At 46.3% G+C, this 1153433-nt stretch overlaps 1 protein-coding gene across 3 annotated transcripts; it reads right to left on the bottom strand.

Annotated features, from left to right (window-relative positions):
* Nucleotides 1-356865: 356865 nt before the first annotated feature.
* On the bottom strand, nucleotides 356866-1037841 carry LRP5 (LDL receptor related protein 5). 3 transcript variants are annotated; one of them, XM_069624103.1, is made up of 23 exons: nucleotides 1037631-1037839; nucleotides 902201-902594; nucleotides 797211-797408; nucleotides 768951-769147; nucleotides 743320-743451; nucleotides 670555-670951; nucleotides 641644-641815; nucleotides 506175-506397; nucleotides 494397-494686; nucleotides 472447-472673; nucleotides 454740-454924; nucleotides 441660-441983; nucleotides 440119-440321; nucleotides 432365-432576; nucleotides 428582-428772; nucleotides 419723-419932; nucleotides 387985-388110; nucleotides 382054-382290; nucleotides 381162-381272; nucleotides 364901-365137; nucleotides 359363-359502; nucleotides 358149-358246; nucleotides 356866-357589 (listed from the first exon to the last, which is right to left on the bottom strand). In XM_069624103.1, exons 1-23 carry the CDS (start codon nucleotides 1037689-1037691, stop codon nucleotides 357328-357330), a joined length of 4827 nt encoding a protein of 1608 aa, XP_069480204.1. In that variant the 5' UTR covers nucleotides 1037692-1037839; the 3' UTR covers nucleotides 356866-357327. The 3 variants fall into 3 exon arrangements, with proteins under 3 accessions (XP_069480204.1, XP_069480205.1, XP_069480206.1); XM_069624104.1 differs by lacking the exon at nucleotides 381162-381272 and having other exon boundaries at nucleotides 1037631-1037840; XM_069624105.1 differs by lacking the exons at nucleotides 356866-357589; nucleotides 358149-358246 and adding an exon at nucleotides 358268-358798 and having other exon boundaries at nucleotides 1037631-1037841.
* Nucleotides 1037842-1153433: the final 115592 nt, after the last annotated feature.

Below are 1153433 nucleotides of genomic sequence, written 5' to 3'. Positions count from 1 at the left end.
CAATTAGGAAGGATCCCATTACTGCATTATCCTTTATACTCCAAATAATATTAAAAAATAACAAATCATTGAATAAAGTACCACGTGGTCTTGCCACTCAACACTCACACGTCAATTGCTGCATCACCACTTTCCTCCACATTCACCACCAGTCAAACTTATCCCATTCCCCTACCCACGTTGTTTTCTCTTGCAAAAGGTGCACTCACATCACTGGGTCCTATCAATGGCCTGCACAATCCGGTAGCGGCATCCTGCTTCAAAGAACAGACAGCAATTCTAGTAGCATGGCTCCTGTAAACCTCTCCAGGTTGTGCACAAGGGGACAGGTCACTGCCGGTGGGAATGGCCCCTTTGGAGGGTCTGGGATCCCGTTGGGGACACCAGTTTTGTAGGGTGGACCACTCGACAACCAGACAATAAAAAAACAATCCCCTGAGGAACAAAGATCGGCGCACCTCTTGCAAGGATAACAAGGTTTCTTTTTGTATACAGAAAGGAAAGCAGTGTCAGCAGGAGTTACAGGCTTCACTGCCACTGAGATCTCTTTCACTTCAAAGCAAGCACAGCATTTTAAGAGACAATGGGGGTCATTACAAGTAGTGTGGTTCCGGAAACAATGTGCCATTAATGACCAATTACTGCACTCTTTTCGGACCGCACTACTACGACAAGTAATGCCTGTAACGACAACGGCGGTAACAGCGTACACTGTGCTACCATTACAGATGGCACAGTGAACGTAAGCCACGGGTCCCCCCGTAAAACATGCCGGAAACACCAGCACGATGGCAACAAGGCGGCATCACAGCAGTATCTTCTGTGGAAACACTGGCACAAAAATACCAGTACTACTGGGAAACCTGTGCCAGAAACACCAGCACTGCGGAGAGGCATTTACCAGGCCCAGGTGGAAAAGAACAGGCCACAGGTGCACCCAATGCACCCAGCTGCACACAATGAACACTGAGACTTCTGAAAAGGACCACACCCACAACACACACACTGGCCAACACAACCATGATGCCACTCATAGTAGTAGCAATGGACCTGGTGTTGCTTCATGCAGGAGTGCAGCTGTATGAGCAGGAGCTGCAGGAGGTGCAACAGGAGGACAGGCAGTGTAGGAGGATGATGATGAGAAGGAGGAGAATGATGATGAACAATGCCAAGCATGTGGCGACCCGGAGGCGTGCACCAATACCCTGCACAAGGGCATCATCCTGGGCCCTGACTGACGGGTATATCTATACCCTATACCGTCTGACCAGGGAGACCCTCCTGGAACTGGTGGAGTTCATCCAGGACGAGATCCAGAGCAGCATAGGCATCAGTGTTGAAGGAGGCATCATTGCTGCACTTCCTTGCCACAGGCACTTTTCAGCACTCAGTCAGCGAGCTGCATGGCATCTTGCAGCCTGCATTTTCAACATTGCTGGTTCAGGTCCTGGATGCCCTCCTGCGCCATGTGTCCCACCACATTTCGCTCCCAACCACAAAGGCACAGGTCAATGCCACCAAGGCCGCTTCCATGCACTTGCTGGCATGCCAAATGTGGTGGGAGCAGTGGACTGTACACATATTAAGCTTGTGGCTCCTGTGAGAAACCTGAAGGTGTCTCCCTGGCTAGTCCCTGGGTATCTGCCATTCAGGTGGCCAGGGCACAGCCATCACTATTGGATCCAGTTCCTGAGGGTGGACCAGTGAGGGAGGATCACCTGGATGGGAGTTGCTAGGGGAGTGGAAAACCGACATGTGAGATGCCCTATCCCCCTTCTTTCAACATCTTTTTCCCATCGTACCAAGAACGGACTAACACCAGAGCTGTTTACTTGACATGTCCCAATACAAGGGTCAGGCAAAGTCAGGCAATTGAAACCGAATCACATACACCTGTCGGCCCTTTCCCTTCCCTATAGGGATAAAAGATGGAGCAAGAGAGCACAGTACGAGCAAGGCAGACCGCACGATGAGACGGCTATCCAGATCCGGCAGTTCAAGAGGAGGAGAAAGGCGGAAAATATCAAGAGGCTGATGAGGAGACACAACCTTGCACTCTTTGACAAAACCCTGCAAACCCACCGCTGAAAGAATCGTAAGGCCGAAAGGCAATAACCCAAGCGTGCTGCAGCAGATGTCAACGGTACACAGAGTGTATCGATGCTGATAAGCCGGAGCGAGAGACTCCTGCTTCTGTGGTACCGGCCTTGACTCCAGTTAAGAGGAACGCCAAGAGGTTCATAACAGCCAGTGAGCCGAGAGGAGAGCCGATAAGAACCAAGCCTTGTGGTGAATGAACGTTGCAAAGTGGCAAAGGTTAAAGAACTAACATTGTAAAGGGGAGACCAGCTGCAAAAGAGAGCCAGGACCACGTGGGTGCTACTCCATGAAACCCTGGTCCATCCCTGTCTGAAAGAAACGACAGATACCAGAAGGTCGTAGGAGAGCCGCCAAGATAGGTCAAAGTGGTCATACAGGAGGTCAAGCAAAATCCCTGCACAGTCGAAAGCTTTTGACCTAAGAACTGTAAGAAATCAAAGGAAGTGAATTCTGCAAACATGGAAAACGAATGTTAATGTGAAGTTGGCAAGAGTGAACCCGGAAGAGGGATGCTGACGAGAAGGGGGCAAGTCTAAAGTCCTAAGAAACAGTGTGCTGACAAGAGTGAACACCATCGAGAGATGTCCACTGGAACTGTTTGAAAAGAAATTAAGATTTGTGAAGGAAAGAAAAGCCATAGTGAACCCAGTGGAGGGAGGCTGAAAGTAAAGAGGGGTTAGGGCCCAGAAGAGGGGGACCCAGGGGTGAACAATCCTCACCCTATGTGAAACCAGGAAACAAACTTTCATTTTGTTGAAGGAACTTTTAGTTTTGTTATTTGAATATGTCAGGCCCTCGAAGGCAAGTGACTTTCAAGAGCAACGAGACTTCGGTCTTGATAGCTGAAAGTGGAACTGTCGTCTTGTGCTGGAGAAGCTTGAGAGTGTGCGGTGCTCCAAGATCCCGCCTTACCCCGTGCTCAAAATGCGGGAAAGGGAGTCCCAGGCTACCGCATCCTGACACATTATATGTGAACACTTTTCTTTTCTTGAGAACTATCCCCCAGCCTTTTTGTATTAGTTGTAAAGTTTGGCAATAGGTTTCTTAGTATAAACCCTTTTTATTTTACAGAACGCCACTAGGCGTTGTGTCAAATGTTCTTGTCTCGTTTTCCTACTGTCCTTTGCTTCTGGATTTCCTGCCTTCCTCTTACTCATTTGTTTGTCCTGTCTGTTTTCTATGTCCGTGCTCTGAGGCCTCTGGGCATGTGGCACAGTTTATACAATTGTTAATAAATAAATAAATAATAAACACATAATGGGACTGCCTTATTTTCATTTGATGGTCATCTTAGATTAATGTTTAGATTAGGCGTTTTTCCAACCTGCATACAGTTTAATAAACACCCTTGAACTGTGATCACTTGTGTCTGCCTTTACTGTTGCCACCATGATTTTCTTACACTCCCCACGCCACAGAGGAGGGTTACAGGAACCGTAAGCTGTACCAATCACTGAATGTGCAGGTTGTCTGTGATGTAGAACTAACAATCACCCACTACTGTGCCTGCTTCCCGGGATCAACCCACGACTCCATGATCCTGCGGAACAGCACCCTGCCTGCGTACATGGTGCATCATGGGGGATAGTGGACCTGGCTATTGGGTGAGTGAAAGCATCAACACACACGCATTGTTGAATGGGTACCAGGCCACTGGGGGGGGTTGTTGTCTGGCACCAATGCATGTTCCACAACCACCATACCAATGCAGGGACACAATTTGCATGCACAAGTGGGTGTCCACAACTGACATCTACCACATGTGTCAACATATGGACACACCATCACAATCTTACCACAGATGGACAGACGCATGCAATGCACTATAGGTCCCAGAATGCTTCACAGCTATGTCACAATACCCAGCATATCTTGACACAGCCCCACTCACCCCCATCAACCCAACCCTGGGTGGTAGACCCTGCACACACAACATGTCCAGCATTGCCTGTCGCAGGGTGCAGCAGGGAGAATGAGGGCCTGCCAGTTCCCAGACCCAGATGTATGCGTCACTCACACACATATCTTTAGATGTAAGCTCTGTCCAGTCACTTGAATGTAATGGCCCTCCTTGTGCCCCATCCCTTGCAGGTGATTATGGTTATCCATTACGGTCATGGCTGGTGACCCCTGTGAGCCCCAGACTCAGAAGGAAATTGACTACAATCGCGCTCGCATCCGAACCTGGACGACTATCGAGCAGACCTGTGAATTGTTAAAGGCACCTTTTTGGGGGCCTTCACTGTTCAGTGGAGGTAATCATGTACATGCCAGCGAAGGTGGGGAAGATAGTCCTGGCCTGTGACTAATGACTAACGAATGTTGCCTAATATGTGCATCAGGCGGAACATACCCCAGCCCCTGGATATGGACATGCTTCCATCGGACGCTGAAGATGATGGAGATGGGGATGCAGCTGAAGACATGCAACTACACTAACACAGGGATGTCGGGGATGGGCATGCATCTCACCAGGATCTCATTGAGAATTTCTTTTGGACACCCATCCACTACAGCCAACCCATGGCCCTCACTGCATGTGACACAAAGCAACAATAAAGCAGACCACATAAAATGAATATCCAGACATTACTCTATGTGCTTAACTATATGTATTGAACAGAATATTTGAATGACAAAAGATGTGACCCACCACCCCTCCCCAAACACTCCCTCCCCAAACACCCCCAATAATCAAGTTGTGTCAGTGATGCATTTGGTCAATGTTACTTCCGTGGCCTCTTGTCATGGGCCTTGCCCTGTCCTGGTGACCCTGACAGCTGCAAGGAGTGATGCCTTGGGCTGCCCTGGTGACAGCAAGCTGGTGTGGTGATGGTGGAGGGGGAGTTGGATGCTTGTGAATACCTGCCCTGCGAGTGCAGGGATGGCCTTCTTTCCCTCCCGGACCTTTTGTGCCAGCAGGAGCATGGCAGAGGTAGAACAGCCCAGGGTACGGGCACAGCGCCGGCTGGTGGCCTGCACACATTTACGCATCAAGCGCGACTCATTCAGCTGCTGCCTCATGAGATCAGCCATCTCCTCGTGCCTGTGCTCGATGCGGCGTATGCTCACATCCATGTCCCGTATGTTGGGGATCGGTGATGGAGGTGGGCTGTGGAGGTCAGAGGGGCTGAAGGCAGGCCAATTGTAAGGTGTGTTGTCTGTGACCCCTCTGTGCTCTCCCTGCCTCCTTGCACAGCATCAACATAAGTGGATGTGGCCACAAGTGTGGGTTGCTGGTGTTGGGTGGCCAGTGGCCATCTTGGTTGGCCAGAGGGATGGGTCACAAGTGCAGGTGACTGTGCCTTTGTGGCTAATGGCTGCACAGCAAGGGCAGGTGGATGTGCCTCAGTGGTTGATGGCTGGACCACAGGTGCAGCTGGCTGGGACAAAGGGCCCGTAGGATGCGTAGCTGCGGCTGGGGTTGTCTTGGCTGTTGTGGCACAGGGTGTGGACCTCTTCCTCTGCTTGGGTGGCTGTGATGTGGAAGGTCCATCATGTTCATTGTAAGACGAGATGCCTGTGGGGATGAGATGGGCATGCCGTTAATCACCTCTGGGTCATCCAATGGACTTGCAACATACAGTTAAGTCATTTTGTGGCATTCTTCCTGTACATGGAGTCATGTTGTCAGGACAGCTTTGAGGCGTGCTTGTGAGCACTAGCACCTTGAGCGTATTTTAGGCGCAGAATATAATTACCATAATAAATGATCTTAGACCCAAATAACCGGGTAGATTAATATGGCAAAGTACCACTTTATTGTTCAGCTCAAATAAAGAAGTGAAATCAGGTGATCATATGAAATTCAGCTCATTCACTCTCATATAACTTTTGGTTACACAAAAACTTTATACTGCAATGTACATCAGCTATGATGTCATCCTACGTGCCAAACAACAAAAGCCTATCGAGGGGAGGGATGGTTTAGGGCAACATATATACTTATAGTATGTGTAATTGTTAATAGTATCATTGGCTGCCCTTTATCTAGGAGGCACGCCTCGAGCTACCTCTAAAATATGTACAATACTGATTATAGCAAATAACAACAGATTGGCTTTTGTAACATTGTATAGCATGCTGCATCATAGCCCTTTATGATTGGTTGGCATAACCTCCCAACCTTGGACATTCAGCTCGCTAGTAGCCTGTGAAATAAATGAAACCCAGGTGCAGAGAGCAACATCAGACTACTACTCACTTGTCCACTTAGTCCATCATTTCTCATCAGTCAGGCCCCAAGCCAAGGCTCTTTATAGTTGACCTTACAACCTGTTCTCTGCTCTGGTGCTTTTCAGGAAGTGTAGGCACACCATTATTTTTATCTGGAGCTTAATGAATAGCCCTTGTTTTCAACTTCTGAGTCACGTGTTTGGAAACCACGATTTTGTCATTTTTGACTTTTATTTACTGCTATTTGAATTAATTGTGCTGGGTCTTATTACTCCTTTTGGCCTCTGGAGGCTTGATTAATCCACCTTGCATATGCTTTTTCCATTCTTGATTGTCAAATACTTGGCACTTGCTCTTGTTTTCCTCTTTGCTTAATCTGTTTTTCCAGCATCTACTTGCTTTGCAGCCCTGGTTTGTCTCTGAGGTAGTTTCAACTCAATCCAACGTCCATCATTTCATCATGGCCGCTCTATTTGCTCTATTTACGTTATAGTTTTTATTGCAGCAAGCTTCTATATGTCTCATCTACCTTGCGTTTCTGCATATGTACATTCGTTGAGCTTCATCTCACTCACTCATCCTTTCAACATTTTATGATTTCCTCATCTCTCTTCACTCGATTACTTTGTAACTTCAATTGCACCTTCATTCTTTAAGTATCTGCATATTGTTTCTGTACACCCTTGTATCTTCCCTTTATGATATCACTTTACTTGTGTTAGTTTGCACTTACAGCTCTTCTATGTCCAATGGTGTATGTTGACATCCTTCCACCACTTCAGTACGAGAGTACATTCGATACGGCTGTCTAAGTGCATAACGTTGTAAATTTCTTTGGTGCGGTATTGGGATTATACCTGGCGTCACACACAGTGCTCGATTGCTATTCTTCCACTATGACGGGGGTTAAGGGGCGGGCAATGATGATTCTCAAAACACACAATCCCAGCATTACCAATTATTGAAGGTATTTGCTATCTAGGTTGCAATCCACAAAAACAGGGACAAGAACCAATCATCTCCTTCAGTCTCGTCTACTTCTTCTACCATCTTTGTGTGCAGATTTGACAACATCGTTATTGCCTCTGTCAGGGTACCACCAAGGGCAAGTGTGTAAGTACACTAAGAAAGCCTGATCTTGGCACAAACGCCACCTCTTCTGGAGGGTCATCAATCGAATGGCGCTTAATTCTTCTGGAAGCGTGTTGAATCCTTTTTATAGATGTATTGATTGTTTGTAGCAGCTCCCATCTGGTGATCTGTAACCACTGAGCATTCACTGCAGACTGAAGTCCTGGCATAAATATGGATGGAAATATCATTGCCATTTTGCCAAATAGTTTATTCTCATCTGGAATACTATTGTAAGCTTTTATCGATTTTGCTGAGAACTAGTTCTCCCTCTTTAGCCGGAGGAGGTTGAGCGACCACTTCTTTCTCTGGTGCGCATCCATTTTAGGAAATTCTTCCATATGGAGATCACTCTGGGGAATCACCAATGCAGGAACACGTATGATTACTATGGGACATATTTCTCCCCAATTTTTAGGCAGCTTCATGTAAACTCTGGATCCACAGGCCCAATCGCGGTCCACTCAAAGGATTAGATTTGAGTTCCTTATGGCTATCAACCTGGATTTTTGCCTTGACCTACTCAGACACTTAGCCCATGTTATGTGTATTGTTTTTTGTCTGTGAGTGCTCTAAGGCCTATGGGCATGTTGCACGGTACAGAAATGTAGTAATAATAATAATAATAATGATATAATTTGCACAGCAGTTCCACCATTCATTCCTGGTGCTTCAAGCACATGCTTCCATCCTTTAATTTCTCCCACTAGGACCAGGCCTTTATTCCTGAAGCATATTGTTGCATTCTAGGTATTATTGCCCCTGGTCCTACTTCATTGTCAACCCATGTTTGTATCTTATAATACTTCCACGACTTTAGGCAATGTCATTTACTATTTTCACTATGCTTACTGATTCCTTCTTCAATAAGTGTGCAATGCAAGATAACATTCCTTCTTCCTATCCTATAATGGTGGCAACTCGTCCATATACCAAAAGCTGAGGTCTCTCCTGGCATCCTGGTACTCCTGGTGTTTCTTGAATGTCTGAACATCCCAGCCTCTTCATTTCAACAACCTTTACTTGTTATCCAGTCATGGAGGAATATATGAGCATCTGGCTCATCCAGCCTATCTCTTTCTCCATCTTTTGTGTTTTCACATAAGTATCTTCCTATGGAAATGATCTCCTTTATCACCATTGTAGTGCTACCCATCTTCCTTTGAATTGTCCTTTGGTTGTGCATGCTGCTAGATGGCTGAGGCACTTTGTATCGTGTGCAGGTATTTCTTTTGCGATTAATGTTCTGGGTGCGTTCATGGCATAGGTGATGAGAGACCATAAGTAGCTGCTTTCATCTGATGTTCTCTCTCCCAACTCCTTCATGTGCTGATACCACATGTTGTTCTTTAAATGGGCCGAATTATCAGAATTATCAATATATGCCTTTATATCCTCATTATCCTTTTCAGCAGCTCGTTTTGCTTGCACAATTTGTTCAGAACTATTAGGGAAAACATTGTACCTTTGCTAGGGATAAACATGGAAGTGTCATTGGCTAACAATTTTGTCAGCCTTATCAATGATTATCTGTCTAAATGTCATAACAATAAGGAAGAAAAGACAAATCATAGCGCGGAATGATAATACAATAATCAATCCAAATTAACTTATTGATCTTCTCACAGGCATAGTACCTCTTGTACTCTGAAATACACTCGTTCTCTTCTTTCAGTGTGTGCTTGAGTTACTTTTATGAATTGTTTTCCCTTTTTACAACAAATATTGCAGAATAATTGCCATAGCAATTCTAGGAATGATATGGCCACTTTTAGGATCCCTAAAAATGTGACAGCATCCACGTCTTGTCTTACTAAAGCTGGGTAATACTAAAGAACATAGGTGAAAAGAGCAGTTAGAAATGTGTGTAATGTTACAGTTATGGGTTTCGTGAAGTGATATTTATATGCATGTTATTGTCTTTCTTTTGGCATTGTTCTGCAATAGCTGTAATGTTTCAAGCAACATACAATATATTGTGCTCTTTTGCGGCCTGATTACGAGTTTGGTGGTAAGTGGTAAAGTTGGCAGTAACTCTTACCAGTACGGCAAAATACAAGTTTGGAGGTGGAGTGGAGGATTTGCCTCCAGGAAAATAATGGAGGTAAATCCTCCAACTCGCTGCTGGAAAAAAATAGGCAGAATTGACGGAATTACCATGGCAGAAATTCTGCCACAGTAATTCTGCCAAAAAAGCCCCTTTGCGTCCATGGACTCAAATTAAATGGGGAATTACACCGCCACCTGCACTTGTAATCCGGCTGCAGTAACAGTAATTTGTTTGGGCTGTATTCTGGCAGATTTACCGCTGGGATACTGCACAACTTGTAATGAGGCTCTTTGTAGCTTCTTGTTAATGTATAATCTATTTTAGTTCACCTGAAAACATTTCTGGAACAGCATCAAGTCCATTCACTTCCTACCAAGCTCTAAGAAGTGCCCTTTGGCTGCAGAATGTTTTGAATCTGTTAATTATTTGTTCTTGCACCTGCTAGCCGATCTGGTCTGCATTTGTGGAACTTCTTCTCTTCGCTTCTCTGTCATCAGCTGCTGGAGGGCTATGGGTCTCTCTTTTGTAGAGCCTACCGTCGTTCAGGTGCAGTCAGGTTCTTCTACCTTTTAATTTAACAGCTGTGGGTGTGACCTCCTCTACTAGATATGGTCCTTTGAGGCAGGGCTTATTCCAAGTGCGCACACACCTTTGTGCTAACACCTGGTCCCCTGGATACAAACTAGGCTGTTTTAACAGTTTACTAGGATCATCGGTTTGGCTGTCTTCTTCAATCTTCTTCAACCCTTCCCTCCGACACTTTGATCTGTGGAGAAATAAAAGAAACACTAGCAGTCATATTTGTCAAATAATCGTGCATCAACACACCTAAAGCCTTCGCTACTCTGTGGGCATCAATTTCTGTTCGAGTGGAAGGAGCAAGAGGTACTCTAATACGACATCCTATCCCAACTCATGAGGAGTCAAGTGGTGATCTGAGGCAGGCAGACAATGCAGCCACCCCTTTAAAGTAATCTTGATTTTGCTTATCCTTCTTTGAGGAGTCTGTTTAATCTCTCACAGATACCATTGGCCTGTGGGTGATAAGCAGATGAAAATGTGTGTTTTATACCTAACAAAAGAGTGACCTGCTCAAATAATTAATTTACAAAATGCGGTCCATTGTCAGACTGCAGGACTTCGCGCACACTGCATCTTGGAAACACCTCACGCCCGAGGAACTTGCCAACGCATGTGGCATCAGGGTGCATACATGGACCTGTCTCAATCCATCTGGAAAAGGGACAGACTACCTCTAAAATATACCTATATCTGTTGCATACCTGCAACACAGCCACATAATCTATATGTAGATGCTGGAAAGGACCATTAGGCCTTGGGATTGCTCCTCTCACTGTTCTCAAAGTGTCTCCTGCTGTGATCTTCTGGCATATAAATAATGCAGTTCACAATAAACTGTACCACGTGTTCTAATAAATTTGGCAAAACCCAGTCTTCTGCAATTGTGGCAGAAAGACTCTCTTGTTGTGTGCGCAGGGTAGTGAAGCTGCTCCAGGGCCACCATTAATAATGCTAGAGGCATAACTGGCTTTCCAGTGCAGCCCTGTCTCCATAAGGCCTCCGTGTGGGATAAAGAACACCCCCATTTTGCTCGAGCTTGCATCTCAATTAATTGTACAATGGATAACATATTAAACCCTTCCTTCATCATCATGCATCTTCGTGGCAATTGTTTAACACTCTCAACATCAAAATCCAAAATGTTTGGGAAATACATTGCCCTTTTGGCTTCTACATCTGCGTCTTTGTTACTGCGAGAATTTAAATCTGCTCTTTTAGTATGGGATGTGCACTTTATGACAGCGATAGCAAACGGAAGCACTAGTACTTTAATAAGCTTATCCAATAGCGCTGCATGTTGCGTGGGTGAGCTGTCTGTGAGGAGGAAACCCCTCCTTTTCCAATGTGACAATCTTGCATGTACGGCTGACGTCACATAGATGGAGTCAGAGTATATTGTCACTTCCTCATCCTTGTATCTCTGGAGTGTGGCGATAAGCGCCACTAACACTGCAGCCTGTACTGACCAATGCAAAGGCAGTCTCGCAATTGTCACAACCTCAAATTCACCCTCACGGTTCAGATTTACTACCGCTGATCCAGTATGTCTTGCCCGTTGTTTGGTCAGTTTTTGAAGAACCATCAATAAAGAGAACATCCCCCCCTGTGAGGGCATTTTCTCTAACATGGGGAATGTCATCATAAAATTCAGTATACGTTGTACAATCATGCACATGGTCTACCTTCCCTATCAATTCTGCTACAGATGTCGCTGGATTCACTGTTATGCATCTAACAATTGTAATCACTGAATTCAAAATAATCACCTTATATCCTGATGCTCTTTATGAAGTCAATGTGCTTTTAGGTTTCTCAAGTATGGCAAATAAGGCATGCTTGAGAAATAACGTCATTGAGCACCCCATCGTAATACTTGCAGCCTTTTCAATCGCAAACGCGGCAACAGCTAAAATGTTTCCCCAAGGGTAGTGTCCTTGCATTACCTGTTGAAAAATCCCACTGTAATATGCCCATGTCCTAAAGTTATTTTCAGTGTAAGGAGTGCTGTCATCGCTACTCTATTTCAATGCGAGAATAAGTAAAATCTGGTATTCCTAGCACAGAGGCTGTGCAAATTGCTATTTTTAATTCCTCAAATCCCTCAGTCCATCTTATCTTTTTCTTGTCCGCCTGTGCTTCCTTACATCCTTTTAAAAGTTGGCGAATATATGTACTGTAGTCAAAAAACCCAGGCCATATAATAATTACACAGGTCTAAAAATGGTAGCATCTCTTTTGCTGTTTTGGATTTAGTTATTTATGTAATCGCTTCTGCCCTATCCGGTGTCACTTTTCTCGCCTCTTGAGAGATCAAATATCCTATTTGCAGGACCTTTTCTGACAATATTGTAGTTTCTCCTTGTCTACCTTATATCCTTTCTCCGCTAGTATTGTCATGAGTTGAACAGAGTCTTCTCTTCTCTGTACACTAATATATCATGCACGTATTGAATTATTGCACTCTCGAGCTGTACATTACCTAGGTCCACCTCAAGGACTCTATTAAAGATTGAGGGGGACCTGCAGTACCTCTGAGACAAACAAGTGTGTTTTAAATGCTGATTTCTATGCGAAAATTAGGTCAAATCCTGTGAGTCCCCATGAAGGGGTATTGAGAAGAACGTGTTTTTTAAATCTATTACTGTGAAATAGTTGGCTGTAGGTGGCGTATTGCACAATATTGTAGCTGGATTCGGAACTAAAGGAGATTCTGCTTCAACAATATTATTAACAGGGCAGAGATCCTAAATAAATCTCCATGACCCCTGTGAGAAACCAGAAAGTGTCTTGCCCGGTAGTCCCCAGGGATCTGTCATCCAGGTGGTCAGGACACGGCTATCGCTTTTGGATCCAGTTCCTGGGGGTGGACCAGTGTGGGAGGATCACCTGGGCGTGGGGTCTTCGGGGAGTGGGACACCGGATGGCAGGTTGTGGTATGCCCTTCCCTGTAATACCTTTAACCCTTTCTACCAGGTAGGATACTTAGAACTCAACCCACCTCCCCTTTCCCAATACGAACACTTTCTCACGAAAAGCTTGCTATGAGAGAAAATGGACTAACGCGCGAGCCGTATACCCAACATGTCCCAATAGAATGGTCAGGCAGGGTTAGGCACTTACTGACCATTACACACACCTGACTTCCATTACACACACCTGACTTCCATTACACTTCCCCCACACAGATAAAAGGCAGACCACGAGAGCACACTCTGAGCTAGACCAAGCACATGAGAAAGCAGCAGTTCCAAGATGGAAGTTTAATACAGGGAAAAAGATGGCAAAACCGAATGGGATCGCAAAAAAAGAGGGAAGTGCCCTTGACCTTTTTGATGCAGAACCGTTACTTTCATGAACCTTCCAGAATAGAAAACGTAAGACCAGGAAACAAGGCTGAAGAATCCTGTATTGTGTGTCGGAGGTACCCAGGGCTCTCCCACGTCAATAGTCAAGGTGGGGAGAAACGCTTAATGCCATGGTAGTGTCCTTGGCTCCTACAACAAAGCAGCACCAGTGAAGTCAGCACAGCCGGTGAGTTGGGGAAACTGATACCAGACCGGTCTGTGTTGAAACCAAGGTTGCAAGCTGCAACATTGTATAGTGAATATGGAAGCAAACATTGTGTGAAGCGTATGTGATAATCAACGCAAGTAAAATTAAACAACTGATGAGTGTTTGGACTTTGAAGCTGGGATACAATACCTTAGACATAGTGGTCCAGCACTGCATGCATGCTCATTGGAAAGTCTCTGTAAGGTATCAAACACAATGAGTGACAATGAATTGTCAATCAAAGTGGTCCTGCAACAGGTAAAGCAAAATTCAGTGCACAATCGAACGTCTTTGATGTTAATAGCGTAAAGAAAGTTGATGACAAAGTAGATGAAGTTAGTCCAAGCCCGGCAGAGGTTGATCAGCTGAGAGCTTTTGGTTAAAGCCAGTTTGTGTTAAAAAGTTAAATTGGAATTGGTCCAAGCCCGACGGAGGGAGATTAATTGAACATTGTGTTAAAGATGATCTGAGCCCGGCTGAGGGGGATCTGGAGTGAGCCGTAAATCACCCGAGCATTGGATATTTGAATATCCTATGAGCATTGGATGTATAAATATCCTACGAGCATTGTGTTAGAAGGATTTGAGCCCGGCTGAGGGGGATCCAAGCTGAATAGGGAATCGCCTGAGAAATTAAGAACTTGTGACATCCTAAGAGGAAAATAACTTACTGTTTGTTTATTGCATCAGGCCCTCTGAAGGAGGAGTCTTTGAGAGGCAAAGAGACTTGGGCACGATAGGCCCTGATGCTAATGATTGAACTGTATCCTCATTCTAGAGAAGCCAGAGACTGTGCTAAGCTTGACTGTACCGCTTTTTCCTGTGCTGAAAACGTGGCGAAGGGAGGCCAACGGCCTGAACATCCTGACATATCATTTTGTGAACACTTCTTTCTTTTTCGTAAAACTGTTTCCCACACTATTTGTAGTTAGATGTAAGGATTGGCAGTAGGTTTATTAGTATAGGCCCTTTTATTTTGACAGACACCACTAGGACTGTGTTATTATTTGATGGTCATAGCTTGCTACCATCTGTAGATTTAGGATTAGATAAGCGTTTTTCACACCCTTTTGAAGTTCAATAAACACCCTTGAACTGTGGTCACTTGTGTCTGTCTTACTGTTGATACCATGCCTTCCTTACATGTGGTGTCAGGAGTTGGATGTGACTCAATTGAGACATTTTGGGGAACCCTTACATCCAGAAGTGGAAACAGAAAGGAAACATCCACAGAAGGCCTAAGTAAAACTGTGTTAGTAATCCCCAAAACCCATCGGAAGATCGTACTAGAGATTGCACATTATCATCTGACAGGGGGACACTTAGGACAATCTAAGACCCAGGGGCAGGAGGTTTTATTGGCTAGATGTATCCATACGGATATAAAAAACTTCATTCAGATATGTGAAATATGTCATAAAACCAGTGCTCATATTCCCTTGTCTGCCCCTCTGAATGGTTTACCAAAAACAGAAGTGCCTTTCTCAAAGATTGTAATGGATATCATTAGACCATTGCAAGCCTCTAGACTGGGTAACAAATATGCCCTCATGATTGTCGATTATGCTACCAGATACCCCGAGGCATTCCCTATGTGGAACAACAAAATCCAGCAGATTTTAAAACACATAGTACCATATTTTTCCAGGGTTAGTTTTCCTAAGGAAATTCTGACAGATCAAGGGTCCAATTTCATGAGATAACTTATGGGTGATGTCAAGGAGCTGCTCCATATCACCACCTTAAGAACCTCAGTTTACCACCCCCAAACAGATGAATTGGTAGAAAGATTCAATAAAACCCTCAAAATGATCTTAAGAAAATTAGTAGATAAGGAGGGGAAGGACTGGGACCGCATGATCCCCTGGGCACTATTTGCAGTAAGAAAAACACCTCAGGCGTCCACTGGATTCTTTTCTTTTGAACTACTTTATGACAGAGAATCTAGAGATGTCCTGGACATTCTCCGGGAGACCTGGGAAGAAAGAGAAGAGGCACCCATTCCCCTTTAGCAAACAGCTACCAGAATGCTAGAGCATATGAAAATTGTTTGAAATCTAGTCTATTCTCATATGCAAAAAACCCAAGCATGACAAAAGTCCACCTATTACAAAAAGGTAAACCTAAGATCATTCTGAATAGGACAAAAGGTATTAGCCCTCTTACCTACTTCGGAAAACCAACTTGTCTCAAAGTGGCACGGGCCGTATAAAATGTTCGAATGAACAGGAACCTGTACCTATAAGGTAGCCCAACATGATAGGAAACAAAAGACCCATCTCTACCACGTACATCTCTTAACAGGGTGCAAGGAAAATCCTTCCATTGCCAATGCCATGATACTATCTTGTTTGGTACTAGAAGAAATAGATAACTTTGAATTAATTCCTAAAATCATATATCTAGTCAACAACGAGAAGATTTAAAAGATTTAGCTGCAACATTCCCTGATGTATTCTCCGAGAAACCAGGAACAGTGCAAGGTACTTATCAGAAAAGTGGTCCATCTAAAACCATACAGACTCCCGGAAGCCTGTAAACAGATAGTGGTTGAGGAAATGAATAAAATGCTAAGGGCGAATATCATCGAACCCTCTTCAAGCCCATGTTCATCCCCTATAGTATTGGTCACAAAACCTGACCATTCCTTGAGGTTTTGCATAGACTTCCGCCAACATAATGCCATCACCGATTCGATGCCTATCCCATGGCATGCATCGAATTGATTGATAAACTCGGAAATGCCACCTTTCTATCAACCCTAGACTTCACCAAGGGGTACTGGCAGGTCCCAGTGCATGGACCTGATAAGGAAAAGACAGCTTTCTCAATGCCCCTCGGACTAATCCAGTTCAATGTCCACCCTTTTGGCTTCCATGGGGCCCCTGCCACTTTCCAATGACTTAAGGACAAAATATTACAGCCCTACTCTGATTTCTGTGGAGCTTATATTGACAATATAGTAATTTATAGTAAAACCTGGGAAGACTATCTTTTGCATCTCTTTACTATTATGAGAACCCTCAGAGAAGCCGGCCTAACTGTCAATCTATCCAAATGCAAGCTGCCTTAATCAGCTGTGAAATACCTCAGCTTCTTTGTAGGGAATGGTAGAGTCCAAACTCAAAGCAAGAAAGGGAAGGACGTCCTAGTTACCCCTATGCCTAAAACTAAGAGACCTCAGAACATTCTTAGGATTTATTGGTTATTCTGTAGGTTTATCCCTAACTTCTCCGACAGGACAGCTAGGCTGACAGACAAATTAAAGTACGCCGAACCCCAGAAAATTCATTGGACTGATGAGGACGATGTATATTACAACAATCTAAAACAAACCCTGTGCCAGAACCCGATACTGAAGGTAGTAGATTTCTTGAAGTCTTTCCTGTGGTACAAGCAGATGCCTTCCTTACAGGGCTAGGAGCAGTCTTGTCTCAAATCTGCGACAGATTGGAACATCCTATCTTACTTACTAATTGCAAACTCTTCCCAAGTGAAAACAATTACTTCGTTTTGGAATTAGAGGCCCTTTGCGATCAAGTGGGCCATTACCCACCTTATATATTACCTCCTAGGAAGAAAGTTCACACTCGTCATGGATCATTCTCCACTAGTTTGGATTAGCCAGCGGAAAGATTCAAACCTTTGAGGGATGCAATGGTTCTTATACCTGCAACCCTACTGGTCCCCTGTGAGCAACGAAAAAAAGGCAAAGACCAAGGAAACACAGATTTCCTTTCTCAGTTCCCTTGTGAAACAGATGCAGCTACATTGCATAGGGGAAGGGTATGCGAGAACCCAGAAGGTGTCTCACCCACTAGACCCTGGGGATCTGTCATCCAGGTGGCCAGGACACGGCCATCACTTTTGGATCCAGTTCCTCAGGGTGGACCAGTGTGAGAGGATCACCTGGGTGAGGGTTTTTCAGGAAGTGTGAGTGGGACACGGGATTGTGAGACACGGTATCCCCTTTCCTGTAATACCTGTACCTCATCCTAGCAGGTAGGATACTTAGGAACGCAACCCCCCTTACAACACAAACACTTTCTCACAAACAGCTTGCTTAGAGAGAAAATGGACTAACACTGAGCCGTATACCTGATATGTCCCAATGCAATAGTCAGGCAGGATCAGGCAAGTACTGATCATTACACACACCTGACTTCCATTACACTTCCCCACATGGATAAAAGGCGGAGCACAAGAGCACACTCTAAGCGAGGCAAAGCACATGAGGAAGCAACAGTTCCAAGATTACCGTTTAATACAAGGCGAAAGATGGCAAAATTGAAGGGGATTGTAAGGAGGGAAGTGCCCTGGACATTTTCGACGAGGAACCATTACTTTCATGAATCTTCAGGAATAGAAAACCTAAGACCAGGAAACAAGGCTGAAGAATCCTATATTGTGTGTCGGAGGTACCCGGGGCTCTCCCGCGTCGATAGTCAAGGCGGGAGAAACGCTTAACGGCGTTGTAGTGTCCTTGGCTCCTACAACCAAGCAGCACCGGTGAGGTCAGCACAGCCGGTGAGCTGGGGAGACTGATACCAGACCGTTCTGTGTTGAAACCAAGGTTGCAAGCGGCAACATTGTATAGTGAATGCTGAAGCGAACCTTGGATGAAGCATATGTGATAATAAACGTGAGTAAAATTAAACAGATGAGTGATTGAACTTTGAAGCCAAGATAGGATACCTAAAACAGTGGTCCAGCATCACATGCATGCTCATTTGAAAGTCTTTGTAAGGTATCCAACTGAAAGAGTGACAAAGAATTGTGAATCAAAGTGCTCTTGCAATGGGTCCAGCAAACACCTGTGCACAATCAAAGGTCTTCAATGTTAATAGTGTAAAGAAAGTTGATGACACAGTAGATTAAGTTGGTCCGAGCCCGGCAGAGGGAGATCAGCTGAGAGCTTTTGGTTAAAGCCAGTTTGTGTTAAAAAGTTTAATTGAAATTGTTCTGAGCCTGGCAGAGGGAGACTAATTGAACTGTGGGTTAAAGAGGATCTGAGCCTGGCTGAGGGGATCCAAGCTGAATAGTGAATCGCCTGAGAAATTGAGCACTTGTGAAACCCTAAGAGGAAAAGAACATACTGTTTGTTTATTGCATCAGGCCCTCTGAAGGAAGACACTTTGAGAGCAAAGAGACTTGGGCACGGAAGGCTCTGATGCTAATGATTGAACTGTATCCTTGTGCAAGGGAAGCCAGAGACTGTGCTAAGCTCGAGTGTACCGCCTTGTCCCATGCTGAAAACGTGGGTAAGGGAGGCCAATGGCCTGAGCATCCTGGCATATCATTTTGTGAACACTTTTTCTTTTTCGTAACACTTTTTCCCACACTATTTGTAATTAGAGGTAAGGATTTCCAATAGGTTTATTAGTGTAGTTCCTTTTATATTGACAAGACGCCACTAGGACTGTGTTATTATAGTTGATGGTTTTAGCTTGCTCCCATCTGCAGATTTAGGATTAGATAGGCATTTTCCAAACCCTTTTGAAGTTCAATAAACACCCTTGAACTGTGGTCACTTGTGTCTGTCTTACTGTTGATACCATGCCTTCCTTTCACCCCCCTTTTGATTTCTGCACAGGGTACACAGCTGTGTTACATGGGGAATCTGATGGCACTAATATTCCTTGCTGCATCAAGGTATAAATGGTTTCAAATATGCCCCTGTCTGCTTCTCTGGACATGGGGTACTATTTTGCTTGTGGCAAAATAGCTCCAGGCTTAAGCTTGATTTTAACTGCCCCTACTCCCTTTAGTGGACCCAGGTCATAAGGACTGCTAGTCCACAAGATGCATGGCACCTTCTAAGTCTTGACGGTTTCGTTCTTATTAATGCCATTCCCTGTGGGATGTCTTTATTTTCTAATTTGATCCAATAAATAAGACTTATCACAAATACAAATTCAACGTCTGAATATTCATCTCTGAACAATTCCTTGTCTGTCAATTTTGTCAATCTATGCCCTTCACCAAGGACTATCACTGCTCTCCATCCTCTTCCCTCATCACCTGTCCCATGAACAACCACCTTTTCTTTGCTGACTAGTGCTGCTTCTAAATCTAGGGGAATCACCTGTCCTCCTTCATCATCCATATGTATTACTGGTCTAAACAAAAATTAATTTGGTACTCTGTGTTTTACCTATTAATCTGGGGATCCACGATAACAAAATGATTACTCCGTACAAGAATTCTTCTGGGTCTAAAGGAATGCCTTATGTTTTGCAAATGCTAATATAAACTCACTTACATTCAAAAGATTTATTCGTGGTGTAGAACACACAATCCCTTTTTCAGTTAAAGATAACGTCCTATTTAATTTTGTCATCAAATCTTGTCCTAATATGTTAACTGGTGTCTGTCGAGAGAATAATAATGACATAGACACATCATGTTCTCCTATAGAAATTGGTAACCCATCAGTAAAAGGAACTAAAGTAGGCACCCCAGAGAATCCCTGAGCATTCATGGCAATGCCTGGCATCGGGTATTTTCCCTCTCGAACACAGGAAAGAGTCACTCCAGTGGCTACAAGAAACAAAAATGTCTTGCCTCTTAACATCACCTTGACCCTTGGTTCGTCTTTGGGGTCCGGAGTCACTGATAGTACGGAACACATCAGTTCACTCTGTGGGCTGTCCTATTGTGGGTATTAATGAATCGCAGTACAGATGAAAGGATTTTCTCCTACCACAGTCACACTCCCTACCCTGGGTGCAGGTGCCTGTGGGACTCCTGAATTCGTATTCCATTGTGGTGTTGCTGCTTGCTGAGTATGCACTTGTGCTTGTGTAGGCGTGTGCTGTAGATACTCTTGTGGCATCTGTATTTTTGCTGGGTCTTGCTGTGCTTGCGGTATTTGCAACGCATGTGTCTGACTTTGTGTGTGATCTTGGGCATAATACTTGTATGGGTCTGCATTCATTGTGAAGAATAACTCATCCCCCATCTTGGAGCATGCCAGTTCTGTTGCATGCCCCCTCTACTCCTACAGGATTGGGCAATATGTCCCATCCCCCGCAATTCCAACATTGGCTTGGCTGTCCTCCATTAAAGCCTCCTCCTCCTTGAAAGGTTTGAAATCACCCTTGTCCTCCTTTATGTGCATTCCCTCTGCCTCGTGGCCGCGAAAAATTATACCCACTCTGATGCATATGGTACACTATGTTAATTTGCTGTGCTGGCTCATACTCCTTGTGTTACCACACCATCACCACTTGTCAATACCGCTCTTTCTATGGTAAACTTCGACAATTTTTTCTGAACTAACTTGGCTTCCTCTTGCTTTCTACCCTCGGCTTTTTACTTGTTTTTCTCTCTCAACAATCGGCAATGATGCACGATAGTCAACTGTATTTCTGGACAGGGTTTATCATGCATTCCCACCTGTTTCTTCATTTGCGGTTGCACTGGCTCAGGCAACCCCTGACACAAAATGTGGTAAAATAATGCCACAGTTTTATTCCACGGTTCTCTTGTCTCAAAACTCCAGTGCTGTTGAATCTCTTGAATAAAGGCAACGGGGTCTTCATTCTTACCCATTTTCCTTGTCATAATCACACCTATGCCTGATGTTTCGGGGTACAGTACTCCAAGTGCTCTCCATACATCTGCTCTACAGTTATTAAATGGAGCTCTGCCATGTGTTGTGTTCTGTGCAGTTACACTCACATACCCTGCTCACTTCTAAATGTCAGCTCTGTTCCCTAGAATGGCTGCTAGCAGGCCTTTTACGTCACCCACTGTTAACGTCAGTCCCGCTGTCATTCTTTCTAACTCATAAATCCATTTTCCTGCACCTGCAGTAATTTACATTTCAAATTCTCTTTATCCATTTGTGGCCATGGAATATGTTGCGGTGGTCCTCCCCCTTTCTCTAATAATGGGAATTGCGTATACCATCGCCCACAATCATACCCACCTACACTTCTCGTTTTTCCAGGTGGGGCTAGTTTCACCCATCTGTCTTCAACCTGACTGCAACCATAGCCTGCTCACATATGGCGGGGATGTATCCCCTGCACTGTGCAATCATACTGGTAGTCGTTTAGCATATCGTGTTGGTTCCGGTGTTTTCTCCCTAGCGTCTTCTAAGTCTGACCATTTTACCCCTTTCTCTATACTTGGGTCTGTTCAACAACCACATGCACTCGCTTTTTGTGCCTTCTCGTTTTGTTCCCTTTCTTCATCTGGTATCATTATGTCCCAGCCAGTATGGCTATTATCCCTTTCCTCATCGTCAAGATTAGCCTACTTAGGGACAGCACTCTATGCTTGTCCATCAACGTATTATCTGTCCTGCTTCCTGTTTCCTTTGGCAGAGATCCTGCGGTGCTCCCCATTGCCTTGTAACCATCTTTCTCTCTCATCTCTCTCCTTTTCCCTATGCCTTCTGCCTCATGGTTGTCAGCCCATGTCTGCACCCTTTGTGCCTCATTACACGGAATGCGGTAAGGGCACCGGTACCGGTAAACCCTTACCGCCTTACTACGAGGTCCCTTTGCGGGACCCAACCTTAACTGCTGGTCTACACCAGCCATTAAAGTAGGGACCCGCAAAGGACCTTGGTGCTAATTACGGTGATTCCGCCATCCACCAAGGCGGACACAGTAAAATACCGGTGGCAACCATGGTGCTAATAGCGCCATGGTTACCGCATACCATGTAATGAGGCCCATTGTCTTTTGTCGCAATTCTGTTTTTGACAATTAACCTTCTTGAGGCCATGGCAAAAGTGTTTTATTTGTTGTTCCCTTCACCCAATCCCATGTGATAATGCCTACTTTTAGATGTATCCCCTGGTAATGTCCTGCATAGATGTAAAAGGGGCGTGCCCCCCATGATGGCAAGTCAATCTCGACTGCCAATACTTACCAGGTTCCGAAATCACTCACCATACAAAAATCAATGTGTGCAAGCACTATAAATCACCGACTTTTTACCATAAAGCCAACATTTTTTAACTAATTTTAAAATCTCTATGATGACGTTTCTCTTTATTTCTTTGTTTATAATTCTATTGATTCTTGCTGGCCTGTTCTATTATTGCCGTTGCATGAACCTTAATTTGATTTTACTTCTTTTTTCTCCCTTTTTCTCCTTCTCTGATTGATGTCAATCACTTGATTTTAAGGCTGATAATTATTTAATTTTATTACTATCATTTTATAGTTCTATAGTTTATGCTCAATAAAAGTTTTACACTGACATATTTATAACCCCAAATAAACATGCTCTTTTCTTTTTTCTGTGTTCATCTTCCTTTACTTTCCCTTAGTAAATGTATCTCAGCTCACCATTTTGGAGTGTAATACGCATAATTCTCAATTGGCGCTTGCCTCAATAATCCATATCATATATTCTGCTTAGAGTTTAATGCATATTCTTTGGTCCCCTTGGAACCTGGAATCAAAATATCTATCTCTTTAAACACAAATCCTGTTACAATACATTTAGACTTATACTATAGCCCCTCCTCCTTATTTGCCACTTTCAATGCTCTACTTACATCCATCAATCAGGTCGAGTGCCTCTGCATTGACTTTTCCCCAATCAACCCGTTCGCCTTCAGTCCGCAGGGAACCTGCGAGTACCGGACAGGAATTTCTTCAAAGTGGCACCTGCTGACCGATTCTTTTGTCAATTGTGTATTGCATGCCACTCTCCACAGGAAGCTCCACGGTCTTCCGACTAATAACCAAAGTCGCTGATCGTCCGAGAGCCTAGATCCGGGCCCAGGTCGACTGGAGCAGAACCATCCTCTGCTACAAAAAGGTGCACTAGCACCTGGAGCATACATTTTTAAAAAAATAATGCATTGTATTTTCAGTCAAAATGTAACTTTTTGCAGTTACATCAAAATCAATACAAACCTCACTAATCTAAAAAAAGATACATTTTTACAAAATCATCTATCCAATACTTTAATTTCTATAAATACATAAATCATCTTAAATAATTACATTAATCATCTTAATTGACTAATTCATTACTCACAACAATTCTATATTATGAAGCTATCTCTATAAAATGTATTTCATTTAGTAATTTTAATAGTTCCACAGACAAGAAGATTTCCTTCCCTGTAGATAGACCTATCCAAAACTCTTCAGTGCCAAGCCAATCTGTGTGATTAACAAAATGTGAAAAATATCTAAACCTAAGATCATCTGTAAATGTGCAGGTACTCAGAAGATGTTGAATATCTTGGACAGCTTTCGCCACACAGGTCACAATTTCCCCCATTATTTAATTTTGACCAAATTCTCTGAGCTTCTCTAGTTTTAATCAGATTTAGTCTAAAGCGCAGATGTTAAGCCCGCCATATGGGGTTATGAAATCTGTTAATGTGAGGCAGCACGTATTAACTTGGTTTCTCACAAATAGTAAAGTTTTTAAAACATTTCATATCACAGAACGAGGCTCTAGTTGAAATCCAGTCCATTCTCATCAATGAACTATTGACCTTCTCTGGATTTTCACCAGCATTTCCTCTGTTGCCTGCAAGTCTACTAAAATTCATTCTACATCCTATTTTGAGTTATACACAAGGACATAGGCAAAGATAAAACTTTCTTCCACACACAACCTTCTATACAAGCCCGGTCAAACTTGCGTGTACTACAATTAATTTCTATACCATAGAGCATAGCCGGTACTACTTTCTCCTTATAAAATGTAATCAAGGGAAGAAGAGAGAATCTGCAGTATGTTTTCAGCATTTTTTTAATCTGGTTTACGAATTTGTTTGTGTTACTCTCCATCTCAAGAGCCAGATCTTTTAACGATTGCAATGCTCTCAATTGAAAGCCCAGATATTTGCCCATCTTCCAGCTAAATCTGGACTTTTTGTTTGATTGGTTAGTACTACATTTGATTTTGCTGGATTTATTACCAACTCGTTCTTGCATGAGTATCTCTCCATAGCTGTGATAAGGCGTTGCAGGCCTATTGGAGTATTGTCAAGAAGGACTATGGGCCTCATCACGAGTTGGGCGCTAACCCCGGCGGTAATACCGCCGGGGCTATTAGCCCTACCGCCAAACCCCCCCGGCGCTATTAGCGCCGGATCACGGGTTTGGAGGAACGGTAAGTCCCCATTCCCCATTGGGCCCATTCGGGAATTTCCCATTCCCCATTGGGCCCAATGGGGAATGCTTGGCGCTATTACTGCCGAAAGTTGGCAAAAATCACAGTGGCTTTGTCCCCAGCTCAGAGCTGGGGGTAAATCTGCCAAGCCCATGGTTTGGTGGACCCTTAGATGCGGCGGTAATACCAATACCGCTGCATTTAAGGGTTACCGCCAAACTCGTGATGAGGCAGTATGTCATCTGCATAAGCCATTAAATTAATTTTAAATGTGCCTTATTTTGGACAGGCCAGGATAAAATTAGACAGAAATTCAGCAAGATCCGCCAGATGGAGATTAAAGAGGCAGGGAGCTAGAATGCAACCCTGCCTCACACCTCTTTCGGTTGCTATACTAGATGATAACTGCACTCCCATGTTTAATCTCACCGAAACAACGCTGGCGGCGGGTTTACCGCCACCGTTATTTCCGGACCCACTGATTCATAATGAGGCCCATGGTCTCCTACCCCACCACCTCAAGTCCCGAATACATGATTGGCGGGCATTTGGGATAGTTGCCCTCCCCATGGGCCAAATCATGTAATGTGTACCTGGTCCTTAACATGAACTCAGTGGATACTTTGAAATCAAATTAGCCGTCTGCAACAACAGCAAGCTTTTTGTGATCCCAGTCACATAGGTGCCCCTGCCATGCCTCCCTGGCGCACAACTGGATGTGTAGGCCTCACCCATGGCAGCCTGTAATACAAATCAGAGGGCAACATGCTCTTCGCTCCCCCCTTGTCAGCTACCCCTCCCTAGGACTCCACCTGGCCTCTCCAGGACCACACTAATCAGCCAACTTGTGAGGGATTTAAGAGTTTTGTTTGGGGCACCTGGCAGTTCAAATAGGATGACCGTTCTCCTGGGAGGCGCTAGTGCACTAAATCTGGGATGGGTTGTTTTGGCAGCTCAGGACCTCTGCCCGACTCCCATGTGTATGGCCTTCAGAACGAACGCAGTCCTGCTAGTGCTCGGCCATTCTCATTCCTTTCTGGTTTCACAGGACAGTTACATGATACAATTAAGGATTATTTATCAGGCCTGGAGACCTTCTCTTCTAACTCTCAAGCTGGGAAAGAGGGGATGGGAGAAATGTTTTAAGACTTGTTGTCAGGATGCGCAGCTGTTTTCACCGTGGGCTGTGGCAAGCTAGGCCTCACTTCTAATATGACGGCACTTCAATATTTTCTCGCAGTCGGACTGATGCTGGATGCTGGGGGAGGGGAGAGTCATTCTAATTTTTATGTGACTCTATTCTACTACTGAACATTCCCTACATCTATGTTTGGTCAAGACTCATAATTCACCGACTTGGTGCCGTACAAGATCTCTCCTTCTGCAGATTTTGCACCCTCCTTCCCACCACCACCGCACACCCTGATTCTCACATGCATTTAATATATTTTCCAGAACCTAAAGCGCTTGGGAGGACCTGGGAGATGGACATGCATCCCAAAATTAGGAAAAGTAGATGCATGACAATAATACATGAGGTTTTCAGACATGGGAAGGTTATCTTCAAGGGAAAATGGGGGATACCAGGTCTCACCCAATGGCGACATGACATCTCCCCGGAGGCTCTCGCCTCCCATGTGATCCTCCCTCATATAGCCACCCACAAGGTCAGGACCATGCAGCGGCTGCCATCCACTGGCCACATTGGAGGAGGCCACTGCCGGGTAATCAGTGATGACTCCACCAGATTCATCGCAGTAGCCTCGCAGAATCACTAATTGAATTCTTACGTTGTAGTTAATGTCTTCTCTAGGGTATCACTCGTCCTGTCAGTACCATACATCCGACTCCCATTGTTGTCAGATTTGTGTACCTCTACAAGCCTGGCTTTATGTTGCCACACTCCTGATTAGCAGATCAAAGACCCCAAACTAGAGTTATATAATGCCTCAACGACCATGGACCATGCTGAAAACACTGCAATATTGTCAGTTGCAAACTTTTTTTGTAAAAGGATTTATAAAACATCTTTGGAGTGCCTTAATATCAAGAGAGGGATCTCAGCCGGGAGATGGCTGACTCAGCATTTATACGTACATTACGCTAACCATAGTTAGTTAGGTTGTTCCTTTACCGCACTAGGTTGTTTCCTCTCTCTTCTCCAATATTTCCCTTGCCTCCTAATTTCCTCCACCTTATTTGTGGTGACATGGGAGCACCTCATACGTGGCCGGGATTCCTGATGATCATGGTCAGACCCAGTCCATACCTAAGGTATTGCGGGGCAGCCACCCCGGGTTCCTGATGATCACGGGCAGGCCCAGTCCATATCTAATGTCTTGCGGGGCAGCCACCCCAGGCTCCTGGCATATTCCAGCTGCACAACTGTTTCACTTACAACAGGGCACTTCCTTGACCTCCTTCCCTGGGGCACACACGATACATTGGGCAGGCACTCCCGTAAGGATTCAGACATTGCTTCTGGCGGCCACTCCACCCCGAGACAAAGACTGCTGCTCCTCACCCTGTGGAATGCATGACTGTGCTAGCCTTTTGCAGCTCTGCCACAGCAAAGTAGCAGTAGACATCTCCTTAATAGTCCATTGCACAAGACACCACCAAGGATGCCACAATCTGTGGCATTTCTGAACTACCACTAGATACGACTGGGGCCACCAGGTATCAGTATAGTCCATAGGGAAAGCTTTGAAAGACTGGCCTGGATAGAGCTCCATAGAGACACAGCTCAACAGGTCACCTTCTTGGTCACGCCCCCAGAAGAATTGTTCTTAACCTTATGGAGTTATGGGGCAGTATAAAAGGCTTCTTATTGTGCCTACCAATTCATTTCTGGTGATGAATTTGCACCATTGGCCAAGTATTCAGTCTTTTTGTTAGCTCAAAAATGTGTGGTTCTTTGAAAGCAGACTCGATACATGGTCTTTGTGGACCTCAAAACTGCATTTGACACACACAAGAACAACTTAGAAGGGTGTCAGAAAATAAATGGAAACCCCATGTGCCTTTTTGTTAGCTATCCAAGGACTTTACAAGAACAATTATGCCAGGGCACGAATGGGCCCAGGTGGAAAGTGAACTAACCCCTTCCCCATTACAAAGGGAGTGTGGCAATGATGTGTCCTTTCCCCCTCATCACTGGTCTGGCGACGAACGTGAATACGTTAAAAGCAGATGAACCCAGCCTCAGAAACGGGATAGGTGTCGTATTTACATACAATGCATTACTTGTCTCTAAAGCCCACACTGGCCTACAGCATCAGCTTGACATGTCCCAAAATGTATGCACAGACAAGTACTTACTCATAAATGTGGATAAATCAAAAGCTATGGCATGCTGCACATCTAGGTCATTGAAATTCCTGAAACTCCTCATGAAAACCTACAGGACATGTGATGAATCAAGGGATTCAGTCACTTCCGCCAAGGAGGGAACCCCTTCCTGTGAGGCCAGGGAGATAAGCCTGCTATGCAACATTCCCCGGTGGGTGGCGATAAGCAGGACCTCACAGGAAGACACTCCCCTTTTGGGGATAAGGACTCCCATTCCCATAAGGAACTTGCTTCTTATTATCCCCCAAAGCCCAGTACAACTTCATTAACTGACAGACAACTAAACTCCTCTTACTTGTATTATTGTAATATAATACCAGAAGAACAATCGCAACCCGACTCTGTGAAGAGTAAGAACATGAGAATAATGCAGAGTGCTTGTCTGTCAAATACTGACACGAAGAAGCCAACAGAGGCATGGTAAATGTGAACTCAACAAAAAGGAAGGACTTTAGTTGGAATCTGGAGAAGCCGCAGCAGTGCGTCATCAAAAGAGGAGGGCCAAGAGGACTCGGAAGTGAGACCCAGGAGTTTCAAACCGGCTGGATCGAGGAGGCTGTGAAATCGATGGAGATGCTTCCTTGCATGTCCAAAAGCAGTTATAGAGAAGAAGAGACTGCAGAACGGTGTCTGACCAGCAGAGCGGAGGAAATCCACGATAGTCCCTGGAGGGATGCTTAGAAGGGCCAGTGAAGAGCCTCATCATTGGCTTGCAGAGTAGGTGATATGCCAATAAACGACCGGAGGAGGTCTCTTCATGGTTGAAGAATCTGACCAACAGATCAAAGGAAGAAGGTGGTGGCGTGGAACAGAACTGAAGGAAAAACCCTTTCTTCGCCAAATCATCCTGACCAGCCAGAGAGGAGAGAAAGAGAACGCCGACCTGGTGACGCAGAATACCTTCAATGTAGGTATGGTGGAGGGTAGGAGACCATAAAAAGTAAAGATCACTCAGGTACTCTATATTGTTGTCCCAGTGATTGGCAAAAGTATATCAAGACTGAAAATTACTCGGGGGAACTGTATCCTCATCCCAGTGATTGGCCAAAGTAAATGAAGAGTGCAGATCGTCCAGGGTACTTACCTACTCGTCCTAGATAATGGCCACAGTTTATGAAGAGTGCTGGTTATCCAGGGAACCGACCTACACGTCCCAGGGATTGGTAAATATATAAGAAACACTTAGGAGCATATAATACATGCTCCTGGATGTGGCAAGAATGTGAGAAGAACAAGAGTAAGACAGAGGCTTCGTCTACACATCTCGAGAAGGAGAAACATGTTCAGAGAAACAGGGGAACCAAATACATAAGAATCTGGGAAAACCCACAGAAAGAACTGAAGGAGCTATTACAAGGAATAGCAAGAGACTATTTGAAGATATCATATTGAAGAGACTTGTGCCGTGAAGCATCCTCCAGGTGAAGGGAGTAATTTTACTGGTCTTGTGTTATGTAGTAATAGGAGTAGGGTCAGTTTAGGCTAGTTTTGACGGAGGACATACTATTAAGTTTGGACTTCACATCTGATGACGAGCACCCTAGTTTAGTTTTGTTAGGGAGGGCATCCCATAGATTAGGGTTAGTAAGGCGTTTTCTTTATTATTCAAATAAAAGCAAGTTGAACATGACACCTTATCGTCTGTCTCTTCCTTTTGACCCACCACAGACCATAGAGTAGTGAGTTGACAACTTTGATTATCTGAGGGTGCACTTGCATAAGAACACTTACAGGTGTGCCCAAACACAACAAAATAATTCTTCTACTAGCCAAATGAGGTTAAGCAGCAAACTATGCAAGGCAGAAAGGCTCTCAAATTGTCCTTGCCACCCCAAGGGCTTCACCAATAACAAGTCTGAAATGATCTAAAACGATGTTTGACAAATTAGGCCCAACACAGATGCCAAAGATGCTATAAAAAAGGTTTGCAGGTTCCGGTCTTTAGGCAAATGGTTTTCAGCCTGTGGGCAAGCTGTTTTGTTTTTCAATATTCAATGCATAAGACAGCCTTTGAGTCGGAAGCATATTTGGACAACAGTGAACCTAGAGCCGTCAGTGTATTACACACTACTATACTATGCTTGGAATAAAGGAAGTAATCCTTGTTTGCCGTTGTTTCGTAATTTACTGTGGCAAACATATTTCGATGGGGAGGAGGGAATTATGTATGTATTTTAAGGGTAGGGGTTATAGGTCAGGTGGTAGTGGTGGGGAAGGGTGGTTATGTGGGGATCACCCCATTAAAAAAGAAAATTGAACAAAATAAGGTAAACAGAGCTAATTTTGTTGAAGTAAATTACCAAGAAGTCATTAACTTCAGCAAAACAAAATAGAAATGTAGCCCCAGCTGTCTTTAGTGTTTAAACATATATGAAGATGTGGCACACTTTCAATTTTTTTGCACCCTGACCGAGAAGAACTTGGCTTAAGCTACTTCTGCAGGCTGAGGAAATCTGCTTTGTGGCGAGCATGTTATCTCTGTGCTGATTAACATATTTGAAATACGTTGTAACTGAGGTATGGAAGAACCTAAAGAGAGCATGGATAGTAAATTACATTTCCAGGCTGATGTCTAGAATAGAAAGGGGAAAGGAAGCATCCTATATTAGAGTTTTGCAGATCATTTGATCAAAGTCCTGGTATCTAGAGGGCCAATAATGTGCTTAGTGATCTCATAGTGCTAGAGCTAGACGAGCATGGTTTAACCTGATCAAGCGTCAGGGCAGACAATTGGAAAGCGGGCACCCCAGCATAGTCCTATGTCCCATGTGGATTCTTTCTGGGCCTATACCAGCAACACTAACCCTGGCCATAGATTTTTTTTGTCTTGTATTGAATTGCTTTCTGAACCACATGTTCCTCAGAACCACAATTAGAGTTGCCTACAAAACAGGGTAAAAGTTTTTTCCAGCTGCATGCAAATCAGGGGACAAAGATTAAGGGTGAGAGATCTTTCTGGGATGAAGCCAAACTAGTCAAAGTGAACCAGAGACAAATACTAGAGGCTGCTATCTGCCAAAGGTCATGCAAAAATGTTGACGTCCATATAAATGAACGAGAGAGCCTATACAGAACACAAGGCAACAGATCTTGGATGTTTTCCGCTGGAGCATGATGAAGGCCTCCCAAATTGTACTCGCTATGAGGTGTTGGACTACAACTCTAATGATCCCTCACCATTAACTTTGCTTGCTTGGTCTAATGGGAGCTGTAGCCGAAAACATCTTCAGAGCCAAAGGTTGCAGACTCCTGCTCTACCTAGTTGGTTAGCTAGCTTTAGCCCTGACACCCGACGGGGTGAATGAGACAACACAGGGACAGAAATGTACATTGGGCTGTTAAGAGGAAATGCATAGTGCAAAGGTTTAGACCAGACTCCTGGAAGTGGAGGTATTTTTGAGACCCCCAGGACTACCACGATGATGAGAGCCACCGACCTGTTTGCGAAGTGAAGAGATGCATACTTAGTGCAAGGAAGTGCAAGAGGGCTACTATAACTAAGAGGACTATTACATGCCCAAACACCTCTTAAAGGAGAGACCTCTTAGGCACAGAATTCGAGAAATTGATTCTTTTCATTAAAGCAACCAAGAAGGGTAAGAAAAACACACTGGGAAATCCAGGTCTACACGTGAGATCCACGTGGGTCTTTCCTAGAGGACGTGTTTGATCCATGATGTCTATTGTGATTTTCCAACTGAGCCCCGTCAGACAGTGTGACTGAATACATCTCTAAACCTTTTGAAAAGTGAGAGCACATCTCAAAGCTGAATGCCATAGGTTGCTTATTGACTATGTGGCTTACACCTCAAACCGGGACACACAAATTCAATTGTCTTTTAAAAATTGATTTAGTTGCAAAGTCAACTTTTCAATATAAAATACATATCACAAGTTACATAATACATAACATTTGATATATAATTAACAAGGAGTTCCTCTAAAATTGTCCTCAGGCTGTTACAACACAACCACAATTTACATCAGCACAATATTCAGTGTACATTAGTAAAACAACAATTAATTTGTTATTGTTCATCAGATTTTGCCAAATTGGTATCGATATACATTTTGTTATTGTAAATGTGTCTATAATTTCACAATAGATCGGGAGATGCTTTTCACAGTATGGCATTATCTTCAGCGCCTTCTATCCCTTGTAGCAGATCGGTTTTTAGTTTTACCTTCACTGATCTATGATACAGTCATCAGATAATTACATTTGCTTTTAGCTTTTCCCATCTAGCAAGGATAGACATAATTGTTATCTAATATAAATCAATAAAATTAATGATTAAACAGAAAAGAAGAAAAAATTGGCAAATCTGCTATTAGTTTTATTTTTACAAAGGTAGCGGGCGCCCCTCTCTCGCAAGAACAGACATGATAACCTGTTCAGTGGTTATTAACCACTTGAGAGTTCGCAGCCACTGCTTTTACTCACTGTGCCTTTCACAGATGGGAAATATCCATTTGCATATCAGTCTTTGTCCTGCCCAGGGGCAGTCCAGCACCGAAATACAATGGCAATTCCAATCTGAACGAGAGTACCACCAGACGTGGTCTCCCTCTCACTGTGCTTAGAGAGGCATCAGCTTCACCTCACTGATGATCCCCAACAAGGGTGAAACACGTGTATGGGGTTGCTGGTGGTACTCTCGTTCAGATTGGAATTGCCATTGTATTTCGGTGCTGGACTGCCCCTGGGCAGGACAAAGACTGATATGCAAATGGATATTACCCATCTGTGAAAGGCACAGTGAGTAAAAGCAGTGGATGCGAACTCTCAAGTGGTTAATAACCACTGAACAGGTTATCATGTCTGTTCTTGCGAGAGAGGGGCGCCCGCTACCTTTGTAAAACTATTTTTTAAGGAACCTGGGATTGGTAACCCTAGGTCTCCTGGGGGCAACCAGACGTGGTCTCCCTCTCACTGTGCTTAGAGAGGCATCAGCTTCACCTCACTGATGATCCCCAACAAGGGTGAAACACGTGTATGGGGTTGCTGGTGGTACTCCCGTTCAGATTGGAATTGCCATTGTATTTCGGTGCTGGACTGCCCCTGGGCAGGACAAAGACTGATATGCAAATGGATATTACCCATCTGTGAAAGGCACAGTGAGTAAAAGCAGTGGCTGCGAACTCTCAAGTGGTTAATAACCACTGAACAGGTTATCGTGTCTGTTCTTGCGAGAGAGGGGCGCCCGCTACCTTTGTAAAACTATTTTTTAAGGAACCTGGGATTGGTAACCCTAGGTCTCCTGGGGGCAACCAGACGTGGTCTCCCTCTCACTGTGCTTAGAGAGGCATCAGCTTCACCTCACTGATGATCCCCAACAAGGGTGAAACACGTGTATGGGGTTGCTGGTGGTACTCTCGTTCAGATTGGAATTGCCATTGTATTTCGGTGCTGGACTGCCCCTGGGCAGGACAAAGACTGATATGCAAATGGATATTACCCATCTGTGAAAGGCACAGTGAGTAAAAGCAGTGGCTGCGAACTCTCAAGTGGTTAATAACCACTGAACAGGTTATCATGTCTGTTCTTGCGAGAGAGGGGCGCCCGCTACCTTTGTAAATCTGCTATTAGCTCCATCATAATTTCAACAAAAAGTCTTTGTGTCTCTTATCATTTTTTCCAATGAGAAGGAAATGAAGGTAACCATCTACACCAATCCAATTGAGATCAGAAGCTTTACAATAGCTAATCTTATGGATACACAATTTCCATTTTATAAACTATTCCAAAAGATTTCAGATGTCATGATTTGATAATGCTCAAAATATCATTGAAAGTACATCTTCCTAGAGTCTAAGAGCAAAGGACAGACCGTCAACAAGTGTTTGATAGTCCCTGGTAGAGACGGATGCAAACAAAATCGCCAAATATTTGCCTCCTTAGAAATGAATTTGTGTGTCACAAGCACATCATTTGTGCACAATAAATGGAGACGAAATCTCAAAAACAGATCTCTATACTTGGGAGCCGGAAATCTTATGTAAGATTCTGGCGTGTTTAGATTTTTTTTATCAAGGAGATATGCGTTTTCAAATGGGAGCATTTTAAACATTCCGCTCTGGTGACAATCCAATCATATTGTCATATCTTGGCTTTGGCTCCATTTGGATTTTCTTTTAAAAGTACATTGCATACATCCTCTGCCTTCACAAACTCTTGCGTATGGTCTCTCCAAGCTTTCATTGTCTCTTGTATAGTCTCAACTTTATAGATTGATAAGATATCTATTAAAGAATTACATTTACACGGCATTATGTATTTTCTATGTAAACAGCACATTTTCCACATGTAGATGACATATGATGACAGAAGACCCAGTTCATATCGTAAGATGCACATTGAAAGACATTTGGGTAATTGCAGTACCTTCTTCCAAAAAAAACTAACTTGAGCCATAATTTTTCACATCGCCATGTAGGGGTTTCTGCACCATAGGTTATCATAGGAACGGCCTTCTGTTCATAGAAGGTCAGTAATGGTATTATCGAGAATTTCCCATATTTCACGTGGATAATAGAAGCTTGTTCAGCTGCCGTACGAATTTTCCTCTGAATCTCGAGGAGGTATGGTCTATCAGAGGCCTGGTTGTTAGTATTAAGCCCCAAGTATTTATATTCATCAACCACTTTGAGTGGCTTTTGTTGAAATAACCATCAAAAGTGATTTATTTTTACAACTTGTCTGGTGGCACTAATCATAACCATAGATTTTGCAAGATTTATAACCAGTAAATTTAGCTGAGCATCATTTTCAAGCCGTGACAATAGCTGCTGCAGTCCCCTGGTAGTTTTACCCAATAGAACTAAGTCATCGGCATAAAACAATCAGGGGACTGCATGCACGCCACGTTTCGGGGAATCCGATGTTACAGCCAAGAAACTCTCACCCATATTAGAGATGGAAAAGTTGAATAAAGTTGACGCCATAATGCATCCCTGCTTGAACCCCTTGAAGGTTGGTATCGGTGCTGAAAGACGCCCATCCAAGGTTAGCCGTACTTGGATCGATGTATCACTATGAAACTGTGAAATTCAATACTCAAGATAGTGCGGGCAATCTGCTCTATAGTTTGGATCTCAAGAGCTCCCTGGAGACAGAATCAAATGCTGTTTGAAAGTCAATAAAAGCAAGAAAAACTGATTGTTTCTTTTCATATTCGTGTGAGTTAATAGCATAGAGCGTGTGCAAATTGACCGGTGTCCCCAAGCCTGGCATAAACCCTGCCTGTAATGGGTCCTGCTGATTCTCTTTTTGTGCCCATTGATTGAAATCTCGGATGATCAGGCGGGCAAACGACTTGCCCGGCACATCCAGTAAGGCAATTGGTCTGTAGTTCTCTGGCGTCTGACGATCACCTTTTTTCTATATTGGAAAAATTACTGATTTGCGCCAAGATGGGGGGCGGGGATCTGCCGTGTTGCAATCACTCGCGAGAAGATGACAAATAGTATCCCAGCCCATGCTTCTGGATGTGATTTCAGCATCAGGTTGGAAAAACAGTCTGGTCCCGGCGCCCTGGATGTGCTGAGTCTTGATATATAAAAGACCAAGTCTACTTCATTAAAGGAGATCTCATCACAAGTTGAGTGAATCTGCTTAGCAGTGGGAGAAGGCCACTCAGTTTCCGCATACGAGATATAATAAGCTGCCCATACTTCTTCTGGTACTGGGTTTATTTGGCTTGGAGTTTGCAAAATATTAGATGCCTGATTTAAAATCCCCTATATATATATATATATGCTGAATTTTTAGATGCTAAAGCCTGGACCATGAGTTGGCCATCTGTCTGCATCAACATCATTTTCCTATTTTTAACCCAATTATTATATTTGGAGTTTAGCTTTTTCAATTCGATAGCTTTGTGATCTGCTGGGAGGCTATTTATAGCACCTTTTGCCACTGTAAAATCTGTTGATCATGTGCATGTAAGTAGTTGCGTCTTGATGTACGAGGAATCTGTTCACTGTGGTTGAAGATCTGCATGGCTACCACATACATTCCATCTGAATAGATTAGTTCAGGATGTAGAATGCCTGCCAGGAGTTTAAGTTGGAATTTCAATTAATGCTGTCTGACTACCCCGTTGCCATGTCCATTGTGGGGGGTTGGGGGGTTGGGGAGAGGGTCATATTCTGGCATAGAGCCATTCAACATGACAAACTGTCTGTCTTTCATTACTGTACACCATGTTTTAGTTACACACGACTTCTATAAGCCACTAGATACAAAGCACTTGATGTTAAGGTCACCTGTCGCAATCGTATAGTAAACACCTCAGTCTATGGCAATCCTGTCTAGTAAGGATTCCCAATCTGCTAGAAACGTATTATCTTCAATGGCAGCATGATTCCAGTATGTGTTTAATCATGCAATCGAGATATGTGAATATTGTTTTCTCACTAATGGTAAGAACATATTGGGGGAAGCCCATGGCAAAATGCAAAGACCAGAAGATACTCTCACTGCGACCCCAAGACCAGCCATGGGTCTGCTTCTTTTTAATGTCATGGCAGGTACGAGTGACAAGGCATGATTATGCCACAGGTGGAGTAGTTAACCATATTTCCTGCAATGCTACAATATCATACCAGTTTAATGGATTAAATAGAGTTGTGGTGAGATGTTTGCGCCCCCTTGTGGTCCAGGAGGTCATTCTGCACTTAATGCTCGTTAACTGGGTGGGTTGTTAATTTGAGGGATTGGATTGCAGATATGACGCAGATGGTATAACCAGGCGCCTCTGATTAGAAGCAGTCTGCGAACAGGTTCTTTGTAAGGGTAATAGACTCTTATTCATTTTAGACCTGATAGTCTCTCTGCAGCATCAATTCCGATGTATTGGAAATGTTTAACGGATATTGTGTTAATAAGTACCCCATTTCAAATAACTTGTCCCACGCTTGCCACAACAAGTTCCTAACTACTCCTGATTTCATCCATAGTTTAACAACCGGTGTGTCTTATTCATTAACAAATTCAACTTGGGCAATATCACTGGAGGAACAGTATCTCTTCCATTATGTTAAGAACACTTGTGCGATTTAAATCATACACTGGAAACGCACCACCTCTACATTGTAAGGTGAGGCAATAGTGAGTCATGGGACCAAAACTACTATGGGCCTTATCACGAGTTGGGTGGTATCCCAGCGGCATTACCGCCACGATACCCAGGGCTAATAGCGTTGCCGCCAAACCCCCGGCGCTATCAGCGCCGGATCACGGGTTTGGCAGAACGGTAATTCCCCATTCGGGAATTCCGTATTCTCCATTGGGACCAATGGGGAATTTTCAGCACACTTACCATCGGCGGTATTACCGTGCGGTAATTCCACTGAAAATCAGCGTATTCCCGGCAGATTTACCACCAGCTCAGAGCTGGGGGTAAATGCTGCCAACCCCGTTATTTGGCGGACCCTTAAATGCGGCAGTAATAGCGTTACTGCCGCATTCAAGGGTTACCGCCAAACTCGTGATGAGGCTGTATGTCTTAGTTTTATCCTCGAATGTTGTTGCCAGTTTATCCTTTATATTGGCCTTCTGTATTGGGCTCATATTAGATGATGTAGCAGGACTGATGGAATCACCTGCTTTCTTACTCGCATCTCTTGTAGATTCATGGGTTAGATGAGTGTAGCTCATATCTGGGCCTGCCTTAAAAAGAGCGACTGATTTTGCCCTCTGTTCTCGCCTTTCTTCTATAGTATAAAACTTCTCAGTTATATTTTAATTTGAGACCAATATGTTTTTAATGTCAGGATTTTTAGATTTAATGTTTGACATCTCATGTATTTGTTGCAGAGTAGGATTTTTTTTTTTTTGCATTTTCAACTTCATTGATTAACTCATCTAATGGTTCATACGAAAGAGCAGGTGTAGATTTATCTGGAACTATAATTTTAGACTGATTCGTTTGTTCAGTCCGCCTTAAACGCGCGAATTGTGCATATTTTTGGGTTATTGTCACACTTGCCATTTGAGCATTTTTCTTGGGCAGAGTCAACGAATGTATAAAAAAACGAGAGTTTGATTTACCTTGCAGGGCTGAGTGTTTAATATTTTTGCGGTCGTAGCTGCTACCGCCATTTTACCTTTTTTTCGCTTGTCGAAGATGTTTGACGCTGAGTTAGCAGCGATTTCATGCGGCGGGCTCAGACTGTCTAATGGCAATAAAACATGAGCATGTAATGATACACTTCCATGTTTGTGTGTTAGGTGCGACTTCCTTACACGATTGGACTATTGCCGCCTCAGATTTCTCCGGGCATTTTTTTCGATCGCTTTCCATACATGCATGATTTTTCTCCATTATTTCGTTCACCGAGGCAACTGGACACGAGGTGCTCTCAATTAAGACACTCTAATCCCCAGTATTTATTATTTTTTTTTTTGTATTGTGTGAGATTAACGGTTTGAGCATCTCAGTCTGGTCTGCGATTTTATTATCCAATATTTCATATAATTTCGCTGAGGCATGAAGCGCCCTAATCATAGCCTGCAAAGTCATGTCAGCGCAGGGAACATGATTAGCGGGTGCCCCCATTCTATTTGACAAATCCTAGAAAACATCACGGGCGATTGAGATCATTGCTGTGATGTCGGGGGCAACAGATCCGGCCTTGTGGAAGGTACATTTCTGAAGGTTACAGTTCCCAAGGCTACATCAGCAAAGACTTCTGTCTTCCTTCATGTCTTCCTGCCCTGGTAAAGTGATACGAGCGCTTAACGGAACTTTGAGCAACGCCGGTGTATCGCTGGCACTATGTGCCACGGTATCAGTTACGCGCGCCCACGGCGTGTGGGTGCATGCCCGCAGCTGCTTCTGCTTGAGGAAAGCCTGCAATCAGCAGCGAGTCAGGCGGGTGCATAGATCATTCGCGGGGCTCGGATTTTCTGCATTAAGCTTCGGTCTTTCGTCATGAGAATCCTTTTCTTTACTGTGGCTTTCAACTGTCAGTGACGGCACAGGAATATGCGCTACAATTTCTGAACAATATTTCCGGACGTCACTCGGCGGGGCAAGCACCTCGCACGAGTGTTCGGAGCAGCGCTCTGTGTCAGATTTACCATATATAGGGCTGGCTTCGGTGTACATTTTAAATGCGTAATTGATTCAGACATTTCTTTTATCAGCGGCATGCCTGTTGTTAACGTATAAAATACTGACGTGAAATAAGAGGGTATTATTTTTAAAAGCTCAACAATCAAATATGGATTTCCGACACTCCAGCAGAACAGCACTTACTAAACACTTGCTGAACGCGCGCACGCTTCTTTCTTTCTCGCATACTCGTGCTTTTCAGGGCTTCAGGGAGAAAGGGGCGGAGCCAGCATAAAGGGGCGGAGCCAGCATACAATCCCACAACAAAGATTGTTTTCAAAATGCAGGCATCCAGGAGCAGTCTTCACAGCAGAACAGCACTTACAAAGCACTTGCTGAATGTGTGCATGTTCATGCTTTTCAGGGCTTCAGGGAGAAAGGGCGGAGCCAGCATAAAATCCCACAACAAAGATTGTTTTCTAAATGAAGACGTCCAGGAGCAGTCCTCACAGAAGAACACAGCAGAACAGCACTTACGAAGCACTTGCTGAACATGCGCGTGCAAATGCGAGCGTGCTCTTCCTTTTGAGGGCTTCTGGAAGAAAGGGGCGAAGCCAACAAAAAATCCCACTGAGTCGGGGGTCTTCTGACAAATACTGCTCAGTGTTCACTCCCAGGGCAGAAAATCTTTCATAGGCAAGTATGCACGAGACAAAACAAATGGGTTGGAGGTGTCATGGACCGCCATTCATTAAGATCCTGGACATGGCAGATCTTGATGGGGTGGACTCAAAAAGTGATATGATTTTTAGGATCTGCAAACTGATACCCTCGGCTGAGCGAAGACTGGTCATCCACATTCACTTGGACTCCAGATTAGGGGATCTGGGATCATCAGCGTCATGGCCAAAGGTTGCAGGATCCTTTTTCAAAGGAACTGATGAATTCCTAGGCACCTATACATTGAAGTGTGTATATGCAAAGAGGCCAGTTGAAACAGGAACCATTTGCCTGGCAACTTATGAAGATGAAGGGATAGGTCCACAGAAGCCAATCTTCCTCCGGTTATTGCCAAGAGCAAAGGCAGCCTAACAACTTCTTTCTGTCCAGGGTTCGTGGCAGAGACAAGAAGATATCTTAAAACCAAAAAAATGAAAAGATCCAGAATCTCTATTTGTTCACTTCTTCACGATCATAACCCATTGCTTGTTCTGCTGCCCCAATTTGCAATCAAAAAGGAGCATGGGTATCCCCTTCAAGGTCACCAACCCTGACACCATCCTTTCTGGAATTAGAATAATAAACAAGTGTCATGTGTAGAGCAACATTAGCAGTCTACGGTGAAGGGACTTGTGTTCTAGCTTAGGTACTAGACACTTTTTTAACAATAGCAACCACAAGGAGAGTACATAAGCTGCAGTATAGGGGCAGGACGCAGATTGGTAGCCATATAAAAAAGTACATAACCTCATTGTGCACACATGAGATAACCAGCCTCACAGAATACAAATGTGATCAAGGTTGGATACAGGAGAGAGATTGGAAGCAACGTGGAAGGAACACATACCATAGCATAGATAGTGGAGACCGATTATTAACTGCTCAGATGGTGAAAGTATGAAGACATAGCCTAAGATTTGAAGAGGGCCTTGTTTTTCAAGTTGTGCTGTCATTGCTCAAGATAATATTTGGAAGTGGGAGTATGTTGCTCCCTATTTCTTAAAGTTGAGAGTAAAATGATTTTTAGAGAGTAAAAGTTCAAGTCCAATTCCCAATGAGAGTATTTTATAAATTAGTAAAATATGTGTTAACTAGAAACGGAAATGTTTTTGTAATTACTTCTTTGCACCTAGTTATTCATGCACATCAAAAGATACATGGTCAATTCTTCTGATCTGGCAGTTATAGCATTAGTTTCTTCCTGTGGTACCATGAGTACTACTGGTTCAAACATATGTATTGAGCGGTAGGAGCAGAAGCTTCTAAGAGTCCTGTTTCCTATTTTTTGTTGGGAGTTTCTTTACTCCCTATTTTTATTTTTCAGGAGTATTTGCCTATTTTAGGGAATAAAACATTGCTAATACCTCTTATCTGTAGGGATGGGTGTTTCCATTAATAAGTTAAGTAACACATGACATTGGCCTCATTAGGAATTTGGTGGTAGCCGTGCCTGTATGACAGGCAGGGCTACCGCCAAACTCGCCTCCGGGACCGGCACCTGTGAATGGGCAATTATCGGGCCATTACGAGTGTTGGGGCCTGGTAATTGCCCATTCATGGGTGCCGGTAATGCCGCACTCCCCATCCCCATTCTGCCCCATAGGGTTGAATGGGGATGGGGAACCTGGATGCACCGGCACCGTTAACGGTGCCGGTACATCCGCGAGTTGTGCTCGCGGGTGCTGCACAGCTAGCCAGGTCAGACATGGTGGGCTGTCAGGCACCCATGAGCAAAACTCGTACTTTGGCGGTCTGGGAACTACGGTACCGGTAGCATTACCGGTACCGTAGTTCCCGGACCACCAGGGTCGTAATGAGGCCCATTGTGTTGTGCAATATATTAATGAGCACCATCATTACATATAAGGCAATTGTGAAGGCATCATGAAGTAGACACAGACAACTGAATTAAAGTTTTGGGTTATAAACTTTTATTCAATGAAAAGCAGGTTGGGAAACCGGTCTAACTTGCCCTATGCAAAGGTGGGATTTCCCTACCTAAATAAACTAAGGATAGTCTGCATCAGGAAGTCCAAAGTAAAAGTCTGTGTCCAAAACCTAAGCTTGGCCACACAGCTATGTGTTTACAATGTGCAGATATGTCAGCGTCAAAACAAGAAGTGTTCAAATAAAGGTGCAGAGTCTCTTCCAGCTCATGGTTTGCAAAGAGCTTCCCCTCCCCGAGCTTCAAGATAGTTCACAATGCAAAGGGGTTCCCTTCCCCAAGCTTTGAAGTCCTTCAGCTTTTCCAAAAAACAGTTCTTTGTGATACTTTCAATCTCTTTTGGTTTGGTTACCTTTCACCTATTGCAGTGCAGTTCCTTCATTTCAGTTCACACTAAATTACAAGCTTCTTTGCAAGCATTTTCAGTGGCTTTCACATAGGTAGGTGTCCTCGGTCTAGGCGCAGTTGTCAGACCAAACGATCCACACATTATTCACACCTGTCTTGCCTCTTCTTCCTTGTATGCACGTTGCCACTGTTTCAGCTCTACAGTGGTACTTGGTTTATTCCCATTTCACATCCTCATGATGCTTTACCATTGCTGGTATTGCCACTATACACTTGTTGCACTTTCATATCTTTCTATGGCTGCTTGTTCTCTCAATTTACAAGGTTCCTTTATAGTGCAGGATTTCACAAAACTGCTCTTATTCAGATCAGTTTTCAACAGTACTTGCTTTCATTCGAATCGGTATTAATAAAGTGCTTATTTTCTTGATTGTCCTCTCTTAGCTCTTGGTAAGGTTCACAACCTCCTCTTGGCACTTAACAAGCTGGCTTAAACTCACTTTCATTTAATTCACCCTGAGGTTTTGCTCGGCTCCAGGTTAGCCTTTCTTTCATCTCTTTTACAGTTCAGTATTCACAAAACCTTTCACTCGGTTGTCTTGGCTGTTTCATGTCATCATGATTATCAAAAGTATTTAGCGACTGGCCACCAGGGGGCGCACGGATGAGTATCCCTCCCGTGTGAGCTCCGTCCCTGCGGTCCCAATAAGCGGTATGAGCCCCCGCTGATGGATCCCCCCCACGAAATTTCGAGATTCTGCGACCTGAAGGGACCCCCCCCGCAGCTGAGTAAAAAACCCGACAAAAATCGGGCCCGTTTTGGCCGAGAACTCTGCAGTTCCAGGAGTGCCTATCCGCTGCACCACGGGAGGCGCGAACACTGGCGTTGCGTGGCCAGCGGTGAATATCTGTGCCCCAGGCCTGTGGAGGTGATCCCTCGTTCCGGGAGGCGGCGAGCCCAAGGGCTCCCAAGGATACCAAGCGGCTGCACGGGGTGAGTGAGGGACTTAAACGCGAAACTCTGCGGTGCCAGGGCCCGCGCCCGGCGGTGCCGCGTAATACGCGTGACCCCCATCCCTGCCGCGGAGCTCATGCTGTGAACTGTGCCCCGGGGGCTGTGTGCTGCTCGAGCCGGACGACACATTGGCCTCACAAGGTGTTGCATCCCGTTCCGGGGGTCCGCGGCTTAGCCCGCTGCTGGACTTGCTGCCTCCCGCTGCACCGGAGGGGAAGAGGCATCCTCCTACGCCGACCCGTGTTGGGCCGACGTGAGTCCCTGCAGCGTCCTAGAGGCCCCTGCGGTCGGGCGCTCTGGCGCTAGCTGCCCCCCCCTGCAGTGGCACTGCATACGACCCCCCTGAATGCTGTGAGAGGAGATGGACATTGGATGCCATGTGGATTAGAGGACACATCGCATAACGCGGTTTTGAGGAAACGCTGATCTCCACACTGTCACTCTGGTTATCTGTCTGCTGCCTGCCTGGGCCATACGCTCCCTGCACAACACACTACGTCGGAGGAACAAAGGTGGTCTACTGGCCCCATACCAATTACAGTGCAGCTCCTCTGCCCACGCACACTCCTGAACAACACATAGCCCGCGCTGGGGACACCAATGACTGCCTAAACACTGTGCCCCCTACGAGACGGGTACCCGGCAGTGAGGCAAGGTAAGCCTCAACGAAGGCTGCAAGACTGGTCGCTTGGGAACGCACAAATGAACCCAGCCTTGGCATGAGCTCCCGCGCCCTTGGTCCCGGAGTCGCATCGAGCCCCCGCCCCATGATCCCCCCCACGGAGCTGAATCGAGGAGTTGACCCATATCACACGAAGTGCTGAAGATTGAGGACAATACTGATCCTGCAACTCGCGCATCCTCATAGAGGGTAGGGCCCCCTACTCAGGGGCGTGTGCCTCCTCTAATCCGGGTTTCGTCGTATGGACCTATGCCACAAACTAGCCAGATTCGCCTACGAACCGTCCCTTCCGCCTTGCGGAACTACAGGTGCTATGGCCACGGACCCATCGGAAGCAGGTGCCGCTGCCACCAAAGGAGACATTGCCACACTATTGACTGAAATAAAAAACATGGGAGCCAACCTCGGCGGTAAAATCGACAAAATCACCCAGAGAATGGACAGATTTGAAGAACGATTGGAAAGTGTGGAGTATAACCAGGCTTCGATTGATACCCTTGAAGCTCGGATGGATGTACGGATCCGAAACATCGAAAAAAGGGAGGTCGAGGCGACGCTCAAGATGGATGACTTACAAAACAGGGAGAGGAGAAATAACCTCTGCTTTTTTGGTATTCCGGAACGTGAAGGTGAAACTGAAAAAGACCTCAAAGACACCATCCACGACATCATTAAAATATTGACCGCCGATGAAGACATCGATGAGCCTAAGACGGAACGCATACATAGAGCTGGTGGGCCGCCTGGCGGCCCACGTTCTGTCCTGGCCAAATCTCATCGATATCAAGACAAAACCAGAATTCTTGAGAAGGCCAGGTCTGGAGGCCCGCTCATAATGGGAGGCGCTCAAATCACCATCTTTCAAGACTTATCCCCGCTAACATTAGCCCTGAGACGCCTTTGCAGCCCCCTGACGAAATGGCTTAAGGACCAGGGCATAAGGTACAGATGGGGATACCCTTTCTCGCTTACCTTTGAGCATGGCAGCAGGAAAATAGTCCTACGCTCTGAAGATGAAATCAAAGATTGCATCGCCAATCACCTTGGTCCGGACCCGCGGGGCAAAGAAGGTGGCGACGACGAACGACCGGGATCGCAGTGGGAGCTCCAGGGCCCCAGGCGCAAGAGGGTAAAGGGATTGAGGAAATATAGAGCCCCAACAACACCCCCGACCATGATTAAGCAAGAGAAGCTGCGTGAGACTCGTGCTGGCTACAGTCATAACTGAAACACGAGGCGCTGTCTCCCGCGGAGGTTGCGACATGGCGAAATCCGCCACTTTGGTGCCGCTGCAAGCGGGGCTCCCCCCGGGAATGGGAGGCGACATGAACTCCTGCGGGAGGACCTGAGAACCACACGTAACGTTGAAACTTTCACATGCTTGTTATTATTGTTGAAATTGCATAATGTTTGGGGGAGGGGAGAAAGAGATGGGGGCTCACCCTTAAATTGCGATGGTAAATCTGATCGGGACCGTGAGGCAACGGTCCCTACTGATGGTCTGCCGACGGACTGCATACTCTCGTCCAGTCTGTTCCGGACACCGTCAACAGCTGCCTATGCAGCACCCCCTGTTCGTAAGCTCAAGCGAGCGCCATCTATGGTGGAAAACGGGAAAAGGGGAGAGAGGTAACGAACACTTGGGAAATGTACAGATAACACTACGTTCGCTTCAAAGTATCACAGTCAAGATGACACAGGATATCCACTTGTCTCTCTGGCCGCTGGTGGTGAAGGATCCTAGACTACAAACCGCTGATGGCATCACATGAGAAGTCTAAGGGCAAGGGTCTCCTCAGAATTGGGACTATCAATGTGAAGGGATTGAATTCCCCTACTAAGAGGTCGCTGGTGCACAGAGAATTCCGAAGATCCGACAGTGACATTCTCCTCCTTCAAGAGACGAAATTTGCGAGAGGGGAGGAGCGGACGGTTCTTGGGAATCGGGGAGGTATGGAATTCTGGGGTTCTGGTCCGCTCAGGAAGGGAGGGGTTGGAATTCTCATCAAGAAGGGAGTTGGGTTTGAACTAGAGAAGACCTGGTCGGATGTGAGTGGACGAGCCCTCCTGATAGTGGGGAAAATTGCAAGAGTTCAGGTCACAATTGCTACAATATACTCACCTAATAGCGGACAAGCTGCATTCCTTCAGAAATGATTCCCAAAATAGTATTGGAAACTGCAGGTCACCTTATCATAGGAGGCGACTTTAGCCAGTGGGTGGACCCATCCGTAGACTGGAGGCCAGGCAACCCCGACACGCGGACCCAGCATAGAGGGGATCGTACTGAATTCGCCGTCATGATGGAGCTATACGATTTACGGGATGTGTAGAGAACACAACATCCTGATGAAAGGGGCTTCACCTTTTACTCGAACCCCCATGGCACATTCACACGCATAGACTATATATTCCTCTCGCCTGACCTTGCAGGGTCCACAAGTCACTCTAGTATTGTCCCGATAACATGGTCAGACCATGACATGGTGCTAGCAGACGTCAATTGGGCCGACCTACCTGTCGCTGGGGGATCTTGGCGCTGCAATGAGTCCCTTTGGACCGACGCAGTGTTCAGAAATGAAATGGAGACCGAGATAGAAGAATACTTCAAGATGAATGACAACGGGGAGGTCTCCAAACAAGTGATTTGGGAAGCTGGGAAGGCCACTTGGAGAGGCATATTAATAAGCAAGGGCTCCTCTAAAAAGAGAGAACGTAAGATTGTAGAAAACAAATTGCGTAATGAAATACACCAGCTGGAGGCGGAACTAAGAGACAAAACAACGGTGGACTCCACCAAACTAGACATGGGCCATCATAAAAGAGAGGAACTACGGCTGTTAGAACACGGCCAGGTGGTGCGGAAATTGCAATTCCTGAAACATACATATTATGAGAAGGGGGACAAGGCTGATGCACTCTTAGCTGCCAGGCTCAGGGAAAGGAGGGAGGAACGCAAATTGAAAGAGATAATAGAGCCCACCAATCCCACGATGCACCCACCCCACTCAATACCCGAGTGTTTTGCCAACTTTTACGAAATTCTATATACCTCCGAGCTGCTTTCGGCTCATTCTGACATATCCTCCTACCTGTCCCCAATCACTATGCCTACAGTAACACACACAGAGACCGAACTCCTTGATAGTCCAATAACCGAACACGAGACACGAGAGGCGAACAAACGGCTTACACTAGGGAAGTCTCCGGGTGAAGACGGTTACACGGCTGGCTTCTACAAGACCTTCACCGATCAACTGTCACCCTTCCTCACGGAACTCTTTAATGAGATAATGAGCTCTGGGATCGCACCGGATTCCTTTAAGAAAGCCCTCATAACTGTCATCCCTAAGGAGGGTAGAGACCCAAAACTATGTGGGTCATATCGCCCCATTTCTTTCCTTAATCTCGATGCGAAGATTTATGCTCGAGCATTGGCTGCCAGACTGGAAACTTTAATGCCCAAGTTGGTCCACCCTGACCAGGTTGGATTTATTCTTGGAAGGCAGGGTGCCGACACCATGCGTAAAACTCTACATCTTGTCCACGTAGGGCACAGTCTACCAGATGATCCGGCCCTCCTATCAATCGATGCAGAGAAAGCCTTTGATAGGGTGGAATGAGATTTCCTGGGTGCAGTCCTCCAGAAAGTAGTGATAGGCCCCAAATTCCGTGATGGGATACGAGCAATATACGCCTCTCCCAAAGCATTAATATTTGTGAATGGGGAATATTCCAGGTGGTTTGAACTGCAATGGGGGACCAGACAGGGATGTCCACTCTCCGCGATCCTGTTTGCACTTTCCCTCGAGCCCTTGGCTCAAAAAATAAGGACCGATTCCCGAATAGAGGGAATACGGCTGGGAGGGACAGAATATAAGGCAGCGTTGTATGCTGATGATATCCTTCTACATCTAACTAAACCTATGACCTCCATACCTCATGCCCTAACTCTAATAGAAGAATATAGCCGGTTCTCTTGGTTTAAAGTAAACATGTCAAAATCCATACTCTTTACCCTCCAAGGTACCCCGGATGATAATGACACCAAGTTCCTCCCCTTAGGGCTTAAAGTAGAACACACGACATTACGATACCTGGGCATACAGATCACCAGAACCCTAGACGACCTCTACGAGGCTAACTTCCCCCTGCTCCTCCGTTGCTTCGAGAGAGACCTCGAGAAATGGAGCAAACTGACGATCTCTTGGCTGGGGCGTATCAACGCCGTCAAGATGGTGTGCCTCCCCCGTTTTCTCTACCCCTTTCAGATGCTACCGATCGAGATGCTCGAAAAATTCTTTGTAGATGTCCGAAAGATCATGTTGCGGTTCATCTGGCAGGGGAAGAGGCCGAGGATCTCTTACGACACACTTATTCTCCCCAAAGACAGGGGAGGAGTAGGTCTTCCTGATCTGGGAAATTACTATAAAGCCGCTCAGTTGCGTGTCCTAATCCCACACCCCAGGGACCACAAACACCTGCAATGGGTTCAGATGGACAACCACTACATGTCTCCCACCACAGTGGCAGAGTGGCTGTGGTCACCATACCAACGGGTCCAGAGGAGAGTTAAACACCATCCCATACTGACTACCATATGGGCCATATGGCGCACTGGGAAGGAGATGCGAGAAGTCACCACCTGGCCATCCCCGCTCAGTCACTTGTGGTCTCCTGGCATAAATGACCAAATTCCGAATCTAGAGCGGTTCCAGTCATGGTACGAGGCGGGCCTGGAAAGGGTGGGACAACTCCAGAGAAAGGACTCGTTCACCACATTACCTGATCTGACAACGGCATTGGGGATAGGTACTTTATCGACATTTCACTTTATCCAGCTAAAAGGGGTGTTAACGAGACCTGAATGGAGAGAAAAACTGAGAAGATACCTTACCGCCTTTGAGAAACTCCTAGACTCCAGAACAGAAATGAAGGCCTTATATCTGTAATGTATCAAATGCTATTAGCAGCAGGAGGTGGAACTACAGAACCCCTTAGGGCCAGATGGGAAAAAGACTCCGGCGAAGAGATACTCCCCGATCAATGGGACTTAATGTGCAGAGCTGCACCTAAATCCTCCATATCCAACCAATATAAGTTTCATGCAATAAAGCTCCTACACAGATGGCATTACGATCCGCTTCGACTCTCCAAAATGTCCCAGTCCGTGAGCCCGAAATGCTGGCGAAATTGTGGAGAAAATGCCAACTACTGGCACATGTGGTGGAGCTGCCTGCACATCAAAATGTTTTGGACTGAGGTTCTGGGATGGATTAAAGAGGTAGACGACATCCATAGAGAACTTGACCCATACCTTGTTTTGTTTGGCCTTGAAATAGACGAGGAGGATTGGTTTCGGGTGAAAGGCCTGGCCCCCCAGCTATTGCTGGCAGCGAGAGCCCTGATGGCGATCAAATGGAAATCTCCTCTGGTTCCAGGTAAGACCGAGTGGATCAAACTGGCCACGAGCATTTATGTGATGGAAACGATCACTGCCTCCCTGCATAATAAATCGGCGAAATGTGAAACCCTATGGATGGACTTCAAGAATAAATATATCGCACCTACTTACGACTCCCAATCAGAGGAACCCCCAAAAGCCTGACCGAATGATGCAATGCTCAAAGAACACTGCAAAGGATGAGAGTCTCATTTCCAGTGACCATAGTACTGCCAGATGTGACACTGTGTCAACTGTACGATACTAATACTTTCGTCAAATAATTGCACTTGTGATGTACACCAACCCAAGTGGGAGGGTGCGGGGGGTGGGAGTGGGTTATGGCGAACAGTCAAGGAGACATACCCAGGTAATCGGGACTGTCGCACTACTAAGAGATTCCAGTAAATTGTTTTAGTTTGCACCGTTTGTCCGACTTGTACCTCTGGAAGCTGTATGATTTTGTTTGAATACTGTTTGCCTCTTTTTGTTTCTTGCAAAACCAATAAAGATAAAAAAAACAATTTTAAAAAGTATTTAGCAATTTAATTGAGTTCCAACTCGACCGTCATTCATATCACTCAAACGGTCTCTCGTTCTCTCGTGAGCGACCCGACCTGTAGCAACCACGCAGTCTACACCTCATTGTCCCAGAGTCACTCAGTCTTCTCTGGCTCACGGGATACGCTGTCTCCAGGTGCTCTTCTCTGTGACAGCAGGCTTGCTGTGGCTGTCGCTTCTCCCGGCTCGGTGGGCCTCTCCTCCAGGGTCTTCAGCACCTCGGCTGTATGGAGAGCGAGTCTCTCTGACTCCAGGAGGTATGCAGACCAGCTCTGCTACCAGAGACCTCTCGAATGCTTCTGCCACGATCAGCTTCCACTGCAACAACTCCGCAGCTCGTAGGGGCTTCAGGCACGCGTCTCTCTGGCTTCACCTCCAGCCTCTCCAGCAAGCATTCCACTGATGATTTTCTTGGCCTCACCTGAGCAGGACATTTCTACCATCCCCTTGGCTTCAGGTATAGGCAATGTTCATTCATTACATAATGATCTTGGTACTCAGCCTCCCTCTTCGTCGTCCCAGTACCAGAGCAGTGTTTATTATGGAAAGATTCCCGGGAAAAATAGGGAAGGAATTGACAACAGCCTATAAAGGCCTGGGAATGGTGGACCCATTGTGAAAGGGGAATGGGGATACTGTGTCTCCCCCAAGGGTGCCTGGTCTCCACTCCCCAAGTCTCCTCCACCCAGGTAGTCCTCCCTCGCATATCCACCCCCAAGCTCAGGGGTCAAAAGCGGCTGCCTTTCCTTGGCCACCTGGGGGAGGATATATTGGGGAAAGAAGTAAAGACGCCCTCAGATTCCTCACACAACACTATAGCCAGTGAAACCATGAGCACAGATTGTTTTAACATTTGACCCTGTGAGCTACATTTCTCTTAGGGAACTGGCAATGTTTACAGGTTAGGCACTATGTACTTGTATGCGTTTCCCAGGATCACACACATCGGTTAAGCAGTGAAGTTGGGATTTGATCACTGTTTGTAAATTCTTCACTTCACCAAATTGATTCCTAGTTCTGGTTCACCAGGGTGCAATTATTTGTGAATGTTTGACTTTCATGAACTAAAATATTACCATGTTTTGTAGACCTGACTTGGTAATGTAACAAATCATAGAATAACCCAACATGACGATATATACATATTTTGTCAACGATAGGTACATGTTATGCAATAGGAGAATTATTCTATCTTTATTTTCTCCATCATCAAGGAAAGAATACACGTTCCAGAATACTTAATGATATGAGCATAAAAAACGAATCTGGGTTTTACTACTGTAGTATAAAGCATGAGATACACCCAACACACAACTGCAGATTTGTATTCATGGTGTGCAGAAGAACATTTGAACAAAAGTACAAAAAAGCAGTGTTTTTTGTGTTAAAAAGACCTGAAAATAAGTTTGCCAGGTGCCTGGGATTTTTGGTTCTTTCTCTTCTGCCTAGGTCCCTCCAACTCAAATGGCTTACAGTACAAGACAGTGAGGGTAATAAGCTTAACAAGGTCACAAGCATGTCAGAATGCAAGCCTTTTCACCTTTTGAGCTATCATGGCACTCAAACTTATCAATATGCATTTTAAGTTTGGTCACACAGTGCACAGCAGCCAATTTGGTGAACAGCAGCGCTGCAGCCAATACAAATTTGGAAAACATCATTAATCATGCTCAACGATGTCGCTGGAGAATGGGAGTCCTGGCCTCTGGCAGTCTAAAGAGCGAGATAGATAGAGAGAGGGAGAGAGAGAGAGAGAGAGAGAGAGAGAGAGGGAGAGAGGGAGATTATAAAATATCTGGCTCAACAGTGCAAGTCATCCCCTAACGTTCCTCAGCAGGGACTGTTTATGAACAATATTTTCTTTTGTAAGAAAATGGAGCTAGTGATCAATCTCAGAGGGTTCCACAATGTAATCACCTACAGACACTTCAAGATGGTAGGTTCACATCTATTGAGGGTCATCCCACAAGAAGGGGCTTGATTGGAAAGGCTTCACCCAAACAACGCCTATCTAATAATCCTGAGATGTCCTTGCCACAGGCGTTTTTTTGGGTTCTGATGGAAGGGCAGCTCTGTGACTTTCTGTGCCTTCTTTTCAGACTTTTCTAAGCTCACTGGTGCTCTGCAAAAATCTTGAAACCAATGGTTGCAGCTCTCAGAGAAAGGCACCTAGGATAATTTACCTGGAAGAAATGATCTTCACGTCCCAGAACAGTAAGACTCTAATATCCCAAGCCTGCATCATGGCAAATTCGCTGTGGAACAAAAAGAAAGGTTTGCCCTCAGTCACCCAGGTCTAAATATCAGAACATTAAGAAAAACACCAAGATGCCCCTGGGCAAGTCAAGGTTCTTCTTAAGAGACCTGGCCAGACTGACTGTGTAGGATTCCAGGGCCCCTGAGTTACAGGCTCAAGATATGACCTCTGAGAAGCTAAGGATACTATGCACACGACTAAAAGAAGTCCTTTTAAAAGATTGGGCTGTTGAGACACTTCAAGGGAACTGCTACTTGTTGCTTTCCAAGTAAGTGTATTTGATTGGTCAAAAAAAGAAAAATAGATAATCTTTGATGTATTATGGTTCAGTGTTGGACTGTATGTTGTGGACGGCGTCCTTATATGGTTGTTCTCATTATTTAAGGATTCACAGTAGGGCACGTACAGGATTTATCCATTTGGTAGTTGTGTTTGATATCTCTAATAAAAGATGAAAATGGATACAACACTATGTTCTATATGTAGACATTTGTACACAATAATAGTGTGTGATGAAATTAGGAGAATGACACAAAGGAAATATGTATTCAAAGTTTTTTATTTCCGTTTTAGGCAATTTGATCCAGCCTGCTAAATCGAAAGGGATGTTATTGTTTGTTTGTTTGTTTATTTGTTTATTTATTTATATAGCGCTCCAGACCCAGGAGTAAAAGGGCACTTGAGGACGGGTTACACAAGTACAATATATATAGAATTTGCAGTTATACATTTTAGAGAGTTAATATACAATATATACAGTCAGAGGTAGTTAGAGTGTACAGATAAACATTTGAATGGTATGTACAGTATATACAGTAGTCGTGGTCTTAGTCCAACTTGGGATTGGTTTTATCCAATAGCCAACCAATGACTAGTTTCCTGAACTGTTGGAAGGATTCGGTTGATTTGATATTCAACGGTAGGGTATTCCAGAGTTGAGGGGCGAGGACCGTGAAGCTTGAGCCGTCGGCTCTTTTAGAGGTGAATCTGGGCACCGTGAGGCAAAGAGTGTTGGAGGATCTAGTGATTCTAGTATTTGGCTTCAAAGGGAGTTTGTTGGTGAGATGGGTGGCTAGGTGGTTTAGGGCTTTGAAGGTAAGGCAAAGAGTTTTTAAGTACATTTTTTGTTGAATGGAGAGCCATTTGCAAGAGATTCTGATGGGGGGGGGATGTGCTCTCTCCTAGGAATGTTTAGTGTTGCTTGCAGCGCGTTATTTTGAAGAACCTGAAGTTTATTGATTATACCTTGGTTGGCACCTAGGTAAAGGCTATTGCAATAGTCCAGCTTGGATTGTATGAGAGCCCTGACCAGTGCGAGGCAGCTGTTAGTGGATAAAAAAGGTCTGCAGGCTCTAATTAGTTTCCTAGTGTAGGTGGTCGTTGAGGCGGTCATGTTGACTTGTTTAGAAAGATTGGTATTGGCGTCAAGATAGAAGCCTAGGGTTTTCACATGTTTAACGACGGGGATGGTGTTGCCATCGATGATGATGTTGGTGTAGTCATGGCTGAGTTTCTGTAGGTTGTTGGGTGATCCGACTAGGAGGAGCTCCGTCTTCTCATCATTCAGGCAAAGGACATGTGTGGCCATCCATGCCTGAATGATGGAGAAGTTTTCATTAGTCCTGGTGACGTCAACATTGTAATTGCCAGAGATGATGAGGAGTATCTGGGTGTCATCCGCGTAGTTGGTGTAGGTAACACCCAGATGGTCCAGTTTGTCACAAAGAGGTTTTGTAAAGATATTGGGCCTCATCACGAGTTGGGCGGTATTAGCCCTACCGCCAAACCCCGCGGCGCTATTAGCGCCGGATCACGGGTTTGGCGGAGCGGTTAGTGCCCATTCCCCATTGGGCCCATTCCGGAATTCTTCATTCCCCATTGGGCCCAATGTTTTTTTCCCGCCAGAGTAATAGCGCTGCAAATTGGCGAATTTGCTGCGGATTACACCCCAGCTCAGAGCTGGGGGGAACTCTGCCAAGGCTATGATCTGGCGGACCCTTAAATGCGGCGGTAATAGCGCTACAGCCACATTTAAGGGTTACCGCCAGACTCGTGATGAGGCCCATTGTATAGGGTGGGGGAGACACAAGATCCTTGTGGGACATCAAAGTAATGGGAATGGGATCTGCTGCAGCCACAGGTGAAAAGACCCTCATGGTTCTATTGGCTAAGAACATTTGTATCCACATGACAGCTGAAGAGCAGAAATGGGCAGCAGATGAGAGGTGATTGTTCCTGTTGTTTGTCCTGAAGAGGGTTGGTGTACATAGTGGACTGAGTATAGGCGGTTATCCATATGTGAAGATTGTAACAAAAGGATCTAATGCCGAACAACAATATATTTGTACACTGGAGTGTGACCAAAATCAACTGGTCATAGAGTTTTTTTGCATGAAGGTTGGTTTGAAAAAGAGATCTGAATGGTATGTGGGGTTGAATGTTGTGGATCTTTTGAAAAAGGTATTTATTGTGTTTTATATTCTAATTATTTCTACACCATTGGGTGTTTTTTAGATATGCAATATTATTAAAAAAATGTGTGTCAAAGTAAAAAAGATGGAATCATTTGTTATTATTTATGAGGAAACAAATGTATAGATTGTCATCCTCCATCTATGGGTTCATTTCCTGTATTGTACTTGATCACATAGAGGCCTGAAGCGAGAGGACATTCATTGGATGCCCCTCTGAACTAGTGAGAGTTTTGGCAAATGGGCTCAGAAGGAGTTGGAACGACACATGAATTCCTTGAAGTTCTCAGTGGGGCCCTTCACAGTAAAGCGTATGCAATGTTATTGAACTGGAATTCCCAGCCCTTTAAGATGAGGTAGCAATACGCTTGAGATGGATGGTGGATGCAGAAATTATTCAAACATCAATAATCAAAACGACTCATGTAGTTGGCAAAAGTAAAACTATTTTAATATCAATTATCTAAAACAGGGAGTACAACAGACGTCATCGGACATCTGCTCGATCTTCTCACTCAATGCATTTCATAAAAAAGTTAATTTATATAACAGAAAATTGTCATAGGTGATGTTAACCCACGTACTTCAAACATCATTGTATGTGGCAAACTACAAAAAGCTAGTGGCAAGTGTGATAGGGTCTAACGGGATCATCCAAATATACAATCCATACCCGTCTATAGCAGTGGAATAATGTGATTCGCTTCTTAATATCAGGTGGGGCAACTAAGCCCTCCTCTTAAACAGGTCACTATGAACGTCACTAAATACACAACGTCTCATTGGCTAAATAACTATAGGACCCCTGATCGTGCGGTCCTTTATCATTGGTTGGATTCTAACCTCTGTCAATACCTTCCCACCTACGTGTAGCAGCACACAGGCTGGGCGTCCTGGTGATGGTGAGTTAGTCTTAACCATAGCTTCCCACCAATTAACATATCCATTAATCATCACCTCAGTGGTCTGCTGTCAATTAGGACTTTGAACTTGTCCTTGTCCTTGGAAATGTTCCTTGCTCTGGAGAATTCAAAGGAGTGAAGGCACACTCTGCCCTCATGCGCAGGTGTGACCATCAAGCTCGTCCAACTTCTTCTCCCCATGTGACTGAAGTTTCTAATAGACCTCCGACTTCTTCATGTTTTTGTCCATGCCTCCTGAACAGGAGCTTCGTTCTTTCACATGATTTGTATTCAATGTCAGCTCACCCCAGCCTGATACGGCTTTGGCTTCTTGGGTCATCCAGCCTTGCCTTTCTGAGATTCGCCTGTAATTCACTTGTTTTCTAACTGCGACATACTGGAAAAGCAGCCTTACTTCTTTTGCTCAGCTCTGCTATTGTACATAGGGGAAACATCCATTCTTTACTGACTCAATATACCCAAATATACATGTTGGCGCATACCACAATCTTATATGCTATAAATCTAGCCTCAGTAATACTTCATCCGCTTGCGTGTCTTTGCATATGTATACGTGTAAAACAGCTTCATATCTTCATCTATCTCGTAGCATAAGCTTCTTCATTTTGATGCCAAAATGACACTTATTTTCGATACTTTCTTGATGCCTTATAGAATTGCCTGCATTCGCTCATCTCTGCATCTCTTCTATGCACGTCAGTCTTGCTTTGTGTGACATCAACATTCATCTTCGCCATTTATTTGTCCTGTTTCTTCCGGAATTTCATTCAAATGACTATCATATTGTCTCATATGCAGGTATGGCTTTCTTAGTGGGAACCTTTCTTCCCAGATTCTCCTAGGTATCGGTATTTTCTCTGGTACTGCCCCTGTCTCACCCTCTGGCTCCCAACATATAGGCACTATGGGCGAGGTGATTGAGGTGGCGGTACTTGACTCCTTCTCTACATTATGTTACATCAATAAGCTTTTGTACTGCACCCATGATTTCCGCAGTGGTCTTGTGACTCAAAGGCTTGTGGTATATTGTTCCCCTGGTAGGGGTAACCAGACCATATTCTGTGGGAGAAAAGAAGAGATGAGAGGACAGGTGCAGTGGTAGTAGAATAAAAATGGACCAAAAATAGATGGGTACAAGGGGCTTAAGGGGAAGGAACTCAGATTGTAGCAGTAGGAATGCATATGGAATCCTTAGTAATGGATCAAACAGCATGCTGATCATGAAAATTGGGAATAAAGCCTGTCCAAGATAAAAAGCATTTTCTGTGATGGCATTTTCTATTACATTGTTGTGTAGGCTGCACCTGATTGTGTGTTTGATTCAAGATTTGTTGAAGTGTAACCTTAAAGTGTGGAGGCTTTTTTAACAGATATTTTTAAACATCCCCAATCACCAAGGTGATGAGTATGTCAAGCAATGAAGTCAAAGTTCCATGCTATGTATTCCTATGAATGGGTGATACATGAACTATCTCGGGTACAAAGTCCAAAATGTTGTCAGTGCTAGCAATTGGCTGTTTACACTTTTGCCAAAAGGAATTCCGAGTACTTACCAGATCAGAGGCTCGTACCTGGCTAGGGCACATTTTCCAAAGCTTATGAGAATCTTGGGCCCTTTTGTCGCAGATCATTTTTGGTCCAGTTTGAACTCCCACCTGGTCAAGTTCTTCAGTTAGAGGCTGAACCCAGAAGTGGCAGCTGTGGACTCCTTTCTCCAGACCAATGGTTTATTAACAGATTACACGTTCCCCTCATTCCTAATGATACCAAGGGTGCTACAACAGAGGCAGAAAGTCAGGTGGCTGCTGATCTCTCCTTTTTGGGAACACAAGGGTGGCTTCTGACTCTGCTGGAAGTTTACATAGATTTACCGATCTTTCTATCCTACAATCTGTTTCCCGCGTGAGATCCTTAGTTGAATCCAAAACCCATTATCAAGACAGGCTATCTGGTCCGGTAGCTTGGAAGATTCTATGGTGAAGCCAGGTTTTTCAAGGGATGCTGCAGAGTTGATAAGCAATTATAGGTTCCCAATATGACCAAGAGCTAAAGAGCAGCCAGGGAAGTTTTCCACAGTTGGTTCCTGGAAAGGCATTGGCTCCCGTGAGGCGGATGTGGTCCATGATGTCAATTTCTTTCAAAATTCATGGTGAAAACCAAGGCCCATTCACTCTCATGGGTGGGCAATTTCAGCCTGTCATGAATCGGTGGACAGTGGGTAAATACCCCCTGGTGTCAAGGCTCCAAAAGGTATCAGGCTAGCTAACTGGAACAGAGGTATGCCCGGATATGGGATGTGAATAAGGTTTTGGACCCGTTCTTGGATTGCTCAGATAAACCATTACTGGTAAAGGCCTTGTCGGGGAAGGTGACAATCCTCTTATGCCTGATCTCATAACAGATGATTTTAAGCATCAATGCTTTATATATTCATATTAACCTTTTCTCCAGAAGCAGTAATTTTTCATATTTCTCGCTGGATGAAGACCAGGACTAAATCTGCTTCATACTCACTGTTCAAGAACAGCCTTACATATTCTGTAGTCAAATGCCTCAAGGTTTGAGGTAATGACAGCCAGCCTTGTCCGCTCAGGCCCAACCCTACCTACGCCTCTGGTTGAGGAAGCCCTACACAGTTGTGTTCTCCTCAAAGCAGGTAGGCTGGATGCAGCAGATTATGAGGCAAGCAGGGGTATATATGTCCATTTTTGGCACGCATTCTCAGCTTTTTATTTGGGGAGGTGCACCTGAAGGATATCATGGGGGCTGCAGACTGGTCCATGCAATTTTTATTCACATGTTTTTACTTTAAACCAGTCAACCAAGTTGCATTGTTGGTGTCAAGTAGTTCTCAAACTAGCACATAGATGTGAGACTCTCATCTTGCCAGAGAAAAGAGATTTTCTATGCTCTGCAGCCCTATTGTAAAGCTATGCCTATAGCCATTAAGGCTACATGTGTATGGTGTCAGCAGACACACTTCCTGGGGCGGATAGAGCAGCCAACTGCCCCGGGAGCAGAGCTTAAGCAGCTCAGGGTGGCCGCAGGAAGAGGCCCACCCAGACAGCTGCCTCTGAGCTCACCGCCGGTAAAACTTTAAGCATTGCTTTGTTTCAAATAAAGGAATGCATATTCCCAAGGCAGCCTCTGGGATGCTCTGGAGACACACACTCTCCCACCACCCACTCCAGCGTTGTGTTGACAGAGCCTTCAAAGTGGGGGCAATTTATAAGGGATGGCTCATTTAACAAGCCATTGTTTTTACACCACAGTGATAAGAACTGAACATGGGGTGTTTTCATTCTGAAGGCCAGCACAAAGCATCAGTTAGCTGACAAATCTACACATTCTTCTAAGAGAATAAACGTGCCACACAGAAAAAGTTTTAAACTATGTTCTTTATTTTCATGTCTTTTTATTTGACACACCAAAACCATGTTTGTATATAACATTTTAGTTACATATGGCGCATGCGTGAGAAAGTTAACTGTAATTTTCTTGCCTAAGTGGTCTAGTGGTTGCTTTTGGGACATGGACTAAATGCATCGGCTCAGCATCAAAGAAGTTTTCATTTTCTTCACACACCAACCACCGCCAGATGGCTCCTCATTGTGATTTAGCACCTTGATTAGGAAAGCAGGGTTCATTGTGTCATTGTGCAGACAGGAGTCCGTAGCAAATCAATGCAATGATGTGTGCAGCAATGATTTGTGCGCTGCCCAAGTCAACACCCTGTTTGTTAAAGAGTATATGTGCTGCTCCTCTATGTAACAGCACATATGACTGTTTTTGTCTGACATACCTCTCAACTTGTGCGCTTTCGGCTGGTGACACCTGCCCTGTAAGCAGCTCCCTCACCCAGCAAGCTCCCTACCTGTCCATGTAAGTCAGTCCGCTTTCACTCGCCAAAAGCAAAATCGAGTGTTATCACCCACCCTGGGGCCACAAAATGTTGAGAGCTATGTGTCTGATGTTTCCCACCTCCATACAATAGCACATTGGAATTGTTTGTGTATGTAGTGCTGAGTGTGCCATACTGCTCTCACACTTAAACACATAAAGCAATCAAAGAAGTTGCCTCAAATTGTACAACCATTTTGCTAAACACCCTTTCTACACCACAACACCATAGTTTTCACTAGCTGTAGTCCAGCACTAATGAAATATGCTACTGCCAGTTTTGTTTGATAAAGAACAAGGGAATGGTGTCACATGAGGCCTGATGGACATGCCCTGTAATAAAAAAATCACCACGGGTCAGCCATCAGAAATATTCATCGCCCACTAACACACTCGTTCAAAGCTCATGGAGTCTGTAAAAATTGTTAAATCAACTCACATTCCAATTTTGTATTTTTGTTTTATTTTATTATTATATACGTAATTTAAGCACAACACAATCAATATGTGAATGACATGTAAATGTATTTGCCAAACAAGAGTAAAGTGCATACATTCTGATATTATGACATGTCCACTCACACTATTATTCTACTATCGTACCACACTCATTCAAACTCAATCATGCTTGTAAACGTTTGCTAAAAAGTGCTGGTGCTGAATGACAAATAAAGTGCTTAAGATTCATTGAACATGGACTGCAACAATATGTGGATTACTAATTTAACCAACATATATTAATCAAACACGTGGCCCCTGTCTGACTCCACATGTATTGGTCCAAAAACTGGTCGACTAGCGGAGGTCCTAAAATTCCATTATTACAATGAATTTATCAATGTATATATGCCCTCCAAGGCTAGTTTCAACTTTCTTAAAGAATGGATCATAGTTTTTGACAGTCTTCTTCAGGACCCAACATATGATGATTCGCAACCTCTGCAAAGCAAATCTTGTAGATCTATGTTCTATTTAGGGATCAAACCACTTTATGCATCAAATGTCCAGGAAGTTTATATAACTTTAAAACCTTGCGCTGATCTGTATTCTTTTGGATATATAGGAAATAAACACACACAGTATGAACGATTTTGCCAATGTGTCTAATTGCAAGAAAGGGTATGCTCATTTTGAAGAAATCTTCTTATATACCGACACCAGCAAATTGTCCCAATTAATATCTTGATTATCCAATTTGGAGTCCCTCTCGGTTTTTTCAATATTGAGCAAAGATCAGTCTTACTTCTATTAACAAACATGTTGTCAAAGTAGCAAGGCGACCCATCTTCGATTAGACTCCTTCGTCTTCTGTGTCTTTGTTGATATCTTCATTTTATTTTCTTTGTATATTTATGCAGTCTGCATCAATTTTATTTGAGGATATCATTATGATGACTTGCCTTCTGCTGAAGTTCAGCACTGTTGGTCCTTTACATGCAACAGTATTAATCAATGTAAAGTTTGTGCCTCTGATTGGTTTCTTGAGCTCCTTGATGGTCTCCGCCGGCTGTGCAAATCTGGTCTCTGTGCTGTATGTGGCTGCAGCAGGGCTCTTTCTTTCTCCAGGCAGTGCGTGACAATGATCAGTTCTCTGGACTATTTATTTATTTTTTATTTTATTTGCATTTTAAAGCACTCACACTGCCCAGGGGCATCGAGGCACTGTTACAGGAATATGACTTAGTTGCGTATTTATAACGCGCTTAATACCCAGAGGTTTCTAAGCGTGGACCCGGGGATCGAACCTGTGTTGCTTTGTGTCGTTTTGTTTCCAAGGCGACCACGTTGCAGCTGAGCTATCCATGGCTTGTCCATTTGGTTTTCCCTCTCCTTTCGGTGTTAATGACACTTTTCCTGCTTGGCTTTTGCAAACAAGTTCCTGAATGTATCGTCCTGAAGGCATCCCTCGACAGAAGGAGGAAATGCAAGGAGACTGCACATCTCACAAGCTGAATGAGAAGTCTTGCAAAGCATTGTGACACCATTCCCTTGGTCTTTATTTATGTTTAGTTCCCCAGGTGTCAGTGAGTGAAGGGGATTCACTGTCCCTTGTGTCCAGTTCTGTTAGATAAAGCATGGGCCTGCTCTTTATGCAGAAATAACCCCAGAGGCCTGTGCAATGGTGAGGAGGTAGCGACTGAGTAACTGTGGACTCTAATGCACATATCAGAAGCTGTTTGTTTTTTAAACACATCATCATCTTATTATCAGTCAATCTAACGTTTGTAAGAAGTACAATCCTTTCTGTACATGTTTCCCTCTTTATTGGGTGTCTTGTGTAGGGTATATGTTCTCATCTATAGATATCATTCCCTAAACATGTTTCTGTATTTGGGACTGGGCAGGCTCAGGCTGACACCCAGCCCCATCTCAGCTAACCTTCTCCAGAAACAAGAAGCAAAAGAGCCCATATTCCACATTTGAGTGGCTGATGTTGTAGCCATTTTATACTCGCATCCAAGAACTTAAGATGTCTGAATGAGTATGTATGGTTCATGGTTACAAACATTTTAATGTTAGGGTGAGTGTTATGAACCGTGATGTGAAAAATCAAACCATCTGTCTGTTATGTATTTACTGATTCACATATACAACCCTTTTATCGCAGACTTGTTTAGTAAATATAGAGATCTCTGATCATTGTTATATTCCCAAAATGCTCTGGGATTTAATGCAAAGCAGGCATGAACACTCATTGGGACTATATGTCCCCTTTCCTTGTCTCATAGGGGTATTTTGAGAGGGTACAATAGGAGTGTACCAGGCTGGAATGATAACCTTCTGTCAGAAAATAATTCTAGTGTTACTCCTTGCGAAATACAAGTTAGGTGGTTCGAACAGAACGCCTCCAACACGTGGTCAGTGGGACCTCAGACCACGGCAGGCTGATCACACCACAGTGTGCCAGTACGGGCAGTTTGAAACTGCATTCAGGGAAGGCCTTCCCTAAGAGCAGGTGACAGAAGAGCTATTTACAGCTGTGTTTTCAAATTAGATTTATTCTGTAAAGTGCTTCAATTACAATGTAATGAAACCAGCTTCATTTGTTTAGCAACGATTTATTGAAATTAAGGAGGGTTTTGTCACATGACACAGAGTTGAAGTTTGGGAATGACGTGTTGGGCGAATTGTAGTGTTTTGCCCTGGGAACCAAGCTGGCTAGGAACTGCCCTGCGTGTTAGTAATATTATTCTTTGTTCGTATAGGGTTGATGCTCTAGTTACTAGGAATGTTTAACATTGCTCTCCATAGCAATGAACACTGAGAGGGCCATGTTGATTGCATACGTTTCTTTCACGCTTCTCTCCCCCTACGTGTCCTATTATTCTTTTCATTGGTTCTCCTCAGGGCCTGCCTGAGGCAATGGCAGTCAGATTAGGATCTTCTCAGAGAAAGCTCGGGCTGTTCCTCGAGTAATGGTTGTGTGGTATATTGGCACATGTTTGCAACTCAGGGCTAATTAGCCTAGGGCACTAATAAATAAGGATGTGGCACATTCATTAAAATGTATTCCGTTCGATTTTAAGGGGATTTGGGAATTCTAGAATGTGTTTCTTAAACGATAAAGCTATTTATCTTAAATATCATAATTCTTTGTTTTTGTCTTAATTGTGTAAGAAATATTATTTGCGAAAGGTTTGTTAATTACCAACCACAATAAAATACAAAATAAACACGTCATGCACGGGCTGCAGCCATCTATCTATGTGTCGCCTCCAGACAGCACGACAAGTTCCTGTTGAGATACTGAAAAGGGATTGCTTGCTATTCTCCGATCTGTAGGTACCTGCCCTGCTTGATTCCCAGCACATGTAACTTCTCGGCACTCGCCCGTATAGGTATTTTTTTCTTCCCTCAATGTTATCATGACAGTTGGGAGCAAAGACGGGTATGTTCTGAGAGTTCGCATGGCCAGAGAGCACAAAGCAAAGGCAGAACTGGTAGTGGGCATACTGGCATTTGGAATGGCATTGGGTATCGTCACTCAGGGCCCCACTCTTGACACGCATTTCAAAACTGTCCTCCAGCCCCCCCAAATGTATGAGTCTGGCTGCACCCCTGTCTGGAAGACACTTCTTTCCCACACAGCTCATGTCCTGTTGTGACTTGGCTTTGCCGATGACATGCAGGTGACCGGCGCCTCAAACCAGTGTGCGCTGTATTTTGCGTGCTGCATATCGTAATCCGCCCGCAACACACAGCCTAGGAGCCAAAAAGGAGGGAGAAACGGACACGTGCTGCCTTGCCTGCATGACTCGGCCTATGTTTCGCCCCTCTGTAAACAAGTTCTGCTTCCCACCTGACCGACCCACTTTCATTAGTCCACAGTAGCTCGAGCAAAGGGCCGAGCACGCACGTATTTTCTTTGGCCCTTTCTCTCTGTTCCCAGCCAGACGTCTGTTCAGCCTTGGCATCCTCTTGTGTGCTTGCTTACTGCTTTTAAGGAATCTGCTTCCTGCAGGCCCCAATACTCGGAAACGTGTCCTCAAGGGTTGCGCTCTCGCTGTGCGTTTCTTCTGAACGCGTGCCCATTTATTCAAGTATTTATTTTTCTCTTTCAGGTAGCAACTTGAAGATACATTCTGACCACTGACCCGTCCTGGCGGTTTCTGCACACCTTGGGAAAGAAGCAGAAGGTAAGCTTGTGCCATACACACTGCCAGGCATCTGTTCTTACACGGCACGGCGTTGGGCCTAGAGAGGCGCTCTTGGAGGGACGGGGCAGAAAGCTCTGGAGCCTGCTCCACTGAAGAGGACGCCATGTGCTGTCACCCGGGGGTGCTCCTACATCTGAATATTCTAGGCAGGACTGACCACATGCAGGGAGCGAAGATATCCATAATGGTCAACACGCCTCATCTCAGCCACTCTGGTTGTTGCAGATTAGAGGCAGTACTAAACGTGCACGGAAGGATCCTTTTCACATCAAAGAGAGAGGACTTTGGTAGGACAGGATAGGGCATGCTGGGGGCTGTTCGTGGATTGGTACAGTTTGCTTTTGTAATTTTAAAATCTGCAGTACATTTTTGCCCTATGGCTTGATGGGAAATGTAGTCATTTATGGTTTGTCTTGCTCCTCTGGAGTTCCAGCATTATAGGAGAAGCATAGAAAACACCTCGGAGACATTTTTTTTATAGATTCGGGATTTTCCAGCAAAATAGTTCGGAAAAAAATAAATATATATATATATATATATATATATATATATATATATATATATATATATATATATATGTTTTTTTTTTACAGAACCACTGAACTGCAAGAAAAAAGGTAGCATCTAAAAAAGTGATTTCAGATTCATGGGCTAGGCCTAGATTTGCTAGATTGCAAACGTATCTAAACGCGAAACACAGCATGCTGCGTAGGCCAAGTCTGAAATCCCATTCCTGCGGCCAGGTTTGGCACCTGTGGAACACTGTGTGCCTAAGAGAGAGGCCAGCATGTGACGGCCAGGCCAGGCCAGGTCGAACCAGGCCTGTCCTGCTAGTGCGCAGCTCCAGGCAAGACCAAGCACAGTCCACGTGCTAACAAAAAAGCGTCATCAAATTGCTACCAGATGAAGCGAAACACCAAGCAGACAAACAGACGTAAGTTCAGAAAAGACTGAGCCCCGTGTCTGGCTGAACAAACTCCTGAGCACGGCATCTGAACGTAGAAGTTCACGTCTCAAGGATTGCTGTAGCTCTTAATTTCTTATCCAAACGCAAACAGATATTTGGATAACATATTAAATAAGGTGCAAACAATGACTTGTAAACGTCTGCGTAACATGGCTCTGTGGAATACTTCAGTCACCGCAGCAGGCCACATGGAAGCAATACATCCTCAGAACATTAAACAGAGAAAGAAAATGAGAAACATGTTTTAGAGAGGACCATCAAAAGGCAGAAGACGGAGAAAAGCAATTCTTCAGAGAAAAGAGATCTGGTACAGACCCAAGTGTTATGATGTAATCCCCTGGAGAAAGGGACAATATAAAATGCATTAAACTCAATACTTCTTGTGTATATTTTTAGAAACAGGGGGGGGGGCGGGTGGCTGGGGTTTCGGTGGGGGTCAATCTACTTCGCCATTATATACCTTACTCCAATTTACCATAAACCTGTTTGTGGTAAAAAATAAATAACAAACATTTTAAAAATCGACAAAAACGACACATCCGAATTCGGCAAACGTGAGCTAGACGACCCTATTAATAGCCCATGGGGTCTGTCTCTGGAAAGCCAAGGCCGTGGCTTTAGCTCTAACTACATAAGCATGTCCGCCCATTTTGTACGTTTCCAGAAAACTGAAACCATCCATCTCAAATAGAGGCTCAGGAGGCCGGGTGAGCTGGAGAGGCAACATCAGCGGTAATAAACGCAGCATTGGATTTGCAGAACTCTTAGTATTCGCTATCAAGGCCCACCCCACATCCAATAAATGCAAGACCTTGTCTTCTTCAGACTTGGGGGACTGCAAGAAGATTGGTATTTGGTAAGGAAACGTCCTGATTAATGTGAACGAAGAGACTACTTTCGGGAGGTATGGCTGGTGAGTGCATAACACTACCTTGTCCTTATGAAACACTGTCAAAGGTTCACACGCCTAGATTTCTTGGGCTTCACTGATTATCCTAGCAGAAGCTAAGCCTACTAAAAAGACAGTTTTACATGCCACAAGCTTTATATCTGTTGAAGCCATAGGCACAAAGGGCTTATGCGCCAAAGCTGCCAAGGCCACATTAAGAACTCAAGCAGGGGGGCGCTTCATGACTAGGGTAAAGAGCCTATTAAGACCCTCCAAATGCGATTTCACAGTGGCATTAGAAGAAGCATATGAGAAGCAATCTGAATTTCAGTATGTCCTAACAGCGGCCGAGTATGTTCTACTAGTGTGAACTTAAATCCTGCTCTCCACCAAGTAGGCCATAAATGACATGACATCGTTGTGACATGAAAGAGGACTAATGCCTGACTGACAGTCCAGTAGGGGAAGAAGGTCCACTTGCTCTTCCACTGGTTGTGCATGAAGGACTTCCTCACTGCCTGGATAATCTTTAGAGTCGCGAGGGAAAATCCTAGATGTCTGAGAGTCAATATCTCAGAAACCAACCCGCTAAGGTCAGCGACTGAGAGCAAAGATGGAGAACCAACCTGCCCTGCGTATGCCTACAGGCTTCTCAGTGTGCATTACAAATAACAAATAAATAAATAAACTCCTGAGTCAGATGAAAGAGGATCAGCCTCTGCGAAACTAGGCTTCGCAGGTCCAAGAACTATATCTTTGCTGGTCAGAAAGAGGCTATGAGAGCCAACAAGCACCTGCTGGGCGACATGAACTTGGTGAATAGACGAGGAGTGGTAGGAAATGGCTAAAGCAAGCAGTTGCTACTATCAATCTGGATTGAGTCCCTCAACAACCCCTCTCCAAACCCCAACGGTATTCCTGCCACTTGCAGTTTGAAGCAGTCGTAAAGAGGCCCACCAGCTAATGACCCCAGTGAAAGAATATCTCCTGAAACACCTCTGAGTTCAGCTCCCACTCAAGGTTCCTCACATAAAGTCTGCTCAAATGGTCACTTCAGTGCTGAGTTCACACGGGAAGTGAACAGCCCGCAGGAGAATACAGTGCTGAGTGGTCCTCTCAATCAAGTAGTGCCGCCTGGCCAGATCAGCACCAACCAGCCTTGGATAAGAGGAAGATCCTGATTGCATTGAATACCACCTTGCGTTCCAGGTGACCGAGATCCTTCCCAGACCAAAGACGATGGGCAGAGTTTTCTAGCAGCATAAGCTTCCCAGCCTTACAGGGAGGAATCTGTTTTAATTACTATGGAGTAGTGGGGTGCTTTAGAGGAGACCCAACTAGCACGTTTTATGTCTCCAGTCACCACAGTAGATTCTATTGAAGAGTGTTCTGACTTGTATCCTGTCCCGCTGCCCGTCTCCTGGAACCCAGACTCTGCCAACTACGGTTAAAATCTTCTCATTGGTGATGAGCACAAGAACATTCCTGTCACCATGATTCCTAGTAATCCCTGGTACTACCAAGCCCAAGTTATTGATTTGTCCTAAACGTGTCTGACACCTTAGAGGATGTCCTCCACCCTCTTGTGAGTGGGTAACACTTTAGCCTGAACTGTGTTTCACAAGAAACCTATGAATACAACATTTTGTGAAGAAGTTTCCAGCTTTGGGAGTTGCTCGTGAAACTCAACACGTACAGAAAACTAAGAAGAGTGGGAAGGGCATGGCTAACATTCTTCTGTGACTACTTCCACACCACTTATCCAAATAGGGATAAACATGCAGACCTTTGGATCGCAAAGTCCCTGCAATCATGCTCATTCTGTAGCAGAAATCAAACGCTGGACTCTAATCTTGTGTGAGGTTAGTTTGATAAATCATTTATAGCAGCACTGTAATTTGAACACAGATACAGACAGCACATGATTCCCAACCAGTCCCAAAGTTGTCTTCCCCCGCTGCTTGACTAAAAACCTATACAGGTTTCTTAGTAAATTGACTCCAATCCTGTAGAGGGAAGATTGTATGACTTCACTAGCGAGTATTTTACATCTTCTAATTAGTACAATGGACATCTGTTGGGAGATGGTCAGACTTGGACTTTCAAGGTCACTCCTGTCGCTTTAAAAAAATATCAATAGAGATATGCATTCATAATTTGATTAACACTCAGGCTTTATTTGAAACAGTTTTAGTTACTACATAAATACCCTCCTGGCAGAGTAAGCAAGGCTACAAAAATACATACTGATGCTGCAGAAAGCTGTCATGCGAGTAAAGACTGTTTTAGTGTGTCAAGTTTTTTTTCTCCATTCTCACAGCAATCATGGAATCCAAATTGGAGTCTTGCTAAACTACACCGGGCATGTGTGCTAAATAAAAGGCATAGCTCTCTTGCATCAGTATACTTTTCTTATTTCCATTAAGATTCACTGACAATTTACATATTAAATTCTTTAAGCATTAATTTTCATACAACTACATTTTCCCATGACAAATGTTTTCATGAACACAGTGATGCTGAACTGAAACCTAGGGGTAAAACTGTGTACTGTAATTGGTAGACTATCACTGAAAATCTCAGGTATTTGAGCCGCCCTATCCATATACAAACATGCAGATATGTGCCCTTCAGGTCCACAGGTCAGAGCCAGCCCCCAACACAAGGGGATTCTGTAATATGGGCTGGTGAGCACTTTTCTAGGTGAAGAAAAAGATTTAACTAAGAGGCCCATACCTAACCTCATGCCCGTCTGATTTTTCTTGGGGACTGAAAAGGTGTGGGAGTAAAATCCCAAACCTCTCTGCAATGAGGTGACCTACCAAGTCCACACATGTCATCTCTAGTAGCTTTGTCACAATGTGCTGCTGAACTCTTTTGTACGTATCGAGGGGATGAAGGGCAGGTGTCGGAGGGAGATGAGGACCCCTTAAAATACTGCAAGTATCCAGAGGTTGGAGAAATGGTAACACCAAACCTCTACATGCAAGGCTCACTTGCATTCCACTGGTGACTCATGGATCTGAACAACAACATCATTGTTTATTGAGGTTAAAGGCCTAGGATGAAGAGTTGGGGGCATACCTCCTTGAATGCAGGCCTGATCTGTTTGCATCTGTGAGAGCTCAGAGACTTGTCTCACTCTTTGTTCTTGCTAGCCTCTGAAGCCAACACATATTCTGGAGTTTGAGTCAGGTTTACTTTGCTGTGCAAATGGTTTGCTGGCTGGCTTCTTGAGCGTGGCCACCCATTTGGCAGTCGGAGACATAGGGCCTCATTACAAGGTAGTGGTAAGGGATTACCGGCACCGGTAAGGACACCAGTGCCGGTAATCCCTTACCACCCTATTCCGAGGTCCCTTAGCGGGTCCCTTCCTTAACGCCTGGTTTTACCAGGTGTTAAGGACGGGACCCGTTAAGGGACTTCAGAGCTGATAACGGTACCGCAAATTGTGGTACTGTTATTAGCTGCGGCCCCATTCCCATTGAGCCCTATGGGGGCTCGAATGGGCATGGGTAATGGTTCCCGGAATGGGGACCTACTGGGTCCTCCAAGGTTGGAATGACCCGGTAAATCCCTATTTCCGGAACCCGGACCAGGTATGTGGTAAGGGGGTAGTCACCTCCTAATGAGGCCCTAGTCTTTATCTTATTAAGTACTTAGGGCCTCATTACACGGTAGGCGGTAACCATGGCGCTAGTAGCGCCATGGTTGCTGCCCGTATTTTACCGTGTCCGCCTTGGTGGATGGCGGAATTACCGCCCTACTCCAAGGTTGGCGGGGGCGGTAATTCCCCATTCACCAAGGCCCTTCCCCATTCCCATTTTTGCCCCCATAGGGCATAATGGGAATGGGGAAGGCGCCAATTACGGTACCGTAATTAGCTCCAAGGTCCCTTTGCGGCACCCTACTTTAACGGCTGGTAAAACCAGCCGTTAAAGTCGGGTCCCGCAAAGGGAACTCGTAGTAAGGCGGTAAGGGTTTACCGGTGCCCTTACCGGTACCGGTAAACCCCTACCGTGTAATGAGACCCTTAGTCTATAGATGCATGAAAGATGATGGTATTATCCAAGGGAAAATCCAGGATGCTTTCCAAAACATCCATAGTGAACCTAATGGAACACATCCAGGCAAGTCGCCTCACATCTGTCCCAACAATTATTCCTTGCCTGGCGGTGCCTATATGGTGGAGCAATGATTCCAACAAATCTTATGCCACTTATGTAGCCTCTCCCAATCCAGACTTGAATGTGGTCTGTCTGCCCTGAGGGTATCTGTGAAAAAATCTGTAACTTCATGCCAGAGATGTTGATTGGACGCTGCTAGAAGCGCACTCACATTATTTTCCCTCTAATGGAGTGTGGGGTGTAATCAAAGGCCCCAAACCAACCAAACTGAAGGGCCCACTGGGAAAATGACCTGCCAGCCTTCATTAAAAAAACTTCACACTGAAAAGGGGCCTACTAAGGCAGACTGTGGAGGTTCTGCAAGTAACACAAGGAAGTGAAAAAGTGAAAAAAAAGGCCTATCGGTCATTAAAAAATGAAAAACAGCCTTTTCATTCATGGTGGTGGAAGAAAAGCAAAGGCCCCTTTCACATGAAAAGCCAGATTTGCAAATGCTGACACGAAAATGGCTTTACATGTGCGTTTGCAGTTTAAAAGCAAGACATGAGAAAATGTTTCCCTTACTAACATAAAGATGTCAGGGAAAAGACTTAGGGCCTCATCACAAGTTGGGCGGTAGCCCCGGCACTATTACCGCTGGGGCTATTAGCGCTACGCCAAACCCCTGGTGCTATTATCACGGGTTTGGCGGAACGGTTGGTTCCCATTCCCCATTGGGCGCATTCGGGAATTCCTCATCGCGCTATTACCGCAGGCGGATTTCCCGCTGGCGGTAATAGTGCCGAAAATCTGCAAATTTGCCGCGGATTTGCCCCCAATTCAGGGCTGGGGGCAAACCCGCCAAGCCCATGATCTGGTGGACCCTTAAATGCGGCGGTAATAGTGCTACCACCGCATTTAAGGGTTACCGCCAGACTCGTGATGAGGCCCTTAGGTTGTGTTAAACAAGATGCAATGTATATTATGCTTCACCTGCAAAATACTGTCAACAAATGAAAAGAAAACATTTGTTTCCATGGGTGATATGAAGATCTCATTTAGGTCTGAGGCAGACCCTTTTGGCTTGTAGTTGGGCAGAATTTGCAAATGGCTTCCCCCACTGCAAGCCTGATTTGTGCATTCCAACTATTAAAAACTGCAGTAAAATGTGGCCTACCTGAAGGGTGTTGAAAACCAAGTTTCCCTAGGCCTGCTGTCTTTGAAGGCAGTTCTGTGCAGGCCAAATGACCTAGCCACTGCGTGACTAGAATGTGGGAGGAACCTCTGTGTTGCCAAAGGCTTCCAAGTAGTTATGACCGGCAGCCACCAACTTCAAACAACAAAGAGGCTAATAAAAACACAGTCGAGGAAGATTTGGTCACATGCTGGTCAGGCATGGCAAAGGGCCTGGAGAAAGGGAAGCTCATATGTGCACATATGAAGATTCCCCTTTTGTTTAAATGGACTATAACGTATGCTTTTTTCTCAGCAACCATAAGTCGTACTGCCTAATTATTTAGATACTCTCCAGGTGATTTTGTTGAAATAAAATTCATCCACATGGGAATTGTAATGACCAGCTAAAAGGTGTTCCTGGCTGCTCTGACCATGTTATGAATTTGAGAGTTGGCGAACTTGTGGAGGGTAAAATTAGGAATGTGGGGAGTAAATTGTATGTTCCTAACGATTATGCTTTTTTTAAAAATGGCAGTAAATTGCCAAACACCCATGCAAAATGATGCGGACCAAGCTGTTTTTTTATTTAATTTCCCATTATTAGCTGAATCGGAAAATATATTCATTATGCCAGTTACTAGTAAATCACAAAGTTTTGCCAAATAACAATTTTTTGCCAAAACGTTGACATGGAAACAAAAGGGGATTTCAAATGGTCGTTGACAAATTGTCGGTCCTGGAATCCTAAACCAATCCTTAGAGAGAGGCTGGATTTGGGAAGAGAGAGAAGGGTAGCTGTACAATCCTGGTTGCAAGAACTTTTGTAGGGCACTGCCCAATAATGAAATCTCGATGGTGTCATCACTGGTATATAAAGTGGATGCACTATGAGAAAGAGAGCTGCTAAAAATTACAATCTGACAGCTGCAAGGAAACCCTAGAGGAGATTGCTAAGATTGTTTCTGGGTGGAGCTGTCTATTGCTGGGGTAGCCTAAAAAGCTGACTGGGTCCTATGGTGAAGTGCTGGGGACCATCCTTGAGAGTGGAGTGACCAGACCCCTGTCCTCCAAGAGGGTCCTGAAATGCAGCTAGCTTTCCTGAGCTTTAAACCAAGGCATTCAATGTGAGTAGAATTGAGCCAATTGAGACCAAATGTGAGGGAGTCTGCTTTCCTTAAATCCTTTCCCTTTATAGTCGGCAAGGGGCGTGGGGGAGGGCTGTGTGGATCCTTGACCTATTTAATTAAAAATATTAATTTAATTAACTCCCCTTTGGCAGAACACCACAGGGTGATTTTTGCTAAAATTCAGAATTAACAAAGCTCATTCCCAGTGTGCGCAAAAATCTATAGACTGTAATGTCATTGGGTAATCCTATTTTTAGGAAGAGGGGTGTCTTTGTCCCAACACTTCCCCAACACCTGCCTTTAAGTGGAGGGAGGGCTTAAATCCAAAATTCATCAATCATCCCAATTTCTTCTGTCCAGCTGTTACGCTCACCTGGCTCCCACAGGGGCGTTGATCGGAACTGGACAGCTGCGGTCTCCACCAACGTGACGCGTAGTGCAGAGATGACAGATTGGACTGGCCCGCCTAATTTCGTCTGCTTGATCCGTAGAAGTATTTTCCTGAAAGTGGAGAAAGGGAATTAGCCACCCGTGGATTTGAGTGATAACACCCCACTGTTCTTCCCACTAATCACCTCCGATATCTCCTTTCATAGTCTCACCTTATGTTTATAAAAGATGAGCTCTCCATCCTGCATGGAATGCAGGGGGCGCATAGATAACCAGTTACTTCACTGGTCCGAAGGAGTTGGGAGAGTTCCAGACTAATATTGACTCTGAGGTCCCTGGCGAGGAACCGTAAGTATATAGTTCGTAAGAGTTCAAAAATGTCTGATATTCACTCTTGTCCGATTCCTTTTATCTTGCAGCTTGACCCAAGAGAAGATTGCCTCGTGGCAGCTGGTAGCGTTCAAGTATGAGTCTGTATTACCCAACACTGTCCGGTAAATGATACCTGTGTTTAATCTGTTGCTTTCCCTCCTTTTCCAGGTGCGGCGTGAGAAATTATGACGTCTTGATGAATAAGGCCTCAGGCGGTAAAATCAGGTAAGGCTATGGTGGTAAACAGATTGGCCCTCATTAGGACCCTGGCGGTAAGGGGTTTGCGCCAGCGTTAGCTGCGCCGACCCCTTACCGCCAACTACGAGTTCCCATAGCGCCATGGTCATTTTTCCGCCCGCTTTTTGCGGGCGTAAAAATCCATGGCGCTATGGGACCTTGGTGTTAATTACGCCACCGTAATTTACGGTGGCGTAATTAACTCCTTCCCCACTCCCATTGAGCCCTATGGGGCCGAAATGGGAATGGGGAAGGGTAAATGGGTCAATGGGGACTTACCGCCCCGCCGACCTCGGAATGGGGCGGTAAGTCCGCCATCCGCCATGGCGTAAAGGGACTTTGCGCCATGGCGGAAAAGTCCGCCGACGGCGGAAAAAATCCGCCAGGGTCCTAATGAGGGCCATTGTCTTTGTTTATTCTCTCGGCTCACCTTGCTGTTCTTTTGTTCCCCTTAGATGCCGGAGTTCGGCGAAGATGAGATGGAGACTGCGCCAGACCGTGGAGATGAAAAATGCCTCCGGCAGTAAAATCAGGTAAGTCTATGATGGTAACAGAGATTGCCTTTGTTTATTCTCTCGGCTCACCTTGCTGTTCTTTTGTCCCCTTTAGGTGCCATAGTTCAGCGAAGATGTGATGGAGACTGCGGCGGATCGTGGAGGTGCTGCGAAGGTTGGTGAGAATAGCGCGGCGCTCCAGCGGGCGATGCGAGGCGTATAGAATTAACATCTCTTTCCTTGTTTGAAGGCGCGATGGATCCGGAATCAGGTGAGAAATAGAAGTAATGTTCTTGTTCTAATCTTTCCTCCTTCTTTCTAGGAGCTCCATACTTGAGGCGGGCGTGGCAGAAGGCTGGAGGCTGACTTGCAGGCACGGTGAGCGTTACGCTGCTGGATGCAGAATAACGCGAAGCGTGTGCTGCTCTTCGGGCGTGGTTTAAATAGCCTTCAAAGTAGTCCCAGGTAAGAAGTTCCCCCAAGACCACACCCGAGTAAGAAAATAGTCCCTGAAGTAAAGTAGTTCCCTTCAGGCTTCACGTTGGCTTGGATTCTTAGCAGCATGGTCTGCATGAGGTAAGTGTAAGCATATGAGCCTGGCGCCTATGGCGCCAGGACTGACCCCTTCTATGAGCCTGGTGCCTACGGCGCCAGGACTGTACCCAGATAGCCCCTAGCCGGGGCTGCTGGGCTTTTCCTAAGCATCTGGATGCCTGCTCCCGGGACTGATGGGCTTGGTCCGGAGGCCCGGGGGTAGGCATCATGACAGCACTCCCCTCCAAGGCCCCTCCTAAATCGTTCTTCCTCTTGGCCCTGGTTTGTCTGTGAAGTTCCGATGGAATATTTTCACCAATCGAGGTGCATGAACGTGGTCACTAGGCTCCCATGACCTTTCTTGTGGTCCGTAACCTTTCCAGTCAATTAAATAAAAAAGTCTTTAGTTCACTATCTTAGAGTCCAAGATATTTTTAACTTCAAATTCGGGTTCCCCATCTATTAGGATGGGGTGAGGTGGTTTGGTTAATCTTGTCCCGGTTTGAACTGGTTTCAGAAGTGAAACGTGAAAGACGGGATGGATTCGCATGTTAGAAGGTAATTCCAATTTGACGGCCACCGGGTTGATAATGGCCTTAATAGTGTAAGGTCCCAAATATCTAGGATTAAAGGTCCGAGTGTCTTTTAGGGGTATGTGTTTTGTAGCCAGCCAAACTTGATCCCCAATCTGGTATTGTGGGGCATCACTCCTATGTTGGTCAGCTTTTTTTTTTGTATTTTTGTTTTGCTTGTCTTAAATGTTCTGTTGACTCCTTGAAGGCTTGTGTAATAGAGTGCAGATGATTCACCGCAGGCATTTCTAGGTGTTGGGGCGAATCGAGTTCTGAAGTTCGAGGATGATGCCCATATATGGTATAAAAGGGGCTTTGTCCGGTTCCTGAATGTACAGAGTTGTGGTATGCGTATTTGTAAATCCACAAAATATCCTTCCAATTGCCTTCGTTTTGGTGTAGCATGCAACGTAGGTATTGCTCAAGAGTCTTGTTGGATCTCTCCGTCTGACCATCGGTCTGGGGATGGTGACTGGTAGATAACCTCACGTCGATTTGCGCTAATTGACAGCATTTCCTCCAAAATTGCGAAATGAATTGACTACTTCGGTCTGAGACCAATACGGAAGGGAATCCATGTAGTCGAACAATATTTTCAAGAAATTCCTTGGCCAAAATCGAAGCAGAAGGTAATCTCTTCAAAGGAATAAAGTGGGCCATCTTGGAAAAAAGATCCACTACAACTAGAATGGTGTTAAATCCACTACATGGAGGCAGATCAGTAATGAAGTCTAGGGACAAAGTGTGCCATGGTGTAGGTGGAATATCCAAAGGTTGTAAAAGACCGGCTGGTCTTTTCTTCAGGCTTTTGTTTTGGGCACAGATCCCACAAGATAGCACAAATGACTTTAAGTCTTTTCGCCAGGTGGGCCACCAAAATTGTCTCTTAATTTTAGCTTCAGTTTTTGCGACTCCTGGATGTATTTCAATCAGCGCATCGTGCTAATTGGAGATAACCAATTCTTGTAGTTCCTTGTGTGGTTGAATAGATGACCTTGATAGGAAGGTAGGTGTAACGCTCACCTGATTCCCGTAGAGGCGCCGGTCTTGACTGGGCGTATACCGTATCTTCAAAGGTGATGTGTAACACACGGCTGGCTCTTTGGGCTGGACCTCTGTGCACTGTATGTCTGACTCGAAGGGTAAGATGTCTGCAGATAGAAAATATGGGATTAAGGAACTGGGTTATTGAATGTCTCTCTCTTCTTCCCTTTCTCTTCTCCTGTAGAACCCCAAAGGTTAACGCTCTCACCTTAGGTAAGTGAACGCCGTGCTCTCCATCTGCCTCAGGGCAGGGTGCTGTAACCAGTTTCTTCACTGGATAAGGGGAGCAGGCCTCTTGACTTCAGAGGACTGCTGTCCGTCGTTTACTGCACGAACGGTAAGTTTCGAGTAGTTCTAATGTCTTTAAAGTCTTTAGTAATGATGTTTCTTGTTTTGCAGGGTTCCGGCGATGGCGGATGACGGGCTGAAGTGAGTTGAAGATGGAGCCCGTGTGATGAATAGAAGTGCCTGGAAGCACGTAAGTAAGCGCTTGTTGCCTGCTTCACGATGCGCTCTAACTGTCTTTTTATTTTGCAGGTACAAGTTCGGAGCGGCTGCAGGGTGCCGGAATACCCACTGGGTTAGATGTGGAAAGGAGTAATGGCACGTGAGTATTAAAGTTCCCCAATGTCTTTAAACGCACCTTGTTTTGTCTTTCAGATGCGGGATGCAGCGCCGAAGGCCTCCGGAGCGTGCGAAGAGTTGGTAAGCTTTTGTCTTTCAGATGCCGGAATGCAGCGCGAGGCGTTGGTGACAGCCGATGGACCAGGTAAGTGAAGAGCTGTCACTGAAGACCGTAATGCTAACCTGTTCTTTCTTGTCTTTATAGGTGTTGCTGAAGACTGGATTCAGGATGGTAAGCCTTTTTCCTTAGGCCCAGGATCAGATGCAGAAGACACGATGAGCGTTCTGCTGCAGAGGATGCAGAATAACGCAAAGCAAGATTCATCCATCGGGTGTGGTTTAAATAGCCTCCTGTAGTGCTTAGGTGTCTCCTTCCACAGCCACGCCTAGGTAAGAAAAGAGTTCCTGCTTTCCAGAAGAGTTCCAGTGTTCTGAATCTAGGGAGTGGCTCCTGCCCCACCCAACAGGAAAAGTAGTTCCAAACAGAAGAGGATCAGAGGCTCAACTGGCAGGCAAGTAAGCAGCATGGTCTGCTGCAGGTAAGTCCACCCAAGCATTATGAGCCCGGCGCTTCCAGCGCTGGGACTGGGCATATTTATGAGCCTGGTGCCACTGGCGCCAGGACTGGGTCCAAAAGGTCCCAATTGGGACTGGTTGGCACTCGGAACCTGGGTTATGGATCTGCTTCCAAGGGAGTTGGGAAAACCCTGACCTTTTGGAAGCAGAGATCATGACAGTAGGTCATTGGTGACTGAATAATCTTGGCCTTTCTTTACCCAGTCCTGTAGGGCTGCTGGATCGAAAAGTTGCTTGATTTTTAGATTAATATCTTCTAGAGTCTGTAAAGTAGTTATGCCAAGAATTCTTTCTTCTGAAACTATAGGTACCGGTTCTGGGTTCGAGTATGCTTCTCCCATTCCTATTCGGGATAAGGCATCTGCCTTGCCATTTTTACAGCCTGGTTGATAAGTGATCACAAAATCAAATTCTGCAAAGAATAATGCCCACCTAAGTTGACGTGATGATTGGGCCTTGGCTGTCTTCAAATATTGCAAATTCCTGTGATCGGTGATTACAGTGATGGTATGCCTGGCGCCGAGAAGATAAACCGCCAAGCCTTGAAGGCAGATTTGATGGCCAATAACTCTTTATCAGTAATTGCATAGTTTAATTCGGGCGGCGAGTATTTTCTGGACCAGAATGCTACTGGATGAAGTTGGCCGGTTTCAGGATCCTTCTGAGACAGGACCGCTCCCATGGCTAAACTGGATGCATCCGTTTCAACTACGTATGAAAGCTCGGGGCGTGGGTGCTTTAAGACAGGTGCAGACGTGAATTTCAATTTTAGATCTTGGAAGGCTCTTTCAGCTTCTTCGGTCCACAAGAAGCGCTTGTTCTTTTGCAAGAGTGCTGTGATGGGATGTACAATATGTGAGACTTCAGGGATAAATCTTCGGTAGAAATTAGTGAAGCCAAGCATGCTTTGTACTCCTTTGACTGAACTGGGTGACGGCCATTTGAGAATGGCGTCCACCTTCCGAGAGTCCATTCGGACTCCTTTTGGGGTAAGGATAAATCCAAGAAATTCGACTTCTGTAGAGTGAAAGACACATTTTTCCAATTTTGCATTTAACTTGTGCTGGCGTAATTTCTCAAGGACTGCACGAACGTGCTTAACATGGTCTGATTTTGAGGAGGAGTACACTAGAATATCGTCTATGTATACGACAACACAGACGTCAATGAGTTCACGAAAGACATCGTTCATAAAATACTGGAAGGCTGCAGGTGCATTGCACAACCCGAAAGGCATCACCTGATATTCGAATAATCCGTACTTGGTGCGAAAGGCAGTCTTCCATTCATCGCCTTTCTTCACACGTACCAGATGATATGCCCCTCAGAGATCTAACTTAGTGTAGATACAAGCATCCTTAACTTGGTCCAGTAATTCAGGGATCAGAGGCAATGGGTATCGTTTTTTTACCTTAATTTGGTTTAATGCGCGGTAATCCATACACGTTCTAAGGTCACCTTCCTTTTTAGGCATGAAGAATAGAGCTGAGGATGCAGGAGACTTGGATGGGCGAATGAAGCCATTAGCAAGGTATTGGTCCAAGTATTGCCGTAGGTGAAGGTTTTCGGGCTCCGTAAGGGCGTAGATCCTGCTGCATGGGTGTTGTGCACCGGCTAAGAGATCGATTTAACAATCGTAAGATCTGTGAGGTGGTAAGGTGTTTGCCTGTTCTTTCTGAAAAACATCCTGGAAATCTTGATTTTCCTGGGGTAACTGCACAACTGGATTAGTGACTGTGGCCAGGCCTTGGTTCAAGGTTTTTTCCTGGTAACAGGTGTGTGCACAATCTGGGAAGGTCACTCTCTTCTCTCGCCATTCGATACAAGGATTATGTGTTTCCAAGCATGGCATTCCCAGAATTATTTGGAATTGCAGAGCCTTGATTAGGTCAAACACAATACTTTCTCGATGCCCATCTTGACCCGACAGTGTCATCTCTGTAGTGGAATGAGTTACTGGCCCAGAGGCATTTTCAGTTCCATCGACGGTAGTGATGACGTCTGTAGTGGTCCTTTTGCAAAGAGATAGGTTCATCCTTGAAGCCAGTTCGTGGTCCATGTAGTTTCCTATGGCCCCACTATCAATGTACGCTCTTACTGCGTGCATACGTGATGGCTGCCTTGGATCTATAAGGACCATTGGTATGATTAGATGCGAGGTCTGAGTGTCCTTCTTTAAGCTCGGCAAGCGGACCTCTACGCTTGTCGGGCGTGGTCGTTTCCCGAATCAGACTCTGTATGGTTTTTGTCCGCAACTCCTACCACCTTTTTGGGTGGTTTTACCGGGCAATCCCGTAGAAAATGGCCCGAGGTTCCACAGTACAGACATAAGTACAATTGCCGTCTTTTTTCTCTTTCCTTCTGAGTTAAAGGTCCTTTAACCCCCCTGATCTGCATGGGTTCTCGTGCATCTGTTCCTTTGGGGGTAATGTTGGGTTTAACCAACACTCGCTTCTCGAACCTAGCTCAATCAGCCTTTCTATTGTGAAGTCGGTGATCTATCTGGACCACTAAGTCTATATATTCAGCGCACTCCTGAGTTGGGTTCACAACTTGAGCCACAACATCTTTGAGTTCTCCTCGCAGCCCACGATGGAATAATGTAATTTGTTTTACCTCGGGCCATCCGGTTTCCACCACCAACCTATTGAAGGTAGTGATATAGGTTAGCAGATCCTGGTTACCCTGTCGCAGGGACAAGAGTTCGTTATCCAGGGCCTGTCCCTGTGAATGTCGGGCGAATAGTCTTTCCATGCTCATTTGAAAACCCTGAAAATCCCGAAGAAGAGGGTCATCCTGGTTGACTAGTGGAATTGACCAATCAGCTGCGCTGCCACTGAGGTATGATAGTACAAAGGCTACTTTGGCTTGGTCGTTTGGAAAGGCTCCAGGTCTGCATAAAAAGTGCAGGCGGCATTGGTTCATAAACACGGCAAACCTTTTGGGGTCCCCAGCAAAGCGTTCGGGTGGAGCTAAAGGAATAGTTCCTGGTAGAATTACTTGCACAGGGTTGCTTGATGAAACAGGAGTTGGGTTTCCCCCCGAGTCCAGATAGGGGTGTTTGCCCAGCCTGGCTTTGCAGTAGTTGTCTAGCAAGGTCATCAGTGCGCTCCTTTGATATAATCAGTTCTCTCCTAAGGGCATTAGTTTCTTGGCGGGCGGAATGTACTTCAGCCCTAAGTTCCCCTAATAATTGGGCCAATTGGTCAGTTTCAGAGGTCTCCATAACGCCCGGGTGGGAATTTGTAGGGAGGCTTCGCGTTCTGTTACGCTCACCTGGCTCCCACAGGGGCGTTGATCGGAACTGGACAGCTGCGGTCTCCACCAACGTGACGCGTAGTGCAGAGATGACAGATTGGACTGGCCCGCCTAATTTTGTCTGCTTGATCCGTAGAAGTATTTTCCTGAAAGTGGAGAAAGGGAATTAGCCACCCGTGGATTTGAGTGATAACACCCCACTGTTCTTCCCACTAATCACCTCCGATATCTCCTTTCATAGTCTCACCTTATGTTTATAAAAGATGAGCTCTCTATCCTGCGTGGAATGCAGGGGGTGCGTAGATAACCAGTTACTTCACTGGTCCGAAGGAGTTGGGAGAGTTCCAGACCAATATTGACTCTGAGGTCCCTGGCGAGGAACCGTAAGTATATAGTTCGTAAGTGTTCAAAAATGTCTGATATTCACTCTTGTCCGATTCCTTTTATCTTGCAGGTTGACCCAATAGAAGATTGCCTCATGGCAGCTGGTAGCGTTCAGGTAAGAGTCTGTATTACCCAACACTGTCCGGTAAATGACACCTGTGTTTAATCTGTTGCTTTCCCTCCTTTTACAGGTGCGGCGTGAGAAATTATGACGTCTTGATGAATAATGCCTCCGGCGGTAAAATCAGGTAAGTCTATGGTGGTAAACAGATTGTCTTTGTTTATTCTCTCGGCTCACCTTTCTGTTCTTTTGTTCCCCTTAGATGCCGGAGTTCGGCGAAGATGAGATGGAGACTGCGCCGGACCGTGGAGATGAAAAAGGCCTCCGGCGGTAAAATCAGGTAAGTCTATGATGGTAACAGAGATTGCCTTTGTTTATTCTCTCGGCTCACCTTGCTGTTCTTTTGTCCCCCTTAGGTGCCGGAGTTCAGCGAAGATGTGATGGAGACTGCGGCGGATCGTGGAGGTGCTGCGAAGGTTGGTGAGAATAGCGCGGCGCTCCAGCGGGCGATGCGACGCGTATAGAATTAATGTCTCTTTCCCTGTTTGAAGGCGCGATGGATCCGGAATCAGGGGAGAAATAGAAGTCATGTTCTTGTTCTAATCTTTCCTCCTTCTTTCTAGGAGCTCCAGACTCGAGGCGGGCGTGGCAGAAGGCTGGAGGCTGACTTGCAGGCACGGTGAGCGTTACGCTGCTGGATGCAGAATAACGCGAAGCGTGTGCTGCTCTTCGGGCTTGGTTTAAATAGCCTTCAAAGTAATCCCAGGTAAGAAGTTCCAAAAAGACCACACCCGAGTAAGAAAATAGTCCCTGAAGTAAAGTAGTTCCCTTCAGGCTTCACGTTGGCTTGGATTCTTAGCAGCATGGTCTGCATGAGGTAAGTGTAAGCATATGAGCCTGGCGTCTATGGCGCCAGGACTGACCCCTTCTATGAGCCTGGTGCCTACAGCGCCAGGACTGTACCCAGGGCTGCTGGGCTTTTCCTAAGCATCTGGATGCCTGCTCCCGGGACTGATGGGCCTGGTCCGGATGCCCGGGGGTAGGCATCATGACACCAGCCCCCAACACAGGTCTTTAAGTTAAGGGAGGTCTGAAATCCAAAATTCCACAATCATCCCAAATCAAACTGGGTTTATTTCAAAGCAAACGTGTAAGAAAAAAAACAGTTGCCATATGCATTTGTACAAATCTGTATACCCAACTGCTAGCCTTTTAAGTGTGCAGGAAAATCGAGGTTGCATAGCACTGCATATGTACATTGATTTTGTTAATTGATTAGTTTTGGTTATTTCTAGAATTGTAATCTAGATAAATTAAAGTACTGTGATCTGTGTTTTTCCCAATCAGCTTGCGTGATTTATTAATGTAAAAAGAAGTTTAAGTGTGAACCACATAGAAGGTGGCGTTTGTAGTTTTGGTGTGATTTTCATTTTTTATCATTCAAATAAATACAAATATATTTACTGTATTCCGGCATGGTTCATGGCTCATTGGTAGCTCAGGGGAGGGATACAAGGTATATTAGATGAATCAGAAATAGGATTAGATGAATCAGAAATAGGGCGGAACAAAGACATTACGTTAAACAGTTTGCTGTGTGACACCTTGATTGGGGCGGGAAGGAACTCCTCGTGTTGAGGGTGGCCTCTCAATAAACTGTTACATGAGCACTGCACTGGAGTAAGATTTCCTCCCATAGGATTCCCAAATGTTGGCCTCTTTACAAACATGTCTAGCTCATTGAGAAGATGTAGACTGAGCAGAAGAGGGTTCAGCATACACTGAGGCAACCACTAACATGAAGCATTGGCATTGCGGTTGGGACAGCAAGGACATACGGTACCTTGTATTTTTTCTTGTTGGTGGGCTCTCGTCAGTGTGGATTTTACCAGTTCTTGGAAGTCACTGCCAGTACATCTTTTTTCAGGGAGATGCCTAACAACCCAGCAAACTGCCTGTCAATATGCTTGGCCAGAACAGCACTCTCATGCTGAAACTCAAGAGGGGACTGGTGGTGGTTAACAAGAAAGGATGCAGCCCCATATGTTCTGTTATTGAATGATCTTTATGAAGATGGAAAGTCGTCCACTTCCTCTTCATTCATATCATAAGGGCCTTTAGGGGGCTGAGGCTACTAACCCAGAGCCCTCCCTGAGTCCACCAGATCTGATTTAGCTAAAGATGGGATTATGTCCACTGACTGGGGGAGTAGTGGGTGCAGGAGGCACTATTGATTTACTGGAATCTGTGTCTTGTCTACTTGCAGAGTGGGAGGACGTGGCTAGAGGGAGGATTTGGAGACCCCACTGGCAAGTTTGATGGTTCCATGTGATAATATCGCCGCAAAAATATCGCCATAAAAAAATTTCGCCATATTTTTGCGGCGATATTACCGCATGGAACCTGCGGGGGACACCCCCGCAACCGCCATATATTTTAAAAGGGAGCAGGGGACACCCCCGCAACACTCCACATCCATTTACCCCATAAATTATCCCCACCAAAAATATCGCCTATGGCCGTTCCCGACGGCGATATGTACGGCGATATTATTGGTGGGGATAATATTACCTGATACCAGTTTGATGGGGGAGAAGAGGGCATGTGCTCCTTTATCAAAGTTTAGGAGCCCTTTATTTGTTCTGATCTCATGATGCCTATCAAATTGTCAAAATCATAGCTCACCAGCTTGGTTTGTGCTATGAGATTGTCCTAAAGTAGATGCTGATGAGGGGTCCAGATTGACATAGATCCACAGAACGTGGTCTATTGGGGCTGACCATGAATCTGAGTACCTCAGAGAGGAAGAGGATTGTAGGTAGGCCATGCACCACATTGTTTGTACCGAAGAAAATTTGACAATTGGTGCAAAATCATGCAGAGAAAGGTGGGGACAGCCTAACTGGTTCTTATCTCTCGACATCCCCTTGCACCTGTCACTATCTCTGATGGTTAGGACCCACATGAAGAGAGACCAGACTGCATGGCTTTGTCACCAGTATCCCCTGCACGCCTGGCCAATGTGACTGAGGCAGAAGGATGCTGCTTCTCAAGGGCGCATTGGGAAGCTAGTGTCCGTCGCACATCCCTTTGGGGTAGGGAACCCTCGGAAAATTGCCTGGTAATAGCCCTTTGGACCTCAAAGCAAGCCCCAGTAAACTGTGCCCTTGGAGTGCGCTGACATGGGCTGCTGCATATGAAGGCACCCCCTTGTCCCGGAGCACGCTGGCCGGCTGCAGCCCAGAATGATTTGGGTGGGAGGGGTCCCCAGGATGGGAAGGGCGGCTCACCAAATGATCTTCATGAGCCCCCGAAACAAGTAACAACAGAGAAGACAATCCCCCTACATTATAGAGATGAGAGGAGTACTCACAACCCTGACGTGGCCTTCCATTTGGCGAAGTCCTTGGTCTGAACCAGAGGTCACATGAAAATAATTAACTCCAGCATTGCAATTTGTATTACATGGTTTTGGGTTTAGCATATTACAGGCTGCGCAAGTGTTTCAGTGTTGCTCAAGTACTCTCCTCGTTTTACAGCCAGTGTCATCATACTGAGTCTGCTTCTCATAACATTTGCCATTTTCTGACCGCAAACAGCCTGGTATGTCTATATAAGCAGTTTGTAGAGCGCTCGCTTGCCTCCAAGAGGCCTCTTGGCGTTGGCCGAGTTAAGGTGGGCAAGCCATACAGGAAATGTCAAGGAGGGTTCCCGTTAAGGAGAAAACATGGGAAATAAAGCATCAGAAAGTATTTAGGAGTATCCTGAAAGCCCATTAATAGGCATAAAGAGGTTCTGAAATATGTAATAAAGTTCGGAACTGAAGATCCTGCATCTTACACAGAATTTCAGGCAGGAAATTCCATGTGCGGGTCACTTTTCCAGGAAAAGCTCTACCCTCAGGGGGGAAGACCGCTAATCCTCCCTCAGCCACAGCTGTCCGGCAGACCCAGCACTACCTTTGTGCTCCGGCCAACGCCGCTCCAGGTCCAGGTCCGGGGCCGCGCTCAGCTGTTCGGCAGCCCCTTTTTGCAGCCAACTTGACCGCACGCTCCTCAGAGCGGGCTGCTGAGGCCACAACAGCCACACACTTCCGGCTCCCATGCGGGCACCAGGCGCCCTGCATCCACAAACGCGGTCCCTGGGCCACCCGCAGAGCCACATCCACACCAGCGGCCAACGCCACTCTGCGCATGCGGGCTCCATCCCTTGTCGCCATTGTTGAGGAGGTTGCTCCGGATCACCGGGAAGCCCCCATACTCACGTCGGGGTCAACCGACGGGGCACATGGTGCGGCGCCCGGCGCACAGCGGCCCCGGCTCTGGGGGCACCCAGGCCGGGGTCACCACATTTGCCATGTTCACATGGTAGTGGGATCACCCAGGGACGGCGTGGCCCGGCAGGATCACTGTCCATGAGCTGGGCCCCGACCTTGGACCCAGCTAACACGGTGCAGCACTAGCACGGTGCGTACAAAGAACGACACCGGAGCCTCTGATGGAGTGACTGCCGAGCCGGAAGCGGCTTGGTACTTTTATTATGTTGGTCACGTGGCTATGTTGGTCCATGACAACATCCTGGGAGCTACCATGCTCCCAGGAGGGGCACCATGCAACACTGCAGTCCCTCCTCCCCCCGCCTCCCCAAAGGCACAGAACAAAACTGAAATCTGGGTCCCCAAGGTGCCAGACTCGACAACCCATAATTATTCAAGGGTAGCGGTGTGTGAGGGTCTTACCCAGTAAATGATTGGGGCTCCTCTGATCCTGGTGTTCGTTCAGGAGAAGCTCTGATATTCAGGAAGACTGGCATAACTAGTGAGAGAAGTATGTTCCTTCACTTCCTTATTTTCTTTTCCAGCCACACCTGAGTCAGGTTAATTTGGCAGGCAGCAGCCAATAAGCAAAGGGCTTATTCCGCTTCTGCAGCAACAGGGCCGTGTGCTACTGCATAGAGAAGTTAGCTAATTATGGTGGTGGCACTTTAAGAGAGATGTGACAGAGTGACGTACCTCCGCCACATCAATAAATGGGGCGTCACTGCATCTGCACGTCAGTGCACATGCAGTCCTGGACCAGCTACATGTGTCCCTAGGTCCGGGGCTACCGCATGAGCAGGCCTTGAGGCCTACAAAAATGGCGACAAGGAGGTCGCTGTTAAGGAACCATGTGCTTGGGCATGCAGCAGTGTTCTCCGATGCTTGCTGGTGTCCCTAGCAACGACCGGAGATACTCATCGGCAGCAGTGCCATCACGCGTACAGAGGTAAGGCATACCCTGTACCGCCTGCCAATTAGATGTTGCAGCTCCCCCCTTGGGAGTGCACGTGCACCTCTAGGTTCAATTTTTGGATTGCATGTATGGAGCAAACTTCCAGAAGAAAAAAAATAATGTTATTTTCTCTTTCTGTCAAAATATTTTTTTACTCCTCATCAGTAAGCCATATTGGCCACTTCTGGCCCTGTTGAAGTCTCCCAGTGGGAGGTGGCTTAATATTTGGCAGTGGACCCACCGCTCTCTGCCTGTGGAAGGAGGGCACGTGCTGCAGAGTTGCGGCCCTCGATTTGTGGGGTGCTTATGCGCGCAAGAGGCAGCTGATCTGCTGGCGACGGCAGAATCATGGCTGGAGGCCAAGTAAATGTGCCTTCGGTGGCTGCGGCAGACCCTGCAGGGTGCAAATTCCCAGACAGCACAGTTCACTGGCGCTTATGCCAGAATTTGATGTGTCCGGTGCACCATCCAGTCTAGGCCCAAGGTGGAACCTGTGAATAGAGTGCATAGAAATGTACTTTAGAGCCATGGGTGAGGTGAACGACCAGGCTGTAACGCTCACCTGGCTCCCACGGAGGCGCTGGTCTGGGTTGCTGTGGCCTCTTCAAGCGTGATGCACAGAATTCGGACCACCGATTGAGCAGGACCCCCAAATCTTGCTTGTCTGGCCCGTAGGAATATCCTTCTGCAGATGAGAAAGGGGATTAACTGTCTGCTGAATAATGTGCTTGCTCCCCCCTTTCCCCCTTCGTTCTCCTCTGACTTCCTCCAAAACCCCCGGTTTAAGCTCACCTTATGGTTTGGAAGGATGAACTCTCCATCCTGCTTCTGGTGCAGGGGCGCGCGTTCGTCCAGTTGCTTCACTGGTTTTCAGAATGGCGCTGGCAAATCCACTTGACTTTACTGAGCGATACGCCGTAAGTATGAAGATGCAAAAGTTCAAGTGTAAGCCTCCTTTTATGTTGTCTTTTTCTGTCCTTTATTTCAGGTGCAGAAAAAAGGCGATGCGTTGAGGGATTAAATTGCCAGGGTAAAATCAGGTGAGTCAGTGATGAGGGTGACCCCTCTAAATGTCTTTATTATTCACCAGTAATGTCTTTTGTCCTTTCCCCATAGGGGCCGGGGTGCGGTACCTGCCAGAGATGTGGCGCCGACCCGAGATGTGGAATGGCTCACCAAGAATAGCCGGTAAGTAATATGGCTGAAAATCCGGCTTTCCTCTTGTGTTCCCTTGCTCACCTTTTGTCTCTTCTTCTCTCCCTTAGGTGCGGTGCAGAGATGTGGCGACCGGCACTGAGAGCCGCGATGGAGCCGGGCGGCGTCTCGGGAACAGGTGAGTGAAGCGCGGCGCTGCATTGAGCAACGCGGTGCTTTTAAATGGAAGTCTTCCTTCAGGAATGCTGGCGTGAAGATTCCGGATGGAGGTAAGAAAGTTGAAATAGTTCTTGGTTTTCACCTTTCTCTTCTCTTATTCCCTTACAGGTGTTCCAGGTTTGAGGCGGGCGTGGCTGGAGTCCAGGTGCAGGAGCAGAAACGGTGAGCGTTCAGCTGCTGGGATGCAGAACAACGCGAAGCACGTGTGGCTGTCTGGGTGTGGCTTAAATAGCCTTGGAAGAAGTTCCAGGTGAGTATTCTTCCACAGCCCCACCCAAGTAACAAAATAGTTCCTTCAGAAAAATAGTCCCTCCTAAGCCTCATTTGGCTTGGTTCTTCATGCAGCATGGTCTGCATCAGGTGAGTGTGCAGCATGGTCTGCTTCAGGTAAGTGCACCAAACACTTCCCTTTATGAGCCTGGCGCCTATGGCGCCAGTACTGATGTCCTACATGAGCCTGGCGCCAACGGCACCAGGACAGAGTCCAAAGAGCCCCTATAAAGGGCCGCTGGGCTTTTACCCAGGGGCGTGATGCCTGCTCCCGGAGGTGCTGGGCCTGTCCTGGTGCTCCGGGGTAGGCATCATGACACAGGCAAAGATGTCAACGATGGTCTATGCTGCAGGTCCAGCAGTGCACACATTTTTAAGACGCTAAGGCCAGTCGATGACTCCAACATGGCAGCGAAAAACACTTGGAGAGAGTATTTCATAGCACTCGTCAATTTGGTCTATGAAAGATTTGTTATGTGCACATAAACGCCTCTGCACAGAAGGATGATGAAGCACTTGATACTTTCCATGGCAGACTTAGGCAGCAGGCATCCACGTGTGTGTGGGACGATGAAGATAGTATGGTACGCCAGAGGTTGAATCAAGGCTTTGTATCAGGGGCAAGTTGCGACGCCAGGTGCTGAGGGAAGCAGGTTTAACCCTGGCATGCATTCTGGAGATGGGCCTCTCCCATGGGTTAGCAGACACAAGAGTGTCTAAGATGGATGTAGACATACAGACTCTGTAGATTGATGATGTGTGTTACTGGAGGTCATAAAGAGGTCAGGATGGCACTGAGTAGTGTGGGTCCTTGCAAGGATATAGGACCGGAAACATCATCGCTGTGCCTGCAGTGTGGGTAAGATCTTCTACACGTGAATGAATGTCCAGTGAAGGTACAGGCGTGCCGAAGGTGTAGCAATCCCAACCATTTTGTGCGAATGTGCCAAGCTCCAGTACATGTGCTAATGCCCAGGGGCCCTGTCAGGATGGGTTCATTTGGCCAGAGGAGTCTAATGCGAACTAAAGGCAAATAAGAGGAGGCAACCGAGATGCGTGATCAGTGTCAATGGGTCTGAGGTGCCTGTGTTGGTCGAAAATGTTGAGCATAGAATTAACATCATTAAAGCATGATTTTTTTTGTCACAGATGTCAGCGAAAATGTCTGCGGCAGAGGCGTTGAAGATTCTGAGATTTACCTATGGGGTTTATGTGGAGGGCATTCAGGCTGTTCTAGAAAAGTTTGCAGATGTGTTTGTTGGAATTGGGAAGCTGGTGGTTGAACCTGTGAAGCTTCACATAGACGACTCCATCTGTCCTGTGGCCCTAAAACATGCAAGGATCCTGTTTCATCTGAGAGAACAGCTCGACAAAGAATTGGACCACCTGGTTCAGCTCAACATTATTGAGAAAGTGGAAGGAGCGACTCTGCGGGTTGAAAGAGAACGACACTTGACGCCCACCATTGATGATATTGTAGCGGACCTATAGGGGGCGTAATTCTTCTCTAAACTCAACTTGAGGGTAGGATATCACCAAGTAGTCCTGCACCCTGAGTCGAGGTACATTACAACATTCACCACACACAGGGGCCTCTACCACTACAAACAGCTCTGTTTTGGGGTCTCGTCAGCGGCCAAGGTTTTTCAGAACATCATTAGAGGGGTGTTGGATGACGTGGACATAGTTTTAAATATCAGTGATGACATTCTGGTCTTTGCGAAATTGGAAATGGAACAGATAGAGAGATTAGAGAAAAACCTGGGAAGAATCAAATTGCTTGTTTTCACGCTACATAAGGACAAGTGTAAATTCTTCTGGAAAATAATTTACTTCTTTGGAGTCCTGTTACAGGAAGGGGGTGTGTCGCCAGACCCGGGAAAAGTGAAGGACATCAGGAAGCAAAACCTCCCGAGATGGTGTCGGAAGTTCATAGCTTCTTCAGAATGGTGACATACTGTAGGCGATTCATTAAGAACACTGGCCACGCTGTCGGAGTCCTTATGGAACTTAACCAAGAAGAACACAGTGTGCCAATGGAGCTCACTGGAACAGGCAGCATTTGACGATATCAAGGAAGCTCTCACAGCAAATGGCACCATCCGACCCTGGCATCTGCGATTGTGGAGAATGCAAGCCTTTTTGGGTTGGGTGCAGTACTGACTCGGCATGATTCAAGTGGAAACGTGAGACCGGTGGCATTTGCAAGCAGAACCCTATCTGAGACAGAACAACAATACTCCCAAGTAGAGAGAGAGTCTCTAGCAGTGCTCTGGGGGTGCTGGCATTTCCGTTTGTACATTCTGGGGAAACTGGTAACTGTGGGCACTGACCACAAACCCCTTATACCGATCATGGCTGGATCATCGTCAAAACCACCTGCCCGTATTGAGCGGGGGATGCTTGTCCTGTTGGAGTATGGGGTGTGTTTGGTCTATCGCCCTGGGTCAAATAATGCTGCAGACTATCTCTGGAGACATTTGCTGGGGAAAGACACTGAGGAAGCTGAGGCGGAGGAGTTTGTCCAGTTGGTAATTGAATCAGCTACTGCAAAATCCATGTCAGTGCAGGCCTTGGCTGCTGCATCGGGTGTGGACGAGTGTTTCCGCCACCTCCATGAAGCATTGCACAAGGGGGAATGAAAAGGTATCCTGATAGGGCTGAGTAAACAGACTCAGGATGCCTGCGTGATGCTTGAACAGTTGTGGAAGGTCAGGGACGAACTATCCTTCACCAATTCAGGATTACTAATAAGAGGGCAGAAGATGGTGGTCCCCTCGGTCAAGATTCTGCGGGTAATTGTATTGGCGCATCAGGGCCACCAGGGTGCTGCTGAAACCAAAGCGCACCTGAGACTTAAGTTGTGGTTACTGAACCTGGAGAGTTGAGTTGATGAATTTGTGAAAAAGCTGTGTGTGGTGGCAAGCAGCAGCCCCGGTGCAACGGGAACCGTGGATCGAGTCCATGCCAAGAAGTTGTCGCCCCTTGGAGATGACACATGTGGTTTTTGGGTCCACTGGATGGGACACGCATCTTCAGGTGTTCATTGATCAGTGGACACAGTATCCAGAAATTGAATTTGTGTAGTCCATGTCGTTTGCTCACAGAGTGCCAATAATGGAGAAGGTATTTGCCTCACATGGTTTCCCGAAGGATATTTTTTGAGATAATGGACCACCATTCCAAGGTGACAGTTTTGCACAGTTCATGTTAGAGTGTGGGATAAGCCACAGGAAGATCTCTCCAGTGTGGTCAAGAGCGAATGGTGAGGCAGAACGATTTATGCAAACGCTAAACAAGGTATTCACCTGGCCTACGGTCAGGGCCAAGAAGAGCCTGAGAAGAGCCCTACACCAGTTTTTGAGGGAAAACAGAGTGACTCCCCACTGCTCAAGCAAAGTCACCCCTGCAGAGGTGCTGCTCAAGAGATGTCCTTGCGGTTAGTTATCAGACCTAAAAAGGAGGGCACCTGCTGAGATTAATGAGGTAAGAGTGTCAGAAGAGAGGAGGGCCAGGAATGAAACTGAGAACATCCTTCGAGGTTTGTAGCCACATCATCTGTCTCCTGGAGATGAGGTGATGGTGAGGAACAGACACACTGAAGGTAATCTTTTGTGGATTTATGAACCCCGGCCCACGGACATGGTGGAAGTAAAAGGATCTATGGTGACTGCGTCTGATGGCAGGGCGACAGTAATCAGGAACTCAAGTTTCTTTAAGAAAGTAGGAGATAGTGGTCAAGTAAGAACCACCCAGATGGATGGGAGTGAAGAAGAAGATGGGGAAGCTGAAGATTAATGGATCCCCCAAGAATCATTTGATCCAGGGCCGGTAGCAGACGGAAGATCAAAAGTGGAAGGAACCAGGAGGTACTCTCAGTGAGAGTTAAGGAGCAAGCCTTCCCATTTGAAGAGTTATGTGCTGGATGCATAAAGCAGGTGCCGAGTTGAACAATTCACGATCTATGGCATCTGTGTTTAAATATTTAAATTGGGTGGAGAAGTGGTTGGTTTTACTCCGTATTGTTCTTTATTGTTGTTTGAAAATGGAGGAGTATGGTGTTGCCACTTTAAGAGACACCAAACAGAGTGACGTAACTCTGCCGCGTCAATAAATTGGGCTTCAATGCGTCTGCACACCAGTGCGCGTGCGGAGCCCGGACCAGCTACATGTGTCCCCATGTCTTCTGTAGTGGGGGCCTGGGGCTACCGTAGGAGCAGACCATAAGGCCTACAACAGTAATCATAGATGGTGGACTTCTGCTTTGAGTGAGAATTTGAGTCAGTTATTCGTTACACCCCAAGTTTAAATACAATATATCACATTACAATAGTCAAGCCTGGATGATACGAAGGCATAGAAACTTGGATGGGCTTGGAAAAGGAAACAACATTCTCTGTTGCAGATGCTGCTGATAATAAAAACATGTTTTAGTGATTATCTGAGGCCTGAGGGATAATGGATTTTCAAACAGAATACCAAGTGTTGGACCTCAGTACCTGGGATATCGAAAATACCTAGGCTGGGTGGACAGAATGTGCCAGTCAGATTAAATTGGCTGCTCTTCACATCAGACTTCCGGTTTGAGGGGATGGAATGTTAGCCTGTCTCGCATAGACCATGATCAGAACTCTGCCATGCACCTACAGTCCCAAACTGCTCTAGAGTCCAACACTCTCTTCGAATGTTGAAGGGCGAGTGTGTCATCGCAATAGGTGTAAAAATGTATCCTGTGAGTCCTAAGTAACTTGGTAGAAAGTGCCATATTAACAAAGAAATCAATCCCGACACCCACCAATGTTTCCATGGCAAACAATCTGAGAACAAGAGTGATGACGCTTTATATCGAGCAACGTAAGGACAATGGGACTTTACTCTCATTCTGTACTGCGGTCAGAATGTGGCAATAAAATATGGTTCTAAGGTTCCCAGATATAACATACTCTTTGTGTATCCATGCCTGGATGAGAGAAGGGAGAAAGGGAAGCGAGGTAGGGGATATAGAGGAGTTTAGTCTAGTCTTGATGAAGATACGAAATGAAGAAGATGCAATTATCCAAGACTTTAGGGCCTCATCACGAGTCTGGCGGTAACACTTAAATGCGGCGGTCGCGCTATTACTGCCACATTTAAGGGTTCGCCAGATCGTGGGCTTGGTTGATTTGCCCCCATCTCTGAGCTGGGGGCAAATCCGCCATGATTTTGCGCGAATATTCCCCATTGGGCCCAATTGGGGATGGGGAATTCCCGAATGGGCCCAATGGGGAATGGGAACCAACCAATCCGTCAAACCCGTGATCTGGCGCTAATAGCGCCGGGGGGTTTGGCGGTAGCACTAATAGCCCCCGCGGTAATACCGCCGGGGTTACTGCCCAACTCGTGATGAGGCTCTTTGTGTTATTATTATAGTTGTCTATGTCGTTTATTACGTGAGAACTTAACAATGGCTACGAGGTGGCTGATCTCACTGACGGTTACTGCCTTTTCTGCGTGCCGGAGGTACACTTAGCCAAGCTCATCATTTCGGGTTAATTTCTTTAGCGCCCGTGCATTTGAAGTCTTTGAAAGAGTACATTTGACAGCACAGATGTACAGTAAAAATGGCGGGTGATGATGTCCCCGCCCCCCGCCACAGTTACACACCTTCATCATCGCGCACATTTCAAAATGAGGGTTCTAATGAAACCCTTCAACTGCGGGCTCTTCATCAATTTGTAAAACCACACAAGGCCATTTAGTGGAGAAACAAAGTACTCCTTGCTTGTATCACATTTTTGCTGGCAAGTGACACACTACATATAAAGGTACTATATAATTGTGTTCATAGAGCTATTTACCCAAGACGAACCATTGCATAACTTTAGACAAAAATAATAAACACAAATTACAAAGTCCAAAAGTATTTTTACATAGTAATAAACCACACTAAACCTGTTAGTACTGTGTATAAAAAAATACCGTCCTATTTAACACAAGATAAACTATGAAAGTGAAAGTCCAGTAACATCTAAACTGTTCAAAATGATGTGATGGTAGATTATCCAAAGTATGGTGCTCCACAGGGTAGGAAATAGTTTGTAGGTGTGATTTCTCTCATAGCGTGGTATACCAACTCAGTGCTCATTCAAAGAAAGCTGACATGTTTTGTTCCATTGGGGCGCAGAAGGAATTCGTCAAAGGGCAAGTATGGAGTATGGCTAATTTGCATTCCCACAATGCTTTGATGGTATTGCTCAATACTGGAGGTGAACTTCCAGTCATAGCTACTAGGTGGTGTTGTGGAATATGTGACTTAGGTCAAATGGACTATTCTACTTTCACATTTCTGGTGAAAGGGTTTTTTACAAGTCTTTTTAAACCCACCACAATCTTGTATATATGTGTAAATATATATATATATATATATATATATATATATATATATATATATATATATATATATATATATATATATATATATATACTTTGCTGAAAAAACGTTGTTAAAAGGGAAGTTATGTAAAGTTGCACTAACAAAAACCCATGAAATTCAGGGAAAAACTTTGTTAAAGGGACGTTATGGTTCCAACTAAAACTGAAAAACCTCAGAAATGGTAAGCTAAGCAACCATAACTCACGCCACCACCATGCACTGCTAAGACTAACACCCAGGACATCAAAGATGACATCATAAATGTCATTGAAAAATAATCTTATAGTCTCCATCTACTATATGTAGCTCAATGAAGTAGATGGACGCAATAAGATTCTGTCACCCTAACTTCAAAAGCGCTTGCGGCACTGATAACGTTAGCCCACCCATGATGCTAACAGCACTATACGTTCAAAATAAGCTCCCCCTATTTCAATGACGTCAGTTGGCAGCAGAGCCACACGTACACAGTGATTAGCAACGTCATAAACCCTCAAACAGTTGGAGGTACAGGAGTAAACCGCTAAATAACAAAAATGCTTAAGAAGATAAACTTGCAAATAGTGTGGTCCCTAGCCCACAAAAGCCCTGTAAACAATACAGACGGTAGTTGAAATTGATCCTTGCAGCTACCAATTACCGCCAGTGTAAACATTTCAGGACAGGAGATGTATCATCCCTTCAGTTAAGGCTAAGCACAAGTCTTCCAGTGCTGTTTGGATATGTTGCAGAGCTCGAACAGTAGAGGCACTGAGATTTACAAAGAGGCTGTTAAAAAATAGTCCAGCCTAGATAAAACTATAGCTCTTGTGACAGTGAGGTTCTCGGGCAAAGTGACAAAAGCAACAATACCTATTAGTGGCTGCAGCTGGTAGTGTAACTTCTTCAAGATGTCCACAATGTGAGGACATGCGGACATGGTGGAGTGAAAGATAAAAACCAAGGAAGGTGTAGGTACAGGACCCACAAAGGACAGCTGGAGCAGGGCTGTCACAAGGTGTGGTGAGGCCCAGGGCAAAATATTTGGCGAGGCCCCCTTACAATTGCTTTCACTGGGCCAGCAGCGGCACTGCCGCAAACAGGAGACGCGAGAAATCTGCCCTTGAGTTTGTTTGTGTGGAGGAACCCAAGTATGGTTTATTACTACAACTGCAAATAAAAAAATAGCAAAGTTTAATCTCTCTGATGAAGAAAGGTTTATGCCTGACTAACTTTTATATCATATACCTAAAGATGTGTAGAATGGCATGAGGGTGTATGGTCGTGACGCCAGCATTAAGAAGCGCCCTGCCCCTGTGTGCGCATTAAAACACATCATACATAGTGACAGAAATGATGTGCAGTGGAGGCTGGTGAATTTTTGAACTGAAGAGGCTTAAATGTTTGCGTCAATTATGCAGGATCGACACAGCACAGTGAGGGAGCCCAAACCAAACAAGGGGTGCTTGAGGGGGTTTCTGACCCCCAATAAATGTTTTGAAACATTGGGTCAAAATTATGCATTTTACAGCACTTTCTTTGCTTTATTGGGTTGAAAGCTATATAGTTTGCAATTGGCTTTGTAAGGTAAATGGAAAAACTCAATAGTTTCAAGTCACCAACCACCCACAGGAACATTTTCCAATACATTTTATGCCGCCTTTGCCCACAACATATGCCAGAATAACAATATATTCATGCTGGTTGTTCCCATGTATTTCCATGCAGACTGCGCCAACATAAGTCAGTATTACCATATGTGGACTCCCAGCCCGTAAAAATGCCATGCCACAGAAAGTATGTCCAGGAAGGCTGCGCATTATAAGTGTTATTAGCTAGACTGTCCTACATTCAGTGTGGTCCAGTTTAGCATGGTCCTGTGCATCATGGGTAAAGCAAAATGAGCATTGGCAATGCTAACAGTTTGGGCTTTCGTGTAGGCATGGGGAAGGCACTGCTGGTGTTTTTGGTATTAACTGGCCGTCGTTGCTAGCACGTGAAAAATGGTTCTAGTACTTCGGCATCTAATAGCAGTGAATTGCAAATGCCTAATACTTATGCACAAGTTAAATCTGTTGGCTTTGCCAATGCTTGTTTTTCACAGGACTTCAGTGCAAGACATGCATGGTGCTTTTAAATCGAGTGACTGAAGATAGACCTGGACAAGACATTTGTATTACACCACTGGCGTGTTTACAACTTCCATCAAGTCATTAACTATCAGAAGGCTTGATTAAAGCTAGCTCAAAGAGTTCAAACAAGGTGGTGTTTTGGATGGGGGGGCAGTAAGTAGGTGGGAATTGCCATAGGGAGAAGCATAGCCATAGGCAGTCGGGTAGGCAAATACCCAAACAACACTTACAAGCTTTGTGTCCCTCCTTCCATGCCATTTCACCCGATCTGTACTCAGTGCCATCATTGGGACGGATCTTCCCAGATTCATTATCTGTCAAAAAATAATTCTCTGGATCTCAGATCCAGCTCCACAATCCTGGGGAAATCTATGTGCATTATACTGAAGTAAGCGTGTGAGTGTGTAAGTGTGCGTGTGTGCTCAGATTTAACAGTGGATGCTCTTTTATGCGCAGTTCGACCCCAGTTTTGAACATTGCAGAGGTTGGTCAGATGCTCTGCATTGGCAAAGTTAACTCCCAGGAAGTAGGCAGAGGAAAGGGCATGGGGCAGTTTATTTTAGTAGAATAAAAAGGAACGATGCACTTTAGATGAAAAAAAAGCAATCATGAGATGGTGGACCAAAACGTTCTGCTAACGCCCATCCAGGTTACTGTATGCTGAGCACAGACAGAAAGCTATATGTTCTGTTGTTTATCTCGCAGCTGATAAGAGAGGCATCAGCTGCTTATGAAAGAACCTTCGTGGCCCCACAAATCTTGCGTTCACCATGAACATTGAACTGTAATGAATACACAAACATATGTCAGAAATTAATTTGTTAATCTCTGGATGGAGATGTAGGGCTTGATAGAAATGTTGAATTACATTGTTTGTCCCATTTCATCAAATGTCTCCTTTAATAGGAGCAACGTTTTGACTTCTGTATGGGCATGAAGGTTCCATTTGAACAGTAACAACAATGAACATTATAATATTAAACAACTGCAACAATAATTACTAGGGGACTCCTCCCATGCCCCCACTCCACCCGTCACTCACTAAAGAGAGCGTCCATCAGATGGCATGGGACCTGATTTACAAAAGGTTTTTGAATGGGAAAGTCCCATTCAAAAACGCTTTGTAAATCAGGCCAAGCTCTCCGTTACTGAGCTGGTTTAGATTGGTGTGCACAATTTAAATGGTCTCAAAGAATTATGCTAAATTGCTGCTTTACACTTTGTGTAGAAAACGATTTTTCAGTTACAGCATTCCAATGCAACCTATTTTGCGAGGTAAATTATCTAAAAGGAAATGTTCAAATGTTACTTTTGTTACAGAATAACCAATTTGCGAAATTCTCACTGCACGCTTCCATAACTTCATGTAACGTACACATTTTCGTTTTAGAAGGGAATGATCACGGAGTGAAAAATATAAATAAGTGCTGCTTGGGCATTACGCATTAGCAGACATGCAAACTAGGGCAAGTATTTAATTTTACTTAAATAAAAATGGGCATCTTACCTGTTAGTAGCTAAATGAAAATGCAACCACGTTGGTCTCGGGTTTAATCATGTGAGGTGGAAGGCATCTGGGAGGCATCTCAAACCAAATTGTATTGGCTTTATTGTGAAGAGTAAGGGTGATGTCTGCAAGGGAGCCGTTGCCTGGGCTGTTTTTCACTCTACTGTGGAGAGCCACGTGCGCGGCGCTGCCAGGGTAAAGTTGAAACATTGTAGTGATGTGCTTCACAGAAGCCCGGCAAGCCTGCAAATAGTCTCTGCTTTTCAGTCCTGTCGGTTGCACCGTTGGTCTGAGTGAAGATTGTATGTTTTTGATGTTTTACATAAACCAGCAGTGCCAGCCCACGGAGCAACGGCCCTGCCGGCCTCGGGCGGCCCTGCATTACCTTCATTCCACTTTGCTACCATTTCTATGCCCTCTTTCAGCCATTAAATAACCACAAATGTCTTTCCCAAGTTGTCTGTTCAGAACTCTGCCCGCAAACTACCCCATGGGCAGCTACGGCACCTGTCCGACCTTGTTCAACCTACAAAAATAGCCCCATATCATCTTTTTTCCACTTCCCCACCTTCCCAGCCCATCTTTCCACCACCGAATGACCTAAAATATGTTTTTCTGGCGTTTTCAAGTTATAGGCCATCTAAAAATGTTGAGATCCCCCCACTAATGTTACACCCTCCTCTTGAGAAATTCCCACCATACTGCATTCATATGTAGGTCTACAATCTTTTTGCAAACTTACAGATTTGTCAAATGGCACCACATTTGTAAGCCTTTCAAATAAGTTGGGACCCCCCCTCTTGACAAAACATCACCACACTTTCCAGAACCAATCAGACCCAGGTCTAGAATAAAATTCCAAAGTTTCATGCAGTTTCGTTGAGTGGTGCCAAAGTTATAAGCCATCCATAAACTGCTTTTCACTAATCCTGTAATGAACAAATAAGCATAGATGTCCCTGAACATCTCAGATGTTCGCGAACATCTCAGGACTGCCCCTGACTGTTCGCGGACATCAGAGAAGAAAAGGTTTTTGGGCTTTTTAAGGCCCACATCCCATCCTATCCTCATCCCCCACAACTCCCCAGAGATTGTTTCATCGGTTTCGTGCAATGTCGTGTTTTATTATGTGTTTACCGCAATTTTCGCAGACAACGCCGTATCCAACATGGCAGGCGTTCCCCAGAAATTTGACGTACCTCACGCTCTTCACCATCCAACCAGCAAGTGCCTCCCATGTCCACGAACATTACGTCGCCCCCTTGACCAATCAAAGAACTGTCCGTGGACCGAATAGGGAAGTGAGTCTACGGACCGAACGCAGATATCACAATTTGTTTTTGGCCTAATTTTTGGTTGTTTTAAAAAAAGGCTACTGGACGGATTTACACCAAATTTATAAACGCACGCTTTCGGGAGCAAGCCGCCCCATCTGCTGCAAATGTGGTGAAAACCTGTCAAGCGGTTTGGGCTGTAGATGTGAGCACATTTTCACTGCGTCTATGGGAAAACCACAAATGTTGGAACCCCCCTATAACTTTGACGCCCCAATGACAAAACCTCACCAAAATTCGCAAGACCGATCTGACGGGGCCATATATTATTTCTGCAAGGTTTCGTGGGGATTTGTTCAGGGAGGGTGAAGTTTTAAGCTGCCCAAAAAGTGCTCTTCCTATGGACTGAGCAACCTAACCATAACTACAGGGCCGCTACTGCAGGCCCTGTGATATGGATATATATATATATATATATATATATAGGAAAAAACCTTGATACCGTAGTACATGGAAATGGAATGCACTCCAAAAAGCAGCTACAGAAGTGTAAATGTCCTCTGAGCATTGAGTTAAAAAACACCACAACGTTTCCCAGCAACAAATATTCCTTCATTCTGTGATACCGTGGAAAAAAGAAAGCCACATCAAATCCGACACGTTTCGCGGTACACACACCGCTATATTCAGTGAACACACTTAGTTAAAGGGACATTATGGTTAAGTTGCACTAATAAAAACCCATGAAATTCAGTGAAAAAACGTTGTTAAAAAGATGTTATGGTACAAGTAAAACTGAAAAACCCCAGAAATTCGCAAGTTATGGTAAGCTAAGCAACCATAACTCGCACCACCACTGTGCACTGCTAAGACTAGCACCCAGGACATCGAAGATGACATCACAAATGTCATTGTTGACATCACTGATATCACATCACATATCTGGGCCACTTGTTTTTGTTCACTGACATATCTTGGCTAGTTGTTTTTGTTCACTGATAGTGTGAGAATTAAAAAATAATTCAAAAGGTGCTACACATCTAGACATTAACCTTCTCATATGTTCTTAAAGTACTTTCCTTAGAGTTTCACCTCAGCTCATGGTGCACATACGTGGGGCAATAAGCAGCACTCGAACACACAATTCCTTTGTGTACATAATGATCAACTCTAATACTATTGTCATTTTCTGGTGATGTTGCTTTTTCCTGCTTACTGGAGTTTCCCTATATGTGCCTCAGATTTCTATGCATTGTGGCTCTGCATCTGTAGTGTTTCTACTAACACAAGTGGGTAGTAAGTCTTGTATTGCTAGCTATTAACTCCAAGTTTAACATTAGTCAAGACTCTGATAGGTTTGCATTTATTATTTTACTGGCCAATATTACCAAATTAAAAATGCTGTACTTCTGTGGTGCATGCTGCACCCATTGCCTATGTGTATGTATTATTAGGTTCTTGTATTAACAACACTCCAATATAATGTTATGTTAAGATGAGTAAATTATTTAATACACCAAGAGGTCTCCTGATCACCCTTGACATCTTGCTACCAACATTGTAAACACAGCCCCTTGTAGGGACTTTTCATCCAAATTAACTTCACATGTGATGTCATAAGTGATGTCATCAATGGGATTTGTGATGTCATCTTTGATGTCCTGGGTGTTAATCTTAGCAGTGCACGGTGGTGGCGTGAGTTATGGTTGCTTAGTTTACCACAACTGGCAAATTCCTGGGGGTTTTCAGTTTTACTTATAACCATAACGTCCCTTTTAACAACGTTTTTTCACTGCATTTCATAGGTGTTTACCAGTGCACCCTGAATTTGCTACAAGTTCCTTATATTATACTGAACCCCATTGTAGCAGCTCTAGAGTCCATGGACAGTATGAATGTCCACCGACATGAGGTAGCATTCACAAAGCCCAGAAGCACAGGGGACAACAGAAAATGTTTTACCCTTCAACCAATAAACACATATACATAAAACAACATTACATATATTTACTACACCCAAATATACTTTTTTGTAGAAATCATTATTTGAAAATGTACACATTTTTAATTTAGCACACAATATAGTAGAATGCACCAAGCACAAACCATAAATGTACACCTCATATTATCACTTTAGTACAATTCTTCATACAAACTCACATACACCAGGCGCTCATAAATGCAGATATGCATTATTTTATTTTTGTGAAAATGCTCCTAAAATGTTTGTTTTTATGTGCTCAGCATGTTCCATTCCATATAAATGTAACACTTTCCAAACTCACTCATTACATCTCTTATACTGCCACCATTCTCCACCTGCATGTGTATACTGTCAAAGTATCTCTATACAACACTTCACCTTACAAATAAAGTACTCTTCTTTCCCAACACCAACCTCTACTATAAGACATCAAACACTGATGCAACAACAATCCGCAATTGCATTACCACTAGGTCACAGTTTCCCTATTCCTTAAAAACACTGCAATACATTACAAATACATTGCAACACAAACACATCACTTCTTTTATTAGAATCAGCAGCACAAAAATGACCTGGATATGCACCTTTCTTCACACCCATTCTTGCCTGTTCTTTCTAATATCCCAAACAGCACTACTCATGCTCATAATTGTTCTAACAACATAGTTAACGCACTTTAGTACACCACTCTTAACGCAACTTTATTAACTCTTTTTCCCAACAACTCCTCCTACCTTCAAAAATAACAACATCTCTGTCTGAATGTACTTCACCATTACCACATATACCCACTAACTTTCTTTTACTATTACAGGGAAGAAGAAGATTGCCGAAGACAACTACTGAAAAAAGAACACTCTTCACATCCTACAAAGTAAGTCATTAATATAGCATGGTAATCTCTCTAATTGTAACAATGTACTTTCACTTTATATTAGCTTACAGTATTCTTTTCGAATCAACAACATTTATGTCACTCTTACTCATATTGCAACATTCACACTCTTTCTATTCCCATCTAAACACCACCATTATAACATCCACTGTTGTCCTCAAAAAACATAGGGGCCGATTCATGGAACAAATGTGCGCCGAAATCCATGGCGCAAGCTGGTGCAAGCGTGAAAAAGCAAGAGCACGCACACGCGTGCGATTCATGGAAGGCCCTGCGCGTGTTTTCCCCGGGCTGTGCGCCAAATCCGTACGTGGCGCACACATGTCACTGCAACATCCCGAACACCGTGCGTGACGCGCACAGCGAAAGCGCACAACATGTGGCGCACACACCAAAAGGGGGCAGAACACGGGGCGGAACACGCGGAATGGGGAACAACGCATAAAAATGAGGGCGTAACTGGGGAAGTACTGCTGGGAAATACACGGAACGCCCACACGCACGGGAACTACACGTATTCATGGAATTGAATAGGGGAAACATGCGCACGCCAAAAGACACGCACAGGCCTAAACACGTCTGCCACACGAAGGCAGGCGGAAGCTTCCCTGCGCAATATAAAAGGGAGCACAAACAAAAAACACGTATATACAGCTACGTTGAATGTCCCATTTCTTGCAGCACTGATCATGGGACACCGCAGGAGGAGGAGAATAGCCAGGCCCCGCATTTTTTTGCACAGGACCAGCCTTTTCGGGAGGCCTGATGACCAGATTGATCTTTTTATGAATTCATGTTTTTATTGTTTTATTTTTTAAATTAATTTTTCACCTTGTATCATCCTAGTCCTGGTCACTGAGTGGGAGGATGACCTCACATCACCCACCTTGTGCTCCCAAGCACTGAGCCCCTTGGAAAAGGTACTCCATTTCCTGCATTTCTTGGCCACTGGGTCATTTCAGCCGACAACTGCCATAGTTGGGGGTGTCTGACAGCTCACGCAGTCACGCTGCCAACACCAGGTGCCTACCCACTGAGCAACCACATGATGACGCCAATACGGAACCCCACCACACCATCCCAGGTAAGATACAACGCAGCCCATATTGCAACCAGGGGCATAGTGGAGCGCACATTCAGAGTGCTCAAGTCACGATTACGCTCCCTTGACCGCTTTGGTGGCCAGCTACTATATGCACCCCCAGTAGTGTGCGAGATCATTGTGGCAGCATGTGCCCTGTACAATGTCGCAACACGGCGGGGCGACCCGGTGGACATGGTGGTGCCCCCACATCGAACCACATGCACAGGCGCTGCTCATGGGAGGGGAAAGGGTACGTGGCGAGGCAGCCCGGACCCAGCTTGTGGCCACATTTGTCACCTAAACTCCCACCCCAATTGTCACAACTTTTCCACCCTGAGAATGAATACACGGAAGTGCTACATTGTGTGCATCCCTAGCTACATTAACATAACCAATCTGGTGTGACCAAAAGGAACACATGCAAGGTGCATATCCCACCATCACCCTGCAAAACAGGCCATGTAAATCACTGGTATGTCACCCAAACCCTCCCAACACCCATGACCCCTGTCCTCCATGCAATGCCATGGCATGCAACAGCTGAACAGGCAACCAAATGCACAACACATGACACTATCGTCTTTAAGTGCAATGTGAGAAATGTAAACAGGCATGAGACATTCACACCTGACATGGAACCTGATAAACTAACTTGGCAAAAATCTCCCACACATACAAAGGGGGTCATTATGAGTATGGCGGTATGCCATAGATGGTGCCGGTACGTCACTGGCACTGTCCATAACCTACCGCCATATTACGAGCAACTCTGGCGGGTGGTGGGCTGTGTGGTGGTCGCCACAGCTGCACCTGCAGCTACCACTACCGGTGGGCCCGTGTCAGCACATGTCACTTACTGTCTGGTTGCAACGGTGCCAGGGTCAGATGCAACAGCAGCATCTGGACATCCTGCCCCTGTGGTGCACCCCTGCCTCTTCCCACTCTATGGCCACCCTGGTCACCCTGGACACCACATACTCCCTGGTCACCCCGGCCATGTGCCCGACCACTCCCAACACTGGCAGGACACCCAGCTGAGCCCCCCATAACCTTTGGTGGCCTCACAATCATGGCACAGATGTAACAATGCAAATGGGAGCTGCACTGAACAGTTGTCCTGGTCAATTGGGGTGAAGGGGGCAGGGTACGTGGTGGTAGACGCACCCCTGTGCTCCTGCACGGCTGCCTGTGGACCCTGGGGATAAATGATGTGCACGCAATGCTCAGGCACCCAACAATACTAGGAAAACGTATATGCAACCCCTGTAGGCCACGTGCGTGTAAACAAACCTCACGCAGTACTCCGTGGCACCCAGGAACACACAAAAGCGTACGCGATTAACATGCAGGCCACTGTGACCTCAATAAATGGTGTATGTGACAAACAGGGGCACCCGCAGTGGGAAAAATAGTGGGACTCACCATCTGCGTTGCGTGTAGAAGAAGAACGTGCAGGCAACACCCCCTGCCAAAAGAAGAAGTACGCACTGTAGCCGCTGTGAAGCAATCGCGTGTGAACCCCAACGTCTGAAAAACACATGCACCGTTCTCCATGAAAAGCACGTACAGAGCGATGGAAACCCACGTGGAACCTTTAACCCGTGCCGAGGGAAACGCCTGTGCGCACGTTACGTCACCTACGCGCTAAGAGCCTTTCCTCAGAATTCACGCAAACGTGCAGTTTTTCACGTGCCAAATCACTCTGTATCAAGCTGGCCACACGACAACACACGGAAGACCACGCTCCTACCCAGAAGGCCATTTTCCTGCCCTCCAGAGCCCCGAGCAGACTCCCACCTGCAATCTGCTGCTGCCTGCCTGCTGGAAACGTGCCCTGCCATTTGGTGCCTGCACGTCGGCCATCTGCAGGGGTCCAGTTGCTGTGACCACCCCTGCTGGAACTGAAGACTCCCAACTGAAGTTCCATCGCTCCACAGCCCAGCACCAGGATCCAGTTGCCCACCCACACCTGCCTCGGGGGTTGCCATATCGGGCGAAACACCATCAGACACCACTGGCAACCCCCAGCCACAGAAGCAGAGGGCTACCAGCTTCAGTGCCGCAGAAGTTGGTATCCTGGTGGAGCAAGTCCTGGTGCATTATGATGCCCTCTACGGAAGAAGACGTGCCGACAAGGAAGGACGTGAGAGGATATGGAAGGACATCGTGGCTGCCATCAACGTGGAGGGGATGGCAGCCCGCGACATACAACACGTCCGTAAGCGCTGGGAGGACTTTAGGTCGAGGACCCTCAGGAAGGCCCAGTGCCTCTTGGAAGCAGTGCATGCAGTGAGGCGCCGGGTCAACCTTACCACCAACGACATCAGGGTCCTGGAACGCATCAACCCAGTGTTTCACTGCCAGATTCTCGAGAGGCAGAGCAGTCCAGAGTCGAGCGGTAAGTGCCCATGCGTACTTATTGGACGCAGTGCATGTTGAGGTGTGCCAGGAGTGTGCAGCTTGGACATATGTCTGATAAGGCCCATGTATGGATGTGTATGTGCAGGGACATGACCGTGCTGCATGTGAGTCCTGTCATGTGTGATGCACATCAATGGTGTATGTGTTCCAATGCATGATGCACAACTGCATGTGGAGATGCACACATGTTAGCATTTCTGTGTATGTACTATGGCATGGTTGGGGTGTGACACATGGATGCTGGTTCCACCTTCATGTACGTGCACGGCATACATGTGCATGTGTGTGTTTGACATGTGTGCTACTGTGATACGCCATGGATGCATGTGACACAAACATGTAGGAACCCGATTGGCAGATGTGACATAGTTGACGATGATTGCACTGTGACAGGTGGTGGAGATGTACTGCATGTCTGTCTGTTGGCGTGTGGGCACTCCCCATGTTGCTTGTGACGTCATGCCATCCTTCGGATGTTGATGCTGGTGAGTGTGTATGGATGCTGTTGCTGGCTGCACGATTCCTATTCATTTGTGCATGTGTGTGGATTAAAATGATATGAGTGTTGGCGAGTGAGATGCCATCTGTGAAGTTTGACACTGCCACTCATGTGCAACTGTCATGTGTGTATCCGACCATTGTACAGTGCCCTGATGCCTGTGTTCTGTCTCTCCCTGTCTGCAGCGTCGACTGATGAAGAGGGCGGAGACGGTGTTGTGTAGCACAGCGCCAGGGATCCCACCGCCAGCCAGAGACGCATGGCCCAGCTCTCCTCCCAAGTTGTCATCTCTTCCGGGAGTGAGGGGTCTGGTGCCGTATCCATGGCCGCAGCTGCCGAGGGGAGGTCCAAGAGGCAGAGGTTGGCGGTGGACTCCTCGGCAGCAGTAGGGGCAGCTGAGCCCCCACAGGGGCCTATGGAGGAAGATGGCACGGAGTCATCCAGGTTGGTGGGGGGTTCGGATGAGGAGGAGGCCGTGGAAGGCCCACGCACGGGGCCTGGAGGGGGATTCCACTGGTGATAGTGATGCAGTCCAAGGGCAGGGACAGGAGGCAGCACAGGCCACCGCGGAGGTGCCCGTTTGTAATCCTGTCCCCGATCCTGTGACTGCATCATCCCGCACCAGCAGGGATGCCTTCGTCCAGACCCGTTTTCAGGGAGGGGATGCGCACACAACAACTGGCCTTCATTTCCCTGCAGACCTGGCAATCCGTGACCGTGTTGAGCCTGTCCTAGTTGGGATGGTGTTGCGTCAATGTGGTATTCGGGGTGACATGCAGGGTTCTCGTGAGGACAATGCACGTCATTTCGAATACCTCATTGACTGCGTCGGCCTACTAGGACAGGTCACCAAGGCTAGCGACCCCCTCCTCAACTGAACACCCTATGCGCCAGTCGTCCTCCGTGCCATCTTCCTGCCCAAGTATCACCTGGGCACCCTGTGGAGCTGCCCCTGACCCAGCGGCCAGGCTGGTGGAGGACACATCCCTGCCACAGTCGGGAGTCGGAGGTCCAGCAGGGGTGGCCACCCCAACAACTGGACCCCAGCAAGAGGAGGACGTGCAGGCATTGGCAAGCAGAGCACATGCACGGCAGCAGCAGGCTCAGGGTGGGAGCGATGATGGCTCGGGGCCTTCAACATCACAGGGGCAGGAATCGGCTGGAGTGCAGGAGGACCCTGGATTGGGAGTGTCTTCCGTGTGGTAGCGGTTGGGCCAGCGGATAGATGCGGAGCGGCAGCGGGGGGAGGAGGCACGGCTCACTATGGTCAGGGCGGAGAACTCCATGTGCCTGGCATTGAGGCAGGCTGAGTGCCTCGAGGTGACTCGTAGGGAGTTGGAGGATGCCATGACTGCATCCCTGCGAGATCTCGAGGCCAGGGAAGAGGCCTGCCTCCGGGACATCAACGTGGAGTTCGATGATGCCCTGGCCCGGAACATCAAAAAGTGAGTCGTTGGACTTGCCCGTCGCCTTTGTACATAGTTCTTTAGTGTTAGGTTTCCTTTTTCTTTTTTTTGGAGTTAATGGACTTTGCTCCACTTCATGTATATAGTTTTTTATTCATAGGACTTTTTGGTAGGTTTCATTTGTTTTGGGGATCATGGACCCTTTGGACTTGGATTGTAAATAGTTGAAGACTTGTACATACTTTCTTTTTTGAAATTTTCCATGGATCAATGGTTTCATTTTTTTTGGATTATGTTTTTCATATTGACATTGGTGATGGACCACTTTTCTTTTTTCATGCCGTGGATTTTGTTTTTTCATTGGATTTTCAGTTTTTTTGGTAATATCTGTCATTGTTTATTGATTTTCAAGTTTGATTTTCTATGTTATTTCATTATGTTTTAATACATTTATTCTAACTTCATGATTGGTGTTGTGTACTATCATTGGTTTTGTGCATGTCTCAATGAACATTGCCTCAGTCATGTGTTGCCACTGTGTGGCTCTGTTGTGCATTTATGCATGGGCATGGTGGTTCTTTTAAGACTGTAATGGCATGGGTAATTTGGGAGTGGGTGCTGTGGATGGTTGCATGCTTGTACTGGGGGGCAAGGGGGATTTGGGTTGGCATTAGGGCCATGGGTCTGTTTTGTTGGGACATGTTGTTTGGTGGGCCATGTGTCGGGGCCTGCTGGCAGGTGCCCGTCAATGGGGGTGGGCGGGGGGCATGGGGGGGACATGAGTCGGGGCCTGCTGGCAGTTGCCCATCAATGGGGGGGGACATGTGTTGGTGCTCCAGAGTGCATGGTGCCATGTGGCCTGCCTGTGGGCCATGGACTGGGGTGATGGGCTGCCTGCGGGGCATGCCCAGGGGTGATGGGCTGCCTGCGGGGCATGGTCTGGGGTGATGGGCTGCCTGCGGGGCATGGGGAGGGGGGGCACACCCGGGAGGGCACACACTGCCAAATCGCGTGTGAAACTCCCCACGCACCCCTGGAATACACGTACTCCGCTCGCGCCAGCGAAATCGCATGTAAAATTCCATGCGCACCCCTCGGAATACGTGTATCCCGCTCGTGCCAGCGAAATCGCGTGTAAAACTCCACGCGCACCCCTGGAATACACGTACCCCGCTCGCGGCAGCGAAATAGTGTGTAAAAATCCATGCGCACCCCTCGGATAATACGTACCCCGCTCGCGCCAGCGAAATCGCGTGCATAAATCCACACGCACCCCTCGGAATACACATATCATGCTTGCGCCACTTGCGCGCTAAATTCCATGAATTACCCCCATAATGTCCCTATTTGTTCAATCACACCACCACTCCCTTACTCACTAACGCAAGCCCATCCCACCTGCACAGACTTTTACTTTTACAACCTTCCCAACCACACCTATCATCCCACTACCCAATCACATAGCACTCTATTCATCTCTACAATCACAACCACACACCTATGCACAATACATGCAAATACATTCCACAACTTTCAAACCCAAACTTTTTTTTTCCCAACATATAGACCAGAATGCCTACTACAAACCAACTCCATAGAAAACAAAGAACATTAGAGCAGGTAAGAAAAAAAGCAAGCCATATACTCATCCACCTCTAATGTACAAACAAACGCAGACCCACTAATGAAATGAACCTAACACTATATCTACCAATGTTAACAAAGTCACAGTAAAACATTCCAAAAAATATATTTTACAAAAAATGTTCCACCGTAGAGTTCTTCACAATCTTATAAAAACAGCTAAAAAGTCACGATCTACCCTTAAAAACTACTGCAGAAGGCAAATCCTCAAAGCTCTAATTGACAGCAGATTTCTACTAAAGAGAAAGTTGTTTATATTGATTTTAAACAGAATGAAACCACTAGCTAAATTATTCAATACATTACAAAAAGTACTTCTAAACATGCACAATGCCAATATAGATACCTTTTCAAACTTCTGTGAAGGTGAATGGATTCACAAAAAGCAGCACAGAACCATATTTCAATGAAGAGGCTTATAAACGAGAACAAAAAAATCCAATTGCCATAGACAGTAATGGCCGAGGATCTGGAATGGTAGGAGACACCATTATGGCAAAAGAACCCCTTATAGAAAAAACTTCCCCAACAATCTTCAACCAAATGTTCCTTTCGCCCAAGCAAACCGTCCAGTGTACAAATGGACATGCAGCTCAATATGTAACGTACGCCAACAATCCTTCAAATGTTTACAACAATTCCTCAATCACTATGTGGAAACTAAAAGGCAAAGGTAGAATGAGAACTTTACAATCCATAGACTCCCGCTCAATGTCCAGCCACTCTGGACTGCAAGGACATTCATTAGCCTGCAAAAGCACCTTCCACCACATCACAATGTAAATAATACATCATTCAGCTATATGAAATCTTGTGCTTAGACTGTACTATGCAAAAAGTCCAGCTCTAGAACTCCAAAATGTAAATAACATTCTCCTACATGGAACAGCCAAAGAACTCCGAGAAATAGAGCACATCCAAAGTAAATATTTTGGAACTGAAGTTGACTTGGACAATTCAGTAACTTCAGAAAACATTGGCGAAAGCCTAACAAACTCCAACCTCCTAACAAACACATACAAAAAAGAAACAGCTATTTTTCAAAACACATCTGCTGAAATACCAGACCAAGTATGTGTCTGTTGTCGCAGAACTCTTTATAAAACGAGCACAAAAATAGTAGCTATGGCCTACAAAATAGAGGACAATGCGGAATCCCAATGGTTCCAATTAGCTTAATAGCTAACAACAGAAAATAAATATAAAATAACTGACTTCTCAGTAGTTTGCACATATTACAATACAAAGCTTGACAATAACCAAATGCCATCACATGCTATTACTAACAACTTACAAATCATCCCACTTCCAAAAGCTCTCCAACAACTTAACTTGTATGAGAGCATTTTAATCCAAACAGTACACCCATTTGAAGCTATGAAACACCTTCAACTGTAAACGACCAAATTGCCTCCATAAGAGTTACTAAAAGGCATTTGTTGCAAAGTAGTATATTCGCCATTAGATCTTCAAAAAATGTAGTAACTCTAGGAGTACAACAGTCAATAGATCAATCATTGAGTGTACTAGTTAATGGTGTACCAACAAACGACAAAAAAATGTGCCAACGACTAGTCAACTTTAACAAAGTTAGACAAGCCCTACACTATCTCAATGAAAACAATGGGCCTCATTACAACTCCGGCGGTAGCCGTGCTGGCAAAACTGGCATGGCTGTCGCCGGAGTTGCATTTTCACCGGCACCCGCGAATGGGCAAGAACCGGGTCATGCCAGTCCAGCAGACCCGGTAATTGCCCATTTGCGGGTGCCGGTAATAAGGTACTTCCCATCCCCATTCGGCCCCATAGGGCTGAATGGGAATGGGACGTCGGATGCACCGGCACCACTCAGACAGGTGCCCGTGAGCACAGCTCATAGTATGGCGTCCGGGAACTACGGTACCGGCATGCTTACCGGTACCGTAGTTCTCAGACAGCCAGGGTCGTAATGAGGCCCGATGAATAAATACTACAAAGATATAAACATAGAGGAAATCCCATGAGAAAACACCCAAATAATTCAAGATTCACCTCCAACTGGCCAATTTGAATGTGTAGCTCCTGTTACTGCAGCCAACATTTTAGACCAGTATACAATTCACCCACTACATTGTAAAGACACCATAGAAGATGCAAAATAATACTGGCTCCGACATCACGCTGATGTACGTTGTATGCTAAAGAACCTAGGCCCACCCACGTGGTTTGTTACTTTAAGTTGTGCAGAATATGCATGGGATGACTTGCCTGACCTCGTACGCACTGCAAACTAAAATAAAGAGGGAATAGATATAGAAACACCAGGAGAACTTGAATTAAGAGGTCTGGGAGTCTCCCTAATGGCACGACCATGGCCCATTGACCTGTTCTTGGGTGGAGGGCCCCCCCGCTTCAGCTCACTGTGCTTTTCACAGAGGAGAAATTTCCATAGGCATCTCAGTCTTTGTCCCACCCAATGGTAGTCCAGCACCGAAATGCTAGACAAATCTCCACTGAACAAGAGTACCAACAGCAACCCCAGACACTTGTTTCGGCCTAGTCGGGCCTCATCAGGTGGAGCTGTGCCTCTCTGAGCATAGTGAGCATGGGGTCCACGCCTGGATTACCCTGGTAACTTAGGGTGAGAATCTTGCATAAAGAGGTCTGGCATTCTCTCTACTGGCACGAACATGGCCCATTGACCTGTCCTTGGGTGGATGGCCCCCGGGAGAGTCTCAACCACGATTTACCCCAAAATAAAGAGGGAATAGATATAAAGACACCAGGAGAACACTGTTCTCTTGACTCTGTCAATGTATCAAGATACTTTCACCATCACTTCATAGCCATGCTGCACTTCATCTGCAATAAAACTACCTCTCCACTCGGAGAAGTAGAACACTTCTTTTGGAGTAAAGAATATCCATCCAGAGGAGCCCCACACATCCACATGCTTTTGTGGATAAAAGATGCTCCCCAATTTGGCCATGACAGTGATGCCACATTTTTACAGTTTATTGAAAAATACATTACCTGCAACATCCCTTTAGAGCCTACAAATAGTGACCTACGTTCACAAATCTTACGCTTCCAAAAACATAACTGTGGCATATACTGCCGACATAGATATAAAAACTAAAGTAAATACTATACGAAATGTCACACATTAGAAGATTTTGTGGAAAAGGACAAGTAAATAGCTTGATGTCTTATGTTAGACACAGTGTAAAAGGAAAATCCCTTAAAAACACATAGAACATTAAAAGGGACAAAGCATCCAAGTGCATCAATGATTACAATGCAATCATTGCCCTCTTGTGGAATGCAAATATTGATGTACAAAACATTGCAGACAATTCCACTGCAGTTGCAAGATATGTCACAGGCTATCTGATCAAAGCTGAGAAAACAGAGCTAAAAGACCTCTGGGATGACAAATCATCTGACAAAAAACTGTCACAAAAATTGTACAGCTTCGGTATAAAAATGTTCTCCCATAGAGAATGCGGGTGCTACGAAGCTTCAGACCGTTTAACACGTACAGCCTTATATGGCAAATCTAAACACAGTGGGCCTCATTATGAGGTTGGAGGAAGCTTTGCCGGTAAAACTGGCAAGGCTACCTCCAAACTCGCATCCGGCTCTGGCACCAGCGAATGGGCAATTACTGGGCTATTCCGGCCCAGCCAGAACCAGTAATTGCCCTTTGGCGGGTGCCGGGCCCGGTATATCCCCATTCGAGCCCCATAGGGCTCAAATGGGAATGGTGACGTCCGATGCACCGGAACTGTTTACAACGGTGCCAGTGCATCCGACTTCTGTGCTCGTGGGTGCCGCACTGCTCGCAAGGTCAGACCTGGCGGGCTGACAGGCACCCGCGAGCACAGCTCATAGTATGGCGGTACAGTAGCAATGGTGCCAGTTGGGCTACTGGCATCGTTGTTGCCTTACAAACATACTTATAATGAGGCCCGTTGTCTGGCTAAACCTATACCAAGAGATAGAAACACAAATAATCCCAACAGCCAGGACATTTTAAAAAAAAGATTTAATTGACACATACTACCCAAACAGAAGTACTGCTTTGAAAAACATGTGCCTGTATGACATATCCCAAAGCTACTCCTAGAAAAATAATGTCACACCAGATGAGACAACTGGCAAATATTAAGTCTCAACTTGTGAAGGAAGTCTATTGAAACCTACCAAACCCAGCCTAATTAATCATATAAAGTTATCATTTAAATCTCTGCAACATAGAGAACTTTATAACATGGCCCTACTGCAACTTTGTAAACCTTGGAGAAAAGAAGAAGGATTATGAGGTAACCATGACTCATTTGAAGCTGCATTTAAAGCACATTTAAGCAGTATAACAAATGTCAATTTCAAACAATACAAAGAAATGTTGCACAATGAACGCCAACAAGTGGAAGAAATTGAAGCTCCACAAGATAAAGACACTCCTAAGGGCAGTCAACCTTCCCTTTGCAAGGGAGGAAGGGTCTTTTTGCCCCCTCTGTAAATTCTGCATGAAAGAAGTCTATTTGCTCATACCGTATCGGGAGACGTCCCCCTTGTCTTTCCCCTGACTGCAGTGGAAGGAAGCCATTGGATGATACACTCAGACTCCATTTTGTGTCACCTTAGACTTCATCTTTTTACTAGGCCACACAATGATCTCTAAGAAGCCTTCTCTCACCTTGTTCCAGTGCCGCGCACAGCCAACCCTGACGCCCCCACCACCTCCTCCCTTGACTGCGCTGCACCAGCCCTGTTCTCACGGAGCCCAGGCGCAAATTGTTGCAAACTGAAACAGTATGCTCTCTCTTCCTCTGAGCTCATTGCCCTGCATGTGACCAGACAAATCTTGACTTGTGTACTCATCCGTCTCCACAAACCTGATTATTGACTGCACAACCTTTTGCCCCTCTATTCTCCTTTCATGTAGCAGTTGGTGGGACCCTTCCTCAAGGACCTCCCTAGATTGCCCCCAATATACTTAATCCTATGTGATCATATATTCTCCATGGACTAACACCTATCAATCCATTCGTTTGAACCATGAAGCACCAGGCAAATAAATCTCAGATCAACACCCCTAGGTAAGGCACCTGGGAAAAAGGACCACCGCACCTCTGCCCCACAAAGACCTGGGTTAAGAATGTGTATGTTTGTCCACGATTTACAGGCAACCCTGCATTCTGGTATAAGTTATGTCCTGCATTACTCTTTGCATGCCAACAATTATTGTGTAGTTTAGATTAGCTAGAACAATTGCATCTTGTGGACCCAGCCTGACCTTCACCCCGCAGAGATGAGCCCAGCTGACCCACGTGCCCACAGACCTCCCAAGCTACAGCAACCAATTGGAGCCTGGCACTGTATGTAGCACATACTGGGCCATAGGCGCCCACCAGTGAACGCTGCTATTTTACACTGTATGTCGTGATGTTTTTGTGCATATAATTTACTGTTCATGTATTATTTGGCAGCGCGCTCTCAGAGCAGTCCTCTGCGTGCATCATTTACCGCATACAAAGTTTGTTCAACTTGCAATCTTTCTCCTGGTCTCATTCCCTACTGGGGTATGTCCATTTATTCTGAGTTTGGGATGTGCGTTTTGGGGAATGGCCAACTTCACTTGGTGACCCCTTAGATGTGATTGGGCCGGGAAGACCCCCGTATTCCGCAGCGAGATCCGGGGCACCCCCATCAAGACCACCGCCACCTACAGCTGATCAGTATTTAAAACGCGTACGCTCTAGAGCAGGTTCTGCGGGTCCCACCTTTGCAAATACCCAACTGCTCACCGGAGCAGGCAGCGGCCTGGTTGGGGGGAGGCACCCTGATTGTGGATAGACCGTGAACGGAGGCTCTCAGACCACCACGGACACCTGAGTATTGATTGCAAGAAGAATTAACGGAGGGAAAATTGATGGGACGTGGGTCGGATTAAAATGGCAGGAGAATAACCTGTGGATCGGGTTGGGTGCAAGTGGGATTGAGTGATTGCGGATTAAGGTGTTTTTCTTCTTCATATGGCCATTAGGTTTTTTATATGAGGTGAGGAAAAAAGAGGAGATATGGGAACCTATCTCCAAAAGGGGGTGGACGGCGGCGTTGCATAGTACTGTATCGACCAGTGCAGGATTACAAGTGTGGAAAAAGGAATAAGTAGGAGTCTTGTATATGGAATAGACTCAGAAAATAGTAACAATCCTTTCTTTTGATACTGATAAAAACTTTTTTAGAGGATGGCCCAGGAGGGGCCAAGTTAGAATGAATGTGAGGTGTGAATGACAGGGAAGACTTAGCATTTTTGAATAAAGGGTTCAGAATATACAGGGTTATCATAAATACATGTTTCGTGTTTTCCATTGTTAGTAAAGTGCGTCAGTCTGTCAAGGTAAAGTGTTAAGTGGTGTATGTTTTTATTTTTTCTGCTAGTGCTGTGAAGTGTTCAAAGGCGAAATAAGGTATTCAAAATGTTTTGAAAAGCAATTTGAACAGTTTTTATGCTAGAGATAAAAGTCACTGAACCATTGACAGTGGTAAATAATGCCCACACACGCACACACCCAGACAGTGGGAAGGAAGTATGGGAGCAGATGCACCACTCCTGGACATCTGCCAGCACCTCCCCTTGTATAGTAAGAAAATAAAGAAGCACCATGAGCAATGGCTAACAAAGATTAAGGGGGAAGGGACATCTCAAATATGGCCAGAAGGAGGATCTTTCGATAAGACAGCGTTGGATCTTGTGGTAACATACTTAATGGCCAAATATAAAGGGAAGCAAATATAAAGGGAAACGGCTCCAAAATAGAAGGGAAGTATTGGATCTTTGGAGGATGTTTGAAGAAACGCCTCCTGCGAAAAATAAAGACAGGAAGTCACATCCTGTAGTGCCCATCACCCAGGAGGAGGGAGGGGCAGAAAAGAAGGAAGGAGAGGAGCCTAAGAAGCTGTACCCGTTGTTGACAAAACCTGCTGAAGGATATTGTGACCCCATATGACCCTAAAAGTCCATATGGCCCAACAAGCACATCCCCAGCCCACATAGGACGCATCACCCGAAACATAGAAGATCATATCATCAATACCCAAATGGAATTGTCTCGACTAACGGCCCTGTGCAGTGACAAACTATCGCTGCGAGGGGGAGGGCAGACACCGCCACCATCGAAAAACCCTTTCCGTTATAGCAGAGGATGAATGGAAGTCCGGGGACTTCCTTTTCTGCATTGATAGTACCCTAGTTAAGCTAGTGTGGGTAGGGCAGGAAGGTGATCAGGTAAGTGCGGCAGAGGATAGTGTGACATCTGACAGGGAAGAGGAATGTTGGAGCGATATCGATGAGTACGAGGAAGGAGCGACAGGAGGGGGCCTACAAGTACAGTATCTGACACCACAGGTGGGAAGGGAAGAAGCAGGTTGGCAAGGAAGGCTTAGGAACAGAATGGGAGAATGGCACTGGCAAAGAAAAAAGAAGCAAAGGTAGGTAAAGGGAAGGGGAGAACAAATCTACAGATGCCCCTCATCCACAAGGGAGCGGGAAGGCCTCACTATGTGCCTTGGACCCTGATGGACAAAACAAATTTGTTGAAATCACTACCCCTGCTTTCGGGGGGGCAGGGAAATTGATATATGCCTTTGAGAAAACCACTGCAGGAGTCCCTTTAGCGATAGGGGATGTCAAGAGCTTGCTAGTATCTGCAGTGGGTGACGAAGCAGACAGAGTATGGATAAAGGCGGGGTTCCCGGGAGTAACAATGGACTGTGATTGGCACAATGGGGCATCATTCAATAATGTGAGGGCACAGGTGTGGGATGCACTGTGGAAAAACTTCCCTGACACGTCCGATTTGCACTCAGTTATGCAATGTACAATTGGGGATGATGAAGATGCATTGGGGATGATGAAGATGCTGCGCAGCTCATTCTTTGGGTGCAGGATATGTGGAGGGCGAGAGCAGCACTGCCTGGGACTAGTCAACCTCCCTCTTTTACTTTATTATCAAAAGATGCCTTCCGAAGGAGGTGCAGAAGGCCCTAGATAAAATTGCTGGGACAATTGACCAGAAATACAAAGCATCATAATACACCACTGTAGGAGGATCAAAGAAAGGGAGAAAGAAATCACACGGAAAAGATTGGCAGACGAAGCAAAACTTGTGCAAAATAAGTTGGTGAAGTTCGCAGCAGTAACAGCCGCCCTACCCACAGAACGGCAGTGGGACGGGAAGGAGGGGCCAATAGCACTACAGGCTAGGATGGCAGCAACCTGGGCAGCGAACGGCCAAGAACAATGGGCTGGCGAGGATCAATATGGAGGGCCCCAGTGGCAAGGAAGACCTGGAAGAGGAAGAGGTAGGTACAGGGGACAGAGAGGGGGATACGGAGGACAATGACCTCGAGGAGGGGAACAGGGAGCATGTTGGTCATGTGGGAGGTGGGGCCACTTTGCAAGGGAATGTCACACCCGTCCCATGGCGTATTATCAGAACACACAAGGATTCAATAATGGGCAACAGTACGGCCTTCCTCACCCAGGCAGTCCCTATGGATTACCTATGGGGGGATACAGACAAGGGGAACAGGTTGACACACACTTCACACAAGAGCATAGAGCACTGCTCAGGGGGTGCAACAATGATTAACACGCCAAAGTCAAATGGGGAAGTAACCCTTTCACCACCATTGTCAATGGCGCATCATCACCGTCTCAGGGAACAGCCATGGTTGGGGAAAACTTTTTTTCTTTCCTGGGAACTAACACACACCCAGATTAGGACAGCTCACAGAGAACACTTGCATGTCCCTATGCCCAGACGAGGAACCACTGGTGGGGGCGGAGATAGGAAACAGACAGTTCATCTTTATGGTGGACTGAGGAGTTGAAAAATCATGCCTAATGGAAGGCAGGTTTCTGCTGTCAGGCAAAAATTTGGAAACGCAGGGATTTTCTGGGGCTGTGGTCACGGTTCCATACACTTAAGATTTGGATATAAAGGTAGGGGAGCATCCCTATTGTTTCACAAAGAATCACTGATAGGCTTGCTGGGGAGGGACCTCCTTAGCAAGCTCAATTTGACGATTTCCTTCACTGAAAGGGGTATAGTGTGTTCCACGCCGGGAATATGCCCCATCCGGGCAATGCTGTTGATCAACACAATAGCAAATGAAATAGCCGTCCGAGGGGTGCCCACGAATGCAGACATGTTTTTGTATGGGATAAGTCCTGGCAAGTGTGTTGCCCGAAATAACACAAGCGGAGTGAAGAGTACCTTCCGACTTTGTTTTCCACCCCGCAGCTGCCCCGGAAATACTGCCAGGAACCATCCTCTCCCTAGATCTGCAGGGAGTCCAAGTATCAGCTAAACGTATTGTGGCAATAGGTCTGGACACGCACGGATGCGAGGGGCGAACAGTATTATGCATAGGCCCGAACATAGCACTGTGCAATCTTACTGACGAGGAAGCATTCACTGACAATGATGGGGAGATAATAATGCAAATATGCATACCCTGTGACATAATGGTCCAAAACAGATGAGTGACAAACCCCCTCAAGGACATTGTCAATGCACCACCGTCATTTATTGATGAGGACATGTGACAGGTGCCCACAAAATTATGGACCACCAACCCCCATGATGTAGCGCTCTTACAAGAGGTTACCCCAGTTAAGATCAAACTCAAACCTGGTGCGGTGCTGCCCCGTGTAAAACAATACCCCCTGTCAAGGGAAGCAGAGGAGGGAATAAAAGAAACAATACATGCACTACTACAGCAGGGTATCATTGTACCATCAAATTCTCCTTGCAATTTATCCGATTAAGAAAGCGAAGGGAGGGGCTTGAAGGATGATAGAGCATTTAACCCCACTTAATGACATCATACAGAAGGAGTTTCCCCTTGTCCCAAATCCTGCATCCGTGTTGTGCAGTATTCCAAAATCAGCGACATGCTTCACACTGGTAGACTTGAAAAATGCTTTTTTCTTGGTACCACTCGGCCGAAGCTCACAATACCTGACAGCATTTATCCTGGGAGGGAAAAGATACGAACATTGCAGATTACCACAGGAATACTGCAAAAGCCTGAGTATTTTTAACAGAATATTGCATGAAGATCTTGGAAACATTAATGTTAAAAGCACAATAATACAATACGTAGACGATCTCTTGGTCTGCGGTGAAAGTGTGGAACAGTGCAGAGCATATTCGATCACATTACTGAACTTGCTACCAGACAAAGGATATAAGGTGGACAGAGGGAAGTTGCAATATTGCCTGGCAGAAGTACTGTATCTGGGACAGCTGATATCCAAGGATGGCAAAAGAATAATCCTAGATAGGGAAGCAGCAGTACGCGCAGCAATTAGGCCCCACACAGTGAAAGACATGCAGACATTTCTTGGCATATGTAATTATTGCCGAGCATGGATACTTGACTATGCAGCATACACGAGGCCCCTACTACAAGCACTAAAGGAGGCACAAAAGGAAAGCACAGCAATCACATGGACACAAGCGATGAACACTGCCTTCGCAACACTAAAGGAACTTATTTGCATAGCTCCCATTCTAGCAACCCCAGACTATGAACAGGAATTCTACCTGTTTTCACACTGCAATGGAACACTCATGACAGCCGTCCTAACATCCTTAGGGCATAAGCCATTGGCCCACTACAGTGGCACCCTAGATTCTGTGATGCAAGGGAACTTTGCATGCGAACAAGCTCTCGCAGCTGCCACCTTTGCAATTGAAAAGAGTGCCACCATAGTGATGGGATGCTCGTAACACTGTTTGTTGAACATTCCTTGTATGCAATTCTAGAACAATCCAAATCTACGCTTATGACACAAAATGCAACAGTTTATGAAATAATACTTTCCAGCTCAAACATTCACATAGTGCGCTGCAAAACAGTAAATCCAGTCACATTTATCGTAGAGCCATGCACGGTAGAAGGCATGCAAAATCACAATTGTGCCACATACAAAGGGGAGGGTGACGACATTCCCAAAGCAAACGAGAATGCCCTAGAAGAAGGTGAGTTGTATTTTGTGGACGGGTCAGCATCTATTTGCCCAGAGAGAGGTGAGAAGCATGTGGGTGCAGCAGTAGTAAGAGTGGAACAAGGAGAGTATGAAATTATTGTACAGAAACATCTACCCATGCATTACTCAGCACAAGCTGCAGAGCTTGTAGCATTAATTGAAGAATCACACGCAGCAAAGGAATGTGCAGTAACAATTTATTCAGACTCCGCATACGTAACCGCAACTGTACATGCTGGATTGTCTAGGTGGAGAAGGAGAGGTTTCAGAAGGGCAGACGGGTCCCCAGTGCAACATGCAGAACTTTTAAATGAGTTTATAGAGGCTTTAGCAGAACCATCAGTGGTGTCTTTGGTCAAATGCCAAGCCCATACCAATAACAGTGATGTAATCTCCTTAGGAAACGCGGCAGCAGACACCGCTGCAAAACAGGCAGTATATTTTCAAAAGCCCCAAGCAACAGAATATTTACTAAAGGGTAACGCACAGGAGGAAAAAGAAATTGGATATAACTCACTGCCTATCGCACAAATAATTCACTTAACAAAAGAGAGCCCCAATAGAAGAACAATAGAAGAACAAGATATGTGGTCAAAGAGGGGGTGCACACACTCGCCCACTGATTTCCTGTGGCGACAAGAAAATACAGGAAAGGTAGTAATGCCTGTGGAGTTATTACAGCTTGCATTCCAACAACTACATTATCCAGCACACACAACAAAACAACACATAGCTGCGGACATCCAGGAAAACTGGTTTGTCCCAAACATGCAGGAACACCTTGCTAAAATGACGATTGAATGTGTAACATGTCAAGCTTAACATGTGTAACATGTCAAACTTTTTTTTTCTTTTTTTTCTCTTTGCCTGTGCAGGGCACCCTATCCCTGCCACCACCTGCTACCACCATCCCCTCCTTCTACACTGCCCCCTACTCCTTCCACACCCCGCCACCTGTGTTTGTTTCCTCCCCTTTCCGCTGTGGTATTTGAAACGTACCCTTTCCGCTTCCAGTCAAGCAGGATCATACTACTGAGATTTTGCTCCTTGTCTGTGAAGCTATCCTTTGATCTCCCCTACCTCTGTCCCCCCTGTGGTGCAACACACTATAGTTCACCTGTCCCTTCCTCATGCACAGCCCCCTGCCGCTCCCTCGCCTCTCAACCCTCCTCGCCCGACTCTATCTCTCCTCTTGAAGTCTCCCCCAATTCCCCTCTTCCCTGTTCATTTTCTCTGCCCTTTACTTGCACCACCCGATTTACTCCCCACCCCCTCCCTTTATCCACCGTTGATATCTCCCCCATACACTCTTTTTCGGCACCCGCACTTCCTTCACTGCTCCCTCAGGCATGTACAATCCCTACTACCTCCCCCTCTACTTTCTCATCCTCAGCTTCCTCACCCCATTCCACATTCCCCATTCTTCCCTAAGTCTCTCCTCTCTACCCTCTTCCTCCTCACCATGACCATCTCTTCTTTCTATCCCTCCCCCCTCCCATCCACATTTGACCCAACACCTCTCAACTCTATCTTACCGCCCTAACCTCATCTATCCCCCTATCGATGCTCCCTCCAACATTATCAACATCGCCCTCTGGAATGCTAGATCTCTCTGCAATAAGACTACTGCCCTACTGGATATGTTTCTTTGCCTAAATCTTCATTTCCTATGTATCTCGAAAACCTGGATCCCCCCTTTAATTCTACTGTACCTGCCTCTCTCACCTCCTCCTCCTCCTTTACTCATGTCTCTCGCTCCTCAGGCCGCAGAGGCAGCCTTGGTCTTCTCTATCACCCCAAATGTCTCTCTTACCCCTGCCCTACTTCTCTCCCTGTCTTCCCCTCTTTCGAGTACTTATTCAAAACCTTCACCTACCCGCATGCTATTTCCTTTCTAATTATTTACCGCCCTCCCGGTCCTCTCTCCTCCTTCAATTATGATTTTGACCACCTCCTCTCTCTCAGCTCTCCTACCCCCTCACAACTAACTGTCCCTGGTGACTTTAATCTCCACCTTTCCTCCTCTCACCAATCCTTCCCCCTTTTTTCTATTCTAGACTCCTATCTCCTTACCCCACTTCCTACCTCATCTACTCATTCTTCTGGCTCCACTCTTCATCTCATCTTCATCTCCTCCTTCACCCCCTCTTCAGTTTCTACTCTTCCCACCTATCTATCCGACCACGCTCTACTCTCCTTCTCTCTCACTCCCCGTCTCTCCCCCCTCCTCCCTCCTCATCCATCTCTTTCTCCAGATGAGACCTCCATAACTTCAACCCTTCTCACTTCTATGATACCTGTTGTATTCTCCTCCCCCCTCTTTCTCAATGTTCTTCTCTCTCTGCTGATGACGCTCTTTCTTCTCTCTCTTCCTCCCTCTCTTCCTCCTTCTCCTCCTGTCTCGACCAACTTTACCCTCCTTCCCCCTTTCGCCCATCCCGCAAGCCTGCCCAACCCTGGCTTTCCTCTCACCTTCTTTCAATGCGCTGCTTCCTCCGACGCCTTAAACGACACTGGCTTAACAACTGCTCACCAGCCAACCAATTCTCCTACTTCTCCTATCACTCCCTTTATGACTCTTGTATTAACTCAGCCAAAAGTTCCTACTTCTCTAACCTTCTCCACTCTCAAGCTTCTCATCCCAGATGAATCTTCCAAACCCTATCTCGTCTTCTCTCCCCTCCTACTCCTGACCACTCTACTACCTCTCCTCTCTCCGCCTCTGACTTCGCTGACTTCTTCTCTTCCAAAAATTCTATCCTTATGCAAAAACATCCTACTCTCCCCCTCCTAGACTCCCCCCTCTCCTTCTCAGTCCACCCCTTCCACCTTAATGTTGAATTTCTCCCCATCTGTAATGCTGCTATTTCCCTCCTCTTGTCAAAACTCGCACTACTGCTGCCCCCTCCGATCCTATTCCCACTCTAATTCCCAAAATGTAACCTCTTCCTTACCTTACCTCTTTCTTCAGTTAATGTCTCTCCACTGCTACCTTTCCCTCTGCTTTCAAACACGCCACTATCATCGCCATCCTGAGAAAACCCTCAGCTAATCCTCGCCTAACTTCTAACTTCCGCCCAATTTCTCTTTTACCTTTCCTCTCTAAGCTCCTTGAACGGCTGGTCTATTTCCAACTCTCAGCCTTCGTATCTAACCTCCTCCCCCCTACTCAATCTGGCTTTCGACCCAAGCACTCTACTGAAACTGCTCTTACTGGCATTCTTAATTCCCTTCTTACTGCTCGCTATTCTAAGCACTCTTCTATCCTCATTCTCCTCAACCTCTCTGCTGCCCTTGACACCGTAGATCACACCCTACACCTTGACACTCTGTCCACATTTGGTCTCAAAGGCTCTCTTAACTGGTTTTCCTCCTACCTTTCCAATCGCTCCGTTGCTGTCTCCTGGGGTGGCCGCTCTTCCCCTACTCACTCTCTCAAATCTGGTGTTCCCCAAGGCTCTGTTCTTGGCCCCTTCCTCTTCTCTCTCTGCACCTCACTTCTTCCTCCTCTCATCTCTTCCTTTAGTATCTCTCACCACTTTTACGCTGATGATACCCGCTTCCATCCTCTTTCCCGCCACTCATCTCCCCATCTCTGCCTCTGGCCGCAATCTTGGCCTCCACTTTCGTTCTAATCTCTCCTTTACTCACCATATCTCTCTCACCTCCCGCGCCTGTCGGTTCCACCTTTACAATGTTCGTAAAATCCATTCCTCTCTCACATTCCACGTCACCAAACTCTTAATTTCCTCCCTCATATTTTCCCGTCTCTTCTACTGCTCATATCTTCTCTTCGGCCTCCCAGCATCTCATCTTGCCCCCCTCAAATCCCTTTATCCCTCTGCCACCCACACTCTCTGCCCCCTCTCTCCTTATGAATCCATCTCCTTATCGCTCTCCTCACTTGGATGGCTTTCCTTTCACTGTCAACTTAAAAAGAACTTCCTCTGTCTTGTCTTTAAATCTCTTCATGATCTTGCCCCTCCTCTATTTCTACTCTCTCCCCACCCCCTCCATTCTGCGAACCTTTTCCTTCTTTCTGTCTCCCCCCGGGCTACTTCTCGCTTCTGCTCGTTCCAACTCCTTGCCCCACTTCATTGGAACTCCCTACCTCTCCCTATCCGTTCCATCTCCTCATACTCTTCCTTCCGCTCCTCTCTAAAATCCCATCTTCTTCATTCTCCCTCCTGACTACCCGCCTCCTCTTCCTCCCTGTTTCTCCCCCTCCAGGTTTCCTCCTTAACTGACTCTGCACATTTTTTTCTACTTACTGTTCTTGTTTATTTGGTTCATGAATTGTATTACACTGCTTCTATTGTATTCTAGTTGTTTAATGTAAAGCGATTTGCCGTAAAGCGCTATATATAAATACAAATACAAATACAAACTTACAACTCTGGAATGACCCTCAGGACACTGCGAGGAACACTGCCCTCCCCCGTCGGACCTTTTCGTGAGCTGCACATCGATAATGCAGACATGGGAGAAAGGTGGAATGGCGCAAGATACTTAATAGTGATGGTCTGCCCCTTTTCACGCTGGGTGGGAGTAGGACCTTGTGCCCACCCAGACACGAAATGCGCGGCAACCTTTCTGGTGAGGGAAGAGTTTCCGCTTTGGGGCATTTGTGATGTCATACGCTCTGACAATGGAACGCACTTTGTCAATGACCTCTTTAAAGAAGTAACATCCCTGCTGTGAATTAAACACAAGTTATGTTCCATTTAACACCTGCAAGCGAACGGGATGGTTGAGAAAATCAACGACCTCCTTAAACGCAGACTGTCAAAGTTTTGCCACACCCTCAAAAAGAATTAGGTATATTGTCTGCCCTTGCCATTGTTTCAATTGAGAACACAACCAAGCAAAGACCACCACTTGTCACCACACAAAATAGTAACAGGAAGATGCATGCAAACCCCATTGTCCCCGATGAGAAGAGCATCAGATGCTCATAGGACTGCCACAATTCTAGGGGAGGAATTCAAGGAGTATCTGACACAAATTCAAGGAGTATCTGGCACAACTTACATAGGCAGTAAGGAGTATAGCTAAACAGTTGGGGCACCACCCTTCATAAGGGAAAATGAAACTGACACAAACACTGCAGCAACAGACAGCCCCATGACACAATTAATGCCCGGGGAGTTGGTGTACGTTTCAGAGTTTTGTAAGGAGATGGAATTCTCTGAGATTTCACAGCCCTTACAAGGTGGTATGTTGCACCCCCTCTGCAGTGAAGGTTAAGGACCTGAAATATTGGATACACCTCTCAGATCTTAGAAAAGCCCATGGCAGCGTACTACCAGAAGGGGAAGAGCAAAATTAACAAGAAGTGGCTGTTCCCTAAGGGGATTTAATGAGTATAAACAAAATATTTCAAACATATCAGCGATTTGTGAAAGTGTAAATATAAGTGTACAACTAAAAGATTAGTGAATAGATAAGGGTGAATGATGATTAACTGTATATACATCTCTCTTTCTCTCTCTCTCTCTCTCTCTCTCTCTCTCTCTCTCTCTCTCTCTCTCTCTCTTTATGAAATAAAAGTTTCGTTTGCATAACAAAGTGCACTTAACCCATTGTATTTCACTCTGTAGGTACAAATATGGAAGAAACAAGGGCCCTCAATGACAGCGCTACAAATACAGTTAGCAATAGGGGAAATGTTAGTGCTACTAGAGCTTATTCATATGAGTGTGGCCTCTACTTTACGCCCATTGTTTTTTCAACCATATTATTGTGTTTAGGATTTTACTCGTCGATATCTTTTATTTTAGAGTGCATAAAAGAATGGGGAAGGGGAAAAACTGATGCAAGAGGTATCCCACTTAGTATGGGATGGGTTGAAATTGATCTGGGCCCACAATGTCTCCACAAACCTTACCTCTCTGCACAGAAATCGCACAATGAAAGCCCCACAGGTTGAATACTCAATGATGAATAATAATGAAAATGTACGTGATGCATAGAATGAAGATGATATAATTTCTGATGTATTAATGCTGTCATATGCTCATCCACAAACGACCATTGAACCTACCTCAAATAACGGCTACATGCACTTTAGAATTCAAACACCCCACCCCAAGCACCCATCTCAACACACAGTATTGGCAACATAATGATGATCAAAGTGAAAACATGAATTTAGGAATTTTCCCTATTCGCTATCAAAGAATTATGAAACTATATAATGGTCTAGGGGGGGAGTAACAGAAGAAAAAGGGAGGCGGAGCAGAAAAGGTATGATGCATACCATGGCCTGGGGTTGGATGCAGTGGAAGACCCCTGCCACCCAGATCAGTCTAACAAATGGTACTCTGACATGAGCACCATGGGTAAAAACGCAACTAATGAGAGTTGCTATGTGTTTTCCCTGATACCTCACGCATCAGGAACACCTAAGGTTCTAATACCCCAGGAAACTCCCATAGCGGATGCCCAGTGTCTCATTCATCTTGCACTTTGTAGAATTTGAAGTACCTTCCAGGCAGACACATTAGCATTGCAACTGATCCAAAATGAGAAAATCTGCCACAGCAAGCCTCAAGGAGTACTGTGCATAAAATAACCATTTTTTGTCATAAAAGGGACAATGTTCGCAGAAAACAAATGGCAAGAGGACACAGTGATGTGCAGGCGGAAGCACTATGAGGACTGTCAGAAGAAAAATTCCAATGGCTCAAGAAAACATGCAGTCAGGTCTGGTCACAGCACATTGCCAAACTGATATCGGTAACAGCCCTCGAAAAACCAATCAAGATCCAAAGTGAGGTGCCATACGAACTTTGCTTCCATGGAGAAGGGAAGGTGCCCATGAGATCAAACAAACATTGCAACAAAACGCTTATCCTCCCCGACATGAAGAAAGGAACAGCTGCTTTCATGGACAATTACTGGGTATGCGGCAAACAAGCGTACTTGCACTTCCCGCCGTCATGGAGAGGTACTTGTGCCCTGGCCACACTGCATTCAGCCCTGATGGTGATTCCAGAGAGTCATGTCTAGGGGGAGAGGGTGCCTGCCAGAAAGCCTCCAGCACCCCAGTCAACAACCAAAGAACCCCCACAAATGATGTGCTGTCAAAAGATAAGCTGTAAGACAGAGTGTCACTCAAAGGAAGGGCATCACACTTAATTTCTAAAGACTCTTCTGAACTTTTGGCACAAATACCTGACCCTTTCAAGCTGTTCAATTCTACAGAGACATTTATTGCATCACTCATACCAAGCATCCGGGCACGAGCAAACACCAAGTGGTTATAAATTGTGAGGTGGGAGCTGATCCAGTTAGCAAACGACACTAAAGAAGGGTTCAACGTCATCAAGGTGGAACTCAGAGCCCTGCGATTGATGACCATGCAAAACTGTTATGTCTTGGACCTCCTCACAACAATGGAAGGCGGTGTTTGCCAAAAAATCGGGAGTGCGTGTTGCACATTCATGCCTTCTGCAGATGCTGACAATGGGACATTATCACACGTGATAACTGCAGTACACAATCTCGGAGAAAGAATGAAGAAGGAAGGTGGTGTGCAGCCAAGTGACTGGTTCGACACCGTTTGTGACTGGGTACCATCCTGGTTCGGGACTGCAATGAAGCTACTGGTACCCATCATAGTATATTTGCTGCTAATTTCTTGCGTGTGCCAGGTAGGGGTTCGATGCTGTGCAAAACCTATGCCTAGTAGTGCAATGATGATGGTGACAATGGGCGTCCCATCTAAAGTGCCTCATGATGTAAAAGACTTACAAGTGCAAACAGGGGACAACCAGGATCCCAAATGCTGCATGGCAGCAGTGTACAACACAGGGGACAGAGTGGATAATTTGTGACATACAACTATCAAGGAGCCCCATGCACTAGAATGGTATAAGGAGGTGTGGATAGATTTAGAAGGGGGTAGTGGGTGTATTTATATTACATGTACTCCTGATGAATATGCAAGAAGGGGTCAAAGCCTGAGATCTGTATGCAGGGCCTGGATGCCAATAAAGGGAACTCCAGCTTGAGATGAAGCTGTAATGGAGGCAGAGGAACGTAGGCGCACCAACAAACAAGGTTATTCATTACTTTAGGAGTTACGAAAGGGGGGAATGTAAGGGAGGAAGGGTCTCCCCCCCCTGTACATTCCACATGAAAGAAGTCTATTTGCTCATCCTGTCAAGTCAAATGAGGGATGAAAGGGTCTCAACCCCCTCTCCGAACCACAGAAGCCGAATAGATCGACCCTCCCACCGTGGTTGGTCTGGGCGTCTGAATGTCAGTACACAGATAACCACGTGGCAGCCAATGTGGGGAAGACGGAGTTAGGGAAAGTGTATGGAATGACAAAGGGGAAGGTAAGGAAGAGAAAACATGCATTTCTTAACACATCACTTAATACTGAAACTTCATAGTCCTGCACTCCCTGCTTGATACTGCCTATCCTAATCAACTCCTGAATATACTATGTAGCACCTAGGGTTCTTAATTATACTCTAACATACCCATGACCATGTATGGGTGTGTAAAACGTGTATAACCCATAGCAAACATGAAGCAACATAAACTGTATGGCACACACAAGGGAATCTTCCCTACATGAATTCAACATGACACATGGTTCCTTGGACTGACATTGAACGTGAGCAAACATAAGCGAAACATAGATCATGACTTGTTTGTAGTTGGATGCCTGAAATAGTAAAGCTTCCTCTCTTTACTGCGAGTATTGCCTCATACTCTGGGTATAAACAAAGTTACCAACAGTCTACTGAACCAACGCCAGCAGCTCAGAATTTAGCACTGAAACACCATGCTCAAGGCATTTAACGTAAATACTTGAATGTACTTATCTTAGGATTCGGGTGGCTTGAGAGTACACCCAGACATTAGGACATGCCTCTGTTGGAGCACCGTAGCTGGAGCCACTGCCGCGCATAGTCTGGAGCTCAAAGTTGTAGTATGGAAGGTTCACCGCCGTGGCCGGGGAAAGCTGCCAAGTGACCTGCGTTGTCTCCAAGAGTCACTGCCATAGCCCGCAAGGATCAACAGACTCGGGCCGACAACTCTCTCTCACCGCCGTGATTGCCTGCATCCCTCGCTCGCCGCTGTGATTGCTTGATTACCCAGATCGCCATCAGTTCGTCCAGAGCCCCATACATGCCGTCCTAACCGCCCGTGCTGCACAACATCAATTATCAGCACCTGTGCACGGGCGGTTAACGGCTAAATACTCCCCTGATGGGCTCCAGCTGTCTCACGGCGCGAACTCCAGTGACTACAATTCGCCCTTAAGCATGCTGGGAACCATAGTCTTTACCTCAATTTCTCCTATACTGTCTCCTGGGCTTGCCCCACACCCTATTCCTGACACATCCCATTGCAGGGAGACAACCCCCTTGGCTTTCCCCTGACAACAGTGGAAGGAAGCCATTGGATGATACACTCAGACTCCATTTTGTGTCCCCTCAGAGTCCATCTTTTCACTAGGCTGCACAGTGATCTCTAAGAAGCCTTCTCTCCCCCTGACCAGTGCGCGCACAGTCAGCCCTGACACCCCCACCACCTCCTCCCCTGTCTGCACTGCACCAGCCCTTTTCTCACGGAAGCCCAGGCGCGAATTGTTGCAAACTGAAACAGTATTCTCTCTCTTCCCCTGAACTCATTGCCCTGCGTGTGACAGGGGCAAATCTTGACTTGTGTACTCATCCGTCTTCACAAACCTGCTCCGGCTCCTTCGACATCCACCTTTAGAAAAGATTCCCTGCACATCCTTTTGCCCCTCTTTTCTCCTTTCATGTAGCAGTTGGTGGGACCCTTCCCCATGGACCACCCTAGATTGCCCCCAATATACTTAATCCTATGTGATCATATATTCTCCATGGACTAACACCTATCAATCCATTTGTTTGAACCATGAGGCAGCAGGTGAATAAATCTCAGATCAACACCCCTAGATAAGGCACCTGGGAAAAAGGACCACCGCACCTCTGCCCCCATAAAGGCCTGGGTTAAGAATGTGTATATGTTTGCCCATGATTTACAGTCGACCCTGCATTCTGGTATATATTTTATGTCCTGCATTACTCTTTGCATGCCAACAATAATTATGTAGTTTAGATTAGCTAGAACAATTGCATCTTGTGGACCCAGCTTGACCTTCACCCCGCGGAGATGAGCCCAGCTGACCCACGTGCCCACAGACCGCCCAAGCTAGAGCAACCAATTGAAGTCTGGAACTGTAAATTGCTACATACTGGGCCATAGCGGCCCACCAAAGAACACTGCTATTTTACACTGTATGTCGTGATGTTTTTGGTGCCTATAACTTACTGTTCATGTATTATTTGGCAGAGCGCTCTCAGAGCAGCAGAGTCCTCTGCATGCATCATTTACCTGATATAAACTTTGTTCAACTTGCAATCTTTCTCCTGGTCTCATTCCCTACTGAGGTGTGTCCATTTATCTGAGTTTGGGATCTGCGTTTTGGGGAATGGCCACCATCAGTTTATAGGAATCCAAGAACCACTTGGACAACTACTCATTATAAATGAAGCAGAAATAGCCATGACTGAGGTAGAAAATACCATGTATCAATCTAAACAATCTGAAGAAGACTTGTCCATGCTCAAATCACAGCTAAATGATGAACAACTCACCATTTATCTAGAAGTCACTGAAGAAATTTAACATGGTTTTAAATATGAAACTACAGCTTGTAGCTGTAAAAATTATAAACCTCTGCTCCTGTATGTAATAAACATCTGTTATTAGTGCCAAGATGCCCGTTCGGGGTGAACATGCGCTTTACAAGTATATGTCTGTTATGCTAAGTGGTGAAGCTGGTTTTGGTAAAACGTTCTTAGTTAAAATATTCAGCATATTTCTACAAGACTAAACAAACAACAACCCTTCATCTGTTGGAACAGCCTGCACAGGTTTAGCTACATATAACATAGGAGGTGTAACTGTACGCAGACTACTGCTCCTCCCAGTAGAACACCAAAACAAATGAGAATACTTCAAATTATCAGCAGAGGCTGCTACTGAAGTACGCAGAATTCTGAAACAAATGAAAGTGCTCCTGATAGATTAAGTAAGCATGGTTTCCAACCTCATGTTGGCTTTAATTCATCTCCGAATGCAAGAAGTTCTAAAAAATGACTATGAAGAACTGTTTGAAGGAAAACATGTTATTGTTTTCGGAGACCTCCTACAGTTAACACCAGTAAAAGGTCAACCTATTTTCAAAATATTTGGACACCAACAATGCCGTAACACACTCAGCAGCAATGGAAATCTAAATCTCTTGCAATATTTTTGCTAGAGAACTAACTCAAAACATGCGCCAGTCTGCAGTCTCACCTATGCTAACATTTTAAAAAGCATTAGAACTGGTCTGCTTACTAAAGATGCAAAGTCCATCTTAAATACTAGACTAATCCATAAGCTATATGGGCAGAACATGTCTGCTCCTGATGTCATGTAACAATTAACTTAACAAAATATAAAATGCATATCCTTAATGCCAACCCTTGCTACCTGTCGTCAATTCAACAATACAATGTTGAAAAAAGAAATGAAACCCATACTTCCTATCAGCTCCACAGACAAACTAGAAGTGCATGGCATGACACTCCTTATGTGTCAACATGTAACAGCATGACTAAGTACCTTAGAAAAATGTATCTCCAACACAGCTGGATAAGAACAAGTATTAACTCTGTGTCTAAACTGCAGAGTAATTTCAAAATGTAACTATGACGCAGAACAAGGTTTAGTCAATGGAGCAATTGGTACAGTTGTTGGCTTCCAAACATATCCACATGGCAACAACATTTGGTTTGTCAACGTCCACTTTGACAAACTTGCAGAAGTAAAAAGAAATAGGCTGTACAATGGCATGTTTCCTTCTTTTCAAAGACATGTACGTACGCAGAGAACAATTCTCTCTATCTCTTGCATATGTTGTCAAATCGCAAGAGCTAACTCTAGATCATGCATTGATTGACATTAGCAGCTCTGACTTTAAAGAAGGTGTGAGTTATGTAGCGCTTTCGGATCTGCATACACTCAATGGCCTATTTCTAGCTAACTTTGATGCAAACAAAGTTAACACCGACATTCCTTGCATCCTAGAATACAACAGGCTACGTGCACTGTACACGCCATCTAGATATGTACCCTGTACCTCAAAAAAGAAAACCTGCAGGCCCATCAAAGGATACGTAGGCACATCTCTCTGGCCAATTAAATTCAGCAACATAACTGGAGGAAATTGCTGTGCAAATGCAGCAGTTAATCTTCTCTTCCAAATGCGACCAATTGTTCACAACATTTACTTAAACAACTCGGACCAGTTGTGTTTGCAAATGCTCGTCCTTCATAGAAACGGCACAAATATTCCTGACAGCACTTAGTGTCTCAGGTATAAGGTATAAGACAAGAATTGGACTACTGTACATGAATGGTCCAATTCACCATAAACACACAGGAAGATCCACAAGAATTCCTAATGTACTCACTACAAGTACTGGAAATCAAAACCATCCCTATAAATGAAATCTTGCAGATTTCATACACGTGGAAACATACACGCACTCTCTGCAGCCATGTTTCACAAGAGCACATCCCTAATAAATGATGTGTGTATGTATCCATACCAAATTCTGAATCCCTTCCATTTCACCAGCTTCTGCAGAATGCAAATCATAGCATGATTATGCCCTTTTTGTAAATCAGACAATCGTTCCAACATACAAATAAACTCACATGGCCAATATGTGATACTAATGATTCTAAGGTACAATGCAGATGGTACCAAAAACAACTGTAAGCTTACTAGCTTCACACACGGCCACGCATCTCTTGGCAAGAAAACCTTCACAACAGTGGCCATAATCTACCACATTTGTGCTACAACCACTTCAGGCCACTATACTGCATATGTCAAAAAAATAAGTGATTGGTTTGAATGTAACAACACCTCTGTTACTCCAAAACATAGGTTACCAGCAGATCTAACAAATGGCTACTTAATATTCCTTCAACCCAAACTTTGTCACTAAACTGTAGCACAATAAACAGTTACAACACGCCAACGGGTATCTAACTACATTGATAATACTACAATAGTACTTTTAAAAGCCAGGATAGTTAGAAATCGCCAACAGGTATCTACTTCAAAAATACCCTTCATTGCTATACACTTCAAAAATGCATCACAGTTCTTGTTACTGAAATACCTCTTGTAAAATCCAACATAACTACAATACGCCAATGTTACCACCAAATCTATCCAATGCCTACTTAATATTCCTTCACCCCAAATGTACTCACTAAATTATAGTACAATAAACAAAATACACCAACTGGTATCTAACTACAACTAAAATACTACAATAGAACTTTGATAACCCAAGAATATACAGGTATCTAATTACTTCTAAAATACCTTTCATAGCAATACACTTCAAACATGGTATCACAGTTATTCTTACTGGAAAATGTCTTGTAAAGTCCAATGTACTTAGAATACACCAACGGGTATCTAACTACTTTAAACCTTTCCTTAATTAAAACACACTTCAAACAAACATACTGTCACACTTACACTCAACTCACATAATTATATTCATTTTTTTAAATCCTCTATGGATTTGTTTCCCAAGGACCCAATGATTATTTTGTGTCAATACAACAACAGTGTAGCACACACTAATATTGTACAGAAGATAGTACATAGAATGTGCTATTTACGAGGCACAAAAAAGTAAATCTCTTTGTAAAACTGTATGTAATTAAAGCTTTTAAACGATCCTGCATAACAAATGATACTGTTTTCGTCACAGAAAACGAACCAGAGATTTTAACTTTATTACCGTATGCAACTATATAACCATACAAAGTATTATCCTATTTGTTATCTTCACAAAGAAATAAATACATGTTCCATAAGCACTAGCCTCAATTGTACTACAATCATACATACCATAAACACTTCAATTATATCATTCCACCATATGACAAATACTGTACACTCCACATACAGTACCTATAGTTACTATACACACATTACTATAGTATGTGTATCCAGGGGCCAGATTCTTGGGGGCATGGCCAACCCCCTGCAATCCAAATGATGTCTGTGGAAATCAAAATTGACCACAGACTCGGCGGTACCAGCAAACCATTTTTTCACCTATACAAATATCTCCATATCAACTTTATTCCAATCCCCAACCCTTTCCATGCCCTCTTTTGGACCTAGAAATAACCCCAAATGTGTTTTCCAGACTTTTTGCTCACTGCAGTCTCTGCAGTCATTGGCGGCTGTCCGTGAATCCAACATGGCGACTGTTTATAAAATTATGACGCACCTCACATTTTTCACCATCCAATCGGCATGCATTTTTGGTGTCTGCCGACCTCGAGCCACCCCTTCATTGGTCTAGGGGAGTCTGTGTACTCCGAATCAGGAAATGAGTCAGCTGACCAGACCCAGGTATCACAAATCTCTGTTGACTTACTTTTTGGCCATTTAAAAAAATCTACTGGACAGATTTACACCATTTTTACAAAAGCACGTTCTCGGGACCAAGCCGCCGCTCCTGGCGCAAGTTTGGTGAAAACCCATCCGGGGGTTTGGGCTGTAGGCATAGGAAAAGTGTTTTCCATTGTGTCTGAGGGTTTCAGACATTTTGGGTCCCCCCTATTACTTTGCCCCCTTTGACGAAACAGGACCAACTTCGCAGAATCATTCTGATGGGGCCATATACTTTTTTTCAAAATTTTGGTGAGGATTCGTCTGGAGGGGTGGAGGGGTCAAAGTCATAAGCCACCCAAAAAGTACTCTGAGTTGAGCAATTTAACCACATGCCCTGTAATATATATAGAATACCTATTCATATATAATGACCCAAAAGTATGTGTACCAGTTTATAGGAGTGAGACCCAATGGGACTAACTATGGTAAATAGATGTATGAAGACTGAGGGCAAAAGTCCATTATTATATCCCTTCGTTCAAGCCTATAATATTAATTTATGTCAGGAGAATTATCCTCTTTCAAAGGTCACAAAAATGTCTTTGGCTCTGGCTTAATCCTCATGTATGATCTTGAGGACAGTCCATTTCAAATCATCTTCAGTGTGTTGCTTGCTGACACTGTGGTGTACATAGGGCGCTGTAATCACTGAGTTACAAATACAACTGCGATGCTCGCATATGCGTGTTCTTACCTTTTTGGTAGTTTTATCTATGTATATCCAGACACATGGCCAAATAATACCATATACCACCATGGTAGTGGTGCAATTGATGAAAGCAGAATGTTTCCAGGGTTGTCTAAAACCAGGGTCAATTTGAGTGCTTCTCTCCATGGAACGGCAAACAGAGCAGTTGCCACATGATACATGACTGACCACTGTTGGGAAATTCAATGTGGCTCTCAAACTCAGCAGAGACAATTTCTCTGTTCTCGTGATGTCACACCTAACTAGTTTGTCTCCAATGGATGTGCTTATTTTAAAAGCAAATGTAGGACTAGGCAGTGTACTGTTCCTACTATTCATGATATGCCAATGATGTTTTTGATCTGCCATGATCTTGTCGAAAAAGTGGCTACAAATACCAATTTCTTATTAGCGTCCTTCCTTGTTTTCTCTTTCAGGATAGTTTTCCTATTTTTGTTGTGGGTTCTTTTGTTGGATTGTCTCACCGGTTTTTCTGGGTATCCCCCTCTGATGAGTTTTGTATGAAAATAATGGCGCTTCCTTCTTATAATTCTGCTTTTAAGTGATGTTTCTGTGAGGTGCAGAAATTGATTAAATGGTACATTTTTCTTCAAGTTCTCTGGGTCGAATGAATCATATCTCAAGAGTGAGTTTCTGTTTGTGGTAAGGTTTTACACCTAAGGCTCCAACTTTCTTGTGGATAGTAAGGTCCAAGAAACATTTTTCCATTTTACTAATATTGGACGTGAATCTCAAATTAGCATCTAGGGAGTTGACCCAAACCTTGAAGTCGTCCAGTTTTTCTGTCGAGCCTGCCCAGAGGATGAAAACATCATCAATGTACCTTTTCCAGGAATAGACCCGGGCTGTGAATGGATTGGTGTTGTTGTATATGCAGTCACCTCAACCCTCTTTACATACAGGTTAGCGACACAAGGCACCATGATAGCACTCATCGCTGTCCCTCAAATCTGATGGTAAAACAGTTTGTTGACTTGAAAAGAAATTCTTTGTCAGAGCCATTTGGGTGGACTAGGTGGTTATTTGTCGAGTGCCTCAGACACTGTTCTGATGGCTTTGTGCTGGGGGATATTTGTGTAAAGTGACTCGAAGTCCATGGTCATGAGAGTGATGTATTCTGTATCTATTACGAGCGTCTCAACCCAACTAATCATTTGTGTGGAATCCTTGATATATGACTACATTTTGGGGATAGAGGGTCGCAAGAAAAGAGAGCTTGAAGAAAAATGTACCATTTGGTCAATTTCTGCACCTCCACAGAAACTTATAAGCAGGATTATAAGAAGGAAGCACACTTATTTTCGGAGAAACTATGTATCATCATTATGTATTATCAGACGGGGCTACGTAATGAAGATATATAATGATGGATTTTTTCCCCCAGCCTTCATAGACCTATCCACCATAGTTCGTCCCATTGGGGCTCACACCTATAAACTGGTAAGCAAACATTTGTGTCACTATAAATGTATAGGTATTCTTTATATACACACTGCATAGCTTTCACATCCTTTGCCTGAGTAACAAGCTTCCTTTAAATTATTACATCTTGCAGAGGGGTTTGAGTGCCAGGATAGAATGGAAACTCTACATCTATTATTCCTTTTATGAGATGGGGTTCCCTCCATTCATCCCAAGCAGTTCTTACCTCTTTGCCAATTTTACACCATGCCATCAATACATGGCTTCTTTACATCTCCTTTTGTTAAAGTTGTATCTGTTCTTAGTGTTTACTAACCTTCAAGCAAGTCACAAATACATGAATATTTCTTTCATTACCACAGCTGCCACAACGAAGCGCGATGAAGTCATAAATATGTGATGACATCATAGCTGCTTTGCATCCGCAGGAAAACCACAGTAAGAAACATATATATCTTCTACATAAAAGATGTGACAATTTCCATTTTGACCCTGACGTGAGTGTCTCGAGCAGGACTCAATTTCAGAGATTCTAGGTAGGACACACACTGTGTGTGTTCAACTAGTAAGAACTCGTAGTAGACAAGAAATACATTTTTACAATAGGTCCAAAAACTCTATTGTAGAAAATTGAACACACACAGTTAACATATATGAGGTTATTATATGCTTATTGTTATTTTACTAACAGACGCAACAGAGTACAAATACTATCACTAATATAATACTTGATAGTTCATCTCCTGATGAGCCACCAGATAAACGTGGTGAAACACGTCTAAAGGACACTTAATAGAGGATAACAAGGAAGGACATCACGTAGCGGATAACAAATACAACTTAAGAGGAGGATCGTGGACAAGTACCATAACTGTTATTTCGAGGGGATTGGGTCCTCCGACGTATTCCATATTTATGACATATAATCACCACAGCTGTGCTGCTTCGGAAACTTTTTTCGGCGTCTGCGTCCTGCGTCGATGACGTCGATGACGTCGATGAGGACCTCGTCCAACGTCATCCGATGTGATAAGTAGGACGCACGACGCCCGTAGCCTCAGTTCCGTTTTTTCCGTGAACGTGTTGCTTTGTGAATCTCGGTTTTACGCCTCGACTCTTTGGAGTTCTGTTCTTCTCGGTTCTTCGAACCTGTTCGTTTTTGTGAGAAAATCCTTTGTGTGAAGATGTCTTCTACTTCGTCTTCGACCCAGCGTCCGGGCTTCAAGAAGTGCGGGGAGTGTGGGTCCACGATGTCAGTGACGGACTCGCACGACGCCTGCCTCTGGTGCCTCGGGGAGGCCCACGACACGGATGACTGTATCGACTGCCAGTCGCTCACGTCCAAAGCCTTACGTGAACGTAAGAAGAAGTTGTCGGTAGGTCGGGTGTCCAAGCCCCGGAAGTCGAAGTCTGCGGGGCTTTCGACGGATGATTCGAGAGGTGACTCTCCGCGTCATCGTCGGAAGTCTCGTGGGTCTCCTTCTAGGAGTCGGTCTCGCCACTCCTCGGCCTCTTCGATGCATTCTCGGAAGCGCCGACAGCGGTCGTCTTCCAGGTCCTCTTCTGAGGACTCTGCCCGGCACGTCGCTTACCCCACCAGCTGTGCGACGCCATAGGAATGGGCTTCCTTTGGGAAGAAAATGCTGGCGATTCTCGAGTCGCAGGGTACTAAGCCATCCGCGCCCCCGAGTGGGGTCGGCCGTGAGAGGTCAAGAGACACCGCTCGCAAGAGTGGTCGGCACGAGTCATGGGAGAGGTCCCGTTCGGACAAGGGGACTCGTTCTCGACGTACCCGTTCCAGGTCCCGGTCCTCGACGCGTTCGAGACCGTGTGCACCTGTGATGTCTTCGAGGAAGACATCGACGTCTGAGGCGTCAAGGGCGTCGACAGGCTTTCTCGAGGCTCCGGCTCCGAGGAAGTCGTCGAAGCCGTTGACGCTCAGGTCGTCGAAGGAAACGCTCGGAGCTCCGGCTTCGAGGACTGTGTCGACCCCGTCGATGCTGGCGGCGCTGCATCTAACGTCGACGCCGATTTACTCAACGCCGATCCTCTCAGCGCCGATGCCTGTTCTCTCGACGCCCTCGACGCCTTTCGAGGCTGGGGTGTCGGAGGTACCCCGTGGCACGGGGGAACCCCCTAGGAAGGCTCTGGTTAAGAGCAAGCACTCTCGGGTGCCTTCTTTTCGCCACCTGGAATATATTTCGTAGGTGGATGAGGATTCTGATGGCCTGGTTCCTAGTCATGTTCCAGATGAAATGGTCTCGGGCCATAGTCAGTTTGACGATTTAAGGCAGTCCCTGCATGATGCCAGTGGACTGGACACCTCTCCGGAGGTGGAGTTTTGTAGGCCTGAGCCTGGCTCTCATGCCGATTCCTCGTACCGGCGCCTTATGGCTAGGGTTTCCGAGTACTTGGGATGGTCTGCTCCCCCAGGGGAGTTTGTGCAGGATGATCTCACGGACATCCTTGATGTTGGTCCCCCAACTGACCCGGTATTGCCGTTTCATATGGCTCTACAGAGAAGGGTGGCGGCGGCTTGGACTGCTCCGGAGAGTCTCCCGGCGGTGGGCAGGTCCTTGTCGCGAAAATACCGTCCAGCCAGTAGCGACCCCTGCTACTTGACCAGGCACCCCACTCTGGAGAGTTTGGTGGTGCAGGCGGCCACGGCCCCGGCAAAGCAGGCGTCGTACCCTACCATCCCTCCTGATAGGGACGACAAACGTTTTGATGGCTGGGCGAAGAAAGTGTTTTCTTCTGGTGGTATGGCGCTTCAGGCGGCCAACTCCATTTGTGCCTTGTCTCGTTTCACACACACTCTGTGGAACTGTGTTGCGTTAGCGGCTGAACATATTCCCGAAGGGGACGAACAGGATGGTTTCCTTGCTATGGTCCAGGATGGTAAGGATGCCATGTGCGAGTCCGTTCAGTCGTGTTTGGACATGAGCACCGTGATACGCAGATTTGCGTGGTTGCGGAAGTCGGGGTTTGCTCCTGATGTGCAGTCCCGGCTCCTCAACATGCCCTTTGACGGTGAACACCTTTTTGGCAGCAAGGCTGACGAGAGCCTTGAGAGGTTGCAGACCTCCAAAGCTGCAGCGAAGTCGTTGGGCGCTGCAGTTCGCCAACCTCCGCCTTTTCGTCCTAGGGGACAGCAATGGAGGGGTGGTTCCTCTCGCTATTACTCGTCCTTCAGTAAAGCGAGAGGAGCTGGCAGTCAAAGAGGCCAACGCAGGGGTACCAGAGTTGACTCTTTGCCCTCAGGTAACGCCTCAGCCGCTACCTCTCAGTCATAAGGCCATGTCCCATGGTTCGCCGGTTGGGGGAAGGCTGGCGCAGCATCTTGTAGAGTGGCATGCCATTACTTCAGATGTGTGGGTTCTGGAGATCATAACCCACGGCTACTGTCTTCCCTTTTGGCAGAGGCCTCACGACAATCCACCGGGGAACCTCTCTTTGCAGAGTCCGGATCCGCTCCTTGCGCAGGAAATTCAAGCTCTGCTGGAGAAAGGCGCCATAGACCTGGTGCCTGTAGCGGAGAGGAACAAGGGATGGTATTCCCCTTATTTTTTGATTTCGAAGAAAGACGGGGGATTGAGACCCATCATGGACTTGCGCGGTTTGAACAAACTCCTCAGGAAGGACAAGTTCAAGATGGTTACTCTCTCTCAAGTCCTCCCGGCCCTTCAGCTTCAGGACTGGTTGGTGTCTCTCGACCTCAAGGATGCTTACTTCCATGTGCCGATCCATCCCAAGCACAAGAAGTACCTGAGGTTCGCGGTTGGCGACTCGCACTTTCAGTTTCGGGTCCTGCCGTTCGGATTGACCTCCGCCCCGAGGGTTTTCACCAAGCTCATGGTGGTGGTGGCAGCGCATCTCAGCCAAGGGGGGATTCACGTCTACCCCTACCTGAATGATTGGTTGATAAGGGGGAGCTCTCCCGAGCAAGTCCTGGATCATCTGTCCGTCACCTGCCACTCCCTTCACAGGCTGGGCTTCTCCCTCAATTTAAAGAAGTCTCATTTGACGCCAACACAGCGGCTCCAGTACATCAGAGCAGTGCTTGACACTTCCCTGGGGCAGTGTTTTCCTCCCCAGGTGAGGGCTCTTCACATTCAGCAGATGGTGCAAAAGTTTCAGCATGCCCAGACGCTCCCAGCGTTCGAGTTCTTGAGGTTGCTCGGTCTCATGGAATCCTGCATTCTTCTGGTGCCAGAGGCTCGACTGCGGATGAGATCTTTGCAGTGGGCACTCAAGATGCAATGGTCGCAGTCCTCCGGCAGGATGTCGGACCCAGTTCAGGTGCCGCCCTCGGTCGCCCGGGACCTTCTGTGGTGGGCCGTCGAAGGCAACTTGATGAAGGGGGCTCCATTTTGGCTTCCCTGGCCGGAGGTGACGATTGTGACGGATGCATCCCTCACGGGATGGGGAGCTCATGCCAACGAGCTGACAGCGGTCGTTGGTCTCCGTCGGAGTCCAGACTCCATATCAATCTGTTGGAGCTGAGGGCCGTCAGGCTAGCCCTGAAGGCTTTTCTGCCGACTGTGCGAGGAAAGAATGCCCTGGTCTTGACGGACAACACAGTGGCCATGCACTACCTCAACAAAAAGGGGGGGGGGCAGGGTCACTTCCTCTGTGCAGGGAGGCGATGCAGCTCGAGTTCTGGGCCATCCAGCAGGAAGTTTCGATCTCGGCAGTTCATCTGGCCGGAGACGAAAACGTGACGGCGGACGCTCTGAGCAGGCAGAGCACGATCTCTCACGAGTGGGAGTTGGCTCAGGAGATTCTCCTGGAGATCTTTTCCCTTTGGGGGACCCCTCAAGTGGATCTCTTTGCCTCCAGTGTCAACCGGAAGTGCGAGAGGTTCTGCTCGCGGGAATTTAATCCAAAAGGAGCCTTAGGAGACGCGTTCGTGGTGGAGTGGTCATTCCCGCTGCTGTACGCGTTTCCTCCAGTCCCCGTCATCCCGCAAGTGCTGCGGAGGTTACGGAAGTTCGGTTCCCGGATGATCCTCATTGCTCCGGCGTGGGCTCGGAGGATGTGGTACCTGGACCTTCTCGACTTGTCCATCTGCCCTCCACGTCGTCTTCCCTACCGAGACGATCTGCTCTCACGGGAGGGGGGTCGGGTTCTCCATCCAGAGGTCAGATCCCTCAACCTTCACGCTTGGCTTCTGAAAGGTTGAGGTATAAGGATTGGGACCTCCCTGAAGACATGATGGAGGTGTTGCTCTCGGCCCGACGGCCAGCAACAAAGTCTCTGTACCGTTGCCGTTGGCGTAAGTTCTGCGACTGGTGCAGAGTTCAGAATGTGGATCCTTTTGCATGTGACATCCCCATGGTTCTGTCCTTTTTACTTTCTTTGGCCCACAGGGGCTTGCAAGTGGGTACCATTAAAGGTTACCTGGCGGCGCTGTCCATCTTTAAGCGCTCCTCTGAAGAGTGTTCCTACTTTAAAATCCCTTTAATTTCAGTTTCTGAAAGGGCTCACTAATGTGTTCCCTCCGTCACCTTTCCTGGTGCCCGGTTGGGATTTAAACCTTGTTCTTAAGTTTCTTATGGGTGCTCTGTTTGAGCCTTTGCATTCTTGCCCTTTGAGGCTGTTAACTCTGAAAACTGTGTTTTTGGTTGTGGTTACTTCCGCTCGCAGAGTGAGTGAGTTACAGGCACTTTCAGTTAAGCCACCCTTGACTGTATTTCACAAGGACAGGGTTGTCCTTAGAGTTCGTCCTTCTTTTCTTCCGAAGGTGGTTTCGGAATTTCATTTGGCCCAGAAGGTTGTTCTTCCGGCATTCTATCCTCCTCCGCATCCTGGTAAGGTAGAGGAGAGGCTCTTTAGGCTTGATCCTAGGAGAGCTTTAAGCTTTTATGTTTCACGCATGTCCCGGGTCAGAGTGGACGATCAACTCTTCATTGGTTACGCTGGAAAGTGTTTGGGACAGGCTGTGACGAAACAGACTTTGTCTCGCTGGATTATTTTGGCCATCTCGGAGTGTTACCGCTTGGCGGGCAAGTACCCGCTGGCTGGCTTGCGGGCCCATTCTACCAGGGGTATGGCTGCATCTACTGCCCTGCAGAGGGGTGTTCCTATTCGCAACATCTGTGATGCTGCCACCTGGGCTTCTGTACATACATTTGTGCGTTACTATTCCCTCGATTCCATCTGAGGACAGGATCTGGCCTTTGGCAAGGCGGTCCTTTGCTCTGCTATTTGATTGGCAATTCTAAATTTTGGTTCTAAATTCTTTCCCTCCTCCTTGCTCTGGTACTGCTTTGGGAGTCTGTCATAGATATGGAATACGTCGGAGGACCCAATCCCCTCGAAGAACAAGTTACTTTCTTACCTGGTAACGTTCTTTCGATGGGATGGTCCGACGACGTATTCCATATCGCTCCCTCCCTGCCTTCCCCGCTGCAGAATTTCTTTTGCGATTGCAGCTTACGTTCCGCAAGGCTTTGTGTCTGACTGGCAGTTGACTAATGTCACACGTTCTGGGGGGAAAAACTACAACTGAGGCTACGGGCGTCGTGCGTCCTACTTATCACATCGGATGACGTTGAACATCGGAGGAGGTCCTCGACGACGGTGCATCGACGTCATCGACGCAGGACGCCGAAAAAAGTTTCCGAAGCAGCACAGCTGTGGTGATTATCTGTCATAGATATGGAATACGTCGTCGGACCATCCCTTCGAAAGAACGTTACCAGGTAAGAAAGTAACTTGTTCTTTGAAGATACCCCAGAACTATCTGAACAACTTCATTGGACAATTGAAAAATGGATCATTAAACAAAAATAAGTCACAACACACTGCCTATTTGAAGTCTTTTTGTTCTATTTTTTGCATCAAAACTCAAGCAACACTCCCACGTGTATATTTGAGATGGCTGGCGCAAAGTACAAACTTCATTACTTTTCTAAATATAAAAATTGTGTGTGTAACTGTTTTCTATGAAACATTTGCTAATGAACATTGCTTGGATGATGATGATAATGTTCCATGAAATGCTCTTATTATTAAGAGATGACTACCTTAATATTATTTAGGAAGCAATGATTACTTGTGTATGATTTATAGTAAAAATCGATATGATTGGGCAGTGTGCAACAATTGTCCCTCTCAAATGATTGATGTGGTGGCCCATAGCACTGCTGGATCAAGACATCATTAAACCTGCAAGAGGTCCAATACTCTGGGTATCACCAATAGTGACAGTGCCCAAGAAAGAATCCAATGGACGCATTCCCCTATGTGTCGATATGCGTACATCGAACCAAGTTATAGAAAGGGAAAGACACCTGTTAGGGGAGTTTTCCTAAAGTCCTACTGATAGTAAGACTTTAGTAAGCTATCCCAGTGGTTTGTAGATCACATCTCTTAGTATCAGTCTGCACTAACTGGAACACTTCGGAATTCTATAGCAAATACTTCAAAGGACACTTTCACTTTTGTGTTTGTTTGCGGTTACATTTGTTGCAACGTTAGAAAGGGAAAAGACAATGCTATTGTATTATCGGTAATTATGCAAACATGCGGTTCTTAGCAGATTTACGGTAAGACATTTATTCTGCAAGCACATACAAGAAAGTAACTTAAAGGAAGTAAAATGGTTAGTTAGAATCACACTAGTCTGGTTCAAGGTTCTAGAGAGGGTTACTTGGCACAGCAAGTCTTTTAAGTCCAAAAAACGCAACCCTAGCTGAAGGCATTTCAGAGAGGGCCCAAAGTCTTGACAAGCTGCAGAATTCAAAGGGTTCTTGTGGATTCCTCCAAGTCTCTAGTCTTTTAGAAGCAGCAAGTTAATAACTAACAATGGAGACCCTAAATAGGACTTGCTGAAGGGACACAAGCAGCAGCTTGAGTGGGAGGTAAGAGGGGGTTGCCCTGGACACCTCTACTTGCACTCCAATGCTCTGGAGCGACTTTCTGAAATCATGTAAGTAATACCTTTTTCCCAACAGTACCTTAGGTTAGAAGAACATTTTCATGGTGGATGTTCTGCGATGTTGCAATTCTGGACACAACATCCAGATTCCTTGGTCTGATGACTGAAGGCAGGACACTGGACAGGGGCTTTCAGCAGCAGTCTCGAGGGAGTACCTGGGGCACGATTTTCAACAACTTCTTGGTTCACTCTGCGGTTTTGGCGCCTATTCTGCAGCACCAACAAAGTTGCGGATCGCCTGGTCAATCTTCATCGGTTCCTGGAGTCTCACGCTCTGATGAGTGGATCTGGGCAAGTTGGATTGGATCTCTGGAATGTCCTTGAGGGCTCAGCAAAGATTTGGACAGATTCAGCCTTTCCACGATGATGCACTCGAAATGGGCAGCAGGTCTCCTGGTATTAGGGTTCCACAGCTATGGAAACTCTTAGGACTTCAGAAGATGGCGCAATTAAAAGTTTGTCTTGGGACTGCTTGTTCCCACCAGCCAAAGGGAAGGAGTCGTCCTCTTCAGAGTTCCTTTGTCGAACAGAAAATTGGGTCAAGATTGCAGTGGTCGCTTCACAGTGTTGCAGAGGGTCTGCAGGCATCTCTGGTTGTCTTCTTCTTCGGCTACTTCAGCTTCAAGTGGTGGACTTGCTTTTCACTCTAGAAACCTCACTGTTTATACAATTCCAGCACACACTCCTCTGCAATCTCTCTCAGCATTTTACAGAAAGGGCGCTTGGCTGTCCAATCAGGACAGCCAGACCCCCTGTGGGAGATTATCCTATTCAGGCACTCTGGCAGACAAAGGACAGGGGGGTGGAAAACTCCTCCCCCACTTCTGTCCTGCCCAGACACTCTGGAGCCTAGATGGGGACACTCAAGGGTTTCCGCCAAAGGCAAAACACACACACTGACATTCCCCTCCCAGAATGGTAGAAGAAGGGTTGACAAAGAACAACCAAGCTAGTAATGGCACAAAAGAAGTGAGACCCCAAGTTGTTACTTGGGTGCCCCTATTGTGCACTACCGTCGCTCTGGACATAGCCTGCGGTAGAGAAATTACACAATAGTTGGTAGAACACGTCCATTGCCACCAGCCATAACTAGGAGACTGTCTATGTGACTAAAAAGTGCCAGGAGCAGAGAGAAGGGGGATACTAGGTATCCCTTTGGCACTCCACATAAGGTGGTGTGTGCCAATCTCTCAGACTTTAAAGTTTTAGGAGAGATACTAAGCATCTATACTTAAGAACTGTAGTTACTCTAGGATAAAGAAAAAGAATCTCAAAGGAGGACCCTAAGGGTCACCAGCAACACTGCCCATAAGGAGCTGTGTGCTGCAATAGTAGAATCCAGATGCCTTTAAGAGCTATTGAGTAGACAGACTACATAGTACAGGTAGGATACAATGAATAGAGTTCCAAAAGACAGAGCCCACAATAATGAATGAGTGGAAAAGGCTCTAATCATTCAGGATTTGAAGATAAAGTTTCAGAAGTCCAGCAAAAAGTGCTGGGGGTCTCACTAGGAGAGGGGATGAAGCATAAAAATGATAAATCTCCCTAACAACACCTAACACTGTACATGACTGCCATAATGCATTTGTTTCTATGAGCCAGGGTGTTCTCTTGATTTAAAAAGGGTTATCATCAGCTGGAACTGCTAATAACTCCTATAGAGATGATATTCTAGTGTTTGGAGCAAACCAAGAAGCTCACAATGCTACTCTTCACCGAGTATGTAGGACCTTAGAAGACGCCCATCTTACCCTAAATGCCGACAAGTGTGCATTTAGCAAATCAACCCTAAAGTTCTTTGGACACATATTTTCAAGTAATGGTCTACAACCGGATCAAAAGAAGGTTCATGCACCTGAATCTACTCTAAGCCCAACAAATGTGTCTGCTGTACAATCATTTCTGGGAATGGCCAGCTACTGCACTAGATATATCAAGGATTTTGCATCACTTAGCACTCCACTTCGACTACTTACCATAAATGGACGCAGGTTTGTATGGCCTACTGAATATGAACAAGCTTTTTGTCTAATAAAAGATTGCATCTCATCCGCCACATGGATGGCCTGCTACAATTCTGATCTACTCACTGTGCTTATAGTTGACGCAAGTCCTGTGGGTTTGGGTGTCATTCTGACACAACACAAACACGACTCTACATCATTAGAATGAATAGAGATGTATGGAAGTCACAGCCTTATCTCAACTGAATGTGCATACTATCAAGCTGAGAAAGAAAGCTTGGCAGTGATGTGGGCTTGCGAACACTACCATTTATTTCTCTATGGAAACGGATTCTCTGTGATTAATGACCACTAAGCTTTAACCGCATTATATGGCAAACATAATGCAAAAATGCCCCTGCGGATTGCTCAATGGGGTCAGTGGCTTCAGGAATATCAATTCCATATCATCCATAAGCCGGGAAAGGACAGCGACCCTGCTGACTTCTTCATAAGACATCCACTTACTGGTACAAAAGATGATGGGGTATCCAAGGCTGAACAATGTGTAAACTATGTGATTCATCACGCACTGCCATGGGCTATATCTTTGGATACGATTGTATCAGGGATCAGGGATCCACCAAAAGATCTAATAAATATCTATCACAAGTAGTCCAAAAAGGAGCGCACACCTGCAAAGAAGTAACACTGTTTATTAAAGCTGGGCGAGCACAAATCAAACAGAACAGTGGACAAGAACTGGTTGATGAGAGCTGACAAACTGGCACACAGCACACATGATTTTTATACTGCTAATGCAATGTTCTTGGAGTTAGAAACAGTTGCTCTTCAGACTTCGTGTCTTTGTGGTTCCCACATAGCTTACTGGTTAAAATATGTCATACCCTTATGGCTTAAAAGCAATGTGCCGGGGAACGGCACTGAGAATTACTTCCCCCTCACTACGGAGATCCTACAAAGAGGTAGAAGCACTTATGGTCACACTTACAAATGTCTACATAACATTTACACAAAGGTCAGCAGATACAGATGATCGGACGCAAATGCATACATTAGAACAAATTTTAATAGTAAGTATAAAAGTTAAAAAGACAATTTAATACATCTACATAATACCCTTATAGCTAGACATACATTAGTCAAACATGATTGGAGCAAACAGATCTGCCCTCTCCCAGCTCGTCTCCTCCCCATGTGCTACCACATTGCTTCCCACTCCTCCCGCAAACAGTTTGTAATTAGTAAAAAATATTTGTGCTGACCTCTGGTCCTTAATTCATCTGCGATTGGTCAGCACCACAGTGGGAGGAACAAGAGACACCCTGAACTAGTGGGAAGGGAGACATTCACACGGCACCTGCAAGATAGCAACCTTCACAAACACTGTAGCAGGCTGGTTACTTCCCAGGGACACCAGAACTTACTGTCTGATTGGCTCTTCTAGGAACATGACTCCATTCCATCTCCCAGTTCCCATATCCACTGGCCATAGGACAATGTAGACTCTGAGTGTTCCCCTGGATCAGGTCGACTTCCCCAACTCCCACAAGCAGCCGTGCGACTGGCTCGCCGACCTTGATTACATCACCCAGTGCTGTCTCAGCGACTATGGTCTGCTTGAGACGTGCAGCTTGAGTTCAGCTTCCTCCCTCTCTAATACGCGGTGCACAGGTCATGTGTTCGAAACGGGCCTTCAGTGTGAAGCCCAGCCTGTGGCATCCCCACTGAGTGTGTTTACCTGGGGTTTCCCCTTTTTCGTACTTGTGTAGACACGTTCCTTGTGCCGATGTCATGTACAAGGTATCCCCCATCACCTTAGTTCCTCCCTGGTCTGAATTGAAGGGTGACTACAGCTCCCAGAGTCCCCTTGTTTCCCCCCTAGAAGGTGTCCCAGCCCATCACGCTTATTCCCTCAATTGGTAGGTGTGCCCACCGGCCCCCGTCTGGCGCTGAATCAGCACCTTCATTGCACCATCATCACGAGACACTACAAGACAAACTGATTACAAGTGTGAAAGAATGCATCACCTCAAAATAAGTGGCATATCACTGAAAGAACAGGTAAATGACCTATCACCAGCTGAATACAGGGCTTTGCAGACCTTTGCTCTGGTAAAGGATGAATGATAAATTTCATCACAGGTTATACTGCTAAAGCACAACAGAATTGTGATGCCTACTTCTTTGCACGACATGGTCATAGGAGTTGAACTTAAACTGTCTGCAGTGCCAGACATAGCTGCTTCTACACGACTTTTATAATGGCAGGGGGATGAAGATAAGCAGAGTGTCTAGCAGACACTGCTGCTGGCAGGCCTCTTAACAAGTGCCTGGTAATGACTTAACCAACACCTTTCTGTTATCAACAAAATATCAGGGCAATGGGGCATTTGCATTTGAAAGGCAGCACAGAAGAGTCCCAGTTAACACATTCTAGGCCTTCTTCCGGGACCAGTAAGGAAAGTAAAATGTCTTTTGAGAGCTTACTACATATGTATAATCTCTGTTATAAAACAGAGATTTTTCAGGTTTTCAACACTTTGCATTCTGATATTTGGTGTCTTCTGTTAAGAGTGCTGAAAATAAAGCTGTAATCAAAGTCATTTTGTTTAATTGAAGTATTTATTTATTGTCAGATTGCTGATTTGCACTCTTTGTAAGCAAGCTCTAAAACACAGTCGTGCAATTCTTGAAACCATGTGTACCATCTTTATACCAGAAGTGGCTATATTTGACTTAGCAATTTTTTTAAGTATACTCGTCAAAGATACTGCACTGCACACTCAGTTGGTATCTGTGAGACAGTTCAAATTGTAGGTCCCTTTTTAAGCCTTAATTATGCATCAACAATTTTGCTAAGTGGCCAAATGTAAGTGGCTAACAATATTGCCAGTAACAATTCTTTCAGATTCAAGATATGACAGTACAAGTTAATTGATTCTGAATAAGGCGCGGGGCTATCGAACAAGACCCTTATAAACCAAAACTTGATTTGATCTTGCGATTGTGCACAATATAAAACAGCTTTTTACAAACCGGGAGCGCTCACAAATGAACAATGTCAAACTGTATGGAAGTCAATTTTGATGTTCCCATTGTTATATATTGTTTTTTATGTGATTGTAACTCATGGGAAACAAATGAGCTTGCATTTACTATGTGATCAGTTATTGTCATGTTTTTCATTGTCTTTGGTTTCTGAAATATACATTGTAATATGTACGAGTTTTTCGCTTGATTGTATCCAACAATGAATTCGCTATGAATATGTACATTAAGTTTAATTGTTATTAAAGATACGTTATTTTTAACAAGATTTTATTGAGTTTTTTAATTATAACAAGCTCTGGGGTCAACCGGTATCGAATATATATAAGCTCATAACAACTTGAGAAATAACCCCCATCCTCTCCCCGGGCGTACTCCCACTCCCTCCCCCTAAGTCATTTTGTTTAATTGAAGTATTTATCTATAGTCAGATTGCTGCTTAGCACTCTTTGTAAGCAACCTCTAAAACACAGTTGTTGTTCAATTCTTGAAAAATGTACCATTTGTACCATCTAATGTTCCGATGGTATGTAGTGAAGTGCCTACATTACAGAGTGGGCTCAACTGCTATCATTCTGCTTAACTAAAGTATGTGACCCTTGGCAAATAATGTAATCTCTGTGTGCTACATTTTGCATATAGTGTAAATTGTGTGCAGGGAAACACCAATGTTATATTAAATTCTCTGCATGCAATTCTCAACTTCTGGAAAGCAGAATTAAGCCGCACTTTTGCACTTCATTTCACAAGAGTGTAAATGTCACCTGCAAATCTAGCATAGACAGGTGGATTCTATTAGAATTCAATGGTTTTTAGCCAGCATGAAAGTCTCAAGCTGACATTAAACCGAGTGATTTTGCAGAAGGCAAGGGGGTGAGGAAAGGTTCCCCTCCAGTCTCCCACTCCACCTGCAAAATGTGACAAAGATATCTCTGGTCAGTAAAGTGAGGCATAAAAGGCTTACACCTTGCTTTTATGTCTGGCTTCAGGACGTGGAAAATGAGTCTGATGGACTGCAGGAGAAGCAACATTCCATTCCTCCCCTTCTGCCACCAGTCACCAGAGTAGGTTGGGCCGGGGTAGCTCTTCCTCCCCTGGTAAAATGTTATGCTATTGGGATTTGTGTAGCACAATCTCTGCCATTTCATGGTCTTTTGGTGCTTCACTATCTAGAAGAGCAAGAGGTGGGAAATGGGCACACATGTAGAAGTGGGAGGACCAAGGTAAAGTTTCTTTGTTATAATGTTCATGTGCGCAGATCTAAAAAGGCAGGGCTCTGTGTGTTGCGTGTTAGATTATTTGCAAGCCGTTCATTTTCGTCCCAGGTTATGTAAAATGTTTTGTGGTTCTTTGACGCCTGATAAGAGGGGTGTTTAAGGGAAGTGTGGAGTTAGGGACATTTTGTACAGAAGCATGTCATGGAGTGGTGTACATTCCATTGGTTATACTGTGTTGTTTTGGATTTGAGTTGTGTGGCGAAATGTGTTGTCGGTTAAGGTGGAAGGGAAAATGATTTAGAGATGGTTATTGTGCAATACCTTGCTTAGCAGACCAGCCAATAACACCGGAGAATCATTTTGACTTTGGAAACATCAAAGGAGGCTGCATTTATGTATGTATTTCCATGCATAACAGTTTTTCTACAGTTTATATGCCTTGTTATGCTATATTATATATTAGGTTAAATCATTCTTTTTAAGATTGTTATGCCAGGCACAAATTCAGAGCCTTCAATTTGTAGTAAATTGCGTGAACCCTCCCTTCTGATGACTCCCTGACTCCTCAAAGACAAATCAACAGGAGCATCATTTAAACTGATATGGAGTCATGGTACAATGCAGCTGGACATGTATCATGAACTAGCAACATGAAGTCTTTAGGGACTGCTTTGATGTGAGTTTATTGTTCTCTTCTTAAAGGGGACGCATAGGGCCTGTCAGAGGAGCAGTGCCTGAGCAACTGGGAAACGCTCCTTCCACATTTCTCTGTGCACCCCCTGCAACCTGTTTAGTCCATGTTGCAGCTTGCAATTACATGCAGGAAGGTCCCAAGTGATTTGGCACACTGCAATGCATGCCACTCGAGCATTGACAGTGTAGCTTTGTGACATGCTCCTTCCCTTTGCTAATTTCTGGAGCCCTTACCTTCATTTGGGGCTGGATCCTAGTGGCGAACAGTGATCAGTATCAGCATGTTGAGACTTTTGCACCAAACTGCCAAATTCTATTCATTGCTATCCATTATCTTTCTGTAAATGCCCAATAGCTTCTGTACCCCAAAACCTGGAGCAGATGCTGTTATTTTAAAGACCCCCCTCATTTGTCCCCCATCCCTGGGTTTCATGTCACAGCCTCCACTACCAGCCTTGCTGGTGTGGACTGGCTGGCCCCTTGAACGGAGGGAACAGAGACACTGGCTCACCACATTGAAAAGGTGCATTTAACAAAGAGGCAAAAAAGATGTTTGAGTACTTTCAAGCAGTGATTTCAACGTGTGTGTGTGCACGCAAGAGTTTTAATGAGTGTGTGAGTCTGTGTGTGCATGTTTGGACATGTGTGTTGAGGAGGGATGCACCAGCACCATGAATGTGAGGGCCCACCATGAATAGGATATACTCTTACATTTGCATATTGGCGTATATTCTAGGTACCACCCTTAAAGTGTTTCACAGTGGTAATATGTGTATATATAGTTTGGCACAGGCCGAATGAAAAAGTGTTTTACATGGCAGTGCTGGCACCAATACATGCCAATATATGATTCTTTTTTTTCATTAGGATTTTTTCACAAACCCATGCTACATATTACACACAAACCTTGTTCATACATCACAGATGAACCAGAGATAATTATTCAAACAATGAGAAGTCTCCCCTCCCAGAGTCTCTTGAGTTTAAGTAACAATCTCCTGGTATGAGTACCCGCATGCAATATGCAAACCTGGAATTGTCCCAAAGTGGGACCCAGTAGGCACCTACTATCCCTTTGAGGTATATACCGCCTTTTTTGCAGCCTCAAAAACATGCAAAATTTTTCCAGGAAATGCACAAGTGAGGCCACGAGTTTGGGTTTTTACAAACGTTAGACAAGATCTCTCATGCTCAAGAGGCACTGGCGGTTCCCCTGGTGCAGCAAATGCAGCATGTGCAGTCCCTCTTACGCCCATCTCCCTCACTCCCTTCAACATTCTCCCCTCTAAAAGATGCTAACACTCTTAGCAGCATGGATAGGTGTTACAGTGGGAACGCTAGCATATATCCTTTCCGAGGGCATATTACTGTTTCAGAATATTCAGTTCCAACAAGAGTAATCTTTATACCAGAAGTGGCTATTTGACTTAGCAATTTTTTTTTAAATATAACTGTCAAAGATATTGCACTGCACACTCAGTTGGTATCTGTGAGACAGTTGAAATTGTAGGTCCCTTTTTAGGCATTCTTTATGCATCAGCAATGTTGCTAAGTGGCCACATGTAAGTGGCTAAGAATATTGCCAGTAACAATTCTTTCAGATTCAAGATATGCCAGTACAAGTTAATTGATCCTGAATAAAGTGTGGGGCTATAGAACAAGACCCTTATAAGCCAAAATTTGATTTGATCTTGCGATTTTGCACAATATAAAAACAACTTTTTACAAACCGGGAGCTCTCACAAAAGAACAATGTAAAACTCTATGGAAGTCAATTCTGATGTTGCCATTGTTATATATTATTTTTTTTATGTGATTATAACTCATTGGAAACAATTGAGCTTGTATTTACTATGTGATCATTTACTGTCATGTTTTTTTTGATTTCTGAAATATACATTGTAATATGTATGAGTTTTTCGCTTGATTGTAATCAACATTTATGAATATGTCTATTATGTTTCATTGGCCCTCATTAGGAAGTTGGCGGAATGGATTTACCGGCACCGGTAATGGTGCCGGTAAACCCATTCCGCCCTATTACGAGGTCTCCTCGTGGGACCCGCAACGGCGTCCTTACCGGGTCCTGCGAGGAGACCAGGGAGGTAACAACGGGCCCGTTATAAACGGGCCCGTTCTTAGCTCCTTCCCCATTCCGATTGAGCCGTATGGGGGCTCGAATGGGAATGGGGATGGACCGGGCCGGGTTCCTCGGGCGAGGAATTACCGGGTCTGCCAAGGTTGGCATGGCCTGGTAAGTCCTAATTTGAGGAACCCAGGCCCGGTATGCGGTAAGGAGGCAACCATGCCGCTAAATGCGGCATGGTTACCTCCAACCTCCTAAAGAGGGCCATTGTTATTAAAGATACTTTTTTTAAAGAAGGTTTTATAGAATGTTTTAATTATAACAAGCTCTGGGGTCAACCGGTATCGAATATATGTAAGCTCATAACAACTTGAAAAATAACCCCCATCCACCACCCCCGCGTACCGCCACTCCCGCCTCCTCAAGAGTATACCAAGTGAAAGTCATATTGAACATTTTGAACATTTCAGTAGGTGGCTCATGAAGCATAGTGCATGGGGTTTCAACATGGTTCAAAGCCTGCAATCTCACCGGGCAGGAGGCGGCATTATAGTTCTTTTGCATTTAAGACAAGGAGGGCCTCCAGGTAGTCATGAATGAAAACCAGGAGTCTTTTACATTGGCCGACAGTTTCTCCATTGCCAATATATTCCAACCTTCATCAAGCCACACGCTGTTCGTTGGAGGCTCAGCCTTTCTCCAGAAGTGAAGGATAGAAAGTTCAGCCGCCAGCAGAAGATAAGTCACTAGCCTTCAATCCGCTGCGGTACAGTCTTGCTGCAGCACATTAGTGAGTCCCAAAACGCACATTACAGGGTCGTCTGGAATGTCTATGAGAGGGATCTCTTTCAGCCTGGATCTCACGACCAGCCAAACATTTCGTATCAATGAACATCTCCACAGAACATGTAACAGTGTTCCCGCCAAACCGCATCCCCTCGAAAATAGCCTGTCGTTCAGGTTGACGCGGTGTAAGTCGGCCAGGGTTTTATACCAACGTGTCAATATTTTATATCTAGTTTCTTGCAAATGCGCACACAGCAAAACCCCATTACCCCCATAAATCCTTCCCCAATCCTCCATTGGAACACAAGACCGCAGATCCTGGTCCCATCCGTCGCAATACCAGTGGTTGTCCACCCCTTTAGGTGACTTAATTGACTTGTAGTTTGGAAATACGCCCTTTGGTGTCGGCGGCTTTCTGGAACACCCGTTCTAACTGTGTCAACTCTCTTGTTGCAAGCATCACATTGATGGGTTGGAGGACCCAGTGCCTTGCCTGCATGTACCGAAATCTGTCCATTTCCTCAAGCCCCCACTGCCCTTTGCAGTCTTCAAATGTGTGGATTTTCCCCTTGACAAATAAATCCCCCATCTTACTTATCCCTCTGTCTGCCCACTACAAAAACCTTCTGTCAGTCTTCCCGAGTGAGAACTCTTCATTATGAAGAAATGGGGTGAATGGGGAGGGGAAAGAAATAGTTCTCTCCTCCCTTCCATCTTACTTATCCGTCTGTCTGCCCACTTCAAAAACCACTGTCAGTCTTCCCGGGCGAGAACTCTTCATTATGAAGAGATAGGGTGAATGGGGAGCCGAAAGAAATAGTTTCCCTCCCCCTTCCAACACTGGCCTAGGCCTCGAGAGAAGCCCTTGTAATAGGCTTCAAGTGGAGGCTGTGTGCTCGAGCGTGCTGGGGCAGCCACAGTTGTGTTCATAGATGTCTCCCCACTATAGCTTGTTCCATATTAACCCAGAGATTTTCTGTGTCTTTTTACACCTAGTCAATCAATGGGCATATTTGGAAAGCCCTATAGTAGTCCCAGCGCTTGGGGGAATGAGAGTCTCTAGCTGCATACAATGTGGTCTTACTGACTCTAGGGGAGCCCTCCTCCACAGAAAATGCAGCAAGATAGCATCCCAGTTCCCATTCACCCCTTTAGTGTAAAAAATAGGGATTGACTGAAAGAGGTATAAAAAGCATGGGAGGATGTTCATTTTGACTACTGCCATTTTTCCCAACCATGACAGTTGCAAGGCCCCCCAGCGATCTAAGTCTCTCCTGATGTTCCTCACTAGGGCCAGGTCATTCACTCCGAACAAGTGCCCAGTTTTACTAGTTGTGTTGACCCAAGGTATTTGATGCTTTTAGCAGTCCACGTAAAGGGGAACAGCCGCTGGAGGTCCTCTCTCAGACGGGGAGGGATATTTAAAATCAGGATCGCCAACTTGGTGTTGTTTATTTTAAACCCAGAGACCTTACCATAGCCATTGATTTCTTCTGCTATGTTTCGTAATGAGTCTAGGGGATCCGATAGAGTCAAAATCACATTGTCCGCGAAAAGATTAATCTTATGGTGAGAGCTCCCAAACTATTCCCACAATGTGCTCATTGGTTCGCACTCGCGCCGCCAGTGGCTCCATCACGAGCGCAAATAGGAGCAGTGAGAGGGGCCATCCCTGCCTGGTATCTCTATTGAGCGGGATCGGTGCAGTTACTGCCCTGTTCATCAGCAACCTCACAGAAGGAGTCTATTAAATGGAGGATCATTTTGGGCTCAAAGTAAAATTTCCGCAATGCTTCCCTCAGAAATCCCCATTCAACATGGTTGAACGCATTTTCAGCATCAAGCGCCAACAAAAGCGTATGATTTGGATTTCTCCCTGATTTGTCTGTGTATGAGACTCCTTATATTGTCAATGGTACCCCGACCTCTAATAAACCCCAACTGATCTGGGCTAATAAGAGTAGGTATATACCTCTCCAATCTAGTGGTGAGAATGTTCGTGAGTATCTTGGAGTGTAGGTTTAATGATGCTATTGTATAAGGTTAAGGTCCAATTTGTCGCTTATTTTCAGCTTTATGCAATTCTTTGGCGAGCCTTAATTTTCCAATAGCTAATAGTGTTGGTTAGCGCGAACTTGGTGACTGGGCTGCACTGTGGTTTTCTATTGGTCTGAAGCTGATCAGACTATAAACTTAATGTAGCAAGTGTCTTTTTAGAAAAAAGACGAAAACCTAATGTCTTGCGCCCTAATTAATTATGCTATTGGCCTATAGGATGAGCAGAGCTTGGGGTCTTTTCCTGGCTTAGGTATTAAGGTCACCTGGGCCTCTGTCATTTAGGCCGATAGTTGTTCACTGTTTCTCATTGAGTTAAATACATCAGCCAGGGGCTGGGACAGTATCTGACCCAAGGACTTGTAGAATCTGGCTGTGAGGCCGTCAGGCTGGGGCCTTGTTAGGTTTCAAAGTTTTCATAACCTGAATAACTTCCTGTGGGTCTATTGAAGCTTCCAGAAATTCTCTCGCCCCTCCCGTCAGTTGAGACAGTTCCACCCCCTCTAACTATGCTTTTGTACCGCCCTAGCTCGGACTACTGGAGGTGTAAAGTTCTGTATAAAAGGCATGGCATAACCCTTCATCCCCCCACTCCTTCCCCTGGACGTTGACAATGGAAAGGATGAACGCCCGGCTTGTCTGCTGCCTAAGGAGCTGTGCTAACAGTGTCACCGGAACATTTCCCTGCTAGTAAAACGTGTGGCGAACCCAGGGCATAGTCCTTTTGGATTTTTGAGTCGCCTGGTAGGAGCCACAGCTTAGGCCTTGTCTGCTCTCATCCTGCTTCCTTGTGGCTGCGCTTGTTGATATTACTCCCCTGGCAACCGCCTTCAGTGCGTCCCAATGGATGCCCTCTCTGGTATCCTCAGGGTGATTGCTAGAAAAATATTTCTGGACTGCATTATTTAAAGTCCTCTAAGCATCCCGGATCTCGTAAGATCCCAGGCAGGAGCCGCCACTGGTGGGTCTTGCGGTGGTGTGACCAGTCCTTCATTTTCACCGTCACCATAGTATGGTCTGAAAGGGTTGTGGGCTCGCTATCTGTGGAAAGGACGAAGTGACTCATACCGGTCAGGATAAAAATATTATCGAATTGTGATGCCGACAAGTGTACATGCAATTTGGATGTGTAGGCAGTGTCCTGAGGGAGTAAATTTCACCATACATCCACATCATTCAGATTGGTTATGCAGTTTGTGAGAATGGGAGATGCTGAGCCTGTGGTGGAGTAAGTGGTCCGAGTTGACCTGTCTTTGATCCCATCCATTACCAGGTTCATATTGCACATTAGGAGAACATCCCCTTTAGCCCTTCTCCCCAACTCCTCCAGAATTCGCAGCATAAAAGGTTCCTGCGCCGAATTAGGGGCGTAAAATGAAAGTATAGTGATTTGCTTGTTGTGGAATTCCCACTCCACCATTACATACCTACACTCAGTGTCCTTGTCGGTTACTATGTGCGTAAAGCCCACGTCCTTGTGTATTAGTAGCCACACCCCCACCCTTTTGCTGTTTGACAAGGAGTGATATTCAAATGGAAAGGATCTATGCTTGAGTCGGCCCTGGTCCTTTTTTAATAGTTGAGTTTCCTGGAGCGTTACTGCACCTGGAGCCTAGTCAGCTCCCTAAACAGCTGTGTGCGTTTACCCGCGTTGTTCAGGGCACAGGTGTTTACTGTGCCTAAATTAATCACAAAAGTATGCTACAAAGTGTCCCTCAACCCGCAGGATGTCGGCCATTGCATAACCATTCTTCTCTTCACCCCCTATTGTACTGAACCACCCCAGAAAAGTACTGCTGCTTCGACCCTGCAAAAAACATTCCCCATGGTAATTGCTGCCATTGGAACAATACACCACCCATCTGGTAATTCCCAGGCTACCCAAATATATCTGCCAGTCAGTAAAGTACCTGATCGGAAAGATAGTCCCCCACTCCCATACGACACGGACTGTCAGTAGTTTGCTATACACGGTGAGAGACCACTGCAGGTCCCTGGCCATCTAACTAATCAAATTCTGTATATAACAACAAAAACATTATGGGATCCCCAACTTGGAGCAACATTCTTCAACACAGTTAAACAGTTCTTCGCCCATGGGCGATGTGGTGATCAAAATGTCTTCTGGCATAACCGATTTGCCAGTTCCTGCCAGATCCCGGTACAAGACAAGCAGGTTCTAGTCGTTGCCTAATCATCGGTCGGCTCTTTTTTTCCCTGATTGCACCATAAGCCAGGAAACCGCTCCTCCGGTCCCACCAACTGCAGCGGTGGGCTGTGCAGTACCCTCCTCGCTCAGTGTGATTTTCAGTAGTCGCTCTCCTTCCTGTCGTGAATACTGTGTGCACTGCATCCCTCATCTTGAACTGGAGGCTGTATGGATACGTCCATCTGTGCCGGATGTCCGGATGTCAGAGTTCCTCAGTGATGGGTTTAAGAAGCCTTCTTTTTGCTAGGGTGGCAGGGAGAAGTCCTCTAATATTTGGACTGTGGCATCCCCAAACTGGATGCGGTTTACCTTTCTTGCCTCCCCCAGAATTGCTTCCTTGACTTTGCAACCGTGGAATTTCACCACAATAGCTCTGGGGGGGTGGGGGGGTGGTTCTTGTTGTCTCTCCTCGGACCCACTCTGCACCCTGTCCATCTTGATATTTTCAGGGGGGTTGCTCGACATTTCCTGCAACAGGAGCTCCCGGATAACGTCCTCAATGTCGTTCCCCTTGGCCCCCTCACACAGGAACTTCCTTCTAAGGTTGTCTTGCTTCGCCCTGTTCTCCAGGTCATCACGCTTTGCCTTGAGACTCTCATTACTATCCTGGAGGGCTGACATCCTTCCTTGGACCTCTTATGTCCGTTTCAAGTGTGGTGAGGGACCGCTCATTGTGGTCCACCATGTCTCCCAAGGCCACTACCTCCCTCCTAATCTCGGTGGTGGACTGCAACATCTCCTTTCGAAGTTCAGTTATTTCAGAGGGCTTCAAGTCCTTTATATCAAGGGACTCGGTAAGAAATTCCAGCATGAGAAGCGGCACAATAGGCAGAGAGCGTGATTCCATTGGTGTATCCGGAGCCGTGGCTTCTGCAGGTGCTGACCAGAATGCCTGAATACTGGAGCCTTTGGGGGTTTTTTGGAGGCCTTTGACATTCTGCCTCATTCAAAGGTCTTTGCGCAGCTCCTGGTTGGGGGCCACCTCCAGTCCACCCCTCCTTCAGCAGGCACCTCTCCTCCTACGCCCCAGGTCTCAAGGTGGGCCCAGGCTTGCCGAACACAGAATTTTAGAGGTATCCGCTGTTGGTGCAGGGGCAGTTTAGCGTTAATGATGACTACAGTTCGCCTCCTTCCACACGACTAGCTCCTCTTGCGCCTTTGGGTAGCATACAGGAGCCTCACCTCCGCCCACATAGCAGGTCCACAGCCTTCCCCTGTAGCCAGACTGATGGCTTCTCAGCAAGCGCCCCCCCCCCACACTGCCACTCAATAGAATTTGGTGTAATGGGCCCATTAGGCAGGGGGACAGGGACCCCCTCACAGCCGCTCCAGACATTGCACCTCATTAACAGTTTTTTGGTCCGGGAACTAAGGTACCGGTAAGCTTGCTGGTACCATAGTTCCCGGACCAGCAAACTATGTGTTGTACTGGCGGGTGCCTTTCTGCCCGCCAGGTCGGACCTGGCAGGCAGAGCAGCACCCGTGAGTAGAGCATGTCGGATGCACCGGCACCGGTGCATCCGGCTTCCCCATTCCCATTGAGCCCTGTGTGGCTCAATGGGAATGGGGAAGAATTTTTCTTGGCGCCCACTAATGGCCAAATACCGGGTTCGTAATGACCTGGTAATTGCCCATTTATGTGCGCCGAAAAATAAAATACTGGCGGCAGCCATGCCTGTATTACAGGCACGGCTACAGCCAGCCTTGTAATGAGGCCCAATTAGCCCCACTGCAGCGTTTTTCAAATTCAGGGGGTCCCAGTAGGCACCGCAGATTCACCACCTCTTGTATTGATGGCTGTTGAAGTTCAGGTGGGATCTGGGCCGTGTAGTCAAGCACTACGCTCTATCCCCACCAGGGGCGAGTCACCCGCCTCCTACTTATGGCCTGCACAGGGGCTGCATGGTGTATGGACACCGCTTCTGGCACCCGACTCCTTCTTGTGCCTGCACAGGGGGCCACGCTGCTCATGGCCGCCCCCTCGTCTCTGCTCCAATTTCGCTACGTCCCGCGGTGGCCGCCATGATGGCATGCCGGGCACCTTCCCGGCTCCTCCACGCTGCCACAGCCACTCTCAGCAGCAGTCTCCAAGCTCCTCCAAATGATCACTGCGACCTCTGCTTTCGGTATTACTGTGGCAGGCATGTATAAGAAGCCTCAGCATTGCGGCCAGGCCGATGGTCGAAGCAGGTACGGGTAAGGCGTCCTACCTCTCCGCCATCTTGGCCATGCCCCCATTAAAGATACTTCTTAAGTGTATGTGTCAGAAGAATATATTATTTTACTTTAGCATATTTCCTTTTGACAGGAGTCTGAATTTTCATTGGGCACACCTAACTTAAAAAGGGGGGCAACATTGGCATATATCACCCGCCACTAAGAAGCTCCCTCACCCGCCAAACTCCCCACACGCCCGTAGCAATCAATAGGCTTCTCACCCGCCAAATGCAAAATCGGGTGTATTCACCCGCCCAGCGACCATGAAAGGTTGAGAGCTATGATATATTGCAGGCACACATAAAACCAGAACTAAATGCACTAAATGTAAATAAAGACACATGTATTAACTGATACTGTGTTCATATCATGCACAAAATGAAAGCCTTTAAAATAATGTGTGGGCCATACCTTAGCCACACACCCAACCCCGACCTAAAGGGTTGTAGGGCACGCCCCCAATTTCACGACCCCACCTTGGTGTTGCACCTTTTCTAATTGCTGAGAGGCCAGTGGCCCTTGTGATGGAAAAAGTACAAGAAACTGATGAGAACAATACATTCAAGATGAAAGAATATGTGGATAAGAGGGGATGGGCAAGAGAGTCGATGCTTCAGGAATGGGATTGTGTGCGGGTACTTTAACTATAACTGAAGTAAAAGGGTTGATGGTCTCTGATCACAATGGGCACAGCACAATCAGGAAGTCATCATTTACAGGTGAGCTGACATCACAGGAATCTAATGCAAGTACTTCAGACTATGCGGATGCCATGCCACCGGTGACACTGACGCAAGGGACAGTGACACGAGGTAAACGATCCACCTCGCACGTGAAGGAGTGCCTCACACTAGTGATCCCAAAGCCCACTCGATGGATTGAAGATATAATAGGAACGGTGTAAAACCCGGAACAGGCCGGAACGGTACCCTAATATATAAAACAGCAGCAAAACTCACCTGAAAATTATGCAAACACACATGAAGAACATTTTGGAAATGGGGAGGGTTGAACAATGAGTTTCACTGCCGTCTTATATATTGGGTAGCGTTCCCGGCCCGTTCCGGTCTGTTCCGGGTTTTATACACCCCCATATAACACCCTCTCTCTGTACCCATGCCATGACAAGAGAAGGAGGAGAGGGAAGTGACGTGGGGGATAGGGAGGGGTTAGTCTAGTCTTGATGAAGATACGAAAGAAGACAGCTGTGTTATTATTATTATTGTTGTCTGTCGTTTATTATTACGCGAGAACGTAACACCATTGTTTTTCACCTCATTTCCTGCATATCATATCGAAATAGTAACCAAAGCAAGTGACCTCCTTCCAAAGGTGATCATATCCAGTCTATGCAGCTTTCATATTAATACACGCGTGCTTTTTAGTAGCATACATGTAATATGCAAAGGCGCACTGTTGACCTGCCATCCTATTTCCAGAACAGAGGCGGGCAGTGCTTTGGACCTGCCTGTGGCGTTGCCCCGTGAGGGCCTGTGCACGCGGCGGCGTGACGTTGCACGTCGCCGCGTTCGGCTTAAATAAACAGGGCGTTCCCGGCCGCCGCAGAGCGACCGGGGAGCCCGAACTGCACAGACGTGTGACGAGTGAAGTCTGTGGGTTGAGGGGCTCACGGGCACGCATGGGGGTGCTGACCGACCCTCAACAGTGGCGACGAGTGGTACTGGATGCCCGGGCTCGGCGGTGAGAGCCATCCCGGAATTTTTCTCCATACGTCGGAACATCCGCGGATGTTTCGTCTCACGCCGTGGCCGCGGACCATACACGCGGCTGGCGGCCATTTTGCACACGGGGTTGCGGAACTTCCAAGAGCTCCGGTTTGGAGTCGGAAGGTGATCCGAGCCCAATTTTTGGACATGCTGACTGCGGGCAGCTTAACCTGCAGGCCCATGCCTGGGTTTTGACGTTTTGACCAGTTGTGGATCTCTGACGTCGTGTGATAGCTGGGAGAAGGGCTGAGGTGGCTGGGCCTTCTCAGCCCACTCCAACTTTTCGAGCTTAATTTTTGGAACATCCTTATCAAGGAGGTCTGCGGCGGTTCTTGTCTGTCGCATTTTTCTTCAACCCCTTCATCATCACGAGGGTGGTGGCAGTAAAGGATCTGGTGGGTCCACGTGGCACGGTCTGCTGACTTTTCTTAGTGTGGGGAGGGGACTGAGTTGCGGCCCTCATAACTGAAAGGAGGGTGCCTGTGCGCTCGGTCCTATGAGTGACATCGGCGCCCTGGAGGGTGCGTCGGCCACGACCTCAGAGGATTCACAGGACGAAGGCTTGGCGGATCTATTTCGGCAGAATCCCCAGCAGCCACCACTACCTGCGACATCTGGACTGCCGAGACCCGCGGTAGGTGCCACCGCTCCCCCGAATCAGCCAGGACCTGGGGTTTTGCAGGGCGCTCAACCAACTCCTCTGGCCATGGCCCAAGCCAGGGCGCAGGCAGCCCTGCAGCCCATTCCAGAATTTGACACCACGGGTCCCCCGTCCAGCCTGGGCCCCCGGTGGAGAAGATGGATCAGACGCCTGGACATGTATTTCAGGGCCGCCCAAGTGACGGACAATGACAGTATGACAGCCACTATGTTATACTCAGCGGGAGCCTCTGTCCAGGAGATATTTGAATCGTTGACTCCGGTGGACAACTCCTACGACCAAGCCAAAGCCGCTCTCCTCGCACACTTCCTTCCACTTGCCAACGTGGACTATGAGAGATTCGTCATGCTGTCGGCCAGGCAAAAGGATGATGAAACTCTGGACACCTTTTATGGTGGCCTGCGCCGCCTCTCCCAAGGGTGTGCGTGGGGGGATGCTGAGGACATGATGCGGACCATGCTAATCCAGGCTTGCTCATCTGGCAAGTTGAGGCGACAGGTCCTGAGAGAGCCCGGACTCACTCTACCCCGCGTTCTTGAGCTGGGGCGGTGTCATGAGGTAGCCGAGGCCCGAGCCAACAAAATGGAAGCCGGATCCTGCGCCGCGCGGCCTGAAGAGGTGTGCGCCGTCTGGCGGGGCGGTAGAGGGGTGCGAAGGCCCGGTGGAACAGCCAGAGACAGAGCGGGAAGACCCGTGGAGTCATGCCAAAAGTGCGGCTATGACCTCCCCCACTCATCTGAATGCATGGCAATGGGGAAGATCTGTGGCCGCTGTGGGTTACCCGACCATTTCTCGAGGGTATGTCGGGCGGCCCTACCGGTACTGACTCCGAGAGGACAACCCCGGCCTTGGACTCCTCGCCAGAATCGGCCGCCCAATATGGCTCAAGTGGAGCAAGCGGAAGAGGATGCTCCGGCGGAGGACGCTGGGGAGGAGGACGAGGAAAACATCTTCTTCGTCTCCAGCATGGAAGTCCTAAAAGGGAAGAGCAGGAGACAACCGAGATGCGTCGTGGAAGTGAACTGCTCGCCTGTCCCGGTGCTGGTCGACACTGGGGCATCAGTCAACGTAATGGCGAGACGACACTATGCCGCGCTTAAACCACCACCGAGTCTGGCGACGCCGAGGGCCCGCATCTTTGCATTTGGTGGGCGGGAGCCCTTACCGCTGGACGGTGCATTCGTTGCAAAGGTAGAGCATGACGGGTCCATGATCAAGGCCCGTTTCTACGTGACTCCAGTGAGCAGCAACACCCTGTTGAGTTGTGCGGCGGCGGAGGCTCTTGGCATCGTGAGTTTCGCATACTCAGTTTACTTAGAAGACATAAACGACCTGTTGGACAAGTATGCTTCCATCTTTAAGGGCATTGGAAGGATGAATGGCGACCCGGTGAGGCTCCATATTGATGAGTCGGTGCAGCCGGTGGCTCTGAAGCACAGGAGGATCCCTTTCCACCTGAGGGACCAGGTTGACAAGGAATTAGACAACCTGGTGAACCTGGACATAATCGTGAAACCGAAACAGCCAGATTCTGTCCGGATCTGTGTGGACATGAGGCTGCCCAACAAGGCCATCAGGAGGGAACGGCACCTGACCCCGACCATCGATGACATAATTGCAGAAGTTCAGGGGGCAAGGTTCTTCTCCAAATTGGACCTACGAGCAGGATACCATCAAGTTGTCCTCCACCCGGAGTCCCGCTATATCACGACCTTCACCACTCACCGGGGACTCTATCGGTACAAGTGGCTGAGCTTCGGAGTATCATCAGCAGCCGAAGTGTTTCAGAACATAATTCGAGGCGCCCTCGCAGATCTGGAGGGTGTCCTCAATATTAGTGACGATATCCTGATCTTCGCTAAGACTGAGCTGGAACATCTAAAACGCCTTGCCAAGACCCTCGAGAGGCTACAGTCGCTGGGGCTCACCCTTCACAAGGACAAATGCGAGTTCCTGCGCCCGACCATTGAGTTTTTTGGGTTCGTGTTCAAGGAGGGCGGTGTGTCACCGGACCCGAGGAAAGTCCGTGACATCAAGACGGCACAACCGCCTGAATCGGCATCGGACGTGCGAAGCTTCCTGGGTATGGTGACATACTGCGGGCGCTTCATCCAGAACCTGGCCTCGAGGTTGGAGCCACTCAGGGCCCTGACAAAGAAGGAAACAGCTTGGCAGTGGGGTCCGTTGGAGCAGTCGGCATTTGAGGACATTAAGGGTGCCCTGACGGCAGAGGACACCATGGCTTTCTTCGACCCGGCTCTGGAGTCGGAAATTGTTGTGGACGCAAGCCCATTCGGTCTGGGAGCTGTGCTCACTCAGGTGGGCCGAGATGGAAGGATCAGACCAGTGGCCTACGCCAGCAAAGCCCTCTCCGAAACAGAACAGAGGTATTCCCAGATAGAAAGCGAAGCCCTGGCTGTCCTCTGGGGCTGTAGGCATTTTCGTTTGTACGTGCTGGGAAGACCTGTAACGGTGGTGACTGACCATAAGCCGCTGCTCCCGATCATGGCTGGATCATCATCGAAGCCGCCGGCCAGAATCGAGAGGTGGATGCTTGCCCTTTTGGAATATAGCGTCACCCTGATATACCGGCCGGGTGCCAACAACGCGGCTGACTACCTGTCCCGACACCCGGGAGGGAGTGGAGGTCCATTGCAAGACACCTGCGCCGAAGAAGCCGATGACCACATCAGGATGGTGGTAGAGGGTGCCACTCCCAACGCGATGCCGCTGCCAGAACTGGAGGCGGCTGCGGCCGACGACGAGTGCTTCCGAATACTGAGGAGCTCGATGCGGTCGGGATCCTGGAAGTCCGTGCTGGAGTTGCTGGCGGGGCGCACTCAAGAGGCCAAAGTGACCCTAGAGCAACTCTGGAAAGTGAAGGACGAGCTGTCCTTCTCGGAGTCAGGCTTTCTGCTGCGGGGCGATCGCCTGGTGGTGCCGGATTCCAAAGTCAATGACGTAATCAATCTGGCACACCAGGGACACCAAGGAGCCGCCAAGACGAAGGCGAGGCTGAGGCTGAAGGTGTGGTTCCCCGAGCTAGAGCGGAAGGTGGACGACTTCGTGGCAGCCTGCGTGTGGTGCCAGGCGGCCTCCCCGGTGCAACGTGAACCTGAGATCGAGGTGATGCCACGAGGGACCCGGCCGTGGGAGATCGTACATGCGGATTTTGGATCCACGGCAGTGGGCACCCACTTCCTGGCCATAGTGGACGAGTACTCCCGGTACCCCGAAGTAGAGTTCGTTGAGTCAGTGGCATTTGAGCACGTGGTGGGAGCAGTGGAGAAGATCTTTGCCACCCATGGTTTTCCAGTGACTCTATGCTCGGACAATGGGTCCCCCTTCCAGAGTGCACGTTTCTCGGAGTTCCTGGAGAGCTGCGGAGTGATACACAGGAAGGTCTCCTTGCTGTGGCCCCGTGCGAACGGGGACGCGGAACGGCTGATGAGGACACTGAATAAAACATTCCGGATAGCCCAAGGGCAGGGCCAGCCCCTCCAGCGGGCATTATATCAATTCCTGAGGCTATACCGCACCACCCCACACGCCTCGACTGGGGTTGCCCCAGCTGAAGTCATATTCCGACGATGCCCCCGAGGCCTCCTGCCGGAGGTACGAGAAAAGGAGCCAGGCGTGATAGATGATCAACGGGTGGAGGCTGAGCGTCAGACACGGACAAATCAGGAGAATCTGCGGCGGGGTCTCCGCCCGCAGCGGCTAGAGCCGGGTGACGAGGTACTGATCCGGAATCGACATCCTCACGGCAAGCTCTCGCTCCCGTACGAACCGGAGCCACTGGACGTGGTAGCTGTAAAAGGGTCTATGGTGACGGCCTCGGATGGGAAATCGGCCGTCACTCGGAATGTGAGTTTCTTTAAGAAGCTGGGTGACTCTCGAGCTGAGCTCCCGCCGGACCCGGATGAGGTGGACCTTCCGGATGAAGGCACACCCCGGGGAGTAATCCCGGTGTCGCCAGATCGAGGGACTGGAACGATGGGAAGCCCTGCGGTGGAGGTAGGTGGGAGGTACCCCCAGAGGGCTGGGCGAGGGAAACCTGCCTACCTCGGGGACTATGTGCTAGGACCGATTGTGTGCATTCCGGAGTGAGGGGACCCGGGTGGCTGCTATTAAAGGGGCATGGGCTGTGAGTTGTCAGTTGTTGTTTTGTGTGCAGTGCAATATTTAGAAGTGTGTGTTATTGTTGTTCCTCCCGAAAAAGGAGGAGTGTGGCGTTGCCCCGTGAGGGCCTGCGCACGCGGCGGCGTGACGTTGCACGTCGCCGCGTGCGGCTTAAATAAACGGGGCGTTCCCGGCCGCCGCAGAGCGACCGGGGAGCCCGAACTGCACAGACGTGTGCCGAGTGAAGTCTGTGGGTTGAGGGGCTCACGGGCACGCATGGGGGTGCTGACCGACCCTCAACACTGCCTCGCCTTTTCCAGGCAGGCACGCTTATGTATTTCTTTGTCTTGTGTTCACCTATAATTTTGGACGAGATGTGCTGCATTTCGCGCTTTCTGCATTCGAAACGATCAACTCGCCAAAACAGACCAATCCCAGTTAGGTAGATTCAATGGGGAACCTGTTGTTTGACCTAAGCAAATGGCCTTTGGGGGAAGGGCCAGTTTACAGTTGTCACACAGACGAGCAGTGGAAAATACTGCTACCGGCCAACATATGACACTGTCCACACACATCTGGCATGCATGGAGCTGGCTGGAAGCACACGGCCTTTAGTACAACCGTGTTAAAGTGAAACAACGCACATACGATACTACATAGAAGATTCATGACAACTACACACAAATAGCTAGCACAGCGGCCAAACATTCTGTAAATAAATGGATGCTAGGAACAGTAGTTTGCGCAGCGATGCTTCGACCTCAGCTCTGAGACGGACCTACTAACTGATGTCCCCCAACTTTCAAGAGAAAGCCTTTTCTCTTTATTGGCCCAGGCAAAGAACACCATAAAAAGCAAGTCCTAGGAATCCTACTCTAAAGGTTTGCGTTTCTCGCGAGAAATGTAGTATGAGCGATAAGATCCCAAACGTGACTTCTTTAGCAGCTGTTAAAGGGAAAAAAGCACCCAGCTGCATTTAAATCCAGTCCTTTTCTCACGTATCTCCATTACACAAAAACATCATGGTTATCGGCACACTGAGTCCGTTTCAAGAAGAACTCTCCCAAGCCCTTCCCCTTACCACTTCTATCCCGTGATTGGGCAATACCGTATTCTGCCCCCCTCTCCGCCCCCCCAATTAACATGTGGCATGCTTTAACATCTGCTGGGGATTAAGACTTGCAGTGGGCTGCGCTGATTCTCGAACTCCACACTCATATGTCTGAACAAGTGAGGACACATCATTGAGGTCGTAGACGCACGAAAACAGGCACTGTCTGCGCCACCAGTTTTGGCTTTTGTGCAGGCATTAGAAAAACCTTTACCAGGCACTGCCATAGTAGTAATGTTGATGCTAATATTAAAGGTATTTGTACCCCGCACCGTCACCACCAAAGTGGTCTCCAGGCGCTCTGACGGATCTGAAAAGGAGAGTTTGGAAAAAAGGTCGAGGGGGCGGAGGGCTAGTAGGGTGTAGTTGGGAATAGGAAAGTGAGAGTTGTGATGTGTTGGCCGCTTTAGTTCGGTTTTCACTGTTTGCTGAGCTTAAGCGCGCTTAGCGGGTCTGTGCTAACTCCGATATGCTGTTGTGCGGGGTTATGTGTTGTTCGTCTGTTGTTGCAATGTGTTGAATTCCATGTGGATTGCTGTGCAGAGAGGTGGTTGTCTGGTTTTCTGTATGAGAGTTGTATTAGGAAAGTTAAGAGTTGGGTTAGCAGTTTTTAAAAATTTTATTACATTTTGTATTTTATTTTTCTGTCTCTCCTTCTCTTACCTCTTTGTTTTTGCTTTTCTGAGCTCCCTCATCCTGGGTCGGTGATGTTTAGGTTAGACGACTCTGGTCCCTCCCTACCCGTCCTGTGTGTGGCTCTTACCTACCAAGGTTTCTTTTGTGGGTTAGCGTTATAGGGCATGGGTGGTTGGGACGTCCCCACCGCATTATCCTTCAGTGACAAATTGATTTAGGGGTTATGGTTTTCTCCCTGGAAATCTCGTTTTCCGATGGGTCTATGTTTCCTAGTCGTTTCCTCCTGATTCCGGAGCAAAGAGCCAGGTTTTGAGTCATTTTCTGAATTCCAGGTGATCCTTTGTCTTGCGAATATCTTTGGCAGGTGATTCCAGGATTTTGCTGCCAGGTGAGTATATAATGATCCTCTGAATGTTCTTTTATTATATGGTTTTGGTTCTAAGCTAATGTCGTTGCTTGATCTGAGTGGTCTTGTCGGATGGTAGTCGTTTTTTTTTCTCCTTTAGGAACTGTGCGCCCTGGTCGTGTATTGCCCTGTGTGTTATGCACATCATTTTGAACAATATTCACTTTTTTATTGATAGCCAGTGTAGCAGTTTCAGCGCTGAAATGTATTCTCTTCGCGGTAGTTTGAGCAGCAGCCTGGCCGCAGCGTTTTGGCTGCGCTGGAGTTTTTTTAATAGTAATTCTGGCATTCCTAGGTATAGGCTGTTGGCGTAGTCTATTCTAGACATGATGAGTGTGATGATGGTGAGTGTTTTGTGGGTGAAAGAGAGGAATGGTAAGATCCTTTTTACTGCATGTAGGAGGAAGAAATATTTTTTGATTATAGCGTTTACTTGTGGCTCCAGTGTTAGTTCGTTGTCCATTAAGACTCCCAAGTTCTGTACTGTCATTGAAGGAGTCGGTGCTGTTGCCAGTTCCGTCAGCCATGGGATGTAGTGAGTGTTTTCCCCGTTTTTGGGTATGATCATTATTTCTGTTTTGTCCGGGTTGAGTTTGAGGCTGTTAATGTTCATCCAGCTGTAGAGTTTGTGTAGGCATTCTTCCAGGGTTGTGCTTCCTTCCTGTGTGTCTTGTATTTTGTAAACGATCTGTGTGTCGTCAGCGTAATTGTAGAAAGTGAGACAGTGTTTTTAAACGATCTTGATTAGTGGCATCAGGTATATGTTGAAGAGCAGTGGTGAGAAGGAGGATCCTTGTGGGACTCCACAGGTCGATTCCCTTGTAGTGGATTTGAAAGGCCTGACCCATGCATTTTCTGTTCTGTTTGTTAAGAAGGATTTAATCCATAGTAGGGCTAGGTCAGTGATTCCTATTTCTTCCAATCTCCTGATAAGGATGTCGTGGTTGACTGTGTCAAATGCTGGTCGATCTCTGCTGAAGAGTAACCACTGCTACACCCTAAGCGGGTGACCCCTTGTGTGGGTGGTCACAGAATTCTCATGAAACTGTTCTTCTGCACAAAAGGGTTTTATTTTGAAGTGCAGTGGTGTAGTAATACACTGGTATTTAAAAAAAAAACATAGGACATTCACATTTGAGGACATACAATGTACTAAGTACGAATGATCAAGTAGTCAATATTTGAGACATCTACTTGTACAGTTTGTTCATTCTCTATAGGTTCCTTGGGAAGGAAGCTTAGAGAATTCAGTGGAATCATAAACAGGTGGGGGGCCCATAGAGTGTGGGCACAATCAAGAGTTGAACAACATATAATACATGTCAACACAACAGTGTTTCGGCCATTTTGCGTGGAGCTAGGTGAGCTCTAATGGTGCAGGCCTTCTTCAGGACAGGAGTGTCTTTACAAGTGGCGGGTCCTATGTGGTCTGTAGGAGTGAAACAGACAAAGAACGTGTCAGGATGTACGTGGTCAGCAAAGATCTAGCAGAGAAAAGTTATGAATACTATGTAGGGCGGATGCCGGTGCTTACCGAATCCGAGGAGCTTAGTGGCTCAAATTAAGAGGTGGAAGGATCCACTTCTTTAGGATGCAGCCGTCATCTTGTCAACAGGCGCGGTCACGTCTGTAAGGGGATGAGGAAGTAGGATTACTAAATGGCGCCCCAAGGGTGAGGTTCCTCTCTAGCCCATAGTTGGCGTGTGACTAGGGAGGTGGTGGTGTAGGTTTTAGCAGATTTGGTGAGAGTAGATCTAGTGGTGGTCTCACTAAACGTGGAGTGCACTTAAATGGGAGAAAAAGGGCTTCTGTGGAATAACAAAATGCCATTTATCAAGTGCACGGAAAACTTAGTGCAAATCTGTATTTAATACAATGTGATTAAAAAGAGTGCCCCTTCTCATCGGTCCTGGGGAAAGGTGGACCGTGATCTATGTGGGCTGTGCAAGTTCTGGATTACGGTGCTGTGCAAGTTCTGGATTACGGTGCCACATCACGTGTCATGCAGCCTATGGTGTAGGTGGCATGAAGGGCTATGGGTGTTTAAATGTGCAGAGTCATGCTGTTTAGAGATTCCTTACAGTGAGGGTAGGCCTACCAGTTTCTGTGCATGAAGCCGCGTGCAGTAAAGCTTACCTATTGTCAGTGCACTCAGCTGTCAAGATCGTTGAAGCAGCAGTGTGACGTCTCGGATGTCGAGGATGCCAGTGTGTTAAGTGCAGGCCAGGGCCATGTTAAAGAACAGGGGCCCTGTGGTGGGGTGACTACCTAAATGCCTGTTTAGAGTTGATGCAGGCAGTCAGTTGGGCCAAAATGCAAGTCATGCACTGTGACTACCTAAATGCCTGTTTAGAGTTGATGCAGGCAGTCAGTTGGGCCAAAATGCAAGTCATGCAAGGTGTGGCGCATGATGATGATGTCAACCACTGTCAATCCCATTGGGTGTCAGCTGTCATGTAGTATAGAATCAGGCCTGTGTTACTTCATTCCCACCTGTTGTTCATGACATGTATTTGACATCAATGGTTTATCATCGAGTCACACCTAGCCTTTCGCAAGGCTATCAAAACCAGACTCTTTGTATGACCTCAACCTGTTTCTGCCTATATGCCTGCTAACCTGTAACTAAGAGCCTCCTGCACCCGAATGTAATCTTAAATCTGTGTATCCTCTGTAACAGCGCCTCGATGCCTCATGGGCTGCAAGTGCGCTTAACAAATGCAAATAAATAAATAAATAAATAAATATCAATTTACAGATGTAATTACTTTAAATAAAGAGTTGACAGAAAATCAAAAAACAAATTGTTACACAGTGCAAATTCTTGTTTTTAGAAAATGGAAAGGATCTGTATGAAAGTCTGGCCAGATGCAAGGTGGATGTGGTTTCTCAGAGGGCATCTGCAGCCATATTGTATAAAACACATTATTCTATAGATGTATATTTCAAGTATTTTGGCTTGTTAGGGGATGTTGGAGATGGGTCTGTAGTTGGCAATGTACTCCACGCTTCCTGCTGTGTCCTTGAGGAGCGGTTTGATGTATGCCGATTTGAATGATCGTGGTACTTTCCCTGTTGAAAGTGATTGGTTGAAGAGGTTTCTGTAATATTCCATGGGTGTTCCTTGTGTGAGGATGAACTTGTGTATGTCCGGGGAGGGTGGGGGCTAGGGGGAAGCATGGATCCATGGTGGAGCCTGATTTGTTGCTATTGCTCACCAGCTTGATGAATGTCTCCACTGATATTTGGGGGAATCTTTGGAGTTTGTTCTGGAGCTCCTCGGTACCTGGCTGGGTTGCATGTTGCAGTTGCTTGGTCTGCTTTGTATGATCTGTTGTATGGTGCAGATTTTGTTTTTGAAGTGGTCTTCTAGGTCATTGCATAGCTTCATGGAGGGTATTGGTGTGTTTTTTCAGCCAGGTGGGTTTCTCATTCCGTGTATGATGGTAGCGGCTGCAACAAGGAGTGAGTACCTGAGCATCTAGTAGCAGTGCCTGGCAAATGCCAAATACCTATACACAAGCCAAAACTGTTGGCTTTGCCAATGCTTGGTTTTTAACAGGACTTCAGTGAAGGACATGCTTAGTGCTTATAAATTGAGCTGAAGACTGACACTGGTTGCTACATTTCTATTAAACCAGTAGTGTGTTTACAGCTCCAATTAAGTCATTAACTTTCAGATAACTGCTTTAAAAAAACAGTGGACCTCATTATGTCTGGCGGTAACCGTGCCAGTAAAACCGGCAGGTTGCCACTGGACTTGCACATTTTTCTGGTGCCTGAATTCACAGATACACCGGGGCATTACAGCCCCGGTGGTCCGTGAAGTCAGGCGCCGGAAAATGTAAATCCCCATTCCCATATGAGTCCCATAGGAACAGTGTGCAACAGTGCCGGTGCTTCTGTGAAAGTCGGCGGGCGGGTGCCGTTCCGCCCGCCAGGTCTGACCCTGACAGGTGGGATGGCACCCACCTGCAGACTCGTAGTGTGCCGGTCCGGTAACAACGCTGCCGGTAGGCTTACTGGCACCGTTGTTACCGGACCGGCACACTCGTAATGAGGCACAGCGACAGGCACTTTGAGCACAAAGTTTGATGGAAAGGCGTGGTAAATGTAGCACACCGAGATGCCAGGAGGGTGTGTTTTGGGGGTGGGAGCAGCATGGCCATGGGCTGTCCATGTGCGGGCAAATAGCCAAACAACACCTACAAGCTTTATTTCCCTCCTCATATGCAGTTATCTCTAGCTGTGCTCTAATGCAATCGTTTTGGTTTACAGGTGGCACCTTCGCACCACTAATAGCTCAAACTAAAAAGCACTATTTTGTGACCTGGCATCTTGACCAGCGTATTAGCAGACCCACTGAGAGTGTTTACTTTTTGTGTAAGGCAAGCAGTACAGATTTTGGTGATCCTTTGCAAATGGCATCTCCTCCTCTTAGCAGCAGTATGCAATAACACACGGACATGAGCACAGGCTACGCCTAAACTATTCAAACCCCACCGACTGTGCCTTCAATGGACTCCAATAAACAGGAGCTGCAATGGTTACACATATATATTTATTTCATAGCTAATTGTTTTTTTTTTCATATTGTTTGCTCCTTGAAAGATAAGTATGTAAGTAGGCTTCAATCAGTGCGCAGTTTGTAAATGTAAAAAAATAAATGCCAGGGCCAAAAATATACTAGCACACGCTCTCCGCTGCTGCTCCCTACTGTCAACATACTTGGGGTTGCAGCTGCAACTTCCACCCGCTCATTGGGTGTGACATGCACACACTACCCATTTCAGATGCACAATTTAAAATTACCAATCACCATAACAAACTACTAGCTACATCTTGAAATGAGTCACCAAAGCACCCTCATTATCGATTTCCTTTGATTCAATGGCCCTCATCAGGAGGTTGGAGGTAACCATACCGCTTTTAGCAGCATGGTTGCCTCCTTACTGCAATCCGGGCCCGGGTCCCTCGAATGAGGATTTACCGGGCCATCGCAACCTTGGCGGACCCGGTGATTCCCCGTCCGAGGAACCTGGACCCGGTCCATCCCCATTCCCATTCGAGCCCTCATAGGGCTCAATGGGAATGGGGATGGAGCTAACAACGGCCCGTTAATGACGGTCCTGTTGTTAGCTCCCTGGTGTCCTCGCGGGACGCAGTATGGACGCCTGGTTTTTCCAGGCGCCCATTGCGGGTCCCGCGAGGAGACCTTGTGGTAGGGCGGAATGGGTTTACCTTTACCGGTGCCGGTAAACCCATTCCGCCAACCTTATGATGAGGGCCGATAAATGGCAAGTGGAATATTCTGAGAATCTAGCCTCAGAAAAAGGGCTTTCTCTGTATACTCAAGTGACAGAGAAATGCCTGTGAAGCACTCGAGCAGGCTCTTCCATAGGCTGGAAATCAGCCCATGCTGCACCCCTAAAGAGTAGGCTTTTATCTGGCCTTTGCCCTCTGCTGGTGGTGCTAGCTGGTGGCTGTCCTGCTGTGGCCCTCTCTGTGCTGGCTGCCCAGCAGTCCCGTAATGCAATGGAGATTGTGAGGCGAGGATGGCAGCCATGCAGCAGCATATGTTTAAGAGTTGGTGCCCTGGCACTTGCTTGTTTATTGGCTAGGAACTACAATGGAAGGGGGCATTGACCAGCTTAACAAAGCCCTGCATGTACCTGCTGAGTGTCTTCTCATGCAGAGAAACACCGGAGCCTTGTGTGTGCGCAGGGGAGAAAGGGGCAATGCAACCTACATTTCAGGGGGAGAGGCGGGGGGGGCTAAGTGTTGATGGGAGGGGCCTTCAGTAAATAAACGGCGCCAACCTAGAGGCCCCACCCCCTCACCCCATGGTCTGGTGTAGGGACCAAACTATCAAATAGTACATTTTAAAGCGCACTATGCAGAGAGTTTATCGAAGTCTTTCATGAAAGCAGAAGCTTTAAAGTTTTACTGTGTTTGTTCAAGTACGTTTTTCTGCACAAATACAGTAAAACCTTAGCACCACCAGTTTCGAGAAAGGCTTCCTTCACCTCTCTGCCAAACAAAATGCAAGTGTGCATATCCAGGGGAGCACCTAGCCCAACTCTAGGCGGGGCTAACCCTTCAAATGTTGGGAGAAGAGCTAACTTGAGAGACGGTGGGGGAGTGGCAAACTTGTGTAGGGGCATCTAACTTCCTTACGCATTTTAATTAGACTATTCTAGTGCAGCTTCAATGGTACAAGCAGTTAACTCTTTTAAGTCTGAAAACACACACTTAAGGACTGCTCTGAGAATGACTGGTCTCCTGTTCCCCCTATCCTTCCAATCACTCTCCTGGCATGTAAGTACTAACCCCACATCGCAATTTCAATTGCCTAAAAATGTATGCATTTGAATACAGGTGCTAACAATGAAATGCTTTACGTAACTAAGGTTTCCACAAAGCACTTCAAGGGATCAGACCTCAGGTTCTCCGCATTTCATAACATATCCCCAAATCCATTGAAGAAGATCATCACTCAAGACTCAGGTGTTTCTGACCTGCAACCACCTGTCAGCACTGTCACTCCTGATGCATGTCACAATGCCTTTCAATTCCATACAAAGCTTACACTAGATAGCAAAACCACACCTTCTTTGAATAAAAACAGTTTGCAAGTGGGAAGGCAAGTTCACGTTGAGTCAGCGCTGCATCCTGTGCCAAGAAAGTTGTTTATTTGTGTTAAAAGTGCTGTATTCAGAACAGTGGTGGAGGTGGAAAGAAGGAACTAGTGGTACTCTGCATCCAAAAAGGAGGGAGTGGGATGGTGGGAGATGGGGGAGGGTAGGACTGTGCCGGATGAGATTTGACCTTTGGTTTGCCATCTACAATGTCACTTATTGCTTTGTTTCTAGCCTAGACATTGCCTGGAATAATAAACAAGCACTGGCAAAGCCGACAGTTTGGGCTTTTGTGCAAGTAAGGGATGGGCATTGATATAATGGTATTAGCTTGTGATAAAATGGCAACGGCTGAAATTGAGTGATTACCTAGGCATATGATGGCATTAACTGACAAATGCCTTTCTAATACCTCAACCCAAAACTGTTGGCTTTGTGATTGCTTGTTTTTAAAAGGAGTTCAGTGCATGGAACAGATCTAAATCAAGTGGCTGAAGGCACACGCGTTACACCAGAAGCCATTTACAACTGTAATTAAGCCATAACTCTCAGCAGACTACTTAGAAATAACCCCGGAAGGCTAATGGTTGATGGTAATGCTTGATAACGCTAGCTCAAAGAGATCCCATGAGGATGTGTTTTGGGAGGGGCAGCTAGCAGTTAGAATTGGCCATAGGAATTAGCATGGCCATGGGCTGGTAAATAACAAAACATCCACGAGCTGTGCATCCCTCCTCACAAGCCATCTCGCTCTCACAAGTCATCTCCCTCCTAATTGTACTCCAGTTCAATAGTTTTGCCTTACAGCCAAAAATAAAAAATAGAATGAAGTAAAAGTAAGGTAAAAGTGAACCCCTCTGGCCTACTCTGGTGAACTCTCCTCTGGTCCTTGGCTCCCTTGCGAGTTGGACCTTTGGTCCATCCCTCCTTTGGTCTTTGGCTCTGTGGTGAGTTGGTGGCAAAAACAAGAAGCAAAACACTTCAGTTTTCTGTCAGTCACACAAACAAGTACCTTAGCTACCTGAAATGCACATAACCGCTGCTCCACACAGCTTACAAAATATCTAAAAAGTTCACTGTACATAGCCATATCTTTTAAGATCTGCACACTTAAATGTTGTAACAAAGCAATCTTGACATGATCCCTCTGCTCCTGCATTAGCCCCCTACCCTAATTCTTACAGATCCTGGAGCTCCTAGAAAGTGTGAAAATGGCATTTGGTGTGCAATGAAAGACTCAATATCATAGCATAACAGGACATAGCGGAGTGTGGGGCAGTACTCTGGACGGCCCATGCAACTTCAGTGGCTGGGAGCCACAGGGGAGAAAATGTAATGTTGGTTCTACCACAGTTAGTCAGCTATACTAGAATCTCTGGAGCACTGACTGGCTCGAGACCATGTCTGCCTGTCAAATCAAGTGATACGTGACTGGGGAAGGGCCAGTACAACAATAACACAATTCTATGTGACAGTATTGTAGCCACTAGCAGAGGAGCTACAGGGTACGCAAATTTGTCCCTACACTTATTAAAACTGTCCTATTGTAAGGTGTAAACATAATCACTTATAAGCCAATTTTTGCAGTAGAAGTCAGGGTGAGATTACATTATTTGCCCAGAATCACACACTTAGCTAAACAGCGAAGCAGGGATTTTAATCCACTCTGCAATTTAGGCATGGCCACTTTCTTCCACGCTTTACTTGGAACACATATTTAAGTTTTGGGTGTCAAGGCCTACAATAAAACTGCCTTATAGAGTTTACTTGCAAAATACACAAATTGCATACTAAAGCGCCATGACAACATGTAAATCCTTAAAGCAGCATGTTGAGCCAAAATAATATCAGTGTACGTTTAGTTTCCACATCCTAAATGGAAAACTATAAGATGCAAAAGGCAAAATATATATAGACAATTGTGCAAACAATTGTGTGTTGGCCCTTGCGCTACCCTCCCCCGGTCACTGTTAATTTAGACTGCATGGAAGTTTCTTCACAGGGGTCTCAAATCTTGCGTGGATGCCAGTTCGTTCAGCAATTGCCCCTCGTCCAGAGCCAGAGCGTTCTCCTCTTCCGGATCTCTGTGCTTCTTCAGGTAAGCCACTTCAGCTAAACCCACCTATGTGCATCTTGAAGCCATTGCCCCAGCGATGGGCCCTCAGATTCTTTCCAAGTAATTCCTATTCGTCGTTTGGCTAGTCCCAGAAGGAATCTCGAAATTTTGTTTTGTGTTTTATATCTCTGTGCCCCAGGTAGTAGACCCCCACAGACACACCTTGCATGAACATTCATACCTACTCCCTAGCAAAAGCGCTCAACCGTTCCAGCACACCTCCCCAGAATTCCCCGACAGTCGGACATTCCCATATCATGTGCCACAAGTCCCCATGATCTTGTCCGCATCTCGGGCAGGTATGAGGTGATTATTGATTTATGGAATGTAGTCTTTCCGGCGTCAAATACACCCTATGTAAGTAGCAGAACTGGGAGAGTTGAAATCGTCCGTTCCTGGATGTTTTCTTGACCTGTTCCCACATCCTCAGCCATTTCGCCTGTTTTTTTTTTTGTTTTTTTTAAAAAGATTTTTATTTTGAAAACAAATAAACAATACTTGCAGCATTATTTACAACAGACTCGTTGTGGGGTAAAGAGAACCACTCTGTAAGGCTCCCGTTAATTCAACATTAACTACAGTGCTTATAATATTTAGTGCAATAGTCTGACCTTCTCTACTGAAGGCTGCGCAAGCAACTATATTCAAGTCCCAAGTGCCGCGCCATCTTGTGGCACCTTCTTCGTGCATTACTTATCTCTTCCGTGCTCTTCCTCCATCCGAACTTCTGACTCCTGGGGACATCCTTGCGCATTTGAGCCATCCCATGGCATCCTCCGACTTTCAATTTTGCCGGATACAGTAACATATATTTGTGGCCTGCCTCTCTCAATCTCCGCTTTACCGTCCCAAAGTTCATGCGGCTACGCTGCACAGACAGGGTATAGTCCGGGTAGGCCGTGATGTTTGCCGCTCCTCGTGTGATCGTTCCTCCCTTACGAAAGTGTTCCAATATCCTCTCCCGATCTCGGTAGTTAAGAATTTTGGCTATCGCCGGCCTAGGCGGGTTCCCCGGCGGCGGCCACCTTGTTAGAGCTCTATGTGCCCTTTCCACTGCAAATCCTTGGGATAGGGCTCCTCTGGGTATCTCTTGCAGTAGCATGGATTTAATGAATTCCGTGGGATCGTGGCCCTCCAATCCCTCCGGCAGGCCCACAATACGGATGTTGTTTCGTCGGGCTCGTCCTTCCGCCTCCTCCTCTCTGCTCTCCAAGTTGCCCACTCTTTGTATCAGGGCATGCAATTCGGCCTTATGGGAGGCACAATCTGCAGTATTCGGGCTAACTTCTTTCTCAAGGGACTCCGTGTGCTCCGCCAAGGCCCTGACATCCTGTCGGAGTAGATTAACGTCCTCCTGCACCTCTCCGACCTTGAGGTCCAGTGCCGTTTTCAGTTCAGTGACGGCTAGTTCGAGTTTAGATTTCCAGGCCGCCCTTAGGTCCGCAATCGCAGCTAGGACTTCTTGGTTAGCGCCCGAAGTCGTCATGCCGCTTGCAGGCGGCTTGTCCCTGCTCTTGGTATTGTCTTTACCCGGGGGCGTTTTAGCGAAGTCGTCTAAGGTGGGCTGTTTCGCCTTCGGCCTCACCGTTCTATTCGACATGACCCAGAGGACCTGTATTTTGCACAAATGACAAATGTGCACTCAGTACGCCCCTTTCGCTAGGTCACCGTGCGGCCTGCTTCTTCCTTTGTTCCGGACATTGGTCGGCCATTTTGTGTCATCTTTCATCTCCGGCGCTCCTTATCTTTTCCGCACCAATCTCTGCTGCCGTTCCTCCTGCACCGTCCAGAAGTTCACCACGCGTGGCCCAATCATTCACACACCGACATGTGTATTTTCAGCGGTCGTCGGCCCATCATTACGCACTTTTTCGCCCGGATCATTACAGGATCTCGGGAGCTCCTCCAGATCATGTCCTCCTACATGGCCCTCATAGCCACGCCCCCCCCATTTCTCCTCTGTTATGGTGACTCCTGCATCCCTTTCCCATTTCCCCATAACCTCTAGGTTCCCTTCCTGTTTTGTTGATTGCAGTACCCCATATACCCAGGATATCCTCTTTCCCCCTCTCCTAGATCCAGCAGTGCTTGCATAAGTGGGCTCCCCTCTGGTTCCTCTGAGATACTTTCCCATGTGTCTGCCATTCGCCTCACCACCCTTGCACATGTCAGGAAATGACCGCTTGTCACCCCATATGATTGTCCCTATTCCTCGAAAGTCAGTAATTAACCCCCTACAAAAAAGTCCCCCAGCGAGGTGCATTGTCGCTCTCTCAGGATCCCGAGTCCTATGTTCCGCAATGCTACCCTGATAGTGGTGTCAAAGCCCACTGGTGAGTCACTGCTTTATAACCCTTTCACCCGCAGCTTCCTTAAAGGTTTTTTCCAGATTGCTCGTTTCACCCTGAAAGCCTTAGTGTCTCCTTTACCTCCTGTGGGTCCTTCCAGCAGTTCCAACCCCTGTCTCTCCTTTGTGAATCCTCACGGCAGCCCTTCCTTCCCACTTCCCAGGTTCGCTGGCCAGTATGTTATCCCCTGTAACTGTGCTGTCATGTAGTATAGTTTAAAATCAGGCATGTTCAACCTTCCCCCTTTCCGTCGCAGCGTTTGCATGGCCACCCGTCTCTGTCCTGTGTTCCATAGCGTTCCCCCAACATCTTGTCCAGCATCTGAAAGAACACCTTTTGATGACATATGGGATGTTTGTAAAATAATATAAAAGTCTTGGGAAGACCACAATTTTGCAAATTGCAATTCTCCCCATCAGCGAGAGGGGTAGCTTCTTCCAGAATTGTACTGCGTCACCAATACGTGAGAGGGCTGTTAGGGAGAATGATCATTTCTGTGCTAATTCCCTTCAACCTTAGAGACCCCCAGCTCTATTACTGGACTTTAGAACTTTTTAATTTCAACCCTGGAGACAGTGAGCCCTTTTTCTCACTATCTCTTGTATTTTGATCTGTTTTGGATTATGTGTTTCCTTTGTTTTTGCAGTCTGACAAACGCCATAGGCATCTACATTTTGTATGGGGACACACAGCACCTTCAGTGCAGTGTCAAAGAGACATCTTGTAGATTTCTCTTAAGGTTTAAATACCTTTTATTGGGTGAACTACAGTTCCCAGGAATAGTAAAGTGAATTGACTTTACTTAACTTTTTTCTTTGTAGGTCCAGCACACCCCATCTTATGTGGAGTGGTGGGGGGTTACTTAGTAGCCCCTTTTCCTACTTACTCATGTAACATTTTTTATGTTACCCTCACTACTTTAAATCGATGGTGGCAGTGGTTTAATGTTCCTACCACTGTGCTTTTCTACTGCAGGCTGAATCCTCAGTTGCAGTATAGCACCCATGTCTGACCACTGTGTCTAAATGGCCCTGGTCTTCTTTTATTGCCATTTCGTGTTTGTGAGGTCTTTCTTGGGTTTTACTCTGTGCACCAAACCAGGGTTGACCCCTTTGTTCATTTTGCCTTTGGCGGTCTTCAGTACTGAAACCCGCCTCTGGCTCCAGTGTATCTGCAAGGGCAGGAAGTGAGGGAGGTGCCGAAACTCCCCGTCCTTAGTCTCCAGGGCAACCTGAATGCACACAGTCCTGATTGGCTGGCTGGCTGTCCTTCCTGGGCAGCCACCCTGCTGTGTGAGTGACAGCTAGGCTGTGCATGAATGGGAGAAACCTGCTTAAAAGGCAAGGCTTCTTGGACTGGAGAAAGAGTCGACCATTAGGAAGAACACCTGGATGAAGAAACCGTGAACAAAGCTTGCTGCTTCCTCCTGGACCGTTAAACTGCCCGGTGAAGCCATGCTGCTGTGCTGAAACTCCTTTTTCTAATTGACAAGAGAAGCTCTGGAAAGGACCACTTCTTCCCTTGGATTAGTGGGACCAACTAACCCTGAGACGAACTTTGCTGGAAGACCTTCCCCAACTGGCTGTACTTCTATGCTGCTGGATGAACCGAGCGCCAGGGGTTGAGAAATCCATAGTCGAGTGCAACGTCTGTAAACTGGCCAAAAGCTCCATTAGTCTCCTGAGGACCGCCCCGAAGCAGGACGACCCAAGCTCGAGTCACCTTACCAGAATGCTGGACTCAAGGAGTGAAGGACGCCCAAATGGTGTCCAAGATCCTTGGTGGTGCTGTTTACCGAGCGCTGAAACCGCAAAATGCTGCTGATCCGAAGAACGCCTGTAGCTGCCATCGACCTTTGTATTGCTGTGCCAAAGTCCTCCAGACGCCCGGTCTGACTCTTAAAGGAGGAATTGTGAATTGATTACAAGGTTGTTGAATAACCAAAGTTTAGGTAGTAGGGCTGTAACACCTACTCACTTAAGTAATGTGGACATTGATGAGGATGACAGATTAGAATCAAGCTCCAATCTGCAAGAGGAGTCAGAGGAGGTAGAAGAGTCTCAGGAAGAGACCCTCTCTGCCTCAGCCTGCTCTTATTCCTCAACCAATTACCATTGGGACCCCACCAGGTCCACAGTTAAGCCCAGAATATGTTTCTTTTGAAAGACTGAGATTAGAGTTGGAGTCCAAAAGGTTGAATGCTCAAGCTAAAGCCAAACATCAATATATCAAACTCAGAGAGAAGGAGATGCAACATGAAATGGATATGAGAAGAATGTCCCTTGATTCTACCTCCCTTTCAGTGTCCTCCAGGTCTGCTAGTCCAAAGAGGCCTCGCCTGCCCAAAGAAGCAGTGAGTATGTATGAACCAAAACATGATGTGTTGTATTGGCTGGGTACGTTTGAATACACCTATGGACTTCAAGGAATCAGTACGAATGATTTAATTTTCATTGCTCATGTCTAGGCTCCCCTAAATAGCTGTGATGCTGTAATGGAGTTGGGCGCCAATAAGAGAAAGGATTCTGAATCAGTGAAACTGACATTAATAGCCAGATTTGGGAAAACTCCCTCCCAGTACCTTCAGAGGTTTAGAACCCTCAAAAAGACTGGTGGTACCCCTTGTGCTCCTTGGGTATGTGACTATTTAAAGAATTTAGATGGTTGAGTTAAGGGTTACAGAGTGAACACCTTTGAAGGAATGATGATTCTTTTTTTGTTAGAATCTATTTGTGATGCCTGCTCTCCTGAGCTGAGACAGCACTTGGTTGACTAAAAAGAGATTGATCCCAAAAAGTTAGCACAAGCTGCTGACTCATGGGTAGCCAAAAGGGCCCATCACAAGGACCCTAGGGCAACTCACAAAAAGGAAGAGAGGAAGCAGCACAAGAAAGAGGGAAAAGAGAATTATAATTCCAACCATCCAAAAGAGGGCCACAAACATAGAAAGAGTAAATCCATGGGAAACCTAGTAAGTCTAGTGAAACCTCTGGTGTGTACGTGGTTTGAACCCAGCACTCCACCTAAGTCAATGCCTAGTATGGGATGCCCAATGGAAACCCTTATTTATATATTGTTATGTCAAAAGTTCTTTTATTTCTGGATGATGTACCCTTATATAACGCCCCTCTCTTTGAATCCCTCCGGTCTCACTGAACCAAGAAGTAGGTTTGTTTTGCAAAGTTAAAAGATTTATTTGAAGAGTTGAACAATATATATCTCACACTTTTATGAATAATATCTAAATATCACACTTATTAATATTTATGCAATGATCAGCAATGGGTAATATTACAATAATCAACAATCTCTTTAATCAATTAGGATTATGGATAAGAAGAATAATGTAGCAGAGAATAAAACTGTGTGTGGGTTAAATGAAATGCAATGATATGAAATGAATGCAACATAGAAATGAAACTTGATATGAATTCAATCAAAGACAATGTAATCACTCTTTCCCTCTGTTACTACTCACTACCCCCAATATGCAATATGAAGAGATGGAATGAGGGCACACAGGTTTCAGGAATAACAATCAACAATTACAGTTTCAATCCCGATTCCCCCCAGCAAGCTTAGAGAGAACAGGAATGATTTTAAAACAGGTCAAATGCTTTTAATGTGGTTTGAAATGAATGGGAAAATGCTAAAAATGATTTTAATTCGCTAGATGGGATTCAGAACTAGTGAGAGTCGCTTTGGATAGGTTCAGGTAAACACTAGCAATGATTGTTGAATGACTGGCAGATAGGAAATTAAATGGCAGATAGGAAATTAAATTCAGAGTTTGAATGCAAGAAATAGCTGTTTTTACATGTGGTGAAATTGAGCCAAATGCAAAATCGCGGCTAACTTTTCAGCGTGCGAGAAATGCGATTACAGAAAAACTTGTTCTTTTGAAAGCTGAGGATGTTAGGTTCAGAATAACATTTTAATTTCGTTCCTAGCACATACGGTTCAGAAGTTACAGAGGTTTTAGTAGAGGTCGATTTTTCTCAAAAAGAGTCAAGATTTTACAAATGAGATTGCGCTTTTGAAGATTTACCAACAAGGATGGGCTTATACTAAGGGACTATGAAGATACCCATTAGCCAGCCACCAGAGCAGCGGCGCCTCCGCTCCAACTTTTGTCCGCCAGGACACTTGACTTTCTTCAGAAAAATATCAGCGCACAGATGATTATCACTACAATTATCACAGGATTATATGGATGAGAGAAGGATTTCAGGATGGACAAAAGAGATTCTACAATGCAGTTCTGGATATGTTGGAATGGGTTGGATTGGATTACTTAATACTAAGAGGTTGGTTATGGACAGTTCTACACTAGATACTCACGACTATGGTTTGGAATTGGCCCGTCAAAGATCAGGTCAAAGGTTTGGCTGGAATTCGCTTGCCACCAGACAGGTCTCAGGCGCTTGGTTCTGCTCTCAGCAAGGCACTCTGGTCTGGACTGGATCTGACGGGTTGGTTCTAGGTACAGCTCTGCTCTACTGATCTGGATCTCGGGGTTCTAGCAAGGGTTCTTAGCCAGAAGCAGCCCAAAACAGCACATCCAGACTGTTGAATTGGCCAGGCCCCTTGGAAGTTTAGGGGTTAAAATCAGGTTGCAAGATTTTAAAGGCCCGCTGAGAAGGGTTAAGCTTTTTGGGTTGGGCCTCTGCTTCAGGGTTCTGGAGTCTGGATCTGGGTTCTGGAATCTAGATATGGGTTCTTCCTGCAGAGCGCTTTGCCGGTAGATCAGTGATGAGTGAATGTGTGTCTCTCTTCTGGGTCCTCAACAGACCCTATTTATCCATCTTCCAAGTGGGTGGGGAGGCTGATTATACTATGCCCAACCCTCTAAGAATCTGATGGGTCAGAGAATTCCCTCTCCCCTGATTTGAGAAGGGAACAGTGTGTCATGATGTGTCATCATGTGTCAGAGTGACACTGTGTTTATGGTCCAGAGAAAAACCCTCCCCTTTGTTTCTATCCAGAAGATCTATTTTTCCTAAAAAAAACATATTTCCAATATCCCCAACGTGTTAATAATACATATTTACATTACAGATTACCTAAGGTATGTTTCTGTCAAAGCCTCATCTTCCTACGAGTTTTGGTTCACAAATTACAGTTTTTCGCACTTCTTGGGCGGTTACTCAGTGACAGTTCTGTACCAATTTTTTTACATACATGCACATACCATCTTGGCATATCCCTGTAAATTTTCATATTCCTAACATAATCACAATAGCTAGAATATGAACATTTTCGTGGTTCAGTCTCTGAATATCGCACAGATTCCAGATTAGTTTTAAACTGTGAGCGAACTTTTCATTTTAATAACCTCTAAATTCCACATTTTTATCAGTTCAGCATAATTTGCTATTAGTCTTTTTCAGAAAGATATTTCCTGTGCTTTCTGAATACACAAAACGGTTTGCCTCCAAGATCTTGGCTGGGCCAGAGTGTCACATGGGCTTGTCTTCCTGGGCAGTTGGTTTAAGTTCACACCCTGAATTAGCATTTTCATTCAGTTCAAGAAGTCCCTTGTCTCTACCAGAGTAGCAGAGCAAGTCTCCTCCTCTTCTCATTAGCATCCAAATGAGAGATCCTCTCCTTTTGGTAGGGAAGGAAAAGGGTGGTGTGTTCTTAGTGGGGGAAAACCTCTTTGAAGTTTTAGCTGAATCGGGTTACCTTATTGTGACATTGTTCCTTGTGAAAATTACAATTACAAATTTAAAATAAGCAAACATATCTTCAATTCCAGTCTTTTTCAACATGAAAATTAATAGTGGCACCCTATATTGCATTTGATGGAAGTCCCTTCTTTCCCCACACTTAGATTTTGAGACACAAGTTTAAAATGACAGGTTTAGGGATCGCCAGCTTCTGACAGAGGCGAGTAGTGGTATTGCGCCTATTTTCAACATATTTTTCCAAGCAAGCATCTTTAAATGTGGATTTTCTTCTGATAAATGTACTTCTGCTGACATTGTATGTATGTGGATTCTTGAAGTAGAATGATGTTTAACACCAAACAAGGAGGTTGGATCTTTTGTGTGGTTTGTGAACCATGATTTTTGCAAATTTGACAATCAAGAAAAACGGATTTCCAAACAGCTCTGTGTTTCTTTTGCAATCAGCACTGCTTTTTAAAGTAGTTTCAGGCTACTCTGTGGGTAGCCCAATGGTGGGTTTTGGCAGTGGTCTCCTGTGTTACCACTGACATAGGCGAAAGTGGATTGGCGGACTATTTTTCAGGTTTTTCCTGCACACTTCTGGGTGATTTTAGTGTGCATAATACTTTCTGGTGGCCATTCTGATGTTCCTGATGCAAGCAGCGCACAGGAATGTTGCAGGGCCTGGACTAGTGGTTAAAACATCCCACAGGTGCCAAACCAGAGGGAGGTCAACAGAAACCCCCATTCCAGAGAACATTTGGGAAATGTTTTGTATGTGGGTCTGTAGATCATGTGAAAGGGGATCTCAGATGCAAGGGTAACCCTTCAGGGGTCCACACTACCTCCTTAGCCTTCATCCCTGACAAGTGGCAACTTTCAATTAATGGAGACCCCATTGGAGTCCAAGCAAGTGCTTCTTTAGTGTCTGGGTCTGTGGGAACAACCAAATGAGGATGTGTACAACTTCATACCAGATAAAACCAAAGAATAATAAAAGGACAGTGTACTTGTAAATGGTCAGGAGATGCCTGCCATTAGAGACACTGGGGCAAGTATTACAGTGGTTGATGAAAGGTTTTTCAAATCTGAATATGTGGCCTAGGCACCCAAAGTTCCCACTAAAATTGCAGGACGACCTATCCAAATGGTTCCTATTCTGCCAGATCTCATCCAGTGCAATAATATGACTGTTAGAATAACCATCAGTGTACAGAATGAGGTGCCTGGGAGAGTCCTGTTGGGGAATGATTTGAGAACTCTTGGAGTTGTATCTAGTACCCGCAGGCCTCCCAGCAAAAGGAAACAGGAGCAAACAAGATTGGTCAGAGCGGAAACCTTGGGAGACTCTCAGTGGGAGGTTGAGGAGATTTCCAATACCCCCAGTCCACAGGAAGGCCACCCTTCTATTTCTAAGCCAAAGAAAGAGACAAAGGGGAAACCCAAGGTCTCAGGAAAAAAGAAATGTCTTAAACCTAAGCTGTTGACAGGATAAGGACATCCCTGAGAGGATAGTCCCAGGTCACCCCCGTGACCCTTTCCCCAGCCGAGGCTGTGTGGGAGGCCCAACCAAACTCAGACGAGATAGCTACTGGCGACACAGAGCTGGAAGGAAACCTTCCCTGCTTTGGAGATCTGGATCCTAAAGACCATCCTAAGCTGCAGACTTTACTTGCAGAAGGTGGACTCTCGGTGGCAGACTTCAGCAGAGGTCAAAGAGAGTGTCCCTCTCTAGAAGGTCTGCGTCAGCAGGCAGCTTCCCAGCTGGGAGAGCAAGAGCCAGGTAAGCATAGACTTTATTGGGAAGAATGGCCTCCTCTACAGTGAACCTACTGAGTCTACCCTTGGAGACTACAGGAGACTTGCATTGCCTCAGGAGGTGAGTCAGAAGTTCTTACAGTTGGCACATGAGATCCCTCTGGCTGGCCCCTTGAGCTTCAAGATGACCAAAGGGAGGCTGGCTCTGTATTCCTTCTGGCTCAAGATGGGGGCTGATGCGGGAAGGTTCTGTAAGAGCTGCCACACTTGTCAGACATCTGGCTAGAGTGGAGCCAAGAATGTGGCATCTTTAGTGCCCCTCCCTGTGGTGGGAGTCCCTTTTGAGAGGGTGGGATTGACATTGTTGGTCCTCTAGACCATCCAATGTCTTCAGGCAACTAATTTATATTGGTTGTGGTAGACCATGCTACCGGGTATCCTGAAGCCATATCTATGAGAACTGTTAATGCTCAGGCAGTGGCTAAGTCCCTCTTTGATATCTTTATCTTTATCTCTGATAGGAGGTCAAATTCTATGTCCGACTACATGCAGACCATGTTGAAAAACTGTGGTATGACCTACACTACACGTTCTCAACAGCCTATCATCCCCAGACCAATGGGATGGTGGAGAGGTTTAACAGGACTATGAAGAACTTGAGAGGTGCTTTAGAAGAACCCCTTAGAAGAACGTGGGCCCTTCTACTGCCATGCCTTCTCTTTGCTTATATGGAAGTCCCTCAAGCAGGGATTGGGTGCAGCCCCTTTGAACTTTCTATGGCCATCCGGTCAGAAGTCCATTGGCCCTGATCAAGGAAGGGTTGGAGAGCGCTCCTTCCCTACCATCTGTGAGAGTCACTGACTATGTGCTAGGCCTCAGGAAGAGGATGGCATCCATGATGACAGAAGCTTCAGATAACCTGAAAGCAGGTCAGGCTCCGGTCAAACATTGGCATGTGTGGACTATAAAGCTCTTGATGCAGTCACCATGACTGATGCCCATCTTTTACCCAGGACAGATGAGCTGGTGGACAAACTTGGTTCAGCCAAGTTCCTCAGTACATTTGATCTGAGCTCAGGCTATTGGCAAGTAGCTCTGACAGACCATGCCAAGGAGAAAACTGCATTTACCACCACAGGAGGCCTCTACCAGTTTATGGCTATTGCCTTTTGGACTACAAAATGTACTTGCTACATTTCAGAGGATGGTGAATCAAGTTCTGAATGGGTTAGAGGACTTCTGCATGGAATACGTGGATGACATTGCAATGTTCGCCCCCACTTGGGAAGAACATCTTCACCACCTAGGATATGTTGTGTAGGCTCTTAAACAGCCCCTCTGACCATACAGGCTAGTAAATGTCACATTGGTCAGAGTAAAGTGGTCTACCTTGTACATGAGGTAGGAGGAGGTGAAATAAGGCCATTGTCTAGCAAAGCACAAGCTGTACAGGACTGGGCCGCCCCAACTACTCAGGCCCACGCGAGAGCCTTTCAAGGTCTCACTGGGTACTATAGGAACTTCGTAGAGAACTATGGGACCATAGCTTATCCCTTGAATGTGATCTCCTCACCCAAATTCCCCAAGCAGGTCAAGTGGAATGAGGAGTGCACTAAGGCTTTTGAAGGACTGAAGGAGGCACTTTATTAAGCTCCAGTCTTGAGAGCTCCTGAATACAACCAATCCGTCAATGTACAGATAGATTCTTCTAACACAGGGATAGATGCAGTTTTGAGTCAACTGGATGAGAAAGGCAAAGAACACACTATCTGCATCATTAGTAGGAAACTGAAGGACCATTAGACAAGGTGGGCAACTATTGAACGTGAGTGTTTTGCCATTGCGTGATCTATGAAGAAGTTTAGGCCATACTTGTATGGTTCTACTTTTGTTATTCAGACAAACCACCAACCCTTGAGATGGTTAATGCAGATGAAGTGGGAGAAACTAAAATTGTTAAGGTGGGCGATCAGCCTCCAAGGGTTTGATTTCACCATAGAACACAGGCCAAGGTGTAATCACCAAAATGCTGATGGTCTCTCCAGAAAGTATGACCGACTGGATTAGGAGATTCATCCAGGAGTGGATTCAATGCTTCTGTCCCTTAATCTGGGGGTGACGAGTGTTAGGGAGAATTTTCAATACTGTGCTAATTCCCTTCAACCTTAGAGACCCCTAGCTCTTCTGCTGGACTTTAGGACTTTTTAATTTCAACCCTGGAGAGAGTGAGCCCCTTTTCTCACTCTCTCATGTATTTTGATCTGATTTGGACTGTTTCCTTTGTTTTTGGAGTCTGACAAACTCCATGGGCATCTACTTTTTGTATGGTGACACACAGCACCTTCAGTGCATTGTTACAGAGAAATCCTTTAGATATCTCTTAAGGTTTAAATACCTTTTCTTGGGTGAACTACAGTTCCCAAGAACAGTAAAGTGAAATTGTCTTTACTTAACCTTTTTCCTGTGTAGGTCCAGTACACCCCATTTTTAGAGGAGTGCTGGGGGTTGCTTAGTAGCCTCTTTTCCTACTTACTCATGCAACATTTTTCATGTTACCCTCACTACTTTAAATGGCTGATGGCAGTGGTTTCATTTTCCTACCATTGTGCTTCTCTACCGCAGACTGAATCCTCAGCTGCAGTATAGCATCCGTCGGTGACCATGATGTCAAAATGGCCCGGTCTTCTTTTTTCACCATTTCCTGTTTGAGGTCTTTCTTGGGTTTTACGCTGCGTGCCAAACCAGGTTTTACCCTTAGTTTGTTTTACCTTTGGCAGGCTTCAGTACTGAAACCCGCCTCTGGCTCCAGTGTGTCTGCAAGGGTAGGAAGTGAGGGAGGTGCCCGAAACTCCCCAGTCCTTAGTCTCCAGGGCAACCTGAATGCACCCCACCCTGCTGTGTAAATGACAGCTAGGATGTTCATGAATAGAGTAACCTGCTTAAAAGGTGAGGCTTCTTGGACTGAAGGCAGAGTCGACCACTGGAAAGAACATCCCAATGAAGAAACCGTGAACGAAGCTTGCTGCATCCTCCTGGATGGTTGAGCTGCCCAATGAAGCCCTGCTTCTGTGCTAAAACACCTTTTTCTAATCGACAAGAGAAGCTCCGGAAAAGACAACTTCTTCCCTTGGGTTAGTGGGACTAACTAATCCCAAGACGAACTTGGCTGGAAGACCTTCCCCAACTGGCTGTACTTCTTTGCTGCTGCAGGGACCGAGTGCCAGGGGTCGAGTAAATCCGTAGTCGAGTGCAACGTCTGTAGGCTGGCCAAAAGCTCCATTAGTCTCCTGGGGACCCTCCTGAAGCAGGATGACCCAAGCTTGAGTCACCTCACCAGAGTGCTGGATTCAAGGAGTGAAGGACGCCCAACCGGTGTCCAAGATCCACTGTGGTGCTGTTTGCCGAGCACTGAAACCGCAAAGTGCTGCTTATCCGAAGAACGCCTGTAGCTGCCACCGACCTTTGTAGTGCTGTGCAGGAGTCCTCCAGACTTCCCCCCTTTTGTCCCCACAACTGAGGCCCAGGAACACCGGATCTGCATCCCTGAAACCAGACAGAAGCCAGCTGGATCCTCTTCTTCTAACCACAGGTACTGTTCTGACTTTGGGGTACTTACCTCTTTGTCTATAGCTTGCTCTTCTCAGTTGAGACTTGCAGTAGCTGCTTTTCTAGAGTTGATCTCAGTTCTAACTTTCACAAGTGTAACAGCTTGTGACCCTACAGTGATTTCTCTTCAAAAACTCTCTAACTTTGTCCAAGACTTTTTCTATCTAAGAAGTGCTTGAGCTCCATAGACTTTGCTCTAATTGACTTTGGCTGTCCTGGCTCACTGCAAACTCTTCTATGCCATTGTCTTTGATTCTTACATACCCCTAATAGGCGGACATTTTCACTAATATTGATAGGAAAGATATTTATCTAGACTTCATTCGAAGGTTTAAATTGCTCATATGCTCTGAGAACATGTTTAACTATTTTCCTTTCTCTAATATTTCCTTTCTACCAACCTCAGAATTTATAAAGTGCATAAGTGATATATAAATGCCATTAATGTCCTAGTTAGTGAAGTCACCTCAAGGTGTAGGAAGTGTGTATGAAGCATCTCTAAAGAGTATCTACTTGCTTTGCCTTGATTCTGAGGAAAGTATTTTGAAGTGTATTTGTATTGTTGCACATTACCCTTTTTAAAGAATGCTTATTTAAAACTGACTGTTAAATAAAATAAATATTTTACTAGAAAAGCTTGAGTGTAAGTGTTATTTGGATAGTTGTATTGGTGAATGTCAATGCTACAGCTCTATAGCTCACAGTTACCCCTCTTGAGATAAGTCTGGCTGCTCAGTCATCCAGAGAGAGCAAAGAAGAAAGTCCACATGATGGACTGGATTGAGACCCGAGTAAAGTGTTTAACCTATAGAGATTTTGATCCTGCGATATTTGGTCCTAAAGCTTATAAAGACATTGCCTCGTACTTGTGCCTGTCGCCTTCTTCTGCCATTAGATCTGATATCCTGAGGCTGCGGTTTAACATCTGGCCCACTAGGGAAGTCAAAGTAAAAAGGAGAAAAATCACATCAGACTTCAATTGGTGCAGGTTTTGTCAAAACACAACAATTGTTGAAACCTTGCAACATTTACTATTGGAGTGCACAGCCCCTAAACTTTTGAGTTTAAGAAATATGCACTTTGCTAAATATTTTGTGTATTTTTCACAAATAGACCCAAGTAATAGATGGGTCGCTCTGGCTGCAACTGAATGTATGGGTATAAGGATTGCTACTATCAATTTTTTAAAATCTCTAAACCTGGAATGATTGATATACACCATGTTAAGCCAACACTTTTAAATTGTGAAAACTTGATTTGGAAGATGGTTGTAATTGTAATTGTAAACGCTTGTTTTATTGATTTAATGTTTTTACTTAAGAAAGAATGGATTTTTGTAACATGTATAAAATTGAAAAAGTTGTTGTAATACAACTATATTCAATTAAAAAAAAAAAAAATGCCATTAATGTCCTAGTTAGTGAAGTCACCTCAAGGTGTAGGAAGTGTGTATGAAGCATCTCTAAAGAGTATCTACTTGCTTTGCCTTGATTCTGAGAAAGTATTTTGAAGTGTATTTGTATTGTTGCACATTACCCTTTTTAAAGAATGCTTATTTAAAACTGACTGTTAAATAAAAAAAATATTTTACTAGAAAAGCTTGAGTGTAAGTGTTATTTGGATAGTTGTATTGGTGAATGTCAATGCTACAGCTCTATAGCTCACAGTTACCCCTCTTGAGATAAGTCTGGCTGCTCAGTCACATTACCAACCTGTGTAGTACAGACCTATACCAATAGGTGGGTTACCTAATACCAAGAGGACAGGGGTTGTGTAGTCTTCCACAGGATTACTACATCAATTCTTGCCTAACAAGGACCCTCCCCGTGTTGTACGTGAATGTCTTCTCCATGGAAAACCTGGATCCCCAAGTATTTGAAGGATTCTCCCTCCCACCGTAGACCCCAATCCGGGAGTGTGTGTCTCCCCTGGGTTCTCAGTACAGCTAGCGGGAATAGTTGCGACTTTTCTTGGTTAATCTGATAACCCGATAATTTGTGGAAGTTGTCTAGTACCTCCAATATAATAGGCATGTTATCTTAGAGGATTATCCACGTACAACAGAATGTCATCTGCGTAAGGTCGATATTATGCCATGTCCCTCCAGCCCATATGGCCACTTTTGGAATGTATGATCTAAAATACCTTGCCAGTGGTTCTAATGCTAAGGCGAACAGGATAGGTTAGACCGGGCACCGCTGCCATGTCCCTCTCCCTAGTGACCACCCCTGTGACAACCATTTCCCCATTTTCACCCTAGCTGTGGTGTTGTGATACAGCAGGCATAGCCACTTCAAGAATCCATCTCCAAAGCCGTAGGCCTCCAACACCCTGAACAGCAATGGCCGTTCGAGTGAGTCTAATACCTTGACTACGTCCAGCGCTGCCAGTGCCATTCTGTCTGTGAGTCCTGACTAGGTCCATCACATGGTGTAACCTACTGAGGTTCATACCTGCATCCCACCCCCCTACAAATCCGCACTAGTCCAGGTGGACGACAATGGGAGCCACCCTTGCTAACCTGGATGCGAGCACTTTCCCAGGATTTTTGCATCCAAATTTAGTAGGGAAATAGGCCTGTATGATGTATATTTGGCTGGGTTCTTATATTTCTTCAATAGTACTGATTACTGCTTCCCTCATGGACTCTGGTAGTTCACACTTTTGGAGTGCGTTGTCGTATACTCTTTTCAGTTGGGGGACCAGAATATCCGCAAACATCCTGTAAAATTCCACTGGGAGCCCATCGGTCCCGGGGCTCTGTTAACCTGCATCGATTCTATTTCTCTGTGTATTTCCCCTTCTTCTATTGATGTCTTTAGTGTTTCCCCTGTCTCGCTCTTCAACCTGAGTAGCCATACCAGATCCAGCACATCTGAGGCTTTGAGCTCCGAATAGGTACCCTCAGTTGTGTACAGTTTTTTATAATATTCCAGGAACACCTTGTTTATTTCCTGTTGTGTGACTACCAGGTGTGCCATTGGATCTCGCAGTTGTGTGATCATTCTCCCTGGGTGTTCTTGCCGTATTTCTCTCTCTAGGTTTTTATGGAGTTGTTTAGGGTCCCACTAACCCCCACCGTCTGGGACATGTAAACTACCCCCAGTGTCGCCTTAAATGCCTCCCACTGTGTTCCCACATCACTCACTGATCCCTCATTCAACTCAAAGAAAGAGGATATAGCCTTCCCCCAGAGTTTGCACCTTAGCTACATCCTCCAGTAACCCCTGCCTCATCATCCACAGCGTGCCCCCCCAGTGGGAGTCCCCTTCACTCTCAGTCCTGCCACTAATGGAGAGAGGTCCGAAAGGGTCCTATCTAAGTGTTGCGGTGCCGTGAACCAGTGAAAGTGCTCCCTATCTGTAAATAGGTAATCCAGTCTGGAGTATGAACCATGAACCCCTGAGTGATACGAATATCCCCTCTTTGTTCCATGTGTTTACCGCCATAGCTCCACTAAATCCAGTTCCCACAGAATCCGGTGTAACGCTGCCCATGCCTGTGGTTTCGTGGTACACCCCATTCACTGCTCTGTCCAGCTCCGGGTCTAAGAAACAGTTGAAGTCTCCCCCCCAATTGTACAGCCCAGTGCAATGACCTCCTTTCAGTTTCACCACTGAGGGGAAGTAGTTACCATCATCTACATTCGGGGCGTACGTGTTCATTACGCACATTTCCTGTCCTTCCCACTGACCCATAATGGCGATTTTCCTCCCTTCAGTGTCTCCCACTGTCCGTTCCACTTGAAAGGGGATCCCCGGTGCTACCCATATAAGTACTCTCCATGCATATGTCGAATACAATGAGCCAAATATCTGCCCTCCCCAACTGGCCTCCAGTGCTTTTAAGTCTGCTCCCTGCATATGGGTTTCCTGTAGCAGTGCCAACTGTATGGAGTGCCTCTTCAAGTATTGTCCCACCTTTACTTTACTTTATTCATTTGTATAGCGCACCATAAAGCCTGGAAGCTTGAGGGCGCAACAAACAACCATAAATCATGCTCAGAACAGAATCAACTAGCATTATGCAGCTTTATTTGAAGAGCACCTTTGTTCTCTTTCCCCTATTGCCTAGTCTCTGCACATTCCACGTGCCTATCTTAAGGGGGTTTGTGCCTATGTTTTCAAATACAGTACATCCACTCAAGATCACGCCTTTCCTTCTGATGTTTGTTGGCGAACCAGTTCACCCGCCACCGCCTTTTATTCTAAACAATCAACCCCCCAACATTGAATAACCCCCTACAAAGCCCCACCCACAACCTGTACCAACCGAGATCAGCCTCCATTCCACACCAGGTCTCAGTGTGATCAAAGGGATCTCGATATCCGGGGGTGGTCTAGATTGTGCCCACTCCAGCCGCATTGCATTATGCCCAAGCACTAATATCCCCTGCATAACCTCTCTCCTCTCCATTCTCAGTCCATACTTTCAACCCACATCCATTCTGGTTATTTCTGTCTACTTTTCCACCCTTCCGCTGTTGTTGTCCTCCGGCTGTCGGTCCCCAAGGCCTCCTGGGGCTCTTGTCTGTGCTTTCTTGTCCAGCCAGTCCCATGCTTCCTGTGGGGAGGTCAATAGGAAGGATTTGCCTCCCTCCATCACTCGCTGGGAAGATAGTTATATACCCCAAATTGATTTCCCGAAGTCTTTTGTGGCCGAATCAAATGACCTCCTCTGTCTCTTCACTTCCTCTGTGAAGTCTGGAAAGATCCAAATTTTGGTGTGTTCCGCTTCTATGTACCCAGCTTTGCGTGACACCTGCAATACTGTGTTTTTTGTCTCAGTAATTTAGCAGCTTAACTACAATCGCTCTGGGTTGTCCCCCCGGAGGAGGGGGGTCTGCCGGGTATTCTGTACACCCGTTCCACTGTGAACAGCTTCGACAGCACATTGGGTCGCAGTGATTCCAAGATCAGTTTCTCCACATACAGCTCAGTACTCTGCCCTGCCTGTCCTTCGGGACCCCGACCAGGCGAATGTTATTTCAACGGGATCGACCTTCGACATCTTCTGTCTTAGCTTCCAGACCTTGAATCACCCCGACTAGGCCACGTACTTGGTTCATGAGGGTGGCCAGATGGTCCTCCACTGTGCTCACCTGTTGCTCCACCTCTGTCACTCGCTAACTGACTTTGCATAGGTCTGCTCTCACCAGCAAAACATCTGCTCCTACTTCCTGGATCTTGTCCTTCAGAAATCATCTAGCATATTGAATGGCCGCCATCAGTCCTTCCATTGTGACTCCCCCCTTACTTCTCCTTCCACTTCGAATGCTGCGTTCTCTCCGCCCCCGGCTTGGTGGGTTTCTGTTTGGTTACAGTGTAGTGATCCATTTTCTGTTGTACTTTCACCATCATTCTGGTTTAAGGACCCTGAGTGAGTTGTGGTTCCCCTTGGGCCTTCGATCTCGTGATCTCACAGCTGTTGATTCTCACTGGGTACTCTCTTGTCTTTTATTCTGCACTGTCCTCCTGTGTGGGAGGAGATCACACATATCTTTTCTGGTTTTACCTCTTTGGTCCGTTACTGTTTGCCAATTCCAACCCCCTTACTATCGTCTCTCAACCAGCATGTTGGACCTATGTTAGGTGTCGTATTCCTGTTGGGAGTTCTTGCAGCCATTAATTCCACCCAGTGTTATTGGGCAGGTACCCGGTGATTTGAGTTTCTCCTCCTAGTTCAGATGCTAGTGTGTGCCGTTGCTACTTGTTCAATCAGTGGGCGAGTGTTACATGATCCGGTTTGGGGTCATAGACTTCTTAGTGGGCCCCAGGTTCCTCTCAAGTCCTACGTGGGTGCTCCCAGATTCTCCCAACATAGCTTCAGGTGGCAGGGTGAGTTCCTCCCTCTCGGATCCACCTGCCGCGTGTGTCCCTAGCCGGGACTTGTCACAGCTGCTGTCTTTCGTTTGCTACATATGTCTGTTGTAGGCCGACCAATGCCCAATCCCTAACAGAGCTCCTCTTAGCTCTCCAAAGGTAGCCGTGTGTTGCAGAGCACCCAGAGGGGAGTCCCAGGCTCTGCTTCACCTGCAGTCCTCCTTGGTCTACACTCCTCTGAGGCCCTTTCCCCCAGGCGATTCATCCGGCACCCCTCTCCCAGAGTCTCTGGCCACCTTTCTCAGCTTCCTTGCACCGGGGCCTCCAGCTTCTGTATGGGTCGCACTGTCACCACCTCCTGGGGTGGGGGGGCCTTCACCTTCCCAGTGATGAACAATGTTAAATGAGTCACTTGTCTGTGTTTTTGCCTCTCCTGCCGCTGCTTCCACGTAATCCTGTCTTACTGGGGACCTCCTCTCCCTCCTTGGAGTTTCTCTGGATTTGTTCTCTGCTATCGGCATTGGCGCCATCCGTTACCCCCTTCCTGTGCCACGGGAGCTGCACTCAGCTGGTTGACAGCAGTCCGCAGACAGTCCGCTGCCCGCATCCCTCACACCTTTAAGATGCTGCTGTCACCCGATTCCTGATGGTACTCCTCCGGAGTTGCCTGGGGTGCAGTGCTTGCCTGTCAGCACTGTCAAGAGGCCAGATGAGTGTCCAAAATGTATCTGAGTCCCTCGGACTAACATTTATGCGCTCGCCGCCATCTTGTTTCTGTAGAGTCCACGCGCTCTGCTCTCCAATTTCTCATTTAGGGGGCTGGAATCCCCTTATCTGTTGCCGTTGTGCTACCCAGGTTCTCTGGGTGTTCCGATTCATGTTAGGGTGCTCCAAAGCTATTTTAGTGCTTTCCTACAGGATATAAGCAGGATGGTGTGCAGTCTGAAGCGGGAGCTCTGAAGTTTTCACAGCCGCATCAGTCACTCGCTGGCCACACCCCCAATATGTGATTTTTAAATAGCTTCTTGCTATTTCTTAGACCAGCTCGTTCAGTACTTTGAAAGGATTTATCCACCTCTCTTTCTTTAGGTTTGTTTGAACTTTCACGTTCCTCCCTCTAGATGTTTCTTGATTACTGCTTGTTATTCTTTGTGGTAGCCTTGTCTTCACCCTGGGTCTGTGTAATGTTCCCAGTGACTCTTTTCACTCCCTTTGTAGGCTTTCCATTCACTGGGATGAATTAGCGGAGTTCCTCAATAGGTTTCCTTCTTATTGTCTTTCCTTCTTCTTATTGTCTCTACATTCACAGAGGCATGTATATTGCTCCCCTGTATGATTCTCACTCTCCTTAATGTCCTCACATTCTCTGGCTGAGTCCCTTTGTATTTCTCACTCTTCTTAAGGTATTCACGTTCACGGAGACAAGTAGCATGAGTCCCTTTGAGACTGTCACTCTTCTTATTGTTTTCACATTCACTGGGACAAGTAGGCTGAGTCCCTTTGTGATTCTCACTCTCCTTACTGTATTTACATCATTGGGACGAATATGCTGAGTCCCCTTGTTATATGTGCCTTGTCGCCCAAGTCTCCCGCTCTCCCACTCTCCCAGTTATCTGCTGTGTAAGAGGGCTATGTCACCAGGTCGGCACTCGCCTTTTGCGTTCCTCCGTAATTCGCCAGAATGGCACTGGCTCTCACTTCGTTTCTTTGTTCTGACAGGCTTCAGTGTCTTTCTCTCCGTGTGGTCTCGGCATGGAAAGGCGTTGCTGTTCCTTGTCCTTCTCAGCAACCACCAGGTGTTTACTCTCTCCAAGTGTCCACTTGTGGCTGAGGCACTTTCCAGCCACAGCTTCGTCTCCCCATTCTTGTTTCTGCAATGTCCCTCCAGGGACTGTCACAGTATTGGCAAGCATCCATCGACCTGGCTCTCGTACAGTGCAGCTCGATAATAAGAAGTAGCTTCTAGCTGCTCACTCGCATTGAGAACAGAGTTCTCTCCCGGTTACCGGCTTCCTCCCAGCTGGTTTGAACTCTCATATCTCGCTCTCTGGTTCTCTGGCTCCTCTTACTTTTAGGACGCTGCTCTGGGGCTTCCCCAGTTTATGTAGCAGTCCTTTCTTTGTGTTGGAATCACGTTCAACATAACTCCTTTGGGTTTCTATCTCCTAGCATCAGGCAATTGTGTATTCTTCCTTCTAGGTTTTTATTAGTCTCAGTATCAGACACGTATTTATCTTCTGCAGGGATGTTCCAATAACAGATGTAAGAGGATTCTGGTTTTCTGGAGACTGATATAGCCCTGGGTTGTTTTTTAGTGGAATGAAAAGGGAGCTGATCATTGGAACTGGAGTCCTTGACCCAAGGATGGGAGTCTCTCCCTTTGAGGTCCCGCTCACCGCCACCCCTAAGTGGGATGTTGCATAGCGGGTTCGCCTCCCTAGCCTCACAAGGAAAGGCTCCCTCCTGTGGAGAAGTGACTGAATCCCTCGATTCGTCACATACCATTTCCCATATGAGTTTGGCTTCCCCTTCTTCACTGGTTGGAAATCTGCAAAGAACATCTACGTTCCCTTGTGCTTTCCCGTTTCTGTGTCCGATGGAAAAACAGTAGGGTGGAAGGTCGAGAAACCACTGCATTATTCGATGATTAGAATCCTTCCTGAGGCTTAATCATATAAGTGGAGAAGGGTCTCTTACGAACTGAAAACATCAGCCTGTTAGATAGTATTTCAGGTACAGTACAGCCCACTTATTAGCTAGTGCTGTTGCATAGCTTCGTTTCCCTCTGAAACAACTTTCAGCTGATTTAAAGAAAAGAATGTTCTATTCCTTCATATTCCTGAGAGAGGACAGCCCCAATCCCTACTTTATAGGCGTCTGTCTGGAGGATGAATTCCTTATCGAAGTTGGGCACTTTCACCACTGGTTCACTGCACAGGATGGTCTTTAAGTTGTTAAAGCTCTTTTGGTCATATTTATCCCATCTCAATTTTGGAGGTTCTGCATTTTTAAGCTTGTCCGTCAGATGTGCTGTGATGGTGGAGTAATTTGGGATGAACCTATGGTAATAATATCCTATAAGCCCCAGGAAGGCGCAGCGCTCTCTTTTAGTTTTTGGGGATGGGTTAAGTTTCACAACTTTGACCATCTCCATTTGAGGTTGTACTAGTCTGTTGCCCACGAAGAAGCCTGAGTACTTAACAGCGGACTGCGGCAGATGTCATTTCTCCGGATTGGCAGTTAGGCCGGCTTTTCTCAGATCCCTAACTATCTCATAAATCTGACAGAGATGTTCTTCCCAGGTTGCACTATGAATCACGATGTCATTGAGATATTCGGCACAAAAGTGGGAAAAGTGTTGCAATACTCGATCCATCAAGTACTAGAAAGTTGCTGGTGCTCTGTGTAATCCAAATTGTAACACCTTAAATTGAAATAATCCTCGGGGAGTGGAAAATGCCATCTTCTCCCTATATAGGGGGCATCGGTAATTATCCAACAAGATGGAATTCAGCTTTCTAAAATCGATGCAAAACCTCCATTATCGATGAGGGTTTGCCAGCAAGACTATTGGTCGAAGACCAAGGCCTCTCCAAAGACTTTATGATATCTGCCTCTAACATTTGTTCCACCTCCCCAAAGGATTATTTCGTTTCGTTACTCTGGAATTCTCTAAGGTTTTAGGTTGACCACCTTCCCTTTGGGAGTTTGGATAGTGTGTACAAAATCCTTATCCCTCCCAGGTTGATCACTGAACACATCAGGGAATTGGTGTAAAATATATTTAATGTGTTCCTGGTGGTTAGGAGCCAACTCTGAAGAGATCATATTGTTTTCTTGACTCCCCTCGGAGAGCAATGTGGCCATGGTTATGGAAGTGCTTTCAGTGGGGTCCACCCTGCATTCCTTTAATAGGTTAATTTGATACAATTGGGTCTTTTGCCTCCTGTCAGGTTGAGATACTACATGATTACAGGTGCCTTTCCATTTCAACTATTTCATGTGGCCCGAACCATTTGGATAACATCTTCTGGTCAGAGGTGGGTAATATGACCAATCATTTCTGACCCTTTTGAGAATTAACGGGTGAATGTCTTCTTGTTATAATAAGACTTCTGATTACTGGATGATAAATCCCTGTGAGATCTCCCACCGGGCAGGAGGGGGACAGCGGATTGCATATAGATCTCTCTGTCGGGGTTATGGGATTGTAGAGGGGAAAGTAAAATGACAAACAGGTGACATTGGAGCTGGCATCTGGGGGGGGGGTACCCTCTGAGAGCTCAAGGGAGATACAAGCTGTTAGTTGTGTGGTTGACTTGTTTGGCATTATTTGGGTTTTAGAAGTCAAAATGGGATGCAACTTGGTGAATTAAAATGTTGAGGATTCTGAACACCGTTGGGCTCATTATAGGGTTGCTTGTAAAACCCGCCGGCAGGCGGCGGGTTACCAGCAACTCCGTAATGCCCTTACCATGGCCTGATATCCTGGTGCCACCGGGATATCACAAGCGGTGGTGAAAAGTGTTAATCCCCATTTCCATGGAGTCCGATAGGACTCCATGGAAATGGGGTCACTGAAGCACCGGCATTATTGCTAATGGTGTCAATGCTTCAGTGAGAGAAATGCCAGTAGGAGCCTGAAAACCCAGCAGGTCAGGCCTGCCGGGGGATACATGGCCCCTACCAGCATTCTTGTAGTAAAGTGGTCCAGAAGGGTGCGGTACATTTCTACAGGCACCTTATTTCCAGACCGCCATACTTAGAATGAGGGCCTGTATTTGTTGTATGGTAAAGAAAACATTTCCCTTAGCCTGTTCTAGGTGTTTGGTCACTATTTCTCGTACTTTGGCCATGTGCTGTTTAAGATGTTGGCCGGTTTGGGAGATTCTCACTCTTCTTAATGTCTTCACATTCACTGGGATGAGTAGGCGAAGTCCCTTTTCATATGTTGCTCTTCTTAAATTATTCATATTCCCTGGGACCAGTAGGTTGTGTCCCTTTGTGATTCTCACTTTTCCTATTGTATTCACATTCACTGGGACGAAAATTCTGAGTCCCCTTGTTATATATGCCTTGTCCCCCCGGGTCTCCCACTCTCTTTGTTACCTTCTGTGTAAGCGGGCTGCGTCACAGCGTCGGCACTCGCCTTTGGCGTTCCTCCGTAAATCATCAGTCATCAGAATGGCTCTGGCTTCATTTTGTAAGGCAAGACCTCCAGACAAGAAAAAACACTACTCCAAGAGAAAAGTTTTTGTGCACCTCCTTGCAAGGAAAACAAGGTTTATTTTGTATACAAAGGGCACAAGTTGACAGAAGATCCCATAGATCCAAACTGCCACAGAGCTCTGTTAGTTCAAAGCAAGCACAAGGTTTTAAGAGAGAACAGTGACACTTGTGATGTAGACAATATACAGTGTTAACCCCCCACCGTCATTGGCTACCACCTATATACATACTACCAGTCCCCTTATAGTACCATGGCTGATTGGTCCCCCTACTCAGTCATCTTGGCTCTCCGCTACCTGATTGGTGAGGTACCTGGAATGTTACCCTATCCATTAGCTTAGTCACGCTGTGTTTACCTGGTTGCTCTAATAGACTCCTTTGAATAATGTTGATATCAGATATGCAGGCGCCCCCACTGTGCCTCCCCATAGTGGGACTACGTTTGTTGGCATCACCTCTTGCTCCTCGTATCACAAATCACAGGATCTCTTACTCCTTGCTCCCTCTGTTATCAGCTGCCCCTCCCCAGCGCTTCTCCTGGGCCTCTCGGGGACCACACTAATCAACCAAGTGTTGATGGATTTAGGTATTTTATGTTATGGTCATCTGGCAGTTCAAATGGGATTGCCATGATTCCGAGGTGCTCTAATGCCCTAAATCTAGGCCAGGCATTTTGGCAGCACAAGACATCTATACCATCTCCCGTGAGTTTGTCCGTGCTTGGCCATTCACATTCCTATCTGATATCGCAAACCTACTATTCGATACAGTTACATGTTTATCTCGTTTGCCTGAAGGCCTCTGCTCTTGGTTCCACTGCTGGGGCGTTGGAAAGGAATAATGATTCAGGCTTTTTATTGCTATGCTGCTACACCTTCATTGGAGAATGCACAGTGCTGACCTTACTTGTAATATGGCAGTGCTTCAGTTTCTCCTGTACCCAGGCTTATTTCTGCATTGTTGTTGTTATACATCATATCACACCATTACTATGGACAACCACCCATGCCCTACATGTGGGCCTAGCTCTGCTTCTATAACTACTATAAAATGTATATATTTGCCCTCCCCACTTATGATTCCAACCCCCCCTCCTGCCGCCACCCACGTTCATTTCCCTGTGCTCTAATATATTTTCTGCATTCTAAATCGTTTGGGAGGACGTGAGAGCTGAATGTGCATCCCAACATCCCCCCCTTTACTTAATCCTTCATTAACTAACCCAGCTGCTCCTCTTCTCCTACCGTTATCATCTTTGGGCACCCATGCTCTACCTACGTGACGCAGGCTTCCCCCATCCTGGGCATACATTTCCAGGGTGCATGGGCGAAAAAGGCAGTCCACACCTCCTGCTGGGTCGACCCAGTATTCTATATAATGTTCTGGGTCCGGTAGGGGTGATGTTAAAATCCCAGGGGGATACAGATCCCAGTCAATTTGCACCATGTGTAATTTATTTGGATTCTCTGTTTGGGTATACCTGTCTTTTGTAATAGGAGGAGCTCTTCCTGCCCTTCATCATGGCACTTTTTAGGAGAGATCTTGTGCAGCAGCGGAGTACCATCTGGCAGGTGCAGAACATCAGCAGCAGGAACATCATGATAGGAATCAGTATCTTCACTGCTATCCTAGCCAGGTTGGAGCCCACAAGAACATTGTATCCAACCAGTCTTCAGCTTCCTCTCCTGCTTCAGTTTCCATGCCTATTTTCAGTTTGTGTAGGGCTCCTATTATGAGTGACAAGGATCTGTTTTTTGCATCGTTTGGTGGAGTGTATGTGCAACATGACAGTCCTATCTTTTTACACACGCCCCCCTCCGTAGCCATCAATACATCCAGAATGTATCTATTCTGTAGGGTCAACAGCCGTATGGCACACATTTAGCTTTTCATCAAATTCAATCCGGGTTCTGTGTCATTTGCCAGCTGGATCATTTCCCTCTGCACAATTTGCAGCAATTTGTCATTGGCTGTGGCCTGGACACCCGGCAGTAACAGAGAGACAAAGAACACTTGTGTTTTGGTGTACAGGCGATATTTATTTGCGATTGCTTTAAATAGTTTGGAGGAGTCTTCAGAGAGATAGTTTGATTGCTTTTGTTGGTTTCTTCCCATGGAACTCTTCTTTCTCTTCACTCGTGGGGGTTGGGATGGCTCTGGTACAGGTGCGGGCGTATTTGCTATTGTTAGGTGAGCATCAGGAACCACTAAAATAGCTGAATGCAAGGTCGCTAATGAGCTTGTTCCTCTCCATGATGCTGACAGATACATGTATGCCCACTGGCCGCAAACCCAGATGATGTCCTTGAGAGCCGCTGTGCCTTTGCTGAGGTTGGGCATAAACAGTGTCATGTTGCACTCGCTGTTGGTTCCCACAGGAATAATCCCATGTCCTCAAAAACAAAACTAAGATTCGTCTGCTGCTTGCACTTTCACTGGAGTTTCTTTTGTTTCAATACACATTATTTTTTAACAAATATGTTGCCCATATGGTCAGGCAGTTCTTGTTTATGTTTCATATGATCTCTTCATCGAATCCTGCCAACCCCCCCACCGCACAGCTTACTACTGCCTCCTCCCATAGGTTAGCTATGAACAACACTCTGTTCATTTTCACGGATCTTTTTAATATTTTGCACATTTTTCCTCGTCTTTGTCCATCAATCAAACTTGTACTCCGTGCACTTGGAACATGCTCCATACTCAGTACAGTGGCAAATGGACTAAACACTGGGCTTTCTAGGGGTGGCATCTCTAGGGGTACTAACATTTCAACCAGAATGTGGGTCTTCAGGGAGTGGGACACCGGATGGTGAGACATGGTATCCCCTTCCCTGTAACACCCTTTCCCTATCCTACCAGGTAGGATACTTAGGAACTCCCCCCTTCCCGACACAAACACTTTCTCACAGGCAGCTCACCGTGAGCGAAAACTGACTAACACCGTATACCTGACACGTCCCAATACAATGGTCAGGCAAGGTCAGGCAATTACTGATCATTACACACACCTGACTTCCATCACACTTCCCCACACATATAAAAGGCGGTGCACAAATGCACACTCTGAGCAAGGCAAAGCACCGAAGGAAGCAGCAGTTCCAAGATGGCAGTTCAGCGGTTGAGCGCTCACTGCTGCGATCTGAGTGTGATCTGCAGGTCGCAGGTTCGAATCCCGGCAAGGCCAACTCAGCCTTTCATCCTTCCAAGGTCAATAAATGAATACCAATTTCGGTTGGGTGATATTGTATGTAAATATGTGCTCTGAAAAGCTCTTTGGATTAAGGCGCTATATAAATAACACATCATTATCAATAATACGAGGAGAAAGACGGCGAGTCCAGAAAGGATTGCAAGGAGGGAAGTGCTCTTGACCATTTCAGACTGTTACTTTCATGAACCTTGGAAAATAAGAAACCTAAGACGTGGGACTAAAGCTGAAGAAACCTGCATTGTATGCCGGAGGTACCCGGGGCTCTCCCACGTCGATAACCAAGGACGGCAGGAGCGGTTGCCGATGTGGTAATGTCCTTAGCTCCTACAAGAAAGCAGCACCAGTAAAGACAGCACAGCCGGTGAGTCAGAGAGACTGATACCAGACCAGCCTGTGTTAGAACCAAGGTTGCAAGTGGCAGCAATGTATGAAGAAATCTAAAGAGAACAGTGTGTGAAACATATAGGATGACCAGCGCAAATATAATTGAAAACCAGAGGAGTGACTGAACTTTGGAGGCCAATAAAGATACCGTAGACAGAGTGTCCCAGCGCCACGTGGGTGCTCATCTGAAGGTCTCTGTTAGATATCCAACTGGTTGGCAACTGTGAAAAGGAAATTTTGAGATTGAAGTGGTCCTTCAACGGGTCAAGCTAAACCCTGTGCACATTCGAAAGTCTTCGATAGTTTAATGCAAACTGAAATTGGTCCGAGCATGGCTGAGGGAGATTTATTGTGTAAGAGGAAAGATCTGAGCCCTGCTGAACCATGAGTCACCTGAGAAAGAATATTCTCTGAACATTGTAAAAAGAGGGATCTGAGCCCAGAAGAGGGGGATCCATAGTAACGATTGTGATACCAAAGGATTCTGAGCCCGGCTGAGGGGGATCCAGGATGAACCACCTGAATTGAGTACTTATAAGAGTAAAGGAACTTTGTGTTTTTGTTTTGGTATGTCAGGCCCTCTGAATCAAGAGACTTTGGTAAATAAAGACACTTTGGCACCAAAGGCCATGATGCTGGTAATGGAACTGTATCCTCGTGCTGAAGAAGCCAGAGTGTGTGCTTTGCTCGAGTGAACCACCTTATCCCGTGCTGACAATGTGGGGAAGGGAGGCCAACGGCCTGAACATCCTGACATATAATTTTGTGAACACTTTGTTCTTTTTCATGAACACTACCACACACCATTTGTATTTAGCGGCAAGGATTGGCAGTATTTTATTTTTTAGTATAGGCCCTTTTATTTTGACGAGACTCCACTAGGACTGCATTATTATTATTTGATGGTTATAGCTTGCTCCCATCTGTATATTTAGCATTAGGCTTTTATCACACCCTTGTTTAAGTTCAATAAACACCCTTGAACTGTGGTCTGTCTTACTGTTTTTACATTGTCTTCCTTACAGGTCCCATCAACGGCCTGCACAATCCTGGAGTGGCGGCCCGCTCCAAAGAGCAGACAGGAATTCAGGCAAAACAGCTGCTGGAAACCCTCACCAATTTGTGCGCAGGGGACTGGTCACTGCAGGTGGGCGCGGACCCTCCGGATGTGTGGCCAGGAATCCCTTGTCACCGCAAATGGTCGGGGATCACGTCGGAATAACCAATTTTGTAAGGCAAAAACTCCAGACAACAGACAAGAAAAAACACTCCTCTAAGGAAAAAGGCTTGCTGTACCTCCTTCCAAGGAAAACAAGGTTTATTTCATATACAAAAAGGAAAAGGGTGACAGAATGTCTCGTAGAACCAAACTGCCATTAAGCTTTCTGTTAGTTCAAAGCAAGAACAAGGTTTTAAGAGAGGACAGCGTCACTTGTGACCTGAACAATATACAGTATTAACTCCCAACCCTCATTGGGTATCCCCTACATACGTACTACCAGCCCCCTATAGTCCCATGACTGATTGGCCACATCCTAATCTACATTCCCCTCTAACACATGATACCCCTACTCTGCCATCTTGGTTCTCTGCTACCTGATTGGCGAGGTACCTGGAATGTTACCCTCCCCATTGGCTTAGTCATATGGTGTGCACCTGGTTGTTAGCATGAGCTCAGTGGATAACTACAAGGTCAAATTGGCTCCTTAGAATAATGGTATGCTTCTCTTGATACCTAACATGTGTTCACCGACAACATACCTCCCCGTCACGGAACTACATTTATTGGCATCACCTCTTGCTCCTCATATAACAAATCACAGGATGACTCACTCCTTGCTCCCTCCCTATCAGCCGAACCACCACAGAGCTTCACTTGGGCCTCTCGAGGACCACATTAATAAACCAAGTTCTGATGGATTTAGCGATTTCATTTTATGGTCGTCTGGCAGTTCAAATTGGATGGCCATGATTCTGGGGGGCACAATTTCTCTAAATCTAGGCAATGCATTTTGGCAGCTCAAGACCTCTACCCCGCCTCCCATGAGTTTGTCCTGCGGGATAGGCACAGCCCTGCCTGTGCTTGGCCATTCACATTCCTATCTGGTTTCGCAGACCTACTGTTCGATACAGTTACATATTTATCCCATCTGCCTGAAGCCCTCTGCTCTCGGTTTCACTGCTCTGGCTTGGGAAAGGAAGCATGAGTCAGGCTTTTCATTGCTATGCTGCACACCTTCATTGGAGAATGCATAGTACTAGGCCTTACTTGTAATATGGCAGTGCTTCAGTATCTCCTGCACCCGCACCCAGGCCTTATATCTGCATTGTCGTTTTTACGCATCATATTAGACTATTGCTATACACAATCACCCATTACCTCTATGTGGGCCTATCTCTGCTTCTATAACTACTACAAAAATGAATCCATGTGCCCTCCCCACTTATTATTCCCACCTCCCTACAGCTGTGCATGTTCATTTCCCGGTGCACTTATATATTTTCTGCAGCCTAAATTGTTTGGGAGGGCATGAGAGCTGACATGCATCCCAACAGTTTCCTTGTTCAAACATGCTTCCGTGTCTTTCTCCTCATGTTGTCTCAGCGTGGAAAGGTGTTGCCGTTCTTTGTCCTTCTCAACCACCACCAGGTAAGTACTCTCTCTCTGGGTCCACTTGTGGCACAGTCACTTCCCAGCCATTGCTTCGTCTCTCTGTGCTTGGTTCTGCAATGTCCCTCCAGGGACCGTCACAGAATTGGCAAGCGTCCTAGGACCTGCCTCTCACACAATGTAGCTTGGGCACTGCTCGGTTCTAGCTGCTCAATCGCATTGAGAACAGTGTTCTCTCCCGGTTACTGACTTCCTCCCAGCTGGTTAAAACTTCCAGGTCTCTCTCTCTCTCTCTCTCTCTCTCTGGTTCTCTGGCTCCTCTTCCTTTTAGGATGCTGCTCTGGGGCTTCCTCAGTTTCCAGTAGCAGTCCTTTCTTTGTTTTGGAATCACGTCAATCATAACTCCTTTAGGTTTCTTCGTCCTAGTGTCAGACAAGTCTGTATTCTTCCTTACTCCTAGGTATTTACTTGTCTCAGTATCAGATGGATATTTATCTTCTGCAAAGGTGTTGCAATAACAGATGTAAGAGGATTCTGTTTTTGTGGAGACTGATATAGCCTTTGCTTGTTTTTGCCTGAAATGAAAAGGGAGATCTTCATCGGATCAGGAGTCCTTGTCCACAGGAGGGGAATCTCTCCCTGTTAGGTCCCACTTATTGCCACCCCTAGTGGGAATGTTACGTTGTGGACTCACCTCCCCAGCCTCACAAGGCAATGCTCCCTCCTGGGGAGAAGTGACTGAATCCCTCAATTCGTCATTCATGCTAAAATAACTCATGCTAATCCTTTGGTGAAATGCAGTAGAAATAGCTGAGTATGCAGCCTCTTACAGCGTATGATGCTACAACAAAGAAATTAAGCAACTCTGTTGATTCTACTAACATAAATCACTGGAACTCTGGAAAATGCAATTAAATAAATTTGTAGTGATTCAGCTGTAGCCCTCATTCTTCCATACAAATATTATTGGAGATCATTCACTCATTGGAGACAATCTTTGTGGGCTACCTATAATTTGACTGTGTTGTCACATTCAATCACAAAGTTTCTTACTGATTGGCGGCCATCTAACTTGTATTATTTGAAGCACATTTCTAGCTAATACAGAGTTTTGGTCTCTCTTCGTCAATCATTCTATAGAGTATTTCAACACATTACGGGCAGCCTCTGAAGAGGATTCACATTACATGGGCGGCTTCCTTATCATGCAGTACATGTCCTCTCAGATATTGCTTGTTATTCACTGAATTACTACCAACTCTTTATACAAAAACATTTCACAAATTCTTCAGGAAGTCACCAGTATCAGAACTTCATTTTCTACCATGGAACAATTGACCAACACGTTACAAAATGATCTCTGTGTCATTCAATATGATATGCTACAATTTAATGGCCGTATTGGAGGAGCTGTATCTCTTCTAAAGAAGATTGAGTTTAAGGACTGGAACTTGCATGCACCAATCTGGAATATCACAATTATAAAGACAATATCAGATTTTCTGGGAATCCTGAACATGTGGAAGGAAAAGATTTGATAACATTTATGGAGAAATTAATTCCCAAATTGCTAGGGATTTATTTTGGCAACCAATCTGAGCTCCAAAGAGCATTCCCTCACTCATTAATTCTTCTAGATCCAGATCATGTATATTTTGAGAAATCAACATACTCAAATCATTGTCCAAGCTGAAAAGACCACTAATTCATATGCATTTGAAAGTAACAAAATGTACATTGCTCCTGACTTCTCCAAAGAAACACTAACTAAAAGAAAGCAGTTCTTGGATTTGCATTCTGTTCTTAAAAAATTAAACTTTAGATATGGTCAGATCCGCCCCGTCAAAATGCTCATCACCACTACTGAGGTAGTTTTCAGAGAGTTCTTTGAACCTTGTAATGCTATGTTAAACTATTTGATAATTGGATAGCGCATACTGCAATTGATATGGCCTTGAAGTGCTGTGATTGATGAACACCCTTTGGAAGACTGTGGTCTGAGCAAACATGTAATTGACAGGAGCTGCACAATGAGTGCAAACATTTATTTCCAAATCAGTGATAAGCAGAAATGACTCTGTTAAAAACATTTTTTATGCAGCACATATTGCAAAGGCATACTGAAGAGTGCTGTGTAAGTGACTATGTGAAAGCTGGAGGGAATTTTACGTGCGGCTCAGCTGTATTCTATGGATTGCAGCGCGATAGAGGGCAAGGATGATGTAAGAAGCCCGTCAATCCGCAGAGCAACTGTCTACAGCTCTGCTGTACATTATGTGTAGGACACATGCATCTGTGGCTGACATGCAGTTGACATGCAATTTACATGCAGAAAAGTGATATAGGACACCAATACCACCCTTAGTAAGTGCTCAAGTGCTCTTGTCTTTCGCGTGGTTGAGATAGTGCATAGTAATCTATGGAAAATCTAGTTTGTCATCCATGCCATTGCTGGTCTCTTGGAGTGCCTAGTCTTCTAGAGAGACCCCATTCACTAATACCCCTCGATCACCCACCTACTTGCGTCCCCTTGGTATCAAAACCCTGCATTGGAGGGTTCTGACCACCTAGTCCATATTGCTGGGCGGTAAAAAGGCAGATGAATGGGTTCCATGTGATAATGTCCCTGCAAAAATGTTGTCTGACAATATTTTCGCCAATAAATGGCTGTGGTTTGCAGGGACATGATCACATTGAACATGCGGGGGACACCCCCGTGTTTGCTTGGCCACGTGGGGAGACCTACCTTTACCCGGCCCCTGGCAAAACAAGTGATTGGACTCAGACAGGCAAGAAATCACACTAAGACCATTATGCATCGTAGAAAATATAAATGGCTCGTTATAGGCCCTTTAGCCACACTAAATATATATATATATATATATATATATATATATATATATATATATATATATATATATATATATATATATATATATGAACACATCAAACACAAAATACACATATAGTCAGTTATATAGAAACATAGAAAAAGAGATCATCACCGTTATCAGTGCAGCAGAAGACACCTTCATCTTGGCCAATACGACACTACTTAGTCCCAGAGTAGGTAGGCAAAGAGATCACTCGTCATAACAGGGTCTGGAGCGGAGCGTCCTCCCTCTCAGCGAGACTGCATCACCTGGGGATCAAGATTCTGTCTTCTCAGAGGAAGAACCTCTTCTCTTTATGGGGGCGTGGCCCTCCCCTTCTTAGTTATGACTGCCCTCAGCCAAAGAGCAGATCACAAGTGGAAGGGAGCAAAGAGTGGAAAAAAACAGCCATAAGTGGAAAAACCCAGCTTCCCTCTCCTCACATTCTAAAAGGACCGTTTATCACTGCACCTGCAGAGCGCTCTGACTCCCTCTCTGGCTCGTCCTTCAGTGGACAATACAATAACTATTCTCCACAGTGAGTCCGCTCAGCAACAATATTTATGTGACCTTGCTTTGCCTTCACTGCCGGGATGGCGTTTACTCTGCTGAGCCCACGAAAAACATAGGCTTTCATTATTGTGATGGGATATGAATGTCCAAGATGGCTGCGCACCAGCACCATGTTATTTGAGCGCATATTTCACATAAGCATTACACTCCATCCCTTGGACAATCAACTACCATAACCCAATGGGCGAGCAGTAGGTACCCAAAACCGTCGGACCAGTACCCACAAATCCAGAATGTACGAAGCACAACAACAAAAACTAATTACCAGAGCACAAATACCTAAAATCCAAAACAAAACAGAATGCAGAAATCCATGTGAATAATTCCTCCTACCAATTCCTGCTACTCGGGCAACTAGATCTTTCAATTTCTTGATATGCTTTTCAATGGACCGGGAATGGTCTCCCAAATCAAAATAACACATTCCTTCTATTGTCTCACACCCCAAATTATGCTTTAAAAACAAATAATGCATAGCTGCTCTGTTTTGTAAAATAGCTTTCCTAAAATTTCTATTGTCTACCAACAACTCAGTTAAAGAGTTAAAGCTTGCACAGTCTCATTAAGCCCTTTAACTACTAAACAAGCTAATTTAATCATGGTCTTATATCCTCCAGCTGCTAGACCCCAAATTCCAATAATGGAAATGGCTAATGCTAATACTTCAGCTTCAGAAAGCAAGTGGACTTCAGAATTGCAGTTAAGTGATAATGCAATATAAGAAGCAGCATGCGTAGATCACCTAATTGCAGGTTGCAAAGGGAACATCATTAAACCAAGATGTGTCAAAGCACAGTGGCCATCGGAAATATTAGTAGGAATGCATGAATAAGTAAAGTTGCCACAGGAGAATAACCAACCTGGGGGAAGTTTTACATGGTTCAGGTGACTAGCAGACGAAACAGTAAAGTTGCATAACACATTATTTGATACATCAACACAAACACTTATGGGTCTTGTACATAAGCGCTACTCAAAATTGGTTCTCTTTCCATCCTTGTCTAAATGCAGCTGTTGGCATTTTCCAATTGGGGATGGATCGCAAGTCATTTTACAACAGACATCTGCGCGAGCAATTTCATGAGTCACGATGCGGGTAATGTTCCTCCATTTATGGGTAGTGTCCGCACAGAACTTTACTATACAATAACAATATTAATAAACATAAAAAGAACTTCTAACATCCGAAGATTCAACCAAGGAATCGTTATGCAGGACCCCGAACAGATTTTTCAAAATCAGGGCAGGTGTTGGAATAGCCACAAGGCATGTCGAAATCAGATTTACGGAACTGTGCACGTCCGCCAAACAAGGGCTGAATAGCCATGATGTGATAAGGATGTAGAAATTCCAGAAGGGAGCGAAAGTAAGGCACTGTGTCGCTGCTCCTGCCGTTTCCTCAATGCACCACCACCTCAATGCACCACGATAAGCTGCAACATATGCATCATCTGGTGCAAAACTAGTAACCAGTATATCAGTCTTCATCCATATCCCCGAATCCAGCTGGAGAATAGAGACATCTGCCACATCCTCCGACACGTCCCCGGACCCTCCCGAAGACACTCGACTGTGCCTCACACAGACACTGAGCATACTCAGGATCTAAAACATCAGAATTCAGAAACAAGATATCAGTGAAGTACATCACTCGCGCAAATAACATTTGTCAGCGGGTATATGAGTCCATTTCCTTTTCCCCGGTTCCATGACCAGAACCACTTGATCCTCCCCGGCTGCGATTACATCGCCGGAAAACACGGACCATTAGGTTTTTCGGGCCATACTTTGGCACCTGGAATCATTACATCCGACGAGCCAAAACCCTTGTCCCCACAAATGGTTAATACCTTGGGTGGCTCCCCCTTTTTTACCATGGATAACTTTACAGGTACCAATATCAATTGGGCCACTCGATCTCCCTTGTGGATAGGCAACACACTCTCCTCACTGTTGATGAGAATAACCTTAATCACGCCCTGATAATCTGCATCCACAATCCCTCCTAATACTTGAATCCCTTTTAAGGCTAATCCAGATCTAGGGGCAATTAATCCCATATGTTCATATAGAATTTGTACCCCTATTCCAGTATCGATCACAGCAATACCTCAAAGGTATTTGCAGAAAACGCCAGTGCTTCTTCATCCCCATTCCTAGTGGGATACCTCAAGGCTCTTGCATATCCCCTACGCTATATAACATCTTCACAAGACCCCTTTTTGACATCCTGGATTCCCGCAGCCTATACCAATTATGCTGACGACACCCCTATTCTACTCCCACTCACGGGTAACGACTCCAACACTCTAAATGACACCTACTCCAAGATTCAGGCATGGACAGCGACAAACCACTTGTGCCTAAATGGGGACAAAACCGAAATCCTTCTAGTCGGACCCACAGCAGAACTAAATAAAAACGTAGTAACCAATACACAGCCTACCACATTGTTAACATCCTGATCCCTGAGTCATCGTCTGTAAAGACCCTGGGGGTTTACCTCGATGCCACTCTATCCATGTCCCACCAAGTGAACGCTATTGCATCCTCAGCAGCTTACACCACCAAAGTTCTAAACGCATCAAGGCCTTTCCTCTCCAAAGACAGCTGCCTAACGATCAACCGAGCAGTCATCGGCTTGAAGCTAGACTACTGTAATGTCATGTTCGCAGGCACTGTTTCCAGAAACCTTCAGAAACTACAAGTTATTAAAAACAATGCCCTGCCACCTTCACTCTGAGCGATACAATCTTGCTGGGTATTCCACAGTGCTCTAAAAACCAGCTGTTTGAATAGACTGTCTTGCTTATCTCTGCTACTATTATTTCCCTGCACCTGTACCTGCTATGCCTGTACAATTGACCTAACTTGAATGTATGAATGTATGAACATGTTACTGTAACCAGCGCCTCGATGCCTTTGAGTTGTTTGCGCGCTTTATAAATGAAATAAATAAATAAATAAATAACACAGTTCCAACACAGTTCTTTGTGACTCCAACTTGAAAAAAGAAAGTTCCAATACTTCAGTAAATCAACAAAGAAAATAGAAGGTACTTTCTCTTTCCTCTGCAAGAGCATAAAGAGTATTTTCTTAGTTTGTCAATAGCAGTAATAATGGTCTTTGTCAGTATGATTTGCCACAACTGTATTTCTGAAGAAATTTAACTCCTCTACAGCAGTTGTATACAGTTCTTTCTTCGGTGACACAAACAACATACAAGTATGCCGGTCCAAAATAGCATTGCCGGTAGATCCGTACTGGCCACTTTTTCCCGACTGTGACCACAAAAGTGATGGGTGGAAGGTTTTGAATGAATTTTTACCACTGGCATTGCTCTGGGCAACCTTCCACACCACCGTTTTTTTAGCCTGTCTGCGCCATTGCAAAAGGGGTCCAGCCATATGCAAATCAGTCAGGTACCAATGGTAGCAACCCATCCCGAACTGCTAGGCCAGGTCCCCTCTGCACGGAAACACAAGCAACCCCAGACATGTTTCGGCCTTGTTGGGCCTCCTCAGTGAGGTGCAGCTTGGTTCCCTATGGCGCAGCGACCAAGGGACCCACGTCTGGGCATACCCTCTTTCACATATTGAGACAAACTGTGACCACAAAAGTGATGGGTGGAAGGTTTTGAATGCATCTATACCACTGGCATTGCTCTGGGCAACCTTCCACACCACCGTTTTTTAGCCTCTTGTGGTAGGACCAAGCCTGATTTGCATATGGTTTTTCCCCTTCTGTAATGGCTTGGCAGGCTGAAAAACGATGGTCTGGAGGGTTGCCCAGAGCTTCGCCCATGGTTATGATTAATTCAAAACCTTCCAGCCATCACCTTTCTGTTTTGCTAAAGTCACCCCGAGTGGGACAGTATGCCCAGACGTGGGTCCCGAGTCTGCCGGGCCTAGAGACCCAAGCTACTCCTCTCTGATGATGCACAACAAGGCTGAAACATGTCTGGGGATGCTTGTGATCTCGTGCAGAAGGGATGTGACCTAGCAGTTCGGGCTGGACTGCCCCTTTTGGGGTAGTACCAAGCCTGATTTGCACATGGTTTTTCCCCTTCTGTAATGGGTTGGCAGGCTGAAAAACGATGGTCTGGAGGGTTGCCCAGAGCTTTGCACGTGGTTATGATTAATTCAAAATCTTGCAGCCATCACCTCTCTGTTTTGCTAAAGTCACCCCGAGTGGGACGGGTATGCCCAGACGTGGGTCCCGAGTCTGCCAGGCCTAGAGACCCAAGCTACTCCTCACTGATGACGCCTAACAAGGCTGAAACATGTCTGGGGATGCTTGTGGTCTCGTGCAGAAGGGATGTGACCTAGCAGTTCGGGCTGGACTGGCCCTTTTGGGGTAGGACCAAGCCTGATTTGTATATGGCTTTTCCCCTTCTGTAATGGCTTGGCAAGCTGAAAAAAAATGGTCTGAAGGGTTGCCCAGAGCTTTGCCCGTGGTTATGATGAATTCAAAACCTTCCAGCCGTCACCTTTCTGTTTTGCTTACGTTTTTCCAGACTGGCATAGTCTGAGTTGCGATGTCTGTAATCCCAGCACCGCAAGTGACCCGCCGCATCCGGCAACACCGTTGCAGGAATCTGCAGCGAGACGCGGCAGTCGTGCCTGAGATACCGGCATGGCGTTAGTACATTCCGAGTTGCACGGACACGGAAACACCGGCATCGGGGACCAGGCGTTAAGTAGATTGCGGTGTGTAGAAACATGCCACAGGTGCACAAAATCAGCAGAGGTGGTCCCAATGAGCACTGCTACAGAACAAAAGGACCGCTCCCATACCCCCACACTCCTTACAACACCACCATGCTAGCAGTAGCAGTACTGGAGCTGAAGGCCATGCCTGCAGGCCTATTACTTGAAGATGCAGGAAGGCAGAGGATGCAGCCAAGGCACTTGAGGAGAAGGAGGGCCATCTTGGCACAGAAAAACCCAATGTTCAGCCGGTTGCAGCATGCAGACAGCTACCAATTCCATGCTTAAGGGCCCACCTTTCAATCTGAGCCAACGCCAGATCCACACCCTGTGCCGGCTAGACAGGGACGCCATCACTTCAATAGTGGACCTGATCCATGATGACCTGGTCAGCCTCATAAATATCAGCACAGCCATCCCCCCCCCCTTGCTCAAGGTAGTGTCTGTGCTACACTTCCTAGCCACAGGCACATACAAGCACACTGTTGATGAGCTGCATGGGATATCACAATCTTGTTTTTCGCGTGTCCTGTTCAAGGTGACTGATGCACTCCTGAATCACGTTCGTGACCATATCAGCCTACCCAGGACTGCTGACCAGGTTAATATCATGAAAATAGCCTTCCATGCCCTTGCAGGCATGCGTAACTTCATCGTGCTTTGGACCGCACACATGTGGAGCTGGTGGCCAGGCATGCTGTTATCACTCACTGAACGTGCAGATGGTGTGTGATGCCCACCACCACATCACTTATTGCTTCGCCAGAATTCCTGGTTCAACCAACGACTCTGGCTGCTGGGTGAGTCTAACTACAAGAGCATGTGCAGTGTTTAATTTGAGGTGGGGCAGAAAACACCATAAGCTTACCTGGTTGCTGATGAGTCTAACTACAAGGGCATGTGCAGTGTTGTATTATGGGCATGTATAACACCTATCACCAGTGGCTGTGCCCAGTGTATGCATCAATCCATTATTCCTCCTACTCCTATGCGCTCATACAATTACTAAAACACCATGAAAGCGCAATGAGGCCAGATAGGGTGGTTAAAGGGGAAGGTAGACCATGAATAAGAGCAAGGATCATTAACAATAACAATAGTACAAGTAAAGTTACAAAAGTTAAGGGGAGACAAATCTACTTTGTGTGGTGAATGCAGTAAACGAGCAAGTGTGCAGGTGTCACTCAAGGTGCAACACAGTAATAGCATGCCTGAGTGCAAGGTCTTAACGGGCGTGTCTCAATTTCAGAAAATGATCCAGTGCACGCATGACAACACGTGCAGCAATTAACAAAAGAACTACATCTACCAGAATGCCCCACACCAAAGTGACAACATGAAGCACAAACACAGTCAAGCAAACCCACGACACCTGATGCAGAGACAAGTGAATACTTATGCTCCCACTCAAATAACACCATATGTCTGCACACCAATTGGCCAGGTACCATGGCTGTTAGAACTGTACAAGCACACATGCATCTCATTTGAAATCTAAATCTTTCCTAGTACATGAACATATTGGTATTATTTCTTTGTAACACAATATTGACACACACATCATTTACATTTGTGTCAGTTGCACTAAAAGGGTGAGATGTCATGTTGGCGGTGAATGGGCCATGTGAATGCCACTGCACAACATCCACAAGCAGGCATACAACCATGCCCATGTATGTACTTGGTTCACCATTGAACAGACATTTGGCCTGTTAAAGGCAAGGTTCCGCTGCCTGAGCAGATCGGGGGGAGCACTAATGTACAGCCCTGAAAAGGTGGGAAAGATAGTGCTTGCCTGTGTCATGTTGCACAACATGTGTATCAGGCGCAACATCCCAATGCCCCCGACATGAACATGCACTCACCAGAGGCTGAGGACGACAGTTATGAGGAGCTGGCAATTGCACAAAGTCAAGCAAACCCACGACACATGATGCAGTGACAAGTGATTACTTATGTTCCCACCCAGATTACACCATATGTCTGCACACCAATTGGCTAGGTCCCATGGCTGTTAGAACTGCACAAGTACACATGCATCTCATTTGAAATCTAAATCTTTCCTAGTACATGGTCACATTGTTATTATTTCTTTGTAACACAATAGTGACACATACAGCATTTACATTTGTGTCAGTTGCACTAAAAGGGTCCGAGGTCGTGTTGTCAGTGAATGGGCAATGTAAATGCCACTGCACAACATGCATGAGCAGGCATACAACCCTGCCCATGTACGTACTTGGTTCACCATTGAACAGACATTTGGCCTGTTAAAGGCAAGGTTCCGCTGCCTAAGCAGATCGGGGGGAGCACTAATGTACAGCCCTGAAAAGGTGCGAAAGATAGTGCTTGCCTGTGTCATGTTGCAACACGTGTATCAGGCGCAACGTCGCAATGCCCCCGACATGAACATGCACCCACCAGAGGCTGAGGACGACCGTTATGAGGAGCTGGTAATTGCACAGCGCAGTGATGGTATGGATGGATGTGTCGCCCAAGAAATACACCACTACTTCTAATCACCTGTCACAAACGCGGCACAGGTCAGCTAGCGCACTGGGCAATGCACATTAATAAAATCACTCATAGTGAATAATCAATGTCCAATCATGATTTCATTTGCAACTCCAACTATATTTTGTGATAAGAAAATATATACAAATGTGAAATGACTTAACTCCCAATTCTATATACCCCAACTGTTCCCTCCCCAATCCCCTCCCCAACTATCCCTTATACCCCTCCACAACTATCCCTCCCCATTCCCCCTCCCCAACTATCCCTCCCACCCTCCCTCCCCACTACCCCTCAAAGACATCACGCTGTTGTCCTCCCTTACCCTCCATGACATCTGGACAATGGCACATGTGCAGCAACCAAGTTCATGTGCATTTTGTCTTCCACTGGCATGCACGCTCTAGCGCATGAGCTGTGCCTCGTGAGGGTGCCGTTGCACCAGGGATGTGAGTGCATCCTGCCGTTGCTCCATCCTGGTGAGGCAGCCTTCAATATCCCCCACACTGGGGAAGGGGGGACGTTGGGGGCTAATTGGGCCCATGGGGCTGAAGAGCAGGATCTCCTCAATGCTCTGTTTTGTGGTGTCTCCAGTTTCCAGACCACCCTCACCCGCTGTGCGGACTCCCAAGCATGTATGTGCACAGCCTTGTGGCATTGGTGGTGGTGGTGGCACTGCTGCTTCTGGGTGGGGCTACCGGGGTTGGTGCAGCTTGTGGGGCCTGCAGTGTCAGGAGTGGAGGAACAAAGGGGGCCTGCAGTGGCAGTAGCGAAGGAACCATGGGGGCCTGCTGTGGCAGTAGTGTAGGAACCACAGGGGCCTGTGGTGGCAGTGGTAGAGGAACCACGGGGGCCTGCGGTGGCAGTGGTGGAAGGACCAAGGGGGCCTGCGGTTGTTGGACAGAGCAAGCTGGGGTTGCAGTTGCACGTCTGCCTGTTGAGGCTGTGGAGTCCTGTGTTGAGGTGCTGGTGGTCCTTCGGTGTCAACGCTTGATGCCCCTTGATGTGCTGGGATGTGCATCCTCATTGCCAGGTGATGTGACTGAGGGAGCCAGAAAGGCAGGGCGTAAGTGATGAGTGTGGATTGATGAGGCAGACATTAATGTAATGCTTTTGATTTTTGATGACGGTGCTGTGTCAGGGACATGGCGGGGGACATGGCATGGTGCACATATGCTTGTGTTGTGGATACTGTGCAGCTGGATGTGTGATGTACCTACATGCTGTGTGGTGTTTCGTTTTGGGGAGGGTTGTGCCATGGATATGGTCCACATGTGCCTGCTGTCTGTAGCACCTACAGCGATTGGTCAACATATGTGCTCATGGGTCAGGCTTGCTGGGACAAGGGAGTTACATGTTTCATTGGTGTGCGACACTGGCCATTTGTGGGTGGTGTAAGTGCTTGCCACTGAGGTGACTTTGTGTCTGGTCTAGCATGGGAGAAACACACCAGTTCTGCTGTGGCAGGGGGATGTGTGTCTGAGTGCCAGCAGGAGCATGTTATGTTGGCGATACTGGGTGCCTGTGCTATGTTCTATGTGTGATTGGGGCATGAGTGAGGTTTGGGGGAAAGGTGTGTCATTGTGTGCAACCAGGTTGCGGGGGCGGGGGGTCTGGCAGGGCTGTATTGGTGTTGTGCATGGCAGACTTGAAGTGATTTACAGCTGTAGTGTGTGCAGGGTGGACAGGGAGGTTGATGTGACATTTGGGTCACGTGTACTCACCAGCCTCCACGGATGTCATAGCTCCGGCCTCCACAGCACCAACACCTTCTATGGACCCGAGGTGCAGCACAATGCTGCATGTCTCCTCCCAGGGCTGCAGGGAGATGGGGGATGCGCTGCTGCCACCTGTGACCATACCCTGGCTGTGCTGTGATGACAGGAGGTTGCGCAGGTCATCCCATCTTTTGTGGCAGTCATGCACAGTGCGGGGGGTTTTGCCAACTGCTGTTACTTTCTGGGCAACCTCCTCCCAGACGGTCTTCTTTCTGAGCTGTGCCTGCCTGCCTAGGTCGGTGGAGAACAGTTGGTCTGCATGTTGGACTATAGTGTCTGCCAACATATTAAGCTCCACCTCGCTGAAGCGTGGCTTGTGCCTCCGGGTTGCACAGGCTCTTGATGTCATATTAAATTTGGAAAATCTGTGCTCAGGATATGGGTATGTGTCCTGTACTCTGAGGATTGCAATGGATTCTGTTTTATTAATCGCCGCCAGTCGATTTCCTGTTCCAGCAATCACTGTATTTCTGGTCACGGTAATAGCAATGCCTTTGTCACTGGTGCCGGTGGAGTCGGGAGCATGATGCCGGATTAGGAGTCACCGGCACCGAGGGTGCCATTGTTGGCATTTTGGGGGAGGGTTGTTGGAATTACCGGCATGCCAGTGCCACCGTATCCGGCATGCCAAAATGCGCGTGCATGCCAACATGGAATCAACCTTTTGTTTCCGGCAGCTGGAGTTCACGGACACGGTGGCACCGGCATGATGGTAATTAGGATTTCTTACTGGCTATCTTGTAATGAGGCCCATTGCCTTTATCAGCACCACTTTATAGCACTTCTTCAACTTTTATCTAGTTTACTCCCATGCCAGGCCTACTACCTCAATCACACCTGGTTTACTCCCATGCCAGGCCTACTTCTTCAAAGGTTTGCCATCTGGGTCTACTCACTTGCCCGAAAAGCGTTTCACAACAGCATGCGCTTCTGTGGTTTGATCAACTTATAATAGCTTTACAACAGCTTCACAGTGTTCAGTATTTTGCAACATCAAAACATTTAGCAACTCTTCAGGAGAAACAAGATTCACATTGGTGCTCGTTAATACACCTCTGCAAATGATGCTCCTCGCCTTCTGAATAACCTTTTCCAGAAGAGCAGCCTTCGTGCCACTCTTGTTCCCCTACTGCACAAGTAACCAAATACTGACAAGGATATGGGCTTATTGTGCTTCTTCCTTGGCTTTGGCAATGTGGGTTTATACAAGCGTTTGTTATATGCTTCTCAAAACATGGGCAAAAGCTTCAAAACCTTTGGACCTTTCATTAGTCCCCTTATGCCTTTGGCAATACATGTTGGATTTGAATTGCCTTGTTTTTGCTTTCTCTTGGCTTGGGAAATGGGTGTATGCATTAGCTTTTAATAATATTGCCCCATGGGGTAGCTGGGTTCTCAACAAACTCACACGCTTAAATTTACAGTCATTTGGTTTTCACAAATGTTGCTTTCGTTGCTTTCTGATAGTTCATTATTCAAAGTTCCTCTTTGTATCACTTCCACTCGTTGCTACTTGGTAAACGCCTGACTTGAGCACACAAGCGGCCTCGGAACGCTCCGGGGTCAGTAACTGCTGATGAACTCACTGAGTAAGGGGTGCGCATCTGATCCCCTCACTGCTCGCAGGTGTTCGGCTTCTGTGGCTCCTCACTACCCGGTTAACTACTATGGCTGGTCTGCCGCCACCCACACCACTTGCTACAGGAGCTTCCTTTGCTCCGGAGGTTCTCTGGTGCTCGCCAACCACCGGAGACAGCCTCTTGGGAAGGAAAGCTTCCCTCACTTTCGCTTCCCGCTGCACAGCCTCTGCAAAACAGGTTCTCAGAGGGCAAGCTTCCTTCGTGCATGCTTTCCACTGCGCAACCTCTGCACTCAAGGCATCTCGGGGCACAGGCCCTCTCAGGACCGGCTACTGTTTTCTGCCTGACAGTGGTCCTAACGTCTTCTCCCTCCTACAGTTTCTGCGTCGACTGCATACATGATTCACACTGCTCTTCCTGCTTGCTCTGCTTGACAATGCCCTGCACGTGAGGGGGCCTTTTAAGCCTCCCAGTCTGCCCTAGGTGTGGGTCATTTCTATTAATGATCAGACCACTCCTGAGCATTGTTCCTCTTTAGCACTCTTCTTCATCCCAGTACTTAGGGAATTATGGGACTTGAAGTCCCTAACGGCAAAGTTAGTTTTTCCCACATCTTCTGTTTTGCAATAAGCCATTAGAAGGTTGGGATTTCAGGGAAAGTTGAACAAGGGGGTTCCCATTCCTCCTGACCTGCTTCCCCCCTCATGTGATCCTCCCGCAGAACTCCACCCCAAGGGTCGGGATCAGAAAGCATCCGCCTTTCCCTGGCCACATGAGAAGGGTCCCGGGCCAGGTTTTCTGGGGGAATCATTGCTGATTCAGCACAACTCCTAGAACATAGCAACAAGACTGCATATCCAGATTTCCACAAGAATATTGCCACAAAAATATCCATTTTCTCAAATACAACGCCATCCGCAATTGTCTGGGCCCAACCAATACTCAACAGTCATCATCAAACAGTGACAAATCTTGTGATAAATCTAGATCACCCATTAAATCTTAACGTTCCAATCTCCTCTCTCTCCTGTTATATTATGACATGCATACTTATGTGTACATTGTTCAATTGAGTATAACCTCACATTTAAAATGTAATGTAATTGAATATAACAGAGTACCATTGAGTATAAGCTCACATTTAGAATTATGCATAATTTGAAAACAACAATTATAGTTTATGTATCGAAATATGTGAAGAAGAGTAGGTAACAATAGCATCAGGATAGTAATACATTTCTACCTTCCCCTTAATCCCTAACCCATACTTACAACCTGGGACTAAAGGGCTATCAGATCTTGCTAGCATGAGCTGCCCCTAACTCAATTATCTTACATTTACATCATATTTGTCTAATATGTTTATGTATTACAACATATATGGTGGTGTCTTGTTCCTCCTCTCCCTCATATGTGCGTTACCAATTTTAATCTATGTACATAACTATCTAGCACCAGTAACTGTTTTATTCAATAAATATATTTAGTGATACTATTAACTTATTACTATATGCCACAAATCTAATATATCAAATATTAACTGAATATTATTGCAATCTTTATGCTGCTTCTTTGAATATGTCCTAATTTAAAATGTTATCCTGGACTGCCAAGGGTATTATCATTTGGTCAAGCTCAACCCTGATATTGTATGTCTTCAAGAAACTCATCTTAATGAAAAAGAAAACTTAAAATTAACCAAACAATGGGTTACAAAGATATTTTTCTCACCTGCTCTGGACAAGAAAAATTGAGTTACTATTCTAACATCAAAAGGTTTCACTGCACAAATAGTCCAATAATATAATGATGATCATGGCAGATGGACTCTGGCTTCCCAGAATGTTAATGGAGTACCATCAAATATTGCCAAGATGTACGGTACAACTGTTCCTGATCCTTCCTTCTGGAAAGATCTCCATCAATTACTCTTGACTCTACATCTGGATAATCTAGTTGTTGGTGGCGATTGTACTCAGATTGGGGACTTCTCCTTGGGTTGAAAGTCACAAGCAAATTGTATTAACTAAAAATCCTCCAAAGAATTTCTACAATTTATTGACCAACTGGGCCAAATTGATACATGGCATCTTGTTAATCCCGATTCCACTGACGTTTCCTTCTATTCACCTCTACACAAATCTCCTCTAGAATTGATTATATTTTTGTCAACAAATCTCTATCTGTACACATTATTGTTTCCACTATTGAAGCGCTTGTTATCTCGACCATGGCCCTATTTGCACCAATCTTGATTGTGATTTTCATGATTCTAAACAGCCATAACGGAGATATAACAATGCTCCTGGTCCTGATTTTGTTAAACTTATTCTAGACCCTCACAATGACCTTTTATGCATAATAATATTGCTAGGGGTAAACTTTGTGTCACGATGAATGCTTAGAAAGCTCCTATAAGTGGTTATATAATTCAATACTCTGCCAAAAAAGAAGAAAACATACCAATTTTGCTAATAATCCATTATCAGCAATCAAACAATTGGTAAACTCTTGTACAATCTATTTGAATGAAGCAACTTTGTTCCAACTAATTGAGAAAAGATTTGAATACAATAAATATATTACTAGAATATCTAGTAACACATTGCTAATGAGAAAATCTAAGTTTTACATAGGATCAAATAAACCTGCTAAACTATTAGTAGAATACCTAAAACATAAAACTGAACGCACCCAAATCAAAGCAGTTAAAAGTCTGTTGCCTACTAATCTTTTAACTAAAAACTGGGGCTCATTACAAATATGCCGGTATGCAGTAAAAGTGGTGGTAATTCCATTTACCACCACTTTTACCATCCCAGCGAATCATGAGTCAACGGCAATACCATTGCCGGTATTTCTGGCACTGGTAATACCGGCAGCGGTATATTCGATTACAGTATACCCATCGCTGGTACTACCGGCGCATTACGCAATGTAATACCAGCAAAAACATGGTAGAAATACCTCTAACTGAAAGCTGGCGGTAAATGCATATAGGTGATGCAAAGGAAACCACAGGTGCACTCAATGCACAATGTGCACCCAAGAGCATCCAATGCCTTCATAAAGAGTATAAAAGCGCCACACCTCCCTCAACCACACATCCAAACACCAGCATGCTGCCACTGGTGTGTTTGTGTGTGTGTGCGCGCATAGACGTGCAGCTTCTCCAGCTGAACATTAAGCTGCAGGGGCTGGAGGAGCAATACAGGGAACATGTAGCAGAGCTGATGAGTAGGATGGTGAGGAGGAGGAGACACCATGCAAGCGAGTGCCCATATCCTGGTGAGGGCCTCACCATGGACCCTCACAAACAGCCAGATACTCACCCTGTACTGGTTGAATAGAGACACAATTGCTGAGCTGCTGACCCTGATCCAGGAGGAAATTGGAAGCATGATCAACATCCCGACAGCCATACCACCGCTGGTGAAGCTGGTGTCAGTGCTGCACTTCCTTGCGACGGGCATATCCCAGCACAATGTGACCACACTGCATGGCATCTCCCAGCCCACATTTAATGTGCTCAGTCAGGTGCTGGAAGCACTCCTGTGCCATGTGTCCCGGGATATCGCCCTACCCACCACCCCGGCACAGGTGAATGTCACAAAGGCACAATTTTATGCCTTGGCACACATGCCCAATGTACTACCAGCCCTGGACTGTACCCATGTAGAGTTGGTGGCACCCCAGGCATCAGAGGAGATCTACCAGAATCGCAAGCAGTTCCACTCACTCAATGACCAGGTCACGTGTGAAGCGGACCTCACCATCACACACTGCTGTACCCGCTTCCCAGAATCGACCCATGATGCCATGGTCCTGCGGAACAGCACGTTGGCGGCAGACATGGATATTGGGTGAGTACTTGTACCATCACACTAACCTTGCAGTACAAGTGACATGCAATGTCGGGGTAGGGTAACACACATGGAGATTATATGCCCTGACAAGGTCCTATACATGCAGGACCGACCTGCCCAGCCCACACACGATAGTCTGCAACCTACAGAAGTAGGACATGACTCAAAGTGCAGCAGTAAATGGCCAAGGCATGTTGCCCCAACAGGCCAGCTACACACACTGGACTACAGTTACCACAATGCAACATCCCAAAACATTTATGGGCTGGCCCACCTAGGGGTGTCAAAAGTATGTTCAGGGGAAGCCCCAAGATTCAGGGAAAAAGGGCAAAGAGGACAGTTGGAAAAATTACTAATCACAAACATTACCGTCCAATCAAAGTAAAACCACACAGTACAATGTTACACATAGAGAGTAGTTGCCCCATTGACTCTCTGCAATACTGAATAGCCTGGCCACCCCCAGACACCCTTTGTGCGACATAACGAGGGTGGCGAACGACTAGGTGCATGGCCCACAAACATAATCGAGCGGTGTCCGTCATGTAAAGGTATGAAGAAACACTGGCATACATTGAATGACATTATTTTTTTTTTTTTTTATTGTCATTTTTAGTTTTAAATCAAACTTTTATCACAACATTTTTTCCTTAATTTTTTTATCAGAACGTTTTAAGAAAATCAACATCTTCCAATTCAGTTTATTAGCCCAGACTTAAATTACGTTGTCCAAACAGGCGTCTAGAAAGTTTATTGTCGAACATGTCAAATGGATAGAGCTTCCACCTAAGATTCTTTGCCACCATTCGTCCATGTTGTCATTTTTTGGCGCGAATTGCCCTAGGTGGATTGATCTTAAATTCTTAAGTTCTGGGCATTCTGTTATTAGATGTTTTAATGATTCTGTATGTGACTTACAGAATCTGCAACCATCGTCTGTTTTTTCGATATGACGTGCCACTAGCATTTGTTTTGTCTTTATCGCATTTAGTCGCAGTTTCAGGAACGCCTTTCGGTGGTATCTGGAAGGAAATTTCTGTAGGTATTGGGGCATGTTGTTTACTTTGTTCATAACTTGACTATGGTTTAGTGTGGATGAAAGCTCTTTTAATTTAGCCATATTTGTTATCCAAAACCATTGTTGTAGCTTTTTTTTTGCAGTTTGCGGCTGATCTAATAGTATTTCAAGTTTGATGTCACTCGCAATTAGTACATCTTCGAGCTTTTGTACCCAATTCTTGAGCAGTCCTGTATGTTCTGAGTTGTCTATACGCGCTAGTATTTTGTATGCCGGTGCAGGATTTGCAATCAGCATTTTTCTTAACATCGCAAGTGATTTCCATACTACACAGCCATACAGTTCTCCTAGTGCAAGTTCGTGTCTTATTGCGACAATTGAGATGTAATTAGGCAAACTTAACACTTTTCGCCAAAAAATGCCCTCTAATTTTGCCCAGATTTTGTGGTCCAGGTTCCACGCTGTTTCTGACCCATAAGTGATTCCTGGGACCACCTTTTGCACGTAGAATTGCCGCACTGGAATTAGGCTGAACTTTCCATACAAGTTGTGGATTCTTGTTGCTTGTAGAGAGAGCGTGTTCATTTTTTGCAGTAAGTGTAATGCCCAATTGTTTTCGCAGATTGACGTATTTATTTGCACTCCTAGATATCTTATTTCATTGACAACTTCAATTTCATCTTCGTTGATCCTCCAAACGAAGTCTCGATTTCTTTTTCCCTTTACTGGCCCAAATTTCATTATTTTGGTCTTGTTTACATTAATTCTTAATTCATTTTCCTTCATGTATTGATGCAGTCCCTGTAGTAGCCGCTGTAGCCCTATTTGTGTTCGATCAAGCAAAACTAAATCGTCTGCATAAGACATGAACCAGATTTGATGTCCATTTATTTTTGGCGAGAAACGATGTATTCTGGTTAGTGCGTCAGGGATGTCAGCAATGAATAATTTAAACAAGACTGCAGCTAGCGGGCAGCCTTGTTTAACACTTCTATTTGTGCTTATTGCTTCGGTTAGTTCTCCTTTTCCGTTTATCCTTACACGTATTGAAGTTTTGGCGTGAAAGGCCATTATGGGGTGTAAGATGTTTGTTGGACATCCCCAGTTTTTAAGTTTTCTCCACAGAAGATCTCGATTTACTGTGTCGAATGCCTGTTGCATGTCTACGAAGGCCAGATTTAAGTTTGTTCTTTTTAATATAGTTTCTAGTTTTAATAGATTTACTATTGTCAGGTTGATCTCTGTTCCCACCCCTTTAGTAAACCCAGTTTGACGATTGTCCATGATTCCTTGCTCAGTGGCCCACGATGTTAGCTTCTGTTGTACAAAGGTTGCCATTACTTTCCCAATTGTATCAAGAAGGGCGATGGGTCGGTAATTAGCTGGATCAGCCCAATCACCCTTCTTGAAAACTTGTACAACAATTGCATGTGTCCATGAGACTGGGAGCAGTTTCTGTTTTGCAATTCTTTCAAACAGCATGGTAATGAAGATGGCCCATTCGGCTTTATGTGTCTTTAGTTGTACATTGGATATGCCGTCGGGCCCTGCGGCTCTTGAGTTGTTTAACTTAGAGATGGCGTTTTGAATGTCTTCCACAGTTTCTGCTACATTCCAGTGAGTTGGTTCCTGGTTCATGTCCAATGCTGAGACTTGTTGGGATTGATTAAAAACACCCGTAAAGTGTTGTTGCCACGCTTCCTCAGACACTCCATTAGCAAGCGTATCTGATTGATTTGCGTTGTAATTATTTAGAATGCGCCAGATCTCACGCGTGTTGTTAGATTGAATCAAGTTCAACATCAGTTCTCCACGTTCTTAGTCTCTTATATAGGCAAATGACTTGTGCCAATTTCGATATTTTTGTCGCCGCAATTTGATTTGTTGGGCAATGTGCGCTCCCATATTTCGCTTCAGTTTTCGTATGTCTTTGTTTAGCAGTTTCTTTTGGCATTTAACTAAATTGCTCCATTCGTGCTTGTGTGTGGACTTGTTGTTTAGAAATCTGTGACTGCTCCTTTGTTGGTACGGCAGTATTAAATCATAATTAGTTGAATTTCTTTCTTTATTGGCGATAAATCAAAATTTCTCGGTGAGGCCTTTTATTTGTTGTTCGTTTAGGCGTAGTTGATTTCGCCCTTGATTTATTTCAACTGAATATTTGTACAGAGCTGCTTCTGTTTTTTGAAGTATAGGCCATGACATTTCTAAGATGTCATGGTCACTTCGTTCTGTCTGGATGATGCGTAACTTTGAGATTTTGGTCCAAACGTTTCTTGATGTCCAGATGTAGTCTAGAATTTTTTTGGGGGGGGGATTTCTTCAAGTGTACATCGAAGGCGTATCTCCCGGTATTTGTCCATTAACCAGATCACAATCTCTTGCGTCCATTTCATAGTCCCAGCACGCTCTCCTTTCACTGCTTGTCCGTTTTTCTTTTATTTCTGATGAGATACGTTTTCTCTCGTCATTGAACCATGATAGGTTCATATCGCCACATATGATTATTGATAAGTCTTGGTACTTCTTTTGATGTTTATCAATTATTTGTGTTATTGATTGGATGAATTTTTCGGTTGATATCTTGACCGGATTCCAAAACAGATTAATTAGGAGAATTTATTTTCCCGCTATTTCTTGACTTGTTGACTTTCGAATGAGTGTGGTCTGTACAAGGCTGTTTGGATTTTCAGTTTCACAGACTTCCCACGCAGTTCCATGTTTGACCATGGTTATCAGACCTGATTGCGGGCGACCTCTAGCATTTTTTTCAGCCGGATTGAGCAGCGTCAGGTACCCATCCTTTACAGGCGGACTGCGTAGCCATGTCTCTTGTAGACAAATTAGAAAATTATCAGACAAATCGACTGGAAAGTCTTCAAAGAGGTGCTGGAAACCCCGAGTGTTCCATGAGATTAATGTGACCATCCCTTCTCGTTCTTTTCTTTCTACCTATTGCTTTCTTATCCTTGATTCCACTTCGCTTTTTTGCGAGTTCACAGACTGTGTAATTTTCATCTGGTTTCTCAAGATGTCGCGGCGCTGTTCCATGGGATCGGTTGCCATTTTTCTGTAGTTCGTGCTTTTGGAGTTATTAGAGGTGGATAAATCTTCATCTGAGATCTCAAAACCCATGAACAGCAGTTCGTCTTTTGCTCCCAAGAGTGTTTATCGTACAGCTTTCGAGTTTATATGTAGCAGAACTTGGTCTCTGCGTTCTTCTGAAATGTATTCTACTATTCCTATGTCGTTTTTTGTGACTGTTCTCAGTATCGGCACTGAGTGCAATAATCTCATGATGTTGCCTCTATTCAGGTTTACGTCTTTTTCCTCGTGGAAGATGTTTTCAATCCATATTCTGCCAGACTTATCGTTTAGTTCGATTTGTTTAGATTTATCAGCTGCACGAGATTTAATCTGCGATTGTGCGCGTGTTAATTTTGGATTTAGTGAGCCATGATGTTTTGTCCCTTTTTCTTCCTCTTTGCTAATCTCCGGCTCATGTTGATTATTTGATTTTTTCGTGTTGATCCATTTTTTCTGGCTTCATTTTTATTTGTTGGACGTTCATTTGGTTTCCTCAACAGACGTTTTCCAGCTCCTTTCATTGATTCTTTCATAATTGAATGACAGGTTTCATCCAGCTCCTGTAAATCTGCAGTTGATTCATCTATGAGGTCGTCAGTATAGGTTGAAAGATCGCAGAGATCCACCGAAGATTGTATTGAATGTACTGAAGCATTGTCTGACTCCAATCTCAATCTTTTTTTCGGGTTAGTCGCAACCGGTTTGTCTGTTATTCCTGTTATTTTTATTAATGCTTTTGCTTTTTCTAGCCCTTTATTTGGTATCAGTTTTTCTCTTACAAATAAACTTTGTTTCACTGGTGTGGGTAGGTTGCGAATAAACTTTCTTGATCCACTGGAATGTTTTTTTATCACCTCTAGGTTTTTTATTTTTTCGTTTTTTTTCCTCTGTGGATTTTGTTTTGCCAAGTCTTGTTGGTCTTGTTTGGCATCACATATGATGGTTTTTGCTGTTCCTCCAAATATGCCATAGGTTGTTTTTTCAATCAAAAAGTGAGAGGAGCCCGCGGGTGGTTCGGGTTGTGCTTTTCCTGTTTGCCCGGTTTGTATTTTGCTGAAAGGCGGCTTCTCTGCTAAATTAATCTCTGCCACCTTTGGGAGGGCGCTACCGCCCACCTTATTGTTCCGTTGGTCTTCGAACGATGAATGTTCATTATTTTGGATTTTTTGGCATTGTTCTTCTGTCTCTTGATTTTGAAGTTCTTTTGTGACATTTTTGTTGTTATGTGTTGTGTTTATTGGGGCTCCTTCTATCACCCGGCGGCTGATTTGTCGTGTTCTGTTCGAGATCTATCAAGCACGCCACGGGTTGCTTCTCTTTTTCGGTTTGCCACGGTCCTAGCATCAGGCTTCCCTTTAAAGCATTCAGTAAAGAGCTTTTTTCTACACAATCATTCCTTATCTGTGTACTCATGTCAGTGTACCGTGACCAATTTTTGGATGCTTCGTTTCCATTTGTTGTCTTAGCTCACTGTTTGTTTTTTCCATTTTGTTCACTTTCTCATTTAGATGATTGAGTAATGCATTATTGTTTTGTAGTTCATCATGAAGGGAATCATATAGTTTTATGAAAGGAATTAGAGCCAACGAGGTGGCAGCAAGTACATTGTTGTGAATTTGTATGGCCGCCGCCGTAGATATGTTAGATTTCAATACTGACTCGTTATCAGAGTCATGATGTGTAGGCTCTGTCCTCTCCGTTTCCTTTTCAGTTTTTTCTTGGTTACAAGTTGCTTTTGCCGGCAGTGACTCTGGACTTGTATTTGCAGCTGGCTGCGTTGTGGCAGGCGTTGAACAACTTATCAACAGATGAGAGGAGTTGGTTTGACGGCCTCTTTTCCTCTGAAGATCATGTAGCTTGATAATAGAATTGGTAGTGGGAGTTTCCTGAAATTGGCTTTTTGGCGTTTGCCTTTCAATGATCGAAGTACTAGGTCCTATTTGATCGTGTTTTTCAGGTGATATTTGAGTGTTTGTATAGTCTTTATTCTTTGCAATTTTTTGAGGAGACTCTGTTATTACTTGTCTATCTTTGCCTTTGTGTTTTTCTATGAAGCTTTCAGCTAATTTGTGCTTCATCACTTCAAAGTTGGCTGTGAGACGCTCCGTTAAGCGTGCTTCCCGACCTGCAAAGTCGAATCCACTGCTCTGCTTGTGGCCATTTTTCTGTATGCATTCGTTATTAGAGTGGCCGTTGGTTTGTTTATTCACGATGACTTGTCCTTTTGGAAAACTTACATCCATATTTGTCACCATTTCGTTTGCTCTTTCTGTCTTGTCTTTTTTTGCTGTGCCTTTATTGTTCTGGTTTGGTGAATTATGTCCTGATTGTCTTGAATTTTGTTTTGCGTCATCCTCTCTTCCGCATCGTTTGACTTGCGGTCAGTGGGTGGATATATGAACCGCATTAGGCTCTCTTCACCTGATCTTTCTGGGATAGCCAGTTGTAATAGTTTGTGATCCGTTACATCAAAAGGTGAGTCAAACAGCACTGTGTTGATTTCAATTGTATTTACAATTGATCCATCTTCTAACATTTCGATAGGAATAACTTTCGCGCAGCTCGCATTGGTTATTTCTGCGCATTGATTTAATTCGACAATAGGCACGATCTTGGTCATCGCTGTTTCTGTGCTTCTCAAAATTTTTCCACAAGAGTTGGAATCAGAATTTGACTTGTTATATGGCTTGTCACCCTCAGCTCGCCCTGATGCAGGATTGCCATTTTCCTCAAGACACCTTGTTTGGGTGTTTGTAATTGAAATTTTAGTCAGGTATTTGCTGGTTAATTGAGCAAGAGAGGGGAACTCAGAGACATTGTTAGTTTTCTTTTGTGGGATTGGTGCTATTTGTGGGCCGTGTGTTATCATTTCAGAAGTGTCTGTGTTTAGCTTTTGTTGTATTTGGTTTGACCAATTGTACCCCTCCAGTTCACAATTTTTATTGTTAGTTTGTTTATCATCCAACGATATTGATTTATCTATAACTTGTGCGCAGGACTTTAGTTTTGAACGTGTCTGCGGCCCCGCCTCTGCCATTTCGTTACTTCTTACCTTTTTGTTACAGGAATCGGCAGGTGTCTTCTGTGCAGTGTTTTTCCTTGACCGCCGAACGCCAAACAGTGAGTAGATCACAGCTCTTCTGTCGCAGGGCTTATGCCGCAAGGGCGGCGCTCAGCAGCTGATGTCGCCGGCTGGTGGTCACGTGACAGTCGCGTCACGGAAAGGGGGAAACCTCGGTCTTGCAGCTTAAAGCGGCGGCGTCCTTTTTACCGCTCGCCTCGCTGCCCGTGCGTGCCGACAACCGCCGGAGATGCAGACCCCAAACCCAGCCCGCAATGGAACTGTAGAAGTTGCGCCGCCACAGCCAAACAGTGTGTAGATCACAGCCCTTCTGTCGCAGGGCTTAATGAATGACATTATGCTAAAGTGCAACTAAGGGACATGACACTGGCAGTTGACATGGTATGTACTCGGGTCACCATGTATATGAATCCATCATGGAATCCACACAGACAACCTGCATATGCAATCCAGACTCCCATCAGCAATGATGCATGGGGGCAATGCACAGGGCCTGCTGACCTGTCAATCACAGACCATGAAAGCAAAGAGTGTTGGCTATGAGCAGTGTGCAAGACGTACCATGACAGACTCCACATGCAAAGACTGGAATGTGATATAATGTTTTGCAATGAAACATGTGACATACATGCACAAACTTTGTATCAAGATATGGTTGTTACAGACACCGCATCCACAGATCATCATCATTGCCACCTATGCCTTTTGCCCTTGCAGGTGACTCTAGATACCCCCAGCTTCTGTGGTTAATGACTCCACTGAGGAATCGACAGACGCCACAGGAGGTCGCATACCCATGTACAGACTAGGATGTTTGTTGAGCACACGTTTGGCCTGTTGAAGGCTCACTTCCACTGTTTACAACGCACTGGAGAGGCCCTTATGTTTAGGCCCGATAAAGTGGGAGAGATTGTCCTTGCATGTGCAATGTTGCACAATATCTGCATACAGCAGAACATTCCGCTGCCCCTGGATGTCGACATGCCACCACACTGAGGAGGTTGACACAGTGCCTGCGAGTGCTCTGTGTGCATGCACTGAGCGGCTAGAGGCCAGGGAGGGGTGCTTGGCTCGCCAGGAACTAATTGACAATTTTCTCTGAGAACCATCTCATAGCACTTCCCTTGCACCTTTCATTTGTGAATTCTCACATTAAACATTTGCATACAATAAGGAATATTCTAGCATTGCTCCAAGTGATTTTTTTTTTTATGTAAGAATGTGAAATGTGTAACGACCATGACCAGAACGATATACTCCATCCCCAAAAACCCACCCTCAATTCACCCTCCCCAAAAGTCCAGCCTCAATTCACCCTCCCCAAAAACCTAGCCTGGCAGTGTCCAACTGGCACATTCTGTGCCTCTTTGCCATGGGGCACTTCACCGGCTCCTTGCAAGTGAGCAGGCGCTGTGAGTGGGTGCCTTGAGGTACCAGGTAGTGAGATGTCCGTCTAATCCCAGCGGTGGAGGGCTCTGAACCCTGGGCATGCATGACTGCTGAGTAACCTGCATACATTGGTTCAGGGTATTGGTGGAGGCAAAGGGTGCCTGTGTGTGTTCCGGCACACTCTGTCCCATTGCGGTCATGGCAGCAGTGGCATTGCAGAGTGACTGCACCATCCTGCGGCTGCAGCCCTGCATTAACTCCTGCATGGCCTGCATTTCCAGCAGCTTCTGGCCCGCCAGAGCCTCGATAGAAGCCTGCTGCTCTTCAATCGCATGCATGCACGCACATATGGACAACACACTAGGCACAGTAAGAGGTGGTAGGCTGTGTGGAGGGCCAAGGCTGAAACATGGAGATGCACCGCCCATCTTGTGCTCCTCCTCTTCCCCTTTATCCTCATCTGTGGTGTCCTAATGGGGTTTGCCATGATAGGCCAGTGGCTGGACTGTCCGTGATGGCGATGAGGGCGTGCTGGAACCCTGGCGTCTTCCGGACACAGCATTGACGGGCGCACTGTGTCCTATGACAGGTGCTGGCTGTGGCAGCTTTAGCATCAGCCATGTCACCTGCCTGGCTGGTGGAGGGGCCACTGAGCTTTGCTATAGGGCTTGTGTCATCCTCAGGACTTTCCAGTGTGTCCACAACGGTGGGAGGTGGAGGTGGTGGCCCAGCAGCCCTGCTGTTTGCTCCCGCTGGCAAGGTGTCTGGCCTGTGCAGGGGTGGGGACAGATGATGTGCCTGCAGTGGAGGGTCCGGTGTTGTCACTGTCGGTGGACTGTGTTCCTGCTGGGAATAAAATGACATGCTGTTAGTCATCTAGCAGACATGTCTGCGGGCTTGCATGACACTCATGCAACATTGTGTCCCAGAGAACGTGTTTGGCCTGGTTGGTACCGCTCCAGTGAGTGTTGCTACTACTAGGTGGTGGTAGTGCCTGCTGAGGGTGTAAACGGTGCATCCATGTGCACATTGCCTGTTGGCCTGCCACAATGTCTTCTTGTTGTGGGTGTGGTGGGGCTTCACCTTCTGACATGGACTATCTTGACATACATGGGTGCTTCTCATATGTCCATGTGTTGGCATGCATGTTTAGACTACAGTGCATGTGCATTGCTATGCTTACCAGACTCCCTTGGCACATAGGTTTGCTCACTTACCATTGCCATGTGTTGAATCATTCCGTGCCCATTCTGTGTTTCTCTGCTAGGGATGCATGCTTTTGGACACTACATTGACATGTACATGGTGTCAGATGTACTTACCACCATCACAGTGGGTCCCTGCTCCGACCTCCACGCTCCCTATCCCCTCGATGCCCTCCATGTGGAGGATGGAGCTGCCCGAGGCATGAGGTGGAGGGGTTCCACCATGCCTACTCCGTTACCGCCAACTTTACCGCTATGCCAAATTACGAGTGACCCAAAAATTGGCAGTAATTCCTCTTGCAGAGTTACCTACGGCGGGATTACCTCCCGTGCTAAATCCACCTAGAATCAGCAGAAACAGCTACTGGGCTAATTCTTAAGACAGACCACCAAATATCAAAAACCCATTAACGCAAGATTACACGTTCAAAAAAGTTGGAATGACCTCCAAAAATCGGAGGTAATTCCTCCAACAACACAGCACAATTATCTCCACAAAAAGGTGGAGGTAAATGCATACAGGTGTCACAAATAAAAGTCCAGGTGCACCTGATCCACCCAGGTGGAGTATAAAAGGCCCTCACCCAACCCCCAACACACATCCAAACAACATGCAGCCACAAACAGACGTAGATTACAGGCTCCACAACCTGCTACTCTGCATTGAGCTACAGCAGCATGCTCGACCACAGCAAGGAAGGAGACAGGCGCAACCAAGGTGTAGGAGACGCATGCAGCAGAGGGCACCAGTCCCATGTGTCCAAGCATCCCCTGGACACTCACGGACACTCAATTAGTCACCTTATACAGACTGGACCATCCAACCATTGCCGATCAGCTCACCATGAACACAGGCACAACTGCTGAGTGCCTTTTCCATCCGAACAGCTACCCCTCCAATCCATGCTGAAGCTTGTGGCTGTGCTACATTTCTGTGGCACAGGTGCCTTCCAACACACAGTAGGGGCACTGCATGGCATGTCTCATCCCACATTTTCAAAGGTGCTGAACCAAGTCCTGTATGCCCTAATGATGCACGCACATCAGCACATCTCCATGCCCATCTCCCAGGCACAGGTGCATGCTGCCAAGGCAAGGTTCTACAGCATAGCACATTTCCCCAACACCATTGCGGCATTGGACTGCACCCATGTGGCATTGGTACCACCCCAGGCAACAGAACAGGCATACCGCAACCGGAAACAATATCACTTGATGAACATGCAGATGACATGTGATGCTGATCTCACCATCAGTCACTGCTGTGCCCGATATCCTGGGGCCACACATGATGCACTGATTCTGTGCAACAGCACCCTGCTTGCGTACATGGACAGGCAAAGAGGACAGCACACCTGGCTCGTGGGTAAGTAGCAGTCAGACCTGACTGCCAAAAGCACTGACATGTACCTGGTACACGTAAGCGGTAGTAAAGTGAATGAACCACAATTTGCATGATGCAACAACAATAATACCCAGAATAGGCAAGGCACACTGACAGACCCACCCAAAGACACAGACCTGACACATGTGATGACACAGGGCATCCAGCCATGCAAGGCAGCACCATGCAAGCAGTTCAACGTACAACACATGTAAGCATATCCATGTACCCTACATGGCGTACTGCCACACCATAAGCTGACCAGTGCATTGCCAAAGTCACATCAGTGACATACTACACATGACTGCCGACTCCCACAATGTGTATGACTGCAAGGTAGCTGTTAAGATGGATATCCGAACTGTGACCTGGTGGGCAGAGGTTGAGAAGGCCAGCCTAGTGTCTTGGAACAAGGTAACCTTCTGGAAAAGCCAGACAAATGAAGGTAGCATTAGTGGCGGTCAAGACTAGGTCTCAGGAAGGGTGAGGGTGATCGAAAGCCCACAATGAGCATACACAGTAAACAACAGAACACAATACTCTGAGTCAGGTGTATATCAAAAATACATATACATTTATTAAAGACCTTTTAGATCAAACACAAAGCAAATATCAGCAGTAAATCCTAAACCAACACAACACTACTATGACGCATATATATAGTTCCCAATTGGTCTTAAAGGAATGGCACAGAGTAAGGGTCCACAACCTGTAAGGTAAGGGAGCAAACAGTGCAAATATACTTTAGGCAGTTCTTCACTTATCAAACCCTAATTAAGAGAAAGTCCAATCTCTAAGAAGAGTGGAGCCTAGCGCTCAAAAGTACTTTCGGTGCAGACGCTCGTGATTGTGCGGTAGAGCACAAACAGGGTCTCTTGCAGGGGCTGTAGCAACTCAGGAAGGTGGGTGAGGCAGTGAAGAATATGTACCCACTATTCGAGGAGGGTCTCCCCAAGAGGGCAGAGCAGGATCCAAGAGTTGGGAATAGGATGGTAGCACAGGCTACCTCGATAAAGGTTAGTGGCCCTCAGGGGACACTAGTGCGTAAAAATGGCTGGATACGCCAGGGGCCACCTGTAAGGGTTGCAAGTAGTCACTGACCCAAGGCGCACTCTGGACCAAACTTCGGTACTCTAGCCCACTTCGGTTGCGGGTTCAAATGATGTAATTGTGCGATTTTGCAGCTTTCAGTGGCTGAGTTCCAGGGATGATTCGATGGTGGAACACTGACGATTTCTCCTCTGCTGGTGAAGGAATCAGCTCGATTTCACTGCAGCTCATCTCAGGGGACAGGGGAGCACAGCAGCAGTGCACCCTCAAAGTTCAGCACCACGGCTAGGCGACACAGTGATCGCATGCACTTGGGTTCAGGCGTACCCTCCTAATTCCAGACCTAGGGCGCCTAGGTGTATGGAACTCGGCAGGAGAGTACCTTATACCCAGTGCTTACGATCTCCAAAGTCTTAAGAGTCAACTCGAGACAGCAGCGGTTCCAGAGCAAAGGTCCTCTGAAAGCTGGTCAGTTTGCTGGTTGACCCAGGAACACCTTCCAGCGGGTCACCAGCGGTTCCTCGCCTCAGCAACTTGGTTTCAGGATGCTTGGATCCTATCCTAAGTTCAGTGAGAACTCAAGAGATCGACCTGGTATGGGTGTTTGGACCTTTCTTTTATTCAGAATCTCCTTTCCGCCAAAACAGAGAGGACCCAATGAGAGACCTGCTCACATACAGCCATGCCAGACATGGACCAATCACGGACCACAGTGGTCCCAGTCATTCCCAGCACACCAGACTCTCTGGCACCCACAATGTGTATTGGAAATAGACAGTCCAGCCCACAAAACAAAACATCCTGGAGGCACACACACAAAGCATGCAGAAGCCTGCAAAAGCTTGGCGTTTCGCAGGAGAATGCATGACCAAATAAGGACTGTCCTGGTTCTGCTCGACCTAGGGAAAGCAAAGGGACAAGATGGCCAAAGGACAGAACAAAGGACCTCGTGGAATGGCCATTTTGGGGCCAAGCCACTGTCCAAGGCCAAATGTGGTAAACGCGATATGGACCGAAAGAAAGGGTTACAAATATATGGAAAAATAACAGCTGCCACCAGCTCTGTCCAAGCCACATTTGTACTTCTACCGAAAAATTCTTTGAGGGTGTCTATGTCCTTACAAACGAAAGAAAGACCCCAGCGCACTGTACTGTGAGGTACTTTGTGCACTGGAAAAATGTTGCAAAGAACTTGCAACAAAGTGAAAGGCTAAGGGAAACAAAGTCTCCCACTATGGACTGTCTTTGAGGGCATGTCAGTTCCCCATAACAAAGTTAGCAAAAACCCAGCGGAGTGCAGCAGAAGGCTGTGCTCCACTGGCAAATGTCAGGCTAGGATGATCAGACAACAGCAAAAAGTTGGGGGGGTTCACAAATGGAGGGGAAAACTACACAAACATGGAAATCTTTCCTAACAGTAGCCATGTTGCCCATGTCCCGAAAACTCTGATGCATACAAGGTGCCCTGTGCCCATCCACTGAGACATGCACATAGGAGTATGTATGTCAAGACCATGCACTTTTTCCCCGGGCCACACACCGCCATGTCTCACACAGTCCATTCATGTCTTGCAGGTGACGCTGGATACCCACAGTTGCCATGGATAATCACCCCGATGAGAAACCCTGCTACCCCACAGGAGATAGCCTATAATGAGGCAGAGAGGAGAACAAGATAATGCATTGAGAGGACATTTGGCCTCCTGAAATCCAGGTTCAGGTGCCTATATCACACAAGCGGTGCACTGATGTACAGCCTTGAAAAAGTGGAGAAAATCATAGTGGTTTGCGCCATGCTGCAGAACATATGCATATGCAGCAATGCCTGCAGATGAGGACAATGATCCCCTTAGCGCTGATGAGGAAGAGGCTGGAGGAGGGAACAGGGCACCACAGGCCATACATGGGGAAGCAAGCCAAGGTCGGATGGTCCGGTAGGAGCTCATTGAATTATTTTTTTAACTCCAGACACATGACACCCATGCATGCAATGAATGCAACTGTCTTAATTGCATTAAACTAATACTATCAAAATGAAGAAGAATCAGGTGTTTAATACTAGCAACAAGGTAACACCATCCCCAACACCAACTACCACCTCCCACCACCAACAGCAACCAACACTTCCCACCACCAACACCAACTACCTCCGCCCACCACCATACCCAACAAATTACTACCTGCCCCAACATCAAGTAATACTCCCATTAGCACTTGTGCTTATCCCTCTTGTCCGCAGGCCTGGCAGCATTTGAGGCATGTCGTTGTGCGTACCTGGGTGGGGTGTTCTGCAATGACCACTTGGTAGGGGAAGCAGACTGTGAGATCCCTTGCACGCTCCCCCGTGGATGTTCCATACTCAGATGTATGGCTCTGGCCATGGTCTCTTGTGATGAGGACACTTGTTCAGCCAGCTCCCAGACCCTCTGGCTGGTGAGACACAGGCTTGCATTGCAATTAACTATACACCTGCAGAGACGGTTGATTGACTGCGACAACCATCTCAAGGCCCTCTTGATGCAGCCACGCATGGCCTCAGCATGCCCCAAGTGTACCTGTGTAATAGCGTGTATTTCTGCCTGCCTCTGTTCCATCCGGTCCAGACGGTCCCAAGTGGCCTCGAGAGTGGGAGCAGGCACTGGCGGTGGTGTTTTCATTTGGCCATGTACCTCGTGCTGGGCATGGCTCTGAGTATCCCTGGCCTGATTGTCAGATGAGTCCTCTGCATAGCGCAGGGCAGGGCGAAAAATCATGCTGGGTTGGTGTTGTATGCAGGGGGGAGGACTCAGGGGAAAAATGGTGGGCGGGGGAATGTAGCTATGATATGATATATTTTATTTATATCGAGCTCATACACAGGTGTTTCACAGGTGACTGAATCCGTGCCTGCATTGACCTGCTATGATTGCTGGCTCGCATCCTCACCCTGACCCACCTGTGCTTCTTCAGTCTGACCCAATGTGCCACTCTTCTTGCATCTTTGTGGTGGCACAGACTGCACACTTGGAGTCTGTGTTGGCCCAGTGGGCTTGTCCATCTGTAAGGCCGGAGTGTCTGTCGGTAGACTGATGGACTGGTACATCTTCTTGGGTGGCACACACTGACTTACTGAGCTGCCTTGGCCTGGTTGCTTGCTGGAAGTACTCAGTGCTGGTGTCATGGAGGAGCGAGCCTCCTGGAACATTTTCTGGGTGTCTTGAGTTCCTGTTGGGACAGATTGACATGTGCATTACCACATTGGTGCTGAGGTGCTTGGCAAAACAACATTCACTCTCACTTGTACTATGTCGTCACTGTGTGTTGGGCCTCCTGGAAGGGATGGCATCATGTGTCGGCCACTGTGTACATGGCATACCTTGCATCTGGGTGGCCATGTGTGTGTTTGCCAGCTTCATTTGGTGGAGCATCAATGGGATTATTTTGGCCATGGGCTGTCCTGTACAGTGGTGCATCTGGACTGTTGGTGGCAGGTATCTGGTGGTGCAGACAGGTGGGAGGAGTGCATTTGGTTGTGTGTGGGTCAGGTGGCCATGTTGTCAGATGTGTACTCCTCAGTGTGTCTGTTCATGGGCCATAGTAGCCAAGGGCCTTGTGGCTGCGAAGCAACTAACAACAGTTGTGCATCCATGGGCAGGGACAAGTTGCATGGTGGCTATGTTGACCATGCATAGGTGTCATGTCAGGGGGGTCCTGTGGCCATTGGTTGCTGTCATTGGGGCCTGGTGCCTCACATGGATGGTGATTGCTTGCTGGGGTCACATCACTTGCTTGCAAGCATGGCAGTGTGGGTGTTCGAGCATGCCTGCAGGGTTGTCCATTCATCGTCGGATGGGTCACTGTGGTACTCACCAGATTCAGTTTGGCTGCTGGCTTCTAGCTCTGCCGTGCCCAGGCCCTTGATATTATTTATTTATTTTATTTGTTAATAGTGCACAGACCCGGAGGAGCGATAAAGGTGAAGGTGAAGCTGGTGCCTCCAGCTCTTTTCCAGGTGAATTTCGGGGTGGTTAGCGAGGTGGAGGCAGAGGATCGCAGGAGGCGAGGGTTGGGTTTCCTAGCAATGCGATGGGCGAGGTAGAGAGGGGCAGTATTGTGGAGGCAGCAATGTGTGATGGAAAGACTTTTGCATTCGTTCCACGCCTTGATGGGTAACCAGTGTGCATCTCGTCATACTAGCGAAATGTGGTCAGACTGTTTCAGACCCCAGACTGCTCTGAGGGTATTAATTTGGATCAGCTGGAGTTTATTTATGTTTTTGGTGGAGGTTCCTGCAAGGATGGCATTGCAATAGTCTAATTTGCTGCCTATAATGGCTCTAGCGAGCATGAGGCAGTTGTTGGAGGTGTAGAATTTCCTGAGAGGTTTATCAGTTTGGTGAAGTAGGTTGCAGAAGAGCCGATGGCCTTGACGTTTGTGCATGTTGAGCTCAGAGTCAAGATAGACTCTGTGTTTTGACGTGTGTTGAAACAGCAGTGTTATTACCATCGCTGCAGAAGGAGGTGAAGGCAAGGTCAAGGTGTTTAAGACAGTGCGGGGACCCTACAATGAGGAGCTCCGTTTTGTCGTCATTTAGGCAAAGACGGTGGGTAGCCATCCAAGCCTGAATGATGCTGTAGATCCGATTGATGTTAACAGAATCCAGATTGTGGTTGCCAGTGAGCTTCAGGAGGACCTAGGTGCCATCGGGCCCCTGAGGGACCCTCGGATGTGGAAACAAGGCACAATCACCACACACGAATGGATACGCCAGACACGAGGTTCTGTTCCCAAAATCTAGGGTTTATTGCAATACAAAATTAGTCCCAGTTGGTCAAATGGTCCCACGCCCCGCGACGTGTGTCTAACAGACCTCGGGGGATGCAAGAGAGTGAGAGACGTACATCAGTTACATATATACAAAAGGAGCACCTTCCAATCAGCCATGACACAGTATGACACATTCGATGCCGCCCCCAATTAATTTCCCTTTGAATTAGAGGCGATGATTGAGCATTGTGACAAATATGACACCTTCGACCACCGTATTTAGTAACGGGTTGCAATCTCCAATTTTACAGACACCATTCTTTGTTTGCGAGAACACAGAGTTTCTGCTTTCATGGGCAAGCTGCGCGTAGGAGACTGGCACATACCAGACCTCACTATCTCTTAGTTTCGATTCTCACTCTAGAGGTCAGCCCGCTCTCTGGGGCCTCACTGTGCTCAGAAAGGGGGGCCGTAAAGAAGAACATAATTCAACTCTTTAAATGCTAGTTTCATACATTGCTATTCTTTCAGGAGACTCGCTGGCATTCGTGTACTGATTAAAATGCCTTGCTCTCTGCCTTCAAGGATATGTGAGGGAGGGAATCGGGCATTTCTGTCTGGCTTTCCAGTGTAGTGTTTCAACGTGTATCTTAGTCTTGGGTCATTGAAGCGAAATAATATCTACAGCAAAGCAGTTTTACATGAGGCAAAGTGGCAACGTTAGAGAGAGCAGAGAGAAAACAAAATGGCGATTCTGGTCATTTTTAAAATGGCCTCACTCTACTTGAACTAATAGCTACGTAATAACTAATGAGTATATGTTCCTAACACTGTAAATGAGGCGATTGGTCTTTGGCCAACCAATTAATCATGCTGACAAACCCTCCTCTTGGCCGTATGCCAAATGCCTCATCCATACATTGCATCCTCCTGTGACCAAGTATTTGGATCAGATTCGGAATCTGATTCAAATTCTGGCTCGTATACACTTGTTGTCTCCTCCTTATTATTATCAATGTCGATTGCCATGAATTCTTTAATGGTTTTAGATTCATTACTATTGTGAGTGCTTGATTTAGTAATGTTTTTTCGTTGCATCATTTGTACACATTCTTCACTAATTTCCGTACATACTATAGGGAGACAATGTATGCAACAACAACATGTCACAAACATTCCTAGGATTGCTACTAGAATTGCAAATAGCTTCCATCCGCAGGATCGTAACACTTCACAAAACCAGGAGCTTATGTTCAATTCCCAGCCTCCTTCAAGGGGGTGGAGATCCGAACTTAATACATGCAATTTTCTTATCGCCTCAAAAATCGTGGGGGAGGAGTCACTTACAAATACGCAACACGCTGATCCCACGATTTTGCAAACACCGCCGCGATCAACTAAGATTATATCAAGGACCCTTCTATTTTGCAGTGACATCAATCTAATTCCTTTCTCTTCAAGAGTCATATTATATAATATATCAGTGGTTCCATTTATTGTTTCTTCCAATATCCTAGACAGTCATTTTATGTTATAAGAATTTATCGCCTGGCCCCAAAATGGTATGAATGATTTTGCTATGTCCCCTACAATCAACCCGTCTTCAATAATACGGCGAGGTCGTGACCTCGTCAATTTGGTTATATCTGATGTTTTTAAAAGAAACACCAGAGGAAACAGAAATCCCAAATAACACGTGCCTCCCCAGTTCCTAGGTAACCAAGGATATGCTTTTTCTCTGCATATGAAATACACAGGATCTCCCACATATATTGGTTCCACTTCTTTATCAAGGAATGCTATGTTCCTGCATCTGGTAAATGTTCCTACCTGGAAAGAACCCTTTTTCTTTAAACAGAATGAGACAGAATGAGGGTTATAATTCACTGTATATGAAGGGGGTTCCGCATCCTTATTCCCCTGTGGGTTCATGCGGAACGTGATCACAGAAGTTTTATAAGGTACAGACAATCTATCCTGTGGCATTATTGCTGGTGTAATTAATCGTTTTTTATGGAACATGGAGGAACCCACCGGTTTCATAATCACTTCCTCGAATTCATTCATGTTTGTTTTATCTAGTTGACCAGTTTCATTTTCATTCCATTTCCCATAGTATAAGGCACTTAGAGAAGCATAACATGCAAAAGTTAAGGGCAGGGGCTGTACATACCATCCTATTCCCTGACCACCATGCTGCGGCAGGTGGGCACAAACCCAACAATTATTTTTTCTTAGGATTGAGTGTGTCATGTTCATTATTAACAGCAATGTGTTGTTCCAATATCCTTCCCTATGTTTCTCTTCCATTGGGGTCAAGATATAGGAAATCACATGAACTGGGCTTTCCGTTGTGGAAATGTTCATAATAGGCAAAAGTACTTCAAGAGGGTGCGTTTCTTCTAGGTACCATAATAGTGCTATGGTTAATATTGGAGCTAATATACTCATTATACACATTATTATGGTTAGACCCAACATACAATTCTTTCGACCATGTCCTTTTTTCACCTTATTATGTACTGCGTTTAACTCGCTATCAGCATTGGTGCAGGAGGGGGAATTTGCTGGTTCCGACAATCTTCTCTCATCCTTCTTCTTCTGCTGTGCTTGTCGTGAATATCTTTTGTTCATGTGCTTCTCAGGATGTTGAAAGAGTTCAATCAATGTCTACAGTTTTTCTATGCCAGTTTGCTATCTGCCTGGATTGCTTATTAATTTGGCAAGGCCTCCGTGTATTTTGCACATTGCTCTAGAATTTCAGAGCAGCTGCCTTTGTACCACGTGCATCCCGCTTGTTCGCTCGGGTTCCTGACACATGGATTTAGCACCGAGGAGTTGCGTTTGGTGAGCTGTCTGACTTGCACAACTCTTACGCCACCCTCCTCTAGGCCTCCGGTTCCCACTTCATCCAAAAATAGGAAACAGAGGCAAGAAAATCACAAAGAGATGAAAATGTGATCACTCCTTTTTTTTGCTCTGCAGGTTGTACCGATTTTCTCCTGGTATAGTGTGATCGACAAATAGTGCAGGTGCACTTCCAGTCTCAAGCTTGGAGTCAGCCTGGGGCACAATGGCAGATGATGATGGGTGCCCAGGCGACAATGCAGGCTGTGGCGCAACAGAAGATGGTGGGCGCCACAGAGGTATGCGCTCGATGTCTGCCAGCAGGGGTGCATCTGCTGGACAATGCTGAGGCACTCTTTGCCCTTCCGCTGTTATAGCAATCTCATCAGGCATTGTTTCAGGATCAGGCAGCTTCTGTGGCAAAAGATTGGCAATGGCATTTTTCGTTTCTAGAACAGCCGCTGTCTCTTTCTGGTCTTTGTCCCGATCAGTTGACGTGTCAAATGGCGATGGAACTTTCTTGGCGTGCGTGGCATGAATCCACGCCTTCCGTCCACCCACGCGTATCGCTGTCTGCGTGGTCAGGAGTATTTGGTATGGCCCACGCCACCTGGGTGCCAGCGATGTTTTCTGTTCATAGTTCCTGATCAGCACCCAGGTTCCTGGCTCCAATGCATGTCCTGGGCCAGTGTACCTCACCGGTAATGCCTCCTGCACCTACTGATGAATCAAACGCAGTTTTTTTACTAACAGATTACAATAAATGCTTAGTACAGGGTATTCTACCTCTCTCATTCTCTTCGGCTGAGGTGCACACCACACATTCGCCGGTCTCCCCATTATGATTTCATATGCGGAGAGCCCAGTTCTGGTCTGCACTGATGTTCGTCTACACAATGACGCTATTGGTAATGCATCTACCCAACTTAATTTGCTGCCTGTACAGATCTTACTGATTTTGGACTTCAAGATTCCGTTATGGCATCCAATAAGACCGGCCGACATCGGATGTCTCGAACAATGGAATCGTTTATCGATCTGTAACCCTGCACAAATCTGCAGTATCACTGCACCTACAAAATGAGGACCATTGTCCGACCATATGACCCGGGGCATACTGAAGCGAGAGAAATACTCTTTTAGCATTACTTTCGCCGTGCTCATGGCTGTGCAGTCTTTCAATGGATATGCTTCCACCCATTTGCTGAATGCACATATGATCACCAAAACATACTTCAGATGTTGGCATCTCTCCATTTCTATGAAGTCAAAGTGAATCACTTTGAATGGCATAGAAGGAGGTCCAAAACTTCCTGTTGGAGTCACTGTTCCCTTTCCCACATTGTGCTGTAGGCATGTAATGCAGTTTTGTACCAGCCTCTCAGCATTCTTTTTTATAAGTGGATTTTCCCAGACTGTGGCTAAATGTTGGACTATTTTCTTCGCACAGATGTGTGTGGGACTGTGAGTCATTGTAACCATTGCGTTTACATACGCATTTGGCAGCATCCAATTCCCACTTTTCTTGTCCACCCAATAACCCTCCAAATCCAGTTCTGCAGAGCCCTTGGCCCATCCCTGTATTTCGTCGGCGGTAGCTTCCGCCTGCATCTCTTTAACAGTTGCAATTCCATTCTCTATCATGCATGGCACTTCCTCCGATTGTACTGTCAACATTTTTGTATTCAAATCAATGGCAGTCTGTTTCGCAATTTTGTCTGCAAATGCGTTTCGTTCTCCCATTTTACATGTCACCTTTTTATGCGCCTCGCATTTCACTATTGCCAGGTGCTTTGGACACGTAAGTGCAGACAGTAATCGTACAATCAGAGGGCCATGTTGAATTCTAGCCCCATGGGATGTTAAGAAACCTCTCTCAGCCCATAATCGGCCAAAATTATGAACTACAAATGTGTACTGGCTATCAGTATAGATATTCACGCTTAAGTTCTCAGAAAGTTCACAAGCTCTTGTTAAAGCAATTATCTCTGCTGCTTGGGCAGAGTTATAAGGAATTATTTTACTCTCCACAACACTTTTTAATGTCGTAACAGCATATGCGGCAGTTGATGTGCTGTCAGGTAGTTTAAAACAGGAGCCGTCACAAAACAGTTCCCCTTCTGGTTCTTTTAGGGGTATATCACTTAAATCAATTCTCCCTTTTGTTTCTTCCTCAATAACCATTAAGCAATCATGGGGAGGCAATTCAGTCCCACCAATGTTTTCCCCTGGCGTTGGCATTAATTCTGCTGGATTCAAAGCGCTACACCTCATAATTTGGTTGTGGGGCGCGAACAATACAATTTCATATCTAGTCAATCTAGCAGAAGTGAGGTGTTGCGTCTGCGTTCTATTGAGTAGAACATCTATGGCATGTGGCACCATTAATATTAAAGTGTGCCCCAATACCATCCCTTCTGTTTGTTTCACTGACGCAGCAGCCGCTGCAACAGCTCGTAAATATTGTGGTAGTGCGCGTGCTACAGGGTCCAGCGCAGAAGAAAAATAACCGCACGGCCTATTTCTTCCACCTTGTTCCTGTGTTAAAACAGACAACGCGCATCCTTCGTTCTCATGCACAAATAGTCTAAAAACCTTTTCATAATTCTGTGTGCCCAAAACTGGAGCAGAACTCAAAATGGTTTTTAGCGAATCAAATGCTTTCTGACATTCTTCATTCCACTGCAAAGGCATCACAACATCCTTTTTTGTCAATTCCACCATTGGTTTCACAATCAAAGCAAAGTTTATAATCCATTGACGACAATATGAAGCCATACCTATTATCGCTCTCACTCCTTTCTGTGTCGTTGGAATAGGCATACCAGAAATGCTTTCTATCCTCTCTGGTGTTAATCTTCTTCCTTCCTTTGAAAGTAGGTAACCCAAATAAGCTACTTCCTTCTGACAGTACTGGACTTTCTTTAGGCTTGCATTATGTCCATATGTAGCCAGATGAGTCAATAATAGAACAGTACCTTTTTTACATATCTCTTCCGTGTCAGCAGCGATTAGTAAATCGTCAATGTATTCTAACAACACACAGTCTGCTGGTAATTCTAACATGTATAGCTGTTCTTTCAATGCCCTACTGTATATGCTCGGACTTTCAGTATAGCCTTGTGGAATGCGTGTAAATGTGAATGATCGTCCTCCTATAGTGAAAGCAAATAAATACCTGCTTTCTTTATGTACTGGAATGCTGAAGAAAGCATTCTTTAAATCGATAACACTAAAATATTCTGCCGAAGCAGAGATCATTGTCAAAATCGTAGTGACGTCTGGCACTAACGGGAATTGGGGATCTACTACTTTGTTCAGTGCACGGAGATCAATTATGAAACGGTACGGTACCTCATTACCCCCTTTCTTGTACACCGGAAGAATGGGGCTGTTACATACGCTAATTGTAATTTCTTCAATCACTCCCAATTTTACCAAATCAGAAACAATACTTTTCAATCCTTTTTCTCCTTCTGCTGAAATTTTATACTGCGGAATACACGGTAGCGTTACTCCTTTTTTTAACGCAATTTGTATTGGCTCTATTTTCAAGCATCCCACATCATTGTCATTCACGGCCCAAATGCAAGTTGGTACCTCACTCAATTCCCCTGATAAAGGTTTCGTCACAAATTCAGAAGTCAGCCTAGTCTGGGGAGAAATAGTCAAAAATACCCCATCTGATGTACAATGGATAACTGCGCTTAGTTTTTTCAATAGATTTAATCCTAAAAGATTTTCCCCACAATGCTCTGTTAAAAGAAATGGACAATGTTCAGTAAAAGGCCCTATTGTCACTGCTACTGATTTGGACTCAGGGTTTATTACTGGGGTACCTGCAAACCCTACTGAGATATTCTGTCGTCCTGACAGAGGTATGTCTGGAACCAAGTGATGATCTATTGAGCACTTTTGTGCCCCCGTTTCTACAAGGAATCTATGCTCTTCTTTCCCGATTTTCATCTCTACGTAGGGTCCTTTCTTATTCACGGGAATTGACACTGGTTCCGACCCCTGTCCTGGGCTGTCCTATTGGGGTAACAACACATCATCTGAAGTGTAATCACCACTGTTATTATAGTATGCACCTGTCTGAGTATCAAAAATGTTCCCCCCTCTTCCTCTATTTCCAGTTTGTATACCCTGCTGATTTTGAATTTGAGTAGGAGTAATTTGATTCGGAGCCTGATCTTGATTCTGTGCACCATTCCCTTGATTACTTTGGTGTTGTGACATCTGATTTCTGTTGTGACCATTTGTTCCCGGGTGCCCTCTGTGAGGCCTTCTCTGACTATATCCGCCTCTATTTTGCAAATGCGGACATTGTGCCCGCCAGTGTCCTTCCTCTCTGCAATATGCACATTGGTTTAATCCCAAAGGTCCTCCATGCATATTCGAATTTCCCCTGCTTTGTGCATTTCCCCTTCCCCTGTTTTGTCCTGCTACTTGCTGGAGTAACACCCGAGTTTTCAAATTTTTTCTGTCCTTCGCTTCTCTTTTCTTTTTGGTATTTACCCTGTTTTCATAATATTGGGCTATATTTAATACTTCTCCTAGCGTTTTTGCTTGCCATGCACTTTCTGATGTCATTATCAAATTTTGAATCGGGTGTATTAATCCCCTCACATATTTATCCACAAATAACTTTTTTCCTGCTTCTGTACTCACATCCTGCCCACTGAAATCTGTAAATACTTCTTCAAATCTGTTGAAATAATCTGTGGCCAACTCGTCTTTAACTTGAACACATGCAGTCATCTTGTCCCATTGAATTATTTTCTCTGGGACCAATTCTTTCAATTTCTGTACTATTTGTGCCGGTAATGCTAACATATCCGCCCCTGGCTGTGCACCCACCTCTTTAATTTTATCCTCCAGTATTAAATTTGCCCACGTGGCACCATAGACTGTCTCATCATCTACCTTTCTTATTTGTTTCCATATGTCCGCTGGCAAAATCACGGGGAATATTAGATCTATGTCACCCATAGTGAACACCGAGGACTGTAATAAAGACTCCACTTCTTTATAAAAACCCGATGGATTTTTCCGTATGTCAGGGATTGTTTGTTTTATATTATTCACTTCCTGTCTAGAGAAGGGAACATGCACATATTGGGCTGTGTAATGTGCTGGGATTACCACAGGTGGCGCATAGCCTACTGCGGGAGTCTCTACCTTTTGTACAAAAGTAGGGGGGCACTTCTCTCATGGGGAAAGCCACACTCACTATTCCTCCCCCTTCCCTCATATGCAACAATATTCCCAGGTCGAGGGATAAAGCTGTCTCTCCTGTTCCCCGTTCCATTGCTCTCTTATATACCGCCAACAATTCAGGAGGGCTCACCTTTTCCTCGCTTACATCTTTGTTTATCAAATATTCAACCATTGTCTGTAACGCTCTCCTTTTCATTGATAAAGTGTATTCATCAAATATTCCATGTATATCCATTGTGGGAATACTGGGATATGAAATCCATTTTAGTGCCTCCCGCATACATACTTTTAGCTCTGCACTAATTTGCGCTGCTGGTGACGAGAATCGCTGCTGTCTACCCCTCTCAATATTTTTTCTCCTATTCCCCGGTGTGGCGAGTACTTCAGAATATTCTTCATCCAGTTCATTCTTTATTTCAAACAGTCGCTTCACATGTTCTTCTATTTCCTCATCTTTCCCTCTACAACGGGCTAATGCATTTAAATCCAACAATCATTGCGGTGGTAACTTCCCAATTAACTTTTTCCATTGTCTCGACAATTATTCCCCCATGCATTCCAACAATACCTGTCTTTCATTGTTCCTTCTGAAGTCATATAGTGACGCTAGTGTGGATGCCCAATCATTCTCGTCTATATACATTTCCGCCTGTTCTTGCAGCTCACGCTTTCTCTCCTTGCTGATCGCGCTGCGAGTCACTCTCATACATTCATTTTGCTCTATTCCACTCATGGGAGGGGCGGTCGGAACAGTGGCACTCTCTTGGTCGGGAGGTGCGGAGGGGGCAGTGAGAGTGGGAGATATCTGTTGGGGCTGTGGTAATTGCGAAACACTCAGGGCTGGCTGGCTAGTCGGCAGTGCAGTTACTGATGTAGCCTGTGGCTGTGCTGGGATTGGGAGGGGCTGAGCAACGGAAGGGGGTTGAGCGGCAGCTACTGACGTAGTCTTTTTAGTCTCACTCCTCGGGCCCTGTTTTGTTACAGTTAAAAATGTGTTTATTAATTCGTCTGATGAGTGTACCTCTCTTTGTGGATATATTTGTTCTATGTTTAATTCATCGCGCCTTGTCTTTCTCAAACTATTACTCCACTCCTCCTCCTCAGCTTTCTCTCTTTTTGACTTATACCTGCGCGCATGTTTCTCTCTACTTTTAAATCGGAGCATTGCTTCCCTCCTCCAGTCCCTAAGGATATCAAGTGCCCCAGGGCGTGCTCTCTTACTTATCAAAACTTTTTCCAGGTTATCTATCCGGTCCATCTCAAAACTCCCATTCCTCGGCCACTGAAGGTCTGTCTGCTTTCTGGTTTTCTTATGCCAAGTTTCACAAAACATTATCGCTCCCATACCATACTTTATATACATATCATAAGCCGGCGTTCCCCCTGGAGGTGCTACCTGGCCAGTTTCTAAAGATTGTTCGCCGCAGTGGAAAAATCCCGCTAAGGTGGACAATACCCCAGGCATGTTTTAACCTTACCCTTGGCTAATCAAACTTACTCTGGGTGTTGATTTTGCAAAATCATCTCTCAACCAATATCAGGATTACTTACGAATCGGGGCACGACTCACCTGATTGATCAATTTGTCTTTTCAAGACACAATTCGTCTGTATACTGACGCAACCAATGACGTCGTGTCTGCGTATCTCGGCTCTGCCTCGATTCGGGACCCTCGTCCCCTTATTTGCTGGCCAGGGAATTCGATCGGGATCAGCTGTGTGCAGATCTGCAAAGGAGTCTCTCATCGCTTTCGCAGGGGCGCCCCGAACACCTCTTAATCCCGACTCGATCGCTCCGGTCCTCGCCGTTCTTACCGCCTTCCTTATTTTGCAACGTACACGATGGAACAAGTGGGGGAGGGTCCCTATTCAGGTGCCATCTTGAAGGGGCCCCTGAGGGACCCTCAGATGTGGAAACAAGGCACAATCACCAACACGAATGGATACGCCAGACACGAGGTTCTGTTCCCAAAATCTAGGGTTTATTGCAATACAAAATTAGTCCCAGTTGGCCAAATGGTCCCACTCCCTGTGACGTGTGTCTAACAGACCTCGGGGGACGCAAGAGAGTGAGAGACGTACATCAGTTACATATATACAAAAGGAGCACCTTCCAATCAGCAATGACACAGTATGACACATTCAATGCCGCCCCCAATTCATTTCCCTTTGAATTAGAGGCGATGATTGACCATTGTGACAAATATGACACCTTAGACCACTATATTTAGTAACGGGTTGCAATCTCCAATTTTACAGACACCATTCTTTGTTTGCGAGAACACAGCGTTTCTGTTTTCATGGCCAAGCTGCGCTTAGGAGACAGGCACATACAGGCCTCACTATCTCTTAGTTTTGATTCTCGCTCTAGAGGTCAGCCCGCTCTCCGGGGCCTCACTGTGCTCAGAAAGGGGGGCCGTAAAGAAGAACATAATTCAACTCTTTAAATGCTAGTTTCATACATTGCTATTCTTTCAGGAGACTCGCTGGCATTCGTGTACTGATTAAAATGGCTTGCTCCCTGCCTTTAAGGATATGTGAGGGAGGGAATCAGGCATTTCTGTCTGGCTTTCCAGTGTAATGTTTCAACATGTTTCTTAGCCTTGGGTCATTGAAGCGAAATAATATCTAGAGCAAAGCAGTTTTACATGAGGCAAAGTGGCAACGTTAGAGAGAGCAGAGAGAAAACAAAATGGCGATTCTGGTCATTTTAAAATGGCCTCAGTCTAGTTGAACTAATAGCTACGTAATAACTAATGAGTATATATTCCTAACACTGTAAATGAGGCGATTGGTCTTCGGCCAACCAATTAATCATGCATTTCCTTCCGCCCAAGGGGTGTTTAGCATTTCTGGACTGACAGGTGAAGTTTGTATATGGGATATTGAGACTGTCTAGGTGGTCAAAGAGAGATTTGGTGTATATATTGTACAGTGTAGGTGAGAGACAGGAGCCTTGTGGGACTCCGTAAGCGACAGGGATGGGATCAGCTGCTTCGGCCCAGGTGAAGACTCTGGAAGATATTTCGCTCAGGGAGGATTTGATCCACATAGTCGTTTTGATGGAGAGGTTGAAGGTGGCTGTGAGATGGTGTCATAGGATGACGTGATCAACGAGATCGAATGCCGCCGAAAGGTCCAATGGAAGGAGGATGACGAGGTCCCTTGTGTCGCGAATTTGGTCAAGCTGAATCTTAAGGTCCAGGAGGGCCAATTCAGTGCTATATCTGGGCCTGAAGTTGGACTGACGGGTGCCAAGTAGGTTATGGGCTTCTAGACAGGTTTGTAGTTGGGAGTAGGTGGTGTGGTCCAGAATTTTCAATAGGAAGGGGACTGTCTTGATGGGACTGTAGTTGGTGGGGAGGGTGCTGTCGAGGGATTTTTGTTTTTAAGAGGGGCATGACACATGCTTCTTTGATCGAGTTGGTCGAGTTGGGTACTGAGTGAGAATCAAAGGATGTGTTGATGAATATAGAAATGGTGGAAGCATGGGGATCTGTGCCCGTCTTGATGATATGGGCTGGACAAATATCGCCTGTGCAGTTGGAGGCTATCAATCTCAACCATGTGCAGTATCCCACTGACCATCTCCTCCCACAGTGTCAGTTGCATGGTTTCCACTGTGCCACCTCTTTTCAGTTCCAATTTCCCCTTTCCAACTCCCTCCTCCTGCCTCCCATCTGCCCCCAGCCCCGATTGGTCCGATCGCGGCTCTCAATTCATCCTCCCAGAGCTGCCCTCTGCCTGTGCAGCCCCTGCTGCTAAGGGCCCTGAGGCAAAGGGCAGCTCCAACAGAGGCGGCTCCAGACAGTATCTGCAGGTGTCAGCAGGGGTGGCCAGCCGTCAACCAGCAGCCACTATCAAGGTAGGAGTGGCCTGGGTTGGGAGTAGAGCAATCACTCTATCCTGGAAGCCCTACCACATAGCAAACTAGCATACACTGGGATAGTACTGTGGTAACTGGCCTGAATTGCACCCTTAGAGATTTGTTCATATTGACTTGAATGACATCTAGAAAGCACCACACTGGGATAGTGCTGTGATTGGTGGCCTGTGCCACACTGGAATGGTAATGTGACTGTTGGCCTGTGCCACACTGGGATAGTACTGTGATTATTAGCCTGTGCTACACTGCAATAGTACTGTAATTATTAGCTTGTACCACACTGGGATAGTACTGTGAATATTAGCCTGTGTCGCACCTTTAGAAATTTGTTCATATTGACTTGAATCACATCTAGAAAGCACCACATTGGGATAGTACTGTGATTATTAGCCTGTACCACACTGGGATAGTACTGTGATTATTAGCCTGTACCACACTGGGATAGTACTGTGAATATTAGCCTGCATGGCACCCTTAGAGATTTGTTCATGTTGCCTTGAATCACATCTAGAAAGCACCACATTGGGCTATTACTGTGATTATTAGCCTGTGCCACACTGGGATAGTACTGTGACTATTAGTTTGTACCACATTGGGATAGTACTGTGATTATTGACCTGTACCACACTGGGATAGTACTGTGATTATAAGCCTGCATCAACCCCTTTGAGATTTGTTCATATTGACTTGAATCACATCTAGAAAGCACCACACTGGGATAGTACTGTGATTATTGGCCTGTATCACACTGGGATAGTGCTGTAAATATTGGCCGGCATCGCACCCTTAGAGATTTGTTCATGTTGACTTGAATCACATCTAGAAAGCACCACAATGGGATAATACCATGATTAATGGCCTGTACCACACTGGGATAGTAGTGTGATTATTAGCCTGTGCCACACTGGGTTAGCACAGTTGGTATTAGTTTGTACCACACTGGGATAGTACTGTGAATATTAGCCTGCATTGCACCCTTAGAGATTTGTTCATATTGACCGGAATGAACATCTAGAAAGTACCACACTGGGATAGTACTGTGATTATTAACCTGTACCACACTGGGATAGTACTGGTATTATTAGCCTGCGTCGCACCCTTAGAGATTTCTTCATATTGACTTGAATCACATCTAGAAAGCACCACAATGGGATAGTACTGTGATTATTATCCTGTACCACACTGCGATAGTACTGTGACTATTAGCCTGTGGCACATTGGGATAGTACTGTGATTATTAGCTTGTACAACACTGGGCTAGTACTGTGAATATTAGCCAGCGTTGCACTGTTAGAGATTTGTTCATGCTGACTTTAATCACATCTAGAAAGCACCACATTGGGATAGTACTGTGAATATTAGCCTGTGTCACACCCTTAGAGATTCGTTCATGCCGACTTGAATCACATCTAGAAAGTACCACACTCGGATAGTACTGTGATTATTGGCCTGTACCAGGCTGGGATAGTACTGTGATTATTAACCTGTGCCACACTCGGATAGTACTGTGATTATTAGCTTGTACCACACTGGGATAGTACTGTGAATATTAGCCTGTTTCGCATCCTTAGAGATTTGTTCATATTGAATTGAACCACATCTAGAAAGTACCACACTGGGATAGTACTGTGATTGTTAGCCTGCGTTGCACCCTTAGAGATTTGTTCATATTGACTTGAATCACATCTAGAAGCACCACACTGGGATAGTACTGTGATTATTAGCCTGTAACACACTGGGATAGTACTGTGATTATTAGCGTGTACCACACTGGGATAGTACTGTGATTGTTAGCCTGCGTTGCACCCTTAAAGATTTGTTCATATTGACTTGAATCACATCTAGAAAGAACCACACTGGGATAGTACTGTGATTATTAGCTTGTACCACACTGGGATAGTATTGTGAATATTAGCCTGCCTTGCACCCTTAGAGATTTGTTCATATAGACCTGAATAACATCTAAAAAGTACCATACTGGGATAGTACTATGATTATTAGCCTGCATTGCACCCTTAGAGATTAGTTCATATTGACTTGAATCACATCTAGAAAGTACCACACTGGGATAGTACTGTGATTATTAACATGTGCCACACTGGGATAGTACTGTGATTATTAGCCTGTACCACGCCGGGATAGTACTGTGATTATTAGCCTGCGTCGCACCCTTAGAGATTTGTTCATATTGACCTAAATCACATCTAGAAAGTACCACACTGGGATAGTATTGTGATTATTAGCCTGTGCCTCACTGGGATAATACTGTGAACATTAGACTGTGTGGCACCCTGAGAGAGTTGTTAATAGGGCCTTAATTCACATCTAGAGAGTGCCATATTGGGATAGTACTGTGAATGTTAGCCTGTGCCACACTGGGTTGGTACTGTGAATATTGGCCTGCGTCACACCCTTAGAGAAATGTTCATATTGACCCAATTCACATCTAAAATGTACCACACTGAGATAGCAAAAACAAAGAGGTGATGGCTGGAAGGTTTAGAATTAATCTTAACCACTGGCAACGCTCTGGGCAACCCTCCAGACCACCGTTCTTCGCCTGCCAAGCCATTACAGAAGGGAAAGACCATATGCAAATCAGGCTTGGCCCCACCCCAAAAGGGGCAGTCCAGCCCGAACTGCTAGGCCACATCCCTTCTGCACGAGACCACAAGCATCCCCAAACATGTTTCGCCCTTGTTGGGGCTCATCAGTGAGGAGTAGCTTGGGTCTCTAGGCCCAGCAGGCACGGGACCCACGTCTGGGCATACCCGTCCCACTCGGGGTGACATAGCAAAAACAAAGAGGTGATGGCTGGAAGGTTTAGAATTAATCTTAACCACTGGCAACGCTCTGGGCAACCCTCCAGACCACCGTTCTTCGCCTGCCAAGCCATTACAGAAGGGAAAGACCATATGCAAATCAGGCTTGGCCCCACCCCAAAAGGGGCAGTCCAGCCCGAACTGCTAGGCCACATCCCTTCTGCACGAGACCACAAGCATCCCCAAACATGTTTCGCCCTTGTTGGGGCTCATCAGTGAGGAGTAGCTTGGGTCTCTAGGCCCAGCAGGCACGGGACCCACGTCTGGGCATACCCGTCCCACTCGGGGTGACATAGCAAAAACAAAGAGGTGATGGCTGGAAGGTTTAGAATTAATCTTAACCACTGGCAACGCTCTGGGCAACCCTCCAGACCACCGTTCTTCGCCTGCCAAGCCATTACAGAAGGGAAAGACCATATGCAAATCAGGCTTGGCCCCACCCCAAAAGGGGCAGTCCAGCCTGAACTGCTAGGCCACATCCCTTCTGCACGAGACCACAAGCATCCCCAAACATGTTACGCCCTTGTTGGGGCTCATCAGTGAGGAGTAGCTTGGGTCTCTAGGCCCAGCAGGCACGGGACCCACGTCTGGGCATACCCGTCCCACTCGGGGTGACATAGCAAAAACAAAGAGGTGATGGCTGGAAGGTTTAGAATTAATCTTAACCACTGGCAACGCTCTGGGCAACCCTCCAGACCACCGTTCTTCGCCTGCCAAGCCATTACAGAAGGGAAAGACCATATGCAAATCAGGCTTGGCCCCACCCCAAAAGGGGCAGTCCAGCCCGAACTGCTAGGCCACATCCCTTCTGCACGAGACCACAAGCATCCCCAAACATGTTTCGCCCTTGTTGGGGCTCATCAGTGAGGAGTAGCTTGGGTCTCTAGGCCCAGCAGGCACGGGACCCACGTCTGGGCATACCCGTCCCACTCGGGGTGACATAGCAAAAACAAAGAGGTGATGGCTGGAAGGTTTAGAATTAATCTTAACCACTGGCAACGCTCTGGGCAACCCTCCAGACCACCGTTCTTCGCCTGCCAAGCCATTACAGAAGGGAAAGACCATATGCAAATCAGGCTTGGCCCCACCCCAAAAGGGGCAGTCCAGCCCGAACTGCTAGGCCACATCCCTTCTGCACGAGACCACAAGCATCCCCAAACATGTTTCGCCCTTGTTGGGGCTCATCAGTGAGGAGTAGCTTGGGTCTCTAGGCCCAGCAGGCACGGGACCCACGTCTGGGCATACCCGTCCCACTCGGGGTGACATAGCAAAAACAAAGAGGTGATGGCTGGAAGGTTTAGAATTAATCTTAACCACTGGCAACGCTCTGGGCAACCCTCCAGACCACCGTTCTTCGCCTGCCAAGCCATTACAGAAGGGAAAGACCATATGCAAATCAGGCTTGGCCCCACCCCAAAAGGGGCAGTCCAGCCCGAACTGCTAGGCCACATCCCTTCTGCACGAGACCACAAGCATCCCCAAACATGTTTCGTCCTTGTTGGGGCTCATCAGTGAGGAGTAGCTTGGGTCTCTAGGCCCAGCAGGCACGGGACCCACGTCTGGGCATACCCGTCCCACTCGGGGTGACATAGCAAAAACAAAGAGGTGATGGCTGGAAGGTTTAGAATTAATCTTAACCACTGGCAACGCTCTGGGCAACCCTCCAGACCACCGTTCTTCGCCTGCCAAGCCATTACAGAAGGGAAAGACCATATGCAAATCAGGCTTGGCCCCACCCCAAAAGGGGCAGTCCAGCCCGAACTGCTAGGCCACATCCCTTCTGCACGAGACCACAAGCATCCCCAAACATGTTTCGCCCTTGTTGGGGCTCATCAGTGAGGAGTAGCTTGGGTCTCTAGGCCCAGCACATGTCTGGGGATGCTTGTGGTCTCGTGCAAAAGGGATGTGACCTAGCAGTTCGGGCTGGACTACCCCTTTGGGGGTGGGACCAAGCCTGATTTGCATATGGTTTTACCCCTTTTGTAATGGCTTGGCAGGCGAAGAACGATGGTCTGGAGGGTTGCCCAGAGCAATGCCAGAGGTCAAGATTTATTCTAAACCTTCCAGCCATCAACTCTTTTGTTTTGCTATTGTCACCCCGAGTGGGAAGGGTATGCCCAGACGTGGGTCCCTTGCCTGCTGGGCCTAGAGACCCAAGCTACTCCTCACTGATGACGCCCAACAAGGCTGAAACATGTCTGGGGATGCTTGTGGTCTCGTGCAAAAGGGATGTGACCTAGCAGTTCTGGCTGGACTACCCCTTTGGGGGTGGGACCAAGCCTGATTTGCATATGGTTTTACCCCTTTTGTAATGGCTTGGCAGGCGAAGAACGATGGTCTGGAGGGTTGCCCAGAGCAATGCCAGAGGTCAAGATTTATTCTAAACCTTCCAGCCATCAACTCTTTTGTTTTGCTATTGTCACCCCGAGTGGGAAGGGTATGCCCAGACGTGGGTCCCTTGCCTGCTGGGCCTAGAGACCCAAGCTACTCCTCACTGATGACGCCCAACAAGGCTGAAACATGTCTGGGGATGCTTGTGGTCTCGTGCAAAAGGGATGTGACCTAGCAGTTCGGGCTGGACTACCCCTTTGGGGGTGGGACCAAGCCTGATTTGCATATGGTTTTACCCCTTTTGTAATGGCTTGGCAGGCAAAGAACGATGGTCTGGAGGGTTGCCCAGAGCAATGCCAGAGGTCAAGATTTATTCTAAACCTTCCAGCCATCAACTCTTTTGTTTTGCTATTGTCACCCCGAGTGGGAAGGGTATGCCCAGACGTGGGTCCCTTGCCTGCTGGGCCTAGAGACCCAAGCTACTCCTCACTGATGACGCCCAACAAGGCTGAAACATGTCTGGGGATGCTTGTGGTCTCGTGCAAAAGGGATGTGACCTAGCAGTTCGGGCTGGACTACCCCTTTGGGGGTGGGACCAAGCCTGATTTGCATATGGTTTTACCCCTTTTGTAATGGCTTGGCAGGCGAAGAACGATGGTCTGGAGGGTTGCCCAGAGCAATGCCAGAGGTCAAGATTTATTCTAAACCTTCCAGCCATCAACTCTTTTGTTTTGCTATTGTCACCCCGAGTGGGAAGGGTATGCCCAGACGTGGGTCCCTTGCCTGCTGGGCCTAGAGACCCAAGCTACTCCTCACTGATGACGCCCAACAAGGCTGAAACATGTCTGGGGATGCTTGTGGTCTCGTGCAAAAGGGATGTGACCTAGCAGTTCGGGCTGGACTACCCCTTTGGGGGTGGGACCAAGCCTGATTTGCATATGGTTTTACCCCTTTTGTAATGGCTTGGCAGGCGAAGAACGATGGTCTGGAGGGTTGCCCAGAGCAATGCCAGAGGTCAAGATTTATTCTAAACCTTCCAGCCATCAACTCTTTTGTTTTGCTATTGTCACCCCGAGTGGGAAGGGTATGCCCAGACGTGGGTCCCTTGCCTGCTGGGCCTAGAGACCCAAGCTACTCCTCACTGATGACGCCCAACAAGGCTGAAACATGTCTGGGGATGCTTGTGGTCTCGTGCAAAAGGGATGTGACCTAGCAGTTCGGGCTGGACTACCCCTTTGGGGGTGGGACCAAGCCTGATTTGCATATGGTTTTACCCCTTTTGTAATGGCTTGGCAGGCGAAGAACGATGGTCTGGAGGGTTGCCCAGAGCAATGCCAGAGGTCAAGATTTATTCTAAACCTTCCAGCCATCAACTCTTTTGTTTTGCTATTGTCACCCCGAGTGGGAAGGGTATGCCCAGACGTGGGTCCCTTGCCTGCTGGGCCTAGAGACCCAAGCTACTCCTCACTGATGACGCCCAACAAGGCTGAAACATGTCTGGGGATGCTTGTGGTCTCGTGCAAAAGGGATGTGACCTAGCAGTTCGGGCTGGACTACCCCTTTGGGGGTGGGACCAAGCCTGATTTGCATATGGTTTTACCCCTTTTGTAATGGCTTGGCAGGCGAAGAACGATGGTCTGGAGGGTTGCCCAGAGCAATGCCAGAGGTCAAGATTTATTCTAAACCTTCCAGCCATCAACTCTTTTGTTTTGCTATTGTCACCCCGAGTGGGAAGGGTATGCCCAGACGTGGGTCCCTTGCCTGCTGGGCCTAGAGACCCAAGCTACTCCTCACTGATGACGCCCAACAAGGCTGAAACATGTCTGGGGATGCTTGTGGTCTCGTGCAAAAGGGATGTGACCTAGCAGTTCGGGCTGGACTACCCCTTTGGGGGTGGGACCAAGCCTGATTTGCATATGGTTTTACCCCTTTTGTAATGGCTTGGCAGGCGAAGAACGATGGTCTGGAGGGTTGCCCAGAGCAATGCCAGAGGTCAAGATTTATTCTAAACCTTCCAGCCATCAACTCTTTTGTTTTGCTATTGCCACACTGAGATAGTACTGCAATTGTTAGCCTATGCCACACTGGGACAGTACTGTCAACATTAGCCTGTGTCGCACCGTTAGAGAAATGTTAATAGGGCCTTAAGTCACATCTAGAGAGTGCCACATTGGGATAGTACTGTGAATAGTGGCCTGTGCCACACAGAGAATTCCTAATGTTGCCTTGAGTCACATCTAGAGAGTACCACATTGGGACAATACTAGAGTTGCTCTCGTTCTATAACCCCGACTAGACCATCCCCACAGCCACCAACTACACCTAGTCTGTCTCACGTTAGCTACATATTGAACCAGACACACCTTATCTAGCAAATCACACCACCTGACAGCCCCCAAGCTTGCATCTGACAAACCCAGCCCAACCCCACGAGACAGCCAGACTAAGGACGAAAGACTGACTCTGCGTGACAACACCACACCCACAATCATACATGCAACGAAGCAATAAACCAAATTAAACCAATCAGAAAAAACAACTACAACCATACAATCATACCAAAAACCGACCCAACCAGCAAAGCACTGCACATGGGCTACTGGCCCTGAAACCGCAACCTTAACCCCGAAAGAATTCCAAAGGAAATATAAACCTAACAACTTACAAGGAACGCAACCGCAACAACCCAAACTAAAAACCTTAGAGAGAAACACAACACCACCAACCCCTCAGCAGGTTGCCAAATAACACAAAAAGCCACGAAAAGTAACTGGACCACGAAAAAGACAAAGGGCCTGTCATTGCCTCCCTGCGCTCCAAGGGCAGGGTCCCCTCCCTCCCAGTTGCAGATGCCTGCTGTCCTCCTGGAGTGCCAGTTATTGGTTAATGCTCCCTCATCTGCAGCTAGGGTGCCTGTCTCTTAGGCGATGCCTAACATGGGGGATTGGCTTGGGAGCGGGTATATCCTGGGCTCCCTCCCCAGCCTCATCCTTCCATGTGCACTTGTTATGGCGCATTCTAATTGCTAGTTTTTTCTGTCTGGTTCTGAGACATGTTTTAAGTAATTTTCTGAATTTTAGGTGATCCTTCATATTGCATATTTCTCTCGGAAGGGTGTTCCAAGTTTTTGCTGCCATATGGGAAGTTTTTTTTCTTGTGTATGGTTTTGTCTCCAGGCGGCTGTTGTTGCTCGATTGGAGTGCACTTGTTGATAGGTAAATGGTTATTTTCTTTTGTAGGAATTCTGCTCTTTGGCCATGGAATGATCTGTACGTTATGCACATTGTTTTGAACAGGATTCATTGTTTGATTAGCAGCCAGTGCAACATTTTTTGCGCTGGGGTGATGTGGTCCCTTCGTGATAGTTTGAGGAGAAGTCTGGCTGCTGCATTTTGGATACGTTGCAGTTTCATTAGCAGGTGTTCCGGCATTCCGAGGTAAAGGCTGTTGGCATAGTCTATTCTGGACATTTATTTATTTATTTAATCACATTTAATGAGCGCACAGCAGCCCGGGGGCATTGTGGCGCTTGTTACAGTTTGTGCTTCTAACTTCGTTACATACAATGATACCGCCAGCATTAGGCGCATGTTACATTGGGAGATCATAGCTTAGTTAAGGGTGATGATGGTCAGTGTTTTATGAGTGAAGGAGAGGAATGATAGGATTCTTTTTTATCTTGTGTAGGAGGAAGAAGCATTTCTTGATTAATGCGTTTACTTGTGGTTGTAGTGTTAGCGCGTTATCCATTAGGACTCAGAGGTTTCTTACTATTTTCAATGGTGTGGGTGCTGTTCCTAGTTCTGTGGGCCATGGGGATATAATGGTTATTTTCCTGGTTTTTGCATATAACCATGATTTCCGTCTTGCCTTTGCTGAGTTTGAGGCTGTTTGTGTTTATCCATTCATAGAATTCTTTTAGGCAGTCTTCCAGCGTTTTGTTCTCTTCTTGTGCATCACTGATTTTACAGATGATTTGTGTGTCGTCTGCGTAGTTGTATCATGTAAGGTTGTGTCTTTTGATGAGCTTGATTTAAGCAGTCAGGTAGATTTTGAAGAGCAGTGGTGATAGGGATGATCCTTGTGGTACTCCACAGTTGGTGTCTCGTGGAGTGGATTTGAAGAGTTTTGTAAACACAGTTTCCGCTCTATCAGTTAGGAATGATTTAATCCAGTGCAGGGCTAGATCGGTTATTCCTATTTCTTCTAGTCGCTTGATGAGGATGTCATGGCTGACTGTGTCGAATGCTGAGTAGAGGTCGAGTAGTATCAGAGCAGAGTTTGTGTCGCAGTCTGAATTTGTCTTTAGGTCATGCCAGATAGATAGGAGCACCGTCTATATCCCACTTGTGGGTCTAAAGCCAACTTGTGAAGTAATTGGCCGCACACATTAAAGAACTGCGCCACACTTGATTGGTGAAAAGTGATCCCTTTTAGTGTTTAAGGTCACATCCAAAAGAAAATAATGAATGAAAACAAACAGTGCCCTATCTATCAGATTACACATGTTTCAACACATCAGTGTCTTTTTCAAATAATGGCAAATTTAGGCTATACATTTTACAGTAGTCCTAGGCAACACTGTTAAATAAATAGAATCACAGACATTAGGGAAGGGTGAAAAGGGACAGAGGTTTTAGGATTTGTGGAAAAAAGAGAAATAAAAAGAACATAAAATCAATTCCAAGTTCTTTCACATGAGAGCTTTTCAATGCTGTTCTGCGCATGTATTTGCTGCGAATCAATAAGGCTCATGTCAGACCCTATCTAAATTTCATTAGATAAATGGGTTCAAATCCGAAGAGCAAGGCATTCAAGGGTTAAATCCCTTCTGCAGAATAAATTGGTGATAATCATGTGTCAGGAGTATAGGTACACTGTAATCCCACCTACATGTTAGAGCTTGATCTTTATATACAAGGAAACCTATTCAGTAAAAAGGGGGGGGCAGCCTGGTGTGTCCCTCTCTAAAGCATAGAGTTATACATTGGATATTGCAGAAAGCAGTTAGCCCGTACCATATGTAGATTATTTGAGACAAGTATCCATTATGCGATTTTACAAAATGGGCTCTAATCCCCACCAAAACAAAATTACGTGTTGCATGTTAATGTTCCTAGATTCAAACGCCCACATCCTGTATGACAGTAAATCGTGAGGGTCCATGCTAGGCGAGCATCTGACTGTATATCCGCTCAATGGAGTGGCCTGTCGTGGAAGGGCTTACCTGAAAAGAGTGCGTTCTGTCTCCACGCGTCGGCAGGAGTGCCTGATCGCGCTGTCTTGGTTTATGAAAAGTTGTCACGACAACGTTCGTCCTACTATTGTGTCTATGCCTCCTGACACGTTCCGACATTATCGGGCGCCATGTTTTGGGCTAATTATACGTAATGTATCATAAACAGAAGAGGAGGGACACCAAACTGCTCCTTGTCTGTTATAACTTAAAGTATGGGTCTAATCTGCAATTCATGAAATTGCACGACAAGAATGGTTATAAATACCATGTTCAAAAATAAATTAAAAAAACACATGAGTACATTGCCACAATATTACAAACACCGTTTGTGGGGAAACAAATCCGCATTACCATATTTAAATAGGCGCTGAGCGTTAGCTCGCTAGGCAAAATTCATGGTGATTGCTCTGGCTATAGGCAGACATGTCTGTTCTACAATTAGTGTCAATTACTGAATTGGTTATGAATATGAAACAGCTCCCAAAATCATTCAAAAGTTACCAGTAGGCCAAAATATATTAATACCTCAGATAAGTACCATATCAATTCAAGGGGCCTCATTATAGGTTTGGCGGTAGCCGTGCCCTTATTAAGGGCACGGCTACCGTCAAACTCGCTACCGGCCCCGGCACCCGCGAATGGGCCATTACCGGCCCATTACGAGATGAATGGGCCGGTAATTGACCATTTGCGAGTGCCGGTATGGCCGGCCTCCCGATCCTCATTCTGCCCGATTGGGCAGAATGGGGGTCAGGAGCATGGTTGCACCGGCACCTTTAATAACTGTGCCAGTGCAATCACGAGTTCTGCTCACTGGTGCCGGCCTGCACACATGGTCAGACCACGCGTGCAGTCCGGTACCGGCGAGCAGAACTTGCAATGTGGCGGAGAGGTAACAACGGCGCGGGTAGCACTACCAGCGCTGTTGTTGCCTTTCTGTCACATTCATAATGAGGCCCAATGTCTCATACACCCGTAAACTAGATTACTTACACGTAATTCTCTCGCAAATTGGTTGTGTAAAAAGGGCCACGTCACACATCGGGGTGCTTAAAGGCACATTAAACAACGTAGAGTCATCCGACCCATATCTAAATAAAATGTAAAAGAGTACATCATAGAAGAAGATATAGCTATACTAGTACATGTTTGCATGGTATGTCTGTTTGTGCTTAATATTATATATTAACAATGTTCCTATGCCATTGTTGTTCGTAATAAAGATTTCTAAGTTGCAATTCACAAGAAATGTATCACCTCATTGTCCGTATTTAAGCCAAACTCAGTTGCACGAAATTTACAGATTAGTCGAGCTTCAGCTTGGCGCAGGAGAGCTTCTCTATTTCCTCCTCTGTCACCCAATATAACTTTTTTCAATCCAATGAACTTGAGATTTTTCTTTTCCTCCAATTGATGTTTTATTTGCCAATGTTGTGCCAGTGGCAAGAGTACATCTTGACTGCCAATGCCAGAGAAGTGTTCGCGTATTCTGATCCCGAGTTCTCTTATGGTGCTGCCAATATATATGTGATGGCACGTACAGATGATAGCGTAAACTATGTATTTACTCCGGCAGTTGATAGTATCAGTGATTTTGAATGATGTTCCTGGTGAGTCAGTGAAAATGGGTGTTTTGAAGTGTGCAAATTTACACATTCCACATGTAATAAGAAGAGAAGAGTCATAGGCTACCCCTGTTCTAACCGTATGTAGAAGGTAGGCTTGAGAGAAGCAGGTTGCCAGTGTATAGATGCTGGCAAAGGAGGGTCAAGGGAGAGAAATTTTCAAAACAAGTAAATTTATTCAAAACATTATTGCACACTATAAAAACAATAGGTATAGACAAACAGAACCTTATTCAAGGGTTTACTTGAGCCAAACCTCAAAACAAAATTAGAACTGTTTTAAACATCACAGTTCAAAGTGGAGGTTAGTAACATATTGTGTGAAAAGGGTTTACATTACTACTTTTAAACAGATAGTAGTATTGGTTGCCGACACAAGAATATGTTTCCAGTCTGGGGTGGAGTAAGCCTTCACTTGAGGGTAGTGGTGTTGTAAAATGAAGGGTCCGGACTTTCATCAGGACGTGGTTCAAGGGGGAAGATTTCTAAAAGAAGATAGAAAAATTTAGAATAGTGTTTGAAAAAGGGGGGGGACCATAAACACTGCGGTGTCAAGGCCTACCTTTAAATATCAGCGGTTAGACTGGAAAAGAAATTCAAAAAGAGCTGTGCTGTTTACTAGGCGAGGCACTGTGGCCTGGGTCTACAGGGATAAAATGGATAACAGTGAGTTATCATATATGTAAAATAAATTACAGTATGGTAATAATTTTTCTAGAGAAAGGGGTACCTTTTTTCCAGGTGTAAGGCTGGAAAACAGAAGTTGTTGTAGGCAGTACCCAGTGGGTTGAAGGCACTGAAAAGATGAGAAAGACCCAATTCAGTAAGGTTTAGGAACTAAGGCGGCAAGGTACTGCGAGTAGTGCCTGCATAAAAAATTATTTACAAGATGTGAGGGAGAAATGAACTGTCTATTTGTGCTCGCCCAGAGTTGCTGTCTGAGGCGGCTACAGAGAGTGCTCAAAACGTTGTGAGCACTCTCTGTAGCCGCCTCAGGACAGCAACCTTACACCTGGAAAAAAGGTACCCCTTTCTCTAGAAAAATTATTACCATACTGTAATTTATTTTACATATATGATAACTCACCGTTATCTATTTTATCCCTGTAGACCCAGGCCACAGTGCCTCGCCTAGTAAACAGCGCAGCTCTTTTTGAATTTTTTTTCCAGTCTAACCGCTGATATTTAAAGGTAGGCCTTGACCCCGCAGTGTTTATGGCCCCCCCCCCTTTTTCAAACACTATTCAAAATTTGTCTATCTTCTTTTAGAAATCTTCCCCCTTGAACCACGTCCTGATGAAAGTCCGGGCCCTTCATTTTACAACACCACTACGCTCAAGTGAAGGCTTACTCCACCCTGGACTGGAAACATATTCTTGTGTCGGCAACCAATACAACTATCTGTTTAAAAGTAGTAATGTAAACCCTTTTCACACAATATGTTACTAACCTCCACTTTAAACTCTGATGTTTAAAACAGTTCTAATTTTGTGTTGAGGTTTGGCTCAAGTAAACCCTTGAATAAGGTTCTGTTTCTCTATACCTATTGTTTTTATAGTGTGCAATAATGTTTTGAATAAATTTACTTGTTTTGAAAATTTCTCTCACTTGACCCTCCTTTGCCAGCATCTATACACTGGCAACCTGCTTCTCTCAAGCCTACCTTCTACATACGGTTAGAACAGGGGTAGCCTATGACTCTTCTCTTCTTACTATATATGCCTTTCTGAGTCAGGTTCCCCTTCAACAAAAAAGAAGGCTCCAAGCCCCCCCCCGTTCCTACCCACATTCCACATGTTCCACACTTCCTAAAGCCTTTTGGCATTGTTGGTAGCCAGGATTCTGGGACCTCTGTATGGACCTTGGGGAGTAAATATGGGCTGAGCGATGTTTTTAATGTTCTGGGTTTTTTGAAAATTAATCTGGGTTCTTCAATGAACTTATTCAGGTGTTGATCAAGCTTCAAAAGGTACCAATTCTTGGACAGTATTTTTCTAATTTCATAATTTTTATGACAGAAGGTAGTAATGTATCTCACCCTGTCTTGTTCCAGTGTTCGTTGTGAATGCTTGGGGGTAAGTGTTACATCCCTGTTCATTGTGTTCACTTTCTCATAGGCTTTCTGTATACATTTGTTGTTGTAGCCCCTAGCTTTGAATCTATGTTTGAGCAAATGACATTCTTGATGAAAGTCAGCCTTATTGACACACATTCTCCTTTAGGTATGTTATCAATTAATGACTTTAGATGACAACAGGTTGCGAATAATGTCGAATTTGCTTCTGTTTGTTTGCAGTATGTCTTCGTCACTAGATGGTCCCCTGTAACACAAATTGTGAGATCCAAGAAGTCTATGCTGATGTTGCTTGAGGGTCCTGTGAGAAAGATTCCTTGATCCTTATTATTCAAACGATCCTGAAATTCAATCAAATCTTGGTCATTGCCATTCCATATTAACAAGATGTTGTCTATAAATCTTGCCCATATTATAATTTTGTCATGTGCATCAGCATCCGTGTATACATGTTGATCTTCAAACATACTCATAAAGAGGTTTGCAAAAGCGGTTGTATACTTCACACCCATGGCTACTCCCCGTTTCTGTTTAAAGTATTTGTTGTTGAATATGAAGATATTATGTTCCAATGTGATGGTTAGCATTTCCTTCAGCATAGTAATGTATTGGTAATGTGAAGCTGTTTCCCCTCGAAATATGTAGTCTAAGGTTTCAATGGCGGAGTCATGTCTAATTGTGGTGTGCAACACTTGGACATCCCAGGTTACAAGTTTGTATGTGGACTTCCATTGTAGGTGTTGCAGAGTTTTAATTACATCTGTGTAATCCTTAATGCAGGCTTTAATCTTCGGGACCCTTGGTCTCAATACATTATCAATAAATTCACTGATCTTTTCCGTGACCCAGACTATCCCACTGACGATAGGTCTACCTTCTAGGATCTTGTCAAATGTTTTATGCACTTTTGGTAGGAAGTATATTGTCAGAACCACAGGATGTTGTACTGACATATAAGCCCTTTTATCTTCAGTAATGAACCTTTCTTTTCCCAGTTGCTGGTCTGTTCAAGTACATGGTTTTTAATTGTCGTGGTAGGGTTAGACTGAAGTTCCTCATAACACAGTGGTGTAGTTAAACGGTTCTGTGCCATCTGGATATAGTCACTTCGGTCCATGATGATTATTCCCCTCCCCCTTATCAGCTTCTTTGATAACTGGGGAATGATCCATTTGTAGTTTCTTGAAGGCAATTAACTCTTCTTGGGTCCGATTGTTGGCTTTTCTACTCGGTTTGTGCTGTTTACTGCGCTGTTCAAATAGGGTATTAATATTTGTTAGTACCACTTTGTAGAAGGCATCAATCATGTTTTCTTGTGCTAGTTGTGGAGTGAACTTGGATCTTGGTTTTAGTTCTGTTGAAATGCTGATTGGTTTATTCTTAAATCATGCAGGGTTTCATGTATCTCAAGGTCTTGTGATTGAAGTGATCTGAGTAAATGGATGTTCTCAATGTCTTGAATAGTCAAGGTACTAGGTACTGGTTTTTCCTCTGTTGGTCGGTATTGTCGGACTTGTGTTGTGAACATTTTTTTAATGTAAGTTTACGTATGAACTTAACCAGATTGATTTGTGCTTCAATGTGGTTGTATCTATGTGTAGAGGCAAAGGATAAGCCCTTGTTGAGTAGTTTTATTTCATCTTTTGTTAGATCCTTTGAAGAAAGGTTCGTGACCAGATCATTCATTTCTTTGTTCTTGCAGCTATCCGAGTGCTGGCTCTTGTCAATTCCTCCAGAGCATCTTGATTTCCAGAATCCTGTAACCCCCTCCTTCCTCTCCTCCTGGTGAAGATTGCTGAGGGTTTGTTGGTGCAGCTGCTTCAAAACGGACTGTCTTTGTATTTGTGATTCAGGTTCCTTTTTTGAAGCGTCGGATTTGATTCAGAAAGCCTGATCCTTCAGTACTTTTGTCTGGTTCCCCCGTTTCCCCTTTATCAGCATCAGAATCAACATCTGATCTGCCCAGTGAGGTATTAGGAGTATTCTCCTCTGATAGTGATTTGGAGAGTTTATTATATTTTTCTTGAAAAGTATAAACTCGATCCTCGCGATAGTCTTGTTCGTCTCTGTAAAATTTGCAAACCTTACGTATCTTGATCTCATCTTGATATTCTTGAAAGTATCTCATGCTTTTTTTTTAAAGTTTTTTTCTTTAGTAGCTTTGAGTGCCTGAGTTTCTGTTATTTCTTTTGTGATGAAATCTATTTGTTCAGTTGCTCGCTTCTGTTCTCTGGTAGCGCGTTCAATAAGAACTTTTAACATATTAGTAGAGCTCGTGTTAAGATTCTGTTCCCAATCTTCAGCTAAATCTTTGTCGTTGTCTTTAGAGAAATCGGGGAAAATCAGAATTCTCAACCCACGAGGTATAAATCCATTAGATAGATAGTTCTTCAACGACATAACTTCCCAAAATTTGTCAATTTCTTGAAATTCTTTCCAGCTTGATAAACTTATATCGTAAATCTTCCCGCTTTGGGAGAGTTGATGAGAAACCATGTGCTGTGTCCCCCCTATGGGTGAACAGATTTGTAGCATCTAAAGCCGACTTGTGCCTGGTCCAGCAGCTGGTGTTTTTCTACGTATTCCTGTATTAGTTCATAGACGTAGGATTCTAGCAGTTTTGCTGGGTAGGGAATGCTTGAAATAGGTCTGTAGTTAGGGAGGTCCTCCAAGTCACCTGCTGTGTCCTTGAGGAGTGGTTGGATGTATGCTGATTTGAAGGATCGTGGTACTTCTCCTGTTACGAGTGATATGTTAAAGAGGTTTCTGTAGCATTCCAATGGTGTGCCCTGTTTGAGGATTGATTTGTAGATGTCGGGACGGCAGCGGTCCATGTGGGGGCCTGATCTATTGCTATGTTTTACCAGCTTGACGAATGTCTTCACTGATATTTGTGGGTAGATTTGGAGTTTGTTATGTGGTTCCACGGTTGACGGGGTGGGTTGTGTATTTAGGTTGACTGGTCTGCTTTGTATGATTCGATGGAAGTTGCTGATTTTATATTTTGAAGTGGTCCGCAAGGTCGTTGCATAGTGTCTGTGAAGGTACTAGAGTGTTGTTGCATCCTGATTGGTTCCTCATTTCGTTTATGATGTCGAACAGTTCTTTTTGGGTTTTGGTGGCTTCGGTGATTCGGTTGCCATAGTATTTCTTTTTGGCTTTTTGAATTTCCTTTATGTAATATCAGATTTGTTGTTGGTAATGTGATTTTTCTGCCTGGTTGTATTCTTTCCTCCATTCTAGTTCAAGCTTCTTGTTGTTCCTTTGCATGGCAATGATGAGGGGCGTGAACCATTTTGCTATTGCCCCCTTTCTTGATGGGGTGGAAGCTTTTTCCAGGGAGATGCAGTCGATAGTTTCTGTGATACATTTATAGAGTAGCTCAGTTTTTCAGTCGAGGTCGGCTTCGTCCAGACTAGTGGGCGGTGGTTTTGTGAGTTCAAGTTGTTCTATTAAGTTGCGACCTTTGATGGTTTTCCAGTTTCTTTTTATGAAAGCCAGATATTTTTTGGGCTGCACAGTTGCTTTAGTTGGTAGCGTGATCACAAATGTAATGAGGTGGTTGCTCCAGTCTATCTTTATCCGTGGTGTAGTGGTGATAAAGTTTTTGTTAGCAAAGACTGCACCAAGCGTGTGTTGCTCCTTTAACCATCTGTCTTAGTTTCACTGTCTTGAGTTGCTCAATTAGCGATTTTTGTGAGTTTGCGTTTTCTTCTTCAAACCAAATGTTGAAGTCTCCAAGGATTATCATGTGTTCGTGTTTGATGGCTAGGTTGGTGATGGCATCTATGAAGGTGCCAGTGACTGTTGGGTCGTATGTCGGTGGTCTGTAAACCAATACGAATTTGAGGGTGGTTTTAGGGTTTACTGTCAGGTGAAGGACTAGGGATTCACAGTTTTTGATGATCGGTGGTCTGGCTTTATATTCAGATGTTCCTTGTATGCCATTGCAAGTCCTCCTCTCCTTTTTTTTCCTTTTTACCTTTGAGCATTTGAAGTGGTTGGGCAGGCATCTGTGGAGTGTGATTTTGTAGTTGTCGTCTAACCATGTTTCTGTGATGAATAGGAAGTCAATGCCACCGTCGTGTAGCCGGTCGTAGACCTCTGTGGACATCAATCTTGCATCGATTAGGTTGCAGTGGATTTTTTGGCATGTTTTTCTTTTTATATCAGATTTGGCTTGCGATTGCCGCGTTGGTCCGCTTCTATGTTGGGTTCTTGATGTCTTCTAGTTCCTCTTCTATATGTTGTTGTAGTTGATGAAGGTTTCCCCACATTTTTGTGGTATATGGAGTGAGGGCATCTATTTTGTTCTTATTCCTTCTGGGTGTTTCTGGTCTTTTCTTGTGTGGTTCTGGTATATAATTGGTACGTCTAGCATCGTCAGTGGTGTTGAGTTGTTCTGGTTTGTGGTCAGTCGCGAGGTATGGTGTTAGGTATACAGACTTTTCTCGTCTCCTGACGTTTGTTCTGTTTCCCATCGTGTTTGTGGAGGGGTGTTCCACAGTCGTGACTATGTCTAATGGATGAGAGACATGGGGTCTCATTACAAGTCACCCGGTATGGAAATAACGGTGGCGGTAAACCCGCCGCCACCGTTGTTTCTATACCGGGTGATCTCGAGTCCTGCAGGCGGAGGTGTCATTCCCGCCAGGTCTGACCTGGCAGGTTTAACACCGCCCGCCTGCAGGAGGACGTGGAAACACCGGCACCATCACGAGATGGTCCCGGTGTTTCCATGGTCCCCATTCCCATTGAGTCCTATCGGACTCAATGGGAATGGGGAATTACTGAATTCCGCCTCCGGAATTCCTGGGTCACCGGGGTTGTAATACCCCGGTAATTCCGGGAATCACGGAGGCGAAATGCTAATACGAGTCCGGCGGTAACCGAGCCAGAAAAACCGGCAGGTTACCGCCGGACTCGTAATGAGGCCCATGGTGCGATTCTATTTGGTTTATTCCTTCTTCTGTTTTTCTTCCGGTTGGTCCTGTTCTGTTTCATGGAATATTGCATTTCTTAGCAGAAAGTTGGTTTAGAAGTTTGTTTGCGTTTAGGTTGCAGGGTCAGTAGGCTACGTGCAACACATTTCAGAGTTGGGGTTGTGATGGTTCTTGGCTTCCTTGCATTTGTTATTATAGCTATAGTGGTGTGCGCTGAGCGGTCTTGTGGCTTGATATGTGGGTTGGTCATTGGAAGAGGTGGGAAGGTTGCCGGGGAAAAGTGACTGGGGAGTCCTTGCCCTACAGCTAGATTATCTTGGTGGTGAAAAAAGGTGGAAGTCCACAACTAGGTGGGTTCTAGGCATATTGTGAGGGTCCGTCTGGCTATCTCAATAAAGGAGTGTCTAAGTTTCAAAGTACAGCAGTTAATGAAAAATACACCCAGGTCTGAGTTTCCTGGATAGTGGGGAAAAGGCCTAGGTTTCAAAGCATAGCATACAATGAGAGCACACCTAGATTCGAGTTTCCTGGATGGTGGGAGAAGAAGTAAAGTATTGTGGAGAGTAGGGAGAGGACAGAAATAGCTGCAGAGAGTAGTAGAAAGCGAGAAAGTAGCAGTAGTTGAGGCTGTTTGCCTATGTGTCGGCACTAACACCAGGACCAATACAAAGAGCTGCAGGATTCCCTTTCACAATCTCATCTGAGGCCAATTTGTACCATTAGGGGGGCACTTCATCTAATAGTTAATATGTCATCTGGGAAGGATATAAACCTGGATTCAAGTCCCACCCTCTCAAAACCTGTCTGATCCTAGGCCAAACGTTACCTCCCATCTGCTAAAACTGTGAACACTTAAAATAGCCATTAATCAGAACTACACTTTAACTACTTAACATTGGCATTCACATGACCAGAGAAACCCAGAACCACCTTGTATAAATGACCCATGGCCCTGCTACACTTGCAACATCCTCCATCTGTGTCCATCATCATGATAGTCTTTTCATACAATTATTTGTAGTGTTTTTAGGTTGAAACTCATTTCTGAAGGATATCAGTGCCTTCACCCTTCCTTGTCTGCGCTCGACTGCAGCCTCACTTTAGTCAGCAAGTGTAGCAGATCTTTGCATGGTTTAGCAAACTGAATGTTGCTACCCAAATACAGAACTCTGTACTGCTGTAGCACAATACTGTATTCCTTCTGTACTCTGGTAGCATAATACTGTACTCCACCTTCAATGGGTATGAACTGAACGAGGGTTGTAGAACCTTTGGCTCTCCAGATGTTTTGGACTACAACTTGCATAAGCCTTAATCGGGTTAGTCTATGGAGAGTGATCATGGAACTGAGTTAAACATTCTGATTTCCGACACGTCACTCAGGTAGGCTGCTAAAGCCTAAATCAATGGCTTTTGCATTTATTGACTTGCTATAATGAACTACATTACGTCATCTAGCGAGGACCTATATCTCAGTCCTCTCCTGAAGCCAGGCAACAATTCAGCACAACATGTAAACATGTAGAAAGCTTGAGGTAGGCTTTATAGGTCTTCGGTCACCAGAGTGGTCTTCTGTTAGCTCGAGGTTGCATGCTAGCACTGAAGCTGCGGCTGCTCAAGGCAGAGTTTGCCATTGGCAAAAGGAGGCATGGATTGAGGGAGGGACATTGTGCTAAGTTACGACTCTACCTAGGCCAGTGGGGAGAAAGGCCTCCTGCCGAATCAGGGCATTCCACATGTCAGTAGTGTGGCATAAACAAAAGGGGGATCATACATAGATCATCTCTTCTAGCCCAGCAGTAAACTCTTCCACAGTCTGGATACTCAATTTTTCAGGTTTGGGGTCCTCTTTATTCTCATCATCAGAGGAGGGCTGGGCTAACATGGACATTTTGCTGATGACGCCAAGGCAGGTAAATTGATCCAAAAAGAGGTCTCCACCCTTGTCCACCAGGTCCCGAATTATCTGTAGAGCCAACAGGCATCCCTCATCATCATCATCATCATCTTAATCCAGGATTGTAAATGTTTAAAATTGAGATAAAAACCTCTTTAAAATGCTGTACGACACGACATGCCATAGGACAATGTCCTATTGGAAAAACAAACAGATCTAAATTATTGTGATCTTATGCCACATCCATACATATGAAAATGATTGCTATTTTGAAATTAAAATAATATAATCACAAAATATCAACTGTTTCCCAGAAAGATTAAATAAACTGGTACACGATTTACCCAGTGAGAGCCGCATGAATATGATTTTATAAGCTGTGGGATCCTCAGAACCTACATTTCTAAAATTGTAAAATGAATCTGCCTAAAAGCTGTAATTGAGTGATGACAGAAGCTAGTAGAAAGGATTATGGGGAAAGGAAACCTGCATTTTAGACGGACATTCCTGTATCCAGGCCTTCTTCTATAAAAGAGCCAAAAGGACATATGCGGGTATGGAATGTGTCAATTCCCATGAGGCTAAAGATCAATTGAAATTGTCAAATAGAAACCAGCAGCACTCACCATCCCCCAATGGGTGGAGTTTTCTGGGTATTTAAACTCAAACACATAGAACAAATGAGTTTTGGGTAAAAAAAAAAAAAAGGAATAGAGCGCCTCAGACAGAAGAGGAACAGATTTGTATTCAAACTCGATGGACCAGCGGAGAAATGTCCTTAGAAATGCTTTTTCCCACATCCGATTAAATGCAAAGGCGGGTTTCCCAAAGCAGAACCAGATTACCTGAGATGGATTGTGGGAACAGGTATACTGACTGAATGGAAGAGCTTACCTGGCAGAGCTTCCTGAAGCTGGTCTGTGTCCCTACCTGTCCTCTGCCTTTAAAAGGCAGACAAAAATTGAGTAACCAGACCCCAGAATTTAGACATTTTTCCCGAAAATAAATTAAATCGCAGATACTTGCAAGTATTTTGGGGCACCCTATGTAAAGGCAGTATCACTGAAAGAAGTAATATAGTTCAAGGTGTATGTGTCTTGTGATTTACAATAGAAATTGAAACCCTGGGTTACACCATAGTATTCAGGCTTATATGATGCAATTGGGGATCTCTGGAAGCTTTAGACATCTCAAACTAAAATGTTGAACAAGACATTTGATTGGTTTCTTCCATAGTTCTTAAAGTAATTATAATTATTCTTTATAACACGCTTAATACCAATGAGTGATTTCTAAGCGTGGGATCGGGATTCGAACCTGTGTTGCGCTGCTTCGTCTTGCTTCCAAGACAAACACGTTGCCTCAAAGATATTCCTTGTTTGTTTGTTTGGTTGTTTATTAATTTGTAATGCGCACCAGACCCAGAGGTATCAGGGCGCAGAGAACTGGAATATATTTATACTTACAGCTTGGTGTTACATAGGTTACAAGAATAGTAATGCAGTGGTTACAAGCAATAGATCAGATATTTGTAATGACAAAGTTTACTGTGTTAATATGCAGCATGTTCCCGCTTAGCAGGTACTTTATAGTATTAGAGTTACTAGAATATATACATACAATAGGAAGACAATATAAGAATGCCAAATTTACATTGTAAATGTACAATTTAATAAGCATTCCCAGCAATCTTATAGGGTTGGAGTTAATATGTAAAAGGCTATGATACATGATGATGCTGGGCAATCCATTGATAGGTTAGTGGTAGTCCTTAATGTACAAACTGAACTGGGGTTGGAGGGTAAACCAGGTTTCCTTGAAAATAGGCAGACCCCACTGTCGCAGCATTCCAAAAGCAACCAAAAGACTTGAGAAATCTTAGTTTTTAAAATTCTCTGCAACAAGTTGACAACAAAGTGATAGTCCAGCAGTACCCGGACCTCCACTACCAACAAATAGTTTGATTTCAGGGAATATTGGGTCTACAGTAGGCATACATTTTCTACTGTCGACTGTCTGAAGTAATTTCTCAGACACCAAATCAAAGGTTACATTTGTATGCATACTTTTATAGAGCAGAATTAGACAGTCCTACATGTTTTCATAGCCTTTTTTTTTTTAAAAGTCTGCACTTTGTGCAATTTTGCTCATCATAAATTCAACGGTTTTTATTTTTTAATGAGGGGGCGATCACCGCCTTTCTCCACCCTAAACCCCCCAACACCAATTTCCCATCCCAAACACACACATACATACATCTCTATGTATTTGTAATTGGGCGAAACGGCCAAAACTGCAGACTATAAAATATAAGTCTTCAAAAACATATTCCTGTATTGGACTTGGCCTATTGTAGGGTGCGGTTGTAGCCCCATTGTAATTCAAGTGGGGGGGGGGGGGGGAAATCAGCTGTTACATTGTCGTTCCATTTTATTTTAAAAGTTGTAATTGCAAACCAGTTTTTTTTTTTTGCATCAAAGTGTGAGGGTGGAATTGTTACATACCTAGATTATAAAACCGAGGGTTGTCTGACAACAGAAAGTGGAGCTCAAAACCTTAAAAGTTAATTGTGCACATATTGTTTGGGGCTGGGATTTTAAGTTTCTTTTGAAAGGGTGTCACCCAACAAATATTTATGTGTATATATGTGTATATAAATATATACCTGACAAAGTCTTTCTAGACATATGGTCTTGATGGATTCCCAAGGAGTAGTGTGAGGACGAAGGATGGCAGGGCAGGTGAAGGCACTGCAAGACAACAGGTAGTGGATGACAGCACTACGGAACAAGGAGGGCAGGTTGCCGGAAGCAGTAACATGATGTTTGGAGTGGTGGCTCAGCAGTCAGATGTAGTCCATGTTAGTCCAACGGTGGCAGATATTCCCTATAACTTCTGCCAAGATACTGAGGTGGCCAGTGTGCACTTGCCAGTGGTTTGCATGGCTTGGTGTGGTTGTCCTGCTTCTCAACAGTGTGGAGTCCCCGATGTGTATTATGTTCAGGGTTGGGGCTTAAGCTTCCTTGCAAAGAATGCCACTCAAATGATCTAAATAATTGACAAATTGGCGGTCCCCACGAGAACCGATCAAAAGGGAACACTAATGTCACTACAGCACAAGCCCTTTAATAAAGATTTGAGCACAAGGTCACAGTTTTACATGAAAGTGGTTTTGTTTTGGCGAATTACATGGCTTGATGGTGCAACTGCACAAAGGAAATAAGGATTTTGCAATAGCAAAATATAGTTTGAATTATTGAAGAAAGGAAGAAAGGAAGACTGCTTAAAGTAAGGTTTCATTAAATTGGTTGAGTGAGTCAAAATCTGTTGAACCTTTTTATGTGATTGCCTATTTTTTTATCAAGTAAGAAAACAAATCAAGCATCTGACTTGGGTATCACCCAAGAATCCTTTCCCTGTATTGGAATTATGTGGGGGAATGAGCAGTTCAAGAAAATGCGACATAGCAAGACCATATGACAGAAAGAACAAACTCTATGGGCCAATATTTGCCCTGAACAGGATCCTTTGATCCCAGAAGACACACACTGCCACTACTAAAAAGGATGAGAATTGAAAACTAGAAAATCTGTTTTCAAAGTTAAGTTGGTGGAAAGCAGAGTGGCTGATAGAGGCCGATCTAGATAGGTGCAAAGAAGTAAACTTGTGAGTATCTAAAAACAATCTGAGCAAAGGATAGAAGATATGAAGGAGCTGTAAAACCACGAGATGCAAATCAGATCTCTATTCGGCTGTAGCAAAACATCCTTAACCAAAGGAAAGGTGAGATGAAGTTACACCTTGACTAAAAGGAAAACTAGAAAAGACAATATCCGTGAATGCAGGTCGAAAACATTACAAAGGAAAGCAAATAATCAAGTTGAAGAATGAGGGCTTGCTTGCTAGATAGCATAGTTTCCCAGACAAAACACATTAAATAACTAAGATGAAAATGCCAAACTGCTTGGTAAGGAAATACATTCCCAAGCCGAATTTGACCAATTAGATCACAATTTAAGTATTGTGAAACAGGCACTACAACTATAAAAATGGATTCCACAAATTAGTCAGGCACTCTATAGAGGACCTGAATAGGGCCACTCCCCCAAAATTGGCACAGGTTGTGGAAATGGCAGTCTCCCTATGTGGAGCCTTCACTTGTGTTTCACATTTGTCAATTGGTGTTTACTGTGGACCTTCTGTATTTTTCCTTTTACCAATGTATTGCATGACTTTACTTTTTCCCAAATGTATTTTTCATCTTGCACTGTACTTGACTGGACAGTATGTGATTGTATATTGTGGGGGTTGTCCAACTCTAGCCAGGCCCCTGCATTGGCAAAGGGACTCAATTCCCTCCCTAGCCTGGCCAACACCCCCATAAAACTAAATCTGTTCCCAGCCCAGGCAACAGCAGCCAGAGTTTACAGCCAGTGTAATGTGCAGCATGGGGCTGGCCCTTTCATAACTTCCTCCCCTCCCCAATAACATCATCTGTTGTCCCCGCCTATGTTTGCCTACATCCCTTTGATTTCCCTTCCTGTCGCCAAGCATTGTTGGACCCTGGGAACAGCTGTATTCATCATGGGGTCAGGAAGGGGGTCCCTGAAAGGGGGGAAGCGACTGCTGTGGAGAGAGGACGTGTCCCTTCCTATGTTTGCCCACCTGTCCTACACCCAGTGATTTCCCTTCCCCTTCCTGCCACCAAGGCTCATTGAGCCCTGGGACAGTCAGAAATCAGTCACACCTGTTTCATGCCTCATGGGGGGCTTGTCTACCCACTTGACCTACACCCTGGGATTCCCCCCGCCCCCCTGCCGTCACCAAACCTTTTTAAGCCCTGGAACAGCCAGAAACCAATTCCACCTGTTGTGTTAACCTTGTGGGTGGGTGTAGGCAGGCTCTGGAGGGTCGGGCAGAAGACAGCCCTCTAAGAACGTGAAGGGAGAACCCCGGGCTCTCTTTTCTTGGTTGCCTGCAGTGGCGTGCTGAACATGTGGGTGGGGGCAGAGAAGCGGAGGAGCCTCTTTAGCAGGTACCCATTTTCCCTGTCTGCCCTTCACTCTCTCCCCTCGTTTGTTCCTTGTTCTCCCCCAACCTGCTCTATTTTCCACCGGTCAGCCTCCTGGCTGCCCCTTTCCCTGCTCTTCTCTCTTATTTACTCTCCCTCTTTCTTGTTTTCCCTTCCTCTCCTTCTCCTGGTTTCCTTTATTTTACTCTCTCGCTCCTGCTCTTCCCCTCTCTCTCTTTCCCTCTTCCTTTCTTTATCCTTCGTCCCTCTCTCCCTGTGCTCTCCTTTCCCCCTTCTCTCAGCCCTCATCCTCTCTACTAGCCCCTTTTTTCTCCTCTCCCACTACCTCCCCACCAGCACTTTTTTCCTCTTCGCTCCCCACCCTTTCTCTCATCTCTCCCCAACTGCCCATTCTTTCCTCTCCCCTCTCTCTCTCACCCTCTCTCCTCCTTCCCATCAGGCTTAACACACTGCTTTTGCCTCCAGGCTCCCCACTCTGCTTTTCCCCCTCCTACCCTTCCGTTCTTCCCTTGGTGCCCCTCCCCCCCGCATCAAATGGTACTCCACATACCCTGGGTCCCATGAATGTGGGAGTGCCTAGTCTGTATGCCTGCCATTGATGCTCTGCCTCGTGCCCACAGCAGTGTGCCCAACGTACTGTCACCAATAATGATTGCTTCTCGGCCAGTAATAAATCTGTTCAGATTTCTGACCTGAACAAAGACTTTGGTGCAGCCATTTTATGGCTGCAGTCATTTGGTGTTTGCACTCTTCTGTGTAGCCAGACTGTTATTGCCAGTCCGTCTGCATACACAACGCACCCTCACTGGCTCTATTAATCCCTGGCCCAAAACTGTGGCTTTGCCTGGGGTCTCCCACACAGCCTTCCCCATTTTGGCCATCCTCCCAAGTCCTCAAGGTGACACATGAAAATCGGTTACAAAAAACTAAAGGAAATCTGACACTGACTGACCTTGCACAGGGAGTCCAACAAAAAAGGACTGCTGGACCAAGAAGACTTGAACTGGCAAAAGAAAATCTGGATATAAAGCACGCTTGCCAGTGAGAAAATGAACCCCTTCAAGGGGCATTGCAAAACAAAACTGGTTTATTCGCTTGCAACAGTAAAATACTGGAATCTAGCCTGTCCAGTCTATTTGATTTGAGAGAAAAGTTAATTTATTGTAAACAGCTGATGATTGCTGAAACGAATAAAAATAAAAGATAAGAAAAGAGGGATGGCAGAGCTCCTTCACAACCACAGGGTCAAAAACAATCAGACACAGGTCCGTATGAAAAGAGGAATTCTTCTCCTGTGTCTGACATTTCCAATGTGCCCAGATACTCGCTAAGCCACACTACTAGATCTAGTATGCCTGGCCTCCTTCAAGACCAAAAGGGTGCTAAGTACATAGCTTCCCCTCCCCCAAACATATTCTGACCAAAGGGAAAAGGTAGAATCTGTGATGAATCCTACAGATGCCTCACTAAAGCCCTACCTAAAGTCTCCTCCCAGGTGGGCAGGGAAAGGCAGACACTTCCTGGTCCTGACCTGGGGGGTGGTGTACTGTTGGAGGATCACATGGGAGGAGACAAGGCCCATGGTGGTGAAGAGTTCCCGTGGGATGGGATGCTGTAACGCTTACCTCTGGGGCCCTGCAGGAGTGCCTGGTCCGGTCTGTCGGTGAACTCTGGTCCGGTCTGTGAACGCCTTCTGTTGATGCCCAAAACGCTCCCTCCACTCTGTTCGCTGCAGGCGAACTCACCGAGCGGTCAGAGTGGCAGGAGTGATCTGGAGGTACGGGAATCTGGGTCACTCTTATGTTGCGCCTCCGAGGCGTACTGCACCAAGCCTCTTTATAGCCCGGTTTCCTCACAGGGCTGGTACTAGTCTAGCTCAGTTCCTATCACTAAGCTCTGTAGTTCCCCGGTAGTCTCCCCTTCAGTTCCTTCACTGGGGCGTGGCGGTTCCAGTTGCTCCACTGGTGAAATGAGTGCCCAGGCCTTCTGCGACCCCCTTATTCGCCGCCTGTAATGTTATTGTTCTTACTTCTAAGCAATGTTCTTGTGTTTGCTACCGCGCTGCTTAGTTCTATACCCTGCTTTCTTCCCAGGGTAATATTCCGATGGATGAGATAGGCGTAGATGAAGACGGCACTGCTGCTGGTTCAGGTAAGGTATTACGAGGGTGGCGGGTGGGGTTAATGACACGACCAGCACTTACCGTATGTCTTTTTGTCTTTCTTTCTTTCTAGGTGCGAGGGATGCAGAACTCTGTCGCATGGTGGAATCCAGCAAGCGCTGCTGAGCGGGATGCAGAACTCTGTCGCGTGGGTGGAAACCAGCAGGCGTGTTGCTGAAGAAGTCAGAAGAGTCCCGCGATCCGAATTCAGTTAAGAACTTGACTCGCGTAGTGAAGACTCGGCTTTTCCACGTAGTACAGATCTGTAAGAGAGATGTCTTGACACGTAGTGCTGATCGGAAATCCGAAATCTTGATCCGACGTGCAGAATAAAACAGGACCATGACAGCCAAGCGTCACACTGGCAGCCGAAGAAAATGCTAAGCACTGGGTTTGGCCCAAGCCGGGGTTAATATAGCCCTGGGCCCACCCAGAACCACTAGACCACCATGGAAACCAACACGGTGGCCCTCTAGGGGCCATGTTGAATACCACTGTTGGGTTCAGTCTGGGAGCCATCTTGGAAGGGGCCAAAGGCATACAAAAGCCTATGTCTGCGCCACACAGCCAGTTTCTCGGTCCAGGTGCTTCTCTGGGCCTTAGGGAGTCCCGGAATCATGACAGATGCAGTATTTATCCTTTAATAGGGAAAACCTTTTTAAGTTGCTAAAGCATGTAATGGACTATTGTCGTTATGATGTATCTGAAACACATATAAAATCTGTGGCTATGGGCACAAGTGAAATAAAATGTTAAACCCTAAGAACCATTCGAGCCACTTAAGGATGAAAATCCTCCTTGCTCCCAAATCGAAGGGAATTTAAAATGGTTGCCTTAAGTAAACTGATTTCCTCTTTAACAATGAATTCTGATGGTTCATCCCTGAATACCTTTAAGGGAAATATATACCCTTAAAAATAAGATTCGTCAAAAGACCTGATTTTGCTGTTGGGGACTGGGAAAAGGGCTGAAGTGGCATGTTGCAACATTAGTCAGGCAGCATTTGGTTTCTATTGTTTTATTACCTGCTGCAAATTCTGTTCGAATTGTGGAAATATTTTGTGTGTTTTTTCTTTGACAATTGATCATTTTTTGATGGCATGTCATATAACATAATATTCAGTTCTTGCGATGTAAACATATATATTTTTTTATGTTACATATATAATCTTTTGTCACAATATGGATATGTTGGTTGGCTTTGTAGCCCTGTGGAAGACCTTATTGAAGAGGTCAAAACATGTGTTGGCAAACCAGTAAACAATATATGCACAAAAAACAGAATTTGTCAGCTTCTGTAAACAATCATTCGGAATACCAATGTTATGCTAATAAGATGTGGCGCAAGTGGTCTAGTGTCCTGTTCAAGTGATTTTAAAAAACTTTTCAAATTACATAAATCCACAGGAAGCCCGAAAGACTGCATCCAATGTATGTGCAGAGGATCTATTCTACACTCTCTGCCCGCATCTAAAGTATGTATTCACTCTGATTTCACAGAAGGGGGATATTGACAGTTCAGATTTGAAGAGCACATTTTTCTATGCCCTACATAAAAATATGTGGTGATTCAGTTAATCCGTGATTTTTATGACAAGATCGGAGTGGATGATCACTATGGCTACAAGGGAATTTGGGAGCAGCACCAACAGATGTGAAAAAGAAAAAAAAACAGACGCCTGCACCAGATGACATTAAGGTTTTCCATTTCCAAGCTTAAAATGATCGCAGCCTGAAAAGCTGCTGAGCTCTTCAGAAAAACATGTCTTTGCAAGGAATGATTAGCTCAGTGTTTGTGCAGGCCTCAAACCTTGAACATCCAGGCACGAGTACAGATAATATATGTCTCCCCGGCTCCTGATTCTCAAAACTAATTGCACAAACCAATTATTAATGAAAGCATAACACACTCTGTACATTCCAGGAAGGAGGATTGTAAAACAAACTGCCAAGCCACAGATGCACAGCGACCTTTGGTCAAGGCAAACAGATTAGGTCTGCAAGAGTGTATCCTTTTGCTTGGAACAGTCTGAACTTTTTGACTTGCGAGGTAAATTTGTGCAAACATGACGGGGATGAGAGATATATGTCTTTTGGAGAATTATTTTTTATACATTGCAGGAAATCATAAACTGTCTGGAAATTGACAACCTAAGCACAGCAGAACTGTATATAAAGATTTGCAGACCACAATGTAAATTGCTCAATTTCTCTATGGCTGTTTGCACACATAGATGAACCTGGTCCGCTTGAAGCGAATAAACTGTTGTTACCATTTAACTTGTGACTGATGGCCTTCACTTTATTTGCAGTACCAGATTTGGAATTTATAATTTGGCGGCCGGAACGTGCGGCTGTCCCGATGATGACCCATCACTTTTCGAGGACGGAGTAAATGGACACCGGAACCAAGGAGTACCGGGAACCACTGCTGAATTGGAGACTAGAGTTTCTCGCAGACTGCTACTCGTGGATCAACGTCCGTCTCTTCGCCCAGAGGTCATCACGGCGAGAGTCCCGAACCGTAAGCTGCGACTACGTTTTTGCTTTATTAGAAGACCACCAGCCACAATGGGGGGTTGTTTGATGGGGATTGTTTTTTGTTTTGAATCAGGTGAGTTTGCTTATTTTGCTAAATATTTTGTCAGGTAAAAAGTAAAAAACATTTTTTCTTTTACTTAAGTATAATGCCTGGTTTCAGTTTGATGCGCACCTGTTGGGCAGTACTATGTTGCAATACAAAACAGCCTAATGGTTTAAAATATGCTCAACCGGCCCCACCTGATGGTTCCCCAGCATATATGTACATAAAGTACAGGTTAGGCGCGATCGTTTTTAATAGTATTTGGCACCGCCAGACCAGACATGAAGCAGAACTTCAGTGGCTGTTGCATGGATCTTTTGAACTAGATAGAATACAACACTTAGAGTCAGTGCTGTTGCAGAAAAAGGCTAGGCACGCCGGTTTTGATGCAGTTTGGGACTGGCACAAGGAAGCCACCCAGTGCCTCAAAAGTAGGGAGAAATGTGTGCACAGACACCTTACCCAAGCAGAAAGGGCTTTAGCACATGATCAGCAAAAACAGGACAAAGCTCTTAGGGCTATGGATAGGAACTTCCAACTAGAAGTACAGAAAAATTACCCATCAAAAGATTTGCATGCATCTGATGAGATAATAGACAAACTTCTGAATGAAAGGCGAGCACCTCCTTCAGCACCACCACCCCCTCCCTATGTTCCACCGCCGCCTGCGGCAGCCCAGCCACAACTACCAGCTCCCGACACACGCTCTAAAAATTGGCCTCCACCCCCTCTCACACAGGAGTTACCTCAGCCCTCGCCACATATAATCCATACCACTTCCGATACCCCTCTTCTACCATCTACCTGCCCCTTCACTGACCGGAGACCTGCGACTTGTAGTACAGTACCCCCTGAGCGGAAAGTGGCCTTAAAACGATTGCCAGAACTATATATAGAGGAGGGCAACTAAGCCACCGCTTCCATCTCTCTAAAAGATCATGAAAACATCCTTGAACAAAAAGTATTGCTAGAACAAATGGGACAATACCTGGTCCAGATTTGAGATGATCGTGCCCACACCGCAGTCCCCCAGGATTTGCAACATTTACATTTTTGACCTATACCCGAGATACACCACTGAGAATACATGAACACATGTTAGAATTATTTTCCTTTAAACAGGAACTAAACCAGCTACACCAGTTAAAATTAGACAGAGGGACAAGTCACACATCCTATGTTCAGAAAAGATTCTTACCCGCACACATTAGGAATAGCTGAGAAATGCGCGTCATCACAAGAGACGCTCTCAGATGGATTTCAGATGCCTCCATCTCTCCTATGGAGACCCACGACACTTTCACTCAATATTCCCCATCCATTCAACGGAAAGTATTGCAAGTTATGGCTGAATATTTGCAAGACGAATGTCCTAAAAATAAATTGGGCTGCCCAGCCGATATTATGACAATATAGAAACACACGTTTACTGATTACACCCTGCTCACTTCACTGTCCCTTCACCGAGCTTTGCTCCTAAATAATAGGTTCAAAAATCCCACTGCGCAATTACCCATGAGAGAAGTACCCCCTACTCTTGTGCCACAGAAAGAGGAACTGGCCATTGGCGATGTACCTCAAGGCAGGAAGTTAACACACTTAAACAATCCATCCCCAACATCAGAAAGAATCCCACAGGATTTTATAAAGAAATTGAGTCAGTTTTCAACTCCTCCGTTTTCACTTTATGGGACATAGACTTGTTATTCCCTGTCATATTACTGTCAGATTTATGGAAACAGGTCAGAACCGTGACCGATGCAACTGCATTTGGTGATACATGGGCTGCCCTTATGCTGGCAGACCAGAAAGGAAGGCAGGAGAGAAACCTCAACAATGCATACTGACATTACCTAAATGAATTGTGAACAAAGTCCTTAGTGGCGGAGAAAAGGATTATTTGGGATAAGTTGACTGCCTGCATGCAGGGGAAGACAGAAGTGGCCACAGAATACTTTAATAGGTTCGAGAAAGTGTTTTCGGATTTCAGTGGCCAGGATTTCAGTACTGAACCAGGGGAAAGATTGTTTGTTGATACATTTGCATGTGGACTATTGCCCGGCAGTTTCAAATCACTACCTCTGAAAGTGCCTGGTGGACTAAATCACAATCCGAAATCCTACATATGGCCCAATATTATGAGAATACAGTGAACAGTGAGAAAAAAAAGGTTGAAAAGAAAAAAGGTTGATTTAAAGACTATGGTGTTCTTGCAGCAAATTTCAAGGGGAGGGAATGCCCAACCTAGAGGACAGTTCACCCCACACATGGGAACTGGGAATGTGAACCAGTGCGCCTATTGTAAGCACGAAGACCATTGGAGGGCACAGTGTCCGAAACCGCCAGCCGAAAGCGAATGGGATGTCTAGTAGAAGGCAGAGAGCACATAGCAACGGCATGCAGGGGCCAAACAGAAATCAGTTCTCCCAGAACCAGCAATATGACAGTAATGCGGGAAATCAAGAGGGGCAACAGAATACTAAGGGCGTAAACATTTTTGACAACACTACTCTGACCTATTTTTCTGAGGATTATACATCCAACAACATTTAATTTCACAAGGACAGCACAAAGCAGGATCTGGAATCCACCCCTATCCCCGTAGACAAGAAAGGACCCTACGTAAAAATGAAATTTGGGGATAGGGTGCACACTTTTCTGGTCGACACAGGAGCTCAAAAATGCTCGATATTCCCCTGTCAGGGCAACAAAATGTATCAGTAGGGTTCATCCTATAACCCGGTGTTAAGCCCAGTCTCCAAACCAGTGCATATTTCTTCAGGGTCTTTCACGGACTCATGTCCCTTTTTGTTGACAACCAACTGCAGTGAAAATCAGCTGGGACTGAACTTATTGAATAAAATGACACACTGTAATTTACTGCTCTCCGGATGGAGTTTACTTGACCATTTCTCCTCAGTGGAATTCTACCTCACAATTTGTGGCTTTACCTTTACCCAGTGAGCTGCACCAAGTACCTACACATCTGTGGGCAATTAATGTCAACGATGTTGGAATTCTAGATGTTGACCCAGTGCGCATAATTTTTGAGCCCAGAATCACACTGCCTTGCATTCCCCAATATAAGGTTTCAGTTGATGGAGAGCAAGCCCTTAAACGTATTGTCTTGGACCTCGTACATTAAGGTGTGATGGAAGTAATCTCTGGTAGCAAGCCTGATTTTGCCTGTTTACAAGAAAGGTGACAATGCATTACCTTACCGTTTTGTTGTTGATTTGAGCGCTATGAATAAGGTTGTTTCACCTGTTTCCCATTGTTCCTGACATCACCACCATTGTAAGCATGATCCCCACGACAGCTCCGCATTTGTCAGTGAAGGACCTGAAAAATAAATTTTTTAACATACCCATACACCTGGATAGCAGATACTTATTTGCTTTTACCCTTCGGGGACGTTCCTTTACTTTCACCCGAATACCGCAGGGGTACACCGAAAGTCCTAGCATTTATAGTAGGGCCCTCCAGGAACATCTAGATACGCTTGAATTACCCTCCTCTTACACGCCAATATAAATACATAGATGACTTGCTTATGACTGCAGATTCAGAGCGCACTTGCAAAGAGGGTACCATCTTGTTACTGAAACATCTAGCTAACAATGATCATAAGGCATCTTTAAAGAAATTCCAGTATTGTCAACAGGAGGTTGCCTATTTGGGTTACCTCCTGTCGAAAGAGGGAAGGCGCCTTGCACCTGAAAGGATACAAACCATCTCTGACATGGTGGTACCAAATACTCAAAGAGGTTAGGGCTTTTATCGGGATGGCTTCCTATTGCAGGCAATGGATTCCAAATATTTCCCTTTTAATTAAGCCTTCGTTAGCACGGACAAGAAAAGATGTAGCTTTACCCCTACCTTGTGATAGAGTTTGTCTTTGATTTGAGTTGATCTGCTCAAAACTGCTCAATGTTCTGTGCCAGTATTGGGCACACCAAATTAAGCAAATAAATGTGTGTTTGTGCATGAAAAAGATGGTTGTGCTTTGGCTGTTTTGAAACAGGAACATGGAGGAAAGAACAGGCCATGCAGCTATTTTTCTTCCATGTTAGACTCTGTTGCATGTGCTTTGCCGAAATGTTTCAACGTTGCGGCCGCCGCCTCCTCAGTAAAACAAAGTGAAGGCATGGTTTTGGGTTACTCCTTAACCATGATGGTGCCTCACTCGGTAGATGTACTACTGAATAGAACACAAACTCAGCTGCTCACATCTGCCTGGCTCACGAGATACAAGCTAATTCTATTTGCACCCCACATCAAAATTAAGAGATGCAGTTTGTAGGAAAGAAGGAACGTCCACCTCAGGCAAGTTAATAGTTCCTTTAATGTCCCTGGACTGCACGCCTTCAGGGATTACACACGGGATGGTAGGGGACACGAAGACATGACATTATAAGAGGAACACTGGGGTTCCCCACACCTATCCACCAGCAACTCTCAATGCCTCACACCAACGTACACTCCTAGAACACACAGAGCACCACATTCCACCTTAGAGCCAGGATGTCACGACACTCCACACCAAACCCATTACTAAACAGTTCTTTGAATCCAGCAGAGCTTTTACCTCTTCTAAACGATGAGTGTACTAATGACGCCAATCATGATTGCCTCTATGGCACTGAACTGAAAAGGGAGGATTGATTTGAGCGACACACCCTTGCCATTCCCGGATGGTGAAATATTTTGTGATGGTTCTTGTTTTAAACTTTCAGACGGCACTTCTACCACTGCCTATGCAATCACCACCTTAGACACTATTGTTGAAAGCAGGAGGATTCCTCATAAGTCTGCACAAGCTGCGGAAATAATTGCTTTTATCTAGAGCTTGTGAGATATCCCAGGGGCTCATAGTAAATATTTATACTGACAGTCAGTACGCCTTTGGAGTAGATTCAACACGGTCCCTTGATAGTGCAAATCATGTCAGCATTGGCCCTTCCTAAATAACTGGCCATAATGAAATGCAAAGCACACCAGAGAATCACTGACGATATTGGGTAAAGTTATGCATTTGCAGACAAAATGACCAAGCAAACTGCCACAGACCCACAATCAGGAATGTACGTATTGGGACCTGCCAATGGGTCGCTGAGAGTGGGATGATGGAAGAGGGCATTAGCAGCGTGAAATTGAACAGTGGGGTTCTGGACCAGCAGGGTTGGATGAAGGATACTGGGTTGATCATGACGAACAAAGATGAATGTTGCCCAAAAGCTTATATACCAGCTTTAGTTACTATGGCATGTGGGCCAGCTCACATTAGTGCGAAAGGTAAACATTTAGACCCAGTATGGAGAAATGACAACATCCCCAAAATTGCAGAACGACTAGTTCAGAACTGTATGATCTGTCTGTAGCACAACATTGGGAAGGGAACACCAGCACCCAAGGGTAGTTTTGGACTTCCTTCCATGCCATTCAAAGTGATCCATTTTGATTTCATTGAAATGGAACAATGTCAAAATTACAAATATGTTAGTAGTAATATGTGCATTTAGCAAATGGGTTGAGGCCTTCCCTTTGGAGGCTAATACTGCTATGTCAACCGCAAAAGTCATGCTCAAAGAGTAATTCCCTTGATTTGGGTTACCTAGAGTAATATGGTCACACAACGGACCCCATTTTATTGCCGCAATAATACAACAGGTGTGTGATGGGTTACAGATCAAGAAGAAATTCCATTCCTGTCGGCATCCTCAGAATGCCGGTTTGATTGAACGACACAATGGAATACTAAAGAACAAGCTAGCGAAGGTGTGCGCACACAGTAAACTGAAATGGCCTGATGCCCTACCCCTATTGTCCATGAGAACCACAGCTCAAGCAAAAACAGGCTTTTCTCCCTATGAGATAGTGATGGGGAGACCTGCTAATTTATGGAATTCACCCAGACCTAAGAAACTTTGTGACATTGAATACCCAATATTGGTTGATTATTGTGACCAGTTGACTCAACATTTGCATTTCAGTCACCAACAGGTTCGTGCAGCACTGCTCGATAAATACGTGGGCCCTGGTCACCACATTCGGCCTGGGGACTATGTTTTAATCAATTACTTTGAGCGGAAATCCAGTCTTGCAGCTTGCTGGAAAGGACCCTATCTGGTGCCACTCGGACGGCTGTTCGAGTGGACAGGTATTAAGAACTGGATCCAAGCAGCACACCTAAAACTAGTTCCCTTGCCTTTGCCCTATGACAAGAGGGTAAAGGAGAGGGTAGGAGATTCTGAACAAGAGTACGTCCCCAAGTACGTGCCTTTCAGTGATGGCAAATACACTGATCCTGAGTTAGAGCAGCCAGATTGTTCACCTCCTCCCCCGGATACTGACACCCTGTTCACGGATCACTCTGTACACAGAGTGTCCAGATATAACCTCGGCCATGGAAATAGCTAGGGAACGACATTAAAGTGTGGAAAAATACTGCACCCACAAGAAACCAGCTACATTCCCTCCATACCCCCCCAAAGACACCCACAAGTAGAGGGGGGCAGAGAAAGGAAGACTACAAGCAAGATTGGCCATGTGGTCAGGTGCCACCCACGGATGAATTTACAGAGCCGATTTCAGTGAGGCTTCTTAACAGACACTGAAAGAGTATGCCGTGTTTGGGGCACGCAGAAACAAGGACAAGGAAAGTATTGCCACCGGAGAGACCAGGTCTAAAGGACTTTAATGAACTAGGGACAGATGTGTATTTATAGCCATTGTAGCGTGTATTGTGCTCATATTGATACCTGTGTTATGGTTTTTGGAAACCTCTCGCCCCCTTAGCTCACTTTTGCCTATGGTCAGCTCGACTACCCTGTCTCCTTTTCATTTGCACTCCCATACATTTTGCCCCTTTATCTTGAGCACAGAGAGGGGTATCTCAATAACACTCTCAAAGGAATAATGAATGATACTAATGCGATCCTAAACAGAACAAATTGTTGGGTAGGTTCTCAACTCCCACAACACAGTGAGAAAGGTTTAGGTTGGTACATATATCCTCTCCCATTATCAACTGCTGCTATGCTTTCTTTAAGGCTATGTTTTTTGGAAAATGGAATGATGGCACCATTGGTAACCTTGATGGGACAAATATCAATGAGTTTGATCAACAGGTGTTACTGCCTCTGGGACGCTCGGTCTTTGCTAATAGAAGCACGACAAACATCGCCTCTACCAAACATATAGATAGGAATTCTAGGCCATACCAATCAATGATATAATTTAGAATGTCACCAGTAGGAAATAGGGAAGCAACCCCCCCCGCCCCCCACCAACTTACACCCTCAACAATAATCCTGACACGGTACCATTTTGTTTAAGTCAAGAAGGTTCTCGGTACATATGACAACTGTACTATGCACACTGCGGTTTTAGTGAATGAGACTAAGACCTCATACATTGGGGGATCCATTTACTTTGTCTATGGGGAAACAAGTGTATCCCTGGTTACCCAAAGATTGGAAGGTAATATGTTACTTAGGGATACTATTGCCAGGGGTTTACTTGACTTCAACTGCAGGAATATTAAAACATCGCCCTAGGAGGGGCATCAATAATGACACACCTCTCCAAATATTATGGGATGTGGCAAAAGCAATGGTTCCCTTCTGGGGCCAAGTAATAAACACACGGGATATCAGAAAGTTGGCCAGATTATTGGAGAAAACTATTAATGAGACCACTGATATATTGTTCAATATGAAGTTAGAACAGAGAGCTATTAGACTGGTTGCCCTTCAAAATCGGATGGTACTAGAAACCATGCTTGCTGAGCGAGGAGGAGTTTGCAAAATGGTCGGGTCAGCGTGTTGCGTGTACATTGCTGACTCCTCCCTTATTGTGTTTCAGGTTATTGAAAGTTTACACATACTGGGATCTGAAATTCACGATGAGGAGGGTAGTTGGGACATTGGGACCTGGGCTTCGAATATGTCTACAGCCTGCGGCTGGAAAATCATCTGTGCTCGCAATACTTATTGGGGTTATTTTATTTTGTTGCCGCTGCACACAATATCTACCAGGTTTAGGTTCTATACCGTCTAACTGCATTCTAGGGCTCTGGAAAAATTAAAACCGGAATCTTTCCCTCCTGTTAATGTTACTAATGCACTGATTATGCAGGATATGGAGATCAGACAATTTATGGCCATTAATATAGATGATCATGATGATGTTTGACCTGAATGTGTTGGTTTAGGTTAAAAGTAGGTTTGGGAAACGGCATCCATTTTGTGTTAGTCTAAGCTCTCACATTGTAGCTCACTTTCACACTCCATTTTGTGTATTTGCCTCATTTTGTGGTTTTCCATTTCCAAGCTTAAAACGATCACAGCCTGAAAAGCTGCTGAGCTCTTCAGAAAAACATGTCTTTGCAAGGAATGATTAGCTCAGTTTTTGTGCAGGCCTCAAACCTTAAACTAAGAATGTGTATTCCACATCAGATGGTGATCACATCACACATCTACATAGAGGAATACGGTAAAAGCGGTGGAGGACGCTGCAAGAAACAAGAACAATTAAGTACATATTTTATTAACAACACACAGTCCGACATAAATAACCGATAGGTGATCGAAGGGCTATTAAAATGCAAATAATAAGATTGTAAACCAAGAATTTGTATTCCATATTAGAAGGCAATCACGTGACATGGCGGTTGGAAGTCACAAGATCAGATGCCTTGTAGAATGGGTCTCAAATAGATTCTATCCCGCATCAAGCGAGGCTAAAGGCTGTAGACTAAGATAGCGAGCTAACAAAGACAAAGACTTCACTGGCACGGTAAGGAGATTAGTTCAGTAAATCCCACTGTTGTGGGGAACGCACAAATATTCATTTTTCAGGCACAAACGCATGTAATTGTAAAAAAGCGCGTTAAGGCCGCCATTAGGAGTAATATGTGCCAAAACGAACAAACAATGATATGGATAATCACATATTTTTTAAAAAAAGGGATCTTTAAATGTTAAAACATAATGTTTACCTTTTAGACATGAAACAAGAAATAAAGATTATTTGAAATGAGGAATGGTCTACTCAGAATGTTCGCACATAATAGTATAGTTTTGAGTGAAGTGTTGAACAGGACCTTAAAATTAACATTCTATTTTTGAACAGAGAATCGCCTGACTGAAAGGGTTGTTTTTTTGGGAATCGACACACCAAAAGAAAGTCTGATAAAATGCATTTAACGATTGTGCCGGACCTTAAGCTAAATCCATGCTGAAACAACTAACTGGACTTAGAACATGTAAGTGTACATGAATATCCCGAAAATTATAAAATTATAGATCGGAAAAATTTAGAATTTAAAAAGACTAAAAAGACATATGCTGTCATTTCATGTAGCCAAAGGCCCCTGAAGCAAAGACCAACGTTGCCCAGAAGTCTTTCTCAGACGTCCCTAACTTAGTAGATTGGACACCAGGTCAGTAATCGTGTTGGTATATCGAGTCGATATTTTAGACATCACCTCGAAGGCACCACCATTAAGGCAGTGCATTGTTTTAACATGTTTTTGGAAGTAAAATAGATGTTTATCTGTTATTATAGATCCGAAGATTTACCAATTTAGATTTACGGATTGATCTCCTTGAATAAACTGCTTTGTCCTGAAGATAGCCAAAACACTGAACTGATTGACAGCACTTGAGATGGTGCAGTACATGTAACAGAGGCCGAAACATATGTCGACTAGCTGTGAAATACTTATTTGTTTTTTCCTTATCTTATTTGCAATACTAAATGTTGTTTTGCTAGGAATATAAAGTCAATCATTTAGATACCCCATAATAGGTTACAGAAAAAAGAAAAAAATATCTTTAAAAAACTGTAGTACAAAAGTGGCTAATGTCCATTAAATGTGGCAATATAGTCCAATGAATTATCATGGTACATGGGTAAAGATTTTTATGATATATGAATATGTTGTAAGTGATCACATGTTTTTAAATGTTTTAAAAAGCAAAGCAAGTAAATAAAATTGAAAGATTTGCAGAAAAGGTGCCTTGGTTGAAAGAGGTGGATAATCTACAAAATGATTAAGTAGCTTAACAATTTAACTTCCTGATGTTCATTAAGGGACTATAGGAAAGGGTAGTCGATCTGTTATTCCTTTGTTGTATCCAGGCACGAGTACAGATAAGAGATAATATATGTCTCCCCGGCTCCTGACTCCCAAAACGAATTGTAGAAACCAATTATTAACGAAAGCATAACATACTCTGTACATTCCAGGAAGGAGTATTGTGAAAAAAACTGCCGAGCCACAGATGCATGGCGACCTTTGGTCAAGGCAAACATACATTAGGTATGCAAGAGTGTTTCTTTGTGCTGGGAACAGTCTGAACTTTGTGAGTTAAATTTGTGCAAACATAACGTGGATGAGAAATATATGTATTTCAGAATGTATATGTTACAGGAAATCATAAACTGTCTGGAAATTGACAATCTAAGCAAACCAGAACTGTATTTAAGGATTTGCAAACCACAATATAATTTGCTCAATTTCTCTGTGGCTGTTTGCAGACATAGGTGAACCTGGGTCTGCTTGAAGCGAATAAACTTCTGTTTCTATTTAACTTGTGACTGATGGCCTTCACTTTATTTGCAGTACGATATTTTGGATTTACATTTGGGGGACAACAATACGACATGAGCCTATACGTACTTTGGATATGTGAACTCGGTTAACAAATTCAAAATGTCTCTACATAAGGTCATGCCTGATATTGGAGAAAAAGCAAATGTGGCCTATGTGGATGACTTGCTGATTAAAAGCCAAAATGATGGATCCTCATCCGCTTCTACCCTACGACAGCATGCAGGTTGGCTTTCCATGGAACACTGCTTTCTTTTCAAGTTCCTTCTCCTAGTCCACAATACTATTAATAGTCTTGCTCCTCAGTACCTGTCTGATTGCATCTCAATTTACTCACCATCTCATTCCCTGCAATCCTCCTCTACACTCAACCACACTGACCATACCCTCTGCCCATAAGAATCAAAGCCAGCACAACTGAGGATCTCTTCAAAGCTCGGCTTAAACTTTGCTTACTTGCTAAAGAGGCAGCTCTCCTGCTCTCTGGCCCACCCTCCCTGCCTTACGCCACCCCTGCCTCCAGTGCTGCTAAATGATGTAATTTTGTATATTTCAATAGTACTCCTCTTTAGTTTGAAGCACTTTCCCACATAGGTTAATGTTACCTTTGTAAGGAACCTGTTTTCATATATTTATATTTCGGGTTTGTTCTGTCCCTAGTGTATGTCCCACTTCTGTACACCCTCAAACTAGCTCACCTCTTTTCTAGTTGTTCTCATCTTTGTGCCAAAATATAGGCACCCTTTGTGGGAATGTCTCCTCAATCTGTAAATGTGTTATTTAAGTAATTTATGTTTTTCAAGTAGCTATGGAGTGATACAATAAATCAATTATGGGAATCAAAAAATATGTGATTGCTCGTCGGTTGTGACTTGAGGTTACCACTGGTTCATTAACAAATCACCATTGGAATTAATACCAAACACAGGAGTAGACTTTGATCAATGCCTCAACGACCCATGAATATGTGTATAACTTGAGTAAGCACTACTACACGTTTTCATTTATGCTCAACGCAATTAGTAGAAGTCTGCTTTAGGGATGAAGACATGACTTATAAAACACAAAAAGGCAACATGGGATGGACAATCGGGTCAGTCTATATTATTTTCAGAGGATCCAATCCAAGGAGAAGTTTTTACCTTCCTGGAAACTATCTTGGAAATGGATCTCCCCTGTTGCATACACAATTAAAATCCCAAAAGGATATGTAGGTGAGGAAAAATGGGTTTACATGAATAATTTGGAAAGCTGTCACACTCGATCAGCTTGCAGGCTGATCGAGAAACCAGTTCAAGAAATGGAAGACAATTCTGAGAAGACATCAGGGGGGGAATGCGTAAAGATGGCAAACCGTTTTTAAACAGGTAAGCAACCAATGTTGTAATGACTAGATTAAAAGGTATGGTAAAAAATTACAATTAACGGTTAGAAGGTACGAAGAATGTGACAAATATTAGAACCTTTTTGTCACTGGTCGACTAAACCAGTCATTCTAGCTCCCTTCTCATTTTTTTGTTAAAGAATTTGGTTTTTGAATTTTGAAACAGAAAACAACTCTCCGTCCTGCCCCTCCCCCACCTCAGCCCCAGCCCAGTCTCTACATACTTAGCCCAAATTTCTGCCCCCTCCATCAGCTTAGCAGGTTGATCACCTGCCACACGCCTATTCACACAAAGTTTAAGATTCTCTCTCGATCAAGTGTTGCCTCATGGAGGGAGATCACCGGGGGAGGACTGTCAAATCTTGCAGAAGGATGTTCCAAGACAGTCCCTTGTCCTCTGACCCCTCTTTTCTCCCCAGTGCTTGTACCACTGCCTGCTCTGCCGCCACCCGCCTCTGTGGATCTGTCACCCGTTGCGCTAGGAGCAGGCCCCTGGGACACTTCCATGAGTTTGGCAATCTGCATTTGGCTAATAGTAACAAGAAGGCTACCATTCTCTTTCTTTGATACCACCAGCAGACACCCTTTGGGACAGCAATCCACCTGTCCCCCAGCAATGCATTAATCCTCGCTATCACCCCCTGCGAGTATTTTGCTATCACCGGGCATGACCAAACCATGTACCAAAAATCTGCTACGTGTTGCCCACACCTTGGGCACTAGTGTGAACGGTCTGGGTGCATCATATGCAGTTTTCTGGGGGGGGAGAGGTGCTGGGTTAAATATACCTGGTTGAAGATATTGAATTGAATCAATTTAAATACATATTTCACGCCAAGCCGGTTCGTCTGACGTTACTCCCATATCCCGATCCCACTTATCCTTCACCATAAACTGTGGGAGGGTTCTTCTTTCTTGCAGTGCAGCATATAATTTGGATATGACATGTCGCTCATTCCCTGTGGTTAGGATCGCCTGAAGGATAGGGGCAGTTGGGGGTTCCTTTGGCATCACATCCCACTTGGACGCTAGAGTGCTGGTCAGTCTAGTATAATTCAGGAACTGTCCTGCTGGTACCTCTCCACCCAAGTGTTGAAAAGCAACAGAGTCTCCTCCCCTTCAAAAGGTCTCTGAAGGCTCAGCACCCCTCTTCTGCACATTTGGCATCCCCTATGTCCTTCATGATTTCAGCCACTTTCGCATCAGCCCTTAAAGGCATGTTAGGACTGTATCCAACCCCCAACTGTAACTTGGCCTGTGTCCTCTTCCAGGTTTGCCTATCCACTGTACTTAAGCACAATTACTCCATAGCATCTCGAGCCCCATGTGATGCTTCCTAAACTCCCACATTAATTGCTGGTCTATACCCCCGTCTCCAATATAACATTTAGTAGCATGCTGCAGCTGGGATGCCAGAAAATACAGTTCATAGTCTGGGAGAGCCAGCCCCACCTACTGTCGCTCTCTGCACCACGTGGCCATCACTTCCCACCCCACAGCAGGTCTGCTATTTTGTTTTCAAATAGTTTAAAAAAGGGTGGTCGGGCCATATACAGGATATTTGCAAAGGAATAGAGCAACCTGGCGAGGATCACCATCTTACAGATAGCTATCTTGCCCATTAGGGATAGAGGCAGACGGTTCCAGAATGTTGTCCCATCATCTATTCCGGTGAGCGCCCTCCCTACGTTATACTGAAATGTGTTTGCCACTGAGTGATGGATCGGAATACCTAAACAGCGGAATGATTCCATCTCCGACTGTAACCCCATCTCAGGGAGGTCCCGCACCGATTTCCCCATCAGCGAACCCAATGGAAATACTGACGACTTATCTTGGGTCATCTTATAGCCTGTGATGGCCTCCAAATCGTTCAACACCTTTAACATGTATGGGAGGTGTATCCTGGGATTTTTGCACGCACAACAGGACATCATCCACGTATAGGGAGATAACATGGTGCTGCCCCCCGCCCCCACCTCAATGCCTGCATCTCGGAATTCAGATCAAAGAAATCTTTCCACTGGTTCCAGTGCCAATGCAAAAAGGATTGGGGACAGTGGACAGTATTGCTGGGTGCCCATGCGGAGTTGTCAGCTACCAGAGACTACATTACCTGTCCTAACCCTAGTCAGCGGTTCTTGGTACACCAAGCAAATCCATTGCAGTATATTCAGACACAGGCCATTCTCTTCAAGCACCCAAAAGAACCACTCCCACCGCACCAAGTCCAAGGCTTTGACCGCGTCTAGGGAGACAACTGCCAGCTCTGTCCTGCACTCCTGTACCCTCTCTATGACATAATGGAGCCTCCTGAGATTCATTGTCGTACGCTATCCCCATACAATGCTGCACTGGTCCTGGTGGATCATATGGGAGGTTTCCTTTAGGAGCCAGGATGCGAACACCTTGCCCAGTATCTTGGTGTTGGCTTAGGTATACCAGAGGGACTGGGGTTCACAATACGAGCTCACTGTTCGCTCACCAAGGGCCCAACAAACCCTTCCCAAGAACACAGACGGAGGACTCAGCCAAGGTCAAGTTAGAACTGTTGTTTATTACACAAACAGACAGGGATCATACAGGACATTGAGAATCTCCCAAAATGCTGGGCCATTTTTCTCAGTTACTGCGTCACAACATGGGGCTCTTCCCCAAAAACCTATGAGGGTACATGATTGGATAGTTGGGGTGGTAGTGGCTATACACAGCACCTATACATGTTACTCCATTGGCCCTTGCATGTCAGGTGGCTTGCCTGCCCCTTCCCCAGAAACTATCTATTACATCGTTGCAGGGCCCAGGATTACCATTGGTCCTTGCCCTCTGCCATGCACCCCTGGATTTGTGTTCCCTGATTGGCTGAAGCTGATCTCCCCAGGCCTGGGACCCAGCTCTGTTCTCAGCGCACCTTCTCAAGGTGATGAGAAAGACTATGGGGCCAATTCATAGAATTCGGCGCACAAGTGGCGCACGCGGCTGGCGCACAGTGTGCGCGTGCGGTAGGCTGCGCCAGCCGCGTGCGCCGAAACACATTCAGGCGCACAGCGTATTCATGGATTCCAACATCCACAACCAGCCGTGGCGCAGAGTGGCGCAGCGACCCTGCAGCAGCGTCAGTTACGCCCCCAAGAACGCCCCTTGCGCAGGAAAAAGCCATCAAAATCCCCAATCCAGCGCAAAGGGCAGCAGCAAACGCAGTGCGGGGAGCGTGTATTTCAGGGGTGTCCCCACACGCGATAGGCCTGGGTACGTGTATTACAGGGGTGCGCGAGAAAATCTACACGCGATTGGCCTGGGTACGTGGATTTCAGGGGTGCGCGAGAAATTCTACACGCGATTAGCCTGGGTACGTGTATTACAGGGGTGCGCGAGAAAATCTACACGCGATTGGCCTGGGTACGTGGATTTCAGGGGTGCGCGAGAAAATCTACACGCGATTGGCCTGGGTACGTGGATTTCAGGGGTGCGCGAGAAATTCTACACGCGATTGGCCTGGGTACGTGTATTACAGGGGTGCGCGAGAAATTCTACACGCGATTAGCCTGGGTACGTGTATTACAGGGGTGCGCGAGAAAATCTACACGCGATTGGCCTGGGTACGTGGATTTCAGGGGTGCGCTAGAAATTCTACACGCGATTAGCCTGGGTACGTGTATTACAGGGGTGCACGAGAAAATCTACACGCGATTGGCCTGGGTACGTGGATTTCAGGGGTGCGCGAGAAATACTACACGCGATTGGCCTGGGTACGTGTATTACAGGGGTGCGCGAGAAATTCTACACGCGATTAGCCTGGGTACGTGTATTACAGGGGTGCGCGAGAAAATCTACACGCGATTGGCCTGGGTACGTGGATTTCAGGGGTGCGCGAGAAAATCTACACGCGATTGGCCTGGGTACGTGGATTTCAGGGGTGCGCGAGAAATTCTACACGCGATTAGCCTGGGTACGTGTATTACAGGGGTGCGCGAGAAAATCTACACGCGATTGGCCTGGGTACGTGGATTTCAGGGGTGCGCGAGAAATTCTACACGCGATTGGCCTGGGTACGTGGATTTCAGGGGTGCGCGAGAAATTCTACACGCGATTGGCCTGGGTACGTGTATTACAGGGGTGCGCGAGAAATTCTACACGCGATTAGCCTGGGTACGTGTATTACAGGGGTGCGCGAGAAAATCTACACGCGATTGGCCTGGGTACGTGGATTTCAGGGGTGCGCTAGAAATTCTACACGCGATTAGCCTGGGTACGTGTATTACAGGGGTGCGCGAGAAAATCTACACGCGATTGGCCTGGGTACGTGGATTTCAGGGGTGCGCGAGAAATACTACACGCGATTGGCCTGGGTACGTGTATTACAGGGGTGCGCGAGAAATTCTACACGCGATTAGCCTGGGTACGTGTATTACAGGGGTGCGCGAGAAAATCTACACGCGATTGGCCTGGGTACGTGGATTTCAGGGGTGCGCGAGAAAATCTACACGCGATTGGCCTGGGTACGTGGATTTCAGGGGTGCGCGAGAAATTCTACACGCGATTAGCCTGGGTACGTGTATTACAGGGGTGCGCGAGAAAATCTACACGCGATTGGCCTGGGTACGTGGATTTCAGGGGTGCGCGAGAAATTCTACACGCGATTGGCCTGGGTACGTGGATTTCAGGGGTGCGCGAGAAATTCTACACGCGATTGGCCTGGGTACGTGGATTTCAGGGGTGCGCGAGAAATTCTACACGCGATTGGCCTGGGTACGTGGATTTCAGGGGTGCGCGAGAAAATCTACACGCGATTGGCCTGGGTACGTGTATTACAGGGGTGCGCGAGAAATTCTACACGCGATTAGCCTGGGTACGTGTATTACAGGGGTGCGCGAGAAAATCTACACGCGATTGGCCTGGGTACGTGGATTTCAGGGGTGCGCGAGAAATACTACACGCGATTGGGCCTGTGCGAGTGGGGCAGTGTATTACGTAGGTGTGCGGGAAGTTGAAGAGGTGAATTGCCAGTGTGGGTCCTCCCAGGTCTCCCCTCTACCCCCTCCACGACCTCTGCAGGCAGCCCACACCACAGGGGACTACCCTGCACCCCTGGTCATGTCCCGCAGGCAGCCCATCCACCATGGGCATGCCCCCCAGCCAAGCCACATGTCCCCTTGCACCCCCACCCCCCAGCAGGCCCCCACTCATGTCCCCCTGCACCCCCACCCCCCAGCAGTGCAGGGGCAGCCTCCACCAGGCCCCCACCCATGTCTCCCACCACCCCCAGTCACCAGCCACCAGGGGCAGCCTCCACCAGGCCCCCACCCATGTCCGACTCATGTCTCCCAGCACCCCCACCCCCCAGCCACCAGGGGCAGCCTCCACCAGGCCCCCACCCATGTCCGACTCATGTCTCCCAGCACCCCCACCCCCCAGCCACCAGGGCCAGCCTCCACCAGGCCCCCACACATCTCACAGCACCACCACCCCCCAGCCACCAGGGGCAGCCTCCACCAGGCCCCCACCCATGTCTGACTCATGTCTCCCACCACCCCCACCCCCCCAGCCACCAGGGGCACCCTCCACCAGGCCCCCACCCATGTCTCCCAGCACACCCACCCCCCAGCCACCAGGGGCAGCCTCCACCAGGCCCCCACCCATGTCCGACTCATGTCTCCCAGCACCCCCACCCCCCCAGCCACCAGGGGCAGCCTCCACCAGGCCCCCACCCATGTCTCCCAGCACCCCCACCCCCTAGCATCCAGGGGCACCCTCCACCTGGCACCCACCCATGTCTCCCAGCACCCCCACCCCCCAGCCACCAGGGGCAGCCTCCACCAGGCCCCCACCCATGTCTCCCAGCACACCCACCCCCCAGCCACCAGGGGCAGCCTCCACCAGGCCCCCACCCATGTCCGACTCATGTCTCCCAGCACCCCCACCCCCCAGCCACCAGGGGCAGCCTCCACCAGGCCCCCACCCATGTCTCCCAGCACCCCCACCCCCCAGCCACCAGGGGCAGCCTCCACCAGGCCCCCACCCATGTCTCCCAGCACACCCACCCCCCAGCCACCAGGGGCAGCCTCCACCAGGCCCCCACCCATGTCCGACTCATGTCTCCCAGCACCCCCACCCCCCCAGCCACCAGGGGCAGCCTCCACCAGGCCCCCACCCATGTCTCCCAGCACCCCCACCCCCCAGCCACCAGGGGCAGCCTCCACCAGGCCCCCACCCATGTCTCCCAGCACCACCACCCCCCAGCCACCAGGGGCAGCCTCCACCAGGCCCCCACCCATGTCTCCCAGCACCACCACCCCCCAGCCACCAGGGGCAGGCTCCACCAGGCCCCCACCCATGTCCAGGAACAGAGACTTCCATGCTGTCATGTGTGCAATCTGCACAGGGCTCCCCATGTCACATTCAAACACATGCAACAACCATGCGGTTCACACATTACAGGTCGCACATGCATTACCATGATGTCCCTGCACACATACATGCGTACATGGCCTATGTCACACATACAGGCAGGTATCAGACAACCAGCACACTGCAACATGCCCTGTCTCACACAGCAATGCTTGGCCACTTACCGCTCAACTCCAGACGGGTCTCCCTCTCAAGGACCTGGGCGTGGAGCGCTGGGTGTATGCGTTCCAGGACCCTCAACTGGATGGAACTCATGCGGCCCCGGCCCCCCTCCACAAGGCGCCGGGCCTTCATGAGGGTCCTTGACCTCAAGTCCTCCCAGCGCTTCTTGACCTTCTGGATGGTGCGGGTTGCCACCCCCTCCGCGTCCTCTCCCGTCCTTCCCTCTTGGCGCGGGACGATCCGAAGAGGGCATCATACTGCCCCAGGACTTGCTCCACCAGGACACCAACTTCGGTGGCAGTGAAGCTGGTGCCCCTCTGCCCCTCTGCCCCTCTGGCCGGGGGTTGCAACTGGTGTCAGATGTGGATGTGCTCCACATGGCAACCCCAGGGGCAGGAGTGGGTGACCAACTGGGTCCTGGGGCTGGGCTGTGGAGCGATGTCATTTGAGTCGGGACTCTTCTGTACCAGCAGGGGTGGACACAGCAACTGGACCCCTGCAGATGGCTGATGTGCAGGCACCAAATGGCAGGGCACGGTGGCAGCAGGCAGGCAGGCAGGCAGCAGCAGATGGCATGTGGGAGGCTGCTTGGGGCACTGGGGGCCAGTGAAGTGTCCTTCTGGGCAGGAGCCTGGTCTTCCGTGCGTTTTCGCGTGGCCAGCTTCATACGGAGTGATTAGGCACGTGAAAAATCTGCACGCTGCGTGTAATGCGCGTAAGCGCGCGTGAAAAACTGCACGTCCGCGTGTAATAGGAGGAAAGGGCCCATGCATAAGCGTGCGCGCGTGAAAAACTGCACGTCCGCGTGTAATGCGCGTAATCAAACGTGAAAAAGTGCACGTCCGCATGTGACTTGACGCGCGCGTGCGTTTTCCCTCAGCACGGGTTAAAGGTGAGCGGGCCCAGCAGTTCGCTGTACGTGCCTATCGTGGAGACCGACGTGTGTTGCTGCTTCCAGTTGTTTCGCGCGCCATCTACTTCACAGCTCTCAAGGACGTATCTCTTCTTTTGGCGGGGGTATTGGCTACGCGTGTTTTTCTGCATCGCGCTAGTCAGACGGTGAGTCGCAAACGCTCCTTTTCCCACTGCGGGTGCCCCTGTGTATCGCACCCATTTTCGATGTCATCGTAGCCTGCGTGTCCCACGCGTACGCGTTATACGTGTTACTGGGTGCCACCGCGTACTGCGGGAGGTTTAATCCACGCACGTAGGCTGCAGGGTTGCGTGCACGGTTTTACTGCAGTTTTGGGGTGCCTGAGCGTTGCGTGACCCGTCAACACATCACCGGGGTCACATACAGCCTTGCAGGTGCAGGGGGGCTGTTAACATCTTGCTTCCCACCCCCTTCACCCCAATTGCCCAGGTCAATTGTGCTGTACACCTCCCATTGGCACCACTCCATCTGTGCCAGCACTATAACATCTGTGCCATGGTAGGGAGGCTACCAAAGGTGAGGGGCGCCTCAGCTGGGCGTCCTCCTCGTGGCGGGCGTGGTCGGGGACGTGGCCGTGGTGACCAGGGAGTAGGGGGACTCCAGGGTGTCCAGGGCAGCCACAGAGGGGGAAGAGGCAGGGGTGCGCCACTTGAGCACAATGTTGTGCCATGTGTCGGTGCAGCCATGCCACCACCCCCTGTGGTTCAGGGGGATGCAGCTCCTGCATCTGGCACTGGCACCCGTATGACCCGGCAGTCCGTTACATCGACTGCCACGGGCCCAAGGGTAGCGGTAGCTGCAGGTGCAGTTGTGGACACCGCCACCCAGGCTCAGGGTCTGCCAGCGCAGGCTGCGTTGGCACTTGAAGAGCCCTTGGTAGATCTCCAACAGGCCAGGGGGGAAACCATTGGGGCAGGCCGGGCTGCTCAGACCAAGACACGTGTCCCTGGGGCAGTCATGTCATCTGCTGCCCCGAACAGCCGGGTGTTGGCAAGTGCAGGGGCAGATGCACCCAACAGCACCCCGGTTGTGAGTCTGCCAACCAGGACCGTTGCGGTCAATGACCCTGCCACAGCTGATGTTGCTGCGCAGGGTCCATTAGTGGGCACCCAGCTGCCACTGACACAAGTCAGGCCTTTGGTCATCCCTCCACCTGCCACTCCCTCGGCTCAATCCACCCAACCCACTGGCCATACTGGTCAGGGCGGCATTAGCCAGCCAGGGTCTGCGCCACAGTCCAAGAGGAGGAAGGTTGCATCTGCAGCACAGGCTGGGACCCCACACACAGCCACGACCTCCTGCACGTCGAGGAAGAAGCCTTTCTGTAAGCAGGAACTGGACTTCCTCGTGGACTACGTGCGGGGACACAGCCGTGACATGCTAGTGGGTGCCAATAGTCAGACTACGGCTGCCCAACGTGACACCCACTGGAAGCATGTGGCGGAACATGTCAGTTCATTCGGCCATGAGGTGCGCACGGCGCAGGAGTGCAAAAAGCGCTGGAATGACATCAAGCGCAGCACTAAGGCCAAGCGTGCCTCAAATTACAACTTGACTCTGGTGACTGGCGGTGGGCCTGCACCAGAGGAGGAAGAACTCACTCCGCATGAGGCTCTCGTTGCGGAGTTCATACCACCAGAATTGGTCGAAGGTGTGGGAGAGATGCTGGACTTTGATGCCCAGTCCAGTGAGTGTTGATGCGTAGTTGTTGAGGACGTGTGTGTTTCACATGTGGGATGTGTTGTGCATGATTGCTGCTACATGTGACCTGTACATGGTTCTGATGTGTAAGTAATGCAATGCCACCGTCATGCATGTCTCCTCTGCCTGCATGCGGGACTCCATGTGGCCATGCCCCCTTGCCCCTCCTCCGCCACTCTGCACCCCAGTTCCACCTTTGCACTGGTCTGCTACATTCTTGCCAATGTGTAGTTTCATGTTCATGTGTCCTGTGTAGATGCTAACTTCCAGCTTAGAAACTGCCAGACATATGCCGTGTGGTACAGCCTTAGTACTCGATGCAGGGCATCCCACTTGTACTGTGCATGGCTCAGATGTCCCGCAGGGACATGAGTGCCCATTCATGCTCCATGTGCATTGCACACATGCCCCTATGTGTCCTTGACTGGATGATCACTGTAATATGAGTCCTTGGTTACATACATTGCCTGCCATATTATCGGCCTCCCCATGTCAACTGTGGCTCAGTCCTGCGTTGCACACATGTTTAGGCTCTGACAATCTGTGTGGCTCACAGGCCTCAGCCTGTTCAATGGCCAATGACTCTGTCCAACTCCTGTCGTGTCTTCTACACACGTGGCCGGCCTCCGGATCTTCCATCATGTGTCCTGCCCACTGTCCCAGCATCATTTGCAGTGTTGTAATAGAAATCACATTAAGCTGTTGATGCCAGTCAACACTGCTTGTCAATACACAGGTGTATGCTCAGCCTTTTGATACCATGCTAGGCATCCCTGCTTTGGTACTGGGGTGGAGGGGTGCTTGCCTTCTAGACATGGTACACATTGAATACACAATGCACGTGATGTCTGATTTTGACATTGCACTGCCTTCACATTTCCTGGCACACACCATGGAGTGCTTGTACATGTAGGTAGTGAGTGGCGTACACATTTTCTGCACTGCATAGACCCACTTCCATGCAAACTGCCACCTTTCAACAGGTCTGATCACAGAAGCTATTCTAAGTAGACCCAGCATGCATGCATGGTCATATGTTGTGTGTCACATGTCTGCCAGATGCCTTTGCTGTCGGTGTGTGTGTGTGTGTTGTGTGCTTCTGACATGTGTACTGACCCTTTCCTCTCTATTTTTCAGGTGATGACGCAATGGATGCAGAGGATGGTGTTGTCATGCCAGACACAGGGTTGGTAAGACCACATCAACCCGGCACTAGTGGGGGTCGTGGGGTGGTAGGCCACGAAAACCCCCAAGTGCTGCAGTCCATCCTGTCTCTGGCTGTCTATGAGTCCAGCCTTGATGACGACTCTGACGTCCATGTTGAGTTGGATGACCATCAAGTCCATGTGTCAGGGGTGAGTGATTCTGATGTGGACACTCCTCTGTCTGCGACCCCTGCACTGAGGGATCAGACAGTCTTGGTTCCTCCGCCCGTGGTGGATCGGGACGCAGGGTCACCCTCCACACCAGTCACTGATGTGCCTGGGACATCACGTCGACGGGGGCATGTAGTCGTGCAGCCGCAGGCGGTGCCAACACAGCGAGGACCCCCGGTCCTTGGGTCCCGCAGGGGTCAAGCCCGGCAACGCGGTCGCCGCGCGCAACCGCTGTATACTGAGTGGGAGCAAGACATGACTGCCAATTCAGAACGTCAGGGGGCAGCAATGGAGAACATCGCTGACAGCATGGAGCGTGTGGCCCGATCTGTGCTCCCCCCTGCTCGGCAGGTGCTACTCCAGCAGCAGGCGGCACGGTCCACGGCCCGCTCACTCAGGCTGGGCATGGCGGCCTCAGACAGGGCACGCCAGGCTGAAATGTCGTCTCTGCGTCAAGCAATTGCTGCTCACGCAGAGGCGCACATGGATGCCCTGAGGGAGGAGTATGCCTCCCTCAGATCCACTCTGGGTGTCCTTATGATGTCCCAGAGGCAGCGGGCAGAGGAGAGGTTTGCACAGCTTGAGCGCACCATCTCGGCTGAGCTACAGGCTTGCCGGGAGGTGCAGCGGTTGTCCAGCCAGGCCTTGCAGGAGGAACTCCGTGTTACACGTGCTACCTTGCAAGAGGAAGCACGTGTATCACGTGAGGTCCTGCATGCAGACCTATGTAACATCGCCACACAGAACCAGGCTCACCTGTCCGGCAGACTTGCTGCCGACGAGGGGCAAGCTGCGGCTAGGCGTGGCCAGGCTACTGTGCCATGTCCTCCTTTCCAGGATGAGCCAGACTCGGACGACCATCTATCTCCCACATAGGTCGTGCTGTGAAGGCGTTGAGCCCATGGAGGTATTTTTTTTTGGCTCAGCATCATCGCATGTGGATGTTGAGCAGCACCCTGTACCTCCCCCCTCCTGGGTGCCTCCCCTCCCCCCCGGGTCGTATGTGGCCATTTTTGATTTTTCTTTTAGTTTAGTTAGTTAAGTTTCTGTTTGATAGTTAGTTTAAATAGGTAATGTAGGTTTTCCTTAGTTAGTGTAATTAGTTAATAGTTGAGTTAGTTTAAAATTTGTAGTCTATTGTGCTTACATGTGACAGTGCGGTGCCTTGTGGTTTTTGAAGGCATCCACTGTCTGTTCCAGCTGGGCCCTTCATGGTTGTCTTGTGTATGTGTTTGCTGCTTGGGTTCCTTGACTCACATATGCCACTCCTGCCTCCCTTATCCATGGGCTCGCAAGGATGGTTCGGTGTAACAGAATTTTACACAAGGGCTTTGGACTGTCATATCTGTGGCATGTCTGGTGCTTTTTGACTTGTGTTGACACCCCTAGTGGGGATGATTTAGGTGTAATTGTCCACTGTTCAGCTTTTGCTAGATGGGGCGTGTCATGATTAATGTGGACATTGATTGCTATGCATTGTGTATTATGTTTCATATCTTTCCTGTACACGTGCTTGTTGCAAATCATGCTGTAGTTAGTGTTCCACACTTTGGAGGTGAAAGACGGACTGATGGTGTGATTTGTGATGTGACTCTCTGACATGGTCAAGTAATGAGATGCCTGATGAGACACACACAGATCACTTTGATGCATTAATCATGTGTTTCATGCACTTTCTGCAGGGGGATGAGGCATCAGAGCACCTTTGCCAGCAGACATGGCCCATTGGACGACCTAATTCCTGACCCGTTTGTTGGTGCCCACATGCACATGTGTGCACAAGCAGAGCCACAGTGATTGCAGACCCACATCCTAGAACTGCTGACATGTTCCAAGCAACTCCAGGCAAGGTGAGCATGACAGGGGGGCCACGAGACAGCAAAGCTTGCACCAGGCGAGTTGCACGTGCAGGCTTAGTCACAGCACTGAGGGTGATCTTAGACAAATATTGGTGTTGAAGCACAGAATGCAGCTCAGATGTGTTTGTGGACTGATGGCTGTTGATAGTAGGGTTGTCTGGGACACATGCGGGGGCAGTGGCACATACCCTGCGGTACACCAGGGTTCATTGAGGCACTTGTATCAACCATGTAGCCTTCCAAGACATGGAAAGGGGCAGCTCACAGGGACATACAGCAAGGGACATACTCGGGTGCAGTGCATGTCTATTCCACGTACTTCATGATAAATGCACTGGCAACTTTCTTTTGGTCATGGTGGTACGCAACTTGATCTGTAGTCATGGCTTGCCATATGGGTCTGTCTGCTTACCCAGGGAACATTGCATGTTGTGTGAATTGTGACACATTGGTGTTCCATTTGCCACGCACCCACCAGCGGCTGACTTACTGCATTGACTGTGAATGACCCGTCACAGGGTTGATATTATATATGGGTACGAAGCATGGAGCACAGATTTTCTGTTTGTAGAGGTGTATGTTGTTATGGGGCATGTTTTGTGTTGTGTTTTTGTGCAATTGGCATGTACTGGTTGCTGACTGTGTCTCTCTTTGCAGCATTGCAGTGCTCCTGTAACCGGACCTGAGAGTGCGCAGGCAGGAGGCCAGCACTCAAAACCAGAGCTAAGTGTCTTGTTGTATTTTCTTACAAACTGCCCTGCATAGGCTTGCTGGGGAGTGTACTGATGCATGGATGTATGTGTGGTCCTATTTGGTATGTTTTTTACCCTAATCACCCTTGATCCTATGCAATTTCGAAACCTGTACCCTCTACCCGGTGTTCCTGCTTCCCATGCCTATCCAAGCAATGTTCCCTGACCCTCTTTCCCCACTGGGGTTGCGGATGCCTGTGTAAGCCCCGAACTTGCAGGCGCCAAAACCCTAGAGGGGGTGGTTGGTTCGTACCACTCCTGAGCCTGGACTACAGAAGGCCATGACAATGATGTCCAAGTTTGTTTGTATTGTGCATGTGTTCATGCAGGTTGTACATTTTCGTGCATTCCCTGGTTTCATGTGTCATTCCTGCTCCCCTCACCTGCCACGCATTCCAGTCATCCAGTGTGTCTACACCTGTCCAGACTGCATATCCCTGAACCTCTTTCCCCACCAGGATCTCAGGGGCCTGTGTGAGTTTGACCTTGCAGGCACCCGGGACATGGTGTGGGTGGTTGTTTCATGAGACTCCAGCGCCTGTACAGGGGATCTGTGACAGTACACATCCATTCATGGTGCATCATCCTATGTCATGTACCACACATGTCTCACATCCAGTCGTGACATTGTTTTGCTGTGCTACCTTGGTTGTTGCATCATTGTGGTAGTACTTGGCCTTTGAGACGTACTGCTATGTCAAGTCATCTACTGGAGGGTGTTTGGGTTCCTTTTCATGCCTTGGATTATGTGAATTTGGAAATGAGTGTGGATTCTGAGGGTTCAGGCATCTCTTTACACACAAGGTGGGAGATGGACACGAAGGGTAAAGGTGATCCTGTGGCCAGGTGGGAATGAGGGTTGGAGGCTCCATGACCCAGGTGCAGTTGTTCAGTGGGTCATGGTCATTTGCGAGGGGGGGGGGGGTTGTTGTTGATAGTTGCGTTGCCCTGCAGTGTGATGGGAACTCTGACATTGTAATGTTGTTGTCCTATGTACATGTTGTGTTCTGCTGATCAATGCCTGTTCATGTGTTGTGTTTTCCTTTCAGGTGCGAGGGGATAGTAGTGGTTTGACATGCTGGGGTGTACACATGGTGGATGTTCACATGTGATGTGTAGGGAACACTGATGGTCACTTGAGTGCACATGCATATGTGGAGTGCATGTCCTTGCAGAACCACACACTTGCACTCGGATGCACTCCATGTACTCCCACCCTTGCATATCCACGTGTACACTGTTTGCCTTCTGGTGGCCACTGTGTCCCGCCAGCACATGTTCTGTGACCGATTATGGTTCGAGTACATGCCTAATTTGATGTTTGATGTAGTCTGTCACTTAGATGTGATGCTCAGGGTGTGCATCACACACAATGGCTGTTCACTGTGCTGTGCGCTGAGCAGTGTGATGCAGGAGTAGGACATTGCACACATGAGCTGCAGTGTTCATTTTGCAATGCATCATGTGCATATAGCCAGGCATTCATTGTGATGTTACGTCTACGACTGTTGTAATGCATTTGGAATCGACTAATTTTTGGTGGGACATTTTGTTGGTCTGCAATTTCATCGGATTCCGGGTCAGGCATCATTGTCCGATGCCACTGTACATTTAGGACATGGAAATGTGTACCTTATCGTTACTGGGTGGGTGTATGGGTATTGCTTGCCATGTCATGTTGATGTTTGGGAGGGTTTGACTGTCATGACAGTGATGGCCATGGCCTGTTTTGCAGGTGTGTGTGATGCACACCTTGCATGTCCAGGTCATCCGCTTCTCAGAGCAACTAGCTGGGGGTAGGTTTCTCTCCGCAGCAGGGCCCTCCCCCTCAAACAGACTTCCTGACTTGAACTTGAGGGGAACCATCTCCAGTTCAGGAAGCACCTCAAGACCTTCCTCTTTGCTTCTGCTTACTCTCTGCCTCTCCCTTGCAGAATTATTCACTGGAACTGCACAGGAGCTGCAACTGGGCCACTCTCACCAACCTCGGTCCCTGGGCCAGCCACTGTCCACTTGCACTGCCACCCTGGCAACCCCTGCACTGCAGTACTGTCTCTCTATCCCTACAGCCCTCCCTTCCCAGCACTCGTCTGCACTTACCTTAGCAGTTGCCACCAGGCGACCTATGTATAATTGTTTGGCCTACTTCCCCTGTACTGGACTCCCCCCCACCCTTGCACTTTTCCCTTCCCCCTACCCCTGCACTTGCACAATCACAATGACACCTGGCCTAGTAGTACCATTCTCTGTGTTCCCTTGTTCCCCCCCCCCCTGCCTCATTGTGCCTTGTAATACTTGTGTATGGCTCATGTCATGTCACATGTCATATGTGTGCATTTTGGTTGCACAGGATAGCTTGTGTTTAAGTAGCTGGGGATGCAGACGATGTGGCACTTCCATGGCAACTATCTCAGGGTGGTAGGGTTGTGACAGTTGACTGTCACTTTGTCATCATCGATTGTCACCTGGTATGTGCCAGGCCTGTGTGCACTCCGCAGGGGTGGGAGTTTAGGTGAAAAATGTGGCCACAAGCTGGGTCCGGGCTACCTCGCCACGTGCCCTGTCCCCTCCCATGGGCAGCGCCTGTGCCTGTGGTTGGGGATGTGGGGGCACCACCATGTCCACCGGGACGCCCTGCCGTGTTGCAACATTGTGCAGGACACATGCTGCCACAATGATCCTGCACACAACTGCTGGTGCATAGAGTAGTTGCCCACCAGAGCGGTCAAGGGAGCGGAAACGTGACTTGAGCACTCCGAATGTGCGCTCCACTATGCCCCTGGTTGCAATATGGGCAGCGTTGTATCTTACCTGGGGTGGTGTGGTGGGGTTCCGGATTGGCGTCATCATGTGGTTGCTCAGAGGGTAGGCACTGTCCCCTGGGGAGGTGATAATTGTTCAGATTATTGGGGTTGGTATATTTGTCTGTGTGTGACTTGCATGCATGTGCAAGGGCATTTGTACTCACCTAGGAGCCATGTGTCGCCATGCTGCCCAGCTTCCAGGGCCCGGCTCAGGGCGGACATTCTGTATATGAAACTGTCATGGGTGGAGCCAGGGTAGTTTGCATACACAGAGGTGATGATTCCCTTTGCATCGCATACCACCTGTACATTGATGGAATGCCAGTGCTTGCGGTTTCGGTATATGTGCTCAGTGGCCCTAGGTGGACGTAGGGCCACATGGGTGCAATCTATGGCACCGAGCACTTTGGGGAAGTGTGCCACCCTGAAAAAATCCAGGACAACGGCCTGCCTTTCTGCGGGTGTTCTGGGCATGTATATGTGCCTGCGGACTGAGGGGCGCGCTGTCATGATTGCCAGTACCTGGTGTAGGCACCGTGACTGCGTGGCCTGTGAGACCCCCCCCACTATGGCAGTGGTCCGCTGAAACGACCCAGTGGCCAAGAAATGCAAGACATTGAGCAGCTTCTCCAAGGGGCTCAATGCTTGGGAGCAAAGGGTGGGGGATGTGAGGTCATCTTCCCACTCCCTGACCAGGTCTAGGATGATATGGGGTGGAAACCTATACCTGCCGTAGACCTGGTCGTCAGGCATCCCAAAAAGGCCTGTCCGTGGTGCAAAAATGCGTGGCCTGGCTATTCTCCTCCTCCTGCGGTGTCCCACAATCACTGCAGCAACAAATGGGGCATTCATCGTCGCTGTATATACGCGTTTGTTGTTTGCGCGCACTTTTATGCTGTGCGCGGGACGCCTCCGTGTGGGCGGACTCGTTGGTTTCCCGTATTCTGGTGTCATCGCGTGTGATCGGAGGGGAGCGAGCGTACACGCGATTGGCCTGGGTACGTGTGTTTCGGGGTGCGCGGGAAGTTCCACACGCGATTGGCCTGGGTACGTGTGTTTCGGGGTGCGCGGGTATTTCCACACGCGATTGGCCTGGGTACGTGTTTCGGGGTGCGCGGGAAGTTCCACACGCGATTGGCCGGGGTACGTGTGTTTCGGGGTCCCGTGAACTTTCACACGCGATTGGTTGGGATCCACGTGTGTACTGTCATCACGTGCAATGAGGGATACTCCCTCGCACGTCACGTCACAGACGCGCTCACGCGCTGAGGGCCTTTGGTCCAATGAAAATGCGTATGCGTGCAGACGCGCTTACGCGCTAAGGGCCTTTCCTCGAATTACACGCTGACGTGCAGAATTTTCACGTGCCTAATCACTCCGTATCAAGCTGGCCACGCGTAAGCACACGGAAGACCACGCTCCTGCCCAGAAGGCCGAACTACTGCCCCCCAGAGCCCCGAGCACGCTCCCACCTGCCATCTGCTGCTGCCTGACTGCCTGCTGCCCACGTGCCCTGCCATTTGCTGCCTGCACATCAGCCAGGGGTGCTGTTGGTGTGACCACCCCTGCTGGAACCAAAGACTCCCGACTGGGATTCCATCGCTCCACAGCCCAGCCCCAGGACCCAGTTGCCCACCCACTCCTGCCTCTGGGGTTGTCATGTCGGGGCCAACTCCATCTGTGACCACTGACAACCCCCGGCCAGAGAGGCAGAGGGGCACCAGCTTCAGTGCCACCGAAGTTGGTGTCCTGGTGGAGCAAGTCCTGGGCCAGTATGATGCCCTCTTCGGAAGTTGCCGCGCCGACAAGGAAGGACGGACTCGGATCTGGACTGACATCGTGACTGCCATCAACGCGGAGGGGGTGGCAGTCCGCGACTTCCAACATGTCAAGAAGCGCTGGGAGGACTTCAGGTCCAGGACCCTGACCAAGGCCCGGCGCCTCTTGAAGGCAGCGGATGCCAAGGGGCGCCGGGGCCACTTGTCGGAAGAACAGATGAGGGTCCTGGAACACATATCCCCAGCGCTCCACGTCCAGGTCCTTGAGAGGCAGACCCGTCTGGAGTCGAGCGGTGAGTGTACATGCATCCTGATTGTGAGCAGTGCGTGTGGTGATTGTTCAGTAGTGTGCAGGTTGCACATCTGTTTGTATGGGGTCGAATATGGGTGCGGGTGTACAGGGCCGTGGGGCTGACACATGCGAGGGCTGTAATGTGTGAGACATGGATGGTGCCTGTGTGTGTGGCCTTGCATGCCAAATGCAGTTGTGTGGGCACACAAGTCTGTATGAATGTGTATGTGAGTAGACATGTCCGTGATGTCACGCATGTATGTTGTTTTCAGCTGATTGTATCAGCGCTGTGTACATGTGCATGTGTGTGTATTTGACAAGGGTGCAACAGTGATGCAACATGGATGCATGTGACAGCGGTATGTGGAAGCCTGATTGGCAGATGTGACATGGATGCCCGTCTGAACACTGCGACACTTAGCAGAGGTGTACACATGCATGCAAGTGTGGTGGTGTGTGTACATGTGTGGTGCACTTCCTGTGTTGCATGTGATGTCTGGCTCACCTTTGCCTGCTGATGCTGTTGTATGTGTATGGATGGTGTTGGCAGTTGCAACATGGCTGTGGTATGGCTCGTGTGTGCAAGTTGTAATGACATGTGTGTTGGGGATTGTGATGACATGTCAGAGGTTTGCCAATGCCACTCATGTACAACTGTCATGTGTGTATGTGTACATTGTACAGTGCCCTGATGCCTGTGTTTTGTTTCTCCCTGTCTGCAGCGTCAACTGATGAAGAGGGCGGAGAAGGTGCTGTGGAGCACAGCGGCGGGGATCCGACCGCCAGCCGGAGACGCAAGGCCCGGCTCCCCTCCCAGGTTGTCATCTCGTCGGGGAGTGAGGAGTCCGGTGCCGCGTCCCAGGCCGCAGCTGCCGGGGGGAGGTCCAAGAGGCGGAGGTTGCAGTTGGACTCCTCGGCAGCAGAAGGGGCAGCTGGGACCCCACAGGGCCCAACGGGGGAAGATGGCACAGAGTCATCCAGGTTGGTGGGGGGTTTGGTGGAGGAGGAGGCCGTGCAAGCACCGGAGACGGGGTCTGGGGGTGGGGATCCCACTGGTGCTAGTGGTGCAGTGCAGGACCAGGGACAGGAGGCAGCACAGGCCGCCGCGGAGGTGCCTGTGTGCAATCCTGTCTCTGATCCTGTCCCTGCATCATCTTGCACCAGCAGGGATGCCCATGTCCAGACCAGTTTTCAGGCAGGGGATGAGCTGACGTCAACTGGCCTTCCCCTGCCTGCGGACGTGGCTATCCAGGCCCGGGTTGAGCCTGTCCTGGCTGGAGTGGCGTTGCGTCAACGGGCCATGCGAGGCGACCTGCAGTCTTTTCATGAAGAGACTGCAGGTCATCTCGAATGGCTCGTTGACCACGTCAGCCTGCTGGGACAGGTCACCCAGGCCGGATTCCTCCGTCTGATGGGGCTTGCCACGACCCCCTCCTCAGCTGGACCCCCTACGCGCCAGTCGTCCTCTGTGCCATCTTCCCACCCATCAGTCACCTGGGTGCCCTGTGGAGCTGCCTCTGACGGTGCGGCCAGGCTGGTGGAGGAGGCATCCCTGCCACAGTCGGGAGTCGGACGTCCAGCAGGGGTGGCCACGTCAACGACTGCACCCCAGCCGGCGGAGGATGTGCAGGCAGCAGGAGGCAGTGCAGGGGCAGAGGCACAGCAGCAGCAGCTCCATGGTGGGAGCCATGAAGGCTCGGGGCCTTCGACATCGGAGGGGCAGGCATCGGCCGGAGGGCAGGAGGACCCAGGACAAAAAGTGTCTTCCGTGTGGCAGCGGTTGGGCCACGCCATAGATGCGGAGCGGCAGCGGGCGGAAGAGGCACGGCTCTCAATGGTCAGGGCGGAGAACTCCATGCAGAGGGCCCTGAGGCGGGTCGAGTGCCTCGAGGCAATCCGCAGGGCTTTGGAGGTGGACACGTCGACGGCCCTGCGGACCCTCGGGGCCATGGAGGTGGACCGCCTCCGGGACATAGAGGAGGAGTTCGATGATGCCCTGGCCCGGCACATCCAGAAGTGAGCCGTGGAACTAGCCCGCTGCCCTTGTACATAGTTATGCAGGTAGTGTTAAGTTTCATTTTTGTTTTTATTTAATTTGGACCTTTTGGACATTGGCCACATTTTTGTATATAGTTTTTTTTATTAGTTAGTGTAGTTACTTAGGTTTCCTTTATTTTGTTGGGATGATGGACCCTGGCTTCTTGCTTTGTACATAGTTGTGGACTTGTACATATTTTTTTTTTTGAATTATCCATGGATCAATGGCTTATGTTTTTTTTTCACATTGGATTTTGTTTGGTGGACATTGACTTTGTAGTACATTACTTTGGATTTCTATATTCTTTGATTTTTTCTTTTTTTTGGACGGACATGCTTCTTTTCATTTTTTTCCATTCACATTTCAGTTTCTTCATTTTTGTTTCTATTCATCTTTCCTTTAATACATTATTTATTTGTTGCACTTCAATGTGTGGTGTCTCATTGTTTTCATGCATTTCATGTTATGTGTTTTGAGATTCACTGACACCCATTGGGTGTATGTGAGGGACATGTGTTTGTTTTGGAACTTGCAATTGGTGTTCTGTGATGTAATTGCAGAATATGAGTGGGTGGATGCAATACTCGGGTGGGTGTTTTGCATTTGGGGGCTGACCATAGAGACCAGGGATCTGGACTGTGATGACATGTTGGGTGGGGAACATGAGTTGGACATGGGTGGGGGCCTGCTGGCAGGTGCCCCACAGTGCTGGGGGGTGGGAGACATGAGTGGGGGCCTGGTGGAGGGTGCACCTGGATGCTGGGGGGGTGGGGGTGTTGGGAGACATGAGTGGGGGCCTGTTTGAGGCTGCCCCTGCACTGCTGGGGGGTGGGGGTGGGGGGAGACATGAGTGGGGGCCTGGTGGAGGGTGCCCCTGGTGGCTGGGGGGTGGGGGTGGTGGGAGACATGAGTGGGGGCCTGGTGGAGGGTGCCCCTGGATGCTGGGGGGGTGGGGGTGGTGGGAGACATGAGTGGGGGCCTGGTGGAGGGTGCCCCTGGATGCTGGGGGGTGGGTGTGCTGGGAGACATGTGTGGGGGCCTGGTGGAGGGTGCCCCTGGATGCTGGGGGGGTGGGGGTGGTGGGAGACATGAGTGGGGGCCTGGTGGAGGGTGCCCTGCACTGCTGGGGAGTGGGGGTGATGGGAGACATGAGTGGGTGCCAGGTGGAGGGTGCCCCTGGATGCTGGGGGGGTGGGGGTGGTGGGAGACATGGGTGGGGGCCTGCTGGCAGGTGCCCCACAGTGCTGGGGGGTGGGAGACATGAGTGGGGGCCTGGTGGAGGGTGCCCCTGGATGCTAGGGGGTGGGGGTGCTGGGAGACATGAGTGGGGGCCTGGTGGAGGGTGCCCCTGGATGCTAGGGGGTGGGGGTGCTGGGAGACATGTGTGGGGGCCTGGTGGAGGGTGCCCCTGGATGCTGGGGGGGTGGGGGTGGTGGGAGACATGGGTGGGGGCCTGCTGGCAGGTGCCCCACAGTGCTGGGGGGTGGGAGACATGAGTGGGGGCCTGGTGGAGGGTGCCCCTGGATGCTAGGGGGTGGGGGTGCAGGGGGACATGAGTGGGGGCCTGTTTGAGGCTGCCCCTGCACTGCTGGGGGGTGGGGGGTGGGGGGAGACATGGGTGGGGGCCTGCTGGAGGCTGCCCCTGGTGGCTGGGGGTGCAGGGGGACATGCGTTGGTGGGCAGTAGTGCTAGTTGATATGTGGGTTGGCTGGTGGGCATGGCCATGGTGGATGGGGTGCCTGCAGGACATGTGCTGGGTAGGCCCCTGTGGTGTGAGCCACCTGCAGGGGCCGTGGAGGGTGTAGAGGGTACACCTGGGAGGACCCACACGTGCAATTCACGTGTGCTGCTCCCCGCGCACCCCCGAAATACACGTACCCCGCTCAATCGCGTGTGGAACTTCCCGCGCACCCCTGATATCCACGTACCCGGCCAAATCGCGTGTGTCACTTCCCGCGCACCCCCGAAATACACGTACCCCGCTCAATCGCGTGTGGAACTTCCCGCGCACCCCTGAAATCCACGTACCCGGCCAAATCGCGTGTGGAACTTCCCGCGCACCCCTGAAATCCACGTACCCGGCCAAATCGCGTGTGGAACTTCCCGCGCACCCCTGAAATCCACGTACCCGGCCAAATCGCGTGTGGAACTTCCCGCGCACCCCTGATATCCACGTACCAGGCCGATTCGCGTGTGGAACTTCCCGCGCACCCCCGAAATACACGTACCCCGCTCAATCGCGTGTGGAACTTCCCGCGCACCCCTGAAATCCACGTACCCGGCCAAATCGCGTGTGTCACTTCCCGCGCACCCCCGAAATACACGTACCCCGCTCAATCGCGTGTGGAACTTCCCGCGCACCCCTGAAATCCACGTACCCGGCCAAATCGCGTGTGGAACTTCCCGCGCACCCCCGAAATACACGTACCCCGCTCAATCGCGTGTGGAACTTCCCGCGCACCCCTGAAATCCACGTACCCGGCCAAATCGCGTGTGGAACTTCCCGCGCACCCCCGAAATACACGTACCCCGCTCAATCGCGTGTGGAACTTCCCGCGCACCCCTGAAATCCACGTACCCGGCCAAATCGCGTGTGTCACTTCCCGCGCACCCCCGAAATACACGTACCCCGCTCAATCGCGTGTGGAACTTCCCGCGCACCCCTGAAATCCACGTACCCGGCCAAATCGCGTGTGGAACTTCCCGCGCACCCCCGAAATACACGTACCCCGCTCAATCGCGTGTGGAACTTCCCGCGCACCCCTGAAATCCACGTACCCGGCCAAATCGCGTGTGGAACTTCCCGCGCACCCCTGATATCCACGTACCCGGCCAAATCGCGTGTGGAACTTCGCGCGCACCCCCGAAATACACGTACCCCGCTCAATCGCGTGTGGAACTTCCCGCGCACCCCTGATATCCACGTACCCGGCCAAATCGCGTGTGTCACTTCCCGCGCACCCCCGAAATACACGTACCCCGCTCAATCGCGTGTGGAACTTCCCGCGCACCCATGTAATCCACGTACCCGGCCAAATCGCGTGTGGAACTTCCCGCGCACCCCCGAAATACACGTACCCCGCTCAATCGCGTGTGTCACTTCCCGCGCACCCCCGGAATACACGTAGCCCGCTCATTCGCGTGTGTAACTTCCCGCGCACCCCCGGAATACACGTACCCCGCTCAATCGCGTATTTTACTTCCCGCGGCGCCACTTTTTTGATGCGCTGGGACTCTACCGCCTGCCTTCGTGTGGCGGACGTGTTTCAGCTTGTGCGCGGCTTTGGCTGTGCGTGGGTTTGCCCTATTCCATTCCATGAATACGTGTGGTTCGTGTGCGTGTGGGCGTTACCTCTGCTTCCGTGCAGTGCATCCCCAGTTACGCCCTTATTTTCGCGTGTTGTTCCCCATTCCGCGCGTTACGCCCCATGTCCCGCCCACTTTCTGCTGTGTGCGCTGAGGTTGTGCGCTTTCACTGTGCGCGTCGCGCACCGTCGCGCACGCCTTTCGCGATGTTGCAGTGACTTGTGCGCCATGCACGGGTTTGGCGCACATCGCGCGGTGAACACGCGCAGGGACTTCCATGAATCGCGCGCGTGCGCGTGCGCCTGTTTTTTTCCGCTTGCGCCTGCTTGCGCCTGCTTGCGCCTACTTGCGCGTAGATTTTCGGCGCACGTTTGTTCCATGAATCGGCCCCTATGTGTTCCCAGTGTAGCCGTTAGTATTACCACTTTGCTTTTCAGAATGCCCGCAGGCTTGCAACGTTGTTAAAGAAACCATGTTTCACTTCATGTCTGTGTCGCTGGGAACTGCTCCTCTTCCCACCGAGGGTGAATGACCATTGTCTGGCTCGGCCAAACCATGCTTGCTTGAGGACTGCAAAATCAAGCTCTCTGGTCTGCAATTTATGAGTATCTATATGAATACTCAGCAGATGGCTTCTAGTCTCCGAGGCCCAGGAATGTTCTGCTCATCACTGACCTTGGCTGTGAGCCCTGGCTTGGTGCTCCGTGCAGCAATACAAAAAGGTGATAGCTGGAAGGTTTTGAGTTACTCATAACCACGTGTACAACTCTGGGTAACTCTCCAGACCATCGTTTTTCACCCTTCCAAGCCATTACAGAAGGGGAAAGACCATATGCAAATTGCACAAGAGCACTTGCACTAGTAGAAAAGCCTCAGGCCTAATATGCTAGTTATTTTTGTTAGATCATTTAGAAACTTCAAGGCCTAAGAATGACAACTGTATTCCCTTGTTCCCTTCCTAACTTTAAGCACTTCAATTGTGTATAAGCACTTTAAAAATAAACAAACAATTACAAATCAGGCTCAGTCCCACCCCAAAAGGGGCAGTCCAGCCCAACTGCTAGGTCACATCCCTTCTGCATGAGGCCACAAGCATTCCCAGACATGTTTCAACCTTGTTGGGCGTCATCAGTGAGGAGTAGCTTGGGTCTCTAGGCCCAGCAGGCTCGGGACCCACGTCTGGGCATACCAGTCACACTTGGGGTGACTTAAGCAATATAAAAAGGTGATGGCTGGAAGGTTTTGAGTTAATCATAACCACAGGCACAGTTCTTGGCAACCCTCCAGTCCATCGTTTTTCAGCCTGCCAAGCCATTATAGAAGGGGAAAGACCATATGTAAATCAGGCATGGTCCCACCCCAAAAGGGGCAGTCCATCCCAACTGCTAGGTCACATGCCTTCTGCAAAAGACCACTAGCATTGCCAGCCTCCATGGAGCCTGATTCTGCTTTGCGCCTTTGTCATGGGCTGTTGTGTCTGCGGGTATGCATTTGGTGCCTGTCCTTGTTGCTGTTTCTGGTCCTGGGCATAGAATTCATTATGTTCCCCTGCATAGGTTGGCTGGTATTGTATCCCCCATTCTGTGACATTCCCCCCTCGGCTTCTACAGACCCTAGAGTTATGTCCCATCTGTCCCAACAGCCAGCACTTGAGCAGTTCTCTCACTTGCCACTGATACCCTCCAGAAAACCCCTCCAGACCCTGCTGCATTTGTTGCCCATATCCTCTACACCCTCCCAAAAATCCCCCTCGACTCTGTTGCATTTTCTGCCCATACCTGCATCCTCTTGGTGGCCTCCCTCTTCCTCGAAACCCATGCTGCGCAATCCCCACGCCTTCAACACCCCTCCGGCAGGCAGTGGTTCGTTATGTGTCTATGGTGCCCCTTGTCCTCCCGTGCTTGTTAATACTGCCCCTTCCATGGCGTATTTAGACAGTTTTTTCTGCACTAACTTCGCCTCCTCCTGCTTTCTTACCTGCCACTTTTTCCTCACGTTCTCTTGCATTAACCTGCACTAATGTATTATTGTGAGTTGTATTTCTGACCAGGGTTTTGCTTCCATTCCAACCAACTTCTTCAGTTGCCTTTGCACCTTTTCTGGTAACCCTTGGGATAGTATATGATAGAACAATGCCACTGCTTTATCCCACAGTTCTCGCGTTTCAAGGTACCATAACTCTTGAATAGCCTGAATATATTGTAAGGGGTCTTCGCCTTCCCCCATTCTGCATGCCATAATTGCACTGTCTGACGTGTCTCGGTACTGTATCCACAGAGCTTGCCATATGGCTGCTCGACAGTTAGCGAACTGTTGTGTGCCATGTTCTGGGTGGTTACTCCTAGGTACCCTGCCCTTTTCCATGTCCGCTAATAAACATTTTACGTCACACACTACTAATTTCTGTCCTGTGTCATCCTTTCCATCTTGTATATCCATTTCCCTGCACCCACGGTCAACGAGGATAGCCTACACGTTAAGTTTTCCTTGTCTATTTTTCCATGGTGTGTACTGAAGTGCCCCCTCCCTTTTCTAGTAAGGGCATCTGTATGAACCCAATCTCCCCGTCCAATCCCCTCGTCAACTGAATCCCCCTTTGACCTCCCGGTGTCTTTGGTGGCAGTTAACGCCCTTACCATTCCCCCATCCCAGCCTTTGGGCTGAAAGGTCCCTAAGCTTCTGAGTATATGGGGTTATCCCATTCATGCTGCACGATGTATCCCTTGACCATCGTGGTCTCTTGTGCATGTCGCACCACAATTCCCCTGCATCTCTGTCTGTTCCCCATGTAGAGCTTTGATCAGTCTTATTCCCTGTCCATCGACAAACAGGTTGCCCCTTCCCCTCGACCTCACTCTATACAAAGTCATCTTCTGACTCAATGTCTCCTCGGTACCTTGCCTCCCTGTGGTTCCTCTCCTTAGTCCATCAGGTTCCCGTCATCCCCCTCATGGAGGACTCTGCGCTGGTTTTGTCTGGCAGTGCGGCTGCCTTATCATATGTCTTGCTGCGATCTTGCTTTACTTGCCTCTCTCTTCCCGCGTTATCAGACGCAGTCAATGCCCATTTCAGTCTTTTGTCTCTTACTGGGTACTCCTCCTCCTTGTGTTTTCTTGTGAGCTGCTCTTGTTCCAGCTTCCTCCTTTCCCGTCATATCAAAACGTCCTTTTCCTTCTTGTCTTCCTCTCTTTGCCCCTCTATATCCTCGAGCTCTCTTTCTCGTCTCTCACTGCTCCCGCTCTTTTTCCCCTTACCTTTTTTCTCTTCACACCCTCTCGCATTCTTCCTTCTCCTTCCTTTCTACTTCTTCCATTATCTCTGGCCATTCTCCTGCTTCACTGCTTCCTTACAGCCAGCTAGTTCCTTACTTACCCCTCCTTTTTCTCCCACTGTCTTCCCATCTAATTTCAGTAGTATTTGCCCTCCTACTCACTTGTTCGATGCTATATTTTACCGCCCCTCCTTGGCATTCCTCTGGGTCTTGCTGCGTGTCCCTTTCTGCCCCTCCTCCTTGGTATATGGTGGAGGGTTGAATGTTGGATTTGTGAACCTCTCTAATTCCTGTATAGGGTATAACCCCAGTGCTTCTGTTGTAGTCCTTTTGGTCCCATGGTCAGTAGGAGGTGGGGGGCAGAGGGCTCTGCGCCTGGGGTCTCATGCTGGCTCAGTATCCATTGACGCCTCGCTACTTCCCCCTCATCCTCCTGAAACATTTTCCAGAGCTCGAATATCGCCATATAAGCCTCTTGTGTGTGTGTGCATTTGGAGAAGCTCCCACATTGTTTCAATGGCCTGGTCAATTTACCTTCTGTGTTTTTGGTCCATTCTGTGCTATATTAACAAATCTTGCCCTTATATCACAGATGGGCCTTACATAGATGCTGTAGGGGCATACCCCTCCCTGCACTTCCCAATACATTGCTTTATACTCACTCATGTGCCTGGTTGCCCTTGGGCCTGGTCTGCGTTATATAAATAAACAAATACAAATACTTGACGTGAAGTTATTATTCAAAACACAAAAATACTTTTAATCTTGTTTTCTCAACTTCACAAATACAAGTTCTTGTCAATTATCACAAGCCTCTCTGGCTCCCAACCAACCTTTTAGGCGTGCTCCATGCACCACCATTCTCCAACTCTCTGCCTCCTCAGGTACACCCACCAATCTCACGCATGTGCCTTCTGTGCACCGCCACAGAATGGCTTATTCCGTCAGTTGTAGATTATGACCGCCTATACCTCCTCGGGCTCTCCTAGTCCTATGCACAGGCCTTATGGGTGATGTCACCGCTTCACTACATAAGGGAATGATAGAAATCACTGACAAAGCTCACAACGCTATTTTTTTACCACAGACATTTTCATGAAGGAACAAGTTATTTATCCTGTAACTATTGTTCTCCAGTATGGGTCTGGCATGGATTCACATGCCCATGAAAATTTCCTGTCGTCAGGCCGTGAATCATCGGCAAAAGAAAAAACGTTCACTTTCACTTACAAACTGTATTTCTCCTCTAAACCAATCACTGTGCTCTGGGTCATTCTGCCCACATGCAATGACAGTCCTTTCCCTAAGCCCCTCCTCTGGCAGCCATCTTCAGATATGGTAAGCATGCAAAGTGGCAGTAGGACCAAGAGAAGAGCCGCAGAGGGGTAGGAGGGAGGGTTTGCATCTGAATCCATGCCAGATCCATGCTGGAGAACAATGGTTACAGGTAAGTAACTTTTTCCTTCTCCAGCATGGGGTGTGGCATGGATTCACATGCTCATGAATAACGAATACATAGCAGTACAACATTACACAACCATAGGAGGTGGCAAGGCTCAACAGTAGCAATGAACTCTCACCTCTGGAACAGACTCGCCGCAAGCGAACATGTGTAGCACTGCTTGGCCGACTCTGGACTCCTCCCTACAATCCCTGTCGATGCAGTAGAACTTTGTGAGGGTGTGCGTGGACCTCCATGTAGAAACCCTGTAGATGTCCAGCAGAGGCACACCAGAAAGGAACACTGCCGCCGTCCGAGCAATCGCTCTGGTGGAGTTGGCTCTTGGGCGGCCCTGCAGCGGTGGGTTCACCAACCGATGACAGTGCATGATGCAGCTGCAGAGCCACCTTGAGATGGAAGCCTTGGACAAGGCCTTCACATGGTTCACAGGACCAAAGTTCATGAACAGTTGAGAAGTCTTCCAAAAACTCTGTGCATGTCACGTAGAACTTCAGGGCATGAGCAACGTCCAGCGAGTGCAAAGCCCTTTCATCCAGTGACGTAGGCTTCGGGGAAAAACAGGTTACACCAAAGGCTCGTTGAGGTGGAATCCCGATAGGACCTTCGGCATGAAAGAGGTGTGCATCCTCAGCACCACCCTCGATTCGTGGAAAGTCATATGGCTGCTTGCAGGATAGGGCCTGGAGCTCGCCCACTCTCCTGGCAGAGGTGATGGCAAGGAAAGCAGTTTTCCATGAGAGGAACTTTAGAGGGGCTTGATGCATAGGCTCAAAGGGGGCCCCCCCATGACCCTTGTCAGCACCACGTTGTGTTCCCATGTCGGGGCAGGGGCCTTCACCGGTGGGAAAGATCGAAACAGTCCTTTCAGGTACTCCTTGACGAGTCAATGAGACCAAGGTGAAGATCTTACTGGAGACCTGGTGTGGCGGGAGATAGCAGCCAGATGTTCCTTGATGGAGGCATGCGCCAATATGTGGGCAGTGACCCTCAGCGGGGTAATCTTCTGAGACCGGCACCACGTTGCGAAACGCTTCTATTTGTGACTGTAGCACTTCAAAGTTGCCAACACCCTGGCCCTGGCAAGGACCTCCCTAAAGTCTGCCGACAACTCCTATCCTTCAAACTCTTGGGCTGCAGAAGCCAAGCCCTCTGTTTCAGTGATCCTGGATCGTGGTGAAGCATTGCGCCTCCTCTGTGAGAGATCCAGGACCACCGGCAGCTTTACCAGCAACGACGCCGACAGGCTGAGAAGGTCCGGGTACCAAATCTGCCTCAGCCACGCTGGGGCGATGAGTATCATCCTGCAATGGCACCGTCTGAGTGCATTGATGACTCGTAGCAGGAGAGGCAACTGAGGAAACGTGTACAGAAACAGGCCTTCCCACGGAAAGGAGAAAGCGTCTCCCAGTATCCTCGGTTGGTGGAATCGGCTGGCAAACTTCTGGCATTTGGAGTTCACACCCATCGCAAACAGATGTGGGCCCTGCCCTACTTGACAAAGATGGGGTCCACCTGGTCTTGCCAAAGTTTCCACTCGTGGCAGGAGCGCAATTCCTTGCTGAGGGAGTCTGCAATGGTGTTCTTGACTCCTGCCAGGTGAAGAGGAACATCCCCTGTCCGACGGCCCAGTGCCACAAGTCCTGCACCTCTTTGGAGAGCACTGGAGATTGAGTGCCCCCCTGCTTCCTGATGTAGATCATCATGGTGGTGTTGTCCGTGAAGATCCTCACCACCATGACTTTGAGATGTTAATGTTAAAGGATATTTGTACCGCGCACTATCACCACCGGAGTGGTCACCTGGCGCTCTGAAAAAAGGGGAGGGGCGGTGAGTTAGTGGGAATACGCTGGAAAAGTGCAAGAGAGCAGTGATGTGCTGTTGGCGGCCTCAGCCCGGTGGGTACATTGGCTGGGCTTGGGGTGTTTTACGGTTGGTAGTCGTGTGAGTCTATGTGTGGTTTGTTTTGTTGTTGCAGTGTAGTGAAGTTTGTATGGATTGTTGTGCTGTAGGCTTGTGGTTGTGTTTGGTTAGAGTTTGAGAGGTGTATGCAGAGGGTTGAAATTGTTAGTGGATTGGTTAATTGGCATTGCTGTCCTTGCAATTATGTCTAGGTTTGAGGCTTGCTATCATTCACTATTCATCCGAGTGTGGTACTTGCTAACCTTCAACATCCTATCTAGATGTGAGGCAGGCTAGTGATCACGATTCCATCTAAGAGTGGCACTTGATAAACTTCACAGTTTCATTTAAGTGTGGTGCATGCTAACATTCACATTTCTACCCAGATGTGACACAGGCTAAAGGTAAGCATTCCATCTAAGTCCATCTAAGTGTGGCATTTGCTAACATTCACATTTCTATCCAGCTGCGACACAAGCTAAAGTTAAGAATTCCATATATGTGTGGCACATGCTAACATTCACAATCCTATCTAGATAGGACACAGGCTAAGGTTAGGCATTCCATCTAAGTTTGGTGCTTGCTAACACTCACAATCCTATCTAGGTGTGACGCAGGCGAAGGTTAAGAATTCCATCTAGGTCCTTCTAAGTTCAGTGCATGCTAACATTCACCTTTCTATCTAGATGCGACACAGGCTAAAGTTAAGAATACCATCTAAGTGTGGCACATGCTAACATTCACATTTCTATCTAGATGCGACGCAGGCTAAAGTTAAGAATACCAAGTATGGCACATGCTAACATTCACATTTCTGTCTAGATGTGACGCGAGCTAAAGTTAAGCATTCCATCTAGGTCCATCTAAGTTTGGCAAATGATAACATGCACAATCCTATCTAGATTTGACGCAGGCTAAGGTTAAGAATTCCATCTAGGTCCATCTAAGTGTGGCAAATGCTAACACTCACAATCCTATCTAGATGTGACGCAGGCCAATCTTCACAGTTCTCTCTATGTGTGGCACTGGTTAACATTGGCCAGTAAGTCAGTGTGTGATGCAAGGCAACATTTACAGTCCAGCCATGAGTAGATTTAGGCTGGTGGTCACAAATCTCTCCAAGTATGCATGGTGTAAGTCTATGGGAGTCTACGTTATGGAAAGGTAAGGTAGAGTGGTGGTAGTGTTCAAAGTCTCAAAAGACTAGGCATAGCGTCAGACAGTGGCTCTCGCACTTGTGCTCAGAAGTCCTCATGCACTTCCCATGTTACACGCCTGCCAATGAGAAGATAGCACGTGGCTTCGAGGGCCACATTTTCTCACTGGCAATTAATTTGACGTTCTGTTCTGGTCTGTAATTCTTTTGGCTTTTGATCAATCTTTAACACTGAGCAGCAATTCAAAAGTAACACCATTTTGATTTGTTGTTTATTGTGAGCTAGGGTGGCGCATGAGCATTTCAGCTGAGTCTAGGGTGGGCTTGTGGAAGCGTTTTTGTCATTATGCTCCGGCATGTGCTGCTCACCCCGTCCTGGTTTAAGGGCCCAGAACACTGCCTGTAGCTCCAGGATATTTATATGGAGATCCTTCTCTTCCGGCATCCACAGGCCTCTGGCATGCAGACGACCAGTGTGGGCTCCCAAGGCCTCCAGGGAAGCGTCTATGGTGACAGTTTCCTGGTATGGGGGTTCTGAAACTCTGTGCCCCGGGCGATGTTGGCGCAAAGGCCCCACCACTGTATCACCTGGCAGAACTCATCGTTGAGCAGGATCTTGTCCGCAAAGCTTCTGGATACCTGTATCCAGCGAGCGCCCAGAAACTCCTGAAGGTCGTATCCGTGACCTGCAGAGTTGGATAAGGTAGATGCAAGACAACATCATGTCGAGCAGCGACTTGATGGTTCGCATTGTGGAGGTCTTCATTGACAACAGGTGCTGCACAGTCCCCTGAAAGGCCTTTAATCTCTCCTCTGAGGGCAACGCTAGGTAGGAGACTGTTGAGTCTGGCTCCTAGGAACAGCGTGTTCTGCGATGGTATCAAGCAGGATTTCGGATAATTGATGGAGAACCCCAGATCCGCCAGCAGCTGGATGGTCATCTCTGTGTGTCCGACGGCTAACTCTTGCATGCTGGCCCGGATGAGCCAGTCGAGGTACGGGTACACATATCACCTGTAGACATAGATCGGCTGCCAGAGGTGCCAGGCACTTCATGAACACCCTTGTGGCCGACATCAGGCCGAAAGGAAGGGCCTTAAACTGGTAGTGCCATTCCTGCACTATGAAGCATAGAAACGTTCGGTGGTTCTTGTGAATGGGAACGTGGAAGTAGGCGTCCGCCAGGTTCAGCAATGTCAAGAAGTCTCCTTTTTCTAGTGGGCCGAGAACGTGCTGCAACCTGACCATCGTGAATTTCTGGGACTGTTCAGACATCGCATGTCGAGGATGGGGCTCCAGCCCCCGGTCTTCTTTTTGACTAAAAAGTATCTGGAATACTCCAGAGCCCCGGAGTCATCGGGGAACCAGCTCTATCACCCCTTTTCATAGCATGGCACGTACCTAATCCAAGAGCTGATGATGTGCTCCTCTGGCCGGGCCACCGGAGGGATCCGCCAACACCTGTGTTGAAACTCCGGGGTATGTCCTTTGGCTAGAGCATCCAGCACCTATCTGTCGGTGGCGATCTTTTCCCACTTGCTGACTAATCCAGTCAGTCGGCCTTCCACCGGGGTGCACGGGTGGGGGCCCGATGTCCTGCCGTGCAGGTAACGGCGGCGCTGGCCTCCTCCACCTTAGGCCTGGGAACAGCCTCTGTATGATTCCTGAGTCATGGATCTTGAAGGCACGAGGACAAACCTTTTGACAACCTTTCGACTTTCCTCTGGAGGAGTGAAAGGAAGTTCAGTGCTGCTGGAGCGTACCCAGGGTACGGGCCGTCTCTGTAACCACCTTGATGGCCTGCAATGACTTGATGACCTTCCCAAAAAGGTCATCTGTCGAAAGACATGTCCAGCACCCTTGCCTGGACCTCCTGGTGGACATGAGGCCTTCAATCAACCCTGACAAAGGCAGACACCGTTCCCCATCTGCTGGAACGCTGTGTCAGCAATGTTTAACGCCACCATGGCGCCGTTATCCGACATTACCTCTTCCTCCTGGAAAAGGGCGATTGCCTCCATGCTCTTGACGTTGGGGATGAACTCTAGAATCGGGCCCAGCTTGTACCACAGCTCCCTGTTGTACCTGGCTGTGATCGCCAGTGCGTTGGCCGCCTTGATGGTGGACGCCTCAGTGTAAATGACCTTCCTTCCCATGGCATCCATCTTCTTCCCCTCACTGTCTGGAGGTACAGAAGACAAGGACGGGTTCCTCACAGCGGCCGAAACTACCATATCCGGCTATGGTTGCGACCTCAGGCACTTGGGTGTGGATTCCAGCACCAGGTACTACTTCTCCAGCCTATCCCGTTTGGCCAGAGCCATGCAAGGGTTCTTCCTCCCACACGTAATCCAGAAGGGGCACCGCCATGATGGTCTTCCTCTTGGCCTCGCGCCTCTGGTACAGGAAACCCTCCTTCTTGATTTCCTCTGGCACAAGCTGAAACAAGCTTGGAGGCTTTGGTGACCATGGAATGGAATGACCCCACCTCATCCGGTGGGGACGCCCTCGGCTGCAGAGACCTGCTGCCCGCTGCGAACAGTCATCGCCTTGGTTGTATCTGTCCCTGTGCCCATCAGGGCTGGGGAGGCCTTGCACGAATGTGGAGTCTGAAAGGGGGGACTGCCACAGCGATGACTGACTCTTCGGACCGGCCAGTCCCGGTGAGGCATGACCCTGTTCGGAGCACGGGGTAGAGGCCTCAGCATTCAGCCAGACTGCCAGTCTACTGTGCCGATCCTTCGTCGTCTTCTTGGAGAAGCCAAGGCAGATCTAGAGCATTCTCCTTCCTTGTGGTCCGGATGAAGACAGTAGAGGGATTGGAGGTGTTTGTCCTCCACAAACACGTTCCGTAGCCCGCACTTGGTTCAGGGCAAGAATTGATGTAGCAACCCTGTGCGAGACTACACAACACTTGTCCTCTTGGTATTAGGTAACCCACCTTTTGGCATAGGCCTGTACTACACAAGTTGCTAGTGTGACTGAGCAGCCAGGCTTATCTCAAGAGGGGTACATTTAAGCTGTAGCAATGAAATCCACAAATACAAGTAGCCAAGTAACACTTACACTCAAGGTTTTTGTTATAAATACTTAACTAACAATAGTTTTTAAATAAGCATTCTTTAAAAAGGGAAATATGTGGAACAATCAAATATACTTTCAAATACTTTTCCAGAATCAACACAAAGCTAGTAGATAGCGTTTAGAGATGCTTCTTACACACTTCCTACACCCCGAGGTGACTTCACTAACTAGGACAGCAATGGCATTTATATATCACTAGCACATTTTGTAGATTCTGAAGTTTGTAGAAAGGGAAGGTTAAGGGAAGGAAGGTTCTCAGAGCATGTGAGCACTTAAATCTTCCAATGAAGTCTTGATAAAAACCTTTCCCAGCAATAATAGTTAAAAACCAAGTTATCACCTATGAGGGACAGTAAGTATCAAAGTCAAATGGATCAGACGAATCTGCAGGGAGCCAGGGCAGCCAAAGTCAATTTCAGCACAATCTATGCAGCGTAGGCACTTCTTTGATGGTAAAGTGTTACACAAAGTTAGAGAGAGTTTGTTGATGAAAAATCACTGTAGGGTCACACGCTGTTACACTTCTGAAGGGTAGAGCTGGAATTAACTCTAGCAAAGTAGCTAATGCAAGTCTCAACTGAGGTAAGTACCCCAAATCAGAACAGTACCTTTGGTTAGAAGAAGAGTGGTCCAGCTGTCTGCTGTCTGGTTGCAGCAATGCAGATCTTGGGTTCCTGGGCCTCAGTCATGGGGATAAGAGGGAGGACATCTGGAGGACTCCTGTAGCAGCTATTAGGAGGTCGGCGGCAACTACGGCTCTTTTCAGGTCAGTGGCACTTTGCGGTTTCAGCGAGTGGTAAACAGCATCACCGTGGATCTTGGATACCGGTTGCGCTTCCTTCACTCCTTGAGTCCTGCACTCTGGTGAGGAGACTCAAGCTCTGGCCGTCCTGGGGTGACTCCTGGATCTTCTGGCCAGATCACAGACACTGCACTCGACTATAGATTGCTCGACCCCTGGCATTCGGTTCCTGCAGCAGCAAAGTACAGCCAGTCGGGGAAGATGGTCCACTGGAGTTCGTCTCACTGTTATTAGGTCCCAGTAACCCATGGGAAGCAGTCGTCCCTTCCGGAGCTTCTCTTGTCGATTAGAAAAAGGAGTTTCAGCAAAGTACGGCTTCACTGGGCAATTCAAAGGCCCAGTAGGATGCAGCAATCTTCGCTCACAGTTTCTTCGTCGGGTTGTTCTTCCAAGTGGTTGACTGTCTTCAATCCCAAAACCCTCGCCTTTTAAGCAGGTTTATCCCAATCATGCACAGCCTAGCTGTCGCTCAAACAGCAGGGTGGCTGTCCTGCAAGGATAGCCAGCCAGCCAATCAGGACTGGGTGCATTCAGGGATTCCTAAAGCCAAAGGACGGGAGTTTCAGGAACCCCCCTCACTTCCTTCCCTTTCAGACACACTGGCGCAATAGGCGGGTTTCAGTACTGAAGCCTGCCAAAGCCAAAATGAACAAAGGGCTCAACCCTGGCTTGGTGCACAGAGTAAAACCCAAGAAACACCTCACAACTGGAACTTGGCAAAAAAAAGACGACCAGGGCAATTTTGACAAAATAGTCACGCATGGGTTCTATAGTGCAGCTCAGGATTCAGCCTGCGGTAGAAAAGCACAATGGTAGGAAAATCAAACCACTGCTATCAGCCATTTAAAGTAATGAGGGTAACATAAAATATGTTACATGAGTAAGTAGGAAGAGGGGCTACTAAGTACCCCCCACCTCCCCACATAAGATGGTGTGTTCTGGACCTACAAATAGAAAAGTTAAGTAAAGTCAATTTCACTTTACTGTTCTTGGGAACAGTACTTCATGCAAGAAAAGGCATTTAAACCTTAGGAGGAATCTAAAGGATTTCTCTGTGACACAGCACTGAAGGTGCTGTGTGTCACCATCTAATAAGTAGATGCTTATGGAGTTTGTCAGAATCCAAAAAAAAAAAAAAGGAAACGCATAATCCAAATCAGGTCAAAACACGAGAGAGTGGGAAAAGGGCTCACTCTCTCCAGGGATAAAATTTAAAAAGTCCTCAAGTCCAGCAAAAGAGCCAGGGGTCTCTAAGGTTGAAGGGAATTAGCACAGAAGACCAAATTACTTACCAACTGTAATGTTCTTTCGACTGGATGTTCCTCCCACGTATTCCTCATCTATGATAATCGTATCTCCCAGCTTTGCTGCTTTGGAAAAAAAATTCGGCAGAGGGCGCTGTGCACAAGGTTGAGGCGTTGATGTCCCTCGGAGGTTGCCATAGTGTGTCGACATCACTCGTGGTACAAATAGCTTGTGCCGCGCCCGTTGGCTTCAGTTCTGTTTTTTCGATTATTAAGTAGAGGAACCAGATAGGGGTGCTGCAGACAGAAAGCTCTTTGCAAACACAACAAGCAAACTCGTAAATTGTACAGCGGGGTAGGATGGGTGGGGCGATGAGGAATACGTGGGAGGAACATCCAGTCGAAAGAACGTTACAGTTGGTAAGTAATTTGTTCTTTGAATGGATTGTGCCCTCCCACCTGTTCCTCATCTATGATATACTCCCAAAGCAGTAAGCAATTTGGAGGTGGGAGTACTATAACTTTTTCCATGTACAGAATGAAGTACTGCTTTTGTGAATAAACCCTCTTCGGAGGATGAAGTATCTAAGCAGTAATGCTTAACAAAAATGTGAATTGAAGTCCAGGTTGCGGCTGAACAAATGTCGGCCACTGGGACTCACCTTTTAAGAGCCGCAGAAGTAGACATGGCCCTTGTGGAATGAGCGCAAAGTCCTTCCGGTGGATCTTTCCCCACCAGTCTGTAACACTCCATAATGGCTCGAGTAATCCAACGGGATATAGTTTGTTTTGTGACTGCTAATCCCAATTTGGGACCAGTATAACCAACAAAGAGCTGGTCGTCTTGACGTAATCTTGACATTCCCGTAATACAAAACTCAGAGCACTTTTTGGGTCGAGTCTGTGCAGTCTCTCCTCTTTTTTACCCAAATGAGGGGCAGGGTAGAAAGTTGGAAGTATTATTTTCTGCAACAGGTGAACGTCAAAAACTACTTTCGGCAAGAAGGATGGTTTAACTTTAAGGATTACCTTGTCTTTATGAAAAGTAGTATAAGGTGGTTTACATGAAAGTCTGCAACTCGCTTACCCTGCGGGCTGATGTTAGTGCTACAAGAAGGGCAGTTTTCAATGTCAAGAGCCTTAATGGGTATGAATGTAAAGGCTCGAAAGTTATACCCATTAGACATTTTAAAACAAGAATTAAATCCCAGGCCGGGCATGAAATGGTATTGGTGGGAACACATTAGTGAGCCCTTTTAGAAACTGCATGACTAACGTGATCTTGAAATATGACACCTCTTCAGAAGAGCGCTTGAAGATCGAAAGCGCAGGCAATTATCCAATCTGGAGCTCTAGATTGGCTACATGTAGCAGGAAAGAGAGCACTATGGGAGTGCCACACTGAAAAGGGTCCACATTCTTGTCTTTGCACGAGTTGCTGAATTTATTCTAACGACACCGGTACAGATTTAGTTGCTGGCCTTCTAGTTGAAAGCAAAATCTCCATTATGTTGTCCGGGAGGTCCCAATCCTTACATCTCAGCCTCTCAGAAACCATGCATGAAGGCTGAGTGTTTTGACCTCTGGATGGAGAACCCAACCACCTTCTTGCAAGAGAAGATCCTGTCTTTGTGGAAGACGTAATGGAGGGCAGATGGACATGTCCAGAATGTCCTGGTACCACATTCTCCTGGCCCAATCCGGGGCAATTAAAATCATGGTTTTCCTGAACTTTCTCAACCTCCCGATTACATGAGGAATTGGAAATTCCCAGTCCACCACGGATGCTTCCCCTAGAGCTCCTCCTGGGGGAAGATTCCCTTGAGCAATACTGCTCGCGAACAGATCCACTTGAGGGGTTCCCCAAAGGGCGAAGATCTCTTGAAGGACTTCCTGAGCTAGTTCCCACTCGTTGGAGACTCCTCTGCCTGCTCAGAGCGTCCGCCGCCGTGTTCTTCTCTCCGGCTAGGTGAACTGCTGATAGAGCGATTCCTTCTTGTATTGCCCAGAACCAGAGCTGCATTGCCTCTCTGCACAGTGGTAGTGACCCTACTCCTCCTCTCTTGATGAGATAGAACATGGCCTGTGTTGTCCGTCATTATCAGGAAATTGTTTCCCATAGCGAGGGCAGAAAGGCCATCAGCGCTAGTCTGATGGCCCTCTGCTACAACAGGTTGATATGTAGTTTGGACTCCGATGGAGACCAACGACTGCTGATTGACAGATCGTTGGCGTGTTCTCTCCCCCTGTAAGTGAGGCGTCCGTCTCTACCGTTATCTCCGTCAATGGTTGCCAAAAACATTCTCCCTTGAGGATATTGGGCCTCATTAGGACCCAGGCGGTAAGGGGTTTACGGCGGCGTAAACAGCGCCGACCCTTACCGCCTGATTCAGAGGTCCCTTAGCGCCATGGAGGATTTAACACCTGCTTTTAGCAGGTGTTAAAATCCATGGCGCTAAGGGACCTTGTTGTTAATTACGCCACCGTAATTTACTGTGGCGTAATTAACGCCTTCCCCACTCCCATTATGCCCTATGGGGCAAGAATGGGGAAGGGTAAATGGGTTAATGGGGACTTACCGCCCCGCCAACCTCGGAATGGGGCGGTAAGTCCGCCAACCACCATGGCGTAAACGTAGTTTACGCCATGGTGGTAAAGGTACGACCCAGGGTCGTAATGAGGCCCATTGTCTTTGTAAGTCCACCATAGAAGGTCCTGAGTCACTCTGCTCGGAACTTGCACAAGGTCTGACATATTCCCCGAAAACTGGGACTACTGAGTTCTGAGGGCCCATTGAAGGGACCTCATCCTTAGTCTGGCCACCGGCACCAGAAAAACGCAGGATGCCATGAGACCGAGCAACCTCAGAAAATCGTAGGTCGGTAGACTCTATTCTGGAAACGTGTGACCATCTGCAGAATGTGCTGAGCTGTCATTTCGGGTGGCAAGGCTTTCCCTGAGGAAGTGTCCAAGACTGCTCCGATGAATTGAGGCTTTTGAGAAGGTATCATATTGGACTTGTAATTGGAGGGAGAAGCCCAGCCTGTGGAGGAAGGTAGGGGTAGACATGAATCCCCCCCCTCTCCCAAGACTCGCTGCCATCAGTTTGGTGAAAACCCTTGGGGCGGAGGTGAGCCCGAATGGCAGAACTCGAAACAGATAGTGAGAACCGCCAACCTCAGGTACTTTGAGCTTGAGATGGATTGGCACATGAAGGTAAGCAACCTGAAGGTCCAATGACACAAACCAGTCTTGGAGTTGGAGAGCCTGAAGGATCTCAGAAAGGGTAACCATCTTGAATGTGTCCTTCCTGAGGAATTTGTTAAAATGTCTTAAGTCCAAGATGGGTCTCAGTCCTCCGTCTTTCTTGGGGATGATATGGGGAGTACCAGCCCTTGTTCCTATGCACTACAGGTACAGGTTCTATTGCACCTTTCTCTAGCAGGGTTAATATTTCCTGCACAGGGAGTGGGTCTGGAATTTTGGCAGAGCTGGCTCCCGGTGGATGATCTTGAGGCCATTTTATAAATGGAAGGCAGTAACCTTGGTCGTCTGTTTCCAGTGCCCAAGCATCTGAAGTAATGCCCTGCCATAGATTCAGATGTCGAGAAATCCTGCCTCCCACCGAGGTTTTGTGAGTTAAGGCCTCAAAGCGGTCTAGGGGCGGCTGCAGCAGTGGCTGAGGGCAAAGATGCCGCTGCTGAGGCTGATTTCGCACCTCTTCCTCACCGCCTCGAGGAAGCTTTCTTGGTCCTTTCTGTACAGCCTGTCCTTTCCCTCTACCAAATGAGGAGTAGTATCGAAAAGAACGACTGCTCCAGGAAGATGACCCTGAGTAGAGGTGTTGAGGTTGTCGAATGGAGGCGCTAAGGGACTTAGCTGCTGCCCTGGAAGTCTGCAGGTTCTCCAAAATGTCATCTGCCTTGCTGCCGAACAACCTCGAACCGTCGAAAGGCATGTTAAGAAGCTTGGGCTGCACGTCCGGTGCAAATCCCGACTTTAACCACGCAAATCTGCGTAGTATTGTGCTCGCAGCCATGGATCTGCTGATGCTGTCAACAGTATCTAACCCTGATCGGAGGCACTCTCCTATCGCATCCTTTGCCGTCTTTTACAATATTCAGAAAGCATTCCCTTTCTTCGCCTTCTGGAATATGTTCAGCCGCCCCTTTAATGCAGTCCCACAGGGTATGTGTAAACCTGGCCAGAATACAGGTGACGTTTGTGGATTTTAGAGCCATATTGCCCGAGGTAAATATGTTGCCGGCACAAGCGTCCACCTTGTCTCCAAGCAAAGCTCAGAAAAATGGAACAAAACAACCGGCGCGGCACAAGCGATTTGTACCACGAGCGACGTCAACACGCTACGGCGACCTCCGAGGGACATTGACGCCTCGACCTCATGCATAGCACCCTCTGCCGAAAAATCTTTTCCGAAGGAGCGAAGCTGGTAGATACGATTATCATAGATGAGGAATACGTGGGAGGACACAATCCATTCGAAATGAGAATTCTCCCCAACAGTCAGAGGGCACGAAGTAAGCATGATGGCCTTCTGGAAACTGCGAAGAAACATCAACGATCTTCGCCCATGAGGGGCGTCTAAATTCCAGACAATGGATCCCCACTGTTGCCATTTTGAGAAAAGAGCACACAGGCTCTTTTTAGAACAAAAATTGAACTTTTTTCTGTTAAAAACAGAAAAACTTAGAAGTAGCTCACAGAGCAAAACTCGAGGACTCAACACTGAAGCGTGCAGTAAAAATCTGAAGATGGCTGCCAGAGGAGGGGCTTAGGAAGAGGCCTTCATTGGAAGGGGACAGTATGACCAGAGGACAGTGATTGGTTTAGAGGAGAAATACAGTTTGAAAGTGAAACTGTTTTTTCTTTTACCGAGGATTTCCGGCCTGACAACTGGGAATATTCGTGAGCATGTGAATAGATGCCAGACCCCATGCTTGAGGACCAGACATATACCCAAAACTGTCTTCCTGCCTAACAGGGGATACCAATATTTCTCGTGCTCAATCTGTACCTACAGCATCGCCTTGTAGATAAAACGTATCGCAAGATTTAACCAGAAGAAAACCTTCCGCAATTTAAGCTAGCTCCATTTGCTAAGCCCTATACACAGGGATACAATCATCCATGACACGAGCTAAAATGCCCAATCCACAGGGAATCCAATATTTACACAACTTTTGTCATCCGTACCGTTAACTCAATAGTCTGTTATTCAGCCAAAACTTTTACCTCAAGACCAAATGCTCCCTAAACACAAAAATGACATCTACCTCCGCTCCTTTCCCTACTATATTTCACAATACTCAACGATTCTTCAAAGATACTCAACAACACTCGTCACCAACCCACATCCAACATTTCTTTGCCACCCCCCTCTCAGTTGCTGTGTGGCTGAGTCAATACGTACACTACGTAATCAACTGACGCTGCTTGGCAACCGGCTCCCCCAAAGCTACTGCATCAACCTTCTGGGCTCCTCGCGGATCATGGGCAGGATATTCTCCAAACTGGCTCCGGACGGCCTCTACATGGGGGGTGCTCCTCCCGTAGAACTCTCACTCTGAGGCGGCTCACATCCCTGAAGGCGTTGCGACGGCAAAGGAGGCTTTATGCCGAACGGGCGTAGCGAACCATCACCTCTGCTACCAACTATACCAGAGGGACTAGGGTTCACACTCCAAGCTCACTGTTCACTCACAAAGGGCCCAACAAACCCTTCCAAGTACACAGATGGAGGATTCAGCTGTGAATCTCCTGAACTCAGCTCCCGAGCCTATGCTGGGCCATTTTGTTCAGTTACTGCGTATTAATTGGCACCTATTGAGGTTACTCTAGTGGCTGTTGCATGTCGCGTGGCATGCCTGCCACTTCCCCAGAAACTATTACATTGTTGCAGGGTCGCAGGATCATTGGCCCTTGCCCTCAGCCATGCACCCCTGGATTTGTTTTCCCTGATCGGCTGAAGCTGATCTCCCCAGTCCTGGTACCCAGCTCTGTTCTCAGTGATCAGTGTACCTTCTCAAGGTGAGGAGAAAGACTGTGTTCCCAGTGTAGCCGTTCGTATTACCACTTTCTCTTTCAGAAAGCCGGCAGGTTGGCAACGTTTATAAAGAATCCATGTTTCACTTCAGGTCTGCTGCTGGGAACTGCTCATCTTCCCACTGCAGGTGAATGACCATTGTCTGGATTGGCCGCACCACATGGTCGAGGACTGTGAAATCGAGCTCTCTGGTCTGCAATTTATGAGGATTTATACTAGTATTTTGCAGATGGATTCTTGTCTCCGAGGCCCAGGAATGTTCTGCGCATCGCTGACCGGTGCTCTGTGCAGCCTGATTCTGCTTTGCTTTTCGTCATGAGGCCTGTGGCTTCATGTAACTATTATGGTTATGCTATAATTGCTTTATGTCTATATTGTGTTATTCGTCTTAAAGGTTAGTAGTATTGTGGTCCTTTCAGGTTCCTTATACGAACCTGTGGTTCCATATGGTTAGTTGCAATAAGCTGCTGCAAGATTGCTCCGAGTCTCTTCATTGCCTTTGGTTCTGTGTTTCTGCATTTGGCTAATGAGGAAAATAATAAAAGCTTTTAACAGTATGTATGTATATCTCTCCTCTATCTACAGAACTGTGTAAGCATGTTCTTCGTGTGTATGTGTGTCTGTGCAACTTGGGGCATGGGTGAGTTTGCTTCTTGACTAACGTTGCTATGTCGTAGTGTCACTAATGACGTCAGCACAATGAATGTTCATTATTCAGTCGATCTGATCCATAAGGTGTTTGGATCCATGATCAGTGTTGTGGCACCTGTATCTATAAAGACGTTGACTGGATAAGGTTTGAATGGTTGTCTGAGTGAATATCTGTTTGCATATGTGGATGTCACTTGCCCTCCTGGGGGCTGTTCATGTTGCGTTCTGTACTCTTCTGGCTGTCATATTCATGGGGGCGAGGAGGGGCATTCCAGGGACCCTCTCTTCATTGGTATCAATATTTAATAATTAAATGGGGCGGTTAGATCCACAATGCTGTTGTTCCTTCCTAGGCTTCAACAATACCAGAATAATTGCTTCCCTCAGTGACGCAGATAACCGCCCCCGCTGGAAGGCTTCCTCGTAGAGCTGGGGAGCTCAAAGGTCAGCATGTATTTTATAAAATGTGGCCATCACACCCTGGCATTTTCCCAGTCCCCAGGGACTCTATTGCCATCCTAACTTCCTCTTCCGACAGGAACTCCTCTAATTTCATCACCACCTCCTCCACCAACCAAGATAGGGAGGCTTGACCTAGCACATCTCTCATGCACTCAATATACAACTGTCCCTTACTCACGTATAACTGTCAGTAATACTGCTGGAAGACCGCGTAAATGGCCCTGTGTCCTGATCAAGTTCCCTGCCTCATCCTCAATTTGTGTGATCAGGCAATACGGCTGTTCCCTTCTGCGCATCCATGCCAGGAGTTTCCCTGCCTTTTCTCCCTCCCCATGAATCCTAGCTGTGATGTGCACAAAATCACGCTTACTCAGTCGTTCCCGAGCCTGTTGCCGATTAACCCTCTGCCCCACACAGCGATCCTGCTGCCATTTTGCCCTCCAACTCCCTGATCCGTTCCTCTTCTATTTTTAAGGTGGTTAGTAACATGGGATTTGCCGTAGATCGGAACTTTGAAAGCTTCCCACAGTACCCCATAATCTCCCACTTATCCCTCATTGAACTCAAAGTACTCTACTATAGCCTTTCTGAGCTCCTACGCATAAGCCTCACCCATCAGAGCATCAGCCTGTAGCCATCAGGTGGGGATGGCACTCACCCTCCGACACCATGGCTTTCAAGGGGGCGTGGTCTGATAATGTACAACCCATGTAGTCAATGTCCCAGAACTGTGGAAATGGCTCCCTCCACATGAAAAGATGGTCTATACAGGAATAGGTGGAATAGGTCGGTGTGGGTGGGAGTAGAAGGCGTAGCCTTTCCTGTCGCCCTTACTCTCTCTCCCCAGAGGTCCATAAGATCAAAGTCTGCAAGTGCGCGACCCATGGACTTAGCAGCCAACGGCTTATTACGTTCCTTCGGGTCAGATCGTTCAAGTTGAGGATGGAGCACACAGTTAAAATCTCCCTCCCAAAATAGGTTGCTATATCCATACCCTTCCATCATTTCAACCATCCCCGGGAAATACGTATCGTTTTCAAAGTTGGGAGCATAGGTGTTTACCAGACATATCTCCCTTCCCTCCATCTACCCAGGCACAATGAGAATCATCCCATCTTCATCCCATCTGACTTTGGTGACTTGGAAGGGAACCCCACTTGCTATCCAGCTTAAGACCCCCCCCGGCGTACAAGGAATAGGTCATCCCATGTACCTCTCCTCCCCAAGCAGTCTTCACTTTTCCCAAGTCTACCTTATGAAGATGGGTTTCTTGGGGCGCCATCTGTATCCCCCTCACCTCTTCAGGAACCCCAACACCGCCCCACCCCCTCACATTCCAGGTAAGAATCGTCATTGACCCCATTTGTCTGACCACAGCCTCCTTTTTAATGGCAGAGGACCTCACAGAACCCAACGCCCTGTATAACCCGCTCAGCTGGAACTCTGACCCCCCAACCACTACCCTTCCTTTCTCACCCTCCCCAACCCCACCCCCGAGACCCCCCACATAACCTCCCTAAACTGAAATAACAAACCAAAATACCGGCAACTAGTGTACCCCTTAGAGTCCATACCGTCTAGGGGAGGCCGACTGCACGGTTGTGCTTGAGGTGCACTTCAGGCACCACAACACAGGGGGGGGGGCGCAAAGCCACTGTGCGCTCTCAGGGGGATTAGTAAATGTAAGAGTAAGGGATCAGTCTCCCCGGTGCTCCCCTCCGGTACTTGTTCATGCAGCGTGACGCCTCTTCGCTACTGCAGTGCAGCGACTCCCAGGTGTTACTGTGTGGTGTGGGTTCTTAATCATGGGGTCATCCACTCAGGATTCTCTGCCGAGGTCTCCTCCAGCTGTTCATCCTCCTTGTGCAACTGAAGGGTCCCATTGTCCGCTACTGTAACCTTGCCTGACTCGATTAGGCTGTCAGGGGGTGGGGGTGTTGTCTCCCTCCCACCTTCGAGGTTAGATCGTGTTCCTACCTGTTGTAGTGCTGACTGCATTGCTTGCTAGAGGTAATCACTGACCAGTTGCCTTCCGATTCCCACCATCCCCAAGCCTCCTCTGGGGTATTACAGAACCAATGCTGGTCTCCTTTTATAATTTTAAGATTTGCCAGGTACAACAGCATGTAGTGGACCTCTTGCTCCCTCAGGACCCGCTTTATCTCCTTAAAATGCTGCCATTTAGTCTGCACCCTTCTCAAATAGTCTGGGAACACCATGACTGTGGAGCTAGAGTAGTTTATTGGGGTCCTTCTGGCTGCTTTCAACAGGACGTCTATCACAGTAGTTCAAGATTCTCACCACAATCGGTCTGTGGCAGGCTCCCATTATCGGTATCTGTGCTGGCACCCTATGCGCCCGCTCTAAGACGAACCATTGAGACAGGGCCGCTGCTGCCTGCCATGGAGCCGCTGACTCCTGCCCCTCCTTCACAGGGCCTGCGGAGATGCCGTCTGCCAGGGCAAGTGCCCCGGAGCGGCCACCATTGGTCGCCTGATCTTGCAGCTGTGTATGCTTGTCACCACCTCCCTGTTGGTCCGGTTATGGCGAGCTGCCCATCCACTCCGCCTTTGTCTCTTTTCCCAGGGTCGCCGCAGGCATACTTGCCAACCGATAACAGTGGCCATTTTACAACGTGGCCAGCTCCTCCATGCCCGCTCTTCTCCAGAGTTGTCCGCACGTATTCAGCACACACCTCCGTTTCAGGGCCCTCACTGGACGCTTCCCACACACAGATCTCTGCTTCAACCCGATCAGCATCACCATTGCCAAGATTTATTAAGGATTATGTCAGGTGGTGGCGCGAGCTCCACGGACCTTGCTTCACATCGCCCGCCAGCTCCTCACTGCAGATTCTACATCTCTTCTTAGTAAATTGCTTCCAGACTGGAGACCAATACCAGATGATGTATGGGTGCTTCCTTCGCTAACAGGAAACCAAGGACCAATTAGAAGAAAAGGGAGTAATGAAAAAGAAAAACGAGGAGGACCTTTGCTAAATAAAACCCTTACCAGAAGGACAAGTACATCCTCACCATCAAGGGATTAAGACCGATTGAACCATACTATGATTAAGAACATTATTATTAAAAAGAGTGGAAAATAAGAAAGTCACATTTTTAACCCTACTTCAAATGGGGCTCTTAGAAAAATAAACCTCAGGGAATCCCATGCCCCTAATGTTCTCTCCCAGAAAAGATGGCATGGCGGGAATGCGGGATATTATCCAATTGAATGGGATGCTCTGTTTTGAAAAATATATTGTCCGAATGATGCTTTAGTCTGAAAGTATAAGTGCTGGATGTTGATCAGAGAGAAGGAAAATCAAAAATACAAAACTGACCAGTATTTCCCATTGCAAAGTGACCACAGCTGATTAATATTAAGGCCTGGCCTGCGGAAAGATAACTTGTGTTACTGGACATCTATACATGAAGCATGTAAAGATGGTCTATAATATTTATCCTGTACATAGATTATTTATATATAGGCTGATATTGAGAGTACATATTAGAACTGCAACTACAGATTTTGTGATCACGCAAAGCCAAGAATTAAATGACCATTTCAATAAAAAGCAGTGTTCTGTACATTACCTTTTCTTCTCAAAATAAGGAACCATGAATTAGGTTTAACCCAAAGTAGACAGATCTGTTATAATGAAATTGCTAGAGACAGTTTTACCACAGATCAAAATGAATTTAATAGCTTATTGTATAATAAACAAGCGAAAAGGGGCCCCTCATAAATAGCTTGAGCAGAGGTCTTATGCTTACAAATAAATTAACTGCATTTGGACAAAAAATTGGCAGTTTCCAGATTATGATTTCCTTGCTTGGCTGTCTAATACTTTAGTAGCTACTGACTAAGTCTGGTAGACCTGACTAACCAGACTCGAGCTTATTTGGTTGAACACCAGGTCACTAAGTGCAACAGGCCCTGAAGTTTAAATGCATTGCATAAGTGCATATTGTTTTTTTAAAGTAAGCAAATCAGGAACAGATACCCAGTTATTAAAGGCCACGTGACAGCCAAGAAAAAGAGGATGTTTTTTGAAGAACTGAAACTATCTTATCTTGCTGTGAGGGCAGTAGAATGTTTAAAATGAAGTTAAAGCGGTTTAAAATGCAGAACCACTTACCATGCCATAGTTCGGCCTTACAAAATCCTTCTGCAAAAATGAGCATAAATACATTATTGGGACCTTAGATCACACCACTACATATTAAAGTTATTGGCATTAAAGGAATGGTTCGGTCAGAAATATTATTGTCCCTATGGTTCGGCCAAGTGTTTTTAACCATAGGTTGATCGATCGTACAAACATTTCCTATGCACCTTACCCGAGTTTTCGTCTCTTGAACACAAGCGAAATCAGGCAGCAGAGCGCGGCCATCTTGTGATAATCTTATCACTTGCCGCATCGCCCTGGGTGACCTGCATTTGCGGCACTAAATCATATCCCCCGCCCCTGAGCCTGACCTCACTAGACGCGTACCGCCCATTTCACAACACCAAAGCACGTCTTGTATCAACGTTCTCTGCCCTTCAGCTAATGATGTGTCGCCATGGAAACAGCAGGAAGCCTTTCGTCGATAAGTATAAACAGACCGTTTCAAAACACACACACAGCAGATTTTCTTTCACATTTTTATGCAAAATAATTTTCTAATAATGTTGACCTTTATTTTGCAGAATTTACAACAATGCCTGCATGTTCTATTTTCGGTTGCCCTTCGAAGACCCATGACAAATCCGAAGGCATTACAATGCATGTATTCCCTAAGACTGTTGATCGAATAAGAGAATGGGTCAGATATTGCGGATATCCACCGGAAGAGCTTGAAAATAGAGTCGAAGAAGTCTTGGGAGGACAAGAGGGGTCATCGATACCGCATCTGCAGCCTGCACTTCAACCTGGATATGTACGCCTGGATATGTACGACACATCCTTGTACACAAAGAGGAATCAACTGAGAACTCAAATTGCTCCCAAACGCTATTCCGACTCCATTCGTGAAAATGACGCCACAGGTGAGTCACGCTTCCAGATTAAGCTTTACACCTGTATTTTCGGTGTTAATGTAACTTATAATACTTTTGGTATTTATGTGATTGAATAGCTGTTTAAATAATTACTATTTTGCTAAACATCAGTCCTTGTTTTTGAGAGCCCACATAGAAAATTGATTTATGAGGACAGATAACTATGCCATATTATGCATTTACATAAGCATAATTTTCTCGTATTCAGTCTCCAAACATGCCACTTTTTAATGTTGGAATTTCTAAATGGAATAATACTTTCCCTTTACAACTCCATGAATATCCACCGAATATGAAGCAACAAGATTCAACATCCATGTCTTGCCTGGAGTCATCAACCACTTCGAGTGTCTATCAGGTAATCTTACCTAGCTATTCTGTTCCAGACTGGTTTTATGCACGGAATTCTAGATAATGTGATATTTACATATCGTGTAATTGTTTTACACAATGTTTCATTCTACTTTACTTTTCATATGTACCTTTGTCGTCTTTCCAAATTGTGTGGCCAGTTTCCAATATTTCCGTCCTTACTAATGCAAGTACTGTGTTTCAGGGAGATGCTGGAGCGTCCTCTACAATTACATTATCCCTTGAAGTTGTTCCGGAACCAGACCTTACAGTTGATCCGGAGCCAGAGGTATGCGTACTTACAGTACCATCTAACGAAAGAAAGTCAGTCTTATTATATGTGTAATACAAATGACTTATTTTAAAAAGATACTATTTTTTGTAGGGATGTATACAAGATCTGAATATTGAATGGGAGGCACATGGATCTGAGTCGGTGGGCCAGCGTGATGATAGAGTAAAGGTTTCAAAGAAAAGAACTAAAAATAAGGTTAGTTATATACACTTTATTTTTTGGCAATTTTTTTGTGCTAAGGCCTTGATTATATGCTTTTTTTAATGTAAATTGTACAACACTATGTTGGATTTACACTGAACATCCCTTTTCCTATCTGTCCTGTAGTTGCCCAATGGAGTACGGAATATGAAGACACAGACAGCGATACAAATGACAGATACTGCTTGCCAAACTGTTTTCACCATGGAGGAACTATTAACTGAGGCGCAGCGTGTTCACACTCGAGATGCCTTTGTCCAATGGCCAGAAAATGAATTTAATATGACCGGCGAATGCAGCAAAGTGTTTTTGGACCATTGCTACAATGCGCCTGCTCTGCCAGATGATGATGAAAGTGAATTTATATAAGATAGTTTTACATTACTCAATGAGGACTTGACACAATCGACACCCGCCAAAGAAATTGCCCCCAAAAAACAGTCCACATTGATGTTTTCTCCTATCCATGGTCAAGTAACAGATGTTGAAATGACAGACTGAAGCATCAACACTATTGACCGACGAACCAGACAAAGATATCGACTATAGTATGTTCAGTTTGGCTGATATGTCAACAACGGTTCAGTCCGAAACAGTGATGCCGGATGACAATCTAATAAAAGAGGCCAAATACATAGTATTCAACAGCAGCTTGATGGAGATTATAAAGATGCTGAAATGTCCTTTTCTTAAACAAAATAGTATAATTATTACGATTGCTTTCACATTTCACAGTTTAGTCGAGCTACTGTGGGACCTTCATTTTTCGTGTAAATGACCAATGGATAACAGTGTGCAAGAATCTTTAGGTTTTGGCAGTTGCCTTGCCATAACGTTCCCCAAACAGCTGAATATCAGCACGTTACACAAAAGGGATTAAACCTAGGCTACAAAACATTCTAGGCACGCAAGTAGTACGGACTGTGAAAACATGCCATGGGGTAGGAGGCCATGAGATAAGCAGAGGTGGGCCTATTACTAGACACATTTCGACTCAGTTTTTGTGTTACATTGACTATAATTTGAGAGTAGGGGGCATTCTGCCATTGGCAAGTTCCCCTATACACCAGAGCAGCGCAACGAACAACGACCAGTGACAGCCCCCAATTTTTCATCCTGTGCCCGTGCTTCAAAAAACATGTTCTCATGGATGCGTTGACATTGGATGTTGCAAAGTAAGAAAGTATGTTCATTTTGAGTGAAGGTCAACAGCTTTGAATTTTTGCTTCGAAGCTGGGAGACCCACGCGTCCCATGCACAATATAAGGTTCTATTGTTTTTTGACCTTGAGAGGCAGGGACCCTTCCGAAACGGATTGAATTGAAGGGGAGGTGTAACATATGATATGATAAGGTTGCCCATTCCGAAACTGGACCAAGTTACATATAAGTTCAGTTAATAGTTCCTCCATGGTGAAAACAGTTTGGCAAGCAGCATCTGTCATTTGTATCGCTGTCTGTGTCTTCATAGTCTGTACTCCATCGGGCAACTACAGGACAGATAGGAAAAGGGATGTTCAGTGTAAATCCAACATACAGTGTTGTACAATTTACATTAAAAAAGCATATAATGAAGGCCTCAGCACAAAAAAATTGCCAAAAAAATAAAGTGTATATAACTAACCTTATTTTTAGTTCTTTTCTTTGAAACCTTTACTCTATCATCACGCTGGCCCACCGACTCAGATCCACTGCCTCCCGTTCAATATACAGATCTTGTATACATCCCTACAAAAAATAGTATCTTTTTAAAATAAGTCATTTATATTACACATATAATGAGACCGACTTTCTTTCGTTAGACGGTACTGTAAGTACGCATACAGCTGGCTCCGGATCAACTCTAAGGTTTGGTTCCGGAACAACTTCAAGGGATAATGTAATTGTAGAGGACGCTCCAGCATCTCCCTGAAACACTGTACTTGCATTAGTAAGGACGAAAATATTGGAAACTGGCCACACAATTTGGAAAGACGACAAAGGTACATATGAAAAGTAAAGTCGAATGAAACATTGTGTAAAATAATTACACGATATGTAAATATTATCACATTATCTAGAATTCCGTGCATAAAACCAGTCTGGAACAGAATAGCTAGTTAAGATTACCTGATACACACTCAAAGTGGTTGATGACTCCAGCAAGACATGGATGTTGAATCTTGTTGCTTCATATTTGGTGGATACTCATGGAGTTTTAAAGGGAAAGTATTATTCCATTTAGAAATTCCAACATTAAAAAGTGGCATGTTTGGAGAATGAATACAAGAAAATTATGCTTATGTAAATGCATAATATGGCATAGTTATCTGTCCTCATAAAACAATTTTCTATGTTGGTTCTCAAAAACAAGGACTGATGTTTAGCAAAACGGTCATTATTTAAACAGCTATTCAATTACATAAATACCGAAAGTATTATAAGTTACATTAACACCGAAAATACAGACGTAAAGCTTAATCTGGAAGCGTGACTCACCTGTGGCGTCATTTTCATGAATAGAGTCGGAATCGTGTTTGGGAGCAATTTATGAGTTCTCAGTTGATTCCTCTTTGTGTACAAGGATGTGTCGTACATATCCGGGTAGAAGTGCAGGCTGCAGATGCGGAATCGATGACCCCTCTTGTCCTCCCAAGACTTGTTTGACTCTACTTTCAAGCTCTTCCGGTGGATATCCGCAATATCTGACCCATTCTCTTATTCGATCAACAGTCTTAGGGAATACATGCATTGTAATGCCTTCGGATTTGTCATGGGTCTTCGAAGGGCAACCGAAAATAGAACTTTGCAGGCATTGTTGTAAATTCTGCAAAATAAAGGTCAACATTATTAGAAAATTATTTTGCATAAAAATGTGAGAAAGAATGAATTGGACCATACATTTTTCATTGCACGCTTTCTTTTGGGTACCACAGCAAAACCAATGCAGCGTGGGCGGCTGTATTATAGGATACATTTCAGAAACGATTCATTGATGTGTTCAAAATCAGAACATGTTACTCATCCCTTGCATGTTCTATCATGCACGAAAAGGAAACATGCTTGCACTATAGACCACGGACCGCGAAGGATGCAATACGATACCAATTGACACTGATAAAAAATTGATAAATCGATAACGTAACTAAAAGAAACTCAAATCAATCTAAATAAGACAAATTAACATAGCACTAGTGAGTACGTTACTTCGAAATAGATATAAATTTACAAATCAAGGAGATATGATTAAGATGCATGCCCTTACCGTGACCAACAAACAGTTGGATTCAGCAAGCAGAGTAATTGGTGGCAGGAGAACAGGGAGATGTTCACAGGTAGTACAATGACAAGTTCACTCGAAGCGGTCACAGAGTAGCATGATCACGAGTTGACTTGCAGTGCTCAAAGATGTTCTCATGGTAAATATCAAGTGGTTTATAAAGAATAACAATAAGGGGTGTGTTTGTGAATGAATGACGTGTATATGTCGTGGTATTATTTGTATTGCCGGGGAGCGCCCTGCTTCAAGGGGAGCCTTCCTGGAGACACGGGGTCTGAGGAGGCCATGTGAACAATGGCCCCTGGACGTAAGATACCTTTTGAAGTGTATATGTTGTTTGGCACCTTGGCCGTTCGTGCCCCTGACAGCACCCCTTGGCAGCGCACATACACTGGTGCGAATTGCCTTGGATAGTGGAGGGGGGATGGATGGGCCTGGGGCGTGCAGACAAGGCCCCGGAACACTGCTGAATGGTAACACACTTGAGTCACTTAAAAACAAACAACAATTGATAAAAAAAAAAAGATATTTTTTTAATTTGGTTTCTTATTTTGATGGCACAAAAATACTACATATTGTAAATGTCTGGTTGCAGCTCAGCGAGGGAAAATCCCCTGTACTGACCGCTGTCACTGGGGAAAGTTTGTCTAATGGCACCAACGACACAGGCGGGTATTACTCGTCGAACGCGGTGTCCAAGCCTCCCATGAAGCCACCATGTGTACGAACGATAGGCCACCAGCCGGTACCACATGTGAAAGAGAAAGATACAAACTGTTTTTAAATGACCAAGATACGTGTATTAAACCTTCGTTGTCAATGACAATTCTTGTATGCAATGGCATTTTTTCCAGGCCAAATGCTAACTGGACCCTGCACAATATTGAACGAGTTTTATGCAACTATTACTAGAGAATTGCAAGACTAAACTGATATGACAATGATATATTGAAGTTACGAGAATACAGGGGACAACCTTGAAATAGTAGTGGCCTAACTGACATCACAACCAGACTATATTTCCTCATTACTGGGATTACGAGGGCGAACTGTTGCGAAGTTCGTATATAAGCACCATCAAAATCCTCAACACGGACCGTGTGAGGCAGGCTGCCGTGAAGTCTGGCAGCTCGGTAACACATTGCGTCTGTGGATCGCCTAGCGATATGTAGGACAAGCATCCTGAGTTTTCTCGGCAGCAGCAGTTCTCCTCCTCGGTTGGCATTAGCGCGCACCGATTGCAGGTACACCAGGTGGAAACACTGTCCATGCGACTAGGCCCAGGCTCTTCATCTGTTGAATCGTCCTTCCAACTGTTGTCCAAAGCCCCATCGTTTCCGCATCTTTCTCTTTCCACTAATTCCTCCTCGGAATACTCGGGCTCGTACAGGTAGGGCATTATTGTTGCCATTGTGTGGTAAACAAACTAAAATGGTTTATTGCGGTGGTACTGGTATCTGTTCACACGGGCTACAAGCACATGGGCAGGCCAGCATGGAGACGCATGTAGACCACCACTTGTTTCTCCCTGGTTCTACACTAAGAAATCCTTACATTGTTTGTGCACCTCGAATTGTTGCCCCAGTTTACACATTACGTTTAGAGCTCAACATACTCCATTGCACTATCCTCGGAAGCAAATAGCGGAGTACTTTGATATTCCACGTTGTATTCTCTCGGTTCACATTGTGTCACCTCTGTGCTAATAAAGAAAATGATTAATTGTAATAAAGATCGGCTACTGAGACACATTTCTATTTTTATGTTTTGCAAACAGGTACATCGTGCCATTCTGCGATTGTCATCTATTCCAGACCCCGACCGATGTATTCTTCAACCGCCAGCTGCAGCTACATGTCAATCACTGGATCTACTTAACCGTCTTTTGGGATACAGACAAGGTCCAATATGCCCGTACGCGGTACCAGCGATAAGGAGCAACATAACCTTTACGGTGGTCTAGTGCCAAGTTCATGCACCAGCTTTGCAATTCACCGTGCGACCGAAGTGCTTCATTTAGACAAAACGAACACCCTGTGTACCAAAAACGAACAGCGGAAGACTCACGATAAACATTTGCGGATCAACAGCAAAGGAAAAAAAGTCCCATTTTGATCGATTACGTCAGACGCTGAATGTTATTGAAACATTTAATGTGAAATAAATGTACTTTACCAATTGTACAGTCTTGCCTTTTCCTTTTAAAGTACAGTTTCATATTCCTAATTGTGACACGCTGTGCTGTGAGACGATGTGTGTTTTCCGGGTTCCGCGTCTAGTCGCATAGGTGACGACCGGGCGTGTTTGGCTACGCTGCCCAGTAACGTCACGGAGAGAGGCTGAGAATATAAATGATTTGGTGATGTCAGGCTCACGGGCGGGGGATATGATTTAGTGCCGCAAATGCAGGTCACCCAGGGCGATGCGGCAAGTGATAAGATTATCACAAGATGGCCGCGCCCTGCTGCCTGATTTCGCTTGTGTTCAAGAGACGAAAAACTCAGGTAAGGTGCATAGGAAATGTTTGTATGATCTATCGACTTATGGTTAAAACACATGGCCGAACCATAGGGACAATAATATTTCTGACCGAACCATTCCTTTAAGTATGGTTTTGAAATTACAAGATGAAAATCACAACTTTACAACTGCATGCTAGAGGGTTGAGACGAATTGGTACACAATTTTCCCTGTGAGAGACCCATGAAAGTATGATTTAATAAGCTGCGCAATAGACTGAACCTATAGTCATTCAATTGTGGAATCCTACTTAAAAGCTGTAATCCAGTTATGACAGATGCTAAGAAGAGGCCTTATGGGGAAACGAAACCGGAATTTTAGACAGACTCTCGTGCAGTCATCCAGCGGATATAAAAGAGCTAACAGGGCCTGTGGTGGGTTGTAAGATGTGTGCTTTAACATGGGTCTAAAGACCAAATGAATACATTAGCAAGTAGGTAGGAACCCTGCTGTACTACTCCTCCCATTATGGGGAGCAGGGCAGGAGCAGCTTTGGATTTCAATTGGATGGACCGAGCGGCCTTTCCTCAAGACAGAACCAAATTGCCTGAGAGGTTTTTTGGGAGTAAATGACCAGACTGAAAGGAGGAGCCTAGCTGGTGGAGCAATCTGTGCTAGGCCTTTGAAAGAGGTAAAAAGTTAGTAACCAACTCCCAGATTTAGAGAGTTCTTAATAAATATGTTTCATATAGTAATTAAGCAATTAACCGTTTCCTGGGGAAGCCAGTTTACCAGCTATATCCCTGATTTGGGTAATATTGTGAGAGGTATATGTGCTTTGTGATTTAGAATTAAAATTGAAACCACAGGTGGCAGCATTGCATTAGGGCTGATCTGCTGCAATTTGGGATGTTTGGAAACTAAAGGAACCTACAATTGAAATGTGGAACACGTACTTTTATTGGTGTCTGCCAAAGTCAAAGTAATTGAAACCTATATCTATTCCTTAATCAACAAACTGAATTGGGGGGGTGAGGGTGAACCTGGTTTCTTGAAAATAGTAAGTGTAGGTCCTACTGTCCCAGTAGTCCAAAAGCAACCGAAAAACTTGAGAAACCCAAGTCTGTACAGTTATTTGCAATAAGTCCGACATCAAAGAAGTGATCGTCCAGTGTATGTACATCTTCGCTAGAAAGAGTTTGTCATAAAGTTGAACACAGCACATTTAAATCAGCGCAAGAATAAGAGAATCGTGTTTTCTACCTAAGTGCAGCAAATAGTTTTGTTTTAAACAGAACTTTTGATGTCAGGGGAGCATGAAGACATATATTTTTTTTTATTGAAGATCATCAGAGCTAATTTCTTTGATGCCAAATTAAATGTTAATTTGTGTTCATGCTTTTAGAGTGAAGCCAAGATTTAGGTCTAGATTGAGGGGTGCACCCATTGTAATTCAAGTGGGAGATTGATCACCTGTGACATCATTTTGATGCCAATTGAATTGATAGAAGCAATTGTTATTGCAACTCAGTTTGTTTCTTGCCTCAAATGTGAGGGTGGGATTGTTAAATGCTAAATTATAAAAATTACAGTTTGTTCCGAGACCGGCAATTGAAGCTCAAACATGTTAAGTTCGGAGTGTGCATCTTATTTGGAGTTAGATTTAAGCTTCCTTGCATAGAGCGTTGCCCAATTGATACACATGTACACATTATTCGTCAAAATCTTCCCAGTCATAGGCTTGGTGGATTCCCAATGGAGTGGGGTGGTGAAAGAGGACAGCAGGTTAGGCAGGAAGTGGGACACTGGTTTGCTACAGGAGAAAAGATGTATACTAGCAGGGGAAAGCAGATCAGGGCAACATGTAGAGGAACATAGCAGTAGGGAGCAAAAATGGTATGTTGACAGAAGCAAAAACAGGATGGTTGGAGTGGTGGCACAGCAGTCAGATGTAGTGCTACAACGTGGAGCAGATCTTTTCCACAGCTTTTCCCACAATATGTAGGTGATCAATGAGCACTTGCCAGCGTTTTCCAGGTCTGGTTGTGGATGCCTTGCTTCATAACGTTTGTGGAAGCAGTGAACATGCATGTTGAGCCCCACTGTCTCCCCCCTGTGGAAAGTCTGCATATTGTTTTTAAAGTGTTGCAGACTTCACAAAGAATATATGTGTTTCTTGCACGTAGAATCCACCAGAAATATCCTGAGTGCACAATGCACTAGTGGTTGGACTTGTTCAGGTTAGTAGCAAGTTATACTACTCTCTTAATGACCCTTCGCAGTGTTTGTGATGTGGATCTAAATTCCTAGGAGTTTTCACCCATTGACAGGCAAATGCAAATTTGAACACCCTATTTTGATTCATTTTACACCATATGTAACTGGTTTCAAATCAAACTCAAATTGAGCTTGAAAGAAAGTTTGACTTTTAATTTACCACGGAACTCTACACAATTTTCTTGTAGAACAAAAGGATGGTAATGCCCAGTTTTTTTATTTTATAGACATTTTAGTAAATGTGGATTTCTTTGGCTTTGAATTAAAAGTGACATCGGATACCTTGAATAGCTGTTCTAAGATTCCTAAGTAAAGGCCATGAATCAATCCTGCTATTCGATTCCAAGGAGCCACTTTGCTGAGGCAAGGCTGGCAGTTGTGCCAGCAGCATATGTTCTAGAAGCGATCATGCATCATTCGTATGTCATACCAAAGAGGCATGAGTGCTTTGGGTCACATTCTCCATGACAGACTGGGTGTTTTAATAAATCCTAAACTAAATAATCTGATATTGGGCTAATACACCTAGCTGGGGTAGGGAGAGGCGTAGGGCTCAGATACGTGTACAATTATTCACATGGTAAATGATGTTGGTCTATATTGAAATTAAAAGTATGCACTCATCCAAGATTGGAATACAAGGTAAGAAACAGTCTTTTTATGTGATCACATTCCTTTTTTAAGAAATACAACTTTTAAGGGACCGTAGACATCTGAAATCTTCAATATACGGAGGCATTTTTAAAGACACTTGGAAAAGAGGATGTAAAAAACTGCATAACACTAAACATGTCTTTCACTTTATCGGTAACTCTGACAACAGCTAAATACGGAACAAAAGGCATCTTATACCCAACAAGCAATCTTTTACAGATCTGTGTTTGTGAACGCTTTGTATGTAAAAAAAAAAAAAGGTACTCTGGTTAAACATACGGACAACACAATAAACCGAAAGAAAATGGTCTCCACACATTTAGAAGAAAATAACTTTTTTTTATGAAATGGTTGTTTTCATTAACTTCATTAGTTTCATTTTAAATGGCATCCTTAATTTAACTTTGTAATTACACGCACAAGCATCTTTTCTTCAACTTATACAAAACTTTAAAAACCTTCAACGGCAGGGGATGTCGAAAAAGCATTTGCAAAGTGACTTGGGAACAGACAAAAACAAAAAAAAAGGCTCAATTTTGTGAGTTCAATTGGAAGGGAAATATGGCACAAAAAAATTGAATTAAGTTACAAAAAAGATCAAATTCATAAATATTTTTCCACTGTACACATTTTCACAGTCCCACCCACCCCCTTTTATTCACATTTTTTAAAATCACATCCCTATTCATCTTTAACTCATAAAATATATTTTTTCTTTTGTTCATATTTAAAAATATTTACAAAAATGACAAGTTCCTTCTGAAGAGGGAGAATATGGGGTCATGATGAGTCTGTGCAGGGGGAGGGTGGAGGAGGATATAGGTGGAAGTAGCTGCGCTCTGTGGCTGGCGAGGGGGGGCAGCTTTCCTCAGCTGACATGTACTGGCTCCGAGGGGTGGGTGGTGGTGGGTATGGGTCAGAGTCAGAGTTCAAATCCATGTAGTACTTGTTGGTCTTCCATCTGCTTGTGGTATAGTCACTGTCGCAAACATCTGTACTGCATGGTGTGGTCGGTGGAGCTATCCCTCGGATAATGTATGGCCTGAAAATCAAAAGTGAATATGTTACTTTTCCTAAATTAGCCGGAAGAGGTAAATTTAAGACACTAACAGAAGAAGTCCGCATTGGGGAAAAAATTGGGACTTTCAGGCTCCTGTTTGCGGTCTCCCTTGGCAGGATTTTCTGTAGGACTACTTTTAGTGTGAACGCACGAGGCATTGCAAAGCACTTCCCCTAACTTAGAACTTCTGTGAGGAAGCTGGATCCAGGTTCGCTTAAGCAGACACTTTTTGAGCTTATGTGTTCTCAGCAGTCAGACCGAAGGGTAACCCTGAAAAAGCAGGTAACTAATTGGTGTAAACTGTAAATTACTCTATTACAGCAACTCCCTGATTATTAGCCAACCATATAATGGCTCTGAGGAAATCAAGAAGGGTGAACTACAGCCACTAAACGGCCTCAATTGAGCACATAATGAACAAAAAGGAATGCATATTCCAGGCCATTGAGAACACTGTCTCCTAGGTAATGGCAGCATATTGCGAAGGTATGGGAGAAAAAAAACAGAAAAAGCTGTAAGGAATTGAAAACTAGATCAGTACCTGTAAGATCTGATTGTGGACGGGCTGTTTGAAGAGTAAAACATCTCTGTGTTGTACAATGACCGGTCAGTGGCTGGCGATGGAGGCGGGTTCAAAATCTGTGGAAACAAGAATGAAAAAAAAATTACTCATTGCTTTAGGTGCTTCTTGCATGTCTAGGGGAGAGGGAAAGGCAGGTCAGGCATGAAGAGTAAAAAGGTTAGACTAAATGTATTACGGATTTAATCAAATTTCGGAATTTTTGCTCAATTAATTTCATACACATATTGCAACCTTTTTAGTTGCCAAGGTGGGTGAAATCAGATTTTGTTTTAAGCGGGTGAGACATGGAAGTCTATGGGGGGTATACGGCTTGCTGCATGTTTGTGTTAACTGACTTCACATCAGGTGACAACCGCCAGCAAGTTGACGGGTACACCATAAACCAATTACTGGACATTTGCAAAGAATTGTTTTCTGACTAGCAAAAAAATTCAAATGTTGTCATTTTCAAATGTGCCACACAATAACTGAAATGATGCTTAAAAAGTTGCAAAAATCAGTATTCGACTGATCTGCCATGTTTTAATTTGTCGAAGGACAAAGGATCAGTTTCAGACATCCGATAGCCATAACAGCAGGAATCCTTCTGTGAAAGTTGTTTTCAATCCCTAAGGACAGAAAAGGAACTTTGTAAGGTTAATAGGTAACTTAGTATTCTAATTGAGAATAAATGATGTAATTTGTACTGATCTGTGCAGCAAAAAGTCACTATTTTGCGGCAAAATTTGAAAATCAATGCCACCATATCCTGCGGGGTCCAATTACCTTGATCCCGGCAGTCGGGCCGGTGGTTGAAGTGAGCAGGATCGGTAATATTCTACTTTTATTTTTTCCCCCTACTTTTTCAGTTTTACTGTTCCTATATTTTTATTTTAAAAAGAAAGTTTTCCAGAATGGTTTAGTGATAAAATAAAAGTGTAGGAAGAAGTTGAAACTTGCCATTCAGTGCACTGCACCGAACATTCCCTTAAACAGCATGTGTGTTTGGGGATTTGGTTTGCACTTGGCGGTACGGTTTGTGGAGAGCGGGGGCAGGCCAACAGGGAACATAGTTCCACTACTTATTTTCGTACACTTCGACCACTGGCCAGACCCGGAATGTGGCATAGCAGTCCTAGAAAACATACCGAGTGAAAGTTTATTCTGGTTACTGTCCTTGGCAATCACCTTACCTGTGGGTACAATGTGGCTTTAGTGCTGGACGAGCTACTAGATGACGCTCCAGTCACATGGTTTCGGTCGTAGAGAGGGGCTCCGCTGCTACCTCCCATCAGGCTCTTGGAACTGATCATAGACTTGCCGCAGGAAATCCCTAAGGGGAAGACAACAATGGGATTAATTCTTTGCATATGGTCTCTTGTTCTCAGAGTTCCAACATGAATGAGGATTGCTTTTTATTTTAAGATGGCAAAGTCATTAGTCTCCTATGAATGAGATGCAACAACGAGGCACATGTCCAAACACCTGGCAGAAGATGGGCCATACATTGACCAACCTAAGCAGAGAAAACAAATGCACCACCCCTTGCCTTCACTGTATACAACAAGACCACAGAAAACAGTCTCTCGCTGACTTAAGTGCCTGCCACAATGGTAATGCAGGGTCAGGGCACAGCTCGGCGATTAGATTCACCACTCAATGCCTGGGATTCTTGTTCACTCACTGCAGTCGATGCATATTCCAGCTTCTGCGAGAACAATTGTCCACACAGCACAATATGAATTAATCTCCAGGATATCACATCTTCAGAAAGTTATGACATGGCTATTTTATTCCAATCACATTTTTTATTTATATCAGAATGTCAAGCATCACAGGAGCAATTCAAGTAATGTTACAGTAGAATCTCATAATTGCATAAGCATTAAACCACCAGAAAACCAATCGGATCAATATAGAAATCGACGCCCATGACTTCTTTGTTCCAGTTGAATTATCTCATAAGCACCTTTGGCCTATGCAACACATCAATGTTTAGATATTGGAAAACCAACGATAAGAGGAGGGTGTGCATGTGATACCCAGGACAGGTTCTGCGTAATCTAGGAATGGGGAACAAATAATGCTGAATGTCCTTATTAACTCCAGGTGTAGGGCCGTGGTCTTCTCTGTGACCACCATCTCCCAACACTTGATCCACCACATATTTATCGAGGGGCCTTCTGGGTTTTTCCATAGTTGGGTCAATGTGATTTGTGCAGCTGTTAGTACCGCTATTGGGCCTGTCATTGGAAATACACCATCTCCTGTGTCCCCGAATAGCACAATTCCCCGGTTCGCATGGAATCTCTAGCCCAATTATGTTTTTCACTTGTCCCAGCACCTCCTTCCAAAACAGATATTTTTCACATGACCATCACAGGTGGAGAAGAGAGCCCACCGCTGAGCATCCTCTCCAGCAAAGTGGAGAATAGGACGTGTAGATTTTGTTAAGACATTCACGTGCAGTGTACCACCTGCAAGAGACCTTTACTTAACATTTCTCATTTGTTACACATCTGTAGCTCCCAAATGTTCTGGTCCAGATGCGGTGCCATCCATCTGTCTAGTTCCTCTACTAGATTCTCCTCCCATTTTAACATGTAGTTTTCTTTAGTTAGCGGATCAAACCTGTCCAAGAGTTTATATAGGATTGTGATTTTGTTCCCCCACCCACGCTATATCGACTGCTATTATGAACTCAAGTGCGGTAGGCGCTCTGCTCCCATGCTTTTTAGTGTCTGGGTGGGATGTCCAACGCCTCATACTCCTGCACCTGAAATTTAGTTTTGCATTCCTCGAATATGAAAAGATTCCCATTCACATAAAAGTCACCCAAGAGCATTAGTCCTCCTTCCTTCCACTTCCTAAATCTATAATCTATTTTTGTCCTAACCAGGGAGAAAGTCTGGGTTGTTCCAGATCGGGGAGATGATGGGCCAGATTCCCCATCTACGTACCGCCCTCTGCCAGTAGTATAGTGAGTTTGCGTTGGAGGTTAACAGTATTATTTCTCGGTAGCCTTTAAATGCAGTTGGTGTGGGAGTAACCTTGCAGACCAAGCTTTCTGTATCTGCTTCCATTTAAGAGTTTTCGCAGTTAAGTGCCATGCAAATATTGTGCTGCAAGATTATACCTGAATAGGAATGGACTCCCCACCCCCCCCACCCCTCACCCCTCACCCTCCGCTTTTGACCTTTCTCAGCATCACCTTCCTCTAAATACAGGGTGTTTTCTTTCCCCAAACAAAAGCCACAATTCTTTTTTGAGTTTAAGAAGTTCAGAGTCAGGAATTTTGACTGGTAGGGCAAGGTATAAGTACAGGAATCTGGGCAGCACAATCATTTTAATGGCAGATGTTCTACCAAACCAGGAGATTTCCTGCTTATGCCAGCGTTCTAAGGCCATATCAAGTTTTTAAATAATTGTGGGAAGTTGGCTCGATACATGTGCGAGATCTTGCTAGGAATCCTGAGAGAACTGATGTTAGATTTGCCGCAGACTATGGGACTCCACTTCACTATTTCTGTCTGTTTTGGGATCAAAAATCACAAGAGCACTAGGCTTGGCATAGTTGTGAAACCCGAGACCTGGCTGAACATCTTAATTTCTACCATCGGGGCCTTAAGGAAGGTGTCAATATTCCGTACATGGCAACACACTGTCTTCCCCATTAATATCTGACTTAATCGAATTTAAAATTGTACAGCTGTGGATACTATTCGGGCATTTTACCAAAGTCCACCTTAGGTAGGACTTTGGAAGACACTTGGACACAGGGCTCCAACTCTTAGCATAGGCCTAGACCACTCAAGCTGTGTTGGTAGCAAGGGCTGAGCAGCCAGGCTTATCTTAGGAGCGAGGAAGGGGTGTAGGGAGGTGTTGGGTAAGATTTTCATATCAATGATAAATCTTCCTGACCTGTGTTAACCCCAGAACCTTTTGCTTTGACTAGGTAACTTGTCCTAAGGTGAAGGGGAATGTTTTTCACCTCTCACCTAGACTTTTACATCTCTCCATAGTGTATGGTTAAAGTTAGAGTTTCCTACAACTTCTGGGCTAAGGCTCAGTTGCCCAGATGGGCTCCCCTGTTAATTTCTCTTTCATGCACTTGGGTGAACTACAGTTTCCTAGAAGTAAAGAGGATTTTCATCCCTCTTTACATTTTATATAGTGAGCCAGCACAACTCACCTTATGTGGAGTGCTGGGGGATAGCATGTTTTTTGAATGGCTGGTGGCATTGGTTTTACCTTTATAACTTTTAGTCTATTACTTGCAGGCTGTGAATTCAGTCTCGGTAATGCACAGAAGGGTCACCATTTTTCTAAAAGGGCAGGCTCCTACTTTTTTCGCTTGCTGTTTCTGAGGTCCTCCTCTGCCTTTCTAGGCGGGAACGACCTCGGTGGCGGTTTTGTCTTCGGCGGGAAACCATTGCTCCGCACCGGCTCCAAAGGTGTCTGGAAAGGAAGGAAGCGCGGGAGGAGTCCAAAACTCCACAGCCCTTTGTCTTCCGCCTCGCCTGAAAGGGAACAATTCCCAGTGGGGGGCTGGCTGTCCTGATTGGCTATCAAGACTGCACCTTTCTGTAAAATGCTGGGAGAGAATGCAGAAGTTGTGCTGTAGTTTCTGATAAAAACTCTGAACCTGGAAACTGCTGACAAGTTGACCACTGGAGCTGTAACCGAAGAGGAAGATGAAGAAACTAAGGCCATAGGGATTTCAAGCGACCGGAGAGCTTTCTGTGTAACCAGAGCCTGCCGTTACCCTTCCTTCCAATCGACATGGATCGACCAAAACGGACGACCCAGAGCCTGGTGAGATCCACTAGACTCAGGAAGGCCTGCATTCTGAGCCAGCTCACGTCATGCTGCGACCCTGCAGGGCTGCAATACCCTGGGACCTCAAGCCATTGTGCGGTGCACGGTCTTCCAAATTCCCAATCTTGCTGAAACTTTGTGGGCACCCCGCTGGACCTTGTGAGATGTGAATAGAGTACGAAAAGTCCCCTCACCAGAGTGCTGGACCTTGCAAACGACACAAATCCGGCCAGTGATATTCGGTCTGCTTCTAAGCTCCTGAAAAGGCACCAAATCCACAGAGCTTCATCCAGCCGTGAGGAAGATCTTGCCTGGAGCCTTCTTCCATGATCCCTGCTACAAACGTCCTTCCAAAAACCGGTCTTCCGTCTTCTAAACAAAGGAATCCATCAACCAGGTTTTTGGCTGCTTATCCTGAAATATTCCTGCTGCAACACTTCTTCTGTGCTCAGGTACTGTGTTGGCTGGGGTATTTACTCACCTTCAGTCTCTTGTGATTCCTGTGTATCCTTGGGGTGCTACTGTGATTGGGAGGTCTCTTGTTCAGTTCACCCATGTCCACTGCTGGAATCTTCCTAGGGTGTCTTCTCTGAAGTCCATGGACCCTAACTAACTTTCAAAGTGAACCACTTGCTTGCCCAGTCTTCCCCAGGAACTATGACTTTGCCTGCATCTGAGCCCCATCTCTCCCTGCCTACTGCTGGTTCCTAGACCACTAGGGTCCCTCTTCGGCCTCTCAGAGAACTTGTACCAGAATTGGGAAGGGCTAGATCATTTGACGGGTCTGCCGTGAAAAGTAGAACAAGTGCTGAAAAGTGTAAGTTGGTAAATTTAAACTCTGAGTGAATAGTTACAAAAAGTTACTATTTACCTTTTACAGTTGCTTTTCAGGTCACAGACCATAACTAACTTATTTCAGGATAACACAGTGATACTCAGGGTAAGTAAAACCTTTTGATGCAATATTTAATGACTGTTGCGTTTCAGTTCACAGACGAAGGGAAGCAATAACTTGAACTTATTTTAGTATAACAGTGATACTCAAGGTAAGTAAAACCTATATACTTTTGTAAGGAGCTACCAGCAACCTAAAAGGCAAGTATGGCATAGGCAGACTTATTCTGGACAGGCTAACAGCAAGTCAGGGGAAGGAAGACCCAGTTGGGGACACTCATACATTCATCCTAACTGGAATAGTGAAGGGAAACCAACAGCATTACTTTTGGGAAGAGGCACAACCAAATCACAGACGAGTAACATACCCTTACATCTACTTTCTGTTAGAATAGCGAAACAATTTCTAGGGTAAGTAAAATAACCTTACATCTACTTTTCAGAATGGCAGAACATTTCTAAAGTAATAACTTTTCTAACTGTTCACTCTCAAAGTTACAGTTACCAACTGTTAGGCAAGATTTGGAGCAGTACCCTTTGGGTGCACTACAACAACCTCAACCTCCTGGCAATAGGAACCCAACCTTTGGAATATGTCTGTGCTACACAGGTTGGTAGTGTGGCTGAGTACCCAGGCTTATCTCAAGAGGGGTCAAAGTGAGCAGTAGGGTGGTTACACAGAGATTCACAGCGACAAGTATCCAAATAAACACTTACACTCAAGGTTCCTTGATTAAACAATTTATAATTTAACAGTCAGTTTGAATAAGCCTTCTTCAGAAGGGGCAATATAATAGTAACACACACATACACACTCTTAGCTTCTCTAAATCAGCAAGAGTACCCATTTGGGATGGCACACAGACACTTCCTACACCCACAGGTGACTTAAATAGCTAGGAAACTGTGGACATTGATATATCACTGGTACATTTAGAGCAATACTGAGATGAGGGTTAAAGTAAAGAGGTTACTTCAGTCATATAGAATACCTCTAGAAAGATGTGATGGATCCTTACCAGTAAATGTTCCAGGCTGCGAACTTCCAGGGGCAATAAAGTTCAGAGGAACATGAGGTGTACCACTGATGTACTCATGAGGGAAGGGTCCATTTGGTCCTGTGTATCGTTGGCAAACCACTCGCTGACAGACAAAGTACATTCCACCCATGACGAATAGGGAAAGGATTATTCCAATCACAGGCCCAATTGCGCTGCTGTGCGACTGTGGTTCTTCCAACCCAGTTTTCATCATTTCTGAAAAACAAAAGACAGACGAGAGATTCAGTTTTATGAACTATTGAATTTTGAAACTGTAAAAGCACTGATCATCGTGGTAAAATCCAGTTATTACAAGACTTATCTTTGATAAGATTGCTGGTTTGAAAAATGAAACTATAGTTGACCAAACTCCTCAGCGGACCACTTGTTTGTTTGCCAGTATCAAGACGTTACCTGCCATCCTGCCCACTACGCCACAGACAGGAGTGTTACTCAAACACTACACGCGGTTTTACATTTTTGCCTCCATATCCAACTTTCCTTGGGCATTTACTAAAAATGCCAAACATTTTAAACAACTCTGAATAACACTGGTTGGATATGACATGCATTAATTACCGTAATAGCGTTTCTGATTTTATCTGCTTAGATTCACATGCGGTGCATATGGTCTTACATCCAATGGTAACCGCAGAGTATTGCATCTCGTCTTTCTGGGACCGAAAGGGGATGTCAGCATAGGCGTGTCTGTAACACTATCCCTATCATGCGTGTAGTGTAGCCAAAATCCCTCACGCGCCGAGGTCCCTCCGATTGTATTTTTTCTGCCATGAGGGAGCCCCCAAGGCTATTGTGAGTGAGTACATGAATAAGAGAGAAGTAGTAAGACGTCTATGTTCCTTCCACCGAGAGCGGGGAGGTAGGGAGGGTGCAGATACAATCATCAGAAATGCTATTACGGTAAGTAATGGACGTCTTGTTATCTGGTGTAATACCAAGGGCGTCAATCCCATTGATTGCTCACCCACACACATTGTACTTTACCTAACTCATTTGTAGGACACAGGGTTGACGTACCCGTCGAAATAGGTAGACGGGTTGTGGGTTTAGTGTAATGTCTTCGTATGCTCGGGTCGCCGGGTGTTGTCTCTGAAGCGAGACCAGAGTCCGGCCATGAAGGGTCAGGGACGGGCGTGGCGGACCTCATCGGAGGTGCCCCCCCCCCCGTCACTTTCGGCGGGTGTGGTGGGGGGGGAGGGTTCCGCCCGCGACATACCGTTCGCGGCCCACCGCTTTACACAGCACTCCTTATGGGTTTTAGGCTGAAGGAGTTTACAAGCCACACACCGCTTCTCGTGATCTAAGGGGAGACGAGAGTTGCACGTCCTGTGCTCATCCTTCCACGGTATCTGACTCTACACTTAGGGCAGAACCTAAAACGAGTCCTTTCCATATTAAAAGGGAAAGATGACCAGACCTAGAGGGGGAAAGATGAAAGACATTAAGGAAATATGGCCACCCGACCCCACTCTCCCTACTGTAAAGGCCGGCTAGAGGGCCCAGACACGTGGATGTTTCAGCCGCCGGATCTTAGGCGCCAAAATTCACTGCCGTAGACAAGTCCCCCGTAGTCTTCGTCGAAGTTGTTCTTGCCGTCGAAATGACTTAAGGGGAAATAACCGACAAGTCGGTTTAGGATAAACAATGTCTCTTATGTAAGAGCTCCGCTATAGGGCGACCAGTTATCTGGGCGGAAAAAAAAATCTGAGGGACCTTGGCGCATGAGGGATTTTGGGTACACTACACGTCACGATAGGGATAGTGTTACAGACACGTCTATGCCGACGTCCCCCTTCGGTCCCCGAAAGACAAGATGCAATACTGGATGCCGGACCATATGCACAGAACATGATTCTAAGCAGATTAACAAGCATCAGAAGTGAATTTGATCTGATACTATTAATATTGAAGGGGTTTGATGAAAATTCCATGCAACTCTACCAATAGGTTCCAGGCAAAGTTTAGGGTTAGAGAACCCACCAAAGTCTAAAAAAAAACAACCAGGTACACACAAGAAAAGAGCCAAAGCAATTCTCTACTGCATATCCTGTATGTATGTATGCATTTATGTATGTCATGAAAATGTACCTAGGCAAATACAAGCCGCTTACTATCGTCAGTGCTACAACCGCTGGACCGGTGGGAACAACCAGTCTCAAACCCCGCTCGAAGATCCTTGCTTTGAGCCCGTGGAAGTGTCCCTGGATCAACTGATGAACTGACCAGCCCCCTCCTGTGATATCTTTGTTTCTGCTGTCGCCGTTCCAAATACATCCATGGAATTTAGCAGATCTTTAACTTGTGTAATAGGACACCTGCTCCTATATTTCCAGCCTTCTTGCGGTGGCTGTTCTGGGCCTGCCCCTTTGTTCGTCCATTGAATATCATCTGTTGCCGCCGGAATGTGATGACTCCCGTTGTAACACTCCTTCAATCCCTGGAGATGTCCTAAGTGGTCTGACCCACAGACGTTTTAAAAGACGTTTGAAAATTTTCCTTGTTTTGGTGTTTTACTGGAAGCTGTCTGGAACAGATTCTTAAACACCGCCGCAACCAACTAAATCCTGCATCCGAAAGTGACCTCTGCACCCGAGAATCCTGGGCCTTCCTCGATGGGACCAGGCACAGAAGAGTTTGTCACCAACAGATTCCGGAACACCAGCAGTGGTCTCTGGAGAAATCAGGGGTTATGTTTACATACAAAGGATGACTTTTTTTCCCATTGAGCCTTTGCGCTAAGTTTTACAGCGTCCCCACAGTTTTCCAATTTATGCAATTAATTGTGAGGTCCACACTTGTTAGTGTCTAAACATTCATTGCACACTAGATTGCACACTTTATTTCATATATTTTTCATTCACGTAGTCCACATAAGTTAATTCACTGTGCTTATTTGATTTTGTTTCACAGGTATCACTATTACATAAGTTCATTCACTTTGTGCAATTATTTATGACAAGTTGTGACTTTTCTTGGTTATTGGTGGAATAATCCTGGGTTCATATACAAAAAACATTGTTTACATACAAGCTTCTCTTCTCCCCTGTTCTCCCAAGGTGCAAAGTCCTGTTCCTAAATCACTCTTATGACTTGTCGGTGGAGGCCTAGTCAAGGATCCCTTCCTTGCACTATCCTTAGGAGTGGGATTGAGTGAATTGGGGAACATTTGAAAACAATGTGAACTCTTACTAAAACATGTACATACTATACCCGGACAGCGTCATTTCCTTGTTTTCCTTGGGACCCTTTAGTTTCCTAGAAAATGTGTTTATTTTGAAAAGGTACCAGTGATTTTACATCCTTTGCAGAAGAATAAAACCCAGCAGTAATATTGCAAGAAATGACCAAAATGTGTCTGATTGTGTTTACACCATTTAACGGTTTTTGTTGGTGAAGTAGGGCCGGTATAGTGCCTGTACCATACCTACTTTAGTACTTTTCTGATTGTTGCCCCATTTGGCTGGTTTCCTAAATTGGTTCATTCCTGGTCACCAATCCTTTCCCCTATAATGCATCTAGTACTTAACTGTTAAGATGTTCCCATCATATTAGGTTTAGGCGGTAGAAGGGAACCTTAGTTCAACCCATTTGCTGTTTTTATATACTCACTGCGACGCTAGTAATTGTCTTGTCATAATACTTCTTTGACAGCCTACTGCAATACTTCAATAAAAAGGATATTGTGAGGATTCAGGAATGAAACTCGGACACAAGGGGTTTATGTTTTCTTTATGCCATTCTTGGTTTATTAAAAACCTTTTATCATAGAACACAAAACCTTTGTTTATTCCAAAAAGGTTCAGTACATCAGCTTGTAGTAATCAACCCCGTTAACTCCTATTAAGTGCATTCTACATTCATTTCCAAGGAATCCTTAAGAAACTTCACAAGAGAACATTTTGTCACAAAATGCTCCCCTGACTGGAGGAAAGACCAACATTCCACTGCAATCCCACATTGTCTTTCAGCTACTGCCCTGCCCAAGTACTTAAACATTAAAAGCCTGGGTAAAACAGTGCAATATGTTTAAGAGTTTATTTCACCCCTTCCTTAAGACAAAATCCCCATTGCACAGAAAATACTTTTGTAAATTCTCAAAATCAGTTTAGCGGGAAGCAAATTTATCCTGAAGCGCATAAACTGGTTCCCATAATACACTTCGGGATAGAGCCACAACTTGTGTTCATCTCTCATAGCAGTTTGAAGCTTGTAACAGTTATTTTCCTCTATGGTTTGGATCCAGTCATCCTACCACAACTTCCACTTTACTCCGACAGGATTGTTGATCAGCTCTTCCAAGTCAGTCCGGAGATGATGTATGTATAGCTGGCAACCATTACTCCACTCCGATAATAAAATGTTTCTACAGTTCTTCAGCTCTGTCCCCAAGATTTGATAGGACCTAGCCAGAGAGGGCACGAGACATTTGCAATACAAAGCCAAGGTTTTCCTCATTGATCTAGCTGGTAAAGAGATCAAGCCCAACTCAAACCTAATAATTGAAGTTGGTATCAGATTTGGGAGCTTCAGAATTTTTCTCCAAAAACCTTCTAAAGACCACCACAGTTCCCAAGGAGTTAAAGGAAACCCCTCGGCTCTGTAAAATAAGACAGACGTGGCCTGAGCTTAAAAAAAGGACAGGACCAGTAAGATGGAGAAGTTACTGTATTTCTTCTGGATCAGCCTACATTGGGCTATCAAGATTTTTAGTTTAACCTTCAGGGCTTGTTGGCGGGGAAGATCCGACTTGCTGTTGTTAAGGAGACCCCCCTTAATAAGTTACCTGTTGGGGCTGGCCTAGAAGCTCTTGCCTAACGTACCATTTAAATCAAGAACTAGGTCTGGTCCTGGTGGGCCCAGTACGATGATGGTAGACTTTGTTGTGTTCATCGCCAATCCATGTGTGTCCATATATCCGTTGAGGGTATCGAGGCTCTGCTGGAGGCCGATTGGCATCATGTCGAACAGCACCAAATCATCAGTGAAAAGAAGTCTTGTCATGCCTTGGCCTCCTATTTTTGACGGAAATACTCTGATCTTATCCAAGGTCTCCCCGATTTCAGAAAGAAATAAGCTAAATAAATTCAGGGCCAAGGGACAGCCATGTTTTAGACCACCAAAAATATTGATTGACCTTGTCAAAAGGCATTGTAAATTAAGATGAATTTGTACAATAGAATCAGAGTCTCTTGATTGCCTCCAGTAAATCTGGGGGACATTTCCATGCCTCCATCTTGGCACATAGCCGTTGGCGATCCACGCCATCAAAGGACTTTCTTAGGTCCACAAATGCCAAATAGACCCTAATCATCTTGTTAAAGCCCTTTCCTTTCAGGGGGTTTATCAAAAAAAGGTTCAAGTCTGTACCAACACCTTTAACAAAGACTGTCTGTCTAGGGTCCTCTGTTTTAATCCACTTCTGCAGTTGTTTCAACAAGGCCGCAAATAATTTGACCAACAAGTCTAGGAGTGCTATCGGGCGGTAATTAGAAGGATTCGCCCTGTCGCCTCGCTTGTAGATAGGAATGAATATTGCCAATCTCCAAGATCCTGGAATCTCGCCCACTCTCATAATCTGCTTGAATAACTCAAAAACAAAGGGGATACAAACCCCGGGAGATTCCTTGATCATTTAATTCCTGATACCACCTGGACCCAAGGCTCTAGAGTGATTAGCCTTTTTGATGAACAATTGATGGACGTACGTCCAGTGGAAACACCCACCCACCCAGAACGTGCTTTAGTGAACGAAACAAGGTTCAAGCAATCTCTTTGTTCAAAAAGCTGTTGATAGAAATTCGTACACTCTTCCTCTCTGACCACATTCGTCAATGAAATTGGACGCAAGGCACCAGCTTCGTTGAACATACGCCAAATAGATCTTGCATCTTTTTTGGAAAGGGCCGCAAGCATACGTTTTGCTTCGTTCTGGTAGATATCAGTTTTGTCTATCGCCAGCCAGTTCTTATATTTCAGTTTTCTTTTTTTCATCAATACTAGGCGATGGACGTCTCACCGGCGACTTAGACATTTTAGATCTTGCTGCAGAAGCTTTTTCTCCAATTTAATTCCCTCATCGAACGTGTGCTTGTGGCCAGGAGCCAATGGCAGAGACTTTTCATGTTGGATCTTGAACTATAGTTCACGTTATCCCCCTGCATCAACAGGTTAGCTTTTCAGGAAATCCTGTAATATCATGATACCTCATTCCAAGTCATTTTACACCTTGAGATGGTTCAATAGCCATTGCTCTTATCACTTGCTTTGGTCTATACAAACCCTTCCAAGTAAGTCTTAATAGCGAATGATCGCTAAAGGTCTTCAGGTTGATTATGTAATCCAAGATACTGGACGTATTTCCATTAGACCAAGTTGCTCTCAGGGGACAATCTCCCAGCGTTTGACCATTGAGGATGTGGAGATCCCTAGAGTTCATCAGTTTTAACCACTAAGCCGCTCTAGGTTTTCTTGAGTTGTGTAGACCATTTCTCAGATTAGAATGACCTGTTCTCTTCCCAATGCAAAGGCAATTATGATGATCTCCTACATATAATGTGGGTTGTATTGCCAGACCAATTGTCCAGCGTGGACATAACTACATAAATAAACATTGGAGTGGTGACTACGGCAGGGTTCCAATAGTTGTTAAGCACCAGAACTCATCGTGCCTCATGGCCCGAGACTTCCTTAACGCCAATAACTTGCACAAATGAGTTCTGGCTCTCAAACACTACTATCATCATTCCATTCCCATTCTTAACAAAGGTGACAAGGCCCGCCACTAACACCTTTGTAAGCAGGAGTAAATAGGGAGTGTATATAGACTTAGAATGAGGCGTCATGTTATTACAGCATTGTCTGAAAAGTATACTAACGTTTTGATGCAGGGGGATAGCGTGAACTATGTTCCCTTACTTCCTGTAGGCATATTATATCCAGGTCACCTGATTGTATGCCATAGTCCATAGGTAAATGTGCAAAGCCTCTTGTGTTCCAAAAAGTCATCCGTCAAGAGGCTTCTTGTGGTTAATCAGAATTCTGATAACGTGTATATAGCAAGCACTCTGTATTCCCTTCAGGCCAATTTTCCCTTGGCAAAACCAAAGAGGTGATGGCTGGAAGGTTTAGAATAAATCTTAACCTCTGGCGCTGCTCTGGGCAACCCTCTAGACCATAGTTCTTCGCCTGCCAAGCCATTACAAAAAGGGGAAAAAAATATGCAAATCAGGCTTGGTTCCCACCCCCAAAGGGGTAGTCCAGCCCGAACTGCTAGGTCACATCCCTTCTGCACGAGACCACAAGCATCCCCAGACATGTTTCAGTCTTGTTGGGCGTCATCAGTGAGGCGTAGCTTGGGTCTTTAGGCCCAGGAGGCATGGGACCCACGTCTGGGCATACCCGTCCCACTCGGGGTGACAATAGCAAAACAAAAGTGGCGATGGTCGGTATCCTTCGCAAAAGTAATTATGCGCTTGGTTGAGACACTGTTGAATGTGCTTTTCAGCAAGCCTTGCGCTCTTCTTTCATCATCAAAGGCCTCTATATAATTTTCCTCATTATGGCTTAAGTTATGATTGTCAGTATGCCCCATCAAACATTTGTTCTCCATTACTTCTCACCTCCGTGCGGGGGTTGTGTGTCAATGAGGAGGGTTTCGAGTCAAGGACAGCAGAGCTCTTCGATACTACTTTCGCCAGCAGATAAGCACATTCAAATCCCATTGGGAGCAAAAGATGGGCCATTTCCAATAGAAGTAGGTGATTTGACCAAATCCATGTTTTCGAAAAGTGAAGTGACCGAATTTCTTTTTATTGCAGGAGACCCCCCACCCCTTCCTTCCCCCACCTTTATGAATATCCCTTACCCAACCCCCACATATATTTGATTAAAAAAGTTTTTTATTCCCGGTAAAGAAATGAAAAAAACAATTGTCGCTTCTTCCTCAAGAATATTGGATTGGGTCGCTTCTACGGTATCGACTTCCAACAGGGATGTCTTGACACCATTTGAACGCAAATGCAGAATCACCCTATCGGTTATATGTTCATGTCTTCCGATTGAAGGAAACGCAACAAAGGCACATTATGGAATAACCCACTGTCCAATCCAATTTGAGATTGAGTCATCACAACACTAGATTTTTCCAATCTCCGAGTCTCAGGGTCGCTGCCTGGACCATTAGATTTTGGAGTAATTAGTGTTTGGTAGGGCTTGGGACAATCGTCAATTACCTGAATAGACAAATCTAAGGTGAGCGTGGTTAACTGCTCCACTTTTCTGTTCTGGACCTGTGACTTTAGTTGTAGCAATTCCAAAACTGAATTCATTGGGCATTTTGAATCTGCTCTTTCCAAGTCCAATGCATCTTAAAGCTTTATTTGAATCATATTCGCACATTCCGCCTTGTGATCCACTCTAGATTGCAGTATGGTTATAAAAGACTCAATATAAATGATTTTTGAATGAATCATAGCAAAGAGAGTTGCCTGATCTTTCATATTTTCGTTCATGTACTCCTACAATTTAAAAGAATGGGGCCAGCGAAATGGTCAAGGCAGCCATCATATTACATTGTGACATAAATGCTATACAGTTCAAACACTGTTTTGAGTCCTCAAAGGGTTTATGTGAGAAGACAATCATCCAATGAAGCCACAATTGAAGGGCCCTGCGAGATCCTACAGCCTGATTGTCAGGCCCCAAGGTCAGTAGAAAAGGAAATTGGGTGCTGCTGATCTTTGCCTAAAAGGATCATATCTTTCTTAGGAGTATGTTGAACAAATCCAATAGTGATTTGGTGTCGGCTCTCACCAAAACCAAAGAAAGACTAAGTGCGTTAGGGTTGTGTATCATTCAAAATATCCTGGGTTTCATCTTCATATGTCTGAAGGGGCAAGCATTCCAGATACTCCTTACTTGCGTTTTTAGCCTGATCCAATGACGCCTTGGTTACCCCGCATGTGGGGCCCTTTCGACATCACTGGAAATATTTTTAGAAAGGCCACCCATAACTGTTGCTATCCCCTGACATACATTGTCGTCAATGTGACCAGCCATACGTTCTCCTTTAGGAATAGTCTGTGGGGGCGCAGACTGAGATAGAGCGTCATTCAAAAATTACCTGGCTTTGTCGATAGGCTAGTGTGGCACCTTGGAATAGACACAGACTCAGTACAATTTGTGGCAAGATTATCTAGTGCAGCCTCACTTTGTCGGATTTCGGCATCTGCTAAATCAAGGACAATACTTTTGTTAAAAAAGGGCGGTCTCATAACATTCGTGTCCGGCAGATCATATGCTTGCTGTATCACTTCCCCTAAAGTGGGGAGCGATGTTGGGATGGGGAGGGGGTTCGTTCTTCTGGCGCTAACTGTCGATTTAGGGAGTTTTTTTTCCCCTTCAACACGCTAGTTAAACTTGTGCATTCTACCCCCTCAACGCCGATGGAATCCGGCAACCAAGTTTTAGCATCTTTCATTACACAGAGAGCCACGCTTTAAGCTCACCTCGGGTTGCAGCAAAATAGATGGAATGTTTTAGTGTCTTGAGGTTTTAATGGTAATCCGCTCACCTGGGATCAACTGCTGTCTTGTTCTTATAATCAGAAAAAATGCAATGCATCCAACGCAGGTTCCATTACTTTACTATAGCCAGTGAGACAAATCTCACTTCCTCACTCTCCCCAACCTCCCAGGCAACACAGCCAACAACCCTGGACATTCTACATAGCTCCGCAAACGGATTGAGTATTTAAAGGAAAGCACCAGCACCGGCTCTGCAGTAGAGGTAGGAAAAAGACTTCTGAAGTCCTTGGCAGCAGCGACCAGCAACAGAAGTGGCAAGGAGTCACGACAAGTCAACACTCTTGCACACTCAGTTCCCCTACCCAAAACCAAAACTAAGGATCTGTCAGCAGTCAGAATGTCCAAAACAAAAAGTCCTGTGTCCAAAGTTCTATTCTGAACCTCCATTCTAACAAAGCAATTCTGAAGTGGAAAGGGAAAATGTCTTTGCCCTTGAGTTATGTAGAATGTTCAAAAAGGAAATACTAAACTCCAACAGAAAAAGTTCCAAAGGATAGAGTTCCTTGCTCCAGAGGGTAATTCCCCTTCCCCTAGATTTCTCTTCACTCTGGTTTCCGTTCAGGATTATTAGTCTCTTTAGTATCAACACTGCTGGCGCACAAAACAACTTGACCCTTGGACTTTGTTGTGTTAGTATACCTGGTGTACTTTCCAGACAGGTTTCCTTTTTGTCCTTTAATATATTTACTCTGCCCTTTCCTGAAGTGCTCTGATCAGGATTTCTCGAGTTAATTTCGGTTTACACTTCATTCATCTTCACGCCTGATATGTTTTCCTGTCAGGGATATCTTCTAAAGACATGTTCACAATTAACATCCACCTGGTATGTTCTCCTGCCATGGACTTTCTTTTATGAACACTCTTGCAACTTGCATTTGCCGGTTAGACTCTCCTGACAGGGCGTTCTTACATAGGGATTTCCTTATACTTTCAACCTGCCTGGTTTACTCTCCCGACAGGGCTTCTGTTACATATGCGCTTTCTTGCACCTTCTAACACACCTTCAAACTACCTAGTATACTCTCCTGCGAGGGCGCTCTCATGAGGACTCTGCGAACACTTCCAAAGCTGATAGTCTCTTATAGTAGCCTTTTCTGATATTGTATCTGCCTAGTATACTATTCTGTCAGGACTTCTTTCACCTGTGTACTGCATACACTATTTATTGTGCATTTGTAAGGTACTTCTACATCAAGAAATTGTGATTCAAATCGCCCACAGGACAACGGGGAGGGAACATGGGAACAAAAGCAAATATAATAACATATACGGTTGTTAAGCCTCTTGTTCCGATACCTTTTTCCCTTTTATAACAAAGCTCATTTGAACGTACTGTTTCAGAGGTTGTTTTGTTCATTAACGGTGTTTGGCATGTCTGCTGATACCTCCCCAGTGTCCCCACTCCCCTTCTGTGGACTCACTGGTTCTTCATAGCATTTTTCGTCCCTCCCGCAGTAAGCCAGCAGCAAGTGTCGTCCTTGCCGCTTCAGATTCGCGGCTTCTCTGCTCTTTGTGGCTCCTGCTGTGCTCTCTGGTGTCTTCCCGAGCTCCTGTAAGGTGGGAGCGACCTCCTAACATCTGGAAATGCCCAGAAGTCTTCTCTCTGCTTCTGGCATCTCAGCAGCATGTTCTACTTCATGTTTCACTTCCCAACTCCTAAGCGCTCAAAACAACTAAAGCACGCCTTGTGCTCTTGATCTTGGTTGATCTGTATTACTCGATCCCTTTTCCCAGCGTTCTCGTGTTTATGGGAATGGAAGTCCATTCTTGACGACTGCATATGAAATTTGGGCAAACTTTCTTGGTTTTCAAAGACAAGTTTGTTTGTGATGGTTTGTATACAGATCTGGTTAGAGGGTTTTCAACACTCTTTGTAGGTGGATGAGGGGAGGTGTGACAATACACCATAAAGGCATTGGGTATGGGTGGGATATCCTCGAAATGAAAAGGGGGATATGCAGGTCTCCTCCTATAATGCCATGACACTTCCCCAGAGGCTGTCTCCCCCCAATGTGATCCTCTCGTATAGCCGCCCAGGGTCAGGACGCGATAGCAGCTGCCATCACCTGGCCACATGAGGGGAGGTCACCGCCGGTAAAGGAGTGACGACACCATCGGATTCACCACAATATACAATTTTCAGTATGTTAGGTAAGGTTTTCATAGTAATGATAAATCTTCTTGACCTGTGTCAACACCTTTGATTTTACTGGTGGATTATTTTTCCTTATACCTCCGAGTGGGAACCTTTCACCACACTCACAGAATCTTTTACTCTTTTTATGGGTGTCATTATTTTAATTATTATTTGCTTAGTTTCAAAGAAACTTTACAAAAACACTAAAATCACAAAAATAAAACAGTGTATCAAATCCATTATACCATTAAAACAAATACAGAGCATCATACAGTAAAACATCATTCATTTGCTAGGGCTTTAAAATCCACACAATACATAACCAGATTTCATTTCATTTATTCATAACATTAGTGCTATTTTGCACTATCTAGACGGTTTTTAATAATTAGCCACAAATGATAAATAGCAATACGAACTTTGTGGCTGTCCGTGTTGAGACAATAGTCCCAGAAATGCTCACTCTTAATTTATTCCAAGTTATAAACAAGTGGTCCCAGCCAAAACATATATTCTGGAATCAATGTCCTGCATTCGGTGAGAATATGTTTAGCTGTCTCTGGGTATAGTGTATTATGACACAACTCTTTAAGTAGTCCCAACTGTGTACCCGTTGCTGTTAATATCTAACCGATTTACCCTCAGCCTTAGCCGAAATGCCCGCATACCATGTTTGGGCATTGTCTAAGGTAGGCTTGAGGCTGCAGGTACCTATGCACAACATTTGTCATACAGGCATAGCTCTGTAGGGACTCAACGTGTCTGTAATTTGACACCCTAACCCATTGTCTTATCTTGTTTGAGAAAACCCTCTTCAATGTAACATAGGGTGTACCCCTGTCATTTTTAAGACTCTCCATAGTGTCTTTTAAAAAGTTATCCTCTTTAACAACATTTTGGCAATAAGTGCCTATTGTTGTTGGGTTGTCTTGGTGGCTTCCCTTTTAACTTTCTCTGGCTAACCTTGCGGGAACTACTGTTTTCAAGGGTAGAAAGAATCTTTGGATCCCTTTTACATTTTATTAGGCGAGACCAGCACCCCCACCTTATGTGGAGTGCTGGGGATATACTGACTTATGGACAAACATATTTAATGGCTGGTGACAGTGAACCTTTTTATTAATTTGGTGCACCTTTAATGCAAGCTGTTTGCACAGCCCCGGTAAAGGCACCCATGGATGCTCATTTTAAATGCCCCCCCCCCCCATCTTCTTTTTCCGCCATTTCAGCGTTCCTTGTCCTTTCTTGTTCCTTTCCCGACATCTGTGACAGGAAATTCCTTTGTGTAAGCTTTATCTTCTGCGGAAATCCTGTGGATTACCCACCCAACCTCCAGAGTGTCCATGAAGGCAGGAAGCGAGGTAGGAGTCCAAAACTATGCTGCCCTTTGTCCTCCAGCATGATTGAGAATCCAGTTCAAACTGGAAGGCTGGCTGTCCTGAAAGAACTGCCAACCCGGGAGGATAGCTCAGCGGCAGCGTGCGCGTCTTGGAAGCAAGACGACACAAAGCAACAACAGGTTCGATCCCCGGGTCCGCGCTTAAAAACCTCTGGGTGTTTAAGCGCGTTATAAATACGCAACTAAGACAAAAAAAAAAAAACACAATTACGCAACTAAGAAAAAAAAAAAACAATCCCTGTAACAGCGCCTCGATGCCTGCGGGCTGTGTGAGCGCTTTATAAATATTAAATAAATAAAAAATAAAATAAAAACCCCTCAAGCTTGAATGCTGCATCGTTGTTTGATTGGCTGGGTTCCTGCATAAAAGTTGGATCCTGGAAACTGAAGAGGTAGTCGACCACTGGCACCAAAACCGAAGGGGAAGAGTACGAATTTGCGGCCGAAACCATTTCCAGCGACGAGAGAGCCTGCCGTGTAACAAGAGCCTGCTGTAGCCCTTCCTTCCAATAAATTTGGGGACTCTGGAAACAGAGACCCCGACCCAGAGCCTGGTGGGACCCACTCGAATCATGAAGACCAGCATTTTGAGCAATCCTACCACGTGCTGCGACCTTGGAGGGCTGCAATACCCCAATACCCTGGGACCTCAAGCTATTGTGTGGAGCACAGTCATCTGAATTCTGAATCTCGCTGAAACTATGTGGGCATCCTGCTGGATCTCCAGAGGCATGATTCCAGTCCGAAAAGACCCCTCACCAGAGTGCTGGACCTTGCAAACAACAAGAATCAGACTAGCAATATTCCATCTTCTGTGCTCCTAAAAAAAGGCACCAAATCCAAAGGAAATACGGTAAGTATCCCAAGTCTAAACAGTCTAAAGAGTGGTCCAGCTGGATTCCATCTTGCTACAGCGGTGCAGACCCTGGCTCCTGAGCCTCAGTCATGGGGACAAGAGGGATGACGTCTGGAGGACTCCTGCGGCAGTACTTGGGAGGCCGTCGGCAGCTACGGGCTCTTTTCGATTCAGCGGCATTTCACGGTTTCAGCACTTAGCAAACCGCGCAGATGCAGATCTTGGACAACGGTTGGACTCTCTTCGCTTCCTTGGCCCTGCACTCTGGTGAGGGGGACTCTGGATCTGGAGGTACTGCTTCTGGATTGTCCTTAGGAGTTTCCTGGTGCTTCTGGCCAGATTCGTTCTGCTGCAGACGTTGCACTCTACTACAGACACTCAACCCCTGGCATTGGGCTCTCACAGCAACTGAGAAGCACAGCAAGTCGGGGATGGTGGTCCAGTGGAGATAGTCTCGGGGTTAGTTGGTCCCACTAACACAACGGGAGAAATCCTTCCGTCCGGAGCTTATCTGTCGAGGTGAAAAAGGAGGTCAGCACAGCAGTAGCGCTTCATCAGGCAATTGAAAGGTCCAGGAGGTTGCAGCAAGCTTTGTTCACGGTTTCATCAGGTGTTTCTCCCAGTGGTCGACTGCCTGTAGTCCCAAAACCCTAAAAGGACAGCCAGCAAATCAGGACTAGTTGCATTCAGGGATTCCTAGACACAAAGGACAGGTGAGTTTCGGGACCCTGCCTCACATCCTGTTCTTCCAGACACACCAGAGCCAGGGGCAGGCTTCAGGGCTGAAGCCCACCAAAGACAAGACACAAACAGGGCTCAAACCTGTCTCAACACACAGAGTAAAAGCCAAGACCAACCTCACAAACAGAAAATGTCAAAAAAGACGACAGGGGGCATTTTGACATAATGGACACCCATGGGTGCTGTGCTGCAGCTGAGGGTTCAGCCAGCAGTAGAAAAGCACAATGGAAGTAAAAATTAAACTACTGCCACCAGCCATTTAAAGTAGTGAGGGTAACAGAAAATGTTACATGAGAATGTCGGATAAGGGGCTACTAAGTAACCCCCCGCCCCACAGCACTCCACCTAACATGGTGTGTGCTGGACCTGCAAAGAGAAAAGTTTAGATCAATTTCATCTCACTATTCTTGGGAACGTTAGTTCACCTAAGAAAAGGTATTTAAACCGTAAGAGAAATCCAAAGGACTTGTAAGCGACACTGCACTGAAGGTGCTGTGTGTCACTATACAAAAAGCAGATGCCTATTGAGTTTGTCAGACTCCAAAAACTGTGAAAACACCAAATCCAAATCAGGTAAAAACACGAGAGTGAGAAAAAGGTCCCACTCTCAGGAGGTAAAAAGTCCCAAGTCCAGCAAAAGAGCTGGGGGTCTATAAGGTTGAAGGGAATCAGCACAGAAATTAAAAGGTCTACTTGCGAGTTTGTGTTCTAAAGGCCTAATAAATAATGTTGTACTTACCCAACTTAAATTATTGGTGCTGTTCTGTGTGGATTCATTGTCCTCCTGACACTAAGCCTTGACACTGTCCTACCTTACCTTAATTGGCTTTGGCAAGTCATTAGTGTCTCCTGGTTCACCATTACAGGTTGGCCTCAACACCCCCCCCCCCCCCCGAAGCCCTGCGGGGTTGATTTTGGAAATCCATCTTAACAAGAGGTTATTGTGAAAGACAAAGCATGTTCTAGCTACTGGTAGGAATATTCTTCTTGGCTGCCTGCTGAGTGTGTGAGAGATGGGCCTGAATATGAGGTGCTAGAGATCACATGGCATGACAAAGTGCAGAGAACTGCAGCTGGGCAGGATACCTCCTCTTGCATGCACTTGGAGCATGTCAGGGCTTACGAGCTGTAGGACAGGGATCAATGAAGGTATGGAAAATAAGGAGAACAGCAGCAGATCATAGGTGCAATTTGTACAGATCTGCTGCAAGTGACTTGGACATCTTTCAGCACACTAGCTCAAGTACAACTTATAAAAAGCAGCATGACCAAGCCTGTAAGAAAAACCTTCAAAGTAAAAGCAGGGGCACCTGAGGCAAGGTTCAAAACCAACGCTGGGGAAAGAATAAATGATATTAAAGAGCTCTGGGGTAACAGACTATGTAGCCCTTCAAAACAACTGTAGAGACGTGAAGAAAGTGGGGAAAAGCCATGGTCACTAGGAGTCTACTTTGGCATTGTCGCTGCATAGCATGGTTAATACAGAAAGCAAAAGAACCTACCACACATGAATTCGTCTGAGCCGTCACTGCAGTCTGTGAATGAGTCGCACTGCTGTTTCGTCAGAATGCACTGTCCACTGGCACACCGAAACTGGTTTGGCAGGCAGATGGCTGCAATGCATGGAGAGCTCATTCAGTGATAGTTGATCGTGCACGTATGTGGGAACAAGCGACTTTATATGTTGATACATTTGTGTTTGCTCAAATTACTCTTCAATGTCTTCCGTTTCAGGGTCAAATAAATAAACATAAAAATGGCAAAATGTACCGAACTGAAATGGGGACCTCTATTTTTGAGAGCAGACAAAATGGTTGCTTGGAATGTGGGCTGAATCCCATGATGTAAGCCAGTGTCATGAGCAATTGTTGGCAGTTCTGGCGCACTCCACTGCAGATGCCCCAACACACACTGCATCTGCCTCGTGTCAACATCGAGCTAAAATATTTCTAAAAAAAACATGTGCGTGTGACCTCGCTGCTCATCCCCACGTGCGCTGCCATGCAAGTGGAAAATTGGCTCCTCCTAGAGCCCAGCTTGCCATTCTCATGGCAGCCAGGGGGTTTGCTGGGGATTTTTGGGGGAAAACACTTTTCACCCACTTAAACAGGCTCTTTAAAAACCGAAAACCCAATCAATGCAGACACTGTACCAGGGTGTGCGTGGCAACGGTCGCATCGCTCTTGCTTATTAACCTGGGTGGCTTGCCGTAAGTACTTGGGTATGGCCTCCACGCAGATCATATTTGCCAAACTCATTTCTATATTTTTCGACCTGCTTCAAGACAACACATTAAATGGTACATCAGGTATTTCCTCCATCAAGCTTTCAAGCCACGTACAAGTAAAGAAGTGACAAGTTACCCACACATGCCGGAAGTGCTCCGAATCTTACCATCACAGCCTGCCTCGTCAGACTTGTCCTGGCAGTCCACTTCCCCATTGCAGCGCAGCCGCGCATCAATGCACTGGCCCTTCTCACATTGGTAATGGCTAGCAGAGCACACCGGGCAGTTCTTCTCGTCGCTCTGGTCATCACACTCTGAAAAGCCGTCACAACGCCAGGCCATGGGGATGCAGTCTATCTCTCCAGTGGCACAGGTGAACTGATCTGGGGAACAGGTCGGAGGCTCTGCAACATCCCAAAAAAGAACCTTATTGAATTTAGTAACCATACGAGCTGTGCTGTGCTTAATTTGGGGACAGTATACAGGTATTTATCAAGCACAGTTCTGAAAATGGGTTATGTGAACAGTATGGCGAGTGCACACCGAGGCAAATCATACTATTATACACTTGACACTGAACAGTCTTAATCAAGGACTTCCCAGTAAGCCGTCCCATTTAGCTTTAGCTTCCATGCCCTTTGACCAACAAGTCAATTGACCTCCAGGGTTGGATTCCTAATATCCTGCTCCAATGACTTTTAAAAATGTCAACATGTTTGCCTGTTGCGTCTTCCTTTCTCTGGTGGGATAGGAGTGGCTCAGAATATGAGCACAATTTAAGAGAGGTGGACAAGTCTCACATCAGATGACAAGTCATCTTGCTCAAAGGCACACAGACATATGCAAATATCCTTGGTAGAGATGTGCACACTCTTATGGAGCAGGAGTTGGTACACAGCAAAGTGTAAGAGGTCCTTTGCACTGTTTAGTCGTGAGTAAAATCAGCAGTCTACATAGCTAATATTTGCTACTGGTTTCTTGGTCGCTTTATTAGACGTATGTCGTACTTTGACTCACAAGGCACAAACTCTTTTGCTCAGAACGAAAACTAAGACTGCAGTCATGGAGTAAGCACCTGTATAATCTGAGCAAACGAGAACACAACAGTAAACTTCCTCACAATTGCTCAGAGGATACAAGGATGTTTACGCTCTAAAACTACCCGTTTCATCTTTATCACAGCAGCAGGAAGACCAAGGTACATGAGCCACTCCCGACAACAAACAACGGAGGGTGCGAACAAGGTGTGACAGAAGTGTGGGTGGGTGGGACGGAGGTGAACCACCAGCTGAGCAGGATTAAGTATGCCTAAGCGGTAGAGCTCATTTGTAGACTACAAGAAATAAAGCTTCAAAAGATTCTGGAGACTTTGGGGCGTCTCAATATTAGACCAGTGATCAGATATGGAGTCTCACAGGACCATGCAACTCACACTTAAAGAGAGATCATGTCCGCCTGAGAGAGGTGCCCTATTGAGAGTGAAGAAGGGGTACCACCAGGGAAGTGAGAGAAAGGGGCATGGGACTGGAGAACAGGAGTACACTATATTATGAGGTTATAAAGAAAAGACTGGATGAGGATTTGTAGACAAAGAGAAAAATGTATTAGAGCTCAGTGAGAAGGGTACTACAACAACTAGTGGAGTGGGCAAAAGAGACCTGCATGAGAGAGGATTTACATATCCCCCCAAAGCATCAGTCTGCCGGAGTGCTGTGGGTCTGTAGCAGTGAACTTCGAAGGACCAGAAAGATGACTGGCAAGTCAGACGACTCTGCTCCCAGAGATGCTTGGTTGAAGATAGTCGCCCTCCATAAAGACATTTTGTTGTAAATACTTTTTGTTTATACACACAGCATCTCAGAACTTTGGACTTTTTTTCATTGAACTTTGAAACCCCAAGCCTTTTCACTAAGGAAACCATTTGTTAGAACTCCATTAGCGTTTACTCCCACTGTAGAGATGGAACACTGGGGGATTGAAATGCAACACTTCACACCATTAACATCGCAACATCCTTTGTGGCACTTCTGGCAAACATACTAACTTCTTATATTTTAGTTCAATATTAGTAAAAATAAAATGCTTGAAACACATCCTTTTGCACAGGTCTCAATTCTGGTAGCACAATGGCGAGTCCCAGTGGACTCGCCAATCCCCACACTAAATTGCTAGGAGGAGATTCAGTTTGCAGAGTGCCCACATTCGTCCCTCACCGTCATGCATGGAAATGCTAATGATGTGTTTGGGCACTCATTCCAAACTATTTTTAAAATGTAAGATGTACAAAAGAGCTCAATCACCAATAGGTAGCCGAGTTTGCAGAGCCACTACAATCCTAAATAGCAGATTTAATTTGTTTCATAACAAGGGGGCTGGGAATCTCTCTACCAGCACGAACACAGCCCAATGACCTGTTCTGGGGTGAATAACCCCTGGGACAGACTCTACCAAGTCTTTAGCTCACTGTCCCCTTCACAGAGAACCATGGAATGGACCCCTTGCTCACTGCTCTTAGAGAGACACAGCTTCACCTCACTGTTGATGCCCAACAAGATTGAAAGACATGTATGGGGTTGCTGTGGTACTCTTGTTCAGAGGAGAATTGCCTAGCATTTCGGTGCTGGACTGCCCCTGGACAGGACAAAGACTGATATGTGGGGACATTTCTTCTCTGTGAAAAGAACAGTGAGCTAAAGACTTGGTTGAAACTCTCCCATGGGCCATCCACCCAAGAACAAGTCAATGGGCTGTGTTCATGCTGGCAGAGAGTTTCCCAGACCCCCACCCCCACCCCCCCCCCGTTTTTCATTTGTTGCATAACTGGTTATTGGAATTCTACGGGAAGAACAAATCAAGCATATTTTAGAAATGAATGTTGAATACTGTGGTATGTCAGAAAAAGGAATCGGATAAAGGGGTGGAATTTCAACTGAAGGTTTTTATTCAACAATAAGAAAAAGGACCTCTCCCTACAACTAAGGGCCTGATTCATGGAACGTTTTCCTATGGGATTGCGCCATTATAAAACACTTCCATGAATCGGGCCCTAAATGGGTTGCCTTTCCTAACTGAATTCTAACTTGGGTGCTTGTTGTCAATGGTGGTTGTCAAACTAAATAATCCGTCCTCTGTCCATGACCGTCCTACTCTGACCCCCACCACTAACCAAAAGTGTTCAGCAAACATGAAACAAAACCAGGAGAATTACTCTTCTCCTGGTCCAACTGGTTCAGCTTTAAGGGCGGACTTCCAATAGTCTGGCAACAGTTCTGATAAGGTCTTGTAACCGCAGGAATTCTCTGGGCTTGGTTAAATGCCCAACAATTATTCATTCTGAGTAATATATATATTCCTTAGGGAGATTACCCCTGAAGTACTCGTCAGTATTGCCCAAACCCCTACTGTGTCTCCCATGACTCCAGTTACCTTCTTTCTCATGGGGGCACGCCACCGGTTCTTCCTGGGGTGTTGGTCTTGCGCCTTTCTCACTGAACGGTCTGTGCATGTCTACCCGCTCCCTGCTGCACTGCGGTGGCTCCGCAGCTTACTGTGCCTTAACAGTGTTGGCGTAGCTCAAGTACTCGTTGGCCTTTCTCCAGCTTTTGCATAGGTTGAGTCCCCGTTTCATGAAGGAGTTCTTCTGAGCCTTCCACAACGTCCTCACGACTGAGCACTAGCCTCTCCTGTTCACTTCCTTGTTTGAATCTCTCTGGGTAGACCGGCTTCACACTGGGTTCTCTTCTCATCGAGTCCCTCATTTCTTTTTATATCCTGTTGCTGGGTCCTCCCCAGCAGACTGCCAGCACTGTCCTTTTGTATCGATTAAGTATTCTACATGCTTCCATGAAGTCACCTCTTCTCAGTACTACCTAGACTTGGAAAAGGAGTAGTTCGCATCACTCCTTCAATCTTCACAGTATTTTCGAGAGATGACTTGGTATCACTGTGTGTTCCTCCTCGTCTTGGTGATGTTATATCTTACGTAAGGAAAGGAGGGAATATTGCAATAACAGACAGTGTTCTCGGGTTGGTTATTGGAGGACCTCGAGGATTGCATGGTTTCAAAGGTGAGGGGGGTTAGTGTTGGGGAAGAATTGGTGCAGTCGCACTGTGTGAGACTCCACAACACTTATCTGTTTGGTATTAGGTAACCCACCTTTTGGTATAGGTCTGTACTACACAAGTTGGTAGTGTGATTGAGCAGCCAGGCCTACCTCAAGAGGGGTAAACGAGCTGTAGATCTGAAATTCGTCAACGTTTCAGTTATAAATAGTTATTTAACATTCACGAAAGGACAGCCGGACAGCCAGCCAGCCAATCAGGACTGGTTGCATTCAGGCACTCCTAGTGACACAGGACAGGGGAGTTTCAGGAACCTCCCTCACATCCTGCCTTTCCAGACACACTGGAGACAGAGACGGGCTTCAGGGCTGAAGCCCGGCAAAGGCAAAATGATCAAAGAGCTCAAACCTGGCTCAACGCATACACTAAAACCCCATAAAAACCTCACAAACAGAAAATGGCGGAAAAAAAGAAGACTGGTGCCATTTTGACAAAATGGTCACCCATGGGTGCTGTACTGCAGCTGAGGGTTCAGCCTGCGGTAGAAAAGGACATTGGTAGGAAAATTAAATCATTGCAACCAGCCATTTAAAGTTGTGAGGGTAACATACATTTTTGTACATGAGAAGGTAGGATAAGGGGCTACTATTTAACCCTCAGCACTCCACTTAAGATGGGATGTGCTGGACCTACACAAGAGAATAGGTAAATAAAGTCAATTTCACTTTACTATTCTTGGGAAATGTAGTTCACACAAGAAAAGGTATTTAACCTTATGAGAAATCTAAAGGATTTCCCTGTGACACTGCACTAAAGGTGCTGTGTGTCACCATACAAAAAGTAGATGCCCATGGAGTTTGTCAGACGCCAAAAACAGAGGAAACACAATCCAAATTAGGTCAAAACACATGAGTTAGAAAACGGTTTCAATCACTCCAGGGTAAAAATTTTAAAAAGTCATAAAGTCCAACAAAAGAGCTGGGGGCCTGTAAGGTTGAAGGGAATTAGCACAGAAATTAGAATTCTCCCTACCAGTTAGGGAGTTCCATCACGGAACAGGGGTCATTGTCCCCATGAGAGGAGTCTCTCCATTTGAGGTCCCACATTCTGCCAACCAGAGGGGGATTGTTGCATAGCGGGCTCACCTCCCTAGCCTCGCAGGGAAGGGCTCCCCTCTGGGGAGAGGTGATGCCATCCAGTGAATCGTCACAATACCCAGCTTGTGTATTTAAAAACAAATACATTTTGTTGTTGTACCTGGAGTGGGGCAGACTTCATCAAGAAGAACTAAGAAAAGAAACAAAAGCAAAGGGAAACGCTCATTGTATAATCTTTTTCAGTGCAATATGGGAATGTAGTGTGGTTGGAGTCCAGAGAGGTAGATGAGCAAAGGAAGTGAAGGTGTTTTCCTTCTGAGATTTTGGGTAAGAAGTACTTGAAAGAAAAAAAGTGTCTAACATGAACAATAAAACTGGTCCTTTGATCTTAATTTACCCAGGACTGGTAAAAAGGAACAGTTTAATGTTAGAGTTTAAGTTGAACGCACCATTGACCTTTGGGCCAATGAGAGGCTGACTAGCCGGTGGTCTTTTGATATTAAGAACAAGCTGCTCTTAGTAACTGGTTAGGAGGATTTAAATGGCTTTCATATGCATTTGAATCGTTCAATTGTTAGCAGAGGTGATGTTTGTTGGGTCCACCAGAGTCATGGTTCTGCACATTGTTCGAATGTGTAGGTACTCTGATAACTAGCTAAGGCGATATCACATTGTCATCAACTAAAGCGACAACCTGCCAAAAATCAGCTTTTGATCTTAGGCTAGAACACGAGAAGAAGGAAAAGGATGTTCTAATCACACCCTTTGGCTCCGCTGGGTAAAGTTATCAGTTTTGGGAAATTGCAGTATCCAACTCAACAGCACCCATCCTTCGGATGCTGATCAAATGGATTTTAAAGTCAATTGGTTATTAATATCATGTACAACATTTTGGTCCACACAGCAGAGGATAAGATCAATGCTAGAAGTATCACCTACCTCCACAGGTCAAGAGGTTCTGTAAAAGAACTAGGTGCACTGGGCATGAACATCTGGGAGTCCCATCTCCTTTGGCAACGCAGATGTGTGAACATCCACCATTGTCACGCGAACACGGGTGAACCGCTGTGGGAACACAGTTAAAACAACAATGTAAATCGTGAAACTGGGGTTAAACGTTTTCAGCAAAGAAAGTGGTGTGTAAAACATTCCAATCTTGATATTCAAAACAATCATGGCGGATTCTAATCAGCACCCTCTGAAAACTGGGGTGACCAAATCAAACATAATCACAGTTAAGTCATCTGGTCTGTGGGGGAATGGGGTTATGGATAGGCCGGAGGAGAGGATGCATTTTGAGGCAAGACTATGTGTAAATGGTGCATCAGGAAAAAGGTATGGCATCAGTCTGGAAAACTGGCAGAATTTCAGCCCTACACCTAAAACGATGCAGATTAGACTGACCAGATTAAAGTGCGTGACACCACAGGATTATACTGTGTTTCCTAAAAAGAGCACGGAGGGCACATTAAAAGCAGATAAGCGTGAATTTACCATTTCATCCTTAGCGCAAATGTTTGTTTGAAGTAGCAAAAAGAAAAGCTACAAAAAAGGGTTTCCTTCCTGCAAGTATGTATTTGGAGGTTGATTCTCTTATAGATCCGTGTGCAGCCCATCACCTGTACCCAATGGTTGGATGCATAATTGGTTGTACTTTTTTTTTTTTTAAAGCGGAGCTGTAGTTACAAAAGGGCCGTCAGTGGCCATCACACAGAAAAACCATGCTTGCCATGTTAATTTTTTGCAGCCAATAACTTATTCAGCAAAAGCCCTTTGATATTATAAGGGTAGTAGATGGGTCTAATGTGAATCTAGAACTATCAAGGTGTAAAATGTTTATTAGGAGGCAGCCAATTGTGTGCGGTCTGCAATGTGAATCTGTCAGATTCACAAGCTGCGCATGGAGTACCAAGTGTAGGAGAAGCTCCTGGAGCGAGACAAAGGGTTGAAAGCATTATTCATGAACGTCCAAATCACTACTTGGCAAGTGGCCTACAAATGGATTGTGTTGCATACGTTTGCAAACTGTTACTGTCTACATTCTATGTAGGTGCTCTACAACTGTCTTGGATTGGGATTTTACCTAACAATGTATCGGACCTCATTTAGTTTAAGCGGTTGACAATTGACAAAATCTGGTGTCTGACCCTGTCCCATACATTGAAATGATTCTGCGACCAAGGAAAGCCAGTCTATCAGAGTCCTAGTGATTGAGCTATATGCTACCTGTGTGAGGGGGGAGGAGCGATACGGAGTTGGAGTCGTATTCTAATCCATGGCCCCTGTCTAGGTTTGAAGGAATATCATTTGGAAATCCTGATCAGGCATTTTCTTTTTATGGACGAGAAAGACTAAACACCATCCAGCAACCTCCATTGGAAAACCCCAGGGCATCATTAGAGCAGAAGGGTCTCCAGCTCAAGGCCACCATACCTCAGTACGCCATATATTCTGGAGGTCTGTCATGTACACATCATTTCTGTGATCTGGGGTTTAGACATCCTAAGACTCTGTGGGATCTCTTATGCCAGAAAGGACTCCCACCCACCTGTGGACTGGTTCAATAAGAGATAGACCAATGGAGGCGCTGACACTCCAGGAGCTGGCGGAGTTGCCAAAGAGCAACGGTTTGATCAAACGAATGTTGAGGCGAACCTTCAGCCTAGTCTTAGGATGGTCGATATCTGTTAAGCAGCGGACTCGTATAAACTAAGGCAAATGTTATCTTTAACGCTGTGAGCCTATCTAAAAGTTCAAGCAGAACAGGAGAGCACAGGGACTAAAATGGGAGGCAGAAAGCCGGGCTCAGCCCAGAGAAGACCTATATGAAACATGCAACTTTGGTGCAAAAAATGAACTAGTAGCCAGGATACAGGGAGCTGAAAAGAAAGCCCAGACACTGAATCAAACCCTCAATCATGGGGAGAGCAAGTAACACAGATCTGACACCACCATCTGCAGGACCTGGGCAAGCAGCTATTTCTCTGAGAGCTGATGTTAGAACAGTTTTTGTTTTCCTTTTTTTTTAAAGAATTTATTCATTTTAACAACATACAAATAGAATACCAAATAACTTCCACACATACAACTTATCCATAGTAAATTCAATAAGTATAAATACAAAAACAGCCCCCCCTCCCATGATAACCAGGCATTACAATCGAAAAGGAATGAGAAAGAGTAGAGAAAAAAAAGAAATCAATTTTTTATTCCACCCCAACCATTACCCTATAACACCTTAAAATCAAATTTCGTATATAGATCGAACATATTTTTCATTCTATCAACCAGTATTGCAAATGCCAAATATAAAAGGAGTACAAATTTACTTATCTTCGCTTCCGTCTTGTCTTCTCTATCCTAATCATGTTATTCTGGTTCCAAATTCAGGAACCTCCCCACCCCCCTAATGTTATCAAATAGAGTCAACTTTTTCTGCAATGACATCACAACTCTTTCAATGCTACAAGTTTCCAATGGTCGTTTGTGAGGCCACCCACTCCAGTTTCTGGAATTCTGGGACTTTTAATTTGAAATGGGAAAGAAAAACGATAAGTCCCTGAAGCCACAGGGGAAAAAACAGGCCTGGACGGCCTAATGCATGGCAAGGGGGAACTTGAAAGTCGTGCATGATGGGTGTTAGGACAGTTTTTCTGAAGTCCAACTAAGGGATTAGTAAAACCCTTCAACTGAGACAGTACAAGACTCCGCTATTAGTATAAGGCTGTACCACCCGAGTATATGGTAGTGTAGACAGAGCATCCAAGCTTATTTTAGGAGGGAGAGAGTGCTGTAGGAAAGTACATTGAACCTGTACTACACCAAGGATTCAGTAGAAACACTTACAACCAGAAGTATTATACAAAATTGGGGAAAATTGAGACTCCAAGACACTTCTTAACAGAATGTAAAGTTTTGGGCCCAACCTATATGACCTTCTTGGGTAAATATGTACACGACTATGATGCAATTAAGAGTGAGACATTTTGCGCATACTGCCTGAATAGCAACACAACAGCTACACACAGATTTATACTGGGTCTGGTGGCATTTTGTGAAAACCTTAAAACAAATAGGTGCACCTTGAGATTTTAAGACTTCCTCATTTGATGTGTGGAAATTAATGCTATACTAAGCCTGACTATGCAGCCTCTGCTATTGCCAAATAGGTCTCCATGCCTGTGCTCCTCTCTGATATATGGGCAAATGGTGATATAACAAACGATCTACCAGGAAAGTTATTATAAAGATGGATAGGCAAATACTTTGAGTAAATCATGTATAAGAATGTTTTACAGTGCTTTTAACAGTGTATTGACAATGGTTTTAATAGTATTGTGGTCCCCTAGGTTGACCACATATTTTTTGTAACGAAAGAATGAAGCAATGAAAGTATGAAATAATGGAATTGTGTTTGGTTTTAAATATGCACTGGAAATAGTGGATTACACGTTTCAGTATTTTACCGTATTGCATTATACTTAAGATCGATTCAAGCTGTAAGCTAAAAGTTGGTATTTTAAACATGTCAAGATTTTACAAGAATCAAACAATCTAAATTATACATATAAAGTTTTTTCTTTTAAATACAAGTAGGCCTAGTTAAGTCTTGGGGTAAGTACTGGTCATAGAGTCAAACACATTTATAAAAATACACCACAATGCTTGAAGGTACACAGACCAAAGCATAAAACCTTCATAATACCCAAAGTAATTCTAGGGAAGTCAAACATCATACACATTCAGTATAGGTCACATCTGTTCTTGGGGAGTAAAACAATACGTTACATTTAGATTACTTCCTGTAATACAAGGAAAGCAGACCCTAGCAGTTGTACTGTGACGCTCAGCACGAAATCACTTAGCAAATCAACTGGACAACAAACTTTTCTGAATACTCATTCATGCAACAGTAAACACCTATAACTCTGATTCAGGATAACACTATACTAGGGGAGTTGGACCTTATGGTGTAATATAAAATTACAGGCTGATTTTCAGCTCAGCGGAACACTGAATAAGGTTAGCAATAACTCTGTTAACTTATTTTAGGATGGCACACAGCTAACTCTAGGTAAGTAAAACATATATACTTTTAAAAGGAGCTATCAACAACTTCAGGATCAGTATAACCTCAGGAAGACTTATGCTGGACAGGCCAACAGCAAGTCAGGTAAGGCAAGACCCAACTGGGGACACCCACACATTTATATCCTAACAGGAATAGTAACGTGAAGCCAAAAGCATTACTTTTGGGAAGATGGGGACCCAATTCACAGGTGAGTAAATTAACTTGACATCTACTTTCTGTTAGAATGGCGAAACAGTTTCTAAGGAAAGTAAGATTTAACATATACTTTTCAGAATGGCAGAACATAATCAAGTCAAGTAATAACTTTTCTTGTAACTTCACTCAGAGGGCAGTTACCATCCAACTCTTTACAAGTAAGTAAACTTTTCAACACCTGTTTCACTTTTCAAGGCAGAACCCTTAAATTATCCAGCCCTTACCAATTCTATGACATGAGTTCTCTGAGAGGCAGAAGAAGGACCCTAGTGATCTAGGAGCCGTAGGCTGGGTGGGATAAGGCTCAGTTCCCGAGGAAGATCGTTCACACAAATAAGTATTCTACTTTATTTTTTTTTTATTTTTTTTTTATTTGTTTATAACCTCATAGGTTTTTACAAAACATATTTCGAAATTCGCATTCCCTGTTGCGCAGTTTGTTTACTACCCAAGGACACCACTCCTGGGGACTCCTTTCATTACTCTAGACTCGAGAGCAGGCTTAACGTGTGTGCCTCCTCAGGGGCTACCTGGAGGCTCTTGCAATTAGGCCCATTAGCTCTTTGCAGGGCGACAGTCAAAAATTTCGCGGCTGTCCTGGACCATTTAGCCGAGTCCCCGGCTATCAGCCGTGACCAGGAGGTTTCCTCATCCAACATCTTGGCTTCGTTGAAGAGTGGTGTCAGATAGGATTGTCTCTCATAGGATAATGCTGGACAAATCATTAACAGATGTCGAAGTGATTCTCGATTGTCCGGCACACTGCATAGACGGCACTCCGCTGATGGGGACAGCGCTCTACTAGATATCATTTCTGTAGTAGGCAGTAAGTTCAGCCGTGCCCGCATAAAAGTTCGTCTTAGATTTTTTTCCGGGAACTTGTCACAGTACTTTAAGGGTTCCTTTAGGCGATTGTGCGAAGGAGGTAGGTGCTTTAGTGATTTGTAAAAAAGCTTTTTCGTTTGTACAGATCCAATCTTGCTGCTCTAGCTTAGTTTTGACACGGCATGGATTTGAAATCAGTATTTCTTCATCACACACTACCGCCTCCATAGCGATCTTGATTTTTTTTTCCCAATTTACCAAGGCTTTGCAGTTCCGTCCTTGTAATTCAGCCGCCACGATTTTGAAAATCGGGGGGGTGCTTTGGAGCAGGATTTTCCTGTATAGTTGCGTTGCAGATATGGTCACCACCGCTCCAAGAGATAGCAAACCTAAATCTCGACGGATTGCTGGAAGGGGGGCTGACTTAGGCAAGCCTAATACAGATTTCCAAATGAACCCTTCTAGACGTGGCCATAGTTCATCCGGGAGATTGAGGTTTGCTGCCATGCCATAAGTAATGGTTGGAACTACTTTCGTTTTGTAGAATTGTAGGGCGGGGAACCACGAGAATTTTCCAAATTTCCCATCGACTGCCCGCATTTGAGAAGTTAGGTTTCGCACTTTTGACCAGAGCGAGTTTTGGAGTGAGTTTTCACGGAGCGTGTTGTCAAGCATTACTCCGAGATATTTATATTCGGTTATGACTTCGATTTTAGTTTGTCCCAAAGCCCAGCTGAAGGTTGATTTAGTGCTCTTTGTTGATTTTGAGAGTATCAGGATTTTGGTTTTCGTTTTGTTGATTTGCAGATTGTTCGTGCTCATGTAGGCCGCCACGTTGGTCAACTGGCGCTGAAGGCCGATTGCTGTTTGGTCCAGTAGAACCAGGTCGTCGGCATACCAAAGCCTGGACACTTTCTCCCCTCCTACTTTAGGAGGGAATGCTCGCACCATTTTCTCAGACTCTTGATAGTCCCCAATAAATGCAATAAACAGGGCCGGGGCAAGGGGGCATCCCCGTTTGACTCCCCCTTTGGTGTAAATCATGTCGGAGAGGGCCCCTTGCTGGTTTAGACGGACCCTTAACGATGTTTCCGTGTGGAGTGCCAGGATGGGGTCGAGAACTGGTCGCGGACAGTTCCATGCTGTCAGTTTGACCCATAGCTTAGTACGATCTACTGTATCGAAGGCCTGCGAGAGGTCTATTAGTGCCATGTAAACTTTAGTAGCTCCCCTCTTTGCGTTGGCTTTGATTATACTCAGGATCAGAAGATTAATTGCCGTTCCTGTACCTTTTTGGAATCCTGTCTGGAAACAGTCCGTGGCTGGGGAGATGGCGGCCCAGTCCTTGAAGTGTTGTAACAGCAACGAGGCAAAGATTTTGCCAATTATATCTAGAAGTACAATTGGTCTGTAGTTAGCCGGTTGGTTTCTATCGCCCTGCTTAAAAACTGGGACTAAAATTGCCTCTGTCCAGGATTTTGGAACTTGCCTCTGGGTCTGGCATTGGGTAAAGAGTTCGGAAATTGCATTTGCCCATGCTGATGGATGCCTTTTAATATCCACATTTGTCAGTCCATCCGGGCCCAGTGCCCTTGAAGTTTTTAACTTGGCAATTGTTCTTAAGATATTTTCCTGATTCGCTAAATCGATCCATGGGTATTCCCCTCCTTTTTGAATCTGGTGGGGCGAGTCCCCTGGTACGCGGTATAAGTCTGAGTAGTGGGAGATCCAGTTTTGTTCAGATACTGAACTCGAGAGTGGTGGCGCTTTTTGGCAATTTCTATTTCTGAGCAATGTCCAAAAATCTTTGGTCTTTCTCGTCGCCCCAATTACCAGCATGGCTTCCGCATCCTTCTGGTACAGTGCTTGGCGATGGTGTTTTAGCCATGCCTTGTAAATCTTCTCGCCAGTGCGGTATTCAGTCCATGCCTCCCTCTTCCCTGCCTTGATCGCTTTCTTTTTTAGCTTTCTCAGCTCCAGTCTTTTTGTCACCACCTCTTGGTTGAACGTGTGGACATGATTGGGAGGGTTTTTCACCTTGCCTCCAAAACTTGTTTTGTAGGGCACAAGCAGCGATACATATTCAGGTCTTCCCTCTATTAGATTTTCCGGTGGGACCCCCCCTTTTTGCTTTAGAGCGATTTCCAACCCTCTCACGTTGTTAGATGAGACGAAGTCGGTTTTGCTCATATTCGAGCTTACCACTGGTAGGTAGTGCCCTCTTTCCTTCATAAGACCGCCCCAGGACATCTGCAGCAGATTGTGGTCACTTTTTGGTGTCCGGTATACTGTGAAGTCCGTCAGATACGGGATCAAACCTTCGGTGATGAAAATGTAATCGAGAGTAGCCTCCGCACCCGACCTTTCCCATGTTGGAATTTGGGATTTGTGCTCCACCAGTTCTGCCACATTGTACAGCTTACGTGATTTCATTAATTCTGACCACGCTTTACCTTTTTCGTCGGCCACGGGATACGAAGGCTTATCATCTTTGTATTTGCCGGTCCCACATTTTGCGTTCAAGTCGCCGCATATTATTACGTGGGGGACCTTTAGGTCGATTGTAATTTTGTCGATGATATTCGCAATCTCCGTACAGAAGCCCTCAGTGGAGACTCTATCCGGGTTCCAGTATAGGTTGATTATTGCTACTTCTGATGTAGCGTCTATGGCTAGATCCCGGGGACGGTGATTCCAAGATACAAGAGTTGTTAACATGCCATAATCTTCAGCTACCTTCTTTATACTCGAGATTCCTGAGCCTACCCGGGTTGCCGTCAGTAGGCCAGCCGATGGTCGTCCCTGTAAGGACCTTGTTGCTGGGGAAACTTCAATTTCGTAGCCGTCTAACGCCGGTTTTCCCAGGAGCCAAGTTTCTTGAAGGCAAATAAGATCGAAGGCTCCTAAGTTAGTCTCACTTTCGGTCATTAGATGGCGATGACCTCTTGTGTTCCACGATGCCATATGAAGGGGTAGTTCTTTTTGCTTAGTGGGCGGCATTTCCTCCCGTCCCATAGTGGCGTTGGAACACGATGGTGATTGCTATGCTTTGGAGAGGCGGGCAATAAGGTCTTGAACACACTTCCACGGTTTCAATTGAGTTCCCTCTTTGTTCGGCACTGTTTTCGTCTGTTTGCCTAGTTCTTCCTGGTATTGCTTCTCGTCACTTATTCCTTGAGCTTTCGGTGGATCTGTTGGTCGACTGTTCCTGTAATTACTGTGTTCTTTATTTTCATAATGGTTAGACGGCCTGAATTCTCCCCTTACATTTGTCCTTGAGGACCACTTGGGTTTATACGGTGTCTTTTCTGCGATGTATTTTGCGGCATGATGTAAGGTCGTGCCATTTTTCTCTCTCTCGTGGGTTTGGTGTAAGGGCATTGGGATTCGAAGTTTTTCTATTTTCAAGCCCATACGGTGGAGATCCTTTACAACTTCTCTGGAGAGATCGAAGGCTGCCTTACTATTCACATGGAGGTAGGCTTTGGCTCTGTGGTCCCGGTGGTATGGTTCCACAAGTATAAGATCGGCTGATCTTAAATTTCGCAACGTGCTTATCTTTCGCAGAAATTTCAGGACTGTGCCTCGGTTCAATACTAGATAAGTATCCTTTGCAGAGGTTTGCTCTAATTTGAAGAGTATTGAGTCGTGTAACTTTTCTTGTATCTTTTCCTTTGAGTTTCGGTGACTACCCATCGATTTATGGGATTGTAATCGAGTTTTATCCTGGTGCTGCCGTTGATTTGGCCCGCAGCTTGTGTCTTGATCTGGTTTGCGTGTTCTTGGTATTTCTTGTTCTTTAAGGGTTTTTAAAGCCTCCAGGGCGATGCTTGGTGAATTTGCCGGCGAACTATGAGTACGAGACCTTCGGCCCCCCCCATTAGTGTTTGTTACCTTATTCGGTTGTGGGGTCGGTTTCCCCGACGAGGGTTTTTGCGAGCTTGTCGTTGGGGAGCTGATTTTTTCCGATGTTGAGGGCCTCGCCTTTTCACCGACAGAGTGTTGCGAAATGTTCAATAGATCCTGATCGAACTCATTCCCACTACTTACATCAAGAGTCAGAACTGGTCTCAAGATAGTTGAAGGTTTCTCTGGCTGTACGACGTTATTGGGTTGAGGTTTTAAGATCCCCTCATCTCGACTTTTCTGTGATTCTGGTAGTTCCCTTTGAGTGGTCTTTGCTTTTTTGTCCATTTCCAGTACGCTTTTCCCCTTTGTTTGCTTTAGATTAGTTGTGAGCCGTCCGGCTATGACCTGTTCCTGTTCGTGGTGTGCAGTTTTTTTTTTTTACTGACTTTTTGAAAATGGGGGCGGTACCCATGCTGCTGCCACTTTCTGTTGTCTGTATAGCCTTAGAAGAGGAAGTGGTCCGGCTGTTTTTTGCTTCTAACTCGCCTCTCAGTAAGTCAATTTTCCCCTCAAGGTTTGCGGCAATCCTATTTGAGTTTCGCTCAACGGCCGTTAGATATCCTTCGATGAAGGTTAGTTTTTCACTCATTGTACTTATCATAGACGAGTTGTCCTTGAGTGCTTCATGAATTGACTCATACAATTTGCAAAAGGGGTTTAGGGCTATTGTCACCGCCGACATTATCGACAGTAAATCAGCTTTATTTTTAGAGGGGGTGTCTTTCTCTGTCATGCTTGGAATTTCACTTAGGCGCCTCGATTCCTTGGGGGTTTTTGTCTCTCTCTCGATTAAGTGATGAACCGGCCTTTCTGTTGTCCTTCTCTTTGTTGGTGGCGGTGCACCGAGAGTCATTGAGTTGCTTTCTCCTAGTGGCCTCCCTGAATTTCCTAGAATGTGTGGGTGTATCCATGCATATTGGTCATTCGCGGTAGATGAAGTCTGCTCTTCTCTTTCACTAGGAGTGGGTGGGCCACCATCCCGAGGTTTTGAGAGAGCCTCCTCTGACTGTAATGCTTTTGGAGATTCATACCTCTCTCAATCGCTTGGTGAGCGGAGGTTTCTTTAGCACTTTGCTTTGTCCTTTGATGGGGCGAGATGTTTTCTAAGTCACTGCTCTCCTCGTTGTCTATAAGTGGGGCAAGGTTCGCTGAGGTGCTATTTGCGAACCCTTGAGGGATGCCCTCGATTTTCCTAGATTTCAGTCTTGGAGAGGGTTCTGTGATAGCCTCCAGTATTTCAGCATCTGAAAGTTCCGGCTCCATCTCGTGTTTCCTTTTGTGCTGTTGGATGAAATAGTCTTTGAGGGACGATGATATCAGAGGAGTTGCTAAGCGATTGATTCTACCCTGTGCTCGTGCCGGGGCTTTGCGGGATTTCTTCCCTGGCGCCTTTTCCAACCTTGCTTTTGCTGTTTTTCTTTGCTTTGGTGGAACTGTTCTGCGTGGTACTGGAGATTTTACAAGTGGGTCATCCAGTTTAGGGATCTCGTACTGAGAGGCCAAGTTCTGTTGGCTGGAGCCTCCACTGCCACTTTTATGTAGTTCCTGTGTTTGTTGCATGAGCTGTGGGACCTTCTCTTGTGTTTTCGCCTCAACTGCTGCGGATGGGGTGTGTTGGTCTGGATTTTCGCAAAACGAATCATCCTGGGGTGTAGTCGCCTCCTCCTCGGGTACTTCAAATACTGAGTCATCTGATTGATTGCCACTCATTGCTGATTTTTCAGCTTCATGGTCAGAGCTCTCAGCCAGGTCTGAGCTGTTTGCCCTACTTTCAATTTGGATTGCCTTGGCGTTAGGTAGATTTGACTGGTTGGAACCGCCAATAGGTGAGTGTGTACTTTTCAGTGATTGGTGCATTTGGACGGTAGTAGAGACTTGGGAAATTGGAATAACTTGGTGATTGGAGGCGCCCTCCGCATTCGACTTACGGACGACTGCGTGAAAGCGCACTCCTGGCTCTGTAAGTCGATCCGCGGTTCTTCTGTCCTGAGAACATTTTCGTGATGATAGCTCAGGGCGTATGGATTCCTGCCTCGCCCATACTCCGACAGTCTCTGGCGGGAGATCACTCGCCATAGTGGTCGGACCGCCAGGCAATCTGTGCTCAGCATTTTTTAGAGGGCTCCGCGTGGTAATAGGGGGGGGAAGGACCCCCTTCCACACTGCACCGTTCTTCGCCTCCCCCTCCCTTTTATCACTTTGATCTGCTACTGGGAGCAAAGGACCATCCAAATACGTGGGGTCCACAGTGGGACTCTTGGAGCCGCCTAATTTCTTTAGCCTGACGTCGGCCCGATGCCTATCCAGGGGTGAGTTCATCTGCGTAGGAGGCACGGGAGGTGAGGGGTGTGAGCAGGGAAGATCTAAGGGGGAGGAATTACTCCCAGTTTGTGGTTGCCCCTCTCGTGGCACAGCTCTCTGTGTTTTCAGAGAGTGCTTATTTAACAGAGTGTGCTCCTGGCACTCTGGGGAGTCAACAGTGTCGAGTGCCAGTTTGCTGCTGCGCAGACGGCGACTTATGTCGTCTTCCGAGGGGGGGTGGACAAGCCATCCCACACTGGGAGAGTTCGTGAGTGGTTGGTACACAGCTTTAAGGCTAGGGGGGGGAGGGGCTTTCCACGTATGCCACAAGAAGATGTAAGTAAGTGACTTAACATCTGTTGCTTCCCAACACCCTACACCGCACACTTGCCTATTCCTCTCCAGGTACCCGCGCCGTCCAGAGCCGAACAGCAGCCAAACAGCTCTTTACGTGTGAAATGCAGTGCCCTTTACTCCGCAGTCGGGCTTAACGCCGCTCGGGCGTCTGGGGCTGTTTTTTAAAGTTGGTAGAAGTCACGTGACAACACACGTGACCGTGGCAGAGCTCCACCTCCTCCAGGAAGTGGGTGAATGCCGGCAGGATACTCGGCGTGTAGCAGAGGTGAGTCAGGATGCGAGCGTTCTGGATAAACACACCGCTCGGGCGTCTGGGGCTGTTTTTTAAAGTTGGTATTAGTCACGTGACAACACACGTGACCGTGGCAGAGCTCCACCTCCTCCAGGAAGTGGGAGAACGCCGGCAGGATACTCGGCGTGTAGCAGAGGTGAGTCAGGATGCGAGCGTTCTGGATAAACACTACTACTATTCTACTTTAAAAGTTAGTTGAGGGTGCAGTAACTACAGAGAAGACACCCTAGGAGGATTCCAGCAGTGGGCCTGAGTGAACTGGATGGGTGGCCTCCCAAGCACAAGTAACACCCCAAAGCAACACAGGAATCGCAAAGGCTTAAGGTAAGTAACTACCCCAGCCAGCACAGTACCTCAGCACGGAAGAAGAGTTCCAGCAAGAAGACTTCAGGATCTGTAGCCAAAAACCTGGTCATTTAATTCCTGTATCATGAAGACGGAAGACGGGACACTGGAAGGACTTTTTGCAGCAGGGATCACAGGGAAGGCTCTAGGCAAGAGGATCTTCGCATGGTTTACTCAGCACAGAAGAAGAGATTGCAACGGGGAGACTTCAGGATCTGAAGCCAAAAACATGGTTGCTGAACTCCTGGTCATGAAGACAGGACACTGGAAGGGCTTCTGCAGCAGGCATCAACAGGGAAGGCTCCAGGCAAGCATTCCTTCGCGGCTGGATAAGGCTCTGCGGATTTTGGCACCCTTTTCAGGAGCCAGAAGAATGAATATCGCTGGTCGGATTCTCATTGTTTGCAAGGTCCAGCCCTCCGTTAAGGGGACGTTTCGGACTGGACATCTCTGGAGGTTGAACAGGATGCCCAAAAAATGTCAGCGAGATTCAGAATTTGGAAGACCATGCACCGCACAATGGCCTGAGGTCCAGGGTATTGGGGTATTGCAGTCCCGCAAGATTGCAGCACGGTGTGGGATGGCTCAAAAGGAAGGTCTTCCTGAGTCTAGTGGGACTCACCTGGCTCAGGGTTGTCGTTTTCAGAGTCCCCAGGTCGACTGGAAAGAAGGGCTACAGCAGGTTCCAGTTACACAGCAGGCTCTCCGGTCGCTGTAAATCGCCTCAGCTGCTAATTGTTCATCTTCCTCTTAGGTATTGGTTCCAGTGGTCGACTACCTCTTCAGCTTCCAGGTTCAGACTTTTATGCAGGAACCCAACAAACTGCCTTGCAACATTGAAACTTGGGAGGCTGGCGATCCTTTCAGGACAGCCAGCCTCCCAGTTTGAACTGGAATCTCGCACTGATGCTGGAAGACAAATGTCTGCAGAGTTTTGCACTTCTCCCTCCCTTCCTGCCTGCCTACACAGGCACTCTGGAGCCTGCGCGGAGAGTCCACAGGACTCCCACCGAAGAAGGAATGTCCTGCCCTGGACGTGAGAGGAAGGAACAAGAAAGAACAAGGAACACTAAAATGGCGAAAAAACAAGACTGGGACCATTTTGGTAAAATGAGCTCCCATGGGTTCCTTTACCAGGGCTGTGCAAACAGCCCGTGGTAAAGGTGCACTGAATTAATAAAAAGGTACACTGCCACCAGCCATTAAAGTTAAGTTTGTCCTTGCAACATAAATATAACATTTAAAATGAGAAAGGGGAGACTCAGTATTTCCCCAGCACTCCACATAGGTTGGGGGATGCTGGTCTCACTTAATACAATGTAAAAAGGGATACAAAGATCCTTTCTACCCTTGGGAACTGTAGTTCTCACAAGGTTAGCCAGAGAAAGTTAAAAGGGGAGCCCTTAGGGCAACCCATCAACAATAGGCACTTATTGCCAAAATGTTGTTAAAGAGGATAACCTTTAAAAGACACTGTGTAGAGTCTTACAAATGACACCCATAAAAAGAGTAAAAGATTCTGTGAGTGTGATATGATACGATATGGCATTTATAACGCGCCTATACACAAGTGTTTCAAGGCGCGACGAGGCAAGTGAGGGGGAACAAAGGGAAAACAGACAACGATCCTACTAGGCCAGGTGTCATTCAGATCACCCAAGTGCATTGGAAGGGGGAAAGGGAAAAGTGTGTGGGGGAAGAGAGGGGAAAGTGCAGTACATGGGATAGTAGAATAAATAAGATAAATAAAAACGGCAAGCTGGTGGCAAGTGCAAGGTAAGTGCAGACAGAAGTGCTGGTAGGGGAGACTGTAGGGAAAAAGGTTTCCACTCGGAGGTAGAAGGACGCATAATCCACCAGTAAAATCAAAACGTTCTGGGGTTGACACAGGTCAGGAAGATTTATCATTACTATGATAATCTTACCCAAGAAACGTATCCTTGGCCTCAAGCCCAGGGACCGTATCTCTCCAGCCCTGAAATCTCTCCACTGGCTTCTGGGGCCGGGGCCGGGGCCCGCACTACATGCAACACTCTCTTCCAAAATACCGTCCTTCTCGAGCCCTTTGCACAACTACCTCCAACTCCTTCCTCTTCTCCTCTGCTTTCTCTCTCCCTCCCTCCCCTGCTGACCTCCCTGACCTACATGTCTGCTGTACCTACTGGTTCCTTGGCTACCCTCAGTCTCACTGGGTACTAGGCTCTTTCTTGATCAGTCACCCTTGCACTGCCTTCAGGCCTACCACGCACCTAGGGTCGGTAACTGTAACCCTACAGTCCCTTGTTCTCCTTGCACTACCCAGAGCTGTGCTGCCCTGGCTGCACTTACTCAGAGCATTGTTGCCCTGTTTTCCCCTCCATTGCACTCCCCCCCCCCTTTCCCCTTGCACTTCTCGTTCTCACACTTGCACGATCTGAATGACTCGAGACCTAGTAAGATCGTTTGTCTTGTCCTCCTTCCATCTTCCGTCCCTTGTCTTGCCTAGAAACACTTGTGTACAGGCGCGTTATGCATGACATATCATATCTCCATGAAAGACGTTAAAAAGTATTACGTTTATGCTTACCTTTGAGTTGAATTCTGCCCCTCTAAAAAGTGTATAAGTTGCTTTGCTAACTTTGAAGGGTGTTTCCCCCTTCTAAAAAGTAATAAGGGTGTGTACTGTTTTATCATTGATTAACTAAATTAGTGTAAAAGCTTACCAATAGTTAAGCTGCCTTGAAGAACATTGTGTCATTCTTAAAGTAACATTGGGATGTGCTTTACAATGTAAGAGTCTTTGGGTGTACGCCTACCTTTAAGTAGCTGGCGGCTCCTTTGAAAAGTATATAGGTCTTACTTACCTTGAATAGCTGCTGCTCTTCTAACCCTGGGTTGTGCTACCTTGAATTGCATTGGTGCTATTCTAAAGTAGTTTCATAAAGTTCTTTCTTACCCTAGAAACTGAATTATACACTTCTTAATAGTATACTCGTTATAACTACATATTAGATAAAAGATAGTAATGTGCCAATATGTCAATTACTTACCTTGAAATACACCGTTTTTCTAAAAGTGTAATTGGGTTTTGCTTTCCCTGCTTTGCTTAGTGGATTCTAAAATAGTTATTGAGTATTCATACTTATCATTGAGTAGCTTGAGGCTCCTCCAGACCGTAGGAGTTGATTTACTAGCAGCTGTGTTCTAAAGAGTAATGTTGCAAGGAGTGTACTTGTAACAGGATTAGTTTACGGTGTGATTTCATAACTGAGTGTCACTGCATGACTGACAGAGTCAAATACCCTTGAAATACTGATTGTATTCTAAAAGTATATCTAACCTGGTCTTATTCCCCAAGAATAGTATATTACTATCCTGAATGTATAACTTTAGGTTTGACCTACCTTGACTTGCTTATTGCTCCTCTAAAATAAGGTTATACCTTGGTTTGCATACCGTAGGTATTGAGTTGGTTTTTAGGATTAAGTTTATATAATGTTGTAGTACTTACCAAAGAAATTATAAGTTACTCACCGTAGTGACTAACAAAGTCCCCTTTCATCTATACTGCATGGGCGTCCTTTCCTAGGGACGGGAGACCGCCCCTTTTTCACCAAAAAAAACCTTATTCCCTTTAAATTTAGAGGAGTGCAGGGTTGCGCCTCTGGCAGCATGCGCTGCACTGACTCCGCCCTCTGGCACCACACCTCAGTCCCCATAGACGCGTCGGAAATATATTAACATTGCCTAATGAAACCAGTTTTATTAGGGGGGAGGATGGTGGGACGTATGGAGGAAAGGGGACTATGGACAGAGTACGTTAGTAACTACAGTGAGTAACTTCTAATTACTCTTGCGTTCCGTCCACTTTCCTCCATACTGCATGGGCGATTACTAGGGTGGAGAGGAGACCCTCCTTAAGCATATAGGTTTCATAGAACTGCCTGTACGAAAGACGCATCCGATCTAGAGCCGGCGTCCAAACAGTAATGCTTGCAGAAAGCTGAAGGGGTGGCCCAGGTGGCTGCCCTGCTTAGGACCTGCCACGGGACCTGCCGTTGGAATGCAATGGCCGTGGCCTTGGTTCTGACCGCATGGGCGTGCATGTTACCTGGAAGTGGCTTGTGCTGCCCCTCATGGGCCTCCTTGATGGCCGAGACCATCCACCGTGCTTTCGGGGCCTGGATGCCCGATACCCGGGCCTTGACCCACCGAAAGTGACAAACAGTGCATCCGACTTGCGGAAGCCCTTGGTCCTGTCCAAGTAGAATTTCAGAGCATGTCTGAGACAGCTACAGCTCTCTCTCTCCCTTCCAACTTTAGAAAAAGTGTCCCAACAGGGAGGGAAAGTGGAAAAGCAGTTCGCAGACACAGGAGTCAGGCATGCTTTTATTACTATGGATGCGTGTCCCCTCATTGTAAACAGACTATCTTCTTGGGAGAGGCGACACAGATGCCTTTGGGCCTTAGTTTGCGCTGTATAAATTCTCAAATAATAAGATGGGTATGTGTTTACCTAATATAAATAAAAGTATTGCAAGGCAGTTTTGCAGTATAATATATAATGCAGTATAATATGGTAGAACTCAAGTAGTGTTGGGTGCGCAAGAGCCTGCTCTGTCAATCCTGGTAGATATGTGGGCTTAAAATATGCGCTGTGTTTATTCAAGGTAACCCAGAAGGTGGGCTCTCCTGGTTAGCCTCTTGGCTTTGCCACAATGCGTCACTTATCATATGCCAGTCTTTGGCCTTGCCGCACTATATTTATTCACAAAGTTCACTTTGTGGTGGTCTTAATTATTCCTCACCTTTCTGTCATGCTCTTTCACACTTGCACTTTATTTCGCATGTTGCTTTCAAATGTGCACTTTGACATTTAACGTTCATCAGCTCGTAGTTTTGCTCACAAAGTTCTCATTCAGTTTGGTATCCAGCCCGTGGCTTTGTGTTTATTTCAATCGGTATGCGTCATTTCATTCAGCATTCTATTTCATTCATACAGCATTTCTCAGTTATACATAACCCTTAGAAGCACCCCGGCTTCGAGTGACATTCCCCTGCACTCAAGTCTTCGGCGTTCCTTTCCGGCAACTGCGTTGCTCCACTTCACCAGCTTGCTTGCCGGTAACTGCGAGCCCTGCTCGCACTTCGGGTGCTTCTCTGCACAAATGCCGGCAGCTATGTTTCCATTCCGGGGACGCTGGCGGCTCCTTTTCTTCTTGGTTTGCAGCTCCAGCTGCTCTTTCCCTGACCATGGAGGCTCCCACACCTGCTCCACAGGTCTTCTGTCGCCGTCCTGGCTTCCTTTCAGGACCCACAAGTCTGTCTCATCACAGAAAGGTCTCCCTGCTGGCCTCTCCCACACAGGCCTCCCTGTTGGTCGTCTCTCCATCGCTCTTTTCCTCTCCTCTTATACGCCTGTAACCACTTGACAGGTTGCAGGTGTGAGCTCTCAATTGGACTTGCTCGACTGTAGTTAGAGGGACATGCCTGACCTTCACAGTACTCTTCAGTCATCTTCCTCGCCCCAGTACTAGAGTGGTGAAATAAGTTACCAAGTTACTAGTGTTCACTACTCCTAGTCGCCCCTTCCTCATCCCAGTACTGTCATAGGTAAAAAGTGTGGGGAAATGAAGGGACAGGTTTTACAATAGCCCATAAAAGGCAGTGAGAGTGTTAGGTTGGTTTTTGAAGGGAAAGGCGGATACCATGTCTCAGCTGTGGGTACCCTACTCGCAATCCCAGAGGACCCTCCACCCAGGTGATCCTCGCTCGCTTCTCCACCCCCAGGGTCAGGATCCAAAAGCGTTGGCCTTTCCCTGGCCACCTGAGAAGAGGATCCAGAGGGAGTAGGAGTGAGGATACCCTCAGGTTTCTCACACACCACAGGTTTTAGTCAAACCTGCGGCTATGCACAGGAGGGTCACTGTTGTTTCAACATGGTGTAATTTCTTTTTTCGACATTTCTTGTGCGATTTTTCTTTCTTGGTTCTTCTACCATCCTGGGAGGGGGCGGTCCTGATTTGAGTTTTGTCTTCAGAAGGAAACCTTTGTGCAGCCCGCCAAGGCTCCAGTGTGAGGACAGGAAGCATGGGAGGATCCCTAAACCGCTATCCTGTGTCTTTTGGTGTGCCTGAAAGGAACCATTTGCCGCGGGGGGACGAGGCTGGCAGTCCTGATTGGACAGCCACCCACCCCTTTCTGTAAAATGCAGGGAGAGTTTGCAGAGGATGAGTGTGAAATCCTGATAAAAGGTGAGGTTCCTGAGGCAAAAGGCAAGTCGATCACTGGAACAGAAGATCTGGTCGTCTTCTTATTCTGAAATGCCGGCAGCCCCATCCAGTAACCGCGAAGAGTCCACCACTGTTGTCCTGACCCTGTTTTCTAAATGACAGGAGCACTGAAAAGGACTCCTTCCCCTTTGCTGGTGGGACCAACTAGCCACAAGACGACTTGCAGAACGAGCCATCCCCTGACATGCCGCAACCTTCCTGGGCTGCAAACCGCCAATACCCGGGGACCTCTGAACCAATTGCAGTGCATCATCTTCCTGTGAACGAATCCTCCCAGAACTTTGGTGAGCTCCAGTTGGACCTCCACAGGCAAGATCCCACTCCTCAAAGTCCCCTCACCAGAGTGCAGGACCGAAGAATCAAGGCGGATTTACCGGGCGGTAACCGTTCACCCTTGGAGCTTGTAAAAAGTCACCAAAACTGCAGGCCGACATGGGAGTATGAAGAATCCTTTCTCTTGACTGCTGCTGCAAAATCCCTTCCAGAGTCCCTCCTTTCATCTCTACAACCAAGGAACAGGCGACCGGGTTCACGGCTGTTGAATCGTGAAAGAATCCAGCTGCATCTTCCACACTCCTCAGGTCTGTGGGGCTTCGGGTAGTACTTACCTCAAGCCATTTTGTCGTTCCTGTGCTACTGGAGTACTGAATCCGGTGTTGACCCATACCATTCGCCCAGCCCTAATCCTTGTGCGCCTATACGGTTTCCTTTCCAAGGTACCTGATAACTTTTTGACCAACAAAAGTATTCTACTGACTAATAAAAGTATTGGATCTTTACCTTATCTGTTGCTGTGTCTTACCTGAATTCCCTCCAAACTGACTCTGAAGAACTCACAACTAGTTAGGGATGGACTGCTAGAGCTGTGTGGCCTTTGAAATGCATCATAAATCTATGAAAGCATTTAATTGCTATGGCTAGATAACCCTTTTTATCCGTACAACAGAACATTTTCTGAGTGACTATTATAAGTTGTTTTACTTATCATTGAACTGTGTTCATGAACTGGACATGTCATTACTATTGGTTTATTCGCCTGAAGTATTGCTGATGTTTTGTATTGTGTTGATTAGTTTAATTAGTTCTTACTTGAATATAACTATGCCTTGTGTATATAAAATAAATATCTATTATACATGTGGGAGATATTCTCCGAGCCTATTGTTAGGCAAGATTGTATGCAGTAGCCCTGTGGGAGACTACACCAGTCTTGACCTCTTGGTATTAGGTAACCCACCTATTGGTATAGGTCTGTACTACAAAAGTTGGTAGAGTGACTGAGCAACCAGACTTATCGCAAGTGGGGTAAATGAGCTGTTGCATCGAAACCCACACATACACGTATCCAAATAACACTTACACTCAAGGTTTTCTAGTAAAATAATTATTTTTGTAACGGTCAGTTTTAAATAAGCATTCTTTAAAAAGGGCAATGTGCAAAAATAACAATACACGTCATAACACGTTCTCAGAATCAAGATAAGCTTCATACACACTTCCTACACCCTGCGGTGACTTCAATTACTAACACAGTATTGGCATTTATAGATCACTTTTGTGCTTTGCAAAATTCTGAGGTTGTGAAAAAGGGAAAGGTTAAGGAAGGAAAACTGTTAACAGGTTCTCGGAGCATGTGAGTATTTTTCAATCTCCCAATGAAGTCTAGATAAAACCTTTTCCAGCAATACTAGTTCAAAACCAATATACCACCTATGAGGGACGGTTAGAATCAAAGTCAATGGGTCAGAAGAGTCTGTAGGGAGCCAGGACAGCCAAAGTCAATTTGAACTATGTCTATGGAGCTGAGGCACTTCTTAGATAGCACGAAGTCTTGCACAAAGTTAGAGAGTTTGTAGAAAATCACTGTTGGGCCACAAGCTGTAAGGCTTGTAAAATTCAGAGGGAAGATCAACTCTTCAAAAAAGCAGCTACTGCAAGTCTCAAGTGAGATAATGCAAGCTACAGACAAAAAAGGTAAGTACCCCTTAGTCGGCACAGTACCTTAGGTTAAAAGAAGCGGATCCAGCTGGCTTCTGTTCTCGTGCCAGGGTTGCAGATCCTGTGTTCCTGGGCCTCAGTCGTGGGGACAAGGGGGAGGACATCTGGAGGGCTCCTGCAGCAGTACTCAGGAAGGTCGTCGGCAGCTATGGGCTCTCTTCGATTCAGCGGCACTTCACGATTTCAGCTCTTTGCAAATATCACTGATGCAGAACCAATCTCTGGTTGGACTTTCCTTTGTCCCTCGGCCTTGGACTCTGGTGAGGGGACTCTGGATCGAGACTGCCTGCTTCAGGAGTGTCCTTAGAGGCTCCAGGAGGTTTTGGCCCGATTCGTTCTGCGGCAGATGTTGCACTCCGTTATTGACAGTCTACCCCTGGCATTGGGTTTCGGTAGCAATGGAGAAGCACAGCAAGTCGGCGATTGGGCTAAGTGCAGTTCGTCTCAGGGTTAGTTGGTCCCACTAAACCAAGGGAAGAAATGTCATCCCTTGCGGAGCTTCTCAGTCGATTCGAAAAAAGGTCAGCACAGCAGCAGTGCTTCACCAGGCAAGTGAAGGTCTAGGAGGTTGCAGCAGGCTTCTCTTCACGATTTCTGCTTCGGATGTTTCTTCCAGTGGTCTCCTCCGTCTCTAGTCCCAAAACCCTCGCCTTTTAAGCAAGTTTCACCATTCATGCACAGACTAGGCTGTCAATCACACCACACAGCAGGGAGGCTGTCCTTCCAGGACAGCCAGCCGGCCAATCAGGACTGGTTTCGTTCAAGCACTCAGAGACAAAGGACAGGGGAGTTTCGGGACCCTCCCTCACTTCCTGCCCTTCCAGACACACTGGAGCCATGGGCGGGCTTCAGGACTGAAGCCTGCCAAAGGGCAAAACACACAAAGGGCTCTTTCAACGCACAGAGTAAAATCCAAGAAAGACCTCACAAGCAGAAAATGGCGAAAAAAAGAAGACGGGGACCATTTTGACAAAATGGGCACCCATGGGTGCTGTACTGTAGCTGAGGGTTCAGCCTGCGGTAGAAAAGAACAAAGGTACTAAAGATTAAACCACTGCCACCAGCCATTTAAAGTAGTGAGGGTAACAGAAAATGTTGCATGAGAAAGTAGGATAAGGGGCTACTAGCTAACCCCCCCCCCCCAGCACTCCATATAAGATGGTGTGGGCTGGAAAAAGGTAAGTAAGATCAATTTCACCTTACTATTCTTGGGAAGTTCATCCAAGAAAAGGTAGTTAAACCTTAAGAGAAATCCAAAGGACCTCAGTGGCACTGCACTGCACTGATGATGCTGTGCGTCACTATACAAAAAGCAGATGCCTATGGAGTTTGTCGGACTCCAAAAACAGTGAAAACAAAAGCCAAATCAGGGAAAAACATACGAGAAAGTGAGAAAAGGTCCCACTCAGGAGTTACAATTAAAAAGTCAGAAGTCCAGCAAAAGAGGTGGGGGCCTCTAAGGTGGGAGGAAATTGGCACATAAATGAACATTTTCCCCAACAGTGGTGACGAAAGGGAGGTCCTTTGGTGGGCTTCTGAGGCAGCACTCTGGAGAAGGGGTCGGCAGCAATGGATTCAGCTCACTGCAGTGGCGCTTTGTGGTTTTGGCACTTTTTACTCAGCGCCAAGAAGAAACTAATATCGCTGGTTGGATTCTCTTGGATTACTCGGTCCTGAACTCTGGGGAGGGGACATTTGGTGAAGAATTCCTGCCTCTTTTCGATCTTCATAAGAGGATGTACTCGATAATGGTCCAAGTACCCTGGGTATTGGTTTTCTGCAGACCAGGAAAGTCACAGCAGGTCAGGGGGTGGCCCAAAATGAAGGTCTTAAGGCTAGTTGGTCCCACCGGTCTCAGGGAGGAAGTCGTCCATGGCGGATCTTCCCTGTCTATTTGAAAACAGGGTCAGCACACCTGCAATGCTTCACTAGTGCTTCTGCAGTCCTGGAAGGTGCTGCTGGAGAGTCTGCTAGTCTTTTGCTTCGGATTCCTTGTTCCAGTGGTCAACTCTGCCTGTGGTTCCAAAATCCTTGCCTTTCATGCTCAAACCCATACATTCACGATCAGAGCCGTCAATCACCTTGGGGTTGGCTGTCCTCCAGGACAGCCAGCCACCCAGTTAGAACTGGTTTCAGCCAGGCATACCTACAGGCAAAGGACAGTGACGTTTCAGGCTCCTCCCTCACTTCCTGCCTTCCGAGACAACCTGGAGCTTGGGCGGGCTTCAGGGCTGAAGCCTGCCAAAGGCAAAACTCACAAAGTACTCAAATCTATTTTAAAGGATAGAAGAAAAGACCAGAAGGAACTGACAAAAAGGCGAATAAAGAAGACGGGCCATTTTGGGAAAATGGTCACCCATAGGTGGTGTACTGCAGCTGAGAAATCATCCTGCTAGTAACCAACACAGAAGGTAGTATAAAGAAACCACTGCCACCAGCCATTTAAGTTAGTCAGTGTAACAAAAAGTAACATGAGAAGGAGTTGCAATGTAATCCCCAGGACCCCACATAAGGTGGTGTGTGCTGGACCCACAAAAGAAAAGGTATGCAAGATAAAAGTTATCTTACTATTCTTGGGAAATTTAGTTCTCGCAAGAAAAAGTACTTGCCGCTCACCAGATCCATCCATAAGAGAGACCATGAACAATGAGACAAGTAGCCCAGGGTAGCCCACACCCATCACTAAGGCACAACACAATATACTCACCCACGCTAGGCGCATCCTAGGACCCTTTTTACTAGCGAGACCATGAATGACGAGACCACGCCATCCGCTCTGAACGGGGATCCCACCAGCCATACAACTCCAAAGACCACGGTACGTATAATCCCTGAAGACCCCCGGTACGTAAACCTACAGCACATCTACACCCATGCACCATAGATGCAACTACGGCTATGCTTTCCAGTCTAGCAGCACACATAACCGTCCACACTGAAACACCTGACGTACCTCAACACCTCTGCCACTAGCATACAGAGACTTCCAACAAAACAAAATTCGGTATAGCCGGCCACACATTGAATCTCTCAACAATAGCTCTCTATCACAACCTCCAACAGCGCCCTCCTATGAGCCTGGACCATTGGGCTGCTTAGTCGAGCCTAGACAGCCACCCAAGTCCTAGACCAGCAAAAATTCACACACGCATCTCCTGAAATTAAATTTCTAGAACTTTCCTCGACACATGGACTACGGTCACTGAGGGCGTTCCAACCAGGAAAAAGCACATTGAGGCCATACAAATGGGGAAAGAGCACTATATAACTAACCAAATACAATAATGAGAAGTCTAAGGGACTGCCCAGTGACACTAGACAGAGGGTGCTGGGTGACACTTGAGCAAAAGGCAGATGCCTGTATTCACATATAGAGGTTAACAAACTCCATAAAACAGTAAGAATGAAAAAAAATTCCCAGTCAGAAAAACAGAATGAGTGAGTGGTAAAAAGTTCTACTCACTAAGGAGATTAAAATCAAAAATGTCCAGAGTCCAGCAAAAGTGCTGGGGCTCTCTCAGGTTAAAGGGAATTAGCACAGAAAGTAAAGATTCTCCATAACGGTGTGAAAGAGGCATCGTACAAATTAGCCAGGTTTGAAATGGAAACAATCATTACAAAATTAACTAATTAAAATATCTCTTCGCACACGTCGGAGTAAAACCAGCAGAACTCAAGACAAATATTTTAATTGATAATCTTATTTGCACAGATCTGGCAAAACGACATCTCCCAAATGTATAAATACTTCACATTTCCAAGCAGTACGACACTCGAGAAGAAATAGATTTAAAAGAGGAAGTTCACATTAAGATTGATAAGCATTTATGCTGATAAGCAGTAGCTTCAGATGGAAAATTAGATTTTGACTTAACTCAGACGAATACAAAAGAATTAAACAAAATGCACATTTATTGGACACCTTTAAAGATGGCAGCACTGAAATGAAATAGAATTCAAGAGAACAAAATGTCCTGAAAATGCTTGCACTAACACTTGTAAGCCCTTGAGAATTTCTGCTATCCGCGTTTACATCCCGTTTAGCTTACTTGTGCTAATTCAGAAAGTGATTAACCTTGCATGTATTACTCAACCCTGGACCCCAAAAGTACTGGTCTGGCCAAAACTGCTAGGCTGAATACCTTCTGTACAAGAAGGAACAAGTTACGTACCTGTAACTGTTGTTCTCCAGCATGGGTCTGGCATGGATTCACATGCTCTTGAATATTCCCCGTCGTCAGGCTGGGAATCTTCGGTAAAGAAAAAAATCAGTTTCAGTTTCGTTTCTGAACTGTCTTTCTCCTAATAACCAATCACTGGTCTCTGGGTCATGCTGCCAACAGCCAATGACTGCCCTCTACCTAAGACCCTCCTCTGGCAGCCATATTTAGATTTGGTAGCACATAAAGTGGCAGTAGGACCAAGAGAAGAGCCGCAGAGGGGTAGGAGGGAGGGTTCACATGTGAATCCATGCCAGACCCATGCTGGAGAACAATAGTTACAGGTAAGTAACTTGTTCATTCTCCAGCATGGGGTCTGGCATGGATTCACATGCTCATGAATACAAGAATACATAGCAGTGTACACATGCACAACCACGGGAGGTGGCAAGGCTCAACATTAAGCTTTATATCAACTCAACATTAAGCATCTCTTAACTCCTCACCAGGCCCACCTTCAGGCGAACAGGTTGCGCAGCACTGCCTGGCCGACTCTGGACTCCTCCCTGGAATCCTGGTCGACGCAGTAGAATCTCGTGAAGGTGTGCGTCGACCTCCATGTAGCAGCCCTGCAGATGTCCAGCAGAGGCACACCAGAAAGGACCGCCGTGGTAGCAGCGATCGCTATGGTTGAATGGGCTCTCGGATGGCCGGGCACTGGTCAGTTTGCCAACCGGTGACAGTGCATGATGCAGCCTGAGAGCAATCTGGAAATGGAAGCCTTCGAGAGGGCCTTCCCTTGGTTCACAGGTCCAAAGTTCACAAACAGCTGTGATGTCTTATGAAGGGTTTTCATGGGGTCCACGTAGAACTTCAGTGCTCTAGCCACATCCAGCGAGTGCAAAGTCCTCTCGGCCGGTGACAAAGGCGACGGGAAGAAAACGGGTAACACTAAGGGCTAGTTGAGATGGGAGTCCGACGGCACCTTGGCAATGAAGGAGGGGTGCGTCCTCAGCACTACCCTCGTCTCGTGGAATGTCAGGTATGGTGGTTTACAGGAGAGGTCCTGGACCTCTCCCAATCGTCATGCAGAGGTGATGGCCACAAGAAACGCTGTCTTCCACGATAGGAACTTCAACGGTCCCATGAGCCTGCTCAGCACCACGTTGAGCTCCCACGCCGGGGCTGGAGCCTTCATCGGCTGGAATGACCGGAACAGTCCTTTCATAAATTCCTTAACCAGGCGATGGGACCACGGAGATGATCGCCCCAGAGTTCTGGTGTAGCGGGAAATCAGCGCTAGATGGATCTTGATGGAGGCATGAGCTAGCCCTGCCTTGGCCAGCGACAATAGGTACGGCAGCACTTGAGGGGCCGTAGTCCGCAGAGGGTTAATCTTCTGTGCCCGGCACCAGGCAGAGAACTTCTTCCATCTGTGTCCATAGCACTTGAGGGTCGAGGACGCCCTGGCCTTTGCAAGCACCTCCTTGCAGTCCGCCGGGATATCGTACCCTCCAAACTCTAGTGCTATAGCAGCCAGGCCTGTAAGTTCAGCGACCCCGGGTCATGGTGAAGGATCGCGCCTCCTTCTCTGGTGAGAAGGTCCACGTCCATCGGCAGATGAAATGTCCAGAAGGTCCGGGAACCAGATCTGCCTTGGCCACTCCGGTGCGACGAGGATCATTCTGCACCGGGACCTATGAGTTGACTGATGAGTCGCAGCAGCAACGGCAACGGTGGGAACGCATACAGGAACAGGCCGTCCCAGTGGAATGAGAAGGCATTGCCCATGCTCCCCTGCTGGGGAAACCTGCTGGAGAACCTCCGGCACTTGGCGTTCGTTGAAGTCGTGAACAGACCGATCTGGGGATTGGCCCATCGTCGGAATAGGAGATCCACTTGATCCTGCTACAGCTCCCACTCGTGGCACGAGCGCAGCTCCCTGCTGAGTGAGTCGGCGATGGTGTTTTTTATTCCTGCCAGATGGAGAGAGTACCAGAAACATCCCTTGGGCGACGGCCCAGTGCCACAGATCCTGGGCTTCCTTGGATAGGGCTGGGGATCTGGTGCCTCCCTGCATCCGAATGTAGAACATCGTGTGGTGTCGGTGAAGATCCTTACCACCTTGCCCTTGAGGGACGGAAGGAACGACCTGAGGGCCCAGAACACGGCTCGGAGCTCCTGGACATTGATGTGTAGTGACCTCTCCTCCGGGAGCCAAAGGCCTCTTGCGTACAGATCTCCAGTGTGCGCACCCCATCCCTCCAGGGAGGTGTCCGTCGTCACAGTTTCCTGATACGCCTGGTTCTGGAAGTTCACGCCGGGTTCTGGAAGTTCATGCCGTCAGATGCGTGCGGGTGACCCATCACCGGAATGCTTGGCGGAAGGTCTCGTTGAGTGAGATCCTGTCTTCGAAGCTGCCCGTCGCTTGTATCCAACGGGCATCGAGGAACTCCTGCAGTGGTCGCATCCGCAATCTGCACAGGCGCACGAGGTAGATGCACGAGGACATAATGCAGAGCAGGGACTTGACGGACCTCACCCTGGTCAAGTCCATGGCTGACAGCCGTTGCACTTTGACCAGGATTGCCTTCGTCCTTTCCTTCGACGGAGAAGTCAATCGCGCCACTTTGTCAAGCCTGGCTCCCAGGAGAAGGGCGACTTGCGACGTTACCAGGTGGGATTTTTCGAAGTTGATCGAGAATCTCAGATCCGTGAGCAGTTGAACGGTCTTCGCTGTGTGATTGACGGCGAGTTCTCTTGACTTTGCCTGGATGAGCCAATCGTCCAGGTAGGGGTAGACGTGGACCCCCTGCAGCAGCGTCGCCACTGGTGCTAGGCACTTGGTGAACACCCTGGGCTCCAACTTCAATCCGAATGGAAGGGCCTTGAACTGATAGTGACGCAGGAACTTTCGATGTCCATTTAAAATGGGGATGTGAAAGTAGGCATCGTCAAAGTCCAGCGACGATAGGAAGTCTCCTTCCTCCAGCTGTCCCAGCACGTGCTGGAGGGTGACCATCCGGAACCTCTGGGACTTGATGTACTTGTTTAGACGGCGAAGGTCCAGGATGGGTTGCCAACCGCCAGTCTTTTTCCATACGAGGAAGTATGGAGAGTACACATCGGAGCCCCGGAGCCTCTTTGGGACGAGTTTGATGGCTCCCTTTCTTAGCATCGCTCGTACCTCCAGTAGCAGTTGAGGGACGTGGTTTTCCTTCCTGGCCACAGGTGGAATACGGGGACACTTCCTTAGAAATTCCAGAGTGTGCCCACGGGCCAGGGTACCCAGCACCCAATGGTCGGTGGAGATGGACTCCCACACGCTGACGAATTTCGCCAGCCGGCCTCCCACCGGGGTGCGCAGGTGGGGGCCCGACGCTACGGCCGGTTCAGTCCTGCTTGGCCGTGGCCTTGCCGCCGCAGAGATCCTCCTGTCTTGCCGTGCCCTCTGTAGGCCTCCTGCGACGAGGAGCGGGCCGCCTGGCGGTACGACGAGGAGCCACCGCCGAATCCTTTGGAGGCACCTTCCTTGCCTCTGGTGTTCAGAAAGGACGGCCGTCGCTGTTGAACATCCAAGGCCCGAGCCGTCTCCGTGTCCGCCTTGATGGCCTGCAGTGACTCGTCCACTGTCTTGCCGAACAGGTTGTTCCCGTCGAAGGGCATGTCCAGAACCCTGGTTTGAACGCCCTGGCAGAAGTCGGTTGCCTAAATCAAAGGCAACCTAAGTCAAACACCGTTGGCCATTTGGCGAAAACCGGTGTCAGCAATGTCCGTGGCCACCGTAATGGCGTGGTCCGAAGCCACCTCGCCTTCCTGTAGTATCTCTAGGGCCTCAGCCCTCTTGTCGTCCGGGAGGAAGTCCAGGAGGGGAGCGATCTTAAACCACAGCTCCCTGGCGTAGCGTGCCACAATCACGAGGGCATTGGCCACTTTATTCGTCATTGCCGCAGACGAGATGACCCGCCGTCCCATGGCGTCCAGTTTCTTCCCCTCGCTGTCTGGCGGGGAAGTCGAAGCCGTCGCCCCCGCTGCTTTCTCCTTGGACGCCGTTGAGACAACCGAATCCGGGGACGGCTGCGCCCTAAGGCACATGGAGGCGGAGTCCGGTACCCGGTACTACTTCTCATACCGGTCCCTCTTAGCAGGAGCCGTGGACGGGTTCTTCAGGACAGTCAGCCCCTCGTCCCAGATGTCATCCAGTAGTGGCACTGAGAGGACCGTCTTCCTCTTGGCCTCACGCCGTTGGTAGAGGAACCCTTCTTTCTAGAGCTGGAAGAGCACAGATGCCCTGGCGATCATGGCGCGGAAGGAGCCAATTTTGTCGGGAGGGGAGGCCTGTGCGCGTGGTGATGGTAGGTCCATCCTGCCGTCACCACCGTCGTCATCCGTCGTCTTCATTCCCGTCTCATCCCTCGGAACAGGGGAAGGAGATCAGGGCTGTGAAGGCTGGAAGGGAGGTGGGGATGAGTTCTCCTGCGCTTGTTTGGTGGACTTTCCGACAGTCCAGGCTCCGTTGGATTGTCCGTTGGTGGTAAGGGCAACCTTGTCCTTATCTCCGTACACAAGTCCTGAATCGCCATCAGGATTGCTCCTGAGCTGTCTTGTGGCATCAGCACTGGCTGCGACGGGAGCAACGGTTTGAGAGTAGGATCCTCAGTCCCCTCCACGGCTCGCGGTTCCTCGTCGGCACTGCCGTCGCTTTCTTCGTCCGCCTCGTCGGGATCCCTCCTGTAGGACCGGACCTCCTCGAACTTCTTGTTCAGGATCTTCGCGATGCCAGCCAGCTCCTCTTCCGAGGCGGAATCTGTGTCCGTAAAGGCCCCCCCCCCCTTTTTCCTCCCGGGGTTTCACAGGGTTCTCATCGATGGGCTGAAAAGAGGATTCCCTCCGCAGTGGCAGGGAAACTCTAGGCCCCAAGGTCACCTCCACTGGGGTAGCCTCCGCAGGCTTTGCCAGGGCTGCCACGACTCCCTCGATAGAGGCCTTAACTGGGTGAATCAGGGCCTTCGCGACCTTAGGCGTGCCTGAGGCCTTCACCTTGCGGGGAGGGTCACTGCCTCGCTCCCCCTCGGTTGTCTCCGTCGGGATCGACCGGGGCTTCTCCCGAAGCTTCCCCAGGTTCTCCGACTTTCTCTCCCCGAGCCAGAGAGTTGGCTTATGGTTGATGGCGTCGGTGATAATGCGCCCTGCCTGGCAGCCGAGGAGCCCGACCGTTCAGCGCTCCCGGTGCCCGCGGACTCGCGGTGCTTTGCCTTTTGTTGGGCCCCCGTCGCCGGGGCGCCCTCAAAGATCTTAGAAGACAGCTTGGACTTCCTCTTTTTCTCACCTGCTGCTGGGCCCTTCCCTTCCAGCCAGTTGGTGAGGCGGATACGACGATCCTTTATGGTCCGTTCGGACATGTTCTTGCAAAACGCAAAGTCCTTCTCCATGTGCGTTTTGTCTTCGTGAAGGCAGCAGAGGCATCGAGAATGCTCATCCTCCTTCAAGACATTTTGTAATCCGCATCCAGGGCAGCTCCTGAAAAGCTTGGATCCGGGCGTCATGTTTCCTTTGTCCTGGGCCGTGTCCACGCAGGGTAGGCCTCAAAGATCTTCCAGGATCCTCCAAGAAGCGGAAACTCGACGAAAACTTTGCCCTTGAGGGGCATAGAAAATTTCGAAACGGGTCCCCGTTGATCGGAAGTAGAATCAGTGGAGCTTGAGGCTCGACCTGACCGAAAAAATGAGATCAAACTCTTTGAAAAATCGCAAAACGCAGTAAAAGCTCAAGAGCTATAGCACGAGGACTCCCAACACTTGAACGTGCGGTAAAAATCTGAAGATGGCTGCCAGAGGAGGGGCTTAGATAGAGGGCAGTCATTGGCTGGGGGCATTATGACCCGAGACTAGTGATTGGTTATTAGGAGAAAGACCATTCAGAAACGAAACTGAAACTGATTTTTTCTTTACCGAGGATTCCCAGCCTGACGACGGGGAATATTCATGAGCATGTGAATCCATGACAGACCCCATGCTGGAGAAAATAGGCAATCCCAGATTCCTGCTTAGCATTATTTGTCTGCAGGCGTGACGTATAAGGCATCCTCAGATAAGGGTTTAAAAATTGTTTGCCCAAAAACACTCCCAAAAATAGACTACATAAAGGCAGCTTTTTACGCATTAAAAGTGAAACAATACAACAAAAAATCAGTCCAATAATGCCCCAGAGTAGTAGCCTGTCCGGAAATGCTTGTCCACATCACTTATGCACAAGAGTAAGAAACGCAGGACTTCTTTATGCTTCAACAGTGACGTGAAGCTTGAATCTCTAGATCCAGTGAGAACAAGGGTCACAAGGGTCTATTTCTTGATATATATATCACTCACAAATCTGACAGTAATAATTTTCACTTGGCAATGGATTGAACACAAAACGGTTGATGAAACAGGTTATTCAACAGATCCAGAAACTAAATACACAACCAAGAACCTGGTGGCATATATTACCTCTCCTGAGAGTCTAAAGATGTCTGGATTTCAGAAGCCACCACCACATGCAAAGTGGTAGTTTTCAAGAATTGGACTACAAAGTCGTCCAACATTCAGAGATAACCTTGTCTACCATGGAAAAATGATCTTTCAGGTTCATGTGGAAGGTACAGGTCTACCACGTGTTCTGGAAAGATGCTCTGAACTGATTAAGGGAAAGGCTACAATAACAATGTCACCAGTAGCACTTACCCACCCCTCATACTATTTTAAACTCCCCCAATGCATTATCTTCTAAGATATCACCCGTTAGACTTTCAATACAAATCCACTATAACCATCTTTTTGCTTACACAAGATTATATCATAGTAGTTTAAATACTATTCAGACAACAGAAATCCATACCATCCTTTGTTCAATAACAGAATTTCAATCAGTGTAACCATCACAGTTAACTTACAGAACTCTTCCATGTCAACTTCTTCCACTGCATGAATGCCAGTGAGGTGAGCAATCCGCCCTTGAATTCTGGTCCTTCTGTATCCACTGGTCTTCTCAACTCTCTCTATCATCTGCTGCTGGCGGTCGATCCAATAAAGATGGTCCCCAAGTATTGTAAGGCCCATGGGCTGAAGAATGTTCGAGTCTTCCAACGTCACACGATTTGCCCCTGTTATAGTAAGGGCATATATTAGTTCTGATTTCTGCTGCCACAAACTGTACTCTTCAGTCAATAAGACTAAAATGACAGATTCAACTAGTTTGTGCTACAATGTGTGCAATGATATCAAATGACAGATCTTGTTTAGTACTTTACAAACACAATTTTAACAGGCACAGAAATAGCAAATCAATTGCAAGAAGTTCACCAGGTTCACATCTGAGGATGCTATTTTTTGTTAGGCATTTTGGGCTGCATCATAATGAATTATCAAAGGAAGACCCAATGTTGAGGGATACAACTATTTGCTTGCGAAACATTACTCCCGTTTTACCAACCAAACTACTAGATAAGAAAATGTTACACAACACCTAACTGTAGAAGAACGTCATGCTTTAAAGTGTTACATTTTGAATGGCAGCAACCACAATTGGCAAAGAGAAGCAGATCATTTTCTCCACAAACTTTCACTTGCTGGTGTGTGAGAAGGAACACACACCAGATAAGGCGTTGCTCCGTCCTGCAGCACTGGGTACCTTTTACGCTGCACGACCCGTGTCTGCTGCAACAATCAGGTAGGGAACAATGAAGGGGTCCAGCTTATTTATTTTCTCATTTGGTAAAGCGCTCTAAACCCTTAGGCATCACGAAAACAGCAGAAAGGCAAAGCATTACATCAATGTTTGCTTGTTACAGGTGTATCTGTCAGCAATTTAGGCAAGGGCAAGCTAGCAGTAAACTCTGGTTTTACGATCTTGGCAAAAGAGCCACGGTTTAAGTTGCTTGCCGAAAGCCCAATAAGAACGTTCTGATCTAAATGATTATGGCAGGGCATTCCAGTTCTTTGCCGCAATCACCACGAAGCAGAGACCTCCAGATCTTTGAAGTTTGAATCTCGGAGTGGTGAGGCGGCGCACGTAGGTTGAACGGGTAGGTGTGGTGGATTGAGATTTGGTAAGCATTTGAGACACGTATTTAGGGGCTGTGTTAGAGATGCACTTGTGGCTGGTGGCTAGAGTTTTGAACAATATGCGATCGCAGATAGGCAGCCAGTGCACATTTCTTCTGACCGCAGATATATGATATTTTTAGGGATGTTCAAGGCTGCTCTCAGAGCATCGTTTTGAATGATTTGCAGCTTATTGATGTTACAAATACGGGTGCTCGCAAATAGGGAATTGCAATAGTCAAGTCTGGATCCTATTAGTGCTCTTGCTAATGTAATGCAGCTGTAGGAGAAGAAGAATGGTCTGCAGGCATTGATCGGTTTGGTAGCATAGGCTGCCAAAGAGGCAATTGCATTTACTTTGATTAGAGACAGATTAGAGTCCAGGTAGACACCAAGGGTTTTGACTTACTGAGAGAATGGGATAGGATGGGTAGGAGGATCTGGGTATCGTCCGCATAATTAGTGTAGGAGATGCCCAGAGTGTCAAGAAGGTCGAAGAGTGGAGACATTGTACAGGGTAGGTGAGACGCAGGAGCCCCGAGGCATACCACAAGTGACCAGAGTTGGCTGGGCTGCGACTGAAGGTGAGAATACTCTCATAGTTCTGTTAGAGAGGAAAGATGAGATCCAGGTCCTTGCTTCGGAGGAGAAATTGGCTGCTGAGGCGAGGTGTTCACATAGAATGTGGTTATCAACCAAATCAAAGACCGCTGAGAGGTCAAGCAAAAGGAGGAGAGCCATCCTGCCAGCATCTTTGAACTCATCCATTTGATTCTTTAAATCTAGAAGTGCTGATTCCGTGGCGTGTCCCGGACGGAATCCTGATTGACATAAACCACATTGCAAAATATACCTGAACCTGAAGGTAATTGGTTATTTATAACATTTTTAATACTGCAAGGTTTCCAAGCGCGGACACGGGGATCAAACCTGTGTTGCTCTGCATCATCTTGCTTGCAAGGCGAATACATTGCCCCTAAACTATCCTCCTGGTGTGTAGCATATGCTGCTCTATACAGAATTTTGTGGAGGAAGGGGACGGCTGTGATGGGGCGATAGTAGGGATGTTGAGCTCCGACGTAGGTTTTTCTTTAGTGAGGGCCGGCCCAGGTATCTTTTAAACTAGCTGGGACTGTGCTGGCGGAGAAGAATTGATAAGTGAGGCAATGAAAGGTGAAAGTGCTTCTGCGCAGTCTTTGATGACTAAAGCTGGGCATATGTCCCCTTGATATCTGGAAGGTTTGAGGCCTTTTATAATTTTATTTACCTCCAGATCTGAGGCAGGTTTGAAGACAAAAAAGTGTGGTTGTTATGTTGGGCAAGATGGGGATTCAGCACAAATGTTAATGTTAAAGGTTTTTATACCGTGCACAGGTGCCAATTGCGTGGCCTCTCGGCGCTCTGACGGTTCTGTGAACAGAAAAAGGGGGTAGGTTAGTGGGAGGACTGGGAGAAAGAGCAAGGGAGCTGTGATGTGCTGTTGGCAGCTTCAATTTGGATGTACCGTTCACTGAGCTTGGGTGCGAGATTCGGAAGACGGACGTCATGTGGTGTTGTGTTTGCTAAGGGCTTGTTGCAGTGTTGTGAAGTGCGCGTGGTTTGCTGTGCTGAGGAGTTCTGGTTGTTTTAGTGCAGTATGTGAGATGTGCATGCAGAGGGTTGATTGTTAGTAACAGTTTGAGTTGTTAGTGGCCATGGCTGATCTTCAGCTTTTCCGGTTTATTAGGTGTCTCTCCCCTTCTTCTGTGCGCCCTTTCTAGTTGCATCAGTAAAGTCGCCTCTGGGTGAAGGGTTCTTGCACTACTTTGCTACTCTCTTGCCTGAATTCTGAGTGCAGTCCCCATTTCCGATTAGCTACCCGTTCCTAGCCCATGCATTGGGCAGATTGTATTGTATTGTATTGTATTTGGTCATTTATACAGCTCTCTTTCCCCACACTGTGTGGGCTCAATGCGCTTTATTTGGTTGGAACTCCCTTGGTGACCGTAGTCAGTGTCGTGGAAAATTCAAAGGAGTTTAGTTTTTGATATGCATGTCTGTATGTTGCCGGCCTAGGGCAGCTGGCAAGGCTCGACTAAGATGAGGCATCTATTGTAGTCAAATTGTTATTCTGTGTCAGGATACGTTTTTGAAGCCAGCTATGCTGTCCTGTAGGACAGTTTGTATATTTGTGCAGAAAATTATGTCTTTCTGACAGTTATTAGGCAGGGGAGCTGGAGATTCTAGTTCCTGTAATATGGCGAAGAGCTCTCTGGTTGATGATTTAGCTTTGTCAATACGGGTATTGTATGTGGAGATTTTTGCATCAAGTATGCCCAATTTGTAGTCTTTTGCTAACACATTGAAGTGTGTTTTGTTAGCGGCTGTAGAATCATTCCTCCATGCAGTTTCAGCTGCACGTTTATTTGTACAGAGTATTTTAAGGGCTCAAATGAATGAGGTATTGAGATGGCGCAGTGGTTTGTCTTTACGTGTCCCCAAAGGGGATATGGTATCTACAGTATGGAATAGGGAAATATTAGGTCTCTACCAGCAAGGTTGGGTTGCTAGAGTGATATTCCGAGAATTTGTAGTTAGCGTGGCAGGCAAAGAAGTTGGTGTGGCATGTGGTTGATCCCCAATAGAGATGCTAAAAGAAATTATGTTATGATCTGACCAGAGCAGTTCACGTTAGAGTCCATCATAGTGTTGCAGGTATGTTCAGCTAGCCAATCTAGGATTCAGCCTTTGTTGTGGGTAGGGCTCAGGATACATTGTGTGAAGCCTAGGGCCTCAATGGCGTTTGCTACACCCAGGGTGTTGGGAGTCTGTGCTGTCGTTGTAGCCTAAGTTGACGTCACCCAAAAGGAAGATTCTAGAGGAAGGCTTGGCTTCAGCTGATCGGAGGTGTGTAATGTAGTCTTCAAAGAACAGCACAGGGCCAGGTGGTCAATAGATAAGATGAAGGGTGGCTGTGTGTGATTGCATCTGTTTAACAGTCATTAGTTCACCTGATTCGATGGCCATGTTTTTGGCTTCTCTAATGCCTAGCGAGTCTTTAGCGATAATAGCCACCACCCACTTTGGTATCCAGTTGATCTTTATAAAAGATTGAATAATTCTTAGGGATCGCAAGGGAGAGGGCAGGGCCCGAGGTAGCGTGCAATCAAGTTTCTGTGATGACAAATAGGTCCAAGTCATTAGATGTGAGCAAATGACAGATGTCAAGGGCATGGGCCATCAATGATCTGGCATTAACGAGTACTCCTTTAATCGGGATGGCAGATACCTCACTAGGTTTGGTTGACTGGCAATTCTGCTGTGTCTGATGTAGGTCAGGTGGTGGTAAGGGGGAGAGTGACCCTAGGGTATGGATATGAACTTATGGTTGGTATTTGATAGTGTAGTTGCTGTGTTGATGTAAGATGAGGTGAACACCTTATTGACTGGGGCTACCGTTGGTGAGCAGAGTTGGGCGCAAGTGGGAGGCGTAGAATGGGGAGGTGGTCAGGGGCTCTGTCTCATAGCGGTGTAGTGTAAGCCTTTGGATAAGATGCTGCGTGTGTTGTGAGTGAGGAAATCGCCATGTGATCTCGGGCAAGAGCATGCAAGCTATGCTCAGTGCAAGTAGGAGGCAGAGCAAAAGGTATCGCTAGGTCTGGGTGGTCAGGGGGATCTCTCGCTGTGCAGTGTAGAGCATGCCATTGTATTGCATGCTGTGTGTCTTATGGCCATGGGAGCTCAGTCACGTTGGGCACAGGTAGGAGGCATGGGGGCAGCGCTAGGTCAGGGCTGGCATGGGCACACACCTTAGATGAGGTTGTGCACACCTTTGTAGTGGATGCTAGGACAGTTGGAACCAGTCCCGGGAAGCTGGGCTTGGTGCACGTAGAAGTTAGAGAAGAGGGGCATATTTGGTGTAGGTGGCTGAAGGCCTTCTTGCCAAGCAGTGTAGCGTGCAGCTTTGCAAGAGGCACCCTTCCTTGTTTTTTGGCTGTGAGGTCATGGGCACGTATCAAGGCAGTATGGTGAGGACCAACTGCCACGTTTTGAAGGTTTAACAGGTTTTTCTGTGGCACTCTGGCTGCATCTGCTGGGGTTGTAAGGACATAATCAGTCTCGTTAACTCGAATAATCTCCTGGCAGTCTATCACAACACCCACCCACCAGCTAGATCTCACTTAGGTCACTAGCAGGGAATTAGCCACCTCTCCCTACCTTCGTGCTGGCTAAAATGCAAACACGCATTCTAAAAAAAAAAAATTCTATTCTCATACCTTTGCCCTACAAGAGGTGACCCCCCCTGCCCCCTCATCCCCCAAGCGCTTTAAGGCCATACCATGCATTGGGCGCTATACAAATGTCATATAACTTAACTACAAAGCCAGGGAATAGCCCGGTTATTAATTTCGTTAATACGACAATGACAAGTGAGGGTATGGTTTGGGATGGACCCCGCAAAAGGATGGTCCTTCCAGCAGAGTAAGAAAACCTCTGGTTACTATTGTAAATTGCCCCCTTCACATAGAAGAGAAGGATTTAGAATAGCAATACTGTCTAGGAGAAGGGTGCTTTTCCTTGGACCATACTGCACATTTGTAGTGGGTTTGGCTTTTTAAACAACATTGTAAAGTTGGAGTAGCTGATGCATTCTGGCAAAAATCATTCCCCAAAAAGCATTTGACTCTTTCTGAAGCTTTTCATGCTCGCTGATTGCTCTTGACACACAGTAGAACCTTTGATGAATTCCCCTGCTCTGACCAGTCAACATGCATTGCAGATCTACACATGTAGATTGTGGTATGAATGTACTGAGGCTGCTTCATCATTTCTTCCAATGCAGGACGTTGTGCACTTCAACAGTACTCTAAGAAATATTCCAACCCCTAACTGCAAAAACAACTGAACTTGGCATGAAAGTTCCCGTACATTTTAAACATGGATCGGGATGTACCTGCCAACCAACTCTTGTCCATCGGGGAGGTCCTTGGTCACATCTGTTTTTGGTTTTTAACTTGATTAAAAAATCCTTAGTGAGTCTTAAGTGAAAAAGCAGCCCAAGACATCGACAAAACATTCTTAAAGGATTTTTAGAATGAAAGGACCAAACCAACATGTTTCCATGTGAAAGGATCTTCCTGAAAGGGCCTTCAGTAAGGTCGCCCCAATAAGGTTTCTTGTAATTTATTTGACCTTTATGCAGGGTTTCAGACTCAAAATACCCCCTCTTGCTTCCCACTACACACATACAGCCTTTCCAAATCATTTCTATTTACCCTTTAAAACGTTTTCCTTTGCTCAGTATAGTTTTAAAAAGGTACACCTTACTGGAGTCATCCTTACTGTAAAAGGCATTATTTAGTAGACGTTTCCACAAATAAACCAATCAACACAGCAAAATCGGTCTTAAAAAACGAATTCAAAATGACAAAATGACTCATTTCATTCATAATTTTACCAGCAAAGGAAAGGGAGAGGATGCCCTAAATTTTGGAGAGATGGATTGTATTGTACTCGTCATTTGTATAGTGCCAATTTTACCATTATTATAGTCTCAATGCGCCGTTAGTGGGAACGCCCTTAGAGGACTGAAGTCCAGAGTGCTGGAGGTCTTGGGGCACGATTATGATGCAATTGGCCGAAAAAGGCTTAGCAGGGCTGGCCAGGTAGAAAAGCAACCCATGCGATCAAGCATGTGGATGGGTGCTGAGAAGACTGGTGGTGGCTTCGGTGCTAGAGACTTGCTATGGGTTCAGCGGTCCCAAATTTATCATAGGTCTACACTGTGTTCTAGTGTTGAGGCGTAGTCTGGTGTAAGTAGTCAGAACATTTATGTTAACAGCACAACCACATTTTTGTCGTAGTCCTTGCTGTATACTATGTGTGTGGTTAGCCATGCCTGCGGCCAGTGGCGCTTTGGTGTTAAGGCAGCTGCAACAGTAAGCTCAAACTATTCGGCAGAGGAGGCGCACGGGTTGTGCTTCCAAATTCTTCTAGATGGGTCAGGTTTCCGATTGGGGTGGCGTATCTAGAACACCACTGTGCTTCTACTACTATTGTTGTGACTTGCCCGTTACTCTTCACATGCCTGGAGCAGCCATTCATCAATCCTTTGACATTACAAACGTGGGTGCTGTGAATCAGCTAATGGCGCTTGAAGAAAGGCAGGGTTGTGATAGGTGTAGGGAAGCATGAGGGTTCAGGTCATCGCGAACAGAGCCGGCACTTTCAAGTGTTTGGAAAAAGGTTGGTGATGCCATGAACGCAGCCGGCACCAGCTAGGGAGACAGTTCACATATTCGGGATGTATGGGTTATTTAGGATAATGCAATAAAAAGTCAGGTTTCCAGTGCTTTTTTTTTTTTTTTCTTCTTTTTTAAGGAGAGGGTTTCTGTGCGGTGGATATGCAGAGCAAGAGTGCTCCAGATTGTGGGCACTAGGATAGAGAAAGAAGAGCTGTCAACTCTAGTGGAGTGGTCCGGTGGAATAACCAGGAGGAGGGCCAAGCCCAATCAGTTTTCTGGGGGGCTGTAGTGGATGATTTTGTTCAGAAGGAACTCGGGTCCCGTATGGTGGAGTGCTTGGTGCGTGAGGCACATGGCCTTGAAGGTTGCACTTGGGGTGATTGGTAGTCAGTGCAGAATTCTGAGTGTGGGGTGATGCGTTCTCTGGGTGGGAGGGCGAGGAGCAGTCTGGCTGCTGCATTTTGGATACGTTGAGGTTTCCTTAGCTGGCATGCGTCTTTTTTTTTTTACTCACATGTCAACAAGCGTACATTTATTTGGATTGCATATTTTTATACTTGCAGGAAAGACCTGTGACACCGGCATGCAGATGTGCCCTTGGGCACACTCAGAGTGCCTGCCAAATGACCAGTGGTCCAATGTGAAATTAGTACATGCTATTTCTTGTGGGAGAAAAGGACATGGGAGTCTAGCTATGTGGGGTGCTCTGGTTGGCTTAGTAGACAAAATGTGCGCACGCACACAAACACACACACACACACTTAAGCTTGTGTTAATTGTCAGGGCAGGAAGCACAGAAGGAGTCCAAAAATCCACAGCCCTTTGTCTTCCGCCTTGTCTGAATGGGGACAAATCCCAGTGGGCGGCTGGCTGTCCTGAATGGACAACCAGACCACCACTTCTTGTAAAATGCAGGAAGAGAATGCAGAAGTTGTGTTGTAGTTCCTGTTAAATACTGCGAACATGGAATCTGAAGAGTAGTCGACCACTGGAACTGAAACCGAAGAGGACGAAGGAAAAGCCGCGGAGACGAGCTCCAGTGACCAGAGAGCCTTCTGTGTAACCCGAGTCTACTGTAGCCCTTGCTTCCAATCAACCTGGGGACTCCCGAAATGTCCACCCACTAGACTCAAGAAGACCTGCATTCTTAGCCATCCCATGCGTTGCTGCGACCTTGCGTTGCTGCAATACCCCAATACCCTGGCACCTCGACTACTTTTAATTTAAATTTTTTGCCTTCATGGTTTGCTTTTATATTTGTTTGACTGTGCACTATGATCTCTGATACATGTTTTTCATTGTGAACTTGGCTATACACTTACTAGTTTTGTCACTAGCCCCGATTTGAAAAAGACACTGGTGTGTTGAAACACGTGTTATCCAAAAGGGCATTATAATCAATACATTTCAGTTTCCACAAAAACGTTGGCGCAGTTCCTCAAGTGTGGAGCATTTTTTCTTCAACCATCCGTGCCTATGCCTCACCTGACAAATCACTGCTCTCAATGCGCTTCAGATCCGCATCCACCCAGAACAGTTTCCCCAGTTTATTGTCGATGACAAGAGCCACTGGTCGAATCAGCCCCGTGTTGAAGACAACCTCACGTTCTGTACCATCCAGCGCTGCACGCTCAATCTTGGGGGACCTCTCCTGCATGTTGGTAAAGTACATGTACCTGGAAACAGATAGAAAACAGGAGCTTCATTATAGGTCGTGTTTGCAGTGTTTCCTCTACTGCAGAGAGAATAGGACTGCAACTGGAATGAATATATGCTGTAGTGATTTCCAACCACAAGGCCTGAGTGAGAGTTCAGTGCAGTTCTAAGCTTCAGGCAAAATGTCATTGGATGTCTCAAGACAAGCAGCCTCTCTGGTAAACAGCAATTACAATTATCTACAGGATTATGGTGGCTAAACGTTAAATAACTAATTGAAGCAGCACACTCTTTAAAGGAGGAGTCTTTGGGTGTTTTGGACCACAACTGCCATTAGCTTTAAGCCAGCACACATTGGTGAGGTTTAAAAGGGAGTACCATTGCAACAAATCTGCAGAACAGCAGGTTGCAGATCCCTGCTTTAGAGGAATAGTCTCGTTTTGTTGAGGAAGGGCATGTCAATGGGATTAGATTTGAAAATGTACATCTTTCAGAACACAATCTAATTAACAGAATTAAGAAAATACTTTTTAAAAAACGAACAAATGAATAGCTGCTTCAGTCAATTTAAATACGAAAATCTATAATGGGTTTGGTCATTATCCGGGTAAAGTTCTCTATGGCCAGCGTAGAGGCTCTGCACTTTTCAAAATTCCAGTTATTTGCATATATTCACGCACTACACGCCCAAGAAAAACAAACAAGGAGATTGTGGCCAGGGACCACGCCAACTACAACTGGCTCACCAAATACTCTGCCTCCAGATCTTTACGGTCCACCGGTGCCAACTCTCTGCATGTCAAGCGCTTCTCTAAACAGCAAGCTGGTGGCCGATCTCTTTCCTGGGGTGGCTCCCTCTTCTGGAACAGCCTCCCCCTTCTCCGTCTTGAGCCGGATCGCCTCAAATTCCAGAAGCACCGCAAGACTTTCCTTTTCACCTCCTCCTTCCCCCTCTCCACTCCTTTGCTAAACCCCATGGTCGCTGAGATTGGTGACCAGGGCCCTTGTGTCCTTCTGGGTCCTGCTACCCCACCCCCGAATCGCCTTCAGCCTCCGCCCACTCCCAGTACTTGCCTTTGGGCACCCACTGGCCTGTGCTGTCTCACAGGCCTGAACTTATTGTATTGGCACCTGACCACTCTTACCAAGTGATCTCTGCCAGGTCCTTAACTGCTGCTCGCAACTAACTCCCTAACACTTTCCACCATGGAACTCCTAGCACTCCTCTGCGCCCCCCCCCCTCACCGCCTCCCTTGTCCGTTCTCTCTCTACACTTGCACGTTCTGAATGCTCACAAGGCCTACTAGTAGGACCGCCTCTATTGCTATTATATTTACCTTTGGTTCCCATGTTCCATCCCCCTTTCCCTGTGGGCGCTTTGATGTATAAGCGCCTTACAAATGCACGATAAAGAACAGAATGCTGAATAGAGTCTTGTCTCAGTGGAAGGACGCAGTACAATGCTGCTGTTTTTGTACTGTTATTTAACATCTGCACCTAGGTGCAGTTACATCTGCCTGGTGCCTCGTGTTCTGCGGGTTATAAATCAGATCAATCAATGCAGATATGCGGGATATGGTAATTACGTGCTGCCATTAGTGGGTCAGATGGTGGAAAAGCACTCAGTCCACTGTTGGGTTGGGGCGGGGTCTTATGCCTCATCTAACTAGCCCACCAAACTACTAAAAGCTCATGGCAGAGCAATATCCCACAGTTGTAGCCTGTTGGTGGGACTAACAGGGCAGTGGCACCAATGCTTAAACCTCTGACAATCCATCTAAGGATCCTTAATTGAACGGAACGAGCCAACCACAGCCCCCAGCCTCTGCCATCTTAACACACTAAAAACGCCAACCATTCATTCATCAAACACTTTTTCTAGACCACGCCGGTTTATCTGTTTGCCAGACAAATGTTTTCATCTCAAACCCTCACACTGGTCTTCATTTAACTCCCTCTCTAGAGCACACCACTTACCGGTCTGTCCTACTCAAGTCAAGCATGCGTCCCTTCTCCAATCACAACCTTAGAGCACCTTTTCCCTGCACAGGTTTCAACTGCTCTTTTCATCCCTTTTCCTTGCACTGCCTATAGCCACACTCGCCATGGTCCAGCATTTTCTCTTTCCCCTTTGCCTATTATGTGGAACTGGCTACTTAGTTCTTTCTTTCCTCACGTTTCACTGCTTGTCCATGCCTGAGCTCATATTACAATCCTGCCTGAGACAGGAGACTAAGAGCTCAGTACTTTGATCTTACGCTGCACCCCAACCCAATGGCAGGAGCCATCACTACCATGCCTCAAACAGCCCAAACTTGTATTGCATTGCGCTGTCATCTTGGCGCGGAAGGAATAGCCTTTTCTGAGTTCTTTTGTTCATAACTTCAGTTGCCTTTTTCATGTGTCTGTGTAGTGTACGAACATATGCAAATGGCTGGACTGTGGAAATGAGCAGAGCCTCTGTGCTGGCACACACACAACTTCATGGCGATAAGGTACCAATTGTACCCTAGATCTATATGAGCCGATTGCCATTATACATTTGGGTTCTTTTCTGATTCAATTTAAATAAAACAAGCGAGCAATGGAAGATGTGAATGGCCCGAGGCACATTTTCAGAACTGAATGCAGGTTAAAATGAGCTAATGGCAGGTTTCAAAAAGGTGTATTCTCCCAACAATGGTGTATCCTCCTGAAATCCTTACACCTATGGGACTACAAATAAAATGCCAAGATCGGCCCATGCTCTTACCTTGGTGATCAGTCAGGGATGGTAATGCGACCACGTTGGAAGATCATGACATGGTCCATTAAATACTGTTCAAATTGGAATTTCATTTCTTCTTGGCTTCATAGGAATCCGATGTAGAAACACCCACTTACTGACTATGTAACCAGGTAATACTGGCTGGGTAATGTGACTTATAAGTGATTATGCGTGCCGTCCTACAGTCTGCGTGCATCACAGATCTAAAGGGATATTTTTCAGTAAAGCATTGTATGTCCTTAACCTAAAATACACTCTCAATTGCCCTACACATTCTAGACATTACATCTGTAAATGCAAGCAAAAGGCAGGCAGCAGATGGCAAGTAAGAAGAGACACGAGCTTAACATGCCCGATCAGACAGAATACACCTGGGATCAGCTCTGCAAGTAATACACGACAGTCCCCTCAAAATGCATACGTGTCAACGTTAAATCAACTTGCATTCTCTTAACGTCCACAGAAGTATGCACGGTTTATTAAGGTGTGACTGCACCCATTGTTAGTCTATCGCCATTCCATATCTATGCAAGGGAGACTGCTGGCCCTTATGATTGCAGATGTGGATGGCCATTGCACAGTGCTAGTGCAGAGCCAACGGAATCGTCATTGATAAATCCAACTTGCGGGATGGAGTGCGAGTGCAGAACTCAGACTGGAAGCGTTAGCCAGCAAGGACTGAGATAAAGATGCCGTTCTGCGCTTTGCTAGCCCAGCATCACGGTGCCCAAAAGGTGGGCAGCTAGGGCACTATTTGCTTGCCAAATTGTTGATGTGGCCATCACCATGGTACGCATAACACGTGTACTATGTCGCTCTAACCGCACCCACACATGTGTTCTCACCCGCGCTCAGCATTGACAGCAATAGCTCTGGGCTTATCGTGGTCGCCCCGTAAAACGACTCCAATAGACTCCTTGTTGAGCCGGTGCACGTTGATGGTGTTTGTGAGCTCGCAGGTCCAGTACAATGTGTGGCTGTACATGTCGATACTCAGGTCATGTGGCAGCTTCTCTGCGTTTTGACTTTGGTTAGGTGGGTTCACCACTACAAAAGCCTGAAAAGACAAAAGAAACGACACGTATTTCAACAATGTATTAAGCTACCCGTGTAATTCAACCAGCTAGCCATTGTGCGCTGCATTTCACCTTTCAGCTAGTAATCTTCAGCATGGCTAGAAGATTATAAAACCAATGTTTCTCAACCTCTAAGCAGGGCGATGAAACTTTTCTTAAAAAGTTTTGAAGTAATCAAACAAACGCAAATGCCTACACCTCAGAGTTGACAGCTAGACCAGCTGTTAAATGGACACCTGCTCTGCCCAGAAGCTGCCAAAAGTAGGGGGCATTCGGGAGTAAAGAGTACACGCCGTCTCTCTCCTTGTTCCCCAAAACGAAATGCCCTTCCAGGGGAAACATTTCAAATGACTTTGAAAGCCAAGGCAACGACAAAAATATCACCCAAATATGGCTAAACAGGAAGCGACTTTTGACCAAGCTAATATTGGCATAAAACCACTCTAGCAGAGGCATATAATTGCCCACCCGAGAGGTTGCACTTTACAGAACCAGCAGCGCTCTCAGTTTTTCTAGTTCCCTGCCTGAGAAAGCCATCAGCCCCATTTTTCTGGGATTTTTAGTACTTAATTTAAAATCGAAAATACAAAACAAGTCCCAGAAATCAAAGAGAAAACAGATCTGGTTGGCTTTCTCAGACATGGAGCTTGAAATTTGAGAGGTCTTAAACTGTCAAATAAACATGATGAACCCCCAACAATTGCAAAATACGTCCACGATTGCTGAACATCTTTGAGAGCCAAGTATCTGACTGTAAAAGATGTGGTTAAAATGCTTGCAGTGTGAAGTAGGGCGCTTGCAATTTCTTTGGAGCTCATGTTCAGAGGGAATTTTCTCTTTGGCTGCACATGACAATGCATTACTTACCGTAAAAGCATTTCTGATGGTTGTATCTGCTTAGATTCACATGCTGTGCATAGGTCCGACATCCAGTGGTCACTGCGGAGTATTGCATTTTGTTTTTCGTAGTCGAAAAGGGGACGTCGACAAGGCGTGTCTGTAACACTATCCCTATAGTGACGTGCGTTGTACCCACAATCCCTCACGCGTCGAGGTCCCTCTGTTTGTATTTTTCTGCCCTGAGGGAGCCTTATAGACGTGAGTGAGTACAGAAAAGAGAGATATAAAGGAAGTCTATGTTCCTTCCATCCGAGCGGGGAGGAAGGGTGGGCGCATGTGAATCTAAGCAGATACAACCATCAGAAATGCTTTTACGGTAAGTAATGCATTGTCTTCTGATGTTTGTTAATCTGCTTAGAATCACATGCTGTGCATAGACTAGCGAGCAGTACCCGGAGTTGGCGGTGGGTTATGAGAAGGAACAGTAGAGAAAAGATGTCTTAATACTGCCTGTCCCACCTGGGAGTCAGATCTAGAGTGTGCATCTAGACAGTAGTGTTTTGTAAAGGTGTGCACAGAACTCCAGGTAGCCGCTTTGCAGATGGACTCAAGGGGAACATTTGCAATGAATGCTATGGAAGCCCCAGTGCCTCGAGTGGAATGTGCTCTTGGCTTGAAGGGTAGTTCTCTCTTAGCAAGAGTGTAACAGAGAGTGATGCATTGAACAATCCATCTAGATATAGTGGATTTTGAGACCGCATCTCCTTCTCTTCCTGCTGCCACCGAGACAAAGAACTGATTAGTCTTTCTCAGTGGTCTGGTTCTTTCCATGTAGAACATGACAGCTCTGCGTACATCTAGTGTATGCAGACTTTTTTCTCCCGAGCTGGAAGGGTTTTGAAAGAACGTTGGTAGTTCTATAGTTTGGTTTACATGAAATTTCGAGATGAATTTAGGTGCAAACCTTGGGTGTGTGCGTAGAACCACTTTATTTTTGTGAACTGTTACAAAGGGGTCTAGTACAGAAAGAGCCTGTAGTTCATTTACTCTCCTAATGGAGGTGATAGCTATTAGGAAAGCAGTCTTAAGGGTGATATCTTTAAGAGTTGCCTTGTGCATGGGTTCGAAGGGAGGGCCCATGAGTCTGGAAAGTACCACATTTAAGTCCCATCCGGGAGCTGGGTTAGCTATCGGAGGGTGTATCCTTTTTACCCCCTCCATGAAGGCTTTGATAACTGGTATCTTCCACCACGACACTTTAAGTTGGGAAGTGGTGTATGCAGAAAGTGCCGCTAGGTGGACTTTAATGGAATTGAATACTAAACCTGAATCCAGTAAATGGGTCAAGTATAGAATAATGTCAGTAGGAGAGCAGTCAACTGGGTTGATGCTAGTACCTCTACACCAGATAACAAATCTTTTCCATTTGCTAGAATAGCAGTGTCGAGTATTAGGTTTTCTGGCTTCCCTGAGGATGTCCATACATCTCTGTGGGAGTTGTAAATGTCCAAATTCTATGATCTCAGGAGCCAGGCTGCTAAGTTCATGGTCTGAGGGCATGGATGCAGTGTCCTGCCCTTGTCTTGTGACAGCATGTTGTACGGGCAGGGAAGTTTCACTGGGGGAGATAGGGACATCTCCATCAAGTGAGCGAACCAAGGTTGCCGTGCCCACATTGGGGCCACTAGTATCATGGTAACCTGCTCCTGGTGCATCTTGTGCACCACTTTGTTGAGAAGGGGAGTCGGGGGAAAGGCGTAAACAAATTTCCCTGACCATTGAATCAACAGACCGTTCCCCTTGGACTGGTTCTGGGGGTACCTGGAGGCGTAACTTTGGCATTGTGAGTTCTCCAGGGTTGCGAACAGGTCTATTTCCGGGAATCCCCATTGCGTGAAGATGTCTAAGACGATGTCTTCGTGCAATTGCCATTCGTACTCTTCGGGCAGGGGGAAGTCTCTGCTGAGTTTGTCTGCTAGCAGATTGAGTTCCCCTGGTACATGTTGTGCTAGTAGGAACATGTTGTGTTTGAGAGCCCACTTCCATATATTCTGGGACAGCTTGGACAGTCCTGGAGAGTGAGTGCCCCCTTGCTTGTTGAGGTAGTACATGGCTGTGGTGCTGTCTGTGAGGACCATCACTGTCTTTCCTTGTAAGTGTTCCTGAAAGGCTTTCAGTGCTTTGAACACCGCTAGTAGTTCCAGCAGGTTTATATGCTTGGATGCTAAACTCGGAGTCCACACTCCGTGTGCCGTTTGATGGGATAGGTGAGCCCCCCATCCTGTAAGGGATGCGTCTGTGGTTAGAGTGGCTTCCACTGCGGGTGTGGCAAAAGTTTTCCCTAATAACAGGTTTTCTTTTGTCCACCACCGTAGCGAGAGAACCAAGGCCTGCGAGACCACCACTAGATCGTCCCATTGTCCGCTGGCCTGACACCACTGGCTGTAGAGCCACTCTTGCATTGGGCGCATGCGCAGGCGCGCGTGAGGTACCAAATAAATACATGACGCCATCATCCCTAGCAAGCGCATTGCTTTGCGTACCGTCACCTCTCGGCCTGCTACATAATGGGGAATTTGAAACAGCATGTTTTGGACCCTCTCGTTGGAGGGGAATACGAGGCCGTCCCTTGTTCGAATTAGAGCCCCGAGGAATTGTTTGGTTTGGCTGGGGTCTAAGCTGGACTTCTTTTCGTTGATGGAGAAGCCCAGTTGGGACAAAAGGTCTACGGTCTTTTGGGTATTGGAGAAGCATGTTTCGTAAGAATCCCCTGTTATGAGCCAGTCGTCGAGGTAAGGGTATACCGGGATGGATAATCTGCGCAGGTGGGCCGCTGCCACTGCCAGTACTTTCGTGAATACCCTTGGTGCAGATGCTATCCCGAAGGGTAGTACTCTGAACTGGTAGTGTTTGTCCTCTATTTTGAACCTGAGGTATTTTCTGTGCGATGTCAACATTAAAATATGAAAGTATGCATCTTTCATGTCCAGTGTTGTCATGTAATCCCCTTGTGATAACAGTGGGATTACCTCCTGTAAGGTCACCATACGAAACTTTTGGGGTTTGACAAATATGTTCGCTGGGCGCAGATCTAATACAGGGCGCATGGTTAAGTCCTTTTTGGGTACAAGGAAGTACACTGAATAAATACCTTCTGTTACCTGTGATAGGGGGACGGGCTCTATAGCTTCTTTCTTCAGTAGTTCTTCCACTTCTTGAAGAAGAATGGAGAGGTGTTGCGGTGTCATGCGCCGGTTCCGTGGGGGTTTGTACTTCGGGGAACCGTTGAACTCGATGCAGTATCCGTGGGCTATGGTGGATAATACCCAACGGTCTGACGTGATTCCCTCCCATGCTGAAAGGAACGATGTTAGCCGGCCCCCGACCGGTGATGCATGGGAGGGGACCCGAATTTTCGGGTCATTTGCTGGTATTGGGCGTGGAACCTCTGGGGCTGGAGCCACGACCTCTTCCTTTGCCACGGCGTTGGCCTCTTTGACTGAACTGGGTGTTACCCTGGTTGGTGGGCCAGTTGGAGCCAGAGTAATATTGTTGTTGTTGGTTCTGCTGCTGTCTTTGGCCACGAAAGGAGCGTTTATTACCATAGCCTCGCCTGTTAGGGGGCCTAGAAATTTGATCAAGAGTTTTGATGGTATCAAACTCTTTTTTAGCATGTTCTAGGGCCTCATCTACTGCTTTCCCAAACAGATGCGTCTGTTCAATGGGTTTATTTATGAGGGAGGCTTGGGTTTCGGGCTTAAAACCTGAATTGCGTAGCCAAACGTGGCGCTTGAGAAGTATTCCCTGCACTAGGGAGCGGCCAGCCGTCTCAGCGGCATCTAGGGAGTTTTTAACGATGCCCTGGTTTACCAGTGTGCCCTCTGATATTATAGCTAGCAGGCGAGAACGCAGAGGTTCAGGTGCTTCCTCTGCTTCGCTGCGCAGCTTGTTCCACTGTGCATCTGCGTAGCTAGCTAAAAGTGAGTTGTTATTAGCAATTCTAGTGGAGAAGGCGGCGGAGGTCGTGATTCTCTTCCCCAGTGCGTAGAGTTTTTTGCCTTCTTTGTCTGGAGGTGCTTCACTAGTGGATAGTGGCACCCCTGCTCTTTTTCTTGTGTTGGTAACCACAAGGGAGTCCGGAATAGAGTGTCCTCTGATGTATAAAGGGTCAGAGGATGAAGGGCTGAAGAGCTTTTCTATTCTAGGGTTGACCCCTCTTACTAGAGCTGGGTTAGTAAGGGAAGGAGAAATTCTTCTTTTAATAGAAGCCAGGAGAGGAATAGATTGGCTAACAGGGGCTTTTTCTTTGATGACTTTTTCTACAAAGTCGATGTCTGGAAGAGTTTCCCCTGTATCAATCTCAAAATGCGCTGCTGCCTTGCGCAATAGTGCATTGAGGGAAGGTTGGTCATCTATGGGAGAGGAGTTCCCATGTGAATCCTTGAGAGGAGAAGGGAGAAAGGCATCAGGGTCTGAATGTACTTCTTCTTCGAAGCCCTCTTCCTCAAGTTCTACCTCTTCTTCTCCACCCAAACACTCCTCATCTTCTTGGAGGTATTGCTCCTCCTCAGTGAGGTCAACCAGCCTAGGAATCTTGACTCTAGGGTCATCCTGTGGCCATTCTCTTTGTCTTTTGTGAGTGGGTGGGTCTTGGTTTCCTAGAAACCTTTCCATTTTCTCCATGCAAGAATGGAGTCTTTCAAGGGTCTCATGGGGTACCCCTGAATAGTCTAGAGGGGGAAAATTAGTGTTTTCGCCTTCGAATCGTTTCGAACGCTCCCACAGCGTCGACGAGAGGTTCCCGTCTCCTTCTGAAAAGCCTTCAGGTAGTTCGGAAGCGTCCTTTGGAGAAAGGGGCAGTTCCTGGCTACTTTTGTGTTTTTTCGACGCGGTATTCGACGTTTGTTTCGTCGTCCGCGTACGTTCGTCTTCGGCGACAATTCTCGCTAGGCTCTCGGCCACGATTTTGTCCGTCGAGGGCTTTGGTGTCGACGTTGTGTGCGTTGCGCGTTGTACCTCGACGGTCGCTCTATGGAGCGTTGCGTCGGATGTTTTTGGGGTAGCGCCCGTGTTAGATGGAAGCCCAATCGCTGGTCGCGGCTGCGTTTGCGGGTGGGGCTTGTGACCTTTACGGTCTGCGGTAGACGCCGGAGTGCCCTGCGTCCCCTTCGGCGCTGATGGATCCTTCGTTCTCGACGAAGAAGAGCCGTGGGTAGTGTGTTTAGCCTTATGGGGTTTGTGTGCGTCCTTGTCGCCGGGGTGTTCATCCCCATAAGCAGGGCGTGAGCCGAGCCCGTCGGGGCCGGGGACGGACGACGAGGAGCGTGAGCGCTCCTTCTGGGGGTTCATGACTTCCGTAACGGACGTCGAGTTATCGCACTCCTCGTCACTTTCAGTAACAGCGGCAGCGGGTGAGGAAACTGACTTCGACATCGCGTAGTCTGCCCACCTCTTAACCCTACGTTCTTTAAGAGTCCTGGGTTTTAAGAGCTTGCAGGCTGCGCAGCTGTTCTCTATGTGATCGAGGGGTAAGCAACGATTACAGAGCTTGTGCTCATCTTTCCAAGTATATTTGCCCCTGCAGCGTGGGCAAAACTTAAATGGTGTCCTCTCCATAGCTGAGGCAATAATAGCTGGCGATAACAACCCCAAGGGAAAGAAAAGGGAGAAAGAAAGACATTCTCAAAGAGAAGAGACAAAGTTCTAACCCCCACTCTCCCTACTGTAAGTTGGCCGTCGAGGCCAGGCCACGTGTTCGGCAGCGCCGAAGGATCTCCTCCGCTCTTCCTCTCCGTCGAAAATAGTTCGGCGGAGAAACAGCTTCACAGCTAATGTCGAGGGGGAGGGATCGTTACCAGTATATTAAGTTATGACAAAAGGACCGAGGTCCGTGGTAAGTATAGCAATGTCTCTCTAGGAGCTCCGCGAAAGGCGACCAGAAACTGGGCGGAAAAAAACAATCTGAGGGACCTCGACGCGTGAGGGATTGTGGGTACAACGCACGTCACTATAGGGATAGTGTTACAGACACGCCTTGTCGACGTCCCCTTTTCGACTACGAAAAACAAAATGCAATACTCCGCAGTGACCACTGGATGTCGGACCTATGCACAGCATGTGATTCTAAGCAGATTAACAAACATCAGAAATTTATTTTTACACAATAAGGAGTAAGAAAGAGGATAGAAAAATACCAGTTTGCAACATTTGGCACCAGACCAAAACACAACAGGTCAGCCAATTCTGTGGACACCATGGAAACAAGTTAAACCCATCTAACAATTCGACGGCATATCACTGCTTGGGTATTGTTACCCCATTCGCACCTGCATGCATGATCACTTCTAAGAACCAGACCACTGCAATAACTTTAGTCTAGAACAGCAGCCTGTGTTTTAAGCACTTGAGAAGCTTGCATGTACAACCCAATGCACTCATCTGACTTCATGCAGTGGATCCGAGAGGCCTGGCTTATCCCCATGTGAGAGCAGGATTGGCTACCCATGTGAAGAGACATCCTGATATGCTAAGAAACACTGCTTATGGAATTTAAAAAAACATAAAATAGCCCTTTAAGGAAACCTCGGTATGGAAGAATAATATTTCATCAGCTGGCATGAGACCACACCAATGAACTCTTGTCCTTCAATGCGATCCACAACATTCTGTGTTCCTAGACTTGCCTGCGTGCCGTCATCCTTGGCCCTTTTGATGATGTTCTGCCGGCCGTCCACCCAATAGATGAGCTTATCTAAAGGGTCATAGTCAATGGCCTTGACATTGCGAAGACCATGGATGGGAAGGATCATGTCCGGGCTCTGCTGCTCATCAAGGACCATCCGGCTGATGGCAGTCTTCTGGCTGAACAGCAGGAAGCTGGTGGGCGCTGAAACAAACAATATGTCCAAGAACGCTGAATGGAGCTTCGAAGCCACCAGTGTTTGTGCATCTATCATGTCGGGTAAATGGCAATTCATTTCACACAGTACCCTCAAAACAATGCAAATACTGCACAAGCAAATAGAAGAAATTGGGGTATTTAGATAGAGCTTGAAAATGTGGTTAGGAAGAAAATAACACACAGAGATCATGGCCAAGTCCTTGGTATTAGTAGGAATAAGATACCGTCTTTCCATAAATAGTTAAAGACTTTGAAATGAAGGCCAAACATTGTTAAATGCATTTGTGCCACAAAACACATGCAGGTAGGTGGTGCCTTTATTTTAAGTGCGTCAGTCCTGGGTACAACTAAACGGGTGATGAGCCATACCGAATGTTATAGGTAGATCAGTTAACAGACTCGATAAAAACTCATGCCAATGGGGGAAAGTGGCACTACGGTAGTGCCATAACCAAGTCCCTTTTAAGAAACCGGCTACCCTCCCACATTTCCCTTCAGCTTTGATCAAGAGCCCTTTGGAGCCTTTCAGCGGCCCCATCACTCGGTAAAATAAAAACAACGAAAAATGGCATGGGTCTCTTTGCATATGAAGATTCTGTTGCCAGAGCAGGATTCCAGCTCCTGATAGTGAAATGCAAAACGTCATGTGCCTCATTCTAGCACGGGCCAAGTCAACCATTCTTGAGAAATGCATTTTCCTGGACATTAACTTCTGCGTGCATGCTTAAATATGTGGTCACTTAAGTCATGAAGCGCCTCTACAAATATGACCACCACGTGGCTTGCAAACTACCCCGGGGAGGAATCTATACCACACATTTTTAGCCCCAGAGCCATCCACGAAGTGTCCCGAGGAACACATTCAAAATGTATTTACATTCAAAGTCGAATGGCAGAAAATTGTAGGATTTCTTAAGGAACCAGTGCCTTTTAGGAATTTGTGGTACCGGCGAGTATGATATGCAACCGGATCTGCCCCAGCCAAAATTGCCTTCAAAAAACCCAGATCTGGCGCTGAATGGAAAAAGCTTCCCAATTCTGCCCTGCTGTCAACTAATTCAGTCTTATTAAAATAGCTGTGATTCCAGCACAAATTGGGTCCAATTATTCTTGCAGTACCTTCCTTACATACAGATCAGCAGCTTTCATCACAAGACAAACCAAACCAACCAAAGTACTGGTCAGCCCGATGGTTAGGGCCACATACAGAAGCAATTCACAGGCGGGAAGATCGAAGAACCAGCTTTGGACAGGGGTGGTAAGGAGTTAGGGGGAGGGGGAGGACATGCAGAGGAGCATTGGCAGACTGGGTGCAATACATACAGCTGCAGTTTCTGCTGTTGGCGTCCAGAGTATAATGCGAGGCACAGCCGCAAGTGTAGCCGTTGGGGACGGCCAGGCAGAGCTGGCCGCAGTGCCCATTGTTCTGCATGCACTCGTTGAGGCCGTCCTGGCGCGAGGAGTGGAAGACCAGGATATCCATGACGAACTCCATGTCCCCTTGGATCATGGTGCGGTTCTTGCCGCTGGTCTTGTCCGCCCTCTCGATGCTGTTCAGGTTCCAATCTGTCCAGTAGATGAACTCGCTGTACTGGGTCAGGCCGAATGGGTGCGGCAGATCATCCGCAATGATTCCCCGCTCTTGCCCTGTATTGCAACGACACAAAGAGATGCATTAAGAAGTTTCCACAAAACAGCCAAGTGCAGCAAAGCAGGCCTGACAATAGCCAATTAACGTCTACCTCTAACGTGCAACCTAATAGAACAGCAGTACTAGAAAGCAGGCAGAGGCGCAACCAGCCGACATGTTGCATCGTGTCTAGTTTCCGGGTCACTCAACCACAAGGATTACGGTAATTCGGCCTTGGTTGTCCCACGAGGGGCATGCATGAAGCACTTTACTGTGCACTCTGCAGTGCAGTATGACAGGCAACAGGAGGCAGTAATGTTTGGCATAGTGGCATAAAATGCAGAAAACCCTATAAACTCAATTTGCACTGAAAAGAGAACTGAGCTAGGAACAGTGCCAAGAAAAAATGGCTCTACATTCAGCAGTGTCCGCAAAAGTTATAAGACATTTAGCACCAGTCACTTAAATAAGGTGGTCAGGGATTTTCATGTGCTCTGCGAATATTCGCATTGTACCTAAGTTTTATTTGCAAGGTTCTAGGCATGTTGTCACAATACCAGCCAAACCCCTATATTTTTTATGTTGTAGTGCCGATCAGCCAAATCACGACGAAAGGGGCACACAGGTGACGGGAAATCACCACTGTGCACTCAAAATATGAATAGCAATGATGTGTCCTTTCCCCCCCCCCCCACTCAAAAACTGCTTCATTTACCAACCAACGTGTGCTTGAAGTAAGATCCCACCCAAACAGAGATCCACCACATATGGCCTCTATTATGGGGTATATTCTGCAGGTAGGAGGTGGCCGAGCTGCACGAACGTGGTGGTTTCATCACGTATATATCAACCTAAGGCACTTTAATTGTGGCTACATTTTAATAAAAAAATCATCCGAGGACCAAATAAAATGTAGCACAAGGCAACCGTAAAGCGAGTATGCCCCAACGTACAAAACATGCTCATTTAAAAGAAAAGGGCGCAGATGGAGCTGCATGATCACAACAGCGAAGCTCCGCAAGTCACAGAGGCACTATACATTTCAACACTTTCTGCTGTGTTGAGCTGGAATCCTTCAGGCTCTTCAAGTGAACCACATCCTCCCAACTCATGGAAGTGGCGTAATGGCAGCTCGCTGGCTTTTTACACAAGTCTTGTTGCCTCATGGACCAGGCTGCATTTCGAGAATGATTGCTGCCTTGGCCTGGGCTACCTGGCGGCCTCAGGCTTTCACACAGTTTGAGTGGCTTATACTGGGAGAGTGATCCTCTGAAACTAGGTCTGTTTTTTTTCTTCCAAACTATGTTTCAGCTGAAAGAAAAAAACGGAACAATGGGTTGACTGTCCTGGAAGAACGCGGACCTGGCTCCCAGCTAAGTATGTATGTGGCAGCACAAACGGCATCATTGTCTGGTTGATTATTTTTGTGAATGCGGAAACTTGATTACCAAGGGTTTGGGAGAGATGTCTACACAAGGGGCATTGCGAGGGATTGCGGGAGGAGGGAGATTGGGGCAGGGTAGGTGAAGGTGTTAGGAAAGATTTCCTTTTTGCTGCTTTGTCGTCCCATACTTTTGAGATCCTGGAAAGAGATAATCTAACCAGGCAAAGCAGGTAAGTTAGATGTAGTAAATGTAGGGGACCAATCACAAGACAATATCCTAATTTGAAAAGTCCAAACCCTAACATGAATGGGGCCTTCAGAAAGTAAGGACAGGATCAAACACAGCAAAACGAATGGGGTTCCATAGGAAACTATAAAGGGAAAGTTGCAAAAAGAAAATCTTTCCGAACACTTGTTCCCTGCTAAGAGCGCTGAAGTCAACTCGAGCCCAGCAATCTGCATGTCTGGGACAGTTTGGAGGCCATTCTTCACTCAACCACTGGAATTCTAATCCAAAGCACAGAGAGGACTTTGAAGGACACTGGGACAGCTGCTGCAAATGTCATTGGCCAAGCAAACAAAGTCCTGTAAGACAAAGTTCTGTCTAGGTCTACCATCGGGCACCTACGACAAGGAAGAACAGCGCCAAAAGGGCAGGGTGAAGAGCCACTCTTATGGTCTGTAGGTCTATGCTAGTCCGGAAGGTCTGTACATCACAAGAGGCTCTTGAACTTGGGACATCTGTCTTCTGTGCCTGCTGTTCCCAATGCTGTGCTTCATCGCTGAGAGACATCTTTGTGGTTCTACTGCTGCTTATGACACCCAGTCTGAAAGAGCACACCAGAGCCAACATCCTGTGTTGGATCCTCTTGGTCAGAAAGCCCCTGCTGGGTCACAATACGAATGCTTAACACCTGTTGCATCATCGTTCCTTCTCCAGCATCATGGTCTCCAAGCATTGGTCCTTCCTTTGTCGGGATCCCAAAGTCCAACTACAGGCACCTTCTGTGACTGAGTCCTGAAACTGAACGGAAGACCCACAAGCCAAGTTCAATCCTGACCCTGATACTCGTCTAGGTCTTCAATGCAATCATGGCACTATAGCCCTGCTTGGTTAAAAACGTTATCCACTCTTAGCCCATGGGAGAACTTTCAAAGTCACTAAAACCTCTCCTAAATAAGTGAAACTGTACACTTACCCAAGACCTTGTTGGTTTGTTTGTTTATTTATTTGATAATGCGCGCCAAACCCTTGGGTAGCCAGGCGCAACAGTGTACAGGAAAACTTAAGCTTGTTACAATATTTGGCATAGGTATATAAGACACAGACAAAAAGAGCAAATATATACAGGAATATATACAAACATATGTACAAATCAGGGTATATCTAGGGATGTCCGAGGCACTCTAGCGAAAATGGTCCCAGTCTTTTTTTGGCATTTTTGTGCTTCATGTCCCTTCTCGGTTCTAGCCCTGCCCTCCAGGCGGGAAAGTCCTTAGTGTTTGTTTTATCTTCGGAGAGAGACCTAGGTCGAGCCCGTCCAGGCACCAGGGTGTCTGAAGATGGGAAGCAAAGGGAGGAGTCCAAAACTCTGCACCCCTTGGTCTTTCAGCCTGACTGCGAGAATCCAGTTCCAACTGGGAGTCTGGCTGTCCTGAAAGAAATGCAACCCCAGAGGTTTGAATGTATGTTGCACACCTGTTTGATTAGCTGGGTTCCTGCATAAAACAGATCCTGGAAGTTGGAGAGTTAATGGACCTGAATCCGAAGAGCAATCCAAACAGCGTGATGCAACTTTGTCGACCAACGATATTCAGTCTTATTTTGGCTCCTGAAAAAGATGGCAAAACCACAAAGCAGCATTCAGCCATGAAGAAAGTCTTGCCTGGAGCATTCCCCATTGATCGGTGCTGCAAAATCCCTCCCAGAGTCCGGTCTTCCATCTTCATGACAAAGGAATCCATCGACTGTTTTTGGCTGCAAATTCTGAAGTCTCCCCAACTGCAACTCTTCTTCTATTCTGAGGTACTGTGTTAGCTGGGGTATTTACTTACCTTAAACATGTGTGATTTCTGTAAAGCTTTTGGGGTGTTTGCGATTGGGAGTTCTCTCATTCAGTTCACCCAAGCCCTCTGCTGGAAGCCTCCTAGGGTGTTAAGAAAGATTTCTCTTTACTGCACCTTTCCTTCCATTTTAATGGACCCCCAAACAGTTTTCTTTTATTTTTAACCTTTACTTTCTACAGTGTAGTGAAGCCTTAAGCTTCACTACCCTGTCTTTTGCTCATCTGTTATGGGGCAATTGACCTGTCCATCAAGTTGTCAGTACTGGGAAACATTGTTTCCCTTAGTCTTGTTACTTGATTATTACTTTTAATAACATCACTTGTGGTAACGTTTTATCACACTTTCGCCCCAGACTAACACTCAGAGGATTTGTGATTACTCTAGGTGTGCTAAATGGACAAGCTGGTGGCAGCAGTGACTTGTTACCATTTTTTGGTGCTTTTCGTTTTAGCCTTACCACGTTTGGCTACTAACTGGATAGTGACCAAACATGACCATGCCTCAAGGCTTTTCGCTTGTTCCTTGGCCATCTTGTCTTTTAACCTTCTTCCTGTCCTGTGAGGCCAGGGAAATCCTTCTATGGACTTCCAGTGCCCTGGAAAGCAGAAGCTTTTGGCGGGCTACTGGGGGACTATGTGTGTTTGCTGGCAGGATGTGGGCTGGGACTGCCTGGCCCCAATCCACAAACTGGTTTCAATGTTATGCAGGAGTGTTCCTGCCAGTGGTCCTGATTGGACCACTGCTGGGGTGTGTGTGTGTGGGGCTAGCTCTGCTATTGGGAGTTTCTGCTCTTACCTGGCTTTTAGGATGAGAGGACCCCCTGCACCCACTCAAGAGAGATGTTAGGGAGAATTCTCATACATGTGCTAATTCCCTTCACCTTAGAGACCCCAAGCAACTTTGCTGGATTTTGAGGACTTGATTTCTTACCTGGAAAGAGTGTGAGCCTTTTTTCCCCACTCTTTCATGTATTTTAATGTGTTTTACGCTTGTGTTCTTTGATATGGAGTTTTAGATAACTCCATAGGCATCATCTTTTCATGTGTTACACAGCACCTTCAGTGCAGTAACACAGGGATGTCTTCTTAGACCTCCAAGGTTTAAATACCTTCTCTGGGATAAACTACTGTTTCCCAGAGAGTGTAAAGTGAAATTGACTTTACTAGGGTTTCCAAATTCCTAGACCTAGCACACCCTATCTTCCTATAGAGTGCTGGAGGGGTTACCTAGTATCTCCTGTGGCTAGAAACTCATGTTGCAGTCAACGGCTACCCTTTCCTATCGAAATGGCTGGTGGCAGTGACTTTACAACGAACTACCATGATTTTTCCCAACCGCCAATACCGTTAGCTAAAAATTGCGGGAGCCATGTTTTTGAAGATGGCGCCTTAAGCCCCTTGGTTTGAACAGGTGCCGGTTTTCTTTTTTCGCTGTTTCTTTTTGGAAAGGTCCTTCTAGAGTTTGTCTCTGCGTGCTACACCAGGTTTGGTCCCTTTGTTCGTACGCCTATGGCGGGCTTCAGGACTGAAAACCTCCTCGAGTGTCTGGGGTGGGAAGCAAGTGAGGAAGGTGCTCAAAACTCCCTGTGCTTAGTCTCCTAGGAGACCCAAATGTACTCTGGTGTGATTGGCGGGCTGACTGACTGTCAAGGACAGCCACCCTGCTAGGTGAGTGGCATTAATGGGAGAGAACTGAATAAAAGGCGAGTCTTTTGGCTTGGAAGGCAGAGTCAACCACTGGAACGAAAGAAACGAAGACGAGCTTGAAGAGGACGGCTGCTGCAACTCCTGGACCGTTGGTTTGCCCGGTGAAGCCCTGCTGCAGGTCCAAACCGCCAAGTTCATCTCGACAGGGAAGCCCTGCAAGGACGACTTCTCCTTTTGAGTTGGTGGGACCAATCAACTCAAGCCGTAAGCCACCTGGATACCATTCTTAGTGCTGGTTGCATTTTCCTCAGAGTGCGGCAGGAAACCAAATAACCAGTGAGAGGGACACCAGTTTGTGTGCTTGACTGCAGCTTCCGGAATTGAAGATTTGCCAGTTGCCAGCTTTTCGACCAGTGCAGGAGTCCCCCGACGTCCTCCCTCTTGTCCCCACGACTGAGGCTCAGGAACAACGAGATCTGCAGGAACTGCCAGGAACAGAAGTCTTCAGCTGCATCTTTTTCTACATTTGCAAGGTACTGTGAAACGAGACAGAGTACTTACCTCTCACGGCGAAAGTGCTTGAAGCTTTCCCAACTTGCAGGCCTAATCAGCTTGTGACCCAACATATGAATCTTTCATTTTACGAACTACTTCTGAGAACTTTGGCAAAGACTTTTCCGTTTAACTACCAGAACTGCTTTCTCCTATACAAGACTTTGGCCCAATGACTTTGTCTAACCTATTGCATTGAATTGACTCCTCTGGTGAACTCAAACTATTTGCACTGTCTAAGAATAACTAACCTTTTTTATTAACCTATGCCTTTTTGCTCCTCCTTCAAAGTAGTTTAAATGCCTCAGAAACGTACAGTGTAAAGTACTGAAGTATATTTGTGTGTGATATATATTGCCTCCTTTTAGTGGATGTTTTATAATTGACTGTGAAAGAAATTACTAAGTATTTTACCAGGCAACCTTCAGTGTAAGAGTCTATTTGAATACTTGTGATTGTACACCTCTGTGTAACATCATTACAGCTCACATTCCCCTCTTGAGATAAGCCTGGCTGCTCAGCAACGCTACCAAAACTGTGTAGTACAGGCTTATACCAAAGGTTGGTTTTGCTTACACCTGTAGTCCTAGTTGTGTGTAGGGGTCCCAAAGGGTACTGCATACAAACTTTGCCTAACAAGAGGCTATGCCAAATGGTAGTACTTTGAACTGATAATGAGTGTTTCCCACTTTGAACATTAAGAACTTTCAGTGCGCTGACAACATTGAAATATGAAAGTATGCATCTTTCATATCCAATGTTGCCATGTAGTTTGCCTGAAACCTCTTGTTGCAAGGCCTAGTAGGTAGATTGTGTACCCTGGGGGTGCGTGCTAGGAAGAGGATCCTGATGAGAAGCCTGAATGTGTGGATCTGGAGAAGGCTAGAGTAGGAAAAGAACAACGGGTGTTAAAAACTCTGCGTTGAACATACATTTAGTTTGAAATTTGGGTTAGGGTCTTAAGCGCGTCTTGTTCCTTCTTTGCAATCTCTAAAGCCTGATCCACATCCTTGCCACACAAGACCGATTCTTCGATCGGCTTGTTAATAAAAGGTGGCGTGAGTTTCTGGTTTGAAACCTGAATTACACAGCCAAGAATGCCTTTTTATTAAGGTTCTCTGTGTAAGGACTCTACCTGCTGTTTCTGCAGAGTAAACAGTATTTTTTAAAATATTATCGGTAACCTGCCTCCCCTCTTTAATGATGTTCAGTAGCTGGCACTTGGTTGGCTCAGGGACGTCAAACACGTTTTTTTGGAGCAACCCCCAAAGGACATTGCTTTAGCTTGCCACCAGCATAGTATTATTGGCAATGCGCTCCGAGTAGGCAGCTGAAGCAATGCCTTTTGCCTAAAGCATAGAGCTTCTTGTATTATTTGTCTTGAAATGCCTCAGTATTTGAAAGTAGCACTCCAGCAGGCTTCCTAGTTTTAGCGACTACATGCGTTACATGACCCCGAATATATAGAGGGTCAGTTTGTGCAGCCTGACCCTTTTCTCCACTTGTGGGTTTACTGCTCGTGTGAGGGATGGTGTGAGAAGGGAAGGTGCAATTCTATTTTTAATAGAGTCCAAGAGAGGGACAGACTGGCTAACAGCCCTTTTCTCCTTTAAGATGTCCTCCACAAAGTCAGAAACCGTCTCCTGAATCTGAAAATTCCCTGCTGCTCTCTTAAGTAGATTAAAAAGGAGATGTAGAGGAGGAGACAAATTCCTCTACCGGAAGTCCCGCCTTCATTCTGCCTATATGTTGGCAGCCAGAAATTGCAACATGTGCAAAGCCACTAATGGTACCTATACCGCGAAGAGTCCGCCAAACAAGGAATCCATTGAGAAAACCTAATATGATGTATCCCTGAAGAAATGTCCGTCTTCTGAAGGAAGTTCAGGAAGATGAGTGAAAGAAGACTGATGACGTCATATGAAGCAGAAATGGCGCACCCAGAAGATCTGCTAATGAAGAAAATGCAAATGAAAATGCAAAGCTGTTTTATAATAGTACAGATGCAGTAACACAAGTAGACAAAGTAATCATATGGCTGGCTATACGTAGTGAATAGACTGCAGGCGATGCATCCGAGATATAGATTACATATACATATATAGGCTGCTCTTTGTGGCTATTACCTGACTTACACACATGCACATTTTAAATCTGTATGTATTGTTTGTAAATTTATACTCCAGATATCTTTTAAATATGTTGAATTGACTTTTGTAATGTATGCATTTTTATTCTGTTAACGGTTTATGGATAATGTGTTTCCGAATAAACTTTTATGATGATGATGATGATATATATATATTTATATATATGAGAGAGAGAATCGGGATGTTCCACAACGCATTTTTAGCAAACTTGGACCCCGTGAATGAAAGGGCTGAAAGTGTGGCGCAGTAGAATAGAACAGCTGACGGCGAAGGAAGATTCAAGAAGGCTTGCCTGCTCCAGTGTCAAGAGTCGGGCCGCAAGAGCCTGGTTATCAACTCGAGAAGATACAATGAACGTGAGAAGTGAACCGAGCTCCTGTTTGAGGTGTAATGGAAAAACACTAGAAGTGCCAGACTTTCTTCATTTAGTAGTATTAAATACAATGAAGGAGCTCAAAATGTAGTCTCCAGTCACATGGTATGATGAACATATGGGGCAAGCTACACAGACCAGAAGATAAGCCCATGCTCACACTCCCTTTCATTCCCAGAGTCGAGAGGCTATTGCAAGGCTGAGTTCAAAGACTAATTGACTGGCAGACAGCAGGAGTGATGATGGATGTTGGGCTAATTGGGTGGGGAGGCATGACCAGGCCAATCCCCAGCACCTGGGGTAGCAGCTTGCGTGCTGCTAGCGAGTGGAATATTCCAGAAGGGTACAAGCGTGCCAACCAATCAGAGGGCCACATAGCAATGAGCCCCATAGTTTGAGAAACCAATAAAACGTTGTGTTTAAGCAGGGCACAGAAGATGACTTGTACTTGGGGTGGGCTTAGTTGTCCACCTGACCTTACAGATCCAAACACAATCCCCACTCTTATGAAGTATACTTAGATGTTCTCTTTAAGCCCATCACAAACACCCGTAGGTTCTTAGTTTGCCACGTAGTATGATGTCACTCATGACACATTTTTTGTATAAAGTGGTGCTTTTTTATGAAATGTTTGAGAAATCGTGAGCGAGCTGTGCGGCGTCTGTTGTACTCCCTGTTTTAACAAAGTGTAATTAAAACAGTCGTGTTTTTGCCAAACCTCCTGAGTTGGTCTGATTATTGATGTACGAGTAAGTTCTGCATCCCCATCCATCTGAGATACTGTTACCTCGTCTTAAAGGACCTCTGGATTCACTAGGTAGCAGAGCTGGTCGCCAAGATGAGACGAGTCTCTGGGCTGCTCTATAGGATCATCATTGTCACCAAAAATATCTGGCTCATCTATGGTGGCATGAGTGGCTGAGCATGTCTCTTGATCAAAGTCCCCCCTTACCAAAGATACTGATCTTTACCGCGTTGGTCTTATTTTGGCCGTAGAGTGATTATATCACCAGACTATATTTCACTGAGTTGGCTGTTGGCAGATACATTTAGTTTTGGGTTCACCAGATGAGCGAGCCAATTTACCACTTTAGTAGACCAATGTAACTTTTTGGGAGCCATAAGGGTAATAATGGTAATAATGTGTTTTCCTAAATCCTTCTCCAGCCATTTTATTTTCGGGGCTTTTCTTTGTTTAGGGAAATCAAGAGGAAGGCCTAAACTGACTGAGCCTAGCCATACAGCCTCTAGAGCTGGGCTGGGCTGAAAGTGGTTTCCTAAGTGAGCCATTAAGCATTCTGTGAAAGTGCACCTGAGGCTTGCAGGTTATTTGGGGACAACCAAATTGTTTGGGCGCCAACATCTTAAGTGTGAGATTGGAGGGCTGACTTTAGCAAGCCTATGAGTGTATGGGCATTCCTCGCAGGTCAGGAAGAAGGCTCAAAGACAAGCTGGCTGAAGGACAAGCGAAAAACCTGGTGGCATGGCCATGTTTCACCAATCACCACCGTTAATAGCCAAACACAGTAAATGCGGTAATGCTAAAATGAAAAGCACCAACAATGGTAAAAAGTCACTGCTGTCACCAGCATGTCCATTTAGCACACCTAGAGGAACACAAATCCTCAGAGTGTTAGTCCAGGGCAAAACAAAACGTGTACTGCATTGAAAGATGTATTGTACAATGATGAAAATTACCACAATTGGCAACACGTTACTAAAAGTAGCAACTAAGTAACTAGACTAAGGGAAACTATGTTTGCCAGTACTGACAGCCTGAAGGACAGGCCAGTTGCCCCATAACAGATGAGCAAAAACCAGTGTAGAAAAGCTTTACTACAGCCTGCTTGGTTGGATTCCTATGCTCTTTAGACATTTTCCCCGCTGATTTATCTTCTAGCTGGTGGGTATCACTCTTGTGAGGGCCGATAGATCTTTGGGTTGCTGGGGCAGTTGCTTGTCTGGGGTTCAAGTCCCTGAACGATTGGGTCCTGCATCTAAGACTGCAAAGAAGGACGTGTATTCACTGGTTTGTTCTGCCTTCCTGGAAATGTATTGTTTTGGGAACTGCTGCTATGAGTTACCTCTGGACCCTCGGTTGGTGGGTTATTTCCGATACTTGCCCTCAAGGGTTGTGGTAGTTGGATTTTGCAAGTCTGATTCAAACGCATTTTGCCATTGATTTACTTTGGTCAAAATCCTGCTGAGCTTATTCTTTCCTAGGGCTGCTGGGCCTTGAACCCAGAACTGGATCTCTTCTTTTAAGATCTTATCCAGCATCCGCTGGGGTAGGTTGATACTTTCTGTGCACCTCTGGTGGAGAGAGAACTGGGTCTTATCTGGTGTTTCACAACAACAGGCCTGCCTACAGACTTTGTCCAGTTGTTTCCTGTGGACCACGTTTTACAACATTGTGAATGCCTACAAATGACACTGTAGGGTACTTCGCTGAACAGTGACATTTTTACTGGGCCTCTCCAAGGACCCTGGAGTTTTCCACCAAGACTGGGATTTTTAACAACTTTCATCTTTGTATTACATTGCATACTTCCTTACTACATAGGTTTCCTCCATTGGAGTGGTATATGCTCTTCTGTGGCTGAGTAATGAGAGAATAGTGAATCCTGAACTTTGGTGGCCCTCCTGGCTTTGTTGGACATTGCATATTCTCAAAGACTGTATGTACAGTGTCTACCAACAGTTCTAAAGCTTACATTTTAGGATCAGGAGTGGGTTAGGTGTTGGACCACTTGCTGTTTTTATTAAATACAGCATGCCCTATTGTGCGTTATGTTAAACCCGAGTACCTATTTGAATCTCAGAAACGTGTGACCTTGTTATTTATCTTTTATCTCATCTTTTTATAAAAAATATATTTTTCCTTGGTTCCATCTCGTGTTACTGTGCGCACTCTCCCTAGCTAACCATGCCTCCCCACTCCCTCTTTGTGTTGCTGCTCCCTCCCGCCTCCAGAGCTCCAAGATTGGGCATGCAGCCTGTTGTATTTCCAACGTGGTTCAACCTTCCAATGCCTGCCTCCGAGCCGTCTTTAGCTCCTGGCTCGATGCAGAGGTGAGTGTTCCCTATGTCCCCTTCTTTTTAAAAATAATATATTTTTCCTTGGAACCTTCTCGAGCTAATGCACACACTCTCCCCAGCTGACCTCCCAATCCCTCTCCACTCCCTCTTCTGTGTTGCTGTCTCCCTCGCGCCCCCAGAGCGCATGGATTGGACCGTCAGCCCTATTCAGCCCCAACAACCAGGGAAGCACCTGCCCTTTGCAGCCCCCTCGGCGAAAGGCCCCAAGGCAAAGGGCAGCTCCAACAGAAGCAGCTCTAGATGGCGTCTGCTGGAGAAGTAGGCAGCCGTCAACCAGCAGTGACAGACAAAATGTGGTGCAGACAGGGGACAGCAATCGCTGCGCCCCACTACACTGGCCCACCTCTCTCATATCTTATCTTCCCCACCACCCAAGGGCTTGTTGCCTGCATGTACCCATTTCTATTTAGCAACTGGTGCCCCACAGACACACTGAGCATCTAGGTGGACTGTATTCTAACTGTGCTAGCTAGTCCAGACAGAAATGTGACTATTAGCTTGCATAACATATAGACAGAAATGCGAATATCAGCCATTTGTCATCTATGGGCAAACTGTGTTGCTTAGCCATCACTCGCATCTGGGTAAACTAATACTAACACTAACACTAAACCATTTGCTTACACCTCACATACTGCACTAAAGACAACCAGAACCCCTCAGTACAGCAAACCACACGCACTTCACAACACTGCAACAAGACACTGCACACATAACCTTGGACAACACCACATGATGGCCGCCTCAGAATCTCGCACCAGGCACACTGAACGGTCCATCTGAACTGAAGCTGCCAACAGCACATCACATTGCCCTTGCTCTTTTCCTGCTCCTCTCACTAACTGTACCCTCTCCCCTCCTTATCGTGTTTTCATAGAACCGCCTGAGCGCCGAGAGACCATGCAAGTGGCACCTGCGAGGCGGTAGAAGAACCTTTAACGTCAACATTGTAAAAGTGTGTGCGTCTCAGTACATCAGTGTGGGGTATTCTTTTGGGTGAATACCTCTGCTAGCCTTCATCCTTCCTTAAGCCCGACTGCTCTGCTACAGCTACCATCTGCGAATTAAGTCTTTGGTTTTGGGTGAGACACTGTTTTACCATTATGTACATGATTACTTTGTCCTCACTAGAGCAATTGGCAAAATATCTTCCTACTATCAGCATATAGCCCTTGACATGTGGCCTTGGGTTATGTACACAATGTAATCTTCCTCGAGGTGAACAAATGTAGACTACGCACTTCAATTGCAGTAAATATTTCCTAGATAGACAAATATTTAATTATCAATAGGGAAATATGTTTAGCCAGAAGGTCAGCAAGGATTTAAATGTCTTTTGGAGTTCTTTTATGCATTAAGGTAAACAAGATTCTTACTGGAACATTTGACCCAAATTGCCTAATACATATACATTGGGCATTGTGTGTGAAAAATCACAGAATGGGGTCCGGTGTAGTTGCTTTCTAAGCCCACACAACCCTTCAGAAGAAGCAGCATATTACCTAGCATGTTTGACGACTCAATCATGTTTGTGTCCAAGTCAGTCCAGTATAGCCTCTGGTCAGCATAGTCAATTGTGAGATCGTTTGCACGCCCCACTTTATCCACCAAGGTGATTCTACTTGTTCCGTCCATAAAGGCACGAACGATTCTGGGTTTCCCACCCCATTCCGTCCAGTACATGTACCTGTAATACAAGGGGAAACACACCTTACTAGGGCACAAGCCAGCATTACATGACCAGTAAACTCTGATTTTATCTAACGCAGTTTCAAAAACCAAGGCTGAAAAAATACCCAGAGAAATGTAAATAGTACAAGTTGCTGCAATATACAAACAAAAAGTAAAACAGGATTTCAATCAGTGGCGTTTACTCAGTAGAAAGAAGCATCCATGTGATCTTCACAGAAACAGTGGAGATGGAAAGTGAGTGTTGTATACTTGAGCTGCGTTGTATACATGGAAGGTACTCACCCTGGTGTGTAAATCCCTATAGCAACATGTTGCCCCAGGTTGATTTGGTGATTAGCGGAGAGTAGGAAAATACAGGCTCCAAGTGTTAATAGCAAAAACAGCTGTTATGAACGTTTCAGTTTAATTTTGCTATTTTTGAGTTTGTTAGATATGTGATAAACATATCATAAAAAAGAGACTTTAAACGTTTGATCAGCTTCACAAGGTTGGTCTGCATCCAAAGAAACAAAGCTCCAAAAATAAGGTACAACAGAATTCAGCAATCTATTTACTTGAGTATGCAATACGAGGGAAGGAGTTTCATGTGGCCATTCAAAAATACCCTAAGCACCATAACAACAAGGAAACTATCAATTTAGACAATTCTCAATGTGGAATTGCTCAAAGATTATGAATGGCACTTTCTGGAGTTTGATCTGCACTTCGACAGATAGGTGAACCAGGGCACCAAAATACACCCTTGCTATTGGAGATTCATTGGTGCTAAGGATGAATTGGTCAGGTCTAAAACTACCATTCATGCCAAGAGATTTCTATGTCTGACTAGTAGTTTGAAACATGTAACATTTCACCCGAGTTGACTATTCCATGAGGACTTTGGACAGTAGGGCACACAATGATTTTTCAATGACAGCGCCCTCACTCTTAGAGCAAAAGTCATTAATCTTTATTCATCACTGCATTGTTAGTAGTATGTGCTGAAGGCAACAGCAGGTCTTATGATGTACGCGGAGGACCACATTACAGATTGGGATGGTATGCACTATGAAAATACTACTACTGTAACATCACTCCGCTTCTACCCAGATTGCCCTACACTGATGGAATATAAAGTAAAGAATTAAAAGACAATACCCATACCTAAAAGTAATTTCTTGGACTAGTTCTAAGGACTTGCAAGACCAGGTGAAGTGATACAGACATTTTAGGGATGTAAGAACACTTTGTCCCTAGGGTTTGTAAGTTTGTGAGAAGGGGAGCATTTTCTCTAACTGAATGAATTTCCCACTCACCAAACACCACAATGCTGTAGGATGCGGAACTGCTCCTCAGCCTATCCATAATCTACAGCACAGTCTTTGAAATAATTAGTCTAAGATCAATCCACATGCAACTCTCATGGCCACAGTCAGTTGAAATCAATTGAGCCTAGGATGGGCCCCAGGGATAGAGCGAAGTGAACATAAAAATGTTGTGGTTGGAATACTTGGTGGGGAGTAAGGCTTGAAGCAAGAGGTTAGAGTGTGATCAAAGGAAGAGGAGGAAGTGAGATCACATGAGAAGTTTGAAAGAGGAGGAAGTTGCGGAAAGAGCAGGTGAAAGTTAGAAAGGAATTGAGGAGGACTTAAGAGAAATAGGCACGTCATTTTTAGAAGGGTACAGAAAGGAGGACAGGCTTTAAGGAATGACACCCTGGCAGTATGACAAATATAGTAAAAGGAATGAAGGAGTGAAAAGGGGTACAAGGCGGTAGAGGCGAAAATGTACCCTGGGAGAAATAAGCATGTTGAATCATTACGCTGGTAGACTTAGAGCGGGAGGTGAGCAATCCTAACTTATCGAAAGTACTGTGCTTCTGGTATCAGTAATGATCTTAGCCACAGCCTCACCATATTGGGCCTCTGACAGAAGGGCCCTATCCTTGCTGTGTGATCTATAGGACTTTAGATACATCTGTGCTTAGTAGACCCCGAGTTCAGAGGTCCAAAGATTACAGGACAAGAAGAGGACATCACCTCAGAATCAAACTGCCAATAATGAAGTGCAGGGACACGCTAAATCCCAGGACAGTAACTTTCTAAAATACCAGTTGTTAGGGAGAATTCTCATTTCTGTGTTAATTCCCTTCTACCTTAGAGATCCCCAGCTTTTTTGCTGTACTTTAGGACTTCTAATTTTTATTTTGGAGAGAGCGAGACCTTTTTCCCACTCTCTCGTGTATTTTTATTTGATTTGAACCCTGTGTTTCTTTTGGTTTTGGAGTTTGACAAACTCCATAGGCATCATATTTTTACAGTGTGACACACAGCACCCTCAGTGCAGTGTCACAGTGGAATCCTTTGGATTTCTGCCAAGGTTTAAATACCTTCTCGTGGATAAACTGTTAGGCAGAATTGCATGCAATACCCTCTGGGACCACCACATACAATTAGGGCTACAGGTGTGAGCAAAACCAACCCTTGATTATAAGTCTGTACTACACAGTTTTTGGTAGAAAGCTGAGCGGCCAGGCTCATCTCAAGAGGGAATGTGAGCAGTACAAGGATGTTACACAGAGGTCTTATAATCACAGTGGTTCAAGTAGACACTTGCACTCAAGATTATTTGATTAGGCCTGCAAGTTGGGAAAGTTCCCCGAACTTTCACCGTGAGAGGCAAGGTCTCTCAGTCGGGTTGGCACAGTACCTTTATATGAAGAACTAGATGCAGCTGAAGACGTTGGTTCCTGGCAGTTCCTGCAGATCTCGCTGTTCCTGAGCGTCAGTCGTGGGGACAAGAGGGAGGACGTCGGGGGACTGCTGCACTGCACGGTATCATCAGAAAACGCTGACAAAATGGAGTCACTTCAGTAGCTGTAGTTCAAGCACACAACCTGGTGTCCCTCTCCCAGGTTAAACCTAACCAGGTGGCTTACGAGTTGATTGGTCCTACCAACTCAAAGGAAGAAGTTGTCCTTGAAGGGGGGCTTCTCTGTTGAGATGAACTTGGCAATTCGGACCTGCAGCAGGGCTTCACCGAGCAGACCAACGGTCCAGGAGTTGCAGCAGCCGTCCTCTTCCAGCTCATCTTCGGTTCTTTCGTTACAGTGGTCAACTCTGCCTTCTAATCCACAATACTCACCTTTTAAACAGTTTTCTCCCTTTCATTCCAGCCTAGTCGTCACTCACCCAGCAGGGTGGCTGTCCTTGCCGGACAGTCAGCCAGCCAATCACACCAGAGTGCATTTGGGTCTCCTAGGAGACTAAGCACAGGAAGTTTCGGGCACCTCCCTCACTTTCTGCTCACCCCAGACACTCAGACGCCAGAGGCGTTCTTCAGTCCTGAAGCCAGAGGTGTGGGCGGGAGCGGTGCTCCTATACTTTTTATATTTAAGTTTCACCGTTCCTATACTTTTATTTTAAAAAGATACTGTTCTGGAATGGTTTCGTTTTAAAATAAAAGTGTAGGAAGAAGTTGAAACTTGCACTTCAGTGCACTGCACTGAACATTCCCTTAAAGAGCAGGTGTGTTTGTTTGGGGGTTTGGATTGTGTGTGGGGAGGGGTGCAACGATGGGGTTTGTGGGGAGCGGGGCAGGCCATCAGGGAACATAATTCCACTACTTCTTTTTGTACACTTCGACCACTGCCTAAAGCCCGCCAAAGGCATAAGAACAAAGGCACCAAACCTGGTTTGGCGTGCAGAGACAAACTCTAGAAGGACCTTTCCAAAAACAAACGGCGAAAAAAGAAGACCGGGACCTGTAAAAAAAAAAAGGGGCTTAAGGCACCATCTTGAAAAACATGGCTCCCGCGATTTTTAGCTACCGGTTTTTGCAGTCGGGACAAATCAAGGTAGTTTGTTGTTAAACCACTGCCACCAGCCATTCTAATAGGAAAGGCTAGCATTTGACTGCTATAGGAGTATTTAGACATATGGGATACTATGTAACCCCTCCAGCACCCTATTGTAAGATAGGGAACAAGTTACTTACCTGTAACTGTTCTCCAGCATGGGTCTGGCATGGATTCACATGCTCATTCCCTGTCGTCAGGCTGGGAATCCTCGGTAAAGAAAAAATCAGTTTCAGTTTCGTTTCTGAACTGTCTTTCTACTAGTAACCAATCACTGGTCTCTGGGTCATACTGCCCCCAGCCAATGACTGCCCTCTACCTGAGCCCCTCCTCTGGCAGCCAGCTTCAGATTTGGTAGCACATAAAGTGGCAGTAGGACCCAGTGAAGAGCCGCAGAGGGGTAGGAGGGAGGTTTTGCATGTGAATCCATGCCAGACCCATGCTGGAGAACAACAGTTACAGGTAAGTAACTTGTTCCTTCTCCAGCATGGGGTCTGGCATTGATTCACATGCTCATGAATACAAGAATACATAGCAGTACACACATGCACAACCACGGGAGGTGGCAAGGCTCAACATTAAGCATCTCTTACCTCCTCCCCAGGCCCACCTTCAGGCTTTCTACTAGTAACCAATCACTGGTCTCTCAGGCGAACAGGTTGCCCAGCACTGCCTGGCCGACTCTGGACTCCTCCCTGGAGACGCAGTAGAATCTCGTGAAGGTGTGCGTCGACCTCCACGTAGCAGCCCTGCAGATGTCCAGCAGGGGCACACCAGATAGGAACGCCGTGGTGGCAGCGATCGCTCTGGTCGAATGGGCTCTCAGGCGGCCGGGCAACGGTCGGTTTGCCAACCGGTGACCGTGCATGATGCAGCCGGAGAGCCATCTGGAAATGGAAGCCTTCGAGAGGGCCTTCCCTTGGTTCACAGGTCCAAAGTTCACAAACAGCTGTGATGTCTTCCGAAAACTCTTTGTGCGGTCCACGTAGAACTTCAATGCTCTGGCTACATCCAGCGAGTGCAAAGTCCTCTCAGCCAGCGACGAAGGTGACAGGAAGAAAACAGGTAACACCAAGGGCTTGTTGAGATGGAAGTCCGACAGCACCTTGGGCATGAAGGAGTGGTGCGTCCTCAGCATCACCCTCATCTCGTGGAAAGTCAGGTATGGAGGTTTACAGGAGAGGGCCTGAATCTCTCCCACTCGTCGTGCAGAGGTGATGGCCACAAGAAACTCAGTCTTCCACGAGAGGAACTTCAGCGGTGCCGAATGCAGCGGCTCGAATGGTGGCCCCATGAGCCTGCTCAGCACCATGTTGAGCTCCCAAGCCGGGGGCTGGAGCCCTCACCGGCGGGAATGATTGAAACAATCCTTTCATAAACTCCTTCACCAGACAATGGGACCACAGATATGATCGTTCTGGAGTTCTGGTGTAGCGGGAGATCGCCGCTAGATGCATCTTGATGGAGGCGTGGGCTAGCACCGCCTTGGCCAGCGACAATAGGTACGGCAGCACCTGGGGGGCCGTAATCCGCAGAGGGTTAATCTTCTGTGCACGGCACCAGACAGAGAACCTCTTCCACTTATGTCCATAGCACTTGAGTCGAGGGCGCACTGGCCTTTGCAAGCACCTCCTTGCAGTCCGCCGGGATATAGTACCCTCCAAACTCTAATGTTGCAGGAGCCAGGCCTGCAAGTTCAGCGACCCCGGGTCGTGGTGGAGGATGGTGCCTCCTTCTCTGGCAAAGAGATCTGCGTCCGTCTGCAGTTTGACTGGGAGGACGCTGACAAGTCTAGAAGGTCCGGGAATCAGATCTGTCTCGGCCACGCCGGTGCGGCGACGATCATCCTGCACCGGGACCTCTTGAGTCGGGCGACGAGTCGCAGTAGCAACGGCAGTGGGGGGAACGCATACAGGAACAGGCCGTCCCAGGGGAATGAGAAAGCATAGCCCATGCTCCTCAGTTGGGGAAACCTGCTGGCGAACCTCTGGCACTTGGAGTTCACCGCTGTCGCGAACAGGTCAATCTGGGATTTGCCCCATCGTCGGAAAAGTTGATCCACTTGGTCCTGACGCAGTTCCCAATCGTGGCACGGGCGCAGCTCCCTGCTGAGTGAATCGTCGATGGTGTTCTTTGTCCCTGCTAGTTGGAAGGGCACCAGAAACATCGCCTGGGCAATGGCCCAATGCCACAGATCCTGGGCCCTCCCTGCTTCCGGATGTAGAACATCGTGGTGGTGTTGTCGGTGAAGATCCTCACCACCTTGCCCTTGAGGCATGGGAGAAAAGACCTGAGAGCCCAGAACACTGCTCGGAGCTCCAGGATGTTGATGTGGAGCAACCTCTCCTCCGGGAGACAAAGGCCTCTCGCGTGAAGATCTCCGGTGTGCGCTCCCCATCCCTCCAGGGAGGCATCCGTCATCACCGTCTCCTGGTGTGCTGGGGTCTGGGAGTCCGCGCCCGCCGCGAGATGCACGCGGGTGCCCCACCACCGAATTGCTTGGCGGAAGGCCTTGTTGAGCGGGATCTTGTCTTCGAAACTGCCCGCTGCTTCCATCCAACGGGTGTCGAGGAACTCCTGTAGAGGACGCATCCGCAGTCTGCATAGGCGCACCAGGTAGATGCAAGAGGACATCATGCAGAGAAGGGACTTGATGGACCTCACCCTGGCCACGTCTGTGGCCAGCAGGCACTGCACCTTGCCCAGGATGGCCTTTGTCCTTTCCTCTGACAGAGAGGCCAATCGTGCCACTGTATCGAGAGTGCCTCCCAGAAACAGTGCGACCTGTGCCGGAACCAGGTGGGATTTGGGGAAGTTGATGGAGAATCCCAGATCCGTGAGCAGTTGGACGGTCTTCGCTGTGTGCTCGACGGCGAGTTCCCTTGTCCTTGCTCGGATGAGCCAATCGTCCAGGTAGGGGTAAACGTGGATCCCCTGCAGGCGCAGCTGCGCCGCCACTGGTGGTAGGCATTTGGTAAATACCCTGGGCGCCAACTTCAATCCGAATGGCAGGGCCTTGAATTGGTAGGGCCGTCCTTGGACTATGAATCTGAAAAACCTTTGTGTCCTTTTAGAATGGGGATGTGGAAGTAAGCATCCTTCAAGTCCAGCGACAATAGAAAGTAGCCTTCCTCCAGCTGTCCCAGCACGTGCTGGAGGGTGACCACCCAAACTTTTGGGCCTTGATGTATTTGTTTAACCGACGCAGGCCCAGGATGGAAGTATCTTGAGTATACTCCGGAGCACCGGAGCCTCTTCGGGACGAGCTCGATGGCTCCCTTCTTGAACATCGCCCTTACTTCCAACAGCAGTTGAGGGACGTGATTTTGCTTCCTGGCCACGGGAGGAATGCGGGGCACTTCATTAGGACTTCGAGATTGTGCCCGCGGGCCAGAGCATCCAGCACCCAACGGTTGGTGGAGATGGACTCCCACACACTGACAACTTCGCCAGCCGGCCTCCCACCGGGGTGCTCAGGTGGGGGCCCGACGCTAAGGCCGGTTCAGTCCTGCTTGAGGCAGCCTTTCCGCCCTGGCCACCTTGGTGACGAGGTCCTGCTGACTTGCCGCGCCCTCTGTAGGCCTCTTGCGATGAGAAACGGGCTGCCTGGCGGTACGTTGAGGAGCCACTGCTGAGTCCTTTGGAGGCACCTTGCTTGCCTCCGGAGTTCCGAAAGGAGGGCCGTCGTCGCTGCAAAACTCCCAAGGCCCGAGCCGTCTCCGTGTCGGTCTTGATGGCCTGAAGAGACTCATCTACTGTTTTTACAAACAGGTTGTTCCCGTCGAAGGGCATGTCCAGAACTCTGGTTTGCACGTCCTGGCAGAAATCTGTTGCTTTGAGCCATCCCCGCCGAAGGCAAACACCGCTGCCCAACTGGCGGAACCCGGTGTCCGCGATGTCCATGGCCACCGGTGTGGCATGGTCCGACACCACCTCATCTTCCTTTAGGATCCCCAGGGACTCCGCCCTCATGTCTTCCGGTAGGAAATCCAGGAGGGGAGCGATCTTGTACCACAACTCCCTGTCGTAGAGGGCCACAATCGCTAGGGCGTTGGCCGTCTTAATTGTCGTTGCCGCAGACGAGATGACTCGTCCCATGGCGTCCAGTTTCTTTCCCTCGCCGTCAGGTGGGGAGGTTGAAGTGGAAGCCGGCGCCCCTGCCGCTTTCTTCTTGGCCGCCGCCGAGACGACCAAATCCGGGGTCGGCTGTGCCCTAAGGGAATTGGGGACCCGGTACTTCTTCTCGTACCGATCCCTCTTGGCAGACGCCATGGACGGGTTCTTCAGGAGAGCAAGTCCCTCGTCCCAGATGTCGTCAAGCAACGGCACTGCAAGGCCAGTCTTCCTCTTGGCCTTGCGTCGTTGATAGAGGAAGCCTTCCTTCTTCTGTTCTTCGGGGCAGAGCTGGAAAAGCTCGGATGCCCTGGAAATCATGGCGTGGAAGGAGCCAATTTCGTCGGGCGGGTGGGCACGAAGGGGTGGTGATGGAAGGCCCATCCCGTCGTCACCACCGTCGTCATCCGTTCCCGTCGTGGCCGTATCTGTTCCCGTGTCATCCCTAGGATCAGGGGAAGGAAATGAAGGCTAAGAGGGCTGGAAGGGTGGGGGCGGGGGGGGAAGATAACTCTCCTCCGCTTGTTTGGAGGGCTTCCCGACAGGCCCGGTTCTGCTGGGTTGTTTGTTGGGGGTAGAGGCAACCTCGTCCTTCTCTGTGCATAAGGCTTGGATTGCCATCAAAATGGCCACCGAGTTGTCCTGAGGCTCGAGCACCGGCTGCGACGGGCGTGATGGTTGTTCCTCCTCCACAGGAGTCTCGTCGGCGCCACAGTCACTCTTTGTCCGCCTCCCCGGGATTCCTCCCATGGGACCGGACCTCCTCAAACCTCTTGTTGAGGTCTTGCACGCCTTCAACCAGCTCCTTCTCAGATGCTGTATCTGTGTCCGTGACGGCCGACGGCCAACGCACCCCCCCCTCTTTTTCCACCGGGGTCTTCACGGGGGTCTTATCTATGGGCTGAAAAGAGGATTCCCTCCGCAGTGGCAGGGAAACTCTGGGCCCCGAGGTAGTCTCCACTGGGGTAGCCTCCACAGGCTTCGCCAGGGCCGCCACGACTCCCTCGATAGAGGCCGTAGACGGGTGAATCAGGGCCTTAACGACTTTTGGCGTGCGTGAGGCCTTCACCTTGGGGGGAGGGTCACCGCCTCGCTCCCCCTTGGCTGCTTGCGTCGGGATCGACTGGGGCTTCTCCAGAAGCTTACCCGGGATCTCCGACTTTTTCTTCCCCGAGCCAGAGCGTTGGCTCGTAGTTGATGGCGTCGGTGAGAGTGCGCCCTGCCTGGCAGCCGAGGAGCCCGACCGTTCGGCGCTCCCGGTGCCCGCGGACTCGCAGTGCTTAGCCTTCTGTTGGGCCCCCGTCGCCGAAGCACCCTCAAAGGACTTAGAAGACCACTCGGACCTCTTCTTCTCACCTACTGCTGGGCTCTTCCCTTCCAGCTAGTTGGTGAGGCGTATCCGCCGATCCCTCATGGTCCGCTCCGACATGTTCTTGCAAAACACACAGTCCTTCTCCACGTGTGTTTTGTCTTCGTGAAGGCAGTAGAGGCATCTAGAATGCTCGTCCTCCTTGAACACATTCTGCAATTCGCATCCAGGACAGTTCCTGAACAGCTTGGATCCGGGCGTCGAGCTTCCTTTGTCCTGGGCCATGTCCACGGGGTAGGCCTCAAGGTCTTCTGGGATCCTCCAAGAAGCGTACCCTTGAGGGGTGCAGAAATTTCCGAAACGGGTCCCCGTTGATCGGAAGTAGAAACGGTGGAGCTTGAGGATCGATTGACTGAAAACATGAGATTAAACTTTTTGAAAAATCGCAAAACGCAGTAAAAGCTCGAGAGCTATAGCACGAGGACTCCCAACACTTGAACGTGTGGTAAAAATCTGAAGATGGCTGCCAGAGGAGGGGCTTAGGTAGAGGGCAGTAATTGGCTGGGGGCAGTATGACCCAGAGACCAGTGATTGGTTACTAGTAGAAAGACAGTTCAGAAACAAAACAAACTGATTTTTTCTTTACCGAGGATTCCCAGCCTGACGACTGGGAATATTCATGAGCATGTGAATCCATGCCAGACTCCATGCTGGAGAAACCCATTTTCAAAAGTGTACCCCTAAAAATGAAACCAAATGTAACAGAACACGGCTGGGTTGATCACTGGCCAAGGATCAGAAGAAAAACAAGAATTCTAATTTAGAAAAGAGGGGACCTGGCCCAATTGTGGGGGGCTAGAGCAGGTGAGGACCGTGGCTGGAGAATATCTTTGGGAATGTTTGGCACCAGTGAGGAATCCTACAGACACACTTCTCTTCTTCAGAAAAATGTAGTTTTCCACTACACCACAAATCTTGAAGAATGTACTCCTTATTCTGAGTTTCTTTCTGGTGAAACACTGGCCACCATTAGGAACATGAAAAGAAAGTTCCTCTCCTTAAAGCAAGCCTACTATAAAATCATCCCCTACATCTTGCTGCTAAACAAGCACTTGTTTTCTAATCCTCACAATAGTCTCGAGTCTCTTAATGTAAGGAAGAACATAATGTAATGCTGACCAAGGGTATTCCTCCCTCCCTACCACCCCCCCACCCAACTAAACTTCATTAAAAAATGTGGGACACCTATAGTTGATGTTTGTAATGTGAACTAATAGTACTAGTGGATATATCACCATTACTAAGAAAATGGGAAATTAAAAGAACTGGAACAGAGGCTTTTTACGCAAAATTGGCTTCTATTGATAAACTGTATTCGAATGATAGAAGTTAGAGGTATGAGTGAAAGAGATTAATAATGTTTTAACAAATTATTTTTGTACTGTTTTTTACTAGATAATAAATGAAAATAAAATGTGTGATTAGTATTGCAGCTTCAGTCTCTTTCCCTAGTTATCTCTTCGAATCCATTGGGCACCATTTCTATTTAATACATAACTGTTCTACCCCTGGGTGTCTGAAGTAGGGGCTCCCACCTGGGTTTTTGCCTAAGGGAGTTCAAGCAGCCAGTCAATGCAGCCTCCCCTCAGTAGTTATTTATAAAAGGCTGAAGTTTTACCCGGTTTTCAGTCTTCTGTGCAAACGCTTTGAACTAATGCAGCAGCTTTTACCATCCACATACCAATACAGTTTATTCCAGTAAAGGCCTTCAATTCAGCTTGTTGCTACTCTGAAGCCCATACACAAATATCAGTAGGTCCTTTGATTGCTTATCCAGGGCTCACGGGATCCTACTCCCACAACTTTTATCCCACTGTCCTAACAACTTAAGTTCACATGTAAGAACCGGGATATTGGTTTAGGAATTCTCAAAAGTGCCCCTGAAACGATACTTGGTCTAAGCCAAAAGATAAGTAAGTTTTAAGTTACTTATAACTATTGTTCTCCAGCATGGGTCTGGCATGGATTCACATGCTCATGAATATTCCCCGTCAGGCTGGGAATCTTGGGTAAAAGAAAAAACAGTTTAACTTTAAAACTGTGTTCTCCTCTAAACCAATCCCTGTCCTCTGGATCATATTGCCCCTATCCAATGACAGTCCTATCCCCAAGCCCCTCCTCTGGCAGCCATCTTCAGATTTGGTAAGAAAGTAAAGTGACATTATGACCAAGAAGAGTCGCAGTGGGGCCGGAGGGAGGGTTTGCATGTGAATCCATGCCAGACCCATGCTGGAGAACAATAGTTACAGATAAGTAACTTAAACCTTCTCCAGCATGGCGGCTGGCATGGATTCACATGCTCATGAATAATGAATAATGAATACATAGCAGTACAATATCACAAAACCACGGGAGGTGGCAAGGTTCAACAGAATTAACTTTACCTCTGGAACAGACTCACCTCAAGCGAACAGGTTGCACAGCACTGCTTGGCCGCCTCTGGACTCCTCCCTGGAATCCCTGTCGATACAGTAGAATTCCATGAAGGTTTACGTGGCCCTCCACGTAGCAGCCCTGCAGATGTCCAGTAGGGGCACACCAGACAGGACCGCCGTTGTTGCAGTGATTGCTCTGGTGGCATCGGCTCAGACGGCTGGGCAGCGGTTGGTTCGCCAACTGATGACAGTGTGTGATGCAGCCAAAGAGCCACCTTGAAATGGAAACCTTGGACAAGGCCGTCCCATGGTTCACAGGACCAAAGTTCAAACAGTTGTGAAGGCTTCCGAAAACTCTTCGTGCTTGTCACATAGAACTTCAAGGGACAAGCAACATCCAGAAAGTGCAATGTGCCCTTTGAGCCAGCGACGAATGTTCGAGAAGAAAACCGGTAACACCATAGGCTCGTTGAGATGGAATTCTGACGGAACCTTCGACATGAAAGAGGGGTGAGTATGCAGTACCACCCTTGATTTGTGGAAAGTCGGGTATGGTTGCCTACAGGAAGTGGGGCCTGATGCAGAGGCTCGAAGGTAACCCCAAGGAGCCTCGTCAGAACCACGTTGAGCTCCTATGCCGGGCCAGGAGCCTTCACCAGCGGGAAAGATCAGAAAAGTCCTTTGAGAAACTCCTTGACGAGTCTGTGGGACCAGAGCAAGGATCTTCCTGGGCATCTGGTGTAGCGGTAGAAAGCTGGCAGATACACCTTGATAGAGGCGTGCGCCAGACCGGCCTTTGCCAAGGATAGCAAGTATGGAAGGATCTGTGGAGCCATCACCCTCAGAGGGGTAATCTGAGACCGGCACCACGTAGTAAAACTCCTCCACTTATGGCCGTAGCACTTTAAGGTCAACGACGCCCTGGCCTTGGAGATGACCGCTCTGCAGTCCGCTGGCTACTCATAACCTCCAATCTCTAAGGCTGCAGGAGCCAAGCCTTCAGGTTCAGCCATCCTGGGTCGTGATGAAGGATTGCACTTCCCACTCTGGTGAGTAGATTTGGAACCACCAGCAACTTCACTGGAGACGCCGCTGACAGGCTTAGAAGGTCTGGGTACCAAATCTGCCTCGTCCACGGCGCAGCGATGAACATCACCTTGCATTGGTACTGTGAGTGTGTTGATGACTTGTAGCAGGAGAGGGAACAGGGGAGGAAGGGGAACGTGTATAGAAACAGTCCTTCCCATGGAAGGAGAACACGTCCCCCAAGCTCCTTGGCTGGTGGAACCTGCTGGAGAACTTCTGGCATTTGGAGTTTGCCGCCGTCGAAAGAATAAAGCTCTGGGATCTGCCCCATTCAGCGATCCGGACGAAGCTCCACTCATGGCAGGAGCGGAGTTCCTTGCTGAGGGAGTCTGCAGTGGTGTTCTTGACTCCTGCTAGGTACAGGGACAAGGAACAACCCCTGTCTGACAGCGCTGTGCCACAAGTCCTGGGCCTCCTTGAAGAGCGTTGGGGATAGAGTGCCCCCTTGCTTCCTGATGTATAACAGGGTGGTGGTGTTGTCCGTGAAGACCCTCACCATCTTGCCTTTCAGAGACGGTAGGAACGACTTGAGGGCCCAGAACACTGCCTGTAGCTCCAGGATGTTGATTTAGAGAACCTTCTCCTCTGGCACCCACAGGCCTTTGACGTGCAGACGTCTGGTGTGCACTCACCAACCTTCCAGGGGAGCATCTATGGTGACCGTCTCCTGGTATGGGGGTGTGGTGTTTGAAATCCCATGGCAGTGCAATGTGGGAGCGGACACCCACCACTCTATTGCTCATCGTAACTCCTCGTTGCGAGGGATCTTGTCCCTGAAACCTTCGGTCACCTGCATCCAGCGGGCAGCAAGGAATTCTTGTACAGGTCGCATCAGCAATCTGCAGAGGTAGATGCAGGACGACATGCCCAGTAGCGACTTGATGGCTCGCACTGTGGCCATCTTTGCTGACGATAGCCATTGCACCTTTCCTTGAATGGCTGCTAACCTCTCTTTCGAGGGACACTTGAGCCTAGCGCCTAGGCCAGCGCATTCATATAGTTGACGGAGAATCCCAGATCCCTCAATAGCCAGACAGACTCCTTTGTGTGTGCGTTGCCCCAGTCTTCCAGGTACAGGTATACATGTATGCCCTGTAGATATAGATGGGCCGCCACTGGTGCCAGGCTCTTCGTGAATACTCCTGGGGCCGGCTTCAAGCCGAATGGTAGGCCCTGCACCACGAAACGTAGACATTTCCGATGTTTCTTGTGAATGGGGAAATGTGTCCTCCAGGTCCAACGATGTCAAGAAGCCTCAATTTTTCCAGTTGGCCGAGTACGTGCTGCAAAGTGACCATCCAACATTTTTGGGACTTAAAGTATTTGTTCAGACGTCGCAGGTCCAGGATGGGCCTCCAGTCACATGCCTTTCTGACTAAAAAGTGTCTGGAATGAACTCCAGAGCCTCGGAGCTGTTGGGGGAAGTAGTTCTTCCTTTTTGTAGCATGGCTGGTACCTCTTCCAGAAGCTGAGGGATGTGCTACTCCTGCTGTGAAACCAGCGGAATGGTAGGACACCTGAACTGGAACGCCAATGTGTGCCCCTGGGCGAGAGCATCCAGCACCCATCTGTCAGTGGTGATCTTTCTCCACTCGCTGACAAACCTTGTCAGCTGGCCTCCCACCAGGGTGTATGAGAGGGAGCCCAACGTCCTGGCCGGTTCAGGCTTGCTTGAGCATCGGTGTCCTGCCATGCAGGTGACGCTGTCCTGCGCTACAGTATGCCTGGGAGCAGCCTCTGAAGGCTTCTTGCGTTGAGGATCGGGAAGGCTCTCTGTAGAGAACCTTTTAGATGACCTGGTCGATTTTCCCTGGAGGGGTAAAAAGACGAACGGTGCTGTTGGAAAGTGCTGTGGGAGTGGGCAGTCTCTGTATCCGTTTTGATGGCCTGGAGGGACTCGTTGACGGCCTTCCCAAACAGATTTTCCCCATCGAAGGGCAGGTAAGCCAGACCTTCAGTTCCGGACACTCAAGACATTCCTCTTTTCTTCCTCCTCCTCTCTCCCTTGCTAACCACCTTCCTTGCATCTCCGGCCTCCCTCCTTCGTTCTCATCCCCAACCTGCTCAGCCAGCTGACTTGTCACCTCGGGCCCCTCCAGAGCCCTACAGGTCCCAGGTGCCTTCGCCAGTCCTGCACTTGCCTCCAGGCCTCTGCACTCTGCCTTGCACTACTGCTCTTGGAATTACCTTCCATGAGAGCGGCACCCACTCTGCACTTAAACCCGGCCCCTGCAGGACTGGGCGTACTTGTCCCGCCTTCTCCCTCGCACTTCTGTCTGCGCACTTGCACAACCTTGTATGTACTAGGCTCAGCATGTCTGTCTGTCTTGTCCTCCATCTCCTCTCCCTAGCTGGCTTGCCTGCATGCATAGGTGCATTGTCGACCTACGTTTGTCTTGAATGCCCCCCGCCCATGCTAGTTATTGCTGTAATGCCTTGAAGATTCTGAATAATCTAAAGCAGACAACAATATCCCCTTGTTCCGTTCCCGCCTTGAAGGGCTTTGAAGCACTTCACTTGTGTATAGGCGCTTTACAAATAAACAATTACATGTCCAGCACCTAAGCTTGGACCTCCTCACGGAGGTTAGTGGCTTTCATCCATCCCTGCCGACAAAGGTAGACACCGTTCCCCATCTGCCAAAGCCCTATATCGGCGACGTCCACCGCCACCATGATGGCGTGGTCCGATGCCACTTCTCCTTCCTGGAAGAGGGCGAGGGCCTTCATCGTCTTATCGTAGGGGAGGAATTCCAGGATCGGTCCTAGTTTGTACCACAACTCCATGTGGTACCTGGCTAGGATCGCCAGTACGTTGGCCGCCTTGATTATGGACGCCGCGGTGTAAATTACCTTCTTCCCCATGGTGTCCATCCTTATACCCTCACTGTCCAGAGGGACCGAAGACTAGTGGTTAGCCGACTTCTCCTCGCGGCTGCCGACACAGAGTCCGGTGATGGTTGCAACCTCAGGCATTGGTGTTCGGAGCCCGGCACCCTATACTTCTTTTCCAGCCTATCCCGCTTGGCTGCAGCTGTGCAAGGCCTCTTCATGATGGCTAAGCCCCCTTTGCAAATATTCAAAAAAGGCACTGCCATGATAGTCTTCCTTTTGGCCTCTCGCCTTTAATACAAGAAGCCCTCCTTCTTGGTTTCCTCTGGAACCAGCTGGAATAGCTCAGGGGCCCCAAGCGATCATGGAGTGGAACACACACCTCATCCAGTGGGGAAACCCTATGCGGGGCATCCAAATGTGGCGACTCACCGTCCGCTGCGACAATGTCTTAGTCGTCCGTCGTCGTAGCCGTATCCATTCCCGTACTCGTGTCTGTCTCTGCTGGGGGAGTTGGGTCCCGACACATTGGAGGAGGTTGATATGGGGCATCAGATAAAGCTTCCTCTTCATCGGCGCATGCAGACCAGAGACCTGGTGGACCACAGGTACCGGTGCCGCAGGCATTCTTAACTGGATCTCAGACACCAAGGTGTGGAAAGTCGACAGAATATGCAAGGAAATGCCCCTCATGGAGAAGGCAACACAGGGAAACTAGGCCCTGTTCGGTCGCCGCTGTCATCCTCCTCATCGTCTTCGTGGACCGCAAGCATGGACTCCTGATCTTTGTCGTCCATGGACGAGACCTTCATGGCTTGGGAGACAATCTGGGAGGGCTGTTTTGGGGTCTCCTCGCCCAACCCCTTTCTGAACTGGGACCTGAGCTGGTATCTTCACCCCTTCTGGAGTACCTGCAGACCATGCCAAAGGTTCTGTGGTGGTGTTGTGCCATGGGGGCAGGGACACGTTCTGCTCTGTGGGAGCCACCCTCGCAGGATTAGCGACCGTAGCTGCTGTGGTGGTAGTAGTAGCTGTTGACTGACTCCTCCTCTGTCCGCGGCTTCTCAGTTTTCTCGCATAGCTTAGAGATTCACAGTGACATGGTATTCAAATAACGTGTTACCTGTCACAGTGAATCTCTATTTTGCACCTCTACAGCTCACATTAACCCCTCTTGAGATCAGCTCAGTCACTCTACCAACTTGTGTAGTACAGGCCTATACCAAAGGTTGAGTTCCCTATTGCCAAGAGGACATGTAGTCTCCCAAAGGGTTACTACATACAATCTTGCCTAACAAAGAGTTTGGTTACGTCAAATTGTGCAAAGCTCTTACACAAACTAGGTCGGCCTCTCAGAACCTCACATCAGGTTCCCATTTCAAGGAGTAAGACAAAGGAGGAAAACCTCTCCACTCTAGTGTGTGTCAGAAAAGAAACATTCATCATGAACTTTCTAATTTCCCAATGCCTCTTATCAGAGTTTTTATCTCAAGCCAACAGTGATAAAGGTGTATATGCAAATCTTTGCCAATGTCATATTCCAATTCCAGTGAGAACCAGCATACTTCGATGTTCTACTCATTAACTGCCTTTACTGCATTAACACAAGTCAAGGAGCGGCACAGTAGGCTTCTTTTTATGGCTGGTTTTGAAAACATTTAAGAGGACATACAATATTATCAGCAAATACAATACAGTCATGCCACACCAACAAAACCCTAACCAATTGATAAAGATACAGACACTTGAAACCACCAAAAGCTACGGCCGAGATCCTGAAATGCAAACACATGCAATATCATATGAAAGAACAGGGTAGGTGACTTGCACCTTACTTCAATGTCCTATGCCAAAAACAAGCATTAAAATATTGGATACACTACGGCATTTAAAAAAACACATTCTTACCCTTTAGCTGGATCCAACGCTAGAGACCTGGGGCTATCCAAATCCTTCCACACAAGAACCTGCCTGTGCTGACCATCCAGGTGAGCAACCTCAATCCTATTGGTTCCAGTGTCGGCCCAGTAAAGGTTCTTGCCCATCCAGTCCACAGCCATTCCCTCAGGGTAGTCCAACCCAAACTCAATGACGTGTTCCACTGAGCTCCCATTCATAAAGGCCCGGCTTATAGTCTGCAAAAAACAGCATTAATAATCATCATTACATTTCCATAGGGTAAACTTAGCTCAGAAGCAGTGGCGCGCCATACAGTAGGATTAGGGTAACATTAACAGGCAAGAGTGATGATCAGAATGTGCAAGTGCTATGAAAGGAGAAAGGGTGGTGAAGGGGAGGAGTGGGAAGTGCAAGTGGGGGCGAGGGGGAAGGTACAAAAAAGCAAAAAAAGAAAACAAGTTAGTTACAGGAAGAATTAGGTAAATTGCATTATGCCAAGGTGTGACTGAAATAGCCTGGTTTTCTGCTCTTTCCGGAACAGGTGGTCGGATGCTCCAGATTGCCACCTGGATAAAATTCCATACGGCTTGTGGCCATGTATAAATTAACTGAGGGCTATTGAGAATCTCGAGAGTCAGACTACTACTAAGTGGCAGATTGCAGTTAAAGGCGATGGCACACTGAACACATGGGGGACAAGAGGCCTTTGGGGGAGAACTATGGAAAAGAAGAGTTGCAGAGGAATTATAAAAAGGGTGGATGTTAGGAAGGATTTCTCTTTACAGCACCTTTCCTTCCATTTCTATGCATTCCCAAACGACACTGGCTTTTGCTCATTTGTCATAGGGAAAATGACATGTCCTTCAGGCTGTCCGTAATGGGGAAACATTTTTTTCCCTTGGTCTTGTTACTTTGTTGCCACTTTTGGTAACTGGTTCTCACTTGTCGTAACTTTGCATCATCTTACAATGGAGTATAAAGGGGTAACTTTTCATTTTGCCCTAGACTAACACTCAGAGAATTGTTGGTTACTATAGGGGTGCAAAAGGGGCAAACAGGTGGCAGCAGCTACCTATTTTTTGGTGTAATTTACTTTAGCCTTACTGCGTTTGGCTGCCAACTGTGGCTAGTGTCCAAACATGGCTGTGCCACGTGGTATTTCGTGTGTCCCTTGTCCATCTGGTCTTTAACCCTTCTTTCTGCCCTGTGAGGCCGGGAACATCCTTATATGGACTTCCAGTGCCCCGCAAAGCAGAAGCTTTTGGTGGGCTACTGCAGGGACATGTGTGTTTGCTGCCAGGAAGTGGGTTGGGAGAGTGTGTGTATGTGTGATCGGTCATAGGTTAGTGGGAGGTTTGGCTTTTTGGATAAGAAGAGGGCCCCTACACCCATTCCCAATAGACCCTTGAAGAAACCAAAAGGAGCCAAGTATCCTATCCAGCTACAAGACCAACAAGGAGACCTGTTGGGAGAAGGCCAGGCGACCAACTTCTGCGGCTGCCCTGGAAGAGCCCTGTCTTGTAGGTGAGCTCCAGCACTCCTGTGAAGAAGCTGCGACCCATGGAGTGAAGGGAACATCCATTCGCAATGTCAATCCGGAGTCCTACGAAGAAAAGCCTTCGGAAGTGCCCCTGGAGGTATGGTATTGTTTATTTGTAAATCCCCTACACACAAAGCAAGTGTTTCAAAGCGCTCATCAAGGGAGGGGACAAGGGCAAAAACAACAGTCATTCAGAGCTCTTGAATTTCTTAACGATATAAGTCTGCACAGGCAGAGTGGGTGCATGGAACAAGTGCATATAATACAATTAACGGTGTTGAGAACAGCAAATAGGTCTGACGACGATTCTGAAGTTTTTCCAAGTGCATTGAGGCACCATCATGCATGGAGGGGGAGACAAGGGAATAACGGACAATCTTCAAGGCATGGTGCATTCAGATAGTGCAAGTGTGCAGACAGGTGCAGGAGAGGGGGGATAAGTGCAGGGGGGGCTGAGGGAGGGGACAAAGTGCGCCCAGTCGGTCAGAAGCTGGGGTTGCAGGGGCTGACCAGCCCAGAGTTTGGGCTATCGTACTGCAGACGTCATGGTTCCGAGTTGAGGCCTGGAACTTGGGGGAGCCTCAGCTTGTGCTAGAAGACTCACGCCTGTGAGATTGTGGTCTTAGCATCAAGGGGACCAGAGATGGGAGGCAAAGTCTGAGCGCTGCAAGTGAATCCTCTTGCGTCGCTGTACATCCGTGGTCATCATCCAAAACTGCTTACCTGCGTCCAGTTCTATCCTGACCGGAATAGTGCTCGAACCTGAAACCCCTGGGCATCAAGGGCTGAAGCCGACAGCTGGAAAAGGGATATTGGACCCTCTTCAGAAGACCTGCCAAGTCCTAAGAAGAATTCCCTCTTAAAAGTTTTGATAACTTTTATAATAGTTTGGCTTTGTCATTGCTTTTTCGTGTAAGCACTCCAAACGTTGGGGACACTTGCTATTTAGAGCAACTTGTCCTCCATCACTTGGAACTGTTATTTGGACCCCAGATACCCTACCTTAATTTTTCCAGCCTCACAAAACTGTATGGAACTTTGGTGTGCTTTTGGGCACAAGGCTCCATACATACATCTTCGGGATGGACTTCTGAAGCTAGTACTGTATCTGTGGACCAGTAGTGATTATACTAATACTCCTTTACAGGGGGATTTATATGTATTTTGCCATACTCCTGTCATTTTATATGGGATACATTACTCACCGTAATCTTATTTCTGATGCTTGCATCTGCTTAGATTCATATGCTATGCATAGGCCTACATCTAGTGGAAGCTTCAGATTATTACAGTTTTCGAAACTCGAAAAGGGACATCTACAGGGCGTGCCAGTAATATTATCCCTAGTGTGATATCTTCTGTACCCATGGTGCTTCACGCGTCACATTGTTTTGTTTCTGACATGAGGTTGCATGAAGTGTAGTGTGAGTACAGGTGTAGTAAAGCAGATTATGTATTGGATAAAGCCCAGAAAACATGTATGTACCTTCTCTCCAAGGGGAGGAACGGTGGGTGCATGTGAATCTAAGCAGATACAAGCATCAGAAATACAATTACGGTAAGTAATGTATCCCTTCTGCGGCTTGTGGATTCTGCTTACATTACATTCTATGCATATATAAGCGAGCAGTGTTTGGAGAAGGTGGTGGGTTGTGAGAAGGTACAGCAGCAAATAGATGTTTTAGCACCGCTTGTCCTACCTGGGAATCTGCTTTAGAGTGAGCGTCAATACAGTAGTGCTGAGTAAAAGTGTGGATAGAGCTCCATGTAGTTGCTTTGCAAATGGCGTCCAGCATTTGCGATAAAGGCCACGGTAGCTCCTGTACCCCTGGTGGAGTGAGCTCTTGGTGCGAAAGGCAGTCTTTTATTTGACAGAGTAGCAGAGTTGTATGCATCAGACTGTCCATCTAAAGATGGTGTTTTTGGAAACGTGGTCTCCTTCCCTGCCTGGAGCTATGGATTCAAACAGTTGGTCTGTTTTCCTTAGCGGTCTGGTCTTGTTTACATAGTACAGGACCGCCCTCCTTACATCTAGGGGACTTTTCTCCACCGAGCTTGATGGAATTTAGAAGAAAGCTAGTAGTTTGATGGCCTGATTGACATGGAACTTTGAAATGAACTTAGATGAAAACCTAGGGTGCATTAATACCAACTTGTCTCTGTGGATAACAAAGAAATACAATTTCTTTGTCGACTTGTCACTCCTGCTCTTCTGGTAGAGGATCTCTGCTTAATAAGTCTGCTATAGAATCGAGTTCCCCTGGAACATGTTGCGATGTTAAGAACATGCCCCGCTTGGGTGCCCACTTCCAGATTATTTGTGCTGACATGGACAGACTTGCAGAGTGTGTGCCCCCTACATGGCATTGGTGCTGTCTATGTATTTGTACTGTCTGATGTGACAGGTGTGCTTGAAAGGCTTGTAGAGCCTTGAGCACTGCTAGAAGTTCAAGAAGGTTTATGAGATTCTGGGCTGCGCTCCCAGTCCACAGACCATACGCTCTGATGAAAGCAATGGGCTCCCCCATCCGGTGAGTGATGCGTCTGTTGTGACAACTGCTTGAACTGAAGGGTTGTGAAAGGGTTACCCCTTTAACAGGTTCTCCTTTGTCCACCAGTGCAGAGCTTGTACTAGAGTTGGCGAAACGACAGCTAGATCGTCCCACTGACCACTTGCCCGAGACCACTGTTTCGCCAACTACTCCTGCATTGGGCGCATGCGCAATCGTGCATGTGTGAACAGGTAAATTCATGATGCCATCATCCCGAGCAAGCGAATTGCTTTGCATACGGTTATCCGACGACCGGCTAGATACTGAGGTATTTGCAGCAGTGTGTTTTGTACTCTTGTTCGATGTAAAGACTTGACCCTTCAGTTTTTATCATAGCTCATAGGAACGGTTTGGTCTTGTTTGATACGAAGCTTGATTTCTTCTCGTTGATTAAGAAACCCAATTGAAAAAGTAGGTTGATTGTTCTTTGGATATTCTGCTTGCAAATTTGGGGGTTCTCACCTGTGATCAGCCAGTCGTCCAGGTAAAGGTACACTGGGATTGACTCCCTGGGCAGATGTGCTGCCACTACCAACAGTACCTTGGTGAATACCCTTGGAGCTGAGGCTATGCCCAAGGGTAGCGCCTTGAATTGGTAGTGCTGGTTTGCTATTTTGAAGCGCACGCATCTTCTGTGCGCTGGGAACATTGAAATATGAAAGTATGCATCTTTCATATCCAAGGTGGCCATGTAGTCTCCCTGCTTCAGCAGTGGGATTACTTTTTGTAGCGTGGTCATGTGGAATTTTTGTGGCTTGACATAGGTGTTTGCAGGGCGCCGGTCTAAGACAGGGCGCATCGTAAGGTTTTTTTTGGCAGAAGGAAGTACATTGTATAAATACCCTTGTTTACCTGGTTTGCCGGGACGGCAGTCCTTTAAGAGGAGCGCCTTCACCTCTTCCAACAGGATACGTGGTTCTTCCTGGGAAGCGTTCCTTTGTCTTGGTGGGTGGGTGGTTGGTTGGTTGTTCTATCAGTTCTATGCAATAACCGCCCTCCACTGTGGAAAGTACACACTTGTCTGAGGCGATTCCCTACCATGCGTGGGTAAAGTATGAAATGCAGCCTCCTACTGGAGTGGCATGGAGGGAACCTGTAGCGGTGATCATTGCTTAGGGGGAGGCGGGGGGGGGGGGGGGGGTTAGATCCGCCTCTGGAAGAGGAGGTTCGGCTCCTGCTTCGAGACCTTCTTTGGCCTCTTTGAAAACCCCTGTTGAGAGGACTGTCCCTGTGACGAACTCCAGGATCAGCTTTGACCACCTTGATTATATCTTGAAGCTCGTTGTGAGTTTTGCCCTCTGAAACTGTGAAAATTAGAGCCCCCCCCTCTTTGCCCGGAAGGTTTGTTGGTGAGCTGCCGTAATGATTTGAAGGTGTAATATTCCTCTTTTGGGCTCTTTAGAGCGTCTTCCACCGCTTTGCCAAACAAAACATTGGGTTTGATGGGCATGCTAAGGAGGGTTGCCTGGGTTTTAAGCTTGAAGCACCCTGAAGGTTTTGCAGGCCCTCGGCGTGGTCAAAGAAATTAGCGAGAAAGGACATTCGCCTCATAGCCTTGTCAATTTGTTCTGCTGTCCATTGTAATGAACCTGGAATTACAGGGGGAACAGAGGCGGGGGGCGAGGTGTGTTGGCTCTGGTGCAGGGGTTCTTTTATGGCGCATAGCCCCCAAAATAGTGCCCTCTCCCTGGGTCCTCGAAGACTTACGATTTTAGAACAGTATATCTGGGACGTGTTTTTTATCAGCTCGCTCATCTTCGAGCTTGTTGTAGTCTTTGAGAAGGCCTTCAACGTCTTTCTACGGTTGGTGGTTGGCATGTATGGGGCCGTCAATGCGTCTTTCGACACCCGGTCATCAGTATGTGAGGATTTTGCGGCTTTAGACACTGTCAGAAACAGACTTGCTTGTCTGTTTCAAGGGCCTGTCGTGTGGTGATCGCGACCGCGATGGCCCCCGAGGACAGAAAAATCTCAGACCTCCCCCTTGACGCCATTTGTGGCTTTCTGGTCAGCGTCGTGGTCGACTTTCGGCCGTGGGAGGTGTGCTTTGTGTGGTGCGACTTGGTCGTGCTAGTGTCACTGGGCGTCGTCCCCGTAGCTGAACCGCCGGCCTGCCTGTTGGGTTCGTGGGCTTGCACGCGGGTATCCGACGGATCCCGATCGCCCTCGGCATCACTGTAGAAGTCGATGCTGCCATCACTAGAGGCCCCCTCGACGTCCATAGCGGCCTCGGCCTGCAATGACGTGGTGGGCCCAGCGGTTGGTTTTGCGGTTCTTAAGTGTTGAGGGCCTGAACAGTTTGCACGACTTACACAGTCCTTTGGCGCGATTCCTGGGCAGACAGATTGCACACCCGGTGCAAGTCTTTACAGGGAATTTTCTATTACAAGAAGAGCAAGACTTAAAGGGTGTATTCCCCATTATGTATGGGGATGGCAGCCTGGCGATGTAAGTGGGCGGAGAGGGGAATATGCATTCTCTTAACGAGACTAAAGAATGAACCTCCCCCCACTCTCCCTACTGCGAGGGCCTATGCCCGTTGAGGCCATCAGAGGCAGTGTCGAGACTAGTTGTACTGTCAACGACTATGGCAATTTGTCATTGATGCCGTCACCGAAAAGCTTGCGGTATACGGGTATCAAAAGGACAGAAAGAAATACAAAGTTAAACTTTTCTAAGCAATGGCGATAGCCAAGAAGGAACTCTGCAATATGTGTCTGACCATTATGAAGCACCATGGGTACAGTAGACGTCACACTAGGAATAGTATTACTGGCACACCATGTCAACGTCCCTTTGAGTTTTGAAAACTGTAATACTCTGCAGTTTCCACTAGATGTCGGCCTATGCATAGCATGTGATCTAAGCAGATTCCAAAAGCCTTAGAAATGTATATATTATTAGTTTTGTGCGATAAGATTACCTGTTAGTAGTCATTTTTCTCAGTGTTATATGGCCAGGGAGTGTTGTGGTGAGTGTGGTTGTCCGTGGTTGCCGACTAATTCTTTGTACAAGTTTTTCTTTCCTGGCTACTACTGGAGGAGGATCAAAATTAAGTTTGAAGAACTAAAATACATCATCACAGCGCGATAGCGCTCCGCAGTGTTGCAGTGAGTGCTGTTATATGTGGTTTGCTGTGGCTTGTTGGGGCATCCCCCCTCCCCTTTCTGTCCCTCCTTTGCCCTTGATACAACGATCGCCAAATTTACTACAAGTATTTTCCCCTGTTCAATCCAAGGTAAGCCACTTCAGGGCTCCTCTCGTATTGTCTGTTGCACTCTGCCCCATGAGAACTTTTGCCTAATCCAAAGTCTTGTAGAAACGCAGGGCTTTACTTAAGCTTTGTGACTTATTAACAACTAAAGCGGCACCCGCCAGAGAGCCCGTGGGACGCCACATTTGCTTTTGAAAAGGTTGCCTGCTACATTTTAGTGATTGGCTCCTTAGCATAGGACTGTAATATTTAAGGTCTCCATGGGTGCGCATTATAAATCGCCAAACAAGCGGTGACTGCGGCCAAGGCCTTTGAACCGTTCAGTGCTTTATTCCGCACAGTGAAAATCATCAGCAGGCAGTGATTGCGGGCCCGGGTGGCCTTTGAACTGCATGCTGAGTACTTGCCTAAGTAAAATCGTGTGACTTGTCTTGGGTGTGATTCGTGGCCTCGACCCACTGCAAATTTGAGAAAAGTTAATTTCTTGATTCTGGCCCTAAAAATCGGGTCAAAACAAAAATGCCTTCTTAATCAGAAATTGACCCTGCGCAGTGCCCAAACCAAAAACCTACAAATGGGCAAGCAAAGAATAAAGGAAAAAACAAAAACTGAGGTCGTGGCACCACAGAACCACTAACAACCAGAAATTACAGTTTTTTTTATTAACCAAAAATCAAACTCAAAGAGAAATATATCCTCCATATTGTCAGCTGCCATCGACAGACCAATCTCTATCCCATACAATAGATAATAATTCTCTATTAAAAATGGTTGTAAACTTGAAGAGGGCATGTCTTGGAGGGGAAAAGGATCTACTGAACCAGTTCAGTGAGGATGACATTATTGACATCAATCTATCAAACACACCAGACCTGGCTTCTCTTGTATCATCCTCAGATATATCTGATGCTTTTGAAACAAACCGTGAAAGTGATCTCAAATCTAAATGATACAGAAATAAACTGGGAAAATCGAAACTCTATGCATTAATATCTTTTTGGGTGACTATAGCTTAAAAAAAACAGCAAGAGGTTGAATCAACTTTAACAAAAGCAAGGGAAAAACTATCCAGTCTGGCAAGAGATATAAAACTGACCAATGCTGAGAAAATGGACACAAATAGGAAGCAAAGAATAAGTACAACATGTTCATCCTTTGCTATGGAAATCCCCACCAGAGATACACATATGGCAGTACCATGTTCATTTGTCCACTGGATTGAGGCTCCATACAATGACTTGGAATACGAGGAGATTCACAAGCCACCTCCTACTAAGCTGAAACTCGCCATGTCCTCTGTTAAACTAGAAAAGTGCAATTTAACAACGTACTGCCCCCTGTTAAAGGGTTGGAAGGTATACCTATCATACCATCATCGGGCCGAGGATACAAACCTAGTCTATTAGTGAAAAATCATTACTGATTACAATTAAACTTCCTGATGGAACAGTTCGGCAAGCAAAGTTGCACGGCCCATTCATAAACGTACAAAATGGCTGGGTTAAAACCTTAAAACCTAGCCCTGAGAGAGAAAAGGGCAAATTGACAAACACATGCTTGTGTTCTGATAGGTCTGCCAAACACAAAGATGCCTACAGAAGAAAATTACATTGACAGTATTGAAAATATAACTTTTTCTGATTTGAGGCAAAGTGGGGATGTTGGTCCAAATCGTAAAACATTAGAGGAACCAATAATCTCTGCAAATGCTCCGAAAGATCTAGGTAAATGGATCATCCTTGAAGAGACAAATCCTACAGACCAAAGCACCTTTTTAAATAGATTGTGCCTCTTGGCAATCTTTAAGCAGTTGCCATATTTCAACTAATCACATCAGCAGATATTGTAAAAATGTAGCTGCTGTGGTTTGGAAGCCACACAAATTGGGCTTTGGTGGAATTTGCATCTCCCCTGACTGTGGCACTACAAAAGACACATGATAACGTTTTCACTAAATTGGGATTATCATTGATAATAAGCAGGAAAGTAAAAACAAAAAGGAGTGGGTGTCCCATCGACAGAACTCAAAAGCTCTTGGGGAAAATGCCTCTTCCCCCTTCAGAGAGAGAGGCACTGCGAGCAGTCCAAGTACAAACTGACATCGCTAGGACCATCTCTACTGAAGTAGATTACTGGAAGCCTGAACAACCGACAAATGTTGAAAATAGACTGTGCCCAATTTCAATTAAACAAAAATGGATGTGCTGCAATACACAAGGTTATCGCTCTTTCCTGGCCTATCCTAAGGGACACGAGTCTCTGGAATCCTGTGATGTTCTTTTCTTACAAGAAACTTGGTGTACAAGGAATATCGCCATCAGTGGCTTTCAGACAATTACAAGTAATGCTGTACCCTCCAAGCAAGGGCTGGCCAGCGGTGGATTGGCGATTGGATTAAAGTCTGAACATACTTTGTCTCAGTTTACCAAATCTAACCACTCCCCCAATGTACTGGTGGGTATCCTGGAGCTACCGAAAGAAAATCTGGCTAGGATCCTACTTATTAACATATACAATCCCCCTGGGGGTAGTTACACAACACAGATTCACAGGACCATGGACAACATCATCGGTTCTTGGCTCGAGAACGTTTCTTTTGGTCAAATCATTGTTTCTGGTGATTTTAATAGAACAAATCTTCATCTCTCCAGAACAAATGGGACTTCCCCCAACTGTATGCGGAAAAACTTTGCCTATTATGATTTGTCATTTTTTGATTGTTGTGTTAATGATTCATCTTCTGAGACTTATACATGGTCAAATGGTATTGATTTTGAACTTGCCGACCCAAACACCAGACTTGGATCTAGCCCCATAGAAATTCTTCACAATGCCTTGTGTGATCATGCAAGGCTGATCTGGTATACCGACATCTCGCATTATAGGCAACTTTTTGAACGTATCCAGAAAGTTACATATTACCTCTAATATACAGGGCACTCATCTCCAATGGTCGGTGTTAAGCAAGATTGTATGTAGTAACCCTGTGGCAGACTACACCAGCCTTGTCCTCTTGGCAATAGGTAACCCAACCTTTGGTATAGTCCTGTACTACACAAGTTGTTAGTGTGACTGAGCAGCCAGGCTCATCTCAAGAGGAGTGACAAGTAATCAAGTATTCAAATAACACTTATATTCAAGTTTTTTGATTAAATAATTTATTAATTTAACAGTTGGTTTTATAATAAACCTTCTTTAGAATGGAGCAATAGGCAACAAAAATACACTTCAAAATACACTCCTTCAGTGCAATAAAGTAAGTAGATCCCCTTTTGGGATGGCACACAGATTTCCTACACCCTGAGGTGACTTCAATAGCTAGGACACTGTGGGCATTAATATATGACTTTTCACACTTAAATGGTAATACTGAAGTTGTGGCAAAAAGGAAAGGTTAGGGAAGGAAACCATGGTTAACAAGTTTCTCAAACAGGTAAGCACTTTTGAACTCCCCAATACAAAGTAGGTTAACCCTTTCCCAGCTATACAAGTAAAGTATGTATGACTTTTCGGAGGGGCAGATCAATACGAGTTTATAAGAGTCTTCAGGGAGCCAGGTCAGCCCATGTCAATTGAGCAAAGTCTAGGGGAGCCGAGGCACTTCTTGAAGGTAGGTAAAAAGTCTTGCACAATGTTATAGACATTTTGTTGTAAATCACTGTTGGACCACATGCTGGGAGGCTTGTGATGGGCAAAGCTGCAAGCAAATCTGCAAAAGGCAGCAACTGCAAGTCTCAACTGAGAGAAAGCAAGCTACACAAACAAGAGGCAAGTACCCCTTAGTTCACAGTACCTTAGGTCTGAAGAAATGGATCCAGCTGGCTTCTGTTCCTGTTGTAGTTCCTACAGATCCTGTTGTTCCTGGGCCTGTCGTGGGATTAGAGGGAGGACGTCTGGGGACTCCTGCATTAGGATTCGAAGGTCGGCAGCAGCAATGGGCACAGTTCAGATCAGCTGCACTTTGCGGTTTCAGCTACACGCAAATAGCACCACTGCAGTTCTTGGACACCTTGTGGACTTTCCTTGCTTCTGGGGTCCAGCACTCTGTTGAGGTGTTTCAGGCTTAGTCAGCCCTGCTTTGAGGAAATCCGGAGGATCTTCCGGGTGCTCGGGTCTGGCTTAAAAACAATGCACTCGATTCTGGTGTCCCTGTCCCCTAGCACTCGTTTCCTCCAGCAGCAATGGAAAGACAGCCAGCAGAGAGAGGTGGTTCAGTCGAGTTAGTCTTGGGTTCGATTGGTCCCACCAACCCAAAGGGAGAATTCGGCCTTTCCGGGCTTCTCTAGTTGATTTCGAAATAGGACAGCACTGCAGCAGGGCTTCACCGGGAAAACCAACAATCCAGGAGGTGCAGCAAGCTTCTCTTCTAGTTTTTCTCTTAAGTTCCTTCATCCAGTGGTCGACTCTGCCTTCCTTGCAAAAGACCTTGCCTTTTACGCAAGTCGTTCCCGTTCATTCGCAGCTTAGCTGTCACTCACACAGCAGGGTAGCTGTCCTCCAAGGACAGCAAGCCAGCCAATCACCTTTGGGTGCATTCCTGTAACCAAGGAGACTAAGCACAGGGAGTTTCGGGAACCTCCCTTGCTTCCTGCCCTGACAGACACGCTGGAGCCAGAGGCGGGCTTCACTAGTGAACCCCGCCAAAGACAAAATGAACAAAGGGACCAAACCTGGTTTGGCGTGCAGAGTAAATCTTAAGAAGCACCTTTCCAACAAGAAATGGCAAAAAAAGAAGACTGGGGGAATTTTGACAAAAAAGGGCACTCATGGATGCTATACTGCAGCTGTGAATACATCCCGCGGTAAAAACACAATGGTAGAAAAAAGTAAACCACTGCCACCAGCCATTCATTGTAGAAAGGTTAACATAAAAATGTTACACAATAAATTAGACAAAAGGGATACTGAGTAACCCCTCCAGCACCCTATTGTAAGAGAGTGTGTACTGGTCTATAAAGAGGAAAATGTAAGTAAAGTCAATTTGACTTTACTACTCTTGGAAACAGTAGTTATCCAAGAGAGGGTATTTAAATCTTAGGAGAAATCCAAAGGATTTCTCTGTGACACTACTGAGGGTGCTGTGTGTCACAATGTAAAATGATGATGCCTATGGAGTTTGTCAGACTCCAAAACCAAACGCAGAAAACACATAGAATCAAAAGTACAAAGTGCCAAAGTTCAGCAAAAGAGCTGCAGGTCTCTAAGGTGGTAGGAATTAAATAATAAAATGAAAATTCTCCATAACAGTCGGGAAAAAATATAAAGATTGTAAATAACGCATGAGGCCTTGAGTATAGCTGAATGGGACCTGGGAAAAGTGGTCTCTGTAATATTTGAAACCAGGAGGGACGGAAAATCATGGGCCTAGGAAAAATAACAATTAAAGCAGATGCCCCCCCATGCTCTTGCTATGAATGAAAGGAAAATCCTGCTTAGAAAGAGTAAAGCAGCAGTTAAGAACCTGCTCTGCCTTGGATCTATTGGAGAAACAAATTAGAATTACTAATTTGAAGACTAAATACAGAAACTGGTTAAACCTACACAAACACTCCTTGAAAACTTCTAATTGGTTAAGAATTTCGCTGGCTGAAAACATGATGCTCATGGGTTTTGGTCATGTTATAATGATTTTCGTAAGGCTGATCTCCCAACTGATCTTAACCATATATCCTAAAAAATATGGCAGATACATTCAGGGTCTATACTCCACCACGGACCCCTTAGACACCGATACTGGCCTCTCCATAGAACCCAGGGGAAAGAACCTGGGAAAAACCAAGGCCCAGCCCTTGGTTCCTGATGTAAGTGAGAAAAATTACTAAGCATCATTACAAAAATTAAGTCTTCACGTGTCCCTGGCCCGGATGAATTCCAAACATTGTGCTAAAAGATAGACCTGATCTCTGGGCAAAAGTGCTAAATGTAATTTATGCACATGTTGTAAAAACAGTTACTATCCCAGAAAGTTAGCGAAAGTCTGTACTCGTCCCCGTTTTAAAAAGTGGCGATAGATTGTTTCCCTCCAACTATTGTCTACTGGCAATGATGGACTCAAGCCAAAAGATGTTTGCAACCATACTATTGGGTGAACTTGCATCTTGGCTGGAAGCAAACCAAATACTTAGTCCCTTTCAAATGGGTTTTAGGAAATCCTACAACACTGACTGGTATCTGCGCATAACAATTTTTAACAGCGGAGTACGAGTACAATAAGGGCACCAACTTCTGCTGTTATGTGGACTTTACAAAGGCCTCTGACCTTATTTCTAGAGCAATATTATGGGAAACAAGGCATTGATCCAACTTTATTACATCATATACAACAGCTGTACACATCTATAACTATCTGCCTAATTGTAGAAGGCACTCATACAAAATACCATCCTACAAACAGGTGCCTAAAACAAGGTGGTATGTTGGGCCCTGTATTGTATAACTTCTATACAGCTGATCTCAAAGTCGAAGTACAGCATGCCCGAAAAATTGTCTGTCTTATGTGGACAACTTAATATTGACTGTACCCCAATTGGCCTTCAACGCACGATTACTGTGCTTTTAAAATAGGCAAAGAAGAATCACATGACAAATACTGACAAAAACAAGGCAATGTGCCCAAGTAAGTCTAGCCATGAAAAAGATCCTTTCATCTGGAATCTAGACGAAATTGACCTGAAAAGGACAAGAGAATTTGTATATCTGGGTTTTCCTGTAAAAATCAGACCACTTCCATATTATTATGAAGCAATGACCAGGGATAAAATATGGAAAAAGTGGCATGTCCCAAAAAAAAAAAGTTTCTAAAATATCAAAGGCTTCCTTGATGTTTACCACTTATGCATTGGTCCAACTATTCTTTATTCACTTGATGCACTCCCTAGGACACATATACATTGGCTAGATAAGATCGAGGGCAAATTGCTCCGTACCATTATTAACCTGCCTAAATCTGCCCTGGTCGAAGCATTAAGATTGGAGTATGGCCTATACTCATTAAAATCATTGCGGTACATTGCTCTATGCAATATTGTGGAGATCAGACCGGAACTCAAACACTATTACTGCCCAGGCCTAGAGACGCCATATGTCACAAACCGAGAATTTGTCATGCGGATGCCCTTCGTCCTGTCTAGATAGAATTTCAATGCCCCATGACAACAAGACAGTGGAGCGTCTTTTCTGCATCCTCCTTGGGGTCCGGGAAGAATGTGGAGAGCACAATCACCTCGTTGATATAGAAGTATGACACCACTTTCAGGAGAAACTTTAGGTGCGTGCGGAGCACAACCTTGCCCTTGTTATATCTAGTGTACGGCTCTGAGGCGACTAGCGCATGGATTTGGATCACTCTGCGGGCAGATGTAAGCCCAACCAAAAGGGCTGTCTTTAGAGTGACCAACTTAATGTCTGCCGTGGCCATGGGTTCAAATTGGTTGTGTGCAATATCACTTAGGACTACATTAAGGTCCCAAACGGGATGAGGGTGCTTGACCGGGGCATACATCCTGGTTAGGCCAGTCAAGTGCCTACTTAATACAGGATTGGCTGAAGACAGGGTAAGAGTTGGAGTTCCACTACGCACAGATAGTGGCCGGGTACTTTCTTCAGGCATCCACCTGGACGCCCGACCTGGCGAGATAGGCCGAGAAGGATGAAACATGGTTGAGGGTGCATGCCAACGGGTTCATCCCCTGTTTCTTAGCCCAAAAGCAGAATCTTGTCCATTTACTTTTGTTATGCATGCCTGTAGCCTGGCTCCTGGCATTTTGGATGATCTCCCGATTGTTGGAGGACAGCTGAAGGTGCTGGAGCGTCAGCTGCTCAGGAACCAGACTGCTAGGGCTAGCCTCTCTGGAGAGGTGTGTAGCACTGCGCCTACCTGCTGTGCTAGTAGAGGGCCCTTCTCGAGAGGGGTTGCGGGGGGGGGGGGAATAGAATCTCTGGCTGAAGTGACATCTGCCGTAGGTCCGAGAACCAGGGCTGCACTGGCGAAAATGATTGAGGTTCTTGGAGCTCCTGACCTTGCTCACTACCTTGTGCATGAGCAGTGTGGGTGGGAATGCATATGCCCACATCCCGTTCCAGGGTATCTGGAGTGCGTCCCCTAGAGATTTGCGTCCCCTTACTCCCCAGGGCACGAAATGCTAGCACATCAGATTGTGAGCTGTCGCAAACAAGTCTGTTGGGTGACCCCATCTGCTGAACATTTCCTGGAGAATTTTCCCATTCAGCTGCCATTCGTAATTGCCGGCAGCAAGGCGGCTGAGCCTGTCCGCTTCCAGATTCGACTCCCCCGGAAGGTGGACCGCTGAGAGCCACACTCCCTGGCTGATAGCCCATTCTCAGATGTCCAGGGTCAACGCACACAGTTGCAGGGATCTGTTAAACACCCCCCCCACCCCGGTTTGTTGATAGAACATGCAGGTCATATTGTCTGGCTGGATGCATGCCAACCTGTCCTTGATGGTCGGTTGAAAGTACCCGAGTGCCAACTGTATAGCCATAAGCTCCAGCCAGTTGATGTGATTCTGCCTGTTGGTCGGGTCCAGACACACCACAGAGTGCGCTCCCAGGGTGGTTCATCAGCCGTGGAGAGAGGAATCTGTGGTAATGGTGTACTCTATGGTGGTGGACGGAAGGGACTGCCAACAGAATCTTCTCTTCCTATTGCCACCATATGAGGTCGTGGTCCAGTTGTTATGGGCTAAATATCGGGGCCGTCTGATGGCCCGATTCCTGAACCCAGGAATCCGCAAAATGTAGCTTGAGCCTCCTCATGTGGAGCCTGGTGTAAGGGATTGCCAGGAGACATGCTACCAGCACTCGCAGAAGGTTTTGATACCACCAGTCTGTGGTGAATGATCTGCCGTGGAAATCGGAGACTGCCGATTGGATCGCTGTCCTCTTTTCACCTGTGGGGAAAACCCTCTGCTGCTGTGAGTCCCACAACAGTCCCAGAAACACCAGCATCTGAGTAGGGGTAAGCTGAGATTTCTGGTAGTTGATCGAAAACCCCAGTTCGATTAGGGTAGAGATGAGTTTGTCCGCTGAGTCTCGAACCTGCTCCGGAGAGGTACCCCTGACTAGCCAGTCGTCGAGGTACGGGTAGACATGCAACCCCTCCGATCTGAGGAGATCTGCCACTGCATTCATGAGCCTCGTGAAGACTCTCGGAGCTGAATTTAACCCAAGGGCAGAACCCTGTACTGAAGTGCAGACCCATGACCCGGAACCGGAGGAAGGCCGGGTGAAGCTGCACAATGGGGACGTGGAGATACACGTCCTTCAGGTCCAGGAAACACATCCAGACTCCCCCACACAGTGTCTTGGCAATAAGTGCTGGTGTCACCATCTTCAACTTCTGCAAGGTTAGGCAAAGATTCAGGGAAGATAGATCCCAACACCACGCGCAGGCCTGCCCGGTTCTTCTGGATAGCGAAGATGCGGGAGATAAAGCCCTACCCCTGCTGGGAGCGGGGGTACCTGCTCTACCGCTTCGCTCTCCACAAGGGAGCGAATGAACTGTGCATGTCCAGCCTGCCCCCTTCACCCCCCTCCCCCCCCGACTGGGGTGCTGTGGACCTGAAGCGGAACATCATTGTTTCTTCTTGTCAGAGGCTGAGGCAGAAGAGGGGAAACTGGAAGAACCCCTTATGAGCTGTTTTGTGGTGCTTTCTCCGTGTTGACTGGGAGACCTGCCGATTGACTGGCTTGGCGGTCCTGGAACCTGCGGAAGCCGCCAAATGAGCGCACCTTGTGTGAGCAGGACTGGGCCTGAATGAACGGTTTAGTCGCTGTTTTGTTTAGTATGGCCAGAGACTTTGCGGTCTGGGAGCTGGTCTTTTCATCAAGCTCATCAGTTGAGGCATGGAAGAGATTCCCCCCCACCCCCCTCAAACAGAAGATCAAGAATTCTGTCCTGCACATCCTGGTTGAACCTAGTGGCCTTCATCAAGGCAGTGCGCCTCATATCTGTTGCCAGACAGATTGCTCTATTAGCCGTGTCGATGTGACCCACGGAGGCCTCCATGATATCCTGGACCACTATTTTCGCCTCCGCCAGACCCGCCTTGAATGAGGCTTGCTTGTCCTTAGGGATATCAGGAGGAGAGTCTGATCTCCCTCCACAGGCGTTGATCAGCCGCAGCGAGGATAGCGTCTGCGTTGGCCTGCCTGACGTGTAGCCCGGCATTTGAATAGACCTTCTTGTCATATGAATGGAGAGTCTTTTCTTCTTCCTTGTTGAGGAGGGCTTTCGTGGTGGTACTGGACGAGAAAGCCTGGGGGTTGGCATTCATGGACACCGCAGCGATTACTGATGACAGGGGCTGTGGGTATGTAGAGAGTAGTATGCTGCCCCCCCTCAGTTTGCCTGAACCTATCATCAAGCTTTTTGTGGATAGGTTGTGTGGAGTGGGGCTTTAAGCCAGCCCTTTTTGGCCAAAGCTTCCACATCCTTTTGTAGGGGGATGCCCGACCCAGCCTCGGCCTTGATGCTCAGGACCTCTGCCAGAACTCCAGCTTCAGGGAGCTTCTGGTGTGGCTGGGGGATACCAAGGTATTCTGACAAATCAGCAACCCTGTCATGAAAGGCTTTGGTTGATGAGGGCATAGCCTGCTCCTCCTTGTCTGTCCTGCTGGTCCACTGTCCCCGGGGGGGGGGGGGGGGGGCAGGCAAGGAGCTCCAGTGAGCCTCGGGGGCTCCTCAGCGGTGGGGGTCTGGGACCGCACCAGTGTTGCTGGAGCCTCCGTACTGGACTGCTGTGGCGGTGGCGCCTGAGGAGGCATGAGGTGCGTTGCTGGGGGCTGCGCCGTGGTGCCGGCGGCAAAATGTCTTTAATAATACCCTTCTTCCCCCCCCCCCCCCCCCAAGGATGGTGCCCATTTGAGGGGGAACGTATGAGTGACACGAACTTGTCAAAGAACCTGTCCTCACAGGCTGGCTGAGAGTGGTCTTGCGTGGCAGGAGGGGGCAAACATGCCATCTGTCTGCCTAGCCCCTGTCCGTACATGGGGATATTGTACCCAGCCCCCGGGATGTTGAGATAAGACGTGGACCAGGTGTCAGTGGTGCCCAGTCTGTACTGCGAGCCAAACTTCTCCTTTGTTGATCGATGGGTTGACGGGCTACCGCACCCGCCTGCAAGGCTTCCTACCTTTGTTGCTCAGGAGTGGCAGCCATCTTGTCTTGAGCTGTTGCCATTTTGTCCGCGCCTTCAGCACGTGGACCCGTAGGTGGCATGTTCCCGGGCTGGGCCTGCATGCTCGGCCTGCATGCTCAACTGCACCGGCTCTGCCCTGCAGTGCACCTCAGGTGTGCATCCGGTAGGCAGTAAGACCTCGGCCTCCCGGCCGGTAGTGCTGACCCTGCGTGAAGGCGCACCCTCGGGTAAGGACCCGGTATCAGGGCAATGCCCCTTGTGGGCGTGGAGCTCACAGGCACATTGGCTGCAGGACCAGGAGGGCCCTTGGACCCCTCAGCCGTCAATAGCTTTCAGTAAAAACCATCAAACAGTTAATGCAATAAAACAAATCAACATTTGACTAACAATAAATCGCATCCATATAACAAAATTAGATCAAACACATTGTATTAAAAGCCCAGCGAATACCTTACAGAGAGGGACAATAATAAGAAGCCTTACAATTAATTATGTGAACTCAGTTACGTGTTTGCCGATAAAAACGCTGTTCTCTTTTTCCAGGCACTTCTCATGCAACTAAACATCATGCTTTCTTTGAATTATTTTTTTTTTGCAAAAATGGAATGCGCTATAAGTGCTCATTATACTTTCAAGAGTGGCTTCAACCAGCGGGATCTTAATGCTTTGTATAATGGGAAAATGAAAATGCAGAACTGTTTCATCAGTTGATTTGCAATAGTGACATTGCGTTCATTAACCCCCTCCCTTCCCCACCGCATTTACAAAATAACCTAATCAGCATGACCAACACACACAATTTCAATAAAAGCAAGCGATTCTTGGCATCCCATCTATCAATATTAGGCTCGAAAACGTTAGACTCTTATACTCGCAGATATGCTATAGTAAAACAATATTTAAGGGATTTAAAAAAATGTTCTAGCTAGCTCTTAATTAGTGGAATTTAGATCGAGGACTTGTTTTGGATTGTGCAACATTTGGAACTGTGGACAGTACCAGAGGCTTTGACTTGTTGGCAGGATTAGAGATGCATGTTTGAAAAATAGGTTCTCTTGTTGTGATGATTATTTCCAGTCAGGCACATGTCGACACGCTAGGAATTGCTTCCCAAATAAAAACAGGGATTATTTTAAATGCATTAACAGCACCGACACTGAACAATATTTGGCCTTTAAATCAGTAGCATATAACACCGAAGGAAGTATGTGGGAGGTTGGGGCGAATAAATTGCCAGCAGGGCAAGAGTGGGGCAAGATGACAAACATTATTACATCATTCAAAAGGCAAGCAAAGTGAAGACATGTGGGAAAGGTTTGGTCCATAGGGCCAGGTCTCCACAGTACACCTTCACATGCAATGTTGTAATTTACAGAAGCCACAGTCTAGCAAACCTAAAGCCAAAGAGACACCACTCAGAAAGTGGAAGAGACACTGAGCAGTAGCAAGAAACAGCAGACAAGTAGACCCACATGGTGAAAAGCATAGACATTTTTCCAATGAGATGACAATGACCTTTTAATGCCCCACACAAGGTATGGCTTTATGTGCTGGATGCCTCTGAAGCGGATTTCCTCCAGTCCAATCATAATTGACAATTTGGCACAACATTAAACCAAGATCTTTATCAACTAAAATGGTTTCTTAGTTGCTTGCCAAGCTCTGCGGCTTGGCTATGGTTGATAAGCCAAGCACTCTGTTCCTTCAAGATTTTCCATCTTTAGCACAAAAGCACCTTCTTTCACTATTCAAGTTGTTCTAGGAGACTAGTTGTGGATTGGAGGCATAAACTAATGTCTCGTGGCATCAGGATGCAATATGTTGCAATGGCTGATGGAGTGACATTCTTGAATACTTCAGCACCTTTTGGGTTTCACCAATTATAACCTTCAAGACATTTTCCATCCTTGCCGGATTTACAAGTACATATAACACAAGCAGGCAAATTATTTTCTTTTGTCTATTCAAGGTGGCAATGGGTAATAACCATGCTTACTATTGCTATGTGCCAGCATAGACTCATCTGTCCTTCTGGCACTATTGGCACCAGTATTTGCACTGCAGTGTTGCTCGTTTTGCTGGCTCTCTAATCCTGCGTGCCTGCCATGCCTTTTTGGGAGTGCGCAGCCAGCTTTTTCCTACTTCTGCCATGCTGCTTAGATGGGTATGGAGCTTGTTACTGACCTTGCTATCTGGACACTAAGGGCAGACGCCAGGGTTATCAGACTGCCAGCTGGCACCGTCAGTTGCCAATGGGGAAGATGCCCAAAACAAGTTGAGGGTTGCCATCCAGAAATGCCTACAAACTCCACTGAAAGAATTAGGAAAAAAACGCCTGGGTGTTATGAGGTTATGTAGCTTTGCAGTATACAATTCAGAGAGACAGGTCAGTGAGCCGGCATGTCTCGACACTTCATGTCTTGCTTTTATCACCTGCATTACCACTTCAGTCTATTCCTCCTCTTCTTTCTTTTCTGTTACGTCTCCCTTCCTCCCCCTTCCTTATCCGTGCGTCAGTACAGAATTCCTCTCTAGATCGTTTCATCTTCATCTCAATGTTGCAGATCACTGTAGTTCTTCTGCATTGGCTTTTCCCTGGTTACCCTTCCACCGCTCCAACTGGAAGCTTTACAAAACCGCTGGGCGTGACCAAGGTTGTAAGGAGAGTAGGTAGGCTGTACCATCAAACCTGAAGAGGGTAAGCCAAGTATTCAAACACACCAAGCCAATGATACTTACAATATTTTGGTCATCGTTCAACCTTTGGTGGATATACTGCTTTCCAATACACAGCTTTTGAGTGTTGGCTCAGAATACAACAGCTGAACTTGATGGCTCCTGCCACACTTTCTAATATGGGTGCAACAAATAGGCAAGTAAACGGCAATCCATATTCTGTTGGTTGTAAAATGATCCAACCAAGTCACCATTCTGTGATGGGGGTCACTACCTTTCATCATCTTGCTGTGAATGCTTCATGTGAAAGCCTAGCACACAAGAATGAATTCTGATCTTGTCAAAGGGAAGAGGGCTGACATACTTCATGAACAGTTTAATAAAGTGCATGCTTTTTCAGTATATATTTTTTCCCCCTAATTCATCCTAGTTCCATCTACATACATTTTTGATAAGCCCTGTAGAAATGAAAGACAAGTTGGTACTATGGTCTATAACAAAGGGGGTGTGATGCAATGACTGGATTTTGAAGTCTTGAAGGTTGTTTAATCAGCACCAAAAAAATCTATTGCACCCTTTGACCACTTCTCAGCTACATGGTGGAAGTTAATTATGGCTGAACGCAAGAAATGCTTGCTTCCAAATTAAACCACCCCTGCAGTAAAACCATCTGAAGTGAATAGCGGTAGCTTTACAATATACATGATCAATCAACTAACAAAGCTTTTAGGGGAGTACGTTGTGTAGACTAACAAAAGAAGAATGTATGGTGAGTAATCTACTATGAGGCCTCGGGACAACAAGCTAAATAACAATACCTTCAAGCTGATATCAGTCCAATAGATTCGGTTATCAGACACATCGAAGTCCAAAGCAGAAGCCTCCTTGACACCAGTTAGTGGAATGGCTACATCATTGTTGTTAGTCTCCAGGGAAATACGATGGATGGCGGCTCTGCTGGTAAATACCAGAAAAGCTTCTGGAATGATGCAAGTCCTCATGTCGCTCAGCAGCTCCAATCCAATCGGGCAGGCACATCTGGTGTCCTGGGGGGTAAAAAAGCACAGGTGGCTGCATCCTCCATTGTTTTCTGCGCAGGGATTTGTACCTGAAAAGAAAGACATCCAATTAGTGTCCGAAAAATAATCATATGCAGAGATATACATATGTGTTGCTAAACTCTTGGGGAATTCAGTTATTTCAAATCGCCTGTAAACAGTGAACACTCAATTTGGACAAGAGTGCATCCATCATACTAGGATAAAAGAGCAGAAGTTTCATTGACATGAAAAATAAAATCCTGTAATTAAGCGGTAATGACAGATTGTTAAGGCGTTTCCATGTCTTCTTCCCGTGGGCAAAACTTCAAATCTCCAGACAAAACAATTGGGTCTTAATCCAAAAGGGAAATAAAAAAATAAAATAAAAAAATAAGCATACTTTTCACCTTCTTTCGAATGATTTGAAACAATGAGGCACCATGACAGTTGAAGGTCCAGTGCTAATACACAGTAAATAATAGATGTTCAAACACCAATGTCAAGGAAAAAATTAATAAATAGAAAATTACAATTCCTGGATGACTAGTTACGTTATCACCAGGGATTGCTTTTAGTGGGATAGTAGGATGGTGAATCCTGCAAGATAGAGTCAAAGAAAACGCTTGGAATGGCCACAAATAACCGTTGGTCAACAGAGTATGTTGTGCGTAATTGGAACACTAACTTCAGTTACCGTTTCTGGTTGTGAGGGTACTAGGTATTCCTCAATACTGGCAAAGAAAGGTGCAGGTTAAGCATAACTCATTTTGTTGAGCTGGTTTGGGGCTATTTCGAGAGACAGATGTCTGTCTCCCCTGAGGGATATTTGCAAACTTCAAAAAGCCACAAGAAAGGAACCCTTCACTTAGGAGTAGGATAGAAAAGGGAGACAAGAGTGGCTATATAGGGGAAGAAGGCGAACCACACAGCAGATCTGGGAGGATGGCAGAGGAATACAAATGCTGGGAGGTGAGGAGGGAAGGACAGACACATCCACACACCACAGTCCATTGGGGGGCAGGGGGAGAGGCCGTAAGAAGATGAAGCACAAAACTAGGAGAGGTGGAGGTAAGGAGCATACTCAAGGCCTAGTGTAGAGGGGGACCCACCATCATACCGGATACGGAGAGGAGAGTGGTCGGTCTGCCGGCCAGAGAAAGGTGGGGGAGAACGCCAATACCCGAATTGGAGATGAAAATTAACATGGCATTGCGGCCGGAGGGGTTGGAAGAAAAGTCTAGGGAAAGAGCCAGCCTGCAGGCCAGGGATGATCAAAGGATTGTTTATCTCTGTGCCCAAATTCCTTGAAGGTTTCTGCATGAGTCAATAATCAAGAGTCATGTAAGATGCACTCCAGTGATACAATATTTCTTTATTGCCTACAATCACAAAGAAATTATAATCCATTTCTTATCAGCCGAGGAGGTTATTTGCTAGCCAACTATGCTGTATCATGCTTTGCTATATTATTACAAATAGTCCATTCCTCAAGATTTATTAAACATTTCTGATATATCACACTTAAACTAGATTTCTTATGTAGTGCTTTGACATTCTGTCACTCAGTTGAAAAGTCTAGATAAAGTGGTGAAGCACTCAAACTGCTTTTTAATGCAAAGAACACTGTTCCATGTTAGGACAGTTTTTCTAAAGTCCAACAAAGGGCTTCATAAAACCAAACATCTGTGTCGGTACATAAGCTCCTCTTTGTATAAGGCTGTACCACCTGAGAATGTTGGTAGCATGGACAGAGCATCCAGGCTCATTTTAAGAGAGAGAGAGAGAGAGAGAGAGAGAGAGAGAGAGAGAGAGAGAGAGAGAGAGAGAGAGAGAGAGAGAGAGAGAGAGAGAGAGAGAGTAGCTTGGTACTAAGAAATTGTAGCATACATATGGTGCATTAAAACACTTAAACATCATGTATTGTAAACATACAGGGTTTATTTAAATACAACGAGGCCAAGATAAATCTTGGGCAATTAAGTACTAAGCAAACACTATAACATCATATAAACACATTCATAAAAAACAACTCAATACCTATGGTATGCACACCAAAGTGTGCCCTTATTTAGAGGAGCATGAAGCGAGTCAAGGTGAGACAAGCCGAAGGTTATACATTCAGGATAGTAATCTACTATTCTTGGGGAATAAGACCAGGTTAGTTACTTTTAGATTACAAGAAGCAGTTTAAGGGTACTAGCCCATGTCAGTCATGCAAAGACACTCAGTTACAGAAATCGCGTAATAAACCAACCCAGTTACAGACCTTAGAACAGATATTACTTTGTAGAACACAGTTCAGAGCTAGTAATGTAACTCATAAGTTCAGGAGCTACTCAATGATAAGTATGAACACTCAAAAACAATTTTAGAATGCACTAAGCAATTCAGGGAAAGCAAAACCCAATTACACTTTAAAGAAAGACGCAATGTATTTCAAGGTAAGTAATTAACCTATTGGTACATAACTATCCGCTACCCAATAGCTAGTTATACCCAGTGTACTTTTAAGAAGTGTATACTATAATTTCCAAGGTACGTAAGAACTTTATGAAACTATACATTTTTAAAAATGTTATTTGCTTTGTTACAAACCTTTAAAAAAAAGGATCAGAAAACATTTTTCAATCTTTCCGTATCTGTTATGAAACTATTTTAGAAGAGCAGTAGAGCAATTCTGGGAAAGCACAACCCAGGGTTACAAGTTTAGAAGAGCAACAGCTATTGAAGGTGAGTAAGACCTATATACTTTTAAGAGGGGCTACAAGCAACTCATAAGACAAGTACCGTATGTTCCGGCGTATAAGACGACTTTTCAACCCAGGAAAATCTTCTCAAAAGTCAGGGGTCGTCTTATACGCCGGGTGTCGTTTTATAGGGCGGGTGCTGAAACTCGGTCTATATTTTAACTGGAAAAGTTGAGGGTCGTTTTATACGCCCAGTTGTTCTATACACCAGAACATACGGTATTAAATTCAAGACTGTTTTAGAACTGTAAAAAGCAGATCAGGGAAAGCAGAACCCAATGGAACACTTTAAGATGAACACAATGTCATTCAAGGTAGGTAAACCCTATTGGTAAGCTTTTACACTCATTCAGTTAAGAGTAATAGAACAGAAGCAATACTTATTATGTGGAACTCTATTCAAAAGTAAGCAAAGCAACTTCGATACTTTTACATGAGACTGCTTAAATAGTAGTGGCTCGTGCCCACAAGTGTTGCAGGAAAATGACAGTAATGCCAGTTCCACTGTTTACACAGTACTGTCTTGCACCACCAATTGTTACAGTATTTAAGTACTTTTACCATGTTATAACTTCCAGACAGAATCCTCATCATGAAAGTCCTTCCCTAGTCTATAGTATGAGTTTAATCAGAGGCAGAAGGGGAGCCTTAGTGGTCTAGGAGTCAGCTGTAGGCAGGGTCCAGTTGCAGGAAAGTCGGCGTTCCAGAAGATATCTTCTTTAACAATTAAGTATTAGCTTCAGAGTTAATTAAAAGTGTTCAGGGACTTCCGAGAAGGCTCCCCCCATATCCGTTCCAGCATTAGGCCTGGGCAAGTGGTATGGGCAAACTCCCAACCACACAAATCACCCACTCAGCCTCACAGATTCACACATGACTTAAGGTAATTATTACCCAAGCCAACACAGTACCTTAGGAGAAAAGAAGAGCTTCTGGGAGGATGCCTTCCGGGTGCAGCAGCACATGACTCGGCCCCTGGATTATTGGTCTGGACACTGGATGGAAGAGGCTTCCAGCAAAGGTTTCTTCAGAGATTCTCACGTCTCTGTGGATCTGGCAACCTTTTAAAAGGTAATCTAAGAACGAATATCGCTGGTCGGATTCTCTTCACCAATTTCCTCCTGCACTTGGTGAGGGGACTTCAAGGATTCCAGCAGTTGACCAGCAGGAGTTGACCTGCGTTTTACCCGAGGCCTGTGTGCAGAAGCAAGCCGAGGGAAGCTGGAGAAAGGAACATTCTCCATCAATGAGACCAGTTCCAAAACACCTATGCTGAGGAAAGGTGTGGATCCTGAGAGTACCTGTGGTAGCAGTAGCAAAGGAAAAGTCGTCGAGGCAGCCCAAAGTCGAATGAAGGACCGTACTCCAGAGCAGCAGAAATTCCATGCCGGTAACTGTAACCAGCTGAACTTCATTCATGTTGAAGGTAAAGCGAGTGAAAGCCTTTGTAGTTGTGGGAAGTTTTGTCAAACAAAGGGAAATGAAGTATGTGCTTACCGACCAAAAAATGAAGTGCTCACGTGTGAATAAAGTCTTTCTTTTACCATTGTTACTTTTAAATCTTTGACCGGAGCAGTCGCATGTCTCCTATTAACAGAGCGAACGGTATAGTAACAATCGTATAAGCAGTAGCAGACTTTCCCCAATGAGTTGCAAGGAAACCTCACTTCAGAGAGGCTGCGTATGCAATATTCTGTATCCGGATCATTGTTAAATACGAATGCTGTCTTTGTAAAAGGCAACGAAAGTAGCAAGCTGAGGTTTACCATCAAGAAGTCATTGCGTGTGCCTAATATCGATTGTGAAGTGAACATTAACTCTTGTAACATCCTACATGTAAGGTTTCTAAACTCAGAAGCAGAACAAGCTTTGCCCAAGCCAATAGGGATAACCTTCCAAAGAGGAAACCAGCAAAAATGAGCTTGAGCACGTTGTCTTGAAGTTGTTGAAGCTGATACTAATGCAGGGTCCTCTGATACAAGGGTGACAAAGGCATATGAAACTCAAACATGCATCAGTAAAGCTGACAGTGTGGCGGTCAGAAGGTGAAGCAGATTATGTGGTAGCTACAAGACTGAGGAAGGACAAAGTCTGCCCTTTCTGGTAGAGTGGAAAGAAGAGTACCTTGCCAACCTGTAAATGTCGAAGATTCTTGTGTAAGTTTCCCAATAATATTTCCACAATATCAAATTGTAGCAGCAGAAGTTGAACTGTGGTTGTCTAGAATTTAGTCAAAAGTGTTACATGTTGAAGAAGTTGAAGTAGAAGCAGACTGCGAGAAAGACGTCTGCTCTCACAGTAAGCCTGATTAAAGGAAGTTGTCACAGAGATAGCAATTTCCTTAAAAGAAGCATCCTGACAAATTGCATACAAGTCGCAACAGAAAATAAAGTTGTTGTTAAAGTGAAAGTGGCATTTTTGTTTTTGAACTTTAACCAGGATTACCACTAGGCTCATTTTGTTAATGGAACTTTGAAAAGTGAGCTTTTCGTCCAGAGAAGAAGAAACCGTTGCCTGTGGATTTTTGATTGAGTGACTGTTTTCTTTGGAACTTTTCAAGAACTGATTCGAGACTGTTTTCCTTGGGAAGAATTGACTTTGGACATTTCTGGGGGGGGGGGGAGGGAGTGGAATCTGCCCAGAGCAAGCAAAAGTCAACCAAGACCTTAATTGTTTGGTAATCTTTTATTAATGTTATTGTTGCTTTATTTTGATGGTTGGATTGTTAAGTGTGAGGGTTCGTTTTTTGTATGCTAGGAGGTTTTCCCTTAGATCTTAGAATAGGTAGGGAATCCCTTGGTAGAGTGGGTTTATGTATTGTTTCATTTCAAAATAAAATGTCAAACCTTGAAAACTCTAAACTCCGCCCTGAGACTCACATTACTGACTCCTCACACACCTTCGATCTTTTAGTTGAGGCACAGAAACCCCCTCGTAGGGACAGGGATAACAAGTTTTCTTTTCTCTTTTTCACTGAATAAAGGTATTTACCCACAAACATGCCACCTTTGTGTCAGCCTCCTTCTGCACCCTCACAAAGATCATTACTGTTCAGATTCACATGCTTTGCATAGACTAGCTATCAGCACCTGACGAAGGCGGCGGGTGAGCTGAAGGAACAGTGGAAACAGATGCGTTAGCATTGCATGCAGATCCACACAACAGTGGTGTGAACAGAACTGCACATTGCTGCCTTGCAAATAGCATCTAAAGGAATGTTTGCAATAAAGACTAGCACTACCAAAGTGTTGTGCGAGTCTGCTTTGGGAGCGAAGGGAAGACATGTATGAGAAAAATGAATACAACAAACTCAACCTAGCAATGGTGGATTTAATGACTGGGATAACCTTACCCTCTTTCACAGGATAAAGGTTTTCAATATTTAATAAAGTATGTGATACAACAAGCAAATATACAAATCTAAAATATTTACCAAACTTAATTACACATTATTAGCATACTTTTGAAGAGAATCAATAACAAGTCCTGCTTTTTCTAAAAATAAAGTTTATATGTTTAAAAATATAAATTGTCAGGATTTTATATCAATGGTTCAGCAATCAAATGTATAATATCAAACAGGAATAATCTTTTTCAAGCTCAGTGATCTTCATCCAAAATCACTCCTTTAAGATTTACGACAGAGCCAGCTCTCGTGGATTATACATACTGATCAGATCCTTAGCAAACTGCACATCAGCAGTAGGTTATGCTGGATGCATTCAAAGTGCAATCTTATAGAGAAGGAGTACTACTTAGAGCAGTGAACAAGAAGAATACATTATCACGGGAACAGTTAAAAGATTAAACGCTCCAGGTTCACTTAACTACTTACTCCAAAACAGAGTTAAGATTAAAGAATCGTACAAAACATTTATAAATTCTTGTGAGGAATGAGTTATTCAGTCAGCTCTTTTCAAGGCCGCTTACATTTTCATACATAAATCATGGCTCCATTAGCAGACTACTTGTGAAAGCAGACCAACCAGGAGTAGGCAAACTATCTAAAAATGCCAAAGTGAGGGGAATTTTTAATTCCCTCTGTCAGCATTGTAAGCATTTGTTTAAAAGCAGTAAGTTGAATCATCCCCATACTGGCATAACAATTTATTTAAAACACTATGCAACACGTAATTCTGCAAATGTGATGTATGTGATCTGATGCCGGTGGCATGTATTATGTAGGTATGATAACTCGTCAACTTGAATACAGATGAACCGAACATAAATCAAATGTTAGCGTGCAGGACACCAAGTTGCCAGTGGTAACACACTTCAGTCGATCACAGAATACAATAGCTCAAAATAATGCATTGTTTTAGAAGTGGTACACCTTTTCTGTTGGCAAAGACAGCATGCTTTGGTTGACAAATTATCACTTTTGCCAAAAGGCATGAACTCTGAAAATGAGGAGTGAAGCATGGCATTTATATTCCATTACATTTTTCATATCTCCATTACTACTTTTTTATATGTTTTGTTTAAATATCGAAGTGTATAATTTTGGGAACATGATTATCAACTTATTTTCATGACATTTGTTCGAATTTGGGGCTATTACATTTTTAGAGTTGAAGGTAGAAGGTTTTGATTTGAAATCGTATTTTGTGGTTATTCAGGGTCAGAAATACTATGTTTTAGGATTGCAGTATTGTTTAAACATATGTTTCTTGAACTTGTGTTATTAATTCACAGTTCTAGGTCTCTTTCATACTCTGATGCTGTTCCTCGCCTTACTTGTTTCACACCCCTGCAGCACTATCTGAAATGTTGTCAGGCCTAGTAAGATAGCCGCTTGTTTTGTTCCTCTCCCCCTTCTCCTTCCCTCTCACTCTCCTTATGTAACTTTCCGGCTCTACCAGAAATGTCGCCAGGCCTAGTACAGTAGTTGCCCGTCTGTCTCCCATTTCTTTCTTATTTGTGTTTTAGCACTTGCACTATCTGAATGGCGCTAGGGCGAGTATGATAGTTAATTTTTCCCATTCTTGTTGTTCATGGCCTGTAAGAAGATTTTGATTTTTCCCTTGTTCCCTCCCTTGTTGTGAAGCGATTTGTAACACATTGTCTATAGGCGCTATGCAAATAAACTATATCATCATATATTGAGTAGAGTGTACACGAGGAACACCATTTCCATGTCATCTTTCTTATATGTAAAATGCTGCACACTGGATCATTTTTCCACCTTAAGTCATCTAAGGAACTGCATAATCAAGATTCTCGCAACTTATTATTTTGCTTCATAATTTCATTGTATTTACTAATGTAATAAATGTAGGTTTGAATTTGACTTTCTTGGAGGAGTCTACTAGATAGTTTATATTCTGTCCAGTTTTAATCGAATAATGCATGGATTGTTTCAACATTGGAGACATGGAGTTTTTCTAAAACTCCACAATTGTGAGTGTTACTAGTGATAAGGTAAATAGGAGCAATATCAGTTTAGGATACTGCCATATCAATATCAATCTCTCGCTCTCTCTCCAACTACTGGTGCGATACAGACATTGAGATGCTTGGAAATGATAATGGTTTGTTAGTTGAATTATCTGGGGTATTGAAGAAGCAAGCGATTATTGTTTTCGTTTACTAAATTATAATTATTTGTTTATATGCCTGAAATTTACATAGGAAGTCAGGGATGATTCTCCCAAAAGATTTTTTTAAATAGTAGACCTGAAACGCATTGCGAAGCAACAGCTAGCAACATACCTTGATGGATATGAACTATTGATATTTCTGATTCTTTGACAACACAGGTGAATTTATTGTTTCTAATATTACACATTTGATTGCTGAACCATTGATGTAAAATCCTGATAATGATTTATATTTTAAAGAAATCATTTTTATTATAGAAAAAACACAGACCTGGTTATTGATGGATTGAAAACCATTTTCTGTTCTCCAAGTATTGTGTAGCGATTTATTTTAAAGATTTGAAATTTCTATTTACTTACATTGTGTACCTGGTTAAATATTGAAAGGCTTTGTCCTGAGTGTGTGCCGAGTTATCCCTATCCAAGAGTGGATTGGGTATAAAATAAATATTATTTGAGTGTTTATCGACAGGTTTCCCCTATAAACCCTTGCACTGATACCATTATACATTATTTTAACAATATAATTAATATTTTGAGTGCAACCTCTCCCCTGATAAGGATTGAATTACTAGCTCACCACCTCTTCATGTGGCAAAGGAAACAAAGAACTGGCTTGTTATACAGAGTCTTTTGTTTTACTTCAGTAGAACATTGCTGCTCTATGTATCGAAAGTGAACTGTTTTCTCACCACAGATTAGTGCATTTGGGAAGAAGACTGGCAGTTCTATAGATAAGTTTATATGAACGTTTGTGATGTATTGAGGGGAGATAGGAGTTCTAAAAAACACCTTGTTTGCTAATGGTGAAGAATGGCTCATCCATTGAAGCGACGGTAGCTTGCTTACCCTTCTGATTTATGATGTAGCGATGAGGAACGTCACCTTGTAGATGAGCTGCTTTAGAGACGCATTGTGCATTGGCTGAAAAGATGACCCATTATTTTGTGAAGGACCGTGTGTAGATTTCAGGCAGGCAGTCGGGGGTGGGGTGCGGTGCACAACTGGTGGTTAAACACACTTTACTCCTTCCATAAAACATTGACTTTCCATGATATCCTTTGTTGAATGGTAGTGTATGCTGCCAGTGCTGCTAGATGAACCTGAAGCAAGTTGGCAAATGTGCCAGAGTCGAGGTAAAGCAAGTAGATGACAATATCTGTTAGAGAACATCCTATGGGATTGATGTGTTTCTTTGTGCACCAAATGCCAAGTCAATGCCACTTAGCGAAGTAGCACGGTTTTTAGTTTGGCCTTTGTACCTCATGCAGTATCTCCATACATTGTGGAGGCAGGTGTAAAAACAATTACCTCAGGATCTAGACTATCAAGTTCAGTTTGTGGATTTGGATGGGTTATCTGCAGATGTTGATAGAGTAGGACATGGGTGCAACTTTATTGGTGGGTATAATGACTTGCACAGGAGGAGGACTTACCACAGGCAACGAGTATCTGGCTTAAGCTCTCCTATAATATGTGAATCACCTGGCGAAGTAAAGGCCTTGGTTGGTGGGTTGGGGCTTTGCATATGCAAATATCCTTGACTATTTAATCCATAGTGTGTTGCGTAGGGACCTGTGTTGTCCCTGGACCTTTTGAGTTCTCTTTTGTAGCAAACAGATACATTTCTGGAAGCCCCCAAGGTGTGAAAATCGATTTGAGTAGGTTTCCGTTGAGTTACTATTTGTGTTCTTGGACCAACACTTTGTTTAAGCTGTCTGCTTGACAACTAAGCACTCCTGGAACGTCTTGTGCATGAATGAAGATGTGTTTGCTTGTGACTAATTGCAAATTTGTTGCGTGCAAATCCTTGTGTTCTGTCTTGTTTGGTTATGTAAAACATCCACTGTGTTTCAACCAATGTTCCCCAACTTAAAAAAAATAAAAAAATAACGTTTTTAGTTAAGTTATCTGCCCATTCTGTTGTATCCCACACATGCTTCTGTCACTGTGCGCTTTTTGTTTAACTTGATACCACTCTCCTCTTCCTTCTCGTCATTTGATTAAGTAAACTACAACAGGCTTTTCTCCTGAGCTTGACTCAATATGTGTGTGAGCGGGCTGTGCTTTTGTAATAGAAGTCTTACTTTGAGATTTCTGCTTGCAAACAAGTTTGTTCTTTCTGAGCTTTACTTTCAAAGTACCTTTGTGCTTCTGCTTCAACGCTTGTTGTGCTCAAAATCTTTATCTGGTCAGACTTTGTAGCTTTCAGAGCAGACCCTGATGTGCTTCCTTTGGAACGGGTGCTTTCAGCCTGTGTTTGGGCGTATGATTTGAAGCAGTCTCATGGTAGACAGGCGTCTTCTTCGCAGCCCGCATTCATGCCTTTGGAGCTGGAGGGCCGACTGCGAGTATTTACCCTCGATAACCTCCTTTTGTGGCAGCCATGGTCGATATTTCCCTCGGCACTCAATCGCTCAACTTCGATAACCTCACTGGAGGCTCAGGTATCGCTCTGCTCCTCTCCCTCTCCCTCTTCCCACCAGCCTGGATAGAGTAGGCTGCAAAGTGCTTGATTTTGCGCTATTCAAGAGTTTTAGGCTTCAAGCATTTGCACGCCAGACACTTACCCTCAGTGTCATCCCTATGAAGGCAATTATTATACATCTTGTATGTATCCTTCCAAAGGAATTGTGTTACACTCAGGGTAAACCTTAATTGGAGTTCTCAGTGGATGATTAAGTAAATCGATGTCAGCTGTAAGTATGATGTGAACAGGATTTAGAGGCATTCGAATGGAGCCTAAAAATGACCCTTCCCAAACAGTCCCTATTGTATGCCTCGCCACTTGCTGGATTCATCAGGCGGCTTTGAGGATTCATTTCGGTATTAGACCCTACAAAAAGCCTGCTGTGTCAACTTTGAAACCAATAAGGCAATGAAAAAGGCATTGAATATTTAGTTCGTTTTCTATTCTGCTCGTGTGCGACCAACAAATGGTGAAGAAAAACAATCTGAGGACGTCGACTTTTGAGGGATTAGGAGTACTACACAGGGAAACATGTGACAGGAACTCCAGTCAACATCCTCTTTTGATTTTGACAAAACAACAAACTAAGACCCCAAACCAAAAACACACAACCCCCATCAGTGGTAACCCATGCAATAGGGCTTTACCTAGTCTTCTGAAGCATTGTCAATGTGTGTGTATACACACACACACACAGGATGTCTGGGTCACCTACAGAAAAAAAAAAACACATACTCACCGGAAGCTGTAGAGACAGAGACACTGGCTGCCTTGAGCCCCATTAAATCTGGCAATTGGTCGATTATAATTTCTCTGCTTGCTGTGACCTTGTGAACTCGTTCGATGCTGCGCCTCTGCCAGTCAGTCCAGTAGATGTAATCTCCGAGGAGGGTGAATCCAAATATATGGGGCAGCTTATCTTCCAGTAGGATGCGCCTCATTGTCCCATCAACATTTATAACCTGTGAAGAAAGGACCATCAACAGCTGGAATGCGACCATCATGATGAAAGGTCAGATTGTGACAAGTTCAATATTTGCAGCTTTTAGCAGTGAAAGCCCACACTTGGCTGATCCTGGTTAGTAATACCTGGTCTATGCTGCCACTCATTCGTTGCAACATTTTCAGTAAGTCTGCCCTCCCACCCCAATTACACCTCAAATCAAATACATGACAAAAAAACAATTTTAGTGGATAACAAAGTGTGCCAGCTGTTTTTGGGCCAAAGTTAACTTGCATGCCATCTGTATTTGAGTATTCATAATTCCTCCCTGTTTGCAATGGCAACTTTAACTAACTTTTGGCAGTGGCAAATGTGCCCATAATCTTTCAAAACAGACAGCTTTTCCCTTCAGTGGCAAGTCTGAACAATCTTTAACTCCACGTTGCTGGCCCTTAGGTTCTATGTCCTAGGATTCCTCATGTCCTTCATGATGTGAAAACAGGGGTGTGTGGGAAATTTGGGAGGCGTGAGAGAGAAAGATTTTATAAATCGGATCACAAGGCCCAATCCGTGGAGAAAATGTGGGCCAATCATTGTCACACGGGGACCAGCAAGCACCCTGCCACTCTCCTGTTGATCTACGTACCATAGTTCTGCGGGCTATACTCCGAAACAATGGAGCGAGAACTTCAGCAGCGTTCAGAACATGAACAAATGGGGCTTTATTCCCAAACAAGTCCTTTTTTCCACCCTTCGACCTCACCCTCCCTCTCTGGCCCACCCCCACCACCTGGACTGGACTTTTCCACAACTCCCCTTCCGGTTTTCACCTCCATGCCCACCCCTTTCCTCCCAGGCCTAATTTCGCAACGATTATTGCCTGGCTTCTGGCAGCTTTTTATACTCCTTGTGATGGGGCTTCCAAGCCCCTCCCTTGGGTGGTACAGCTCCCAGGGCGTTGCAATAATTGCTCAGGATGAAATTACTGACAGAGATACCTTATGACACAAGAAAAACACAAGCAGTAAAAAACAAAAAAGAAGAAATTACGTAGAGGGTCATTTTGTGCCTGGCAGTACATTATCAGGCAAAACAGATGCACTCACAAATGTATCGAGATCACCCATTCCTTATAGCAGAATAGAATCCCACTGCAGGTTTGCTTACACCCCACACATTTGGTTGGTACACCACGCAGACACAGTTGAGATGGAATTGGACTAGCAGACGGTCTAGTTTTACCTACCAGCAAAGAAAATGCACCAATTCTCCATAGTGCATTGTGCCCGGGGAGATTGTAAGGGATCAGAAATGTGAGGCAGACAACTTTGTGAAGGTTTTTCAAAAGTTGCCATTTTGTTAACTGAAAGTGTTGGATAAATACCCTGCTATCTTTACCCCGACTAGGATTTCCCACCCTAATATAAACTGAAGGAAACACTAAAAAGGTATCTGTCCCTCACATTTATATACGCATTAAATCAATAAAAATATATATATGGCAGTTTAACAACAAATATAACAGTATAATTTACACCATCATAGCTGTTCTACTCACAACCTGAGCGAACTCCCCTTCCCCAGATTCAAGCAGGCTTGTCTTTAAACGCTCACAAAGGATAAGGAAATCTTGTATTATTACGAAAAAAGGTCCACTTCTGTTCTCTTTCTAATCCAACTTGACAACACACAGTTCAAATTTGGATGCCAAAGGTGATTCACAATTGTTAATAAAGCTTACCTCTTTCCACCTGTAGCCAAGGTCTTGAGACATCTTCTCGTCATCAACAAAGAATATTTAAGCAAAGATCTTGAAACAGTTTCTTAAAGAATGTTGCACAACTTCATTAGTTTCAAAACAAATGTCCATCAGGATATTTTGGCAGCACTTAAGTCTCAGTACTACTTCACCAAGACAATTCAGTGATTCTCCAATTACTTTGCCATAAGCTTCACCTCCACCACAGTACTTCACGAATTTCCACCTGGTTTATTCTCATGTCAGGTTTGTTACTACTACAACTCTGTTCCGGTGTACTCCTGCCAGAACAGAACAAAGGGTTACATAAAGCTCTTGGTCTGGTATACTCCCCTGCCAGCCAAGACAATCTACTGCAGTTCTCCATTCGGGTATACTCCCCTGCCCGAACAGAAACAATTGTTACAAAGTTCCGGGACCTGGTTTACTCCCTTAACAGGCCAGGCTACCAACTCTAAATACTTCTGTGGTATCGGTCAATTTCAAAAGGTTTTAACAATGTCTTCTGCTTCACACCATTAGGCTTGAGAATTCCTTCAAGGGAAACAAGAATCAAAGTGGTGCTATTCACTACATCGACGTGCTTGCCATACACGAGATAGGTAATGCTTTCTTCCTCATGAACTACTTATCAGAAGGGCAGCCCTTCTGCCAATCTTGTTCCACCTTTGTATTGATAACCACATGCTGAGAATTACCATCACTTCTTTGGCTTTGCCAATGTGGGTTTAAGACGTTCTCTACTCCTGGGCAAATTTCTTCACACACTGTCATGCTCAGTTATCTTCTTTTGGTTTCAGCAACCCTGGTTGTTTATCAATTACCTTAGTGCGCGTACCTTTTGTCTTTGGAAATACTGGTTTAAGTTCCCTTCTCAAGATATTGCCGCTTCGTGTGGTGGATGTTATTACCCACTATATAACAATCACCTCCTTCATGTGGGATCTTTAAAGTCTCTTTATGCCAACTGCTTTGGTTCACATCAGCTTGGTATGCATCACAATCATTAATTTGGTTTACATCAGTTTGGTATTCAAAAGGTAGTCTGGATTCAGGCAAAGGGCAGTCACGGAGCGCTCTGGGGTTACAATATAACTGTGGGTTTGGCATGTGCATCAGTGCACCTCACTGCTTCCAGCACGTCTGCGTGGCCTGGCAACCTCTCCTGCACGGACTCCCACATCTCACGCCTGCTACTTTCAGATTCCTCGCGGCTCCCCCAGGGATCTGGTGCTCGCCTACCACCAGTGAACGCTTCACAAAGACGAAAGCTACAGAAAGGTGCGCTTTGCACTGTGTGACCTCTGCAAATGAAATTGCGACCCCATACGACCTTCTCATGACCGGCATCAATTTCTCTCGTCGCTCTGGTCCGGGCGTCCTGGCTCTTCAGCGATTGTTTTCTCTGCTGCTTCGTGGAGATTTCAAAACTCCTCCACATACTACTACTGCTCTCCTGCTGCTGCTTCGGCTTCCTCGCCTTCTGCTAATGGCCTGCACCTGAGGGGGCCTTTTACACCTCTCAGCCACCATTAGGTGTGGGTTATCGACCTTGATGGGCTCCACTTTTCAACCTTGTGCCTCTGCAGCCATCTTCTTCGTCCCAGTACTCTGGGAATTCTGGGACTCGAAATTCACAACACAAAAGTTTGTTTTCTTAATATTTTTCCAACCAAGTTCTTTTCTCTCTTTAAACATATTCCTTAAAGAAGTATCATTATGATAAAAAAGATAGGTTTGGTTTTGCTGAGGGTTAAGGTCCCGCCCACCCCCCGCTATTTAAATTGGTAATTTTTAAATACATCTCTGCAATCTTTTTCCTGGGACGCGTAGGGTTTATTTCTGGGTGTGCTATAAATTTCGCAAGCGCTTTCCTCACTTTTAATACATGACCGGTTATAATTGTCTTCACTCACACGGTTACAATTAACTTAAGGGAGTAACCTTTCTCTTTGACAACACGCCATTATATGTGCTGGCATTAATGCTATTCCCTTCCTTGAGGTAGACAAGTACCGTGTTGCATCCCATGAAGTCCTCCTTTTTCCCTGGGGCCCTTCTCCTCCCAGGTGATTCTCCCGGTTAACAGTGCCCCCACTGTCAGGATCAGGAAGCGTCTGCCTTTCCCTGGCCACCCGAGAGGAGACTTAAGGTAGACTTTTCGTGAGGGCTCCATAGGATTCATCACAAGATCCTGCAAGGTCAGATGCCATCTTTGCTGTGATCTGCGTGGACTTGCCATATGAATATGATGACCAAGCAGATAAACCAAGTGTTTTAGCAGACATCCAATAACCCCCAGATGTCTCTCTGCCCAATGCAGATATGGATCAGAAAGCTTAACGCCAGTCACAGCATCAACCATAAGGTTTCCTTTAGCCATTTTAACAGGGTAAAAGGGTCTTTGTGAATTTTCCTATCAAAAATAAAATTAAAAATGTTGCCTACGAAATGCAGAAATGGAAGCAGAAGGTCCTCCACGAAAGGTTTGAGCTATTTTACAATGGGGGTTGGTACATAAGTAGGTGTCAAAGATGGCTCAAATAACACCCGGGACAGTTCAAAGATTTTAATTGATTTCTTAGACAGAGCTCTAGGGCCGTCATCACTCTAGTCTAGTTTAGCATTTCCCATCCTTACTCTGGCATCCATAGTCCTCAGAGAACGTGTTAGAGACTATTGACCAGTCTAGCCTCTAGCTAGCTGTGAAGGGGAACCTGCTATATCTAAGCTCCCTCCAAGATTTCCTAAACTAGCCCTACACCATCGATGTTGGTGCTAAAATATGTCAAGGAATGTGCCTTCCAGACAGTCTGACAGTCCACTCCCTGTCTCTGAATGTTAGGCTCTCCTTTCTACGCTCCTGCATCCAACTCCACCCAGTCTCTTCCTCCCCACATCTTCCTTCGATATCTCACTGCTCCTACTATTTGCCTCTAAACTTTAATGTTATAACTCCCTCCTCTTCACTTCTACTTACTCCTTCACACTACTCATCCCCACCTTCTACTCAGTCAACATCCTTTCTCTCTCACAAGCACTCTTTCCACTCACTTTCTAAACACCCCTCTAACACTCTCACTCGCCCACCCACCTGCCACGCACACACGCCACACAATATCCTCCTCCTCAATTTCCTGGTGCCCCTCTTATACTGCCCCTCCTTCTGCCATTGCATCACTGGTCCTGACCAATCTGGTCTGGTCTTTCCCACCCTGTAGGTGTTACAAAGGCTGGAAGTTACAAATAGTGGGTTAAGCCCCGCCCCTTTTTGCCACGTGGGCTGCCATCCTGCAACAATGGTGGACTATGGTGCAGCATGTTCAAGCTTGTGTTGAAAGGGGGGCAGGGGTGCTCGCACTGCAGAAATTTCCAACGTAAGTAGAGGTTTGCTGTGCTAACGCTGCTATTTATCAAGTGCGATGTAATCTGCTTTGAGCAGCAGCTCAGCTCCAGTTGGTGTCCCTGCTGGGAGCGGTATGCAGTGTATCAAGGAGCCACGTAAGCTTTCGTTTTTTTCTCGTTTACTGGCTCTCTCTCACCCCCTGCTAATTCGGAGCCTCATACAATTATAGGCACATAGGGTTGAGCACGGATTGGCTGTTCTCCTCATAGTGTTGCTGCATTCATTTTGGGTCTAGGAAAGAAAGACAACTTGGCCAGCATCGTTCTCAGGAAGCATGGGGCGATGCAAGTTGGTACTGCACATATATTGACAGGCACTTCGGGAGGGGACAAGAATAGGGCCCCCCTAACTGCCACCGTTCCCCCCTCTGATGTAGGAATGGCTCTGCTTCTAGGCTGGTAAGCCTTCCACCCCAGGCTGAGAGGGGACCCTATCCACTTTTGACAAGATCAGATTACTAACCTTGTCACGTAAAGCAGAGGATGGGTAAAGTCACATGTCAGATAGGCCCGACATGTAATTGACCCTTCAACCAGCCTACCAGTGTAGGATAATTTTCCTGGGCATGGTTCCTCCATACTCTACTATTGGGCAAACTCAATGACAAAGGGCACTATGGGTGAGTGTACAGCGTACTCATGTATGGGGAATCCTAATTGTAGGGCACATGCCTTCCCAACTCCAGACCCGCAAATATATTTTATTGCATGCCTTAAGTTTGACATTGCACGAGTCTACAGACATTTGTATTTAACACCTGCTTAGCCTCTCTGGTAGTTAGCAATGTTCCTGATTGTAACCCCAAAGTGATTTGCCTAGTCGCACATTGAAGGGAAACTAGCAATGAAGCATGCAGCTGTAGGACCAGTGCAAAACCTTTTGACAAATGTGCAAAACAAACACTGCATCCTGCCCCCTCTCTTTCTAGACATGAGGGGAAATTGCTACTTGAGATGCATTTAGCCCTAAGACCCAAACCTGTGGTGCCCTGAACAGGATGTTGTGGCAGCTATAAACCCAAATGTGCAGTGCAACCAGTGCCACCAGTCAGTTCAGACAAGAGGCTCAATATGTCGGAATGCATAAAGAAGAGACCGGAGAAAGCTAAAAAGTGCCCAAGAGCTTACGTGAATGAAAGGAAAATAAAGAAATGACATAAGCAACAAGTCTGGCTTTGTGTATTTAGTGCTCAATTTTCATTGTTTTGATTAGCACCAATATGTTCATGTTAAAGGTATTTCTACTGTGCATCGTCACCACCGGAGTAGTTCCCGGGCGCTCTGGTGGATCTGAAAATTAGGTCTTAGGGGGTTGGTAAGGTGTAGTGGGACTAGGACAGCGGAAGCTGGGATGTCCTGTTGGCAGCTTCAGTTCGCTTTGCACCGTTCGATGAGCTCAAGTACGGTTTTCCAGTTGGTTGCAAATTCCCATGTGCTGTTATGCTGGGTTATGTGGTGTTTGTTTTTTGTTGTAATGTGGTGAAGTGCATGTGGATTGCTGTGCAGAGAAGTGGTTGTGTGAATTTCTGTATGAGAAGTGTATGCGGAAAGTTGAGTTTTTTGCAGTGCGTTAGCAGGTTTTCTTACCTCTATCTTTAGTAGACGACGGGTTCCTAGTTAACTTGGGCAGTGACCTGGCTATAGTTACTTGCGTTTAGTGGTTGCTGAGTGTTGGTGGGTAAAGGGAGGGCTGTTTTCACAAGGTTGAACGAGTATGTTGAACTAGGAGATTGAGCCTCAAGAGGTCTGTTGTGCAAGGTGCTCTCGGGTCAGATGTTCTTTGAGGAGAATTTAGGCGATTCACAAGGTGGGACGGTGCTTTTCGTCCAAGGGTTACATGAGGTTTTAGGGCAGGAGTACGTGCTTGCTGGAGTGTGTGGTCTGTAGAGTGCAATATGGTTAGGTCCAGGTATTCAGGAAGGATGGCTGGTTCCTTTCCAGCACTGAAAGGAATCAACTCAGAGCTGCTTGCTTAAGAGTTCTTTGTGAGGAAGTGTGGAATGCTAAACTGCCTTTCATCTAGGATACCTGAACAAGCAGGCCACAGTTTTTTGGGCTAAGCATTCAAGGCCCAATTTGGAAAGAACGCTAAAGAAAATGCAGTCCTGAGAAGACACAAAGCATTGGAGAAACCATAAGGAGAAAGCTATAGAAAACAGGTAAGTTAATCTATAGAAGAAAGGATAGCTCATAAGCTTTATGTAGAACAGTTCTAACATTTGGGAATCAAGTTGAGCACTTGGAGAGGTGGTGGGAAGGTGTATGCTGCTTGAGGAAACTTTCAGAACACTGCAAATATAACTGTACTGAAGTCACTAATGAAGAGTTAGTCTGTGTGTTTAGCACATGATCAACAGTTGAGAGCCACGGCATTGTGCATGGTTGGCAGTGTGTGGAGTCATCGTAAGTAGGGGAAGCATGGACTTACAAACTCTCTGTAAGTACTTCAAGCGTGTTTTTAAAGATAGACTCACCAAGTTAGGAGCTTTCTAAAACAGGTCCCGTGGGGAAGCAGTATCGGCGGTGAAAAGAATTTACGGCATAGCTCGGGCTAGAAGAATGCACTCTACCACTTAGTGTAAACACACAGACTCACTTTGAGCCGTGGGTTTCTTCAGAGAGCGGGGCCTTCATTTAGGCAAGTGCTGGACGAGACGAGATGAGCCTGTTCCTGGTCTCCGCCAAAGACTCCAGGTAGGAGATTACAGGAGAAAAACTAAAGGCACATTAGGGTGTGAGAGAACTGTAAAGGACTCAAGTTAGATGTAAAAACGAAGCATCTGAAATAAAATAGGATTGAAAAAGAAAGAAAACGAGACCGTCAAATGGGAAACGTGGATTCCTGGTAGTTCGCTGAGATAATGCATGCAATCTTGAGTCAGAGAAAAGATTCACCCTCCACATCAAGGAATAGCCCTTAAGCTTCTTAGCAGAAGCCACCAGGCACAGCAGAATCCTTACTGAATCATGGGAGGGGAAGTTTATTAGGAAGATTTAGTTTTTTGATTTAAAGTAATATGGTATAGGTTGATCTTTTTGCAGAAGCTGAGCGCAAAACAAAAAAAAAAAACGAGGGAACGCAAGCGAGTAAGAGACTGCTGGCTTGCTATTTTGTCCACTTCCCCTTTCCTCTCAGGGGTGTTGTGTCTGCTGCTGAAAAGGAAGGGCCATAGATCATGCATTCAACTGGTGGTTCGTGGGGGCCTGCAACCTCGGCAGGACTAAATTAGCTGGGACCAGACAGTGTTGTGCATTGTATGAGGGTTGGACATTTACTACATTAGTGCTGTGCATGCTTGGGCAAGACGTCCAGCCCACTTTTTGTTAACAAGGAGATTATACATTTGATTCGCGGGTTCATTTTGTTTGTGGAAGAGGTGCAGTAGAATTGGTTAGTTGGAGTGGCATTTGGAGAAAGGGGTCTTTGTAGTCCGACATTTGATTGGCGACGATGGGATATACATTTGGTATGGTAACACCTGTTTAAGTGAAGAGAGGTGGTGGACATGGGAGTCTTAAGGGCACTTGTTGAAGAGGGATACTGCACTACCTAGGTGTGTGCCATTTGCATGCTGGGATGGGGAGGTGCAACACAAGAAGACTGGTTTCATGAGGAGGGGTAGCACACTTGTGGTCAGTGTGTTATGTGATTTGGGCTAGTAAAGGGTCACCAGTCTTGGGCTCTCTGGAGTACGCAGGCTTAAAGAACCTGCTAGCACCTGTTTGAATGCGTCGCTGACCCTTAGAGAGGGCCCCACTTTGTCCAATGCTCGGCTTATCTGAAAATAATCTACAAAAAACGTGCGTCTTTCCAAACATCGCCCACCTCGGCCGGTTACATTTACAGACAACTAGAATAAAAGCGGCGGGAGGTTGAACCCATATAAAAGAAATAAATGCTTTTTACTTAGAGGCCTGCTCTTTAAACCGGACTCTGATGGCCAATGAGAATCCAGGACTTCTAAGGCAAGCCAATAAGCTACAGTGGCGGACATGGACCTTCACGCCCTGAGCTACAAGCCGGGCGATCAGAAAACCTCTAGCTACAGTAAAAATAAGAACACAACGACAAAACGCACACGATTGTGACTGGTTAAAACAGAAAAACATTCTTAGAGGGTGGTGGCTTGACCAGTGCAGGTGAGGTGGGGTGGTTGGCATTGCAGTGGATTGTCTGTGTTCATAGTCTTTAGACCGCACATTCGAGGATAGAAGCATAGACCTGCAGCAGGTGGCTGGAGGCAGCTGAAGTAGACATTCAATTAAGGGAAAGAGCCAACACCTCCCAACGAAAGGCATCACGTGACAAATGTGAACTCAACAATGGTTGAAAAATGTTTGGTCACTATATGGCATGAAATAGGTATTATTTTGGGCTGCTGTTACTGCGCGGAGCCATGTCTTAATCAAATGCATGTGAGTAGGTCTGCACCGAATGAAATGTACTTTGTGGCCAAGCCCAATCAGGCTTTAAGATTAAGAATTGGTAAGTAAAGAAATATATCAGCCTAACAGCGGGTACTGGCACCCGTTTGTGTTGTTGGATTACCAATTTTATGGAGCAAATTATAGTTCTGATAGGCTTATAAATTCAAACTACAGTTCACCCTCAGGATGACCAGGGTCTGAAAAAGCAGAAACAACAAGAAAATACTGTCGTTTTTGAATTAGTGCCTTTATTTGAAAGAAATTAGTGGAAAGGTTTGAAACACATTCGTAATCTGTATTTTGTGTAATTGTTTTAAAGGTTGGCTTTGGTCTTTGCTTTTCCTCCTTGTGGTTTATTCCTCCTTTGCAAAAACAGTCACTGAGTATCCTTTCAGTTGTTTTGTCAAAATAGGCTTGGTTCCTGATTCACAAATCAGTCACAGTTACAAATGCCATATCATATCACTGCATTTCCATTTTCATGTAGTTGGTTTGTAAATGACGTTTCTTTGGAAAAACACCTTAACAAAAGTCCAATGTAGTCAATAGATATGTTTAGTTCCAAGTTAGGGTTTGTAGTATTGTTCCGAATTTTTTCATGTCCAATGTAATCAACAAAAATCAGTGATGAACTACTTGGTTAAGTTAAAGGCACCTCGACACGTGTTTCCCTGTCTCGGTTTTTGGCGGTTCTTCAAGAGGTTTCTGCCTAGTTCTCTCTGTAGCATGCGGGATGCTGTTGCATCCGTTTTGTTTGGTCTTGTTGGATTTGAAATGAGCAGTTTCTCTCAGTACGAACCTTTGTTTGCCATTGGTACAGTTGGCTCGTATGGATCTTTTTATTCGCCTGTCTGCGTGTTTTTGTTTTTGAAATCTCTTGATTTGGCTTGAGTTTTTTTGTATAGCGCTCTCTATTCCATGCAGGCTTAGTTATCATCCGTGTTCTGGAAAGAAACCAAACACTTGTTTAGCCAAACTTCTGTTGGTTCGAATTGGTATAATCAGAGTGTAGTGTATTTGTCACACGTTAGCATTGTGTAGATGTTTACAACATCTAAATCATTTCGACATTGGCATTGTTTTACACCCGAGATGTAGATTTGTTTATTAATTGATTTTGCTAAATAGCTTAACATTATTTCATCTTCTAGGTTGATGTTAAGTACCTTAGGTCTTGATGTGTCTGTGTTGAGTTGTTTCTCTCGGTGAGAGCGAACATATGCCTTTGATGCAGTTGCCTAAAAGGAAAGGTATTGTGATTACTTGTTGCTATGGCTAAGTTTTGTGTTCTGATAGCATTTAAAATACAGTGGTCAGCATTGCAGTAGGGCGCAGACTTTAGTTTATAAACTGCCTTTTGTATGCCATTTCTCGAAATTATCTTTTTGGAAGATCTGTTTCTTGAGTTGTCTTGATCCTCTCACTGTACGCCGATCCTTAGTGTTTTCGCGTTGTGATAGGCGATCATGTGTTTAGGACGTTATATAGCATAATGACGTGTTACGCTGTGTAGCGTGATGCTGTGTTACTTTGTTAACTTTATCGTTCCAGCCGAGGTTTTCTTCCTGCCATCTTTGAATGGAATTGGTTTCTTTCCTCATTTTGTGTACAAACAGTATATTGTATTATAAATATAAGTGCATATTGTACATTTCTCTTGTTACTTTATTTGGAAAATGGATTTAGCGCTATTTTCTATTGTTTGTTTGGAACTGATTATATATGAGAAATGGTAGATTATATTGACAGTGAATTTCCGCTGATTCTTTATGTATCTATATATAGGGAGGCTTCTTTTGCCAGACAATATTTATATTTTGTTACTCCTCAATATAAACATGTCCCAACGGTTCGATGTTGATGTTCTGTATGTTGCAATGGTGGCCTGACAACATATCTTAACGTTTTCCATGGTTATGATTAGATAAATAGTATATCTCTTGATCTTTATTTAGTCCAGTGTGGCATGTATCCATTATACATATCCAAAATGCTTCTCTTTTCCTTAATGTTTTCTCCATGTTTCCTCCTCTTGGTGGGAGTTTTATTCTTTCGATTCCAAAAAAATCTTAGATTTGTAACATCTTGCTGATGGTGGTTCTCCTGAAAATGGTTAGCCAACGGTGTTTGTGAATCCTGATTTTTGATAGATCTGATACGTTCACTGATTCTTGTTTTAAAATTTCTAATTGTGCTGTCAATGTAGTGTTTGGAGCAAATGCTTTTTATTCCATATATTGTGCGTTTGCTATTGCAATTGATAAATTGCTGAATTTTTGTCCGTTGGGCAGTGTAATGGTGGTTCTTGCGTTATCCGAGTATTTGCATATGCTGTAGGTCCCACAATTGTAGTTGCCTGTCAATGGGGTATTTAGCCACATTCTTTGAGTAGGGATATTTATTTGTTCCTTGGAGACAAAATGAGATGGACACAGTAGATTAAGGTTTTTAGCTCTTCGAAAAGTTAAACTTGGTTAGGCATCCAGTAATGGTTCTAAATCATTATCTGTTTTCAATATATTCCAATTCTTTTTCAAAATCGTGGTAAGTATTCTATTGTTAGTATTATACGTTGTAATGAATATTGTTTTATCTGATGCAATTTTGTTTTTGGGTTTATTCATCAGGAGGTCTGTCCTTGTTGTTAGTTTGGTTTTCAGATAGCTGTTGTGTAAAAGTTTCTGGCTATAGCTTTGTTGTTTGAATTTGTTGATACAAACTTCAGCATTTGTCTCGAAGTCATTTGGTTTTGTACAGTTACGTTTTATTCGCAAACGTTTCTGGTGATAGGAGGGTGGTTGCTGGTAGCATGTAAAGTGCTGTTAACAGCTGTTTCTTTGGTGAAGAGAGTAGTGTCGATTTTATTGTCTTTTATGAAAAGTTTTAAATCCAAAAAATTGATGTTGAGTTTGCTGTATTGTTGAGTTTGCTGTATTGAATGGCGAGTTTCAGATTGTAGTTTAGTATTGAGATACTGGTGGTACTCAAAGTTGTTTTTTTGTGCCATTCCAGATCATAATGTCATCATCTATGTACCTGCCCCAGTATGTGACTTGGATGATGAACTGAAAAAAGGATGCGTCCACGCATGTTCCACCTCAGAATGCCCCATGTAGAGGTTCGCATACGATGGGCATACTTTTCCCCCCATCGCCGTCCCTTGGATTTGTCTGAATATGTCTTTATTGAAGGTGAAAATGTTGCAAAGGGTAAAGTTAAGCATCTCCAAAATCATGTTATTTTGTTCCAAGTAGGATATGGATCTTGTTCTAAAAAAATATTCTGTGGTAAGTAGTCCTTTTCTATGTAGAATGCTGGTGTATAGACTTGATACATTGAGCGTCACAAGCCAAAAATTTGGTTTCCATTCTATGTTTTCCAATTGTTGAAATGTGTTTTGTGACTTTATATAGGATGCGAGTCCTGCTGCCAATGGTTGTAATTGAAAATCAATGTATTCCAAAATTCTTTCCGTCAGGGATCCTATGCTTTCCACTAATTTCTTTCAAATAAAGGCGCCAATTCAAAAACTACAGTATTTTCTTATTTCTGCTTTAAGATTAAGAAGAAGGATTAAGCAGGCGGTTGATAGAAAATATGGTAATGTATGGTATCCCCAGACCTAAAGACTGGAAACCAAAGATCCGAGAGAAGTGCACACAAGAAATACAAAAACAACAATCATGGTTTTTGTACAGGCATGTCGTAAGCATTTTCCAGGCACTGCCATAACTATACAACCTGGCTTAAGATGGCACAAGCTGTCAATTGGTGTTAGTACCATGCATACGTATTTTGGCAGGGCCTGGCAAATCCCCATCTAATATAGGCATACGCCAAAATTGTTTACTTCGTTTGTGCTTATTTTTAGCAGGAATTAAATACGGGGAACAGATGCAAGGACAAACGTTGCTTATAAATCAAGCAGCTAAAGGCATACTTGACCAAGACATTATTACTACTCCACAAGTCTGTTCACAGCGGAAGTACCAATGGCATCTCCACAGCTGGCAAACAGATGTTAGGTGGCAGTGGCCATAGGGACTAGCATGGCCATGGCAGCAAAAAGGTGGCTACAAATCCGACCACCCAAGGCTGTGTGTCCCTCACACCTCATCTCCCTTATCTTCACTTCCCATATCAAAACTAAAAGTGAAACTGATGGTAGGGTTGCAGGGTTGGTGGCAAGATGCAGGAGTCCTTCAAAGCGGAGTTTACTCCCTTACATCACTCATCCAGTTAAAGACGAATGAAAATCTTACGGTGTGGATTTAGACACAAAAATTAGAATTCTCTTGATACAAGCCAAATCACAATGACACTTAAAGCTTTGTCCTGGTAGTCTGCTAAGCTTGAAGAAGACCTTTAAGGTCATATACGTGGACCAAAAAAATAAATTGCGGGACTATTAACAGTGTTGAATGTAACTAAGTGTGCTTTTTCAGAAGGCAAACCCCCAGTAAAAGAATTTTAAATAAAATAAAACTAAATAATGTTAAACCAGTACATTCATTCTCTTTGGAATTGGATTTGGTGAATAAACACCCGTTTTAATTGAACGAACAGAAGGAGCTCTGCTACCTAGGTCTATACGGATTGCTTTATACGGTAAGACGGATTTTATTTAACCCGGTCACCCAAAATATTTTGCTGACTGACATTTACACGGGAGGTTTGGGGGTGGGGCAGTGTCTATAAATTAACATTTTCCTCTAGTTTCTTTCTTTTTCGCACTCTTCTTATACTCCTTTTTTTCTCTGTGCTGGAAATCATGTGTACATATAATTCCCTGAGCTCACACACCAACAGTGTTGACAGGCCTTACAAATGGCCTCCAAGAAATGGCCCAGATGAAAACCAGTACAAATAATGTATTTTCAATTACACAGTCAAGCAGTTGCGTGTAATACAATCATGTCTCAGCCCTTAAATACGAAGTAGCACCAGACGCGAGGTTAATGCACTCTGGTTTATTTCAGCCAGATTGGAAACAGCATGTAATGGAAAACAAGATGTCTGCAGCATGGCCAACTGGCTCTAAAATGGTATCCATGACGTCAGGCTAAGCAGACACTAAATCTTCTATGAAAGCACCAGTCAGAGAGGATATATTTTAAAGAGATCTGTTGTGTTCAAGCACTGCGTTTGCGTCATGAGGTGCTAATGAGCGAAAACGGAACACACTCAGTAAACAGTGACACATACCCCATTAAATTAGAAATCTACCTGAAAGCACAAATAGAAGCGATTACTGAAAAAAATACCAAACCGCCATCTAAGAATTCAAGTATAAGTTCAGGGGCAAGAACTACATTTAGCCCATCGGCTACACGGTGCCCATCAAGCATAGTGGGCTTCCTGTTTTGCCATCAACAAGGCAGAAATCGTCAATGAACTGCTGCCTTCAATCTTTCCACTAGTAGATGCCAAGGGTCTGCAGAATCAGAGTGGGGGGGGGGGGGTGTGCGTGCAGCCCAGTGGTCCATATAAGGGGTGGGCTAACATCTAGGGCTTTGCAGCCTATTAATGCTCACATGACAATACACCACTGATCCCAGTCAGCTGTATTACACACTGCAATTTATTTTGTAAATTTACATTTATTGCCGTTACAAGTGCAAAACAAGAACCATAGCCCTGAATATGACCGGTTTCCATAGCACATACACAAAGAAAAAGCAGACACAAATGCAACGTAATTTGGCGGCACCTCTCTTAGTCTATCACGTGGGGAAATAGAACTATAAACACTGTAGAACTAGGCTATGACCTCCTCAGGCCCCAGAGTCATATGGAGCATTATTTTTTTTTAAAGAAAGGCACACAACAGGGTTTGTCCTTACTTAACGCCTCACCATGATCTCGATCCACTTGTGACCAGTCAGAATAAATACAAGAGATCGTATTCCCTCCTCGAAAGTATGCTGCAGTCAATGAAAAACACAAACATCTAATCTTTCTAGCAAAATGCAGGTCTTATTATGCAGAAATATAACTTCTTGGTACTCAGTGGGAAGGAAGAGTGACTCATGTACAGGCATTACACAGGCCTTCCCCAGTACAGGCTTCGAAGGTAAAACATTCTGGTTGTGCCATCCATATAACCTGAAAAACCGTTTAGCCATGCCCCCTCACCATTTCATCACAACCTAATATAATTGCAATTATTATTTTTGCAGTATTGTAGTAATTAAATGTATCATGTTATTAATGTAACAGTGTGAAAAGTTGATTTGCTTTCGTAACTGTGGCACTCTAATAAACAAAATAATAATTCCATAGTTCTTATAGCCATATAACGGCCTGAAATTGATAGGGACTGAAGGTCTCAATTCTTACATTCTACTTGGGATAACCAACCCCTGGGGCCACCTAATTCACTCCTTGCTTGCCAGTTGTAGCTTTCTCAGGGATTGATCATGGCTATTCAGCTCTTAACGTCCCCAAAACATTTATTCGTTTTCCTGCCAAGTAGCCTTCAGCTTGGCAGGTCTCAGTATCCCTGATTTTACACCCCAAACCAGAAAGGATTAAGTACTTTCCACTTCTAGATCCAGCAAAGTCAGGAGCCAAGTGGAAACAAAGGCACTTGTGTCATCCCTCTCTACACCAGCAGGGAGACCAATGACCCTAATCTGTGTGGGCCACATCACATTTTCAAGGTATTCTAGTCCATTTCATTATGTTATTTCCTTTAATGACTGCATCCACATCCTTTCCCCACCTGCTTCACCACTGGGAACGTTTTAACACTGCTGGTGTAATTCAGTAATTCTCTGTTCAAGTGTGGAGGTTCTGATGTCTAGATGAACCACTTTTTCACTCGGTTTGTCAAACGTATTAACCAGACTTGACACTGATTTCTCGATGCTTCACAGGGCCACCAAAACAGCACCCCGAGATAGTAAGGCCTGTGAGACTACCATTTGCTAGGCTTCCTGTTGTGTGGTCAGGGGTGGACTGGGAACTACACACATTTTGAACAAGCCCAACGTTTTTCCCTTGCGAACATTTGGTAACACAAAAGAGGCCTGGCCACTCCTGTGTGTAGTGTTAAAAAAAAAATAACAGTACGCATTTATCTTTTCTCTTACTCTTCCCGGGGTGCCTTTTGTTCTTCCTCAGAGTTATAACAACTACGGGTTTGGAAGCAAAAGTAGTAACTATGCCCAGAAGCCTTATAATATTTTAGCGACTGCCAGATGTACACAGTTGCGATTTTATAATAGTGTTATGAATTGATTACAGAAACTGGCATTTAGGAGTGAAATGATTCAATGTATGTACAGCCCCGTTGAGCTCTTTAATTTTTCGTCCCTATAGTGTTAAACGTTTCAGCGCAAAAGAGAAATGTCTGCTGCCAATCAGGTTTCATTATGGGCACAAGGAATATAGAACACTGCCCACATCAAAAATGGCCTCCGCCTCTTCATCTCAACAGAAATAACGGCCTCCACTGCGCCATTCAATCGGTCATTGTCGGCTGAAGGAAAGTCGGTGGTGAGACCTTGATCGACTATGCGGCTCCCAAGCCTTTCCACAGTCTCGTCGTCACGCAGCCACTCGCTTCTCCATCTCGTCTCTTGGTGACACTACAGTATGGGGTACCATCATGGGACTGCCGGAGACTGCCACACAGGTGTGGCCAAGTGGCGCTCTTCTATGGGAACAATGAATGCACGGGGCCATTTGCCGACCTGCTAAGCAACCACAAAACAAAGGGAGCCAGAGAACGGAGCTTCTAAGTTAGTGTATGCATAGCTCGAACGAAAATGCTCCTGCAACGCTGCCATCTTAGCCTCCCTCCACCCTGCTATTTTTTAAAGAGGTCTTAATTTATTGATCAAACAGACTGAAGGTCAAAATGGGCTGTTAAGGGGGCAGATGTTCCAATTAATCTTCAGTTCCAAAACAAATGGGTTATTTGGGATCAATAAAATGCGGATGTAACCAGTAGTAGTAGTAATGTTTATTTTGGCAGAATCGCCATAAAAGCAGGAATATCAAGGAATCGGATAAAACATTTAAAATAGACCATAAAACGGGCATTTAGACAAAATACATTTCATTCTCAAGCGCCAGGCATTTTTCAAAAAGGCCAAATGAGTTTGGAGGTCTACATGATTTTGACTACACAAGAAAAATTCCAACGAGTCTTTTGTTCTCGTAGCAGATGTTTGTTTATTAATGTATAATGTGCAGCTAACCCATAGGTATCAGGGCTCAGCCATAGGGAAATTCAAAGCTTACAAGTTACAGATATAAACAGTACGGGATCTATAGTACCAAGTAATTACAATACAGCATATACACATCTATGCATAATTACAGATATAGTACAATGCGGAACATATAGTTACAAGAAATTACAATGAAACATATGCACAAATATACAGGTAGATGTTTCTGTATCGGGGGCACAAACAAAGTGCTCAAGGTCTTCCTCTCCCTGCCCACAGATTTTACACAGGGATAGATCACCTTTGCAACAGCTGCTTACGACCGCTGCCAATGGAAGTATCCCTAACCTTGCTTTTAAAAACAAGGAACATGCTTCCTTGTCATCAGTACAAGAAGAATATTCTTCTCGGCTGAATGAGTGCTTCCGCTTGATTTATTCTGCTTTTGCGCCAGCCATGTCGCTCTCTGAAAATTGTATTTTATAGTACCAGTCCCTATATAGCTCTGCCTGATGCAGTCTTTAGCTACCATATGGTCCTGGGGTTCAAGTGTAATCATAGGTGGGAGGCTGAGTTTTCTAATAAGGTCCGAGACATAACTAACCCATGGGAGGGCTCTAGCGCCTTCTTGCGCGAGTACATCAAGGGGGGCTTCCTTGTAGGTACAGTGTGCGGGTGAGGTGCAGTTTGAATGCAATACATTAAGGGTCTGAGTTTAGAATCAAAAGATCTTAAAGGAATAGATGGGGCACTCCTTGGGAGGGCAAGGCAGCTTTTCAATATTGCCATTTCTCTCAGTTTCATCCTACCAAGATCGGAGTGGCCCTGAATTTCTGCACCATACATAGCGGACGAGTTTGCACAGATCCTTAGAATTTACAGGGCCGGAGAAATTGCATTGCTCCCAAATTAGTTCATGAAACCTTGCACCACCGCCCCTGGACTTGAATAATTAAGTTAAGATGTTTCTATCCGTCTTCCCAAAGAGCCTCTTTCATCAAGACAGACTCCCAGATAGTCATAGAATGAGACTCTCTCAATCTCAACCGGCCCAAACAAATTGGGGCAAGGGGTTTTCAACGTCTTTTGAACCAAAGCACAGCCTTGTTTTGTTCAGATTAATTACAAGACCCAACCTTGCGGATATCAAAGCGAACAAATGTAACACCTTCTGAATACCTCGTCTGGTCTTACTAATCAGGACGCCAGTTTTCCTCCCTCCTAGAATAGGGGCATCCATGTCACATTGGGAAATCTCTTCAGCAATTTGAAGAACATTGGGGCGACAATGCACCACTGCTAGACGCCCCTAGAGACCGGGAAGGGGTTGGATAGGCCATCACCCGCTGGAATGCATACACGGGCATAGGTTCCTACATGCAGGCTGCGTATGGCTGTCAGCACATTGACAGGGACTCACATTTAAAATAGGCGCAGCCATAACTTAGATCTACGGATTGAGTCGAAAGCTGCACGATCTCCAGATAGAGATTTTGGTTCCCAAGTCTCACATATTTGTCCCGAGTAGAGATAGCCTAAATACTTGTTCCACCAGGCCAATGCCCGGTCTGAAACCTGCCTACAGATCTGAGAGAGTTACTTTTGAGGATCCAAGCCTCCAGTTTTCTTAATAAAATGTTTCTGTAAATCTTAGAGGCTATGTCAATCAAAGATATAGGCCTATAACTTTGGGGATCACCCTTGTCCTCTTTTCAAAACGGGTACTATGGTTGCACCTCACCAAGACTTTGGTATGAGATGGGGACTCATGATGTTTGAAAACAGACGATGTAGAACAGGGCCCCATATTCTTACGTCAGTGATAAAGAGTTCCCCCGGGATTGAGTCAGGTCCAGGTGCTTTCTCCCTCTTCGGTGTGCCTATTGCTTTCTCCACTTCCTCCAAGGAGATATCCAACACAGTGTGACAACAGAGCCTCCCATCCCATTTGTTCTGAGTTGGCCAGCGATTGTGCTTCGATGTAACCAGATACCTTTGCAGTCAATTTGAAACTTGGGTTTCACAAAAAGTTGAGGTGGATTATTCAACTAGCACTGTGACTGATTTGCCCAGCACTGATCAGGCAAAACATCTAGGAATGTGGGTCATTTAGGATAGGCACTCGACGGTCCCATTCGTGAACCACCCTGGTTCACCTTTTGCCAAGAGGCTTTTCCAACCCAAGACACACCAATTGATATGCGAGTCTTATTGCAGACTCAGATGCACATTCTTGCTAAAAGAAACAAATAATAAAACATTCGTCACCGCATATATACACAATAAAAGAAAAATCACGAAGCGTGACAACATGAAATGTTTAAAGACCTCTGGATTAGATGCCTAAATTCTGGATTATCTACATCATGGCAGAATAAATGTGTCTGCACAGACCCTTTCACACATTTTCAAATAAGCACCAGTTGAAGGCACTGCGAGATATATTAAGGATAACTACTAGATATGACGAAAGGCCTGCTCACCAATAAATAGTCTAGAGGACGTCATATTTCTAATCATGCAACTTTCTATTCAGAACCTTTACTGACAATTAACCCATGTTTATGACATTTTTTAAACAGATTAGTGCACAATAACACCAAACTGAAACAATGGCCATTTTATACAATGAGGTATTGGATGTGTGGGCCCTTCATAGTCCCACTGAGATCAAAGCTCCATTGGCTCATGGTTTCATGCGGTCAATCAGTTGGACACTCGGCTACCAAGTCACTACAGAGTGAGTGGTCCTTGTTAGGTAGGGGCCACGCCTGTGCAGTTGTGCCCTGGTGATTCCTGGTGCCCTTAATTCTTACCTCCCCGAATGAAGGAACTTTTCATTTGCACAATTTTTCCTGCTTTCTCCTTTGAGACATGTAGAAGAAGGAACCTCTTTGTGGTCTCGGATATAATACAGTGATAGTTGAAAGAGCACCAAAATTAAACGAAAGGGATAGTTAAACAGTGTTTCTATTTATGTCTAAATACTAGTTGTTCTCTGGACTCCTCATTGTTTATTCGTTGAACTCCTAATCCGCTGAAACTTTCCATCACCTAATAAATTAATTATGAAAAAAATATAACAGTATTGACTGTGCCCTACACTTGATCATGAGAGTTCCCAAACTGCTTTTGGATACACTCACCTAGGATGCAAGTTATCCTTTCCAAGTAATAGAGCTAGGAGTCACCGGCATTGCAAGTATCTTGCTGATCTCTGACTGTTAACCGCACCATATAATCACCAAATCAACTAACACTTCCACAGATGATTTGGCAGCATCGTGCACAAATCGAGAATCAACTACCGAGTGCCTACTACATGTAAAGGAAAAGTAACAGACCTCATGGAAAGAATCACAAACCAAAATAAGAATGTAGCCATCCAGTAATGTTGGCTCACCTCATATCTGTGCTTGCCCTCAAAGCTCCTCATGTACACCTACTATAATTGCCACGTACCTCCCACTATTTCAGTGTGGATTTGCTAAATAAAAGCACCAAAAACAGATTTGCATTTAACGCAGGGTCTATTAATTTCTCCCCGACTGCCCTTTTTTTTTAACGTATATATTACATTTTGAGAGTTAATTTCTACAAATAACTAGCCTGTGACTTTAATTTGAACGCTCCTGCCCCATTCATTAGCAGGCAAGAAAAAAATAATTTGGCCAACATTAACCAATTCAATTACATTGACATACTAGATCTACATCAGTGTAGTCCATTTTATATACACATTTCTTGTGCCTTGTACCATTAAGATAGCACCCAACCGGAGGTGAAAATGACTGAGGAGAGAACATTATCCCAAATAGAATAGTATTATTCCAAGCCAGGTTTAGCGGTTTTCAACCTGTGCATGTGGTTTTCCGCAGGTGCCCAGCTAATTAGGTACTCCATACATCAAAGGATGGTTTGGTTGAACTTTGCAATTACGGACAAAAAGACATTTCCTAAGTACCAAGTACCTGGCAATAAACCTAGTAACTTGTGTACTTTCTCTTTATGGGATCTTACCAAGTACACAAAGCTGTGGGGATGCAACCATGGCCCACCACATTATCTCAGACTAATATTAATATGCCTTTACACACCCAAACAATGTGTGCAAAAGAAGCCTTTGAAAATATACATCTTGGACAGGAGGCTCAGTTAGGGTAATCTGGAGCTCACTGACAAATCGGGAGTATTCGTCCCTTCTCCCCAAGAGAGCCACCGCCTTTGAGGGTAGGGGAGGTGAACCGACTGTGCAAGACCCTCCCTAGGAGCCTCAGCAAGTGGGACCTCACTGGAAGTGACTCCCCCTTAGAGGACAAAGACTCCTGTTCCCACAGGGAACTCCCTAAACCATATCTGCTTATATGGGACTGCCTTCCTTGTAGAATACTGGGTCCTCCTATTTTGCTTCAGGCAATGGTGGATTAAACAAAGTTAGAGAGACTATCTCTTTAAGAAAAGACTTCTATTTAAATGAGACGACTGGATCCCAAGAGGAGAGAGAGAGTATGGTGCGTGCAAGCACGCCTGGGAGGTGGAAATGCAGGAAGCCGCAGAGCCTGCAGCAATCGGAAAGCCTCAGAAAGCATGCCCGAGGCGCCCGAGAAACGCAACAAAGACAACGGGGAAACCGCTGTAGAGGCAGGAAGAGAAAGCCTGTCCAACAAGGTGGCGTAACCACAGTCCTACCGTGGTGGGCCAAGTGCTTGGTGAACCAACACCGAGTCCATTAACTCAGGGTGCTCTGACAGCACCCGCGAGACGCTGAGAACGAGATGCGAGCAGAGACTGAAGTCAGAAAGGCAAACCGATAACCTGAGCAAGTGACAAACCCTGCAAGGGCACCCTGGAGAAACAGGTACCGGGGTGAACGGGAAGAGCAGGAGGCTGCTGGGGCAACCAGATGTAAGCAGTGGAACGTATGAAAGCCAGGAAGGCAACATTTCCATAATAAACCAGCATAAGTGAGATATGAAGAAATCGTAAGAAACGTAACGAAAAAGGCTAGTTGGGAACAAAAGGGAAAGTAGAAAAGAGAACACTGGGAAAGAGGGAGAAGACCACCAGAACTCAAAGTTAGAGTGGAGAAAACACTCTGATACAGTGTCCCTTGTATTGTGAATTAATACTAAAGTGAACATAATAAAGGGATATGTAACCCAATAGGAAGAACGCAGGAAGCAAACTACGAATGCAAGTAAAAGGAGAACAACACGTAAAAGATTGAGTCTGATTAAAGTGAGACTTATCCTTACCGGCAGGAGTGTGAGAGAATACATCAAGGAGAAATGTTTTAAATGAATTAGTACAGAGAATATAAGACCCATGAACCATAGAGAGGAGCTACAAGAGCTCCTGAAGGAAACGCAAGAGGGTCTTGGAGAAGAGCAACATAAGAAACCTATTTCTACCCAGAGACATTTGTACATTAAACACAAGGAAACACAATAAAAACTCTGAGAAAAAGCGACACGAAAGATAGGCGGCACAAAGAGAATGACTAGGAGATGATATTCTTTTGGCCTACTTTAGTGATTTATATTAGTGGTAGGGGCCGATGGAGTTTGGTTTGGACTGAAGACATTTATTGTGGAATTCCTGATGGACAAGCACCTTCAGTTTCTTTAGTCAGGCAGGGAAAGCCCTGTAGCCATAGGTCTAGATAGGCTTTTTCTTTGTCATTTCATTAAAACGAGAGTTATGTCCAAAATGTGTCCGACTCCTCCTTCGGACGTACCACCCTACTAAACACGTTGCCATTTTCATACCATTGATTGACGTGCAAGTCTTTCCCTACTGCCCCTGATTTTTTAAAACTTGCCGGAGTGCAACGATTATTTTTCTCCCTCCTCCTGATAAGGATTTAATTGCGATCAGCATCCTATGTTCATTTGGTGTTTTAGGGAAATTGGGATCGTAGATATAGTAACTACCCAAGTTAAGAATTGGCCTCCATATATACCTCACTTCTTGCAAAAATGTTGGCATGACAGCCATGCTGTGTGCGTTTATATTCTCATGTGAATATGCCTGCCTGCCCCAGATCGTTCAATGGGTACTGTCAATTGAGCATCTAAAAATACTTTACCACATATAGGAATTTCAGGGGCAAATATAGATGAGACTCTTGTGTATCCAGGCTAGACCATATATGCCACTTTGTGTGAAACTGTGCACGTAGACTACTGGCAATGGCTGTGAACAGCCTAAGGGTACTCCTACGTCCCGTCCCCTTTCCTCTATACTGCATGGGCGTCCTTCGCTAGGGACGGGAGATGGAACCTTTTTCACCAGAAAAAACCTTCTCCTTTAAATATAGAGGCATGCAGGGGCGTGGCCCTGGTAGCATGCGCTCCCTGACTCAGCTCATCGGCACCACTCCTCAGTCCCTTTTTCAGCGCTCCTGGGTTTGGCTTCGGCCATGTAATACAACACGCTCTTCCCCGAATACTTTCTTCGGTCTTTTTGTCTTCTTTTATGAATCAGGTACTCGGTCCTCTGGCGCCACGCTCCTCCCCGGCACATGTCAACTTCTGCGGGCTTCAGCAGGTGTCCAGCCTGCAAGGGGCTCTTCCCTATGTCCGATCCTCACACTCTTTGCCTCCGCTGCCTTGGCCCCAACACGGTTGGGAGGGTTGTACCGCGTGCAACGCGCTTACACTGCGTGCTCTGAACAGGCTAGGTAGGTGGAGGGAGCTCTTCCAGAAGCTGCCTCCAGAGGACTTGAAGGACTTCATCAGGCATAAGTCAAGGCCCAAGGGAGGACCACTTTTTTTTCAGCGCACCCCGCAAGGACGACTCCTTCCCAAGGAAATGCCCGGGAGGGAGGAACCTTTCAGGTTCTAACACCAGCACGGGTACCGAGGCTAGCTTAGCCAGGCCGAGGGGTCCGTAGATCCTTCCGGAGACAGTACTGAGGGACCACAAGGTTCATTTACTGGGTGTACACCCGCGGGGTTATGCCCTTGTACCGGCAATATGTCCAAGGGGGTGCCTGCACGCAGCACTACTGTTGAAACTGTTGAGGGCCAGAGGCCTACCAGGCCTCGGCCTGAGGTGCAGGGTAGGTCTCATGCTCCACCGCCAAGAGTCCTGGAGGAGGCTGGGCCCAGTGAGCCGAGCACGACTTCGGCACGTGGCACGCAGCTCGACAAGATGGCCGCCACGCCAGACAAGATGGCTGCTCGTCCGATACTGCCCAGAGGAACGGAGCAGGTGGGCGAACGAGTTACAAGGTGGGACTGGTGTCAACCAGGTACGTGGCCTACAGCTTATCCATCAGCATCGCAGGGCAGGTTTACCCTGCAACCGGCTGGACAGTACACACCAGCCCCAGCAGACCCCCGATACCCTGTCAACATCACTTGCCACCCCACCGGCCTGCGAGGACAGGTTCTTTGAAAAGTTCCTCACTCTCATGAGATCTCCTCAGATGGGGCCATCCTTATGGATGTGTTCAGGGACATGCTCCCTCCCGCCCCTCCGTCTATAGTCCTTCCTCCTATGGCTCCAGCGCCGCAGGCCCTGTTGCAGCCCTTGCTGCCCGCGCTGGCTCCTATTCCGGTTCCCCTGCCTCCCACAGTTCAGGCGGTTCCGCACCAGCCTCTGCTGCAGCCTCCGGCTCTGGCCTTCACACCTCAGTCCTCGGCGCCCAGCACCCTTCCACCCGCTCCGAACCAGCCAGACACCCTGGCGGACACAGATGAGGAAGAAGACCCCCGACACGCCATTGTCAGCCAAGGCCTTCCACGAACGACTCGCAGGTCTGGCAGAGTACTTGGGCCTTCCTCAACCCAAAGTCGAACTGTAGGAGGGGGTACTTGCTGAGGTCCTCACTACACCCCACGGCTAGAATGGGGATCCCGATTCAGAAGGACGTTGTCGCCTTGGCCACGAAGGCGTGGCTGAAGCCCCACTCAGCCCAGCCCGTCAATCGGCGCCTCAGCACAAAGTACAGGCAAATGGAGGGGGATCCACTCTTCAGTGATTGCTGCAGCGTCACTACTCAAAGCCTCAGTCATTCTCGGCCACCTCGTCCTCGTCCCTGCTAGGCAAGGAGAAGATCTTGGAGGTGTACGGAGAGAAGCTTTATTCCAATGCTTTGCTGCTTTTTCGTCGATCCAATGCGGATGCTATGCTGGCAGCCGTTAACCAGAGGCTTTGGCGGGAAATAGACTTCCTCCCAGAATTTCCGGTGCACAGCTAGGCGGTGCAAGACAACATGAAGTTCACTGTGGCCCACATTGACACCTCTGGCCGGGTCATATGCATTGCCACGGACATGAGGACTGCCTGGCTTTGGGCTACTAAATTCAACCCCGACGTCCAGCAACGTATATTGGACCTTCCATTTGAGGAGGGCTGACCTCTTTCATTGCACCACCGATTAGGAGCTAGATAAAAAGAAAAACAGTTCACAAACTGCGAAGTCTTTATCCATACTTACGAAGGCCACGCCCAAGGCATACACCCAGTCGCATCAACGCTCAGACAAGGAGTGGGCGTTTGGCAGGTTCCACGGCTTCCAAAAACGCAGGTCCAGACAGCCTGACTGTTCTCAGAGTCAGCACCAGCGCAAGCAACAAAACGGGAGGAAGGGGGGGAAGCAAGGTATTTTTTCAGTCCCCCTACTCCGCAACAGCCTCAGAGGGAAAGAAGGCATGACGCGCCCCTTCGGGTCCATGTGTCTCCATTGAGGGGCAGGCTTGCCCTTCGTACGCAGTTTTGGCATCAGAGGTTCGCTGACCCCTGGATCCAATCTGCAGTATCCACGGGGTACCGCCTGCCGATCCTTTCCTCGCCTCCCTCTTACCCTCCACTCACACAGATTGGGACATTGAGAGCCAGGCAGGCAAGGGAAGAAGTCCCAGCCTCCCAGCGAGGATTGGGCTTCTTTCGGCATACAAAAGAAGAACCAGGCTGACCTGAGAGTTGTGTTGGACCTCTCCACCCTCAACCTCTAACTCCTGCTTCAAAAATTCAAGATGGTTACGCCAGCACTCATTGCGGAGACATTGTGCAGGGGAGAGTGGATGTGCTCCCTGGATCTGAAGGGGCTAATCTACATGTCCTGATTTGGCAGCCGCATCGCTGCTTTCTGCGATTCGGGATCATGGGCTGCCATTTCCAATACAAGGTGCTACCCTTCTGCCTCAGTTCAGCCCCCAGGGTATTTACTATGCTCATGACTGCAGTGGCAGCCCTCCTTAGGGCCCATGGCCACCACGTCTACCCGTACCTGGACGACTGGCTTGCCAGGGCGAGTGCTCAGGAGACGGTTCATCACACTTCCTCCGCCCTTATGATCACACTCCACGAGCTGGGATTTTTGATCAACCTCAAGAAGTCTCAGCTGCAGCCTACGCAGAATCTGACCTTTCTGGGCCTCATATGGGACACAAGCTCCGAGAGAGAGTTTTCTCCTCGGAGGACAAGATCCCGGCCATCAAGAGGGCTACTACTCACTTCCTCACCCAAGAAGTGACCTCGGCCTGGTGGTACCAAGATTTATGAGGCATTATGGCAGCGGTCCTACTGGCCGTACCCCACACAAGACTTAAGATGAAGAGATTACAGATGCACTTCGTAGCCTCATGGAATCAGAAGCAGGGCTCCCAAGCGGAGCTTGTCAGCATTCCTCCTCTCCTATGGACCTCACATGGTGGTCCAGGGACTGCAACCTGCGGACAAGCAAGCCCTTCCGGCAGCCGGACCGGAAGGTCACCATCACCACGGATTCCTCCCTGGAAGGCTGGGGGGCCACTCTGGACAACCAGTGTCCATGGAGTCTGTAGCCTGCAGGAGAAGGAGTCTCATATCAACTGGCTGGAGCTGAAAGCCATCTGGCTAGCTCTCAAAGCTTTCCTTCCACTCATTGGGGGCAAGGGCGTCCTCATTCAGATGACAACTCCACCAGCATGTACTATGTCATCAAGCAGGGTGGTAGCAGGTCCCATCCACTGTGCAGCCTAGCAATCAGCATGTGGGAATGGGCCCTGGAGAACAACGCCTACCAGACGACCATCCACCTTCCGGGGGAGTCCAACCTGGAAGCGGACAGTCTCAGCAGACTGGGAGCAGACAATTACGAGTGGCAATTGAACGATGAGGTCCTGCTGGGGATCTTCAGCACATGGGGGCATCCTCAGGTGGAACTCTTTGCTCCCTGGGCCAACAAGAAGTGCCAGCAGTTTGTGTCCTGGCAGGGGCAGTGCCCCGGCTCCCTGGGTGACGCATTCCAGAAACAGTGGAACGGCAGGACAGCGTATCCCTTCCCTGCCACACTCCTGGTCGACAGGGTGATCTGCAAGATAAGAGAGCATCATTCTGATAGCTCTGTGGTGGCCAGCGAGGGTGTGGTTCTCGGAGCTGCTCAGCCTCTCGGACAGGCCACCCATTCACCTGCTGCTGGGCCCAGCTCATCTTTCACAGCAAAGGGGCAGGGTCATCCACCCCGTTCCACAGAAATTAGCCCTTGCAGCGCGGTTCCTGCGCAGGTCACACTGAAGCATCTGAGCTTGTCACAGGCTAACCTAGACATCATTCAGGGCGCTAGGAGCAAGGCTACCAGGAGCCAGTACAAGAGTAAATGGACTAGGTTCTGTCACTTGGCGGACTCTAAGGAGATTGACCCCCTTACATGCACATTGGATGATGTGCTCACCTTCTCTGCAAATCTTGCTCACTCAGGCGTGCAAGTGGACACATGCCGCACCTATTTGGCAGCCATAGGGGCCTACAGAAATTCGGAGGAGGTGGTCTTCTCTTCCAACCCGGTGGTTAAGAGACATTTGGTGGGCCTCACCAGGCTCTACCTGCCCATCAAGAAACCACACCCTGTGTGGGAACTCAATATAGTGTTGGTTGCCCTGGCGCACAAGCCTTTCGAACCAATGGTGCCCACAGACATCAGGCTGGTCACCATTAAAACAGCTCTGTTGGTGGGTCTCAACTATGCCCGTAGAGTCAGCGAGATCCAGGCATTGGTGGCTTCAGAACCCTACACTACCTTTCACAAAGATAAGGTGGCCCTGAGAACGCACCCGCGTTCCTACCTAAAGTAGTCTCTGCCTTCCATCTAAATGAGGCGATAGTGTTACCTACGTTTTTTGCTGATCCTAAGCACGATGCTCAAAGGGTCTTGCACTGTCTGGATGTCAGACGCGCACTGAGATTCCATCTGGACAGGACCAGGAGTTTCCACAAGTCAGACGCTCCATTTGTCACCTTTGGGGGGGGGATAAGGCCTGGGTATCAGGCATCCAAGGCCTCCATAGCAAGGTGGATGGTTTCGCCTATCAAGAAGGCCTGTGAGGGGCAGCACAAATCACTTCCAGTGAACATGCGTGCCCACACTGTCCGAGCCAAGGCCACAGCCGTCTCATTCCAGAGACAGGTTCCGTGGCAGGTCATCAGCAGGGCGGCTACCTGGGCCACCCCTTTGGCTTTCTGCAAGCTCTACTGTTTGGACTGCTCTAAGTCAGATGCGGCTTTCGGACAGGCGGTTTTAAGGAACTTGTTTTCTTAAGGAGGTTCACCTCTCCACCCTGGGGCTACATTCAGTTGTAATCGCCCATTCAGTATGGAGGAAAGGGGAAGGGACGCAGGAGTAATTAATAGTTAGTTACTCACCGTAGTGACCAATGTACCCCTTTCCTCCATATGTCCCACCACCACCCCTTTAGAATACCGGTGTCATTAGGCAATCTTAATATTGTTGTTGTGTCAACTGAGGAGTGGCGCTGGTGGGCGGAGTCAGTGGAGCGCATGCTGCCAGGACAGCGCCTATCAATTTACAGGGGAAGGTTTTTTCTGGTGAAAAAGGTTCCGTCTCCAGTCCCTAGTGAGGGACGCCCATGCAGTATGGAGGAATGAGGGTGATGGAATAGGAGAACGTTAGTCACTACAGTGAGTAACTTAATATATTCAGTAAACTATAATCACTCACATCTATCTGGAAAATCCAAAGTATTTTCATTCCACCAAGTCACAACATGTTGCAGCTGTGCTGCGCTGCATAATCGTTCCTGCACTCAGGAACGTTAAGCACCCCATTTATTGTTAGTTTTTATGTTTCATCGGGTGCAGTTTCCCCATGCTAATTCTAATAAGAAATCTAGAGCCCTAAAAAGGGATATCGGTAATAGCATGGACATGACCTAAAAAGAATACGAATACATCATTTTGAAAACGGCAATTTTATCCAATAAGAAAAAAGGGGAAAGTAGTCCATGTGACGGCTTTTCGGATCAAACTCGTCAGTAGCATCCCCAAATTGTCATGATACACTTTATCAAAGTCAGGGTTAATCATTGCACCTGAGTAGCCGAGTAGTGAACAAAATCGTTGGGAGTCTTCAAAGGGTAGGTCACGAAGCCTTTCACTCTTGGAACTAAACTGCGGATAATATGAATTTGGACCGCTTGACTGAGATCGGATAGCATGCCACACTGCTCAATAGTAGTAAGGCTCGCAGGTAATGTAGTAAGTACTTGGTTGTGCAATGTACAACAAACTATGCCTGCGTACAATGGCAGAGTGCGCTTAATTACAGACATGCAGAGGCCCTGGTCAGCAAAACGGCCGTGCCTTTTTAAAAAGACAGAAAGACATGCATTGCTATATTACAACACAACGTGCAATCAAAATCCCATGGCCACAGCAGAGCTAAGGGGATGTTTACAGCTCAAGCAAAGCGATTCCACAGATGTGTTTGTGACAATGATAAGCTTCTGAAACATTACATTCGCTAGTAAACATTCAGAAATGTATATTCTTCTATGTGCGTGCAAGCAGGGTACTGGATATGCAAATTCCATTACCATAAGAGGGCAGGGGTTTTTAATTGGAATCCAAATGTGGCGTCAATTGCTTCAAAGGGAAGTAAAGGTTTGGAGCACAGGATAGCAAATCATTCGAAAAGCCCAAATGAATAAACATTTATGTATTCAGTTTATGGTGTTCTGCTTGGACATGCAGCAGTTCTATTTGCTCAATCTGCGTCAGTGAAGTGTGAGTGAGCACAGTACACCTCAAACTAAACGTTCCCCGCCCAAACGTGCTCGTACTGTACTGTGAAGTGTTAAGGGAACAGTCCCATATAGGGCACGAAAGGGCAATATGGGCTTACGCATTCTATCACACCATTATGCCCTCTACCCGTGCTGCGGAAAGGGAAGGCTCACTACCCATTCTGTTCTTCCCTCTCTGTCATGACAAGTGGCAGCTGCTTTTCAAGCTCGGAGAAGAAACTCTTCACACAAACATGAATATCACGGAATTACTGAGGGTCAATTGCTGAATGTGCTGCCCAAATCGTACAACACTGATATGCAAGTAGGAAGACGTCTGTCTCATCATCGATTGCATAGAGACGAGCAAGAACAATGCAGGTCAAGCCCATGCGCTAAAGGCATAAGGCAGCCTCAGAACACATACAGTGAAGAGTTCCCCGGATGTGGCCTGTCGAACTGCTCCAATGTCTTCAGGTTCTTGTACATTCCTACTACAAACTCCCGATTTATCTCATGGCACAATGTCCTGCTTAACCAGAAGCCTAAATAGTCTCCTGCCTTTGGAGTACTTCTGCATCGGTCCTGCTATGCACACTCTAACATGAGTACGCAATCTACCACAAAATTACTCAAGAGACCTAATCGCAGAACAGAAGAACAAGATAAGCAAAATTGCCATTGCACTGTCAAGTTCCAAACATCAGGTTGCAGGATTCCTAGTGTCAGATCAGCCCTCAGAGCCAGTTTGTGTTCCCTCTTGCAGTGGCTGTAGAATAATTGATCTTCCTCTGCTTATTTTGGGACATCATGAAGCTCATTTGTCTAGGAAGCTATTGGGCAGGGAAGCAGTCACCCAAGAGGATGAATGGGAAAAAGAGCAGTTGCACTCCCTACTCGTGGCACTATATCCAATTATCGTATTAAGCTGCTCCAGGCCCATGGGGGCTTGAAGGAAGGCGGGTACTTGACAAAGCTCTCACAAGTCATCTAGTTGATTCAAATCAATGGTGAGTCAGGAACACCTTGGTTATGTTGAAAACAGATGCAGTGGGAGTCCAAAAACTATCAAAAATAGGTTACAAAAGGAAAATGGTCTCATATCAAAGAAATGTTTTTGAAACCCTAAAAGGAAAGATACATATGACCTGCCCAGGCAGCTTTTGTAATGTTTTTAGTGAAGCTGTTGCATGCCACAAATATTTATTACATTATGAGTTGGCAAACGAGCGGAGTCAGAACAAGGACCCTGGATGAGGCTTTCCAACAATGAGGAAAACTCTCCAACAACACTGTCATACTACTCTTCACTGTACTCAACATTAAACAAGTCAGCCACACAACACACAAATCTTGCCTCGACCATGTCTTGTGTTAAGTGCCTAAGAAAAGCCCTACCAATTCCTGCCCGGGTCTGGGTTGTCTTCCAAAGAGCTCAATAGGAAGAAAAACATTTAGCACAAGCTACACTAGCTGTTAGCGAAAAAGCACTTGAGTCCCCCCGCATTGCTGTTCTGCTAATTGGGAATGCACAAGTAGGAAAACATTGCTCATGTTGTGAAGGATTGGTGTGCAACAAAGAGGCGGGCGAAATTTGGCAAGGACTTTGACACATTATCAACTGGATGCGTCTTTTTTAATGGCTTAGGAATCACTTAACCAAGCACATCAGAGCTACAGCCCCACTATCCGAGGGTCCATTATGCATGGTTACCAATCACAATACATTCATCTATAGGTGTCCTAAGATTGCATCTAAAAATCCTGTCCCACTCTCATACAGTACATTCGGACCACGTCTCTAAGCATCAGGCATGACACGTCTACGGCCACATAGAAGACACCTCTGTTGCACCTCCCTAACAAGGAACCCTTCACATAGGACCGTTCCGGCAGCAAATAAACAGCTAGATCCAATATGGTCCAGTATAGAGACAGCAAGATGAACGCAGCAACGATATGGTACTTATATCTAGCCCCATACAGGACCTATAACCTAACCCAATAACGACACAATTCAACCAGGCACAAGTGTACTCAAGGACCAGCCAATAGCACCATGCAAGGCTGCACTATGCAAGGCCACACCATGCCAGATGCGTGCTATGCAAGTTCCAATTCACAAAAACCTAACTGGTTTGTGGTTCTCCATGACCTTAATAAATCTGGCCGTGTGTGTGGAGAACAACTGCACAAGGCCATTGTTCTGTGGCTTAGCAGCAGATGCTGAGTATTACAAACTGCCTAGAAAGGTTCACAATGTTCAGCTTGTGAAAGCTGAACTTTGCACGCTGTTGCAATGGCTGCAGGGATGTGTTTGGGATTCTCAATATCCTGTATGTTACTACTGATGCTCTTCATATGAATTCATGTAGCATCTGCCAGACATAGCTAGCAGGCTATTGACGGAATAACGGCGCAGTTTATCCGTGCAGGAGCTTCTTTCAGTGAGGCGTGTTTCGAAAGCAGAGTCCATGCTCAAAAGTCCAAAATGCTGGTTGTGTTGGCAATGCTCCGCAGCAAGTGCCTGCTCCTGTGTGCCTTAAGAAATAAAATAGCCTTGGGGCAGCTATTAAGTGCTAAGGGCGTCTATGTGTGTCCTCAATTCCCATAAGAAATCGGTGTAGGCTCTGCCCAAACAACCCAGATCTCTGCCTCCTCCAACCCCACACCTAGTTTTGTATGAAGGGTGGACCTACTCATGGACAGCCTGTGAGCCGGCCCAGGGAGTCGCATGTAAGGGAGTCTTGTAGTATCCACTCCCCTCCATGGCGACCTTTCCATCTGGAGGACGATTTGTTTTATTTATTAGCATTTATATAGCGCACAGCAGCCGTGGGGCATCGTGGCGCTGTTACAAGCACATCTCTGGTTACAGTGGAGCACAATTGTTACAGGCAGGAACAGCATGGAAAAACAAATTCAGTTACAGTCTGTTCAGTTATGCATACTTAGTTACAGTCAATATCAGGAGAGTAATGTTAGCGGCAGTGGAAGAGTCACTTAAACAGAGTAGTTTTAAGGCCTTTGCGGATGTTCGTGAGGGAGGTTTCAGCTCGAAGGGCGTTGGGCAGGGCATTCCAGAGTTTGGGAGCTATGTAAGGGAAACCTATACCTCCTGCTTTGGCCCTCTTAAATGGGCGGTATGCGTAGTTGGTTAGTGTGCTGTGACCTTCTGGGGCGTGCAGAGGTATCTCTGTTGATGGTTTCTGAGAGGTAGGGTGGTGCAGGAGGCATTTGTGGGTTGAGGTGAGAGTCTTGAAGGTAATTCTTTCCTTGACCAGGAGTCAGTGGGCATCTCTTCTGGCTTGGTTGATGTGTTCTCTCATGTGGATGTTGAGGGCCGCTTTGAGCACATTATTTTGTACCGTCTGGAGCCTGTTTACGTTTTTTGCTGAGGTGCCAGCAAGGAGGACGTTCCAGTAATCTAACTTGGCACCGATTGTGGCTCTGGCGATATTGAGGCAGTTTTGCCTGGACAGGAGTGGTTTGATGGCGTTAATAAGTTTGGTGGTATGAGCAGAGGCGATGGCACTAACCTGTCTGTTCATTGGCAAGGTAGAATCTCGATAGACGCCTAGGGTCTTTACTGATGAGGAGACAGGGATGGTGGTGTTTTCAATGATGAAGTTGTTGTATTTTGGGTTTAGTTTGTTCAGTATTTCTTTAGGGCCTATGGGAATGATCTCGGTTTTATCTCCGTTGAGGCATAATCTGTTGGCTGCCATCCAGGCCTGGAAGGTGGAGTATATTTGGAGAAGGGCTGCTGAGTCGTGGTCATAGGAACCTGTGAGGGGGAGGAGGACTTGAGTGTTGTTGGCATAGTTTGTGTAGGCTATGCCGAAGGAGTCCAGTTTGTCAAAAATGGGTTTGGTGAACAGGTTGTAGAGTGTGGGTGCGGTGCACAAACCCTGTGGAACACCGCAATGGATGGTGGTGGGAGCTGCGTTATCTAATACTGAGAAGACTTTCATTGCTCTACCTTCTAAGAATGAGGCGATCCATGCTGAGGCATGATCGGAAAAGTGGGCTGCGCTAGTGAGGTGGGAGGTGAGAGTTTTATGATCTACAAGGTCAAATGCGGCTGATAAGTCCAGTAGCAGTAAGAGGGCTGGTTTCCCTGTGTCCATTATTTTAGTTATTTGGTTCTTTAGGTCCAGGAGGGCAGTTTTAGTGCCGTGGCCTTTGCGGAACCCTGATTGTCTTTTGCCTAAGATGGAGTGGGTTTCATGGAAGTGATGAATCGGATTATGGGAGGCCTTCTCCAGGATCTTGAGGAATGGGACGGTGGTAATGGGGCAGTAGTTAGGGGATAGCGGATCAAGGGATGGTTTCTTGAGGAGGGGGCGGACCCAGGCTTTTTTGAGGCTGGGCGGGACGATGCCCGAGGAACAAGATGCATTCATGAAAGCAGTGATAAGGGGGAGGGCCAGGGACTCAATGCTGTCCTTGATGATGTTGGGTGGGCAGATGTCACCCTTACATGTGGATGGTTTGATGTGTTGAACGAGCGCCGTGACTTCGGTTACAGAGATGTCTCTGAAGGAGAAGAGAGAGTGGGGAAGATTCTGCTTTGGGGTGGGTGGAGTGGCAGGGGGGTCGTGCCTGGGTAATGAGGTGCGCTGGGTTTGTATTTTATCTTGCAGGAGAGAGATTTTATTTAGTAGGGCTTCTTGTATGCTGGAGCACCAAGCTTCATCTTTGATGATTTCGTCTGGGCTGGCGGGAGGTGAGATCTTTGAAGATGGAAAATAGTTCCTTGGATTTGGAGTTAGCTTTGGTGATACGGGAATTGATGTTGGATTTGGCAAGGAGTATAGCCTTTTTGTATACTGAGATTATATTGAATTCATTTTTGGTGGAATCACAGGGGTTGGATTGCCAGTTGGTAAGGGCCATCCGTTTGTTAGAACGGATGACCAGTAAGTCGTTGGTGAACCATGAATTAGTGTTCATGTATTTTTTCTCTTTTTTTGGCTTTGATAGGAGCTATGGCATTGATAGCTTTGGTGAGAGTAAAGGCGTATATGTCAGCTAAGACATTAGGTCCCTTGTTGAATGGGGGTTTAAGTTCCTTGATGTCAAGGAAGGGAGGGAGATTGTTTGCAGTGAGTTTTTTGGAACTCCTGACAATAGCAGGGGGTGCACATGAGAGTGTTTTGATAGTTGGTTTAGTGGGGATGGAGAATTGGATGCTGTCCATGGATAAGCTATGTTGGTTGTTATGGTGGAGGAGCAATTATTGTCTGCCAGCCAGTCAAGGGTGCAGCCTTTGGAATCAGTGGGGTCTGATTTTTTGTGTGAAGCCTAGGTCTTTGAGGTGTCTAGCAAAGGCTGTGGCTGCTTTGTTCTTGGGGTCGGTGAGACCAAGATTGAGGTCGCTGAGCAGGAGGGCAGTGGAGGAATTTTTCAAATTGTTGCTTAAGGCGTGGAGGATGTGCCCTTGGAAGTCAGGGGTTGTGGCGGGCAGTCTGTATATAACGTGAATATTTATGGAGATGTTAGCTGATATGGGTAGTTTGAATGAGAGTAGGTCGGTGTTACCTTCCCAGGTGTGGTTGCGTAGTCTGACAGGGAGCTCATCCCTATGTATGGTGACAACACCCCCTCCTACAGAGAGTTTCCTGTCCTGACGGATGATGGAGTAGCCTTGAGGGAGAGCTAGCGCGACGACTGTACCAGAGGCCTCGTTGAGCCAGGTTTCTGTGATGGCAAGTAGGTCTAGGTCAGAGGAAGTGATGAGGTCGTAAATTTCGAGGGCGTTTGCTGTGAGGGCTTGGGCATTGATGAGAGCGCATTTGAATGCGTCAGTGGTCTTGTCTTAGTCTTTTTAGAAGGGGAATAGTGAGGGTGGGTAGTGGTCGGGCATGAGGTTACTGAGGATGTGGTTGTCGGGTATGGCTGATAAGGGCAGGACCTGAGGAGCGAGGGGTTAGTGTGAGCAAGTGCTGGGGTGAAGTCAGGTTTGTTAAAGCAGGCTTGCAAGCCGTGTGATTAGTTGAGGTGTAGTGGGGGTGAGAGTATAAGGCTTTGGTGCGGTAACCTAGTGAGAGGTTTCTTTTAGCCAATGATTTAGGGTGGCTGGGGAGAGGCACAGTGTCAGTGCGTACTCATGAGTCTGGAGTTCCTGATATTTGCGAAAGTACTGAGGCCAGGAGTGGGGGAAGAGTTTGTGATGATGGAGTTAGCTGGTTTGTTGGGTTTGTGTGGTGCGAGTGGGAGGAAGAGTGAGTTGGATGTAGTCAACATGGTTGGGGTCGAGAACAAGTGTGACTAGTGTGAGAGCCAACGCGATGCGTTGTAGAGGTAGGGGTAAGGTGGAAGGTGGGTCTTGTCGTGTGGGCATGTATGGTGCCTTGCACGGAGTGGTCTGATACATTACATACGATGACACTGATGCAGTTGGTTAGAAAGTAGTTCACCAGCTCCATAACCAGGGCCTCACACTGCAGGCTGGGAAATACGTTTTAGACAACTCTCAATTATCAGTCACAAATTTTAAATTGGAAGTGCTTTACTAGCGTGCATGGCAACAAACTGTAGTAAGTAGGCAATGGATCATGAACAATGTAATAAGTGTAAATATGAGGGTGAATCGAATTGTGATGGATGAATTTGCTTCTCAATTCTCCCCTCAGCAAATGTATATGCATTGTTTTGGCTAGCTAAGTATAAGCGAGTCAAAATATAACCCCCCCCCACCCTCTTCCCAAACGGTTTATTTTAACGTACAACACACAAACCAATTAAGCGGTCCTCATATGGTAATAGAGCATCCCTCCCAACAGCAATTACAAACATCAGAAAGCCACACAAACTACCCTACCAACCAACCCATCCCACATTGTCGACCAACACATCCACATACTCTGGGCACATGCCGCTCCCGGTCTGGATACAGATACCTCAAGAGCTCTCAACACAAACCATTTAGAAACCGTTCCATACACAGTACTCGGACACTTTAGAAATGTACATCTCAAGGCAGTTAGCTTGCATTGCCTCTCTTTTTCTACTAGCCATGCAAAAGGCATTAGAGGACACTATATCCAATAGCCGCATGATTGATGCAAAAAAAAAGGGTTTGCCATTTGTGTGAAATTTCTTCACTTCAAGGTAATGCAGCAGGCCACCTCATACAGAAACTTTTGTTGCGAGTGTTTTGTTAAAAAACTAGATATTTTCCGAGTTCAGATTACTTTGCGTTATAGTACTTGTAATCTTGAAGTATGGGAAGGGCAGAGAGGTGCAACAACCATGCTTTAGTCATGGCTTCAGCGAATGGATCGACTAATGTCTTACCAGGAACGTAGCTGACGAGAGCCTAAAAAGAAGAGCAGGCAACCCTTAAAGTTCTAGAATACAGGTGCAGCATGTGGGTAAATCAGGAGAAACACTAACGGAATTTCCGCAAGGCACGGCACATCATGGTTGGTAGTATGGAAAAGTATGCATACTAGAGTGGGGTCAACTGGGGTGTTAGTAGAAAACCCTCAAGTGCAATGATAAAATGTTAGCAGAGAACACTACATGATTCGATAACACGGAAAAATAGTCACAAACTCAATTGCTTGGTGTTTTAGCCCTTGGTGGATATGGTCATTATCTACTTCATACAGAGTTCCCTTTGCAGGTAAGCATGTCAGACTCATGTACCACCTATTTCATTCTCTCCATGTACGTATATTTTCAATTTAAAACTGGTAGCGCTGGGTAGCAGTCTTACCCAGGGGATTAAATGGCATGTTAAATCGATCAGGGGCTCATTAAGGGTGCATGACCTACAGCGGGGCGTGGCCTAACGGGCAGCAGAAAACCCTCGCCAGAAAGCCCTTTGCAATGATCGCCACACTCTCACCTGGTTTGCAAGGGTGATGATCCCTGCATCACTTGGTTAAAGGATGCCTAGCGGGGGTCAGCACCACCCGTTTTCTTCCTTAATGGTGGTGCCGAGACTCGCCAGGCATCACTTTAACTATGAGATGCTGCATCTCATAGTTAAAGGAACCCCTGGAAGCGCAACCATTATGGAAGAAAACGCAAGGTCACTAGAGGCAAAGGCCTTTTTTTCTAAAGCCTGAAACTCTTGCTCATGAGCTAGAGCTTCAGGCTTTAAAAAAAGCAAAGCTTTCGCCTCTACAGGCTCATCGGCTGGTGCTACCAGGAACTTTAGGCAGCACCCAGTCGGACATTATACGGAGCCTGCTGGGGTTCTGCCCGGCCCACTTAAGGCCTTGCCTTTAATGTTTGAAACATCCCCGTAAATAACACCTGGGTGGTGTAGGGTCATCGAGAAACGCCTGGTCAAGAATGAAAGCCCTGATTATGAAGAACGAGCAGCGTAAGGAACTTAGGCCGTGAGGAACAGAAGGCCCACACACCAACTTAGCAGGGCAACCAGGACAGCAAGACTGTTTTCTTAAGTGCTCCGTGACAACGAGAAATACTTTTGTTTAGACTAGTTGTTGAAGCCACGTGTTTAGCGTCTCCCGTCTATATCTTTTCCATATGTCATAAAGTCTGAAAAAGGAAATCCACTTAATGACAAAAGCCACCCTGAAAGTAAATCGAGTTTAGGGGATTAGAATAAACAAAAAATCTTAAATAAAAAAATCACAAGTCTCCCTGTTCCTGTCCCGCATTCCTCCCAGCGAGTGAGAATGGTAACTGAACCCGTCTGCCAGGCCAAAGGGTCTTTTTATGTCACATCCCCCCAAGAGCTTGGGATGTCAGTGCGGCTTCCAGGGACAGGACGCAGGTGAGGCCAAAGCACACATCTCACCTTCCTTCCTTCACGTGTGTTTGGATACCTGAATTGAGGAGCGGCACTTGATTTACGCCGCCCCCCGCACCCCCAATCTCCGGTACGCTCTAACATAACCTAATCTTCGCGAGACTGCATTCTGCCAGTTGGCAAAAGGTTACCATATTTTTATTTGGCATCTATGGGGCACCCTGAATCTGTGCGTCACCAAGCGAGTTGGGACACATAATGCGCCCTTGTCTTTTGTGGAGAATTGGTGGGGGTGGACGGGGAGGAGATCCCTCTTGGGGATGACTAATTTACAGGCCCAAATTGTGCATTTTAAAGCAGATTCAACGTTTCGAGTTTTACGGCGTGGACTCTCGACTGTCAACAAAACTACCCACACCGGTTTTGAATTATTATTGATGTGCCAGAGCAAGGCCATTCGTTTCCACGCTCACATATAACATGGGTAAGGCAGACAACATTAAGTAAACAATGTTCATATTATGCCTGGCATAAAATCCACCTTTCAATTAGATTCATGTTAGATGGGTGCACCTTTTGGGAATTAATGCAACCACCAGAACTATTCAGAAGTGGCTCCCAGAAGAGTAGCTAGCCATCAGAAGCTCGCATTGCTTCAGTAGCAACCATGGCTATTTGATACATTGTAAGCAAACGGATGAAATCGCTTTTAGTTTTAGACAGCCAGTTAAAAAGAATTGGTACCAGTTCCAAAGAGTAGTGAGTAATAGAAAGCATCTAATTTTCTTATGGCTGTAAACCTCATAAGGCATGTGCAGGAAAACCAAACCTACTTTGCTGCTTGCAAACAATGTATCTCGGGGGAGGGCTGCTAAAATAGTTGGATGTAAATATGCCTAGGGAGCAATAAGAATCATCATGCTGTAGAATTAGGAGGCTGATTATAGCAACATGAGGAAGGTGATTAATATACCCGGCAGTTGGCAGCTTTAAAACGGAACCGCCCGCAACACTTGAAATAACATTTTAATAAACAACCACAGTATTATAGATGCAGGCGTGAAATTGAATTTTTTGCATTCTGGGAATTTAATATTTGTGATTAAACACCTGCTGCAATATTGTCATAATGCATACTCGGAAACAAGATACACATTTTCCTCTAAATGTTATTCTCATCCATGAAAGTTCAACAAATTGTGCATGCAACTGATGTGGACAAACCCGAAAATACTTGCCAAATCTGGCCACATTTCATCCATATTTCCTTGACTAAAATGATTGATAAACACTTTTTGCAATGGCGTTTTTCATAAATTATGAAACGAACAATTTAGCCCACAGTATTGCTCTCTGGTCTTCTAGATGTTTGGCTCACACCTAGTCCTTACACTAAAGTGAATCCCGGACAAAACGAAAAGAAACTAAGGGAAACAAAAAATATGATAATTCGCTGCACCAAACGAATCTTTTTACTTCACCCCTTACAAGTCATACATTACTCTTACACAAATAAATTGTTTTCTACATATTACTTTATTTTTTTTTAAAATGTGAAGTGCCAACGTTAAAATATAATATACGATTAAAGACGAAACATAAGAATAAAAGCTAACATTAAAACTTACCATAACTCACCGTCACAAATGAAAAGTAAAACAGCAACATCAGCAAAAAGGGCACAGAGGATCCTACTTCCCCACACTAACAACCAAACTCTGGAACTCTACGCCCAAACACCCGGACACAGAAGATCACCTGCCAGTCTGGGAAAAACTAAAAACCTAGTTATTCATCTAGCACTAGCATGAGACGAGAGCCGAATCCTCATTGTATTTTAGTCTTTACCCTTTTAGATTAATGCCATCCAGCCTAGAGTGGGGAGTTTGTACGGGTCACAGACGCTAATGCAGCAATCAGCTTTTGAGCATTTTAAATACTTTTGCTGTCTTAAACAGTATGTGCTTGGTGCTTGCAGTCCCATTTCCCTTCCCCAGCCTAACCAACCCACCAGACTTCTCAATCCACAACCCGCCCGCCTCCCACCCCACCACGACGCGTGGCTGGGCCTTGCTGGCCACCAGGAACTCGATGAGGGTCTCAGCCCTCGACAGCAGCTTGACATTATTGCCATCGAGCCTCAAGTGGTGAGTTTGCTGATTGGTTGGTGCAAAGGGGTAAGTGTGGCTGCCTCCCTGCTCTAGTCTGCTGGCTAGTGCCTTTTGTGTGGAAATTATTTTAGACCCTCCCCTGTGCCTTATTGCGACCCCCTCACTCCTTTCCCCGAGCCGCTTCTTCCTCTGCCTTTGATCTCGCTGTCTAGCCCTCGCTCCCCTAACCCTGATTGGCCGTTCCTCCCTTCTAAGACATCTTCCCTAGGGCAGCTCCAAGGCAAAGGGCAACTCCGGAAGAAGCGGCTCCAGACCATGTCTGCCAGTGTTCGCCTGCGGAGCCTGCAGCACAGCCTTCAACCATCAGCGACTGTTAAGGTAAGCGAGGACCAGGCAGGCGGAACAGCCATTGCTGCTCCCAATTACACTGTCCCACCACTCTACCTCCAAGCTTGTAGTCTACTGCACGTAGCCAACTGCTGCATGTTACCCCAATCCAGCATTTAGGCCAATTGTGTTAGCCATATCCGGCAATTAGCCATGCAACAAACTTGGATAGAATTGTGAAGACTAACCATGTATCTCACTTAGATAGAATTGTGGAGATTAACCATTTGCCACAACAGATATGCCACAGAGTGAATTATGAAGATCATGCATTCATCACACTTAAAGTGAAATGTGAAGTTCAGCCCATTCAGGAAGTTGAACCATGCATCACTTCTAAATCAAACTGTGACGATTAACCATGCATCACACTTAGATAGAATTGCGGAGATTAATAATTTGTCACAAGAGATAGGACTGTGTAGATTAGCCACATAGAAGTACTTTGCAAGAAGCCACAGCACTAACCACCCCAATTCTTCCTCAAACACACCACCCAAACACTACACAAGCCCACTGGGCTAGCCAGCCTACACCCTAACAAACAAGCAACACACACTTGCAACATACAACCAAGATACTCAACTATACCGTACGGAAACAAGCCAGTGCGCACAATCCTAAATACCAGCAATCTACACATGAAACAGACACAACTCAACACAACATACAGCCACACAGAAAACATACCAGGCATTGGGCCTGACCCGTACGGATACAACAAGCCAGTGCACGCAACCTACCATTTGCAAGCAAACACACAGACAAGTTTCTCCTGGTTCTAGACTTATCCTATCATTCTTCCCTCACTAACCAACCCTGTCCTCTTACTTGCAGAACTAGGTCAGCGCCTGGAGACTGACCTTGGGTGGTATTGGTGTGCGGTATAAATCAACATAGCATAACATTGGATAATCCATGGAAATCTCATTCCAATTGATAACAATCTGAACTTTCCAGGATCCAACACTGACCCTGCGGTCTAAGACTACTGGAAAAAAGGAAACATCTGGATCTGCTGCTACAAAACAAAATATGACTGACCACAAATTTCCATCAAACCTCTACTTCTCTCATTGGAATTCACCAATCCTACATGTACCCTGGCCTTGTCCAGACGGCATTAGTACCCACCCATTCAACCCCCCTCTCAACCGGGGGTGGGAGGCCTACCAGTGACAAATTCAGAGCCATTCCTACCCCAGAGGTGGACGGTGGGAGCAGAGAGGACCCCAATTCCTGCCTCTGCCCCCTTCGCTCTATTTACTGTTGGAGCCCATTAATTCACCAGGAACCCGACTGAATGCTGCAAGAATCATCTGCATAGAGCGAGAGCCCCCACCGGACCAGAGACAATTTTAGGCCCCTTCGAAACACCAGCATAGCAAGATGCCCCACCCATGTGCAGCAGCACAGAGGTATTAGCTGACCCACAGAAAGGAGCAGAGAGGATCACACAGCAGCCCCTGGACCATCAGTGTGAGGGAGGGGAGAAGACCCCACACTTCCCACAGAGACTTACCGAAGCGAGACCTGACAAAGCGGGGACCCAACACATGAGCACTGGACTTCAAGGCCTACCAGTCACCATACATGGAAATGCGACTGAGCTACCGAATAAGGAAAAGGAGCCCATCAACCAGCCACAATTCGCCTAATACTCCAGGTTCACGAAGCGAAGATGGGATCACTCCACTTCCACAGACCTAGCTAGAGGCCCGACAGGAATGGGTCCCAGAACACAAACAAACACTCCAGGGCCTCAACCTGAATGCATGGCAAACCCACAGAGAAAGTGGGCAGGGCTTGGCCACCTTCTCTTGACTTTCAAATACAGGTAGAGCTATCCAATCCCAGCAGAGGGAGGGGGATTTAATCAGGGGGCAAGATGTATGAAGTGTGGGTTGTTCACGTGAGGCCAGAAGTGGAGAATGACCAAGTGACCAGCAGGAGGAAAGAGGGAGCAAAGGCTTGCAGAGAAGATTTGTGGAGCAAGTGAGGTATTGGCATAGGAGTGGTTCTGCAGTTTGAGTGTGCAAGTCTATGTAGCGGGTGCATTTATTAAAAACGTATTAAGCGCAACTATGGCCCGAAAGCATCTAGGCGCAGCGATTGGCAGTACGGAGAAAGAAACTCATTAATCAGGAGTGCACGCTGACAGATTAAAACAGAAAGCGCTTAAGCACCCTTCGGAAGGGAAGGTACTCCTCTAGGACTCAACACAATACGGAGAAGATTCCACAATGTAGGGGCCAAGACCGAGAAGAAGCGGCCTTCAAAACGTGCACACTTATATCAAGGCACTTTAAGTAGCACCTGAGAGCAGCTGCTTAGTTGGGTGATCGCACTCCATCTTATCTTTCAAATACTCCTGGCCTACATTGTACAAAGTTTGGTGAGTGGCACAGTATCTAAACTTTATCTGCGCCACCGCTGGGAGCAAATGCAGGTGCCGCAGGAGAGTTACACATGGAGTCAAAAGGGGCACATTGAGCTCCAACCTTGCTGCTGCATTCGGGAGTACCTGCATACATTGTATCTTATACTTGGATTGCCCCAAGTCGTTCCTGTTGCAGTAGTCCAGTGACCCCATTATTGTAGATGTAACCATCATGGTACGGCTATCCGAGGGCAGATGCGGCAGTATCTTCCTTAGGATTTTAAGTTTCCCAAACCCTGCATTACACACTGCTGAAATAGGAGCTTCTCGCAACCCACTGGGGAGAAGTCTCACCCCCAGGGTATTTACAGATGCGCAGACTGCTGGACACGGGCTAAGCGATTCGGCCCAAAATTGAGAATTCCACAGACTACCGGCCGGTTGGGGACCACAGATTGGGGGTGTATAGACAAAGTGTAAGGAGTGAGTGTAGAGCACATGTGACTGAGTAAAAGGAGGGTGCTTCAGTAGAGGTGTGGAGGAGGGAATGGTAGGTGTGGAGGAGGGAATAGTAGGTGTGGAGGAGGGAATAGTAGGTGTGGAGGAGGAGTAGCAGTGTTGAAGACAGATTATTGGTGTGCAGTAGTGGAATGAGGGATACAAGGTGGAGGGGTTACACCCAAGAGGAATGAGAACATTGAAGGAACAAAAGAGCGGTGGGGGGAGTGAGAGGGAGTAAACGAGGGGAAAGAGTAGCGAAGGGAGCGGCAAGAGAGGGCGTGTTAGACGAAGCCTGAATCATATGGTAGGGGTCGTTATTGGGATTCCTGGAGAAGGAGCTAAGGGTAGCTCTTGGGTTTTGGGGATGTTACTCAGACCAGAAACTACTCAGCATGACCAGGTGCTACTAAATGTATTCTCATTCATGCATTTGTAGGCGTCCTGTATGTGAAAAAGATGACATGAGCATGAGAAGAGAAATAGAAGAAAAAGATCGCAAAACATGCCAATCTTGTGTAACATTTCTATGAGTAATAAACTTGTGCAGCAAACCGATCAATGACAGATTTGGATCAGTTACTATAACCGCTTTAATGTCATGTTAAAATCAAAGCATTGCAGACAGCCATTAACCCATCAGAGGTCTTAGAATCCTCTGACAATGCAGTTATTCAATTGCTGGCCCAACTTTAATAGTCCTTTGGAAGCTAGGATGGAGGATTATATTTTGTGTGGATTTTTAGCAGCACAAACATTGTCTGAAAGGGAGTGTACAGTGTGATCTCACAGTCCCATTGAGTCACCTGGTGATTGTCAAACTGGGATTGTAAATGGTGATAAACTAGAATATATGTTTTCTAACTAGAGGAAATAATGGGATTGTGCTCACTTTGTGCCTAATGTGTGGTCAAACTCTGATTTGAACATGTTCCTCAATATATCATGAACACGGAGCTATCCTATAAGTGCACACAAAAATAAACACATCATAACAAGTCAGCATCACAGAGGAACAAACTAAATGTTCTTTAGAACATCCATCACCCTGTCAACAGCTGAACACATTTAGGCACTTTGTGAAGGGACTACAAGGTTCCCCAAGTTTTAAGACTTTACATATTCAAGTGGTATTTACACTGATACAGAGAAAATAGTTATGGACAACATTTAGCACTAGCTAAGGTGATAAAAGTAGCCTCGGTGCACAGAAGGGAAACAAATTGCTTGCCTTTTTAAATTACTTGGGACTTATCATTTGGAGTTAGTCATTAAAGCATAGTTAACCTTGGACATAAACAGGACCTGGTCACCAATGACAAATTGGCTTTTTGCAAATGGCAAGTTAGTGCATTTCTAAGCACATTTGGTTAATAACATTAGTAAAAAAATAAATTAAAAAAAACTCAGCTGTGCAGTGCGGCAACTCAAACTGGCTCACTTTCACCCCAAAAAACGACCACGCTAGTATTTTGGGAAATTCCAAGGCTGATTCCAATGCCTATACAGCACACCGTGATGGCAATAACTTGTGAAATGCCCCACATGCTTTCCTAGTAGACCATAAACTCAGTACAAATATAAATAAAAGATTATAAACATGCTATGCTTCCACAAGAATCCCTGGGGAAGGCAAACAGGGACTGAGGGCGCTGTTTCAAGTGCTTTACAGCCATGAATCCCATTCACAACAAGGCCTGCTCTTTATACTTTTATGCAGGAATTTCAATGAGCAATGCATGTCCTTAAAGCAGGGATCTGCAACTATCGTCTCTCCAGATAGTTTAGACTGGCTCACATGACGTTCCACAATTGGCTATGCTGGTTAGGCCTGATGGGAGATGTCCAAAATATCTAGAGGGCCCAAACATTGCAGTCGCCTGCCTTAACGGTTCTATGCTTGGACACCATTAGGAGGGAGGTCCAGTGACTCACTCAGTGCAGATTGCCTTTTGGGGGCAAAAGCAGGCTGGTAGGGGGCAACCACTGTCTCGCTATTGAACCCGTTCTCTATTCCAGAGGATGTAATCATTAAACTAGAGGCTAACATTAAGCAAAGCACCAAACAGTGCTTTAACCGGTTTTGCAAGCACTAAAAACTTTAGATAAGCAAACCCAAACAAGGGAAGATAACGTCATAATTGGAAGCAGATATTACATAGCCATGTCTCCTGGTCGTAGGACCGAGGATATCTGTTCTTCTCCGTGATAGGATTGTGTCCCGACACTTGCCCACTTCTAGCAGCCATCCACTTGCACTGACCTACTGAAATCAATTCCCTGCCACGTTTGGTGTAGCAGCTGCGGGGTGGTGACATCGACCTTGTACAGGAAGAAATGCAAACTAACAAACCTCTGGAGTAGGGAAATTGAAGATAAAAAAACGTTTTCAAATGAAGGCACACGTTATAAATTGGCCCATACCTCATTCTCATGCATTTGAAACACATCTGCCTGCCTTGTTAATCAGAATCACCAAGGTCTCCGAGAATGCGCGCACCCTAACACGCTCAGTTCTTTGTAAAACAGACGCAAGGACCTTGCTGTCCATGTTGTTAACAATGGGCCACAGCAGCACTCACAGGTTTCTTTCTGCAAGGACCTTTGGTAAGGCTTCTGTTGGATTATGTGGTGGGAATTCGAAAGAATTTGAAAGCAGGTTGAAGGCAGTCTGGGTCTTGATACAGGGTGCATGTATAATGTTCTTCAATATGCCAGGGGCATGTGGTAAACAATTACGTGTGCCGTCGCAGCCTCGGTTCATCACACTTCTTTTTGGCACAGTCCCCCTGCCCCAAAGCCCACCCCCTGGGCACAGCCACCAACTGAAGTGGTGATCTTTACCTGGAGATAGGCTCAGGGGATACATGCACAGACTTGTATGAGGTCCGTCACTGCACTATCATTCTTTCCTCTGCTCTCCATCTGCTGCCATCAAGTGGCTGTTGATACAAATTTAGTTGGTACACAGCAGGCGCTCAAAGCAGCTCCTGGAGGCATTTGAAACATTACCGGGCAAAGATTAGGATACACCAGCAGGTAAGTAGTGCTTAGCACCTAAAAATGTCGAACCCTATATGGTGTGCCTGGAAGGTGCCACCCGACGTCCCACTAGTACACCAACGACTTGATAGAGTAGGGGCAATTAGGAAGTTAATGAGGGAGTGTCGACTGCCAGCTTTTAGGTTATCCTCAGCAACAAGCCGGCTTTTTATACAGTAGGGGTTATTCTGTAGCACTAACCTGGGGGTTGAGGATCCCTGGGCTAGGGAGGGAGTTCATTATAAGACGATAGAGAGAGACAGGGACGGCCCTAGGGACAATCAAGATTTCAATAAAAACCCTTGAACTTTCTCAGAGAGGTAGAGTGGCTGTTGTGCCATCATTGACAGGTGCCAAATGCCCCCCTAACACCCCCGCCCCATCTACATGCACCCCTCGTTTGTTTACCTCTTCCTCCCCATTCAACAACTGTCTTGTAGAAACATACTACACTCACAGAAATGCCCTACACAGGGCACCACAGTTATGACAAACATTAATTAAGTTATGACTAAGAACCCTTCTTTGGTGCTATCACACACTGACATCAGTGACAATCCTGATCTAAAGTGCTTTTACATACCAGATCCTGGGTCCTCGCCTTCAAGTAAAATTTCCAAGAGTCTTTACCATCCCCATAGCAGCAGACTGGTGCTTAAGATTTGGGTACTTACGACCCGTGGCTGTCATTACAGGTTTTGCATCTTACAGTTCAGCTATCCCACTATGTTCTCCCTCTCTTTTCTTACAGACTCGTGCATATAAGCCAACAAAAATGGCAGAAGGGTGTTATATAAGGCCAACGTACATCTCAGTCATTATTTCGGTATATCTCTACAATGTACACCAACAACACAAGATACATAGCAAACCTGCAACACATTCTTCAACACACCATTTAAATAAATGTTAATTTACCCCTTATATTACAATGACTTTAAAACATAAAATAACACTGCATATTGAAGCAACTGAAAATCTATACCCACAATTACTTAAAATACCTAGTTCACAATTTATACTCTTATTAATACACAAACTCAACCCAAATTACTAACAAACCATTGAGAACTCACGAAATGAGGGTAATTTGAGGTTCCACAGCAACGTCGGCTACCATTAAATATTTAGTGTTTAATATGTTAAATGTTAATGCTAGTCTTCCCAACGTACTTAGGATTTTATTATGTTAAAGATCATAAACAGTAACTTTTGTAAATGTGTGCTCCCTACCCCCACTGACTTACATTATGAATACAGAACCAAGTCACAGAATTCACATTTCGTATAACTTGAGCTATCTAGATTGTCAGTTTGATTATTCCTGGGATACTGCCTGTCCGCACAATCATTTTTCTTGTACTGCACAATGTATTGCTATCCCCAGTTTAACTGTGTCTCTGTGACATTATTGGTTAAACAGATAAGTGGGAGCAGGGCTGTGTAAGAGTAACCGTAATATATCAAATCACTCGAATAAGCTTAGAGGATACCAGTGTCCTCAAAGTATCGGTCACAGCTTCTATCACTAATGGCATGATAAATCAAATCAATCAGTAACTTTAATGCAGGGGTACATTTAGCTAAATGTATGACCCCAAAAATACAATTGACACATACCATTAGGCTGGCCAGTTACAACAAACAATGTCCGTTCTCGTCAATTCAGCACAGAATTCACAGTCCATGTTCTTAGTGCTCTGGTTGAATACACAGTAAGTGGACCTCTGTCCCGTCCACAGGACGCTGGATCCTCACTGCAAAGGTAAAATACTACATATCTAGTTGCCAATCATCCAGCTAAGAGCCGAAGCGTTGGCTGCGGCTCGCACAAAGAGAAGGCATAAGAGTGTTTTGATAGTGAAGGACAGTGCAGCACAATAGGCTCCTAATGTTCTGCAGTTCTTGTGCAGGACAAGGTGGCATTTGTGTTTATACGAGAGCGGTCCTTTCACATACGTTTGTAAAATTATGACTTTTGCATTCCCATAGGACAATGGATTTAAGCCACTTAGGAGGTGGACCATTTCAAGAGGACTACGGTTTATCTAACCAATGACAAGAGTACATTATATTCTTGATATAACCTTTATTTACTTCATCTGAATGCAAAAGCCTGAATGTTCAGGGAAAAGCGAGTTCAACAAGTGTACTTTATTTTAAAAAATAAGAAAAACAATCACTGATATGGGTTCCATACTGGTACATGGAGTAATGGCCATTAAATATGCTTACATTGCAAAGCAAATCTAAGAATTGATGCATGAACAGTGGTACGGCATGTTTAAATGTCTTAAAGGACTGCTCATTGTATACTTCAGGACCTTTTTTGTGTTGTGCGCTTCATTAAGAATTGTTTTGTGCTGTAGTCGATACTTAGATTGCTTCATTTCAGACTTCCGATGCTTTGTAATACATGGTTGGAAAAATGGAGCTATGTAGCTGCCAATTGGGTAGGTTGGCACACATGTTTTGGGTGTGTCTCTCCAGAGGTCCTTTTGGGCTTGTGCAGGGGCACTTTGTAAGGTACTTAATTATTCTGAAGGCGACTATTCATGCTCCCTAGCACATGGACACAGTGCTGCAGTTCCATACTCCTTTCTTTGGTTTCTCGTGCTGTTGAGCAGAACGATCATCTGCATCCAGATCAAACCCGTGTCTCACAAAAAAAACACACAATCAAAGCAGTAGTAGAACCAGTTTTGAATGGAGAAGTTGCCAGCATAGACAGTTCTGTCACCGTACAATGATTCCATCATCCCTTAGTGGCAATGCCAGCTTCGGAAAATGAATGGAAAACCAAAAAAATCGCATCATGCATTACGGCCTTTACCAGTATGTACTCAAATCAAGGCCACAACCACTCAAGCCTAGACTGCAAGAGGTGGTGGGCTGCAACAATTCATGTTGTAATCCACTCACACGCAGAGTTACTCTTTCCTGGGCAAGTAACATGTTATTCACTCCCATGAAGGGCAGTCCATAGCCCTGCCCCTCCAAAAGAAAGCAGCACTCGGTTGAATAGGACCACACAGATCTCCAGCACACCCCACAATATCAATGAGGATTATACAATAAGTCCCAGCAGAAATAGCCATGGGAGGGTTTGGGATTTGACTTACTTTTACGAGTTCTGCCATCAGAGAAGACTGACTAATGGCTCGATGTGGCTTGACCAGATTGGGCATTTGTCTGCTGAAAGTTCTTCAGCACAGATTGAAGAGACTTCTGAAATGGTACTCTGGATCCATTGTGCTGCGGTGGCTGCCTTGACTTGTGTCCATGTGAAGAGGTTGTGGGTCTCTTATATTGCAGCAAATCGCCCATCAGCTTTTGAAGACTGTCACAAGGACAGCACCCTGATCTAAGCAAGTTTGCAATACTTAACTTGGCCAATTTAGGGTAGCTAAGGGTGAGCGCCCAAGGCACATGCATCCAAAGAGATGTGGTGTGTGTGACAAAGTCCCATTGAGGAAGCCAGGAAATGGGGTGAGAGGGACTCTTGGTACTGGAGAAAGCTACCTGCTCTGTGATGTCGACACCGGAGGAGATATATGAAGGATATCCAGAATATCTCCACCATTCAAAACTTTGTGACTATAGGAAGTAGACATTGTAGTAAGAAAACCTGGTATCGGAAATACTATATGCGACCTATTTGTACTCCTCTTCCATCTAATGTTATTGTTCTTTTTAAATTCTGGCCCTGATCGGTCCAGAAGTTGTACGTTTTCCCTTTTTCTATGCTATAAAACCAATAAAATGTGCTATTAAAAAAAAAACTTTGTGACTAGAGCCATCCATTCATTCTCACCCGACACCGAGCAATGGTGACTTCAAGATTGAAGGCTCATAATCATGATAGGAGTACTCTAATCACAATCGCAGTGAAGAGCATTGGGAAGTGTGAAGATAGACAGGTTCATTGCATGATCCAAACTGTGGAAGCAATTGCAAACTCACTGGTTTATCGTGGTTGCAGGAAACACAGGGAAAACAGCAAAAAAGCCTGAGAAACAGTTTGGTTAGAGTGAGCATGCTGATCCGAGGGAACCATGGAGGAATCATGACTGGGCTACGCGATTCCTAGATGGAGGTGATTCTTTAGCAAGTCTCAGCCTGCAGACCCATGAGCCAGCAACAAGGAATACAGGCAGTAGTGGCAAGGGCCTTTAATGAAAAAGTAGCCAACAAAAATGTCAGTGAAAAAAATCATGGTGAAAATCTCTGCAGTGAAAAAGTTGGCAAGCAAAAAGTAGTCTGTAAATGCTGCTTAAAAGTAGCCAAAAATGTAGTGTTGCTAGGGTAATTGTTAGGGTTAAGGAGGGTTCAGTGGGCTTGGTTTAGGGTTGGCATAAGGATATGGGGTAGAGTAAAGATGTTGGGGTCCGCATTAGTGTTAGGTTAGGGTAGGGGTTATGGTAAGGCAAGGGCTAATGGTTTGGGTAAGTGTTAAAGAAAGGGATACAGAGGTGGAAGATGGCTGGTGATGTTGGCATAGAATAGTGGTTAAGATAAACCTAGCGGTTAGAGTAAAGTAAGCATTAGGATAAGTGGTAGAGTTGCAGTTAGGCTAAGGTTAGTATTAAAGCAAGCGTTTCAATTAGGTCAAGGGCTATGTACTTGGTGGCAAGCTGGTGATGGGGTTGGAAATAGGTTCACTGTCCATTTTCTATTTATCATGTATTGAGTAACATGCAAATAAGATGTTTTAGTGCGCGCTGAAAGGTTAGTGTTGTATAAGAGTTCAGGGTACAATAAGGTTTGTAATTGGAGTTGGGTAAGGATTAAGGATGGAGTCAGGATGATTGTGGAGGTTTTGTTATAGTATGTACTCTGGCGACAGGTACACAACCCCACCAAGAAATGGAACTGAATATTTTCTTGCTGTGATTCTAAAACCAAAAGCACTCATTTGGAATCTAAGTCAGAGGTTCATTGTGAAACTAAGATTGTGATTCATGTTGCTCTTTTCAGAGTTAAAGCAACTGGACAACATGTCGAAAGTAGAGCAGCCTTACACAGCGGAAAACAGCAAGTAAGCACAGCCCGTTTCTCCTCACAGGGATTGTGCTCTGAGGCATAGCCCGAGGAACTTCACACGAGTCAGACCAGGAAGACTCAGTAAGTATCCACAATAGGCCTTATCATGAACCCAAGCCAGTAGGGTTCATTGAGAGCAGAACATGGCGAGCCCCAGAGATTAGGGGAGCAAACCAGCAAATAGTCTTATAGGCTTAGGCAATATGTAAAGTTGCAATGAAGTGGGAACAATCCAAGCCGACCCGACCACCACCATTGAACGGTGGGACACAAATAATGACTGTAGATCTGCAATATGGGAAAGAATGTGAAGAAATCAATACATCTGAAAGACAGGAAACCAAAGTTCAGCAAATCCTACAGAAATGTACGAGGAGCAAAAGACCCACGTGAACTGTGAGTGACTTTGTAAACATGTTGCAACCCACGTGAACTGTGAGTGACTTTGTAAACATGTTGCAGGGAGCACTCAGCCAGATGACAAACTACTACAAACTAGGGCATTGGGACTCGGAACCCCAGTCCTAGAATAAATAATTTGTTTTGCTAACATTTTTCTCATACGTTTTGCAGTCCCTAAATGGGCATTCCCTTATGAGAGCAAACAGCCGTGTTTGGTTACACCTATACTTCAATCGTTATTTTGGGTTGAAGTCTTTTGTTTAAACATACGTGAGTCTCAGGTCTTTATTGACACCTTCATCAGGCAATAAAAAACTAACTTCTATGATATTCACAGTCACTATTTCGTCACCCTAGAAAGAGACCGGAAGGTCCAAAGTTGTAGATTTTGGGTTCTTGGCCAGTCCCTGACTGGGATTTCCCACAACCGTGACTGTTATTTCAAACTGTTGGCATGGTCTCAATGCTAGCCAATTGGAACATCATGATTCATATTTGTGGCTGTTTCTATTGAGTTTTGTTAATTTTCAGCCCTCTGGAGGTCTCCAGTTATTGGAAGGCAACTGGTTTGTTCTTGAGATTCCACTGGCGGTTGCAAGTCCTCAGATGCTGCAGGAAGATGGAGTAGCACTGAAGAAGGTTGAGGCAGGGAAGAGAAATCTGCTGCTACTGGCAAGCATTCGGACCAGTCTGGTCCAAAGAGAAATGCAGATCTGATGGCAGGCTGGGTCAACGATAGTCCTGCGACAGCCGCAGCTAAGCAAACCTATCTTTTAGGTAATATTCCATTAAAACACAGTTTCTCAGTTGCATTCTTCTATGAATAGTACGAGACATGAATCTGTCTCGGTGCTGGTGCTCTCTTGGTATTGCTTTCCTCTCAGAGTCAGTTTGCAGTCGATTTCTCACACTTTAGGCTCTCAGAGGTAAGTGTCATTCCAGTAAGCAATTCAGTTGCATCCACTGAGTCCAGGTACAGGGCACCGATGGAGGATCCTACGTTTTGGTTGACAGGTTTTGGTTATCCGCAGATACATGCAGTGTTCCATCATCAGGACTGGTCTACCAGGGACAAATTAGGCACAGAGTCTGCGCTGTCTTTCTTCAGTCGAGGTGTCCTCTTAGTACTTCAGGCCTTCGCCCAGTATCGAAAAAAGCTGATGGTGACAATCCTCTCTCATTATGGGAGATTTGAACCGGAGTGGGAAAACTCAACATCCAATTAGTAGTGATGCATCGATTAAAACAGTTTGGTGGTTACCCAATCACTGTTGTGCTACCACGATTAACCTTTGCGGGTATGTTGCTGGAATTGATTGGCATGTGTATTCCTAGTCAAAGCCCCAGGCAACCCTTCACCTTAGTCTCATCAAGGCAGATTCTTCGCTTGACCAAGAAACACGGACCAGTCCGAAAATGCCCTTATTAGGCTACAGCCCCATCATTTTGATCATCTAAAGCAGGTTTCATTGCCTCCCTGACAATGAATAAGACCAGATGATGAAGGCCATCCATGTTGCCATTTATATCAATCACCCACACATAGGTTACAAATGTGCGACTGTAGTACTTGACTTCTCTGTAGAGGCCTTGCAAATTCTTAAAAATCCCAGCAGAACTGCAGGGCCCCCTGAATCACTGAGGAATAACACTAATATAGCTTGTTTGAGATGAAATGCAGGAAAACTATCACGACCGCTATTTATTTTCATTATAGGATTGTTACACTTGTCTTTCTGAGCAAAGCAACTTATCAAATCATAAAATAAGGATATAAATGATTTTGCAATAGAAGGTTCAGTGCTCGCAAAATCTACTAGCAGCTCGCATTGGAGAGAAAGTTTTATAATGGACGAGCAAGTATGGTGACGTTTGAAACTCATATTTGATATTTACTACAAACAAACTTTGCAGTAAATGGCAAGCCTTTGGGTAGCAGCAATGCACCAAACATGAAGTGACATGCACCATTTCTACAGGTATCCTTGTCAATATTGTAGCACCCGTCACCATGGGGATTCTCGAAAAGGGATCAGGACCTTTAATCCCGGTGCTCACTGACAAGCATTGGGATTAATGGGATTAGCACCTCGCCATGCTTTCCAAGGTAAAAATAGTGTTGCAAACATTTTTATTAAAAAATATGCTTCGCCTTTGGTGAATGGCGCACATCGCTGTGCACCCACTGACCATAGGTAAATTCACCTGGTGGCAACGTGGCCACCATGAACAAGCAAGAGGGGCTGGGAGAGATTGCGATTAGGAGGTCAGAAGGAGAAGAAGCTTTAAATGACTTACCTGTAACTATTGTTCTCCAGCATGGGTCTTTAACTCCTGGTAATGCTACACCCGTCTTCTGCCTTCGATACGGTCAACCATACCATCTTGCTTGATCGGCAGAGGTTGGTTGGCACGGTATCTAAGCATGCCATCAAGTGGTTTACATCGTTTTTGGAGAACTGCCAATGTGCCAGATTTGGAGGATTTACCTCAGACTTTGTTACTTTGTGATGTGGTGTCCCGCAGGGGTCTTCTTTGTCACCACCCCTCTTTAATTTATATCTTCGACCATTGATGGAGATCTTGAGGCGTCACGGGATCAGTTATCACTCCTATGCTGAAGACACTCGGATCTTCATCAAAATCGGCAATTTTGAAGAAACCTTTGTCGGGATCAGTAAGTGCCTTCAAGAAATCAGCGAGTGGATATCTTTCAATCAACTTCAACTGAACACTTCCAAAACAGAGTTTATTCTGTTTGGGCCCAAACAGCTTCTCACAGTTTCCAAAAAACAGCCAATTCCTAATCTCTTGGGAGAAGAGTTGAAACTTGCTTCCAAAGTAAAGAACCTGGGATGCATCTGGCAGGACAACTTGGGTTGTAAAAGTCAAGTTGAAACTAAGGTAAAAAAAAAAAGCAATATTTGACTCGTTAAGACTTCTCTGCCAGGATCTTCCATATATCCCAGAAGAAGAACATGCCTTGGTGGTGGGAGCGCTTACTAACGCCCACTTGGACTATTGTAATAGTTTATTGATGGGCATTCCAACAAAAGAACCGCACAGGCTTCAAAAGGCCCAAAATGCGGCAGTTGGACTGGTCTGTGGACTGAGCAAAACAGCCCATGTATCTCTCTCTCGCCGAGCACTCCACCGGCTGGCTGTAGAAGACTGCATTAAGTTCAAAGTGGCATGTCTAGTGTTCAGATGCGTGAATTCCCTGTCCCCCCCTAAAATCCCCCCCTCCACTACCTGAGGGATAAGATTAGGTATTATCAGCCCTCCAGGTGTCTACGTTCCCAGGATAAACTTCTTCTGAATATCCCTTCATCTACCTTTGTATCAAAGGGGGATAGAAGACTTGCCGTTTTTGGCCCAAGGCTTTGGAACATGATTCCCAAAGAGATTAGAACTCTTGACTCTCGAGATCAGTTTCGTAAGGCCTTAAAAATGTTCCTGTTTAGATCAATTGTTTATTAATAGGTCTATGTTATGAATCTGGTCTATACGGGAGGATGGCTGTAAATCTATTTGCGCAACAGTTTCTTTTTCGATGACAGCTGCGCCACTATACAGTTTGGTCCGTCATGAGCACGATCTACATTCTCAAAATCAAATCAATCAAAATCAATCAAAATCAAATCACTTATGGCTGTAGCACTTTAGAGTTGACTTTAGAGTCGACGCCCTGGCTTTGGCAAGGACTTCCCTGCAGTCTGCTGGCAACTCATAACCTCCAAACTCTAAGGCTGCAGGAGCCATGCCCTCTGGCTCAGTGATCCTGGGTCGTGATGAAGGACTGCGCCTTCCTCTCTGGTGAGCAGATCCGGAAGTACCAGCAGCTGACCTGAGGCGACATTGACAGGCTCAGCAGGTCCGTATACCAAATCTGCGTCGGCCACGCTGGAGCGATGAGTATCATCTTGTATCAACTGAGTGTGTTGATGCCACATAGCAGGAGAGGAAAAGCGTACAGAAACAGACCTTCCCACAGGAAGGACAACACATCCCCCAAGCTCCTCGGTTGGTGGAATCTGCTGGCAAACTTCTGCCATTTGGAGTTTGTCATCGTGGCAAAAGGATCGATCAGGGATCTGCCCCATTTCACAAACAGGCGGTCCACCTGATGCTTCCGAATTTCCCCAACTCATGGCAGGAGCGCAGCCTGCAATGGTGTTCTTGACCCCTGCCAGATGGAGAGGGACGAAGAACATCCCCTGTCCGATGCGTCAGTGCCACAAGTCCTGAGCTTCCTTGAAGAGCGCTGGTGATAGAGTGCCCCCTTGCTTCCTGATGTAGAACATGGTGGTGGTGTTGTCCATGAAAATCCTCACCACCTTGCCCTTCAGAGACGGCAGGAAAGACTGGAGGACCCAGAACACTGCCCGTAGCTCCAGGATGTTGATGGGCAGATCCTTTTCTTCCAAAAGCCCCAGACCTCTGGCATGTAGCCATTCGGTGTGAGCCTCCCCTAACCTTCCAGAGAGGCATCCACGATGACCATCTCCTGGTGTGGCGGGGTTTGAAATCCAGTCCTCTGGGCGATGTGGGAGTGCACCCCCCACCATTCTGTCGCTCGCTGGAACTCCTCGTAGAGCGGGATCTTGTCTGCAAAACTCACATGCACTTGTATCCAAAGTGCATCCAAGAACTCCTGTAGGGGTTGCATCTGCAACCTGCAGAGACCAACGAGAGATTCAGGACGACAAGCCCAGCAGTGACTGGATGGCTTGCACCGTGGCAGTCTTCGCCGACGACAGACCTAGCACCTTCCCTTGAATGGTTAATAGCCTCTCCTCCGAAGGCGAAGCCAGGCAAGTCACTGTGTTGTCTGGTGCCGAGGAACAGCGTGTTCTGCGATTGAGTCAAGCAGGACTTTGGATAGTTTACCGAGAACCCCAGCTCCGTCAGTAGCCAGACAGGCTCCTTCGCGTGCCTGTCGCGTATCAGTCAATCGACAAAGTATAGATTTACGCGTATGCCCTGCAGACGCAGATGGGCCGCCACCAGGGCCAGGCATTTCGTTAACACACTTGGGCCCGATTTCAAGCCGAATGGTAGGGCCTTGAACTGGCAGTGCTAGCCTTGCACCACGAATCATAGGAACGTTCGATGCTTCCTGTGGATGGGGACATGGAAGTATGTGTCCTCTAGGTCCAACAATGTCCAGGAATCCCCTTCCTCCAGTTGGCCGAGCACGTGCTGCAATGTGACCATCCTACATTTTACGGACTTCAGGTACTTGTTCAGACGGCGCATTCCAGGATAGGTCTCCAACCCCCTGCCGTCTTTCTTACCAGAAAGTATCTGGAATACACTCCAGAGCCCCGGGATCGTTGGGTAACAAGCTCCATAGCCCCTTTCCGTAACATGGCTTGCACTTCTTCAAGGAGCACAAGAACGTGAAGCTCCTGATGGGGAACCAGTGGAATACGTGGGCACCTGCGTTGGAACTCCAAGGTATGTTCCTGGGTGACAGCGCCATGCACCCATCTGTCAGTGATCTTTCTCCACTCGCTGATCAACCTCGTCAGCTGGCCTCCCACCGGGGTGCACGAGTGGGGGCCCACCGTCTTGGCTAGTTCAGGCTAGCTTGGGCACCAGCGCCCTGACCGGTGGGCAACGGCAACGCTGACCTCCGCTACCGTAGGCCTGGCAGCGACCTCTGTAGGCTTCCTGCGTGGAGGATTGATGAGGTTGTCTGTATGATATGGAGAATCCCTTGGATGATCGGCTCGATTTACCCCTGGAGGAGCGAAAAGACGAGAAATGCTGTTGGAGTGGCAGGGAAAGTGCCATGTCCGTATGCGTCTTTATGGCTTGAAGGGATTCGTCGACCGCCTTCCCAAACAGATTTTCTTGATCGAAGGACATGTCCAGCACCTTCGACGAAGGCAGACTGTTTCCCATCTGCTGGAAACCCGTGTCAGTGATGTCCACTGCCACCATAATAGCATGGTCTGACACCACCTCCCCTTCCTGGATACCGCCATAAAAATTACTCTCTTCCCCATGGCGGCCAACTTCTTCCCCTCGTTGACTGGGGGGGCAAGGGGGAACTGCTGACAAAGCTGGGTTAGCCGAACGTTTCCTTTTGCAGCAGCTGACACTACAGAGTCCAGCGAAGGTTCCACCCGCAAGCACTTGGGCATGTAGTCGGGCACCCTATATTTCTTCTCCCACCTGTCTCGGTAGGTTGGAGCCGTGCATGGGTTCTTCATGAGGGCTAGGCCTTCCTCCCAAATGTTGTCCAGAAAGGGAACCACCAAGATAGTCTTCCTCGTCGACTCGCGTTAATGATACAAGAAGCCCTCTTTCCTGGTTTCCTCGGGCAATCTGGTCTCACTGCATCTGGTGGAGAGACTGAGGGGCGTCCATGTGCGGCGATTAGTCTGCCGGGACAAAGTCCACATCTTTGTCAGTTGCCATGTCTGTACCAGTGTCTGCGTCCGGGTCCGCTGGTGGAGTCGAGCCCGAAGTGGTGGAAGAGGCTAATGTGGAGGCTTCGGATGGTGCTTTCTCTTCTTACGCGGAGGCTGGTCAGCGGCGAACCTGGTGGAATCGGACTTGCAGTTCTTAGCCTCATCTTGGACCCCATGGATGGGGCGACAAAGGACTTTGACCTCTTCCAAGAGCGAGACCGCTCTTTGGACTGGCCGGTCCTGGGCGAGGCACGACCCTGCTCGGAGCACAGGGCATAGGCCTTGTTCGAATTGAGCCATGCCGCCAGCCTGCTGTGCCAGTCTTTCATGGTCTTCTTCGAGAAGCCCAGGCATATCTCGCACTCCACCTCCATGTGATCTGGATGCAGACAAAGACATTGTAGATGTTTGCCCTCCATGAAGACGTTCCGTAGCCTGCATTTGGTACAGGGCCTGAAGAGAGTCCTTTCCTCCTTCGTCATGGTCGGAGTGACTTCCTGAAAAACTTTGACAAATCTTTGCTCTTGAGGGGCACAAATCACCACCGACAATGGAGCCCTGTTGCCAGCCGATGAAGTAAGAGCGTCTGGGCTTTGGTGGAAACAAAAATCTAACTTTTCCGTGAAAAAAACTTGGAAAAACTTACAAATAGCTTGGAGAGTAACTCAAGGACTCCCAACACTGAAGCATGCGGTAAGAATCAGAAGATCGCTGCCAGAGACAGGGCTTAGTGAGAGGATCGTCATCCGGCAGTATGACCCAGAGGACAGTGATTGGTTTAGAGGAGAAATACAGTTTTAAAGTGAAAGTGAAACTGTTTTTTCTTTTACAGTGACGATGTGAATCCATGCCAGACCCCACACTGGAGAAGGAGGTGGTAACGTAACACAAGATAATTTGCTGTCCATGACAGCCCATGACTGATGCAGAGGTGATGATGTAATGGTGAAATGGCTGTCCGGTAAGTGTGGGTGTCTACAGGGTTATGGGCACGGGACCAGGGACATAGGGGAGTCAGCTGGAAAAGAAGATTTAAGTGTTGTGCCCGGGGGGTTGAGTGGGACGGTTTCAAACAACTGCTCAATAGGGGAGTCCATCCATGTAATCAGCACGTCATTGGAGGGAACAGATTGACTGGCTACCCATACCAGGTAGTAATGTAGGAACGCCTACACGTCACAGTGCAGAAACCAAAAACCCCAAAGTCTTTTGGGAAACAATTCCATGCCTTGGCTCTCACGAAAATTCACTAGGAAATGTATGCCACATACTGTGTCAAGAATGGCCACCAAGCATCCAATATTTAATCTCTCTTGTGAACGTTTGTATCTCGTAAATATGATTATTTCCACTGTGCACTGTTTGTCCACTCACAATCAAGTAAGAAGCTCATCAACATGGACATCACATGAAGCACTAGCCCACACTGCCCCCAATTTTGGGGATTGAACTTGGCATGAAGAAGGATTTTAAGATTGATGTCAGAGTTTACTCTTTCATTAAGGATCGCCCCAAACAAAATGTATGCCAGGGTGTTTTTATCTTCTCTGTTGAATGCAGATAACTGGGCTCTTCTAGCCTCTGAAGAAAAAGTCACTTCTAACAGTTCAGAAGGGTTAACTCACCCCACCCCTATGTTTCATGCTTTAGGGTGACCTCACCTAGACGCAAGCTTTCTGGGCCCTGTACTGCAGACTCCCTATACTGTATGTACTTGTGAGAAGTGGGGTTAACGGACATGGCCAGCAGAGCAAACTAGAAAAGGGCCACTGGGGTCTGACTGGAATTCCTTCTGGTTTTTGTCCTCACCCATCTAATGTCACAGTAAACTCCCTAAACCTCACTTTTACATCCTTCCATCATCTGGGTCCTGCCTAGGGCAATCCGGCTCGACTGAACCGGCCCATTCTTACTCTTATGTTTCTCTTTTTGATGTACTTGCTGTTTGAAGTTGGCCTTTCACCTTCTGATGTTATTTCCCCCGGTCTTCACTATCTCCTTGAATGCTACTGACACACCTAATCATGGTTCTCTATCTCTCTCTCTCGAGTCTCTTCACTCTCAGCCACTCCCCCGATGTTCCTACCTCTGAGTCGCTAACAGTCTCTGATGTTTCTAAACTCTTCCTTCCTGTTGGGTCTAACTACCTATCCTCTTGCACCCAGGCTACTACAACCTCCTCATCTCCCATTCTTCTGATACCATTTCCTCCGCCAACCTCAGTCCTTCTAATGAAGTCATCACCCTTTCCACTCTTGTAATTTTGAACCACCTCATCTCTATCCACCTGTGTTATTATCCGCTCTTATCCACTCTCACCCTCGGTTACCACTTCCTCCTCATTCTCCAGCTCTGATGTTACCACACCCTCCTTGATTACCCCCCCTTAGCTCTGAGCTCACCCATCTGCTCCCCACTGTTAGCACTACTCCCCTCCCCTCCATCCTACCTTGCCACCTCTGCTTCTTCCAGTGCTCACCAGTGTCCAGCCTTCACCTTTTCGACACTTCCAGTAAATGTAGTTAGGTGCTTAAGTGTGCTTCTTCCTCTCCCTGTGTATGCCGCCTGGTAAGGGTCTGCACCTGTAGTTGGTCATTAGATAAGTGCTCTGATTTACTTTCCTATCTATCAACACCTGTGGATGCTTTGGGTTCAGAGGCATAGGCCAGGTCTACATTTAGCCTATCCTCCATTATGGATCTTGCACTTTCTTCCGGTACTCTTACCAGCTGCCGCCTCTCCAGCTTAAGTTCTATGATTGTCCCAGCATTAGTTTCACTAGCAAGTAGTGCCCTGTATCCAGTTTAGGAGAAATCTGTGCAGGGAAAAACATTAATGAAACCTTTTCCCGTACTGAATTGTCAGTTTGCAGGAAGTCATGAATTCGCAAAACTATGTGCGGTTCCACAGAGTTCACTGCAGGTCCCCCGAACTGTGAGAAAATGTCATTGATGTGCCATGGCCAGAGGAGGCAACTGTATCAAAACACTTCTGGTTACTGACGAGTGTGAGGATGCCTTTCCCTTAAAGGGAAAGCTACTTTTGACAACATCATGGGGCATGCGGCTCAAAGAGAGCTTCAGGCTCTCTCACTCGGGAAGGGGTTGTACTAAGATTAGTCTGCAAGGTCATCCACAGGATTTGGATAGAGGTAGAGCTGTCAGGACCAGGTGGGCCAAGTTGACCAGGGGAATTGGGAAGGCTGAGCCTCTCGACTATCCTGAGGAGTGGCACTGTGACTGCACCCTGGTCTGTGACTGAGACCAAAGTGGGAGAGGATTAGTGGATCCTCTCCAAACTACCCCTGGCCCAACATTCTCTGACCCAACATGGCACTGTGCCCCCAGATTTCCCATGTTGCTGGTCCCCCAGAACTAGGCAGGGATTTCGTTCACAGTCCGCACACTTGTTTCAGGGTCATGTTGCCTGACATACCAAGGGATAGTCTACAGCCAATCAATTCACATGAAAAAGTACACAGACTTATCCTTGTTAGGGTTATGTTTGTGGTTGATTAACATAATTGCAAAGAAGTTGGGATTTAAGATTTCTTGTATTGTACAAACTTTGCGGTTCACAGCTGAAACACAGCTGGTGCTCAGTCTGTTCCCAATGGATTCCATATGTGTTGGAGACCACATCACAGAGAAATCAGTGGGGACGCGAGCATGTTAAAAAAAAGGGTTTTTATCCCTTCCTTTGCGCCCTGCCATATCAACTGCAGCTTTTAAAACCCATTTATAAGGTGGCTGACTCAACAGCAGTCGGTAACTGATACACTGCACGCCAACCTTGAACCATAAAGTTCTAGATTTGTCCTTAAGAGCCAACGCAAAGTAAACAAGCTTTGCTTGAACCCAAACAATACGCATTAGTTCATTCAACATAAAGAAGGTATGGCAACATGGTAGAACACTAGGATTACATTTTCACGGAAACAGGTTTCGAAATAGCTTCAAGCCATTTAGCTTCTTCTAGCTTAGGAAAACCTGTTTGGCTTGCCAGGAGCTACTTTTGACTCCCCAAGCCAACTGGCACTACACAAGCATACATATGTGATATTAACTCTGTATGTTTGATAATCTGAATAAAGGAGATGTAAGGAAGCATCTAAGTGACATTTAAAGCAAACTGTAGTAACATACATCATGAATAAAAATGTAATGTTAGCATTTCATGCAAAAGTTACATTTGCGTTGTGCCATGTACTAGCTCCTGGTTCGCCAAAGTTAGCTCCTGGCCACCGGGTAATGCACAATGGCCTGGAGCTGCTTTTAGCACCTGCTCATCAAATCTCAATTTCGATCCCTGAAAACGCTGTTTTACTGAGCAGGCCCCGGACACTCCCTGGTGTATCCTGGGATCACCTTTGCAAATCACAACAGTCCCAAGATCACCTATAGCAGTCTGGGATTCCTTTAAACAGACTGAAATCTTACACTACATCACTGGACCCCCAGCCTTCCTTATAATAAAGATCACCAGAAACATCACAGGATCCCCAGGAAGATCAAGAAAGTCCCCTCAACAGCCTTATCCCCCTGCAAATGTAAGATGGACCGAAATACCCTTTGATAGATGAAAACAAATAAGAGTGTAGAACGCCAACATCTTTACAAGATCTAAAAACACCCCCATGTCATGTGCATGCAGTATACAACTGCATAGGTTTTTACCACACACTGTAAACGCGCTGCCCATTGCCTCACTCCCCCCCCCCCCCCCCCCTTCACGCTGGCAGGTCATAAGAAAAGGGAGAAGAGCACTCTCCGTAGCTCTCCCGGTCCTCGCCTTTGTTGGTTTCAAAGGGAAGTTCCATCCCTTTACCCTGGTCTTTTTCCCCTTCCCCTCCACTGCTCTTTCCCACCCTGTTTGCCTTCCTTCCTGCAAAGCAAGTGTGGTGTGGTAAAGACACGCAATGCACATGCATTGCAGGAATGATGTGGCACCAAGAAACCATCTCAATGTTGAAAGTAGCCCTCGTTTCTGGGACTCACCTTAAACAGGAATATTTTTACAATGCATACTGGATGGGGGCACATGAAGCTTATGCACAGCCCTCTATGTACTTTTCCCCACTTCCCATTGATGTTACGATATTGACCTTTGTGATCAGAGTGCCTTCATTCTTTTTTACTGCTTTTTCTGAAGCATGTCATCCAAATAAGTCACAGTGAGCTACTACACTAATATCTTCATGAGAAGCCTGCTTTGCTCTTCACACATACAGGACAACTCTGCTAAGAGTAGTTAGGGGGATGTCGGAAAAAGACTGCTACATACAGGACTTCCAGGTGTTTAGGTCATTACTAGCGCCACGCAATGGGATTACTTTCCTGTAACACATCAGGGAGTAGTTTAATTTATCTTCCCTTGCGAATTTTATTTTATAGAGCTAGCTTCTCATTCTGTTTCCATTCATGGATAATGATTGCTTCCAAGAAGCTTACCCAGTCAACTCCATCCTTTCTCCCAACTGTGACTGGCCCAACAACTTTACTGGTCAGCCCCTCCCATCTTTCATGGACTGGTGTTTTTCTTATACTCCCGCCAAAAGGGGGGCAATACGCCCAGAGCAGGCGTGTGATATTCAGGTTGGTCCCATGTCCGAGGTCAACGCTCAATTCATGAGCTATATTCATGTCCAAGAATCCATAAAAAAGTGTTACCCCCTATAATCCATGACGGGCACAATTGCATGACCCGAGGAGTCAATGAAGTCTATGAAGTACATAGTACTCCAAGTCTAGAAATCATTCAACATGCTCAAGATGAGAGAAGTCAACCCTTGCTAATGGACGCCCACAGTCCTTAGGTGGGACACATCATCTGCAGATATCCCAAACTGCCTCTTAGCTCCTTATGAATGAAATTCTGATAGGCATAGTTCAGTGCTTTATAGATCCATCGTCGAAGATGAAACAAAACTGCACAACAAAAAAACAGACTTACAGGACAGTCAGGAATAAGCACACTTACCCCTGCAATCGAGAGGTTAAAAGTGGTCCCTGCCTCAATGGCCATGACTGCATGCCAGACGGAAAAGGCAGAGCCCTATCGTCCATCCAATACAGTTTATTTATCGCATTTATGCAACGTCCAAACCCAGGAGTATCACAGCATTTGTAAAGAAATCAAAGTGAACAAAGGTAAAAGTGGCGAAAAGTCATCAAATGTTGTTAAGTGGCCAAGGTTTCATATGTTTCCTGAAGGTCGGATGTTACAGATGTGATCTTCAAACATGCAGCGCTTCTGGAAAAAAAAGATCTGAAGTTAGGGCCCCCAACAGTCATCAAGTTCGCTGGAAGGGGGGCCAAGAAGACATAACATGTCAGAAACAACGCGCACATAGTTAGTGAGTAGTTAGAATGAGTATGAATGCCAAGAAGCCACTAAATCCATCCCAGGTGAGTCAAGCCATTTGTTTTTTAAAGGTGAGCTCATGGAAGTCAGTGAGGGATTTGTTTTTGTTGGCAGAGTAAAAGTAGTGCAAGAAAAGCAACACAATCCAAATCAGGGAAAGTTGATGCTATAGACTATGTATGCCCTAAAAGACCCATGTTTTTGAAGGGGAGAAGACTATCTTCTATACTGAAAGAATCGCAATGTTAACTAATGAAGGAATTTACACAGAACAGCACATCTACGGATTCCCTCAAATGAAATTCTATTTTTTGTTATGAATTCATTATTGTTATTGATTCTTTAGTCTATCCAGTCGCTCTGCATCGTCCACATTCCTTGCAGAGTCCCTCCTATTCTTCACTATAAAGATGGGAGAGCGAGAACAGGACAGAATCTCCCTTTCACCATGCGCGGCCTTCCTTCTCTTCCATATCCCCTCACTTCTCTCTTTTTTTCTGTCTCCCCTCCCTCCTGTTGAAACTATTTTAAACCATCTCCCCCTCAGTCTTCTGTCCATGATCCACGTCTTTCCGCGCTTGTTCAGTTCCTTGTCTTTCTTTTTTCTTTCCCAGCCTATCTCCTCTCAATCTCCTGTCCTTGTTCACATCTGCTTCCGGTTCTCCCTTTTGGTCTCTCGCGACATGTAACCCCTCTCCTTTCCAGTTTGCCGGTCACTCTGGTCAATCCCTCTTCCCCCTTATAGTTATATTGGCCTCTTTTGCTCCTCCTGCCCAACCTCGCCCCCATGTTCTAACCATTCAATCAATCTCTTTCTCCGTAGGGTGTTCTCTCTGCTCTTCTCTCCCACCCATTATGTGCCTCCCTCTTCTGCTGAATCGACTCCTTGCTCCTCTTCTCCTCCCCTCCTTTTCAGCTCTCTTCTCAGTTTACTGTTCTGTTCTATCCCTTGTTCTTTGGCACATTTCTGTTCTTACAGTTCTTTATTTCTCTCCAATATCCACTCTAACGCTCCCCTCTAGTGCTTCTCTACAGCCAGGTCTCTACCTTTCTCACTAGCATTCTGTCGCTTCCTCTTCTCCCTTTATGGTTCTACCTCCCCTGCTTCCTTCCTCTGCCTTTTGTCCAATCATCTAAACCTCCCGTTATGCCTTTCCTCTGAGGACTTAAAGTGTGCTGGCGAAATAGCCAGGGCAGCGTTGAAAAATTGCCTCGAGTCTGGGCTCCCAAACAGACTTTACCAAACTGATTTCCCTGAACACTACAGTCATTAAAAAGATGAGTGACAATATTGTTCATTCGCAGTAGATGTGATTTTAAACATAGCCGATTGTGCCATCAGTTACCAACATTTGGAGATGATTTCTTTTCTAACTCACGGAAAAGAATAGACTATCATAGCGCCTATATACAATGTGTTTCAAAGTGCTTCACGGCAAGGGAGGGAACAAGGGAAAAATACAATGACATTCTTACAGGCCATGAACAACAAGAATGTGAGATTAACTATCGTACTCGGCCTGGCGACATTTCACATAGCGCAAGTGCAAAGACACAGATAGGAAGGAATGGAAACAGACAGGCGACTACTGTACTAGGCCCGACGACATTTCTGGTAGAGCCGGAATTTATCGGAATTTTACAAGAGGAGAGGGAGAAGGGATAAGAAGGAGCGAGAGGAACAAGTGACTATCGTACTAGGCCTGACGACATTTCAGATAGTGCTGGAAGGGGAGAGGAGAACAAGTATGGAAGGTGGGTAGGAGACAAACTGTGTTGCTATCATACTAGGTAAAGGGACAATTCTGATAGAATAAGTGCATAGAAAAGAAAGGGAGGGCGGGAGGAGGGAGGGAGAATGGAGAGGAGGGGAGAACAGATTAAACAGTGAAAAAGAGCAGAGAAGCAGAGGGGAGAGTACATATATCTGTATACACACAGATATATACATTTTTAAATGACATACATACTGCAATTAATTATACTGAAGTCTTTACAATGAATATAAAATAGATGAGAACTATTTATTTTGGTATCGATTTTATATTTGAATATTAGCATTTTAGTCAATTTCTTTTTTTTTGTAGACACTTTTAAAATAGATGGACTCCCTTTCAATCCCAGTACAAAACCTTGGTTGTGGCCATTATGCTACTTCTTTAACTGCATAGCCACCCCTTCTTTTAAAAGGTTCCTACTACTACTTCTAAGGCACGACCCAATTGAAGTATGCCACTTAACGGGTATTACCCAAATTAATTGACCAAATTTAAAGGGTCCGTATAAATGGACCATATATATATATATATATATATATATATACACACAGTTGTAAAACGAACAATTCGTATACAACCACTTAACGCACTACTCCTTCTCTCCCTACAGTCTGTCTCTGTCTCTATCGCTGTCTCTCCTCCCCACGTCTCCCTAATTTCTGTCCATCCCCTTCTCTGACCCCGTCTGACCCGCCCCCCCATCCCCCATCTGACCCTCTCCCCCCATCCCCCCATCTGACCCTCTCCTCTCCCCGGGCCCTGTCCCCTGTTCACCAGTCTGCCCCCCCCCCCCAACTCTGATCACTCCAGTCTGTTTCCCCATTTCTCTGCCACCACCCCGAGTCTGTTTGCCCCAGTCTATGTGCCATCCCCCAGTCTCTGTGCCCCCCCTCAACCACACCTGAAGTCGCTCCTCTTCCCTTTCAATCTCCAAGAAAATAAAATAGTAGAAATGGGTGAGCCATGCAGGGCTTGAGCCCAAGTACCGACTAGAGCTTGACTCGAGTTGCAAGACACTTTGCAGCCCCAGCATGAATACAGCCTTCCCACAGGGCACTTTGGGCAGGGCCACTCTGACAATCTGGAAAGTTTCTGCACTCTGAACTAGCACACAAGTAGTAGGGTCAGGGTGTTGGAAGCCAGCTTTCCTCAGGGGCCCTTCAACATGTGACAAGCCCACCAGGCCACCTTCCGACCGTCACCATGTGCACTCATCCAGGGCATGCAGCTTACTTTCTGGTAGAACAAACGATGCAGATGAGCCTAATCCACAGTTCTAGCAGTCATGAGAAGTCAAAATGTAGTATCTGTTCCAATTAGAATAAGAATGCAAATAAACAGCTGGGGAAACCCATTCGCACAGACAGGTGCTTGTTAGTAGGATGCATACTTAGAAGACGGAGACGAGTTTTGTGCAGTTAAGGTGCACAGGCACATAAAAAGGGAAGTTCTGCACAGCAGCGGTGCCAAATCATTATTATTCTTTCATGGGGGACTGTTCGGGCAATTTGTACCTGAAAGTTCGCCAACTGCGTTAAGGTGGAATCCATCTTGCCTGATCCCTGCCACCACCTATCCCCGAGTAACCTGTGCTGTATTATTTACAACAGCGTCTTTTTGAAGAAATTGATCTACTTGGGGACAATGTCCTATCGCCCTATTAAGGATTACTTATCTATGGAACAAACTAAAAATGTAGAAATGGAGTGCTTTTTGGGTACTTTTATTAATAAAAGGGTTTGCATCCAAAATTGCCATTCCTTGAAGTAAACCCATCTGTTGCAATTTCGCATGCATGGTGTGACAAAAAGGTACAGCAAATGAGGTTTAAAAGCTACGTAAAAACACCACGTGGGTTCACATTTTACAGGAACACAGGAGAAACTATTGAAAAAGAAGTGTGTTTACAATTATTTTTTAAAATGTTTGCATGAATAGAATGAAGCGATTACATTAGCTGAATTTGAATGGCATGTTCATGTTGTAAAGGAACTGTTGTCATGTGTTCTATAGTAATTATGTAGATGGTTTTAATTCCTTTCCATCAACCTTCATGTAAGGCAAAAAAAAGTATATTTTTTCATTTTATCTCGCTTTATTCGACTGCAAAGTCGTATAGAAACATAACATTTGAAGCACCAAAAAACAGAATACATACGTTACATTACAAAGTAAAAAGCAACACGATTAAAACAATATTTATGTAAACGGAGAACATGTAAATTCGCAGTCAGAGGTTCGCCATATTGTGGAAACCTGGGTATATATTGCTGATGCTCAGTAACAGCGAATACGTCTTAGGTCGTGACCTGGATACTCACAGGACTAGTCATTTATGTAGGATTTAACTAATTACCTTACAGTACAGTCGATGGAATGGATAATGAAGACAGCTAGTTGCTGCAGATGTTCCCTCGTCGGATATAGTAGTAGTAATTGGCAACAGCTTTCCTCCCAATTAACCATTCTCTGAATATAAATGTAGATACTGCTCAGGCAACTACAAGGCCGGCGCTTGATTTTCCCAACGCAATTGCGTCTGGTAGATGGCGTACTCCAGTTTGTAACATAATAGGTTTTAGGTACGCTGGCCTCAGAGGACTATATTTTGGCAAAATGAACGATAAATCCTCAAGGCTCTCCTTGTGTTCCACACGCACAGGGAAGACATTGGTACCACTTATTTGCCGTGAGTATTCAAGCTCCGACAGCAGTAACAACTCAAAGCTAAATCTCATGTATAATGAACGTGCAGATTATGGGCTATTCTGGTTTAGGTAATTCTCATAGCCACAGTCTTGTTTGATTGACCAATATACTGCCAATTGTTAGAGTGGGTGACGTCTACGAATATCTGCTCCCTTTTTAATACAGCGTGAGCCTTTTTGATCTCTAGTTTTGAGTTGCCGGTTAAGCTCGCCTGTATTGCACAACATCCCTTCTAGGCCTAGCTCTATCAGTTTTGCCGTGGCGTGTTTGTACAGTTTTACAAAGTACTTATTGTAGCTGTGTTTTCCCCCATGATGGATGGAAGATAAAGTACAACAATGGAAAGTAAAGAGTCTTCTAACTTTGAACCTAGTTCGTGGTAGTGCTCTCCACACCGCCCCCACTCCCACCCCATCACCCATGAGGCGATGACATGGGATCTTCCCACTCAGATTTGCTTTTTCAAAGTGGGAATTGAACTAACTTTGGCAATGGCTCAGTAGTACCCAGACCCTCTTCTGTAGAGATGGACATTTCTCACCTCTCCTGCAACCCCTGTCCCTTTACATTTCTTTGGGTCATTGATCCCTTTATATATCTCGCCCTCTATTTCTCCGACATGTGGGAGCATGCAACTGTGGTGTGGGGATGTTTAAACTTGGCATCTGGAAAATGTGCTTGTGTTCCTGTGTGGTGTGGGTCTCCATTAGGGAGTACTTGGCACAGGAACCTCCATCTCACTCAGGGGGGGGGTACAAACAGCTCGGGTTAGAAGTTATTTGATCCCTCCATCCTGTACTCTGCCGAGGGAACTCTGGATGAAGATTTCCTGCTTCTGTGGGGTCCTCTGGATGCCCACAAAGGTTTGGCCGGATTTGCACTTCCGGAGACAATGCACTCGATGAAGGCCAGGGGCCCCAGGCATTGGGATTCTGCAGCCCGGGGAACTCTGGGGTTGCGCCAAAATGAACCTTGTCTGAAGGCTAGTTGGTCCCGCCACCCAAGGGAGGAAGTCGTCCCGTAAGGGTCTCCCCAGTCGAAACAGAAACAGGGTCAGCACAGCTACAGGGCTTCACCAGGCACTTCGCGGTCCAGGAAGGCGCTGCTGGTGTCTCTTCAGGTCTTCATCAGATGTTGTCCTCCCAGTGGTCAACTTTGCCTCAAGTGCCAAAAACCTCGCCTTTTAAGCAAGTTCCCATTCATTGGCAGCCCTAAGCTGTCAATCACCCAGCAGGGTGGCCGTCCTCCTGGACAGCCAGCCGGCCAATCAGAACTTATTTCACTCAGGCACACCTAGAGACAAAGGACAGGGAAGTTTCAGGAGCCTCCCTCACTTCCTGCTTTTCCAGGCGCACTAGAGCCGGGGTGGGCTTCAGGGCTGAAGCTCGCCAAAGGCAAAATGCACAGAAGACTCAAACCCTATTCAAATGACAGAGTAAAAGCCCAAAAGGAATTAACTGACAAGAAATGGCAAAAGAAAGTAGACCGGGGCCCTTTTGGGAAAATAGTCACCCTTGGGTGCTGTACTGCAGATGAGGAATCAGCCTACAGGTGCATGGCACAAGGTAGTAAAAAAGAAGCCACTGCCACCAGCCATTCAAGTTAGTGTAACAGAGTATTACTTGAGAAGTGGGATAAAGGAGTTACTATGTAACCCTGCAAAAGCCACCTAAGGTGGTGTGTGCTGGTCCCACAAAAGAAAAGGTAATGTCGACAGGAGTTATCTTACTATTCTTGGGAACAGTAGTTCACCCAAGAAAAATGTAGTTAAACATTAAGTTAAGTCAAAGGGACTTCTCAGTGGCACTGCACAAAAGGTGCTGTGAGTCACTATGCAAAAAGAAGATGCCTATTGAGTTTACCAGACTCCATTAAACGGTAAGAAACACAAAACTTCAAGTCAGAAAAAACAGGAGTGAGAAAAAAGTCTCTCACTCGGGAGTTAAAATTAAAAAGCCCTTAGTGCAGCAAAAGAGATGGGGGTCTTTAGGGTTAAAGGCAATTGGCACAAACATGAAAATTCTCCCTAACACCACCCCTGATCACAGGAGTGCTGCTCCCCACAGGGATCTTGGCATGGCACTCCCAGGATCAGAGGGAGTGCTGCGCAGAGAGACCTGAGGGGAGTGGCACATCTCCCCCCGGGTCACGCCTGACAGATTCAGTCCTGGCACTAAACACCACCCCCCATCCTTACCGTACAAAGATGGGAGTGCGGGGGGGAGGTCGGACAGCCTCCCCTTCCCCCCCCAACCACTGTTAAATAAAATCTTCACCAGCCCGCTCCTGGCAGATGCGGCCCAGCCTCTTCCTCATGATCCCCACCACTACCCCAATACCTTGCCAGGCAGCAGCAAGTAGATGTGGCCCAGCTGCTTTGTAAATCCCACCCCTCCCTCCTCATAACAGTGCACATGGTTGCTGGGAACTGGACAGTTCACAGCAACTACTCCAGGCAGATTGTCATTGTATTCATTTATTGTCCTCCCCCCTTCTTTGGGACAGAATTGCTTTATAGAAATCTAACTCCGCTGTCCCTGAATGTATGGGTCCGTAGACCCTGTAAAATGCACTCGCTACGCTCGGGCCTTGAACTCAGTCTTCAAGGCCCATTACTCCCAGTATGGCCCTTGGGCTAGGACTGTAAAGCTAAAGTATACTGGCATATACTTTGTTTCGGAGTACAATTATACAGATAAATGTTTGCATAGGATCAAACAGCTTTGGCCAAATGGTGAAGTCAGGGTTTAGAACCTGGGTCATCTTGTTCTGAATTCAGCAACTTTGTTTCTAAGCTGCATCTGTCCCCTCCTGCTCATTTCTAGTCTTTCAGAAGAAGAGAACACTGCTGATCAATGTCTTTCTGTGCATTCCCACATTTTGCAGATAGGCATTGTGGTAGAACTAGCTAAATCAATGTACCCAAGATCACACAGTTTGTCAGGTGATAATGGCAGGATTCAAGTCGATATCTTGCTTTAGAATCAGACATTCAGCCACTAGACCACATCCATTTTCTAGTAGACAGAATGTTTGGTTGCATAAAGTGCTTTATTTATTATTTTTGATTCAATTGTATTGCAATTTTTACACACAAAAAAAAGGACTAAGCATCCGTACATAAGAGTCCTTGTTCCTTTTTAAATTCGTGTACATCCCCGCTCAGTCTTGTCCAGCTTGTCTGACTCTCTATGAAAGTCCAATTTTCTCTATGAAGAGAGCCACAGTGACCGACAACTTGTTTTTTCCCCACTCCTGAGCAGTGTCTACCAAGTTTCTTCATCCTGTGTACTAGCTGTTTTCAATGTTTTCGTTAGGTAAGTATCCCTTGCCCCTTTGCGTGCCAGAGCACATCGACAGTAGATGTTGTATTGTCTCTACCCGTTTTGTATTACAAAATCAACATTCGTTGGTAATCAATGCCCCTCCGATTGTCCTTATCTCGTTTGTTCTCATCACATTTAATCTAATTCTCAAAAAGGTACGGCTCAATTTTCTGTTCGGGAACTTTTTCAGATAGCCTCTCACTTCATTGATCTTCATCGGGTTTGTTGCAAGATTTTTTGTTGAGGTGTGAGATGAGGCCACCTCTTGCATTCTTATCCAGTCTAACTATCAGTTTCTTGGCCACCTTATCTGGATTTCTTATGAGGTTGTCTTCCGTCAGTACTACTTCATCCAGAAGGTTGATGTTCACCGCCGCCCATGACGACAGCATTTTGTTCTTTCTGCTGTCCAGTGCTTTTTTATAGAATTTCAAAGATTTTTGGTCTGGTCTCCATAACTATTTTCCGGTACAACATCATAGAGTTTCTTGCCACCATGCCCCTCAAAGATGTTAAGCACAGTTCTCTCCTAATGAGGGCTATCGGCAACGACTGCAAGAGTCCGAGCACACGTCTCCAAAAGTAGCCTTTGAGTTTATCCCAGATTTGTTTTGGGATTCTTGCCATTACTTCAGAGCCGTAAGTTATGCTCGGGACTAGTTTTGCCTTAAAAAAAGTTATCACTGGTACGAGACAAAATCGCCCAAACGTCTTGTCCACTACCTTTGCCTGGTAGGACAGTGACTTCATTTTTTCTCTCAAGGTCTCTTGCATTGGGACTTCAGTGATGCAGTTGCTTAACGTCACACCAAGATATTTGAACCTTGACGTTTTTTCAATTTTTCTTCTGAAACATACAATTTTCTGTTTCCCCTAGTTCTGGTCGATCTTTCAAATGTCATTATTTTAGTTTGTTTTATTCAGTCCCAAATCGTTAGTCTTCAGATATTCTAACAGACTTTCCAATTGTCTTTGCAGACCGACTTCAGTTATATCTAATAAAATGTCGTCTGCGTACAGGATTTGCGAAACCTTAGCTTCGCCTATCGTCGGGGGAAGCTTCTGATGTTCTTTGCCCATTCCTCATAGTTGGCTATATAAGCATTGTATAAAGCTGGTGCCAATGGGCATCCTTTCACTCCCCGAAACATCAAGATTTCTTTTGATAGATCACCAGCTCATTCAGTCTGACTCTCATCGAAGTTCCTTCGTACAGCGCTTTGATAGGTGCCAAAAGTTTGTCCGGGCAGTCCTTGAGTGCTAGTTTCTTCCAAGGACGATTCCCATTTACTCCATCAAAGGCTTGCACAAGGTCAACAAAAGCCATGAAGACTCGTGGACTTTGTTGTACTTTAGCTTTCAGGCTGCTCAGGAGCAGGATATTTTCTGTAGTGCCATTTTTTTTAACAAATCCCGTCCGATATTGGTCGATGGAATCTGATTGTTGTAACCAGCACGGCAATCCTTCCAGAACAGATGAGCCAAATAGCTTGCCGATTACGTTGAGGAGTGCTATTGGGCAATAGTGCCTGGGATCTTCTTTTGCACCTCTTAAAGATGGAGACGACGTTTGCGGTCTTCCACGATGGGGAGGAGACTGTTTAAGTTGCAGTTCCGGAAGATTTGGCTCAACAGAGCCCATGCATCTATGTTCTTCAAATCAAGGCTCGATATCCCACCCGGACCTGGGGCTCTGGAGATTTTAAGTTTTGTAATTTTAGTCGTGATGGTGTCAATATCAATTTCCCATGCTGTTGTGCATTGCTGTTCAGCAACTGATATTGGAGTTGTCGGTGCCTTATACAGGTCTTCAAAGAACTTGACCCACCTTTCTTCGCTCACATTATTTTGGAGTATGTCATTTGTGCTCTTATTTTTTGGTTTAATTAGGGACCAAAAGTCTTTAGATCTTTTGGCGCTAAGTATGAGCATCATTTGTTCAGCCACCTGTTGATAGAGGTTTGCTCGTAGTTGTCGGATCTAGTTTTTATAGGACCATTCAGCCTTTTTAAATTTTGTATCCATTTCCAACGAGTAGACATTTATTTGCCATTCGTTTGATTTTCCTCAAAATCGCTCGCTGAGCAAGCAGCTGGCGTTTATAGGTGTGGTGGTGAGTTTCTCGGATTTACCAGCTTGTGACTTAGTTACCCGTTATACTGTCAGTAGGGTCACGTAGTCCACCTTCCTGTTTTGCCCCATTTTTGATGTTTCCTTTTCTTTTTGTTTTACATTATAGGCCTTCGTGATGTCTCAGATAATTTTGTCAGACAATTTTAGGTGTTTGCCAGAGAACAGGCTTTTAGCTCACGTATCTTTTTTTTCCAGTGGTTGCAGTAGCTGCCAGGTTGTTACCAATATATTATGATCACTGTTTTCCGTTTTTACTACTTTGCATGATTCAATTGTGGAAAGTAGGTCTTTCGACACGAAAGTGTGGTCGATTATTCCACATTGTTCTGCTCTTTGCCATGTAGGTACCTCCAAGTTGTTCTTAGTTCTCATCCAATTTTTCCATGAGAATCTCCCACCTCTTGCCTCTTTCTCGGGACAAGTGGGTTTGTGGGTCATTAGGCCTTTCAGTTTCTAGGTCCAAACATATGCATTTCAAGTCACCATTTATAATTAAGTGGTTCACCTGGTGGCGGTCGCATTCTTCTTCCAGTAGCTTATCTACATCAGATATATATTGGTCGTTCATGATCTCCTTTGCATTCCAATAAGTGTTGACAATGAGGGCAACAACTAGTCTTCTTTCAGACGACCTCGAGTTACGTTTTTGACAGGAAATTATCGAGGCTTGCAGCAAAGCTGAATATTGAATTTGAGTTCAAAAGTTCCACGACGCTACCTAAGCAAATTGCAGTCAGGAGACCAGCCCTGGGGCGGCCTGCCAAGCCCCTCTGTGCTGGTGTGAATGTGATTTCATATCCATCCAGAAAGGGCTTGGACATCAGCCAAGTATCCTGCAAGCATACAATGTCAAATGTTCCCAGGTTCACGTCACTGGTGACTGTCAGGTGACTGAACCCTCTAGTATTCCATGAGCCCATTGTTAATTGCTCTGTCCCCTGTGATGTTTGGTCCGTCGTTATGTTCATCAGGCCGGTGGGGACCATCGATGGAACTGGTTGCTAGGTCTCATGTTTTTTTGCCAAAGCTTCTGGGATCCATGCCCATTTGTGCTGATCTTAGGTGTATCTGTTTTTTCACTGCCACTGAGTGCTGTGACTTCTGTGCACAAGGGCTTTGAACAAATGTAATCTTTATATTTTCTCCCAGTCCTTGTGACCACCTTTCTTAATCTCATACGAGTTCAGTTTGCTTCTCCGTATCGGGGGAAAGGGGTCTTCGCTTATTCTTCCCCTTATCCCAGCAGACCTTTGTTTTTGTGTCGGTTTGATCTTTTTGCACCTCTTAGGTGGATTGTCGTTAGAAGGTGACCTATAGTTACTTTCTAGTTCGTACTTTTTTCTTTTAGTCGATCATACTTTGTAGTTTTGGCACGGTTGGAGTTGTCCCTCTTAGTTGCCTCACTCCCTTGATCAAGCTCTCTCAGATCATATCCCAGAATCAGGAGGTTTTCAGCCTCTTTGATTAGGATGTGCCGCACGATTGAAGAAGCTATATGTATATACACAAACACAGTCCCTTCAACCGTTCTCACAAGGTTCGATTGTCCTCAGATCATCTGAGGTAAGTTGTCGTAGGTTTGGCACATGGCTGAAAAGGCTTAGCGTGGCATTCCTGCTTAATGTTATTCTGCCTTTTGTAGCCTGAACCCTTTCCAGCCAAAAGAGACAGCGATTCTTGATTCGCTAGTTAGATGGTTTCTTGTTCCTTGTCATGCTTCCATTATTCCTGTTTCTACCTTGAGTCCGATAACCCTCGGGCTCTGGTTGTTAATGGCATCGGGCTTCCCACTGTGCTGGTCAGCAAGCACTGCAGTTTTGTGAGCCTGCGGAGGACTTCTGTGTTTTGTCCCTTGTATGGAGTGTTGCTCCTCATTCCTCTTTGAGGCCGGAGTGGCAGTGTTAACCATGCTCTTCTTCTCATCTTCCATGGTTCTAAATGGTACCACACTTTGCTCTAGCCTTTCTTTTCGCTTCAGTCTCTGGTATAAGTTCAGATTTGGATTCTTCTACCGTATAGGTGCTTAAGTTCGTTAAGTCTACTACAATTTAATTGTCTTCGTGCACATTTGAGTCGCACTTTTGTTTTCGCTTAGTTAGGGTGGTTGCTTTTTCTGCGATAGATCTATCACTAGGCTTTATTTTTTGACTCTTTGTTTAGTCACTGCCATTCGTCTTGGCTGCTCAACTGGATCTGCAATCTTTAGGACCATCTCACCTTTTCCTTCTTGCCGAGAGGTTTGTCCTGTTATTGGACCTTCCTTTCCACCTTTCTGCATTTTAGGGTTGGAAAATATCCCAAATTCCTGTTTTGAGCCACTATGGTCTTGATACGTTTTCCTTTTTGATTTCTCATTTATCGGATACAAAGTTATTTTCAGTGGCTCTAAGATTATGCAACCGTTGTCTGACACGCTGTCGATCTTTCCTTGTTCCTGACTTTCTTGGGAAGTTGCTTTACTCACCGAGTTTAGCCCTCTTCCCAGTTCTTCTTACGTAACACCTTTATTGCTGTTCTGCGTTTGATTTATTTTGGGTCTTTATTCCTCTCTGTCTTTGATAGTACACTCCTTCTGGGGGTTAGTAGGTACTTCTTCCAGTACCACCAACCCCTTCAGAAAGCCAGGAGATGTCGCTCTGTCAAAAGATGGTGGACTGTCGACTCAGTTTGATTGCCCCACAAGCAGGCAAGTTGTTCCCTGGTCTCTTGTGTTCTCTTTTCTAGCTCCAGAAACCATCCGATGTTTCTCCAAGTATGATAACTTTGTGTGCATCAGGGCTATTCACGTAGATTGGTCTTTTAGGGTCTCATTCATCGCTTCATAGAGTTTACTAAAAGGCGCTGACGCAATAGTCACAGTCGACATTATGGCCAGTAAGTCAGTCTTTTTTCGTGGCATTTCCTTTGTCAGGCTTTGAGGGATATCACTATGCCTTTTCAGACGGGGAGGAGAGAGAAAAGCCTCCGACATTCTTGTTACTTTCTCTCTTCTCTGCTCACAGTTTTCTTTTTTTTGTTGAGTTAAGGGTGTTTGTCTACACAGGCTCCTCTCCCTTTCCTTACTTGGGGGGCCTTTTGTTACTCTAGGCTCAGCCAAGGTCTTCTGGGCCTCCGAGTTCTCAAGCAAATTGGGTTCAGTAAGGGTGGCTTTGCTGACTCCACACTCAATCTCTTGCGATTTGCCTGAGGAACCCACTATAGGAATTGAAGTAAGAACAGGCAGCTCCCACCTAGGGACCAGTGGTGTTAACAGGGCGGCACTTGTAGGGGGAGGGGGTGGTTTCCCAAAGTTCCCTCATCGGTGTAGAGGTGTTCTCCGGCACTCTTGCCACCTCCTCTTTGTCCAGAGGGCAAGTCAACTTTAAACAAGGGATGTCGTTGGCTGCCTCCGCCCCTTCCAAAAGCTCAATGTCTGAAATTTCGTTTGCTTGCAAAACTTCATTAATTTCTCTTTTCTTAAAGAAGTTAGTCCGGGGATTACTCCCCCTTTGGTTGTTAAGTTGCAGATCTAGCTTTTTATCAGGCATGTTATGGGACAGCCCCCTGTAGTAAGGTTTCCGATGCAATTTGCCAATTTTCAACTTTTTAAGTTTAAACTGTCATTGCTTTAGGCTGGAGACCTGTTTTTGATTTGCCTTTTAGTTGTTTTGGACAGTCTACCGTGATCCTGGGCTGTTGGATCCCTTTATTGACCCCAGTTCTTATATCGGCTGTCGAGATATCTGCATTGCTCTTTAATACTTTTTTTTCCCTCACAAGTTCCTTGTTTGACTCCCATTAATGGGGCAGACTTTGGAGAGCAAGTCGTTATCTGGTCCATTTCGGACGATTTCATTTTACCACTCACCAGGGCCCCCGGAGATCTCCAGCCCTACATCCTTGTGGTCTACGGTCCCAGCATGAGCTGGTTGAAAGCTCTCCTCTATGGGTTCCACTGGGCTTCTCAATTCCAAGTTTTGACCAATGGCATGAATTTCAATTGCAACAGTCTGTAAATGTTTGAGGGCCGTGATCATGGCATCCTCTTTTGGAGGGAATCAGGATCCTAGTTAATGTCTCCACGCCTGAAATATCTGCTACTGTTGCAAGTGCCGCTCTTTCTGGCGCCGCTAGTTCTACAAGTGACCATCCGTTATCTGTAGCTTAATTTGAGTCAAGTCGAGGTTTTGTTCTGCGGCAGTGGCGATCCCAGAATTCACGGGGCCTGCTTTTATTTGCTCAAGAAGTTCTTCGCTAGGATCGCATTGCGTTTCCTTTGCTAAGCTTTGCTATCGCCATGCGGGGGCGGGCCAAGCCTCGCTGCAATCGATACTACCTCGCGGGTCTCGCAACGCTGTGTGGCCTCCGTTTCCTCAAGGTGTAGCGCCCTGCTGTCCGCCTTGAAAGTGAAAGAGGATCGCTTCAGATGATGGCTGGGAAGTATCGGAGGGGCACTTCAGGGGTAAGGAAGTTTGAGTGCTCTACATAAGCTTATGATTTAATGTTTGGGGCATTCTGCGTCTCGCGTCTGATATGATAGAAACAGGAGGGGCTGGAAGTGCAGAATGGGCGACGTTTCTTTTACCTACACCTTCAGAAGCCATGGCTGCCACATCCATCACCACCCTCATGTCCGTAGCTTGCAATTCCTCGCCCACTCGCGCCGGCTGGTGGAGGTCTACCCCGCGCCGGCGTGTGCTCCGCAAGCGCCGCTCTTCAGGACCAACACCCGTTGGTGGCGTTTCCACCGCTGGTCCTGCCGTCTTGCCTGTTATGACCGCAAGACTGCTCCACCCAGCAGCACTCCGCGGCCAGGCAGGGGTTTTAAGCTGGTTCCTCCCAGCAATAGTAGACAGGGTAAACAGACTCTGCACACAGGCGCAACAGTGTAGAGTAACCTGCAAGACTGCTCCACTCAGCAGCACTGCCTTTATAGTTTTGTTAATCTTGCTTCGACGCACCTCAGCTTCTGGCAGATATGCAATCTGAAACATCAGGGGAATAGCGTATAGTTTTGATCATGTGGAGAAGCCAAATTAAAACCCATATTTTCTGTCCTTAAATTGGTAGCCTATCCACTAGACCCTTTTCCTCTCCTTAATTTCCCACTAATTTCAGTCCCCTTTCCACACTGCTCTCTGGTTTCCGGTCATCCTTTGTGCCAATGGTTCGATGGGTAGTGTGGAGAGAAGGTGGGCATGCCCCTGTGAAGGCATAAATGAAAGGTGGCGTTTGTGTGAACCTGAGGGGTTGAGATGTGCATCCAGGTGGCGGGTGGGTGGGGAAAATCAGGACACATTTTTGCTGTACTGTTGTGGATGCCCCCGTAGAGAGGTGGGGTGACGGGAGGGTGGGGTTATGCCTGATTGAGTACATAGAGTGGGGATGGAGCATGAGTGTGTGGCTGGAGAGAAGGAATGTGTGGGTGCACTTGGTGGATAGTGTGGGGCTGTGGATGGAGAACAGGGGCCTGCCTAGAAGGGTTGGGCGGTCAAAGCAAGGTGAAGTTAAAGCTTGACTGAATACCTGCACAATACAATGCGAGATATCCGATTTGAAATTATTGCTAATTCTGCATGAAATCAATACTGACAACTGAGGCTACTTTTCTTTATTAATATTGCACAAGGTTAATATTGTTTATCCCATGCTACTGATCAGTACTGAAACATTCTTATCAACTCATCAGTATCGCTAGCACTGCATGAGGTCAAAATTGCAAATCTCGTGATTTATTACAGATGTCGTACCTACTAGTCAATATTTTAAATCCTGTTTGATGGCCCTTATTCCCAATTACATCAGGAGGCAATCCTTATGAATGCTATGATATTATTACTTTGTGAGTGGCAATGATTTGGGTCTCATCGGCCAATACACTTGAGAAACGTGCATAAAATGCAGAGAAAGAGCGCACAACAGACTCTAAATGTTAATGTTTGCTTGTACAAGGACCCCAAGTGTTGCCCAATACTGGAAAATAAATTAATATTGATCGATGATTTGGGGACCTTTACTGTTTGGTGGAAGGTTTAAGGGTTGAGGCTAATGGGACACTCGCTAAGTATCTGATATTGCTAAGAGCCCTCATCTACAAGGTAGGTTTTTTAATAGCAATTTCTACAAGGAGAGAAAGTGAAACTCATGCACTGTCAGTGGATGAACCATTTGCTTTAATATAAAAAAATAAGCCAATACTCAGAACTCATCTGTTTTTTCTAGTAAATTAATTTCTACATTTTATATTTATCAGCACATAAAGTTACTAGCTTTCTTTCAGGATCCTTAGACCCGAGGGAAAGAGCGCTAAGCACCCTGTACGTGTACAGGTCAGTCGCATTCTATTAGGCAAAACAAAGTCCCGCCGCAAGACCACCCAGTTATTTGTGTTTTGAAAAAGGATGGGCGAGGTGACCATCCACTAAATCTACCATTGCAAGGTGGATTGCACAATCCTAAAACTGCTATACACTAGCACACACATCCCTTCGCTTTACTCAAAGAACTGGAACAGCTTTAGCTTTCATTGCCTCTAGACACAATTTGTAAAGCAGCTGTTGGAGTACAGTACACATGTTCACACAGCACTATTGTGTGTAGACGGGCACAATCAAACTCATAGGTGGGACAGACTATACTTTAAACATTAATTTTCAACTGTTCCTTCAACTCTCCCTACACCATCTTCAAGTACCGATCACTACTCTATGCAAACCATGCAAGCCTAAACATATTCACAAGTCTCAAAAAGGCATTTGCTACTTACACATGTATAGTCTTTCTGTTGTGACTTGTATCGGTTTAGATTCTTACAGCCCAATCCTTCCTAACCAAATGGCAGCTGGAGTACATACTGTTAGGCAAGATTGTGCGCAGTATCCTTTGGAAGACTACAACAACCTTGACCTGGCAACAGGAACCCAACCTTTGGTATAAGTCCGTACTACACAGGTTGGTAGTGTGGCTGAGCAGCCATGCTCATCTCAAGAGGGGTCAATGTGAGCAGAAGGATTTAACACAGAATTTCACAGTGACAGTTATTCAAATAAACACTTACACTCAAAGTTTCTTGATTAAACAAATATTAATTTAACAGTCAGTTTTAGAAGCCTACTTCAGAAGGGAGCAAAAACATGTAACAATTATAATACACTTCAAAACACACTGTTTCTCTAACAGAGATGATACCCATTGGGGATGGCACACAGACACTTCCTACACCCTCAGTTGACTTAAATAGCTAGAACACTGTGGACATTCATTTATCACTGGTACATTTAGAGCAATAGCGTAGAGGGGAATAAAACAAAGGTTAACAAATAATTCATAGATTGATAAGTACTTTTAAAACCCTCTGATGCAAAGTAAATGAACCCTTTCCTGTGGGAAAGGCAAAAGCACAAAGTCGGAGGTTGTAGAGTCTCTCAGGGAGCCAGGACAGTCAATGTTAGTTGAACAAAGTCTAGGGGAGCTGAAGATCTTCTTTGCAGGTGAGCAACAGTCTTGCACAATGTTTTTAGAAATGAGATTCCCTTGAAGGGCCGTAAACTGGGAGGCTTGTGCAGGGCAAAGCTGCAAGCAACTCTGCAATAGCAACAAGACAAGTCACAACTGAGAACAAGCAAGGCTACACAACAAGAGGTAAGTAATCTTAGGTTTACAGTACCTTTCGGTTAGAAGAAATGGTTCCAGCTGGCTTCGTCCTGTGTGGCCCTGCAGATCCTGTTGTTCCTGGACCTCAGTCGTGGGGGCAAGAGGGAGGAAGTCTCAGGACTCCTGCAACACAATGGAAGGTCAGCGGCAGCCAAGGTTAAACTTCAATTCAGCTGCACTTTGAGGTTTCAGCTCCTCGCATCTATAGCAAAATAGCAACACTGCGGTTCTCGGATACCACTTCAGACTTTCCTCACATCTGGGGTCCAGCACTCTTGAGGTGGCTCAGGCTTGGTCAGTCCTGCTTCAGGGAAGCCCAGAGGATCTTCCTGGCGCTCGGGTCCGACTTAAAAGTGATGCACTCAATCTGGTGTTCCTCTCCCTGGCACTTCGGTTCCAGCAGCAGAAGTACAGCCAGCTTCCGGAGGATGTCCCGACGAGTTCACTTTGGGGTTGATTTGGTCGCACCAACCCAAGGGGAGAAGTCGTCCTTGCAGTGCTTCTCTAGTCGAAACCTATTCGGAGCTTCAGCACAGCAGCAGGGCTTCACCGGCCAAACCAACGGTCCAGGGGTTGCAGCAGGCGTCTCTTCCAAGTTGTTCTTCAGATTCCTTCATTCAGTCAGTGGTCGACTGCCTTCCAAGCCAAAAAGCCTCGCCTTTTATACAGAGTTCTCCCATTCATTCCAGCGCAGCTTTCAATCACACAGGAGGGTGGCTGTCCTCACAGCCAGCCAATCACCTTTGGATGCATTCCTGTAACTAAGGGGATTAAGCACAGGGAGATTCGGGCACCTCCCTCACATCCTGCCCCTGCCAGACATACTGGAGCCAGAGGCAGGCTTCACTTGTGAATCCTGCTATAGACAACGAACAAAGGGACCAAACCTGGTTTGACGCGCAGAGTAAATCTCAAGAAGGGCATTTCCAAAAAGAAATGGCGAAAGACCGGGCCATTTTGACAAAATGGGCAAGCATGGGTGCCTTACTGCAGCTGCGAATGCACACACAATGGTAGTAAAAAGTAAACCACTGTCACAAGCCATTAATTGTAGAAAGGGTAACAAAAATGTTACATGAGAAACTAGACAAAGGGGATGCTAAGTAACCCCTCCAGCACCTTATTGTAAGATAGTGTGTGCTGGGTCTAGAACGTTACAAAATCTAAGTAAAGTCAATTTCACTTCACTGCTCTTGAAAACAGTAGTTTCACCAAGAGAAGGTATTTAAACCTTTGGGAAATCTAAGAGACTTCCCTGTACCACTGCACTGGAGGTGTTGTGTGTCACAATGTAAAGATGAGGCCTATGGAGTTTGTCAGACTCCAAAACCAAAAAGAAACACAGAAAACACAAAGAATTAAAAGTACAAAGTCCAAAAGTTAAGCAAAAGAGCTGGGTGTCAATAAGGTGGGAGGTATTTAGCACTAAACTGAAAATTCTCCCTAACACACACACTCACTGATTCCTTGGCTCATGCTGCTAACATTTCATAAAAATAAACTATGCTGAAGCATCATGGGTACCTGTATACATAACAGAGATAACGTGACGCCAATGCCCCTTTTGACACCCTTTTCAGACCCCCAGTTTATAGCGATTTTGAGATCCCGCAAAATGCTGCGAAAACGGCCGTTTTGTGCAAAAACAGCATCGTTTTTAAAAAAAATGTTTTTTTAAAAAGGTAATCTGCAAAAATTACTGTTTTAAGAAAAATTATACTCTAAAAGCGCATCCCTCATTTCCAAGCAAGATGCACTTTTAAATGTGTAGAAATTGTAGGCAACCCTACGCGCACGGGATGTGGGGCTGCCACTGAATGACAGGGTCTTTCCTGACCCTGTCATGCATTTCTTTCAAGGTATGAACCGCTGCTGTGTCGCTTGCATTTCTGTTCCTCAAACAGGATAAAAATGCATTTTTTGGGTCGCATTTTACAGCGGAAGGCACCTGGAGGGCCTGTCCCTGTGAAAGGCGCTGGGAGCTTGCAGAACACTGTCGGGAGAGCGATTCTATTCAAAGTACTGCCCATTTTGATGACAAATGTCTATCGAATGTTACAATTTGAGCTATTTCGTCCAGTACTATTCGATCGATTTTTATAAATACTGAACATGTGTTGCGGGGGTGTCACCCGCTCCCCATGTTCAGTATTTTTGGTCTAGGGTGGTTGCAGAAGTGTTTTGCCCTTTTTCCTCAAAATTGGAGGCGGTGACAGAAAAAAAGAAAATAACGAAAAAGGGACCCTGCGGAGTCGGATCCGACCCACGTTAGAGGGATGGATCTGGCACTGCAGGGTATCAGGGGAAGCGGCAGCGACCAAGCAGTTAAGTAGGGGGGGGGTTGGGGTGGTGGTGAAAGGTACATTTTGCCTTGTTTGGCTGAAGTGTAAATCAATTCGCAGCAAAATTGACTACGGTCAATTCCGCCGCAAATAATCACACTTCGGTCAAACAACCCAGAACACCATTCAAGGCAGCTAGCCAGCGCACAATTTGCGCTACAGCTCAAGCCTGTGGAAATGCGCCGGTCACCTTTGAGAATAAGGTGACCTGCTCATTTCCAAAAATGGGTTGTCTAAAAATAGCATATCCTCCGTTCTTTTTTTAAATGCCCCATTATTTGAGGAACTGGGTCAAAATGTACATTAAAAAAAAAAAATGGTTACACTATGAGAGAGAGAGGGAGAGTGATGGGTGAGATGTGAAGTGATAGGCAAGAAAGCAGAGGGAGAGCAGTGGGTCAGAGGAGGAAGCGCTGCACAAGAGAGCAGAGGAAACAGTGATGCAGTGGGCCAGAAATCTGAGAGCGAGCAGAGGTACAGAAAGTAGAGGGTGCGTGTGGTCAGTGAGCCAGAAAGCAGAGAGGAAGCGGTTGGCCAGAAGGAGGCAGTGAGCTGCAGATTGGGAAAAAGGATGAGGGAAGAGTGCGATAGAATGGGAGAAAGGATGCAAGATGCAGAAGCAGCACAAAAGAATGAAGGACTGTATATTGCGGGAGGAATTGTAGAGTGTAAGGTGTGAGTTGGGAGTATGATTTGGAATGTGGCAGAGGCTGGGCAGTGCAAATTGTGACTTAACAGTGTGACATAGTACGTGAGTATTTGTATGACAGAGTGAGAGGTTAAGGAATGCAAATTGTGATGGAGAGTTGGTGAGATGTGTGTTGGTGAGAGGTGTGTGGGTGTTTGGGGGATTGGAGAACATAGAAGGGGAATATTTTCAGCATTACAATAGATAATGATCAATTTAGTTAATACTATTAAATAGGCATGAACATTAAACCAGAAATGTAGCCAAATCAAACACTGTTCTGCCAAGCCACAGACATTTGGTCTCTTGCTATTAAATGAATACAAAAGATAATAATGATACCCTGGCTCTCTTGTAGCCTTGCACGCTGCCTATTTCCTGCAATGTGGCAATTTTACACCCTCGAGTTAATACAAAATGTCCCGCAAAAATGGCGCAATAAATAAAGGTTTGTGCTGCAAAATTTGCCATTTCATGCTGCAAAATTTGCCATTTCATGCCGCAAAATCCTGGAAGGTCTGCCTTTTTACTGTGAAAGTAAAAAACTTGCAAACCCCCCATGACCACCCACTAGATGGCAGCCTCTGCAAAGCATGCAGGTCTAAATATTGTTAATATTTGAGAATTTATAGAGCGTGAACTAAGGCCCAAAGGCATCTAGGCGCTGGATAGATTTACAAGCCTCAGAAATATATATATTGGGCAAATATTTTGGTAGGTGACCCCACTTTTGAGAGCTGTGGTGAGGCAGAGGAAGGACACAGACTCTAAAATGGCATGATGTATGATATTTTATTAAAGTAATACTATAAGGCCCATCTTTCCCCATCGCTATGGGTGGTCCCTGCCTATGTTACTAAGGTGCTAGTTTGTCAGTCATGAGTGTTCTGCTGTCCAAAGCTGCTGTCAAGAAGTCTGCTGTCCAAAACTATCCTAACTGACCCTACCACTTATGAAAACTAACTTGGGTGAGGAGAATGACTCCCTTCTCCTGAGGGTACCTCTAGTACCGGTCTTTAAAATCTAATCCGCAAATAGTCTCTCGGGACTTCTCTGACCAGTCTTTGAAGTTCCTCAATTGAGTTAGAGTTTTCCCTGTTCGCCGGAGCTCCCTTTTGGAGTTTTTATAGCTTTGTTTTCTTGGCTATGGGCCTCAATGTATTCTTGACAGTCTTACTTTGATATTCTCTCTCTCTTGTACAATAACAGTTCCACTTATATTGGTTAATTTGGCTTTGCATCTGGCTCAATGGCCAAGTTCCTCCAAACTCTGGTTGCGCTCTTCATTTCCTTCTATTATGATCTTTGTCTTGTACAGGATGACAGGGTATTTTTATGCATTGGCTTTCTCGCGCGCTGTTCAGTTTTTCAACAATCCTTTCAATTGTTTCAGAATCTTTGTAGCTATTCTGTTTCAAAGTCAACTTTGTTTCGTAGCGTCTACTGCGAGGCGTAAACTGCATGATATGAGGATTCCCTTTGATTCTCACGGGCTTCCCGTTCTCCCTGTTCCCTTCATTCTTGCAGGGGAATGTATTCAGAAACAGTCTTCTGCAGGAGTTCGCTCTCCGTTCTTGAGCCGCTGGTACATTCACTTCTGTCGTTCGTCTCCTCTCCTCTTTCCGTTACGCTACAGTGTTCAGCTGCTCGTCTGCACACACCAGGACTGTCTCTTGCCAGTGGCATCAGTGACATTTTGCAGACCAGCTGTCCACCACGTACTTCCCTCAGTGGTCTCAACATCACCTCTTCTTGGGCTTCTGCTTTGTCAGGTTCCCATGCTGCGTGGCCGCCACAAGTCTGACGTTCCGTTCTGCAGTACCCAGTGAGTTTCAAACTCACAAGCTCCCTGGTTCCTGTTCCTGTCGTCCCCAGGTGTTACGTTGGATGGGGTCTCCCCAGCTTGCATATGCGATTTTCTCTCTTCGGTCTCTTCTCATTTTTCTTACTCTGGATTCACACTTTTTAATGTCCTTGTCCCAGTCAATAGGGCGTTTGCGATTAAAGGGGCATGATATTTGGCATAGATCACGATATCCATTGAGCGTTTCCTTCATCCCAATTCTTATACTTTATGGTTTATGGTTTCTGGCATGTCGACGCCCCCTCACCCATTATGGATAACCAACCCCCATTTAAATCAGATGAATATGATTTCAAGTGGCCATTACTGGCATAGATAGGCCATACATACATAAAAATACATACATGCTGTAAGGGTGCAGAAGTAAGACTGTCACGGAGGGGTCATAGCTTTGCCTATAAACGTTTATTAGAAGATAAAAAGGAAAAGTAAACCCCATCTTGCCCCAACTCTAAGAGGGGTCTCCCTGCCTCAACTGAAATAACTAGTGTCAGAATGTGCAAAGTAAAAGGTCCCAATGTTCAGTGTCAACATCCTAAATCTGTCCCTAACACACCAAGCTAACTTAATCAAAGTGAGGTATTTTTAGCCCAGAGGGATGACTCCCTTCCCCTGGATAAAAGGCAGTTCTTAGCTTTGTAGTTTTTCCTGTGTGGTCTAAACTACTACTCAGCTTTTTGGGCGGAGGGGGGGGGGTGTCATTCCCAAACCCCTCTCAGGCTTGTAATACAGTTTTGCTGGGGTCCCAGAACCTGCTTGGGAGCCCTGGTTCATTCTCACCAGGTACTGCTGTGAAGAAGAAAATTGTGGATGCTTCCCAGGCTGTACTGGGTCTCTGATCCTGGTGGGCAGACCTGGTTCCCTTTCACCAGGCACTTCAACAACAAAAAGAATGTCCTCAAGGTTTCCCAGGCTGTGGTGGGTCTGTAATCCTGGTGGGCAGACCTGGTTCCCTCTCACCAGTTACTGCAAAGAAAAGGATTGGCCTTGAGGCTTCACAGGCTGTTGTGGGTGATACAGGCTTGGTTCACTAATCTGCCAAGCACTGTAAGAATAGTCCAACAAGTCCCAGCTCTCTTTATTTGGGTGCGAGTCTGAGGCTTGCAAATCCAACCTTAGTTTGACTTTCCCAAGGTTTGGTTCACTCTCCTGCCAGGCTGTAGTAGAGCTCTTTGTACTTCTATGCTTCCCTTTACTTTTATGTGTGTCTGAGACCCTGTTTTCCAAATTGTGCCACAACTTGCTTGAGCCACCATCCTCTTGCCGACTACCCCTGTACCTCTTTCTGCAGGCTGCGTGGTTGTCAGCTCTACGGCGGTCGCTGGGCTCATTCCCGGACATCCGGCACCTTCTCAGAGCTTTCCCTGCTCTGCGGCAGCTATGCAATTCTTCTCAGTTCTGGGCTACCACGCTTTCTGGGGCACCCAGCGGTCCAGTTTGCTCATGGGTTGTGTGGTCCTGGTGTCCTGGACCACCCTCTGCTCTCTTTTCCTGAGCGTCCCTGTCAATACCCATCTGCACGTCCGGTTCCTCCTGGCTCTCGCTGCTCTTCCAGGGAGATCTTAACGTTCTGTCTGTCAAGTCCTTTCTTGGTTTGTATTATATTTCTTCCAATCAATGTCTCTAAACCACACGACTTGTAAAAGTGGTTCCAATGGTAACTCGGTATTGCTACGCAGTTCCTCCTTGTCTCAGACTCACTAGAAATCTCCCTCGTCTCAGTACTTTCTACATAAACTTATTTCGGAAAGTACGCAGCGTATGAAGGAAGTAGAGAAGAGGAATGAGAGGACTGAGAAGTGGGGTAACAGTGAGAAGGGGGTCCAGGGTCATGGGATTGTTGGAAATACTGTGTTCTGCCATTGTGGTCGTCACTGGTCCCCAAAGGGGGTTTCCCCTCCCAAGAGATTCTCCCACTGAGTACCACCCCCAGGCGGACCATCGGGTAGCAGCCTCAGCTCCCTGGCCTCATGGGAAGGGGCTTCCCTTCGGAAGTATGGACGACATTCTGGGATGTGTCCCAATACATACACTTACCTTAGTGGCCGGGACAGGCTGGGATACGATGAAGCAGCATGCTGAATGTAGATGTGTGTGGCAATCCGGAAGGACTTTAATCGCCGGGGCGGGTCACATCAATGAGGTTGCCATGGCAACCCTTTGCGTGAGGCGCTGCTCCACACAGGACGGCCGCCACTCAGAGGGGTTTCTTTTTTGTATTGTATTGTTTTATAAAAACTTTGTACAGAAGCACACATCCCAAAAGCCATAACATATCAAGTATACAAATTCATTATTTCAGTATCAACAATGCCATAAACCTCTGCTTATAAAAGCTCTAAAAGGACAAAAAGAAGGGAAGGTAAGGAAGCCTCAACAAAGGTTAGAATTCATCAGTTAACTTCAAATGGGTTAGAAAGAAAACCTCAGATTAATAATGATATGGATTGACCACTAAAAGTCCTATGCCATAATGTAAATGTATGTTCATTTAAATGCAACATCATGCACAAATGTACTAAAAAAATAAAAATGAACTCTTAAGGGCTGAAGCACTGGGCATTGTATAAAGAGGTACTTCAAAGATTCCACCGCCCAACTGGAAGTATCTACACGTATTATCCCTGTTCAAGCTTCAAATGCTTATGATCGCCTGTGTCTGTATAAGAATGTATCTTGTTCTAAGAAAAATATGCATTACAAGCCCATCTGGGCATTGGGTAATATACTCCGGGAGAATTCCCCTGCACTTATTCTGAAGGCTGTGATCAAACAACTTCTAACAAGCTTTTTTATCGCAAGTTAAAATCCAATCCATATCATAGAACTTCTTTGGACTTCCTCAGGATTGGGGCCAGTACGCACCCCTGCTTGAGACCCCTCGAAGTCGGAATTTCCTCAGAAACAAATCCCTGCATGTCAAGCCTGATTAAGTCTTGTATCTGCATTTAAGTGCACTTGAATCAACAGAAGCGGACCTGGAAAAATCATGTTCCTTAACCTGGACCTAGCTACCATGTCAAAAGCCATAGTCCGGTCTACACATGCTACAAATAAAGGATCTGCTCCCTTTCTACAAGCCTCTTCAATCAGTGCATTGATTGCCAGACCATTCATCTCTGGCCCCATATGCCTCCTGAATCCGGTTTGAAATTTCGACAACCAACTTAACCTCCATATCCAATCTTCAATTTCTTTTAAAAGTAACTCCAAATTTTTTTTTACTGTTGGCGTCGAGGCGGGCAGTGGGGCGATCACTGATTGGGGACAAGCTATCACCCTTCTTAAAGATAGGGATGATCAGAGAGGTCTTCCAAGTTATAGGAATAGTTCTAGTTTTTAAAATATGTTCCAAAAGCAAAATCAGAGCCCAGATCTCTGGGGCAAGTTTCATAATCCTGTTGAAGTCCATTAGGACCAGGAGCACGAGAATTCGAGCTTGCTAGTATTATATCAAGAAGTTGCTTCTCAGAGATCTGTTATCTCAAAGGAACCTTGTAATAAGACTCCTGGAAATGAGCTTTCCATTGACTCACTGCAATAGGATTACTAAATGAATCTACGCTGGAGTTATTGGTTCTTTTTTAAAAAATTAAATATCGTTGGCTGGCGCTCACTAGTCAGCCAGTGCCGATATTAACTATTTCATAAAAACAAAAATAAAAAATGAGTGGCGCTCCGTCCTGTGCGATCCGGTGTGCAACTCACAGCTTATTTTTATTTTTAATTCAGGGCTGGTCCTCATTCAGAGCACAAGCCCTGTGGGAGGTTCGGGGCTATACTGGGCAACAGGGAGAGCCAGAGGAGCGTCCCCCCCACCCTATGACTACCCCCGCCCCCCAATGTTGGATGTAATTGATGAGATCAATAGTAATCTGTGATGTCATGGACAAAAAGCAAGTTATGGTTGTTATGGTATAAATCACACATTTCACATGTTATTTGGTTTTGCATTGGAACAATAACGTCCCATCAACCAGTTCTATTCAGCACATTTGAAAGGTTGTTTTAACATGGTTTATTATACTACCAGATAATCGTAATTTCCTTTAACGTTTTTTTCTCAGTGAGGTTTGGATTCTTTCTGGATATGATTTAACCTCGGCAAAATTATCCTACCTGCAATGACTGCTAGGGATGGCCTGCAGCCTTGAACTGCGGCCAGTGTGCCGGAGGAAGGGACTTTGGCCAAGAAGCTACCTCAACATCAGGCCAGTGCAGTCTACTGTTACATCTGCAAGGTCTTACATAATGCCATTTATTAAGCAATGTCAGACTATGGTCCTCCAGAAACTCAACGTACAAATGGCACACTCGGACAGCCCACAGTGCTAAAAAGCCACACCAATTGCATTTGAAACCACTACAAATAATATTTAGCATAACATGAAAATCAAGAAGCAGGGTGACATCACAACTTCCTAGAAATAAAACATAACTAAATTACATCATAAGACACCTGAAATTACTTATTAACAGGGATTATGCGGCTGTAACAAAAAAATGCAATTTAGAAGAAAAAAATAATTAAAATGCAATTTTTTTAATAAAAAGGAATATAAAAAATAAAGAAAGGGCAGCGAGAATATTGTAGTGGGCGGGGGGGGGGGGGAGAGTAAGGCTAAGCAATGTGCCTTAGATGCCACCACCTGACGTAAAGGTATTTCCCAAAGTGAAGTTGAGTTACCAAATCCCAATGATTGACGTCTCAAAGGCATTTTGAACCAGCTCGTCCATGTGTTGTATAAAACCCCCTTTCAAGTTCATTTGTCATTATGGTGGCCTGCAAGCAAACTGCCATTTCTCATTGCACTATCAGCACAGGGTGTGTGTGCTCATGTTCCTTAGGGGCAGTGCATCACAAACAGTACACGAGTCTCAATTTCACTTGCTGAATAAAAGGGAGCTACTCACAGGGTAGCACTTTAAATTAGAAAAGAAAATGCTACAAAACTTTATTTGAAGTGTCCATTCACTATTTCACACTTTTCTTTAAAGGCAAACATGATCTTTTTCCTTCTGTCCCCCGTTCAAACTGTTAACCCCTCCCAAACGTTCCCAAATCTCTTCCCTGTCAAACTGCATTTAAATTTTGAAATCTTAAGATCTTTAACTGGGACGGAGCCGAGTAGCCATCAAGATCACTCGACATTAATGTCACTGTGCCCATCCTGATGGAGATCCTGAGGATTTGGTTTCTGTCACAGAACTCCATGCCCCTTACAGCCTGAATGATGGTACATCAGCTGATCTCATGGTGCAGGCCCCAAAAATTGGAGGCAATACAGCACTCTCCCTGGCTGAGAAACTCACCATCTCTAGGAGCCAATGCACCACCAGGACATTGTCAAACCGGAAACAAACAACTGGCAGAGAGAAAAAAAAGAGACATCTTTTCCTGCTATGCACTGCGTCCCTGCACCAAGCAACCAACATAGGTAAGACTTGAACCCTCCATGCTACACTTCGGGCAGGACCTGAAGAACATTGCACCAATCGCTACACTCAGCTTTACTTTTCCCACTCTGGAGGTCTACCGTTCCCTGCTCCCCTTACTTATCCAGGCTCCTCTGCTACACCCGCAAACCACGTGGGTGCTTCCCTTAGGCACAGCACAGCACACCATTGCTTCCTGGCTATGTTTAGACATTATGAATTCCATACATTCAGATGGCCTCCCTGATTCAGCATGTGAAAAAGATGATCAAAGAGCAGGGGAAGTGGCTACCCAGAGAGATCCGGCGGGGTAGGTGTGACTGACCACATGGGGGACATTTTGGTGGATGGCACAGGAATGGGTGGTGGGGGTTAGCCATGTTTTGAAGATCCAAAATACAGCTTAAACGGAACTGTTTTGGTGAAGACTGCTCCAAGTGAGAAACTGTACTGCAGCACTCCACTGGGGGGCTTGAACAGTAAATGCTCCAGGGGGAATCTGATCCAGTCTTGCTACATATAGGGGCTGGACTCTTACGATTTGGAGAAATGGTTGGAAAATACAGTAAACAGAGGAAATGTTTTTTTTTTAAACTCCAGTTATGCTTGCATGGAGGGCCAGGGGGAGAATAGATGATGGGGATGAGACCCTGCACACAGATGAGGTTTCCAAATGGATTAAAAACATGATGCCTTAATCTGAAGGCAATGCATATAGAGCCTGACACGTCTGGGACATGACATTGGAGTGATGAACACCAAGAAAGGGCTGCAAGGATCATGTAAACAGATCAAGTAGATGGCGATGGAGGTAATGATTGATATCATGCAGAGGGACAGATTCAGGATTTGCTTGAGAGCTGTAGGCGTTACGGCACAGTTGGATTTCAAACTAGCGTGCACTGAAAATGCTAGGAAGGTGACACATCAAGGTTTTGGGGGTTCCTTCATGAAGCATCATTGCACAATGAATTGCAAAACCTATTAAGACTCTGATTTAATGTAAATTACTTCTGACCCTATTAGAAGTAAGAGGGCGTTTAGCTTACTAATCTGTGCCTGAAACAATATGGATGCTTAAGGAAGGAGCAGTCATTTTGGTACTTCGTGTAGCAGGTGACAGGGAGAGGTTCCTGAGGGGGGGCTGCAAGAAATAAAGAATTGCAAATTGAGTGCAATAAATTAGGGTTATTCCCGATCCGAGCTCGGAAAATAAACTATTGTTCAATAGAAAAAAACGTTGCCAATTTGAAGGTCACTTTTGTCCTGGTGTCTAATCACATATGTCTGGCAGTAGGCAAAGTCAATGTTCACGGTGTTCTTGCCATTTGCGGTTTTGAGTAGGATTTTTTCCTCACCCGGGTATATTTAAATACAATTCAATTTGGTTCTTCTATCACGGTTCATGCCAGAGTCCATCATCTAACCACAGGACCGAATTTTGAACCCATGCTGCTCTGTGCTGTCCTGCTTACAAGACAGGCATGTTCACCCTGAGCTATCCTCCCGGCACATTTATCTTGTGGTGGGGTTCCCCAACTCCCCCCAGGCACAAAATAAATTGGAATACCCAGCCGCAATGGTGTCCGGCATTAGCTTGAATCGCTATAGATTCTGCTTGCTTTTCAAAGGAGTAAATTACGGGATTCATGCCTCTCTGCCACCATGAAAAATAGATCCGGGCAGAGAGTGGTGGATGAATCCCTATCGATTCTGCTTGCTTTTCAAAAGAGTGAATTAAGGGATTCATGCCTCTCTGCCACCACCAAAAATAGATCCGGGCAGAGACAGTAGTGGATTTCTTGCATGCAGCGGGGAAATGTGCAGTGGCGGAGTTTACCCACCATGCACCCAAATTGGCAGGGCATGGTAGACAGGAGGAGAGTTTGTCTCTGCCTGTTTATTACCGGTAACGTCATCCTGCAACTCCTACAAAAAGAGGCTGCATGTATAAAATAATCAACACCTGCATGATGCTTTTGCAAGCCACTAAACTAGTCCAAGTCTTCCTCTCTGAGTGCAGCAGTGGCAACTCGTGTTCTGACAGTTACAGCATGAGTTAATTAAAATCTGCATATATTGGCACTCATGGGCATGCTCAAGGTCAAATCTGTCCTTGTACTCCAATACAGGGCATTGAAACATATGTGCGGCACCGCCACTAAAAGCAAATGAGAGGAATGTCTGGGTGACTGGAATCTTGGAGCAGGGATAAAGTTTAGAGGTCTTCGAACCAATCAAACCAAGACTGGGATTCCATGAATGAGCTGCCATGCATGCGGGGCTCCTTTTTAACCTCCTATTAACTTTACCAACACCTATTCAGGAAACATTGTAGAAACCTCCATGTACAACATACAGGGATTTTTCCGCACAGGCTCAGTTGCTTTGGAGACTGATTTGGCTCCATGCACAGATCCCGGAAATGAAGCATACGGAAAATAAAGGACTTTGCCAAAGACACATGGATGGAAGCAAAAGGGTGAAAAAGACACAACGGAGTCCAGAAAGGCTTTAAAACAGGCTGAAGCAAACTTTGCTTTAGGAATTTAAGCCTCATGTCATTTGTGGAATAAAGATGACTTCATGGAGGGAGGAACGAACGATAGGGCAAAAAACGTGCTTGAAAATTTAACGGGCCGCAGTTATTGACTATATCTAGGACACAACTGCAACAAAAAGGGCACTGGCGTATTAGGTACATCAAGCTGTCGATTTAGCTTTGAATTATTGGTCAGCAAAAACGTCAGTGCCCATTACTCGGGTGGTAGATTTACAACCGTTTTTCCAAGATGTGGCAAACTAGCCTTGGGTTATTAACCTCCCAATTTTAATTGGATTATTCATGTCCCACCACCAACAGTGTTGATAAAATAAATAAACGCATACATTCCTTTCAGCTCCGCAGCAACTACCCTCAGGGAGGAAAAAGGATGTTCTTGAGAGAAAAGAGACAACTAAACGGTGCCAGCTGTTACTCCTACCATGGAGGCATAAAAGGCTCATTTACAATCGTTCAGCAACTTGTTGCCCCGTGCCATGTGTAAAGTACAGCGAATGCAGTGCGATGGACTCCGCTTCCACTTCCAATTTTGCACATAAAAGATGTGCCATATATTTTCTCTCCACCTTCTGTTTGAAAATTTAGCACGACAGCCTAGTAAAACGTGATGCCAGTTATTCACAACAAGGACCTAAATCAGTTTAAGCTGCTCGCACCAGTAAAGGGAGGGGACTGGAGCAGAGGGTGGCTGCTGGAGTACATCCAAACCGCAAGGAATGCACCTCCTCGTAAGCTCGCGAGCTGTCCAAGTCCTACCACTGTTCACGAGAGACCTGAGGAGGTGCCTGGTCCAAGGAAAGCAGGGCAGCAGCACCAGCTGCACATGGAAGCAATCAAGGCCTTTCCAGCCACGGTATGAAGGGGAGCATTTGTTCTCACGTCAGCCTCCAGAAAGCTTGAACATCCGCCTCCCGCATACAGATTTTTAAGATTCTGATGGAGTACAGAGTGCAGGAGGGCGGCAGAAGAATTCTTCACGTATGGAACAGCCCAGGATTGCAAACTATAATGTTCGCAACCTCTTCATTCAAAAAAGGAGTTGGTCACCAGTTTACAAAGTGAAGAATAATTTGAAAATAACTGTGGCATTCATACCATGCAGTGCATATACATAGGACTAGAAGCCATATGCACAAGTCAGACAGCCACTATGTTCTTTATCGAGCTCTTTGGCCTTCTTACTTCAACATGGTGCCATCTCCAACTCTTTTGGCTACCGCTTCCCGTACTTTCACTCTGCTACAATAAAGGTCCTGCATCTGTTGTGAGTCTCCTTTACATGCACAGCATTAATGAAAATCTGAATGTTTTTTTTCTTTTTTTAAATGCAACTACTATGGTAAATGTAACATTGCTTTTACATTGGGAGGGAAGCGGGGAGGTAAGTTGCTAAAATAATATAAAACTATTAGATAAATACCTTTCATGCCAGAGTGGAACAATACAAGATGGGGGTTAAAGAAAAAAACTGGTAAAAAAAGAAAACAAAGGGGTTGGGTTATGAGGAGAGAGAGGTGGGTGTTGGTGAGTTCAGGAGTTTGAGGGTACAAGTAGGAGAATGAACTGGCCTAAAAAAAATGTGCATGGGGATATTATTTTGGAAGGGCAAAGAGGGTGTCATATAGGCATTCCCACTTATCCGTAACAAGATTATAAGGTACTTTGAATGGTGAGATTGAAATGGGTAAGAAAAGAGCCACCCACAAAGGGTGGAATATAGAACAACAAGGACTCCAAGCTGCCGACTGAGTACTGGCTATTTGCCCTGATGGACGAGCTGTGCGAAATGCATTGGCATTTTTAGCGTTTTTGGCAAAGGCTGCCGATCGGAGTCTTTAATAAAATAAAAGACAGCTTTTTTTTCACGAAGCCTGTCAGCAATGTTATCACAATAAACTAACCACTAACGAAGAAGGTAGCAATACCTACAATTTAATGTTTTTCTAGACCGAGCTAGATTAAGGGATGTGCTAGATTAAGGGGTGTGCAACCTGCACCATAGGCTTCTTGGCCTTGGTCCACATCACTGGAATATAGAATCTGTCATTGATGTTAGTATCTTTTTTTTTATCTTCAAAAGAATTGGAAAACCAAAATAGTAAATAAAAACAATCATCAACTACATCCTTTTCATTATGTTTGGTTCCATTTAACCTGGCAAAACTAAAGTGCCAAAGTAGAACAGAAAAGTCCCAAAAAGAAAAACAATATTAAATTCGCAAAGTGACATTCGCAAAAGGCTCTATGCAATCACTCATGGATCAAAAAGTGAGAAAATAAGATGTGATTCGTGGTCAAACTAGCAGCACCAATGCACTCTATATATAGGGTGGTGGAGTCATACACGCATTTCTGACAGGTCTGAGGCACAGCCAGTCACAAGGACAGCCTGGTAGGGCGAGAGAAAATCACTTGCTTGCAATTGCCAACTCGGCATTGCCTCGGACACGCCTGGTAAGGTTGAGCCAGTTACATGTTTCTGTATACACCCGAACGTCACGTCCTACTACAACTGGGGCAATCCAGGCCGGGCAATGCATAAACCTCATGCCTCACTCGCTGAGGAGTCGTCTCACGCCTCATGACCTCTTGTTTTGCGCAAGTCACCCCGAGTGGGACGGGTATGCCGAGACGTGGGTCCCGGGCCTGCTGGTCCTAGAGACCCAAGTTACTCCTCACTGATGACACCGAAACATGTCTGAGGATGCTTGTGGTTTCGCGCAGAAGGGACGTTACATGGAAGTTCCGGCTGGACTGCCCTTTTTGGAGTGGGACCAGGCCTGATTTGCATATGGTGTTTCCCCTTCTGTAATGGCTTGGCAGGCTGAAGACCGATGGTCTGGAGGGTTGCCCAGAGCAATGCCAGAGGGTAGGATTAATTCCAGACCTTCCAGCCGTGACCTCTTGTTTTGCCTTGGTGGTTCCAAGGCATGTTTGACTAACTGTATCTCTCATCGAAAATAACATCCCATTAATAAATAGTAACCTTTTAGCAGAACCTGCGAAAATTCGGAGTAGCTTCTCGTCATACATTTAGATTTCTCGATATACGGTCGACAGCAAAATGGAGCACAATAGTGGACAGCAGTCTTGCTCGTTTACTTCGAAAAAGCGGCACAAGAAAGCATTTTCTCAGCTTCAGAATAGAGCGAGTTTCCTTTTCATGTTTTCCTCATTAACCCGGGCCGGCGGCGACTTCATTCGTAGTGCATGTGAAGGGGACGGAATGGGGAGACGCCAGGCAAAAGGCATTTCAATTGGTTTCATTCGAAGGACTCTCCGAATAAAAGGGAAGGATTTAGGTGGGCGGGGGAGGACACAAGGCCACTTGTCAAACTGAACTTCAAGTGACAGCCTGGGCTCCCAAAACAGGGTTGCAGATGGCCGTGGGGAGCGCCCCCTTCAATCCTAGTTTTACTTCCATTGTGTTTATATCACTTGTAACAGAAGACTGGGTCAGCCCGTTTGGAACCAGCTTCTCTTCCTTTCCCACCAGGCGACTTTGGTCAATCACATTAAGGGTGATGCTGCCTTTATTTAGTACCCGTGATTAAAAGGGGTCCAGTGGGCTTTTTGAATGGCATTTACATGGGAGATGGAGGGGAAAGGGGACTTGGCTGCCTTCTCAAATACCGCTGAGGCCACGTGAATATAATACCAAGAAGGGATTGTCTGTGGTTCACAACAGTGAGTTTTCTAAAAACATTGAAGATTTTCACACACAAGCCTGTTCGCTGTACTGAAGAAAAGAGCGTTCTTTCTTGGACAAGGATGCTGGGTTCGGTCAGCAGGGGCTCTACAGGACAAGGTCCATGCCTGAGATTTGAAGAGATCTAACTGTGGTAGCACGCGTTTGTTCCAGGCCAGAGATCAAAGCTGTGGGTACCCTCGGTATGGAGCAGCAGAAGTGGTCGCATGTCAAGGGACGTGGAACGAGTAGAAAAAGCACTGGCAAAGCAGACAGGTTGGGCTTGTGTAGCCATGGGATATGCATTTGCCAGGCTTCGCAATAAGATGGAAACAGCTGGAACATGTGTGATTACCTGTGCATATGTTGCAGTGTCAGGCAAATGAATATCGAACACCTATATACACGGGTGGACTGGGAACTAAAAGAGGCCCTGGAAATAATTACTGGTGACCAAAAGAGGCCCTGGAAATAATGTTCAAAATGGCCCCATATGACACTTTTTCAGCAAGCCCAATGCTTTTCCTATGAGACAATTTGGAACTACCACACAAAAGAGGCCCAGGGTGCAGAGGCCCACCGGGAAATCTCCAGAGTTCCCTTTGGGCCAGTCCGCCCCTGCCTATATAGAACCACAATTGATGGCTTTGTCAATGTTGGAATTTAACAAGAATTCAGTGAAAGGAACATATACAAAAATCAAATGGCTGAAGGTATGCTGTGTTAAGACATTTTATTACACCAATAGCATATTTACAATGGCAATTAACCCATTACCTCTTAGGAGACTGCTTAAACCTAACAGGGTCAAGCCTACATTTTGATGTTACTGCTTGATAGAGTCAACTCAAGGAGATCCCACAAGTAGTCTTGCTCCACTATCAAGGAATTATCTTCCCCCAGACATACGAGAAACAGTCCACACAGATTTGTGCAAAACCAAACTAAAAGCCTACCTCCTCGCCTCCGAGTTACCTCTTAACCTACCTTTCATCTGCCTTCTAGCAAAGTAAAAACTGTTAGCACCTCCCACTCTGAATATTAAGGGGTTCTTCAGATCAGGGTACAACCAGCAAAGCTGTGTGGCAATTGAAGGTTAAAACTGCAACAAAAATTACATGTCAGGGACCAGTGTTGGGGGGGAGGGAGGGACCTCAGAAACACAATCTCTTATTGAGATTAATTATTCACTTCAGCGAGAGCATCAGATTTAAAGACACATTCATTGCAGGAAAGATCAACATGCTTCTGTTCCTTTTGTTGTAATTGCTTACATGATCTTCTGCAGAGAGTGAGGAGAAGGCAGTTGGACTAAACGTAAATAACTGGATCTTCTCAATTGACAAAAAAAGGAGCAACTATAAATATGGTTGGCGGTACTTTAAGTAGAGCAATGCTTACCTACTAAAGTGACCGATTGTTAGTCTACACAAGTGAAATTCCCCAACGCAAAATGGAGGGAGCAGTCTTGAGAATCTAATTCTCACTTAAGAAATTCTGCATGCTAGAAAAAAAGCAGATCATCCATCCGCCTTTTGTCATTTCTGTGATCAACAAGCGATTGAAACACTGAAGCACTTATTTGTAATCTGCCCTGCCGTTCTAGACGGAAGGGTAGAGTACTTGGGTAGATTTGTCTCCATCTTGCTTGCGTAGTACTAGATTTGCAGTGGCATCGCATATTTTCAGGTATTAATACTTAACATTGGCTAAACTTGTTTTTTTAAAAACATTTAAAACTCATTGATTGACATGTGTGGGTGAATTAGCTATGTTCATCTTTTAATTGCCATTATTAGCAACTTTTTTCTTTTTACTTGTCATGTGTACATTGCAGGACATACTTACTAGTAACTCCAATTCTGGTTTTATTCTCATCGACGTAATGTTTTCATTTTTTATATACGTCTTCATATTCTAGTGTTTGTTCTTAAGGTATTAATAAACCAAAAGAAAAAAAGGTTGGTAAACCCCATATATATCACAAACCATTGGACTTGAGAGGAAAGCCCACACATGGTGCTTGGTTTCTCAAGGAGCTCCACCTTCTACCATTCTATGAGGCCTTTGAATCATTCCAATGGGTACCAACGTGTTTGGAACCATTAAAAGTTCAAAGGGATGGATGGTGACCTCTTATGGTTAACCCTGACCCTAGCAGGGCACTTTGTGCACTGCAGTGTCTTCTCTAAAAAACACAATTAGGGCATGTATATAGATGATACACAGGCAAAATAAGACCACTTAATTAGGACATACATGTAGAAAAGCAATATGTGCAGAGCATTGGATGGGTATACACGCATTTCGTCGAATGATTTTACATCGTGGGACTTTTCATCGCCAACCCTTTCATCGCCCAAAACTTTTTTAAAAAACTTTTTTATGGGGGGTGTTTGGTGCGGTTTGGGGTATGATTATTTAAGTAAGGCAGGGATTGGGGGGGCAAAGCCCCCCCATAAATCAAAAAAAAGAAGAAAAAAAAAAGGAGTTTTTGGCGATGAAAGGGTGGCGATGAAAAGTCCCACGATGTAAAATCATTCGGTGAAATAACGTAGAACCATTGGATGGTGGTGGGGTTTGGACTTGTTTGGTGCCGAAATTCTATGCTGAAGAGAAGTAACAGAACCAAAATGAAGGTCAAGAAACGTTGCAGTTAATGTGATGAACTGGAATAACAATCTTCTATATGAAGTTATGCTCAACCAGTCACACTGCCCTGCTCGGAGGCTGCGTACGATTTTACAGATGCATGAATATGAACAGCGAGAGACTATTATAGCCACTTAGAGAATGGGTCATAAATGCTGCTGTGATACACTTGAACACAGGAGGATTTACTGGTAATAAACCTAGCACCGCTACCCATGCATGCATATTACATTCCACAGGATTGTGCATGTTCTTGGATGCCAAGCACTGAGAAATCTGGAATAGGGACCGAGAGGGGAGGCAGCAGAGTTTCCCTGCGAAGGGAAGGTTTGAGCATGTCGTACAGTCGGCACGATGTGGTAGCTTGGTTGGAGTCGATCGAACAGGAGTTTATTTGGATGTCTTCCATCCACCACACTAGATTTAGCTTTAGGTCGTTCTTTTGGCGGGGTAAAGGAGGGTCCTGGAGGAGAGGGGTTTCCAGATCGGTTAGTTCACAGCTGAGGATTGGTTGTTGGGCAGAATGTTTGAGTCAGCAGTGATCATTAGGCACCCTTGGTGGTCCCTTTGAGAGAAGTCCGAAGATTTGGAGATATAATCCATTTGTGTAAATATTTTGATCATCAATTTGATGAGTCTAATCTGGAGAGTTGAAAAAGATGGATTTTTTGGGAACGGTTATTGCAGGAGCTGGGGCTTGTTGAATTTGGCTTGTATGGATTACAGTTAGAGAGTTGATTAGGAAGGTCCCTGCGGAAGGAGTAGCCAGAGTAATAAACCTGAATACTGCAGGCAGGGGTAGGGCAGAATTATTGGAGTGGGCAGCAAAATGTTTTGGGAGTGGCCTTGATGTTTACAGAGACGGGGAAGGCGGTGCAAGGAGAAGAGTCTCAATGGGTTTATTAGGGTGGAATTTGGGGCTGGTAGTGGTGTAGGAAGCTGCGGGTATAGCCTGGTTATGGTAGTGTGTGGCCGAAAGCTTGGTGACCATGTTTTTTGTACTCTCTGGCTTGTCAGATTAAAAAGCCCTTGCACTCCCCAGATGATGTATTGCTGTTTAATTACCAATGTCTCAACCAGTGAAATAACATGAGTTTCACTTGAAGTATGCTTTACAATTTCAAAAACACAAAGGAGCTCATTTGGCTCCAAATCATAATTTAGCAGCAGGCAGGCACTTCATGTAGACTTAAATGTAGGTGGCTCCCATCCTCCAAATTTTGGTCATTTACACGGCAGAGTGGAAATGAGTAAATGCTGCCTAGAATCATTGCATGGTAGGCATAGTTTACAATTAAACGCTGCCTGAAATGCACGACTTTCATTGTAATTGGAAATGCTGCCTACCGGGCTTACAGGGTGGGCAGCGTTTAAATGTACACGCTGGCAGCATAGAGTTCCGCAGCATTTGCAAATGCATTAAAAAAATAAAAATAATAAAGGTTTGTTTATTGGAGCCGGTCATACATTCTCCAGGCTGCCTCACATTCATTTGTTGATTTTTTTCTATGCCTGACCTCTGTATGCTCGGCCTTCCTGCAGGACAATTTTTACCATGTGAAAATCAGACTTGGGCCACATTTCAATTGGAGTAAAACTACAAGCACCAACTGAAGGGTGCAGCAATGTCACCCACCTGGAAGCAGACCTTCACATGAGTGGTCTATTCTGTAGAAATGTAGCATAATATGTTATAATCTTATATATTGACAGAGGAACTTCACCGGGGCACAGAACAGTCAAACAAATGATAGGCTACAATGTCTGGAGAGTGGGAAAATACGTTGGGGTATGGGTCACTGAAACAATGACCCTGTCCCTCACTTAAGGAGTGCTATATAAAAACTAAAAAACATTTGCAAAGACTAGTATTTGCTCTTGTACATTGTAAGGCTGCAGAAGTAGGAGTGTAACACGGGTGGCATGTTGTTGGTTATAGACCTATTTAAAACCAAAAGAAAAGGAAAACTCTAACTATGCCCACTTGTAAGAGGAGTTTCCTTGCCTCAAACAAACTAAGGATTCTGTCAGGAGGTCTTGTCAAAAGTAAATGGTCCACCGTCAGATCAGAAAACGATTTCCTTCCCTTACATTCTAAATCAACTAAAGAAAAAGGATGATCTTCTTGGTTCAGAAGAAAGTCTCTCTCCCTGAACGATTCCCCCACCTTTCAGTTATCGGGAAAGTGAAATGTTCTTCGTCAAGGGCAGAGCATCAAAACTGTCTCAAAAGGGTTCCTTGGACTGATTTTACCGAGGCAAAAAGTAAATAACGTCTCTGATCTTCACAAGGTTGAAAACTCCTGGGGGAATGTTACCCTTCCCCAGGTCTTTTCTCAGTTTCTTAGAATGCCAAGAGCATGACTCCCTGACAAAATGTTCATAAAGCACCAGGGGATACGACTCCCTTCCCCTGGTTTTAGGCTTCTTATAGGGCCTGGAGAATTAATCTCCTCTCTTGGATGTCCGCAAAATGTGCATAAAGCACCAGAGGGTAGGACTTCCTTCCCCTGGTCTCACAACCAACTTGGTTTCTCATTTGGCCAGGTATTTGCTATTGCAATGTTCATACCACTGCGTCAATGGCAATGCTTCCTTTCCATTGCTTTGCTTTTGGGCTCACAGTCAGCCTGACTCCCTTCGCTGTCAGGCAATGTGACTATTAATATTGATGAGGATACTTCAATGGGTGTGGGTCCCAAACTTGCATGCACAAGCCACCTGTCTACTCACCTGCCTGGTAGTAGTATTACGAGATTCAACAAAGATATTATGGGTGCTGTTAGGGAGATTTATCATATGTATGTGTCATCCCCTCTCCTAGTGAGACCCCCAGCACTTTTTGCTTGACGTCTGGACCTTTTTCTTTAATCCTGAATGAGTGGAGACTTTTTCCACTCATTCCTTCTTATCGGCTCCGTCTTTTGGAACTCTTTCCTTTGTACTTGACTGTCCTATGGAGTCTATTTTCCTCCATATCTATTTTCATGGCATATGCATTTTACTATTTCAGCACACAGATCCTTATTGGGCAGTGTTGCTGGGGACTCTAAGGGTCCTCCTTTGAGATTATTTTCTATATCCAAGAGTAACTACAGTTACTAAGAATAGAGAGATACTTTGGATCTCTCCTAGAACTGTATAGTCTTGAGAGATTGGCATACACCACCTTCTGTGTAGTGCCAAAGGGATACTTCGTATCCCCCTTCCTTCTGATCCTGTGACTTGTATGCTACATAGACAATCTCCTTGTTATGGCTATTGGCAGTGGACATGTTCTACCAACTATTGTGTGAATTTTCTACCGCGGGCTAGGTCCATAGCCCCAGGTTATACACAATAGGGTCACCAAGTACTAACTTGGCGTCTTTCTTTTTTCGCCGTTACTAGCGTGGTCGTTCTTTGTCAGACCTTCTTCCGTCCTGGGAGGGGGGCTGTGTGTGTGTTTTGCCTTTGGTGGGAACCCTTTGGTGTCCCTGCCTAGGCTCCAGTGTGACCGTGCAGGCAGGAAGTGGGGGAAGGAGTTTTTGACTCGTCTGCCTGAGCGTCTGAATGGAACAAGCTACCACTGGGGGTCTGGCTGTCCTGATTGAACAGCCACACACACCTTTCTGTAAATTGCTGAGAGAGATTGCAGAGGAGTGTGTGCTGGAAGGCTGGTGAGGCTCCGTAGGTGAATGGCAAGTAAAACTACTGGAAACTGAAGTAACAGAAGACGATGACCAGACACGCCTGCAGACCCTTTGCAGCACTGAAGCGACCACTGCTGTCTTGACCTTGTTTTCTGTGCGACAGAGGAACTCCGGAGAGGATGACTCCTTCCCTTTGACTGGTGGGGAAAAACCAGTCCCAAGACTAACTTTGAATTTAGCCATCTCCTGAGTTTGCAGAGCTGCGGAACCCCAATACTAGGAGAGCGGCTACCCATTTCGAGTAGATCGTCGTGGAAAGGCTGAATTCGTTGAAGTATTTGCTGAGCCCTCAAGGACACTCCAGAGATACAATCCAACTCGTCCAGACCCCCTCAGCAGAGTGTGGGACTGCAGGAACCGAAGATTGACTGGGCGAATCGAGTTTTGTTGGTGCTGCAGAAAAGGCACCAAAATCGCAGAGTGACCAGAGCAGTTGCTGAAAGCTGTGCCAGAGCTTCTCCCTCAGGACTGCTGCTGAGAGATACTGTCCATTGTCCTGCCTTTCGTCATCAGACGAAAGAATTCAGAGGTAAGGTCCAGTGCTGACACATCAAGGCGAATCCAGCCACAAATCTTGTCTTCTAACCTAAGGTACTGTGGGGAGAAAAGTATTGCTTACCTTGATCCGTGAAGTCGCTCCAGAGGATTGGAGTGCACATAGAGGAGTCCAGGGTACCCCCTCTTACCTCTGCCTCAAGCTGCTGCTTGTGTCTCTTTAGCAAGTACTTAACAAGGTCACCGAGGTTGGTTTAATCTTTCTTCATCCTAAAGAACTAGAGACTTTTTGCGAGGGAAATGTCCTTCTGGCGATCGGGTTTCCTGCTCCAGACATTTGCCATCCCAACAGGGCAGCAGGAGCAGCTTCTTTCTCCTTCATGGAGCAGTCCTTCCACACTGGACCCTCCTTATGGTGGTGTGCTCCCTTCGCGGTGTCCCAGTCTGCCTTCTCTCCAGTGCTTCCTTCTCTGGATGCCTAGTTCCTTCCAAGGAGGGCTCGGCATTAGTCTGAGTCTTCCTCAGTTTTTATACACCGATCAAGTCCATATTGACTAGATTCTGCGCCTCTTCCTCGTCAGTGGCAAATGGATCAGTCGCCCAGGAATTAACAGAGCACTTCTTTATCTTGGTATTGGGAAGGGGAACTCTATTTGGGTCGGTCTGACTTCCTCGTTCCAGCACTTCCTATACTGGAAGTATAAGAGAAATACATAGGAACAGTAGTGATGGTGTTGGTATGTGCTGGTGGAGCTGTTAGTTAGGCCACGAGAATCCTTTTAGATTTGTTTTTAGAATTGTTTTAATAGGCTAGTCGTTTGTTCTTTTATTTAGCTGCGCTTTTAAACTGATTTTTAACACTTTGAATTGTGGGGGTTACAGAATTGTTTGTGTAAGTTGTCTCGTAGGCTAGAGCCTGCTAAATTCAACTTTTCTACATTCTAAGTGAAACGAGTATTAGAAAAGCTACGCTCCTTCTCTTGCAACTGCGAGGTTGCTAGGCAGACTAGTTTGCAGCGAACTACAATTCCCAGTGAAATTCTAGTTCGCGCGAAAATTTATTAACACGCCAGGCGCATAAGTGCCGGCGCGTAGAGGCCAGTTAACTCCGGTTTGCTCCGGGTGTGCCCTGCTCTGCCCTCCCTCTCTCTCTCTCTCTCTCTCCCTCTACTTCCCCCAGGTAACTGCTGCTGTTTTACTAAGACAAGTAGCTTCTATCTTGCAAGCATGTTGACAATCTCCAATGGTGAGGGGCAAGTGTTGATGCAGATGGGTGGGGGCACAGGGGATCAAGGAATTAGTAAAATAGAAGCAGATGTGTCGGCAAAGGCCCTCCGAGTCGCTTATGAGCCTGAAAGTGGGTCTGTTAAATACCCGCTTCATGCTCAAATATGCAACGAATATAAACTAATTGATTCTGGATAAACAATTTGACATTTTCTGTGTGACAGAAACATGGCTAAAAGACCCTATAGTGCCTACATGTGAAATAGCTGTACCAGAGGGATATACCATCTACAATGTCTAAAGAGAGGGAGGTCAGGGTGGCGGGGTTGCAATTATAGCCAAAGAAAAGCTGAAACTATTTAAGGTTGACTTTAATTGTAATGGATGTGAATCCATCCAGATGAAGTTGGTATTTAGCCCCAATAATTGTCTTAACCTTATAATACTATATAGACCGCCGTCCTTGGTCTCAGATTTCCCAAATTAACTTTGTTCACTACTAGTCATCCAGAGATTCACCAATGTGTCCACCCTGGTGGTTGGCAATTTCAACTACTGGCGTGGGAACAAAAAAGACAAGGAAGCAATCTTGCTAGAAAAAGCACTAAAACATCTAGATTTCCATGTTATAAACAATGAGCCCACAACCCCACAAGGGAACCAACTGGACTGGTTGCTCTCTTACAATCTTCTGACTCAGGACTGCTATACTGAACCATGTATCTGGAGTGACCACCACTTAGTCTCCCTGAACATAGAACTACAATCACCTCCTATACAACACAATCCCCACGTCCAGGTGGTTCGCAGAAATTTAAAAAAAATCGACCAACTCCAACCATGTTTAGACGAAGTACTACTCTCCTTTCAGGAGCAAGACAGCTGTGAGACACTGCTAGAAAAATATACCACACACATTCAAGAGATAGTCGAGAAAGTGGTGCCACTTAAAACTAAGCTAGCCAGGAAAGACAATAAAAACAAGAAATGGTTTACTGCGGAGCTAGAGGCAACTAAAATTGAAAAAAGGGCCCTTGAAAGAAAGTGGAGACAGGATAAGTCCACTGAAAACAGAGTGAAATGGAAGATAGCGAATAAGAAGTATAAAGATAAGAATAGCCAAGGCCAACTTCTTTAACGCTGAAATTTAAACAGCTTCTAACCAGACCAGTAAACTCTTGATATCCTAAAGAGTGTAGAGAAACCCAAAAATCTCACCCCGCCATTTTCTCCTTCTGAGGCAGACTGCAATATCGTGCAAAACGCCTTCACAGCTAAAATAGACAAAGCCAGAAAAAATATAATTAAAGCCAGACAAACATTGAACCAGAAACAGTGCCCAAGGAGAGTAACATCAGGTCTGGACAGGAGACTTTCATGTTTGACACTATTACTGAAGCAGAGCTAATAGAAGTTCTAGGTCGTATTTTTATTTATTTATTTTTATTTATTTATTTATTTGTAACGCGCCGAAGCTCGCAAGCATCAGGGCGCGACAAGGACACAAGGACGAAGAAGAACGGGACAACACATAGAGAGCATAGAGAGGGAGGAAGCAGAACGATGGCAACTAGAAGCGGTGTGGAGGTTGTCTAATTATATGAAGAGAAAGGTCTTCAATTGTTTCCTAAAGCGTTGGAGGTTGTTTTCCAATCTGAGGCTGCAAGGCAGTTTGTTCCAGTGGAAAGTCGCCAGGTTCGGAAAGGCTCGGCCGAGACCAGTGGCTTTACCTGGAGGGCTGGGATTGATCAATCCTTGTTTTGCAGATCTCAAGCTACGGCTCGGCTCGTACCAGCTGAATTTATTCTTAAGGTATGCAGGTGCCGTGCCATATAGGCATCGGTGGGTTAGGATCAGTGATTTAAACTTGATCCGTTCCTTTACAGCCAACCAATGAAGATCTTTTCTGTCCTTGGTGATGTGTTCACGTTTGGATTTATTAGTGATGGACCTAACAGCATTATTCTGGATAATCTGACATTGTTTCAGGCAGTTGTTGCTGGCGCCGAGCATTAGCGCGTTCCCATAATCTAAGCGGGATAGTATGGTGGCTCTCCCTATCGTGGTGCTGTTCTTGGTATTAAGAAAAGGTCTTATCTGACATAGAAGCCTTTGGTAGTATTGACAGTTTCGCTTTAAATAAGCGGTTTGGGCTTCTGCACCTAAGGAGGATTGTAAGTAAATACCTAGTGTTTTAACCTTATTAGATACCTTAATGGTAGAATCTTTTATGGTGAATGTGGAGTAATCCGAACCAAGATTGTTTAAGGCTTTAGCGCTTCCGAAGGTCATGAGTTCCGTTTTGGAGCTATTAAGACACATCCAGTGTGCAATCATCCAGTTTTCGATGATGTCGTAAATAGCCGATAGCTTCTCGTTATCTGCGTGATGGTCTCCGCTCAGCTCTAGAATGAGCTGTGTATCGTCAGCGAAGTTGGTGAAAAAAATTCCGAGCTGAGATAAAAGAGTACAAAGGCAGCGGATATATAAGTTGAAGAGCAAGGGTGAGAAACTGGCTCCCTGGGGGACGCCGCAATCTACAGGTTTGGGTGAGGTGGAATGACCTGCCCAATTGATTTTTGAGTTCCTGTCTTCTAAAAATGAAGACACCCAATCTATTGCATCATGGGAGCAGTTACCAGCTGCGCCTAGGGCCTCTCGGAGCTTTCCGTGATCTAACAAATCGAATGCCGCCGAGAGGTATGAAACCAACGTCCTGTGCAGAAAAGGTGTTACCTCCCAACATAAGGAACAATTTGCTCCTATTTTACTGAAAATAGTTAACGCTTCCTTTAAGGAGGGCATAGTTCCCAAAGAGAAAAAAGGTCACCATCTCCCCGGTGGTAAGAAAAGTTGGACTAGACCCCAAGGACCCAGAAAATCTCCGTCCTATCATCCACTTCAACTTCGTTCTTAAAATCTTGGATAGAATAGAGACTGCAGCTGCAGAATTATGTGGAAAAACATTTAACCCTACACCAACAACAGTCTGGTTTCAGAGCCTCACATAGCACAGAGACGGCTATGTTGGACCTTCAAAATCACATGTCGAGTCTGGTGGATCAGGGTAAAATAGGGATTTTAATGCTGTTGGACCCAAGTGCAGCATTTGACTTGGTTGATCATCAACTCTTGGTCAAAGCACTGATAGATAACTTTGGCTGCTCCGAAATGGCACTAAAGTGGCTGGTTTCTTTTCTTTCAGACCGCCAAGCTAGAGTACATTGGGGAAATAGCTTCTCCGACCCCATCTCCATCGTATTCAGAGTACCTCAGGGTGCCAGTCTATCGCCCATGGTCTTTAACATCTACATGCGCACTCTGTGCAACATCCTGGTTGAAACAGGAGTGTTTTTCACAAACTACTCAGATGATACACAGCTCATACTAGAGCTAGAGGGCAGCCACAGTGCAGATAGTACCAAGATCGGAAAGGTTTATAGCGTGATCGCCTCCTAATGAATGGATGCAGTCAAACTGGATGTGTCTTAACGACACTAAAACCGAACTTATGTTGTTTGGGTCCAGCCGCCTGCTAGCAAAACTTGGGGCGGAGTAGGAGTCCTTTCAGATTAAAGGGATGGTCTAGTAAAAATTTTTTATTTAAAAAATAGATAGGCAACATAAAAAAAAAAATACTAGCATTCTCCGTTTTAAAACTTGAGCTATTCAAGCTCAAAATTCGCAAAAGCAAGCACATGGGCGCATCCATTTTGTGAAATGGAGGCCCTCCTGTGCTGGCTTTTGCGGCACTAATGAAGGAAAAGCCAGCCAGCTGTAGTAAACAAATGCTACCGCTGGGTGGCTTTCCCTTCATTAGTGCTGTAGGCGGAGGACGGGGACCAGAGACCAGAGCAGGAAAGCTGCAGCTGAATCTCGGTAAGTGCTATTTATTTAATTTTTAAAAATAAGCACTAGCTGCGGTGTTTTTTCTAAGTTTTCCGGGCTGGAGGAGCCCGGAAAACTTAGAAATAAAACTGCAGCTTTAAAAACGTATATGTTTGCGGTCGCTTTTGAAGCGACCGCAAACATAAATACAACGTTATTGTGTTGGAAAACGCTGCGGTTTTTCAACACAACCGCGTGTGTTTCTGCCTGCTGTGGCTATCACTTTGGGTCTCCGGTGCTCCCAAGGGAGCACCGGAGACCCAAAGTGAAAGCCACAGCAGGCAGAAACACACGCGGTTGTGTTTACATGCCGCGTAGTGTTTCTACCTGCAGCTGATTTCCCATTTGGGAAATGCTAAATGCTGCGTTGTCTGCCTAAATCTGCTTTCCCATTTGGGGCTCTCGGGCTCCGAGCCCGCCTATCTATTTTTTAAATAAAAATGTTTACTAGACCATCCCTTTAAGGACGCTACAATCCAAGTATCTACTCAGGTTAAAAACCTTGGCATGATGGTGAACTCCACCGTCAACTCTGAAGCTCAGACTAATTACCTGCTAAAAAACACAGCATATTACCTACGGCTCATGAAGGCCATTAGGCCTTTTCTGAACAAATGCAATATGTCCACTATTGCTAGAGCCATTGTTTTATCGAGGCTTGATTACAGCAATGCCCTTCTGATCGGGGCATCTGTCAAAGACCTAGCTAGATGCCAATTCATACAGAACAACGCTGTGAGGCTTGTAAAACATCTTAGGCGAAGAGATCACATCACTCTGGCCAGATCTCTTCACTGGCTCAGGGTAGAGAGAATAAAGTTCAAATCTCTGAATCTTGTGCATAAATGTCTTTATGGTAAAGCCCCTAGCTACCTCAAGAATAGCTTGGCACTATATACCCCGCAAGGACAGCTTCGCTCCAAAGGTAAGAGCCTATTGACTGTACCCAAGTACAAGCTCAAGTCTGGTATGGGCAGATCCTTTGTGGTGCTGGCAGCTCAGTTGTGGAACACACTACCAACGACGTTGAGAATGGAAGGCAGTCACTCTAAGTTTAGAAAACTCCTGAAGACCTATCTTTTCAGATAATCCAGGAGCTCTCAGCCACCCTCTCAGTTGCCTTCTTATTACTATACTTAGGCGGCCAATCCGTCATTTAGTTTGTGTTGGTCTTGTCAAAGTGCCCTGATGCCTGCAGGCTGCCGGCGCTATATCAGATGAAATGCATACATACAAGGTGGGTTGGGGTAAGGTGGGCTGTGGGGATACCATGTTCTTCCCAAGTCGTCACTAATCCCATAGAGAGCTCAGCTTCCAAGGAGATCCAACCGCTGACTACCATCGCCAGGGGACCCATCGGGTAGCAGCCTCACCTCCCTGGCCTCATGGGAAGGGACTCATCCGGGGATTCATCACAATATGCACTGCAAAGAGGTCCAAAAGCTGTTTGACATAGAAGGGGGTGAGGGAAGAAAGGGTGAAGGAGGGAAAGTGTGGATCTTTCCATGCACCGTCTGCAAATGCATGGTCAGAGAGGTAGGGTGCTCAGTGCACTGGAATGATATATGATATCGCATTTGTAACATGATATGATATGGCATTTATAACGCGCCTATACACAAGAGTTTCAAGGCGCAACAAGGGTGGGGGAACAAAGGGAAGATATACAACGATCCTACTAGGCCAGGTGTCATTCAGATCGCGCAAGTGCATGGGAAGAGGGAAAGGTAAAAGTGTGTGGGGGAAGGGAGAGGGGAAAGTGCAGTACAAGGGATAGTAGAATCAATAAGATAAATAAAAACGGCCAGCTGGTGGCAAGTGTAAGGTAAGTGCAGGCATAAGTGCTGGTAGGGGGACTGTAGGGATACAGAAATCAATCCCCAGGTGCTGGGGTTGCCAGGGAGGCAGTGCAGGTGGGCAACTGGCGGCCTGGGCCCGAGATCAGAAAGGGTGGCCAGGTAACCAGTGCACAGGAAGGCTTTGAGGTGCATCCGGAACCGGAGATAGTTCTCCTCAAGTTTGCATATACTAGAGCATGCATTTACACAAGTGTTTCAAGGCACGAGGCAAGGAAGGGGGAACAGAGGGAGGACAGAGACAACGATCTTACTAGGCCAAGTGACATTGAGATCGCGCAAGTGCAGGGGAGGGTGGGAGGGGAAAGGGGAGGGGGCAGTTCTGTACATGGGATCAAAACAATAACAAGCAGTGCGGCCAGCAGGTGCAAAGGTAAGTGCAGACAGCAGGTGTTCAAAAGGGCAGGTAGGGGGATTGTAGGGTTACAGATACAGACCCAGGTGCAAGGGTTGCCTGGAGGCAGTGCGGGTGTGCAACTGGGCAGGCAGGGACCTGGGCCTGAAATCAGAGGGTAGCCAGATGACCAGTGCAGTATGAGACGGGGAATCAGCAGGGCAGAGGAAGAGAGAAGGTAGAAGCAAAGAGGAAGGTCTTGAGGTGCTTCTGGAACCGGAGATGGTTCTCCCCAAGTTTCAGAGAGGCTGGGAGGCTGTTCCAGAGGGAGGCCCCAGCCGAAAAAAAGAGATCTACCACCAACTCCTTGCTTGGAGAAGCGACTGAGCCTGGGGGAGTTTGAGGAGTGAAGAGCTTGAGTAGGAAGGTATTTGCGAAGAGAGATTTGGAGGTATTGAGGACCCAGGCCCCAGAAGGCCTTGTGGACAATGCAGAGATTTCAGTGCTGAGAGATACGATCCCTGGGCTTAGGACCAAGGACAAGTATCGAAGTCCCGTTCTGGATGAGTTGCAGAGGGCGGAGAGTAGACTCAGACAGATTTAGAAAGAGGCTGTTGCAGTAGTCCAGCCTAGAGAGAACCAGAGCTCTAGAGACAGTGAGCTTCTGGGGAAAGGAGAGGAAAGGAAGAATACGTTTGAGGAGGTGCAGTTGGTAGTTTGACTTCTTAGAGACGTCAGATGTGAGGAGAAAAGGAGTGTGGAATTGAAGATGACCCTGAGGTTCTTAGCCTCACAGGTCAGAGCAGGAAGATGGCCAAGGGAGGCTGGACAGAGAGTGACAGGAAAGGAGGGTGCAGGTGTGCCGATGAGGAGAATCTCGGTCTTACTGGCCTTAAGGCAAAGAGGGGTGGAGGCACACTACTCCTGGATAGCAGACATACAGAGATGAGAGAAAGAAGATGCGACAGAGGGGAGCCTGAACAACGAGCTGAGTGTCATCCACATAGCACTGAAAGGTGGAGCAGGGAGCAGCAATGCGGTGGGCAAGAGGTTCCAGGCATTGGTTGAACAGCCAGGGAGAGAGGTAAGACCCCTGGGGAACACCACAGGTAGAGCGTGAGAAAGTGGAAAGGAAGGACCCAAGTTGGACCTGGGAGGGTCGATCAGAGAGGAACGAGGTCAGCCAGGCCAGGGCCCGATGGGCGATACCCAGGTTATCCAGGAGACGATTGAGCAGGATAGCATGGTTGACCTGTCAAAGGCAGAAGAGAGAAAGAGGAGGACACGGGAGATTAGAATCAAGGTTAGAGAGCAGGTCTTCACGGATGCTCAGGAGAGTGGTTTCCGTGCTTTTGGCTGCTCTGAAGCCAGACTGATGGTCATGGAGATAATCAACAGATTAAGTTGGGAGATGACAGCCTTTCTGGGAGTTTGTCCAGGAAAGGAGTGATGGAGATCGGGCGATAGTTAGTCGGGCAGTATGGGTCGGCTGAGGGTTTCTTGAGAAGAGGGTGCACAAGAGAGTGCTTCAGGGGGAAAGGAAAGGCTCCAGTGGCGAAGGAGTGGCTGCAGAAGTCAGCCAGGGCAGGAGAGAGGGTGACAATGTGGTCTTTGATGGTTTTGGAAGAACCTGTTTTGACGAGACTTTCATAGATCGGGCTTGTCTAGAAACCTTGTCAGGAGAGAACAGAGGTAAGGAAAAAGGGAGGAGAGGTGGCCACAGGGTGGGCCGGAGATAGAGGAGAGAATAGACAAGGATCACCACAAACCTTTTACACAGCAGTTCAGGAGAGGTATGAAAGCTGTATGCCAGCAAATGGATCCATTGGAAACTACTTGGAAATAGTAAAGTGACACTGACATTTCCAACAAAACAAACTGCCTTCAAGTACAAAACCTGAGACAGCAGAGGCTGGTTGTGGTAAGGGTGGAATATCACAAGCATTTCCATGTCAGGTGCAGGTACCTCATGTTAGTCAACATCCAACTGAAATTTCAGAAATAGTTTCTGCTGGATCCACTTGAAGCATATGGGTTTTACTAATGGAATTCACCTGATAAAATAAAAGCAACACTGGACCTCTCTATAGCAACTCAGGAGATGTACAGAAACCCATCTGTGAGCAACTGGGTTCATTAGAAACTATGTGGAGGTAGTTTACAGGATCCAGTTACTGACATGCAATTTGAATGACAATTACATATCCTATACAAATGGCAGAAAATAAATAGGTATTCTGATTTGCAACATCACAAAAAATATTTTGCAATATTCAAACTCTGGTAATTAAACACAGAAATGGTCATCCTTAAACACACTTCCACAATAAAAGGATTTTTGCAGTCGGGTTTCTGCTTTAATGCACTTTTCCTGCTTATGGCCTTAATTCAGTTGAGTCTTGCAGTTATTTCTGTAGAAAATGCATCATAGGGATGCAGAGGCAAACCAAACCGGTCATGTTGCATATAGATGTGTACAGGTGCTTCAGTATGCATTATCTACATTAAGATGGAATCTAATTCAGCAAGGGTTCTTTGAGAGTGGCTGTGGTGAAGTGACTGCATTTTAAGGATGCTTGGCTACAATACTACGATCAGTGAAATTGTTTGACAAGCACATACACCCCTGAATTATGGGAGATCTATGCATAGCACATTTTCCATTATATGTTATGCATGTGTTTTCAGGTCATAAGCACAACATAATCTTCCATGTACACCCATCCTTTATACTAATACAACTGTGTTAGCTCTCTATGGTGTTCTCAGGCTTCTTTCATAAAACGCTGCATGGGGGACATGCCAAGGAGGTTTATTTCCACAGGATGTTTGAAATACCTTTTCTACCTGCTCTTTATTACACACACTTTTATATGAGGCTTGCTTTGTAGAAGATCCGGGAAGATCTGCTCTCCAACCTCGACAAATATTCCCTCTGTCCTACTCGATCTCTCTTCTGCCTTTGACACGGTCAACCATACCATCCTGCTCAACCATCTCTGTGACAACTTGGGTATCACCGATCAGGCTCTGGCCTGGCTGACCTCTTTCCTCTCTGATCGACCCTCCCAAGTCCAAATCGGGTCCTTCCTATCATCTATCTCTCTTTCTACCTGTGGTGTTCATCAGGGGTCTAACCTCTCGCCATGGCTTTTCAACCAATACCTGGCAACTCTCGCCCACTGCATTGCCATTTTCTGCTCAAATTTCCAGTGCTATGCTGCCAACTCATTTTCCGGCTTCCCTCAGCCACCTCCTCTCCTTCTCTCATCTCTGACTGCATAACTGCCATTCAAGATTGGTGTGCCGCCAACGATCTTTGAATGCCAGCAAGACCGAGATCCTCCTCATCGGTACACCTTCACCCTCCTTTCCCCTCACTCTCTGGCCTGCCTCCCTTGGCCCTCCTCCTACCCCCACCTGTGAGGCCAAGAACCTCTCATCTTTGACTCCACACTTTCCTTCTGTGCCTACATCTCCGGTATCTCTAAAAAGTCAGACTTCCGGCTTCACCTCCTCTGAGGTACTCTGCCTTTCCTCTCCTTCCCCCAGAAGCTCACCATCTCCCAAGCCCTGGTTCTCTCTAGTTCGGAATATTGGAAAAGCCTCTTTCTAAATCTACCTGCCTCTATTCTCCGCCCTTTGCCACTAATCCAGAACTGGACTGCAAGACTTGTCCTTGGCCTCAAGCCCTGCGATCGCATCTCTCCAGCCCTGTAATCTCTCCATTGGCTCTCAGTGGATGCGAGTATTAAATTCAAAACCCTCTGCATTGTCCACAAGGCTTTCTGCGGCCTGGGTCCAAAATACCTTCAGCTATCCCTCTGCAAATACCTCCCCTCTCGCGCCCTTCGCTCCTCTACCTCCAACTCCATCAGGATCAGTCGTTTTTTAAAGAAACGAGCTGGGAGTAGATCTCGGTCCTCGGCTAGCGCCTCCTCTGGAACAGCCTCCCTGCCACTCTCAAACTTGAGGAGAGCCATCTCCGGTTCTGGAAGCACCTCAAGTACTTCCTCTTTGCTTCTGCCTTTGCCCCTCCTCTCTCCTGCTGATCTGTTCTCTCTCAGCACGTGCACCTGGCCTACCCTCTGTTTTCCGGGCCCAGGTACCTGCTCACCCGGCCACCTACCCGCACTGCCCCCGGGCCACCCCTTGCACTGGGGTCTGTATCTGTACCCATACAGTCCCTCCTTTTTCTTTTCTCTTCCTGCACTTATCAGACTTACCCTCTCTGCTGCCTTAAACCTAGCACTTGCTGGCTGCAATACCACTGTTGCCTTTATTATCCATCTATTTTTAGTAATTTTCTTATTATTTATTATTGATCTGTTTTTCCTTTGCTTCGCACTTTCCCCTTCTCCCACCTTCCATGCACTTTCCCCCTTTCCCTCTCCCATGCACTTGCTCATTCTCAAGGTCACTGGGCGTAGTAAGATGGTCGTTTTTGATCTCCCTTGATCCCCTCCCTTGCCTTGCCACGCTAAACACTTGGGTACGAGCGCGATATAAATAAAATATCAGTTCAATTATTATTTTCATTTCGAAATATGAGCCTCCACCGCCATATATGAAAACACTGACCAGGTCAGCTACTCCAGCACGTATAAGGATGCTACTGGCAGGAATCTGTCAATACCATTCAACTCTTACATGTGTATAGGAAGCTTAGTGGCCATGATTGGTATCTTTATTGTTTTAAATCGCAGCTTTAGACAGTGCAAAAACAATCTTTCAAAAGACAGAAGATTTGGGGCACTTAAGAGTCCAAAATGCGATCTTTTGAGTTAGCACTGGGGATTCTTTGGGCCCAAATGCGATACATGCCTCCTATAAGGCAAGCCTTATGGGAAGCAGTTGATCAATGCGATGCACAAAGTGAAGGACGATGCCTCGGAAGTGGACACTCTTGTGGGGAAAATGGGGGATTTGTACGTTTGACAGAGTGAATATAAAGACTTGGAGACAGTGGTATACTCGCCCCTTCTAGTGACATAACGGCTCTTGAGTGAACCTACTGGACACTGGTCGTCATTTTCCCTTAGTAGGATTTCGAGCCAACCAGCTGCAGATAGCGTTCGCTGGATCCATTTGGAGGCAACTTCTGCAATATCATGGCGATACAGTGGACTCCATTGCCACCTAGGAACTGCTTTTTGATGCTTATGTTAATTGCTGGCATTTGTTTTCAATTAGTAGGCAAACCCTTGATTATTGACTTCAAGATGCTTAATTTAATTTGCAGTCATAACAACAAACTAAATGCTTGGCCCCAGGCTTTATCAAACCCTGCGACATCCCTGTTTGCCTTTCTGGACACCTTATCTTCCTGCTGCGTATTTTACATGTTCCTGCTCCGAGAAAATACAATTTATTTTTGTCTGTTCGCACAGTGATGTACGAGACGCCTGCGTCACACGCTGGTGCGGGATTCCTGTTCTCAGGGTCACACAAGACGCGCAGGTCTAAGTACAGATGTAGGGGAATGATAAGCAGTCTAGACACGCCTGCATTTACCAGTAATGTTAGTAACAACTGCTAAGCAGGGACAGCTTTCCGAAGATTTCCACGTTTTAATCCAGGAAAAAAAAGCTGCTCGGCAGAAGGGGACAGCTGCGTTTTGTTTTGCCAGTACTGCTGGGGATAGGGTTGCAGCTTCAATTTAGCAAGGGACAAAGGGCCGTTTCTTCCATTAAAAGATCACGTGACTGACGAAAAGATGAAGTTAAGATGGTCGACGCATATATGTTGGCTCCTAGCATGGGAGTAGACCTCATGTACCTTGCATCCTCATACATGTGTCCAATTTACTGGAGCAGTAACGGCCACAACGTGGGGGTACAAAAGCAGTTGAAGTATACTCAACCCTAAACAAATGACATTCAACTCTACCACGCCTTTTGCTAAAACGAGGCCTCTGTCTAGTGCCTTCCAACGTTTAAAACAGATATTTGTGAAGTGGTAGCCATACACTCTCCCTGCAATTCGCCAGGCCAATCCGCTTCCTCCCCTTTCCAATGTTGAGGAAGGCCGGGGCTCGACTAAGTGGTATGAGCCCAGTCAGGCATTTAAAAGGGAGGACAGTTGATTATTTTTTTTAAAAGAATGAATCCTTTGATTAAAACGTATGTAGGGATTAGTAAATAAAATATTAAAGAAGCATTTAAAAGTTGGGTAGTCTGTTTACTGGGGATCAATAAATCAAGTGTGGGGTGAAGACGTGATTTACATTTCAAAATCAGACTTTCTAATCTAATGCAGAAGGTTATCGGGAGAATGGGCAGTGGACACTTGCAGTGCTTTAGCTTTGCAGCCTTTGACTGGTTTATATACAACGTTGCAGTTTGGGCCGGAAAGTAAGCTTTTCCAATCAGCACTTTCATATCTACTTACCGTGCATTGGCATTTCAAACCTCTTTCTGGCTACAGTCGCTGGTTTGATATTCTGTTCACTGCCAGAGGGATGTCCTACCCTGAAACAAAGCTACCTCCGAGTTTCACTCAGACTTTCAGTAGTACTGTGCAAGTGACATGTGGATCTATTGGGACCTATTTCGCCAAATACAATGAATGGCTCAGTGAGATCCAGAGGCCAGTAGGTAATATGACAATAATACGCTGGATTCTCATGACTAATGAGCCGATCTGTGGAGGGAGACAAACTGGCAACCCTTCTCCTATGATCTCGTAAGAAGGCGTTCCACAGTCATCCACTGCATAGATGAATATCTTTAATATGACCAGCCTATCAAATGAGGCATGGTCCATAGTGCTCGCATTGCTTTCCGGTAATCTTCATTAAACTTAGTGCTTCACTTACTCCTCAGAGTCCTTACTACCTGGGAGGATAGCTCAGCGGCACATGTTCACCTTGGAAACAAGACGACACGAAACACAGGTTCGATCCCCGGGTCCGCGCTTAGAAACTTCTGGGTACTAAGCACGTTATAAATGCGCAATTAAGACATGTTCCTATAACAGTGCCTCGATGCCCCTGGGCTTTTGAGCGCTTTAAAAATGCAAATAAATAAAATACCTAACCGACAATGGCCTTAACACCAGACCTCATAGAAACTAATTCTAAACCATATTGTTTTACCCTCCCCTACCCCCATCAGGAGGGAATATTATGACGGTCAATGTCCCAAACCACCTGACACCATTCAAGGAGAAAGGCCAATTGGGTCCCCCCAGGAGTGAGAGCAGAGAAGTCAGAACCACAAGTAAACGCAATAATTAAGAAATGCTTTTTCCTCCTTCACTCAACAAAAAGAATTCTACCATTCCTGTCCTTCACCCACAAAACACTGACAATCATCACCCTCATGTCAAGAATAGACTACGCCAACAGCCTCTACCTCGGAATGCCTGCTGAAGAAACTGCAACGCATCCAAAACAAAGCAGCAATATGTTTTTGATATAGGCCAGACTTCTCCTCAAACTATCTAGAAGAGACCACATGACACCAGCGCGAACAATGTACACTGGCTTCCAATCTAACAACTTATCCCTTTCAAAACAATGTGCATAACACTAACGCAGAGCAATCAGCGGCCAGGGAGCAGAATTCCTACAAAAGAAAATAACCATCTACAAGCCGACGGGACTCCTTAGATCAAGCAACAAAATCTGCCTAGAACCAAAGCCATACGCAAGGAAAGAACTTGGTGGCTCTTCTTTCTCCCACCTGGTGGCAAAATCCTGAAACACCCTCGCGAAACAAATAAACACAAAAGTCCACATAAAATTCAGAAAACTGCTCAAAACCTGGCTCTTCAAGACCTTGGAACCAGACGGAAACAATGAAACCAAAAATGCAAACACAGCCAATTAACAACAAATTCACGACTGGACAGATAATAAGAACCAACAGAGAAGGGCACCACCCGCAAGAACTAAAGAGACAATGCAAGGCTGAACCCTCCAAGAGCGACAATCCAATCAGGACAGAACAATAGCTAAGAAGGCTGACACAGACAACAGGCACACTAACAACCTAACCCACTACCCAGCAACCCCCTGCCAGACATGACAACATAACCTCATGTGTAAACCGCCAATCCAACGCAACTTTGCATCCACACTATTCTACAATTACCCCATGCTCACAAGATGGCATCTTCAAAACCAACCCCACCATAGAAGCAAACCCGTTAGCGAAAACAAGACCACGAGTGCTACACTAAGAAAGCTGCAGCTAAGCTAGTAAGTAGAAGATGGAATCCACTAGACTGACATACAAGAAACCCAAGCAGAATTTCTGGAGATGGACTTCCATCAGAAACGACTAACCCAACACAGACGGAGCACCTGGGGACCAATTCCGTTGGTGACGGTGTGCTATATAAGTACCTTTAACATAACATAACACTACCAAAATCTATGGAACCATAGGTAAGGTGAATACCTTGCGTCAAATATGGACATGGTAGTAAAGACTGAACTGAACCCTGTTGCACCCAGATAGAGCTATGGGCCTGGGTCACAACTAGATCGTTCCACAGGGACCAGTTTACATTATGCACAGACTGGGATGGAAGGGCTGGCCTGAGTAACAACAAAGAATTGTAGAGACTGACTAGCGAGACATATGGACAGAGGTGAGGGACAGCCTTGTGTAATGCTGAAACACGATCACTGTAAGGAAGACATTCATCTAAACCTTGCAAGACACACAAAATGAGTGTGCATCTCTTCAGACAACAATACTAATAACCAGCCCTACTAAAACCTCAACCCTATGCATAAACCTCTCAAACTGCAACGAACCACAACCATAACTCTAAAACCACATCAACCAGCACGCACTTAACGGCAACAAACAAACCACACATAGCCTTACACAACAGCACATAACGGATACCACACCAAAGAAGCTCAGTGAACGGTGTTAACCGAACTGAAGCTGCCAACAGCACATCACAGCTCCCTTGCTCTTTCTCCAAACTTTGTCCTACTAACGTACCCAAACTGACCCCCTTTGTTCCATATCCGTCAGAGCGCCAGGGGACCACTCCGCTGGTGATAGTGCACTGTATAAATATACTTTACCATGAACTGTGACAAGGAAGTTTAGGACAGCATGTAATGAAGATTACGCATGAAGATCTTTTTCAGGCATCTCCTTCCCCTCTAGTTTTTGATCGGACGGATGTAGAGCTCAACATTAATAACCTAAAGAATTCTCAAGCTTCGGATCCAGATGGTGTGAACAGTATTATCAAAAGCAATTCTGCCCTCTGGGTGCATATTCTATACCTTTCATTTACCAATATTGCTTAGGACTGCATTTGCCCAGTCTCCTGGATCGCAACACTTGTTTGCATTTTTAAAAGAGGCGAGAGATATCATCAGTCCTGTAATCAACCTATCTCATTGACGGATAGAACATCAAACGTTTTTCACGACACTGTTTCTAAGAAGAAATAGGAGGCGAATATCTAAAGTCCCTTAAAAACTGGTGTTAGGAGAGGTAGTGGCACAGTAGTTAGTGGGATTGCCTCAACAGCTTGTCTGACATCAGACCTCCTAAGGGTCGTTCACTTTGTGGCCACAATTGATCTGTCCGCAGCCTTTGATAATGTCATCTCTGCGCACGTCCTTCTCCATGAGTCTCTCTGAACCTGCCTCTCCCTTTCTCTCTCACCAACCCCTCACCGTCACTACCACTTCTCCAACCCTTTCCCTTTGCAACCCTCGCCCCCCCGCTCCCTTGCATCCAAGGGTACTCTCAGGCCCCGGGTTCCAAGCCAGTGGGTGTGTCTAGCAAGTATGCCAGCCATCAGTGCCCTGCTTTGTGCCTGCAGCTCAGTGCAGACAATCATTTGGGCCCAGTGTGCCTAACCGATCCAGCTGCAATGAGTTTACTCCTCTTTCTGTAATAAATCTGTTCCTGGTTTCTACAAAATCTTTGGTGCCTTCATTTTGTACCCACTTTTCAGTGTAGCCTGCTTGTTATTGCAGTTGGGGGGGGGGTTGAGGGGGCGGGGGGGAGACAGTCTGCATACACAATGCACCCTCACCAAGTCTGTCGACATCCTGGTCCAAAACTGTGGCCCTATCTGGGGTCTCTCACATGGGCTCCCATTTCCTCCTGCCTCCCACAGTTTTCCATTGTCGGACTCGAATCCAGAACCGGGTCTAGGTCCCTAATCACTTGAAGAGCACCTTAACGTCTGCAACTTCTCCGTCTAAAATCATCCTTGTTCTGAGGCCTGCACTCCTCTGTCCATTTTCTGCCTTCAGCAACAGCCATTTCTATCTACGTGGATTCTAACTTTTTCCCTCTTTTAGAATCTACAATCCAGTCCCAGAGAGCTGCCTGCTTTACTGTGCGTGGCTGCAGGATCCAGTAGTAATGTAAGAACTGAAGTATCAGTCAAGCGCACTGCCATTGAGGGGAGGGCTCCTAGTCTCCGAGTGGGTGGTAACACTGAGGGTAGGTCAGTGTACTGTAAGGAATTCATGGTGGCAACAGTAAAGACAGACACAAGTGATCACAGTTCAAGGGTGTTTATTAAACTGTATATGCATCTAGGATGGGAGTAAGCTACGAACATCAAAATAATAAAGGCAGTCCTAGTGGCATCTTGTCAAATAAAAGTTCCTATATTAAAAACATATTGCCAATCCTTACGCTAAATACAAACAGTGTGGGATAAGGTTCACAGGTAAAGAAGAAGTGTTTACAAATAAGGCAGGATGCGGTAGTCGGGTCTCCAGTCTCCACGTTTTGAGCATGGGACATGGTGGGACTCCTGAGCACAGCACACGCCCAAGGTTCCCCAGCACGAGCTAACAGTTGCGCTCTCAGCTTATCAGGACCTTCAGTGGCTAAGTCCCTTTTCTACAAAAAGTGATCACAATATTTTGGAGCCCATCAGACCCTTGGCATCACGGACCTGGCTCTTGACTGGTTGACGACCTTCCTCTGACTGACCCTCCCAGGTTCAACTGGGCCCTTTTCTCAACTCCATCTCACACTCTACCTGCGGTGTCCCTCAGGGCACTATCCTCTCGCCCTGGGTTTTAGAACATCTACCTGTCCCCTCTAGCCCATTTGGTTCCACCTTCTCTCCTAACTTCGAGTATTATGTGGATGACACGCAGCTCTCCTTCAAGCTTCCTTTCTCTGCCTCTTCCTCTCATTCCTGACTGCCTGTCTGCTATTCAGGCACGGTGCACTGCTAACAATCTCCCCGTTAATGGCAGTAAAACAGAGATCCTTCTCTGGACCCCTGCTCTCTCCTTTCCTCCCACACTCTAGTCGCCCTCCATAGGCCTCCTCCCCGCACCCTCCTGTGAGGCAAAAAAACCTTGGTGTCATCTTTGACTCCTCACTTTCCTTCTCTCCTCACATCACGGACGTTGCCAAGAAGGCACATTTTCAGCAGCACCTCCTCAGAGACATTCTTCTTTTCCTCACCTTCCCCCAGAAACTCAATGTCTCCAGAGCTCTGGTCCTCTCCAGGCTGGTCTACAGCCTCTTCCTAAATCTGCCCAACTCCTCCCTTCGCCCCCTTCAACTAATCCAGAATAGGACTGCAAGACTTATCCTTGGCTTCAAGCCCTGGGTTCGCTTCTCTCCAGCCCTAAAATCTCTCCACTGCTTACCGGTTGCTGCGAGGATCAATTTCAAGACCCTCTGCATCATCCACAAGGCTTTCTGGGTCCTGGGACCCCGCTACATCCAACTCGCTCTCCCTAAATACCTTCCTGCTAGAGCCCGTCGGTCTTCTATCTCCACCAAGCAGAGGGGAAGGGGGGTTTGAATAGATCTCCCTCCTCCGAAAGCGCCTCCCTCTGGAATGGCCTACCTGTCCCTTTCAGACTTTAGTTTCATCTCCTTAAATTCCGAAAGCATCTCAAGACCTTCCCTTTCTCTTGCTTCTTCCCTCTCCCCTCCCCTGCTAATTTCCCCGTCTGCCTCTTGACTGGCTGCCTGGTTCCTTCAGATTCTTACAGGGCACCAAGCCCTCCTAGTCAGGTCTATCCCTGCACTTTGTCTCCCCCCACCACCCCTTTCAGCTGGCCACCTGCACTTGCCCTTCCGGGCTCCCTCTCCCAGCACTAGCCTGGCTGGGCCTGTACCCCAACCCCCTCCTCTGCCGCCTCCTCCCCGAGTTCTTCCAACCCCGTACCTCGCACGTGGACCTTCCTTCCCGGTTCTGTCCACTTGGCACTCGCTTTTCCCTTGGGCCCTTCTGCCCTGACCACCCCACCCTGCCCAGGCACTTCTCATTTCTGCACTTGCACGATCCGAATGTCACAAGGCCTAGTAGGACTGTTGGTTCATCATCCCGATTCGATGAGGTACCAAGAGATGAAAAAGGACGCCTTAGGACCCACCAAAAATAAAGGATTTGTGTTATTTATCAGCCATCTGAGACAGTAGATAAGGCCATTGTCTCCACCAAACTTAAAACTATATACTACCATTACTATGAATACAGTGGGGATCCATAAGTCAAGGATGGTGTAAGCGGTTATCTTTTAACTGCTTTTCAAGATTCCCAAAGCATCCTGGGTGTGGTGGTCTGTAAAATTCGGAACTTTAACAGTGGTTTTGTCAGCAGATCTGGCATTTAGGATTCCCAGGTTCCAAGACGGACCCTTTTTAGCCTTTCTCGAATGCTTTTTTTTTAGTTAATTGCACAGATTTGATTGGGCTACTGGACTGCAGTATTTTTTATTTATTTAATGGTTATTTGGTTGGTGCCTATACACACGAGTTTCCAGGCACGACAAGACGTGTGGGTTGGGGGTAACAGGAAGAAAAAAAAATAAAACAGTAACGTTATACTGGCCTTTTGATAGTCTTAACGTGCAGGGAACAAAAAAGATAAGAGTGCAAGGGAGGGTTGGGTAGGGATGAAGTGCAGGAGTGGGGTGCCCAAGTACTGAGGGGAGCAAAGAGGGCTATTGCGAGGGAAAAGGCGGGTAGTGGGGTAGTGGGTAGACAAGTGCAAAGGATGGGGTGGACCAGATTTAGGCTAGTCCAGGGAAGGGTGCAAGAGGTCAAGTGCTGAAAAAGGATGCTGGGGAAGAACTGGTTGGGGGTCAGGCTCCTGTATGACTCAGGAGGGACCAGGCACCAGTGGCAGCAGTAGAGTGATATTAGCTCAGGGGGGCTGGAGGGAGGGGGGGGGGCGAGAGGAAGGAGAAAATGAAAGTCTTGAGAAGATTCTGGAATTTAAGAAGATCTGACTCAAGTCTGAGGGGGGCAGGGAGGTCGTTGCAGAGGGAGGATCCTGCTAAGGAAAGGGATCTGCCTCACACTCTCTGCTTGGAGAAAAGTCTGACCTGCAGAGAGTTGGAGCTAGAAGACTGAAGAACTGTAGCACAGAGGTATTTAGGGAGAGAAAGCTTAATGTAGAGAGTTCCCAGGCCCTAGACAGCCTTGTGGATGATGCAAAGGGTTTTTAATTTGATCCTTGCGGTCACTGGGAGCCAGTGGAGAGATTGTAGAGGGGCTGGCTTTTAACCAATGGTGACCTCCATTTTTCATCATATTTGGATCATTAGTGCAGCTTATGTGGAAGAGGGGACTGAATTATTTGTTAACATTGTGGAGACAAAACATTTCTGGTTTGGCGCTTGAAGTCTTTTCAAAATGGGTTGCTTTCCTTAGCTAGGGTTGCTTTTAGTGTGTGATTTGGTAAAGAATGTAGTTGTGGGTCACTAGCAATTTCGGCCTTTGGTTCAAGAGGTAGCACAAGCAGATTCATTTGGTGGCCCAAATGTCTGGCGGGACAATTAGCTATCAGTATGGCGATGAAGGGTTTTTGCCACTGTTAGGTCAGTCCTGCTTGCACCAGTGCTAAACCATTATCATAGCCATTTACCACAGCTTTTTGGATATGGTCAGACTGGTTGCTGATAGCTGATCTTGCACTGCCTAGAACAGGGGAGTCAGTGTATGTATTAAATAGTTTTAATGCTCATTTTCCACATTCAGACTCAATATATGAAGAGAATGTCCTTACCAAATTGCCAGCATTGGGAAAAGGGTTTGGCAAAGTGGTTGATTGATGGCTTTTTAATGTTTTTAGCCTTTGTTTAACAAAAGGATTGGAACGAGGAGGAACATTGCTTGAGTTCTTAAAGTTTGGCACTTGACGTTATCCATTAGGTAAATGAGTGAGTCATTGCATGGTGTAAGCCTGCACTGCTATGCAAAAGATGTGGTCAGGTACTAGGAGAGTAGGTCCAGGGTAATTGGTAATCAAGAATACTCTTGTAGGGATAGGCTGTGGGTGTGTTTCAGATCCCCCTTGCCCACATGGCCCTTGAAAAGGTTAAACAATTCTCTTTGTGTTGGTCCAAGCCTGGCCAATCGAAAGGCCCATATATTCCTAGGCCCATTATTGAATCCAACTGTGGTTATGATTACTAGCGGTCTAAAGTCAATCGTTTATGAGTAATGGCTTGAAGAGGAGTGCACAATTGAGAGGTTGTTTACTGAAAGGTCCAGGCCACAATTGAACACAGACATCCTCTGCAGCTTTCTCCACTATGAGGCGAGGCTTCAAGATGCAATATATGAAAAAGTGTGTTGTGCTACTGATGGCAGAATAGGTGCAGTGGTGATGAAACAAACAGTCACATTCTGGAAAATGGAAGTGCTTCGCCAGGTTTGCAGGTTAATTCACTTCTCTTTAAGACACCAAGGATAACAGAGACATATGGTAAATAGTCACTTCCACAATAAAACAGCACAACAAAAAGCAGGGGAATGGGAGCGTAGGAGGTTCCTAGCTATATACCCATAGGACAGTTCTGAAGAAACCAGTCCATCTGAGTCCTAACCATAAAAGTGGCGTTTAGCAAAATACATTGGATATTCCTCCCAAGCAGCCAAAGCTAGCCTCTACTGGAGCCGTGAAATCACAATCATCTGCAAGTGTTTTCCAGCACAGTACCTGCCTCTACCAATACATGTTAAATGTTAAAGGTATTTGTACCGCGCACCGTCACCAACGGAATTGGTCCCCAGGCGCTCAGGTGGATCTGCAAACGATAAAGGTGGGATGGGTTAGTAGGTTGAAGAAGGGAGTAGGATAGTGAGAGAAGTGGTGTGCTGTTGGCAGCTTCAACTCAGTATACACCGGGTGCTGAGCTTTGGTGCAGGTATCGGATTGGAGTCAGTCCACGTGTGCTGTTGTTACGGTTTATGTGTTGTTGCAGTGTTGTGAAGTGCGTGCGGTTTGTTGTGCGAGAGATGGTTGTGTGAGTTTTTGAGTGAGATAAGTATGCAGAGTTTGAGCTTATTGGTTAGTGGGTTACCTGACCTTTACCAATGCTAGTACTCGCGGTTCTGGGGAGAGTGGCACTTGTTGGCCCTCGCATTCCCATCTAGGCGTGGCGCAGGCCAATGATTGGGGCTCCATACTTGTGTGATCATGCCAACATTCACACTTTTATCTGGTCGCGGCGCAGGCTAGTGTTTAGAGATCGGTCCAGGAGTGGGCAAGCTAGCGTTCACAACTCCATCCGAACGCCACGCAGGTTGTTGTTCATGGCTTTGATTGTGGCATAAGCTAGCATTCACGTTTCCTAGGCACGGGCGTGTTATCCTTCAAACAGTCCTATCCACATGCGACGCAGGCCAACGTCTATCTAGATGCGTCTGCCAGTCTGGCTGTGTTCGTCCGGTGCGTAAGAGCGGGAGAGTGTAGGTCTAGGTTTCGTCTGGGTCTAGTTAGGTGGTCAGTCTCTGTAGCCTTCCTTTGCGGCTGTCTTCCATGATGTCTTATGCTCTGTCGAGTGGTTGGTTCTTTGGCTCGAGCGTTTGTTCAATTTGAGAGTGGCCGAAGTTGGGGTTATTTTCATCATTGTTTTAGTGTATGGGCATTCCGGTGCGTCACCGTGGTGGTTACGCTTTGAAGAGCCATGATTTGAGGAGTTTCCTGAATGCTATAAGATGCCTTTAGCCTCGGAACTATCATTTGCTCCTCCACAGTCAAAAATGGCACACAACCATGCACACAGAAACTGCTAAAGAAACGCAAAAGTCATTGTCTTTCTTCGCCACCAACTGCCAAACGAAGGCACAGGGAACAATCTTTGCATGTGCTGTCAGGCGATATCTGACATGGATTGCTAACTGCTTCCCTCCCGATTCAGAGCAACACAAGCGTGTGACTGGAGGCTTTGTACACAAGCGAAGGCCCGCAAATGAGTAACTGTGGAAATGGTTATGGGACGGTCACGCAAACAGGTACACACACACACACCTAGCACTGCCAGATTAACCAGTAAGAAACATTAGGCTTGTAGTAATATTGCATAGCACGGTTCTGCCATTTTACAAGGTACATGTTAGCATGTGAATTAGAACCAGCTCGCTGGCCGGACTTATCCTAACCCATTACACCTAGACCTGTTAAAGTAGGAAAAGTGACTGCGAGCAAAAACGTCCCCAGGAGGTTTCATAAGCAACATATAAATGCTAATACCTAGGTCAAATTTGATTGGCGTTTACTGCTGTCACTACAACAAACGCGTGCTGTTTATATGTGCCCTGTCCGTGCGATGACATGGACATGCTTGGGAGGATGGTCTGTGGACAGATTAAAAAGGCACTCTTATTGATAGAAGGGTGGGTGAATGGCATGAGAATACAGGGGCGGAATCTCAGTTGTGGAGGGAGAAAGGCTGATGCATGTCCAGGGCATTAGTCTTGAGCAGTGGTCTTCAAACTTTGTTGGCCTGGGTCCCCCTGAGCAAAATGTGGGCAGGCCAGGCCCCACAGAAATGCCAACTGGACAGTAAGTCAAAATGGCTATAAACTACTGCACGCCGTCACTGCACCCTACTTCCAGTGTAGCCCCTGGGCTCCCCCACCTGCTCCCATCACAGTCTCTGGGCTCCCACATCCCACTCCTAGCCCTGTCCTTGGGCTCTCCCCACCGTGCTCCCAATGTCACCCGGATCTCCCCGCCCTGCTCCCACCACTAGCCCATGGCTCCCCCGCCCACCTGCTCCCACCACAGCCCCTGGGCTCCCCCTCCCCACACAGTCCCAGGGCCCGTGGTAGGTGGTGAATTTTTTTTAAGTGGAGGGGCATAAATATTTCTCCCACATACACCATAATGACTGAGCGTAGCAAGGGAGCCTGAACCAATCAAAGGAGGATTGTGGGGGATATCATCCTGGGAAAATGTTTAAAATAGTGGATTAAAATGCTGCATTTTAGAGCATACCTTTTTTACAATTGGGTAAAAAGCCAAACAGTTTGCAATTGGCACTGGGCGCGTGCCCAGGGGGAGGGGGGGGGGGGGAGGAGTAGTGGAGGCATGGTATTTTTTACTGGACATCCGTAACAGAAGGAGAGCTGATTTTGGCAGGTGGGTAGGGGGATTGTGCAACAAAGGCATTTTAAAATGCCTTTGTTGTACATCCCCCACCCCCTCACTCACCAAAATCACCTCAACGGACCAACACAAACATTCACACGAGCACTAATCATCGTACACTTACTCATAACACAAGTATACATGCATTCATACACCTTCTGCACCAGTTCTGAAGTTTCCTCCCCAGTGCTTCAGCTCCTGCATCATGAACAGGAATCGGTAAGCAAGACCTTCCTGGTTCCTGCACATGCTTGCAGGGGCCAAAGTGTGGGTGCTTAAATGCCCTGCTCCAGCCTGCTCGGTTTGTATGTGCGAGGAGACGCAGGAGACCCCCACCCCCCCCCCTCGCACATACAGACATGCAGTTCCCCAGCCAGCATTTCCAATGAGCTCTGCAAGGCTGGCGAAGCAAAACGCCCCCAGCCTTGCATGGCCAATTGAGCATGTGGGGATGGGGAACTAAACTGTCAAAGGGAAACAATGTTTCCCTTTGACAGTTCAGGCAGCCCAGAAGCACTCTCTCAGCTGGAAAAAGCAACCGAGGGAGCACTCCGTGTTTCGCTGGGGTGGCTCCTCAGCTCCTCCATAATGGGTGAGTGTGTCACTGGGTGGACCCGCCCCAAACCCCCCCCGTCATCCATTATCCCATTATGGGCGAGCCACCCCATCCAGGGCTTCCCCCCTGATCTGCTTTTTCTTTCCTGCATTTTAAAAAGCAAGCCAACGGAGCACAACACATGTTTGAATCCCGATCCCGCAGTTAGCGCTATCTTACCAAAGAAAGGAGGTTTTCTTCTACATATGAAAGAAACAAAACAGAGGAAACTTGAGATTGGCCAACAGGCCAGTGCCTCAAACCCAAGCAGGGCTGACACAATGGCTGTCCTACACAAGATAACCCTCACATGGGGCAGATTCCCCCTTCGATCCCTCCATATCGACCCTACTGCCCTGTAAAAGGAATGGCCTACAGATTGATCCGATTGCCAGAATGAAAGAATTGTAGTGCTCGGGAAGAATCATGTGTGTAAAAGTTACAAATTGCCTATTGAAGGTAGATCAAAACCCCCATGTTGGCAGGCTTCATGGTGTTTAATGTGAAGGGAGATCAACGAAGACAAGGAAGGCACAGGCAGATTAGCAGGGACCAGACCGACACTGCTCATATTATATACGCAATGTTATTTTCAGTAACCAGCCAAAACCCTTCATAAAGATGGACCTATTGACTTGGTCAATGTTCGTCGTCACAAAAGTCAGCATTTTCCATATATACACCTTTAAGGTTACCTAATTATTTCTACTTATGAAAATTAAAATATTCCAATAAGCAGATCCTGACCAACCTTAAATGGCGGTGGGTGACGTGGGAGTAATGCAGGTGAATGGATGTTCAAACAATACTGGGTATACAGATTTATTATCAGTGGTTAACACAAAGAACTGGTTGCTCAGTTTTAGTTTCAAGTCACCAGTTTGGGGGACAGTTCTCAAAAACGTATCCAAAACACCCAAGATGTGCACTGTGGTGTCCTGGGCACTTTGTTCTGCATTGCTTAGGCAAGGTCACCACGAACCCCACGAGCTGACACTTCAGAAAGTTCTATACACCACAGATTGATCATACTGAGTTTTTATTAAGCCACAACATGTTGTCGTGAGACAATTTGCAGGTGTGTGATGTAACCAAAATAACTATTCTCTGGGTATTGTACTAGAATGATAAAAGCCAATAGAAAAGGTGGGCTTACTCAAAAGGTTAATGACGGAGAAAGAGACAAACAGTAGCCTAACAAAGAAGGTGAGAGGAGGAACCCATTTCAAGGAGGGAAGACGTGGACTTGCCATGATTTTTGACCAAAATATTTTCTAAGTTACGAGCACTGCAATAAAGAAGCAAAGTTCCTCTGAGTAGCAACCCATGTCCTTCGGTCAATTAATTTATAGCTCACAGCTTATAATGGCGTGCACAGTGTGGGCCACTTATCTAAGAAGGTGCATTGGACATGCATTGCCACTTTATATACACTTATGTATATTCAAAGTTATCAACTTAGCACTTATGTCAACATCCCATTTAGACAAGTTCTCAATTAAAAGTAATCACAGTTGATGCACGCCTAGAAAAACGCTGACATTATAACCCTATTGTGTAGCTTCATAGTAGTTTGCCTAATGCCACAAAGAGCCTGCTCTATTTCAACTCAATATCCCAATCTCAGTGTAAAGATATATGAGCAGAGCAAGTTCCACCAGTGCATAGTAATACTATGCTAGTTCCTGCAAGTGCAAGATGTTACACCACTTTGGAGAGCAATGCACTTAATTAGGACCCCTTTGGGACCAAGGAACTCCAATCATCCTCTTTATCAATGCTGTAAAAGCATCCAATAGGGCCAAAGGGTGCATTTATTCTGAACACTGACGTAACTTGCCCTAATGTACACATCGTAAGGGTGATGTATACATCGCTAACGGAATACTTGTACCATACAGAGCCTTATGCCATTCTTGCTGGGACGGTATACACAACAGGGTCATTCCCCTCTCACTGCTCCTATTTGCTTTGACCTTTACCCTTTGAATAAATTACCATGGTTAGCCACGCTACAGATGGGTTTCCAGTATGGAAAGAACAGAGCAAAGTCTTGCTTCACATGACCACTGCCAACTCGTCCAGATCCAGAATATAACGCAGGAACAGTGGCCACCTAAGAGTAAATCATCCACTCCAGACACTCACTCCTACCGCTATGCTCATTCTCTACTTTACACCAACACACAATAGAGCACAGCTACACCCCTCAATCAATTTCAGCCTAGCTGTATACATACGAACAATACTCCATGAGCCCCTCAATACCCTGCTAGAACGCAGCTATAGTTGCACTTAAACGTCTTACACAGGCCTGATGCAGTCTCGGAAACACCTGACTGCACACATTCGTCTGATCTCTCACTATCGCCCCACCTAATGTTAGGATGCAGCTACCATCAGGCAATCACACTTGCTGCACATATTGAGTGCACTCCAGCACCTTATACTACCCTACCCTATCGACTGACCTGGCATGCAGTCCCCAAGGGCGTTGAACCCACATGCGCTTTGAGATCATACCAATGATATATAGGGCGCTTTATAAATGCTCACTAACTGGGTATGAAAAGGAAAACATGTATGTAAATCACTTTTGTTGCATTGTTTTCCGTTATGTGGCTTTTGAAATGTAATTAACTGGATTCTAAACAATTACAAGTAGAAAGTCAAAGCCATGTTTTTCCATAAAATGGAAGGGAGTGTGCATGGACTATAATTTAACATCTGGCACATAAACAACTCTTTATCTGCTGTGTATGAGTTCCACCACAGAAAAATCTGCAAAGCTAAACCTTGGATAGAAGTGCTACAGAGATGCAATTAACGAACTCAATTTCATTACCTACCTCTATTTTATCGGATTTTGCATCGCCCCAATAAAGTTTGCCTTCTTTAAGATCCAGCGCCAAACCATTAGGCCAGCCTAGGGAGGTGTTCACCAGGACCAGCCGGTTGGAGCCATCGAGGTAAGATGACTCAATCTTTGGACTTAAACCCCAGTCGTTCCAATACATGTAGCTGTAAAATAAAAACAAGACAGTTAGTCCTGCCACAAATCCAACCACCATCTTCTATCGACTGAAGGCTTCAACTGCTCGGAAAAGTGTGCTGGAATTGAAAACATACATAATAAATCTAAATTAACTTGGTCGACACAAATGGAATGAAGATTAACACACTTCACTGAAGGATGGCCAGTAGGCTTCCTAATTCAGCAGAAATCGTCACTCAATTCTATTATTTGGATTACTTGTATGCCTATCTCCCCCAGGGATAATTCCCAGACTAAAGACAGGGCTGTGACTTGTGGTTACACTTCCCCCTCGCTACCACATTATTTAGTGAACCCTAAAAGGAGGCCAACAATTGGATTTCAGATGTTTTACAAAAAAGGAATTAAACGTACAATGTCTTAATCAGAGTTTTAATATGCAATTAATTCAGGTGCACAGACAATGAAGAGTGTAATGGTCAAATACTCGTTTCCTCCCATCACATCCGGAGAATTGCAGCATCCAGGCTTGTTCAACATCTGCCAAGTACTCAGAGCTATCATCAGACTTCAACACAGACATCACCCCCCACCATCACCAGCTATTCGTGTCTATGTTGATGACAACTGCTGCAGTTTTATGTTGCTCCGGGTAATTATAATAGTTCATTTATAACGCGCATGTTATAATCTGTGTTTTGCACTGCGCCGTCTTGCTTCCAAGACAAACACATTGCCACTGAGGTATTCTTCCTCATGGTGCAGTCTCTGAATCGGTCATGATGTTTTTAGTGCGAGTGAGAGCCTCATAATTCTCACAAAATCGGTCAAGGACTCGCCATCTGGACAGGCAGCAATAACCTGAAGAATAACAGAAAAACCTTTCTTTTGCTCTTGCCAGAATATTCCTTCTGAATTCTGGTGGTTTTTCTCTGTTCGGAGTCTGTGACTTAGACAGTGTAAAGTCCAACAACAAAAATGATAGACGTTCACATGCAATACATTTACCACAACATCCAATTCTAGGTAACAATCTGTAGAGCGGAAAATACATTGGCAAACACACAGAAGAAAAACCTTAAGCATATAAAAGCAACTAACACTGCTACTAGCAAACCGCCTACCCAAAGTCACAGCTTAATCATAGATGAACTGCCTGATATTTACAACAACAAAAAGAATGAATTGCCAATTAATCAATTAATCAATTTGCCCGAAAAGCACAAATCTCAACACTAAGACTAAAAAATTAACAAATCCCAACCGTGGCTCATTTAAGAAGAAGCAAAGATTAGAGCATACATTAAGAAAAAGCATAAGGAGGATAGTTTAAGTAATTAGCTGTGTGGCAAGAAAAACCCACAATACCTTAACCACAAAGGTAAAAATCTTGGAACATCACCACTCGTCCCACAAAAAAAAAGCACCATATCCAAAAGAAACAAAGACCAACAATCTTTCTAAATAAGCAACACACCAAATCAGACGTAATCCCTAAGCCCATGCTTACACTATTACAATCACAAGCACACAGGATTGAACCTTATTACCCATCAAGGGAGCCCTCTCCACTTTGAAGAAAACGAAACAACTGCAAATAGGCCACATCGGACCACAGCAATACTAAAGGCGTATTATGCTGTAAACAGTGGTCGCAATCTTGGAATAGAGGTTTCCGCTGCAATTCTGACACCATATGCCAAAGTATTTACTTTATCCATTCATTAAATAAATACATTCCTAAATTAAGTACCAAGTCCCTCAAAAGTCCCTTGGAAGACCTTCAAAAGTGGCAACTTGCTCCACCATGCTACCCCCATCTCCGTCAAGCACTCCTCTAACATATGCCACCTCCTTGATGACCTCGACCTAGATATCCTCGCTCTCACCGAGACATGGTTCACTGCCAGCTCTGTCACAGGTTTTGACACTCTCTTCTCAAAAGGTTACAAGATCCACTCCAAACCTAGCCCTAACCTGCCCGGGGGCGGAGTGGCCCTGACCTTCCCTGAGTAGGTCCCTGTTATCATTATATCCACTCAGGCCTACTCCTCTTTCGATTGTCTTGTCTGCAGGCTTGACATCTCCCCTGGCCTCTCTCCATCTCTGGTCACCTTCTATAGTCTCCCACTTTCTCTCTGAATGGGCTGACCTCGCCTCTTCTCTCCTGAGCTCCTCCTCCAAGCTTCTCCTCCGCAGTGACTTCAATATTCACCTAGACTTGTCAAATGAGGCCTCTGGGCAATTCCGCAACCTCTGACTTCTTCATTCTTCCCTCCGGTCCAATGCACTCTGCCAGATACACCGTGGATACTATCATCTCCTCAGACTTCCCCATCTCCAACCCTCTCATTACTCCCCATCTCCAACCCTCTCATTACTCCCCTTCTCCTGGTCTGATCATGCTCTCCTCTCCTCTGGACCTGCTTGGGCCCCCGGCTAAGCCTCCACCCGCACTGCCCGCCTCCTTCTCCTTCATTCGACCGATGAAGCAAGTGTCAGTTGCCGCCACCTTCACTCCCCCCTCCTACTCGTCACGGACTCTCACTCTGACACAGCCCTCACTAAACTTCAGATCTCCATTTCTAAAACTGTGGACATCCTTGCCCCTGCTATGAGGATACGCATGAAACCTGCCTCCAAGTGCAACTCCTGGTGTAACTCTTAGCTGGGCGATCTGAAATGCAAGTGCAGAGTGGCTGAGCAGAATTGGCAGGCTTCAAGCATATCCTCGGACAAACTGGCCTGCCGCCTGCTCCAAAGGCAATACAGAGTCTCCATCCGTTCTAAGAAGAGAGCCTATATCCAAGCCCACATCTCTGCGGCCACTAACACAGCTGAACTTTTCAAAATCTACAAGGAACTCGCCAAACCTATTGCAGTCTCCATTTCTCCCTGCCCACCCTAGCCCTCTGTACTTCTCTGGCCTCTCACTTCATGTCCAAAACTCAGAAGATACTCTACTGTACACCCTTCTCCCTTGCCACCCCCCTCTTTCTCCTATAACACCTGACGAGGTTTCTAGGCAAGTCCGCTCTTTGAAAGTCTCATCCAAACAGGTGCTCCCCTGCTCCTACAGAACTATCAAGGACAACATTGTCTCCCTTGCTCCAGCCTTGGCCGATTTCTGCAATCACTCCTTTGTCACTGAATTTTCCCCTCACTCCTCAAGCACTCCTTTGTTCACCCTCTCATTAAAAAAAAAAAGTTTTCTGCCGACCCCTCCTGTCCTGCTAATTACTGCCCAATCTTCATTAACCCCTCTTCTTGGGCAAACTCTTGGAGAAGCTGGCCATCTACCAGCTTATCCACCACCCTGAATCTGTTGGTTGCCTCCACAACCACCAGTCTGGTTTCAGAGCTGTCAGAGGCACGGAAACTGCTCTCCTGAACACCTGTGAAGACTTGTTCACCAATATATATCGATTCCAGCTCTCCTTCCGTTATCCTTCTTGACCGTTCCTCTACCTTTTATGTGGTCAATCATGCCACCCTGATAAAATGACTGACACCCTTGGCATCACAGACCTGGCTCTGAATTAGTTGACCTCCTTCCTCTCTGACTGACTTTCCCAGGTTCAACTGGGCCCTTTTCTCTCCACCATCTCGCTATCCACCGGTGGTGTCCCTCAGGGCTCTATTCTCTCGCCCTGGCTTTTCAATATCTTCCTGGCCTCTCTAGACCATTTGATCTCCCCCTTCTCTCCAAACTTCCAGTGTTATGCAGATGACATGCAGCTCTCCTTCAAGCTACCATCCTCTGCCTCCTCCTCGCTCATTCCTGAATTCCTTTTTACTATTCAGGTATGGTGCACTAGCAATGATCTCTGCCTTAATGCCAGTAAGACAAAGATCCTTCTCATTGGAACCCCTGTTCCCTCTTTCCCTCCCACACTCTGGCCACCTTCCTTGGGCCCCCTGCCCTCACCCTCCTGTGAAGCAAAAAAAACATAGGGTCATCTTCGACTCCAGTCTCTCCCCTCTCCCCTCACATCCCAAGAAGTTCCACTTTCATCTGCACCTCCTCAGAGGCATCCTCCTTTTCCTCACCTTACCAAAGAAACTCCATGTCTCTAGAGCTCTGGTTCTTTCCAGGATGGACTACTGCAACAGCCTGTTCCTCAATCTGCCCAACTCCTCCCTACGCCCCCTTCAACTAATCCAGAATAGGACTGCAGAATGTATCCTTGGCCTCAAACCCAGAGAATGCATCTCTCCAGCCCTTAAGTCTCTCCACTGGCTCCCGGTTGCTACAAGGCTTACATTCAAGACTCTATGCATCAGCCACAAGGCTTTCTGGGCCTGGGACCCCGCTACATCCAACTCGCTCTCCCGACATACCTCCCTGCTAGAGCCCTTTGGTCGTCGAGCTCTGTCTGCAGATCAGACGTTTTTCCAAGCAGAGAGTGGGTGGTAGATCTCTCTCCTCCGCAGGTGTATCGCTCTGGAATGGTCTCACTCCTCCTCTCAGAGTTGAGCCGGATCTCCTTAAGTTCCGGAAGCTCCTCAAGGCCCTCCTTTTCTCTTCTTCCATCCCTCTCCCCCTGCTAAATTTCACTTCTGCCCTAGACTGGCTGCCTAGTTCCTTCAGAGTCATACAGGGTACCAGCCCCCCCATCCACTTTACCCTTGCACTTGGTCTCACCTGACCCACCCCGACAGACCTCCCCTTCTTGCACTTGGAGCCATTCCAGCCCTCTACCTTGCACTTAACTTGTGGTACCGCCCCCCCCTTCCCCTGCTTTCTCTGCTTCCCCTGTCCACCTGGCACTCTTCTTCACACGGGCCCTTCTGCCCTGTTCCTGCACCCCCCCCCACCGCCCCTCCTCCTGGACTTCTAGTTACTAAGCTTGCACGATCTGAATGTTTGTTTATTTATTTAGCATGGCGCGCAAAACCCAGAGGTAACAGGACGCAATAGAGAACAGGAAGGTAAGATTACATAAAAACTTAGTTACAGGATAAGGCACACATGGATAAGAAGCATAGCATTACATTGCGTGGAATGTACATATACACATATAGTTAATAAATTGCTTATATATTTACATATTTAATGCTGTGCATAGAAGCAGTCAGGTTGAACTTACATATTTACATATTTAATGCTGTACATAGAGGCAGTCAGGTTGAACAATGGCATGGGCATGTGAGAGGGCAAGGTTAGTCATGGTGATCATTGGACCGTAGACAGGCGAGGGTGTTTCGCCTGAAGCTGTAGTAGGATTGGTCTGTCCTGATGTTGAGTGGGAGGGCGTTCCAGTGTTGGGCTGCCAAGACAGGGAAGCTACTGCCGCCGGTTTTCTTTTGTCTGAATTTGGGTTCCTGCAGGCAGTAAGAGTTAATCAATCTGGTGGGGCGCTTGGAGATTTTTTTTGCTATTCTGACTGCGAGATAGGGGGGCGCTGCATTGTTTAAGCATTTGAAAGTGAGTGATGCCGTTTTGAGAGATATGCGGTCGTAGATTTTGACCCATTTGTGTTCTCTCCTTTTGTTGGGGATGTGTCCCTTGGAAGGTAGGTTAAGGGCTGTTCTGAGTGCGTTATTTTGTAGTGTCTGTAGTTTGTCGGTTATGTATTTGTTGGCTCCTAGGTACATGGCATTACAATAGTCAAGTCTGGAGAGTATTAGGGCATTGGCGATGATGATGCAGCTAGCTTGGGTGAGGAAAGCTCTGCTTGCCCTGATTAGCTTGCATGTGTAGGCGGTAGAGGATGCAAGTGAGTTAACTTGTTTTTTTTTAGTGACATGGCTGCATCTAGGTGAAAGCCTAACGTTTTCACAGTTTTGACCACTGTGATGGTGTTGCCATCAATGTTGAAAGCCTTATAGTTGGAGCCGAGTTTTTTAGATTGGTGTTGGATCCGAGGAGCAAGATTTCGGTTTTCTCATCATTCAGGCATAAGCCGTGTGTGGCCATCCATGCCTGAATGAGGATATATTTTGTTTACCAAGGCCATATCTGAATCGAAGTTGCCCGAAAGGAGTATGAGGATCTGGGTGTCATCTGCATAGATAGTATATGAGACACACAGTCTGTCCAACTTGTCAAATAGGGGCTTGCTAAAGATGTTGTAGAGGGTGGGGGAGACGCAGGAGCCCTGGGGTACCCCGCAGGTTATTTTGATGGGGTCTACAGAGGCTAGAGTGGCGAAGACCCTCATAGTTCGATTGTTAAAAAATGATTGGATCCAGGCTATGGCCTCTTTCGAGAAGAGGGCAGCCGAGGCCAGGTGTTCGCACAGGACTGGGTGATCCATCAGGTCGAACGCTGCCGACAGGTCTAGGAGGAGTAGCATGGCGGTGTTCCCGTTGTCGTTAATCTCGTTGATCTGGGTTTTAAGATCGATTAGTACCGTGCTGTGGTCTGAAACCCGATTGGCGAGCACTTAGTAGTTTGTGAGTTTCAAGATATTGCTGGATTTGCAGGTATGCTACTCTGTCTATTATCTTTAACAGGAACTGCACTGTTCTGATGGGCCTGTAATTGGTGGGAATAGCAGGGTCTAGGGTTTGCTTCTTGAGGAGAGGCAGGACCCAGGATTCTTTGAAGTTGCTTGGTATGGTGTTGGAAGAGAAGGATGCGTTGATCAGTTTGGTTATAAAGGGAGCTAGGTCCCTGGCAGCATCCTTGATTATCTGGGGAGGGCAGTTGTCGCCTTTGCAGTTGGATGGTTTAAGTGAGGCTGTAACTCTTTCAGTTTCTGGGATAGATATTTTGGTGAACCTGAAGAGATTCGGCCTGGTGGGTTGGTTATTTTAGCATGGTTACTTGCAGATGATTCATTAGTGGTGAAGGAGTCTTTTTTTAGTGCGATTTTAGTTTGGAGAGTTTTGATTTTATTAGTTAGGGCGTTTTGGACGCTGGTGCACCATACTTTGTCACAAGGCCTAGTAAGATCGCTACCTTTTGTCTCCCCTGTCCCTCTTGCCTTGTTGTGTCTCGAAAAACACTTGTGTATAGGCGCATTTTATATAACAAATAAACAAAAACATAGCAAGCATCTATAGATCAGGCGTCAAACCGACCAGCGAGTCTGAACACAATACAGCCTTTGAAGGCACAGTAATCAGGCAGCCTCTTATGCCATGTTTGCGCACCTCAGATGTAGGAGGCCGAGATCCCACTAATCAAGCCGTATGAGGTAGCACATCTGCCTGCGAGATATTAGAGGGAAGGGGTGAGGCTAGAAATCCAATGGACCACAAATCCTTATTAAGCTGTATCCAATCTTCGAAGAGAGTTAGCATAGAAGCAACCAATTGAGGACTCCCTCCAATGCCTTGGCATTAACCTCAACTAGCTGAGGGGAGAAGGTGTATCTGCACATACTGAATTTAAGAGCGTCATTTGGACAGCCCACTCGCTCGTTGCAAATGATCGTGTCATGGTAAAAAAAAAACGTATAAATCCTTAATTAAAATGACCTTGATTCATCAGTGTACTGAAGATATGCACTGCCACTCATCAAAAGGGCAGTCATCTAAATGGCGGATATAGAACCATAATAATTATATATTTAATTCACAATCCTGCATCGCTGAGTACATAAACAAAGGTTAAATTGAGTGCAGTCACATTTTCATCAATAAGATATCCACTGTAGTGTTTAACATGTACCAACAATGCATGCATATATTCAGTGAAAAACTTCACTTGAGAGTAAAGCTGATCAGATTTAACACAACAAAACTCTTGAAATTGCGGATGTGGGAAGTGATGACCATCTTAACTCAGCGTACCCCTGCAGATGTCCCCCATGATGTAATTTTGTATGTTATTGTGAATCCCTACAGATAACATTTATGTGTTCATGGGCTTTGTAACCAAGGGGGCTACAGGGGAGACGAAGAGTTAGGATGGTATTACTTCCCACATACGCAGCCAAGGATTTTTTGTTGCGGCAAATCCAATCACCTTAACTCTCTCTAAACTGAAGTGTTTATTACTGAATTTCAAGGGTTTTATTATACTATAGTTTCTTCAGAGTCCGTTAGGCATGGCCTTTCGGAACAAATATCGGTATAACATGTACAGTGGCCAGTGCCACCATCAAATTTTCCTCTGCCAAGTAGATTTAATAATTTATTTTCACTCCATATTCCTGCAATAATCAATTTTGATTAAGACTATTCCCCACTCACCCCCTCCCCTCCCAAGTCCACATAACTGCTTTTTCCCCCCACTCCAATCCTCTGCCATTACCTCGTATGACTTTTCGGTTCCTGTGATGCAGAATCGAGGGTCCCCCAGTATTCCCCCGATAAGCTGAACCTTTTCTACCTGCAACTGGCTCACTCCCAAACTTCAAATGGTGTCCACTTTACCCCTGCACAAATCTATTTTTATTCGAGTGCATGCTTTTTCTTCCTCCAAGTTGCTTTTTGAGCACTTTTCATGTTCGGCTTCCCCCAGTATTATCACAGGAGTTGCTTGCATTAAGCCCAAAAAAATAAATTGGCGGAATTTAATTTCTGAAAATCCTCTATGCTGCAAAGCACCATGGGAAATCTATACGTTTAATAACAAGGGGGGATGGAGGGAGACACCGAATATTTAAAAAACTACTGAACAGATTTACCCCAAACCAGCCAAGGAAATTAAGTTTACACTTTGTGCCCAAGAGGCTTCTTACTTGGTACAAATCACCCTCCAATGGTTTTCGTACTACGGCTGTTAAAAAATTGCACTCTCAATGGAAATATAAATGGGGGGGGTAATTAATCTTTTGTAATGCGCTTAATTCGGAAAACCAGTCTCTAAGTGGGGGCCAGGATTCGAACCGGTGTTGCTCTGCGCCTTTTGCTTCCAAGACAAACGCTTTCCCCCTGAGCTATATTCCCAACCAGAATAGGCAGAAAACAGCGTTTGTTTTCTTAACATTCATTTTGTAGGTAAAATTTCATCCAAATCCGTCCAGCGAGTGGATTTTGGGAAAAGTCGATATACACAGGAATCACCTTAACTATAATGAGTGTATATGTTATGGCAAATAGAAAAGCCCTTTTTAGCCACAGTATCAAAGCTAGTGCTTAAGAATGGTATCTGGCACGCCCATCTCTTTCTTTAAAATTATTTGAATTCTGTCACTGCCCTCAGCATCTTGCCCCTAAACACCCGCCCCACCAACCCCCTGGGCCCCTTGCAACCCCAGACACTGTTAGCTGTCTCTGGGCTGCATTTTCCTCTGGTTCTCTGTGTGATATAGTAAGACTTCTCTGCACTTCGTAATGTGATTTTGAATTGGTTGTTGGGGAATGACGGACCCCATCACCACAGTCTTAATTCCCCCACAACAAACTCAAAATCTTACCATCTCACACAAGTTTTAGAAAGGGTCCCAGAGGGTGGATACAAAATGCTGTGGGCAGGGAAAGAATTAATTTGAACGAGAACGCACACACGCACAAGTTATGGTGGGTTTAAAAAGGTTTGGAGAAAAATCCTTTCACTGACATGTGAAAGGAGGAAAGTCCATTTGAGCCCAGTCACACATTCTACAACACCACCTTCTAGCCATCGCTGGAAGTTCACCTCCAGTTCTGAGCAACAGCAAGGCATTGTGGGTATGCAAATTAGCTCAAATGCAAACCTTTTATACTGCACTGATGATCCCGAATGAGGGTGAAACCAGGCATGTGGTTCTCCTGGCAGCCTTGAAAATGTCTGTCTTGGGTCGATTAAGCTATGTATAAAATATAATTATAAGGAATCATTGTATGGATGGAAATTGTGGCCAGTGGCTCAAAGGGAGAATCTAGATTAGATAGCAGCTGTCCTAGGGGTTTGTGTTGGGCAACCCTTCTCTGGGATTCTCCATGGTTAATGGGTCGCGCCCCTCGGACTGTCCCCCACAGTTCAAGCGATGTGCACTTTGCAGCTCCAGTATCATCGACTATGCTTTTGTGACTAACAATGACCCAGTAGTTATCGACATGGGTATTCAATATCGTGAGGAGAGATCATTTTCCTCATTATCCTACTACTAGATCTGGTGTCCCCCAATTATGGTGTCCGTAACACTGGGTCTATAAGTGTCAGAGTTGGGACCAGGGTTAGCTGGAACTCTACATGTATTTAAGCTGCATAGGTCACTATACAAAGGGTTTTTCTGAACTTCTCCGCCTTCAATCAGGTGGTTGAGGTGGCAATGGGTTTGAAGATAATCAAACAATTTGAGGGAAAGATCGCTGAGATTTTGGCGAGTGTCCCAACAGCCAATAAGGGGCATAATCGGAGAGCAGCCGGGTCTTCTCTACCACATGGATATCCCTATAATAAGTCTATCCACAATAAAAAAAAAAAAAAAAAAAAAAAAAAGATCTCTTTGCAAAGAATTGCAGTCTTTACTAAAAGAAGTGGCCGACCCCGTGGCTCCAGCTCTCAGAAGGGATGAAGGAGGGTGCAAGGGCATCAGTGGGAAGTTTGAAGAAAAGTTGTGTATCATCAGCGTAGCAATGGAAGTTGGGGGAGAAGGAGGCAATGAGTCGATCCAGTAGAGAAAGGTATATGTTAAAGAGCCAGGGCGAAAAAATAAAGCCCTTGGGGACGCCACAGATAGAGGAAAAAGGAGAGGCGAAAAAGCCAAAAATGGTTTTGGAGGAACTGTCAGGTAGGAAGGAGGTAAGCCAGTCCAGTGCTTGCTCCGAGATGCTAAGGGTGTCATGGAGCCTTTTATGAGGATGGAATGATTCACTGTGTCAAATGCAGAAGAGACACCTAGAAGGATGAGGACAGCAGGGGAATTGGAGTTAAGAGATGCAAGCAGTTCTTCACGGGTGTTCAGAAGAGCAGTGTCCGTGCCTCTAGATGCCAGGAATCCAGACTGGTGGTCATGTAGACCGCCAACAAGTTCGGTATGGGAGTTGAGTTGGGGGAGTGCCAGCTTCTCAAGCAGTTTCTCCAGGAAGTGGGTGATGGAAACGGGGCGGTAGTTGGCTGGGCAGCAAGGGTCTGCAGAGGGTTTTCTAAGGAGGGCGCGCACAAGGGAGTGCTTAAGGGAAGATGGAAAAGAACCAGTAGCAAAGGAATGGTTTCAGAGATCAGTCAGAGTAGGGGTGAGAGAGGCGATATTTTCCTTAATGGTTCTGGAGGAGAAACCTGTTTGGACGAGACCTTCATGGAGTTGACAACTCTGGTGAATTCTTCAGCTGAGCTAGGAGTGAAGGAGGAGGATGAATGGTAGGAGGGGGCTGGGGGGGATTTGATGGGCGAGTGCATGAGAAGGCTGTTCAGTGTGTCCTGGGTTTTGGAAGTGAAGTGAGAGGCAAGTGCATGGAGTATGTATGAGCGAATGCATCGTGAGTGCGGTTTGCTGTGCCATTAAGCTGCTGGAGCATTGAGGATGGGTGCAGGACTTGTTGGCCCAAGCACCGCCCACTACAGCTGCCAACAGCAATACCATTGCTGGCGCGCGCATCCACGTGCACACCCGTGAGCGCACTGCGAGTGCGGTTTGCTGTGCCAATCAGCTGCTGGAGCATTGAGGACGTCTGCAGTGGCTGGAAGTGGAAGGTCCTTTATGGGCAAGCTGGACCTCGTATTTATCAACAGAAGAGCCTGATTCTGAATAGAACATCTCACTGCTGCAATTACCTGCTCTATTGTTGGAGAACTGCATAGTTTTAGACTTGTGGGCCCAAGCCCCGCCCACTACAGTCACCAATAGCAATAAAGGTGCTGGGGCACGCGCATCTGTGTGCGCACCCAAGAGTGCACAGCGAGGGCTGTTTGCAGGCTTGTGGTTTAAGGATCGATTTGTTAAACTGTTATTTTATCAGCAATGTATCTCTATGTTCTTTGGATGAAACACACCGTTTGGGTATTTAAGTGTGCTTAATTATTGAGCCTTAAGGTGATTATCCCTTGTACTGCTGTGAAAGGAGGAGAAAAAAAAAGCGGGGCACCTTGCCCAAAAAGGACATCTTGGCAGCTCTGTTACTTTTTACCGCCAGAAGGGACAGTATGTCCCGGGGCCTGGCCTTGCCTCTGCCCCCCTCTGCAGTGAAAATTACTTCACTTTCGACAGGGGAAGGGGGCTGCTGCCAGGCATTGATGCCCAGGCCCAAGATGCACACGACTGTGAGGCGTTAGCAAGTTCTCCTTTGTTATTGAAGTCTAAGGATTTTGTGTTCCTGCCCCAGGAAATAACCAAACCCTTGGACAGGAGGCCTTCAACCGGTACTGGCTGCAATAAATCCATCTAATATCTCCTTTCTGAATACACCTCCCATTTTGCATCAGGGGAAGGGACACTACTAGCCATGACTGAACACCATACTTGGCGGGGGGGGGGGGGGGATTTGGGGGGTATGGGAGGAGATTGGAATCCAGCCTGCCTCGGTGCAGACGCCTTTTTCTAGGGGCGCTGATGGGAGGGTTAGCCTCCTCTTGTCCTCTGTTATACAGGAGATCATTTGCTGCGAGTTAAAAGAGCATACTCTCTATTTTCGAAAGATATCAGACCAATTGGCCCTTTTTGATTGGTACCTTGACCCCTGAGAGGGGTGTGGATCTGTACCATGTCATCTGCTCTGGACTATGCCAGTGGGAGTCCCGACACGGCATCAGTGATTGCTACTTATTTGGTAGCCATAGCCAAGAGCGGCATCTCTAACGAAGATAGTATGCCCCCCCCCCCCCCAGTCCTTAATCTGGGAGGAATGGGCGGCCCGACCGCCTCACTTAGTGAGGAGGATCAGGTCTCCCCCTCTCTGAATAGGAGAAAGGATCCTAAGGGCAAAAATAAACGAATCCCTCCCGCCCCGCAAAAGCATCTAGAAAATCCACCAAGAAGTTTTTACATTAATTGGGCAGGGTTGATATAAGTGATTCCCTGCCGGCTGATGTAACACTTATGAGTGGGGGGAGCGGGTTGTGCAGATGGCGCAATCCTTGGAGAGCGAGTTCGATGGCCTAGAATCCATACTTGTGGTTGACTTAGGTGACATGGTGGAAGATGGCGAGGGGACATGTGCTGCCTCCCAACCAGGAGTTGAGGGAGCTCTAGTGGCCGCAATGAGACAAAGGGGTGTTGATGGATGATAAACTCCTAAGGGCCAGGAGTGTCCCTAAGGAATTGGAGGCGGGCATTTTTTAATGACCTCTTTAAAAAGCCTGGAGTACATCTGCAATGGTTAAAGTTATGCAATTTAAGGAGTTTTCTCCCTGGACGAACTAGGACTCAATTCCACTAGTCTCATAGAAAGCATAAGACTTTGGGAAATGGTGGCCCCTTGGTGGATAAGTCCATCAATAAGTTCGGGCTGGGAGTGGTAGTTGAGGCCCAAACACGCAAAGTTCCTGGGAAAAGCATTGGAGCCTTGACCCCTAATGTTTTGGAGAAGGCTGTTGAGGTAGTGCCGACAGCACTGGTTAACAATATGGAAGAAGGGCTTCCGGTGCCTCAGGATTCTATTGACAGACATGTTAATGACTGGATAGAGGTGAGGGTCAGGGGGGCTAGGGACGATATAGACATGGATCCTAGCGGGGTGGGGGAGGGGGGCAGCTCCATCAAAAGACACCAAGTAGATTTGGACCCCTGAGTTTTGCCTCTGGCACTGAAGACACTCACCACCCCGCAGGAGCTTTTTTCAAGGGCCCTGGTTAAGAAGGTGCGTGACCTCCTGGCCGAGCGATTTCAACTTCCCTTGGAGAGGTCTAAAAATCCAACGCCCTCCAGTCACAAACCTCTAGGGTTTCCTCCTCTCCTATAAGGGGACCTTTGGTGGGCTACGTAGATGTAAAATCCAGGATGAGGAGGATACCTGATGTATTGTGGAGCGATCCAGCTTTTCCTGATGACCCCAGTCTGCTACTGTATAATGTTTGATTATGGGAGATGTAGGGGAGTGTTAGGGAGAATTCTCAAAAAATGTGCTAATTCCCTTTACCATAGAGACCCCTAGCAACTTTGGGGATTTTAAGGACTTGATTTTTTTACCTGGAGAGAGTGCGACTCTTTTTTCACACTCTCTGATGTATTTTGATGCGTTTTACTCATGTGTTTTACTCATGTGTTTTATTTGGTTATGGAGTCTAACCAACTCTGTAGGCACCATCTTTTCATTTGTGTCACACAGCACCCTCCGTGCAGTGGCACAGGGAAGCCTTTCCAGGCTTTCCCAAGGTTTAAATACCTTCTCTGGGATAAACTACTGTTTCCCAGAGAAAGTAAAGTGAAATTGACTTTGCTAGTCTTTTTATATTCCTAGGCCCAGCACAACCTATTTTACAATAGAGATCTGGAGGGGTTACTTAGTATCCCCTTTGTCTAGATACTCACGTAGCAGTCAAATGCTACCCTTTCCTCTTAGAATGGCTGCTGGCAGTGGTTTTACAGTGAACTACCATGATTTTTCCCGACCGCAAACTATTCGTAGCTCTGGTAGCGTTAAATAGCGGGAGCCATGTTTTTCAAGCTGGCGTCTGAGCCCCCTTTGTTTAAACAGGTCCTGATCTTTTTTCACCATTTCTTTTTGGAAAGGTCCTTCTAGAGTTTGTCTCTGCGTGTCAAACCAGGTTTGGTCCCTTTGTTCATTCACCTTTGGCAGGCTTCAGGAGTGAAGACTGCCTCTGGCGCCAGAGTGTCTGGGGTGGGCAGGAAACGAGGGAGGTGCCCGAAACTCCCTGTGCTTAGTCTCCTAGGAGACCCAAATGTACTCTGGCGTGATTGGCTGGCTGAAAGTCCGGCAAGGACAGCCACCCTGCTGGGTGAGTGACAGCTAGTCTGGAATGAATGGGGGAGAACTGAATAAAGGGCAAGTCTTTTGGCTTGGAAGGCAGAGTCGACCAGTGGAACGAAACAGAAGACTAGCTTGAAGAGGACGGCTGCTGCAATTCCTGCACCCAACATACGATTTGTCTTGCTACAAACTACTCCTAAGAACTTGTGCAGAGACTTTTCCGTTTAACTACCAGAACTGTTTTATCCTTTAGCCTATTGACTTTGGCCTAGCCTATTGAATTGAATTGACTCTTCTGGTGAACTCAAAATATTTGCACTGTCTAAGAATAATTGTCACCTTTCTTGTTCTAATAACCTTCACCTTTTACTCCTGCTTGAAAAGTATTTTGAATGTTACAGTAAGATATTCATGTCTCCTGCACCCTTATTACTAAAAGTTACCTGTGATTGAAGGTTGTGGGCCATTGCAATAGGGTTTTATCTCATTCAGAAACTTAGAGGGTACAGTATTGAAGTACATTTGTGTGTTAAACCTTGAGTGTAAGAGTCTATTTGAATACCTGTGATTGTAAACCTCTGTGTAACACCATTACAGCTCACCTTCCCTCTTGAGATAAGCCTGGCTGCTCAGCAACGCTACCAAAACTGTGTAGTACAGATTTATGCCAAAAGTTGGTTTTGCTTACACCTGTAGTCCTAGTTGCTTGTAGTGTTCCCAAAGGGTACTGCATTCAAACTTGTTCAAACTTTGCCTAACAGGGAGGCATGGCATCTCAAGTATGAAACTGACACAAAAGGTACCATTTGAAAAACCTTTATTAAAGTTTCTGGGTTGGGTCTCTACCATCAAATAATAAATAAAAACGGTCCTAGTTGAGTCCAACAAATCAAAATGGCCTATACTAACAAAGCCTAATGCCTGCCCTATCGCTTGTACAAAAATGTGTAAAGGAGAATGTGGATGCAAAGGAAAACAGTGTTCAAATATAAAGAATAAAAGTGGCCGAGTCAGCTCTTCACCCCACAGTAGACAAAGTAGGCGGTCCTCATCGGCAGGATGACACTCTGGCTCGGGTTCTTAACACAAAGGCAGTTCAAAACGTGGATTCAGGACTGCCTGGCCTTCCACATTAATGTACCTTTCCCGCTTTCAAAAAACAGTTCAACGGAAAGTTCACGCCGGTCCCCCTCTGTCGGGCTCAGAGCTTTCAAACAAAATGTTCAAATACACTTGCAGGGGGCCAAAGCTTAATTCACATTCTTTAAGGGTTCCCTTCCCCTAACTTATTGCACGTCCGGTCTCCCTCAGTCAGGCTCGGACCATTTCCTGATGTCAAAGACTTTCGAATGAGCTTGGCTTTCTTTACAGACCTCTGCAGGACCACTTCAACTTAACACAGTTCAACACTCTTGTATTGTTTTTCCCAGTGCTTCTTGGTCTGGGTAGTTTTATGCCATAAGCACCAAAGTTAAATGTTCACCTTTTTACTCTCCCTTTCTCTCAGGGTTAACTCTGTATCACTTTGCTCTTACAGTTCATTCACTTTATCACCACAAACATTTCACCTTTCATGGAGACTTCAGTGGGCTACTTCCTTTCGCCGGACCACTCTGTTACTCAGCATTGCTGATGCCACAGCTATCCTTACTTCAAAGTTCATACACAGTTCTGACTTTCTTCGCGTCTCATCCACACATGCAGCCTTCAACTGTGCGATATAATGTTGCACTTCAATCTTCCCTTAACACAAACCAGTCTTTTATGTTGCTTGCCAACTCAGCAGCTGTGTGTGTTTGTTTCTTGTCTTTACAGTTTTTCAATTCACAAGTCATGTTTATTACCAAAGGCTTGGCCTCGCCTCCCGAACTCTGCCATTCACCCGGGAGGTTCGCTGGCATCCTTGAAACACAATGTAGCCATCTTGCCTGGGGTACAGCCTTCTCCACGAGCCTTTTGCTGCCTTCTGGAGGCAACAACCTCCTGCAGCGAACTCCTGGGGTCCTCCACCTATTGCTTTTTTGTCTTAGTCCGTCGCTCTGCTCCAGTAGATTCCCCTTCGCCCCGGGAAGTTCTGCTCTTACTAGCGTTCCACCTGGCTCAGAGTGTTTCTCTATGTTCCGCCTTTTATCCGTGTGAGGAGAGCTAATTGGTATCACATGTATGCACTTCAAGTCAAGTGCCTGACTTTGCCTGACCCTATTAGTGGGACTGTCCAATGCAGTATGTAAGAGTTAGCCTCTTTAAACTCAATCGCCCTCTTCCTCGGTCCAGTGTTGTTGTGGAAAGGGGGCGGGGGGCAGTTGGAAAATCAGGGAATCCTACAAAATAGGATGGGTTAGGTGTACGGGAAAAGGGGGGGGGGGAATACCACGTCTCATCGGTGGACTCACCCCACTCGCCCTCTGTTTGGCTAAATGCTTTACACACAGAGAGCCTCCAGCCTTGGCCGACCTCTTCAAACTCTCTTTTCGCCACTAGTTTTTCCATCTCCTCTCAAGCACTCTTGTGCACACTCTGCTCAAAAAACCCTCCGCCAACCCGTACATTCCGGCAAACTATCACCCTATCTCCATCACACCTTTCCTGGGAAAACTCCTGCAGCAACTGGCTATCACTCAACTTACCCTCCATACTGAATTTGTTGGTCGTCTCCATGACCATCAGTCTGGCTTTAGAGCATCCAGAGGCACGGAAACTGCTCTTCTGAACACCTGTGAAGTCCTGCTCTCAAGTCTCGACTCCAACTCTCCCTCTGTCCTCATTCTTCTTGACCTCTGTTTGCTTTGGATAAGGTAAACCACAACATCCGGATCACCCCTACCCTGGGCATCACAGATCAGGTCCTGGCGTGGCTCCCCTCCTTTCTCTCTGACTGCCCCTCCCAGGTAGAACTCGGGCCCTTTCTCTACTCTACCACTCTCTCTACTTGTGGTGCCCCCATGAATCTAAACTTTCCCCCCGTTTCTTCAATATCTACATGGCCCCATTGGCCCACAGGATCTCTACCTTTACCTCCAACTTTCAGTGTTATGTGGATTACACACAGCTCTCTTTCAGGCTACCCTCGGCCACAATTCAGGCTTGGCGTGCTGCTAACGATCTATGCCTGAATGCCAGTAAGATAGATCGTCCTCACTGGGATCCCTGCTCTCGCTTTCCATCTTTCTCACCGTCCTTCCTCCCTTGGCACTACGCCCTTACCTACCAATGAGGCAAAAAATCTTGCAGTCATCTTCGACTCCACTTTCTCCTCTTTTCACATCTCAGACATCTCCAAAACGCCCAACTACCAACTGCACCTCCTAAGAGGTATTCTACCTTTTCTCAGTTTCTCCCAGAGGCTCGAGAGCCCTGGTTCTCTCTAGGCTGGACTATTGCAACAGCCTCCTTCTCCATCTTCCTACTTCTACTCTCCATCCTCTACAACCCATCCAGAACAGAACCGCAAGACTTATCTTTGGCCTCAAGCCCTGGGACCACAAGTCTCCAGCGCTGAAATCCCTCCACTGGCTCACGGTGGCTGCAAGGATCAAGTTCAAGACTCTGCATAATCCACAAGGCTTTCTGGTGCCGGGCCCGCATTATCCACAATGCTCTCTTCCTAAATACTCTCCCTCTAGAGTCCTCAGCCCGTCATCCTCCGACTCCCTATGGGTGAGCGGCTTTCACAAACAGATTTGAAGGTAGATCTTTATCATCTGCAGGTGCTTCCCCCTGGAACAGCCTACCTGCCGCTCTGTCTTGAGCCAGAGCCCCTTAAGTTCCGGAAACTCAAGACCTTCCTTTTCTCTTCCTCCTCTCTCCCTGTCCCCTGCTAACCTCCTTTATTTTCTCCAACTCTCCTCTTCCTCCTCCCTAACGCTGTTCATTTTTTGCCGACTGGTTGCCTGGTTTCACCTCCAAAGCCTACAGGTGCCAGGCTCCCCCGCCAGTCTTCTGCACTTGTCTCCGGGCCACTGCACTTTGTTCAACATTGCTGCACTTTCAGCTTTCACTCCTTGAGCTGGGAAACCTCTCTGCACTTAACCCAGGGCCTGACTGGACTCGTTGTCCCCCCCCCCCAGCACCGCTCCCTCCTCCCAGTCTCTGCACCTCCATCTGTAGGTATGCATGATGTAAATGTAATAGGACCAGTTCATATGCCCCTGCTCACCGTTTTACGTCCACACCCTCCCGAGCTTGGTCTCAACTCTAAGCACTTGCACTAGAATGAATGTCATCAGGCCTAGAACGCTAGTTTTTAGGTTTAGATCATTTGGAATATTCAAGGCCTAAGAATGATTACTGTATTCCCTTGTTACCTTCCCGCTTTGAAGCACTTCACCTGTGTATAAGCGCTAGATAAATATACAAATAACCAAGGAGTTGGTGCCAGAGGACTGTAGAGTCTAGAGGGAGAGTATTTAGTAAGGGAAAGTTACAGATAGTGTGGTCCCAGGCCCCAGACAGCCTTGTGGATGAATGCAGAGGGATTTGAATTTAATCTGTGCCGCAAATGGGAACCAGTGAAGAGCTTAGGGCAGGAGAGATGCGGTCCCTGGGCTTGAGGCCAAGGATAAGTCTTGCTACCCTACTCTGGATTAGCTGGAGCGGTTGTAAAGTGGAAGAAGGTAGATTCAGGAGAAGGCTATTGCAGTAGTCAAGCCTAGAGAGAACCAGGGGTCGGATAACATTGAGTTTCTGGGGAAAAGTGAGAAAAGGGAGAATTCCTTTGAGTACGAAGAATTGAAATTGGGACTTCTTGGCAATGTCCTGAATGTGAGGGAGGAGGGAGAGTGCGGGGTCGAAGATGACTCCAAGGTTTCGGGCTTCAGAAGAAGGAACGGGGAAGCGCCCATAGAGGATGGCCAGAGTGAGGGGGGGAAAGAGGGAAAAGAGATCAGGGATCCCAATGGGATTGAGGCAGAGATTAGTGGAAGTAGACCAGAACTGGATGGCAGATAAGCAGTGAGGGATGATGGAAGATGCAGGAGGGTCAGCAGGGAGTTTGGAAATGAATTGTGTGTCACCTGCATAGCCCTGGATGTTGACGGAGAAGGAGGAAATGAGGAGTGCTAGGTGAGCAAGGTAAGTGTTGAAGAGCCAGGGGGAGAGGTTTGAGCCCTGGGGGACAGGTGGTGAAGGAAGTAGGTGAGGAGAAGGTGCCCAAAATGACTTGGGACAAACTGTCAGTTAGGAAGGAGGCAAGACAGTCCAGTGCCTGCTCAGAGATACCAAGGGTGTCGTGGAGTCGCTTTATGAGGATGGAATGGTTGACCATATTGAAGGCAGAGGAGAGAACGAGTAGGATGAGGACAGCTGGAGAGTTAGAGTCCAGAGATGCAAGCAGTTCTTCACGGGTGTTCAGAAGCAGTTTCTGTGGCTCTGGATGCTTGGAACCCAGATTGATGGTTGAGGAGACCCTCAACCAGTTCAGTGTGTGAGGTAAGTTGTGGAAAGACCAGCTTCTCCAGCAGTTTCCCAAGGAAGTGGGTGATAGAAATAAGGCGGTAGTTGGGTGAACAGGTAGGGTCTGCTAAAGGTTTTTTCAGGAGGGGGCACACAAGGGAGTGTTTGAGGGAGGATGGGAAAGATCCAGTGGTAAAAGATTGGTTCCTGATATATCACTGAGTGCAGGGGCAAGAGAGTCAATGTTGTCCTTGATGGTTCTGCAGGAGCAAGGGGTAACCTATTTGCAAGAGACCTTCATGGAGTGGACAACTCTGGTGACTTCACCAGGTGTGATAGTGGAGAAGGAGGAGAGAGGAGGGAGGGTGAGAAGCCATAGGAGGCGAGGCAGAGAGTGAGTGGTTGGGCGGGAGTGTAGCAAAGGTGCTCAAGATGACCAGAGTTTTAGTGGTGAAGTGTGTGGCCAGTGCGTTACAGAAGTTCTGGGACAGAACGCGGGGGGTGGGGGGTAGAAACTGCAGAAGGGTTGGCTATTTCCCAGCTGATTTTAAAGAGTTCATCCGTGTTGCTGGATGCACTCAATACCCGTGCCTGGCTGTGGGCCCTTTTCCTGGCACGGATGGAGAGTCTGTACTGCCTTTGGAGCTGGCAGCAGGCCAGTTTGTCAGAGGGTGATACGGAGGTTTGCCACTTCCGTTCCACAGCTCTGCACTTGCGTTTCAGAGCTGCAAGTTCAGACTCGTACCAGGTGTTACTTTTGGAGGTGGGTTTCAGGCGGATCCTCATGACAGGGGAAAAAATGTTAAGGGTGTTGGTAATGGCCACATGGAGGTTGCTGAGCGTCGGTGGGTGGGGGATGAAGATGAATGCAAATGCAGCAGCTGATATTCGTTTTATCGGACTGATGTTTGTGAACGAAGTTGGCAGGGCTTTTTGAGGGAAGGCCAAAGGGTATAGGGGGACCCAGGTCCGAGGAGAGAATGGACTGACCAAGAGATTGGAGTGACCAGGGAGGAGGGGGATGGGGGGGGGGGGAGTGGTCAGAATGGATGAAGGCGTCCAGAGTGTGTCCAGCCGAGTGGGTTGGGCTGGAAGGGAGAATGGAGAGGGATAGTGATGTGCAGAGGTCAAGGAAGAGAGTGGATGCTGTTACATGCGTGTCCAGTTGGAAATCGCCCATGAGGAGGAGATTAGAGGTGGTTGAGATTAGGGAGAACAGAAATCAGCCCATTCAGAGAGGAACAGGGTGGTAGTGTCAGGAGGCCTGTAGATTTACACCAGTCAGAGGGGGAGGGGCAGGAAGAGTGGTAGGTGGAGAGGCAGGTGAAGAAAGGAAGTTAATGAGGGATGGAGGAGGAGTTGGGTTGAGGAACCTGAACCAAGATAGCGCCTCTGTGGTAGACATTAATAATGCAGCGTGATGAAGAGAAGCCAGCCAAGAGGAATTCCCAGTTGGTGCCACCATTAATGGGAGAAGAAGTGAAAGGGAGGAGAGTGGAGATGAGGAGTCCATAGATCTGGAGAAAGGACAGAAGAGGATATCAGTAAAGACCTGTCTGGAAATTACACTCACGTAGGTGTCTGCGATCGGTAGGCTAGGGTTGGAGGACCTGGTGTCTTTTTTGTGCTTTTTCTTTCCAGACTTCGTGAGAGAGGGAGAATAGGTGATAGTGTAGCAGTTAGAGAAGATGATTAGAGCTATAGGGGCAGCAGATGTTAGTTGAGGAATGAAAGAAGGGTGGGTGCACAGCACAGTTCTAGCTAAACTCACCAGGTGGCCTAGTAGTCACGAAACACACACATGTAATCCAAAAAGGAAATTAAAATTACAAACAAATGGCACAAATGCAATTCAAAGAGAACGCAGAGATGTAAAAGTGCACACACCTAAATTCGAATTTCAGAAGCAGTGGCACAAATGCAATGCAAAGGCGGCACACAGATGTAAAAGGGAACACAGCTAAATTCGAATTTCAAACAGTGTGGCACAAATGCAGTGGGAGAAGAAGTAGGTAAGGCAAAGAAGAAATATGCACAGTAGTAGTTCAGGGAGTTAGTGGAGTAGGCAACGGGAGAGTTCAGCCATCACTCACTGGTAGATCTGCAGGGAACGTAGAGATCCAGGGGCCCAAGTTCCTGCAGTTTCCAAGAATGCTTGCTGGCTTGAACAATGACAATTAGAAGAGTTAACAATGATCAACACTAAAGGCTAAACTGGGTAGGTCTGGACAGAAATGGGTGACCATAGATCCAGCTCCATCATCTCCTAGTGATTGTGTTTTAAGGGTCTCATGCTGTTTTAAGATTAATTTCTCAATGCCTTTCCAATTTCAAGAACATATGTTCTTAAACAATGGCAAGTTTGATGTTGCTTTTGTCAATGGACAGTTCTTGTACTTTCAAAAGTCTTATCAAAAGCATTGCACGTATGAATTTCAGAATATTAGTTACATTTTTGGAGGCTGTGGAAGGACTACCAGTAAATTAATTTGGGTGTCGATCAGTCGAATGTCTGCCTTGCTGTCCTGCTGAGAGTTATGATACTCAAGATTATAGCACACACATCTTGGAGAACACCGTCAACTTGATTTGGGGAAACGCAGCTTAGAACATTATTTAAGGGCTTGAACTATGGTTCTGTGAGTATTTGTTATGCGGTAGGTCCCACTCCCTTTAGAGTGGGAAATTGTGAGTATATTCTAGATGCATCTGTCTGCAGTGGCTATGTGCCTTGTCAAACCACACTCTCTAGTCAGAGACCCATTCTCTTCCCATTGTGTTTTAAATTGTCAACATTGAATTGCAACAATGAATTTTTAAGGGCACCGTTTTCTTAATCTGTAGTTCCCTGTACTGTTACTTTCTTGCGCATCGTGAGGCAATATAACTCCATAAAATGTTTACTATTGAGTGCATGCGTCCCCGATCTACTTGAAACATTAGTTACCTGAAGTGTGGACAGTACTTTCAAAATAATCCATGTTGAAAATACAGAACACGAACAGGATGGGGAGCCAGGCCATCTACTGCCTCCACAGCGCACTCTTTCTTCCCACTTACCCTACTGATCCATTGACGCAGTCAACAGTCCTAGAGTTTCTATGGTTCCATTCGGCTGCATTTGGTTCCGTCCCCAAGTCGGCAAATCAAATCTAATGCATGTACTGTCTTTCTTTTTTAATAAAAGTATATATGAATAGCTAAACCAAGTTAGGCTTACGTAATACAATAGAAAAGATAATTCATTGAAAACTCACAATAATTCATGTTATTGATTATAAACATACGAAGAATGAAAAGAAAATCACATAAACATTACTTTTTCAGACGTTAATAAATCTACATATTAGAACTGCTTTAAAAGAATGAATTTAAATAATGAAAACCAGTTATTTTTACACTCACATTCGTTCAAAAAAGCCTATCTATAAGGAAAATTTAATGTACAAGCCTTATAATGCCCCTCGCATTCGTTGTTCTTTAATTACTATCAAACCAGATACACTGAATATATTTTCGAAGATATCGTCAGAGGTTTCATAACCACTTGTAATCCTGCCTCAAAATTCCTTATTTGAGACAGTCTTAACATCATGTACAAATCTGCTAAATAGACTGATCCTTACCGAATTAAGTGCCGTACAGTCAATTATCATTTGCTACCTATTCTGAACGCTCACTTTCTCCTGAGAACACTGGATGTCCCACCTGACTGGATGTTAACTTCTACTGTTTGCATGACATTCATTCTATAGCGGAGGAATTGCATCAGCCAATTAGGATTGGGACATTTTATTAGGTATTTCGGTAAGCCTGCAATGGTTTATCATAGCACATAAGACTATTGTATAAAACAGAAGATCTCAAACTAGCAATTGTTTGCATCAAGTCATATACAAATAAAATTCTCTTAGCTTAAACTGAGTTTTCCGTCTAAGTATGCGCACTGAGGCTAGAGTCAGATAGAATAGTTCTAGCATACTCCCAGAACGACTGACAGGTTTCGACTGCCTCTTAATGTCTATATCGACTTGTAAGCACCACAGTGGGGACCCCAATTCATGTAGCTTCTTCCACTGAGCAGAGTGCCACTGTCACCCCGCTCATACACCCTATACCCCGACAGTAGCCAAAGCATAACAGTTGTGCGGGGGAGCACATGTGTGGGGTGGGGATGTGGGCGCAAATGGAAGCGCACATGGAAGCGTGCATGCATGTGGGTGCACGCGTGAGTTTCCCAGGTCCCTCATGCTAGTCTTTTACCAGGCGGGTTTGTTACTCCCGATTCCCACAGGGAGAAGGCTCAAAGGCCTTAAATGTTTGGCACCTCATCCTGGCTTACATGGCCTTACAGTGAGCAGAGTCTCTTGCTCCTCTGATTTGGAGTAGGGTGCAGAGTCTGATTCCATTACCCCTTTCTCTCTCTCAGATTTATTTTATTTACTTCTAAACTCTTACAATGGTATGTGTGACATTCTGACCAGGTTGCGGTTAGCTTCACATACTCTAGTCCAAACCTCGAGTTGTGCTCCGCTTGCGTCCTAGACCGTCGCTTGTCAGTTCACCTAGCACTGAAAATAATACAACTGCTTACCTCTGAACAAGGATGATACTAGCAAGTACACAACTTACTAAGGATCTTGGTCCTAGTTCTAGGCATTTGGTTAGATGATTCGTTGCCACAGATTCAACCCTGATGATAGACAGTCTGAAATGCATTTGCTTCATATAAATCTGGTCTCTTTTTTATATTGATATGTATTAAAATCCTTGAATCATGAACACTGCGAATGTAGTCATTTTACTCTTGTCATTTATATCAATGGGATGATAAACACTTAATGTATTGTGAGAAGTCAGAAATGAAAGCCGGACACAAAGTTGTCATGTTTTTGGTTAAAGACTTATTTTCATAAGTTAGAAAAATGCCTCTTTAACCATGGTTTAAGAGAAATTTACCTACCTGAAACCAAAAACCAAGGATGTGTGTGTCAGGATGTCCGGAATCAAAACCGTCCTTGTGTGCAAACCTTCTATCCGGAGCCTCACACTACAAACTAAATAATATGGTGAGAAGGGAAATGTCTTTAACCTGGTGTTTGCAAAGTGTTCATAAATGGAAATAAAACCGCTCCAACATAGAAGTACTCCAAGGCAACAGAACCTTGGTTCCAGAGGGTGGTTCCCTTCCTCTGGATTCTTCAAATGGTATGGCAATGTTTCTAATACTAATAGTTGTGTCGTTCTTGGCCCACGACAATCCTGTTAGGTCCATAGCTGCTTAGCCTTGTAATTCCTTCTTTTAAAAAGCTCCTTCTTTGTTCAAAGAACACTGTCCTTCGCTGGGACCTTTTAGGTCTGCAAGTGCCTGCTCCCCTGCCAGGACTTATTATGCATGTGCAACTGCCTGGTATACTCTCCTATCAAGACTTCCTACTTCCATACATATATAACAATGTCTCTTTACATCCAAAATTGCATACATCTTCCTTGGTTCAGTATATCTAGTTGTTTCAATGTTCGCTTTAAGTTATCCCCATTGCTGCATTCCATGCACTCATACAATGTTGGGGTCATGTTTGTACATTGCCTTTTTGACTCACAATCTTATTGTTGTTTCTATCTCTGCAGCTTTACAATGTTCAAACTGTGTTTGGAGTCATCGAACCCCCATGGGTCCCCACATTGCTTGGGCTGACTCACCGGCTCTGTGTGACGTCTTCGGTCGGGTTTGCGCTTTTGAGGCGTAGCTTTGATGCCTGCTTTCCACTATGGACTGCTTAGATGTCTCTCTAGCTTCGCTCACGGCTTCATGCCTGCTTTCCTTCAGGTCCCAGAGAGGGCAATGCGGCTTCCTCCTGCTGCCGAACGGCCAGGAACCTCCCCGTGGCTCCTGGCGTCCCTGCAGCAAGTCCTGCTTGCGCAATGTTACTTTCCCTCTCTGATGGCGAGACCCTTGGCTCCACCACACAGGCTTGTGCCTCCAGCTTCTACAAGCCTCCAAGGGAGATGCAACCTCTTCTCCTGAACAGCTGCTGAGAGCACCAGCCCTCTCACACGAGCAAAGTCGTTCAGACCTCTTACCATAAACTTTAATGAGCTTCACCCAACTTGGGCAAAGAACCAGACTTTCTGGTGTTTCCCCCTTAGCGAGGGAGACTGCAGTCTGTTCTGGGCTGTGGCACTCTGCTAATGTCCAGGAATTCCCCTTCCCCCTGGAGGGTGTAGACTGGCTTCCTTGACAACTAGTGCTTTCCAGCTGCCCACATGCAGTTGGGCGGCACGGGTTCCCCTTGTCTTGGCAAAGCAGTTGTCAGCCCTTCCTTCTCGAGCTCAGGAATCCTGCAGCCAGGTCCTCCAGGGACCGCTCACACTTCCTGACTCTTTCCTTCCTTTTATATTGGCTTTGGCCAATAGGATTTGGGGAGAGCTAAACTGCCGACAGTGGGAAGTGATCATGATTACTCCTCTCCTCTTCCTCGTCCCAGTGTTGTGGGGATTGTGAGAACAGCAGTCCCTTTCTGAGAATACTGTATAAATGTTTGCAATAGGTTTTAAAGTCAAGCTATGTTTGTAAGAAGAGTATGTGGAGCTGGGAAAGGTGTTCTTCATAATTTGAAGAGGCCGGTTAGTTGGGAGATGGCTTTTGGGATGTGACCAAAGCTTTGCACTCCTCTCCATGTGTGGAAGAGGGAAGGCACCACAATGGGCTATTAGATTGCTGCAAACGGGGGATTCAGCCTGAAAGGGGGCATGGGAATACTGCGTCTCACCCAATCAAGTCAAGATATCCCACTGGAGGTTGTCTCCTCATGTGATCCTCCCTCATTCAGCCGCCTCCGGGGTCAGTATCAGGTATAGCGTCTGCTGTCCCCTGGCCACACGTGAGACGGTCACTGCCGGGAAAACAGTGATGACTTTATCGGATTCATCACAGTATATAAATAAAGAAGGGTCAGTTGGACCATGCAGTGAGCATGCAGTACCCAAGAAGACAGAGTATATACTATATGTTCACAAGCTCTCTCTCTCACAGATCTACTCTGGGGAACAGCTGCTGTGCTCTTGCCTCTGGTCCATGTTCTGCTCTGCAAGCTCTTCTTGTGTCTGCCTCATCCAACTTACAAGCTACAATATGCTTCTCTGGTTGAGCACTTCCCACAGACAGACAGGGTGAATTCAGGTATCTCTAAAGAGCATTTCTTGCTTTGGGAGTTCTCCAGCCTTCTACTACATTGCCTCGGTTTATCTGGAATAGATTTCCTGCCTCTCAGCCTGTGCCTCATCGTCTGACACATACTAGCTGATTTCTTTGTACTTCTCTATCAGCAGCCTCTGCTCCAACATCCAGTCATGCTTTTCATGAAACACCCCACAGCTGAACCTCAAGGTGTCTTCAAAACATATTCAGATGCCACACCACAGATTTCTGGCTCACCTATCATCTGTGCAGGTGAACTGCTCCCGACTCTCTGATATTCCCATGTTATCTCTGGCATTTCACCCAAGTGGTATACTGCTCTTTATTTTTTATACATCAGATGCATGCGATAGGAGAACAAGACCAAAGATAGGTCTCAGAACAGAGCTAATTTCAGCCCAATACAGATCTTCACGTCACTGAGAATCAGATGGAAATATTTGGATTTGAAGGCACAATGAGTTTTGGTCGATCAATGTGCAGGTTTCCCCCCTGCGACATACGCAGAGGAGCCTGCAATGTAGCTTGTGTGGTTGGAGTGAGTGGCAAAAAAAGAACAGTTGGAAAAGGATGGCCCTAATTTAGGAGGTTCTTGAAGTAGTCCGCTGATGGCCTCTCATCTTGTGGACATTGAACGTGTGTCCAATACCTGTGGCTTCTTTGATGTTTGGCAGATAATGAGCCTTCCATTGAGGCAGCTGAAGATTAACACTTGCAACACCCCCCTCCTAAAAAGCTTTTGGTCTTTCCACATACTGAAAGCAGTAACACGAAAATGGGTAACAGTAGTGCAGCGCAACACAGAGAAATGTGTGATACATGTTAATTGTGTTTTAATAAACACATTTCAGCCTGATGACAGAAACCTATATTAACAAAAATGGAAACGCAATGCACTGCAACGTGGTCTTGTACATACAGCAGACTTCTGCCATTTTGGCGGCCTAGCTGCATATGGCCTGCAAGAAAAGGGGGGTGCTGTCCAGATGCCAGCAACTGAAAGACATAGAATCTGCAGAGGCACGATCTTTCAAGGTGGCAAGTCATCCCAAATGCAGCAGAAACTCTAAAGCTTATGCAGAAATAGGTCTTCTCCTCTGGAACAAGCACTTCCATTAGTATAGCATTGAAAAATATTGACCATTAATTCCTCATTAAATGACATCTCTGAACAAGATATTAAGTTGTAATAGATCTTTAGAGAATACAAGATGAATGGCCCTAATCCAACATGTCTGATTTTAGTACATATTAGTTTAGGAAATCTGAAAGGAAAAAAGATGATGATGAAAAGAAGGGCAAAATTAAGTTAAGTAAATGACAATCCTACTTTTATCCGTCCAAATAAGTCTGGAGCTTTAACTACCCTACTGGTTTGCATCAGTTTAATTTTCCAAGCTAGGCAAAATGGATACAAAAATGAAACTATACGACACCCTGCCTTATTTTCCTTTCCTTTACATCTTAAGAAAAAAGGTCACTTACCCAGTCAAAGGATTCAGAACAATCGCCCTTGGTTCATCTAGGTTTTCAGAAATCAGTATTTTCCTTGACGTTCCATTCAATCGAGTCACTTCGATACGATCTGTCCCTGTGTCTGTCCAGTACAGGTTCCTAGCAACCCAGTCCACTGCAATTCCATCTGGGTGGTTAATTTCACTGGTCACAAGTGTCTGGGCACGCGTGCCATCCAGAGTCGCCCGCCGGATAGCCTTGACTTCATCGTCGGTCCAGTAGATGTAGCTCTCCACTGGGTCATAGTCAATAGCAATTGCGTGCTTGATATCATCCAACTGCAAAATTATGTCTGTGAAGTCTGGCATATCCAAAGAGATCCGGCGCAAATCTGTCCTCCTAGCAAGTAATAAGACTTCTTCAGCACCTAAAAGGAAAGAAAGAAAAAAAAAAAAGACATTCTTGCATTTCAACAGTTAATAATCAGTTATCACATAATAAAAGTAAATGTGCTCTACTTATTTTACAAAACAAGATTTGTGACTGACTTTCACTCAATACAACTTATCTCGCTATCATCATTAAAGTATAAGTGGCTCCTCACATTATGCCAAGAGGAACCAACAAGGATTTCACAATGGCGCACGTTGATGTGGGAAGGAGCGCAGACTATTCTTTGTGTGCACAAAGACTAGCAGGCTTTGATAATATTGTTCTGGTAGAGGAACTGCAGAAACAGCAGTACGAGAACTAGGCCAACAGCTGCTCGCATCAAGCAAAACTATGGAGCAATACCTTGCAGGAGACCAAGATATATCAGTTCTCAGCTAAAGGCCTACGACAAATTACCCAGACAAGGACAGGGTTAAAAATGTCCAGGAGCTGGGAGCTAGTTGGCACATGCTTGTAGCCTAGAAGAGCCTTGTTAAAGAGATTCCAACCTCTACTAAGAGCCACCTTTGACTGCCCAGGGGCTGTTTCAGCCTGGGCTTATTTCAGGTGAAAAAAATGTAATTGGACAGCATGCCGCCTTGCACTTCATGCAGAGCTCCTAGAGAAGTAAACCACTGTTGTGCAAAAGGAGCTTTTCAAATGCAAATGTTTCCATCACCACCGAGAAGACTGCTTACACATTTACTTTGCCCCATCTCTTTCCATAGAAATCCTAAGGGCCATTGCCATAAAAAGAGGGAAAACACTAAAAGCAATGGCATAAGCTAATCACTGTCGAGTGTGATGCTGGCCTGGATAAGTCCATGCAAATTAACATACTACTTTTTGTTCATACAATAAAACTGAGCATACAGAATCCCATTGAAGGTATTGAAATCTCAAGCCTAGCTCCCTGAAACTACTTTCAGAAATTGCTATGAACCTTCCTATTTTAAACATACATCTTCATAATCCAACACTTAGAAAACAAATCTGGAATAAACATACCGAAGGTGCTGCAGCAATACAAAAGTATGTACAGCTACACTACAGGAAAACAAAATAACCTGATCTGTTGACATTCCACAAGTCTGCCTCTTCACAATGAACTGCTTACAAGGAGAATTGAGAGAAAACTTGCGATCGTTGGTTTAAAGATGCACTAGTGTCATTAGCAATAAGATCGACATCAGGTCAAATGCAAGTGTCAACTGCGGGATCCACTGATCTAGCATCACTACTCATGCATCTAAACTTGAAGTTGTAGCTTCGATATGCAGCCAAGTTGTGAAGACACTGACATGGGTGCCCTGTGCCAATTGAACAGATAAACCTAGACCTGGAGCCTTCCTTGAAAGGGGTTTCTGAGAGGATGCAATCTTTTTAAGTAACGCCCCACCAATGCAGGCGGTTATGTAGCTGCAATACCATTGAGATTAATTGGATTGATAACTGTCAAGCACAGGCTTACAAAAAGTAACTGAAAGACAAGACTCATGACAATCCATGAAAACAGAAATTGGGGTGGAGGTGCCTCTGCAAAACTGCACAGGAGCTTGTGTATAGTTGTACTGATGTGCAATTTTAGTGTCCAATTAAAGTCACAAAAAGAAAAATCGTTAATCTGAAAATAATGTTATTTTACGATGAAGTTTAAGATGTGCCTTTGAGGGCTTTTTTGTAAAATTATGTTTCTCTGAACTTCACAGCTGTTTGCATCGGGAAAGATACTGGTGGCTTCTGAGCCAGAAGAATAAGCAATTGCCCACCCAACTCCTATCGAGAGAGAAAGGAAAGGAATACAATTTATATTGCAGACATATGTCACCAAGACACTGAATTATATTTCCTATCCTGGTGTTAATGAGAATGGGCAAGTTTTGTAAATGATAGGTCTAACTTTATGCAGAATGATGGAAATAATCTCGAGCCGATACCCAAATCAGAAACCGGCTTGCAGTACTTTGGGCAGCCAAAGGAACGTAAAGTTCAGAAGGGCCCTGTGTTGCAAGGGCATTGGGTCTTTATCCCACAGCCCCTCCCCCTTTCCACTGGGTAAATGGTATTTCAAAACATCAAAAAGGCACCATTGAAGAAATAGAATTATCCAGGGGCAGGAGGCAGAGGACAGATGTGCAATTGTTTTTAATTATCAATTACACTTCAAAGGTAAGATCGGCTGCTCAATTTCCTGCCAATCCGAGGTTGATAGCCGTATTACAATTGCTTGAAAGCAGTGTCTTTGATTGCAGCAGCTGAATGTTGGTGCTCAGTGAGCGTGGAACATTGAAACACGTGAACTATCAGGATTTAGGGGCATCAAGGGGGACAGGCAACACAGATCGCCTCTATTATGAATGTGCACAGATGGAAGCGCCTGCGTATGCACCTCTTTGTTCCGGATAGGCGTTTTAAAGAAAGTTTAAGGAATAGTGATGCGGTAAACCAATAACTCGTCGCTAATTTTAAAAAAAAAAACAGCAAGAAAAAAGGCGCACACAAACAGAAATGAGCTAATGTGCGCAAAACAAGGCTAAAGCTTTCTCACCATTGAAAAATACCTTCATATCTTTATTGGCTTTATTCTAGATTTCGCTCAATGGTAACATTGGAAATCTGTAAATTGTAGGCAGACTTAACATATTAAGGTGTGCAAGACTATCCAAGACCTCGCTCTGATCAATCTACCCCAATTGTTAAATGAGCGCATACACTAGCCTCAACAAATCCTAGACTGGATTTTTTACGTCCGGAAAACATTGGGCGGAAGGAACCACTCATTTTGGCAACACCTGAACCCCAACAATGAGCCAAAGACTACATAAAAGCACAGACTTGCGTCATGTCAAATCATAACAAGACTTCTACTAACCTCAGTCAACTCTAGGAGCAGGCACCTGTGAACCAAATGTAGCAACTACCCAATATCACGGACCACTAGACATTTGCCAACAAGGATGTACGACTACTTAGCCTGCATTCACTTTGACACGTTTATTTCTCCATACCTTCAGTTCTCTTGTCTTTCACTTCTCCCACCATTCACTTAGTCATTACCAGCGGTGAGTCCACGTGCCCCCCTTCTTTTCCACCCCATATTCTTCACCGTGCTACGCCTTTGCCCAGACCCTGACCTTAATCAAACCATAACCACATGCATTGCCTCATTCACAATGTGAATAGGCAAAGTGAATGTAGAAAAGAAATTAGTGCAGAGATAGTTTTCTGGGCAAAGTAAAGGGTGGATACCTTGCCAACCGGGTTTGAGTAGTAGCATGAGTATTTTACTTTTCAAACAAATTATGTAGTAAATTAGAAAACAGATTAAGTCTAATACAAAGACACAGGACAACAATTACCTCCTCTAAAAACGTGTCAAAGAGTGACGTGAAAATAGCCAGGCTGACAATTGCACTATTCCGCTATGTTGGCTTCCCCCTTCTAACCAGCAATGTTCCGTTTTTTAAGCTTTATTTTTCTGGAGCATTCAGTGGCAATTCTTTATCAAAAACGTAATTTTCCAAAAAGGGTGTAACTTACGGGGAGAAATGCTTGCCAAGTCTGCTAGCATGCTTACCTTTCATAAATGTTTGATAGTGCCTTGGAATTGATGGTTCTGGCATTCTCTTTGGCCCTCTACCATTGCACTTAGAGGTTTCTGACTTCGGCTTCATGGTCCCCAAAAGTAAGTAAGGCTAAGCTCTGAATGGCAGCACTTCCTCACTCCTAAAGCGTTCCTCATCGTATCCTATAATGACAGTCATTTCTAGTCAACTGGTGACATTGAACAGATGGCCTATGATCCATGAAAGAATACAGTAAATAGATGTGTTTGAAAGACAACACAAATTAAACAAAGCTACACGTCACAGGGGCTGCTGTTGCACGGAGAGCCAAGATAACGGACCGTGCTTGAGCTCCACGCCGAGAGTGGGACTTAATGTTTTACTGCGGTATGCCATACAAATTGATACATTTGCTAGCGAGAGTCTGTGGATCATCCGGTCTGGTTTTCATGGGAGCCGGTGTTATGGTTTCTGCGAGGCCACGCAGAAACTCAGTGACGGCAAGAAAGTCCTTGGGGGAAGCCCCGCACAGACGCTTCTCGCAGTGTCGGAGCAAGGTGTGCCTGATCCGCAGCAGAGCAGACTGCCGCAATGGAGCTGGAGAAGACCAATATGCTATCAATACCGCCGGAGCAGACATACTACACCACAGAGGCAGCTGGAACTCCCCTTGAGGGCACTGCAACATCGGCAGTCACTGAGAAGTAAGTGCAGCCTCATCAGCGCACGCCAAGACATTAACCCCCCCTGCCCCTCCCTAACAGATGATTCCAAACAGAGTAGATGGCACGCTGGAGAATAAACCGCTGGCTGTTTCAACAGTTGGTGTGCATATGTACATGTGACTGGTACACTAACGGGCATCACACTGATAACCCTCTTGTTAGCTACTACACAGACCAGTGAAATAAGACTCAGGGCCTCCTTGGCTGGGCTACAATGTGATTGTACTGTGGCTGCTCACAAGTTGCCATATATCCTGCACGCCAAAAGGTGACCTAACGCTTCTAGGCACGACAGCCTCCCCCCACTGCGACATAATCCTTTAACTCCCACACGCAGCCTATGCAGTTGACACCGCAGGGGTGAGATGGTCTGGGCCCCACAGTCGATGCATGAATAAGGGGTGTACTTATTTATAGGTGCAACGGGTCCGACATACCTGGGCCCCTGAGAGAACACGGAACACGTACAGAGGAAATCATGACAAAGGGGTCTGGTTACAAAAATGAAAGCACCATCAATCGATTCACAAAACCCACCTCTAAACCTTTGGAAATGGCAGAAGGAGCAACCAACGATCATACGCCCAATGGGGAGCCTCAAGCCACGGCACCCAGCGATCTACAGGGTGTAATGGATTCCATGCAGCGTGGCTTTGCCGCAATTAATAAGCTGGACAATATAACGGCTAATGTAACTTCGATCCGAACCCAACTGGAAAGGGAGAACAAACGCATAACTGAGGCTGAGAATCGTATCAGCAATACAGAGGACACTGGGGCATCACTGAAGGATACTGTAACGGCACTCACTAAAGATAGGAAGCTCTTTAAGGCCAAATGTGAAGACCTAGAATCAAGCTCATGTAGGAATAATGTGCATAATGTGCAGGGGGTAGATGCATGCAAATTGTCGGACTCTGGTGGCAGTGGAAGCATTTAACCCGGATCAGGTCAGGGCACTCGCTCCAGGGTTGAAATTGCAGGATCCTAGGGTCCAGCGTGGGGGTCTCTGGGGTTGAGGGGAATTGGCACAGAGATGAGAATTCTCCCTAAAACACAGCACCCTCTTTGCAGGGCCACTGAGAAGTCCCTTGGACTTCTCTTGATGTTTAAATACATTCTCTTGTAAGAGTAGTGGGAACCTTCATCTTACTTATGTTTTCTTTTGAGAGTCCAGCACACACCACCCTGTGTGGAGTGCTGGGGAGGTGAGGTTTACACAGGGACATCTTGTACCACTTCTCATGTAACCTTTTGTTACACTAACTTGAATGGCTGTGGTTACTTTTTACTACTTTTTGTGCAGGGTACTAGCAGGCTGGTTTCTCAGATTCAGTGCAGCACCCATGTGTGACCAGTTTCCCAGAATGACGCCAGTCTTCTTTTTTCACCCTTTTCCATTTGCCAGTTCCTTCTGGGCTTTTACTTTATCATTTAAACTAGGTTTGAGTCCTTTGTGTGTTTTGCCTTTGGCAGGCTTCAGCCCTGAAGCCCGCCCAGGCTCCAGTGTGTCAGGGAATGCAGGAAGTGAGTCCTTTGTCTGTAGAAATGCCTGGCTGAAACCAGTTCTAAATGGGCGGCTGGCTGTCCTCTCACGCATAGATATGTGGTTTGTTACTCACACACTGTTGAACTGGGTTTTAAGCTGCCAGATATTTCCCCTAACGTTATCAGTACTACGAAGAATACAACTACCAGGACCTACAGGGAGGAAAACACAGTGCTGTTTTAAACCTGCGGCCTTAGAGGACCAGATATTCCGGTTGAACATGAGGGAACACATCACACAACACTTCTACAGTAATGATGGCTCAGTACCACTACAAGCAACATTGTGGCAGGCGTTTAAGGCATACATCAGGGGCATGGCTATATCAACTGAGTATGGGGTATTGCAGGATATCAGAAGGGAACTACGACAATGCGAGTCAGAACGATCACGGTTACAGCAGGGATATGCCACTGACCCCTCTGCCAAGATGAGGCTGGTCATTAAAGTCGCCCTTGATAAATACTGAGAAACAGCGGACAGGGAATTGAAGTACTTTGATAGACCTGTCGCAGCCTGGCGTTATGGTGAGGCGGACAGACCGGGCAAATTGTTGGCATGTGTGGTCAGGACCGACAGAGGCAGCCCTCGTGTATCGTGTTTGACAGGCACGGAAGGTTCAGTGGCAAATTTAGACCGATGTGAATATGGTATTCTATGACTTCTAAGCCGCATTGTATTCCCTGCGACTGACCCCTCTGATGCCACACATGGTACACGAAGATCAGGCAGGTTTTATGCCCAGCAGATCGGCAACACTTATTCTACGTAGAATGCACAATATCATCGCAATGGTGCTGCAAGATAACCACGCAGTGCGGTAACCTTAGATATGCAGAAGGCATTTGATACGGTTTCCTGGCCCTTTCTCTTTGGGGTATTGGAAAATTACGGGTTTGGGCCCAATCTCATAAGATGAATACGGGCACTGTATTTGCAGCCATACGCAAGGGTATATACGCATGGTATACTGTCACCAGTACTCCAATTGAAAGCTGGTACTAGACAGGGGTGCCCATGGTCACCCTTACTTTTTGCTTTAATTATTGAACCACTGGCCGACTTAATACGTACACAGTACGGGGTGCTGGTATCCTCAGTGACCGAACGGAGCTAAATTACACTTTAAGCCAACAACATTATGCTATACATAAGAGAGCCGGAGCATAACTTGCGACGCATACGGAGTGCTGAGGTGAAGATCGGAAGACATTCTGGTCAGCATTTAAACAGCGGCAAGTTCGAGATATTCCCCTTGACAGATACTACCCAGAAACCAGCAGACATGTGGTCGCTGAAGAGAGTCAAAGACTTTGGAAAAGAGATTGCACGCACCTCCACACCGACCAAAGCCCTGAACTATTATAGACCTATGGCTAAAACGATCATTAAGCTTGAAAGGTGAAAGCACCTCCCCATATCATTAGTGGGCTGAGTGACACTAGTGAAGATTATAATCCTCCCCAAATTGCTGTATCTTTTTCATAACATACCAATGTGGCCGGGCAGGAAGTTCTTCACTGGTCTAGCTAGGATGTGCGCCTCATTTGTGTGGAATGGACAGAGGTTAGGGCAAAATGGAGCCTTCTTATACTACTTTATGAAGTCGTGGGTCTTTCTGCCCCGGACTTTGATTTGTACTATTTGACGGCACAAACACACTTTGCAACATACTTGTGGAATCGAGATCCAAGGCCCCCACACGTGAGATTAGAGAAAAATACAGGTGGCCACTGGACCACTGGTACAATTAATGGCAGGCAATAGGTACCACCACACACACCAATTAGACCCTGTGAGCGCCATACTAGTAGCATGGAACAAATGATCACTCTGCACTGGCAGCACCATGGCAAAGAAATGACACTCTGGGGACTAATTGCGTTGAATCCCACTCTGGACAAACTAATAGCAACTCACTGTAGCGGTGTGAAGGTGCTGAGGGAACTGTATGTCGCAGGTAATTTTATTACATGGGACACAATTAAGGAACATATAGGAGACTCACCTTTACAGCGATTCCAGCACAACTGGGTCCGCTCGGCAGTTGCATCTAGATGGGCGATGTTCCCATTGGAACCAGACTCGCATCTGTGCCTCACGTACATTACGTCACAACGGGCTCGGAAGAAATCCATATCTGTCTTGTACAAAATAGCACAAACCACCACAACCCTGTGGACAGTAGACATCAGGGGCAAATGGGAAAGATTTTGGTATTCCCTTCTGAGATACGCATTGGACACAGATTTCTAGGCTCTCAAAAAAGTGTCACTGAATTCTAGGTACCGACTGATACAGTTCAAGGTCCTCAATAGAACGTATTATACACCGACAGGGCTTTCAAAATGGTTACCCTTGACAGACTGGCAGTGGCCCAAATGTAGAGACACGAATGCCCATATATAACATATGCTGTGGAACTGCCCCGCTTTGACTATATACTGAAAAGCAGTATGCCATACACTAGACGATATACTAGGGCAACCCTCTACACTGAATGCGATTGACTGTGTGATAGGTTACATGGTGAAATTGAATATATTGAAACGTAAATGTGTTAATTTGGGACTCCTGCTTGCCAAGTGGGCCATCCTTATGCGATGGACTCCGAAAGAAGCACCATTGTTAACGGACTGGCTGCAAGATATTGTATGGACTAATAACAGAATAAATGTACGTTAACCTGCGGGGATCTGTGAATCGACCAAGAGACATTTGGGCTGGCTTTCGTGCATGTCTGGCACGGGAAAAGGAGAATGACGGGAAGGGCCTGCTCATACGAGTGTATACCTGCATTTTGTGAAACTAGAATCATGTGTCTGTCCTTTTGTGAATCTGCTGCTGGAAATATACCAATGTTCCTTGAGAAACAGCCAGCCCGCACAAGGTGTCATCAAGAGATGGTGCTACTCAGAGTGCCCACCCCATCCCAACTCTGTAGCCTAACTGCCAAAGGCAAAACAATTTTCAAGTTTCTGTTCTCCTTCCCCAACATAGGATATATTATTAAACTACACATTAAGTGAGAGCATTCCAATGCATCAATCGTCTAAAGGACTTCCTTATTTTCTCACATCAGAACAGAAAGCATGCTCTTATCACGCTTTCAAAATAAAAAGGAAAGAATATTCCTCACCACGTGGCTCCTGATGTGCCCTGGGTAAGGGCAGAAGCAACCACAGTTCCTGGGGCTTTGGGAGGAGACTTTTGGGCTATGACTGATCAGCCCTATGGGAAGCAGGAAAAATAAACTGTCCCTGATCCCTGAAGTACGACAGTGGCTCAAAAACACCTGAACATCACAACTCTCTTCTTGATTCCACCATTCAATACCACACCTGGCGTGGCCCTACTTAGGAATAGCCCCAAGAGACCTTTAGGTGATATAGGTTTTGTCCACGAGGAAATATTCACATTTCCACTAATTAACACAGAAAATTGTCTGAGGCGGGAAAAAGAGAAAAACAGCGATAGTTGTAGAGAATACAGAAAGGGCATTTTAAAGCAGATGAGAATCACAGATTTCTGGAGAAAGCGCACCACACCAAGAAAATGGAGTCAGGGATCGGAAGCATTGCCTCACAAATGGAAAGCGGGCACAGTTTCATTCTGACTTTGCAGGGAATCGAGGAGTATATCAGAGTAAGACATGAGAGAGAAACGGATCGAGAGATGGGAGAGAAAAGGACTCGAAGGAAGGGGTAAGATGATGTACCAATTCGAAGAGGAATTCACAGAGGAAGTGGATTATGTTCCGTCATTAGGAATAGCAAGGTAGATAGTACCTAAGAAAAGAGCAACAGAGTAAGGTGAAAAGAGGCAACAAGATGATAAATCTCATTAAAAATAGAAAAAATCTACTTTTGTGAATCGGCTGTTAATTCTGCATGCATAGAATAAAAGATGTGCTTGCTTGAGATGAGATAATGGCGTTCTTATAGGTTTTTTAGGCTCAAATCGACAGCTTCCTAGCCTGAGGGCTATTGGTGCAGTACCAGTGGCACTCAGGGACTTTAGCTTTAGTTTTAAGGGTGGAAAGTTCTTGAGTTATCAGGAATGTGAAGATAGCAATCCCTTTTGTGCCTTAGAAGAACAAACTAAAGTACTGTATGCTTTCAGTGGCAGACATCAAGGCAGTGAGTGTCATTTGGCAAACAGTTGGCATCTCTGTGTGCCGGGATAGAGGAGAAAATTGAAGACATTTTCAACCTATATTCCCCCGACACCCCACTCTCCTCACCCCCATAAATGCAGCAAACTACCAAAGACCAAAATGGACACAAATATGAAGTATGCAGGTATTACAACTAGTCATAATGAGGGTATTAAGAGAGTTCTGCCTTATGCTCAGACAATATAAAATCCTACAGGACTGGTCCTAGACCCCAGCCAACCTCAAGAGACTAAGCCTGTCCAATAATGATCTTTGTTGGAGATCAATCAACATCAGCTATACGCCAACTCTCTACTTGACACAGATATACCAACATTAATGTCCAAATACTAACAAACCTCAGACAAATTTCCAATACCTTAACATTTGCGATGGTAGTATACCAAGCCGGCCATATTCTGAAAATAATGTACAGGTCAAATGATCCTGGAGCCACTTTAATGCAGTGTGTTTTCCTTCACTGCTAGACTTTGACCGTGCACAAGGCATTCACCAACCCGTTGCATTTCATCTCAGGAAGGAAAAAGCAGAAAGATAAACCACAACAGAAGCAACGATATCCACCTTGTAAGAAACATGACCACCCCTCACCCACACGTCCCAATACACAATAATTGTGTGAAAAAATGGGTATTGTTCCCCATCTTTTTCCTAACACCTCAAGAGGCCATTGCTTGGCTTAGCAAGGTTTAATGTTTTAGATGTGTTCATGTCATAACGTGTATAAGTGTGCCCTTGGAAAAACTAGATTGGTAGGGGCTCCTCCTCCCACTGTTTATTATCTCAGATTCACAATAAAGTTCCATTCATTAATCACTTGGAAGAAGCATACAAAAATACTGCCAGTACAATTTAAATTACGGTAGCACTGCATATTAGAGATGTGAAGTATTATCAAATAGTTAATTAAAAAGCAATTTCTTATTTTTTTTAAATAGTACCCTCAAGGAAACCGTTAAAATCTGTACATTGGTGGTTTCCAAAAAAGTTAGGTTGTGGCGAGGGCTGGGGTGGAAATTCAGTTACGGGTTTAAATGTTGAAAAGAAACAGATTTATATGGCATACGTTACTCACCGTATGTTAAGACGGATTTCTGAACTCTGTCCTGGAGGGGCAGAAGTTCAGAAGGCCAGCCTAGTTTCTTGGAACAGGGTAACCTCTGGACAAGCCAGACCAATCTGGGTAGCGATTGCGGCGGTCAAGACTAGGTCTCAAGAGGGGTGAGGGTGACTGAAAGCCCGCAATGAGCACACAAAGCAAGGACACTTACAAATTACTCCAAGCAGGTGTTATATTAAAAATATATACACATTACAAGGCCTTTGTAACATTGACCGTAGCGAGAAATCACAATAAAACTCAAGTAAACTAACACATACCAAGCCAATACAATATATATATACAAATAGAAACGAGCCTAACGAGTTAGACACACGAAATGTGTAGACCACCTAGATGGGGAGGAAAACAGGCAGGGCGAATAAGAATTAGACCCAGTCCGCCTTCAGAGGCACCCAACTAAAAGGAAGTCCAAGCCCTACAAAGAGTGGAGCCTTGTGCTCAAAAGTACCTGCACACGCTGGTGCCAACGGGCAAAAAGGGGAGTCTCTTCGAGGGAATCAGGAAGTTTAGTTCGGTGAACAAATGAAGATGAACAGAGCTCCGCGACTCAAGCGCAGCCTCCACTGTGGGCAGAAGCAGAGCGTGAGTACGGAAAGGCGTGCTGTTCGACACAGTGGGGAAAAGCTATGGGCTCCTGCAGGAGGGCGACCAGTTCCTAGCGATGCTACTCACCGGTCCCCGATGCAAGCAGACCCAGGCTTCTCTGCGTCAGTTTCAGTGCTGGCAGGTTCAGATAAGAGCAGGGGACGTCTTGGCGTTGTGTAGATTCCGCAGCAGCAGAAGTTGAGTTGAGGATGTCCCAAATGCAGTGAACCTACACAGTTTGTTATCACAGCAGGGCAACAGAGCAGCCGTGTGTATTTCAGCCAAATGTACACTACTCACTTCAGACCTGGGAATGCCAAGTGTACGAATCGTGTGAGAGTGACAAGGACTCGTAATACAACACAACCTGACGGCGGTTACAGAGCAAGACTCCAGGGTAGGCTGGTCAGTCTGCTGGATGGCCCAGAGACACTTCCGAAGGCTTACGTGCAGGAGATGGTGAAGATGCCGAGAATAGTTGTTCCCACTATTCCAAGCGTCGAAGTACCAGTACAGGCCTTCTCGTTCGATCAGAGGTAGAAAGGGTTTCACCAAGCGACAGCAGTGCAGAGGAGCAGTCCTTCAGCGGGTCACCAGCGATTCCTCGGTTCAGCCTCGTGGTTGCAGGATACTTGGCTCCTGTATTCCTTTGTTCGTGAGAACTCAGGAGATCGACATGGTAGTGGTGTTTCCAGCCCCCTCTTATCCACGGTTCCCTTTGCGCCAAAACGGAGGGGACCCAATGGGAGATCTGCTCACAAAACACGCCATACGTGGACCTATCACGGACCACGGAGGTCCCAGGCATTCACACCACCCTAGACTCTCTGGCACCCAGGATGTGTATTGGGACCAGACATCCCAGCCCACATCCTGGAGGCACACACAAGGCCTGTAGGAGCCCGCAAAAGCATCTGTGTTTCCCGGGAAAGTACATGCCCAAATAAGGAAGGCCCCGGGTCGGCTCGACCTGGGGAAGGTGAAGGGGGCAAGACGGTCAGCGGACAGGACGAGCCTTGTGGTCTGGCCATTTTGGGAGCCAGGCCACCATTTTGGGCTAAGCGCGAGAAACGTGCTTAAATGCCAAAAGGAGCTCAAAAATACAAAGAAACGATCGCTGCCACCAGTCCCGTCCGTGATTCACTTGCACCGTTCGATAACAATCCCAAGAGAGTATCTAGGGCCTGTAGAAGACTAGAGACCCAAGAGAGCAGTAACTTAGCTTACAGTGCCTTCTTGTGTCAAGTTGCGTGAAAACTGCAACATGTTAAAGAAACTACGGAAAACGTTTCCCGGTACTGACTGTCTTAAGGGCATGTCAGTTTCCCCGTAAGAATGGAGCGAAAGCCCAGAGGAGTGCGACAGAAGGCTGCACTTCTCTGGCAATGTCTAGATCCTGGTGAAAACAGCAAAAAGTTTAGGGGTTGCCACATGGAAGGAAAATTACCCACAATTAAGAAATCCTTCCTAACACCGTACTCTTATTTCTGATGCTTGTATCTGCTTAGATTCACATGCTTTGAACAGACGAATATTCAGTGTTAGTCACAGAGTATTACATGATTTGTTTTTGAAACACGAAAATGGGCGGTAACTGGGCGCGTCAGTAATCCTATCCCTAGTGTGATGTCCAATGCACCCATGGTCCTTCACGCCTTGAGGTCCATCAGATTGTTTTGCTTCAGACATGAGGTTGCATGAAGTGCAGCACGAGTACAGATATAATAGATCAGACAATAGAGATAAAGCAAGAAACATCCATGCACCTTCGACTCCAAGAGGGGAGGAAGGGTGGGCACATGTGAATCTAAGCAGATACAAGCATCAGAAATACAATTACGATGAGTAATGTATACCTTCTGCAGTTTGTGGATCTGCTTAGATCACATGCTTTGCATAGAAAAGCGAGCAGTATCTGGAGAAGGAGGCGGGTTGTGAGAAGGTGCAGTGGCAAATAATGTTTCAGCTCTGCTTGCCCACCCGTGAGTCTGCTTTTGAGTATCAATACAGTAACGTTGTATAAATGTATGAACTGAGCTCCAAGCAGCTGCTTTGCAAATTGCGTCTAGCTCTTGTACTCCTTGTAGAGTGAGTCCTAGGTGTAAAAAGGTAGAGTTTTATTTTTTATTTTAGATCATGAATAGCAGAGCTGTATGCATTTGACTATCCATCTGGAGATAGGGTTTTTAGAAATGTGGTCTCCCTCTTTAGCTGGTGCTATGGAAACAGAGTTGGTCTGTTTTCCTTAGTGGTTTTGTCTTGTTTATGTAGTACAAAACTGCCCTCCTTCCATCTAAGATATGGAGAGTCCTTTCGGCTGAGTTATATGGAACTTGGAAACAAGTAGGAAGTTGAATGGACTGGTTGACATGGAACTTGAATATGAATTTTGGTGTGAACCTAGTATGTGTCCCGAGGACCAACTAGTCTTTGTGAATTACAGTGGTTCCATGTGTTAAAATCGTGGCACAAATGGCAGTTTACACAAAAAGAATTGCGGCAAAAAGGTTGTGGTTTTGCCGCCGCCATCCATGTAAAGGATTCGGGGGGGACCCCCGCAACCCCTGACCCATTATACCATTTAAGGGGAGCAGGGGACACCCCCGCTCCCCTTAAATGGTATAAAGGGGTACACCTTTACCAGGTCAAACCACAGCATTTTTGCCGTGATTCTTTTGTAAAGACGACATTTTTGCAGCGATTTTATTACTGTATACCATTACAGTGTACAGATGGGGGCTTGTACCTCACTTACTCCTCTTATGGAGGTGATAGCAACTAGAAAGGCAGTCTTGTAGGTGAAGTGTTTTAAGCTGGCCTTGTGCATGGGCTCGAAGGGAGGATCCATGAGCTTTGAAAGTACAACATTAAGGTCCCAAATTGTTGGAGATGGGAGGGTACAGTCTCTTTACTCCCTCCATGAAAGCCTTGATAACAGGAATTTTCCACCAAGGTACTTTGTTTTGTGAGGTGGTGTACACGAACAGTGCCGCTAGGTGTACTTAAATAGAGTTCAATACTAGGCCAGAGTGTAGTAGGTAAAGCATGTAATGTAGAATGTTTTAAGCTGAGCATTCGATTAGGTTTAAGGATTGTGTTCTGCACCAGATGACAAACCTTTTCTACTTGTTGAAGTAACAGTGTTGTGGTAGGTTTACATGTCTCTTTAAGGATGTCCATACACCTTTGAGGAAGGTTTAGGTCCCCAAACTAGACTTCCACAGCCAAGCTGTCAAGTTCATAGATTGAGGATGTGGATGAAGCGTTGTCCCCTGGTGCTGGGACAGCATGTTGTAGGGGCGCAGAAGTTTGATTGGTTTGCACGTCGCTAGTTTGAGTAGGTGTGGAAACCATGGCGTTCTTCACCACATTGGAGAGATCAGGATTAGCGTGGCTTGTTCCTGGTGAATCTTGTGCACTATCCTGCTAAGGAGAGGTATCGGTGGAAAAGCATAAGCAGATTTCCCTAACCAACTCATCCACAGGGCGTTCTCTTTGAATCCTGGTTGGTGAAACCTGGATGCGAAGTCTGGGCAGTGTGCGTTTAGGCGTGTGGCGAATAAGTCTATATGAGGATGACCCCACAGGGAGAAGATTTACTGTAAAATATATCTATTGATTTGCCACTCGTATTCCTTGGGTTGAGGATTGCTGCTCAGAGAGTCTGCTAAAGTATCGAGTTCCCCTGGAACATGTTGAGAGACTAGTAACATGTTCCGCTTGAGTGCCCACTTGTAGAGTGTGTGCCTCCCTGATTTTTTATGTAAAACCTGGCACGGGTGCTGTCAGTGAGGACTTGCACTGTTTGACCTGCTAGCTTGCAGAGCTTTGAGAGCCGCTAGAAGTTCTATGAGGTTGATGTGGTTTTGGGCTGTGGTGTGTGAACATTGTCCATGAGCTGTGTGGTGAAGGTAGTGTGCTCCCAAACGGAGGTCGAGGCGTCCGTAGTTTCGCTTGAACTGGTGGATTGCGAAAGAGTTTTCCTTTTAATAGATTGGGCCTCATTACGACCCTGGCGGTAATCGCCCGTCATTACCGCCATGGCGTAATGAGCGTTTACGCCGTGGGACGATGGCGTAAAGAGCGCCACATCACGACCCATCGCGCACGAGCATTACGCCATGGCGGTAATGCAATTAACGCCATTGCGGAAAAGGCCCCTACCGGCATCGTTAAGCGAGCAAGGTGCACTTCCGCCACCGTAAGTAGCGGCCACCGTAAGTAGCGGCGGCCGTAAGTAGCGGCGGCCGTAAAAAGTCGAACCGGAAATAGCGTCATCGCGCCGGAACGGGAAACAGCCCGTCGGCCATCTTGAAAAACACAATCCATCGCCATCCTACCAAACAACACCAGACCCAACCCTGACACCTGTCCCAACCAACCACCCACCCATCCAAGTACCCGAAAATGCCTAAATCTGTGAAAAAGGCATGTGACCGCCAGCGCCAGGAGAGATTCAGCCGGGAGGAACTCTGCATGCTTGCGGAGACCCTGCAAGACAACGCAGGTGTCGTTTTCTCCCCGGACATGACCAGGACAGCGATCGGGAAAAAGAAGGCCATCTGGGCCCTGGTGGCTGAGCGCGTCAGCGCGGTGGGGACCGTACCCCACACCCCACAGCAGTGCAGGAAGCGCTGGGATGACCTACGCATACGGGTCAGAGCCGTCATCTCAGCAAACCGCAACCTTGCCCTGGGTACCGGCGGAGGGTCGGAATCCCCCCTGAAACTCCAACCATGGGAGGAGATCTGTGCAACCACGATTGGCATGGAATCCATTTAAGGCGTCGGAGGGATGGAAAGGGGAGCTCCGACATCAGGCGATGAAGGTAGGTGCCTCAAACAAGACATGCCATAGTCACAGCAGTCCAATCATGTGTAGCACAAGGTTGCCCTAGAGTGTAAATGCAACACATGTCAACACTGCCCATAGCCACATGCGAGCACCACCCTGCATACACTGCTGGCACCCGCATACCTGCATCCACATTCCACACCAAAAGGAGACAACCTGCATGGCACTGCCTGAAATCTTCCTCATCCACTGACCACAATAGTGTCAAACATTTCATTCCAAAGTATGCAGACCCATCAATAACGCCCTCCCTCCTTTGCTCCACCACAGGCACAGATTCACACCCAGAGGACCAGGACACCCCTGCGCCAAAGAGAGCCAAGAAGGCCATCAACAACGGCCCTGCACGCTCAACCTCAGCTGCAGTGAGGCAGACCCCACAACAAGCAGGTCCCACTGCAGGCATACCGGATGTCCCACCGGCAAGCACCCCTGTTGGCAGCAGGCCAGCAGCAGCTGCTCCACCTCCACCGACATTGCCTGCCACAGGAGGCAGGGGGTCAGCGGCCAGCAGCAACATCGGGGAGACAGCTGCAACAGCTGCATGTTCAGACTCGGACATGGAGCACGAGGTCAGAAGCCCCACTGACCTACTACATTCCCCCTGTTTCTCAGACGCCAGCCCCCATGAGGGTCACACACAGGGGCACACAGAGGTAGAGGAGTGGCCATCCACCCCATGCCTTGTCCACACTCCACAGGAGGGGAGCAGCCCCTCCATCACTCCACCAGCACTGGCCATGGGCCAGCACGGCCAGCAGTCCCTCCAGGACATCACTCAACGGCAGCATCAACTGTCCGCAATGCTGGATGAGCATGCCGCGGAATGTGTGGGGGCTAGGTCTAGCATTGAACAGGCCACGGAGACCCTAAGGGCCGAAGTGGCGCAGAGCACTGCCACCCTGAGGGATGCCATGCAGGCCATGTCCAGGGACATCTGTGCAGAACTTGCGGCCTTGCGTCGTGCGGTCACTGGCCTCACCCACACACGACAGGACGTGCATGCACAGGGGCAGCCAGGGACATCCTCCACTGCCAGTTCTGCGCAGAGCAGCCCCGTGCGACGTTCCGGTCGTAACCTGCGCTCCACAGCCAGGGGTGCCCCGGGGGCCGGGAGAGGGGGCTTGTAACAGCCTGTGGCCACTGTCACAGGCATCTGTTGACACCTAGAGGGTGTGTGTTGGGGTGTGCAGGGGGGAGGTGGGAGGGGTTGTGTTGGGGTGTGCAGGGGGGAGGTGGGAGGGGGTGTGTTGGGGTGTGCAGGGGGGAGATGGGAGGGGGTGTGTTGGGGTGTGCAGGGGGGAGGTGGGAGGGGGTGTGACACGACATTTCATGGTTTCAATACACTTTATTCTTTCCAAAAAAGTAATGTGTGGACATTTTCATTGCGTATGTGTGCTTTATTGGTGTACAGTCCACAGTGTGCATGTCCCAGAGACACACAGTGCCCCAAGTGCAGTCTCCATGTGATAAACACCAGCCGTGTGTGCTAGAAGCAGTGGTCGATGATACTTTGGCGCATTGCACGCCCCTCCTGTGCATCGCCTCCTCCATGGGGTGCCGCCCCATCTGCACCCTCCTCATCGTCAGGTGGTTGCAGTTCTGCGTCAGGGGGCAGGGGCACATTCCGTCTGACGCACATATTGTGTAGCATGACACATGCCATGACGATCTTTGCCACCTTCTCATGGCCATACAGGAGTGCGCCACCAGACCTGCTGAAGCTTCGGAACCGTGCCTTCAATAGTCCGAATGTCTGCTCTATGACCACACGAGTACGTGTATGTGCACGGTTGAAGTCCTCCTCGTGCTGGTTCTGCGGGTTCCGGACTGGTGTAAGGAGCCACCTCTTCAGGGGATAGCCTGCATCACCTGTATGTAGACGAGAATGTATGTGTCAGTCATGTTGTCTGATCAGGAACATGATGTTCCGCCATGGCTCGCATCCAACTGTTACTTTGGCTCACTTCTACATGCACTGATTGATTCACACAATGCAACCAGTATATGCTCATGGCTCCCATGGCCTGTTTTGCATGCCATCACCCAATGTATGCAGAGGGGTTGTGTGCATTGTGAGTGCCCATCCGCTGTCTCCGTTCTCTGTGTTACTCACAGCCAGGTGGAGTATGCATCATCCCCCCCCCTTTCTGCCAGGTGGAGTATGCATCATCCCCCCCCCTTTCTGCCAGGTGGAGTATGCATCACCCCCCCCCCTTTCTGCCAGGTGGAGTATGCATCATCCCCCCCTTTCTGCCAGGTGGAGTATGCATCACCCCCCCCCCCCTTTCTGCCAGGTGGAGTATGCATCATCCCCCCCCCCTTTCTGCCAGGTGGAGTATGCATCGGTACGTCATTCACCTGCCCACTTCCATGACATTGGACTCACCGAGTAGCCAGGATCTTGGGCCTGCATGTCGCTCCATGTAGCGTGGTATTGTGGAGTTCCTCAGGACCATTGAATCATGGGTTGATCCGGGGAATCGGGCACAACAATGTGTGATGATCTTGTTGGAGTCACAGACCATTTGCACGTTGATTGAGTGGAACTGTTTCCGGTTGCGGTACGGTACCTCCATGGCACGTGGAACCACCAATTCCACATGGGTGCAGTCGATGGCACCAATGCAACCGGGTATGCCGGATAGTGCATGGAAATCCACTTTGGTGTTTGCAATCTCCTGGGCAGTCCGTGGTAATGAGATGTGGTCGTCTGTGTGCTTGAGGAGGGCATCGAGCACTTGGATGAGTGTTTGTGAGAATAATGGTTGTGAAATGCCATGCAGGTGCCCCACTGTGTGCTGGTAGGTGCCTGTGGCCAGGAAGTGGAGTACAGACACTACCTTCAGTAGGGGGGGGGGGGGTGGCGGTTGGACTTTCTATCATGCTGACGATGTCGTTGTGTGTCATATCTACGATGGCGGTGATGGTGTCCCGGTCCAAACGGTACAGGGTGTGGATCTGCTCAGCAGTGAGGTTGAATGGATTGGCTCTGATGCGTGGGATTGGGGGCTGCCTGCGTGGTGGCACTGGCTGTGCTGGTGGGGCTTGCTGGGCCTGCCTTGCCCTCCTTCTCCTCCTGCGTCTCCTCTGTGCTGCCTGTTGTTGTTGTTGTTGCTGTTGTAGCACATGCATTGCTATCAGGTCCTCCAGCCCCAACATTGCTAGTCGTATTGGCATCATTGTGGAGTGTGACTGGGTGTGGGAAGGGGTGGGGTGTGCTCTTTTTGTGCTTCCCCGAGTCTGTATTGCCTTCACCTGTGCTGTTTCTGTGCACCTGTGGCAGCTGCATTCACTTAACATGGCCCTTTACGGTTGGTTCGCGATGGCGTTATTTGCACCATGGCGGTAAGGTACTTAACGGGCTGGGTGATGGCGTTAGGTGCATGTCCGCTTGGGTCGGCGTTTGCGTACCTTTCCGCCATGGCGTTAAGTACGGTGTGGCCGGTCGCGTGCGCGCACCCTTGGCGCAGTTAGCGCCAGCGTTAACTACGATGCCGCTAATGGCATCGTAGTTAACGGTCACGGGTCATGATCGGACCTGGCGGAAAACGATGGCGGTAGCCATTTAGCGCCATCGTTTTTCACTTAGCGCCAGGGTCGTAATGAGGCCCATTGTCCTTTGACCACCAGCGAAGAGCCTGTACCAAGGTTTGCGAAATAAACACTAGATTGTCCCACTGAAAGCTTGCCTGAGACCATTGTTTTGCAAACCATTCTTGCAATGGACGCATGCACAGCCGCGTGTGTGGGGCCAGGTAAATGCTTGAGGGTATCATCCAAAGTAGGCGCATTGCCTTGCGTACGGATATCTGTGACCAGCTAGATAGGGGTGTACCTGTAACAGCATATTTTGTACCATGTCGTTTTAGGGGAAGATTAGCTCTGGTCTTGTTTTTATGATCGCCCCCAGGAATTGTTTTTTTTTTGACTGGGTATGAGGCTCAATTTTTTTTCTCTGTGATAGAGAATCCCAATTGGAAGAGCAGGTTCATTATTCTTTCGGTGTTGCGTCTACACATTTGAGGAGACTCCACTGTTATCAGCCAGTCGTCTATATAAAATAAGGGTACACTGGGATAGACTCTTGGCATAGGTTCGCCGCTACATCGCTAGTACCTTGGCGAATACCGTTGGAACGGAGGCTATGCCGAAGGGGAGCGCCTTGACCAGGTAGTGTACTCCCGATATCTTGAAGCGCAGATATTGTCTATGCACTGGGAACATTGACATATTAAATTATGCATCTTTTATATCCAATTATTGCCATGTAATCCCCCCGTTTTACTTGCTGAAGCATAGTCATGTGAATACCTTTGTGGCTTGACGTACGTGTTTGCTGGGCACAGGTCTAGTACTGGATGCATTGTTAACTCTTTGGCACAATGAAGTCCGTTGAATAGATACCCTCGTTTACCTGGTTTGACAGGACGATTTCTATGGTGTCCTTTTTCCAGCAGTGTTTTGACTTCCTCTAGCAGAACATGCTTGTCCTCTGCGGTCATCTTCCTGTGTTTTGGCAGGGGGTGGGATGGTCTCTGTAGAGGTTCTATACAATAAAACCCATCACAGTGGATAACATCCACTTGTCTGAGGTGATTCCCCCTCCCATGCGTGGGTGAATTATGAGATACAACCTCCTACTGGAGTAGCACGGGAGGGGACTTGGAGCTGGGAGTCATTGTTTGAGTGGGATGATACCACTGGAGGAGGATCTTACTCTACTCCTGGAACATTTGTAGCCTCTTTGAAAGCTGGAGGAGGACTGACCTCGAGAGATGCCCCAAGAAGGTGACTGGCTCCCCTGGTTGTAACTGGTGGATCACTGTGGGCCCTGCCCATGGAAGAGCATTCTGGTATTAAAGGCCCCCCTTTGGACAAAGGGCTTGTTGGAAAGCTGCCAGAGAAACTTAATGGTATTCTTCTTTGACACTCTTAAGAGCATCCTCAACTGCCTTATCGAAAAGGGCATTGGGCTCAATGGGCATATTTAAGAGCGTGGCCTGCGTTTTGAACTTAAATCCAGTCTGCCTTAGCCAGGCAGGACGTTTCATCAACATGCCCTAGTCTATGATGTGGCCTGCGTGGTCTGCAGCATCCAAGTTGTTTTTTAATATGCAGTTGGCCACTTACTTACCCTCTGCTAATGTCTTCAGGAGCTGTGAATTTAGAGGCTCTGGAACAGCTTCAATTTGTTTCTCAAGCTCGTCCCATGTGTGGCAGTTATACCTAGCCAAAAGGGTGGTATTGTTGGATATTCAAGTGTGGTAGGCAACTGAGGAAGCCACCTTTCTGCCAAAGGTATAGATTTTCTTTTCAGACGGGGCCTCCGAGGAGGCAAAAGGGGTGCCTACTCTCTTTCTTATTGTGGTGACAACCAAGGAATCTGGTTTGAGCTGACCCCCCCGCCCCTATGTACAGAGGGTCGGTGGGGGCCGGCCTAAACATCTTTTCAATATGGTGGGTTGATCGCCCTGGTAAGGTCGGGTGTAAGGAGGGAGGGCTGTATCCGCCTTTGGATGGATTGAAGAGGGGAATAAACTGTGGCAGATTCGGCAATAACATCCTCCACAAAATCCTTTCCAATCTGTTGCTCCTGGGTGTCAATTTGAAGATGCAGGGCGGCCCCGAGAAGAAGCTCATTGTATTGGAGCTTGTTATAAATTGGCGAACCAGCTGCTGGTTGGTCCTTGTTATCTCTGGACTGGATGATGTAGATGTCATCGTCATAATATTGATCCTGGCCATACTGGTCTCCTTGGTCATCCTGGGAACTGGGGGCCCGACCCCCTGAGGGGTCTACTATATAGATGTCTTGAGAGGGGTCAATGCTAGGCTAAGAGGTGGCTAGACGAGGCACCTTGGCAGGTGATTTGTGCCTGGTTGCCCCTACTCCCTGTGTTAAGGCCGGGTGATTTCTAAATTCAACAGGGTGTCGGTCCATAAAATCTCTTCACAGTACATCCTCCTCATGATCCTATCGAAGCTTTCTGGGGTCCATTCAGTAGATTTTGATAAGATTGGGGAGCGGTTGGGGGAGTGGCCTGCAAGGTGGTGGGCTCCTTGTGGCGTAGGCTATTATTGAGGGGTCCCCGGGAAGTAGTGTAGCCACTGTCCCTAGAGGTAGAGGCCTGGAAAGGTAGAAGACTTGGGTGTTGGTCAATTTGGGCCGTAGAAGGGTGAGTGGGATGTGTTTAATGAGCTCATTTTGGACGTGTCGGAAGGGAGCGTCGAAACTCCTTTCAACGCACATCCTTCGGCACTGGAAAGGAGTGCCTTACACGCGAGACGGTTGCCCGAAATCAGCAAAACATCAATGTGGTCGTAGAAGGACCAGTCCTCAACCCTAAAATGCAAAGTTTCTGGGGCAGTTGCACTGCAATGGACCGCAACAAATTGCACCATTTATCGCCAGGGTGAGCCAAACGGTGGGGAGAGAGTTGGTCCCAGTGTGCAGCAGCACACCAACTCTCGCTTCCACCCAAAGTCTGCTCTGGGGATGTCAGCCAGCCACACACAGATTCTCAGTGCAGTTTACTTCAGAATGTGAATCACATCAAGCAAGAACCGAAATGCAACAGCGACCTACAGGATCATTAATTTTCAACAATGAGAGTTTTGCCATGTCCGTTAGGACAGTTTTTCTAAATTCCAATGAAGGGCTCCAAAAAACCATACATCTGAGGCAGTAAATAAATCCACTCTTAGTATAAGACCATACCACCTGAGAGCATTTTGTAGCATAGACAGAGCAGCAAGGCTTATCTTAGGAGGGGTAGAGGGCTGTAGTTTGGTGCAAAGAAAGCAAAGCATACATATGGTCTAAAGAAACACTGAAAAATGATGTATAGTAAAAATAAATGGCATATTTAAATACAAGTTGGCCGATATAAATCTTGGCTAAGTAAGTACTATAACATCCTATAAACACAATTATAAAAAACAACTTAATACTTCTGGTTTGCAACCCAAAGTATAACCTTATTTAGATTACAATAAAGCAGTCAAGGTGAGTCAAACCTACATATAACACATTCAGAATGACAGTCAGCTATTCTTGGGGAGTAAAACCAAGGTTATATATACTTTTAGAATACCATCAGTAATTCAGGGGTAGCATACACCTTGTAACAGATATTACTTTGTAGAATAGTTCAGAGCTAGTAAAGTGACTTGTATTTTCTGGGTGGTCCGTAAACTACTCGTTGATAAGTATGAACACTCAATAACTGTTTTAGAATACACTAAGCACTAATACACTAAGCAATTCAAGGAAAGCAAACCTCAATGTTACAAGGTTAGAAGAGCAGCAGCTGTTCATATTAAGTAAGGACCCATATACTTTTAAGAGGGGCTACAAGCAACTCAAAGACAAGTATTAACCCTAGGACTGTTTTAGATCTGTATAAAGCAGATCAGGGAAAGCAAAACCTAATGGTACACTTTAAGACAATGAGCCCGATTCACAGAACATTTTCCTATGGCATTTCACCATTATAAAACACTTCCATGAATCAGGCTTAATGTATTTCAAGGCAGGTAAAACCCTATTGGTGAGCTTTTATACTCATTCAATTCAGAATAATACAACAGTACTAACACTTACCACTTTTCATAAGTGGGGGGGGACATCAAAGTAAGTAAAATGAGATACCTTTAAGTTGCATTCTGCCCCTCTAAAAAGTATGTAGACACTTAGGACACTTTATAACTACTTCCTTCACAGAGAACCAGTTACCACACTAACGTCTTTAGCAAGTAAGTACCTTTACACTTGTTATACTTTCAAGACAGAATCCTCATCTTACAAAGTCCTTCCCTCGTCTATAGCATGAGTTTTCTCAGAGGCAGCAGACCCTAGTGGTCTAGGAGCCAGCTGTAGGCAGGTCAGGATTGGGTTCAGTTGCAGGAAAGTCAGCATTCCATAGGGGATCTTCTTAAACAACCAAGTATTCTCTTTAGGATTAGTTGAACGTGTTTAGGGACTCACAGAAGGGTCCCTACATGTGTTCCAGTATTAGGCCTGAACAAGTGGTATAGGCAAACTCCCAACAACACGAATCACCCACTCAGCCTTGCAGGATTCACACAAGGCTTAAGGTAAGCATTAGCCAAGCGAACAAAGTACCTTATGAGAAAAGAAGAGCTTCCGAGGGGATGCCTTTGGGATGTAGCAGCACAGGACCTGGTCCCTGGATTCTTGGTCTGGAGACGAAAGAACTGGACACTGGATGGGAACTTGCAGCAGCAGTCAGGAGGCTTCCAGCAAAGGTTTCTTCACAGATTCTCGCGGCTCTGTCAATTTGGCACCTTTTTACAGGAGCCAGATGAACAAACATCCCAGTCCGATTCTCTTCGCTCTCGGTCCTGCACTCTTGTGAGGGGACTTCAGGGATTCAAATTGGGTCTCTGGAGGTCCAGGAGGAGTCCAAAGTTTCAGCTGGATTCAGACTTCGGAAGACCATGCACCGCACTCGGGCTCGAGGTCCCAGGGTATTGACAGTTTGCAGCCCAGCACGTTGTGAGATTGCTCAAAATGCAGGTCTTCTTGAGACCAGTGGATCCCACCAGCCTCTAAGTAGGCGTTGTCTCATTCGGGACCCCCAGGTCAATTGGAAGGGTTGCATCACGCTGCGGTTACACAGCAGGCTTTCCGGTCGCTGGAAATCATTACAGGAGTCTTTTCTTTAATTTCCTCTTTGGATTCAGCTCCAGCTGTCAACTTGTCAGCAGCTGTCAGGATCACAGTATTTATCAGGAACTACAGCACAACTTCTCCAAACTCTCCCCGCAGTTTAAAGAAAGGGGCTGTCTGGTTGTCTGATCAGGACAGCCAGGCCCCTTCATTGGGAACTGGTTCCTTTCAGGCAAGGTGAAAGACAAAGGGCTGCAGAGTTTTGGACTCCTCCCTCGCTTCCTGCCTTCTCAGACACTCTTGAGCCTGAGCGGGAAATACATAATTCCCACCGAAGACAAAACTTGAACCAAGGTTGTTACCGCCATGAATGGCAGGAGACGACCTAGGAAACAACAAACAAACGAAAAATGGTGAAAAAAAGAAGGAGATCACCATTCTAGCAGGATGTTTGCCCCCCTGTGCATTACAGAGGCGGATTAGACAGCCCGTGAGTAATAATGACATAAAAGTAGTTACACGGCCACCATCCTTTCAAGCAAACATGCAAATGTAACAAATGTTACCACACAAGTATGAAAGGGGATACATTGTATCCCCTGAGCACACCACATAAGGTGGTGTGTGCTGGCTCACTAAAACCAATGTAAAGGGGATGTGAATCCCACTTCACCTTTTGGGAACAGTAGCTCACCCAAGAAAGAATAGCATTGAAAGGAAGCCACTGCATTTAAAATGCTGTGTGCTGCCATAGTACATTACAGTCAGTCCAAAGTTATAGGAAACTATAACACCAATCATACACTGTCTAGGTCACCCATAACAAAAATGAAAAATAAAGTAAAAGAGTAAAAGGCTAGTAAAAGGTTCTGGGGTTGACAAGGTCAGGAAGATTTATCGTAATTAAGAAAATCTTACCCAACAACGTCTGTCCACAAAACCGTTCAGAGTACCAGTACTTTTTGGTAGTATATTAATAAAACAATGCACTGTTATTGGATAGAATTTCACATGCAATTTTGAGAAATTCGGTGATTAGCACAGCAGAATGAAAACAAAACATGTACACTAAACTCTGATTAAGCCACAGCAAGAGAGGTGTATTTTGCTTTTCAAACTGTTACTACACCAGGCTTTCTACTCAAAGACCAATGAGTGAAAAACTCTGCTTTCCAAACCACGAGAGCCGTAAGACACTGACTGATAAGCGCCCACGGCTGAGAAATGTATGCAACTTGTGCCCACATGGTCGTATCTGGCAAGGGTTAAATAGGCTCTCTACCTTCGAAGACCGATACATGGATAGCACATTAATTTGGGCAACGGTCACGCATATGAAAGCGCTTACTGAAGTCTGGACGGTGCCACGGTCTCGGAATCGATGAGTGGACAACATGAACGTAACTAGAATGGTACTATGCGATAGGGCGGTGAACAGGCGAAATGTGGCTAATGTACTCATGTTGGAGATGTATTCTAGTATGCGGATGAATAAGGTGGCAGGTGGGGGGGGGGTGGGGGTGGGGGTTGTGCAGACCAGTAATCTTAATGGCACGACTAAACATGCTTCCATTAAGTGCACAAAGGAAACTGGATGGGGGAAGGATCGACTCAGTTAATGGGAGCGGCTTAAGCCTTCTGACATTTTTTTTACTGATTTGTAAGTATTTAGGGATTTGCAGAAGAAGTGGTTAAAACCAAATGTTATGAGGTTTAATATTAGGTCTTATTCAGAAGCATTTTTTATAATGACCTGTAATAATACGAATTTCATGTTTCGTGTTTTATGTTGGAGTAGCTCTGTTAGGGTGCTTTAAACTTAATTGAACATCTGAAACCATTACAAGGAGTCATGTATGGCTTTTATTGCCGTGCATCTAGGCGAGCATTTTAATCATATTTTATGTGTCGCACGGTACCAATCCGAAAAAAAAACACGATCACAGATTTCGACCCTCCCAGGCCTGTGTATTCGCCTACTTATATGCTCTCCAGAGTTTCCTTATTTACATAGCAAAAGTAAAATTATCACATTTAACAGGATGATTTAGCGTGTTAAACATTTGACAGCGTAGAAAAATACTGCGCAGAATCAAACTATAAAACTAAAAACAATAGGCGTAATGATTTCATTGCGTTTCCCAGGCTGCCATTTTCTGCTATTTTAGTCCTCCATAAAAAATATACAGGCTTCATTTTACACTTCAACTTTGCACTTCTGATCAGGGTTGGATGCTCCGTCCTCAGGCTAAGGTCCTATCCCCAGCGACTGGCATCTCTGAAGTTTATCGACGTGCAACGGAATGCTTGAAATGCATTGCTAGGGCCAGCCAGGAATGACAAGCAAGGCACCCAAGAAAAGTTGCAGAGGGCCTTCTTAAAGCATCAAATATAGTACAGGGAAATTATGCATGCCTCCTCAACCCTTTCACTGCCGGGAATTAGGAGACACATGCCAGGGACACGGTCTCAGAGTCTTTCCTCATTCAGTAATGTTGGAGTGAGCCGCAGAACCTGCCAAGCCCTTGTGTTCTAGGAGCAATGTGGGTAAGCAGAGAATGTATATGAAGAAATGTAAAACATTGGCCAAGTGTTGAGTACAGCAGGTGTGCAACGGTGGAGAGTGCAGACTAGCGCATAGTCAGGTTTGACGATTAACATCTGCTGGCTTATCATTGTAAATGTATAATTTTAATATTGTTAAGATGGCCCAAAAAAGTTCCTAATAACCCAAAGAACTAGAGTCAATCCAAACCGGACTCAAAGACGAAGTAGAACAAGTGAGAGACAAAATTCTGCTTTTATCAGTCAAAGCAGGGACAGCATATAAGCATTAAAATATCTGTGAATCCTTTACAAAGAACGAATTAAGCAGTACAACTCCGTCATAAATGACATCACATTTTATTAGTTTACAATAACCTTGGAATAGGGATTGGTTAGTAGTGACGGCTACATATACACTATAGGGTTTAAACATCTAATTTGGTTATACTTGTCTGATAGCATCTCCTGAGACCACCCCTATATTGATAAAGATTAATACTAAGTCATTTCTATGACAAGGGGTTGGTTGCCACATAACTTGATGGTTGGCATAACACCAGGGAACCAGATGGGTTTTTCTGCTAACCCACCTTGGACAATGGACAGGTCGTCCAGACATGAGCCAAACAGGGAGTAAGGTCCACGGATTGCTTTCCTTCCAATAAAAAAAAGTTACCATCCCTTATACCTAGGCCATGAGCCAGCGTGATCTTTGTAATTGGCCTTGTGCTAGGTCTCGTGTGCGTGTAGGGAGTACGGCATGTGTCCTATCCATATTCACTTCCAATAAATGGGTCATATGTGATGTGATCGTGTTGGGAATATATTTATTCTGTATTTATTGAGAATTTAGCAAATATTAATTGTCGTGTTTTCTGTTGCCACTGGAGACATTCTTGAGGAGTTATTCTTCATGGAGTCTTTTGGCTTCTAGTTTGACTGGAACTGGCTAACAAAGGTCAGTTGTGCTTTTTATCAACTTTGATTAATCTGGGAGTATATTGCTTATGTCCTGGGAATTGCTATCTCGTACCTTCTCTCTGTTTCTCCTATACTCCCTTATTCTATTGTAACCTTGGCTCGGGGTGGCAGCTACTGTGTGGGCTCTGCATGGATCTGTATTTCTGTGAATTTAGCATTTTGATAAGTGTTGGGGCCTTCGTTTATTTAAAAGCATGCAACGGCTTCCATTTTGGAGAAGATGGCTGCCCCATTGTACCCGTTTTTCTATGTCAGTGAGCGGTATTCACCTGTCTTTCATATTGCATTCAGCGTATGCATCGTCATGTTAGTGTTCTTCATGTCTAGTGGAGGTTATGTTAGTATTATTTATATATAAATACATACATTACCTATTTTACATCTTCTTCATGTTGAGTGCCCATTTACTTTGTGTCTAATGTATACACGTGTAAGAATATAACATTGGTTTGACTATTTTTAGCTTAAAATGTCTATCTTCTGCTGCACCTGCCTGGGATAAGGGCGGTATGGTTGTCTTTGTGAGTAAAGTTTCCCACCTGTGCAGTATTGGGCTTGGGCAGAAGCTAGGGATTACGTATTCATCTGCCTCCCAACAATATCATATGCACTGCAACATTCAAAGGCTGAATAGAAAACACAGCTGCTCAAGCTTTGCCTGGAATTATAGCAATTACACACATACGGTCTTGTTACCATTCTGTTACCAGTAATTATAGCAGAACAGCTTTAATCTTCTCTATATATATATTTTTAAAGCTAACTCACCACTCGTTCGTTTGTCAAAGGGTTCCACAGAGTAACACGCGACTGAACAAGGAACGGGACATGAATAGTGCTAAGAAGTGCTGCACACAAAGCAACGAATAACTCTGGGAGGGAAATTTCAAGAGCGCCCATTTTAAAATCGTAACATTTAATTCCAGATCAAGTTTTAAATAACTGGTTTGTACTTGTATCTACATTTGTCCAGCCTTCTAGTGCTGCACCCCTTTCACAGACATCTCCATCATTGCCAGGAAATCTATCATCCTCACGGGCGGTCCTCCCAAACTACTCTGCCTTTCATTTAAACACATTCCGACGGTAAAAAGCCTGCTGTACTCTGGGAAATTACTCCACCTTTACTGCGAGTTTCATACTTGCAAGAAAATACTTTTGGGGGACAGGATTACTTTTACAGCGCTGTGCACGGAAGTACCCAGGCACTAATTTACGTGTTCAATGTTATTTGCAGTTACATCTAGGTTAGTCAAACACCCATTACTGCGCAGTGAGTGCACCCGTGCGTTTTGTCCAACAGTTGATTGGTGGAGTTCCAATACCCAGAAAGGAAACTATACCCCTTTCCGAATAGTTAACCATCAATACCTCTCTGGGGTCTTCCGATATTTCTTTGAATTGAGACATGATTAATTTTTAAACACCTTTATGGCAAAAACCAAACACCAGCACCACCTCCACCCACTTAATTCCACTTTTCTAACAGCCCAAAACATCTCTGAATTCTATGAGCCTTAAGAAAATTTCATAAAGTAGAAAGGACACTCCCAGGCACAACCTTACCACAAATAAATGCTGTATACCGCCCTTAGCCACCAAAAGGTACACTACTTCGGCACAACGGCACAAGTCACAAAGTTAGTCAGAATCTAAGATGCGCATTGTTGAATGTTCGGTCACTCCCAACATACGCTCTCAAAAACGGTGACATTATTTAAGCAATATAACCCTAGCAGAGGGGCATTACCTGAACGGTAATACCACCCCATGCTCAGGTTATGTTGCTTTTAGTACACTGACATGTTGTACTGGGGTGGCAATAGTGTTTTTCTCAAGTTGTGAAACAGCGGGTTTGCTGTTTTTCAACTTGAGAAAAAAAACAACAAATCAAGGTGGCCACCATGGATTGGGGAGAAGGGAACTACAATGTAGTCCTTTCTACCTTTCCATGGTGTCCATTGCTTTGACGGGGATGGGCCGGGAACACTAATGTTCCTGGCACGGGCAAGGGACAAAGCAGCACCAGGTAAGTGGGATAGGGAGAGAGGATTGGGGATGTGGAAAAAGGGGATGGGGGAGAAGGGCACACTGGGGAGCGGACTTACTGGATTCCCGGCAGGGGAAGATGGTGGCCTCCAGCTCCAAGCAGGAGCTTCACTGTGTGGTAAAACCCACGTTCTGAGCCTCCTGATTAGCTGGGAAGCCACCACACCCCACTCGCCGAGTGCCAATATCTCCTACAAACTGCATCTTCTAGCTATCACCGAGTCGTGATTGCAGGAACATTCAAGTCCGGCTATTGACCTGGCTATCCCTAGCAGGTTTAACATTCTGCATGAAAATAGACCAGACGCCAGGGGAGGAGTCACTCTTATTTATACATCATAATTGAAAATTCAGTTTATGAATTGCCTGATCACAGGCTGTGAAACTCTTTGCAACAAAATTCATGTGATTAACTCCCCTCCATGGCAATGTCTAATACTATAACACGACCCCTTCATCCCCAATAGACTGTCACATTTGTTGTAACTTATCAATTACCACTACAGCTGGTCCGTCATTAATAATGGGAGATTTTAACCTGGGTTTCAATGACTCCTGCAACACAAAAGCCATGGAGCTGGGATTAATACTAGACTGCCTTAAGTTTAGTCAAATTGTTACTGGTGCCACACAAAGCAAAGGGCCCACTCTAGATTGGCTCTTCATAAGAAACCTAACTTCTACCCCTACGGTTGTAACTCCCATGAGCTGGACAGATCACTTCCTAATTTGTTTCAATTTAGCTCTGGGCAGTCTGATATTAAAACTCCACACAGGAAATCTGTTTCCAGAATCCCCGTTTCTTTATCTTCGAAAATCTGGCAGACGACCTACACGAGTTAATTCAATCGACCTCTAGCAGTCATTCAGTCAATTTGTAAAAGATTACTTCACATTCATTCCATGATGAAGGTGGAAGCTCCCCTAAGAAAGTTATTAGAATCAATAACAAAAACAAGAAAATAGTATGATCCACATTTTAAATGAAAACCAATGTAACAGCCCTTTAACAAGCTTGGCGGAAGGATCCTTACCTCGCAAACAATTTATTTCCGAAGATTAAATGTAAGGAACATAAAACAGCCATTTTTGAGGCCAAGCATACATTTTATGGGGATCAAATAGATGGAGACGCCAATGCACCAAAGAAATGGTTTAAAATATTCCAACAACAATGTAACCCCAAATCATGCACGAAAGTGGCATCAGAACCATCCAAATGGTGCAAGGCTTTAGCCTATGCTTTCCACAACAAAGCATCTAACATCGGCAAGGTTATTGCCACTAAACTCGGCACTACAGTACCTAGGATGGAAAATCCCTCCCATAATATAAGCCCAGACAAGGGACACAACCCAATACTTTCTTTTAAGCCTGTCGCCCCAGAATAGGTGTCAGCAATCAGCTCCTCGATGAATCAGACTACGAGCCCAGGTGACCTTTGTTCATCCAGTATTCGTGAACTGCGTTGTCCCACTGTCACCCCTTATATCACGCACCTTATTAACCGATCCTAATCGGAAGGTGCGACTCCCAATGACGTGAAAAATTCATGGATTAAGAAATCTCAAGATCCTCCTGAAGTAAGAAATTACAGACCTATCTCCAACTGCCCGATCTTATGGATAAAATGGTTTCCATACAACTCCAAGAACATCTGGAGGAAGACTAATTGTTGAATGATTTCCAGTCTGGGTTCAGACAGAGCCATAGTTCAGAAAGTGGGCTACTAAAGCAATAGAACCCAAAGAGGGGAGGGGGAGGTATTACCAGTCGGATAATGCAACCGAGGCAAGGGTTACAAGCCTGAGTGAAGCAAGGGCTTTAACGTAGACCTGGGGGCATTACGACCCCCACCCTCCACGGGTTCTATTGCTATTAGTACCCCAGCACATTGTACCGGAGTAGTAACAGTATTTTTTTCTCGAGTTCGAAAACGGCGAGGAATCCGTTTCGCAACTCGAGAAAAAAGAAATGCCCACCATGGGTCAGGGAGACTGGATAACAAACAGGTAGTCCCCTTCTCACTTTCCATGGGGGCCATGAACAAGATATTTAAAAAAGTAAATAATGAAAATGGCTGCCATGAAACAGAGCAAAGGAACTACACATAGTCCCTTCTCCCTTTCCATGGAGGCCATTCGCAGATCGGGAACGATCAGCGATGCACATAGAGCACAGCAGGCAAGTCATTGTGGGGCTGGTAACGGCCCAGCGAGGGCCAATCAGATTGATTGCAGCAATCTGATGGACCCTCACCAGATACTCATTTATGTGAAAGATCTCCCTTTACATATTATGGACAAGGTTCATTTGCATTGTTGTGGTTACTTGATCTATCAGCTGCTTTTGACCACACTATTCTGTTATCCCAGTTAAAAGGTGCCACAACATGTCCCAAGTGGCTTTACAATTTAACCGAGCACTTGTCTTGTGTCAAGATTAATCCATCTGAATCCAAAACATACCAACTTGACTGCAGAGTCCCACAGGAAGCATGTTTATCCCCTCTTCTTTTTAAGATCCATCTTAAACAATTACTCGATTGGCTCCAAGATAATGGACCAGACCTGGCTCAGTCTAAACATAGGCAAGACTGAATGTCTCAATACCTACGTGTAAAGTCTACTGCCCAATGGGCAATTTTCCTTAGACAAGTATAAGGAACTCATGGTGACAACAGCAAAGACAGACACAAGTGATCACTGTTCAAGGGCGTTTATCAAACTGTAGAAATGGGTGAGAAAAATGCCTAATCTAAACTTAAATCTAAGATAGGAGCAATCTACCACCATCAAATAATAATAATAATAAGGCAGTCCTAGTAGCGTCTTGTCAAATAAAAAGGGCCTATGCTAAAAAACATATTGCCAATCCTTACAGCTAAAGTTACAATAATAGTGTGGGATAATATTCACCAGAAAAGAAAGAAGTTTTCACAAAATGATAAATCAGGATGTTATAGCCGGGGTCTCCCTTCCCCACGTTTTAAGCACCGGACAAGGCGGGACTCTATAGCATAGCACACTCCAGGGCTTCTCCGGTACGAGGTTACAGTTCCTTTCAGCGATATCAGGACTTTCGGTGGTCAAGTCTCTTTTCTACAAAGTCTCTTGCAGATGAGGGCCTGATGCGTCAACAATAACAAAAGTTTCTTCGGTTACTCTTCACGTTGGGCTATAACTTCACCTCTTGGATCCCCCTCAGCCAGGCTTTGATCCTTCTTCCAATGTTGGCCTCTCTCAATCAGACTCAGACCAACAACTCACTGTGATCATCCTTCATTCGAGGTCACGCTTGTCGACACAATGTTCACGGGTGCGTTACATTTTGTTTTTATTCACAGGCATCCCTCTGCCGGGTTCACATAGAATCATGAACTGTGTTAGAATGGCTATCATCTCATCAGAAAAGCGGGGTTCCCTTCCCCTGGCTTTCTTTCCGCATCCCTCTGTCGGGCTCACACTTGCCACAGTTCACCAGACCCCTTCCGTTCTTTTCTTACCCAAGTCCGAGTCTCGGCCCCCACTCAGGCTTTACATACTTCTATTCCCACAATGTTCTCAGCGGTCTTACTGATCACCCTAATTCATAGGCATCCGTCAACATGTCAAAGACTTTCAAGTGTACAAGGGATGTTACTTAACCCTTGTATGACCACTTTGACCTCTTACGCCAGGCTCTTCCTAGGGCCTCCGGGTATCTGTAGTTTTAACAAAAAAGGGACCACTCCGAGCCTTTCGAATAAGCACCCATGCAGCGCCGCTCTGCCGCTTGTCTTTCCCTGGGCTTTAAGGTTCAGTAACACAAGTTCTTTGTTCATAAACTCATTCAATTCATATCATGCTGCCGTTTGCAACTTCACTCAGAGCTTGTTCTATTATCGGTTCTCCCTCCAACTCACCGGCTGTGCTGAACTCCTTAGCGCTTCTTGTCTCTGGAGTCAAGGACGGTACCACGGCAGCAAGCAACTCTCTCCTCCTTGGTTGTCATTGTGGGAGGGCCTTGTGCACTGTTGACATCTGTTACACCACACGTTAGCTGGAATTCCTGGTCTTATAATTCCTTTCACAAGGCCTTGCGGTTCTGGCTCGAAAAGGGCAAGGGAACTTCCCTCCTGGTCGTCTTTCTGGTCTTGCTGCCTTTCCCCTCCTCTTGAACTGGCGTCCTGGTGCATTTTATCTTGCTCAAAGCGTGCTCTCGTGCTCAACCTTTTATCCCTGTGGGGAAGGGAAAGAGCCGTCAGGTGTGTGTAGTTATTGTCAATTGCCTGACCCTTGTGTTGGGACATGTTGGGTAAATAGCCCTGGTGTTAGTCCGTTGTCTTTCATGGTGCAACGAAGTGTTTGTGTCAGAAAAGTGGGTGGGGGTAGAACTTCTGAATATCTTATGGGGTAGGATGCAGAAACAGTGTTATAAGGACGGGGATACCACGTCCCACCCCAGTCAGTGTCCCACTTCCACTCCTCTAGGACCAGCCATCCAGGTGATCCTCCCTCACTAGTCCACCCCCATGAACTGGATCCAATATCCATGGCTATGTCCTGGCTACCTGGATGACAGATCCCCGGGGACTAGTCAGTGAGACACCTTCAGGTTTCTCACACAAGGCTAATATGGAATTTTCGCCAGTGTTGAAAAATCTAGACCAACATCTTTCCATGCTTAACCACGCAAATAAACAAATTAGTGTGACAAGTTTCTGCGTCGTGATCTTAAGGCAAACTAGGAGATAAAGAGCAAGTAACCAGTATTGCCTGGGCAATCATAAGTCCACGTTTGGACTATGGTAATTTCCTATCGCTCGGTGCACCGAAATATGTTGTAAATACATTACAAACGATTCAAAATGCAGCAGCACTTGTTGTCATTGGATTGCCTTGTAGCTCGCACATTTCCTCTGCCTGAGAAAACATCATTGGTTACCCGTGGCAAACAGAATTTGGTTCAAAACACTTACATGAGTCTTAGTCAAACTTCTGCAAAATGCTGGCCCAAGCTACCCTACCACAATATTTCAGCAGTACTCCCCAATGGCAAATCTACCTTCAGTACATGCTTTCCTTCTGGTGGAGCATCGGTTCAATCACTCCAGTGCGCTCGGGAGATCTTTCCCAGCTCTTGCAGAAAAGCTTTGAAATGCTTTACCACCAGATTTGCAGAGCAGTCGCAGCATCACAACTTTTCAGAAGGAATTGAAAACCTTCCTATTTCCATAAGTTCAGTCCGCTCACGCTGCATCTTCCGCTCCAGTCTTAAAATAGCGCTTTGGTGCCTTGGTTGTGAGATTATAGACGATAAAACAACCCAGACCCTTAATTACTCCAGGGTTTTTCTTACTCCTACATCATTTTGATTATTAAGACAAGTAATTTGTTTACATAAACCCTATCGGACCGTTAAGAAATTCCTGGTTTTGTTTCAAGAATATAAAACTCAGAAGACTAAGTAATTAACGTCAGGGGTCACACAGTTTTACCTTTTTTCTCAATGCTGAATGTTTGCCACACAGGGCCCTACCCAATGCCTTCATTTGGTTATTGCCTCAATGTGTATATAATGTATGTGACTTCACATCAATGTAACCGAAGCTGAACAACCCTCTTTTGCCTTCTGCGCCCAGATACCCCCGGGTCCGTCGTGCATTATAAATATTAAAACAAAAAAACAAACGCAGTAACTGGTTTTCTCGTCAAGTTCAACTTCCAGCAGAACCCTAAACCTCAGATACTGCCCTTTTCTAGGTCCTTCAATACTTCTAGTCCCTTTCCGCTGTAACACAGCAAACATTGCTTTCTTCCAGTATAGACTAAAAACACCCGCTCACCTACAAAGCAGGTAATGTATACTTTTCAGACTCAACAGGGAACTGATATTTTCCAGAGCCGAGAAAAAGTTTTTTCCAGTGCTGCGAGCACCGCTATGCTTTGTGTTGGCTTCTCTCCCCTAGTCATTCATTCCCCCATTAAGCGTCTGCGTGCACCAAACGTACATCTAAACTCTATCGCGCATTTCAGATTATTTCAACAATACTTGAATACCTTTCGACTGCAATGGACTGTAAATAGCCTCACTAAAGCACATCCAATACACAGAAAGAAGACATGGACGTTGTGTTTTTCATGTTCATCCTGGTTTATAGAACACACATTCGGGTTTGAAATCAACTTAAATCTGGGAGGGGATTTCAAAGATCCTTCTAGACCCTCCCCCGCAATCCTCCACCAACAAAGCCAGGAATGCAGGAGTCACGTCCGGAAGCTCCAGACTGCACTCAGAGGTCAATGGAAGGAGCTTTTACTGGGGACTTGGTTTACTTAAAAGCAGCGAGAAATATACACAGATCAATGGATGTGTTAAGGTAGCCTGTCTGAAGGGGAGGCAGATGCACGAGACAATAACACAGGCCGTGTCTGAAGTGCATGACAAACCCCAGGCCATTATGATGGCAGGACTATCGAAGGGCCACAGCCACTGTGAGAGGGTGAAGGGAGGGGAGGGGGCGCAGCAACAAGGGCAGGGCATTCCTTCAATTGCTCTACAACTCTTGGTGGTTGGATTTCCCCTTGAGTTCCAACTCAGAACCACCATATACCCAGATTGCCATGACACATTAGCGTCTGCATTTTCCCAACACGTTGCACTTGCTTGTGTAAACACCCAACCCCCCACTTCCTTAGCCCGTCCACCATTATCAACCTCCAAAATGGGTGAGCACTGGAAACTGGCCATGCTCTTTTTCGGATGTGTTGGCTCTCACAATTGAGACAAAGGTACCCCAATGATAAATGACAACTTCATCCCGCCTCCACCTAAAGGTGTCGCTGGAGAAAGCATCCTGCTATTGAGTCTGTGCTTCCCCAGTCATAGTGGTGGCAGCAAGTTGGTTTTTGTTCAGCAGAGATCTAATTTACAGATCTGAGACCCAACAGGATCCCTGAGAATACATTGTTTTGAGCAAACTTACTAGATTTCCTTTACCTCGGCCCCATGGCATCTTCCCCATTTGATGATTCTCTGCATCACTTTACTATACCCACTCCTCCCCAACCCTCACTTTTGCCCAGTTTCCTTCTTCCACAGGTCAGTTGCCCTGGGTGGGGCACAATACGCCAATTTTTGGGACTAAGGCCACTAAGGTACTGGGTGGCACTGTATAAAAGCTTTATATAATACTATAACGTAACTTACTCTATTTTATCACCCCATCCGAAAAGTAGCCGTAAATTCTACCTAGCAACGTTTTTTACTTGAATTCAGTGGGAGCCACTCAGATGAGGATATAAATCCACTGATTTACCTTCCTACAGTTATCACCAGGGAGCACAACACACATGTATTTTTAATTGATGTAATTTGTTGGCTTGGCTTATTCTTGTGTAGACATCAATAATCTTACTCGAAAGTGAATGGTATTAGTTTTACCTGTCTTTTTCGAATGTGTGTACTTTGCAAGTCTGCTTCATTGAACACAGAACGAATGACAACTATGCACAAAGCATGGCACATGGATGTAAACATGGCAAAACTGTAGCACATGGAGGCTTTGACTAAAAACCGGGTTTGCCCCTTGATCAAGTTGTGTGATCCTATGACTATCATGTTATCTTATTGTGCCTAATTTTGTATAAATGCACACAGCACCTACAACTCATTCATTTGACAAGTTGAAATATACAGAAAAGGTGCATACATTAACGGTTTAACAAACAATAGGATTTCTCCATATGTAATACAAATACTGAGTGCCTGGAGTTCTGAATAAGGCACACCTAGGTTATGCTTTTGCAGAAACATTTGCTGGAACCCGTCAGAAAGAGGGAACTTGCCCATATTGTAGGACCTAGAATATGATATGAATTTGAAACCATTAGCCATCAGAGCGACATCCTGCATTTCGAGGAAAAAGGTGATTTGACGCTTAAGGAAACCCATTTATTAGCCAGGCCCCCTTCTTATACAAAAACGAGATGAAACAAGATATACATGGCATATATTCATACTTATATAAAGCTATACGTGTTCTAATATCTTCAGTAGCTGCCATCAATACCACCCCTTCCTTGGTTTGTGCCCAATCCCTCCAAACATGTACTTTTAATGAGAACATTTAAAAAAAAGTTAACCACCCTTATTACACATGCCATTCTTTCCAAAGTGCCTATAATTCCAACAATCAGTAAATATATTTGTCAGTCATATTTACAGGGTTCAATTTATCTATGGATTCCACTTTCCAAGGATAAAGTTGCTTCCTTGGTTGCAATTCTATTATAGAAAGAATATTATATTTAATTATATTCCTGTTTCAGTGACTTGTAAAAACCACTATATTCACACTAAGGATCTAGTAAATTGTCATATGCACACTCATTCTCAACTAGATACACTTTTAAAGAGACCCCGACCCATGTCCCTTCTTTTTTTAACAGGGTATGCCCAATCCACTAAATTGTGAACACTGTAAATGGATGAAAAAGGGCTTCAGAGAGTTTTCCCACAGGAGACCATGAACTATTTTAGAACACCATTGCAAAGTGCAACCCAGGCCTCTTCTCACAACTCCGAAAAACATGTAATGGCAGGATGGCTATGCCTTCGACAAGGCAGCTTAAATCACTCCACACACGTATGAATGTAGATGATTTCTTAGGTTTTCTTCTTTAACGATCACATGACCCTGTTGTGCCCTCTGTTTACAGCGTTTACATTAGAAGATCGGGTTTCCTTTCGGCACATGGATTTTAATATAATGATTGACTTATTAATGTATTGTTTCCCCTATTAAATACACTTCTGGGACAAAGTGCATCATTTGATTGAAACATAGAAGCTGCTGAGGCCGCTGCTGTGCGGGAAGCATCAGAGATGTCCCATGGTACAGGCAATACTAACTGAGGGTTTGAGCGGGTCGCAATGGAACATTACGACCAGGTATGAGATGGAAAAAAATTGTGATCTTCATTGGGCGGGCGGGATACTTCCAGAGCGATCCATGTCAGGTGGGTCATCATGGTAGAGACTTCTGCTATCACAGCAGACTTTGCAGATCATTCTAGAAGTTACTGGAGAGAGGGAGGGGAGGCCTGCTGCCAGACACTGGACAGGGGAGTATTGTGCTCAAGGACCTTCTTTAACTTTCAATTTCAGTCAAAGGGTCATAACCTATAAAAGGTGGATGTCTGATGTGTGTGGGTCAGCTTGTTGTGGGATTGTTCCGGTAGAGTGAACATGTGGCTCTCTAGATTGTCTTGCAAGAAGGGTCTTTTTTGTTACTAGCAGAACATGACTGCGTGAGCTCTGTTTCTCAGACATGGGGAAGAGGAAAAGATAAGGAAACCAGTGTGCCACAAGGCTGTGAGCAACCAATAACTATCATCAGCAAGGTTCATTCTTCATTCACAGAATGTCAAAAAGGTCATGGGACACTTTTCTGTGCCACCTGAAGGCTATGCCCTGGTAAAGGACAGAACAAGTTAGAAGCATATTATTAAAACATTAAAAAAAGTTTTCCTTGTTGGGAAGCTTTTTTAACAATATAAGCTTAAAAACCATGTTTGCGACATGGGCTCCCAAAAGAAGGCCCTTTGACAATGCCTGTAAAAACTACTGAGAGGAGCTTGGAGGTACTTGGAGTAAGGAGTTTTGATGGAGTGAGTGAGCTTAAACTCTATTAGCGAAAGGCCATGAAACATGCAGAATCATTTTGCTGAACTTAGATTAATGAATTTAGCAAAGCATGGTTTTTCCCATCATGAAACAGTCAGTAGTGTTTACCATACTGGATGATCTGAAATGGGAGGTTGATGCTGGCCACGTTGTGGCCTCAAGTCCCATTGGCCTTGTTAACAGCTTTTGACTATGTCAGTCATGGCACCCTCTGGTCTCGCTTAGAAGGTCTTGGGTATCAAGGATACTGCCTTTGACTGGCTCAGCTCCTTTCTTAATAGACTGATAACACTTCCATATTACGAACCAGCAGTACTCCACCTAAATGGAGGTCTAACACAGGACTCTGCCCTGTAGCTCCTTATTTTGAAATTAAAAAAGAAACCACAGATCTGATCCAATCATTTGACTACCCTGGCATTCCCGAAGTGTCCTACATCCTGTAGCACAATCTCAAAGGAATCTGCAAATTAGACCACATCACCTGGACCCTCCCGAACTGCACTGACTCCGACTGCAGGCACACATGTTCAAATCCAGATGCATTATCTACAAGCCTGTCGCCTTGAAGTCCCAAAGACACCCCACTGAGAAACTCAAAATTAGCGGAGGCCTACAATCCACCAGAAGTAATGACATGAGCCGTTTAGGTCTGCTGGTACAGGAACAAAAGAACCAGGAGACAGGCCTTCTCGGTCTACACCCCCAGACTCTAACCTACTGCCCATCAATACCAGACTCACCAGTCACTTCTTTATTTTAGGAAGGTGCTCAAATCCCTACTCTTTTAGGAATGGATCTTCCCCAACACCTAGGTCCACACACCCTCCATTTCCCACCTAACCTGAGCCTAGGTGATTTGCTCCTAGGTTTCCTCCCCTGGTGGTTTGTAGATCCCATGCAGCCAAATTGCCCACCCACCCTCTCTACATTGTGCATGGGCTTCCCTCACTGCGTCCTTACCCCCATGATTTGTAAAGGGTTCGGTTGCTTCCAGAAGCTAGATCCGTGCTCAATAAATACCCCAATACTAAGTTAGATGTGAGGCTTTTTAATTATGCAGATGACTCCCAGCAGATTTTCTAACGAACTAGGAAACATGTCAGAAAACCCAGACCGCTCTGCTTGTATAACAATATACGGCTGGATGTGTGAAAAGAACCTGAAGAGGAATCCGACAAGCATAAGATTCAACTGGAAGGAGAGCTTCAAAGGACCCAGCACCCTCAAAATGTGGCCTGCACAACGACAGGAAGACCCGGTTAGATATCAAACTTGTTTGCTGACAAATTGTCTATGGAACAGCACATTTCCTGCAAAATGCAGAAAGGTATTTTTTTACCACACATTACTTGAGGAATCTTCCTTTTCTCAGTTTTCTGGGAAAAGCACAAGCAGTTCTGACACTGGTTCCATTGTGTCTGTATTAAGCTGAAAATGTGTTTCTTGGCCTTACATGAGACTACACAACACAGTAGTTTGTGCTCTTCTTGGATAGGGGTTGTCTCAGTAAGTTTCACCTGGTCTGCCCTCACTACAGTGATAACCGATTTCTAGGACAATAGATTTTAAGGCTCTGTGTCTGGTTTTTAGAGCCTAGCACAGCTATCAGAGAGCACCCAGAACATTACAGACCATGAAGATGCAGCTGAAAAATAACCTTCTCCTTAAATTACACATACTTAACTGCTAATGAGTCACAGCATTCCTGTGAAAAAGAAAGCCTCACAACATACTATAACGAACACTCATTGGCACGGGCCAGCCAAAAACAGTTCAGCAACTTAATAGGAAAGGAACGAATGCACTCTAGTCAGCTCTGAACGCCTTCAGGCTTTATATGATCCATGCTTGCTCAGGCCAAGGTATGCATGTTAGGATACCACTCCCAGTATACGGAGGGGGAAAAAACCAACTGTAAAAGGCCAGATTCTCTGGCATTCTGAATCTTGACTTCTCCTTTGCTTATACCTCCTAAGGCAAAATATTTTGACTTTTTATAAGTACACTAAGAAAGTTATGGTGGGTTTAAAAAGGCTTTAAAAAAACCCCTCACTTGAAATGTAAAAGTAGAATTGTTCATTTGAGCCAAGACACAATCCACAACGCCACCTAGTAGCTACTGCCGGAAGTTGTCCATCTTCTGTTGATTAAGTAATGTATAAAATAGCACTAAACTCTAGGACAAATTTCCTGGAGGAAAAAGGTTTGCATTTGCGCTAATTTGCATACCCAAAATGCCTTGCTGGTGTGGAATATGTGGCTTGGCTCAAATTAACTATTATATTCACTGAAAAAAAACTTTAGCTAAGGGACAGTTAAGGTGATCTGATTTGATGCACCAAAATCCTTGTGATTCAGCGGATGTGTAAAGTGAAAATCATTGTATGTCGGGGTCTCCACGTTGATGACCCCTAGAATCTAATGATGTGTTCACACAAATCGCAGCAGCAAGCACAGAACCACTGAGCGATCTTGCCAGCCTCTAACTTTGTCTGCCATTTTGAATCCCATTTGTTATGTATGTGCTCATGGGCTTTGCAATAGGTGGGATGCCGATTTAAGAAGATCATCACTTCCCACATCTGCTGAATTGCAAGGGTTTTGTTATACTATGTTTTATTCGAAGTCACTAGCTATGGCCTTCAACCACACATGTTCCACCAATAGGTTTCTTTATGGCCCACTAGCCCTGGCCTTTGGCTATGGTTACTCTACCTTTTCCACCAATAGGTTTATTTAGAGCCCAGTAGCCAGAGCCACTTTAAAAAAATGTTTACAATTATTTTCCCATTCACACAGTACCTGTAAAATGTCCCTTTTTAAAACAAAAAAACCTCGTTTCTGATGCCCACGGCTATGCCTTTGAACTACCCATGACCTTGGTTATCCCAGATAATAACCGTGGTTATACAAAGACACTAGAAAAATCAAAAGCCCTTTCCCACCCTCACAGGCACTCACCAAGTGTACCCTCCTCTTCCCATGGTCTCCCCACTCCCTTCAGGGGCGCTGTTCGCCCCCTCCCTAGCCCTCTCCCGTTACCCCGTCTCACACTTTGTTTTATGTGATGCACTTTCACGATTGCATCTTTTTTATACCGAGATTATCCTGCAGGTTGGCCCCACTATTCCAGTAGTTATGAGAAAACGTTCGACCGTTTAACTTGGTCCCCAGCCCCCCACCCAAACTCCCCAATTTCACATGTCCTCTTTCCCTCCTCCCCACCTCTATCAGGATGCCATTTCATCCTTTTTTTCCTCCTCCAAATGCCTTCTTTTGTACTTTCATTTTCGGCTAACCCCCAAAATAACAGTAGTTATCTCTTGAATCAGTAAAAAAATAAAACTAAAAAAGGCAACTTTTTAAATTCTGAAAAGCCTTGCTGATGATGCATTATGGGACACAGCTATAATTTTGGGATAAGGGGCACCCGCCTTCGTCAAATATTTTAATAACTACAGGATGGAATAACCACAGACAGCTCCTGGAAATAGAGTCACAGTTTCATGCCTGGTCCAATTCCATCCACGGTTTTGGCGCTGCACAGACATTTTTACTTTTTCCTCTGTGAGAAAATGAACGGGAGTAGGCCGAAAACAGCATTTTTTACTTTCGTATTAACATTTACATTTTTTGACTAATCATTCGCATGACAAACATTTTGGTTACAAAATATCAGCCCAATCCGTCATGCAAATCGATAGTAACTAGCAATTCAATTTTTGGGTTTCCGATGTAACTGGATACTCACCTTAACTATAGTGCAGCAACAAGGCTGATTGATTGATATATATAATCTATCAATCACAATTATTTTTTTTACTTGCGGGCCTCTTTTCTCTGATAGTGTTAATGCAGTATTCTAAATATTGGGCAGATTAATGTGTTAGTTTGTGGATTGTTCATCAATGACAGAATGAACTAATTAAACAGCACAGCATAAGATTACGACCACGTCAAATTTGGCATCAAATTGCAAATACACAAACATTAATTTGAAAAACGGAGATTGCAAAAAATACTAAGTTGTTTGCAGCTTTGTACAAACAAAGCAGTTAACCTCCATTGATATTCAATTAATGTTCACTTATCGATTCACTTTTCCACAGCCTTAGAGATGAGGATTGTCCCACAAGAATTTGCCTCAATGCTAGCATTCTTCTTTTACGAGACTTGGTGGAATCTTGTGGATTATCCAAGCGTCCCACGTAGAGCTCTATACTTCCTATGCCATATTTACAAGGGGCAATTTCCATGGGTGCCCCTCTCCATGCATCAGAGACGAGAGAACGTCCTGTCAGTGTCAGATGTGTAACCAAAAGGGTTGTCTTTACTAGCCACATCCCCGCCCACAAAGGCTTTCAGGACACTCAGCACATTTCTGCTGTTAACCGACAATATTGCAGCCTCCCCGGTTATATACTGGGAGACATACAATGCAGCCTGCATTTGGGATTGTTCGGGATGGTTTGAGATTGACTCTGCCCCTCTGCAAAGTCAAGTGATATTCAGTGGAAAAAAAACTTTAGTTAATAAAAAGATCTGATGAAATATGTCAACGCAAAAAAAAACTTGAAATTAAATGAAAACATTTTGGTTCAAGTGATAAGTTTCCAGTTCAATAAAACCAACCCCTTGAAATGTGGCAGGGGTCGGAAACTATGCCACCTTAACTCTGAGCACCAGTTAAGGAGACAATGAGCATGATGATGACCTCACAAATTGTATCACTTATGCCATCATCGATGACATCAATGGAACCGTGCACATTTACAACATCACCATTATGACACCAATGAGGTTTGATAATACACCAGAGACCTCACATTAGATTTCTTATGACAACACATATGAGATCACCTATGAAATCAAGTTATACTGAAAATGTGTCTTTTGCTCTCACAAGAAATATGACAAACATTTTATGGGTGCAGATATGTTATTTTGCATTTGTGTAGCGCCTCCTGCTATGGTTTCATATGAACACACAAGTAATAACACGATCAGTTGGTATTTTTCCAGCATCAAAAATGAACTAACTTCTAGAAAGTAGGTCACTCTCAAGGTAATCTACAATTCCACATACATAACAAATCCATTAAGTAGAATAACCAGGTTACTCACCGTAGTGACCACCTTACTCCTAGTCCATAGTCCCCTTTCCTCCATACTTATGGGACATTCCTCAGTCCTATGGGACGGGACCGGAGCACTTTGTAAAAGCATCAACATTTTGCAAAAAAGGTAGTCCTTCCTCGCTTTTACGCAGGGTACTGCACGTATCTGTAACCCTGCCCATCGTAGCTCCGTCCCGCGCATTGCCCATCAGTCCTTTTCTATCACCAGGTCAGAGACCTTTAAGCAATAATAGAGGAGCCTTATTAGAGGGGACGGCGGACGGGTGTATGGAGGAAAGGGGACTAGGAGTAAGGTGGTCACTACGGTGAGTAACCTGGTCATACTCCTACGTCCCGTCCCCTTTCCTCCATACTTATGGGAGATTCCCAAGCACTCCTCACAGTAACTACGGGTGGATGGAAAAAAAACCTTATTGAAAAGGTTCTTCAGCACAGCCTGGCCAAACTGAGCATCAGATCTGGAGCTCAGGTCTAGACAATAATGTTTATAAAAGGCGATGGGGAGGCCCAAGTAGCCGCTTTTGGGATGGTCTCCCAGGGGACATATTTCTGAAAGGCAACTGCAGCTGCCTTGCCCCGCACCAGGTGTGCATGAATACTGTTAGAAGGCTGCAGTCCTTGGACAGTGTAAGACTCCGTAATAGAGAGAGCGATCCATCTGGAGATAGTCGCCTTAGAGGCCCGTTTACTTTGTGGATTACCAAAGGTCACCAACAGTTGAGAAGAGCTCCTAATTTCAGATGTCTGTCCAGATAGAATTTAAGAGCCCTTCTAACATCCAAACCATGTAGAACCCTTTCCGCTTCTGAAGCTGGGTTTGGAAAAAAGACCGGCAGGGAGATTGACTGATTCAGATGGAAATCAGAGACCACCTTTGGCAGGAAAGAAGGATTTGTCCGTAGGACCACCTTATCCTTGTGGAACACCAAAAAGGGATGCTCCACCGACAGAGCTTGGAGCTCACTCACCCGCCTTACTGAAGTAATGGCAACCAAAAAAGACACATTCCACATACAGCTTATCGCACAACGCCATAAGGACCACATTGTGAACCGGAGGATAAAGATGCGTCAAACCCACAAAGTACCTCTTAACCACTGGATTTGACAGTGAGTAAGAGCACTAATCAGTGGACAGGTAGGCGGCTACCGCCGAAAGAAGTTCTGCATAACAGAACGAATGCCCGATTCTGCTAGGTGAGACACGAAGGACAGTACCATCTCAATCGTAGCCACCCTGGGGTCCAGCTGTTTGGCTAAGCACCAGTGACAGAACCAAAGCCACTTGCTCTTATACTGAGACCTTGTCAAAGGCTTCCTGGCTGCCTGAATTATTCGCATGTTATCAGCAGACAGGTTGAGATACTCTAAAGATCTGAACTCAGGCACCACGACGCCAAGCTGAATGATTGTGGGAAGGGGTGCCACAGCTGTCGATCCCTCTGGTGTAGCAGATCGGGACTCACCGGTAGCCTGATCGGTGCACACACCGACAGGTGTTGAAGTTCTGAAAACCAGAACCTGGCCGGCCACCACAGGGCTATGAGCAGAAGAGAACAGTTCACCGTGTTCCTCAGCTTGCAAATCATCCGATGAATCAGAGGCAGTGGCGGGAAAGCATAGGCCCTCATGTTGTGCCAAGTAATCTCGAGAGCATCCCCCAGAGAGGAGGCTCCCAGACCATTTCTGGAGGCATACAGAGGAAGTTTCTTGTTTGCCGATGTCGCGAAGAGGTCCACCTCTGGAGTGCCCCAGCACAGGAATAACCGCGAGATTATCTCCGGTTTCAATTCCCATTCGTAGCTGACCATTGTCCGCCGACTGAGGGCATCCGCCGTGACCTTCTGCTGGCCCGGAATGTGCACTGCTACCAGCCAGACGCCATGCTGAATCGCCCATTGCCAAGTTTGGATGGTCAGACCCACAAGAGGGGGAGACTTGGTGCCCCCCTGCTTGTTGATGTAGTACACCGACACCACATTGTCCGTGCAGATACGGACCACTTTGTTGGCAATGACCGGCCTGAACGCCTTGAGCGCTAGGAAAATCGCCAGAAGCTCCAGATTTATGTGAAGGAGCTTGTCCTGAGGCGACCAAAGGTCCGAGACCTGAAGATGATCCAATGTTGCACCCCACCCCAGGAGGGAGGAGTCCGTCGTGACCATTACCATAGGGGCTGGGTCTTGAAACCCTGCACCCACCGACAGGTTGCTGAGAGACGACCACCACACCAGGTCCGCTCTCATGGAAGCCGGAATCAATATGAACTTGGAGTCCGGATCCACAGCCTGACGCCAATAACTCCGAAGAGCCATTTGAGTCTGCCTCATCTTGAGACGAGCGAGAGGTAGAGCCAATACGCACGAGGCCCAGGAGCCTCTGGAACCACAAGGCTGACATGCTCTCCGACTGCGCAAACATCTGACACGTGGTCAACAGATCCGCCATTCTGTCCCCGGTCAGGTAAACTATGCAGTCGATCGTGTTCCAGCGAAAACCCAGGAAAATCAAGTCCTGAGAGACCGGTATGGAAGATTTCCGCCAGTTCACCGACAGCCCGAGGTGGAACAGGAGCTGGAGGAGAGACTGAAGATTGCACGGGGATTTCAACGGGCAAGGGCTGCGTAACAGACAATCGTCCAAATACGGATACACATGGATACCCTGCAGACGAAGATAAGCTGCAATCACTGACATCTTCGTAAAGACACACGGTGCCGAGCTGAGGCCAAAAGGAAGGACTCGGAACTGGAAATGCTCCTCTCCCAATGAGAAACGGAGGTATCTCCTGTGTGGATTCCACATCAGAATATGCATATACGCAGCCTGAAGGTCCACCACGCTGAGCCAATGGCCCATCTGTAAAGAGGACTTTATCTGACCAGGCGTGATCATCTTGAATTTCTCTTGGGGTAGGAAAAGATTGAACTGGGAAAGGTCTAGAATAGTGCGCAGGCCAGCCTGGTTGGGTTTGGGCACCGTAAACAGTTGGGAGTAGAAGCCCTCCCCTCGTTCCTAGGGAAACTGGTTCCACCGCCCTGAGATTCAGCAACTTCTGAATCTCGGCTCTGAGCGAGGGCGACCCTGACTGCTGGAAAGGAGGGTTGATGGGGGGGAAGGGGGAAGGGGAAAGGGGGAAGCCGAAGCCCGCCCGAGCGACTGACAAGACCCACTGGTCCTCGGTGATGGTCTGCCACACCTTCCAATGAGACGCAAGGAGTCCTCCCACCGGGGTTTCGTGCGAGCGCAGAAAACCCTCATTTGGCAGGTTTTTCGGTGGCAGCACCAACTGAGCCTGAGGAGGCGGCTGAGGAGCGGGAGATAAATCTACTCTGTTGCTGCCTCCAGCGGGAGTTCCCCAAAGGGGTATCGACTCTGCAGGATTTTCGATCGAGAAAACCCCTGAAACCAGAAGAGGATCGGGATTGTGACAACGGTCTCTGCGTCCTAAAAGATGGTTTTACCAGGACAGACAAGGATTTGGGGGTCTGGGTGCTATCCTTCGTTTTGGTCAGCTCCACATCCGTTGAGGAATGAAAAAGCTCCTTGCCGTCAAATGGCAGGTCCAAAACCTTGTCCTGCACCTCCTTGAACAACTTGGTGGCGTGCGGCGAAGCCTGAGCCGCGGCCTCCAGCAGATCTTGAGCCAAAACCCTGACATCCAACAATCCCGCCTTAAAGTCCTCAAGGTTTTCAACAGGGATGAACACCTCAAACTCCGGCAGACATTTCCACATTTTCATATTCGCCCCCGCTAACACCAGTTCTGCATTAGCCTGTCGTAGTTGCAGGGCCGAATTAGCGAAATCTTCCTCCCAAGGAAGTCAAGAAGCTTATCCTCTTTTCACAGGACCCGAGTAGCCACCGTAGGAGAGGATGCTGCAGGCCTGGACTGCAAAGTGGCCGCAGCCACCACCGTGGAAGAGGGGGGGGCGGACATGATGCTAAGGCCACCTCTTCGAAGAATGCGCCCTGTAGCGCACGTCAATTTTCTTATTGTCAAACAGTCCAGAGTGTTGCCTCTCCCAGACTCTACGGACCTCGGCCAAAATGTCCTTCTGCAAGAACAGACCGGTACGCTCCGAAGGAGACAAGGTGAACACCCCCGAAAACACATCCTCCTGCGGAGCGGGTGCTTCGGGCACTGGGCATCCAACAAACACATCATGTACAGCACCCGGTCGTGAAAGGCTCTGATAGAGCGGGGCTGGTCTTCGCTGTCCTGATCGCCCTGCGTGTCATCCGACCAGTCAGGGTCCGGCTGAACCACATCAGGCACCACAAAAACCTTGTCCACTGGGGACAATGGAGGCAAGGGTGGAGGAGTAGGGGGGAGGCCCCGCAGGCAAGGGCGGCGCTAGCGGAAACACTGGAGACACAGGTGGGACCAATGGCGCAAGTGGGCATATCTCCCTAAACAGACCCTTAAAATACTCCTTCATGGGGTCGGAACGCATACGTTTTTGAAACTTGCCGAAAAAGACGTCCTCCGCTGCCGATTTTGGAGCGGCCGGAGGAGGCCTCACGAGGAGGGTAATTCCAGGGACGCAGGGGAGAGGGTTGCCAAGAAGGTCCATCCCCACAGGTGTCCACATAAATCAAAGGGGCCGACGCCGCAGTCAGCTAGACATTGTGCGGAAGGGGCATCCGGGCGTTCCACTCGAACTGAACGAAACGGATGAGCACAAGGAAACCGATGTTCACCTACAGAGTCAATCTCTACACCTGAGGCCGATGGCGTAATTGTAAGGGATGCATCCAAAATGGCTGCCGTGGTCTTGGCAGGAACGGCCGCCATTTTGTCGGGACCCAAGGAGAACTGCGACACGTGTGGAAGTGAGGCAGGGGTCCCCACAGGTGGTCTTCATTTTAGCCTTTACACAAGGAACCTCGGCCGAGCCGGTACTGTGTGGCTTAGGATGTTTTTGTGACATTCTAATAGCCAAACTAGCCTTCTCAGGAAGGACCTCGACACTGCCGGTAAAGGAGGAATTACAGTTCGAAACCTCACTCCTTGCCCCTTCAACAGCTCTGGAGTCACCGCAAAAGCAGGAACGATGAGGAACACGTTTCACCGACAAGGCCTTAACAGGCCTCTCAGAATTGTTGGTCACCTTAGCCTCTAAACGAGGGACCTCGGACCCGGGTCCGGTAGAAGCCTCTTCACACTGGGCCTCGAATTTCCATTCGGTATGAACAAGCCCAGCCGAGGCCTCGGGGCGCACCCTGGTACTTTTGAGGGAAGCTCCAATCAAGGAGGCGTCGGAGCGAGCTCCGGTACCCCTCGACTCAGTAGAACTGGGTCTACAAACGGCCCCCACAGGAGGGGCGTCGGATTGTAATCCGATGTCTATAGGTCCTTTATGGAGACCTTTGGAGAAAACTCTGGTACACTTTTGAGGCCCAGAGGGCACCTCAGGGCAAGCCCCGGTAATAGAGCTTTTAACGCTCCTCCCGGTCCGGGAAGACCCCGGGAAGTAGTCCCCCAGACGGGGTGCCCTAAAAAGTAAGGAAGTTACCGGGCGTTTCTACTTTTCGTCGATGAAGGATTGAAAATGCGTAGGAGGAGTGCGCTGAAACACCTCCTCCCACCGTTCTAACGGAATGTTGAAGTGCCCAGACCGAAAGGGAATCGCAATAAAAACACGAGTCCCACCGGTGGTCAGGACCCAAACACTCTAAACAAAGAGGATGGGGATCCGCCCTAGCGAAGCGTCGCTGACAGGAAGAACAATTTGGGAAGTCTAGCTGAAACGGCATAGACGGACTATCACGCGATCGCTAGCGAGAGCCAGAGGAGGAAATTGGAAGAAAAAAACCTTCCGCAGATGCAAGTGCGTCCAGTCTCGAACGAGCGGAGAAAAGGACTGATGGGCGATGAGCGGGGCGGAGCTAAAATGGGCGGGGTTACGGCCACGTGCAGTACCCCGCGTAAAAGAGGAAGGACTACAATGTTTGCAAAATGTTGATGCTTTTACAAAGTGCTTCGGTCCCGTCCCACAGGACGGAGGAATGTCCCATAAGTATGAAGAAAGGGGACGGGACGTAGGAGTATACCTTCTCTTTCTTTGTAGTGATAAGATTTTGTCCTTAAAAGGCTTAAGTGCATATTGTTGTGATACACGTTTACAGGTAATGTAATTGTCATTTGTCTAGCACCTTTGAACATTGGTGTGGTCCCAATGCGCTGTAGGTTGAACGCCCCCGGGGCACAGAAGTCCTGGTATGGGAAAGTCAGAGGTTTAGAATGCATGTGTGCATTTTAGCCAATACAAAGGTAGGTTGGGGTGACCAAGTCCCTGTTGCCACCCATGTCAGTAACCTAACATGACATTACCATGTCCCTATGCTTGCAGCCTAATCTTTCCTTTGCTAAATTAACAGTTATTTTATGGTGACATATAAACAAAAGGGATTCGCAAAACTGCACCCTCTAATATTCCTATCCGTTTGTTTCCCGCTGCAAAGGAATAATTGTACTCATTTAAACATCAAGTTATTCACTATACTATGTTAGAATACGACAGAACTCTTCACATGTGTCTGCATCCACACAGACTGCCGGGCAACATAACCGTATTGCACAAGTTAAACTATAGATTTTGTTTCACTGATTGAAAACCCTAGAGTGTGTAGTAAGTTGATTGCCTACTCTCTTCTGTTATCAACCACTAGTCTAGATGAGGATAAACTGGAATGCCCTTTCTGCGACAATGTGCTGCTACCACAGCCAGTACTTTTGTGAATACTCGTGCAACGGGTGCAATTCCAAAGGGGAGTAAACTGGATAGCTAATGTTTTTGATCTAGTGTGAAACAAAGATACTTTCAATGACCTGGGAACGTTGAAATATAAATGTATGCATCATTCATATCCAGTGTGTCTAGATAGTCGCCCCATTTGAGAAGGTCATCCTGTATTTTTGTGGCTTTACATATTTGTTTGCAGTCTCAAGTCTAGTACCAGCCTTTTTGTCCTGTCTTTTTGGGGGAACAAGGGAGTACAGTAAGTAGATACACCCTCCCTCCCCACCCTGTTTACCTGCAATGAGGAACCTCCTCTATAGCTACCTTTACATTAAGCATGTGTATTTCTTCTTGCAGAAGTATTTGATGTTCTGGTAGCAATATTCTGTTTATTGGGGTGCATCATGCTGTCTTTTAGAACTAAATACAATACCCTTGTGGTACCGTGGACCGCACCCACTTGTCTGACATTATGTCCTCCCATGTGTGAGCGTACAACGTTGGCGTACCCCCTTTCTGGGATGACATGGGAAGGAACGTGTGCTGGGATATCATTGCTTAGTAGCACATGCTGCTCTCTAGGGGTCTGACCTCTACCACAGGATCTGCCACGTCTATACCATCTTTGGACTCCTGACAGCCTGTTGTGTGCCCCGATTTCCATACCAAGTACTTGTGCCTGTTGCATTTGTGCCTTGGTTTGCATGCCTGGAATAGGTTTGTGTACGAAAAGTACACCTATCTGATGGAAAACCCCTCTGTTGGTAAGGTTTGCCTGCGATCTGCACAAGAAACCTCATCGTTTCATGTTTGTTTTGCTTTCTCGAAAGCTTCATCTACTGGTTTCCCAACAGCTGGTTTTCCTCCTCTGACATGTTGCATGTGTCTCAAGCCTAAAGCCGGAACCTTGTAGCCAAACATGCCTTTTAATGATTGTTCCCTCTACTATCAAGTCTTCCTTTAGTTTCTGCTGCATCGAGGGATTTTATAATGAATGCATTAGCAGATTATTGGTCATCCCATTGGACCCTATTGTAACGAGTCATCAATATAGTGGAATTTACCTCAGTCTGCGTATCTAAACACTTTCCTACTAAGAACATCTATTTTCTTGCTCTTATCGGTGGAAATCCCATAGAAGATAAAGGTGTTTGGACCCGCTGTTGTGTGGTTGTGACCATCAGAGAATCTGTTGCTAGATGGCACGCTCTATATAATGAGTCACTTGCCGTGGGTTTATATTTATTTTCTACGCAAGGGTTGACAGGCTTGGTAAGAGCTGGATTTTGAATGGATGGTATTATACCCCCTTTTTTTCGTTTTTCTTTTTTAGAGATTTTAAAAGAAATAGATTGGGCAACCTGCTTTTTCTCCAGTAGGATGTCCTCTATAATGTCTGTATCTTCCTCTAACTCGTTTGTCTCTATTCCAAACATGTAACAGCCCTTTCAAGTAGATTATATAAGCCTCGATCATCTGAAGGGGAGGATATTATGAGTGGATCGACAATCTCTGTTGATGGCATACATTAATCCTCTGGATCTATTCTGTATATTTCTCAAGGGTGACAACCTCATCCGAGTAGTCTTCGAACTCTTGACTTCTTCTATAATAGGGTATTTTGTACTTTATTCTATTTAATGGGGGTACCATTGTCACTAAGTTTCCTTTTTAGTGGATGCTGTTCCATCTTTATCCATCGTGTCTTGAAATTGTCTTTGTCCATTTAGTTTTAGGGGGAGAAAGAACAGTATGATCATCTTCCACGTTGTTGGTCCGGTCATACACTATATTCTGAATGAATAGAAAGGGACTGCGAACTGGCTAATTTCTGCAGTGAGTCAACACTCCCACTGGATATCTGGGCCTTGCTGCAAATACAGGAGTAGAAGAACAAGTTACTTCTTACCTGGTAACGTTCTTTCGATGGGATGTTCCTCAGACGTATTCCTTATCTTGATAGATTTACTTCCAGCTTGCTGGCCTCTGAAATTTTTTTCAGTAGAGGGCGCTGCGCGTCGACGTCCCTCGAGTTGGTGTCCCTCGACAGCCACCGTATCGGTGCCGACATCATGCGTATAAATAGACTTGCGCAGCGTCAGTTACGTTTTGAAGCTTAAGAGTACCTGTGCATGAATTGGTTATTGACGTTGAAGGAGTGTAAGCTGCAACCACAAAGGAGGTTTTACTGAGGGGATGGATGGGAGAGGCAATAAGGAATACATCGGAGGAACATCCCATCGAAAGAACTTTACCAGGTGAGAAGTAACTTGTTCTTCGAAGGGATTGTGTCCTCGGACGTATTCCTTATCTTGATAGACTCCCATAGCAGTGGTGTGTAAACGGAGGTGGGAGTAAAATTGCCAAATTCCCCTTTAAGAATGAACAGAGTGTAACACAGCTTTGCCAAATCTAGTCTCTTGGCTAGAGGAGGAATACAGATTGTAGAATTTTGTAAAGGTATGTGCGGACGACCATGTGGCAGCCGCGCATATGTCACGAATCGGTGCCCCTCTTTGGAGGGCCGAAGAGGCTGCGATACACCTGGTTGAATGAGCCCTAAGATTTTGAGGGGGCTCTTTCCCTGCCAGTTTGTAACATTCTAGAATGGCTAAAATAATCCATCTGGAAATGGTCTGTTTTATGATTGGCAATCCTAACTTGTGCCCTGTGTAACCTATGAACAGTTGGTCTGCTTGCCTAATCCTAGCAAGTCTGCTGATATAAAAACTCGAGGCTCGCTTTGGATCCAGCCTATGTAGCCTCTCTTCCTCTTTCCTTGGATGGGGAGGAGGATAGAATGAGGGTAAGGTTATCTTCTGAGTGATGTGGAATTCAGAAACCACCCTTGGGAGGAAATTAGGCTTCACTTGTAGGACAACTTTGTCTTTGTGAAAAATTGTATGAGGGGGTTTACAAGATAGGGCTTGTAATTCGCTCACCCTCCTGGCAGATGTCAAAGCCACTAATAAGACAGTTTTAAGGGTGAGAAATCTTAATGAACAAGAGTGGAGTGGTTCAAAAGGAGTACCCATCAGGAAATTTAAGACTACATTTAAGTCCTATAAGGGAACTTGGAACGGTCTCGGGGGATAGACATTAGTTAACCCCTTCAGAAATTGTATTACTAAGGGTAATTTGAAATATGATGGCTCCTCTGCAGTGCGCTTGAAGATCAATAGCGCTGCGAGGTAGCCCTTGATCATACCAACTTGCAGACCTGAATTCGCCAAATAGAGTAGAAAGGGTAACACCATTGGTGGACCACATGAAAAGGGTTCAATATTCTTTTCTCTACACCAGCTGCAAAACTTGTTCCAACGGCAGCGGTATAAAGTCTTTGTTGCTGGCCTTCTGGCTGAAAGCAACACCTCCACGACGTCATCTGGGAGGTCCCAGTCCTTGTATCTCAACCTTTCAGATACCAAGGTTGAAGGTTCTGATGTCTGGATGGACAACCTGACCTCCCTTCTGCGAGAGAAGATCCTCCCTGTGTGGAAGACGAATCGGAGGGCAGATGGACATGTCCAGAAGGTCCGGGTACCACGTTCTCCTGGCCCAGTCTGGGGCAATTAGGATCATAGTCTTCCGGAATCTTATTAACCTGATCATCTGAGGAATGACAGGGACTGGAGGAAACGCATACAGAAGTGGAAACTCCCAGTCTACCACGAACGCGTCTCCTAGAGCTCCTCTCGGAGGAAATTCCCTTGAACAAAACTGATCACACTTCCTGTTGATACTGGTGGTGAACAGATCCACTTGAGGGGTTCCCCAAAGGGCGAAGATCTCTTGAAGGACTTCCTGAGCTATCTCCCACTCGTGAGAGACTGCTCTGCCTGCTCAGAGCGTCCGCTGTCAAGTTCTTCTCTCCGGCTAAGTGAACTGCCGATAGAGAGATTCCTTCTTGAATTGCCCAAAACCAGAGCTGCATCGCCTCTCTGCACAGTGGCAGTGATCCTACGCCTCCTCTTTTGGTGAGGTAGTGCATGGCCACTGTATTGTCCGTCATTATTAGGACATTTTTCCCTTGTACAGATGGCAGAAAAGCTTTCAGCGCTAGTCTGATAGCTCTCAGCTCCAACAGGTTGATATGTAGTCTGGACTCCGATGGAGACCAACGACTGCTGATGGTCAAGTCGTTGGCATGGGCTCCCCACCCCGTGAGTGAGGCATCCGTGACTACTGTCATCTCCGGCCATGGTTGCCAAAACAGTTCTCCTTTCAAAATGTTCTCCCGACATGCCCACCACTGAAGGTCTCGAGCCACTTTGTCCGGAACCTGAAGGAGATCTGTCATTCTTCCTGAGAATTGCGACCACTGAGTTCTTAGTGCCCACTGGAGAGATCTCATTATCAGGCAAGCCTCTGGCACAAGGAAGATGCAGGGTGCCATGAGGCCTAGCAACATCAAAAAGTCAAAGGCTGGGAGACTTTGGGCATTTTGAAACTTGGTGACCATCTGCAGAATATCTCGAGCCCTCACCTCTGGTGGCGAGGCTTTCCCCAGGGAAGTGTCCGGGACCGCTCCAATGAACTGGAGTCTCTGTGATGGTATCATCTGTGACTTCTTTAAATTGAGGGAGAACCCCAGTTTGTGAAGGAAGTGGCAGACATAATCTAGCTGAATCTGAGCTTGTTCCGAAGATACAGCTCTGATCAACCAATCGTCTAGGTAGGGGTAGACATGAATCCCTTCCCTCCTTAGACTTGCAGCCACCACCAACATTAGTTTGGTGAAGACCCTCGGGCGGAGGTCAGCCCAAATGGCAGAACCCAAAATTGATGAGTCACCAATTGCGAACCTCAGGTATTTCCGGTGTTTGAGATGGATTGGCACATGGAAATAAGCATCCTGAAGGTCCAGAGATACCAGCCAGGTCTGAAGCTGGAGGGCCTGAAGGATCTGAGAAAGAGTTACCATCTTGAACTTGTCCTTCCTGAGGAACTTGTTCAATTCTCGTAAATCCAAGATAGGTCTTGGTCCTCCGTCCTTCTTCGGTATCAAGAAGTAGGGGGGAATACCAAGCCTTGTTCCTCTCCACTACAGGTACCAGTTCTATGGCACCTTTCTCCAGCAGGTCTAGAATCTCCTGCGAAAGGAGCGGATCTGGAAACTTCAAAGAGTTGTTCCCTGGTGGATGACTCCGAAGGGTGCGTAGAAAAGGCAGGCAGTAACCTTGGGCAACTGTCTCCAATGCCCAAACATCTGACGCAATAGCCTGCCATTCCGTCAGATGTTGAGTTGACCTGCCCCCTACTTGTGTCTTGTCAGGGGAGTCCTCAGAGTGGTTTAGAGGCAGCTGATGCAGATGCCGAGGGTAAAGAGGCACCTGCTGCTGCTGCGGTGGCTTTTGTACTTTTAACCCGTCCACCTCGGGTGAATTTCTTTTGGCCTCTTTGAGCCGGCTGTCCTCTGCCTTTTCCGAAGGCGGATGAAAATGAAAGGACCTACCTCTCCAAGAGGTTCCTGAGGAGCTATAGGGAGTTTGACGGGTTGCAGCCCCAAGGGATTTTGCTGCTTCCTTGGATGTTTGTAACTTCTCTAGGCTGTAATCAGCCTTCTTACCAAATAAAGAAGAGGCGTCAAAGGGCATATTCAAAAGTCTGGCCTGTACATCTGGAGCAAAACCAGACTTTCGCAACCACGCAAATCTGCGGATTGTAGTACTTGCCGCCATAGCCCTGCCGATACTGTCAGCAGAATCAATGCCAGTTTGAAGGTATTCGCACATTGCGTCTTTACCATCTTTAATGATGTTCTGAAAAGCTTCCCTTTCTTCTCCTTCCGGGAGGCAGTCAGCCGCTGATGAAGCACACTCCCAAAGTGTATGGCTGAATCTTGCGAGCGTACAAGTAGCATTAATGGATTTAAGCGCCATGCTACACGCATAAAAGACCTTTTTTGACATAGCGTCAAATCTCTTATCATCCCCGTCTTGTGGAACAGTAGGGTATGCAGATCTACTGTTCGATGAAGTTGCTGCTTGAACAACCAGACTCTCTGGAGTTGGATGTTTGGACAAATATTCAGGGTCAGAAGCAGATACCCTATATTTGGCAGATAGTTTTTTGTTAACTGCCGGGATAACCTCAGGAGTTTCCCAGTTGGCCGATATTTTCCTCTGTAATGCAGTATGAAATGGAACCACAGGATCTTCCTGTGGGCCTTTAATTAAAATGTCTGTAAGATCATCTTGTTGAAAAGCAGGTGAAGGTGTAGAACAAATCATGAATTCTATGATTCTGTCCATTAAAGTTCTATAAGGGGTCTCAGCATGTTCCCCTGGGTCTGGTTTGGCAAATTCTACTTCTGGGGAAGTATCTAACCCACTTGCATCATGCAAGGATTCTTGAAGGTCCTTCAACCTATTTTCTTCAGAGATAAATTCCTCTGGTACAGATGTTGTAGTTCTCTGCAACCCAAAAGGTCTTTCCTGATCAGAATCCTCCCCTTCCTCATAAAAAGAGGACAAGACTCTGAAATAATCGGACCTTGGAAATGGCTTAAAACCCATTTCTAAAGCAGTAGGGGCCAAGCTTGTTGTAACCGGTTGAGAAAACATCGACGCGGAAGTCAAAGGCTTCGAAGAAACCGAAAAAGGCGTCGAAAAAGGTGTGAAGAGACCTTGAAGAACTCGAGAGGATCGGAATTCTACTTGGAGTCATCGAGGTTATCGACGACATCCTCGAGGACATGGTGGAAGCCCTCGGTATGACTACTGACTGCGAAGTAGTGGCAGCCGTAGGTTTATCCTTTATCGGCGTCGACAAAGGCGTCAAAGACGGTGTCGATTCGACCAATCTATGCGTCGATGGGCCCTTCGATAAAGGCGTCAATGATGCAGATTTATGAGTCGAAGGGACCTTCGACGATGGCATCAATGACACGGTCTTACTGCCTTTGCTCGAGGGTTCGTGACACTCTCGGGCAGTTTCTTTCGCCGGGTGCAACGACTCGCGGCATTTCGATTTTTCGGGTCTTTCACCCAGGGTATCACTTTTAGCCGTCTCCGAGGGGGGTCGAGGCCGCTTTCTCGAAGACGCTAAGCATCTTTTTTCGGAATTCCTCCCACTTATCTGGAGAGCTGTGTTTTGTGGGGCAGGTGACCCTTTCCGGAGAAACAGAAGACGAAGAAGAGGGAGATCTTTGACGCCTCTTTTTTGAATGTTTGGATCTCGAAGAGTGATGGGAACTGCTTGGAGACCTCGAACGAGAATGTTTCCTGTGAAGGCGAGGAGACAAATGTCTCGACTCTGTCGAGGAAACTTTCGAAGGAGTAGAAGTATTAGCAGTCTTACCTCTTTCGAGCTTCCCCTTACACTCCTTCAAGGCTTTCGCCGTCATGGACATTCAGTCCGTCCTCGCATTCTGAACAATGGTGCCCCTGATCCCAGGCACCACAAACCGATCCTGTGAGGATCCATCAATGACATTTTCTTTCCACAATCTCGACACTTTTTGAAGCCGGACTGTGGGGTCAGCGGTTCAGATGAGGAAGCCATCGAAAGGAGTAAGATCTACGAGGAATAAGTAGAATCTACTTAAAGAACGAACTGAGCAACACGATTCCGAGGCCCAGGAATCACAGAAAAACTGAACTGAGCAACGGACGCTGCGCGAGTCCATTTATACGCATGATGACGTCGGCGCCAATACGGAGGCTGTTGAGGGCCACCAACTCTAGGGACGTCGACGCACAGCGCCCTCTACTGAAAACATTTTCCGAGGCCAGCAAGCTGGAAGTAAATCTATCAAGATAAGGAATACGTCGAGGACACAATCCCTTCGAAATAACGCACTGCACCAACACTCCTGTGGGTATTCTAGTTTGATGGACAAAGGAGGGTAGGTTGGAGGTGAAATAAACGGCATAAGCCTGTAAATATATCCAGACATACTGGCTTACATTACTACACTTGCACAATTTCTAGCACATGAAAAAGTTGGGCAATATTCAATTTCCACAAATATATTAAACAAGTAGCAGTTTGTTACAAGGGCCCCTGTGTTCACTGCGATTACACGGTGAGGCCCTGCTATTTATTATAGTCCCCACTTATTGTCAAGCTCCATTTAGCTTTCCACTAGAATGATTAATAATGAATGGGACTGGGATAAAAAGCAGTGGTCCAACGTTGCATCAGAGCAAACACAGGCGCCGGTACATACATGCAGGTAAATATAACATTGCTGCGGTACCAGCAGTATAGTTAAGGTTATAGCTCACATTAAATTACACAAGAATATAGAAAAACATGCATTTGCCTGTCACCTTTGGACCAGTAAACGGATCCTCAAAGTTGACAAGGAACTGATCCTTATAGAACCGATCAAGCATAGCCAATTTCTTAAAAGGGCAAGTTCACTCCAAAAGATGGACCATTATAAAAATACATAGGAACTTTCTTTAAAAATATTTTTCCTATGTAAAATTTGGGGGAAATGAGGCACAAAGTCAAAAATGTCAAGCACTAGGAGGCATCCATTTTGTGAAATGAATGAGCCTCATGTGCCCATGTTAAGCTCTGCTCTTGCAGCAATAATTAAGCAAATGCCCGCTACTGGAACCTTTTGGTTATTACAGCCGGAGAGCAGAATGCAGCCAGGCTCCTTCCTGCCCTGTGCTGCTAGTGAGTACTTTTTTCCCCTACTTTCCCGTGCTCCCCTGGGCCGTGGGAGCCCAGGAGACTTAAAGCGGAAAGTACCGGTAATTGTACTTATAATTGTCGTACCTTTTGTTTTAAGTCTCCCGAGCTCCGCCAAGGCTAGGGGAGCCCGGGAGACTTAAAAAAAAGTCACAGGAATTATGAATACTTTGCCGGCCAAGTCTTCATAATTAATGCAACTTTCGTTTTCAGTTTCCTGCGCTCAGGAAACTTAAAAAAGAAAGTCTCTTCAATTATGAAGACTCTGCCGGCAGCCGGCAAAGTATTTATAATTGCTGTGCCGTCATTTTATGTTTTCTGTGCCCCCTGGCCTGGGAAGCACAGGAAACATAAAAGGAAATTCACTGCCATTATAAACACTGTGGCAGCCTCCTCCTGTTGTGTTAGGCCCTGCTCTCTGGCAGCAGTAAGCAAAAGCTCCCAAAATGTCAGGAATTTGGGGTGGTGGAGGAGGAAGAGGTGTCAGGTCCTCAGAACGCTTAAATAAAGTGATAAGGACACAAGCAACTACATTTCCCAGCAGCCTCTGGGTATGGTGTACTTCTGGCCGTGCGCGCATTGAGCCAGCTGTCTGTAATTAGTAACAGCTTATTAGGGCTCAACGGCACAGGGCAGGTGTGGCTTATTTTGGGTTTGGAGAGGAAGCCATGCCGTAGGATCTTGCGAAGAAACGCCCGCCTGCAGTGTCAAGCAGGCAACTGGAATAGGAGCAGAGCCGCACCGTGTCTACACGCTGATCCCAGGCCGCTCTGCATTTTTACTCCGAACTCTGCACGAAGAGCGCGAGGCGGCAGAGGTTGCCGCTCTGCGTTCTCTCTCTAATCGCGGCCCGGAGAGCGCGAGGCAGCGGAGCTTTCATCTCTGTGTTCTTTCACGGAACACGGCACGAACGCGAGACGGCGAAGAACAATCTTGTACTGCAATTAAAGCTTCATCATCTTACGTCTGGGAAGGCTCTCGAGCTTCCCAAACACGCAGATAAGCGCGGATTGAGTTTTCTTTTTGTTACTTGCATGGGCAGAATTGAACTTTGCAGCAACTGTTTACAATATTTCAAAACAGCTCACACACTTAGTCCTAGACAATTGCGATGGTCACAATACTTTAATGATTTTGATTTTGTGGTTACGTTTAGGCCATGCAGCAAAAATGGAAAGGCAGATGCGCTTTCTAGACATCTGGATCATACAGTTGGTGAAGTTAAAACTGTTATTTTACCAGACAAAATTGTCAGGGCTATTACCATCCATGTCACTGATTTAGTCAAGAAAGATTTAAATCCTCAACAAATGTTAGAGTGGAGGAATAGTCATCCAGCACGAACTACACAGGAAGGGTTACCGTACCATCAGAGGCGACTATACTTGCCAACGAAAGCACTACAAGACAAGGCTTTATTCTGGTGTCATCAGTCTCCCTTAGAAGGACACGCAGGGTTGAGAAAAATGCAGAAAATGTTGAAAAAATACTTTTGGTGGCCTTCTTTAAAACAAGACATGGAAAGATATGTGGAACTATGTGAAAATTGTGCACGTAATAAGGCAGAACATGTTAAGAAAAGAGGGTTACTCCAGCCATTACCCACTCCTGAGCAACCATGGACACACATTTCTATGGATTTTATCACTGATCTACCACCCGATAAGCAATGTGATACAATATGGGTAGTGGAAGATTTTCTGTCAAAACAAGCTCATTTCGTCCCCTGTGAGGGAATACCTGGGGCAGGCAGATTGGCAGAGTTATTTTTGCAACATGTGGTACGGCTACATGGCTTGCCAAAGAGTATTGTGTCAGATAGAGGTTCACAATTTACCTCCAGATTTTGGCGTGCCTTTTGTCAAATGTTGGGAATTAACTGTGCTCTGTCCACCAGTTATCACCCCCAACCAGATGGGCGGACAGAAAGAGTGAATCAAACTCTTGATCAATATTTACGTGGTTATCTGAGTGATGGCAGAGATTCATGGGTGCAGGCTTTATGGTTGGCAGAATTTACCTATAATAACACCCATCACACTTCTTTGGGAATGGCCCCTAATGAATGTTTATATGGTCATGAATTGAATATGAAACCGGAACATTTGCCGGGAATGGAGAATGCCAGTATTACAAGAGCGCAAACAGTTGCTTCTTGAGAGGAGACGGAAGGCACAAGAAAATCTGGCGAGAGCCAAGAGGCAGTACAAAGGGCAAGCTGACAAACATCGACAGAAATGTCCTCAATATAAAGTGGGGGACAGAGTTTGGTTGTCTACTCGAAATGTATCTTTGATAGGGTCACGTAAATTTCTACCTCGGTTCATTGGGCCCTATGTGATTAGTAAATGCATCTCTGCAGCTGCTATGAAATTGCGTTTGCCTAAATCTTTGCGTATACACCCGGTATTCCATGTTTCTTTACTTAAACCTGCAGCTCCAGGCACGACTACGAAACAGCCTCCAGCGATCATGAGAGCAGGCCAAGAAGAATATGAAGTTCAACGGATTCTGGATGTCAAGAAAAGGAATCGGAAATTTTGGTATTTGATTAAATGGAAAGGATATGGACCAGAAGACTGTTCTTGGGACCCCGCTGAGGAGGTACATGCCCCAAGGTTGGTCAGACAATTTTATCGGCAGAATCCGGATAAGCCAGGCCCTTGGAAGGGCACTGGGAGAGGAGGTAATGTCAGGAATTTGGGGTGGTGGAGGAGGAAGAGGTGTCGGGTCCTCAGAATGCTTAAATAAAGTGATAAGGACACACAAAACTACATTTCCCAGCAGCCTCTGGGTATGGTGTACTTCTGGCCGTGCGCGCGTTGAGCTAGCTGTCTGTAATTAGTAACATCTTATTAGGGCTCAACGGCGCATGGCAGGTGTGGCTTATTTTGGGTTTGGAGAGGAAGCCATGCCGGAGGATCTTGCGAAGAAACGCCCGCCTGCAGTGTCAAGCAGGCAACTGGAAAAGGAGCAGCGCTGCACTGCGTCTACACGCTGATCCCAGGCCGCTCTGCAATTTTACTCCGAACGCTGCACGAAGAGCGCGAGGCGGCGGAGGTTGCCGCTCTGCCTTCTTTCTCCAATTGCGGCCCGGACAGCGCGAGGTAGCGGAGCTTTCATCTCTATGTTCTTTCACGGAACGCGGCACGAACGCGAGACGGCGAAGAACAATCTCGTGCTGCAATTAAGGCTTCATCATCTTACGTCTGGGAAGGCTCTCGAGCTTCCCAGACACGCAGATAAGTGCTGATTGAGTTTTCTTTTTGGTACTTGCATGGGCAGAATTGAACTTTGCAGCAACTGTTATTATCGATGGTGTGACGTGGACCCTTGTGTGTGTATATATGGATAATACCTGGCAATAAGGACAGCCTGCCATCCGTGTACTAGTGCTAATAATTCTTTACCCATGTGTTATATTCTTCATGTTGGGATACTCTCCCATGAGTTTGTCTCATCTTGCGCTTGCATATATGTATTTCATGTAATGGGAGTATTGTGTGTACCTGTAGTAAGAAGGTACTAGGAGGTTAGTAGTGTGCAGTAGTGACCTGTATTAAGAGGACATTACTGGTGTGCAGTGGTGACCTGTATTTAGAGGACATTACTGTTGACCTGTGTTGTATATTAGGTTCTATGGTTCTTTATCTTCTGTAGGCAGAGTAGGGTTTTTCCTGGTTACGTCCCCCATCCTGTCCAACCTAGGTGTTTCCTAACCCTCTATCCGGTTTTCCTAACATTCCCTTCCCCGTCCACAGCCTCTTCCTAACCCCCCCCCCCCCCCATTGGCTGCCACGTGGTATCCTGTATTTATATATATCAGGTATCAGGTATCTGTGCCAACCAGGGTGGAGGGTCGACTTCATTCGGCTTCTGTGGTTCGGGGGAGAGTGTCGACACTTTCCTCTAGTATTAAGTTTGACACAATAGGGGGCTTTTGCTTGATTATTGCCACAAGAGCAGAGCTTAACATGAACATAGGAGGCTGCTTCACTTCACAAAATGGATGGCCAAAACTTTGAGCCTCAGTTCCCAAATAATTTACATATTAACTATCTTTAAACATAGTTTAAACTTATATTTGTGATTATGACCCATCTTTTGAAACAACAACATTTTTTAGTGAACTTCCCTTTGAAATAGCAATGCAGTGGTTCAAACGTTAAATTGAACAATTGTGTTTAATTATCTCAGAATGGAAATCACCATAGGAAAGTGAATTTTCTGAATACGATTTCTTGAAATTGCCTGCTCCCATTTCAGTTTTTTAGCACATATGAATACTATCAAAAATTGTGAAAAGATTCTGCCAAAATTGTAATATTGCCTTGTAAAACAATGGGAATTAATATTTCTGACAAGTGCAGACACAAAGATAGATTCGTAGATGGATAATGTGGGAGAATAGCAAGAGAAACGGAGATACCCAAAAACTTGCTTTAAATAGAAAACTGTAAAAAATGCTTTCTCCTAAAACATTTGAAACTGTGTGTGTATCAAAGCAATTTGATTGTGACCGATTTGATCAAGAACCTCAAATTTGTTTGTGCAGTAGTTGAAAAGTTGTACATTCAATTAAACACATTTTTCACTTTATGCCATACAGAGAACTGCTGCAGATCTGGAATACAAACATAACTAAATAAGTCTAGAAACTAATTTAAAAATAAGACACTGTTCACCACAAAACATGCTTTCATATTGTCTAAAAGCTGAAGTCCTCTACTGTACGTGTTTGAAATATGTACATACAAATCAGCCTGATAACGCATCTCAAAATAGGACATTCTGTCTCACCACAGACACATGCATGTGCCCTCGAACTAGAAGTGTGTTGGAAATCTGAAATGTGAATTTCGAACAGATGTAGGGACAGATTAGCATCAAGACAGACAGAATGATAGACAGATGTACAGACAGATCGACAGACCCAAAATAGTTGCAAACACAGGTAGACCGATACATAACAGCCAAAGAAACAAAGATCGATATATGATAGATCCAAGGATAGAGTCCCAAGGCTGACACACGCATAGATTATGCTGCCACGCCATTTCAATCCATGGATGGATCTTCAAAACAAGTTCGCCAATCAACTGTACACAACCAATCCTATAAACACTTAATTTTCTTTTGACTAGGCAATTACCCAAAATATATGGCACGGCTCGCAAAATCTACTAGCCCATTAGCATTGGCAAGTAGTTTTTTTGCAGGGCGAGTACCATTTGCATGATAGTTTACCTTGCTGGCGAGTATAGGGATGTTAGAAACTTATTTTACATTTGCTGTAAACACACTGTGTGCAGTAAATTGCAAATATAGGTTTCACTGTGCATGCTTGACAGCATTGCAGCAAATATTAAGGGCTTATAACATGCATCATTTTACAAAAAGCACTGGTAAAGATTTTGTCACCAGTCACTTTGGGGCACCTGCATTTCTCTTAGGTCGAGAATGTAAAATGAGGAACTGGCCCCGTAGGTCTAATGGGTTTTTTATGAATTTGCAAGGCCTGTATGGAACAAAATAAGTTCCCAATGATGGGAACTTGCATCCCTTACACAAAGCCAATGCATTCAATATGTTCAACAATGGAATGGTATGACAAGTAATAGAAGTTTAAAAAAAAGAAAATATATTATCCATATTTGTGTGCGATTATAACAGTTGAATTCCAAAAAGCATTGGAGTTTGCTGTACAAAAGAAATGTAAAAATGAACCAATGCGTTTCTAGAGTTACTCTTCAACAGGGGTGCGATACGATTGAAATTCTACAAATAATCCAAACAAAAAGTCATGAGATATTTACATATCATAATATCAGACTTGAAAGATATGAGGATGTAAACTTTACATTTGGTAATCATGAGTTGGTGAAATGTACCTGTTAAGTTCCAAGGTGCTGACCGCACCAATGTGTTTGAGTATAGGAAATGATCCTTGCTCAGTAGTGTACAGAAGACACTGCTCCTGCCAATGCAAAATGAGTAACAAGAGGTATAAGTATTAACATGGGATTTGATGTTCCGTGACTAAGTACCCCAAACAAAAAGGGGGGAGATGTACATCATCTTCTCTTTTTGAAAGGTAATCCTAAAGTCACACTTCTGTGATCCGTGCGTACTACAGTCACAGTCTTAAAGACGTGAAGGAGCCTGTGTAGACACGAATACTATGTATTAGGATCAAAAAATAAACTCACCTCGCACGAGGTTCCTACTTTGTGCTAGTGAAGGAGTGTACCAAGAAAAGGGCTCCTGATCAGTTCAACCTCTATTCTGAAGACCTATCAATGTAAACAATGGGATCAATGATCCAGTATATAATTGATAAAGGTAAAAATGGTGTATAGAAAAGTAAAATTATACAGACTCACCTCGTATGAGGTAGGTTTTCATGATAATCAAATGACAGGCACGGTCTATTAGTTGGTCCACATGAACATGGACCTTTTTCAAGATATCTTTCATCCACCTCTGTGTATGTAAACAATATTATGATCAATTTAGTAAAAGTAGTACATTTCGTGAGCCAGTACCTTGTTTAGCAACCCAACATTACTAATGATAAGTACTACCTACTGTGATGTACAAAGAAAGAAATAAAACTTTGGTGGACAGCAACCAATTTGGTTCTGATGGATGAAAAACAGGGACCCAAAATGGCCGCTATTTCTGCTAGCATGCTGTTTAACCATGATGATGTCATCGCCTTCTCAAGGTGGTGACGTAATGCATGCAAACAAAATATGTAATGTACTACGCGAAAGGGTTAGAATACCCCAATCATATGCCCTCCTCTAACCTATCTAGTGTATATTGAAAAAGGTATAAACATTTCAAATCCATTAGAGCAATGTATGTTACTGGAGGTTACCAAGAATAAGTGACGACCAAAAAGCAGGTGCAAGGCTCGATAGGGCCTGTGATCATAAGATATTGATCAACCCTGGCGCGTATGAACAAACGTCCCAAAGTGGACCTACAGTGTTCACAGGGGAGAAAATGGCTCTTTGTCCTGAGCAGTATAGTCAATGAAAGGAATGATTGTGTGCCTCCAGTGGTGGAGGATGAAATGAGTGAGGATGTGCACAGAGTATAGAGCACCCAAATGAAAACTTGTCTGTACATTGTCCAAACTTATATTAATTCAACATTCCAGACGTGTTTTCACAGAGCCATCCGTACATGCGCTGTTCATCTGTTGTACCCAAGGTCACAGACATTTTCTCTCTTAGAATATATATATATATATATATATATATATATATATATATATATATATATATATATATATATATATATATATTCACAACAGACCTAGTAATATCTTATAAATCAGAAGCCCCATCGAGCCTTGCACCCGCTTTTTGGTATCACACATTGCTCTAATGGATTTGAAATGTTTAGACCTTTTTCAATATGATTGGGGTATTCTTACCCTTTTTGCGCAGCATATTACATATTTTGTTTACATGCATGACGTCACGGCTGTGACATCACGGTTTAACAGCAAGCTAGCATAAATAACGGACATTTTGGGTCCCCGTTTTTCATACATCTAAATCAAATTGGTTGCGTTCCTCGAACCAGGAAGGCTTTTTATCATCTTTCCTTGGGCATCACAGTAAGTATTACTTATCATTAGTCATGTTCGATTGCTATACAAGGTATACAAGGTACCAGCCCATGGAATTTACAGACTTCACTAAATTGATCATATTGTTTGCATACACAGATGTGGATAAAGGATATCATCTTGATACATTTTATTTCTAAACATGCTTAATACCCAGAGGTTTCTAAGGGTGGACCCGGGGATTGAACCTGTGTTGCTCCGTGTCGTCTTGCTTCTGCATAATTTTACTTTTCTATACATCATTTTCACCTTTATCAATCATATACTCGATCATTGATCCCATTTTTTACATGGATAGGTCTTCAGAATAGAGGATGAACTTATCAGGAGCCAGTTTGTTGGTACACCTCTCCACTAGCATGTAGTCTGAACCTCATGTGAAGTGAGTTTTTGGTCCTAATACATAGTGTAACAGTGTCTACATGGTCGTCCTACATATCAGCTATTGGTATGGCAATCTATATTTACAGGCGTCTCCACATCTTTAAGATCACAGAAGCGTGACTGTAGGATAACCTCTCAAAAAGAGAAGGTGAAGTACACTCCCCTTATTTTTTTGGGGTACTTATTCACTGAACAACAAATCCCATGTTCATACTTATACCTCTTATTACTAATTTAGCAAGAGCAGGGTCTTCTTTATACTGGTTAGCAATGATCACTTCTTAACCTCAACACATTGGTGCAGTCAGCACCTTGGAACTAACGAGGTGCATTTCCCAAACTCATGATAACCAAATGTAAGGTTCTCCACATCATATCTTTGAAGTGTGATATTATATGTAAATATTCTCATGACTTATAACGCGCCTATACACAAGTGTTTCAAGGCACGACGACGCATGGGAGGGGGAGCAGAGGGAAGACAGACAACGATCCTACTAGGCCAGGTGACATACCGATTGTGCAAGTGCATAAGAAAGGGGAAGCGGAAGGTGCGAGGGGAGTTCAATTTGTTAAACATATTGAATGGCTTGGCATAGTTAAGCCCGAGATAGTGTACAGGGGACACTAGTTCCCATCATTGGGAACTTATTTTGTTTGATATTTTTGTCGGCCCATGTGCCAGGGATGTATTTTCTCCCCCGCACCTGTGTACTCGACTAACTTGATGTAGGTTTAGACTACACAACTCTACATACATTGTCGAAAAATGAGGGTGTACATTGTGCAGTACAGTCAGTGTTGGGAAAGATTCCTCTTTAAATGTACAGTTCCTTCCATTTCGATGGACCCACAAACTTTCTGCTTTTATTTTTGTATCTGACCAGTTTTTTTTTTACAGCAAAAACAGTGTAGTGAAGCTTAAAGCTTAAAGCTTCACTACACTGGTTTTTGCTCATCCGTTATGCCCTTCAGGCTGTCAGAACTGGGAAACAGTTTCCTTTAGTCTAGTTACTTTGTTACTACTTTTAGTAACTTGTTAACACTTGTGGTCACTTTTTATCATTGTACAATACATCTTACAATGCAGTACAATGGGATACACCTTTTGTTTTGCCCTAGACCAACACTCGGGAGGATTTTTGGTCACTCTAGGTGAGCTAAATGGACAAGCTGGTGGCAGCAGTAACTTTTTACCATTCATTGCTATTTATTGTTTTAGCCTTACCACATTTGGCTACTAAGTGCGGCTAGTGGCCGAACATGGCCGTACCACAAGATTTTCTGCTTGTCCTTTGGCCATCTGGTCTTTTAGCCTTCTTCCTTGTCTGAGGCCAGGAAAATCCTTATATGGACTTCCAGTGCCCAGGAAAGCCGCAGCTATTGGCGGGCTACTGCAGGGCTATGTCGGTTTGCTGCCAGGAAGTGCGCTGGGAGGGTCTAGTCCCAAACCACATACTGGTGGCAGTGTGTCTGGGTGGAATGAATAAGTTTTACAGCCATGGAAAGTCTGACCACAACAAGAGTCCTTTTGCGTTACCTTGCATCGGTGGCCATCGGCCGAAATTGCTTACCTGCATCCATTCCGGTCCAGAGAGGGACCATGCATCGAGTTTTGCTGCATTCTTCCACCGAGTCCTTGCACCAGCATCAGGCATCGACCGGAGATCTGCTCGAACCTGCCACTCCTGGGGATCAAGGGCAGAGGCCGATGGCAGGAAGTGACCCCAGACCGTCTTCAACCAGACCTGCCAAGTCTCATGAAGAATTGGAATATGGGGGGGGTGAGTTATATCAATACTTACCTGCTCCTCAAACTCCCTTTAAAAGTTTGCTGACTTTTATAAAACTTTAACACTTTGTCTTTGCCAGTGCTTGTTGCGAACACGTTTGTTAGCTAGTTTAACTCGTCCCCTAACCATTGGAACTGGACCCCAGAGATCCTACCTTAATTTGCTAATACTAACCTGTACCTTTCTTTTCAGGGGTTTGATGTGTATTTTGCCCTACAACAGTAATTGGATATATGCATCTAATTTTTGTGTTGTGTGATAATATTACCTGTTAGTAAAAAAGTATTTTTATACCCGATTGTGTTCGTTGACTGCTTTACTGTGTGTGCTCACTGTGAACCTCTTACAAGCTCATCACCTCTTGAGACTTAGCCAAGACCACTCGCCTTGCTACCTTGAACTGGTTTGGCTACTGCTCCCCAGAGTTGTCCCCGTCACAATATCGGTTGGCCTTCTATATAGAAAATCAGTCCTAACATACAGCAACCAAAATATATGGGCCACACAACAACGTTTTTGCTCAGTAGGTCCTCACTTGCACAGCAATATCAGTGCACACACACGCACCAACACCCACAGATACATATCTGTATCGAGTGCTTTATTGTGCAGTTAAACAGTATAATATATACATCTGGTTTGGTATAGGCGGGCACACAAGCTGTTAAAAGTGCACTATTTTATCATGCGTTCAGTGCAACCAGAGATAGATGCAGAATATAAACACTGCACGGTCTACATTGCATGATGTCTAGTGTGGGTACCCAAGCAAATCTGGGTGCCCATAGGCCCAATTTCACCAGATCACCTTTATCTAGTTGGGATTACTTTTTCAACAGCACTTCGCGTGCTGAGACTGATCGCTTCTATTTTTTTTAATTATAAGCATAGGCTTCAGTTTGTTATATACAGAGTGAAGTTTGCTATAAAAAAAACAAGACTGGATTAAGGGGATCCCAGCAATGTGGAGCAAGGAGGCAATTAGGGCACTGTCTCCAAACATAACACTATTTGAGTGCACACTTCCAGTTATTTGAAATGTTGTCTTTTGACACTGCGTGTTAGCAGACATGGTGCAAATCGACATAGTACGTTTCTATTATCTCACCAGTATAGTGTATACATGATCTTCTGGTGCGATCAACAGTGGAAAAACTCAAACAGCAGAAAACTCTACAAGATCTAAATTACAGACTGAGCGACTACTACATTAGAAATATCAAGTGTGAAAATTGATGAGGGCGTCTAAGACCCAGCTAAATTGCCCCTGCCGGTCCATGCTTTTTACACAGTGGTACATGGTCACCACCTTTGTCGACACTAAATTCTGTATTGTTGCAATTTAAATTGTGTTGGTTGTGCCATATGAAGGAAGATGGGTCATTTTGTATGTGTAATACACCTCAAAGGTGAGCATGGGATGAAATTAGGCAAAGGGTTGTAGAGGTCTACATCTGCAGGTGCAGACTAACACTGGGGAGCACATTTCTAGTTCCACCTGGAAGCCTGCCACCAGCCCGCTGATGCTGCCAAAGCCATCACTTACCAGCCTTACAGGTCCTCCCGTCCTCCCGCAGCTGCACTCCAGTGGGACATGCACAGCTGTAAAAGGGATCTCTGGGGGAAAGCAGGCAGAGGTGGGAGCAGCCACCATTTCGTTCCTCACAGGGAGAAGAAACTGAAAGAAATCACAGAAAGAAGGTAAGTCGCAAGGTTGAATAATGCATCCTTACTATTATGACGTTACTACGAGATTTTGCTGCAATCTTCCAAATTCACAAAAGGGCCGTTCTCCTGAGAATAATACAGCCAACTTTTGCTTGGATCTACAATGCGTTGATAACGGGATGCTTTGTATGCTAGGTTTCACAAGGGACACTTCGATTTTACTGAACATTACAGTGGAAATTCCCCCAAACATATTTTACTTTACTGATCTGTGAATTTGTTCTACATTAGCTTTGCCTCGAACCTAAATGCTGCAAAAGGAAGTCATTTAAATCAAATTGACAAATGGCAGCCTGGAGAAACTTGTCGAGATTGCTGAATAGCTTTCAGAAATGTCTCTTTTCGACTGACGAAGTCCAATTTTAAGTATACTGCATTCATTTTAGTATATTATCCTGGGCTTTTGCTTTAATTCACTTAAGAGTGTTCAACGCGTAAATACACACGTTCTGCTTTGGCCTAAATAAAAAAACAAAAAGGAACCCCAAGCTTACGTACATTTGACAAATACCACGATCAGAGCACCACACATCAGCCTTTCCCACCAATGGTACCAAACTCTTCAACCTGCCCCAAACTGAAAAAATATGAAGGCTAGAAGTATTAGATCTCAGGGAGCCTAACACAATATTCAAAGGTCTGTTCTTTAACACCATCCTTTCCGATTAATGATTATAACATGGATGTCATTATTGACCTCCTTCTAAACCAATCTGAACATTCTGACTTCAGCAGCAGAGCGAAACAAGTAAAAGGATTTATAGGCATTCAAGAAACTGAAATGCAATTTCCCAACCAAATGCATTTCAAGAAACGCTGGGCAACATTACAAGTTTGGCTCTATTTCCCACGGAAACAGCAGCAAACTTGTTTACCGTTTCCATCACAGGAAATGTGCCAGGTGGTGGAATGGGGAGTTATCCCCCATTCATGAAGTTCATAGCATTCCATCTGGGAATTGGAGAATTTACTGTGGGCAGTAGCTCGGCCCATGGAAAATTCTATTTTTTCTAGTAAGGCGGACGACAAACCTCCAGCTAACGGCTAGAGGTATACAGTCCCCTGTACCATCACACCCATAAATTGGTGGTGAGGAAAAGTGATGGTTGAGTGGTGGTAGCAGTACTACCACCCCTCTACCACAACTTTTTCCTGCACCGCCAAACTCGGAATGAGAACCACTATTTTGCGACCAAGGCATCCAAGTGACTGGCAAATGTTGGGGGGTTGGGGGGGGAGAAATGGAATGTCCCTCAATGTGTTCATTTCTCTACATATATAACATGTTAATAAAGTAATTTAATATCAGAGCACTGAAGACTTTCCAAACTGCTAATGAATAAAATATCCATCAGGCTCACAAGATGATGGAATGATAACCATGCACATATCAAACCACAAACAAAACTCTTTAGTGCGCAAGGGGGATTAAAGAGAGGGTGAAACAAATAAGAGGAAAGTGTAATACAAAATAGACACAGACCTAGTTTAGGGAAGAGAGAGCACTTTGCAAGTCATAGGGGAGGTTGGCGAGTAAACGGTGAGGGAAGCAGAGATAAAAAGGTAGCCGGGAACTAACAACGGGGGAAGAAGTGGCCAGCAATTTGGCAGCAAGGGATCTACAAGCAACAAGAGGGAGGAAACAAGGGGTGGGGAGCAGATTGACTAGTCTCAGGTGAAGTCGGAGGGGAGGGTGTGGGGACCTTAGTGTTAAACAGGATCATTTCTTGAAGGAGGATATGTGCTTGCCGTGGGAGCCAGTGCAGTTCGATGGGGGTCAGGGTGATGGTCAAATTAGTATAGTACCTTTATGAGTCGTCCTGCAGCATGTATGATACATCTCACGGGTGCCAGGGCAGTGTAAGGGCGCAGAAGGAGGAGACAGACACAGGTGGCATGGTGATTGCTATAGACGTATCAGTTAAGAAAATAAAGAGAAAACCTAACTTTCCGTATCTCTAAGAGAAGTTTCCCTGCCTCAAATAAACACTAAGGGTTCTGTCAGAATGTCTGTGTAAATCAATAGTCCACCGTCCTGCGTCAAAACCCCTACTTCTATCCCTTACACTTAAAACTAAATTAGAGATAAAGCAGACCATGTCATGTTCTCCACATTTATAAAGCGCACCTTCACCAGCAAGAGCATCATGGCGCTAAAGGCGGACTACTAAACACTGGACAGCGCCAAAACAGCAAAAAAGATTTAAGCAGAAAAAAAGTTCTTCAGAGCTCACCTAAAGGACAGATCAGAAATCTCACTAGACAGATGATCAGAAATCTCAAGAAAGGACAACGGAGTGGAGCTCCAAAGCAGGGCCACAGCCACTGAAAATGAGCGCCCACCCAGGCGAGAAAGTTTAAAACTAGACATTACAATCTGAAGAGAAGTGTAAGAGCAAAGAAGGCGAAAGGGAATATAGTGCTTAAATTTGGCCTGTAAGTACTCAGGCCCTGAGGCATACAATTCCTGATGAACCAAACACAAAGCCTTAAATTTTACTCGTTTTGTCACTGGAATCCAATGCAGGGTGTTCAAACCTCAAGAGGCCGACCGGCAAGCTGCACCCACGGCCAGCCTGGCCGCTGAGTTCTGAACCACCTGTAATCGTTGGAGAAGAAAAATGGCTGAGCCAAAAACAGGGCATTACAGTAGTCAAGTGAGCCCAAAGTGAGAGAAGATACCACCACAGGACGAAGAGCTGAAGGTAGATCGGGCAGAACCTTATAGAGTTCGCAATTTAAAATGGGCAGATGGGCAGACAGCACTAACCTGCTCCTGCAAGAACAGTCAGGCCAAAAACTTTACGCCCAAGTTCTTGACTACGGACGAAGAGGTAAATGATCATATTCCAAAGGCCAGAAAGCTGTGGACCACCCAGAGAGCTCGGGCGTTGCACCGACTATGAACACCTAGTTTTTTTTTTTTTGCCACTCAAATGGAGCCAGTTCCTACCCCATCCAGTCATAGACCTCAGCAAGACAGGATGTTAGGTAAGAATGAGTGAAATCCAACTGGTGAGAACTACACAAGACTATCTGCTTGGTATTAGGTAACCCACCTTTTAATAGAAGCCTGTACTACACACAAGTTGGTAGTGTGACTGAGCAGTCAGGCTCTCTTAAGAGGGGTAATGTGAGCTGTAGAAATGTACAATTGAAATCAGTAAGTAAAAGTAGCCAAGTAACAGTTATATATAAATATTTATTTATAATATACACAAGGTTTAAATAAGCATTCTTTAAAAAGCACTATCTACTAGTAACATTCAATCAAAGTTAGGATTCAGTTTTTAAAAGACCATAAAAGTTGTTAAAGACTTTTCTTATGCTAACACATGCTCCAGCACACGGAGTGACTTCAGTAAAGGTCAGTATTGCACTTACTTCAGTTACCAGTTCAGTTATTGAGTTGTGAAAGGTAGAAAAGGTTAGAATAAGATTTAGAACATACTTTCAACAGTTTGTAAAACAATTACAATCTCCTAAAGAGAGGCAGGTAACCCTTTATCCTTAACAGTGTCAACAGTTATAACCTATGAGGAAACACGTATTGCCTAAGCCAGTAGGTTCAGAGGAGTGCCTTTAGGGAGCCAGGACAGCCAAAGTCAATGGACAAAGTCAATAGTTCTGATGCACTTCTTAGATAAAGTCTTGATAAACTAAAATCGCAGTAACTCAAGTGAGTTACTTTGCAGAGAGTACAAGCTGTTGGACCAGTGCAGGAAAAAACCAAGCCCCACAGTACCTGTGATTTGAAGAAAAATGTTCCAGCTGAATTACTCCTTGCTACAGTTTGGCAGACCCTTCTTCCGGGACCTTGGTCATGGTGACAAAAAGGGAGGGCGCCTGGCGGGCTTCTGCAGCAGTACTCAGGAGAGGGACTCCCCCCACAAATGGATTTCTTTTGTTTCAGCGGCACTTCAGTGTTTTGGTGCCTTTTCCTCAGCGTCAATGAAGAACTAAAACTCTGGTTGGAAGAAGCTTGCTCCCTCTGTCCTGGACTCTGAGGAGGGGACTCTAGATCAAGATATCCTGCTTCTACAGGGTCCTCTGGATGCCCACAAAGATTTGGACGGATTCAGAATTCGCAAAACGATACACTTGTCAATAGTCACGGGACCCCAGGCATTGGACTTCTGCAGCTCTGGTGAGGCAAAGTAAGTTGGGAGTTACACCAAATGGAAGCTTGTCTTGAGGCTAGCTGGTCCCACAAGCCCAAGGGAGGAAGTCATCCCAAATGGGTCTTCCCAGTCGATATGAAAACAGGGTCAGCACAGCTGCAGGGCTTCACGGGGCACTCTGTGAGTCAACTAACAGAGTAAAAGCCAGGAAAGAACTAACAGTCAGAAAATGCTTAAAAAAAGAAGACAGGGGCCATTTTGGAAAAGAATGAATGGGTGCTGTATTGCAGCCGAGGGTGCGGTAGAAATGCACACTGGTAGTAAAAGTAAACCACTGCCACCAGCCATTTAAAATATGTTAGTGTAACAAAAAATGTCACATGAGAAGTGGGAGAGGGAATTACTAAGTAAACCCCCCAACATTACACATAGGGTGGTGTTGCTGGCCCCACAAAGAGAAAGGTAAGATGGGCATCATCGTACTATTCTTGGGAACAGTAGTTCACCCAAGAAAATGTAATTAAACATTGAGAAGTCCAGGGGACTTCTTAGTGGCACTGAACCTAAGGTGATGTGTGTCACTCTACAAAAAGCAGATGCCTATGGAGTTTGTCAGACTGAATAAAACAGTAAAACACAAAAATCCTGGTCAGGGAAAATACATGGAGTGAGAAAACGGTCCCACTCACTCAGGAGTAGAAAACTACAAGTCCCAAGCCCAGCAAAAGAGATGGAGGTGCCTATGGTTGAAGGGAATTAACAAGAAATGAAAATTCTCCATAACACAGGAGCAACAGCGTTCCGCAGTAGTCGGTAAAGAAATATCAAGCCGCACCAAGATCTGTGCATCATCCGCATAAGAGAAACACTGAAAACCAAAAGGTGTTTACGTTTAATGAGAGGTAGTATAGATTGAAAAGAAGCAGTGAAAGAGCAGAACCCTGGGGAACACCAGACTTAAGAGGCTTAGCCACTGATGTGAAAGGAGGGAGTGAGAGACTCACCGCGTTCAGAAAGAAATTACGCAAATTAGTCAAGAACCCTCCAATCTTCTTGGTCTAGAAGAGTGACTCCCTTCTTGTGGACTGGGGATAAATGTTCACTTCCAGGTTTTGGCTTCTTAGGGGAATAACTCCATTCCCTGGTTAAAACAAAATGGCCTCCAACACAAAAGACAAAATTCCAGCACTTCCCCTTCCCTGCCGTCTCTCTGCTCCCGCGACTCCTAGCTTTCACGGCTCCTGTTGCTCAAGGGCTGGCTTCACCACATAGTAAGTGCTTCTTTCGTTTTTATCGTAAGCAGACAGAAGACTAGACTGTTCATTCAAGTCAAGTTCTCAGCATTGCTCTTCCTTGTTCCCCACCTTCTCCTCATCCTAGTATTTGTCAAGTCCTTAAGTAGTTCATGCTCTTCCTTGTCACAATAGTTATTAAGCGCTCAGACTTAAAACACACACAGAAGTACGGGATAGGGACTTAGGTAAAATGGGGTAGGAATGTGTACATGGTGTGGGTGGTGGGTTGTCATTCCGCGTTCTCGCGAGAGATCCTCCTTTGTCCCCAGAGGGGAAGTCTCTTCCCATGATATCCTCCTGCTCTCCCAGGGGATCTATCGGGTAACAGCCTCACCACCTCATGAGAAGGTGCTCCTCCTCGGGGAGAAGTGCCCCATTAGGATTCATCACAGTTGTTACAGGAAGAACTGGAATAGATTGTGGGATAAGCTACGGTCCTGGGGATGTCCTGCCTCCCTTTAAAACTCGATTGTCACTTTACACACGAACACCCCTGCTTGGGTGAGACCAAATAGGCAGGGCCCCCTCTCTGCTCCTGTTCAAAGCGGGCGCGGTTTGAATCAAGGCTGTCTCTTGGCATCCCCAGTGTTTAATTTCTTTATTTCGGACATTGCCTTGGCTTTTGAATGCATTTGTTGTTTTTCAACTTCTTTAGCGGGTAGCCCAACAAACTACCTATTATATATGCCAATAGTCCAATTATAAAATGTAATTAAAACAACAGTTTTCTCTTTTCGACCTGGGGGTAAAAAACATGCCAAATTCAATTGGTTTCTGGAAAACAAAGCACTAGAAAGAGTTACACATTTTTTTTATCTGGATTTTACCTATTGAGAGCAGTAACCAAACTGACATTTTTAAATCAAAAACGAACAAAAAATCAAATAAAAAATGACCACACTGGCCACCCAAGCAGTTCAGATAGATCGAACATTTGGACACTTCATTTGTGCCAGTAATTAAGTACTACAATAAGAAGGTAATCACATGGAGCCGAAACCCTTTTTTAAAAGATCTAAATGCAATTGGGTTAAACTTGAGGGGTCCTTTTGGAGAGTGATGAAGCTTCCACAGGTAGCAACGGCTTTTGTGATAAGGTATGAGCTGGGACTACTTTCGATTGACACTAGCATCATATGGAAGAACTTGGTTATGCTTGTGAAAATTGCTTCTGCAGTAGAGTTTTCTATCTGGTGGCATTTGAAGCGATTAATGGATAAACAAATCGGCATACCCTTTAATAACTCGGTCTCCAAGTGTGAAGAATACATCGAATAATATGATGTAACGTTTGCATTAGTTCAGGACTTCCTGAAAAAAGCAAAACACAAATAGTGGGAGTTAAATTGGATTAATACCATCCAAGAGGTGTGTAGATCTCGATTGCACTCTGAAATCTTGCTAGGTGCAAGGCCTCTTGGTGTACTATCTTATTACCTATATAGATTTCCAGGTTCATAGTGGCGCTCACAATTTTTACAGTTCAATACCTTTTCTACTAAAGAAATTCTGGGGGGCACAGAAATGATTGAACCGAAATTGAGAATTTGCAGGTATTGCAAAGAAGCGGTAAACACAGACTATTTACCATCTTTTATTTGAATGCTTTAACCTCTTGACGTTTAATATAATTTGGCCATCTTGTACATGATTTTAATATGTTAACATGTGGCTTAGTATGCCAATATATTTTAACCCAGAAGTGTAATGGTTGAGACTCGCTGCTTTGTGTCCGCTTATTGATAGGGGTTTTATATGTTGATTTTTAATGTGTCTTCATATGTATTAAATTAATGTTTTATCATGGAAAATAAAAAATATGTATCTGATGTAAGCAATGACTGGATTTTATGCACTTTGAATTGATTTTATGTAAATGGTTGGCTGTTCACTTGAGGAAATTTTACTATGAAATGAGAAGATTTATTTGATAATGATTATTAACTTTCTCTATGTACTCTATTGTTTTTGCGTGGTAAAATTTTTTTGTTCAACTATAACACTTGATTAAAAAAAACCAACAGTGTACTAGACCATACATTAAGACTATGTCAAAGTTCTTCTATAGCCATTTAAATGGTTAAATGTATTATAAAAGTGGTTCAATAAATACCAAAAAATGTCCTATGCCTTTTCTGCCATTGTTTTTAGTTTTCCCTTTATCTTCCCTACTTATGAATCGTTAAATGGGTTGCCTTTTTTCTGTCGAGTTTCGGTACACAAGGTGTGTTGTCTCCCGTGTGCTGACTGTACATATTGAGTTTAACGCCACACAGCACTTCCCATCTGCACAGCGCTTAGCACAGACACATGGAGCATGCAGACACAAGAGACACCACTGTGCCTGCAAGCAACAGTGTGCAGTGCACTGTGATCGAACCACGCCCATCTTCAGACGACAAAGGGCCAGCTGGCCATTCGTGGGTTTCATGGTTGACGTTTAGAGTATGGAAGGAAATCTGACCCTGATCGCAGTCGAGCTGCACCATTGAACAACTGCCAGCTGACATGGTTTCTGTAACATACAGCACAAAGGCACGTCTATGGCAATGAAACGCTAGAGGACCGGTCAAGAAGGCTCCAAAATGATCAATAATACTGGCAATACCATGTAGCCACATGGGGGAGATCTAAGAAGCACTCGGATGAGTAGGCAAAGAGGAAAGCAGAGAAGATTGTTCATGGAGCCTACCAGCATAGGTTGAGTCTCAGCAGGGCACAACGGGTAGATGGCAGAGGCGAATTTAGCACTTGGACAAGGGACAAATGCCCGCGGAACCCCCCTACTCTGCCATTCTCACATCAAAGGCAAACAGCCGGGGCTGCACGGTGCCTCCCCCCCGAGATCTTATCCTTTTAACAGGCCCAACAAGCACACCATTTAAAATGGGAGGTGATTAGTGATGTTAACAGGTTACATACAATACATAGGAAGTGCATCTCTAAAGTTCATAAATGTTGCCAGGAGCTCCTCCCACCCCAAGCCCTAACAGGGTCCTCTGTCAATCTTGCCTACAGTGCTCTTTGCCTTAAATCCGACACTGGCAGATGGTACCCAGGGGACAGACAGTGATAGGGGGATGGGCATGCAGGGGAGCAGATGGGGCCAACATGCGAAAGAGGTTACACTCACACGAGCATAAATGCGAAGAAAGACTAGGCTATTCTTTGTCACACAACCTTCAAGGGAAATAAGGGCCACGAGTCAGACAAGTCTTCTTCAGTCATGCCCACAGCACGAGCACAGTCGTGTGACCCTCGGGTGAGAGAAGTGGATTTAAAATAAAGACGTTGGTGTCCGTTTAAAGGCACACCTCTCCCATCATGGAATAGCCCAGGCTATGTTACGTGTTAAACTACTGGGATTTTCAATGTTTTCTACAAATCCCTTTTAAAGTATTTTATGTTGTAGTTAATGCAGTGACAAAAGCGTCTTCTGATTAAGCAGAAAATACAATTCTGCAGGTGTGCTGAATGAGTGAGGAGGCCAGTAGAGGCTTGATTTTAATTTTGTGGAGTTTCCTTGGAATTGGTGTAAGTGAGCCCAAACCATATGGATGGGGTTGAGGGTTGATAGCCACAAAAATATATTTAACATAAAGGGTTGGGATGGTGCAATTTACAGGTCAACCTGTGGCTGTTATAGCTTTACCTATTTGTTATCTATCAGTTTTGAAGGGAGAACACATTACACATTCCTCTAGATAAAAAGGTGGCCTCACCAACAGTAAACACGAGTATGGTAACTGCATCAAAAGACAAACCATGAAGCCTGGGTCAATAAGTATGCCAGAATTGTCATTTAAAAGACATTTGTATCTTGCCAGTGCCCACCAATATATGCCAGCATTAACACTGTACAAACACTTGTTCATACTGGTTGCACACAAAATATGCTATCATGCCACTGTAACAAAACATTCATGCTGGCTGTGTCCAAAATAAACCAGCATGTTATGTCATGTTACTGGGATTTATACTGTGCGCACTGCTGCCATTTGCATTGTCTCTTGGCACTCTGGCAGATCTCAAAGGGAGGGGGAGCGGTTGGTTAGTCTGGAGGGAGGGGAAAACGTCAAGTAGTTTTCCTGTTGTGCGCATGATGGATTTTCTCATTGACAGTGCATATGTTTGTTTCTGGGTGTTTGTGACAAGAGCATAGAGGTATTTGTGTACAAAAAGGAAGCCTCGTGTGCAGATGGCGCCATGCTGCATTGGCCCCGACCATGATATGCAAGTTGATTAAAGAGGTGCTGCGTTTTGAGGTTTGCGATCTGTAGGCAGGTGTATCCAATCATGGCGTATGAGTGGCTTAGTTGTACACATGCAGTGTGTTTTGAGCGTAGCAGTTCAGAAGGTTATTGTGTGGGAAGGTTAGTGGAGATTTCAATGAGCAAGTGAGCCCCCTGAACTGCAGAGGAAGTTTCGCACATAAACAGGTCTGTGCAGCACATGGCAAATAAAAGGGGATACGGTTGGCCCGGCCAATGGAGGAGCGGTAAGTGGGAAGTGATGTGTCTGGAAGGTGGGCAAGTGGACTGCAGAATGGAGGCAGGAGAAATGAGGGCAGGGGTTGGGGGGGGGGGGCAGCGTGCCAGAGGTTTTGCGGGTGTCCCAGGGAGAGGCAGCCCAGGGAAAAGATAGATGGGCGGTGGGGACAGAGAGCAAAAAGTTAGTCTTTTTTATACTCCTGTTCTACAAGTCTTATCACAATGGGAGTTGTGAAAAGGTTCAATGTTGGTTCTGTCCATACCCTCCACCTATACCACTGGGAGGACAGTATCCCCTTCTCCCAGATGCCCCAGCAGGGACGCTTTCAAGACAGCCCAAGCTAGTTAGTCAGGTGAAAAGGCAGCCCAAATGCCAACATGGCGCTCTACCTGGCTTTAAGAAAAAAGCAGAAATCAATTGGGGGTGAAAATATTAGATCAACTACTTTTTTGTGCAATGTGTATTATAATACTTTCAAACACCCACCTGCTATAAAGAGTAATGGTGAACCTCTTGGCTGTGATGACTTGAGTATTGATCAGGGACAGTACACAGGAGGCAAGGCATTCCTTTCTACAGTAATTAGTAGAAACAATGGAGTGCGCATCAAGGTTTTGGAACCCCTTAACTCAACATCTAACATTCTCCTGATCCTTCTAGGGAGCCCCGGGATCAAGAGCATGTGTGGGAATATATGCGAGCCAAAACAAAAACAAATACCTAAAAAAAACTTTAAAAAAACGAGTAATCAGTTGTAGTCTCTGCAGCAAGTTCAAGTAAGCCGATAATCTGAACATTTGTCCACAACAAACCAGAATCCAAGTAGCCAGAGCTAGGGTCGATGCCAAGAAATCGGAAAAGCTGAGAAGCTCCAGGAAAAAGGTTGCGGGTACCGCAAAACATCCAACACTGCTCGAAGACAGACCTATTGAGAAGCATTTGTCTGTGTTTGCAACACAATTACTGGGTCTTGCTATCTCCCGTCGTATTGTGATACATGATATGATATTGCATTTATAACACGCCTCTACACAAGGCGTGACAGGGCAAGGAAGGGGAAACAGGGTGGACAAAAGACAACAATCTTACAAAGCCTAGTGACACTGAGATCGCGCAAGGGCAGGGGAGGGGAGGGGAAAACTGCTGGGGTAGGGGGACGGTGGGAGAGTCCAGTACAAAGGATAAAAACAACATGTAGTGCAGCCAAGCAGGTGGCAAGTGCGAGGTTAAGTACAGATAGCAGGTGTCAGATAAGTGCAGGTAAGGAGACTGTAGGGTTACAGATACAAACCGAAAGTGCAGGGGTTGCAAGGAGGCAGTCCGGGTGTGCAACTAGGTAGACAGGGACCTGGGCCCGAATTCCGAGGGTAGCCAGGTGACCAGTGCAGAATCAGACAGAAGATCAGCAGGTGAGAGGAAAAGCGAAGGCAGAAGCAAAGAGGAAGGTCTTGAGGTGCTTCTGGAACCAGAGATGGTGCTCCTCAAGTTTCAGGGAGGCTGTTCCAGAGGGAGGCACCAGCTGAAAAAAGATCTACCCCCAACTCGTTGCTTGGAGAAGCGACTGACCCTCAAGGAGTTGGAGGAGCGAAGAGCTTGAGTAGGAAGATAGTTCCAAAGAGAGTTGGAGGTACTGCGATCTCAGGCCACAGAAGGCCTTGTGGACAATGCAGAGGGACTTGAACTTGATCGTTTCTGCCACTGGGAAACAATAGAGATTTCAAGGCCAGGGAGATCAGATACCTGGGCTTGAGGACAAGGACAAGTCCCGCAGTCCTGTTCTGGGTGAGTTGCAGAGGGCGGAGAGTAGAGGCAAGCAGATTTAAAAGGAGACGGTTGCAATAGTCCAGCCTAGAGAGGACCAGAGCTCTGGAGACAGAGCTTCTGGGGGAAGGTGAGGAAGGGAATAGTTTCTTACCTGTAACTCCATTTCTCCAGCATTGGTATCTTTCATGGATTCACATGCTTTGAATATTCCCCGTCGTCAGGCTGGGAATCCCCGATACATTATATAGACCCTTTCCCGTAAGAAAACTTTTTCAACGCTTATGCGTCCTATCCACCTCGTTTTGTATCATGCGTGCCCGTACCGTCAGGACGTCATGATATAAATACAGGCCCCGCCCCCGCGCTCCCTCAGATTTCGGCCCCCAAAGTAGTGGGGGAACCGGTTTGCATGATCAGGGGAGGCAGGTGGGTGCATGTGAATCCATGAAAGATACCAATGCTGGAGAAATGGAGTTACAGGTAAGAAACTATTCCCTTCTCCAGCATTGGATCTTTCATGGATTCACATGCTTTGAATAGATTACATAGCAGTACCACCCCCAAGAGGAGGCGTGCATGCAAACCCATATACTTTCTTCGCAAAGGCCGTTCCCTATGATCATGTATACATCAGTAATAGTTAACATAGGAAAAACGAACCACATACAGTTATAAATTCCACAGGATGCAACCCCGCAGCCGGGGCTTACCTTATTGGAATAGGTGTCGAAGCACCGCCTGTCCCATCCGGGTGTCTTCGGCATGTTGCTGCGACAGGCAGTAATGGCGGGTAAAGGTGTGTGTAGCCGCCCAGGTAGCCGCCATGCAGATGTCCCCTAGAGGGACTCCGGCCCACAGTGCCGTCGACGATGCCGCTGCTCTAGTTGAATGAGCTCTTGGCCGTCGTAGAAGAGGCTTTTCTGCCCTGGAATGGCAGTACGAAATGGTAGATGACACCCATCTTGATAGTCCTTGCTTTGAAATGGCTTTTCCTCTAGCACCCAAACCATAGGCCACGAACAGCTGTCTCGTTTCTCTGAACGGTTGCGTACGATGAAGATAAAACTTGAGAGCCCTTTTTACATCTAATGTGTGTAGCATGCGCTCCGCTCCCGAGCATGGCTCCGGAAAAAACGTAGGTAACACAATAGAGGAGTGTTTATGGAACACCGAAGGAGCCTTTGGTATGAACTGTGGGTTAGCGGCTAGGACTACCTTGGTCTTGAAAAATCGTAAGTATGGTGGGTCTACCATTAGAGCCTGAACTTCTGAAATACGTCGGGCTGAAGTGATGGCCACCAGGAAGGCCAATTTCCACGACAGAAACTTTAGAGACGATGATGACATTGGCTCAAAAGGAGGCTTCATAAGAGACGTTAAGACCAGATTGAGGCTCCACTCCGGTGGAAATTTCTTCTCTGGAGGGAAACTCCGAAAGAGGCCTTTAAGGAAGTGCTTAATCAGGCGGTCGCTGAACAATGGTGCCGAGTGCCGTCTACGAGTAAACCTGGAAATGGCTGCTAGGTGTACTTTTATTGACGACACCGACAGGCCTTTTTGAGCTAAGAGCAGCAAGTATGGAAGGAGCTGTTCCGGCTTAATCGATTGCGGGGCCAAACCTGGTTGATCCTCACACCATTGACAGAAACTTTTCCATTTGTACGCGTATGAGGCGTTTGTGGAAGGTGCTCTTGCCGCTTGCAGGATACGCCGACAGTCCTCCGGAATCGTTAGCCGACCAAATTCGGCGAAGTCAGGAGCCAGGCCGTCAACTGGAGGCTGTCCGGGTCGTGATGCCAAACGACACTCTCCTGTCGAGACAGAAGGTCGGGGGTCTTCTGGAATCTCATTGGTTCCGCCGCCACTAAGTGTAGTAGGTCTGAAAACCACACCTGTCTGGCCCAGTATGGGGCCACCAGAATTACCCGACATGGGTACCTGAGGATCCATTGCAACGTCCTCCGGACAAGGGGAAATGGAGGGAATGCGTACAGGAATTTGTTCGTCCATGGGAATGAGAACGCATCCCCCAGTGAGCCCTGCTGAGGCCATCTGCTTGCGTACTGAGGGCATTTTTTGTTGTTCTTCGTTGCAAACAGGTCTATGGAAGGGTGTCCCCATTCCTTGAATACTTGTTGAAGTTGTTGGTCGTTCAGCACCCATTCGTGAACTTCGTTCATTTCTCTGCTGAGGGCATCGGCTTCCACGTTTCTCACTCCTGGTAGGTGGAACGCTAAGATTTGCATGTTGTGTTGCAGGGCCCAATGCCAGATTTTCTGTGCCTCCGTCGATAGGGACCTGGAACGTGTCCCTCCTTGTTTCCTCAAGTAGAACATCGACGTGGTGTTGTCCGTCATGACACGTACCACCGAGTCCTTCAGTTGAGGAAGAAAAGACTTCAGAGCCCATTGCACTGCTCTCAGTTCCAGCAGGTTGATATGCAGGGAGGACTCCTGCAAAGTCCACTGGCCTTGTACCTGTAACGTATCCAGATGAGCTCCCTATCCGCTCAGCGATGCATCCGTCACCACCGTCTTTTGGAACTCTGGTTCCAGTAGAGGCATTCCTTTCGTTAGATGAGTAGACACTTTCCACCAGCCGAGTGCTTGAACTAGTTGTTCGTCGACGACCAGTCTGTCGGACCAGCGACCTCTGCTCTGCGCCCAACGGTCCGCTAGAAATTCCTGGCAAGGCCTCATAAACAGACGGCAGTTGTTTATCAACGGAATGCAGGACTACATGGTCCCTAGCAGGGACATGTACTTGCGCACTGAGACCTTGGAACCGTCTCTCCATTCCGACGCCTTGTTTAGAAGTTTCTGAATTCTTTCGCTGGATGGTTTCACCAGGCTTGTGTGTGTATGAAACTCCGCTCCTAGAAAGACCAAGGTCCTCGAAGGCTCTACGGAGGACTTGTTGAAGTTTATTGCGAAGCTCAGTTCCTGTAAGATGGACATTGTGGCTCGTAGACTGTCTCGTGTTTGTTCCTTGGATGAACCTCTGACCAGCCAGTCGTCTAGATATGGATAGACATGATGACCATCCTTCCTTAAATGGGCCGCTATAGGGGCCAAGCACTTGGTGAACGTCCTGGGGGAGGACTTGAGCCCGAACGGGAGGACCTTGAACTGAAAATGCTTTCTCCCGACGACGAATCTTAAATATCTCCTGTGTCGTGGGCGTATTGGGATGTGAAAATAAGCATCTTGAAGTGATGATAGATAATCCATGGGTTGCACCGACCTGATAACCTCTTGGAGCTTTAGCATTTTGAATTTGAGGCTCTTTAGCCACTTGTTGAGTACCCTCAGGTCGAGAATGGGCCTCCATTTGCCGTTTGGCTTTTTGACAACAAAGAACCTGGAATAAACTCCTTGTCCTTCCTGTGCCACAGGAACTCTTTCTACCGCCCCTTTTCGCAACATAAGTGCCGCCTCTTGTCGTAGGATTCGGAGGTGGGGCTGTGTCGAGAATAAAGGGGGAAGACGCGGAGGCTTGTCTTTGAATTGCAGCGCATGACCCATGCGAATCGTGTCTAGGACCCATCGATCTGTGGTGATGCATTTCCATCGGTCGAAGTGATGAGACTCGACCCCCCAGGACGTTCCGAAGGCCGTCATTGGTTGCTGGTTTGCTTGTTCTTCGTCGACGACGGACCTGAGCCTCGCCGCCTGGAGGTTTGATAGTCCCTGCTTCTACGTGCCGACTGGGACGCTCGCCTAAACCCTTGTGAAGAGTACGAGGGCCTGTTAAATCCACGGTCCCTCGAGGCTCCAAAGCGGGAGTTTCCAGAAGCACCCCTGAAGGGGCGAAAAGAGCGAAAATTTCTACCCGTTTGAAGGGCGCCGAGGGACCTAGCAGTATCCGTGTCTTCTTTCATCCCTTTCAGCGCTTCATCAACCTTTTCGCCAAAAAGGTGTTCCTTCGCATGGCATGTCCAGGACTTTGTACTGTACTTCAGGACGGAAAGTAGTGCATTTGAGCCACGCTTGTCGACGAAGCACTACTCCATGGTTGATTTGTTTAAAACCAGACTCTGCTAGGTCAACTGCGATATTAATAGCGTGGTTCGAGGCCTCTTCGCCATCCCGCACCAGTAACATAGCTGCTTTCCGGTGTTCGTCTGGCAGGTGTTCTAGGATAGGGGCTAGTTTGTGCCACATTTCCCTATCATATCGTGACACGATCGCTAAGGAATTGGCTGCTCTTACTGTCGTCGCTCCGACCGAGAGCACCTTTTTTCCAAAGGCGTCCTGCCTTCTAGCCTCGCTTTCAGGTGGCGTTGAACATTCCTAGCCGCTGCCGCCGACACCACCGAGTCAGACAGAGGCTGTGATGTTAGACATTTCGGAGTGGACTCCGGAGCTTTAAACTTTTTCTCGATCCGTCCCTTTATGGCTGGCTCCGAGAACGGATGGCGCATCGTCTTGAGACCTTCTTGCCACACGTGGTCAAGGATTGGGATGGCAAATACCGATTTTCTCCTTTGACCCATATGGTCAAAAAGGAAACCGTCTTTCTTCTGCTCCTCAGGAATCAAGCCGAATTCGGAACAAGCTTTCCCCATCATTGCATGGAAGGCTCCCACATCATCAGGGGGAGATGGCTGTGTCTGGCTCCTCGTAGACTCCAACTCTACATCCGAATTCCATGTTGGGTCCCTCGACGGTGACAAGGAGATGTCTGACCCGGAGTCATCCAGTATAGAGTCGGACTCCGACAACTCACCCTCCTTCTGAGCTCGAGGACGATCTTTTACCGCCTGGGGAGCCGATGGGTGTTTCGTCGTCGAGCGAGCCGTACAAGTTTGCTCGTCGACGGAAGGTACAGACAAAAGTGACGATGACGTCCCAGGTTGAGGGAACTGCGTATCCAGCCGCTGCAGGAGCTTCTGGAGAGTATTAAGCACATCCAGAGACAAAACCGTCTGGGGGGTCAGTAACGTGGATGATATAGGTACCATACCCCCGCTCGCACTCGTCGTCGTCGACGTGAAAGGCCGTAAGCCTAAATCCGATGGCTGCAGAACCATGTCACCTTCCCCTTCCGCCGAGCAGGCCGTGTCTGGCTGCAGTAAGACCTCAGGGGGGATCGGGTCATAGACCTCAGGCAGCCAGGCCATAGACAGTCTCCGTCGACGAAGGAATCCCAACCGCTGCTGCTTGAGCGGTAATAGGCATCGTCAATGACACCGAGGTCGACGAGCCGGTCGTCGTCGTCGAGCCCTTAGACTTCGTCGTCGATTTCGATGCCGACTTCCCAGCTGAAGCTTCTCGACTCATGGAAGACCTGGGACGGTCCCCTGAGGAGGATTTTGACAGCGCTAGCCTCTCCGTCTTAGATGATGAGGAGGAGGAGGGCTTTTTATGTGATGAGGAGGATCCAGCATGTTTCCCCTTATGCTTGTCCTCAGCGCGAATTTCTGCTGGCCGTACCTTCTTTGATGGAGGCTCCGACTTGCTCCTGGAGGCCGTGGAGCCAACTTCCGAAGCCGGGTAGGCACCCGCTCCGTCATTAAGCCAGTCGACCAGCCTCCTTTTACGGTGCTTAAGGGTTTTTTGGGAGAAACCCTGGCATATCTCACATGTATCCGCCGTGTGGTGTGGGTGGAGACAGTAGATACAGTCCATGTGGCCGTCTCCTTCATAAACCTTTTTTAGGCCACAGGTTGCACACGGGCGAAACAACGCCTTTCCAGACATAATTCTCCAGAATTTGAACTTCGCCGAAGCGAAACAGACAAAACAACCTAGTTTTCACTAGTAGTAAAACACGAGGATCCCACTACTTTGAAAGACGGTTGAAAACTGAGGGAGCGCGGGGGCGGGGCCTGTATTTATATCATGACGTCCTGACGGTACGGGCACGCATGATACAAAACGAGGTGGATAGGACGCATAAGCGTCGAAAAAGTTTTCCTACGGGAAAGGGTCTATATAATGTACCGGGGATTCCCAGCCTGACGATGGGGAATATTCAAAGCATGTGAATCCATGAAAGATCCAATGCTGGAGAAAGGAAGAATACCTCTGAGGAGGTGCAGCTGGTAGTTGGACTTTGAGACGTCAGAGATATGAGGAGAGAAGGAGAGTGTGGAGTCGAAGATGACCCTGAGGTTCTTAGCCTCACAGGTGGGAGCAGGAAGAGGGCCAATGGAGGCCAGCCAGAGAATGACAGGAAAGGAAGGTGAAGGTGAGCCGATGGAGGATCTCTGTCTTGCTGGCATTCAGGAAGAGACCATTGGCGGCACACCATTCCTGGATTGCAGACAGGCAATCCAAGATGAGAGAGGGAGAAGAGGCAGCAGAGGGGAGCCTGAAAATGAGCCGAGTGTCATCCGCATAGCACTGAAAGTTGGAGCAGAGAATGGCAATGCGGTGGGCGAGAGGTGCCAGATCTTGGTTGAAAAGCCAGGAAGAAAGGTTAGACCCCTGGTGAACACCACATGTAGAGCGATAGAGGAGAGGAAGGATCAGAGTTGGACCTGGGAGGGTCGGTCCGAGAGATAAGAGGTCAGCCAGGCCACGGCCTGATCAGTTATACACAGATTATCATTGAGCAGGATGGCATGGTTGACCGTGTCAAAAGCAGATGAGAGAGAGTAAGATGAGGACAGAGGGGTGATTAGCATCAAGGTTAGAGAGCAGGTCTTCAAGGATGTTCAGGAGAGCAGTTTCCCTGCTTCGGGCTGCTCTGAAGCCAGACTGATGGTCATGGAGAGAATGAACAGATTCAGTGTGAAGATTAAGCTGTGAGATGGCCAGCTTTTCCAAGAGTGTGCCCAAGAAAGGAGGGATGAGATTGGCCGATAGTTAGCCGAACAGTAGAGGTCGGCTGAGGGTTTGAGAAGATGGTGGACAAGAGTGCTGCAGAGGGGGGGGGGAGGAAAGTTTCCAGTGGCAAAAGAGCAATTGCAGAAATCAGCCAAGGCTGGAGCAAGGGTGTCAATTTGGTCCATTATGGTTTTGTAAGAACAAGGAAGAACCCGTTTTGACGAGACTAGGAGAGAACAGAGGGAGAAGGGGGAGTGGACTAGAGGGCAGACAAGATGTCCTGGGTTTTAGCGATGACATGAGAGGCCAGGGCCGTGCAGACGGCCTGGGAGGGGACGGGAGAGGTAGATACTGCAGCAGGATTGGCTAGCTCCTTGCAGATTTTGAAGAGTTTGGCCAAGGTGTTAGATGCCACAGAGACGGGGGCTTGGATATGACCCCGCTTCTTAGGGAGGACAGAGTGGATATTGCCTTAGGAGCAGGCGGCAGGCCAGTTTGTCAGTGGATGCACATGATGCCAGCCATTTCCGCTCAGCCACCCGACACTTATGTTTAAGGGTGACGAGGTCAGGGTCGTACCACGAGTTGCACTTGGCTTTGGGTTTCAAGCGGATCCTCATGACAGGGACAAGTACGTCAAGAGTATCAGAGATCGAGTGGAGCATGGAAAGGGCTGTGTCAGGATGCGAGTTAGCCAGAGGTGGAGGAGGGGGAGAGAAAGTGGCAGTGAAAGCCACAACTGACACACGCATCACGGGTCGAATGACCAAGAAGGTGGGTGGCAGAGTGTGGGTTGGCTCGGCCTGAGGGGTAGGGAGAGGAGAAAGTGATCACTCCGTGTGCACACACCAATGGTTGGCTGCACATTAGTAGCATGACATCACTGCTCACCAAGGTTTTAAGGAGCTGTGTTTTCCACACAATGATTAGTGCTGCACTCTCCCGGATAGGCACCAATGGGCATAAAGGAAGTACAGGTGCTTTTGAGGTTGCAGCACTATGATGCTCAGAGGCGCTAGCGTGCTCAGGTCACCAACTACCATTTTTGCAATAATCACGTACAACCTTTGAGGAGTGTGAAATGCGAGACAGACACAAAGGTAAAGTTTTCTCAAGGTTTGACATCTATTAAAGGAAAATGGGTTGGATCAACACATATCTTTCCCTATTCTTATAAGGAGGACCCTGCCTAGCAAATAAAGACTAAAGAAAAATAACTGAATGTCCAAAATGTCTCTGACCCTCACACTAATACACACAACAAAATGATTTCAAGGAAGATATGGCTAATGGTAGTTTCTCAATTCAAACTTAGAGGTTCTTGAAAGCAATCCTTGTGACCAGGGTTGAACTCCCTTCCCCTGAATCATTTAAGGAATACTTTGCGCACAGTCCTGTTTTTACAAAGTTCCTTTTAAGGCAACACAAAATGTCTTTCATTCAGTGTCTACCTTGGGACATAGCAAATGTCTTTTCCACAAATGTTTGTTCACAATTCAAAACAACTGATGTTTTCCGCAATATCCTTCTTCGAAAGGTAAATGTCCTCCTTCCACCACACAAAATCAAAACAAAAGCAATTGCTCTTTTGAAAATGTTCCACAAGTATTAACTTATTTCACCTTCTTCAAATGAACCACTTGTCGGGAGAGCATAACAACTTTTCTTGGCCCACCTTCAAATAAACTACTCTAGTCAGGATTGCACAGTTCATCAAACAAAAGAGAAGATATATAGTTATCTGCTTCAACAAAGGCCTTTTCACCACAGCTTTTCAACATAGATATACTTCATTAAACCATCTTCTTGTTTCCTGGTACACTCGCCTGCCAGGACTAACTACTACAATCCATTACCTGGTGTACTCTCCTGCCAGGAAGAAAACTCCTTTCACTACATTCAACTTTGATGGAAATACTTGTTTCATGATTCTCCACACAAATCTCTCTTGAAAGGAGAATTAAACAACTTTTTTCTTCAAATCTCTTTACTCTAATGTGCGTTCCTGTTTTTCCCAAACTGATATAGAAGTGCCATTTTCTAAGTGTCTCTCAAATGCTTCTTGACAACCTTTGGACTGTTGGCAGTTTAGGTTGTAAGCTTCCCCCATTTGGTAACCCAAAAAGGGAGAGTTGCGCCCTTGTCGCCTCAGTCTAGCAGGCTTGCATAATTTGGTTGTTTGATGTACAGTTGAATGCTGAATATATGATGCAGTCCATGTTTGTTTTATCAGGCTTATGCCGGTGTGCAGCATTAATGGTGGCAGCTTGGTGTTCGTCGGCAAGTGTGGTGCCTTGGTATGCAGGACATACTTGGGAAGTCACAAGAGAGTTCACATGATGCATTTTCAAGCTTCTGTTGCGCAGCCATAATTTCTAGCAATTTGGGGTGTAGTCCATTTGGAACATAATGGTGTACTTTGGTTGGTTATGATGAGCTGAAAAGCTAGGTCTTTTTCATTATCCGAGACTTCTGGTGTTCCTAGAATGTGTGAATTCCCTTTCAAAGTGAATTTGGCCATGTTAAGTGAGACGGCAGATTGATGTCCTGGTCTATCGCATGGTTTTTAGTAGTACATCATTACTGAATCTAAGATGCCCTCCCGGTTGATACAGGATGATCTTTCCTTGGATGTATTTGGCGCCAACCATGAAGAGCACAGAGGGGGAAGCAGAGTGCTTTAAAAAGTATTCTTTACTTGACTGGTAACCAGGGAAGCAATCAGAGGGCCGGTGTGATGCGTTCAGTCAAAACTGTGCTCTGGATGCATTAAAATATTTTTAGAAAGGTGATTCAGGATGCTGAGGTATATAGTGATGTTGACATTCTAAGGTTGATAAAACCAGGAGAATGTCGGCACAAGGGTCTCTGAGGGAAAGTGAGAAAGGTAATTTTCTGCCCAACTGGTTTAAGTAGTGTAAGCATTTCTCAACGGTACGCTGTATGGTAAATCCACAGTCCATTAACATCCTTTTTTTTTTACCACTTCCGATGTTTCCTGGCAGGCACCCATTTCTGAAGACCATGTGACTGCTGCCTACAGCATGGCACCAACTGAAGAGAATATGATCAGTCTGTCTGGATTTAATTTTGGGTTCTTTTTTCGACACCCAGTGTCACATATGACACACAAATCACTCCCAAGACACAAGAAAGGTGCAAGGGTTTTTATTAAAATGTTGTCCTTCACCCCTTTATTCCTACTCAAACGCCCTCCTTTCACCCTGTGGTTGTATGCTTTACATACACCCTCTACACTAGCCTTGCCATCCACTCGCCACACAAACTCACACTGCAGTACCCTTACACTCACACTCACTAAACCAATGCCTTGCCTTTTCAAATTACAGCCTCTGCACTCCACAGCTTCCTCCTTCTGGACTTTTGGTCTGCCTCCTCCTCTCACCCTTACAACCCACAACGTTCTGTTTCCTGTATTCTCCATTATACTGTTCCTCTTCCTGCCATAGGTAAGCTTTTCAAAGCCAATCTGCATTCCTCTTTTCAGTTTGAGGGCCTGTATGCGCAGAAAACAGCTTTAAACTAGGTCTAGGCCCGCCCACTTTCTTCGCATGGAACACCACAGGTTGACCACTGCAGGTCTGCCAGCTCAAAGTCGCAGTCTGTGTTGAGGTTTTCACTGTGGTCATTCTCTCCATTCTACGCTGGGGGGGTGTTGGCCTCTTTTTCAAGTCGCTGGTGGTCATGGTTGGAACACAAGTCTCTGGCGGCGCAACCACCTACGTGCCGGAGTGGGACGCTAATTGGCATGAGCTTGTGTAGGTCTGTTGATGTCCTCCCTTTTTCAGGCTCACACTGCTGCTGCAGCAGTACAGTAGATGTACAGCATCCAGAAGGTTTGCTTCTGTTCAGGGGTATTCTCTGTGATTGGGACGTGTTCATGGGCATTACCTGAGGTTTGGCACTCTGCTGCTCATCTGCTTCACTGGCTCTACAAAGGATAGAAAGCGAATGACTAGTATCTGGACAAAAATGCATGGCGTGAGACCAAGGTGTGTGTACTGCTGACTTGTAGGCAGCCACTAATGGATGGGCCAAGGGTTGCATTCTCCTTGGATGCCTTTTCCCTCCGAGCCAGGACCAGTACCGAATTGTAGTGTGGCAGACCTTCCTCACCTTTTTCTTGACAAGGCCATGGTATTGGTCTTGTCACAACAGGCACCCACTTGTGGAAGGCAGTTTGGCCAGAGTGGCATTTCCATTTGACATTTAGAAAACGTGCGTCATCTTTGTAGTTGTAAGCAAGTGAAGTCGTACCTTGTGATGACGGCTCTGTATGAACACATTCATGCGTGTTGTGACCAATGAATCCCAGCATGCCACTGTGAGAACACATTTGCATGCTGGCTGTGGCATATGCCGCAATAAAATCATTTTATTTTGTGCCCGCAATATAGGTCAGCATTGCCCCTTAAACATAAGGCATACCCTCTTCTAGTCCCCGGCACAGGCATATTTATTTATATTTGTAAAGCGCACCTAGCAGCCCAAGGTCATCGAGGTGCTGTTGCATGAAATTGTCTTAGTTACAGTTGGATATTAGGCTCTTGGTTACAGTGAGCATGTAGCCTCGCCATTGTAATACAGTAACAAGGAACATACAAGGTGATTACCTTTGGTTTTGGCATTACATTACAATGAGACCTACAGGCAGTAAGACTAGAAAATACAGTCTTCCTATGCCAGTGGTGCACAGAAACTTAGACAAACATCAGGATTTTTATTGCTTTCCTGAAGGCTAAATGCGGCTCATTGCTTCCAACGTAAGGGGGTAATGTGGTCCAATATGTTGCTGCAAGGACTGGGAAACTAGATCCTCCTGCACGCCTTCTTAGGGTCTTGGGAGCGGATATCCTGTTAGTATAGGCAGTTCTTGTGGGTCTAACTGACAGGTTTAGCAACTCTTTGGGCCAGGTACAGAGTGGCAAGTTTATGGATGCATTTGTGCGTAAGGGCAAGAGCTGTAAAGACTATCCTCTCTTTATTGGGGAGCCAATGAACCTGCTTCCTAGTTTCGGAGATACCAGTGGCCGCTCTGAGGGCATTATTCTGCACAGTCTGTAGTTTAGTGACGTTTTTAGCTGACGTCCCGAGAAAGAGGGCATTGCAATAATCCAGCCGAGATCCAATTATTGCTATTGCAATAGTGAGACATTTCTGTTCTGACAGAAAGGGTCTAGCTGCATTAATTAGATTGGAGTGGTAGGCTGAGGTTGATGCAATGGCATGGACCTGCCTGTTCATAGAGTGGCCCGAGTCTAGGTAGACCCCCAGGGTCTTTACCTCTTGTGATACGGCGATTGAAGTGTTGCCAATCGTAAAGGAGCCGTATTGTTTGTACAATTTTCTGATGGTGGCAGGCGCTCCAATTAACATAAGTTCAACACACATACTCTCGCATGCACACACCTCATTTCAATTGCTCTTATGGCTGAAAGGAAGTGGGGCACCATCCTCTTTGTCCTAATGGGCCAGCCACCACAGGAGGGTGAAAAGTTATAGCCAGGGGACGGTTCCAAAGAAGAAAAAAAAAAACTTCTCCAACCCAAAACAAAGTACACAGGTTTGAGTGTTGCAGGCATTAGACCCGCAAACGTGTATATTGTTAGATTTATAAAAAGATTAAACAAACTTGACTGTAGAATATATTCACAGTTTACTTCAATCAGTGAGTGAAATGAAGTATTGCTTCCAGAGCCTGCCATGAACACGTTTCACAGCAGATGTGCACATTTGTTGAAACTTGCACGCATTACATTTTTCTATTATTTCTAGGCCTACCAGATCACATGATATCAATCGCAGCACACTCATTTGTCAGCTAAATTAAACACGTATAATTGTATTAAATAGAGAGCACTCTAGAAAACCATGTTACATAACACTAGTAAATGTTCGCAGGTACTTTATTTACTCAAAACTGCACAAGAGGTCTGGCACCCCAACACAATCAGTTTGGAGTCATTATTTTCTCATGCATGCAGGAAATGGCTGGCGTGTCGAGATGGGAGAGGCTCTCGCATTTGTAAACACGAACAAAGGGCATTAAACCGAATTGGTAGCAGCACAGTTGCAAAACGGTTACTCAAAAGTCACCCCATCCTGGGCCCCCCACACTTCGAGGTGGCCGTTAATGCACCGCTTTATTTCACAAGGCTCTAACAGCTACTAACAAGCTATTTCCTATGTCGGTGAAGCAGAACAGTGTTAAAAAGAAAGGGCCGATTTTTTCTTCTCTTGGCCGACTATCTCCTGCATCTCCCCTGCTAAAAAAAAAAAAGAAAAGGGGGGGCAGATGACGCGCATTGCACCCCTCATTAAGGAATGTGGTGGGGATAAATACTTTCGATCCACTGTAACCCAATTCCTTCAGCCCTACTGTATACCAGATGATTGTGGGTACAGATTTGTTGATGGGTCCATGTTTTTTTTTCCTCGTTTCATCAGGATTGCCTCTTTTCTCGATTACTTCTCCTATTTCATTAATCGCCTTTTCCCGTTCTCTCAGAGGGATCTTTCCTTAACTTTCTTCTCTACTTTTCTTCACTCCCCACTTCATCTCCTTATAGGTTGTCGATACCTCTATGGCCTCTCTTTCCACCTTTCGCCTCGTTGAACATCCCACTTCTCTTCTTTCTAGCTCGCCTTATTCGACTAAACATTTTTTTTCTTACTTTTCTCCTTCTTTCCCAACACATTTTCTCTTTTGCTCCCACTCGTCTCCCTCAGTTGTACCCCCCTCACCATACCCACCTTTCTGTGTATAAATCTCTTTCTTTGTTCAAACACATTCCCTTCTCGCATTCATTCACTTCTTTTTTTCTCATTTTGTTCTCCCAGTTTTCTTTTTGCAGGGATTTTACAATGCATAGAAAGCTTTCCAAATAGATACAATTATATTTCAAGTTTTGAAATGGTGCATATTTATAGTTAATGCTTACACTACGGGTCAAAGAGGGCTGTGATAAATGGGATATAACTTACAGTGCGGCTGCCTTTCTTGGCTCAGCACCTGGATGTCCATTGGGGAATAGAGCGCGCCCAAGATCTCCCGATTTTTCTCTCCTGTTCTCTTATTGCAAGCGTGTATAGAGCGTGTCTGCCAGTCCGTCCAGTAAAGAGTCTCTCCCGAGAGGGTCAGTGCAAATGGATGAGTGAGACTGCCTTCCACCACCTTCTGCCTACAATTAGAGAAAAGAAAACATTACCATTTTAGGCAATAGCAAATATCAGACACCAGAAATCCAACAAATTATCAAAAGGCACCACATGACCCAAGAAATGCTCCCTGACTTGTCCTGACAAAAGCTCCCCCACATTGCAAGCCTTTCCACATAGCCCACAAAAGATTCCACGCTCCAAAGCCAAACAAATAACCATCATCCCCTTTTAGCAGAAGGTTCCATGTTTGAAAGAACACCTTCGGCCAACAGACATCTATGATGACCCTTGGACACCATGCTTCACCACACCATAATTGATGGGCCCAACTTCTGCCTGCTTTACTCTAGAGTTAGGGGCACACATGCCTGTTAAGAGTATAAATTACATGAATAAGAGTGCTCTCTTCCTGCTCCCAATACAGCTAATAAAATCAACACTGTAGAAACTGGTGGATCAGAGGAAGGGACCAGAAAGCTGCGATGAATTGCAGATTTGTCCCTTTTTCTAAAAGGGGAATCTCAGCTTTGAGGCTAGAGAGGTGAGCCCGCTCCGCAAGATCCTTTCCTAGGGGTTGTGGGAAGTGGGACCTCACCAGTAGCTTTTCCCTCCATTGGGGACAAGGACTCCCGTTCCTGTGAGGAAGTCCCTAGACCACCTACTGTCGCTGCATACGTGCGACTGCCTCCTATAAAGAATAGTGTGCCACCTTTACATTTGGCTGAAGGCAATGCAAAAAGAAAGGAAGATGTCTGTAACGGGAGGCGCATATTTAACTGAGACGAGGTGGAGCATAAGAGAAGGAGAGTGGCGCGCGTAGGGCAAGCCCACGGACATCACGCCTTGTGGAGGTGGAGCAGAGGGCAGTCGCGGAGCCTGCGACTTTCAATGAGCAGCAGAATGCCAATGCAAGACGCTAGAGCACTGGCGTGTGCAACTGTGAAGAGAGGGTTAGGAGGAGAAAGAGCACCAAGAAACCTGGTAGTGGTGTGAACACACTTGCAGAGTGGTGGGCAGAACTATTGTTGCTGGAAGAATGAATAGCTTTCAAATCGCCAGTGCCCATGCATGGCAGTAACCCAAACGGGAACCGAGGACTAACAGAAGGAACGAGATATTACACCTGAGCAAGAGCCGAGCCATGCAACCGTCCCCTGCATACAGAGAGGTACTGGAAGAACGGGGAAAAGAGGGAAGCATACGGGACATCATTATATGAGTGATGAAACTTGTGCCAGTACGAAGGATGAGAAATTAAATATAGGACTGTGTAATCAAAATTGTAAAAGCATGAGAAAGCAAGTAACAAATAATGCAGTTGCGGAAGGCGGATATTTTATGAAGAGAGAAACTCGTCCCAATCCTGAGGAGGAGATATCATTAAAAGAGAACAGTTAACAATAGAGGTGAAAAACATAAAAGAGGAATTTAATCAACCTTGGTGGGGAGCCAAGAGAGACTGGAACTATGGCCTCATAGCTGAAGGCTGGAGAAAGCCTAACCTAGAAGAATGTAACGAAAGACGACAAATAAAGCTATCAAGTGAAGATAAAATAGGAGCCACCCTAAGAAATAGAATCTTTGACAAGAAAAGTCTAAAAGGCAACCTAGATAAACCCAAATCAGGAAAACCCAAAGTAAAAGTCTGGGAAGATTCTACAAGTGATAACAGGGTGAATAACTATTTGAAGGAAAGTTATTAAAAAAAAAAATAGGACCACAGAAAGCACTAAACCCAAGATTCTTACAGACATTACCTGAGAAGGTTACAAAAAGGAAAATGTATACAAAAGAGAAACAAAGAGACTAGCTGAGAAAACGAGACCAGGGGAAGATTTAATTTAGTTCTATTTAGTACTAGGGTCAGATAGTATTTGTTTGGACAGAGGACATTTTTACTCTCGACTTCCCGACATGGACAAGCATCTTTAGAGTTCCTTTAGATAAGAATAGGGAAAGTTGGGCCCTATTTTTATAATTTCAACAAAAATAATCTATAATGTCCCCTGCGTGTCCGATTCCTCTTCCGAACAGCCACACAGCACAAATGTGGGCAGTCACATTGGGCAAGCAGTGCTTGACCAGAGCTCCAAATTATGGCAGTGTCAACTAGTAGTACCTGTGATTAAGTTGCATTGTGTGCCCGGATTGCCAACAGGTCAGCTTTAGAGAGGAAAGTGTGTTTCAAGGTCCTGAGTAATGGCTACTTGGGGCAGAAGTCGGGGAGCAGGGAGCTTAGGCAGCCTCTGAATTACCTCTATCAAGCAAGGGGTAAGGTTGAAGGGAAGACTCATGGGATGGTACGAGTCCACATTCCAGAGGGAGCATGCACCTGAAAGAATGGGTCCCTTCTTACCTTGGGGTTGGACTAGGAAGTATGCGCTGTTGGCTTTCCGCCCTGAAAGACTGTGCAGGGGCTCTTGCACGGTCATTGATCGGTGGACTCTTCAGTGGAGACCACCACGTGCGATTTTGGGAGTGGCAATGCAGGTAGCAGACCGCCGTGCACAATCAAGAGGCTGTGGGCACATGGAACTGCCTCTTTGCATGCTCATCAGGCGAGGCTCCAGTAGGCTGTTGCTTGGAGTGAATTCCCCTTGGGATTTGGCCTTTGTGTTTGAGATGGGTGCCCAGTGATGAGGGCGGCTCCGTGCAAAATCACGCTGGGCAGATGGCAGGCATGGGAGAGCGTGTGCAGAAATTGCTAACTGGTTGTCACGTCAGGTATTCTCGTCATTATAGGCCCATTAGTGTTGAACTTAGTGGGGAATCACTGATGAATTCTGTGGCCACAGAGCAGGACTTTTTCTGGGCCATTTTTTCCACTGTCTTTCCGTTTTATCATCGTCATCCTATCACCTCAAGGTAAAAAGCCTAAATTGTACAGAAGGCCAGTGCGACACTACTACCCCTCGCATCTGTTCTTTGTCGGGGCCGTTATGGATTACAACCACCGTTTTCTCTTGTCGTGGGATGGTTTTCTGCTGGCTGTCTGCTCCATTTTACCCTTCAAGTCCTGTGGATCCACCTGGTCAGGTTCCTATAACTTCCTGGTGCCTTCTCAGTCGCTGCTACCACTAGTGGCTTTTGGCTCAGCCTCCTGGGAAGGCAGATTCTTCTTATGAGCCATCACTGGTCCTTGGTGAATGGCCCAGAGTACAGGATCCTGTAACTCAAGCTGTTAAGGAAGACTTACTAACCAGTCAATTTTGCGGTTTCCGGGCCAAGTCCTCTGTAGCGGACACTGCAAATACTGACTCCTAGGTCCTGGGGTGCTCAGTTATTCATGCGATTTCTCATCAGGCGTCCCATGGATCAGATACTAGTGGGATTCCGCAAGTCCCTTTTACAAGTTTTGCCATAGAGTTACACTGACCCAAATCCTGCCCCGATTCCTTCCTTACTGGGTCTTCGTGATTCTAACATGGAACTACATCTCTGTGGGGGTCCTGTCCTCTAGGGTCGGTTATGACTTTGTCCACACCTGTGCGGTAAAACAGACATATCTGCCTTTTCCCCATATTCCAGTGTTAGGAAAGATTTCATGTAGGCGCAATTTTCCCTCCATTTATGCCCCCCCCCCCGAACCCCCCAACACACTTTTTGCTTTTGTTTGGCTTTCCTATCCTGACTTTTTCCAGTGGAGCCCAGCTTTCAGCTGAACTACCCTGGGCTTTTGCTCACTTATGGGGAAACTGACACGTCTTTCAGACTGTCAGTACTGGGAAACTTTATTTCCCATAGTCTTCAACTATGTTGCCATTTCTTGTTAACTTTTTAGCAGTGCACATAGAAACACTTTATGACATATTGGCGGGTGGGCATGCGTTGTCGAGAATATATGAGGTATTAATGTCACGGCAGGGGGGATAAGCTTGAACAGACTACACATAGCTGGGAAGCAGATCTGCAGAAGCAATTGACAGATGTGGAATGCGGTAGAGCATTAGCCCATCACAAAAAAGTGTCCAGAAACGCAAAGTTACAGCTGATTCAGTTGTACATAACAGAGCATATCTAACCACAAAGAAGATTTAACAATGCAACAGAACAAGCCTGCCCAAAATGTGGATTGCTCAAGGTGGACCTGGTGCACAGGTTTTGGGCTTGTAGTAAGATTCGACATTACTGGGAAGAGATAGCCCAGACTTTAGCTAAGGCTGGTCTAACGATAGACTTGAGACCTCCCACAGCCTGCATGCTGGGCATTGTTCCACAACCGAAGCAGGCAAGACATGTTAGCAAGTTGAAGCATTTGGCATATATTTGGTGCAACATAGGATAGCTACGGGCTGGAAACACCAGTGGAGGGACCAACAAAAAAATCGACGCTGGCAGAAACCTCAGTGTGGCAAGAGTTTGAGTTCAGGAAGAACAAAACTTGCATCTGGAATCATGCAAGCATATGGTGCAGGGACTGATGGCTGTAAAACATGTTGAGTCTCAGAGGGATAAATGCCACATCACAATCGGTAGATTAGTTATAATATTTGGGTGGTACAGTTTGTGGTTGCAGGGTGGAATAAAGATGGTGGAATAGGCTGAAGGAATACAGACGCAATCAGATGCACATTTTTTTTAATAAAAAAAAAAACTTTAGCAGTGCACAATGTACTTTCCAGTACCGTGCGCTGGGGTCCCTTTTTGCTTTATGGCCCTAGACACCCTTGAAGGATTTGTTGGTGATTGTACGAGTCTGCCTGGGACAAACTGGTGGCAGCAGTTACTTTTTATAATGTTTTACTTCTTTTTACTGAATCTCACTGGGTTTACCGCGTTTGGTTCAAGACTCTGGCTGGGTCCGAAAATGGCAGCGCCACAGTCTTTTGTTCTGTCCCATGGACATTTTTGTCCCTTGCCGTCACCCAGGTCGGGTAACGCAGGTTTTCCTTATTTGGGCATGCAGCCTCCCGCAAAAAACGATCTCTTTCGCAGGCCTGTCACGTGTGTGTGCCCAAGAAGCGGGTTGAGACTGTCTGGTGCCAATTCACACTGACTGATCAGCAATTTCGGTAGCAGAGTTGCTCAAATAGTTAGAATGGAATAGCCAGCCCTTGATTAAAGGGCATTTTCCCTTGATGTCAATTTTTAGTAATCATTGAGATGTATTCAAATTGGTCCGCGGATCTTTGTGTGACCGTCTGGAGATGTGCTCAAGCATTCTCTTAAAGCATGGAAGCTGAATCCCAGGAAACACAGCAAATGTCCCCCCTGACAGACCCCAAAATTACTCTTGGGCTACCACGCAAGCAGTCGGATGTGGCAGTGCCTACGGTAGGCAGTGGAAGTAAAACCTGGAGACACATGAGTAAATATGAAAGGGAATATGAGGCGCCCCAATCCATCTGTGCCAAACCTACTTAACTAGTTGTTGAGCAAAGCTATTTTTGAGGGTCGCTATCAGTGAAAAGTGGTAAAAGAATCTTAAGCCGAGCATGTCTTAGCAACAAGCACTTGCCGGCAGTATGAAGGACATGGCAATCTTGTGAAGGCTCTCAAACTTAAAGAGCGAACCAAGAAAGCAAAATAAGTCCACATACCATAAGAGAGCATGTACACCTATTCCTGACAAAAGTGTGCAGGCCTAGATAGAAGACCAGGAGGCAATCGAGGAGAACCAAAGAGGCAGTTAAAAGACAGTGGCCAAATGAAATGCAAGACACATGGGTTACATAGCGCCAGTGCTGTGCAACGTCAAACGCATTCAAAACCAAATTATATTAGTTGGGCGTTAACTAGGTTTATTTCAAGAACACATTTAGTACACTACAAACCATACACTGCTCAGAAATTTAAGAGTGAGAAACAGGTGCCTTATGGAAATGAAGGGATGGAAAATGCAGCCAACATCAGTGAGAGCAGCGCATCAGAAGAGTCACGAAGAGAAAGCATTTTTTTTTTTTAAATTGCGTTTTTGGTTATTAAGAAACTTTACACATTATAATTATTACAAGAATACATTATAAAATACTTCATATCAATAAAAAGATGGACTATGGTGACAGCAAAACTGCTAGAATTAGCCCTAAAAAAGACTAAACAGTGAATGATACTGGCGGAACCACCAGTTTTGTGATTCCTCTTTCCAAAACTAGACTGTTTGCCTTCGAGCAAGTGGTTTTCGTAGTACTAAAGATTTTTCTTCTTTTACTGTACTTGTAAAAATCTTAATGATTAAACAATTTTTAAAAAAAAGCATTAAAAACAAAAATCCACATAAGATCTTAATATTTATAATTCAAGACGTGATCTAAAATAAGGTGCCCTAAAATAGACAAACATTAAAATAGTACAAAATAGCTCCTCTATACATCTCAAAACAGCCAATGATAAAGAAACCTGCAAAACATTCAATATCTGAGCCCAACACTCTGATTATTTAACCTCTCTGGTTCACTAAAAAAAAAATCTATGACAAGGGGCATTCCCGTAAGGAGAGGTTCCAGTGTCTCCAGTTCTTCCACCTGGCACAGCATTTCAAACTCATTTCTAGCACCTTTCTAGCTCCCTCAACTTCCATAGTTGGTAGAAGGTTGAGCTGGAATCCTAGAAATGCAAGCCTCAGAATCATAAAATGACTTTTCACACATGAGTATTAATTAAAAAGTTCCCATAAAGCCTTTTTTATCCTGTGTGGAAGAGCTCCTAAAAAGTAATTTGTCCTATCCAATGGAGATACAATATTGCACTTTATCATCCAGCCATTAAAACTCTGCACAGTATTTAAGCAATATGCCCTTCACAGTGGGGGCAATACAGAGTCAGGTAATGCCCTAGGGCCCATAGTTATAGGCCCGAGCAAAGCCTGAATCCCCGGCGGGGGACGAAGGCGGCCTGCAGCCGTGTGGAGGTTCGGAGCAGGGATGGCCCCGCTTCGAGCCTCCTCATTGGATTGTCTGAGGGGTTGTCACGTCCCCCTCCCACACTGGGGATAAAGCAGTGGAATCCGAGGGATTCCCGGCACGGTAATGCCCCGGCGAGGGCCAATCAGAATGGTTCTTCCATTCTGATTCTCCCTCGCTGGGTACTAATATCCAATAAATCATTCAAACCACAAAAGAGGGAATTTGCAGGTGGCTCAAGTATCTTCTTGAGAAAGGCAAGTGATTTCCATTTCATTCAAGCAGCGATTGAAAGCAGCACAAATTCACATCTTATAACTGGCTTCAAGACACAGTTTGGCAGTCCCAGGACCTTTCGCCATATACATGCTTCCAGAACTGCAAGTCCTTGGCCTGGAATTTTAATAGGCCTGTATCAGAGTAGTACAGGTATCACTTTCGCTCTATAATAACCAGTCAGAGGGGACAATGAAAACATACCCAATTTAGAGTCCACACTTCCTTTTCATGCTGTCAAGATGTTCAATTTTTCCAGGGCATTTCGAAATTGTAAACAAGGCAATGTCCAATTGGTCTCCAACAAGACACCAAGTAAATGGTACTTTTCCCTCTTTTTTACGACAAAGCATCACCTTGGTCTTGTGGGTGCTAATTGTTAAATGGTGGCGATCCATACATTTTGCCAATGCATTAAATGATCATTGAAGTCCAACTGGGGTCTGATCAAAAATTATCAAGTCATCAGCATATATGCAAAGAAGTGAAGACTCATTGAGCTCCGACGTGGAGGATAAACATTTGCACTTTGCATAAAAGAACCCATGTCTGTCAAGTACAGATTAAAAAGGGCAGGCACCAGGACACAACCATGGCACACTTCTTTTGCCATACTGACAGGTGCAGATAGAGTACCTTTACCATCAAGCCCAATTCGAACTTTAGTGGCAGTGTGAATTGTAATCAGAATTTCTAACAGAGCCACAGGAATACCCCAATCACTTAGTTTTTCTCAAAGGATATTCCTGTTAACCCTGTCAAATGCGGAGGACAAGTCAACAAAAATCATACATAAAAGGTGTTTTTTCCTTTCTTTTGGTTTTGATCAGTGGGGACAATAGGAAACCATTCAGCTGTGTTCCCAGTGCCTTTCTGAACCCAGCTTCATGTACATCCTGTCCCTGCAGCTGCAGCTTATGTATTTAGAGCTCTTAGCACTAACGTTGCAAAGATTGTACTGCATGAGTCTCCAAAGTGCTATGGGCAGATAAGTAATCAGGGATAATCCGTCACCTTTTTTGAACAATGGAATCAGTATAGCTGTATACCAACAATCTGGTATTGATTGTGTTGCCAAAATATTTATGAACAGCCAAAAAAACAAAATGTCTGCCTATAAATAATTGAGATCCCCCTTAAATACAAGATTTGGAATCCTATCAGGGCCAGCAGCACTACAAGCATTTGCAGCTGTAATTAGGGAAACAATATCTTCATCAAAATCGAGGGCCCACTCAAATCCCTTCTTTAAATTTAAACCCGTCTTGTACCTCACGGCATCCTTATACATAGAATGCAGGTACACCAACCAAACTTGCGCAGAGATGGGATTTATCTGCGAGTATTCTTGAAGACCAGAGCCTTCATTCAAATTCCAAAAGGATTTGGAATCCCTACTGGCAAGAGTTCTGAGCATGTTCACTCCGTCCAGTTGATATCGCCTAGCTTTCTGACCTTTTAACGAGATTTTATAATTCAATCTTAAATTGTTATGGTCTTTAAAATGTATACAGATTCAGTATTATTCTTTCTCAAAATGCTCAACTGGCGCCTAAGGGTAGGGTTGGGCGATATGGACCAAAAGTTATAACTCATTTTTGGGCTGAATGGCAACATACAATATATCTCTCAATATTACTTATGTGGGTTAAATGCTCAGTTTTAAGCCGCCAACTAATTTTGAGATATCACAAACACCCTTATTTATAAGACATCGATCAAAATAAAGTGCAAATGTAAGGTTCCTGTTTGAGAATACACAGCTTTATAAATCTCAAAATGTAAATTAAAAAGAAATTGTAGTATATGTAATAATGTATATATCTCGATGTTAACGATATGGTCTCCACTCATATCGATACATTTCCAAAACTATATCGCCCAGCACTACCTCGGGACTCCTTTTCTTGAACCTCTGCATCAAAACTGCCCCTCCTACTATCTAGACCCCTTCACCTACACAGTTGCTGCCTACACTCCAATGCCACTTGTTTTAGCATAAGAAAGTGAGAACATTTCAACACTGAAAAAGAGGCCATTGCATCCATGCTATTATGCGAGGCAAGCCTATCCTGTACAGCCCCATTAAAATAAATAATGGAGCCATAGTTCCATTTATTTCTATTACCCGATTCATTGACTAATACATTCACAGCAGAAGAAATCTCCCTTTTAACACAAGCCAGTTGAAATTTTGAGCCGCTCAAAAGCTAAACATCGGTAAATGGACAGAGTTGAAACAGTCAAACAGGTAAACATCCAACTACGAGCATGGTGCATCAGGAGAGTCATGAAGTGAAAACATTTGTACTTTATTAGTGGAGCATTGGGCCCTCTTCTTGTGCTTTACCTGGGTGCCATTCTCACTATAGAATCTCAGAAACCACCCTCACTCAAAACCTCCCCACTTCAAATACAACAGCAGAGGGCTCGCAAAATCTACTAGCCCACTATCATTGGCGAGTAGTTTTTATGCAGGGCGAGTACCATTTGCATGATACTAGACCTTGTTGGCGAGTATGGGGATGTTAGGAACTTATTAATTTACTGCAAACACACTGTTTGCAGTAAATGGCAAATAAAGGTTTCAAGGTGAACGATTGACAGCATTGCAGCAAATATGAAGAGTGCTTATGGAGACATGCACCATTTTACAAAAAAAACTGGTAAATATTTTGTCACTCACCAGTCACATTAGGCAAGTGCATTGCTTAGGTTGTGTATATAAATTCGGGAACTCTCCCTGCAGGACTAGTGGGATTTTTAAGGATTTGCAAGACCTGAAAGCAGCATTCTGGCACCAAACAGGTCATACACAAGAATTTATTTTTCCTCTCCCACAGAGCCAACCAATCCAAGGCTCAGGTGAAGGTGCTGACCACATCAGCCAAAACATCTACAGTCTAGGATAAACTACAAAATCTCTAACATCTAACCATGTTCTACACTATTCATAGTGACACTGACCAAGGATTGGTCAGGAAATGCTCTTGATCAGATGAACAACAAATTGACAAAATGAATGATTTAACATTTGTTATGACACTCCCGATTTGTTTTCAATGTTTTTCACAATCTTTCTTCACTAATGTTTAACATGTTCATGCACAAATATTGATTTATCCACTGTATTATGTCTCTGAAAGCACCGTAAGCATACTTTAAGGAGATCCTAAACATATCCATTTAAAAAAGAAATACAATTAAGCCAATTAAAAAAGGCCACATTTAGGATCACAATTGTGATGTACTCCTTTACACAAAAGCACCAAGTTGTTGATCTAGGAAGGTAACTAGGAACTTAAGTACCTCAACAATATTAGACTTAAAACCCATGCAAGATTGATGCATGTTGAACTTACCAAGGCAGGACACCCCTTGTTATATTATAACAAACAGGACAACAGCTGATCATGTCCACAATATATAATAAACTTCTACCAAATACGCCCGTGAATATGGCTCAAGTCCCAAAATTGCAGACTGATAATAATTTCTGACTCCACCACCCAGCCAAAGTGTGATCTTGGGCAAAACACCAAGTCTCACTTTGCATCATATGCGCACACCTCAATGCAGACTACTCTAGTTCAGTCTTGTACCTAATAAAGGATAATGCAATAACTTAACAGAACAACAATAGCATATAGCCGTCTCAATTATTAAAAACAGAAATATTTAGTTTTACCCATGTGGAAATGAGAGAAGGATGCAAATACTAAGTTGCAGTAACTGCTCTCGATTTTGGATTGTTCCTTTGCATTGCTCCATAGAATTCAACACACTCATGAGCGGTGCAAGCCGTGGAATCTCAGTTTTGGAATTCCAAATGTAGACTGGTTTGCTCCTCTTGCTAGTTACAACCTGTGTGTAATCAAAATCTTACAATTACGAACCCTCACATGGGGTTGGTAGAATCTTTCAGCGGGTACCGATTTTAAGTATCTGTTTAAAGTTCAGCATGGAGGGAAGCAAAAGGTTCTGTTGATTACCTGTAACTGCCCTTCTCCAGCCTTGGCATATTTTACAGATTCACATTATAGAATAAATCCTTATCAGGTTGGAAATCGATGTAAACCATAAATGCTTTTCAGTAAGAAAAGCATTCAACGTACAGCATATCAACCTCATTGTGGCACTTGTCATTTCCATCCATCGGCCAATGAGGGGGAAGAAGCCGAGGTCTCCACCACAGGAAGCCATGTTGGATTCATACATAAGCAACTGTAGTGCATGGCACAAATATCCAGGCCAGCCTTAATGGAAGGCGGGCGGGTTGCATTTGAAACTAGGAAAGATACAAATGCTGGAGAACTATAGTGACCGGTAATAACACCTTCTACAGCATTAGCTTTTCATAGATTCCCGTTATAATAGATTAAAGAGCAATAACCACTTTAGGGTCTTTCGAACAATACAAATAGATGCTGTAACACAGCCTGTCCCACTGCCAGGTCTGCTACACTGTTACATTTGCACAGTAGAATGGTGAATGCGCATGGAGTAGTCATGCAGTTGTCCCTGTAGATGTCCAACAAGGAAACACCAGCGTGAATTGCCCATGTGGTGAGAGCCAGCACGTGCTCACCTGGGGCATGTTAAGGTGTATGCTGAAAGTATTTGCTTGCCAAGAGATCCAATGTGGCAACACTTAATCAGAGATGACTTGAAATTTAAAAGAGTCCCAAAAAGCCACAAAGCCTATCTGTGTCAGAAGTTCTTAGTCCTGAGAGGCAGACATAAATGGAGACTGCAGGACCTTTCAATGGCAGAAGTCGGTTGACAAAGATAGTAGCGTCACTGACCGAATGACAGTGGTGAATGTCTTCAGTCTGGGGTACAGCACTGCCTTTTCTCTGGTGAGCCTGTTGTAGGGCTCTTTCACAAGGAGGGAACCTATAGTTCAACCACTGTGCGCACGGATTTCAAGGCTACTACAAAAAAGAAGCTTTCCAAGAGATCTACTTTATATTGGCCTTATGCATCGGCTCAAAAGGCATCTTTGTGGGTCTAGTCACTACTTTATTTTAATACCAGGATTGTGCCAGTCAACACTTTGGAGAGTACCATATAAGGAGCTTTTTAAGGAACAGCTTGATCACAGAGGCTGAAAACGAAGACCCCCACATTCAGGGACCACATGCAGCAGGTGATGGCAGACAGAGGGCTTTGATGATGGCTAGTCAAAGATTCCTGTGAGCCAAGTACAGCAAGTAAGGCAATAGAATGCAGGAGAAAGGATTGAATGGGCAGAGCATCTTCAAGGCAACCAGAACGGAACTACTTCTACTTCGAGTAAGCATTGAAGTGGAGCTTTCATTGTGAAGAATGTGACAGATGTGACTCCATTTCCAGTAAGGAACTCACTAAACAAATGAGACATTGTCTGCATATATGGTGTGACAAATGCCAGGATGTTGTCACTGCTTCCGAAGGGGCCAGGTTGCTACCAGATAATCCACCGGGGTGGCACTCAGCGGGTGGATTTCATGGGAGGGGAACCCCCTGTGCGACCAGTGACTACCATATGATATACCAACAACACCCCCACCTCTCCTTCACCTCTATCTCTCTCCACCCCAACCTTCCTATGACACTTATTTCTGGAAAACTCTGATGTCACCCAAAACTGACATACACCTGCGTAATAGCTAATGCTGTGGAATATGTTTAATACCTATAACATATAGCACAAGGTCGAAGGCAGGATATAATCTCAGGAGTGCTGTGAGGTGACAACTGTAGCAACTCAAACAGCAATAGTACAACAGTGCAAAATTACACCAAGGCTAGCCATATATAACGCATTGGGCGTTAATATAGAAAGAATATAGAAATATGCCTAATTACTATCCCAATGAAAGCAGGCCAACCCTTAGAAGCGTGTGTACCATAACACTGAGGGTTTGCACCCTTGTTGAGAAGTGCTCTTAATGCCTCATTGAATGTATTACAGCTCTTCCCAAGGAGTGCTGGCAATGCACTGTGCAGAAGCAGTGAGATGGCACTGTTATGTTATGTTAAAGCTTCTTGTACCGCACGCTGTTGTCACCTGTGTGGTCTCTTGGCACTCTGGCGGATCTGTAAATGCAAAAAGGGTGGCAGTGTTTGTTAGTAGGACTGAGCTGGAGAAGAGCAAGAGAACTGAATTGCTGTTGGCCGCATCAGTTCAGAGAAACCGGTCACTTAGCGTAGGTGCGTTTTCGGTTGGTAGCCGTCATGTGGTTTTGGGTGATGTTTTGTAATGTTGCGATCTCATGTCCCAATTCCAGATAGCTAAATCAGCAGACTGGAACGATCAAGAAAGTGCCCGAATCCACCTTCATGCAAACAGCCTAGAAACTTGGAACAAACGTAGACTTCAGACTCCAGACCAGGTAAAAACTCTTTAGGACATTACAGTAGCTTGGGTTCTCTGCTCTTTGAACAACAAAGCTATAATAGGCAAAGTTAAGAGATGTACCTTCTTTGCCCTTTGTTGAAACGTGATCCAACGAAGGCTATACTACCACGACTATGGCCGACCCAAACAGCAAAGTATAGCAGTCCGAAATACTGTCCCTGCCACTGCCCTCCTAAATCGAGCACCAACTTTCCAGGGCATGTACATTTTATGTCCGTTTTAGTTTAGCAAAAAGGACTTTTCTAGAAAGTTGAGGCTTCTGAAAGTGCATTTGTGTCGGTTTCTATATTTTGTGATCTGGATCAATGTTAGTTTCGAAGGTGGGATTTGTACGGCACAGCTCTGCCATAATTTCAAATGGCTCCTGTAGTAGGGCCAGAAAATCCCTGAATTCACCACCTTAATCTCAAACATAGAAGTTTGATATGCTATGCAGCCCGCTATTCCTGAAGGAAGTATCCATCAATAAGTGCATGAAACGGTGTGCTGGCAAGGCTATGTTCTTTATCTGATATTGTTCTTTTGTCGCTTCTAGGCTTGTCTAAAAAGTATATCATTTGTATGTACTCTAGACTTGGACCGTCATAGTGGGAGCATAACAGTGGAGTACGTATCTTCCCCGAAGTACCATTGAACCTGCCCTTTACCGTCGGTACTCCATTTCAGTACACCCGCCCCAGGGTGCGTTGCATCACTGTTTGTGCTCCAAAGATGTCCCTGCCAATATCCAGTGCAGTTAAAAGAAAGATTGACCAGGAGCACTGTCAATTTAAGGATAAGTGGACTGAAGATTTTTTCCATCGAGTGCAAATCTAATGTGTACTCGTGTCTCATTTGTCTCGAGCGGATAGTAGTCCCTAAGGAATAGAATATCCGCTGCCATTGTGAAACAAGACATTCACAATATAAGGATTTGCAGGTGGGGGGAGCAAGAATTAAAGAAAGCTGGGGAGCTAAAAACACAGCTGACTAAGCAACAAGGTGTTTTTGCCAAGAAAAAAATAAATCTGAATGTGCCACCTTTGCGAGTTATAAGGTTGCACAGCTTATTACAAGGTCAGCATGTTTTTTCACAGATGGGGATTTCGTAAAAGACTGCCTGATCGAGATTTGCAAGGCAGTCTGTAAAGAAAGAAAAAAAAAAGATGCTTTTACAAATGTTCCCCTTTCACGGATGAGTATCCAGCAGCGTATTTTAGACATGGTTGACAATTGTTACAGTCAACTGAAAATGCAATATAAGGATATTAAGTTCTTTTCGGCTGCCCTTGATGAGTACATATGCAAGTGACACAGCCCACCTCTTATTTTCTTCTGGTGGAGTCAATAACGAATGCAAAGTATTTCAGGTACTGGTTTCCCTGGTATCCTTGCATGGCAGGACTACTGGTGCTGACCTTTTTAAATGCCTTTGAAAAAGTCATAGATGATTTAAATTTGCTATGGGATACTCTGGTAGGCGTGACCACTGATGGGGCGCAAGCCGTGGTTGGGGAGCAAAATGGTTTTATTGGCTGCTTGAAAAGACACTTGGGCGAGAAGGCTGTCCATTAAAAAAAAATATCACTGCATCATACATCAGGAGGCATTATGTGCAAAACATTTGAAATTCACAGAAGTCATGGACTTCATTGTGAAAACTTAATTTTATCCGTGCACGCTCTTTAAATCAGATTTGTTTCAGACGTTTTTAGAAGAGGCAAAGGCGGATTATGGTGATGTCCTATATCGCACTGATGGCTTAGTCGTGGAAATGTTCTGGAGCAATTGTTTGCTTTACGGAAGGAAATGAAAGCATTCCTCGATGAAAAGGGAATGGACACTTCTGTCATGCAAGATATTGACTGGGTAGCTGACTTTGCTTTTCTGACGGACCTGACAGGCCATTTGAATGATTTAAATTTGCAAGGAAGCCAAAATCTAATATCTGATCTGTTTGAGGCAGTTTGTGACAGCCCAACTGGAGAAAGGGATGCTGGTGCACTTCCATGCATGTGCAGAGGTTTCCCTCCATGACAAGCATGTAGGATGGGATCGGCATGTGAAGGTCCTGAATGAACTGCAAAATGTTTGAGAATCGTTTCACACAATTCAAATCACAGCGTGCCGCTTTTAAACATTTTGCAGACCCTTTCTCTGCTGATGTTGACAGTGTGCAAACTGAACTTCAGAGCTGTAGTGCCCTCAAAAATGAGCACAGAGATGCCTCTATTAGCCTTTTATCAGTCTCTGTCACTGCTCAATAGCCCAATCTGTCACAGGAAGCATTTAAGATGGTAATTGTTTGGCAGTACTTACACTTGTGAGCAGGTTTTTTCGCAAATTAAACTACATAAATCCAGCCTTATGCCAAGACTCACTGACCAACATTTCCATGCTATCCTGAGAGTAGAAACATCATCACTGGAGCCCAAGATCCATAAACTGACAGCTAAGAAACGCTGCAATGTTTCTCACTGATCAAGTATGTCTGATTCACTGTTCATCTCCCAAATACTAATGGTTCATTGCTCACTTACAGCCGTGCCAGCTGCTGTGCAAAATGGCAGAGCTTGTGCCTTCCAAATCTAAACCACCATAACTTGTGAAATGTCTTTTCATCCTGTATGATTTGCATATTTATTCTAGTGCCAATATGTCCTTTGCAAAGAAAGAAATGATAAAAGTGGAATGTAAAATGTGTACTACAAAATGTGAGTTTTAGATACAAATCGAGACTAGTACAACTCCAAAACTGATCTTTCTGTGTCTAATAAAAGTTGAGGGTTGAAAAGGCCTCACGCAACGCCCCCCCTGCCCCTCCCCGCGCCCATCCCACATTTACTTTTTGTCCCACTATAGGCAGCATGGAAGGTACATTCATCCCTCGGCCAAAATCAGTTGTGCAGCCCTGGCCTAGAATGTCAGTAAGGCTGTCCTGTTTGTATGGTAATGGAGGCCTACTCTAACCCATGCAATCCACTACCTTTGACATGAGTCGCCTATTTGATGCATCCGCTTGTTCCCCAGCCTCTGGTTTCCTAAACTCTAGTTCCGGTGAAGCATTGACCCCACTTGCAGTCTGCAGACTATCATTAAGGTCCCGAATCCTGGACTCTTCCGCCATGAAAACGCTCTGGTACATTAGGCATACCATATTGTAAGCCCAATGGGGCCTCTTCGTTAGACTACTCCTTTTCTTCATAAAGTGAAGAAATCTTTCCTAGGTAGTGGAACATGTTTTGTCAGGAATTGTGGGTTTTGCCAGAATTGGCTTAGACGCTGTAGTACATTTTCTTTATTGGCGCCATTGGTTTAATTGGGGCGCTCAGCATCAACGGCACAGCTGGTAAAGATGGCGCTGCTGGCATCAACGTTGAGGGTTTGGCAGGCGTCGACTGCGTCGATGGCGACCTCGACTTATGTTTATGGCTCGAGTGATCCTTCGATGTTACATCGGATCGTGGCCTCGAAGGCTCACGATGCGGATAAGGCGTTTGTCCCGGGTTTAAGGGCATGCGAGACTTGGGCCAAGACCTTTCCTTCCCAGCTTCATTAGAAGGCGCAGTAGGAGCATAGCTTGTTTTTTGCTTTTTGAAAATGTTAAGCATTTCAGCCCTGAATGCCTCCCACTCGGCCAGACTGGATTTCTTGGTTGGACATGCAACTCTTTCTGGGAAAGCGTCCAGGCGACGAAGGCGACCTACGGTGTCTTCTCTTCGAGGACGAAGAAGAGTGGCGTGAGCCACTCCTTGACCTGGACAGTTTGGCCATCCTCCGAGGAGAGTCGCCTCTCGACTAGTCAGTCGAGTAGGGGATTAAGAGATTTTGCCTACCTTCAGCTTCCCCTTCCATTCCCTCAAGCCCTTTCCAGTCATAGACCAGTACTTCAAGCAGTCAGAGGTGTCACTGTCCACTCCGAAGCACCACAAACAGATTTGGTGCGGATCAGTCAGGGGCATTTTCGATTTGCAATCCCGACACATTTTAAAACCGGATTTCGGAGTCGTCTGTGTCGATGATGAAGATGTCTCAATGTCGAAGGCTAACAAAGACGTCACAAGATGTGAAGAAGCGTGCTGCACTTCTTTGAAGCTATCGCCATCGCTGACAAATGGAACTGAAGCCAACGGGCGCTACGCGTGGTATATATGCCTTTGATGACATCCTCTACGGAGGCCTTCGAGGGATATCGAAGCGACGCCAACGAGGCACAGCACCCTCTGCCGAAAAAAATAAATTCCGAAGCAGCTTATGCTGGACAACATGTGTTAAAAGATAAAATACGTGGGAGGACACTATCCCTTTGAAGGAGTCATTTGGTGCTCTGAGCATGCCCGTCTTCTACCCTGCCTGCCTCTACTGCCAGTGGAGGACCAGTAGGATTGCTGACAGGCAGACTGTTTCTGGTATTTGCCAGCAGAGCCAGAAGGAGAGGATGTGCAAATGATTTGAACAGGTCTGGTTTAGGAAATTGAGCCTTGGAACAGAAATACAAGGAAATAGCTAAAGGAGCACGCCCCTCACAGATAGAGCATAGATTTGTCAGTCTACATGTCAGCCTTGAGGCCCTCAACCTCATTCATAAACAGATGAACACCATCATAAGGCATATCTACAAATGAAGCTTGAAACTGCAGGCTAACATTGGTGGATCTCATCCATCCCTGGTGGTGCGAGAAAGACGCATGCGCCATATGTCGGAAGCCAGCATCATTCACATCCACAGGCAAGATGATGGCATGCTGCACAGACAGTGCCTTCATTCATGACTTCACCTTTTCTATATTGTTTTCAGGGAGATGTTCCAGGATCTGAGAGATTTTGCAACACATCTCCCTACTACACTGGTCAGTGATGGCTAGCGTATTGGCACCCCTGATGGTAAAGGATTCTGTAACCGAGACAGTCCTCAGATTCCATCCAATTTCTGTCCTCCTTTCTCAGGTGTACTTGACAACCTGTGGCAGGGTTTGAGAGTGTCACCTGGCATCAACAGTGATGACCAAGTCCGGCTTCGGATGCCCAGGCAGACACATCTTGGAAGACACTGTATTTGCATTTCTTTTCGAGACATGTTTATGGGACAAGGAAGGTTAGACCCTGAGCTTTGAACCTGGGATCAGACAATTCCCAAATGTCATCCAACACAGGTACAGTTATGGTAGTTTTCATTGGATGACCAGGACCATCAGAGAAAGCGGCTGCGTTTCCTCTGTAAAGACCTCTACAACAAAGAGCCGTTGCTCGAGATAACATGCGACTGAATAGGGGAATAAAAAGATAAAAAAAGTGACCTTCAGTGGGCTGGTAGAGCACCGTCCTGTCGACTGGAACTGAAAAATACACTTTTATTCGCAAAAAGAACAAAACGGCCATGTGCACACTCACATACTACCATGAAAACTATGTAGTGAAAGAATCTAACTTGTGTTCCTGGGGAAAAGCCTCAGACTCTTCCCCTCTTTGGCCCAGGGATGAAAAGGATAAGGAGCCAGAATTAAGCCAATAGGCTGTTCTTTAAAAGCTTTTTCTGCATTATTCCTGGCTCCTGGGATTTAACCAGCTCATGCTGAAAAGTGCACCTTCCTTCCAAGCATAACAAAGGTATTATCCCGGTTTGCAGCAATCGAGGGAGGAGGGGGGGGCAATGTTCCAGAAATTCTCCCTACTAAATGAAATAAGAGTGAAAGGAGCACATATATGCCTGCGGTATGCTCCTTTGCAAAGCGCCCAGGCTTACTGACTTACCCGCCAACAGGTCTCCCTTGCAGAATTTTTTTATATATATATATTTACACACAGGAGAAACAATGCACTTATAATCACAAAATAACATACAATAGATAAGACATCAGATTGGAAGTGAAGCAGTGAGCTTCTTACAATGGGGTGAGTTTGAGGTGCATTCTGAACAGGTTGTGGAGGGGAGTAAATGGAACAGGCCTATACTTAAGAGGACACACCTACATTAAGGACAACCAACATTGGACCTTTTTAAGAGCAGGTAGGCAGTACGGCCAGCTGTGCTTGTTATGTGACCATGGTGGGTGAAGTGCTAGAGTAGAGGTAGAGGAAGAGCGAGACAGAGGCAAGTTAGAGGCAAGGGAAAAACATTAGCTACCAGGCAGATGAGAGCTACGTTAGGAGGTAAACTCTGAGGTGGGGAGGTAAGCTTTTAGTTTGGTTTTGAACAAATCTGTGTGGACTTTCTCGGATGATCGGGGGAAGAGAATTCCATGCAAGTGGAGCAAGAAGAGAGAAGTGCGGAAGTGAGAAAAACCACAAGGGTAGTCGATGAGGCAGAGCAGCGATTAGGAGGATACTTAGTCATTAACCCTAGGAAGCTGAATTCTAGATCCTGAAAGTTCTCCACATTAAAGAAATCCCTAAGGCCCATAGGAGTTCACCTAACCAATGTTTGTGATTCTTACCATTTGGATTTCCAGGCAATTGGCAAAGGGAGCATTGGAAGGGAGACTGGGGGAAGGCAACTATTTTAGTTATAGTTTACTCACCCATTGGCCACAGGGCTTTTCCATTTAGTTATTACCTAAGGTTTTTAAGCTCTTGTATTTGTAAACAAAATATTTGCAGATTATTATTACAGTATTTATTGAGCGCGGGCCTAGCTTCGGGAAGCAATAGAGCGCTTTACAAATATAGGGGTAAGAACACAGTGAGGGGATCAGAGAAAAAAGAAACAGGAGCTAACCGGGGATGGTGGGCAGTTGGCAGCATAGAGGGAAGACAGTGGGGAGCAGATCACTGAGTCTGAGGTAGGGTGGGGAGTGCAGGATGGGTGCACCAAGTGGTTAAGGAGGAGCCATACCTTGAAGGTCTTGGGCTCTTTCCTGAACTGTAGAAGTGATGGGGCAAGTCTGAGGTCGATGGGATTAGGTTCCAGAGTCTTGTAGCATAGACGGAGAAGGCCAGTCTTCTGGTTCTTTCCTTCCTGCACTGTTGTAATTCAAGTCTGCACATTTTCTTACTTCAGGTGGATCGCAGCCCTCCGGAGAAGCAGAGTTTCTCAGTGAGGTAGCTTGGGGACTTCAGAAGGACAGACTTTTGTAATAATAATAATGTATTTCTTATATAGTGCTACACACCCATGGGTCTCAGAGTGCTCAAATAACAGAAGACATTATTATCCCACAGAGTGGTACTCATTTTATCGACCTCGGAAGGATGAAAGGCCGAGTTGAACCTGCCACCGCAGGCTGCACACTGAAATCAGGGGTGACTGCCTAGCTCGCTGTGCTAGCTGACAGGCACATCCTGTAGATGGTGCAACAGGATTTGAAGAGGATAGTAGTGGGTTCCAGTGCAGTTCCATGAGGGTTGGGGTGATCTAGTAGAATTTGCAGAGTCCTTTAATGAGGCTTGCTGCAGCCTGCAGGGCAGATTTCAGGGATGCCAGGGCAGTCGCCAGAAGGCCTTCCTAAAGCTCATTGCCACCATCCAGGTGGGAGAGGGCCAAGGTCTATGTGTCTTCTGGTCCTCTCTTTGTAAATGCTGTAGTTTTAACCTAAACATAATGAAGGATGGCATAATACAGCAGAACTGGCTGTGGCTGACCACAGCATCCGTGTGCTGTGGAAATAGAAGTAACATGTATGTATCCCAGCCTAAAACTGCAAGAGTAGCAGCAGGAGACAATGGAGTGAAGAGGCAGAAGGGCAATGGCAAGGAGCTGTAAGTGGGCATAAGAATTAACAGTGGATGAATTGGGGTATGAGCTTTTCCATCATTACCATTGGTAGCTGCAGTTGCAATTGCTTTCCAGCCTAGTCTTGTGTGGGGGAGGGGACTAAGGAAATTCAGGGGCAAGGTGCAAGTTACGCACCAATAGCACTGTTGTGAAACACATGGATGAATAGGACATCCCCTGCCAGATACCATCAGGAATCACTCCACCTGCTTGTGCTGAGAGGAAGCTGCAGTCAATCCTCTCAGTACTGGATTTTTAGAACACCTGGCAACAACGATGGAAATAAGGACGACCACAAACACCTGCCCTGCCCAAGTGTTTTAGCCAGAGAAAGACAAATTCTTATTTTATCAGTCTATACTTTGGAGATATCCCTTTTGGGTTTGTTGGAACTAAACATAATAGCCGTTTTGCTGAAGGTCCCTTAATCACCCCTGCACAGAGGTGCTACCAGAGGGGAGGAGACAACCCGGACAGTTTGTGGTGGTGGCTCCTCTTCTTGAGGAGTCTCTTCTCCTGCACCTTGATTATCTTGTTCCAAATGATCCCCACCAAGGGCTTAAGTTTACTACCATGACGAGTGAACTGGAAATGAAGTACCTTACTCCTGGATGGCATGCCTTTTTACTCTGGTCTCTTCTGCTGTTTGTGGCACTTTTCTTATGGAATGGTCTGCATGTGGGGTTCTCACCGATTTGGCGGTTTCAGGCTATTTTTTTTAGTTTTTCCAAGTGTCTCAACCAATTGCTTACCAAACAGTCTGCCCTGCCCACCAAAATGCAGATCTATAATTTGTGCTCTTCTATACGGAATACAGAGACCCTTAGCCTAGAATATTTTTCAGTTACTAGGCCTGTGGCTGCTTGCCTACCAGACGTTTCTACTGATCTAGAACAATTCTAGTCATGGTATTTAATGCGATCGGGCCTTCTTGTACAATACCCTATTGCATGGGCTCATCTGGTGAAGGCTTTCCAAGTTCCTCTATTCATCTCATGTGCTGCCTTCATGCCCCGGCAGTAACGTGGCAGAATTAGCAATTTTGGTGTTGTACATTGCACAGGTTGCAACCTGCCATCCTAAAGCATCAAGGGTTTTGCTTTGTGTGGTAAAGCCTGATATAAGGCTATGGATATTCTAGACCTCTTTTTGGCTTTGGTGACAACTGCCACTTTAAGACCTTAAACTACAATGGGGCCTTGTGGTGAAAGCATGTATATCTTTCCAATTTGAGTATTCACTAATCTTGCTGTAGCAGAGGTAAGCAAAATCTCCTTTAATTGGAGACATATTTTTGCCATAATTGGTCAAGAAGGCATCTTGTATTTTAGGAGTAATTAATGTCTCCAGTAGCAAATCAGTAACCTCCAGATAAATCACATTAATTCTCGGAGCGTGACTCTTTAGCATGGCATTCATTCCGCTTTGATTGTCGCTACAGAACCAAGAGACTATTGCTAATTTTCCTTCAGGTGAGCCGATTACACAGTCATCTGTACAGTGCTCCCTTGTCATTTATTTGCTGCATATTATCCCAAGATCATCTCACCAGGACTGCTCTTCTAAACAGGAAGTACAGTGTATAATGTTGCACCATTGGTATTTTGAAAGGATTTGCTTAAGGGTCTACAAATGCAGGATACTGCATTTGCCTTCATTTATCCAGTGAGGCCCCATTTGGCCTCCTGAAAAAACTCCATCAGGTGTTGAAGGTGTGGCTAGATTCTCGAATAACTCTAAATCAAAGCCAGCAGGCCTCAAAATCTGTGGCAATATCCTCCTGCACTTTGTCATCCGATAAAGTTACGCGAAGTAAGCTTTTAGTTGCAATCTTTTTCAGTAATGTTAAAGGATATTTATAACATGCACTATCACCAACCAATGAAGTTGTCCCCTGGCACTCTCGCTGATCTGAAAGGAAAGAGGGTGGGATGGGTTCGTAGGATTGAGCAGGAAAGTGCACGAGAGCTGTGATGTGCTGTTGGCTGCTTCAGTTCGGTTAACACCGTTCTCTGAGCTCAGCTGTGCTCTTCGGTTGGTAGCAGTCATGTGCTGTTGTGCAAGGCCATGTGTGGTTTGTTTTGTTGTTACAGTGTACTGAAGTACATGCGGTTTGTAGTGCTTTAGAGGTATGGTTGTGTCATTAGCGACATTTTAGAATCCCTTGCTTTCTTGGCATCGCACCAGTCGACATGAGCTTTTCTGAGCCAAAGGCACTGAAGTAGGACTCACATCCGAAGGTACCAAGGAACGTTTTTCTTTGGACCCAGCACAAAACCAACGAAATATGCGCTGCTTTCAGGACAGAGAACACCAAAGCCCTGGTTTTGCATAAGTCTGTTCAATAAAAGTCCCCCTTTTCTTTCAGTGCTTTTTGCTTCTCTGTATGTGGGGAATTTCCTCCATTTAAAGAGGCCATACTTGTAGAAACTTTGGAATAATTATCTTCACATTACGATCCTCTTTTTGGTGGTTTTTGATACAGAGGCACCAGTTTTTCCATCACGTTCTTGTGAGTATCTTCAGGCTTAAAGTTGCTGCTGTATGTCGGAGTGGATTTATATTTCACCTTCAAGCTCCTCACCAGATTTTTCAACTCACCTCAAAAACATGGACTTTCCAGCGAGGACGGCATAAGCAGTCCCATGTTGACCTTTTCGAGTTGTTAATGTTTTGGCCAATAATAACGAATTTTCTATTTATGTATCACTTTCTCCAAAGCGCTGTAGTACATCAAACATTTACGTAAGATGAACAATTGTCACCCAAACAAAGTTAGCACTAATTTATCGAATTTGGAAGGAGAGGCTTAGTTGGCCTGGTTGGGATTCAAACGCGGGACCTGCAGATCACACACAGATCTCAGCAGCGAGTGCTCAACCCGCTGATCATCTTACTGGTTTATCCACAGGAATCAATGGGTACATCCCCTCAAAACTTAATTGGAGCCTTGTCTCAGAGGATCCAACAGTAAAAGGTCATGATCGCTATTCATAAAAACAAAATCATTAAACTACTTTTCAACACAACCAGTCAAGTGATGAAAACCAAACCTGGTTTCCTGTTCTGAGTCAGGCTGTTCCTTGGTAACAGATTTAGCTGAATCAGTTTCTCTATTGAGTTATTTTCTCTGCACCTTTTCTATGACCAAACACAATGGTGAAGGCACATGAACTTTATAGAGGGATCAGATTACTGACAGCCCAAGTCGAGGCTTAGTTTTCAAATCAGACAAAAACAAGTTGAAATATTTGTCTAAACTTACAATAGGAATCAAATACCAGACAATGGGCCTCATTCCGAGTCGGGCGGTCTGGTAAAAAAGTGCCGGTATCAAACTATGGGAGTGCTGGTGGGGCACCTGGGTTACCTCCAGCTAAATGCCAGGTGCCCTACCGGCCAGAAAATCCCTTGGTACTGCTACTGGCATTGCCAGTGGTGGTAATGACGGCAAACCCCCTGATTGAGTCCTATGGGACTCAATGAATGGGTATCAACATTGCTCCACCGGCACCCGTAATCCGGCTGCAAAGCCGCTGGACCAGGTGCTGGAAACTGTATCCACATTTGCTGGTATCCTGTCGGCTCTACCACCAGGATACCGGCAGGGTCGGAATGAGGCCCAATGTTTTATTAGGGCTCTTTTATGGTATACAGGGGCAAAATAATAAAAGGAGTAGGCAATTGAAATATCAGGATTAGTCAGATGACTTTGACTAACTAAAGGTTCAGTGAAACTATAAGTTAAACAATGGCAACAAAGTGTTCTTTGGTGGCAAGTACTAGATTCACAAGGCTGGCCCTCTTCTCTTTCTCTTCTGTGTCCCAATCTTCCTGGCCTGCTGCCTGTTGTATTTTTCTGGGATCCACTATGTGATCTTAAAGACTTTCTCTCTGTGGAATTTGTTGGGTTCCAATAGCAAAGGTATACAGTGCCAAGGTAGCAAGTATGCAACCTCCCACAGTCCTACAAATAGAACAGAGGAACCCGTCAGGATGAGAGGGTGGCCATCTACTCGGTCTAAAGCCCTTTCCCTAAAATATTAGCCACTAGACTCTAAAGTTTACTCCCTCTGCCCTACTTTATTCCAGACTTCTGCTTCATGTACCAGCTCAGCTTCTACAGTTCATATTTCTCAATTCAGTGTCAATCTCAATTAATTTTCCAATAAACTTTGTCTATCTTCCAATACCCACATCTTTTGTAACTATGTCTGAATTGTATACACTTATTTTCAATCCCTACCCTCCCATTCTATGATGTAATGGTCTCTACGTTCTCTCCCACCGTTGGCCACTACAGTCACTGTTCTGTCACATCACCCTTCTCTGTACCAAGTTCTTCACCCATTTGGGCACTGCCTTCACTCCTACGAGCACCACCCTCCTCACTACTTTTACTCGCTACTTCTTTACCCCTTTGGGCATTTCTCTTCATCTGGCTACTTCTAATCTCCGCTTCTCCTAGCCCTGCTGGGCACCACCTTACTACCCTCTTTCACATTAAAGGATTTCTAGGTCTCTCCCAGCTTCTTCGCTCCTCTACGCACCGTCTTTGCTGGTTTGAGCACTCTCTCCCACCGCCGGCTCCCCACTCCCTGTCTCTCTCTGTACCGTCTAGCTCAATTGTCTCTGGAACTCCCATCTTTTCCACCCCTTAGGAATCACCTTTTTCAATTTCACTCTTTAGCCACCACTCTCCTGCTCCTTGCATCTTGGCTGCATCTCTCTTGACCAACTAAAGATTCTGGGCCTCTCCTCCAACACCCAGGGTCTGTTATTGCCCAGCTTCCTCAGTCTCTTCTCCAGTCTCCAGGGTCTTGTGCTCGCCTCCAACCTTCTCTAAACAAACGCATGTTTCCAGCTCCTGCTCTTAACGCCCACACTTCCAGACTAAGATTGTGGTCTTGTATCGAGATGTAGTCGCGCCTTACTGGTGAAGGTGAAGGGAGAATCTGCAGCGTTAGTTGAAATGGAAATTGGCTGTCTGGCTCAGCCCCAGAGAATGGCTTACAGCACTGATGTGGGAATGTTGCTCTGTGGGACCGCGTTCCTCAATTCCCTTAAAAGGGGCCAGAATGTCTTATGGTGGTAATGGGATTGTCCCCTGCCCTTAGATAGGGATTAAATGTGAATGATCAGAGGGTTCTTCCGTGCCCCGCCAGGACCATTGACCGCAAGCTAAGGTCACCAGGATGAGGTGGGGAACGTCACATTTTCTGAAACAACCATTCGATAGCAAAATATGCATACCCAAACAGATTCATGCTGTGAGTTCTGTATGCATGAATTGATTTACATGAAAAATGGCTTTAGGTGGAATATTGTGTATGCTGTAGGAGAGGAACGTTTGACAAGATTAAAGCAGGGTAAAGCCCTTTCCTCGGTCTGAAGGAAAGTTTGTTGCATTTTGGTAATCACTACATTAGCCTTTCTTAAAAGTGCTCTAAGAAAATGCCCTTTGCTATATTCAAACAATGGTGCTGCAGAACATAGCTACCATTATACTTCATCACACTAAGATTATCATTTTTATTTTTACATGACTTCAAACTGAAGCCACTTAAAATACGCAGACGGTCTGTATATATAACATTTGTGGATGTGTGTCTTTTCAATATGTTCAGCATAATTCTATCGATCATCTACTTTAATTAAAATGTCACAATCACTCTTAATACCCAATAAGATCATCATACAGGAAACCCATATTTTTACTGCTTTAAATGAAAACGTCCCGATTGCAAAGGATGGTTTCCATCTGTAGATTTTCTGAACACGTTCAAATAAAATGTTCTACCTTTTGTTGCAACCAGCGCGTCTATGAAACGGATACTTTGTTAACCTACATTCCTGCTTTCATTGAAGTGTTAACATGTTTTGATGCATCCTTTCCACAGAATACGTTTTACATTGTTTTAAGTTACAATTAAAACGTAAACAGCCACCAACCAACAGGTTTCTTAGATTTTTGGGGTCCTAAGGGGTGGCATATTATAGTGGAAACACATCATGGTCTAGACAAGAAGTGCCAGGAAAAATACGGGATCTCATTCATGTTTTAAGACCCAATGGCAGGGCCACCTGATAATCAGTAAAGGAAATATACAGACAGCCTGTCTCGCTCTTGCAGATCAATACAGACTCCCCTTTAGCCTAATCACATCTATATTTATAATTCAGTGGTAGGAGACTGGTTACTGAAGATTCAGACTGTGTGGAGCTCGAGTACTGAAGAGGGACAGCACAATATCTGAAGAAAATGGCAATTTAGCCATTCCCTCTTTCCACAGAGAAAGTATTCATACTGCTCTCACCAACAGTGTACTAAATACCGAAATATGGACATGGCCAGATAGGACTTGCCCTGTTCCACAGACATGGAGCAAGTCATTTCAAAATCTGGAGCACAGCATGTGCCTTCCTGGAACATCTATCGCACACGTTTGTGATACCCATACCAATATGCAATATAACAGCCTAAGAGATGACAACTCTGGTGAACAAGGAATACTGGTGTCCTGAAGACAAGTTGCTATTAGCCACCATTTCACGAATTATTTAACTTTGCAATGTTAGAACACTTCTCATAAAAAATATACAAACAGGCCCAATAATCAACATGACACTTCTACTTTAGCCACAGAAATAAAGTATCAACAGCATTACACTAGTCTGATAATTCCATGTGAATGTATATGTCTTGTGGACCAAGGCAGAAAAAGCACAGAGCACCCATACCACAGAATAGACAAAAAAGGTTAACGGAAACAGGTATGGTTTTAGAATGGCAGTGCATTCTGATCAATGTTAATTTAACAGGTGAGCCACACACTGAGCTATCCAAGTACAGAGATCAAATCAAAGCCTACCTAAATGATCCATCCAAGTTGGCCCGGTGGATGAAACTCAGCTTTGCGTCGGCCCAGTACAGCTTCTGTTCATCCAAATCGATTGTTAGCCCATTGGGCCAGTAAATATTCGAATCCACAATTATCTTGCGAGTTGTGCCATCCATGCCTGCTCGCTCGATTCGTGGAGTTTCACCCCAATCTGTCCAGTACATGTACCTACGAGAATAAAAGTGGAAAGGGGGTGTGGGTGGCTGAAATTCATGCCTCGATGTTACCAACCATGTCGCTCACCATCGGGCCAGGAGAGCCTTCTGGAATCCATACCAAATCGATACACATTTTAAAAACAAAGGGTTTAGAGCACCATATATTTCACACAATTGAAAACTGCCTCATTTCGAAAAATGACCATGCAGGATTTCTACAATGAGTTGAGACAAAAAAAATGATAAGTCATTGTGCACTTTTTCCCCATACAATGGTATTTGGCAGAAGCTTCTCCAGCAGGGTTTAGGGATTTATTTTCTGGAATGTATATGGCACTCGTTTCCCCTAAAGCACTGCACACACAAAATAACAGTTCCAAAACAAACGGTTTGTTTTAAAAGTTGAAAAATCATGTGAGAAAATCTATTGCTAACAGATACCTTTAGCCAGGATTTAAACAATATGTGGGCAGGCCAAATCCCAGAAACTAGTGAAGAGTGTTCAAGGCTTTAGAGTAAGTAGCGAGGAAGAAAGACACAGAGCGGTGTAAGTACCATGAAGGATAATAAACGATGATTCTGAAAATGAAAGTTTGAATACAAATTCTCACAGGATAAAAATAAAAAATGTTAAAACCAAGTGTCAATAAAACAATTTTTCTATAGCTCCTCAAACCGTACTTGCTATTCTAAGCTCTATAATAGGTGGCATTACTCAAATTAGGGGCACAATCCATCGACCTCAGAAGTATGAACTAGTCGGAACCATAAGAATTCGATCCTTGGTCCTGCAAGCTAAAAATCGATAGCTTAGTGAGTTAAGCACTCACGCCAGATATTTTGCCAGAAGCCAAGGCAATCAACACGATTAATAAATTGAACAGAGTATGGGCTTTAGAGTGCAACATCTCAAGCTAGAATCTTTCTTTGAAAAAGCCTCACTGAGGTATGTTGCAGGACATAAAACAATTAATGTATCAATAATGCGATATGTCAAAAAATCTTAAAAGGATAACAGCAAGTTAAATGTGAAAAGTAGTGCATGCAATATTTGTAGACGAGACACTGGTGTTCCCAATGTTGCACTACATCACTACATCACTAGACACACCAACTGCAGTAGTGTTGCAAACTACTTGATATTTAAAAGTCAGTGCTGGGAAGCAGTGGTGTAGTGTGAGTAAAGGATTAAGCTGTAGTGTGGAAAATGGACCCAACACAATTAACAGTTTCACACTGCCCCCAGAAAATACTCATGCCAGTTTCAAACGTGTTATGCAAGTGTTGCCCTAGTTTAGGGAGACCGCCATGCAAGGTATTTTCACACTGCCCCCAGAAAACAAATGTTACGGTCACATTAATTCAAGAAACAAGTCCACGCAAGTATCTACAGTGGTGTGCCAGTATTGGGCCAGTGAAGCACAATACCAGGCAATTGTCTCCATTTTACAACAAAAATGCATGACTAAACGACAATCTACTAAGAAAGAACTGGAAATAGGAACGTATTTTCTGAAGAAACTGGAAAGGTAAGTGGACTTGCTGTAGCTTGCGTTAATGGAAATCGTCAGGTTGAAATGCAGAGATAAAAAAACATTTCTTGGACAAATTATGGGGAAAATATTTGTAATATCGCGAAACTAGTCTTGTTGTGACCTAGATTGGTGTTTTTCTGATCTGCCACTTCAGAATTCAGTGTTGCTGCATGTGCTAGCCTAGGAGTGATCAAATGGATGTACGTTCTTAGTCTTACACCCTTAAGAACAATTAACCCCTGTCATCCTCCGACATCAGGACTAATGGCCAACCCCAAGCAGTTGCCGTTCCAGACCGCTCCCCCTCTGCTCTTGCTGCACCCAATACATTGCAACACACCAGACTAATTGTCAGTATCAGAAATGTCAAGCACATCTTCCCAACTCCCTCAGAGACGATTTGCTGCCCATCTTGCCTGCATCTTTAAAAAAATCTGCATTACATAAAATGTTTTGTCAACAGAAATGCCACTGTTACGCTCACCTGATATCCCCGGGGGCGTCTGGAACCCTGGATGCGTAGTTGCCCAGTGCTGAATAATGAATCTGCAATTACAGAGGGAGGATATGTGATAACCGCCTCCAATGGGTGAATCTCCCACCTCCCTCTGACCGATTCCCTTCCCACTGGGTACTTTTCTCACCTCAGTCATTTGTAGGGTGAGCTATCCGTCCTGCGTTTCTTGTGCAGGGGTGCTTGATGTTTGCTGGCGAGCTGCCCGAGTTGCTTCACTGGTGCAGTACGCCTTCCTTGGGCCCAGGCCTACTGTGACCCTGAAACTGCTGGTAGGCAGATAGGTTTGTTAATTGTAAGTCTTTGTTCTGTTTATGGTGGGAATTCGTTAATGTCTTTATCTCCTTTTCAGGTGCGATGGTCTTGATGCTGGCGTGCCAGATGGAGAGGCACGTTTCTAGGTAAGAGAAAGCGCAAAGCGCTGCGCCTTTATCGTCTTTTAAAGCTAACCTGTGTTTTCTTCTTCTCCTCCTCACAGGCCGCTCTGGTGCTGGAAGTGGATGAAAACGCGATGAAAAACAGGCCCCAGGAATCCGTTAAGGTAAATATAGCGCTGTGCGGTTGTTTAATATTGAAAGCGAACCTGAATATGTCTTATTCCTTTGCAGATGTTGCTGTGGTGCTCCAGATGGAAGCACGGCGTAGCGTGATGGAATTCAGGTAAGACTGATGGAATTCAATGTTTGGAAGTGCGCGCGTTCTAATATTGTTTTTCCTTTTCTCGTTATTGCAGGTCGCGATGTTCGAGAAGCAGATGTGGTAGCGGTTCGCCGGAAGTCTTTAAGCTAGTACTCACAGGTGAGTGATGTTTCTTCTTCTCTCGGTTTCCACAGATTGCAGCACGGTTGAGATGCCGAGTGCTGGATGGTGTTTTCTCAGGTAAAACAGAATAATCTTTTTCTTGTTCTTGAGGACTACCTGGAAATGCTGAAGACCAGGAGCTGAACACGGTGAGCGTCACACTGCTGGTTGCAGAATAACACGAAACGTGTTCTGCAGTCAGGGTGTGGTTTATATAGCCCAGGTAAACTAGTACAAGGGAAAGTAGTTCCAGGCCTGCCACAGCCAAAACACTAGACCGCATGGCTGGTTTCTTAGAGCTAGGCTGTGTGGGTGCTTCCATGTTGGATTTAAAGACCTGTGTATATAAATGGGACCTAGTTTGAACAGCCCTTCCTTCCTACATATGAGCCTGGTGCCAAACGCGCCAGGACTGGCTCCAGGAGCCCTTTTGCAGTGATTGTAAGGCCCTCAGGGTTCTGGTGGGAGCCTGCTTGTGGCACAACTTGTGCCCCCTCACAGTGGTCATGACACCAACTAGCTGTAAGGTTTGCAACCCACGTCATTCACTGGAATTCCAAAGGCCACAACATTGCAAGACTGGAAATGAAAACAATGCAAGAAGGAAAAATGCAGGAAATTGACATTCTCCTGTATGCTTCCATACTGGGGGGAAATATCCCACAAGGCATACTTTCTTTTCAAAGAATTCATCAGTAAGCATTGGTAGTCATTGAACTCCACTCCTAAAAAAGAATGACCTGCTCACAATCATAGCACATCCCATTCCATGTCGTCTAGGGTCAACCATATGTAAAATGTGTTTTTATTGCAGAAGTCCGATGCTTCTAAGCTAGGTTCATGTTTGGAAACATAACATACATGGATTCGAAATAAGGATTTGATTAGCAGGAACTAAAAGCAGCTCCTGGGTACCTCTAGAATCCAGGAGCGATTATACAGCATGCCGCAAATGTAACTCCCACATGAGAAGCAATCAATAACATGTTGTTAATGCAATACAACCCTTTAACCTTTAAAGGTCTTTTGGATGTGTCCTAAAGCTAGTTTAATTCTATATTTAGGAATGTGTATAAAGTCATATGTTTACATGGCACCAGATGGCCTGTGGAGCCAAACGTAGCTCCTGGTAGGCGTTGGTGTCATGGCAAACAGGCTCTCGTAGGCTATAACAAGGACCTAAATAGCTCACCGCAATGCCAAACCCTGATCTACACGCAAACAACTGTGGCATAGGAAGTAGTGTCTGGTGTTTGCTCCAGCCCTTCCTATCCAACTCGAACCTGCCATTTCAAACTTTTCTCTTTTTTTGGGGTGGGACATTTATCTGTTTTTTTACTGTGATATCCAGCCCTTTTAAAAAATGTGGACTGCTCCTAGAGTGCACAGTCTTTGTGGTCCAGTTATTTGTTTGTGCTCCCTTTCCTTTCCCCTCCCATCCTCATAATAATTGGCTGAGGCAGTCAGCTGTCCCTGTCCTTTTGTTAGTCCTCTCTTACTGCTCTCCCCTGCTTCCCTATTTGTATTCTACAGCCATCCTGCACAACAAACACTTGTTAAGCGTAGGGCCTGTTTAGTTCCTTTTTGGAGGGCTATGTTCTACTGTGATTTCAAGTTCGTTTTTTGATCTGGACTGCTCCTAGAGTGCATGGTCTTTGTGGGCTAGTCCTTTGTTTGTTTGACCTTTTTCCTTTACCCTACCCCCCACCCCCTCTCCATTTCTTAAGCACTGCTCCTAGGGCAGCCACTGCGCGGGCATCCAGGCAGAGGGTAAGGTCAATGTTCCTGTTTGCCTGGTGCCCAGCCTTGCGCTGCAGCCCGCCTGCCCCCATAAACCCAGAGGACCATCTATAAACGGTAAGTGGTGATGCAACATACCACTGTTTGAATACGACTACTGTGAAATCTCTTTGCCTATAACCTCTAGTTTTGAATTCGGCCCCTTTCATTGCCGCTACGGTAAGGTGCCCCCACCGCATTTGAATTTATCTAATACTGGGATACACCACTATTGAGCATAACTACTGTTGGGGTTAAACCACATTTGAACTCTGCTGCTGTGTGGTTACACCACAATATAACGTTGATCAATGCACTAAAGTGGCCTCACTTGAAATCTTGTCCTTAATGTTTTACCAATCCTGCACCTTGCCTCACTTAATCTCTGCCACGGTGATCCTCTTCCCCTACTTTTGAACTTAGCTGCAGTGAGCTCTGCATTTTCAAAATTCTGCCACTGTGAAGTTAGATGCACTTCTAACTGTGCTATGGTGGAGCAAGGCCACCCAGAATTTTGCCATTGCGCTTTATGACTTACAGCACCTCCCATTACTAATTCTGGAAACATTCAACCTCCTGCTGTAAACAGTACCAGTGTGAAGCTGAGGTTCCCAAGCACCACGAGGCTCTGACACCAAGATACAACCACCACAGAGAGCCTTTCCCCACTGTGAACCAGATAACACTACAAGGCCCCAACAAAGTGAGCCCAAACCATCTGGAAGCGAATACCACATTAAGTCATTTGCCAATACAAGGCACCATCGCTAAAAGGGACTCACAACCAGGAATCCCAACACAGTAAGGACATACCACTCTGAGATCCTGCCATTGGGAGACCTTCATCACAAGCTTCTAGCACCAAGAAGCCCACACTATGAAAACCTGGGACAAAGCGTAATACTGCACCTGAAATACTCAAACCCAAGGTAGCTTCCACCCGAGATATCGCCACCCCCAAGAACAGCTCCGCCCTTCAAGAACAGGCCTTGACCCCTCAAGAAAAGGCCCTGCCCCTAAGAACAGTCCCCCTCCACTGGCAAGCCCACTACACTCCCTGGACAGGGCCAGCCCACTGGACTACCCCACCTGGCCACTGGACAGGCCCCGCCCCTAGGATAGGCCCCACCCACAGGGTTTAGACCAGGGATAAGGCTACCCTAGAGAAAAGGCTAGCACGCAGGACCAGGTTAGCCCCTGGGACAGTTTCATCGATGGGACCGTTTGATGCCTGAAGCAGTCCAGCCCCTTGGGACAGCCCTATAATATAATCCTAGAAACTACACCCATGATGCCTCCACTCTTTGCTGGAATAGCACAAACACCCCACGCAAAGATAAAAAAGAAAATGAGACCAGTCGACCAGGAAAAAAAAAAAAAAAATCCAACCTGATTGGGAAATAAACAAGAAAACCAAGCACACCCAAGCAACAAGCTCACACCACAAAATGCACTGCACCAGGAAAGACCAACACACACGAAAGAGCAAAAACAGAACAAACCAATTGGAACAAGGCCAAACATCATAAAACCACACCTGGGAACCAACTAACATCAAGAAATAGCACACCTACCTCCCACCGCAAAAGAGTGCCTTTGCTGGAAAAACATCAAAATCATTCTACTTACCAAGCTACCTATCAACCTACCACCCACTCGCAAAACCAACCATTAGAACCATCAGCACATAAGCAGGATCGCCAGAAACACGGACGGACGTGAAATCTACAGAAGCACAGGTGTAGGAAACAAACTCATTACATCATTTTTCAGAAAAAAAGTGGCTTGACACAAAGAATCCTCAATGTGAGACAGACCAATCGGAAGAAAATCTCAACCCGAAACGCAACCTTTTTGACCTACTGGACAAACAAAACGAAGGCACAACTTGATGGAAAAACGACTCAATAGCAACTCAAATGACCAACCCCACCGGCAAAGGACAGAGAAACCACAGAAAATAAAAGAGATACACTGCAATCTAGTCAATGTGACATCAATGTCAAAATACACAACATAAATATACAAACTGCTAAGCGATGGAGGGGCAGACATCCTATACTCCTCTGCAAAACTAGGCTAACTCAAAATGTCAATGTAACAGCACACAATTCCCTACCCAACAAACCAACCAAGAGGGAAAAGGGGAGGATCTCTCGCCGCTGCATAAAAGGACAGCTAAAGATGACATCACCACCACTAAACATCCCGAACTGCAAATCACACCTACTGCACTTGGCCTTAGATCAGCAAACCACCCTATCATGCCTACTTATCTACAGTCCACTGATATAGAACCCTACTTTCAAGGACACACTGGTGGACCTTGTGGATACCATCACGTACATCGTCATTAAACATGATCACCTGATCATACTGGAGATTTCAACATCTGGTTCAAAGAAGAAAACACCAATTCACCCAAAACTCTAACAAAATCAGCTAGCAACAATGCATCTACAATTGGTGAAAGGAGTAACACATGCAGCAGGCCACACCCTAGATGCAATCTTATACAACAAAAACCTTGTCACAACTGCACCTCCAATGCCAATACACTGGTGAGACCACCTCATAATGCCCTTTGTGATCAACCCACCAATGGGAACACTATCAAACCTCCCAAAAATCCTCCAATTCAAAAAAGAAAATGGAACTCCATAAGCATTGTGGACCTAAACAGACTGGAAGCCACACAACTATCAATCACCATGTTAGACCCCATACAGCATAGAAGAAAGAATGGAGTCCATCCAAAAGTGGATCACGAAAAACACGAAATGACTTTGCACCGAAAAATCATTCACCCTTCATTAAAGAAAACAATGGCTAGATGGATCACACCACACTTCAGAGCACTGAAGAAAACTAGAACAAGAATTGAGAAGAAACTATGATCAACAAAAATAAAAAAGAATACGAAAATAAGAATAAATCACATACCAAAGACAGATATGACTATACAAAGCTGAAATACTCCATGCAAAAAAAGACATACCACAATGAACGGATCACAAACTCAAGCAACACCCAGAAAGATGTTCAACATCATCAATAAGCTAAAAAATCCAACAGCATGCAAAACCACACCCAACCCCATCAAAAATATCTATGCAATGATCTTGCAGACCACTTCAAAAACAAAATGAAACACCCAGAAGTCAATCGGAGCATGCCTGAAAACAATAACCCCTTTAAAGCGCCAATGGCAGAACAATCCACAAGACTAAACTACCCACCAATTTCGACAGAAAGTTTCAACAGCATAGTGAGCAAAAACAACATAGCCGGCTTTCCAACAGACCACTGCCCTCTAGACGTATATAACTATCCTCACCCAGAGGAAACACCTGCAGAATATTTCCTCAACCTCTTCAACCACTCACTAACAAGAAGTGTGCCATAAGCCTTAAAATTGACATATATCAAGCCACTCTTTAAAGACCCATCAGGAAACACTGAAGACCTAACCAATTACCGACCAATCTCAAAACATTGTGGGTATTGAACTTGTGTCACAAGGGTGCTAGGTTGGTTGGTCGTTTCGCTTTGATTACAGGGTTCTATGATGAGGAAAAAGATTAAAAAGATCGACGTTTGTGATGTTGTAGGAAACTGTGATAAGTAAAAGCGCTCAGTGTTTTTTCTTTTTTTTCTTTTTTTTACTTGTGTGTATCTAAATAAATAGATTTTACAAGAGTCTTGCTTGATGACGCTCGTAGTCCCAGAGAGATTTTTTGATGTAGTGGTCTACAGAGGCCAATCATCCTTCACTGGACTTTTCAAGCCTCCCTCGCAGAATGCAGCAGGTTCTTTGCCGTTGCGATTGTCCAGGGTGTTCTGGCTCTGCCAAAATAGGAGCGCCCACCACTGCTCTTCTTCGGCGTCGGTGAATAGTTCTAGCAACGGTCATAGGTATGCTGGTCGTATGCTGGCCAGTGACTGGCAGCTGGTTAGCAGGTGTCGCATGTTTTCGGTTTGGTCTGATATTTTGCACAATCTGCAGGCTTTTGATTCTGATTGGCCTCTGAATTGGATTATCTTGTGTAATAGATTCAAACATGCTCTTAAGAAGAGTTGACGGAGCGGTCTACTCGGGAATCACCTTAGAAATTGTGCGATTTCATTCAGTTTCATCGTTTGTGCTGGAAGGTGGGCGAGGAGTTTGTTCTCGTTTGCCTTTTCCAAAGTTGAAATTCAGTCTGAGTCGGCCAGTTTCCTTTTGATTTTGCAAGGGTTGGAGATTAGTTCTGCTTCTGAGCATGCTATTTGGTCGAGCTGTTTCTTTATCTTTGCTGCCCTGTTCGCAAGCACTTTGCAGTTTCCTGAGGCGATTTCTGCATTGATCAGTTGGTATAGCGGGAGGCGTTTTGGAATGATCGTTTTTCTGTACAAGGCGATGCTGTTGAACTCTGCGCTTTGAGAGAGACCAGTCCCAACTCCCTCCTTATTGCATCAATTGCAGTGGATTTTGGTAGGTTTAGCATGGTCTTTCAAAAGTGGCCCTCTATCTTTTGCCAAAAGTTGTCCGGGATCATCGGCATTGCTTCATCCCATTTGTTAGTGCAGGGACAACTTTCGTCCAAGTTTTTTTTCCAGAATTTTGGCTTGTGTTGACAGTGCTCTCACTTCGCCCAGAGATGGTTTTGCATACTGGTTTCTGACTGAACTGTCCACGATGACCCCAAGAAATCTGAACTTGGGTACCGATTCAATCTGGACATTTTCCAGCGCCCATTTGAAGGTGCTTAATCTTTTTGTTGCCTTTTCCAAGATTAAGATTTTGGTTTTGTTCTGGTTTGCCTCCAAGTTTGAACGGTTGATGTAGTCAGACAAGTTGTTGAATTGTCGCTGAAGGCCGATCTGCGTTTGATCAATTAGTATGATGTCGTCGGCATATGCTAGGCGTGGCATGGGCACATTCCCTATTTTTTGGGGGGAAAGGCTCCGACCGTAGAGCAGGTGTCTTTGAAGTCTCCCATGAAGGCCACAAAAAGTGAGGGGGCCAGAGGGCAGCCTTGTTTGACTCCTGTACATGTCGGAATTTCCCCAGACAAAAAAGGCCTTTACTGTTCAGTTTCACTCGCATGGATGTACCTGTGTGTAATGCTTTGATGGGAGCAAAAATGTTTTGCGGGCAGTTCCAGGAGTGGAGTTTTAACCATAAAAGGTCGCCGTCAACGCAGTCAAAGGCTTGGGTTAAGTCTATGAAGGCCACAAAGTTTGGTTGAAGCCTCTAAAGTTTTGCTCTTGGCTATGCTAAAAAGCATGATGTTGATTGTGGTGGATGAGTTCTTTTTGAAGCCCCCTTGTCAGGGGTCATTGCAAGCTGCCTCCGTTGCCCAGGTCTGGAACCGCTCTAGAAGGAGCATTCTGAAAATGTTGCCGATTGTGTCGAGGAGAGTGATTGGACTATAGTCGCGAGGACCAGATTTATCTCCTTTTTTGTAAATTGGGACCACATTGGAGGACGTCCAAGATCTCGGAATAGATCGTGTTGATGAGCACTTGCTGAAAACCAGACTGATAAATAGGGTCCATAAAGTTGGAAAGTTTTTGAGGTCAATGTTAGTGGCTCCGTCTGGGCCGGGAGCGCATGCAAGGCTTTGAGTTTACTGATAGTTGACAATGTCTTCTTGATCGGACACGTCAACCCAGGAGCAGTCGTGGTAACATTGTTCCGAGGTTGCTGGTGTCTTTGGCTGCCGGAAAAGGACTTCAAAGTGGAGATTCCATTTTTCTTCACTGACACAATTGGATGGCTCGTTAGCGTTCTGTTCTGCTTTAGGTTTTAGGAGCGCCCAGAATTCTCTGCGTTTTTGCCGGCTCCTTTTTTTTAGCATCTCCTCAGTCTTTTTGATAGAGAGTGACTCAGTGATGTTTAAGCCAAGCTTTGTACTTCTTTGCTTCCGCTGCTGCTTGAGCCAATAGAACAGGTGAGCTGGATTTTTTGGCTTTGCGCTTTAGTGGTCTTAGGATTGTGTGTTTGGTGACGACTAGTTTGTCGTATCGGTGGAGGCCAGATTTCCCTGAACCAGTCCCACTGCGTGATGGTACTTTGTAGGAGCTCAGCAGCGGTTGGTAGTCGATATCCGCTGGGTGATGTTCAGAGGCGAGCAGTTTGGTTTTGTAGCTCCTCGTCAGTTCTTCCACGCTGGCCGCTGACATTTTTAAGCGATTACCCTGTATGTTGGACTCGATTCCTATAGTGTTCATTTTTGGATTGATTTCTGCAGTCGAGATCCATGTCGCTCTTAAGAGGTTGTGGTCGCTTGCTTCGGTGCAGATGACTTTGAATTCTGTTATTAATTCCAACATTGCGTCAGAGACAAAGATATAGTCTATGGTACCTTTTAAAGGAGCCTCTCTCCCAGGTAGGGAATCTTCCTGGAAGTGGTAGTGACAGGTCCAAGTCGTGGAATCCTCGTGAAGACATCAAGTCATTCCAGAGCTCGCCTCTTGTTTCTGCTGCGGTTTGTGGTCCAAGTATACCGGTCTTTGGGAGGGGTTTTTCTGTTTCACGTTCAGGTCTCCGCAAATGATGACGTGTGCAATGTGCTTTTCGGCATAGATATTGTCGATTTCTTTTTCCAACGTACTCAGGAACTTTTTGTCAGAGATTGCTTGCGGATTCCAGTATATGTTTATAATGGCAATCCCAGTGGTTGTTTTTTTCCCCCCCCGAGAGCCTGTCATAATTTGTTTAAATCATTCCGATGGTTAAATAGTGGGTTGAGAGTGCGAGTGTCTCCATTATGTTGATCCCGCTGTCCACTCTGCTGCCAATAGGAGTCCTGACGACGGGCGTCCCAGCCTGTATTTTGTTGCTGGTGCAAACGCTATCTCAAATCCCTCGAGGACCGGTTTTTCTGTTAAACATAGCTCCTGTAGTGCTAATGTGTCGAACTGGCCCAGGTCAGGGCCACCTTTGATCGTGAGGTGCTTGTATCCACATGTGTTCCAAGAAATGATTTGTGTAGTTATTTTCCTCAGGTTTTGATGGAGATGTAATCTCAAGAGCCGTTGGTTGCTATTTTTTCAGTGTTGAGACTAGAGACTTTGGCAGCCAGGACCAAAGTGGTTTTGGTGACACTGGCGATGTTAGTTTATTCGATTCTTTGGTCCTGCTGGAGTCCGCACAGTGGGTAGGTTCTTGTTTGAAGGACCTTGGCTGCCTCAAAGTGTTTTTCAGTGTGCTTGGGGAGTGACGAGGTGCATCCCTTGCCGGTCTGGGCTCATTGGTCTTTCTGGTTGTGGATACATTTGGCAGAACTGACCTATCTGTTTGTGGATCTTTCCGTCTCCCTGGCACTTCTTTCTCAGGATTCAGCCTGTTGTCCTTGTAAAGAGTTTCCGTTCTTGAAACGTAGTGCGATTTTTTCTCTGTGGTGCGGGAATGAAGCAGGTTGACTGTTTGTGTCCCTGTGGTTAGTGAGATCGGTTAGCCTTGGACCTCTCTCTAATAGTGATTCTTGGGCTTCTTTCAGTTGAAGTTTATATTTCTTCGACCTTATGTGTAGATAGCATTTCACTTTGGCACCTGTGTGGTATGGTTCCACAAGGATTAGATCCTCTGATGATAGGGGATGTAGGCACCGGAGCTGTCTGAAATTTTCAGAACCGTTCTTCCGTTTAGGATTACGTCCTCTTGGATGTTGCTCATTGGTTCTAATTTCAGAATTGTGGTAGGAGGAGCTTTGCTGGACGGTGCCTTCCTTGTCTTTTCACGGTCATCACGCCTTCTTGGCCAATTACAATCTCAGGACGGCATAGAGTATTGGCGACTTTCCTTATGGTTGCTTTTGTGCTGGGAAGAATGATAGTCGTATTGGGAGTTTTTCCTAGGACGTTTGGTTAGTCTATAGTGGTGCCTGTTGGAATACTTCTCCGGTTTTTGATGGTGTGGGACTGGCGGTGAATCATGGTGGTGTATTTCACGCCCCTCCCAGTCGGATTTTAGACTTTTTAATCGGTCGGTTGCTTGTGGAACTTTTGCGAATAGGTCAGTGAGGATAGGGGCTTGCCTGCTTGCCGCCAACCCTTGATGTGAATTGGTCGTTTGTCCTGGTTTTCTTTTAGAAAATATCCTCTCGATCTTCATATACCGAAAGGTTCATCAGTACTTTGTCAGACAGGAATTGTTCAACTGTGGTAGGTGAACTGGTTGGCTGATTCGGTGGGGGACTTGTGGGACAGGGATGTTTTGGTCCTCGTCCCGAAGCTGGGTCTTCTGTTGAGGCTCGGTTTGGACTTGCCCCAAAAATGCGAATTTCCTCCGACTTTTTTGGTGAAGGCCTTTTGCTTGTTGATGACTGTGGAAGTTTGAGGAGTATTTGGTTGTTTTTTTGAGGGTTAGAGTTGGATATTGAAGACTCCACTTTTTTGGCTGGAACAGTCTTCTTTCTATGCGGTTCCTCAATAATTAAAGGGGCCGACTCTGCCAGGTTTAATTTGAAGTTGAAGGGTTTGGACTGAGGCAGTGTCAAAGTGGCGCCACTTCCGGTGTTGAAGATGCTGAAGGCCCCTTGGGTTTGAGTTTCGGAGTATTTAGTTTGGTTGATCGGGTCCTTGGTGATGGGGGCTGAGAAAATCTGTGTTGCAGCGTTTGAGGCTGAGGGTTTTCTTTCGGTGTGCTTCGAGGCGTGCCCCGTTTCTTCCCGAGGGAGAGAGTTCTAAGACTCCTTGTTCGTCTCGTTATTGACCTTGGTTTGTTTTTCCATTGCCATCACGTAGCCCTCCAAGAATATTAATTTTGTGTGGATCATTGCCGAACTGTTGTGTGGTATTTCACTGAATCATTTAACGATTCGTACAGTTTACAGAATGGTGACAGGGCGATTGTGATAGCTGACATGGTGGTAAGCATATCCGTTTTTTCGATGTAGTGTCTTTTTGGGACGTGTAGGATAGTTTGTTTCTGCTTACTGGCCTTGTAGGGGAATTTAAGAACTGGTCATAGGACTTCCGGCGTAAGGGTGGCGAGGAAAATCTATGGTTTCTGCTTTGTCCTGTTCTGCCGTGGATGTGTTGATGATTGTCTGCCGAGTATGGACTTTCCTCTCCGTTTGATCTTTCCCCCTGTGGCCTTCTGTGTGGTCGGGAGGGAGTGTGCAATTTGGGGTCCCTGATAGTCGGCCCTCTGGGTGGCTCAATTCGTGGGCTCCACATTTACTCCCTGACCTATCGAGAGTGGTTGTCGGGATGAGCTGCGGAGGAGCGTGCCGAAGCGCCCTCGTTGGCGACCGAGGGAGAATTGCGGATGTCGGTTCCTGATTTTCAACATTGGTCGAGAGCTTATTTTCTTTGACACTTTTACCCTCACTAGGTGGCTTGTATGTTGGCGAGATTGGCTTCTACACTGGTAAACATGGTTGGTTTGCCTCGTTGGTCCCTTCTTTTGAAGTTTCTTCAGGTGTTTGGTCAGTAGTAACGGGAGCCTCTTCTGAGATTGAGACGTGTGGTGGTTGCATTGGAATAACGGTGCGCTCAGGGCTTGAGGTGATCTCATTGGGGGTTTCTGGGCTCATCAGAGTTTTGCGTGATTTGGGCGGCGGGGACGCTTCTTGGATAGTTTAAGATTTCTGCGTCGGACAGTTCTAAGATGTCGTATTTTCGTTTGCCTTGGCTTTTAAAAAAGTCCTTCAGTGAGTTGCAATGCCCTATTTTTGAGAGCACCTTTCTTGAATTTGGCCTTTGGTGGGTTTCATTATTTGTCGCCGCTTTTTTTTTTTTATTTACTTGTGTTTTTTGCGCCCCCTTTGCATTCACACCCCTTGGAGGGGGAGAGATCGTGTTTTCCCCTTCTGCTGGATTCAAGGGGTCTCGTTTTTGCATTGTTTTCTTGTATTTTATTGTTAGTTGTCTGTTTTTTGGTCTGGATTTTCAGAAGTACTGTTGGACAATTCCCTGGTGAGTCATCAGTTTCTGCCCTTGAGGAGTTTTTTTTTTTTTTTTCCCCCCTGGGTCCTTAGGCCTCCAGGGACTTCAACCTTGTGGCCTCTGGGCCAGTTTCTCTTCCAGTACGCACGTCTGGAACGCCTCCCGCCAGTAGAGGGCGCTGGCCGGCGGCATCCAGAGCAGTGAATCTGTGCCGTTGTGCTGCTTAGTCCCGCGCGAACGGCCTCCATGTCTGGAGCTGGGATCAGGGGTGTCTCCCCCCCCGCCCCCACGGCCTGTCCTGCTGTTCCTGCGCCCCCCGCCTCCACCAGGCGCGGCGTCGCGAGGCCCCCCCCCCACTCCCGATGGGAGGAGAGAGGTCCGGAGCTGGCGCATCCAGGGTAAACGGCTTTGTGATGTTCTGTGTTTGGGTGCCTTGCTCGGCAGGGTAGCCCTTTTAACGCGCTTGGGCCCCCCTGCAGCCTCCTCCTCGGCGAGACCCGGCCTCGTCAGCCCTCCGGCTGGCGACGGTCGGGAAATTGGCTCAGAGGCAGGCGGCGTGATGACCGTACGCGGCGTTGAAGACTCTGGTGCATTTGTAGAATCAAGGTATGGGCCCGGCCATGAGGGCTCGGTAGCCGCAATGCCTGGCGAGACTCCCGATGGGTGGGCGCCTGGTCTCAGGTATTCTTTACTTGAGTATTTCAGTGAATGGTTGCCTTCAGCGGGTTTCGACTCGCTTGACTTAATTGCTGCACATGAGGTCAAAAGCCACCTGAGGGGGCTGATGTCGTCTGTTTGGGTCTCCAGCAATTCCAGAGCTGTAGTTGGCGATGATAACAGCCGAGGGCGGTCATGGGAGGCGCCACCAGCCCTTGAGATGGGACCAGAGCTTCGTAGTGATCTTTTCTCCCAATTTCCTTCCGATGTTAAAGTGCGGGCTGGACTAGAAGATCCATGATGTGACGCCATCTTTTGGCCTGTTGGTCCTGGCAGGGACTGCAGAGACTGCAACTCCCTCTGCAACTGGCTCCAGTAATATAGTATCAATAGCAGCAAATAAAAATGTTCTGTGATGTCAGGAAGAAGAATTATCTGCGCACAGTGCTCCGCTCTCGCAAAGGTGCCCGGCCAGTGCCATGGGACGAAGTGATGTGCGCTGACTGCGTCGCGTTCTCAGCCAGATTTAGTATATATTGGTGATTTTTAATTGCAGTTTAGCCGACACGTGTTTCGACTAAACAAGGGGCTTTTTCAAGGGTGTAGTAGACATACAGAAAATGCAATGGTCCAGTATCCGATTTGTTTTCTACATAGACCAGGGAAGCTGACACCATGTTACATCACAATGCTTTAGGTGCCTTATCTTACGTGGCACTACACTGTACACAATGTCATGTATTTACTCACCATTTCACACCATCTGGTCTTAAACCGTATTAAACCACACATGGTCAACTACATGTTTCACATTGCATTCGCTGTATGTCTGCCACAGCCTTGAAAAAGACTTGTTGGGTCGAAACACGTGTCGGCTAAACTGTGCAATTAAAAAATCACCATTATATACCACAACATTGGGCTTTGTACTTATCACAGTTTAGTACAAGAACATCACAAACATTGTGCATTTGGATCTTTTTCTACATTGTAGAACCCTGTAACAAAGGGAAACTACTAACCAACCTAGCGCCATGTGACACAGGCTCAATACCCAAACTGTCTAAACCAAGAAACAAGCTGGAAAGGCACCATCTCACAAGAACCCAGTCCTAGGCAGCTGAGTCGCACTCACAAATGCACAGATCTAGCGTGGTGACCCTCGCATTTGTAGTACCTTACCTTCCTCGGCTCCAATCTCAAAACCTCCCATACCCGGTGAAACTCCTAGAAAGCTATGTTTACAAACAAGTCCTGGAACATGTAGAAAACAAATCGGATAATGGACCAGGCACAAGTCAGCTTCAGTGCCATGAAGAACGGAAACAGCATTACTATCGATATGATATGGGATGATCTAAAAACCAATGCAGACTAATACTACTTGATCTACCAGCAGCCTTAGACACAGTCCACCAGAAATACACTCATCAAAATACATGAAGTTATAGGAATCGGTAACACAGCATTACTTTGGCTAAAATTCTTCATGACAAGGAACGGAAACAACTTGGCTAATCCCCTTAAACTCAATACCCCGCACAAACACTTGCCTCATCTGTCTCACCACTACTATTCAACATATACATGACCCCTCTCAAAGACACAGCATCACCTGCTACAATTATGCAGATGACTCACAAATCATCTACAAAAATCAAACCCAATCCTTCCCAACTGCCTCACAGAATTACCATTGGATGAGTACCAACAGCCTTAAACTCCACCCAGACAAAACGGAAATTATCGTGCCCAATGACCCGCCAAACCATTACTGCATTCCATGACCTACATAATTGGGAAACCGACCACAACTGCAAGCCAATGCAGTAGTAAAGATCTGTTTCTTCAACCTGACACAATCAAATGGATACTTCCCTTTGTCACCTTACCACATAGAGCTCTTGCCGTAATTTATCACGTCATGTCAAGAATAGACTACGCCAATGGCATCCATCTCAGAATGGCAGACTACTTTAGCAAAAGACTACAGAACGCACCAGCAAGACTACACCTCAAACTCACTAAGAGAGAAAACATCACACCAGCACTGAAAACCCTATACATAGGCTACCGTTCAAGAAACACATTTTTTTCAAAACGCTCTGCATAACACAGAGCAATCCACAGCAAAGGAGCAGAATTCATACAGAGAAAAACTTCCCAAACCGAACACCAAAGTCCAGCAACAACATTGCCTCAGACCTAAACAATTACCAAAGCAGAAATTTGGTGGAACAGCTTTCTCCTGCATAGCGGCGAGACTTTGTAGTTCCAAACAGAAGTTCACCTAAAGTTCTGATTTATTTTAAAAAAAACATGGCTCTTTAACTCACCAAGCTAAATAGGAATCATCATCGAAGGAAAACTCCTAGGACATTACAGTAGAAACACCAAAAACAACGAAACCTGATGAACCGAAACATGGCCACCCAAAGAAATAAAGCATTCTACCGCAAACCATCACAAAATAATATTAACTTGATCAACATAACCTCACACAAAACGACTCAGCCGCCTCCCCACTAACCCTATTCAAAACTCTCCAATACTCGTCCTCAAACAATTAAGAAATCAAAGGCATAACTGCCGCAGAGAAAGAAAAAAAAAATCTAAAACCACCAAACTACACACACTCCACAACACCCAACAGGAAACTAAACCAACGACACACAAATCACCCCATACACACACATTCACCAAACACCACATTACGTCTACCAAATAAAAACAAACCAGCACAGTGACGGGTATTCCAAACTGAAGCTACCACCAGAAAGTTCTCTTGCGCTTTTGCCTCTCAATCTCACTAAGCCCTCCCAACCCCCCTTCCTTTTCAGATCCACCAGACCGCCTGGAGACCATGAAAATGGCAGCGGTGTGCAGTATAAATCACAATAACATAACCTCTTTCTTCACACAGTCCATAGAAGGACACCAAAAAGCTACAAACTGATACCATAAATACGCTGGTGACAGTTCATCAAGATACTAGGCCATCCGATGACGGTCACCGAATATGCAACTACTTGTTCCACATTCAAAAGAGGATACAAAAAACAGACGTTGCCTTAATGGTGCAAAAACAAAGTCTTGTTGATGGAACCACTCCGGTGGTGATAGTGCACGGTACAAATATCGATTAACATTAACATGGAATCAGAAATCCTGCTTCACTAGGCCTTTGCCTGGGCTCTCTCGAAGAGGCCGCCTTTAAACTGGTTTCACAAGTTCTGAAACCTGGGGTCATCTGTCAAATTACCAGTTTGTAATTAAAGTTAAAATAGTATCCAAAACTCCTTCCACCATATTTTCCCTCAACCCTACTCCTCCCGTTAAATATCAGGTTAGCTTTTTCAGATAAGCACTACTGCAGCAGAACTACGAGGGGATTCCCATTAAAAGTATGGCCAGCTTCAGTGGACCCATACATTCACGTCTGCTTCTTTCTGAAGTTCTCTGGTCATATCCCGCCAGCCCTGAAAAGGATTCACTGGCTATCAAACAGAGGACTGCTGGAAAATCTGCCTGCATATAAAGCCGAAACCCAGTCTGCTTGTAAAATCTGATAGTGCTACCTCAGTCGACCAGACTCTAAAGGTTGGTGTCCCCAAATCAGCTGTAGAACTATGCAGGTGGACGAATATTTCATAGGATCAGCCTGTAAAACCATCTACTCCTTTGCCACTAAGCTGACAGTCTAACACAAAGGTCAGAAAATCTATCTTTTCTGTCAGGTTTTTGATCCTAACCCCTCCTATTTCCAGAACATGGTCTTCCTCTCTATGCAACCATTCACTTCAATCCGCCTTCCCCTTCTGCCCCTCCACAAGTCCAACGATGAGCGATTTCCTAATTCAATGAAAACATTTTTTGTAAAGTTAAACGTGTGGGAACAGGGCAGCAGTGTATTCGAAGTGTTTTCTTGTACTTGCATCCTGCGCAGTATACAAGCTACAACATTACCCGTGACAATTCTAAATGTGCCAGTGGTTTCCAAAGGTAGTCAAGACGTGGCTAGTGTAAAAGCAAATCTAGCTAGAGCCTAATTAGAGTCAGCAGTGTAACAGTAGCACCAGATGTGCAGATGCGATGTGCCAGGAGGTTTTTGGCCATTACAAATGTCCATTTGGCTATGCATAAGTGCGCACGTCCGTTACTTTATCTGCAATTGTTGCTCTGTGTAGAATGGCTTATAAGACACTAAGGGTGGTGCATGCATCAAGGGGATTAAATGCAATGTATGTCGCCTCCCTGATTCTACCACCGTTATCCATCTAAAAGGACATTATAGAATCAGCATTTTATCGTTAAAAAACATGCGCATATGCTAACGCAAGTTATCAGGAACAAAATTGGCTCAAATAGCAAGACGAACGTTACGGGAAAAATCAAATAATCGGAGATGGAGGATCTCAGAAGTTGCAGTGAGGCAATGGCAGGTAGTCTGAAAGGTGGTGCCTGGTCAGTAATGAGCAAGGCATTGCTTTAAGAAGCATGGAGACACAATAAGTATACAGATCTACAAGTCAAAGAGCAATGCCGGGGTGTATCTCCAAGATTTTGAGCTGGGCCGGCTGAAGATGCGTCAGGGCTGGTGGGAGTCCATGTCAACATGTTTGGGCCTCCATTACCTTACAACTATGAAAAGCAGTCAGAGGCACCCATAGGGCGTTTACATTTTAGTAAAGTCAAAAGAATGCAGCGTGATAGTGAACAGCTGCAGATTATAACGAGACAGCCAGCCAGCAGGGAGGTGAAACACCAAATGGCCACTGAATAGCTATTAATTGCTCTTTGACAGCAGGGTGCTAACATTGGGGAAACCTAAATAAAAAAAGGCAACACTTAAGAACATTGTCGGAGACTGCGAGATGGAGGAGATAGCCTAAGGGAGCCTGAAGCCTGCGTCGTGAATTAAAGAAATGTGTTTGTGTCATAAGACTGCCAACACAGGGCAGCTAGTGGGTTGCGGGTGGGGTGGCTGGGTTAGGGGGGGTCTCAGAGCGCCCAGGGCCCATTTTAACGGATAATGATGAAAGGCGCCATGCCATCCCTGGTTGTGAGCAACGGTCTAGAGAGCTAGAGCATCTGAAGCCCTTCTACACAAAAAAGCAGGGTGCTAGACACACGTGAGAGGGCAAAGCCTAACAAAGGGAAGAGTAGCACTCCTGGGCAGGGTGCCAAGGATCCTCTGGAGTCAGTGCCAGAAACAACCTCACAGGTGGAAGGGAACAGAAGCGCAGTTAGTCAGTCAGGGACTCAGGTGGAGGGCGGTGGAGGGTGCACGTTGAAAAGCGGGAGAGGCCAGCTAGGAGGAGGGTTGGTGTGGTCAAGAGCCCTGAAGCAAAATCGCATCATCCCCAAAAAAAAAAAAAAAAACAGAACAGCATTCATTGGGATGTCATTCCTACACCTGACAAAAATTGACAATTCAATCTAATTGAAAAACAACAAATTAGAAAAGAACTGGTGGCCCCAATTGTGAAAGTATAGTTGCACAGGCAGCCATTGTAGGACAATGGCCAGAGAACATCTAGGATTGTGGTACAATATGCAGAATAAAGGGCTCCTATAGACTGGTACTCAAAATCCACGATAGTTTCCCAAATGAAAAGTGACCGCAAAGCCCACATGAAATTAAAATCAAATGCTGTGCATAACAAATCTCTAGATGTCAAAGTAGAAAAAACAACTAGTTCTAAACCTTTGGGCACATTACTCTATGGTGACGCCATAATGCGAGAAGAACAGAACTAAAGCTGAAGCCATACTGAGCTCCGAGGAACCAGGCATTAGACTGAATCCAGTAGACAATATGTTATAATGTAAATTGCTATAATGGAATGTTCCATGTTCAAGGTTCTTTTCAGAGTCCTCTCCCCGTGTGATTCTGGAACATGGAACAGAATCACACGGAAGGAAGACGGACGTTACATCGGGAGTCGCAAGGGAACTCTCCATATTAATAAATAATCCTAAAAGTAACATAGCATCGTGTGTGGACAATCCATGTTCATTACATAACAAGTGGCGACGAGGAGGCCGTCTGACTGCCGTGTAGGAGAGTTCCCCCGAGTGTGTTTTGAATAACTGGTGCAAGGCAGCGAAAGAGAATACAGACGGCCAGAACCCATCAAGCTAAAAGCTACGCGTCAAGCTGAAAGGTGCGAACATTTGACAAGGTTATCGTACGATTTAAGTGTTGGATGACAAGCCTCACCGTACATTTATGTTATGTGGACTGCGCGATTCGAATGCTGCGCGAGCTACGACTACGGTGTGAAGGACCCGCGTATGAACACGGTGTGCGTGGGCACGCTAGTGACGTCTACATTGAGGAAGCAGAGAAACAGTTTGAGTAAAGCAACCAGCGACGTGCTCTACATGCGGCCATTTTGTTGTCCAAGTCGCCATGGCAATATTATACGGAAATATATACCGACGCATAAATGATTGTGGCAACTGAAACGTGCATGCTATACGCATACGAACTGAACGTTATTGCTGCATGATAAATGAACAACCGCAGTGTATGCAACAGAGCTTGTTCTCGAACACATGGAATAAGCCTGGACACGACGCAAATTGATTTAAGTTATCTGTGCACTGACTGCATTTCAACATTCTATTAAGTCAAGTGGAACTGCACCTTAAGATTTACTTTGTGATGGGAGGAGTTTGATACATGAACATATTTTTCCAATGCCAAATACATGGGAAATTAAAAAAAAATTCACACAGGAGAGTGCATTTTTTAAAAATATTTCAGTGAAGCAGTGACAGGCAACAAATATGAAACAGTATTCCTTGGACAATTATCTTGTGTTTGCAAAGCAATAAAATTGGTTTTCCTTCAGATTGAAAGAAAGTTCCTTTAGTCACGCTCCTCATCATGCAAAACATTGTGGCACCAGTAACATTTTTGGCGCAGCCTGGCAGTCCTATCTGCTCATGGGAACAGTGGTTGGACAATTTCCAGGTCTACCTGAGGGCTATTGGTGGTGCAAAGTACAATGATGATCTCAAGGAGACCCCTCTGCTCAACTGTGTGGGTGCAGAGGCATTGAGAATATTCAGAACTTTACCTGATGTTAACGATACTGAAGAAGGATCTGGAGATTCTGCAAGTAGCTCCAGGAAATATGAGACTGCATTGTTGAAGCTTGGCAAACATTTTGGTAACAAAACAGACAGTTCTGGAAAGATAAAGATTTTCTTCAAGAAAACAACTCAAGAATTAATCCGTTGATGCATATGTTGCGGCACTAAGGGGTCTCATATCTACTTGCGAATTCACAGGCGTGGCAGACGAATATCTGAGAGACCAGCTTGTTCTGCACGTTGCCAACTCGCGAATCCAACAGCGACTTTAGCAGGCAAAAAATCCAACGTTAAAACGAGCATTAGAAATGGCCAGGTCTATTGAATTAGGAGAGAAATGTATGAGAGAGGTGCAAAACAAGCAATAGAGTTTTGATGTCAAGTCGGTTCAAGCTGCGCATGATGGGGAGGTAACCAAGGATGAAGAGGCCTTGGTCGCAATGGTGAAGAGGATTGTTAGCTCAGACCTTGGAATGAACTCCAGGCAAAACAGGGAAATGTTCTCCAGGTCGCAAAACAAATGCTACAAGTGTGGATGGTAAAAACATGCCAATCCCGATAAGGACTGCCCGGCAATAATAGCTGAATGCTTCAGGTGTGGTCAAGTAGGCCATTTTGGAAAAGTGTGCCGCAATACTAGAGGGAGAGGCAGGTTTAACACACGTGGAAGTGTTAACAGGAATTACTCTCAGGTGTGTCGGGGTGCTACCACTGGAGTGAGGGCTGTTGAAGAGGCTTCCGGTTCAAATGATGTAGTGGCGATAACAAGTGAATTAGACGAGGAGATACAGATTCTGGCTCTCACGGCGAACCAAGGGGTAGTGGGTCCATGGGTACCTATGACCATTGATGGCGTTACCCTGAAGGTCATGGTTGATACAGGATCCCCTTATACGATGGTAGATAAAGAAATGTTTCTGGGAGCATTGCAGAGGAAAATGGAAGATCTACATGCAACTAAGGTCAGAGGAACTGGCTATGGTAAATCTCCAATTGACATTATAGGTTATGTTTGGGTGCATTTAGACTTTGAAGGAAGACAGACATATTGCAAAATGTATATGGCCCAAGATGGATTTGCAATAGTTGGTTGGTGGGAACAAGCAGCATTGAGGATTAGGATTCACCCGGGTGAGAGTACACCCATCTTGAGTGTTATGGATAACTGTTGTGATTCTGTTACGACATTGGCTCAAAGTTTTCCCAAAGTTTTCAATGACAACATCGGTGTACTCAAAGGTTTCAAGCATTGTATAGTACTCAAAAGAGGGGTGAGACCTGTAGTACACAAAGTGAGGAACATACCAATTGGCACGCGTGAAGCACTAAAAAAAAAAAAAAAACTAGAGAAATTGTGCTCCCAGGACATCATTAAGCCTAAAGAGAGTTCCGAGTGGCTTTCTCCCATTGTGATCGTAAGGAAACCGGATGGGTCAATCCGGATGTGCGTTGATCGGAGAGATCTCAATAACATATGGATAGATCGACGTCCTCTACCCAATATTGGAGAGATGCTCACCACCACGGAGCCTGCAAAGTACTTTACCAAGTTAGACTTATCCTCCGCATACCATCAGGTGGTTCTAGAAGAAGAATCCAGGCATCTTACATCGTTTATAACGCCCCGGGTGGAAACAGGTTTAAAAGAATGCCAATGGGTTTGGCATTGGCGACCGCCGTTTTTCAAAGACTGATGCAGCATCTATTTGAGGGTTTACGAGGAGTGCATTATTTCCAAGATGATATTTTAGTCTCCGCAATGTCAGAAGATCATGACGCCAAACTTCTATGGGTCTTGCAAATTATACAACAAAAGGGTCTCACCTTGAAAATTGAGAAGTGTAAGATAAAGAAAAGAGAGGTGGCCTACCTTGGTCATTGCATTAATGCTGAAGGGATTAAACCTAAAGAGACTTTGGTAAACCCGATACTCAAGCTTCCTGATCCTTCCAATAAAGACCAGCTGAGGAGTTTGTTGGGTCTTACTGAATATTATTCGAAATTCATAGACCATTATGCAGACAGAACGACTCAAGATGAGAAATATAATGATAAAAGGAGTAAAATTTGAATGGTCGGAAGAATGCAAGAATGAATTAAAGTCAATCAAAATGTTGATAAACAAAGCACCTGCTCTAAAGATGTTCGACTGCAGTGCAAAAACTATTATGTCTGTGGATGCAAGCAACATAGGATTTGGAGGCGTTTTAAAACAAGTGCAGAATGGAAATGTTGGGCCGATTGCTTTTGCCTCAAGGACACTAAAGGGGGCCGAGAAGAATTACTCTACCATTGAGAAGGAGGCCCTGGCTGTTAAATGGATATTAGAGCATTTCAAAGGACTTATTTGGTGAACCCCCATTGAACTTAAGACAGATCATAAACCTCTTATTCATGTCTTGAATCCAAAGAATCCACATTTAACTTCTCCACGCATCAGAAGTGGATATTAATTATCATGCAATATAATGTGACCATCAAATATACCCCAGGAAGGACGAACATGGTTGCGGACTGTTTCTCCCGTTTGCCATGTTCTTCAGAAGATGAAGATCTTGATGGGAATGAAGAGGAAACGGATTGTGTGATAGCGCAAATACATCCCAGCTTCTGTAAGAAGGAATGGGTTGAAGCCACGAAATTAGATGTAGAACAAGGACATCTAAGAAGAGCCGTGGAGAGTGGTTGGAGAGATGTGGCTGAGAGTATTGAACCTTGGGGAAAGATGAAGGATGAATCGTCATGTGATGGAGTTTGTATATACCGCGGTGACCGCATTGTTCCACCCACAAACCTAAGGGAGAGAATTATGGAAATTGCGCATGAAGGACATATAGGGAGGAGTTTAACGAAAAGAGTGAGGGAGGGAGACATTTTGGTGGCCCAACATGTGGAGTGACTTGGAAACAATAGTAAAGGAATGTTCTGCGTGTGCAGTGAGTGACAAAGGAAAAATCACCAGAGCCACACCTCTACAAACATTAACAATACCAGATTCAGTGTGGAGAAAATTAGGCATTGACATTGCTGGCCCATATGAGATATTAGGACCACAAAAGATTTATTTTATTGTATTGGTTGACTACACGTCGAAATGGGTGGAGTGTGGTGTTATCGAAGAGTCAGTTTCTGCTATGAAAGTAAAGACATTTTTGGAAGAAATTTTTAACAGGGAAGGTGAACCTCAAGAGTTAATATCAGACAATGGTGCACAATTCATGTCACAGGAAGTACAATCTTTTCTCAAGGAGTGAGCTATTAAACACAACACGACGGCACTATATCATCCCAGGAGTAATGGTTTAGTTGAGAGAATGAACCGTTTTATAAAAGATGTCATTCAGCTGGCTGTTGTTAACAGTTGCCATGGAGAGAGACACAAAGAGGCGTTGAACATGTACAAGGTCACTCCACATTCTGTAACTGAGGTGGAACCTTTTACCCTTATGAGGGGAAGGATTGCCACCAACAGACCCAGACCTGCTTGGTTGACATTAAAGAAGAACAAAAACAGATATGGAAGAAGTAGTAAAAAGGGTGAGGAGGAAACAAGAAGAATATAAACAGTATTATGACAAACAAAGGCATGTGAAAGAAAGCAAAATTACGAAAAGAGATTGGATCAGAGTAAAAGAACCCAGGAGAGTCATGAAAGGAGATTCCAAATATCGCTCTCCACAAAGAGTAGTAAGATGTTCTAAGAAGTAAGTATTGTTAGAGGATGGTAACAAGTGGTCATGCAACAATGTCATTCTGGCAAAAGAAAAGGACAGACACAGATGCAGCCTTGCGAATGTCAGATCAGGACAATGTGTTTATGAATGATATTGAATCAACAAGGAGACCCAGGAGTCGTGCAGGAATGTCGAAAAATAATACAAGTCTTACAAAACCAAGAAGAATTGTGCCAAACAAAGAAAAGGATTTTATTTATTATTGAAACTGTTAATTGCTTGAACCATCTTTATTCACGCCATACCTTTATTCATCGTGGTGGAGTATTCCCACGTGTATCCTTTTTACCAAGTTAATTTTTATATGTGTTTGTAGGTTTTCTTTAAATGCTTGTATATAGTTATTCATCACACTTTGTAAATATTGTGGGGAAGGAGATGTTATAATGTAAATTGCTATAGTGGAATGTTCCATGTTCAAGGTTCTTTTCCGAGTCGTCTCCCCGTGTGATTCTGGAACATGGAACAGAATCACACGGGAGGAAGACGGACGTTACATCGGGGGTCGCAAGGCAACTCCCAATATTAATAAATAATCCTAAAAGTAACATAGCATTGTGTGTGGACAATCCATGTTAATTACATAACACAATATGGATCCTGTCAGCTCGGGGGAAGCAACCACCAACAACTAAAATGGAAACTACATTTGCCAAAATTGCATATATGAGCAATATGCTGAAAGTAGAATAAAGAGTAGGGATTGCGCCACTGTAGCTAAATAGTCAACAGGTCCCCCTGCAAGGAACAGCAGCAAGTTAGTAAGGGTCAAAAAGCAGGCCTAGCAGTAACGTGCAAAACAGAGGTGTACCGACATTCAATAGACAAAAATAGAAAATTGCATTTGGGAATCATTTTATGAAATCCTGAAAGCTCAGAAATGGTGTTGGATCGTATCCACTCAATTCGCTACTATCAAAAACAGAAGGCTACCTTCCAAGTGTATTGACAAGAGTTCGGTGTGCTTCAGAGAATAGGAAAATACCATCAGCAAAACAAAAGTGCAGACAGGGCTGTGCTTCAGAGCAAAATGAACCAAAATCGTCCAAGATTCACCCTTCATTACACTTCCAAGAAGACGGGGCTTTACATACCTTTTTTTATGTTTGAACGATTATTAAAACGGTTCAACACAACAGGCATTACAATTAATTTACAAGACATCGCTTACCATCACACATCTTAACATTTCAAACAAGGAAATGCATCCAAAATAACATTAAAACTGTTTTCGATGTTCAATATAGTTTATTAAAATAACCTGCCAAAATAAAATAAAACATGTATGCCATTCCTTGTACAGGCCCTACGTGGCATCCATCACTATTTTTGTTATCACCGTTGTCCATTTTGTGTTTTCTCAATCCCATGGTTGTGTCATCTTTTGGAAGATCTCTTGTTCAGCTCCATGGCCTTGAGTTATCAATAAATGCAATATTTTTATTTTCATGAAGATGGCTACCCCTACTAAAGGGGAGGGGGGAGCTTTAAAGAGTCCACCCTAGGGGTGCCCAAGCCAATGGACTAATTTCTGCGAACCTTATTCTATTGCTCACTTCTCCGGGAAGACGAGAGGAGGGTGAAATCAGAAGAGGGGCCTTAATGATTCCTTCAGTAGGGAGGATCACTGAGCAGAGGGCTTTTTGGTGCACTGTTTGCAATAAATGAAACCAGGTCGGCAGAGGAAGGGCGAGTGTCCACAGCTGTAGAAGGGTGCTTGAGACACCAATTGGTGGGTCTGGTGGTTGACAGCCATTGGTGGCAGAGCCGAAAGCTTGGCTTTGCAGAGTAGATTTACTGAGCGACTTGTCTCCTCAGTGGGGTAAATGGAAATTCAACTGGACATGCACACTCGCTTGTCTGCAAATGGCTCTTACCTTAGTGGGTCCCTTTAGTGGTGGAGGCAACTAGATGTTGGAAAGAATTATTCACAACTGTAACAAAGGTGGCTGGGTTTATATTCGAGAGAGAACATGTTGCTTTGTCGCTTTGTTAATTCCTCTTTTCATACCAATCACATTCCCTGATCTATAAAACATGTAGTAGTCACCCCTTTGCTAAAAAAGGTTGGCTTGGACCCCAATGATACCGCAACCCTTAGACCAATTACAAATGCTCTTTTTTTTCTTAAAGCTTGTAGATAAGGTAGCCACGCTACAATTGCAGGAACATGTGGCAGGAAGAAACATCTTCCATAAAAAACAATCAGGGTTTCACAGCTTTCAGGCTGCTGATGTTACTCGACCTATTGGCAGCCTTTGACTTGCTAGATCACAGGATTCTGCTAGATCGCATGTCTACTGCTGGAGGTCTCTCAGAGGAGGCAATAACCTGGCTCAAGTCATTTCTTCAAGGGCGTAGCTCCCGAGCACATTGGGGAGAGAATGACTGATGCTGAGATCACCATCTGTGGAGTCCCTCAGGGGGCTTGCCTCCCCCCCCCGCTTTTTAATATTTACATTATCCTATTATGCTGGGATCTTGAAAATGTAGACCTCTTTTTCTGCAATTATGCAGACAATTTTCAGTTGGCACTGGAGGTTGGTGAAGACCACAGTAAAGACCAACAACACCTAGACCAGGTCTATCAAATGGTGAAAAGCTGGATGACAACAAATTGGCTCTGCCTTAACGCCACCAAGACTGAGCTAATGTTATATGGCCCCAAACAAGCTAGAGAGAAGCTGGGTTCCCAGTATAACAGTTTTCTGGTTGGTGGATGTCAGATACCAGTGGTACCCAAGGTTAAGACCTTGGGCACCTATCTGGAAGCCAGCTTAGACAACAAGGCACATGTTGATGCTGTTGGGAAAAGCACCAACTATTATTTGAAAGTGCTTCGTCAAGTGGCCCTGCTGGTCTCAGAGGAGAACTGCAAGAAATTCGTCCGGGCCGTAATACTGCCTAGTGTGGACTACTGTAACACCCTCCTGGGAGGAGGGAAGAAAGTAGACCTACAAACACTCCAAAAGATTCAAAACGCTGCAGTACTTATCGTCTTTCAGATGAAGCGTCTAGAGCCCACATCTGCTGGCAGGAGGAGTCTCCACTGGCTGCCAATCTCAGCTAGAATACAATTTAAGCTCCTGACAACTTGTCAAATGCATCTATGGTGATGCACCTATATATCTTAAGAACAGGCTAAAGCTATACACGCCTAGTAGATCCCTTTGCTCAGCTAAAACCTGCTCCTTACAAGTAGATCGAGTGAAAAGAACTTGTGGCAATGGCCGCGCCTTTCATGTGCGGGCCGCACAGGCCTGGAATGCCCTCCTGGCGTTTCTACACAACACATCTGATCTTTTGATCTTCCGGAAACAGCTGAAGACCTTTGTTTTCATAAAGCTCTGATCCAGCTACCTGGCTTCTTGATAGGGCTCTATATTTCTTCTTCATGGAGCCTGGATGCCTTTGTGCTTTGGCACCTTACAAATAAAATAACAAACATAACAGCTGTGTGTCGCCACAAATCACATCCATCACCTCCCCCTTGCCCAAACTCTGTTGTGTCCCGAGACATCGGGACAACACAGGAATCTTAAAATGCATGTAGGCATACTGACAATACTTTGAGGGCATAAATGTAGAATGCATTCAACACACGTGCAAGACTTTCCGTTTGGCGTGTGGAGAGTACATTGAAGCGCAGCGGCAACTCAAGAAAGTCGACAAGAAACAAGGAAAAAAGTGCCCAATGGCAGGAGAATCTCACTCAATGCGGGCATGAAACCATTGAAAACAACCTACACAAATAACCCAAAAGGCGGCGGGTGATGAAAAGGGAGGCCCGTTTACTAGAGGGAGAAAACTCATTAGATCTGGTTGTGCAAGAGACCATCAATTAAAAGAACGGCAGGAACGCGTGGCAAGTGGAGCCTGAGAACAACCGATGCCAGCAATACACAGTGAGACTGGGAGAGCACGCGAGTGAACCCTGGCCTTTAGCGGTTAGGCCTCTGCTGGGCCTGAAAGTGAAGGTTCTCTCAGGGCATTAAGGTTGAGCCACTGAACCGCAATGCACATTTAAACACAACTCAAAACAACGTGGGATTTGAAAGAGAAACGGACTGCGGACAAACGTCCCTACAAAAGGGTTGAAGAAGTCCATGTGCTGGGGACTCCGAGCTGGTGAAAAAAAAAAAAAAAAATAAATAAAGTCATGCACCCTAGGTCTCTAATCGCATCTAAATTTAAATGCACAACCTGACGTACACTAAGCGAGAGATCGTCCCTCGGCATTTGGGCTGATGGGCTTCAGAGCTGGGGGGGGGTGGGGGGGGATTTTGCCTCAGGTAGCGCCCCCCCGAGCTAAAGATGCAAGATCCCACACATGCTAGGGCAGAGTCGTGTACATGTACTAGGGATGCATGACGCTTCTGGGCTAGGATTTTAAAGCACTATTTTAGAAACCTTCTAGCTGCTCCAGATTTGTTAGCAAGAATATGCTAGGGTTCTACTACGCATAAACACCCCCCCCCCCCCCGGCCCTTAGGAGGACTGGTCCCAGCGCTCTGGTGCACACATGCTAGAGCACTGAAAGTTTCTAGAAGCCCTTAATCAATGGCTCTGCGGATTGCACCATCGCTAGGGCTTGAGCGGGCAAGGCCTACTAAGTCTATAAATGTCCCTACAGCAGGGCTCTGTACAGTTGCAGATGTCAATGTCACTGTGGTGGACCCAACTACATAGCTTTAGACCCCCACTTGTAGACTATCCTGGCTACGCCTCTGAAAAAAAACACACCCGATTAGAGGCTCAACGTTATTAAAGTTCACATCTGTTGCATGGCTAAACTTGCAAGAGTCACAAAGGAAATCCAAGGTAGTACTCTGATGCATACGTGCAACAGTGGCCAAACGCTCACCAAAGCAAGTGCTCCAATGAGGTTCTGCTCTGTCAATTGTAGACACTCCATCGCCGCACCTCAGAAGTCTTGATCATACCAGCTTATGAAACGCAAAAACGGTCCCAACAAGTGGGGGGGGAGGGGGCAATTGAGAGAAGCCCTATTCTCAAAATGGAAACGCCAGACCGCTCCCTCTGTAGGGTGTGCGAAAATGAGCTAAAATCATGGCGCCGGTGCACTGCTAATTTGGCCATTCACTTCCATTATCGCAATGAAATCCTACGTTTTCGTGGGCTCAGTAAGCAAACGTGAATTCCTCAACGGTTGCACAGTCACATAATTATGTCAGATGAGCTAACTGTGGTGGATAGTTTGGATAGTTGTATTGTCGGCTGAAGAATGATCCGAAAAGGGAGTCAGAGCTTTGCAGGTGCAGTGATAAGGGGTGCAGGTAACGAAGGCGAGGGAGAGAAGCTGTTTTTTTCCACTTCTAAATGGATTTTTCCACTCTTTGCTCCCAATGCTTGCCGCCTACTCTTCGGCCTAGGGCAGTCTGGCAACGATGAAGGGGCAGGGATTGCCCCATAAAGAGCACAGGTATTCCTCATTAAAAAGACAGAATTGGACCCCGGGTGATGCAGTCTTCCTGAGATGGAGGACGTTGCGCTCCAGACCCCATTAGCAAGAATGATCTCTCTGCCTACCAGCTCTGGGACTAAACAGTGTTGTGGTGGCCGAGATGAAGACGTTTCTGCAACCATTCTAATGGTGATGCCCAAAGTCCTTGAGCAAAAGAAAAATTAACCAACACTCGCTACCAAATATCCATGCAAGTGTCCCTTGGAAAAGGTAAGTGAAGACAACATCTAACACTCAAACACCTCAAAAATGGCTCATTAAAAAAAGGGAAATGCAGTTAAAAACATTAAAACCAGACTAACCACCATTTTCATTATCCACAAGCCATAATGCTCGACTTTGCCAATTCTACACTATAGTCTATTAAACATAAGTATTTTTTTTTAATTTATATTTTTTTAATTAGTGCACAGCATCCCTTCTGGGGACTCCTAGTTGTGTACGCTAATATTAAACGATTTCACGAGACCACACACTTTGGTGAAGCCGGGACTTAATCCCAGTCTGCATTTGATTTGTGCGCATATTTAACCAGCTCTAGCTGGTACAGGTATATGCAAGATAGTCGTTTTAGTTTCCCCATCCCTAAATGAAAGGGAGCAAGCAAGCAAGACACCCATGCAAGGAGGACTGCCAAAGCCAACGCTAGGGCCTGGAGCAGGTGGCTAGGCTCCTTGGTCTTCGAGCAAGGCATCAGCAGAATTGCAATCCTACTCCCTATGTTGGCCCCTAAGGCACTGAGGTTTCCCTTTCATGTTCAGTTGAGGTTGCATCAATCCAATAAGGGGCTGGGGCCAGCCCGATAATGTGACGCTTCGACTACGTGACCCCCACATAGTCTAAGCAACAGAGACCTGGCTGCTGGTGCCCCTCGAGCCCCAGAGGACTCATTCATGGCGGGGTATGAGCCTGACAGGCCCACAGAACCTGGTGCCTATGCATAATGTTGCTTGAACTCATCACCCTTAACAAAATACAGAATTGTTAGAATTAAAAAGACATCTCTTTAGTTACCCATTATACACAAATATAAAATAAAGCAGTTTGTGGTCAAAGCATCAAGTGGTCTGCAACAGAACAAGTTTATAAGCTTTGCCAAGCATGTGGGATGGCCCTTAAACCAGCGAAATCCCTTCAAGTTCACTGCTGTTGACTCGTACAACAGCCCACTCCGGTAATGTGCCAGGCTGCGGAGGAAGCACCGCTAGATAGACATGTGAGTAGAGCACCCTCAGATGTGAACATGTCATGGCAATATGCATTATGCATACTTCATAGACCAATGTATAAGCTTCTCTGTAGATATTGGAATACATTGATACGACAATCAGATTCAGTAGAACGGCCCAGCGTTTCTCTTTGCATTTAATGTATCTTGTTTGGAGAAAAAAAAATAGAAGTGGCTTTCTTCCGGTCGAGTTCTTTCCCAGGAGTTCGAGAAACGGTATTTGAAACGGTAGAAAAATAAACGATTCTACTAGACATGTCTGCACGTTACTGAAAAAAGTCAAAAATTGCAAATAATGTAGATCATACTTCATACCAGACGTCATTTAATTGACTGTACCAGAGAAGTATTGCAGTCTGAACACGCGACTTCCCTCCGAGGTCATCACCACCTTGAAAAGGAGAGCAGAACTAACCAACATTCAAGTATTTCCCACACCTGGGACCCATGTTCTGTCTCGTTTTTAGGACTTGTACCACACACCGCTGCCATTTTATGGTGTCCAGGTGCTTAATCGAAGGATTATTGGGATTTTAGCACGGCAATCCCAGTAGAACAGCTTATTCCAATCAGAATAGAGGAGGGCTTTACCTCGATTTAGCCATAGGCTTGGTATAGGCTGCATTCATTCACATAGAATGCAAGTCTGATCCCTGCGGGAGCGTGATGCAGGACAGAGGGACAGTAGGAATGACTAGGCCTATACCACTTACAGGTGCTTGGGCCTTTCACAAGAAGCTACTCCAACCCTGGGGCAACTGAAGCCCACCTGTTGATACTAGAGCCGAGCACATTCCCTTGGCCCCTTCCCATAAGCAAGTTACATAATGACATCCAATGGTTGTGCTCTCCTCCAGTCAAGCCAATCTCAACGACAGCCAACGGTGTTGCTCTCCTCCAGTCAAGCCAATCTCATAGGTTAAAGGTAACAAAGATCTTCCTAGAGGCTCACAGACAAAAGACGGTGACTACACCCGTTTATGGGAATGGGGAGGCAGTCAATAATTGTTAGGTAGGATACATATAGAGGATGGCCACACAATTCAGCATGTGCATGCTGGCCGTGGGACAAATCCGTTTCTGGGCATCTGGTGACAGACTATACAGTTTGCTTGCCATGTGGAGGACTGCTCTACCCATTACTTGGCATGTGAAAACTGGTCATGCCTTCTGCTGGACATGGGAATGCTACCCTCACTGGTTTCATGCATGCATAGAGTTATACCTATTGGTAAGAACGTAGAGGCTTGCAATACTTGCTACTAGGTATGGGGAGGCTGGTTGCCTGGCACGGGGAGGCTAGGCACAGCTATTTCTGAGCAAGCAGAGTATGTCCATATGCATTGCTGGCATATGGTTGGAGGCCATATCCTTCTCTTCATATGTATTTTGTCATTACCTATTCCTGGGCATGTGAAGAATTGCTATATATGCTGCTGGGCATGTGGAGGGTGGCTATTAATGTTGCTGACATTTAGAGCCTGCCATTTGTAGCCCACTGCTCGTTTCAAGGCACGTGCCAATTAGAAATGTCTGCATTAAATGGGACATGTGAACAATTCATCACCCCTTGTAAAGTTTCATGGACATCCTATTCTCGTTTGATCAAGCTTACTAGCCAAATATACTTTCAAACTGCACTGTTACTGGTCCCTTGTCCATTTATCAATCTAGTTTACACAATTATTTATTTGGCACCCACTGTCATTAAGACTGAGGGCTTCGTTTATTTTGGATGGAGGGTGTGTGACAAATGCTCAATATATCTAATGGTAAAAAAACAGCCTAAACTCTGGCCCCTCGCAAAAAAGTGGAGTACCCTGGTATAGATCGATGGTATGGTGAAGGCAGAAAAGGTCTGCAGACGTCATTAGCATGCTGTGAATTGGCCCAGGTGGAACTGAAGTGAGACCAAGTCTTTTGGCCCATTTGCGCCTCTATTCATTTTGGCTAACAGGTAACACTTTAGCACCAAACAGAGGGACAGTCGAAATATTGGATGAATTGCAGCAAACCATGCACGTTAAAAGGCACCAGGTTCAGTGGTGGGGAGGGAACAAAGGCATGCCACATTCCTCTCCTCTTTTGTGATGGTGTCCCTTCAGCCATGTAGGCTGCCACCATGGTATTGTTTCCTGCAACGTGATCCTGGGTGGAATTCACTCAGAGGAAGCGATCCATCACCGGGGCAAGTGCTCAGGGCAGGGCTTTCCAAATGGGGACGAGTGTGTGAAAGACAACAGGGCCCCTTCTCCTCCCAAGGTACAAAACACGAATGGGGCAGAGGCAAGGTGTAGACTATCAAAGGTGATCCTGCTGCAGTGAGATGGAGGGGGAAGGGGTACTTTTTGTACCTGTAACTCCTGTTCTCCAGCATTGGCATCTTTCTTGGATTCACATGCTGTGAATATTCCCGTCGCCAGGCTGGGAATCCTCAGTTTACAGGAGGACGGAGGGCACATGTTAATATATGAAAGATAACACTGGAGTAATGGAGTTACAGGTAAGAAACGTACCCCTTCTCCAGCATTGGATCTTTCATTCACATGCTGTGAATAGAATACATAGCAGCATACACTTAGTTGGAGGTAGATCGCAGGAAAAGGCTACCTTATAAGAAAAGCCTACGACACTGGAAGAAATGCCGAAGGACGTCTCTTCCAGTCTTTGAATCTGCAGGGTGCTGTTCCTGAAGGCAGTATTACCTCGTAAACCTATGTGGTACGGCTCTGGTGGCTGCTTCGCTAATGTCTGCCATAGGAATGCCGGACCACATCGCACCAGCCGCTGTAGTTGCTTTTTGGAATGGATACGAGGTGTCCCTTGTATGGGTATGAGGTCTCCCTTGTAAAGGCTTGTTCGCCTTGGTGTAAAAAAAAAAAAAATAAAAAAAGGAGATGGCTGAGGGAATCCATCTTTCTAGGCCTCATTTTGAAAATCGCCATACCTTTGCGTGGAGACCTGTAAGCAAGGAACTACTGTGTGGTCTGTCTGAAGGATTTAGTCCTGTCCAGGTAGTATTTAAGCGCCCTTCCAACATCCAGGGAGTGCAGTGCAACGTTCGCTGGGGTTTTTTTGTGTTGAAAAAATGTAGGTACAGTGATGGTGAAATGCTTATAGAACTCGGAAGGCACTTTTGGTATGAAGTGAGGGTTGGTGCCAAGGACCACTTCATTCTTATAGAAACACAGATATGGCTCAGTGATTGCAAATGTAATGGCAATTAAGAAACCCACCTTCCATGACAGGAAATTTTAGAGGAGCTGTTGCCAGTGGCTTGAACAGTGGCTTCATGAGTGCTGCGAGAACTATATTGAGACTTCACTGTGGGTGTAGTTTTTTCGTTGAAGGGAATGAACAAAATAACCCTGGCAAGAAATGCTCGATTAATCCGTCACTGAAGTCAGGCTTGGCCCTTCTGTTTCTGGTGTACCTGGAAATGGCTGCCAGATGAACTTTACGCATGTAAGAGGCCTCCCTGCACCAATGATAAAAGATATGGTAGACAGTGCTCCGCGAGTACCGAGAGGAGTTGTATGATATGGCATTTATAATGGGCCTTTACACATGTGTTTCAAGGCGCAATTGTACTTGTACGTTGTGCTGTTGCACACAACACCAACAGAATTTTTGCTTGGATAGGAACGATTGGTGGATGGTACTCTTGCTGCTTGAAGGATGTTGGCACAGTCTTGCACTATGGTCAAGTGTTCAAACTATGCAAAGTTAGGAGCCACACAAGCACCTTTTACTTGGTTTTGGGAGATTATGTCATAGTGTCTCTGCAGATGAAATGGATGGCATTTGGACAGCTGCAGTAAATCCCAATACCCTGTTTGACATGGCCAGTTAGGTGCTGTGCAGGCATCATGAAGTAAGACAGACAACAGGTTCAAGATTGGTTTAAGACTTTATTTACTTAAAAGTCAGGATGGAGTAAGGCCCAACTTGCCTTATGCCAAGGTGGGATTTCCTTACCTAAAGAAAACTAAGGAGTCTGTCAGGAAGTCTGAATCAAAAATTAGTCCAAAACATACTTGCCCTCACAACTAACTAATCAATGTGTAGAGATGTCAGCATCAAAATGAATAGTGGCAACAATAAAGTTCTGAGCTTCTTCCAGCTCTTAGCCTGTAATAGGCTGCCCCTTCCATAATTTCAAAGCAAGTTCACAATGTATCAGCGTTCCCTTCCACAAGAGTTAAAATCTTCCAGTTTTTCAAAACACAGTTCCTTGGGACAGTTCCCATCTCTAACCAGCAGTACTTTTCACTAGTTCAGATAGTGTATTCTGGTTCTTCACTTCAAAATCACTTAAGCAACTGTTGCAAAACATGAGCTTCTTTATGGATACTTTCATTGGCTCCTTCCATAAAGGGGGGCAGTTGTCGGACCACATGGTCCACCCATTACAGGTCACGCAACCAATAACCCTATGCACTTAGTTACACTTTCTGTATTCTTCTGGCTAATGCAGATTTCCTCTTTAACCTGCAGTTTTTTTTTTAACTCTTAACTTTGCCCAATACTTAGCTTCTCATCCCATACCCTTCTTAGTATTTTCTTGGCTTTGCCAACAATTGTGTCTCAAACAATTCATTCCATGGTATCTGCTATTGCGCCACCTTGCTTTCATTCCATCCATAAGTACTCAACTTGCGTTTGCTCTGTGCGGCATTCAAAAGTGTTCCTAATGTTTTTCAATTTGTTCGTTATTCAAAAGCATCCAAAAGGGCTTGTAACAACTTTCAGTTCGTACGATATTCGACAAGTATTTTGTTGAAGTCCTCAAAACCCAGCAGTATGAGTGTTCCCTGTTTTCACTCACCGGCTTCACACAGCAGCTCCTGTCGGCTTCTTTCCGTTCTGCGTCCAACTTCCAATATCTCTGCTTTTCCCTCACGGAGGTCGGAGAAAGCACTACTTGCTCTCCTGGAGTCCCACGGCGACTGGAGTGCTTCGGCGCCCCACAGCTCCTGCTGCTTGTGCCAGACACTGAGGGTTTGCAGGACATCCAGACCCTCTCACTGCAAGCCTTGGACCCGCATCTCTTTCTTCTGCTGGCTACGGCTTCCAGCACCCGTGTCTCCCGCTCCTGTCTCTCCGGTTTGCCTCCATCTAGCTTGCTTGGCACGAGCCGGCTCCAAGAGTCAGTCTGCCGTCCATCCCGTCTTGTGCTGTGCAGCGTCCATTTTTATATCCATTAGGATTTTTAAATGACCGCAGGCATGGGTCATTCAATCCAATTACCTGACCATATAATACTTATTAACGGGACATGCCTGGCTGTTCCATCAGAAATCCACCATAGCAATCTTCGTCTCAGTACCATAGTGGTGTTTGGGGAGGTTTGAATAAAAGGGAGTGTGCATACCTCTGTTGTCTCCTCCTCATCTTGGTACTGGACAGATGTGTCGGCATTAACAATAGAAGGCTTGGTACTTGGCTGATGTGTTTAAATGAGGATGGGTCCTCCTAGTTGGTCTCTTCCTCGTCCCAGTAGTGTGGTGGTGTTTCTGGGGGATATTTTGGAGAGGAGGAAAGGGCTGACAGTAGCCTACAAAGTCTTGAAGGATAGAGGGTTAATTCTGAAAAGGGACGTCCCAAGGAAGTCCTCTCCCTACTCCCCAATTTTCCTCCACCCAGGTGATCCTCCCTTGCATATCCATCTCTAGGGTCGGGATTCAAAAGTGATGGCCTTTCCCTGGCCACCCGAGAGGAGGACCCAGGGGGAAAGTAGTAAGGACGCCCTCAGGTTCCTCACAGTGCGATTAGGATTACTGTGCAGGGGTACGCCCAAATCAACTGAATTGCCTTCTGGATGACTGGTTTTGGCGGAAAAGCATAAGCGGACAGGTTTGTCCATGGGAAGGAGAAGGCATCTCCCATTGACCAAGCAGTTGTACTCTGCTCGCAAACCACACTGCACTTTGCTTGGTTGCAAACAGATCAACTAAGGGAGTTCAAAATGGAGCAAAAACCTTGTTGAGTAGGTTGCTGTTTATCTCCCACTCATTGCATTACGTGGTTGCCCGGTTGAGGCTATCCGCAATCGAATTATGAACCCCTGGGAGATGAAAAGCTTGCAGATCCATCCCGTTGGCAATGGTCCAGTGCCATATCCACTGGGCCCAGTGATACAGGGTAGATAACCTTGTTCCTCCCTGCGGTAGTACATTGTTGTGGTGTTGTCGGTGAGGATTCGGACTGTAGAGTAACAGTACTTGCAGGAACGATTTTAGACTCCATCCCAATGCCCCAGGACATTTATGTGCAGCATAGTCGCCTCGCTTTTACACTGCCCTTTGACGTGGAGGGACACCACATGAACTCCCCAGCCAGACAATGAAGCGTCCATTACTAGAGTATTGTGCTGTGCTGGTTCCTGGAATGGGCAGCCTATAGGCACGTTTGGAGTGTGTGACCACCATTTTAGCTGTCGCACTACCTGGGGGCGGGGGGTGATTTATAGTTTGTCTTCCCAGGATCCTTTGACTTGGGACCAGCTGATCGAGAGGAGCTCCTGAAGGAGTCTCATGTGCAGCCTGCAGTGTGGAATGAGGGGAATGCAACAGACCCATGCACTTTCTGACTGACATTAGTCTTCCGGCTTTGAAGGTGGGCATCAACGATGTGAGTGTTTTCACTCTGTCGCGGGAAGTTCCGACTAGAGCCTTGTCCATGGAAAAGTGTGCTCCAAGAAAAACAAGCTTCTCTGATGGCTGCAAAGAAGCCTAATTGCAGAAATGATGCAGAGTTTCGGAGATGGACTCTGTGCCCTGGCGGTACTTGGTGCCCGGACCAACCAATCAACTAAATCCGGATAGACATGGTGTCCTTTCTTTCTGAGGGCTGGGGCCACTAGCGCTAGGCATTTTGTGAAGGTCTTGGGCGCTGATTTGAGCCCAAACAGGAGTACTTTGAACTGGTAGTGTTGATTTCCTGCCGCAAAACAGAGATACTTCCAGTGTTTTGATGTATCGGCACATGGAAGTATACTTCTTTTAAGCCCAGGGACCACAAGTAGTCGAGTGGTTGTACTGCCCGTATGACTTGCTGCAAGGTCACCATTTTGAATCGCTGTTCTTTGATGCCCCGGTTTAATTTTCGCGAATTAAGAATGGGACACTCTGTCTGGCTTCTTCACAACAAAGTATCAGGAGTAAACCCATTTACCTTCGACACTCTTTTTATTGTGTTGTTTTTGCCAGCATTTGCCAAACTGCCTTCTAGAGCACCTTTAGATGTGGGGGAGACATTTTAAATTGAGGAATATCTTTTGGATGCTTGGTGAATTCCAGCATGTGCACTTGCTGAATCACTTTTAGCACCCATTTGTCAGTTATGTTGCGCCACCGATGGGCTTAGCGCGTTACCTTCCATCCTATTGGTAGTATGCTGCTGTTGGCACACCTGGGGCTCCACCTTTGGGTGCCGTAGGATCCTCTTCGGCACTGTTTGCCTTTACTCCTTTGGGCGCTGATAGCCCTGGAAATTCCTCTCATAGCCCTTTGAGTAGTATTGGCGATTGGTGCATGATCTGGAACATCTGGCATTATCAGAGGAGTTTGTTCTTCCTGAAGCCCCCGCGAATGGACAAAAGTCCTATTTTGCAACGATGTTAATGACGGAACTGTGTCCGTATCGGCCTTCATCGCCTCGAAAGCCTAGTCTATTTTGGGACCAAATAGATTTTTGTCCTCGAAAGGCATGTCCACTAACTTTATGTTGCACTTCCTGGTAAAGATTATTGCAAGGTGGCTATCCTTGCCTACACATCCCCACCCCACTGCCAATCTGTTTGAACCTGGCCTCGGCCAGATCAACCGCAAAATGGAGGTTTTGGTTTGAGCTTTCCTCCCCTTCTTTGAGAATAGCCATGGCCTCAGTATGCTTCTCTTCAGGAAGATGCTCAAGGATGGGAGCCAACCAGTGCCACATTTCACAATCATATCTGGCCATGATCGCAAGTGCATTGGCAACCTTCACCATTGTGGTCCTTATTTTAAGCCCTTTTTTCCAAAGGCGTCTAGCTTTCGGCCTTCACTCTCCGGTGGTATGGTGTACTTTTGCACGTGGGAGTGTGCTTTTCTGCAGGATGCAGCCAGCACCACTGATTCTGATGTAGTCTGGGCTGGGAGGCACTTTGCTGTGGCCTCTGGGGGCCTTACATTTTCTTTGCAGCCTACCTTTGATGGCTGGCTCAATGAAAGGGTGGTTCATGGTTCGAGGCCCTTCCTCCAACACGTGGTCGAGGATAGGAATGGACACCACCAACTTTCTTCTCTTATTCATGTGGTCAAAGAGAAAACACTTGTTTTATCCTCCGATAGAGTGAGACCAAATTCTTGGCTAGCTGTTATCATTGAGTGGAATGCGCCTATTTTGTCCAGTGGTGATTGTTTGGATACATCATCTGGTGGGTCACCCATCTGGTCATCATTGGCATCCCCACTGGTCATCTCTAGGTGGGGAGCCTGTAGTAGTTGTAGATGATGTGTCTGCGGATCTTGGCCCTTCTCGGAATTAGTATGTTCCCGCTCCTTCCGGTCTTGTGCTTGTGGCGCAACAGAGTAGTCTGAGGTGCCTTGGTAGAGGCTGTGGGGATTCCATCTAGGGCTTTCTGCAGAATTACATGATGCTTGGGAGAGAGGGATCCCTGTGGTGTTTCGACGTGGCCGCCAACTTTTTGTTTTGCTGTTGCTTTGTGTGGTGATGTAGCCGCCTCTGGTGACCTAGGGCTTGAACTTTCCGGCGATGCTGGACTTTCTGGCGATACCAGCCCTTGTAACTGCCTCAGGCCTGGTGGGGTTGTGTGTTGCAGAAGGGGAGGTGACCTTGTATTTAACGGGGAGAGTAGGTTCTTTGAAGTAGACAACACCTGCAGGAGGAGCAGGGTTTGTGGGATTAACGAATCCTGTGGGTGCGCCGACTGGATTGGCGCTGCCGTTGGTTTGAGTTGTGCACAAGCTTCCTGTGGAAGGTGTGGGGCCCGCAATGCTGGTAGAGGCCCGATTGATGTTTTTCCCAGTATGATGGAGGAGTCCAAGAACCCAGGGGCCTCCTCATGCTGTGCTTCAAACTCAAAAATGTTCTTTTGCAAAATATCCACAGGCATGACCTGCGAGTATGTTATCAGGAAAACAGGCACCCTTAGAGGTGGATTGTCTTTTACACTGGCGTCTTCAGGGCATTACATGTGTGTGTGGTGGTGCCATGTGTACCACCTGAATAGGTTTTGCTTGCGCCCCTGGCGTTCCCGGTCATTGCATTTTCTGTGAGCTAATGATTTTTTGTCTCCAGGCGACGAGCGTTTGTCCTCAGTGGACGACCTGGCCTTACACGACGACCATCGTAAGGTCAACCGCTTGAATGATGGGTCTAGCTGTAGCAGAGATTTTCTTTACTGATGGGCAGCGTTTCGGCGATTAAGTATGGTAATCTGTTTTATGCTCATTTCTGTTACCAGAGTGAGTGGGGTTCCCTTGCCGAAGGCTGCTGTCGTTGACTTTAGACGGGGCCCGGGGTGGGCTTGCATGGCCTTGTCTATCGAGGACTCATCCATTTGCCCCTGTAGTTTAGGCCTTTTTGTTGCCGGCCTTTCAGCGACCCTCTTTTATGAGCATCTGGGCACCACTTAACTTCTCGGTGACTCTACTTCCCAAGTGTGATAGTTTCCCTTATTCAACCAGCTCACAAGTCTTCTACGCCGGTCTTTGTTTCTGTCCTGAAAGACTTACAAATATCACACTCGTCGTTGAGTGATTGGGGTATAGGAAGTAGATGCAATCTACATGCCTGTCCCCCTCAAAAGGATATTTTAGGCTGCATGTGGAGCAGGCCTTGACCAGGGATTGATGTCCTTCCCGAAGATTTTGTTCTTTTCAAAGAAGATGTTATTCTGAAGAAGATGGTCTTTCCAAATCCCTGGGTTTTGAAGCTCTCACTGAGGAGAAAAACACAGACTCCTTCCAGCATGGAATGCAGTTAGAAGGAGAGAGGCAGCAGGAGAAGAGTTACATGCTCGAGGTCCCATTGGTAGGCACCAAAAAGTACCAATAAAGAGGGTGATAGGTTACACAATGTATACCTTCTTTTTATTATTATGGAAAAAGGGTAACCCAAGGATTCCCAGCCTGGCGATGGGGACTATTCACAGCATGTGAATCTATGAAAGAGCCAATGCTGGAGAATGTTCAGTTTGTGCTGCCCTAGGCATGCAGACATTCACTACTTGTTAATATTCTGCACTCTGTCTATAAGCAGGCATATAGACACATACATATTTATGTTGCTGATGAACAGATACTGGTGTGAGGGAGGGATGAAAGACGGATGGTGAGATGGAAACGAGTCATGAGCCAAATGCAACCAAAGCAGAGGACAACCACCAGACTGATTTTTGCCTGCGCGATATTCTCTCATTCCCTAGTCGTTTATTGTTGCACACTGAGTTCTAAACGGCACATCACCCATGGCAGTGTGCGATTATAAACAATATGAGCTGCTTTCCTAGACTGGACGAACCTGCAGAGAAACGGGCCCAACTTCAAGGCACGGTTACATTAAGAGGCGGTTAATAAGCAGACTATTAAATTGGCTGGCACAGGGACAATGACAACTTTCTTAGAAGAGTCTGTGAGCACCAGGAAGTAAGAATGTGCAGACACAACGGTCTTTGTCACATCAGAACAAACAGTTCCGTATTCCAGGCAGTATTTCAAAGTCTTGTGAGGGTCCAGGTACAGAATTGGCTGTTGAGAATTGTTTTCATTTTTTTATTATTTCAACTTGCTCACGCAAGAGTGGCACTGTGTAGGCAATCATTCCAGTATTGGGCCAGAGGGTTACCAAAAAGACATAATAAAACATGGAACATAGGAGTCAGACACCAGCAGAGGAAATAAAAAATGATGTGCCAGGCAACTTCACAAACTAAAAGTTACAATGTATCAGGAATGTTGTGGCCACAAAGTATCAAAAGAAAAATCATACAGCTGCTACTAAGGTGTGTGCAAAGGTGAAGGCGATTACTTTCTACCTGTGCATAATAAAAAAAAGACTGCAACAATAAATTAAACTAGACCGGGTCTGAGGAGTAAATGAGATTGAAAATCACTGAAGAATGACATTCAAAAGCACATTTTGATTTTTATAAAATTACAACCTACTTACTAACAATGGGGCAACAAACAAACAATGTTACAAATGTAGACGTTACATTGGGAGTACCCAGAAAACTGAAACGGATGACGAACTCCCAACCTTTCACAGATCAATTAGCAGTAATTATTTCTAATACATGGCAGTCTGCAAAACCAGCATAAATGCCTGTAAATATGTTTTATTACAGGCTAGTATCAGTTATCAGGCTTCAGATGGGATTTCATAATGCCTACTGCTCATGCCTACTGCTCGAGTCCATGCAGAGCAGAATTACTGCAACTGCACCACTCAGTAATGACGCGCTTTACAAATTCCTACACAGCAAATAAGGAACGGTTTACATAAGTACTTTACTTTGTGCACTGCTCGAGTTTAACACATGAGAGCAAGAATCTGCACGCGATTGCTAACTTTAAAAGCACTAAACAAAAACGTTTTTAGATGCATTTTATTAAACTATTTTTCTAAACACATTTGTTAGACGCAGCATTTTTTTTTATCCAAACCTCTTATACATTGATTATATGCATCAGCAATTGGAAGATCCTTTGCAATACATTAAACTAGAGACCAAGAATTAAAAAGAGCTAACACTGAATGGCCATGGTCTCAGGAGGATAGCTCAGGACAACATACTCGCCTTGGAAACACGACGACATGGATCAACACATGTTCGATCCCCGGGTCCATGCTTGGAAACCTCTAGGTATTAAGTGCATTATAAATAACCTATCATATCATATGGCACAAGAACAACAAAATACCCCTACTATACGTAAAAAGAATATTGCAAGTCACCTCAGAGTTCCTTGACCTTATAAAGGAACTCGCCCGTCGGCCTCCTTCCTCCATTTGGTCATGAATCTGCTCAGTGACTTACAATATCCTTATAACCTCCGGTATGGGGTATTCATCCTATATTTACCAAAACAGATTCAGGTTGTTCAGTCCCCACTGCTTCATGTATGCCAGCCTGGAATATAACTGTATTTGGCTTTGAAGACAAAAAAAGCATAAGCACATTTAGGCTAGAACTACTAATTTACGACACTTCCAATTATTTATTTGTTGGAAGGATATCATTTTTCCAAGTGTAAGTAGAGTATATGATGTTCATGTTATTTGACATTTGTATAACACATCTTCCACTGGTGTAGCCTTCATAGCGCTGTTGGCTTGCCGGGAAACCTAAAGTCCAAGGCTAGGTGCATGGATGCAAGGGTGCATGACTAGACTGTGCCCTATGTAAGTTAGGTCTAGTGACGTGTGCCTTCCAGATATGTACTTTGCTCATGGCACTACTTCCTTGACGATAGATCCAATGCCTGCTTGTGTAGGTACGAAAGAACATCCAATGCCTGCTTGTGTATGTACGAAAGAAGTACAGCATCCAATTTAGTCTGTGCTCCATCAATCCAGAGGGACAAATCATGCAGGGACAAGATTTGGTTCGAGGTAGACGGGTGTTTAATGCATGATGGCCAGGGATGTGTTGCCATCATCTCCAAGCATGTCACTGCAGGCAATACATCGAGGGTCTTCAGGGAAAAGTCTGATTGTGAATCTTATCCAAGCAGAAGGTGTTCATGCTTACTGGTAATTGTGAGGTTGTACATGTTTCAGCAGGTGCACACTGCCTATACAAAACTAGTAATTAATTGGGAAGTTCAGGATATGTATTTTCATGTTGAAAATGGTCAATAAAGAAATAAAAGAAATGTAATCTGTGCAGGTCGACAACTGAGGGGGGCGAGTGATCATTTATGCCTTGGTAGATAGACGCTTTCAATTTGAACTGTTTATCCCAAATGCAAATTCAGTAATGGCTGAAGGAAACCAGCTTGCACTGTACGTGAACAGAGTGGAAGATGGATGGTTCACATTAAAGCCATTTGCGACAAACATCTGTTGTCACTGAAAAAAAGTGAGCAGAGGGGGTGACAACCCACCGCCCATTATTGAGAAACCAGAAAGATAGAGCGAGAATAGTGCACAAGAGTGCCCTGTCCCTCTAGGAATCCATGAGTGGCACATCCCTCAGTGGCCCATGTCCAACTGTGGCATACACCTCTCCGAGAAATGGATTATTAGCCAGGCCTGTCTGGGTTACTGCAACGAGAGGGCGCCCTGCTGAACACCCCCCCCCCCCACCCCTCCTCACTGAGGCCAAATTGGAGGCAGCAAGGCATTCATATCTCACAACCCGATGCTCTAAAACGTAACACGCCTGTTTTAGATGCTTTCTGGCACATCGTTTCCTTGGTTGCGGGATCCTTCCTGGAGGCAAAGTAGCAGTCCCGCACCAAACTGGGAGGCAAGTTAATGTGAGTGTGTGCGACGAATGCGCTCGTATATGCGCATTTGTGAATCTGCACAGACAGGCTCATTGGGTGCCCACGGTATGGTAGATGTGTTACTTTATGGGCACATTTGAAGGTGCAATGATGACATACCGTGGGTACGTACCAGCGGCATGAAAGAAATACATTCCACGGAAATGGACAGACAGATCAACAGACAGAAGTAGTGTACAGAGTGGAAGTTGTTTTCGATTAGATGTATGAGGGGGAGGATATTTTAGTCAGATTCATATTTTAATAACATACAAAAAACATGAAAAGAACAGAAGCCAAATAGGTATTCTGAATGTTTTTTTTAATGTTTGCATGGAATAATGGTATTTTGATAGGGGTGGATTTTTATAAAAAAAATCTTGGGATATACTGTATAAAAGGTTCCATTGTAAACCAAAACGTACGTCTCTACGATCGTGATTTATAGTCATGCGTGCATCTTCACCAAAATTTGGCATAGAGCCAATCATGCCCAGTCAAATCACACATTTGAAAAAAAAAGTGTCATTTTCAGTTGCTTTCACTGAGGAACTCTATAGGGAAAATTGATTTTCAGCACATAATTTATTAAAACGGTGATCTTTGAATTGTGCAATTGTTTGCAACAAATGTGAAGGTTGCCATTCACCTGCTAAATGTTGCACAATATTTTAAGAACGTGCCTGTGGAACAGGGGTGTGGGGCTCAGGAAAAAATAAATCTATATGTTCTAACTGTGGCAGTGCACAACAATAATGAAAACATTACCTTCATGGTGATTCAGGTTTTAAGTCTTTGCTCTCCTTTACAACTGGTTTAGAGGGAGAAAGCTCCCTCTAAAAGTTAACTGTTCCTTAAAGAATTTTAACATGATGTTACTACATCAAGCGTGTGTCACCGCACACCAGTCCCTCCCTTCAACCCTACGTCACCCACAACCCGTTCCTTTCAGTTTTTTCTGATTTAGCCTACTTGCAGTTGGGATGAAGTATGACATGCATTACTCAACGTAATAGCATTTTTGATGATTGCATCTGCATTGATTCACATGCTGTGCATATAGTCCGACATCTAGTGGAAATCACAGAGTATTGCATCTTTCTTGCGAATATCGAAAGGGGACGTCGCCATAGGCGTGACTAACACTATACCCAACGTGACTTGTAGGGTATCCAAATTCCCTCACGCGTCGAGGTCCCTCTGGTTGCATTTATTCTGCAGTGAGGGAGCCTTATAGTCAGCTTGAGCGAGTACAGAAGAGAGAAGGTGTAAGAGGTCTATGTTCCTTCTACTCCATCAGGGTAGGAAGGGTGGGCGCACGTGCATCTAAGCAGAGCCAATCACCAGAAATTCCATTACGGTGGTTAATGCACGTCTTCTGATGCTTGTGAATCTGCTTAGAATCACATGCTGTCCTTAGACTAGCTAGCAGTACCCAGTTATCGTGGTGGGATGTGTGAAGGAACAATAGCAAAAAGATGTCTTAGCAATGCTTGTCCCACCTGAGAATAAGACCTAGTCTTTGCGATTTGTAACAAATGGGTCCTGAACTGAAAGAGCTTGCAGTTCACCAACTCTCCTTATACAGGTGATCACCAACAGGAAGGCGGTCATATAGGTGAGTGTTTTAAGGCTAGCTGTGTGCATTGGTTCAAAGGGAGGCCCCATTTGTCTTGTAAGAACATTCAGGTCCCACCCGGGAGCTGGGTTGGAAATCGGGGGGCTGAAGTATCTTTACCCCTGCCATAAAGACTTTAATTACAGGAATTTTCCACCTTAAAACCTTGCTCTGGGACAAAGTGTATGCCGAAAGCGCGGCTAAGTGGACCTTAACAGAACTGAAAACCAGTCCTGAATCCAACAGGTGAGTTAGGTAAACGACAATCTCTTTAGGTGAGCATTCAATAGGACTGATGCCCTTGCCATTACACCAGATGACAAAGCACTTCCATTTGCTGGAGTAGCAATGCCTGTTTTAGGTTTGCGTGCCTCCGAGTACATCCCTGCACCTTTGAGGGAGCTGGAGGTGCCTGAACTCTATGACCTCAGTAGCCACGCTGCTAAGTTTAGAGTTTGAGGGCATGGATGTAGTGTTTCCCCTTGGCCTTGAGAAAACATGTTGTACGGGCACAGCAGCTTCCTGGGAGGGGAGCCTGACATTGCCATGAGATGGGAGAACCAAGGCTGGCGGACCCACATAGGGGCCACCAGAATCATCCTGAATGGCTCTTTCCCTTTCCTGGGCAAACGCCTGGAAATGCTGGCCATCTCCCAGCTTAATATTCCAACTGAATCTGTTGGTTTTCTTCATGACCCTCAGTGTGGCTTCAGAGCAGCCAGACGCACGGAAACTGCTCTCCTGAACATCCGTGAAGACCTTCTCTCCAACCTTGATTCCAACATGTCCTCATCTTACTTGATTTCTATTCTGCCTGGCACAGTCAACCATGCCATCATGCTCAACCGTCTCTGTGATAACCTGGGTTTCACCGATCAGGCCCTCGCTTGGCCGGCTTCTTTCCTCTTTGATCGACCCACCCAGGTCCAACTTGGGTCCTTCCTCTCCTCTGTCTCTACCTGTGGTGTTCCTTAGGGGTCTAACCTCTCTCCCTGGCTATTCAACCAATACCTGCCATTCTTGCCCACTGCACTGCTGCTCTCTGCCCCAACTTTCAGTGCTATCTGGATGGCGCTCATTTCATTTTCAGGCTCCCTTCAGCCACCTCTTCTTCCCTTATCTCTGACTGTTATCCAGAAGTGATGTGCCGCCAATGATCTCTGCCTTAATGCTAGTAAGACGGAGATCCTCCTCATCGGCACACACACTCCCTCCTTTCCTGCCACTCTCTGGCCGGCCTCTATTGGCCCTCTTCCTGCTCCCACCTGTGAGGCTAAAAAGCTCAGGGTCATCTTCGACTCCACACACTCCTCTCCTCACATCTCCGACGTCTCTAAGATCACACTTCCAGCTGCACATCCTCAAAGGGTATTCTTCCCTTCCTCAAGAAGCTCACTGTCTGCAGAGCTCTGGTTCTCCCTAGACTGGAGTACTGCAACAGCCTCCATCTAAATCTGCCTGCCTCTACACTCTCCGCCCTCTGCAACTCACCCAAAACAGAACTGCGTGCCTTGGCCTCAAGCCCTGGGATTCTATCTCTCTAGGACTGAAATCTCTGCACTGGCTCCCAGTGCCGGCGAAGATTAAGTTCAAAACCCTCTGCATTGTGCACAAGGCCTTCTGGGGCCTGGGGCCTTAATACCTTCAACTTTCTCTTCCTTAAATATTTTCCTTCTCGAGCTATTCGCTCATCTGCCTCCAACTCCCTCAGGGTCAGTCGCTTCTCCAAGCAACGAGTTGGCAGTAGATCTTTTTCTTTGGCTGAGGCCTCCCTGTGGAATAGCCTCCCTTCCTCTCTGAAAACTGAGGAGAACCATTTCCGGTTCTGGAAGCACCTCCAGAGCTTCCAGTTTCCTTCTGTTTTCTCTCCGCCTCTCCCCTGCTGAACTCCTGCCCGAAACTGAAACTGCACTTGTCACCTGGCTACCCTCTGTTCTCGGGCCCAGGTCCCCTCCCCACCAGTTCAACACCTGCACTGCCCCCCTGGCAACCCTTGCACTGTGGGGCTGTTTCTGTATCCCTACAGCCCCCTATCAGCACTCAACACCTGATGTCTGCACTTACCTTTGTACCTGCCACCAGCTGGCCAAACTGCTTATTTATTGTTCTTATTTATTATTTTATTTTTTTACTTCTATCCTATGTATTGCACTTCCCCTCCCCCTTTTGCCCTCCCACCCTTCCCTACACTTGCGCGATCAAGGTCACCTGGCCTAGTAGGATCGTTGTCTCGGTCTTCCCTCTGTTCAGCTCCCTTGCCTCATTGCGCCTTGAAACACTTGTGTATAGGCACATTATAAATGCCAGATTATATCTTGGTGCATCTTGTGCACTATTCTGTTGAGCAGAGGAATCGGGGGGTGGGGGGGGGGGGGAAAGCGTAGACAATTTTCCCAGACCATGTTATCCTAAAACCGTTCCCTTTGGAGAGGTTCCGAGGGTACCTGCAGATGTAATCTGGGCATTGGGCGTTCTCCAGAGTGGCGACTAAGTCGATCTCTGGGAAGCCCCATTCTGCGAAGACGTTGACAACAATGTCCTCTTGTAGTTGCCACTAGTGCTCTACGGGTAGGGGGGGGGGGAATGGGGGAGTCTCTGCTGAGTACATCCATCAGAAGATGAGTTCCCCTGGAACAGGTTGTGAAAGGAGGAATATTTTGTGTTCGAGAGCCCACTCCCATATGTTCTGGAACAGTTTGGACAGCCCTAGACAGGGAGTTCCCCTGGTTTGTTTCAGTAATACATGGCCGTAGTACTGTCTGTGAGGACTAGAACGGTCTTCCGCTATAGTGTGTGTCTGGAAGGCCTTCAGGACCTTGAACACTACTAGCAGTTCCAACAGGCTGATGTGATTGGATGCTACCGATGGGGAACATGCGCTGTGTGAAGTCTGTTGAAGGAGGTGAGCACCCTATCCCGTCAGAGAGGCGTCTGTGGCGAGAGCGGCTTCTACTAGGGTGGTGGTGAAGGTTTTCCCCTGCAGAAGGATTTCCCTTGACCACCACGGCAGAGACTGAACAAGGGCTGCCGAGACAACCACTAGATCATCCCACTGGCCACTGCCCTGACACCATTGGCTCGAGAGCCACTCTTGTATGGGGCACATGCGCAGGAGCGTGAGGAACTAGGTAGACGCAGGAAGCCATCATCCTCAACAATCAAAGGGCTTTGCGTACGGTCCCCTATGACAGGCTGCATAGTGAGGGATTTGGAACAGCATGTTCTGAACACTCTCGTTGGAGGGAAAGACGAGGCCGTCTTTGGTCCGGATTAAAACCCCCAGAAACTTTTTGACTTGATTGGGGTCTGGACTGGACTTTTTTCTCATTGATGGAGAAACCTAGGTTGAAGAGATCCCAGAAGACTCTAGAATTTGTTTGGAATGTTCCGTACAAATCCCCTGTTATGAGCCAGTCGTCGAGGTAAGGATAGGCTGGGATGGACTGCCTGCACAGTTGATCAGCTACTACCACCAGTACCTTTGTGAATACCCGTGGTGCTGAGGCAATGCCGAAGGGGAGAACCTTGAACTGATTGAGGACACCCACTATCACGAACATGAGGTACTTTCTGTGCACTGGCAACATTGAAATATGAAAGTATGCATCTTTCATTTCCAATGTGGCCATGTAATCCCACTACTGCAGCAGTGTTATTACCTCCTGCAGTGTTGTCATCCTGAATTTCTGAGGTTTGACATACTTGTTCGCCGGGCACAGGTCTAAAACAGGGCGTATGGTGAGATCTTTTCTGGGTACAAGGAAGTACACTGAATAAATACCCCTGTTTACCTTCTGACAACTTCTATGGCGCCCTTTTCCAGCAGGACATGAACTTCTTCCAGCAGGATGCGCAGGTGTTCTGGCGACAAGCACCTGCTTCTCGGTGGTTGGTATTGTGGTGGCTCGGAGAAACTAGATACAGTAGGCGTGGGCAATGGTCTTTAGTACCCACAGCTCTGATGTTATCCCCTCCCAGGCGTGGATGAATGATGACAAGCGACCCCCAACCAGGGAATCGTGGGAGGGGACCCAGACTTGGGAGTCACTGATGTGGAGGCCAGTGAGCCCCTAAGAGTAGAGTTCCTGCCTCTACCCTTGCCCCTATGAGGGCCTCTTTGTTGGTATTGGTGGCTACCAGATGAGCCTTGGCCAGAGGACCAGGGGGTATTACCTGAGCCATATTGTCCTTGGGGAGAGAGAGAGAAAAGGATTGGCCACAAAAGGACCGCCATGAGTTGGAGCCTCTGCATTGGTGGAAGGGTTTAGCCATGATCTGGGTAAGCAACTTTAGTGTTTTGTGTTCTTTCTTTGCCGTCTCCAGGGCGTCGTCAACAGCCTTCCCAAAAAGGTTGGAGTCCTCCACTAGCTGGTTCATCAGAGAGGCCCGAGTTTCAGGTTTAAAGCTGGAGTTCTTTAACCAGGCGTGTCTTTTAAGTAAAGTCCCCTGGGCTAGGGTGTGTCCAGCGGTCTCAGCAGAGTCCAGAGTGTTCAATATGTTATGGGCAACTTGTCTGCCTTCAGCCACGACCGCCAGTAGGCGTGATCGGGTGGGGTCTGGAACATCTTGGAGACCATCCTGAGCTAGGCCCCACTGGACATCACTAACTTGGCCAGGAGAGTGGTATTATTTGCGATCTTAGTGGAGTAGGCCGCAGAGGCGGTGACCAGTTTATCCAGGGCATAAAGCTTTACAGTCTTTGTCTGGAGGGGCTTCCGACGAAGACAGTGGAACCCCCGCCCACTTCCGAGTGGTAGTGACCACCAAGGAATCTGGTGTAGCAAGACCCCTTATGTAGAGTGGGTCGGAAGGTGACTGGCGGAATAATTTTGGGAGAGACGCAGACAGCAAAGAAGGTGCATGGCGTCTCTTTACAGAGTTTAGTAGGGGGATGGCTTGACTAGTCAGGGCCTACTCCTTGAGAATATCCTCCACGAAGTCTGAGTCTGGAGCTGCCTCATGTGTTGCAATTTGGAAATGATTGGCTGTTCTTTTTAAAATAGCATTAAACATCTGGTCATCAACTGGTGACGAATCACTCTGTGGAGGAGAAGGGGGATCTAAGCAGAGGACGTCTGGGTCAGGGGTATGCGTTGGCGATAACCAATTGCCCTGCTCCTCCGCCTGATCCTGATCCCAGTCTGGATCTTGATGAGCCACGTCTTGTGCAAAAGGATTAAGGACTTCATAAGTATCCTGTGTTGGTTCCTCTGGGACAACCCAGATATCTTGCTGGTGTCCTTCTGCAGAGATGGGTCATTTCTGCAGTTTGTAAGGATTGGGGCAGGAGTCCTCTTCCCTGGGTCTTTTTGGTGTAATGTACCTGTCCGAAAAGTCAATAAACTGGACCATTTTGGCCATGTATTGCTGAAACCTCTCCTTAGTCCAAAGGGAAGACGCAGAAGGGTCTGGAGGTGGAGGTGGAACAGGTTGCTCAGGAGGGGGCGAGGTTCCCAATAAGGCCTTAGAAAGAGGCTGGGGGTTTCAGAATACTCCTCTCGACAAGAGGGGGTGCCCTTGTGCTCGGTGGCTGCCGAAATGATAGTCGCAAGGCTGTCGCAGATTTTCTGCGGTTGTATTGAAGGTCTCAATAACGCCTGAAGGCGCAGACGGGGTTGTGACTCCACTGAGGCCTTAAGTGCTTGTGCACCCTTGAACTATGGCTCGATGTTTTTTAGGGTGAATGCCCGTTCCAGAGGGATGCCCAGTCGCATGCCCAAAGCAGTTGCTTGGAGGTTGCCAAACCACGTAGTTTGGTAGGTGCAATCAAAATTGTCCGTGGCCCTGTTGGCATTATGCGCTTAGACGATTCCGTCGAATAGGCCTTAGGGGGTGTGTGCTTTTGCACCGTGGTGCGTGGGTGCCCTTGATGCCATCTCCCCATAACAGAGGCAGTGGCCTGTCTGTCGGGGACAGGCATTTGGGAGCCTGCAGGCTCTGCTGAAAGGTTGATGGCTTCCAATTCGGAAGCATGGCTGCCAACGGATTCCTCCTCGTCCAAAGCGACAGCGCCAATGGGGGAAAGGCTTTCAGCCTGCATAGCGTAGACCGTCCACCGTTAAATCCGCCTGTCTTTCCATGTTTTCAGTCGAAAGAGTTTACAGGCCTTACATGAGCGCTCGTCATGCTCTTGAAGAAGACACTGATTGCAACGGCGAGGAGTGTCCTTCCAAGAACACTTGCTGTTACACGACTGACAAAATTTGAAGGGCGTCCTGTCCATAGCAGAGGGTAGCAGCAGCCAGACCAAGAAGAGAAAGAGGGGTAAAGGAAATACATTTTTAGAGATGAATAAAACCCAGGGCCCCACTCTCCCTACTGGGAGGCCGCACGGTCGACATTCGTCAAGCAGTTGTAGATGTCATCGGCAGCAGGAAACCCACAATGAAATCATCAAGATTAGTCGGGAGAATAGACGAAAGTAGGTAGTGTGGAGAAAGTTAGAAATCTAAAACTCTTGTAAACTCCGCACACGCAACCAACTAGGTCGACGCGTGAGGGATAGTGTTACAGTCAAGCCTAGGTCGACGTCCCCTTTCGATCTTCGAGAGAAAGATGCAATACTCTGCGATTTCCACTAGATGTCGGACTATATGCACAGCATGTGATTCTAAACAGTTTCACAAGCATCAGACATGATTTTGCTGGGATGGCTGGGTGGGTGTTGTAAAAAGAGAGAGCAAGGGCTAAGAGAACCTGAATCACCATGAAGGAAATTCTTTCATTTCTCGGTTGTCCTGCTCTCCCTCCTTCCCAACTGGTTGGGACAGACTGAAAAGCCTCAATGATAGTTAGGGTGGACGGGACAGCATGTATGTGATTGAAGCAAATAAACTGCATAGCCCAACAAGCCCTGCAAATTTCTGCAATGGGGATGGGACTGCAAAGGCTACTGAGGCTGCCTTGGCTCTTGCGGAATGGGCACTAAATGCTCATATGGAATGGAGTCTCTGCAGAGCCAAAACCCCCTCATGTCGTAAACTTTTGCAATACACGAGACAACCCATCTGGAAATTGAGGATTTTGCAGCTTTAATACCATGAGAGGGGCCACCATAAGTGACAAAGAGTTGGTCTGATTTTCTGAATGGCTTGGGTCAGTCTAAATAAAATTTCAGAGCCTGTGACACGTCCAGATTGTGTAAGGCCTCTTCGGCTGGTGAAGAATGCGGTCTAGGATTAAAGACCAGAAGGAACATTTCTGGATTTAGATGAATTTCCAAAACCACTTTAAGTAAAAAAAATACAAAAAATACAAAAAAAACAGAAAAGATAAAAAATGGCCATGTACCAAGGATTACCTTCTCTATATTAAAAATAAGAAGGTTCCTTTGAGGAAAAAGTGTGAAGCTCTCCTACACTCCTCGCCAAAGTAATGGCTACTAAAAAAAGCTGTCTTCCATCTTAAGAGATTCAAATCGTAAGTCATAGGTTGCACATTAACGCAGTCAGAACAAAATTTAAATCCCACTGTGTTGGGAGGGTTGTCAAAGGGTGGATGCAAACGAAGGAAGCCTTCAAAATGCCTACAGATTGCCTTGTTGGATAAAGAAAATAATTTCTGTTCAAGTAAGCACTTACTGAAAACAAATAATCCTTACAAGGGTCGACTTTCCCTCCCATGGATACCAGAAAAGACATTGTCGTAAGACACAGTTGAATGGGTCGATGAACGAGAACACTATACCACCTTGCACTTTAGTGCACAAACATCCAAGTGTACCTGGTTAAATTAAATGAACAGTATATAATGGAATTGTCTCACTATTACTTTCTCTTGTTTGACTTGACAATGCTTCCAAATGTTGACTAATGATGTTTCAAAGCATGTACCCTGGCCTATCTTTAGCCCCATTCACACACGTTTGACCCACTTCACTAAGATCATGAGCGTACGTGCGCTGCATCCAACCGGCATCCATATGGCACGGAATTAGTATGCCCCATGCTTGTCACACATGACCTCCAACCCAAACTCTTACATCCGAGTTCTTTCCCTTGTTCAGGACAGGGTTTTTTGACATCACACAACTAGTATACAGATACCTTTAGTTCAAACTAGTATACAGATAATCGTGGCCCATTTGGAGCCTTACGCTAGGTTGCCACGGCAACGCGGGGTAAACACTGCACCTAATTCCACTACTAGTCATCATTTTGACCAGAGCACCCCCTAAATTATTGGTGTTGCTCCAACTTAGCCGCTAAGTATACCCATTCCGTGGCAGACACACATCTGCCACGTCGGCATTTTCAAAAGGGCGTCCGCTATATATATATATATATATATATATATAGCGGTGGCCATGACAACGGTGTCCATCTCTACGAGACGCAAGCTGCAGTAGGAACACTTACAAGGAACAGGTAAGCTGTCTGATTAAGACTGCACCACAGATTTTAGAATTATGCATACCGGGCTGCACTCTGATCAGCTGCCAGTTCAATTCTCAGGAACCATAATTACACGGTATCCTGCTTTACGTGCAGACGATGCACATCACTTAATTTGCCGGCCCCATCCAGTAACTCATGCTGCCGGCCATACTACTTTGAGAAGACCCAGCAGCTAGATGCTAAATTGCGCACTCTGCAAGAGCCCAATCCTACTGCTACCACTCGGGTAAGCAGCGGATGCAGTGAGACCTCATTATTTAGGACTGATGTCTACTACATACTAAAAATGGATTCACCCCTTTCTACAGATTTTCTCTGTACTCTGTCCAGCCAGTGAAGCAAAGACACCATTTTGAATAAATTGACCGTGTTCCAGCTTCCAGCAGACACGACAAGCGCCACTAGAATGATGTAGAAAGGCATTCATAACCAGCACATTTAGTGTGCCTCTAAATTACTTTAGACATTATGCCACCCACATACCAGTACAACCCCTTACTGTGCTTCATTTTCTTCCAACAGCACACCCAGAACACTCAGACGTTACAGTCTCCCCGTCCTGATGAAGGCACTCAAAGAAAGGCCAACGTTCCATCCCCTGAAGGGCCGAAACACTGTGGTGTAGACCATGACTCGTGAAGTCATAGTGATAAACACTCACTATTCTATGTTCACAATTGTACTCACATGTATTCATTTGTTCACATTTGTTTAGCTATTTTGACCCGTCTTGAGAACTCTTGACAGAAGGATATGCATGTTGTAAACTCTGTAGATTTTACTCCAAGCTATGGTTCTTGGAGAAACAGTATTGCCATTGATTGTGCTGTATCTAATACAATACTGTTGTTCTGTGTGGTGTCTCCTACTAAGACATATTGATATAATTGTTTTCATAAATATAAGCAACATTTTATTGAAAACATAAATGGGGTCTGTTGATTTAGGTAAGCTTGGATGTTGTGTGTGCACTAAAGTGTAAGGTGGTATAGTGTTCTCGTTCATCGACCCATTCAACTGTGTCTTACGACATTTTTGGCCCTCCTGGGCAGAATAGGGTCTCGACCAGGAGCCCTTGTTTTTTGACTATACCAGAAAAGACATTACATTGTGGATTGAAGCTTTCAAGGGATTTAAATTGTGATCTACAGCCCAATGCCAAAACCTCAGCCATTTACTAGGATATTGCTTCCTTGTGGAAGCCTTCCTGGAAGCCGACATCTTTAAATTCTGCTCAGATAGATGTAAATGAGCAAAAGTCAGTTCTTCAGGAACTGAAGCCTTCAGGTTCAGTGATTGAGGGCAGGGGTGAAGTACTTTCGCTTTCTGCTGAGATAGAAGATCTTCTATCTGTACTGCAAGATCTAACAGATCCGCACACCAAATCTAGCATGGCCAGAACGGGACCATGAGGATCATTGTAGAGTTGTGAGCTACTTTGAACCTCATCAACAATTATGCATCAGGGGAAGTGGGGGAAAACCAAAGTCTTGGTTGACCAGTCCAAATGCAGGGCGTTCCCTAAAGGGTGTTGTCCCTGTCCCTCCCTCGATGCAAATAGAGGACATAGGGCATTGTACTAGGTTGCGATAAGGTCCACAGACCGGCAGCCCCACTTCTGGAAAAACACTCCGATACCCAATGCTTTTTAATTCCTATCAGCCAAGACGTTCTTTCCCTCTAAATGGGACGTCGTCAGAAAAAGATGGTGCTCTATGGCCCAATACCATAGTTTTTCTGCGAGAATACGTAGAGGACGAGAGATAGTCCCTCCTTGATATTTTACATTAAACATTGTAGTAGTATGGTCCATAAAATGTTTTACGACCTTTCCCTCAACTAAGGGAAGACATCATTATTGACTAAAGACCGTGCACTGTCAAGTCGTGACAATGAGCCCACCACCTGTACTCTTGACAAGTCTGTTACTACAACTTGATGTAGAGGGAGTTGAAAGGGAAACCCAATCATAAATTTGTCCAACAAATTAGGGAGTGTCCAATATGATTCGGCACCGGAATCTCCATGCTCTGAAGCTTCTACAGCCGATACCAGTAGCTAGCTAGCAAATATGCCATTTAATAGCTCTCATTTGAAGTCACGTGAAGGGTACCAGATGGATGCAAGATGTCATCGGTGCCAAGAGCCTTTGATACCACCGGGCCAACAGACTGATGCGTCATAAAAAACTGATTTTTTTTTTTTAATTGGTCTTTTGTATGGCGCCTGTACACAAGCGTTGCCAGGCGCCACAAGACAAGTGGGAGGCAGTGAGGGGGGACATGGAAAAGAAAAAAAAACAGTTATATTGGCCTTGTGACAATCCTACCGTGCAAGTACAAGACAAGGTGGTAACTGCAGGGGGAGGGGGTTGAGGGAGAAGTGCAGGAGTGGGGTGTCCAAGGGAAGGGGGCGGGCAAGGCGGCAAGTGCCAGGGGGCAGAGGGGGGGAAGGGAGGATGAGTGCAGTGGACTGGTAGGACTAGTCCGGGGAAGTGCTGGCAAAGGATGCTGGGGGTATCATAAGGAGGTGGTCTGCCCCCTGTGCGACTCTGAAGGGACCATGCCCTAGTCACAGCGGCAGAGGGAACGTTAGCACGGGTGGGGGAGAGGGAAGGAAGAGGAGTAAAGCAAAGTCTTGAGGTTTCCGGAACGTAAGAAGATCCGGCTCAAGTCTGAGGGGTGCAGGGAGGACGTTCCAGAGGGAAGATCAGCTGACGAAAGGGCTCTACCTCCCACTCTCTGCTTGGAGAAACGTGTGACCTGTTGGAGAGTTGGAGACAGAGGCCCAAAGCACTCTGGCAGGGAGGTATTTAGGGAGGGAAGCTGGATGTAGACAGGTTTCAGGTCCCAGACAGCCTTCTGACTGATGCAAAGGGTCTTGAATTTGATTTTTTATTACTTGTTGATTTGTTAAGATTGTCTAAATGTGGAAAGGCCTTTCTTAGAGTAGCATCTATTACTGCTCCAATTAATTTAATCCTTCGAGATGCGATTCATTTTGACTTGGCCACGTTTATAGAGAAATCTAGGTTGTGCAACATGTCGCATGTAAGCTGCACCTTCTGAAACACTTCCTTCGGGGATTGTGCTTTGAACAGCCAATCGTCCAGGAATGGATAGAGCTTAATCTTCCTCAACCAAATAGGAGCTGCTACAGCACCCAGGACTGGTGAAAACCCTGGGAGCCAAATTCAACCTGAAAGGGAGACAGGTGTATTGATAATGCAACTTCCCTATGGTAAACCTCAAGTAGTGATGATGTTCCTTCAAAATGAATATTTGGAAATATGCATTTTGAAGATCTAGGGATGCCATCCATTCATGCTGGAGTACCGCTAGAATCTGAGGCAGAGTTACCATGTGAAACGTTTCCTCTAGTAGAAATTTGTTCGGATCCTTAAGATATAATATCGGAAGAATTTCACCGGTCTTTTTTGGAAATATATAAAATAGCAGGAGTAAAACCCTGACCTAATTCTGGAACCAATTCTATTGCCCCCAGAGAGAGAAGTTTTTTCATCTCTATGAGAAGCTCCGGAGAGGATTTTTTGAGCTTTGGTAGGGAAGACGGTGGAGTAGCAGGAAGGGCCAGAGAGTAACCTTGGCAAATTATGTTCAATGCCCAATCCTCTTGCGTGATGTTCTCCCATTGATGAAGGAATTTTGCAATCCTACCTGCTACCGGGGATGTATGCTCCTTTATGTAGACTGGAACAGATGGTTTGTACATCCCCAGATGGAAGTCAACAGACTTCTGATACGGAGAGGTAGAAGACGAGGGTGTGACCCCCGACTTTGGCCTGAATCTCCTCTTCCTAATTGAGGAATAGTACAGTTTATGAGTCATGACTGAACCCATATTAGCCCAGTACATGGCTTAAGATTTAAAATGTTGATGGTACAGGTGTTTCACCGAGATCCAAGAGATTTTGTTGCTCTGAACCTGCCTTGCATTTTTGAAGAACTTTGTCAGTTAACAGATCAATAAAAATGTAACCATCAAATGGAAGGTCAAACACCTTGTCTTCAATATCCTGATGCAAGGACTAGCCTATAAATATGCATGTCTACACATGCACACTGCATTTGTTACAGCTCTTGCTGTAGTGTCTGTTAGATCTTTGACCACCTGCAGTTGTTGTATCAGAGCCACTCTACCTTCTGAGACATTCTGAGACCCAGAAGGAAAATTCATATGCAGCTTCGTAAAAAGATCCAGGTTTTCCCAATTCAAGATATTAAAACCGGCTAGAACTGTAGCGTATTGACTGTACAGGTAGATTTCCCATCAGACCAAAAGTACCCTCTTTAGGCACCTTGGCCCTCATTAGGACTCCGGCGCTAAACCATGGTGCCATTAGCACCATGGTCGATGCCGGAGTCCGCCATGGCGGAATGGGGAATTACCATGGCCCTTCCCCATTCCCATTTTTGCCACATGGGGCTCAATGGGAATGAGGAAGGCGGCAATTATGGTACCGCAAATTGTGGTACCGTAATTGCCATCAAGGTCCCTTTGCGGGTCCCTACTTTAACGGCTGGTCCAGACCAGCCGTTAAGGTCGGGAGCCGCAAAGGGAACTCATAGTAAGGCGTTAAGGGGTTAACGGCGCCGTAAAAGGCTGTGGCGCCGTTAACCCCTTAACGCCGTGGTCGTAATGACCCCCCTTGTATTTAGCACCCACAGCTTTGGATACAGAAGGATCAGAATGGGTTAATGCCAGTTCCATGGGCAATGGAGACCTGGTTTGTTAAGAAGGAAGTTTCCCAAAAAACCCTGCAGTCTCAGGTTTGTATTTTGGCATAATCTGCAACGCCTGCATGGCCTTTGCCACAATGTAATGGAAAATCTTTGGAGGAGAAACAGATGAATTATCCAAATCTGTGTCCTTCAACCCCTTTCGTTTCTTGCTAGGAGGGGCGGCACCCTCTCCTTCAATTGATGTGTTATGATATGGCATTTGTAACGTGCCTATACACAAGTGTTTCAAGGCGCGACGAGGCAAGGAAGGGCTAAACAGAGGGGAGGACAGACAACAATCTTACTAGGTCAAGTGATATTGAAATCGCGCAAGTGCCGGGGAGGGGGGGGTGGGGGGGGGGTAGTGCCAGGGGAAAGGGCAGTGCTGCACATGGGATCAAAACAATAAAAATAAAGTGTGGCCAGCAGGTGGCAGGTGCAAGGGCAAGTGCAGAGAGCAGGTGTCCAAAAGTGCAGCTAGGGGACTGTAGGGTTACAGATACAGACCGAAGTGCAAGCGTTGCTGGCCGGCAGTGTGGGTGTGCAACTGAGCCCTAAACCAGGTGACCAGTGCAGTATCAGACAGGAAATCAGCAGGCGGGGGAGGAAGAGTGAAGGCAGAAGCAAAGAGTAAGATCTTGAGGTGCTTCCGGAACCGGCGATGGTTCTCCTCGAGTTTCAGAGAGGCAGGGAGGCTGTTCCAGAGAGAGGCCCCAGCGGAAGAAAGATATCTACCACCAACCTGCTGCTTACAGAAACGACTGATCTTGAGGGAGTTGGAGGAGAGAAGGGCTCAAGTAGGAAGGTCTTTACGAAGAGAGAACTGGAGGTATTGAGGACCCAGGCCCCAGAATGCCTTGTGGACAATGCAGAGGGTCTTGAGCTTAATCATTGCAGCCACTGGGAGCCAATGAAGAGACGTCAGTGCTGGAGAGATACGATCCCTGGGCTTGAAGCCAAGTCTTGCAGTCCTGTTCTGGATGAGTTGCAGAGGGCAGAGGGCAGAGGGCAGAGAGTAGAAGCAGACAGATTTAGAAAGCGGCTGTTGCAGTAGTCCAGCCTAGAGAGAACCAGAGCTCTACAGACAGTGCGCTTCTGGGGGAAAGAGGAAAGGAACAATACCTCTGAGGAGGTGCAGTTGGTAGTTTGACTTCTTAGAGACATCATATGTGAAGAGAAAAGGAGAGTATGGAATCGGACATGACCCTGAAGTTCTTAGCCTCACAGGTGGTAACAGGAAGAGGGCCAAGGGAGACCGGCCAGAGAGTGACGGGAAAAGAGGGTGCAGGTGTGACAATGAGAATCTCCGTCTAACTGGCATTAAGGCGGAGATCACTGGCGGCACAACACTCCTGGATAGCAGACAGTCAGAGAAGAGGTGGCAGATGGGAGCCTTAAAACGAGCGGAGTGTCATCCGAATAGCACTGGAAGTTGGAGCAGAGAGGCAATGCGGTGGGCGAGAAGTGCCAGGTATTGGTTGAACAGCCAGGGAGAGACGTTAGACCTCTGGGGAACACCAGAGGTAGATAGTAAGAAAGAGGAAAGGAAGGACCCAAGTTGGACCTGGGAGGGTTGATCAGAGGGGAACAGGTTCAGCCAGGCCAGGGCCTGATCGGTGATACCCAGGTCATCAGAGACGATTGAGCAGAATGGCATGGTTGACCGGGTCAAAGGCAGAAGACAGGTTGAGTAAGAGGAGGACAAAGGGGAGATTAGAATCAAGGTTAGAGAGCAGGTCTTCACGGATGTTCAGGGGAGCAGTTTCCGTGCTGCTGGCTGCTCTGAAGCCAGACTGATGGTCATGGAGACAACCAACAGATTCAGTGTGAAGATTAAGCTGGGAAATGGCCAGCTTTTCCAGGAGTTTGCCCAGGAAAGGAGTGATGTAGTTTGGACGATATTAGCCGGGCAGGAGGGGTCAGCTGAGAGTTTGAGAAAAGGGTGCACAAGAGTACTTCGGGGGGGAAAGGAAGACTCCAGTGGCAAAGGAGTGGTTGCAGAAATCCGCCAGGGCAGGACGAGGGTGTCAATGTGGTCCTTGATGGTTTTGGAAGAATCTGTTTTGATGAAACTTTCATAGATCGGACTTGTAGAGTCCAGAGGAAAGGAAGAGAAAGAGGGAGGAGAGGTGGCCACATGGGGGCCGGAAGTAGAGGAGAGAGTAGATTGAGGAGGAGGCGAGGATGAGAGGGTGGACAGGATGTCCTGGGTTTTAGAGATGAAATGAGAAGCCAGGGCCGTGCAGAGGGCATGGGAGGGGCCAGAAGAGGTAGAGACTGCAGCAGGATTGGCCAGCTCCATGCAGATTTGAAAGAGTTTGGCCGAGTTGTTAGATGCCGCAGAGATGCAGGCTTGGATGTGGGCCCTTTTAGTGCGGACAGAGAGCTGGTATTGCCTTTGGAGCAGGCGGCAGGCAGTTTGTCAGAGGATGCGCAGGAAGCTAGCCATTTGCCCTCTGCCTCCCTGCACTTGCGTTTAAGGGTGAAGAGGTCACAGAGTCATACCAGGAGTTGCACTTGGCTTTGGGCTTCAAGTGGATCGTCATGACAGGGGTAAGAACATCAAGAGTATCAGAAATAGAAGAGTGGAGCATGAAAAGGGCTGTGTCAGGATAAGAGTCAGCCAGAGGAGGAGGAGGAGGAGGAGGGGGAGAGAAAGTGGAGGCAAAAGCCTCAACTGACACACGCTTCATGGTTCAGATGACCGAGAAGGTAGGTGGCAGTGCTGAAGTTGGCTTGGCCCGAGGGGTAGAGAGGGAGCGATCGGCGGAAAGGAGAAAATGATCATTCCAGGAGAGAGTAGGGAGGGGAATAGAGGGAGGGAGGTCTGAGGAGATCAGCACATCCAGAGTGTGCCCTGCATAGTGAGTTGGGCCAGAGGGGAGAATAGAAAGATTTGCAGAGGTCGCAAAAGAGTCCAGAGGAGGGACAGGAAGCATCCAGGTGGATGTTAAAATCTGCAAGAAGGAGGAGTTGAGTGGTCAAGGTCAGGGGGAAGGGAGGAGGAGAGGTCTGCTCACTCAGAGGAAGGAGCTGATCTGAACAGGTGGCCGATAGATAGTAGCCAGGGGATGGGGGTGAGAAGAGAGAAAGATAGAATGGTTGGACCTGGGCACGGAGAGGATCTTGAATTGTAACTCGAGTTCGTAATGGAATTGGCTCCTTGCGATCCACTCCTTGAGGTGGTTCAGGAAACCCCATTTTATCCTTAATACGTTGAGCTAAGACTTCCAGAAACGGTTCAGACTGTCTCCAGGACTAAATTGGTTATATCTTTAAACCACATCGGATGGTTCGCCTTGAATTTCTTCTAGTCTCAAAGGAGATGTAGAAGAGTCAATTCTGGATGATTGCTGAGCAGGATTGTAAATGTTGAACACAACAGGTTTGGGTACCTGTATATTGGCAAACATGAATTGTGGATTTGTTTGAGTAGGTTCTGCCAAAATCATCTCAAGTATCGGGAGAAAATTGGGGATACATCTCTAGCGTCTTAGGTCTCCCTGGAGTACTGAAAATTCTTCAGGTGGCACTGTGAACTATTTTGACGAATCAAAATCCTCAGAGTCCAAAATGAGGCCAATATGCTCATTTAGACTTTCCAGTAGCAATGCTGGTTTAGAAGATTACTTCTTTTGTGCCTCTTCGGAGAAGCTGGTACCGACTGAGAATGTTAGTGCCTTTTGTAAGAACTTTTCTCACCTTTCTTAGCTACCGTAGTACCCAAAGATTCAACTGCAGTAGCTGAATTGGGTACCGATGCAGTCAGAGGAACCAGTCAGTACCAATTCAACCCTGGAGGCTTTCACCTTTTTATAGCTAATTTTGCCTTTACGTTTAATTTCAGAGGCAGAATAGCTCGTTGCCGTTACCGTAGTAATTTTGTCTGAAGTGAATAAATCTTCTGGTGCTGGACGGACTTTTCCAGATCCTTTCGCACTGGAAGGTACGAACGTTTTCCCACCCAGAGGTACTCGCAGGTGTAAGTGCCCAGGGTTTCCCCCTCAATGGTGTTGTGAAGACCACGGAACATTGTGGCGGTCTTCACCTGGATACAGAGGGCTTGTGCCGAAACACATACCCAACCTGCAGGTACGATCTTCTTGCTGATGTTGGCCTCCTTCCAGGTCCTTACGAAGTCTTCGGTCACCTTCAGTACCGGTCCATGCAGTGACATGGAAAGAAAACAAGTGGAGACCTTGGGTAAATTCCACAACAGAAGACACAAAAACTCACTGGTTGATAGATCTCTAGGCATCCGACGCAGGCATGAGGATCGGCCGCTGAAAACTGCTTCTTAGAATGGATGCATTGCTTGAATCACATAGTAAACGGCATGCGCCAGAGGGAGGCACCAGAAGAAGAAAAAAAAGAAAAATATACCAATCAGAATGAAAAAAGGGGATGGACAGCCAAAACGTAACACCCCAAAAAAGGGCTGTCACAGAGCGCAGCAATTCCGACCCACCCAGTAGGCAGAAAAGGTGAACTGGGTGTAGGCGGTTGGTGCCGTAGAAGTAAAGGGAGGGACTGCAGGGACGCACAAGTGCGATTTAGTCCCATTATGTTCAAATTCTTGAAGGGGCAGCTATCTTTTAGGGCCAACTTTCTCCAAACCGCCTGCGGTTGCTTGCGTCCCAACCAGTTGGGAAGGAGGGAGAGCAGGATGACAGAGAACTAACTATATACAAGACACCTTCAAATCTACACCACAGACACAAACCTCTAAAATGTACCTTTTGCTTTGAAGTACAACCCCAAATACAGAGGAATCGCTGGCTAAAAATATATCAATTAACAAACATTTGCTAAGCCAACAGTTCGGCCCTTGGAGTTATTCATTCATAAAGCTCTTGTACCTTCAATAACTGCAAAAACCACATGTGTAAAAAATGAAAAACAATTATTGACCAAGGTTTTGCCATTTGTAGTTAATGATTGACAAATGGCTGTAGTTTCAATTTCTATAACCAACCCATTCTGATAAAATGTATGTAAATGCTCCAATTAACAAATACTCAGATCTTCAAGTCTCATATGTGATGCACTACTGCCAATACGCTAAAATTCACCTACGATGTAACCTAAAAATTTAGGAATCAGACAAAAAAAAAAACTAGGGGGAAAAAAATAAAAATAAAAAAAATAAAAGTACAGTTTTTATTTAACCAACTCTACAAATATTGGCAATATCATTAATGCTGCTATAAACACTGAACAACTTAAATATTCATAAACAAAATTAGTCTAACACTACAAATGAAACCTTAACTCACACCATACCGCTACTTGACAACATCCACTTTAAATATAAGGCATTTAACATCATATTAGTACCATAGTGTAAGTGATGTCAAGTAATGGTGTGGTGAGAGTTAAAGTTTTATTTGTATTGTGAGAAACTGAATAGGTAACTATTACAATCACTGATATTGTAGGGTGGCAGCCTTGGCCAATGGAATGTGGAGAAAATATAGCATAACAACCCCCTGGAAATGTAGTGATAAAACGAACTAAGAGCGAAGATTATCGAAACGAAACCTATGAAATTCGGCTAGCGTGTGAAGGGCAACCATCTTAACTCAGTCACCTCCGCTGCTCTGCCCATGAGAACATGAAATCACACCAGGGTTCAGTAAGGAGATCAAAAATGAGATTAAGCCCTGTCCGTCATTCCCAATGCCCGTGTAGGTACGGTCTGTATACACATCTTGTACACCGACTCCTGTGAAAGATGTATTATGCTTTTATTGTCTGCCATGTACATTATATAAAGGTTTACATTTAAAAAAATGACCTCAAAAGTGACATCTACAAGCGTTTCATATGTTTTGTTTGCAATAAAGGAGCAGAGATTAACCCATTTTAAGTTTATTCACCGAATTATCCATGCATAGTAAACACACCACGACCAGTTCACAGCCACTAAGCAACACATTATGCATATAAGAATTAACCCCAAAAGCATGATTTTGCACCAGTAAACGGTCATCTTCTAAGGCAGCCCTATGTCATACATAGCTTAATAAATCCAAGACAGGCAGCTCTCAAGGATGCACACAACCACATAAGCTATTCACGCTCATTAGAGCTCATCAGTGCAACATATAACCAGACATCCTTGTGGTTGGAGCATTGGGGTAGGTTTAGTAAAAATAAAAATAAAAATCATGAAAATCCCTTGTGCCTGAAATTAGTAGAAGTGGCCTTTTTAGCCAAGCAAGACACCACTATACAGATGACCCAGCTTTAACTAACTATCACTTGCATCAATAAACATCCATCGACGCAAGCACGGTCTATCCCATATCCAAGCCTGCCTGTAGCTCAACCCTGCAACGACTGAATTCATTCTCCTAGAAAACCCCACCATGCATGTCCAAGTCCAGAAATGGCTGACTAACCTGAAGCGCAGCAGCAGATTCACGTCCCAACTCACAACCAGGGCAAAAATCCGTCAGATTTATTATTGACTAGGACTTTTCAATCAAAGCGTACAGCCAAAAAGAAAAAAAAAGTAGCATGTTACAGACTTGTGCTCCTCCCCAAAGTCAGGCCTTTCATCCCTTCATGAGTTTCAGAACAGCTATCTGGGCCCTGATAATCTGCCACCTAGATGGCGGCAATGCCCTACTCGCAGAGATGACAATTTAGCCCCCACGGAAAGCTGACCAGCATGCTGCATCACAGGACTGGGAACATTCAAACCCCCCCCCCCCCCCCCTCCCAAGGAGCTGCACTGGCTACTCCTTATCCATGCAACCTGTGCAAGACTTCCTGCATCATGTAGCAAACAGTCAGAACCAAAACCACTACTCACCATCTCCGGAGGCCAGCACATGACCAGAAGTCATAACATCGCCAGGATGAATACAAAGAAAAGCAAGACGGCGGAATAACAGGAAGTGGGCCTTTTCATGGTGCGACAAGGTCATGGGTTGACTTTCTCAAAGGAGACCCTCTCCAGAGGTGGTTGGGTGTGCGGGGGTGTCAAGGGGGAGTGGGGCCTTGTCCGAAGTATGCATGTGGTGCTCTGTTCCTCTGTCGCTATCCAGATTCCTAGCAGACTCAGTCCTGGCCAGGTCTCCTACTCTTCCAGATGGATCGGAAAACTACACCCACCAGCATGCATCATACACCACAGACGAGGCCCAGGGAGCAGCATCATGCAACGAAAAACTACAAGTACCACAATGCACCTGGGCCCATTGGACAAGACAAGGCCTTGAAAAATGGGAACCAACTAGTTGCCCAAGTGGGAATGGAATAAGCTTTCCGATTCAGGAAGGCGAATGGGAGATCCAACATCCACTACAGACATGCTATGGGGAGTAGTTGCTGTCAGGTTGGACCAGCAGAGAATGAAAAGCCCTATGGGAGCCACGGGACCACTCCCCAAATTATTTGTGGACAAAAGTCTGTCCAGGAGGGAAAACAGAACAGACAATCGCAGAGTATTTTAGGCAAGAGATTGGCCCAGGGAAGCAGCTGACTCGTCAGCCAATCTAGCAGTGAGAAGCTTCCAGAAAGGAAGGGGAGGGTTATAAACAGCCAGTACAGTTGGTTTGCAATGATAGGCATTTGGGTGAGGTTGAAGGAAGACCAAGAGACCAGAGAGGTGTGTGCAGCAAGCGGGGTAGGACTTGCAGGAGACTTTTGGAGAGAATAAAGTCAAGTGTTGGGATTGAGAGGGTGCTACCAATTTGGCATATTGTGTGTGAGAGTGATTGTAGGTAGTCTTGGATAGAGAGGAGTGGTGAGGAGAGAGAGAGAGGAGTGGTGAGGAGAGAAGGAGAGAGAGAGAGAGAGAGAGAGAGAGAGAGAGAGAGAGAGAGAGAGAGAGGGAGTGGTGAGGAGAGAAGGAGAGAGAGAGAGAGAAAGAGAGAGAGGAGTGGTGAGGAGAGAAGGAGAGAGAGAGAGAGGTGAGGAGAGAAGGAGAGAGAGAGGTGAGGAGAGAAGGAGAGAGAGAGGTGAGGTGAGGTGAGGAAGAGAGAGAGAGAGAGAGAGAGAGAGAGAGAGAGAGAGAGAGAGAGAGAGAGAGAGAGAGAGAGAGAGAGAGAGAGAGAGAGAGAGAGAGAGAGAGAGAGAGAGAGAGAGAGAGAGAGAGAGAGGAGAGGGGAGAGGGAGAGGGAGAGGGAGAGGGAGAGGGAGAGGGAGAGGGAGAGGGAGAGGGAGAGGGAGGAGGAGAGGGAGAGGGAGAGGGAGAGGAGGGGAGAGGGAGAGGGGAGGAGGAGAGGGAGAGGGAGAGGGAGAGGGAAGAGGGGAGAGGGAGAGGGAGAGGGAGAGGGAGAGGGAGAGGGAGAGAGAGAGGGAGAGAAGAGAGAGAGAGAGAGAGGGAGGGGAGTGGTGAGGAGATATGGGATACATTACTCACCGTAATCGTATTTCTGATGCTTGTATCTGCTTAGATTCACATGCTGTGCATAGGCCGACATCTAGTGGAAGCTGCGGAGTATTACAGTTTGTTTTTCGAAAGTCGAAAATGGGCGTCGACACAGGCGTGCCAGTAATACTATCCCTAGTGTGACGTCCACTGTACCCAAGATCCCTCACGCGTGTAGGATCCTCAGATTGTATTTTTTCTGACATGAGGAAGCATGAGGAGTAGCGTGAGTACAGATAATCCAAGCAGATAGACAGAAAAGGTAAGACTACAAGCAATCATGCGCCTTCTCTCGGAGGGGAGGAAGGGTGGGTCGCATGTGAATCTAAGCAGATACAAGCATCAGAAATACGATTACGGTGAGTAATGTATCCCTTCTGAGGCTTGTGGAATCTGCTTAGATCACATGCTGTGCATAGATTAGCGAGCAGTACCAGAAGAAGGAGGTGGGATGTGAGAAGGGTCATGAGCAAACAGGTGTCTTAGAACCGCTTGTCCCACTTGTGTATCTGTCTTGGAATGAGTGTCAATGCAGTAATGCTGAGTAAAAGTGTGAATAGAGCTCCAAGTAGCCGCTTTGCAAATGGTGTCGAGGGGAACATTTGCAATGAAAGCCAGAGTGGCACCAATGCCTCTAGTAGAGTGGGCCCTTGGCGTAAAAGGCAGAGTCTTGTCAGAAAGAGAGTAACACAGCTGTATACAGTTGATAATCCACTTCGAGATAGCGCCCTTAGAGACGCGATCCCCCTCTCTGCCTGTAGCTACGGAGACAAACAGTTGATCTGTTTTCCTTAGCGGTCTGGTTTTATTTACATAGTATAGGACCGCCCTACGCACATCTAGGGTGTGTAGTTTCACCTCAGCCGAGCTTTGCGGGTTCTGGAAGAAAGCCGGAAGCTCGATGGACTGGTTTACATGGAACTTGGATATGAATTTAGGTGAGAACCTAGGGTGTGTGCGTAAAACCAGTTTGTCCTTGTGGATAGTAAAGAAAGGATCCTGCACTGACAGAGCCTGAATTTCACTGACCCTTCTTATGGAGGTAATGGCTACTAAGAAGGCCGTTTTATAAGTCAGGTGTTTGAGACTACTTTTATGCATGGGTTCGAATGGGGGTCCCATGAGCTTAGCTAGCACCACGTTGAGGTCCCATCCTGGCGGTGGGTTCGAAATAGGAGGGTGAAGTCTCTTTACTCCTTCCATGAAGGCTTTAACCACTGGTACTTTCCACCACGAGACCTTGTTATGGGATGTGGTGTAAGCCGAGAGGGCTGCCAGGTGTACTTTCAGCGAGTTAAAAACCAACCCTGCATCCAGCAGGTGGAGCATGTATGTCACAACGTTGGAAGGAGTGCAATCAACCGGGTTGATTTGTTTATTCTGGCACCAGATAACGAATCTTTTCCACTTATCAAAGTAACAGTGCCTTGTATTTGGTTTCCTGGACTCCTTTAGAATGTCCATACACCTCTGTGGTAATTTGAGATGTCCAAACTCTATGACTTCAGGAGCCATGCTGCTAGGTTCATAGAGTTGGGTTCCTGATGCACTGTTTGACCCTGTTGCTGGGACAGTAGGTTGTACCAGGCTGGGAGTCTGATGGGTTCGCACACCGCCATCCTGCGTAGGTGTGGAAACCATGGTTGTCTCGCCCACATGGGAGCAACTAGGATGAGCGTCATAGATTCCTTGTTCATCTTGTACACCACCTTCCTGATGAGAGGAGTTGGTGGAAAAGCGTACGCAAACATCCCTGACCAGTTCATCCACAGGGCATTCCCTTGGGAGTCCGGCTGGGGGAACCTGGATGCAAATCCTGGGCATTGTTTGTTTTCGCTTGTGGCGAATAGGTCTATAGTGGGGAAACCCCACTGAGAGAAGAGATCTTCTACTACGTCTCTGTGAAGGACCCATTCGTGTTCTTCTGGGAGGGAGTTTCTGCTTAGAGCATCCGCTAGGGAATTGAGCTCCCCTGGAACATGTTGCGATGACAGGAAGATGTTCCGTCTGAGTGCCCATATCCATATTTTCTGGGCAAGCTTGGACAGATTTGGCGAACGAGTCCCCCCTTGCTTGTTCAGATGGAACATGGCTGTCGTGCTGTCCGTCCTGATCTGCACCGACAAGTTCAGTAGATGGGGCTCGAACGCCCTTAGCGCTCGGAATACTGCCAGAAGCTCTAGCAGATTGATGTGGTTCTTGGCTACTGAGTGAGACCAGAGACCCTGAGCTGTGTGGTGGAGATGGTGAGCTCCCCACCCAGTCAGGCATGCATCTGTAGTCACCACGGCTTGTACTTCGGGATCGTAAAAGGGTTTCCCCTTTGCGAGATTCTCTCTTGTCCACCAGTGTAGGCTCTGTACGAGTGTTGGCGAAACGACCACTAGATCGTCCCAATGACCACTTGCCTGAGACCACTGTTTCGCCAACCATTCCTGCATGGGACGCATGCGCAGACGCGCGTGGGGGACCAGGTAAATGCATGACGCCATCATGCCCAGTAACCGCATAGCTTTGCGTACTGTTATCTGTTGACCTGACTGATAATGCGGAATTTGCAGAAGTATATTCCGAATTCTCTCTTCCGAAGGGAAGGTCAATCCTTTCTGAGTATCTAGGATAGCTCCTAGAAACTGTTTTGAGGTGCTTGGCACCAGACTTGACTTTTTCTCGTTGATGGAGAAGCCTAATTCGTGGAGGAGGTCGATAGTCCTCTGAATGTTTGACCTGCAAATTCCTGGGGTTTCCCCCGTTATGAGCCAGTCGTCCAGATAAGGGTACACCGGGATTGCTTCCCTGCGTAGGTGTGCAGCCGCCACCGCCAGTACCTTGGTGAATACCCTTGGTGCTGAAGCTATCCCGAAGGGCAGTACCTTGAATTGGTAGTGGCGACTGTCCACCTTGAAGCGCAAGTACTTTTTGTGCGCTGGGAGCATGGAAATATGAAAATAAGCATCTTTCATATCCAAGGTTGCCATGTAATCCCCCTTTTTTAGGAGGGGGATTACCTCTTGTAGCGTGGTCATACGGAATTTTTGGGGCTTGACATATTTGTTGGCAGGCCGTAAGTCCAATACTGGGCGCATTGTCAAATCTTTCTTTGGCACAAGGAAGTAAGTTGAATAGATACCCTTGTTTACCTGGTGTCCTGGGACGAGTTCTATCGCGTCCTTTTCTAGCAGAATGGCGATCTCCTCGAGAAGGATCCTTTGATGCTCTAGGGAGTGCACTCTTTGTCGTGGAGGATGATTCCGGGGACGCTGCAGTAGTTCTATACAATATCCTGCGGATACTGTTGACAGCACCCATCTGTCTGAGGTGATCCCTTCCCAAGCCTGGGTGAAGGTGGAAATGCGTCCCCCTACTGGGGTTGCGTGGCAAGGGACCCTGAACTGAGCGTCACTGTTTTGGTGGAGGCGTGCCACCGCCCTTGTTGGGGCTGCCTCTGCCTCTTCCACGACCTCTCTTGTTACCCCTGCCGTAACTCTGGGTAGACTGCTGGTTGTTATTCCATTGTGTACCTTGTCCCTGGGCATAGTTGCCTCTTTGTGAATTTTGGCCGCGTGGGCGACGAAAATTATTGTTCCCCCTCTGGTTAGGGGGTTTGTTGGTAAGCTGGCCAAGGGATTTGAGAGTCTCATATTCATCTTTGGCATTTTTAAGTGCGTCTTCGACCGCTTTCCCAAACAATAGGTCGGGTTCCACTGGCTTGTCTATTAAAGAAGCCTGGGTTTCTGTCTTGAATCCCGACTGCCGTAACCACGCATGTCTCTTGATAACAGTACCTTCTGCTATCAATCTCCCTGCGTTGTCAGCGGCGTCGAAAGTTGCTTTTAAAATGCAACCAGACACGGCTCTCCCCTCTGCCGAGATCCGAGCCAGCTGGCCCTTTAACGGTTCTGGAGCAGAGGCAATGAGCGCCGCGACTTCTTCCCATTGATGGCAATTGTAACTAGCCAACAGGGTGGTGGAATTCGCAATCCTTGCTTGGTAGGCGGACGTTGAGGCTACCTTTCTGCCAAACCCGTAAAGTTTTTTGCTCTCCTTGTCGGGAGGAGCTTCTGATGAAGATAAGGGCGTGCCAGCCCTCTTTCTAGTGTTGGTCACCACTAGGGAATCTGGTTTAAGATGTCCCTTTATATACAGAGGGTCAGACTGGGCTGCCCGGAAAATCTTTTCAATTCTGGGGTTGACAGCTCTGGTGAGGTTAGGATTCACCAGGGAAGGATCTATTCTTCGTTGGATGGATTTGAGGATAGGGATGGTCTGAGCGACCGGTCTTCTCTCTCCTACAAACTCCTCCGCGAAGTCCCTTTCCTCCTGTACACCGTGGGTGTCGATGTGGAAGTGTTCCGCTGCTCGAGCGAGAACCTCGTTAAGGAGGGGCTGGTTATCAACTGGAGAGTCAGTAACTGGGGCTTCGCTTTGTACTGGGGAATCTACTCTGTAAATTTCCTACTCATCTTCTCCCTCCTCCAGGTCCTCATCCTCTGCATAGTAATCTGTCCCGGTTTGTTCTTCCATAATTGCAAACTCCTGGTCCTCTTCAGGGAAAACTTGTCCCTGATAACTGGGGAGTGGAGTAGAATATGGAGTGGAGTAAGGCTGAACCTCGAAGGGTTCAGGTCTTTCGACCCGGGGCTTTTTACTTAGCGGGATAGGATCGGAGGAGCCTGAGGGTGTGGCCCCTTGAGGGTTATATGAAAGAAAGTGTTCTGGGTTCTTATCATAAAAATCAGCCAAGGAAGACATCCTAGACATAACCCTGTCTATGTCTTCACTGGACCATTCCCTGGAACAGGGTATTAATTTAGCAGGTGATTTATTTTCAAGGGTAGACTTGTGTTTGCTTGTCTGCTTAGGCTTTACAGGGGTGGAAGGCTGTGCTTTCCGCTGTTTCCCCCCTTCTCCGTGCGTGGAAAAATGTTTTCCCTGTCCCTTGGGGGCCCCAGCGACTTTCGACGCCTGGCGTCGAGGGTCTGGAAAGGTATCTGTGTGCTTCGGGCGTGGGGCCTCACTGGTGTTAACCGCGGTCTCGGTATCTTGGAGCGCGGCCTGGGGGTGGAAGTCGTCTTCGTCTCCCGACGATCGAACTTCCGTTAGTGTGTGTAGCGAGGCACTCTTGGCAAGAGTGGATGATTGCCTTGCGTCGTGAGGCGATCTCGATCGAGAGCGCCCAGAGGACACCGAGTCGGACCGTTCTTTTTGTGCCTCTTTCCGGGAAGTCGACGTCGTCGAGGTCCGGTTGGTCTTAGTGTGTTTAGTGTGTGTTAGGTGTGTAGCGCTTGCGTCGCCGGGGGTCTTCCCCATAGCCGCCTTGCCGGACGACCTTCCGAGGTCGGGGACCTGCGCTCGTCGGCTGTCTTTCGACGCCGTAATGCCCTCGCCGTCCGAAAGTACGGCGTCGCTGCCATCGCTGAAGGCGCCCTCCGCTGCCATGGCCTCCTGCCTGGCGTGGTGGGCCCAACGCTTTGTCGAACGGTCCTTAAGTGTCTTAGGTTTAAACCTACTACACGCTCTGCAGTTCGCTTCGGGGTGATCCCTCGGCAAGCAGAGATTGCACGTGGCGTGCCTGTCGACCCAAGGGTATTTGCGATTGCACTTGGGGCAGAATTGAAAAGGGGTACCCTCCATACGCACCTTAAGGCAGCGGGCTGCTAAGTGTAGGAATATATATAAATGTAACTATATATCAAGAGTGAAGAGTATGTACCACCCCCCACTCTCCCTACTTGTAAGGGCCGAGGCCAGCGGCCTACTAGGCCCGGGCCGAGGCCAGCGGCCTACCGAGGCCCAGATCCGTCGTGCAGCAGTCGACGGTCGATGACTTCTCCAGCCGTCGTCGAGGTTGAGGGTCGACGTTGGGGTGGGGAAGGGAATGAATAAGAATTAAAATTATAATAACAGCAAAAGTATGGCTAAGGCCAGGGAACTCCGCAAGATGCTTCCAGGGCACACAGACAACCGTGCTGGGTCGCTTAGATATTCGCTGGGGCAGGTGGATAAGGCTACAGCCTCTGGGCCTCCTTATAATAGGGCCAGCCTAGGACAGTAGGTTGCCACCTGGATATAGAGCATTTGCATTTTCACCAGGCCCGTTTAAGTAGGGGTACTGGTCTAGGCAGGTGGGTGCCACTTCAAATAACGAGGGAAAGAGTACAGGGATCACCCCTAGCATGCAAAGCCCACGTGTCTTTTTTTTGCAAGTTGCAAGACTATCCTTAAAATAAAAAATGAAAATGTATTCTGGTTGCCTTGAGACACATTTAGATCATTGTCTGGCTGCTATGCACCACTTCTGTAGACGAGGTTAAACACAGAAGACTTGCTATTTCCATCGGGAAGGTCATGAAGACCATACTCTTCAAGCATCTTGCCAATCACGGATTTCTCCACTAAACCCCGTCTCCCCCTTTGGAGTTACACTCCCTCCCCCTCCCCTTCGCCATGTCATCCCAGCTCCTCTGCTGCACCGCACAACCTATTGGTATCCCCTGGGTGCACCCCCTTGGTACAGCACTCCGTTGCTTCACAGGGAGCCATTAGAAATACAGGATAAAAAATAATAAATTGGCATGAAAAAAATACAAATTGACTGGTATTGTGGTTTGTACCTCAACTGGGCGGCCTTTTTCAAAGAAGAGGCAAGGCTGGATGTGTACCGGCAAAAACATGTTCCCTTTTATTTGTTATGACAGATAACAAAACGTGAGGCCTGCGCACATTTCTGAAAGCACAACTTGAAAGCTAAATACACCGATGTGCGATACTACAAGCCTTTGTAAATAATACAGGCATGTGAGAATCATGCGTGCCTCTACTGGTTTGCAGTGTGTAGCCAAGCTGATGAAAAAACGGAATACGGCCCAACTGTCAAGTTCTGAATTCCATGCAAGGGAAGTCGTGCATGCTCTTCAGACACGCCTCTCACTCGAATGCCTGATGAACACAAGTATAGGAGAATAAGTTATCGCTTTATAATTCTAAATCCTCAAAGAGCGAGACAGGGTGTTTGATACATATGAAAGGTAATCCTTTCCAAGGTATTAGGCAATGCTGGGACTCGAGATATAATACACCCCAGAAGTAATCTCTGATGCCACTTCTTCCGCGCGGTTTCAGGACAAGCTCATGCTTGGAGCAGTAATATGGAATGTAATAATACCAACGGCGCAATTAACCCCAATACCTACCTCTCAAACCACACGCTTTTGGCGGGTGCCACCCTCCAAGCCCCTACCTCTCAAACCACACGCTTTTGGCGGGTGCCACCCTCCAAGCCCCTTGCATGCCCATATAATAAAGGGGACACAAAAGGTTAAAATCTATGCCCAATATATCTCCTGCTGTCGTCAGTCCCTGCAAGGCTTGCCACGTTGGCACCATACACGATACAAATGCAGGTCAAGAGAACTGAACATTCAATGTCACTCAAGAGCCAAAGATTTTGCACAAGCTGATTAGTCTTTGCTTCCAACAGCATATACACAGTATTTTGGTGTGAGAGGATCCTACACAGCAAGAACAAATGTGCCCAAATCTACAGGCGGCCCCTTTTGCACACAGACTTTGGTTGAACTGCCAGCATGCGGATTTAGGGTCAGCTGCTCTATTCTATGTTGAACGAAAGGAATGAGGGACCCTGCTTTGCCCCCCAAGCCGGGGTCATCTCATTCAGCCAACCAACTATTCACATCCGTTTGGTCCCACCTCACCCCGGGTTGACTTGCCTTCATCTGTCAGAACGGAGTATCATTCTTGAGCCACACCACCTGGTCATACTTGCGTTGTACAGGCACGATTGTGTTAAGTTAATAGAAGAGCCCCCCCCCACCCAGCTCCGGCTTCTTTTCTATGAAGACACTAGCATATATGGCAAAGCCTGTGATCCAATCGGAAAGACTCTTATCCTCCCATATCTTCTTAGTCTTGAAGGATCAATCATTCCCATCCTGACTTCTCAGAGTTAGCTCCCCTATGAATCAGATCAAACACGTCCACATATTCCCCCTTCCACATCTTCTCTTTCACCTCATTAGTTCTCTCCTTGCTGCGTATGAACTTTCTCCAAACTGCGCGGTCCGCGTCTCCTGTCCAGAAGTGTTGGCAGACTCCGTGGGTCTCCTCTGCGTGATAATTAGGTTACCTGGCACAATCAGGCTAAATGTGGAATGCTACTATCTGCCACAATCCGGTTACCTGGCACGGTCAGGCTAAAAGTGAAATGCTGCTATCTGGCACAACCAGGCTATCGGGCACAATCAGGCTAAATGTGAAATGCTACCTGGCACAATCGGGCTAAATGTGGAATGCTATTATCTGGCACAATCAGGTTACCTGGCACGGTCAGGCTAAAAGTGAAATGCTGCTATCTGGCACAACCAGGCTATCGGGTACAATTAGGTTACCTGAAAAATATAATAGAACAAGGAATCGATTACCCCCTCTCTCTGTCTGTTTTGTTTGGGTTAGTGTACCACCTGTTGGCCTTATCAAGTAATAAAAAGGTCCCTCACAAGATCTCCAAACCATTTATATCAACTTACATTTTTTTAATTTAATTTTATTTATTTGCATTTGTAAACCGCACAACTGCCTCTGGCATCGGAGCACTATTAAGAAGGCTTGCTTAGTTATTTAAGTGAAGGCCAGCCCAAAGTTGCAAAGGCGACAGCAGCATTAAATGCATAAAGACATTAAAGGTGGCATTAACATGAGGGCCAACCCAGTCTTGAAGGGCGGCAACAGCAAACAATGCATAAGGTCAATAGGTGGCATAAACATGAAAGCCAGCCCCAAATTGAAAAGGCAGAAATACCCACTTATCACAACAACAAGATGGCCCAGACAAGACAATCAACCCTGTAGGATCTTCCACCAGTAGTTGGCCACTTTAGCTGTGGGAAGTGTTCGGTATGCCCTGTAACAAAAAGACATTAAGAGTATAGATCTTAAAAGGGATAGAGCGGAGATTGAAAAACATCACCAATTGCATGACTCAGTGGGCAGTGTATGGTATAAAATGCCCATGTGATCGCATATGCATTGGCAAAACAAAGCGCCAAGTACATAAACGCATCTGTGACCACAGATCGTGTATTAAGAACAAAGTTGAAAATAAACCCTTAGTGGCACACTATACACGGCACCAACATAAACCAACAGATCTCTTTTGGTTCATGATCCAGGTGATTAAGACACCAGCCCGAGATGGAGATGGGATCTGGCCTTGAAGAAATGCGAACAGTGGCTTTATAACTTGGACACGGTCAAAAATGGTCTAAATTCATCGGTAGAATGGGGCATTTTCATGTGATTACGAAATAGCTCTTCGACAAAAAAGCCCTCCGTCTCAGAATATGAAAAGTCTGAATAAGAAAATTGATGCGTTACATATTCTCCATATAAACAGTCTGACTGGCATAAGAAACTGTGGAAAACGAATCAAATTGTTGACATGTAGGAAGATAGCAAAGTCAATGCAGAAAAGGCTCAAGAACCAGCCATTTATTTGGATAAATACCAGCCTACAAGCAATGAAAAATATAAAGAAACAAAATCTGCACAACAAAGGGTCTGTAATGAATTTTGAAAGCACAAGTACAAAATAACAATGTTGAGACTAACGAACATGGTGCTCTGGCCGCAACATTAATAGAAAACCAGTGCAAGCAGCTGCAGTGCCGCAGTCAATAAGATCACATGACACAGAAATTGCGACCATGTGACTTGATCAAACGGACAAAACACATGCAACCTGAGCCGCGGGCAGCTAAAGAGTTTTCCTGACAATAGCGGACGCAAATGGATGAAAGAGGACACTCAGAATGAAAAGGTAAGTGAACAATATCCTGTCTCAAGTGCCTTGCAACGTGTACTATAATGAAATGTATGATCTAGCAACACCCAGAATAATGTGGAAGATCACTGTATCAGGGAAAACAGTTTTCGTGCCAGGATTAAATGAATAAAGAATGGTGCGGCAGTGTTTCCCAAATGAAGTATTCCCATAAAAGGGCCAGAAGATAACGTCCATCTGTACTAATGATAGACTGATATGGATTCATGTCTCTGTACTTTTACAGATAGAATAATTAATCAACCAGGAAACGTAATAACCATGGTTGGAAATTAGCGTGACCACACAGCGCAGCAAATAAGAAAAGAAGAAAAAAAAGAAAAAGAAGAAAAAAAAAGTCCTGTCACAACAGATCAGTACAATAGTAATGTTAGTCAGTCACATAATATGACACCAATGATAAATAAGGCAAGTCAAATGTATTTATTATTTTTGTAGGCAGATACAAATAGGTCATCTGCAGAGTCAAGGTAGAAGTAGTAATTTTGCCTGACCAAGATGCTCAAGTCCGATTGTTTCTAAAAAACAGGTTTGTGACCACAATAGGCTGTGAATGCAAGTCACTCACACTATATCCTCCATAGGTTTTATGTCATGTTTTGTATTTTAGAGCGTGTAATAGGAACCCAAAGGGGGTTCGTGTGATTCAATTGCAAAATTGAAAGAAATGTCTGTGTCCTGAAGACAGCCAAAAATATTGGAAAAAAGGCACTAGAGGATAGTTCCCAATTTTAAAAAAAAAGGCCAAAACAAATGTAGACCATCGAAGAGGCACGAAACATTGAGCCTCAGTTATTGGAGACCATACTGAAGGATCTCCATTCATAGATTAAAAGCCTGTGACCTATACAGAACAAAACAATGTCACAACAACTAGACTGATTTGTGTTTGTTATCTATTGTTCCATACTACGACCTCTAAGAAGGATAATTATTTCTGAAGTAGGACTCAAGTCACATACTAACCCCACTTTTTGAAAACACAATTGTGAAATTTTGAATACAAATAGTCTTAATTGATTTTATGTATGTTTTGTGAAGATTAAAAAAAATGTAAGTTGATATAAATGGTTTGGAGATATTGTGAGTGACCTTATTACTAATACATTTTGATAAAGGCCAACAGGTGGTACACTAACCCAAACAAAACGGACGGAGAGAGGGGTAATTGGTTCCTTGATATATTATATTTCTTCTATATCCTTCCCAGTTTGGGATTGATTCCCCGATAACAAAAACAGGGAAGCATCCAAAACAATCACCACTGCAATTACACTACCTGACACAATCAGGCTAAATGTGAAATACTGCTATCTGGCACAATGAGGCAACCAGGCACAATCAGGCAACCAGGCACAATCAGGCAACCAGGCACAATCAGGCTAAATGTGAAATGCTACTATCTGGCACAATTCGGTTAAGTGCGAAGGTAATAAGGAGGGTTTGGGTTGGCCAGTTTAGTTGGGGTGGTAATGACTGCACCCCCTGCCCGTAACCGCACTTAGTCAGTGGCTGCTGAGTGACTGTTGCAGACCCCACAGGCAACACAGGCAAACATGGTCTGGCACTGCTTCTTCAGGAGCGGTTGTCCTTTGCCTTGGGGTACTCAGTCGCAGAGGCTGCACGGGCAAGGGTGCGCCCTGGATGGTCGTTTTAAATGGGTTTATTTCCACCAATCAGGGGAGGTGGGAGGGATGGGAGGCAGGAGGAGTGGGGGAAACCAGGATGTTTTGCCACGAGTTGGAAGTCGGAGCACAGAGCGCTGGGCTGGATGCACTTTTTAAAAAGGAAAAAAGACTTGGGTTAGGCCCACAGGCCTGCTGTGGGATTGCGGCTTTAGACACTCACCAACTCACATGCTTTTATGGAATTGCAGGAAAATAAACCCCACAGAAAAAAAGACTTCTGGCCTGCTGAGCACCTACAGACAACCTTAGTGAGAGTAGGACACCAGTGCATTGAAGCATGTCGCTCCAGTTATGCCGCGCCTGCACTGGGCACCAGTAGAGGCAGGCATCCCTTCCTGGGCACTATTAATAGACTATAGAATCTAAGTTTGAAAGTCCTTAAACACAGACAAACAACTACTGTCTAGGGAAACAGCCTCTGAGATGCACTTTTTAGCACGCACAACCCAAAACAGCACAGTTATTTATAGCGTGATGGAGAAGCTGTATAGGACAGTTAAAGGCTGGAGTGAGCAAGAGATGGTGCCGGGTGTCCACCCAAATAAACTAATACTTTAGGTATTTGGCAATATATCATCCCAGGCGCCCCCAAATTCCCGAATGCCACAGAGAGCATAATGTGGTAATGGAGGTGGAACGAAAGGAGTACAGCTCTGGAATGAGTAGTAGCTAAAGTGCCTGCTCAGCACTACACGACTACTAAACCAGCAGTGATCACATCCAAAGCTGAAACCGGCACAATACTCTGCAGTTTGGCACGGCACATCATTGTATTAAAAATGAAAAAGGCTCGGCCTATCCCCGCCGGTGGTCGGTCAAAAGGGCGAAAAAAAAATCTCGAAAAAAAAGGGCGAAAAAAAAAATATCGAATTTTTTTTTTTTTATATATATATATATATATATATATATATATATATATATGTATTTTTTGGGTCAGGTAAGTAAAAAAAAAAGGGTTAAAATAAAAAAAATAGAAACAAAGGGGGGCTGGGGGGGGAACCCCCCCCATTTTGAAAAAAAAACGTCAAAAAAAATTAGATATTTTTTTTTTTCGGCCTTTTTTTCCGAGATTTTTTTTTTGAGATTTAGAACTTCGGTATTATGACTATAAACCATCCCCGCCATCACCAGATGGTACTCGGTCAGAGGAGGGCAGGAGAAAAGACTGACTATTATATGACGCCCGCCGTGCCACATCTCACAATGCAGTGGTATGCCAGAATGTTTCACAATGTCTCACTCGTTGCCCCCTGCTGCAGGTGGCAGGTCACGACTCGGCAACGAGAAACAGCAAATTGGTAGACAATAACTTGCTCTTCCTGCTGCCATGCATTTACGGTCAGAGAGGAGCGTCCAGAATGAGCCCAGAGAGAAACCTAACAAAGTGTCCTCGACGTGGGAATGTCTACGCATGTAGAAGAGGAAAAGGCATGTCACAACAAGAAGCAAGAGGGAGGACGCAAACTAACAAGTATTATTTTGTGGTGCGAACAACCAGTTGGAAAACGCTGCATTTCAAGCATGGAGTCCGCAGTAAAAAAAAATCGTGAGCAGGGCTCAACCAATGAAAAGGATTCATTGTGAGCAGTGGGCAAGTGGGAAACACAGAAAACTGCATTGTGAGATTCTATTGCGCGCGACAATGGCTTTCATTAGACCTGTATTCATAAAAGGCCAATATATGCGTGAAGCGCAAGCATTAAAGCTGCATCATTTACAGCAAATGAGAATACAATTAAGGTTATGATAGGCGGCTGTATAAAACGCAACTTTCGCCATTTACATAGCTTTTTGTCTGTGTCTTTGAGGACGAGGTTCACATTCATAGCTGTGGAAGCACACAATAAATCTGTACTGTGAGCAGCTGTGGACAAGCATGAAAAGAGTTTGAGTAAATATGCAATAGGGACAACAGATGGAATATGAAAAGTAGTTAAATATATAAACAAGCATTGGAAATGCCAACAGTTTAGGCGTTTGAGTAGGCATGGGAAGGGCACTTGCTAGGCACTGCTGGTGATATTAACTGCCCATTGATGGAGGCAGATCAAAAGGGTGCAATTACCTGGGCATCTAATAGCAGTGGCCTGGCAAATGCTGAATACTTATTGAGACCAAAACCGTTGGCTTTGACAATGCTCGTTTTGAACAGGACTTTAGTGAAGAACACGTTAATACTTATAAATGGAATGGCTGAAGACAGACGTGCTTTAGGCATTTTTATTATGCCAGTAGCGCATTTACTGCTCCAATTAAGTAATTAACTCTCAGACAACTGATTTAAACAAACACTGGCAGGCACTGCAAGTGTAAAGTTTGATGGTAAGGCTTGATTAAAGTTAGCTCAAAGCGTTCCCATGAAGAGCCGGTTTGGGTGGGGAGGGACAGGAACTGGGTGGAAACGGCTATAGGGGTTAGCATGACCACGGGCAGTGAATTGGTGGGCAAATGACCAAACACCCAGAAGCTTTCTGTCCCTCCTCATGTGCCATTTCTCCCCATCTGTACTCTAATGCAATCGTTTCGTTTTATAGGTAGCCACCTAATGGCCCAAACTAAAAAGATGCATTATGAACAGTTCAGGGTAAAGTGGTATTGTGTAGCACACAATTTGGCATGTTGGCAGTCACTTGATGCGAAGTCCTATTGTGTGCAAGTATATTTCTAGGTGGGTTATGGGGAGGTTCTGGATATATGTATATCCATAAGAGTGCCACCTGTGTCGGCATCCTGCTCAGTTTGCTACTAACATGGTCTGGCCTGACAGCAAAGATGGTTCATGTTTCTGGAGGGCTAAGTTTCACAAGCTGGTGGAGAGTTGCAGAGTTCAGATGGTATATATGAGATACATTACTCACGGTAATCGTATTTCTGATGCTTGTATCTGCTTAAATTCACATGCTGTGCATAGGCCGACATCTAGTGGAAGCTGCGGAGTATTACAGTTTGTTTTTCGAAACTCGAAAATGGGCGTCGACACAGGGCGTGCCAGTAATACTATCCCTAGTGTGACGTCCACTGTACCCATGATCCCTCACGCGTCTAGGACCCTCAGATTGAATTTTTTCTGACATGAGGTAGCATGAGGAGTAGCGCGAGTACAGATAATCCAAGCAGATAGATAGATTAGACTACAAGCATCCATGCGCCTTCTCTCAGAGGGGAGGAAGGGTGGGTTGCATGTGAATCTAAGCAGATACAAGCATCAGAAATATGATTACAGTGAGTAATGTATCTCTTCTGAGGCTTGTTGAATCTGCTTAGATCACATGCTGTGCATTGATTAGCAAGCAGTGTTAGAAGAAGGAGGTGGGATGTGAGACGGGTCATGAGCAAATAAATGTCTTAAAACTGCTTGTCCCACTTAAGTATCTGTCTTGGAATGGGTGTCAATACAGTAGTGCTGAGTAAAAGTGTGAATAGAGCTCCAAGTAGCTGCTTTGCAAATGGTGTCAAGGGGTACATTTGCAATGAAAGCCAGCGTGGCCCCAATGCCTCTAGTAGAGTGGGCTCTTGGCGTGAAAGGCAGAGTTTTTTCAGAAAGTATAACACAGCTGGATACAGTTAACAATCCACTTAGAGATGGCACCTTTAGAGACGCAATCTCCCTCTTAGCCTGTAGCTACGGAGACAAACAGCTGATCTGTTTTCCTTAGCAGTCTAGTCGTGTTTACATAGTAAAGGCCTCCCTACGCCTGAGCTTTGTGGGTCTTGGAAGAAAGCCGGAAGCTCTATGGACTGGTTCATGTGGAATTTAGAAATAAACTTAGGTGAGAACCTAGGGTGTGTACGTAAAACCAGTTTATCTTTATGAACTGTAAAGAATGGATCCTGCACTGACAGAGCCTGAATTTCACTGACCCTTCTTATAGATGTTAGTGCTACTAAGAAGGCCATCTTATAAGTCAGGTGTTTGAGACTGCTTTTATGCATGAGTTCGAATGGGGGGCCCATGAGTTTAGATAGCACCAAGTTAAGGTCCCATCCTGGTGGTGGGTTTGAAATAGGAGTGTGAAGTCTCTTTACTTCTTCCATGAAAGCTTTAACCACTGGTATCTTCCACTACGAAAACCTTGTTATGGGATGTGGTGTATGCTGACAGCGCTGCCAGGTGTACCTTCAGTGAGTTAAATACCAGTCCTGCATCCAGCAGGTGGAGCATGTATGTGACAATTGTGGAAGGAGTGCCATCAACTGGGTTGACTTATTCTGGCACCAGATAACGAATCGTTTCCATTTGTCAAAGTAGCAGTGCCTCGTGTTTGGCTTCCTAGATTCCTTTAGGATGTCCATACACCTCTGAGATAATCTGAGATGTCCGAACTCTATGACCTCAGGAGCCATGCTGCTAGGTTCACTGAGTTGGGTTGACGATGCACTGTTTGACCTTGGTCCTGGGACAGTAGGTTGTACCAGCCCGGGAGTTTGATGGGCTCGCACACCGCTAGCCTGCGTAGGTGTGGGAACCACGGTTGTCTCGCCAACATGGGAGCAACTAGGACGAGCGTCATTGACTCTGTTCATCTTGTTGACCACCTTCCTGATGAGGTTTGTTTGTTTATTATTTGTAATGCGCCGGAATACCCTAGGGTAACAGGGCGCAACAGATACAGGAATATGCAAAGCTTAGTTGCAGACAATAAAATATATGCAAGGCATAAGCACAATAATAATGAAAGTAAGCAGGAATATATACATATATACAGTTAACAGTTCTGTGTCCAGTATGTCCAAGTGACAAGAGGGGGAGGCGGAACCTGGCTCAGTATGTTTAGACCATGGCTGTCTTCAGCCAAGACATCATCTTGGAACGGAAGTTTTGGTAGGGTAAGTCCATTCTGAGGGTGGGTGATAGGGAGTTCCACAGTTTAGCCGCTTTCACTGGGATGCCGTTACCTCCTATGGTAGAGCGTTTGTAATTAGGGACGGAGAGGCAGTCTTTATATGCTGTCCTTGTCGGTCTCAAGGATGTCAGTCTGTTGACCAGGTAGATGGGGGCCGCGTTATTGAGTGACTTGTGGGTGAGTGAGGCAGTTTTTAGGGAGATTTTGTCTATGATCGGGGTCCAGTTGTTCTGCTGGCTGTGTGCTCTGTTGTGGTCTTTCTTGAGATGTTCATGGCCGCTCTGAGTGCATTGTTCTGGAGGGTTTGTAACTTGCTAGTAGTGGCTTTGGAGGACCCAAGATAAAGGGCGTTACAGTAGTCTAAACGGGATAGTACGAGGGCTCTGGCCAGGGTCAGGCAACTGGTGTCGGATAGAAAAGGTTTGGCTGTACGGATCAATTTGCATGTGTAAGCCGTGCAGGAGGCCAGTGAGTTCACCTGTCTGTTAAAGGTGAAATTGGAGTCCAGGTAGAAGCCCAATGTTTTGACTTTGTGTCCCACTCTGATCGTATTGCCATCAATTATGAAGGAGTAAGTAAGCTGGGCTTATTTCTTTAGGCTGGCAGTGGTACCCAAAGTGATGAGTTCAGTTTTATCATAATTCAGGCATAGACCGTGAGTGGCCATCCATGCCTGGATGATGATGTAAACTCTATTCACCAAGGCCAAATCCTTTCCATAATCTCCAGAAAGCGGAAGGAGGATCTGGGTATCATCTGCATAGTTAGTGAAGGCGATACCGAGATGATCCAGATCATCGAAAAGGGGCTTGGTAAATATGTTATGCAGTGTGGGGGAGACCCAGGAGCCTTGGGGTACGCCACAGGTGATGGGTATGGGGTCTGCAGCATCTGTAGGCGAAAAAACCCTCATGGTTCTGCCATCGAGGAAAGATCTAATCCATGTAATGGCCTCGGGGGAGAAGTGGGCGGCCGTGTGTAGGTGAGAGCAGAGGACCGGGTGGTATTGGTGGAAAAGCGTATGCAAACATCCCTGACCAGGTCATCCACAGGGCGTTCCCCTGGGAGTCTGGCTGGGGGAACCTGGATGCAAATCCTGGGCACTGTCTGTTTTCGCTTGTGGCGAATAGGTCTATAGTGGGGAAACCCCACTGAGAGAAGATCTCTTCTACGATTTCTCTGCGTAGACACCATTCGTGTGCCTCTGGGAGGGGATCTCTGCTCAAAGCATCCGCCAGAGAATTGAAATCCCCTGGAACATGTTGAGATGATAGGAAGATCTTCCATCTGAGTGCCCATATCCAAATTTTCTGGGCAAGCTTGGACAGATTTGGCGAACAAGTCCCTCCCTGCTTGTTTAGGTAAAACATGGCTGTAGTGCTGTCCGTCCGGATCTGCACTGACAGATTCAGCAGGTAGGGCTTGAACGCTTGAAGCACTCTGAATACTGCCAGAAGCTCTAGCAGGTTGATGTGATTCTTGGCCACTGAGTGAGATCAGAGACCCCGAGCTGTGTGGTGGAGGAGGTGAGCTCCCCACCCTGTCAGGCATGCATCGGTTGTGACTACCGCCTGTATCTCGGGATCGTAAAAGGGTTTCCCCGTGGACAGATTTTCTCTTGTCCACCAGTGAAGGCTTTGTACCAGTGTTGGCGAAACGACCACTAGATCGTCCCACTGACCACTTGCCTGAGACCACTGTTTCACCAACCATTCCTGCATGGGACGCAGGCGCGCGTGGGGGAGCAGGTAAATACATGACGCCATCATACCTAGCAAACGCATTGCTTTGCGTACCGTTATCTGGCGAGCGGCCTGATATTGCGGAATTTGCAGCAGTATATTCCGAATTCTTTCCTCTGATGGAAAGGTCAACCCCTCTTGCGTGTCTAGGATAGCTCCTAGGAACTGTTTGGAGGTGCTTGGCACCAGACTTGACTTCTTCTCGTTTATTGAGAAGCCTAATTCGAAGAGGAGGTCGATCGTCCTTTGAATGTTTGTTCTCCAAATTACTGGGGTCTCCCCCGTGATGAGCCAGTCGTTCAGAGAAGGGTACCCTGGGATTGCCTCCCTGCGTAGGTGTGCAGCCGCCACCGTCAGTACCTTGGTGAATACCCTTGGTGCTGAAGCTATCCCGAAGGGCAGTACCTTGAATTGGTAGTGTCGACTGTCCACCTTGAAGCGCAAATACTTTCTTTGCGGTGGGAACATGGAAATATGAAAATAAGCATCTTTCATATCCAAGGTTGCCATGTAATCCCCCTTTTTTAGGAGGGGGATTACCTCTTGTAGCGTGGTCATACGAAATTTTTGGGGCTTGACATACTTGTTGGCAGGCCGTAAGTCCAATACTGGGCGCATTGTCAAATCTTTCTTTGGCACAAGGAAGTAAGTTGAATAAATACCCTTGTTTACCTGGTGTCCCGGGACGAGTTCTATCGCGTCCTTTTCTAGCAGAATGGCGATCTCCTCGAGGAGAATCTTCTGATGTTCTAAAGAGTGTACTCTTAGTCGTGGAGGATGGTTCCGGGGACGCTGCAATAGTTCTATACAATATCCTGTGGATACTGTTGACAGCACCCATCTGTCTGATGTGATCCTTTCCCAAGCCTGGGTGAAGTTGGAAATGCGTCCCCCTACTGGGGTTGCGTGAGAAGGGACCCTGAACTGAGCGTCACTGCTTTGGTGGAGGCATGCCGCCTCCCTTGTTGGGGCTGCCTCTGCCTTTACCACGACCTCTTCTATTACCCCTGCCGTAACCCTGGGTAGACTGTTGGTTGTTGTTCCACTGTGTACCCTGCCCCTGGGAATAGATAGATCCTCTCTGGGAATTTTGGCCGCGTGGGCGACGAAAATTACTATTCCCTCTCTGGTTAGGGGGTTTGTTGGTTAACTGGCCAAGGGATTTGAGTGTTTCGTATTCTTCCTTGGCATTCTTCAGTGCGTCTTCGACCGCCTTACCAAACAACAGATTGGTCTCCACCGGTTTGTCCAACAATGATGCCTGTGTTTCTGCCTTAAAACCAGACTGCCGTAACCACGCATGTCTTTTGATAACAGTGCCTTCCGCTATCAATCTGCCCTCGTTGTCCGCGGCGGCGAAGGTTGCTTTCAAAATGCAACCAGACACGGCTCTACCCTCTGCGGAAATCCGAGCTAACTGGCCCTTTAAAGGTTCAGGAGCAGAGGCTATGAGTGCCGCAACTTCTTCCCACTGATGGCAGTTGTAGCTGGCCAACAGGGTGGTGGAGTTTGCAATCCTTGCTTGATAGGCGGACGTTGAGGCTACTTTCCTGCCGAAACCGTATAGTTTTTTGCTCTCCTTGTCGGGAGGAGCTTCGGACGATGACAAGGGTGTTCCAGCCCTTTTACGAGTGTTGGTGACAACTAGGGAGTCTGGCTTCAGCTGTCCTCTTATATAGAGAGGATCAGACTGGGCCGCCCTGAAAAGTTTTTCAACCCTGGGATTGACTGCTCTGGTGAGGTTCGGGGTCACCAGGGACGGATCTATTCTCCGCTGAATGGACTTAAGGATAGGGATGGTCTGGGCAACAGGCCTCCTTTCTCCCACTAACTCTTCTGCGAAGTCCCTTTCCTCCTGGACACCGTGGGTGTCAATGTGGAAATGTTCTGCTGCGCATGCGAGAACCTCGTTTAGGAGGGGTTGGTTATCGACCGGGGAGTCGGTAACCGGGGCTTCGCTCTCTACCGGGGAATCTACTCTGTATGTTTCTGGGTCCTCCTCTTCTTCTTCTTCTTGGTCCTCATCATCCCCATAGTAGCCCGTCCCGGTTTGCTCTTCTATCATACCAAATTCTTGGTCCTCACAAAAGGAAGCCTCTCCTTGATACAGTGAGTATGGTCTTGCGTAAGGTTGCACCTCGAAGGGTTCTGACCTCATCGGAGTTTCAAACCGGGGCTTCTTACTCGGGGGGATAGGATCGGTAGAGCCTGAGGGTGTCGCCCCCTGTGGATCATACGAGAGGAAATGTTCTGGATTTTTATCATAAAAATCTGCCAAAGAAGACATTCTTGACATGACCCTATCTATGTCTTCACTGGACCACTTTTTGGAACTGGGGATGACCCTCTCAGCAAGTCTATGGGATTTTTCTTGAGTAGCTTTGCTGGTTTTAGACTTATCAGCAGACCTGGTTTTGTCTGTCTGTTTAGGGGGAGAGGTGTGTTTCACAGGTGTGGAAGAGTGCAAAGGTTGTTTCTTCTGCTGTTTTCCCTCCTCCCCGTGAGTGGAAAAATGTTTTCCCTGTCCTTTAGTGGCTCCGGAGGTTTTTGACGCCTGGCGTCGAGGATCGGGGGTGGTGTCCCTATCCTTCGAGCGTGGGGCCTCGCTGGTTTTAACTGCGGGCTCCGACTCCTGGAGCGCGGCCTGGGGGTGGAAGTCGTCTTCGTCTCCCGACGATCGAACGTCTGTTAGCCTAGGGAGCGAGGCACTCTTGGCAAAAGTGGATGATTACCTGGAGTCATGCAGCGATCTTGATCGAGAGGGCCCAGAGGACACCGAATCGGACCGTTCTGTTTGTGCCTCTTTCCGAGAACTCGACGTTGTCGAGTCTCGGTTGGACTTAGTGTGTTTAGTGTGTGTAGTATGTGAAGCGCTTGTGTCGCCGGGGGTCTTCCCCATAGCCACCCTGCCGGACGACCTTCCGAGGTCGGGGACCTGCGCTCTGCTGTCTTTCGACGCCGTAATGCCCTCGCCGTCCGAAAGTACGGCGTTGCTGCCGTCGCTGAAGACGGCCTCCGCTGCCATGGCCGCCTGCCTGGCGTGGTGGGCCCAACGCTTCGTCGAACGGTCCTTAAGTGTTTTAGGTTTAAACCTACTACACGCTCTGCAGTTCGCTTCGGGGTGGTCCCTCGGCAAGCAGAGATTGCACGTGGCGTGCCTGTCGACCCAAGGGTATTTGCGATTGCACTTGGGGCAGAATTGAAAAGGGGTACCCTCCATACGCACCTTGAGGCAGCGGGCTGTTAAGTGTAGGAAATGTATAAGGTGTACCTATATACCAAGAGTGTAGAGTATTTACCACCCCCCACTCTCCCTACTTGCAGGGCCGAGGCCAGGGGCCTTCCAAGGCCCGGGCCGAGGCCAGCGGCCTTCCGAGGCCCAAATCCGTCGTGCAGCAGCCGACGGTCGATTTCTTCTCCAGCCGGCGTCGAGTGTCGAAGTTCGACGTTGGGGTGGGGAAGGATGACAATAGATTATAATTTTAAAATTTTAGCAAAAGTATGGCTAAGGCCAGGGGACTCCGCAAAATGCTTCCGACCAGTATGGCAGAAAAAAACAATCCGAGGATCCTAGACGCGTGAGGGATCTTGGGTACAGTGGACGTCACACTAGGGATAGTATTACTGGCACGCCCTGTGTCGATGCCCATTTTCAGGTTTCGAAAAACAAACTGTAATACTCCGCAGCTTCCACTAGATGTCGGCCTATGCACAGCATGTGATCTAAGCAGATTCCACAAGCCTTAGAAATATGACAATGCATTACTTACCGTAAAAGCATTTCTGATGGTTGTATCTGCTTAGATTCACATGCTGTGCATAGGTCCGACATCCAGTGGTCACTGCGGAGTATTGCATTTTGTTTTTCGTAGTCGAAAAAGGGGACGTCGACAAGGCGTGTCTGTAACACTATCCCTATAGTGACGTGCGTTGTACCCACAATCCCTCACACGTCGAGGTCCCTCCGTTTATATTTTTCTGCCCTGAGGGAGCCTTCTAGACGTGAGTGAGTACAGAAGAGAGATATAAAAGGAAGTCTATGTTCCTTCCATCCGAGCAGGGAGGAAGGGTGGGCGCATGTGAATCTAAGCAGATACAACCATCAGAAATGCTTTTACGGTAAGTAATGCATTGTCTTCGGATGTTTGTTAATCTGCTTAGAATCACATGCTGTGCATAGACTAGTGAGCAGTACCCAGAGTTGGCGGTGGGTTATGAGAAGGAACAGTAGAGAAAAGATGTCTTAATACTGCCTGTCCCACCTGGGAGTCAGATCTTGAGTGTGCATCTAGACAGTAGTGTTTTGTAAAGGTGTGCACAGAACTCCAGGTAGCCGCTTTGCAGATGGACTCAAGAGGAACATTTGCAATGAATGCTATGGATGCCCCAGTGCCTCGAGTGGAATGTGCTCTTGGCTTGAAGGGTAGTTCTCTCTTAGCAAGAGAGAAACAGAGAGTGATGCATTGTACAATCCATCTAGATATAGTGGACTTAGAGACTGCATCTCCTTCTCTTCCTGCTGCCACCGAGACAAAGAACTGATTAGTCTTTCTCAGTGATCTGGTTCTTTCCATGTAGAACATGACAGCTCTGCGTACATCTAGTGTATGCAGACTGTTTTCTCCCAAGTTGGAAGGGTTTTGAAAGAACGTTGGTAGTTCTATAGATTGGTTTACATGAAATTTAGAGATTAATTTTGGTGCAAACCTTGGGTGTGTGCGAAGAACCACCTTATCCTTGTGAACTGATACGAAGGGGTCTAATACAGAAAGAGCCTGTAGTTCACTTACTCTCCTAATGGAGGTGATAGCTATTAGGAAAGCAGTCTTAAGAGTGAGGTATTTAAGAGTTGTCTTGTGCATGGGTTCGAAAGGAGTGCCCATGAGTCTAGAAAGTACCACGTTTAAGTCCCATCCGGGAGCTGGGCTAGCTATCGGGGGGTGTATTCTCTTTACCCCTTCCATGAAGGCCTTTATAACTGGTATCTTCCACCACGACACTTTAAGTTGGGAAGTGGTGTATGCAGAAAGTGCCGCTAGGTGGACTTTAATGGAATTAAACACTAGACCTGAATCCAGTAAACGGGTCAAGTACAGAATAATGTTAGTGGCAGAGCAGTCAACCGGGTTGATGTTCTTACTTCTACACCAGATGACAAATCTTTTCCACTTGCTAGAATAGCAGTGGCGAGTATTAGGTTTTCTGGCTTCCCTGAGGATGTCCATACATCTCTGAGGGAGATGTAAATGTCCAAATTCTATGATCTCAGGAGCCAGGCTGCTAAGTTCATGGTCTGAGGGCATGGATGCAGTGTCCTGCCCTTGTCTTGTGACAGCATGTTGTACGGGCAAGGAAGTTTCATTGGGGGAGATAGAGACATCTCCATCAAGTGAGCGAACCATGGCTGCCGGGCCCACATTGGGGCCACTAGTATCATGGTCACCTGCTCTTGGTGCATCTTGTGCACCACCTTGTTGAGGAGGGGAGTCGGGGGAAAGGCGTAAACAAATTTCCCTGACCATTGAATCAACAGACCGTTCCCCTTGGACTGGTTCTGGGGTACCTGGAGGCGTAACTTTGGCATTGTGAGTTCTCCAGGGTTGCGAACAGGTCTATTTCCGGGAAACCCCATTGCGTGAAGACGTTTAAGACGATGTCTTCTTGCAATTGCCATTCGTACTCTTTGGGTAGGGGGAAGTCTCTGCTGAGTTTGTCTGCTAGCAGATTGAGTTCCCCTGGTACATGTTGTGATAGTAGGAACATGTTGTGTTTGAGAGCCCACTTCCATATATTCTGGGACAGCTTGGATAGTCCTGGAGAGTGAGTGCCCCCTTGCTTGTTGAGATAGTACATGGCTGTGGTGCTGTCTGTGAGGACCATCACTGTCTTTCCTTGTAAGTGTTCCTGAAAGGCTTTCAGTGCTTTGAACACTGCTAATAGTTCCAGCAGGTTTATATGTTTGGATGCTAAGCTCGGAGTCCACACTCCGTGAGCAGTCGGATGGGATAGGTGAGCCCCCCATCCTGTAAGGGATGCGTCTGTGGTTAGAGTGGCTTCCACTGCGGGTGTGGCAAAAGTTTTCCCTAATAACAGGTTTTCCTTTGTCCACCACCGTAACGAGAGAACCAAGGCCTGCGAGACCACCACTAGATCGTCCCATTGTCCGCTGGCCTGACACCACTGGCTGTAGAGCCACTCTTGCATTGGGCGCAGGCGCGCGTGAGGTACCAAATAAATACATGACGCCATCATCCCTAGCATACGCATTGCTTTGCGTACCGTAACCTCTCAACCTGCCACATAATGGGGGGATCTGAAACAGCATGTTTTGGACCCTCTCGTTGGAGGGGAAGACAAGGCCGTCCTTTGTTCGAATTAGAGCCCCTAGGAATTGTTTGATTTGGCTGGGGTCTAAGCTGGACTTCTTTTCGTTGATGGAGAAGCCCAGTTGGGACAAAAGGTCTACGGTCCTTTGGGTATTGGAGAAGCATGTTTCGTAAGAATCCCCTGTTATGAGCCAGTCGTCGAGGTACGGGTAAACCGGGATGGATAATCTGCGCAGGTGGGCCGCTGCCACTGCCAGTACTTTCGTGAATACCCTTGGTGCAGATGCTATCCCGAAGGGTAGTACTCTGAACTGGTAGTGTTTGTTCTCTATCTTGAACCTGAGGTATTTTCTGTGCGCTGGCAACATTAAAATATGAAAGTATGCATCTTTCATGTTTAGTGTTGTCATGTAATCCCCCTGTGATAACAGTGGGATTACATCCTGCAAGGTTACCATACAAAACTTTTGGGGTTTGACAAAATTGTTCGCTGGACGCAGATCTAATACAGGGCGCATGGTTAAATCCTTTTTGGGTACAAGGAAGTACACTGAATAAATACCTTCTGTTACCTGCGATAGGGGGACAGCCTCTATAGCTTCTTTTTTCAGTAACTCTTCTACTTCTTGAAGAAGAATAGTGAGGTGTTCCGGTGTCTTGCGCCTGTTCCGTGGGGGTCTGTATTTTGGGGAACCGTTGAATTCGATGCAGTATCCGTGGGCTATGGTGGATAATACCCAGCGGTCTGACGTTATTCCCTCCCATGCTGAAAGGAACGATGTTAGCCGGCCCCGACCGGTGATGCATGGGAGGGGACCCTAATCTTTGGGTCATTTGTTGGTATTGGGTGTGGGGCCTTTTGGACTGGAGCCGCGCCCTCTTCCTTTGCCACGACGTTGGCCTCTCTGACTGAACTGGGTGCTTTGGTTAGAGGGCCAGTTGGTAGCAGAGTAAAATTGTTGTTGGCTTTGCTGCTGGCGTTGGCCACGAAATGAGCGTCTATTGCCATAGCTGCGTCTGTTAGGTGGCCTAGAAATTTGGTCAAGAGTCTTGATGGTATCAAACTCCTTCTTCGCATGTTCTAGGGCCTCATCAACTGCTTTTCCAAACAGATGTGTTTGCTCTATGGGCTTATTTATTAGGGAAGCCTGGGTTTCTGGCTTAAATCCCGAATTGCGCAGCCAGACATGGCGTTTGAGAAGTATTCCCTGAACCAGGGAACGTCCAGCTGTCTCTGCGGCATCCAAGGAGTTCTTTACGATGCCCTGGTTTACAAGAGTTCCCTCTGATATAGTAGCCAACAGGCGTGAACGCAGGGGTTCAGGTGCATCCTCTGCTTCGCTGCGCAGCTTGCTCCACTGTGCATCTGCGTAGCTAGCTAATAGGGAATTGTTATTCGCAATCCTAGTTGAGAAGGCGGCGGAGGTCGTGATTCTCTTCCCAAGTGCATAGAGCTTCTTGCCCTCTTTGTCAGGTGGTGCCTCACTAGTAGATAGTGGTACCCCCGCTCTCTTTCTTGCGTTAGTAACTACCAGAGAGTCCGGAATAGAATGTCCCCTGATGTACAGAGGGTCCGAAGGCGAAGGGCTGAAGAGCTTTTCTATCCGAGGGTTGACCCCTCTGACTAAGGCCGGATTGGAAAGGGAAGGAGTTATTCTTCTCCTTATAGAAGCCAGGAGTGGAATGGACTGACTGACCGGGGCTTTTTCTTTGATAACTTTTTCTACAAAGTCTATGTCCGGAAGAGTTTCCCCTGTGTCTATTTCAAAATGCGCTGCTGCCTTGCGCAATAGTGCATTAAGTGAAGGCTGGTCATCTATGGGGGAGGTGTTCCCAATAGGTGAGTCCTTGGGAGGAGAAGGGTGAAAGACATCAGGGTCTGAGTGCACTGATGGGGATTGCCAAGGCTGCACTGATGGGGAGTGCCAGGGCTGTGAGGTAGCTGTATCTTCCTCAAAAGCTCCTGCGCTAGTGTAAGGGTCTTCCTCAAACCTCTCCTCCTCATGTTCTTCCTCTCCACCTAAACACTCCTCATCTTCCTGGAGGTATTGCTCCTCTTCAGTGAGGTCATATGCATCTGTAGAAGGGGGAAACAGCCTAGGAATCTTGACCCTAGGGTCATCCTGGGTCCATTCCCTTGGTCTTTTGGGTGTGGGTGGGTTTTGGCTACCCAAAAACCTCTCCATCTTTTCCATACAAGAATGGAGTCTTTCCATGGTCTCATGGGGAACCCCTGAATAGTCTAGAGGGGGGAAATCAGTGTTATCACCTTCAAAACGCTTCGAACGCTCCCACAACGTCGACGAAAGGTTTCCGTCGCCCTCAGAAAAGCCCTCCGGTAGTTCAGAAGTGCCTTTAGATGAATGGGGCAGTTCCTGTCTACTTTGTGCTTTTTCGACGTTTCTATTTCCTTGGGTGCAGTATTCGACATCTGTTTCGTCGTCCGCTTACGTTTATCCTCGGAAACAATTCTCGCCAGACTCTCGACGACGAGTTCGTCAGTCGAGGGTTCTGGAGTCGGCGTTGCCTGCGCTGCGCGTTGTTTTTCGACGGCCGCTCTATGGAGCGTTACGTCGGATGTTTTTGAGGTAGCGCCCGTGTTAGATGAAAGCCCAATCGCTGGTCGCGGCTGCGTTTGCGGGTGGGGCTTGAGACCCTTGCGGTCTGAGGTCGACGCCGGAGTGCCCTGCGTCCCCTTCGGCGCTGGTGGATCCTTCGTCCTCGACGAAGAAGAGCTGTGGGTTGTGTGCTTAGGCCTATGGGGTCTGTGTGCGTCCTTGTCGCCGGGGTGTTCATCCCCATAAGCAGGGCGTGAGCCGAGCCCGTCGGGGCCGGGGACGGACGTCGAGGAGCGCGAGCGCTCCTTCTGGGGGTTAATGACTTCCGTAACGGACGTCGAGTTATCACCCTCCTCGTCACTTTCTGTAACAGCGGCAGCGGGTGAGGAAACGGACTTCGACATAGCGTAGTCCGCCCACCTTTTAACTTTCCGTTCTTTAAGTGTTCTTGGTTTCAAGAGCTTACAGGCCGCACAGCTGTCCTCTTTATGATCGAGGGGCAAGCAACGATTACAGAGCTTGTGTTTGTCCTTCCAAGTGTATTTGCCCCTACAGCGTGGGCAAAACTTAAAAGGTGTCCTCTCCATAGCTGAGGCAATAAAAACTGGTGATAACAACCCCAAGGGAAAGATAGGGGAGAAAGAAAGACATTCTCGACGAGAAGAAAAAAGTTCGAACCCCCACTCTCCCTACTGTATGTTGGCCGGCGAGGCCTGGCCACGTGTTCGGCAGCGCCGAGGGATCTCCTCCGTCTCTTCCCCTCCGTCGAAAACTTGCACGGCGGAGAAACAGCTTCACAGCTAACGTCGAGGGGAGGGATCTTTACAATAAGTATATATTAAGGACCGAGGTCCGTAGTAATTGTTTTGCAATGTCTCTCTAGGAGCTCCGCGTAAGGCGACCATAAGCTGGGCGGAAAAAAACAATCTGAGGGACCTCGACGCGTGAGGGATTGTGGGTACAACGCACGTCACTATAGGGATAGTGTTACAGACACGCCTTGTCGACGTCCCCTTTTTCGACTACGAAAAACAAAATGCAATACTCCGCAGTGACCACTGGATGTCGGACCTATGCACAGCATGTGATTCTAAGCAGATTAACAAACATCAGAAATATATATATATATATATATATATTATACACACACACACACACACACACACACACACACACACAGGAGGGGGTAATAGAAAATGTTCCTGTGCAGCATGGGAGAGCTAGTGTAAGGTGTAAAGTAGAATGGTGAGCAGGTTAGTGATCGGTGCAAACAATCAAGGTACACATATGAAAGTACAGTCAATCAAGGAGTGATGCACATGCAGCAGCAATCAAGGAGTAGTAAAGAAGAAACAGTCACAGAGCAATAAATATGGAGAGGGTAGGCTCAAAACGAGTGAGGCGATGGTGAGGAGATTGATGCAGGAAGGTAAGGGAGCAGTCTAAGTGAACAAGCAACGTGTTATTAAGATACATTGCTCTACAAGGTAAGGACTATAACACATCTACAGTCGTTCACCGATCTACTCTGTTACATCCTTGTAACTCTCCTGGTGACTGAACCCTTCTGTTTATCTGGGTTTTACCTGCAATTACCCGCAGCACCTCAAACAAGTAGGGTGTCATGTGTTACTGGGTTCAGAGCGAGTGGCTGACCTAGGGGTGGCGACCCTGGAGGAAGGAGGGCAATGATCAGGTAACCTGTGGCGCAAATTTGACACACAGTACGTTGCCCGTTTGTCCACCAGCTCAACCTGCACTGCCTCCTTGGACTGCTTGCTCGACCTTGGCATGTATAGACTGCGACTGCACTCAAACCAATTTGAATCCAGCACATCTACTCCCTGACCTTTGCACCTACTTGTAGACGAATCACGTCCCTCGATTTACTTCACCCCACCGACTTAACCATGTTTATTCCACCATATATGCAGACTGCCTGCATTCGAACTGTGCTATTGCACTCCGATGTATTGCTGCACACACACTGCTCTTTAATTACTGCACCTCATTGATTGGATTAAAGTTTCACAAATGACCTTTGCAGCCACAGACTGTTGTCGCGCTCGTGTATCACATACCAATCCTTGATTGAAGCACTTCATAGCTTCATAGCACTCTTAAACTGACTGCCATCACATTCAGTGCGTTTCTGCTTCCATGTAAGTTTCTTGCACGCTTAGATGTATTCCTGCGTCTGATACACGGATCCCTGATTGCACTTGCAGACGGAGTTTGCTATTGCCCTTGTAGATTGTCCATAGGATGTACCGGGAAACGCATGCACAGACTGCACTCCGATGGAGTTTGTGGCCGAACTCGCATCATTTGGCTTCTATAGACTTACTGCATTCATACACAGCTTTTGCCAAAGATTGTTGTTTTACATGTAGTTGCACTCCGACTGATTTTACTACTGCACTCATCATTTTGCTCCATCAACTGAGTTGTACCCATGCACTTACTGCATACATTCATTATTCATTCTATAGACTGTTACTGCATCCATATACTGACATCTATCACATATACGCCCCTCCCCACAATTCCTGCATACCTTGTCAAAGCTCCTGGACTGTTACATCAGATACCTTGTTGGTGATCGTAGCTGTTCCACCTCATATTCCTCCTAACAGTTGCACACTTAAGACTATTGGTTGTATTCAATATACTGAGCGCTGCTGACTAACGCATTTAAGCATAGACCAACACATTTAAATCACAGCGCTTATGCCCATACCAGGCTGGAATACCACCTATAGCACATGCCGGGTTCTCTAGTTGCTAAGGTGACCTTTCAGAAAACCCATACCCACCTGTGGAACAGTCTCACAAACAGGGTAGAACACATGATAAAGGAACATGAAGACAGCTGGACTTAAGCAGGAGAGAGGCTGAATAAGTGAGAGGAACAGAGACCATATAAGCGGACCATTTATCTCCAAGTGAAACATGCTGAGAAAGCCATGGCTAGCCTCGAGCAGGTACAAAGCCTTTGTCTAAGCAGCCACAGGGAAGGAAGAACCTGAAAAAGTGAATACATGTCTACCTCCGACACTCTTCAAAGCCAAACACTTAGCTTGAGCCGAGAACACAACTAAACCCTAGCAGACCAGCACTACACAAACCAAAGGTGTCAGCTACATGCCTACTGAATTACTACAAATCATTTCCGATCTCACCAGAGGCGTTGCTGGGTGATGCTGGGGGGCGGGGTTGGGGGGGTGGGAGGGGTCTATAGCCCTGGGTATTTTGGTTGTAGCCCTGGATAAAAGCTCAGGGATTACAACCAAAAGGGTAGCTAGCCGCAAGTCCAGACATTAGCTTAGCCCCAGATCTTTTCCAGACCTTGCAACACTCCTGGATCTCACCATTCATGACAAATGATGCCAGCATATATACCAACACTGTCTTCCTGGCATCAATCTCAATCCTAAAAGAAACCTTCTTAGCCTCCTAGAGGACTAATGCAACACTCGAGGCAATTATCAGCACTACCCCCTATATAAATTATATCTCGAAAGAAGCCGCCCCTGACCCGAGAGGAAAGAGCAAGGACAGAACCAACAGTCTCCTAATCAAAACCTGCACCATATTCAAACACCACAGATATTAACATCTGCTCATCAATGGAAAAACAGACTATCATTAAAATGAGGCTAACAGACTATCACTCTGCTATATTTCACAAGGCTAAAGGCTATCTTGTTGGACTATAAAATCAGATTTGTTAATCAAAACCTGCAAGAGAGGAGGATGCGTTTCATAAGGGAGGGAATTGGAATTAATTGAGCTGGCAGAAGCTCTTGGGTGTCAGGATTCACCTCTGACCAGGAGTCACTCCTTGTGGCACAGGAGCTATCTAAGTCCAGTCTCATGAATGTAGTTCTCCAAACCGTGGAATGCACATGCCTTGAGCACCCCTTTCTATTGCTGTGTTATTCTCCACTGCTGACTGTTCGTTAAATCCTGTCTCTTACCATAGTTCTTTACATCTATTCACTTTTTACTTTCCCTTTTATTTCTTTTGCGTCAGTTCATCAGTCTTGCTGCTCTCTCATGTGGTCTTTACCTATCTTTGCTGCTATTGTCATAACTCTACCACTGCATTAATCTTGGTTACAGCCTTTCTTTTTCTATGATGCATAATTGATCACTCTTCCTCTGCTGCTACAATACCAGGAGAACATATGTAGCATGCAACAAATCTAAATTCCAAAGTGTTGCAACTATAAAGCTTTGAGTACAATATATATGGCTATTCATTCTTTACATGTTTTATAGGAGGTTTACTAAGGAACTTTTATAATAATAATGGTAATCATTTAGCATTTATTTAGCGCTACAAACCCTCAGGTTTCTGAGCGCTTATTACCCACGATGTGTGGTGCTCATTTATCGACCTCGCAAGGATGAAAGGCTGAGTTTGGCCCTGCCGGGATTCGTACCTGCGTCAGCAGGCTCTGCACAGATGTCAAAGCGAGAGCTCTACTCGCTGTGCTATCGAACCGGCTAGCTTTCATGTACATTTCGAGACACCAAGTTAATATGTATGTGGCACCATTTGGCTTGAGGAGCCAAAAGGAGCTCCTGGTAACTGTTGATTTGATTTATAAAGCGCAAAAAACCAGGCCCAGGGGCAACCGGGCGCATACTCTTAAACATGTTACAAAAAGCAGTAGTTACAGAAGTTACAAAAATATACAGCATATATACATGTACATACTCTTAAACATGTTACAAAAAGCAGTAGTCAAGCTACAGATGTCAAGCTAACCAGGCTCTTCTAGGCCCTGCTCTTCAGGACCTAAATACCTCCCAGCAATTTTCAATCCCTAATACACGGACTCAATAGGAGCAAATGTATCACCCTAGACACCGCCCCAAACTGTGAATCCATGTCCCTAGGTCACAAACAGGTTATATTATGTTGATTTATATTGTGCACCGCTGCCATTTGATTGGTCTCTAGGAGCTCATGTGGCTAAAAGCCAGAAAGGATAAAAGGGCTATAAACAGCAGGAAAAAAAAAAACTGGCGAGTTGGGAGCATGTTTGGGAATGTGGCAGGTACAAGGAAGTGAGCGTTGTGACATGGCAATGTAAAAGAGCACGCGAGTATGCGAATGACTGGCAGAGTGAGAGGTGTCAGAGGGCAAGTTGTGACAGAATTGATGAGTGTGAGGGGTGCTGGTGAGTGGGGTGTGTGGGATTCGAGAACATGAATATTTTCACCATTACAACTGATAATGATCAATGAAGTTATTAAATAGGCATGCCCATTCAACCAAATAAGAGAGCACAATAAAACACTTATGTCAAACTAGGGGCATCTGGGACTCTTACTATTCAATTGATACAAAAGGTGTAATTAATAACAACCTGGCTCTCTTGTAGTCTGACACACTGCCTCTTTCTTGCAGCCTACCAATCTTACACTCTCCAGTCAATATAAAATGGACCACAAAAATACAGCAATAAATACAAAGTTGTGCTGCACAATTAGCTTTTTTTTATGCTGTAAAATGTACAATTTAATGCTTCAATATCCTGGAGGGTCTGCGTTTTGCACTACTCTTTTGGGAGTTCTTGGATTGCTGTCGCCCTTGAGTGACTTCCAGGTACTAAACAAATAAGGAAGCATTCCCATCTGCTCCTATATACGTATCATTATAAGGCGTGCAGTGAACAGCCCGTCCAGATTTAGAATTCCAGTGAGTAGAACATACGTATATCTTTGTGATTAATGGTAATGCCAACCATCCAACATTCATTCTACTTGGTTATGCAGTGAAGCATGGTCAACCTCCCATCTCACTTTCACCATTTATAAGTTAAGATTGGCTCATTCTTCTCATCACACTTATCTAAGACTTACTCCAGCTATACTTGTGTTATTTGTGAAAAGGCCTATACCCAGACAATGAAACCTGCCTACTCGGGCCCTGGGGCCATTGCCATGAGCTACAAGGGGGTGATCATGGTTGGGATCCCCAGAGTTTCCCTCTCCATATTACAGAGTACCTCTCCCCAAAGCTCAAACCAGCTTCTCTCGTACTAATGCTGCTCCTACCCCTGATCCACTGTAATTATTATATGGCGATCATGAGGTCAGGCCCGGGAAACCCATGCAGAGTTTAAGTGGGTGCCAGGATGGACCGTGGATAGTGGGCAGAACTAGTTAATACCACTGGGAACCCTTTTTGTCTGGACATGTACTTGCACACAGCAGACACTGAGCGGAGTAGAAGGTGAGCACTCACTGCTGTGGCCCAGCACGCGTTCGCTGCTGTGGGTCAAGGTACCAGCAAGGGTAGTATTACAGAGCAGCAAACCCCTAACCACAGGCTAACAGAGATGCGTATTGGATGCAGGACTGCCACACGACTTCAAGATGGCTGCACAGCCATTTGAAGCCTTGAAGTCACATGTAGCCTACTTGGAGATCAAGGCCAACCAGAGGAACTGAAAGACTGCTTCACATGGCAGAGCCAATGCAAAACATTGTTGGATGACTAGGATTTAACAGATGTACAAAGGTCTGGTGCAAACCAGACCCTGTGAAAGGGCATCATTGGTTCCCAGAGATCAGAGCAGTGCAACCAAGCTGAGAAGTCACAGAAACAGAGGGAGCAAAGCAAGGTGGGAAACCAGAGAGAGCTAGGACAGTGGCGAAGCCCAGGAGAGATGACCAAGCTGACCGATCCAAGAGTGAAGACAGCCAAGATTAGCATGACAGTTAACCAAGTGGAGGTCCCAGAAGGTTGTGGGACCTGGGAGAAAGATTGAAGAGCTGAAAGGCTCAAGAGGCCCAAGAGAGTGATTAGGCCTGGTAGAGGTGTAAGGGAGGTACTACGAAATAAGCAATGGTTGGATCTGCCTGTAATTACTTGTCTGCTCAAGGATAGCTAGATTAGGAGGTAAAACTAGAAGCAAATGAAGGTAATATAAAAATAGAATACGGTGGTTTTGCCATAAATAGTCTTTTCATGGAAAATATTGCTCACAGTGTTTTTGCCATAACCTCGTGTGATGCATGTACTTTGGGTGTTCAGATTAAACAAAAGCCTCTGTTAAACTGAGGGTGAGGGGGCGTCAGGTGATGGAATTACAGCGTCTACAGTTGCAAGATGGCCATTAGCTGGCACCACGGGAGGAGTTATCTTTAATGTTCCCATTTCCACTGACAGAACCTTGACGTCCCGCTGCTGTGCATAGCCATCAGTTATGTTGTTGCAGAAAATTGGGGGGGGGAGCAGAGGGGATGGCAAAACACATTGCGAACATTGGCTGAGAATGGAAAGTGCGGCATTGTATATGGCGGGATAGGGAATGTGTGCATTCAGGTGCAGGGGCAAAACAAAACAATGAAAAATAATCATTATAATCAACAGATAGGCACTGAAAATCTGCCTTTTTCAGTGCCAGCTTACTGCTTAGAGTGCATTATGAGCAATGGGTAGGCATGGACAAGTAGGAGAGAGCATGAGCAAAATGGTGCCTCGGGAGCAGTGGCACTGTTAAAAGCTGCATTATGAGCCGTGGACAAGCATGAAAACGATTACCTTATAAAGCCGGGCTATAGTGGAAATCGCTCTACAAAGAACAAAGGATGAAAGAAATCTGCATTAGGAGTTGCATAAGAACATGGAAAAAGGCTACATTATAAGCAGGGTCGGACAACAGAAAAGGCTGCATTTTCTGAAATGGGCAGATAACGATACAGGCTGCATTAAAAGCAGTGTGAAGTTTGGAAAGTCTGTTACATGGAAAGTTTGCAAGGACGGTAAAAAGACCAGCATTATCAGCAGCTGGCACACTCCGAAAATAACAGCATTGTGGGCACCTGGGAAACAGCAAAAAGATGCACTGAGCAACGGCCAAGCCTACAAAAAAGCTGCTTTATTAACACACGGCAAGCAATGATGAAAGCCGCCTTATAAGCAATGGCTAAGCATAGGAATAAGCAATTATGAGAAGCAGAGAAAGAGGAGGGCAAGCAGCGTTATGAGCAGAGGTCAAGCAGTGAAAAAGATTGCACTAAGAGTAGGAAGCACTGACGACAGCTACTTTGAGGTACATGGTATATGCATATTGAAAATAACTGCCTTATAAGCCGCAGGAGAGCATGGGCAAAAGTCGCATCGTCACCAAAAAGGTCAACACGTCATGCAGAAAAAGCCCATAGGATATAAAAGAAACCTTAAATAAAAAGCTTAATCTGTGTATCAGTGTTTAAACATTAAATTAACATCATCAGAAGTCTTGTTAAACATTTGTTGTTTCCAATGAACGCCAACTGTGCGCATAGATTCTTTCCCAGCAGACTCTCCCATCTTGGATCCTAAAATGTCAGACTGAAAACAGTCTGAATGCTTTCTGTAGGTAACGGGCACACAGCAGAAGTGAGGAGATGGGCTTGGGGCACTTACCCGTGAGCCGGATCCAGGGCTATGGCCCGAGGTTGATCCAGGTCCTGCCAGAAAAGGACCTTCCTGGCGGTCCCGTCCAGATTTGCCACCTCGATCCGGTTAGTTTCCGAATCGGTCCAGTAGAGTTTCTTGCCGATCCAGTCGCACGCCAGGCCATCCGGTGACACGAGGCCGGAGATGAGAACATCCTGGGTGCTCTTGCTCTCGTTAAAGTGGGTCTGCTTAATGGCCTCTTCACTCACATCGGTCCAATAAATAATGCTCTGCGAGAACTGAAAGTCTACAGCCGCCGCATCCTCAAGGCCGCTGACCACAATGATGGAATCTGGCTTCGTGGCACCTGCATCCACCAGCCGCACGTCCCTGCGGTTTGCAAACAGCAAGAGGGGAGATGCTGCAAAGGCAAAGGACCAAAACATTAGCTAAGATTACAATCACGGTAACATTTAGAAATCAAGTTGTCATGGTGGTTATGTAGTGTAAAAATATTCTATATTAGGGCACAGAATTTGCACTAGCCAGCGGCTAGTCATACTTTTGCCAATGAAGAAATGGTGTACAGTGTGTAGGTGTAGAATGGCGGTAACGAGGGACTTTCTATGGCTGGCTAGCAGCTCTTACATTTTTCACCCCCTGCTAGATTATGGACGGCAACTGAAAGAGTAGAGACTTTGCTCGCCTACTCGTGTCAAATGAGAACCATCACAGTGCACAGATGACAGCTCATTCCTCAGTCGTGTGCTTTATTTGTGTTGGTTTACAAAAAAAAGAAGAAAAAAAATACAAAAACTACAAAAATAGCCAAATTTGACACAATTAAAAAAGTAGTTTCCTTCAAAGTAAAACTTCCTTAAATTTCATAAAACAGCAAAGTATCTACAGGACCCAACAGTTTAAAATACAGACTGTTCACTTAACCAGGCAGTATGTTATTTCAATTTCATTTCTATAACACAATTCGTATCTTAATATAAAACATTTAAAATCTTTAGAATAGTTGCATAATTTAAAAACTTTCTTTAGAAACCTTAACACCGTTAATTTCAAATCATACTGATTTACCATGCATAATAATCAATAAGTTATCCAACAAAACCCAACTTGGACTGCCTTCAAAGTTGGTAAAAGGTTAGATCCTCTGACTCCGCAGGCAGTACAGTGCAGTGTTAGATGTGTAACATTTCTTTCTCCTGGTGATCCTTACACAACCTACAGAAGGCCAGCTCAACCTGCATTCCATTCCTTACACAAATAATTTTGTTGGTTGACAGCACGTTGAGTCTAATGCGCATAAAGCCATTTCTCGCTCTCCTGTCCGGAAAGCGAGTCAAATACAGTTCCGGCGTACCCAATTCTTTATGGTCCGATATAAATCGGACCATAAAAACGAGTTCATGTAGTTCGGGTTGTTAATCAAGGCATCCAAATGTAAACCTAATTTATCTCAAATATGCACTCAATAAGTATGATACACTGGAATATATCCTTCCTTTAAACCGCTGTCCCTTCCCCCTAGACAATATTTAAATTCTGTTTTCGATTATCAAAGTTTACAGAGAAGGGCCAGCTGTATCCACTCCAGACATGTAAGAGATTGCAGGCCCAATTCGTAGCAAATGACCGCAAATATAACACTTGGGTAGAAGGTAAAGTAAACTCCTACAAATCATGGTCTTATAAGTTCTTAACTCAGAAACCACCCAGTCTGGGAAAAATTCCAAGCCATAGTTCAGTCTCAGGATGACTTTGGCAATTTAAAATTTTATTACTGGTAGAGCAGAACATTTTCCTTATTTCCTGTCCACCTTTAGTATTTGAGACGCTAACGTGGATGATTTATCCCTCAAGTAGTTTCTGTAAAAGCTCTTTATAGGACAAGAGATGATCCGGCATCCCAGATAAAATCGTACTCTCGGACATGGAGCTTAGTTTGGGTAATAAACCAAACAAAATTTAATTTCTTTCTTGTTTTACTCATTCTTTTAAATCACTGGGATTAAATGCATAAATGATTTGTCAAGATATACTGATTAAAAGCTTTCATTAATCTTTGTAGGCCGACTGATTTGATCAAATAGAATAAAATCGGCATATGCCACCCAGGAGATTTTTACATTTCCAATTTTTAGGGGTACAAACAACTTGAGAGGGTTTCTCCCACATCAGAACCATAAATATTAAATGGACAAGGAGCCAATATGCATCCCTGTCTGAGCCTGTTCCGAACTGAGATTGAATGGGGCATTAAACCATCATTATTACTTACTTGGATTGAGGAGTCCTCATATGCTTAAAAGACTTGAAGTTTTTAAATTGTGCCCATAGAATTGACCGATTCACCAAGTCAAATGCCATTGACTAGTCCACGGATGCCACATAAATCGATGTCGATCTATCACTTCAGCAGTTGCTTCTAGACTTCTCAATAGCAGACCTCCACAGTCAGTGCCCATAGATTTCCTAAAGCCCAACTGAAGCAAGTGAAGGACACTGTTGGCTACACACCATTCTTCAATGTGCCCTAACAAAGAAGCACACATTTTTTAATCAGCGTCCATTATAGCTATTGGTCGATAGTTTAGGGGAGACATCTTGCCCTCCTTCTTATAAATAGGGATCACACAGGAGATTTGCCAAGAGCTGGTGGTGCTCATAGTGGTAACAATGTCTGTAAAAGGTACAAACAATATTCTAGACCATAACATGGCATTCCATTTAAATATCTTATTGGTTAATAGGTTAGGTACGCCAGCTTTAGATGTCCTAGCCACAATGATCCTCTTTTCAATATATTTAACAGTAAACCTTATTGACCATTGAGTTACCAGTTTTTACATCTTAAACCCAAACCCGAATCATACAACTCTTTAAAGTGACAAAACCACAAATGTTTGGGTACAGGGTTAGTTTGATGATTTGTTGTATCGTTTCAAGACCATTAATTAGACCAAACAGTTATAGAACTCCCCTCCTTCAAGGAAGTCAATAGGGCCTCAACATCCTTTTAAAACAGATGTCGGTAATGTTTTATCCACATTTTCAATTTTTTTTCAACTTTTGGATACAGTTCAATTTATCTTCTCCACCAAGTAGGGCTCTTTTTGCCCGTCTTATCTGTTTTCGTATAAGCCTTTTCATATTTTGTACTACATCAAATTTATGTAAATGAAATTTGATGTTCGCCTCTTCCTGACTTTGCCCAAAATTGCCATTACAGGCAAAAGGTCATTTTTAAAAGGAGGTCGATGTATGTGTCTTCAACTTGGTCTCAAGAGGGGAGCCCTCAAAATCCTTAAGCATCAGCATATTCAATTTCGGAACATTTCCTGCGTTCCATCTTATTCGATTACATTTCTCATTTGTCGTTACCATTGTATATATTACGACAGTATGTTCAGTCTTTTTCCAACCAAGAGTCATTAGTAACATCCCATGATTGCTATATCCATTACGAAGAATTTCGAATTTTAAGTTGAGATCAAACAAATCTTTTGATACAAATATGAAGTGTTCCTTCCAAACCAGGTGGCTGCAGCATTAGATTGTCCCTCCGTAGTTAAACTTAACATGTTCAATCCCCAACTCTCCATGATAGTGTGCCATATCGGACCATAAACAAATTTATGCCCAACACTGCCGAGCATCTGATCTAAATTGTAGCCCATCTCCTTATTTAATGATTCAACGTCTTCTATCGGAGAGCCCCTTAATTGATGATCGCAGTCACAGGCTTGAGGTTCAGTGCAATCCGAATTAAAGACCCTTGCAATAATCACCTGCCCCACAGGACATGTTCTGAGCCATTCATCTATATTTTCAGACTCTAAATCATGAGCTCCAAATTACCACTAGGGTTCCAGTAAATATTTATCAATAAGATTTGATGAAAATAGTCCCACTTATCAATTTGTATTACCGCAGCTAACCCCCCCCCATTGAAAAGGATAGAATGTTTCACAATACTAAGACCCAATCCATTATGAATTGCTAGAAGCAGTCCCCCAGCCAGACGACCCTTTAGTCCCTGCATAGCAGGTTCAAGAATGATCTTGTATCCATCAAACACCAGGGGGTCGATCACCCTTGTAAAAATGTAATGGAGAAGGATCGGGAAAAGAACACAGGTGCTAAAGATAACGTTTCAACTCTTTCAATTCGGGATGGCCGCTTTAAGGGATTATGCCGCTTTAAGGGATTATGCTAACCAACGCCAATTCAGCTCCTCCAGCCTCAAGCCACTGTTCCCCCTTTTGGAGTCACCCTGCATACTTTTCTTCATTCCTACTGTGTGGGCCAATCCCCCTCGGTACCCCGCCTTCCCAATTCTTCTTGCTGACATTTGTCGAAGGGATGTGCTTTATTTATTAAGGCCTCAGACACCATGCCAGGTGCAATAACCAACATGCTCATATCTGGATGAATCAATGAAGTCCACGGGGGTGTGGCCTGAGCCCATGTGGTGAAGTTGTGCGTTCACCCAGCTCTCATCGAGATCCTGCGTTTCGGCGGCTGTAATGATTTGCTGTAACATTTAAGAGCACCACTTTGCAGGGGATACCAGCACCCTGCAGTATAGCTTTACCCCAGCGCAAATCTAAGCGTATTTACTGGTGGAAAATCAAAGTGAAGCCGGCCCTGCCTGAGCAAAGATGGCCGCCATGACCGAGACGCTGTGAGGAGGAGGAGGGGGGGAGGAGGAGGAAATAGCGCTGCGCATTCCAAGTGCAGCCCTTTGCTGCCTGCTTTGGGACTTGCATCGGTTGACGGTCTACACTGTGGGATATTACAGCTGCAAGCACATTGCTCGAGTGAGATCTCTTTGGCCTGCTGTGACATTGCTGTGCTTGCCCCTGCCCGCAGAGGGATTGCTGGTCTGAGGTGGTGCAGTGTCTGAAGGGGGCAGTGCCTGCAACAGGAGCACGATCACGCAACACACACATCAGCTCATGTTGCTGCTGGCTCACGTGATGTTGGCACGAGGGACTGCAGCATTGGCTTCCAACCCAAGGGCTAGCCACGTTGCATATTCATCAGCCCAGGGATCTGACTGACTAGTGGTTGGTCCGGTCTGACATGGAGGGGCCCGCTCCGTCAAGTCACTGCGGGTCTGTAACACCTTTCTCTACACTGCTGAACAAAGAACCATCTAGTCTGCAACCAGGGCCTCTGCAGATAAGCGGCTTTCCGGTTCTGACCTGCCCTAGAAGCAAACCTAATTCGCTTGCAGGCCACAGATGTTTGAGGATCCTTGGCACACACAGCAGTGTTGTCGCGGTGTGCGCATAACAGGTGTATCCACCTGCAAGATACATAGAAGTTAAGTGCAGAGACCGGACGCATCTGCTACCCCCCCGCCTTGCCCCCAACGGGAGAATGTCTCAGCAGCTAGAGGTCCCAAACGTGCCCTTAACCACACGGGCTGGGGTAGCGTGCCCTGGGATGGGCCTTGGTCCCTTGCGCTGCTTTTGGTTAACACTTGCCTGCAATTAACCCCACTGACCTGGCATAACAGGTTGCAAGTTCCCAGTGGACCACTACAACAACGCAGAGGGGTGAATGCCCCGTCTGCCCATACTTTGCGCTACTTGGGTGGCCAGCTCGCCTTGCTTTATTAGCTGCGGTACAGCACACCCGCGGGGCTTGGCTCTCCCTACCGCTTCTGTTTTGACTGTTGGGCACAGAGCATACATATCTGATCTCACAGGGGCCTGATAATACGCCAAGTGCCACCAAAAGCCTTTCTACCACCGCTCTGACTGGGGGGCATGCACCAACAAGCAACATCTGCATATGGGGTTGCTTGCTTGGGGCAGCGTCTATGTTGCTGCACTTTGTTCCTCGTGGGAGGCCTCAAATGTCATAACTGGCTCACACACTTGGTTAGCGACGACTGGCTGGATATTGGCCCTTCCTTCCTGCTCTTGCTGCTGGATGGTCCTCTCTTGTATGACCGTGCTGGGTGGTGACTGCCTGGTGGTGGGGTGCAGAGCTTGGTTAAAGCTCATTCTTGTATGCAAGAGCACACAAAGGTGCGGGTTGCACTGTGCCACCCAAGGATGTCGGATTAACCCTTACTGCCCCCTTCTACTCTGACGCAAACTGAAACATAAGACGCCATCCGTTCTAATTCCTATTTTGGGATAATGTCTCTGACCAAAGGCAAACCAACAATCATGGACTCCTTTGCTACCCAGGGCAAGCCTCGTGAGCCGCCACTGCGTTCAACTGCAGCACAAGCAGAACTGGACGCCCTGGAATAAAGCCCACAGGAAGACCTAGTCCTGGCTGCGATAGCTGCCCAGAGATCCTCGCTGGAAATGAAAATAGATGAGGTTGAAATGGATGTCCAACTGCTTAGACAAGATATCAGACAGCTGAGAGGGTCACAAAGGTCAAACTGAAGCTGAAAGAAAGAACGTACTCCAATGCCTTGGAGAGATGGAACACTGCTTTGGAACTACAAGCAGAAGACGCAGAAGGGAGGGCCCGAAGGAACAATATAAGGTTACTGGGACTCCCGGAGGGCAAAAAAGGGTCGGACCACACTCTATATGTTGAAAATGTACTATGTCAAGAGATTGGGCTGGGTAACCTGTCCCACCCTAGACCTGTCATTGCAAAGATTTTGAACTACCGAGACAGGGAGGTGATACTGAAACACTCCAGAGACGGTGGCAAAATACAGAGAGACAACTCCAAAATTGCCATCTATCCAGACTACACACCGGCAGTTCAGAGGGCCAGGAACCAGTTTGCCAGTTAAGGTGAGACTCAGACACTTGAATGTCAAATATATGCTCATGTACCCAGCCAGACTAAAGATCGTTTACAAAGGGAGAGCAGACTTCCTCGACATACCAGCAGCGGCAAACATGTGGCTGAACAATGTGGCCAGCGAGAAAGAAGCCAACACTTGAACCAGTGAGCACCATTGTTGAGCCGGGCTACACGATTCATGCGCTTACGATAACTTTGCACCGTGCATATAGTTGCTGGGGTCTTAGCGTATGTTGGGGGCACCTGGGTGCTGAGACCGCGTGTGTATCCTTGTGTTATACTCGCTGAAAGGGTGCTTCTGGAATATATAGCTGTGTGTTTTAAGTAGTGTTGCAACTTGAAAAAAAACTATACCCGCCTGACAATTTGATTTTGCATAGAATGGGAGCAACGTCTAGTCACCTCTCACTGGACTTGCCTGCCTGCTCCAAAGTTTATGCTGGTTGCCGGCCTCCATCACCCGACACACAATGGACTGGATAGGCTCTTGTGGTATGGGGTGCCTGAGCACAGTATAGTTGCTGGGCAATTTCACACAGTTTGGTTTTATTTGTTATTGGTTTTGTGTTCTCCATGCATCTTGGCTCGCTTATTGCTTCTGTTGTTTAAATGGTCAAGTAGGAATCAGGTGCCTGGGCATCTGCAAATGTATAAACAGGGTGGGTGGCCAGGAGGTGTACCGGTTGGGGTGCACGGGGGGGGGGGCACAGGCCAGATATGGTGAGATGGGGGGGAAAGAGAGATTGCTGGTCCAAAGCATAGACTGCTCTGCGGACACTAACTGTGTCCACCATTAAAATATTGACCTGGAACATGCAAGGTTTGGGCACGTACCGCTGTCGGAATAGGGTGAAATCTTACTTGCAACATAGGATGATATCTATAGCCCTACTACAAGAGACTCGCCTAACCACTGAAGAACTGGATGGGCTTCTGGGACGCTGGGGTGGGTCAGGTTATGGAGCAACCTACTCTAAGTATGCAAGAGGGGTGCTTGCATGGATAGACAGTGCTCTGCCATTCCAGCTACTGGAGGTGGACGCGGATAGGGATGGGAGGTACCTTATCCCCAGAGGTTACATAGACCACATCGAAGTGTGCATAGTTAACTATTTTCCAAATCATAGTATTCCATCCCATGTCCGCACACTTTGCGCTCGGGTTACACACCACCGTAAGTGCATCGTCCTTTTGGGGGGCAGGGCGGCTTTGCACACCAGGATTGATTATAACTTTGTTGGGTGTCGCCAAATGGCTGGCATACGCAGCATTGAATACTTGGGCCATTCACTATAAGACCCCTCCACTTTGATGGTCACTTGAAGTCTTGGGAGCCCTCAACTCCCAATTCCGATGTGGCGTATGCCTGTGGATGCTCTGACCGACCAGATTTTTAAAGACAAGTTACAGACAACATTGTCTGAATTCTTAGAACATAACATAGGTAGCGTAAAGGAGTGGGGCAACATATGGGAAGCCATGAAGGTGGGGACCAGGGGTGAAATTATAGCCAGTGCTGGGGGTATCCGCAGAACACTGTGGTTGAAGCTGGAAACTAGGGATTAACAAACCCGCAATCAGGAGGCCCGATCCCCGGGTCAACAGCCGAATGAAGAGACGTTAGCGAAGACCCGGTACCGCTGCCTTGAGGCGTGGGAAAGGTTATCCAAATTAGACTATGTTACAAACACCATCAGGGCGCATGCAAACGGGAGCACCCCAGACACCAGACTACCATGCTAAGTGACGAAAGTGGAACATGTAGAATCCAACCTGGGATCAACAATATTTTTGCAACCTACTACTCCCAAATGAATAGCCATGAGGAGCCGGTTCAACCCTGAGGAGGTGACGGAAGCCCCCTCACTTATAGCACTTCCGAGGCTTGCGGCTACTCAGTAATCTAGTCTGAATCAGTCTATTACTGTGGAGGAGTTAAGCAATGCGATTGCCACTCTCCACAAGCAAAACACCGGGAAGTGACGGACTCTCCCCCCCCCCCTGAATTTGATAAAACGTACATTGCAACGCTGCCTCCAGTGTTGCTTAAGGTTTTTGAGGAAGCCTACGCTAAGGGTGTACTCCCGGCTAGCATGAGGGGAAACCCTGGTAATACTGATACCTAAACTGGGGAAGCCTACGGATAGATGCAAATCCTATTTGCCCCCCCCCCTCACCCCCCTAGCCGTGCTAAATTATGACATGAAAATACGGACCACGGTATTGGCAGGGCAGTTTAGAGTGATTACGGACTTGATACACATTGATCAAAACTGGGTTTATCCCAGGTCGCAGCATCACTCTGAATCTCCGTCGGCTACAACATATTATTGCACAGACTAGCGACCATCGGGAACAGTGAGTGGTCGCATTACTGGATGCTATTAAATCTTGTGACTCGCTTTACTAGGAATGGTTGTTTGCAGTACTGCAGGGTTTTGGGTTCGGCGAGAATTTCATCAATTGAGTTAGGCTGCTGTACTCCACACAGACTGCCAGGGTCAAATCTGGCAGTTATCTGCAGTGTGGAACATCCAGAGGGGGACATGCCAGGGATGCCCGCTGTCACCCATGTTGTATATATTGGCACTGGAGCCCCTAGCAGTGTTCTTACGCATATCATTCTTTGAGGCGGGCATCCGGTACTAGACACCCAATATCATTGTACGCAGACTATGTTCTGCTCTATATGGGTGAGCCGAAATACAACCTCCCAATGGTTCTGAAGTGCTGGACAATATTGCTAAACTATCGGGGAAATCCTTCAACAGAGAGAAGTCTTGCCTCTTCCCTCTGGCGGGGCTCCGTGGTGTGGGGGGAAACTGCTCTGCCGGGATTGGGGCTTCCCTGGGAAGCGAGTTCCTTTAGATACCTGGGAGTGCACATCATGCACATGCCCAAATCTATGCACATGCGTTACACATTCGGGTGGTAAAGGGCCTTAGAAGTTTGTCCTTTTGGTCCAAGCTTCTGCTCTCATTGATGGGTAAAATAACTTATACAAATGATTGTCCTTCCCAGAATGTTGTACTATTTTACCAATGTTCATCATTATATTAATGCCCCCTTCTTTCGCTTACTAGATACACTATGTAGGGGATTCCTGTGGGGCCCATCCTGACACAAGATCGCCCTTACAACATTGTACTTGCCTTACAAGGAGGGGGGTGTGCAGCTTCCGATTTTTGAATTATATTACTGGGCTTTGTAACAAAATGCCTATCGGACAACATTACATTGAGTTGCAGCTACTCCAGCAGTTGGTGGCTTCTGCCTACCTTCAAGACATGTTATGCCTACCGCCTAACTGACAGAACTCTACGCCCTTCCTTGTTGCATTGGGCAGGAAGGTATAGCTCAGAACGTTGAGATTGTTGCAAACTGAGTGCCCTTAGTTGCCTAATGTCCCAATAGTGGCAGATGTATGCAAGAATAGAGACGATCCTGAGGTAGCGAGACGCTGGGAAGACTGGTCTCTCTACCTGGGGTGGTATGTTTGAAAATTGTAAATTTAGAGATATGGAAACCATAGTCGAGCAGACCGAACTGCGCAAGAGGCAATTTCTGCGGTACATGAGAATAGTGGGGGTGGCTAAACGTAAACGGTCTGGGTTGCCCGCAGAACCTGAGGTGACTGAATTGTAAGCATTAATGTACTCCTTGGAAGACGGCTGGCGACCTGTGTCCAGTTTGTATGGCTGACTGTCGAACAGGCCCAACCCCCAGAGCTCTAAATTGAAATTGTGCTGGGAATCTGACTTGGGAACTACTATTAACGAGTGGGAACAGATACTTGGGTTCCCTAGAAATGTGTCCCAGAACACTTGCTTCAAACTGATTCAAATGAATGTGCTCCATCACACCTAAATGACACCCAGTAAAGTGGCAAAATTCAATGAAAGCAAACACCCGACCTGCCCTTGGTGTCGATGTGACGGCACAGACCTGGTCCACATGTTTTGGTGATGCATAGAGCAAGCGTGCAGAAAAGATGGTGTTACTAGGTATGCCTGGAGCCCATTGGAATGTCTTCTGGGTGCATACCCAAGAAAATAGCAAGCACAAACACATTATTAAATTCATGGATCTAGCTTGTATTCTTGCTAAACGGTGCATTGCCATGGCCTGGTAGTCAGCCTAGGGCCCACAGTACCTACTTTGGTACAGAGACCTTGAAGCCTGGACAGAAGCAGAGACTAGAGTGTGGGCCAGTACAATACACTGCTTAGATGAAACCCCTGGTGGGGCCCATGACTCCTAGAAGCAGCTAGTCTGGGATATGTTCCACCCCTCAGATAAGCCCCCATGAGCGCCACGACACTTGCTGGTGTGCTACTACGTGGGCACAAATCCCTGTCGCTGATGCCCCCCGCCCCACTTCCCATTACTCTTTAACTGGTCTCCGCAGGGTGTCCAATTCCAACTGTCTTTCCTGTTTAGAGCACTTGGGAATGGTGTCCTGTTGCAAGTTAAGTCAGCTAACGCACCAGGAACCCTCCCTAAGCTGTTATCACCTGGAGCACAGCGAGCACAGTGATCCCTGTTGATTACGGGCACCCTGTGCCTTCCCTTGCTCACACACTACTTTCTGATTTTCCTGGCAAATTATAGACTTTATTAGGTCTCTGATAGCTGGCTCATTCAATATGGCCAGTCCAGAGAGGTTATTCCTATTTTTTTTTATGATCATTCTCAACCCATGGGGGGAGCGAATATCCGCCTGTGAGGGCCCTGGGTCCAACTCGTCTCTACCTCCCATTACTTTACTACTACTCTGTTCCAAATGTTACGCAGCACAATGCTGCATTGTTTTCACTTTACTACTAGGACGAGGTACTGGGATACGCTTCAATAGATCATTTGTGCCACTTCTGCTTGGGTTGTGTTGTTGTTCCCACCAACTGGCCCCTTAACCCGCCCCTTTTGTTTCAAAGCATCCGCTAACCTAAGTTCCTGAGGGTACGTATATCCATTCTTGCACCGTTACACCTGCACCACCTCACCATTTAAACCTGCTTCATAGTCCAACGCACTCCTAGTTGGACTATTTCCTAAGAGGTTGACAATGCCATCTGTGTCCTGGGATATCTCCTCAAACCAAGAGTCCATAAACTCCCCTTTATGCTGTTCCATAGCCTCATGCTACACAATTTTGCGGAGATATTCACGTGACGATTTTTACGGGCCTTTAATTGTTTTTTGTTCATTCCTTTTTGAATGTAGGGCACTCCTGTTCCTCATACCTTTCCCCCTACTTCTGTTTCCGGCCCCATTGGCTCAGAGAATTCCATACCACTTGTGCCATTCACTTCAGTAAATTTTTTAAATATCTCAATTACAGATAAGTGTCCCGACTACCTCAAGCTGGCAATCCTGGCTCAAGAGGGGGTTCCCTCCCCAATTGGACCATTGATGCCATTTTTTTTTTTTTTTTTTTTTTTTTATATAGATGTTTTAGTTTGGTCTCAAACTTTTCCATCATTTTAATTCGTGGAAGGAAAGAGAAAGATTAAATGGGCATGAAGCTAGAGATAAAAGGCTTCAGTGTCGAGAGGCAGAGGAATTGGAGAGGGCCGCTTAGTTTTAAGATTTCTTTTTCGTGAGGTCAAGGATGTTTTGAAGGTAAAGAGATACTGTATATATATGTTTATTGTTCTTTCCGCTAAGAATTTCCGCCCATCTTTTATCTGTAGTCATTTGTTGGGATCCAATGTCAAAAAGTCCCCGAAATTGTTTTCGTTGGGTGGTAAGAGAGGGACATTCCATCACAAGGTGAAATGTGGTTTCTGGTATCATCTTGAGTTTACAGAACCGGCAGTGATTTTGATCTTTTGGGATTTGTCTTGTTGCAGCTAAATAATCATTAGTTGGTAAGATATTTAGCCGAAGCCGTAGAAAGGTTGCTCTGATCTTTGGGTCAGGAAACTTCAACAGGTATTGTTGTGGATCATGAAGTTTTCTGTTGTCTACGTTGCAATGCAGCGTCCGTTTATAGTTGTTTTTGTGATCAATGGTTTGAATCCAATCATTCTGGAGAAGTTTGATTTTGGCATGTTGCGGCCGGTTGATTAAAAGTTCTTCGGAGATCTCTTCTTTCTCCATTTCATTGTTGATTGATTTTTTCCAGTTTTCTAAGATTGTGTTGTTTAGAGCGTTGCAATTGGTTTTCAAAATTTGAATTGCAGGAGTGATATCGTCCGCTATAATTTTCCGATAGATGTCCATTCTTTTCCATCGTAACATAGATCCGATGGATTGGGTTGCTATCTCATGACGGATTCTGGGCATGGGGTATGATTGAGGAAGCTTTAAGATCTTGCGCCAAAATATTGCCTCAAATTTTACCCAGTTTACATGTTCGGCATTCAACATAGTTTCAGATCCATATGTTATTATGGGAATGTATTTTTGCCTATAGTACATAATGATCGGTTTATATGAGAATTTTCCATATTTTTTGTGCAGGATGCACCCTTGGCGCGCCAATGCTTGGGCTTTCTGTTCTATTTTGTCCAGCCATTCTGCTTCTATTTTTGATTGATTGATTGTAATCCCCAGGTATCTAAATGTTGTGACATTTTCTATTCTTATTCCATTGATATTGAAGTTCGGTTGGTATTTTGATTTTGTTTGTGGTTTCGTCAGCAACAAAGTCTTTGTCTTCGTGATATTGATGATTAAGTCATTTTGTTTCATGTAGTTACTTAGTGCTGTAAGCGAAAGTTGTAATCCAGATGGGGTTCTATCGAGCAAAACGATGTCATCTGCATAGGCCATTATAGGAACCGGTATCGAGTTTATTTTTGGGGGGTTTGTTTGCGTATTTGTCAGATGTTGGTCAATGTCTGACGTGAACAGGTTGTAAAGCGTCGCTGCCAGAGGGCATCCTTGTTTTAGTCCATTCGTTGTCACGATGGAAGCAGATGTCTGTCCTTGTTTTGAGAGTCTGACTTTTATTGAAGTGTCAGAATATAGTAGGATGATGGGTTCTAGGATGTTCGCTGGGCATTTCCATGCATGCAGTTTTGCCCATAGCTTGTGTCGAGGTATAGCATCGAAAGCCATCTTTAAGTCAATGAATGCCGTGTAGATCATGCTCTTGTTGTTTATGGCTTCATGTTTGATTAAGTGCAATAGTAGGAGATTTATGTTAGTCCCCACGTTGCGCGTGAAGCCTGTTTGACGCAGGGAGAACCGTCCGTTTGTGGTGGCCCATGCAGTGAGCTGCCTTAAGAGAGCTGTTGCAAAGATTTTTCCTAAGGGGTCCAATAGAGCGATTGGACGAAAGTTCTCCGGGAGATCGCGCGGTCCTTGTTTATGTATCGGAACTATTATAGCTGTTCTCCAAGTGGTTGGGATTCGGTTAGTTTTGTTTATGATGTCCAGGATCTGTATCATGAGCTGTGCCCAAGCTGTGGGATTTTGTTTAAGGACGGCGTTCGAGAGGCCGTCCGGTCCTGGGGCTCTTGATGAATTGAGACATTTTATCATATGCAGGAAGTCTTCTTGAGAAATATGGATTGTCCATTTTGTACTTCTTTGAATCAGGTTTTCTTCTGGATGATTATGCTGTTGTCCGTACAAGGTCGAGAAATGGGTAATCCATGTCTGTTGTGATACATTAGCTGTGAGCTTATGTTGTTTCAAGTGGTTTTCGTTCAATAGGTTCCAGAGTTCACGTGTGTTGTTGGTTTTTAGAGTCTTCATTATTGATTCTGCATCCGTCTGGAGTAACATCGATTGATGCGATTTCCTCCAATTGTTGTAGGATTGTTTTAATTTTACGATCTTTGTCCGATTTTCTGTTCTTTTGTTTTTGTTAAGTTGTCTTCTCTGTTTAGCCAATTCTTTTTTTTTTTCTGCTATTTCCCGGTTATAGGTATGTGCATGTGGAATTTGAGGGCGTTTTTTTGCTGTTTGTTGAAAAGGAAGAAGAAGCCATCCGTAATTCAGTTTTTCCAATTCTGGTTTTGATGAATCTTTTAGTTTCCTTGGAAGAAGCGATATCGCTTTTTGTGATATACGTAGTCTTGTTGCTGAACTTGCAAGTTCTAGTATTGACGCATCGGATGGTACTGGTTCATTCATCATTAACTGTGAGGTGACGGTTAGCATGTTATGATCACTGTTGTCGGAGATTATCGTTTTAGCTACCTTGACAGATGCTTGCAGCGTTTGAGAAAGAAATATGTAATCAATAATCGCTTCTGATTGTCCTCTGGTCCATGTTGGGACATAAGAATTCAAGTTATCTTTTGCATGATTTAATAGTATCAGGTTTCGTATTGTTATTTCTTTCATCCATGTTGCTGCTTTAGGAGTTAGTTGGTCTAGCGTGCGTGGTGTACCATTTGTTGTCATTAGGTTGATGTTGAGGTCACCGCACAATATTAATTCAATGTGTTGATAACTCTGAAGTAGATTGTCTATAGTCATGAATACGCCGTCCATGAATGCCTCATTTGTGATGGCTGCAGGATTCCAGTAGAGATTCAGAATGGCAATTTTTGTTTCGTGACTACTTTTTTGTTGTTTATGCGATGTAGTTGCTATTATGGTCACTTGAATCCAGGGGTTTATGTTTTCATTTGTCAACACTTTCCATTTCGGAGTTATTTTGATAAGTGTGAGTAGTCCTGATGCGGGTCTGCCTTGATGTTTTTTTAGGGCAGGATTTAAGAATGCGAGAAAACCATCGCAAGCTGGCGTGTCAATGATCCAGGTCTCTTGTAGACAAATGATTAGATGATTCTCGAGATTAGAACAAGGTTGAGTGTATAAATGCAGGTTTCCTCTTGTGTTCCATGAGCAAAGAGACCATGTTATGCTTGTATTGATTGGTTGTTATGAATAGGAGTCACTTGAACTTCTTGAATATATGGTTTCGGACCTTGACGTTTCTATGTCATAAATTCTTTTGATTGGTTGTTCTTGGCTTGTTGTTGCTGCCGCTATTGACGGAGAATTCCAATTTGAAATCTTCGTTACTTGATTGTTATTGCGGGTATAGTTCTGTTTTCTCTCAGCATTATTTCTTAACATTGTGGTAGGCCAGCAGTTGAAGCCAAGTTTAAGAAGGTGTTCACATTTTGATATAATTAAATCCTGGTCTTCTGGATCAGATAATTCTGCGATAATTTTGTCCAAATGTTTATCGTCTTTAAAGGTAATTAAATCAATCTTGTTAGTTGTGATATGTTTTAGTTGTGGTATTGCTCCAAAAAGTCGGAGAATATTTGTTCTATTAAGTATTAAAGGTTTTGCTCTTTTTATTTGGTTTTCGATATGAATTTGATAGATTTGATTTTGTTCTAAAGGATTTATGAAAGATAGTGAAGTGCATTCGCTTGTAGACATGTTTTGTGAATCAAAGGAGTCATCTGTGATTTGGTCATAGAGGTCACTTGATGAAGTGGTGCAACTGGGGCTGTTGAGGGTCGTAGTTGAGACATCTTGTAGCGATTGATTGGCAACGTCTTGATACTGGTGTAAGGATTGCGGTTCACGGTTATTTGAGTACTCGTCAAGTATTATGTAACTTGATGACGTTGTAGGACCTGTGACTGGTGGTGTGTCGTCTGTTTCCTGGTCTTCATGAGTTGAGCAATTTAATAGTTCTTCGTCGTGAGAAGCAGATTGTGCCAGAGGTTGTGATGGTATAGTGCTTGAGGTGGATAGTGCAACTGGAGGTCTTATTTGAATTGCTGATGGTAAAGGGCACTGTCTCATTGTCTTGTCTTTTACATCTTGTGCAAGTTGTCCGTTGTTTTTTATAGTTCTAAGGAAGGCTCTGGATCCCGTTTGTCTTCTCTTAGACGGTTTTATCTGTCCAGCTTTTGGAGTGGTATTTGGTTTTGCTTTTGAGAAAATCTTGAACTGTTCTGGTTGCCTGCAGTGTGTTGTGATCTTGTGCTTCCGAGTAAAGGGAGGATACTGACGTTGACGGTTGTTGTACAGTGTTTTCTATGGAGATTTCTGATTGTGTAGGTAGTTGTTGGACATTTGGACCTTGTGGTAGAGAGGATTGGGTAAACTTCAAAGCTGGTTTTTGATTTAATTGGTGGTGTTGCTGTAATGTGAGCAGGTTCAGTAATTCTTTATTTAGGTTTGTTTTTTCTTGTTGGTTCCATCTAGCCATTTCTGCTAGACGTTGTTGCCAGCGGCTTGATTGCTCTGCTTCTAAGTTGAGACGAGCTTCCGTTGTATTCAAAAAATTTTCAATGTAAATCTGTTTATAATGGATCATTGCTAATAAGGTTCCTTGGTCTTTGATGTTGTCATTCATTGTTTCATGTAGCTTGATGAACGGTATCATGGTTTGCGTTAGTATTGCAATCATCATGTTTTGCAAGTCCAACATGGTAGTGGGAATTCTTGGATTAGTGTTCTCGTGTTGTTCAGGTTTGTTGTCCGTTAAGGCAGGGGATTTCTGTTCTATGAAATTTGACGGCTGCGATGGTGGATCGTTTTTGTTGATGTTATCTGGTGTATAAAAAGAGTCGTCTGTGTCGTAGGTAAAGCGGTTTGGGATGGGATGTCCCAGTTGGTGTATCATAGCGTGTTCTGTCTTGATGATTCTTTTTCCAGGTTCCTGAGATGCACACGGGGTTGATGTCATCCGAGATGGGTGTGGTCCTTTATTTGTACTAAAAATTTCCTTTCGTTTGTCGATGCTTGACATAATAGATTCAATTTCTGTTATGTCCATTGATAATCTTTTTGCTTTTAGTCGTTCTCGGTTGTTTGTGGATTCTGTCGTCTGAGGGAGTTTGAGTGAGTTGTGGGTTTTCAGCCATGCAATTTTGGCTAATCTCGCTTTTTCTTTCTTCGTTTGTTGTTGTGTGTCATATGCTGCATCTTGTGGTATATTAGAGGTTTGTAGCTCATCTACCAATGATTTGATAGGATCATGCATGGTGGATCCTGTTTCTTTGGGGTATAGTTGTTCTTCGTTGTTTGGGTATACTCTAGATGAGCTAGGTTTGTTTAATTTTTCCTTACTCGTATTCTGTAGTACGTCAGTTACTGTCTCGCATTGCAATATAGAGGTTCGTGGTTCTTCAGTCGGTGGTTTAATAGGTTCGTGAGTAATAGATCCTGGATCATTAGAAAGCAGATGTTCTTCATTATAGTGGTATATACTGGTGGAGCTGATGACACTCTCCGTTATATCGTTGTGTTCGATTATTTTTTGTTGGGTTTCACTAAATTTTTGTCGCTCAGGTTGGTTGTGTATTGTCGGGTGACAAGGTTTGATGTCTTCTGTTTGGCCTTGTGTAGTTTCTCCTGGTATTGGTGAGCATTCAATGATTCGTTGGTGCTCATACAGTTGTGGTATTATCAGATTCGCTATTTTCCATTCTTCTGTTAAGGGTAGTTCTGGTTTTCTGGGTGATGTAGGGGAGTCCTGATTTCGGTGGTGCTGAATGTTAGGTGGGAGTTTTCTCAGGGCGATTTGCGATTTTCCGGCTGTCTGTTTTCCTTCGATGGTGTTCGCGCAGACTTTTCCGCTTGTGTGTTCAAATATTTCAGAGTTTTTGTTTAGGTGGATTTGAGTGTTAGATGTGCTTTGAGGAATTAGACAGTCGTTTTCTTGATCTTTAAAATCACTTTCAGGTGCAGAAGAGTTATCAGAGATATGGTGATACTCAGTGTCATTGTCCATTTTTTGTAAGTGTTGATTCAATTGGTTTTTTGGTAGTTGTCTTTGCAAGAATGATTGCTCCAGGGTGAGTTGTGATGAGTCTTGGGTGGTGGGGGCTGCTGTATTGAGTTTTGATCTCAATCTCGTTTTTGGTCGTGCCGTTGTAGGTTGCTTGGTTCTATTTGTTGACATTGTCTCTTAAGGTTTTTTGTCACCTGTCCGGTGTATGTATCTTCCAGTTATAGAGACTGCTGGTGAGATCCAAGGCAGGGTACCTTTCGGTCTCTCACTGATGTACAATGCTTGTCTCTTCTGAGTATAGAAGCTGCTGGTGAGATCCAAGGAAAGGTTCCTTTCGGTCTCTCACAGCTAGATGAGTTTCTATTCAATTTAGGAATCGAGGTGTTAGAGGTAGTTTTAATTGATGTCCGCAGGATCCAAGGGACTAGCCCTTTCGGTCTCCAGTAGGACAGTTAGAGTTATCGAAAATGCCACTTTACCTCAGTTGTTCGATTTTAGTGTTGTGGTCCAAGGGAGAAGCTCTTTCGGTCTCTCAACAGTGAGTGTGAGTCCTTTCGGTCTAGTGGTTTGTCTCCACAATATCCAATAGAATAAACCGTGCGGACTCTTGAAATATAGGTATCTTTCACGCGGTGAAGTTCAGTTAGAGTGGACTGTGTCTCTGACTCGTAAAGTTGTGGTCCAAAGTAGGGTCTGTTGTTAGAGCAGGCGGGCGGACGGTCACTCAGCTTTTAACTCTTTGGGTCGCTTGATATTATCACAATAATCAAGACACAGTAGTTAGAATAGAATAAAGGATAATAGTGGTTAAGATCTCTAAAATCATGTATTAGTTTACAGTTTGTCCATCCACGGGGTAGGGAACGCCCGACAGGTTAAGGAGCTGCCAGCGTCCGTCTCTCCCTCCCTCCCTCCCCTTGTGGCGGTCAAGAAGCTTATGTGGTTAACGTAACAAAACAGTACCTCTGAGCTGGAGTGCACACTGTACACGAACACGGCGAAAACAGCAAAACAGCGTCTCCAGCCCTTACTGCCTCCAGGGCTTAACGCCGCAAGGGTGGATCTGCCGGCAATTAATGCTGGGTGAAAGTCACGTGACCAGTCACGTGTGCGCGGTAGGCCCCGCCTCCTCCAGGAAGCAGGGAAAGCAGCAAGAGGTCGTCTCGCAGTGCTGCTGGGCTCACGCTGCAATAGAAACAGTTCCAAAGGCTTCGTTCGTGAAGCGCAGCCTCCAGTAGTTCAAACACACGCCGCTCGGGCGGATCTGACGGCAATTAATGCTGGGTGAAAGTCACGTGACCAGTCACGTGTGCACGGTAGGCCCCGCCTCCTCCAGGAAGCAGGGAAAGCAGCAAGAGGTCGTCTCGCAGTGCTGCTGGGCTCACGCTGCAATAGAAACAGTTCCAAAGGCTTCGTTCGTGAAGCGCAGCCTCCAGTAGTTCAAACACACGCCGCTCGGGCGGATCTGCCGGCAATTAATGCTGGGTGAAAGTCACGTGACCAGTCACGTGTGCGCGGTAGGCCCCGCCTCCTCCAGGAAGCAGGGAAAGCAGCAAGAGGTCGTCTCGCAGTGCTGCTGGGCTCACGCTGCAATAGAAACAGTTCCAAAGGCTTCGTTCGTGAAGCGCAGCCTCCAGTAGTTCAAACACACCATTGATGCCATTTAGTTAGAAATGTCTTTTAGATAATTTCACTGGGTTTTCATCTCAAAACAGAAGCATTGGCGTAAATTTAGCATAGCTGACACCACCATGTTTGGGTAATCTATTATCGCGAGGGAGCTTTCATATCGCTGTGCAAGTGTTAAACTTTGCTCTTCTACCACCCCATCTTGTAAATGCTCTGACAAAGCCAGGAGGGAAACCTTCCCAGTTGAAAAACAAAATCGGAGGAGTATTTAAAGAAGACCCATTTAGTAAATCCTGGTTATCAATACATGCATTTGGGCCTTTGCCAAATCCTAGGCAAAGACCCCAATACCAGGCAGGCTTAGAAGGGAGGTGAGTTTAGGCTAATCCCTCTATATGCGCCACCAACGCCTCTCCACCTCTTACTTCATTCATTGCAACCCCCCCCACCCCCAACTTTCACAGCCAGTCAAGTGGCACAAATGGCACAGCCAGTAGAGCGCCTGCTAGCGCAGGCTCGAATCCCGGCAGGGCCAAACTCAGCCTTTCATCCTTCTGTGGTCGATAAATGAGCACCACACACCGTGGGTAATAATAAGCAGCACTCAGACACCTGAGAGCTCGTAGCGCTATTTAAATGCGAAATGATTAGTAGTAGTAGTAGTAGCATCCGGTGAGTGGGGCAATGAAAAGACTAAAGCATGTGTCATACGCTCTCTTCGATAATAATGCCTGTGTTAGTAGGGGCTGCCCTCACCCTCATTGTGTTGCTATATTGATCTTCAGCCTCCAATATGACAATGCCACTAATTTGAGCTACTTCTAGTTTAATAACTTGGCTGTTCACCCAAACACTAAAACTGGGCTGCTTGCCTATACAAACATTAACTGCCCTCAGAAGTGTCTCGTATGTATTTATCCTGTCTCCTTGCATGTAAACTTGTTTTCTCTGTGCCCCCACTACAAGTGTAATTGGTTGCAACAACGCCTTGATGCCTTAGTGCTTAGGTGCTTTACTAATGTAAAAATACAATACATTAACAAAGTCCCATGTCAGCCGAACAGCACTCACGGGGCACTCGGGGACGCGCGTGACCCGATCCTTAAGCGTGGTTTCCTTTATTGGGGCAGGAGGGGCAACTGCACTAAGCGTTATGCCCCGTCCCCAAAAAATGCTTATAAGCCTATAATGTATGAAAATAAACTATAACCAAAAGGTCAATGTGTAGATCACGAGCGGATGTCTTGGCAATCTTCAGTTACACTTCCAAAGCAGAATTCTAGCCACACGGGTCTGCTGCTATAACGGAGCAGGTGCCAAACGGCACAGGGAACTCGGGTTCGTGCTTTCTTGCAACTCTCACCCCAAATCCTGCACCACACACATCACAAGAAGGCATTATTGTCTTTCTTTGGTGGATTGTACAACTAGAGAAGCAATAGTCTTCCTACATAGGTTTATAGGATACTCTGTTTTTGGAAAGATTGGTTCCTCATGCCCTCTGTTCAGTTGTATGGGGTCCAAGTGGGTGACGTTCCAATACTATCAAGAATCCCATGCTTTCAAGGTTTTGTAATCTAGCTGTATTTTATCAATATGTTTCGTAGCAGCCAATGCCATGTCCTGTGTAGGCCAGGGTTCTTGAAGGCATACAATGTAAAAGGGGTTACACCAGTCTCCAGCAACCACTTCACCGACTTCCACTCTTTTAGAAAATGACACAGGGGCCCCGAGGTCAACTAGAACATTGAATGGAAATTCAAGAGTAACTGTGGCTTCCGATCAAAACTACTAACAGCCTACCATGCTCCTGGAGATCTCAATGGCTTTCTTCTCAAATGTCCTTAAAAAGGGTGTGGTTCCAGGTCAAAAACTGGTTCCATCAGCAGAGAGGCGTCCGTAAATGGACGCTGGTTTGAAGAGCATTCAATGAGAGTAGCTGTGCAACTTTGGTTATTTAGTAATGTCATGTCATCTTTGTGGGCAACTATTGACTAAATGTTCTTCTCAAAAAGAGAAGTCTTGAAATAGCTACAATGCTGCCTCTCTAGAGATTTCTATTCACCCTAGGAGTACGTTTGTCCGGGAAAAATACATGGATCCTCCCATTAACTAGCCAGGATCCTAATAACATGGGATGCTCGACCTTCTGGGGAACGCTCATCAACAGATGCTGGCTTTCCTACAGGATGACCATGAACACAACTTCTGGGACCAGTCCTGCTTCTCTGGAGTATGCCCCCTCTCAATTTACTCCATAGAGAATGGAATGGCTGGCATGCTCAGCCTTTGGGCCCTGTGTTTCTGGGATTCTCCTTTGGTGCAGGTACTAGAATTTCCAGAAGGGTACATTTGGGTAGAAAAGGGTCCAAAATTGTTTCAAGTTGAGGGTTGGGTCAAAATACTGCACATAATACAAACTACAACATTATAAAATGTTTCTGTGAATCAGGTCTTCAAGTTAATCAAGAAAAGTTGAAGACCAACCCAAATCCGCACTCAGACATTATGTTAAGATGGATGTTACTTTAAAAATTATTTTCTCACAATAGCAATTGTGCATAGCCTGAAACCAGTATTAAGTAATGAACACAAATATTTACTCACATTATATATTGTGTCATATGCAAAAATGTCTTGAGACCATGGAGGGAGGAGTGTGTAGGACCCATTCAAATACACACAAACATTATATTCTTGGAGACCTGATAATCGAGAACATTAAGCATTCTGTAGAAATGGCAGCCTCCACCTGTGTCTCACCTATATGTCAATTGTTTACAGTGGGTTTTCTGCATTTTCCATTTGACCAATTTATTGAGTGACTTATCTTTCCCAAATGTATTTACCATCTTTCACTGCATGTGACTATTTCAATTTTGAATTGTAATTTTGAATCAATCTCGCCCTCTCCCCTTCTTTCCCTCCCGCCTGCATCCAAGGGTCCTCCAAAGCCCCTGGGTGCCATACAAGTGGATGTGCCTTGCTTGTATGCGTGCCATCAATGCCCATGCTTGTGCCGTAGCCCGGTGCAGACAATCATCCATATCCAGTGTGCCTAACTAACTCTGCTGGAAAGAAGTCTACTTCGCTGCCTGTAATAAATCTGTTCCTGATTTTTGCGAAGACTTTGGTGCATTCATTTGGGTGCCCACTTTTTGGAGCAGCCTGCCTGTTATTGCCAGAGGGGGGACCCAGTCCACCTGCGCACCCAACACACCCTCACCGGGTCTGTTAATTCGTCTGGCCCAAAACTGTGGCACTGACTGCGTTCCCCCACCTGGCCTTCCCCCATTGTGGCCTGCTCCCACATCCAGTTCTATTTTTCCTTACATTAGGGATTCTTAGCTGAAGTTTGTGACCAGACATCAAAGTGGTCCGCTGAAGTTCCTAATGGCAGCCCTCTGAGCAGCACAGAATCGGCACACACTTTCCATAAAAGAACCAGCAAGGACAAGCCTTTTCAATAAGGCACACAAAATGTTCACATTTCAGTAAATCGCAATGCAAGACGCACACAAATGGGGCGGGGGGGGGGATTCATGACAACACTAAGTTGGATTTGTTTCCATACAGTTTTTGCTTCAGTAAGTGTCGTAGTGGGCAAAACAAAAAACATACTCAATGGCCTCATTGAGGTTCATGTCAAATGTGCATGATCTCAATTATCATATAAAATAATAATTTGGATAATACATATTTCACATAGTTGCTTTCTTAGGTCTCGAATTGAACCCAAAACATGTTTTACTATTTGTTGGTTAGTCATTTTGTGTTTTCTAATATTTTGAGAGCCTGGTATGATTCACCTTAAATGACCAGTCTCCATCAACCAATGCTATTGGCAGCATGCGATATAGAATACTTCAACAGCCCTTTAAGAGTTTTTCAAAAGGAAAAAAAATAGGTCAGGAGGGCACTACTTGCATATTGCAACCATAAGGCTGATGCAAGCGGTCTCTATGAAACAAAAATTAGCCACCATGAAAAAAAATGTCTGCACTTTTATCTGACCCATCTGTTGGGAAACTGAAAACCTACCCCCTAAATTGACCACACTAACATTGTGTTAGCGAACAATAATAAAAGATGGCACTTTCAGTGAGGAAAGAATGCTTTTTTACAGCTTTGGCTTCTGCCCGTTAATTCATTTTGGTACAGGAATATAGTCTCCTACCATCCGACTGTGAAATAGACAGCGCTCTGTCCAGACAGGGTTCTGAATCATGTGCTCAGATGAGGTTATTAACTTACATTACTTTGGACGTGTAGAGCCCACTGGCACCGTAGTTCCTGGCTCCTAGAACTAAATCATGTAGACACAACAGCACATGCTAGTAAGGGAACTTGTATAAGCTGAGCAGAAACAGATACGTTTTAGCTTCCTTCTAAAGCCTAGGTTGTCCTCAATAGATTTTTTTTATTTATTTTTTCATTTCCAATGGCATTGTATCAGACTCTGGCAGATTACACTGGGAATACACATCCTCCCAATTCCTTCCTCCTTTAGGCATTTCGGAATTTGCAGCAGTCTGGGCGCATGATACCACAGCTGCTGGCTGGGCAGACACATTTTTAAAATTCTCGATCAGGAATTTTGGGCCCAGATTGAAACAGAATGTATGCACCATGCACATGCAGAGACCATTAAAATTATGCAATCTTCCACAGGAGAACAGAGAATAAGGTACTGATGTGATATGCTCATGGTGGAATAGATGAAGCAGTGCCCAGGCTGTTGCATTCCGAAATCAATGCAGAGGAGACCCAGGGATACACTTCGAGAGTCCAGGCATGACTTTACCAAAGTAACACAGCACAGACACACTGTGGGAATGTTAAGAATGGAAATCAATCTCCGAGCATTTCCAAGTAAAAAATATCCTCCCTTTTTGACGGTGCCTGCAACGGAGCAATCGAGGTCCGATTCTAATCATGGGTATCCCAAGGTTTTTACCACCACCTTTACTGCAGGAGGGCATGCCCCCATCCATATCTTTAGGCCGCATGCATGAGGACAAACGAAGGTGTTCAGGTTACATTTTAAATAGGAAGAGCCCATGCAATGATAGTTTCGAGGCGCTTTGTGAAGTTGTGCATGGGGGTTTGGAGGGTGCAGTGGGGAAAAGTAAAAGCCGAGTGTCATCAGCGTAAAAGTAACACGGATTTCCAATGAGTGGGATCAGGCAAATCACAAGGGGGGCAGGGGTTAATGAGATGGTTCGTCCAGTTAGAAAGGTGTACAGCCACTCCAGCTGGCGGACTTGAATAGAGTATCCCGATCTGACTTGTGTCATCAGCATTGAATGTAGGGCGTGATTTGGCAGGTTAGTAGCAGTCGCGAGCCTGTTGCATCAGCTTGGGTTTAGGCACTATTGGAAACGGGACTCAAGCGGGATAGATGTTCGGGGTCTATCCGAGAGCTTTTCTTTAATGAGGGATTAGGATATGCGCTCTTAAATAGGCTAGCGAGTCATTTGTCGATTTGTTTTCAGTTGCTCATGTTTGTCCTGCTCATGTCCTTTTTGGTTAAGCATTGATGAAGCAGTGTGTTAATGTTCCCACACACGTTTTGCCACTGACTAACAAAACCTATTCTTTTACATACGCAATCTGGAACAACCAAGCCCAAAGTGGACTGCACAGAGTTACAGGATCCGTCAAACAGGCGTCTGCAAAAGGTGCACATTTCCAAGCTTCTCGTGAGCTCAGTGGAATAAAATCTCTGAAAAACGGATTCTTCCCCCAGCTGTGCATTTTCCCTTCAGGAATGTGAATGCCCACATTGCTTCCCTCCTGTGGCGGCGGCGGCGGCACGTGAGCAATACACCCACAAAGCCAATGTTGGCCACAGTGCAGCATAAGGACTCATTCAGGGTACAAGTCCAGAGTCTACCTACTTTTTCAAAGTGTGGACAGCATTCCAGCCCCCACCCGCCCCCCCAACCCTCTTCCCGATTCCCCCTTTAGGAAACAAATAAACCATTTGTGGCCAAGAGTCGAAGCCAGGACGTGCAGTCACATGAACAGCGTATCACAGACTCCTAAAATGTCGAATGTTGGCATCCTGCTACACGACATGTTTTGTTAAAGGTTCGTAGATGTAAATTGTAGCTGGTATCTTTTATAATTGGCCGCAATGTACCGAATGGGGTGGAAGAAAGAAAACGCGTACCTGAATTCCCAGAGGGGGACGATGGCAGCCTCCAGTCGTGTGGAGGCTCGGAGCAGGGTTTGCCCTGTTTCGAGCCTCCTCATTGGCTGAGGGGCTGCCATGCCCCACACCGCGAACAAAGGATAGGAATCCCAGCCGAGGGATTCGGCGAGAGCCAATCAGAATGTTTACATTCTGATTGACCATGTCTGGTACTAATTTGGCTTACACGAATTCTAAATTTGAATTATACTGCAACCAAAAGGTCAGTTACCCAAGATGTCTGTTATGTTGTTACATTAGATGCGGACCTTGCACAATACATTTAAAATGACGATGGCAGCGGTCCACGTTTCAATCTCAATAAGAGGTAATGAAGTATCCTCACTGATAAATAGCTTAGGAAAGTCATTTTGGAGGCACTTGATTGGTGAAGTCAGAGGGATCACTTCTAAATGTTTTTTTTATTATCAGAGCCAGTTAGGAATACCTAGGAGGACCCTTTAGAGGCATACGTCCCTGCTTAAAGAAGTGAAGGGATGCAGCTGACTAGCTATATAAAAAGGTCCTGAAGATGACATATCAATTCTACTGTATTAGATGGTTGTTCTGACGAAACTAGTAAAAGGGAAGGTATATAACGCATTGTTGGGGAAACCAATGTGAATGTACAGTGTTGTGCTTTCCCCCACTACTCTCCAGTCGACCAATTTCCAGTAAAGCTGGTCTTATATTAGACTATGATCTGTAGTGTTTGGCCCATTGATGGTTATGTAATGTGATGTGTTAAAATTATAACACGTGCAAAATTTGGCGTATGTGGTGTTTGAGATGCTGTATTTTGCACAAGAACAATGTTTACATAGGGAAAAGGTTAATGATCTTTTCTTATGCACTTTGTCTCTTGTAGTTCATTGTTTAGAGACTACTTTTTAGCAATGCATTTCATGTTTTGTATCAAATAATACATTAATTTGATGCGATTTAATGTGATCCCTCCACTGTGACCTTTTATCTGCTCCACTAGCCTCCTACTAAACGAATGTTTTATCTGTTATGTATTTGATAAAATTATATCAAATAGTTTTTTTTCTGGTGAGACACCACCCTGTTATTTTTGACACCAGGTGTCTACGAAGTACGGGGTATACCCATCCATAGTTTATGACATGCTAATCCCAGTGGCCATTCCCACCCACTTCCTGCCCCTCCTCGCCCAAAACATGTCATCCTGGGATCTCTTTGAGCTAGCTTTATGGAGCACAAAGTTTGATGTTAAGGCTGGAGTGCTCACCATACAAAACAAAACAAAAAAGTGGATAAACAAGGGTAGGGGTCATTAAGGCATTTTACTGGGAGAAGATGACAGGAAATGCAATATAATATATATAAAATCAAAACTTGAATTAATGATAACATAATTAAAAGAAATGTCAACATTCCAATTTAACAATGTAAGGATAAAACGCACACTGTACATAGGCCCAACACGTATGCACAAGGTGCAAAACAATGGCACCCTAAAACAACTCTCAAATGATAGTAGCCCTTAAAACCATACCTAATGACCTAAACACAAAAGTATGCCCTAATCGCACCAACCTAACCCAATATGTTTCAGTCCATTACACTATAAATGAAGGACCTTCCTCAAGGGTACCAGAAGACAAATGCAAAGGGAGTTGGTAAATAATGCGCTCAAAACCCCAACTCCATGAACTCCAATCAATAGGAATGCTTGGGTCTGAAAATCCAGAAAACTCTAGCTTCAGTGAAAAGATCTTGTGCAATTTCAAGCAACCACAGGTCATTCATGCAGGTCTCTGCCGGTATCACACACAAATTATGACGGGCTTCGCCAATTCAATAGGGACTTCATTAGTAGGTCATTCAATATACGTCAGAGACCAATGCAACTCTTAGATCTTTCACATTAGTGGCATCAACATTGTTATGCATTTGTCCAGGACAGCAGGCGCCCTGCCAGTAACAAAACAAGCAAATCTCCTACTTGTTCTAAATGCAATATGCACACAGCGTCTCAACATTACAAATATTTGCGTCATGTTCCCAGTATAAATCCCCCCCGCTCGAGTGCCTGCCAGTGAGTTGTAAATGCACTACTGATGTAATAAGCCAAGTCTGCCTTCAGCCACTCAATTTATAAGCACTATACGGGTTGTTCACAGAGTCCTATTAAAAACAAGCATTGGCAAAGCCAACAATTTTGGCTTGTGTATAAGTATTAAGCATTTGCCAGGCACTGCTATTATATGCCCAGAAACTCGCACCATTTTGATGCTGCTACCATCGATGGCCAGTTAATATCACTCCGGCAGGTCTGGTGAATACCTTTGTTGTGCCTACACAAAAGCCAAAATTGGTGGCATTACCAATGCTCGTTTTTTTAGGACTCGAGCCCTGGACTAGATAACGATTTTAGGCCTTTCATGTTTATAATATTGAGATAGCAGTTTTAATACCCTACAGGCAGTTAACCCTGCGTCACTTCCTTAAAACAAAACAACTGCACACAATCCTAACAGGATGGTCAGTTTGCGATTTAAAAAAATATTTACTGCCAATGACCGATGTGTGCACATACATTCAGCACCCAACCTGCAGCGTCCTTCGGGTCAATATGCGATTTTGTTGTGGTGGGAATTACCTATTGCACGCAAACATTTTCCAATACAATAATGCTTGCTTGGAGCTTAAGCATGTTGAAAATGAAAGCCAAATTCAAAACTTATTTAAATGTTGAGCTCTTGGCCGGTTCGAGTTTCGCTTTCCTTTGCAGTTACAGGGAAAGAAGAATTAAAATTGATGGAAAACAAGGAGACGTACGACTCAACTGAGATGATATCTCGGCAGCAGACAGAATAGCAGTGATTAAACATTCAACATTTTTAACTGATCCCCTTTCTCAATCAAAAACGTTCACTTCTCACCATTGTTTATGCAACAAGATATCCCTGTTCTTGACCGCGCCCAGTTCTACAGAAAGGCGCTGTCCTGGCCACTTTTGCTTCCTTAACATGAGCAAATACTCCCAATAAAAATAGTGAATTTTAACAGTCGTAACGAAAAATTGTAAACGGAGACATAGAAACCTAATCCCTGCCAACAGAGCTCCACAGATGTGTTTGGATCAGCTTTACAATTAGAGCAGTGCTACGAGGAAGGAGCACCATTATTACCGTCTAATCTGAAGAGAAACTTTAGGGTAAAATGCATCTTTTCATTTCCATTAATTAATTGGCGTCAATCAGTATGGATTACAAAAAAGGATATCAGTTTTAGAGTTAAAATAGATTCGTTTAAATCACATTATTTCAGGAATTCATCCCATAAAAGGATAATCACAAGCAAATACAATGTAGAATAAATCAAAAACAGAACAGGTAAATGGCATAAATAAAACTATCGTCCTACAGCATGCAATCCAGGCAAGATCACTATAAAAGATAGGATTTGCTCATAGTGTTTTCCTTAAATGTATATAGCACACCTCGAGTAGTGATTTTAAGGCCATCCTGCATACAGCAAACATTATTTTAACTGTTTTCCCCTCGGATACTCCCAGAACTGAATTAATTGGTACACAAAGAAAAATAAATGTGTCAGCAATATACGTTCCTTAATAAAATATTAACACATTTAGGAACAGAGATAGACTCCCAAACTATACCCACCAGTTCCCAGGATGGGATAGCTCTCATATTAAAATAGTTCACAAATAAAGCATGTTACATATTTTGCTCTCAAGGCTCCACAAACTTGCAAGATTCGCTATGTCGACTAATGACACAAACTTTGAGAGCACAAATCTAATGTGTTATCCAGGTGACGTGGTTCTAGAAACCAGTTTGGATGACCCAGCATAAACACAGCTCAGTGGTTAGTCCAAATGTTAAATGCAGTTTTGTTATGTCTCAACTTTGAACGATCCTCTGAAAAGGACAAACCAAGCTGCCAGTAAGTTTCAAATACAGAAGCAGAAGAGGAAAATCCTCAAACCTACCTACAAAACTAGTCTTCCATCTTTTGTAGCGCCTCACAGCTCTCAGATCTCCAAACATCCACCCCATGCAGAGCTATTGCCTTCCACCGTTTTATAAACTCAGTAGTGAAGTTAAATGTTGGGTCTTACAGTTGATGCAAAACCTGAAGGTATTTCCAACAGATTGGGAGATTCTTACAACATGCTTTTGCAAATGACTGTTAGCTCTCTACCCGTCGGTAGACCTCACAAACGGAATCATTAATGGGTTCTGAGTATGGTACAAAAAAAATAATTAAAAAAAACTGAAATTTCAGGTTTCCCCATGCCAACATTATCATGAACGATTTTCGAGCATTAATTTTTAGTTTGAAAAGAATAAAGACAGTATAGGTGTTTCACGATGGAGTCGGCCAAAATGACCCAATCCAATTTACCTACCCGACCAAAAGACCTAAAATATATAACACCAAAAGTGCAAACTTCAAAAAGTTCGAACCTTTTGTGGTATGCAGGTTTTGGTGGGGTAGGTTAAAAAAAAAAAAAATAAACATAAAAAAAAAGAAAAAATGTTTAAAACAAAAAACACAAAGGCCCGCTCACCCTACTTTACAGTATAGTGAGCAGAGTTTCGGGGGACACGACAAAACAAAAAAGAATGTAACTTTTTTTAAATTTTTTTTTAAAAAAGGACCATGCAGCGCGGGTTCCTGATCACAGAAGGAAAGGGAACCAGTGTCGCAGGGACACTGCGCTTCGAGTTGTAAGGTAAGTAGAGGGGTGGGGGTGTGGGCAGGTGTTAGGTTTTGGGGTTGTTTTACAAGGAATGTCTGCATGAGAAATGTATGAACATTTATGTATATCGTACATTTCTCATGCGGTCATTTCCGTGGCGGGCCTTTCCTCAACAGTAAAACAACCCCAATTCTTTTGCGATCAATAATGTATTTGAAATCCAAACATGGAATTTACATGCAACAACACATAAGCCGTACCAACAGCACACAAGGACCGACATCGATCCGATACTCGCACCAAAGCTCAGCACCGGTGTATACCGAGTTGCAGTTGCCAACAGAACACTACTCCTCTCACTAGCCTACTCCCCCTTCACTTTACTAACCCACCCCCACCTTCTGGTTTACAGATCCGCCAGAGTGCCTGGGGACCAACTCCGTTGGTGGCGGTGCACAGTACAAATACCTTTAACATGTCACCCTCATGGGGAACTTCCACCCCAAATTACAGCAAGTCTTATGAAGTGCATTTATGAAGAAGTTAATCGTACATGGGCCATAACACAATCTTGGCAGACCACAAGGCTCACTTATAGCGCAGCACTAGCAGCAACCAGTCGGATGCATTGGACCATCGCCATATTGTTTGAATGAAGAGCAACTATCACCCTAACATTTTTGGGAATGCTCAAATCATTAAGTTCCCAAGGCTTGAGGCGGTTGACCAAATCAAAGGCTGTAATAAGATCCATAGACCTGGGTTCGGTTTTTAGGTACACAGATTTTTCAACCCAGTCGCATGGGAGGCAGATTATTATTGGCATCTACCCAGGCTAGAAGTTATGCAAACATTATTTTACTGTATACTTTAAATTAACAATACAAAAAAAAGGTATGTTAGTCTTACTGGCTGGGATAGATTGGATGCTTCATTCAAAAGATACGTAGTTGTGGGTTCGTTTGAGCTGTTACTTGCATGGCAGCATGGGTGTAATTTAAGGGTGGGGGTGCGGGGGAGTGGCGTTTGTCCCCTCCAACTTTCATGGCACACCAGTTTGTCCCCATTCATTTGGCTGGGGCACCTTTTCTTCAGATGTCATGTCCCCCCCCAATTTATTCAGCAAAGTTACTCCACTGTGTGCCAGGTATCCTGTATTTGAAGCAGTTAAGGACTAATGTCACTGTCACTGGCAAAGAGGGCTCCCACTGCCTCTTATTAAACAATATATCAAAAGTTGGGAGAACGACACTCCTGGGACAAGGCACGGGATTATACCCATTGATCGGTTTCTACAAAAACTGGAGAAAGACTACCGTATTTCACCAATTAGCATTTGTCCGGCTGTGAAGAAGGCCATGGGCCGAATCGCGTGTTGCTAACGGACAGTACTCATATTATCGAATAAACTCAGTCTCAACTGGTGCAAATGGTGTTGTAGCATCAGTATCCCTCATTTAAAGATAGCCAAAATAACTGCACTTCGCCACCAGTTTACAAATTACATAGCAATAAAACCATTTTGTAACAAGGGAATCTAAACTTCGGTTTGGCTTTAAATACATCTACACGTACTCCATCGATACCTGGGCTTTTGCTAGCCTTAAATTATTCCTGGAGTGCTGAAATTATCCCAGCACAAGTTACCGATGTTAGCTCAGAGTTAAGTGCCAAATACTCATTATCCCTTGAGCACCTCCCCGACCAATCTGGCATCATGTACATGTCAATGCCTCCAGAGAGTTCAGCTTCTAAAAACGATGCACTCAATTCTCTGCTGGACACCTATTTGTCCATGTCCAAAGCACTAAAAGCTCCCAGAACCTTTGTGACTTAGATCCCGCAGCAGCCCCACAGAACACTTCCCAGGCTGTCTTAGTTTCAGAATTGTTTAAAACAGTGTGCATTGGCACTCAATGCTTTCAGGTACAGGGAATCCTATTGATAGCTAGAAGTAATTCAAACGTTGCTGCTTTTCATGCTTTATTAAACTAGAAAGGGTTTGATGGCTTACTGTTAGAATTAATGGGGCGAGTTGTCGCTTCCCCCAAAACTCCTTCGTAAAAAAAAAAAACTCAATGAATGATTCTGGGTCTTCCCCTTGGGACAAAGTGTGTTCCTAGCTAAACGCATTATAAATCTCATGAATAGGAAGGTTGGTGTCCTCCAGTTCCCACCCAATGCATTTTCTACTTGTAGTCAGCACACATTCTGAGGCATAAGGCAATTTTTCTGGACCCACCAGTATCCCAGGGAGGCCAAGAGGTAGCAACAAGGCAGAATGGTCAATGTCTGACCTGGGAATAATTTGTATAAGCCCAGTGAATGGCAGAAATAAATATTAGGTCTATGGGTATCTGATGGGACGGGACCATTTAAAGACCTTACTCCAAGATCCATCATCAGTGCCTATCACTTACATGCCTAAACAACAAAAAATACCCCCATTAAGGATTACTTTTTTAGCCCCTAAAAAATTAAAAAATTTATTTTTAAAATAAAAAAATAAAAACAGGGTGTAACCTACTCCCACTTGAAAACCAGATCTGAAGCCCGTTCCCGCTGTGCCTTTCCCAGTCAGCTTTTGGGCATCTTAATCAAAAGGGTTTGCTCGAAATACATTCTCAAATCATCAACATGTCTGTCTGCTATAAGAAAAATGAATGACAGTATTACTAGTAGTAGTCATATTTCATCATTTATATATAGAGCCTTTATCCCATTAGTATTGTCTCAATGCGCTTGTTGTGGGAACCCCCTCAGGGGAGGGAAGTCCAAGGTATGGGAACATTGTCAGAAGGTTTAGAATGCTTGTGTGCATTTGGCCAAGATAGGAAGTTAGGTAGGCTAGCCTAGCTCCAGTAAACTATCCAATAAGGTCAGGCATGTGGATGGGTGCAGAGGTGGTCAGGAGAGTGTACAAGTGCAACAGACTTGTTCTGTGTTCAGCTAGACCCAATTCGTCATTGCTCATTGCTGCATTCGAATAGCAGAGGCGTTATGCTTTGTGTTTTAGTCTGGTATGGCAGCGAATCATGTCCAGCTAGAACGATTTTTTTTTCATAGGTCGTCGCTGCATTCTAATGCATGTAGATGGGTAACCATGCCTGCGGCAGATGTCCACCGAAGTGGTGCGCGAATACAAACCTTAAGGCTCAGATGGAGCTTTGTCTTTGATTTAGCTGTGTGATCAGCTTGTCATGATAATAGACCAGCTACCCTCAAAGTCCTCTAACCACAATCAACAGGTTACCCTCGGATATCTCCCTAGTACAATATCAAGGCTAGTACAGTTGCCATCCTTTCAAAGACCCATAAGAACAACTAAGATATTTTTATGAACTAAAAGAAACTGGCTCTTGTGTTCTACAAGCCCAATGTGATGCTTGCAATCCCTTCACACTCCACACCCGTTCAAACTTTCCCCTACACCCTTCTTGCCAGCTAGTTGGACTCTCACTTCGGTTCACTCAAGCCTTTGAAACATTCCTCAACATCTCTTCAACTCCCGATACGTCGAACAATATTTTCTGGTATTCGCCAACACATATGCTGTTTTTGAATCCTAGGGAATTGACGGGTTTGGCAACCATGTGTCCCTGGAGATACATTTCGTGGTGGGGCAGACACCATCCAAGCATAGTGACTTAGCCACTTCTTTATGATCCAATTAAAGGCTATCCTTGACACAAGTGTAGTAAGGTGGAGTGGGTCCCACTTCCAGAGGGCAGCAGTTCATCATTGTTCAATGTAAGAAAAATCACTCTACATTTGCAGCCAGACAGTCCAGTAGCAAGGACTTCTAGTTCACTAAAAAGCCAGCCTGGAAGATGAATTCAGTTTCTATTAACTGCTTTTGTTGGGTGCAGGTCTTCCCACTGACACACAGCAGCCCTTCCCTACATTTCCCAATCTCTTGATACTCTCTTGAAATGGGTGAATTGTGCCGGGGGCTCTATTCTTGTGCTGATTCCCTTGGAACATTCAGACAGCTTGTCCGGTGGGACACCTTTATTTACTGAATCAGAGATGCACTCACAAATACTTACTCACCACCATAAAACTGATTTTATTCAGTGACCAAGTACATATAAAGTCTTTAAGGACCCATGTAATAAAGTGGAGCTCCCATCCATGCCCTTTACCGACAATGGCCTTTGTCTCTTTCAGTAATCTGTTGTCCTTCATGTGTTTCTTGGGACACCGTGGGTCCCCACTTACAAGGGTTATTGAGGTTGCAAGATGCATAGTAACATTTGTATTGTCACCTGTGCCCAGGTCTTCGAAGCAGAAAATAGGTATCAACAACTAATTGGTTATACTATGCATGTGGTGCCTTTCCATTCATCAACATGCAAAAGATAGATGGTCGGTAAAAATACACTCGGATGTCTATTTATTTTGCACAGCTCATACTTAACGGTGTTTACATGGTTACCTCCAAGCACGGCCTGTGTTACGAAACCTAATCCACACTGGTTCCGAAACTGCAAAATATTTTTAGTGCTCACTTTATTTATACACACACACACAAAGCATTATACCGAGTATCACATTGCTAAATGCAAGCCTCGGCGCTGCGTCCAAGAGCCAGACCGGTGTCTGCCCTGCGTTCCTCCTGAAAGAGCAGCACAGAAAAAGCAGATTCGGAACCTGGCACTACGTCGCCTTGTGTAGGGGGTGAAAGCGGGGGTTGGGGGGGCCGCCCAAGTGGCTTAACCCCAACTGGCTAACTGACTGCAGAGACGTGAGATCTTCCATTCAAGCAACTGGTAACTATTCGGATTAGTAGTACAATTTACACATATTGGCTAAGGAAATTAGAAAACGGACACAGTAATGCGAGCAAGCGTCGACACGCCCGCGAACGGGCAGTAGGAGGTTCCTAGCGACAAGCCGGCACCAGTACAAGGGATTCCTAAGAAACAATGGCAATGTTTCGGCGAGTGCAGGAATCTGGGAATGCCATCCACTGTGACATGCAGCAGGACAAACTCCCCCTCCCCCCCCCCCCCCACACGGCGTAGAGTGGCCTTCAACTCGTGGCACTGACATTTAAAAAACAATGTTTTATTAGATTTGTGAAGAGCGAGCTAAGCAGTGAAAATGTGCATCCCCAGATTCTCTGCAGGTAGAGGGAGGTGGGGTGGAGAAATCCCTTGAAAAATACCTCCAGTGGCTGCGCAGTGTGTACTTTCTCATGTATATTCGTATTGTGTAATTGTCACAGACGATTTACTGGCAAGAGTTTATGCATTTGGCTACCCAGCGGCAAGAGCTATGAAAAGCCGACTGCCCCCGCCCTCCCCATAAATAAGAGGAATACAAATTCTCTACAGAGTTGCACACACATTTTATAATTTCCAACTATTCGACTTTTGTTTTCTGGCAACATCCACTTTTATTACGTCTGTAAACCCGCAACACCAGGGACACAGCAAGTTTTCACTTAGTCATTTAGGCTTGCATCAAGTAGTCCTTAACATTTCTGCTCCCACTTTTGCTGGCTGTCCAATTCCTACGCCCCAAGCTTACCCAAACTCTTTTACCTAGGGGCACTGTACGCTTAAGTTACCCCTTACCTCCTCCCCGTGACCGCTGGACCTTTTTGCCCAGGACAATCAATTGCTCTTTGAATAAACCGGGCAACCCCACAGCGATATTCCAGTTTAATTAAACCTTAAGGGGCGTAAGTAACAGTATACATGGCAGGTGTATGTGGGTTGGGTCTTGATCATATTGAACAAGGGGCTTCTCCCTATATTCCTTGCTTTTTTGGCACCTTACTTTGCCCATCCCCATCTGACCTTCACCCACCACCTGTGACAGAATGTCATTTGGTAAGGATGGAAAAGCATAAGATTTTAGATTTTTATTCCATAAAATAAAATGATGCAGGCAAGTCTACATCTGAAAGGGCAGTATGCTAATCAGTCCTTTCATAAATGTTCTATTACAACATTATAGTGAAAAAATGTGCATCTGCTGAGGTAGCCTCCAGGTGCCCTCACCCATGCAAAAGCGCAGGGCAGGTTCAAAGGTCCTGTGTGCATTCCAAAGAATTGCTGGAACGCAAAGTTCCTGCAGGAAGGTGTGGCTTTTTAATGTTCTGCATCCCCATTTTCAAATCTAATAATTGTATGCTTTAGCGAGACTGGTGGCACGCAAATCGAATGTAGAACTGCCAGATTGTGGCATGGGCACTACAATGAGCACACAATTATACAGCCAAAGAAATTGGATATCATACTAGTGTGAACTGTGGGAGCCAGAACCAGTATGACAGGACCAATGTATTATTGGCTGTCTGGTCCGTCTATCTCTACAGCCGCCATGTGTAACAACAGCCAGGATGCTACCTGCTTGATCCCTGTGCAGAAAGGCCAACACCCTTCCTTCCAGGGCACGAGACCCTCCCCCAGGAGGGCTCCTGGGACACGGTGCATCAAAGGCAACACGGACAAAGCCACTATCACACCAAGATGCTGGCCACTGCAGTCCCTCTGAAGTCAGCAGGTAGGTGAACGAGGCAGTAGCCAGGAGGGAGTGGTGGGCTGAGAAGTGTTTTACCATCTTGTTTGCTGTGAATGCCCTCTACATCTTCCCATCATCCACCCGTCATTTCATTCAAGCAAGGCACTCTGGGTGTGATGTGTGGCAGGTCAAAAGGAGAAAGCGGACACTGATGCCATTTCAGCTAGTTTTATTAAACAATCAAAATGCCCATTCCTCCCTATTGCTATGGAGTATTCCCTGCCTATATAAATAACTAAAAAGGTACTTGTCAGTTAGATTACCAATTAAAAAAATAAATAAAGAAATACATCTGCTGTCCAAAAACTAATACTAGCTGACCCTGACACTTGTGAGGGGTCAGTAATGCGAGGCGGACAACTTCTTGCAGTTTTCTCAAACTTTGTATTAAAGAAAAAGGTTTCAAAGAATTCCTCGCTAATCTTACTCTATAAGGGGAATTGCATACTTAGTCTAACTCCTAACAAACAAGCTGGCCCTCACACTAAACAAAACATTCAAAGTAAATCATGAAGAACATAAGAGTGAACAATTAACCAGTATTTGGATGACCTTCACTGTCCTGGTAAATCCCTTCCCCAAGATTGTGCAAAGACAACTTCCCCAAATGGTCAAAAAGGAAAGTCTTGAACCAGTTCTCATTAGTTCCAAGTCCACACAAGATCAACAAAATCCACTGGTAACAGTTATTCAGCTTTCGGCTTAAAACATCCCATTTCAATTCCAGCCAAGAAAATAGCACGAATGGTAATCCTGGATATCCTCTTTCCCAATATTGTTTTGCCACAGTTCAAAGAATAGATAAACCACTTCTCCACCTACAACTTCACAAGTGGGTTGTTGCTCTACTCTTGACAACCACCCCTCTACTACTGTTACTGTGGGAACAGACTCCGTTCCACAATATGCCACTACTTCAAGCAGCTTCAATGTAACATCCACTGACAGTGTTATACACAAACCAGTTATGGTATTTCTACTTCAACTTTACACTTCAGGATTTTAAGGCATTTAAAAACGAGACTCTCCAACCTCTACACATAGGCAACACACTCTTCTTTCCTATGCTCCAAGAAAAAGGCAGCCTCTTCACCTCTTCTGCCCGTCTTACTGTCACAGGTATAACCTGCTTCAAGACTGACTTTCTCTCAACTTCAGCAGTCTAAGCATTACAGATTTGCTCAATCTTCTTACAAGCACCCAGCTCCCTTCCCGCAGCTTTATTCACACCTTCTTGGTTCCAGTAGGTAGCCTGATGCTGTATTGCCACACTTCAACTTCGGGTAACAATGTCACGCTTGTATCAGAGACACTGGACTATAACAACTTTGCCAGTCACGTGGATATATCTAAACAGGGCTTGCTTCACTATAGGAAGGGTTCATCTCTTGGCTTGGGTGATGCTTGTTCTTGTTAACACAACAACTTCTAGGTTTAAAGAGTACTTGTTCTTAATGTTACAATTTCCAGTCTTTAAAGGAGAAACAGATTTAGGCAAATGCAACCACTCTTTAAGGTAGACCTTTAACCTTAAACAACTACAAGTGCTTGTATTCCCATGTATTATCAAGGAGATGCTTTCTAACTCCTGTCAGGAATCATAATTGGCCACAGGTGACCTTCCTTTGATGCTTTAAGCATTTGTAACAATTGTGAAAGTCAACATTAGGGTTTTCGGAATGTTTTTAGCAAGCATTCCCTTTTTAATTAGGGACATGCAATCACGCCGACAGCGTTAATAGTTTAACAATGGGAAATTAGATGCTTTTCTTCTTGCACGAGCACTACGACTTTTACTAGAAGTGCATGCAATACATTTCCATTGTTAGCAATACTTTTACGATGACTAACAGTTTATACTTGCTTCTACTCTTAGGCAAGCCACTTTAAAGCTGGTTACAGTTACCGGCAAGGGTTACGGAGTGAACACCAAGCTTCACTCAGCAGCTCCAGGAACACTGCGGTTGCAGGTTTCTTCACCTTGCTGACTTCTTCACTACGGCTTTGGGCACGCTTGGGAACCACAACCTCTGCAGCACAGGTGTCTCAGGTCTGGCCACGCCAACTGGGAGTCTGTCACTCCTCTGTCCCTTGGCTTGCTTTCAGCTACGGACATCGGGCTTCAGCTACGGACATCGGGCTTCAGCACAGTCACGGCTCTGCAATTACAGCCACTAGGCACACCTGGGTAAACATTCACTTTCAGCATGTCTTTCTCGGTGCAGCACGGGAAGGCATGGTTTGTAAACACAGGATCCTCTCAGAATGTGTAGGTGAAATCTGTGGTCTCCACATGCCAGGATCCTGTAGGTGATCACACTTCCGCGTGAATTGCCAGCCTCATGCTCTTTTACTTCTGCTACCACTGCCAGCCTTCCAGTTCCTGCTCCAGCTCCTTACTCTTCCCGCTTCTGCTGCAGCCTTTTATGTCTCATAGGTGGAGCAATTGGTTTCAGGTGCAAACCATTAATGTTAATTGCCTGACCCTTGCAAAGACTGTTATGTCTTATTGCCCGTCTTCTACATCAACCTCAAAGCCTGTCCTCGAAATATTGTCCGACTGATGACAATAAACCACCTCTTAAATCCCACTAAAACCGAAATCATGGTGTGCAGCAACACTACTCTTCTACCTCATCCACTACCATGGCCCCTGCCCCTGGGCCAACCCCAGACCCACTCCGACACAGTAAAAAAACCTAGGCTGCACTATGGACTCTCGCCTAACCCTCCCCCATCAGATAAACAATGTGTCAAAACGCTGTCGCTACCATCTCAAACTTCTTAGACGCATCTTTCCCTACCTCTCCTATACCAAGCAGACTTGCCGCAGTTATGTCTATTGTAATGTCGAGACTGGACTATGCCAACTCCCTAGACCTAGTCACTATAAACCTGCTTTGTTTGGCACACTGTTGTCACCCAGAGGCCAATCATGCACAGTGTAACTTGTGTTTGACATTTACTGCAAAGTAAATGTTACATACAAGTTTCAAACATCTCTAGCAAATGCAACTCGCCCTTCATAAAATGTTCGACTATGCGAGTGGGTGAAAAGACTGCGAGCCACAGCTGAGTGTCTGTAAAATGTAAAAGGTTAGCCGCATGAATGGACACAAATAAATAGATATGACAAAAAGGCTCTGAAAACAGTTTGGCCAGCTGTCTCCTGCAGTTGGTAATATATATATATATATTGCAATCATAATCCTAAAGCAAAGCAAGCTCTGGAGGCCAACTACAGTGTTTGGTATTGCAATAGATCTGTAGATGTACAGATTGGATGGAACTATTTATCACAACTTTGCATAAGCATCTAGTTTGCTTTGTGTATTCATTATGTAAGAGGAATGAAAGAGGCCAAGCAGAGTGGATTGCGTAGCAGGCAGAAAACTGGACAAACTAGATGGAATATTGTAGTTTGTGGTCATCTCAATTTCAGGGTACCTGGTATAAAGCAACTGGGTGATAACCAGGGATGTCAAGGAGTATGGGTTCGCTCATGGGGTGAGCTCAAGTTGCAAGATGTATGCAACCTGCAAGTTACAGAACTCGGTCTGCCATCAAAAGTGTTTGATCATGTACATTTTCAAAAGTGTTCACTCATCAATATGATGCATCTACCCCAACAAAATGAAATATAGTTGACAATTAAATTTAGATACACTAAACTAAACTTTACTGTAAAGCATGGAGATGATGCAGAGTTTTACAGTATCAATACACTAATTATGTAACAACCTACATTTTAGGAATGGAATTGCATGACTGTCTAAAAAAAAAAAAAAATGTATATATTATTTTATTTATTTATTTATTTATTTTTGGACACATACTGGTCTTTGCCTGACAAGATATAGAAAGCTTAATAAAAGTAGCATCGAGATTATTTCTAGTTTGCAATTATTTGAAAAACAAATTCTTGCCTAGCACTCCCACATATGCCTTAAGAGTGGAGGAGATGATTCTGCTGTACTCTCTCTCCATTAGGACTTCAAGTGAAAAGAAAACAAAACAAAAAAAGGGGGGAGGGAGGAGAACAGAGGGCAAGAGAGCAATGCAGGACGAGCTGTGCTTTCATAGAAGAGGGCAACTTAAATAGCATTCTTTGCTACACAACTGTCCATTTGATTAGCTTGCTGAAAGAATTGCATAGCAAATTGCTATGCAACACTGCTTATTTTATGCCTTGCATTACCCACCTACCCATATACGTTGCCATTCTAGGGGATTTACCTGCACTGATGGCTAATGTTTCTGGTAGAAGCATTTCCCTACATTAAATAAGTAACACAATATACCTTTGAGCTGTGACGCTCAAGAAGGCAAACTCTCCTGAAATTCTAGCAGCTCTCTATGAAGATGACACAGATGGAACATTGACGGAGGCATGTAAGAGACCACAGCAAAAGGGGGGAGCATTTAATGACTTAAGGATGGCACAGAGGCGCAATGAGCAGTATGAATATGTAACATGGGAAGCAATAGTAAAACACAAAACCTGAAGCAAGGATGATACAGGAAAGAGAAGGTAAAATGCCCATGAATTAGATTAGGGTTCCAGCAGCAATGGCAAACTTTGATGAATTATCAAAACTGTGTACATCAGAGGGGGGAAATAGATGCAGAATGTGATGAATCCTGCCGAGTCATAACTAAACCCCAGCCTAAGATCTTCTCCCATGTGGCCAGGGGAAGGCAGCCACTACCTGATCCTAATTATGGTGGTGGTAAAATGAGGGAAGATCACATGGGTGGAGACAGCCATCAGGGGAAAGTGGTGACTCCGCTAAGAGGGACACAGTATTCATCCTCTTGTAAGGATGAGATTCCCATATTGCCCAACTATTTAATGGCATGCTGTCAAAGTACAACTCCCTCTCCTAGAATTATCCAAAGTACAGACTATGAGAAGTCTACTAAACAGCTTAAAGGTGGTGCATTGGGAATTCAGGAAAAAAGTAGAACCACCTCAAATTGTTAGGATTCTTCCTTGTATAGTGGGCCTAAACCCACTGGTAAAACACAAGCTTTTTCACAACCTCCCGTAATCTTGACAGCTCTCAGTCCACAAATAAGTTTAAGTTAACTAAATATAAAAAGACCAAAAACATTATGGATTTAAGAACCCATAATGCCTGTGGTACTGGGACGTGGAAGAGAGTCGATTAACATCAAAAAAGGTACGATGAATCTTAATGAGCAGTCTAGTTGTGTAAAACACCTGAGCGGGACATTTAAATGCAGAGATTTAAACGCAGGGAGGGAGAAGGAGAAAGATGCTCATTGAGTAGCAGAGGCAGTAGTAGGAGTGAATGCGGAGATGCTGTAGAGGAAGAGCAAGCACCAGCTGAGGCCAACGTTGGAGAAGACATCTGCACGGCCACACAAGGTGCAGCTGGAAGTGGCCATAGGGAAAGCTACGCTGTGTGGGAGACAAGCTCCCAGCATGCCATGAACCGCTCCGGTAAATAAGCAGGACCAGAGATCTCACAGGGCTGTCAGAGTTCCCCTCGAAGACTGCACTTGCTGCAATAGTCATACCGGAGCTGGCAGCAGTGTTATGTGAGAAACCTGAAGGTGTCTCCCTGTCTAGTCCCCAGGGATCTGTCATCCAGGTGGCCAGGAGACAGCCATTGCATTTGGAGCCAGCTCCTGGGGATGGACCAGTGCAGGAGGATCACCTGCATGTGGGGGTTCTTGGGGAGTGGGAGACCGACTGTGAGATGCAGCATCCCCCTTCTTTAAACACGTTTTCCCCCATACTACCACGTAGGATATTCCAAAACACTGCCCCCCCCCCTTTCCGACATGAACCCTTTCGCACAACACGAAAGACAATGGACCAACACGAGATCCGTTTACCTGATGTGTCCCAATAAAAGGGCCAGGCAATTGACCAGAATCGCACACACCCAACTTCCCTTTCTCTTCCCCCACAGCGATAAAAGGTGGAGCACGACAGTACACTACAAGCAAGGCAGACCGCACAACGTAAGAGTTAACTCAGCACGGCAGTTCAAGGAGGAGAAAGACGGCGAGGATTCAAAAGGGGAGAAGTGACCTTGCCCTTATCAAGAGAGACCACTGAAGCCTCAAGAGAAGGAATCGTAAGACCGCGAACAATAGCCTGCATGTGTTGCAGCAGATGTCAACGGTGCCCAGGCACCTCTTCCGCTGACAGCCAAGTCGGGGAGAGACACGTGGCCCAATGGTACCGGCCTAGACTCTACAGGCAAGAAGGCAAAGCAGTTCATCACAGCCAGTGAGTTGTGGGGAGCAGCGATAAATAATCCGAACTGTGTTGAACGAAAGTAGCAAGCAGCTAAGTGAACTTAGAATAAACAAAGAACTGTTGGTAAAAGAAAAGGGGAGAGCCAGAATATCATAGCAGAATCAAACACCACGTAGATGTTCACTCAATAAACGCTAGGCAATTACCCAGCTATTGAACTACAGTTACCAGAAGGCCTTGGGAGAAAGGCGGGAAGAGGGGTCAAAGTGGCCATACGGGGGTCTCGTAAAATCCTCTGCAGTCGAAAGTCTTTGACCGAAGGATGATTGTTAAGTGAAAGGAAATTAATCCTGCATGGAGAAAAGACATTAAGACTCCTGAGTGTAAAAGTCTAAAGTTCCATGAACAGTGTGTTGACAGGACTGAACCCGGCGGAGGGATATCCACAGTGAACTGTTTTGCAAAGGTTGACAAGAGTGAACCTGAAGGAGGGAGGCTGGCTGCTGTGAGAGGTCTGCACCCGGGAGAGGGGGGACTTAGGGGTGAGACAGCAACCAAAATCTATACGTGGAACAGAACTTTGTGTTTGTTGAAAATATCACGCCCTCAAAGGCATGAGACTTTATTGAAAAGAAACTTAACCATCGAAGAACCGGATAGCTGGAACTGAACGGTCGACTTGTGCTGGGAAAGCTCGAGTGTGTGCTGTGCTCAGGAGACCCACCATGCCCCGTGCTGAAAACGTGGGCAAGGGCGACCACTGGCAATTACATCCCGACTTATTATTTGTGAACACTTTTTCCTTTATTGAAATCACTATCCCATGCTATAATTAGTTGTAAGGATTTGTTAATTGTTTCTTTTTTTAGTATAGGCCTTTTTACTTTGACAAGACGCCACGAGGACTGCCTTATTGTTCATTTGATGGTCGAAGCTTGCTCCCATCTTAGATTTAGGTTAGGTGTTTTTCCAACCCGCATATTGTTTAAATAAACCCCTTTGATCACTTGTGTCTGTCTTTACTGTTGCCACTATGAGTTCCTTACAGTAAGCAGACCCAAAGAAATCCACTGCAGTACCTGCAAGTCAAACAGAGACACAAAGACTGCTGGGGAGTTGGCCTGAGACGCGAGGTGACCCTGGGGCGCTCCGAAAAAGACGTGCTTGAAACTAGAGATTTTGAATACTGAACAAATGAAATGAGACAGCCAGGGTGCAACTTCCCTGATAAGGGAAACCAATTGGGGAACAATTGTAGTCCACATTGCCAAGAGGCAGCAGAAGAGTGATTCAAGGGCAGCCAGGGCACAACTGTGCTGATAAGGGATACCGACTGGGGGATGATTGTAACCTGCATTGCCAGCAGCCAAGAGGTTGCATGAGAGTAACACAAAGGCTGCAGGAGCACTACCCTCCTTTTATTAGATGTCAGTGGGGTGTAACCTGCATTGCCAAAAGCCCAAAGGCTATAGATGAATAACACAGAACCAACAAGGGTGCAACCTCCCTTTTATGGAATACCAATCTGGCGAGAGTTGTGGCCCATATTGTCAAGAGACTTTAAAGAGAAGCCGTTATTGTTTAAACATCCTCACAAAGAATACGGGTGTGGAGAAACGTGGAACAAGCCTGAATATTGAACATAATAGTTGTAGGAGTTTTCATCCTGGTAGGCGAGTAAACCAGGAAAGTGACCAATAGCAGTTAGAATTTGCAGCATTGGTGTTGTGGTTAAATGTAGAACTTGTTAATTTCATCACCTTTTTGAACTGTTGCATTACTGAGAATAAGTGATGCGCTATCCTGACAGAAGTGTTTCATGAACTTGTGTTTCAAAGGAGATACATTAATTTTGCCAAGCAGGAGAATGTAGAGCTTAACAGTTGCTTTAGCTTATGAACAAGCATTTCTAAAAGACATTAGGCCTCATTATAACAGTGGCGGCCATGGTATGAACGGTAAGGCACCGGCACCGTTCATACCGGGCTGCCACATTACGAGTTCTGCTCGCAGGTTCCTGGTGGGCTGTGCGGCACCCGCGTGTAGAACATGTGATTGCACCGCCACAGTTATCAACGATGCTGGTGCAACCATGCTCCCCACCCCCATTCTGCCCTGGGGATCGGGAGCATGGCATTACCACCTCCCGCGAATGGGCAATTATCGGCCCACTCCTCTTGTAATGGGCCAGTTATTGCCCAATCACGGAAGGCGGTACCGGTTGCGAGCATGGCGGTAGCCGTGCCCCCCATACAGGCACGGCTACCGCCATGCTCGTGATGAGGCCCATTGACTTTGCCAAGTGGAAGGATACATTGAATGGAACTTTATCATTGTACCAAACGTTATTGAATCCAAAATATGCTCAAGGTATTACTGAATGGAGTTCCACCCTGGTCACAAGGAGAACTTTCTAAGCTTTTGAGTGTGAATTGGTATATTATGTTTTGGAACTAAAACCAGCCAAACATTCCTTGTATCATTTTGTTGTGTGTATTAGTGTGAGCGTCAGAGACCTTTTTGACACAAGTCTATTTTTCTTTAGCTTTAGTTTGCTAGGCACGGTTACCATTGTTAGGCTAGGGAAAGATAGGAGTCATCTCCCCTTTTTTATTTAAAAAAAAATGGCAACTTGTGAGAAAACTATACCTTTGTGTCCGCCAGGCATTTGTGACCCCTCGCAAGAAGGAGGACCGAGTGCAGATTTACAGAATCACTGGTCAGCTCATGTGGCAAACCAGTCTTTCTCTACTCAAAACTTTGCTAAAATGTTCAGCGTATTACCTTCGAATAGCGTAACAGGGATATGCTCTGTTCCATTACATCAACTTTACTAGACAGTCCCATTAAAATTTCTAAGGGGAAACTTCTCCCAACACTTCACCTGACCAACATTAACAAGAACATGTTGACATTAATTTCTAAAGAACCAAGTACTCTCTCATTCGGTTTTTAAAAAGCATTTACACTTCATTTTTTTCTTGGCAGCAAGATTTGTGGAGCGTTTGTGGAAGTTCTAGGGTGGGCACTGGCACAATACACCTAGGCAGGTGCAGCAGAACTTTATCCTGACAGAACACCTGTATGGCCTTTTGAGTAGGTTATGTTCTAGGGCATGTTCACAGACTGAGGGATCAACAAAGGACCCGAGAATCATCTAAAAGTTTCACAAAAGTTTTTATTTGGTCCAATAAACTTAGAGGGTTCGAACAAGTGTAGCTAAATGTTGAGGTGTCTTTAAAAGTGAGGTTCAGGGATAACCAAAACTAGTGAAAGGAATGTTTAGAGCCTGGAGTTATCCCTTCGTTCCTAAGTTCTATTAATTAACGGTTCGTGTTATGTGACTTACTGATGTACCAAAGTCACTCACAATCTCTAAGGTTGCTGGAGTTCCATTAACCATTCTGGCAACTAATAGTGTAAGGTGTGCCTTCTATGCAGCCTTACTAGACTTCTGACGTCCATCTATTTCTTCGCAGTTTGTCATGGATTCCTTTTTAGAAGGCACGGAAATTGGGTGCCCTGGTGGACAGGAAGCAGAATGGGCAATAATACTTAACCCAAAGCAAAAGGGACTGCTGCCACACGTTAGTGTGGTTAATAATTCAAAACCTTTTCATATCAAACAATAATTTGAGCAATGATTAAAATCAGAACAGAGCAGTTATATTCCAAAAAACACACACCACTAATATATTCATAAAACATGAGATTTTTACTAATATTTAAATGAGTAAAAACACATTTCATTGATTAACCAAAATGAGAAATCCAATGCAGTATGCATACCTTACATGATAGGTATACGGCTATAGTGTAAAAGTACACTGTAGTCATGAACAAAGCAAAGTTGAATAGTAATAGATTGTGGTTAGTGAAAGAGACCCAGTGCTAAGAAGGTGTTTAAGATCAAAAAACTGGTCAGCAGGAGTGCAAGGGATGAAAGACAGATAAGAATATTTTCAAGGAAGTCCAATCGTTACTAACCACAACTTAAAGAGGCAGTATCCTAAATGCTGCCATTGAAAAAGACAAGGTTATATCTAACTTCACAAAATAAAAATTGGTACCGTCTGCTGAGGGGCAGGAAACCCCACAGAGATAATCAGCATAACTTTGCACAATCAGTAGTCAATCACATTTATCACTCTTTACATTTGAAAAAAGTCTAGAGAGCTGCTGTTAAGTGTAAACAATTCACTTCCTTCTTCTGTTGTGGTTCAGAGTTCCTTCGTCAGCCTTGGAAGTGTACACCAATAGGGTCTGCCTACGCGACCAGGGGTCGACAAAGGGGGAGAGACATGTTGTCCACTGGTTGTAGAGTTGGTCAAACAGGTGGGCCACCGAGAAACCCCTAGTTGAGTTGCATTTCGGTGGCAAAAGAGTTGTTAGGGCCGCCTTTGTCAGGGTGTAACTGGAAGACCCTGTTGGAGAAAGAGATAGATAGATGGAGATGGCTGTGTGTGTATTTCGACAACGGGAGGCATAATTCACAATATTATTCATAAAGTGGCTGGCAAAGTCCAGAAATGCTCACGGTAAAGCGCTTACCGTGGGATTCTGGAGGTACCCTTTCTTCACTGCTGGACCCCAAATTCATTTTTACGCTTTTACCATTATAGCCACTGTTAAGTTAGATTTTCAATTTTTATGCTAATTCTCTCTCACCTGTGAGACACCCCACACTTTTTCCTGGACTTTTGGATTATTTTTCTATGTTCCTGAGTGAGTGGGAAACTCTTCCCCACTCACCCTTTCTTTTACTGTTTTTATGGGTGTTCTTTTTATGACTCTCCATACATTATTTTTTGGAATTTTACTTATACTTTTTGAACATCAGCATTTTCCTATTGCAGTACGCAGCACTTTCTGTGCAGTGTTGCTGGGATGCCCCTTGGGCTCCTCATTTTCTCGTGGGTTCCTTGTGTGAACCACTGTTCCCAAAGGAAGGATACCTTTTATCCTTTCTACAATCCCCATAGCGACATCAGCACACCACACCTTATGTGGAGTGCTGAGGAGATATAGTAGCCCCTTTCTCACTGCTCCTGTAACTCTTCTGCTACAGTGACAAGATTATTATGGTTGGTGGCAGTGGACATGTTCTATCAACCTTTTTTTGGTATTTTTACTCGCAGATTAACAAACCAACCGTGGCAATGCACAGAAGAGTCACCATTAATCTAGAATGGTTGTTTCTTTTTTCACCTATTTTAGTGCGCTTGTCCTTTCTTTGTGTAGCCCGCCAAGGCATCAGAGTGTCTGAAGACATGAAATGAGGGAGGAGCCCGAAACTCTGCAAGGCTTTGTCTTCTGGTATGCCTGCCTGGAACCAGTCCTAGAAGGACAGCCACGCCCCCAAAGTTTGAATGTAGCATGTGTGCTGATTGGCTAGTTTCCTGGATAAATGGTCTGCATCTGGGAGCAAAAGTCAAGTCGACCACTGGCGCTGAATGTGATGAAGAAGAGAAGACTGCTGTAGTCGATTCCAGCGACCGCAGTTGCCTGCCATGCAACCGCAACCTCTGCTGACCCCTTCTTCCATGTGACCTGGGAGCTCCGAAGATGAGGACTCTGGTCCTACCAGTCCAAGAGTCAATCAGGCTTGATAAAATCTGCATTTTTAGCCATTCCACGATGAGCTGTGACCTTCCTGGGCTGCAAATCTCCAATACACTGGGACCTTGAGGCCGAGTCCTGTGCAACAGCTTCCCATGAACAAATCTTGCAGAAACTTCGGTGGACTCCTGTTGCAACTCCAGAAGCATGAATCTACTCCTTGAAGTCCCTGCACCAGTGCTGGACTGAGATTGCGAGGCAAAACGATTAGAGGACAACCACTCCACATCTGGTACATTGAAAAGGGAGCCAAATCCGCAGAGCTGCAAGAAGCACCAAAGAATTCTTGTTTGGAGCCTTTTCTATTGACTGCTGCAAGTTCCCATCCAGTGTCCTTTCTTTCGTCACCACGAACAAGAACCCACAGACCGGTTCCTGTGCTGCTGGATCGTTTGTGCATTCTGCAACATTCCCTTGCCCACGTACACTACGACGACCCCACAAGCGTTGTGCCTTTGTTCCGCTTCAACAAGGTCACCATCCAGCAAACATCCTGCATCCTACAATGCTCAAAGCCCTCAAAATGTAAAGGCGACATCTGCCCGGCACCATTGATCAAAGATTGTGCCCATGAACAAGCGTCCTTCATCACCGCCTATATCAGTGCCTCCTTCAATACAGGCATAGTACCCTCCAGCCTTAAAGCAGCATGGGTCCTCCCCCTACTTAAGAAACCCATGCTTGACCCGACCACTGCCAACAACTATCGACCCATTACCACGGTCCTGTTCCTCCTCAAAATCCTTGAAAGATTGCCACACCTACGAATTCAATGCCACCTAGAAACTAACCAAATTCTAGGCACCCACCAATCTGGCTTCCGCCCAGGCCCTAGCACCGAGTCTGCCCTCCTAGACCTCAAAATTTAAATGGCTACTATCAGAGACAAGGGAAAGGTGGCTCTGCTGCTCCACCTCCTCCTTGACTTGTCAGTGGCCTTCGATCTAGTCTACCACAACACCTTAAGCCACCACCTCACCTCCTCCCAAGAAGCCGCTGCTTGGATCGCTTCCTTCCTTAAATGAGAGATTGATGAAAGCCTGTGCCACTGCATCCCCTATCAGCTTCGGAGTTCCCCAACGATCATGTGTCTCGCCTACACTCTACAATATCTACACAAAGCCCCTCTGATCACCTAGATTCACTCGGCATTGCCTATACGAATTATGCTGATGGCACAGATTCTCCTTCCGCTGTCAGGGTCATACCAGGAAGCTGCTGCCTCCCTCAGTTTCACCTACGCTTCCATCCAAGCTTGGATGGCAACCTATGGCCTCTGCTTCAATGATGAGACTGAACTTCGCATCATTGGTCCAGCGGCAGTCTTAAAAACCCTAGACTCCCAACATTTCTATGATTCCCACTTTGATGCCACACTCTCACTAACGCAACAAGTAAATGCCATCTCCTCTGCAGCTGCTTACTCTACGAAGCTACTCAACGCTGCCAGGCCATTCCTATCCAGAGATAACTGCCTAACGATAGCCCGAGCAGTTATCAGCACCAGGCTCAACTACTGTAATGTCCTCTTTGCTGGTATCTCCTCCAGCAACGTAAAAAAACTCCAAACCATTCTGAATAATGCCTCGAAATTCTACGCTCAGACCATCTCAGCTGCCACAAGAGCTGTCTACAGGTGAAGGAAAGAATTCTGTTCACGACTATCACCCACAAGTATATTTCAAACACTGCGCCATCTTCACCAAAGTACAATCCAACAGTCCTACACGTGCCATATACCCCCACAGATTACTCCAACCCAAATTGAAATGAACCAAAGCAGGATGCTCCAGTTTTCCAGTATTAGCTGCCAAACATGGAACTCCCTCCGACCCGCCCTCAGAGTGGAAGAATGCTACTGGGTTTTCCGCAAAACCCTAAAGACATGGCTATTCACATTATTTGATCCCACGCTTGATCCCTGAACTACCACTGTTGTAGTTATGAAGGGTACCCCCATAGAGGTCGCCTCACTCAACTCTATCCCAGCAACCCTGCCAAGTTATTTCTTGTATATGTATATTTTCTCCACCATGAAAATAACTAATTATACCTATGCCCACCTGGGGCCCATGTAACTGGTAAAGCGCCCTGATAACCAAGTGTTTGCGCGCACTCTACAAATGGAAAAAAATGGTCTGGGCCCAACAGATATTTTAGGGATCCACTCACAAACGGTTTACAATGCATGCAGTTTTGCACATGGGTTTTTTTTAAACGACCGACGGTGCAAAGCAGATTAACAAAGGAAGGCTTGCTTCCCAAACCACTTACAATCACATTACATATCTATTCTACAACGGAGGAAAATGCACCAAATTAAAGATTGGAAAAAGAAACGCAAACCTCTTAGAAACAGATGGTGCAGAGCACACTTCTATTTCCCTTTGTGAATTTGGTGCATTTTAATTAAAGTGCATTAAACTGATAAGTATATGTAAGCCTTCCTTTTATTAAAGGACAACCCGAGGGACGAGCAGAAATCGCCATAAAACCCGAGCAACGAGTTCCAAGGAGCTACCATTATCAACGGAAGCATTCTCCAAAGCAGGTCAGTAGGTTCCAAAAAAACCTATGACAGCACCTAGAGCAAATGGGCACCAATTTCAGTCACACTTGTATTGGTGTGTTCCACAATCTTGGTTTGGGACTCCAAAGACACAATGCGCCCACTCTCATCTCCCCTCCCCTCAGAAGGAAAACAATTAGATCAACAAGCATCCATTCCCCCCCACCCCCCCACCTTCCCTTCCCCTCGCCCACCCCTGCCCTGAACCCCCCCCATCCCCCAACTCATCCAGTCCCATCTCCTTTCTACTTGTAGGCCTTGGCAGGAAAGATGAGTCGCTTTATAGTTAAGCTGAAAGTTGCGACTGATGCTTCATGTCCTTACGGTTCCCACCCTTTTTGGAACATGCGGCAGGGCTGTCTTTGTAGGATTCTCCAGGCTAGGAGGTTTGGTGGTGTTGGTGGGGAGCGAGGACGCGAGGATAAATCAAGCAAGGGGCCCGTGTGTTTTTTTGTTGTTTTTTTTCACTTAACTTGAAAGAATTAGGCCGTTTTGTTCTCGTTGGCTGACGGCGGCTATGTCCACACAGTTTAAGACACGTAGCTCCCAGGACAACCCTAAGCGAGACCTTCTATACAATTGAACATATTCCGCCCATCCCCCCATTCCGTTTTTAGCTTCTGTTGAATCGCAGCGAGCCTCCCAAAGCCAAAGAACGGATGCAGCCGCCCAAGTTGCACAAGACTTGGGATTGCTCGACACAGTGCCTTTCCAAACACGGCTTAGCGTTGTATGGGGCTTCGAAGATCACTAGCTGGCAGGTAATGCGCATTGAAGAAACCCCTGGGGAGATCAGAAGCACAAGTCAAGGTATGGTCTCCATCAATGGCAACAATCCATTCGCAATCTACTTATACACATGTAGAGGTGTCTCACCACGTGCACTGATGGAAGCAAAAGCAGAAAATAACTACCGGCCAGTAGAGGAACAGAAGTGCTCTGCATGTACAGGGTAAAGCGGAAGACCACATACAGTATTGGGGTATAGCAGGCAGGCAGATCAAGAAGAAATAACCAAATTGGACAGAAAGTTAGGATTTATTAGGCGCTGCCCATGGCTGGTCATGGTGTTTGTTGCCTAGTTGAGATGAATAAACAAGGTGACCATACAACGCAACAGCACATGCCAGATCACTATAGCGAATGACACCATAGACATTTCAACAAGTGACACTCTGCCACACACGAGCTGCACATATGTGGCAGATACGCACCATGCACAGCACAACCACAGAATGACCAGGCTGACAAGTATTAAGAGATAGTCGGCTGCCGATTGCCTAAACTATTCTACAAGCTATGACGAATGAGAGCCACAACTAAGTGCTCCTATTTTGCGTGGTTGCACTCTCCCACATCAGCGGTTAGCTAGACCCAAAGCGCTGTAGTCAATCAGACCTTGGGGTCTTCCCTATGAATAGGATACTCCAAGTTCCTTCCGATAAACCCATAGAAAACAGACTGCCATTATGGAACAAGGTACTTCCGAACTACACCTAACACCACAGGTTTCACATCTGCCTTCCCCACTGTCCCACTTATGAACCCTACTCCCTTGTCTCTTACAGAGTCAAGCACAGCAAGAAAACAAATAGTGACAGACGCTATACAAGACCATTTACATTACATCTACAAACAATAAACGTGTCAAAGACTTACCATTTTCAATTTATTTTACTCACTGTCATTAAATCAACTAGGTCACCACAAACTCACAATGGATATCAAACATCCCTAAGCCAGGATAAGAACATGCCACATCTCTGGCACCTGCAAACATACCTGCAATGTACAGTAGTGAGCCATGCTTATTCCGATCCACATACATCAACACTGCAGCCAACAACAGCTACACCTTGCTTTCCTCCAACTGATTTCTAATCCCAATTCAACTCTTGCAAGCACTTTTGCGCCAAAAGGGTATGAAAAAGGCAGAAGTTCCACTATAAAAAGGCACGATAACTTTAAATCATTGTAAGTAAAATGCATCAAGGAAAAGAGTGGCATGCAAGACGGACAATACCTGTATGGGATTACAGAATAAACACTGCTATGACAGAAGGACTGAACGAACAGGGACTGGTGAAGAGGGGCCCACAACATGTAGTTGTGAGGGGGGGGTTCGTACCTTTGAAGAAGGCATTTAAAAACAAAAATGATTTGCCTAGGATCCGGGCGAGCACGCAACAATGATATGCACAGCAAATGAAGAGACTAAGGTAGGCAGGAATAAACATGGAGCAGGGTGATCGGATGTAGAAGTAAAAGGCAACAGTCTATCGAAGCTTTCATGGAAACAAGGGCACAGAGGTGTTTTGCTCCTGCAGGTGGCTCCATTTTGTCCCAGGAGGGCCACCATTGTTGAAGCATTGGTGCACTAGGCCACGCCACCTCCTCTACATTACTTGCCTCAAAGCCCTCCAGGGCCGAAGCCTGCGGGGAAACAAGGGCGCAGGGGTGCTTTGCTCCCGCAGGGGGTGTCCTGTGAAAGCAGGACGTGAGGCAAAGAGCTTATATATCCCGAACACAAGCACTGACCTGTATTTGAGGATCCGTGCTGAAAGCGTACTGGAAGGACACCTTAAGGCGAGAGTGGTAAAAGCCAGGGTGTGCGTCTGCTCTGAAACCCAGCTCGTGGGCATCATTAAAAACTTTTCATGGAGGAGACGGAGCAGCCTCCTACTGCAACACACTCACTACCTCTTCAGTGCACACAGTTTATCCCCCAGCCAATTATACATATTTATGCTGAGCCCAAGTTCAAATGCAGGATCCTAGTTGTGAGGAAGAAACGGGGGAATCGTTCATCTCGACATGGTGGGGTGTTTGCCACTGATACACATACAGATATTGCCTCCGCAGAAGTAGTCCATAGCCCTATTAAACTAGTGGGGAGGCATATTCTCTGATACAGGAAATCCATGAGTTATTGGGCTTCAACCAATATGCTTTGGGAATGTGGGGGGTACAATTGACCTAAGTGATCAGCATGGAGGAGAGTCATTTAGCAATTTTGGTGGACCGACTTGTGTGTCCTGAAGATAACTACAGTCAAAAACCAAAATGAACTGGTCACAAACGAAGGGCTGCTGACCACCACAGAGAATCCGGACTGCTCTGAAAACAACGAAGCCAAAGTCATCGGTAGTGGAAATTGTTTCCTGTCCCCAACTTTGGTTGAGAATCCCCGGCAGCATAATTCCTCCGTCGCCCTTCTGGCCCCAACTAGGACTGCTCCCCACCCCATAACAGAATTGTTGATCCATGGGGCAGAGCAACAACCAGCACCAGTGGTGGAAGATACAGGGTCAGTTTCTGAAGCAAGCTGTTTGCCCCTTGGGTCACTGGGGAGGGTTCGTCACACAAGCCTACACTCACGATCAATTGGCTGGTCCTTGAACATTTGCCCGCACTTTGTTTCTCCAAGGAGCATAACATGTCCATTTCTCAACCTGGTCCGCCAGATTTACTGGATAGGGAGACAGACGTGTTCAAAGAGAAATCCACTCCTAGTTTAATTAGCATTACTTGGAGCAAGAATATGAGGAATATGCATCCAGGGAATAGTTCCTTTCTTCGATTAACTCCCCTGAGGGTCTCTAAGCTAATCAGCCAAGCCATTCGACCCAACCCTGAGCCATTTGTGAAGGGGGACCATATTGCTCAGGGATGTAGCTGTGTACACTCCCTCCAGATCTTAACGTTCCTCCAGCACCAACTCTTTGTGTGTCAAGTGCTTCGCTAAACAGCAAACTAGTGGCCGATCTCTTTCCTCGGCTGGCTCCCTCCTATGGAACAGCCTCCCCCTTCCTTTTCGACTTGAGCCGGATATTCTAAAATTCCAGAAGCTCCTCAAGACCTTCCTTTTTACCTCCTTCCTTCCTTGCCTCCCTCCCTCAATCCCTCCCTCCTCTGCTAAATCACACAGTTGCTGAGATTGGTAACCAGGGCCCTTGTGTCCACCTGGGTCCTAGCCTTCCACAGCCAATCGCCTTCAGCCTTCTTCCGCTCCCAGCACTTGCCTTGGCACACACTGGCATGTGATATAACAGGCCTGCACTTATTTATTGGCAGATGACCACCCTCACTAAGTCACAGCTGCCTACTCCCTAGCATTTTCCTCTGTGGCCTCTCCCTCTCTCTCCCTTCCCTCCCTCCCTCCCTCCACCTCCCTCTCCCTCCTTTCCGTCCCCCCCTCCGTCCCCCTCCCACACCCCCTGCCTCCCTCCCTCCCTAATTGCACATTCGGAATGCTCACAAGGCATAGTAAGACCACCTCTACCTTTCATTGTTATATTTGCATTTCATTCCCATGTTCCCTCCCTGTTGCCAATCTGCTGCTGGTTTTGATAGAGGTTCATGGGAAGGTAGGAGGGGGTCTCCACTGGCCTACCGGTTGTAAAGGGGATTCATAATCCACACTTGGAACGTTACATAAAGGTGGACACATATGGTCAATTGACCCTTGAAGAGAAGCTAGACTGCCACAAACCTGACCCCGTGAGACAACCCTTGGTCACCACCCATGGTGAGTCCAATGTGCACATCCACGCGGCATCACCGAATGATGAGCAACCAGTCCAGCAGAATGAGTCCAGGGAAGCCTCCAAGCCCCCCCCCCCTGGCCTCCATCTGCAATTATGTGCCCATTGTCCGAGCGGACCTGGACATAAGCATAGCAGGAACCCAAAACCCTAGCATGATGGAAAATATAGCATGCAGACATTGCCCAGAGGAAGCATGGCCAGCCGCTACGATCATGGGGGGCCAAGGAGGGAAAAAGTATTTCTTCATGGGGTACCTAAACTGCCCTCTAATAAGCGAGAATCCAGGGATGCCCTTTTGAATAAATGCTTGCATTGGCTCTGTACTGCAAGGGGCTGTGCTTTTGGGACTAGGAAAGCCATAGCAAGTTGCTTTGGAGTGTGCAGTGAGAGCAAAAATCCTCGGAACTCTGTAAAACTTGAATTTTGGGATCAAAGAGCAGCTAGGGGTGTTCTGGGCAGAAATGGGTGTTACGGATGGTCTACAATTATCAGGATGGTAATTATTTATTTTAGTATTTGTAAAGCGCACTTGGCACGCAGGCATCAAGGCGCATTGATACAGACAATAAGTCAGTTACGCATGTGCAAGGAATCGTTAGTAGTCTTAGGTGGTGTGACAAACAAGCTTGAGGAGATGGGTCCGAGCTGGAAGAGGAAAGTCGTTGCTCAGTATCTTGGGACAAAAGCAGGGTTTTCAGCCGCTTGCAGAATGGCCAGTAGGAGTGTTCAAGTCTCAATGTTGACGGGAGATCATTCCAAGTCTTGGCGGCGATGACTGGAGAGCTTGCTCCTCCAGCTCTTGGGAGAATTTAGGGGTGTTGAGTCAATTTGTTAAAGTTAAGCGAGTAAGTCTAGAGTTTGAGGCTTTTGAGAATCTGGAAGTGAGATATCTTGGAGCGGAGTTTGATAAACATTTGTGGGTTATGGCTAGCGTTTCGAAGCAGATCCGCTCTTTAATGGGGTGCCAATGAGCATTTCTTCTAGCCGGCGAGATGTGCTCTTTTTTCACAATGTTCAGCGCGGTCCGTAAGGCGTGGTTTTGTATGACTCGTAACTTGGCTATGTTCCCAGATGAAGAGCCTGCAAAGAGGGTGCTGCAGTAATCCAACCTCATCCCTATCAGCACCCTTGCAATGGTAAGGCAACTCTGAGGAGAGGAATGGACGACAGGCGCAAATGAGTTTGGTGATGTACGCTGCTGATGAGGCAATGGCATTGACTTACCTGGATAATGATAGTGTGGAGTCTAGGTAAACGTTGAGGGTTTTGACATGATTGGCAACTTGCAAAGTGATGCCGGCGATAAAGGATTTGTATGCTGGGTCATGTTTGTTCAGTAGTGTTCTAGAGCAGACTATGAGCAGCTCAGTTTTGTCATCATTGAGACAGAGCATGTGCAATGCCATCCAAGCTTGGATGGTTTGGTACACTTGTAACAATAAGACAGTCAGTGGCATAGTCACTGGTTAAGGATAGGGGTAGCTGCGCGTCATCGTGTAATTGGTGTACGAGATTCCCTGGGCATCAAGAAGGTGTAAAAGTGGGTTCATGAAGATCTTGTACAGTGTCAGTGACACGCAGGAGCCTTATGGGACACCACATGTGATGGTGGGGGTGGGGTGGGGGGGTGAGGCAGTGGTGGAGAAGACTCATTGTTCTGTTTGATAAACATGAGGTGATCCAGGAGGTGGCTTTGGTAGAGAAATGGGCTGAGGTGAGAAGGTACTGGCATAGTATTTGATGATCCACTAAATCGAAGGCAGCAGAGAGATTAAGCAGTCGGAGGGCAAGTTTGCCTCAGTCTCCAGATTCGTCAAGCTGATTTTTTCGGCCCAGTAAGGTGGTTTCCGTCCTGTGGCCTGGTCTGAAACCAGATTGACGCAGTCCTAGAAGGTTGTTGGATTCCAGGTGTTGTTGAATCTGCAGAGATGCTGCTCTATCCAACATTTTCAGAAGGAATGGTACCGTAGTGATGGCCGGTAGTTTGTTGGGGCGCCAGTGTCAAGTGTGAGTTTTTTCAAGAGCGGTAATACCCAGTCGTCTTTTAAGTTGGCTGACACAATGCCTGCAGAGAAGGATGCATTGATGAGGGAGCAGGTGAATAGTGCTAGAGCTCCTGTGCAGTCTTTAATGACTGGGGCAGGACAGACGTCAACTTGACAGCTGTAGGGCTCGAGTCCCTTTATTATATTTCTGACATCAATGACTGAGACATGTTTGAATTGAAAAAGAGGGGCGTTAGGTTTGGTGACTTTAGGTTCTAGGTCAGGATGGTTTTTGGGTGCAGGCAGTGTACATTTCTTCTGCTGAATTAGTGCCCAAACCTCAGGCCCACAGATAAGCTGCGTACTAGGCCTTTTTTACGCATGAAAATCTTGGAAATACAACTGCTTTATTATTTTCCTGTGTACATTTACACACAAGTTTAGAGCACAGGGGAGTGTAAAATTCAGGTTACTTGAGACAAACCAGAACGCTTCTTTTGATTTTTATATACATGGATGTTCTTGCAAGCCGTGCCAAGGATAAAAACCTCTGAAACGGAATGTATTTCTCTGAAGCTTTTCAAAAAAAGAAACTGCACAGTGTGATTAAAGGAATGGTTTATTTCCATTCAGCATCTGCTGTGTTACTGCTCATAGAGCAAACAGCACTGTGCATATTTATTTTCCTAGCATTTTAGGATTGTATAATTAATAAGATGGAAAACTAAGTTGCAATTGAGAATCAACAAATTATGCTTCTTTTCCAGTGTAAGCAAACCAGTATTTCAGAATTGTATTTTTCAGATTTCTGTGCTGTGTGCATAATCATGCAGAGGCAAATCATTTTTACACTTTTAATGTACACTCTAATTATAAAAACAGTGTGTAAAATGATGACTATGCACAGTCTAGTTTACACCCATTCCACCTTGCAGTCAATGGGGTACGTTACTATAAATGGTCAGTGGCAACAGAGTCTTTGCGCAAGGGTTAGCGATTGCCATTACACCTATCACAGCTGTTCTAGCCTCTCAAATCTTCAACACTACAGTTAAATCATCAAAAACCAGACTCTCCAGGAAGTGCAAGCACTGTTCAAAAACAAACAAATGAAGTTACATTTGTAACTGAAATAGAAACTCAGCAAAACTTGTCCCTGTGATAATCCAGATCGGTATTTGACTTTATGTAGCGCTTAAGACATGGTTCAGCCAGGCGCTGTGAATATTATACCCGAGTCGATACTCCGTTAACTGCCCTCTGAAGGATGCTCACAAATAAGATAGCTCCGCCGGTTGAACACTCGTTGCTGCAATCTGTACCTGATCTGTAGGTTGCAGGTTCGAATCCCGGCAAGGCCAACTCAGCCTTTTATCCTTTCGAGGTCAATAAAGGAGTACCAACTTTGGTTTGGTGATACTTGTGATAAATATGTTCTATGTACAGTGCTTTGTCAAAAGCGCTATATAAATAAATAACCATTTGACCATGCGATTAGATATAGAATTTAGCATGGAGTCCTTGCCTCCCTGCACTGTTGTATCATAACGCTGGCATACCATTAGGTAGTAATCGCTCAAGGAAATGAGAACTTTCATTAAACATCAAAAGACAATTGTACTATCGAACCTCAAAATACACAATACAATTCATGTTTGCTTCACTATGTAATTGGCTAGGTTTTTGTACTTTCAACATTTAAATATATATAGGAGAGATCAAATGGCCAGACCTTAGAGAAATAATGAAAGGTGTATTCTGTCACAATGCAGAAAGCTTCTGCATAGTAATGATTTCCATACAGTTTTTGCACACGTCGGCACGTCGGCTGGATGTCACATACATTTTACTCTCTTGCAAAGGAGAAAAGTAATTTTTACTCTTAAAAATCACATTTACTCTCAAAGTTTAAAAATGGGGAGTAAAATACTCCCACCTCAAAATCTTATCTGGAGCACTGCCACCCCTAGAACTGCTTGCTTACTTCGGAATATCATAGCCAATCCCGTCTTAGCTGGGGCAAACCTTACACCCTTGGAGACAAGGTCAATGGGGAATCAATGTGGCTTCAGGCTAGAGGGGTCTTGAATTGTGTGTCGATAACAAAACAGGGGATCTTTTTCATCCGGAACTAATGTGCCCTATTGCAACTAGCGTGTTTCAAGATACGTTTTTCCTTTTCTTATGTCACGATGTACTGTTAAAATGCATTAATTGTATTGCTGCGTTAGGATGCACTTTGATGGCCCAGCGGCCGAATAAAGTTATTTGACCGACTGGAAGCTCTGTGGTTTCCAAATATTTGTAGCAGGATCATGGCACCAGTATCCAGTCAACATGGACCTTAAAAGTAAACTTTGTCCAAATTCAAAACTAACTAGTCAATTAAACTTCAAAACCAACCAGAAGCACAGATTAGGCAGTTTAACTTTTTTTTTTTTTTTTTAAATAGAAAGAGATTCAATACCAATGCCAATACAATAAACAAGCATCATAACCTTTGTTGGCCATCACGAGGCCAAAATTCAAGTAGGCATTATTTTAGTCGTCCTAAAATATTCAAAACTCAGACAATAAACAACCTTACATGAAACCAACACACCAAACAGAATCCAAATTATATTCCTTTGAAATGTGTTTTACTGATGTGAAAGCGCCAAGAATATGGTCACTGCTGATTTCAAGAACAAGCCACAATCGAACTCAAAGGTTTATTTGGCCTTTATTGACTTCTCATGTGCATTCAATACCATCGATAGGCCTCTCTTGTGGTTAAAACTACAAAGTTGGGGATGTCCAGCTGACCTAATAGCAGCAATTCAAGAATTGCACTCCGAAACATCCATAAAAATCCGGTTGGATCGGTCTGGAAACTTAACAGCCCCAATCAAAACCTATAAAGGGGTAAAACAAGGCTGTCCCCTAGCTGCCGCAATATTCAGTTTATTCATATCAGATATAGGGTTAGCGATTGACTCGGTAAGTTCTTTTCCACCAAAGGTAGCTAAGTCCCATCTAAGATGGTTGCTATACGCCGACGATTTGGCTCTCATGGACCTAACACCTGTCGGCCTTCAGAGGAAGTTGAATGCGGTTGCTCAATGTGTCGTATCTAACCATTTGGTGATAAACACTAAAAAATGTGAAATTCTGGTGTTAAAGAACCTTAATAGTGAAGGACTTAAAAATCAAGTCATCCGAGATGGTACCTAGGTCAGGAGGTCATTCAGATAGCCCAGAACGTAAAATACCTCGGCATGTTAATACATTCACCAATCAATGATGGTCCATGGATTACTGAAAACAAAAGGAAATGCAAGCAACTGTCAAGTCAAGCTGTCATAATGCATAAAAAATTTGGGAAATTCTCACTAAAGCCAGTGCTAGCTTTTTACCAGCAAAAAGTAATTCGTTTTATTATATGGCGCTGAAAACGCTTTGGGCTGCAGCTACGACACATAGGCATCGCTGGAACACTGTTTTTGGTCTAAGGTCCTGTCTCTCCCAAGAGGAATCTCGACATCATGTGTGAGATATGAACTGTCGCTGATTTCGCTACATGCTAGGGTATGCTGGGCTCTGGTGAGTTTGTTTCGGAAAACTCGCCAGCGCGAGCATATACCACAATTTGACATCTTTTATGATCTGACGCCAACAAACCATAGCATGGTGTCATTATGGTCTAAAAGATGTGAAGAGATCCTGAGTGAATATGGAATCAGTCTGGATATGCTGCATAATAATCCAAACACTGCCAAACTGAAAATCTGGCGCGCGGATTGGGAGCTAACTTGCTCACAACGAGCTACAGCTAAAATGATGAAGGACGTGGCGCTCGAAATACGGCCTTTTAACACTCCCCAACGCTACATCAATTTGTTTCCAGATTCACAGGCTCGAAGAGTGTTCATGGTGCTGCGTTTAAATGTATTCAAAACTAAAGATCGGTTGGCGTCATGGAAAACCAACAAAGTTTTAAACTTAAGCTGTAGACTATGCACTAAAGATAAAAAAACCCTGAAACATTTTGTGCTATTCTGCACCGCTCTTCGATCAAAAAGGACATTTCACCTGGGGCCTAAATTACCCCTCCAGTTGTGCCGACGATTGGTGGCCCAATATGTTTCAAGGATTGGACATGAAATTGATATTACCATTGACTTGTTTTCTAATGTTAATTGAAAACCGCCTGAATGAGTTGTCGGTCGATGAGTAATGAGGACAGTGAATTGTCTGTTCAAAAAGAGAATTTGGGAGGGGTTTACTAAGGGATTCCTAAAGAATGTCGTTTTTTTTATGTGTTGTGTTCTGTATTTGTTTGTAACTATTTTAAAGGTTTGTAAGAAACCGATAAAATTAAAATAAAAAAAAAAATAAAAAGAACAAGCCAGTGTAAACAATCCAGTAAATGTGAACACATAGAACCATTACTTAGCAGTAAAAGTGCCAATACAGAAGAACAAACAAACGGCAAAGAAGTGCGTGCAACAAAGCCAGGACAATCTTGTACACAAAATCGAGGCAGAACAAATCAAGACAGGAACACTGTCAGGTTGCTGGGATTCTGAGTAACTACTTGGACCCTCTGTAAACATCCGCCCCAACATATCCACATCCAAGAAAGGCATAGAAAGAATTGGCTTCAAAGAAGCATTCTCATCACATCCAAGCTTGACCGGCAGCTACTTGCTTTATGAGATCCATAAGCCACTGAAAGAGCAGAAAAGAGATCAAGTGACAATCAAAATGGTAGACATTTCGAACAATGAAAAATGTTGTGGCTAAAGTGCTCGCTCCTTCAAGCAATAGCGAGTCCAATATAGTTGTGTGCTCATCTAAGCACACGATACAAGTAGTCTGGTGTTCACAGATGTGATGTGTTATTGGTCTATTATACTGCGTTCCACAGCAAGTACTGAGCTATGCCCAACTATGACCAAGGTCTGTGGGGTTAAAGCAAACAAGGCCAACAATCAGGGAGACATAAGCAAACAGCCTTAACTCAAAATGTAGGGAAATGAAAACTAAGCTTTATAGACCTTGCCCGGGGGCTGAGACTTATGGGTTCTGAAGCACAGTTAAAGACCTGAGCGCAGCAAGGGTGTTTCAAGAGGTGTGGAAATGGCAGTCCCCGCGGGTGTACCCCCATCAGCCTTTACCTGCGTTTCATTTATATGTCAATTGTTTGTTTACTGCGGGCTTTGTGTATTTGCCATATGTATGCATCTTGCACTGTATACATATTAATTTTCCCTGCCTATGAACCTGCCCCCTTGCCCCCGACTACAGTTGCTTTTCTATTTATGCTCAGAGGTCTATTTCTGCCAAGTGCTTGTGTGTTCTCCTTGGTTTGTATTGTGTCCTGTATTTGATCATTGCATTTATGGTTTATTTATTGTACATTTGTAAGGCACTTATTGTGTTTCAAAGTGTCCACATTTCATGCTTCACTGTACTCGGTCCCAACATTATCTGCTCACTGCGTTTTGAATTTTACATTATGGTCTCTATAGTTGCTTGTTTTCTGGCACACTGGACATTGCACACCATTGCCCACCAATTATCCTATGATCCTGCACTGTATTGATAGACATTGGGCTTCATCAAGAGCTGGGCGGTAGCCCTTAAATGTGCCTGTAACGCTATTACTGCTGCACTTAAGGGACCGCCTCTTCCTCAAACTTCCTTCCTCTACTCTCTGCAACTAATCCAGAACCGGACAGCAAGACTTATCCTTGGCCTCAAGCCCAAGGACCACATCTCTCCTGCACCGAAGTCTTCCCCACTGGCTGCAAGGATCAAGTTCAAGACCCTTTGCATCGTCCACAAGGCTGTCTGGGGCCAGGGCCCACACTACATCCAATTCTCGCTTCCAAAATACCTTCCTTCTCCAGCACTTCCCTCAGCTACCTCCAACTCTGAGGGTCCAAAGGTTCTCCAGGCAGAGAGTGGGGGATAGATCCCTCTCCTCTGCAGGTGCCTCCCTCTGGTTCCCCCTCAAACTTGAGCGGGACCACCTGAAGTTCTGGCAGCAGCTTAAGACTTTCCTTTTGTGCTCTGCTTTAGCCCTTTCCCTCCCGTGCCGACCGAATGTCCACAGCGTCGACTGTTTGCTTGGCTACCCTCAGTCTCACTGGGTACCATGCTCTTCCATGATCAGTCTCCCCTACACTGCCTCTGGGCCTAACGCGCACTTAGGGGCTGTAACCTCTACAGCCGCCTTCCTCTTTGCGCTGCCCTGATTGCACTTCCTCCTTTCCTCTCACTGACACATCCTTCTTCCTTCCCCCTGTACTTGGCGTTGTTGCACTTGCACAATCTGAATGACACAAGGCCTAGCAAGATAGTTTGTCTTCCCTACTTTGTCTTTTCGCGCCTAGAAACATGTGTGTACAAGCACGTTATAAATAACATACCATATCATAAACAAAGAACAAAAAGTGCAAAGAAAGGTCTTTAACTTGATGTTAGAAAAAGTGTTCAAAACCAAAAGTGTAAGAATGACTCCAAAGAAAATGTTCTCCAAGGTAAAGCTTGCTGCATCCAGAAGGTGGCCCCCTTTTCCTTGATTCCTAAACATAATGGCAAAGTGTTTCTAATAGTTCCTTTGTGCTTTCACTGGACTCACAATGTTCTTGTTAAACCAAAATGTTCTGTTGAAGCAAAATGTTCTGTAACAGTCGCTCTGTAAAAATTCTTGCAGCTTTGCAGATTACTAGATATACTACCCTGCCAGAAATCTTTATACAATTTTCAGCTGCCTGGTATACTCGCCTGCCAGGACTTCTTACGTGTTTTACAGTTCCTTGTTTTCACTTAAGCATAGACCATGCAGTGATGGTTTATCTGTCTATGGTAATATGTGCTCAAATATACCTTCTCAAACTTCTCCCCCAAATTGGCATCTGATGCATCTGTATTTGATTGGGGTTGGTTTTTATACTTTGTATTGTCTGCATTCAAACATTCTTCTTATTGGGTGTTGAATTTGTACTTTGCCTTGATTGCATTCATACAAACTTTCCTTTCGAATATTTCCTGCATTATCAATCTTGCACATTCAATCAATTGTTGATGCGCTTGTAAGAACGCCCGGGGTCCCCCATCTGCTTTGGACAAACTCACTGGTTTCTTCCAGCATCTCCAATTCTGCTCTTGCTTCTGCAGCATCCAGCGAGGCTCTGCTGTCAAACACCAGCTTTCCTTTGTGGCCTGCGGTGAAGACTGCTGTCCCGTCGAGTTGCCGGACCTACAGGAGCTTCTGCACTGCTCCCTGTATCTCCACAGCCCTCCTTCCCTGCATGCGGGGTGTGTCTCTGCCTCTCTCTCTCTCTCTCTCTCTCTCTTTGCAAAAACAACTAGTCTGCATGTTGTACTTCGAGCTTCTGTCACTTTGCACAAACTCCCCTGTCGTCGACCTCTTCTCAGTGCCGGAGTGGTTATGGGAGGTGAAGTCCATAACTTTCTTTGTGGCTTTTAACTTCTGGATAGTTTTTCTTATGGATTTCACAAAAAGGCGTATCAAGATTAGAGATCATGGTTACCTCTGGACTCTTAAATGGTTTTTCTCCTGAACTTCACATAAAGGCACATAAATAACAAGGTGTGAGTTATGGGTATTCGGGCGGGAAGGGGGGGCCTGGCTGGTATGATGTAGAGAAAAGGTTTCTCGACTTCCTCTACAGGGGGTGGGGGGATCATTATCTGACCACAGGCCGTTAAGGTCTTGGGGGGTCAGAGGGTCTTTCTCATTGTAAAGATGGGAGGAACACTGCGACTCCTCCAGTGAAGTCATAACATCTTCCCGGTAGCAGTCTCCTCCCTCATATAACCATCCCCAGGGTCAGGATCAGGTAGCGTCTGCTGTCCCCTGGCCAGATGGGAGGAGATTCCGACCTGGGAATCTGTGATGACTCCACTCGATTCATCAGAAACCCAAGCCATGCTTGAGCCCTGGGAAAGGACTCCATTCCCTCCAAAAACCAGTTGCCCTATTAAACCTCTTCCCAGCCCAGGCAAATATCCATGGCATTTACAACAAGTGTAATCTGCAGTGTAGGGCTCTTTATACCTCTTCCTGGGAACCTTTTTACCCTCCCTCCCCAGTAACAGCAATCTAACAATCTGGCCTGCCCTTTTACCACTTGTCCCACGCCCTGTAATTGGTATCCCCCTCTTGTCTCCACTTGTGCCCATCGTGGGCAGGGCCTGCAGGGACACGTGTCCTATACCCTGTCATTACCCTCCCCCTTTGGCATGTCACCAAGCTGACCCCCCCCCCCCTTTAATCTCTTCATGAGAATGTGTGCCAAATTGCCCTTCCCCCTGTAATTTCCATCTCCCTTTTCTATTCCCAGGCCCTAGGACCCATACATAAACTAGTTGCCCCTTGTTGTGGGAGTGAATGTTTACAGGCTCTGGGGGGAACTTGTCCTGCTCCCTGTAATTACCATCCCCTTTGTCAGGTTCTTCATCATCATCATCATGAACTGTGGTATTGAGTCAATGTTTTATGTATGCATTTTTGCTGTGTTATACGTGACTTTATGAAAATATACTGAATACATTTCTATTTTTGAGAGAAAAAGGTTTTTGGAGAATATAATGCTGTAAATAATACAACTTTGGGAGAGTACCACCATTAACAGGTATGTTGTTGAGGAAGGGGCAACAAGTTGCCTTTTTGTGATATAGGTCCAGCTGACGCGCTACATGAAACAGTTAAATAGCTATCTAGATTACCACTGAAGTGAGTTTTCATTACAAATGTAGCCATTGCATTTTTGTTTTGTAACAGTACTTCGCTGACTGGAGAGTCAGGTTAGGAATGTTTGAAGTGTAGTTTTGAAGATTTGAAAGAGGCTGCGACCACTATGACTGCTGTAATGACAATCACTCACCCATGCAACTGACCATTTTTACTACCATTTACAGAAATAATAGCAGGTTGAGGTTCAATAGACATTTTAACTAGACATTGCATACTCATCCTTGCACCAGATAAGGTTGAGGCGGCAGTAATGTACACACTGTTTTAATATATAAAGAGTGTACATTAAATTGTATGAGAATAAATAATTTACCTTAGCAAGAGTAAATAGTATGTGAAAGGCAACCAGAACCGGGGTTTGAAATTGCTGGGACCCATTTAGCTCCCGCTTCTAGCACAGAGCCTGGTTAGCTTGAAACCATCATCTCCCAGGAGCCACTTTTTGCTTATAGGGTCAACTGGTGCCTTAAAAACATGTAAAGGTGATATTACCCTTTGACTATTTGAGAACGTAAAAAAAAAAAAAAGGACACATCTAATACACATTTACACATTTAAACAATGGCTCATACATAATGGACAAAAAGTTTGGAAAAAAAAAAAAAAAAACGGCATCTGTGGTAGCTCCTGGTTCCACTGCGGTTTCTGCCGCCTACAGGGTGATGCTCGACACCCAGCAGCTGATTTTAGCCCTGTTCATTGAATCCCTCGACCCCTGCAGAACATTACATTACTAAACTTGAAAATGAATAAAACACACTAAAACAGCTGTGTAGCAAATATGTCTGGCTTCAAACAAATACATTTGTAAAAAGAACTTCTCTCACACATTAACATGTATGAACAGACCACACAGATGCATCTTGATGCATCATACACGGTAAGATATATCAACAGGCTGAGCGTTCGCTGTGATGTTCGCGAGATCTGCAGGTCGCAGGTTTGAATCCTGGCAAGGCCAACTCAGCCTTTCTTCCTTGCGAGGTCGATCAAGGAGTATCAGCTTCGGTTGGGTGATCATTTTATGTAAATATGTTTTATGTACAGCGCTTCGGCAAAAGACTTCTATAAATAACCCATCATTGATGATAAATTAACACAATACAGGAACTCAAAAAAATACTTTGGCTCAAAGCAAGCATTCACTAAACAGCATAATTAGTTTGTTAAAAATATACTTTATTACGTTTTCCATCTTAATACTGCTAGGATACTAAAATTCTAGGAAAATAAAATATGCATGCATTATGTAATGCATCATTTCCATGAGCATCTACAGACCCACAGAAAGAAACCATTCCTTCTCTCATTGTGTGCCGTTTTTGACATGCTTGGTGTGCGGAGCATAGAGAAAAATGTCTGAACTGCTCCTACATGGCCTGCAATTGCATCCATGCAGATAAGAATGAAAAGAGGTGATCTAGTTTCCATCAAGTCACTTCTTTGTATTGCACTCTGCACCAATGATACCATATAAAAAAGGTACCCTATTTACAAGATTCGAATGCTTAACAAGGCCCACCCAGTACAGCGCTCATCTTAGTTGGGCATATTGGCAGCCGTGTGCCCATTCCTGTTCTCCCAACTACAGTGTAAGAGTTTATATCTACATCAACTAAAATACATTTTTAAAAAGAACAAAAACCCCGGGGAACCCATCCTCCCTCTACCCAAAATGCTGGTGCAACTAAACTGCACTGCACACTGCCACTTATTCCCTTGAAGCTACTCAACCTCATCCCCACAATTCTACCCGAGCCGCAGTAGCAACATACTTCAGAGTCAATTACATTTAGTGGCAAGAGATTTCTCTTTCAGGGACGGTTGGTGCTGCAGGCTCGACCAAGAAAGGAGTAGCCTTTGATTGGTTTGGGGAGCTCCCTTTGACACATCTGTGACTGCTGCAGCTGCCACCCAGCTTCACCCAGAAGCAAACTAAGAACTCCCACATCTAACCAGACTATTACTCATGCAGATGCTTTGATTGCTCCACCAATCGGAACTCTGAAAAAGGGAAGGGTCTGCAGGGATCGAAACTAGGATTGTATAAGCAAGAGCTAAAAGCTGATCATGGGTATCCATCCTAAACCAGTGCCTAGGAGTTACCACTGGAGAACGAGGAGCTAGTACTTAACATTCTACAAATCTAACTTCCACATAAGATACAAACATATCTTGTTGTCGATTATTTAGGACCTAGTGCTTTAAATATATATCCTAATGTTTATTTATAGATTGTCCAAAGTGCAAAAAAAGTTAAAATTCACATAGGTGTGTTTTTTCGGAATAGGTTGGCCAGGGGAGCCAAAAGTAGCTCCCGGTATCTGTTAGTGTCAAGCTAAGCAGAACCAGGAGCTAAATAGCTCCCAGCGCCCCTCAATTTCGAACCCTGGTCCGACTGCAGCAATACTCTCCCTTGATTAAAGTACCTAAAGATAATATCCATAGGATTCAGCATCTCTCACTAAACTAGATGTGCAACAGGTTAGAGGGAGTAATGTTACATCGAATTTAGACAAACATTACCTAGAGCACCAAATAGTGACGAGATGATGAAATCGAGCTCTGCAATTTACATCACTGGCTCTTGGGTATCACTACTCAAAAATCTCCTAACTAGTCTCACCCATTGTCTACTTCGTACATAACATGTTCCCTGGGTCTTCCACTCCTCCCCATGCCTCCCCCCCAACTTGTATCCTTTGTCAGTCGCTGCACACTATCCACTGCCAAAAGTACGCATTCGGGGTTTGAAATTGAGGGGAGCTGGGAGCTATTTAGCTTAACTTTTAGCTCCCAATGCCAACTGAAGCAGAACAAACGCACCTATGTGAATTTAACTGTGCGCTGCAAGGCCTATGGGTGTGTAGCGCTCTACAATAAATACAAATAAATAACTGTTTGAGACAATCTATGAATAAACATTAGGATACATTGATACATGCGGTCATCAATAGACAAAATTATATTCTTGCATTTTATGTAGAAGTTTGATTTGTGTAATGTTATTTACTAGCTCTTTGTCCTGTCGTAGTAGCTCTTGGTCACTAGTGAATGCTAGATACCCAGCAGCTGCTTTTAACTCCTGCTTATCCAATCTTAATTTCGATCCCTGCAGTCACTCCAGGGTTCCTCCTGACAGATCCTCACAAGTTTCTTAGGAGTAGGGTGCCCATTGGGAGACGTCTTGTTAGTGGTGCCTTTCTCTGAAGAACCTTAACCGAGGGGCACAACTAACAGGGCGTCACCCAAGGGGAACCCATCCCATGACGTCGCCATGGCCACACCAGATGGATGCTTCAAGTTGGCCACTGGGCCATCCACCAACCTCCCTGCACTAGTAATATTAACCTGTATGCTCAAATACACTATATGTATACAAACTAAGTCACTTGCACACAGCAGTTGAACATTCTTCCCAACATCCAAACAAAATACTACACATCAATCAACTCACATATCAGAGCCTGTTCCAATGCATCCTAGCACCACAGGCAGGAGAGGCTCCCCTCCGGGCCCAAATTCCTCTAGCCCTCTTTACAGAAATAGGTCCTCACACAGACCTTACGGTGCGCCTGTTCTGTGAGCTTCAAGACAACAAACAGCAAATCCAAATTAACTTGCATTTCTCCCTTATAAACCAACAGCCCCCGCCCCCCCCGTGCGCCCCTTTCAGATCCACCACAGCTCCTAGAGACCATGCAAAAGGCTGTGTGGTGCAGAGTATAAATCCCACTAACATAACCATTTAGAACAAGAAGCCAGCAGCCATAAAAATATCCCCGAATCCAGACCTTTGTAATGAGTAAATACAAAATACACCAGACACCTTTGTAATGAGTAAATACAAAATACACCAGACAATAACAGACTGCTAACTCTTCACATCGATTGTAGACATCAAGATTTAGTGATTCGTAATGATGAGAATACAACGCGGCACTAAAACGAGATTCTGACGACTTCCAACAAAGTGACTAGATAAACAGGCAAAACCTCTTTATGACCCCTAGAAAAAGTATAAAATACCCCACTGTTTTAGTTGCCGAATTTATGGAACGATCAAAAGCGAGCCGGATAGCACTTCATGTTGTTCCAGGAGAACAAATACCTCTGGACAGCAGTTCAAAAACCGGGCTCACGACTAAACATAAGGAAGGCATTATAAATAATCAGCAAAGAGTAGCAGGAGTGCAGCACGAAAGGAAGCTTGGTAACCCAAGACGTGCATGAATATTAAAACCACAAACGTTAAAGAACATGGTACAAGGAGTACATTCAGACACTAAACGCAGTAACAGAGGCATAGCACCTTTTCTATATGGCAAGGGCTCCCCTACTCTTCTCCCACTACGGTTCATTCACAGACTGAGCAAGTCTCTATAGCTCCCCTTTTGTCTGATAAAGTCGTTGAAGCTCCTGCCATCCACCGCCAGGTCCAGTCAGTCACGGTCTCCATATCTCAGTTTTAGATCACCAGAACTTGGGTAAAACGCTGTTTATGTTTATTCATTTATAATGCGCCAGGGCACATAGGCATACAGGCGCAAAACCAAAGGAGACACCAGATAGACCTGCAACACGTTAAAATCACAGTAACTCTTGTTCGACTAGGAAATTAACACTCATTTAACAAGGTGCCTGAAGCGCTGGTTATCCACCAGTAAGTGCCCGAGTAGCCTTCATAATCCACACATAGACGCTTCTCCAACAAGGACACTACAGCGCTTTTATAACAGCTCAGACCAGCAAACTGTTTGCAGCGCTTTTACTTCAGACAACTTCTTAGTTTGATATAGTCAAAGTGTTCAACATCTACAACAGTTAGCCTCTCTAAGCCACAAAGAGTTTCCCTCACAATCCGACACTGCCAGGTCAAGACACATTCTCAGTATGACTACATCATTATGCCTCTTGTCATTCAGACCATTCTATTAGGGTTGATGTAAATGCGCAGCCTCTGCCATTTTCATAGTCTCTTGGCACTTTTGGATCTGCAAGCGTAAATGGTGAAGAAGGGTACACGCAGGAGCAGATCCGAAACAGCTAGTCTGCATTACGTGCATTTCTTAGATGTCTTGGGCAATGGGTAATGTATGCTCCGGATTGTCAATTAAGTTGTTTATGTGGTTGTCGGTGGGCTTATAAGAATAAATTAGTGTTAAGAAAAGCATGCAGAGTGGGGTTCGTGCATTTGCGGTAGGTTTGTGTTCAGAAGGCCAACTGTAGAGAAGTGGTCTATAGGTGGTGTAGCTTCTAGGCTTGGCATGTTATTTTGGTGTTACTGTTGTGTTATGATGTGATGTTGATAAGGTGAAGGGGTGATCTTGAAATGTGTCTAACATATCAGATGTCTTTGTTGGGCTGTAGATGTGCTGGTATTCTCATAGGTGGATTTTGGTATGGAGATCATGATGGTAATTAGCGCTTTGTATCAAGAAAATTAGAATCTGTATAAATCATCAGTGCTCATGGACGGGAAGACATTGGTTTTAGAATAAATGCGTTTTTTCGATCGTTACATGATGCAAGTCACTTTAGTCCGCCTGCGCTAGACCTTCAGTGATTTGGGAATGGAGTGCATGCCTTCTGGCATAACACATTAGCACTATTACCAATGTCACCAGCAGGATGGTTTATTAGAGCAAATGCAAACCAAAAATCGGTTCCCTTGCGAGATGGACATGGCCTATGCAATTTACACTCTGGTACTTTCCCAGCCTGGCTTAGTCACACAGATCATTACAATCTAAACAGATTTCAACCAATGTGCCAAATACTACTGTAAATTCATAATAGATCACGGCCATATAAAGTGCGCAATCTTTCAAAGCTCAAAGAGGAAAGCACACCGACTTCAATCGTGTTCCTTTGTTTGTGCACTAGGCTACAATAAGGTCAAACACCTGCTACAGAGGGCTTCAGAAACGCAATAACATCTTTATTGTGAAGCAGACATCTTAGAGAGGGAAATAAGAGCAGGAAAAACACGACCACATCCTTCAAATACAGAAGTCTAAAGAGTATGCAGGATAATGGAGCGAACACATTTTCAAACTAGTTCAGTCACAGATTCTTTTCATGAACATTGTACTAAAACATTAACGATTTGGATCCTGAAATTTGATTACCTGAGAATGTGTAGCAAAGTGACAGAATTCAACCTCAGCGGGCAGTCTTCTATAAGCTTGCGATTTATGAATGTTCGGGAGCTAGAAAGCGCGTGGGACACCATCCCACTCTACTGCCCAAGACGTAAAAGCGGTTATGATTAAAACAAAAGTGAAACATTTCCCAGGGGATTGCACATACAGCTTTGGCAGAGCAAAAGAGGAGTCATGTGTTCGTCTGATTTCGTATCATAAACTTTGTGATCACAAACATTGCAGGGTTTTAAGTATTACAAAAAAATATGGGGTTTGTTTTTCAAATAAACCCTACATGAGAAACAACTGTCCTTCATTTTACTAAGAAAACAAAAAAGAACCCAATCGCAATACTACATGAACATTACAAATAAAAACGAATTATCACAATCCAACCATGAGAAAAGCAGTTCAGTATTATCACAATCCCATGGACCAATGGCTAGAGCTTGTATAGAAAAAAAATAAATAAATATATATACATACATATATATACACACACATTTTTTTTAAAAAGGGAAAAAGGAAATCAGCATACAAGGTTCTTGGGTGTGAATGCATTTACAACGCCACCAGCCTAATATCATAATTTTTGAACTTGTACATCGATACAAACCTCACCATCCACACAGCACAATACAGGATTGTATTCGCTATCTGCAGACTATATATTGAGCAATTCCCAACATTAGCCCAGTGTGTTGTCTGACATTATGGTAGTGTGCATGTTAAAAGTGCCATACGTTGATCAGCAAGGTTTAAACAAACACAACTGTTACCTGGGTATGCTTAATAAAGGATACAAACCGGACATATTCACATCATCATCTGTCAAGACAGGGGTTGGTAGCAGCACGAAGGTGCCACCAATGGTCAGATTGGGATGTCATACAGACTGCAAGATGCAAACAGCAATCCATCTTGAGGAGAAAATCTGGATTTCCAAACAGAGCCAAGTAAAAGAGTAATCAGAAAGATTGCGCTATTAAACAACTTGCTTCCATTGCACCCGAAAGCCCATAAAACTACATTAATAAGAAACAACTTTTTTAAAAATAAGTAAGTTATCAGGTACCATTTGGTTGCCAGGATACCAAGACCCAATCTTAATACACATGAAAGAGTTGACTGCATTCTAGAGAAACCCCTTTGTAAATCAAACTTGACATTCCTTAATCTGTGCTAAACCGTTTCACTCCACCCCACAGACACAAGCACAAATAATAAAACATTGGCACCTCCTTCAGTTCACAAACTTTTTCATAGAGGATATATACATTTTACCAAATTGATGATTACTTTAATAGATTTAGCACAACTGCCCTCTCTCGATTGATGGATGGATGGAAACTGGGAGAAAAATTAAAAAAAAAAAAAACACACACACACCATAGTGACAACTCTACTCCTAGTCTTGTATTCCCTCCTTCATACTTGTGGGAGTTCCCGCATTATTGTTCAGTGCACATCAAAAATCCCTCCAATATGAATGCTGCATTCATGCAACTCTGAGCACATGGCCATTCCCTCCCCTGCCAGTCATTCTCCATCGCTTAGGCCTTACCAGGCTGATGATTATTTTAGTGGCAAAAGTAGCATGGCGTATGCGTGAAGGACGACTCTGGACTACAAATACAGTTGTCACTCCTGCGTCCGCCCTGTCCCTCTTCCTCCATACTGGTCAAAGATTAAACATGTGTGGAGATTAAACATGGATCTGACACAGACTATCCAACAAGGGCCTCCAGAAATGCCTGGCCCAAACTAGCACCAGCCCAGGAGTTGCAGTCAAAGCAGCAATGCGAACGGAAAGCAGAAGGAGAGGCCTAAGTGTCAGTTCTAGTAATGATCTGGCTACGCCCCTGAACACATGTTTTTCTAGCAGCCACAAAACAAGGGAGGGAAGACAAGACAAAAGATCCTACTAGGCCTTGTGTCATTCGGACCATACAAGTGCAACAACATGAGTTCAGGGGCGAAGGAAGTATGCAAATTGCAGGGGAGTGGGAAAGGGGAAGCGCAAACAGGGCAACAACCTCTGAGTAAGAGCAGCCAGGGTGCCGTGGTGCGGCTCTGGGTAAGTGCAGGAAGCAGGGGGGGGGGGGGCTGGAGGGGGTTACAGTTACATCCCCTAAGTGCATGATAGGCATGGAGGCAGTGCAGGGAACATTGGTCTAGGAGGAGCCTTGTGCCTGGGGAACTCACGGGGTACCATGCAACCAGTCGGTGCAGCAGAACAGGTAAGTTAGCAAGGAAGCGAGAGAGAGAAGGCAGAGGCGAAACGAAGGTCTCTCAAGTAATGATCTCCCAAGGAACGTGCCTCTGAAAGGCCAACCTGGCTGGACTAGCATGAACATGAAGACCATTAAGAGTGTGGAACCCCCGGCAAGTGCAACTCTGTACGATACAAGAGACTATCCAGAAAGAAACGGTAGCTTTGGAAGCGGCCAGCCAGAGATTTGCCTCCATAAAGTGCAAAAAGCTTGTACAATGACCTCCGCTTACTCCTATCCAGGCAAAGCTTCAGAGGTCGACAAACATACTCTTCCCCCACTGAGCACATATCAGTAGAACACAGAATACTGGCAAGCAGATCACTTGGTTCAATCTGTAAACCGGACACAATTTTAGGCAGAAAGAAGGGTTGCGTATAGAGCACCACCTTGTTCTTGTGAAAAGTGGTAAATGGTTCTGCTGCAGAAACAGCACAGTTTGATGAACCTGTAAAACATTACAATGGTCACCAGATACGCAGTCTTCAAGGCTACTAGGCTCAAGTACACGGTGTTCAGTCATAATATCAAAAAAAAAAAATGTCGAAAGACAATTTCGAAAAAATAATGTCGAAAAAAAATATCAAATTCTTTTTTTATTTATTTATATTTTTTGGGGTTTTGCGAGTAAAAAATAAAAAAAAATAAAACGTAGTGAAAAAGAAATTCGATTTTTTTCCCCCACATTTTGTCGAAATTATGACTTTCGACATTTTTGTATTCAATATTATCACCATAAACCCAAGTACACACCAAAGACATAGGCTCAAAAGGCTTGTGAACCTGCACAATTTAGCTCTACGTTGAGGTCTCAGATGGGATGATAACTGTTCACCGGAGGAAACAGCCGCAGAGGTCCTCAAAATGCTATTTCAACACAGAGAGAGAGAAAGAGAGAGAGAGAGAGAGAAAGAGTGAAAGTGAGAGAAAGAGAGCTAAGGCAGGATTCCACCGATATCACAGACGATGCCAAACCTGACAGCAAAAAACTGGGTCCAGCAGTTACAGAAGCTTTATCTGCCTGTCGAGGCAGCAATATCAAAAACATGTCCATTTACCCCTACACTGAGCCCTCGTAGAGAGCTGACAAACAGCCATGATAACCCAACTTTCCTGCCAATCCTAGATGCCCCAGGGTCACTTGCTCAGGAAACAGGGCGATAACCATAAATGTAAGGGAGGATGCCAAATCCTCCCGCGCCCTGTGACAGAGGGCCCAACCTCAGGGAAGCCTGAGCTGAGAGGTCAGTGCGAGGCTCTTAGGTCCACAAACCACCACCTGGCTGGGCACGACTCCCAGATTATCTTGTGTAGGAGAGGGAAGGGTTGAGGGGTGGACATCCCCTCTCCCTCAAAGAATCACACCACCACACCAGGGGGCGAAATGGAGCAGAGCTGATCGGTGTTAAGCTCCTGGGACAGATAAGAGTGCTCCCGATAATCTCTTTGAAAGTCCATGGCAGGCATACGTTTCAGCTCCTGCTGAAATTAGCCTCCTGGGAGCATGTACAAATCGCAGCCATCAGCCTCACCCATAAGCTCAAGCACAGCTCTGTTTTAGTTAGAAATAATCAAGTGTGACACCAGCACTCTTTCCTAAAAGCATCAAACACCAAATAACTATATACATTGTGGAAACAGCTCTGGCAGAAGTATCACTTGTTTTTCTAGAATTTAAAATGTGTACACAATGTTAACGTTTTTCCTTCAGTCCGGCTTTTGAAAGCAGTCAGTTTCACTCCTTTTCTTACAGGAAAGCAGCGAGTACTGAAATTTATTGTAGAGCCCACTTTACATTAGAAGGTCAAATAACTTTTTTTCTTTTCTTGTAACATTAAGGTATGAAAATTAAGGCAACGCAAGTAATTACTGCAGGAAGCTCTACTTGGTTTGTTAAACTTCGTAGCGAACTATAGCTCAAAATGGAAAATACAGACATAAAACGAATGTAGGTTTTTCTTGCAAATCCCTCGGCTTGCACAGAATTCTACATTATTTTAACACATCACGATTTACAACAGTACAAAGTATAAACCAGTCACAAACTATGGCTGTGGTTAGAACCAGAAAGTTGCCTTAAGACCTTTCATTGTAACATTAGACAGGTTAGTACTGAAGTGTTATAAAACATTTTTTTAAAAAAATGTCCATGGGCGTCCCTCTGCGAGAACGAACGCGACACATTGACCTGTTCTTTCCATGGATACCATCCCCTTCATCCTCCGGACTGCTGGTTAAGTGGGGGTGGGGGCGCGCAATGCCCCTGTTAAAATAAAATTGCTGTTAACAAGAATGGGCTACACCCTCAGTTCCTTCATCACTAAGGGACACAGACAACAGAGTGAATTTGAAGACAGGTCCGCCTTTGGACCCTATAATTTAACAAAAACCCATACCTTTTCCATAGGAGTACCCTGGTGTGACCTCCACGTGACTGGAGACCTGCAACGTCAGCTCACCCCTCCTTAGAGGGGTCTCAGGGACGCTTCGGGTGAGTCTGGAGCAAAATGCCCCCTACCTAAACTCAGGTACCAACCACATGGTTTGAGGCCAGAGGACGGCCTCGTGGGCGGTCCCATCTTGCTACGCGCCTCAGGCAGGGCTCACTGGCAGCATCTCACTACTGCCCCCTCTGCAATGAGTCCTGTAATGCAAGGGGGGGATGGGGGCACCGATTTCACCCAAGCTGCTCCGCTGGGCGGCCTGGGGCTTTCTTCACTGGGGCCGCGCAATGGAGCAGCCCGGGACTTACTCACCATCACCCACCAGGGACTTAACTGTTCACCCTGCACGCTCCTAGGTGGAGCAGGCTTCACTTTACCCTTGCTTCATCTCCCGGGCTGCACCTACCATATGTAGCCCAGGAGGACTTCACTGAAGGGCCCACCTCACTGGTGTGGAAGTTGGGAGGCAGGTCAAAATGGGGAAGCTCTTTGTGGGAGACCCCAGGCACAGCTACAGTTTTGGGCCAGGGAGTTCACAGACCCAGTGAGGGTGTGTTGTGTATGCAGACTGGGTCCACCCCCTGCCTCCCTTCTATAAGTAACAGGCAGGCTACACAGAAAAGTGAAAAACATAAAAGGCCCCAAAATGTTTACAGAAATCAGGTAGGTCTCTCGCTCTTCTTTCTCTTCCTCCAACTGTCCTCCTTGTAACCTTTTTTTTTTTCCAACCCTCTTTGGATTCTTCACTCCCGATTCCCGTTTCTTTTAGCATTCCATCCAACCTCATAGTGGGTTGGATGGTGTATTCAGACACAGACACACACACACACAGACACACACACACACACACACACACACACACACTAAAATGCGTTAGTACCCTTGTGTCTGCGTCTACATTTGTAGGTGTTCCCTCGGGGGACAAGCATGTAGCCACATGTCCTGTATGCTCATTTCAGTCAGAGAAATCCTGGTGAGGGGAGTATCCTAAACAAAACCGATGAAGATCAGCCTGTGAAATGCCATCAATGAAGACTTGCTGGGTTGACACACCAAGAAAAAACAACAGATAAAGTAGGATTCAGAGAGAGGACTCCAATTCTGGACTTCGAGCCTGGACCAGTCAGTCGTCAAGCTAAGGAGAAATGTGAAAGGCCGCCACAGCTGACATTTTGGTGAGAACAGCAATTCACATTTAATCAGAAGGACAGAACCCTATAAACTGGTGCTGTCCTAGAGAAATCTCAGTTGCGTTTCCCAAATAGGCGCATGCATGTAGGTATGCTTCAACTCCACTGCACAGACACAATTTCTTTGATAGAGGAGAGACTGGATCTGCACCAGTGTAATCTTTAAAGTAAGAAGGTGTTTAAAGTCAAGTTGGTGCGCAGTTCCACCTTGTTTGTTCTTCGGTCCCATAAAAAAGATGGAAAGATAAACCGCCCTCAAGGGGGATCAGGGGGGTGGGGAGCTCCTCCACTGCCTTGAAGTCCAGGCACTTCAGGACCTCAGAAGCTGAAGAGATCATCATGAGCTGCAGCAGGGGAAGCCTGGAGGGAGAGAACAGTGGGAGGCGATAAACGACCCCCCCCCCCACCTGGCAACAGAAAAGGACCCACAGGTCTGAAGAAATTGCCCACCAGGTGGGAGGAAATACTTCCTCCCATCAGAGTTGAATGAGGGCAAACAAGCCCATCACTGTTTTGGCTTAGGTTCCATAGAGGGAAAAGGCAAAGGCCCTGGGTGAATCCCCTGGGGTAAAGCGCTGCTGCTTCTTTTTATGCTTAGAGGGGGAGTTTGGGGGGGGCGGGGGTCACCTGTTTGGCCCGCCTTTTAGGGTAGAATTTTGGTGAAGGCTTGCCAACACCACCAAAGACTTGCCTGGCTGCATACGGGCCATTTCCTTAAGCGCCCCAGCCCCCTATCAGCTGTGGCATGAAATAGGTCAGTGCCCTCAAAAGGGAGGTTCATAATCTTGTACATCTTACTTTAAACAAAGGACCCGTAAGTAGGACAACCTTTTAAGATCAATGCCTATGCCACACCCCTGACCGACATGTCCATGTGGTCTGCGGCCGACTTCAAAAGGTCCTGCATAATTGGCCGATGCTGATGGCCGATGCGAGACTGGTCGAAAGCCTCCTGCTCGTCAGATGAAAACCCTGCTAAAATAGGCAAGCTCACGCCACAATCACTGGTTGGCTGCTGCTAAGAAGGCAACACTATTGGCTTGCCCAAGCTGCAAGGCTGAGATCTAAAGAACCTTATGACCAAAGGCACGAAGGAGCTTATCCTCCTTCCCCAAAACAGTCTTAGAGAAGGAGCTGAGTTATGGCCTAGACTGTAGCATGGCCGCAGGTACCATGGAAGAGGAGGGTGGCGAGTGACAAGCGAGGCCCACTGCCTCCAATGGGAGAGGCCAATACTTAATGGCAATCCTCCAGAGTGAGGTTTGAGCCAGATCTGAAGGACCTCTGCCATGACATCCTTTGGCATGGGTATGGCAGTCTTCACTCGCGCATGCAGAAAGCATCCCTGCCAGCACACAGGTGGAGGAGTTTCTGGAAAAGGGATGGCAAGGAATTCAAGCAAACCCATTACTCTTGTGAAATGTCCTTGCTTGGGAAGGCAGTTCCTCCTCCTGTTCCATTACTCATATCGCCAGAGTGTGCTGGGTCAGAGGAGTGCAGAGGGGGCACAGATAGGGGAAGACTTGGTGTTGCCGGAGAAAAAGGGGGCTGTGGCAGTAGGAGGAGTTTCTTGTGGTGGAGCTAACAATGTGCAAATGAGGGGACCACACCAGGATGGAGCAAACAGTCATCAGAGGCATGGCAGCTGAAGACGTCAACGCAACATGTCACGTAGGAAATCGTAAAGGTTTCACTGCAGGGGCATGGGATTTTGCCCAAAACCTGTACTCAGGTGGAGGCTGTTGAGGCTGGGCTGGCTGGGACCAGCAGCTGCTCTGCCAGTTTCTGTGATCGTCACGGATCCAAGAACATCAGTGGGGAGGAAGAGATCCCCTTATTGGGGTGGATCACTACATGTTTGGAGCAAAAAGGGTAGGCACCCTCTTGCTAAGCGGACACTGAAGGCCAAGGCATTCCATGAGTCACAGGCACTTATTTGTGGTAGCTGCAATTTCATGGCTTTTGGTGCCATTTTTGTACTTGGCATGCTAGTGTGCCTTGTAGGGCATTGCAGCTGTGGTGGTTCACTTGTCCACCGCGATTGCCTTGTAGGCGGCAGGCAACTTAGTCCCCTTAAATTAACCTTCTTCGAGGGATCCTCTGGTCACCGCCCTTAGTTAACCCCACCCTCTCCCCTGCTCCCCCGGACTGCTGAACTTTAGGGTCTACAGTGAACGAGGAACCTCTGGAAAGCCTCAGATAGATAGGAGTCCCCAGGCAGAGGTGTACGAAAGAGGAGGATGGGGGCGGGGTGGATGATTACTTGCCTCCTATCGCTCATCATGAACTTGAATTCTTAAAGATTGTGCGGAGGAGGCCTGAGGAAGATCTCTTCTCAACAATGAAAATGTGCACTTGTATTTATTGTTTTATATAGCACCTTAATGCAAGGCGCTTTACAATGAACAACAAAATATACATTAAACAAGGAACAGTAGAAGCAACAACGATAAACATGAGCCAAACCAGAAAATCAGCATGTAGAACAATTTACATATGAGAAAGAAGGAGAGGACGGTGTGGAGAAAGAAGAAGGGGGAAGAGAGTCGTGAGTGAAGTGGGTAGTAGGAAGAAGGGAGATTTAGAAGAGAAGGGGAAGATAAAGAACACGGACAAGGGTACAAGAAAGAGAAAGAAGTGTAAGAAGGGGAATGAAAAAAGATTTCAGTGAGGAGCGGAAGGAAGAATAGGAAGGGGAGGAACGGATAGAAAAAAAAGGTAGGGAGTTTCAGTGTAAGGGGCAATGCCGGCTCTGTCCGCACCAAGAAGAGAGCCCACATCCAAGCCTGCATCTCTGCAGCATCTAACAACTCAGACAAGGAGCTGGCCAATACTGCTGCAGTCTACCTCTCCTGTCCCCTCCCAGGCCCTCTGCTTAGCCCTGGCTTCTCATTTCATCTGTAAAACTCAGGACATCCAGTCCTCTCTCTTCCTCTCCGCCTCCTCCCTTCACTCACTGCTCTTCCCCTGGCCCTTCTGCGGCTGCCTCTCCTCACTTCATCTCTAACTTTCCCCTATTCTCCTCAGACGAGGTTTCTAGACAAGTCCGATCTATGAATGTCTCTGCAAAACAGGTTCACCACTGTTCCTCCAAAACCATCAAGGACGACATTGACACTCTGGCTGATTTCTGCAACCACTCCTTTGCCACTGGAGACTTCCCCTCCCCCCGAAGCACTCCCTTGTGCACCCTCTTTTTAAGAAACTCTTCCTGCCTGGCTAACTATTGCCCAATCTCCATCACTCCTTTCCTGGGCAAACTCCCAGCTTAATCTTCACTCTGAATCTGGTGGCTGTCTCCATGTCCATCAGTCTGGCTTCAGAGCTGCCAGAAGCACAGAAACTGCTCTCCTGAACATCCATGAAGACCTGCTCTCCAACCTCGATTCCAACATGATCTCTCTTCTGCCTTTGACATGGTCAACCTTGCCAATCTGCTCAACCGTCTCAGTGATAACCTGGGTATCACTGATCAGGCCCTGGCCTGGCTGACCTCTTTCCTCTCCGATCGACCCTCCCAGGTCCAACTTGGGTCCTTCCTCTCCTCTATCTCTATCGCTATCTGTGGTGTTCCCCAGGGGTCTAACCTCTCTCCCTGGCTTTTCAACCAATACCTGGCACTTCTTGCCCACCGCATTGCCACTCTCTGACCCAACTTTCTCCTTCTCATCTCCAACTGCCTGTCCGCCATCCAGGAGTGGTGTGCCGCCAATGATCTCTACCTTAATGCCAGTAAGACCACGATTCTCCTCATTGGCACACCTGCTCCCTCCTTCCCCGTCACTCTCCGGCCGGCCTCTCTTGGCCCTCTTCCTGCTCCCAACTGTGAGGCTAAAAACCTCAGGGTCATCTTCGACTTCACTTTCCTTCTCTCCTCACATCTCTGACGTCTCTAAGAAGTCACACTACCAGCTATACCTCCTCAGAGGTATTCTTCCTTTCCTCTCCTTCCCCCAGAAGCTCACTGTCTCCAGAGCTCTGGTTCTCTCTAACCTGGACTACTGCAACAGCCTATTTCTAAATCTGCCTGCCTCTACTCTCCACCCTCTGCAACTCATCCAAAACAGGACTGCGACAATTGTCCTTGGCCTCAAGCCCAGGGATCGTATCTCTCCAGGACTGAAATCTCTGCACTGGCTCCCAGTGGCGGCGAGGATGAAGTTCAAAACCCACTGCATTGGCAGCAAGGCCTTCTGGGACCTGGGGCCTCAATACCTTCAACTCTCTCTTCCTAAATATTTGACTTCTCGAGCTCTTCGCTCATTCGCCTCCAACTCCCTCAGGGTTAGTCGATTCTCCAAGCAGCGAGTTGGTGGTAGATCTCTTTCTTCTGCTGGGGGCTCCCTCTGGAACAGCCTCCCTGCCTCTCTGAAAATTGAGGAGAACCATCTCCGGTTCCGGAAGTACCTCAAGACCTTCCTCTTTGCTTCTGCTTCATCTCCCCTGCTAATCTCCTGGCTGAATATGAAACTGCACTGGTTACCCGGCTACCCTCCGATCTCAGGGCCCAGGTCCCCTCCCTGCCAGTTGCACACCTGCACTGCCCCCCTGGCAACCCTTAGACACGGGGACGGTTCTGTATCCGTACAGCCCCTACTAGCACTTGACACCCGATGTCTGCACTTACCGTTGCACTTGCCACCTGCTGGCCGCACTTTAATTTATTATTTATTTTATTTAACTGTAATTCTATATACTGCACTGCCCCCTCCCCTTTTCCCCCCCACACTTTTCCCCTTCCCCTGCACTTGCGCAATCTCAATGTCATCTGGCCTAGTGGGATCGCTGTCTCAGTTTTCCCACTGTTTCCCTCCCTTGCCTCGTCGCGCCTTGAAACACTTGTGTACAGGCTTGTTATAAATGCCATATCACATCACCCCATGCCCCCCCCCTTCCGTCTCAGAGATGGATTTTAGAAACATAACTAGGTGGGAGAGGATTGCCGACTTCAGCAATGTGTGTGGCTTTGATGTACATCCTTGCACCCAAACCTACCCAACTTGGCTCAGTTGTGCTCTCCCAACTGTGCTCCACATAAACGTTGCAGTTGGCACTGAGAAGATATCAGGAACTGACTCCCTAAGATATCGCTTCATCAGGGATAAACCTTGCAGGCATGCATTTTAATGTGTGTTGCTTACAAAAGAGCAAGGCCCGCATTCAGAAATGGGAAAATACAACAATCTCATTTTGCAGCACGTGGGCTAGTCCACACCACAGACACCTCATCTTGACAGAAAGCTCAAGTGGTGCTCCTCTACTTCCATGCCCATATAATTTTGTCCCTCTTCACATCCCTTCACCTTAAGGCGTGGACCCTGGAGTGCCCACATGTTACTATGTACTGAAAGTTAGTGGGGCTGATTATTTGGCGCCTCCTCTTCTCTCCCACCTCATTTCATCAGAGAAAATGTAAACTTTGCTCTAAAACATTGGCTATTTCTGTAAGGTAGAAGTTCACACCATGGCCACTGTGCTAAGAATTATGTAACCAGCCCGTCACAAGGCAATACGACGGGTAACAATAGCTTCCATTTAAAAAAGGACCATGATGCAGAACACATTCTGCCAGTGTTTAAAAATAAAAAATAAATGTTTTAAAAGAAAACCTTGGAGGATGGTGATGCTCATGTTGGAGTTTTCCCTACCACTTCACTTGATAATTAGTACTCTCAATGCTGATAAAATACTAGTCACATCACATAGGGATGTAAAACACAAAAATACAAGTAGGGGGCGGAGGCCATTGGGCTGATCTTCCCAGATCAGACAAAAAAAAAAACTCTTGATCTCAGATCTGGCTCCCCAGTTCTGGAAAATCAAGTGCACTCTACATTTATTATAGAAGGCTGGGTGTGTTCTGTAAATTATGCCGGGCCAGGTTTTTAGTCGTGGTGGCTAGGCTCAGACAAGAGAAACCCCCCCCCCCCCGCCCAAGACCACCTGAGGGGTCTGAGCAGGAGCCATCTGAAATCAATGTTGCACCGTACAAGAAATATTGATCTGCATTTGTTGGGGTTTAAAAGGAGTGGACATTTTGTACTTTACTGACAATATTATAAGAAATTGGGATATTTTCCAGGTGTTCATGATTAATCTACTGAGGGGCTGAGAAGCAAATGTTTATGGGAAGTGGGGAGAGGGACTTAAATACCTGCCCTACACCCGCCTTCCATCCCTCACGCTAGGTGGAGCGACTCTTAAAAAAAAAAAAAATGTCAATTTCCTCCACTGGCTGGTGGGGCAGGGTAATTAAAATAAATATAAACCAGAAAAGATTCCAGAAAAGCGCACCATGGGGGGGCAGCGATTTCCATTTTTTGACTTGTAACAATTTGTTCCTTGACATACAAGTCTGCTCCACACTGCTCAACGGCATGGAGAACTCTGGTAAGTTTTTTTTTTTTTATCCCTGAAGAGACCCTTCTCCGGATAAGCATCCCACCACTTGCACTGGCAAGGCATAAATTACTTTTCAAAAACTGATTAGCAAACTGTACTAATGAAAATGAGGACACAAATTAGATCTGATAAAACAGTTTTCAGTGTAAGGTTCTGTGCAACTGGGAGCAGCTGGTGCTGCACAGGGCAGTGTTCCATATATTATATGGTTGCCCCATACTTTTCTGTGTAAGGAGAAGTTCAGAAGTGAAAAAGCTCACACTGTTAAAGGAAAGTCATTGCTGCAGACTAAAGACATAGTATGGTGTTGCGGTAGGCAAAGTAAATGTCAACTTCAGGTGGGCAAGATGGCCATTGCCGGTCATTGATATTAACTCTTTTCAATATAGCGTTCAATAACACTTTTGCCAAAGCCAAATAGGCCTAAGCACAGCATTCCAGCCCTGCACACCGATGAAAGTGATATATATATTGCTATCAGCACTCAGAGCCCCATCTGGAGATAATGCCATGTTTTACAGTAGCAATACTATAAGAATTATGCATCTTACATTTTTAAGAATGGAATTGCAGGACTGCCATTTAAAAAAATCAAGTAAATACATACTGCTCTTTGCCAAACAGATATAGATTCATTAATAAAAGTATCATCCCGATTTCTTTTAATTTGCAATTATTTTAAAAATAACGTATTTTTTGCCTAGCACTACGATGCAGGCCTTTGCCACTTTTAAGAGTGGAGCAAACAGTTTCTGCTGCACTCCCTTTGAACTTGCAATGAACAGAGACCAAAGGGTGGGGAAATCCCTGAGCGCAAGAGAGGCAGGCCGAGCAGTGTTTTCATTGAACAGGGTAATTTAAATAGCTAGCTGTGCTAAACAAGCGTCAATTTAATTAGCAAACCTACAGAATTGCATAGCGAATTGCTATGCAACACCGCTTCTTTTATGCCTTGACTGGGCATCGACCGAATGAGCAGCAGTCTTGTGCTTCTTTATTACAACGAACAGAAGGCTATGTTCACACGACAGATTGTGCCACAGGTCTTTCCAACATAGAATTGCCATTAAATAAGATTCTTACCACAGCCATACCCACGCAGAGGGAAGAAGAAATAATTATTTTTCTAGAATCAAGATGTTCAACCTACTCGTTTCCCCATTTATCCAAGAGACGTGCTTGGGAAAATAAAGCAGAGCCAACGTGCAGCCTTTGGGTGACATGGACAGCCCAAACTAAGCACCTGATTAAACGGTTTATTTACGAGCTTTGGATAATATATTAGTCCAGTCACACGCCCTTAAAATAAATGGAACCAATAAGCATCCAGAATGTGCAACAGCACAGGAAGTTAAGTCAAATAATGTGTAGTCACAGCATGGCAATGGCGCCTAATTTGTTATGGTGGGTGTACACTTTGCCCCTTTCATGCTCGATTGGCAGTAGAACATTTTCACTTGTTTGCCACCTATATGCATGGAAAGTAACTGAGGAGGGAAATGCAGAATTCCAGTAAACAAAGAAATATTAACCAACTACTGCATATTTTTCTTTCCCAATGTCACTCCTTGATCATTTAAATTATTTTTTCAAAAATACACAGTGCCCACAAGTAATACTTTCCATTTCCTGGCTTTTTGTTCATACTATTTGGAATGTACTTTTAGTAATATTTTATCTAGATAAATGTCGGACAACAAATACGAGAATACAAGCTTGACAGGCCATACAAATGCTTTAAAAACCCACTAGACCCGCAGGTTGAGTTCCTTAGTTTACTTCCTCGACCCAAGAGAAATGCACTTGCCCCATGGTGAATGGAGACAAAACATTTACCAGTGCTTTTGGTAAAATGGTACATGTCGCCATAAACCCACTTTATATTTGTGCAATGCTGCCAACCATGCACAGAGAAACTTATTTGCCATTTAGTGGAAACAAAGTTTGTACAGGACCATGCTAAGTTACTCAACCTTCATTAAATCTCTTTGCCAATGCGAGCGAACTAGTAGATGTTGCAAGCCCGGAGGCTTAACAGTGAATCTCTGTAAACTTTCCTACTATTTTCAGCACTTAAGTATACACTGCATAAGAGCCTGTGATAAAGTCGCCTGCTTTTAGTGATTCTTTGACCAAAGCTTGCTATTATCCATTAAATGAAATCTGCAGTTTAACAAAAACAAATACATTTTTTAACATGTAATGATTCCTTGCTGGACATGCGCGTTTGCTCCACACTGCTCCCCGTCATGACTTTAATACATTGTGTGTTCACTGCTCCGTCCACTAGTGTGTAACTTTAACTGCCTATAGTGAAAGGTATAGAAGGCCCACCAGGCACATTTAAAAATGCTCGTGTATTTACAGTTTTCATGCACTTGTTACAAAGAGTGCAATGTTGACAAGACAGTGTGTGGCAGCCTGTGCAAATAAGATAATACAAAGAGTGGAGCTGTTACTTTGCGTTTGTCTTTCACAATAGCACGATGCCTCTAGTTCAAGGTTTACAAAACACAAGATTGACCAACTACATGAAGTAAATCGGCACACGCTACTACTGAATTGCCACACCACAAATGGCAGTGCTGCAGTCTATGCATGTCGGCCTATACTAGCCACAAGATACACTACAATAGGCATGTCTGCCGCAACTAGTGCATAACTAATGGTGCACGAAATTAACAGAGCAAGGTTGTAATCCATGTAGAAGGCTGCGCTGCCCAGGAGATAAGAATATTGCAGAGATTACCACATGTATATGTAGGATTATTGTACAGGAATTGTAAAGCGCAAAAGAGAGCTGGCCATAGCAGACACACCCGGGGCTTACAGGTAAGGTTTAGGGGCGAGTGCTTGCCTCGGCACACTACACCCGATGCAAATGTGCAGTATTTTTACAGTCACCTACTCTAGGCAAAATGTACATACAAAAATACCTGCCTAAACCAAGCATCAGAGAAAATGAGCACGCGTACCTTGCTGCAGAGAGCATGAGCTAACACAATGCAATGTTCAGTCAGTTTGTGTCCATCTATCACTCGTCATATGTACCTGGGTAGGAAAATGCAGACAGAAATTTCAGCTCAATTTAGAGAATTTAATCTCTAAAAAAAAAAAAAAAAAAAAAGCCCTTCCTTTCTCCGCATCCCGTTTTTCTCTTCACTGTGTCCCCACTACCCACCAAGAGAGATGCACACATCTTTACCACAACAGATCGCAAAGTATTTGGCTCATTCCACGAGCACTTCAACACTGCACAAGAATCCAACGAGATAAAGGGCTGTTCTCCGACTGCAAAGGTCTACAAGATGCAGATAGTGCCTTCAAATTGCAGGTGGATAGCTCAGCGGGTTAGTGTTTGATGCAGAGAGCAGTGCTTAACCCTGTATCACATGACAACCGGTGAGGGCGGCCTTTTTCATTCCGAACTCAACAAAATGAAAAACCACATGATTTAGGACAATAATATTTTAAGCATCAAAAGAAAGTCCGTTTGCAATGCTCACCACATACATTGTCAAAGTTCTTATTATGCGTCTTCTTCGGCACATGAGTAAATGCAGACAACATAGACCTGGGAACAGGTACACCTTTGTCTGGCTTTTTTTTTTTTTAAACATCTGTAACACGCAACACAAGCCAAAAGGGATATAAAAAAAATAAAGTCCCCTCCTTTGTAGATCCATCACTGCTTTCTTTAACGTAATTTAGAAACGTTTCATCTAGTTACCTCACAATCAGCTATTAACGCAACACAGGCCAAAGCAATCATAAAAGGTAGGCCGAGAACAGAGGACGCAGTGTTCCCAGTGGATATTTGGCACCATTGTGCCCAATCCCCCACTGCAGATGCACAGTGGAACCCTGTGCCCAAGTGCGGCCTACCCGGGGCAACACTGCTAGTATAGTGCAGGGCGTATGCGCCCCTTCGGCTCCGACAGCGGCTCCAATGAAGCTACTTTCTCACTTAGATCTGTAGGAAGCCCGTAACTATCCAACAGATGTGCGGATCAAGGTAAAGCCAGTCGCATGCCTTCCGACGCCGCGGTGCACGGCCTGCTCAGTCTACGGGGCTTCTCTTATCAGGTGGTGTCTCCACCAACAACAGCCCCTCCCCTGGTGTCTTCCAGCAGGTGAGTGCACCTCACAAGGCACAGGCCTCCCACCTGCACAAACAGTGATTTAGGACGGCACGACACACCCAATGCGGCCTGCAGCCAAATCCCCCTTTGTCGGCTCTGAAATAAAAGTCCCACTCAAGGGAGGATTCGCAGCTCAGCAGACAGTACTACAGCAAAACAACGCCCCACCTTACCAGGCTCTCAAGGAAAAAAAAAAAAGAGACTACACCGGCAGTACAAAGCACACGCTGCAGTTTCCCGTGAAAAGAACCAACCGTTTTTTTTTTTTTTTTTTTTTTTACAAATCGCCTTTTAGACCTAAACCGTATCCCAATATTACCTGCAGAGTTAAAACCGAATGAGAGATTTCACAGGCAACGCCAGCAGACGCTGATATAGTCTTGTGGGCAAGTGTATCGCCCCTAATTCTGAAGATCTTGGTTTGAATCCTGGTTTAAGCACAGTTTGTGACAGACATACTACACCATGTAAAGAGAGAAACTTTTTTTATTTTTTTATTCCTCAAAAACTCTGCAGGGGTAGCATCAGCCCTTTGAAAAAAAGTGGGCAGACGCTGTCCACTCATGTTGCATTAACTCGACCCCTGCTCACAACAGCAAAACCCTCCCGCAGCCCTATAGATAATGGGTGTATCAGCCACTTTTACTCTGCAATCATATGCAAATACTCCCAAAAAATAAAAATAGGGAGTAAAAATACTTACAACAAAAAATGAGAAACAGACACGTATGACCTTCTGTCCCTGATTTTACTCACACAGCTCCATGGATATGTTTGGACCAGCAGTGAACGTTGTACCACAGTAAGAAATTATTACTACATGATCAAGAAGTAAACATCTTTTAATCTGTATACATGACTAGGTGCAAAGAAATATTACAAAAGCATTTCTGTTTTCCAGTTGAAACGTATTTTTACTTGCTTACAAAGTACTCGCATTGGGAATTAGACCTATATTTTTACTCCCATAAAATTCATTTTACACCCAACTTTTTAAGTCAAATACTCCCACTTCACCATCTTATCTGGAACACTGCCCTCGTGATTTCATATTTCACAACCTCCTACTCCATAGAGCGCAAGTGGTTCCATATTATGCACAACACAATGATCATGGTGGATTGTCATCTGAGAAGGTGAAATAGAGCAAGCTTTGTAGATTTTTATTAAAATAATGAAACGAGGCAGGTAACTCTGTAGCTGAAAGGGGAGTCTACCAATCAGACCCCCATTTCATAAAGCTGCATTCCCAAAGCTGAGTAAATAACATGTGCCTTTGCTGCACTAGTCTCTTGACAAAAATAACCTGCTCTCCAGTGGTACAGGGCAGGTTCAAAAGGTCATATGTGCATTCCTCACAACTGCTGAGATCCAAGGTCACTGCAGACTACAGAAGCTGCATTTAACTTCTGCGCCTCTGATCCAAAATATGGCTGGCCTTATTCATCGGGTGGCAGGGAAAACTAAGAATAAGCTACTCCTGGTTATTATATTGTCACAGAAAAGACTAATAAATTGTGTTCTTTTCCCTACTTAAAGTCATGACAATTTGTTATCGTACAAATGTCCACCCTGCGAGTCCAGACCAGCTGTGGGAGGGCAACGTGTATTCATGGCACTCTGGCTGTCTGCACTGCTCCTAGTGAAAATAGTCAGGAAGGGGTGGGTGAGTTTGCTACCCTCCTTTTAACTCCCAGTAGGGAGCTAACACCTACCCGCAGGCAAAGGAGCACTCACCAGGAGATCTCCTGGGAACCTTGCTTTCAAAGGGACACTCTTGATTAGGATGCAAGAGTCACTTGTTACAGCAGCAGGGATTGGACCCCTTACAGCAGCCTTACTTCCGTTCAATCCAGTAAACTTACCTTTATAAGGAAAGGGTCCCCCCTACTCTTTCCTAACTCTTTCCTTGACACCAAGAAGAATACATCTCTGGAACCTTTTTGGGTGTGCAGTTCATTCCAAACTTCTGCAAAAGGGGTGGACGTGGAGAACATTCTGTCAAGGGTTTTGACCCATGTTGAATCAATAGACTGGGTAGATGTGGGGATGAGCTGTCGCCGCCCATTATTCTATCCCAGAACAAACTAAATCAATAGACTGGGTGGATGTGGGGATGAGCTATCGCCGCCCACATTCACGCCAGAATAGGAGAACTGCGCAGTTGGCACAAGACCACTCCAAAGATACAACCTTCTTGTGGGGAGGTTCCACATCACCACTCTACTGTAAGGATGCCATCAAAACAATGTTAAGCAAGGGTCCTATACTATCAAGCAAAAGACCACTCTATTGAAATGCAGTAATTCAAGACAACTCATAAATGGATGCAGTACCGACAAATTCCCCAAGGTGGCGCTAGCGGTCTAAACTCTGACAGGGAAACTGTATTTAGGAGTTGCAAGAGGGGCAGGGACTTCAAAGATTGTTAGTTAATTGGAAATCTTAGCCACCTGCTATTCCCAGAGGCCAAGAGGCTGGGAAACCTTAACACCTCAGATTCCACACAAGGAGGCAGGATATCACATGACCCTGTTGATTGATTGAGGAGAGACTTCTAGGCAGCCTGCTGGAGCCCACACAAAAGGCTCTTTCTGTTGAATGGGGTATGTTAATTTTGAGTGTTTCCTGTCAACAGCCCTCTGCCAGCAAGGAGAGACATGTGATCACTGACCCACCCAGACTCCTGGAGGCGGACCCAAACACTTGGGGGAGTTGAATTGCAACAAATATATATTTTATAGAAACAGTGATAATTTATTGTAACCAAATGACAGGAATGTACAACTTTGAGAGTCTTAGTTTGAAAAATGCCCTCATGATTTGAGTCCAAACTCCAATTTGTACCATGTTCTGGGGCCAAACCCCGCTAATTATGAATATTGTAGACAATGTGTTTAAGCTAAAGACATGGAAAGTTACTGGGATATATGTGGAAGGGAAATGTACCTTTGTATAATTTTTGATGAAAAACCCATGTTGCAAAACCCACTAAAATAGAAAATAAGTTGCCATTTTTGAATGCAAGCTCCTAGAAACACCAGAGTCGGGACAGGGACTATCTTTAGTAATATATGATGTGTGTATGTGATGTCAAAACAACTGTGTACCTAGGAAATATGTATTTGGATCAGGAATAGATTTGTGTGCACATTGACCAGAGGAGTGTCATTTCTGCAGGTCATAAAAATGACATCACTCTGACACTATCCCTTCCCAAATCAGGGACCAAAGAATCTATTGACCTATCAAATCAAGAGAGGGGCAGGCTTAGGGATGCTAGCCTCTCCACCCACTTTTTAAAACACATAAAAAGAGAATGCTGGGACAGGTAGGGACATTCAATTCCATTTTCTGCGGGACGCTCTGCCGGGAGACTCCAGACTTTACATCCATCAATCTCCAAAGACCACAACTTTACTTCAGAACTTAAAGCAAGGGCCTAAACCCACAAACTGAGAACTCTTATCAGCAGGCCCCAGCATCCTTAAAATCATTTGCAAACTATTCCACAGCCGAGCGAGCTGTTTGAATTCTTTGCCAAGAACAATTGCCAGAGACCAGACCAGAGATCCAGAGAGACCCAGACCGCTGTGAGCAGAACCGGTGCCTGATTGACCCGCCGAGCAGAGAGAACCGGAGTCCAGTCCAAAACCTGACCAGATCCGTGGCGAGGCCCATTCCTGCCCAAAATATATTGCGAGTACCACCAGAACTGTGCAGAACCCAATCTCTTAGTTAAAATAATCTAATTCAAGCTATTTTAACCTAATTAGAACAGCCTCCTAGAAATCGTGTCATCTGTCATTTTTAAAGCTGCACAACTGTCACCTGTCAATTCTGCAGCTGCAAGCTGTCACCTGTCATTTTGAGTTTTATTTTAAATCCGAAAATCTACCTTTATTAAATCATCCGTATCTCCGGAACCGTTTGTGCTAGGAACGAGATTTAACTTTCATCTGAAAGCTTAAAATCTAGGCTTTCCAACGAACATAGAACCGACTTCCTACTCCTTATACGTTTTCCGTAATCGCGAGACACGCACTCGCGAAATTTACCGCGATTTGGCCCGATTTCTTCAACTGTAGAAATCAGCAGCTTTTTGCTTCTCTTTGCTAAAATTCGTTTGCAATCTGTTAATCATTCATGGAGTATTGTTAAAGTGAGCCTGAACTAATATAAAGTAGCCATCACCTACCCTGAACCTCTAGAGGGAATTAAAAGCAATTTTAGCACCTTTTCACTTCCTTGCAAACCACATGAAAGTAATTCGCCTGTGTTTAAAACTCATCCCTGTTACCCTAAGCTTGCTGGGAGAACTGGAACTGTGTATTGCTTTATAAAGTGTGATTTGTTGGGATTCTTGAAGACTGTGTGCTCTCCTTCCATTTCTTGTATTGCATAGGGGGGGGAGTGAATTGTCAAAAGAAAAAGTGATCATATTACCTTTTGCTAAAATCATAAGTTATTTCTGTACTGCATTTTATTCCACCTTGCGTTTCCTTGAACGATATAAAGCATTCTTTCCCACCTTATTCTTCTGTTACTATTCATAAGTTAACTCTTGCTGACTACTGCTCATATTCACAAGTGTAATATCCATTATCAATTTATTTATAGAAGTGTGATTATATATATTGTTTAAATTTTCAAATAAACCTTTTAATTTGCAAAACAAACCTACTTCTTGGCTCAGTGGGGTCAGGGGGATTCTAAGAGGGGAGTGTTATACAAGGGTTGTCATCCAGAGTACTGAACTGGATATAAAAATACATCAATAAGGGTTTTCCTCAGCATCCCAGACTAGGCATTGACTTAGCTGTAGTGTTGATTGAATATCGCTTACAATTCATAGTTCCCATTGATAAGATTCTTGTAAGACTGTATGTACTTTGGATTGTGCTGATTCAAACATTCAGAGGATGGTATGGGACGAAAGTGATATGTTTTCACTAACCGGGGTCGAAATCTATTTAGCCAATATTATAATTAGTTGTCGTCATTCACAAGGTGCTTGGTATAAACCAGAAGCAGCATATGTATTGAAAAATGTAGGGTGCTCCGGATCCCAGGTTATGTGTAGCAGAGTGGATATTGAGGCACTTAATAGCCCCTCTCCATTTTAAACTTAAATTCAAGAGCTTTAGAGCAGTTTTTGGCTGGCTGGGCAGAGAGAAAGGAACTATCCAAATACTCTAAAGAACTAATATTTGGATAAACGTCAGCATCAGGGCTTAATTTTAGGTGGGGGAGTGGGGTGGTCAAGGGTGCATGTACCCGCCACCCCAACACCATTGTGTCCACCTCATTTGGCCAGTGACCCTTTGCTTTAGATGTCATGTTCCCTCCCACCCCACCAACATTTTCAGCAAAGTTACTCCACTGTCTGACAAACGTTTAGCAGTAGGTCAGGCATCAAAAATTGGGGATAAATATTGTTAAGGCTTTTTCTAAATTAACCATTTATACATAGCTTAATCAACCCAAGACAGACATACCTGGTTTCACCATTATTAGGAGATCATCAGTGCAGTATAGTCTAGACAGCCTTGTGGCTGGAGCATTTGGGTATGTTTTCACTACACCAAGAAAGTTAAGGTGGGTTTGAAAGAAACCTGTTCACTTGAAATGTGACTGCACGCTTAAGTGAGTGAAGACAAATCTATTTTGCCACTCTGACGCATGACTCAAAACGATCATAATTTTTTATCGGTTCCATGTGATATTGTTGCCTGAAAAATGTCGCCATGTAGGCGTATTTATTTTTCCTAACCCTTAAAATACTACTCAAAATATTCTAGGGGGATATAATTTTATATTATAAACTCCCATCTTAGAATATTTGGGGAAAGTGTTTGATTATAATGAGGGTGCATTTTGGGGGAAATGTCGCCACCTGGCGGCCATTTCCCAGGCACCCATCAGTGGACATCTTTTTTAAACTGACGTTTCTCTGGACTCCCACACCCTGTGCAGTCAGTGCACATGCAGTACTTGGCAGTCTGCTATCAGTCTTGTCGTCCAGTGACTATATGCTCACTTAAACATCTTCTTAGTTTGGCCTCGGCGAGGTAGCAATAGCAAGCTGTATGAGAAAAGAAAATGATTAATATTTAAATTGGGAAGGGTGCTTTTTTCATTTTTTTAGCACGTTATCTAAATATTATCTTGTCACCTTTGGCGATTCAAACCAGTGAATGCAGCCTTTAGAAGTAACTGTTGTGAAGGTAATGGGCCAATTGCAACCATTCAGATTCCCCCGACCTACGTTTTTGTCACGTTGAACAATTTAAAACGGACTGCAAAAGCATCCATCTGAAACGGAAGGCGTTAATTGCGGCGATCTTTGTGCTCCTTGTGTAATAAAACTTCTAAGTGTCGGTCAGATACTTGATGTCTAAGCAATAGAGAACTGCAGCACAAAGACCTGAACTAAAGTGCCTAGCAAGTCTCATGTATTTCTTTTGTATTGAACATGCAGTCTAGTAGTAAAGTCAGGATACTTGGAAACACCACTAGCCACTGGCGAGTGATCATTAACCCTTGGCAAGTAAGAAATAGCGTGCTATGTAGAACGGAGGAGGCAAATAACTTTCTATGGCTGGCTAGTACATGCAACTATTACCTACCCATCATTATTTTGTAAAGAAAAAAAAAAAAAAAGACCTGGAGTAACAGGTAAACATTTTTTTAAAAAAATATTGTAGAACATTTTAATATCTAAGAAAGATGCATTGTTAACAATATCTCAATTAGGATGGCTCATATCGGCTTACTGAAAAGGCAAAATTGTTTGCTTTTCCAATGCTTATTTAATGATAGCATGTCCAAACTCAAAACCTCTGCAAGTCACTCCGCCTGTTCGAGCATTGTGTAGTTAGGGCAAGCTTCTCCCAGAAAAATGGTACCAGAGATCCCTCCATCAATGGGCAGATTGGCCACAGGGTGGGTATGTAAACAACCCTACTGCCTACTCAGAAGCTACAGAAATGGAAGCATGGCCTAACATTTCAAACTCAAGAGTCTTCACTCACCACCACAGATGTTCTGACCAATCAGTTAAAAATCACCACCTGACCACCAAATAGCCAACCATAGAAATGCCTTCTCTACAACTCCCATCATGTTAACCTGTTCTGTCAAGTTAGCATGCACTTGCTCCTTAATCATATTTAAATTGGAGTATGTTGAACCGGTTATGTCCATAGTGATAGCAAATGAAGGATGGGGAAAGTGGGGGTGAGGGGCTGGACCTCCACCACCCACCATTGATGGGCCCCTGCTGCACAACTGAACAGCATTGTAATTGAAAACTGATGTCACTGGACTCCATACATTAAAAGAAATACTGAACTTCTTTCAATATACCCAATTTTGAAGCATAGTACCAACACTAATTAGATAGTAACCAAGGACAATACTTGAAACCTTTCCAGTCCTTCCAGTGTATTGCACGTCACTACAGCAGCATCATGACACCACAGGTGAATACACTTAACAAATACAGACACTGGAAGACATATGCTACAAATGAAAAAAACGCCCATCCTCCAAGTATGTGGCCAAAGCAATCCCATAACTGCAATAATATGGCTTTTTAGACCTGCAGCAAGGGCAGTAGCGGGCGTTATGGGCCCTGAAGACTGAGTTAACGAGGTATGAGGGACCATAACGCCAGGCACGGCCCTCTCTGCAGGTCTATAAAGCTATTAGAACACCCTCAGTATTTTATTAAATTAGAAAAAAATACATGACTAATAAATGCTGCCGAAGTCATTTTTTATTGTGGCAAGGGTTGGAGGATGGAAAGGGTAGTATTGTTAAGAATAACATCTATTTTAGATTTAAGTGTGTGATGTCACAGAAAACAAGTAACTGCAGGAGTGAATCTTATAGCATCATATAGTGGTGCGCCAGGGTACAACAAGAAGTGGGTATGCCAAACCCCCAGGAGCAGCACTGTTCTATCACTCCCTCAGACTCCTCCAGCTCTCCCCTGTCCGAACCCTCACATTCTCAGCCCTTTGTAACCCAGGTGTTCATTGCCAGCCATTTGCTAGATATATACCAGAACATAACACGTGACTGAGCTTTTGGTAGTATTGCGCTATATATAGAAATAAACGTGTTGCCGGTGCGGAATGGAATACGGGGGCATTGGGTAGGGGGCGACTGAAAAAAAGCATTTTTTCTCCTTACTTTCATTAGGGTGTTGGGACAAGTCATGCGCGCTTGCACAGAAACACGGATCATTGACTGTTTCAGTTCCGAAATGGGAAGCTGCAATGTACTTCCTGGCAGCAAGTGTGTTTTCCAGGCTACAATGGGCAGACGTGGCGGCAAAGGTAAGCGTGCATTCTATTACTTTACAGGCTTTATTCAATCTGCGGGCTATACCAGTTTGTATAGCCCGCAGATTGACCAATCACATCACTGAAAACACGACTAGGGTGTTAGAATACCAACTATAGGCGCCAAACAAGTCAGAATCTAAACACATAAGGGCCCGATTCATAGGGTTTTAGAATGGTGCAATCCCATTGGAAAATTCTCCATGAATCAGGTTGTTAGTGACTTTACCAAAAGGATAGGAGTCTTAAGCTACTAATGCAAGATACCGACCGACTACAGAAGGCATTTACGAAAGGAAGCCATGGGAAGAAAGCATCAAGGCGCCAATACCAGGTGCATTCTATTCTGAATCGGTTTATCTGGGTGATGATCAGATGCATCAGGCGTAAGCATCGAAAAGGCAAATCCCTCCATCTGAAACACAAGGCAGACAGAGGCTCGTTCCCACCTCCATGCAGGACTACATCTAAATCAGAACGGGACTCGGGAGCTAAGGCTTGCTACGTGACATTCCAGGCGTTGTTTGTAGTGCAGAGCAGAAGCGAGGCATTCTGGGTATTTCTATGGTGAGGTGCACAGAGCAGCGTTTACTTCTCACGTGGTCCTGCAGGCTCGAAGTGGTGTTTAATCAAGGAACCTTTGAAGTTCTGCCAGGTTGGAATTCCCAAGTCTGTTGAATTATTGCAGATAGGTCCATGCACACTCCCCATGCAGAAAGCTCGCAAAGTGCAGTGCCAGGTTTTCCACACAAATTAGCACATAAAAACAAGCAGATGAAAAACAATTCATGATAGATAACATTTTGTGAAGAAAAACCTTTTGTACAGGGAAAAATTACTGGCACAAACACCGAGTATGCAGGACATTATATAGTTGGCCGATGGCATACAGAGCTGTGAACGACTGATGGAACATAACTAGAGGTACAGGAACTCCGATGGGGAAGCCGACTGTCCCACTGGCCATGTGATTAGTTTCCTGGGACATTAGCTGTTTAATCTGTCCCAATTTTTAGAACAGTGACTGTATGTATTGGCAAAAACCTCGTTTGGTTCATAATTATTAGGACTACCTGGTAGGGGGGACATTAAGAGGGAGACGCACACCTGCCGTTGCAGATTCTTCTGTCATTTTCTTTCTTTAGAGTTTCCACACGCTCTATATACTCGACATGTCTTCTTGTAGCCCAATCTTGGACGCAGAACCATTTCTTACACCTTAACCCATCCAAGACTGAGATTTTTTCCTCCAACCATTACCCCTCCCCTTCTATTTTTTTTCCCCACCATCATGACTTTCAGGGGGTAATTCATAGAATTCGGCACGCGGCTGGCGCACAGAGTCCGTGTGTGGCAGTCTGCACCAGCCGCGTGCGCCAAAACCCATTTCAGCGCATTCATGGATTTCAACATCCATGACCAGCCGTGGCGCAGAGCGGGAAGCAACCCCGCAGCAGCGCCACTAACCCCCCCAAACCCGCTCTGTGCACCAAAAACATTGCACAAATCCCCTACATGGCGCAAAGGTCAGGGGACCAGCATACAACCCCCCCGCCCCCAAGCACGAAAGCACACCCCTCGGAATACACATACCCCACTTGCGCCAGAGAAAACATGTGGAAAACTCCCCGCGCACCCTTCGGAATACATGTACCCCACTCGCGCTAGCGAAAACGCATGTAAAAGTCCACTTGCACCCCCGGAATACACGTACCGCATCCCACGAAGAGCACGTACAGAGAAATGGAAACCCACACGGGACCTTCAACCCGTGTCGAGGGAAATGCCTGCACTTGTTACGTCGCTTACGTGCCAAGGGCCTTTCCTCGAATTACACGCCGGCGTGCTGTTTTTTCATGTGCCAAATCACTCCGTATCAAGCTGGCCACGCGACAACACACGGAAGACCACGCTCCTGCCCAGAAGGCCAAATTACTGCCCCCCAGAACCCCGAGCAGCCTCCCACGAGCCATCTGCTGCGGCCTGCTGCCACCATGCCCTGCCATTTGGTGCCTGCACATCTGCCATCAGCAGGGGTCCAGTTGCAGTGACCACCCCCGTTGGAACAGAAGACTCCCGACTGAAGTACCATCACTCCACAGCCCAGCCCCAGGACCCAGTTGCCCACCCACACCTGCCTCGGGGGTTGCCATGTCCGACTAACACCTTCCGGCACCAGTGGCAACCCCAGCCAGAGAGGCAGACTGCTAACAGCTTCAGTGAAAAGGAAGTTGCTATCCTGGTGGAGCAAGTTCTGGGGCATTATGATGCCCTCTTCGGAAGACCACGTGCCGACAATGATGGATGAAGAGTATCTGGAAGGACATTGTGTCTGCCATCAACGTGGAGGGGGTGGCAGCCCGCGACATGCAACACGTCCGGAAGCGCTGGGAGGACTTCAGGTCCAGGACCCTCAGGAAGGCCCAGCGCCTTTTGGAGGCAGCGGATGCAGAGGGGTGCCGGGTCCGCCTTACCGGCGACCAGATGAGGGTCCTGGAACGTATACGCCCAGCACTTCACCTCCAGGTCCTTGAGAGGCATACCCGTCCGGAGTCGAGCAGTAAGTGTCCATGTGTACTGATTGGACGCAGTGCATGTTTAAGTGTGCCAGGTGTGTGCAGCTTGGAGATAATGTCTTGAAAGGCGCATGTATGGATGTGTATGTGCAGGGACATGAGCCTGCCGCATGCGAGTCCAGTCATGTGTGAGGCACATCAATGGTGTATGTGTTACAATGCATCATGCGGAGCAGCATGCGGAACGCACACATGTATGCATGCCTGTGTCTGTACTTTGACATGCTTGGGGTGCGAGAGATGTGTGCTGCTGTCGTGGACATGCATGATGTACCTGTCAGTGTGTCTGAGTTGTGTCTGGGGGTGTACCGGGCCAAATGCATGACCCTCCGGTGATGTGTGTGCATGTGACCAGCATGTCCCATGGTGCATGTGAGAATTAGCCCACCATTGGCTGCAAATACGGTGCCTTGGACATGGATGCCAATGTATGTTGCATGTGCCATGCCTGTTCCTGCATGTGTGTTGCCTGCACTGACCCATGTGTTGTGAAGGGACATGATGGAAGCAACATTTGACAGTGCCATTCATGGCTATTGCTTTGTGTCTAGGGGACTGTAGTTCAGTACCCTGATGCTTGTGTTCAATGTCTCCCTTTACACAGCAGCGAGTGAAGAAGAGGGCAGAGACGGCGCTGTGGAGGAAAGCGGCAGGGATGCCTCCACCGGCCGGCGACGCAAGGCCCAGTCACCCTCCCAGAAAATACCATCATCGGGGAGCGAGGGGACTGGTGTGGCGTCTGCCACTACGGCTGCAGCGGAAGGGGCGGATGAGCTCCTACAGGGGCTTGCAACGGCAGAAGACGGTGCAGAGACATCCAGGTTGGTGGTAGGTATAGAGGAGGAGGAGGCTGCTACAGAGACGCACATTGGGCCTAGTGGGGGTGGTACCACTGGTGCAGACCAGGGGCAGGAGACAGCACAGGTCGCCGCGGAGGTGCCTGTGCATGTCTCTGTCCCTGACACTGACTGCATCACCATGCACCAGCAGGGATGCCCCGTCCCAGGCCCGTCCGCAGGTAGGGAGGGGAGTGGGGTGGAGGTTCACGCCATCTGGCACTCCTCTACATGCAGATGAGGGGACCCGTGACCGGATGGAGTCCATCCTGATTGTTGTCGCGTTGCGCACACGTGACATTCGTGATGACATGCGTGCTTCCTGGGGGGGTGTGGGGGGAGGGGGGTGGAGGAGACCACGCACGTCATCACGAAGAGCTGTCTGCCAACGTGGCCCAGTTGGGATGGTCCATGGTCGGGGGTTTCCTCCATGTGTCAGCCAGTCTTGCGGCCCTCTCCTCCTCTGTGCACACCATACGCCAGTCGTTCTCCGTGCCTTCTTCCAGCCCAGATGCCACCAGGGCCCCCTGTGGATCTGCCCCAACCAACGCAGCCAGCCTGGTGGAGATCCCATCCCTGCCACAGTCGGGAGTCAGACATCCAGCAGGGGTGGACAATGAACATTGCCTCAGTCATGTGTTGCCACTGTGTGGCTCCGTCGTGCATTTATGCATGGGCATGGTGGTTCTTTTAAGACTGTAATGGCATGGGTGATTTGGGAGTGGGCACAGTGGATGGTTGCGTGCTTGTACTGGGGGCCAGAGGGGATTTTGGTTGGCATTTGGGCCATGGGTCTGTTTAGTCATGACATGTTTGGTGGGCCATGTGTCGGGGCCTGCTGGCAGGTGCCAGTCAATGGTGGGGGGGGACATGTGTTGGGGCTCACAAGTGAATGGTGCCATGTGAGCTGTCTGCAGGGCATGGTCAGGGTGGATGGGCTGCCTGCAGGGCATGATCAGGGGTATAGGGTAGGCCCCTGTGGTGTGGACTGCCTGTGGGGCATGCCCAGGGTGGATGGGCTGCCTGCAGGGCATGGGGAGGGGGCGGGGGGGGGGAAGGGCACACCAGGGAGGGCCCACACAGCCAAATCGCATGTTAAACTCCCCGTGCACCCCCAGAATACACGTCCCCCCCCGCCAGTGCTAGCGAAAATGCGTGTAAAAGTCCACTCTCATGTCCCCCAGCCACCAGTGACGGGCACCTGCCAGCAATGCAAAAGCAAATGAAACCTACAAAAAAAGTCCTATGAAGAAAAACCTATATACACGAGGTGGAGCAATGTCCATTAACTCCAAAATAAAAGAAAAAAGAAAGGAAACCTAACACTAATGAACTATGTACAATGGCAGCGGGCAAGTCCTACGGCTCACTCTTTGATGTTCCGGGCCAGGGCATCATCGAACTCCATGTAGATGTCCCGGAGGCGGGCCACTTCCCTTGCCTCAAGGTCTCGCAGGGATGCAGTCATGGCTTGTTCCAACTCCCTGCGAGTTGCCTCGAGGCACTCAGCCCGTCTCAATGCCCTGCGCATGGAGTTCTCCGCCCTGACCATAGTGAGCTGTACCTCTTCCGCCCGCCGCCACTCTGCATCTATTTGCTGGCCCAACCGCTGCCACACGGAAGACACTCCCAATTCGGGGTCTTCCTGCCCTCCAGCCGATTCACACCCCTGTGATGTCGATGGCCCGAGCCATCTTCGCTCCCACCTTGAGCCTGCTGCTGCCGTGCATGTCCCCTGCCTGTCGATGCCTGCACGTCCTCCTGCTGGTGTCCAGTTGTTGGGGTGGCCACCCCTGCTGGACCTCCGACTCCCGACTGTGGCAGGGATGTGTCCTCCACCAGCCTGGCCGCTGGGTCAGAGGCATCTCCACAGGGTGCCCAGGTGATACTTGGGCAGAAAGATGGCACGGACGACGACTGGCGCATAGGGGATTCAGTTGAGGGGGGTGGGGTTGCCAGAAGTTAGAGCACACGGAGGAACCCAGCCTTGCTGACCTGTCGTAGTAGGTCGACGCGGTCAATGAGAGATTCGAAATGACGTCCATTGTCCTCACGAGAACCCTGCACGTCATCCCGAATACCACGTTGATGCAACGCCACGCCAGCTAGGACAGGCTCAACACGGTCCCGGATTGCCACGTCCGCAGGGAGTGGAAGGCCAGTTGTTGTGTGTACATCCCCTCCCTGAAAACGGGAGGGGATGCGCGGAGGCATCCCTGCTGGCATCCCTGCTGGTGCCGGATGATGCAGTCACAGGATCGGGGACAGGATTACACACAGGCACCTCAGCGGCAGCCTGTGCTGCCTCCTGTCCCTGGACTGCACCACTAGCACCAGTGGAATCCACCCCTCCAGGCCCCGTGCGTGGCCCTTCCACGGCCTCCTCCTCAACCAAACCCCCCCCCCCCCACCAACCTGGATGACTCAGTGCCATCTTCCTTCATAGGCCCCTGTGCGGGCTCAGCTGCCCCTTCTGCTGCTGAGGAGTCCACCTCCAACCTCCGCCTCTTAGATCTTCCCTCGGCAGCTGCGGCCACGGCCGCGGCATCAGACTCCTCACTCCCCGAAGAGATGAAAAACTGGGAGGGGAGCTGGGCCTTGGGTCTCCTGCTGGCGGTGGGATCCCTGCCACTGTGCTCAACAGCACCGTCTCCGCCCTCTTCATCAGTTGACGCTGCAGACAGGGAGAGACAGAACACAGGCATCAGGGCACTGTACAATGGTCCGATACACACATGACAGTTGCACATGAGTGGCAGTCTCAAATTCACAGTTGGCATCTCACTCCCCAACACACACCATTTGAACCCACACACATGCGCAAATTAACAGGAATCGTGCAGCAGGAAGCAGCATCCATAAACATACAACAATGAAAATCAGAAGGTTAGCCTGACGTCACATGCAACACGGGGAGTGCCGAACACATGCACACACGCCACCAGAAATACATGCATCTGTACATCTCCACCACCTGTCACAGTGCAATCATCGGCAACTATGTCACATCTGCCAATGGGGTTCCTACATGTCTATGTCACATGCAACCATGGCGTATCACATTTGCACACATGCCAAACACGCACACACACACACACGTATGCCGTGCATGTACATGAGGGTGGAACCAGCATCCATGTGTCACACCCCAACCATGCCATAGTACATACACAGAAATGCTAACATGTGTGCATCCCCATATGCATCCGTGCATCATGCATTTGAACACACACCATTGATGTGCCTCACACATGACTGGACTCACATGCTGCAGGCTCATGTCCCTGCACATACACATCCATACATGGGCCTTTCAAGACATATGTCCAAGCTGCAAACACCTGGCACCTCAACATTCACTGTGTCCAATCAGTACACATGGACACTTCCTGCTCGACTCCGGATGGGTATGCCTCTCAAGGACCCAGAGGTGAAGCGCTGGGCGTATACTTTACAGGACCCTCATCTGGTAGTCGGTAAGGCAGACCCAGCACCCCTCTGCATCTGCTGCCTCCAAGAGGCGCAGGGCCTTCCTGAGGGTCCTGGACCTGAAGTCCTCCCAGCGCTTCCGGACGTGTCGTATGTCGCGGGCTGCCACCCCCTCCACGTTGATGGCAGCCAAGATGTCCTTCCAGATCCTCTTCCGTCCATCATTGTCGGCGCGTGGTCTTCCGAAGAGGGCATCATAATGCACCTGAAGCTGGTAGCCCTCAGCCTCTCTGGCTGGGGGTTGCCAGTGGTCTCCGATGGCGTTTGCCCCGATATGGCCGGTGTGGGTGGGCAACTGGGTCCTGGTGCTGGGCTGTGGAGCGATGGAACTTCAGTCGGGAGTCTTCTGTTCCAGCAGGGGTGGTCACAGCAACTGGAGCCCTGCAGATGGCTGATGTGTAGGCACCAAATAGCAGGGCACGTGGCCGGCAGGCAGGCAGCAGATGGCTGGTGGGAGTCGGCTTGGGGCTCTGGGGGGGGGGGGCAGTAATTTGGCCTTCTGGCAGGAGCATGGTCTTCCGTGTGTTGCCACGTGGCCAGCTTGATACGGAGTGATTTGGCGCGTGAAAAAACAGCACGTCAGCGTGTAATTGGAGGAAAGCCCTTAGCACGTAAGCGCGTCTGTGACATAACACACGCAGGCATTCCCCTCATCACAGGTGCATAGTGAACCAGCATGTGAAAAAAAACAGCATGTCCGCGTGTCAATGCGTGTAATTTGAGGAGAGAGCCTAAGCGCGTAAGTGATGTGACGCGTTTCCCTCAGCACGGGTTAAAGGTGAGCGGGGCCAGCAGTTCGCTGTACATACCTTTCGTGGAGACCGACGTGTGTTGCTACTTCTGGTTGTTTCGTGCGCCATCACAACTTCACAGCGGATCAAGGAAATCTCCCTTCTTTTGGCGGGGGTACTGGCTACGCGTGTTTATCATTATCACGCTAGTCAGACGGTGAGTCGTGCATGCTATTTTTCCCACTGCGGGTGCCCCTGTGTATCGCGTACCCATTTTCAAGGTCATAGTAGCTTGCGTGTCCCACGCGTATCTGTTTTTCGTGTCCCTGGGTGCCACCGCATACTGCGGGCGGTTAATTCCACACACGTGGGCTACCGGGGGTTGCGTGCACGGCATCTATACCAAGCTGTTATTGAGATAGAGACTCGCCTGATTATCCAAGCATTCCGAAAAAGCAGCAACAGCACTCTGGAACAGTGAAGTAATTGCGCCCAGAGAAAGACTGAGCCCACCGCGCCCCTGCTGAAGGTCAAGCAGGACGGATCGCCAACCTCACCAAACTTATAGGTGAGCAGGAGAGGAGTCGGGCACCGGGAGGTGACAGGTAGTGGGGCCAATCCAACCCACTCATAGCTGACTTCTTTTTTCAACATTACAGACTAACACCTTCTGGGCAGATAACAAGGGAGAGGACACCGCTATACCATCAAAACTACACCAGTGCAGTTCCCGGTCATATGACTACGTGCTACGCCCCCGTGGAGACCAGCTGAGCGTGACAGGGGCATCACGTCAATGGAGGAATGTAGTCCTGCAGCCATGGGCGGTGCCAACCCAACAAGGACCACAGCTCCTTGGGCCCAGCGGGTGTCAAGCCCAGCAATGCGGTAGCTGCGCGCCCCCGAGGTATACTGAGTGGGAGCAAACCATGGTTGCCAATTCTGAGCACCAGGGGGCAGTAATTGTATCGCTCAAAGCATGGAACGTGTGGCCCAATCTGTGCTCCCCCCCCACTAGGCAGGTGGCTCTCCAGCAGCGGGCGGCACGGTCCACGGCCCGCTCGCTCACGCTGGGCATGGCGGCCTCAGACAGGGCATGCGGGGCTGAAATGGTGTGTCTGCGTCATGCAATTGCTGCTCAAGCAGAGGCACACAGGGAGGCCCTGAGGGATGACCATAAATCCCTCCGAACTACTCTGGGTGTGGTCTTGATGTCCCAGAGGCAGCGGACAGAGGAGAGGTTGGAACAGCTTGAGAATACCATCTCAGCTGAGCTACGTGCTTGCCGGGAGGTGTTCCAGATGTCATGCCAGGCCATGAAGGAAGAACTCTTATGTTACATGTGCTACCTTGCAAGAGTAAGCACGCAAGGTTCTGCATGCTGACCTACGTGTCATCACCGCACAGAACCAGGCTCACCGGTCCCACAGACTTGCTGCTAACGAGGGGCAAGATGTGCACAGGCATGATCAGGGTACTGTGTCACATCCACCTTTTGAGTCAGAGGGTGAGGAGGACGACGACTTATCTCCCACACAGGTCGCGCCGTGCCCATGGAGGTTTTTTTTTATCTCGACATCATCGCATGTCAGTGTTGAGGTGCACCCTGTACCTCCCCCCTCCTGGGTGCCTGCCCCCGTCATATGTGGCCATTTTTGATTTTTATAGTTAGCTTAATTAGTTAATATAGTTTCAAATTGCTCGTCTATTGTGCATTTATGTGACGGTGTGGTGCTTTGTGGCTTTTGAAAGCATCCACTGTCTGTTCCAGCTGGGCCCTTCAAGCTTGTCTCGTGTATGTGTTTGCAGCTTGGGGTCCCGACTCTCATATGCCACTCCTGCTTCCCCTATCCATGGGCTCGCAAGGATGGTTCGGTGTTACAACCACTTACACAAGGGCATTGGACGTTCGTCATATCTGTGGCCTGTCTGCTGGTGTACTACTTGTGTTAACATCCCTAGTAGGGATTATGTAGGTGTTCTCCACGGCATGTCTGCAATCAATTTTGGTGAGTAGATTATTGATATGTCCATTTATTGATGCATGTTATTTTCTTGCCTGTATATGTGCTTGATGCACTTCATGCTGTAGACAGTAGCCTGCACCCTTTGGCTGTCAAAATCACACTGATGGTGGGAGGAGTTTGGATGTAGTTCTCAGACATGGCCCAGTGACAACCAGCATGAAGAGACACACACAGGAAACTTTCCAGCCTTATTAAAAGCTTTCATGCCCTTTACGCAGGAAATTGAGCCTTCAGACTGCCTTTCCCAGCAGACACGGGGCCAAGAAATACAAAAACCTGGCCACGTTGGGGGATGCAAACGTGAGCATGCGTGCGCAAGCAGAAGCACGGGGCTTGTGCTCAGACGTCTGACAGAAGCAGAGGTGTTTCCAGGAGCTCCAAGCAAGGTGAGCAGCACGAGGGGCCACACCCCAGACAACCTTCCTCCAGGCCACTTGCACATGCATGCTAAGTAGCGCCAGTGCTGGGGAGCTTGGCCAGACATTGAGGAAGATGTGCACAGTACAGCTAAACCGCGTTGAGGACCAAATGGCAAGTAGCTTTCCAAGTTGTCAGGGTCACTTACAGGGGGCGTTGCCCATATCTTCAAGTCCCCCCTGCTCCATAGAAGCTAAGTTATTAGCGCAGTAGCCTTCCTAGCCAGAAACTAATACAGCGCATGGGGGGCACCCAGCAACGCACAGACTCGAGTGCAGTGCTCATCATTTGCATATGCAAATTGCCACGTGCGCTACCTATGGAAATTTGTGGGTGGCAGAACACGACTTGTACTGAGGTCGCACCTCGCCACATGCGTCTAGCAGCTCACCCAAGGACCATTCTATCATGTGTGATTCCTGACACATTGGTCTTCCATTTACCACTGGGCCACATGCGGCTGCTTTACCGCATTGACAGTGTATGATCCATCACGGGGGCAAGCAAAAGTATACGAACAAAGCAGCAGACAAGAGTGTTTCTTTGGGGAGGAGTCACTAAGTTTGAGGCATGAATGGTGTGTGTTTAGTGAAAACACACACAGAATAGTAACTCACACTCTCTTTGTAGCATTGAACTGCTCCTGTTACCGGACCTGAGAGTGCGCAGGCAGGAGGCCAGCACTCACCCCAGCGATAAGTCTCTCTTTGGCTTGCATTTGACCCATTTTGTACAATGTGCATGAAGAACATTGTTTCTCTGATTGAGTATGTGTTATTGTCAATAGTTGTATTTTGTCTTTGGCCTACTTTCCCTTGCCCATTCACCTCCCCTCTCCTGAACCTGTTTCCGGTTATCCTGAATACTGATGCCCATCCAAACAACGGATCCCTAACCCTCTTTCCCTGCCGGGGCTCAGAGGCCTATGTAAGTTTTAACTTGCAGGCGCCCAGACCGCAGAAGGGGTGGTTGGTTCGTGCCACTCCTGCGCCTGGAGACCGGAGCTGTGACACTACCCATCAGTTGTTGCATCCTCATTTGATTATTGTGTACTGAAAATGCTACCCATCCCGTTGAACCATTGTTGAACTGTGCTACCTTGGTTGTACTTCTATCATTCTGCTTGGACTTGTGCTTGGCCACTTTCAGCAACTTCAATTCATCTACTGGAGACCCTTCGAGGGTTTTTTGGTGGCTACAGGCTTTTTCCCTGGTTTGGGGGTTTGGCTCCATGGAGTTCTCTGTGATTTGGTATTTTTACCAGTCAAGGTGGCCTCTGAGGGGGCTGGACCCTATTTACATGCAGGGTAGAACATGGAAACCAAGGGGTAGGGGGATCCTGAAGCCAGGTAGACTAGAAGGAAGAAGGCAATGGACCCCAGGCACAGTTCTTCAGAAGGTCATGGTGATGTGTCAATGAGGGAGGGCCTTTTGTTGTCAGACAGTACGCTTGGGCTACAGTGTTTGGGCACTCTCTGACATTCTCATTGTGGGGTACTATGTACATGATGTGTTCTGCTGGTCAATGGCTGTTCCCGTGTTGTGTTTACTTTTCAGGTGTCGGGATTGTTGTGTTTTGACATGCTGGGGTGTACACATGGGCAATGTTCACATGTGATGTATACAGGACACTGAGGGTCACTTAATTTCACATGCATGTATTGAGTGCATGTCCCTACTGACACACACACTTACACAATGCTACACCACATGTACAACCACCCTTCCATGCCCACACGTGCACACAGATTGCCTTCTCTGGCATGCCGTTTCCCTGCAGCGCATGATCACTTACCATTTGGGGATAGTGGACATGCGTCAGTAGGTTATTTTTGTTGCTTGTCCTTTTTATATGATGCTCAAGGTGTATCTCCAACACAATGGCTGCTCACTGTGCTGAGCAGTGTGTTGCAGGAGACACACACACACAGCACACGGGTTAGGGATTAGCGGATTTGGCTTGGCCAATGTGCATGACAACAGGCATTCAGTGTTTTGTTGATGGTACCACTGGTGGCATGCATTTGTGTATGACTTTGTATGTGGGGGAGGTTGTTGGTCAGTCATTTTATCTGATTCCATGTCAGGTGTGATTGTCGCTGGCCTCTTTCCATTTATCACGTCACGTCGTATCCAATTGGTCATGTGTTGGGGCTTTTTCTGTTGCATGCCATGTCATGTCATGGTGTAGCAGACAAGGGCGATGTGGGTTGGGAGGGTTTTAGGTGACATATCAGTGATTGTCATGGCCCGTTTTGCAGGGGGAGGGGGGGGTAGTGTGATACACACCTTGCATGTGTTCCTTTTGGTCTCAAAGGATTGGCTATGTTTAAGTAGCTAGGGATGCACACAATGTAGCTCTTCCGTGGCAACATTCTCAGGGTGGTAAGGTTGTGACAGTTGACTGTCTCTTTGTCATCATCGATTGTAACCTGGTATGTTCCAGGCCTGTGTGCACTCCACAGGGGTGGGAGTTTAGGTGAAAAATGTGGCCACAAGCTGGGTTTGGGCTGCCTCGCCACATGCCCTTTCCCCTCCCATGGGCAGCGCCTGTGCCTGTGGTTGGGGATGTGGGGGCACCACCATGTCCACCGGTACGTCCCGCCGTGTTGCAACATTTTGCAGAACACATGCTGCCACAATGATTGTGCACACTACTGTGGGTGCATATACTAGCTGCCCGCCAGAATGGTCAAGGGAGCGGAAGCGTGACTGGAGCACTCCACTATGCCCCTGGTTGCAATATGGGCAGCGTTGCATCTTACCTGGGGTGGTGTGGTGTGGTGTGGTGGGGTTCCGTATTGGCGTCATCATGTGGTTGCTCAGAGGGTAGGCACTGTCCCCTGGGGAGGTCATAATGGTTGGGATTAGTTGGGTTTGTGTGGGACATGCATGCATGTGCACAAGCATTTGTACTACCTAGGAGCCATGTGTCGCCATGCTTCCCAGCTTCCAGGGCCTGGCTCAGGGCGGACATTCTGTATATGAAACTGTCATGGGTAGACCCAGGGTAGTTTGCATAGACAGAGGTGATGATTCCCTTGGCATCGCATACAACCTGCACGTTGATGGAATGCCAGTGCTGGCGGTTTCGATGGATGTGCTCAGTGGCACTAGGTGGACATAGGCCACATGGGTGCAATCTATGGCACCAATGGGGAAGTGTGCCATCCTGTAAAAGTCCTGGACCACGGCCTGCCTTTCTGCGGGTGTTCTGGGCATGTACATGTGCCTGCGGACTGAGGGGCGCGCAGTCATGATTGCCAACACCTGGTGTAGGCAGCGTGACTGCATGGCCTGTGAGACCCCCCCCTCCCCCGACTATGGTAGCAGTCTGCTGAAATGACCCAGTGGCCAAAGAATTCAGGACATTGAGCACCTTCTCCAAGGAGCTCAATGCTTGGGAGCACAGGGTGGGTGATGTAAGGTCACCTTCCCACTCCCTGACCATGTCTAGGATGATACGAGATGGAAACCTTTACCTACCATAGACCTGGTCATCCGGCATCCCAAAAAGGCTGGTCCAGAGCAAAACAAATGCGGGGCCTGGCTATACTCCTCCTCCTGCAGTGTCCCACGATCAGTGCTGCAACAAATGGGGCATTCATCGTAGCTGTATATACATGTTTGTTGTTTGCGCGCATTTTTATACTGCGGACGTGTTGACACCTGTGCGCGTCTTTTGGCGTGCGTGGGTTTCCCGTATTCAATTCCATGAATATATGTAGTTCGCTTGCGTGTGGGCATTCTGTGTATTTCGCAGCAGTACGTCCCCGGTTACGCCCTCATTTTCACGCGATGTTCCCCCTTCCGCATGTTCCGCCCCATGTTCCGCCCCCTTTTGGTGTGTGCGCTACACATCGTGCACTTTAGCTGTGCGCATCCGTGCACGGCTTTCGGGATGTTGCAATGACGTGTGCGCCCATGTGCGCCACCCGCGGATTTGGCACACATCTCTGGGAAAACACGCACAGGGCCTTCCATGAATCGCACGCTTGCGCCACGATTTTTGGTGCACATTTGTTCCATGAATCGGTCCCTCAATCTCTTCTTCGGCCCTTACTTTGGGCGTCATATTAGATTCTACTCTATCATTCTCTGCTTACATTTCTTCCATGACACGCTCCTGTTTCCATCTTTTTACCATTCGGGAGGCCCGTTTATTACTTTCATTTCATGCCACTAAAACACTGGTTTCATCTCTCATCTTCTCTCGCCTCCTTTATTGTTCTAGTCTTCTTGGCAACCAGCGTGCATCTCTTCATTTATAATTACACTAGTCATCTCCTGCTTAGTCTTTTATTAAGCCTCCATGGTATTGCCCCTCCTTTTCTTGCTTCTTATATTTTCTTCTATTCCCCACGGTACTCCTTTCGGTCAAAATCTCAATTCCTTTGAACTGTACTGTAATGTAATTTAATATGGCATTTGTATAGCGGCCATTGCCATTGGTATGGCTTCAACACGCTGTAGGTGAACGCCTTTGGAGGACCGATATATGAGAGATTAGTTCGAGTAAATTAGAATGCGTGTACGCATTTAAGCCAGTACAAAGGTAAGTAGGTGTGGCTAAGTCCCTGCTAGTGACCCAAGTAGAACTGGCTTGTGGTTGGGCGATGTAAAGGCTGTATGGAGAGTGTGCAAGTCAAGGAGACTGAGGTGTCCAGCTAGACCGAATTATAATCATGGGGCTGCATTCTAGTGGCATTGGTGATGTGAGATTTGAAATTGAGTAGCGGGTGATTGCGGATGTTTGCAGGTGGGTGCCCGTGCCTTAGGATGGATACAGCCATCATCCATCGAGATGGAGTGCGATACGTACCAGTGAGTCATGGCCGATTACTTGTTTCGTTGACAGAGTGGAGAAGGAGGATCCCCTTAGCTGGTCAATTTAGCAGAAGGGATTACCAGGAGGAGAGCTGTGCTTGATCTAAAGTTTCTGTTGGGTCTGTAGGGGATGAGCTTGCGTTGATATTCTGGGCCTCTGTTGTGCAGGTGGACCGTCACCCAACAGGGAGCCAGTGCAGGACACAAAGTTTAGTTTAGTTTATTATTTGTATAGCGCCGCCTGGCCCTAGGGCATCCAGGCGCTTGCGATGAATACAACAAGAATAATGAATACAACAAGAATAATGCAGCAGAAATGTACAAATCGATTACATATTTACAAATTTACAGTCTTGGTGCATGCTAGTGCGGTAGGGCTAGGCAGTTTCTTTGGATAGAAGCCACGTTTTGGTGTTGTGTCTAAATCTGTGAAAGGACGGTTCTGATCTCAGCTCGAGTGGAAGTGAATTCCAAAGTTTGGAGGCAAGCACGGGGAAGCTGGAGCCACCTGCTTTTTGGAGCTTAAATCTTGGGATATTTAAGCAGTGTGTTTGAGCTGATCTGGTAGGGCGCGCTGGGGTGTGGTGCTTGAGGTTGTCGGATAGGTATCTGGGTGCTTGGTTAGCTAGGCATTTGTGTGTGAGTGAGATGGTTTTATATTCAATTCTTTGTGGTATGGATAGCCAATGGCAGGTGCGTCTGGCGTCCGAGATGTGTTCTTGTTTGGGTATGTTCAGGGCTGCTCGCAAGGCGTTGTTTTGTATGACTTGTAGTTTGTTGATGTTTTTCTGACTGGTTCCCAAGTATAGCGCATTGCAGTAGTCAACTTTGGAAAGGACTAGCGCTCTGGCTAAGGTGATGCAGTTGGATGGTGAGAGGTAAGGTCTGCTGGCATTGATAAGTTTACAAGTGTAAGCAGTGGCTGATGAGATGGAATTGATCTGTCTTGTCAGTGTGAGGGAGGAGTCGAGGTAGATTCCTAGGGTTTTGACGCTGTTAGAGACGGTGATGTTATTGCCGTCTATAGTGAATGCTTGATAGAGTTTGTCGAGTTTATTAAGTCTGGGTTGGGAACCTAGGAGAAGAAGCTCGGTCTTGTCGTCATTAAGGCATAGGCCATGCTTGGCCATCCATTCTTGTATAATGGAATAAATGTTGTTGAGAGCAGTGAGGTCGGTGGAGTAGTCGCCTGTTAAAGGGATCAGTATTTGGGTGTCATCTGCGTAGTTGGTGTAGATGACACCCAAGCGGTCCAGTATGTCAAAGAGGGGTTTCGTGAATACATTGTATAGAGTGGGGGAGACGCAGGAGCCCTGGGGGACACCGCAAGTGACTGGGGCTGGGATGGCAGAGGCTGTGGGTGCGAAGACTCTCATGGATCTGTTGTGAAGGAAGGAATGGATCCATGCGTTGGCGTTATCTGAAAATTTGGCTGCTGAGGATAGATGTTTGCAGAGGATGTCGTGGTTGACCAGGTCGAAGGCGGCCGATAAGTCAAGGAGGAGAAGGAGGGCTAGTTTACCATTGTCTTTAATGTTGTCCATCTGTGTCTTAAGGTCAATCAGGGCGGTCTCAGTGCCGTGTTTGGGGCGGAATCCTGATTGTCTGAGTCCTAGTAAGTTATTTTTCTCGAGGTGGTTCTGTATCTGGAGATAGGCAGCTCTGTCGAGGATTTTTAGTAGGAAGGGTACAGTCGTTATGGGTCTGTAGTTGGTGGGGACATTAGGGTCAAGGGTGGGCTTCTTGAGTAAAGGAAGAACCCAGGAGTCCTTGAGGTTGTTGGGCACTATGTTGGAGGTGAAAGATGCGTTGATGAGGGAGGTGATGAAGGGAGCAAGTTGTTTGGCAGCATCTTTAATGATAGGGGCTGGGCAAGTGTCGCCTTGGCATTTGGACGGTTTAAGAGAGTAGATTATTTCTTCAACCTCTTTAATGGTTATGGTGGAAAACTCAAAGAGGTTATTGTCATCATTTTGGGGGGTGGTGTGGGTGTGTGTAGAGGGGGTGATGTTATCGGAGAGGGTGAGGCTTTCTTTCTTTGTCAAGATTTTGGCTTGTAGCGTGGCAATTTTGCTTAGGAGTGCTTCCTGGATGTTCGTGCACCAGTGGATGTCTTTGTTGCAAGTGTCTGGAATGGGGGAGGGTGATTCGAGTTCTCTCAGGATATTGAAGAGCTCTTTGGTATTAGATTTGGCGTTGCTGATTCTTTCATTGTACATGTTTTTTTTAGACTGGATGATGGCTGATTTATAGATGTTCGATGCTAGTGCGTAGGATGTCTTGTTAATAGTGGATGGTGACTGTTTCCATGCTAATTCAGCTTGTCTTTTGGCTTTGCGGAGTGTTTTTAGTTTGGGGGTGAACCAGGAATTGAGGTGTGCTCGTGGTTTGGCTTTCCGAAGCTTGAGTGGTGCTATGGTATTTATGGCCTTAAGGATAGTTGTGTTGTATAAATCTACTAATTCAGTAGGGTTGGTCATGGTGGGTGAGAAGTCGATGATGGGTTGGAGTAACGGGAGGAGTTTCTCTAGTGTGATATTTTTGTTGTTTCTTGTGAGTGTGGGTGGGGCATTGGAGGAGGGCCCTGGTGTTTGAGTGCCTTTGTTGATGGTGAAGGTAATAAGGTGGTGATCGGTCCAGGCGCATGGAGTGTTGGAGAGGATGGTAGTGTTGCAATTGAGGTCAGCTATCCAGTCAAGGATGCGGCCTTTGTTATGTGTGGGTTGTGCGATATGGTGGGCGAGTCCTAATTCTGAAATAGTGTTGGCGATAGTGTGAGCTTTGTCATCTTTCTCATCATTGAGAAATAGATTAAAGTCTCCTAGGATGAGTAGTCGAGAGTTAGGTTTGATATTGTTAGAGAGTAGAAGGGCTATGTCGTCATTAAAGGATAGTATGGGGCCTGGCGGTCTGTAGATGAGGTGGATGGTGATAGTGCTTGTGTGCGTTGTGGATAGTTTGAGGGTGAGTAATTCCGCTGATGTCAGTGATTGGTTTTGTATGTGTCTAATGTTGATGGAACTTTTTGCAATAACGGCTACTCCACCACCTTTAGCTGTTTGTCTGTCTGCACGATAGATGGTATAGTCATTGGGTATAGCAAGTGATAGAGAGGGGCCAGATGCTGGGTGGAGCCAGGTCTCTGTAATAGCTATGAAGTCGAGATCATTAACGGTGATAATGTCGGCAATGTCTAAGGCATGGGCGACTACAGATCTCGCATTGATGAGTGCACCTTTAATGATTTCGGTGGTGATGCATGATTTTTTGATGTGGGTGCGGGGGGAGGGTGCGATCAGGCCGTGTGATATCTGGTCTGTCGGAGGTGTAGGGCGTGTGCAGTGAGGGGCAGATTTGGTAAAGGTTATGTTTTGTTTGTTGCCTAGATTGGGGAAGGATGCGGGTGTGTGTGTTCTGGATCTGAGTCGGGTGAATCTCGATAATCCTGAGCAGGGATAGGATCTGCTGGTAGTAAGGTTCGTGATAGTGGGTTGGCCGATGGGAGTAGTTTGTGATGCTTCTTGGGGGCTGGGGGTGTCTGCTATGCGATGAGAGTCAATGGAGGAGGTAGGCTGGAAGGGGTTGATGTTGGGTAGGAAGGGGGTGGGGCAGGGTATGGGATAATGTCTGGGGCAGGCTAGTCTGCTGAGGCCGTTGGGGTGTAAGCGAAAGTGTGACCCTGTACAAGGGGTGTCATGGGGGACCAGGCAGAATGGGAGCATAATGAGGAAGGTCCAGGTTATCATTTCTGAGTTTAGAGGGAACTGACGCACAAAATCGTCAGAGAGAAGCTAGTGCACAATGTTAGTACACAATGGTGCTGCAGTGAGGGTACTAGCGCAGAGAATCGGAGAAATGCTAGTGCACAGTGCTGATACCCAGTACTAATACGCAGTGTAATCTAGGCGACCATAAGGCATTACACAATGTCACAGTAGTCTCTAAGCGACCATAAGGCACTACACAATGTCACAGTAGTCTCTAAGCGACCATAAGGCACTACACAATGTTGTCACAGTAGTCTCTAAGCGACCATAAGGCACTACACAATGTCACAGTAGTCTCTAAGCGACCATAAGGCACTACACAATGTTGTCACAGTGGTCTCTAAGCGACCATAAGGCACTACACAATGTTACAGTAGTCTCTAAGCGACCATAAGGCACAACACAAGTGGTCACATTGGTCTCTACGCGACCATAAGGCACTACACAATGTTACAGTAGTCTCTAAGCGACCATAAGGCACAACACAAGTGGTCACAGTGGTCTCTACGCGACCATAAGGCACTACACAATGTTACAGTGGTCTCTAAGCGACCATAAGGCACTACACAATGTTACAGTGGTCTCTAAGTGACCATAAGGCACTACCATAAGGCACTACACAATGTTACAGTGGTCTCTAAGTGACCATAAGGCACTACACAATGTCACAGTAGTCTCTAAGCGACCATAAGACTCTACACAAGTGGTCATAGTGGTCTCTAAGCGACCATAAGGCACTACCCAGTGTGAGCAGTAGTCTGTGTTATACCGTACTGCGAGAACAGGGTTCAGTGAAGGCTTGAAACAGTTCAGGTTGCTGGCTGGAACAGTTGAAAAAAGGTTGCAGTAAGGGGCGGTATGTTACCCCAAAGGAGATGGGCGGGGGATCTAGCCCTATGCTCGGTGGTGTATACAGGCTAGAGATAGGCACAGTGCACAGTGCCTTCGAGGTGGGCCGGTTCGGAACCTACTGGCTTGTGGTTGGCTCCCAATAGAGGAGAGGGGCTAATCACGATGTTTGCAGGGTAGCAGGGCCGGATGGAGGGCTAAAGATGCGGCGGGCAGCCATCTTTAAATGGTGTGAACCTCAGGGCTTCGATTGGTGGCTGGATGCACTTAGAGTGCATTAATGGGGCAGATCCTGGCAGGAAGGGCCGCACTGGGCAACGCTGGAGCAGTGCGGATATTGCTAAATAATTTGCCGCGTGTTGCCTTCAAGATGCACGCTCGTGCTGTAGCTAGGGACTCGTGACATACCTGGTGTCAGCAGCTCCAGCAGTAGATGGAAGGAGCTCCTGCTCATGGTGGCTCTGGATTGGTAAGGGCAGAGTTTCTGGCCCCTAGCTCCGAACAGGCACCCAACAGGCCTTAGAATGGCCTTCGAGCTGGCCGCCGGCGTAATCCGCCTGCCGGCGGTTCCAGCTGATGAAATTGAGGCTTAGCCTCGGTTTCGCGCCGCGCTGCGCCCGGCATGGGCGAGTCAGGCGCCGTGTGGGGACAGGGTCAGGCAGGCCCTTACAAAGGGCAGGTGTAAAGTGCTCTCTAGGACCTAGGTCCAGGAGGAGCATGGTTGCAGTGTTACGGACTCAATCAAGTTTTCTGAGTTGAGATGCAGGGATGCTCAGGTATAGGGAGTTGGCATAGTCTAGACGAGAGAGGTTGATGGTCACGATTGAAGCACAACTCTCAGGGTAGGTGAGGTATGGAAGATGTAGGTGTAGATAGCATGATTTTGACACACAGTTGATATGAGACCCGCTTCCATGGTGCATCCAAGGTTCTTTACTGTGTTGGAGGAGAGTGGGAAGTGCCTTTGGTGCACGGACAAGGGATGGGTTGGGGGAAGAGGGCAGTCTTCCTGCAGATCAGGATTAAAGTTTTTCCTGGATTGAGAAGGAGGTGGTTAGCCATCATCCAGTGGTAGTTTTCTGTGAGGCTAGAGGCAAGGTCGGGAGAGGGGTTCACAAAGTGTCCTTTAGGATCTTGCAGATGATTTGTGCGCCATCTCCGTAGTTGTAGCAAGACAGGCTGTGTGAATGGATAAGAGGGGGGAGGGGGCTCAGATAGAGGTTGAAGAAGAGAGGCGCTCTGTGGCACTTTGTTTGTGATGTGCATGGAGTAAAGGAGAAGAGAGGCCTCGTGTATTTTGCCATCTATTGGAGAGGAAGGAGGTTATCCACTCCCATGTTGCGTCCCTGATGCCGAGTGAGTGGAGTCTGTCCGTGCAGTGGTTAATGGTGTCAAAGGCAGCCGAGATGGCGGCACAGCCTTCAGAGTCGGAGGTTCTTTCGAGATCATCCCACGTGGACACTAGGGATGATTCAGTTCCTCGTAGGTGTCAGAGTCTGGGCTTGGTGGGGTCAAGGAGGAGGTTGGATTCAGTGAAGAGGGATAGCTTGGAGTAGGCTATTCAGTCCGTTCGTTTGGCTAAGAAGCGGTTGTAAGAGATAGGTCTGTAGTTGGCTGTTAGAAGGGGGAGGGATTCAAGGGATAGTCTTTTGAGCAGGGTTTTGTTATGGGATGTCTTGAAAACTGTTGGGTACGTGCCTCAAGTGAGGGATGCGTTGATAGATCTTGCAAGGCTGGCGGCACAGATTGAACAAAGGACATCTTTTAGGAAAGAAGGGGGACAGGGGTCTCCAGAAGACCCTGAGGTGTGGCTGCTGGCTAGTAGCTTTAGAAAGTCAGATCAATAAATGGGAGGGGAAGGAACAGAAAAGCAGGTGGGTCTGTGAGCACGTGGGTGCTAAGGGGTGTGGCAGGAGTGCTGCTAATAATTTAGCACCAATGGTGTGGTTTCTTTTCATGGCTATGCTGTGTTAAGTGGGCAGCAAGAACATCAGAGTGCTTGGGTGTGGGGTAGGACAGATGTTTAAAGCGGGGCCTTGAATTCTGAGATGATCCGACTGAGCGGGTTAGGGACAATCTCTTTTTCTTTCATTTACTTTGTTAGCACCTAAACAACGGAATGCACTTCCTCTTACACCTGGTCTTCTTTCTCCCCATTTCACTCTAGTCTTAAGGATTCATTTGTTGTCTGTGTAAGGGTGCGGACAAGGACGTGGTAATGGACTACTATACACTAATACAAGGGGGTTGGGGAAACTCCTCTCTCCCTAAATCTATGAGGGGTTTCCCTGCCTCAACAAAACTGAGTAATGCTGTGTCAGAATGTCCAAAAATAAAAAGTTCTCTGTCCCGTGTCTAAAACCCAATCTGATGCACACTCTAAACTCAACAAAAGGGGGAAATGGGAACCATCTCAGGTGGTCACTCGCAGCTTTCTCCACAATTCCAACCAAAAAGGTTGGAAACAAAGTTCCATAAAGAAATAAAGTTCCAACTCAATTGTTCCCACAAGAATTATTTGTATTCCCCGATTTCAGTTGGGCTTTTACTTCCCAGCCTTTGGTTTTCTCTTTCAGTCGTTTCCCATGGCTCCTCTCTATACCAAGTACTGGGACGAGGAAGACAAATTATTTGGGGTATTTATTTTATTAAGGGTCATTCTCTCATTCTTTGTTGCCTTCTTGTCCGAAATGTTGTCTTTTTTGTTTTTTAGGATTGTATGTTCTTTATTGCTATTACTAGGACAAAGAAGAGAAATCTGGATGGCCAATGTACGTTAGTTCTGGGTGAGCCTTTTGGTGGCTCGAACTCTTACTGGTAGGTTGGGTTTAACTCTCTCCCCCCCCCTTACCCCCACCCAACACTACCCGGTACCTCTCGTTCTGTCCCAAGTCCAGAAGTGTTTGCTTTAGCCCACCTGTCACCGTCCCCAAAACTCGGTCCCTGCCCCTACCCTCCACACACCCCCCACATCCCTCAGGGCTCACAGAGCTCTTCTAGATATAAATATTTGTATGTTTGCTCTGTTGGGCAGCTTACCTTGTTGCGGCAGGGTTTGCATTCTGTGAGACCTGGGTGCCACTGGCAATCCACTTCCAATCAGTGCTCTCCCCATACCACCCATGTTGTTTGGAATTGGTATGCAGGCTAGCAGTATGGGAGGCCCATGGAATGTGAAGTGCAAAAATTGACAGAATGGCTGCTGATAGAAGATGAATAGGGTGCAAGTCTATTAAGGGCACTAGACCTGGTTGGTCATCTGAAGGAGTATGGGTAGTGCAAGGATGAAAGATTTGACTAGTGATGAATTAGTTGAGGGATGAGCGGGGAGAGCAGTTAGGGTGTTGCTTCCTGGCTCTTAGTTGTAGCTTCTGGTGTACAGTCTTTAGTCCGTTGCTATCATCTTCCATTTCTTTTAAAGTGATTGGTTGATATATTCCGCCTAGAGTTTACCACCATTGCTTGTACTAGGAGAATAAAGGATGCACGCTGCCAATCAAGGGTCACTAGATCCGGCCACCTTCGGTAGGAAAGGACAGCTCTTCGGGGTCTGGAGGGGGGGAAAATAAGTTGGACAGAGGTACATTAGCAGGCAGCTCTTTGCTAGGCAGGCAGGTAAACTACTCGCTTGTCATCTCTGCGACGTGATCTAGTGGTCAGGGAGTAGAACACGCAGGGTGGAAACGGCCATTGGGAGAATTTGAAAAAAAGTATGGATATATGAAGTCAGCTCTCTTAAAGAAAGCATTCCCCTACTACATGGCATCTGGCTGTCGCCAAAGATCCCATCCCTGATCCACCGAAGACTGCCCAGTAACACCATCCTTCCACCAGCCCCACCGGAAAGCAAGACAAACATCTCAGCACTTATCCTCACCCGATCATTATTTCAGCACTTATGCACTGGCCTTCAGGACAGCTGCTTTCGGGGTCGTGCCATTTGGTGCTGCCCCTACCTTTGTTTACTCCCACTCCTCCCTACCACCAGCCCCGATTCACCACCACTGTTTGCTCCTTACCCCCACCAACTCTGCCCCGTGCCACCCTCGGCGCTCTGACATGGTTCTCTGCATATGGCACTATGCAAATTAAACTCCAATAAACAGAGCACGTTGGCCGAAATGTAACTTGCAGTGGGACGAGCAGCTTGTGATGATGCAGCTGTCGTTTACAAGCTCTCTGAGCTCACTCAACAAAACGTGCAAAGGGTTGAGATCAGTTGCGCATTGTTGAAAAATCGAAAATTTCTCAGCAGTCATGTCCTCAACAGCTGAAAGTCTGGAGCGTGACAAAGAACGGGGCGTGCGAGAGAAGGAGGGCAAGGGGATCGGTCTGGGGAGGGCACGACGGACAGCCGAAACCATACAAGAAGGGCCAGAGGGAAAGTTATGCCTGCGGACAGGATGCAAGGGAATGGCAAGAGTGGATCGAATAGAAAGGCAGAGAAAGAGAGAGCATCAGAGTGAATTACAACTAAGAACATACATACAATTCCCTCGATTATAGAGTGCAGATTTTTTGTGTCAAAAATGTGTGGGATTTTTCATCTCGCAAGTCAAAGACAGTCATCCCTATTTTGGACTTAAATACTCATGCATGTGTGTATCCACATGTTGGCATGTAAGCAAAAAGTGCAAAAAAGCGGCTGCAGCGTGGCCACATGTGCCTCATATTGTCCCTGGCAAACGTCCAACACAGCTATTTGGCTAGCGTGCCTTATACCTCTTGAGGATACTATTCCCAGCCCGTAGTGCGAGCCCTCAGGAGGTCTAACAGGTGTTTTCCAAATCTGGTTTCTGAGGAAACAATTCCAGGCCTCTAAGAGCCGGGCAAAATGCCAACACTTGCTACAGCCAGGCCCTTGGCATGGAATTCATCCAGTGGCTAGAGGCGCCAGTTCTCCACATGTGCTAAACACGAAAACCTAATGCAGTGTACTTGCCGTAGATAAGGATCTGGTCTGTCTGCGCAGCTATCATGGCGACAGGAAGGCTCAGGGGCATGGTGAACATAGGAGAGTTACCCAACAGCCACTGAAAAGGTTGACATGCTCCGGCAGGGCCCGTTATATGTTGCGTTTTGCCAGCAGAACCAATGAAGACGATAATGCAAGATTATCCTATCAGGAACATTACTCAGGGGTGGGGAAGAGTCAGTCACATGGCGTCGGCCATATTCCTTCCAAGGAGTTCAGAATAGGCCCGTTCAGACTTCGAATAACTGACAAAACCTTTTCTGCCAAGAAAGTCCACGCGTTTGCTTCAACAAACTGTGTGCATACGCAAAACAGTGCAATCGGTGTAAATTCAGACAGGAACCACATAAAAAGCTTTGTACCACAGCTCACACCCCAAAGTGGAACGAGGGTGGCGTTATGGTTAAGACTATGGCCATGTGGTATTGCCAAAATAGTGGGGAAGGGGCTTGGGGTCCCTTCAAGAGGAGAGTGGTGGTCACAGGATGAAAGAAAGGAAGTGGTGCTGACTGGGGAAATGAAGGATAGATAGGAATAGCATACAAGCTCACAATGAAACATTTTTTTTTAAAACGGATAGGCCCGGGTTAATCTGCAAAAGTGGTAGCGGACACTAATCTTATAAAAATGTAAAGGACTATACAGAACGGAGACATAAAAAGGCAAAGCCCATTGAACACCCAAGGGTGCACTCGAAACATATACTGCAGTCATAAATGCAATAGAGCTGGCATAACGGTTTTTAAGGAAGAGTTTAGGAAATTAGGAATCTAAATTCACAGGCGTTGATAAGCTTCCGATGGCATACATGCCATAGGGAGCGTGGAACTTATGGTATTCACAATGTCGAGTAAGGGAGCCCAGGTGACATTGGAGCATTTGTTTCCAAGGTGTGAGTTGGTCGGATGGAGTTAAACCACTCTTGTTATTGGATAGGATCGTTATTTTTCCAATGTGAAGCAATTGTGAGAAGAGCATTTGTCAGGAAGCAGTCCGACATACATAACGTATTTTGTTAGCACTGGGGAGTTTGACATGAAGGAAATTCATCAAATATTTTAGTATCGAATGGCACGATGTTATTCCGAGCGGGACATCACTTGCCAAAACTATCAAAGTGGAGAAGCTAATAAGCACATGTTTCAAAACACAATGTTAATCAATCGTAAATCCAGCACAGCAGGCTGCAAGTGAATCTGGTTTTACACGCCTTTTGGGCGTGGTTCAGGGAGCACTGAAAAATGGTCTAGGTGTGCAAAAGACACTTAAGCAAATGTGGGGCTAGTCTGAAGAACATCTGAGGTTGAGAAGGTGCTCTCCTGTCTCCTACCAGCACTTACGCCTGCACTTGCCACTAGCTGGCCATTATTTATCTCATTTATTCCACTTTCCCCATGTACTGCACTTTCCCCTCTCACTTCCCCCTCGCACCTTTCCCCCCCCCCTTCCCATGCACTTGCACGATCTGAATGACACCTGGCCTAGTAGGATCGTTGTCTGTCCCCCTTGTTCCCCCCCCCACCTTGCCTCGTCACGCCTTGAAACACTTGTGTATAGGTGCATTATAAATGCCATATCATACATCTCCTCAGTATTTTTCCTAAATCAATTGCTGTTCAGGCCTTCATGTTTGGGGTAAAACTGGCTCTGTATGGAACCTGTGTTTAACTTGGCCAATTGCAATAATGAGAAACAGAAGCAATCTGCTGTTCTTTAATTAAAAAAATGTAAACATTTTTTTTTTAAATACATACTTCGCTTCAGAGATCGAGGTCTGATCCCAGCAAAGAAGCGGTGCCTCTACACATTATAATTTGTAAAAATAGTAATTCACTGCTTCTTTTCACATCCCAAATGAAGAAACCAACAATATATAAACCATCAAAGGGCGAAGCAAAGCATAAAAGGAAAGCTAATTGTTTGCGTTTCAGGTCTCCGGATAATATTTTTACGTTCACCTTCAAAATAGGCCCTAATAATAGTGAGTGAAGCACCATGATCCTGTGGGTCTGCTGTTTCCCAGTGTATTGTTGAGAGTAATTCTACTAAAATGGAAAAGAGATCATGAGGTGAAACTGACTCGACATGCAACATGTGCAATTGAGGCATAGACAGCAGTAGAAAGACTTTTCTGCAGTGCTGGAAATGGAAAAAAAACAAAAAAACAAAACACTAATTTCACAACTGTAGATGCGGACATAATGAAAGTGAGTGGTTAGGTCATGGTGAGGGGGCTCAAGAAACCTATCGCAACACACCACATCAGTTCTGGCGCTCATCAGCAGGACGTATTTCTCTTAATAGGACAGGAGCAGCACTTTTCAATTGGGCTGCTCTTCAAAGGAGTAGTGCTGACTGGCAGGAAGGTGCACAACCGTACTTGTCAAAACAGTCTAGTCTGGTGTCCCTTTTAATGCACTAGTAAACAGATGGATAGACAAACTAATGGTATAAGAGGTTGCCCCCCTTCATTCCATACATAGATCAGGCACCCTGCAGGGAAATCAGGCCAGTGTGGCTCAAAAACCGGCACCCTCTATTGAGACATGGAAGCTGCAAAATGGCACACAAGGCTTGACTGCATTAAGTCCTACAGAACAGGAGGATCTGTGATGTGTACGTAGTCCACACTGGCACATCGGGCTCCATTAGTGATGTGGCTACCAGGCTGCCCCCTACTGCCCATTAAAGAAGTCTAGCTGTACCAGGTGGAGACCTCTGCCATCAGGAGAGGCAAGCGGTGGGAAGGGTAACAATTAGCAAATCAAAGAGCCCCATACTCATTCGGCACACCCCACAGTACACCCAGCTCCGAGTGTGGGTAAAGCATTATGGATCTGGCAGCACATAACTCATACACACAACCCCCCAGCTCAGAGCCAGAAAAGGGGGATGGGGGGTGTCTTGCATTTAAAGAAGTACAAGGGGAACCCATCACATGCTAACAAGGGGCTCCAAAATATTCCCCTCCTTGCCAAGAGGCCCAGTCCCCAGCTGGAGGAATTCTCAGTGGTCCCATTGACGTCTTGCTTAAGTGGCCAGGTGAGAAAGCTGACTGCTCTACCACTTTTCCATGCCCACTATGGTGGAGTGGAATTGCTTTATGTAGTCGAAGAAAACTCGTGGTGTATTGCCTGGGGGAATAATTAGTGTTGGTATTGATGGATTGTAATTTATTATTTGAAATGAAAGCAGACTCCGATATGATTCGAGAGCATGGTTAAAAAACAAACAAGTTTGCCGAATGAAACAAAGGAAATTGGAGAAAGTAAAAAAAGGGGCACATAATAAAAGAGAGAAGACAGAAAAAAAGGGAGAAAAAAAATGAGATGCACCACAAAGTATGTGGCCAACTTTGACCTCCTGGATCAAGTCAATGAAATTGTGCAAGTCCAGAGAAAGAAAGCCTAACCGTGCTAACCACCGGTTAAGGCATCTCATTCTAAAAACAAGAAATCTATGCAAATCCAGCATAAGGATCTCACCACCCCCTACCATTAACCCTACTAAAAAAACTGTCCATATGACTGCAAACACCACACAACTACCAAATGCAACACCCACATGCAACACCCACATACGAATACCACATCACCAATTCTAAAAATCGTAGCAAAATACACACCTCCTCCAAGAACCCACTCACTCATAACACGCTCAAACGCCAACCCTGCACCAAAGGCACGCAGATAAACACACCGGGACACCAACCAACCACATCTAGTGGGCACGAAAACCATGATATGGGCTGTGGTCCACGGTATAAATCGCATTGACATAACTTTAGTAATAGCAAAATGAAATGTCTGAAAATCAGAACAAAATGCAATGTCTGAGAAAATTAAATCTAAAAAACAATTCCCCATTTCACCTAAAAAAATGTTATTAATTCTTTAAAGCAAGAACATCTTTTCCCAGAGTGTTAACAAAACATTTTTGTTTTAATTAATAAGCTATCATATTCAAAAGCACACATTACAAAACAATCTCAATGACAATAACATTCAAATATATACTGTGCTAGAAAATATAAAACCAGACTGTGATAAGTATTAAATGGTGAAAGAATAAGTCAATTGAGATTGATAGAGAGAAAATGGAAAAAAAACAAAAATAATAAAGATATTCGTCAAGTGGTAAGAAAACGTTGCCGATTTAATATATAACTAGATAACATTTAAATAGTTAACAAAGTATTGCCATTTCTTATGTTTAAAAGAGAGCAAAGCGAGGTTGAGTGGACAGCAAACCGAACTCTGGGTGGAGGCCATAGAGGGGGGGGTGGACAAACCACAGGACCCAGGGACGGATGGGATCCAAGATGTATTTGCATCCTTTTATGAAAAACTCTATAAAACAGATGCCAATCCAGAGGTGAGAGAAATAACGTATTTGGAGGGAATTTTGATGCCGAAGGAGACCGAGCAAATGGAGGCCCCGGTAACCGCCGAAGAAATCAAGAGAGCAGTGGCAAGACTACAGATAGAGAAGGCCCCGGGGAGGATGATTTCTCGGCTGGCTTTTACAAAGCTTTTGTGACACTCCCCTCCCCCCCCCCATCCTGTTCTTGGTAGAACTGTTTGATGAAATCCTGGCGTCAGGGGAAGCCCCAGAATACGTCTTGCATGCGCCGATAACTAAGGAGGGCATGGACCCCGACTATGTGGATCTTATCGCCCCATCCCCCTCCTGAATATCAACGCCAAAATGTATACACGAGTTCTGGCGGCAAGACTTGAACTATACACGCCCCAACTGATCCATTCTGACCAAGTGGGCTTTATAAAGAGACGTCAGGAGGCCGACACATTGAGAGAAACACTGCACCAGATTCATGAGGCATGTGGAATGGGGAGCTAGAACCAGCACTCCTGTCGGTTCATGCTGAGAAGGCCTTTGACAGAGTTGAATGGGGCTTTCTCAAGGAATTGCTTGGTATGGTAGGCCTGGGCACTAGAATCAGGCAGGATATCATGGCAGTCTACACGTCCCCCCCGGGCATGTGTGGCAGTTAACGGCGGTTACTCCCATTGGTTCGCCTTAAGCAGGGTTGCCCACTTTCCTCGATCAGATTTGCGCTCTCCCTGGAACCGCTAGCTCAGAGAATTAGAGGGGATCCCCACGTAGAAGGATTCATGGTGGAGAGTGTGGAATACAAGGTTGCATTGTACGCTGACTATATGCTTCTGCATATTAGGAACCCCCTAATCTCCATACAGAGGGTAATCGGGTTGATTGAGCGGTATGGAGACCTCTTGGGTTTCAAGAATAATAGGTCCAAATCAGTCCTTTTCCCCCAGGACAGGGACGGAGAGATAAATAGGTTCACCCCATTGGGATTACTGGTCAACCTGGACACATTGAAATACCTGGGGTTTAACCTCACGAGGGACGTGGGAGGCCTATTTCGGGTCAACTTCCCCACACCCCTGTCCAGATTTCGGGCCGAATTGGAAAGATGGGGGAACTGACTATAACATGGCTCGGATGCTTCAATGCCCTTATGATGGTTAGCTTAGCAAGGTTCCTATATGCGTTCCAAATGCTTCCGATCCAGGTCCCAGAAGCCTTTTTCTGGGAGATAAAGGGGGCTATGGTGAAATTCTTGTGGCAGGGGAAAACCCCTGAATATCCTTTGAGGTTCTCACCTTAACAAAAGATAAGGGGCGGGATGGGGCTCCCTAGTATTAAACTGTACTATAAAGCGGCACAGCTTAGGGTCCTCATACCCCATCTCAGAATGCAGAGGGAGTTCCAGTGGGTCGGTCTGGATAACCTCCACATGTCACCCGCCACTGTTGGGGAATGGCTGTGGGTACCAAAGGCAAGCTGCCCCGCAAAATTTGGGACCACCCAATCCTGGGCACAATATGGAAAATATGGAGACAGGGCGCAGAAATGAAGAGAGTTACAACATGACCCTCTCCCCTGAGTCACTTTTGGGTGCCCAGAATACGGGACACGATTCCAAACCCTGAAAGATTTCAAGCGTGGTTTGAGGCGGGCCCTGAGAGAGTTGGCCAACTGTGGAAGGATGGCACCTTTATTTACAGATCTGGAGGGCGAGTTGGGCATAGGCACTCTTTCAGTCTTTTCATACCTTCAGTTGAAGGGGGTAGTCTGGGGAAAAATAGAGAGAGGTTACAGAGGGACCTTACTCCCTTCGAGAAGCTCTTGGATAAAATAAAAAGACAGAAATGAAGGGTCTGATTTCTGTGATGTATGGAATTGGTAACTGCATGGAACGGGTCCACGGAAAGGTTGAGACGGAGACGGGAGAGCGACATGGGGAGGGAAATAGACCATGCGATGTGGTGGAGACTGTAACAGGGCCTCTTAGACATCGATCTCGAGCCAATACAAACTGCATGCCATCAAGCTCCTCCATAGATGGCAATATCATCTTGTTAGGCTCTCAAAGACGTTCCAGAATGCGAGCCCCATTTGCTGGCGCTGATGCAGGGAGAGAGCTGACTATTGGCACATGTGGTGGAAGTGCCCCCGAATACAGGTGTTTTGGGACGAAGTGCTGGGCTGGATCAAGGAACTAGAGGGGGTACACCAAAACGCCTTTCTTGATCTTGTTTTGTAGGGAGGAAGTTGAGGGAGAACTGGGTAAGTTGAGGGGGTTGGCAGCGCCCCTGCTGCTTGCAGCCCGGGACGGTCTAGTGATGAAATGGAAATGTGCTTGTTCTCCATGTAAGAGGGACTGAATCAATGTGGCACTGAATAAATGCACCATGGAAAGAATAATGGGGGTATACATGGGAAGGATGCGCCTCATGAGAACATACGGGGAGAATTTACAAACAAATATTTGAACAATTGAAACAACTGAATGTTGGGGACAAAGATTGATGGCAGGTGGGCAGGTACTATGTTGATCTGGAGGAAACTGGGATGAGCTGCCCCCCTGGGGGGGGGCTGCCACCAGCCGATCCATATCCCACGAATGATTAAAACCTACATGTGGCGGCCAAGGACATTTGTGATACACATGGCTTTACTGCCCTATATCTCGAGACAACTGAAGGCTTAATGTTGTGTTATTTTTTTTCTTCTTTTTACAAAAAGACACCGTTACGGCAGGAGAACTGGGTGGGACTGGCAAGATAGTTGATCTGTTGCCTTGTTCGCAAGGTTTGATGTTTGCGTTGTACGAAAACTAAACATTTTTTAAATAAAAAAATAAATAAAAAAAGGACAGCAAAGGTGCGTTGGCATCAAATGTTATTCCACCCCAGTTTGATAGAGAATTTGAATAATTATATCCTGTCGAGAAATCAGACAACAAAAACTTTTGTAATATAATAAATTACTTCAAAAAGTCACCTTTCATGTAGAAACAGGCTTTATATCAGGGTGCCTGTGTAGTAGAAGAAAGTCGTACCTCGAAAGCAGGCCGCGTCAAACGCCGGACGCAACCTGACGTGGCTGGCAGGAAGTGCGACGCACTTCACACAGTACCGCTCGCTGCGCCCAGACTCCTGGTCGTCGGAAGAGAGTTGAGAGCTAAAGCTCGAGAAACACTTTCAGAGTCACCCAAAAACGAAGATATGAGGTAAGCATAAATCGGACTGGCAAAAAAAAAAAAAAAAAAAAAAAAAAAGTATATTGGGTCCCTCTGGAACGTGATAAGAACAGCTCTGCTTCATGCTGCCATCTCGTATCACGCCCAGCCGCCCCCCTCCCCCAGATAACAAAAACATTCTAAAATCAATTGTTTGCTCAATGGTAAAGAAAATAATACTCAAAGAAGAACAAACATCCTGTTGTCCAAAAATAAAAGGTTGACCATTTTACACGATCTATTCCAAAATGAACACACCCATAACAAATGAAAATAAGTGGTCTTCAAAATTAATGGAAAAAAAATCTCAATATGCTTTTAATCTGATAATGCCTGTATAATCCCCGATTGTTGATGGAATTGTGTTCATGAATTTCATGTGGACATCAATTTACAACTTTGACATGGCTTTTTTTGCCTATTTTTTCAGTACTTGATTAACAAGGTAGGAGTAGTGTTGATCCACCGTCTTGGCCTCGCCTGGATCTTCCAAACCCTGTTAAATGTCCACTATAATGCTCTGAATCTGCTTATGGGTGGCATATTGGCACATCACAAACATACATTTTTTTTTTAATATAAATCCACAAAAACCTCAACTTTTTGGCCAGATCTATCAATGCTGCCAGAGGGTTTTAGAAGTGATATGATATGGCATTTATAACGCGCCTTTACACAAGTGTTTCAAGGCGTGATGAGGCAAGGGAGTGGGAAGACAGACAACTATCCTACTAGGCCAGGTGTCATTCAGATCGCGCAGGGGACGGAGGAGAAGTGTGGAGGGAGGGGGAAGAGGACAGTGCAGTACATGGGATAAGACAATAAAACGATTGCTAGGGTAAAATGGCGTGATAAAGTGGAATCACAAAGCAGATGTGTACATGACACTAGAAGGGTCGCTGGTCTGCGCTTTGTGCCACCTTCTCTAGCAGAAGGCCGCCACATTAGTGCTCTGCTTCTTGCTCATACTGTAAATTGCATTACTTGTGTGAGACAGCATTTGCATAGAGCAACATTTGCTGCTGGTGTGGCAATTTAATGGACCAGTGGATATATTACTAGACAAGACAGCCACTACAATAACTGCAATTAATGACTTGGACACAGTGACGAGCAAAGAAAGCTCGACAATTAATACGTGCAAGAATATGCACCACAAATAATTTTCGGGCAACATTGATCCTTTCTTCAGACGTCAACCGCTACTATTTAAGAAACTTGCAGCATGGTAGGCATGTTAGAACTTGAACGTTCATAAAACGCATGCTCTTGAAAAGGTCGGCTGCTTCCAGTTTGCTTTCTGCGCAATTAAAACATACCCTACTTTACCTTTGGCGATGCGCACATTCAACAGCCCCCTCCCTTCCTCTCCCCACTTCGGAAGACAAAGTCGAGGATGGGGCAATCTGAGTGGAGATGGTTTAACACATGGCGTACAGCCACAGCAATCCCGTGCCTGCTTACATGGGAAATAAAACCATTAAACTGCGGCCTTCTCACTATCGGCGAAATGTTCCTCAGCCGCGCTACCACGGAGTCCAACAATGCTGAGAGCCGCAAACAACCAGTGCGGAAGTCCAAGCCCAACTTCTACAATCACCACAAGGAGGCAACCCCCAATTCATCAACTGAGTGGTCGGGAAAGGCTGTGGGGTGGCGCAGCATAAACATATTCCACAAAAGTACTGTTATATCATCAAATGTTGACGCCGTGCATTCCTTCTTTTTAAAACCAATTAGTACAATATGTGTTGGCACTTTCAGTAATGGGATACACAGCGGTGGAAGCACGACATTCTTGCAGTACGTTCCCACCTTCGTGGATCGAGTTTACGTCCTCCCATACCACGTCCATGTGCCCGTGTTGACACATCCCCCTTTATCCACACATGCAGAGTCTCCAGTTAAGCAAGCTGTGCAATTGCCACCGCAGCAGCGAACTATTTCAGTAGGTCAACTGTCTGAATATGCTAATTTAATGTTGCCACTTTAAAAACATGTGTTTTGTCTTCTTCTGTTGAACAGCGACTGGTGCGCACTACCCTTGCCCAGTCTTAGGAAATTGCTTTTCGAACTTATGTTTGATGTAGCGGTTACTGAAGTGGCAACTATTTGTTTAAATTAAAAATGCATTAAATTGTTATAAGGCTATAACAAATTGACATTTTTTTTGTAATGCAACTCTCCACACTACAATTAAGACTAGACAATCATCACAATCCTACACAAAGTAGTGTTCGCTGCCATCGGAAACAACAAAAAAAAACGGCTAGCTAAAAGGCAACCCTGACCACACTTCGCTCCCCTCGCGGTGGCACATCGGTCAAATCGACTGCACAGAGCGACAGTTTGGATAAACATCTCCTTTGAAACAGTGGGTGGCCCGATTATATTAAGAAAAAAGCATAGGCCCAGGGGCAGCGTTTCGAAAAGTCGAAAAGGACGCACTCGAGTTGTACATTTCAAGGTATTTCAAAGAGTCGACCTCAAAACCGAAATGTGTTCTCTAATGGCTTGGTAAGATTAACAAATATAGGACAATGTTAAAAACCGCAGGACAGCAAATGGCACGAAGCCAGATTGTAAAACAGATTTTAGTGTCTTGTTGTATTGCCCAACTGTACAAGCAGGGGTGTATTGGGAACCAAAAGAGGCCCTGGAAATAATGTTCCAAGTGGCCCCACATTACACATTCTGAGCAAGCTCAACGCTTTACCTATGAGGACATTTGAAAATAGAATACGAAGGAGGCCCAGGGTGCAGAAATGTCCAGCGTTCCCTGTAGGCCAGCCCTGCGAACAAGAATATAAACGTGCTGCTAAAGCAGTCCATGACAGTTTAGTTGCGGTGTAAATACCGGACCGTAACATGAGCGATAGCGAGCGTATATACCAGCAAACACCCTGTATAGTATTTAAAAAAATAAATAAATAAATTTTAAAAAAACTCAATACCCAGAATATACATTTCTAACAACCACAATCCATTGCATAAGAGGAAGAAATGAATATACATAACATGAACATTGGTGCATCTCTCAAAGCGAACACGTATTCTTAAAGGGCTATATTGCTACACAACAAGACAATTATATTTGTGCAGCCTGCAAAATAAATTCAGAAAAGGGGTAATATCCGTCAGAAACGCCTGAGCCCTACATACCACGGTCGATAAAGGACCACTAAATAGGGGAATAATTACACCCATCACTCCGGTATAAAACGGCGATGCCATTGTGTGGCACCCTATAACAAAGTTAAGACTCTTTTATACACAATGCTGAAGTGAAATGGTGCAGTGGATGAATGCATTAATGACAGATATCTGTGTGGGCCCCACTATCTCTGGTGTGAATCCTGGCATGCTCACTTAACATCTCACCCTTCCAAAATTGACAAAACGAATACCACGGAGTTGGGTAATCGCGTCTGTTATCACCTGGAGACATTTCAATTCATGAAGCGGGCAACAAATGTGGGGAATTCAGTGTCCTTTTACAAATACTCATTAGACTACTGTACAAAAGTATCTTAATCTACACATCATAAAACCAAGAGGTAAACACAAAAACTTCAAAGCGACGAACAAATGAGCAAATATTGATGATGAGCAGACACTGCAAAATGCACAGGTGAAGCCATGTAGAAAGCACATGGACAGGTTGACCGACTGGCATTGGGTGGTGTCATGTGTGTACACTCAACAGAGTACTCCAATGAGAAAAACCATAACAAGTACAATAAAATGTTGTCACACAAGAAGGCATTCACCACTACTCACAGTAACGAACAGAACCTACAAGACGTATACAAGCATCAGCAAAGACAATAGGGTTTTCTGTAGGCATTTGCCAGGCACTGTCAATTGTACTACCTGACCAAAAGATGGAAACAGGTGTGATTACCAGTGCATGTAATAGCAGTGCCAGGCAAATCCCAATGTAATACCTGTACACAGGACAAAACTGTGGCTTTGTCAATGTATGTTCTTAACAAGATCTCTTTGCAAGACCACATCAAGTTGCTCAATGCACACTCGGTTAAGACATTATTACACCAGTAACACATTTATAGCTGCAATTAAGCCATGAACTCCCAGCAGAAAGCTTAGAACCAACATCGTCAGGAAAAAGTTTTAAGTTACTCCTTGATAGAGCTATTTCAGAGATATCCGACCAGGGTCTACTTTGGGCGTGGAGAGGCAGGAAGCGGGTGAGAACGGCCACAAGGATTAGCATGGCCAGTCGATGGGTGGGTAAATAAGCAAACAGCCACAAGATGGGCGTCACTCCCCACATACCATCTCCCTTCTAGCTGTACTCCAACTCACTAGTTTTAGCGCTGCAGAACCTTATTTTACACGTACTGTGTAACACCTAAAGCTCACTTTACATGGTGGTAATATAGGAGCAATCAGTGAGCCTAGTCAAAGTGGAGAAGTCTATGTACGCTACAGCCCATGTGCATAATGTTGTGGAAGAGCAGTTTAGCAGTCTTTAGGGGGAACACTGGAGTGATGGTATTTGCGTGTACCCAGAGAGGTCAGTTTGTAAATGCGCCTAAAGCAGTAACAGTCTGTACACATTTACACTTTAGGAGCAGTCTGTACACGTGCACACAGCTGTAGACGCTTTTGTGTGTACTCTTTTCGGGCAGAACGAACGTTTGCACATTGCAATCTATACAACCGCACATTGTATACAGAATATGAACATGTCCACAATGTGCCCAAAACTGTACTTGTGCAGGCTATACGTATGGTATAAACATCTGGACCATGTGGCAATACGTACAAGTGAGATGTGAACCCTGCGTTTCTAAATGAGATTCCCCAAGTACGATCTCTGTCCAGCAGTTTTCACATATTCGCCTCGCAAGAGCACTTAGGTGTACAAAGTAAGAGTGCTCGGTGCAAGTATCTACGGGAATTCCAATATTGTGAACGATCGGAGCTCTGCAAAGAGAGCTGCGAGCCTGCGAGTAAGATGCAGCCGGCTCTCAGGGCCCCTTACAAAGCGCGGGTCAGGGACAAAGGCTGCTTCTCCGAGCAGCTCAATGTGTCCCGAGGTTCCTGGGCAAGCCTACCCCCTCCCTTTACTGTCCCTGAAGTTTCTCAAAGAGCTGTAAAGTGACACCACTCAGCCGGGAGGCTGCGTGCTAGCTTCTACAGCATACACCCAGCGACCCACGAACTCACCCCCCACGGGTAACGCCAAGCCGCAGCTCCCCAACAGCAGCAACAGGAGAGTCGGCTCCATGGCCGTCTCAAGCTGGGGGCTCCATCCCGCTTCACGGCCACTCTCTCAACGCAACACACGGCGGAGACCGGGACAGAGGTGGAGGCCGGGAGACGGGACAACCCTTCCACCGAGTTACGCCTCTACACTGGACAGGCCCGCCCAGCCCCCTAACTGCAACCCCGCCTCTTCACACGAGCGTCAGTCCCCCTGTTGATTCCCACTCCCACAGCGAAGATGGCGCATGCGCGTGCACGTCTTCCCTGCCCCCGTTACCCAACAGACCACTGTGAAGGAAAGTCCTGCCTACTTTTGCAGACTCCTCCTTGATTTTAACTTTACTATACAAGCACCGCCAACAAACGAGACATCTCGAGTCCATCATATATGTCACCAGTGCCGCCAATACTGTTTTACATTGTATACTCGACGTCGCTCATTTGCCGACCGTGTAGGGCACGCCTCTCTTCCATTACGTGTTACGTAGACCCCCCACCCCCCGCCCAAGAGATTTTGAGACAAAGTGCCTGCAAATCTTAAACTTGTACTCCGCTAACCAAATTCTTCCCATTAGATTGACGCATCGCGAGAGTTGAAGGGGTAGCCAAGACCGTCACACAAACAACGTTTTCTCTCCCTTCATTTCAATGTTGGTATTCTGCTACCTCCTGAACATTTTTCTCACCCATATCAGATGAGGAGTGTATGTACTGGGAAAAACACATGTTGAGAGCTGAGGCGAGTTCCAAGTGAGGTTATGTCGCGAGGAGATATGTACGTCGTTCTCCCGTGACAAAGAAATAAGGAGTGGTCGCAGTGGAGTAACTTTGCTGAAAATGTTGGGGGGGGGGACATGACATCGGAAGAAAATGTGTCCAGTCAAATAAATGGGGACAAAATGGTGTGCCATTAAAGTTGGGGGGGACAAACACCCCGTCCCTGTGGCGTTGCCCCGTAAGGGCTGCGCACGCGGCGGCGTGACGTTGCACGTTGCCGCGTGCGGCTTAAATAAACGGGGCGTTCCCGGAACCGCAGAGCGACCGGGGAGCCCGAACCTAACAGACGTGCGAGTCTGAGCTCTGTTGGGTTGGGGGGCTCACGGGCATGCCTGGGGGGCCAAGGACAGACCCCCAACAGTGGCAACGAGTGATGTCGGATGCCCGGGCCCGGCGGTGAAAGGCGTCCGGAATTTTTCTGAAAGGATCGGAACGTTCACGGACGTTTCGTTTCATGCCGTGGCTGCGGACCGCACACGCGGCTGGCGGCCATTTTGCAGACGAGGCCGCGGAACTTCTCTGAGCTCCGGTTCGGACCGAGAAGGTGATCCGGGTCTAATTTTTGGATCTTGTGGGTGCTGAGGACATGATCCACGCGCCCATGCCCATTTTGTGAATTTTCATTTAATTTTGGGATTGTTACGTCGAGTGTTAGCCAGGACAAGGACTAAGATGGCAGGGCCTGTTTAGCCTAGTCCATCCACGTGGCTCAGTTTTTGGGACCTCTACACAGCAGTGCTTTGCTGCAAGGTGGCAACAAGGCACTTCCTCGCCCCCTTCATCATCAGGACACTCTTTTGATCCTCTTCATCATCACAAGGTGGTGGCTGTTTTCAGAGGTCTTCTGCATTTTTCAGCATCTACATCCTCCCGCATGGTGGTGGTGGGAATCTGAGTTGCGGCCTCAGGTCTGGTAGTGGGGTGCCTGTGCGCTCAGTCCCATGTCCGACAGTGACCAGGACGGTGACACCGCGGATCCTGGGGAGGAATCTCAGGACGAAGGTCAGGGGCCTGCACCACAGGCACCACTAGGGGCACAGCCTGTCGGCCCCATCATGGCTCAAGCCAGAGCCCAGGCGGCCCTGCAACCGATACCAGAATTCGATCCTACGGGCCCTCCATCCAGTTTGGGGCCCCGATGGAGGAGGTGGGTGGCCCGCCTGGACATGTACTTCAGGGCTGCTCGAGTGGATGATGATGACAGCATGGTAGCCACCATGCTGTATTCGGCGGGAGCCGCGGTTCAGGAGATCTTCGAGTCGCTGACTCCAGTGGACCAGTCCTATGGTGCGGCGAAAGCAGCCCTCCTTGCGCACTTCCTTCCACTCGCCAACGTGGACTTCGAGAGATTCGTGATGCTGTCGGCCAAGCAGAAGGATGATGAGACTTTGGACACGTTTTACGGCTGCCTACGCCGCCTCTCCCAAGGGTGCGCGTGGGGGGACGCGGAGGACATGATACGGACAATGCTGATCCAAGCATGCTCCTCCGGCAAACTGAGGAGACAGGTCCTCAGGGAGCTGGGAATCACTCTGCACCGTATACTAGAACTGGGTCGATGTCACGAAGTGGCTGAGGCACGGGCGAGCAAGATGGAAGCAGGCTCACGCTCGATCAAAGCCGAAGAGGTGTGCGCTGTGTGGCGGGGCGGCAGAGGAACGAGAAGGCCTGGCGGAGCCCCCCGAGACAGGGCAGGAAGGTCGGGGGAGTCATGCCAGAAATGTGGTTATGACCTCCCCCACTCCACAGAGTGCCCAGCCGCAGGAAGAACATGTGGCCGATGTGGCCTGCCGGATCACTTCGCGAGAGTGTGCAAGTCGGCGCTACCTGTCATGGTACCCAGAGGTCCTGCCCGAGTCTGGACTCCGCGTCAAACACGGCCATCCAACGTGGCCCAGGTGGATCAAGCGGAAGGGGAGGCTCAGGCAGAGGAGGCTGAAGCAGAGGAGGAGGAAAACATCTTCTTCGTCTCAAGCATGGGGGTCCTGAAAGGCAAAAGCAGGAGGCAGCCAAGATGCGTAGTGGAGGTGAACCGCTCGCCTGTCCCCGTGCTGGTGGACACCGGGGCATCGGTCAATGTCATGGCTAGGGGACATTATGACGCTCTTGACCCATTGCCGAACCTGGCTGCGCCAAGAGCTCGCATCTTCGCCTTCGGTGGACTCGAGCCCATACCGCTGGATGGAGCATTCGTGGCGAAGGTGGAGCATGAAGGATCGAAGATCAGAGCCCGATTCTACGTCACCCCCATAAGCAACAACACCCTGCTAAGCTGCGCGGCTGCGGAGGCACTCGGGATAGTGAGTTTTGCGTACTCAGTATACCTGGAAGACATCAACGATCTACTGGACAAGTACGCAACCCTGTTCAATGGCATTGGGAGAATGACAGGTGATCCAGTCCGGCTACACATTGACGACTCAGTACAACCTATCGCCCTGAAATACCGGAGAGTTCCTTTTCATCTGAGAGAGCAAGTCGATAAGGAACTGGACAACCTGGTGGCCTTGGACATCATCGAGAAGGTGGAAGGCCCAACACCATGGGTGTCCCCCATTGTCGTGGCCAGGAAACCAAAACAGCCAGACTCCGTTCGCATCTGCGTCGACATGAGGCTGCCCAACAAGGCCATAAAAAGGGAGCGACACCTGACCCTGACCACCGATGACATAATTGCTGAGGTACAGGGGGCCAGATTCTTCTCCAAACTCGACCTCAGAGCAGGGTACCATCAAGTTGTCCTCCGTCCTGAGTCCCGGTACATAACGACATTCACCACCCACCGGGGACTCTACAGGTACAAGAGGTTGAGTTTTGGGGTTTCGTCGGCTGCCGAAGTGTTTCAGAACATTATCCGGGGTGCACTTGCTGATCTTGAAGGGGTGCTCAACATCAGTGATGACATTTTGGTGTTTGCCAACACAGAGGTGATCCACCTGAAGCGCCTGGCCAAGACCTTCGAGAGACTGCAGTCATTGGGCCTCACCCTCCATAGGGACAAATGCGAATTCCTGCGCCCATCAATAGAATTCTTTGGGTTCGTGTTCAAGGAGGGTGGGATGTCACCCGACCCACGGAAAGTTCAGGACATTAAGAATGTACAGCCCCCGGAATCCGTGTCGGAAGTGAGAAGTTTTCTGGGCATGGTGACCTACTGTGGTCGGTTTATCCAAAACCTGGCCTCGAGGTCTGAGCCGCTCAGAGCTCTTACCAAGAAAGATACTGCCTGGCACTGGGGTCCGCTGGAACAGTCGGCGTTCGAGGACATCAAAGGCGCCCTAACAACGGAGGACACCATGGCGTTCTTCGACCCGGCGCTATCCTCGGAGATCGTGGTCGACGCCAGCCCGTTTGGCCTGGGGGCGGTCCTGACCCAGGTGGACCGTGAAGGAAACCTCCGGCCCGTTGCATACGCCAGCAAGGCGCTCTCGGAGACGGAGCAGCGGTACTCCCAGATCGAGAGGGAGGCCCTGGCGGTCTTGTGGGGATGCCGACATTTTCGCCTATATGTGCTGGGACGTCCGGTGACTGTGGTGACTGATCATAAACCCCTGCTCCCGATTCTGGCGGGCTCGTCATCTAAGCCCCCGGCCAGAATTGAAAGATGGATGCTCGCATTGCTTGAATACGGGGTCACGCTGGTATACCGGCCAGGGGCCAACAATGCAGCAGACTTCCTTTCCCGGCATCCCGGAGTGCGTGGGGGAGTGGCAGGAGACACCTGTGCAGAAGAAGCGGACGACCATGTCCGGATGGTGGTGGAGGGAGCAACACCAAATGCACTGCCCCTGTCGGAGCTGGAGGCCGCGGCGGCCGAGGATGGGTGCTTCCAGATACTGAAGAAGTCGATGCAGAGCGGGTCCTGGAAGCTCGTTTTGGAAGCTCTCGCAGGGCGGACCCATGAGGCGAAGACCGCCCTTGAGCAGCTATGGAAGGTGAAAGATGAGCTGTCCTTCTCTGAGTCGGGGCTCCTGCTCCGGGGGGATCGCATAGTGGTCCCCCACTCCAAAGTGGGCGAGGTGATCGCTTTGGCCCATCACGGACATCAGGGTGCTGCCAAGACGAAGGCGAGGCTGCGGATGAAGGTCTGGTTCCCGGAGCTAGAGAAAAGGGTTGATGACTTTGTGGCGGCCTGTGTATGGTGCCAGGCAGCCTCCCCGGTGCAGAGGGAACCGGCTATCGAAGCAATGCCTCGGGGGACCAGGCCCTGGGAGGTCGTACATGCCGATTTTGGGTCCACGTCCGTGGGCACCCATTTTTTGGCCATAGTCAATGAGTACTCCCGGTACCCCGAGGTGGAGTTCGTGGAATCGGTGGCATTCGAGCATGTGGTGGTCGGCGTGGAAAAGATCTTTGCAACCCATGGGTTTCCCCTGACGCTGTGCTCGGACAATGGGTCGCCATTTCAAAGCGAACGCTTCTCAGAGTTCCTGGCCAGCTGTGGAGTTCAACATCGAAAGATATCCCCGCTGTGGCCGAGGGCCAACGGCGATGCAGAAAGGCTGATGCGAACACTAAACAAGACACTTCGGATTGCGCAAGGACAAGGCCAGCCCCTCCAACGGGCCTTGTATCAATTCCTGCGAGTGTATCGCACCACCCCGCATGCCTCCACTGGTGTCGCCCCGGCGGAAGTGCTGTTCCGGCGATGCCCCCGGGGTCTACTACCGGAGGTACAGGAGAGAGAGCCTGGGGTTATCAACGACCAGCAGGTGGAGGCCGACCGACTGGCCAGGATCAGCCAAGAGAACGTGCGACGGGGCCTGCGGCCCCAGCGGCTGGAACCCGGGGATGAGGTACTCATCCGGAACCGCCATCCTCACGGGAAGTTGTCACTGCCTTATGAACCGGCGCCCCTGGATGTGGTCGCTGTGAAGGGGTCAATGGTGACGGCCTCCGATGGGCGGACGGCTGTCACCCGCAACGTCAGCTTCTTCAAGAAGCTGGGGGACTCGAGAACTGAACCCCCTCTGGACCCTGGTGTCGCCGAGATCCCGGAAGGAGATGGCCCCCCTCTCGGTGCCCCGGTCTCTCCGCGTCGGGAGGCTACTGTTGAAGGACTGCCGGTGCCGGAGGTGAGCGGGAGGTACCCCCAGAGGACTGGGCGAGGGAAACCCGTTTACCTCAGTGAGTATGTGCTGGGACAGTTGGAGAGTCGTCCGGGGTGAGGGGGCTGACATGAAAAGAGGCCCGGGTCCAGGATGGGCAAGTTGTTTGCTGTGTGATATGTTGTGTTTAACTAATAAAGTAATTGTGTGTCCTCCCGAAAAAGGAGGAGTGTGGCGTTGCCCCGTAAGGGCTGCGCACGCGGCGGCGTGACGTTGCACGTCGCCGCGTGCGGCTTAAATAAACGGGGCGTTCCCGGAACCGCAGAGCGACCGGGGAGCCCCAACCTAACGGACGTGCGAGTCTGAGCTCTTTTGGGTTGGGGGGCTCACGGGCATGCCTGGGGGGCCAAGGACAGACCCCCCCTAAAATTACGCCCACGAATGGTGGAAAGTGAGCTATTGTGACAGCATTATAACATAGCTCTCAACTCACACGCTTTTGGCGGGTGTCACCCGCCTTGTAAACAGCTGACTCACCCGCCAAGCCTCCTGCACGCCCATTCGTTTCAATGGGCCTCTCACCCGCCAAAAATAAAATCGGGGGTTTTCACCCGCCTTTGCAACATAAATGGTTATTAAGCATTCACTGGACTTCAAAGAGTGCAAACACGGGTAAACTTTATTTGTTTATAAACCTGGTGCTCCTACTGCATCCACCGCCATCCAGCCTTTCTCTTCAACTGCTTTCCAATCGCCCCGTTCCAAACAAACCTACACTCTCTTTCCAACCCAAGCATTCCAGGCATGCGGATGTTACACTCTCTTTCCAACCCAAACATTCCAGGCATGCGGATGCAGGCATCACACTCTGTATGTAATACAACTTGCGTAATAAACGATGACAAATGTAGCGATCAATAGGTACAATTTCTACACAAGAGCTCAGAAGGAACAAGAAAGCATAGAAGAGTATGTGTCGGCTTTAAGACTGTTGGCCCGCACATGACGGACCATTCACTGGACTTCAAAGAGTGCAAACACGGGTAAACTTTATTTGTTTATAAACCTGGTGCTCCTACTGCATCCACCGCGATCCAGCCTTTCTCTTCAACTGCTTCCAATCGCCCCGTTCCAAACGAACCTACACTCTCTTTCCAACCCAAACATTCCAGGCATGCGGATGCAGGCATCACACTCTGTATGTAATACAACTTGCGTAATAAACGATGACAAATGCAACAATTTCTACACAAGAGCTCAGAAGGAACAAGAAAGCATAGAAGAGTATGTGTCGGCTTTAAGACTGTTGGCCCACACATGACGATTTGGACATGGAATTACCTTAGATGAGCTCATTAGAGATCAAATAATAATTCATACAAGAGACTCATTAATACAAGACAGGCTATGGATGGTGGGAAATCCATCTTTACCGGAGACTATTGTGATAGCAAAAAGGATTGAACACAGCCAGTTGTGTTCAAAGGAAGTGAAGAGTAAGAAACAAGAAGCTACCCAAAATATGTTACAGCATAACAACAACATCACACAAGAAGTGGAAGAACAAGGGCTGGTAAATGCTGTACGCACCAAGGAACGACTCGAAAATGTCACAAACAGGAGCAGCAGAGCCAGAGAATCAGAATATAGAGAAGTGAAAGGAAACTACAAGAAATCTTGGACAAAAAAATGCATCCTCCACAAACGAAAGAAGGCGATAGATGTTTAATTTGTGGCAGATTAGGCCATTATGCATACTCCAGAAATTTCCCAGCGATTGGACAAACATGTGGAAACTGTGGGATTAAGGGACATTTTGCATTTACCTGCAGGCGTAAGAAGAAAGTGTCCGCAGTACAAGAGGAAGACGAATCTGATGAAGAAAGAGTTTTCGTGATTCACGAACCGCCTGGAGGAGAATCTAAGTGTCCAAGGTGTGAAGTTATCTTAGACAACTGAAAGTTAGTTGTCAAAGTGGATAGTTGCTCAACTTACACTATCATCACAAAGAGGACATGGCAAAAGCTTAGTGCAGAAGGTCTCAGGTGCAACTTGAAGACACCAGACATAAAGAATCCAGGTGGGTTCGAAGGCTCAAAGATACAAATCAAGGTTTGGTTCTACAGCATTATTCAGTTCAAAGATCGACAGCTGTAAGTAAAAGTTTACGTGGCATAAAAGGGGGTAAACATAATAGGTTGGAGGGATCAAGCGGCTCTGAGAATAAGACTGGATCCGTGTGAGGAAGAACAAGTAATGATAGTGAACAGCAGCAGTCAACAAGAAAAGAAGACAGAGTCAAATCCAGATAATTGGCCCTCAATCCGAGTTTGGAGGTAAGGGAAAAACGATGCCGGTAAAGGATTACCATCATCGCTTACCGCTACGGACCATTCCGACCAACCAGACCGATATTAACGGCATCGTAAAGTACGATGCCGTAAATAGCGGTCAGGGCGCCCACACGCGACACACCATGCCGGCATTAGCGGCATGCCTTATACCGGAGAGGATCACAAGTGAGGCGGACATGCAAATAACGGCCCCCTGAAGGCCGAAAAAGCATATACCGCCATGGTGTACATACCGGCATCGCCGACCAGGCGTAAAGAACCCTGAGCAGTGTTTCCAAGTGCCACGGGTGCACACAATCAGCAAAGGCGGAGGCAATGGAGTCAGGGCTGGTACAAAAGGAGCACACACACACACCCACACCACACGTCCTCTCACACCAAGATGATACCAATAGTAGTAGCATTACTGGAGCTCCATCAATGTGCAGATGGTATGCAACGCCAGCAAAATCATCACACATTGCTGTGCCCGATATCCCGGATCAACTCATGACTCTTTGGTCCTGCGGAACTCCACGCTACCACGCTTCATGGACCGACATGCTGGACGACGTGCCTGGCTGCTTGGTGAGTTGCCTGACTGGGCCATGGCAGTGCATCAGGGTTGTGAGGTGGGTGGCTGCATACTCCACCTGGGTGAGAATGTTGACGTCAGTGCACGATGTGCACATCACCGAACACTGTGCCCCAAAGGAACTGAAACGGTACATGACAACCAAATCCCACAGTGAAGAAGTAAGGCCGACACCTATCACTACATGACTAACAGGTAACCAGCACATATCCCACACCACATGCACCACTCATCAGCGGCCCTCACACACCGTAAGGCCATCCTGCACTATGCACTGCACATGCACTATGTTGCTGTCTCCAGCATATCACCACACAGGACAGTCATCCCTGGGAGTGCATTGAACAGAGTCAACCAGGGATACCACAGTGTGTCACTTGTTCGGCACACCCATAGGAGTGCTGCATGTCACCATGGAACTGATCAGTGCAGAATGCCCAATATTGTACTGACTACAGCCAACACTCCCTACTACCAAATCTCACAGAACACAACTCATCACTGATTTCAATCCAACACTGCTGTATGCATATACAATGCACGTGCAACAAGATGTCAGTGCACACCATGAACCAACTTGAAGATGCAACCCACACCATAAGTCCATTGCACAGGACACATAGCGGGCCCTGAAATGGGGGTCAATGCATCCAGGGACATGTGCATGTGGGCACAAATTACCTGCAGCCATGTGAGACTAGTACAGTTATCCAACATGAATGTGCAAACATTTAGCTTCATTCCCCTCTCATGCAGGTGATGGTGGCTATCCCGTGGCTATCCCTTGAAGCCGTGGCTCCTGACCCCTGTCAGAAATCCACAGAACAGGCACGAGGAAGACTACAATCGTTCCCATGCCCGTACACGTGTGGTAATTGAGCAGACCTTTGGCCTGTTGAAGGCACGATTTTGCTGCCTCAGTCGGTCGGGTGGGGCACTCCACTACAGCCATGAGAAGGTGGCCAAGATCACCATGGCATGTCTAATGCTGCACAATATGTGCATCCGCCGGAACGTGCCCCTGACATGGAACTGCTACCACCTGATGATGATGAAGGGGAGGAGGAAGATGTGGCAGGACCTCATCACGGTGCCGATGCACAGGAGGGACATGATGTGCGGCAGTCAGTGATCGCACAATATTTCTGACACAGCAGAGGGTGACATAATGTAAGGACATAGGGCACTGGGTGTGGGGATACATGTACACTATGCAATGTGCTAGAATAAATGACACATGCGCAATGATGAATGTCCACTCTGGTTATTTTTTTGTAACACAACCGGTGTATTGAAAATGAAAATATGAACGTGATTAACAAACCCTCCACCACCCTTACACCCCTCCCCCTGCCCCCACAACTCCCCCACACACCCTCACCCCCTCCCCCTACAACAACCCCACACTAGTCCCATAGGGTCCAGGTAGCCCAGATGAGGCTGCCAGTATAGTTACTCTGCGCTCCCGGATCCAGGGGGAGGCATGTCCCGTCGGTGCTGCGCACAGAGCGGCCGACGGAACGGGCTGGTCTGAGTTGAGTTGCTCGTGGATGGTGTGTCCTCATGCTGAGGCTGTTGGCGGGTAGGAGCAGCCTCCAAAGCATCCGCTATGCGGCCGAGCACCTCGCAGAGGCGGTTTGTGTTTTCGGTTATGGTCTGGCTCAATGCCCTCAAATCCGCACGCCACTCCTCCCTGGCCTGCCGATTGTCCTGCACAAATTCCAATATTAGGGCAGAGAGCTGGTCAGCCCGCTGTGCTGCTGCGGCTGAACCAGTGGCCCTGCTGGGGATCGGAATGCCATGTCCTGCGGGTGCATCCTCCATGGGACTGTATACGGGACTGCCATGTCCCTGAGTCTGTTCTTGCCCAGACTGCTCTGGTGTGTCGTTATCACCAGAGTCACTGAAGGATACCTGGGGGGTTGACAAATCTGCAGGGGTGTGGACTACTTCCACAGGTTCGTCCTCAATAGGGCCCTAGATGTCATTGGGACTGTCCTGAATTGCAAGGGGTGCCGTGGCTGCCACCTCCCCAGACACACTGGACTCCTCCAACCGTGGCATTGGGCAGGTGTCTGCAGGCAGTGCAGGGAGGGGTGGGGGGAGTTGGTGCACCCGCCACGGGTCTTGCTGATGCTGGTGGAATATGTACCAGTGGTGGCTTCCTCACTGGGACACAGCGGCCCCTGCCTTGGCCCCTGGAAGTGGAGGGACGGTTGCTCTCCTGGTCCTCACTGTCAAGCTCACTGCCTGTGGGGATGAAAGAGAGGGACGGCATGAGGGATGTTTGGATAGCCAGCATACATACATTGGTACGATTGCACATCCACACGATTGTGGGTAATCAGCATTTGTGTAAGGAACGGCACGTCATTCCATACATGGGTGGTAAATGCAAGCATATGTCTGTGTCACTCAGGTTGGCCAGGTACTGCGCTGTCTAACATGCACACTGTTTACATCAACGACCCTGTGTGCCTCATGGAATTTGCAACTTTGTGTGGTATGTGTCATGTACGTTACGTCCTTGCACCAGGCACTGGCTTGGGTCTCATTTGCTTCGGCATTATTTACAGCTGGTGTGTGTGTGGCCGACCATGGCGTCACTCTCTGGCCAGACATTAGCAGTGACTTTCATCACATTTGCCTTAGCAGTATTTACTTTGGACACTCACCTCCATCAGCGGATGACGTGGTGCCACACTCCATTTCTCCGACCCCTTCAATGGTTTCTGGCCCTATCATGCTCGCGCATGTCTCCTCCCACGGTGAGAGCTTTATTGGAGAACTTGGTCCTCCTCCGGTCTGCAAGGCCTGGGTTCGGTTTGCAGAAAGGATGCTCCACACTCTCAGCCGCAGGTCATCCCACCTTTTGCGGCAATCCTTTACCGCCTCCCTCCTCATGTTGCTGCTAAACACAGTCCAGCATGCTTGTGTAGGGTGTCTACGAGCATTTGTAGCTCATCTGGGCTGAACTGCTCCTTTTGAAGGTGGGCAGATCCCTTCTTTGGTGCTTTGGGCATTCCCGGGTGGTTGTAGGAACTTTCTGGTCGATCACCAGTGTGCCAGGGGTCCTGTGTGGTGAGGATAGCAATGGATTGTGTTTTTAAAGATGGCCGCCGTGCTCCTTCCCGTTCCTGTGCGATGATGCTATTTCCGGTTCTGCTATTTAACAGTGACCGTAAATTACGGTGACCGCTATTTGCGGTCACCGCTAATGCCGCTTTGGACTATGGCGGTAGTGTTGTCTACGGTGCGATTCATGCCGGTAGGGGCTTTTTGGGGCTCTTTTGCAGCATGGCACTAGGTCCATTACCGGCATGGCGAAAAGCTTGTGCACGCAAAGTCGTAATAGCCGCTTTTAGCGGGCTGCAGCCAGCTCAGACACGCTATTTGCGCCATGCCGTTAAGGGACAGTACTTACCTCCAAACTCGGAATGAGGGCCAATGTTTTTCAAGCGAATTTAGGTCTGTTAAAACATTTTGCCCACAGAATAAGACTAAAACGAGGAGCAATACCTGTGACTCACACTAAAGCCAGACCAATACCATTTGCTTTGATAAGGAAAGTAGAACAAGAACTGCGAAGATTAGAAATGGAGGATGTGATTGAGAAGATAGAATCATCCCAGTGGGTGAGTCCCATCTTTGTGGCCATAAAGAAGAAAGGAAAGCCAAGGATATGTGTAGACTTGAGAGATGTAAATAAGAACATCATTGTAGACATATTTCCTTTACCAATAATTTCAGAAATTTTGAATTGTATTGAAGGAGCAGATACTTTTACCACTTTACACTTGTCAAGTGCATACCACCAAATATCTCTCACAGAAGATTGCAGAGACATTTTGTTACACTGTTTGGCTTATATAGATACAAACGTATGCCCTTCGGTTTGGCCTCTGCAGCAGCAGTGTTCCAGAGGGTCATGAAACAGGTGTTGAGAGGATTATCCGGAACTTTAGTATATCAAGAAGATATAATTGTTTATGGCAGAGGTGCGGTGGAGCATGACAAGAGATTGAATGAAGTGTTGTCCAGATTGGATGGTAGTGGTTTGAAAGTGGAGCAAAGCAAGTGCAAGTTCAAGGTAAAGGAAGTTGAGTACTTAGGACACATTGTGAATGGAAAAGGGTACAAGCCCAAAGAAGAAGCCATGAAGGCAATCAAAGATTCCCCTGATCCCACTATGAAAGACGAACTTAGATCATTTCTTGGTTTATGTGAATATTACAATAAGTTTGTGGAGAACTTTGCCAGTGTTACCGAACTGTTGAGAAAACTATTGAAAAAAGATGTCAAATTCATTTGGGATAATGAATGTAAAACTGCAGCTGGATGTATCTAAAGAGGGGATTTGTGGAGCTGTAGAGTTAGGAGGTTTTGTATTTGGAAGACAGACTAGACTCACTGTAGATGCCAGTGGAAGTGGTTTAGGAGCTGTGTTATCACAAGTTACGGAAGATGGTCAAGAAAAGGTTATAAATGACGCGTCAAGAGCAATTACTGATACCGAAAGCAGATACTCAGTTATAGAAAGAGAAATGTTAGCCTGTGTTTGGGCAATTAATTATTTTAGGAAATGCTTATGGGGAAATAAATTTATAGTACAGACTGATCAGAAGCCATTGATAGAAGTGCTTACAGTACGTGGTATGTGCAGAGCTACTCCCAGGTTAGCCAGATTGAGTCTTAGAATACAAGATTATCATTTTGTGGTGAAATATGTTCCAGGAAAGAAAAACCTGATAGCAGACTTTTTGTCTAGATTGCCTTTAGTTGATCGCGACACTGCTATTTCTGAAGATATTGAAGTGGTAGCGACTGTGCTTGAAGTAACGTCAAAGGAAATGTGGTTGGGTGAACTCGCTAAGGATCACATTTTACTGAAGGTTATGGATTTTACTAAGTCAGGGTGGCCGGACAAGAAGTTGTTGGATGATGAGTGCATGAAATTTTGGAAAATTAGAAATGAATTCTCTGTGGAAGATGATCTATTACTGAGAGGGGAGAAATGAATTCCTGCACAGGTACTACAGGAGGATCTGATTGAAAAAGCTCATCAAGGACACAGAGGCATTACAGGCACAAAAAAATAATATAAGGGCAAAGTATTGGTGGCCTGGTGTAGATTTAATGGTTGAAAGATTTGTTAGAAATTGTTGGCTGTGCCAAAATTGTGACAAGAGTTGCAAGAGTTCTAAAATGGAGCCCATCAACATGTCGAAGGTGGAGGCGCCATGGGATAAGATAGGCATTGACATTGTAGGGCCTTACGGGAATCTAATGCAGGAAAATAGATTCTTGATTGTATTGGTGGATTACTATTCCGGGTGGATGGAGGTTAAATTAGTTAAAGTTGACACCAGTGAGGTAATAACATTTTTTCTGCAAATCATTAGGAGAGAGGGTGTCAATGCCCAAGGCTCCTTTCCCAGGGATTTCCTCACCTGGGTCTTTACTGTGGCTGAGTACCTTCTGCCTCCTTCTCCGATCCTTTGGAGGTTTCTCTTCTTCTTCTTCCTTCTTTAGAGATCCTTTACCCTTCTTACGTTCAAAGAGATAGGGACGGTCTCCTCCCGAGGCCACTTTGACCGTTAATAGAACAAACAGTCAAGTGAACCCTGGGGAGCCCGCTCCTTCAAACAGGGAAAAAGCCTGATTGGCAGAAAAAACCCTGTGTAGCTGCAGATGACGATGGCCGGTTGAAGGTCCAGAGGCAGGTAAGGACTTTCTACTATGATCTTGGTTGTATCTCCAAAGGCTAGCGGAACTTTCTGGAGGAAGGAGCCCAGGAAGGAGAGGTAAGGAAGAGTCGCTGTAGAGGACCTCCGCAATACACACGGAAGCTGGCCAGGAAGAGTAAGCATGGGAAAAGTACTCCCGGAGAAACAGGTAAGATCAGAGAGAACGAGAAGTCAGAACGAGGGAGAGCACAAGAGAGAATGAGAGAGAGTGAGAGAGCGCGAGTGAGTCTGAGTGAGAGAGAGTGAGAGAGCGCGAGTGAGTCTGAGTGAGAGAGAGTGAGAGAGCGCGAGTGAGTCTGAGTGAGAGAGAGTGAGAGAGCGCGAGTGAGTCTGAATGAGAGAGAATGAGAGAGAGGGCGAATGAGTTTGAGTGCGAGAGGGTGAGAGAGCGAGAGAACGGAAATGTTGTGAACGTTTCCCCGAGCGGGTGGGAGCGACAAGTCGGAACCCCGCCGCCAGGGAAGGCAGGTCTGCGGCAGCTCGAAGCCAATAATAGAAGCAGCACTAGACAAAGCCGGAAATAACACGTAAACAAAAGATATGTAAGGAAGGCAATGGAAGCGAACCGCAAACAGGCGAGAAGGAAAGGGCACCAGCGTAAGTATAAGCAGCAAGGGGAAATGCTGAAAACGGGAGGAATCCAAGGAAGGCACAGGTACGGATCAAAACGAAAGTCAGCAAAGCGAGTTGCAACGCGACTCGCGGGGGGCGTGGCTTCCCTATATGCCCGTAGCAAAAAAAGGCTAGACCGCTAACAGACAAGCGGTAGAGTCCTAATAGCGCCTCCATCTTGCCCATAGCTTCCATGGCCGCATCGTTGTGACAGTATGCCCTCTCCCTATCCCTTCTCCTCCAGGTTTACCTGGGTGAAGGCGATGGAACAGTCTAAGGAGACGTGGGGCGTGAATGTTACGTCTGGGTTCCCAAGATCGTTCTGCAGCGGAGTACCCTTTCCAGTGGACCAAATACTGTACGATGCCATGTCTGTAGCGGGAATCCACCAGCCTCTCCACCTCATACTCTTCAGGGTCAGGATCATCGATCCTTGAGGAGGAGAGTCCACGACGACACACGGGATCGGGATGATAAGTCTTCAGAAGAGAGGTATGAAATACAGGGTGAATCTTCTTCAGACTAGGTGGTAGTCGTAAGCGAAAAGCGACAGGGTTAACCTGAGACAAAATAGGGAATGGACCTATGAATCGGGCCGAGAATTTCCCTGGGTGAACCCAACGTGGAAGATATTTGGTTGACAACCATACCTTAGTTCCTACTGTCCACCTGGGATTAGGTGATCTCTTCTTATCGGCGTATTTCTTGTAGCGAATCCTACTAGCCTCCAACTTCTGCACTGCCTCCTTTTGGATGGAACGAAGCTCATGAAGGCGTTGATCAACCGAGGGCACTGTAGTCGGAGGTACCCCAAAAAGAGGTATGTGTCTCAGATGATACCCATAGGTAAAGAAGAAGGGACTACACCCTGTAGCGGAATGTTGGGTATTGTTGTAGGTGAATTCGGCCAATGCTAGATAAGACTGCCACATATCCTGTTCCTGATGACAGAAACAGCGGAGATACTGTTCGAGGGTGGCATTTAAACGTTTTGTTTGGTCGTTACTCTGGGGATGGTAACCCGAAGATAAAGCTCTCTTTATTTCCAACGAGCTACATAACGCTGACCAAAATCGTGAGGTGAATTGAGTCCCTCTATCAGACACAATGGTCCGGGGCAGGCCATGTAATCTCACCACATCTCTCAGAAATACTACGGCAGCAGCAGGAGCAGAAGGCAGACCAGGCAAGGGAGAGAAATGTGCCATCTTGCTCAGGGTGTCTACAGTCACCATGATAGCTGTGTACCCCTTAGAAGGGGGAAGATCTACAATAAAATCAGTAGAGATATGTTCCCAGGGTTGAGACGGTAGAGGTTCCTGTTGGAGCAGGCCTAAAGGTCGGTGTGTGGTTTGCTTGTTGGCGGCACATACTGGACAACCCGTCACATATGCCCTAATGTCCTTTGACAAAGTCGGCCACCAGAAATATCTAGAAGCCAAATGTAGAGTTGCCTCTTGGCCCTTATGCCCTGCCGAAGGAAGGTCGTGGAACCAGTACAGGGCTTGAGTTTGAAGTTCCTTAGTCGGTAGAAACAGTGCGCCCTGATGAAAGTATAACATACCCTTTTTAACCAGGAGTGGTTGGTACTCCGATAACACTTCGGAACGACATGTAGCAACCTCTACATAATGCAAGAAGGAGCTAATCATTCCCAGGATTCTCTTGCCCACAAGTATTTCATCCTGGCCCTGATTCTCTTGGTACTCCAGGCTCCGAGAAAGAGCATCTGCTAAGGCATTGTCCTTTCCGGGAAGGTAAGTTATTTCAAAATCAAATTGGGAAAAGAAATAGGCCCAACGAGCATGTCAGGAATTCCGACACTCCATCTGCTGTAAAACCTTCAAATTTCGGTGGTCTGTACGGACCAGAAAAGGATGGGCAGCTCCCTGTAATAAATGTCTCCATTCAATGCAGGCCTGGCGGATTGCTAGTAGTTCTCGTTCCAAAACTGAGTAGTTCCTTTCACTTGGTGTAAGCGACCTAGAATAATATGCAACCGGATGTTCCATTCCATCCTTGCCAACCTGCAGGAGGGCGGCTCCAATTGCTCCTCCTGAGGCGTCTGTCTCGACCACAAAGGGGAGAGATTGGTTTGGTTGCACGAGAATGGGAGCAGTCGTGAAGGCTTTCTTAAGTAACTGGAAGGCTTGGTCGGCTTCATAATCCCATTCAAACTTCTGACCCTTCTTAAGAAGACGAGTGATGGGCAATACTATGTCAGAGAAATTAGAGATGAATCGTCTGTAAAAGTTGGACAGACCCAGAAACCTCTGTATCTCCTTGGGACTCTTTGGAGTAGGCCATCTGAGGACTGCCCGTAGCTTTTCGGGATCCATCTGTACCCCTTCCTTTGAGAAGATGAACCCTAAATATGACACTGACGCAGCCTCGAAGACGCACTTCTCTGGCTTAACCAGGAGCTGATTATCCCATAACCTTTGGAGGACCTGAGTGACATGCCTTCGATGTTCAGAAAGGGAAGAAGAAAAGACCAGGATATCGTCCAGATAGACCACTACCGAGGCACATAACAAATACGAAAAAATCTTATCAACAAAACGCTGGAATACAGCAGGGGCGTTCACCAGACCAAAGGGCATGACTCTATATTCAAAATGTCCCAGAGGAGTCCGAAAGGCGGTCTTCCACTCATCCCCCTTCCTGATTCTCAGCAAGTGATAGGCTCCCCGGAGATCTAGTTTGGTGAAGATTGAAGCTCCTTCAACCGCCTCAAGTACCTCCTTTATAAGGGGCATCGGATATCTATCTTGAATCGTCAAGCTGTTCAATCCCCGGTAATCTATACATGGCCTGAGTTCAGAGGTGCCCTTCTTGGGAATGAAGAACATTGAGGCCCCTGCTGGAGAATGAGATTCTTGGATCAAGCCATTTTGTAGATTGGCGTCTAGATATTCTTTCAGTGCCCTTCTTTCCGGGAGGGACATCGGATACATACGCCCAAAAGGCACCGATGCTTCAGGCTTCAGATCGATCGCACAGTCCTCTGCTCGATGAGGGGGTAGAGTACGGGGTAGTTTATCTTCAAAAATCTCGGTGTACTGCTGGTAATACGGAGGAATCGTCTGAACAACAGCCGAGGAGGTTGGAATTGCGACTCCCCTCCCCTCAACAGGAGATGCCTGGGGTAGACACGAAGCTGAGCAGAACGGCGACAAAAAGCTGACAGTGTTGGCTGACCAGTCAATTCTGGGATTATGTTTGCGTAACTACGGTATGCCCAGGATGACCGGGAAGTGTGCAGCTCTAATAACATCAAAGGTAATCTGTTCTTGGTGCTGAAATAAAGACATGGTGGCTGGACCGGTCTCCTGGGTGATGGGTCCGGATGAGAGAGGTGCTCCGTCAACCCCCTCTACTGGCAAAGGACAATTCTTTTGATGTAGGGGAATAGCTTGTTCTTGCGCCCACTGAATATCAATAAAGTTTCCTGCGGCACCGCAGTCCAACATAGCCAAGGTTTCTAATGAAGCGAGTGAATCAAAAGTGAGATGAAGAGTAAATACCATAAGTCTATGGTCCTCTTCCGACTCATTCTGTAGTCTGGAATTGCAGGGATCTTTCAGCTCCGCCCGGTTCCTTACCCTGCTCAAGACCGGGGAGATGCGTTTCCCGAACGTCTCGGGGGTACCTCAGGGCAACTCCGAAGCAAATGCTTCGAGGATCCGCAGTACATACACAGACCCTGATCTCTGCGTCTTCTTCGTTCCTCAGGAGTCAACGGACCTCTAGTTGTTCCAATTTGCATAGGCTCTTCTGTCTGTGGTCTGGTAGGGGTATTTGCCGTTGGGTTTCCTACAGACTGATGAAGTCTAAACCTCCTTCTTTCAGACCTTCGCTCGTGTAATCTGTATTCCAACTGCAGAGACATCGTGACCAAATCCTGGAAGGCAGCAGGGCGTGCCATCCGAGCAAGCTCGTCCTTGAGTTCATCATGTAAGCCTCGTCGGAAGAGGGTCTGCTGTACAGAATCCGGCCACCCTGCCTCTGTCGCCAATTTCATAAATGTGGAAGCATAAGTCTGGACATCCTGGTTTCCTTGACGGAGATCTAGGAGGGCTTCGTAGGAAGAATATTGGACCTCCGGTCTTTCAAACCTGGCACGCATCAATTGAGTGAACTGAGTGTAGTTATTAACCACGGGATTTGCCTGGGCTATCAGTGGAGTAGCCCAAGCCAAGGCATTACCCACAAGGTTGGAGACCAGAAACCCTACTCTGGCTCTGTCAAGTTCATAAGCCTTAGGTCGAAACGTAAAGTATATCATACAGGCATCCAAAAATTCTTTCAAGAGTTGAGGACTGCCTTCATATTTCCCAAAGGAGAATGTCAGTGGTGGTAAATCGCCACGGAAATCTTCTCGAGCCGCTACCTGTTGACGTAGGTTGATATTCTCTGTTCTGAGGTTCTGAACCTCTGCCTGAAGTCCTTGAATCGCTGTCACCATCTCCTGGTATTGCTCCAAGGAGGCCATAGTAGCTGTTTGGCGTTGCAAACTGTCAATGCCCAAGGCTCCTTTCCCAGGGATCTCCTCACCTGGGTCTTTACTGTGGCTGAGTACCTTCTGCCTCCTTCTCCGATCCTTTGGAGGTTTCTCTTCTTCTTCTTCCTTCTTTAGAGATCCTTTACCCTTCTTACGTTCAAAGAGATAGGGACGGTCTCCTCCCGAGGCCACTTTGACCGTTAATAGAACAAACAGTCAAGTGAACCCTGGGGAGCCCGCTCCTTCAAACAGGGAAAAAGCCTGATTGGCAGAAAAAACCCTGTGTAGCTGCAGATGACGATGCCCGGTTGAAGGTCCAGAGGCAGGTAAGGACTTTCTACTATGATCTTGGTTATATCTCCAAAGGCTAGCGGAGCTTTCTGGAGGAAGGAGCCCAGGAAGGAGAGGTAAGGAAGAGTCGCTGTAGAGGACCTCTGCAATACACACGGAAGCTGGCCAGGAAGAGTAAGCATGGGAAAAGTACTCCCGGAGAAACAGGTAAGATCAGAGAGAACGAGAAGTCAGAACGAGGGAGAGCAAAAGAGAGAATGAGAGAGAGAGAGTGAGAGAGCGCGAGTGAGTCTGAGTGAGAGAGAGTGAGAGAGCGCGAGTGAGTCTGAGTGAGAGAGAGTGAGAGAGCGCGAGTGAGTCTGAGTGAGAGAGAGTGAGAGAGCGCGAGTGAGTCTGAATGAGAGAGAATGAGAGAGAGGGCGAATGAGTTTGAGTGCGAGAGGGTGAGAGAGCGAGAGAACGGAAATGTTGTGAACGTTTCCCCGAGCGGGTGGGAGCCGACAAGTCGGAACCCCGCCGCCAGGGAAGGCAGGTCTGCGGCAGCTCGAAGCCGATAACAGAAGCAGCACTAGACAAAGCCGGAAATAACACGTAAACAAAAGATGATATGTAAGGAAGGCAATGGAAGCGAACCGCAAACAGGCGAGAAGGAAGAAGGAAAGGGCAGCAGCGTAAGTATAAGCAGCAAGGGGAAATGCTGAAAACGGGAGGAATCCAAGGAAGGCACAGTTACGGATCAAAACGAAAGTCAGCAAAGCGAGATGCAACGCGACTTGCGGGGGGCGTGGCTTCCCTATATGCCCGTAGCAAAAAAAGGCTAGACCGCTAACAGACAAGCGATAGTGTCCTAATAGCGCCCCCATCTTGCCCATAGCTTCCATGGCCGCATCGTTGTGACAGAGGGATATCCCAAAGTTGTGATAAGTGACAATGGAGTACAGTTCAAAAGTAGAGAAATGAAGGAGTTTGCCGAGCATTTAGGGATTGATTGAAGATTTTCAGCATACTATCATCCCCAAACCAATGGTTTGGTAGAAAGATGCAATAGCGTTTTAGTAGAGACGATTGAACAAGCGGTGAGGAATAACATGCCCATAGAAGAGACACTCAAGGAAAAGTTGTGGAGCAGCAGGGTTTCTGTCAGGAGGGACACAGGAAAATCTCCATTTGAAATGATGAGAGGAAGAGTGCCCAACACATTGCTCAATCCAGTTTGGGTTAACTATAGAAAGAAGAGAGGGGGTGACAAGAATGAATATGTTGAGGAGAGCAAGTTGAAAATGGTCCCAGGTGATTTTGTTAGGATCAAGAAGGGACGTGCTGTAAGAAAAGGTGATTCTAAATACTCTGACCCTGTGAAAGTAATAGAAGTATTTAAAAGGGCTGTAGAGTTTGAGGTGGTCCAGTCTGGAACATGGATAGGATCAGTAAATGGAATTGGGTGAGTGGCGGTGGTGCAGGTGAACGGATAAGAAGGGAAAACAACAGAAGAGCATTTGAGTTAATTGAGGATGATCTACACATGAATTCGAGCGGAGTGAATGAGCAACTAAGTTGTGATGTTGGTGATGCTGATATACACTGAGGAGATGATGTTGGTGGTGTTGATGGTGGGAGAATGATGCAAGATAGCAGAGTTAGAAAACGTCCAGTGTGGACCAAGGACTATGTTATGGATTGATAGATATCCAATGAAGAAATCTGTTTTTGAAATTTGCATTTTATAGATACGTTAAGATATATCACTACATTTTAAAGAAGCTGTTTTTGAAATTAGAATTTTGTATAAACGTTTAGATGTGTTGTTCTAAATTCCTTTTCTCTCATTTTCTCAATGTTGTTTTCAGTTTGTTTTCGAAGGGGGGGATAGTGTAGTATTCTAGATACTTTCTTATAGGCCTTATGAGGTCAGTTCTAATGTGATGTTATTTACTAGGCAAGTTGTATTACATATATAGTGTGATACCGGCATCCGCATGCCTGGAATGTTTGGGTTGGAAAGAGAGTGTAGGTTCGTTTGGAACGGGGCGATTGGGAAGCAGTTGAAGAAAAGGGCTGGATGGCGGTGGATGCAGGTGGAGCACCGGGTTTATAAACAAATAAAGGTTTCCCGTGTTTGCACTCTTTGAAGTTCTGTGAATGCTTCACAATGCACTGATTTTGCCCGGGGAATGACGCTGTGACGTCGTCACCACCTTGTGTCCCGCAAAAGGATCTCACAAAGTTGGCCACCCTAGTTTGGAGTGTCAAAGCATGCAGCGAGTGCCATATGCAATGACTTTACAAACTGCATTTGAAAGTCCTCCTTTGGTCACCAGGACAGCCCAAGCTCAGTTATTACTTCCTCATCCCAGTCCTTACACTACAAGGCATACAGCTTCAGGGACCTGTGCTGTGGCCCCACAAGGATTACTCAGACACCAGCTACAGTGAACGTGTCCTTTATTACCAACTTGCAGTCAGGACAGCACAGTTAACTCACTGTGCATCAGATCAGATGGCAGCACACATAAAAGTGTTCATGTGGGTCTGTAATAGGGGTGGATGGGGGGTGGGGTTTTGCCTCGGTTGCAGGGGCGCTAGGGCTGCCATCTTCTCTGTGACTTGCCCACGCCGTGAGTGCTGCTGGAGCACGCCACACTCCGGTTCCTGTTTGCGTGCTCTCGCGAGAGGTGGGGCGCTCTTGCGGAAGTACGTCTCTACATACCTTTAGTTGTTGGGAGACAAAACCAGATGATATTACTCCTGAGACCTTTTGGGTGAGTGCTGCGCTATATAAAAATGTATTTAGTTAGTTAGTTAATTACAAAGGCCCTCATTACGACCCTGGCGGAAATCGAAAAACGATGGCGGAAATGCAATACCGCCATTGAATAGCGCTCGGTGCGATTATGACCCGTCACCGTAAAGTACGATGCCATTAGCGACACCGTAGTGAACGCCAACGCTAACTGCACCAAGTACGCGCGCGCGCGCCATGCCAAACCGTAATTAGCACCATGGCGCAAGGGTACGCGAATTCCGACCCTAGCGGACATGTACTTAACGCCATCAAGCACGGCGGAAAGTACCATTCCGCCATGGTGAGAAGTACGGCATCGCGAATCAACCGTAAACGGCCCCACTGAGTGCCTGTACACCGCTCCCTGGCCACATAGTACAACTCCCCGTAGGTGCAACGAAGTCACAATGCAACCAGTGAAATGTACAAGTCACCCATGCATGCCAACGAACAAAAGAATCACAAGAGGGGCCAATGGGAGCTGCAGGGCACAGATGGCACGAATACAGAAGCTATACCAATGGACATGACCTCAGTCTCCCACCAAGAAACGCACGCAAACACAGGCACCTGTGACCAGCAATATTCCGATAATCACATCATTCCACCAATCCACCTGGCTGACCGGCATCTGTTACACAAAACCTAATCCCCCGCCCCTGAGCATGACATCATTCAAACAGTCATATTGGCAGCCCTCACCCCTGACCTCACTGGGCTTCGTAGGCAAACGCGCCCAGCACAGTACCACGCAACCATACTCCGAAGCTGGAACCCAATGCAGATCTCCTCACAATACATCGCTCCCCAAATAGGAATATGCCACATCACTTGCAAAGAAGAACGCTACACGGCCCATATCAGAATAGAAATTTAATGCACAACAAATTCACCAAGCCCATACAGCCATTAGGCCATGAACTCCAAAACACATTTCACCATTGTGGGCTGCATCCGCAATAAATGACCAGCTACTTCTTGTGTGACACCCTGTTCCTTCATGGTACACAGGGGCTACATTCTCGTACGAAAAGGCAACATGGAAGCGCCTAGAACCGCAGGGCCGTCCCAATAGGAAGGCACTAGTCCAGCTGAAAGGCCGAAATGTTGCTCCGAGCCACTAGTACTGCGTAAGGGCATGTGGCCCATTGGCGATCGTCCCATAAGATCGTAATGCTGCTCCACTGATTAACACGAAGCAGCAGGTGTCGGGAGCAAAACCCATCTGCAGGAGTGGCATACAGATGGCAGTGGCAAAAGGGGAGGAGATACCTGTCAACCAAAAGAAAAGAAAAAGAATAGAATGGCCATCAGAACTACATTCGAACAACTCACTTCAATGATCACACTAAATCCACAGCCATATGCATGCTAGCCCACTCCAAAGGATCATCACCACCCCAAAACCACTTGCGACTCATAACTATCCATATCGAGGTGAAAACACCATCACAAACGAGTGTACCTGTGCAGGCGTCTGTGAAAACAGAATCCATCAGATGGGATTGGTAACGTGCATGGACACAAGTGTCTGAAGGCGCGTCGAGACAGGGAGGGCTCAACAAGGCCAGATAGACGATGGTCCCACTATGGCAGCCCTGCATCACATAGCGCAGGGGAGGCGGACAGATTCCAAGAAGCCCTGTACATGGCAAACACCGTATCAAATCATCTGTCCATGCATCCATTCATCATTCCCTCATCCCGTAATGATAACGCCTGTTTCCATACTCACATAACATGTGAGAATTCCATTGAGTCTGTGCGTTATGCAGCCTGCAAAATCCACTGTGCCCCAGCCCGTAATTCCAGTGTTGTGAAGTAACATGTATTTGGGAACGTCCGGCCTCATCATCCACTTCGCTATTGCGCATCCCAAACTATTCATATCAATCATTGCATCCTCGCCATGGCCCCTGTCCCAAGGACACTGAACAATAGAACGTTATATTTGCAGTCAGACCTGTGGGCATCTCCTCGCCGCTAGCTGAAGACCGAAAGCGCCGCCCTTCGAATTCCTCATTTGCAACATCACGTCGAAAAGGCATCTGTGGCCACTTGAAATCACAAATTAATCCATCTAGTGCGGCTGTGTGTGAAAATGGCAACTGCCTTCACTCACAAATGGGAGGCCCCGCCCGTCGGTGAACCTCGGTACAGTGATGCATGAGGGTCCACCGTTACTCGAGTACTACGTTCCACTGACCCTTCACAAGTCTGTTCGCGACTGCAAAGAATGCATGTGAAACAATGGGACCATAGCCGAATGAACATATCAACCAATGTTACACGGCCATCGGGTACTAATACATGATTGTAATAGCAAGATGCCATTCCTCGAATTGCAGCGTTGTGTGCGGGACGTGCTCGCCCAAAGGGGAGAGCAGCTTGCACAGGTGGAATGAATCACCACAGGTGGAGGCCATACAGCCTGAAAACACATACATTGCACACCCAGTCTCCTCCCACAACCACACCCACTCCGAAATGCTACCGGCAGGACTCGCGATGTTGGCCCTGGGGGACCTGATAGCACTGCAAGTACTCCAACTCCAAGAAGAAGACGAACACCAACTACAACCGGCCGCACGGAGGAGACGCAGGAGGAGGAGGAGGGCAAGGCAGGGCCAGCAAGGGCTGCCAGCACAGCCACTACCACCACGCAGGCAGTCCGCAATCCCACGCCTCCGAGCACATCCGTTCAACCTCACTGATGAGCAGATCCACACCCTCTACCGTTTGGACCGGGACACCATAGCCGCCATTGTGGACATGACACAGGCTGACCTTGTCAGCATGATAGATAGCCCAACCGCCATCCCAGCCCTACTGAAGGTGGTGTCTGTACTCCACTTCCTGGCCACAGGCACCTACCAGCACACAGTCGGACAGTTGCATGGCATTTCTCAGCCACTGTTCTCACGGACACTATTGCAAGTGCTCGATGCCCTCCTGCAGCACGCAGACGACTACATCTCTCTACCACGCTCGGAGCAGGAAATTACCAACACAAAAGTGGGATTCCATGCACTTGGCGGCATACCGGGTTGCCTTGGTGCCATCGACTGCACCCATGTGGAATTGGTCGTCCCACATGCCATGGAGGCCCAGTACCGCAACCGAAAACAATTTCATTCTCTGAATGTACAAATGGTGTGTGACTCCAACAGGATCATTACACATTGTTGTGCCCGATTCCCTGGATCAACCCATGATTCTATGGTCTTGAGGAACTCAACAATACCACGCTACATGGAGCGACACGCAGGGAACAGATCCTGGCTACTCGGTGAGTCTCATTTCATGCATGATGATGTGGGGTATGTGATGCGGCAATGACCTGGCAGGAAGGGGGGGGGTGCGTACGTAGCAATGGCATTCCACATAATTCGTTTATCGTCCACATACAGGTGATGCCGGATATCCACTGAAGAGATGGCTCCTCACACCAGTCCGGAACCCACGGGACCAGCATGAGGAGGACTACAACCATGCCCACTCACGTACCCGTGTAGTCATTGAACAGGCATTCGGCCTACTGAAGACCCGTTTCCGGTGCCTCAGCAGGTCTGGCGGGGCACTCCTGTACCGCCATGAGAAGGTTGCAAAGATGGTGATGGCATGTGTCATGCTACACAACATGTGCGTACGTAGAAATGTGCCTATGCCCCCTGACGCAGAACTGCAAGCACCTGAAGATGGTCATGATGAGGGTGGGGATGTGGCAGCACCTCAAGGAGTCTGCGAGGCACAGGAGGGCCGTGAAATTCGTCAGCATCTCATAGATGCATGCTTCTAGCACTCACGCCTGGTGGCTGATACATGGACACGGGACTCGTGGCACTGTGTGTGTCTGGTAGATGCACAATATGGACTGTACACCTATGATGGCCTAGTACACGAAGATCATTGTCCACACATCTCATTGGTTGATCGTGCATTGTTTATGGCATATGTGATATCATGTTGAACACCCTATTGACCCGCCACCCAAGTGAGCCCAACACACCCCCTCCACCCTCCTACCTCCCCCCCGAACACCAGTGTCCAAAGATGCTCATTGTCAGTGGGCAGTCGCTATTGCAAGCCCCCTCTGCGGGTATCAGGGGCACCCCTGCCTGTGGAGCGCAGGTTCCTCCCAGATCTACGTTGGGGGCTGCCCTGGACGGAACTTGCAACGGATGATGTCTCTGCCTGCTCACGTCCATGCATGTCCCTAAGGGTTTGTGAGAGCTCAGTGAGCACACGGCGCACTGCGGCAAGTTCGGCACATACGTCTTTGGACGTCGCATGCAGTTCCCCCCTGAGGCTCTCGGTGCTTCTCTCCATTTGGACTCTCAGGCTCTCGGTGCTACTCTCCATTTGTGCCCTAAGTGTCTCAGTTGATGTTTCTATGTCTGCCTTAGTGCCCCCACATCCATCGGCATGGTCCTTGAGGAGCGTGGCCAGTTGCTGCTGTTGCACGATTAACTGGTCGAGGGACTGTTGCCTGTGCTGTGCCATGGCCATTTGCGGTGGTGTCACAGAGGGGCTGTTCGCCTCATGTTGCCCTGCCACAGGGCTTGTGGGGGATGGCCAGTCGTCGTCTTGTGGGTGCCCCTGCGTGGTATCCTCATGGTGTACGGGATGGAACAGACAGGGGGATTGGGACAGGTCATGGATGGATCTGACTTCGACATCCCCGTCTTCTGTGTCGGAGCATGCTGCCATTAATGGGGTGTCACCTATGGTGCTGCTGCCACCAGAGGCAGTACCTTCTGTGGCATCCATTGGGGGGACCTGTGGTGGTGCTGTTGTGGGCATGCTGGCTGCTGGGGTGCCTGTTGATGTTCCCTCCTGTGTGCTGCCACTTGATATGTGCTGCTGCCGTGTCTTGATGCGTGCAGCTGAGGTGGAGGGTCTTTGGCCGTCGGTCTTGGCCCTCTTTGCAGGTGTGCTGGTAGGGGTGTCCTGGAGCTCGTCGTTTGGATCGGACCCTGTGGTGGAGTAAAGGAGGGCGAGCGTTATTAATGGGTCTGTGGGAATTGGAATGGCAATGTATCACATGCATTGGGGTGGTACCTGAGGATGATTTGGGTCGGGGCCTTGGAGGTGCTTTCATTTGTGTGTGGAGTGAGGGTGCAGTTGTTTGGCAGCCTGCAGTTAGGGTGTGCCTGCTGCACGTGTAGTGGGTGTTTTTGGGGTTTTTACTTATTTATGTATTTATTGTGAGTTTTAAAGTGCGCTATCAGGCCAATGTGTGTGGACGTTCTCCTGGCCATGTGTTGCTGTTGCGCTATGTGGACACATGTGAATCACATGATTGGACATTGTGGATTTGGCATGGTTTTATTTGGGCCACCTACCTGATTCTCCGGATGTCTGCACTCCTTTCTCCATCCCTCCGACTCCCTCTATGCTCTCCATTCCAATGGTGGAGGCACAGATTTCTTCCCAGGGGGTCAACTTGATGGGTGATTCCGATCCTCCCCCGGTGGCTGTGGCAATGTTGCGGTTGGCAGAAAGTATGCTACGGACGCGTATCCGCAGGTCGTCCCACCGCTTCCTGCATTGCTGTGGGTTGCGGGGTGCGGTCCCCACCGCACTTACCCGCTGTGCCACCAGGGCCCATATGGCCTTCTTGTTCGCAAGTGCCGTCCTGGTCATTTGCGTGGAGAAGACGGCGGCGGCATTCTCCTGGAGGGTCTCTGTAAGCACGGTGAGTTCCTCACGGGAGAAGTGGACCTGCCGCTTGCGGTCGCACGCTTTCTTCGCTACTTTTCCCATTTTTCTTGGTTTCACTAGGGTGGATGACGGGTTGGGATGTGTCTCAGGGTGGTGTTTTTAGTGGTTGTGTGTATTTTGTGGTTTTATAGGTGTACGGCGTGTTGTTTCCCGTTCCGGGCCCATGTTTTTACTTCCGTTTCCGTATATTTACGGTCACCGTACTTTCCGGTTGGCGCTCACTGCGGTGTCCGCTATGATGGGTGGCGGTATTGCACCTAGGGCGCCGTACGGCGGCGGTGTGGGCCGTTTTGGGGTCATTTCCGCCATCGCGGACTTTGCACTTCCGCCATGCCGTGGTGCTCGTGCCCGATGGGTCCGAATGGGCCGCACTTTGCTCCATCGTGCAATGGCGGAAACGCTATTTACGCTGTGGCGGTCCGGTCAGTCACTTTCCGCCAGGGTCGTAATGAGGGCCAAAGTCTGCAAACCGTGTTGAAAGGGGCCCCTAGGGGTCCCTCGCGATATGGAAACAAGGCAATAACCATACACGAAAAGATGGCCAGACACGAGGTTCAAATTCCCAATGCTAGGGTTTATTGCAAGCAAAAATAGTCCAAATTGGCCAACTGTGGTCTCACGCCGCGTGACGTGAGTTTCCTAGACCTTGAGGGACGCAAGAGAGTGAATTACGTACATCAGTTACATATATACAAAATGCATATCATACAATCAGCTATGTCATGTTTAACACCCCCCTTTATTAAGTTTCTTTGAACTCGGGATGACGATGGACATTTCTGACGGGTATGACAATTATGACACTTTCGATGTCTATTCTAGTAACAATGTGCAATTATAAAGTGTGGAGGCATCTTTTAGTTGTTGAAAAGAACACGGTGGTTCTGTTCTTGGAAGCAAGCTGCACACGGGGGAAGAGTCACATTCCAAGCTTTGCTATCTATGAGGTACTATTCGTGTCCTGGGAGCCGACATGCTCTACAGGGCTCGGTAAAGGGGGGCCGTAAGAAGAGCATAATTCAAGCCTTTAGCTGCTTTATTCTAACATATTCTACCATATAACAAGACTGGCTGGCAGCTGTGAAATGATTAAATGTCCTGCAGCTCTCCCCCAAGGCTACAGAGAGGGAGCGTGGGCATTCCTTTCTGGACTACTCATGAGGAGTTTCAACGAACTCCTCAGTCCCGCAACCTTGCCCTTTCATATTCAGACAACAATGTTAACAGTTGAGCAGAGTAGGCAGAATCCGCAAGAATTGCAAGCTGCAAAGCAGTTTTAGACAGAAAGCAAATGAGCAATGGTTAACAAGCAAAATGGCGATTCTTGCTACGTTTAAAATGGCCGCTTGTTGGTCAAGCATAGCAGTCTGTATTTTCTATAATTCGGTGCATAAGACGGTTGGCCTACGGCCATCAAGTTACGTCCGTCATTCAAATGAAGGGTATTCACTTTTCCAGATTGACAAACCCTCCTTTTGGCCGTATGCCAAACGTCTTATTCATTCATTGTATCCTCCTCCGATGAGGATAAGTCTGGGGTATCTATGTCTGAACCTCTCATGCTATCATGAGCATCATCTTCATCATTAATGTCTATAGCCATGAATTGTTTTACTGTTTTTGTTTCATCAGTGTTTCTGTTATTTCGGTCATGTGTTTGTTTTCCTCTTGACAACATGTGCATACATCCCTTAGTACATCCATCAGTTATTTCAGTGCAAACTATTGGTAAGCACTGTATGCAACAGCAGCAGGTTATGAATATACCAATTACCACCATTAGTATCGAAATTAACTTCCATCCCCAGGGCCGCAATAGTCCCCACAACCAGGATCCTATCCCCCAACCCCCTTCTTCAGTAGAGAGTGTGGAACTTAGGACATGTAATTTCCGGATTGCTTTAAATATCGTAGGGGAGTAATCATCTATATACACACAGCATGCAGTTTTTACGTGTTTGCAAACTCCCACACGATCAACTAATATTATATCGAGAGCCATCCTGTTTTGTAGTGCCATTAGTCTTATTCCTTTTTCTTCTAACGTCATATTCAATAAAATATCCGTTGTTGAATCTATTGTATTTTTTAATATTCTAGACAGTTTTCTTATATTGTAGGAGTTTTCTATTTGGGACAAGAATGGTATAAATGATTTGGCTATATCTATTGCTATCATTCCATCCTCGCTACTCCTTTGAGTTCTACCTTTTGTTCGTCTGGCTACTTCTGCAGTTTCTAGGAGGAACACTCCTGGAAACAGTAGACCTAGGTAGCAAGTACCTCCCCAGTTCCTGGGTAACCATGGATATGCTTTTGCCCCACATATGAAGTAAACAGGGTCCCCTACGTACACAGGTTCTATTTCGTGCTTTAAAACTACTGTGTTCAGGCAGCTGCTAAACGTTCCTACTTTATAGGAACCTTTTTTCTGTAAACATAGGGGAGCAGTTTCGGGGCTGTGATCCACTGTATGGGCAGGGGGCACAGCATCCTTATTCCATTCATCCCTCATTCGAAATGTCATTACTGATGTTTCTTCTGCTGGCGGGGTCGGTCTATTCTGCCTATGTAATCTATCTAGTCTTGTTCTCTTTCGTGTATTCTTCCTCATGGGATCTGGTGAAAATACGCGAGCTTTGTGGAATATGGAACAACCCACAGGTCTCATGATCACTTCCTCAAATTCATTCATATTAGTCTCATCTAGCTGACCCGTATTACTCTTGTTCCATTTCCCAAAGAACATTGCACTCAACGATACTTCACATGAATAAACCAATGGTAATGGTTGTACATACCAGCCTATCCCTTTCCCACCGTGCTGTGGTAAATGGGCATAAACCCAGCAATCTTTTTTCTTTAAAACCGCATGGGTCATGTTCATGATGAGCAACAATGTATTGTTGCCGTATCCTTCTCTATGTCTTTCTTCCATTGGGGGCAAAGTACCAGTGATTACATGAACCAGGCTTTCAGTAGCTGCTTTTGGCAAAAGTGTTTCTAATGGGTGCGCGGACTCCAGGAACCACAGTGTAATAGCTGTTATTGTTGGTACTACCATACTTAAGAAACACAGGACCAATGTCCAAATCAGTACCTTATTCCTCTTACCATGCTTTGTCCCTAAATTTACAGTCCCTAAATCTATCATCTTTTCAGCAGGGGTGCAGGAGGAGGCTGAAACCGGTCTTGATTTGTTCTTCATCGTCCTTCTTCTTGCTGGCAAAGTTCGTCGCAAATGTCTCTCGTTCTTGATGCCAGAAAAGTTCAACGAAAATGTCACAGTTCAATTCTGCCAGCCCTTTCACAGCCTTGATCACTTATCCACTCCGAGCAAGATTAGTTGTTCTTTCTCCCACTGCTCAGACGATTTCTGAACAATTCTTTATTGATAGAGTACTATGTGCATCCAGCTTGTCCTGCTCTGGCTTAGGACACATGTACTCTATCAGCCTTAGTACTTATGTGCGTCCAGCTTGTCCTGCTCTGGCTCCTGACACATGTCCTTTTCTTTATAAGCGCACCGAGGAGCCGTGAGTCTTGAATTGTCCGACTTGCACAATTCTCACACTTCTCTCCTCTACGCCCCTGGTTCCTACTCCATCCGTGAGTGGAACCAAAGGCAAAAGAAAAACACCAAAGATCTGTGGATCACTTTGCCCGTCAAGGCCGCAAATTATACCGTTTCACTCCTGGTATTGTATGATCCGTGAATAGTGCCATTGCACTTTCAGTATCAGGTTCAGTGTCAGCCTGCGGCACAATGATGGGTAGCGATGAGCGCTGTGGCAATGATGTAGTTTCCTTTGGCTTTGGTGCGTTTGCAGAGACTGGCGGGCGCCAAAGGGGTACACGCGTTGTTTCTGCTTGTGTTTGCAATGCAGGGTTTGTGTCGCTCGGCAGTGATGTTGTTTCTGCTGAGCAACGTTGGGGCACTTTTTGCCCTTTCCCCTTAATGGCAGCCTCTTCAGGCTCTGTTTCGAGTTTCACTTCTCGCTTGGGCTGATGCTGTGGCAATGGACTGGCAACAGTTTCTTTCGTTTCCGAGACCGTTTCCTTTCTCTGGTGGTCGGAAGTTGTCAGCAGTCCTGGGAATCTTTTGGCATGTGTCGCATGGATCCATGCCTTCCGTCCGTCCACTTGAATGGCCGTTTGCGTCGCCAAAAGTACTTGATAGGGGCCGCGCCACCTGGGTGCTAATGCGGTCTTCCGCTCAAAGCTTTTAATCAGGACCCAGCTTCCAGGCTCCAGCGAGTGCCCCGGTCCGGTGTATCGCACTGGTAACGCCTCCTGCACCTGCTGATGAATTAAACGCAACTTCTGCATTAAAAGGCCACAGTACGTGCTTAACATAGGATGCTCGACCTCACATAATCTTTTGGGCTGTGGTGCACACCATACATTTGCCGGTCTCCCCATTACAATTTCATAGGGGGAGAGCCCAGTTTTAGCCTGCACAGACGTGCGCATGCACAATAGCGCTAGGGGTAATGCATCCACCCAACTCAACTTGCTCCCAACACAGATTTTAGCTATCTTTGACTTTAAGATACCGTTATGTCTCTCAACAAGCCCGGCAGAACTGGGATGCCTAGAACTGTGGAATCGTTTCTCTATCTGTAGACCTGCACAGATCTGTAGTACTACTGCGCCCACAAAGTGTGGGCCCTTGTCTGACCACAGGACACGGGGCAACCCGAACCGGGAGAAATACTCTTTCAACATTACTTTTGCCGCTGACATGGCAATGCAGTCTTTTAAAGGATATGCCTCCACCCACTTGCTAAATGCACAAATCACCACTAACACATATTTGTAGTTCTGGCACCTTTCCATTTCTATGAAATCAAAATGGATCACCTCAAATGGCATAGAGGGTGGGCCAAAACTACCTACTGGAGTCATGGTTCTCTTCCCTACATTGTGTTGCAGGCACATAATACAATTCTGCACTAGCCTTTCTGCATTCTTTTTTATGTGCTCATTTTTCCATACTGTGGATAAATGCTGTACCATCTTCTTCGCGCAAATGTGGGTAGGGCTATGCGCCATTGTAACCATTGCGGTTACGTAACAATTTGGCAACATCCAGTTCTTGGTCTCTTTGTCCACCCAACATCCTTTCAAATCTAACTCAGCAGAGCCCTCAGCCCACCCTTGAATCTCTTCGGTCGTGGCCTCAGCCTGCATTTCTTTGACTGTGGCAACTCCACTCTCTATCATACAAGTTACTTCCTCAGTCTGTACTGTCATCATCTTATTTCCCAAATCTGTGGCTGTTTGTTTTGCAATCCTGTCTGCAAATGCATTTCCCTCTCCCACATACATGTTACTTTTTTATGCGCCTCGCATTTCACTATAGCTAGGCGCTTTGGAAACGTGAGTGCAGACAACAATCGTACAATCAAAGGCCCATGCTGAATCCTGGCCCCATGTGATGTCAAGAAACCCCTCTCAGCCCAGAGTCGGCCAAAGTTATGAACCACGCCAAAGGCGTACTGGCTGTCAGTATAAATGTTCACATTCAAATTCTCAGAGAGTTCACAGCCTCGGGTCAGTGCTATTATTTCTGCGGCTTGTGCCGAATTGTAGGGGATTCTTCTGCTTTCTACAACACTCTCTAGGGTAGTAATTGCATATGCGGCCGTTGATGTGCCATCAGGTAATTTAAAACAAGAGCCGTCACAAAACAACTCCCCATCTGGCTCTTTCTGTGGGATGTCGCTCAAGTCAACTCTTCCCTTCGTTTCTTCTTCGGTGACCATTAAACAATCATGGGGAGGTGATTCGTTGTCACCAATTTCTGCTATGGGAAGTGGCATTAATTCTGCAGGATTCAATGCGCTACACCTCATAATTTGGATGTGGGGTGCAAACAAGATGAGCTCATATCTTGTTAGTCTAGCAGAAGTGAGGTGTTGCGTCTGTGTTCTATTTAATAGAACGTCTATAGCATGTGGCACCATCAGAATTAAAGTGTGCCCCAATACCATTCCTTCCGTTTGTTTCACTGACGCAGCAGCCGCTGCGACGGATCGCAAACATCGTGGTAATGCGCGCGCTACAGGGTCCAGCGCGGAAGAATAATAGCCGCACGGCCTATTTCTTCTACATTGTTCCTGTGTCAAAACCGCCAATGCACATCCTTCACTCTCGCTCACAAATAGTCTAAAGATCTTTTTATAGTTAGGAATGCCTAAAACTGGCGCAGCACACAATGCAGCTTTCAATTGCTCAAACGCTTTCTGACATTCCTCATCCCACTGTAAAGGAATCACTGCATCCTTTTTAGTTAACTTTATCATCGGCTTCACAATCAACGCAAAATTACTGATCCACTGCCGACAATAAGAGGCCATGCCTATTACAGCTCTCACTCCTTTTTGAGTTTTTGGAATAGGCATACTAGAAATACTTTCTATGCGTTCTGGTGTTAATCTTCTCCCTTCTTTCGAAAGTAGGTAACCCAAATAAGACACCTCCTTTTGATTATACTGGAATTTCTTCAAACTTGCCTTGTGACCATGGGTCGCTAGGTGTGTCAATAGTAATATAGTACTTTCTTTGCAGATCTGTTTTGTGTCAGCAGCTAGTAATAAGTCATCTATGTACTGCAAGAGTACGCAACCTTCGGGTAATTCTAACATGTCGAGCTGCTCTTTTAGCGCTCTGTTGTAAATGCTCGGGCTTTCTGTGTATCCTTGTGGAATGCGTGTGAATGTGAATGATCGACCTCCTAGAGTGAACGCGAACAGATATCTACTGCCTTTATCCACTGGAATGCTAAAGAACGCGTTCTTCAAATCAACTACATTAAAGTATTCTGCAGTGGCCGGTATCATTGTCAGTATTGTTGTGACATCTGGGACCAAAGGGAATTGTGGGTCTACCACTTTGTTCAATGCGCGCAGATCAATTATGAAACGATATGGTACTTCATTGCCTCCTTTCTTGTAAACTGGAAGAATCGGGCTGTTGCACGTGCTACCTGCAATTTCTTCAACCACCCCCAATCTCACTAGGTCAGTAACAATACTCTTTAATCCCTTCTCACCTTCAACAGAAATTTTATACTGGGGAATTCGTGGTAATGTAACACCTTCTTTCAAAGTTATTTTTGCTGGCTCTATTTTCAAGCATCCTACATCGTTATCATGCATTGCCCACAGACAGGTTGGTACTCTATTTAGCTCTTCTGGTAACGCTTTTGACATAAATTCCGTCACCGGTGCATCGTGAGGCCACATCGTGAGGAACACCCCATCTGCCGTACAATGTATAACTGCCCCCAATTTTCTCAACAAATGTAATCCTAGCAAGTTCTCCCCACAATTTTCTGTCAGAAGAAATGGACACTGTTCCGTAAATGGTCCTTTTGTAATCGGGACAGCTTCGGATATGGGGTTAATTACTGGTGTACCTGCGAACCCTACAGAAACATTCTTTTGCCCCGACAGTGGGATCTCCGGAACCAAGTGGTGGTCTATCGAACACTTCTGCGCCCCTGTATCTACAAGGAAACGGTGCCCCTTATTCCCGACTCTCATTTCTACTTAGTGTCCTCTCTGATTCACGGGAATAGATACTGGTTACGATCCCTGCCGTGGGCTGTCCTATTGCGAAAATAACACATTGTCCGATGTGTAGTCACCGCTGCTGCTATAATACGTGTTTGGCTGTGTATCAAAAATATTACCATTTCCCCCTCGGTGTCCTCCACTCTGATCATTTCTCTGTTGGCCCTGCCCGCCCTGATTCTGGTTCGGAACCCTTTGGTTCCATGCCTGGTTCTGTTGAACTTGGTTTTGATTACCTCCATTGGTATATCCCTGTTGCTGCTGCATGCTATTTCTGCTTGGGCCATTTGACCCCTGATGTCCTCTATGAGGCCTTCTCTGGCCAAACACACCTCTATTCTGTAGGTGCGGGCATTGCGCTCGCCAGTGTCCTTCCTCCTTACAGTACGCACATTGATTTACTCCCAATGACACCCCGTGCATATTATTCAAATTTCCCCTGCCTTGTGCATTTCCTCTACCTCTATTGTATCCAATTACCTGCTGCAGTAGCACTCCTACTATCGTTCGCATCGCTTCTTTTCTCATCTCCAATGGGTACCCATTACATATCTCACTTACTTCCTTCACTGACGTTCTTTTGTTCGACATCCATCGCATTGTTTCCCCCACCCATGCCTGCAATCTCTGTTTATCACCTATTTGTCCCGGTACCAGCAAATGCTTTGCACCATCTGAAAAAACTTTCGCCTCGATTTTTGCATATACAACCTCGACGCCTCCTTCCTACCTTTCTTAATACTCTCCTTACTATATTCAGGTGTAGCAAACATTTCAGCATATCTATCTTCCATTTAATTTTTTAGTTCAATGAGTTTGTACACATGTTTTCTTACATCCTCATCTCTTTGCTCACTGCGTGCTAACTTATTCAAATCTAACAATCCTTGTGGCGGTAAATTCCCAAGTATCTTTTTCCATTCTCCCACCAAAATTTCCCCCGTGCATTCCAACACTACCTGTCTCTCGTTGCTTCTTCGGTACCCATACAATGAGGCCAATGCTGCCGTTCCATCATTTCCTTCTATGTACATTTCTGCCTCTTGCTGTAATTCAATCTTTCTATCTTTGCTGATTGCGCTTCGTGTTACCCGTCCAAATCCTGTTCCTTCAGCCCCGCCTCTCGCCTACCCGGTCTCAATTTTGACTTCGGGAGGGGCGGATGGTGCTGAATCGGTTTCTGGAGCGGGAGGTGCGGATGGGACAAGTAACACAGGTGGCATCTGTGAAGGGCCTTCCTGGGTGCTGGGAAATTGTGTGTCTGCGGTCTGCGCTTGTGGGAGGGCTCGAGCTGTGGGTGGGGCTTGGGTTAATGCTTGCGTGAGGGGAAGTGCTTGGGCTTTGGGAGGGGGTATGAGAGCTACTGGTTGGGCCTGCGCAGTCACTACTGGCGTGTTTGGTTTCGATCCTGGTTTTGGGCCTCGACTCCTATTAGTTAGCAAATGTTCCATTAATTCATCTGCTATGTGTAGTTCCTGCTGCGGGTATATTCCTTCTATGTTCATTTGCTCACGTCTCCCTTCCCGTCTTAGACTTGCCGTCCACTCCTCCTCCTTTTCTTCTGCTACCTCAACCTTCGATTTGTGCCTACGCGCATGCTTCTCTCTACTCCTAAGTCGGAGCATTGCTTCCCTCCTCCAATCTTTAACAGTCTCAAAAGCTGCGGGTCGCGCTTTTTTCCTAATCAGCACCCTTTCTAGGTTATTTACCCTCGCAATCTCAAAACTACCATTAATCGGCCACTGATGGTCCTGTTGCTTTCTAGTTTGCCTATGCCAAATTTCACAAAATATTATCGCACCCACACCATATTTTGCATACATGTCATAAGCCGGGGTTCCCCTAGGCGGTGCACTTTGACCATATTCAAAGGACAGTCTAACGCAGCTGAAAAGCCCGGCTAAAGTGGACAGTAGTCCGGGCATGTTTTTTTTAACCTTCCCCTTTGGTTAGCTAACCTTTACCTGGACGTTTGAATTTGCAAAATCAACACTCCACCAAAAATCAGGTTTTTGTTTGAATCGGGGAATGACTCACCTGATAAAACAAGTCGCCTGTCCTAACGCAACCTCTCCCAACGTCATGTCTGTGCTTCTCTGGCCTCTGCCTCGTTTTGGGACCCTCGCCTCCTTTGCCCTCTGGCCCGGTACGTCGATCAGGGGTCAGATCTGTGCAGATCTGCGAAGGAATCTCTCCTCACTTCTGCAGGGCGCCCCGTACACCTCTTGATCCCGGCTCGATCGTCCCGTCCTCGCCGTTCTTCTGCCTTTACTCCGTTACAACGTATACGATGGGGCAAGTGGGGGAGGGTCCCTATTCGGGCGCCATCTTGAAAGGGGCCCCTACGGGTCCCTCGCGATATGGAAACAAGGCAATAACCATACACGGAAAGATGCGCCAGACACGAGGTTCAAATTCCCAATGCTAGGGTTTATTGCAAGCAAAAATAGTCCCAATTGGCCAACTGTGGTCTCACGCCCCGCGACGTGAGTTTCCTAGACCTCGAGGGACGCAAGAGAGCGAATTACGTACATCAGTTACATATATACAATATGCATATCATACAATCAGCTATGTCATGTTTAACACCCCCCTTTATTAAGTTTCTTTGAACTCGGGATGACGATGGACATTTCCGACGGGTATGACAATTATGACACTTTCGATGTCTATTCTGGTAACAATGTGCAATTAGAAAGTGCGGAGGCATCTTTTAGTTGTTGAACAGCACACAGTGGTTCTGTTCTTGGAAGCAAGCTGCACACGGGGGAATAGTCACATTCCAAGCTTTGCTATCTATGAGGTACTATTCGTGTCCTGGGAGCCGACACCCTCTAAAGGGTTTTGCGAAGGGGGGCCGTAAGAAGAGCATAATTCAAGCCTTTAGCTGCTTTATTCTAACATATTCTACTACAGTACGAGACTTGCTGGCAGCTGTGAAATGATTAAATGCCCTGCAGCTCTCCCCCAAGGCTACAGAGAGGGAGCGTGGGCATTCCTTTCTGGGCTACTCATGAGGAGTTTCAACGAACTCCTCAGTCCCGCGACCTTGCCCTTTCATATTCAGACAACAATGTTAACAGTTGAGCAGAGTAGGCAGAATCCGCAAGAATTGCAAGCTGCAAAGCAGTTTTAGACAGAAAGCAAATGAGCAATGGTTAACAAGCAAAATGGCGATTCTTGCTACGTTTAAAATGGCCGCTTGTTGGTCAAGCATAGCAGTCTGTATTTTCTATAATTCGGTGCATAAGACGGTTGGCCTACGGCCATCAAGTTACGTCCGTCATTCAAATGAAGGGTATTCACTTTTCCAGATTGACAGTGTTGGTCTCTTTCTCTCACTCTGGGGACGACCTCCTCTGCTCTCCTCCTCACCTTGTGGGTTCTCCACTTCAGGCCTCCAATACATCCTCTCCTCCTGGGTTGCTGGGCCGCATTCTTCTTGCTCACCCAGACTTTCTGCTCATTCTTTCCTTGGGGGTTGGAGGTCTTCTGTCGATCCCTCTTTCTTCTCCCTTCTCATGACTGTCGTGCACATGGTCCAGAGTTGTGGGATCTGGTACTTCCCTGAGACTTCTTTCAAACAGTGCCACTCATTCCAAGTTCCATCTCCTCCCATCCCGAGTGTGCACATGATGGTACCCCTTTGGCACACCCTGATGGGTCTGCTGAATTTGGACCCTGTGACGGGGTCTCTATGGAACAATTTTATTTTCACCCAATCTCCTTTGCATACCTCACTGTTCTGGGACGCCCTCTTTTTGTCATTCCACTCCTTCATGAGCTCCTTGCTCTTCTTCTTTCTACATACCAATTCCTCCATGTCAACATCATCGTCTTCCCTTACTCGTGCCAACCATGGAGGAACCAAGGTGGATGCAGTTCTATGTCCTCTTAGCAGCCGAAACAGGGACACATTGGTAGTCCCATTGGGGGTCACATGGTGGGCTGCTACTGCTTCCTTCACTGTGCAATAAGGGTCCATCCCTGATGCTGTGGCTAGTTGCATCAGCCCCTTGATTAATCTTTTGGCCCGTTCCACCAAGTCATTGTCCTGGGGATGGTACAGCGCCACTTTCACCTGATGGATGTTGTTGTCCTTTAGGAATGTATACATCTCGCAGGAAACCAATTGGAGACCATTGTCAGTGACCAATTCCTTCGGCACTCCTTCCCTCTGAACAATATTCTTCAACACCCTGATGACTGTGGAGGACGTGATGTCTGGGACAAACTCAACTTCCACCCACTTCCATAAGTAGTTGATCAATACAATACCGTGCTTATGTTCCGGTTTCATCAGCTCCAGTGGACCTATGAAGTCTAGTCCTAGCTTCTGCCATACTCTGTCTGGAATTTCTGTGGGGTGTAGTGGTGCTTGTCTCACTTTGAACTGCGTATCACTATTGAGGCACTCATGGCACCTTTCAGTCATGACTCTTTATGTCTTGGTCCATGCCCGGCCACCAGTATGACTCTCTGTTTGTTTGTTTTATTATTTGTAATGTGCACCAGACCCGAGGGTATCAGGGCGCAGAAGAAACAGGAATATTTTCAGCTTAGTTTACACAGCTGTGCAGATATATACAGCAAGGATAAAGTCAAAATATTATATACAGTAAAATAGCCAAAGACATTTGTCCGTATATTATATACAGGCAAATAGGCAAAGACCTAACAACAAAACATTACAAGAGCATAACTATATACAATGCAAGGTACTGGAATTGAGACAGGTGGGCGGACGCCCTAAATTTCTAAGCAGTAATTTTCTTTAATCCAATTGATGATGTTATGTCTAAAGTGCGAGTAGGTTTGGTCTACCCTCAGGGAAGAGGGTAGAGAGTCCCAGAGCTGTGCAGCTTTGAGAAGCTGCACCCTCCAACTTTGGTGAGTTTAAACTTTACAATTTGAGTTGGCAGTTCTTGTTGGCCGATTGGATGATTTTCTGTGGCATCTCTCTATAAGATAGCATGTAGCCACGTTGTTTACACACTTGTGTGTTAACGAGGCAGTTTTTAGCAAGATTTGATCGTTAGTGGTGAGCTAATTATTCTGTCTCCTTATCTCTGATATATGTTCTTTTTTTGCTATACCCAACACTGCTCTAAGGGGGTTGTTTTGGAGAATTTGAATTTTGCTAATGATGTACTTATTAGCACCAAAGTATAGGGAGTTACAATAGTCCAATTTGGACAGAATTAGAGCTCTGGCCAAAATGGTGCAGCTGTTCTTGGATAGGAATGGCTTGCCAGCTCTGATTAGCTTGCAAGCAGTGGTGGAGGCCATGGAGGTGACCTGTTTAGCAAAGGTGAGGGTGGCATCTAAATAAAAAACTAAGGTTTTTACCTCTTTGGCAACTTTGATGGTGTTGCCATCGATATTAAAGGTGGTGTATTTGTGGCCAAGTTTATTGAGGTTAGAGGTGGTACCAAGGATGATGAGCTCAGTTTTGTCAACATTCAGGCATAGACCATAGGCGGCCATCCATGCCTGGATGATGAGGTATACTCTATTCACCAAGGCCAAATACATGTCATAATCTGCCGTAAGTGGTATGAGAATCTGGGTATCATCTGCATAGTTAGTGTAGGTGATACCAAGACCGTCAAGATCATAGAAAAGGGACTTAGTGAATATATTATACATTGTGGGTGAGACACATGAACCCTGTGGCACTCCGCTAGTAATGGGGATAGGATCTACAGAGGCTGATGGTGAAAAGACTTGCATGGTCTTATTATTAAAAAAGGATTGTATCCAGCCTATGGCCTTTTGTGAGAAGTGAGCTGCTGAATCCAAGTGGTTGCAAAGGACCTTGTGGTCCACCAATTCGAACGCAGCCGAGAGATCAAGTAGAAGTAGCAAGGCAGATTTTCCATTGTCCTTAAGTGCGTCAATTTGGGTCCTGAGGTCTATCAGCGCTGTTTTGGTCCCATGTTGGGGCCTGAAGCCTGACTGACGGACTCCTAATAGTTGGTTCTGTTCCAAGTACTCCTGTATTTGGAGATAGGCAACCCTGTCTAAGATTTGGAGCAGGAATGGTACTGTGGTAATCGGCCTGTAGTTGTTGGGTATAGTAGGATCTAGTGACTGTTTTTTGAGGAGTGGGAGTACCCAGGACCCCATTAGGTTGCTAGGGATAGTGCCAGTAGAGAAAGATGCGTTAATTCGCTTAGATATGAAAGGTGATAGGTCTCTGGCAGCATCTCTAATGATTTGGGCTGGGCATTTGTCGCCCTGGCAGTTTGAGGCTTTGAGGGAGAGGATGACTTTTTCAATCTCGAGAATTGAAACTTTAGAGAAGCTAAAGCGGAGTGTAGGTTTGTGTGAGAGCATGAGAATACTAGGTTGTGAGATCATATTAGAAAAGTTAGCTCTTTTATTAGCAATCTTATCCTGGAGGGATGCTACTTTGTTAGATGGGGCTTTTTGTATATTGGTACACACATTTCTGTCCTTCACACAGTTGTCTGGCCCAGGGATTAGGTTTCAAGTTCTTTTAGGATTACAAAAAGGTCCTTTAAGCTTGAGTTGGCTTGCAGGATTCTCTTGTTGTAGGTATCTTGTTTGGCAAGAAGTATTTATTTCTTGTAGAGGGAAGATCTATTATTGAGGTTGGATCTATTGTCGTCAGAGGGTAGTTGCCTCGATGTAGCTTTGCATTTTCTTTTTTCCATTCTAAGGGTTTTGAGATGTGGGATGAACCAAGTGTTCAAGTGCATTTTGGGTTTGCTTTTTCTCATTTTTAGTCCTCCTTGTCATATTGCTCCCCAGGTGCTCTGCATGGGCTCTGAACATGATGGTTCTTCTCAACGCCACGGGCATGATAACCTGGTCGCCTCTCATCAGCATAACGGTTCTATGTCATTTCATTGCCTGCAATTTCATCCCCTGGCATTGCAACATGTCCATTGTAACGAAAAAGGCCATTGATATTTTTTTTGTATTGTTTTTATTTTTTCCCCTCTCCCCCACTTATTATTAGCTATTCCCTACCCCCTAAACTCTATCTGCCCTTTCCCACCCCCCTTCATTTGTAATGTACACGTCAAAATGTCAAAGGCCGTTCTACCCAAAATACCTTGGTCCTCAAATATTTCATCGGACACTTTCAAGTGCGGCCTCAGGCCCTCAGAGACAGTTCTTTCGTCAGGCCAGCCATTACGAACCCATTTGGTGATCTTTGTTGTGGTTGCATCATTGGCGGCTTCTTCACTCCAGTGTTTCTCACACATCTCGAAATATTGTTCACTTCGAAGGTCTCCAGTGAGACAACAACACACTTGTCCTTCAGGAAATTGTCTTCTGTGTTAATGTGCTTCGGCAACCTGGTCATGCAGTCTGCCTGTGTGTTTCTCCTTACAGGAATATGTACCACCACGTAGGTATATTCCTGCAATTTGGCTGCGATGCGGGCAAGGCGGGGAGTGGCCATTCTCGTCCCTCCTGCGTTAAGCATGTGCACCAACCGCTTGTGGTCCGTCACCAATTGGAATTTGGTACCCCACAGGTTCATTCGGAAGTATTCAGCTGCCAATGCGAATGCTAGCATCTCCTTTTCAACTGTCGAGTAGTTCATCTCGGCTTGAGACAGTGCCTTTGAAGCAACCGCTACTACCTGCTCCACGTCACCCTTTTTCTAAGTCAATGGTGCCCCAAGGCCGTATGAGCTAGCATCTGTAGTTATGACAATCTTCCATTGCGGGCTTCAGACAGAGGGCATGAGTGATGCATTCCTTTACCTTTTTGAACGCCTCCTGCTGCTCTGTTCCCCAATGGTACTTAGACCCCTTTTTCAATAGTTTGTGCATCGGGGGTGTTGTCTCTGAAAGATTTGCTCAAATTTCACATAGTATTCGGCCATTTCCAGAAACAACCTAATTTCTTCTCTGTTGGGCAGAGCTGGTACTTTCACGATGGCCTGCAGCAGGTCTTTCTTCGGGCTGATTCCTGCCCTCGAGATTTTGTACCCTAAGTACTCTGCTTCTTCTGCTCTGAGGAGGACGCACTTGTCGAATCGTAGTCAGACTCCGGCTTCCTGTAATAGCGTCAGCACCCCACGAAGCACTCCATCATGCGTTTTGACATAAGCTGCATACACCAGGATATCATCCTGAAAATACACTACGTTGCCAATTGTCTGTAGAAGCTGTCAGTCTAGAAAAATGGATACCTCTCATGATTGACGGCAAACGTATTTTGGTGGCCGTGGGCCAACCGTCTCATGCACGATACAATAGAAATACAGGTTTCCGAGTTTACCAATGAACGGCCATTTTGATGTAACAAGGATCGCCATTTTGTTTTCTAACAATTGCTCATCGCTTTCTGTTCAAATTGCTTCGCAGCACATTTTCTGCTTACACTGCTCGACTATTAATATTGTTGTCTGAACGTGAAAGGACAAGGCCACAGGGCCGGGAGGCTAATAAGAGTTAGTTGAAACGCAACGTAGGCAGCGCCGCGAAAGAGAAGTGGAGAACCCACAAGGTGAGGAGGAGAGCAGAGGAGGTCGTCCCCAGAGTGAGAGAAAGAGACCAACACTGTCAATCTGGAAAAGTGAATACCCTTCATTTGAATGACGGACATAACTTGATGGCCGTAGGCCAACCGTCTTATGCACCGAATTATAGAAAATACAGACTGCTATGCTTGACCAACAAGCGGCCATTTTAAATGTAGCAAGAATCACCATTTTGCTTGTTAACCATTGCTCATTTGCTTTCTGTCTAAAACTGCTTTGCAGCTTGCAATTCTTGCGGATTCTGCCTACTCTGCTCAACTGTTAACATTGTTGTCTGAATATGAAAGGGCAAGGTCGCGGGACTGAGGAGTTCGTTGAAACTCCTCATGAGTAGCCCAGAAAGGAATGCCCACGCTCCCACTCTGTAGCCTTGGGGGAGAGCTGCAGGGCATTTAATCATTTCACAGCTGCCAGCCAGTCTTGTTATATGGTAGAATATGTTAGAATAAAGCAGCTAAAGGCTTGAATTATGCTCTTCTTACGGCCCTCCTTTACCGAGCCCTGTAGAGCATGTCGGCTCCCAGGACACGAATAGCACCTCATAGATAGCAAGGTCTGGAATGTGACTCTTCCCCCGTATGTAGCTCGCTTCCAAGAACAGAAGCACTGTGTTCTGTTCAACAACTAAAAGATGCCTCCGCACTTGCAAAATTGCATATTGGTACTAGAATAGATATTTGAAGGTGTCATAATTGTCGAAAGTGTCCATCATCACACCGAGTTCAAAGAAACCCAATAAAGGGGGGTGTTAAACATGTCACAGCTGATTGCATGATATGCATTTTGTATATATGTAACTGATGTACGTAATTCACTCTCTTGCGTCCCTCGAGGTCTAGAGATACACGTCGCGGGGCGTGAGACCGAGTTGGCCAACTGAGACTATTTGCTTTGCAATAAACCCTAGCTTTGGGAATACAACCTCGTGTCTGGCATATCTATCGTGTGTGGTGACTTGCCTTGCTTCCATAGACGTGAGGGACCCCTAGGGGCCCCTTTCAAAGCGAGTCCGTCATGCATTGAAAAGCTGAGGCGGCTGACCACAGATCAAACGGCATGCGGGTGAACTGATATGTCCCAAATGGAGTTATATATATGCTGTCAGGGTCCTCGACTCTTTATGTAGGCCAATTTGATGGTATGCATCCCTCATGTTGAGTTTGGAGAAAAGTTTGACCTCTGTCATTAGGAGAATTAGCTCATTTATGCTGGGAAGTGGGTAGCTGTCAGTTACTAATTTGAGTTTCAGACTGCTGAGGTCTATGCATATGCACAGGTCACTGGAGTGCTGTTTCTTGATCAGGACTAGCGGGCTCAGCCACTCGGATGGCTACACTATCTCTATTGTTCAGTCTTTGAGCATTTTGTCCAGTTGCTCCTGTAATGCTCCTCTTGCGGTTGCGGGAACTGGCCTCACTTTATGTTTGACTAGGACCGCACCTTGTTTCAACTTTATTCTATGTCCTTAATTTTTGATCCTTCCTTTTTCATCAGAGAATAAATCCTGAAACTCTTCTGTGGATACTGGCAAGCCGTCCGAGGTGATTGATAGAACTTGACCTTCCACAATGGCATCTAGCCCCATCTGTAATTTGGCTTGGTCGTCCCAACCCAGTACTGCTGGTCCTATTTCAGAAAAATATACTTTGGTCTTAGCCATCCTGCCTTTGAATTCAATCATGCTTAGTATGTATCCTAACAAGTTCACTGTGGCCCTGCAGAAGACGATTGGTCTGTGTTTGGTCATGCGTACTTCCACACTGCCCTTCCCCATCATTGCTTTGTACGTGGCAAGGGGTAGAATGGCCCGGTCAGATCCAGAGTCTGCCGTAACTCTTGTCTCATTGCCGTTGACTTTGATGACACAGTGGTCCTTTTCTCTGCCGGTGGTGACGTGTTGACCATGATGACGGTGGGGCAACCCTCTTCCTCCAATGACTCTTCCGCCCTGGCCACATCGATGTGTATTGATGTCATCATCTTTCCGCCTCTCCACGTGCAGGCGACGGCCACGTGTCCAAATCTTCAGCACTTAGAACACTCTTTGTTCCTAACCGGACACTCCTTATCGTTGGCGAGGTGGCTGGTGCTGGCACTCCTGTAACATTTGGCTGGTTCTCTTCTCCTTGCTTTACCTTCCTTGGGATCCGGCTGACATTTCCTGTGCTTCTCTTTGAATTGCAGTGCTTGTATTTACAGTTCTTGACAGCTTCCTGCAAATTCTTTTTGTCTTCCGAAGGTCTCTTTGACAGCCCTGTCTATTTGTATTGCCTTGTCTAGCTGCAGGGTTTTCTCCAAAAGGAACTTGTCCTGTATCTTGCGACTGTTGGTGTGTAGGGTCAACATGTCACAAATCCTTTCTTCTGACCCCTCTCCAAAGACACATAGTGCAGTTAGCTCTCTCAGCTTTGTAACGTAATCGTCCACTGTCTCCACAGGTTCTTGCTTCTTACTGTTGAATCTTATTCTGTGAAGAACCACGTTGTTGCTGGACGAAAACCTTTATGCGATTCTCCTCACCGCCTCTTTGTAGACGTTGTCACCATCCCCTTCCACTGCTTTGGGTTTCAGTCCCGCAAAGATTCTCTGACCTTCCACCCCTAGTGCGTTTAGCAGCATTCCCCTCTTCCTCGCTGCTGCTTACTTAGTGCCACCCACGGCCACCAAATACGTTTCAAACATGGGTTCCCACTGCGGCCACGGTATGGCTGGCCTACCTGGGGACTGGAGGAATGCTGGTGGTGTCGTGGTGCCTTGCATGTTGTCTTCCAAGGGTCATCCACGTCACCAATTAAGTTGTGGCCCCATAGTGATTACTCGGACACCAGCTGGAGTGAATGTGGCCTTTATTACCAACTTGCAGTCAGGACAGCACAGTTAACTCACTGTGTGTCAGATCAGATGGCAGCAAACATAAAAGTGTTAATGCGGGTCTGTAATAGGGCGGATGGCAAGTGGGGAATGTGGGCTTGCCTACGTTGCAGGGGCTCTAGGGCTGCGGTCTGCTCTGTGTCTTGCCTGGGCCGTGATTACCACTGGAGCGCGGAGCGCTCTGCTTCCTGTTTGTGTGCTCTCGCGAGAGGTGGGCTGCTCTCGCGAGAGTACCTCTCTACAACCTGCCTGCATCCTACATGCCAACCCTCCCGATTTAGTTGGAAGACTTGTGATTTTTCAATAAAAAATATTGCTATTTTTCATTTCTCCCTCCTAACATAATTCTAATTCCAATGCAAGCATATGAGAAAATTCATGTCTCCCACTTTCCTTGTTAAAATGTCCCTCCCAAGTGCTTCTGAATGTTGGTATGTACGCTGCATTCATGGCACTATAACCACTTGCCTCTATGGGTGGGCTACAAAGCCAGGAAAATTACTGGCAAGCTCTGTCTTCCTTCCCTTTCCAATGTGCCACCACATACTGCATCCAGGGAAGAGGCGCAGCAAGTAAAAGATTTGCATAACATGGAGATGACACCAAAATGAAAAGGACGCATCAAGTGAAGCGCTGCATGTGGAAAAAGACATGCTAGAGAATTAGTAAAAATGTGTCCGTTTATCCTTACAAATCAATCAGCATGCCAAAACATACTCCTGTATTTTACGAGTGTGTGTTGGAGCAGCACACTGGTGATGAGTTAATAATTTCATAAAGATCAACGCTGACATTGAAGGAAACAATGTATCATAAGGCGTGTGTGCGCCTGGCTCTGTGAGGTCACCATGGCTCCTTGTGGAATGCTGGTGTGTGTGTGACCGTTGGGGCAGTTAGAGATCGTAGGTGGCTTCAAGGGTGTGGGGAGCCCGGTTCCTGTCATCCTGTCTTGGTGTCTTGTAGTCTTACCCAGAAGGGTCTATATATGTATAACAAAAGAATCAGGATGTGCGATCACCAAATAGCTATTGTATTCTAGAGAAATGTATTTAATCTCAGAACAATCTTTTTCACACATAATGTTTAGGAGTTTACACTACTTTCGATAAGCACGAAAGTGACACAGACAGGTTTGACATTCTAAAAAAGGGGGGTACAACTGTGTACTGACCTCTAGATTTGTAGAGGTAAAGTTCCCAACAAGGTGCACAAATAAATACAACAATTGGGTTACATGAAACTTAAGGTAGTGCTGCCCTAGACTGCTTTCAGTCAAAGGCAATTTAACATATGGCCTTCAGCAGGAGAGACGTGAAGCGTGGTTCTGCCCGTGAGTGTTATCTATGGGGAAAAGGATGGCTGTTAGGATCTCAAAATGTGTACTGTTTTTCTTTTAAGTTACTTATTAGTGGGTGATTAGTGCCTAGAGTCTACACATTTGTGTGTATTTGAAGTACAGCTTACCGTCAACTGAGAGTTCGGCGGTGAGGCTGTGCTTAAGAGTCTCTCATGACATCATGGAGTACTGTCGTGTAATGGATACACTGAAGCAAGTGGACCTGGGGTTCCTGGATCCCAAAGATTGCAACAGGAACCACAATTGCCAATTAATGGACTTTGTAGGTCTCGGATCTGTACATGGGAGAACAAAAGGATGTCTGATTATAGTCTCCCAAGTCAGACTGGTTTGACGACATGGCATAGTGCGCCGTGGTATACTGGCTCGTTAGTGCCATGGGAAAAAAAGGTCATAGAATCGATGATGCGTGACTGTGAATGTCTACTGCTCTGGATGTGAGTGCGAATCTTAAGAACGTGATGGTGTGTTCAATTCAACATGGGGGTGCCATGGCGAGTGGTTATAATGCCTGAGTGCGGCTTGTGAGGCACGTGGTGGTGTTGCTTAGAGGTGCACCGGAGAGTGATGATATCACTAATATTATGCACCAGTGCTGCCGAAAAGTGAATTATTGCGCTCCTGGAGCTGCAAATAATCACGATTGAAAGAACAAGTAATGTTGCTGAAATCAATCGCCATATGATGGAGCTGAAATACATCGCCATCGGATGACACAGGGTGCTAGTTATCCCTTACACCTCCGGTTTAAGTGTAAAAGTGCAGGGGCGAGTGGGAGGCAGACACTTACCGGTGCTGTGAATCGTGCGATCTCGCTGCGGGCACCGCGTCTAGAGAATGAGGGTTGCCGTGGAGATCGGGGTAAAGGAATTGCAGAACGACGCCCATCGATTTGCACGGCGTATGGGGTTAGGTCTCATGGACCAATCAAATTAGAGGTGTGCAAGTAGGATCACGTGATGCACACTGTGAGAGTGAAATCGGGCTACGTGTGGTCAGAGTTCCGCCAATGGGAGAGCAATGTCCCGCCCTTGGAGAAGATGGTCCAATGGGGGTGGGGGGTGCGTCTAAGCAGATGTGCCGACGCAAAATGAAAGTGAAAGACCGGCTGGAAGTGTGCGCAGCGCTGGAAATTATGACAGCGTATGGTGCCTTGAACTAAAGCAGACGCCGAGATTCTTGGGAAACGTAGTATATACCGGGAAGCAGCGAAAAAAAGCTAATAGATGCGCTCAGAGTAGCTACTCCCTCAGACTGTTTAAGAGTTACATGAGCGCTTTAGCATTTGATCGACGGAGTCCATTCTGGTACATTTGCACGGTAGTTTAAATACAAAACAGCAGTTGAAATTCAGAAGGAAATCTGTATGATGCGCGGTTTCAGTCACACTTTCTGTTTAGTGTGCTCTTCCTCAACATTTCTTGCTAGACAATGCAATAATCAACACATTTAGCCACCATTGGGATATCTCAAAAGAAACTTTATATGATTTGCATTGTAAGTCACACAATAGGCTTAATAATCTCTTTATGCACATTTCTTGTATTACAATCGGCTAACCCACAGGTTTTAGCCACCCTGAGGATATCTTAACAACCATTGAATGAAACATTTCTACATCCATTCCATAAAACATTTTTTGTGTACAACCCCATATAAACGTGCAGTTTGATGATTAAGGCATAAACATATGGATATGGCTAGTGGTGTTTTACACTGTGACTAACAAGGAAAGCTGAATGCTTTTAATAAGCGGGGTTAGTCCCAGAAATGCTTCCACTCGACTGTGATGTTTAGTCCGTTTTTTTCTGTGTCAAGTTTGTGGACCCATTTCTGTTCGAGTCTGGTTAGGGCTACGTTGATGTCTCCTCGTTTTTGTGGAAGTAATTGTTGTAGGTTGGTCCATGAGAATTGTTCATGGGTATGTCCTTTTTTGGTAAAGTGCTCCACAAGTGGTTTGTCTTGTACAGCATTTTTAATGCACGATCTATGTTCATTTAGCCTTTGTTTTATTGGCCTGATTGTCTTGCCTATATATGAGGTTGCAAGGACATCTGGTGACGTAGATGACATGTTTACTTTCACAGTTGGTGTGGTTTCTCATTGTCCAGTTGAAGTCCTTATAGCGGAAAGTTTTGCTGGTTTCCGTGTATCGGCATGCCACACAATGGCCGCAGCTGTAATGGCCCACAATGGGTGGTAGATTCCACAATGTGGGTTGTGTTTTTTCAGGTTCAAGGAAAGTGGGCACCAGAGTGTCTCTTAAGTTTTTGTTTTTTCTGAATGCGAAAAGCGGTTTTTTGGACAGGCTTCCTTTGTTCTTGATGAGGTGCCAATGTTTGTTAATTGTTGATTTTATCAGATTGCTGATTGGATTGAAAGTGGTGACACAGACGGTCCGGTCTATGGGATCCTTGGTTTTAGCAGTGAGGCAAATGGTGAGGTCAATGTTGGCTGCTCATTTCTTGGCCATTTTAATTGATTTCTTTGGGTAACCTCTCTATCCAAGCCGTGTTTGCAGTTGTTTTGCATGGTGTTCAAATTTCTCATTGTCCGTACCGTTTCTACGTATACGGAGAAATTGCCCATAAGGCAGGTTATACTTGAGACCTTGGGGGTGGTAGCTGGCAAAGTGGAGGAGGCTGTTCCTGTCAGTCGGTTTTCTGAAGAGTTCGGTTTCCAGGAAGTTGATGGATTGAAAGTTCCATTCGATGGTGAATTTGATGTGTGTGTTTCGTAAATTGAGCCACTGGTGAAATGCTAGCAGTAGCTCCTTGCTGCCTTGCCAGATGAGGAGAACATCGTCGATGTAGCGACGCCACAGGATGATGTGGTCTTTATAGGGGTTATTGTCATGGTATATGTGATCTTCCTCGTATTGAGCCATGTATAAGTTAGCTACATCTGGCCCCAATGTGGCACCCATGCTAACACCTTTGACTTGTTAGTAAATTTGGTGTTCAAACAGGAAAAAACTCTTGGACATTGTTAAGCGAATGCACTCAAAAATGAAATTGGTTGGTGTCAAGGTCATATCAGCTCTTTTGTTGAGACAGCAGGCGAGTGCTTCTAGTCCTTCTCGTTGTGGAATCGAGGTATATAGGGTCTCTACTTCAGGACCAGGATTGAATTGGAGGTCAAGTTCAAAGTTTGCAAGATTTTTATGGTGCCTGTGCTGTCCTTGATATATGATTTCATTTGTCCAATGAAGGGTTTCATGAAGTGATCGGTGTAGAGTGAGAGGGGTTCGAGTAACGAATCGCATGCTGAGACAATTGGCCTGCCCGGAAATGCTACAAGCACAAGCAGGACAGGTTCCACTGCCTGGAGTGACCCATTCTTCTCATTCTTCCACACCACAAAAATCAACACCGGTTCAGGTGGTTCTTACAGGAGCAGTGCCTCTAGCCCCTCCCGAACACTTCATCAGTGACCCAAACAAGTTTGCTGTATTTATGAACCAATGTCACCTTCATTTCCTGTGCAGACCAGGAGCCTTTCCTAACGACCAAGCCAAAGTGGCGTTTGTACTCTCATATTTAGGCAGTAGTGCGGCGGACTGGTCTATACCTTTGGTAAATCAAGATGACCCTTTACTCCGGAACTTTGGGAATTTGTAACACGAGATGGAGAAATTGTTTGCCCGTCATACTCATGGGCAAGGTCTGGACAATGAGTTGTTGTCACTCAGACAAGGGAGTCAATATCTATTAACCTATATTGCAACCTAAAATCATTTCATAGCCCAGACCAACCGACCAGAAGAGAAGAGGACTACATTCTTTTACCGAGGGTTACGTGGAGAACTTAAGGATGTTTTGGCGCAAGTGGTGAATTCCCCTGAGAGGTGTGCGGACTACATAGACCTGACGGTGCAACTCAATCATAGGTTGAAGAATCGGAAAATGGATCGAGCTATATCAGAGGGAGCCAATGCAAATTGGTGGATTATGAAGTCCCCTTACCAAAGCAGAAAGGGAAAAAAGGAGACAACAACAGCTTTGCTTATATTGTGGACAAGCAGGTCACTTCCTCTGTGACTGCCCAGTAAAACCACCCAAGAAAACGGTTGGGGCAACATACAAAACTGATGAAGAAGAAGAACAGAACTCGGGAAACGCCAATGCCTGGCAAGTGTAGGGGTCTGCTTGTCGAGCATGAACAAGGCATTCCTACAGACCTCATATCTAGTTATTCCAGTGCTTCTGGTGAATCACAAGCAACCATCAAAAATACATGTCTTGGAGGCATATATTGATTGTGGAGCTGTGGGTAACTACATTGACCAAGATTTGGCTCTCTGAATAGGCCTTCCTCTCCGACAGAATCAGAAATCGGAAAACGTCACTGCTGTGGATGGTTCTCAGCTATCATCCGGCCCGGTGACACAATATACAGAGAAAGTCAAGCTTCTATGCCAGGACGGGCATCAAGAGGACATTACTTTCGATCTCATCGGTGCTCCTCAGTTCCAGATGATATTGGGAATGCTCTGGCTGGAGACCCACAATCCTAGGATCGACTGGCGGCGAAAACGAGTTCTGACATTTCCTCATGATTGTGCCGACACATGTTACAAAAAAGATGACACCAATCTGAAACCGAAGAAAGGAATTGTGTTGTGTCTCATCAGCTCCTTACCGCTTGAATACCAAGATTACCAGGATGTCTTCAGAAAAGAGCAAGCCAACGTTCTGCCCCCGCACAGACACTACGATTGTCAAATAGATCTTGTACCCGGAGCCCAGATCCCTTGCAGCCGAATTTACGCTCTGACAGAACAGGAAAATCAGCATCTTAGAATTTACCTGGATCAGTAGATGGTGAACGGTTTCATTCGCCCGTCCAAGTCACCTGCCTCCTCGCCCTTATTCTTCGTGCCTAAAAAGGAGGGGGACTTAAGAACTTGCAACGACTATAGAGCCATCAATCAGATCACAGTAAAAAAACGATATCCTTTACCAATTATACCAGAGCTCCTGGACCAAGTGAAAGATGCTCAAATCTACACAAAACTGGATTTAAGAGGAGCATACCATCTTGTAAGAGTAAAAGAGGGAGACGAGTAGAAAACGTCCTTCCGCACGAAGTACGGCCCTTTGAATACCAGGTCATGCCCTTCGGGATATGAAATGCCCCTGCGGTGTTCCAATTCTTTATGAATGATGTACTCTGTGAACTACTGGACGTTTGCGCTCTTGCCTATATTGACGACATTCTTATCTACTCAAATTCCATGGAAGAACATGTAGGCCATGTCCGGGCAGTCTTAGAGAAGCTTCGACAACACCAATTGTATGCCAAGTTGGAAAAATGTTTTTTCCATGTAACCGAGGTCGAGTTTCTCGGTTTCATGCTCACACCACAAGGCGTACATATGGATCCACAAAAGGTGGATGCAATCCTCCAATGGCCCTCATCAACATCCACGAAAGGAGTGCAAAGCATGCTCGGATTCGCCAACTTTTATCTTCGGTTTATGCCTGGGTTTTCACAAATTGTACATCCAATTACCTCCTTGTTAAAGAAAAATCAAAAGTTCCATTGGTCGACAGAAGCTGAAAAAGCCTTCCAGAAGTTGAAACTAGCCTTCACTACAGCACCAGTCCTTCGAAACCCACGACCAGACCTACCATACATAGTTGAGACAGATGCTTCAAAAATAGCCATGGGAGCAGTATTGTCACAACAAGACCGTGAAACAGGACAACTACACCCCGCCACATTCTGGTCCTGCAAATGTTCAGCCCCCGATTTGAACTACGCCATCACAGATAAGGAATTAGTGGCGATTAAAGCAGTATTCAAGGCCTGGAGACATAACCTTCTTGGGGCGAGACATACGGTCACTGTCATCACGGACCACCGTAACTTGCAATACTTGAAAACCGCCAAAGCACAATCCTTGCGTCAACTTCGTTGGGCTCTCTTTTTTGGGGAATATCATTTTATTATCATTTATAGACCTGCAGTACGCAATGGGAAAGCAGACGCTCAGTCATGCATGAGTGAAGAAAAAGAGGCTTTTACAGCATCCGACACCGTGGCCATAAATCCTGAGGAAAGGATTCAAACCAGAATAGCTGCCACCACGTGTGTGGATGACCAAAGAACCAGTTTGCAATCCCCGATGGATCAATCAACACAACAGGAATGGCTGTTAAAAGGTGACCAGTACACCATCGAAGACAATCTACCGTATTTCCAAGGACGATTATATGTCTAAGACCAAGAACTGCAAAAGCAAATCATCACAAACTACCAAGATTCATTAGTGGAAGGACACCCAGGAAAAGCCAAATCTCAGGCTAGGGTAAAACAGAACTACTGGTGGCCAACCTGGCGAAAAGACATTGCCCAATTTATTGAAACCTGCGGTGTCTGTGCACAACACTAGTCTCAGAAACAGAACCCTGCTGGCTTACTACATCCCTTAACAGTAACGCCAGCACCTTGGCATACCCTGTCATTGGACTTCATCACAGATCTTCCACCCTGCAATGGATACAACACCATATTAGTCGTCGTGGATTTATTCTCCAAAATGGCCCATTTCATCCCTCTGAAGGGACTCCCAACTGCGTCAACTCTCGCTTCTGTGTTCCTAGAGCAAATCGTTTGATTACATGGATTTCCATCAATATTAGTATCTGATCGCGGAACTCAATTTGTTTCTGCATTTTGGAGAAAGTGTTTTACGATTTCTAAAATCGATCTCCGGTTGTCCACAAGCCATCACCCTCAAACTAATGGGCTAACTGAACGAACCAACCAAACTTTAGAGCAATATCTCAGGTGTATGTTGCAACAGTCCGAGGATTCTTGGAAAAATGTACTCTGGATAGCTGAGTATGCATACAACAACTCAGTTCACACAAGCAAAGGACAAACTCCATTCTACATTGTGCACGGAAGACATCCAAGGATATCAGTATTTGATCCACCCGATACCCTGGAAATGCCAGCCATAAAAAACGTGCATAAAACCATCACTCAGTTTCTTAAGAAGGCGACAGAGCATCTGACCAAGGCTAAGGAAAGACAAAAACTGTTTGCTGATCAACATTGGAAGGAAGCTCCCGCCTACCAGATTGGAGAAAAGGTATGGGTAGCATCAAAATATATTCCCATGAAGGGGCCATGAGCTTTTCGCACAAGATACCTGGGCCCCTATACTATAAAGTCCATAATCAATCCTGTCCCCATGAAATTGGAGTTACCATCTCACATGAAAATTCACCCCGTATTTCATGTCTCTCTACTCAAACCAATGAAATCCAATACACGGCTTAGTTCTCCGCCAGAGCCCGAAGTAATAGATGGAGAACCAGAATATGAAGTCAAATCCATCCTGGACTCCAAGGTGGTTCGATCAAAATTGTATTACCTAATTGACTGGAAAGATTACGGACATCAAAACCGAACCTGGGAACCCAGTGAACACGTCCATGCTCCACGTTTAATCAGACATTTCCATTGCAATAATCCCACAAACCAGGACCGGGAGGCGAACCACCCTTGAGAGGGGCCTTGAGGGGGAATGCTGTCATGGTCATGAAGTCAGATGCACAGGCATGCAGGGTTTGCATGCACAGGAGACCTGAGTGGACACTGTCCTGGCGCCTTTGGCGGCAGGCTCATGAACAAAAGTAAACAAGAACTTCCATTTAACACCAAAAGACTTTTATTATGGATATAGCACTTCAGATGCATTAACCCTGAACATTCCATGCATTAACCTTGAACATTCCATCCATTAAGCAGCCCCAAGTGTATTCTTGGGTGTGGCTGCTAATGGATTGCCTTCACAGTGCTCACTCTCTTGGAGTGGCAGGGTGTGGCCGGTAAGCCGGCCCTAATCGGTGTGCCCACGATCTCAGCTATGTAAGCTGCCCAATCCTCAAGACAGACGCTTTGTGTTATTCTGCACTTGCAAGCAGCGTAACGCTCACCGTCGCATGAGGTCAGACTTACCTTTGAATATCCTGCTTCCTGGACATCCTGCTGCCTGCCAGCATACTTACCAACTGGGGGCAGCTGTTCTTACCTGTACATCTCTTCGACGAACCAAGTATTCATCTTTACACTTTCCGGAACGCCGTAATCTTCTTCTTGGCACTGCAGCACAACACGCTCCATCGTCGCCAGCAGCGCCTGCAAGGAAAAACAGAAGACAAGGTTAGACATCGCAAAAAACAGTCAGTTTAAGGTTGCGCTTCACCATACTTCATGCTTTCCCTTAAACCATCACTTAACTGCTGTCGAACATTGCGGTTGCATCCATCTTCCATCCGGCCGCATCTCGCGTATCACAGCTGCATTGAGGCCGCATTTCCATCTAAGGGAAGAAAACAGAAGAGAGACATTATTGCAGGCATAAATAGGAGCAACATATACACACATTAAAAAGAACGAACAGCATCACAAGACCTCGAGAAAGACTTACCAATCATAAGGAGAAGCATAGTTGCAGCTGGACTGGACTAATCCTTATCAGGGAAGGAACTAGATCCCATTTTACATGCCCCTGCCAGAAGTAGCAGGACGGAGAGCTTATCCTCCATAATTCACAGGTGAGCTTTATGGGTCAGCGTATGCCCACAGAAACCGTACTTTGGGGTGAAGGGTTCGAGAGGTACAACAATCACAGATTTGCGCACACACACACACTCTTATCTCCATGCAGGAGCAGTATCACCACATACCACCGCTCACAGCTTTTCTACTGAGGGAGAGGCCACAATGGGGTGATTCAAGTTCAGGGAGTGCTGCAACCATGCCCCAACACCTCTGCAGAGACCAGGTGAGCGTATTAGAGAGATTTCCAAGAGCTTACCCAAAAAGGGAGTAATGGAAATTGGGCGGTAGCTTGCCGGACATGATGGATCAGCAGTGGATTTCTTGAGGAGAAGATGCACAAGGGAGTGCTTAAAAGGGGAGGGGAAAGAGATAGAGGCAGAGTAGAGGTTGCAGAAATCAGCAAGGGCCGGAGCAAGGGTGTCAATGTAGTCCTTAATGGTTTTAGAGGAACAGGGATGGACAAGGTTGTGATGGGGTTTTCATAGATTGACTTGTCTAGCTACCTCATCAGGGGAGAAAAGAGGAAAGGAGGAGAAAGGGGTACATGGGTAGCTGAGGGAGGGTCAGCAAGCCGAGAAGGAGAGGGAGGAGGAGGAGGGGCAGCGGAGGAGAGGGTGGACAGGATGTCCTGGGTTCTAGAGATAAAGTGAGAGGCAAGGGCATTGCAAAGAGCCTGTGACGCGAGAGGAGGGGTGGAGGGTGCAGCAGGGTTGGCCAGCTCCTTGCAGATTTTGAAGAGTTCAGCCGAATTGTTAGATGCCACAGAGACGCAGGCTTGTATGTGGACTCTCTTCTTAGTGCGTGCAGTGAGCCGGTATTGCCTTTGGAGCAGGCAGCAGGCCAGTTTGTCAGAGGATGAGCAAGAAGCCCTCCATTTCCTCTCCGCCGTCCTACACTTCCGTTTAAGAGTAGCTAGGTCAGAGTCATACCAAGAATTGCACTTGGCTTTGGACTTGAAACAATCCTCATGACGGGGGCAACAGTATCAAGAGTAGCAGAAATAGAGGAGTAGAGAAGAGAGAGGGCTGTGTCAGGGTGTGAGTCAGTCTGGGGTGGAGGAAGGAGGAGAAGGTTGCAGCGAAGGCCTCGACTGACACACGCTTCATGGGCCGGATATCCGAGAAGGTGGGTGGCAAACTAGGAGTGGACTTGGCTTGGGGGGAGGAGATGGAGAGATGAGAGGAGAGGAAGCAGTGATCGCTCCAGGAGAGAGGAGTGGTAATTGTAATTGGTTATTTATAATGCGCCTAATACCCAGCGGCACGGACCTGGGGATCGAACCTGTGTTACTCAGCATCATCTTGCTTCCAAGGCGAGCGCCTTCCCATGAGCTATTTTCCTGAGACAGTGGTAAGGTGGTATAGAGGGGGAGGCCGGATGAGATCAAGACATCAAGTGTGTGCCCAGCAGAGTGAGTCGGGTCGGAGGGAAGGATAGAGAGGGAGAGGGAATCGCAGAGGTCGCGAAAGAGTGCAGATGAGGGACAGATAGAATCAAGATGGATGTTGAGGTCACCAAGGAGGAGAAGTTGAGTGGTTGAGGCCAAGAGGGAGGAGGAGAGGTCAACCCACTCAGAGAGAAAAGAGGTGATTTGACCAGGGCGTTGGTAGAGAGTAGCAACAGTAAGAGAGTGGCTAGGAGAGAAAGCCTGCAGACTAGGCATTCAAAAGAGGAGTAAGCTTGAGTGGGAATGAGAGAGACAGGAATCCACTCAGGGAGGAGAAGGGTTAAACCCCCTCCAGGCCGGTTGGATCTAGGGGCTGAGAGGCTCTTGTAGCCGTCGGGGAAGAGAGTGTCAAAACCCGTGACAGAGCTGGCCGTGAACTATGTCTCGGTGAGACTGAGGACATCAAGATCGAGTTTTTCTAAGAGGTGACAGATGTCAGAGGAGTGTTTAACAGCCGAGCGAGAATTGAGAGTGGCGAGATGGAGAAGGTTGTCAGCCTTAAAGACCTTCTGGGGAGGGGTACAGATCAGAGGTATGGCCTGCGGAGGTGTGAAAGGAGCTTGAGATGGGGCAGAGGAGGAAGTGGAGGAGGGCAAGGTAGCCAGGGGAAGAGAGTAGGGGACAGCTGGAGACGAGAGGAAGTTGATGAGGCGAGGGAACCGCCTATCAAAGAGGAGGAGATTAGTCTGAGGGCCTTGCACCATGACAGTAGCATTTAGATTGATGTTAATGAAGACTCTGGGGGCGTAGCCAGCCAGCAAGCAGTGAGGACATAGTCCTCCAGAGCTCCCGGGGCCGCCAGCTTAATCCTGCGAAATATCCTGAAATGAGAGTCTAATCAACAATACAAAACTATCTGCCAGTGGCGGAGGACGAGCATATCCGACTGCAATGATTTGGGTACAAACCGCTGACTGAGACTGGAGTTACTTGCCATGAAAACTGCGAGCCCGCCAGCGTGCAGACCTGTAATCAATATGGCCGATGGGCCCGAGCGATGTAGTATGTGAGCGCGGCTTGCAGCAAAGAGCCGCCCGCAGTGGACTATCCCAGTGGACTATACAACATGGAGACTTGCTGTGCAGAGGACCAACCGCGTCCGGAGCAAGGATTGTGTGAGACGCACTGGCCCTGGCAGCGAGTCAGAGCCTGTTTGCCTGGGCGCTAACCACGGTGGAGACTCCCGGGTGCCGCCAACGCTGGGAAAGCTAAAAGAGACATAAGACCACCTCGCTGCTTCCCTGAACTGACGATAGAACTACCCCATCAAAATCACGGCTGACAGGTTGCTGCAACTTCACTTCCTGCAGGCACCGGAGGAGTGAACCGGGCTGCGAAATTCGAGCAGAGGGAGCAAGGAGAAGATCCCTCTCACCCTGTGGAACCCGACCGGGTGCGTCTGTGCATCCGAGTCACAGACCGCAGGCCTGCCTGGTGGACCACACAGAAGAGAGAAATGTGGCGAGCACCCTGGAGACCGTCTCTGTTGAGTCAGCGGCGACCCGCCATCTTAATAGCGCCGCTCCATCACATCTATATTGAGCTGCCTGCATAACACCTGCGAAGCGACCCGACACACACAGTGTCAAATGCTCCTGCAGTGGCCTTGGGGTGAAATCGGAAAGTGCACAACACCTGGAGGAGAAAGCAGTGGTACTGATCCTGCGTTTCTTGCTCAGCATATTCCGCTTCTGCCCAACAATTAGACACTGGGCTGCAGCAAGCTGCTCTGTGCATCACATCTAAATACACTGGGCCTCATTACGACCCTTGCGGAAATGGAAAAATGATGGCGGAAATGCAATACCGCCATCGAACACCGCTCGTTGCGATCATGACCCGTCACCGTAAAGTACGATGCCATTAGCGACACCGCAGTGAACGGCAACGCTAACTGCACCAAGTACGCGCACGCGCGCCTTGCAAAACCGGAATCACCGCCATGGCGCAACGGTACGCGAATTCTGACCCTAGCGGACATGTACTGAACGCCATCAAGCACGTCGTAAAGTACCATTCCGCCATGGCGAGAAATACGGCAACGCGAACCAACCGTAAATGGCCCACTGAGTGCCTGTACTCCACTCCCTGGCCTCATTGCACAACTCCTGGCAGGCGCAATGTACTCACACTATGCAACCAGTGAAATCCACAATTCACCCATGCATGCCAACGTAGAAAAGCATGCAGTGGCTCAAAGCGCCCCGTGAGTGGGCATCCATGTACGGCATGTCACCATAGCCGTACTGACGCAGCACAGGCATGTGAAGGTACAACACATCAAAATGAAAATCAAGAACACATGACACAAAACAACAGTAGTCCCCCATCGCTTGCCACCAGCGCAAGGCAACATCCACAACAGCATCCTGAGGGGGATTGCACCAGCCCTGTACTCATGCCAGTAAACAAACCAACCATCAGCAGAAGCATGTACCACACAAGTCGGCAGAGTGACTGAGCAGCCAGGCTCATCCCAAGAGGGGCCGATGGGAGCTGCAGGGCACAGATGGCATCAATACAGAAGCTATTCCAATGGACATGACCCCAGTCCCCCTCCAACAAACGCACGCAAACACAGCCACCTGTGACCAGCCACATTCTGAACAACCCATCATTCCACCAATCGACCTGGCTGACAGGCACCAGTCGGCCAAAAGCCAATCCCCCGCCCCTGAACAGCACATCATGTAAACAGTCACAATGGCAGCCTCTATCCGTGACCATACTGTGCTACGTAGGCAAACGCGGCCAGTACTGTACCACACAACTCAACTCAGAAGGCGGAACACAAAGCAGATCATCACGCAATACATACCGCCACAAAGCGAAAATCGCCACATCACCTGCAAAGAACAACGCAACACGACAAATATCGGAATACAATTTAAATGCACATCCAAATGACAAAGGCCCCACAGCAATTTGCAAAATACCACCAAAACAACCATCATCACCGAGGGCTGCATCTGCAATAATTGACCGGCTTCCACTTGTGTGACGCCCTGTACCATCATGGCACACAGGGCTTACATCAACGTTCCAAAAGGCAACATGGAAGCGGCAAGAACCGCAGGTCCGTCCCATGAGGCAGGCACTAGTCGAGCTGAAAGGCCGAAATGTTGCACCTAGCCACCAGTACAGCGTAAGGGCATGTGGCCCATTGGCGATCGTCCCATATGATCGAAATGGTGCTCCACTGATTCACCCGAAGCTGCAGGAGTCGAGAGTAAAAACCATCTGGAGGAGTGGCGTAGAGATGGCATCTGCAATAGGGCAGGAGATACCTGTCACCCAAAAGAAACACAAATCAACCGATTGCATTACGGGACTCATGATGCATTACAATCTTCATTCAACACACCAAATCCACACCCATATGCATGCTAGCCCACTCCAAAGGAATATACACACCCCTAATTCAGTATCGAATCACAACGAAACCAATCGAGCTAAATACACCATTGGCAACGTCGGTTACTGTGCATGCGTCCGTCAAGATAGAACCCATGACATGGGATTAGTAACGTGCCTAGACACAAGTGTATGAAGGCGCGTCGAGACAGGGAGGATCCGACAAGGGCAGATAGACGTATGTCCCACTATGGCAGCCTTGCATCACATAACGCAGGGGAAGGGGAGTGAACCAAAAAACCCATGTACATGGCAGACCCTAAACGGATTCATCAGTCCATGCATCCACACATCATTCCCTCATCCCGCAATGAAAACGCATGAATATTCACTCACATAATATGTGAAACTTCCATCGCGTCTGTGCGTAATGCAGTCCGCAAAAACCACTGTGCCCCTGGCCGGATCTGTAGTGTTGTGAAGCAAGATGGATTTGGGAACGTCCTGCCTCATCGTCCACTACGCTATTGCGCATCCCATTCAATTCATATCATTCATTGCCTGCTCGTTATGGGCCATGTCCCAAGGACATTCTACAATAGAACGTTACATTTCCAGCCAGACCTGTGGGCGTATCCTCGCCGCTACTTCAAAACCCAGAATGCTGGCCTTCGAATTCCTCACTTGCAACATTACGTCGAAAAGGCTTCTGTGAACGCTTGCATTCACAATTACATCAATGTAGTGCGGCTGTGTGTCATGATGCTAACTGGCTGCAATCACAAATGGTACGCCACGCCCGTCGGTGAATTACGTTACTGTGCTGCATGAGGGTCGCCCATCGATCGAGCCCTACATACCACTGACTCTTCACAGGTATGTAAGCGGCTGCAATCATAGCATGTGTAACAATGGGAGCATAGCATGAAGATCAGTCAAAGTACATCACACTGCCATCGGGATTAGATACATGATTCAAATCCCAAGATGCCATGCGGCCAAATGCAGCCTTACGTGCGGGCCGTGCTCGACCAGAAGGGATTGCATCTGCCACAGATTCATTCAATCAGCACAGGTGGAGGCCATACAGGCCGACAGCACATATATTGCAGACCCAAACCCCTCCCACAACCACTCCCACTCCAAAATGCTACCGGCAGGACTAGCGATGTTGGGCCTGGGGTACCAGATAGCACTGCAAGTGCTACAACTACAAGAAGACGACGAACAACAACAGGTACAACAACCGGGCGCACAGGGGAGACGGAGGAGAAGGAGGAGGAGGAGGGCAAGGCAGGGTCAGCAAGGCCCACAAGCACTGCCACTACCACCACGCAGGCGGCCCGCAATCCCACGCCTCCGAGCCGATCCGTTCAACCTCACTGCTGAGCAGATCCACACCCTCTACCGTTTGGACCGGGACACCATAATCGCCATTGTGGACATGACACATGCTGACCTCGTGAGCATGATAGATAGCCCAACCGCCATCCCACCCCTACTGAAGGTGGTGTCTGCACTCCACTTCCTGGCCACAGGCACCTACCAGCACACAGTGGGACAGTTGCATGGCATTTCACAGCCACTGTTCTCACGGACACTCTTCCAAGTGCACGATGCCCTCCTGAAGCACGCCGACGACCACATCACACTACCACGCACGTACCAGGAGATTACCAACGCTAAAGTGGGATTCCATGCACTTGGCGGCATCCCGGGTTGCATTGGTGCCATCGACTGCACCCATGTTGAATTGGTTGTCCCACATGCCATGGAGGTCCAGTACCGCAACCGGAAACAATTTCATTCAATCAATGTGCAAATGGTGTGTGACTCCAACAAGATATTTACGCATTGTTGTGCCAGATTTCCAGGATCTACCCATGATTCTATGGTCCTGAGGAACACAAGAATACCACGCTACATGGAGCGACACGCAGGGCACAGATCCTGGCTACTCGGTGAGTCTCATTCCATGCATGACATCGTGGCCCATTTGATGCGTCAATGACCTTGCAGGGGGGGGGGGGCTACTTAGCACTATCATTCCACTGACACCCTTTATTCGTCTCATACAGGTGATGCCGGGTATCCACTGAAGAGATGGCTCCTTACACCAATCCGGAACCCACAGAACGAGCATGAGGAGGACTACAACCATGCCCACTCACGTACCCGTGTGGTCATTGAACAGGCATTCGGCCTACTGAAGGCTCGTTTCCGCAGCCTCAGCAGGTCTGGCGGGGCACTCATATACAGCCATGAGAAGGTTTCTAAGATGGTCATGGCATGTGTCATGCTGCACAACATGTGCATACGTAGGAATGTGCCCATGCCCCCTGACGCTGTACTGCATGCACCTGAAGATGATGATGATGATGAGGGTGGGGATGTGGAGGCACCTCAAGGAGTCCATGAGGCACAGGATGCACGTGCAATCCGACAGAGCATCATAGATGCATGCTTCTAGCAACCACGCATGGTGCCTATTACACGGAAAGGGGACCTGTGGCACTGTGTGTGTGTAGTACAGGCACATTGTGGACTGTACGCCTATGAAGGCCTCGTACGCAAATATCAATGTCCACACATGTCATTGGATGATAATGAGGTGCTGTATTGTTAATGTGATTTGATTTATACACCCTATGGACCCGCCACCCAGTGAAGCCCAACACACCCCCTCCACCCTACTACCTCCCCCCCCAACACCAGTGTCCAAATATGCATGCTGTCCGTGGGTAGACGCTATTGCAGGCCCCCTCTACGGGTATCAGGGGCACCCCTGCCCGTGGAGCGCAGGTTCCTGCCAGATCTGCGTTGGGGGCTGCCCTGGACGGAACTTGCCACGGATGAGGTCTCTGCCTGCTCGCGTCCATGCATGTCTCTGAGGGTTTGTGAGAGCTCCGAGAGCACACGGCGCACAGCAGCAAGTTCAGCACAAACGTCTTTGGACGTCGCATGCAGTTCCCCCCTCAGGCTCTCGGTGCTTTTCTCCATTTGTGCTCTCAGGCTCTCGGTGCTTCTCTCCATTTCTCCCCTGAGGCTCTCACTACTTTTCTCTATTTGTGCCCTGAGTGTCTCGGTGGATGTTTCCATGGCTGCCCTGGAACCCCCGCATTCATTTGCATGGTCCTTGAGTAGCGTGGACGCTTCCTGCTGTTGCTCGATCAGCAGGTCGAGGGACTGTTGCCTCTGCTGGGCCATGGACATTTGCGGTGGTGTGACAGGGGGGCTGCTCAACACATGTTGCCTTGGCACAGGACTTGTGGGGGTTGGCCAGTCGTCGTCTTCAGGGTGCCCCTGCGTGGTTTCGTCATGGTGTAGGGGATGGAACATGCAGGGGGATTGGGAAAGGTCATGGATGGTACCTACGTCGCCAGCACTGTTTTCCGTGTCGGAGCATGCTGGCATGACAGCTGTGTCACCTATGGTGCTGCTACCACCAGAGGCAGTGCCATCAGATACGTTCTTTGGGGGGACCTGTGGTGCTGGGGTTGTGGACTTGCTGGCTGCTGGGGTGCCTGTTGCAGTCCCCTCCAGTGTGCTGCCACTTGATTCCTGCTGCTGCCGTGTCTTGATCCTTGCACCTGAGGTGGAGGCTCTTGGGACGTTGGTCCTGGCCCTCTTTGCAGGCGTGCTGGTAGGGGTGTCCTGCAGCTCGTCGTTGGTATCGGACCCTGTGGTGGAGTAAAGAGGGGCGAGCGTTAGTTATGGGTCTGTCGGATTTGGAATGGCAACGTATCAAATGCATTGGGGTGGTACATGAGGCTGATTTGGGACTGGGCCTTGGAGGTGGTCTCATTTTCGTGTGGATTGAGGATGCATTCATTTGGCTGCCTGCAGTTAGGGGGTGCATGCTGCACATGTAGGGGTTGTTTATGGCTTCTTGATTGATTTGTTTGTTCATTCTGACTTTTAGAGGGCGCTGTCAGGGCTAAGTATGTATTGCACTATGGGGTCACATGGTACTGCACATGTTCGTGGGTTGTGGATTTCGCATTGTTTCTCTTGGCCAACCTACCTGATTCTCCGGATGTCGGCACTCCTTTCTCCATCCCTCCGACTCCCTCTATGCTCTCCATTCCTATGGTGGAGGCGCAGATTTCCTCCCAGGGGGTCAACTTGATGGGCGACTCTGAACCCCCACCGGTAGCTGTGGCGATGTTCCTGTTCGCAGAAAGTATGCTGCGTACGCGGATCCGCAGGTCGTCCCACCGCTTGCGACATTGCTGTGGCGTGCGGGGTGTTGTCCCCACCGCACTTACGCGCTGTGCCACCAGGGCCCATATGGCCTTCTTGTTGGCAAGGGCCGTCCTGGTCATTTGACTGGAGAAGACGACGGCGGAATTTTCCTGTAGGGTCTCGGTGAGCACGGTCAGTTCCTCTCGGGAGAAGTGTACCTGCCGCTTGCGGTCACACGCTTTCTTGGCTACCTTTCCCATATTTATTTTTTTAACTGGGGTTGCTAACGGGTTGGGATGTGTGTCAGGGTCGGATTTTTTATGGTTGTGTTGGGATTCGGATTTTATAGTTGTGCGGCGTGCTGTTTCCCGTTCCGGCCACATGCTTTTACTTCCGTTTCCGTATATTTACGGTGGCCGTAATTTGCGGTGCACGCTCGTTACGGTGACCGCTCATTACGGTGACCGCTAAGATGGGTGGCGGTATTGCACCTGGTGCAGCGTACGGCGGCGGTAAGGGCCGTTTTGGGGTCATTTCCGCCATCGCAGCCTTTCGGATTCCGCCATGGCGTAATGCTCGTGCCCGATGGGTCGTGATTGGCCGCACTTTGCTCCTTCGTGCAATGGCGGAAACGCTATTTACGCTGTTGCGGTCCGGTCAGTCACTTTCCGCCAGGGTCGTAATGAGGGCCACAGACAGCAGCAGACTTGAGACGTAATACATACAGGAATCTCCACCTCAATGTGGCATATGAGGGGATCAGCGCCTCCCACGTTGATCACTCTGCCCTTGCAAAGTAATAGACCGGGCGATGCAGAGGGTGCGCATTGATTGACTTCCCCACGGCTACTGAATTACTGCGGCGTGGCCGCCCCTGTACACTGATGTAATGATGGTGCCGACTGTTGCTGGAAGCACTGGCTTGCGTTGGTGCTGAGGCCCCCTGCTGCAGGACAACATAGCACAAAACACTGACAGGGTGAAGGCATTGTGTCCTACCTCCTGTAGACATGGAAGCATTGAAATTCTACCCTACAGAGAGCACAATATACAGGGGCACGAAGTTGACAAAGATACAGTGGGGCATGCCTCTGATGTGCAACTGACTAACCATCACCCGACATATGCAATAGAGCTGGAACTAGTGGTTAAGCACTAAAGAGTGGAAACAGTGGTCTGCGACCCTGACCGAGCAGCTGAATCCAAGACGCAGTGAAGCAGGTACCTGATAAGGGAAAACTACATCCTGGCTCAGTCACACAGATGACGAGTACCAAACCACTCCCATCCTTTAACAAGATCTACCGCAGGCCCTCAAGAAAGTGGGACAACTGATCAACGACACCTGGCGCTTACCAAAGGAACGGTCACTATCCTGTGTGCCCCAACTTTACACAATACCACCCAGCCCGACACAGAAGCTACATAGACCACACAGTGCCTGCACAACGCAAAGGCTCATGAGCTGTACCTCCACAGTGGATTCAGTGCTGGAGACTGACCGGATCTGACGGAGGATGTGTGGCCTCTGCTGAGCCGGAAGCTGAACCGAGCAGTCCTTGAGAGACACTCTCCACCTTGCTCCACAGTAATAAGACAACAAGTGGCGACCCATCTAGGTCCACGAATCACCATGGTCAAGGACAAACTGAAAAAGCACTCCACTCAAAGCAAAATGCCAACCCCGCAACAACCAACTCTGCTTCTCAAGAGCCACCGGACATCACGGCAGGATCAGAGGATGCCATATCCCTAAAGGATGTGAAGAATGCTATTGCCAACTCAAGTGCCTCCATGGAAAAGAAGATGGATGGCATTAGTGCAGACTGCTCCCTGCTGCGTCACAATCTCCAGAAGTTGAAGTCCCGCACTGGAGAAGCAGAACAACGAATATACTAGCAACAATGCTGTAACAAACTGACTGCGGTCCTGGATCAGACCATCCGTAAAGAGCCAAAGATGATGCTGTTGGGCATCGCAGAAGAGGGTGAATTAACATGCTTTGAGAAACTGTTCATCTCCACTGCCACAGGGCTGATTAAGTGTAACATAGCGAAACTGTGGGGATCTGATGTTCCGCTTTGCGGAAAATGGGTGGTGGATGTGAATGTCTGTTTGCTGATGAAACAGTGCATATATACTGCTGGGGGGTGTCCTGGGAAAGCTAAGAAGATCTGAAAGAAAGGGTAAGATGCAAACTGACATTGGGCCTCATTAGGACCCTGGCGGTAGCCGTGCCCTTATTAAGGGCACGGCTGCCGCCGGTAAATATTTTTTTCCGGGGCCCAGAAAAGGGCAATAACCGGGTCATGCCGACCTTGGTGGACCTGGTTATTGCCTTTTCTGGGCTCCGGAAAAAAACATTCCCCATTGCCATTGGGAATAGGGAGGATGCTAACAACGGGCCCGTTAATGAGGGGCCCGTTGTTAGCATCCTGGACTGCTAGTGGGACCCGCTAAAGGACGCCTGGTCTGACCAGGCGTTCCTTAGCGGGTCCAACAGCAGTCCTCGTAATAGGGCAGCCCGTAATGAACAGTGCTGGTCCCATACCAGCACCGTTAATTACGTGGCAGCCTGCCTCCTAATGAGGCCCATTGTCTCTGAAGATTATATTGACGATTTAGATATGCAATGGCTGGTTGACGTTGTACATAAGAGAAGATTGGACAGGTTTTGTTTTGTTCTGTTTGTTTGTTATGATGTATTATTTAAAGTGCAAATCTAATAAAAAGTTTTCATCAAAAACAAACGAAGACTCTGGAGGAGTCAAAGAGTTCGATACGTACTTCCCAGCGGAAGCCACCCTTAATGGGAGAGGAGGAGACAGGACAGAGCATAGAGATCATATGAGGTATCCAGAGATCTGGTGAGGGAACGAAAAAGAGAATGTCAGTGAGGGTTTGTCTGTCAGAGGTGCTGGAATAGGTGTCAGCAATGGGGAGACCTGGGTTGGAAACCAAGATATCCTTTTTGAATTTCTTCTTACCAGACTTAGTGAGAAGGGAAGGAACTTTGATAGAGAAACAGTTGGAATAGATAGGAGAAACAGATAACGCCATGGGCAGGTAGAGAGAGGAGGCAGCAGGAGAAATATACAAGATCAGAGGTATGGAGCAGTCACTGGGCTAGCAGGTTACAATTGAGGGCCGAAGTAAGGTGAAAAAAAGACACAGTCAATTTTGATTTACAGAAACACACCCACATTTGACTATCCTAAACACACCCAAATTTGAATTTCAAGGCAATTGCTAATGCACCAATAGGTAAAATAAATGAGGTAGCATCATAGGTGAATGCTTAGACGAGAGCATGAAGGGAAGATCAGTTGTAAACGAGAAGAAGGTAGAGTGAAGGTCAATGAAGTGTAATCAAAAGGGTAGGCAGAAGGAGGGAAACTAACCTATAGAGGGGGAAGTGAGAGAGTCTTGGAAGTCCAGGTTCAGCATTGAGGGAGCTGGCAGCCTCAGGGAGGGTTAGGCTGTTATAGTAGCATAATTTAGCGTCTTGTTAAACGGACAGGGAAGCTGGCAGGGGCCTTAGAAGTGGGCCTTTAATGAGGGGGCTGGCTAAAGCCTGGTGGTCCCTCGTTGGTGCCGAAGAGCAGCTCCAAGAGCAATCAGTGATCAGGATAGAGGAAGTCACAATGAAAACAACACTGCCTTAGATGTTGAAAGGTCTCGGGCGGCCATGTTGAAAGCACTGCATGGTGCAAGGCTTTGCAGCCAAAAAGGACATAAAATTGGACATTTCTATGAGAAATGCGGCAAAAGTAAAAGCAAAAAGCTGCCCAGAGGCGCGGCAGTGAAAGCGCTGTAATTACAGGCAGGATGAACCCAAAAAATAAAATATAGAAGACATTTCCGAAAATACTCAAATTATGCCAGAAAGATGCCCAATACTCTTTGTAGGTGCAGGGGTGCATCAAACACGTTGCACATACCTCGACCAGGATGTTGCACTAGGCCCACACAAACTCCAGGGAAAAGGCAGGCAGGCACAGTGATCAGGACCACGCTCTCCGTCTCGTTGTGAAGAGTCACTTTCATAGTCTTTGCATACAGTAAAAGTAAACCGAAGTGTAGTTAAAGCAGTAGATGTTTTTCAACATTATCCAATCCCGTTACCCTCTCCTTTATAGGTCCAATGTCACCAAATTGAGATCTTTCAACAGTTTTACCACTTCAAACGTTAACAAAAGATTTGTTACCTGAGGCTAATGTTTTCCAGAAACAATCTGTTACTAACCAGCAGGTATGACTAACACATCTTGCTAACCATTGGACCCTCAGGTCCCACGTCCCTGGTCACACAACCAGCAAATGTCTTAATGACTGTGAGTCTGCCGTATCACGTGTCTGGCAGATGTCATTATTTATCTCAACTCCGTCTCTTATATGTTGAATTTCCAGAGTTGGCAATAATTTCAAACGGAATCTCAAAAATTCAGCTCTACTAACTGGATCTGGGAATTTCCTCAGATAAGTGGGTAAGAATGATTGGTTTGTGTGATGGTTTCTAATGTGCATTTCGCCTTCCGACCTATTTCCAACATGGCCGCCACTTCTGCACTAGGAAATCGTCTACTCCACAGTCTAGTTGAGACTGATTCCAAGATGGCCGCCACAGTGGTTACCATCGCTAGCGTACAATGCAGGCTAGTTGTTAATTCCCAGGAAGCCTTGCAACCTTCCACCATCACTTCCTGTTCACTCCCTTATAATCCAGCAACAACAGAAGGAAGATGCGTTGCTACTCTCTCAGGAGCCGGCACACGCTTCGTAAGTTCGCCTCACTAGGATTACGAAGACATTTCCTCTCAACCATTTTTTTTCTACTTTACTCACCTTCTTGTTCTCCATTCCTCCCTTTTATTTCAGAAGGCTTTACAGAACCTTTCATTTTCATTTCCGGCATTTCCGGGATCGATTCTACTTCTAAGCACGCTTAGACCCGGAATCTCCTCCATACCTCCCTCCAGGGAGTCTCTAGGTACTAATCTACTTTTCATCTTACTTCTTCAATCACTCCCGGCTATCGGACTTCTGTTTCTAACTCCTCACCCTTCCTTTATAGCAATACCTTGTTGGGAACCTCCAAATTTTCCTCATCCACTCAGGCTGGCTCAAAAGGACTTGGAAGTAAAAGGGTAGGTTTTCTCCTAGTTCATCCTACTCTTATAGAACTAGATACATCTACCCTAAATCTTACGGGTCTTTTCTTTCCCTCATCATAGTGCCCTCTTACTTTTGCAACACGACGGAGATTCCTTACCTCTCCGCTCTCTTCATGTTTAGCACATGGTAAGCTCTTAGAACCCTCTATAGGAACTTCTCCTTTCCTTACTTTCAGGAATAACTGTGTTCATTTTTACCCACTATATTTAGCTCAGTTTCAAAGGCCTCTCGTCTAAAACAGCCAGAAAGAATACCCAGACCAGCTCTCACCGGGTCTCCACAGGAAGACAACGCCCACCAGCAGCTCTTCCAGGGTTTTATCCCCCACAAGGGTTTCCCTCAGAGTTTCACGAAGGACAAGCTTTTGCAGGTCCTTTGAGGAGTTCTCAGGGGGATTTCTCCTATTCTTCGAAGATCCACCAGGGTTTCTTCAGACATCTGTTCACCATATAAATCCCCAGGTAGGTGGTTTTTTGTTTCTTCCCAGTGTATTTCGGAACAATTTTGTTGTCTTTACAAAACAGTTAACAGTTTGTCAGTTAGAGTCCTGGAAGCAGAAACTCGAGATGATCTCATCATCACAATAGTCCTGATCCAATCCATCCTATTCATGGATTCATTAACCTTTCAAGGATTTTGAATCAGCATTTCTTCTATACAATCCGACTGCAATAGAATATTAGTACATATCCCCCTCAGGTTATTCAAATATGTATTAGACAGCCCCTAAAGAGAGACTGACACATCTTCATATACGGAGGGCGACAGGAGATCGAGAATCAACCTAAGCACAGAGATCCATTTCCATTCCAAACAAGCTCTAGGTGAGGTAAGGCCCAGCTCATAGCGCACACACGTAATAGGGACACAGTTGGGAAGACCCAAGACTCATCTGCATATTTCACCCTGCATTCTGTCCCAATCTATTACATGTGATTGAGGGTTGGTGTCAAAACCATACATTCATGTTGGAATTATTTCAGCGATGTAAAATCTAATGATGGGGACAGTGGAGAATTCGCAAAACTTGTTTAATATTTTTTTCATTTGCAAGCCTAATTGTAATATTTTGGCATCCAGACTGGATATTACAAGACCCTTCATTGGGAAGGATCTAACCAGAGAGCCTAAATAGGTTACCTCTTTTGTTATTGGAATTATTTGGTTGTTAAGACGCCAAATTAATGTTTTAATGACCCTTAAAGGATGTTTGAAGATCAGAATTTTCAATTTTTCAGAATTTATCTTTAAATAGCTCAGCTCTGCATATTTTTGAATAGAAGAGAGAAGCCGTTGCAAGACAATCTGGGTGTGATCTAATAACACAATATCACTGGCGTATGCCAACCAATTGATGTTAGTGCTTCCAAGCCTGGGACTCGCTAGAGCCGAATCTTGTATCCATTTAGCCAGATCTGATAGGTAAAGATTAAACAGAAAAGGGGCTACTAGGCATCCCTGACGTACTCCTTTTTTTATTCCGATGGATTTTGAGAGTTTCCCAATCCTGTTTAATCTAACTTGAAGTTCTGAGTTGTTATGAAGTTCTATCAAAATGGCTAGAAGTTTGTCCAGAAGTCCCCATTGTCTTAGCTTTCCCCAAAGAAGATCCCTATTGATGGTATCAAAAGCTTGGGACAGGTCTATCCATGTCCCAAATAATGGAGGACCACCCTTGGAGAAAGACCCACAGCTCACACTACTTAGAACAAGACCATTAAGAGACGTTGAGAGACCACTCCTGAAGCCTATCTGATGTTTGGGAATAATGCCCTCTGCCTTGGTCAAAACTTCCAGATACCGCAGAACTAGGCCGGCAAAAAGTTTTCTGTCAGCGTCCAAGAGAGAGATCGGGCAATAGTTTGAAGGGGTCAAACAATCCCCTCTCTTGTATGTCAGAATAATAATCGCCCTTTTCCATGTATTTGTTTTGTGTCAATTATTCTACCAAAAAGGACTGTCAAGACCCGGGCCCAGAGATCAGAATTTCATTTCAGGATCTCATTACTTAGGCCGTTTGGTCCTGGAGATCTGGAGGACGAAGATTGTTTTTAGTAGGGTTGTTATGTCCTCCTGCGATATATATTCAGAGACCTCTCTGTCTTATTAGGAATCTTATAGTTAACTGGACCCACAGCACCATAGAGCTCTGAGAAATAGTCCACCCAAACTTGTTCCTGGATAAGCGCACCCTGATCTGTATTAATGGGCCCATCCAGCGACCCAATGATGGACCAGAAGTTGCGTGAGTTCTTTAGGCAGATTGCCCTCAGAATATGTTCTCCCTCTAATTGTAAACAATGGGATTTAAGAGACCTAGACCAGTTCCTGTATCTATTATTCAGAATTCTGGCCTCCCTCCTGTAGTCCTGTGTTTCCTTATTCACTATTTTTAGTTGTTTTAGGAGTTTTCTTCTCTCTCTTTTTTCTTCCCAGATCTGGACATCAAACTGATGTTTATGTTTGACTACTAGAGGAGCAGATATCGATTCAGTTGGATTGATGTCCCATAAAAATTCAACAAATTTGTTGGGCTGACACAAATTCAATAGCTCCCCCTCCGTCATAGAACTGCTAGCCCTCCCCAGTGCATTAACTAAGGTGCGCCCACCACTGGCGTAACAGGGGCCCCCGTACCCCTTGAGGTGCGGGGGGCCCCGCGACCATCTGTTCTGGAAGGGGCCCCCACTTGGAGTAAAAAAAAAAGAGGGGGTTTTCAACATTTTCTTTCATTTTCTTTTTGAATTCACTCTGCATTTCTAAAGAAAGGATTTCTGTAACAGAAATAATTTCTTTATAAACGCAGAGTGAATACAAAAAGTCCGGGGGCTACCCCACCCCATGACATGAAGACCCTTTGCTGGAGGCCTCCATGTCATGGGGTGGGGGAAGCCCTATGACTTCAAAAATAGTTTATTTTTGAAGTCACTCTGCCTTCATAAAGAAATTATTTCTGTTATGGTTCCCTCCTTAATGGAAATAATTTATTTATGAAGTCAGAGTGACTTCAAAAAGAAACAATGTATTTTTGATGTATTATGGCTCCCCTCTACCCATGACGTGTGCGTGTGTGAGTGTATGGTTAAAGAGTGCACACAAATAAATGGGTGGCTTGGTATGCGTGTGTGCGTGTACGGTGAAAGGATACACACTTAAATGTATGGGTGGCTGCCTTGGCGTGCCTGTATGGTGAAAGTGTCCACACTTAAATGTATAGGTGACGGTCTGTGTGAGGGTATGGTAAAAGGATGCACACTTAAATGTATAGGTGGCTGCCTGTGTGAGTGTATGGTGAAAGGGTGCACACAAATTTATGGGTGTCTGGGTGTGCGTGTACGGTGAAAGGATGCACACTTAAATGTATGGGTGGCTGTCTCGGTGTACCTGTATGGTGAAAGGGTGCACACTTAAATGTATGGGTGGCTGCCTGGGTGTGCCTGTATGCTGAAAGAGTGCACTCTTAAATATATGGATGGCTGGGTGCGCGTGTGTATATATGATGAATGGTGTGTGTGCTTGTGTTCAGGGGCACAACAAAACCTACATTTTAGGGGGGCTAACCCTTCAAATGTTGGGAGAGGCGCTAACTTCACATGTGGTGGGAAGGAGCAAACTTATTTGTGTGGGGGCATCTAACTTCTTTAACCATTTTAATGAGACTGTTCTAGTGCAGCTTCAATGTTACAAGCAGTTAACTATCTCATTTAGGTCTGAAAGCACCCACTTATGGGCTGCTGTGAGAATGACTGGTTTCCTGTTTCCTCTCTACCCTTCCAATCACTCGCCTGGCATGCAAGTACTAAACCCACATCACAATTTCAATGGCTCAAAAAATTTGGCATTTGAATGCAGGTACTAACAGTGAAATGCTGTCCATTAGTAATTGCCATGCCGGGCCCTTGTTAACAGCAAAATCCAGGTGCCGTTTAACATCTGTGTCCTTTTCTGTCCGGCAACTGCTCTGTAGGTCAGCCAGGTCAAGTCAACATAGCCCGCAATTTCAGTGGGGGTAGGGGGAGTGCTGAAGCCAAGTCAGCTCAATGGTGTTGCACCACTACTTGTGTTTAATGCCTTGAATAATTATTGGTAATCTTCTTTACACCTAGCCCTATTCTTCCTCATCCCAGTACTTGTGTATGAGGCAGTACTTGTGTAGGAGGCACTATGTCTCATACACAAGTACTGGGATAAGGAAGAGGTACATGAAGGTAATGCCTGACTTAGCTACCTGCAATCTTCATTACTCCTAGTCCCACTCTTCCTCATCCCAGTACTTACCAGTGTGGCAAGGAGCCTCATACGTAAGCACTGGGATAAGGAAGAGGGACGTGGAGGTAATTCTGGGCCAATTAGCTGATTTTGGAGGTTGGGGTAGGGGATGGGAGGGAGAAGGGATGTGTGGGGGGTGGGGTTGTGCAATAAATCATAATGGTCGTCCATGTCCATGCTAAGCAGGCATGATATGTGGTATTAGTGGCTAGAGAGGCATTTTGGTGCAGCCAGTCTAGTCATTCCTCAGTTTTGGTAATTGGTAACTAAGTGTAATTACCTGGCTAGACTGCCATTTGGATTCTGCCAGTCTAGCCGTTTCTTACTACGGCACGGTATATTTTTCTGGGCATCTGTGATAAAATTATATGATATGATAACTCATATGTAACGCACCTGTACACAAGTGTTTTTAGGCATGACAAGACAAGGGAAGGAAAACAGAGGGAGTACAAGACAAATGATTTTACTAAGCATTGTGTCATTCAGATCGTGCAAGTGCGAGAACGAGAAGTGCAAGGGGAAAGGGAGGGAGAAGTGCAAAGGAGAGGGGAGGGGAAAACAGGGCAGCAATGCTCTGAGTAAGTGCTGCCAGGGCAGCGCGGCTCTGGTTAGTGCAAGGAGAACAAGGGACTGTAGGGGTACAGTTACAGCCCTTAACTGTGTGTTAGGCCTGGAGGCAGTGCAAGGGTGACTGATCAAGAAAGAGCTTGGACTGAGTGAGACAGAGGGTAGCCAAGCAACCAGTTGGTACAGCGGACAGGTAGGTCAGGTAGGTCAGCAGGGGAGGGAGAGAGAGAGAGAAAGCAGAGGAGAAGAGGAACATGTTGAGCTGCTTCCGGAAATTCAGGTGGTCCGGCTCAAGTTTGGGAGGGTCAGGGAGGCCATTTCAGAGGGAGGCACCTGCAGGGGACAAGGATCTACCCCTCCACTCTTTGCCTGGAGAAGCATCTAACGCTTAGGACTCGAGAAGGAAGGTATTTTGGAAGAGAGCGTTGGATGTTTTGCGGATCCCAGACCCAGAAAGCCTTGTGGACAATGAAAAGGGTCTTGAACTTGATCCTTGCAGCCACCGAAAGCCAGTGGAGAGATTTCATTGCTGGAGAGATACAGTCCCTGGGCTTGAGGCCAAGGATAAGTCTCAGAGTCCTGTTCTGGATTAGTTGCAGATGGCCGGAGAGTAGAGGAAGGCAGATTGAGAAAGTGGCTGTTGTAGTAGTCCAGCCTAAAGAGAACCAGAGCTCTGGAGACAGTGAGCTTCTGGGGGAAAGTGAGAAATGGAAGAGTCCCTTTGAGGAGGTGCAGCTGGTAGTGGGACTTCATGGCGATGGCCGAGTTGTGAGGAGAGAAAGAGAGAGTGGAGTTGAAGATGACACCAGGAATGAACGAAAGAGGAGAGTAGGCTGAGGGGAGCCTGAAGGAAAACTGAGTGTCATCCGCATAACACAGTAGGTCAAAGGGGACAAGTAGAGGTTGAAAAACCAGGATGAGAGGATAGAGCCCTGGAGAACGCCACATGTAGAGAGAGGTGGCAGAGAGAAAGGGACCAAGTTGGACCTGGGAGGGGCGGTCCAAGAGGAAGGACGTCAGCCACTCCAGGGCCTGATCCATGATGCCCAGGTTCTCACTGAGTCAATTGGTCAGGATGGCGTGGTTGACCGTGTCGAAAGCAGAGGAAAGCTCCAGGATGATGAGGACAGAAGGAATGCTGGAATCAAGGTTAGAGATCAGATCTTCACAGGTGTTCAGGAGAGCAGTTTCTATGCCTCTGGCAGCTCTTAAACCAGACTGATGGTCATGGAGACAACCAACAGATTCAGTGTGGAGAGTAAGCTGGCAGTTGGCTAGCTTTTCCAAGAGTTTGGGAGAGGGGAAAGTTCCAGTGGCAAAAGAATGATTACAGAAATCGATCAAGGCTGAATCAAGGGTGTCAATGTGGTCCTTGATGGTTCTGGAGGAGCAGGCGAGCGCCTGTTTCTTCGACACTTCCATTGATGGACTTGTCTAGAAACCTTGTCAGGTGTTGGAGAGAAAGAGGAGAACGGAGGAGAGGGAGAGATGGCCAAAGGGGGCCGAGAGAGAAAGCGGGAGAGGAAGAGAAGATAGTGGACAGAACGTCCTGAGTTTTAGCAGAGAAGCGAGAGGCCAAAGCCATACAGAGGGCCTGTTGCAGGAACAGGAGAGGTAGAAACCGCAACAGGAGTGGCCAGTTCCTTGCAGATTTTAAAGAGTTTGGCTGTGTTGTTAGAGGCCGCCGAGGCGCAGGCTTGAATGTGTGCTCTCTTCTTGATGAGTCTTATTGCTTCGACTGGCATGTTGGTGCCACAAGTCTAGGTATGTCTTAATGTGGCCTGGCATGCTTTACTGTAATGTTATTATGTGTCTACACTGGTCTACATTGTGCAGCCAGTTGGACATGTTTTCATTGTGGCATGGAATTTTTAATAGCAAAACATTAATGTTCATGTGCACTGATGGTGACTTGCATGTATTGGATGGGTGTTAACCTACACAACAATAGCAAACACTGTGGCTTTTTAGCCAATTTTTCTCAGAAAGTGTGCTGTATATTGCATTAAAACACATATTTATATCTTTCTCCTAGTGCAGTGTGCGGCATACCCCTTCAGCAACACGTTTGTGTGTATTGCGCAAGCGTGGTAATCTAGGCCGGCCGAGAGTGTGGCGCGACTCGTGATTTGTTGCCGAGTTGGGGGTGGGGCCCCCACAGCATGGCTCGCAGGGGGGGGCCCAGATCTTGTGTTATGCCACTGGCGCCCACCCTTTTTGAACCTCATTACTCTATTCCCAGCATTATTTAAGAACAGCTCTTGGGTAAAGCGATGTTCAAAACTCTCTAGTCTTACATCAAAAACAGCTTACAAAATTGCATGGTCACTCAGTGGACCCTTATTGATGGAAAAGTGGGTACATTTATTAAACAGGCTCTTTGAGAGGAAGATATCGCCATACTAGGAGTTCTGCTCGTGGGTGCCCTTGCGGCCACCAGGTCGGCCTGGTGGCCGTACCGGCACCCGCGAGCAGAACATGATGGTAGCATGATGGTTATTAACGCTACCAGTGCTACCATGCTCCCCATTTCCATTGAGCCCTATCGGGGAATGGGGATGTACCGGGCCCGGTACCCGCGAAAGGGCAAATACCGGGTCCGGCTGGGCTGGGATAGCCCGGTAATTGCCCATTTGTGGGTGCCGGACTCAGATGGGAGTTTGGAGGTAGCCATGCCGGTAAAACCTGGAAGGCTACCTCCAACCTCGTAATGAGGCCCATAGTCTATTATCGCAAAGCTTTCTTCCCTCCTCCAAGTGGGGGCCAGTGGAATATTCCCATGGTGTTACCATTAAGCACAGATAAATCCCATCCCGGCAAAAAATTACACTACATCTTTCCATTAACCGAGGGTAACTTGCAGGTCATGGATACTGGGGGTACCCTTTTATACATTGGGAATTTAAATCTCCCATAACCAAGAGTTTGTGAGCAGGAAACCGGGCAGTACAGAGGAGGGGTAGGTCTGCTAACGTGTGGTGGAAGTCCAGCAGGGAAGAACTCAAGGGGTTTCAATAGATGTTTACTATACTCCATTTAAGACTACGTCCATCCAACCCTGATTCAACTCTCACGGCCAGGATGCCTGTGTCCCTGTCGGACAGCAGGACAGAATGGGTAAATACTTCATTTCTGCAAGCAATACATAGACCCCCCCACCCTAAGGCCATCCCGCCCCCTCCCCGGAAGCCAATTGATGAAAAACTGAGAAATCGCCCAACCCGTAAGAGGCCCTCAGCCATGTCTCCTGGAACACTATCAAGTAAAATGTATAAAAAATATAGGCCCTTTATTTTCAGAACAGAAGTATTTATCGCCCCTGGTATTCCAGACCAACACTTTGAGGGACTTGTTCACTAAAGCGGCTGCTCAGGAAAGCCCAACTGAAGGAAGATTTGGGAAACAATCTCTGGAACCATGGACCACACATTGGAAGAGAAGCACTATGCCTAATTTGTGGTAGGTTAAGTTTACCATTAGTACATTGCACATTTTTGACTTTGATGGCAAATCCAAAGAGACTACATAGCCCCTTCTTGTTCATTCTGATTCAGCTCTCCAAATAGCATCCACTCCCAGTCTGGACTTTAGTCCAAGCTCCAGCGTATCTGTCAATGGAGAAAATGGAAATCTGATAAATGCAATGTCAACTTAGGTGAATAACTGTAAATCCGGGATTGTTTTAATTATTGAGAGGATTGTACTCTGATTCAACAGAGTTCTCACTTGATTTGTCAAAACTGATCTCGAGATAAAAACATTTTGGGGGGACCCTGCAGTTTCTTCCCATGCGCCAAGGGGAATTGATCTGGATGGCCCCTTGCGCACGAGCACTATTATTGTGTGGAATCTACTGCATCCCCTAGCCTTTGTGGAATTTTCATCCCTCTGACCTCAATAATCAGACCGTTATCCTGAGGAGTAACAGGGGCCTCATGTAAAGACAGGGATATAACGTTGTCATTGTTAGAGGTTATTGATAGGTGTTGGCAGGCCACATTTGGCCCAATATGGGTCTTTGTGTCTTGCTGACCCCTTGGAGAGGTAACCCCTACTATTTTTATGATTTCAACTCGCTGTTTGCCTCTCCAAAAAATGTGAGCAATCTTCGGTGGATCATGAGGGGTCTCAGTTAGGATCCCTACTGTTGTTTTTGAGAACACTAGATCAATCATCTGTTTCCCAGCAGATTTATCACTTTCTGGTGTGTTCTTTCTTTCCCAATTTCAGTGGAGGTACTGTCCCATTCCTCTTAGCCCTATCCACTTCTGAATCAACCCCTTTGAGCTTTCGAATAAAATGATTTGTATCAGCACTCCTACTTTTTATTGTACATTTCAGATGTTTTGTTTTCTTTAGTTCACTGGCAAATCCTCATTTAAATCCAGCTGCCGCTTCTTCCTCTTCTTTTTAGTTTTTTCATTTGGCTTCTTATCTTTGGCCACAGTTTTTCTCACCTTCGGATTGGGCCTCATAGGAGAAGCGCTTATGTTGGACTTGAGTTTGTCTGGTTCTTCTGCCAACTGGGCTAAACAAACACATTCTTCTAGGGTTGAAGCTGATAGAGGGGTATCGTCCATAGGAAACACTAGTGGGCTCACAGGACAACATTGAGGGATATTGTGACCATCTTGCCTGATGTGTGCAGTATCCCCCCAACGCATCTTCAGCCAAATTTGAGTTCAATACCATGAATTCCTCCTTTGCCCCCTCCCATTGTTTCAACAAGAAATCAATGTTTTCAGATTGTTCTTTTGATGTTATTCAAATCTCTGACAGGGTCTCGCCCACAGAGTCGTTGATAGCTGATTTCAGGGCTGCCAACAAAGTTTCATTGATCTCCAAGTCCTTAGTAATTTCCAAAAGTAATCCGGAATGTTGCTGCACATCCGTTTTCAAAGTTTTAAACACGATTACTAGCGAACTGAGAACAACATTTCTGGCTATGAGTGTGGATGCTGTATCATCTTGGATCAACTTTATCTACAGGGTTTTTTGTTTTGGTGAGCACCTGACTTCCCTCTGTTTGGAGTTATCACGATTTTCTGTAGCCGCTTTGGAAACCACTAATAGTGCTGATACTGGATTAAGTTCAAATGAAGAGTCTAGGGATATATGGGGAGCTGGGACTCCAGCCTCCCCACCTAACCCCTATATTTTTAATGCCATAACTGGTGTTGTGTGGCTCGCCCTCCTTTGTTACTGATGCAAAACTCACAACGGACCTCTCGATGGAAACAATTCAGAGATGGTATTTTTGAGCATGGATGCAGTAAGTGTGTACTCCAAATTTGATGATGCCAACACGCCTCTCAGAGTCGGGTAGGTGGGTGTTGATACAGCTGGGCCCCTTAGTTCAACATTGGCTGAAGCCCTTGTCCCCGACCCTGTAGGTACTTGATTACCATTCGCAAATACACTCATAGGCGGAAAAAACCTACCCCCTCCCTGGGTAGGGTTTGACTATTGATCTCTCCACGGTCGTAGAATTTTTATCCCACCCAACGGGTTCCTCGAGTTCTGGCGCCCTAGGGTCATCTCCTAATGCACCACTACGCAAGTTATATGAATGTGACATGGCGTTCTTAACGCTGGATTAATTTGTCCTTTTGCTTCCCTGACCAGTCAACTCCATGCGGGAGAGAATGTTAAGACAATGTATTTGGATAAAGCAAGATGACTTGCTTGTAGTCCGTAGGAAGTCAGCCCTGCAGCACGGCAGCTTCTGCAAGAACTGTACAACTGCAAACAACTTTACTGACTTTGTCTGCCTTTGCGCGCGCTTCGCAGATGTAGCAAGGCTTTATGGAAGTCACCTGGTTCCTTGCGCTGCAAGTTGAGCAACCAATGCTCCCAGGCTGGTGCAAGGATTACTGCACACTAGGAAAGTGGATTGAGGTGCCAAGAAAGGAAAAAATGAAACTGCCAAAGTCAACAGCATTCAACGTTCAGCTTCCAGCTCCTGCACAACTGTACTGACTTTGCCCGACTTCGCACAATACTGCAATGACAGCACGGTGAAAATCTGACTCATACGTGAGTCGCTACGGAAAAGGAATTAGGCACTCCGGTCCACAATAGTATTGAAATGGAATGAACCACTTGATGTTGTACCCACACGGCTGTAGCTCAGGACAATAATTCCATTAGTTCAGGGTACCAAGAGTGGGTTCGGTAAACAAAAGGAAACCAACCAAATTCAATAGTTGTGGAAAGCACTACTAAATACCTATAATTGCAGCATCTCCTCGCAGTGTAATAGTTCTTGTGATGTTGATAGAGGTTGTCATCTTAGAGGGACCGGCAGCGGTGAGAAGGAAACATAAAAATAGTTGTTCCCAATGGTGCCGGTCGTCTTCCATGACTTGGGGCAAGTTGGAGAAGGAGACAAAAGATATCATTGTGCTGTCACTTTCTGTGCACAACTGAAAACCTCCTGATTCGGTGAATCAGGAAGCAGTCTTCCGCTATATCCTTACGTGGGTTTTTACGGGCATGGGTTTGCATTGAAAGACGAGTGCGCTAGGAGGCGCTATCCCTGAATAGGGTTCTTGCACCGTTTCAGGGTCAATACCCTCCCTGTGTGAACTATTGCAAGATGCTTGATGCAGGTTTCTTAGGTTTCTTAAGTTTAGTGGCAGAAGTGTAATTCCTGGCAGTGTTTCAGTTGAAAGGTGGCCACGCCCCTTTCTCCGCCCCTAACCATACCCCTATGCCCCTATGAATTTGATTGAGCCCAAAATGTTTGATATACTTTTTATTGACCACCAACATTTTTTATATAAATTTGATATAAATATGATTGAACCCCAATCATTTTGTTATACATTTTATTTATATTTGATATACATTTTATATTCATTTTGATATCATTTTATGTACATTTTGATATAAATTGTGTATAAATTTTAATACAAAATCGATATGAAATGTATATAATTTCAATATTATTTTGATATAAATTTGATTTACCCACAAAATGTTTGATATACATTTTGATATATACTGCACAAGACCATCATCTTGATGTATAAATAGATGACATGAAGATTGGCCATAAGTTTGATTGCGCCCAGAAGTAACCCTGTACAGTTGAGTTAGCTTTATCACCCAGCAACATCAAATGTTGCCTTGCACATGCCTACACAAAAGCCCAAACCATTCGCTTTGGCAGTGCTTGTTCGATAAGAATTGGCCCAAACCGGCTCCTCCTGGGGTGTCGCAGTCCACCCCCAACTTTGAGGAGTCAGGAATGAAACCCAGACACAAGTTAGACATGTTTTTGGTTAAAAACTCCTATTGAAAATTAAAGGGTTGGGAAAAGGCCTCTCTGACCCTTGTAAGGAAGGCATTGTATCAACAGTAAGACAGACACAAGCAACCACAATTCAAGGGTGTTTATTGAACTTCAAAAAGGGTTTGAAAAATGCCTATCTAATCCTGAATCTACAGATGTGAACAAGCTACGACCATCAAATAATAATAACGCAATCCTAGTGGTGTCTTGTCAAAATAAAAGGGCCTATACTAATAGACCTATTGTCAATCCTTACCTCTAAATACAAATAGTGTGGGAAACAATGTTACAAAAAAGAAAGAAGTGTTCACAAAATGATATGTCAGGATGTTCAGGCCGTTAGTCTCCCTTCCCCATATTTTCAGCACTGGACAAGGCAGTACACTCAAGTTTAGCACAGTCTCTGGCTTCTCTAGCACAAGTATTCAGTTCAATCATTAGTATCAGGGCCTTCCATGCCCAAGTCTCTTTGTCTTTCAAAGTCTCTTCTTTCAGAGGGCCAGATGCTACAAACAATAAGTTCTTTTCCTCTTGGCTTTCACAAGTACTCAATTTCTCAGGCGATTCACTATTCACCTTGGATCTCCCTCTGCCGGGCTCAGATGTAATACAATGTTAGTTGGATATTTATGATTTGTCTCAGATCCCCCATTGCCACGCTCAGATCCACTTTAACACAATGTTCATAGGATTTCTACTTATCCAATTTCTTGGGTGTTTCATTTTTTTACCCCTACCCCCTCAGTCGGGCTCAGAACTTGCATCCCCCTCGGTCGGGCTCAGATCTTGGACCCCCAGTTGGGCTCAGATCCCTTTTAACACAATGGTCATAACTATACACAAACCAAAAGCTTTTGATGATCTCCGTCCGCTGGGATCAGACCAACTTCCGATAAGATTTCATCAACTATCGAAGACTTTCAAATGTGGACAGGGTTTTTTCTTGACCCGTTGCAGGACCACTTCGATTTCACTATTCTTTATCACTCTACACATTTGCCACATTTCAGCTGGATACCTAACAGAGACTTTCGAATGAGCACCCATGTGGTGCCGGACCACTATCTTTCTCAGGCTTCGAAAGTTCAATCACTCGTCTGATGGATAATTATGCGTGTGTTGCATGCTACATGCGCTTCATACACTGTTTTTTTTAAAAAAAAATATTTTATTGATTTTATATTTTAGAAAACAAACAACACACAACACAATACAACTGTTAATTATTTACAGAAAACACAAAAGAAAATACGAGAAAAGAAAAAAAAAAAAGAAAAGACTCCCCCCAACCCCCATCAAGCCAGAGCCGGCTCCCTTGTATCCTCAGTCGGGGCACCGTCAGGAGAAACATTGTCCGTAAGCACATCTTCCGAATTCTCAGATTCGTCCAAGCCCTGTTGTGGGTTGGTCATAGAGGCCACCAATTGTCGCCAGGCCAGCAAGGGCCCTATCTCCTCCTCGCCCCCTCTAGTGACCGCTTCAAACCATACCACGGATTCAGCCTCCGCCCACCTCATAAGGTCTGCCCACCATAGTTCCACTCTCGGCCTACTAGCCGATTTCCAGTTCATGGCAATCCTGCGTTTGGCCAGAACATATGCCAGGTCCCTCAGCTTGCTCAGGTGCCTAAAGTGTCTGGGCCTGGGGAAGATCCCAAGCATACACGACCAGGCAGATCCCACGTCCAACACCACTCCCCCACTTGCGAGCTTCATCTTGACCTCCTCCCAAAATCTATACACTTCCGGGCAGGCCCAAAACATATGTAGCAACCCAGCTTCCACCTCCCCACACCTGGGGCATATTTGAGTGATCGAGCCTCCGAACCGTGCGATCTTCTGGGGAGTTAGGTAGGCCCTGTGAGTAATGTAGAACTGGAGTTGTTGGAGCCGTGCATTTCGGGACACCTTTTTATGATATCCCAGGACCCTCTTCCACTGACCCTCCGTCATGAGTCCACCCATCTCCTCCTCCCATTCATGCCTCAGTTGGGGCAACTCTTTCCCAGCCTTCGTTCTGAGGAGTTCGTATATCCGTGATATTTCATGCCCACCCTCTGAGACATCATACATAGTTTCAAGGGTGGCATCAGGATCATCTGCCAGTGCCGTCTCCGGCCATCTCTTCCCTACTCGTTTTACTAGCCTGGCATAGGTGATGTACTGGCCTCTGTGCACCCCCGTCTAATCCTGCAACTTTTGAAAGTCCAGCGCCTCCCCCTCCCTCCATATGTCCCCAAGCGTGGCCAGGCCCACCGGCTCCCAGTGCCTACGGACAGAGTGAAACAGTTGGGTGTCGTTTTCGCACAGGGCCACCAGCGGGACCTGCCAAGATAGTGGTTCTGACTCCCCCATCAATTTCCATGTTCTGTGCCAGACCTCCCATCCCAACCTCAATAGTTGCCCTCTTCCCGTCAGTTTATTCCTTTGTAGCCACACCACCTCTCTCAGGAAGTATGGGGCCGCATCCTCACGCAGCAACCTAGATTCCGCCGAATCTTCATCAGACAACCACCTGGCCACATACAACAGTTGTCCCGCCAGATAACATAGTTCGAAGTTGGGCAAGCCTATACCCCCCTTCTCGTACGGGTTCTGGAGCTTCCACAGGGCCACCCTATTCCTGGAGTTACCCCACACGAAGCCCCTACACATACTATGAAGTCGTACAAATAGGCTCTTAGGGATCAAATACGGGACGTTCACGAAGAAATGCAGGAGTCTGGGAAGGACCACCATTTTCAGCAAAGCCGCCCTCCCCATCCTGGACAGGGGCAATCTGGACCAGAATGTCATGCTGTTCTTGACCCCCTCTATGGCTCTCTCTGTGTTATGCTTGTGTACCGCCTCAGTCCGGTGGTAAATATTTACCCCCAGGTACCTAAACGTGTCGGTCCGCCATGGTATTGACAACACAGGCAGCCTCTCCAACGGGACGTCCCTGTACCCGCCCTAAGGGAACAGGCTAGACTTCCTGGGGTTCACTGATATGCCCGAGAGGACAGCGTAATGGTCCAGTACTTCCAGTACGTACTGCAGGTTCTCCTCCGGGTAGCGTAGGTACAACAGCATATCGTCCGCATAGAGAGATATTAAGTGGCTGCCGCTGGCAGTGTTAATGCCCACCTCTCCGTATTGTTGCCACAGGCATATCGCCAGCGGTTCCAGCGCAAGTATATATAACATGGGTGACCAAGGGCATCCCTGCCTGGTCCCCCTGCTAAGTTGCCAGGTATCCGAGACTGTGGCCCCAGTCTTGACCCTAGCCACCGGGCTGCTATATAACAACTGGACCCATCTGATATAACCAGGGCCCACGCCGTATCCCTGCAGGGCCGCTTTCAGCCAAGGCCATCTCACTGAATCAAAGGCCTTGACCGCATCCAGCGACACTACCGCCATCTCGCCCGTGTCATCCTTAGTATGGTCAATGACATGGTGCAGCCTCCTATAGTTATCACTGATATTCCTGCCTGGGACATATCCCGTTTGATCCGGGTGGATCAGCTTGCCAATCACCTTCTTCAACCTGTTGGCCAGCACCGCCGTGAGTATTTTGCTGTCCTGGTTTAGCAAGGACAGAGGTCTATAAGATCCACACTCAACAGCCGGCTTGCCTGGTTTCAGTAATGGGACAATCATGGCCTCACGGAGGGACAACGGGAGTTCTCCCTGTTCGTATGCCTCGTTAAACAAGGCCAGCAGTGGCTGCAGCAGCTCCTGCACGTACACCTTGTAAAACTCACCAGGCAGGCCATCCGCTCCAGGTGCCTTACACGTGGGGAGGCCCCGGATCACCACCTCCAGCTCATCAGAAGTGATAGGGGCGTCCAGTTCCTCCCGCTCCAGGACGTCTAGGGTGGGCAGACCAATGTCTTCCAGTGTGTTCAGGATGTCCTGGCTCCTGTCCTCCCCAGTGTCCTCATACAAACGTTTGTAGAACCTGAGGAATTCCTCGTTCACCCCATCCTGAGTGTTGCGAAGACCACCGTCCTCACCACGGATCTCATGAATAACCACTCGGGGGGACTCACTCTTGTACAGCCAGGCCAACAGTCTGCCTGGCTTGTCGCCCCCCGCGTGCAGCCGCTCGGTGTATTTCCTATGGTTCAGTCTACATAGTCGGTCCCAAAGAGCGCTGCCCGCCACCTGAAGGTCTCTCATCCTAGTGTTGTCTACCCGAGTGGCATTCTCGAGACGAGCCAGGCTCTCCAGTTCCCTTTCAGCCTCCTGAAGCTCCCTCCCGATACCCCCTTGAAGTCCCTTGGATTTAGAGATGGCCACTCCACGCACCACTACCTTAAAGGCCTCCCACAGAGTTCCCGCAGAACGCACACTACCCGTGTTTATCTCAAAGTATTCCCCGATGGCTACCCTCAGGTCTTCCCGGAATCCCTCATCCTGCAGTGCCTCCGACCGGAGCCTCCATGTGGGGACCCGAGGCCTAGGGGGTTGGTGTCGCCACTCTACCACCAGGGGCGAATGGTCCGACAATACTCGAGCTTTGTATTCCGCCTCCGCTATTTCGCCCGCTATCTCGGCAGTTCCAAACACATAATCCAATCTCGTATATGAATCGTATGGCGCCGCATAGTGCGAATACTGCCTCTCCGTGGGGTGGAGTCTCCTCCACACATCTACCAGTCCCAAGTCTCCTAGCAATGTCCCGAGCGCCTTGGCCGCCGGCGACATTTTCCCTTTGGTGTCAGCGGACCGGTCGATTTTGGGATCTAAGACGCAATTGAAGTCCCCACCCCACACCATCGCACCCCCTACCATGGGGCCGAGTTTGCCATAGAGGGATCTAAAGTAGGCTGCAGTATCGTGATTGAGGGCATACAGGTTGAGGATGTGTACTTCCCTGTTCTCCAGGAGTCCTGTTATCGCCACCATTCTACCCTCCGGGTCCACTATCGAGTCGAGCACCCGGAACGGCACGTGCGGCGCCACCCAGGTGATGACCCCTCTAGCATACGCCGAGTACGTGGCACCCACTACCTTGCCCTTCCACTTCCTCATAACCACCTCCAATTTCTCCCTGGTGAGGTGGGTCTCTTGTAGCAGGGCTACGTCTATCCGCATCCTCTTCAGGTATAGCATTACTTTGTTTCGCTTGAGGTAACTATTGAGGCCTCGGACATTCCAGGTAACTATGCGAAGACTATCCGATGCCATCGGTTTGGTCTGTATTCAGCCCCGCCCTCCCCACAATACCCCCTTGGTCTAACACTCCGCCGGCTCTTCCGCCCTTGATCCCCATCCCCCCTCCCTGTTTCCCAACTACACACCACAGCAAACAACCCCTCCCATCCCAACAAAAGCCCAGCTCCATCCCTGGATCTCAGGCCCACCCGCGTCTGGCCTTATCCCGTTTACAAGGAATAGGACCCCGCGGGGCGTCGCCAATCTAACAGCGACCTAACTAACTAGATATATTACTATAGGGGACAAAGGAAGCCTCTTGGAGCTCCCAATCAAGTAACCACGGGTAGGCACGCCCAATGGGCCAGCCAGTCAGCACCACATCATACGCATCACATACCGTACAAATGACTATAGTCAAGTCCCAATGTCTCGGCCCCATTGCCCGAGGTGGCCCGGCCTTAAGCTACTTATCTTCCGTAGTCTCTGCCTGGATGCCCGATTCTTGAGGACTGCCCAGCGCGTCTAGCCAGTCTATCGCTTCAGTTGGTGTTTCAAAGAACAGGGATCTGCTTCTGTAGAAAACTTTCAATTTGGCCGGGTAGAGTAGCATGTAGCGATGGCCAGCTTCACGAAGTCTCCTTTTCACCGCTCCGAAGTGCATCTGACTCCGCTGTACTTGTAGCGTGTAGTCAGGGTAGGCCGTGATCTTGGCCGATCCTCTGTCAATCGTTCCCCCTTTTCGAAAGAATTCAAGAATCTTTTCGCAATCTCGGTAGTTCAGACTTTTCGCGATCACCGGCCGCGGGGGGGCCCCAGGAGGCGGCCTCCTGGTTAGGGCCCTGTGAGCTCTCTCAACTGCAAACCCCTGGGTCAGTACCCCGCCGGTAATCTCCTGCAAAAACATGGATTCCACAATTTCCGTGGGGTCTGGCCCTTCAGTTCCTTCAGGTAGGCCCACGATACGAATATTGTTGCGTCTGGCACGTCCCTCCGCCTGCTCCGCTCTGTCCTCCAGGTTGCCCACCCGTTGCACAAGGGCGTGTAGTTCCTTTTTATGAGCAGCGCAGTCTGCCGTGTTCGTGGCCGTCTCCTTCTCGATGGTCCCCGTGCGCTCCGAGACCGCCCTCACATCCAGCCTAAGCAGATTCACCTCCTCCTGGACGGCACCAATCTTGAGGTTTAAGCCTTCCTGTAGCTCTTTCATGGCGAGGCCCAACTTGGTCTCCCATGACACTTTTAAGTCCGCAATCGCCGCCAGCACCTCCTGTATCGTGCCAGGTGACTCCACGGTCGTCACAGGGGTCTCTTTGTTCTTGTCTCCTTCCGCCCCTGGGGGGGACTTGGCGTAAGCCTCCATCGTGGGCTGTTTGGCCTTGGGTTTCACACCCCTCGTGGTCATATTGTTGTATGAGTCGGGCGGGGGCCCGTCCCGCCAGGCACCGAGGGGGAGTCACGCCACACAATGCCCAAAGCCTGACCCACCACACCATGGGGCATCCAACACGCCCGGAGCACCCCAACCACTAGGCCCACGGTCTTGTCGTCACAGCCACATCCGTTCGGCTCTCCCGCTCGCTGGGCCACCGTGCGTCCTAGACAGCGCTCATGTGTTTTAGTCTCCAAGCAAAGGGGCCCAAGGGTCCTGCACTCGTGATCGCGACACTGACTTCATGATCCTCGGTGTTCGCAACGTGTCGCCGCCATTTTGTCTTGTCCGCCTGCTCAGGGCTCGTCCCAGTCAATCACATTTATTTCGGTTTCTAAGCCTTCCAGACGTCCCCAAACTTTCACCGGGTGTAGTGGTGGCATTCACACACCTGGACATCGATTTCCAACGTCGGCCGGCCCCCGTGGACGTACCCCTCCATCAGGATCAAAACAGGATCAGCGGAGCTCCTCCAGAGTGCGACCTCTTACATGGCCGTCCAAGCCACGCCCCCCCGCTTCATACACTGTTATCTTCAGTTTTCATTATACAATGTTGCCGCTTGCAACCTTGGCTTCACCACAGACTGGTCTGATATCAGTCTCCCCAACTCACCACCTGTGCTGACTTCACTGGCATTGCTTTGTTGTAGGAGCAAAGAACAGTACCACACCGGCAAACGATTCTCCTCGCCTTGACTATCGACGCGTGAGAGCCTGGGTACCTCTGACACATAACCGAGCATTCTTCAACCTCGATTCCTGGTCTTACGTTTCTTATTCTCCAAGGTTCCTGAAAGTAACGGTCTTCCAATGAAAAGGTCATGGGCACATCCTTCCTTGAAATCCTCTACGGTTTTGCCGTAGTTTGCCTTGCATTAAACTGCCATTCTAGACCTGCTGCTTCCTCGTGTGGTTTTCCTTGCTCAGAGTGTGCTTTCGTGCTCCGCCTTTTATCCATTTGGGAAAGTGTGGTGAAAGTCAGGTGATTGTAATCGTCAGTGATCACCTGACCCTACCTGACCATTGTATTGGGACATGTCAGGTATACGGCTTGGGTGTTAGTCCCTTTTCTCTCACAGTGAGCTGTCCGTGAGAATGTGTTCGTGTTGGAAAGGGGGGGGGGGGTTGAGTTCCTAAGTATCCTGCCTGGTAGGATGGGGTAAAGGTGTTACAGGGAAGGGGATACAGCGTCTCACCATCCGGTGTCCCACTTCCCCTCCCCGAGGGCCCCTCACCCAGGTGATCCTCCCACATTGGTCCACCCGCAGCAACTGGATCCAAAAGCAATGGCCGTGTCCTGACCACCTGGATGACAGATCCCCGGGAACTAGCGGTTGAGACATCTTCAGGTTTCTCACACCCTGCTCTAAGAGAAATTTCCCTACCTAAACCAAAGCTAAGGATCAGTTTGTGTCGGGATGTCAAAATCAAACGGTCCTTCTGACCTTTATACTAAAACTAAATGATAAAGTTGAAAAGAGAAATTTCTTTAACCGTTTGAAGTTCTTGCAAAAGTGTTCATAAAAGAAGAATAAGTGAATCCAACATAACAGTTCTTTATATTGGGTGAACTCTTGCTCCTCAATGTGTGTTACTTCCCCTGGGATTCTCTTCCTTGAAGTTTCAACACAAAAAGTTATATCAGCACAGAAAGTTATTTACATCGGAACACCTCTTGTTCCACAATGGGATTCCCTTCCCGGTGGTTTTGCTTCCTTGAATACAACACAAAAAGTTCTTTACACCGGAAGAGTTCTTGTTTCATATTGGGATTCCCTTCCCCTGGGTTTTAACTTCCTTGAGGACAACAGTGCCCCATATCTTATTCAGTCCACAATTACATTGTTACAGACAAGGCTTCCTAGATTTGTAATACTTTTGTCAGGACTAGACTTTTCTTTTTATGCTTAACACAGTTCTGATATTTCTGTTCTTAGAGGTTCTTAAAACATTTGTCGTTGCCTTGTTAATCTCCGTCAGGGCTTCTTGCTGATGCACATTTGTAGTTTCCCTCGTATACTCTTCTGCCAGGACTCTCTGTTCTTTCACACTTATATCTTGCCTGGCACACTCTTCTGCCAGGACTCCTTATTCTTTATTCTTGCACACTTGCAATTTGTCTGGTATACTTTCCTACTAGGACCTTTGTTTCTTACACATTTGTAACTCACCTGATATACTCTCATGCCAGGTTTTTTAGTTCTTGCACACTTGAAATTACCTGTTATACCTTCCTAACAGGGCTCTTATTCTTGCACACTTATTTATTTATTTATTGTGCATTTGTTAGGTGCTTATACAAAGTAAATTGTTTTTCAAACTGCCCGCAGGGCAACTGGGAAGGAACCGTGATTGAGAACAATTAATACACTGGGGGATAAAGACAGAACTACTAGGCCTTGTGAGCATTCAGAGTGTTCAAGTGCAGAGAGAGGAGAGGGGAAGAGGGAGTGGTGGGTAAGTGTTGGAGTGTCCATGTTTATAGTTCAGCAGTAGATGTAAGTGCCTAATGTAGGAAGTGCTAGAGAGCGTTCAGCTGCAATAAATAGGTAAGTGTGGGCCTACAGTGGCATAGGCCAGTGGGTGCCAAGGCAAGTGCTGTGGGCAGGTGGAGCCTGAAGGCAACTGGGTGTGGGGGGGCAGGGCCCCAAAGGACACATACAGGCCCTGGTCACCAATCTCAGCAACTGTGGGATTAGCAGAGGCGGGAAGAAGGGAAGGAGGAGGTCAAAAGGAGAGTCTTGAGGAGCTTCTGGAATTTGAGGAGATCCGGCTCAAGAGGAAGGGGGAGGCTGTTCCACAGGAGGAATCCAGCTGAGGAAAGAGATCGGCCACTGGCCCACTGTTTAGCGAAATGCTTGACACATAAAGAGTTGGTACCAGAGGAACTTAGAGGTCTAGAGGGATAGTATTTAGTAAGAGCAAGTTGCAGATAGCGTGGTGTCTGGCCCCAGACAGCCTTGTGGATGATGCAGAGGGATTTGAATTTGATACTTGCAGCAACTGGGAGACAAGAGTTTTGAGGGCAAGAGAGATGTGGTCCCTGGGCTTGAGGCCAAGGATGTCTTGCTGCCCTATTCTGGATTAGTTGTAGCGAGGAAGAGAGTAGATTCAAGGGAAGGCTACTGCAGTATTCTAGCCTAACCAGAACAAGGGCTCTGGTAACATTGCACTTCTGGGGGAAAGTGAGAAAAGGGAGAATTCCTTTCAGGAGGAAGTATTGAAAGTGAGACTTCTTGGCAATGTCCTGAATGTAAGGGAGGAAGTAGAGCGAGGAGTCAAAGAGGACTCCAAGGTTTCTGGCTTCAAATGAAGGAGAAAAATAATGAGACCACAGAAGATGGCCAGAGCGAGGGAAAGAAAGAGGGAGCAGGGGTCCCAATAGGGAGGATCGCAGTCTTGCTGGCATTGAGGCAGATATCGTGTTGTTACGCTCACCTTGTCTCTGCGGGGGCGTCAAATGCGAGCAGAGTCAAATGGTCCGTTCTCCAGCATGGTTGAGCTCCACTCCCTAGCTGTTTTGCTCAGGTCCCCTTGTCTCTGCTTGAACTGGCCTGGAGTCAGCTCCTGACGGGAAAACAGAATAGCAAGGGAAGGGTCCACCGGGGACTGGCAATTTCCCCGGTGAACCCTTCCCTTGCGTCCCCAGATAGGAGTCCTTCTGGTTACCCAACGCGGTGTTTGCTCACCAACTCAACTGAACTTCTGCGTGCCCCTGCACTCCACGCAGGAGCGTTATGGAGACCTCAGAGACTGACTTATTAGCCCAACTACTGGGAGAACTAAGGGCTGAAGTGCATTCCACCCGTCAAGAGACTAATGCTCTCAGGAGAGAACTGATTGTGGCAAAAGAACGTACGGATGATCTCGCCAGGCAATTACTTCAAGCTCAAGCTGGGCACACACCTTTATCTGGACTCGGGGGAGCTTCTGCCCAAGCTCAATCAAGTAATCCAGTGCAAGTAATTTTACCAGGGACAGTTCCTTTAGCACCGCCAGAACGCTTTGCGGGGGACCCAAAAAGGTTTGCCGTGTTTATGAACCAGTGCCGCCTGCATTTTTTATGTAGACCTGGAGCCTTTCCGAATGATCAAGCAAAGGTAGCCTTTGTACTATCGTATCTCAGCGGCAGTGCAGCCGATTGGTCTATTCCACTAGTTAACCAGGATGACCCCCTTCTTCGGGATTTTCAGGGTTTTCAACTAAGCATGGAAAGACTATTTGCCCGACATTCCCAAGGCCAAGCTTTGGATAACAAACTTTTGTCCTTGCGTCAGGGTAACCTGGATCTGCTGACCTACATCGCAACCCTCAATAGGTTGGTAGTAGATACCGGATGGCCAGAGGTCAAGCGGATAACGCTATTTCATCGTGGCTACGAGGTGAACTAAAAGACGGTTTGTCACAAGTAGTGAACCCACCTCAAGACTGTGCTGAATACATAGACCTGGTTGTCCAGTTGGATCACAGACTTCAGAATCGGAAGGCTGATCGGACTAGATTCGAGAAAATCTTCATTTACGGCAATATTTGGATCAATACCTCGCTAATGGTTTCATTCGCCCGTCCAAGTCTCCGGCAGCATCGTCTTTATTCTTCGTTCCTAAAATGGAAGGTGACCTTAGGACTTGTATTGACCATCACGCATTAAACCAAATAACGGTAAAAAACCGATACCCGTTGCCCCTGATCCCAGAACTACTGGACCCAGTAAAGGATGCTCGAATCTACACTAAGTTGGACCTCTGAGGGATGTATCAGCTGGTACGAGTGAAAAAAGGTGACGAATGGAAGACTGCCTTCCGTACCAAATACGGATTGTTCGAATACCAGGTGATGCCTTTCGGGCTTTGCAACGCACTGGCAGCCTTCCAGTATTTTATGAACGATGTCCTTCGCGAACTCATAGACGTCTGTGTTGTTGTATACATAGACGACATCTTAGTATACTCTTCATCTGAATCAGACCATGTGAAGCACGTTCGTGCTGTACTAGAAAAACTATGCCAGCATAAATTATATGCAAAATTGGAAAAGTGCATTTTTCATACTTCGGAAGTTGAATTCCTTGGATTTATCCTGACCGCAAATGGAGTTCGAATGGATTCACGAAAGGTGGATGCAATCCTCAAGTGGCCCTCACCTACCTCGATTAAAGGGGTACAGAGTATGCTTGGATTTGCAAACTTTTACCGCAGATTCATTCCTGATTTTTCACATCTTGTACACCCCATCACGGCTCTTTTGCGGAAAAATAAATGCTTCCAGTGGACAGAAGAAGCTGAAAAGGCCTTCCAAGACCTAAAACAGAAATTTACTTCAGCTCCTGTTTTAAAGCACTCACGTCCAGAACTTCCGTACGTGGTTGAAACTGATGCATCCAGCTTAGCCATGGGAGCTGTCCTTTCCCAAAAGGATCCTGAGACTGGGCAACTTCACCCGGTGGTGTTCTGGCTACGGACATTTTCAGCACCAGAGTTAAACTATGCAGTTACCTACAAGGAACTACTGGCCATCAAGTCAGCTTTCAAAGCCTGGCGGCATTATCTTCTCGGAGCTCGACACACAGCACCGTAATCACGGATCACAGGAACTTACAATATTTAAAGACAGCCAAGGCTCAATCATCACGCCAACTTAGATGGGCCTTATTCTTTGCGTAATATAATTTTGTGATTACTTACCGACCAGGTTGTCGAAATGGCAAAGCAGATGCCTTATCTCGTATTGGAATGGGAGAAGCATATTCAAATGCAGAACCAGTACCCATAATTTCGGAGAGAAGAATTCTTGGAATAACCACTCTACAGACTCTGGACGACATCCATAAAAAGATTCAACAGCTTTTTGACCCTGCAGCCTTACAAAGCTGGTTGAACAAAGGCAAAGATTATTCAGTCACCGATCACCTACCATACTATCAAGGACGTCTTTACCTACCAAATAAAGAATTACAAGAACATGTTATCTCCAATTACCATGAGTCTTTGATAGAAGGGCATCCTGGGATCGCTAAAACCGAGGCCAAGATCAAAAGACAATTCTGGTGGCCTACTTGGCGGAAAGACATTAAGTCATTTGTACTGTCTTGCGGTATTTGCGCCCAAAATAAGACCCAGAAAAGGAAACCAGCAGGCCTATTACAACCTTTGGACATTCCGCCTATGCCTTGGCATACCTTATCCCTTGACTTTATTACTGACCTTCCCCCATGTAATGGGTATAGCACCATCCTAGTTATAGTGGATCTTTTTTCCAAAATGGCTCATTTCATTCCATTAAAGGGTCTACCTTCAGCCTCGACCTTGGCCAAGGAATTTCTAGAACATATCGTCTGAATACATGGATTCCCCTCTGTATTGGTTTCCGACCGGGGAAGTCAGTTCATTTCTCAGTTTTGGAGGAAATGCTGTCAATTGGCCCAAATCGACGTTAGACTATCAACCAGCCACCATCCTCAAACCGATGGTCAAACTGAGAGGACCAATCAGATACTAGAGCAATACCTACGGTGCATGTTACACCAAACCGAAGGCAATTGGAAAGAAATTTTGTGGATATCCGAATATGCATACAGCAACTCATTGCACTCAGGAACAGGACAAAGCCCATTTTATACTATATATGGGCGACATCCTCGAACCTCTGAACTCGATTCGCCCCAACACTTAGAGATGCCCGCCGTGAACCATCTACACGCCACTATTACACAAGCTTTTAAAAAGGCAACTGAACATTTGAAACAGGCTATAGAGAGATACAAGAAAACCGCGGATCAACACAGAAGAGAAGCTCCGAAATATCAGATAGGAGACCAAGTTTGCCTGGCTTCAAGACACATACCTTTAAAGGGGACTCGAACCTTTAACCCCAAGTATTTGGGACCTTACACTGTTAAAGCCATTATTAATCCCGTGACCGTCAAATTGGAGTTACCGTCAAATATGCAAATTCACCCAGTCTTTCATGTTTCACTTCTAAAGCCAGTACAACAAGGGACAAGGCTAACTAAACCACCTAACCCCATCCTAATAGATGGGAAACCATAATTTCAAGTAAAGAATATTTTGGACTCAAAAATAGTCAAATCAAGACTTTTTTATCTGGTTGACTGGAAAGGTTATGGTCCACAAGAAAGGTCATGGGAACCAAGTGAAAATATTCATGCACCTCGATTGGTGAAAAGGTTCCACCAGAATTTCCCAGACAAACCGGGACCAGTGAGGAGAACAGCCTTAGGAGGAGCCTTGGGGGGGGAGTGCTGTCATGATGCCTGCCCCCAGACATCCGGAACAGGTCCATCTGTCCAGGGAACAGGCACCCAAGAAGACACAGGAATTCCCAAAACCCCACCTAGGGGCTATATGGGTTCAGTCCTGGCACCATAGGCGCCAGGCTCATATTGCCAACTTTAAACTATGCAGGTCATCCTGCAAAGAATTCATGTACAGGCCATCATGAGGCCATGAAGGGACTACTTTCCTTTAGGAACTATTTTGCTGCTTGGGTGTGGTACTGTAACGTCTTACCTGCGAACTCATTTTTTGATGCTATTTAAACCACGCCCGAAGAGCAGCACACGCTTTGCGTTATTCTGCATCTTAGCAGCGTAACGCTCACCGTGTCTGCAGTCCAACATTCAGTCTACAGCCCCACCTGTCTTGTGTCCGGAGCCGATCCTAGAGAAAAGGAAAGAAGAAGAGAAGGTTAGAACAAGGAGATTTCCATTCGGTCATCATCTTTTCCTGGAGCAGCCGCACCTGTGGATAAAGGAAAAAGACATTAAAATAAACCATGTCGCATTGCCAGCTGCAGCGCCGCGCCATACTCCCCTGTCTTGGGAGCATCTCCACGACCCGACGCAACACCCGTTGAATCGCCGCCCGAAATTTCAGCATCTAAAAAGACAAGAACAAACAAAAGGTGAGCGGGGTTCCACCAAAGACATTCTTTTACTTACCGCAAGATACTTACTCAGAATTTTACCGCTCGAGGCAGTGCTGGTCATCATCCTACGTTAGACATTTTCGGCAAGGCGCCGCACCTGCAAAGAAGATAGAGAACTATTGGTTAATTACATTTGGAATAATATTACTTGCTAGACAGTGCTTGGTACAAACTGATTCTTACCTAAGCGCTACCTTCATCCATCGAGGCAAACTCACTCCTTGGATCAGGCTGCAAAGGAAAAGGTATGAAAGGAGCAAGAGTGAATTAACAGACATTTGAACTCTAAAAGAACTATACATTCGGTTTACACCCTACTTACCTCCGAGTCATTTTGTCTGGACCTCTGCCAAATACCTTCGGATCAGTGAAGTAACTGAACTTCTACGCGCCCCTGCACTCCACGCAGGATGGAGAGTTCATCCTTCCAAACAATAAGGTGAGACTTTATGAAGGGGAATACTTGACGTTTTCAGGGAAAATAGTGTTAGTGTAACCTCTCTACCACGGGTGGCTAATCCCCTTTACTGCTTTTAGGTAAATATTCTTACGGGCCAGGCAGACGAAACTGAGTGGGCAAGTGCGGTCGATCATCACTTCGCTACGAGTCACACTGGTGGAGACCGCAGCAGTCCAGCTTCGTTCGGTGCCCCTGTGGAATCCAGGTGAGCGTAACATCGGCTTTCCGACTGGGCGCGGTCGGTTCTTCGGTCCTGCAATCTGTGATCCAGTTGCACTACCAGATCTATGTACTCCGCACAGGTTTCAGGAGGGTTTACCACTCTGGCCAGGACGTCTTTCATCTCTCCTCGCAAGCCTCAGTAGAAGAGTGTAGTTCTCTTCTCCTCGGGCCAATTGGTCTCGGCTACAAGGCGATTGAAGGTGGCAATATAAAACAGCAGATCTTGATTGCCCTGTCAGAGGGACAGTAGTTTGTTGTCTAAGGCTTTGTCATGGGTACTAGCATTTGGACCCACACCTCAGTAGCACAAACACCTGGGGAAGAGCTGAAGACACAATTAGGGGCCAGATGGGTAAAGGCTTGGCATGCAAAACATACATTGAGGAAGTCCTAACATATACATCATTCACATAAGCTTATTCTGGCATAGCCTTTATTTTCTAGTCACTTCCTGTACTCCCAACAGGGATGCCAGTGTGACTTTCAAGAAATGCAGAGAACTGTTTAGCACACTCTAGTGTTTGGGTGTGGCGGCCTATATAAGCCACACCCAGGAACTGGCCCATGCTTCGTGTGCTTTCTGTAGCTTCGAGCACACGTTCACCGCAGCCTGGATCTCCAGTGGATACTTACCTGTTTCTGCTTCCTCGCAACCCAAACATCCAGTACATACTTACCTGTTTCTGCATCATCGCGATCCGGACATCCAGTGGATCTCTCACTTGCTTCTTCTTCTTGATCGAGGCAAGTTTCTTCTTGCTCTTCTCTCCAGCGCTACGGACCCGATCGAGGTAAGTTTCTTCCCTACTCTTCACACCAACGCTTCGGACCCGATCTATAAAAGAAGAGAAAACAAGCCTGAATTAGTAAGCGCACACGTTCAATTAACCCTTCAGTCTCCCCCGCGACCAAAGGAACTTACCTCCGTAAGCGAGTCTGTTGGAACTCTTCTTGCTGCACCAGCATCCAGCTCGCAGCTCCATGCCCGAAACCTGCGACGACAAAGAACACAAGATTACGCTCAGCATTTCCACAGCCAACAACTCACCTTTTTTGTAACTCGCGTGCAAGGCCAGTGAAGAAACTGGCCCCATTGGACTTACCTTCTGCTTGTGGTTGAACTAACCTGCATCTTCTTCTTCGTGGGCTCCTGGAATCAAGCCTGTGTCTAACCTTACGAACAATTGCCAGTGCTGTAACTGAGTACGTATCACAGACTGTGTATTCATCAGAACCTACCTGAACCTAGTGAAGCAACTAGTTCCGGACCCCAGACTATCGCGCCCCTGGAGATGCAGGATGGAGAGCACGCCACACTAATCCAAAAGGTGAGCCATGCACTAAGCAAGGGAATACACTACACTAGGGACACTGGGAGGGCGGAGGGAGGTTAGAAAGGCCTCATTATGGAAAACCCTCTAAACACCCATTCTTTTGGCAGTTCAGCTTTCCAGCCCAGGGGTATGAGAGGAAGAGACCGGAGGAATCCATTGCTCCTGCAGAGACCCAGGGGAGCGTGACAGGCTTGTCCTCTGGTGTGGCGGGCGAAGAGCTTCTCCATTTCATGTTCGAACCCAACAAAATTATGAAGCAAAGGATTGTCTCGATTTACCAAAGGAATCGACCAGTCTGCAGCACTGCCACTCTGGTACGAAAGCACAAATGCAACCCTTGACTGGTCATTGGGGAAAGCTCTGGGTCGACACAAAAAGTGCAGAAGGCTCTTGTTCATGAAGACTGCGTACTTACTGGAGTCCCCTGTGAAGCGTTTGGGCGGGGCCAAAGGTACTGCGTCGGGGAGCTCCACTTGCAATGGTGTAGGTTGCAGGATCGAGGAAGAAGCTGAATCAGGTAGCGGGGCCTGGCCCGCCTGCGTTTACAAGAGCTGTCTAGCTAGGCCATTAGTACATTCCCGGTTCACTATGAACTCCCTTCTCAGGGCGTTGGTTTCTTGTCGTGCTGCGTGCACCTCAGCCCACAACTCCCACAACAATTGGGCTATCTGGTCTGTGGACTCCATGGCGCCCAGGCGGAGTTTTGGGAGAGGCTTTGTGTTCTGTTACGCTCGCCTTGTCTCCGCGGGGGCATCGAATGCGAGCAGGGTCAAATGGTCCGTTCTCCAGCGTGGTTGAGCTCCACTCCCTAGCTGTTTTGCTCAGGTCCCCTTGTGTCTGCTTGAACTAGCTGGCCTGGAGTCAGCTCCTGATGGGAAAACAGAATAGATATAAAGGAATGGCGCCTTCCCCGGTGGACCCTTCCCTTGGTCGCGGACCGCTGCGGATACCGAAGATCACTGGATAAGCGTCGGGTAAGCTGGAATCTGCACGTGTTCGCAGAATTGCTTTCAGATACCAGCAGAGAGCGTTCTGTTGCCCTGGGCAGTTCAACGCGAAGCATCTGACAAGGCCTGGGCGGGGTTTACATAGCCAGGCCCGGCCACACCCAAGATCTTGGAGCACGTTCTGCTAGCCACGCCCATACTTGCCACACCTTATTCTAGAAGAATGTTCAGGCCTGCAGACTGCCGGTGTTAGTTGTTGAAGGCTTCATACTATGAGCCTGGTGCAAAAAGCGCCAGGACAGGGTCCATGTGGGCCTTCCTTGATCTTTCCGATTATTAATCCGGACCGGGTGTCTTTTGAGCCCCAAAGTCCCGAGGGTAGGATTGCATTGTCTCTCGGAGGTGCTGGTCATGACACGTTGGATGTGCACCAGGACTGGATGGCGGATAGGCAGTCCGGGATGATAGAAGAAGTAAGAGGGTCAGCAGGAAGTTTGAAGAAGTGTTAAGTGTCATCAGCATAGCACTAGAAGTTAAGGGAGAAGGTGCAAATGAATGAGGAGTACCAGTGAGCAACGTAAGTGTTGAAGAGCCAGGGGGAGAGGTTGGAGCCCTGGGGGACACCACAGATAAAGGAAGAGGTAGGGGAGGAGAAGGTGCCCAGAATAACCTGTGGCGGAGGGTCACTTAGGAAGTGACTGAACTTTCAATTGCCTGGTATACTTTCCTGCCAGGGCTTTTTATTCTTGCACATTTGCAATTGCCTGGTATACTTTCCTGCCAGGTGTGAGAAACCTTAAGTTTCTCACCCGCCAGTCCCCAGGGATCTGTCATCCAGGTGGCCAGGACACAGCCATTTCTATTGGATACAGTTCCTGGGGGTGGACCAATGTGGAAGGATCACCTGGATAGGGGGTCCTCTGGGAGTGGAAGTGTGACAACAACAGGTGAGACATGGTACCCCCTTCCCTATAACACCTTTTCCCCATCCTACGCAGTAGGATATTCAGAAGTTCTGCCCCCTAACCCTTTTTCCAACACAAACACTTTCTTACACTGTGACAGACAACGGACTAACACCAGAGACGTTTATCTGACTTGTCCCATCACATGGGTCAGGCAGAGTCAGGCATTTGACCTGACGACTCTTTATCCTCAGGGATAAAAGGCAGAGCACGAGAGCACACTTCGAGCAAGGCTGAATACACAAGGAAGCAGCTATTCTGGACCGGCAGTTCAAAGGGAGGAGAAAGGAGGAGAGACATGTAGGGACGACAAGGAGAGAATTGCCCCTGCCTTTTTCAACTCAGACCCGTAAAACCTCTGAAAGGGAAATCATAAGACCGGTAAGTCCGGTTGGCGTGTGGTGTAAGAGGTGTCAACGGCACATAGGGCCCTCCCGCGCTGATAGCCAAAGCGGGGAGGAGCGCTTGCCACTGTGGTGCCTGTCAAGATCGAAGACATCTGGGTCCGGATTGAGGACAGTTGAGGAACCCTAGTTCCTATGGGCAACTGGGGTCTCCTTCCACGGATGAAAGGGAGACTTTTCCCCCAAGAGTGCAGCCTGCAGAATGACAAACCTGCCAGGCCAGCGGCTCAGGTGAAAAGGCAGGAGCAAGCAGCAGAGCTAGGAGGGAGGAAAACAATTACAAGTATTCAGTATTTCTTTTGGATTTCCCAAACACCACCCCTAGACAACCCTGTTCTGCTGTGAGGCCAGACGGGAAACCTATTTGCAGTAATACTCCAGCCAGCGAGGAACCAGGGAGTCCGAGTACCTCCAAAAAGGATGAAAGACCAGGTTGGTACTTGTGGATTCTTCACCCGGGCAACCTGAGGGCGCAAGCTAGGGGAGAGCAGTCAAAAAAATCCTAACAAGGGCAGGAATTCCAAAAGAATGCATGATACCACAGGGTCCCAGCAGAGTTCCAAAGAGGGGGGAAGGTGCAGATCCAAAACAAGGAAATCCTCTGAAGAATCAGCAGAGCGTCCACACCAAAGGAAAATAAAAGTTTCAAGGGTCAGAAAACCCTTGCAGTATCAGCAGAGCGTCAGAAAAGAAAGGAGGGTATTTCCAGGATCACAAGCAGTCAAATAGGGCAATGCACGAGCAGTCCAGAGAAAGCGTTAGCCAAGAATTCAGGGGGCCATGATCTCCTGCAGGAGGGTCTGCGCAAACAGACACCGGTCAGGGCTAAAGAAAAAATGTTACCGGAATGGAGTAAGCCGAGTCAGGGGTGCCGGGTAGGCAGTCCGAAGGAAGAAATTAGCGTCGGGAGCAGATGAGGGACAGAAGCAAAGGCAGATCCTAGACGTTAGCCAAAGGGTCGGTATACCAGACAAGGTGATAGGAAACAGGAATAAACACAAAACGCGAAGCAACCGTACCATAGGAAAACGTGACGGTTTAGGAGCGCGGTCCTGCAATCCCTGCATGAATTAATGCAATGCTTCCAAATGGGGCATGGAACGCATAGCACGCAACGTCCCACGTGACCACAAGGCACCAGGGTTGATGGGAGGTGTGGTCCGATGCAGATATCGGGGCAGGCATTGCATTAAGCTGCACGGTTGACGCCACTGCGTGAGGATTCTAGCATTCCGAGGAGAAGACCTCGGTGGGAGGCGGGACATAATAGTACCGCCCCAGTAGTACACCCCGTCCCCGAGAGTAACACAACAGGCTGATATGAAAAGCATGCAACAACCGGGGGGCGTGGATGTTAGCAGCTAGTTACCAGGTTCTATCTTCCGGGCTATAATCCTTCCAGTCTACTAAATAGTAGCAAATACCCCAGGTGATGCGGGTATCCAAAATAGCTTGTACTTTGTACTCTTCTTCCCCATGTACAGTAACGGGAGCGGGCAAGATGGGGATTCTGGTGCCCACCACATAAGGTCTCATCAAGGAAACATGAAAGATAGGATGAAGTTGCCCAACGTGAAGGGATCGCCAAGCGGAAAGCGACTGCATTAATGCGTTTGGTGATGAGATAGGGACCTAAATACCATAGAAGCAATTTGTGTTTTCCCGGGATGTGTAGGTGTTTGGTGGACAACCAAGCCTTATCACCTGGATGATAGTCCAGAGCCGGAGAACAGTGTTTGTCGGCATGTCTTTTGGCATGTTCTTGGGCGTTATGTAGATGTCGAGCAACTGCCGCACGTATGGAGGTAAGTGTTTGTATCGTTGCACCAGCTGCTGGAACATGCATCGGGGAAGGCAAAATGGGAGGCAGCACTCTGGGGTGTTGTCCATACAGGGCATAGAAGGGCGAACAACCCACTGAGGAGTGGTGTGAGTTATTGTATGCAAACTCAGCTGCCTCTAAGACCGAAAGCCAATCCGATTGGTATTGGAGACAGAGGCATCAGAGATATTGTTCCATGGTGGCGTTGACTCTTTTGGTCTGGCCATCAGTCAGCGGGTGATCAGAGGAGGAAAAACGAGCGTCAATACCCAAAGATTTGGTTAAGGCCAGCCAGAAACGAGAGGTAAACTGCAATCCTTGATCTGAAATGATGAAGGTGGGTAGGCCAAAAAAGTGGACAATATTATAGAAAAACAGCGTGGCCAAGCTGGAAGCAGTAGGAACACCCAGACAGGGAACAAAGCGTGCCATTTTGGTAAAGGTGTCTACCACCACAAGGATAAAAGACTGTGGCATATCAACAACAAAATCCATGGAAACCATGTGCCATAGTTTGTCAGGAAATGGCATGTAGGAGGCCCATAGGTTTACCCAGAAGTGTCTTACACTGTGTGCAAACGGAACACTTCTGACACATACTCAGCTACATCTTGCTTCATGCTGGCCCACCAGCACCACCTGTGGAGCAGGTCGAAAGTCTTTCATTGGCCTGGGTGGGCAGACAATCAGGCATCATGGGACCACTTGAGCGCCTGGAGACTGGTCCGGGTGTCAGGAATGTGTAGAAGCCCTTGTACGTAAGGCAAACCTGATATGAGATGTCCTTTCAATGAGGTAAGATCAGTAGGGTGATCCCGAACCCAGCACCAAATCCCATCCAACAGAGGGGAAGAGACCGAACATACACATATCACAGAACCTTTAGATAGGATATGTGTGGTAGGGGGTGTTTTGTCATAGTCACCTCCAATCCACGATAAAGCGTCAGCCTTGCCATGCAGAGGGTCTGGGCGGTAAGTGACCACAAAATTGAATAGGGCAAAAAACAGATGCCAACGGATTTGGTGGGAATTGGTGCACTTAGCGTGCAATAAGGCCTGCAAATTACAGTGATCTGAATATACTGTCACCGGGTATCTGGCACCTAGAAGATGATGGCCTCCATTCCTTAAACACGGCTATAATGGCTAGGAGTTCCCTTTCCATGATGGTATAGTTCCTCTCAGAGTGAGACAAGGTCCTTGAGTGAAAGGCCACCGGGTGTAACCGGTGCATGGAGGGACATTTTTGTGAAAGTTTAGCCCTGATTGCCACGGCGGAAGCAACAGCCACCACAACATATGGTAGAGAAGGATCGGGGTGTTGCAGTACAGGAGCTGAAGTAAAAGCGTCCTTTAAAGGTTGAAACGCTAAATGTGCCTCTGTGTTCCAGAGAAACGGGACGAAGGGACTGGTAAGGCAGGTGAGTGGCGCTACAATAGCAGAGAATGAAGCAATAAATCTTCTATAGAAGTTTGCAAACCCCAGGAACAACTGTAGGGCTTTCACGGTGGTAGGAACTGGCCAGTCCAACACTGCCCGTACTTTAGCATCACTCATGTGGACACCCTGTGAGGATATCACAAAACATAAGAATTCCACAGATGAGGTGTGGAAACACACTTTTCTAGTTTGGCCTATAGTGCGTTTTCCCATAAATGTTGCAGGACGGTGCACACATGCTGGATGTGCTGTTCTACAGACTCTGTGAATATAAAGTTGTCGTCCAGATACACCATGACCAAACAGTCAAGCACATCCCGAAAGATAACATTGACAAAATGTTGAAAAGTGGCAGGGGCATTACACAGCCCAAAGGGCATGACGAGATACTCGAAGAGTCCGTACTTGGTTGAGAAAGCGGTTTTCCATTCATCACCCGCCTCTTTCTGATGAGATTATATGCCCCCGAAGATCGAGTTTGGTAAAAATATTCAATGCAGTCAGGCAGTCGAGCAACTCAGAGATTAGAGGCAAGGGATAGTGGTTATTTATGGTGACGGAGTTCAGTGCTCTGTAGTCTACACAAGGACGCAGTTCTCCGTCCTTTTTGGACATAAAAGAAATGGGCGAGGCCGCTGGTGACCGGGAGGGTCGGATGTGCCCCAAATGTAAGGACTTCTCTGTGTATGCCTTAAGCTGCTCTTCCTCCTGGTTTGTGAGGGAATTTATACGACAATGGGGAACTGTGGCCCTGGGTACGAGGTTGATAGGGCAGTCATTTTTTAAATTTTCTTTTATTGTTTATGGTTTTGAAAGAAACCTTTACAACACAATTCATCAAATAGAACATGTACAAAAATATAATATAGGAATAACATAATAAACTTGTTCACACTTCAGCAATGTTACCACACCAGTTACAAAGCAATACATATTAGTTTCACGTAGTACATTAAAAAAACAGGGCAGTCTTCCGTTCAGGGTGCCTAAAATCATACTAAAATCCAATAAATCACATGATCATAATATATAAAACAGCAAATTCTCAGGATACAATACTTTTCCCCATTAGCAACAGTAGATTTACTATTGATACGCCTCCATATATGAAAATACAAAACAAACATAAATTATCTCAGTGAGAAACTTTCAACAATGTCTGACGCTGTGGGCGTATCAACAGGGTTGTCCGTGATGTGGTCCACCCCACTCAAAACCTGAGAGTCTTCCAATTCCCCTTCCTCCTCACCTGATGAAGACGAGAAGTCCAACTTCCTTCCACGAGGTCGACGAGTAAAAGTCCTCCTCTGCTTGTGTAGATAGGGTCGGCCTCGGGAGGAAGCCACCGTGACCCTTTGGGAATGAATTCGCAGGGACTCCCCCCCCGCGACAGACAAGTGCGGCAAGGGGAAAAGCCTTACGGCACAAAAACCCCTTTGGAGTGTAGGTATCTGATGATGCGGAACGAGAGGAAGATCCAAAGCCAACTGGAATACGGGAGACCGGCAAAACTGACGGTAGGGTGTAGCAATAAGTGTAGAGCAACGGCCCTGAATGTGAACGGGGGGGGGGGCCAGAGAGTGAAACTAAACAAGTAAGGCAGGAGGAAAGAAGGGAGGAGAGCAAACAAGTGCCCGCGTACAAAGAAGGAGCACCGGTAAGAAAGAGAGAGAGAGGGGACGGATGATGAGAGGACAACAGGAGGAAAATAGGACAGGAGCGGAACTCCGCTAAGCGAGAGTACAGTGGAGCGCTAGCAACGAAGAAGAATTCAGAAGTTGCAACGCGCCGAACCGCCGAGCGTGAACAGAGAAGTACTCTCAGCGGCAGCCATGTTGGAAAGGACTAGAAAGTAAACCGCGCTAGTGAGCACAACGTGGCGGCACGGTATGACGACCGCCATGTTTCCACCTCTTCCATAAACGCCAGGAACCTGCGGTTGTGACAGAAACAGATCACTATCAATAGGTATTCACATTAAATCTAATGTCACCTCAGGTTAATTAGCGCAACATAATCCTAAAAACCCATTTAGTTAGTTCTCTATGTAAGGACCTATCAATCTTTCATACATGTGGTAAAAAAAACAATCTATTGTTCTTGATCCTGAGCCATAAAAAGTTTTAAGGATTTAATAAAAGATGCTACCGCTAGGCCCTCTGAAATAATCTGAATGGAGACACTTCTAGACCAGATATAATTATCATCCCCCCTCATTTCCCACTTTACAAACTTCTCCAAATAGGTCAATCGCCTTGCCTGTAATGCTGGACAATATAGTAACAAGTGCTTCATTATTTCTGTTTCCCCTGTCTTTTCACAATAACAACAGCAGGGGTTTAACAAACCTACCAACTTCCTGCTATAGAGGACCTCTCTCGTTGACATGATATGCCAGTGTAATTTGAGGAGTAAATTGAGGTAATATCGGTTCGGAATTGGGTAAGTAAAAATGAAATTGACCTACGCCTTTTATGGTCCCACTGCAGATGACTTAATGTGGGGTATGTATGGAATTTCTCTGTTGTAGTAATCCAATCCCTTTCGTATAGCAATTGTTTTACTTTATCAGGATTGGTAGTCGGGGTCATCTTGTCTGTACCCAAGTCCAGAAGCAACTCATTACAGGTATCCCGAATTGTAGCCATATATTTACTGGGCGGATTCCCCGTTGCAGATGTTAATGTTAATGTTAATGTTAAAAGATATTTGTACCACACACTATCACCAGTGGAGTGGTCCCCTGGCAGATATGGGGATAGGCTTACCCAAGTCTACATAGAGTGTGTTCTTTAAGGGCGCAATCGTACTTCTAAACAGTGCCATCATTCGCCATTCAACCTGGACCTGCAACAAGGCCAGACCAAGTTCAAACTTGATTACCACTATTGAAATGTTGTAGGGGGTTCTTAGGATCTTCCTCCATAGCCTACCCTCCAGGATTTCCCAGAAATCTAGCAATTCCTTGTAATGGAGCTTCATTCCATATATTATTTTGGGTACTATTTCCCCTCATAGAAGAAAATTGTAGATTTAATGGAGAAACAGACAAATTTATGGTCAAGTTTCACCAACCGATTAGTTAATGGAAGAGTTTTCTGTTTTAGGAAAGCACGTAGCCCACAGTTCCATGGTTGCGCCATTAATGGGAAACCCAGGTAAAGGATCTTCAAAGCTATGAGAACTCCACCCACACTCCATCCCAATTTTTTCTTTCTCCTACTTCTTGAGAATACCATAACACGTGTCTTCCTAGGGTTTAGGGTTAGTCCATTCATAAGAGCATACTGTTCAAATGTATTAATCAGTCTCTGCAGACTTACCCTGGTGCAATCTAGTAGCAGGAAATTATCGGCATAAGCCAACCATGGGATGCAGAGATTCCCTAATTTTGGCATCACCAAGCCTACCTCCTGGATGAACGCATTTTCATAGAGAGCCATGATCAAGTTGAGCAGGCTGCCTGGCATAGCCCATTTTGTTAATTTAGCCCACGAATCACACAGTCAAACGCTGTGGACAAGTCTATTGACGCTACAGATATCTCGGCTCCAGCACTATCCCAAGCTGATTCCTTCAAAGCCCTCATTACCAACCCATTCAACTTCATTGAATGTCCTACTCTAAATACTGTCTGTAGTTCATTAAGACAATGAGAGCTAGCCATCCATTCATTCACATGTTTCAGCAGAATAGACACAAACATCTCACAGTCCGCATCTATTAAAGATATTGGGCAGTAATTTCTGTCTTGGTCTCTTTCGCCTTGTTTAAAAATGGGTACTACATGGGGGGCGTGGCTTGGAGCCATGGCAGTCGGACGTGCTCTGTGAGAGCTCCCGGCTGGTGTCACGTCGCCACGGAAAATGCCCGGTGAACACTAGATCTTCTCGACCCACTCTTCAGCGATCGACAGCTGAGATGCTGCGGAACACTTGGGCGGCATGACGGAGCCCTACCGACGCGGATTGCAGAGATCTGCCGCCTGCGACACACCAATAGGGTGCGAGGGACATAGCAAGATGGCGGCCGCCTCCCCAGCCCGGCACTAAGCCCGGAGCCTAGGGGTTGGGATCGGAGCACCCCGGGTGCGGGATTGGGCCGGCGGAATCCAGCGACTCGGCCATCACATCGCCCCGGAGGCTCGCCGGCTCCCTTCTGGGGCCCGGCTGCGCCCGAGGGTGAATCCGGCTCCGGGGGCCCCTCCCCGCCTCTCCTGCTCCGGGGATCGGAGATCGGCGGTCTGCCGTTACACGCCAGCCCCGCACACCAGCCGATCGATCTGGGCCGCGGTGTCTGAACGGGGGCTGGGTGCCCGGGGGGCCTCCTGGTTTCCTCCCTCCCGGATAATTACTTCGGCGGCCCCCGTCTGCCTCCTGTCTCCTGTGGGGGCAGACCAGCAAATTGAGCCGATCCGGAGGACATCCAGCCGCGGCGGGCCGTCTGGGGACCCGGCCTCCAGACCAGCATCCCTGCGGAGCGACCCGGGGGGGCCTCCGGCCTGGACAGAGGCCGCAATTGAACAGACGCCCAGGGGCTGCTACGAGCTCGCTGCTCACCGTGCCCCCCCCCCCTTGCCTCACTGCCATCAGAAGGAGCCTATTCCTCAACAGCTCCCACCCTTTCCACCTCAACTTCGGCCACAACGCCTCAACTTCAGCTACATAGCCGCCTGGATCTGCCCGCTTCAGTGTGGACGGGGCCCATTCACCTCGGGGCCACGGAGGTCCCATCACCCAGCATACCTCCCAGGGGGTGCTCATCTCCGGAAGTAAGGTAAACCTGGCAACTAATGACCCCGGGGTCTCCCCACGCTTCCTACCCTGCAGGTTGAGCCCGCGCCGGGGCCCCCATCAGCTTCTTCTTCACTCTCCTGAGCCCCTGGACTTCCTTTCGCCACACGCTTCGGGCACACCTCCAGAGAGGGGAGGTAGCCTCCCTAAAGCACTGCTACAAGGTAAGGCGGCACCTGCCGCATCTCGCCCTAACTGGACGCTCTGCTGCCCCCGGGCCTGGCTGGTGGCCCCTCCGCCCCCGTCATAGCTGCAGGGGCGTCCCCGGGTTGCCATGTCCAAATCGGGCAAAGCCGCCAAACAGACTGATATTTCTACTCTATTAACAATGCCTCCTGCGGGGGAAAAAAGCAAGAGGGGTGAGCGCATGGACGCGGGGACGGGGAACGGCCTCCCCAATGACCAAGTATCACAGGCGGTCACGAAAGCAGACCTCCATGAGCTTCTATCGGCCCTCACCAGGGAATTCCAGAAGGGCACTGAAGAGGTCAAGACCCAAATTACCCGGTTAGACAAGAGAGTGGGGGAGGTGGAGGCCAGAACCGAGGAGATTGAGTCTACATTATGTGAGCAGAACTTTGAGATCGGAGAGGGGGCGGACAGGATCAGGGCCCTGGAGTGCAGGTGCGAGGCGCTTGAGGCCAGACAAGAGGACGCTGAAAACCGCTCGAGGCGGAATAACATTAGAATCCGGGGAATCCCAGCTGCAGTCTCAGAGAAGGAGCTCCCATCCTACGTCTCCGACCTTCTCCGCCACATTATCACCCTCCCAGACAACTCTCCCCTGGAGCTGGACAGAGTACACAGGGCTAGGCCCAGGCAGAGGTCCAATGGGGCGGCCGATGTCCTGGTCAGGATTCATTTCTATAAACTCAAAGAGGAGATCATGCAGGAAGCCAGGGCCATGGGCCAGATCCACTTCCGGGACTCGGAGATCGCCCTGTTCCAAGACTTAGCTGCTTCCACCCTAGCCAAACGAAGAGCTCTCAAACCTATGGCCGACTGGCTACGAGAGCGCAAGATCCCCTACCGCTGGAGCTTCCCTTCAGGCCTCTCCTTCACTTGGGAGGGAAAGACTCAGCAAATTCCATCCCCACGGGAGGCTGCAGTGTTTATGAATCCGGACCTGGAGGGGGAGGTCCCAGGGGGCCCGGCCCGCTCCCCCGAGGGGGCCGAGGGGGGGGCTTCTTGCTCCTGGTCCCGGGTGGTTGGCCGACGCAGGATGCGCGGCCCTCCTGTTAGGGGGAATAAAACCAATACCAACTGAGAGGCCGATCTCCCCAGCTCCATGCTGGTCCTCTTCAGAGCCTGTCAACACACACTGGCCCGCCTTCTTGGGGGCCAGAGGGCTACCCTAAATACTCACATTTATCTGGCCTACTCGGGTCGCCGCCGACCTACCCTTTGTCCTCACAGCCGGGTGGGCCAGAGCTGCCGGCGGAGTGTTCTCTCGATTTGCAAGATCTTCACCACTACAGCATGAGACCCCGTGGTCTCCGACACAAATGGCGTCCGTGACCCAGCCGACAGCCCTGTTGGTAGAAGGCTGGTCTGGATACCTTTACATGTTAACTGTTTTAAGTTATGTTTTAGTTCATGTTGTTGGTTCTCCTTGGTCGGGGGGAAAATGAGATTCGGAGCTTGGGCTCGGGCGGGAGGTGACGTGGAAACGAAGGTCAAAATACAAGTAATCGGAGTGCCCTCCTCCCTGCACGGCGGCTCCAAGGCAGTGGCGGAGGGTCCACTCAGCGCTGAGGAGGCCCCAGCTCCACAATCCAAAAGATGCCACATAAATCCGCTATCAATCCTACCTAATAATGTCTCAGCCGGATAAGGAACTCTCAATGCTGACCTGGAATGTCCAGGGTCTGAACTCCCCCCGGAAAAGAAAGTCTGTGGAGCACAGGCTTGCTCAACTGGCACCTGATATTATTTGCCTACAGGAGACACATCTCCTCAGGAGCGACGAACGTCGCATTGCCTTCCACCGATACAACAGAAGCTTCTTCGCTTCAGCGGATCTCAAAAAGAGGGGGGTGGCCATCCTGCTAAATCGGGCCTTACCTTTGACCAATATCACCACCAAACGGGACCCCGAGGGCCGTTATCTCCTGCTAAAAGGCCTCTTGGTAGAACTACCCATCACCATCGTCGCCATATATTGCCCAAACACCGGGCAAAGCAAATTCCTGCGGAATCTCCTACCAACTCTGTCTGCCTTCAGAGAGGGTCAATTATTCATAGGGGGTGACTTCAATTTGACTCCCGACCCAAATCTTGACAAATCGCTCCCCCCATCGAATGATGATTTCAGCAAAGCCCTGGCCATGGCAGAATTCTTAAGGGAAACCGACACCATAGATGTATGGAGATTGGCCAACATGGGAAAGAGGGACTACACTTTCTTCTCCCACGTGCACCTGGGATACTCACGGATCGATCTCCTTCTAATCTCAAGTAACCTCATTCCCTGCGTCGAAGCCATCCAAATCGGGCTCAGAGCCCTCTCAGATCATTCTCCAGTCACATTGAACCTAAGGGTATCCTGCCTCCTGGAGCCACCCCAGAGGCAATGGAAACTCCAAGAGCACATCCTCTCAGACATCGCAACCAGAACTGAAATTGCGGAAGCCCTTAAGAATTATTTCAGGGAAAACACCACCAAAGACTCATCGCTGGCTATGATCTGGGACGCCATGAAACCTGTCATCAGGGGCACGGTGAACGACTGCACAGCCCGACTCAGACGTCTGGACAAAGTACAACAAGACGCACTCGAAGCAGAGGTGGCAGAAGCGGAAAACACCCTTAAACGAGGCCCGAACAGGAAAGCTAGCCGCATCTGCCAAAGGGCGAAACGTTCCCTAGAAATGCACCTGGCCGACAAAGCTGTCAGAGCGCTAACTTACACAAAACAGTTTTATTATGTGCACAGCAACAAAGCAAACCGGCTCCTGGCTCACAAATTAAAAAAGCTACAAACAAGAAACCTCATCCACAGCCTCGCTGATGAACAAGGGACTCTTCGCTACTCCATCAAAGAGAAAATGGGAATCATGGCTTCTCATCATAGATCGATTATGTCAGGTGCTCCCACCTCCGAAGTAGCACAAGCCAAATACCTAGCTGAAGTACAACCTCCCCTCCCAGGCCCGCAATTTGAGGCCCTGGAATCCCCCTTTTCGGCAGAAGAAGTCAGTGAAACCATAACCAAACTGAACAACTCAACCCCCGGCCCAGACGGGCTCACTGCCCAATTCTATAAAAAATTTGCATACATCCTAGCCCCCCACCTGGCTACCCTATTTAACTCATTTCTATCCTCAGGCACGACCACTCCTTCCATGGAAGAATCAATCACTGTGCTACTGCCGAAGCCTGGAAAGGACCGGAGCCAGTGCACCTCATATAGACCAATCACCCTCCTGAATTATGACGCAAAAATCTTCACTAAAACCTTAGCGAACAGACTGGCCCCACTGCTCCCGTCTATCATCCACCCGGACCAGACGGGATTTATACCCGGCCGTTGCACCCACGATAATATAAGAAGAACCATCAATGTCATTGAATCAGCCAATAGGAGGGGGCAGGCAGCGATGGTATTATCCTTGGACGCACATAAAGCTTTCGATATGGTTGACTGGGGCTACATCCGAAATTCACTCGTTCATTTCGGCTTCGGCCCAAACTTTATAAAATGGACACTAGCTAACTACCAACACCCCTCCACCAGCCTCAGAATGAACGGAGTCAGATCCGACACGATCAAAATCTCAAGGGGCACTAGACAGGGCTGCCCCTTCTCCCCCCTGGTATTCGCCCTCTCCATGGAGCCATTTGCGACCAGAGTTCGCCGCAATGTAAAGATCCAAGGGCTGTCAATCAAGGCCCAAACATATAAAATCGCCCTTTACGCCGACGACGTCCTTCTCACCTTAGTCAAACCAGAGGAATCCATGAAGGCCTTATGGAAAGAACTGCTAGAATTCGGGGACGCCTCAGGCTTTAAGGTCAACCTTACCAAATCTACAGCATTGAGCATCAACCTACCTAGCCAGCTAGTAGCAGACCTGGAGGAAAAATACCAGATCCCCTGGGCCAAGAGGAACCTCCCATACCTGGGGGTCCAGCTCCCCAGCGCTCCCAGCAGACTATACAAAGCCAACTTCCCGGCATTCCTGAGAGAACTCAGAGCTGATATCAGACGATGGCAAAAGCAGGAGATCTCATGGTTCGGAAGAATCACGGCCCTGAAAATGAACCTCATCCCCAGACTCCTTTATCAGTGCGCTGCCATACCCACCATGATCCCGAAACAGGAGATCCAGAAGCTACAAAAACATGTCATGAGCTATATCTGGGAGGGGAAACAGCCACGCATTCCGCGAAGGATCATGCTCCGGGGCCGTGAGACGGGAGGCCTGGGAGCGCCCGATGTGGCAAGATATGTGCTGGCTGTTCAGCTCTCGTCAGCGTTCGCCTGGCTCCCTGCCACCTCCAAGCCCCGCTGGCTGGAGCTGGAGGAGGCCTGGAGCTCAAGCCCAATAACCTCGCTGCCACACCTAAAGGAACCCAGTGCAATCGGGGACATGGGTCCTCTAACGGCGACTGTAAATACTGTAAGAAGCTGGAAGGCAGCAGCGCGACTCTGGAATCTCCGCAGCACGACGGGCCCCCTCACCCCAGTCTGGGGTAACTCAGATTTCACCCCGGGCTGTAACCCCAAGAACTTTGGGAGATGGAAGAATGGAGGGCTGGAGAGACTGCAAGATTTTTATGAGGAGGGAAACCCCCTGGACTTCGAGGCCTGCAAGGAAAAATTTGATGTGCCAGAGAGCAAGAGATTTAGATACACTCAGCTCCGCCACTGGCTCTCGAACAGGGAGGTGAAACGCCATGGAAGCAGAGCCCTTACCGCCCTGGAACTCACCCTCACCGGTCCCCCGCCAAAGGGCGGAATCTCCACCCTCTATAAGCTCTTGGACAGAACCGACCCATCACGCAAAGAGCCATATATGCTAAAGTGGGAAAACGACATAGGGAGACCTATCGAGGTGGAGGAGTGGAACCACATCTGGGCTACAGCGAACAGGAGTTCGAAATGCGTTACCAACAAGGAAGGTGCATTTAAGGTATGCTTCAGATGGTATCGGACCCCAGAGATACTCAATAAATGCAATCCCGCAATTCCCCCGGCCTGCTGGAGAGGGTGCCCAGACAAAGGCAC

Source organism: Ambystoma mexicanum, chromosome 11, assembly GCF_040938575.1.
Source record: "Ambystoma mexicanum isolate Mex_15411 chromosome 11, UKY_AmexF1_1, whole genome shotgun sequence".
Taxonomy (NCBI): Eukaryota; Metazoa; Chordata; class Amphibia; order Caudata; family Ambystomatidae; genus Ambystoma; species Ambystoma mexicanum.
The sequence above is the reverse complement of the archived record's forward strand: the minus strand, read 5'-3'. Positions and strand labels throughout refer to the sequence as shown.

Bases quoted from the DNA above. Each gene is read 5' to 3' on its own strand.
- LRP5 (XM_069624103.1), bottom strand. From the start codon at position 1,037,691: ATGGAGCCGACTCTCCTGTTGCTGCTGTTGGGGAGCTGCGGCTTGGCG. The intron at 441,984-454,739 runs GTAATATGCTGC...GTTGCAATACAG, and splicing joins TGAGTCGTCAAACATGCTAG to GGCAAGAGCGGGGAATCATT. The intron at 359,503-364,900 runs GTAAGGATCCAT...TCTTCCCCTTAG, and splicing joins GCAGCCTGGAACATTTACTG to GGATTTCCTGCGGCAAGTCT.